Raw genomic sequence first — 1,153,433 nt, forward strand, 5'->3', positions numbered from 1 at the left:
CACTAGCCAGGACGATGAAATGCCCACCACCTCTGCCGGCGCTAGTGGACAGGATGCCCCGCCACAGGACCAACACACCAGCACCCCATCCCCTGCAGACGGACAACCATCACGCAAGCGGGCCCTGAGATCCAGGAACAGGACAGAGCAAGATGGCAAGACCCCCGCCAGGAAATAAGACCACCCTGATTGTCCCCCCACTGTCCCACTTTGTTACCCTGTCCAAATAGGAACTGACCTAGCTCCACTTCCAATGCCCAGATGTGCAATGTACCTGTGAGACTAATTGACTGGACTCTGCCATGACATTCCTCCACCATCACCCATCACCAGTTTACAACCCCCCTTCATTTTTTGAGCACTTAAATAAACACCCTTGAAACACTAAAAACAAATGGAGTCAGTCTATGATTTGTAAATCTGTATTATAAATTACAGTTTCATAATGGGTTACCCATTGGAAGGCTAACATACCTATGTCACACATCACAAGCCCTTCAAGGATGCAAACAGTTGACACGTAGGTTACCACACTTGTGAAACTGAAATGGAAGGGTACAACTCAATTAACAAATAGTGAGTGAAATGTAGGTACAGGATAGAGGTAGATGTGTGAAAGTGAATGTAATGGTAAAAATGAAAATGTTCTCACCTGTGTGTCACTGGAAATATTGCTGTATGACTGACTCCCTGTTGTCGTTTTCGTCTTCCTCAGCTTCATCCTCATCACTGTCCACAGGCTCCACAGACTCCACAGCTGCCACTACACCGTCATCTGGATCATCCTCCTGCAGAAAAGGCACCTGGCGTCGCAATGCCAAGTTATGGAGCATGGAGCAGGCGATGATGATGTCGCACACCTTCTTCGGTGAGTAGAATAGGGACCCACCTGTCATATGGAGGCACCTGAACCTGGCCTTAAGGAGGCCGAAGGTGCGTTTGATAACCCTCCTAGTCCGCCCATGGGCCTCGTTGTAGCGTTCCTCTGCCCTGGTCCTGGGATTCCTCACTGGGGTCAATAGCCAGGAAAGGTTGGGGTAACCAGAGTCCCCCAAAAGCCATACACGGTGCCTCTGGAGTTCACCCATCATATCAGGGATGCTGCTATTCCGCAGGATGTAGGCGTCATGCACTGAGCCAGGGAACATAGCATTTACCTGCGAGATGTACTGGTCTGCCAAACAGACCATCTGGACATTCATTGAATGATAACTCTTCCTGTTCCTGTACACCTGTTCAGTCCTGCGGGTGGGGGACCAGAGCTACATGGGTCCCATCAATGGCACCTATGACGTTGGGGATATGTCCAAGGGCATAGAAGTCACCTTTCACTGTAGGCAAATCCTCCACCTGAGGGAATATGATGTATCTCCTTACGTGTTTCAGCAGGGCAGACAACACTCTGGACAACACGTTGGAAAACATAGGCTGGGACATCCCTGTTGCCATGGCCACTGTTGTTTGAAATGACCCACTTGCAGGAAATGGAGCACTGACAGCACCTACACTTGCGGGGGGATTCCAGTCGGATGGCGGATTGGTGACATCAGGTCTGGCTCCAACTGGGTACATAGTTCCTGGATTGTAGCATGGTCAAACCGGTAGGTCATGATTAAATGTCTCTCTTCCATTGTCAACAGGTCCACCAGCGGTCGGTACACCAGAGGATTCCGCCATCTTCTCATATGTCCCAGCTGACGGTGCCTAAGAAGGACAACAGCGAAGAATCAGTCATTATTCCTCCAGGTATATACCCACAGAATACACCAGACACAAAACCCTTCCTGTATGTGTGTTGAGTGTAGGCCTCAGTATGTGTGACGCAGTTGAAAATGAATCCATGTGGGCCCCTGAAATGGCGGCTGCCTGACCTCTAAACTGGGACAATGGGATTGTGGGGTAACAGCGCTGGCGTTGCACACCGTCGCGATAGGCGGTCGTAGACCACGGCGCAATGCTGCATTGGTTAACATTGAACCCTATGGGTCCCAGGAGCCAATGAAGAAGTGCGCCGGCGGTGATGATGCGCCCCGCCGCGGACGTCACCACCATTTTCTATCTGTTCAATCACTAGATACCTGACCTTCGACAGGAGAGGACCTACACTGCTAGTGCTGCTGTGACCTCGGTCTGGAAGCGACAATGGCTGCTGCGTCTGGGGAAAGGGCCCCTGCCTTCACTGCACAAGAGTTGGAGAAACTTGTGGATGGGGTCCTCCCCCAGTACATGCTACTCTATGGTCCTCCAGACCAACAGGTTAGTACACAGGGAGCACGTTGTAGGGGCTAGGCCTGGGTGGACAGGGCTGGGTGGAAGATGGAAGGGGGCAGAAGTCATACTACAGTAAAGCATGGGAATAAATGGGCTACATGGTCAGAGTAGGGAGGGGGCCACTCACATTGATGGTGCAGTTGGTAATGACTGTTCCTCTTTCCTTGTGCATGTCATGTAGGTCAGCGCCCACCAGAAGAGGGACATTTGGCATGCCATCGCCAAGGAGGTCCGGACCCTGGGGGCCCACCAGAGACGGGGCACCCACTGCCGTAAGAGATGGGAGGACATTCGCCGCTGCAGCCAGAAGACGGCGGAGGCTCAGCTGGGGATGGCCTCCCAACGTGGGAGGGGTGCCTGTCGTATCATGAGCCTCCTGATGTTCCGGATCCTGGCGGTGGCCTACCCGGAGTTGGATGGGTGCTTAAGGACATCACAGCAGACACAAGTGGGTGGGTACACCCTCATTCTGTGGACTTTGGGTGCAGTGGAGGTGTCTGGGTGGGGGAGGTGGGCTCTGGGTGTCCCTAGGCCAGGGCGAGTTAGGTAGGCAAGGCCCCTCGGTAATGTAGGCCATGTGGCACTCTACCCCACCTCAGTAAATTATCAAGTTGAGGTATAGTTGCCCCTGTGGCATCCATGTGCGCAGATTAACACCAATGCCATGTAGGTCATATCCCAGAAATTGCATGTGCAGAGGGCAGGAGCGCGGCGTTGTGCATGGGGCTGCTGCGTCTGTCTTGTCCGCCAACGGTAGCGGTATGCCATGCACTAAAACTCTCTTTGTTCTGTCTCCCCCCCTTTTCCTGCTCTCCCTGTCCTTTTGTACATCAGCATCAACAGGCGGAGGTACAGTGGCACCGGAGCACGAGGGAGCTGCATCCCAAATGGCCATGGAGGGCCACACCACAGACTCTGAATACACCAGTGGGACGGAGGGCGAGGGGAGCTTCACGTCGGCCACCGGATCACCAACCAGCGACACAGACTCGTCCGCCGATGTGAGCACCCCTGTGGTGGCGGCACCATCTGTGCGCCCTACTTCTACAGGTACAGCCGCCACCACCCCCTACCAGCACCGCCCTCCCAGCAGCCCCTCAGCGTTCGCCCCGTGCCTGCTCACCCAGGAGGGTGGGCATCACCTTCGCCCCAGGCACCTCAGGCCCTGCCCCAGTCACCCTTGCTGCCCTCAGTGAGGAGGCCATTGACCTCCTCAGGTCACTCACTGTTGGGCAGTCTACCATTGTGAATGCCATCCAGGGTGTAGAAAGGGCGTTGCAACACAGTAATGCATTCCTGGAGGGCATTCATTCTGGTCAGGCTGTCCTTCAGCGAACCCTGCAATCTCTGGCCTCAGCACTGATGGCAGCAATTGTCCCTGTGTCCAGCCTCCCCCTCCAACTTCCTCCACCCAGACCCAATCCCCTGTACCCCAGCCCATCCCAAGCACACCTACAGACCAGCATGCACACAAGTCAACACCCAAAAGTAGCTCAGGCAAACATAGGCACCACACATTCCACAGGCACTCACACAAGCAGCACACCCATACAGACACAGCAACATCCACTGTCTCCACTGTGTCCCCCTCCTCCTCTTCTCCCTCCTCCCTCCCAGTCTCGTCTACACACACACCTGCATGCACCACATCTACAGGCACTAGGACTCGCACCAGGACACCCAGCACCACACGCCGCTCACCTGCACTCACCACCTCCACTGCCATTTACACGTCCCCTGTGTCCTCTCCCAGTGTGTCTGTGACGCCCCCTCCCAAAGTACCCAAACGCCGGCAATCACTCACCCAACATCCATCCACCTCACGACAGCCTCCAGTACCTGCACCTGCACCCAAAACAGCTAAAGTGACACCTCCTACAACCACCTCCTCTTCCTCCACTCCCAGACCCCCTCCAGCTACCCATCCCAGTGTTCGTCAGAAACTGTCCCTCTGTCAAATTGACCTTTTTGCCCCCACCACCCCCCCCCCCTCCAATTCATCAGTCCCGTCGTAGCGCCTCAGCCAAAAAGCCACCAGTACCAGTGGTGCATGTTCCAGGTTTTTGGAGTGCACCGTCCACCAGGGCAGGCAGTAGGACCCGGAGCCAAGGCACTGGCAGCCCACCCCCTGTAAAGGCTCCAAAATTGGAGAGTGGACGACGGGACCGTGTCAAGACTCCTGGTGGGACAACAAGTGAAATGGGATCGAAGGCGATTGGTGAGTCAGCTGTAACTCCAAAAAAGGTGGGGAAGGTCCCGAGGAAGTCTGCCCAGCCTGTTGTGAGTGTCACGGTGGAGAAGTGCGCCATAATTTCCGGCGGTCCAGACACAACCGCCAGCACCGTCGTCACTGGTCCAGAGCCCACCGCCACAGTCAGTGCCCAGGAGGGCCCAAGTATCGTAATGGGTCCAGAGACCACCGCCAGAGTCAGTGCCCAGGAGGGCCCAAGTATCGTAATGGGTCCAGAGACCACCGCCAGAGTCAGTGCCCAGGAGGGCCCAAGTATCGTAATGGGTCCAGAGACCACCGCACAAGACATAGCCCAGGAGGGCCCAAGTATCGTCACTGGTCCAGAGACCACCGCACAAGACACAGCCCAGGAGGGCCCAAGTTTCGTCACTGGTCCAGAGACCACCGCACAAGACACAGCCCAGGAGGGCCCAAGTTTCGTCACTGGTCCACAGACCACCGCACAAGACACAGCCCAGGAGGGCCCAAGTTTCGTCACTGGTCCAGAGACCACCGCACAAGACACAGCCCAGGAGGGCCCATGTATCGTCACTGGTCCAGAGACCACCGCCACCGCCGGAGTCACAGCCAAGGAGGGCCCAAGTATCGTAACTGGTCAGGAGACCACTGCCACCGCCAGAGTCAGTGCCCAGGAGGGCCCAAGTATCGTCACTGGTCCAGAGACCACCGCACACGACACAGCCCAGGAGGGCCCAAGAATCGTCACTGGTCCAGAGACCACCGCACACAACACAGCCCAGGAGGGCCCAAGTATCGTCACTGGTCCAGAGACCACCGCACAAGACACAGCCCAGGTGGGCCAGGATGCCACAGCCCCGCTGGGCAATGATGGAACGTCATGCCACACACCAATGTCCAGTGTGGAGATCATCATGCCACACACCAATGTCCAGTGTGGAGATCGTCATGCCACACACCAATGTCCAGTGTGGAGTTCGTCATGCCACACACCAATGTCCAGTGTGGAGATCGTCATGCCACACACCAATGTCCAGTATGGAGATCGTCATGCCACACACCAATGTCCAGTGTGGAGATCGTCATGCCACACACCAATGTCCGTATCAGAACCGCCATGGCAAAGCACCGCTGAACAGGGCAAAGACCGCCATGGCAAAGCACCGCTGAACAGGGCAAAGACCGCCATGGCAAAGCACCGCTGAACAGGGCAAAGACCGCCATGGCAAAGCACCGCTGAACAGGGCAAAGAGCGCCATGGCAAAGCACCGCTGAACAGGGCAAAGACCGCCATGGCAAAGCACCACTGAACAGGGCAAAGAACGCCATGGCAAAGCACCGCTGAAAAGGGCAAAGACCGCCATGGCAAAGCACCGCTGAACAGGGCAAAGACCGCCATGGCAAAGCACCGCTGAACAGGGCAAAGACCGCCATGGCAAAGCACTGCTGAACAGGGCAAAGACCGCCATTGCAAAGCACCGCTGAACAGGGCAAAGACCGCCATGGCAAAGCACTGCTGAACAGGGCAAAGACCGCCATGGCAAAACACCGCTGAACAGTCCAGAACCGCCATGGCAAAGCACCGCTGAACAGGACAAAGAGCGCCATGGCAAAGCACCGCTGAACAGGGCAAAGAGCGCCATGGCAAAGCACCGCTGAACAGGGCAAAGACCGCCATGGCAAAGCACCGCTGAACCGGGCAAAGACCGCCATGGCAAAGCACCGCTGAACAGTCCAGAACCGCCATGGCAAAGCACCGCTGAACAGGGCAAAGAGCGCCATGGCAAAGCACCGCTGAACAGGGCAAAGAGCGCCATGGCAAAGCACCGCTGAACAGGGCAAAGAGCGCCATGGCAAAGCACCGCTGAACAGTCCAGAACCGCCATGGCAAAGCACCGCTGAACAGGGCAAAGAGCGCCATGGCAAAGCACCGCTGAACAGGGCAAAGACTGCCATGGCAAAGCACCGCTGAACAGGGCAAAGACCGCCATGGCAAAGCACCGCTGAACAGTCCAGAACCGCCATGGCAAAGCACCGCTGAACAGGGCAAAGAGCGCCATGGCAAAGCACCGCTGAACAGGGCAAAGAGCGCCATGGCAAAGCACCGCTGAACAGGGCAAAGACCGCCATGGCAAAGCACCGCTGAACAGTCTAGAACCGCCATGGCAAAGCACCGCTGACCAGTCCAGAGACCGCCATGGCAAAGCACCGCTGAACAGGGCAAAGACCGCCATGGCAAAGCACCACTGAACAGGGCAAAGACCGCCATGGCATATCACCGCTGAACAGGGCAAAGACCGCCATGGCCAAGCACCGCTGAACAGGGCAAAGACCGCCATGGCAAAGCACCGCTGAACAGGGCAAAGACCGCCATGGCAAAGCACCGCTGAATAGGGCAAAGACCGCCATGGCAAAGCACCGCTGAACAGTCCAGAACCGCCATGGCAAAGCACCGCTGAACAGGGCAAAGAGCGCCATGGCAAAGCACCGCTGAACAGGGCAAAGAGCGCCATGGCAAAGCACCGCTGAACAGGGCAAAGACCGCCATGGCAAAGCACCGCTGAACAGGGCAAAGACCGCCATGTCAAAGCACCGCTGAACAGGGCAAAGAGCGCCATGGCAAAGCACCGCTGAACAGGGCAAAGACCGCCATGGCAAAGCACCGCTGAACAGGGCAAAGACCGCCATGGCAAAGCACCGCTGAACAGTCCAGAACCGCCATGGCAAAGCACCGCTGAACAGGGCAAAGAGCGCCATGGCAAAGCACAGCTGAACAGGGCAAAGACCGCCAGGGCAAAGCACCGCTGAACAGTCCAGAACCGCCATGGCAAAGCACCGCTGACCAGTCCAGAGACCGCCATGGCAAAGCACCGCTGAACAGGGCAATGCACCGGGTAGGAATGAATGGCCCACCACATCAGGCATCCTTATCCCATTTGCAGCTGGGACAGTGACAGGACACTACCTTTCATGGGGAGACTCATTCAGTCTGGGCACCAGTCACCCCCCAGTACCAGTATGGACCTGCATCGACTTGAGAGACTGTGGCTTTGCACTCCCCAGGATTGAACAGTGGGCAAGCCACCCACTGTAGAGACTTGAGAGACTGTGGCTTTGCACTCCCCAGGATGGTACAGTGGGCAAGCCACCCACTGTAGAGACTTGAGAGACTGTGGCTTTGCACTCCCCAGGATGGTACAGTGGGCAAGCCACCCACTGTAGAGACTTGAGAGACTATGGCTTTGCACTCCCCAGGATACATCAATGGGCATGGAGCCCCGTCATGGATCTGGCTTTGCATTCATCTGGCTGAGGTTTACCCCCTACCCTTCCCCCTGAGGTGCCTGTAGTGTTTCTATCTGATGCCCCGGCAGTGTTCTCTCGGATTTTGGTCAGGTATCTATTTTGGGCGTCGCCCATGCATTTTTGGACTGTTTGTGCACAGACATTGTTGTGTACATATCTGCAATACTTCTCGGATTATTCATGTAAATATGAGTGATTTTGGAATACATATATTTGTATATTTTTGTATGACATGTATATTGGCACATTATAATGTTTGCCCGAAATTCGCAATGTCTTTGCATTCTTCCGGGGGGACTGTGGGTTGTTACTGTTCTTTTTGTGACTGCATTGGTGTGTATGTTGAGATATGCGAGGGTGGGGGTGTTTGGTGGGTGTCCCCCTAACTTTTGCCTCCCCCCTCCCCCGTGTCGTAGGTGCAGTACTCACCGGTATCTTCTGCGCCTACGTCGCTGTTGGTCGTGAAGGAGCAGAAAGACAAGGGCAGGTAGTATTTGGAGTTCCGGCTCCATGGAGTCGTCGTTCCTCGTAGGATGTGTAGAAGGTGAGCGTTTTCCCATAGCAAAAGCTGTTTCAGGCGTGTTTTTATCCACGGTAAATCCGCCCCGGAAAAGGTGGCGGATTGGCCTGTTGTGATACTGTGGGCGGTACATTGTCTCCCGCCTGTCTGTTGGCGGTGACCGCCGCGCTGCTTGTCTGTACCGCCGTGGCGGGCGAAGTGTTAAAGTGGCTGTCTTTGTTGGCGGTTTCCGCCAGGGTCATAATTCCCTTTTTTTGTCCGTCTGACTGTTTGCGGTATTACCACATCTTTAACACCGTCCGCCAGGGTTGTAATGACCACCTATGTCTTTAAAAACAATTGGAGGACTTTTAAGGGTTATGCTTGAAAAAATAAATAAAAACAGAGGAAAAATCCTCATTTTGACTAATGCCACTCGCCCTATGATCTTCAAGGAAGAGGCTTGCCATTTCTGAAGTGGGTCATGAGCTTTCTTGAAGACGGATGCAAAATTAAGCAGAAAGAGATCGGAGAAATTGTGTGTTACAAATATCCCTAAATAGCTAATAGAGGCAGATAACTGGGACTGGACCCGAATTCTCGTTGGCAGAACCGATTTCTCAGCAATGTACAGAAGAGCTTCAGACTTGGAATGATTAATCCTGTAGCCACCAAGGTCTGATAAGATCTTGATCTTTGCAAAGGCTCTGGTGATATTAAGTGGGTCTGCCCGAAGATATAGAATCATATCATCAGCAAACAGTTTGAGTTTAGATGCTTGGGTAAGTGGAGGATGTATGAGATTGTCTTCCCATTGGACCAAATCAAAAGCCATCTCGGCATCAAGCATTATATTAGCTGCAGAGTAGTTGTTATACGAAAAATAATCAATCACCTGAACCAAGAAACTGTTATTTGTGGACAGCAGCCTGCCAGGAAGAAAGCCACACTGATTCTCATGAATAAGCCCTTGAGCTACCTGTGCTGTTCGGACTGCCAATATTTTAGTAAATAGTTTAAAATCATGGTTTAGAAGGCTGATCGGGCAATACAAGCCTGGATTTTCCGGTGGCTTATCCTTTTTTTTAAACTGACAACTATGGCCCAAGTGAAAGAGGGTGGGACCTCCACCCCTTTTGGTATTGCATTAACCCCTTCTGTGCCCAGGACGTAATGGTTACGTCCTGAGGCACAGTGCTGCTGTGCCCAGGACGTAACCATTACGTCCTGTGCACAGAGCCCAGAGGGAGCGCTCTCGCTCCCTCTGTGGGGTTCCCCCCAACCCCCCCAAGTCAGGGATGGAAGGGGAAGCCCTTCCCCTCCCACCCCCGACCCCCCCAAACCCCCCTGTGACGTCAGCGCGCGAGCGCGTGCTGATTAGTCACAGGGTCTCCCCCATCGCGCTGGAAGCAGAGCTTCCAGCGCGATTGAAAAAGAAATGCTTTTGCATTTCTTTTTCAATCCCATGGGGGAGGCCCCGAGAGGCTTCAAAGGGAAGGAAATGTATTTCCTTCCCTTTGAAGTCTCTCACAGGTTTCAAAAGCCGGATTGCTTGCAATCCGGCTTTTGAAACCCCACTAGACACCAGGGATTTTTTTTTTTTCTTGAAATTGGCAAAAGGGAGCGACCCCTTGGGCAAGGGTCGCTCCCAGGGGGGCATTTTTTTAGGAAGGCCTTTTCTGCCCCCCCTGGGAGCAGATTGGCCTATTATTAGGCCGATCTGCCCCCAGGGGGGGCAGAAACCTCTAGGCACCAGGGACCATTTTTTTTTTTTTTTTTTTTTTTTGTGATGAATTCTTTTTTTTTAGGTGGGGAGCGATCCCTTAGGCAAGGGTCGCTCCCCTACGGGGCAATATATATTTAGGCCATTTCTGCCCCCCTTGGGAGCAGATTGGCCTATTTTGATAAGGCCAGAAACCATTAGACACCAGGGAGTTTGTTTTTGCGCGCGAATGTCACGCAACAAAGCGACCCCTTTGGCAAGGGTCGCTCCCAGGGGGGGCAATTTTTTGGGAAGGCCTTTTCTGCCCCCCTGGGGGCAGATCGGCCTATTATTAGGCCGATCTGCCCCCAGGGGGGGAAGAAACCTCTAGGCGCCAGGGCAAATTTTTTTTTTGTGTTTTTTTTTTTTGTTCTTTTTTTTTTTTTTAGAGATGGGGAGCGACCCATCAGGCAAGGGTCGCTCCCCTGGGGGGCAAATTGTATTTAGACCATTTCTGCCCCCCTGGGGGCAGATTGGCCGATTTTAGGTCAATCTGCCCCCCAAGGGGGCAGAAACCACTAGGCACCAAGGATTTGTTTTTTGGCGCCAATGTCACGCAGGGGGAGCGACCCCGTAGGCAAGGGTCGCTCCCGGGGGGGGGGGTTGGGGGGGCAAATTTATTTTAGGCCATTTCTGCCCCCCCGGGGGACAGATCGGCCTATTATTAGGCCGAACTGCCCCCGGGGGGGGGGCAGAACACTCTAGGCGCCAGGGCAATTTTTTTTTTGTGGTTTTTTTTTTTGTTGTTTCTTTTTTTAGAGATGGGGAGCGACCCATCAGGCAAGGGTCGCTCCCCTGGGGGGGCAAATTGTATTTAGACCATTTCTGCCCCCCTGGGGGCAGATTGGCCAATTTTAGGTCAATCTGCCCCCAAGGGGGCAGAAACCACTAGGCACCGGGGATTTGTTTTTTGGCGCCAATGTCACGCAGGGGGAGCGACCCCGTAGGCAAGGGTCGCTCCCGGGGGGGGGGGGTGGGGGTTGGGGGGGCAAATTTATTTTAGGCCATTTCTGCCCCCCCGGGGGACAGATCGGCCTATTATTAGGCCGAATTGCCCCCGGGGGGGGGGGGCAGAACACTCTAGGCGCCAGGGCAATTTTTTTTTTTTGTTGTTTCTTTTTTTAGAGATGGGGAGCGACCCATCAGGCAAGGGTCGCTCCCCTGGGGGGGCAAATTGTATTTAGACCATTTCTGCCCCCCTGGGGGCAGATTGGCCAATTTTTGGTCAATCTGCCCCCAAGGGGGCAGAAACCACTAGGCACCGGGGATTTGTTTTTTGGCGCCAATGTCACGCAGGGGGAGCGACCCCGTAGGCAAGGGTCGCTCCCGGGGGGGGGGGGGGGGGTTGGGGGTGCAAATTTATTTTAGGCCATTTCTGCCCCCCCGGGGGACAGATCGGCCTATTATTAGGCCGAACTGCCCCCGGGGGGGGGGGGGCAGAACACTCTAGGCGCCAGGGCAATTTTTTTTTTGTGTTTTTTTTTTTGTTGTTTCTTTTTTTAGAGATGGGGAGCGACCCATCAGGCAAGGGTCGCTCCCCTGGGGGGGCAAATTGTATTTAGACCATTTCTGCCCCCCTGGGGGCAGATTGGCCAATTTTAGGTCAATCTGCCCCCAAGGGGGCAGAAACCACTAGGCACCGGGGATTTGTTTTTTGGCGCCAATGTCACGCAGGGGGAGCGACCCCGTAGGCAAGGGTCGCTCCCGGGGGGGGTGGGTGTTGGGGGGGCAAATTTATTTTAGGCCATTTCTGCCCCCCCGGGGGACAGATCGGCCTATTATTAGGCCGAACTGCCCCGGGGGTGGGGGCAGAACACTCTAGGCGCCAGGGCAATTTTTTTTTTGTGTTTTTTTTTTTTGTTGTTTCTTTTTTTAGAGATGGGGAGCGACCCATCAGGCAAGGGTCGCTCCCCTGGGGGGGCAAATTGTATTTAGACCATTTCTGCCCCCCTGGGGGCAGATTGGCCAATTTTAGGTCAATCTGCCCCCAAGGGGGCAGAAACCACTAGGCACCGGGGATTTGTTTTTTGGCACCAATGTCACGCAGGTGGAGCGACCCCGTAGGCAAGGGTCGCTCCCGGGGGGGGTGGGTGTTGGGGGGGCAAATTTATTTTAGGCCATTTCTGCCCCCCCGGGGGGCAGAAACCTCTAGGCGCCAGGGGAATTTTTTTTTTTTTTCTTTTTTTTTTCTTTGTTTTTTTTTTTTTAGAGATGGGGAGCGACCCATCAGGCAAAAGTCGCTCCCCTGGGGGACAAATTGTATTTAGGCCATTTCTGCCCCCCTTGGGGGCAGATTGGCTAAGTTTAGGTCAACCTGCCCCCAAGGGGGCAGAAACCACTAGGCACCGGGGATTTGTTTTTTGGCGCCAATGTCACGCAGGGGGAGCGACCCCGTAGGCAAGGGTCGCTCCCGGGGGGGGGTGGGTGTTGGGGGGGCAAATTTATTTTAGGCCATTTCTGCCCCCCCCGGGGGGCAGATCGGCCTATTATTAGGCCGATCTGCCCCCGGGGGGGGGGGCAGAAACCTCTAGGCGCCAGGGGAATTGTTATTTTTTTTCTTTGTTTTTTTTTTTAGAGATGGGGAGCGACCCATCAGGCAAAAGTCGCTCCCCTGGGGGACAAATTGTATTTAGGCCATTTCTGCCCCCCTTGGGGGCAGATTGGCTGAGTTTAGGTCAACCTGCCCCCAAGGGGGCAGAAACCACTAGGCACCGGGGATTTGTTTTTTGGTGCCAATGTCACGCAGGGGGAGCGACCCCGTAGGCAAGGGTCGATCCCGGCGGGGGAGGGTGGGGGTTGGGGGGGCAAATTTATTTTAGGGCATTTCTGCCCCCCCCCCCTGGGGCCGGCTGAGCTACAGGCCAAACACCACAGGTAGGCACCTTGCAAAAATCACCTCTGTTTTCTGTGAAAAAATATGTTGTGTCCACGTTGTGTTTTGGGCCATTTCCTTTTGTAGGCGCTAGGCCTACCCACAGAAGTGATGTACCATTTTTATCGAGAGACTTAGGGGAACGCTGGGTGGAAGGAAATTTGTGGCTTCTCTCAGATTCCAGAACTTTCTGTCACCGAAATGAGAGGAAAAAGTGTTTTTTGAGCCAAATTTTGATGTTTGCAAAGGATTCTGGGTAACATAACCTGGTCAGAGCCCCGCAAGTCACCCCATCTTGGATTCCCCTGGGTTTCTAGTTTTCAAAAATGCACTGGTTTGCTAGGTTTCCTCAGGTGTCGGCTGAGCTACAGCCCAAAATCCACAGGTAGGCACTGCTTTTTATAAAAAAATGTGATGTGTCCACGTTGTGTTTTGGGCCCTTTCCTTTCGTGGGCGCTAGTCCTACCCACACAAGTGAGGTATCATTTTTATCGGGAGACTTGGGGGAACGCTGGGTAGAAGGAAATTTGTGGCTCCTCTCAGATTCCAGAACTTTCTGCCACAGAAATGTGAGTAACATGTGTATTTTTAGCCAAATTTTGAGGTTTGCAAAGGATTCTGGGTAACAGAACCTGGTCCGAGCCCTGCAAGTCACCCCTCCTTGGATTCCCCTAGGTCTCTAGTTTTCAGAAATGCACAGGTTTGGTAGGTTTCCCTAGGTGCCGGCTGAGCTAGAGGCCAAAATCTACAGGTAGGCACTTCGCAAAAAACACCTCTGTTTTTTTCCAAAATTTAGGATGTGTCCACGTTGCGCTTTGGGGTGTTTCCTGTCGCCGGCGCTAGGCCTACCCACGCAAGTGAGGTATCATTTTTATCGGGAGACTTGGGGGAACGCTGGGTGGAAGGAAATTTGTAGCTCCTCTCAGATTCCAGAACTTTCTGCCACAGAAATGTGAGGGACATGTGTTTTTTTAGCCAAATTTTGAGGTTTGCAAAGGATTCTGGGTAACAGAACCTGGTCCGAGCCACACAAGTCACCCCTCCTTGGATTTCCCTAGGTCTCTAGTTTTCAGAAATGTACAGGTTTGGTAGGTTTCCCTATGTGGCGGCTGAGCTAGAGGCCAAAATCTCCAGGTAGTCACTTTGCTAAAAACAGCTCTGTTTTCTGTGATGTGTCCACGTTGTGTTTTGGGGCATATCCTGTCGCGGGCGCTAGGCCTACCCACACAAGTGAGGTATCATTTTGATCGGGAGACGTGGGGGAACGCTGGGTGGAAGGAAATTTGTGGCTCCTCTCAGATTCCAGAACTTTCTGCCACAGAAATGTGAGGAACATGTGTTTTTTTAGCCAAATTTTGAGGTTTGCAAAGGATTCTGGGTAACAGAACCTGGTCCGAGCCACACAAGTCACCCCTCCTTGGATTCCCCTAGGTCTCTAGTTTTCAGAAATGCACAGGTTTGGTAGGTTTCCCTAGGTGCCGGCTGAGCTAGAGGCCAAAATCTACAGGTAGTCACTTTGCTAAAAACAGCTCTGTTTTCTGTGATATGTCCACGTTGTGTTTTGGGGCATATCCTGTCGCGGGCGCTAGGCCTACCCACACAAGTGAGGTATCATTTTTATCTGGAGACGTGGGGGAACGCTGGGTGGAAGGAAATTTGTGGCACCTCTCAGATTCCAGAACTTTCTGCCACAGAAATGTGAGGAACATGTGTTTTTTTAGCCAAATTTTGAGGTTTGCAAAGGATTCTGGGTAACAGAACCTGGTCCGAGCCCCGCAAGTCACCCCTCCTTGGATTCCCCTAGGTCTCTAGTTTTCAGAAATGCACAGGTTTGGTAGGTTTCCCTAGGTGGCGGCTGAGCTAGAGGCCAAAATCTACAGGTAGTCACTTTGCTAAAAACAGCTCTGTTTTCTGTGATATGTCCACGTTGTGTTTGGGGGCATATCCTGTCGCGGGCGCTAGGCCTACCCACACAAGTGAGGTATCATTTTTATCGGGAGACGTGGGGGAACGCTGGGTGGAAGGAAATTTGTGGCTCCTCTCAGATTCCAGAACTTTCTGCCACAGAAATGTGAGGAACATGTGTTTTTTTAGCCAAATTTTGAGGTTTGCAAAGGATTCTGGGTAACAGAACCTGGTCCGAGCCACACAAGTCACCCCTCCTTGGATTCCCCTAGGTCTCTAGTTTTCAGGAATGCACAGGTTTGGTAGGTTTCCCTAGGTGCCGGCTGAGCTAGAGGCCAAAATCTACAGGTAGTCACTTTGCTAAAAACAGCTCTGTTTTCTGTGATATGTCCACGTTGTGTTTTGGGGCATATCCTGTCGTGGGCGCTAGGCCTACCCACACAAGTGAGGTATCGTTTTTATCGGGAGACGTGGGGGAACGCTGGGTGGAAGGAAATTTGTGGCTCCTCTCAGATTCCAGAACTTTCTGCCACAGAAATGTGAGGAACATGTGTTTTTTTAGCCAAATTTTGAGATTTGCAAAGGATTCTGGGTAACAGAACCAGGTCCGAGCCCCGCAAGTCACCCCTCCTTGGATTCCCCTAGGTCTCTAGTTTTCAGAAATGCACAGGTTTGGTAGGTTTCCCTAGGTGGCGGCTGAGCTAGAGGCCAAAATCTACAGGTAGTCACTTTGCTAAAAACAGCTCTGTTTTCTGTGATATGTCCACGTTGTGTTTTGGGGCATATCCTGTCGCGGGCGCTAGGCCTACCCACACAAGTGAGGTATCATTTTTATCGGGAGACGTGGGGGAACGCTGGGTGGAAGGAAATTTGTGGCTCCTCTCAGATTCCAGAACTTTCTGCCACAGAAATGTGAGGAACATGTGTTTTTTTAGCCAAATTTTGAGATTTGCAAAGGATTCTGGGTAACAGAACCAGGTCCGAGCCCCGCAAGTCACCCCTCCTTGGATTCCCCTAGGTCTCTAGTTTTCAGAAATGCACAGGTTTGGTAGGTTTCCCTAGGTGGCGGCTGAGCTAGAGGCCAAAATCTACAGGTAGTCACTTTGCTAAAAACAGCTCTGTTTTCTGTGATATGTCCACGTTGTGTTTTGGGGCATATCCTGTCGCGGGCGCTAGGCCTACCCACACAAGTGAGGTATCATTTTTATCGGGAGACGTGGGGGAACGCTGGGTGGAAGGAAATTTGTGGCTCCTCTCAGATTCCAGAACTTTCTGCCACAGAAATGTGAGGAACATGTGTTTTTTTAGCCAAATTTTGAGATTTGCAAAGGATTCTGGGTAACAGAACCTGGTCCGAGCCCCGCAAGTCACCCCTCCTTGGATTCCCCTAGGTCTCTAGTTTTCAGAAATGCACAGGTTTGGTAGGTTTCCCTAGGTGGCGGCTGAGCTAGAGGCCAAAATCTACAGGTAGTCACTTTGCTAAAAACAGCTCTGTTTTCTGTGATGTGTCCACGTTGTGTTTTGGGGCATATCCTGTCGCGGGTGCTAGGCCTACCCACACAAGTGAGGTACCATTTTTATCGGGAGACTTGGGGGAACATAGATTAGCAAAACAAGTACTATTGCCCCTTGTCTTTCTCTACATTTTTTCCTTCCAAATATAGGAGTGTGTGTAAAAAAGACATCTATTTGAGAAATTCCCTGTAATTCACGTGCTACTATGGTCACCCCGGAATTCAGAGATGTGCAAATAACCACTGCTCCTCAACACCTTATCTTGTGCCCTTTTTGGAAATGCAAAGGTTTTCTTGATAGCAATTTTTTACTCCTTATATTTCAGCAAATGAATTGCTGTATACCCGGTATAGAATGAAAACGCACTGCAGGGTGCAGCTCATTTATTGGCTCTGGGTTCCTCGGGTTCTTGATGAACCTACAAACCCTATATATCCCCGCAACCAGAGGAGTCCAGCAGACGTAACGGTATATTGCTTTCGATAATCTGACATTGCAGGGAAAAGTTACAGAGTAAAACGTAGAGAAAAATTGATGGTTTTTTCACCTCAATTTCAATATTTTTCTTTTTCAGCTGTTATTTTCTGTAGGAAACCCTTGTAGGATCTACACAAATGACCCCTTGCTGTATTCAGAATTTTGTCTACTTTTCAGAAATGTTTAGGTTTCTGGGATCCAGCATTGGTTTCATGACCATTCCTGTCACTGACTGGAAGGAGGCTGAAAGCACAAAAAATTGCACAAATGGGGTATGCCCCAGTAAAATGCCAAAATTGTGTTGAAAAATTGGGTTTTCTGATTCAAGTCTGCCTGTTCCTGAAAGCTGGGAAGCTGCTGAGTTTAGCACCGCAAACCCTTTGTTGATGCCATTTTCAGGGGAAAAACCACAAGCCTTCTTCTGCAGCCACTTTTTCCAATTTTTTTGAAAAAAACGAAATTTTCACTGTATTTTGGCCAATTTCTTGGCCTCCTTCAAGGGAACCCACAAAGTCTGGGTACCTCTAGAATCCCTAGGATGTTGGAAAAAAAGGACGCAAATTTGGCTTGGTTAGCTTATGTGGACAAAAAGTTATGAGGGCCTAAGCGTGAACTGCCCCAAATAGGCAAAAAAAGGCCCGGCACAGGAGGGGGAAAAGGCCTGGCAGCGAAGGGGTTAAAGAGATTAACCAAAAATGTGGCTAATTGGCCCAGCATAATTTGATATACTTCGGCCGGGAGGCCATCCTCTCCGGAGGCCTTTCCGTTGGGTGCATCCTGCATTGCCTCTGTTACTTCAGAGAAAGTAATAGGAGCTGATAATAGAGCTTGCGCCTCTCCATCTAACCTTGGTAGCTCAAGTGAGTTTAGATACTGATTAATCTGAGATGAATTAGCTTGCGCCGTAGAAGTGTAAAGATTTGTATAATGGGAGAGGAAAACCTTCTCTATATCCTTAGGTTAGTTCACAATTACGCCTTGATCAACATCAAATATATCTTTAATCAAATTGTTCTTGGACTTTCTTTTTAATGACCAGGCCGGGAATTTCTCTACATGCTCATTCTCTTCGTACTGTCACTGAAGGATTGTATGCCGAAAAAGTATTTCCCGGGACATATAATAATCTCTCAGACTAATCTGAGCCCCTTCGAGTTTAGAAGCTGTCTCATGGTTATGCACCAAATGATGATTCCTTGATGCTTGATCAAGTTCTTGTTGAAGTTTAGACTTTTTCTCTTTGGCTGCTTTGTCCATATTGGGTTTAAAAGAAGCAGCTTTGCCTCGTATGTAGGCTTTGGCAGCTTCCCAAATTTTAAAAAGGGAGGCCGAGCCTTTAGTAATATCAAAAATTTGGTGACTGATGCTTTAAGGGTTATAACCCAAACTTCATCTGCTAAAAGGGACTTGTCAAAGCTCAAGCGCGGATGACTCATCTGCTTGTATATCATAATAATACTAACCTGAGGGACAAAATGATCTGAAAAACGATTAGCAAGGATATCTGACCCTTGTCTCACCATAGCAAATGAGACTCAAATAAAATCAGTCCTCGAGCCTGTATTATACCTTTTGGAAAAACAGGTAAATTCCCTCTCCTGGGGGTGGTCTGCCCTCCAAACATCTACCAGTGCTAGATCTGAAACCATCTTGGCAAGCAATCGAGATGGTCTGATTTTTATTCCTGCTTGAAGTATCCATCTGTATATTTCCCTGAGGAGTCAATTGTGTCATGCGTTCGGCTGCTTTAGGGTAGAGATGAGGCACTGCTAGTTAGCCGGAGAAAAACCCGATTAGGCTGACTGGTGTCACCTGTAGTGGGTTAGACTCAGTCCCCTACACCGCAGGTGATTCTGCTGCTCAAAACCAGTAGTCTCATTAGAATAATGAGACCCTAAGTGACAGGTATAATATTAAAGTCCCCTCCTATAATAAAAAAAACAGAAAGTATAGATAGTTGATCATACAAAGCCCGCAAAGAAGTGTATCATCTTCAGTAGGGACATAAAAACTCACAAAATGAATGTCCTTGCCTGCTATTGATGTACTGATTATTACCCATCTTGTCTGTGGATCCCAAAAAACCTGCTTTACCACCCCAGGAAAGTCCCGTGTGACACAGATGGCAACTCCCTGAACTGCTGCTCTGGCTGATACAAAAAATGTTCTGGCAATGAAATTAGGGAGTTTGGGCAGCTTTCCCTGAAGTTTTAGATGAGTTTCCTGAAGAAGGAAAATCTGAGATTGTATTGGCTTCAGCCAACTGAGTATTGCTTGAAACTTCACGTTATTATTGGCCTCATTCAGGTTGCAGGTCGCAATATTTAAGCTATTCCCTGCCATTCCCTTTATTTGTGAATGAGTAGAGAGTTAGGGAGCCACAGCCTTACCCTTGATGAGCCTTTTTTGCTCGAGGGAGTAATCATACACCTATTGATATATGTGCCTTGTAAATTATCACCTGCCTTTTTGCCCTGCTCTGTACAATATACCACCCACCAAAAAGTGACCCCAAATGGGTTCCCCTCCCACTGCCTCTAAGCAAGACCCCGCCCGTCTTGGTCTCGCACCCCGGAAGTTCCCCCACTTGTGCCCGACCCCCCCACCTCCCACACCCATGGCACCCAAAAGATCAACAACCTGGACAGACAGCAAGTGTAGGCCAATGGAATTGCAATCATGTAATAACATGAGTATTTACAGTCTTAGTCTTCACTTAGTGCTTCATGGTACTCATGCTACTTCTTGAGGGAGTCCCAATAATTCCCTTGCCTGCTTGACACTCTGAAAGGTATGTGCCTGGCCCTTATAGAAAACTTTAAGTTTGGTGAGCTGGACAATGCCCGCTGGGGCCCCTGGTCTTTTAGAATCATCGATAAGACCAACAAATTCACCACCACGACATGCTGCAGTCACAAACATTTTGGAAAAAATGCGGAAGGAGAAATCTCCCTCTAGGTTATACGATTTTCTCTTTATAGCTTGTGACAAGATTTTCTCCTTAATCCTGAAGTCCCCAAAATTCACCAAAATTGTATTTGGGTATTTGGAATTAGAGGGTTTCCCCGAGGGGATTCTGTAGGCCCCCATGATGGAAAGGTCAGGATATGCTAAAGCCTTATCAGGAAGAATGCATCTGTAAATTAGATCTGTAACTATTTTCTAAACCGATGAAGCTGCTTCCATCTCTTCCGGGATTCCAACAAATCTAAGGTTGGAGCATCGGGATCTATTTTCAAACTCCTCTAACTTATATTTGATCTCCTCAAGCTCAGTCTGAAGCTGGCTGGTCACAGATCTGCTGGTATTTTGAACATCCTCTAGGTCTGAGACCCTTTGTTCCACCTGAGAGACCCATAGCATCAGATTCCTGATATTAGAGTTAAGCTGAGCTAAATGTTAATTGGTCTTGTTTTATATGCTTCCTCATGAGAAACTTTCAAGTCCTGTAATTCTCTGAGGATCTGATTTAACACAACCTCTATCATTAAGTTGGATGATGAGAGAGAACCTGTATTGTTCACACCATAAGTGCTTGGAGATGGTATTGAAGTTGGACTTATATCCTTAATAAATGTTAAGTCTGGTGTAGACAGAGCAGGATCCTTTAAAATAGGGATAGCTGGAGATCTTGTAATTGCATCATCCGAGTTATTAGACTGCTCCCTACCCAAAGATGTGTATTTTTCTTCCCCCCCTTTTTGTATTAAGAATAGAGGGTAGGTGGGTTTCCCTTTTTGATGAGGCTCTGTTGCAGATGGAATGAGAGATGGCAACATCTTGGAATTAAAAGAGACAGACGACCTTAGCAGATTACTAGTGAGGGAGTCCCCTTTTGCTTGAGGCGAAGGGCATGAAGAGAGCCCGAGTGTTGCTGATTTCTGAACTGTCCCTGTTTCCTGGCGTGGCATCTCACTTGTAGTTGTTGAGGAAATTAAGGTTGGTGTAGAGGCATCTGATGCCCTCTGTGGCTTCTCCATATGTTCTCAACCCAAGCCAAGCCTTTGTCTGTCTGCTATGGGAGTCACACATTTTCCTCTACTTACTTTGAGCGTTTTACTGGATGTACGTAGTTTAGATGAAGCGTCGCAGGTCAAACGTTTCATGCCTGCTGAGAGGGGGGGACTACGGGTTTTTTCATCCTCTTTATTTTAATCCTTCCCTGCCCCCCTCGTTCTCCTTTTTAGACAGCTAGTTGGAGGGAGATCAGAGTGTAGCAGGCCGCATCTGTTCTAAACAGACCGCTTCCGCTACTGCCTCCAGTCTTGCACTCCACCACTCGGAACTGCCTAGAGCAAAGTCTGGAGGCTGCCAATATGGCCCTTATGTTTGGGATCCTGATTGGATTTTTATCTGAGACACAAAGTGTAGCTTAGCACAATAGTCGACAAAGCAGATACTATCTCCTTGATAGCATTCAGGCTGCAATTAATCCTGCTACTGTGGGACGCTGGGGGGGTTCCAACTTGAAAGCTCAAGGATACTTTTTCCCCTCCAAACGATCCTCTCCCCCTCCACCACAAACTGTTTACTCTGACATCATGCGTGCAGAAGCGTTCTGGCTACCAAACTCGTCCCCTCTTTACCCCTGCCTCCGACTCCATTCAATGCCGTGCACCTTCCGTGTTGCGGCCCGTTACCTACCATATCGCTCCCTTCATCGTAGTGACATGGTAAAAAAAGCCACAGAAGCCACAGAGGACGGATCGAGACCACTCTGCTGTCCTGGTGCTCGGCTCTATGCCAGCCTGGATTCTTGATCCTCCGATCGGCTGCTTGTTGTCTTTCGCATATCCAGCGCCGCTCATTACATGGCCCCTTGCACACTCGCTGACCGGCCGGCCATCTTGCTGCCTGCCTGACCGGTTGCGGATTCAGTCACGGAGCATGACGGGAGCTCCACGTAACAAGTTTCATTTCTAATAAGGACACGGAGGCGAGAATTATCCCACCCGGGTCGTGGATCAACTAGTTTCCCCACCGAAGTATGAAGATGGTTTGTAATGACTGTAAGTAACATCTTTATGATCACATGTGATCATACTATGATAGTGGTGTATTTCGTCTTTCCTTCTGAACTGTTGTGTTGGTACATGCTTTTCAGAATACTCTGTTAAACATGATTTATTTTCAGGTCATTCAGAATGGGTTCTCAACATGTTTTTTTTCCACAGGAAATGACTCATACAAGCAGGTGTAATGGTTAACTATCCGGCTGATGGTCACAGGAAGAAAGAGGAGGAAATATAGACAAGGGGGTATGAGAGGGTCATGGACCCCCTATTTGGATGACTTGTAATGAACTTTTTATCCCAAGTGTTCATGGGATTTATAGTTTGATTAATGTTTTTGACATGGCTGATCTTTCTTAATAAAAGCAAAGAAAGATAAATATAATCCTCACTTCCATGTCTTTAATAGAATTGAAACTTTCTGTTGCAAAAGGTAAGAAATGTTATATTATTTGCGAAGAAAGATAAGCATAATCCTCACCTTCGTGTCCTTAATAGAACTAAAACCTTCAGTTGCAAAAGCTAGGACACTTTATATTATTTGATCCTTCCTGAGCATTCATTGCTAAAACAAATTCCTAGTATTTGTAAGACTGCAATATGCAGTATCATACCTGTCAAATCACCTGTGTTTGGTGGGTGTCAGAAGCTTTTTACTTCTAATCACCTGCCTGACAGACAAGTAGACTTTAATTAAATCACATACCTTTTAACTTACATCACCATCCCAATAATGTGTTCTACTTTGAGCTTAATGGAATCACCCTATGAAATGCCTGACATCACCTGCATTTTTGAGGGCAAGAGCTTGACCTGTATGCAAAATGAAATTTGAAAGATTTCCTGATGTACCGGTTTCCTGGTGGAAACATGCAAAAAGTGCCCCCATCACCCTTTACATTTGTGTGACAATTTCTTCTCTTTCTGTATCCCCATCCAAAGCCTCTGTCGATTACTCCTTTTCCTCTGTAAATGCTCACCTATGTGGATGTGCCTGGTTCTCAATAGACTTTGCATCTGTGAAGTAAGCGCGACTCACATTTCCAGTGCAAACCCTGAAATCGTAATACACAAAAGTTCAAGATTACAAAATGCTCACATTGCATCCCTTTCTGAAAGACAAGTGTAAAGAGGAGGCAAATGCTCCTCTCCCCATTGCAGTGTTGAAAGGTATGCACATATGCACAGTGACTGTTTTGGGGTTGCCAAGCATGGAGTGTTTAGCATCTGCCAAGGTCAAAGTGCAAGCGTAAGCCATTCAGATTCGAAAGCTTACAGTCTACTTGGACAGGTTGCAGACTTGAGTGGGCGCAGACATTAATGGAAGGTGTAATTCCTATAATTTCCAGTATTTTCACAGAAGAGCAATATATCACCTTGAAGTTTTCCTTTCCATTTATCTCATCGGGATTCTTTGACCTTGAAATGTAAGACTTCATGAATTTTAGAAACGTTAGTTTCAGTGCATTTCTATACCCTATAGAAAAATATGAGTTAGGATATATATATCCCCAGGCACCAAAGCTAACAAAAGCAATTAGGAACTGTTATATAGGCTAGAGCTGTCAAGAGGAGAAAACACCATGGTCTCGCTTACAAGTGCCCCGCGGGCGGAGGAGTTGTTTATTGCACCACTTAAAAAGCAATACCCAAGGGTTCAGCTTAAATGGAGCGAAGATTTGGCCTACAAATAGTTGACAAACGGGGCACCGCACAACATGCAGATTGTGGTTCTTTCTATACCAAAATCCATATGTCCCTTTATGTAGTGGGCCGTTTGCCTCGTTAAATTTCACTACGTTTGATCGGTCCAATATTTTTCAAGGGAAAAAGCCGAAGATAATTGCCACATCTAAAAAACATCACAACACTTGTAACTGCAATCCTGTTTGCACAGGTATCCTAAAGAGGCACGCGTAACAGAGACCCAAGGAGTGATAATACATCTCCTGAACGGAACCTAAGGATTTGTTTCCAAAGCAGCGTTTATTGTGAAATCTATGATAGTGAATTCATGTCAGTGTATTGATAAAAGAACTTACTGCTGTGAATGTAAAAAAAACATATAGGCCCTCATTACAACCCTGGCGGTCGGTGTTAAAGCAGTGCTAAAACCGCCAACAGGCCGGCGGTAAAAAAAATTGAATCACGACCGTGGTGGAAACCGCCAACATAGACAGTCACTTTAACACTTTGACCGCCACGGCGGTACAAACAAACACCGCAGCGGTAACCGGCAACAGACAGGCGGAAGACAAGTTCCATCCACTGTATTACAACAGGCCAATCCGCCACCTTTTCCGGGGAGGATTCACCGCGAACAAAAAAACGGCGGAAACAGGACTTGGAAGGGAAAACACTCACCTCTACACAGCCCACGAGGAACCAGGTCGCCATGGAACTCGACTTCCAGATACTCCCAGCCTTTATCTTCCTGCTCCTCTACCAGGAACAACAAAGACGGCGGCGAAGACCACAGTGAGTACTGCACCTATGACACAGGGGAGGGGGGAGGGAAAAAAGAGTGACACACACACGCAACATGCAACACTCCCACCCCTACCCTCACCCACTACAACACACACACAAGTACATGTAGATACATTACATTTACAACCCCCCCTGGAAGAATGCAAGGACAAAAGGAAATGAGTCGAACGTTTGTAATCTATTCAAATACAGTAATCAAAAATATATATATATATAAATATTTACACTATAAACAAATATATACACCAAGAATACAAGTCCAATGTATTCCACCATCATAGTCCGTGGACCACTGGGCCCAAAATGCATGGGCGAGGCCCACACTCAATACCCGATCAAAACAGAGAGAACACTGCTGGGGCATCAGATAGAAATACAACAGGCACCTCATGAGAAGGGAAGGGGGGGCACCTCAGCCGGATGAGTGCACGATGCCAGATCCACAAGGGGGCTCCATGCCCACTGCTGCATCCTGGGGAGTGCAAAGCCACAGTCTCACAAGTCCTTCCAGTGGGTGGGTTGCCCACTGCTGCATCCTGTGGAGTGTAAAGCCACAGTCTCCCAAGTCTTTACAGTGGGTGGTTTGCCCACTGCTGCATCATGGGGAGTGCAAAGCCACAGTCTCACAAGTCCTTCCAGTGGGTGGGTTGCCCACTGCTGCATCCTGGGGAGTGCAAAGCCACAGTCTCACAAGTCCTTCCAGTGGGTGGGTTGCCCACTGCTGCATCCTGGGGAGTGCAAAGCCACAGTCTCACAAGTCTTTACAGTGGGTGGTTTGCCCACTGCTGCATCCTGGGGAGTGCAAAGCCACGGTCTCTCAAGTGGATGCCTTACTCCACTGGTTCTGGAGGGGGCTTTGTGCCCAGAGTGCTTCATCCTGCCAAGGACTGAGGTAGTGGATGGGATACTCCACTGGTTCTGAGGGTGCTTTGTGCCCAGAGTGCTTCATCCTGCCAAGGACTGAGGTAGTGGATGGGATACTCCACTGGTTCTGGAGGGGGCTTTGTGCCCAGAGTGCTTCATCCTGCCAAGGACTGAGGTAGTGAATGGGATACCTCACTGGTTCTGGAGGGGGCCTTGTGCCCAGAGTGATTCATCCTGCTTGTGGCGGCCTCAGTAGTGTCAGAAGCTTTGGCGCTCATTGGCCTGCGGTGCTGGTGGCGGCGGTGTCCTGTTCAGCGGTGCTTGTGGCGGCGATGTCCTTGCCAGCGGTGCTGGTGACGGCGGTGTCCTGTTCAGCGGTGCTGGTGGCGGCGGTGTCCTTGGCAGCAGTGCTGGTGGCGGCGGTGTCCTTGGCAGCAGTGCTGGTGGCGGCGGTGTCTTTGGCAGCGGTGCTAGTGGCGGTCTTATCCGCCATTCAGGTTTTCGCTGACTTGCCTGTTTTTCTGTGCCCCTTCCCCACCTTGGATGGTGGCGCAGCTGTCTTCCCACTCCCAACTGTACCCCTTTGAGAGGATTTGGTGGTAGATGTTTTGCCTCTCTCCCGCTGGGCACTGGCCAATGTTTTGTGCTTTTGAGTTGGGGGACTGTCCGTGATCTGGCTCCTTGGCACACTGGCTACCCTGCTGTTTGGCGCACTCCAGAAGCTGGTTACTACTGGCACCACTGTTCCCACAGATGTTGTGGCTGAGGTGCTGGGTTGGGACCTGGAAAGGCGGGCCCTAGGAGACTGAAGGGGTGGGGGAGGTGAGGGGAAGTGGTCAAGGTTGGACAGGAAAGGTTTTTTAGACACACTGGGACGGGTAGATGGAGGGGGTTTGGGAGTGGAGGAAGTTGTAGGTAGTGGTTGTAGGAGGTGTACGTTTGCTGACTTTGGGTGAAGGTGCATGGGCTGGAGGCTGTCGTGAGGTGGATGGCTGTTGGGTGGGTATGTGGCTGCGTTTGTGTACCTTGGGAGGTGGGCTCACAGACACACTGGGAGAGGACACAGAGGATGTGTGAATGGTAGTGGGGGTGGTGACTGCACGTGAGCGGGGTGTGGTGGTGGGTGTGCTGGTGATGGAGATAGTGGCTGAAGATGTAGTGCATGCAGGTGTGAGTGGAGACGAGACTGGGAGGGAGGCGAGGAAGAGGGGGACACAGTGGAGGCAGTGAATGTTGATATGTCTGCATGTGTATGATGCTTGCGTGAGTGCCTGTGGGATGTGTGGTGCTTATGTTTGCCTGAGCTTCCCTTGTGTGTTGTGTGTTGACGTGTGTGCATGCTGGTCTGATGGTGTGCTTGGGATAGGCTGAGGTACAGGGGTTTGGGTCTGGGTGGAGGAAGTTGGAGGGGGAGGCCAGAGACAGGGACAATAGCTGCCATCAGTGCTGAGGCCAGAGTCTGAAAAGCTCGCTGTTGGGCTGCCTGACCAGAATGAATGCCCTCCAGGTATGCATTTGTCTGTTGCAACTGCCTCCCTACACCCTGGATGGCATTCAAAATGGTAGACTGCCCAACAGTGAGGGACCTGAGGAGGTCAATGGCCTCCTCACTGAGGGCAGCAGGGCTGACTGGGGCAGGGCCTGAGGTGCCTGGGGCGAAGGAGATGCCCACCCTCCTGGGTGAGCGGCCACGAGGCACACGCTGAGGGGCTGCTGGGAGGGCGGTGCTGGTAGGGGGGATGGCGGCTGTACCTGTAGATGCGGTGGGCACAAAGGGGCCCACCACCGCAAGGTAGCTCCCATCAGAAGAGGAGTCCATGTCGCTGGTCTCAGCTCCTGTCCCCGCCGTGGAGCTCCCCTCTCCCTCTGTCCCACTGGTGGCTTCTGACTCCGTTGTGTCGCCCTCCAGGGCCATGTGGGATGCAGCTCCCTCCTGCTCCGGTGGCACTGCTCCTCCGCCTGATGATGCTAATGCACACAAGAATAGGTAGACCACAAAAAGGGGGGGGGCAGAAGAAAGACATGTTGAGTGCATCCAATACCGCTACCATTGGCGGACACTACAGACACAGAAGCCCCCTGCACTACGCCGTGCACTTAGTGTTCCCTAATTAATCACAGGGACATGGGTTACAAGGCCTATGCCCGAATGCTGCACACATGGAAGTCACAGGAGCCTGACTAGGTGTAGTTGGCTCTGAACACAGGTGGGGTGGGGTGCCACAGGGCCTGCCTTAAGAAGGGACCTTGCCTACTAAAGTCGCCCTGGCCTAGGGGAACCCACAGCCCACCTCCCCCACCCAGACACCTACAATGCGTGCTGAATCAGCAGAATGAGAGTGTACTCACCCCCCATGGGGCTGCTGTGATGCCCTCAAGCGCCTATCCAACTCCGGATACGCCACCGCCAGGATACGGGACATCAGGGGGGTCATGGTGCGACGGGCACCCCTCCCACATTGGGAGGCCATCCCCAGCTGGGCCTCCGCTGTCTTCTTGCTCCAGCGGCGAATATCCTCCCATCTTTTACGGTAGTGGGTGCTCTGTCTGTAGTGGACCCCCAGGGTCCGGACTTCCTTGGCAATGGCATGCCAAATATCCTTCTTCTGTTGGGCGCTGACCTACATGAAGAGTACAGGGGAAAAGGAGAAGATATAACCGTCCGCACCGTCACAGTCATTGGCCCGCATCCCTACCCTTGCCATGACACACATGCACTCACCATCATATCATGCACGCCTCATTCTCCCCCCTCCAGACACATGAGCCATTGTCTCTTCCAGACTGAGGTCGCAACAGCACTTACAGTGTAGGTCCTCTCCTGTCGAAGATCAGGTATCAAGTGATTGAACAGAGAGAAAATGGCGGTGATGTCTGCGGCGGTGCGCAATACAGTGTGACTAGGTGTCTGGGTCTGGGGATGTCCTTAAGAGTTAGTGTGTGTCTAACAGTTGTCCCTCGCCATTTGCAGGTGACTCTGGTTACCCCAACCTGTCATGGCTACTGACCCCAGTGAGGAATCCCAGGACAAGGGCAGAGGAATGCTACAATAAGGGCCCATGGGTGAACTAGGAGGATTATAGAGAGGACATTTGGCCTCCTGAAGGCCAGGTTCCGATGCCTGCATATGACAGGTGGTTCCCTATTCTACTCACCAAAGAAGGTGTGCCAGATCATCGTGACCTGCTGTATGCTTCACAACTTGGCTTTGCGACGACAGGTGCCTTTTCTGCAGGAGGATGGTCCAGGCGGAGGTGTTGTGGCAGCTGTGGAGCCTGTGGACAGTGAAGACGAGGAAGCAGATGAAGAGGACATAGACAACAGGAACACGGTGATCCAGCAATACTTCCAGTGAGACACAGGTAAGAAGACAACACTGCCTACTACATCTGATTTAATTCTTCTACCTCTCATCTGTCTGTCATTTTCACCCAGTGTATGGACACTGAGTTGTCACTTTCCCTTTCGATTTCACAGATGTGGGTCCCACTGTGTGACCTCTGCTTTGTTTCCGCATTGGACTAGAGCTGTGTGGCATAGGTATGTTGCATTACATTGGATATAGCATTTTTCCACAGTTATTGCAAATACACATTTTCGAAAGCACAGACTGACTCCAGATTGTTTTGTGATTTAAGGGTGTTTATTTAAGTGCTAAATAGTGGAGGGGGTTGTAAAATGGTCAGGGGTGATGGTGGAGGAATGTCCATGGCAGAGTCCAGTCTATTAGTCTCACAGGTGCATTGTCCAAAGGGGCATAGGAAGTGGAGCTAGGGCAGTTTAAGTATGGACAGGGTGACAAAGTGGGACAGACACATGACAATCAGGGTGGTCTAATTTCTTGGCTCGGGTCTTGGCATTGTTCTCTGTCTTTGTCCTGGATCTCAGGGACCGCTTGCGGAGTGGTTCTCCATCTGCAGGGGTTGGGGTGCTGGTGTCGTGGTCCTGTGGCGGTGCCTCCTGTCCACTAGCTCCGGAGGAGGTGGTGGGCAGTTCATCGTCCAGGCTAGTGTCAGGGGCCCCTTGTTGTGCCACAGTGTCCCTCCTGGTGTTGACAAGTTCCTTCAGCATCCCTACAATGGTGCCCAGGGTGGAATTGATGGATTTGAGTTCCTCCATGAACCCCAAATACTGTTCCTTCTGCAGCCGCTTGGTCTCCTGAAATTGGCCAGTGCCGTTACCATCGTCTCCTGGGAATGTTGGTAGGCTCTCATTATGTTTGAGAAGGCCTAGTGGAGAGTGGGTTCCCTGGGCCTGTCCTCCCCCTGTCGCACAGCAGCCCTCCCAGTTCCCCTGTGTTCCTGGGCCTCTGTCCCCTGAACCATGTGCCCACTACCACTGCCCCCAGGTCCATGGTGTTGTTGGGGTGGTGGGTTAGCCTGGGTTCCCTGTAGTGGTGGACACACTGCTGATTGACGTGTCCTGGGGACAGAGGGATTGGCCCGCTGGGTGGGTGCTGTGCTGGTGTTTCCAGTGGGGGGAAGCTCTGTAGTGGGCTGCGCCAATGTGAGGGGAACCGACTGTCCCGAGGTCCCAGATGGGCCGGGCTGGTCATCTTGATCCAGTTGGACAGAGCTGCTGTCATCACTGTGGGCCTCTTCTGTGGGTGGAGTGGACATGTCTGGACCCTCCTGTCCGGTGACGTTGGGTAGAGGTCCTGCAGGTGTGTAAAGGCATGATAATTGCATCTGTGTGTGCCATGGTGTGCAATGGGTGGGTCACCCTGTACCTCAGTGCTTGCATTCTTGTGTGGGACCTTCGGTGATAATGGTTTAGGGGGGTGTATGGGTATGTGCAGTGGACATGCTTTAGTGATGGGTGTCCATGCTTTGGTGTTGCATGCAGGGCTTGGGTTTGGGATGTGTTGTTTGTGATAGTGGGACATGTGTGACGAGTTGGAGTGATGGGGGTGAGGGCCAGAGTGGGGGTATGTGATAGCATGAAGGTAGGGTGGGGGGTATGGTAGTTAAAGGTTTGACTTACCAGAGTCCATTCCTCCAGCTACTCCTGCGAGGCCCTCAGGATGCAGTATAGCCAAGACCTGCTCCTCCCATGTTGTTAGTTGTGGGGGAGGAGGTGGGGGTCTGCCGCCAGTCCTCTGAACCGCAATGTTGTGTCTTGAGACCACGGAACGCACCTTCCCCCGTGGGTCATTCCCCCTCTTCCTGATGTCATCCCTAGTTCTTGGGTGCTGTCCCACTGCGTTGACCCTGTCCACGATTCTGCGCCATAGCTCCATCTTCCTAGCTATGGTGGTGTGCTGCACCTGTGATCCGAATAGCTGTGGCTCTACCCGGATGATTTCCTCCACCATGACCCTGAGCCCCTCCTCAGAAAACCTGGGTTGTCTTTGCGGTGCCATGGGGTAGTGTGGGTGATGTGTGGGGTGGTGTGTGTTGTGATGTGTGGGGTGATATTTAGAGTTGTGTTGTGTGAGGTGCATGGATGTTGTGTGAGTGATGGTGTTGAGTGCCTGTGGATGCTAGTGTTGTTTCTAGTGGTGTCTCTCTCTGGCCTTCTGTCGCAATTGTTGTCTTAGGGGTTTGTGGGTGATGTGGGTGTGTGTTGTATATTGTATTGGGTGTGTGGGAGTGGTGTGTGTATGTGTATCAGGTGTGTGTATTTCGATTTGTCCAATGTGGTAGTGTTTTGTAAATGTGTGTGTATTTTGAGCACGGCGGTGTGTACCACCAATGGAATACCGCGGTTGAAAGACTGCCACGTGGATTCGTGGGTCGTGACAGTGTGGGCGGATTCCTGTTGGCGTGACGGTGGAGGTTTTGTTATCGCCAGTTTATCTCTGACCTTTGGTGTGGCGGACTTGTGTGGGTGTCTAGTTTTTGGCGGATTACGAGCTGTGGGTCATAATAGCTGTGGCGGAATTCTGTAGCGGTTTGTTGGTGGTCTTCTGCATGGCGGTAAGGGGCTTTTACTGCCAATGTTGTAATGACCCCCATAATACAGAGTGAAACGCACACAGAGGATAGGGTATCTGGTTGCGATTGATTATTTGTATGTACCATGGAATTGTGGACATTTGCTGTACACAAAATATCGCAGACTATTGTCATATTGTCTTCCTGCATACCATGCTGTATGTAACATGCACAAAAGTCAGTAAATAGTTGGAAAAAAATAATAAGGTATCTGCTCTTCTCAGAGAGAGAGGTCGGTTATGTTTTTAAAACAGAGTATTGTGTATCAGGCAATCTTATGTAATTAGTTCAGTTTTCAGTAAATAGTTGTTTTACTGACTCTATTAACGACATACCTGTATTGTTGGTAACTCTCAAGCACTCATTTATGGGACAGAGTATAGCAGTGCTTAATTTGTAAATAGAAACGTGCCAGTGCTCAGAGCTCTCCTCTGAAACATGGGGCTGCTGCAATTAAATGTGCGAGAACGGAATACTAAGGCAGCTAATCCTGAAGCCATCTCGGGTCTCTTCAATCCATTGAGAAACTGCACAGATCCCAGGGTTGTGTCTGAGTGGCAGTCACTGCCGCTCAGACCAATCCTGATGCTGCTTTCATGCTATGTTTAGCATGAAAACAGCACCAGGATTGCTGGGTAGCCTGTGCTGGTGTCCCAGCTAATGTTGACCGCAGTGTTGTAAGTGTTTTGCATGGCGAGAGCACAAGTTATAGTTATCGACAAACAAATCTCAGTACAAGATCGGGAGTATTTGCAAATTAGTTGCGCACCTAGATATAACAATTTGGGTTTTCTTTAAAATCTCGAAAACTACTGAACGAATTTACACCAAATAACAAAAAGTTTGCTTTCTGGACCAAGAGCTACATTTATGCTAAATTTTGTGTAATTCCAACCAGCAGTTCAGGCTGTAGTCGTGCCTAAAATCTCTACAGGAATTAACAGGCAAACACACTTTTTTAGACCCCCTCGTTTTTCTCCCCCTTCGCTTTACGGATCACCCTGAAACTTTCCATGCACAACAAGACCGTAGGGCAGTGATTCCCAACCTGTAGGCCTGGAGGTCCGCAAAGTCTTCTTTGGAGGTCCGTGACTGCTGAGAAAATTAAATAATATTAACAGACTTGGTCCTCAGCTTTCAGTAATGACTCAGTAGGGGGATTGCAATAATGATTCAGTAGGGATCTCCAGGTTCCAGTATTGATAAAGTGGAGGTCCACAGAAGTCAACCACTGCCATAGGGGACACTTTTTTGGGAAAATGTCATGAAGGTTCGCCAAACTGTGATATATATATAGATATATATATATATAGATATATATATTAAAAAAATATATACATCACTTAGTGGCAGTCGCCACTAGATAGTTATAGTTAGGGCCTAGTTTCTAAATAAAAATCTGTTTTTTGCTTGCCTATATCTTTGGTCCCACTTGACAAATCTGCCCGAAAACTTCCAACTGGAAAGTTTTGGAGTTTTGGGGTGAAGCGGGGGGGGGGGCATGGTGAAATTTAGAGCGTTTCCTATGTTAATTCCCATACGAAAAATTGACCAGCGATAGCCTAAAACCACTTGACGGAATTACACCAAATTTGGCAGAAAGGTAGTTCTTGGACCCGAAAGAGCCCTTTTTGTTATTTGGTGTGTATCCGTTCAGTAGTTTTCCACATTTGTGTAAGTGGAAGGATTTGTGACCCCTCCCGATCTCTTGTGGAGATTTGATCAACTGTCAACACTTCAACAAGAAAGTGTCGGTATGTGTGTGTGCATATATATATATCTATATATATATACACACTCCTAAATGGTGAAACCCGCTCACCAAACAGCTGCACCATATCCAAATGTACCATCGATCAGAATAATGGAGAAAAACTATTTCTTCCTTTAAAGTTCATCTGTTTTATTATGAATCCGTAGTGAATAAAACGCTATCACCAAGCAAAATGTCTACGCGTTTCGGCTGACGCCTTCTACTGGACATGTTTGCCCCCCAACACACACTCTAGAAATATCACTCGAGAGCCCTCATCTATTTCCATTATCTGCTGATGTTTGTAAAAACGGCGGCCATCTTTGAACTAACACACTGTTCAATCCTCATCTATTGCATCCAATGTTAATAAGATCTATATCAACATATATAATGTGAACCACAATAATAATCAAAGACATCTATGACATTATAACTTAACGTACATCTCATAATCACTCATATCAATCTAGACCTTGCAAATATCAACAATTATTAAGCTTATTATAAAAAACTGTTATTCTTCAAGGTCGAATAAGGGCAGAAAAATCAATTGACATAATCAAAACCATCATGTTAAATACTGTGATTCTGATTAGATTAAAGTGACTAATGCATAATATATCATTCATGAATTGACTGAAATCACAGCCTATTAACGTTTATATTGTTGTACATAATTACACCTATAGATATCCTAGCTTTAAATCGTAGAATGTACCATCTCATACTTATTGGCAATAGAAAGAAAACCCGCCAATAATTTTAGGAATGAATCTTGGGCATACATCAGAAAGTGTCTAGTGCAAAAAAGTGCTCTGCCATCAGTGAGTATTAAATATTAGAAACTAATTATTTTAAAAAATGTGTCAGAAAAGCAAAATCAAAAATCAAAAATAATGATTAAAAATTGAACATGTTACAACACCTCTATAAACATGGCAAATGCATCTATGAAGTCATTAATTAACCAATTGTGACAATGATCATCATAGACATTATGGGGATAATGTTACTTCCCATCACAAATGGAAATATAATTCTGCATCAAGATTATGTCCCCATGGATTTTCTGAACCAAGTTATAAAATCATCTTAGATTCCATTTGTCTTAGTTCAGATAATCTATCACCTGATCTGGGGCCCAATTTAATGGATTTAATCCCATAAAAGCATAACATACTACAATCACCTCCATGTACATCCCAAAAGTGTGTGGCCAATGGATAGGATCTAACCTCGTTCTTGATGGCTATAAAATGCTGTAAAAATCTAATTTTAAGTTTATGAATGGTGCTGCGTACATATTTTTTTCGGCAGCCACATTCAATTACATATATAACATATTGAGTTTCACAAGTGATCCATTCTTTAATATCATATTTTCTGCCATCAAATGTTTGATACTCCTGTATATTTCGCGCATATTTGCATGCCTTGCAATGGCCACACTTACAAAATCCTACACTTTTCTTGGTCAACCATGACCTGTTATCATTGGCCATAAATAAACTCCTTGTCAGATAATCTCCCAATTAATTAGTTTTACGATAGGTAATCTGAGGATGTTGCCCAATAGTATCCTTAATATGAGGATCTTGTTGTAGAATGTGCCAATTACATTGTAAAATATTCTTGAGGGCCATATGTTGATGATTGAATTCAAGAAACAGTCTCTGTGGAGATCCATTGATATTTGGATTGTCCAACATCGGTTGATTTTTGAAGAGCAATTCTTCTCTAGTTTTGCTCATGACCCTATTTTGTGCATCAACAAGAATTCTATGGGGATAACCCCTGTTAAAAAATCTTTGGTTCATGTCCTCCATTACTTGCCTAAAGCCAACATCATCCAAACATATCCTGCACGCCCACAGGAGCTGACTATAAGGTATACTCCATTTTAAAGCTTTCGGATGTCCACTGTTCCCATGCAATATAGAGTTACATGCAGTGGGTTTACGGTATACAGTAGTTTCCAACTTGTCGTTTTTGATTATAAGTTGGTGTAGGAGGCTGGCCTGCCTTGTAGTGGGTACCAAGGGGGACTTACACCTTGCACCAGGTCCAGGTATCCCTTATTAGTGTAGTGGGGTGTCTAGCAGCTTAGGCTGATAGAAAAGGTAGCTTTGCAGAGCAGCTTAGGCTGAACTAGGAGACGAGTGAAGCTCCTACAGTACCACTAGTGTCATATGCACATTATCATAAGAAAACACAATACACAGATATACTAAAAATAAAGGTACTTTATTTTTATGACAATATGCCAAAGTAACTCAGTGAGTACCCTCAGTATGAGGATAGCAAATATACACAAGATATATGTACACAATACCAAAATATGCAGTAATAGCAATAGAAAACAGTGCAAGCAATGTATAGTCACAATAGAATGCAATGGGAGCACATAGGTATAGGGGCAACACAAATCATATACTCTAGAAGTGGAATGCGAACCACAAATGGACCCCAACCCTATGTGAGCTCGTAGAGGGTCGCTGGGACTGTAAGAAAACAGTGAGGGTTAGAAAAATAGCCCACCCCAAGACCCTGAAAAGTGGGTGCAAAGTGCACCTAAGTTCCCCAGAGAGCACAGAAGTCGTGATAGGGGAATTCTGCCAGGAAGACAAACACCAGCAATGCAACAACAATGGATTTCCAGATGAGAGTACCTGTGGAACAAGGGGACCAAGTCCAAGAGTCACAATCAAGTTGGGAGTGGGCAGATGCCCAGGAAATGCCAGCTGTTGGTGCAAAGAAGCTGCCACTGGATGGTAGAAGCTGTGGATTCTGCAAGAACGAAGAGGGCTAGAAACTTCCCCTTTGGAGGATGGATGTCCCACGTCGTGAATAAGCTTGCAGAGGTGTTTCCATGCAGAAAGACCGCAAACAAGCCTTGCTAGCTGCAAAGGTCGCGGTTAGGGTTTTTGGATGCTGCTGTGGCCCTGGAGGGACCAGGATGTCGCCAATTGCGTGAGGAGACTGAGGGGGCGTCTAGCACGACAAGGAGCCCACTCAGAAGCAAGCAGCACCCGCAGAAGTGCCAGAACAGGCACTACGAAGAAGAGTGAACCGGAGCTCACCCAAAGTCACAAAGGAAGGTCCCACGACGCCGGAGGACAACTCAGGAGGTCGTGCACTGCAGGTTAGAGTGTCGGGGACCCAGGCTTGGCTGTGCACAAAGGAAATCCTGGAAGAGTGCACAGGAGCCGGAGCAGCTGCAAATCACGCGGTACCCAGCAATGCAGTCTAGCGTGGGGAGGCAAGGACTTACCTCCACCAAACTTGGACTGAAGAGTCACTGGACTGAGGGAGTCACTTGGACAGAGTTGCTGAGGTCAAGGGCCCTCACTCGTCATGCTGAGAGGAGACCCAGAGGACCGGTGATGCAGTCTTTTGGTGCCTGCGGTTGCAGGGGGAAGATTCCGTCGACCCACGGGAGATTTCTTCGGAGCTTCTAGTGCTGAGAGGAGGCAGACTACCCCCACAGCATGCACCACCAGGAAAACAGTCGAGAAGGCGGCCGGATCAGCGTTACAAGGTCGCAGTAGTCGTCTTTGCTACTTTGTTGCAGTTTTGCAGGCTTCCAGAGCAGTCAGCGGTCGATTCCGTGGCAGAAGGTGAAGAGAGAGGTGCAGAGGAACTCTGATGAGCTCTTGCATTCGTTATCTAAGGAATTCCCCAAAGCAGAGACCCTAAATAGCCAGAAAAGGAGGTTTGGCTACTTAGGAGAGAGGATAGGCTAGCAACGCCTGGAGGAGCCTATCAGAAGGAGTCTCTGACGTCACCTGCTGGCACTGGCCACTCAGAGCAGTCCAGTGTGCCAGCAGCACCTCTGTTTCCAAGATGGCAGAGGTCTGGAGCACACTGGAGGAGCTCTGGGCACCTCCCAGGGGAGGTGCAGGTCAGGGGAGTGGTCACTCCCCTTTCCTTTGTCCAGTTTCGTGCCAGAGCAGGGCTGGGGGATCCCTGAACAGGTGTAGACTGGCTTATGCAGAAATGGGCACCATCTGTGCCCATGAAAGCATTTCCAGAGGCTGGGGGAGGCTACTCCTCCCCAGCCCTAACACCTTTTTCCAAAGGGAGAGGGTGTAACCCCCTCTCTCTGAGGAAGTCCTTTGTTCTGCATTCCTGGGCCAAGCCTGGCTGGACCCCAGGAGGGTAGAAACCTGTCTGAGGGGTTGGCAGCAGCAGCAGCTGCAGTGAAACCCAGGGAAAGGCAGTTTGGCAGTACCCGGGTCTGTGCTAGAGACTCGGGGGATCATGCAATTGTCTCCCGAATGCCAGAATGGCATTGGGGTGACAATTCCATGATCTTAGACATGTTACATGGCCATGTTCGGAGTTACCATTGTGACGCTATACATATGTCGTGACATATGTATAGTGCACGTGTGTAATGGTGTCCCCGCACTCACAAAGTCTGGGGAATTTGCCCTGAACAATGTGGGAGCACCTTGGCTAGTGCCAGGGTGCCCACACACTAAGTAACTTAGCACCCAACCTTTACCAGGTAAAGGTTAGACATATAGGTGACTTATAAGTTACTTAAGTGCAGTGGTAAATGGCTGTGAAATAACATGGGCGTTATTTCACTCAGGCTGCAGTGGCAGGCCTGTGTAAGAATTGTCAAAGCTCCCTATGGGTGGCAAAAGAAATGCTGCAGGCCATAGGGATCTCCTGGAACCCCAATACACTGGATACCTCAGTACCATATACTAGGGAATTATAAGGGTGTTCCAGTATGCCAATGTAAATTGGTGAAATTGGTCACTAGCCTGTTAGTGACAATTTGGAAAGAAATGAGAGAGCATAACCACTGAGGTTCTGGATAGCAGAGCCTCAGTGAGCCAGTTAGTCATAACACAGGTAACACATACAGGGCACACTTATGAGCACTGGGGCCCTGGCTGGCAGGGTCCCAGTGACACATACAACTAAAACAACATATATACAGTGAAATATGGGGGTAACATGCCAGGCAAGATGGTACTTTCCTACACAACCCCCCCCCCCCCCAAACGAAGGACAATAAGACTAGCCATGACCTGATGAGTCTTCATTGTCTAAAAGGCTCTCACCTGAGTCTGAGTTGTAGGGGGAACCCAATCTATAATAGTTTGGATTTTCCCCTGAAGTGGTGCAATCTGTTCTCCATCTACCAGGTGTCCCAGATAAACCACTTTCCCCTGCCCTATCTGGCACTTTGAAGCCTTGATAGTGAGGCCTGCCTTTTGCAGGGCCTCCAAAACTTTCCATAGGTGGACCAGGTGATCATCCCAGCTGGAGCTAAAGACAGCTATATCATCTAGATATGCTGCACTAAAAGCTTCCAGCCCTTGCAGGACTGTGTTCACCAACCTCTGAAAAGTGGCAAGTGCATTTTTCAAACCAAAGGGCATTACTGTGAATTGGTAGTGCCCTCCAGTGGTGGAAAATGCAGTTTTTGCTTTTGCATCCTCTGATAACTTGATCTGCCAATACCCTGCAGTCAAATCAAAGGTGCTTAGATACTTGGCAGGTGCCAGTGTATCTATTAGCTCATCTGCCCTGGGTATAGGGTGAGTATCAGTTTTAGTTACCTCATTGAGACCTCTGTAGTCAACACAAAATCTAATTTCCCTTTTCCCATCTTTGGAATGAGGCTTTGGTACAAGTACCACAGGAGAGGAGAGGCCCATGGACTTTCAGAGTGTTCAACCACTCCCAGTTCAAGCATTTTCTGCACCTCTTGTTTTATGCAGTTTCTGACATGGTCAGGCTGCCTATAGATCTTACTTTTGACAGACAAGCTGTCTCCAGTATCTATAGTGTGCTCACACCAAGAAGTGGTGCCTGGCACAGTAGAAAAGAGTTCAGAAAACAGACCCAGGAGATTTATGCAGTGGTCTTTCTACTCAGCAGCAAGACAACCTGCTAAGACTACACCTTCCACTAGACCATCTTGTTCTGTGGAAGAGAAGAGATCAGGGAGAGGGTCACTCTTTTCTTCCTGTCCTTCATCTGTTGCCATGAGCAGGGTGAGATCAGCCCTGTCATAGTAGGGTTTCAGGCGATTGACATGGAGCACCCTAAGGGGACTCCTGGCAGTGCCTAAGTCAACCAAGTAGGTGACTTCTCCCTTTTTCTCAACAATAATGTGGGGTCCACTCCATTTGTCTTGGAGTGCTCTTGGGGCCACAGGCTCCAAGACCCACACTTTCTGCCCTGGTTGGTACTGAATCAGAACAGCCTTCTGGTCATGCCATTGCTTTTGGAGCTCTTGGCTGGCCTGAAGGTTTTTACTGGCCTTTTTCATGTACTCAGCCATTCTAGATCTTAGGCCAAGTACATAGTCCACTATGTCTTGCTTAGGAGCTTTTAAAGGTTGTTCCCAACCCTCCTTCACAAGTGTTAGAGGACCTCTTACAGGGTGTCCAAATAGGAGTTCAAAGGGGCTGAAGCCCACTCCTTTTTGGGGTACTTCCCTGTAAGCAAAAAGGAGGCAAGGTAACAGGACATCCCATCTCCTGCGGAGTTTTTCAGGGAGTCCCATTATCATTCCTTTGAGAGTTTTATTAAACCTCTCAACCAGTCCATTTGTTTGTGGATGATAGGGTGTGGTGAACTTGTATGTAACACCACATTCCTTCCACATGGCCTTTAAGTAAGCAGACATGAAATTGCTTCCCCTGTCTGATACCACCTCTTTTGGGAAGCCCACCCTGGAAAAGATTCCCAGGAGGGCCTTTGCCACTGCAGGAGCTGTAGTGGTCCTTAGAGGAATTGCTTCAGGATATCTGGTGGCATGGTCCACTACCACCAAGATAAACCTATTGCCTGAAGCAGTAGGAGGGTCAAGGGGGCCAACTATGTCAACCCCTACCCTTTCAAAGGGAACCCCAACCACAGGCAGTGGAATAAGGGGTGCCTTTGGGGTGCCACCTGTCTTGCCACTGGCTTGACAGGTTTCACAGGACTTACAAAATTCCTTTGTGTCCTCTGACATTCTAGGCCAGTGAAACAAGGGACAAGCCTGTCCCTAGTTTTCATTTGCCCTAAATGTCCAGCTAAGGGAATGTCGTGGGCTAGAGTTAGGAGGAACTCTCTGTATTGCTGAGGATTCACCAATCTCCTGGCAGCTCCAGGTTTTGGATCCCTTGCTTCAGTATACAAGAGGTTGTCCTCCCAGTAAACTCTGTGGAAGTCACTGACATCCCCATTTGCTTGTTTGACAGCTTACTGTCTTAGACCCTCTAGTGTGGGACAGGTCTGCTGTGCCACACTCAGCTCCTCCCTGGCAGGCCCCCCTCCACCCAAAAGCTCAGCAGTGTCTGCTTCCAGCTCCTTTGGTGTAGGTTCTGCACAGGGTGGAAATTCTTCTTCCTCAGAAGTTGAATCCACTGTAGAGGGAGGGATAGTAGGTAGTGTTTTACCTTTACTAACCCTAGCTTTAGGGAGCACTTGGTCCATTCTTCCAGGATCCAAGTCACCCTGTCCTTTTTGCTTTTTGGCCTGAGCCCTGGTTAAAGCAAAAATATGCCCTGGAATGCCCAGCATTGCTGCATGAGCCTCCAACTCCACTTCTGCCCAAGCTGATGTCTCCAAATCGTTCCCTAGTAGACAGTCTACAGGTAAATTTGAGGCAACCACAACTTTCTTTGGACCAGTAACCCCCCCCCCCCCCCAGTTGAGATTCACAACAGCCATGGGGTGGCTAAGAGTGTTGTTATGAGCATCAGTCACTTGGTACTGGTGACCAAGTAGGTGTTGTTCAGGGTGGACCAGTTTCTCTATTACCATGGTAACACTGGCACCTGTGTCCCTGTAGGCCTGAACCTCAACACCATTTATTAGGGGAAGTTGCTTGTACTTATCCATATTAAGGGGACAAGCAACCAAGGTGGCCAAATCAATGGCACCTTCAGAGACTAACACAGCCTCTGTGGTCTCCCTAACAAGACCAACCCCAACTAAGTTACCAAAAGTGAGCCCAGCTACTCCCTTGGATTGGCTATTAGTAGGTTTGCTCCCACCACCACTGCTATTACTAGGGGCACTAGGTGTAGCAGCAAGGGTTGTAGTGGTAGGAGGCTTGGTGCTTTTCTTTGGACAACTGGGATCAGTTGTCCAATGGCCTTTTATTTTACATAAATAGCACCATGGTTTCTTTTCTTTATTTTGATTTGAAGGGGATTTGGGCCCACCACCCCCACCAGAGTGCTTTTGTGGGCCTGATGAAGACTCATTTTTAGATTTGTCCCCACCCTTGTCAGAAGACTTACCATCCTTCTTCTTGCCATCCTTGTCACCCCCTGTATGAACTTTTCTGTTCACCCTTGTTCTGACCCATTTGTCTGCCTTCTTTCCCAATTCTTGGGGAGAGGTCAGATCAGAGTCTACCAGGTACTGGTGCAACAAATCAGACACACAATTATTAAGAATATGCTCTCTCAGGATTAAGTTATACAGGCTTTCATAGTCAGAAACTTTACTGCCATGTAACCACCCCTCCAAGGCCTTCACTGAATGGTCAACAAAGTCTACCCAGTCTTGTGAAGTCTCCTTTTTGGTTTCTCTGAACTTGATCCTGTACTGTTCAGTGGTTAAGCCATAACCATCTAGGAGTGCATTCTTAAGAACTGTAAAATCATTGGCATCACTTTCCTTAACAGTAAGGAGCCTATCCCTACCCTTTCCACTGAAAGATAGCCATAGGATAGCAGTCCACTGCCTTTGAGGGACCCCCTGTACATTACAGGCCCTCTCAAGTGCAGCAAACCACTTGTTAATGTCATCCCCCTCCATGTAAGGGGGAACTATCTTATGCAGATTCCTAGAATCATGCTCTTTAACAGGATTACTATCTGTAATACTGCTGCTGACATCATGGGGTCCAAACCCCAACCTCTGTCTTTCTTTTTCTAAGTCAAATGCTTGTCTATCTAAATCCAGCTGTTGCTTCTTGAGCTTCAGCCTGGATTCTTCCACTCTCAATCTATTGAGTTCCCTTTCTAACATTCTGTCTTCCGGGAGGGTGGGTTGGGCATGCCTTGACACAGAAGAATGGTGAGAATGAACAGAGGGAGACCTGTCCCTAACAGATGACACTCTGACAACCTGGCCTAAAGGGGTAACCTCTATACTATGATGAGAACTCACATTAGTACCAGCCATGCTAGGTGGTCTGCTAAGGGGCAGGTTGGGAAGGTCCCCTTCTAACCCCTTTACTGGGTGTGCCCCAGAATCAGAGTGTGAACCATCAGCCAATCTCTCATCAGAGGTGCCAACTAAGGTCTTATCCTGTTCAATGAGCATATTGACTAACAATTCTCTTGAGGGATTCTTCCCTACCCCTAAACCTCTTTCAATGCAGAGACTCCTTGCTCCTTTCCAGCTAAGGTGGTCATAAGCAAGTTTAGTCAGATCAACAGCTTGACCTGTACCAGACATTATAGAAAAGGTTTAAGGGACAGAAAAAGAAAGAAAAAGTTTCAGAACTTTTTAAAGAACAGAAAAAACTTTTAAAACTTTTTAAGAACTTTTTGAAAGTTTTAGAGGTACTTTTCAGCACTTAGCAAAAGAGTAAGAGAAGAAAAGCAAAACTTTTTGGTTAGGTGTACATACACTGAACTTGTTTTGTATATTTTTCTCTTATGAGAAGTACAAAATGACAAAAGTGGTAAGTAGTTGCAAGTACTTTTCCCACCGCTGCACAACCAATGTAGGAGGCTGGCCTGGCTTGTAGTGGGTACCAAGGGGTACTTACACCTTGCACCAGGTCCAGGTATCCCTTATTAGTGTAGAGGGGTGTCTAGCAGCTTAGGCTGATAGAAAAGGTAGCTTAGCAGAGCAGCTTAGGCTGAACTAGGAGACGAGTGAAGCTCCTACAGTACAACTAGTGTCATATGCACATTATCATAAGAAAACACAATACACAGATATACTAAAAATAAAGGTACTTTATTTTTATGACAATATGCCAAAGTATCTCAGTGAGTACCCTCAGTATGAGGATAGCAAATATACACAAGATATATGTACACAATACCAAAATATGCAGTAATAGCAATAGAAAACAGTGCAAGCAATGTATAGTCACAATAGAATGCAATGGGAGCACATAGGTATAGGGGCAACACAAACCATATACTCTAGAAATGGAATGCAAACCACGAATGGACCCCAAACCTATGTGAGCTCGTAGAGGGTAGCTGGGACTGTAAGAAAACAGTGATGGTTAGAAAAATAGGCCACCCCAAGACCCTGAAAAGTGGGTGCAAAGTGCACCTAAGTTCCCCAGAGAGCACAGAAGTCGTGATAGGGGAATTCTGCCAGGAAGACAAACACAAGCAATGCAACAACGATGGATTTCCAGACGAGAGTACCTGTGGAACAAGGGGACCAAGTCCAAGAGTCACGATCAAGTCGGGAGTGGGCAGATGCCCAGGAAATGCCAGCTGTTGGTTCAAAGAAGCTGCCACCAGATGGTAGAAGCTGTGGATTCTGCAAGAACGAAGAGGGCTAGAAACTTCCCCTTTGGAGGATGTATGTCCCACATCGTGAAGAAGCTTGCAGAGGTGTTTCCATGCAGAAAGACCGCAAACAAGCCTTGCTAGCTGCAAAGGTCGCGGTTAGGGTTTTTGGATGCTGCTGTGGCCCAGGAGGGACCAGGATGTCGCCAATTTGCGTGAGGAGACTGAGGGGGCGTCTAGCAAGACAAGGAGCCCACTCAGAAGCAAGCAGCACCCGCAGAAGTGCCAGAACAGGCACTACGAAGAAGAGTGAACCGGAGCTCACCCAAAGTCACAAAGGAAGGTCCCACGACGCCGGAGGACAACTCAGGAGGTCGTGCACTGCAGGTTAGAGTGTCGGGGACCCAGGCTTGGCTGTGCACAAAGGAAATCCTGGAAGAGTGCACAGGAGCCGGAGCAGCTGCAAATCACGCGGTACCCAGCAATGCAGTCTAGCGTGGGGAGGCAAGGACTTACCTCCACCAAACTTGGACTGAAGAGTCACTGGACTGAGGGAGTCACTTGGACAGAGTTGCTGAGGTCAAGGGCCCTCGCTCGTCATGCTGAGAGGAGACCCAGAGGACCGGTGATGCAGTCTTTTGGTGCCTGCGGTTGCAGGGGGAAGATTCCGTCGACCCACGGGAGATTTCTTCGGAGCTTCTAGTGCTGAGAGGAGGCAGACTACCCCCACAGCATGCACCACCAGGAAAACAGTCGAGAAGGCGGCCGGATCAGCGTTACAAGGTCGCAGTAGTCGTCTTTGCTACTTTGTTGCAGTTTTGCAGGCTTCCAGAGCAGTCAGCGGTCGATTCCGTGGCAGAAGGTGAAGAGAGAGGTGCAGAGGAACTCTGATGAGCTCTTGCATTCGTTATCTAAGGAATTCCCCAAAGCAGAGACCCTAAATAGCCAGAAAAGGAGGTTTGGCTACTTAGGAGAGAGGATAGGCTAGCAACGCCTGGAGGAGCCTATCAGAAGGAGTCTCTGACGTCACCTGCTGGCACTGGCCACTCAGAGCAGTCCAGTGTGCCAGCAGCACCTCTGTTTCCAAGATGGCAGAGGTCTGGAGCACACTGGAGGAGCTCTGGGCACCTCCCAGGGGAGGTGCAGGTCAGGGGAGTGGTCACTCCCCTTTCCTTTGTCCAGTTTCGTGCCAGAGCAGGGCTGGGGGATCCCTGAACAGGTGTAGACTGGCTTATGCAGAAATGGGCACCATCTGTGCCCATGAAAGCATTTCCAGAGGCTGGGGGAGGCTACTCCTCCCCAGCCCTAACACCTTTTTCCAAAGGGAGAGGGTGTAACCCCCTCTCTCTGAGGAAGTCCTTTGTTCTGCATTCCTGGGCCAAGCCTGGCTGGACCCCAGGAGGGTAGAAACCTGTCTGAGGGGTTGGCAGCAGCAGCAGCTGCAGTGAAACCCGGGGAAAGGCAGTTTGGCAGTACCCGGGTCTGTGCTAGAGACTCGGGGGATCATGCAATTGTCTACCGAATGCCAGAATGGCATTGGGGTGACAATTCCATGATCTTAGACATGTTACATGGCCATGTTCGGAGTTACCATTGTGACGCTATACATATGTCGTGACATATGTATAGTGCACGTGTGTAATGGTGTCCCCGCACTCACAAAGTCTGGGGAATTTGCCCTGAACAATGTGGGAGCACCTTGGCTAGTGCCAGGGTGCCCACACACTAAGTAACTTAGCACCCAACCTTTACCAGGTAAAGGTTAGACATATAGGTGACTTATAAGTTACTTAAGTGCAGTGGTAAATGGCTGTGAAATAACATGGGCGTTATTTCACTCAGGCTGCAGTGGCAGGCCTGTGTAAGAATTGTCAAAGCTCCCTATGGGTGGCAAAAGAAATGCTGCAGGCCATAGGGATCTCCTGGAACCCCAATACACTGGATACCTCAGTACCATATACTAGGGAATTATAAGGGTGTTCCAGTATGCCAATGTAAATTGGTGAAATTGGTCACTAGCCTGTTAGTGACAATTTGGAAAGAAATGAGAGAGCATAACCACTGAGGTTCTGGATAGCAGAGCCTCAGTGAGCCAGTTAGTCATAACACAGGTAACACATACAGGGCACACTTATGAGCACTGGGGCCCTGGCTGGCAGGGTCCCAGTGACACATACAACTAAAACAACATATATACAGTGAAATATGGGGGTAACATGCCAGGCAAGATGGTACTTTCCTACACAACCCCCCCCCCCCCCCAAACGAAGGACAATAAGACTAGCCATGACCTGATGAGTCTTCATTGTCTAAAAGGCTCTCACCTGAGTCTGAGTTGTAGGGGGAACCCAATCTATAATAGTTTGGATTTTCCCCTGAAGTGGTGCAATCTGTTCTCCATCTACCAGGTGTCCCAGATAAACCACTTTCCCCTGCCCTATCTGGCACTTTGAAGCCTTGATAGTGAGGCCTGCCTTTTGCAGGGCCTCCAAAACTTTCCATAGGTGGACCAGGTGATCATCCCAGCTGGAGCTAAAGACAGCTATATCATCTAGATATGCTGCACTAAAAGCTTCCAGCCCTTGCAGGACTGTGTTCACCAACCTCTGAAAAGTGGCAAGTGCATTTTTCAAACCAAAGGGCATTACTGTGAATTGGTAGTGCCCTCCAGTGGTGGAAAATGCAGTTTTTGCTTTTGCATCCTCTGATAACTTGATCTGCCAATACCCTGCAGTCAAATCAAAGGTGCTTAGATACTTGGCAGGTGCCAGTGTATCTATTAGCTCATCTGCCCTGGGTATAGGGTGAGTATCAGTTTTAGTTACCTCATTGAGACCTCTGTAGTCAACACAAAATCTAATTTCCCTTTTCCCATCTTTGGAATGAGGCTTTGGTACAAGTACCACAGGAGAGGAGAGGCCCATGGACTTTCAGAGTGTTCAACCACTCCCAGTTCAAGCATTTTCTGCACCTCTTGTTTTATGCAGTTTCTGACATGGTCAGGCTGCCTATAGATCTTACTTTTGACAGACAAGCTGTCTCCAGTATCTATAGTGTGCTCACACCAAGAAGTGGTGCCTGGCACAGTAGAAAAGAGTTCAGAAAACAGACCCAGGAGATTTATGCAGTGGTCTTTCTACTCAGCAGCAAGACAACCTGCTAAGACTACACCTTCCACTAGAGCATCTTGTTCTGTGGAAGAGAAGAGATCAGGGAGAGGGTCACTCTTTTCTTCCTGTCCTTCATCTGTTGCCATGAGCAGGGTGAGATCAGCCCTGTCATAGTAGGGTTTCAGGCGATTGACATGGAGCACCCTAAGGGGACTCCTGGCAGTGCCTAAGTCAACCAAGTAGGTGACTTCTCCCTTTTTCTCAACAATAATGTGGGGTCCACTCCATTTGTCTTGGAGTGCTCTTGGGGCCACAGGCTCCAAGACCCACACTTTCTGCCCTGGTTGGTACTGAATCAGAACAGCCTTCTGGTCATGCCATTGCTTTTGGAGCTCTTGGCTGGCCTGAAGGTTTTTACTGGCCTTTTTCATGTACTCAGCCATTCTAGATCTTAGGCCAAGTACATAGTCCACTATGTCTTGCTTAGGAGCTTTTAAAGGTTGTTCCCAACCCTCCTTCACAAGTGTTAGAGGACCTCTTACAGGGTGTCCAAATAGGAGTTCAAAGGGGCTGAAGCCCACTCCTTTTTGGGGTACTTCCCTGTAAGCAAAAAGGAGGCAAGGTAACAGGACATCCCATCTCCTGCGGAGTTTTTCAGGGAGTCCCATTATCATTCCTTTGAGAGTTTTATTAAACCTCTCAACCAGTCCATTTGTTTGTGGATGATAGGGTGTGGTGAACTTGTATGTAACACCACATTCCTTCCACATGGCCTTTAAGTAAGCAGACATGAAATTGCTTCCCCTGTCTGATACCACCTCTTTTGGGAAGCCCACCCTGGAAAAGATTCCCAGGAGGGCCTTTGCCACTGCAGGAGCTGTAGTGGTCCTTAGAGGAATTGCTTCAGGATATCTGGTGGCATGGTCCACTACCACCAAGATAAACCTATTGCCTGAAGCAGTAGGAGGGTCAAGGGGACCAACTATGTCAACCCCTACCCTTTCAAAGGGAACCCCAACCACAGGCAGTGGAATAAGGGGTGCCTTTGGGGTGCCACCTGTCTTGCCACTGGCTTGACAGGTTTCACAGGACTTACAAAATTCCTTTGTGTCCTCTGACATTCTAGGCCAGTGAAACAAGGGACAAGCCTGTCCCTAGTTTTCATTTGCCCTAAATGTCCAGCTAAGGGAATGTCGTGGGCTAGAGTTAGGAGGAACTCTCTGTATTGCTGAGGATTCACCAATCTCCTGGCAGCTCCAGGTTTTGGATCCCTTGCTTCAGTATACAAGAGGTTGTCCTCCCAGTAAACTCTGTGGAAGTCACTGACATCCCCATTTGCTTGTTTGACAGCTTACTGTCTTAGACCCTCTAGTGTGGGACAGGTCTGCTGTGCCACACTCAGCTCCTCCCTGGCAGGCCCCCCTCCACCCAAAAGCTCAGCAGTGTCTGCTTCCAGCTCCTCTGGTGTAGGTTCTGCACACGGTGGAAATTCTTCTTCCTCAGAAGTTGAATCCACTGTAGAGGGAGGGATAGTAGGTAGTGTTTTACCTTTACTAACCCTAGCTTTAGGGAGCACTTGGTCCATTCTTCCAGGATCCAAGTCACCCTGTCCTTTTTGCTTTTTGGCCTGAGCCCTGGTTAAAGCAAAAATATGCCCTGGAATGCCCAGCATTGCTGCATGAGCCTCCAACTCCACTTCTGCCCAAGCTGATGTCTCCAAATCGTTCCCTAGTAGACAGTCTACAGGTAAATTTGAGGCAACCACAACTTTCTTTGGACCAGTAACCCCCCCCCCCCCAGTTGAGATTCACAACAGCCATGGGGTGGCTAAGAGTGTTGTTATGAGCATCAGTCACTTGGTACTGGTGACCAAGTAGGTGTTGTTCAGGGTGGACCAGTTTCTCTATTACCATGGTAACACTGGCACCTGTGTCCCTGTAGGCCTGAACCTCAACACCATTTATTAGGGGAAGTTGCTTGTACTTATCCATATTAAGGGGACAAGCAACCAAGGTGGCCAAATCAATGGCACCTTCAGAGACTAACACAGCCTCTGTGGTCTCCCTAACAAGACCAACCCCAACTAAGTTACCAAAAGTGAGCCCAGCTACTCCCTTGGATTGGCTATTAGTAGGTTTGCTCCCACCACCACTGCTATTACTAGGGGCACTAGGTGTAGCAGCAAGGGTTGTAGTGGTAGGAGGCTTGGTGCTTTTCTTTGGACAACTGGGATCAGTTGTCCAATGGCCTTTTATTTTACATAAATAGCACCATGGTTTCTTTTCTTTATTTTGATTTGAAGGGGATTTGGGCCCACCACCCCCACCAGAGTGCTTTTGTGGGCCTGATGAAGACTCATTTTTAGATTTGTCCCCACCCTTGTCAGAAGACTTACCATCCTTCTTCTTGCCATCCTTGTCACCCCCTGTATGAACTTTTCTGTTCACCCTTGTTCTGACCCATTTGTCTGCCTTCTTTCCCAATTCTTGGGGAGAGGTCAGATCAGAGTCTACCAGGTACTGGTGCAACAAATCAGACACACAATTATTAAGAATATGCTCTCTCAGGATTAAGTTATACAGGCTTTCATAGTCAGAAACTTTACTGCCATGTAACCACCCCTCCAAGGCCTTCACTGAATGGTCAACAAAGTCTACCCAGTCTTGTGAAGTCTCCTTTTTGGTTTCTCTGAACTTGATCCTGTACTGTTCAGTGGTTAAGCCATAACCATCTAGGAGTGCATTCTTAAGAACTGTAAAATCATTGGCATCCCTTTCCTTAACAGTAAGGAGCCTATCCCTACCCTTTCCACTGAAAGATAGCCATAGGATAGCAGTCCACTGCCTTTGAGGGACCCCCTGTACATTACAGGCCCTCTCAAGTGCAGCAAACCACTTGTTAATGTCATCCCCCTCCATGTAAGGGGGAACTATCTTATGCAGATTCCTAGAATCATGCTCTTTAACAGGATTACTATCTGTAATACTGCTGCTGACATCATGGGGTCCAAACCCCAACCTCTGTCTTTCTTTTTCTAAGTCAAATGCTTGTCTATCTAAATCCAGCTGTTGCTTCTTGAGCTTCAGCCTGGATTCTTCCACTCTCAATCTATTGAGTTCCCTTTCTAACATTCTGTCTTCCGGGAGGGTGGGTTGGGCATGCCTTGACACAGAAGAATGGTGAGAATGAACAGAGGGAGACCTGTCCCTAACAGATGACACTCTAACAACCTGGCCTAAAGGGGTAACCTCTATACTATGATGAGAACTCACATTAGTACCAGCCATGCTAGGTGGTCTGCTAAGGGGCAGGTTGGGAAGGTCCCCTTCTAACCCCTTTACTGGGTGTGCCCCAGAATCAGAGTGTGAACCATCAGCCAATCTCTCATCAGAGGTGCCAACTAAGGTCTTATCCTGTTCAATGAGCATATTGACTAACAATTCTCTTGAGGGATTCTTCCCTACCCCTAAACCTCTTTCAATGCAGAGACTCCTTGCTCCTTTCCAGCTAAGGTGGTCATAAGCAAGTTTAGTCAGATCAACAGCTTGACCTGTACCAGACATTATAGAAAAGGTTTAAGGGACAGAAAAAGAAAGAAAAAGTTTCAGAACTTTTTAAAGAACAGAAAAAACTTTTAAAACTTTTTAAGAACTTTTTGAAAGTTTTAGAGGTACTTTTCAGCACTTAGCAAAAGAGTAAGAGAAGAAAAGCAAAACTTTTTGGTTAGGTGTACATACACTGAACTTGTTTTGTATATTTTTCTCTTATGAGAAGTACAAAATGACAAAAGTGGTAAGTAGTTGCAAGTACTTTTCCCACCGCTGCACAACCAATGTAGGAGGCTGGCCTGGCTTGTAGTGGGTACCAAGGGGTACTTACACCTTGCACCAGGTCCAGGTATCCCTTATTAGTGTAGAGGGGTGTCTAGCAGCTTAGGCTGATAGAAAAGGTAGCTTAGCAGAGCAGCTTAGGCTGAACTAGGAGACGAGTGAAGCTCCTACAGTACAACTAGTGTCATATGCACATTATCATAAGAAAACACAATACACAGATATACTAAAAATAAAGGTACTTTATTTTTATGACAATATGCCAAAGTATCTCAGTGAGTACCCTCAGTATGAGGATAGCAAATATACACAAGATATATGTACACAATACCAAAATATGCAGTAATAGCAATAGAAAACAGTGCAAGCAATGTATAGTCACAATAGAATGCAATGGGAGCACATAGGTATAGGGGCAACACAAACCATATACTCTAGAAATGGAATGCAAACCACGAATGGACCCCAAACCTATGTGAGCTCGTAGAGGGTAGCTGGGACTGTAAGAAAACAGTGATGGTTAGAAAAATAGGCCACCCCAAGACCCTGAAAAGTGGGTGCAAAGTGCACCTAAGTTCCCCAGAGAGCACAGAAGTCGTGATAGGGGAATTCTGCCAGGAAGACAAACACAAGCAATGCAACAACGATGGATTTCCAGACGAGAGTACCTGTGGAACAAGGGGACCAAGTCCAAGAGTCACGATCAAGTCGGGAGTGGGCAGATGCCCAGGAAATGCCAGCTGTTGGTTCAAAGAAGCTGCCACCAGATGGTAGAAGCTGTGGATTCTGCAAGAACGAAGAGGGCTAGAAACTTCCCCTTTGGAGGATGTATGTCGCACATCGTGAAGAAGCTTGCAGAGGTGTTTCCATGCAGAAAGACCGCAAACAAGCCTTGCTAGCTGCAAAGGTCGCGGTTAGGGTTTTTGGATGCTGCTGTGGCCCAGGAGGGACCAGGATGTCGCCAATTTGCGTGAGGAGACTGAGGGGGCGTCTAGCAAGACAAGGAGCCCACTCAGAAGCAAGCAGCACCCGCAGAAGTGCCAGAACAGGCACTACGAAGAAGAGTGAACCGGAGCTCACCCAAAGTCACAAAGGAAGGTCCCACGACGCCGGAGGACAACTCAGGAGGTCGTGCACTGCAGGTTAGAGTGTCGGGGACCCAGGCTTGGCTGTGCACAAAGGAAATGCTGGAAGAGTGCACAGGAGCCGGAGCAGCTGCAAATCACGCGGTACCCAGCAATGCAGTCTAGCGTGGGGAGGCAAGGACTTACCTCCACCAAACTTGGACTGAAGAGTCACTGGACTGAGGGAGTCACTTGGACAGAGTTGCTGAGGTCAAGGGCCCTCGCTCGTCGTGCTGAGAGGAGACCCAGAGGACCGGTGATGCAGTCTTTTGGTGCCTGCGGTTGCAGGGGGAAGATTCCGTCGACCCACAGGAGATTTCTTCGGAGCTTCTAGTGCTGAGAGGAGGCAGACTACCCCCACAGCATGCACCACCAGGAAAACAGTCGAGAAGGCGGCCGGATCAGCGTTACAAGGTCGCAGTAGTCGTCTTTGCTACTTTGTTGCAGTTTTGCAGGCTTCCAGAGCAGTCAGCGGTCGATTCCGTGGCAGAAGGTGAAGAGAGAGGTGCAAAGGAACTCTGATGAGCTCTTGCATTCGTTATCTAAGGAATTCCCCAAAGCAGAGACCCTAAATAGCCAGAAAAGGAGGTTTGGCTACTTAGGAGAGAGGATAGGCTAGCAACGCCTGGAAGAGCCTATCAGAAGGAGTCTCTGACGTCACCTGCTGGCACTGGCCACTCAGAGCAGTCCAGTGTGCCAGCAGCACCTCTGTTTCCAAGATGGCAGAGGTCTGGAGCACACTGGAGGAGCTCTGGGCACCTCCCAGGGGAGGTGCAGGTCAGGGGAGTGGTCACTCCCCTTTCCTTTGTCCAGTTTCGTGCCAGAGCAGGGCTGGGGGATCCCTGAACAGGTGTAGACTGGCTTATGCAGAAATGGGCACCATCTGTGCCCATGAAAGCATTTCCAGAGGCTGGGGGAGGCTACTCCTCCCCAGCCCTAACACCTTTTTCCAAAGGGAGAGGGTGTAACACCCTCTCTCTGAGGAAGTCCTTTGTTCTGCCTTCCTGGGCCAAGCCTGGCTGGACCCCAGGAGGGTAGAAACCTGTCTGAGGGGTTGGCAGCAGCAGCAGCTGCAGTGAAACCCGGGGAAAGGCAGTTTGGCAGTACCCGGGTCTGTGCTATAGACTCGGGGGATCATGCAATTGTCTCCCGAATGCCAGAATGGCATTGGGGTGACAATTCCATGATCTTAGATATGTTACATGGCCATGTTCGGAGTTACCATTGTGACGCTATACATATGTCGTGACATATGTATAGTGCACGTGTGTAATGGTGTCCCCGCACTCACAAAGTCTGGGGAATTTGCCCTGAACAATGTGGGAGCACCTTGGCTAGTGCCAGGGTGCCCACACACTAAGTAACTTAGCACCCAACCTTTACCAGGTAAAGGTTAGACATATAGGTGACTTATAAGTTACTTAAGTGCAGTGGTAAATGACTGTGAAATAACATGGGCGTTATTTCACTCAGGCTGCAGTGGCAGGCCTGTGTAAGAATTGTCAAAGCTCCCTATGGGTGGCAAAAGAAATGCTGCAGCCCATAGGGATCTCCTGGAACCCCAATACCCTGGGTACCTCAGTACCATATACTAGGGAATTATAAGGGTGTTCCAGTATGCCAATGTAAATTGGTGAAATTGGTCACTAGCCTGTTAGTGACAATTTGGAAAGAAATGAGAGAGCATAACCACTGAGTTTCTGGATAGCAGAGCCTCAGTGAGCCAGTTAGTCATAACACAGGTAACACATACAGGGCACACTTATGAGCACTGGGGCCCTGGCTGGCAGGGTCCCAGTGACACATACAACTAAAACAACATATATACAGTGAAATATGGGGGTAACATGCCAGGCAAGATGGTACTTTCCTACAGTTGGACATCCAAAAATTCAATAGAGTCTCTACTCCAGACTGTTTCAAGACAGATATTTAACTCATTATTGTTAAGCACCTGAATATATTCATGCAGAGATTCTTCCTGACCATCCCATATTAAAAAAAGGTCCTCAATATATCGTACCCACAGTACTATCTTGTCCATGTAAATATCATGTGCATCTGACCACGCTACTTCTTTCTCCCACCATCCCATATAGAGATTTGCATATGTGGGAGCAAAAGATGCACCCATAGCTGTACCTTGTTTCTGAAGATAATACTCGTTATTAAATAGGAAAACATTGTGTGTCAAGCAAAACGATAACATGGTCATAAGCATTTCACTGTGATGTAGGAATTCTATGGGGCGTGTTTTCAGAAAGTATCTGCAAGCATCCATGCCATATTGATTCTTTATCAATGTATAAAGAGAGGCAACATTCATTGTAACCATTAAATAACTTTTCGGCCATGGAATGTTGTGTATTTTGGATAAAAAATCATTGGTGTCAGACAGATATGATGATAGTTCTATAAAATAAGGACATAAAAAGAGGTCCAAATGTCTCGAAGTGTTCTCTAAAAGAGACAAATTCATGCTCACAATGGGTCTCCCCGGAGGATGTTGTGCATTTTTGTGGATTTTAGGCAAAAAGTAGATACATGGAATTTTAGGAAAGTCAATTTTTAAATATAGATATTCATTATGATCGATCAATTTATCACTGTGCCAACGTTCCAGCAATCCATGATAAGTTTTTTATATTGTCCAATGGGATTTATATGCAAGTTCTCATAATGACTCTCATTGGTTAGTTGACATTGAGCCTCATGTACATATTCTGCCATATCCATAATAACAATGTTCCCACCCTTGTCAGATGGTTTAATAATAATTGAATTTTTAGATTTTAAAGAATTAAAATCCCTCCAATCTCTCAAAGTAAAGTTTTTCTAAATATTACTTTTTGGTCTTACACTATTGGATTTACAGTTAATCCGTAATTTGTCTATATCACCAACTACCAGCTCATGAAATACATCAATCAAGTTACCACTGGGTAGTTGAGGATTGAATCTGCCTGTCGGTTTCAACATACTGGTTCCAGTGAGATTGGTGGTGAAGCCCATTGTTTTAAGTGTAACTACATCCGTACGTTCTTTATCACATGACATAGGATTGCCTGTTGCATCTTCAGCTAAATCATTGATCGAAACCAAAGCAGAAGTATCGTCAATGGTGAATCCTGAAAATTTAGGGCTCACAAGGTCATAGTTTGAATTGGCAACCATGGTTTTACTTGAAAAATGTTTCATCAGCCGTAGTTTGCGAACAAGTCTGTATAAATCAATACGTGTCTTTACATAATCCCAATTTATTGTTGGACAAAAGCTGAGTCCTAAATTTAGGATACGTTGCTGGTTTGTTGTGAGGCAAGTATTTGAAATGTATATATATAAATATTAAATGAAAACCCAAAGGTTACAAGGACATTATAGTTAGGAATTGGAATTGAAAAAAAAACCATAGAAATGTACTTAAAAAACTAAAGATTACAGGGACATTATAGTTAGGCTCACTTTTTTAACACATATAAAGCCATAGAAATTCACCAATTATAGTTAGAATTATCTCAAGCAACTATAACTCATGCCCTAAGGTAACAATAACTTGCGTCCTCACCATGTACAGTTTTTTCATCAACATTTTTACTGCAAATATTACATTGATATTATCACTTATGTTATCAAAGATGTCATGAGTGCTGTAATTTGTGGGGTAATTAGCAGTGCATGCAGAGTGCTCAAATTATAGTTACCTTAGGGCACGAGTTACAGTTTAGATAAGCACAGTAAGATGCACAGTATTTTTAGATGTTAAGCAAACACCAACACGTTTCAACTCAAACGAGTATTGCTCACAGTCTTAACAAAAGTTTTAGAATACAATTAAATTAATCTGTGGTTGGATAAGGATACCTCTTAACACTGAACTTGGACAATACAGCTATAGTAGCCATGAAAAAGGATCCTCATCAATGGACTCATCATCATTGACCTTATGCGAATGGGACCACTACCAAGTCCTAAGAGATCTTTAAGAAGTGTGGGAGTACTGGTCGATCAACAGCTCTCTATGAAACTCCAGATCAATTCGGTGATCTTGAAATTTATTTTTCTCCTATGGATACTTAAGAAGTTACTCCTTTACTTTTTGCTTGATGTTCCTGATTGAATTATGCTAATGTTATCTATCTGGGATTTCCCAAAAATGATTTGGCTTTGGGGAACCAGTATAGAATGCAGCAGCCATACTTATTTGTAAAGCCTCTATGAGAACACACACTACTCTTCTGCCAAACAAAGAATACAATAAAAAACCTGTTGTTTGGTCTATAAGGCCCAGCGTGGACTGGTTCCCCAATCTGTAGCTAAGCGGACTTCCGGATTGGAAGGAAATGCCTCTTTCTGCATCTTCACAACCACATTTTTGCAATGTTGCTGCTGGTTTGTCGACTCTGAAAGTGCACTGAGGCCTGACAACCAGATCTCAGTGCCAGTGTTCTGACTCTATAGAAACTGCATGTCGAATTGGATACACCCAATGGACAAGGAGTGACTTACTTATAAGGCGCTAGTATATGGTGCACATGGCACCCAGGATTTGTATGGCAGGGTTTCCACTCAGGGCTGCAGCACTGTTTGTGCCGCCCTGTGTGTGACAAGATACCAAATGGCTCTCAACCTGCCTCTACAGACTGGAAGGACAGTGTTTTCTCTGTCAGTCTGTCTTTTTCTGTTCGCTCCAATTACAAAGCCACCCTATCCCTTAACCTTATATATGTCTCCCTTAAAAAGGGCCTACAGAGCCCTATGACAAAAGCTCTTTTTTTTAAGAAAGACATATATTTTTGATATGTCTTAACAGCAACACTTCCAAATTTTGCTGTGGATAAAGTTAGTAGCTGCATTGGCTAACTCAGGGTTACCGGTTGGCAACCCAACCCGGCTAACTCCTGAATAGGACTACCTAACTGGGTCATGTAAGGTATCAAAATAATATTGGCATTAAATCCAACTTGATTCCCAGGTTGAATTGAACGCCACTATTAAAGGTAAGAAACTTTTAGAAAGTTACCACTCAGTACTCCAGCTAGCCCAGCGGCCTCACAAAGACCATGGCACACAAATAGCTTTCTGACCACCTGGGGAGATGTGTGAACGACTCCCCAGCATAGGAATAAAGGAAGTTGAGAGGTGGGGAAGGTGTCACATCCTTCCCCAGATGCCTTTTGTTCCTGCAGACAAAGTGGAGACAGGGTCAAGGAAGGAAAACTCACCACCAACTGGTTCTATTGTGGGTGTGTAGCTCTCTGGTAGCCACAACCGTAGGGTGGGAAGCCAAGCCTCTAACGACCGGGGAGGGGCCGTGCCATCTTGAGAGGGGCAAGAATGTGGCACTCTGGGATAGCCAGATGCCATACATCACAGGAACTTCATCACTAGATAGGAGGAGGCCAAGGGTTGCGTGGTCCCCTCAGGCACTTTACTGCGATTGCATCCCAGACACTCTGACCCTCAGATTGTGCTGGAATCAAAGAGAGGACCAAAGGGCCCGCACAAAGAGAGGCTTAACCTTTGGAAGGACTGCACCTGCTTCACTTTGTGCTAGCAACAATTGGACTTTGTCTGCGGCTCCTGGCTCATGGAAAACCCCAACCTACAGCATTGAGTCCGAAGTTCAGTTGGCTGAAACCAGCTACAGTGACACAAGAGCTGAAGGAAACCAAACCGATAAGTTTAGCCTCTGCAGATGTTTTTTCTGTACCAGTCACCAGGCACCCAAGAGGACAAATCTGAGATAGCCAAAAGTTGAACCCGAGACTGCCTGATCTGGTAGTGCTATACAAATCCGGGTTTGTCATTCCCAAGGGACACTAGACCCCACCTATGGATTTCGCCCTAACCGCGATGCAGACTGACCAGTATCCCAGCATTGACTAGCTTGCTACTGCAACATACAGGACTTCAAGGAACCCCAACCTCTGTGGCTGAGTTCACCCATGGACCAAGGAACACCCATAAAGTCACACTCATCAACCAGGGCATCCTTTGAGCATCTTTTGCCTGCATCCCTCAGCATCAAGACTACTCAATTGTCATCTGTGGCAGTTGTCATATAAAGTTTGGATTTTGCTTCAAAAATGCTCTGGTGGCCAGGTAACTTTCCAAAGTGTCCACTCCGCCCGCCCTAGACCTCTGTCCTGCTGGAACTGGTCGCCCAACCCAGGCTGAAACTAACTTTCAAACTTTTCAAAAGTTCCCAAGGTTTTGTTGACCAATGATTGTTTGCGGTTCCATTTAACAGTGATAATATCTTCTAAAATCTGTGTCTCCAGAACCTCCTGAAGTATTTGATTCATCAAGGTCTCTAAAGAGTTATGAAAATATAATCTATTTTTTATGAATTGATGTTGACTTTCGTTTGTGTGTTGGTGCTTTCTTATTTCATTGTTTGTTGCTGGTAAATGCTTTACACATAGTTCCTTTGCTAAGCCTTACTGCTCACAGCCAAAGCTACCCAGTGTTGAGTTTGAGGTTAAGTAGAAGATCTTAAAGGTATGAACTTGGACCAGATGAAAAAAGGACCCACACATAAAGGGGGACATCTGTTAGAGCCTATTTTTGCAAATATACAGTCATTAGAAACTAGCCCTGCTAACCCACTAGTATGGTCAGATCACTACGCAAAATGTTTTTGACATGGGCAGGTAAGGAGGAAGCCAAAGTAGTAGACAGGGCCCAGCGATCATCGAGAAAATGGTCTTGGTTAGACACCCTAATTCAAGCAACCAATTTAGAAAATCTGGATCCAGAATAGGGCAAGGGGTAGAGTTGGACCAACATGCTATAGGCACTTCGCTGCAGGATGCTTTAAATATTCTGCTACCAATAAAAAGTAGCCCCATGGTTTACAGAGGTACTGTAAATAGAGAAAGCCAGCTTCAAAAAACTGGAAAGAGAGTGGAGGTGGGAGTATGATGATAAGAACAAAAGTAAATATAAACTTGCTGTAAAGAAAATATTACGGAACTGTAAAGCATCCCATACTTTTTATTATTCGGAACTAAACAAAGCTGCAAAAAAATGCTCTAAACCCCTTTTTAAGGTAGTAAGAGAACTCTCTGATCCTAGTAATAATCTCCCAAGTTCATAGCGGTCCCAGTCCAAATGTGAGGATATAACCTGCTTTTTTGTGAATGCAGACATACAGTTGACATTAAAACAAGTAGAGAAATATCATTCTCCACTAAAAAGTAAATCAGGGAAATCAGGGTTTGAAAATCAGATGGACCAAGACCTTATAAAAGAGAAGGCAAACTGAGGTCTTGGAATATATTGGACCGTACAGAATTTATGTCACTAGTATCATCAATTAAATCTAGATCACCTGAAGACCCGTTCCCTGCACACAAGATGAATGTCCTAGATTTAGATAATTTGCAGCTATTAGTGGAGCTCATTAACTCCTTGCTAAATCAGGGAACAGTTCCAAAAGCATAGAAACATGGTATGGTCCAGCCTTTACTATAAAAAAAAAATAATTTAGGGACAGATTTAAGAAGCCCCTAGCACCACTTTAAGCCACATTTGTGTCATTTATTTTAAGCAAATGTGGTGTTAAGGTGGCATTTCCCCTGCGCCAAATTTACAAAGTGCTGCAACACATGAATTGCGCCACTTTGTAACCCCCTGCGCCACATTATGCCTGCACCAGGCGTTCCGGCGCTAGGAGGCCTGAAAAAATGGTGCAGTAAGATTTAACAGATTTCACTGTGCCATTTTTTCTAGCACTTTTAACACCTGCTCAGAACAGGCATTAAATTGACGCACCCATTTAAATCAATAGACCTCCTTGCACTTTGCTACACTAACATCAACATTTTTTATGCTAATGTAGCTAAGCGCCACAATAGCATGACAAATGTTGACGCTATTGTTCTAACTGCCACCATGGTGCGCCGTATGTTAAATATGGCGCAACCATGGTGTCGTTAGGTGGCGGTAGTGGAGTGCAGGAAAAGTGGCGCATCAGAGCTGGTACCCCACTTTTTATAAATCTTGGCCTTAGAGCCTGAAAACTAGGCTAACTATAGACCTGTCTCTGCTTCCCATTATGGCAAAGATAATAGAGAAGCATATCTATGCTCAATTATATAGCTTCTTGGAGACACAAGAGGGCCTTCATACATCTCAGTCAGAATTCAGGAAAGGACACAGTACGAGTCAGCCCTGCTGGGAATCACAGAGCAACTTAGGCGGCTCCTAGACAGAGGTGAGATGGCAGCGCTGTTTCTCCTTGATCTCAGTGCTGCATTCAATACTGTGTCACATACAACTCTCCAGGAAAGGCTGACAGAGTTAGGCTTTGAGGGAAGGGCCCTTGCTTGGATGACTTCTTTTCTACAAGACCGGTCATTTCAAGTGTTTCAGCAACCGCCGTGTTCAAGCGGCATCCCTTAGTTCAGGAGTCCCTCAACGAACATCCCTAAGTCTGGTATTATTTAACATCTATTTACGCTCATGAGCGGACTTAGTGGAAAGTTGTGGTCTCACGTTATTCTCATATGCAGATGACACCCAAACCATCTTTTCATTGTTGTCTGCACAGAGACACAACTCAGAGACCTTGAACTCTGGATTAAGGTTGATTGCGGAATGGATGGACGGGTACTCACTTAAGCTTAATGGAGTTAGGACAGAGATTCCTGTAATAGGAAAGAACCCCTCTCTGTGGGGTCCCTAACACTGTCTGGAAAGTTTGGGTCCTCTTCTGGTGTCTTTAACTAAGGCTAAAAATCTGAGGATCATTGTGGACGATAAGTTGTCCATGATGCCACAAGTGACAAAATTAGCAACCATGTGCTTTTCTGATTTAAAATGGTTTAAAAAATCATTAGGCAGCTACCAATGTATGCCCAGAGAACAGTAATTCAGGCACTAGCAATTTCTAGGTTGAATTATGGGAAGTTTCTATATCTTGGAGCAGATAAAGCTGCTACTAAACAACTGTAAGTTGTCCAGAACTCCCCAGCAAGAATGCTGTATAGGCTGCCAAAAACACCTCTGCATCAGGTCTTCTACATGAACTACATTGGTTACCTATAGAGAAAAGAATCCAATTCAAGACCCAATGCTATGTACACAAAGCTAGAGCAGGAAAGGGCCCAAAGTACATACAAGAATTGGTAAAAGCGTATCAACTTCCTTGGACGCTATGGTCCACTGAACAATCTCTATGCGCGGTTCCTTTAGTGAAACATGCATGCATGGGAGTCTGATCCTTCGCATTCCAAGGGCCCAAACTATGGAATGTGGTCCCAGATTCCCTCAGAAACTGTTCATCATTAACAATATTTCATAATAAGCTCAATACATGGTTGTTTTAAGGCAGATGCAAAATAAGATACCTATTTTGTTGTAGTGCCGGGAAACCCCTATGGGGTGGACGAGGGCTTTATAAGTTGCTATAATAATATGTAAAGGAACCTGACTGGATACAAGATGGTATTTGCAAGTGTACTGCATAATAAGACTCCACAGCCATATCATATAATACACCCAAATCCTCACAAGGATATACTGCCCTATGGGTACTCCAATCCTCCTCAGCAAACCTTTTAACAGTACCTGGGTTTCTCAAACACAGGTCTGGAGAGCACTGTTTATCACTACTAACTTCTACGGAAATGAACTCTCCTCCAATCCTTCTTCATTCTGAATCAGATTTTATAACTTTTCGGGGATCCTTAAAAACCTTGTTGTTCAACTACTACTTTCCTTGTTGATCCTTGGTTCTATAGCCTGAACTGTCTCATTCCAACTCCACACTCACTTGCACTCATCTTTAGCACCATGAAACCTTTAATGTACTCTTGCCCACTAAATAGAAGTACCATAACATAACAACATAACTATAAGACTTTAATTGTTGGAGTCTTGGGGGTCCAGGTTTGTTTTCTTTAATAACGAATGTATGTATATATTTTTTAGGGCTTCTGGAATAACTTCTGTCATTAAGGGGTTGTGGATGAATGTTCTGATAGGGATGGGTACTAATGTTGTTAGAAGAATACTTTAGAGTATTTGTGAGTAACAAGCATCAGAGGGAAACTGACTGGTCTTCTAGCTATGGCAAGATCCTGATATTCAGTTGCTGATAGTTCTCTGATGTAGTGCAGAGGCTTTTGAGCCTACCCACGAGGGGTTTGTTGCAAATGATTTATTTCTGTTGAATAGTATTTGTATGTTAGATATGAGTCCAACATGTCTGCTTTGGTTATGTATTGATTTGCCAATTTGTGTCAAACTTCTGGAGAAATGGGCTGGGTTCCTTGTTTACATTTCAGATTGCGAAAGTTTGAAAAAAATCTTTTTGGAACATTTTGTTTTGTAGAATCTGCTTGCGTAGTAGCATTTTTTAGCTTTTTTGATAATTGACTTTCTGCTATTTCTGTATAGGCATATTTTGTCTTGATGGTTTTCTGCTTTGAGACAGGTCCATTGAAGCTCTGCGGTTTATTGTTTTATTTTTATTTTAAATCTACAGTCATCCAAGAGTTTTTGTTTCTGTTATGTTTTGCTGTTTCCTGTGGGATTAATACATCGAAAACCTCATGTAGCTATCAATAGAGTTTTACAAAATGGGTTTATAGCGGTCACTTTGCTGGAGATCCGTGACCTGCGGGGTGGAACTACATCCCCCTGCAGACTTAGCCTCAACACGTTCTTACTCTGTCTGCCCAGCAGAAGGGGCTGCTACACACTGTGCTTGAAAAATGCTTTCTCTGCCCGTGTCACGGGACATGCCTGGGCTCATATCCAGATGAAGACCGGACCAAGAGTGGGCCCGTCTGAGCCCATCCGAGCCCAGAAGAGGTTGGGCTCGGCCACCTTATTTTCATCTGCTATCCAAAAGCAACATGGGCAAATGCAAATCTATCTGCCCGCTAGGCCCAAATGCTACCAATTGTCCCCACAAATGCCAGTTGATAGTTTATTTTCTTATCTCTGCTGTGGGGGCCATCAATGAGGAGATTCTATGTGTGGAAGAAAAAATAGATCTTCAGGGAAATGCCCCATCCACTACGATAAACCCTAGCGGCACATGAACAGTGTGTAAGGATGATGTAGGATCAGCCCAGGCTTCAGACACTTGGGTCTCCCCTCCTAAGGCGACTAGTTTTGGGGGGACTATTGAAGAAATACATAATGATCCAGGCACCTCCTCCTCTGATGTAAACCAGCCCACTAAGAAGAGGAAAAAGAAGGAGGTGGGGACCAAGAAACAGACAGCACCCTTTAAGTCTCATCATAGTGGGGGCATTATTGCCTGTTCTGTGGCCAAGGGACCACCTCTCCATGACTCTAACTTACTGTCATCATTAGATTTGGACTAGTTAAAAGTATATCTTGACTTTAGGATTAAAATCCTTATGAGAAACTTGCCTTGATGGTTACAAAATTGTTTGAAGACTTATCTAAGTTGTTTTCTTACAACCACAACCACAAAGGGCGGGCTGTTGTTGCAGCGCAACTTAACAAGAGGGCAGACGGCACTGTTTCATTCTGCTAATCATTCCAATTACACCCTCATTATTGCAGCTGAAGGACAACTGCTGTCTGGCACCAGGCCTTGTCAAATGCAGAACAGGGCAGACCTCTCCAACCTTGCCTGGCCAGTAGGTGGAGCTATTGGGAGCACGATTTCTGAAGGCCACTAGTTCAGTGGTGAACAATCTTGCTCTTCCCCAATGGTCCACCACTCAGCAGAGCCACCTTCTGAGGGAACCTAGTAGACCCTCAACTCCCATACACAGTTTACATCTCCCCCGGCATCTGTCCGACTGGTGGTGGTTCTCATCAGAGGTCCAGTATTATGTCTAGGGACAAAGGAAACTGCTCCAACTTAGAAACAAAGTTGTGCACTGGTGTAATAGCTATCTGGGTGACTCGGCCGTCAGGCAGCACATATCATCATGGTTAGAAGAATTGAGTGGGTAGGCAGCACGGAGAAACCCTGGGAGGAGGACTGCGTTGTTATTAACTTTGACCAACCAGACCAGCAGGTCATTTACTTAGGCGAGCAAAGAAGGGCAGCTTCTCTGCATCATCTATGATCCAAGTCTTTCCCTTAGGCTTTTTTTACCTGCCTTTTCCCCACGATGCCCAGTTGTAACACTTCAGCTCCACAGAAGCACATAGGAAGACAGATAGCTCCCCAGATGATATCACCAGTGGTACAGTATTCCAACAGATATGAGCTACTTAGTACACTGGATTGTAATGATTGACTATTCAAGATCTGGCCAGGCAGTGCTCCAGCAGCAATTTTAAGCTGGACTTCCTTGAGGAGAAGCTATTTGAGGCAATTACATATATGCCCAAGAACAAGGCCCAAGGACCAGACGGGGTCCCTGCTGACTTGTTTAAAACAGACCCAGTTGTCTGGGCCAAAATGTAATCTAACGTTTTTAATGTCATTTGTAAGGGTGGGATTCCTCCATCTTGGTTGAAGTAAATATTCTGGTGTTTGAAAAAGGGCAGAGAGACGACCCACACAGCTATCAGACCCATTTCTCTCAGAGATTCGGTAGTGAAAGTTATGGGGCGGGCCTTACAAGATAGGCCTACCACCTGGACACAGAAGAACAAGACTTTGTCCAACCTGCAGTATGGATTCAAGTCTGGAAAGTTTACCCTGGATTAGTGTTTGAATTTAGAATAGATAATTGGAAAATACATGGATGTTAAGGAGGGGCATGCTACATCTTGCCTTTATGGACCTCTCCTTAGCATTTGACAGAGTCAATAGGAGCAAATTGTGGTCAGTCCTCATTAACATGGGCATAGAAAGCGAAATAGTCAGCTTCTTACACGAGCTATACAGGGACTTGACTGCCACTGTTAAATATGACTATAGGGGCAAGTTAATTCATTTGTTTAGTGTCCAAAGGGGGGTCAGGCAGAGTTGTACTCTGGCCCCTCTGCTGTTCACATTATATGTTAACAACCTGGGCTCAACCCTGTATGATGCATGTAAGAATATCCCATGCGCAGGCCAGCAACTCATCCCTGCCCTTTTATGCACTGATGATGCGGTGTTAGTAGCGAAAACCACTATGGGTTTAAAGCGCCTTTTAAAGGATTTTGTCAGCTGCATGGGTGGTCTGGAATTGAGTACAAACAACAGTAAATCCCATATAAGGGTCTTGAGCTCTAGGGGAAGGGGCTGCAGGAAATGTATCTTAGAAGATAAAGACATCACCAGAGTTAAGGCATTTTCATATCTCGGTGTGACATTTGATGAAAATGGATCTTGGGTTCCCCTGGTTAGAGCGAAACAAACTATGGCTAGTATGGAAGCTTCTGTATTTAAATTAGCTTCTCAGTTGGGAGCAAAGCAGATTCAGGCCATATTAAAAATCTATTAATTCAAGTGTATTCTCATGGTGAGTTATGGGAGTGACATCTTGGGGTATAGAGGTGCTACTGAGCTGCATACCGTTGAAAACAGATTTATATGAGGTGTTTACTCTCCATGCCTCAACCTATGCCCTCTTATATCCACCACGAAGAACTAGGGGTAGGATATTTGTCTGACCTCTTAGTCCTACATGGATCTCGATATGGCTAATCAACAAAGTAACCCTGCATCAGGTGGTTTTGTCCAGCTGTTTGAAACTAGATAAAGACTGCAACATCCTATGACTCTGTTACATCATTAAAACGACTCTTGCCAACCTACATTGCCCCTAACTTTATGGTTCACCTGAGCAGATTGTCAGAGAGAACTTCTTGTGGGTTAGAAGATGTTTTTTAGCCACCGCACAGGACAATACAGAGAGGAAGGAGTTGTGCAATCCTAGTGCCACTTTGAGAACATATGGGACCATTGAGCCTTATCTCGTAATTGTTCTTAAACCACATCACTGGCTCCTCTTAGCAAGATTCAAACTTAGGGCCTGATTTAGATTTTGGCAGAAGATTTACTCCGTCACAGCAGTACCGGATATCCCGTCCGCAGAAATCGAAATACCATAGTAAACAATGGTATTTAGATGTTGGCAGACGGGATATCTGTCACCGTTGTGACGGAGTAACTCCACCGCCAAAATCTAAATCAGCCCCTTATCTCATACTGGATCCTAGGAGAGCCAATTGGCTGGAATTGAGTTGACAAGCTAGGCCCTTGTACTTGTGACTCCTTCTCCGAACAGGACACTTTGCACTTTACTATGTTTTGTGACCACTATAGCTCGCTTTCAAAACTGTTTTAAGTTCCCTGTTGAGAGGGCTCCAATTCACGCAGGCATGACCTGCATTATCTTTTCTGCAATTGTTGACCAATGAATGCGTTTGTTTTAATGTGTCCAGTTTTTTAGTAGGGGCGATCAGGCGCAGATGGTGTTGTTGATCCCAGATTAATTAGTGAAAGCGATTTTCCTGGTAAACCTGATGGGAGTTTTTATTGTTTTATTTTATTAGTTATTTATTGTCTGTATTATTGAGCTTGTGTTCTCATTTTTTGTATCTCATATAATGTGTTTGGTGGGCAAATATCTGTATTATTCTACTGTATGTTTTCACTTATTGTATCTTTTATGTTTTTAAAATAACCAAATAAAGAATTCTTGATGATGATGATGAGGATGAGTTTATAGTGTCCAGATCTGTGTTGGAAGGAAGGTGGGATTCTAAATTCTCCAAGTTCAGCTTTGCTCCAAAGTTAAATGTACTTGTGGGTAAGCTAGGTTTAGCTGGGGTGAGCTGTGGTGTCTTGTGTTGGAAAGCATTCAGGTGGTGGTCTGACCATATGACCAGAGTAGTCCTTTGGAATGCGACACGGTCTGGGTTGTAGACAATATCTAGGGAGTGTCCTGCAACATTTGTGGGATTAGGAATGAGCTTTTGTAGGATGAGTGTTTCTCAGTCAGTGAGGATCCTTCTGGGTTAGGGCATCTAAGTTTTAGCACATTTTATGTTCAGTTCACCATGTTGCATAGTTTAGAATATTTGGTACGTAGGTTTAATGGAGGTCTGTAAAGGAGAAAGTTATAGGAAAAGGTTAGGGTTAGACTGCATCTGACAAAATAGCCTCGCAACTTTGAAAGGAAACATACTCACTTTGGTGAAATTTGTTGTTTCTATTCTGCCTCCTCTTTTGGCTATATGATTTTGTGTAATAGTGTGATAGCCTGGTGAAATATCTTCATGCAATAATAAAGTCATGTATTCCCCCAGTCATAATTCATTTTGGATCAGTAGATCAGATTCTGTGTTAGTGGAAAAGTCGAAGATGTAGTACTTGTTTTTTAACTTTGTGCTACAGGAGAGTGAATATTGGCCCTGTGGGATGCAGGTGGTGTGTTATCAGTGATTATGTTAGATGTAGCAGAACAGAGATTGAGCAGAATTGGGTGTTGTTATCCTCGTCCAGCAGGCTTAGAGAGCATTTTGTAGGGTCTGTGTGTGGGTGGTGTGAAGAGTGGTTGTAATTGAGGGGATGCCACTGGAGTTGTCTTGGGATAGAAGCCTTGGTGTGTGGTAGCCATAGGATACGATTTTAGGTAGGGTGCTTTGGAGTTGTTTTCTTTTGTGTATGTTGATGGTGGAAGAGGTATCGGTGAGGAGTGGTGGTGGAGCATGAGGGTCTGGTATTATGGCTTTAAATCGTGCAATGGATGATGGACAGATGAGTGATTTTTAGTGTTGTGTATTTATGGGTTCAGTATCTTTGTTGCTTGGAAACTGTTAGGAAGAGACGGGTGAGAATTTGTATTATTTGTTTTGGCATTAAATGCATGGCAGATGTGGGTTTGAATTGTATGTATCGGGTTTGGGAATGTCTAAGATGTTTTACAGAAAAGGTTGTGTGGGTGTTTGAGTTTGTTTTGGTAGCATGGCATTATCTGACATTGGTTTAGTGGCTTGAGATGTAGGATTTGAATGTGAAGGATTGGATTGGTGTGGGTATTAAAGGAGAGGGGGTAGGGTTGGGTGTTAAAGGAGAATCTCTGAGGAATGGAAAACGGGATAAACAGGTATTAAGAAGTTAGTGGTAGGGCTGATAGAGGGAGGAGATAGGCTTATGGGTACAGAGGCGTCTTGAGAGAGTATTGTCATGGGCTTCATGTGAAGTAAAAAGAGTGTTGTGTAGGGGAAGATTAGCTAAATGGTTGACTAGAGAGTTGGGAGTCATCAAAGCCTATTGAAGGTTTTTTTGTGTAGTGTTTGTGATTCTAGGAGTTTCTAGGACTCATCTACCATAGGACTTAGCTGTCTGGAGAGACCCCATCCAACACGCACATATACACAAATTCTAAGGATTTTTGGAGAGCACCTTGCATCCATTGGTTGCTGTAGTTCATCTGGCTCTCCCAATTAGCTGACAGCCTTTATATCAGCCCAGCGCATATCATAGATGTGATCTACTTAAAAAAGTACTTCACAACCCTGAAATGCCGCATTCACATTTGCACTAGATCCCCAATACCCAAACCACTGCTTGCCCACCCCACCCTTTTTGCTCCAGTGCTTCCTCATCCTGGCATGGAAACTTTGATATGCTACCAGGCTGCACACTATATATTAAGTGGAAGTAAAGTTCATATATGTCATGATTAGAGGAGGGCACATTATTTAGCTAAAACATGAAATAGCCGAATCCATCTCCCTATTTAAGTTTGCCTGCCTGCATGGATCTCAAGCACAAAACAAGCCTAAATCCGCTTTGCAGGTGGAGCAGAAGACGTGGAGCCTACTGTGAGGCCACTCCTGGAACTCAAGACAGACGCCGCCTGCTTCTTATGCCGAATTAGAATCTTTTTGGGTGAATCTGAAAATTATGCAGCAGGTGGTGGATGATGTGGGAAATCCCAAATCATGTGGCAAACGCCGCAGCCACATAATCTCGTATTCCCAGTGTCCCTCTTTACAGTTCACATATAGCTAGGTCATGGGCTAAAACAAGCTAGAACATGCTTGAGAGACGGCAAATACATAAATATGTCACTTAAGCATGAACGTTTTTATCTGTAGTCTACTAGCCCCAGCATTCACAATAATTATAAGAGATACAAAAGGTATTCAGTGAGTTTCATAATTTAAGCTTCGTATTACGCTTTATGCACACAATAACACACCATACTGTGCCCTGGACTACTTTGTCAACGGATTTCACGCTAGTATCGTAAGCAGTGCTGTTTGGTGTTTTTTCTAGACCTATTTCTGCACGTCATGAATCAGAGGTCGCTTGATTAAAATCCTTCTTTTTAGAAGGGGGTACCTGTGATACTGACAAACGTGAAAGCTACAGATTTCAGTTAGGAGTGAATGAAACAAAAGGGGTCTGAAGTAATGTAGGCCTTCTTTGTTTAGTTAATAATGTTTAACTTGGCTGCACCACATCAAAAGAACACAGGTGAACGGTCATGGTCGGCGGCCCATGAAAGGCTAGCAGAAGCCTGCAGATTTGTGCCTGAGCCTCTCTTGAGATGATTTATGGCTAACTTCACCGTGAGAAATGAGGAAGAGGCGCTCACTTGTGTGTTTTTTTATTTGATTTTTGTGGGGAAAGACTTCCTTTCCATTGACCACTGCTGAGTACCTTTCAGATGATGATAAAATAGATGTCTTCATTCTTAAATCAGATCAGTTTATAACTACCTGAGGAACAGTGTTTTATATAACAGCATATTCAAGGACAATGAACAAGCATTACTAAAACCAGTAGGTCTTGCAGTGACTGTTAGACATTTGGCTTTGCCAACGCTTGTTTTGACATATTTTGTGAAACTTTATTGCTGGAGAACGTCAAGGTCCCTGCGTTATAAAAACAAATAAAAACAATGGCCAAAAGCAATGCTATTTTATGGTCTCAAAACGCACACATTGCTTTAGTAGTCAGCAGCACTGAACGGAACTACTTTATGTGCGGATGTGCTCCTTGTAAAAGAGTTATTGTTATCACTCACAGGAAGTTAGCCAGTGGCTGAAGTGGGCTGTCCTTTGCCCATACTGTATGATATATTGGGTGAAAGAAAACTGTGAATGCCACAGGACAGGCCAATGGATGAAGAGGCTTAAACAAAAGACACCTTAAGTATATTATATTGTACTGTAATATATAGTATATTATTATATATAACATATATAACTATATATATAGTATAGTTCTATGATATACATATATCAATATATATATAAAACAAACATATATAATTTTAGTAAAATAAAAAATTATTGGCTAACACCCGACCTAACAATGTACGTAAACTTTAATTTCCTTGGTTATGCCAGATTTTTACATGCACGTGTACAACACGTAGGTTCTTTTTACATGAATGGTGTGAAAATTCTCATGTTCACCCAGCTACATATGCAGTTGTTTCATTACAGGCAGACAGTGGCAGTTCAGTCACATTACAGGTTTCATATCTGCTAAAAACCCACTCCTTTTTGCTGGGTCTAAAGCGTGCAACTAGGCAAATTGTTGATGCCAAGTCCTGTTACTCAGGTCAGAATGGTGGACTGTCAGAGTACTCCCTGGAGGCGGGGGTTCCTTTTGTGAGGGTAGATGTGAGGAATAAGAAAGGGGTCTTATTTGGTGGACCAGGACAAGGAAGTGCTGAATGGCTGCTTGCTATTTCGTTTTAGTAGTGGTGACTGATTTCCATACCTGTAGTGTTGCTGCAGGTAGGAACTCAGGAACGATTACAGGCATGCATGCTCTTCAAGCATGTGATATATTTTTCTATCTCCTGTTGGCCACCTCCCAGCGGCTTTCAACATCAATTTGGGGTTTCGGAAGACATGGTGGTAACAAGGCCATACCTGTGAGGCACTATAATGCAAGCACAGCACAGACGCATCTCCAAGTCACTTAAGGCTCTCCGTAAGGAGATCTTCTTTCAAACTGTTATTTATTACTCAAAAAGGGACTATATGATAACAGACCTGAATAGATTACTGCAATGTATCGACCTACTAAGCTTCCTCTAATTTATCTATTCACTCCACCATTCATTTGCACGGACTAACATAACCCACTCCTCCCACTAACTACCTCTGATTGTACTACAAACAATCTAGGGTAATGCACGTAAGGGCTTTTTCTGACAACGAAGACTCACCCATACGCTACTAACTGACATATTCATAGACTCCTACAGCTACCTACACACCACCTCATTCAGCCATACATCTACTCACACACCCACTATTATACTGTTAGAATCACTCAAAAAAACATTAATAGATTACTCATCTACTGATAAATCCAGTCAATCAGCTGTACAACCACTCACACACCCACACATTCACCCATACAGTCATTTATACAGACACCAACTTGTCAACACAGTCAGTTACACACCCAATCACTCAACTATACAACTATTCACACATCCAGTCAATCACATGTAGAGGCACTAATACACTAAGTAACTCAGCTATGTAGCCACTCACACATCCCCTCACTTTAGGAAAGAGACACTCACACACCCACTCACTCTCACATAAAGTGACTGACACAGCTACTCCCTTATACTTACAGCCATTCATACACCCTCTCACTCACCCATTCAGTACCTGCATCAGCAACTCACTCACCAATACAATTGCCACCATTCACATGCCCAGATAACCACTCTGAAACCCACTCACTCACCTATACAGCCACTCACACACCCACTCAGTGAAGCAAATACACCTACTCACACAGTGACTTGCTAACACATACACCTACTTACAGATCTACTCACTGTCCCATGCAGCAAATAAGTCAGCCACTCACTTACCTACACAGCCACTCACTTAGCCATTCATACAGGCATTTACATTTGCTGGGTGATGTCATCACTGATGTCATTTTAGATGCAATCAGTGAAGTCACTGACCATGTCATGAGTGATGTAATATGTGAGGCCATAAGCAGTGCATTATGGGGACCCAAGTTATAGTTAGCTCAGTAACTGTAACTGCTGAATTTCACTGGTTTTGTAGGTTTGAAGCGCGAACCTAACTATAACGTCCCTGTAATCCTTGTTTTTTTCCAGTGAATTTCAATGGTTTTTGTAATTCAATTTTCTAACTATAACATTCCTGTAACCTTTGTTTTTTTTCAATGAATAGGTATATATTTAAAAACATTCTGAGAATCAGACATCCATTTTAACATTTTAAGATAATCAACAGAGAGATATATGAATTTCTCACACTATGTATACGTAAGTTTAAGTAACTATTTTTACACTATATAAAGTGACTATTGGTCTGAGTTTGTATGTAAATGAATACATCTCTGACTGAGTTCATGAGGGTCTCACTGGGTGTGTGAGACAGTGTGCCAGAGTCTGAGTGGATCTATGAGTACTCTGTGAGTGTGTAACGATGTAGGTGAATTTCTGAGTAACTGCATGAGGGCCTGAATGGGTTTGTCACTTACTCCATGTCACTCTGACTGCATCTCTGAGTGAGTGCATAATGCTGTCAGAGAGTCTGTGAGTTAGTGTGTAACAGTCTGATTACGTCTCTCAGTGAGTGTGCAACAGTATCAGTGAGTCTGTGAGTAAGTGCATAAACCTCTGATTGGGTCTGTGAAAGAGTACATAATAATCTTGGTGGGTCTCTGAGTGAGCGCATGAGGGTTTCACTATCTGTGTGAGTGAGTGCTTGAGTATCTCACTGACTGTATGAGTGAGTACATAAAGATGTCAGTGAGTCTCCCACTCAGTCCATTAGGATCTGAGGAACTATGTGAGTGAACACATGAGACTCTGAATCGGTCTTTCACTGTGTGCAAACACTACCAGTTTGTTTTTGAGTGAGTGCATGAGATGTCAAATGGGTGTGTGAGTGTGTGAAAGTCTAAGTGCATCTATCTTTCTGTGCATAAGGGTATTAGTGAGTGTCTGAGTGACTGAATGACAGTCTGATACAATCTGTGAGTGAGTGCCTGAGAGTCTCACTCTGTGAGTCACTGCATCAGGGTCTCAGTGTGTCTCTCATTGTGTGGATCATTGTCTGAGTACATCTCTGAGGGCAAACATGAGTGTCTCACTACTGCTATCACTAAAGAAAATTAGCTATTTGACACTTTCCAAATTTTGTTTTGTTGTCGCCATTATTTGCGAACTTGCTGCAACATTATACAGGGGTCCACACAGAGCACTTGCAACGTATTCACAAATATCACATGGCGTCCAAAAACATATTTTTTTTAACATATTAACTTTACCAGCAAACACTTTTATTTTATGGCCCAGGGGTAAGACTAACTCCACTCTCACACATTATTTCAATTGCTAAAACCACTTTTCAGCCCCAGGGACTGCCTCCCGGTATATAAAAAGGCATTTGCAACTTTCTGGTCAGGTTGCAGCCAGCCAACCGGAGAACTCCCTTTGTTGTGTGTATTCGCGAATACCTCACGGTCTCTGCGAAATAGTCATGAAGTCACAGCGGCCTGAGATATACAAATTCGAATTTCTCCAAATTTCTCAAAAACTACTAAACAGATCACACCAAATAACCAAATGCATGACCTGGTACCAACAGCTAGCTTTCTGCCAAATTTGGTGTAATTCCGTCCAGTGGTTTACCTGTAGTCATGTCTAAAAAATCCTATGGAAATTAACATGGGAAACGCAACCTTTTTTCAGCCATCTTTTCTCGGCCCCTGCTTGAAGAATCACCCTGAAACCTTCAATGCGCAACAAAGAATCACCGTGACACTTTTTTTTCGTTAACATTCTTCAAACGGTGCCAAAGATATAGGCAAGTCAAAAACGCTTTTCCTATGGAAACATGGGCCTAACTATAACTATCTAGTGGTGACCTCCACTAGGTAATATATTTATATATATATATACATATACATGTACATATATATATATATATATATATATATATACACACACACGCACACATATATATATTTTTATTTTTACAGAAGTGGTGGTAGCGACTCTGCAGTTATAGTTAGGATACCCAGATTTAGGAACTCCTCTAAATTTTGGAAACTGATAACTTTGCACGAGGTTGACGAATCTCCATGAAACTTTGTAGATCTATTCCTATTTCTACATTGCCAGATGATGTAGAGTATCACAGAGATTCGTCAATGAGGGGCAAAAAAAAAAGGGAGGTCCTGAACAGTGCTTTGACACCAAGGCATTTTTCATAGACTTAGGCCCTCATTACGACTTCGGAAGCCGTGAGACCCAACATACCGCCAGTGCTGGCTGTATGGCTGGCCCCCTATTATGACTTTTCTGCTGGGCTGGCCTATCAGAAAAGTCACATCAACATTGAAGCTGGCTCATAATAGAGCCGGCGTCAATGTTGATGTGCAGCGGGTGCAGCAGCACCTGTCGTGCCTGAAATTCGGGCAGTGAAATGCGCGATGGGACTGTGCCTGGGGGCCCCTGCACTGCCAATGGCAAGTGCATGGGCAGTGAGGGGCCCCCAGGGGCACCCCGAGTCCCCCTTACCGTCAACCTTTCCATGGCCACACCACCATGGTCAGGCTGGCGGTTGGGGATTATGACCACCCGGCGGAAGCCTGGCGGTATAGTGGAGGGGCCGGCGGTATGGCCGTGGCGCCACTTTCATAATACACTGGCAGAATACCGCCAGCCTGCTGGCGGGATTACTGCCAGTGTTCCGCCGGCCGCCAGGGTCGTAATGAGGCCCTTAGTACGGAACGGATTTGTATGAAAGTTTGCAGGAATATAGATTATGCTGTGTAGATTATCCTTTTGGGTAGTGTAGGAAGGTATTAAGTATATTTTAACTTAGTGATATCTGTTGTTGCATAAATTTTGCAGCTTTTTGCAAAACTACTGCAGTACCTAGCGACAACAAGGTATAATGTGAATAGCTAATGACTGATATGATATTCCATTGTATGCCACTCCAATGTACGCTTCTCGACTGTATGCCACACCACTGTATGTCAATCTTCTGTGCCATTCAACTCTAAGCTATTCCACTGTACCCCCCTCCACTCTACGCAACTCTACTTTATGCTATTCCACTGTGCGACACTCCACCCTACGCCACTCCATTGTACACCACTCCACTGTAAGCTATTGCACTGTGCACAACTACAATGTACGCCACTCCACTGTATGCTATTTCACTCTAACCCACTCTTCTGTATGCCGCTCCAGTCTAAGCCACTCCACTACACACCACTTCACTACCACTTCAATATACGCCACTCCACTCTACGTTATTCCACTCTACACCATTCCATTGTTACCATGCCACTCAACGTCCTTACACTGTATGCCATTACACCTCAGGCTACTCCACTCTATGATATTGCACTGTATGTCACTACACTGTATGCTACTCCAGTATACAGCACTCCACTTTATGCTACTCTACTGTACGCTATTCCACTGTATGCCACTCCACTGTACGCTACTCCACTGTAGGCCACTCCACTGTATGCTAATCCACTGTACCCAACTACAGTGTACGCTATTCCACTATATACCAGTCTACTTTCGGCCACTCCATTCTACGCTCCTCCACTCTATGCTATTTCACTCTACTCCACTCTATTATATGCCCCTCCAGTGTATGCCACTACACTGTACACCACTACACTGTATGCTACTACACTCAAAGCTATTCCACTCTATGCCCCTTCACTATACACCACACCAATCTATGCTATTCCACTGTAGGCCACCCCACTCTAAGACACTCCACTGTATGGCACTCCACTGTACGTTACTTCACTGTACACCACTTCACTCTACACTATTCTACTATATGCCACTCCACTGCACACCATTCCACTGTACACCACTGAACTGTACGCCAATAAGCTATACAGTATTCCAGTGTATGCCACTCCACTCTATACCACTTTACTCTAAACCACGCCTTTGTATGCCACAACACTCTATCCCATAACACTCTATGCTATAACACTGCATGCCACAATAATCTACAATATGACACTCTACGTCACAACACTGTATGGCAGTGCACTGTACATGACTCCTGTCTATGCCACTCGAGTCTCCTCTGCTCTAGGAACTTCCATTTTACTGTAAGACATTATATGCACCTTCACGCTACCAAAGTTTACTCTAATCTATACTATTCCCCTGTACAACACTCTACTCCGTTCTATGTACTTATATGACACTGTAGTCCCCCAGACCACTCTACCAACTGCACTCCACTCTATGACACTCTACACAACAATCTCTACTCCCCTCCATCAGAATTTATTCCACTCTACTCTATAAGACACTACACCACTCTATGAACCCCACTCAACGGCACTGTATGTCACTCAACTTTATAACACTCTGTGCCACTCAACTGTACCACACTATACCATAGTTGCTCACACTCTACTACATAGAATACGATTACAATGTACAAGATGCCGCTCCACTCCATAACTGTGCTCCACTCTGCTATGCCACTACACTGTACTTCACTCTACTCCACTGCACTGTACTATACCTGATGCCACTCCACTATCTATTAACTTTAATCCACTGTATGCTACGCCACTCCTCTTGAAGCCAGTGTACAACACTTTACCCGACTCTACACTAGTGCACAACCTTCGAATGCATGCAGCTCCTCTATACAATACTCAACTCTATAGAAGTAAACTGTACAACACAGTACTACACTCTACGCGCCACTGTATGACACTGTACTATACTGTACGCCCCTACACTCTACTGTACAACACTATACTTCACTCGGTGCTACTCTAATCAAGGCTATGCCACTCTACAACACTGTCTCCACTCTAGAACACACTAAGCCACTACCTGTATGCCACTCACCACACTTTATTCAACTGTACTCTATGACACTCTACTCCACTCTACTTGATTGTACTCTACACCACTCTGAGCAAATCTATTCCACTTGATTCTACAACACTCCATACCGGGACACACCACCACATTCTACAACACTGTACTGTATGCCACTGCACTCTTCAATACTCTACTCCACTATGCTGCTCTACGGTATTCTAATATACATTTTCCAACACTCTACAACACACCTCTCCACTCCACTGTACCACACATCACTCCACTATATGACACTTTACTACACTGTAAAATGTGCCATGCCATTCTAATTCATTCTACGCCACTCTACAGTACAACATTACAGTCCACTGTATTACAGTTTACTACACTATATCCTACACAACTCCACTGAACTCTGCTCCACTGTATGATACTTTAGCCCACTCTACAACACTGTTCCACATTCCACTCTATGCCTACTCTCCTCTATGCTGGTCCACTCTATGCCACTATATGATACTTTACTCCACTCTGTACCTGTAGGAAGTTGGCTCTGTATATACTATTTCAAAGTAAGAAATAGTGTGCACAGAGTCCAAGGGTTCCCCTTAGAGATAAGATAGTAGCAAAAGTAGATAATTCTAATGCTCTATTTTGTGGTAGTGTGGTCGAGCAGTAGGCTTATCAGAGGGTAGTGTTAAGCATTTGTTGTACACACACAGGCAATAAATGAGGAACACACACTCAAAGACTTACTCCAGGCCAATAGGTTTTTACATTGAAAAATATTTTTTCTTACTTTATTTTAAGAACCACAGGTTCAAGATTTACAACTAATACTTTAAATGTAAGGTACTTCACTTAGATACTTTAGGAACTTTGAATGAAAGCAATATCACATACAGTCTTTGTAAAAATGGCAATAAGCTATTTTCAAAGTGGACACTGCAAAAATCAACAGTTCCTGGGGGAGGTAAGTAAAGGTTAGTTTTGAAGGTAAGTAAAACACTTACAAGTCTCAAGTTTGGGGCATAGGCAGCCCACCGTTAGGGGTTCAAGGCAACCCCAAAGTTACCACACCAGCAGCTCAGGACCAGTCAGGTGCAGAGGTCAAAGAGGTGCCCAAAACACATAGGCGCCTATGGGGAACAGGGGTGCTCCGGTTCCAGTCTGCCAGCAGGTAAGTACTTGCGTCCCCAGGGGGCAGACCAGGGGGGTTTTGTAGAGCACCGGGGGGGACACAAGAAGGCACAGAAAGTACATCCTCAACGGCACAGGGGCGGCCGGGTGCAGTGTGCAAACAGGCGTCGGGTTTTAGATTGAAAACAAAGGAGAGACCTGGGGGTCACTTCAGAGATGCAGGCAGGCACAGGGGGGGCTCCTTGGGGCAGCCACCACCTGGGCCAGGCAGAAGGTCACCTGGGGGTCGCTCTCGCACTGGAGTTCGGTTCCTTCAGGTCCTGGGGGCTGCGGGCGCAGTGTTGGTTCCAGGTGTCTGGTCCCTTGTTACAGGCAGTCGCGGTCAGGGGGAGCCTCTGGATTCTCTCTGCAGGCATCGCTGTGGGGGCGTCAGGGGGGTCGTCTCTGGTTACTCACGGGCTCGCAGTCGCTGGGGAGTCCTCCCTGAGGTGTTGGTTTTCTGCAGGTCGAGCCGGGGGCGTCAGGTGCAGAGTGTGAAGTCTCATGCTTCCGGCGGGAAACGTGAAGTCTTTAAAGTTGTTGAAAAGTTGCAAGTTTGTTGCAGATTGTTGGGCAGAGCCGCTGCTCATGGGAGTTTCTTGGTCCTGGGGGTCAGGGCAGTCCTCTGAAGCTTCAGAGGTTGCTAGTCCCTGTTGGATGCGTTGTTGGAGCAGGTTTTCGAAGTTGGAGACAGGCCGGTAGGGCTGGGGCCAAAGCAGTTGTCGTCTTCCTCCTTCTCTGCAGGCTTGTAGGTCAGCAGTCCTTCTTCGTTCTTCAGGTGGCAGGAATCTGATTTCCTGGGATCTGGGAAGCCCCTAAATACTGAATTTAGAGGTGTGTTTAGGTCTGGGAGGGCAGTAGCCAATGGCTACTGTCCTTGACGGTGGCTACACCCTCTTTGTGCCTCCTCCCTGTGGGGAGAGGGGCACATTCCTAATCCGATTGGGGGAGTCCTCCAAACTCAAGATGGAGGATTTCTCAAGGCAGGGGTCACTTCAGCTCAGGACACCTTAGGGGCTGTCCTGACTGGTGGGTGACTCTTCCTTGTTTTTCTCATTATCTCCTCCAGCCTTGCCGCCAAAAGTGGGGGCAGTGGCTGGAGGGGCGGGCATCTCCACTAGCTGGGATGCCCTGGAGTGATGTAACAAAAGGGGCGAGCCTTTGAGGCTCACCGCCAGGTGTTACAGTTCCCGCAGGGGGAGGTGAGAAGCACCTCCACCCAGTGCAGGCTTTGTTCCTGGCCACAGAGTGACAAAGGCACTCTCCCCATGTGGCCAGCAACATGTCTGGTGTGTGGCAGGCTGGCAGGGACTGGTCAGCCTACACTAGAAGTCGGGTATGTTTTCAGGGGGCATCTCTAAGATGCCCTCTGGGTGTATTTTACAATAAATTGCACACTGGCATCAGTATGCATTTATTGTGCTCAGAAGTTGGATACCAAACTTCCCAGTTTTCAGTGTAGCCATTATGGAACTGTGGAGTTCGTGTTTGACAAACTCCCAGACCATATACTCTTATGGCTACCCTGCCCCGGAGCACCCCTTCCGCCAGACTTTCCCTGCTGGGTGAACCCACCAGGAAATGGCTGGCGGAACAAGGGTTCTTTATCCGCAGGGCAGCACTGCTTGCAGCACTGCCCTGTCGGATGAAGAATTCCACCATTGTCAGGCTGCCTGTCGGCAGTAGCATAGCAGTGGTGGAAGGCCACCTCTGGGGGTCCCCACAGCCTTCATTATGTGGCGGTCTCGACCGCCAAGTTCATAATGAGGGCCTTAATCTCTTTGTCCTTCTCACACTGCCCAACCCAGCTCAATCTCTTGCATCACTCCTCCATTTTCTGAAAGAGTTTGAAATGGTATTGGGTTTCAAGGTTAACCATGCAGTCACACGTACTCAATATTACAGTGCCAGGGGAGGACACTGCACATGTGGTTGCCACGACTCCCTTTTAATGGACTAAACAATCCATTAACTATCTGGATCTCACTATCACCAGGCACCTTGAAGGCTGCTTGAAAGCCAAGTGGAAACCACTCTGCAAAAACGTCCTCGCTGCTGTATCCTTCATGGTCCAGTTCCATAAACACTATCAAAATTAATATTCTTCCCAGGGCTGTATAACTACATGAAACACTGCCTACTCTCATACTTGAGACATAACCCACCTATAGACCAACATTCTTGCCTTTATTTGGGCAGGCAAAACACTGTAGATCTCTAACAACATTTTAATGCTCCCAAGGCATGGGGGGGTCTGGCCTGTCCAGATCTCCTGGAATACTACTAGACAGATCAGCTACGATACATTTCAGATTGGGTAGTTCACAAAAGTGAAAAGCACTGGCTCCTTAAGAATAGGGCAGTGGCGTGCCACCCATTGTGTGACCTGGCCTGGCTTACACGCGCCACGTGCCCCAAAAATGCTTATGTTGCTACCCTAACCATGATGGTCCTGGACATCTAGGATAAGATGGCAAGTAAAAAAAGGTCTCACCCCCTTTCCATCCCCTAAAACCCCAATTGCCAGAAATCCCAATTTTGCACCAGCCCTCCCTCTCAAACCTTTCAGGAATGGGAGAGGGGTGACTGTTGAACAATTTGTGATCTCTCTCAGAGTGATGACATCAAATTGTTTGAACTATGTAAACAGGAGTTTTGTATCTCAGAAAGCTAGCAACTCCAATATTATCATCTTGGGCACTGGGCCTTCTCCCCAGCTAATGCTGAGGCCTCTGACAGACCGCTCACTCCATTTGAAAAACTGGTAAGGGACAAAATGATTAATTCTAAAACCTTTCAGGCCATACAGGACTCCAAGCCTAAAACACTTCACACTTATTGATAAGATGGGCAAGAGACCTGAGGATGGACATTTCCCCAAAGGAAGGGGATAAGTTATGGACTGATATACCCAAACCCCTGTGCAGCATCCCCTAATCAGAATCAGCATACAAAGTGATATTCCAGTGGTGTCTCACTCTAATCATAATATGCCAAATGTTTCCCACAGCTTCAGATCTATGTTGGAGATGTGACAATAACCGGGGCAATTTTAGACACATATTGCAGGACTTCACCCTCATTCAAACATTCCGGAACAAGATCTTGGGATACACCAGGGGGGCCATTGAGTACCCCCTTCCGGCTGAACCCTCTGTAGTCCTCCTGGAACTGAAACCTACCAAACTGAAGGGGATGACTTGCAATGGACTCTTATACGCCACATGAGAGGGGCAGCCAAACAACTGATTGCTTTACATTGGCCTGCAGCCAAGTATATATTGGTTTCATAAAGTGTGGCAAGTTCTAGACATGGAACAAATCACACATAGCATAACAACCTCAGACAAGAAATTCACTCAACTATGGCAGCTCCTCATACACTATATCTTGAGACTTGAATATAGCATCAATATACCACAATACATCTGGGCACTCCAACTCTTTGACTGCGAGTAGTTCCCCCCTCTGATTCTTGGGCACCGCTGCTATCTCTTCCCCTCATCTCTCTCTCTCCTTCTTTCTCTCTTTCGACCCTCCTTTGATCCTTCGCCCCACTTCCCCCATTCCCCTGGGGCAGCCTCTTCAGGTCCTCCTTTCTGCTTGCCACCCAATACATCCTTCAGGTGGGTCTCTCTGGGGTGCTTCATTTAGAAGGGTGGAGGAAGATGGTGATGCTTGTTGTCTTTGTTTGATTGTTCTGTATATTTACATTAAGATCTCCTGTTGCACACTCCCATTTTTCACTCAATAATCTCAATAAAAAACATTTAATTGCATTGAAGTGACAAGACTGTGCATGGAGTGCACAACTTAGCGTAAATTGAAGGTGGTGCCTAATTTGTTTAATTTATGCTATAACTGGTAGTGCGTAAATTATGAATCTAAGTTATAACTATAACTTTAACATTTCTAATATTTGCATAATTTACGTTGGGTTTGTATATAAAGAATAAATAAACTTTTCCTAACATCAACTTATTATTAACCTTTGTTATTTTTAATTAAAAAAAAATATATATATATATATATGTTGCAAATATATCATGTTAGTGTGAATATTTTGTTTACGTTTATTAACAGACAGGATATAAGGTTGAGAGGTGGTAGGGCCTGTTTTCTTCAAACTAAGACAAATGTGGGCTATGAATAAGACTGACACGGTTGAAACACGTCAGCCCTAAAGCCTTAGAATAATTCAGTTGTGTACAGTTGTGAAATAAATAAAGCGATGGATTTCTAAGAGAGTCTGGAGTGCCTTCGTTTCCTTCATTATGGCGTTGAGAGGGAAGTCTTTTGGATAATTACGGATCCTGCATCCGGAACTGTGCACCAACCTCGTAGGCGGTAGCAGTCAGCTGTAGCAGGACGTTTGGATGATTGATATATATATATATACAGGGAGTGCAGAATTATTAAGCAAGTTGTATTTTTGAGGATTCATTTTATTATTGAACAACAACCATGTTCTCAATGAACCCAAAAAACTCATTAATATCAAAACTGAATATTTTTGGAAGTAGTTTTTAGTTTGTTTTTAGTTTTAGCTATGTTAGGGGGATATCTGTGTGTGCAGGTGACTATCACTGTGCATAATTATTAGGCAACTTAACAAAAAAAAATATATACCCATTTCAATTATTTATCATTACCAGTGAAACCAATATAACATCTCAACATTCACAAATATACATTTCTGACATTCAAAAACAAAACAAAAACAAATCAGTGACCAATATAGCCACCTTTCTTTGCAAGGACACTCAAAAGCCTGCCATCCATGGATTCTGTCAGTGTTTTGATCTGTTCACCATCAACATTGCGTGCAGCAGCAACCACAGCCTCCCAGACACTGTTCAGAGAGGGGTACTGTTTTCCCTCCTTGTAAATCTCACATTTGATGATGGACCACAGGTTCTCAATGGGGTTCAGATCAGGTGAACAAGGAGGCCATGTCATTAGATTTCCTTCTTTTATACCCTTTCTTGCCAGCCACGCTGTGGAGTACTTGGACGCGTGTGATGGAGCATTGTCCTGCATGAAAATCATGTTTTTCTTGAAGGATGCGGACTTCTTCCTGTACCACTGCTTGAAGAAGGTGTCTTCCAGGAACTGGCAGTAGGACTGGGAGTTGAGCTTGACTCCATCCTCAACCCGAAAAGGCCCCACAAGCTCATCTTTGATGATACCAGCCCAAACCAGTACTCCACCTCCACCTTGCTGGCGTCTGAGTCGGACTGGAGCTCTCTGCCCTTTACCAATCCAGCCACGGGCCCATCCATCTGGCCCATCAAGACTCACTCTCATTTCATCAGTCCATAAAACCTTAGAAAAATCAGTCTTGAGATATTTCTTGGCCCAGTCTTGACGTTTCAGCTTGTGTGTCTTGTTCAGTGGTGGTCGTCTTTCAGCCTTTCTTACCTTGGCCATGTCTCTGAGTATTGCACACCTTGTGCTTTTGGGCACTCCAGTGATGTTGCAGCTCTGAAATATGGCCAAACTGGTGGCAAGTGGCATTGTGGCAGCTGCACGCTTGACTTTTCTCAGTTCATGGGCAGTTATTTTGCGCCTTGGTTTTTCCACACGCTTCTTGCGACCCTGTTGACTATTTTGAATGAAACGCTTGATTGTTCGATGATCACGCTTCAGAAGCTTTGCAATTTTAAGAGTGCTGCATCCCTCTGCAAGATATCTCACTATTTTTGACTTTTCTGAGCCTGTCAAGTCCTTCTTTTGACCCATTTTGCCAAAGGAAAGGAAGTTGCCTAATGATTATGCACACCTGATATAGGGTGTTGATGTCATTAGACCACACCCCTTCTCATTACAGAGATGCACATCACCTAATATGCTTAATTGGTAGTAGGCTTTCGAGCCTATACAGCTTGGAGTAAGACAACATGCATAAAGAGGATGATGTGGTCAAAATACTCATTTGCCTAATAATTCTGCACTCCCTGTATATATATATATATTTATATATACATAATCCAAAATTGCAGCATAAAGACGCTCACTCAGGTGGTGTGGTATAGAAGGATTTACTTTCAAGATTACACGTTTCCGCCGACTACGCAGCCTTGATCACATGACTTGTGTCATTTACCCCTTGTGACATATACTCCCAATAAACATCGATAATGGACAACAAACACTATATCAAAACTTGGCCATGGCAGAGTGGTAAACGGTATCAACAGTAATATGTGTTATCACATTGATTTACAATGAACAATCATTCACAAAGAGCTTTTGTAATTATTATGTCGATCTTTTAAGACGCATATCCAACTCAGAGGTTTATGTGATATCCAACATAAACACACCACAACACTCCAAAGGTGGTGCAAGGATTTACAAAAGGCAACACTCCTGACGAGGATTTACAAAAGGCAACACTCCTGACGAGTTTGAAGAGTGGTAGGCAATATGCAAGGGTGCCTTCTGTGTGGCAGCAGCTGGCATGCAGTGCGCAGGACTAGCAATGAACAGTCCAGGCAAGTATTATTCAGGACAGGCTATGTGCAGGACTGGCAGACAGTGTGCAAGGCTAATGCTATGCAAGGCTAACAAAGGACAAGACTGCTTTGAGTGCCAGGCGTTCACAAGGTGTACAGATTTGTAATCGATAAGTAGATCATGGCACCAGAGGAAAGTCTGCATGGCTAGAAGTACGGTAGGCTGGCAGACAGTGTGCACAGCAGGCGATGTGTGTGGCTCGCAGGGGGAAAGTCTGCGATCGGTGCTGGTGATGCTTAGGCTGGCATACGGTGTGCATCATGATCTTTGTATGCAGCATGCAGAGCGGCCAGTACGCATGGTGGCAAGTGCGCAGCACTGCCAGTGTTCTGAAACGATGTTATGGCTCTGTGTACCCATTGTCACCTGTGTCTATGTCTGCCAGTAGCGTAGCAAAGATGCTATGAGAGGAAAATGCCCCCTTTAACTGCTGTTAGGATAGTAAAATGCAGTAATTATTAGGGTTCAATGCCCCCCTCAGGGCTCTGGGCCCGGTGCACTGTGCCTGCTGCACCAGTAGTAGATATGGCCCTGATGGCTGCCTGAGAGCATAGCTGCCTGTGCGGAGGATGGTCACTGCAGAGGGCTACCTATGTAGAGGGCTACGTATACACATTGATGCCAGTGTGAAGGGCTTCCTGTGCACAGGACCTTCAGTGAGACGAGGTGCCTGTGTACTGTGCTGCATGTGCACAGGGCTACCTGGAGCTCCCAGTGCACTCAACTTCAGGTATCCCTGAGAGTATGTAGGGCTGCCTGTGCACAGGGTTTTCAGACCACAGATTCTCCTGCCAAGAGGGATTCCGCTGCTCAGCGGGGAATGTTTAAACCTGCATGTGCAAAAACAACAAGTGATGGACGGAATGCTGAACATTGTCAAACATTCACCCCCAGTCACAGATCTGGGTTTAATCCATCGTTTTTTTGCTGCCCATGCCATTCCAGTTTGGACCCAGCCATATGCAAATCAGTCTTGACCCTGTTCCCCATGGGAACAGTCCAGCCCGAACTGCTAGGCCAGGTCTTCCCTGGACTGGAAACAAGCATCCTGGGACCGGTTTCGGGGTTTCACCCCTCATCAGCCAGGCTAGCTTGAATCCAGTGGCATGGGAAGCACGGGACCCACGTCTGGGCATACCCTTCCCACTTAGGGCGACAAATGCAAAAACAACAAGTGATGGACGGAATGCTGAACATTGTCAAACATTCACCCCCAGTCACAGATCTGGGTTTAATCCATCGTTTTTTTGCTGCATGTGGCCAGGTTTACTGTTGTACAAGTAAACCTTTGCATATGGCTGCCAGAGCCCACAGTTATCTGCAGAGATCCCCCTGTGATAAGCTGCCAGCAGGGCTGCTCCATATACCCCGGATATGCCCATGTGGGTGGTGCAGCCCTTCCTTCATATTGCTGACTCCATGTCTGTACAGAGGCGGAGGAAAGGAGGATGCGAGGATGTGGAAGAGTTACATACAGAACAGCGCTTTATACCCAGATGGGAGGCCATGGATGCCTTTTCCCTGGGAAATATATGAAATCTCCAGTACAGCAAGTGAAACATGGCCATCCTTTCTGAAAGAACCGATTAAATATACCACACTAACCCCTATACTAGAAATGGCTCAGGGCCGTCACCTGATTAACCCATCTATATCAAGCCCTCAGAGAAGACTGTACACAGTCGGTCCTACCAGTTCAGGCTCGATGGGAAACACTCTTAGAGTGACCCCTAACACCCAAAGAATGGGAAAAGGTACTGAAGGAGTAAAGGTCAGTTCCAATGCGCACTTCAAGCTCATTCAATTTAATTTTGTTCATCAGACGTACCTTACACCAAAGACATTACATATACTTGACACAACCCACTGAGAGAATTGTACACAATGTAATGCTAACCCGGCAGACTTCCTACATATGGTTTGGACTTGTCAATTTTTTACCCCTTTCTGGCAGATGGTTTTTGATAGTCTGAATAAAAAAAACAGCTGGGGTGTGCAGCTAGAAATGCATCAGATATTGCTTGGTCTGCTTCCTTCTCTTGCTACGAAACATCTAAGTCACCGTTTTCTCCTTCTGGGACTAGTGTTAGCGAGAGACGCATTGCTATAGTCTGGCTCCAATCAACAGCCTCAGGTGTCATGGCATGGCTGCATGATGTTATAGAATGGGCTAGAACAGAGGAAGTGCGCATGCGACACGTTCGTACGGACGAAACATTAGACGATGATCTAAGGGCGTGGGCGGTCATGATGGCTGATTACAGGAGGTAGCAAATGGGAGTGAGAATGAGATAAGAGTTGCAAATGGCACTATCCACTCTGATGAAGGGACAGACCGGCCCTGCTGGTCTCCCAGAAGATTCTGGGAATTCTCTGTAGATTTTTGGGGAGGGACCGAGAGAATCGAGTGAATAAAAACCAAATCCCTAGTGGGATAAAGGCATGTCCTTGAAGAATATGTTGATAATTCTGCTACACACACTAATATACGTCAATGTATATTATCTTACTGTTGCAATCTGAGCTATGATACTATATGCAACTAGAAAGATGAACTCTATTGTCAGGTTCTTATCCTAAAACCTTAATAAAGTTTGTTGAAAAAAAAAAGCTGCCAGCAGGGCTGCCAGTGTTCATAGCGGCCGAGGGGACTTTCTGTGTCCAAGGCCGCTTGTGTGCAGGGCAGTCAGTGTGTAGCAATGCATGGGGCTCTCCAGGTGTGCACAGAAACTTTGAAGGTCCTCTGTATCGTGCACAACTGCTTGTTCGCATAGCACTGTAGTTCACTTCAGTTCAAAAATGTATTGTATAGTTACTAAAAACCATTACATAGATCAAATTTCTGATTAAAATCAAATACTCAAAAGTGCTATGTGCAGATGTTCACATACAATAACTAATAAAAGTCTGCATTTGGCAAAATCCAATCAATAGCTAAAACAATCCAAGTACAGTCTGCAGCGACTAATAGACTATATATCCATTAGAATAAAAGTAATGAAAGTTGTGACTGTTACCAATAAGTTGGTTCCTGTTAAATCAACAACAAATATGTTCACATTACTGTAGTAGCGGCAGACTGTTCTGTTGTAGGCCCGGCTTTACGGTCTCCCGATCAAGCTGAAGTACTTTACAGCAGTTGAATACCCCCTAAAACATCGGCTAATATAATCAGCTAAAATATTCAAAGGTGTAATTAGCAGGTGGACAGTGCACAGTTATGATAGCATGTCTTCTGTAGTAGGCTGACCTGTCGTAATTACCAAATGCTAGAGCAGTGCTTAGCATTAAATGGGAGTCCCCATAGCTAAGTGATATACTTTTTTGTTTGAGACTAGCTTTGATTGCGGCTGTGTGATGCTGCCATCAATTGATTAAGCAGCTCTCTTAGTGTTTTAACAAATTAAGCACATCTTGCCATTGCCCAGGGAGCTATGGTTTTAAAGCAGATGGAAGATGCTTCCTGACATGTATGCACCCTAGTGGCCAGAAAGATTGGTTTAAGAAAGGGTCTCCTTTGGTAGTCAAGGGCTGAACAGCTGCATAGCAAATGTAACCATGATTCATGCTTGTAATTACATAGCCTGCGGTCTCGGTTATCACCTGAACCCGCCCAGGCTGGATTAAAATCTCTTACCAGGAGCATTAATAATCTCATATGAGGGATCTGCCTTTGTGTTTCAGCATTTATGGCTTCCATAAAATAGGGTTGAGGTTTCCCCATCAGCTAAGAGTTGTTCAAAGGCTGAAACAATACTGAATTTATCGCCTGTTAGTAGGTCTTGTTCCCAGAAGATCATTTTAATTTGCTTGTTGATTGCCATTCTCCAGGCAGAATATGGGAAAGCTCCGTCACAGAGGGATGCTTATTCTATCTGTAGAATCAACATTGCAGCTCTTAATTGGCTGAACTAGGGATTACCAGGAGTTTTGAAAATACATTTCAAGAAGCTTTTTAAAGAATTTGTTTGGACCATCCTGGTTCTGATGTAGAATTGTGGCAGGGAAGCTTTGCATTCTAGAGTTTGGTTTACTGGCACCACTTCTAGCCTTAATCTTGAGCGGCGTGCATATCTCGGCTGTTGGAATCTTTTTTGTATGCTCTAAGGTTGATTCCAGTGCTCCAGGGTATGTGTAATGACCATACTCTAATGCTGGAAGTAACGCATGCATACTCTAATGCTGGAAGTAACGCACGCAACCTGGAAGTACGCACACATACTCTAATGCTGGAAGTAACGCACGCAACCTGGGGGTCATCCTCGACTCCACTCTCTCCATGACCAGGCAAGTCAACGCCATCTCCGCGTCCTGCTTCAACACCCTCCGTATGCTCCGCAGGATCTTCAAATGGATCCCCCTCGACACAAGAAAAACCGTTACCCAGGCCCTCATCACCAACAGACTCGACTACGGGAACGCCCTCTACTCAGGAACTACAAACAAGCTCCTGAGACGACTCCAACGCATCCAGAACGCCTCGGCCCGACTCATCCTCGATGTCCCCCGCCGCAGCCACATCACACTCCACCTGAGAGGCCTGCACTGGCTCCCCATCAACAAAAGGATCACCTTCAAGCTCCTGATCCACGCACACAAAGCACTGCACAACACCGGACCCACCTACCTCAACAACTGACTCAGCTTCCACACCCCCACCCGAAGCCTCCGCTCAGCCAACCTCGGCCTCGCCACAGTCCCCCGCATCCGAAAAACCACCGCCGGCGGCAGATCCTTCTCCTACCTCGCCACCAAGACCTGGAACACTCTCCCAACCATCCTACTACAGACCCAGGACCTGCTGGCCTTCAGAAGACTCCTCAAGACCTGGCTCTTCGACCAGTAGCACCCCCCCTCCCCAGCGCCTTTAGACCCTCACAGGTATGTAGCGCGCTTTACAAATGCAGTGATTGATTGATTGATTGATTGAATGCAGTCTTCACTACTCTTAGAATAGGGGTCCCCAATGCGCTGCTTGGCAAGCGATTCAATTGGCCAATCCCATATGTAATGGCGGCAGCTTTTTCTTTGAGTTCTCTTACATGTATCTCTGCCTTACCACTGTTACTAAACCGCGCAGCCAGGTAGTTGTAATTCCTTGACGTGCTAATTATCTTGCTGCCCAAGCACCATGTTGCACAGGTATCTTCCAAAGATCATGACTTTTGTTTTGTCCTGATTAACCTGTAATTGATTAGCTTCATTGAATCTGTCAGGGCATCCAGTGCCCGTTGCATTCCTGATTTTGTGTGGTCCATATTCACAATATCATCTGCATATTGTATGATTTGCAGCTTGATGTTTCCTATCTTAGGGAAGGACCAGAAAGCTGGAGTGCAGTAATTTTGCTAAATCAACAGTGTAGAGGTTAAACGGGGGGGACATATCCCTGCATTAGATCACGATTCATATAGATTTTACATGTAACCGTGCAGGGCCCGTTTTCCACCCGAACCCAGGTCTCCATATATAAAGAGATTAAGTGGTAGGGAGTATGCCCCAGGCATCTAGCTTCCTCCAAAGGGTTGCCTGGCCCATCCTATCACAGGCCGCACTGTAATCTGTGAAGCAGCAGAAAAGAGGTAACCCACTCTTTTGTACAGCTTGATATCTAAGGAAGGACAATGCTAGAATATTATCTACTGTTCATGCCCCTGCTCGAAATCCTGATTGAAAGGATGGCAAAATACTAATTTTGGTTACCCAAGCTTCCAACTGCTCCAGCAGGGTTTGAGCATAAACATTTTCTTCAAAGTTCAATAATGCTAACAGATGGTCATTTGAGGCTATTGACCAGCCTCCCTTTTAAAATATTGGACATATGTTGTATCCTATCCAGGTGTCTAGGGTGGTAGCTGTTTGAAAGGCATAGTTGTAAAGCGGAGTTAACAAAGTGGCCCAGCTGAAGTGAGCACATTTAAATAGGCTTGCTGGAAGCCTTTGGGCCCTGGGGCCCCATCAGCTTTCAAACTTCTGATTATATTTGAGAACATCCTGAAGCTTACTCAGTCTCCTGAGCCGTGTTTATTCTCCCCAGGCTGTGGTCCTGATTGCCCGTTTGATTATCTGAAGTTCGCGGCCAGGTTTCTACTATCCCAGGTTTTCAGTCTGCGATGGAGCTAGGCATCCATTCTGTTACCGTGTCCTTACTAGTTGTTGTGAAAGTGGCTGTCCGGTCCACATAAATCTCAGAGGCGTGGGATACCCACGCCACTTTAGAGACTCCGTTTTCCCTGGTCATGTTACCATTTTTTTATTTTTTGACATAGTCGCAGAAGCATGCTTGGTTTGGATTTTTGCGTTGCCAGAAGACAGTGGCCCATTATTTTTGATTCCGTTGCTTTTGGTGTTCCCAGACTATTTTTATAGGATGTTCTAATCAGTTTCACTGCCATGGCTGTAGGTTCTGACGGTTAGTGCTGATGTGCTCGCTGGGCTTGGAAAGCTCTTCTTGCAGAGATTATAGCTTTGTCATAATGGACTGTTGTTCTCTTATCCCAGGCCATCATTTTGGGCTGGGACTTACCGTTGTTACTCATCAGTTGGAGTCTGAGATCTTCCACATGTTTTTCCCATACCAGTAACATTGATTCCGGGTGAGTTTTTTTTTATTATTTATTCCGGGTGAGCATAGTACTGCGGGAAGGCCACCACAGAAGACTGCCAGACAGCCAGCCAGCATGCAGGGATTGGAAACAAAGAAATGGAGAGAGCGGGAGAATGGCGGGGAAAGTGGGAGAGAGAAAGGGAGAGACACAGAAAGAGCTAGACACTGAGAGAGAGAGAGAGAGACGGAGAGAGAGAGGGAGAAAAAGACGGGTGATGAGAAATGGGAAGAGAATGCAGGAGTGAAACAAACAAATGGAGTGATCGAAAGAGAGAACGGTGTTGGACGGTGACTACAGACTGATAATGATGCAGGGCTATGAAACGGGGCAACAGAGAGGCGTACAATGGTAGCAAGAAAAGAGAGAGCAGGGGAATGGAGGCAATATAAAGAGAGGCACTATGAATTGGATGAGTACTAGTGGGAGACAGCAGAGAGAGACTTAGACAAAAGGATATGCTGGGTTTAGAAAAAGAAAAGAAATGTGAGAAAACAGTATCTGGGATATGAAGAGAGGGTGTGTGTGTGTGTGTGTGAGAGCGGAGAGAAACATGCAATGTGGGAGTGAGAAGGAGATAGATGAGAGATAAATGGCAAAATGTGAGTTCTTGCTTTGTCCTGCAAAGTGTATCATTCATTTATTAATCCACAGTGAGTGGCCTCGTGCAAGCAACATTCAATATTTCATATGCATTGCAAGCAAAGGAGTGAGGCCTAATCCAACTACACATTTAGGGCCTGGTTTAGAGTTTGGCAGACTGGATACTCTGTCACAAACATGAGAGATATCTTATTTGCTTTATTGCAAGTGCATTATAATATAAGAACATCCCTACATGTCTAATTTTGTTTTTCTTGTCCTATCATCGTTCTTTTCCTTCATTTCATTCATATGTCTTTTCCTGCAATATGTCAAGCACACCATTGCCCATATGTTTAGGTCTGTAATATACAAATATCTAGATAAATACATTTAAAAACCAAATAAATAAGAGTATATAGCTCTTGCAGTATTCTAGCCTCAGGCCCAAATGATGGCAATGTCCATTGGGCAATAGGTAGCTCTCCTTCAAAATATTGTATACTGCTGCAAAATAAACCATCCGTTTGTTGTATTATTGTTAGACTACACTCAAGGGAAACACCTTAGATGACCATGGTACCAGCCACTAGGACCCTTATCTATCTTTTTGTGATGTAACTAACCATAGTCATGACACAAAGAGGTATATTTCACCCTCTTCTTAGGGGTTATCTTTTTTTTTTACAATCCCCCCACATTTCCTTCATATTGAGTATCGATAGCCGCTTTGCACAACAAAGCCACAGCATGACCCAAGCAATCATTATTTGAGACAATGTAAGCAATACAACAGTACTTTTGACTTTTCATGAATTTGGAAGAAGTAAAATATGCAGATAATTATTTGGCCAAAATTGTCCTTGTATCTTTGGAATTTTTCCCACTTGTGGACAAATGCAAGGTTTTCACAAGGAAACCGTTTGTATGATTTCTAAGTAATATTTTAATTTAGTAGGACAAAATCATCTTTGTATTTTCACAATTAGTTTAAACTTTTAGCCGGAAGATACCTGATAGAATTGTGATCAGCCTATGTTTGGCAGCAGTTTGTACATTTCCATCAAAAACGTATCACTTCTGTCGAGAAAAAAAGGGATCTGGACATTCTCAAATAAAGGGAAAATTATGTGTGATGCTGTTTTGTGGGATTACTGATGTACAACATGGACAAACTGAGCGAAGCATGCATGCATTTTGTTGAAATCAATGATGGAACTATTACTATATCAATGTATCCTTCTAGCTGCATTACAGTCACCTGGTTAGTTGTTTTAAAATGAGTAGCCTTCGGGTGGTATCTTCCTCATCAAACGATGTGTAGGGGAAAACTTTGTTCATTGAAGCATGAGGAGCAGGAGTGACAATGAAATGTCTAAGCAACACCTTAGCTACAACTAATTAACTAACTGATCACCTAGGATTCATTTGGGCGTTTGTCCTTAGTTATTTGGATAGGCACACACTGTGTAGTTTGACTATTCCCATTTAAAGCCTATATTGTAACATTATGTAAAATTAAATGTATGCACACTTTAGTCTTCACACAAAGACACGCTATATGACTCAATCCCATCATAAATAATTCTCAACTTTTCTTGAAGTCTCTCCTAGAATGTGTAGGAGTTGAAGGACAGAATTACTCTGCTCTGTGGGGATGCACGTTTTCTCATTCTCTTTCATGAAGGTGAGAATTTGAGATTCCCAAACTCACTCTATAACCACTTATTTACACTGTAACTGTTGTATATTGATGATGTGTAGATTTGTTGTAAAATTCAGCAAATTAAATTATAGGATTGATCATGAAAAAATCATCGAAAACCATTTTCCAAAAATACTTCTTGAAGTTCCAGGTTCTTTCCTCAGAGTCTTAAGGTCTATTTTATAACTATATAATAAGTATATATATATATATATATATAAGTATATAACGTAAAAGAGTATTAAGAATGCAACGTACAGCTGCTTTTCTGAAGAAAATCTAATGTGGATAACTCTATACCCCAATAACACCTGTCCTAATGTTTTTTTTAAAACAAAACAAGACCAACACTGTAAATGTATGGTTCTGAAAAGCCTGCATTTTTAAATATCTTCTGGGGTAAGGCAACTACTGCAGCGATCTTTGCCTGCCCAGCAAATTTCAGGGGATAATAAAATTGGTTAATGCACTTGCTGGAGAGATCTGTGTTTTGTCTAGGCACAGTTTTGACTCAAAGTAACATAGAGGGTTAATGTGCCCGCTGTAAAGCACATTGTGTAATGTGTAGATCACTGATTGGTATTTTTGCAGATAGGCAGATAGGTTACTGCTTTTGACACAGGTCCCTTTGTTACCTCAAGTTTGTGAGTTGCAATCCTTCTAAAATAGCATAGTAAGCTATAAACCAGCATCAAGCAGCTGCATGCAAACTGGAACTCATAAGTTTAAATACTCATTGTTTTTTTGTCAATCTGTTAATCTAAATTTGCAAAGATGAGTTCCTTTGGCCTCTAATAAAATCGTTGGTACAGACAACCCCAACCACAGCGTTACATTTTAAATCCTGACTTTGCTTTTCTTCCTACCATGTACTCTTAACATATACTGCCTACACCTATGGTTGCTATATGACTCCTACACCTTATAACCCTCATTTTCTTATGCCACATTTCCTCCACATTGATTTGCACATTTTTATGATTTATTGTCCATGTGTGTGAGATGTAAAGCATTCTGTCACCCAACGATGGGATGAGTGGTACTCTAAAAGAATTCAATAAAAATAAATTAGCAAGCACCATTTAAATATTTTGTGTAAATACTCATACACACAGACACATCTGGCATACTAACAATGCAAGCACATAATCTAAGATGGTCTGTTAGTCTGACTCCTTTAGCACTACCTTTTTCTCACACTACATCCATCCATCCTGCCTTCCATGCCTGTCATCTTCCACCTTTCTCCTTCCCATGTAGCCGAAGATCATGGTTCTGCTAGGTTTTGTAATCACCATTGGTATGGACCTTAGTAATTACTAAACTGATGTGGTCTGTTACTGGGAGCATCAGAGATTAAAGCCAGCTTAGTTTTGTGCCTCAAGCATTTATTGAGAGCAAAAGACACGTATGGGAAACACGGAGGAAGAGAAAAACGAAAAAGCATCACAAAGGGAGAAATCAGAAAGCTGCAAGGGTGAGCTGAAGGGACAGGGAGTGGCTTTAAATGGATTGAAGAGGTCCGAGATGGCTTCAGGATTACGCTGCTTCTGTATTCCGTGTTCAGACATTTAATGGCAGAAGCCGCGTGTTTAAGAGGAGGGCTTTGGGCACCGGCACCTTTTTATTTACAAATCAAGCATTGCCTCATACGATATCTATCTAGGCCACTTTCGGAACAAATATATTATATTAGAAATCCTTTTTCCACCTAAATTTCTATTCTGCATTCGCTTTTTCCTTATCTCTAGACCAATGATGTGCAGAAGTATTGCAGCGTTACCAGAAGTCAAAAGAGCATTGCAATTGAATTTGATTAGTCCGGGCTGCTTGTATGTGTTGTCATGTCAGCCTCTTTGGGTTGTAATCCCAGTGGAGTCGCGCTCTCTGTTAAATTTGCAGTCTTAATGAGTTTTCTGTAAACGATTACTCAGGCTCCATTTCCATATTTACGCCTATGGTGGTAAATGGCCACCTTTAAGGAACAATATTAATAGGGCATCCCAGACTATTACTTTACTAATTCTTCCTGCCCCACAGTTTAGCACTCTCAAGGCAGTGATTTCTGCGTGGACCCCTTGTTAGGAATTTGCTCTCAATTTAGGCTGTCCAGGTGGTGGTGTTGATTTCCAGGGGTCTGCTACCATTCTCTTGGCAAGTATCACTGCAAGGTCAGTGATTCTGCACTCTGCTTTCAGCTTCTTAGGGCTTGGCATTATCTTCTGTAGGAAAATATCTGGAACACAGAGACCAGTCCCACCAGTCAAACCCATGAGTGCTGTCGTAACTGGGCTCCAGAATTGTTGTATTTCTATTCCCGGGCACAACCATATAATGTGAAAGAAGATGGACTCTTCTCCCATAGGCCTTGGGCAGTTACAGGTTGCACTCAGACAGACCTTATGTATGCTTTTGGGTGTTAGATAAATATTATCTAGGCAGCTGAACTATATGCATTTAAAGGGTGTATTTCTACAGACTTGTAGGACTTTTTCCCTATCCAATTCTTTTCAGACATTGTCATATTTATGTCCAGTTCTCATCTGGCCTTAACGACTTCTAGCTGTGTACCACGACTTGCTCTCAGTTCGTTACACAATTGTCAGATTGTGTCCTGTACTCACATTGAGCAAAAGCTGTTATGCTATGTGTATAGGGGTTCATTTGCTTTGGACCCCACTTTTATCTCATTCTGTGCAATAGTCTGCCATTGATGATAAACTGGGTGGTAGGTGTATCATATGTCTATGCTAGTTCCACACAAGTGTTTGGTTTAATTGTATCATCTTCATATTATGACATTTTCCGTAAACCTTCTCAGGTGTCATTTTCTGATTTCACACTGACCTCTTCTGCATCACACCTATCATCCACACTACTTTGTCAACAATGTTTTTGTCACGGTGTAACCCTTGGCAAGAATTATGTATGTGGCAATTGTGTTGCCAAATAGTAGTGGGCTTTCTGGAATGTGCATGTGGGCAAGACTTCAGAAACCTGCAGAACGGGTTTTGAGAAAATGGCTGATGGTGTGAGGCGGGTATTGGATAGGCTGGATTTAGGAGCAGTTTTCTCATCAGTGTATGCATGTGTAATATGTGTGTATTTTTCAAGAGCCCAGCTGTTTGGGGTCGGTAAGGCTGGGTGTAGGGGTGTCGCGAAAGCACAAGTTGTTTACTTGTGGAAGCAGATTCATTTTGTAGTTTGCTGCTACTTGGCTGTTAGGGTGAAGTGTGGTGACGGCTCTCTGGTGTAATGCTACGCAGCGCATGGTTCCTACCAGTGCTAAAATGGGAATAAATACTCCAGGAACCCATTGGGGGCCAAGGTGTGGCAGACAGAAGGCGAGGGGAAAAGTCATAAAAAGTGGAGTCTAACAGTCAACATTTAGGTTTATTTTGTTAAGTATCTGCAGCAAAGAAATTGGCAACAAGAACAAATAGGACCATAAATATGGTCTGCCTGATTAATTGTTCTGAAAAGCCTGCATTTTAAAATATCTTCTGGGGTAGGGCAACTGCTGCAGAGATCTTCGCCTGTCCAGCAAATTTCAGGGGATAATAAAATTGGTTAATGCACTTACTGGCGAGATCTGTGTTTTGTCTAGGCACAGTTTTGACTCAAAGTAACATAGAGGGTTAATGTGCCCGCTGTAAAGCACATTGTTTAATATGTAGATTACAGATTTGTATTTTTGCAGGTAGGTTACTGCTTTTGACGCAGATCCCTTTGTTACTTCAGTTTCATAAATTGCAATCCTTCGAAAATAGCATGGTAAACTACAAACCGGCATCAAGCATCTGGTTGCAAACTAGAACTCATAAGTTTAGATACTCATTGTTTTTTTGTCAATCTGTTATTCTAAATTTGCAAAGCGGAGTTCCTTTGGCCTCTAATAAAATCGTTGCTACAGACAACCCCAACCACAGTGTTACATTTTAAATCCTGACTTTGCTTTTCTCCTTACCATGTACTCTTAACCTATACTGCCTACACCTATGGTTGCTATATGACTCCTACACCTTATAACGCTCATTTCCTCATGCCACATTTCCTCCACATTGATTTGCACCTTTTTATGATTTATTGTCCATGTGTGTGAGATGTAAAGCATTCTGTCACCCAACGATGGGATGAGTGGTACTCTAAAAGAATTAAATAAAAAATAAATTAGCAAGCACCATTTAAATAATTTGTGTAAATATTCATACACACAGACACATCTGCCATACTCACAATGCAAGCACATAATTACATGGGGTGGGGGTAGCAAACAAAGTTTTTAAAAAACGCCTCCAGATTACACCAGGACAAATTCAGCATATTCACCTGGGTCGGCCTGATCCTAGATCCGGCTCAGAAGAAGCTGCCAGAGCCAGGATGCATCTGGATCCCCGACATTTCCTGCACAAGGGCCTAGAAGTCATCGTGCCGGGGGTGGGTGCATGTGAGCACGGGCAGTCTGGTAGAGCAGCGGATGAAAAGGGCCTTGAAAAGTGAAAAGTCCATGTACAGTGTTGGCGCAGCACGTAGACGGCGAAGAAGGGGCACTAAGGAAGTCGAGCATACTTTACCGCCAATAAACATGGGTGGGTGGGACGGACGGAGGAACGGATGGACGGACGGATCGAGATAGATAGATCTAACATAAAACTGTAAAACATGTTTTCGTATACTGACACATAACCGCGTACACGGTGAAATTTGCCCGTGGGGAAAGACAGGCACGCATAAAACTTATTACATCACTCTCTGCAACGTAACAGTCCGTTGTAGCACCGATTGATGAATGGATGTGGAACACGGCCGTCTGTCCAAGACACGGAATGCTGAAATACCTTCTTGGGCTCGTACAGTAACAAACTACAAACTTAAGTACAAGTGTGTGAAAAGCAAAGCTTGAAGTGTTTCTTTGAATGCACTGCATATTGTGAATTTACTGATTCCTCTGCACACTAGTACTTTGACTGAAAATACTCCCTTGCTGCCAGACACGACTGCCTCACACCCCCTGCAATGACTGCTCTGCTCCCCCGCGCCTCCTTCCCCTTAACCCTACATAATTAATTGTCCTCCTTCGGCCTCTCCCTCCCTTCTCCCTCTCTGCTCTCCCTCCGCCTCCTATCCTCACCTCCTAATCCTGACCTTTTCTGGAAATCTTCAAACTCTTTTACAAGGATGTTTAAAACGTCTTGACGTATCTTGTAGTCTCCATAAGAGTAATTGGGAGTGATACGGAGCCCTCCACAGCCCCATCCCTTCCTGTCGGCGGCAGCCCCCACCCACCCACCCACTGACAGAGCTGGGAAACGGACCGAGCTGACTCCGGCTCCAGCCTCCCCGCGGTGCGCAGCAGATATCTGGACCCCGCAAACTCTGCGCCCCAATACCCGCGCCCCTTTCAGTACAGCCCTTGAACCCCCACGCGCCCTACCAACCCTGGGCGCATTTTGTGTGTTTATTGTGCGGCGGCATAACACACTCCAGTCTTAGCTGCACTCCGAGGCACTCTGATGCGGGACAGTCGCGCGGTCAGCCTCCCCTGAAGGTCTCCCTCAGCCCCCCGGTGCCTCACTCTGCCGCCGCCGGGACGAGGAGGCAAACTCTGGGATCAGTGCGAGGCGAAACCTTTGGGACGGGAAATCAAGGGAGCAGCCCGGACCGCCAAGAGGACGAAGATGAACAGCGCGGAGAAGGAGAACGCCCCCAACGAGGTCAACCTGCAGGAGCCGGAGGTAAGTTCACAGTTGTGCCTGCAGAGGGCGCAGAGAGAGGGGCGCCTCGGTGCCGGGTACCTCCAGAAGGGGACAGCTTTTACATGTAGGCACTTCTGGTGCTTCTCTGTGCTATTGTTGACTCATAGTCTGAAATGTTTATAGAGAGGGCTGGAGGGAGGAGAGGTCAACCGATAGAAAGATAAATAATGTTGGGTTGGACAGGGCAAAGTTCAGGTGAAAGTTCATGGGAGGAGGAGCGCAATACGGGCTCATCTTCAGCTGACAGCGTGCCAAGTTCACGTGTTGCCCAACATGTTGTGTTGTAACATTTGGGGGCACATTACACCGGATGTTGTGAACTTTGAAGAATGATTTATCCGAAAGCACTTTATTGGAGTTCAAGTGCTGTTTCTCTGCCTCGGCGGGACTTATTTTCTTCCCATCCCAGAATAAATAGCGCTGCGCAGCTGTGCCTCCACGCTGCGAGACGCTGCTTGCCACGTAATTCAACAAATCTTTGGGCTGCCTGAAGAATTGTAAGCGCAAATTTCAGCAGTCAGGCCGGGTTGGAGAGTTGCAAATTCTGTGCATTAGATTAATTTACGCCATCCTTCATCAACGTGAATATTTGACTAGATTGCAGTGTGAGTTCCACCTCATGTAAATATTTTACCCTGGTGCATATTTTACGCAAGCAGCAGCCCGCATTTGGGAGAAAAGCTTGGGATTCACTTCCATAGTATCTAAATGTCAATCGTTTTTTTTCCATGAAGTGTTCATTTGCCCCTTCACTTTCCACGGACTCCGGTTTTTAACAATGAATAACCAAGGTCGAGTTTGGGGGTGACTTTGGGATTTTAAAACAGACTAACAGACTGTTCACACCCCAGTTGGCTTACCTTTACCTAATCAGGTAGGAAGGTTTCCTTGCATATTATGCGACTGGGTCCTCTACCGTCGCAATGAGCTCTTCCGGGTTCTACACTACCTTTCGTAGCTCCTGAAGAAACATCAAGTCGTGCTCTTAGCTCAGCTTGGTACTCGACCGAAAACAGCTGGAACTGGGAGCCAAAGTGACTAAGAAAAGAAACAGGGGAAACCGGGCCTAAGCTGAAGTCCCTTCACAGGAAAGGGGTTGTCAGGCAGCTCTGCCTAGTTCAGGATCTCGTTGCTTTATCCCTTGAGGAGTGGTCGCCATGGCTGAGTTGGTGCTAGCCCTCTTTACCGGACAGTGACAGAAGTGTGTTGGGGCACTGTGTCATAGGAACGGATGGAAGAAGTAAGGTCTTAGTTGTACAGGAGACCGAAGAGCGGCAGACGGGTGGATGGATGTAAGCATTGACATGCGGTAGGGACTCATCTTCAGGGAGATCTCACAGTTGTTGTAAAGAAACCGTTGCCAACAAAACCTCCACCCGGCCATTGTCAACACAAATCCAACCGTATCGTTTTACTTTTGAACTGAATTTGTGATAAGGGCCTGAAAATCCTTTATTATGGAAACCCTAAGAATGGGTGGTGTCCGGGCAGAATGCAGATGACACAATTCATCTGTTTGTATTGCATAGTGTTGTAGCATTTCTGTAGCACTTTCCTAAGTCATGTTGAGGCACCCAAGTATTTTTCAGACAGGTGAATTTTTAATACTTCTTTAGGGCATGGGTGGGAGAATGGGGTTGGTTGAAATGAGATTTATGGGCACTGAGCTTTGGGGTCTTGAATAGGGTCCGGAGAGTGTGCTCCAGACTTGTTCCAGTGGCATTTACGTGCAGCTTATGCAGGATGTGTAAGAATATGAGGTTAGGACCATAAACTGCACACTCAAACCCGCCATGGTTCAGATGGAGGATTAGTTATGTCCTGATTTTGGTAAGGGCTTTATTTCTTTTCTGAATTTTCAATGGTTGGTGATGATATTTATCCTTATTGGAGTATATTCCAATATTTGATCGAAAATAAACAGACGGCTCTTTTTGAGATTCATAGACTTCAGAGTCACATTTGACACCCTCCATAGGACATTGGTATCAGCAAAGTTGCTTAGAATGGGGTAGGATACAACTCTGATAAGATTTCCTATACTCTTTCACACTGATACATTGATGGAAGTATTTACTACTGGTAAAGTCACTTGACGTTGGAACATCTTTAAAATTAAAAGGTCAAAATGGCTACTGTTTGGCCCTACATTTCTCAATTGATGTCTGAAAAATTTGCCAGTCAAAGTGAAGATATATGGAAAATATCCTTAAAGAATAATATTGCAGAATCTTGACATGTTACATACAGTATGTGTGTAACCTCGAAATTTGGAGTAAAATATCATGAAGATTACAAAAGCAGGTGGTTGCTCTAAAAGTCCAAGTGGAGAAGAATTTGATAGAGCTCGAGTGTAAATACACTACAGATTTGCCCCTTAGCAGCAAAAGATCAACCTACGCCTGGATTTTGAGAGAGGTGAAAATAAAGGAGTGAAACTTGTGGTTTGTAGTAGAATAAAAAAAGTAGAAGTAGCTATGAAGGTGTTATTAGGATTAGAATGAGTTACCACTGTTATACCATTAGTAGGAGCCTATTAATCAAAAATATTTGCCCAACTCTTTTGTAGAGCACAAATACAGGAGACACATCAGGAATTGTTGAATAGGCCTATGCTAGCAGAAGCTTAACTGTGGTAGCACTGTTTATACTCCCAGGAGCCCAAGAGTTTAGAACTGGGCTCAATTCCTGTAAACAGTAAAGAAAATTATCAGTTGATGGTTTGCACAACAAAGCCACAGCATGACCGAAGCAATCATTATTTGAGACAGCGTAAGCAATACAACAGTACTTTTGACTTTTCATGAATTTGGAAGCAGTACAATATGCAGACAATAAATTATTTGGCCAAAAGTTGTCCTTGCGTCTTCGGGAGTTTTCCTGCTTTTGGACAAATGCAAGGCCCATGGAATGCAGTTTGTAAGATTTCTACGTAATATTTTAATGTAGTAGGACAAGAACATCTTTGTACTTTCACAATCAGTTTAAACTTTTGCAGTAAGATACCTGGTACAATTTAAAACTTTTGCAGTAAGATACCTGGTAGAACTACGATCACTCTCTTTAGGCAGCAGCTTGTACATTTCAATAAAAAACGTATCACTTCTCTCGAGAAAAAAGGGATCTTTGAATTTCCAAATAAAAAGAAAAGGATGTGTGTTTTGTGAAATTATTGATGTACAACATTGACAAACTGAGTGGAGTATGCATACATTGTGTTGAAATCAGTGGTGTAACTACTACTATATTCATGTATCCTCGTTACATTACAGTCACCTCTCACACAGTCTCTTTTTATCGGGGTCACCGGATTATAAAGATTGCGGGTCGTAATTGTTGGCCACAATGCCTCACTCATTGTTCTGTGCTGCTCTTAACAGTTGTTATGTGGTCTACTATGTCTGCGGTTCTTACCAAGGTCTTTAAAGCTCATACACCTTTCATATATGTTGCATCCAATGTGTGTACCACTTTAAAACAAAAAAAAAAGAAGAAAAAAAATATTTATAGATATAAAACATTTATCATTGTTATTTTACTTGAACTATCTTAATGTGAATCCATAATTTTTAGGTCTTGCCTACAGACAGCGCAAGCTGTCTGCTGATGAAAAGACCTATTGTCATCTTACAGTGGGCTTAGAGCCCACCAATTACTTATCAAAGTCAAACTTATCAGTTGGCTTTACTTTCACTCACATTTGCTTGCTTTTCATTTGTCAGCTTGTGTGGGCATCAATTTCTGTTCTTGTGTTTGTCCTTCCCTTGGAGCATTGAAGGATTGATTACTTGTGACCTTCCAGTGCTTGCCTTTCAGACATTATTTTTTTCTTTTGTGTTAAGCACTCCTTGAGGGTGCATACGTTTTTTAGATGTCTCCTTCATGTACTTTTCTCCACCTCCCACACTCCATGTTGCTCTTCGTTACCTGTGTGCCTCTCCTCCTGCTCCACCATGTTGAACTCACCCTTCTGTACTTCTCTTGCACTTTCTCACCTGTGTGTTTGTCCCCACTCGTCCATGTTGCTCTCTCTGGCCAATTGATTCTTTCTACACCCTCGCCCTCTCAGTTGCTTCTGTCTCTCCGCCCCTGTGTTGTTGCTCTGCACTCACGCCTTTGGTTCCCCACCACTCTTTGCTTTCTGTGCTTTTTTCCTATGCCCATGTCCTCTGTGAGGATGCCCCTGTCCATTGTGGTGCTTCTACATCCGTGTGCTCTGTGATATTTCCCCAGACCAAAAAAACACTTCGGCGCTGCTTATTTTTTTATGTACTGAGCCAGCCTGTTAATTAAAAAAAGCTCTTGCGTCATTTTGTAGGTATGCACATGGGTGGTGCACAAGCCTGCATAATGGCACGGCTGCTGCATCATAGCATCTTTTTTATTTCATTTCTATAGCCATGCTGCACAGCATTGAGATTGCTGTACAGCATGGAAAACAATTGGTCCCAAAGGTGAAGCCTGTTGGCTTTGCTAGTGCTTGGTTAGGATTTCAGTCAAGCGTGTGATGTTTGCTACCCCACGGACTCCCTCAAATTGTTTATTAACAGACATTGCAAAATGAGCTGTGCAGCTTTGAAATGTATTGCTTTAGAATGTATTGCAAATAGTTTGTGATATTTACTTCATTAAAACTGGGAATCTTATATCGGTATGAGTGATTTTATATTACTGTTGAGATGAAAGTACATTCACACTCTGTGACTAACCTGGAATGAGGTGAGGACCTTCCTAAAATCCCTCAGTCTGGTTTGTTCAGAAGTCTAGTTAAGTAAGAATTCTCGGCGCTGGGGTCAAATCAGACTGGGTGTGCATACTCAAAGATTTTACCATGATTATCTGTGAGTTACTCTTGTAGTACTCCTTGCTTTTAACTTAGTTCCAGAAGTAAGCAAGGATTACTCCCAAACTCCAGAAGTTCTCCTGGGTGTCTCCTGAAATTCAAGAGTAAGCCAGAAGTACTTCAGGAGTAAATCACAGCTAAGTCTTTGTAACTCTGGCCTATAATGCTTGGCCTCCTACAGCGGAAAGTTAGAATTGCTCTGGAATAGTTGTGTGTTCTTCTTCACAACAAAATATTCATGGCCCTGATGACATACATTTGTGGCTGAGACTTGATGCTGTCCTCAGCACGCAATAACTCCTCCCAAGGTCCTTCAGGTGTGTTACCCTGGTCACTGAGTTGCAGCGTAAGTCGGATCCAGCATTTTGCGCTTTGTAGAGCGGGGGGGGGCACAAGTTCTGGCACAACTCTCCATAAGTCCCTGGAACAGACCATTGGTGTAGTAAATCTTGTTTTAACAGTTATCTCATGAAGTATTTCTCAATTTTAGCAGGGAAAGGCCCAAACCTTCATTGTTTCTGCATTTTTTAATTATATTTGTAGGCCTTCTAACAGGAGTGCTGTACATAGCATCAAGTGGTACGAAAGAGTATTTGCAGTTGACGTCGTTATGTAAACGTAGATTAATGGTACACAACGGTGTTAACGGGGAGATCAGAACATGGGCATATAATCAAGATTTTTAACTATTAGTGCTAGTCCAGTTTTGGGGTCATTTGGCAGCAGTTCTAAAGCAGCCTGTCTGTGTTTTGTTTTTCCATTTGCTTTACACATGCATGAGTCCTGTGCTATTTCCCAACCTCCGTTCATTAACGTATGAATTGATATATAGTATTAATGAGCTACCCTTGCTAATAAATACTGTGCCCAGAGATGAGATATGCTTTAGCTGCTAGGACATAAGCAAACCAGAATTTTCTGAAACACTTAGGTGCTGATCACGACAGGCAGGTTAATTGCACCGTGGACCCAAACTATTGTCTGCGTACTAATGGGTATTATATTATGTATGCAGAAATGCAGGTGTTTGCAATTATTGTCCATGGAATGTTTGCATTAATTATGCCCCTCTTTTGTTCCTAAACATTTTGCACCCGATTGCTACTCAGGCGCTAATGCAGGTGCAAACTGCACCCCTGTTAATTAGTATTTTTGCGGGGTACGAAATTAACGGATGTGCAATTTCCACTTTATTTTAAGTACCAAACGTCCGAATGAGGGATAACGCGCCTATTGCACGTGTTGTCTCCCGTTCAGAGGTGTGCAAAAATGGCAGCGTGCGCTGCGTGTCCTCCCCGTTTGCGACAGTTTACAACTGCCCAGTATGATCCCAATTTGTAATCCGGATTCGGGCACAAATTCGATTTTACACTGAAGCAGAATTACCGGCCCACGTGTAATTAGGACCTTGGTGCTGTCACATTCCGGCTGATTGCCGCTATGACGCACAGCAGAACAGCAAACCTTTTCTTGAAACGTTCAGTTAGGAATAATAAGAACATATGAGGGTAGGGCAGCGTGTAGAGATCAGTAAGAATCTTTCTTGTGTGGTAGTAATTATATTTTTAAGATAGTTGGGTGAGCCTGTGTACACGCACAGAATTCCTTTCGTAGCTATTTCTAGTTGAGCACTCGATGCACCAGGGAAAAAACAATGCGCGTCTGCGAAATTCATAAAGCAATGGAAGAACTGTAACGTGGTGTGCTATCATTCATTCATGGTTTATGTAAACAGGGCGGTCAAGTCTACATTTTCCATGTTCATACTCCGTGAAATCTATCTTGAACTCCCCACCATGCTTATGTTGTGTCAAGAAGTGTTTTCCCTCGAATTTCCTATATCCAGGGGCTCCTAAAAACTGCTGCGAGTCACACCCACTGTGCGAGTCAGATTACTGTCTGGTCTAGAGAGGCAGGACACATCTCTCGTGCCAGGTGGGATTTACATTGGCTTAAAATGGTGAACAGAATTGAGGTGAGGTGTCCATTCTTTTTCTTAAGTTTCAAGTGTATGACGCTTCCATCATTCGTGGTGGACATGTTGTATTGTATACTTACTTCCAGAAGCTTGAGGTCAGCCTTTTTATGCCATTAGCTTCTTTTGCCTTGGAAGCCTCAGTCAGTGGCCTGCACCATTGCCAATGACTTCTTGAAACACCTCAGAGGAGTATTTGAAGTCACAGTTTTTTCAATTGGATGATTAGGTGTGTCCTTCTGCCTCCACCCACTGCAGGAGGGACTCTTTACAATATGGGACCAGCCCAATTTCACTGAAAGCGAGCGCTGACAAAGAAATATGAAAAGTGGATGCCAAAGAAAAGAAAGCAACAATTTTTTCTGGAACATCCATTTTTAGATTACTTTTTTCTGTGTTTGCTCCCCAGTGTACAAACAAGCATTTGCAAAGACAGCTACACACATACAAATGTCAGATCCATAGCTTTGGCAATGCATGCTGAATGTGTGTCTTTAATTCAGCTCCACCTACCTTTCGGGCAGAAGGAGAGGAAGCTCACTGATAAAATGTGACAAAGTACCTTTATGCCGTTTCTTCCCACTGACTTAATATGGTGGGTGGAAGAAGCGTTTTCAAACAGGAAGCTCAGTTATGGAACTCATTACCCAACAAACTGAACCGGAAGGAATCGCTCAAGAAATTTAAATCTGTACATGATGTTTGAATGTAAACGTGTTAATCCCACATGGAAGAAAATTGCTACCAACATAGAAGATGTTCTTCATGTGACGTTAGACCCAGTGTGTGTATATCTATGCACACCCAATGCAAGATTTCTCAATTTGATGTTCCTTGATTTATTCTGTGCACTTGGAATTAAAACAATCCTCACTAACTGGAAATGAACACTAAGCTTCCTATACACACATGGCTGGCTTTGTTTTACACAAAATGAAGATAACATTGCCTTGAAGCACTTAGGTATAATTTCCAGCAAAATCCCCCTGTAAAATAAAGTGGACCTCTTTCTGCAGTTGGTGAAACCACCATGAGTATCTTTCTCCTTGGATATGGCTTCTCTCCTTCTTCTGTATCACAATATTAACTTGCCGCAATGTCTTAGCCTTACATGCCTGACCTAAAATAAGATATGCACTATCTCATAGCATATTACCTTCATGTTTAATCCTTATTTTTTCTTATATGTCCCTTGTTTGTATTTAACATATGTACATATTCCAACCACAAAAACCTGACATTTTGCTAAGATTCAACCTTGTTCTCCCAGAAATAGAATAGGATGATATTGAAGTAGAAGTTTCATAGATGCTTATGATAATTTGTTGTTTTCCTCAATGCCTTATATGAATCTTGTGGCTTGACAACACCGATATTTTTCTTTCTCTTGCTTGAGATTATATGTAGAATCGAGAAATATCCCATAAGTTTATGTTTTGTTTATTAAAAAAAAAAAAAAAACTGATTGAGAAAAGAAAAGGAAATCGAGACCTATGTATGAAGAGCACTAACATCATCATTGTCAGCTTTACGGCTGATCCCTTTGGAGCTCTCTGTCTCTGATCCTTTGTTTCAGGTGCTCTGCAAATATTATAAAGGCCTGAAAGACCACCTCCTCCCCAAACCTATAAAGCACAGTGTTCCTAACAATTACCATTGCATCCTCCTGACTCGTTTAGGAACACTGCTTTTTTGCACATTGGTAAAGTGCTAACATGATTCTCAGATCCATGATAACTACCACAGGTCTATGCAGTTCTCTGCCACCACAATACATTTCACTTCTGGGATTCCCTTACACAATTTCTGTTTTTTCAGCGGGAGTGTTACTTCTGGCTCGGCTGAGGCCTGGGAGAATATAGGCCTTAACTGTGTGGCTGATTTATTCCAGGATAGTGCCCTAATCCCTTTCCACCCACTGGGTGAGCAATTGTGCATCCCACCTGGCCAGTTTTTGACGCACTGAGGCCTCATCTCAGGTCTAGGTAAATTATGGGATATAGTTGATACAAAGCCCCACATTCATTCTTTACTCCACACTCTGTATACTATGAGAGTGGACAGGAGGGTAATTTCTTGCCTTGAGAGAGCTATTTCCAATCAGCCTGCATCTCTTTTGCGAGGGATTTGCACAAAATGGGAGACAGACATAGGTTGTTCACACTAAAAGAGTGGAATGTACTACTTTCCCATCACAAGAAGATTTCTTGAAATGGCAGATTCTGGTGCATCTAATTTAACATTCTCCACTTCGCTTATCTAACCTCTGCCCACCTGAGTGAAATTGATATCACTGTTACCTCAGATTGAGATTGGTCTAAGAGAATACATCAAACATATGTTCTAGGATCGCACAGTTGTATGTATTTATTGGGCTGAAGTTAACACTGCCCTCATATCCACTACTGGTCACCAGGACCTGCTTAAACTAAAAGATCTTTGAGCCTAGCTTTTCTTTCAGTGTGGCACCTAATAACTAGGCATTGGGAGGCATCCTCTCCACCTGGGATCTCCCTCTGGCACGCTGCTGTGCTCCAATGGGCTGAAGGTGAATCCGTGTACCTTAGGAGGAAAGAGACTAGAGGGCTAAGACAACACCTGATCGCAGCTATGTGGGATAAATTGACCCTTTTTTCAAGCAGTGCCTCAAATTCGAAGCTAGTCCTCAAAAGACTGGATAATACGCATTCCCCCAGCTCTGTTACACCTGTTTGACCATTTAGAAGATGTGAAATCCCGCCTGCTGCTTCCCTACCCGCAACCCTAATGCATAGCCTAGTTTGCAGATGGCTACCCCTCGACAACTAGCAAAGGGCCCTGTTCGGTTGATATCTGATTGGCTATCTCCTTGGAAGTACTGATTACTTAACCTATTTGCTTCTGCTTAGACCAGGCTCATTACTGTTCATTGTTGTTCTGTTTTCAGGTACTATACCTACTTGTCGTGGTAGCTTTGATTAAATGCTGGGGATTTTTAGATGTCTTGACTAGCCTTCTTCTGAATACCGATGCATGCAGCCAGCGGCATCCCTATGGTTATAATAAACCAATGTGCATTTGCTTGCTTACTTTGAAAAACCAATACATTTTTTATAAAAAACATGATTCTCAGTTTAAATCCCCTTACCCATTTACCTTTCCACTACTTATGTTTTAATAAAGCAGTAGCAGGTCAACCGCAATCCTACAACAGCTTCATACACTTATACCAATCAGTCTTCCATTCAAGATACAGTAGAGAAATAGCATTAATCCAAGTAGACGACAAAGCCCTTCCATCACCAACAAAGAGCACCACATCTCATTGTGCTTGTCATTTTTAACTCAGTTGACCACTAGTGCCGACGAACAGCAGTCTGTTTCTGCTTGAGCAACCCTTCGACTCTTTCTGTTCATTAATTTCATACAGGGAGTGCAGAATTATTAGGCAAATTAGTATTTTGACCACATCATCCTCTTCATGCATGTTGTCTTACTCCAAGCTGTATAGGCTCGAAAGCCTACTACCAATTAAGCATATTAGGTGATGTGCATCTCTGTAATGAGAAGGGGTGTGGTCTAATGACATCAACACCCTATATCAGGTGTGCATAATTATTAGGCAACTTCCTTTCCTTTGGCAAAATGGGTCAAAAGAAGGACTTGACAGGCTCAGAAAAGTAAAAAATAGTGAGATATCTTGCAGAGGGATGCAGCACTCTTAAAATTGCAAAGCTTCTGAAGCATGATCATCGAACAATCAAGCGTTTCATTCAAAATAGTCAACAGGGTCGCAAGAAGCGTGTGGAAAAACCAAGGCGCAAAATAACTGCCCATGAACTGAGAAAAGTCAAGCGTGCAGCTGCCACGATGCCACTTGCCACCAGTTTGGCCATATTTCAGAGCTGCAACATCACTGGAGTGCCCAAAAGCACAAGTTGTGCAATACTCAGAGACATGGCCAAGGTAAGAAAGGCTGAAAGACGACCACCACTGAACAAGACACACAAGCTGAAACGTCAAGACTGGGCCAAGAAATATCTCAAGACTGATTTTTCTTAGGTTTTATGGACTGATGAAATGAGAGTGAGTCTTGATGGGCCAGATGGATGGGCCCGTGACTGGATTGGTAAAGGGCAGAGAGCTCCAGTCCGACTCAGACGCCAGCAAGGTGGAGGTGGAGTACTGGTTTGGGCTGGTATCATCAAAGATGAGCTTGTGGGGCCTTTTCGGGTTGAGGATGGAGTCAAGCTCAACTCCCAGTCCTACTGCCAGTTCCTGGAAGACACCTTCTTCAAGCAGTGGTACAGGAAGAAGTCTGCATCCTTCAAGAAAAACATGATTTTCATGCAGGACAATGCTCCATCACACGCGTCCAAGTACTCCACAGCGTGGCTGGCAAGAAAGGGTATATAAGAAGGAAATCTAATGACATGGCCTCCTTGTTCACCTGATCTGAACCCCATTGAGAACCTGTGGTCCATCATCAAATGTGAGATTTACAAGGAGGGAAAACAGTACACCTCTCTGAACATTGTCTGGGAGGCTGTGGTTGCTGCTGCACGCAATGTTGATGGTGAACAGATCAAAACACTGACAGAATCCATGGATGGCAGGCTTTTGAGTGTCCTTGCAAGGAAAGGTGGCTATATTGGTCACTGATTTGTTATTGTTTTGTTTTTGAATGTCAGAAATGTATATTTGTGAATGTTGAGATGTTATATTGGTTTCACTGGTAATAATAAATAATTGAAATGGGTATATATTTGTTTTTTGTTAAGTTGCCTAATAATTATGCACAGTAATAGTCACCTGCACACACAGATATCCCCCTAACATAGCTAAAACTAATAACAAACTAAAAACTACTTCCAAAAATATTCAGCTTTGATATTAATGTGTTTTTTGGGTTCATTGAGAACATGGTTGTTGTTCAATAATAAAATTAATCCTCAAAAATACAACTTGCCTAATAATTCTGCACTCCCTGTAGATCTAGTAGGTCACTTTTAGCTATTCGACATGAACCTTCAGGGTTTTATCGTAACCACAAACTCAATACTTATGTGACCAAAAAGGAACCATCAGCCTAGCAAACCTTACCACTCCCAGCTGCCTTTAACAGCACTGTTCAAGTGCTTGTGCTCCCACACATTGCAGAAGGGTGCACCCTATTGAATGGCATACAGTGCTTCACACTCACCCCTCTGACAAATGTCCTACACAGTGCCCCCACCTAATCACCAACCACAGACTTTCTGTAACTTCACCCCCATCTTCACTGATCTCTATCGGCTTATCCTACCTTCTCACAGCAAATTTAAAATCCTTTCCCACACTGCCGAACGGGACTCATTTGCCGACATTGGTGCAGCCTCAGGTGGTAAAGGAGCAATTCACAGTCTCATCATTTGTCTGGAAAACCAAATGACTTGAGGGCAGAAATTTTCTTACAACATGCCTAAGCTATGTGATGACATGCGCCTACTTTTAGGACTTCCCACATCCATCTTCCAATACAGGAGGAATATGAAAACATTATTGTTCTTGCCTTTTCTGCCATCCCACCATCTGCTATAGGTTTCACCCAGAAAATGCTATCTTCTCCGCACCGTCAGGTAAAGCAATTTCTCAACTAAAATTTTGCAAATCTTTTGAGCCCCTTTAATAATGTATTGTGCCGAATAATTGAATTTTAAATTAAAAGACAATAGCATAATCATGGGGTCAACGTAAACCTTTGAAAATGTACCCTGATTAATGTATCCTGACCACCTCATTTCCCTGTATCTCACAGACATCTGGTATATACAGCTCTCTGTGGCAAAACTATGGCCACTTTCAGTACCAAACACCTTAGTTAAAATAATAAATATAAATGAGTGACGTCAATATATTGTTTTTAAAGCATGAACATAAATGGAGCATGGCAAACATCCAATTCTATTATTTAGATCAGATAAAGCCACCAGGAGGACTAAATTCAGTCCAGATTTTCAGGATATCCATGTAAGGTAAATTTGCATACAGTGAGGATCATTGATAAACTGCATTTTGTAGTACATAAAATAGTACTATAGTAGTACTACTTACTACAAAATGCTGTTCCCAAACCTATGGGTGGACCCCCCCACCCCTCTTTTCTGTGCGGAGATCTTAGACACTGTGGTGGAGATCTCCACCCCGTAGGTGTATGTTCATGGAGTAAATGAGTTATTCACAAAAATACATTTCTGAAGTTACTACAGCTGTAAAGTTGTCAAAACAGGTCTATATGTACTCCAACCCATTCTTCGAATACGTCAAGGACCACAAGTAGCTAATCACAAGTATTGTGACACACTCCCTTAGAATAAAGCAGGTGCAACAAAATAATAGCCAATATGAAATAATCTTAAACAAATTAAATTATTTGACATGTAAATTACATATATGTATATATATATGTTTTAATCATTATTTTATTGTTTTATTAGTAACTTTACACTCATAAATCCTCTTGTAATTGGCTCAACAACCTGTTGTGAGGGGGTAGAGACATATAAATCTACACCTACTTATAAATCTATGCTCAGAAATGGTGAGTAGCAAAAAAGTGTATATTCTGTCTAGGTGTAAGAATAGTTATGAGTAAATATATTTGTGGCTTAAACATATTAACATGATGATTATCCTAGAAATCTGACATGGATTAGTTGCTCCAGGAACTATATTAGCCCTGCTCGTTTTAGATGCACTGTTTGGTAGCGCCTAACTGCAATACCTCTGCAGTCCTAAGTAAAACTTTGAGTTTTGCTGCCAACTACAGTCCAGTAGAAGTGGTGGTAGTTGAGGCTGAGATGGAATAAAAGGTAAAGGTGAAAATGTTATGGCAGAACAATGTCATTTAAAACAAAGGGAAGGTTGACATGGTAGGAGAGCATGGGATAGTGCTTAGTTTGTGCCTGTTGTTGCAGATGGGGGACAATGACACTCACTTTTGCCAACTGGACTTATTTTTTACCATCAGACTTTGACCCAGACCAAGAAAGACAAAAGTGGAAAAGAGAGAGAATAGAAAGATAGGAATAAAGGACAAAGAGAGAACGGGGTGTGAAAAAATGACAACATCGAGATAACAAGATAGGAAGCATCTGGTGACAGAAGTAAAATGCATGAGGTGGAATAAAGAAAAGAGAGCCTTGGAATTTGGCAACCCCAGCATTTGGCAGCACCAGTGGCGTCCTCCTAACAGCCACACTGTTGTGCAAAACGTGCTCATTACTGTAGTTATGCGTTGTGTTTTAATTTCCTTTGTTGGATTTCGATGTCCATTTATGTGACTTCAGAAGTGGTGGGATTGGGCGGGTCCAATGTTTAGCATCAGGTAGCTAATCAAGATGAGATCATTCATTATATTTTTTCATTGGTTACACCTAGATGCTCGTCACTCATTTCTATTAGATGAAGTGCAATGGAAGGACGATTCCCACCTCCAGTCAATGGAGCTGAATCTCATTTGGTGCACATTTTGGGGTTATCACAAGGAGGTGCAATTTAGTTTGTCGCGTTTTGCTGTGTATTCGGGTTAACTTCGAGATAACATTTAAACGTTTATTGAAGAATGTTCTATTTATCGGTCTAACCTCACCAACAGTCCTCGCTATGCCATCTGTGAGATAATTTCTGGAGAGGCTTTTTTTACCCATTTTGGAATCATGCAGTGGAAGGCCTCTGAAAGGGATTCAGATAAAATGTCCCACCATGTCAACAAGTAGCACTATGGTCACATGGAAAACATTTTCAATGTTCGCCTTTTATTGCGGGTGAGCATTTTAGTTATACCAAACATATTTTAGCAGCTTTTGGATTCCAGCCAGAAATCATGTTTTAGTGGCTTTTCCATAAATGTTGCCTTATCTCCACATAACTGATGTCTTCCTCATTGCTTATTATCTCCAGATGTAGGAGAGCTCGGTGCCTGGTGCTCTGTAGACTCGTACCAAGAGTGTCTGTCCCTACAAAAATATGCCTGGAATGCATATTTCATCCCAGAGCTGAATTTTTTTAAACAAATATTACTCATTTGGAAAGGTTCTCATAGACCTAGTTTTGCAAAAGAAAAAAACTGCTGAATAAAGAGAATTACAATATTTGTATTTGCTAACTCCAACATGGATCTTAAATTCATGTGCACACTTTAGTTCCAGTGCTAAGGGTGTGCGAAATTCCTGTAACTTACTTTTGAATAATAACGCAAAGTTTCAGAAAAATTGTGCATAATTACATGAAATGCAAATCTGGAATGTAGTGCTTTCTTTCAGCGGGCAACGCATCATTAGTCCACACATTTTACACTACAAGAAGCTCAAAAAACACAAGTGCTGCGAAGAGTAGCCTCTCACTTCTGGTCATTTGCATTGTTCCAGCGCGCCTGCAATAGGATTTCTACTCAAATGACAGTGGATAATAGCTTACTCTTAAATGTAACAATTGAGACATGCTCAATGGGGTAGGTTCAGAAAACTTTACAGAAGCCTACGCTTGCAATGTTGAGGGATTTGCAGCTTTGCTAAAAAAAATCACCAGGATTCTACTTCAAAATCTGTTCTTAACATGGACTTTTTTGAGTATCGGAAAGGATTGTCCACGGGGTACACAATTCACTTGAGTAGCTTGATCAATTTTATGCATTGGCTCATGAAACTTTTTAAAACTAGTTTTACTAAATTCTTTGTGTAGAAACTTCATCCCCACTTTTGGGAGCAGGACGGGTCTGCCGTCTTCCCTTTCCCACCATTAAAGCGCACTTCTTCAAACTATTTTGGAGCAAATCTGTGAGCATTGCTTGTATGAGAAAAACTGCAGTGCAGAATATTTGTGAATGCCCCCAATCATACGAGATTGTTAGTGTTGAATTATGAATTTTTGTCTGTAGAAAATATGATATTCTTCAGTGCTTAATTTGTGCTTGTTGCTTCCGGTGCGGAGCACCGACACTTATTTTTTAGGGCCGGCACTTATTTTCTGCCTCAAGCATTTGCTCCGAGCAAAAGACACTTATGGGAAAGACGCAGGAAGAGAAAAACGAAAAAGCGTCACTAATGGAGAAAAGAGAAAACTGCAAAAGTGAACTGAAGGGGCGGGAAGCAGCTGTAAATGGATTGAAGAGGCCCGAGATGGCTTCAGGATTACGCTGCCTCAGTATTCCGTGCTCGCACATTTAATTACAGCAGCTGCGTGTTTAAGAGAAGGACTTTGAGCACCAGCACGTTTTAATTTACAAATTAAGCACTGGTATTCCTGCAGATTTTCTTCAGTCAAAAGTTCCTTCTGTTGGTATAAATCTCCACAGATCCACATTTGGTGAATCCAAACCTGGCTATCCCTTATTAAGGTCCATGCCCTTAGGGATTTTTCTGCACACCAAAGTTGAAGTGACGTCCCCATGAATAGGACCCCAAAATTATGCATGTCTGTCATATAACTGCACCTTTCTCCTACATTCATGGTGTGAACAAAGGGAACATGTATTAACAGTTTGGGATGAGTTTGCACAACAAAAGTAACTAAAACCAGCATAAAGTGTTGTGTTTAGATTTCATTTCCATCGCAAATCCTGATTTGCTTTCAAACGTTGCCTAATATAACAAAGTGCCGCGTTATGTGTTTAGCTACTTTATGTCATGTCGTCCCATGGGTGGTAATTGGGCGTTTCCAATGCATTTTGATGTAAAGCTCTCTGGATTAAAAAAAAGTAGACAGACCTTTGCACCAGATTTATGCCTCCTCGAGGCAAGTGTAAGGTTTGAGAAATGGTTTTGTTTTCTTAAAACATTTCAAGCTTTGCTGGGTGTACTGCACTCTACAGCACACAAAGTGGGACAAGTATTAAACCAGTTGCGTAACCAAGCCCTCCCCCATCTCCCCCTACCCCGCAGCCCTTGTGGTGCAGGGAGCCCCGAGCTCCAGGGAGCCCCCTCAGCACAGTACACTGGCCTGGGACCTCCTGAGTGAGTTCAGAGAGCCCCCCCCCCCTCTCAGGTTTCCTTACGCCTCTGTATTAAACTATGCCAAAGCATAGTTTTGCACTGAAAAGGTTTCCTACCATTACAAAACCTATTATTGACATCACACACACACACCCTTGCACTATGGTACAAGGGTGTGTGTATTGGCACAAGGCAGCCAAAAGTGCGTCAAAGCAACAGAAGAAAAAAACTGTGCCAAATCTTAGTAGCTATGGCTCTGTTTTTCCTTCCTCCCTTTGAAAGTTCACAGACAGGAACTTTGGTTGCTGTGCTGCATTGTGTCACAATTAAGTACATTTCTCCCAAAGTGTGTAGGAATTCTGAAAGATGCCATTGTGCGTGAATTCCTGCACGTTTTCCTCTCAAACACTATCAACATTTTCAAATGTAGTTGTGGCAATCTAGGTGTTGAGTCAATTGACTCTACAGTCGTGAGAATTTTGACAAGCAAATTCCTAACTCTAAACCGACAAGTTTTCTGCCAGTGAAAATAAAATGCAACAACTTTATTATTAATTTCTTTTTTCATCACATGAGAAATATTTTTCAAAAAGCAGAAACCTCTTCCTTACTTACAGTGCCATGAAGCAGTAGCTGTTTGTTTGTTTATTGCGTCCAGTTAACAAACTCCCTGCAACTTTTGCAGGAACTAACTTTAGCTCCCACATTATGAGTTACACAACACTAGCAGGGTGCAAACTCTGCAACAAATTAGTGTTACTGTGCAGTAGCACCCAGCCACTACTGAGCAATTATGAGTTAATCCCCCAGAATGTGGAATAACTGTTCTGACCAAGTTTTTCCAGGTGGAATGCCACACGGAGTTCGCTGTGCCAGGGGAATTAACACCCAACTGTGCCACCTACATTGGGCAGGTGGTAATTGTGAACTGAATGGCCTGTGCTGACCTCAGGTGGCCTTCTCGAAAAACATGCTTGGACAGGGATGGGGACAGAAGCTGCTCTTTCAGCCAAAGCAGGATATGATTTTACTGGCAGGTAAAATCAGTCTGATGTTTCTGTGTGAACAGTGGGCCAGTAATGATTAGGACCAACAGTATAGCACCCGGGGATACTGCTTTGTCTAACTCATAATTAATTAGCAAATGATAATTTGGGGCATATTGGGAAAAACCCAAAAGCTATTCATTCATTTATGAGGATGTACTACCTTCCCAGTGGCCAACTTGCCCCTTTCTGGGAACCACCACAATCCCTAAACTTAGTGCTAAAAATGCCATCCAGGTCTGCAGAATTCCACTGAATTTGACAAAATTTACTGGCATTCAAATTGTTATCAAGAAAACCCTTTCACTAAACCCAGTGACAAAATGGGGTGCTTGGGCCATTGCCCCACCCTGCGTTGTGCCTTCATGATATATGTTTTACATTTAAAGTGAGTGAGTAAAACGCATTGCTAATGTTTGTGAATAGCCACAAGGTTGTGACTTTGTGGGTCTTTACAATATTGGCAACACCAGCCCTTAATTCGCACCTCATTGTAGTGTCTGCACTTCACACTTCCGACTGTGGGAATCTGGCTCATTTGGGAGGTCCATCTGCAGCCCTAAGTATCCACAAATCCTGATTCTGCAAGTCAAGTTGTCAGTTGCTGATGCAGATGCCTTCGGGTGACCACCTGGCATTGTGTCAAATTCTGTGCAGAACTGTATAAATTCAGCATGAAGGGTCTAACTTCAGGAAAACAAATCAGGACGACTTTTTTCGAGTACACCTGAGAAGAATGCCATGCCTCATTACTCGTGGATTTATTTACTATTTTTTATATTGCACTGTTTATTCACTATGCTCTCTATGTGATTGCCTATAAGTAGGTTACAGTCAGGTTGCACACTACGTCCTAGTTCAATTATAAATTACCCCTACCCATATCTCCCTAATATTTCTTGAAGAAAAGCAAACAGCAGAAAAACGTTGATTGTATTTCCAAACATTTTAAAACACATGGCAAAAAGTTTGGCAAACATTAAGGTAAGTGACTTTTTCAGCTTCTTCTAGTGAAGACAAGTTGAACAAAAGCATCTGTCTCACTTCACCTTCTACTAGATGTCGAACCTAAAAATATGGTGATAGAAAAGGAGCATATACAATAAATTGAAAATTCTTGTGGGTACCCCATAATCTTCATACCAGGATCGTGTCAAACAGTGCACTGCTACCCACTGTGTAGCATGGCAAGAACTATGGCATGGTGCATCACCACACCCCGCATAGTGCACCGCCATCTTCAGAAAAGTGTGCGGCCACCCTCAGAACAGTGCACCATCACCAACTGTGTAGTGTTTGTTAGTGCTCTTGTGGAGATAGCTGAGGCTAGACCAGGTCACGGTTAATGTTACAGCAGGCATGAAGTGTCATGTGCATGTGCCACACACAGAGCAAGCTGGGAGGGGAGCGGGATCCTGGCGAGGACTCACCAAAAGACGGTTGTCAGACAATGGCAATATAGGTAAAATAGTATGAGTGCAAAACAGGCAACCCTTAGCTGTCTTCTCTAGAACAAGGGACAGTAAGCTAGCTCCCGTTGTCATGCTTGGAAATGCACCATGTTCGGCGAAGTGAAGAAAAGCAAAGAAATGTAATATAAAAAGTCCTTCTGTTTGGAAGGGTAGTCAGAATTGTGAGAGGCTGGGTAGTGGTGGGCCTGTACAAGGCTTTAACAGGTGCTGAACTAGACAGACTGCAAGTTTCTATGCTTGGCTGCAATGTCAGGCAACAAGACAAATTTTGGAAAGTTTTCTCCACAATGCCCCACAGATGTCTGTGATGTTCTGAAGGTGTGGCGGTGCTATGTGAAATGGGGGTAAGCAGTGGGGATTTGGTGTGGGATGGCCAGTGACTTTGCTAAAAGGAGTCAGTGTTCATATAGAATAGAACATTGCGTTCACACTTTTAGGTTATTTTAAGTAAAATACCTAGGTGGATGTTGGCCAACATGCATAGGCCTAGCTATAACTTGCAAATAAAAGAAACACATCCTGGCAGGGTCAACTCAATCTTTATTGTTTCTAAGACAGCAAAATCAATGGGGCGGAGTTTTGTAATAATAACATTAACTAGTTTGTGGTGTGTCTGCAGGATACAAGGCCAGAGTGATGGCAGTGCGTTATTTTCCACTCTGACATTTTGGTGACAACCAAGATATTTTGTTGGAACAAGTATGTCCCTTGCATGTTACACATTTGTGTATTCCCCTGTCCTGAATGCCCAACTGCATGTATATCTGATATCCTGCCTTTTTATTTTGGCCCTGGCATTACGCTGATGTAAGCATGTGTACAGAGGCCTGTCACTGAGCATTCACAAAAGCATAGATCTGTGGTACCAAAGAGCTATAGTACCAAATCACAGCACCTGGGCCTGATTCATGTTACTCCTTATTACGTTATACGTAGTAACACAGAACCAGGGGAGTGGGGACAGAGAGGCAGTGCCTACAATACAAAGCACACCGCGTCACCCTGTGTAGTATTTAGTACAACCGTGTGATTAACGTACTTTTATTCTGTAAAGATAAGCGCTCAGCTCGACATCAACTTTATGGTGTCTGTCGGTAGATTGTTGAGTGCTGACTTGCCTCCCTGAAAATCCTGCAACCGCTCGCCATTGGTACCCTGAGGATCTAGTGTGGAAGGGCGGTACTCGGCCAAGTCTGCAGAGTCATAGTAGAATGGCATGGGACCTCAACTGTGATGGCAGAGGCCTAGTAGCATCTGCCTGCGCCCGTGGCCCTCCGAACAGGGTCTGATAACAGGGTTGTCAGGAAAGCTGTATTTTAACCATGCAATGGCAGTGCTGCTGTAGATTGTATAGTTGGCGCTAAAAACACCCAACAAGAGCCAGCCACAAATGCACCATCAGAACTGTATATAGGGGCGTAATGGCCTGTGCCACTTGCCTAGTCAAACCAGTGTAGGGAATACATTGATGAAGGGCTCAAAGAATGCATAGAAGCCTGAAAGGGACAGATGTATTGTAACAGCCTATGACTGTACAATAATTGCACGTGTAGAAACAAAACCGAGCAGATGATGTGGGCGACAGTCCACACGTCTACAGACTCACAGCAGCAATGAGGCCCGACTGCTGCATTAGAAGGTACATCAGGGACTCTACATTTAATTCAGAACAGGAAGCCTGGGCCACCAGACAAAGAGAATTAAAGAGCAGGATGAAGTTAAGATAGACTGGTGATCCACTGATACAAAGGGTTGTTGCTTAGAACCGTACAAATAAGGAAGAGAAGAACTAGGCAGGAATATTCCTAAAATCAGACAAGATGGACCCTCCATCAGTAGCAAAAAGTTTTGCTTACCTTCAGCAAAGGTGCTAGAAATGGAAAAGGCTCTGTCAAGTGGTTGAACAAGTAGCACCCACCCTGGCAAACTCTTCTTGTGCAGTGGTCGGTTTGTGGTGCTTGTGGAGTGTGGGCAGGGGCTGGCCCCCTTGGAAGTTTTGGCCTTGGGCTATTGCCTACTCTTTAGTGTCTTGAAGTGATTCTGCAGTTGAGCCAAGTTTGAAGTAGTGATCTGGCTAATTCCTAAATGCCGAATAATATTCCAAATCTTCAAAACACTGACATCCATATTTCGCTTCCCAACAGCGACTCCCTAGAAACGGTTGAGTCTCTACCATGCAAACTACATAACTTACGTAGCGAACAAAATGTAAGAGCGTGATAAAGATTTTAAAATGTAGAAAGTGTTTCCTTAATATATGGTGTTTCAGTTTAGTACATAAGATCACAACATTACATTAGCTTTTATTTGAAGTGACGTTTCTAAACATGAACTTTGAAACATTTATTAACACTCCCTCCTCACAATGCAATGAGCGAACAAACTGAACCAGTATTTTGGTGTCCCTTACATCATAGACAATATTATTGTTATGGATGGTGGAACATTACAGGCTATTAAATCATATAAAAGTGAGGTTTTTGTGTAGGTTCTATCTTTTATTTTATTTTTATTTTTACAATTATATATAGCGCAGACAGGGTTACAGCGAGTTACATTAATAGTAATTAAACTTAGACGTTTACATCAGTGTATGTATATAGGAGTTACCACAAGATACAGTTACACCAATATGGATGAAGACATGAACAGTTAAACAAAGGCAGATCAGGGCTAACCAAGATGTCTGTCAAACAGGAGGAGCTTGAGGTCCTTTTTGTAAGTTACTAGGCAGATGGTTAGAAGCAGTGAGGGAGGCAAAGAGTTCCAGACTCTAATAGTGCTACCAGAGAAGGACTGGTTCATATATTGTTCTCGCCTGAAGGTGGGAAGGGGGGTTCCCAGAGTAGGGATTGGACTTTTCTGGAACCCCTATTTGCTCCAGAGATTTTCAGTTTCTGTGGGTTGAGGAGGAATGCAGCCCTCTGTGGGTAATGCAAGTGATTTTGAATTGGGTCCGCGCTTAAATGGGGAGCCATTAGAGGATTAGCAGGGCAGGGGAAATGTGGTCAAATTTCTTGAGACCTAAGACGAAGTGTGCTGCAGCATGTAGTGTTGCCCTCAGTAGGCCTAGGTGAACTTTGGGAATGCCTGAGAGAAGGGCAATTCCATAGTCTAGTTTAGAGAGAACAAGAGACTGCACCACTGTTTTGAGGTCTTGTTCCAGAATCAATTGTCTGATGCCCCAAAGGTTCCTAAGTTGGTGTTGTGCGCTGTTGACCATGGCTGCTATGTGGCTGTGAAGATGGAGACGGATATCAAGGGGGATGCCAAGTGATCTGGAACTCATGACAATGGTGGGACAGCCTTCAAAGGCGGGAAGGCTGGCCATCCATTCTTATACTGGCGTTTTTGCTTTTGGGAGTGGGATCAAAGAAATTCTGTTTTAGTTAGGTTGAGTTTTAAATGGTGATTGGGCATCCAGTTTTGAATCTTTAATAGTGTATTTGAAAACACAGCAACGTCCTCTGGGGATGAGATTTTCAAGTATATGTGGGTATCGTCGGCGTAGAGATGTAAGAGAATCCCAGAGTTTCTGAGAATCAAACATAGTGGTTCTAGGTAGAGGATGAAGAGGTTTGGGGAGAGGATCGAACCTTGAGGGGCACTTTGTGAACGTTGACTGGTCCTGAGAACCAGTTGCCTATTTTAACAATTTGAGAATGGTTGGACAGGTAAGAGTTGAGGACAGTGCGTCTGCATCCCATGCTTAGTTCAAGAATATGAATGAGGTCATAATGGTTGACAGTGTCAAATGCGGCGGATAAATCATGGAGGACATGAAGGCAGGAGTTGCCACAGTTGAGGATTCTAAGAGAGTCATCAACTATTTGGAGGATTGCAGTTTCTGTACTGTGACCGTGGCGGACAATTTATTGGAGAGAGTCTAGGAGGTTGCTTGCTTGGGTGTGTGAGGCTAGTTGGAACACTGCGCAACTTCAGATGACTTTGTCTAAAAAATGGGAGTGTGGAGACTGGGATGTAGCTGTTCGGGTTCTCTGGATCGAGAGGTTGTGTTTTTAAGAGCGGAGTGATTTGACCCATTTATAGTCGTTCAGGGAAGATGCCCTGTTTGAGAGAGGAATTGACCATGGTGGTCCATATGAGAGTGATAAGACATTTACTGATAGATTTGCTAACAGAGCCTGCAATAGCATCCTGATGATGGTTTGAGGGTTTTACTTTGGAGATGGTTGGAGACTGGAGAGAAAAATGACCATGAATATAGGGTGATATGTGTGAACATATGTTCCCATAGACATAGAATTAGTAAAAACCTTTGATACATCTGGCCTATAGTGCCTTGCAAGGTAGAGACACAACCGTTTCAAGGGGAGTCATTGATGGGAAGCGAAATATGGATGTCTCTAACGTTTTTATCAAAGAAATCCACAAAGTTGTTGCAGCCAAACATGGATACGCACTGAGGGTGAGTGCTCCCCTCTGTCCCTGTCATCGCCCTTGGCCCCGCCCTTTTTCAATAAAACCATAATAAACATTGCTTATTATGGTTTTATTTGAAAAGCTTTGCAGCTGCTGCTGCTGTTGGGGGAGGGGGGGATGTTAATTCTCCTCCACCATAGCGGAGGAACCACCCTTGCCTAAAATGCATCTTTTTGCCAAAGGGATACTTCAGTGTGCAAAATCTCTCAAGACTCTTCCTCATGGTGAAAAGGCTGTGGTACTTTACTCTCTGTCTCGTGTGCTGTACTTCACTATTCTAGGAGCTAATTTGATTTGTTTTTCTGAGTGATGTTCATGACATGTTTGCAATACATTTTAGAGGGTTGTCTTTAGTGGCTAAAATAATTTGAATATTAGAATTTTTGTGACTAGTGAGAGAAACTATATTGATTTTTATTCTGACGTCCCACTTTCTTGCCACTGCCCTCTCCAGTAAAAGAGGTATTTTTTAAGTGAAGCATGTGAGAGCTTTGAGCTAAATTATGTTTGCATAGCGCCAACAACCAAACGATAACCAGGTGTTTGGGAAATTAGTAAAGCGCTACGTCAAACATAGTCGTGAGGAATACTGAACATGAAGGCAGAGTTGGAACTGACGGTGAGCTCTCTTTCTCGCACTGCTTGCATACATTGAGAGAGAGCAGTGTTTATACTATGAGATAAATATTAGGCTAGTCTGCGCTTGCTCCCTTACGCGTATGAACTCATTGTGTATGTTTAAAACTAATATTTATGCTGGCAAAATAACAAATGAGTGTTCTTGACTCTCACAAACCGTCTTTTCCTGGTCGACGCAGACGTTTTGTTTTGCTCGTTTTAGAAACAGCTAAGTATCCAGTCGATGAAAGATCATTTTACATTAATGTAAAGTGAAGTCACCATTTTGTTAAAAAAGGTAGATTTTCCAGTTGAATCACCGTGCCCCTCGCCCCTGACATGGGACATATTTAATTCCCGTTTCACTTTCAACAAAGAACATAATGTGAATGTTAGATTTCGAATCGCCTTTTTCCCTTTCCCTTAAAATGTGCGTGTAAGTAACCTTTCATATTAAGGAACCATCCAGTAAGCCCGCCTGTGGTGAAGGCACAGGCTCTTTTCACCCATACAGCTGGGGCAGTGGACTAGTGACTCGGGGTCACAATCACGAAGGTTTTGCGGCGTAACGCGATGCAAAGCACTGCAGCAGTGTATTGGCCGTTATAAAAACTGCGGAGTGCAGCACAGAATTGCACTGCACCTCCGAAAGCTCACCAACTCTTAGTAGATAAACCCACAGTGTTTAAACTCTGTTCAGTCCCCAGGGACTGGGTTCCTTCAATGTATTCTGGTGCCTGCGCGTGCTGCGTTGGAATATGCAGTTTGTGTGCGCTGCAACCCCGGCTGGGTGAATACTGACTGTAGGTGTGATGTTCACGTCCCCTTTTCTGCAGCCGATGGCGGTCTAGAAAGATGTAGGTGTCCATATGAGCTCGTGTGTCAGGACGCGTGCTGCACCCATGACGAAAGACGGGAAGAACTGGTTGTGGGGTTTAGGGCACAGCTGTCCCACAGCTGCCCACTTAAAAGCCCTATCTTGGCTTAGACTGTCCGCACTCAGCCCTTGGCCCAGTCCAAATGCTGAAGCCATCTGAAGTCTGTTCCAATGTTGGTGCTGCTAAAACTGTCCAGAGAACTCCGCTTGTGGACTCTAGGCTGCCTCCCTTGCCATAACTTTTACCTCAACAGCTGGTGCCCGCCTTTCCCCTTTTTTTTACACAAACTCTCTGAAGAAAGGCCACAAAAATGCTTTCCACTTTGGTTGGCAGTAGTTATTAACCTAGTGTTGTCACATGATCGGGTCTGGATTCCTGCAGGAGGCCACGGTTTATGATATATTAACCTGCAGTTTCCATGTGTCTAGGCTTTGGTGGAAGCTCTTCCGTGCCAGTTTCGAGAGATATCTGACCAAAACCAGGATACTATATGGTGCTGTTATCCTTGAGGCTACAACCAATCCTAGGACACTGGAATAGGTCTGGCAACTGTGCACTGCTGGGAAGATTTAAATGGAACCCCTTAGACAGGATATCCCTGACATGGAACAGCAAGAACAAGAACCGGTTGTCTGGATCTGTATGGATGAAGACTCAAATAACTTGTCCTGCTCAGGAGCCCCAGAGTCTGCATCCAACTGCTAAGACCAACTCAAAACCTCTCCTGCGTTGGAGAGTTCAAGAAGTGTATTGATTATTGAATGACAGAATCGTGTGGTGAACCTGCCCTACACCATGGCCCACTGGACTGAAAGGGAGTCCATATCAATCCGTTTAGGGAATTGCAAGGCACAATGACTTTTCTATTACTCGTGCGGTATTACGTAGAGTTCTATTGGCTAAGGTCAGTCACCCCATTTCTAGAACTCAACAAACCATCTGTTTTGCTCCTATAGTTCCAGATTCATTGTGCCTTAAATGGGCATTTGGATTACGTTTCAGTTATCCGGTGGCTAATGAGGAGCAACTCTAATTTTCCCTGCTAACTAAAATTACTAACTAGTTGTTTTCAATATAAAGTGCAATCATTTTGATCCCCAAGGAGTCTTTGCTTTTTGGGTTGTAGCACAAATACAGCACCACTTGTTGGTAAAGGTAAAATTTGTCTACTGAATATTTTTTGTCAGGAATTTTTTCTTTGGTCTCCCTTATGATGTGTCAGCAATTTTCTGAATATTGTTCTGTTGATAAAAATGTAAAAGGTGCCATGTTACCCGTTATATCATATATAGTGCCCACAAATTACTGAAATTCTCAAGTATTATCAGGTTTTATATATATATATATATATATATATATATATATATATATATATATATATATATATATATACATATATATATATATATATATATATACACACACACACACATACATATACATACCAAGACAAATTGTGCGGGCCAAACTATAGAAATCACTAAATTCCACTCCAAATTGAAGAGAATCTAAAATGGGGAAGGAGTAGGTACAAGGGAAAGTAGACCCTTTTAGAGAGAAAAAAAAATATATTTGGCCGTGGATCCATTGGTGTCACAGGATACCGCCCCACACAGCATCTGCAAGTAATGTATTAATACCTCTTTGAAATGAAAATAATGCCCCCCACAGCCACCACTGCAAAATAATCATCCTTCACCCCTTTCTTTCAGCTCAGCTCTTAAAATTCCCATCAGCATTGACCATGCCCCAACAACCTGCAAGAGTATGTATGTTACCTTCTGTGAAATATTTGCAACAGTCAGGTCCATGATTGACTGCCTGAAGATATCGAAGATCCTTCTGTGTTACATGTGTGTCTTGTCACCATTTCTGTGTCTCCCTAGAGGTGAAGGAACACAAGTATGTTTGTTGCTCTGAATGTTGATGTCCCTCTTCTCAGCAGCTGCTTTCAGTACAATTTCTGTCTTTCCTATCACTTCTTTGCACTCACTGTGCCCTCTTCTGGTGAAGAGCCTAAAATTCATAGGGCCTTATTTACAAACCCCTCGCGCCACTGCTGCATCATTTTTTTTTACACACAACAGTGGTGCTAGCAAGGCATTACGCTGCTCCATATTTACAAACTGATGCATGGGGCCCAGTGTGTCAGTTTGTAAAGTCCTGCGCCACATTATATCTTCACCAGGTATAATGTATGCAGGGTAGGTATTCCCACGGAAAAAGCCACGTAAAGCTGACGCAGTGAAATTTACAACTTTTCACTGCATCACTTTACAGCTTCACTGTGTCAGAACTTTACCGCCTGCTCAGACCAGGAATATAATTTACGCATGGCTTTTTCCAATGGGACTCTCCTCGCATTGCTGGAGTTGCGTCCATTACACTACGCAACTCCAGCAATGCCTCACTTTAGTACCATCAGATGCATCAAAATTCCTCACAGCTGGCACACAAACTGCTGCCTAGCGCCAACACAGACACGCTTGCAACCATGGTGCAAGGGTGCTTGCGTTGCAGGAATTATTGTTTATGTGCAGGAAGGGACACCTTCCTGCACATAAACAATCATTAATGGTGTTTTCCTCTTTCTATGTGTGCTGCATTATGCAGCACACATAGAAAGAGGAAACAACAAGGAGAAATAATGTTATTTCTCCTGGTTGCGCTACTTTAATGCCACCTGTGCGGAGGCATAGGAATCTGACGCATTCCCAACCTTGTAAGTCTGGGAATGTGTTAGATTCAATCAGGTTCCATGGGTGATCCTTGGGAACACCCACAGCAACACCCACGGAATGCCATTTTCATGCAGAGTTATGCATGAAAGGGGGCCATACGTACAAGGACATGAAAAGCCCCCAGAGTGGCTTTGTGTAGCCTTGTAAATATGGGTCAGCCACTGTTCTACCGGAGCATTAAAAGAATGCAGTGCGCCGCAAGGGCTGCATAAATGAGGCCCTTAGGGCCTTGTTTAGATCATGATGGACAGGGTACTAATGTAACAGAATATCCTGTCCTCCAAATCCTTGGTCTGCCTCTTAATTTTGAGTCAGGCCGGACTGTCCGTTTTTCATTGTTAGCTTTCTGTTTTTATTTCTGTTGTCCCCACCAAGAAAAATCTCGTGGGCACAGACAGAAAACAAATAATGACCCCCACACACAATGGGAGAAAACATCCAGGATATGGTGGTCATTAGCTGCTTGTTTTTCAGAAACAAACTCCCACTTTGGAAGTTTGTTTCTGAAAAATAAAAATGTTTAGTGAACAGCTGCCTTACAGGCAGCTTCTGTCTACCAAACGTGTAGTGGCTTCAGAGGAACCTCTGTGACCCTGGTTCATCTGAAGGCACAGAGATCACTGCCTGGCCAGTGATCTCTAAATATGGCAATCTTCTGTCTGTCAGGGTGGCTGATGTAATTTCCTCTGCCAACCTGACAACCGAAGTAAAGACTGCCATATTCCAAGTCCTTTAATCACCCCTCTGCCCGGTATCGTGGGCATAGAATAGATTTTTCCATCTAGGGGTGACTAAACAAAGACAAATCCCTCCATAGCTTTAGTTTAGGGGTAACCAGTCATGTTTGCTGCATACACAGCGTCCTCCAATCTCTTCACCTTTTTTTCTCATTCAGTGATGCAGCCCAAGTGCCAGAGGTGTGGAGTTGCTGACTACAGTTCTGCTACTTTTGTGTCAAGGGGCCCCACTTTGTTACTGACTTGTGTCGTTTCTTTTTCAGCCCTAAAGCCCAGATTTGGCTTCCTGCTTTGTTTCCAAGGCTGTCACCTTTGCCTTAGTATTATGGAAAGTCTGTTGGAGGAAGCACCCATGAGCATGTTTTCTCTCTGAGTTAATAACTTTTTCTGTGAAGCAATTATCAATTTTGCGTGATTATGGGTACAACGTTTCCAAGTGAACACTTTGTGGGATATCACAATGTTGTGGTCAAAATGTCACCCTGCAAAAAGTTTTGCATCTACAATGCCGACTTTCACTATGGCGTCAAGGTAAATGAAGTTTAGAATAGTAAATCTGTACTTCCTTAAATACACTTACCTCGACTATATAGTGGCATTCGATATTGTGGATTTATTTTGTTAGCTCAGTAGCTGGATCGTGATATTGTGACATACAGTTGCGTTGCTACTAGTAGTTAAAACATGTGGCACAGTGTCAGGGCCTCAGTAGGACTGTGGGAAAAGTTTTCAGCTGCTCTAAAGGATCATGAAGGTCACTCAGGGCAAAGGGGGATCATCTCATGCTCTGAGCTTCAACATAAGGATTCCCAGCCAGTGAAGGTCTGAGCAGCATCCGGTGACCGGCCAGTGCAGCACCCAGAACTGCACGCCCCCGTCCCCGTGCTGCGCCTGTCTACTGTCTTTCCCTGTCTTACCAGTGATCATGGCAGGGGCCAGCCTTTTCTTCTGCCTTTTTCGTGCTTTGGGATGACCCTGATTGGAGCATTCTGTACCAAGAAATGGTGATGGCTAGGCAGGGTGGTAGATTTTAACTGAGGTGCTGGAAGTAGAGGTGCTTGGGGTGTTGCAAAACACCCCCAAGATTACCATGTTGGATTTCAGAAGGCAAATTAGCAGTAATGATGCCTTTACATTTTTATTTTACCTTGTCATAGTTGTACTTTCAAAAACAAGAGACAGATGTCAGGCTATGTCTTCTGACAAATTGCTACTTACTCTTTTATCTAACATTTACTTTTCTTTGCCTGATTGCAAAGTGAGAGGATTTTGTTAAAGGGACTATGTGACAGTCTTGCTCGGGTACAGGATGTGTGAAAGGAAAAGCTGTAGGATGTGAATTGTTTCTAAGACATAACAACATTTAAATACCTGTGAAGAATTTGTACAACTATTTTAAAATATATCAGCAGTTAGGAAAGCACAAACCAAGCACATTTTTCTTAAAATTTTGAAGGTGATTTAAACCTAGATTTTAAAGCAAATAAAAACACAAAACTTAGTGATGCACAAATGATAAGTACTCACTGAAACCCAATTTGCACACATTATTGTTTGTGGGTACATAGGTTTATCAGTAAAACTGTAGGTCTGCAAATTTAGTGGCCATTCCAATGGAAGATGTGCTGTCTGTACATGACAGTCCACTAACACATTGTGATTTAGCAATATATTTGTGAGAGTTTACTCTGAAATGTACCCCTGGCTAAATACCACACTCCCGCCACTCTCCTACTGAATGAACGTGGCTCATGTGTTACACATGTTCTTTGTGTGACTCTTAGATTTTTTGCAGTCTAAATTACTTCAGTCAAACACTATTTATGGCAACACCTACACTCCGGAAATTGTTCCAGCACCACCGGATTTTAATATGCTTTGCTTAATCATATTAAATTGGAAAAACTTGACCCATAGGTACTTTTTTATTTTGTCCAAGTACGCATGTGTAGCGAAAACTGACCACATCTGAAGTACTATTGTCTCTGACAGGAGAACTGTGACGTGTTTTCAAGGTGGGAAACTATCTGCAAATTGTTTGCAAATCCCACAATTTTACGAGATTGCGTGAGTTGACTGAATTTTGCAGGACTGCCGCACATGAAGCTGCCCTTTCCCTCATGTACCTCGAATTTGCAAAGAATGGAAAATCTCTCAAACTAGAATACATTATGCACCAAAATAAGTGTAATGTACAGTTGAAGAATTCAACAAATACTAATTTAGTGACTGAGAAGGTTGAACTTACTGTCCCAAATCAATATTTTGCACACTTAAACATTAGTTGATAAATAATATATACAACCTATATATAGATCTATAATCGTAGCAGGAGCAGTGAAATAGGCGACATGAATTTACTGCATATTGTCCTCTCCTGTAGATGATTGTGGTGTACTCCAGAGAAAACATAAAGAAGTCATTAGACATTTTTCCATCTCTTTAGAATTACGGATGTTAGGCAGACATATTGCCAGTGATCCTGGAAGCCTCCTACTAGTTTCCAAAAATGTCTCCGCTAGTCTTTTGCTGCCATGTTTTTTGTTGTTGTTGTAATGTCCGACATGAACAATGTTTATTCCCCAAGAACACTAAGCAGGTCTAAAACTGCGAGGAAATGACTGGCTTTAATGGACTTGCCATTTCCGTAGTATTTACTGGAGAAGTTCTACGCCAGAGTCTATATTTCGGAAAAGTGAGTGTCAGCCGTTCTTTATGAGTTCCAAATACAGGTCCTTAGCTTTGTAGAGCGCTGCATGTGTCCATTTGTTGACTTCAGAGCGCTTGCAGAAGTCTTCAGTTTTAGCCACAGACCCATCGGCATGGTTATAGGATGGAAGCAATGAAGTATGATTTGTGCGCAGTTGTTAGAAGGCGCCTCTCGCGCTCGCCTCTGTCTCTCTCTTTCTGTTTACAGAGGTGGTGGTGGGGGGTGGGGGGTGGGGGGTGCAGGCCCTGTGCCACAGTGCTGCTCCCTGCTGAGTGTTCCTCTGCCACAGATGTGCTTGCGTCAGCCTGCCCTCAGGGGTCTTGGCTAGCATCCTTTCTGAAGCTGGGAGTGCACATTCGTGGCACCAAACATGTGGGGAAGGTGTGTCCTGGCAGTGTGTGACACTCAAGTGATTCTACGGATAGATATATGTTTTTGGATGCTTCATTCTTTAGAACATTTTTTATTTGTTCTCATAATTCTGCCTTTGTTTTTTAAGTAGACGCACTTTTTTAGACGTGTGAGTTTGAGTTCTAGGTGTTTCTGTGCAAGTAAAGACCAGTCACCGTTTGCATGCTGTCATGTGTTATTGGTACTGTCGCTTGTCGTCTGTATATATGTATATATATACCACACGTCCCTACCACAAGATAGCTCTAGAAGATCTGTAGTAGCCTTGTCAAATTATTTGCAAGTTTGCGCGAAAATGCCTGGCCCGAATGGTTTATACCCAGTTTCATGTGCGTGTTCCTGGTGATTTGCATGTTCGTCCACCTCTTACAAAACTCCTGTGAAAAGCAAACATGCCCACTTCACCTTTCACATCTTACCTAAGCACACTACACTTAGGGCCTGATTACGACTTTGGCGGTTTCACCACGGGACCACCAGCGCCGTGGGGAGGACGCCACTGCCATGACAGTGATGTTCCACCAGAGCGTATTACAATGTCCCCACCGGGCTGACCGGCGGGAACATTGCTTTACGTGTTCCTGCTGGGCTGGCCGGTGGGAACAGTGCTAGAATATTGGCCTCTGTTCTAGCTCACTTAATTGGGTTCGAAGATAATACATTTAAAATATCTGGCAGGGTTAAGACACCTGCTGCACAGTGCTTGAAACAGAAATATAGAAGTACATCCTTGTCCCAGCGGACCTGTTTGCTGTTGCGGTACTGTCCCATTAAAAACATTGGAGTAGTGCTGAGAAGTGCCGGTACTATTCATTCTAAGTTTTAAAAAGTGCATTTACTGAGTACCTTATAGTACTTGCCCATGCTTTGTATGGCCAGTAATTTTCAAAGGTAATAACGATAAAATAACTCTAGTGGGTAATACAGTGTTAGAAGAGTTCCGTGTTTTGTCCAAGCTCTGTTTTGAATCATACAGTAGCGTACGGAGTTAATGCGCCTGCTGCACAACACGTTGTTTAAGGTGCAGATCACAGATTTGTTTTTTTGTAGATAGGTAAGTGGGCTGCTTTTTTTGAGACAGAGATCCTTTTGTTAATTCCAGTTCATAAATCGTAATCCTAATGTAGCGCACCGAGCTGTGATCCCACAGCTCCTTGATTCTGGATCACAGCTCACTGCGCTATATGTAAACTGCAAGTCATGAGTTTAAATCCTTACTGTTTTTTCCTCTGTTCTTCTAAGTTTGCAAAGAAAGGTCCCTTTAGAGAGTAATAAAGTTGTTAGTACAAACTCAGTTGCTTAATTAAGCTATAAATGCTGACTTTATGTTTCACATATCAATGCATTCTTAACATGTTTACAAGCATCGATCATATGTTCATACACCTTATAATTCTTAATTGTCTTTTGTATAATTTCATGTACACTCATTAACACAGGTGTGATTGTTTCATGTGTGTGATGTAAGGCTCTCTGACACCCTTAACTGGGATGAGTAACGCCATAAAATAATTAAATTAAAATGAATCAGTAAGTGCCATTTAAATCACTATTTCTGTAATTAGTGATATACACCGATACAACTGTCATTAGTATGGAGCATGTACATCTCTTACGTAGAACAAAGTCAAAAACCTGCTTCCATATAAAGTTTCCCTAAAGTACTCGTGAAGTGCTCTGTGCCTTTGTTTCTTTCCATGGGTTTGGAGTCTAATTGTTAAGCGTCAGATGGCTCCATGCCAGGATGATTCTTGTACATATAAGGGCTGATGGCCCTTTACATTAAGCCTTTATTTTAGACCCAACTGGAAATGAAAATAAGAAAGCCGCTTGCACGCTGTAGCTCCGTACAGAAAGCAAACAATGTGTGGGGGCTCCTAAATTGTGTCCCAGTGTCAAAAGTTTACCCCATGTCAAATTCTGCATATTTCACTGAGTAGGCCCAAATCCAGAAGAGGCTGAGAAGTAGCTTCTGGAACTGTGATCCATCGGGATCCCCCTAATACCGGGCACTTGTTATCAGTTCTCTAAAACAGTGGTTCCCAGCCTGTGGGCCAGGGACCCATGGGGGTCCGCGAAACCTCCTCAGGAGGTCCGCGACGGCTTAGAAAATTACAGAATATTAACATATTAGGTCCCCAGCTTTCAGTAATGACTTAGTGGGGGATCCTCGGACTCCAATAATGATTCAGCGGGAGTCCCCAGGTTCCAGTAATCATAACATGGAGGTCCACAGAAGTCAAAAGTTTGGGAACCACTGCTCTAAAATGTACATACAGTGGGCTTTGGCTGCACCCAAAGGAGTATTTCTCTCACACCCTTTCTATTAGCTGTCTATCATTCCAAACCCCTAGTGTGCTTGCATTACAATGCATGAGAGACTATTTTACATCTCAAAAGTATACTGAATCATCACACACTAATTTTATTTATCTCTTAGATATATTGAATACGGCAAACAAGCAATTTCTGTTTCTTCACTGTGCTTTGCTTTTCTATAATGTTTTAGCCAGGTCTCAAAATGCAAGCCAGAACTGCTGGTTTGCCTGTCCTTGTTACTCCTACATGTTGTCACTGAGCTGAAGGGGTCTAATTTACAGATGTATTTTTAGGAGTTGATGTACTTTTAGGCATAAAATGACCGTGTCCATGTCTGTAAGCCGTTGACAAAAGGAGGCCACATAGGCATCTGTCCATTCACTTGTGTGCAGTGTGTCCCAACTGTCTTGTAATATTAGATCCTATGTACGTGGTGAGGAATGCGTGGATCAAGACATGACAAAAGGCATGTCTGTTTGGATTCACAAACTCCTTTTACGACCCTAGAAATGGCTGTAGATTTACACTTGTATGGTGCAGGAGTAAATCCCTTTCCTGGGTAGAAAGGAGAAGGGAACCCCTCCCCAGACATGGTGTGGGCGCAAGGGAAGAGGTCAAACAAAAAATAAACAAGCATTTTCAATGCAATGGGTCTCCCGTTTGCTCCACTTAGAGCTATTAGCGTTGTAAATTCCTAACTGGACTTTTCTTGCCACATACATTGAAAATGAAAAATAAAACAGTTGACATAAGTGAGCTGATTTAGAGCCCCACGGCCGCCATGAGCATGAAGGAGAGACACAAAAAGAAAAAGAAGTTCGCTCGCAGTCAAATGTATTGGCAAAAGTGCAATTATCCATGTAACACGGTTGGTGTCCAAGGCGGTTACAATACCGCCCCATTTACCAATGATAATAGGATTTTTGAAAGGCAAGCCCATGAACGAGTGATACTGTGATACTGATGGGCGTGCGGTGGATCTGGTTAAAAGCCCACAGATAGATTACAACAGGCCAGAGTGCTTGCACGCTCGACCAAAAAAGTGCATCAATAAAGCATGAACATGAGTGCATTTGTTATTATAATGAAGAGCTTTCACTGTTTAACTGCTATGTCTGAATAGTGAGATTTTCTCATGGTGCCTAACTTTGCCCCTTAGCCATAGGCAAGCCTTTGTGATTGGGAAGTGTAGAGGACCGGGGAATGGGAACATTACACAAAATAAGAAAATGGTCATCTCACTGTGTCCTGTTGACATTGGCATTCCTTTGAATTTAAATGTCTCTCAAAATGTCCCTGTAGATTCCGGCATCTGGTACGCCATGAAGCAGAAAAGGCAGCTATAAAGGATGACATACTGACTAAAGATAGGAGAAATGTCACTGGAAGATGTGGGACAGTAAGTTCCACACCACGCGTATAAAAGCAAAGGCGAACTTCTCGTCAACAAGTCTTAACAGCAGGAACCCATTTTTCATAGTCACGTGACATATGTTCCTCCCTGCATGCGCTCTCATGGTTGAGCAATAGTAGACCTCTTGCCGTCGGAGGCATTACCTCATAAATGAAAATTGTTGACAAATCATAAATATGCCAAGGTTTCAAGGCAAAAAGTGTTTTGTTTGCTAAGAAATTGCAGCCTAATGGTGCCTGTGAAATCTTCTGCCTCCAGGCTGCCACGCGTTCTGGAATGTTCTCTGTTGTTTATCTGTGACCTAGCCCTTTAAATGCACAGCAGCGTGGTGAATATTCTAGAAGCTTGGAGGGGACACAATAATAAGCGATCGAAAGGGAATAAATTGATAAAAAAAATCGATAAAAAACAATTAAGTTATTCACGTGAATTGCATTAATTAGTACGTCCAGTGGCTATTGCTTGTACATTTGCCTTACACTGCTCATCACAGAGCAGCTTTAAGGCGCTTTTAACTAGAGAAGTCAGTGTAGGATCTAAGGGTATATTTATCACAAATATTTATTGTAAGTGGGGCGTTTGATACAGCCAATTCCTAGCTCCGAGAAGCAGCCAGGATCTACACTGACAACAGTGTTACTGTGGCAGAAGCATCTTACAAGGCGCTCTAAATAGGACAGTATTGTGTGCTATTTATGCAATTTGAGTAAGAAGAGTGGAAGGCTGGCGTTTGGTATTTTTCCAATGTAGGAAATGTCAGCAGGATTATTTTTGGTGGGGGAAAGTGGCTTGTTATTTCTGAGATGGACGTCTGTTAAAACAGACATTTTTTTATGCTATGTGTTTGGATCTTAAGCCCTGTGGGTTTCACGTTTTTATGGTTTTACTGTTTTTACTGTTTCATTTAAGGTTTACAAACGAGTTAATGACACAAAACTGCTCAATTAAATACTAAGCATTTATAACACTTGGTAATTAAATAAAAGAGAAAATGCAATATTTATGCCAAAAATAATTCACAAAGTGTTTATAAACAAATAATTAAATCATACACTATAAAGAAGTTATAACAATTAGCACAATACGTTTCTGTGGAACAAAGAACTCAAAAAGAGGAAAAGAGACAAAGGTAGATTAAAAAGAATAGGAGACGAGTGTACAGAATCAAAAATAAAAGGTTTTGAGTATTAAATTATTTGTATCTGTATAGTTGGAAACGTATTGAAAGAAAGTTAATAAAGATATATAAAATGTTAATATTATTCAGGAAGAGAGTACAAAATACATATTTAATGGCTGCTCAAAAACGTTACCTTGACAGCAAGAGCGTTGAATACAGAATTTAGTTTAAAAAAAACAAGTTAATGTCAATCAAAATTATTCCTTTTATTGTAGGGTTGGGGAGAAAAGCATGTGCTCTATCAATTCTCTGATTTCGAGAGATACTATTACATAAAGGTAAACAGGACGGTTTTGGAAAGACTTTACAACTTGAGATGATTTTCTGAAAAGGAATAGAAATAAAAATATCTAGATTTCTAAAATTGTTAGTACGTTAGTCTTGTCCAAAATCAAAAGGGAAACCAAAATAAGTCTGGGTAATTGTACAAATTTCAATTTAAGTATATAGTTTACTTTACACCATAGTAAATTCCAGAATCTAAACACATTAATGCAACAAATAGCATACCAGATAGGGTAATTTTATTTTCTTGACATGCCCAACATAAACGATAAGCATCTTTAAAATTGTATGTTACTTAACTGGTGTACGCACTAATCTACCATAAATGACAATATAGATTTGGTGATCGTGGTTGTTTTGTGAGTTTTATCCAGATTTCACCATACAAATCAATAAATGCACAAGCCCTGTGGATTTTAAACACCAATCACAGCACTTTTAGAACAATTATTGTAGTGTATACAATTTACAATAGCAATTTAATATAGCAGATCATTCTCCCGACAAGGCATGGAGGCATATCTGCATACACAAAGCATGTTACTCTGAAAGGGTGCTGGGGACCAAAGAGTGTGTCCCTCGTGTGGCTGATATTACTCATATTTTGCTGTCATGCGCGAGGACCAAGTCGGTGCCCTTACTGTTTTTTTTCACTGTGACTTTATGTGAATTTGAAGGAAAAAAGTTTGAAAGACAGGACGCATAAGCATTAACAAGATAGTCCATTAATAAATAGTGATTGTACCAATGAAATGTGACCTACGTAGGGAAGTGTTCTGATGCTGAGCTTGTGCAATATTGAACAACACATAGAAAAGGGGCATGATACAACCAGACATAGTATATCTTCTGTTGGGTCCACCTTACTAATAGGAATCCAATTTCCTTACCTTGATTTTACGCATGCGTTGTAGATCAGAGACTTAAACATTCCCTGCCGAAACGTGGGATGAACTGACACTTGAGTCTGAATCCTGGGCAGCCTATCCCAGCCTTTCATCTTTCTTAGTTTGGAATTCTCAGTACCTTCGAATTGGTTAATAGTAACACCTGTCGCATGTTTAAGGATCGACAGATTTCAATTTGAAGGGATATATGAAAGAAAGTTATTATGAGCTGAAACATCTGGTGCATGCAGAACATTTCAGTGATACTGTACAAGATAGTAATTGCGACCAATTTACCTCCATGAATTCCCAAAGTGACATGTTATCTACACACAAAGGAATAAATGAATGCTGTTTGCAATCCCTTGCTATTGTTTCTCTTGCTTTCTTACACTGTTCACTCCATCCACTACATTCCCCAAAATTAAAAACACTTTATTGTCCTAGTAGACCTAAGTTTGAGTGATGTATCATATTAAAAAGCAGCCACCTTTACTTAAATATTTTTCTGGTAAGAATAAGTTGCCCCCACTAGAGAACTAAATTTAATCCCATTATATGAACGCTTTTTCCGGCTCTCAAATTAAAGTTACAATATGTTTTCTAACAACTGTCTTCAGGTATTTAACCTAAAACTTCGTTGAATATATTGGTTATCCAACAAGTGTCAACTTTTTTAATACAATTGACTGGGTGATCGTTGTTTTTGTAATAATACCCTTGCCACTTGTGCCACCTTCAGCCAGTTTTAGACAGCGTCACTTTGTATGCTGAAAAATGTGGGCCTACACATGCATGCGAATGTGAACTTCCAAGGCCAAAATGATGCGAAAAGCCTGTACTTACACTAGCAAAGGATTCAGACCTGACAAAGGTCTACTTGGTAGCGCTCAATCTAGAACACCTCCTCCATAGTCCGTTGTCAACAAGTGGCTATCTTTGGGCACTTCGAGAAGATACTGCCTATCCAACTCTATAAACCACAGAGGCTATATTTGTAAATATTTGATATACTATGAACTCAGAGTAAGAAGAAAGATGGGCAGTTGTAATTAGGACAGTAAAGTCACTTTTTACATCATATATATTTATAATTCAAGTCACACCATCATGCATTCATTATGCACAGTCATAGAATGTTTTGGCATCAATGCAGAAGCTAAGAATAGAATCCAGATCTCAGGCATAGTATTCAAGTGACTAAACCAGTAAGCCAACTATTACCTCCTATAATGTAAGTAATGGGGACATGCTAAAAAATCAAAACATGCAAATTAAGTGCTGACCCTACTAAGTATGTTTTAGGTGTTTTTTTATGTTATTCATTTTGGAAGATTTGTAGTACAGTATTTATCGCAAGGTGTCAAAAGTAGGCCCAGGAGTGCACGATGCATGCCAGATTTTCGGTATATTCATTAACTATTTAAATAACTTCCAGTCCATTTTTATGTCTTGCCTACCAGACAGAATTTAGCTGTCAGGTTGCAAAACATCTTTGGTGGACTGTATCAAGAACTTACAGTGAGCTTAGCTCCCGCCGACAGGTTACACTCTTACCTTTATTGTCACTCTCATTTGCTTCCTTCTTATTCAACGGCATTCTTTCCTCTTCTTTCCTTTTCTTGTATTCGTCCCACCCCAAAGTATAGTCTTCTATTCACTTTCGTTAAGCACTCCATGAGAGTGCATGTGTTTTCTAGTTCTCTCCCTCATGCTCTTTTCCACGCCAAATATACGTCCATGAGTGCATACAGCCTTCATCAGTTCTACTCTCCACCAAGCTTTTTTTTATTTAATCACTCTATACTATTTTCCGTTACTTCCCTCCACCCACTCCCCCATTTTGCGCAGACCCCTTGCAGTCCATAACATGTTTTTACATTTTCTTCCCATAGCAACTCCAATCTGTTGCTAGGCCACTCTGTTTTTTGGGAATGCACTTCCACAAATTTGTTTTTGTTTTATTTACCGTGCCAAGTGTTGTCTGTCATTTTGGGGCGCGAGATAAAAACATAAAGAAAAGTATGCCCATGTCTTTCAGTAGATGCACACATTTGTGGTGACAAATGCACAAGCCTATTGAATAATGCAGGCGCCAGTCATATCATAGCGCTCTGTGGGACTGTGGGATCATGATGCATTTCTTCTTTCGTTTCTAATTGCCAATTTTGCACAGCATCTGCAAAAAGCATTTTGCTTCTAACTAATGGTGTACAGCATTGCCACAAAGCATTGAGAAAGCAACAAGTCCCAAAGGTGAGACCCATTGCTTTTGCCAGTGCTTGTTATTTATCTCATGTTGTTATAGTGAAAAAAGTCCCAAGCATCCAGCCCATCTGGACTATGATGGACAACTCTATTTTTATGGCACCCCAACTGTTTGTTACCTCTTATATTGCATATCACCTAGAAGTATCATTGTCATGCAACACACCAAACCTTAGTCTGATTGCCTTTAGTGAGGCATGGGACTGTGAATTGTCCTGTGCATTCTAGGTTCTCTATCTTGTGTTATGTTATGTTATATCATGTCATGTCACATTATGTCATTGTGTAAGAGGTCTCATTTCAAGTGTCCTGCTAATCAATATGATGTCGCTAATCGGAAATATGAGATCTGCATGCATACCGTTGCACAGGATCGTGGCACCTCGGATAATTTTTTACCCAGAAAATCACTCATTTAAGGGTGAAGATCCAGCCCCTACACATGCCAAGGGCTAAGCCAACAATGAGAAAAAAAGCTAGATTTTCAAAACTTTATGGAAGGGAAGAAAGCTTTGGATGATTTTGAAAGGAGAGTTTTGCACTATGGGAATCAGTTATTCCGAGACATCACCATCTCTGGAATATATTTAGCACTTGATTATCCCTACTGTGTTTTAATGCCATATCAAAAGGCTACTGGGAATGATCACTGCTCACACACTATAGTGCACAGATTCCAAACCTATGTTAAAACAAGCACTGGCAAAGCCAATTGGTCTGACCTACACAAGAGCTATTGGATTTGCCAATATGTTTTAGTAATGACACCAGAGTGACTGCTGTTCAGCATGGCTAAAAGTTAGTGGTGTGAAGCACAGCGGCTTGGAGTGGAGTTTTGTAAATTGGAGTGTCTCAAAGTGGAGTGTCGTAGAATAGAGTGGAATATTATGGAGTGGTGTGGAGAGTTGTGGAGTAGCGTAGCGTAGAGTTGAGTGGAGTGTCATGGAGTGGCATAGAGTGTTTTGGACTGTCATTGAGGGAGTAGTGTGTCATAGAGTGGAGTGACATTGACTGCCATAGAGTGTCATACAGTGGAGTAGAGTGTTGCGGAGTGGAGGGAAGTGTCGTGGAGTGGAGTGTCGTAGAATGGCATACAGTGGAGTAGACTGTCATAGAGTGGAGTAGCATAGAGTGTCATGGAGTGGCGAAGAGCTGAGTGGAGTGGGGTAGAGGGTATTGCATAGAGTGGAGTAGAGTGTGGTGGAGTAAAGTGCAGTAGATTGTCATAGAGTGGAGTGACAGAGTGGAGTAGAGTGGAATGGCATAGAGTAGAGTGTTATAGGTTGGAGTGGCTTAGAGTGGAGCAGAGTGTCATAGAGAGGAGCAACAGAGTGGTGTGGAGTGGAGTGGCATAGAGTGGAGTGACATAGAGTGGAATAGTGGTGTGAAATAGAGTGGAGTAGGGTGTCATAGAACAGAATGGAGTACAATGACATGGAGTGGCATAGAGGGAGTTGCACAGAGCATTGTAGACTGAAGCAGTGTGGAGTGGCACAGAGTGCAGTGGAGTGTTGTGGGGTGGAGTAGAGTGCCAGAGTGTAGTGAAGTGGAGTTTAATGGAGTAGAGCCTCATAGAGTGGAGTATTGTGGAGTGACATAGAGTGGAGTGTCATAGATTGGAGTAGAGTGGCCTTGACTGGAGTGACATAAAGCACAGTGGTGCAGAGAAGATATGCGTATACTGGAGTGACGTAGAGTGCATTTGTTTTGGGTAAAGTGGCATAGAGTGCATTGGTGTAGAGTGAAGTGACACAGAGTAGAGTGTCATAGATTGGAGTGGTGTTGAGTGGAGTAGTGCTGAGTAGAGGAGAGTGGAGTGGAGTGGTGCAGCATAAATTGCAGTGGTGTAGGAGGCAATGACGCAGAGTGGAGTGCCACAGAGTAGAGTGGCATAGAGTAGAGTGGCGTAGAGTGCGTTGGTATAGAGTGGATTGTTCTAGAGCAGAGTGAAGTGGCCTAGATTGGAGAGGTGCAGGGTGGATTGTAGAGGTGAAGAGTATAGTAACATAGAGTAGAGTGGAGTGATGCAGAGAGCAGTGGCATAGAGTGCATTGGATTAGAGTGCAGCTGAGTGCAGTGATGCAGAATAGAGTGGCGAAGAGTTCAGTGATGAAGAGTGCAATCTCGCAGAGTAGAGTGTCGTAGACTGCAGTGGTGCAGAATAGAATGTATTGGCGTAGAGTGCATTGGCATAGAGTAGAATGGTGCAACGTAGCGTGGTACAGAGAGCAGTGGCATAGAATGCAGTGGTGCAGAGTAGAATCAAGTGGTGTAGAATGCAGTGACAGAACACAATGGTGTAGAGTGGCATAGTGTGTAGTGGCATGCAGTAGAGTGTTGCAGAGTAAAGAATAGTGGCGTACAGTGCAGAGGTGCAGAGTAGTTGACATGAAGTGCAGCGGAGTAGAGTCCATTGGCTTTGAGTAAAGTGGTGTTGTGTGCACTAGCATATAGTGCAGAGGTTTAGAGTAGAGTGGCTAGAGCGCAGTGGTGTAGAGTAGAGTGTTGCAGAGTAGAGCAGAGTGGAGTAGAGTGGTGCAGCTCAGACTGCAGTGGCGTAGAGTAAAGTGGTGTAGAGTGCGGTAGCACAGTGGAGCATGAAGTGCAGTGATGTAGAGCAGGTTGTTTTAGAGTAGAGTAAAGTGGCATAGAGTGAAGTTGTGCACGGTAGAATGGAATGCCTCAGGGTAGAGTGTATTGGCATAGAGAAGTGGCATTGATTGCACTCCGTAGAATAGAGTGGTGCATAGTAGAGTGCACCGACATAGAGTGCAGTATTGCAGAGCGGAGTGGCCTAGACTGGAGAGTTGTAGACTGAAATGGCAAAGAGTGCAGTGGCATAGAGGGAAGTGGTGTAGAGTGTAGTGGTGCAGAGTGCAGCTGAGTAGAATAGAATAGAATGGCGCAGAATAGAGTGCAGTGTTGGAGAGTAGAGTGTTGTAGAGTGCAGTGATGTGGAGTAAAGTGGTGTAGACTGCAGTGACGTACAGTAGAGTGGTGCAGAGTAAAGTGGCGTAGAGAGCAGTGGTGTAGAGTGCAGTGTTGCAGAGTGGACTCACCTTGACTGGAGAGGCATAGAGTGAAGTGGCATAGTGTGCAGTGGTGTAGACTGTAGTACCACTGAGTGCAGCAAAGTGGCATAGAATAGCATGGTGCAGAGTAGTGTGCAGAGGCATAGAGTGTATCGTTGCAGAGTAGAGTGTTGTAGAGTGCAGTGAAGTGGAGCAAAATGGCATAGAGTGAAGTGGTGCAGAGCAAGGTGGTTAGAAAGCGGTGGCATAGAGTACAGTGGTGTAGACTAAAATAGAGTGGCATAGAGTTCAGTGAAGTAAAGTGAAGTGGTGTAGAGTGCAGTTGCAGAGAGTACATTGGTGTAGATTGCAGTGGTGTGGACTAGAATAGATTGGTATAGAGTTATGTGACGTAGAGTGAAGAGGTGTAGAGTGTAGTTGCACAGAGTACATTGGTGTAGATTGCAGTGGTGTAGACTAGAATAGACTGGCATACAGTTCAGGGATGTAGAGTGCAGTTGCAGAGAGTACATTGGTGCAGATTGCAGTGGTGTAGACTAGAATAGAGTGGTAGAGTTCAGTGACGTAGAGTGAAGAGGTGTAGAGTGTAGTTGCAGAGAGTACATTGGTGCAGATTGCAGTGGTGTAGACTAGAATAGAGTGGTAGAGTTCAGTGACGTAGAGTGAAGAGGTGTAGAGTGTAGTTGCAGAGAGTACATTGGTGCAGATTGCAGTGGTGTGGACTAGAATAGAGTGGTAGAGTTCAGTGACGTAGAGTGAAGTGGTGTAGAGTGCAGTGCCACAGAGTACATTGGTGTAGATTACAGTGGTGTAGACTAGAATAGACTGGCATACAGTTCAGTGATGTAGAGTGAAGTTGCAGAGAGTACATTGGTGTAGATTGCAGTGGTGTGGACTAGAATAGATTGGTATAGAGTTCTGTGACGTAGAGTGAAGAGGTGTAGAGTGTAGTTGCACAGAGTACATTGGTGCAGATTGCAGTGGTGTAGACTAGAATAGACTGGCATACAGTTCAGTGATGTAGAGTGCAGTTGCAGAGAGTACATTGGTGCAGATTGCAGTGGTGTAGACTAGAATAGAGTGGTAGAGTTCAGTGACGTAGAGTGAAGAGGTGTAGAGTGTAGTTGCACAGAGTACATTGGTGTAGATTACAGTGGTGTAGACTAGAATAGACTGGCATACAGTTCAGTGATGTAGAGTGCAGTTGCAGAGAGTACATTGGTGCAGATTGCAGTGGTGTAGACTAGAATAGAGTGGTAGAGTTCAGTGACGTAGAGTGAAGAGGTGTAGAGTGTAGTTGCACAGAGTACATTGGTGTAGATTGCAGTGGTGTAGACTAGAATAGACTGGCATACAGTTCAGTGATGTAGAGTGCAGTTGCAGAGAGTACATTGGTGTAGATTGCAGTGGTGTGGACTAGAATAGACTGGCATACAGTTCAGGGATGTAGAGTGCAGTTGCAGAGAGTACATTGGTGCAGATTGCAGTGGTGTGGACTAGAATAGAGTGGTAGAGTTCAGTGACGTAGAGTGAAGTGGTGTAGAGTGCAGTGCCACAGAATGCAGTGGTGTAGATTACAGTGCTATAACAATTCTCTATACTTGTGAAACAGTACGCTTTTTTGAATTTCCTTCCAGAGTTTGTGATATACTGGGAAACCAACTGTTGCAGTGACTGCATCTACATCTGTTTTGAAGGAGCAGACTCACCGTACACTCACAACACCATCTGAAAGGCTGACATATTTTTCTAATTAAAACAAAACCGCGATGTAATGATTTCAGGATTAAAACAGTTCCCAGTACATTTTTGGATGAAGGCTGCGATTGCAACCTCTCCTCCTCTTCCTCCCCATCAATGGCCCACCCCAACCTGGCAGCGCACAACTGTAGTCCAGGCTCAGATTGCTACAAGCATTGGCCTCTTGGGCAGAGCAAGGCTGAGTTTGTGGGCACAAATGATCAAGGGCACTGCATGGGTGCCCCGGTGTGGGTCCTGGCATTCTCCCCTGCTGGAGTTACCAATACCGGGGCCTTTGGTAACACTCTTAGGGGTGGGCGGATTTACAGGGTATTACACAGTGTAGGCTTGCCTCATCGAAGATGTACTCTAAGAAAACTCTCATAAATGTGAAATTACCAGGGAACTCGGTAGCTCTGAGCCCAGTTCCTCTGGTAATTCCTCGTTACTTCCTCGAGTTTCGCTCAGACGTTGCAACTGTTTCTTGGGGGTGAAGCACAACAATTCCACAGAATTACAGCAGACCTGCTACCAGCCCCTTCAGAATTACCAAACCACTTGGCTCATGAGGTCCACGGGGTTTGGGTGTACAAGGACTCTGTTCCCATTGTTTTGGTGTCAGGATGGCTTTCCCCAGGTTTTGTTCAGCTTTGTAGTATGGCTTATCCCATCTTCAATATTTGATTTCCACCAGCAGCCAAGGCATCGTAAATCAAAACAAATGGAAGCATACAATCGATTTCAATTTTAAAATGTTAAAAACTCAGTGTGCAAAAAGGGATGGAATACTATCAAAATGGCTTTCCAATGTCACAGTTCAGATTGAAAGGGTAACTCAGTTTGAAGGCACGTGGGGTGTAGTGACTTCATCAGCACATCTGCTGCTGGCACCACCACCTGCCACCACCGGCGCTAAGCACTGCCTCTTCCTGCCACAGGTAGATAGTAATGCACCTCTGTTTGCTGTCAGTTCTTGGATGCCTGGTCTGTGGCCATGTCCTTGTCCCCGGTTACAGTACCTGTGTAACGGCTGCTGCCCTGAACAGAACGCCTACCCACATAGCTGTTGCCCAATAGTAGTTGTGCCATGGAGCTGTGCTGCTTTGGAAGATGTCTAAAACACATTGAAAAAGCCCAGAGGACTCAAATAAACGAAATCTGGTGGTTTCGCCCAAGTTTGTTTCACCATCTCACTCTGTCGTTCTGTCTGGCTCTCGCTCCCCTTGACTTCTTTTCACTCTGTCTCACTTTCGTCCTCACTGACGTCCACTGAGCTTACATCTTCAAAACACAACTCCCCCTGTACAGTCACCCAACTTACAACTCATCCATCCTCGCTGCTTTAGATAACAGAGGCAGAGAGGCAGATCACTGGAAGACCAGGCCACATACTCTGGACTTCTTTGAAAACTGCCCTGAGAGCAGGGCCCGCTCCCTTCTGGATCAGAAACCCCTCGAGAATGGAACTCTCCAAGGCAATGTTTGCTTGAGGACTGGGCATCAACTGATGCTGCATGCAGTGCCACCCTACACATGACGTGGGAGCGAGTAATATAGGGCAGAGGTCACACTGCCACTTTCAGCTGGGCTCGTGCTACCCCCAAAATCCTTGCTCCTGTATTTGAACTGTATAGTGCCCTGACTCATACACATGGCACGTCTTAGCAATATTTAAAACTCCCCCAAAACTTAAATAAATAAGCTCTCTCTTTTCCTCATTCTCTGTCATAGGCACCCTCATCGCTCCCTTAGCGTCTGATTTAGAGAGGCTGTGTTACTCCGACACAGACTTGATGGATGTCCCATCCATTATCACATCCGATGGCACTTTTAGCAGGGTGGGCGGGATATCTTCACATTGGTAATGGAGTAACCCATTCAGCACCCATCTTTAAGCCAAGCTATTTGGTGACTAATAACGCGCCCTCTCTGCCGCACACACATTCATACACTCCCTAGTACTACAGCAATATCTTCCGCAACACTCACTACATGTTCTATCTACCACTCATTGCTTCTCTTTTTAGACCACTTCCTATATTTTATTCGTACACACTTTCTGACTGCGCCTGTTATTTCTCAGTGGGAAATGTTCAGAGATGAACATTAAAATGAAGCAGGATAAGCGTCTGTACCGATGTGTAGTAAGCATGCGATCCTGTGTTGCAGTGCAACATTTTACACACCATATTCAAAAAGAATATTTGTTTGTTTGTAGTGGTTGTTGATATATTGCACAAACCATAGAGCTGTCTTTCATAAATTAATATTAACTGTCTTTAACATATCACCCTGTCCCATATTCCCAACGCTGACTTTATCACGCTTATAAGTGACATTGTACGACATTCCCCCAGGATTCTGACCCTTGACATGTATATTGTGACCAGATCTCCGCACCTCGCTGAGCTAGCTCACACTAACGTGCTGGCAGAAGGTTTACCAGATAAAAGTGAATGGCGAGAAGTCAAACATAAAGCAGGAATTATCTCCAGAGCACAGAGGCACTATGGGCACGCTGAGCAACTAACATTAAATACCTTGAATGAGGAATACAAATAAACCTTGTACTGATGCAGGGTGGGCTGGCATGAGCCGGTGCTGTGCTTACCAGCAGAGCAGAGCAGATGTCTAAACCAGTGTGACACCTGGACGAGTCGTCCCCAAGCTTCCCTTTAGAGTTTACAGAGCCTTACATGAAGCGCCTAGCCACATGTTCAATCCAGTGTGACACCTGGAGTGGTGTGCCCACTTCTTTTTGCGTTTACAGAAACGTACTAGAAGTGCTTTATATGTACAAAGTAAAAAAAGCAAGTGCCCAAAGTTGTTCTTAGGAGCCCACCACTGGTGCTGTTGATGCCAGGGTGCCACATGCCAAGGCTGCCTGCTTCTTTTCTTCGTTCTACCTCGCGCATCGTTCTCGAATCAACCTACACTTCCGGTCACCCATTTCCTGTCTTTCTCATGCTCCTTCTGTTGCCTTTCTGTCCCTTGCTCCGGGTATAAATCTGTTCATGAAACATAAGTCCTGATCCTCAAAAATGAGTGCCTGTGCCCACAACCAGCAACCACCAGGATACATTAAACACTGCTTAGTCCAACTCAAACAGCCACATTCCTGTGGCCAATAGGAAGCAGATCCAGTGTTCAGTCTCCGCCCCACAGAAAATCAACAAGCATAAATGGCTACTGACCCTCTTTGTTTCTGTCTTTATTGTAAGTTCGGATACAAAGAAATCCACCAACAACATACATAGAATATGTGTTTGCATTTTTTTAAACTGTGTAGTATACAATAAAATCCTATACTAAAAACATCAACTGATTTATCTCTTCAAAATGGAATCTCTGTGCTAAATGGACGCAGCATTTGTTAAACAATTCTGTATAAAAACATTAACAAATTCATCGATCCGAAGTGGAATATTTGTGCAAAATGGGTGCAATGTATGTTAAATAGTTCAAAGTGCTTTCATTCTGAAGTGCCAACTGCTTGAAGACCTTTTGAGACAGCAAATAAAACACAAGAGCAGGTATCAGATTTACAGATTCTTAGAACATCTTGAAATTGCCTTATTCCCAAAATGAGGCAAAGAGGCGTGATCCACCTGGATCTTGACCTCTTCTATGCTGGGCGGCAGAATAGTACGTGCTCTTCAGTTTCATCAGATTCATGACAGAGGGTACACAATCTTTATGCAGATTAAGATACCAACCACTTACTCGTACACAACGCTACTGGGAGCGTACCAGCCTCAGCTGTAGATACAAGGTTCTGCATAGAGGGGCGTTAATGTAATCCAGAAGTTCTTCAGAGAGGTAATAACTTTTCATGTTTAGGGAGCTACTGGTCCATCTGCTCATTGATGTTGATGCCATTTGTTTCTCTTGAGCTACTACTGACCAGCAACGGCTGTTCGCAGTAACGCTCGGTGGGGCGGGGGCTTGCGCAGGGGAGGGTGGGAATAATAATAATAAAAAAAAACACTTACCTGCACATGCTGCCTTGGTGTTCCTCGTCAGCTCGGTGCTTTTCTGCTTCTTCTCTCCCCACCTAATCCAGGCACTTTTCTTATGCTGTTACCCTGCATGAAAGAAGCGCTTAGATTGGCCGGAGGGGGCTGAAATGCCGCTCAGCTGGTGACTGAGAGCCTGCACTGGGGCTGTGCAAAATCCTCCTTCCCTGGTGATGAGGATGGCCCGCCCAACCCTACACTCGGTAGATGGGAACAGTCAAAATGGGGAGCACCCTGTCTTCCATTCCAGCATTTGTGACCCCAAGGCATCATGGTAAATGCAGTCATTAGCACGAATTTGAACAGAGTTTTAAAAGTTTTTCACCATAAGTTGGTGCGGCGAGTGCCGTATCTTCGGACACGTGTTTCTGGCTATTTGGCCGTCGTCAGCGAAGAGCAACGTGTAGCTGGCGGGGTTGCTTGAAATGCCGCCTTGAAAGTATTCACAGGTTTAAGTACCACTCAAGAAGGCGCACAGGTGCTTCACCCGAGCTCGTCAGCTCACAGGCTCACGGGAGCCTTAATTACAACAGTCAAAATGGGGAGCACCCTGTCTTCCATTCCAGCATTTGTGACCCCAAGGCATCATGGTAAATGCAGTCATTAGCACGAATTTGAACAGAGTTTTAAAAGTTTTTCACCATAAGTTGGTGCGGCGAGTGCCGTATCTTCGGACACGTGTTTCTGGCTATTTGGCCGTCGTCAGCGAAGAGCAACGTGTAGCTGGCGGGGTTGCTTGAAATGCCGCCTTGAAAGTATTCACAGGTTTAAGTACCACTCAAGAAGGCGCACAGGTGCTTCACCCGAGCTCGTCAGCTCAGAGGCTCACGGGAGCCTTAATTACAACAGTCAAAATGGGGAGCACCCTGTCTTCCATTCCAGCATTTGTGACCCCAAGGCATCATGGTAAATGCAGTCATTAGCACGAATTTGAACAGAGTTTTAAAAGTTTTTCACCATAAGTTGGTGCAGCGAGTGCCGTATCTTCGGACACGTGTTTCTGGCTATTTGGCCGTCGTCAGCGAAGAGCAACGTGTAGCTGGCGGGGTTGCTTGAAATGCCGCCTTGAAAGTATTCACAGGTTTAAGTACCACTCAAGAAGGCGCACAGGTGCTTCACCCGAGCTCGTCAGCTCAGAGGCTCACGGGAGCCTTAATTACAACAGTCAAAATGGGGAGCACCCTGTCTTCCATTCCAGCATTTGTGACCCCAAGGCATCATGGTAAATGCAGTCATTAGCACGAATTTGAACAGAGTTTTAAAAGTTTTTCACCATAAGTTGGTGCGGCGAGTGCCGTATCTTCGGACACGTGTTTCTGGCTATTTGGCCGTCGTCAGCGAAGAGCAACGTGTAGCTGGCGGGGTTGCTTGAAATGCCGCCTTGAAAGTATTCACAGGTTTAAGTACCACTCAAGAAGGCGCACAGGTGCTTCACCCGAGCTCGTCAGCTCAGAGGCTCACGGGAGCCTTAATTACAACAGTCAAAATGGGGAGCACCCTGTCTTCCATTCCAGCATTTGTGACCCCAAGGCATCATGGTAAATGCAGTCATTAGCACGAATTTGAACAGAGTTTTAAAAGTTTTTCACCATAAGTTGGTGCGGCGAGTGCCGTATCTTCGGACACGTGTTTCTGGCTATTTGGCCGTCGTCAGTGAAGAGCAACGTGTAGCTGGCGGGGTTGCTTGAAATGCCGCCTTGAAAGTATTCACAGGTTTAAGTACCACTCAAGAAGGCGCACAGGTGCTTCACCCGAGCTCGTCAGCTCAGAGGCTCACGGGAGCCTTAATTACAACAGTCAAAATGGGGAGCACCCTGTCTTCCATTCCAGCATTTGTGACCCCAAGGCATCATGGTAAATGCAGTCATTAGCACGAATTTGAACAGAGTTTTAAAAGTTTTTCACCATAAGTTGGTGCGGCGAGTGCCGTATCTTCGGACACGTGTTTCTGGCTATTTGGCCGTCGTCAGCGAAGAGCAACGTGTAGCTGGCGGGGTTGCTTGAAATGCCGCCTTGAAAGTATTCACAGGTTTAAGTACCACTCAAGAAGGCGCACAGGTGCTTCACCCGAGCTCGTCAGCTCAGAGGCTCACGGGAGCCTTAATTACAACAGTCAAAATGGGGAGCACCCTGTCTTCCATTCCAGCATTTGTGACCCCAAGGCATCATGGTAAATGCAGTCATTAGCACGAATTTGAACAGAGTTTTAAAAGTTTTTCACCATAAGTTGGTGCGGCGAGTGCCGTATCTTCGGACACGTGTTTCTGGCTATTTGGCCGTCGTCAGCGAAGAGCAACGTGTAGCTGGCGGGGTTGCTTGAAATGCCGCCTTGAAAGTATTCACAGGTTTAAGTACCACTCAAGAAGGCGCACAGGTGCTTCACCCGAGCTCGTCAGCTCAGAGGCTCACGGGAGCCTTAATTACAACAGTCAAAATGGGGAGCACCCTGTCTTCCATTCCAGCATTTGTGACCCCAAGGCATCATGGTAAATGCAGTCATTAGCACGAATTTGAACAGAGTTTTAAAAGTTTTTCACCATAAGTTGGTGCGGCGAGTGCCGTATCTTCGGACACGTGTTTCTGGCTATTTGGCCGTCGTCAGCGAAGAGCAACGTGTAGCTGGCGGGGTTGCTTGAAATGCCGCCTTGAAAGTATTCACAGGTTTAAGTACCACTCAAGAAGGCGCACAGGTGCTTCACCCGAGCTCGTCAGCTCAGAGGCTCACGGGAGCCTTAATTACAACAGTCAAAATGGGGAGCACCCTGTCTTCCATTCCAGCATTTGTGACCCCAAGGCATCATGGTAAATGCAGTCATTAGCACGAATTTGAACAGAGTTTTAAAAGTTTTTCACCATAAGTTGGTGCGGCGAGTGCCGTATCTTCGGACACGTGTTTCTGGCTATTTGGCCGTCGTCAGCGAAGAGCAACGTGTAGCTGGCGGGGTTGCTTGAAATGCCGCCTTGAAAGTATTCACAGGTTTAAGTACCACTCAAGAAGGCGCACAGGTGCTTCACCCGAGCTCGTCAGCTCAGAGGCTCACGGGAGCCTTAATTACAACAGTCAAAATGGGGAGCACCCTGTCTTCCATTCCAGCATTTGTGACCCCAAGGCATCATGGTAAATGCAGTCATTAGCACGAATTTGAACAGAGTTTTAAAAGTTTTTCACCATAAGTTGGTGCGGCGAGTGCCGTATCTTCGGACACGTGTTTCTGGCTATTTGGCCGTCGTCAGCGAAGAGCAACGTGTAGCTGGCGGGGTTGCTTGAAATGCCGCCTTGAAAGTATTCACAGGTTTAAGTACCACTCAAGAAGGCGCACAGGTGCTTCACCCGAGCTCGTCAGCTCAGAGGCTCACGGGAGCCTTAATTACAACAGTCAAAATGGGGAGCACCCTGTCTTCCATTCCAGCATTTGTGACCCCAAGGCATCATGGTAAATGCAGTCATTAGCACGAATTTGAACAGAGTTTTAAAAGTTTTTCACCATAAGTTGGTGCGGCGAGTGCCGTATCTTCGGACACGTGTTTCTGGCTATTTGGCCGTCGTCAGCGAAGAGCAACGTGTAGCTGGCGGGGTTGCTTGAAATGCCGCCTTGAAAGTATTCACAGGTTTAAGTACCACTCAAGAAGGCGCACAGGTGCTTCACCCGAGCTCGTCAGCTCAGAGGCTCACGGGAGCCTTAATTACAACAGTCAAAATGGGGAGCACCCTGTCTTCCATTCCAGCATTTGTGACCCCAAGGCATCATGGTAAATGCAGTCATTAGCACGAATTTGAACAGAGTTTTAAAAGTTTTTCACCATAAGTTGGTGCGGCGAGTGCCGTATCTTCGGACACGTGTTTCTGGCTATTTGGCCGTCGTCAGCGAAGAGCAACGTGTAGCTGGCGGGGTTGCTTGAAATGCCGCCTTGAAAGTATTCACAGGTTTAAGTACCACTCAAGAAGGCGCACAGGTGCTTCACCCGAGCTCGTCAGCTCAGAGGCTCACGGGAGCCTTAATTACAACAGTCAAAATGGGGAGCACCCTGTCTTCCATTCCAGCATTTGTGACCCCAAGGCATCATGGTAAATGCAGTCATTAGCACGAATTTGAACAGAGTTTTAAAAGTTTTTCACCATAAGTTGGTGCGGCGAGTGCCGTATCTTCGGACACGTGTTTCTGGCTATTTGGCCGTCGTCAGCGAAGAGCAACGTGTAGCTGGCGGGGTTGCTTGAAATGCCGCCTTGAAAGTATTCACAGGTTTAAGTACCACTCAAGAAGGCGCACAGGTGCTTCACCCGAGCTCGTCAGCTCAGAGGCTCACGGGAGCCTTAATTACAACAGTCAAAATGGGGAGCACCCTGTCTTCCATTCCAGCATTTGTGACCCCAAGGCATCATGGTAAATGCAGTCATTAGCACGAATTTGAACAGAGTTTTAAAAGTTTTTCACCATAAGTTGGTGCGGCGAGTGCCGTATCTTCGGACACGTGTTTCTGGCTATTTGGCCGTCGTCAGCGAAGAGCAACGTGTAGCTGGCGGGGTTGCTTGAAATGCCGCCTTGAAAGTATTCACAGGTTTAAGTACCACTCAAGAAGGCGCACAGGTGCTTCACCCGAGCTCGTCAGCTCAGAGGCTCACGGGAGCCTTAATTACAACAGTCAAAATGGGGAGCACCCTGTCTTCCATTCCAGCATTTGTGACCCCAAGGCATCATGGTAAATGCAGTCATTAGCACGAATTTGAACAGAGTTTTAAAAGTTTTTCACCATAAGTTGGTGCGGCGAGTGCCGTATCTTCGGACACGTGTTTCTGGCTATTTGGCCGTCGTCAGCGAAGAGCAACGTGTAGCTGGCGGGGTTGCTTGAAATGCCGCCTTGAAAGTATTCACAGGTTTAAGTACCACTCAAGAAGGTGCACAGGTGCTTCACCCGAGCTCGTCAGCTCAGAGGCTCACGGGAGCCTTAATTACAACAGTCAAAATGGGGAGCACCCTGTCTTCCATTCCAGCATTTGTGACCCCAAGGCATCATGGTAAATGCAGTCATTAGCACGAATTTGAACAGAGTTTTAAAAGTTTTTCACCATAAGTTGGTGCGGCGAGTGCCGTATCTTCGGACACGTGTTTCTGGCTATTTGGCCGTCGTCAGCGAAGAGCAACGTGTAGCTGGCGGGGTTGCTTGAAATGCCGCCTTGAAAGTATTCACAGGTTTAAGTACCACTCAAGAAGGCGCACAGGTGCTTCACCCGAGCTCGTCAGCTCAGAGGCTCACGGGAGCCTTAATTACAACAGTCAAAATGGGGAGCACCCTGTCTTCCATTCCAGCATTTGTGACCCCAAGGCATCATGGTAAATGCAGTCATTAGCACGAATTTGAACAGAGTTTTAAAAGTTTTTCACCATAAGTTGGTGCGGCGAGTGCCGTATCTTCGGACACGTGTTTCTGGCTATTTGGCCGTCGTCAGCGAAGAGCAACGTGTAGCTGGCGGGGTTGCTTGAAATGCCGCCTTGAAAGTATTCACAGGTTTAAGTACCACTCAAGAAGGCGCACAGGTGCTTCACCCGAGCTCGTCAGCTCAGAGGCTCACGGGAGCCTTAATTACAACAGTCAAAATGGGGAGCACCCTGTCTTCCATTCCAGCATTTGTGACCCCAAGGCATCATGGTAAATGCAGTCATTAGCACGAATTTGAACAGAGTTTTAAAAGTTTTTCACCACTCTGTTCAAATTCGTGCTAATGACTGCATTTACCATGATGCCTTGGGGTCACAAATGCTGGAATGGAAGACAGGGTGCTCCCCATTTTGACTGTTGTAATTAAGGCTCCCGTGAGCCTCTGAGCTGACGAGCTCGGGTGAAGCACCTGTGCGCCTTTTTGAGTGGTACATAAACCTGTGAATACTTTCAAGGCGGCATTTCAAGCAACCCCGCCAGCTACACGTTGCTCTTCGCTGACGACGGCCAAATAGCCAGAAACACGTGTCCGAAGATACGGCACTCGCCGCACCAACTTATGGTGAAAAACTTTTAAAACTCTGTTCAAATTCGTGCTAATGACTGCATTTACCATGATGCCTTGGGGTCACAAATGCTGGAATGGAAGACAGGGTGCTCCCCATTTTGACTGTTGTAATTAAGGCTCCCGTGAGCCTCTGAGCTGACGAGCTCGGGTGAAGCACCTGTGCGCCTTTTTGAGTGGTACATAAACCTGTGAATACTTTCAAGGCGGCATTTCAAGCAACCCCGCCAGCTACACGTTGCTCTTCGCTGACGACGGCCAAATAGCCAGAAACACGTGTCCGAAGATACGGCACTCGCCGCACCAACTTATGGTGAAAAACTTTTAAAACTCTGTTCAAATTCGTGCTAATGACTGCATTTACCATGATGCCTTGGGGTCACAAATGCTGGAATGGAAGACAGGGTGCTCCCCATTTTGACTGTTGTAATTAAGGCTCCCGTGAGCCTCTGAGCTGACGAGCTCGGGTGAAGCACCTGTGCGCCTTTTTGAGTGGTACATAAACCTGTGAATACTTTCAAGGCGGCATTTCAAGCAACCCCGCCAGCTACACGTTGCTCTTCGCTGACGACGGCCAAATAGCCAGAAACACGTGTCCGAAGATACGGCACTCGCCGCACCAACTTATGGTGAAAAACTTTTAAAACTCTGTTCAAATTCGTGCTAATGACTGCATTTACCATGATGCCTTGGGGTCACAAATGCTGGAATGGAAGACAGGGTGCTCCCCATTTTGACTGTTGTAATTAAGGCTCCCGTGAGCCTCTGAGCTGACGAGCTCGGGTGAAGCACCTGTGCGCCTTTTTGAGTGGTACATAAACCTGTGAATACTTTCAAGGCGGCATTTCAAGCAACCCCGCCAGCTACACGTTGCTCTTCGCTGACGACGGCCAAATAGCCAGAAACACGTGTCCGAAGATACGGCACTCGCCGCACCAACTTATGGTGAAAAACTTTTAAAACTCTGTTCAAATTCGTGCTAATGACTGCATTTACCATGATGCCTTGGGGTCACAAATGCTGGAATGGAAGACAGGGTGCTCCCCATTTTGACTGTTGTAATTAAGGCTCCCGTGAGCCTCTGAGCTGACGAGCTCGGGTGAAGCACCTGTGCGCCTTTTTGAGTGGTACATAAACCTGTGAATACTTTCAAGGCGGCATTTCAAGCAACCCCGCCAGCTACACGTTGCTCTTCGCTGACGACGGCCAAATAGCCAGAAACACGTGTCCGAAGATACGGCACTCGCCGCACCAACTTATGGTGAAAAACTTTTAAAACTCTGTTCAAATTCGTGCTAATGACTGCATTTACCATGATGCCTTGGGGTCACAAATGCTGGAATGGAAGACAGGGTGCTCCCCATTTTGACTGTTGTAATTAAGGCTCCCGTGAGCCTCTGAGCTGACGAGCTCGGGTGAAGCACCTGTGCGCCTTTTTGAGTGGTACATAAACCTGTGAATACTTTCAAGGCGGCATTTCAAGCAACCCCGCCAGCTACACGTTGCTCTTCGCTGACGACGGCCAAATAGCCAGAAACACGTGTCCGAAGATACGGCACTCGCCGCACCAACTTATGGTGAAAAACTTTTAAAACTCTGTTCAAATTCGTGCTAATGACTGCATTTACCATGATGCCTTGGGGTCACAAATGCTGGAATGGAAGACAGGGTGCTCCCCATTTTGACTGTTGTAATTAAGGCTCCCGTGAGCCTCTGAGCTGACGAGCTCGGGTGAAGCACCTGTGCGCCTTTTTGAGTGGTACATAAACCTGTGAATACTTTCAAGGCGGCATTTCAAGCAACCCCGCCAGCTACACGTTGCTCTTCGCTGACGACGGCCAAATAGCCAGAAACACGTGTCCGAAGATACGGCACTCGCCGCACCAACTTATGGTGAAAAACTTTTAAAACTCTGTTCAAATTCGTGCTAATGACTGCATTTACCATGATGCCTTGGGGTCACAAATGCTGGAATGGAAGACAGGGTGCTCCCCATTTTGACTGTTGTAATTAAGGCTCCCGTGAGCCTCTGAGCTGACGAGCTCGGGTGAAGCACCTGTGCGCCTTTTTGAGTGGTACATAAACCTGTGAATACTTTCAAGGCGGCATTTCAAGCAACCCCGCCAGCTACACGTTGCTCTTCGCTGACGACGGCCAAATAGCCAGAAACACGTGTCCGAAGATACGGCACTCGCCGCACCAACTTATGGTGAAAAACTTTTAAAACTCTGTTCAAATTCGTGCTAATGACTGCATTTACCATGATGCCTTGGGGTCACAAATGCTGGAATGGAAGACAGGGTGCTCCCCATTTTGACTGTTGTAATTAAGGCTCCCGTGAGCCTCTGAGCTGACGAGCTCGGGTGAAGCACCTGTGCGCCTTTTTGAGTGGTACATAAACCTGTGAATACTTTCAAGGCGGCATTTCAAGCAACCCCGCCAGCTACACGTTGCTCTTCGCTGACGACGGCCAAATAGCCAGAAACACGTGTCCGAAGATACGGCACTCGCCGCACCAACTTATGGTGAAAAACTTTTAAAACTCTGTTCAAATTCGTGCTAATGACTGCATTTACCATGATGCCTTGGGGTCACAAATGCTGGAATGGAAGACAGGGTGCTCCCCATTTTGACTGTTGTAATTAAGGCTCCCGTGAGCCTCTGAGCTGACGAGCTCGGGTGAAGCACCTGTGCGCCTTTTTGAGTGGTACATAAACCTGTGAATACTTTCAAGGCGGCATTTCAAGCAACCCCGCCAGCTACACGTTGCTCTTCGCTGACGACGGCCAAATAGCCAGAAACACGTGTCCGAAGATACGGCACTCGCCGCACCAACTTATGGTGAAAAACTTTTAAAACTCTGTTCAAATTTGTGCTAATGACTGCATTTACCATGATGCCTTGGGGTCACAAATGCTGGAATGGAAGACAGGGTGCTCCCCATTTTGACTGTTGTAATTAAGGCTCCCGTGAGCCTCTGAGCTGACGAGCTCGGGTGAAGCACCTGTGCGCCTTTTTGAGTGGTACATAAACCTGTGAATACTTTCAAGGCGGCATTTCAAGCAACCCCGCCAGCTACACGTTGCTCTTCGCTGACGACGGCCAAATAGCCAGAAACACGTGTCCGAAGATACGGCACTCGCCGCACCAACTTATGGTGAAAAACTTTTAAAACTCTGTTCAAATTCGTGCTAATGACTGCATTTACCATGATGCCTTGGGGTCACAAATGCTGGAATGGAAGACAGGGTGCTCCCCATTTTGACTGTTGTAATTAAGGCTCCCGTGAGCCTCTGAGCTGACGAGCTCGGGTGAAGCACCTGTGCGCCTTTTTGAGTGGTACATAAACCTGTGAATACTTTCAAGGCGGCATTTCAAGCAACCCCGCCAGCTACACGTTGCTCTTCGCTGACGACGGCCAAATAGCCAGAAACACGTGTCCGAAGATACGGCACTCGCCGCACCAACTTATGGTGAAAAACTTTTAAAACTCTGTTCAAATTCGTGCTAATGACTGCATTTACCATGATGCCTTGGGGTCACAAATGCTGGAATGGAAGACAGGGTGCTCCCCATTTTGACTGTTGTACTCGGTAGATGGGCCAAGGAAGAAACGAGAAATAAAATGATAATACAATAGTGGTATTATCATTTTATTTGTTTGCTGCCTCTCAGCAGGGGGGTGATGCTCCTCCACCATAGCTGAGGGGCCGCCCCTGCTACTGACCCTCTTCTTAAGGCTATGCACATGAGACCAGTAGTAATCAACGGCCATATGTACGAACACTTTTTCCCATAGACACAGAATTGGTAAAAACCTTTGCTACATCTGGCCCCAAGAATCTTCATGCAAATTTGCGAACCATTTTGCTGTAATCAAGTAATTACGGAAATACATTAGGCTAAGCTGTGCTGGAAGCAAGAATGCAATGGTGAGACTAAAAAGAGTCACAATCCATATGCGAGGACTGGTCTGGGAATACTTGGCTGAAACTGAAAGGAATGCAACCTCGTAGACCACAAATGAGCATCATGACCACGGAATGCTCAATGACATTTTCAATCTGTTTATGAAGAATACAAGTGGTTATTCCTTTGTAATTCCGAAACGTAACATGACTGCATGCCTTTGAATTGCTTTACATAGTTTACAGTGATTTAAGAATCTGAGAAACTACAATTTTACAGTCAAGCTGAGTTTAAACTACTAATGCTAGTTAGACTACATGTTTTTCACTGGAAGCGGGAAAACACATTCAGGTTAGTATTTCAGTGTTTCTCAACCAGCTTGTTCATTATTTTCCTATTGGGACATTGCACCCTTTACAAAACATTTTCATTTGTTTATTATATCTAAATTACTGATAATACCAAATGTCCTTAGTCACCCGAAGTCTGTTATTCACCTGTTTGAAACCTATTGTTTTGTGGTGCTTTGATGAGCGTTACAAACGATCCCTTGCAAATAGTACACCCGAGGTGCACATTTACATACTGGGGACTGTGCAGACTCTCAGAACACACTGAGGACATAACCACTGAGACATACATATCCTAAACTTGCATTTTTTTCATTTTCCATAGCAGAGATTACATTTTTATTCTACATGCTATTGAGCTTATTTTCAATTCACTGCAAGTAGTTCATCTTTCAGCAGATCACTATCGAAGTACACTGGGTATAACATAAGGAAATGAAGTTGTGCAGAACACATAAGACTAATCAGAACAATGGGAATAACAGGACCCTTCAGACTGGCCTCTATGTTGTACAAGGCACAACAGAACGCTTGATATTGTCTGTCTGAATGAAGAATTGTTCCGGAGGTTATTTGCTTGGGAAAAGGAAGAACTTGGTGATGCAGGCAAGTGGTCAAGAAGAAGTTCTTTGCATGACAAAGAGAAAACAACATGTTGTCTAATTTAAAGCTGGGATTCCTTATCTACTTCTCTCTGTTCACTGACAGCTTTTAATATTTGATTACAAATTTATTGCTGGTATTATTTCCTTTGTGCAAGAGGGCACTTGCTACTAACTGCTATTGTGTGACTCAAGGGAAACTGCATGATAGGTAAACTGGCTTTTAGCTCATTTGTTTTAGCGAAATTAAATTTAAAATGCACTCTTCCCACCGTTCGTGAAATGTTCTTGTGGATGATTTCTAACCATATTTGTATAGGATCAGTTTTGTAATGGCCCCATTACAACTGTCTGCTAAACATTTTTTTAATATTGTGTTCTAAAGTGCACAATGTGGCTTTAAATTGTCCAGACATGGGACCATTCTACCCCCCAACCACCCACTGATGCCCACCCAGAGAAGTGGGGCTTGCTTAATTCGTTTTGTGCAATGTTTCTATTTACACCCAACTGCGCATTTCTACTATTGCTCCAAATATTTCCACCTTTTCTGAAAAAAGGGCGGCATACAGTTGGGTCATTATGTGTGTCAATCTGATAGTTTAGCCAGGATCCAAATGCCCTCCCTTATGACCAGTGACAAATGTGCAATTCACATATGCCTCCTACCTGGGATATAGTTTGGACCTACACAGTTAGTGACCAAACCATGATTGCTTGCACTAGCCAATGAGAATATCTGTGTGTACATGTCCCTGCTAGACAAATTGCCTCCTCACAAATCCCACCAATATCTAAGTAATAATAAACCACATCTACAACATCTTTCAGCACCAAATGTAGCCCAGGCTTTAAAGCAGAAAAGTGTATGAAATCCAGGCCTCTGATGGTTAATTGATTTCAATAAATCCTCTGTCCTCTTCTTCTGCTTACCGTAGAAAGTGCACAGAGGGTGCAGCATTACCTGCTGTGTCACACTGAATCCAGGCCCATAGTCCAGTTCCGATAGCAACAGCTGTGAGATACCTAAGTATATCCCATATCTGTTGCTTTTGGTCCAAGTCGCTCACAGGTGGACTAGACCACAGTCTTGAGTAACTGGATCTCTACTAGCTCTCCTGCCCACATACTCTTGCAGTGGTCTTTCTTATCCACTGCTTTGCAGTCCTCTGCCTCCCCCGCACAAGCAGACGGTGTAATGGGTATCTTCGACCTAGAGTCTGGACTAACCCAGACTGGCAGCTGTCCTTCTTCCATTGTCCCCCGCCCCAAGCAAGGTTTATCAATGTTAAGTATATCTACAATCCTTGTTATGGAGCACTGAAGTTGAGGCTTATTTTGTCAGATGACAGGCTCTGATATTCTGCTGCCATTCCGAATCTGCACGGGAAATTGACAGCACTAAGGCCATCGTCTATGAGTAAGTAACTCCTGCTCATTTGAATAATCATGATCAGAGAGACACAAAGAAACCTTCCTCCCACAGGCTCACATTTTCACAAAAGTATCCATCACAGCCCTGCACAGTATGCTGCAGATTACATTGGCTTCTAATGCTAAAGCCCAGGGAGAAATTAAGGAAATGTGGGTATTGGTGTGATTCTGATTCTGAGTGCTTTATTACATTTTATTTTAAAATCCGTGCAAGTGCCTATTACCCTAGTCTAGTATTTAATTTGCACAGGTGGTAGCAGGTGGTGGTCACTGTCAGCTTATTTTTCAACATCAGACTTTAACCCAGGGGCAGTTTTTCCTTCAGGGCAGAGAAGCGTCACCCCTTTGCCTAAAACGCCCCCAGGGATGAAAAATAAAATTGCTATAAAGTTAATTTATTACCATTTTATTTCCCATCCGAGTGTCCGGAACCGAGTGTCAGGAAGGAGCAGGACCACTGCTGCTGAGTGTCAGCAGCGAGCTGTGCACAGTTTGAAGTGCGCATGTCTTTTTGGCCGGCTGTCTTGCGACGGCCAGCCAGACATGCACACTTTAAACTTCTTTAACCTAGCTATTTTAAGACAGCTGGGTTAGAGAAAGCACAGTTCTCCAGTGCTCTTAAGAACGCTGAGAGCCCACTCCCTCCAATTCTGAGGCTTCTTTAATGCTAGTTACCAGCATGAAAGCAGCGCTAGGATTGCTTAAAGGAATTTGCTGGAGACCGGAATGAGAAGGATGTCGTACGTTGTGCAGCAAGCAAGGTAAGTGTTTTTTTCTTTTTATTTACACACACCACTCACCTTGCATGCATGCATGCATGCACGCATCCACACCACATTTGCCCACCCCCCACTCTTCCTACATGCCAGCCGCGACTGCTTTGACCCAGTGCAAGAGAGAGAGTGGCAGTAAAGGAAGGAGGAGGAAGAGAAAAATAGGAAAGCAGTAAAAAAAAGAGAGAAGGTGGGGATGAAAAATAGCCTGCAAGAGTGAGATAAAAAGGCTGGATATTTCAAGCGGTGGAAGCAAGTGGCATGTGGAGAAGGCTAGGCTGCCTTTGTTTCCATAACCCTGGATTTAGCAACACTGAAGGACGGCTCCTAAGAAAATCTTTGGTCCCCTACTCCATGTTTTCTAGAGCTTAAGCACTGTCTTGTTATTGTCATAGTTGCCATGCTATCTTTCAAATCATGCATAGTGTCAAACAGCACATTTGTATGGATTTTATGTTAAAAAAAACTGTGAGATCTGAAAGGCACTCTTTGCACCTACTTCCACGTTTGTTGGTTGCTTTGTGCTTATTAACTTCATAGTGCTTAAATGACTTGACCAATACAAATACTATATTCATTATTACAACAATAAATCACATCATTATGTCACAGGAAAACAGTATGTTTCGTTCTGGTGTAGGTAAGATCTTTCGGTTTTAGTATAGTTACATTTCTAATAGAGTTACTGGTAGGCACCTTTCACCAGCCCTTTCCATCCACTGGTCTGTGGAGTCGGCCACACTTTTCTTTCATGCAGTACAGAACGGGGCAGTGGGTGACCCACTTCAGCCAGCAGCTAACTTCAGTGTTAGTAAGGGATTGAAGGTCTTTCACAAGGAGCACACAGCATTTTTCTTCTTGACTTTTATTGCAATGTATGCTTTGTGAGACCAAAAAAATTGCTTTTAGCCAATGATTTGTTTTTAGATTGGTGAGGGCCTGAGAACTTTCCCCACAATACGGTTTTGATAACGACCATCGCTAAACAAAACAAAGCCGCAAGACTGGTGGTCACTACCAGATCTTTTGGTTTTGCCGATGCTGCTTGGGTTCTCCTTAACACACTGCCTGTAAAACGTAGAACTTACTGTAGGATCACGTTTGAAAATGTTTTTTCATTTCATGTAAGTAACCATGTACTTTCTCTGTTTGTATAAATTGTCAACCACTTTTTGAAAAAAATTGAAGCTCATCCCGTTCAGCATTGTACGTCACCTCCAGGAGGCAGAGGCGCCCACATAGGAGTCTTTCAATGGCGGACATGTTGTGCCATTTTAATTCGATAGAAAGGTACCTGCCTGCCGGACTTCAACAACATACCGAACATTTAACCTCGAAACTGTAACATTTGGCTCATGTGGGGTGCGCCTGGTTAGGGGAGAGTATTACCCTTTGAAGGTTCCTCTATGCACCAACTTGTTTACTTTGGATAGATAAACATCTTTAACCCATGAACTTTTCCTGTCAGCATTCTTCCTTAATTAGCATTCTCTTGATGCCTGTGGATACGAGCCCTCGTACCCCAGACCGCGCACTTTTTTCCCCCTCTGCTCTACTGTACAGACTATCCTCTGAACTCTGGAATACCCTTAAGCGTTAAGCTTGAATGAGGGCTTGGCTCATAGGTTCCACGGGCCCCAGTGTAAGCAAGATAAAAATAAACACTGGCAAAGTCAATCCGTCTCACCTTATGACTTTGCCACTGCAGGCATACTGGCTTTGCCAATGGTTTTTGCCGGTGCAGCTCCGTATACGCAAAAAGGGAAACAAACACTGGCAAAACCACTGGGTTCCACCGCTGCTGCCTGTTGGCTATTCTAAGCTTTTTGGTGATGCTGTAGAGTTCGTGGAAAAAGGAAAGTGCTTATTCTTGATGCTATGCTGAATCGGCAAAAAATGGAAAAAAATTGCACAATGACGCTACAGTTGCCTGCATTTCCACCAGTCCTGGTGTATGCATGGGTAATGACGTATGTAATGACGACCGTGCGTGCATGCATTATAATGCAGGAGCACTCCAGTGGAACGATGTGGGTGCCATTTACTTTGCTTTTTTTATTTACTGATACGGGATTGAGGACACCACTTGGATCAGTTAGTAAAACAGCCATTTGCAATGCAATGGGCCTCGCGTTTGTTTGAGTTAGAGCTCTTAACGTTGTAAATTCCTAACCGGACTTGTCTAGCCACTTAAATTAGAAATGAAAAGTAAAATAGTTGACATAAGCGAGTCGATTCAAAGCGTCATGGCCAGCATGAACGCAAAGGAGAGACACAAAAAGAAAAAGATGTTCACCAGCAGTCAAACGTATCAGCAAACGTGCAATTATCCATGTAACAGGGTTGATATCCAAAGCGGTAACCAAACCGCCCCAAAGAGGGACACATTTAAAGCATTTACCAGTGATATTAAAGGATTTTAAAAAGGCAAGCCTACGAACGAGTGATAGTGATTCCTGTGTGGTCGGCGTGGTTAAGAGCCCACAGATAGATTACAGCAGGTCGGAGCGCTTGCGCACTCGACCAAAAAATTAAGAACTTTATAGCACTAAAGGGCACAATAAAAGACAGGAATGCAACCCGGGAGATAGCAACATGGAGGGTAGGATAAAAAGCACACAATGAAGAACTTGCATGGAGGTACAACAACAGAAGGCAGTGAGAGAGTACTGCACACAAGAGTGAAAGCACCATGAGGAAGGGAGACGCAAACGAGAGTAAGGGCAAAAATGGGGTAGGGAGAAACATGAGGGGAAGAGCAACACAGAGCACGGGGAAGAAGTACATAACAAAAAGAGTGATCAGCACAAATGTTTGTGATGCAACATGGACCGCAGCAGGGCTAGACATTTGAGGGAACATGCAAGAGAGAGCAGGAAAATCCTCTCATGGAGTGCTTAACCATAAAGGAAAAAAAAAGTTAATCAAAAGTGAGCAGTGGAACAATATAAGTCAACCAATCAAAGGAATGGTAAAGAGGATATGCTCCAGGGGAGGAGCAAACACAAGATGGATGAGATGGGACACTGAAAGCCATGCAATAAGAAGCAAGCAAATGAAGGTGACAAGCCAGCCAACCATTGATAAGCAATAGGTGGGCTGTAAGCCCCTGTAAATTCTTGGTAAGCCCACAATGGGTCTTTTGGAACCAGACAGCCTATGCTGTCTAGTAGATGAGACCTTAAATGAAAATGGGTATTGACAATGCTCACCAGCATTTGTAAAAAGAAAAGCTGCAATGATATACACATGTGCGTTCATCGGCACACATGAGAATATATGCGTCATGAAGCTGACAGGGCAGCAAGACTTAAAAAGGTCCGGACTTGCGAAAGCTTAGTTATGAAAAAAGAGGTGCCATCAGTCTTTCACTCTCCTAAGCACTGGAGCCACTGCATTTGCTGTGCTATTGATAAATACATGCTCTGCTTATTGCATTGATTGCTTCCTCAGTCAAATTACACTATTGTTGATTCTGAAATCAGGTTTTTACTGATGTAGATTGCACATTGTATCTTTCACTGTTTTTTTCAAATGTCCTAAATTTTATCAAAGCTTTGCTTGGCCCTACATTTGGATTGCACACTGCCTATAGCTTTGGCTTATGGAAAATAAACATTTTGCGTTTAACATTTTTTTAAAGCTACATTCAGCCTTAAGGCATTCATTTTAATTTCGAATCCACTGGGCCATATCCACATCAATTAAAGTATAATGGCCTATCCCTAACATCAGTGCTAGAAACTGAACTTCTGTCGCGCCGCGCGGTGCGGCGCGAGCCGAGAGCTCGACTTCTGCCGGGCGTTCGGCTCGGGCCGCACACCGCGTTATTAAGACGCGGCACGCCCCCAGCCTCTCCTGCGCGTTTCGAGGCCCCAGATTTGCTTGGGGCCTCGTTCTTCCTTCTGCCTTTCACTGTCCCAGGGGTCTCTGAACCCTCTTACCTGTTTTTCTTCGTTTCTTTGTCCTTTCTTCTTTTTGCAGTCTGTTGTGTGCCTTTCTTTATGTCTTTTCCTCCTTCCCAGATTCCTGTGCTTTCCCAGCATTCCTTGTTCCCTATTCTCTATGGTTCCTCTACTATTCTGTTCTATATATTGTTTCCCTATCTAAGATGGTGTCCTTTTACTTCCTGTGGGTCACTTCCTGTTTTTTGGTATATAAGGGCTGTGTTTTTCCTCTTTCTTTGCGCTGCAACACTTTCTGCTCAGTTGGTGTCTTCGCTCCTGATTTCCTTGCCTTTTGGTTTTGGACTCAGCATTCTGTGTTTTCTGATTTTTGCTCCTTTTGGATTCCTGTTTGTTTGTTCTTGTTTTTCTCCAGGACTTTTCCTGTTTGGAGGTTTTTCCCCTTTGGAAGGGGTTTTTCCCTCTGGCGCTACTTTCTGAAGGGCACGGTCTGTTCTTGGTGTCTCCATTACCTACAGCACCGTGGCTACCAGAAAGAGTCGCCCCTTTTTGGGCCAAAGCCGAACATTGAAGATTCACGCCACCAGATCTGCAAATTCCAGGCGCAAGCAGCACGTGAGTCGTGACAGATTGCAGCGCCTAACCATTCCGACGTCCTCAAACGCCATGGATAATACAGTGGCGGCTGCTGCAGATCCGGAGCAATCTCTGTTAACCACGATTCAGCAACAAGCCCAGGAGTTGCAACAACTACGTAATGAAAATGCTGCGTTACGACAGGCTTTGGCCCTCCGCACCAGTGATGTTCCGACAATCTCCGCTTCTACCCCTTGTTTCTCTGGTGAACCAACCAAGCTTCGCGAGTTCTTGGATGCTTTAACGGTGTATTTCGCCTTCCGACCTACTCAATTCTCCCACGACAGGACCAAGGTGGGTTATCTTATCAGTGCCTTATCCGGTCCAGCCTTGGCCTGGGCAACCCCGATGGTGTCCTCCGACGACCCTGTATTGTCAGACTATTCCGCCTTTGTGAGTCGCTTCAAACAAATGTTTAGCCGTCCTGGATTGGAAGCCTCCGCTGAAGAAGCCTTGTGCGACATCCAACAAGGCTCCCAAGACGTCCTGCAATATATAACCCGTTTTCGTCAGCTGGCGGCAGAGACCACTTGGGTGGAACGTACTCTGGTAACATTATTTCGTAGAGGACTCAAAGAAGAAATAAAGGATGAACTAGTGCATTCTACCAGAGCGGAAGATCTTCGTGGCCTGATGGATCAAGCACTGTCCATCGAATATCGTCTTCAGGAACGGAGATCGGAAAAGAAAAGGAGTAGAGGGTTTACCCAGCCAAGTAGCTCACGTGCATACCTGCAGCGTTCCGAGGAACCTCGCACTCCTGCTAGAGACATCGAAGGGGAACCCATGCAGGTGGATACTACCCGAGGTCCGCTCTCTGCTAGTGAACGAGAAGACAGACGCAAGAGAGGGTTGTGCCTGTATTGTGGTTCTGCTGGTCACATACTCCGTACCTGTCCAGTACGTCCGTCCAGACCTTCGGGAAACGCCACCTCCCGTCCTCTGTAAGAAGGGAGGGGACGGGATCTACAGCTATACCTTCCATCAGCTCCTTTAATGACAATACAACTGCCTTGTTCATCTTTCCTGTCCTGTTACATCTTCCTGACGGTCGTCAAGAAAAGACTATGGCATTACTAGACTGTGGTGCTAGTGGTATATACATGGACAAGACATGGGCTGCTGCTAACCTAGTTCCTACTCAAGCAAAAGAAGTACCCGAACAGGTACACACTGTGGATGGATCTTTGATATCCTCTGGTCCTGTAGACACCACTACCCTGATGTTAAGTCTACAGGTGGGAAACCATCAAGAACACATCTCCTTCGATCTTATTACGTCCCCTAACCATACCATCATTCTTGGAATTCCGTGGCTCATTAGACATAACCCATATATAAATTGGGTTACCCGGACAGTCTCTTTGTCTTCGCAATTTTGTCACGAGAACTGTTTTACTTCCGACAAGTATTGGTCTCCGAAAAGATCCTTAGCTACTGAAGGTGCCACTGGTATGTCCATTAATACGGTCCAAGGGGTCCCAGACCACTATTTAGAGTTTCAGGATATTTTCCAAAAACCGTCAAAACCTGTGCTACCTCCACATCGAGAATATGATTGTGCAATTCCATTAGAACCCGGCACAATTGTTCCTTTTGGGAGGATGTACTCCCTCACGGAACCCGAAAGGGAAGTTCTAAAGGAGTATCTGGACGAAAATATACAGAGTGGTCTTATTGTTCCATCGTCGTCTCCGGCTGGGGCCCCTCTCTTTTTTGTGCCCAAGAAGACTAAGGATCTTCGTCCGTGCCTGGATTTTCGAGGTCTGAATAAAATCACCATTAAAGATCGTTATCCTTTGCCTCTCATCAGGGACATACTGGAAGCAATCAGAGGGGCCCAACGTTTTACTAAATTGGATTTACGAGGAGCCTACCACCTTTTACGCATAAGAGAAGGCGACGAATGGAAGACAGCATTCAGGACCCCATTTGGCCATTTTGAATATAGGGTTATGCCGTTTGGTCTTACTAACGCCCCGGCAATCTTCCAGAGATTTATGGACTCAGTGTTTTCAGACCTACTTAATCAGACAGTCGTGATCTACCTAGATGACATTCTTATTTATTCTAGAAATCCTGAACTCCATACTTCCCATGTGAAACAAGTTCTTCAAAGACTTCGTGATCATCAACTATTTTGCAAACCAGAGAAATGTGAGTTCGACATAACGGAAGTCAAATATCTGGGCTATCATTTAAGTCCCACCGGCATAGCTATGGATCAAGAAAAAGGTACAAGCTATCCTAGAGTGGCCTTCTCCTTCTACCATAAAAGAAACACAATGTTTCCTAGGTTTAGCAAACTTCTATCGACAATTCATTCTAGACTTTGCCAGTCAGACTAGCCACATAACTCACACCTTAAAGAAGGACAATTTAAAGAAGGGGTTTGTCTGGACTGAGGCTGCTGAAGCAGCCTTTCAAAGCTTAAAGAGAGCCTTCACCCAAGCCCCCATCTTAAGACATCCAGATACCACCAAGCAATTTATAGTAGTAACTGATGCTTCTGAGAGAGCCATCGGAGCTGTCTTACTCCAACGACAAGAGGATGATGGCCTTGAACATCCTGTTTTCTATTTGTCTCATATCCTTTCCACAGCTGAACAACATTATTCCGTACTTGAAAGGGAATTATTGGCTCTGAAAACAGCCTGCCTTGAGTGGAGGCAGTTTCTGATGGGTTCCAAGGAACCATTTGAGGTGAGGACAGACCACCGTAATTTACAATGTTTAAGAAATTTTGTATGCCAGAATAGTCGTCAGGCCCGCTGGGCCTTTTTCTTCAGTCAGTACGATTTTTATATTACATATATTCCAGGATCTCAAAACATTCTGGCTGATGCTCTGTCTCGCCGATATCCAGAGTGTTCTCCTTCCTCATCCCAGTATCTTCTAGAACCCAGTAAGATCATTGGAGTGGCTCAGTCTTTCCTGGAAGAAGTACAACAAGAATACGCCAACCTATCGGACCATGACATAGAAGAACTAAGACCATTATTGTACAAGAAACAAGGATATTTTTATTACCAAGACCTGATATTCCTCCCTACAAACAAGGTGCAAAAGAAAGCATTACAAATGTGCCATGATTCCCCTGTAGCTGGTCACAGAGGCATCAAAGCCACACAAGAACTACTTTCACGATTTTTTTGGTGGCCTACCTGGAAACTGGATGTGGAAAGATACGTTCAGGCCTGTCCCATATGTGCCCAAGTCAAAATACCTCACACCAGACCGGCAGGATTACTACAACCTTTGCCTGTTCCATCGGCCCCATGGCATACTATCTCTACTGATTTTATGTGTTCGCTCCCACCATCAGCAGGAAACCGGGTTATCATGGTCACAGTGGATTCTTTCACAAAGATGGCTCATTTCACTGGCCTAAAAAAGCTGCCTACTTCCCAAGAACTAGGTCAAATATTCATAGATCATGTCTTCCGTCTCCATGGACTTCCACATACCATAATCTCTGATAGAGGACCTCAGTACATCTCCCGATTTTGGAAGCATTTTTGTAAAACACTGAATATGAATAGAGCCCTGTCTTCAGGGTTCCATCCTCAGACCAACGGACAGACTGAGCGTCTGAACCAAGGACTAGAGCAATATCTTCGATGCTTTTGCAATTCTACCCAAGTAACTGGAGCACTTACCTCTCTTTAGCTGAATTTTCCTACAATAACTCAGTCCATAGTGCCTCCAAGGTCACTCCCTTTTTCTGTTCCTATGGTTTTCATCCTACCTCTTTCCCTACTTCTCCACAATCCAACTCTCCTCTACCTGCTATTAACTATTTCTCCAAACGCCTTCTCCAACTCCATAAACTAATTCGATCTAATTTGTTACATACCAAGAGGTATATGAAGAAGGCTGCAGACAAGAGACGTACAACCAATCCAAATTATCATCTGCAAGATAAAGTCTGGCTCTCCTCCAAATTCTTGCCCTCACGTCTCTCTCAAAACAAGTTCACACCTCGTTACTATGGGCCTTTCCGTATTCTCCAGTTGGTCAATCCTGTCACTGTCCGTCTTCACTTACCCCATACATGGAAGATCCATCCGGTTTTTCATGTTTCTCAGCTTAAACCTTATGTGCCTGATCCTTACTCACGTCAGTTTCCTTGTCCATCTCCTGTCCTTGTGAATGATGCTCCTGAATATGAAGTGCAGGAAATCTGTGACTCTCGTCTTTTTCATAAACGACTTCAGTATCTGATTCATTGGAAGGGTTATCCTCTCAGTGAATGTTCATGGGAAGATGCCTCTTCCGTTCACGCTCCTCTCCTGACTCAACGCTTTCACGGTTTATTCCCTCTTAAACCTGGGCCTTCGGGAGGGGGACCTACTGTCGCGCCGCGCGGTGCGGCGCGAGCCGAGAGCTCGACTTCTGCCGGGCGTTCGGCTCGGGCCGCACACCGCGTTATTAAGACGCGGCGCGCCCCCAGCCTCTCCTGCGCGTTTCGAGGCCCCAGATTTGCTTGGGGCCTCGTTCTTCCTTCTGACTTTCACTGTCCCAGGGGTCTCTGAACCCTCTTACCTGTTTTTCTTCGTTTCTTTGTCCTTTCTTCTTTTTGCAGTCTGTTGTGTGCCTTTCTTTATGTCTTTTCCTCCTTCCCAGATTCCTGTGCTTTCCCAGCATTCCTTGTTCCCTATTCTCTATGGTTCCTCTACTATTCTGTTCTATATATTGTTTCCCTATCTAAGATGGTGTCCTTTTACTTCCTGTGGGTCACTTCCTGTTTTTTGGTATATAAGGGCTGTGTTTTTCCTCTTTCTTTGCGCTGCAACACTTTCTGCTCAGTTGGTGTCTTCGCTCCTGATTTCCTTGCCTTTTGGTTTTGGACTCAGCATTCTGTGTTTTCTGATTTTTGCTCCTTTTGGATTCCTGTTTGTTTGTTCTTGTTTTTCTCCAGGACTTTTCCTGTTTGGAGGTTTTTCCCCTTTGGAAGGGGTTTTTCCCTCTGGCGCTACTTTCTGAAGGGCACGGTCTGTTCTTGGTGTCTCCATTACCTACAGCACCGTGGCTACCAGAAAGAGTCGCCCCTTTTTGGGCCAAAGCCGAACATTGAAGATTCACGCCACCAGATCTGCAAATTCCAGGCGCAAGCAGCACGTGAGTCGTGACAACTTCATGCCATACACCTCAATCTTTTCCCAGCTCTAAAGAGGTTGATATTGAATGGTTCTAGAAGGTATATCCATTTCAGGTTCCTAAATAGAGCTCGACTTATGAATGCATTTAATAAAAATTCTGATTCTCTTAAATTCATTTCAATTTTATGTATTGCCACATAATCTTTAGAATATCTTTGAAATATTTTGTATCGATGCCTGACTAGTAAACATTTCAATGGAAGTATGCCTCCTTAGAGTTCAATCATTTAATATCGATTACCATTATTATTTCAGCACATCGGTACTTGTATTTCACTTTCTAGGATGGAGCGGCAGTTCTGCCACCATTTTTTCCCTATCAATCAATCAATCACTGCATTTGTAAAGCGCGCTACATACCCGCGAGGGTCTCAAGGCCTTGGGGAGGGGGGGTGCTACTGGTCGAAGAGCCAGGTCTTGAGGAGTCTTCTGAAGGCCAGCAGGTCCTGGGTCTGTCGTAGGATGGTGGGGAGAGTGTTCCAGGTCTTGGTGGTGAGGTAGGAGAAGGATCTGCCGCCGGCGGTGGTTTTTCGGATGTGGGGGACTGTGGCGAGGGAGAGGTTGGCTGAGCGGAGGCTTCGGGTGGGGGTGTGGAAGCTGAGTCGGTTGTTGAAGTAGGTGGGTCCGGTGTTGTGCAGTGCTTTGTGTGCGTGGATCAGGAGCTTGAAGGTGATCCTTTTGTTGACGGGGAGCCAGTGCAGGCCTCTCAGGTCGAGTGTGATGTGGCTGCGGCGGGGGACATCGAGAATGAGTCGGGCAGAGGCGTTCTGGATGCGTTGGAGTCGTCTCAGGAGCTTGTTTGTAATTCCTGAGTAGAGGGCGTTCCCGTAGTCGAGTCTGTTGGTGATGAGGGCCTGGGTAACAGTTTTTCTCGTGTCGAGGGGGATCCATTTGAAGATCCTGCGGAGCATACGGAGGGTGTTGAAGCAGGACGCGGAGACGGCGTTGACTTGCCTGGTCATGGAGAGAGTGGAGTCGAGGATGACCCCCAGGTTGCGTGTGTGGTCCGTGGGTTCCGGGGCTGTGCCTAGTGACGTGGGCCACCAAGAGTCATCCCAGGCTGATGGGGTGGGTCAGAGAATGAGGACCTCCGTCTTGTCTGAGTTCCGCTTCAGTCTGCTGTCCTTCATCCAGTCCGCTACGGCCTTCATTCCTCGGTGGAGGTTAGCTTTGGCGGTGTGGGGATCTTCGGTGAGGGATATGATCAGCTGGGTGTCGTCGGTGTAGGAGATGATGTTGAGGTTGTGTTGTCGTGCGACATGGGCGAGGGGGGCCATGTAGATATTGAACAGTGTCGGGCTGAGGGAGGATCCCTGTGGGACGCCGCAGATGATCTCAGTGGTTTTAGAGCGGAAGGGTGGGAGGCGGACACTCTGGGTTCTGCCGGAGAGGAAGGATGTGGTCCAGGCCAGGGCCTTCTCTTGGATACCGGCGTCATGGAGGCGTGCTGATAGGGTGCGGTGGCAGACCGTGTCAAAGGCTGCTGATAGGTCCAGGAGGATGAGGGCGGCTGTTTCTCCTTTGTCCATCAGGGTCCGGATGTCTTCAGTGGCGGCAATGAGGGCGGTCTCGGTGCTGTGGTTACTGCGAAAACCGGATTGGGAAGGGTCCAGGATGTTGTTGACTTCGAGGTAGCGGGTCAGCTGTTTGTTGACAATCTTCTTGGTCACTTTTGCCGGGAAAGGGAGCAGGGAGATGGGCCGGAAGTTCTTGAGGTCCTTGGGGTCCACCTTAGGCTTCTTCAGAAGGGCGTTGATCTCGGCGTGCTTCCAGCTTTCTGGGAAGGTTGCTGTCTCGAAGGAACAGTTGATTGTTTTCCGGGGGGACGTGATGGCTGCGCTGGCTTTGTTGAAGACGTGGTGAGGGCAGGGGTCCGATGGGGATCCGGAGTGGATGGAGTTCATGGTTTTGATGGTGTCTTCATCGCTGACGCTGGACCAGACGGTCAGGTGACTGCTGCGAGTGGTAGTCACAGGGGTGGTGGACTCGGTGGTGGGTGCGGGGGGGGTCGGGTTGAAGCTGTCATGGATGTCGGTGATCTTGCGGTGGAAGAAGGTGGCCAGGGAGTCGCACAGGTCTTGAGATGCGGGATGTCGTTGGTGATGGAGCTGGGGTTGGAGAGTTCTTTCACGATGCTGAAGAGCTCTTTGGTGTTGTGTGCGTTGTTGTCTAGGCGGTCCTTGAAGGCGGTCTTCTTGGCAGTCCTGATGAGTTGGTGATGTCTGCGGATGGCGCTCTTGAGGGCTGTGTGGTTGTCTGGTGTTCGGTCGTGGAGCCATTTCTTCTCCAGCTTCCGACAGGTGTGCTTGGAGATCCGGAGGTCCTCGGTGAACCAGGTGGCTTTCTTGTTGGTGTGGTTGGTTGTAAAGGTCTTGAGAGGGGCGAGGGTGTTGGCGCAGTCGTTGATCCACTGTGTGAGGTTGGTCGCGGCGGTGTCTGGGTCGGTGGGGTCGGTGGGTGGTCTCAGGGCGAGGGCGGTAGTCAGTTGGTCCTCGGTGACCTTGCCCCAGCAGCGGCGTGGTAGCTGTTGGGTGCGGTGGTGTGTGGTGGGTTTTCTGAAGGTGAAGTGGACGCATCTGTGGTCGGTCCAGTGTGGTTCGGTGGTGTGGTTGAAGGAGACATGGGGGCTTGCGGAGAAGATGGGGTTGAGCGTGTGTCCAGCGGCGTGAGTGGGTGTCGTTACGAGCTGTTTGAGTCCGAGGTTGGCAAGGTTGTCCATCAGGGCGGTGGAGTTGGCGTCGTTGTTGTTCTCGAGGTGGAAGTTCAGGTCCCCGAGGAGGATGTAGTCCGTGGAAGCGAGGGTGTGGGTGCTGATGAGGTCAGCGATGGTGTCACTGAACTGTGGGCGGGGTCCGGGAGTTCTGTAGATGAGAGTTCCTCTGAGGGTGGTGTTGGGGTCGGTGTGGATCTGGAAGTGCATGTGCTCGGCGGTGGTGAGGGTGTCATCGGTGTTCGTTGAGATTTTGATGGAGTCTTTGTGGATGATGGCGATTCCTCCTCCCACTCCGTTGGTGCGGTCTCTGCGGGAGATCTTGTAGCCCTGTGGGATGGCTATGGCGATGTCTGGTGCTGAGGTGGCGTTCAGCCAGGTCTCCGTCAGGAAGGCGACGTCGGGGGCGGTGGAGTCTAGGAGGTACCAAAGTTCGATGGCGTGCTTGCGAGCGGAGCGGGTGTTGAGGAGGATGCAGCGGAGGTGGTTGGGTTCTCTGGCTGGTGGTGTGGAGGGTTGGATACTGGTGAATCTGCAGTTCCGGCAGGTGAAAGGACCCTGGGTGCGTTTCGGGGTGGCCCGATAGCAGGGGTGGTCTCGTCTGGTGTTGAGTGCGTGGAGGGTGCTTGCGTCGTAGTACAGTCTGGCGTTGTGGGGGTGCGGGTTCCAGGGGTTCTGGTGCTGGGTGCGGTCCAGGCGTGGACGGGCGCAGACGGGCTTGCCTTAGGCGCGCCAGCGTCGCGCCCGCTTCGCGGCCTCCATATGCGTGCAGAGGGAGGGAGGAGCAGCTGGGAGGTGGGAGCGGGGCGGCCAATGGGAGTGAAGGGAGCGGGGCAGCAGGGGCTCAGCAGCAAGGGAAAAACCCAGGGAAAAACCCGGGGGAAAACCCGGGGAAAAAACGGCGGGAAAAGACGGCGGGAGAGGGACAACAGAGCACAGGGGTACAGAAAGCAAAACACAGGGGCACAGAATGAAAAAACGAAGTGGCACAGAAGCCAAGCGCAGGGGTACAGAAAAAAGGGAGCGAGTAGTCAGGCGGCAAAAGCGGCAACGGAGGTTCAACCCACAGGGGGCTGCGTGGCAGATGGGGGGAGCGACCTGCCTGGTGACAGGGTCAAAGGTCGCACATGGAGTCGTGTAGACCCCCAAGTACAGTACCTTTGGTGAAGAGTGAAAACAAGCCGATGCGCGAAGTCGGGAATCGCGGCGTCTGTGCGAAACGTTGAATCCGTGCACTTCGAGCGGCGTCGGTCACGACGTGGTGCGGCGACTTCCACGGAGTCGCGGACTTCAGCGGGGCTGCTGCGGCGTCGGGCCTGCGAAGAGCGTCGCGTTCCAGTGAAAGTCACGGCGTCAGGTGCAGGCGGCGTTACCGGATTCAGCAGCGGCGTCGGTCCGAAGTCGTCTGAAGTCGATTTCCTTGGATTCCACCAGCTTTCCTTTCAAGGGCCCGGGGACTGGATAGGGCACCACTTGTTGGGGCAGGAGTCTCTCCAGAGACTCCAGGTGCTGGCAGAGAGAAGTCTTTGCTGTCCCTGAGACTTCAAACAACAGGAGGCAAGCTCTAAATCAAGCCCTTGGAGATTTTTTCACAAGATGGAAGGCACACAAAGTCCAGTCTTTGCCCTCTTACTCTGGCAGAAGCAGCACTGCAGGAAAGCTCCACAAAGCACAGTCACAGGCAGGGCTGCACTTCTTCCTCAGCTATCAGCTCTTCTCCAGGCAGAGGTTCCTCTTGGTTCCAGAAGTGTCCCTCAAGATTCTGCACTCTGCATTTTTCTCAGAATAATCTTTTGAGGGGCAGCTTCTCCTGCTCAGTGCTGATCCAAGTATCAGGTTCATGAGTGGGAGAAAGCCAGTGCTTAATTTGTAAATAAAAACGTGCCGGTGCTCAAAGCCCTCCTCTTAAACATGCGGCTGCTGCAATTAAATGTGGGAGCACGGAATACTTAAGCAGCATAATCCTGAAGCCATCTAGGGCCTCTTCAATCCATTTACACTTACTCCCTGCCCTTTCAGATCACTCTTGCAGCTGTGACGCTTTTTCGTTTTTCTCTTTACCGTCTTTCCCATACATTTCTTTTGCTCGCAGCAAATGCTTTGGGGCAGACGAATAAGCGGCGGCCCTCAAAAATAAGTGCCGGTGCTCAGCACCGGAAACAACAAGCACAAATTAAGCACCGGAGAAAGCATTTTGCAGCCCATATTATTTATTAGTAGAAATACTCAGTAAGACGAATTTTGTGACAGAGAAAGAAAAGCCATTGTACTTATGTTGATGATGTGTTTTGTACACTTAATTTCTGCCGGACCTACAACTCTTAAAGTTAGACAGTGGAAGAGTGAATATCTTATCGTAGGGGCTGAAAATACCAGAAGGAATAACCATAGACATGTTTTTATGCAGCTGTAATTAGAAATCAGGAGTATGGATTTGAAACAATCGCCTCTGACGACTCCCAACAAGAGATCCAATCAAAGTATGGACTAAGTTACAGCTTTACAGGAAGGAATCATACCACGGTGTTCAGTGTTAGATCAAAATAAGCATCTTCAACAAGATAATTAAGTAATCAAGCAAGTAAGATCTGTTACACCATAAGGAAAAGAAGACATGAAACCAGAGAAATGCAGTAATATTCGTTTGTAACTGCTGGTTGTTTGGAGTAAATTTTCGTAGATTATCTGGTAAAACATATGCCACACTTTAAAGGGCTCTGTAAACAGTCTTAGAATAAATTACCTGATTTTTTTAATTAAACCTTAGTTATGTTCTGTTGAAATGAGACATATCTGGAAAGTACAATAATGTGTTGCAGTTAATGAGGATGTTTGAAAAGAGTCTTTATTTGGGTTACCAGTGTCATACCACAATGTGGTATGCTTTATATCAACATGCAAATATATTGCAAAGTATCGAGTACCACTTGATTGTTAAAGTGAGAAGTAGTGGGGTTAAGAGCAATATATCCATTCTTCCCTGTGTGTACTTACCTTGACAATATAGTGGTTGTCAATACTGGGAAGTTGATATTTTTGCAGATCGACATAAAAGACGCAATACTGTGAGACATAACTATTATTAACACTATTAGGGCAATATTTTTGTAAACATTACTTAAGACACAACATTTATGTCAGGTAATATTCTAATAACATTTTTCTCCATACCACATGGCTTGAACAGTATTTTCTTCTCTCTTGGAGATGATTAGTATGATGCATTGATACAGTGACTTTACAATCATTTCAATGATTCTATTTTATCATTATGAGAAGCACTCTGGGAACTATCAGAAAAGTTAAGGAGTATGTCCCCTTTACCCAGAAGTTGCTCAGAAATTGCCCCGGCCATGTACTCGCCCAAAGGTGAAGACAGGGTCATGACTCCTGGAACAATAGACTATTAGCAACCAGAGACCATGAGCGCAGCCCAGACATAGAAGACGCCCACCAACGTTCCCTAATCAAATGGGTTTTACCAGTTTCAGTGAAACTGTGGAATCAGCCTTGTGGCACCCCCCAAATGCCAGGGATGTTTACCAGCGAACGGCTGCTTTCAATACTGAAGTCATATTTTAGACCCTGATACATGAACAAATAAACTGTGGTGGAAAGAGGACTTCATTTTCTATCTAATGAATTCAAAGAAAAGTGGTTTAAAATTATGTGAAGGCTGTAAGTTCCTGTTGTGCCCGTTGCATATCAATTAATGTGTTTAGTGAAAGCTGGAGAAAGCTGGAGCCTCTTCCTGACCACCGACCACTCTCCACCAACTCCATGTGTTTCTGTGAATCCCGAGTGTCCACAACACCTAGTGGTCATCACAGGCCACCTAGATCATTGTATTTACATTATTTCAGACAAGATGTCTAAGGTAACCCTATGCATAAGAGAACCTAAAAATAACAGATTTTGTTAGAAGATTATACACAAGAAGGTCAGAGAGAGGAGAACTGTGCTGGTTTTCAAGGAACCAAGCACTTGGATGAGAACCTGTTCAAATCAACTGCAAGCAAAAGTGTAATAGCTGCACACCCAATATGTAACCATTTGATAAAATGAAACCTGGGATGTGTACAGTTGACAAGCCATGACGTATTGACGTCAGGGCCAGACTGGAAACCAAAATCAGCTCTGAAAAAACTGTTCAACATGCCCCACACTGCAGGAAGCTGTGACTAGAATGGGCAGGGAGCATGCTTGCGGTGCGGCACCCCATCCTACTGTGAAAGGCGCTCCCTAGCCTGTAGCTGACTGGGGCAATGCTAGAGTGACAAAATTGCCAGTCCAACCCGATAGACATTTGCTAGTGTTTGAGGAATCAGAGCTGGTACCTGCTCCAAATACTGTTGCCGTTGCATACTGTAGACCATGTGGGTAAGCTTGAGGTATATACATTTGCACAAAATAGATATTTTACTTGGACAACACGAGTCTACAGTATGGAAATGGGTGAGGCTCTGTCTAGAACAGTGAAGGGTACAGCTCAAAAGCAACAGCTGATATGCAAGTCAACCCCATGGGGCCTGACCCTTAAGTGCAAATCCCAAGGCATGTAAGGTTTTTTTCGGGAAATCAACATTTCATACTAGCAGCATGCTTGCGAATTAGCAGCTCACTGAGTATTCCCTTGACGAGCAATACTGCACTTCTACAGAATCCTAATCTAGACCATAAGGAACCATAATCATCTTAATCCCGTGAACCCTGAAATTCTCCTCTATCTGAAATGTAATTCAAGTGTCTTATCTCCTGCAGATACAACTGCAGACAAGACCAATGTGACCTAGCTCCATCCTTGCAATGCAAACAGATGCCAATGCAGTAGTTGAGTGCAATTGAAAACTACGCTTAAAAAACAAAAAAAAACTCTGCTGTTGGATGAAGATGCTATACTGCTTAGTCCCCAAATGGCTGTATTATCAGGTTGCGTCTTAAACAAAATCTGGGAGGGCAGAGAGCGGTCTAGCCTGAACCCCCCCCTTCCCTATTAGATTCACCAACAAAATTGTATCACTGTACGTAATTTAAAAAGTAGCATATTCAACACTTATACTGTTGAACGCTAGTACTTTTACAAACTCATGGCAACAACAATTTGGTAGAGTTTTGCAAAGAACCATCAATCTCTTCTCCTTTCCAAAAATCAGTATTCAATGACCATAGTGATCCTCTTCTCTGGTGTTCTCACGTTCTTCTGCATCATTAGAATCCCTCAACCATAACTTTGCACAACTTTAATTACTGGCACTTTTCAGTGTCAGGCAAAATTCAGACTTCTTTTATATGACCTTTTAAGGAGACCAGCCTTGACTGGGTGAAATTTCCTCTTTTTAGAGATTGTTCCTCTTGGATTTACAGTCCTTTCCAATGTGAACTTCAGATTATTAAATTGTGTTCTAGATTTGTTCTGTTGATGATAACACTGCAGTCCGTTTTCCTGTACTTTCTACATTTTCAGGAATAGTGAAATATTTAATACTAATCATGATATGACTTCATAATGCCCTCTGGAGGACTCATCATTCCTTATTGTGAGACTTTGTAACATCCAAAATAAAGCATATTCTTTAGGATCCTTCTTGAGTGATGCCTATTATTAACCTGTCCCTGTGAAATTCTATGAAATCGCTCAGTCAGTCAGTCAACATTCTTTATTTGTCTAACAGAGCCACACAAGACAGCAACACATTACAAATATACAGCTAAAAACCAAAAAATAAAAACAGTAAATCTATAGAATGTAATAAATGCACAATAAAAGCAGATAAGAACATACAAGTTAAAGTGCAAGCAGTGTAGCAGTACAAAATCACAAAAGAAGCAGATCAAAGCTACCCAATTACCAAGACCCCTAAGTGTCTCCGAGTCCACGGCAGTGGGAGATGTAACTAATTACACCATGACAGATGAGTTTAGTATTCAAGCACTGCAAAAGTTTGAGACTCAGGATGGCCGATTTGCATTTATCATTGTGTAAAATGGGGCATCAAAATGTAGCTCTAGGTGTAATATAAAAATTACAAAAAGCATAAAAAGGATAAGGGGTTGATGACTGGTGTTCTCACAAGGACAGCAGGGCAAGGAGGAAAACCAAGAGCCCTGTTGTGGAAAAGAAGCCAAAAAAGGACTGTACTCAGCATGAAGCAAGTTAAATAAAATCTGTGCTTCAGGTTGGGGATCCAGGCTTAGTATAGTGCAGGGCTTTCGGTGGAGGTAATTTCCATGCAATGGCATACAGTGTTCATGTCTTCGGACTTATTAGTCCTTTTTGAATTCCTGCTGTTTTGGAAATGGGAATGTATAAGGGTCTTCGAGTTACCATCAATTTCTATAGGAGAGTGTAATGGGTGTGGGACGCCAAAGGCTTCAAAAGAATTTCTAATGTAGGCCAGCTAACCAGTCTTATCACAATGTTCTAATTTGAAGCAGTCCGCGTGGACTTGGCAAGAAAACTTTGTAAAAGGAGAACTCCAAATTGTGGCCCACAACAGAAGTGGGGCCAAGTTAATGGTACTCTCAATGTAGAGGAGGCCTGCCTCTTTGGGGGTAATGATGTTGGCAGTATTTCTTGGGACTGCTAGCAATCTGGTGAGAAATATATTTTCAATAGTTTGTAGGCAACCACAGTCTGAATAACCCCATATGCCAGCCCCTTAACTAAACAGTGATATACATTTAGCTTTATAAAGGGAAATCAGCTCTTTAATGTTTTTTTTTACTGCACAAACAATAAAAACCTTTTTTCTCCGCCAAATCTTCACATTTTCGGAGAATCGCACTTCCGGGGACTTTGGCAGAAGACTCCAACAGCGAGATTGGGTGATAGCATGTCAGATTCCCTCTGCCGCCCTTCTTAAAGATGGAAACTTTTGTGGATTTCCTCCAGGAAACTGGAATGTCGGATAAGATGGTGGCTCGAAACATATTCATCAGCAAAGGAGCCCAGAAAATTACATTTTGCCTGAAAACATCGATTGGGACCTCTTCGGGCCTGGGGCCTTTCCAGGAGTACTCTTTAGGATCACTTACTCATCCAACCCTACTCAAAGACAGTCTATTCATCCAACCCTTTGACCCATGAGAATGTCATCCAGCAGGTCTTTTCTCCTGCTGGATTTGGCCACAAGCTAATGGATGTCACTCTTGACAGGCTTCAGAGGGCCTTCAGTCAAGGGGGAAATGACTCCAAGAACTATGATGTATGGCATATAGACGGAGGGTAGTTGCAGACGAGCAGTACGACTACAGTTGGCAGCTTCATGACCGCAAGGTTTTACTTGCTGGTGATTTACACTGGGACTTGGACCTTGAGCGATGTTGCCATTACTGAAAGTTCCGGTGGGTGACTTAGACATCTGGGCACAGGATGACCAGTAGCACTAGGGAGTGTTGTTCTGCTTGGTGCATTGACTGTAAGGGCATGGCGGGTGTTAAGATGAGAGGGCGGATTGGGATAAAGGTGTTGAGAGTTACATCGAAAATCGCATGTTTGCACCTTGTCATTTAAAAGGTTAAAATATGTGAGTACTGCTTGCTGAAATCCCTTCAGTATAAATTCCACATTATCAAAGAACAGTTTAAAGATGTTCCAAAAAAGCGTGACTGACATCAGTGTCCAGGAAGCTGGAGGAAGCTGGATTGGTGGATAAGGTGACAGCTTTGAAGCTGGGCTTAGCAGGCTTAACCACCCCCTCTTTGTTTTGCCTTTGTTTCACTTGCATTTCGAAGGTGGCAGTTTAGGGGTGTTTTGGGTGTAAGACATGGAGCCAACAACAGAAATGTCATTCATCGAGTCATACAGAATAGAGGGATTTGAATTAAATGCAGCAATGACTTGCTGGAAAACTTTTGGTGGGTTATTCTGGTGGACAGCAGCTTTTCCCCCAGGTTTAGAGGTGGTGATGGAGACCCCAATGAAATGCTTACCAGTTTTCAATGCGGGTTTCCACCAACTCAAGTTCCGTGGAAGTAGCTCCCATAGTGAAGAATAAATATGAGGTGATTATGGGTGATGAAGTGGCTCCTTTGGAGCCCACTTGGGGTAACTGAGTACATTTTCCTTCCCCATGATGCTGGCTAAAAATGGACATGAGTAAAAGAAAAATGGGGCATAAAGTAAAGAATCCTAGTTTGCTGCTGATGATGGATGTCAAGGGGCATGTGCACTTAAGTGCGCATGTGTGTTTGGCCGGCTGTCTTTGGTTTCTCCAACCCGGCTTTGTTACACAGCCGGGTTGGAGAAACTGCACAGACTCCCATGCAGTGTCTGAGCGACAGACCAAGCCGCTCAGACCAATCCCAGCACTAGATTTAGCATGAGAGCAGCACCAGGATAGCATGGGGAGCCTGTGCTAGTGTCCCAGGGACTGCTGAGACACCATGAGAGTAGAGGAGCAAAGCCGCAGGCGGCGCCAGGAATGAGAAGTTTAAAAAAAAAATGTTTTTTATTTCCTTTTCGTCCCTGTCTCCCCCTTCCCCTGGCCACCCCTCCCCTTGATATTTGCGGGAGCCGCCATTGCACAGGTCCCAAATACAGTTCAGGGAGAAAGTGAGGAGTCACCATTATGGAATGATGTACTGATTTACCAAGTGGATTATTAGACACCTCTCCCAGGGGTGCAATTAAAAGGTCACTGCTCTTATATGAATGAACTGATAATAACTGTCAGTTGTCTCATAGCCTTGTTGAAGACAGAAGCTTTTTCCAACTATGATGGATTTTGGATATAAAGTTAGCGCATTGGTACTGTGATGAGCAAACATAAAATAACACATGGACCATCTCATGCTGGTTTCAAGATGCAATGGCACTGGGAAAACAAATTACACCCACAACTCAAAAAATGGAGGCAGGTTGTCCGAGTGGACAATCAAAGGGGAATTTTCACCCCAATTAATATCAGCATAAAGAACCTTTAATAATAGAAATGGATTTTTAACCCACTGGTTTCAGTACCAAATGAAGAACAGACGTTTAAATATTATTTTGTCAAAACTAAATGATTTATACATCTTCAAAGACCTGTACATAATATTTCTATAACTTTTAGAGGCAGTTGTGGCTGGAGTGTCTATTTTGATGCTGGGTGAAGAATGATTTACATATGGTCAGTTTCTGAAAACCCCCAGTGGAGGAACCAATATAATTAGCGGTGCTTAAGGTCAATTTAAACATTCCGCCCATCAATTGTTTTTCTCAGAGAATTGACCCAAGTGGGAGGGGCATGCCAAGACGTGGCCAACCTCGCTCACTCATTCAAGCTGCACCTCACTGATGAGGCCCAACAAAGCCCAAACATGTCTGTGACACCTTTGTTTTTCCAAATAAAGAGTGACTATATGAGCCTTAGAGGAACTCAAGTATGTCATCCATCATCTTATGTGTTTCTTCCACATTACAGTATTTCTGTTGGTTCCAAAGCACAGCTCAGTGAGCGCAGCAACGCAGCAAAGAATCCGTTGTTCCTGCTGTAAATTGCTTGATAGTCTGCAGTCTTCTTATAAAGGTGAAAGCGATACATGTTGCATCACTCAGGACACTTCTCACGCCTTGCGCCCTATGTGGTGTCTGAGGGTGGGATTCTGCTTAGGACTCTCGTGGTATTAAATAAAAGGGGATTTGATTCAGAGGAGTCTTTGAAGATAGTCTTTGTAAGAGGTGCCTCTGAGAAAGGGCGTGTGTGGGAAGTCTCTATACGAGAGCCCATATATGCAAAGAGGCAACTGTGTGATCTACACAGGCTAGGACAGAGAGTAAACTAAAAATCGATTATCTTTCAAAATTTGTTCTTGTGCCCTTGCATAGAGCTCATATCCACCCCCCACCTCCGGTAGAATCACTTCTTCTGTAGGTGAACGAGCAAGAGGTAAGGTAAGAGTGTTCTGCTAAACGCAAGACAGATCTGCCACAAGACTATGTTCATACATTTTATACAGTTTTAAACAATGTACGAAAAGTCACATTAAATCTGTTATATTTATACTATGCAGTGCTTAATTTGTGAAGGAACGAGTACTGGTGCCTGAAGCTCTGCTCAGAACCCCCCAGTGGATGCAATAACAATTTTTCAAGCATTCACATCATGAATTTTAAATTCTCTTAAGGACTAAGGCATGAGGATTATGCTTCTCTGTCTTTACTACAAAACTTACAGTAGCCAATAAAAACATAGTAAACATAGGTCACCCACCCCAATATTATAGACACCTCACAAGGACTCCTCACTTTCTTTGCAAGTGATCAGTCCATATATCTTAACCATGGATCCAAACATTCCAACAAGTCCAACACAGCCGAAGATCCTCCAGCCTCACAAACATGATCCTAGGACACCAACAATATCTTCACCAGCTGGAAGCTGTAAACTTAGGACATTCAGCCTGAAATATTCTCAACTCTGCTTCTGGTCCAAACCTGTCAAGACAAAGAGGGAGTAACCTTCACCTACTCCACAACTTTACTGCATAAGACAGGCACAAAGTCAGCAACATAATCTCATACAATGATAAATCGATCAACTGTACGGGTGGGATAATCCTCGCCTCCGTGTCCTTAATAGAATTGAAAAATCTTGACGTGAATGCTTGAACATGTTTCATTCTGATTGATTTAGGACTGGAGGCTCAGGTTATGCTAGTTTTAAATTAATCCATCACCACAGATGCCACATTCACAATGGTTTTATAATAAAAATGTTTAATAGTAGAGTCTGAAGACCATTCAGCCGCTCTCATAATGGCTTCCAAACGAGAAATGAGACCCCCAACACAAAGGACTTAGACACCGTAGCTCTCTTTACTGAATGCACATCAAACACTTACATATCCACTTCAGCTTCCACCAGCAACCATTTAACCCAACGTGCCAATGTGGCAGAGGCCAACGGACCAAAGGGTTTCTGTAAAGCAATCAACAGTCCCCCTGTAGGATCATGTTTGATCAAACGGCTTGCCACCTCAGAAGTTTTATAGCACTGAATGAAACACAACTGTAGATTGTCAGGAAAACTGGGTAGGAGGTACATTTTGGAAATGTTTTTGTGTACCTGGAAAGCTGGAAGCAAACTTCTTCTGGAGTAAACAAACTAACTGCATCATTGAGTGCTTTGAAATCCCAGACTTTTTGTCATGAGATGAGACACAATAGGGTAGCCAGCTTGGCCAATAACTGCTTACGGGATAAAAGGGAGTTCTCTGGCCAGCTCTGTATGAACCTAAGCACCACATTGACATCCCTGAGCAGAGAATAACATGGTCTCGGGGCCTTCGATACTCAAATGCTACACATAACCCTGCAGACCAATAGGTGCTCTCCAATGGATTTACAGTCCTGGGGAGTATGGTCGGTGAAAATGGCTAAACAAAAATCTTTCATAGATCGATAAGCCATACCATCTGCTACAAGAGAAGACAGGAAGTTCACTATCTGGGATAAGTCGGCCCCCATGGGATCAAGACCCTGTGGCTTACACCAACTGATGCATTGACACCATCCTGAACCATATTGTGTATGGGTCCTGGAAGCCCGAGACTAGGTGTCGAACAACTCTGCTGCAAACTCCAGTGTCTCCAGAAAGACGCTGTGTCATGAGGAAAAGAGGTCCTTGCTAAATCAGGGGATGCGGATTCCCCTAGTGGTCTGTCAGGAGCTCCAGCAGCATAAGAGGGAGTTGCACTGGAAGATTGCTTGAAAGAGATGGGAACCAGGACTGGCATCTCCAGAGAGGGGTCACCAGGACCAGATTAGCTTTCTGACATCTCTCCTGAGCTGCCACTCAAGGAATCATTAGGACAGGGGAAAGGCATACACTAACCCCTAACCCCTAACCCCAGGCTTGGAGGAAGACCCTTGGTCACCAAGGCCAGAAGGTCTGGCATCCAACTGAAGAACCAAGGAAGCTGGGCATTCAGATAAGAAGCTAGCACGTCTATATTGTAAGGCCCTTATAGATACTGAAGCCACTGAAAGATGGAGGGAAATAACCTCCAATTTCTGGAATCTTTCAGAAATCTGGAATTCCTATCTGCAATAGCATTGGAACGACCTGGCAGAGGTTCTACAATAACAGAGATCTTGCCTTGCAGGCAAAAATGCAAAAAATCCTTGCCAGACTCCACCAGCATGCGAGATCTGGTGCCAACCAATTTGTTCACATATTGGACCGCTGATATGTTATCCATTATCAGCAGGATGCAACACGAGAACATCTGGGGGAAGAGAGCCCGGATGTCAAACGAACCCGCCAGGAGTTCCAGGAAATTGAAATGGAGCTGAAGTTCTTCCTTTGACCAACAACCCCCTGTGGAGATCCCACGCCCAACCTACTTGCATCTGACTCTATGACAATGTCCGATTGAGAGCCAAAAATTGCCCTGCTGTTCCAGGCCTCCGTGTGACTCAGCCACCATTCCATCTCCACCCTGTTTTCCTGGGACAAGGGAATTAGGTCTGACTAGGATAGGCTCTTTCTGAAGGGATGAATTTTGAGCAGTCGGAGAGTTCAATAATGAAGGGGACCCAGAAAAGTGGCTTGAATGGAGGATGCAAGCAACAACACAATCTGAGCTACTTGTCTCAGAGGTACCATCTCCTTCGATAGGAGAGACTTAAATTCCCTCTTGACATCCTTGATCTTCTAAGGGGGCAATAATAACTGCACTGTCACTGAATTTATCTGGAAATCTAGGAATTCTTTTGATTGTGAAGAAATAAACCAGGACTTATCTAAGTTTAGAAGGAAATCCAACTGTTGCAGAAGAGATATGGTCATGTTTAAGTGTGACAGTAGGACATCTTTGTTTTGGGCCATAATGAGTAGGTCCTCCAGATAAATTATGAGGTGCACCCTTTGAGCGCGTAAGTATTCCATCATGGGTTTCATTAACTTGGATAGACTGAAATGTACAGCACAATACTCAGACAGAGTTCTGCCATTGGAACTGGAGATAACAGTGGTGAGGAGGAAAAATCGGAACCATGAGGTATGTATCCTTCAGGTTAAGCCAGACCATCCTATCGCCTTCTCTGTGGAGGTCTCTGAGAAAGCTAATGCCTTCCATCTTAAAATGGCGATAGCAAACATGGCTGTTGAAAACCCTGAGTTGAAGAACCAGCCTGTGAACCCCCCATCCCGCTTTGGAACTAAAAAGATGGTACTGTGAAAACCTCTCAGATGTTGAGATGCAAGGGAAATGACACCTTTGGCCCAGAGACTCTGAATCTCCTCACTGATGACCAATTGATCTGGAAGGGAAAAAGACAGAGGACGAGCAGCAACCCATTGGCCTGCGGTCCTGTAAAATTCTATCTGATAGCCTTGAAGAATCTGGAGAACCCAGGTGTCTTAAGTTATTTGAGCACAGTTGTGAAAAAAGAGACAAATCAGACACCCCAAAGATACCTGAAAGGAGAAATCAGGCTCACCTGTAATTGACAGCTGCTCTCCTCTGTGAATTCCAGCTCAGCTCCCTCCCGTGCCTGATTCTGTGGGATTGGGAAGGATAGAAGGTGTTGCCACCACAGTAATCTTGCCAGATGGTGCACTGGCAATCATCAAACCTACACTGGAGGCCTCTAAGGAAGGCATGCCGGGCGAACGGCCTAAGAAACGCATGGCCTTGGCAGAAAGGTTGGAATGGAAGACCTTTATAAGGGCGGATTGGGCCTTATGTAGAGTTGTAACCATATTGACAACTATGCCCAGATCTTTAGTGAGAGGATTGTGAAAGAAGATGCTGGTTGATATAGTGCCCGCATCTGTGGAGGCTAATTAAGAAAGTTTCAGGTCTATGCACCTCAGTATTGCCTTCTTGTGCTCTGCAGATATGGCGCAGTTGGCATTGCCCACCTGGCAAATGGCTCGATGGGCCCAATCTGCCAGTACCTCTGGATCAATAAAGTTCCCCATTTCCATAGCATCAACTGCCATCTCAAGGATTTTTGCTAGCGGTTCAGTACATCCAACAGGTGATCCTTACCTGACTCTATCAATGCCTTTTTTAGTCACCTTAGAGAAAGATTTCAGAAAGGTACTCATATTATTATCCAATTCAGGAGTGTTGGAGACTCTGTACTCCAAAGTCTGGTGGGGATTCTGTCCTGAGGCTTGCTCGAACATTCTTCATAAAGCCCTTGCGTAGATGGGCATGCAGGTATGTGGCAATTTTATGCAACAGGATCCAGTCGCTAGATCCTAGATCGGAGTGAAAAATGTCCTTTGGGTCGAAGTCAAGGAATTCTGACTGGGACAGATCCTGCATCGAGGTGGTAAGGCTCATTTTGACTGGGACAAGACTGTCTTCTGGGGTCATGGAAGGGTCAGTCTGGGTGTGACTGTCCTGAGGAAGAGGAGTCGAAGGGGTGGGGTAGATGGGGGAGCTGTAAATGTAGTCCATCAAAAAGGATTGGGAGAGACAAGCAAAAACCTCTGTGTGTGGATGTTTAGCACCTTGGGCCTGAGAAGGGGGCTTCTGGGTGGGGTCTGGAGAGGGGTCGAGGAGATGTGGGGGAATCAGAGGGGGAATAATAGAAACACAGTCTTCAGTCATACATAGCTGGTGAGTGAAAGGTTGAGGGCAACGGCAAGAGCCTTGTTCACGGAGTGTGGGACTGATAAGCATAAAGCTTCAGCTAATTCTTCCCCTAGCCTAAACTCCTCCAGTATATAGGGCTCTCCAGGGGTCTGAGACCCAGATTTATCCATATCTAAGTAATTTCATGTACCCCAAAAGTATAAGGGGAGGGGTTTACAGGGTACAATCTGGAGGGTAGCGAGGACCCCAATACTGTGGATTGGCCAGAGGTTAGCACCTCGTCACAATAACTGTGGTTCCAAAAATTAGGTAGTCAAAATTAGTAGTAATATGATTGGAAAGTCTGTAGTCTACAGGAGAAACCAGTATCAGGCCATAAAATTTACAAAACCTCCACAAGGATCGGTAAAAGGAAAAAGAGAGGGAGGAGAATAGTTCTCTTCAATGCCTTTGATCGGGCCTGCTGAGCCAATTGGCCCCATGGCAGGTAAGCTGCTGACTACAAGCAACTAGGCCCCGGGAAAATAAACTGCTGCAGGCCCAGTACACAGCCCGAATAAAGGGCCGATGGCATGCTGAAAAAGATAGCTCTGAACTCACCCCGTTGTCTCCTCAACTGCAAGGAAGCCATGTGGGGCAATTACAAAGCCATGAGGGAAGAAAGACTGTGAACCTTGAGCCAGCCCCCTGAAGGGAGGGAAAATTGGAAATGATGTTGATGCACAAAATCACGAAAAGAAGAAAAGCATAATTTGTAACCATGTGAACATACAATAAATTCAGTACAGCATGGAAGAGACACTTATCTGTTGGCTGCAGCAGCAAAGAAAGAGAAGGAGTCCTTGTGGGCTGTTGCCTATAATAACGAGTGGGTGGTCTCTGGTTGGTGGAATTCTGGTAAATGTAGGTTTGTGTTTATTGTGTTTTTTATGGGCTGCCGCACGTTTTGCAATAAAGATAGAGAAGCATATTCTGAGCTTCCAGTCCTGACACAGAATTAAACATCAGTGAGCCATATACCAAGGCTGGTAGCATTAAATCAACCTCATGCCTCTTTAATCCACTACTGACTCTCCCTAACCCTGTAGCACACTCTTGCAGGTTCCTGCTTTCTCCCTTTGTGATGTTTTTACCATCTTTCTCTTCCCTCGCCTTTCTGTTAAGGACCTCATTTAGTACTTGCCTGCGGGGAATACCTCATCACAAACATTACAGACATCCCGTCCTCCGTATTATGATCCCATTATGTCCTATGAGGATTGTAATACAGCTGACAGGATATCCGTCACGTTTGTGATGGAGTGTCCCATCTGTCAAGTTCTAAATCAGGCCTTGTGTTTTTTTCCATGTCTTGTACTTAGTAGCCCTCTGATGCAGAAAAATACGTGCCGGTCTCCGGTGCCCCCCATCAATAAACACAGGCTAAAATTAAGCACTGATATAATGTATCTATCCTGAAAGATGTGCATTGAGCGGGTGCCCATGGATCAATGTTAGGTACCTCTTTTTCCATAGACATACGCTTTTCAAAAGCATTTTCGTGGTAGGGCCCGATTCATTTTCATGTAAGGTAATATAAACATAATTTAATAGGATGTAACTGGTGGAACAGCCGCAGACGTTTTTTTTTATAATTTAAGCGGCATAGACGGAAGGAAGGAAACATTTTACACATATTTTATAAACAACTGGAAATTGCTATATGCAGCTCGGCTAAAGGTCAGAGGCATCTGTCTCTTCTCAGCCTTTATTATCAGTTAGAGCAGGGCTGTCTCCAAGATTTTATTAATTCAGAAGAGCAGCATCGTCTATTAAAATGAGTAGTATCTTGTACTATTCACAAAAATTCTAAATGGCAACCTTTCTCTCTTTGTGTATTCCTGAAATCTGGTTTAGAAAACAGACTAATGTAATAAAAAATTACATACATATATGCATTACAGAGTTTTTCCGTGTTCAGTCCAGACAAACGACACGTACTCTTGTTATAATGTAGGTTTGAGTATTTATTTCTTCTATGGCTGCAAGCCACGTTTCAGCTACCAAAGCCTTTCTCACAGGTTGTGGAGCATGGCAAGTGCGAACCTTACATACTTTTATTCAATGCACACAACATGAATAAAGGACTCCAAATAGAAGTCAAAATGCTCTACACAGCAGCTGACATCTTGAAGCATGCAAACAAGTTAGATACTTTATGGTGAAGTATATATATATAAATATATATACACACCCACCCATTATATTGTTGACAGAAAATAATTGAAAATTATTACCCATTAATTAAAAGTAATGTTACTGAAATACTAGCCATAATTTTACGTTATTTTCTATGAACAATGAATACCTTACAGATTGTGCTAGACCATTACCAAACCAAACTGCTAGATATGTAATATATTTAGGTTGCCAAAAGCAGCTGGGTGTCATCCACGTGAGAAATAATTTTACAGCTAACCAATTCCACCAGTTCAGCTGGAGGAGGCATAAAGACATTAAATAAGGTAGGCTCAGAGAGGAACCTGAGGTACTTCCTGCTTCACCGCTTCAACAGCAGAAGTAAAAGAAGCCCATACTGACAGCCCTCTGGCATCAAGGAATGACTTCTAACAATTCCACACAGAACTACCAACCCCAAGGGTGGTGAGGTGTGAAAGGTTCACGTGTAGAATGCTGCGAATAGATAGCGTAGGATCATTGTTGCATTTTTGCCTTGATCCAGGGACATCTTGGTATGTTCTTATATTTCAATTAGTGCAATCTCCGTGCAGTGATGAAACCTTGATTGACTAGGGTGCAACAGCTTGCCCTGTTCAAAGTAATCTGACAGGTGGATATTAACTGGTTTTTCCAGCATTTTAGTAAAAGCTGCAACAAAGAGATGGGCCTATAGCTGCTAAAGATGTTCGGATCTAGAGAGAGCTTCTGAAGAAGAGGAACCACCATAGGCAGCTTCCAAATGGCTGGCACAGTGTTGGGTCATAAAGGAGGTTAAATACTCTATTAGTCACCAGATCAATCACTTCAACTGCAGCTGTTATCATTCCAGAGAGCAATAAGTCAGTGCGCCTGTAAAATACAGTTGCACTGATATTGAGAGGCAAAACTCCAAACTCTCAGCTTCCAGAAGCTCTTGTAGCTCCAAGGTGGTAGGTACATTGCAGTGAACATTAAAAGGCAATCACCATCCCCACCGTTTTTGTGTGTTCTATCCAAATGTATCAGATAATAAACTTGTGGAATCGCAAGGGCGATATCAGGAGCCAACAAGACATTAAGGCAAGTCTCAGTCATAAAAAGCACATCCAATTCTAAGTTGCATAGAAGGTCAAAGGTATTCATTGGATGTTTGTGTAAAGAACAGACCTTGATTAACAGTGCAGATATTTCTCTCTTCTGACCACACTTCACCTTTACTTCCACACCCACATTAGCGCATGCCTCTGCTGCCTACCCAACGGATTTCTGAAAAGGAAGAACGGTGTGACAGTTGGAGCAAGTCCACGCACAAAGGCAGGCCCTACCGCCAACTTCACAGAGCATCATAGAGGCTACCTAAGTGCTAGTAATTCCTGTGCAGTATATCTAAAGCAATCCAACCAGGCCATACTAACACTAGCAGCTTAGCTGTCACTCGCTGCTGTCAGGACACTGATGGGCACAAATGGGTTTGCCTCTGCCACGCCTTTGACATGTCAGTGGCACGTCCTTATCGCGGCGGTCCTTAGATAAGGAGTTGTCATCTGCTTTGCCAGTTGACTAGAGCACAGCCTGCCCAAAATATCACCTCTAATTGACAAGGGAAAAATGGTGACGATGCAGGAGGAACCAATAAAAAACAAGCAATGGAAGCCTTAGTCACACAAAAAATACAATAGACCCACAATTTAAAAAAAACCTTCCCACCTGATACCAATTAGATTCAGCTTGAAATAAACACAGGTACATTTTTAAAGGCTTGTGCCACTAGAAGGGTGTCTGCGCTGGTGCTCATAAACAAGGAGTTGTCATCTGCTTTACCGGGGACGAGAGCTCGGCCTGCCTAAAATGATGACTCTAGTCAACCATGGCAGGGAAAGTGGTCATGATGAAGGAGGAAACAATAAAAAAACAGAAATAATGGCAGCCCGCAGTCACTATAAAAACACAATATAACCACTGTTAAAAGTACCCCGACCACCTTGTACTATTCCGATTCAGCTTAAAATTGACAAAGGTAAATCTTTGAAGGCTCATACCACTAGAAGCGTGTCTGCACTGTTTTGCTCCTTAAATAAGGAGTAGTCATCTGCTTTGCCAGGCGACTAGTGCACAGCCTGCCAAATAAGTATTGGCATAGCCAATAGGCCCTGCTGTTGGGACCTCATAAGAATTTAGCCGTACAGCACATTAAACCTTTATCAGAAATAAACATCCCCTGCAGGGCACCACAATAAAAAGAACATTTGGAAGAAATATAGTCATGTAACCATATAGTCAGCACTCAAAGGGCATAACTCCATGAAAAGAGAAGGGCAGAGAGCATTGCAGTGTAATCATATATTCAGCCTCTAGAGGGCATAATGCATTACACATTTTAAGGCCTAGCAGGCCTGCTCGAAAATTATTACAAGCAAGGCCCTTAAAAACCAAACTTCTCCCAGCTGCAAAGGAAACGCTCCAGCCCTGAGAGAGCTTAGAAAGACTTTGAATGGTAGGAGAGATTATGATCTAAGGGTCCCCCCAACCTAGTGTGGGAACTCAGAAGATGAGCTGGATAGAGCATATTGTGCTCAAAATTTTGGTGGTGCTAGGGGGGAGCTAAGGGGCACAAAAAAAGTGGTGCAGCACTGTGTGCAGCACCTCTTTTTTAAAATTTGTCCCATAGCGGCATATTTAAGAGCCCCTCGTGCCATTCTAACGCCGCATTAGTGTCATTTTTTTATGCTAATGTGGCATTAGAAGGCCAAAAATGCTGCACCATATTTACAAAGTGGCACAATGCACGCATTGCGACACTTTGTAACCCTTTGCGCTACATTATGCGTGCGCCAGACAAAATGTATGGAAAGTGTGAATACCCCGTTAGGGTGGCCAAAAAATGGCGCCAAAAAATCTGACAGATTTCTTTGCGTAATTTTTTTCCGGCACTTTTAACACTTGCTCAGAGCAGGAATTAAAAGGAGGCTTCTATTGGTTACAGTGGGCCTCTGGGAGCTTTGCAGGATTACCGTCAACTTTTTTGATGCTGATCCTGCAAAACGCCAATTCTAGCATAAAAAATTCTGACGCTAGGCCCATAACTACCGCCATGGTGTGCAGTATTTTAAACATGACACACACATAGTGGCGTTAGGGGGGGCGCTAAGGGGCGCAAGAAAAGTGGTGCAGCACCGTGTCCCATAGGGGCATATTTAAGAGCTCCTAGTGCCATTCTGACGCCACATTAGTGTCATTTTTTTACGCTAAAGTGGTGTTAGAAGGCCAAAAACGCTGCACCATATTTACAAGGTGCTGCAATGCATACATTGTGCTACTTTGTAACCCTTTGCACTACATTATGCCTGCTCTAGGGATAATGTATACAAAGGGGCATCCAATTTCTTTGCGCCATTTGTTTCCGGCTCTTTTAACGCCTGCTCAGAGCAGGCATTAAAAGGAGGCTTCCATTGGTTACAGTGGGCTTCTAGGTGCTTTGCAGGATTAGCGTCTAACTTTTTTATGCTAATCCTGCAAAGCTCCAGACTAGTGTAAAAAATTCTGACGTTAGTCCCCTAACTAATGCCATGGTGCGCCGTATTTCGTATTTTAAATATGATGCACACATGGTGGCGTTAGGGGGTGCTAAGGGGTGCAAGAAAAGTGGCGCTGCAGTATGTGCAGCACCACTTTTCTTAAATATGCCCCATAGTTCTGTTTTTTGCAGCAGGCATATTAACCCTCTGCTACTTTATGCTGACTCAAAGCTGCCCCTAGGCAAAACTCACATCTCTCTCCCTTGCAGGAACATTAATCACAAGAGGTATCTTGACATTTTAATTGTTTCCTGAAGGCCGGATGCTCAAGGAACTTTTCAGCAGGTTCTTTTAAATCGCACCCCCGAGGTCAGCGCCCAGTGCTGCTGCACCGCTCGCACCACCCAAAAGCCGGCCCTGAACCTCTATTAAAAAGCCCCTACCCCAGGCACCCAATATCATTCGGATTCAATTCAAAATACACACAGATAAAATTGTAAAGGCTCCTACCTTTCATATGTTAATAAAATGCCTTAGCTAACTAAATAATTTATTGGGTTTTTCTCTGGCAGCAGTACAGATGAGAGTAGGACAGTCATTAACCTACATTACTTTTTGGGTCTCAGGTGACAGTGGGACTTTCGCCTGACATTTTAACCTACACTAATATTATTCTACAGTCTTTGCACAAAAATATGTGTCCATTCCCATGGTGTCTACTGGTAATGCTGCACATTACCATACATCATTCCTTTAAAGCCAGACTATTGGTATTGCCAATGCTTGTTTGAGATGTGGAGATGTATGTACTTTAATCTCGGTATACGAGGAAACGAGGTGTTTGGGGCCTATTAGTTTTCTGCCCTGGCGGAATAGGGTTGTTTTGTATTTGATTAGTGTCTGCGTGGGTGGGGAATAGGTATTTTGCACTTTTTGATTATCTTCCAGAAGGGAGGGGAGAGATTTTTTACTATGTTTCTCATTTTATTCCAAGGTCGGGTAAAGGTAATGTGACCTACCTTTTTAGGTCTGAGATTTCTCAGTGGAACTGGCAAGCAGACTTATTGTTAAGAATATTCATATAGTGGGCTTTTTATTCGCCCCTTTCAAGCACAGGCTTTCTTCAGCCAATGTCTTTCAGCCATTGGTTTAAAACTGAGTGAATCATGACTTTGCTGAGCCCAGTGAAATATTCCTCCCTCACCTAATGCCAGGGCTAGCCTTAAGGTATTGGAATTGGTGTCCTGGCGCAAAAGTCAAGCGGACTCCCTCTACATAACAGGCTGAACCCACATAAAAGCAGTCTACAGAGATCTTTGTGTGCTGCATTTCTTTAAGGATTAATTACATAAGCGTGATAACTGGTAGGCCCCTGTAGGAGAGAGATGTGATATGTCTTGTCACAGTTTTTAATCATGATATAGTAGCTTAGAGGGTTAATGTTCTTTGTGCAGAGCACAATGTGTGGCATGCAGATCACAGATTAGTATTTTATGTAGATAGCTCAGTGGGTTAGTGCTATTGTCACAGAGATTCTTTTGTTAATTGGAGTTTGTATGTAACAATTCTTCCATTATAGCACATTGAGCTATGAACTGGCATGAACATGCCGCATGCAGATTGGAAGGCACAGGTCTGGAATCTTACTGTTTTTTTCCTCAAACTTTTGTTATTCAAAAGTTGCCAAGACAGGTTTATTTGGGTAGCAATACTATTTTATTAGTATGACACACCAGTCATTGTGTTAAGTTTATGGTGCAGATTTACTAACACTTGCACCAAATTTGCACCACAAACGTGATGCAAACCTGGTTCAGAGTGTTGTTTTGGAGTTACTTCCCAGCACAAATCCTGAATTGTGTCAGACAGTACCCCTAAAGTAACAGAAAATGACATTATGTGCTACTTTATGTCTAAGGTGCATAACATGGACGATACATGGAGGTTCCCATGTGCTCACCCATGAATTTTGACACTGATGCCTACCTGATAACTTTGGTAGAAAGGGATTTGCATAAAAAATCTGATGCCTCCTCGAGGCAGTCATAAAGATACTAACTTTGCATGTGTGCTGCACCATATAAGACACTGACACAGTGGTAAAGTGTTAAGTTTGTCAAAGCATAGAATTATGTGTTAGAAGGGTACAGTTCTACTTTAAAACCTATGCCTGACATCCCGCACACACACACAAGGATTATGTAAACTGGCCTCCGACGATAGGGAAGCTTTTCTAATTGACATCCATGTTAGAGAAGAATCATATACCCTGAACACATTAAGCTCCCCGAAGAGGGCCAGCAGTGCTAAGCACCATCGTGAACTTGCCGTCTGCGAAAAGTCACAAGATGATTTGTCCTTGAAACAGAGATGACAACCGCAACAATCATTGTCAAAGCCAATTGTTCTCTCCTTACAAGAGCTATTGGCTTTGGCAAAGTGTTTTGCCATGTACATCATGGTAGCTGCTGCTCAGCATGACTAACAGTTAGTGGCGTGGAGTGTTGTAGAGTGGAGTGGCGGAGTAGGGTATTGTAGAGTGGAGTAGAGGGAATAGAGTGTTGTAGAGTTGAGTGGAGGAGAGTAGAGTTCAATGGTTCAGTGGCAGAGAGTGTTGTGGAATAGGGTGGAGTGGGTTGGAATGGACAGAGGTAGTGGGGTGGGATGGAGTAGAGTGGGTGGATTAGATTGGAGCAGAGTGGGCTGGATTCATTGGAGTGGGGTTGATTGGAGTGGGGTGGATTGAAATGGGATGAAGTGGATTGGATTGGGGTGATTAGATTGGGTTGAGTTGAGTGGATTGGACTGAAGTGGTAGGACTAGGGTGGGGTAGATTGGATTGGGGTGAGTTGGATTGGATTGGGGTGGTTTAGAGTGGGGTGAGCTGCAGCGATGTGGACTGGACTGGACTGAAGTGGGATGGACTGGATTTATTTGGTTGGAGTTGGGTGGCTTGAACTGGAGTGGATTTGACTGGAGTTGAGTTGATAGATTGGGAGCGGGTGGGCTGGATTGGGGTGGGTGGACTGGATTGGGGTGGGGTGAATTGGATTGAGGAGGACTGGATCGGGGTGGGGAGGATTGGAGTGGGGTGGGTGGACTGGAGTGGAATGAATTTTTTGGGAGTGATGTAGAGGAGGGTGGGTTGAAGTGATCTGGATTTGAGTAGGGTGGATTGGATTGGACTGGCATGAGATGGACTGGACTGGAGTGGGTTGAATTGGATTGGAGTGGGGCTGATTGGATTGAGTGAGGTTGGTTGGATTGGGTGGATTTAATTGGTGTGGGGTGGATTGAATTGGTGGGATTTATTGGATTGGTGCGTGTTGTGGTGGAGTGGATTAAGGTGGTTTGGAGTGGGATGGACTGTGGTGGATTGGACAAGAATGGGATGGATTAAAGTAGATTGGATTGGATTGAAGTGGGGTTGGTTAAGGTAGATTGAAGTGGGATGGGCTAAACTGGGGTGGTGTGGATTGGATTGGAGTGAATAGGGGTAGAATAGAGTGGATTGGAGTAGAGCAAAGTGGAGTAAAGTGGGGTGGATTGGAGAAGAGTGTGTGGATGGAACTAGAGTGGTTAGGATTTGATTAGAGTGGGATGGATTGGAGAAGAGTGTGACGGGTTGGAGTAAAGTGTGGGGATTGGAGTACAGTGGGTTGCGGTGGATTGGGTTAGATTAGATTGGGGCGGGATGAATTGGAGTGGGGTGAGCTGGTTTGGAATGGGTTGCATTGAAGTGAGGTGGATTGGATTGGAATGTGGTGGTTTGAAGTTGGATGGATTGGGTTGGATTGGAGTGGTGTGAGTTGGACTGGAGTATAGTGGGCTGGACTGGAGTGGGTTGGATTGTGGTGAATTGGAGTGGGTTGGATTGGAGTGGGATAGATAGGATTGGGTTGGATTGGATTGGTCTGAATTGGGGTGGATTGAATTGGTGAGGGTGGATTGTAGTGTATTGGAGGGGGTGAATTGGGATGGAGTGGGGTGGATTGGATTAGTGTGAGGTGGACTGGATTGGAGCAGGGTGGTCTGGAGCAGGGTGGACTGGAGCAGGGTAGATTGTTTTGGATTGGAGTTGGGCAGATTGTTTTTGTATTATAGTGGGGCAGATTTTTTAGATTGTAGTGGGGCAGACTGGAGTGAGGCATATTGTTATGGATTGGAGTGGGGCAGATTGGTTTGGAATTGAGTAGGCTGATTGATTTGGATTGGAGTGGGACAGACCGGAGAGGGGCAGATGGTTTTGGATTGGAGTGGGGCAGATTAATTTGGATTGGAGTGGGGCAGATTGGAGTGGGGTGGGTCGGAATGGGGCAGATTGGATTGGAGTGGGGCAGATTGTTTCGGTTTTGAGTGGGCAGACTGTTTTCAAATGGAGTGGGGCAGATTGTTTTAGATTAGAGTGTGGGAGATTGTTTTGGATTTGACTGGGGCAGATTATTTTGGATTGGAATGGGGCAGATTAGAGTGAGGTAGACTGTTTTGTATTGGAGTGAGGCTGATTTTGGACTGGAGTGTGGGCAATTGTTTTGGATTGAAGTGGGGCACATGGCTTTGGACTGGAGTGGGGCAGTTTATTTTAGATTGGGAGTGGGCAGATTTTTTTGGATTTGACTGGGGCTGATTTTTTGGATTTGAGTTGGCAGATTGTAGTGGGGGAGATTGTTTTTGGTTTGATCTGGGACAGATTGGAGTGAAGTAGATTGTTTTCAATAGGAGTGGGGCACATTTTGTGGATTGTAGTGGGGCAGACTGGAGTGGGCATATTGTTTTGGATTGGAGTTGGGTGGGCAGATTGATGTGGATTATTTTGGGCAGATATTTTTCGATTGTAGTAGGGCAGACTGGAGTGGAGAATATTGTTCTTGGACTGGAGTGGGGCAGATTGTTTTGGATTGGAGTGGGACAGATTGGAGAGGGGTAGATTGTTTTGGATTGGAGGAGGGCAGTTTATTTTGGGTTGGAGTGGGGCAGTTTATAGTGGGGCAGATTGGAGTCGGTGGATTGCAGTGGGGCGGATTGGAGTGAGGTAGATAGAGGTAAGGTGGACTAGATTGGAGTGGGGCACATTGCTTTGGATTGCACTGGGCAGATTGTTTTGGATTGGAGTGGGGCAGATTGCTTTGGATTGGTGCGGGCTGATTTTGTGGATTAGAATGGGGCAGATTATTTTGATGTGTACTGGGACAGATTGGAGAGCGGTAGATTGTTTTGAATTGTAGTGGGGCAGATTTTGTGGATTGTAGTGAGGCAGGCTGAAGTGGGGCATATTGTTTAGGACTGGAGTGGGCAGATGGTTTTGGATTGAATTGGGGCAGACTTGTGGAATGGAGTAAGGCAGACTGTTTTGAATTGGAGTGGGATAGATTGTTTTGGATTGGAGTGAGGTAGATTATTTTGGATTGGAGTGGGGCAAATTGGAGTGCAGCATATTAGGGGTGGGTTGGATTGGGGTGAGGTGGACTGGATTTGAGTGGGGTGGATTGGATTGGAGTGTGGAGTATTGGAGTGGGGCAGATTGTTTCAGATTGGATTGTACAGGAGGTTTTGGACTGGAGTGGATCAGATTGTTTTGTATTGGAGTGGGGCAGATTGTTTTGGGTTGCTGTATTGGGTGAGGCAGATTGTTTTGGATTGAAAGGGGCAGATTGGAGTGGGCGGGTTGGGAGTACTGGAGTGTGGCAGATTGAACTGGAGGGTGACAGATTGGAGTGGAGCAGATTGTTTTGGATTGGAGGGGGCAGACCTTTTTGGATTGGAGTGGAGTAGATTGTTTTGGATTGGGGCAGATTTGAGTGAGGTGGGTTGGGAGGTTTGGAGTGTGATGAATTGGAGTGGATTGGGGTGAGTGTTTTGATCAGGACTTTGGTGGATTGGATTGGAGTGGGGTGGACTAGGGTGTGCTGCACGATTATGTGTTAAAGCATAATTTCTAAAATTGCACATAAGAAAATTACACATCGGAAATAACAATGTTGCTTTGCAATATTTAGGAACAAGATAATATCCATCTTTTGAGAACAGTGCCCACAAGCAAAAACAAAACATGAGTGCACAGTGAGAAAAGACGACTTGACAAAATAAAACAAAAAGTTAACTGTAAGAAATAAAACTTTGTAATTTTGCTTGTCTGGTGAGCACGTTTTTGCCAGCCAAGTGCCTTCTGTTTGGGAGGGCAGAAGAAGTTAAAAATGGAAAAAATAGTATCCCAGTCACTTGGGAGTAGCAAATGGGCGCTTATTAAGTAGAAACCATCAGTGCCTTGCTTGGTCCCTGTACCTCAGACAGGAACAGAAACGATGACATGTTAACCATAACCAAAATGGAAGTTGTAAAGAAGAGTGCCATCGAGTCCAGCAAATGATAACCCACAGGGCTCCAAGCTCTTTTCTAACTACAACAGCGTCTTTCAAGCCATACCCGTGCACTTAAGCATGCTATCGCAGGCTCGACCCTAAAAATGCGGGCCCGAAGTCCCTCTATGGAAATATATATGTCTGTATTTTTTACATATGGATTTTATGATTATATGAGGCTGGGCAGATACATTCATACACTTCAGAGCCACGAGGATGAAAGATTGTTGCGCAGCAACTGACTTATGGGAAAACCTCTCTAAAGATGAAAGGTGATTTTAGGGAGCTTGGCCCTCCCCAACGCATTTTTCGAAGCGCCTTCTGCTAGCTTTTGCTAAAATAAAATTCAGGCACTCGCAGATCGGGGCAGCCCTTTCAATAATTCAGGCAACATTGCCAAAAAGTAACTCTTCACTGCCATTGTGAGTTAGTGTGAATCACAAATTAAAGGGCAGCAAAAGGGCGCTGGTCTTCTTACACCATGTGGCAGTAGCAATGGTCTTACGTGAAGCTAAGTGCATGTGCTGTTTCTAAGAGCTGGAAATGCACAGCTGCGCCCCCCTTGGCAGTTCCACGTGACACCATTTTATGTTTTTAAGAGTCAGCGTGCACCAGCCTGGCCCTTCATGGAACTAATTAATTTAAAGCGGGCCTAATAAAGGATGTTTCATCAAATGCATATGATTTAATGTTCAACTTGTATTTTAAAAAGTTGATGCTCAATACATCATCACATGTAACTGCGCAATAAAAACGGATGTCCCATGCAGACCACGAAAGAGATATGAAAGACGATCAGTGATGACTTCTGCTGCCTGTTGTTTAGAACATCTGGTTTTAGGCAGCACATTTGAGCATGCGAAGCTTGAGAGAGTTGCTGACGAAGGGTTCTTTTCGGGGGCAAGAGTGCAACAGGAGGGCAAAGTGAGAAAAGAAGTCTTGGCAAAATAAAACAAAAAAGTTTATAGTAAAAAAGAAAACGTTGCACGTTTTTGCTAGTCACGCTCCTTCTGTTTACAGCGCAGGAGAAGTTAAAAAGAACAAAATAGTACCTCAATCACGTTGGGAGCAGCAGACAGGCAATGATTAAGTTGTGTCAATCAGTGCTTGGTCCCTACACCAGGGACAGGAACGGAAATGATGAAATGCTAGCCATGACTAACTGCAAGGCTGCAAGGAAGCGTAGGAGTGCCATGTAGTCCAGAAATTGATACGCGACAGGCAAGCTTCAAGCCCTTTTCTAAGTACAACAGCGTCAAGCGAGATGCGCTAGCCATGCCCTGCGACCTAAAAATGAATAGGAATGTCTGTGGCCCTCTGTTAATTATATGTGTTTACATGACACACAAATCTTCTGTGTGATCTAAAGTGACATAAAAAGACTCTTGTTAAATAGCTATGTTTGTGTGTTGTATATCAGAATATGGAGCACAAAAGTATTGTGTTTCAAAAGTATCGTAGCCAGAATACTAACTTAGGGCCAGATGTAGGAAAGTCCCAAATTGCGACTTGCAATTTGCGAGTCCCTGCGACTCGCAAATTGCAAGTCGCAATTTGGGATGCAGAAAGGTGTCTCAGACACCTTCCGCGAGTCGCTATGGGGTCGCAAAGACCCACCTCATTAATATTAATGAGGTGGGTCACAATTTGCGACCCCATAGCGACTCAGGGCACTCACGGGGATGGAGGCCTGCTGGGAACAGCAGACCTCCATGTCCGTGACTGCTTTTAAATAAAGCAGTTTTTTTTTTCAAAGTGCAACCCGTTTTCCTTAACCCCTTCTCTGCCAGGCCTTTTCCCCCTCCTGTGCCAGGCCTTTATTTGCCTATTTGGGGCACTTCGCGCTTAGGCCCTCATAACTTTTTGTCCACATAAGCTAACCAAGCCAAATTTGCGTCCTTTTTTCCCAACATCCTAGGGATTCTAGAGGTACCCAGACTTTGTGGGTTTCCCTGAAGGAGGCCAAGAAATTAGCCAAAATACAGGGAAAATTTCGTTTTTTTCAAAAAAATTGGAAAAAGTGGCTGCAGAAGAAGGCTTGTGGTTTTTCCCCTGAAAATGGCATCAACAAAGGGTTTGCGGTGCTAAACTCAGCAGCTTCCCAGCTTTCAGGAACAGGCAGACTTGAATCAGAAAACCCAATTTTTCAACACAATTTTGGCATTTTACTGGGACATACCCCATTTTTGCAATTTTTTGTGCTTTCAGCCTCCTTCCAGTCAGTGACAGAAATGGGCATGAAACCAATCCGGATCCCAGAAACCTAAACATTTCTGAAAAGTAGACAAAATTCTGAATTCAGCAAGGGGTCATTTGTGTAGATCCTACAAGGGTTTCCTACAGAAAATAACAACTGAAAAAGAAAAATATTGAAATTGAGGTGAAAAAAACATCAATTTTTCTCTACGTTTTACTCTGTAACTTTTCCCTGCAATGTCAGATTATTGAAAGCAATATACCGTTACGTTTGCTGGACTCCTCTGGTTGCGGGGATATATAGGGCTTGTAGGTTCATCAAGAACCCGAGGAACTCAGAGCCAATAAATGAGCTGCACCCTGCAGTGCGTTTTCATTCTATACCGGGTATACAGCAATTCATTTGCTGAAATATAAAGAATAAAAAATTGCTATCAAGAAAACCTTTGTATTTCCAAAAAGGGCACAAGATAAGGTGTTGAGGAGCAGTGGTTATTTGCACATCTCTGAATTCCGGGGTGACCATACTAGCATGTGAATTACAGGGCATTTCTCAAATAGATGTCTTTTTTACACACTCTCCTATATTTGGAAGGAAAAAATGTAGAGAAAGACAAGGGGCAATAACACTTGTTTTGCTAATCTATGTTCCCCCAAGTCTCCCGATAAAAATGATACCTCACTTGTGTGGGTAGGCCTAGCGCCCGCGACAGGAAACGCCCCAAAGTGCAACGTGGACACATCCAAATTTTTGGAAGAAAACAGAGGTGTTTTTTGCGAAGTGCCTACCTGTAGATTTTGGCCTCTAGCTCAGCCGGCACCTAGGGAAACCTACCAAACCTGTGCATTTCTGAAAACTAGAGACCTAGGGGAATCCAAGGAGGGGAGACTTGCGGGGCTCGGACCAGGTTCTGCTACCCAGAATCCTTTGCAAACCTCAAAATTTGGCTAAAAAAACACATGTTCCTCACATTTCTGTGGCAGAAAGTTCGGGAATCTGAGAGGAGCCACAAATTTCCTTCCACCCAGCGTTCCCCCAAGTCTCCTGATAAAAATGATACCTCACTTGTGTGGGTAGGCCTAGCGCCCGCGACAGGAAACGCCCCAAAGCGCAACGTGGACACATCCAAATTTTTGGAAGAAAACAGAGGTGTTTTTTGCGAAGTACCTACCTGTAGATTTTGGCCTCTAGCTCAGCCGGCACCTAGGGAAACCTACCAAACCTGTGCATTTCTGAAAACTAGAGACCTAGGGGAATCCAAGGAGGGGTGACTTGCGGGGCTCGGACCAGGTTCTGTTACCCAGAATCCTTTGCAAACCTCAAAATTTGGCTAAAAAAACACATGTTCCTCACATTTCTGTGGCAGAAAGTTCGGGAATCTGAGAGGAGCCACAAATTTCCTTCCACCCAGCGTTCCCCCAAGTCTCCCGATAAAAATGATACCTCACTTGTGTGGGTAGGCCTAGCGCCCGCGACAGGAAACGCCCCAAAGCGCAACGTGGACACATCCAAATTTTTGGAAGAAAACAGAGGTGTTTTTTGCGAAGTACCTACCTGTAGATTTTGGCCTCTAGCTCAGCCCGCACCTTGGGAAACCTACCAAACCTGTGCATTTCTGAAAACTAGAGACCTAGGGGAATCCAAGGAGGGGTGACTTGCGGGGCTCGGACCAGGTTCTGTTACCCAGAATCCTTTGCAAACCTCAAAATTTGGCTAAAAAAACACATGTTCCTCACATTTCTGTGGCAGAAAGTTCGGGAATCTGAGAGGAGCCACAAATTTCCTTCCACCCAGCGTTCCCCCAAGTCTCCCGATAAAAATGATACCTCACTTGTGTGGGTAGGCCTAGCGCCCGCGACAGGAAACGCCCCAAAGCGCAACGTGGACACATCCACATTTTTGGAAGAAAACAGAGGTGTTTTTTGCGAAGTGCCTACCTGTAGATTTTAGCCTCTAGCTCAGCCGGCACCTAGGGAAACCTACCAAACCTGTGCATTTCTGAAAACTAGAGACCTAGGGGAATCCAAGGAGGGGTGACTTGCAGGGCTCGGACCAGGTTCTGTTACCCAGAATCCTTTGCAAACCTCAAAATTTGGCTAAAAAAACACATGTTCCTCACATTTCTGTGGCAGAAAGTTCGGGAATCTGAGAGGAGCCACAAATTTCCTTCCACCCAGCGTTCCCCCAAGTCTCCCGATAAAAATGATACCTCACTTGTCTGGGTAGGCCTAGCGCCCGCGACAGGAAACGCCCCAAAGTGCAACGTGGACACATCCAAATTTTTGGAAGAAAACAGAGGTGTTTTTTGCGAAGTGCCTACCTGTAGATTTTGGCCTCTAGCTCAGCCGGCACCTAGGGAAACCTACCAAACCTGTGCATTTCTGAAAACTAGAGACCTAGGGGAATCCAAGGAGGGGTGACTTGCGGGGCTCGGACCAGGTTCTGTTACCCAGAATCCTTTGCAAACCTCAAAATTTGGCTAAAAAAACACATGTTCCTCACATTTCTGTGGCAGAAAGTTCTGGAATCTGAGAGGAACCACAAATTTCCTTCCACCCAGCGTTCCCCCAAGTCTCCCGATAACAATGATACCTCACTTGTGTGGGTAGGCCTAGAGCCCGTGACAGGAAACGCCCCAAAGCGCAACGTGGACACATCCAAATTTTTGAAAGAAAACAGTGCCTACCTATGGATTTTGGCCTGTTGCTCAGCCGGCACCTAGGGAAACCTACCACACCAGTGCATTTCTGAAAACTAGAGACCTAGGGGAATCCAAGATAGGGTGACTTGTGGGGCTCGCACCGGGTTCTGTTACCAGAATCCTTTGCAAACCTCCAAATTTGGCTAAAAAAACACATGTTCCTCACATTTCAGTGGCAGAAAGTTCTGGAATCTGAGAGGAGCCACAAATTTCCTTCCACCCAGCGTTGCCCTAAGTCTCTCGATAAAAATGGTACCTCACTTCTGTGGGTAGGCCTAGCGCCCACAAATGGAAATGGCCCAAAACACAACGTGGACAGAACATATTTTTTCACAGAAAACAGAGGTGTTTTTTGCAAAGTGCCTACCTGTGGAGTTTGGCCTCTAGCTCAGCCGGCCCCAGAAATAATTTTTAACCCCCCCCAAGCCCCCCCTGCCCCTGCCCGGGAACAACCCTTGCCTACGGGGTCGCTCCCCCTGCATGACATTGGCGCCAAAAAACAAATCCCAGGTGCCTAGTGGTTTCTGACCTAAAATCGGCCAATCTGCCCCCAAGGGGGGCAGAAATGACCTAAATACAATTTGCCCCCCAGGGGAGCGACCCTTGCCTGATGGGTCGCTCCCCATCTCGAACAAAACTAACAAAAAAAAAAAAACACAACAAAAAAAGTGGCCCTGGTGCCCTGAGGGTTCTGCCCCCCCCCCGGCGGCAGTTCGGCCTAATAATAGGCCGATCTGCCCCCAGGGGGAGGCAGTAATGGCCTAAATACAATTTGCCCCCCAGGGGAGCGACCCTTGCCTGATGGGTCGCTCCCCATCTCTAAAAAAACAAACAAACAAAAAAAAAAAAAACACAACAAAAAAATTTGCCCTGGTGCCCTGAGGTTTCTGCCTCCCTCCCAGGGGCAGAAATGGCCTAAAATAAATTTGCCCCCCCAGCCCCCCCCCCACCCCCCCGGGAGCGACCCTTGCCTACGGGGTCGCTCCCCCTGCGTGACATTGGCGCCAAAAAACAAATCCCAGGTGCCTAGTGGTTTCTGCCCCCTTGGGGGCAGATTGACCTAAAATCGGCCAATCGGAAAATACTTTTCCTTCCCTTTGAAGCCCCTCCGGGCCTCCCCAGTGATTGAAAGAGAAATGCTTTTGCATTTCTCTTTCAATCGCGCTGGAAGCAGAGCTTCCAGCGCGACTAGGGAGGCCCCTGTGACAAATCAGCGCGCGCTCGCGCGCTGACGTCACAGGGGGGGTGGGGGGGGTCGGGGGTGGAAGGGGAAGGTCTTCCCCTTCCATCCCCGACTTGGGGGGGGAGGGGGGTGCACGGGGGGGCACTAGTGCGCCCCCAAGTTCCACTGTGCCATGGACGAGATGATCTCGTCCAAGGCACAGGGGAACTGTAGCCTTGGACGAGATCATCTCGTCCAAGGCACAGAACAGGTTAAAGGAAAACGAGCTGCACTTTGAAAAATAAACCGAAACCTTTTGTTTCGGTATTTTTCAGGGCACGTAGTGGTCCATTGGACCACTGCCTGCTCTGAAAAATTATTTTTGGGTCCAGACACATGGGGACCCCTTCCAGTTTGCGAGTGGGTTACCATCCACTTCAAGTGGATGGTAACTGTGAGTCCATTTGCGACCGCTTTCGCGGTCGCAAATGGAATTGCATACCATTGCGACTCGCAAATGGGAAGGGAACACCCCTTCCTATTTGCGACTCGGAAATGCATTTTGTGAGTCGGTTTCCGACTCGCAAAATGCATTTCTACATAGCAAAGACTCATTTGCGACTCGCAAACGGCGATTTTTGCCATTTGCGAGTCGCAAAGTCTTTGCTACATCTGGCCCTTAATATCTGAAAGATATATGTTACCTACTGGCAGTCACCAGTAGGTAGTTATGGTTAGGACCATGTTTCCATAGAAAAAACGTTTTTTGAGTTACCAACAACTTTGGCACCATTTGACGAATCTTCACAAACTTTTCCCAAAAAAGTGGCCTGGTGATTCTCGTTGCGCACAGGAAGTTTCGGGGTGATCCGTCAAGGGGGACTGAGAAAAAGGGGACTAAATAAACATTGTGTTTCCCATGTTAATTCCCATAGGACCTGTCAACACGCCTAAAGCCCGAACCACTGGATGGAATTATACCAAATTTGCACAACTCTAGCTGCTGGTACGCATATTGTGCTTTTTTGTTATTTGGTGTAAATCTATTCAGTAGTTTAGGAGATATTTAAGGGCAAATAAATTTGAATATCTCTGGCGCGAATAATTCGTGAAATTCATGAATTTCCATGAATACACATGTGAAAAAAAGCTTTGCAATTGGCTGACTGCTACCTGACTAGAAAGTTGTGATCGCCATTTTATTTCACAGGACAGGGTCCCCGGGGGTGGAAATTCAAATTGAAAGTGGCAAAAGGGGTCGGGGTGAAGGTACACTGCTAATTACTCCACATATTATGTCACTGATGAGATCTTGTATGGCATCTTTGATATCACTGCAACGTTTGCAATAACATTATTGATAAGAAAACTGTGCATGGCAAGGGTGCGAGTTATAGTTACCTTAGGACGCGAGTTATAGTTACTTGAAATAACTCTTAACTATAACTGCTAAATTTCTATGGTTTTGTATGAGTAAATTCAGAACCTAACTATAACGTCCCTGTAACCATTGTTTTTTTCAGTGAATATATATATATTCACTGAAAAAAAAAAATATATATATATATAAGTATATATATATATATATATATATGTATATATATATATATATGTAATATACATGTAATTATGCATTCACTAGTCTTTAGTATAGATGGAGTTACATATGGTAAATCAATACTAACGTATATAAGCTTACCTTCGCAATATTTTGGTAGTAAATATTCTAGTTACAATATTATGGTGGCATGAAATTTTAAACTCAATACTTTTGCAGTATAGTGGTTACCAATATACAAGTTACAGCACATACCTACATATTTATGCTATGTTATTTGTTAGACCTGACAACTTTGGATGGTCATCCCCCAACTTACTGCCTACCTCCCTCCATTTTCCTGACTCTGTTTTTGCTGGTTTTAGGACTCTGCACACTTTACCACTGCTGACCAGTGCTAAAGTGCATATGCTCTCTTCCTTAAACATGGTAACATTGGTTCCTACCCAATTGGCATATTTAATTTACCTGTAAGTCCCTAGTAACGTACACTACCTGTGCCCAGGGTCTGTAAATTAAATGCTACTAGCAGGCCTGCAGCACTGATTGTGCAACCCACATAAGTAGCCCCTTAACCATGTCTCAGGCCTGCCATTGCAAGGGCGTTTGTGCAGTTTCACCGCCACTTCAACTTGGCATTAAAAAATAAATGGCCAAGTCTTAAACTCCCAGTTTTCTACATATAAGTCATCCCTAAGGTAGGTCCTAGGTAACCCATAGGGAAGGGTGCTATGTAAGTAAAAGGCGGGACATGTACCTATATGTCATACATGTCCTGGTAGTGAAAAACTCACAAATTCATTTTCCACTACTGCGAGGCCTGCACTTCTCATAGACTAGCGTTAGTAGTGCCCTCATATACTTTTGAGTGGTAGATTCTGATCTGGAAGGAGTAGCCCTGTCATGTTTAGGATGGCCGGAATGGTAATAGAAAATCCTGCTTATTGGTGAAGTTGGATTTAATATTACTATTTTAGAAGTGCCACTTCTAGAAAGTGGGCATTTCTCTGCACTTACTGCCATCTGTGCCTTTCAGCCCATCTCCAATCCACGTATGGTCTGTGCAGGTTGACAGCTCCCATTTTGCATTCTACTCAGACAGCCATAAACACAGAACACTCAGTCACATCTGCATTCATCTGTATACGGAATGGGTCTCCCTAGGCAGGAAGGGTGGAAGGGCTCTCTCTTACATTTTAAAGGCCAGTAGCCTTCCTTCACACAAAGGACTGATTACCCTCCACAGGGATAATGGCAGACAGGACTGGGCTGAAAGGGGACATTGTGCACTTCGAAACCACTCTTTGAAGTTTCCCTCACTTTAAAGGCATTTTGGGGTATATAAACTGGGTCTCTAACCCCACCAAATGAGACACTTATGGATCTACACCTGCACTCTGTCAGATGAACTTCCTGGCTGCCCAAAGGACTTATCTGTACTGCTTTGCTGAGAAGGACTGCTGCCCTGCTTGTTCCTCTGCTGCCCTGCTGGCCTCTGACTTTTCTGGAATTAATCTGCTTTCCGCAAAAGTGCCCTCCAAGAGCTTGGATTGTGCTTGCCGCCTGTTCTGAAGTTTCAGGGCAAACAAAAACTTCACTTGGTAGCTTTTAGCTAATATTCCGACTTTAGCGATGCCAGGATTGACTTCAGTGACGCCAGCACTGACACCGCAGCTGCTCCTGACCCGTGGACCCCGCTGCCCGCAGTGACTACGGCCTGCAATGCAAGTCAAATGTTGCCACGACACCGCTGACATCACACAGTTCGATCGTGACACTGCAAATTTGACTCATCACGTCTTGACTGACTGGATTCATCGACCCCGTTGGGTCACAAGGAACTGATGCCTCGCCACGGACGCTGCACCAGCTCCCACTACAACCCAATGGAACCGACGCCTCGCATCCCCTGCCTCACAGTACAGAACCGATGCCTCACCTCCCCACAAGTCATAAGGGACTGACGCCACACTGGCTCCCGCGACACTTCATCTCCATGACTCTGTGCGACGTCTTTGTTTCTCCGTGTGCATAGGCAGTGTATCTGGGGGTCCATGTGACTTTGTGACCGGTGCCTGTCGCGTCGGATTACTGGAAACAACTCCATTAAAGATGCTGTGATAGCTCCCGTTGAAGCTATTGAGTTTCTAATCGCTTTAGTGGGATTTAAAAATTCATAACTTTGCTTATGTACATTGGATGTTCATTGTTTTGACCTTATTTTATTCAGATAAATATTATCTATTTCTACACCTGTGTGGTGTATTTTTGTGGTGTTTCCACTGTGTTACAGTATGAGTTATTGCACAAATACTTTATACATTGGCTTCTAAGTTAAGCCTGACTGCTCTTTGGCAAGCTACCGTAGGGTGACCACAGGATAATTTGGGTTGTGTTGTGACTTGCCCTGACTAGGATTGTGCTCTTTATTTGGACGAGGGTGTATACCTCTGCCAACTAGAGACCCAATTTCTAATACTATTGATATGGGAAAAATTGTGTATTGGTCCTGTCTGTAGGGAGCCACTAAAAATATTTGTAACTGCCCTAGTGGGACTCCTCAGTAAGTATCGAGATGGCGGAGTGAATTGCTGGGGTGTGAGTGAAGCCCTGGAGATACCCTTTCCTTTTTGAGTAGAACTATTTTATATTTAGGACATAAAATAACATAAGCATGCTTGTCTATTAAATATTATAGATGCCCAGTATGACGTCTACAGTTATATAAGAGCTCACACTTAGGATGTTAACATACCTCCAAATTAATTATAGTCTATAGCATGGCCCACTTAAGAGTGATAACCTTCCAGTTCCTCACACGAAATCAACTGACGAGACAGTCCTTAGAAAGGGTAACATATGGATGTCCCAAATGACTCTCATACTATGAGCTAACCACTATAGTGGTATTATCCTGAGGATAGCCAAGCTCTCAAGCGTAGTCAGAAGGGAAGGGCAGCTGGAGCTCTTTGTCCTGGGCCCAGAATTTATGGGGACTCCACACTCATATTATAACATGAATTTACCTAATAAAAAGCAGGCTTTACATTTTCCTTCTCAATACAGCAAGCACTGTAGGAACACTAGGTGATGACAAATAATATGTTTTCCCTTTCCCCTGAGTACTGTTTCATGAATTACGCATTGGACTGGATGAGATACCAATAAGTGACTGCTACATTTTTAACCCAGCCCCCAAAAAACTGCTGCGATGCCTGTCGGAGAGGGCATGGTTGAATCATAGCTGCCACTGTGGGTGTCTTAGATAATTTCGCACTAGTGTATTGTGGTAGATGTGCACATGCATTTGTACTTTTTGGGGCTTCATCCAATTGGTTTGATGTTTCGCCACAATTTCAAACTCAGCCTGTTTTACCAGAGTGGTGTCCCAGAAGTGTTCTCAGCTGACATGTAAGAGATATGTAGTGGGATTTCCTGATTTGCACTTATCTTTGCTCATCAGCCCTGCAATGCCTGCAGCACTTGTCCGACATACCCGATGGAGAGTGTTTTCTCTAAGGTCCCTTGCTTTTGCGATGAGAATACAGACTGCAGTAGACAAGTGTGCATTCTGACTTTACAGCGCGCCTCCCACTGGATGTATACTCCTCTGTCAGAGACCGGGCGGGCCTTTTATTCCACCGGGCATTTGCACGTGGACTGGAGCCCTTGGAAGTCTAGGGTGACTCCTGGTGCCTCTGTCGGTTTCCCCAGATCCATGAGGTTAACTGCAGCAGGGAGAGGAGAGTTAGCGAGAGAGGGAGAAATTAAAATGGCGAGGGAAAGAAAAGATAAAATGATCAGAGAGGGAGGAGAGAAGAAGAGAAAGAGAGTGGATGGATAGATGTGTAGAAAGAGAGAGATTTCACGAGTGAGCTAGTCTGAGCATTTTTCCAGGCTGCTTTTGGTTTCTCAGTTTGGCCCTGGCCAGATTCCTCCATTTGCACCTCCTGTGGAATTGAAAGTGACATTCTATAAATTGAATGGATATGGTGTGTGCTTGTAGCATCAAAAAACAAATCGTTTTAATGTCGACACTGATTTTGAAGGGGAATAAATGTATTATATAGAAAACAGTTGAAGGACAAGAGTTGTATCTGTGACCTCTCCAATGAACATACATATTCAAACTAATGGTCTGAACTTTTTGTGACTCTAGCAGAGACCAGAACATTTCAACATTGATGACAAATATTTAGACTATGCTGAACAGCTTTGCTGAAAGTCTTGCCAACATTTCTTCAATCTAATTTAGGACGCATTAAGCAACCGGCTGACATTTAACATTTTTGTAGACCCACATGAAGTAAACATGCATCGATATGACCAGTCGATCTAGCCATGTATTGTGATATTAAAACAATTTATGGTAGACAAGGCCGTGGTTTACATCAGAACGCTCAGAGAAGCATCTGGTGCTGCTGTCATGTCCGGTAGAAGCCTGAGCGGTGGCCAGGGTCATCAGATTTTGGGCCTTGCTTTACTCACCACGATACAATACAAAGATACAGTAGTGCAGGCCACAAGAGGGTTCTGGGAGCACCAGAAAAAACTGCCAGCCCAGCATCAAAAGCCAAATGCGGCCCCACTCGGCAAACTTTGTTTTCCAAAAAGAACCTCACAAGCAGAGAGTTTATTTTAGAAAAACAGTGGCCCTGATGCAAAGAGGTTTTAGTCCTGTGTCTCAAGTGCATTGACTTATTTTCATGACGTGAACTATCATTCTACTTTTTGTGCTCGAGGTTAGGGAAATCCGGTGACAGTCATTAATGTTAAATAGGTTTGGGTGGCCAGTCATTAATGTTAAATAGGTTTGGGTGGCCAGTCATTAATGTTAAATAGGTTTGGGCGACCATCACTGTGACCTGGCAGCCCTGTAACATACAGGCTAACAGGTCTAGGGTTTCCACCAAGTAGCCAATTGAGGGTCTCATCCCCTTCTGAACACCCACTGCTCCCCTGCTTCTAGAGTGGGCGGGTGAAATGCTTGTTTGACTGACAGGGAAGCTGCCGTTTTTTGACAGATGGCCATGCATCTACCAAACTTAAATGACCCCCTAATCTCTGATGTAAGATATAGGCTATAAAAAAAAAAAAACGAAAGAGAGAAAGGCTAACTTGCTTGAAGTCGGGGTGAGTGTCCTTGAAAGGAAACCCACCAATATCATGGGGGTAATGAAATTGGCATCGCACATCAAGGTTGTCCCCATCGTTGCCCCGAAATAACATCCTGCCTTGTCACTCACAACCAGTCTGACCAGACTAGAATCTTAAAAGATCTTCGGCTGTGATTCCATCTTCGTTTCGCTTCTGAAGAATGGTACACATTCTCTGAATGAATGACCACCCCCCCCCCTCCCCTGTTTCACCTCACCAGCACAGTGCTCTGATACTACTGACGCTTTATGTAGGGTTTAGCAATTTATGTATAACTACTCAATAGGCTCTGTCTGGTTGAATTGCAGTACAGGAAGTGGGGTCATGCAACATCTGTCTAGGGGGCCACGTGTTTATTGAGCGCGTCTGATAACAGGAGCATCAACCAAAGTGGTAACAACTGATATCCCTCTTTACTCTTTGCATAGCCAGGGTCAGTGCTAACAGCTTTGATTTTACAACGAGCATGACTGTGGAAATGCAGTGAATCGTTTTGCTTTTTAAGCCAAAGCACTGACAACGTAGTCAAGCCAAGCAATCGGAACCAGAAGGAGAATCCATTACAGAACAAATGACTCGGTGGTTTAATTTTACTGGAAACTCCTGTAAAAAAAATATAGCTGACAACACAGAAGTATCCAGATGCCTTCATAAGTCACTGTAAGGAAGGTATGATATTGTAAAACGTTATGGTGGAAAAAAGCTTTACAAATGTAATATTTAACTGAAATGTGATTTTTCATAATTTTCATTTATGGGATGTATGGAAAGCTGCATTGCCACGCGAGAGGCTGGTGGCTGGTGGGTGCCCTAGGTACGGGGCGACTGCAGTGTAGAGAGTGTGCGTGCATGGATGCCTGGATGTGTGTGTGTATTTATGATGGAATTGTTCTAATGCTGAATCAAAATGGTTAAGGGTCCTGCCATTTTCTAGTTAAGCATCTGTATGTTTAACCTGTTTGATCATTTCTATCATGTGCCGTCATAGGGCACATGATTCCTAAGATACACTCTTGCTTGACGCATAGAGTGGCCATATGTCCCAGCTTTTCCAAGACACTGCCAAATATTCAATGTATGTCCTGGCAGTCGTATGTAACTATACAACATGTCCTGGTTTAAATGGGTTGACTCAGCACATAAGGAGATTTCAAAGTTTGGAGAGGTGGCAACTCCAGCAGGGACCCATCGATAAGTAGTGGCATAGGTGGAAATTGGGGGTTGTAGGTGGAGGGGCGTGCGGATTCCATAGAAGGGAGTGAATTCACCCACATCTAGAGTAGATATATTATTCAGCTTACTTAATCAGATATGTGCTTTATACTTTTTGAGGACCTTCACTTACGGAGGGTTTATCGTTTCTAGTTGTTTGCTGTTTCAAACACAATATGGTTGCATCTTCTGCACCTCGGCGCAGAGCATAAGCCGTTTAAACACGTGCGTCACTGTGTTGATGTACAATGACCGTCAGGAAAATCTCTTGGTTTTCCAACAAGTCATTATTTTCCTGTAGGGCACCCAACATGTGTGTGAATGAAGTAAGTTATTGGGATCCATTGAGTACATAGACAGAGGGGACAGGAATGAAGGGGCATGGTGCTTTGCAGATGGGTATCAGCAGTGATGAACCTGTTAATAAACATAAGTGCAGAGGTTCCGAGTTTATCGTATGAGCCTGCTCCAGTCCCTGCCAAATCCCACGGCTGCTGAATCCCAAAGCTGCCTAGAATTCATTCCAACGCATGCCTCACTTTCCCCCTCCCCTACACTTCCTTCCACTAACTCTTTTTGGTTCTTTTTCCACCCTGCTTTCTACTTTTATGATTGTTTTCCTAGCTTTTGCTTCCTTCGTCCACTCTGCCCTTTCAGGGTCGAGCCTGCGCTAGCATGCTCTTGCGCATGCCTATCGCTTGCGAGACGCTATAGTAGTTAGAAAAGGGCTCAGAGCCCCGTCCATGTCACGTCAGTGTCTTTCATTGGTTTGTGGGCTTGCCTTTTAAAATCTGCTTTCTTTCATTAATGGAAGGCATGCATACGTCATGCGTTTTCCGGTTGTTAGCCCTCCTCGAGCGCAGCAACCAAGTACTGAAAACATGCGAGGCTCGCTGTTTTCCGTCCGGTTTGTGGACTTTTTTCGCAGCGTGATCTCGCTTGGCAGAAGTCAAGCGATTTGCATGACATCGACCCTGTTAATTGCACTTTTGCAGGTTCCGTAGATAATTGCACTTTTGCCAATAGGTTTAATTACGAGTGAACTGTAGCAACGCTCTATTTTTCCATTTAATGAGGCAAGAAAAGTCCGGTTGGGAGTTTGCAACTGCTAATAGCTCTAACTCAGAGAAATGCGAGACCCGTTGCATTGCAAATGCTTGTTCTTTCTTCCTCTGTGTCAAAGTCTGATGATGAAAAATACGATTTGGTCCTCAAGACGAGTTTCAGGTTGTTACTGATCAGGAATAAGTCAACTGTTGCACTTACTTTATTAGGAAACATGTCACTGTGATCCCTTCTGACGAAAAATACCATAATGAAAGGAAACCACTATGAGAAAAATATTAGTAATGCATTTAAGTTTTTGGACAGTATAACGGAATTAAAAATACCATTGAAATATATATTTTTGCAAATTCTGTAAAAATGTAATGTGACAAAAAACATAGGAGTAGTTTTATTAGAAGTGTAGTGTCTACTAATAGTTCTAGAGGATTGTATGTCAAAATATTGAAGTGAATAATATCGACCTGCACTCATATTGGCTCCACGATATCAACATCTTATCATGCTAAGTATAGATTTGCTAATCTTAACTCCATATATACTTACTATAATATTATGTTGGTAGTCGAGATGTTGCACTAGATATGAGTGCAGATTGATATAAAAAACTCCATATTTTCGTAGAGCACTGGCTAGGTTTAGTTCGAGTGCCAGTCGGGGAAAGAGTACGTGGTAAATGCAGTGCTTAATTTGCACCTGTGGTTTCTGGTGCTCTGCACCGGCAGTTAATTCTCAGTACTGGTATTTAAGACAGTCTACCATATGGTGGCAATCTCTGTCTAACTTAGAGATGAGCAACAGTGGTTTATTGATCCAACATACATAAAAAATGACAAATACCTGCTGTCCAAGACATTCCTATGGCTCTGGGGGGTTGGAATAGTTTGAATTGTCACACTTGCAGGAGTGGGATGGGTATTAGATGTGTTGGTACTGTCGTGGCAGTGCTGGCATGCCAATGGGTGGTGCAGGTTACAGTTGACAAGAGCCCTAACACTTATGTTTTTTTTTTTTTTTTTACAAATTACTGACCTATATCATCTTTACAAGAGTCATACTGAAAGAGTTTTTCATAGTTTGTTAATTGAAATTAGAATTCTTCAAAGTGGGTTCCAAGTCATAAAAGTATTCTTCATTTCTACAGGCCATATACACATATATACATGACATAGAAGCCCATTATATATATACATATATATATATATACATGCATACATATATATTCCAAAACAAAGCAGTCAAAGTGCAGCGCACTCTAGCTGCTGGTGCAGTCTTTGAGGCTTGACCACATCCCAAAACATTTTCAAACAAACACTGATTCTGCACTCCCGGGTGTTTAAATTTGCTTAATTTAATTAACATCAGCTGTCACATTTAAAGAGCCACTAACGCGTTTCTCCCATTACTGTCTTGATCATATTGGCTTTATGGCCATGAAAGGAATTCTGGTACTTATAGTCCAATCATGAAAGTCAGTGCTGGAATAATATATGCAGTGACATGTGTGGAATCCGTCCTGATTATTGTTCATATTATCTGCAGTGTTCAACATCTCCTGTAGACTTCCATTCCTCACAATTATTCCACATCATTTCACCAGCACTTACTTCTTATTATAAAATTAATTTCCAAATCCATTCTTTCTGCAAAACTCCCGGACCCCTACCAATTGGTGGGTCTTATCGACATGAGAGGTTCCTTATCAAGAACTTGCACTCACTATTTCATCTGAGGCTGTTCTCGATGTTACAGAGAAACAAAATGCATTTTGAGAGTCTCTGTCACTTGGCTATTTTCGTCTCCCCATGTAAAGTACATGCGCATCGATCAGTATCGCTTGTTCCTCTGCAGCATTCTCACTTTCAAAGTTCCTCCCATGCCTGGTGCGGTCGCACATATATATAATCCAAAACAAAGCAGTCAAAGTGCAGTGCTCTCTAGCTGCTTGTGCAGTCGTTGAGGCTTGACCCCATCCCCAAACCTCTCATGTTGATGCGACCCTCTAGTTATGTGTGTGTGTATATATATTTTTTTTCACTTAAAAAACCAAAGGTTACAGGGACATTATAGTTAGGCTCATATTTTAAACAAACAAAACCTTAGCCGTGCCATGCCATGCCTTCACCATGCGCAGTTTTTTTCATCAAAAAGTTTACTGCAAGTATTGATGATATTATCAATGATGTTGTCAAAAATGTCATGAGTGCCGTAATTTGTTGGGTAATTAGCAGTGCATGATGAGGGCGCGAGTTATAGTTACCTTAGGGCAAGAGTTATACTTATTTCAGAAAACTCTAACTATAACTGGTAAATTTGTATGGTTTTGTACATTTAAAATGTGAGCCTAACTATAAAACCCCTGTAACCTTTGGTTTGTAAGTGAATTTCTATGGGTTTTTTAACATTTCTATTTCCTAACTATAACGTCCCTGTAACCCTTAGTTTATTCAATGAGTTTCTATGTTTTTTTAACATATAGTAATTTTCATTACTATACGTTTATCCAACCACTGACTTGCAAGCCTATGGCCGTGCTTTGGCCCTGAGGTCAACCACCTGTAACCACCCAACCTTGCAGCATGCACGGCCTTTGCCCATGCTTGGCATGGGTTGCTTACAAGGCCTGTCCTGCAGCCAGACCCTGCGGCCAAACCCCCTAAATAACCAACCCCACACAGAGCATGGCCCTTCGGCTATGTGTGGCGGAAGTTGACTGCAGCCTGTCTCTCTGGGTGTGAGAATAGGTGTGAAAGGGTGTATCGCAGGATAGGAGTAGCTGTGGGAGTCTCTTTCTGAGTGTGCATTATCAGTGTGTTAGTGGGTGCATCAGTGTCTGCACAGGTCTGTGAGTGGCTGCATGAGGGTGTCAGTGGGTCTGTGAGTGGGTGTATGAGAGTCTGAGTGGGTGTGAGAGTGGGTGCGTGAGTGTCTGAGCAGATCTGTGAGTGGCTGCGTACGGGTCTAAGTGGGTGTGTGAGTAGGAGAAAGAGATTGCAAGAGAGAGAGAGAGAAAGAAAGTGAGAGGGAGAGAGATAGAGAGTTTTTTGGGCTTTGATGTATGATATACTTATAATGAGATATTTCTGCACAATTTGAAAAGAACATGTATTTGTCCTTTAAAAAGAGTAAGATCACCTCTCAATATGAGCCTTGGGCGTTTGCAGTTGAGAAAAACATAAAGAATTAAAATGACTAGCCCTGGAGTCAAACTCTCAGTGTGAAGGTCTGTGACCTTCACCATTACGTTATACTTTTCCCCATTTTTTGTAATCCTTTGTGGGCTATCTAGGACCATTGGGGGAGCCTCCAGGCCTTCCCTTGGTCCAGTTGTTCCAGCAAGCAGGCAGCTGCTTTTAACAGCAGCTCCCTACTTTCTGGAGCAATGTTTTCATCTGTTTTTCCCATATCTGCTTACAGAGAAGACAAATGAAAACTCTGCTGTTCTGGCAGTGGGACCTGTTTGACAAGTCCCGCTGCCAGAAAACATAGTGTTTGCTGTGACTTGGCTCCAGGGAGGTGGTGGTCCCCTGGGCTGTGGATGGTGGGGCTGGTGGCCCCAGGCATTAATCTTGCATAAAGCCCCAGGGAGATGGCGATCCCCTGGGCTTTGGGGGGCTGGACACCTCCTGTTAGAAATAAACAATGCTCCTGGGACTTGGCCCACCTGGGGGCTTAAATAAGACAAAGTGCGGGAGTCTGCGCTTCATTTTGTTTTTTTAATTTATGGCAGATCCAATATGATCCCCCATAAATAAATAAAAAATGCTTTTTAGCCCTGGGAGGTTCCTTTGGAACCCACCACCACAGCTAAGGGGTCACCTTTGTCCCATTTTCTTCTTTTTTTAAAACTTTTTTTCAGAGTCTAGGCTTAAGCCGAGTCCCAACATGGCTGACAACACTTCCTTGTTTAAGTGTTGTCAGCCAATCAGATCTCAGCTCGAGATTCAAAGGTTTTGCAAATCCTTTGCGTCCCTATTTATACAAATCTGGATTTCCTTTAATTTCTCAAAACCTACTGAACGGTATATACACCAAATAACAAAAAGGGCTGTTTTTGGACCAAGAGCTACCTTTCTGCAAAATTTGGTTTAATTCAGCCTAGTGGTTTTAGCGCTGTCGCTGTTCAAAATCCCTTTGGAAAAGTGTATAGGGAAAATGCGTTTTGGGAGCCCCCACTTGACTGATCACCCCGAAACTTTCCAGACAGCAGCTGAAGTGAGCGTTGTATTTTCTTGGAAAATGTCAAGAAGATGCATCAAACAGCACCAAAGTTATTAGCAAAACAAAAACGCTCTTTCTATAGAAACTTTGTACTAACTATAACTGCCTAGTGGCGACTGGCACTCGGTAATATATATATATATATATATATATATATATATATATATATATATATTTGGAAATGCTTCATGCTGTCCTGGCGGGTCGTGTGCATAGCAGTGGCCAGACAATCACCAAACATTAACAGAAGTCTAATAGGTTGTGCTGACAGTCATACCAGGGATACATTTCACAAGTCATTCATTGAGTACACAAAATCAAACTGTTTCAGCTGTTAAATAATTGCCTGTGTCAAGAGTGATATAAACAACAAAAATGGCGACCAAAACCTTTAAAGTTGAATGTTCCTAAAATTTACACACAGAATATTTAGATGAAGAAATGGAGGAGAGACTATGTCAAAGTATGTTCCATCTGCAAAAGTGTTGTCATGGAGATTCAAACCCTTCTCCCAAGTGTTATTCAGCAACACATGTACAATTACACAACGTTAATCACATATTAATCCACATTTCTAAAGAAATTAGTCATTTTAAGTTATTCTAATATACATGCACTGGATCAATAACATTTGACATAATTTTGTAGGATTTTTCATACGAACTAGTACTTTTATGGTGGTTAGTGAAGGATCCCTTTCAAAGTGAATAAAAATAAGAAATGGCCTAAGGCAAGGGTGCGTGTTGGCACCAACACTGTCCTCCTTGTTCCTTGCAGATCTCCGTAAGGACCTAAGCCAATCAAATAGGTTTAGCCCTAAAATAAATGGCAAACACATCAATTGTCTCTTATATGCAGATGACATAGTGATCTAGGATTTGACAGGAATTGGGTTTCAAAGGAAATTAGATGCTTTCGGGGATTACTGTAAGGGGAAAAAACAAAAAATAAAAATAGAGAAAACTAAAGTGCTCCAGAGAGAGAGGCAAAGGGGAGGAATGAGCTGGGCAATTAACAGGATTAAACTGGAGAGCGTTAATAAATACAAATATTTAGGGGTATGGTTCTCCCATAATTTAGAGTGGAAGGATTATTTGGCAGCAAAACAAATTAAAGCACTTACTACAGTAGGGGGTCTAAAGAAATTTGATAATCAATATCGGGGGCCTTTGTGCCACCCAGTGTTAAAGGCTTACCAAGCTATGATGAGGCCCCAGTTTATGTTTGGTGCTGAGGTAGTCAGTCTGGGGGGTAAAAGGAGCTGGGACATTGAGGAAGGACAGTGCCTAAAAAAGTTACTTCCTCTCCCCCCTCCTCAATGTTGCAGGCAGTTAGATTAGAAACAGGTTTATTAGGGTGGAAGTTTCTAGCACAGGCTGAATTAATAAAAGTTTGGTCTTGGTTTGATAGTATGGAACACCCTAACATCTCCCTGCGATGCAAAAAAGAGATTTTGCACAGCGAATTGAATTGGGCCCATGTAGTTAGAGATAGGATTGAGATATAAGATAGAAAACTAAAAATAAGTTTGTAGAGGGCATTGACCAGTTAGGGGTGAGTAAAACAGAGCTGAAAAACTCAATCGACAGGTATCAAGGGATGTGGATCTCATCTACTTTCGGGAAAAGCTATTGGTCTCTCATTTATTAAGCTCATGGACAAATGGAGAGACCTACCCTATTTAGAGAGACTACAGAATATTAAGATTTGCCTCAGTCTGCTCAGATTCAGATGTGGATTAAATCAAGTTGTAATATCAGGGAATCAGAGCAGTCTCCTAAATAAGGGGAAAATATGTCAACGTGGTCCCAACGCAAAAGGGAACTCAATGCATCCTGATGGATTGTTTGTAGTTTATAGTCCAAAGGAAGATCTTTTTAAAGCCTATGTTTTTAAAATACGATATTAGTGATAGGGGTCAAGCAATTACATTATTGGTTGAAATCAGACATTTTGATGTAACGTGTGCCTTGGGGCGATTTTTTATGTCTGTGGATAAACAGTTACAATTAAACACTGTAAGCTAATTAATTAGTGTGGAGCACTTCTTTTTAGAAACCGGGATGTGTTAGAATATACAGATTTGATATCTAATTGCTTAGATTTTATTGTGCTAATAGCTATGTTTATTTTATTTAAATGATTGGAATTGTATGTGGTTTGTTTTTAGAAATGTTTAAAAGACAATGGTCTAAATAAGTATATGTTTGACTTACTAGTACCTTTATGGAGAAGAAGGCCACATTTTGGAAACTGCATGGATGGATAGATAAATAGATATTTACATTTATTGGTGCTTTTATTATACAGAATTCAGTGATATAGCATATATTTTACGAAGGGAACCTTGAAATATGGAAATATTTCATTGTTGCCTGTGAAATACAGATTTCATCTTCAAAATAACAGACCCCAAATCACAATGCTGAACTTTAACATTGCCAGGTGTCCTTGGACTCTGCAGTATGGAAGACCAAATTATTTGGCAAGGTTATCTAAATTATGTAGCAAAAATTTCTCATTATGCAACATATTCTCTGTTAGTATTAATTATATCCATTTACAACAGAAAAAACATTTTGGTGAAATATGCAAATTGTGTAGAGCATGTGGCAAATTCAGTAAATCCATAATTATGGAGTCCACTCTGCAACCATAAAATCACCAAAATCTTCAGACACTTGTCATTGCTGATTGTTTTATGAACAATGTAATCAAGAAGGGTAAACAAAACCTGAACTTTCTAATTCCAATCAATATTTTTATGATGTCACCAGAACCCACAGTGCAACATCAAACCATATTAAACAGTAACCACTACATATTCTCTCTCTCGATATATATATATATATATATATATATGTATATATATATATACATATTCAGTTAAAAAAGGTTACATTAATGTTATAGTTAGGTGAATATCAGTGACAATGTCAACGTTTTCAAGAAAAAAAAAACAGAAATTCACTAGTTATAGTTAGCAGAGCTAACTATAACTTTCGTGACAGTGATGTACTGCTTGTGATCTGACACATTACATCACTTATGACATGTTCTGTGACATCATTTATGATATCGCTGATGACATCTCATCTCGTTGTGGCCCACCTCCCTAAGCCTATAATGGCCCTGGGGACAACCCCCCCGGGCTATATATTGTAAAGGGCTATATATATTGTAAAGGGGAGGGGAGACCATGGTTCCCCTCCCTGAACCGTTTTAGGCCCTGGGGATCCCATTCCCCAGAACCCTTTTTTAATTCTAAAACGTAGGGGGACACATGACCACCTTCTCAAGCCTATTATGGTGCTGGGGACTTCACCCCTAAGGGCCTCTTTTTCTTAAAGGGGAGGAGAGCATAGGGACCCCCTCCCTGAGCCATTACAGCCCAGAGAACCAAATTGTACAAAAAAGGGGAGGAGGCCGAGCAGTCTTAAAAAGGCCCGGAGGACTCCATCCCTCAGTGCCTTGTTTTTTAAAGGGGGGTGGGCCCGAGCCGTGTTTGCCAGTGGGGACCCCAACCCCCTGGGGCTCGCATTAATTAAAGGTGGGTGCCCTGTTGCCCACCCAGGACACCCACCATACACTTACTGGGGGCTGCAGGCGGTGTCCCAGGACCCCCGCGGCCCCAGCTTATTCCCTTCATGCTTCAGGAGCCAGCATTACTACTTATGCTGTTCGCCTAGGCAGGAACAATTTGTTGATCTTTTTCCCTGCCAGGTAAACAGATCACCAGTCTGCTCCCAGTCGGCAGGAACATTTTCAAAGCTCCCGCCGATTGGGAGCAGACTTTGTGTTTCCTCCCGTGTGGTGGGAGATCAAAAAATGCTCCTGCCAGGTGGGAGCAAACAGGTTTCACTGCTGTGTCTCCAGGGTGGGTTACCTGGCACATTGCATGTGATCCGATCCCAATTGATGGGGTCCCTGGGGCCATAATAGGCTCAGGGAGGCGGGACCCCATGCCCCCTTCACTTTTAAAACATTTAGTGGCCCCAAGTGGTGGGGTCCCCGGGGCCTATAGAGGCTCAGAGGGTTGGGCCCTTTTTCCTTTTTTTGACATTTCGGTCCAAGGAGTGGCTGCCCCAGGGCCTTCATATAAAATGTATTGGTCCCCTGCACGGGGCCTAGAGAACAGGGTGTCCCTACCCTGCCCCTTATATTATTTCTTTTATTTACTTCAGGACAGGTGATTAAGTCATTTAGGACCACATGTATCATGCATTTTCACGACCGCAAAAATGCATTTTGGTATGTATGAATTCCAATTTGCAATTCGGTAACTTGTTAAGGAATTGCAAATTGGAATTGCGACTACTTACCGATTCGGTATTAGGAAGGGTTCTGTCAAGGGTGTCCCTTCCTAATACCGAATCACAGCGGTATGTACGAATGTTTTGTGACCAAAATGTGGTTGCAAAACATTCGCATTTTACCACCTACTTCCCCTTTGCAAAAGCATGCAAAAATTTTTTTTACGAGCAGGCAGTGGTCCCAGGGACCACTGACTACTCCTAAAAAATGAAAAGAAAACTCTTCATTTTTCTTTTTAAATGCATCCCATTTTCCTTTAAGGAAAACGGCCTGCATTTAAAAACAAAAAAGATTGCTCTGTTTAAAAGCAGTCACTCCATCCCTGTGACTATAGCCATTCACAGTGGGTGAATATTAATGAGGTAGGACGATTTGCGAGCCATTGGGAATCGCTTAATGAAACTCCTGGAATTTCATTCATTCAAATAGCGATTACGTAATTGCGATTTGCAGATAATCGCAATTAAGTATCGCTATTTGATAAATGATACATCTGGCCCATAGTCCTGTAATGGCTGTCAGCAGAATTTTTTTCTCAATTAATGCTGGAGGTCAGTCAGAGCGCTCGCTCCTGTGGGAGCGAAATGGCCCAAGGTAAAAAAAAAAACCACTCCCTGGGCCAATAAGAAAGCTCTGTTGTTTAAAATTGGGTTCAAACCCAATCATCCAAATATCTATATTTTTTAACCATAGCTTCTCAAAAGCTACTGAACAGATTTACACCAAGTTACATAAAGCACAGTTTACATACCAATATCTGGCTTCCTGCCAAATTTGGTGTAATTGTGTTCAGTGTTTGTATTTGGGACCCGCCTTTTTTCTTAGCTCCTATTTAACAAATCACTGCAAAACCTCCCATGCACACACTAGTCAAAAAGTAGCACCTTTTTGGAAAATTTCATGGAGATTTATCAAACGGGGCTGAAGTTATTAGCAACACAAAAACGCTTTTCCTATGATAACCACCCAGTAACAACTGCCAGTATGTATATATATATATATATATATATATATATATATATATATATATATATATATATATATAAATCCATATATCCATACAGTGCTCCACTCTTACTCCGTGATACCAGCAGGTGACATTTTTAATGAAATCCAAACGTGTTTCAGCAGGAACCATTGCCTTTCTCAACCTGTGTGTTGCCATTTTACTCTGCCATTATGTACAATCTTAACCCCTTGGATGCGGGCGTCGGCCACTTGCCGACGCCCGCACTAACTCCCTGGTGCGGGTCACGACCAGTGCCCGACACCAGGGAGGAGGTTAATAAATCCTCTGGTGCGTCGCACCTGAGGATTTTTATTTATTTTTTTGTTCCCCGGGAGACACAGAAGCTCTTCCGTGTCTCCCCCGCCCCCCACCCGCCCCTTTTGCTGACATCACTTTGTGGATTTCCCCTTGCGGCCGCTTCCTACTCCAATGGGGAAACCGGCCACAAACAGCCTTCCCCACGTTCGGGAAGGCCTCGTAAGAAAGGGGAGGCTCTCCCCTTTCTTACGAGGCCTTCCTGAAAGTGTTTCCTGGCCCCCGATCGCAGCACAGCTGCGATCCCGGGCCAGGAAACACCACTAGACACCAGGGATTTCACTTGGGGGGGTCAGCTCCCTCGGAAAACGGGCCGCCCCCCACCCCCGGGGGCATTTTTTTTTTTTAAAAAGGTAGGTGCCCCATGGGGGGGCACGATCGCACCCCCCCAGGGGCTAATTTATTTATTTATTTTTTTAAAAGAAAAATAAATGGACAGGGGGTCTCCCTGTGGCAGCAATATTTTTTTTAGTTGTTGTAGGGTTTCCCTGGGGGCCATTTTGGCCCCCAAGGAAACCATACAACAACTAAAAAAAAATATATATATATATATACATACATATATATATATATATATATATATAGATCTATATATAGATATATCTATGTAGATATATCTATAGATAGATCTATATATATATATATCTATATATATATATATATATATATATATATATATATATATATAGATATAGATCTATCTATAGATATATCTACATAGATATATCTATATATATAGATCTATATATATATATATCACTTTTGTCAATACGTGTGTGGTTTCCCTGGGGGCTGCGATCGGCCCCCAGGAAAACCAGACCCACATATAAAAGTGATATATATATATATATAAATATATATATTTGCCACCAGTTGTCTTGCAGTTGCAGCTTGCGTCTTCAAAGCAATGCACATACTTCAACTGACGCTTTTCAACTGTAGCTTTTAGGCAGCAATAAAAAAGTCAAGTAAGTATTGTGATTATGTTTCTGCTACAAAAGGGTCAGACTTGTCTAGTGGCAGTTTTAGTGCCATAAAGAAGCGCAGAAGGTTTATATGCCTACTGCAAAGAGCAAATCTGTATTTTATGTAAATAGCTGAGTACATTAGTAAAGTCAGCCATTACCTGCGCTATAATACAAATGAAATGTATGTGCGGGGTGGAGGGCGGCTATGGAGAGATGAAGGGCACTTTTGCTGGGTGGTAATGAGGGAATCCGAGGAGAAGGGAGTGGGAGCACCAATAATGATTGTTGGACTGGGCGCAGGAGGTGCTAAAGACTGTGACGAATGGTATGTGACAAGGTGTTTTTTGAGTGTCTTGATAGAACGTGCTGATTGAGGGAAGAAGCGCAGGTAAGGTGGCCTCTACTGTTGCACGTATCTCACACACACCATTGATTTTGTGACTGTCTACGTAGGCTAGTGTTTTAGAGCAACGGTTTAGCCAATATCAGAGATGGCATCTTGATGGATGACTGCTGCCGTCACTCGGGTTATAGAGGACAGCTCTGACATAGGATCAGAGACTGAGACATCACATACTGAGACAGCATCTGAGGGATAGGACAATGGCGCAGACTCTGGGAGTGATTTTTCAGTCGGAGGAGTCCCATTTGATAACTCCTCTTCCAGTAAATTATGAGGGAGGTGATGAGGACAGTCCTGCTGTCCCTTCGCAAGCAGTCTGTGCAACGGGGTAATAGTGGGTTAGCCCAACCCAGAGAGCAGGTGAATGCGGCGGCAAGCAGAGAGAGAGAGTGCTCTCTTGGGAGCTCCCCAATTTAGTTCAGCCCCAAATTCTACCGCCCAAATCTTATTGTGGAGACATCAAAATGATCTATCGCAAAACAAACTGGTTTTGTAAGGCAGGCACCTGTGTTTTTGGTCCTGGGTTCGGCGGCCATATAGAGAAACACACTAAACCCAAACATTTCTGGAAACTAGACATTTGGGGGAGTCCACAGAGGTGTGACTAGTGTGGATTCCCCAAAGGTTTCTTACCCAGAATACCCTGCAAAGCTGAAATGTTGTATAAAAACTCTATTTTTCTCGCATTTCTGCCACACAAACTACAGGAATAAGCTGGGATCCACAAAATTCCTACGACCCAGTGATTCCTCACCTGTCCTGATAAAAACGCTACCCCACTTGAGTGCCTACACCTAGTGCCTGCGTCAGGAATGGATCACCCCAGGGTCAACAGCTGCCTCATGTAAGGACCAACATTGACCGTTGTGTGATCTAGTCCTGTTGCGGGCACCAGGCCTACCCACACAAGTGAGGTACCATTTTTATCTGGAGACTTGGGGGAACGCTGGGTGGAAGGAAATTTGTGGCTCCTCTCAGATTCCAGAACTTTCTGTCACCGAAATGTGAGGAAAATGTGTTTTTTTTAGCCAAATTTTGAGGTTTGCAAAGGATTCTGGGTAACAGAACCTGGTCAGAGTCCCACAAGTCACCCCATCTTGGATTCCCCTAGGTCTCTAGTTTTCGAAAATGCACAGGTTTGGTAGGTTTCCCTAGGTGCCGGCTGAGCTAGAGGCCAAAATCTACAGGTAGGCACTCTGCAAAAAACACCTCTGTTTTCTGTCAAAAAATGGGATGTGTCCACGTTGTGTTTTGGGGCATTTCCTGTCACGGGCGCTAGGCCTACCCACACAAGTGAGGTATCAATTTTATCAGGAGACTTGGGGGAATGCTGGGTGGAAGGAAATTTGTGGCTCCTCTCAGATTACAGAACTTTCTGTCACCGAAACGTGTTTTATTTGCCAAATTTTGAGGTTTGCAAAGGATTCTGGGTAACAGAACCTGGTCAGAGCACCACAAGTCACCTCATCTTGGATTCCCCTAGGTGTCTAGTTTTCAAAAATGCCAAGTTTTGCTAGGCTTCCCTAGGTGCCGGCTGAGCTAAAGGCCAAAATCTACAGCTAGGCACTTTGCAAAAAACACGTCAGATTTCAATGTAAAAATGTGATGTGTCCATGTTGCGTTTCCTGTCGCGAGCATTAGGCCTACCCACGCAAGTGAGGTACCATTTTTATCGGGAGACTTGGGGGAACACAGAATAGCAAAACAGGTTTTATTGCCCCTTGTCTTTCTCTACATTTTTTCCTTCCAAATGTAAGACAGTGTGTAAAAAAGACGTCTATTTGAGAAATGGCCTGTAATTCACATGCTAATATGGGCACCCCGGAATTCAGAGATGTGCAAATAACCACTGCTTCTCAACACCTTATGTTATGCCCATTTTGGAAATACAAAGGTTTGCTTGAGACCTATTTTTCACTCTTTATATTTCAGCAAAAGAATTGCTGTATACCCGGTATAGAATGAAAACCCATTGCAAGGTGCAGCTCATTTATTGGCTCTGGGTACCTAGGGATCTTGATGAACCTACAATCCCTATATATCCTCGCAACCAGAAGAGTCCAGCACACGTAACAGTATATTGCTTTCAAAAATCTGACATTGCAGGAAAAAGGTACAGAGTAAAACGTGGAGAAAAATAGCTGTTTTTTTCAGCTCACTTTCAATATTTTTTTATTTCAGCTGTTATTTTCTGTAGGAAAACCTTGTAGGATCTACACAAATGACCCCTTTCTGAATTCAGAATTTTGTCTACTTTTCAGAAATGTTTAGCTTACTGGGATCCAGCATTGGTTTCACACCCATTCCTGTCACTAACTGGAAGGAGGCTGAAAGCACCAAAAATAGTAAAAATGGGGTATGTCCCAGAAAAATGCCAAAAATGTGGTGTTCTGATTCAAGTCTGCCCATTCCTGAAATGTGGGAAGATGGTGATTTTAGCACCAGAAACCCTTTGTTGATGCCATTTTCAGGGAAAAAACCACAAGCCTTCTTCGGCAGCCCTTTTTCCCATTTTAAAAAAAAAACACGAAAATGTCACTGTATTTTGGCTAATTTCTTGGTCTCCTCCAGGGGAAACCACAAACTCTGGGTACCATTAGAATCCCTAGGATGTTGGAAAAAAAGGACGCAAATTTGGCGTGGATAGCTAATGTGGACAAAAAGTTATGAAGGCCTAAGCGTGAACTACCCCAAATAGCTAAAAAAGGGCTCAGCACTGGGGGGGAAGGCCCAGCAGCTAAGAGGTTAAGTTGCCTACATCACTCGTAACGCAATGTGATCATAGTCATAAAAACTGTGAAAAACTACATTTGTGATCAAACAACATTTTCAAAACGTATATATTACTTATTATAGTTTTCCTTAATATTATTACTTTCAGAGCTACCACCAAGAATTTTGAATCATTAGACTTCGCACAGCATGTTTTTGGGTCATAACAACACAAAGCAAAGGTGGTGGGATACATCCACTATTCTTCCCCATTGGCCATCAGTGTTTTATAATAAATCAAGCTCTCAAAATAAATCTAATCAAGTACAGACAAACTTTCTCCATATCCTTATTTCCTGCCTGCTCATTTCATTCATTAGCAGGTTTCCTGGAGATGGTTTGACAAATTGTTAATCCCATGCACAGTATCTATTTAAATACATCAACATCAGGTTACATCCTCACGACAGTATAACCGTAGCTGTAGATTACATAGTACAAACTATAGGCTCAATTTACATTCCTCGCCCAACCCTCATGGATTGAGGTTATACTATATGCAGTTCATTTTATCAAAATGTCTTTCATACAGTCTTAATGTAAACCCTTGCTAGAGATCATGAGATCTTTAACTAGATACTGCACCAGATATAAACAGCTCCTTTGCTCTTGATGAGTGCCAGCTATCTCATGCCGGCTCTGCAAAAACATTAAAACTATTTGTTAAAAACAGAAAACAACTCCCCATTCAATCTATTTGATCTTATATAAAGAGCATGTACAGGACACTGCTTATTTACAAGTGTATGAAAGGATGAAGTCTTTTTCTATTCACAGATGCATAGTTTAAACCATTTGACTATTTACTGTCAAAAGCCAAGATGTATTTATATTCCAATGCTCTCAATCTTCTTTCTCTATTCCGCCTTCTGGAATCCTTTTTTATCCCACCTATGACACTATATTTTCAATTCTTGTATATCTCCTCCATGTACTTCCTGTAAGTGTCTCACTACAGGATAGGCTTGGTCACAGTTCTTTATGGCCCTAAGATGTTCAATACTCTTTTATGGACCTGCAATGTAGCGCTCCCCACATATAGCTTGGAGCACCTGCATTTCAATATATACACAACAAATTAACTTTTTTTGTGCAGTGTCCCTTCACCTTGTGTGTTGTTCTTTTTCCTATCTTCACTTCTGTCATATTTTCCCCATACCTACATACCTTGCATTTGGAGGACTTTGTAAACCCGTCTGTCGGCTTCAAACAAGTTCCTTTCTCACTCGTTACATCACTGCGCACCAACATGTCTCTCATAGACCTCCCCCTCCGAAATGTCAGATGTGGTCATCTGGTCAACTCTTCCCCTATGATTGGATCACTTTTTAAAAGATGGCAATGCCTACTTTGGGCGGTCCTCACCTCTTGATGTGCAACATTATATTTGGTTATAAATCTCTGTTATGTCCTAGATTTTTTATTTCGTTTAAGGTCTTTAAATAGAATAACTTCCCTCTCACTCACACTACTTTGTTCCTAGCTGTATCCATTGTGGTGTTTCTGTACCCTCTATGCTTCAGTCTCTTGAGTATATCTTCCTCGACTTCATTGAAGCTTTTAGATGTACTGCAGATTCTCCGAGCTCTTAAGACCTCTCCATAAGGGATACTTTCTTTTAATGGTTGTGGTTGAAAGCTTCTCACATGTGGTATACTATTCCTGCACTAGGTTTCCTGTATAGTGTGGTTTCTAATCTCTTTTGCTCAACTATCACTCTCACATCTAGGAATTCGATCTCTTTTTCGCTAATGTTACTCAAGTTAAAATCATTTTCATTGATATCCCTTACAAACTTAAGTGCACTCTTTTTGTCCCCTTTGCACATGATGAAAATGTTGTCAATGAACCACAGCCATAAGGTAATGTGGGAATTCCATACATCCAGATGAGGGCTGGTGAGCATCTGCTCCTCCCAGCAGCCCATGTGAAAATTTGTACAGCAGGAGGCGAAGCAAGTGCCCATCTCCGTCCTTCGCTGCCGTTCATATATCTCATTATTTGAAAAGAATGTTATGTCTCAAACACCACTCCATCATTTTCAAGAGCATTCTACTATGTTTATAGAACCTCATTGGTCTAACTGTCAAAAGTATTCCGGGGCTCTCATCCCAGCTGCATGGCAAATACTCATATAGAGTGATGTAACCTCAAAGGTGATAAGGAACATATCATTTTCCCAACTAATATCAAAAATCCTTTTGAGAAAGTCTGTGGTGTCTTTGAGGTACGTGTGGAGATTCTGTACCAAAGGCCTCAGGAAAACATCTATAAAATGTGAACATTTTTCAAAAAGTCCTTCCTGTGCTCCTATAATAAATCTGCCAGGAGGCTTAGTAGAATCCTTGTGTACATTGGGAATTGATAGAGCGTTCTGACCTAATAAATTACCTATATTTGGACGCTCTTAGGTCGATGAATCTTTTGACCAAGTGGGGCTCTCTTCACCCGAGATTAGTCAATTTAATCAAATCAATAATCAATAACGAACATAAGCAATGCCCTGATCAACATAACACTTCACAATTAATCCAGAAAACATTTCGGCGAACCATGACCTTCCGGCCATAAATAACCACACCAGTTTATTCAAAGTTAATGAATTTATTTCCCTATATTAACAAAGCTAGCACGATATAAATGTCTCAACACCAAATGATATATGTAAATGAACATTAGTAGCTGTCCATAACGGCGAAAAAGATGCAATCTATGCAGCATTTGAATAACAATGCATTCGATGATAGCAACGCAAACCACTAAAACTATAATCTGTAATGGGCTAATTGCATACATTAGTCAGCATAACAAGGTCTCAAATTGCATCGTGCAACAAATGAATCCTCATCTAACCTCAAATTAGCATCTGCATGTGGGATTTCATGCAAAAACAATTTAGCAACATTAATTTGGAAAACTCCTAACTAGGGCTCTTATCAAAAAATCAGCAGTTGGTTACCTAAAAAGAAACACAATGCAATTGTACATTTTCCTTTCATATTTACCAAATTCAATCAGCATTCAAGGAAGTCTTCGTCTCACAGGTACCGGTTTCGATCAGCATGGGACGGGGGCAAAGGGGCAGGGTGGACGGGGCAATTGCCTCACAGCGGCAAGATAAAAGGACAAAACTACTACTTTATGCAAAGGGGCAAATCGAAGTTAAAGTCTCTAGGGCGAGAATTACTTAAAGTCTCTTTCTCTCGAATAGAGAAAGCATCAAAGTCTCATTCAAAATGGCGTCGAACATCAATTGGCATCGTAGAAGATGGCAAAATGACAAGGTCGGCAAGATGGGCCATAATGTCTGCAACGGGCAATAATGTCCTCGATGGGTGCAATGGGTAATGGACGATGGCTAATGGCAAATGGCAAATGGCTGCTTTCTTCTTGTGCACCAGGTTTAAATAAACAACAGTTCAAATCCAGTAGGGTCTTCCATTGGAGGGTTCATAGGTTGGCTTCAAATTGTCCAATCAAAAACAACAATTCACAAGCTTCTACCTAGGCATACATTATCCTTGGAGTCGGGAACGTAAGTTGCAACATATTTCACCAATTAACTCACTTTCAGAGCGTCCATTGTCTGCACCTGCAGATTGACCTTGGAGCAAAGAAGAAGATGCCAGGCTGGCACGAAACCTTAAAGATAAGCATGTGAACCGATCTCACTGGAAAAGTACAGCTTCAAGCAAGAATACACGTTTTATTAGCACATTAAAAAAAACACGAGCATCTAAACCGTGAGACAAGGCAACTAGGCCGAAGCCTCCACTAAAGTTATGCTAAGTTAAAACATTTCAAACAAGCAAATCATGGCACACGTTTACGGTTATGTCAGTTTAGTACAATTCTAATACATCACGTTATATAAAGCACGCTTATAAATGTTGACGAACTACTCTGAGGGCACATTTGTCCCCGTACAATCTTTATTAGTTCGGTTAAAGTCACACTTGATTACTGCAGCACTACGTTTATACGCTAATAAATGTAAAACCTTCGTTTCTGCGTCATCAATCCCTCCTCTGATGACTACTTGTCATCACACAAAACCATTCCCACAAATTTTATTCCATTAAAATTCTGTCAGTTCTCTTTGCCTTTTAGTTCCCCTTGTTCTTGCCTTGTATTCTTCTGCCATTCTTTTCATCATTTTGTCTTCCTTTCTTCTTTTAATTCTTGCCATGATCATTAGTATTCCCCTCTTTATTCCCCAAATCCCAAAAATGCAAATTAGTACTATTAGTATTCCCTGTATTATTTTTAGTAATATTCCATTCCAAATGCCACCAAGCCAATTTCCCACTGAAGCAACTCCCTTTCCAACCTTCTCCCAAACTCCTGGTTCTTTCAATTCCTTCAAGTCTGCACTCTCTTTTGTTAGATTTGCAAGCATTGTTTTAATTTTCACACTGTTGTCTGGTATATACGTGCAACAGTGACGCGCACCAAGCATTTTGCAAACGCCGCCATCCTTTGCTAAAAGAATGTCTAGGGCAAGCCTGTTTTGAAGAGTCATAGCTCTTTCTGCTGCAAGTTCAGCATCCATCAGGATTATAGCACCTGAAAACTTTGTCAACATGTTATCCACTATAGTAGACAACTTTCTTATTTTGATGGAATTCAACACAACTCCCAATGAAGGAATCATGGCTCCAAATATATCTCCTACCACAGCAGCTGCGGTCTCTCTTTTCTGGATACGATGAGATCCAGGCGTCTTTGGAATCACTGATAGGTCATCCAGTTGATAAACCTTTGGGAACACTATACCCAAATAACATCTCCCCCACCATCCCTTTGGAAGACGATAATAGGCATTATGCACACAAATGTAATATACACCAGGTATGACAGGGTCAAGTCCGTTCAGCATGAATGTCCATTTGGCCTTAAAGATAAACATATGTTTACATTCACTCGCTCCCACGAAAATGTTAACATAATAAGATTCACCACGATATATACAAAATTTCCCTACATGCCAAGCATCTAAAGCTATTTTTCCTTGTGTTTTTATTGCGGCAAAAGCATAATTATCTACTGAAGTCCTCTTACTTAGCTCTTTTTCTAATTTCGCATTCATTTGTGCCCTTCTATCATCTGTGCGATCTAAGAAGCTTATTTCTACTGCAGAGAGCGAGCAGGTAAGGTTTTCCCTATGAGCGTGAGCTGTTTCAAAAGGTTGCATTGGCTCGAAAAATTCCCTCATTATTTTAGCATCCCAATCTTTAGCAATCTGGCTTAGTTGCGTTATTATAGGAACATATGCAAAGGTAACATCATAATTTGAGTAAAAATACTGTATGTTAGTTTGACCATAAAATCTAGAAGTTACTAAACTACATGTAATCCCATATGTAAGAGGCATGTGGTGATAAGTCACTCCTTCCGTTACCGATGTCGGTATCTGTGTACACACATAACAATCTTTCGCATCCATAGTCTCAACATATTCTGTTAGCAGGCGATAGAAAACATTACACGAAAGTTCCTTCTTATCATGCAAGTGTCTCTCATATAATTCTAGTCTTTTCAATGCGGTTAGTTCAGTGACAGTAACAGGAGCAGAAGTAGAAGCATCAATTTTCTCATTCTCACCCTGACCACGCGTTGCAAGCACTATTGCCATTATTATTAGTACACATGCAGTTATCAAGCCTATACACGCATATTTACAATATTTCACTCTACTGTTTTGTGTAGCGTACTTAGTCATGATCTGTATAGAATCAGAGAGCTAGAAGCACCTATAAAGAAACGATTTAGCAATTAGTTACAAAGCTGAACGAGCGCAATGTTCACACAGTCTTCTTCAGGAGCCCAGTCACTTATCGGTTAGCAGCGTTTGTCTCAATTCGGCAATAACTCAGTCTCTTATCAGTTAGCAACGTTGTCTCAAATCGGGTTTAAGAGTCAATCAGGTTATCAAAGTCTTATCAAGTTAGCAAATGTCTCATCCGGTTTAGCAATGTCTCAGCTGGTTGTATCACGTTAGATTATAGCAAGCAATGTCATTTATCAGTTTTTGTTTTTTTTTCTTTTTTTTTCAGTCAATAGTGTCCATAAAACGTTTCTTTTCTATTGGTATCTCTTCTTCTTCGTTCTCGAGGCTAAGAGATACAAATTCGTCGGTCCAATCGTCATTGACTACATATGCCCATTCTGGACCGGAATATCTCCTGTTTGGTATCCTTTTCCTTTTCAATTTTGCATCTCTCTTTGATTCTGCCTCACTGGTACTTTCCTCTTTGGCCAAGTCTTTTTCTTCACTTGATGTTGGTATCACGACAGACACTTCCTTTCTTTTCTCTTTCAATCTTGGCCCTTCACCGTCATTCAACGTTTCTCTAGTCCTTACTTTTACTGGTGATATACTTGGTCTTCTCTTTGCACTGTGTCCACTTGATGGACCTGCGATCTCTTCTGAAGAAGTTTGAACAGTTTCGTTCTGTTCTGCCTTGTCCCCTCCTTCTGGGGAGTCAATCAGGTTTTCCTTTTCTTTTTCTGTACCGTCTGCTTCTGGGAAAGCCCTCCTCTGATCAGGCTCTCCTGCTTCTTCACCTCTTTCGAGCCCTTTGTTACCGTTACTTTCTTCAGGCTCTTTGTCACTTTCAGCTGCTTCGTCGCTGTCTGAGGTTTCTCCTTGGTCTTCCCCAAGTGAATCGGTTGTTTCGTCCTCAGAGAATATTTCTCTCTCCTCTATTTCTGCCTGTTCGCTTCTAGTTCTGTTTTGCTCTGTCTCAGCGCTCGGCACTTTGTTATCAGGTACTGGCAGTTTCAGCGCTTCAACTTCCTCATCTGTGGGACACAACACTTTCTTTGTATGACTGGCGTGGATCCAGTTGGGAACTCCCGCACACTTCACAGCGGTAGTGGTCGTCAGGATCACTTGGAAAGGGCCTTTCCAACGGGGTTCCAGACACGACTTCCTCACGTGCTTCTTTATCACGACCCAGTCACCTGCTTTCAGTGTGTGTCCTGGACCTTGGATCGGTGACAAGGTGGTTGCTTCCACCTGGTGAGAGAAAGAGCGAACCACGTCAGCCAGACCTTTGCAGTAGTCTAACACCATATCATCTGTAATATTCAAAAGCGCGTTTGCGGGAACTGCAGGAAGTCTCATGGCCCTGCCCATGAGAATTTCGTGCCGGGACAATCCAGTCTTTCTGTCAGGGGTGTTTCTCATTGACATTAACACCAAAGGCAATGCGTCAGGCCATTTCAAATTTGTCGATGCACATATTTTCGCCATTCTTGATTTCAGTGTACCATTCATTTGTTCCACCAGTCCTGAGGCTTCAGGGCGATAGCTACAATGCAGTTTTTGCTCAATGTTCAGCGCTGCGCAAAGTAACTTTATCACCTCGTTATTGAAGTGACTTCCTCTATCTGATTCTAAAGAGATCGGGAATCCGAAACGTGGTATCAACTCCCTCAACAATAGTTTTGCAACTGTAAGGCTGTCATTTCTACGTGTGGGGTATGCTTCAATCGAGTGACTAAAAATGCACACAATCACCAACACATACTTCAGACCTCCATGCACAGGCATCTCAATAAAGTCCATCTGCATTCTGCTGAACGGGCCACCCGCCCTACCAATGTGGCTCACGTTCACAACCATTCCCTTTCCTGGGTTCATCTATTGACAAATGACACAACCATGGCAAACTGCTTCTGCAACTTGACGGAATCTGGGGTTAAACCAATCAGTTTTGAACAATCTTATCATGGCATCTCTCCCTAGGTGAGCCTGCCCATGATAGAACCGCGCTAGCTGCGATAAGAGACTATTTGGTAAAACAAATTTTCCCTCATTTGAAACCCATAACTCATCTGGTCTCCTTGTACATTGTGACTTAATCCAGGAAGCTCTTTCATCCTCCCTGACGCTATTCTGTAATGCTTTTAGTTCATCCATTGTATCCACAACCTTCAAGGCGAATGCTTCAGCTGGTTCGAGCTCTGGCTCATTTATCAAATTCCATTCATCCCTGAGCAATATACAGTTCAAGGCACAAAATCTTGCGACCTGATCCGCATATGCATTTCCCAGGGAAACATAGTCCTGTCCTTTTGTATGAGCACTACACTTTACCACTGCAATTTCGGCTGGCATCTGAATGGCGTGTAACAATTCCCTTATTCTCTCCCCATTTTTCACTGGGGACCCTGAAGAGGTCAGGAAACCTCTCTGTGACCATAGTTGCCCAAAGTCGTGCACAATTCCAAACCCGTACTGACTGTCAGTGTAAATGGTAACCTTCATCAATGTAGACAGTTGGCATGCTCTTGTAAGGGCTACAAGCTCTGCTACTTGTGCGGAATAGACTCCTTGAAGCCAGGACGCTTCCAAGACACCTGTTACAGTACATACAGCATATCCTGCTTTCAATATTCCCAATGCATCTCTTAAACATGACCCATCAACAAAAACAATTTGGTCATTTTCATCAAGCTTAGTATCCTTAATGTCAGGTCGGGGTTTTGTGCAAAATTCAGTCACCTGAAGGCAGTCGTGCTCGACGTCTTCAGCGTTCTCAATTTCAGCATTTTCACCGGGAAGCAAGGTTGCTGGATTCAACGTAGTGCACCTTTTCAGCTGCACATTCGGTGAGCCCAGAATTATTGTTTCATACCTTGTGAGTCTTGCTCTAGTCATGTGTTGCGTTCGGGAGCGGGTCAAAAGTATCTCAACTGAGTGAGGGACCATGACTGTTAATGGGTGTCCCATCACTATTCCTTCACTCTGAGTGAGGCTGATACCAACTGCTGCTACGGCGCGCAAACACCCTGGCAGTGCTGCTGCGACCGGATCCAAAGTAGCTGAAAAATACGCTACTGGTCTGTTTATGCCACCATGGGCTTGGGTCAAGACAGACAAAGAACATGCATCACGTTCATGACAAAACAATGTGAAAGGCTTTGTGTAATCAGGCATACCTAAAGCTGGAGCCCTGCACATGCATTCTTTCAATTCAATAAAAGCATCCATCTCATCTCCTTTCAGCTCAATTTCATCCAAGGCATCCTTCTGGGTCAGTTTCAGTAAAGGCTTTGCTAGAGTTGAGAAGTTGGGAATCCACTGGCGACAGTAGCTCACCATCCCCAAAAACTTCCTCACCTCCCTCCTCGTCTTTGGTGGACTCATTTGAAGTACACTTGTTATTCTTTCCTTCATTATTCTCCGTGACCCTTTCTCTATTTGATGACCCAAATATTTCACTTTCTTCTGACAGAACTGCAACTTTGAAGGAGACACCTTGTGTCCATTCCTTCCCAAATGGTTCAGCAGAGCAATGGTGTCGGCTGTGCAGCCACTTTCTGTCTTAGATGCAATCAGTAAGTCATCAATGTACTGTACTAGGGTTGACTCGAATGGCAATTCTAACGCTTCCAAGTCTTTCTTTAGAATCTGATTGAAAATTGACGGTGACTCAGAAAACCCTTGAGGAATTCGACACCAACTGTAAACTCTGTCTAAGAATTTGAAACAAAAGAGAAATTGGCTGTCCTCATGAAGAGGCACCGAAAAGAATGCTTGTGACAAGTCGATGACTGAGAACCACTCGATCCGCAAGGGACTTGAAACATTATCACAGCTGGATTCGGTACTACAGGGCAGCATTTAATTATGATGTCATTTATTTTCCTCAAGTCCTGCACAATTCGGACCTTTCCACTCGGCTTTATTAGTCCCATGATTGGTGAATTACATGGACTGCTTAACACTTCTTTCAATACTCCCTGTTTTACAAACTCGTCAATGAGTTGGGCGACTTTCATGAGGGTGTCTTGTGCCATGTGGTATTGTGGGGTCTGGGGAAAGGTTACATTGGGTTTTACGGTCACTTTCACTGGTTCCACTCCTTTCACCAATCCCACCTCTTTTCCTGTCATATCCCACACTTCCTTTCCGACTGTTTCCCGTAATTCAGCTGGAATATCTGCTTCAGTTATCATCGGAAAAAGGTTAATCAGAGGATATTCTTCATCAACAGTTTCCATCTCATCCCCTTCTACACTGTCCTCTTCTTCCCCATCACTGCTCGTCTGAATTCTAATTCCATCGTTCGAACACATAATCGAACATCCCAATTTGCACAATAGGTCTCTCCCTAACAGTGCTATCGGGCTTGAGTCACATACCACAAAATTATGTAACCCTTGATAGTTACCAATTCTGACTTGTACTGGATCTGTGATTGGGTTCGTCAGGTGCCTGTTTGCTACTCCCACTACTTGAACTGTTCTCCCTGAGAGTGGCAAATTTGGTACTTCAATGCTCCTAACAGTTGAACGTGTGGCTCCTGTGTCAACCAAGAATGAAACACGATGACCCATAACTCTTCCCTCCACATATGGACCCTTTTGATCAACTTCCAAGGATGCTGCAAGCACACAATCTCCCTCCTCATCTGAACTTTCACTCCCCCATACATTGTTTATTCCATTCTCACTGTGTAGTGGGAACTGTTGTATTGTGCCATTTGTACTCATCACCTGACCCGAAACCTGTGGAGGAACCATCACTTGCTGCTGACTCACTGGTGCCAAGGGTATTTGCATTTGCTGATTAGGTACCATAGGAAACTGCTGTTGCATTGGCTGCATTTGCGTCATCTGCATACGGGGCATCTGCATCTGCTGCGGCTGCATGGGCTGTAATCCCTGCAGCTGATTTATGGTCTGAAAATTTGGGTTTGGACCTCTCATTTTCGGTCCCCTCATTGTCTGGAATGCATTGACATCATTGTTTTGCTGACCAACACCTGCACCTTCCTGCACCACCATCGGGCACTCGCGTTTCCAATGCCCGACGATTCCGCACACGTGACACGGCATCACCCTTTTCATTGCCTGCACACCATTCGGAATCGCAACAGTGTTCAAATCCGGACCATTACTCCCAAAGCCTCCTCTGCCTCTGCCTCTCGCCTGTGGCTGAAACACCATGTTTCCCTGCGGCTGCGGTATCTGCTGTGGGAACCCTTGCAACCCTTGCAACCCTGTCTGAGCTGCCTTAAGTTGCATCACCATCACTTTCTCTTTCAACCTTTTCTGTTTCACTTCAATTTCGTCGCTACAGTATTTCGCATAATTCAACACCTCATCAATAGGTTTCGACTGCCAACAAATCAAATGCGTCTTTATCATCTGACTTATCTCTGGTCTCAGCCCTTCCACGAATCTAAACACAAAATGAAGCATGTCCTTCGCCTCTATTGTTTCCGTGCCACTGTAGTTCTTGAACGCCTTCAACAACCTCTCATAGTAACCATGAATCGACTCTTTAGCCTCTTGGGCAGTTCGATCAATCTTCTGCCAATCCACATTTTTCGCGGCAACCTTCGTCTTCAAATGCTCAATCACCTTATAGTACAAGCTCATTACCATAGGTGATGGTGCACCCGTATCCCTGTCTCTCTCTGGTTCACTTGTCGGCCAACCTACAGCCCTTTTGCAGTCTTCCCACAAATCTGCCGGAACCACAATCTCAAAGAGGGTGTTCAGGTCTTCCCAAAGACATTTTGCAAGCTTCACAAACCTATCAGTCTGTTGATACCATTCAATCGGTTTCTCTCTCAGTTTGGGAAAATCATCCGTAAAAGACTGAATGTCGCTTCTGTGCCACGGTACATGTATTAATTTTCCCCCTGCTGTCTCCCTCATTGGTAACATGGTTATTGCATCACTACTCTGTGATCTTTTCTCGTTGTGCTCTGGGACACTGTCTTTCCTCTTTTCCTTTTTCTTTGCCCATCTGCTTTCCCACTTGTCTAAGCACCTCCACACTTGTGCACTCTGCAGCAATTCTCTAAGGTGTGTTTTCATGCCTGCTGACCTCATGTGTTCAAAGTCTGTGGTCCTGAAATCCAATCTATAGCTCCTGCTCAAGTGTTTTATCTTGTCTATCTCAACCCCGTTTTTGTCAGCTATTTCTTGCAACCTTCTATGTACCTTGTTCACTTCTCTCGTAATCCTGGGACATAGATACCTCAGCTCTTCTTCCGAGTAGGACTCTAACCTATTCAAACCCATAGTCCCTTCCACCAATTCTTCTGCTTCCATGTTCAACCTTACCCTATTCAGATAGTCTTCTCCCTTCCCACTGGCTGAGCTTTGTGTGGAATTCAGACTGTTGAACCACTGTGTTAGCTGTTGCGCATTCAACCCCATCAGTGTAGCATTCACATCGACTGCCATTGATGGTTGCGGCAACTTTTCAGTGTTCGATGATAGCGGTATCACCAGTGGGGGACTCGACCTCACCATTGTTGACTGAGCACATATGGGACTAAACTCCATCAAGGACCCAGATCCAGTTGGCTGAGCCGCTATCGGAGTTGTCTCTGGAGTGTTTTCTATGCACCTCCTTTCCGTCCCATTCTGTACCACTGATCCTTGACCGCTCATACCTGAGTTAGGCTGAATGTACAAAGGTACCGGTGGACCTACAGTAATGGGTAGGGATATCGCATCTGGGTTCTGTCCATTCCCCAGGTTCTGAGGCATGTTCATTCCCACACTATGGGTCATCATTGCCGGCATGCCCGTCTGACTCCCCGTCATCTGAGCATGTGCGGTTCCCCCCTGCATCTGCTTTTGAGGCATCAAAAACTGGGTTGATTCAGCTTGTGCCAATGTTGGGTTGCGACCATTCTGTATTCCCATTACGGTTGGATCTAGAATCATTCCCGTACTGTTGTCACTGCTGTAGTACCTTGGGACCTGCGGCTGATAATTTTCTGCTGTTTTCAATATAGGCACATCTGGATATATTCTCCTAACCTGCGGTATCTGCGGGGTGAACAGTAAACTCGGGTCCTTAGATCCCGATGGCGTTTCTGAATTCGGAGTTTCATTATTCTGTACCGGTGCCGGAGGGGCAGAACTGGTACTTGGACCTTGTTCACTTTCTACATAAGGTGGTGGACGGTCGTTCAGCAATTGCATGATGAACTCCTCATCCTCTAACTCGTCTTCTCTATCTTTGGTACACCTCCTGTTTGTCTTACAGGTAGCTTTCTTGCCTGTCGCCTCTTCTTCCTTAGCAATTGCGGGAAACAATTTTATCCCCTGCAATACATCTGACCTCCACACCTTCTGTGCATTATCCCACCTAGCGTCCGCTAGTGTCTTTTCTACCTTTCTTATCCTGGTCTCAAACTTCTTTTGCTGTTGCTGCCTAGCCATTAGTTCCCAAATCGCTAGAGCCTCAAACTGTGCTGGCCTTGGGGGTACCTTCATGTCGTACATCGCGAATCTCAAATTCTCTAGGATCCCTATATTGAATGTCCCATGGATCGGGAACGCTACGCTCCCATGTCTCTCTGTCAGCTTGTGCCATTGCTTTAGCCAAAGGCACGGAGCTACCCCCCTTTCCTCCATTACAATGTAAGCTGGTGTACCTTCGGGTGGCGTCTCCTCTCCTACGCTCGCTTTAATGTAAGACTCCCCCTTCATCGCACTCTTTAATGCTTTCAAAAATTTCATTTTCTCGTCTTTTATTTCACAAAATTTGTAATCAATAAGTGACTTTAATTCCCGGAATACTCTTCGCTTGCCTTTCCCCTTCCAATCGAGCCCCACGGACTGCGTCCAATCCGTGCGCGACCCTTCTCTGCAACCAACCTATCCCAGCGCGGCTCCTAGTGACGTCACACTCACACACTCTGCGGCTGACAAAGCCTCGCGGCTAGTCCTCCTTCACTCAGCTCCTCTCGTAACAACTTCTGGCATTTATCGCGAGCAACCAAATAATAATAAAACAGATCTGTCGGTTTACTACAGGAAGGGTAACACAATCGCTTCAGGACCTTAGGGATTTTTCACTAGCCTCGGCAGTTATTCCATCTTTCTCGGTCCCCACTTTCGCAAGCAAATCTGACCCGCAGATTCTGCTCTCAACTTGTCAGTGATCTATTCTAGTGCACTTAGAATTTGTCAAAGCCCGAAGTCGAAGTTTTCTTTCACTCCCTTAACACACGTACCGACTCGTTGACCACGCCCGGTCAACCTATTAAACCGACCAGACCACAACATAAAACAAGTGTCTCATACACTTTTCAACATACTCCGGAGTCTCTTGACCTCGCAGGGCCCGTCTCAACAACAACAACCACGTGGACCTTTTTCTGCACAAAGCGCCACATGCACATGAAGTTCGACGACTTCCCTACTTTCACACTCGGAGTCGCACCTCCGCTATTCTCTAAAATCCTCGCAACCTTTTCAAACAATCTGCGGCAATAAGCTGTGCAAGCGCAAAACCCTGACTTCACTCATACCGTCACTAGTACCGCCAACGCCGATTTCACACCTCCATTCTCTCCATTCGCAAGCTCCGAGATCCCGGGAAAGTCGCGGGGGACTTAGGGCATCATCATTCTCTCAATCTGTTTTACCCAAGAAAAATCTAATTCAACACCATATACCTCTCGAGTGGGGTCCCAAAGGGCGTAACCCGTCCTCTCGAGTGGGGTCCCAAAGGGCGAAACCGTCCTCTCGAGTGGGGTCCCAAAGGGCGAAACCGTCCTCTGCTACCATCTACTGATAGAGCGTTCCGACCTAATAAATTACCTATATTTGGACGCTCTTAGGTCGATGAATGTTTTGACCAAGTGGGGCTCTCTTCACCCGAGATTAGTCAATTTAATCAAATCAATAATCAATAACGAACATAAGCAATGCCCTGATCTACATAACACTTCACAATTAATCCAGAAAACATTTCGGCGAACCATGACCTTCCGGCCATAAATAACCACACCAGTTTATTCAAAGTTAATGAATTTGTTTCCCTATATTAACAAAGCTAGCACGATATAAATGTGTCTCAACACCAAATGATATATGTAAATGAACATTAGTAGCTGTCCATAACGGCGAAAAAGATGCAATCTATGCAGCATTTGAATAACAATGCATTCGATGATAGCAACGCAAACCACTAAAACTATAATCTGTAATGGGCTAATTGCATACATTAGTCAGCATAACAAGGTCTCAAATTGCATCGTGCAACAAATGAATCCTCATCTAACCTCAAATTAGCATCTGCATGTGGGATTTCATGCAAAAACAATTTAGCAACATTAATTTGGAAAACTCCTAACTAGGGCTCTTATCAAAAAATCAGCAGTTGGTTACCTAAAAAGAAACACAATGCAATTGTACATTTTCCTTTCATATTTACCAAATTCAATCAGCATTCAAGGAAGTCTTCGTCTCACAGGTACCGGTTTCGATCAGCATGGGACGGGGGCAAAGGGGCAGTGTGGACGGGGCAATTGCCTCACAGCGGCAAGATAAAAGGACAAAACTACTACTTTATGCAAAGGGGCAAATCGAAGTTAAAGTCTCTAGGGCGAGAATTACTTAAAGTCTCTTTCTCTCGAATAGAGAAAGCATCAAAGTCTCATTCAAAATGGCGTCGAACATCAATTGGCATCGTAGAAGATGGCAAAATGACGAGGTCGGCAAGATGGGCCATAATGTCTGCAACGGGCAATAATGTCCTCGATGGGTGCAATGGGTAATGGACGATGGCTAATGGCAAATGGCAAATGGCTGCTTTCTTCTTGTGCACCAGGTTTAAATAAACAACAGTTCAAATCCAGTAGGGTCTTCCATTGGAGGGTTCATAGGTTGGCTTCAAATTGTCCAATCAAAAACAACAATTCACAAGCTTCTACCTAGGCATACATTATCCTTGGAGTCGGGAACGTAAGTTGCAACATATTTCACCAATTAACTCACTTTCAGAGCGTCCATTGTCTGCACCTGCAGATTGACCTTGGAGCAAAGAAGAAGATGCCAGGCTGGCACGAAACCTTAAAGATAAGCATGTGAACCGATCTCACTGGAAAAGTACAGCTTCAAGCAAGAATACACGTTTTATTAGCACATTAAAAAAAACACGAGCATCTAAACCGTGAGACAAGGCAACTAGGCCGAAGCCTCCACTAAAGTTATGCTAAGTTAAAACATTTCAAACAAGCAAATCATGGCACACGTTTACGGTTATGTCAGTTTAGTACAATTCTAATACATCACGTTATATAAAGCACGCTTATAAATGTTGACGAACTACTCTGAGGGCACATTTGTCCCCGTACAATCTTTATTAGTTCGGTTAAAGTCACACTTGATTACTGCAGCACTACGTTTATACGCTAATAAATGTAAAACCTTCGTTTCTGCGTCATCAGAATCAAATAGAAAATTGGAAGTTTAGGACCATCAGTCCTCAGATAGCTCATCCATGCTTAGCAACCCTTGTTTATACCACTCACATACTGCTTGAGTAAACTCCAGCTCTACTGTCTTGAAATGGTCATAATCCACCTTCTTGTAGCATGTGGTGTCATTTAACTGTTTGTATGCTTCTATCCTGTATGATTCCAGAGGACTGTATTGCCCCCCTTGCCTGAACACTCGCTATGACATCTGAACTAGTGGCTATCTTATTTACAGTATCCATAAACCTCCTGTCTTTATTAGTCATATTGTTCATGCTCTTCATTCTCAGTTTCTTAAACTCATTTGTAACCACTTCAACAAATGGAGCAAAAACTTAGTACCAGGTGTATCACAATGCAATTTTGCATTTCCTAAATAGCTACTCCATAGTCGCTATTTAGGAAAAGCAAAATGATATGTGCGAAATTACCAAATTCCTAATAGCGATTCCTACACAGTAGGAATCGCTATTAGGAAATCGCAATTGGGAAATCCCATGACATTTGTTGCATTGGCATGTTTTGCATTTCTTATTAGGAAATTGCTATTTTGGAAATGCAAAACCAATGTTGGCTGTGGTTGTGCTCATGTAGAGCACACACATGCCCTAGGGGCATGTGTGTGCTCTATTGCACTTAAAAAGAGCATCTTTGGGTGTTGTTTTAAAATTACACATGGTTACCATGGAGTCGAGGGTAGTTGCGTTTCCTAAATGCCCAATTCGCATTTAGGAAATTCTTTGTACATGTGTATAGGAATGCGCAAAGAGGAAGTCCCTATTTTTTATTTCCTATTTCCTCCAGGAGATGGGGTCCCCAGGGCTGAAATAGGTCTGGAGAGGGGGGCCACATGACCCTTCCCCTTGGAATATGTCACCGTGTACCAGGGGAGGGGGTGCCCAGGGCCAAATGTGGCCCAGGGAGGGGGCCCTCGGGTAGGCTACCTTCAGGGTGTTGAGTACAGGGCTGGGCCGCAGGCCAAACCTTGTGGCCAGTCCCCAGCTGTACATAGCCGAAGGCCATGTGTGGACTGGGGTTAGCTGCATGCGAAGGGTCAGCCGAGAACTGGCCCTTTGGTCAGCCTGTAAGGTTGGCTGCATGCAGGGGGCTGGCCACAGGCCAGGCAGTGCAGCCAACCCCAAGGTGCGCACGTGAAGGCCGTATGCAGGGTGGGGTTAACTTATTTATTTTTACTTTCTAGCGTCCACATTCCTTGTTCATTGGCTGCCTGCTTGGCAGACAGCTAAATGTGCGAAGGGTGCTGCTGCATCCAGTGCACCACTACGTTGCCGCCGGCTCTATTATGAGTCACCGTCAATGTTGTGAGCTGTTTCTGTCCGTCGACCTAGCGGGAAACTCTTAATAGCCCTCACGGTCAGTTCACTGCACTGGCGGTGTTCTCACTGCATGGCTTTGGCGGACGGGCGTTTCCATCCTCCGAAATCGTAATGAGGGCCTCTATGTAGGTTTTACATTTTATTATCTTGTAACAATCGGCCTGATTTATATTCTGATGGATGGAGTATTCCTAATTGGCCTGGTAGTAGACGGTCATTTCTGAGTCATTGGCAAGAACCACCATCACACCAGTTCCTGTCAATGCATTTTAATGTTTGCTGCAGGGCTGCAGCGGAATGACAGAGCCCCACAGGAAACAGTTTTCTTTTTTTCTTTTCAAAAAGAAATTCTCAAAATGGGATTTTCTTTTTTAAAAGAAAAAAAGTAATGTTCCCCTCACCGTGAGAGGCTTCTCATCTGGAGGTGGGCGCAATATTATGTTTTTACTGTTCCTTACTGCCAGGTTCTGCCTAAATACAGCAGGCAGGCCACTGTATTGACGAGGAAGGAACTCCCTTGCAGTTGCGAAGGAGTACCCTCTCCGTCAATATAAAAATCAGGCCCAAGTCTCTTAAAAATCTTTTTGATTGATGAATGCAAGCAGTTAATTATAGAAAGAGTGCTATCTACTTCTTTATTTCTTATCATTCTTTCTTGTATATTATATTTAATTCATTAATGTTCCAACATTCAGGGCATAAGGAACATTTGTTGTGTGATGATAAAAGTTTTGCGCTGAATAAACAATTTACAAATTTAACATAAAATACAGTTATTGCTCAATTAATTGATGAAGGTTATGCAATAGTAAGGATGTCGCTGGAGAACTGAGACAAAAGAGCGAATTGACGACAGCCAGGATAATGCAGAATACTTTAAAGGAGCCGCTCCGTCATGTTCATTCTAGTAAATAAACGTTAGTGTAAGAGAGAAGCAAATCGATTGTGAGGACTGAAGTGATTTGACAACTCTGCTAATCTCGCTACTTTTTTTTTAAATAACTTGGATCTTCCTGCTGCTACAATGCCTGGTCTATGGACTATCTAGTTGACTGGTGGCCATGCCTGAATTTGACAACCTTTGAATTCCACCTTTGTCCTATTATACTGGCGTGTTTGGGGATTGCAGTTTTAGTAAACTGTGTGATCTGAAACAATACCACGACTATGGAAATTTACTGTGTTCACACTTGATAGTGAATTTATTTCTACTCTCTGTTGAAGCACTGATGTTTCTAATAGACTTTGTAGTTTCTGGTCAGGTGACAAATCTCTGGAAGGTGTAGTAACCCCAACCAGAAATACATTTATTGCAACATCTTTCTTGATTAAACCTGTTTGTACTCTCCTGGTGGGCTCTATAATCACTTGTTTTCAGTGTGCATAACAGTACATTATTAAAAATGTGTTTTTTCTTAAGTGTTTATACAAAACTCTTGACAGTGTTGTAACATGTGTCGCCAATAACAGAATTAATGGTATTCAACTTAGTAACCTCAGAAGGAAAGCTGCGTTGTCTATGATTTCAAATGAATGTGTGATCTGCAGATAAAAGCAGATGTCAGTAGTGAGGGTTCTACACATTGAGTCGTCCTAAGAGGTAGCACTGCAATAGCAAGACAAAAGCTAGAGTACAAAAAAGTAAAGCGATGTGATCCTTCAAAGATAATACCTTTAGTAATCTAACACATGTTTTAGTAGCTCTCAAGGCCACAAAGCTCTCCCTCATGCGGGCATTTAACTGCTTGTTTGGTCTTGAAAGCCAACAGCAAAAAATATATGTGAACCATAAAAATGTATCCTTCTTACGAGATCCCTTTCTTGCTTCTTTTATTGAATAATCTGTACAAGTTCAGAAAATTAATTAATGTATGCATTTTTGGAAGCCTCAAAATCTCAGATGACTAATTCTGCCCATGTACTGTCTCAATTTGAAACTCCCACAAACACCCTCTTGTAGTATATTAATTAACTTTGCATGGAGGACCTTTTACACCTCTGCTCTGTTTTGGAGAAAGTTAAAACAGTTTTTACGACTGTACCTCTGCTGACTAGTACGATAGGAATCACTGTGCCGAGAAAACAAGCAATAAATCACTACTAACAATCTGGCAAGACAACAAAGACTTTTTCCTTGCAATTTTCAAGTCTCCTGATCCAAGGCTCCTGGCTCTATTAATACCACACGAGCCATTAAGAAGGATTGGGTTGTCCAAGCAAGCTGACCTTGTGAGACATGGCCAGCCTGTAGATCTGAGTTTTGTTGTTTCACGTGGCTACACAAACTTGACATCCTCCGGTCTGCCGCCCACACCTACCAATGAGCGAGACTGCAAGAACTTGGGTGATCTGAAAATGCTAACAGTTTTATCATCCCAGACACTGAACTTGGCTCGCTTTGTCTTTTTCACATCTGTAAATACATCTTAAAAAGTGCAGTTTTGCGGGAATGTGATCAATCAATTATCACGTTAATGATATAGATGCAAGAAGCGATTATGTCAATATGATTTGGTTAACAAGTCTAAGCTCCTGATTACTAGGTGGTTAGCATATTCCCACCTATGTGTAAACCCCTGTTTATGCACAGGTCAGAATGACCAGTTGTTAGTTAACACATCCAATAATTAATGGATGCATTAAATAATTCAACCTTCATCAAATTTCGGCAGGTCAAATCTGCCGAAATTTAATGGGGGGGAAAAACATTACAGTAATTACTGCATCATGTGGATTTTGGTGTGTTAAAAACCAAAATCACATGTTATTCCCCAACAATTTGCAATAGGTGGTTTTTATTGAACTTGATAAAAAAATACCACAGGTATTTTTTTCTGCATCACATGTGATAAATACCACCTATACCCGTAATCAAGGCTATAGTGCTAATCAAAGCTTAGTAAGAATCACAGAAAGCTCAGAGGCCAAGAGCCCTTTACATATGGGTAGGCACAGTCATTGTTACGTCTTCTTGCCCAGTATAAGCAAAATTGTAAAGAAACTTAATTTCTCAAGATAGCTGTTGGTCAGTAGCACAGAATGGCTCTAATCAGATACCGAAATCATGTAAGGTTGTGGATAATGGTAACATTTTTCTCCTGATCAATACAACCAGTGAATTAGCTCACAGCTTCAAAAGTCTAGCGATATCAATAAAAAACATTAAATTTGGTCTAATTAATTTAGCTGGCAATGTGCTAATTCCTCCACTCTGAAGGTGGTTTCTGGAGCAGTATCAAGACTGATTTGCATTTAGCTGGGTCCAAACTGAGATGGCATGGTGTGCAAAATAACGATGGACTGGGATGCATCCTCAAATAATTACCAGCAGCTGAGATTAATTCAAGCATTCCACCCACCAATGTTTGTACAGTTATGGAGGTCATTGCGTCAGTTGACAAAGACTGCTCAGCCAAACCTGTTGTCTTTATACAATAATGTGACTTGATTGACGCACTTCCAATATCCAATAATAGTTCTAAGGGCTTTCCTTGCCCTGTTCTTTTCTGGATATGCATTGAGTCAGACATTTTCCTGTCACCAAGCCTTGAGAGAAATCCACCTTTCCAAGCACTGTTGACAAATGATTTACCACACTTGATCGAAGGCTTCTCTGTATTCAAGAAAGTAATTAATAATGGAATATGACCAAGTTCTCCCACATCGTTTACAAGCTGTAGTTTTGGTATGAGCAGTGGTATTTTGACCAGTGATAAAGCCTTGTTGGTTGGGTGAGTCAGGTTATGCACGATGTGGCATTATACAACCAGAGTGAAATATGCTCAACAAGCACAAAGCACAGTAGGATGTTCTATTATCAGCATTTCTGTAGCACATTTGTACTACCTCGTAAAACTCACAGAAAGTGTTGGCTTTCTTTCTCATCACAGTCCCAGAAGTCAAGGATCTTTTTGCTGACGCACCTTAAAGTTTGGTATTTAGTTAGGTGAATATCGACCAGTAGTGCAGCAGCTGCACTAGAAGTCCATGGGTGTGAAAGGCCAACCGCTCCCTAATATAGCCTGCCTTTTACTACCAAGCAAGAGGCCAGACATGCTCTTTTACGTAGCTTGCATTAGAGACCATGGCACCTTTGTTACAAGGTGAGGGTGGAAGTAGTCATCTCATGCCAACGCCATCTGCTCCTGAGATTATCACATGGTGGGAGTGTACTTGAGGGGTATTTCGATCTAAAACATCATTTGTATTTGTATTAACATGGGTCGTCATAAAATATAGTTTTTGGTATTCACACTAAGCTCTTTTATTCAATGTAAGTCATCAGAAAGAGTAATATATATCACTGGCTTCCCATTAAACACTTATTAGCAGTGCTTAATTTGTGCCCATGTTTTCCGATGCTCAGCCCCAGCCTTATTTCTAAACGCCAACGACTATGTATGAGAGTCTATCACATCCTAGCTCATGTATCTATTTGTTTTTGGCAGAGTTTATCATTGAAATGTTTAGTTAATAAACATTCATATTAAAAAAGATAAACTACAACTTTCAGGCCCTGCTTACATCTTGAGGTCTCGTGGAATACTGCAAAATGTCACACTGGTTTCTGTGTGATTGTTAGATCTGCCAGCTCTTGGCTTGATTTCCCCATGTCTTTTTGCCTCTGACCTCCTATTTTTGATCCTAGTCTGAATTTCGTTTTTGCTGGCTTAGGACTCTGGGCACTTCACCACAGCTGATCAGTGCTAGAGTGCAAGTGGTTTATCCAGGATTGGTATATTTGATTTACTAGTAAGTCCCTTGTATAGTGCACCATTTGTGCCCAGGGCCTGTGAAACAGATGCTACTGATGAACCTCCAACACTGATTGTGCCACCCACATGAGTAGCCTGTAAACATGCCCCAGACCTGTCACAGCAGTGTCTGTGCGGCAAGTGCACCCATTTGCTAGGCCTAAACCTTCCCTTTTACTACATGTAAGTCACCTTTAATGTAGGCCCAAGGCAGCCCCATGGGCAGGGTGCAGTGTATTTAAAAGGTAGGACATGTACTGGTGTGTTTTACATTTCCTGATAGTGAAACACTGCTAAATTCGTTTTTCACTATTGCAATGCTTATCCCTCCAATAGGCCTATCTCTCCGATAGAGTAACATGGGGATTGAATTGAAACATCTTTTAAGTGCAATTTCCCATTGGGAGCAGATAGAGGTAGGAGTTTGGGGTCTCTTAATTCAGATTTAAAAAAATACATCTTTTGGTGAAGTTTGTTTTTGAATTATAGGTTTGAAAAATGCCACTTTTAGAAAGTGGACATTTTCTTGCTTAACCATTCCGTGCCTCTGCCTGTCTGCAGAATACACATCTGGGGCAGGATGACATTTGGGCTGTTTGTGCATTCAGTCTAAACAGTCACACAAAGGGAGCTGAGGTGTGCCCTGTATATCCTGATGACCCATTACCCGTCTGATGGGTCTTCCTGAGCTACAGTGTTGCGAGGAGCTGACACCTGAATAGGGCTGTGCCTGTCCTCACACTATGCAGTATCCAACCCCCTGGAGTGTGTCTGGGGCCAGGGCAGAGAAAGACAGGGTCTTGCGCACTACAAAGACTTCTCTTTGAAGTTTGCCTACTTCAAAGACAGAAATGGTTATAAGTACTGGACTTCTGACCCCCCATAGAACACTTCTGGACTGAGGACATTCTCACAGGAAGACGAGCTGGATGCTGTAGGATGGACTGCCACTCTGCCTGTTGCGTTGTGCTGGCCTGATGCTTCTGTCCTGGGAGTGATAGGACTGGACTTAGCTTTCTACATCCTGCTTTCCAAGATTCTCCAAAGGCTTGAACTGAGTTTGCTTTCTGTTAAGAAGTCTCAGGGACATCAGAGACTTCATCTGCCATTGCATGGGCTCTTCTGCTGATAGTCCTGACTTGCCAAGTGGTGCCAACTCCAGTTCCTGGGCCCTTGGAAGTGTACGCTGGTGACCTGAAGGAGAAAATCCACGAATGGAGTGCCTAAAAAATGGACACAATGCCTGTCCTGCCGCTGGAAAATGGACCCAACGCTGTTTTCGTGGCTGCAGAATTGACTCAGCGCTTGTTTCAGCTTGGTTCCATCAACAAAGCACGTCTGGATTTCCCACGCATTGTCTTTAGGCATCAGTTTTTCAGCAACCTCACACTGCAATAAGGAACCGAGGGCGGGTGTCCAGAAATCAACACATCACATTTCCCGCGAGGAAAGAATCGCCAAATCACCTTCCCTGCCAGTAAAGAACCGATCCATTGCCTCTTCTGCGAAGAAAGAATCAACGTATCACCTCCCCAGGGCAGTAAGGAACAGACGCATCAGTTTGCTTTTTCAGCGCCTCACCTCCCCTGTGGGCCCCGTTGTCTTTGTGGATGCATCCCAGGTACTTTGGGCAAAAAAGATACAACCATTCATTCCTATGTATTAAAACTCATGTAAACGTTTTAAAAGTGATATTTTGTGTATGTTGAATTTTTGTCATTTTGGTCTTGATTTACTCAGATAAATATTGGCTATTTTCCTAAATTGGTGTGGAGTCCTTTTGTAGTGTTTTCACTGTGTTACTGTGTGTGTGTGTGTATACAAATACTTTACACATTGACTCTGAGATAAGCCTGACTGATTGAGCCAAGCTACTATGGGTGGTGGCAGCTGCAGTGGACTTCTGTGAGATATCTGTGGCCCTGACACTTAAAAAAAAAAAAAAAATTAACCACTGCTCATGTGTCAAACTTCGCTTTCCTCAATTATATGCCAACACCAGCTGCCTGGCATACTCAGCATTAGAGCTTTTTGGGTCCAGGGCATGCCCAGTCTCATGCACACTTCACAAACTTACCAAGTAGCACTTAGAAGACTCTTGACTGAGGGCGGTGCTAGTACTGCTGGCCACACAAATGCAGCTGATCCAGAACAAAGGTACTAACCTCGGTCTGGTGTTGTATTGTTAAATAACATTTGTATAGCACTTACTACCCGTATATGGCGTGCTGAAGGTTTAACCTACACGGATAGCAGCTTCATTGCACTAAAACAAGCCCCATGGACAGGGCCAGCTGGTTGATTAGTACATCAGCCAGACCTGACCCTGACCAGCTGGTTGACCAGGAGGACTCAATGCAGCACTAGTTTTGTTCCTACCCTGCAGTGATGAGATCCAGGAGCAGCTGCAGGTCCATGTGAGCCACACACTCACCTGCATATTTGACTAGCTTTCTGACCATGCAAGGTTGGCATCAGTCAGGTGGGCACAGTTCAATCAGACTCCTACTCCCTAAAGTTAGCCATGCTGAAACAACTGTTCGGATCGACTGCAAGCCTGTAGTCTGCCAGAAACTCATTGACAGAACTCACTGTCAGCTTTTTTTGCTTAATGGACTTGCAAATCAACCTCTCACTAGTGCTGCCATGCCCAGAATCTGAGCACACAGGTTAATCAAGCATATGGTGTGTGAAACTTGGCAGTGTTGTGTAGGTCCATTCAAGCATTTATTGGAGTGTGAGCATGTGGGAATATGTAGTTAAACACCCAGCCTGTCGTTTTGCATTTGAATAAATGGTACAATCTTTTCTTTGGTGTAAAGCATGGCATATGCTGAGAGTGCTCCTGCTCTAATATATACTCACAGTGCATGTTGTGAAAGAGGTGACAGTTGACCATTAAGTGTGTGATGCAATTATGTTACATCAATTGCCCCAAATGAGCAATTACATGCAGCTAACTGGTGGATCATTGAGTTTGTAACAATAGGTAAATAATGAAGTGATAAATATGTGGCTGTGTGTGTGGATGTGTAGAATAGTGTTTTATGAGTGTGGTTAAGTGAAAGGATCTATGACTGGGTTTATATGTGTCGCTGTAAAAATGATTGTACTACTGAATATTGAGGCTTAGAATTTCAAGAAAGAAGAATATTGTGGACAAAATATCAAAGACCAAAATATTAAAAGGTAAGTGAATATAAAGGAAGTATAGATTTACACACAGATACACATGTATATAAATATTACCTACTGGCGATGGTCAGTAGGTAGTTATAGTTAGAACCTAGGATTTTTTTACTTGGCCGTATCTATGTGGCGTTTGACAAATCTTCATGAAATTGTCCCAAAAAAGTGTCAAGTTGGGTCTTATTGTGCGTGGAAAATTTCGGTGATGTGTCAAACGGGGGCAGAGAAAAAGAGGGGTCAAAAAAGTGTGTTTCCCATGTTAATTCCTTTAGACATGCCTGCCGCCCGAACCGCTATTCAGTATTACACCAAATTTGGCAGAAAGGTAGCTTTAGGCCGGCAGATCACTCTTTTTCTTATTTGGTGTAAATACGTTCAGTAGTTTTCGAGATAGTAAAGGAAATCCAAGTGTGTATATCTAGAAGCACAAATACTACACAAATAGTCTTGATCTGGTGCTGAGATTTTATTGGCTGTCAACACTTCAACCAGGAAGTGTTAGCAGCCATGTTGAAAGCAAAAAAAAAAGAAAAGGGGGCAGGGTGTCATTACCCTAACCTCCTAGCCTTGGCTCTGGGACCCTGGCTGAAAAGCATTTTTTTTTTAATTCATGGCAAAATTGGCGAACATTTGCAAATTTTGCAATAGATTGAAAAAAAAAGTGTGGTCTCCCGTGCTTGCTTTCCATTTTGCCCCTGGGTGGGCCAAGTCTGGGGGCATTCTCAAAATAAAGGAGGGGGGGCAAGGAATGCAAAGTGAATAAGGGGAGCCCAGCGGACACCGCGGGGACCACCACCTCCTTTGGCTACAGTTTTGCAATATGCCGGGGGCTGCTTGGACTCCCTGTGCCCTGGGGACCACCACCTCCCTGGGTAAAAAAAGGGGTAAATCAATAAGGGGGGGGGGGGCTGTGACCCCCCCTACCACATGGGACCACCACCACCTCCCAAGGGCTACTATATATAGTATGCTGCTGGCTGCGTGGACATCTCGGCCCCGGAAGTCACTATCTCCCTGGGGCCAAATGTTGAAATTTTGTTGGGGAGTGTGCTTCCCCTCCACCCCCGAGCCTTGAAGACCGCCACTTCCTTGGGGCTACAATATCAAATGAGGAGGGGGTCCGCACGAACCCGTGGACCACCAACTCTCTGGGGCCAAATAGAAATAAAAAAGGAAGGGGGCCATATATGGCCCTGGGCACTGTCAATCCCCAAGGCCAGCTCCTGCTACCTCCAGAGGTGCCCACCCTCGGAGTTAGCTGTTTCCTTTTGATTGGCAGGAGCTGTGCCATCTCCCACCAAGCAAAAGCAAACCCTCCGCTTTCAGCAAGCTGGAATTTTAAAAATGCTCCTGCTTGCTGAAAACAGAGATTTAATTTCTTTCCCTGCCCGCAGATATGCAGGCAGGGAAAAAGATGACAACATTGTTCCCGCACGCAGGGAGCTGCATTTACAGTAGCTCCCTGCGTTCGGGGGCATCGCTGGCTCCTGCAGGAGGTGGGGAGCCAACTAGGACCATGGGGGCCTTGAGCCTCCCCCTGAGGTCTTGTAACTTTCTCTCTCTCTCTCTGTGTCTCTCTCTCTCTCTCTCTCTCTCTCTCTCTCTCTCTCTCGCTCGCTCGCTCTCTCTTCCATCTCATAGTGGGATGGAACAGAGAGAGAGATTGTTATTGCAATGGTCTCTCCATACAATGACTTCAAAGTGTCACACTAGCATAATGTTTGGTACGAATGTTATAGTTATGTTTTGATGCACAGCATAACGGAGTCACCTCTGGCCTACTGGTAAAGCTTTTGGCCTGTCCCTCAGTAGGCTGAAGGTTCAAATCCTGATATCTCATGGCAGTCTGTCTGTTTATTTACTTGTGTTTTGAATGTTAAACACTCCTAGTGATGGAACGTTTACACCTTTTTCCCAACACCATCTTTGGATTGATTGTCATAGATATATCTGGACAGTGCATAGTAGGAAGTCACCTGTGACCTAGTGGTTAAGTTTTCAGATCCTCACACAGAAGATTGAAGGTTCCAATCTGGGTCTGTCAGTTGCCATTTCCCAGCCTTAAATTAAACTTCAAATATTTAAGGTACATATAGAAAGGTGATCTCACTCTTTTTACTTGTCAAATAATTTTTTTTTTCAATTTGTCAGAATTCTCCTTCAAAGTGGGGCAGTGTTGGGAGGTTATAGGAGTCGAACGCCTCTCACAGAGGTAGTTGGATTAACATATAGTCATTAAAATTACTTTATATTAAAATAACATAGAAATTCACTGAAAAACTAAAGGTTACAGGGACAGTTACCTTAGGGTGCGAGTTATAGTTACTTAAATCAACTCTAACTGCTTAATTTCTATGGTTTTGTGCGAGTAAAGTCAGAACCTAACTATAATATCCCTGTAACCTTTGTTTTTTTAATTGAATATACATATATATATATATATATATATATATATATATATATATATATATATATATATATATATTTCAAAATACTTCTGATACCATACAGAAAGTTCCCGGACACCAGATGGAAGTCCAAAATACTTTATTCACCAATGCTTCCTTCCATCGTACGTACGTGAACAAGGCATTGCAAATCGCATTGTACTGGGAGGAAGCATTGGTGAATAAAGTATTTTGGACTTCCATCTGGTGGCCCCAGCCTTGTTCACGTAAGTGAACAAGGCTACGGCTGAAACGCATTGTACTGGGAGGAAGCATTGGTGAATAAAGTATTTTGAACTTCCATCTGGTGTCCGGGAACTTTCTGTATGGTACCAGAAGTATTTTGAAATAATTGGTGGATGGCTAGACCCACGCCCGGACCGCTACTGAATTAGCAGCCTTGGATGTCTGTCAACGTTTGGTGATACATATATATATATATATATATATATGACATATATATGAAAACTTCTCAAACAAGAGAAAAATGCACTGTCTGATGTGCAATGTGAAAAATAGTTTTTTGCCTCCACACTCAATGAGTTACGACCTTACAGCGTCTTGTTCATGGCACTGGCCATGGAACCACTGGCTTTTTGCTTGCGCCTGCAGGCACAACAATAGGGAATACTGGCACATGGTGAACACCATGCTGTTTCACTCAACGTGGACGATGCCCTTGTCTTCCTTGTGAGATGTGGCAACCTCGCTCCCTGGCATGATGAAGGTGCTGGAGGACTTTGGTGCCATGCTGGGCCTTTGGGTGAATTGAGCCAAATCATGCCTGCTCCCCCTGTCCCCAGTGCGAGAGTCAGAAAGAGGGACCCTGCCAGGAACTAGACTCAATTGGTGTTTTGACACATTCAGATACCTGGGTGTCCAGATCTACCATGCTGGTTGAGACCTAACGGAGGGCAGTGTAGGTAGGACATTGGGCTCAATTTGTAAATCCTTCTCTTTCGGTTGTTGCTGCCACTATCACCAATAGGAAGTGTGGCGATATCCAAAATGCTCACACTTACCCGTCTCTTCTATTTCTTTGTGGCGATAATAATGTCGCTCCCTAGGCAATTCTTCTGAGAGTTGCATGGCATTCTGCTGGAACCGATATGGGGAGTAGGTAGGAGGTGGGTGGCACTTTCCATACTTCAGCAACCTCTAGTCGAGAGTGGACTTGCTGCCCATAATTATGAATTGTATTATGCGGTGGCACAGCTGCAGTTGCCAGTGCAATGGCTGAGCACAGCCATTAGCCCTGAAAGAGCAACCATCCTCAAGATCTACATAGCTGTTGGACCCCAAATCCTGCCCCTGTCAGGAGACACGCCAGGTGGCAGTGGGTCGTTTTTGCTGGAAGAGATATGCACGTATCAAGGGGCCTCATCTACCATATTCCCCACTCATCCCATTATGGTATCTACCTGAGCTCCAAGAGGTGACCCGGAGGTTTGATATAGAGCCCTGGAAGGAGGGAATCTTTCTGTGCTTCCAGGACATCATTGACACTCACAGTGTGGTGGCAGGGTAGTCCTTAATGTATCATGCAATACAACATGCAATCCATAGTACTTGGGGACCTGGGGGAGAAGAGCCATCTCAGTCATCAACACTGCACGAACTGCTGTCTTGTGGCAGCATGGGATGCGCTATTTCTGTATGTACAGGCCAGTAAGCGCAGATCAGCTGGGTGTGACCAGCAGCTCCGTAGGTCCAATGCTGGTTACCTACTCTGCTGAAATGGTCATGCGCTGCGGCTACAGTACTAGTTCGAGGCAGCAGGAAGAGGGTGCTGGGAGATCAACATTAGGAATGTGGAGGCAAAGAATGATACCTGTCCGCGATGAGCACAATGTGGGTATACATAGGAATCCCTATATCATAACAGATCTATTGTAGAGCTGCACAATATAAGACCCACATTCCAGTCTAAAACTTTGGGCTTGAATGTCCAGTGGTATAGTTTAGGCCTCCCACTTGGGTGGTGGGAAGGGTAGCACCCTATAGGAGACCATCAGGGGTAATACGGGTGTCACCCCTCTGGCTAAGCCAGGAGCTGAAAGATAAAACAATATTTATCTTTCAGCTGCTGGCTCAGCCATCAGCAAGTGCAGGGAGAGGTGAGGCTGGGCCACAGGAGTGTGGAGTGGAATCTGTACACTAAGTGCGCATGTGTGTTTGGCCGGCCGTCTCAGGCCGGCCAAAAGCACATGCACACCTAGGTTTCTCCAACCTGTGCTACACATCTAGGCTAGAGAGACTCCACAGACTCCCACATAGTGTCTGAGTGGCAGAACAAGCTGTTCAGACCAGTCCTGGTGCTGCTTTCATGCTAGGTTTAGCATGAGAGCAGCGCCAGGATTGCTGTTGAGCCGGTACTGGTGTCCCAGTGAATGCTGGGACACCGGAAGAAGGGGAGAAGAGCAACGTGGCAGGCAGCAGTGACAGGAACAGGTGAGTTTTTTAAAATTATTTTTTATTCTTTCACCTCTGTCCCTGTCACTCCCCTTGAGATTTGTGACCACCGCCGGTGGGACCAAGCGTAAAATGAAATGACTTCAAACAAAATGCAAAGCATTATTTGTGTGAAAACATAATATTTTCCTCTCAGCAAGACATACTGTTTGTTACAAATTGGGTCTTTGATTGGCAGTCAGGTTACCCTCGTCCAAGCAAGGACCCTCACACTAGTCGGGGTAAGTCACACATATTCCAAATTATCCTCTGCCTACCCTCTGGTAGCTTGGCACTGAGCAGTCAGGCTTAACTTAGGAGGCAATGTGTAAAGTATTTGTGCAATAAATCATACAATACCACCATATAGCGCCACAAAAATACACCACACAGTGTTTAGAAAAATATATAATATTTATCTGGATAAATGCAGGTCAAAACGATCAAAGATGCAATAACTAAAATGTAGAGATATCACTGAAAAGTGATATAAAGTGTCTTAAGTCTTTTAAAAGCAAACAAAGTCTCTTTCAAGCACAAAGTACCTGGTTCGCGTGAAAAATCTCCTCAAAGGGCCGCAGAGAAGGAGAAGCGTGGAAACAAAGGGATGTGTGTCGATTTCTCGGGCCGCACACTGCGATGCGTCGTTTAGTTTCCGTGCAGGAATGGCTGTGTGTCGATTTCCGGCCCTCGTCGTGGATCCTCTTCGGGTTGTGGGGTCTTCAGGTGCCCCGGGGACGGTGCGTGGATTTCCTGCGCTGGCAGGACAAAGTCACAGGAGCTGCATCGATCCGGTGGGCGTTGCATCACATTTTCTACCGCACGGCAGGCGCTGCATCGATTCCTTTCTGGAAGTCAGGCTGAGTCATTCCGGCTCGGCTATGCGTCGATCCAGTGGGCCGTGCGGCGAATTTCCTGTCGCTACGGTGGCGCTGTGTCGATCTCCTCATTGCGAAGTCGGGCTGCATCGTTCCGGTTCGGCGTGCAGTGAAATTTTCATGGCGGTGCAGGCTGTGCGTCTTTTCTGGCAGGCTGTGCGTAGTTTTCGACGCACAAGGAGTCCTTCTTGAAGAGATGAAGTCTTTTTGGTCCTGAGACTTCCGGGAACAGGAGGCAAGCTCTATCCAAGCCCTTGGAAAGCACTTCTTTACCTCAGCCAGAGAGCAGCAAGGCAGCAGTCCTTCACAGAAAGCAGTCAGGTGAGTCCTTTGGGCAGTCAGGCAGTTCTTCTTGGCAGGATGCAGGTTCTGGTTACATGTTTCTTCTCCAGGAAGTGTCTGTGAGGTAGAGTGTCTACCCCAAGAAGTGTCTAAAGTCTGTGGTTTTGGGTCCTCTTCTTATACCCATTTTGGTCTTTGAAATAGGCTTACTTAAAAAAAAAGTCTCACTTGTTTGTGAAATCCTGCCTTGCCCAGGCAAGGCCTCAGACAGACACCAGGGGGTTGGAGTCTGCATTGTGTGAGAGCAGGCACAGTTTTTTTTCAGGTGCGAGTGACCACTCCGCCCCTCCCTCCTAGCACAGATGGCTCATTAGAATATGCAGGCTACACCCCAGCCCCCTTTGTGTCACTGTCTGGAGAGAGGTGCAAACAGCCCAACTGTCAAACTAACCCAGACAGGGAATCCACAAACAGGCAGAGTCACAAAAATGTTTCAAGCAAGGAAATGCCCACTTTCTATAAGTGCCATTTTCAAACACACAATCTTAAAACCAACTTTACTAAAAGATGTATTTTTAAATTGTGAGTTCAGAGGTCCCAAACTCCACATGTCCATCTGCTCCCAAAGGGAAGCTACGCTTTAATCATGTTTAAAGGCAGCCCCCAGGCTAACCTATGAGAGAGATAGGCCTTGCAACAGTGGAAACCGAATTTGGCTGTATTTCACCGTCAGGACATATAAAACACAATAATATATGTCCTACCTTAACCTTACACTGCACCCTGCCCATGGGGTTACTTAGGGCCTACCTTAGGGGTGTCTTATATGTAGGAAAAGGGAAGGGTTAGGCTTGGCAAGTGGGTACACTTGCCAAGTCGAATTTACAGTTTAAAACTGCACACACAGACACTGCAGTGGCAGGTCTGAGACATGATTACAGGGCTACTTATGTGGGTGGCACAAGCAGTGCTGCAGGCCCACTAGTAGCATTTGATTTACAGGCCCTGGGCACTTCTAGTGCACTTTACTAGGGACTTACTAGTAAATCAAATATGGCAATCATGGATAAACCAATTAACAGTACAATTTACACAGGGAGCATATGCACTTTAGCACTGGTTAGCAGTGGTAAAGTGCTCAGAGTTCAAAAGCCATCAAAAACAGGTCAGGAAAAATAGGAGGGAGGAGGCAAAAAGTTTGGGGATGACCCTGCAAAAAGGGCCAGGTCCAGAACTGTTCTTTAGTTCGGTCCTTCAATGCTCTTACACAATGGGGTTTGGCACAAGTAGTATTTTTGAGATGATGAATGTTATGACATACGCAAGAGCTTTGAGGGTTTACATTTTATCAAATTCCTGACAACTGCACTGCAGCAACATGGGTTTATAAAAAAAGCAGAAGGATGAGATGTCTGCCATCAGGGTCTCGAATGGTAGAGTCAAAGGGTAGAATCAGTATGTGAGTTGGTGCAGGGCAATGTTTGAGCGACATGGCTGCATGGATTCACAATCCCTCCTCCCCCTACACACAGAGCACTTTTTTCTTTTTAAATTGTTTTTAATGTTGCCTGTTAACCCCAAATACGACCTTTTATTCAAATCATGGCATAAAACACTAATATAGGGGAGCTTCTGCATCACCGCCCTTCTCCATACAACAACAATTGCCTTGAGAAAGATTCCATTTTAACATCCGCTTAGACAGACTTAAAAGGTACGATGTGAAAAAGACAGTGAAGAGATAAACATTAGACAAATAACCCTAATTGCTAAAGACAGGAGACTGTATGTTATATGAACCCAGTTTAATCAAATCATTTAACTTATATTGTGACATAAATATTTGAGGTTGATAGCTGCCAGTACTAAGAAAGATACTATGTCATCGTTAAGAGACCCCACCAAACAATTATTGTTTACAATCTCCAATTCCATGGACCTTAATGTCCTTTTCCCTTCAATTACCATAAAATCACAAATATCCTGAATGCATTCCTCTTCAGATGGGTAGACCCAAAATTCATGAAGGAGGAAATTATCAGCTACTACTCAAGATAAATATATCTAACCCCAATGCATTAGCCATATAGATAACATTTTCATGCAAGCTGCCCCACCAAATTTCTCAAGCAAATAGTAACCAGGAAATTGGAAGGTTTCACAAAATAAAATAATCTGTTCAATTGATGCTGTCAACCAAGCTTTTGGCCCTACAGAAGTAGAGCGATCACACTAGCAGGCATTCAAGGCCTTTATCCCCCATGTTGATAGGCATTGGACAGCCGTGAATGTAAATCGAAAGGCAAAATCTAATGCTGGGAGGTATAGAAGAAAACGTACGTCCCGTGGGATGTACCAATGCAGAAAGTAAACTCTATTTCTCGCCCACCAGCATGTTTCACTTTACCAGCTTAAAGACACTATGCAAGCAGCTGGAAAAGTCACAGAGACGGGCCCTTGAAGGTGCACGTCAAGGTCCTTGGACTCGCAACATGCTTAGTCCATCCACAAGAGTGCAGCCTAACTACTTGATCTTCAAATAGCTGTTGAACACTCTTGTCTTCAAACAAGCCTTTGAATGAATGTGTGTACTGAAGCCTTTAAGACTAAGGGCCTGATTTGGAGTTTGGCAGAAGGGGTTGCTCAGTCACAAATGTGACGGATATCCTGTCTCCTGGGTTACAATTCCATTATAGCCTACGGAACTTGTAATACGGCGGACGGGATATCCGTCACGCTTGTGACGGAGTAACCTCTCCGTCAAATTCAAAATCAGACTCAAATTTGCTGGGTTCTTACTGCAGACTCAAAACCAGCTGTAAGCGACCCCTCCCACCGAACAACTGACAGGACTACAAATTGGCATTGATTACACCTGCCAAGATGGAAATTATTTTACATTATAAGACATTATGTACCTCACTTGTACGTGTAGACACCGATATATGCAACTTTGCTCGGATATGACTGAAAAGTGATATTGTTAGCTTTATTAAAACCAGTATGAATAATGTCTGCACATGTTGATTCCTTTGAAGGCATTAATATAGAAAAGAGCTATGAGGGAAGTAGATAAAGAACACTTAATTCACATTTCTTTTAAATTACTTCTGTATAACAAAATGATAAAAAAGCAATGGTCACAACGTTACTTCGAGGTTGGTCTATCCACTGTCTGGGGCACCTCTATCTCAACAGTCTGCTTCAGTTTCTAATGCATCATTTTGTCTTTTCCCACTCGCCACCTCCCTCCCTTTAGAACCACACCCCAGGAGCAGTAGGTCGTAACACTTGCATAGCACTAGTTGTCGAGGTTACTGTGTGGATCACTGACATAGCTGACCCGTGCTGTCTGGTTGTTGCCCTTCAACAATGTCGAACATCATGTCCTATTAAACACCTTCTCCAATTGCATAGCTATTAAACAAACAATCCTGGTTCACCTCTTTCTTATCGGTAGACAATTATTCCTGCAGACAGATTAATCCAAATCTTGCCTAAAGAGCATGCAAAGAATACATCTCAGACAGCTAGGTAGCAGACAGAGATACCTCCTGACTCAAAGCTTCTCATCTAAAGTCTGAACCTCGTCCCCTCCCACACTGATGTGTGCAACTTCCTGATCACTAGCCTCCAAGGCCCCACCCTTATCACTCTCAAGGTCACCTTTCACACATTTGCCTGTCTGACTACTGACTGCCACAGCCATGACCACATGACACCAACGCTCATGCCTGCTCACTGGCTCCCCTCCCAGCACACATTAAGTTAAAATCCCTCTCTGACAACTAGAAGGGCACCCATCCCACTGTCTCACAATTCACTTGCAAACACACTTCTGTTCCGGCCACAATTCAGTGATGAATGCCAAAGGCAGTAGTGAGAATTGAGTAAGCAAACAGTGAACATGTATTCAGCAAGATTGCTTGTCTTGTCCTAAAAGGTCAAGCTAGCATCAACTTTCACTTGTACAAGAGAGGCCCACTAGAGTCCTCCTGTTGCATTGATTTCACATGGACTCGATGTTTATGGACAGGTGAGGCAATAGCCTCAAAAAAGTAATGTTCAAAACCTGATATGTACTATTCAGCATTTCCTGTCGCCCTCCTCATGAACCAAACCCACCCTCTTAGGAGCAGGTCTTCTAATCGTACGTTTCCAGGAAAACAGTGGCAGTTTTGGGCTCTAGATGTCAAAGAGAAGTTGAAGCCTGATCGAAAATGTCCCTTCTTTCGACTTGAAAGTAACAGATGTGCAACTAGTAGCTGAAATCAGAGATTTTTGCCAACATATTACCTATGATATTTCATTCAAGTTTACTCTGCATATTTATCTCAATATCTGTTCATCACATTTTCACTGTTTAGTTACACACAGCAAGGTAGCAAATAGTTCTGTAACACAATATCCGTGACACACTAAGCCGCCCTATCTTTTGGGCGGTAGTAAAGATAAGCGTTCTATCTCAGATAAGTGCTTTTGTTTACTTCTGGGGGTGCAGCCGAATGTTGGTTTCAAGGAATTTAGGGGCACGGTTCAACTGAGGTTGTGATTTCAGCTGCTATAAAATGCCATCAGAAAGCATGCTGCAAGGTGCGCTCTCCAAGTGAGTTGGTTCAGACTTTATACAAATGTACGCATTGCTGAGATTTTGTACACAAAAGATTGTGACTTTGATGATGTTTGCTTGCCAGACAATGGGTCTGAAAAAATTATTCGACTTTCGCAGTCTCTTTTATTGACCACCCAGCTGCTGTGAGGTCTTACATGCAGATGATCAACAAATAAATGCGATGGACCAGCTCCTTTGTAACATCTTCAGACGTCTATGATCATAAAGGTAAATTAGTGGTTGCCATGTTCAGATCCTGGCTTGCTATTTCCTATCCATGACACTATCCTTGCTATCCCTGGTTACAGCGTTTATGAAGGCGATGCCAGGGACAGAAAGCAAAGAGGGCTCTAAGAATCCTGTTTACTTTCTTTAATGCCCAATTCCTGTCTTCTCCTCTAGACCATCAGCAGCAAAGGAGTGCTGCTGAGGGGCTAAGACTGGGACAAGGTGTTTTGCCTTGGTGATGTGAGGGTGTGAGATGTCAGTTCTGCTACCCTGGCTTTGTGGTGAATCAACATTGTAGTGTATGATACAAACATAATAACCTAGAAGGCAGGCTCAAGCTACATTTCTTAAGTGTCTCATCACAGGCCAGAGAAAGGTTTGTATAACTAGCTGAGACTTCAGGTCTGCTTATATTTGAAGTGACATGGAACACTGCAAGTTGGGTCCACAACAAATTCTAGGCAGGAAGTCAGGGCACCCAGAGACGTTTTAAGGCACAGGCAAAGTGAGTTCTGTCACTATCACATTAAGTATGGTAGCCGTTGAGTACTACAGAATATTGCCCAGAACGGGTCAACAATTAAAGTCCCAAGTTGGAGTGTAAAAGGACCACTGTCCTAACAGAGCAGGAGGGAAGTTTTTCCTTATGGAAAAGGAAGCCTCATACACTGGTTATTGTCATGCTTCATCATTGGCTACCTCTCCCCACCCTGGTAGGGCAGTGCCACCAGGGCGGACTCAACCTCCTGACACACTTAGACAGTAGGGAGTTCTTAGATAAAAGCTACTGGACAGAAAAGGGGTTCCAGATTCACTAAAAATACCTTGTGGACAACCGGTGTATCACCTTTAATAGTGGTTCCACATGTGTATCTTATAACAGGGTGTGACGGTACTGCTGAGAATAATGGCTCAGCCTGTCTCAATTTGCTGACATGTTTCTGCCCTCACAAAGCACCTAGGCAGGTCAGGGGCATTCTTCAGTGCCCCACTGAATACCAGTTGAGTCCATCAATGATCACATTCCATTTTGAAAAGGTCCTTATAGCAGAATAGTACGTTTGTGTCTTCGATGTAAGTTTGATAACATATAATGGTTTACTTTGCCCAAATTTTTCCTACTTTTTACCCTTTTGTGTGAGAAGATGCTTTCTCTCAACAGCAGACATCTTGAGTGAGTCAGCCGTATGCCATTGATGTGAGTCTAAAAGAACCAAGACAAATCTGCTATCGTTGTTCTAGATTGTTAACTTGATATTTTAACAATAGCAAAAGGTAGCCATTAGAAAGTGGCTTTTTGTAGAAAGCATCATACAGGGTCACATTCATTCATGCAGTACGACAACGTCCTCAAAGAAAGACATAACTAACCAGAGGCTGGAAGAAAATGTTTCCATCAGCGATCTTCTTCAATAATACCCAGTGAGGTAAACCAAAATTTTGGTGGACAGGGTACTCTGTCAAAATAATGGCAAAATTCCCATCTGCCATATTTCAAGTGTATTATAGTCAGTCAGCCAGTCAAATCAACTTTTTTTAGCCACATGAGGGACATAAAAGCACACAGCAGTAATAAATAAATAAGTACAAATACAATTAAAAACACATCAAACATTTTAAAATCCATTAAAACAATGAACTAATCAATTCTCTTTCATCAATCATTGTGTATTCTTTCTCTGTATTTTCAAGGCCTGTGTAATGAAATTCAGGACAGCAGAACATACTGTTGAGGATTCTAATTGCTGTATATAATCGTAAGATCTTCGAAGAATGTAATTGAACGTTTTCCTTTAAAAATGGGACATAAAAAACATTTTCTAAAAGCATAAAATAGTGTGCAAAATAGCATAAAGTGAATTGTGGATTGCTTAGAGATCCCATCGAACAGACAAGAGGGCAATGACCTAAACCATGAGCCTGCAACTGGGAATGCCCCCAAGAAATGTTTTGTAGTTGTTCTAAATTGCGTGAGGTAGAATCTGTGATCTGGGTCTTGGACCCATGTCAAGTATGGCTCCATCTCATGGCATGTTGATATAGGCACATACAAATTAACTGTCAACATTTCCGCCACCTTTCCCCATCTTATTCTATCTGCATGAGCCAAGAAAACATCCTTCACTAGAGCCTTAACGTTCAGATATATAATCTCAGGAGCTTCAAAAAGGTATCTCAGGCCAGAGTACAAGTACATAGAAAAGAATCCAGTGGGTAACTTAAAACAACAATATAAACAGTGCCAGAGTACATCCTTGTCTTACCCCTCGCGTTACTGGAATAGGGGCTGACAAATCACCTTCCTGGAAGAACCGCACTCTCATGTAATTTTCATGATGCAAATGTTTTAAGACTGCCAAACGAGGAGGATCAACTCCTGCTAAGGACATAAGCTCCCAAAGTTTCTCCCGGTTCGCTAAATCAAAGGCAGAGGAGAGGTCCATGAAAGCCATGTGAATGGCCCCTTCCCTTGCATGTACATATTTGCCTATTATCAGGGAGAGGTGTATGGCTTGTTCTCTTGTGCCCTTTCCTGTGTGAAGCCCATACTGTACATCAATAAAAAAAAGTACTGGTTTCCGCCCAGCTTTCCAATTTTGCTAGAAGCACTCTCCCAAATATCTTCATGGATGAGTCAGAAAGGGAAATAGGATGATAATATGAAAGGGCATTTTTGTCCCCTTTTTTGTAAATTGGGCATACAATTGACTGTTTCCACGACTCCAAACTCCCTCTCCCCCATTATCAAGTACCTGAATATATTGGCCTATAATTCAAGATTGTGTTTAAAGAGTTCACATGGGAGCCCATCTGGGCCGGTTGCATTCCCCATCATAAGCACAGAATCACTATTTGGACTTCCTTTACTGAGATGGAGCAGACTCCTACAGAGTTTGATCACATTCCCCGCTTCTCCTTCCAGTTTGTTCAGTATATCCTTAAGTGGTGGTAACAAATCATTAAAGGCTACTAAAATTTTGGTGGGGGGAATCAATCCCAATATAGCTCTGTCAGGTGAACCAACGCTTTCTGTTAGCTCCTTCCTACTTCCCTTCTTTTGTTTGGGTGCAGGGGAGTGAGGTGTGCTCTATTAGCCGGATATTTAGGACTCTCCATTGGACCCATTATCTCTGTGGGGTTAAGATCAACCCTTCCTGCTGGTTCTAGTTTTTTATTACAAACACAGCCCAGGTCAATTGTTAATTCATCAGTTCCTGTTTGCTATACTGCAACTTCCTCAAGGCCTGCTGCCCCCAAAGATAAGTGCCTTCCTGCCAGGTCAATTTCTTTTGAGATGACCCCCACAGCGCATTCAAAGAATGAGTCTATGGTGGTCTGCCTTGACTCTGGGGCTGGTTTGCTGTTTCCAGTTTTATGTTTAACCATCTTGGCAAGTAAAATAGGAACTCAAGTCTTACCAATGTGCAGAAACCTCTGGCCAATGACGAATCCTTAGTAGTAAGCTCCCCCAAAGCCGGAAGCCAAGAGAGTGGGCCCAGCCTCATCCAGCTGCAGACAGGCACAGACAGGCCTGCTCTTGGCCTGGTCTTCAGCCAGGCACATGCTTGGGCGCACCTCAGGCAGGTCCTGCGCAGCTGCAGTCCTTTCGGCCCTCCTTTCGGCCCTTATGCGCCTCCGGTTGCAAACAATGATGGCGCGGCCCTCCTTTGCCACAATGCAAGCAGGGGACTGGAGTTTTCAGGCTCCCCTTGGTCCCAGTTCATGCTCGTCCCACGCAGCGACCCTCCTTTAGGCCCTTAGGCGCCTCCAGGCGCAAACAATGGTGGAACGGGCCTCTTTTGCCACAATGCAAGCTGGGGACTGGAGTTTTCAGCCCCCCTCCCCATCCCAGCCCATGCACGTATTATAGTCAATGTCACTCTAAACATGTCAGACAGGACATCAACCACTTTTGAAGAGTATCCTGTCTGTCAGACACCAAATAAGGTTCTAAGTGAAAATCACTATTTTGCAACAAATATTGTTTTTGGGTTAACAGCTAGCACGTATTCATAATCAATCTTTATACCTCTATGTTGAGGGGAATTGAAAAAGAGCATATAAAGACATAAAAGCTGTATTATGTACAGCAAGGGTGATAGTTTGGGCCGTCTTGGGCCAGCCAAACACACATGCGCACTGGGCACTCAGGGAAGGCAGAGATGTGCACTCTGCCTCGGACTGCCCTGGCTGGGCGCTCCGTCCAATCCTAACGCTGCTTTAATGCTGCCAGCAGCACAAAAGCAGCGTTAGGATTGTATGCAGGGCAGGATGGGAACCTGTTGCTGCAGTTGAGGTTGGAGGAGCGGATTGGTGCGGCACAGCAATCAAGGTGAGTTTTTTTTGTTATATTTTATAACTCGTTTCTCAGCACCTTCCCTTAGCAAAAATAGGTCTAATCTTTTATGGGCAATGGCCCACTGCCATGTAGTGTGTTTTAGTAAAATTAATCTCCAAATTAAGATCACCCTTAAATGACAAAAAGTTACCTATCTGATTTTTTAGACTAGCAGGAGTCCAGGCAGACTAAACACTGCCTATGGCATACAAAAGAGCAGCCATTGGAGTGTAATTACTTTAAGGAAGGTTCGTAGGCTGTTAAATGATAACACAGTTTAATAATATATAGTAAAAATAAAATAGGGGAAGCACACAACTCTACCTCACACCTCATTCCAAATCAGAAGAGTCAGATGCATTAGGACCAAGGTGAAGCTCTTGAAGAAAATCTATCAGTTCAGAGTCCAACCCTATATATCCTCTAGAATAGCCCACATCTTTGAACAGCTAACCCATTCAAAAGCTGAGCTGAGATCCGCAAAATCCAGGTATAATACCCCCTCCTTAGCCGCTGTGTATTTTTTTAATTAACAGTGTGAGGTTCCGGCTCTGCTCAGTAGCGCCTAAACCTATACTGCATGAGGGTAATAATACTATGGGTCTCAATCGAGGCCATAATTGTCTTCAAAACAGTACGTCCCACAATTTTAACGAAAGAGCCCAACAAAGAAACAGGATGATAGCACCTTGGATTTTGGCTGCAACCCTTCTTAAAAATGTTCACAATAATTGCAGAGTGACAAAAACTAAGTAATTTGGAGCGGATAGCTGAATTAAAGACATTGGCAATAAACGGGAGGAAGAAAGTTCTGGCTAGCCTTATAAGCGTCCATAAGGACACTGTCAAGACCCAGAGCCTAGTTACCGCAGCTGGTAACAATAGCTGAGCTAGTAAGGGGACTGCTTGTAAGGGTGTTCTCATTGTGGATACGATCTCAGAGTTATATCCATCCACGGACTTAAAATGTGACACCCACATATGAGCACAGATAGGAGTGCCAGAATCATCCTTATGTCTCACTATGGAGTCACCAGAATAACCTATCTTCCAAAACCTCCTGTGTCCTTCCTTGAGCAGGCAGTCATTCATTTCTTACAGTTACGCTAGTTAACATTCAGCCCCCGATAAAGGAACAGCGTCCCTGTCCATGGGAGTATTGCTAAGAGGAGCCCTTAGACACTTGTTTAAGACTCCACGCATACTATTAAACCTGCTAGGTTCGGAATTCTTGCCAAAAATGGAGGCAATCAAAAGAAGCTTTTTAATAATGTTCTCCAGTTTGATAAATGCATCCATATTTTTCCCTTGTGCCGTAGGTTCAACCACCAATTTATCCAGAAACAAGGTCATACTAGAACTAACTGGCCAGAAAACCTTATAGAATAACGTGCCGGGAATAATAAAGCCAGCCCACCCTTCAGTCTCCCAGATTGGGAACAGCTGGCAGACAAAGCTGAGAAAGCCTTTCCACTCAGTATCATTCAATGCTCAGGTTTCTTGGAGCATAATAACATCAAAAATGTCGATTTAATCAGTGCAATCTCTATTAGAAACTTTGGCAGCATACCCAGCAATACTCCAACCAAGTCAACAAAAGAGGACTCTAGGGCCATTGCCTCTGTTGCTTGTCAGTCTTCTGCATCAGTGCATGGCCCTTCCTTATACTGAACTATCAATGGTGCAATATTAGTGTGTAGTCAATCCATCTCAGATACGCCTGATAATGGTGAGAAGCGGTTGGATCCCCTAACAGGCTCTGAGTGCTGTCTCCCTCCCTTCATGCGGAGGGGTCACCAATCGATGGTCAGACACTAGGGATGAAGTTTGATAAAAGAAACCAAGCAGCAAAATGCCAATATACGACCCTTGAAGCGGACTAAACCCACCCTGTCTTAGTATGTAACGTGCCAGGTCAGGGTGCCATGGAAGCTCATCTTAGCATGGCCAATACATCCCACTCTCCTTACCAGCATAATATCTTTCTAGTCCAGTTCCAGTATTAAAATTAGCATACTTAGTGAGCCAATGGCACACTTTATTCTTTAATTGAGCAGTTGTCTCAGATGCATCAGTGTTCGATGGTGAAACGATTTTCAAGGCATAGACATATGATGAATTGGCATAATATACATTTTTAAATAATTTAAGACACTCAGTTATCCTTAAAATAAAACACACAAAGGATGATGGGAGGACTCTAATAGAACACAAGCAAACACAGATTGGGTTTGGCCTGATTGGGCTTCTTCATCTGGGTGTATATTGGGTCCAGTGGCACACTGCGCAAGAGACCTATGTCTGGGCCTACCAATGGACACTTCGGACATTACATGAAACACACAAAAGGGACGATAGGAATGCTTGCAAAGAGTCTAACCACTGGCAGCGCCCAGGGTAGCATTCCAACCCACTGTTCTTTTGCCCACCATGCCACACCACATTAGGCCAAGCCATAGGCAAATTGTTCTTGGCCCTGCCCCTATAGGAACAGCACAGCCCCAAATGCCAAGCCAGGGTCCCTCTGAACTGGAGCCCAAGCAACCCAATAATACATTTTGCCTGATTGTGGTGCTTCAGATGGGTTTAGCTTGGTTCCAGGGGCATAGTGATCAGTGACCCGTGGCTGGCAGAACGCATAATCGGCACTAATGCCACATCCTGAAAAAAACGAACCCCACAGTACAAGAGTGGTATTCTCACATGATTTTACCTGGGCACTGAAAATTACCGCTAACATACCCTAAAAACTAGTCTACTTTCCTGTGAAAAGGCCTTTTCCCATGCGACTCTTAAGACTGCAAGTATTAAGATTACTCAGAAGTGCCATTACTAACTGCGGGGTGTAGTGTGTATCCGCATCCATTGAATGATGGCCACACGCCGACTTGGAGTAACTCATGATTTCCTCACACTCCGCACAGATTTGCAGGACTAAAATGTTATTTTCCGCTCAGACAGTTCTCTAAAAAAATCTTTCTCTGGCAGCCACCACTCCCTTCCTTTGGTTCCCTCCCTACACTTGACTAACAATACAATATAGTTTGACAGTTTAAAAGTTGGCTGACCCGAAGTTCAACTTTGGAACCAAACACAAATCATTAAAGAAATGCCATCACCCCCTGGTTAGCTTTGCTGAGGCCTCATTTGGGTTCAAAATCCATGGTTTTCTTTGCGAAATACGGGAGTTTAAACAATTATCAAATTTGGTTAATAACTCTAACTCTCCTTTTCTGAGATTTCTGAGTATGCTAAAAGTATAATTGAGCTGTTGTTAGAGGTGTTTTTTGTGATCATTATGTTTTCCACTGAAACACTATTACTTAACTTAGAAATTCCTAATAAAATGTGTGTAGGTCAGAAAATGTTTCCCGCCTCCGTTACTTAAATACATTCCTCGAAGCAGTTTAGAAACACCCCAAATGGCGGACTTGATGCTTTACACAGCAGCCATATTGTTTTTTGCCATCAAAGCTAAACGTCAAAATGGGATTCCTATCTAGAACTTGTTTTACTTGTATTTACATAATTTATGTTCTTATGTTTTTTTCGGCACCAGTACACGCATCACTAGCTGCTGGGTTTCATTGTGCTTTATCAAACTATCAAACCAAATCGTTTTCTGCTAACTGAATGAGTATAAACAGCCAACACTGTTTCCCAATCTGATGTTTGTGTGGTGTTCTGGTTTTTTGGTTGAGCACACCCTTCTCTGTCACTGGTTCGTGGGCTTGCCTTTCAAAATTCCTTTCTTTTAGTTGGTAACTGCTTTACGTTTGTCCCTCCTTAGGGTGGTTTTGTTACAGCCTTGTGGACCGGCCCTGTTACATGAATAATTGCATGTTTGCCAATACGTTTGGCTGCGAGCAAACTTCTTTTTCCTTTTGTCTCTCTCTTCGTGCTAACGACGGCGCTTTGAATCGGCTTGCTTATGTCAACTGTTTTAATTTTTATTTTCAGTTTGTGTGGCAAGAAAAGTCCAGTTAGTAATTTACAACGCTAATAGCTCTAACTCGAGCAAACGTGAGAACCACTGCATTCCAAATGCTTGTTTAGGTCTGGCAAGGAGTACTGTCAGCCTCGAGCAATACAAAAGCAAGGTACGAAGAACTGTAAGCAGGACTGGGTTTAGCCCTGGTGGCTACTGGTGCAACATTTTTTGTTGGTGCCCCCCATGACCTCTTTCTCCACGATTCCCTTACTGCCACCCTCGGATGGTGCCCCATGGACGTCTGTAGAAATTATTTCGGGGGGCGGGCATCACTTTAATGTTATCGGCTGTACAAGTGCAGGCAGCATAACACTACTGTGGCAGTATTGTTTATGCTGCACTGTGAGCCTGCACACTAGACTGTACCTAAATAAAAGAGAAGGAAGTAAAGTATTCTTCCTCGTTGTGCCATGCTAACACCACCCCCGGAGTGGCATTAGATTTTGGCACTGCCTCGGTTTTACACATTTTTGTAAATCTGGAGCAGTGTCGAAAGCGATGGGTGTTGAGGTGGAACGCCCACAGCAACACCCATTGCACACCCCTCTGATGCAATAAAGTGTGTCGGAAGGGCCCATATTTACAAGGGGGCGCAAAGCCACAAAAAGTGGCGTTACACCTCCTTCTAAATATGGAGTCGTGGTTAGCACCACCAGAGTGCCACAAAAATTGCCGCTGCATTGGTGCTGAAGCCTTGTAAATCTGGCCCTAAATTTTCCCCACTAGTGCATTCTGTGGAGTTTACAACCCCTTTATAGACCTCATTTGCTGGGGCATGTCACATGCAAATGAGAGCAGTCCTATCCAGTGCTGCCAATGGTGTGATAGCTTTTGATTTTAAATACTGCTGGTGTAATCCTCCTGTGGGTGATAGTTGGTTATTTAAGTTCAATTCGTGTAGCTGTGGGAGCCAACATGCCTTAAAGAAAGCCAGGGTTATGTGGGCATGCTTAGGTGACCCAATGACAATTCTGGCAGCAACACTGTGGCTCCTTCACTTCTATGCTTCAAAAGTGAAGGGAGACATATCTAGGTATATACCCAAGCTCCCAATACATTTAATTAAGTCCCATCTCAACAGCCCAATTCTAAAAGTGTGAAAGAACAACAATTTCTCCTAGGCAAATTGAAAGCTATCCCTTAACCAAGCTTCCATTCAACGGAAAACCTACTGGCATTCACTGTGTGGAAAAATAAATCACGATCACAGTCATCCTCAGTAGCTTCATATGGATCGTACATCTTTTGTTCCTGTCCCGAGAAAATTGAATTAACCACCAGCAGACAAGTGAAATGGCGTGACTTGCAGGCCCAACCCGAATGGCACAAATATTTGAACCCAATCACAACACTGAATAACATTTACTTTTTTTGCACTTTACTTCAGAAAGCTGAAGGCCTCTGACTACCATCAAATCACTTTGGTGCAACTGTCTGATTTTGAGTATCCGGGGCGTGTCAAATGACAACTGGTTGAGTGTAGGTATACTGCTGCCCCACCTTCAACCTCATTTATGCCCAAAACCACCATTCACCCATGTCTTCCACACGCTTGCTTCCTTCCTTCTAATGCCCTTTTTAAAGCAGGTAGAATATATGGCCGCAGCTGCCCCTGTAATGTAGGAAATCATGCAGAAAGAGGTTTGGTAATTCTTTACCTGCATGTTATCCCCATGCTGGGCACGAAACTTGTAATTGCTCTGTAATTAGGGGGTGGTACTGCATAGTAACTGTTATTCCAGGCAGGGCCATTTTAAGGCATGTGAAAAGTGGGCAATTGTCATGGGCTGCCACCTTCCTGGGGCCCCCTTCTAAAGTGACCAAAAAGGAACCGTAAAAGGTCTCTCTGTTAACTGTGTAATAAAAAGAAGCACTGGTGGTTCTCGCGGGGCAGCACCTGCAGCACGTGCTGCATCTGTTCAAGTCAGGGCACATTACAATGGTGTTGCAGGAGCTTCAAGTAAATTACACAAACTTCTAGGCTGATGATGAGTTCGGGATGAAGAAGTGTGCCAGCCCATTATTCTCCTTTTGTCAGCATCTTCAGACATGTGCAGTGACTGCCCATTAGCCGTAAAATGCTTGAGTGTGGATTTGAAAGGCAGTCTCTGCCCTCTCACCTAATGGACTGTTTAACCCGTGATTATTTACAAGAAAAAAAGAAAGTCATTAACTACATTTGATTTTGTATTGCATTAGTGTGCACAGCTCACTATGACTTCTGACACCATCAGCCGTTCCTGGCTTTTCAACTAGCAGCATATTGCATTGTGGGGCTTGTAGTTTTTCTTTTAACACTTTCATAATGGTTTTAAAACCCCAGCATGCAAAGTGCTGTTCATTGACATGCCAAATTGCATGCAGGTGAAATACATGACATAGAAATCACTTGTCAACTGTGTTTCACCAATTTACAAAGCTCTGTACCCCATTTTGAATATTAGTTGCTTTAATATAAAACCCAAACTAAACTCTGCTCACTTACATTGAAGCGCACATTGGCAAGAAGAGCCGTTTTGTCTTTTGTGTAGGGGAAGGTTTTATATCGAGCTTCACAACATAATACGTTTAAAATATGTGGGTCAGCAGTGCAACCTTCCCTACCGCAAAGAATAAGAGACAGTTGATAGTAGCAGAAAGGACATCACATCACCTCTCAAGTACAGGACAAGTACAACACTGGTAGCTGATACCCTAAAGAGGAAGTGAGAGGAGCTAAAGGATTCATGTACACTGCCTGTAAAAAGCATAGGCATAGAAGAAGTACAAAACTCTTGGAAGAAACTGCAAACCCTCTTAAAGACTACCACATATGTGTGTACTCATACACAGTGCTGTACCCTTGCCTAGCTGCTATGACATGCCTCGTTAGTAGCTCTCACGTCTAACACTGGAAAGCGTTCGAGAGTACTGTTCACTGGTTATACAGTTTCCTAGTTATGCCGAACAGATCCAGCACGTACGTTAGTACAAACTTTCATCATTCACAGAACATGCACACTTAAGGCATGAGTGATGAGTATGTCCTAGAGCAGGAGATTCACTCACTAAAAGGAATGTGTAGGTGGATCAGTTAGTGAATATGCAAATTTGACACCATTCCCACTTAGGAGACATGCAATGTCAGCATCCTGATGGTCTTGCTGCTTTCACTCGGAGACCTGCAGTTTGAGTTTATTCTTTGTTTTTCAAGTATGGGGAAGTAGCCGTTACCTAGCAGGGCATTGTTTTTGGAACAACCATGCCACAGCCTAACCATTCTTTAGACAGACACGCAGGTGCCAACCTCTTCTAAAAGTTTCAAACGGCGGCACCTCCGTAATGATGAAGGAGCGTCACCCCACTGCTGGAGCCAGCAGATGCAATTGCAAACATGAGAAATAAAATGATAATAAAACAATTTTATTATGATTTTATTTTTCATCATGGAGCCAGAGCTGAGTTTTTGAGGGCCGGGCCATCCTGATGACAGCAGCAAGCATGGAGGAGGAGTGGTGGGCATAACATGTGCGCATGTGGATTTGGCCAGCTGTCTAAGGATGGCCAAACCGACATGCGCACTTAGATTTCTGCAAACTCCTTCCCCAGCTGTGTTGCACAGCTGGCGAAGAACAACTGGCACAACCTCACAGTCCCTTCCAGGAGCTCAAAACCAGGTCACTCAGACCAACCCCAGTGCTTTCTCATGCTGGTTAATAGTATTACCAGCTTGAGAGCAGCATCTGGATTGGCACATGGAGAGTCTGGGAGCTTGTGCACCAGTAGCAGAGGAACAGTAGAGCATTCAGGCGGCAGGTAAGTTATGTTTTCTTTATTTATTTTGTTATTGCCCGCTAAGCTGACCCACCACTTTTCGATAACAACAGCCGTTAATGAAAGGTTCTGAATGTAAGTATACCAGAAGTTGTGCAATCCTGGCCTAAGTGCTGCATCCGTCCAATACGTTGAGGGCCACTGGTAAAAAAACATATTTATTTGTTTCGATATTAGGTGCTAACTGAAGTACCTACTAAAAGAGTGTCATGATGCAGTGAGAGTTAAGGACCCACTGGATAGCTATGAGCACTAAGTTTCTGTTCTATGTTTCTCTTATGTGTAAAGTGCACAGGCTTAGCAGCCAACGCCACTGCACATGCCATTTAGAACAGGAGTACAGCATAAAGAACTGTATGCGTCACTTACGTCACTCCTCTTTTCATTTATTGTGGCTGCATCACAGTTAGTCCTGCGTCCTGGTGCAAGGAGATACAGGTTTGGGCTGGCTCACTGGTAGCTCACCAGTGGCAGTGTGTGTGGTAGTCAGCTCTCAGCAAACTAATATTTTTTCCAAGTGAGTTCTGTTCCTGTTCCTTGGTTCGTCCCCCACCTCCCAAATGGGTGGGGAATATGGCTGGACCATGGGCCTTAATGGAGGCCACCCCCAGGGAGCTGAACCCAGACTGGTCGGGAGTAATAAGGGGGAGATAAGGGAAGCAAGGACGTTACTGGTCAGGGAGGGGGACAATGGTTTCAGTCCAGTCGTAAATTTAGCTCTAGGAATGTAGCTGAGGGGTTAAAAATATTTAAACGCATGTGCCTGGCACGGGGCCCTCTTTCTGCTTTGGATTCTTCGGAGGACATAGGTGCTGATGCTGCACTGTGTGAGGTGAGGGCGGGAAGGAGTTGGGAAGGGCAGGGCTATTGGGAGCGGTGTGGCTGGGGATGGAGGAAAGGTTATGCAGCAGGGTGTTTTTAGTTATGGCATTGCACGGTCCTAAAAAAGAAACAGCAGTGGCGATGGAGAGGTTGGGGGGCGGGGGGCTTGCCGGCAGCGAAAGCTCCCAGCAAGGCATGGTAGTATTTACAATGCGATCCTAAAGAATAATTACAGGTTGCTGGAGGGGAACAGGCCACAAACAGGTGGCAGTCAGAACCAAAGGGGGGTACTGGCAGTCTACCGCAATGGCCTTGTGTGTTGAACTGGTCGGAAAAAAATCACGGGCAGAGCCTGTGGCTCAAATGAAGTTGGTGTAGAGGTGACTGGGTCGGCTGGCAAGGAAGGGTGGAGATGTTCACCCAGAATATCAATAAATTCTTGGGCTGGAAGCAGACGCTTGCCCTGAATGAAATTAATAGTGATACCGGAAGTGAATGGTCACCTAGCAGGCTGGAAGCAGACGCTTACCCGAAAGAAGGTGTGGTTGCATGGAAGTGAAAGGTCACCTGGCTAGGTTCTAAGTAGACACTTATCCGGAAGGAATTGAGTGGTTGCACCCAAAGTGAAAGGTCACGCGGTTGGGGCTGGAAGCAGACGCTTGCCTTGAATGTAATGAATGGTTACACCCAAGGTGATAGGGCATCTGGGGAAGACTGGCCATCAGCGAATGTTTGGCACAGTGCACAAGAGGCCTAGCAGCTTTCACTGCCTACGGTCCTGTCCTGAATTCAGGCCAGGGCTGTAGGCAGTGAAAGCTGCCATATCAGGACTCTTGTGCACCAGCCTGCCACGTGTGCACTGCACACAGGACAGGCCTGAGCACAAGAGGCCTGAAACAGCAGCTTTCACTGCATACAACCCTCTCCTGAATGCGCCCGATCTCAGAAGTGCTAAGCAGGGTCGCCTGGCTACCCAGGCCCAACCCTGCCTAGCGCTTCAGAGATCTGGCACATTCAGGACTCTGTGGGTCATGAAATTCCACCTCCGCTGAATTTCACAGAGTTTTCATTCAACTCTGTGGAATTCCACAGGGACTCTGTGAACTCCGCCTAGGCCCATTAACCATGTGCAGTTTGGAGACAGAGTGGCACAGTGATCACGCTAAGCACTTTTTTTCTAAGGGTTGTTCTAGTAAAACATCCCAGAAACGTCCTCTTTCTACATATGAATAAATGCAAGCAGACTTCATGTCACACATTTTACAAAACTTAGCATTAATTCAATATTTTTGTCATCACAGTTCTGTCCCTCCTAGAATCCAGCACGTCCACCCTTACTTGCACACTTCATTGTTTGTGAATATAATTAAAGAGGAAATGAGTGCTTACAGGGTTAGTTTATGAATGTTTTCCAACGAATCCCCCATTGTTTGATATCCTAAAAGATTTAGGGCCATATGTACGAACACATTTTCCCATAGACACAGAATGGGCACAACTGCTTGCTACATCTGGCCTTTAGTTAGCTAACAATGGGTAATACTTAATAAGTTGTGCTGGATAAGGGGCCCCAAAATATTTCTTGCCCAGGGCCTCACAAATCCTTAGTATGATATTGATTGCATTTGTATATTTAACACCCCACCATTACTGTCATCTCGTGTTTGGGCCTGAGCCTATAAAAAAGATGATCTGTATCACTTTCTTGTTACTTTTATCTATGAGGATTTTCTCTTGTGTCAACATGTCTTCCTTTATCTGGATACTTGTTATCATCTGTTTTTGCGCATTTGTATGATTATGTTGCTGTAGATCACTAGATATCATGGTCAGATTCAAGTGTATTGATGTTTGTGTATGTGTACCGCACAGAAGGAATGACAAAATAAAAAATACATTTCAACCTTTTTACGTATTTATAAAACACTTAAAAGAGTTATAAAATTTTAAACGCATGTTTTCAATCTGTACATGATCTAAACAGGATGCTTCATTCACTTATCTAATATTATTTCAAAAATTTGCCTTGAAGTACTATTTAATAGTTGCAAAAAAAAGTGGAAAGCAGTTTGCAACCAGTACATATGTGACTAGTAAAAATGTTTTGAACTCATCCTTGATCGGTTCATAAAATTCTGATTTAGAGTGGATCATAATCTGACATTCGGCATGAATACTAATGAGCAGATCACAATTGCAACTCAATCCAACTGGAGACCATCACAGGAAGATGTCACCAGTGATAGAGCGTTCCGTCCTGATAAATTACCTGTATTTGGACGCTCTTGGGTCGATGAATCTTTTGACCAAGTGGGGCTCTCTTCACCCGAGATTAGTCAATTTAATCAAATCAATAATCAATAACGAACATAAGCAATGCCCTGATCAACATAACACTTCACAATTAATCCAGAAAACATTTCGGCGAACCATGACCTTTCGGCCATGAATAACCACACCAGTTCATTCAAAGTTAATGAATTTATTTCCCTATATTAACAAAGCTAGCACGATATAAATGTGTCTCAACACCAAATGATATATGTAAATGAACATTAATAGCTGTCCATAACGGCGAAAAAGATGCAATCTATGCAGTATTTGGATAACAATGCATTCGATAATAGCAACGCAAACCACTAAAACTATAATCTGTAATGGGCTAATTGCATACATTAGTCAGCATAACAAGGTCTCAAATTGCATCGTGCAACAAATGAATCCTCATCTAACCTCAAATTAGCATCTGCATGTGGGATTTCATGCAAAAAAACAATTTAGCAACATTGATTTGGGAAACTCCTAACTAGGGCTCTTATCAAAAAAATCAGCAGTTGGTTACCTAAAAAGAAACACAATGCAATTGTACATTTTCCTTTCATATTTACCAAATTCAATCAGCATTCAAGGAAGTCTTCGTCTCAGGGGTACCGGTTTCGATCAGCATGGGATGGGGGCAAAGGGGGCAGGGTGGACGGGGCAATTGCCTCACAGCGGCAAAATAAAAGGACAAAACTACTACTTTATGCAAAGGGGCAAATCAAAGTTAAAGTCTCTAGGGCGAGAATTACTCAAAGTCTCTTTCTCTCGATTAGAGAAAGCATCAAAGTCTCATTCAAAATGGCGTCGAACATCAATTGGCATCGTAGAAGATGGCAAAATGACGAGGTCGGCAAGATGGGCCATAATGGCTGCAATGTCCTGCAAATGGCGGGTAATGGCTGCAATGGGCAATAATGTCCTCAATGGGTGCAATGGGTAATAGCTATAATGGCTGCTTTCTTCTTGTGCACCAGGTTTAAATAAACAACAGTTCAAATCCAGTAGGGTCTTCCATTGGAGGGTTCATAGGTTGGCTTCAAATTGTCCAATCAAAAACAACAATTTACAAGCTTCTACCTAGGCATACATTATCCTTGGAGTCGGGAACGTAAGTTGCAACATATTTTACCAATTAACTCACTTTCAGAGCTTCCATTGTCTGCACCTGCAGATTGACCTTGGAGCAAAGAAGAAGATGCCAGGCTGGCACGAAACCTTAAAGATAAGCATGTGAACCGATCTCACTGGAAAAGTACAGCTTCAAGCAAGAATACACGTTTTATTAGCACATTAGAAAAACACGAGCATCTAAACCGTGAGACAAGGCAACTAGGCCGAAGCCTCCACTAAAGTTATGCTAAGTTAAAACATTTCAAACAAGCAAATCATGGCACACGTTTACGGTTATGTCAAATTAGTACAATTCTAATACATCACGTTATAAAAGCACGCTTATAAATGTTGGCGAACTACTCTGAGGGCACATTTGTCCCCGTACAATCTTTATTAGTTCGGTTAAAGTCACACTTGATTATTGCGGCACTACGTTTATGCGCTAATAAATGTAAAACCTTCGTTTCTGCGTCATCAATCCCTCCTCTGATGACTATTTGTCATCACACAAAACTATTCCCACAAATTTTTATTCCATTAAAATTCTGTCAGTTCTCTTTGCCTTTTAGTTCCCCTTGTTCTTGCCTTGTATTCTTCTGCCATTCTTTTCATCATTTTCTCTTCCTTCCTTCTCTTAATTCTTGCCATGATCATTAGTATTCCCCTCTTTATTCCCCAAATCCCAAAGATGCAAATTAGTACTATTAGTATTCCCTGTATTATTTTTAGTAATATTCCATTCCAAATGCCACCAAGCCAATTTCCCACTGAAGCAACTCCCTTTCCAACCTTCTCCCAAACTCCTGGTTCTTTCAATTCCTTCAAGTCTGCACTCTCTTTTGTTAGATTTGCAAGCATTGTTTTAATCTTCACACTGTTGTCTGGTATATACGTGCAACAGTGACGCGCACCAAGCATTTTGCAAACGCCGCCATCCTTTGCTAAAAGAATGTCTAGGGCAAGCCTGTTTTGAAGAGTCATAGCTCTTTCTGCTGCAAGTTCAGCATCCATCAGGATTATAGCACCTGAAAACTTTGTCAACATGTTATCCACTATAGTAGACAACTTTCTTATTTTGATGGAATTCAACACAACTCCCAATGAAGGAATCATGGCTCCAAATATATCTCCTACCACAGCAGCTGCGGTCTCTCTTTTCTGGATACGATGAGATCCAGGCGTCTTTGGAATCACCGATAGGTCATCCAGTTGATAAACCTTTGGGAACACTATACCCAAATAACATCTCCCCCACCATCCCTTTGGAAGACGATAATAGGCATTATGCCCACAAATGTAATATACACCAGGTATGACAGGGTCAAGTCCGTTCAGCATGAATGTCCATTTGGCCTTAAAGATAAACGTATGTTTACATTCACTCGCTCCCACGAAAATGTTATCATAATAAGACTCACCACGATATATACAAAATTTCCCTACATGCCAAGCGTCTAAAGCTATTTTCCCTTGTGTTTTTATTGCGGCAAAAGCATAATTATCTACTGAAGTCCTCTTACTTAGCTCCTTTTCTAATTTCGCATTCATTTGTGCCCTTCTATCATCTGTGCGATCTAAAAAGCTAATTTCTACTGCAGAGAGCGAGCAGGTAAGGTTTTCCCTATGAGCGTGAGCTGTTTCAAAAGGTTGCATTGGCTCGAAAAATTCCCTCATTATTTTAGCATCCCAATCTTTAGCAATCTGGCTTAGTTGCGTTATTATAGGAACATATGCAAAGGTAACATCATAATTTGAGTAAAAATACTGTATGTTAGTTTGACCATAAAATCTAGAAGTTACTAAACTACATGTAATCCCATATGTAAGAGGCATGTGGTGATAAGTCACCCCTTCCGTTACCGATGTCGGTATCTGTGTACACACATAACAATCTTTCGCATCCATAGTCTCAACATATTCTGTTAGTAGACGATAGAAAACATTATACGAAAGTTCCTTCTTATCATGCAAGTGTCTCTCATCTAATTCTAGTCTTTTCAATGCGGTTAGTTCAGTGACAGTAACAGGAGCAGAAGTAGAAGCATCAATTTTCTCATTCTCACCCTTACCACGCGTTGCAAGCACTATTGCCATTATTATTAGTACACATGCAGTTATCAAGCCTATACACGCATATTTACAATATTTCACTCTACTGTTTTGTGTAGCGTACTTAGTCATGATCTGTATAGAATCAGAGAGCTAGAAGCACTTATAAAGAAACGATTTAGCAATTAGTTACAAAGCTGAACGAGCGCAATGTTCACACAGTTTTCTTCAGGAGCCCAGTCACTTATCGGTTAGCAGCATTTGTCTCAATTCGGCAATAACTCAGTCTTTTATCAGTTAGCAACGTTGTCTCAAATCGGGTTTAAGAGTCAATCAGGTTATCAAAGTCTTATCAAGTTAGCAAATGTCTAATCCGGTTTAGCAATGTCTCAGCTGGTTGTATCACGTTAGATTATAGCAAGCAATGTCATTTATCAGTTTTTCAATCAATAGTGTCCATAAAACTTTTCTTTTCTATTGGTATCTCTTCTTCTTCGTTCTCGAGGCTAAGAGATACAAATTCGTCGGTCCAATCGTCATTGACTACATATGCCCATTCTGGACCGGAATATCTCCTGTTTGGTATCCTTTTCCTTTTCAATTTTGCATCTCTCTTTGATTCTGCCTCACTGGTACTTTCCTCTTTGGCCAAGTCTTTTTCTTCACTTGATGTTGGTACCACGACAGACACTTCCTTTCTTTTCTCTTTCACTCTTGGCCCTTCACTGGTCGTTCAACGTTTCTCTAGTTCTTAGTTTTACTGGTGATATACTTGGTCTTCTCTTTGCACTGTGTCCACTTGATGGACCTGCGATCTCTTCTGAAGAAGTTTGAACAGTTTTGTTCTGTTCTGCCTTGTCCCCTCCTTCTGGGGAGTCAATCAGGTTTTCCTTTTCTTTTTCTGTACCGTCTGCTTCTGGGAAAGCCCTCCTCTGATCAGGCTCTCCTGCTTCTCCACCTCTTTCGAGCCCTTTGTCACCGTTACTTTCTTCAGGCTCTTTGTCACTTTCAGCTGCTTCGTCGCTGTCTGAGGCTCCTCCTTGGCCTTCCCCAAGTGAATCGGTTGCTTCGTCCTCAGAGAATATTTCTCCCTCCTCTATTTCTGCCTGTTCGCTTCTAGTTCTGTTTTGCTCTGTCTCAGCGCTCGGCACTTTGTTATCAGGTACTGGCAGTTTCAGCGCTTCAACTTCCTCATCTGTGGGACACAACACTTTCTTTGTATGACTGGCGTGGATCCAGTTGGGAACTCCCGCACACTTCACAGCGGTAGTGGTCGTCAGGATCACTTGGAAAGGGCCTTTCCAACGGGGTTCCAGACACGACTTCCTCACGTGCTTCTTTATCACGACCCAGTCACCTGCTTTCAGTGTGTGTCCTGGACCTTGGATCGGTGACAAGGTGGTTGCTTCCACCTGGTGAGAGAAAGAGCGAACCACGTCAGCCAGACCTTTGCAGTAGTCTAACACCATATCATCTGTAATATTCAAAAGCGCGTTTGCGGGAACTGCAGGAAGTCTCATGGCCCTGCCCATGAGAATTTCGTGCGGGGACAATCCAGTCTTTCTGTCAGGGGTGTTTCTCATTGACATTAACACCAAAGGCAATGCGTCAGGCCATTTCAAATTTGTCGATGCACATATTTTCGCCATTCTTGATTTCAGTGTACCATTCATTTGTTCCACCAGTCCTGAGGCTTCAGGGCGATAGCTACAATGCAGTTTTTGCTCAATGTTCAGCGCTGCGCAGAGTAACTTTATCACCTCGTTATTGAAGTGACTTCCCCTATCTGACTCTAAAGAGATCGGGAATCCGAAACGTGGTATCAACTCCCTCAACAATAGTTTTGCAACTGTAAGGCTGTCATTTCTACGTGTGGGGTATGCTTCAATCCAATGACTAAAAATGCACACAATCACCAACACATACTTCAGACCTCCATGCACAGGCATCTCAATAAAGTCCATCTGCATTCTGCTGAACGGGCCACTCGCCCTGCCAATGTGGCTCATGTTCACAACCGTTCCCTTTCCTGGGTTCATCTGCTGACAAATGACACAACGATGGCAAACTGCTTCTGCAACTTGACGGAATCTGGGGTTAAACCAATCAGTTTTGAACAATCTTATCATGGCATCTCTCCCTAGGTGAGCCTGCCCATGATAGAACCGCGCTAGCTGCGATAAGAGACTATTAGGTAAAACAAATTTTCCTTCATTTGAAACCCATAACTCATCTGGTCTCCTTGTACATTGTGACTTAATCCAGGAAACTCTTTCATCCTCCCTGACGCTATTCTGTAATGCTTTTAGCTCATCTATTGTATCCACGACCTTCAAGGCAAATGCTTCACCTGGTTCGAGCTCTGGCTCACTTATCAAATTCCATTCATCCCTGAGCAATATACAGTTCAAGGCACAAAATATTGCGACCTGATCCGCATATGCGTTTCCCAGGGAAACATAGTCCTGTCCTTTTGTATGAGCACTACACTTTACCACTGCAATTTCGGCTGGCATCTGAATGGCGTGTAACAATTCCCTTATTCTCTCCCCATTTTTCACTGGGGACCCTGAAGAGGTCAGGAAACCTCTCTGTGACCATAGTTGCCCAAAGTCGTGCACAATTCCAAACCCGTACTGACTGTCAGTGTAAATGGTAACCTTCATCAATGTAGACAGTTGGCATGCTCTTGTAAGGGCTACAAGCTCTGCTACTTGTGCGGAATAGACTCCTTGAAGCCAGGACGCTTCCAAGACACCTGTTACAGTACATACAGCATATCCTGCTTTCAATATTCCCAATGCATCTCTTAAACATGACCCATCAACAAAAACAATTTGGTCATTTTCATCAAGCTTAGTATCCTTAATGTCAGGTCGGGGTTTTGTGCAGAATTCAGTCACCTGAAGGCAGTCGTGCTCGACGTCTTCAGCGTTCTCAATTTCAGCATTTTCACCGGGAAGCAAGGTTGCTGGATTCAACGTAGTGCACCTTTTCAGCTGCACATTCGGTGAGCCCAGAATTATTGTTTCATACCTTGTGAGTCTTGCTCCAGTCATGTGTTGCGTTCGGGAGCGGGTCAAAAGTATCTCAACTGAGTGAGGGACCATGACTGTTAATGGGTGTCCCATCACTATTCCTTCACTCTGAGTGAGGCTGATACCAACTGCTGCTACGGCGCGCAAACACCCTGGCAGTGCTGCTGCGACCGGATCCAAAGTAGCTGAAAAATACGCTACTGGTCTGTTTATGCCACCATGGGCTTGGGTCAAGACAGACAAAGAACATGCATCACGTTCATGACAAAACAATGTGAAAGGCTTTGTGTAATCAGGCATACCTAAAGCTGGAGCCCTGCACATGCATTCTTTCAATTCAATAAAAGCATCCATCTCATCTCCTTTCAGCTCAATTTCATCCAAGGCATCCTTCTGGGTCAGTTTCAGTAAAGGCTTTGCTAGAGTTGAGAAGTTGGGAATCCACTGGCGACAGTAGCTCACCATCCCCAAAAACTTCCTCACCTCCCTCCTCGTCTTTGGTGGACTCATTTGAAGTACACTTGTTATTCTTTCCTTCATTATTCTCCGTGACCCTTTCTCTATTTGATGACCCAAATATTTCACTTTCTTCTGACAGAACTGCAACTTTGAAGGAGACACCTTGTGTCCATTCCTTCCCAAATGGTTCAGTAGGGCAATGGTGTCGGCTGTGCAGCCACTTTCTGTCTTAGATGCAATCAGTAAGTCATCAATGTACTGTACTAGGGTTGACTCGAATGGCAATTCTAACGCTTCCAAGTCTTTCTTTAGAATCTGATTGAAAATCGACGGTGACTCAGAAAACCCTTGAGGAATTCGACACCAACTGTAAACTCTGTCTAAGAATTTGAAACAAAAGAGAAATTGGCTGTCCTCATGAAGAGGCACCGAAAAGAATGCTTGTGACAAGTCGATGACTGAGAACCACTCGGCATCGCAAGGGACTTGAAACATTATCACAGCTGGATTCGGTACTACAGGGCAGCATTTAATTATGATGTCATTTATTTTCCTCAAGTCCTGCACGATTCGGACCTTTCCACTTGGCTTTATTAGTCCCATGATTGGTGAATTACATTGACTGCTTAACACTTCTTTCAATACTCCTTGTTTTACAAACTCGTCAATGAGTTGGGCCACTTTCATGAGGGTGTCTTGTGCCATATGGTATTGTGGGGTCTGGGGAAAGGTTACATTGGGTTTTACGGTCACTTTCACTGGTTCCACTCCTTTCACCAATCCCACCTCTTTTCCTGTCATATCCCACACTTCCTTTCCGACTGTTTCCCGTAATTCAGCTGGAATATCTTCTTCAGTTATCATCGGAAAAAGGTTAATCAGAGGATATTCTTCGTCGACAGTTTCCATCTCATCCCCTTCTACACTGTCCTCTTCTTTCCCATCACCGCTCGTCTGAATTCTAATTCCATCGTTCGAACACATAATCGAACATCCCAATTTGCACAATAGGTCTCTCCCTAACAGTGCTATCGGGCTTGAGTCACATACCACAAAATTATGTGACCCTTGATAGTTACCAATTCTGACTTGTACTGGATCTGTGATTGGGTTCGTCAGGTGCCTGTTTGCTACTCCCACTACTTGAACTGTTCTCCCTGAGAGTGGCAAATTTGGTACTTCAATGCTCCTAACAGTTGAACGTGTGGCTCCTGTGTCAACCAAGAATGAAACACGATGACCCATAACTCTTCCCTCCACATATGGACCCTTTTGATCAACTTCCAAGGATGCTGCAAGCACACAATTTCCCTCCTCATCTGAACTTTCACTCTCCCATACATTGTTTATTCCATTCTCACTGTGTAATGGGAACTGTTGTACTGTGCCATTTGTATTCATCACCTGACCCGAGACCTGTGGAGGAACCATCACTTGCTGCTGACTCATTGGTGCCAAAGGTATTTGCATTTGCTGATTAGGTACCATGGGAAACTGCTGTTGCATTGGCTGCATTTGCGTCATCTGCATACGGGGCATCTGCATCTGCTGCGGCTGCACGGGCTGTAATCCCTGCAGCTGATTTATGGTCTGGAAATTTGAGTTTGGACCTCTCATTTTCGGTCCCCTCATTGTCTGGAATGCATTGACATCATTGTTTTGCTGACCAACACCTGCACCTTCCTGCACCACCATCGGGCACTCGCGTTTCCAATGCCCGACGATTCCGCACACGTGACACGGCATCACCCTTTTCATTGCCTGCACACCATTCGGAATCGCAACAGTGTTCAAATCCGGACCATTACTCCCAAAGCCTCCTCTGCCTCTGCCTCTCGCCTGTGGCTGAAACACCATATTTCCCTGCGGCTGCGGTATCTGCTGTTGGAACCCTTGCAACCCTTGCAAACCTGTCTGAGCTGCTTTAAGTTGCATCACCATCACTTTCTCTTTCAACCTTTTCTGTTTCACTTCAATTTCGTCGCTACAGTATTTCGCATAATTCAACACCTCATCAATAGGTTTCGACTGCCAACAAATCAAATGCGTCTTTATCATCTGACTTATCTCTGGTCTCAGCCCTTCCACAAATCTAAACACAAAATGAAGCATGTCCTTCGCCTCTATTGTTTCCGTGCCACTGTAGTTCTTGAACGCCTTCAACAACCTCTCATAGTAACCATGAATCGACTCTTTAGCCTCTTGGGCAGTTCGATCAATCTTCTGCCAATCCACATTTTTCGCGGCAACCTTCGTCTTCAAATGCTCAATCACCTTATAGTACAAGCTCATTACCATAGGTGATGGTGCACCCGTATCCCTGTCTCTCTCTGGTTCACTTGTCGGCTAACCTACAGCCCTTTTGCAGTCTTCCCACAAATCTGCCGGAACCACAATCTCAAAGAGGGTGTTCAGGTCTTCCCAAAGACATTTTGCAAGCTTCACAAACCTATCAGTCTGTTGATACCATCGGTTTCTCTCTCAGTTTGGGAAAATCATCCGTAAAAGACTGAATGTCGCTTCTGTGCCACGGTACATGTATTAATTTTCCCCCTGCTGTCTCCCTCATTGGTAACATGGTTATTGCATCACTACTCTGTGATCTTTTCTCGTTGTGCTCTGGGACACTGTCTTTCCTCTTTTCCTTTTTCTTTGCCCATCTGCTCTCCCATTTGTCTAAGCACCTCCACACTTGTGCACTCTGCAGCAATTCTCTAAGGTGCGTTTTCATGCCTGCTGACCTCATATGTTCAAAGTCTGTGGTCCCGAAATCCAATCTATAGCTCCTGCTCAAGTGTTTTGTCTTGTCTATCTCAACCCCGTTTTTGTCAGCTATTTCTTGCAACCTTCTATGTACCTTGTTCACTTCTCTCGTAATCCTAGGACATAGATACCTCAGCTCTTCTTCCGAGTAGGACTCTAACCTATTCAAACCCATAGTCCCTTCCACCAATTCTTCTGCTTCCATGTTCAACCTTACCCTATTCAGATAGTCTTCTCCCTTCCCACTGGCTGAGCTTTGTGTGGAATTCAGACTGTTGAACCACTGTGTCAGCTGTTGCGCATTCAACCCCATCAGTGTAGCATTCACATCGACTGCCATTGATGGATGCAGCAACTTTTCAGTGTTCGATGATAGCGGTATCATCAGTGGGGGACTCGACCTCACCACTGTTGACTGAGCACATATGGGACTAAACTCCATCAAGGACCCAGATCCAGTTGGCTGAGCCGCTATCGGAGTTGTCTCTGGAATGTTTTCTATGCACCTCCTTTCCGTCCCATTCTGCACCACTGATCCTTGACCGCTCATACCTGAGTTAGGCTGAATGTACAAAGGTACCGGTGGACCTACAGTAATGGGTAGGGATATCGCATCTGGGTTCTGTCCATTCCCCAGGTTCTGAGGCATGTTCATTCCCACACTATGGGTCATCATTGCCGGCATGCCCGTCTGACTCCCCGTCATCTGAGCATGTGCGGTCCCCCCCTGCATCTGCTTTTGAGGCATCAAAAGCTGGGTTGATTCAGCTTGTGCCAATGTTGGGTTGCGACCATTCTGTACTCCCATTACGGTTGGATCTAGAATCATTCCCGTACTGTTGTCACTGCTGTAGTACCTTGGGACCTGCGGCTGATAATTTTCTGCTGTTTTCAATATAGGCACATCTGGATATATTCTCCAAACCTGCGGTATCTGCGGGGTGAACAGTAAACTCGGGTCCTTAGATCCCGATGGTGTTTCTGAATTCGGAGTTTCATTATTCTGTACCGGTGCCGGAGGGGCAGAACTGGTACTTGGACCTTGTTCACTCTCTGCATAAGGTGGTGGACGGTCGTTCAGCAATTGCATGATGAACTCCTCATCCTCTGACTCGTCTTCTCTCCTTAACTTTTCCTCGTCCTCTCTATCTTTGGAACGCCTCCTGTTTGTCTTACAGGTAGCTTTCTTGCCTGTCGCCTCTTCTTCCTTAGCAATTGCGGGAAACAATTTTATCCCCTGCAATATATCTGACCTCCACACCTTCTGTGCATTATCCCACCTAGCGTCCGCTAGTGTCTTTTCTACCTTTCTTATCCTGGTCTCGAACTTCTTTTGCTGTTGCTGTCTAGCCATTAGTTCCCAAATCGCTAGAGCCTCAAACTGTGCTGGCCTTGGAGGTACCTTCATGTCGTACATCGCAAATCTCAAATTCTCTAGGATCCTTATATTGAATGTCCCATGGATTGGGAACGCTACGCTCCCATGTCTCTCTGTCAGCTTGTGCCATTGCTTTAGCCAAAGGCACGGAGCTACCCCCCTTTCCTCCATTACAATGTAAGCTGGTGTACCTTTGGGTGGCGTCTCCTCTCCTACGCTCGCTTTAATGTAAGACTCCCCCTTCATCGCACTCTTTAATGCTTTCAAAAATTTCATTTTCTCGTCTTTTATTTCACAAAATTTGTAATCAATAAGTGACTTTAATTCCCGGAATACTCTTCGCTTGCCTTTCCCCTTCCAATCGAGCCCCACGGACTGCGTCCAATCCGTGCGCGACCCTTCTTTACAACCAACCTATCCCAGCGCGGCTCCTAGTGACGTCACACTCACACACACTGCGGCTGACAAAGCCTCGCGGCTTGTCCTCCTTCACTCAGCTCCTCTCGTAACAACTTCTGGCATGTATCGCGAGCAACCAAATAATAATAAAACAGATCTGTCGGTTTACTACAGGAAGGGTAACACAATCGCTTCAGGACCTTAGGGATTTTTCACTAGCCTCGGCAGTTATTCCATCTTTCTCGGTCCCCACTTTCGCAAGCAAATTCTGACCCGCAGACTCTGCTCTCAACTTGTCAGTGATCTATTCTAGTGCACTTAGAATTTGTCAAAGCCCGAAGTCGAAGTTTTCTTCCACTCCCTTAACACACGTACCGACTCGTTGACCACGCCCGGTCAACCTATTAAACCGACCAGACCACAACATAAAACAAGTGTCTCATACACTTTTCAACATACTCCGGAGTCTCTTGACCTCGCAGGGCCCGTCTCAACAACAACAACCACGTGGACCTTTTTCTGCACAAAGCGCCACATGCACATGAAGTTCGACGACTTCCCTACTATCACACTCGGAGTCGCACCTCCGCTATTCTCTAAAATCCTCGCAACCTTTTCAAACAATCTGCGGCAATAAGCTGTGCAAGCGCAAAATCCTGACTTCACTCATACCGTCACTAGTACCGCCAACGCCGATTTCACACCTCCATTCTCTCCATTCGCAAGCTCCGAGATCCCGGGAAAGTCGCGGGGGACTTAGGGCATCATCATTCTCTCAATCTGTTTTACCCAAGAAAAATCTAATTCAACACCATATACTTCTCGAGTGGGGTCCCAAAGGGCGTAACCGTCAATTCAACACCATATACCTCTCGAGTGGGGTCCCAAAGGGCGAAACCGTCAATTCAACACCATATACCTCTCGAGTGGGGTCCCAAAGGGCGTAACCGTCCTCTGCTACCATCTACTGATAGAGCGTTCCGTCCTGATAAATTACCTGTATTTGGACGCTCTTGGGTCGATGAATCTTTTGACCAAGTGGGGCTCTCTTCACCCGAGATTAGTCAATTTAATCAAATCAATAATCAATAACGAACATAAGCAATGCCCTGATACCCACTGTTTTTTTTTAGATTGATGGGCACCAGTATCTTCCCTGGCAATAAAGATTTCAAAAAACAAAACACTAAAAACAAATATTTATAAAGCCGAAAGGCTGACGGACATCTATTGGGTTTGCTGCTGCTTGTATTTCTTGTAGGGTGGTATGATTAACTGGGCTGCTAATCTGTATTTCACCGTCTTGAGCTGGTGTAGGGCCTTTACGATGTGGTATATGTGGTCTTTTAGATAAGCATCTAGAAGTTGTCTCACCGTTGCATTCTGAATTCTTTGAAGGCACTGCGGACCAGATTTATACTTTTTCACGCAAAACTGCATTAGCGCAGTTTTGCATGAAAAAGTATAGCGCCGGCTAGCGCCATTCCAAGACACCGGCCGGGCGCCATATTTATGGAATGGCGCTAGCCAGCACTAATGCCCTGTTAGCGTCCTTGGAAAGGACGGGGGAGGCGTAGGTGGAAACTGGGGCCTGTGCGCCTAATTATGGCACTACACTGTTTAGAGGCAGAAAAATTGCCTCTAAGCAGTGTATCGCCATTTTCTAGTGCACAACCCCCATAGACATGGCTCCTGTCTTAGTAAAGACAGGAGCCATGCCCACCATCCCAATGGCCATGCCCAGGGGACAAATGTCTCCTGGCATGGCCATTGGGGCCTGCGCCGTGCAGGGGGTGCCAAGTAAGGGCCCCCAAGCGGGGTAAAAAAAAGTATATATATATATATATATATATATATATATATATATATATATATATATATATATATATATATATATATTTACTTGGACTTACCTGTGGTGTCCCTCTAGTGTGGGTGGGGGTGAGAGGGGTGTCCCTGGGGCCAGGGAAGGGTACCTGTGGGCACTTTCTATGGTCTCTGACCAATGAAATCTGCCTACAGGTCCCCTTACGCCTGCCCATCCCAGGGCATTAGCGCCATTATTTAAGATCCCCATCCCCCGTGCTGGATTTTAGCATCGGGATAAATATGGCGCAAAGGCCATATCGTCCTTTTCTGGACGGGAACGCCTACCTTGCATCTCCTTGACGCAAAGTAGGTTTTCACGTCCAGAAAACAAGGTTAACTCCAAAACTTTAGCGCTAGATGTGTCTAGCGCCAAAGTATAAATATGGAGTTAGATTTGCGCTGAATTAGCATAAAAAAAATTACTCTAATTCAGTGCAAACCGAGCATAAACATGGGCCTTCATATCTGAGACTTGGTACAAGCAAGTGACATATTCCAATCAGTAAATGATAAGGGAAGTAGTTGAGTGAAATTTCTGTGGGAATTTCATTTGTGGGAAAATGCTATGTAGTATTTGAAAACTGTAAAATGTGGATTATGTTGCTCAGTTAGCTTAAAAATTCATCAAGAGGACTGAGTCCTTGATAACCCCTATGGTTCTTAATTCTTTCGAGGTTGTTTGTAGTAAATGCATCTCTTTGGCCCACTTTGTCAAAACATCATAGCTTTTCAAATAACTGCAAATTAGAATGTCAGTCTTTGATCAGTTGAATTTAAGGTGGTTAATTATCATCCAGTATTCAGTGACTGGGAGGCAATTACCTAATTTTGAACCATCAAAATCGTTATGTCTTTCAAATTTTAGGATTATCTGGGTATCATCAACATGTGTGGGCAAATGTATACACAAGGATATACAGATATGTCACTCAGAGGAAATGTTGGAGGGGGCAGAGTGAACAGAAGGTGAGGATGATGAGGCGCGCAGGGGTGGTTAAGGGAGGCAAGTGCCCCAGATAGAAAGGTAGCTGTTCTGTTGTTTCCAGAAAGGAGTAGAACTGTCTTCTTTTTTCAGATTTCTTGTCTTGTGGTTCACCAAATTTATAAGGATTGAATTGTTAGAGTTGAGTGTACAACCGAACGTGTTTCAACCAAGTTGACTATTTGTTGGTGTGAACAGCTTTGTAAACGCTGTAAACGAAATTTTAACTTGATGTGTGCCAGCAGATAAAGTCAGTGAAGGTCTTCAGGGGTTTGATGATATTGTCTGTTGACATGAAATCAACATTATTCATTATTGGGAGATTGCAGAAATAAAAAATAAATGACTAAAATAACATTTAAGGTGAAGCAAAGGGAAAACTAGAAGAGATAGAATAAAACAGTTCAATTTTAGACAGTTACGTTTAACAATTACATGAGAAAAAATCAGGAAAGGCGGATTACTGATCTACCATTTTTTGATCTGCTAACATATGAGCTAAATAAATCCGAATAATTCCTATTGACTAAGGGGATATGATTTGTCAATGGGTGGACATGTTTCAGACTTTTATGGCTGTTCATCAGCGATGCAGAAAAATAACATTGAAAAGATTTTTCCAGATTGTAGTAGATGGTGGACATGTGATGTGACAGGACCTCATAGAGCAGCCAGGTCTAATACGGCTCCTATGAAAATAGGACCATACACTATTTTTTTAAAATAATGATAAAGATGTACAGTTGATAGCCTCAAGACACAACAGAGTTGTGACAACTCTGGCCAAAGATGAGGAAGTTATCTTACAAACAACAAGGAACAAAGCCACCCTTATAATAAACCGTCTGATAAGGGTGGACATATTATTGCAATTAATCAACAGGACTAGTCCATAGAGGGATTTTTGGAAACTCACATTTAGGGAGTTGATTACCACCTTAACAAACAGGGTATTACATAATTGAGTGATTTTGAATACAAATATATTTATCTGAACTACCCGTCTCCATCAATTTCACAAATATATGATTTACCTGAAATTCACCAGGATCAACTCAAACCAGCACATCACCCTACAGTGTCCAGCATTAACAGTCTTCTAGAACCCCTCTCATGGTAGGTAGATTTGTTCTTCTTTAAGAGACACAAAAGTCATCAACAACCAAATGGAAGCTATACCAGAGCAGAGTTATTGGTAAATCTGGGTATGCAAGGCTTTTTACCAATATTCTTCAAATGTATATCTTCCAGGAAGTCAAACAAAATTTAGAGTTGTACTTAATTTGCTTGTCCCACGCAACTTTATTCTTTCTTTAGCCATACTGGCTTTAACAAAATGTTTTTTTTAGTTTCAGGATAAGTTTTATTTACAAAAACAGGAACCTTGAGCCACATTAGCGCCAAGTATGACACTCTTGCTTCATGATGACTTTGAAAGCAAATATGTTGTCAATTAAGTGATGCCATTCTTAATTTGTGTGTGTCACTGCATTGGCAATGAAATGAACAGCAGCTATTGGATTTCATTCAATAGCTTAACACAAGACAGTAATCTCAAATTTGCTTACCAGTACAACAAACAGGAAATTCCGTTCATTGGCATCCTGAGCAACATATGAAGGTAACGTTTATTCTAATTCATTTATTAAACCGTCTGTAAGAAATTCTTTATTTTACTTGAATAGTTCACACCTAGAGGTTCTGAAAAGGAGCCTTCAGTTTTGCCAGTTTTTATAGCTTTCATGGTAATGTTCCTTTCCAAGTGATTATGGCAAGCATGTTTAGCTAGAAGATATCTGAAACATATAGAAGATCAGCATGCAAAAAGGCAAAATACTATGACTGAGATGCACTTTTGGTTCCACGAGACAGAAGGAAGGATAATAAGTGTATTGGGTTTGTTTCAACCTGGAACTGGACCGGTTTGCTCATATCTAAGTTGATAAGACACCATTGGACAATCCAGAATATTGGGAAATGTGAAACTTTGGAACCAACTTTAATTGCATATAGCAGAAACAGGAATATAAGGGCCCATGTGGTTCATGCAAGTCCCTCAAGCACTTCAAACACTGCAATTAAAATAGAAGGTTGATGACTGGAAAAAACTGGGAATTAATTTTCACTGCATCAACTGTATTGTATGTAGACTTATCAAACATACAGCAGAATTATGTTTTCATGAAGTCAGTGTCATGTCATTTGAACACACTAACTGCAACTCCAAAGATGTCATGTATGTTATAATCTGCCTATGTTGGCCAATCTAGGTATGGCAGACAAGGTAACCAGTTCACTACATTATTGAATGCAGATCACATATTAGACATAAATTACTGTTAACACAGGTGCTAAACCAATATGTAGAAAAACATAATTCTGAATATTTTTTGTACTGATGGATGGTACTGTAGTTGAAAGTCAAAAGAACTGTAATCCACTGAGAAGACTACATTTGCAAGAAGCCCACTGGATTCTCCGATTTATGTGTATCAGATCCCATTTGATGGGCCCAAAGACAGACAGCAGTGACTGCAATGGTCTACTCCCAACAGCCCTGTATCTGTGATTTCAATGTCCAGGTAGTGCTGAAATCTGCAAACCATACACCAATTGTCGCCAACTATCACACCTCATTCGGGTTTGCCAAAGGGCAGACAGGACTGCGGGCCACAACTCTGGTGGTTTTGGTCATCTGCCTTTGGTTCCCTAGGGCCCATTCTACTATGCAACTGTGCATACAGGGCCAAGTACACCCCTTCCGCACTTGACTCTCAGGGTAGCCATGATGAGCAGTCAAAGGCTTCTCAGAAAGGCATGGAAGGGGGGAACTGACTCAACGTTCAGTCAGTCAACAAACATTCACAGTAATTCAGTATTCAGCCCAGTGCCTGTCTCAGAAAGAAGATAAGTGCCTTAATCCTACATCAAAATGAAATACTACACACATTGAGCTTCAGTCACAAATTGAATTTGGTAGTACATTTAGTAAAACTATGGTATTACCGCTAACATGCTACAAAATTTATTTCACAAACATACCTGAAGGGACCACCGCCTCAGCTACTCCTATCTTTTCTGTGCGGAGATTTATACCATGTGTGTGGAGATCTCCATATATGTAGATATACATTTTGACTGGAAAATGGGGAATACTTGCTTCCAGATGGAAGGAATTTAGGTAGGGACGTGCAAATGCAAGCACCCACCCACAAAAGAGTAAGCCCATTGGTATTCACAAATTACACTTTTAAAGTTGACGCTGCCAAAAAAGTCCAAGATAGTTCTAACTGTACTGTAGCTCAGCCTTGGAGTAAGTCTAGTACCACGCATGACCACTTACAGACAATGCAACTCAGTCACATAGTAAATAGTGGAGGCAAGGACCTAATAAACCACCCCTTAGGAAGTAATATTAAATAGATTTCATTATTTCAACTTTTAAATTGAATATACAGGGAGTGCAGAATTATTAGGCAAGTTGTATTTTTGAGGATTCATTTTATTATTGAACAACAACCATGTTCTCAATGAACCCAAAAAACTCATTAATATCAAAGCTGAATATTTTTGGAAGTAGTTTTTAGTTTGTTTTTAGTTTTAGCTATGTTAGGGGGATATCTGTGTGTGCAGGTGACTATTACTGTGCATAATTATTAGGCAACTTAACAAAAAAAAAATATATACCCATTTCAATTATTTATTATTACCAGTGAAACCAATATAACATCTCAACATTCACAAATATACATTTCTGACATTCAAAAACAAAACAAAAACAAATCAGTGACCAATATAGCCACCTTTCTTTGCAAGGACACTCAAAAGCCTGCCATCCATGGATTCTGTCAGTGTTTTGATCTGTTCACCATCAACATTGCGTGCAGCAGCAACCACAGCCTCCCAGACACTGTTCAGAGAGGTGTACTGTTTTCCCTCCTTGTAAATCTCACATTTGATGATGGACCACAGGTTCTCAATGGGGTTCAGATCAGGTGAACAAGGAGGCCATGTCATTAGATTTCCTTCTTTTATACCCTTTCTTGGCAGCCACGCTGTGGAGTACTTGGACACATGTGATGGAGCATTGTCCTGCATGAAAATCATGTTTTTCTTGAAGGATGCAGACTTCTTCCTGTACCACTGCTTGAAGAAGGTGTCTTCCAGGAACTGGCAGTAGGACTGGGAGTTGAGCTTGACTCCATCCTCAACCCGAAAAGGCCCCACAAGCTCATCTTTGATGATACCAGCCCAAACCAGTACTCCACCTCCACCTTGCTGGCGTCTGAGTCGGACTGGAGCTCTCTGCCCTTTACCAATCCAGCCACGGGCCCATCCATCTGGCCCATCAAGACTCACTCTCATTTCATCAGTCCATAAAACCTTAGAAAAATCAGTCTTGAGATATTTATTGGCCCAGTCTTGACGTTTCAGCTTGTGTGTCTTGTTCAGTGGTGGTCGTCTTTCAGCCTTTCTTACCTTGGCCATGTCTCTGAGTATTGCACACCTTGTGCTTTTGGGCACTCCAGTGATGTTGCAGCTCTGAAATATGGCCAAACTGGTGGCAAGTGGCATCGTGGCAGCTGCATGCTGGACTTTTCTCAGTTCATGGGCAGTTATTTTGCGCCTTGGTTTTTCCACACGCTTCTTGCGACCCTGTTGACTATTTTGAATGAAACGCTTGATTGTTCGATGATCACGCTTCAGAAGCTTTGCAATTTTAAGAGTGCTGCATCCCTCTGCAAGATATCTCACTATTTTTGACTTTTCTGAGCCTGTCAAGTCCTTCTTTTGACCCATTTTGCCAAAGGAAAGGAAGTTGCCTAATAATTATGCACACCTGATATAGGGTGTTGATGTCATTAGACCACACCCCTTCTCATTACAGAGATGCACATCACCTAATATGCTTAATTGGTAGTAGGCTTTTGAGCCTATACAGCTTGGAGTAAGACAACATGCATAATGAGGATGATGTGGTCAAAATACTCATTTGCCTAATAATTCTGCACTCCCTGTATATGGGGAAAAAAATTAATGCTACAATTTAGGTTAAATTACATATTTTATCATTTTAAAAATGACTAAATAACCTATTTTAAACCATTAATTGAATTAAACTTTTACAATTCAAAAAGTAAAATTATTTCAAATAAATATAAAATACTTAAATAATAACTACATTTAATAACCATTAATTAAATATTTAAAAAGATAATGATGTTTTTTAAACCGATATTAATGTATATATATTAGGTTAATACATTTTAAATATGTATTCTTTTTTATAAACATTTCATTTGATGTGTTAATATGTTGTCACATTTTGTTTTACTAGTTCTAACTTAATGATATACTTTTTTTAATACATTTATATTTTTAGTAGACTTTAAAGTATTTTTAATATTTTCTTAAAGAATTAATTAACCTTACTTTTTTTCCCTATACTTTACCATGGGTAGAGCTCCGCTTTGGAGGTGGAGAGCTCTGCTTTCGTGAGAAAAGTTACTAGTAGTAACTTTAACCTTAAAAATTAAGTCTTAGATATCTCCACCCACTTATCTGAGGGATTAGAAACATGTAAGTCTGCAGTTAGGTGTAAATCTACACTCTGAAAATAAACCTTTGTGAATAGGGCCCATAGACTAGGATTCATTTATATGGTTCTACAGTCCTACTAAAGCTGTATCCAAGACAAAAATACATGCACAAATATCAGGCACAGGTGTGAGGTCACAAAACAGCCACCAAGCCAGGCAACACCTTGGTCAGTTTACTTGTTTGCCAGGAATGCAGAGTGGTGAGGCGATTAACACCATCAGCATCTTCATCAGAGTGCAGGACCTAGGGCAGCAGTTTTGCTCCTCACTCAGGCTGTTGAGATGCACAGCATGGCAAGCCTAGTCTGCGGATGCTCATCTTCAGCAGTTGTGGCCACCAGGCTGGGGATGGGTCATCCATGGCAATAGTTCTCACAGGATATGCCACACATTGGGCAGCTGCAGCAAGTCTCTCTGGTCTTGTTACTAGGGTGCGGGGTGGCATGCTGTAGTTATTGATTGTTGGTTCTTCACTCAATTCACCATATTATCCATGCGAGGACACATGGTGATCGTTCATGACTTGAGTCAATGCCAACTTCACTTCCAATGTAAGTCTGCTCTACTGGGTGGTCCGCAGAGTGGGAACATGGATGAGCTTTTCCTCATGTAGACATTCCCTTCCCTTGCAGGGCCAGACACTCTTCTTTGATCTATGAGCGGACAGGCAGGTGGGTGTTAGGCAGACCCATAGCTTATCTAGCAAGTAGTGCAGACTTCAGATGATGTCCCTTCACCTCCAGGAGAATGGCTGTCATGCAGACAACAGTCCTGGTTTCACAGTAAGTCTTTGTGTACTCTGCTAAGCACTCGCTTCCTTGGTCAAGAACAACCTGGAACTGGAAAAAATTGAAATAGTTTGGATCCCTTTGTACTCATTTTCCAGGCTTAGGTTGTGTATCCAAAGTCTGAGGTCCTAGAACCAGTTTATGATAGTTTCCTTTCAAATATAATTTCTGTCTGTTGTGCAGTTCTAGGCTTTGGGCATGCTGATGGATCCCACTGCAGATAATGATGTTGCAGGGTCCAGGCTCCAAGCAGGAATGTCCAAAACATGTGAACAATTCAGTGTGTGATCACACAAAGTCTAGATACCATATATATGTGCCATACGTCCACCACACATATACTCACTTGACACACACACAGAATGTCAGCTCCAGGGTCTGTGTATTACATCTATGTAGAACTCACATAAGTGGGGATAGTAAGCCACACTCCCTGTGAAAGAGAAAAAAGACCTGCTGAAAACGATAAATCTGCAAAAATAGGCTCATTGCCACCACCGCTTCATGTCAAAAACCCACAACGTGGACAGTAGTCCCATGTCATTAAAGAGGACACTTTTGTTGCACCCCTCCAGGTCACGCAACAAGTTCTGGACCTTGGCTTTACCAAGGGCAGGCCTAGACCTCAGATAACATGCTAGCTGAACATGTTAGCTGGGGCAACAAAAAGTGAGAATACCTGTTTCACATGCAGTTGGGTCACTCAATCAGGGGTACACGTTGAGTACCATGGAGGGAACATTCCTGTCCCAACTGCACGTAATGATCTTAATGAGGAATTAGTTTGGGGGATCTTAACCCACAAATATGAATATGTTTTGGTTTCCTTTCTTTCGTTTACTTCATGGTTATACTGGCCTAACGTTGCTTGCTCATACTTGAGAGATAATTTTTCTATCAATCAAGACAACATATATTTCTGAAAGAGCTGAGGCGTGAGCTATGTAGTGATTAATGTGGTTACCTTTCTGCATCCACAGAGGACAATTGTGGTCAGATAGTAATTACATCATATGAAAAGGCAGTCAGTCACTCTTAAGAGGTGAGGAGACAAGTGAACGATCTGGCTGTGAGAGAAGTAATGAGAACATGGGGTTTACGAATCACAATGTCTGTGTGTTCCAGCTAAAGATCCGTAAAGGCTGAGACAAGCCGGCATGTACTGACTAGCGACAGATTTTTTTCCGATCGTTATGTAAATACAGCAGTGTAATGCCCAGTACATTATTTCTAAGCTTTATGGAAAATAAGGGCTCATACTTAGTCTTTACATTGTATCGTAGGTCACTAGGCTGAGATATAATTGGCACTAAATCGAGGGGTTTGATGACTCGGCAGTAATGGGCCCTGGACTGAATTTGGAGGGTCGGCGGTGGCCTGTCCACTTCTGTTGACAAGGGAGTAATGGTTGCCCAAAAGAGGAAGGCAAACACTTGGGTTTCCTTTGATAATTTAGTGTTTGTCTAACACTGCCTGAAGTTATCCGATAGCTGGTTAGGTAATCGCTAATTTCTGACTGGTTCTAACTATGGCATTGAGGATGAAACAAAAATGAAAATGCTTCCTTGAATACCAGGGAAGATGCGGACTTTAAGAATGTATAGCTGCCGTTTCGTCAAGATTATAAACATAATTTTCACATGCAAGTGTCGGAGTCGACCATAATTGATCCCAAAATCCTGGATGAAATAATTGTGAATTTAGTGGTGAAAAATTAACAAGTGCCTTCGCGAGTATGAATACTGAGGGATATACAGTGCTTAATTTGTAAATAAAAAGGTGCCGGTACCCAAACCCTCCTCTTAAACACGCGGCAGCTGCAATTAAATGTGCGAGCACAGAATACTGAGACAGCGTAATCCTGAAACCACCTCGGACCTCTTCAATCCCTATAAAGCCACTCCCTGTCCCTTCAGCTCACTGTAGCAGCTTTCTACTTTGTGACACTTTTTCGTTTTTCTCTTCGTCCGTCTTTCCCATATGTGTCTTGTGCAAATGCTTGAGGCACAAGGATAAGCCCCGGCCCCTCAAAAATAAGTGCCGGTGCTCAGCACCGGAAACAGCAAGCACAAATTAAGCACGATATATACCTGGCGATTACAGCAGTGTTTCTAACTAATCAGTTTCTATAACAAAATGATGCAATGAGCCTGAGGGTAATAAACTGAAATAGACTTTATTATGAAATAGAAGCCCTTAAAAATTCATCAAAGAATACCATCCTTACAATTAATATTCTGTAAAAATCTTAAAAGTGCAATATCAGAGTTTTGGCTCGAAGAGTTAGTAGTATAAAGGGGAAAATGCTTTGTGAAAAATGGAATTCACTATTGTTGTTGTGGAAGAAGGGGAAGACACATTTGTCAGTTTTTAGGGCACTCATTGGTTACTTTTGCTTTATTTGTGTACAGCCCATATTTCAGTTATATTTGTGGGATAATCATTAGTTACACAATGTGATGTATGTTATGCATTAAAGCAGATGCTACAGTGGGGAGGATGAAACTGACATCTCCAAATCAACAAGACGGGATAGAAAGCCTAAAGCAATGTTCCCCTGGGATGGTGGCAAATTGTGATGTGTTTCTTTACAGCGAGTATTAAGCATGGTTGTTTAAACAGATCCCCTAAGGCATAGTCTGATGAACTATGACTGGCATTTTGCTTTCAGAAGAGAGATATAGTTCTTGGAAGCAAGTTTTCTTTTATTGCTGGTCAGAGCAAGACTAAGGCCTTTGTATACAGTTGCCTAGGGGTACCACCGCAAATGATAAATAGAGGGGGACAGATTGCCATAAATGAAGGTTCAAATTGTTACTGTTGTGAGGCAAATGACGGTGTCAAATCAGCAAACTATTATGTTGCATGGGGTTTTGAACATTCTTGCACTGGGGCTGTTTCTGGTCTGTTGTGGTGGCTGATCACGAGATTTGTGGGTTGATCGTGGAGGTGAAAGATTTATGAACATCTGTGCCCTTTAGCAGGCTGGAAGCTAGGGACATTGTCTTTCAAGCAGCGAACAAACAAAGTCCAGTAATGCTCATATGTATGTGCATCACGGATCCTGTGTGGATTAAATTTCACTAACACAGGTGGAAATTTTGAATCAAACTCTTTACAGTGTTGCTAAAGATTGACCCACATCAAGGCCCTCTACAAAATAGTGATAGCACCAAAGGTCTGGCCAGCAGAATGTGCGAGTCAGTGGTGAGACTGGGCGTTGCTGTGAGCGTACTGCAATGCCTGAAGCCACCACTGTGAAGGCAGCGGCGGAACAGCTGTCAACCCCATTGACCATCATCAACCAGCGTTAATGTCAGCCAAGAATAACAATAGGGATTGCATTTCTCTAAATATTTCCTGCCATCTGACCATCGCGACCTCTTGAGCAATCATACCCAATGCATATCATGGACGTGGGTCAATCACAGACCAAGCCAGGGCAAATGTCAGGCCTGCACATGGCCCAGCAATGGCACTGTAGCTACTGGTTGGTGGTTGTGTTGCTTTGCTAATGGAAGCTCCCATCCTCTTCATCATGAGGCATACAGTTCAACAGGAGATTAATTGTGATTATAGAGAAGTGGCCACCTTGTCTCTTTTTTACTGGTGACGGTTGCACTTAAATGAACACAACAACCAGACTGGTTAAAAAATGTTCTTCTCTTTTTTTTATTTTTTTTTATTCACCTTTTACTTGTTTTAAATAGCTCCCCTATTTACAATTAAAAATGTAAAAGCTAAACAGGCCCCTAAAATACCTGGACAAAGAACACCAAAGACACTACATACATCATTGATGCCACTCTAAATTGTCAGCCAGATACTGCTCCCCGGATAAAGATGATTTAGTATGTGAGGGTAGCAACATAGAGACAAAAGGCGATGGGCGTATTGGCTCCTTGATGGTTCGTTCATCAGTTGAATATGCTTTACTCAATACGGTTAATGTAGCGGCAAAGATAAGAGATTACGGTACACAGGAATGGATTCCCTCCTGTGAACTAAGCTGGCATCTGGAAAGAGTGTGTAGAAAAGGGACTGTCTGCTTAATTTTTGCCGTGGCTGTATGTGGGGAACCTCAACAAACATTTTTGGGGACCTGGACTTATTTTTCATGATCAGACTTTGACCCACAACAGGCGAGATAGAATGCCAGAAAAGGGTGAAAGAAGTAGGAAGAGAAAGATAGGTAAATTATGACAAAGGGTGAAAGCAGGCACAAACAACCAAAAGTGAGAAAAACAGACAAGGGTTGGTGGAAAAAGAAGGTCTGAGGCGAAATCAAGACTGTGCTGCTTCGATATTTAGGAACCCCAGCATTCAGCAGTGGTGGGCTTCTAAGGCAAGCTTTCAGTCTCTGCACTTACATTTTTAGGTCGAGCTTGCAAGCGCTCTGACCTGTTGTTATCTATCCGTGGGCTTTTAACCACGCCCACCGCACGCCCATCACTATCACTCGTTAATGGGCTTGCCTTTCAAAAATTCTTTTTTATCATTGATAAATGCTTTACGTTTGTCCCTCCTTGGGACAGTTTTGTTGCCGCCTTGGCCATTGACCCTGTTACATGGATAATTGCACGTTTGCTGATATTTTTGACTGCAAGCAAACTTCTTTTTCCTTTTCTATCTCGCCTTCGCGCTCATACTCATGGCTGCCATGGCACTGTGAATCGGCTTGCTTATGTCAACTGTTTTACTTTTCATTTTCAATTTATGCGGCAAGGAAAGTCCAGTTCGGAATTTACAACGCTAATAGCTCTAACTCGAGCAAACGCAAGACCCATTACATTGCAAATGCTTGTTTATTTTTGTCCACATTAAGCACTGCTTATTCAGATTGGCATTATTAACTCTTATTAGGTAGGGGTCAGGTGGCAATACCAGTGCTTTACATAAACCAGTCTCACAGCTCTGGAATCAATCATCCAGTAGTACAAAATGTGAAATCTATCCCTTTTTAACATAAATGAAGGGGAAGCTGCCAAGGAGAGCGGAAAGAGAAGAGAATGCAATTTATAAGTAATTACCACTTTGTTAAGGCAAATGCCTCTTACTCTCACAGTGCAAAGGAGACAGCGGAGGAAGTGTGCTGACCAACTGCATCCAGTTGAAAGCTGTAATGAGGGCAGCAAATTTGTGAATGGCACTTGATCAGACCAGTGGATAAAGAGGGCTGCCCGGAAGGCCCTGTATGTATTTGTACGTGTTATATTTATGCATTTTATGAAAACAATTGACTGGTGAGACAGATAAAGCCGTCTCTAGGAAAGACGTAAAAAACGAAATAAAACAGAACAAATTAGGTACCCTTGTTTAAACGTCTGAGATATGGATCTTTAGCCAAAGCTGAACAAACATAACCTGCGTTCACAAATCCGTTTTGCATCTAATGTACGTTCTGTAGAAAATGCAGCCATTCCATGTGGGTTTTGAGCTGCTTTTTCAGATGAACATTTGTTCTCCTATTAACACATGGCTATAAAAAGCATCGCACACTGTGGACTCAAAGCAGTCACAAGGCCCTCAGGGTATATTTTCACGTTGGTTACACAATGACAGTGTTGGCTTTGTGTCAGCCTGTGTTTTCGGTAATTATTGTTAGCTAAGCTCGTAGCAGCAGGCCAGTATCAGTGATACTAAGGCAGGCACAAAGGTTTACTTGTTCCCCCCGCTCCGGTGCCTTGTCCGTGCACGCGCCCTGGGAACAACACTCGAGAGGGGCCTTCTATCTGCATCCAGAGGCCCTCGGCCACTAGTGAAGGTCATGGGAAAGACCACACAGCTAAAATGTTTCATGGGGGGAGGCGGGGGACCAAGGAGTGTGGAATGCTCTCTATATTAATACAAATTTGCCATGATTTGCCCCACCTTCTGGAAGGTTTTTGCCCATTGGCTTATGTGGTGTGGCAACTCACTGGTATAGCAGACTGTGGGTGGAAGGTGCCACAACATGATATTTACTAGGGGAGACAATAGATGAGGTAAATCGTTCGAGGCCTGTTCCTCCCCACCGAGCCCCTTCCATTGGGATAACCCACACCCCGTAGACAGCAGTCTGTCTAGCATCCAATTCAGCAAAGCACTGATTGAAACAGTGAAAGTTTGTGCCATACTCAAACTGCATAACATATAACAAATGCGACGTATATTTCTGCCACGATGATGTGGTTTCACCACTTCCACATAAAACAAGCTTTCTCAGTGGGAGAAAAGCAACCAAAATGGATGACAGTATGATGGGGCAGAACAGATAAATGCCAGTAGTTTTATTTCTGGAACTAAAAACATCGGACAGTGACCTCACCGAAGCACTGCTGCTGCTATTCTTCAGTGATGTCAGACCTTCTGAACAAATAATCCTTTGTCATGCTATATTGGCTCGAACATAGAGCAGCATTTAAGGAAAGATTCAAAGTTACACACTGATTTCCTGGGTACAGCGCTGAAGACAGGCACCAGTGAACAATAGCGTAGTTGGTTTGAAAGATCTTCGTTGGTTTGCGGTTTCAGGAGGAATCAAACTCCTTGTTAACGATGGGAAATGGGTTTCTGATTAGAGGCAAAGTTTTAGGGAAAAGGAGTATAAATAGAGATAATCCTGCTTGATGGTCAGAGAAAGGCTGTTTTCTTCAAGGAAGCCAGAGGTCTGGGCTAAGGCTGCTCTTTCAATGAGTTTGCTCATATCAACTTCACTCAACTGTAATCCCAGATCAAATTCAATCTCATCTCACACTTATCCCTTCATGATCACATCTCAACACCAGCTCAACCTCAACATCTTCCTCACTTCATCCTTAGCCCCACCTCAAACTTCTTATCTCACCCTTGTCAACTTAACTTCAGCTCACTCATACTTTGCCTCAATTTTACTACACCTCAACTTCACAGCAACCCCATACCCCTCCCAATTTCAACCTCATCCCAACCCCATCCTGCTTGTCTTCCTTATCATCACCATCACATCACCCTTGCTTTGACTTCCCATCAAATCAACTTCACTTTAACCTTACTTTAACTTAACTATTCTTCAAAAGTATCTCACCTTATCCTCATTTATCCTCAACCTTACCCCATCCTCGCCGCAACCCATCTCCAACCTATCCTTCACGTTGCATCCACCTCATCTCAGCCTCACTTCCCCCAACTTCCCCTCTAGCTAAACCTTACCTCATCTCACTCCCATTCCTCAAAACTACCTGCCTCAGTCTTGCTTAACCTCTCCCTCAACTCAACTTGAATTTCACATCTCCCCCCTCGTACCACCTCTCAACCTCATGTACATCTTGGCACTCCTCTTTTTCTCAACCTCATTTCACTCCACCCTTACATACCTCACACCTTCTTTGGCTTTTTTGTACAGATTAAGATGGCCTCATGTCAGGGGTTTCCCTGAATCTCTGATTTCATTGTACTTGGTCAATTGTTACTATTGTCTAAATAGTTTTTTCTGAATTGCCTTTTTTATACCTCAAAATTTTGACCTATAAAATACCACTTGGGACGTTGCTGAGGTTGCACTTGAAGCAAAGGTAAAATTCAGTGACAGTAAACTTCCCGAAGGTCGAACTTGGAGTGTTGGCGAGGTGGGGTTGAGGTTATGTTGAGTTGAGGATGTGAACATGAAGACGTGGGGTTAAACTGAAGTGAGGTTGAAGTGAGTGTGTGGTGGCAGGTGCTACAATCACATCAATTGTGTGTGAGCTTGCACTTGTGCTTTTTGTGCTGTAAAAGTTCTGTGCATGTGAGGGGAGATTACACTGCTGCAGCACGTGCTGCACCTGTCCTCTATGTGTGAAGAGACACGCGCTGATGGGGCCGCCTACTCTGTACTTGGTTCTGCGTGCTAGGGGAGCTTGCACTGCTGCCACTCACGCAGCTCCTTGGCTATGTTAGTGGAGCTTGGAAAAGATTTTGCCAATGCAAAAGCCAAACTGATTAGAATTCCCAGTGTTTTCTGTACCCAGTGCACCGATTTAACTACATTTCCATATAACTTTGGAGATGACACATGTGACACACATTTTACTATCTGCTGCATAAGTTCTACATGACAACAAAAGATATGTTGAGCTCAAAAGGATCCAAAGTTGCAAAAGGTAACTTGGCACCTTTTAACTACTCATTGCTGCGTTCAGGGATTCGGTCCAAAATCTGCAGAAGGGAAAAATAATATCCTTTCCACCATGTAAAGTTGCGTGCCACTATTCATGTCAATGATTTCACTTAGTGCATGGAGACTGTAAAAGATTCTGCATGTTTTAGACTCTGAGTTTTAAACCTTACAATAGCTCCCAATAGCTCCCAATTCCTTTAATGTTTCTTATTGTACAGAGATGCTGTTAGATACCTTTCCACCAGGTCATTGAATAAACCCGACACCTTCCTCCAAATGGCAGGTTTTAAAACATCGAAGGAATCGTTTAATGAAAAGATAAGGATGCAAAATTGGAAAAGCAGAGGTGGTCTTAAGAAAGTTTAAAAGAACTGAGGGAAGGATTATGGACACCGTAAATAGGGAAATGTGTGCTTATCTTTTTGAGTTGAGGATGTTGGACTCTGGAAGGATGTTTTGGTGAAGAAGGAGATGATAATTTATGGTGGTTTCTGGCTCCCCTATCTATCAGTCCTGATGAAGACCCTGATGGAGCATTGATTTGGCCCAGGAGTGTTAAGGGTTCGAAACGTCGACGATATTGCTCTTGCCTGGATTGGTTTGGACTATTTGTGGAGAGAATTTAGAATGGGGGATAGGACTCCATATATATCATTTTTTCTGGAGAAATAATAGGTTGATTTAAATGTGGTGAAAAGTTGAACCAACATGCTTTTTTGTCTTTTAAGTGTTTTTTTATTTATTTTTTAAAGTTGTTTCTTGGAATGGTTTAAAGGGTTTCAATTCCTATCCTTTACTATTGCACATGAGCACTTTACATCTTTTACACTGGTCTTTTCTCTCTTTTTTCTATGATAGAATGGGGTGTTATGAACTGTATTTAATGAAATTATTTATGTGATAAGTTATGATTAAAAATAATTTTGGGGAAATAATTTGAAGGGTAATGGTAGGTATGTATATGTAAGTGCTTTAGTTATATGCCTAGGGGTGTTGTTTTGTAATTAATGTTTTAAAACATGGCTGGGGCGCCCAGAACAAAGGAGGCACTCTTTGGTTACAAGAGGGGTGTATGTGTAGTATGTGTAGGCTTATTGTCTGCTCAGTGTAACATGTGTTTTACACATACTTTTTCATGGGACGTAGAAAGGACAATGTTAATAGAAAGTGTTCTTGTATTTCCCAGCAACATAAAGGCAGGTGTTGTTGGCAAATACTATTTTGAACAGGGTCTGCCTGAAATATATAATATTATTGTTTTTCTTAAAACACACTATACCTTCTTTAGGGTTTGGAAGCCTTCATATCAACACGATTTTTTAATTTAGTTTATGTGCTAAAATGACAAAATAACAAACCAAAATTAATGTGAGGTGTTGCATACTTTGTTCCTATGCCAGTAGACCCGATTCAGGTGGGGGACTCCCGATTTGTTAAGCCAAAAATGGTTTTATTTTGGCTGGCTTTCCCCTTGAAGTTGCCTCTCCTTCAATAGAAGTGAGTGAGAGAAATACATTCTCACTTTTTTTTAAAGATCTCCCACTTTGTTTACTTAAAATGTTGGCAAGTTTGCTAAAATGTCACATCATTGGAGTGGATTTACCAAGAGCTCTGATACGTTTTAATATTGATGATTTTAGAGGCCTTTGGCTGCTGGGTTTCAAGCCTCCGTCTCACATCTGCCTTGGTAAGCACCAGAGGCCTTGTGATTAAGAGATATTGTTCATGAATCTCTATTCTTGTCCTAGTCTGTCTTCCAGCTTGTTTATTCTAGTTCTCGTCAATGCCTTTAAAAGGGCCAGCTCCGCTGCCTTGGAATGGAGCTACGGTTTCGCCGGGCCCCTTTGTTAAAGCTTTTAAGTGTATTTACAGGAAATATATGGCGCCAGACGAGGAGCACTCGACGCTCAGTAATGGGCACGTGGTAAGTGAGGCAAGGTGCATGGGACTGAGCTTCGGTCCCGTGAAATATCCCTCTCTTTTTTCCAACGGAGCTTCTCCTTATCAGGTGTCTTTGACTGAGACATTTAGTTTAACCGCTGCGTGCGTTTCTTATTTCTTTCGTTTGAAGCTGTGGACTTAGGCTACCTGTGTGTGCTGCTCGTAATGCTCCTAGAACTAACCGCAAAGCACTTCCTAATTCAAGTCTGGCTTGACCGTGCAGGTGTGTGAGACCTATTGTCAGTGTTTTAAATGGGCAGGTACTGTCCAGTACTGAAAGGGAGAGAGAGTACCCGCGCTTCCCAGCCCTGGTGCAGTGCATTCAACATACTTGCCAATACATCTGATTGAGGCGGAATACTCGATTTTTGCAGCCAAAATGGTTTTGTTTTGGCTGCCTCCGCTTCAATGGAAGTCAATTAATGGCAGAAATACGTTCTCCGATTATCTTTTTTTCAAATCTCCAACTTTCCTCTTCTAAAATGTTGGTATGCATGATTTAGTGAGAGAGTATTGGCACCTACTCGGAATAGTGAGTACCACTTCCATATTTCCATTTGAAGCCCTGCACTGCCTACTGTCGCCTGTGCATCAACATGTACATGGAATGGGCTTAGCTCCACCGAGAGAAATAGTCTCACCTCCCAGCTGGGTGTTGCGCGCATGATTCCGCCTTCTATAGGGCGAGCGCACCCATGCTTTTTATTTAGCCCACCCTGATGGTTCTGACACTGTTCACTTTCCTTTCTACTCAATGGATATTTCACTGATCACGAATTTCATGTTACCTACTTCAAGATTCTGTGTACATATTGTGCGTTTAGCTACCACACAAAATGCATTTATCTCCATACAATTAAATGCTCCCAATTGTGTCCTGTGTGGAAAATAACCCACTTCCTTTCTTTTCCTTCTAATGCACCCCTTTCTAAAAGTTGTACCCTGGGACTCCTTCGTTGCCTACTGACCGTGTATGTTTAGGTGCTCTGCCTCCATAGCTTGCTGTTTACCCTGACATTCCAGTGCAGCCATCCTTCACGTTCCTTCTCTTCCTCTCCTCCTCCTCCCTCCTCTCCTGCTCCTCTCCTCCTCCTAATGCAGTCACTGAGCTTTAGTTTGATGACCCCGTGGGGGCCTCTGGGGAGAGTGAACTAAGTTTGGTTTGAACTCCTGTCCAGGCAGCTGTGGCCGGGCTGTGTACTGTAAATACTACACCAATAAGCCTGCAAGCACCGCTTGGTTAAAAACAAAAACAGAAATGAGCGCAGAGGGCCAACTTCGTTTAGGCTGCCAAATACCAAGGCTCGCCAGTCTTGTTTCCACCTCATGCCCCTTTCTCTCACCACCTTCCGCTTCCTGCATATTTATCGCACTCTTTCCTTCCCTCTTTTCTTTCTCTCGATTCTGATTTTCTCTTTCAATGTCAAAGTCTCAGATGTAAAATAAGTCCTGATTATTGACGGAGACGCCACTTGCGCCACTGGCACAAATTAAGCCCTGCTGTGCAGATTTTATCTAATGCCTTGATTTATGAGGGGGATTACTTGGCAACCTGACAAAAGGCAAGAGGAATGCAGAGGAGTAAGCATGTGGGCGTACTGTCTGCTTCTTGTGACCGACGCAGTCCAAAGAATGTTACTCTGTGAGAGGGCAGTGGTTTAAGGGCCTTATTTAGAGTTTGGTTGACCAGATATACTGTCAAAAAGCAGCAGATGGCCCGTTTGCCGCACTACAAGTGCCATAGGCTAAAATGCCCTTGTAATAAGGTGGGCAGGATAGCTGCCATGTGTGTGATGGAGCATCGCGTCCTAAGTTTGAAGATTAAACAATGGAACCGTGGGTTTGATTGAAAAATAAACTTTATGCAGCATTTGGAGTGGGTGTTCCTACTGGAGGCAAGCAATTGCCACTCGGGCAAGACAGCTCGTTGGGTTGAGTGCTGGTGAAGAGAACCAGTACATGCAAGTGCATCTTTCCTCATCGCGCTTCTGCCACATACGTACAGGGTTTGCCTAACTGTCCAGGCAGGGATAACTCTGTGTTTCAGCCATTCTACTCTCTGTTTCACCCATTCTATCCCCCAGCAGAGGAATAAACTATCCCTAAAATGTTGCCTGGGGAGGCAAACTCTCACTTCACTGGCTCCCTGGTGCTAGTTTGAACCCCTATTATTGGGAGTCGATAGCAGGCCTGCATTTGGGCCTTCCCATGCTTATGCTCCCTACTGGGCTTGGGGCTGGGATGTACCTTTTTGCTGACCAGTCCTGGAGTAATCTTCACTAGAGGACAGGCGTATTCTTTGGCCACGAAAGGAAAGAGGAGAAATCTGAAATTCTTCTGCTTACTCCAAATACTCACTGGACAAATCTGGCATTTGAAACCAGAAGGCAAAGTAACATATTTAGGCCTAAATTAGAATTTAGCAAACAGGATACTCCGTCACAACATGACGGATATTCTATTTCACATATTACAGTTGCCATAGGCTATAAAACACTTGTAAAACCACAGATGGGACACGTGCCACGTTTGTGAAGGAGTATCCTGCCTGCCTTACTCTAAACAAAGCCCACAGTTAAATCAGGTGAGCAGATACTCAAAGCCTCTTTACAAGAATTACTTGAAATAAGAAGATTGAAGGACAGGATTGCTTCTCGCTCTTCCAGACTGATAGACACTAGAGGCCCTATTTAGAGTTTGGCAGACAGGAAAGTTTGTCAAAACATCATGAATATCCCACTTGCTGTATTACAGGTGCCAGAATCTATAATCAGGGCCATTGGAATTATGCGAGTGTGCAGCTGCAGCGCTTTTTGCATACTTATAGATTTTCCGTATTAGCTATATCATCCATCACTTGCTGCATAATCTGTAGATTTTAACAACAAAAATATTTTTTAGCACAAACGGTTCAAAAGTTACTAAAACGCAGGAACACATGCTGCCATGCAGTGCAAGTCCCTTTCCAAAGCTTGACTGGTTACCTCTCTGTTGCTAATTGCTAGACTTTGGGGTTGAACTGGTACTAAACAGATGCAACAAATACCCAGACAGTGTCAACAAGTGTAAAAATGAAAAAAGTAATGAAGTAATACTATCACACAATGTGCTTCATTAGGCTGTATAATTTGTCTTTTCTTGACGCATAATTTTATCAACACCGCTGTATAATTTGGTCCTCCCCTGCAACATAAATCCAATAGCTGTATCTATAATGCACTTGTAATATGGTGGATGGGATATCTGCTATGTTTGTGACTCAGAATCTCATCCTCCAAACTCTAAATAAAACCCCTGATGTTTAAATCTGTGGTCCTCAATAAACTTCCAAATTAGGTTTGATTTGTTTATAAAACCTGTCAAACTCGGAGGCATCTCTGACCTAGACCTACAGCTATATGTCTGGGAGCACACAAGTAGATATCTGCAGTGAATAATCATGTGCACACACTGTGAGAGGTAAACTGGTGTGACTGCTTGGAATAAACCAGTAGTGAGATAGCATGTGGACCAGGGAGGTACATTTTAATAGTGCACCCGGGCCACACTGTGAGGGGCACTTCACCACAATTAGTCAGGGGCAACTCCTCCATTAGGGCGGAAAAGCGTTGCCCTCCCGCCAGCAGCAGCAGCTGCAAACCTTTTACCAAACAATGATAATAAACTGTGTTTATTATCGTTGTTTGGTTAAAGGGCGGGGCCACGGGGGTGATGAGCAGTAAGGGGTCGTGCTCAGCACTCTCCCTCAGAGCGCATGTGTGTTTGGCCGGAGGTCTCGGGTCGGCAAAACACACATGCGCAGTAGGCTGTCTCCAGCACAGCAACACAGTTGCCGGGCTGGAGAGACCCTGCACAGGCTCCCAGTCTGCCTGGGAGCGCCCTAGCTGGACACTCCCAGCCAATCCTGATGCTGCTTTGAGCAGCATCAGGATTGGCCACATGGCAGGCTGAGAGCCTGTGCCTGCAGCGAGGAGAAGCAGGAGCGGAGCATCGCGCAACTTTAAGGTACGTTTAAAAAAAATATGTTTTAATTTGATTTTAATCCCCTTCGGCCCTCCCCCACACGTCGCCCGCCCCTTCTGCTTCCCATAAGCCACTCCTGCAATTAGTGCCTATTTTTTACTACACAAACAAGATTTGAGTGGCTCAATTCCCTTGCTTGCATTGGAGTCCATGGCATAGAAAAGTCATTTGGCATAGAAATGTCAATACAGTTTAGTTACAACTTTTTTGACATATTGATTGCCTTGACCTTTCATAGCGATTGTTTCTGTTTTAGACAATTGTCATGTGGCTTTGTGCTTTGTGCAATTTTTAGTGGAAGGTGGTGATATGACTCAAGTACTCCAGCCAGTAAGAGTAGTGCCATCAAGAAAGATTACCAAAGATGACAAAGCCTTAACCTTTTTACACTCTTAGGGTCAAATGTACTAAACGCTGGTCACAAAAATACTAGACAAATTTGCCATCAGTATTTTTGCGACAAGTATGATATTTTGTGAACCAATCCACGTACTAGTAGGATGGTTTGCAAAGTACCAAGTCATAGTTGGGTGCCTTCGACCTACTCTATGAATGTTAATGAGGTAGGTTGCAAATTGTGACTCCAACAATTTGCCACTATTACCGGGATGGTGGCCTACTAGGGCCAGCAGACCACCATGTCTGTGATTGCTTTTAAATAAAGCAATCTTTTTTTGAATGCAGCCTGGTTTCCTTAAATGAAAATGGTACGTGTTAAAAAAAACAATATACAAAGATTCTTTAAGACTATGCAGTGGTGCATGAGACTTCTGACTACTCTTAAAAAGTATTTTTGTCATGATTCACATTGGGGAAGTGGTTCCTTGTCGACCCCTTCCCATTTACGAATAAGTTACCACTATTTGGATGTAGTCAGTAAAATATTATTTTTGGCACTTGATTTTGGGCTCAAAACATCAAAATATCCTCTTTCGAATGCTGTTTGAAAGGGACGCCCTAAACACGTCCCTTCCAAATACCAATTTGGTATGTAGTTACAGTTTGTGTTTGGTACACACTAAAAGGCCATTTTGCGGTGACAGCCCATCCAATTTTGCAAATGGAACCCTTTGCAACCTCAAAAAGCCCTGGTACATCTTACCCTTATTGCCTTGCCCAGCCTATCAATTTCTTTTGGTAGACTTTGTGAAATGAGAGGATATCTGTAACCCTGCTATATAAACGCCTTGTCAGAGGTAGCAAACATTATTATAGTACAATACTTCAAATCTCTCCGGGTCACACTGGGACTGTTTGCTTTCGCGCAACTTTGCCAGCTTGTTTGAACTCGCAGCCAGAAGGTTATTGTACAGAAGGGAAAACAGAACGGTACCTCATGATCAACCAGGTCAACGCATCAGAGGAAGGTCACACTTTATTAAAAAAAATAAGCATCAAAGACATCTTTAAATGAATTAGCCTACGCAGCAGAACGAATGGAAAAACGACTAGAGGAGAAGAGGCGAACATTCTGCCACAGAACTCGGCCCTTATCTGTCATCGGTTTGTAAACACTGGACGCTAGCTCTTGCAGCATAGTTGGCCCAGGGATTGTCCGGGTCTGTGTTGGCTCGACAGCTCTGCTTATCTGGAGTTACTGTGCATCATCCATTTGGAATCCAAGCTTTAAACCTGACTTCCCTCAAAAACATAACTCCTGCCTTTGTTCTGTCAGTCCCTTGGCACGTGAGGGCGTTTTCGAGAAGGTTCTGCCATGGGGGTTAATGGAAGCCAATTTCAGGTTATATCCTTCTGTAAAATATATAGAAATATACATATATTTTTATTTTTAATGCTTGGTGTGTTAATAGCACAGCCAAGGCTCCATGGGGTATCAAAGCACTGTATACAGGCCATAGGCATGTGGCAGAGAGATCAAAGGTGGCAATTTAACAAAGAGCGAACATCATAAATGTTATGTGTATTTATTTTAATTTGGCCATAGAATTCATGCGATGTGGACCAGTGGTTCAGTGAGGCCGCACTGTTAGCATGATTCTGACATTATCAGTGGAAAGTCTTGACCAGGACCAGCCAGGCCTTTCCCCGGCGGGCTGGAGCCTTTGGAAGGTTTTGAAAGCCCAGGGCCGCGCCTAGTGTTACTGTCACTTTCCCTAGCTCCATGAGGTTAAGTGCAGCAGGCGGGGGAGTCCTCAAGAGAGAGAGAAAGAGGAAGGGAGAGGGAAGGTAGAGAGAAAGTGATCAGAGACTAAGGAGGGAGAGAAGCAGAGAGAAATAATGAATCGATGTAAAGAGAGAGATTGCAGGAGCTGGGCTGGTTTGAACATTTCTGTCAGGGCAGCTTTTGGTTCACTAGTTCGGCCTTGATTTTTTCTCCTAAAAAAGTATATAGCAAATTTCTTGTTCGAAATAGGCCAAATTCATTGTGGGTTGATGTAGAAGTAGGGGTTCCAAGCAGCATTTAAGCAACAAAACTAAAGCACAAGTTGTCCCATCAAACACAACCCCATAAATCACACTTCCACTGACAGCTTACTATTCTTGATCAAGAGTGTTAACGGTTGTGCCCCTTGGAGTAGTCCCTTTTTAATAAAATCATGCGTGTATCTTCAAATTCCAGGAGTCGTTCTTTATTAGCGATGTGTTCCTCATTGCACCCATTCCTTATTTCATTTTAGCAAATAAAACATATATTGTACACTGCTGCTGGATTCTATTCTTTGTTACACTGAACCCCTTATAGCATACTTTCAGATAATCCAAATTCAAGAACTTCGGTAATTCCTGTTGAAGTATTGCTGCATATGTCTTCGTGCAGGTTTCATAAAACTAGCCTGGTAGACATCCTCAAAACAGTACATATTGTGTGGAATCCCTGAGATGCACCACAAAAACTGATCATGCTATTCGTTCAGATAATCATGGTCCCTTTGCATGTGGGGGTGATGGGAAGAGTCTTCTCTTCCAAAGGCTCAGAGAATCCCTGATGGCTCCCGAAGCCTTCGGAAGGGGTAAATGGGTGGAACTGCCACACCACTAGACCCCACCATTCCACCACAGTCAATCTTTCTCTATGCCTGTTCATGGTAAAACCAGGCAGCAAATATATCAACTCAAATCTAAATTGGTTAATGTTTTTAAGCTACTGGAAGGGATGGGGATCCCACAATCTTATGTGGTATCTCTGCTTTATCTCCTACCGTGTAATAGACATCTGGGTAGCAGAAGGCAGAACCATGGTGGAGAAGACTATCGCCCAAGATCAGTCTTACACAAGAAGTTGGGCACCGCTCTGGTGCCTTGTCAGAGGGGTAGCCCAAAAGATTCTCTCTAAGTCAGACATGAGATGCAAGAGAAACATGCTTTGGTTTCTGAGGATAATCCTTCCCTCAATGACCCTCATGCCTCTTTATTTTGCCCAGTCCCACCCTTGCTTCCATAATGCTCTAATAGATCTGTCAAAGAAGGTGCAACTCTTTGGAGGTTGATTGCGGAATCAGACAATTACATCTTTTAGCTCGTTATTTTGTATTGTAGGGAATCCATATCTGATACCCAAAGACATGGTGCAAGTTATGTAGTGGGGGATGTTATAGATAAATGGTTTTCAGTCTATGGGGTATCCGTGAGGGTACACAAGGTCCTAGAGTGGTACTGAGGGGTAGCTTGTGGAGGTACTTGCCCACAGTGGGGAGGGACACACTCCTGATACTAGAGGTGGAGGACCAGACCAAGTATGCCCCCATGAAGGCAATTTTTCTTTCCAAAATTTGATTTACGTCTAAGAAATACAGGCAAACGTTCAGGGACAGCCACACACTCCCGAACCAGTTTTGGGTGGACTTATTAGATTATGCTAGCAAGGCACTGAAGGGCTGAGTGAGGGCAGCAAGGTAATGGGCTGTACAACCTGATTATGAGGGAGCACATGTTCAATTTTTGTCTTCCACAGCTGTGGCAACTTCCTGGTAGAGAGCAAATTGACTGGTCCCAGTGAAGTGTTCTGAGAAGGCGGACGTCTGGGCCAGCACCAGAGTGTCTAAGAAGGTATCTGGGGAGGGACTCCTAAAAGGGTGATCAGGGTTCCCACCGAAAGAAAGAGGAGGGGGATAAAAAGGAGGAGGCTCTTATTACGACTTGGGTGAAGCCGCGGATGCCATCATACCGCCAGTGCTTGCGGTATGATTGCCACCCTATTAGGAGTTTTCTGCTGGGCCAGCGGACGAGAACAGCGTTTCCGCCCGCTGGCCCAGGTGAAAACTCATAACAACATTGAAGCCAGCTCGTAATCGAGCCGACGGCAATGTTGAGGTGTGTCGGGTGCAGCAGCACCTGTTGCACATTTCACTGCCCGCGTGGGGGATCCTGTACTGCCCATGCCAAGTGCATGGGCAGTGCAGGGGCCCCCAGGGGCCCCTCGATGCCACCGTTCCGTCAGCCTGTCCATGGCGGTGTTTACCGCCATGGAAAGGCTGGTGGATGGGGACTCGTAAGCCCTGGCAGATTACAACCACCGGGACTGCCAGGCTGCAGGCTGGCTGCAGGCTGGCTGCAGGCTGGCTGCAGCCTGGCGGTGTCGGCGGTATGACCGTGACAGATCAGCCAGGGTCATAATGGGGCTGTTGTATCTGCCTGTCTGCGGCGGTCTGACCGCCATCGCGAGGCTGGCGTTCTTAAAACCTCCAGCCTCTAATGAGGGCCGGAGTCCTCTCAAGGTCTCCAAAATATTTCTCAAGGGACGGGGTCCCAAACCCAATCTGCCCACCAGAAGAAAGGTTTCTCTGACAAGAATCACAGCAAGTCTAAACCCAAGTTCCCAGCGTCTCATGAATATGAGTACTACAAGGGTGACCCCAAGAGCACAGAGAGGGCACAGCCTTCCACTGGAGGTAGAGACCAGGGCTGGATAGTGTAGTTCTTGGGGAGGAGATGACCTGAGTTAGTAGTAGGGAAGTCAGTGAGCTTTGTCCTAGTGATGAGGAGTGGGTGCCCAAGGCCCACATGTTTTCCAATACTGCAAAATAAATTCAGTGGGTCACCATCAGTGGGCTGAGGGTGGAGGCCTTCACAGGAGCCTGTGTGACTATGACAAGGTGTCATCCAGTTTCTTCAGAGCAAGTGATTCCCACTACATTCCACCAGGTTGTAGTAGCAGACCAGGTTGAATCAGCCTGTGGCTCTAGTTCCCTTTGAGTGGGGGGAGAGTGGAGGCTCTCAGGTCTTCTGAAGGTGACAGTGAGCCCTGCCATGGCTATGGACTGTGTGTTAGGGAATGATCTTGAGCATACTGCCTGGAATGGAGTGGAGCCCAACTCACAAATTGGGATGTTGGGGTTGCCCAAGTGGGTTTGTATGATCACCTGGTCCATGGCTGCCCAGAAAGGGAGCCAAAGAGGTCTGGAGCCTGGGGAAAAAAGGCCCAGGCAGCTGCCAAGAGAGGGTCGGGCAAGAGGAGTATGAAGCCAGCCCCTGAGTGTCTCCCAGAGGAGGTGGATGGGACAACAGAGGAGGCAGCCCCAGAGCACACTGAGAAGTCATTGCCTTCCCTGGTGAGCTGTCTGACCTTGCTGGAAGGCAAGCAGAAGGGGGACCCACTAAGGAGGAGTTCTTTTTAGGCACATAGAGAGTGCCCTACTCTTGAGGGCATGAGGCAGCCGGCTAAATCCCAGGCAGCTGGGACACCTCTGGAGATGACCACATCTAATGGGAGAAATACCTCCAGTACAGAGAGCCCAAGACATTTGTACATGGGGCAACACAGGCGCTGGTTGTTCCCTAGGGCTACAGGGCCTTCCTTCTGGGGTTGATTCATGAGATTCCTTTGGCAGGACATCTAGGGCAGAATAAGACCTTTGTCAGGCTTGACCCCCATTTTTACTGGCCTTGAATGAAAGTGTCCTCAGATGCATTCTGCAGAACTTGCTCGACCTGCCAGACTAGTGGGAAAACAGGGAAGAAGCTGAAAAGCCCCCCTGAATTTCTTACCTGTCAGTGGCACCCCCTTAGAAAGGGTTGGCATCTGCATTATTGGGCCCCTGGACCCCCTCGACAGTCTCTGGCAACAGGTTTATCCTGCTCTTGGTGGACCATGCCACAAGAAACCCAGAGGCCATAACTATGAGGACTGCAGCTGCACCTGCAGTGGCTAGGGATCTAATGGGGATTTTTACCAGAGTGACTTTCCCCCAAATAAGTGGTGTCTGACAGGAGGCACCAACTTTATGTCTGCTTATATGAAGTCAATGTGTAAGGAGTGTGGAGTTACGTATAAGTTCTCCACACCCTATCATTCGCAAACAAATGGGCTTTTTGAGAGATTCAACAGGACCCTGAAGGGCATGATTATGGGACTGCCTAAGCCCATGAGGTGGAAGTGGGGTGTCCTCTTCTCATGCCTACTCTTTGCTTACAGGGAGGAACCACAGAAGAGGTTGTATTTAGCCCAGTTGAGCATCTGTGTGGTCACCCTGTAAGGGGACCTCTCAACCTGGTGAAGAAGGGTTGGGAGCAAGCTCCCAAGAAGCATACCCAGGATGTGGTTAGCTACATGTTAGCCCTCTGGAATCAGATGACCAAGTTCTGGAAGAAGGCTTCTTACAACTTTGGGGCTAGCCAGGAGGTGATGAAGCAGGGGTGCGACCAGACAGTGCCTCTGTGGAAATCCAGCCTGGGCAGAAAGTGTGGGTGATAAAGCCAACGGAGCCCAGGGCCCTCCAAGACTACTAGATTGGGCCTTATGAGATAGTTGAGAAGAAAGGAGGTGCCACCAACTTGTTGGATCTCAAGGCCCTCAGACACACCTTAAGTGATCTCCATATCAAGCATCTCAAACCCCACTTTGAGACGTCTGAGGTCACCAGGCTGTTGGTGACAGATGATGGGGAGGAAGAAGAGAGTAAACATCTCCCTGACCTTCTGTCATCTAAAGAGAAAGATGGGCCAGTGGAGTGTGTGTGCCTCTCCCCTACCATGACCCCAGAAAAGCAGAGGAACTGTCCCTAATTGTAGGGGCAGTTTGCTTCTCTATTTTCCCTCACTCCTGGGCTTTCACCTCAGTGTACCCATGACATTGATACAGCTTGTCATAAATGCTTCCTTTGTATTGGTGTGTTTTTCTAAATGTCCCACCTTTGTGTGCTTAGTTCCCTCCCAGGCGGTTTCACGAAGAGAACATTTCTGGTGGCCATAACACTACATTCACGCTTTCTCCTGTTAAAGCGTGTGATGGACCCCTCCCCCTTCTGGTCATTGCAGTCTTAGTGTACTTTTGGTTGCCAATAGCAATGTGGTCACACCACACCAATTATAACACTGTGTTTGGAAAGGTACCAAACATTTCAGGTTTTGTTTGTTCTTGTTCCTCTGCTCGGTTCTACTTAATTGATGTTTTCCAAGCCACTTTTCCCTCCACTGTTGTTTTAGAAATAATTGGCTCTTAATCCTATAGGCAGTTCTGCTTGCTGCTTCTCTGGTCCCATCACTAATTCCTCATTTTAAGTCCTCTAGCTGCTTCTCTGGTCCCAGGGGTAATTCTACATTCTAAGTCCTCTAGACAGTGCTGCAGCTGCTTCTCTGGTCCCAGTGGTAATTCTTAATTCCTAGTCCTGTCGACAATGCTGAAGCTGTTTCACTGGTCCCCGTGGTAATTCCTCACTCTAAGTCCTCTAGATAGTGCTGCAACCACTTCTCTGATCCCAGTGGTAATTCCTCATTCCTAGTCCTCTAAGAAGTGCTGCGAGCTGCTTCCCTGGTCCCGTCAGTAGTTACTCATTCTGAGTCCTCTAGACAATGCAAAGCCTTAAAATCCCCTTATATTGCATACAAGTCACCCCTGATGTAAGCCTAAGGTAGCCCATAGAGCAGGGTGCTGTTTAATTAAAAAGTAGGACATGTACTTTTAAGTTTTACATGTATTAGTAGTGAAAAACTCCCAAAATTATTTTTCACTACTGTGAGGCCTACCCTTACCATAGAAAGAAATTGGGAATACCTTTACATTTAGTAAGATGTAATTCCTAAATGAGAGGAGGAGGTTATTGCATATTTGGTACCTCTCAAAATGTGATGATAAACCCTGTATAATGGTAAAGACAAATTTATCATTACAAGTTTGAAATGCCACTTTTAGATAGTAGGCCTTTTCCTCCCCTTAGCCCTCTGCACCTGCAGTCTGCCTTAGGTCACATGACTGGGTTTGACTGATAGCTATGACTTTGTGAATTCCCTCCAGATAGTCACACAATAGTGGGATTAGCAAAGCTGAATGTTCTTTCCACTGGCAGGATGGGGGAGGGGAGCTCAGCACAGCCCCACTTGCACCTGAATAGGCTGTGCCCTGTCTCCTCACAGTAGGTTTAATGACCCTGTATTGTCAGTGCAGCCAGCTATGAGCCAGGGCAGGGGGGACAGGAAACTCCCAGAACTTTAAAGAACCTCACTGGAAACTTCTCCCACCTTCTGAAGCAGGGCAAAGGGTATGAAAACATGGCCCTCTGACCCACTCTTCAGTTCACTACTGGACCTGCGGAAGGACTCTCAGAGAACTGCCTGCTGCTGTGACCTGCTGTGCACCCAGTACCTGGAAGGATTGCTTTGCTGCCTGGACCTTGCCTTAAATCCTTGGAGGCCAGCCCTTCTGTTGAGCTCAGCATCTACACCTGCACCCAGGACTTACAGAGGTGTCTCCAAAGGCTAGTTTGCTTCCCTAATGTTCAGAGCTACAGGGACATAAGAGGCTCCAACCATCTGGAAACTGCACCTGGACCCAGCCTAGGTAAGGCCTGAACCCCTAAGAGGTCTCCATCCACTCTTGGGCCCTTGGCTGTGTAACTAACTGTGCCCAGATGGCGAATTTCCAAAACTGAGGACTTAAACAAAATTTGGCCAAAAAGTGCTTTGAGAACCAGGAGGAGACCGGGAGCAACCAGCTCGCCTGTATGGTTGTCATGTATCGCCAGGTGGATTGACTCTGCGGCTTCTCCTGCTACGTTCTTCTCCGTAGCAGCAAATCCATTTCAGTGGTCCTTCACAAAAGGGGTTGCCGACCATATGGAACTGTCTTCATCTACAGCTTTCAAATTCATCCTGTTGGAGGTTTTCGACTTCTATTTCGAAGACTAAATCTAAAGGTAAAAATCTTCACTGTGGAGTCGTTCCTCGGCTATCTGACAATTACGCTTTCTCCTCAGACACTCCTGTAGCCTTGTCCCGTTGAGCCACTACCTTCTCAGAGACATCAGCTTAAAAAATGTTCTAAGTCTTTAGATAAATGCTTACCAGGCCCAATCCAGTTGGTGTACCCAAACCGCACTCCATCGCGGTCGGCCTTAACTTTTGACTTTGCCCCAGTCTAGTGCTACCGGATGTCCTCAGTTGGCACTTTTTGCTTTTAAGCACTATTTTGAACCTAAAACTCACAATTGCAGTTCTACTGGTTAGATTTTTGTCATTTTGCTGTGAGATAATTTATTAAATTGTACTTTATTTGTCTAAATTGGTTGGGGATTTTTATTGTGTTGCATGTTCACTTCATTGCTTTTGTGTGCTGCATAAATACTTCATACATTGCCTCTGAGTTTAGTGTGATTGCTTTTTGTGCCAAGCTACCGGGGGCTAAGCACAGGTTGATTTAATGACTTTTTGTGGTTCACCCTTCAAGGGACTGTGGCTGTTGCTCGACCAGGAATTACACCCCAGTCAACCAACAACCCAATTTCTCACACCCATTCTGGTACAGTTCCATTAAGAATATGTCTTCTCTGCTGAGATATTCGGATACCAGTGCAAGGCCAGGTGTTTTCTAAAGATCCTGCTGCCATTCCAGCTGACTTCTGGGGTTGTCAAATACCACAGCTGTCTAGTCTTGATTTCACTGCCTTCCACTTTCTCCCAAAACCCTACATACCCTACATTTGCGATCTATCTTTATCTCGCACATGCAGTTTGCTTTTCATTCCTGCTTTTGCCCCTTAGGCCCGTTTTTGGATTTTTTTCCGATCTTTCTCTCTTCTTTCTACTTCTTCTGCCTTTCTCTGTCTTCCTCTAGGTCAAAGACTGATGGAAAATGAGTCGTGGTCCCCAAAATAAGATCCTGTGTCCATCACCTGAAACTGCTGACACACATTAAGCACTGTGTATAGCTTCCCATTTAAAAGCCGGCAGTCTTTTTCAATTATAACTGCACAAGTGTCACTTGTGTAGGGTGTTGATAAGTGCCCCTCTAAAATGATGTATGTTGCCCGGCCTATTTGAGGGTTTTGAGATTGACTTGATCTAGGTGCAGGCTATCGCGAGGGCAGACTTTGGAGAACTGAAGTCGGGGAGGGGAGTGGTGGGGCCCGAGAGAGACACGGAGAGGACTTGGACTCTAGAGGGAAGCATTGTTCGTATGTTTTATTTATTTGTTGGGGGATGCACATTAGCAGGACCCGCATTCTGGAAGTGTATTAGCGCTGCTCGCTGTCTCTCTGGGTTATGATATGGGGATAGTGGGAGGCTGCCGTCGGTGTGGCCTGGAGAATGGGATTTCAATGGGCAGATCTCCTGCCGTCAGTGCTGTGGTCTCTGCTGGAGTGAAATATGTTATCTATTGCCCCGAGTTGTATTGTGTTGTATTCTGTATGTTCATATTTGAAAAATAATAATAAACAGATTTGATCCATAAAATGATGTAAGTAGCATTCTGAAACTTCCCATTAAAAATGTGATCTGTGATCAAAATAGTTGAAGCTGTCCTATTGAAGACGCAGTAGTGTTTCTGTGAAGTGCAGGTTCTGGTCTATTAAATGAATAGCAGCCCTTCTCATACATGCCCATAACACCCCACATAAAATACTGCATCCCTGTGAGGAACTACTTATATTGTCTCAATTAAAGTACGACAAACGTAAAGTGCAACAAATGCATTAAACCTCTGGCAGCTCCATGGAAAGAGCTTATTCTGCCTGAATTGGAGTATGGCAGCTCTGCTCAAAAGTTCAAGCAATGTGCACTTAAAAATATAGTAGCCTTTCTAAGAAGTGTTGGTACAGTGCGATGGAGAGTATAAAAGCAGTGTTACCAAGTTGTGCCTCTGTCCCATTCAAAGTATAGTATCCTTGCTGAGTGGTTGTGTAACTAAATGTTCCACTAAAAGCATAGCAGTCCTTCTGAGAACAGGAGGGAGCTTCTTGCACTTTCTACCAGTGTACACTTTACCTGCTTAGAGTTTCAGCATGAAACTCGGATGCTGAAGTTCAATCCCCTGCCTTTGCGGTGAATACTATCAAGCAAATCAACAATCCTCTTCAAGTACACAGTTTTATACAACATGATACACAACATCTCTTAGTATTAACACCAACAAAACTTGTCCCTGTAAATAATTCAGCTTTACTGACTTTGCCAGGGCAAGTTTTAAGCAATTGGGTTACTGGTTGGGAGGGGTGAAACCCTCCTGAAGAAGCAACTACAATCCTCCTCAGGGTGAATTCACAAGCAAAACCCAAATTAAACTATGCTCTACCCTCTGGTAGCTTGGCACGGAGCAGTCAGGCTTTTCTTGGAGGCAATTTGTAAAGTATTTATGCAGCACTTCAAACAGTAAGTAGGTAAAAACACAACAAAAATTCCACACCTAATTAGAAAAATAGTGTTCATGGTAATAAATAAAACAAGACCAAAATGACAAAAATCATTAGAACCTTAGATATGCAATTTTAAAGATTTCAGTGACCATAGTTCCAAAAAGCATAAAGTGCCAACTATGGTAATCTAGTTGCGCTGGACTTGGACAAAATCACAAGATGGAGTGCAGGCCGGCTTTAGTGACCCAGTTAGGCCCATTGAACAAGAGTACCTCAAATCCTGGTTGCGGAATATTGGGAAGTCCTGCATCGAGGGTGCATCGCGCAGCTGAGGAGGTGCGAGGTCCTGGTTGGAGATGCATTGTGCATGTCTTTTTGACAAGCGTTGGGGCTGTGATGCGGGGTGCTGTGTCATCATTGAGGAGACCGTTGATAAGGGGACTTGTGATGCATAGTCCTGCGTTGAGGATGTGCTGTTTATCTGCTGGTTCCGAAGAAGTTGTGGGGCTTGCACTGGAGAGTCCTGTGTCATCAGCCAGGCCAGTGGCGGTTTCTTCATTGGAGCATGGGGGCGTTGACCCCCCACCCCTGTTGCAAGCCCCCACATGCATTGCCATTACCCGAAAACGCCATTACTGCAGTGTTGTGTTGTTCATGTGTCTGTCTCGGTAGGGCAGGGCGTGGCCAATCCTGCCAATTGGCAGTCAGCAGCTAAAGCCTGGTGCACATGTCTGGTTGGAGGGGTCTGTAACTGTGGCCAGCCAGACATGCATACTTTAGGCTTTTTTAACTCACACTGCAAAGGAGCCAGGGGGAAACGCAGCACAGCTGCACTAGTCTTCTTTGGAGTGCTGGGTTCACCTGCTCACACCAATCCTTGCTTTGTTGTCATTCTGTGTCTTAATACAAACAGTATGAGTGCAACACACGGATTGGTTGTTTTGAAAGAAGTTTATGCTGGTCTGTCTGCACTGACGAGTGCTCAGAAGGTAGTGTGGGGTTCGTATTACTACAGGACATGGCCAATCACTGTATGGCTTTATTTTTAAGCCTGACAATGATTGGTCATGGTTCTGTGTTAAGATGATTTCCAGCCGCAAACACTAATGAGCACAGGAATCGGTAGGTTGTGCAGGTTTATTCTTCAAAGAAGGAAATATCGAACAAGTAGTTTCCTTACAAAGTAATAGCCCCGGCTGCAACTCCTCAACATTCTCCCGTTCGCGATAACATATTTTTTTCATGTAGTCTCTAGCCCAGAGTTGGTGCTTCTAGGCCCTGGTAAGGACCTGTTTTCTGATTTACTCATGTTTCTCACAATTCTCTCTGAACCTGCTTTATATACAGGCTGCAGTATGCACTCTGACCTCTACAGACTTATAAATGTGCAGAAAAAGGCTTTGTTCTATGTTCTGTCCTCTGTCTATACAGTCTGACCCCAAGATAGATTTAAAGGTGGCCACATTTTAAGATATACTGAGCACCAGGAGGAAGTAAAACAGCAGTCCCTCATCACCACAAGTTTCGGAAAGCACCAGGAACATTATGTGCTTTGATAGATAAACAGCTTTGCCACTTGTTATCCTTCTCAAGGTGAGAGTCGAGAGCTGTTCTTTTACCCCTTTTCTGGCTCCGCAACGCTTCAAATCTGTCTTTTCATTTCCGAGGAGGAACATGACCAACGTGAACCAATTAACCTGCAGAGAGGCCTGCATCCAGAGTTCTCTTTGTAGCAACTGGGAGGCATTAGCGTGGCAAACCATTCTTCTTTGCGTTTATGCCCCCTCCAAACCTGATTTATTGGCTGGAGTTTTTCCTGCTCACATGAGTACTCAAGGGCTGTCATCACATTAGGCACAACCTGTGAGACAGGGTTCCCCAGGAAGTAATTTCGCGCAGAGGAGTGATGTGTCTGTGTGACTGCAGGGACAGTGCTGAGTTTTTGTGAGTAAGTTTTCACTTTTCTTTTAAAACATGTTGTGGCCAGCTTTCTTTTCTCAAATGTTTTTGCAGAGGAGAAGATAGCTTTGCACTCCACCACCCTCATGTTTGATTGAGGTTGGCTTGAACTTTATTTTTTACTTTCTGCCCCACCACTTTTTAAAAGCACCAGCTGCCACTGGGCAGAGCTGCTGTTGACGGGCAACTTGCAATGCGAGGGCCTGCTTCAGGGATGTCCTTGCAGCAGAGGCAACACATTGGTTCTGCTTGGGTTTGTGCTGCACCGTGGAGGAGAATGTGTTGGTTCTCCTGAGTCCACAGATGGACTGGCAGAGCACCTTCAGGCCCACTTCTAAAGGTCTAGAACTGGGGTGGCACCACTTGTCAGGGTAGAACTCACAGTTGCAGAATCCAGGTACTGGATAAAACAGACTAACCCTTTAACTCACTTTGGTGGTCCTGGGAACAGATTGCAGATACAGTCCTTCTCACCCAAGCAAGGGAGCAGCAGGGCAGCAGGTCATCACAATAGGGTAGCAGTCTATCAGGGCAGAAGTCCTGCAGAAGGGTACTTCTTCCAGCAGCACAGCAGTCCTTTTTCCTGGCAGAGTTTTCCACAGGTCTAGAAGTGTACTGAAGAGTTGGTGTCTCAGGTCCAATATTTATACCTGGTTCCTTCTTTGAAGTTGAGCAACGTCTAGAGAATTCCTTCTGAAGGGCTCAGGTTTCCCGCGTCCCCTACCCTGGCTCCACACTATTTACAGGGGGTATGCAATCCTTTGTGTGAAGGTGGAACACAGCCTATTCAGGTGTAAGTGGGGCTGTGCCCAGCTCTTCACCCCCATCTTGCCAGTGATGCCCATCCAGACACACCTAAGCTCTCTACTGTGTGGTTCTCTGGGGGAAATACACAAAGATCTACTTCCAACCATACCTAGTCGGGTGACGCAGAGACAGGCTGAAAGTACTAAATGGCTAAAGCAGGAAAATTCCAACTTTCTAAAAGTACAATTTTCAAAATTGTAATTCAAAATCTGTCTTTACAATAGAAGATGATTCTTCATTACATTTCCAAAGACACCAAACGTGAACTGTTGAACTGTTCCCATTTGAAAGTTATTCTTAATAAATCTAATACGGTTAACCCTAGTGTTATCTTAATGGAGAATTAGACTTTGAAGTATTGAAAAACAAATTTGAGCGATTTTCACCATCAGGACATGTAAAACTTAAAACTACGTGTCCTACTTTTGAAATACGTTGCACCCTGTCCTCTGGGCTGTTCCGGGCCTGCTCTAGGGGTGATCTATATGTATTAAAAGGAAGGTTTGGACTTGGCAAAAGGGTGATTTTGTCAACTCGACATGGCAATTTAAAACTGCACACACAGGCTGCAATGGCATGCCTGAGACAGGTTTGCAAGGCTACTTCAGTGAAAGCAACAACAACAATTGCTGCAGGCTCACTAATAGCATTTAATTTACAGGCCTAGGTACATGTAATACCACTTTACTAGGGACCTATAAGTAAAACAAATATGCCAACTGGGGATATGCCAGTGTCACAATTTTTAAGAAGCAAACACACTTTAGCACTGGTTAGCAGTGTTAAAGTGCACAGAGCCAACAAAAACAGGGATCAGAAAAATATTGAAGAAAAAGTCTGCGGAAAGACTACCCTAAGGCTGACAGGTCTAACTCATGTTAGGGAACGTTCCTGCACACCCAAGTTATGTATTCTATGTTCATCAAATCAGTGCATTAAAAATAGGATATATTGCACAGTTGGAAAGCATGATGGCAAGAGGTACATTTTCGTGATTAGTGCAGCTTCTAATAATCTGCTGAATCACCACCTTGCCTGGTATGAACATATATTTGGCAAACACAAGGAGAAGAGGCTTGTCAGAGGTTGAGCTAAGGAAGGGCAGGACTTGGAGTTATATGAGGCATTAATGTTTGTCCCACTCAGAGTATTGTTGGATCAAAGGCTGGCCCTCCAAAAACCTCTCTCTCTACCAAGGTTAAACTGGCGGTGTCTTTGTAGTTGGATGTAGTATATTTTGTCCAACATTTTATATGCATGAATAGGGCACCCATAATGTTACTAACATTTATATTTGTGTTGCTGATTAAATTACTAATAAACAGCTGGAATGCATGTGTATGTTGTTGTTATTGAGTGTAATATGTTTGAACTATGAATTAATCTAACGTGCGAAGTACAGGACCCGATGCATTATCTTTTATTGGATGGCTTACAATGTCTTCAAACAGTTTGAAGGTAGACTACTTACAGATTGGACGTTATGAATTTGGTTTGGTTTATTGGTATCATTTGTATCAGTGGATGTACTTTATCATTGTTGTAAGAGTGTGTTCCTGTGCCGTTCCTGGCAGAAGAAGAGCTTTGTATGTAATATTTATAGTGTTAGTGGGTAGCACAATTGGGCTCTTACTTTTGTTGTTTTGAAATGCTATGTTTTCCCTATTTGTGTAGATCTGTTTTGATCTTTCTTTTATTTAGATGATATCCATTTAGAAAACATTTAGGGCCAGATGTATGAACAATCCACTATGCGATTCTCTAATAGTGATTTTTAAGAAATTGCTACTTCTGATTCGCAAAATGGTATGTATCCTATTTGCGATTCGGTAATAGCGATTTCTTAAAAATTACCTATTGCTATTACCGAATCGCAAAAGCGATTCTGAGCCCATTCGCACATATGGGCCTGAAGGCCCATATTTGCGAATTTTTTGCATTTCCCAAATTGCAAATTCCTAACTGGAATTCACAATTTAGGGACTGCAAAACCCCAGGGTTCTTGGGGCCTAAGGCACCCTCTGCTGCACCCCAAAAAAATATTTCAGGACACGTAAGGTGCACACATGCCAAATCGGCATGTGTGCGTTACATGTCAACTTTAAAAATGCATTTTTAATGCATTTTTAAAATTTGCACATGGTTACCACCAAGTTTTACTAGGTGGTAATTGCGATTCCTTAATGCCCAATTTGCATTAGGGAAAAGCTTGATACATGTGCTTAAGAAATCGCAAATAAGGATTCCTTATTTGTGATTTCTTATTTAGAGAATCGCAATTTGCGATTATTTAAACGGGCTCGCAATTTTAAGGAATCGCTATTTTAGCGATTCCTTAAAATTGCATAGCGAATGCCTTTCATACATACTGAAAGGCATTTTTTGCATTCGCACCGTTTGCGAATGCAAAAACGCTTGATACATCTGGCCCTTAGTGCCAATAATCTGACCTCCTCCCTCCAGGTCATTACTAACACTGTATCCAGTCCTGAATTTAAAGCTGTAAATGAGTTTGTGTTCTTGCTTTACTTCCATTGAACTACTTATACTTGAAAATAAGGGCCTGTAAGTGAAAGGTTGAGAGCTGAAGAGAGTGAATAAGACTTTTGTTAATTGTTTGAAGCAAACCTGATCTTCTCTTACGTGTGTTACTACTTTAATATCATATTATTTTTAAGAAGTTGGGAAGTATAACTAATTTTTATGATTTTTTTATTGAAATAACGTAATCCATATCCTCCTTTAGGAGGTCATGCTCAACATAAAACCACACCTACTCAAAGCAAATCAGGCCCTTAATTTTATACACAAATTTGTGTTCCTGTTGAGGTGGGCTATTTGACTTTAATTAGTAGCACAAATGGATGCTGCATTTCGATTCTCTTATTTTATCATCACAGCTTTACATTTCCACAGCAAGTATGGACATAAGGGGGTGTTTTCTGATCTTGTTCCGCTCCCTTCCGTAGACGCAGAATAGAGCCAAACCCTCTTTTTTCAAGCTATTGGGTAGTCAACAGCACATACACTCACTCAGAAGGTTCAGGAGTCAGTGCATGAGCTCCTTACACCACCTCTCCAAGACACAGGACAGCACCTATGACTGAGCTTCCAACTCCATTAACTAACCCATGGAATTAGCACATGCATTGCAGACAGCACAATGTCTTGAAAAGCAGATACACTACAGCGTGCCAAACTAATGCTGGACGTCTCCTACATTAAGGGTTGCCAATTAGTTGTAACATTGCTACGAATCAATAACCAAAGTGCAAGGCAGTTCAGCCGGTTTCCTTGCGCATAGTTGATAGAGCATTGCAATCCAATATTTGTTATGAGTTTTTTTGGGGTATTTCAGAAAAAATTTCTTAGTCCCATATTTACTCTGTGCAGTATGACATATCATTTTTGGATCCTGACATTCTTTATTTGCGATTAATTCCAGAATACTGCAGATGTTTCTATTCGCTTGTTACTCTTTATAATTATTGATACATTTGCATTGCTACTTTCTAATATGTTGATTGAACCTTTTTATGACTTCAAATGTAGCCTCTCTCCTACATTTAGTCCCTGTTTTTAAAGAATGAGGTACAACATAAAACACTGTTGTCAGTTGTCATTCCAAAAAGAGGACTATATAATTGTGGTTCTTTCTAAAGCAGGGATCGTCAAAGTAAATGATTAGTGCTGTATTCTGAGACATTATTCTGGGACTGTCTATCACCTAAGTCCTGTAATACTGGAAACAGCGTTCCTTATATTTGAACCACAATTTAGTTGTCTGTCAGTGTAGTCCCCAATGAAATGCAAACTAGTCTTCATACCCTGTGGCTGTATTGTTATCTACTTTGATATCAATTTTGAATACTATGTATTGTGGTAGTCAGTATTGTGCATATGTTATTTTCCTCAATATTCTTTCATGCATCCCTCTTGAAAAATCTGAGTTTTAAAGTTGTGAATTATTTCAAGGATCTATATGAAACATGTTGCATGACTAGTTCTCCAGTAGGCCTATTTGGTGATGTGATTTTTAGTCAGACTGTTGTTTGGATAGAGCATACAATGTGAATGATGACATTTGCATGCAGCTTAAAATGTAGTACTTTTGACAAATGCCAGTAGGCTTCAGTGTGTAGGCAATACATTTCATGGTAATTTTGTTATAATCAACAATAACCAAATTCATATTCATCCTTGCAGTAATACTGTAAATGTTACCATTAGGGTAAAAGGCACTTAACTTTTCAAAGAGTATGAAGAAAAGAGACTCTGTAGGCACTTATTAAGGGATTTATGGTAATCACTTGAAGAAATAAATTTGGCGGAAACACCCAGAATGAGAGGACTTCATCCAGAATCAGTACACAAACCCACTGTAACTCCACATTTCCAAGTGAAATCTCAGAATGGTTCAGTAATCCTGCGCCCTGTAATTTCCATTCCTAGCTGAGTTGGTAGCATTAGTGGTACAGTGGTAGATTTCTCGTCTGCCAGCTGTGTTGGTTGTTCAGGGTATAGGAATACAAATACGGTCTTTCTACACATTTCTTATTGAGGGCTTTTGTTATTCTGGTGTTAATTGGAGTATGACTATAACAATGCCTGTATATACTGACATCTGAGTTCTGTGTTGATGCTGTTACAAGTTACATTAAAGGCATTTTGCAATTAATACAAACCCCCTGTATTGTGGTATACAAGTTGCCGTTAGCAGCTGCCCTTAGCCCCAGTTTTACTATGTACAAATATGTTTTGATCTGTTTTTTTCATATGTGCCTATAAAGCACGCTAATATGTGGACTAGTTTTCCACAAATTTCATTATCATAATTAGCTTAGAGTGTAGTATTTGTTTATTAAATAGCATATCTGGTAGAAGCTGGCATCCAAAGACCCAATTAGTTGTAGGAGTGACATATTTGGCTACCTGTATGTTGTACAAAAATCATTCAGTTGTAAAACTGGTATTTAAGGCGGCTTCAACTCAAGCAAATTTGTAATATATGGTTTCTGAATTTGTGGTAGCAGAAACTGTGCATTTTAGTTATATATGTTATCCATAAAAGATCATGAAAGCAGTGTAAGGTACTAAAGGTCACCAATGATGACCATGAAAGTAGTTTAGCACTTTTTACTGATTGAGCAACTAATATGGTGCCGTTATCATTCTATGTATGAAATCACTGGTTCTCCACCTTTAGATTTCTGTGGACCCCCACTGGACTATTTTTGGAATCCGGGGACCCTGCACAGAGTCATTACTGAAAGCTGAGGACCTTATCTGTTAATGTTATTTAATTTTTTGAGCAGTTGCGGACCCCCTGAGGAGCCTTAGCAGACCCCCAGGGGTCCCTGGACCACAGGTTGGGAACCACTGTATTTAATGATATACCAGGAATATATTTATTGCACGTGTTACATATTTCATTTCATGGTTGCTTTAATTGTGTTTACCAAATAATTATTTCACTCCTTTAGAGTTTTTGTTTGATTTCCCCACATTTTCTCCTTTGGCTTTTGGGGGTCTATAGCATATTCTTTATCAACACTTGTAACACAAACTGCAATGCCCTTCATTGACACATAAAAGAGTCCCTTCTACTGGTCAAACATGAAACATGTCTTTATTTGGTGTTGTATCTTCCTTAGTCTAGATCCAATTTTAATTTTGAGCATTTGAATATTATATTTATGCATATTTTTAATGGTGCTTTATAGTTTCGAAATGGTTTGTGATCTTTGTATTTCTTTTTTTCTGTGGTGCATGTAAACCATATTGTTGTAGAATGAATGATTAATCCACCACTGGCTTCGTGTATGTCTTATACTTTCCTTTGCAAACACTTTGTCAAATGGAGAGTGGATTATATCTTGTGTACCTTGTTCCTTCTTAATGCAATAAGGCACATCTCTTTGTAGAGGTTTGCAGATGCACATGTGATTTATTTTGTGGCTGACTAAATTTGTGTCATGGTGGTGTTTTATGTGGGGGTCCCTTTGTACATTTCTTCTTATCATTTTGAACGTTATTCAATGTAAAGATTATTTTGTGATAGTTCATTATATTGTCGATGGTATCAATTTGGAATGTATTTGTTTTTAGGTCTTTTAGTGTTGACATTGTTTTCGATGTTTTTATATCCTTTTTTGCGGTCTTGCTTCAGACAGCCTTGTAATATTTTTTTGGTTTTGGAGTTAACCTCTTGCTCATGATTTAATAGTTTTCTTGACTGAATTCCCTGCTTCTTATTCAATACCTTTCTGCTCTTTTTCTGGGCTTGTCCTGGCCTAGAGCATTTTTACCATCAATTATATCAGTTTACCACTTCTTCGAAACACATGGCTTTCCTCCCTCTCTCTCACACTCTCTCTGCTCACTGGCCTCCTGGGCTTGTGCTATTATCTCCTAAACCGCGTTGTTGTTTATTTTTAAAATTGTTTTTGCCAGGGACAGGTAGCTGTACAAGGCAACTGACCTGCTGGCTTCTATTTAATTGTACAGCCTCCCAGTGTATACTCTATTTCTTTTACCATTAAAAATTGGCTATCTTAGAATGGTAAATTAATAATAAATTGGAGCAAATAAAAATTTATGTGGCCACTGTTGCGTTAGCACACAGGCAACTACAGAGACAGCCATCTTGGAATGCTTCTCCGTCAGACAAAAACTATTCCAATGTGGCCACCTATGTGTGCTGATGCACTGGTGCTCATCCTGGGATGGTATTTGTGATAAAGTAAAAGTAAATGTGCGTGTTTGCATAAGAATGCACTAGTGGTCATGTTGGATTTATTCTACACTTTACTTGATGCCAAAGCAAACAGGCATTGGCAAAATCAATAGTTCGCTGCCTGGTTATTATGGACTTGACTGATAATCTTTGCCAGTGCTTATTTTTGCCTGTTTCTGTTTTATGAGTGAAATGTTTTTCGATCATGTGTTATTAGCTTAATGTTGATCCAATGCTTGGCTACTTGTACTCATGTTAGGGTGTTTTAAAATATGACTCAAAGTACTTTGAAGAGTGCTGTAAAACTTGCCAGATTTTGAACATCCATAGAGAGCGATGTGGAAAGGAGTGTTAAAAAGTCAGTTTACTTAATAGTTATGTGTGTTTTGTATTGCTTCATGCAATTATGCTAATCTATATCTCCTGTATGAAAACACCACAAAACATTGTTAAAATAAAGTGGTGCATACTTCATTCATTCATTTTTGTGCATACATTTATTTCTACTACATAGTTTGTTGGATACACATTTTACAATAAGAATAAAAACTAACCATTAAGCAGGGAATCATAGGGCCAGATTTATTGAAAAGTGGCACAGCACGGTGCTGCGCCACAATTGACAGCGCTGCACTGCGTCACTTTAGAAACTCAGGGATTTCCATATTTAACAGAATACGTGCACCCCTGTGATTCCCCATACGCTGGTGCTAAATTGAGCTGCCATTGCAGGCATCCTTCACCATCGTCCAAGGATGTCTTCTTTCAGGGGTGTGATTGTGTATGTGCGGAAAGATGTCCCTTCCTGCACATAAACAATCACTAATGGTGCTTTGGCAATTCTGTGTGTGCTGCACAATGCAGCACAGACAGAAGTTCCAAAGCATCATGTTCAAATGATTGTTTATGTGCAGGAAGGGACACCTTCCTGCATATAAACAATCATTTCTGTCATTTTCCTCTTTCTGTGCGTGCTGCAGTATTCCTCCTCGTTGCGCCCTGCTAACGCCACCACTGGGGTGGCGTTAGATTTTGTTGCTGCCTCAGGTTTACGAAATTTCATAAATCTGAGACAGCGTCAAAATGCAATGGGTGTTGCTGTGGCACGCCCACAGCAACACCCATTGCACGCCTCTTCCACGCACAGTGCTGCATGGGAAGGGGCCGTATTTATAAGGTGGCGTTAAGCCACAAAGAGTGGCTTAACACTACCTTGTAAATATGGCGCTGTGCTTAGCGGCACAGGAGCGTCACTAAAAGTGACACTCCTGTGGCCCTAAGGGCCTAGAAATACAGTCTTTATACTGATACATGCAGCAGGTGCCTGTTGGTGTCGTTTTCGTATACTTACTGTTTATTTGCTGTCTTTATCCTTATTTGTCTTCTGTGCAGCTATGTTACGGCTTAAAATCCGAAATCTCTCTTTTATTTTTACCAAGTTTTCAGCATACAAGGTGACCTGCCACCTCAGCTGGGATTTTGCTGTTCAGTATAAAAATATAAAATAAATTTAAAAAAACAAAACATCATAATTAATACTCAGTCTTCAACTTAACCTAATAAAGTAATAATTCCAGAAGGCATGTTGTCTTGCTAGTAAACCATAAACAAATTTGAATATCACATACTTAATGCTAGTATTCTTCTTCATCTGAATGTGCATATGTTGTCATATGTATAGTATACCATTGACATACATGATGCAGCCAACTTAGTAACAAATAGTTTGACGAACACACATTTTATAATGCCCTTGCAGGCAACCCATCTAGTACTGATAGTCAGTCAATGTTATCGGTGAGCGTGGACTGATCACTGGTGTAATTGGTGCGATGAAGCTCAAAACACCCACCACTACGAAATACATTGAAACCGATCCTTACAGTGGATGCTTAAAACGTTATATGGTATTTGTAAGGTCGATATACTGTCTGACACATTCAATTTGTTAGCTTTTCACAAATCTGCCATCTCACATTTGCAATGATGTGTCATGTAGGCAAGAGCTTCAACGCCCCACACAGGGTAGTAAATGCTATATACATGTTAAAATATAATACAGCAGTGGTTCCCAAACTGTAGACAAGGGGCCCCTTGGGGTCCACAAAGCCTCATCATGGGGCCTGTGACTGCTTAGAAAATTAAATAATGTTAACAGATTATGTCCTCATCTTTCAGTAATGACTCAGTGGAGGGTTCCCGGATTTAAAAAATAATCAGTGGGTGTCCCTGGGTTCCAGTAATGATAAAGAGGGGGGTCCACAGTAGTCAAAAGGTTGGGAACCACTGTAATGCAGTGCAATGCACTACAATACAATACTATACAATTCAATACAATACAATGTGCTTTATCCATTACAAACTGTAGAATGCAGTTTGGATACCGAACACCTTGTATTGTGTTTGCCCATGCACTATGTGCAGATGCTCGGCTTGCAATAGAGAAAGGGTAGGATACCATCCCCATTTTGGGATGGAGTCTACCATGGTTTATTTTTGACAGTTCAAGGAAGGATGCCTGTCTATTTTCCTTTTTTCTAAAGGGGATGAGATGAGCAAGTTAACCTTGGAGCTAAGGAAATCTTTCCACGTGTGGCTGTCAATTTGAGAGGGGTTTACGACACTGCATGGCGACATCCTTTCATAAAGGCAACCATTATGGAATGCTGTTATCCATAGTGTATCATTGTTTTGCCATTGCAAGATGGCCAACATTTTGGTTCTAAATGTGGGGGCCATGTCAGAACTATAAAACAATAGACTATGAAGAATACCACACTAAGATGGGCATGTGCTGATAGGTTTAGTTTTGTTATTGCAAGTATATGCCTGCTTTGGTTATACATTAGTATGCTTTCCTTTTTCCACTTCTATTGTTTCAATTTAGCCTGCATATATCTTGCTAAAACAATACCGCCTTAAAGGTCTATTGGATTTAGTACATGTGTTACATAGTAAATAAATCAGGGCTATTCCCTTTGTTGTAACTTTTCATAATAAACACATCAGACCTACGGCATCTGAAATACCCTTTCCCAGTGAACCAATCAAGTTCATATCTATTATCATTGGCATGTCACCATAACCAACTCAGGACTACTGCTTTCAGCTTAGGCTTTCCCAAAAGGCAACTATTGGGCACAGATTCATACAATGACAAATTATTACAGGGATACAGTGGGCAAAACAAAATACTATCTCTCATAAGGGGGTCTGACAAGGGTTCTGAAAATGCAAACTTCTAAACCCACGGTTTGCCAGGGTAGTAACCAGCACCAAAACTCTTGCCCGCTCTGGTAATCTGTGAAATTCAATGTAACAGAATACCTAACTATAGACTTAAAACAAGGTAATAACAATCCGCCCTTAATTGCCTATTGCCTTTAGTATATGTTTTTTATAATCAATATGCCAGGCCTACTGCCTTTATCATACATTTTCATAATAATCAATCAGACCATAACAATCATCATTATTTGTTACCATAACCAATTTAGACTGGTGAGTTGGGCATACGTTTTACCTCAAGGCAACTATTAGGTATTCCATAATAATATTACAAATATGTAAAAACAAACAATATAAAATGAGGGTGTAGTAAATATTACCATAGTGCAAATCTTCTATCCCCATGGTTTGCCTAGGTGAGTCACCAGTATCAAAACCCTAGCCTACTATGGCAATGTGCAAGATTCAGTTTAGGTAAATACCTTCCTTCTTTAGCACAGCACGGCCTAATAAAAATCCACCCTTAAAAGCATATTGCCCTATTCACATGCATTTCAAAACTAGTAAGTCAGGCCTACTTGCTTTGTCATAACTTTTTATTATAAACCCATCACATCCAAGGACTGTGGCCTAACTTTTCCCAGTGGACCAATAAGACCTGTACTCTTTACCATTGGCTTGATTCTATAACCAATGCATGTCTACTGGAGGGTGCACAGCCTGGCAACCATCATGCATATAGTTACAAAATTACAAACATACTCAAAATTATAATTTGCAAATCACTGTACAAACCCTTTCTTTAAGGCCTATCAAGAATCATCACCATGAAAATCCACAGAGTGTGGGACCAATACCAAACCTCGTGTCTGTTACAGTATCCTCTGAGATTGCATGCAACAAAATATCTGTCCATAGCCTGTAACTTAATATGATAACAAGCAACTGTTAAAAGCCTACAGACTTTAACAAACATCTTTCCCAATACATTGCTTATTGTCCTTGTCATAATTTTTCACAGTAAACAGACCAAGCCTAAGGCATCGGACATATCTTTTCACATACAGCAGGCAGCTTGTCGCCAGACGTAATTCAGTCCGACTGTTTTGATCATAAGGTTTCCCACAAGACAACCATTAAGTACATAGTCATAAAATTACAAAAGTATACAAAATTACTGTTGGCTAAACAAGATATTATTTCTCATAAAACAGCTTATTAAGGATTTACACAGATCAAATCAACCGTTGCCTTCAACAGTAATTGGTGAGATTACATTTAACAAAATCTTTTTCTGCTGGGCTTTTGTACAGAGACATAACAATCCATGCTTATATGGTTGCTGTTAACATATACTGTTCACAATAAATATGTCAGGCCTACTGCCTTTATTGTGAGATTCCATAATCAGCAGATCATGCCTATGGCCATGATTACTGGCTTGCTAACCTAACCAACTCAGTCTTGCTGTATTTAGTATAAGCTCTGCCAGAAGCTAAAAAGTGCAATTTAAGCAGTCTTTTAAGTGGAAGCACACGAATATAGCCCAATCAAATCCTTTACTTAGAGGAACCAACATGTGGCTGAAGCTTTTTAAGGGGTGGAAGTCCTCCAATTCACTAAATCAGATAGTTTTCAATGGCTAGAAAATCATTGTTGGGCTTACTAAATCCATTTAACGATTCAGAAAACATTTTCTGAATCAGTAATTGGGTTTAAAAATGGAGTGCAAATCACAATTTGGCACTGGTGTGTTGTGGGCGTCTTTCCAAATTGCAATTCATACCCTGATGTATTGATAGTTTGCTACCAGAAGTCTAGTTGCAAATCATTGAAAAATAACAGACTAGTAGTTTAGGATGGTAGCACAATCACAAAAGGTAAGGGGTCACCTTTCCCTTTGTGAATTGGGCTGGGAGCTTCAGGGAATAGGCATTGGTCCAGGGTCGCTGCTTTCTCTGGTTTGTCAAAATTGAAAATTATGTATTTTAAGCAGCACATTTCCTTTGAGGAAATTGGGCTACTTTAAAAAAGGTTTCAGTTTTGAAGTGCAAAGGCAGGCATGGTGGTCATCTGATCTTGCAGGCCCTATGTCTTTCTTTCAACCAATAGGAGTAAATTGCAATTTGTGACCTGCCTAAAATGTTCATTAAGCAGCTTATTCTGCAACCCCTGTGACTCACTCCGCTCCAGTTTCTTATTTTGTGAACCTGTCTATTAGCACATACGTCGCTTCCCAAAGTAAGATACTGGTTACAAGAAGTTGGTGGGCAATTTGTGACCAGCGTTTGCAACCAGTTCTTTTGCACATCTGATCCAAAGTGCTTAATCTACTAGAAAATACTCCACGGCTGGTTCATTGACACCATGGGTCATGTAATATCCAGCTTGGATAAAAGGTGGTATGAGTCAGTCAAAGAAATAGTGTGCTTCATGGGATGTTGGCTCTTTCTGGGTGTTGCAGCTTAGACCTTCAGGAGATTTGATGAGTGGCCATAGAATAAAGAAGAGAAAGTGATCAAAAAGAAAATTTACTTGAGGAGCAGGTCTTGCCATGGAGTATTGCAAACACATAAGTGCCTTCATGTGTTATACAGTTGCGCAGTGGTGTAGAAAGAATTCCATAGGCCCTAATGCAAGCAAGGAAAATGTGCCTCCAGAACCCCTGTTTAGACAACAAAGTACTACCATAGTTGGGATCAGGTGCCCCATCATCCCGCTGTACTAATGACAGCCGCGCCCCCTACTGGTATGGTACTGGATTGTGTTGGAGCATTTATACAGGACTTCTACCTCTGTGTGGAGCGCTGAAGCGAAACGCTTGCCTACATGGGTAGCACGCTATACAGTGTAGGGTCTGTGATGAGTCTTTTTAGTTGATCTTCATGCAGTACACAGGCATTCATCATGATTAGGAGTGCTCCTGTTCTGCATTACTTATGGTGGAGGGTCTGTGGTGCGGGAGCATGGAGTGGAGGAAAAGCGCTGAGAAGAAATATGTGCACATCTTGTCAGCATGACTAGACTTTTCTAACGGCCTTCGTCACCATTCATTCCTCTTGGAAATACTTCTCTTTATTTACAGTCTCGAGATTCAAATAATACTTTATTTGTAATGTTTCTAGAGGTTGTTCTATGGCAACAGATAGGAAAAATACAATTGGGAGAAAAATATGTCTGTCTTTCAGCACGAGCGGAGTTAAGTCAACAACGGGATACTTGCGCGCACAAAAAGTCTAACAAAAGTAGGCCTTTGCAAGGCTGGTGCGACCCTCAGTGTTTCCATTTCCACCTGTCACGCCTTGATCTACATGTCACTCATTCCAAGCACGAAAACACCGACTTTCAGTGTATCAACACTTCTATTCAACTTGTGTTTTTTTGGGTAACTTGATTTGTTTCAGGCGTGACATCCACAGTTGACACAGGACTTGGACATAATATAACCTGCTGTCTAAGTAATGAGTGTTGAGTGTGCGGGGTGCGGGTCACCAGAAGGTTATCAGTCATTCCAAGTAGGAATGCATCCCTCCGCTTGGAATTCTGAGAATCTGGTTCTATAAGTGGAAGGAAAGAAACTAACTCTCATACATACTAACACATTTTCCTACATACACATCATACATACGTCAGAACACAGCCACGATCACCCTGTGTACATTGCACATTTATCACCACTACCCTAAAGAATAAGTGCTTGGGCCCAAAGTTTTGCTCCAAGACTAAGGAGTCTTGATGCCACCTTGTGCGCTTTAATCCACCATCAGACTCTCCCTGCCTCCTTATCACAGGCTTGTGCGGTTTTTCATCCAAGCTTTCTCCCTTTGTCACTTTTATCTGTCTTTCTCTTCCTTCTTCTTCCCCCTTTTGTGTTTTTCTCTCTTTTGATCTGGATCATAGTCTGTTGAGGAAAAATAAGTGTTCGTCGTCAAAAGTGTTCCTGGTAGGCCCCACCTGCAGCCACCCGGTCAAGTTAAGCAAATACATTGCCATAAACACATACACAAGTCTTTATAAAAATGGAGGGGAAATTGCCTCATTCTTACACTCACAAAAATATTTGAATCGGATTGAAACAGGCGTTTGGGACTCAATGTGCAGCACTCACTGCCTAAGTTTTTGCAAGCAAAAATGTGCATTCCGAGTTGGTGCACCTTGGACCTGGTCTTGATTTAACAACACTTTAAATGTGAAAAGAGAACACGTGGCCATGTTTCCTGAACCTTAAACATTTCAATTGAGATATGATATAATGCTACAGGTCCCCTCCAGAGAGTCGCCAGAGACACACTTGGCATTTCAAAGCCACTACTTTTCAAAGAAATCCAGCAACTCACAGGCACTCCTAAACTCTATGGCGCATGCCCTGCAACTTATCATAATGCACCAGTCCAAAAGGCAAGAAAATCTTACAGCGCAACACTTGTATGCACAGGTCAAATCATTGCCCAAGCTCACAAAACTGTCAGCGCTCACGACGTCAAGCTTCTTTAACAGACGACAGTAGATATTCATTAGACACATGATTGGTAATAAGCAGAAACCTCCATTTGGCAGCACTCAAAACAGGACCTGCACTCACCAATAACCTTCAGCTGATAGGTTAAAGTGAAACACGACTCAGTAGCCCTCCTAGTGCATTCTGGTCAATGTGGTCCGTCTTTGTCAAAGTTGCAGTTCTCAAGTGAAGCAAAACAAGAATACTGTTAATTTCTTCAAATTTTTCATTTTCTTCCCCCCGGACCCGAGTTTTACTCTTCATGACCTCCTTGGTGAAGCACAGCAGGCGCTTAGAGCCAAACTTTTTCGCAGCTTAACATTTAAAGAGTGCTGCTTTATTAGCTGTTCATCAAACAGCATATTATTGCCAGGGTCATCTCCCTCTCGTGCACAGCCATTGGCCCAGGGAACTATTATGTGAATTAGGCAGCGCTCAAAATGGCACTTGCACTCACCAATAGGCTTCATCTGTGGGTTTCAAGTGAAATGCGACTCAATTTGTTGCTGTCCAAGAGATGTGCCTATCAATAGAATGACACCTACACTCTGCCAGTACTCTCATCGACTGCTAGCTAGCCCAGGACCTGTTTTTTAGCAGATAGTACTTTGTGTGTTCACTTTTAATATGTGTGTGTCACCCTCGTGGTTCATTTACCAGCTGTGCTGAATGTTGAGCTCAATTAAACCATAAGTTAGCATCCAAGCTAAAGGATGGTTTGAATTCGCTCATCTCATCTGGAATATTTTCCTATGACCATATATATGACAGACCTAAAAGGCAAGTACATCCTCCCTGTTGCTGAAGGCCGTTGTTTTGCGTTGTGCGAAACATTTGCAGGACGTCGTTGGACTACCCAAACCTTAGTGTAGGCTCTCATAGTGGGATGATATGTCAAGTGGCATACAACACACCCCTCACTGTCTCTGTCAGGCCGATTCTCTTTCCACGGTGTCTGGTCTGTTGTACAGGTGAGAGGACGTTGTGTCTGCTAGAGTATGAGAAACATGTAAAACATCGCATGTATTGCGTCACTAGAGACATGTACTAGAGGTAAGTGCCAAAGAAAGCAAGGCCTGGCCCTGGCTCGGGCTGAATGTCTGCGTCTGGGTCAGCTCTTGTTTCTTGGGGACTGCGGAGCAAAAATGGAACCGAAACAAGCATCCCACGTGACAGCTGGGAGCACGAAAACTAAAACCATTGAAACTCAATTATCTGCTGGGTGTATCTAAAGTCAAACTAGCCTGCATGTCACGCGCCTCACTAAAGAACTGTAGGACGTCAGAGTTCTCTTTTTTTTATTAATGTAATTAGGGTTATTGCCCTCACTGAGGTGCAGACAGTCTCTTTACCGTTTCTCAAGTCAGAAGAAGGCAGTGACTACCATTAAAATAACCCCCTTCATTCCTTTACGCTTAACTTTCTTTATAAGAAAGATATTCTGACATTTTCTTCGTGTATATTGTGACATTGAAACTGTATGTACCACTTGTATCTACAGAACAGTGTGTGCTAATTTAAGTCATGATATTAATTAACACAAAACATTCGCCTTTGATGATAAAAGGGATGGAAGGGCATAGTCTTACAGTGACTGAAATGCAGAATGTGCGACCATGACCTTGGGCTCATAGACCAGGTTTCCAATCTGACCAAACTGTGTGATCTAAAGCATGACACTTTACTTCCCTGAGCCTCGTTTTAATTGAGCATCAGATCTGAGATCACCTTGAAGAAATTCAGTTTAGGGTGTGCCCTAAATAAAAACCCCACCCACTTTGGTTTAAAATAAAATAATGTTGCTCTCGTCCGACAATACTGACCGACCGACCAGCACGTGAGAAGTTGACATCTTAGGTTTACTCATGGCAATGTAATCGGGGCCCTGTAGTTAAGGAAACAGTTTATGTGTCAACCTGATTACTTTTAACAGATAACCATGTAAAGTAACCTATTTTGAGTCTAAAAGAGTGTTTATCACATTTTTTCATTACATTTGCTCTATTATGTATCAGTCGAATCTTTTGATAGCTCGGCTTGTGATCTGGCTCTTAGAGCCAAACCAGACATGTAATTCGACTCTGGTTCAGTTCTCAATATGCATATCTTAACTTTCTCTTTTCTAACATGCACTATGTTCAATGATGTGCCATAAAATATATCAATTATTGCACGGGTTGCTGTGGCAGCATATTTATGAGGATACACCTACTGCATTCATTCTTGCATGTCACATTCTTTGTTTGGGGAGTTCCTGGTGTGTGCATATTCCTGTAAGGTCCCAACAGTCCCCCCAAACCCCTACATGCATAATATTGTTGTGCACTACCATTCCACTGAACGTGACATTGGTTGTTCACGTATCTGCGGTCATACTGTTGAACATGGATCAGTAACTGTTGAATGCTGGAACAGTGCACAAGACACCAGGGTCAGACTGGGACAGAAAATAGGCCCTGGCACCAAAATAAAAGTGGCCCCCATCAGTGAACCAAATAACTAAAAAAGTGGCCCACAGTTGCAAATCAGGCAGTTTTAAACTTGTAAAGACACACTGTATAGGTGTTTTGCAAGTTAGCGGAGATGTTTGTGCTTGCTGCAGATAATGTTTCTGGCAGTTCAAGGAAATCAACAGTAACATCTGGACCCCTGGAGCATAACACAGGCCCACAAACAGCCAGAAAACCAGCCCACACACTGACCTGTTAGACCAGCCCATGAGGCACTGCCAGATTGCCCTGAAGGTCAGTTCAATACCGTATGACAGAGGCCCATCTCTTGGTACATGAGACATAGTGAGATGATCCTGCTTACTTGCACTGAACTTACTTACAGCTGTGCTTGCCTTAGTTTTCTGTGCCAGCTTCCACAACCTCTTGTTTTTGTACATCTGCGTAGTGGCAATCCATTGTCTTTTTCCATTCTACCATGTTGTGTGATTCAAAACATTTCCGCTAGCTCATGTTTTCTTTTGTGGGGCATTATTTGATTTTCCTAAATGTCATAAGCGTATAGTACCCTAGAACGACTTTTATGAGGCCTGGCAATTGTGTACCTTGCATCCGCCTCTTGGTCTACACTTTTGTTAACAAGGGCTACCGGTGGTCGTTGCTTGTGGTGCTGCCTGCATAACTGGCAGTGCTGGGACTGGAGCTAGGTTTATTGGCAGGGGCAACTGGTATGATCCAGTCAGTCTGCTGTGCAGAGCTTTCCTTAAAGTGGATGGCGATGTGTCCCTGCCCATGTTGCTGGCGTTGTGTCTTCCACTCACTGGCTCTTGGTTTTCTCACCTTCTCATTGCTGGGTTGCTTTTCTTGCTGGCACACTTGCCGTCTCCCAGAAGCTCCATTTATGAGAAATCCTTAAGGTGTCTTTGTCTGGTCTAGTTGTGTTCCGCTACAGGTTTGTGTCATTGACCTTGGCCAAACAATCTTTTGTCTAGTTCCTGTGTAATGTGGTAGCTGAAATGTGATTTATATAGACGAGAGGTATTTTTATCTTTCTGATTTAATTTCTTCTATTTTAGGTGAATCAGAAGACAAGAACTGGAACTACTTATTGGGCTACTTTATAAACAATTATATCTATCATGTTATGCCTGTAACTCTGCACTGACCATCAATTGCAGGAGGTAGAGTGGAGAGAGAAAGATCATTTCCTACAACTCAGTTGTACAGCCGACATGCCCTTTCCACTGAGCGACTCTAAAAAAGTAGAATACATTGTCACCTAGCCAAACATCGAGACATTACTTCCCAGATCCACCTTCAGTTGAGTTTTGTGTGGTATACTCAATTTGGACCCTTGGCTGGCAAAGTATTTCCTGAGTTTTTGTTAGTTTTGTTACTGCTTTCCTCTAGTGAAGGTAGAAGGGTTGACATCAGGTTAAAGAGTTGTGTTTAGCCTAAGTACATCACTTTCCCATTCCTTGCTGCTCAACTCAGAATAAAGCCTTTTGAATTCCTATAGATAATGTAAATAGTGACAGGGCATCTCCACCATCTCATTACTTCTCATTGGCAAATGTACCGCCCATTTCAAGATGCCAGATTTTGGGTCTTTGGGAGAGTCAGTTCCATTGTGCTTGAAAATGTTGCTAGAATCACAGACATCAGGTGCACCAGTAGGTTGTTTCCAGCCAATCAGTCAGATGTTCACTACTGGACTGGCATTATCTATAGTCTCCAACATGTCTTCAATGTTGAGGAAACAAGCTGCCGTACAGGACTCGAATATTGCAACTGGAACATTGAACTCTAGCTGCTTAGGCATAAAGACTTCCAGTGCATCCAGTCTCCATAGTTGAATATCCAGTTCACCTAATATGACTCTCTTAGATATTACTGCCTCCTTCCTTCGATATTCATCATCCTAGACTCAGTGCCAGCCACTGTCTCACGAAGACTGTCCAAGTAGCCATCAGCACTTCCTGACTTCTGGAGAAGCTTGGCGCATTGTCAGTACATCAGGGATTCCAAACGATAGTCACAATTAATGGCAGATAAAAGGTGGTGATGCTCCTCTACCCAGTGTTAATCAGTCAAACCAAATGCACATCAGGCACACTAATGGAAAGATGGGCAGCAGACATAAACAAACCTATCAGTTAGGAGGACTGGACACACATAATTAGAAAAGCCCCCAAAATTGAAAAAGAGATGTTCGTTTTAAACGAATTTGCTTTTAGCACATTCATAGAGCACACATCACTCCCAGGAGGATGAAAAAGTACTGTCTTGGAGAGCAATCTAAATACTCTAGTGGTAGGGAGGAAGAGGCAGATCATTATCACAAGTTGTGGGAGTGTTCCATGCTAACATAGGGTTCTATTGGAAAGCGGTCTTCATCTGCATTCACGAAGCTGTAAGTAGCAATATACGGGACCAACGCTAGAGATCTGTATACTAGAAATGTACCTACACCCAAAGTTCAAGAAAGTCTCGGGTAATTTTATTGACCTGGCAAAACGATAAGTGGCCATTGGGTGGAAGGTAGTAAAAGGACCAAGGCTTTCCAACCAGAAGTAGGGGGTACTGAAATGGGCCAAATATAAGAGCATGTTTCTTCATTGGGAAGGTAAAAGAGGAAGGTGGAAGATGGATCAGACTAGATCCTGGGATGTGATCCTAACCATTATTAACAGGGATGAAGCCAGCTGGAATCGCCACAACCCCGTTCTTAATGAACTTATTAGAAACAAACATGCTGGTGACACTTCTAGGACATGAAGGCTGAAGCAGCGATGGTATTGTGGAGAGTGACAGGCAGAGCTGGAACAGTCTTCCTTACTGCCAAGGCACTCATCTTGTTTCTGATCTCATCTCTCATACTATTAAACCTCCCCCCCAATGTTTGTCTTTTAAAATAGGGTAGGTCAAGACAAAACATTTTATCACTGTATTCTCTTGCCTCCAGGTGATTTCATTCATTTGACTATCTGTCCCAGGATCCCCAGAGTTCCTGAATTGCTCTTTCTAGACTGAGGCATGTGGGACTGTGATCTCACTGAGGACGAGCCCCAAGGAATCAATCCTGTGCATTCCTGTTCAATGCAATAATAACTGAAGTCCTATAACCTAACCTTACAGAGCTCAGGAATAGATGCATTACCCAAACAACATATGACCAAATCCTTCTTTAGGCTTCACCTAGGGGGGCGCTTGCGCTGTTTCTTTCAGACATGTTGTCTTTAGAATATGGGCTTTAAGTTCTGCCCATCTTTGCAATTTGGTCATTTTATTGTCTGTCCTAAATGGTTGCTTTTGATTGGAGCAAATGCTTATTACTCCCTCCTTGTGCTCTTTTGTAAACTCCCATCAGGACTGCCACTGTTACATGAGCGATACTCTTTTTTAATTTAGGTTCCTTTATGTGTACTCTGTTTTTAGTTTGCCTCGGCTCGTGTATCATCACGGCACCTGCTTCATGGAAGCCGTGCTTTATGTTTCCAATGGCATTTGCATTGTTGGACGCTTTTGTTTGTTCGCGCTCATGGCGGCATGTTGTTTCTTCCTCTTCCTTGTTTTTTGATATCTTGCTGTTTCTTTGCGATGTCTTGGGGTTCTTTTTTTATTTACTTTATTTTTTGCACTTTTATGGAGCGCAAACTTGACACAAAAGTATTAGAGCGCTTTACATGACCACTTGTTACATTACACAAGGACACATTCATTTTTGGTAGCGAGGGGAGTTTAAGTGATTTGCCCAGAATCACAGGATGTTGAGCTGGCGCTGAGACTTGAACTATGTGCCCCAGCTGAAAAGGTGTCTGGTGCGTGTTGGGGTGGGGATGGGGGTGGTCTGGTTTGGTTTGCAAGTATCACTGTCTTTGAAGCCGCGTCTCAGAACGGAGGGAGGCTGGACTGTAAACAACTTGTATGGAACTATAAAAGTCGCTTACGAAAACCAGTGATCTTTTGTAAAGAGGTCATCTGCAGGTGGCATTTCATCAGATCACAATCTCCAGGGCATCTGGCATTTAAAGTAAACAAACACTAGTTTTCCTGCTGCTGTTTCATAATACAGTTTACAATGGGGTTTCATGGCAAACCTCTACCTTTGTTTACAATTACTGCTTGTTTGTGAAGCGTAGCATTCGCCAGTTACCTTGTCTCTTAACACATCATGCTGGCTGTCAGTGGTTATGAATAATCAAGGCGAGGTTCTCCACTGTGGGATTTTGTTCCAGTACCACATTGGTGTTGGTGGGTAGTTTGTGTGCTGTGGATTATCTTCATAGAGGTATTTGCAAGGGTGGAGTTACTGTGTCCTCCCTAGCGTAACTTCAGAAAATCTAAGTGTGTAGTGGAGGATCTGTTCATACATCCTCTACACTCCAAACCAAAATACATAGGCATTTGCCAATAGCTCTAACTCTCACAAATGTAAGACCTACTATTGCATTGCAAATGCTTATTTTAATTTTAGCCTTTTATAGGTGAGAGATCTGGAACTTTGGATAGTGTAGTCTCTTGTATTGTGTTTGGCCGGTGACAATCATCCTGTTTCGCCAGTTGTCTGGTCATTATCATCAAAGATGCTTGAAACTGGGTTTAAAATTCTGTACCAAACCAGCCAACAGCATGGTGTCATTTTTTTGTCCATTTTGTGGTGGGGTTTGGCATAAAGTGGATAATGTGACTGCAAGGTTTCAGTTCTTGGTGGGTTGGTATGATTGTAAGTATGGGCACAGCAAGCAGGGTGCGAAGTGTATATTTGGTGTCCACATCTAGTGGGATAGCGTTGCAGGTATCTGCTTTAGGATTTCTGGATTATCCTGGGACTGCCACCTCCCTATTTACTGGGGCTGGTGAGTGTTTCATGGAGGTATGGGCGATTTTTGTGTACTTACCTATGTTTTGTGTAAGGGGGCTGTAGGATGTGTGCATGTGTCTTTGTAAGTTGTGATTTAAAATGTAAGTGTTCAAAATACACAAAACAGTTGCTATCATATATTTACTGAGTCTCACATTTCCTTTCAGGTGAGGACGCTCTTTGTCAGTGGCCTGCCGCTGGACATCAAACCCCGAGAACTCTACCTTTTATTCCGACCATTTAAGGTACTGTACGTAAAAATGAAATCAAGCCTATAACTTGTATGGAATAGTATGGAAACGCTTGTCCTGTTTTACACATTCTTAATTCTTAACTGCACTTACATACATCTGGGGCTAGGCCTCAGTCAAAAGTCATCTTTCTAAGGCAAAATTCAAATTACATCGAAAAAAATTCAAAACAGTTGACGTCTTGTAGGAACTCATATTCCATTTTTCTAATTTCTGTAAAGGCACCCAACTGTCTGCGCTAGCTTCTGCTGAAACAAGCTGGAGACGATTAGACTGTTACAAAGGGACACCTGCCCACTGGCTTTTATGTCGGGTTCTAATCAGTATCTTTTTCGTAAGTCTTCGTCCATTTCTAGTTATTTTGTTTCTAAAATTTACAATCTATTTCAGTGTTGCTCACTGGAAATTCCACAAGTTGGCACCCCATTATTCACAGTTAGCCTAATATTTTTTTAATGTGTTTCCAATAGAAACATAATGTGAACTGTAACGTGTTTGCATTTATTAATATGGACCATATGGTGTAAGGATATGAAAACTACGGTACCTTCAAGTCTGTAAAGAATGCTGTTGTTTCTTTATGTACATACATACCCTTCCCATGTTATCTGTTGTATGGTTTCCTAATTCACCCTTCAAGTACTATCTGCTCTTTCAAACTTCAGGCGCGATGAAGGAGGGAGTAGCCGCCAGTCTTCCCTTCTCTTGAACTCAGTTTTCGGACACCTTTATCATATATTACACCTTGGTGCTGTTCTTCTAGGCGCCTGTGGTGGGGCCCTTTCAGCTATGTCACAGTGGGTTACTGAGGCAATTGTCCTACTGGACTATACAACCGGGTGGATCACCAGCATTCCGGGAATTTGATATCACTCTCTTCCTCCTTTTTAAACTCACCAGCCCCATACCTTTATCATTCCTTGTTTTTAGGCACCCATGTAACCTGCTGTAGTAACTCCATTAAAAGGTACACCCCATCTTGACCACTTTGGGTAACTAACTTCACAGGTTTGTTAAATATTAGAAGCAGTATACATGTTCCATGCCTTAGTGTCCTGAGCGGACATATTTGCTTACAAATCCCTGGATCAACTCATTTCCCTCCACCTCTCCCTTTATTTATAACTGAGGCCATTTATTTTCCTCCTTTGAAAATTGATACTGGGAAAATTATTTACCTTCAATGGATTCAAAGAATTTCGGAAATTCATTTCACATCATCGCCTATAAAAAAGTGGGGCAAGGCATTTCCCTCTATTGGTTTAGACATTGGTATGGTGTCACTTCTGTAAATGCACTATTTTGTAGAGGAAAACTGATGCTACTCCCCGTTACTAGGTGTTTGAACTGAAGCAACCACTTGTCTCCTCGTCATGCATTGTGTGCACTATGAAAGATCATAGTTTTTCTCTTCTGTCTGAGCCTTCACTGTGCTTAAGGCTTTAGTTAGTTGTGCTGCCTGCTGGATGGCATACCACGAAACCAACACCAGTCATCGGGCTGAGTGAGCCTGCTATATTCTGGATTATGTCCTGTCATTACAGGCGACTCAAGAGCCACTTCTAGATTCTTCTAGGTAGCCCATGTCGGTTGCACCGACAGATTTAGCGTGTTGACACAGAAAGAGTCTGGAGGCAGAGATGTCAGTTGCACAGTGAACTGTTGTGGAGCATGAAGTGTGGAGTAAAGCCTTCAAGTTTTTAAATTGGCGGCCACTACTGAGCTAGTATCTACAGCCATGTTTAAGTTTCAGAACAACCCTTCCATGCAAATGATGAAATCTGTAGTAAAACCTCGTTGACAATGTGGTGGGGGGGGAGTGGAGGAGGCAGGACTACCTAAGCTAAGGTAACCTACCATAATATCACTAACATTATTTATCACTTCCGATGAGTAAGCTGCCCACGCTGCATTACACTGTAGAACTGTGAGACTTTTAGCTCCTGGTGTGTCATGAACTCCCTATTTCTTCAGCATCAAACTTCATCTTGTTTAGGAAAATTATAAATGTACTGCTCACTCAGAGACAAGCACCACAGTCCTACTTGTGACAATCCTTTTTAGTCCCATCAATGTCCTGGAGTTCTGCCACGGTGGGTGTCCCGTGCTCCCTGGCTTCATGATGAGCTGTACCCTATGGTTGGACAATACATGCCTGGGGCCCTCTTCCTGCTACTAGAGGAGATGATTCCACTTCATCCCTAAAATAGAGAGAGGGCTAGGAGATGTGTTTCTTTCAAGAGGCTCTTAGCTGCACTAACCTGTATATCTGTCAACTAACTGTCAGCTTACATCTGCCTCAGACACGACCATAACATTTTTGCTCTAAACAGCCACCAACCAGAACTTCCACATTGAAAACTTAGGGCCTGATTTAGATCTTGGCGAATGGAATATTCTGTCACAACCGTGACGGATATCCCACCCGCTACATTACGATCCCCTTAGGATACAATGGGAATCGTAATACAGTGGACGGGTGTCACAGAGTATCCCCCTCTGCCAAGGTCTAAATCAGGCCATAAGTGTCTCTATTCTAAATGTGCTGTAGCTTACACAACCTGTTTTCGTAGACACCCTGTCATTACGTCAGAAGAGTCTTTACAATATTTCTGTATACAGAGGAATAATCCCTTAGGGAGCTTACGTAGAAAGTGATCTCTACCTTGCCTATCACAGCTCTTTTTCATACCACTCCTTACATAGGAATATGTGCGCGTCAAGCAGTATTTCAGTGTTTTTTTACAATCTCTCCCTTACCTGGAAAGTAGACTCTGCTAGCTTGGAAGTGTGGATTTAGCCTGTCTGTATCCAAGGAGATTCTGAATAGAGCAGCAGCTCCCTCCTCCCTTCCCACAGGGACTGGGCTTCAGTTAACTTTGCCCTTATATAAGTTTCTATTGGTTGTTGCATATGGTGTTGTGATAGGTTGTTGGGGGCTGGTCTTTCTATTGGCTTAGGGATTAGAGTTCGGTTTGTGATTGGTAGTAGGGTTGAGATTCCGATTTGTTCCTGGTTTTTAGGGATGGGTTTGTGATTGCTAGTAGGCTTGAGATTCGGATTGCTTCATGGTTTTTAGGGTTGGGCTTGTGATTGGTAGTACGGTTGAGATTCTGATTGGTTCCTGGTTTTTAGGGTTGGGTTTGTCATTGGTAGTAGGGTTGAGATTCTGACTGGTTCCTGGTTTTTAGGGTTGGGCTTGTGGTTGGTAGTAGGGTTGAGATTCTGATTGGTTCCTGGTTTTAGGGTTGGGCTTGTGATTGGTAGGAGGGTTGAGATTCTGATTGGTTCCTGGTTTTTAGGGTTGGGTCTGTGATTAGTAGCAGGGTTGAGATTCTGATTGGTTCCTGGTTTTCAGGGTTGGGCTTGTGATTGGTAGTAGGGTTGAGATTCTGATTGATTCCTGGTTCTAGGGTTGGGCTTGTGATTGGTTCTCTGGATTAGGGGTATGATTGGTAATTAGGGTTGGGTCTCCCATTGGTTGAGAGATTTGGGTTACAAATCTGATTGGTTAGGGGTAGGACTAGGTTTCTATTGGCCAGTAGGGCTATTTAAGCCTAGGGCTCAGGGCGTCTCAGCCTGGGCGTCGAGGGTAAGGGCGGAGAGGACAAGGGCAGCTGCCTATTTGGGCCTGTTCAGGACTAGGGCCAGAAATGCTGCCCACGTTCCCATCTATCAGGAAGGAACTTACTCCCTATATATCAATCAACATGCAAACACATTATCTGCAAAAACATCTAACTCCTGCATCACAAACTGACCTCTTACAGATTGCAGTGTCTCATCATCCAACACGATCCCCCATATCTAACTCCTATACACATATCCACCACAACTACAACAGTAAAACACCTTCATTCTCACAGTAAACACTACGCAACCATACAATCCTCACACTTCACTCCACCACACATATTACCTCTTCCAGTCATCACAACTAACACAAACTCCCCTAACACACATCCATTCCCTCTTACACACCTCATACAGTCATCTCCAAAACACACCAACACCCCCTGTAATACTCTAATTCCACTCACCAGCACTAACTCACATACAAATCCCTCACAGAAAACCACTACATCAATATCCACTCTCACTATTCCACAAAAACAATACAGACCACACACATCAGCCCATCACATCAACACAAACTTTAATTATACTTATTGTCACACCCACTCCCACCCTCATGACTACACAAAGAATACAAATCCTGTCCAATCTTTACTCCTACATTCTCACTCTTCACAAACATCTACCACAGGCTCCCCAACACAGCAACATTCATTTACCTGCCTCTCATTCATTGCACAAACTAGAGCCTTATATAATGAACCACATGCTCCTCCACCACTCCTAACCCATACTCCTTCCACACTAAACAGACACAAACAAAATAAACAACATGCCACTCTTACGAACTTTACATCCCCTTGTCCATTACATAATAAGGCTACTCTACAGAAAACAGTACACTCTTCATGTCTCTCTCAGCCACCAAGTCCACCACCCACACACACAGACCCAGCAAAATGCCTCCTAAACCTGCTGGAAGAGGAACACTATATTGAAAAACAAGACTATTGTGACCCTCACGCAGTTATCACAACTAACACACCTCCTACGAGCTCAAAATATACTGCTCACCCTACTCCTAAACAAAACAACACTGCCACTAACGCACTTTTTCTAAACTGCCAGCTCATAAATGCTCAGTCACTCTCAAAAAACAAGCACCACATCTACGACCTGCTCACAGACACACAACCTGACTTAATATTCATAACAGAATCATGGTTGGGAGATGACATGGCCCCAGTGTTTCATGAATCCCTTCCTCCGGACTATCAAACCATCACACAAAACCGTATAGGCAAGAGAGGAGGTGGACTAGCTATTATATTCAAACAGGCAATACATCTCAGTAAAACAGACAACATTTCCATACAAGGTTGTGATACCCTCCTCATCAGATGCCACCCTACTCCAACTTCCTCCTGTAACTTTCTCCTCCTTTAAAGACCTCCACTTAACAACTCAACATTCCCAGTCGCTTTTCTAGATACAGTCTCAAACCTTATTACAATATACTCAAACCTATGCATTCTTTGGGACCTAAACATTTGGGTTGACAACCCTAATATGCCCCATCCAAAAGCTATCACCATTGGCCTAGTCGCATTGAACCTACATCATATTGTACACAATCCCACACACATCGCTGGACACATACTAGATGTCATTTTTGCCAAGCCTGAACTAGTTACCGTTCATAGCATCACACCAATCACATGGTCACACCACCATTTGATAACTTTCCAACATAAAACACCGCAAATCAACACACCCCACAGCTACTTACATATATGCAACTATCGACCTTGGAGAAAACTCAATTTTGATGAGTTAGAAACACAACTAACAGCCAACACAGATCTAGATACAATTAATTCTGTTCCAAAACTTTATGAGTGGCTACAGGAAGCTTTTGAAATCCTGATACCACTCAGAAAAACTAAACAGGCCAAAAGAAAACCAACACCTTGGAGAAACACAGAACTTAAAAAGATAAAGCAACAAATCAGAATGTTGCAGTGGACCTGGCTCAAAATAAACAACAGTCAAGACAAACTGCCGATACACAAACTTAACAGAATATACAAATCATCAATCAAAAAAGCTAAAAAAAGGTACTACTCAGACAGAAATCAAAGTGCTAAATCTGCAACCAAAGAATCTTATAAAATTCTCAATGAATTTTGAAAACCTACATGCATGGAAGGAAGTCATCCCACTACTCAAGATTTCACAAACAATCTGGCAACTCATTACATAACCAAGGTAGACACATTGGACTCCTATTTAAAACAGAAGAAAAACATCAGTCCCAACCCCTTTCCTAAAATACCCTCAAAGAATAAACCAACCCAGCCTCTACAGTCCTTCAAACAGATATCACAAGGTGAATTTATAGATTTGGTCAAAGCAAGCAGACCTTCCGACCCTTGCCCACCACACATCTTCAAGAACATTCTTTAATCTACTTCTGCTGCCACACCTGTAAGAAGAATCATCCACAATTCTTTAACTAGAGGAACGTTTCCTGTAGACCTGAAAAGGCATACATACGACTGGTATTAAAGAAAACAAACCTAGACTTGCAGGACTCCTACAACTACAGACCAATCACAAATGGACCTTTCCTGGGCAAACTGATAGAAAGAGCAGAATTCGCCCAGATGCCACGATTCATTGAAGACAATCCTATACTTTCAGACAACCAAACTGGATTCCGCCCAGGAAGAGGCACTGAATCGGCACTCATAGCAATCTGGGATGATCTTAAAAACACACTCGACCGCCATGGAGTTTCTGCATTACTTGTCTTGGGCTTCCTTTGATACGGTTGACCATGACACCCTAATTCAAAGACTCCACGAAGCCAGCTTAGAAGGGACTGCTCTCAACTGGATTACATCCTACCTTCAAAAAAGAACTAATATCATCTATTCTCCCCCCTTCTCATCCAAATCCTACCTCACAAAAGCAGAGGTCCCCCAAGGTTCAATCATCTCACCTTTGCTTTTCAACATCTACATGATATCATTACCAGAACTGATCAATGATTTTCATCTTACATGCTACAACTATGCAGATGACACACACATACTACTTAGATTAGAATGCCCCCAAAACCTTGAAAACTCACTCATCTGCAGTTGCCTCAGAGCTGTTGATCAGTGGATAACTTGGAGCCATCTCAAACTAAATGCCTCCAAAACAGAAATACTCATATGTGGTGACTGGAAAAATTATGACCCACTGTGCGCCTGGCCTGATGATCTCAGACCACCTCCTCAATTATCCAAGGAAGTTAAAAACCTTGGAATCACCTTGGATTCCAAGTTAACAATGAAAGCCCAAGTGAACAAATTAGCACAAACAAGCTTCATCACCTTGAAGACTCTACGACGCATCTTCCCCCACCTTGGATTTCCACACAAGGTCCAGGCTACTATCTTGCTTGTACTATCCAAACTGGATTATGCCAATGGCCTCTACCATGGATCATCTCTATCTATTATGAAAAAACTACAACGTATTCAGAACTCCGCAGCCAGGCTATTATTACATGTAAAGCCACAAACCCACATCTCCCTTGCCTTGAGAGCACTACACTGGTTACCTGTTGCCAGAAGATGCACCTTCAAGCTGCTTTGTATCACCCACAAAGCTATACATGGAACAGGACCGCTTTTTATCAGAAACAAAATAACCAAATACATTCAACAAAGAACCCTCCGCTCAAGATTGGCACCCCGCCTTAGAACACCACCATACAAGAAAAAGACTATAGGCGGTACGTCCTTCTCCGTTCAAGCAGCCAAACTATGGAATATAAGATCCACAGATAACTATCTTGTCTTCAGAAGACAACTCAAGAGTTGGCTCTTTCCTTCATAACCACCATATTCAAACAGCTATGGACTGCATATGCCTGTGTTGATAAATATTTTTTATCTGATTATGTGTATATTCTAGATATGTATAGTTCTTTAGGAAATATGTTTCGCTACTATGTCATGACAATAAATTACACACATACTCTTTAAACCTGTTTAACGAATGTATATTTACTCACGGTTTAAATATGTATATGTATGTATGTACATATATGTGTGTGTATTCATGTGTGTTTGTGTGTGTGTGTTTGTGTATATATATATATATATATATATATATATATATAGACATATATTTATATGTCTATATATATATATATATATAAATGTTATTCTATGCTTAACATGTTCATAGGTCATTGCATAGCTCTTAGATAAGTTGTTATATTAGATACGTATGAATCCCTGCTCTCATTTTATATCATGCTGATCAAATGTTTATTATCATAGGCATTTGACTATTCAAAAATTGAGTAAAGATAAATAAATGTTAGAAAAGTACACTTATTAATTAACTTCAGATATTACAAATCTTGAAAGTCTGTGTTTATACAATACTACTTTTCTTCTCATATTATACCCATTATTATACTAATTGGACATATATTCCCTTACTATGTATTTACATATCTATTTATTTATTACTCTAGTCCTACTGTACTAGAGAAAAATTAAAATTAAAATAAAACAAAATCTATAAATAACATTTAAATTATAAATAAATCTAAATATATATATATATATTATTAATAATAATAAATAATAAATAAAATAAATACAAATAATAAAAAATGTATTTATATATATATATAAATAACTTAAATTATAAATAATAAATATTATATTTTTACTCTCTTGTAAGCTTTACTTTGTCTACCCATCACCATATGTCATGTCCCTATCAATCTATCCTCCAATCCCACTCTGACTCATCCAAAATCCATTCTACTACTTTTATCTCCTAAATAACCCTGCCAAAGCTCTTCCCTCCTCTTCCACATCTAACTCACCCAAACCTCAGTTTACTACCATGATCTCCCAAACAACCCTACTAAATTCTCACTCATTTATCTCACCCTTAACTCATCCAAAACCCCTCCTGCTACTATGATCTCCCTAACCCTTTCCACAGACTCTTCCCTCCTCCATCCCCCCTTTACTCATCTAAAGCCTTAATCCTATTACTATAAACTCCCAATTAACACTTCTGGATTCTTCCCTCCTCTACTCCTCCAGTACTCCAGTCAATCCAACTAACAAACTCACATATCTGTGGCTCAAATTAACTCATAATAATACTACAACTGATTCCTTTTGGGTTCCGAAGTAGCGTGCTACTTGCCGAAAAGCACTTCAATGCCTCGTCAGGGGTAGTAAGCGGTATATAATACTATTACAATACAATATAATACAATATCAAGGCAGGTTAAACACCCACACACATCACTCCATACAACACCATGCCACTCCATGCCCAAGTCTGTAGGTATTAATTCAAGCCACCTCAGAACCTTCCCTACTCTTTGGTGTTATTGATTATAAACAAGGTTATCCTTTCTCTAGGTTAATTTGAACTTGAAAATCTTACTCACAATTCCAGCTCATGGTCTCCCTAGATAGTTGCATATGTTTCTTCTACATCTGCTGTCATAAGTCAACTATCACATTTAAAAAAAAAAGTTCACAAAATGGGTGATTACCTATCTCGCTATTTAAGAGATAACTACCTTAAGGGATCCTGGTTACTTTTGGAAGCACTTCTATCTTGGTTTGAGAGTGCAGACAGTGGCACTTATTGCTCCTCTGCTATTAAAGGAGGGACACTTATGGTAGACATCATCAGCTTTTCTTGCTTTAAAAAGAATGCAGCATGAAGAAGGGAGTCTTTTTCAGTGCTTAATTTGAGCCAGTGTGGGGCGACTGGTACCCATTTATGGGGACAGCACTTACTTTTCTGCATTTGACATTTACAGAGAGCAAGAGAGGGAAAAACACAAAAAACGGAAAGGCGAAGGAAAAGAAAGACGAAAAAAACAGCACAAAGGGACAAAGCAGGGAACTGTGAGTGTCCGGTAGTGGATTAAAAAATTAAAAAGGCATGAGTTGGATTTAATACTTGGTAGCCTCTTTATCTGGCACACTGACATTTAAAAGCGCCAGCCTGACTAAGGAGGTCCTTTGCTCCTCTTTTCAAGATTTCAAGAAGGAACTTGGGGAGGAACTCAAGCCAAGTATAGCAGCTTCCTTTGAGGTCTTCAAGACTGAGGTCAGCTCGTGCTTGACATCTCTCCAAACTGATATAGGGCCTGATTCTAACTTCGGCGGGCGGCGGAGGCCGCCCGCCGAAGTTCCCTCACCAAAATACCGCTCCGCGGTCTAAAGACCGCTGAGGGTATTTTGGGATTTGCCCTGGGCTGGCGGGCGGCCTCCAAAAGGCCGCCCGCCAGCCCAGGGCAAATCAACCTTCCCACGAGGACGCCGGCTCCGAATTGAGCCGGCGTAGTGGGAAGGTGCGACGGGTGCAGTGGCACCCGTCGCGTATTTCAGTGTCTGCATAGCAGACACTGAAATACTTTGTGGGGCCCTCTTACGGGGGCCCCTGCAGTGCCCATGCCATGGGCATGGGCACTGCAGGGGCCCCCAGGGGCCCCGCGGCACCCCCTACCGCCATCCTGTTCCTGGCGGGAGACCCGCCAGGAACAGGATGGCGGTAGGGGGTGTCAGAATCCCCATGGCTGCGGAGCGCGCTCTGCAGCCATGGAGGATTCTGTAGGGCAGCGGAAAACTGGCGGGAGACCGCCGGTTTTCCTTGTCTGACCGTGGCCGAACCGCCGCGGTCAGAATGCCCTGCGGGGCACCGCCGGTCTGTCAGCGGTGCTCCGCCGGGGTCAGAATGACCCCCATAGACTTGGTGGGTTTGCACACACTGGACATTGAAACACACTATCAGGACCTGGAATGATGATTAAGCCCAGTGGAAAGCTCCACCAAATACCTCCATTCCCAGCTACACGGTGCCCTATTAAAATGCTAAGACTTGGAAAACCAGTCCAGAAGGGACAACATACGGATATGGGGTCTAAAGGAGGGGGTTGAAGGCCCAGACTTAAAAGCTTTTGCGATGGGCAGGTTCTTGGACATCCTGGGCGAGGATCATCCAGAGGTGAGGATACAGAGAGTGCACAGAGTGGGCCCTCAGATCACCAGCAGTGGGAAAAGATCAAGAGACATCCCTGTCAAACTCCACTTGTTCAAGGTCAAGGAACTGATTCTATAGTCAGCTTGGTGAAAAAAGTCTGTTTCCTTCCAGGGTGCGATGTGCTCCCTTTTCCAAGATATCGCACCAGCCACTCTAACGAGGTGCCTCCAATTCAAGCCAGTAATTGGTGCACTGTGTTGCAACCATATTAAATACCAGTGGACTTACCCCTCTGGCATCGCCTTTGAACTTCAAAATAAAATGCATTGTTTCACAGAGCCGGGATACACTGCTTCCCTTCTAGGCCTGAATTTGTCAACTTCTCCGGAACATGGTACCAACAGCGAGGGGACCTCTGGCACCACAAATGAATCTCCCACAGACACATGGCAAGTGCAAAAGAAAGGAAAGCTTGGTGGTAAAATGATTTGTACGGATTGCTCATTATTTCGCAGATATGACATATCTACCAGACTCTCAGGGTTGACGGATCTACCACTATCCCAACACTGTGACTTCTTGTACTAAGTTGTCAGAACACTTCATCATGCCATCTTTATAAAGTATGCTTCTCATAACCATGTACTCCTACCCCCTTTCCAGATTCCCAATTCTTTCTGTGATCAAAATACCACTGTATGACTATAGCGCAATATGGTGCCAATTCATTGTACTAACCACACCAAGCTGTAGGTTGTACAAGCGGAATTGAGCCTATTACACCCAAACTAATTCAATCATATACAACACTGTTCATTTGTTGGGAGTTTAGACTCCCCGGTTCACATTGTTTCATGTTTTACCTTTTTTTTGCGGTGGAATGAGGTGTGGGGTCAGCCGGGAGACGAGGGAGGGGAACGCATCTCTCCACTCAACATTTCCAGGAAGGGGACTGTTAGATCAAGTGCTTACTCATCCCCTTGATGGTACTTAACGCTGTTCCATGGAACATTAAAGGGCTGAACTCCCCACATAAATGCCACCAACTCTGGAAATATATTCTGGATAGGTGTCTTGACATTGTAGCCTTACCAGAAAACATCTTAAGCGGAGTGAAGTCCATTGACGCAGACACAAATCATACCACCGATTTATAAATCCTCGGCCACCACTAAACATAATGGGGATGCTCTCCTCTTTCACTCTTCCCTGAAATTCCAAATCACGGGTAGCAAATCGGATAGGAGGGAAGATATCTGATAGTCAAGGGCCTACTTAAGGGCCATCTCTGTACCATAGCCTCGATCTATGCTCCCAATTCGGGGAAATCTGAATTGCTGCTTTCCTTCCTTACAGAGTTGCGGAGGCTTTGCTGAAGGGGACATCATACTACTGGGAGATTTCAATCTCATCTGGGATTTTACACTAGATAGCACTCACTCCAACAGAACACAAGTGGGCACATTTACTAAGCACATGAAATTGGCACTGCACCAACTAGGCCTCCTTGATGCATGGCGAGAATGCCATCCCACCATCGAGACTATACTTTTTTTCGCACTCACACCGCACCTATTTTCGACTAGACCATATTTTCATTAGCTAATCCCTCCAACATACTATCTCTGTGGCCACTATTCACCCAATTATTCTCCTGGACCATTCCCCAGTAGAAATAGTCTTAGACTGGCATAGTCCAAAACTGAAGTTTTGTAGGTGGTTCTTCCCAAACATCTTAACATGTGATCATCTTTTTCAAGATCAGTTGCAAAAACAATTTGAGAATATTTTTAATTGAATAAACCTCAAGACACGAACCTCTCGACAACCTGGGGCGCCTTGAAGGTGGTGGTTTGTGGGAAATGTATTGCCCTTATGACTACTATCGCCGCCAGATATCTCGGGGGCTTCAAAATTTAGAAAGTGAACTCCAGATGGCCGAACCTCTCCATAAAGCTTCACCTACCCTAACTTTGCAGAGGAAAGTCACAGCATTAAAAGGGAAAATTAAGGCTATCTACGGTAATAGAGCAGAATTAAATCTACTCCACCTCAAGAAAACTACATATGAACAGGGTAATAAGGTCTGTGCAATACTTGAGAGACAACTACGGGTCAAGCATGAAAAAGAATATATCGCCTGGATACACGAGGAGACATTGCACACCGAGGTAGAGAATTCTCTGGCGTTTCGAACCTTCTATGAAAGGCTCTATACTTCAGCTCCCACAAACACCAACGGACAATAGCTTACCTAGAAGAGATTACCTTGCCTCAGGTCACTACCACCCTCAAAGAGTCCTTGGAATGTCCCATAACAACTGAGGAGGTTAAGACCGCTATAGACTCCCTCAAATTACATAAATCACCTGGCCCTGATGGCTTTACAGCCCAATTTTATAAAACCTTTAGTACTGATTTAACTCCACACCTGATAGCCCTCTTCAATCACATTGTGAAGGCCCAAAAAGTCACTCCATCAATGGGAGAATCCTTAATATATATGTTATACCAAAGCCAGGGAAAGACCCCCCTAACTGTGCATCCTATCGACTAATCTCGCTACTAAACCTTGACGCCATATTCTATACTAAAATACTAGCTAACAGTGTGGAGGATGTAAACCAGAATTATTCCACCCAGACCAATATGATTTTATTAAGGGGAGACAGATTCATGATAATTTAAGAAGGGTGAGTCACTTAGTTAAAAAAGCAACCAAAAAGAACATCCCGGCGATCCTACTGGACCTAGATGCCGAGAAGGCATTCATCTGGGTGGATTGTCCCTTTCTGTTCCACACACTTCGAAGATTTGGCTTTAAAGACTGCTTTATCTTGACAATTCAAGCAAATTAAGCATGCCTGCGATCTAGGGTTCTGGTGAATGGGACGGCCTCTGAATATTTTCAACTGGCACAGTGTGTACGAGACAGGGATGTCCCCTCTCCCTCTTATTATTTGCTCTCAGTATTGAGCCCCTGGCTGCTAAGATGCGGACAACCCCTTTGATTCAAGGAATGTTCTCTGACTCAGTGGGACATAAGCTCTCTATGTTTGCAAAAGACATCTTGATGTCACTTACCTCCCATCAGATCTCACTTCCAGCACTGCAAACTGAACTGCGGTGCTTTGAAATGGTTGCAGGCTTTTGGGTCAACCTCCGCAAATCGTTTCTGCTTAACCTAACAGTCCCGGCAAGGGAAATGAAAGTGACTGCAGCCGCCTCCCCCTTTTGCTGGGAGAAAAAAGAAATTGCTTATTTGGGGATTAAAATCACGCCTAAAGTGACCAACCTCTATAAAGCAAATTACCCTCCCTTATTCCAACAGCTGAAGGAATATCTTAAAAGGCGATCCCCACTGTCGATATTCTGGCTTGGACATATCAATGTGGTCAAGATTCTTCCGTGCATACTATACCTCTTTCAAGGACTGCCCATTAGGGTCGACAACATTTTTTCTCTTACATATGGTCAGAAATTACAAAATTCATATTGCTAAACTGTAGGGCCTGACTATCACATAAACTATTGACACTCCCAAGCTAGCAGGGGGACTAACTCTTACAGACTTCACCCTCTACTACAAGGCCTCCCAACTACAAATCATGTCCAAGTAGTCAGATAAACACTGGCTCGATATGGACAAGGCGGTGGTGGTAGTTAGGAATATTTGGGATGTTATCTGGAAACCTAAACATGACAGGCCTCTCATTGCATATGTAAGCATGCCAACCAATACCACCTTAACAGTGTGGGACAGTGTCACTCGGACACATGAGCTGACACCTTCTCCCTCTCCATATACCTCTATCCACTATAACGCCACATTTAAACCAACATCTCTTCCAGGTCCTTTCAACTTATGGCAGAAGGGGGTTGCATCACTATTTCAGATCTCTTTCACAGGTGGAACATCCTCACCTTTGAGAACTGCAGCCGTAATTTTCGACTGCCTTCTTCAGAGGTATATCACTATACCCAACTGAAACACTGAGTACTACAGCCATCCTTATGCCTAGCTGCTTCCAGAGAACTCCTCCCTATCGAGGAATTTCTGCGGAAACCGGGAATCACTTGAGGCTGCATTTCCTTTCTATACGCACTCCTGATGTTCACCGTGCACACATATACCCCCAGCAAACCATGCTTTGGGAAAACAATTGGAAACTCCGTTCACTGATAAACAATGGCACTCACTGTTGAGAGACATCATCATTTTTAATTGCTCAGTTGGTTTGCGAGAAGCCCCCTATAAGGTACTCAATGACTGGTATCTCTGCCCGTTCAAACTTCATAAATTATTCCCAAATACATCTAACTGCTGCTGGAGAGGGTGTGAGCTCTTGGGCAACTTTAAGCACATATGGTGGGAATGTCCAACGATACAACCCTACGGCCGAGATCCTTGTGCAGATAAAAGATATTCTGGGCTACCCTATTCTACACATGCCTGCATTTGTCCTGCTGGGCCTCCGCAACAACTCATTTAAGCACCAAACATTGGGGGATAGATCTATTCTTTAGCTCTGTCTCGGACCAGCCACAATGGCTTTAGCAGCAGCCTGGAAGAAACCTACAGCACCCTCTATATCACAATGGCATGCCTGCCTCGGGCCGGCTGTCACGAAGGAACGTCCGTCCGACATTCTCATCATTCATAGGACAAGATTTGATTACATTTGGAGACCTCTGGTTCAGTTCCTCTCCTCGGACCTACCACTTTTCTGCCACACTCGCATGAGAGCACTTCACCTCTTTCAGACCTGAGTTTTTCTGCCTTCATGGGCATTCTGCATCCTCCCGTGGCACGACGGTGCTCTGACTCCCCTGTCTGCCTGGAGAGGAACCCTACTAAAATCATGAGCTATCAACACTTCATCCACAGACATTAGTTATTTGTTGTTCTCTTTTATTTAGTACATTTTAGGGATATACTCTCACTGGCCATTTTGACAAGTTTAAATATACTTTCCATGGTTGACATGGTTGCGTTTGTTTTACTGCTCAACAACTATTACTTGTAATATTCAACATATATAGCAGTCTTTAGACATCAGTTTATACATAGGTGCATTCAGACCTTGGTTTACGAAATGCTTGGCAGACATATTCTGTCACTAGTCCCAGAATGGTCAGAAATCCAACCTAACTCTTTAGGACACCAAACAGACAACTGAGAAAACAAGAAGGGAAGAACACAAAGCCAAAAGGTAAAGGGCAATTAAAGCCCTAACTGTCCAGGAATCTTAAAGGTAAAACATGAAAGGTGAGGTAACACAAAAGCTAAGTGTTTGAGCTACAGCATATTGGAAAGCCGAAACAACTCAAAACATGTTGGAATGCATCTGCTGCAAGCCATGCTATTCTGAGAATACTAAACTGCCTAGCCTGCCCCGAAAGTGATCAAGCTAAATCTGGAGCAAGAGTCAACTTCAAATTTGCTTTGCAGAGCAGCCTTTTGTGGATCTGTAGAATCCACAGTTTCTCTCCCCACTTGCTAGGGATTGTGTTTAATCTGCCTAATATCCTTTCTTCAGTCGCAAGTGCAAGAGCTTTGACCTGCTGTAAGTACCGTGGGCTTTTAACCATGCCCGTCACTTTCATTCGTTCCTGGGCTTACCTTTCAAAAATCACTTGATGTCATTGGTAAATGTTTGTCTTTCTTTGACCCTGTGTTTGTCACATTTTACAGACTGCCCCTGTTACATGGATTATTGCACAATTGCCGATATACCTCAGCGTGGGTGAACAATTTTTTTATTTTCTCTCTCCCATTTGTGCTGCATGGTGGCATGGCACTCACAGTGTGAACAGGCACAACAGTGTGAGCTTGATCGGCGGTACTGCAGCGTTGGTCACATTGTTCACAGTAGTCAGAGTCATTTCTTGTGGCTCTCCCCTTAAAACACTTGAAATTGGTAAATGTTTTACGTAAAACAGGAATCCTCAAAGTGAAAGCGGCTCTCCTAGCACAGCGGGTGTGCCAATACTACAATATTCACTGCACTTGGGAAATTCGCCCCATGATGCTTTGTAGGGCATTCAATTTACAAAACATTTTTTCCCATAACTCAGCCTGAGGTGGTCCTAGGATAATGGGACCGCCTACAAAACATTCCCCACGACGTGCTCGTTCTCTCTAGGTCATCTCTGGGTCCCCACATTAGGTTAATAGGGACCCCAAAATAATAACCCCTCCCATCATTCAGTGTCTTTCTAAGTGCTCTCATGGCTCGAACTTTTGTTTTATAGTTGGAAATAGCTTGTGTTTTAATGACCTTGTTTGTAATATCATTGTTATAAGTCTGCTACTCCTGAAAATGTGTAGTGCACTATGTTCTCTAGGTGGTAAGCATATGGTTTATACTGCATTATATATTGCCGTTTTGGTTTTGTGTGGTTACAGTTATATAACCATGTTTGTTACAAATGCTATTTTCATTGTAGTGTTTTCTAAGGGCTTTTCTAAGCATTACAGTCAAATCAACATACTAAAATATGTGTGGCATGGGAACTTGCCCCATAATTCTTTGCAGGGCATTACTTTTACAAAACAGTTTTGATCATCACTCAGCCTGTGGTGATCCTAGGACAATGAGACCACCTTCAAAACATTGACCACAGTGTGCTCTTTCTGTCACATCATCTCTGGGTCCACACACTCTGCTAATGGGGACATGTTTGCTCATAACTCAGCCTGTGGTGGTCCTAGGACAATGTGACCACCTTCAAAACATTTACCTCAATGCGTCCTTTCTGTCTATATCATCCGTGGGCCCACACACTATGTTAATGGAGACTCCAAAATAATAACTCCTATCAACATTCATTATATTTTGAAGCTCTCTCATGGCTGGTACTTTTGTTTTACAGTTGAGTAAATTTGTGTTGTATGGGCCTTGTTTGTAATATCATTGCAATATGTTTGGTAGCCTTGAAAATGTGTAATATACTATGCCCTCTAGGGACTAAATTTATTGTTACAGTTTATTACGCTCTCCCATTCTTTTTCCATATGGTTATGCTTTCAAAGGGCTGACTGTATGGTTGCATGACCCTGTTTCTTCCAAATGCTATTTTTATTGTGGTGTTCTCTAGGGGCTTGTTAGAAATGGGGTCTTTGGTTGGCAGTCAGATTGCCCCCTGTCCAAGCAAGGACCCTCACTCTAGTCAGGGCAAAGGAGAAACACACCCAATTAACCCCCTCTCACCATCTTGGTAGCTTGGCACAAGCAGGAAGGCTTAACCCAGAGACAGTGTGTAAACTATTTGTACCAACACATACAGCAATGCAGTGAAATGGACACCGCACCAGTTTATAAAACTTTCCAATATGTATCTAAACAAAACAAGACCTAAATGACAGAAATCCAACATACACAAGCAAAGTTATGAATTTTCAAAGATTAAACACAAAAATAGCGCTTAGAAACACAAATACTTCGATGAGGTGATATCATGGTATCGTAACGGAGTTGTTCCCAACAACCCGATGCCAATGGCACTGGTCATGGGGTCACATGGACCCCCAGGTAAAGTACCTTGTGCAAATGTGGAAACAAGCCTGGGCATGGAGCCGGGGATTGCGGCATCCCTGAATCCGAGGCAGCGTCGGTTCCGGTGCTGTGGCGCAAAGAAGCGGAGCCGCCACGAAGAGGCATCGGGTCCTTGCTGGTGAGTGGTGGAGGTGAGGCAGCGTTGGTGCGAAGCATTGGATCTGCACACTTCCGGCGGAGTCTGTATCCAGCAGTCACGTCATGGGGCGGCGCCTTCCACAGAGGCGGGAACTTCATCAGGCCTGCGGGGTCATTGCACTCCAGCAAGGACCACGTCTTTGGTTCCAGATGGCGTCACGGGATTCAGCAGCGGCATGAGTCCAGAGTCATCCGAAGTTGGTTCTCTTGGTTTTTCTTGGTGTTTCCACCAGTTTCTCCTTTCAAGGGCCCGAGGAGTGGATTAAGCACCACTTGGCAGGGCAGAAGTCTCAGCACAGAGTCCAGGTGCTGGCAGAGTACGTTTTTGATGTCCCTGAGACTTCAGAACAGGGGACAAGCTCAGTCCAAGCCCTTGGAAATTCTTCTCAAGCAGGAATATACCACAAAGTCCAGTCTTTGTCCCCTTTCACTGGCAGAAGCAGCAACTGCAGGATAGCCCAACAAAGCACAGTCACAGGCAGTGGCAGCACTTCACCTCAGCTCTTCAGCTCTTCTCCTTGGCAGAGGTTCCTCTTGGTTCCAGAAGCAAATCTTGAAGAAATCTAAAGCCTGAGGTTTTGGTTCCAATACGTATACCCTTTTCTGCATTTGAAGTTGCCCAATTTCAGAGAAAAGTCTCTGTTGTTTACAGGATTCTGCCTTGTCCAGCCCTGGCTCCAGACACATACCAGGGGGTTGAGGACTGCATTGTGTGAGGGCAGACACAGCCCTTTCAGGTGTAAGTGACCAGTCCTCTCTCCACTCTAGCCCAGATGGCCCATCAGGATATGCAAGCTACATCCCAACACCCTTTGTGCCACTGTCTAGTAGGAGATTGACAAACAGCCCAACTGTCAGTCTGACCGAGACAAGGAGTCCACAAACAGGCAGAGTCACAGAATGGTTTAAGCAAAAAAATGCCCACTTTCTAAAAGTGGCATTTTCAGACAATTTAAAAACCAACTATACCAAAAGATGTATTTTTAAATTGTTAGTTCAGGGACCCCAAACTCACTCCATATCTCTTATCTGCCCGCAAAGGGAAACTGCACTTTAAGGATATTTAACCTATGAGAGTGATAGGCCTTGCAACAGTGAAAACTGAACTTGGTAGTATTTCACTGTTAGGAAATGTAAAACACATCAGTACATGCCCCATCTTTAACACAGACTGCACCCTGCCCATAGGGCTACCTAGAGCCTACCTTAGGGGTGCCTTACATGTATAAAAATGGAAAGTTTGGGCAAGTTGGTACACTTGCCAAGTCGAACTGGCAGTTTAAAAACTGCACACACAGACACTGCAGTGGCAGGTCTGAGTGATGTGTACAGGGCTACTCATGTGGGTGGCACAATCAGCGCTGCAGCCTCCCTAGTAGCATTTGATTTACTGGCCCTAGGCACGTCTAGTGCACTTTATGAGGGACTTATTTGTAAATCAAATATGCCAATTGTGGAACCCCAACAACACATACAATTTCACATAGGGAGCACTTGCACATTAGCACTGGTCGGCAGTGGAATAGAGCCCAGTTTAACAAAAACAGCAAAAACAGAGTCCAGCACACAGCAGCAACCTGGAAAGCAGAGGCAAAAAGTTAAGGGAGACCAAGCCAAGGATGCCAGGTCTAACATGGCTATTCAGAGCATTGCAGTCAACATACTATATTATTTGTGGCATGAAAACCCGACTCATAATGCTTTACAAGGCATTACTTTTACAACACATTTTTACTCATATCAGCTTTTGGTGGTCCTAGGACAATGAGAGCACCTTCAAAAGCTCTTTCTTTCTTCGTCATCTTTGGGTCCCCACACTAGGTTAGTGGGTGCCCCAAAATTATAGCCCCTCCCACTATTCAGTATCTTGTAAGCTTTCTCATGGTTTGTTTTGTAGCTGGGAGACGTTTTGTTTTAAATGGTTTGATTGTAATATCATTGCACTAGGCAGGCTAACCCTAAAAGTGCCCTCTAGAGGTTAAGTATATGGTTACACTGCATTACATTCTCCTGTTTTTCCCATGGGGCTATCCTCTCTAGGGGCTCACAGCATGGTGACATGACCACGATTCATACAAATGATATTTTTGTTATGGTGAACTCTATGGGCTGTTTTGAGCTTTACAGTCCAATGCCAAAAGTTTATTTCTGATAAAGGTTTATTTCATAATTGTGTATGTTTTATTATTATCTTCTTATTACAGTTATGACCATCATTCAGGCCAACTTAACATCCTTATTACAGTATGACTGTTTGAACACACTTGATTTGTTTGGGTGACTCTTCTAGTTTATTTCTTCTCTGTGGCTGTCTTGTGTGCCTTTTTGGGGAATTGTGTTAGCCAGACAGCAACTCTGGTGGTGGGGTAGTAAAAGTGACACTCTATTGGAATCAGCATGGCAGATTTGAATTAGGATGCTAAATGGCAACATTTTCATTTTTTGCTGCAGATAGAGGAAGAAGGTGAATGGACGTGCTTTAGTTATATACAGAGCCACTGGCATTATCTGGCAGGAAAAGACCACATTTTGAGGCAGGGTTGAGCAATTTATGTAGCAAGAAAAGTCCAATCATGAATTTACAATGCCAATAGCTCTCACTCAAACAAATTTGAGACCTCTTGCATTCATTACAAATGCTTTTTGCAAGAGGTGTTACTAGAGTTGAGCTCTAACTGGTCTGCACATTCTGACATCCATGCATTTTTCATTTCATTTTTTTAATCCTCATTTTAGCACTTAATGCAATTTAGTTTATTCTAAGATAAAGTCCTAATATCATGACTTTTCACTTTCTTTAAATCATTTCAGAAAAGCTTCATCCTGCTGGGTGGTGTTGAATTTGAATGCTTCAAAGCAATTTAAAAATGTTTAAACAACACCTGGTGTTTTAAGGTGTGGTGAGTTGGTAATGCATTGGCATTGGCAACCCAAGTGAGGACTGTGCTGTGTAATAGTTAGAGAGGCCTGTAGATTTGTATCTGACTAAGGGACAGCATGCAGTCAACCCCCAACCCTGTTTGGTAGCTCGCATCATGAAGGCTTCTAAACAGTCACTCTCCAGGACCCTCTCAGTTTCCATTTCAACCTCTGTGCACCCTCTTCATGCTCCGGTTCTAGCATGAAAAAATGGCACCAACCAGGTCAATAACTGCAACGAACGAGTATTTGCAATGCAGTGGGTCTCACATTTGCTCGAGTTAGAGCTATTAACCGGACTTTTCTTGCCACATAAACGGAAAATGAAAAGTAAACCAGTTTTACATAAGCAAACCGACAGCCGCCATGCGTGTGAAGGAGACACACAAAAGGAAACAGAAGTTCGTTTGCAGTCAAACGTATCGGCAAAGGTGCAATTCTCCATGTAACCGGCAAAAGTGCAATTATCCATGTAACAGGGTCAATGTCATGCAAAGCGCTTAACGACTGCCCTGCGAGATCACGCTGTGTAGAAAGTAAGAAAAAGTAGTCCAGAAGTGATTCAGAAAACATGGAGCCTCGTATATTTTCCGTAGTTTACCGGTGCGCTGGAGGAGAGCTAAACACAGGAAAAGGCATGACGTATGCATGCCTTTCACTAATGAAATCAAGCCAATTTTAAAAGGCAAGCCCACGAACAAACCAAACTGATGGGCATGACATGGGCGTGGTGGAAAGCCCACAGAGTGATTACTACAGGGGCCAAAGCGCTTGCGCACTCGACCCTAAAAAGCATACAGGAAGCAATATCCCCTTTCCCCCTGGATCAATGGGCTGTTCATGCTACGGCAGTGAGACGAAATATGGTTCAATAGAGCATTATTTAGAGCAACTATACTAATAAACACTCATCCACACATTTATTACTACAGAGAAGTGGCCCAGTTCATGTTTATCACCACTATTTAGCAACATTGATAAGAGAAAAACACGCTTTAGGGCCTCATAGATAGTATGTGAACAATTACTTTACACAGGGAAATAACTTTCCTAAAAGTCCCATGGCCTCTTCAATGCGATTTTACCTTACTGTACAAATTTAACCCCTTGAATCCAGGTTAAATGTAGTTTGTTTGTTAAAACTATGTAGGCAGATGCACAGAGTATAATATGTTATTTGTTATCTTTATTGAGGAATCTGAGGGGCGTCATGACTCACTTAAGGGGTTGCTTATTCTGAATCATCGCTTTCCCTGGGATAATATTGGTCCATATATTGGCTACTGGTGAGCTCTCGCTACATGCCTGCCATGTTCGACTAAGCCCTGCCTACTGCTCTCCATTAATCTTGTGTAGCTGGACAGTCCGATGCCAGATGCAGAAAACCTGCTTCCTTCACCATACAATTATCACATCCCCGTGTGTCCCTTAGGTATAGCTTTCCAGGTGTATGGTAGATCCTGTGTACAAATCTAGTGTGAGAGCCTCTGTATGTAATTGAGGGACAGCTCACCTGTCTGAGCACAACAGTACTGCCATTGTGCGAGTGTTACTTGCAGCTCCGCCCCGCCATTTGTGTCTGGCTTTAGGCCTCAGGATTAGACCTTCACTTTCGACCTATCGATGTATATGGGACACTAATTTCTTATAGGGAGAGGACTCCAGAACATGTTCCAGTGTGTTCAATGTTGGCGGTGCTGCAGGAAAACAGTGATGTGTCAGCTACAGGCTTCCTTGAGTTTGCAGTAAAAAATTATCGAATGCAGTGTGTCTGCCCCAAACCAGGACGGCCTCGAGGGGTATTAATTTCCCCTCTAGGTAAAGATCCCCTATTCATGTAAAATGAAGTAACCTTAGTGCTTGCTTACCATTGGGTTGCATGTCATAGGTATGCTTGGGTTAATTGCTAAGGGCATATTAGGGCCGTATATGTTCCTGAACACTGAGATAATAAAGCTCAAAATTGAGTGCAATGAAGCCACCTTGTTTATATGAGAGGGCATCCCCCATTTCAGTTGAGACTGTTTCCCTGCTCAGCAAGAGGGTTCGTGTTTGAGCGCAGTCTCGAGAAGAATGCTACATTCAGGGGGCTCAGGGGGCTCGGTATATTATTTAACAGATATTTGCCAGTAGCACCATCATAGCCAGCTCCAAGCACCCTGCAAATGACAGTGGCAGCTTTATCCTATTGTCCAGATATTGCTCGTTTTTTCACACAGCTGATATCTCATCGGCTTGTCCTCCCATTATAGTGGATATTCCATTTCACATCATTGTGTGTCTGCTGTCAGCACCATTAAGATGGCCTTTGGCCAGTTTATAGTAATGCCTGAGAATTTAGAATATCTCAGGAATTCCCTGATTATTGGAGCCACATTAGTATCTGGCCACCTCACATACAACGTCACATTGCATTTAGTGAGATTACTATACGCCTAGAGGTGAAGTTAAGCATGATGTTGGTCCAGCCTACCCTTCCATGGTCCATTGCTAGGGCAAACAGGAGGCGCAAGAGGGGGCATCCCTTTCTCCTTTCCCTGGTGAGATGCATTGGGTCTGATATGATTCCTTTTTGTTGGATTCTAGCCACTGGTCCAGTTTACAGTAACTGCACCCGGTGCACATCTATCACTGACCCACGTCCAGTTCTGCAAATCGGACCAATAAGTCCATTCCGGTGAAATGCATGCCTTCGTGGCCTCCAAGAATACTGCTCCCACTTCACATTCTGGATTAATTTGATGAAGCAGTGCAAACAGCTTTCAGAGGAATAAACCTGGACTGATCCGACCTGACCAGACTGGGAAGCAGAGTCCCAAATCAATTCAACAGAGGTTTGGCTAGTATCTTGTTATCTATTAATTAAAGACTGTGGCCTATATAAGCACAGCTTGTCCAGGGGCTTATCTGGGACAGGAAGTGTTATCATCCCGGCTTCACGGAGGGATGTGGGAAGACTCTCTTTTTGATAGGCCTCTTCATAAACAGCTAGTAATTTAGGGGCCAATATATTTTCTTATTCCTTATAAAACTGAGCCGTCCAGATTCTAGGCCTTGCCATGTGTCAAACTTTAGATAACTTCAACTATTTCTTCCACTGTAAGGGGTGTGCCTAAATATTGCCTCTGACTCATTCCTAACCACACCAAGGCTATAGCGTCAAAGCAGGGGCCTAGTTCAGAGGAGTACGGACTAGTCCAGGAACTTTACATGTCTGTGGTGTGTTTGTGAAATTTAGCTATTAGGCTGTTTGCTACCCTAGTCGTATGCCCACTCTCTGTCTCAATTTCAGTGACGGCCGAGCTGGCCCTAGGATGTCAGATGAGGGTCACCAAGGTCCAGACCTATTCCTCTTTCCATATACCTCAGCTCTTGCTTCCCTTCTGTAGGAAGTTGGCTCTGTATATACTATCTCAAAGTGAGAGATAGTTTGCACAGAGTCCAAGTATTCCCCTTAGAGGTTGATAGTGGCAAAATTAGATAATACTAATGCTCTATTTTGTGGTAGTGTGGTCGAGCAGTAGGCTTATCAGAGGTAGTGTTAAGCATGTGTTGTACACACACAGGCAATAAATGAGAACACACACTCAAAGACTTAACTCCAGGCCAATAGGTTTTTAATATAGAAAAATATTATTTTCTTAATTTATTTTAGAACCACAAGTTTCAGAATTCAAGTAAGTAGATCAATTGTAAGGTACTTGGCATAGGTAAATATGGAACTTTGAATTAAAACAGTAACGTACACAGTTTTGGCAAAAATGGCAATAAGCTATTTTAAAAGTGGACACTGCAAAAATCAACAGTTCCTGGGGGAGGTAAGTAATATTTAGTTTTTCAGGTGAGTAAAGCACTTACAAGTTCAGTCTCCGGGGCATAGGCAGCCCACCGTTGGGTTCAAGTCAACCCCAAACACCCAGCACCAGGAACACAGGGCCGGTCAGGTAGAGAGGCCCAAATAGCATAGGCGCCTATGGAGACCAGCGGTGCTCTGGTTCCAGTCTGCTAGTAGGTAAGTACCTGTGTCCTTTTTGGAGCAGACCAGGGGAGTTTTGTAGAGCACTGGGTAGGTCACAAACAGGCACACAAAATACACCCTCAGCAGCACAGGGGCGGCCCGGTGCAGTGTGTGAAGTAGGTGTCGGGTTTTGCATTGAAAGTAATGGAGTGGCCCGGGGGTCACTCTGGCGATGCAGGCACGGCACAGGGGGGCTTCTTGGGCCAGCCACTGACTGGGCAAGGATGAGGGCCACCTGCTGGTCACTCCTGCACCGGTAGTTGGTTTCTCTCGAGCCTGGGGGGTGCAGTGCTTCTTCCAGGCATCAGATTCTTTGTTACCGGGCAGTCGCGGTCAGGGGGAGCCTCTGGATTCTCTCTGCAGGCGTAGCTGTGGAGGTGCAGTAAGGTCATTTCAGGGTGTCCACGTCGTTGGAGTCGCCTGAGGCTCCGCTCTGCAGTGTTGGTTCTTCTAGACACGAGCCGGGGCGTTGGATGCAGAGTGTTGGGACCCATGCTTCCGGAGTGAGGTTGGAGTCCCTTTAAAGATGGTTTCTTTGTTGCTGTTTTGGACAGAGCCGCTGTCTACTGGAGTTTCTTGGTCCTTGGGTTGCAGGGCAGTCCTGTGAGTCCTCAGAGGTCATTGGTCCCACTGGATACGTTGCTGTGCAGGTTCTTTGAGTCTGGAGACAGGCCGATAGGGCTGGGGCCAAGTCATTTGTCGTCTCCGTCGTCTCTGCGGGGCTTTCAGGTCAGCAGTCGTTCTTGTTGTTGTAGGTTGTCAGAAATCTGATTTCCTGGGTTCAGGGTCGCCCCTAAATACTAAATTTAGGGGTGTGTTTAAGGCTTGAGGGCAGTAGCCAATGGCTACTGTCCTTGAGAGTGGCTACACCCTCCTTGTGCCTCCTCCCTGTGGGGAGGGGGAAACATCCCTAATTCTATTGAGGGGAATCCTCCAAAGCAAGATGGAGGATTTCCTGAGGCAGGGGTCACCTCATCTCAGGGCACCTTAGGGGCTGTCCTGGTTGGAAGGTGGCTCCTCCTTGTTTTCCTCATTATCTCTTCCGGACTTGCCAGCAAAATTGGGGGCTGTATCCGCGGGGGGCTTCTCCACTAGATGTAGTGCCCTGGGGCGTTGTAACACCAGACTTGAGCCTTTGAGGCTCACCGCCAGGTGTTACAGTTCCTGCAGGGGGAGGGGTGAAGCACCTCCACCCAGTGCAGGCTTTGTTCCTGGCCACAGAGTGCACAAAGGCACTCACCCCATGTGTAAATAAAGAAAATACACTGTTCCAATTAAAGAAGGAGAGGATACTCAAGGGGGATCCTAATCTTTAGGAGCAGAAGCCTCACACACCCGTGAGGGTGTCATGCTTCATCATCGGCATTGCTCCTCGTCAGACTGGCGCTGCAATATCTGACAGGCACCACCCCAAGTGGGGGGGCTCTTTGCCGGAGTTCTTAATTGATGAAGATGCCACAGCCCTACATAAGAGTGTGGGGAAAGGAGATCAAACAAAAAAAGGTTAAGATTGAATCTCTAAATCCGAAGAGAATAATCCATTTATTAGTCAGCATGGGAATCAGAGGCCAAGATTTTAAAAAGGGTAGAATCAAGAGAGTGAAAGAGAGGCAGTGCTCAATCACTCTATCATCGAAGAGAAAAAGAACAGAGGGTGGAGAATTTCTAAGCCAACCCTCATCAGGGTCAACATGTTTTGCGTCGCTAGTGGCCCAGGAGGGTCCGGTGACGCTTCTTCAGGACCAGTTAACTATATGTATCTCCTATTAAAAAAATCACATGGATAAATACACACAAAAATAATCAGTACAAGCGTATCCAGTCACTTACACTAGTATTGGGAGGAACATTTAGTCCTATCTGTCGCCCTGTAAAAAAAGGTTAAAACAGGTAAATGTTCAATGGGGGTACTCATAGTAACAACCTCATTAACATGAAAACGGGGAAGGGAGTGCCAGACAAAAAGTGGAGCACAGTGATAGTGAGGCACGTGACTGTGCAAGTGCAAGTACACAGATGAAAGTGAGCTTACCATCCCCATTTTATGAACGAGCTACATGGGATGACATGGACCATTTGTCAGGAGTGAGAATAATCTGAGGTAAGAAAGCGAAAACACACCAAATAGTAATACAACAATTGGTTGATAGCCACGGTGACAAATATTATTTCACAAATACAAGGTCATTGACATCCGTATGTTCAAAGGTGCAGTCACTGATAATATCACTGTTAACGTCTAGTCAGGATCCTTCGCTAAAGCTGCAAGAGAGCAGGGATTACCCACAAATGAAATCAAGCCGTGACAGACTTCTTACCGAGTAATGTGCTTAAAAGGGGCCTGTTGGAGACCGCTTGACGACTTGTCAAAGGTATCCATGCCAACCAATTTGTAAAAATAATTAATTACCCTTATCCAAAGACGGGGACCTATCGAGACCAACGCGGTTCTAGCTCGTATTGCGGTAGCATCGTATTTCAGATGGCAAAAAAAGTAAAAAACGGAGGACAGAAGAAGTTGATTCACTTACTGTCAAACGGTGCTCCTAACTGCGAGCGACCTACCCGCGTCCGCGTTTCCTGAAAAAATGCGGCAGCGCGGAATAACACACACAGAAAAACGATTGAGGCCGGAAATCAACCTCCCGTGACTCCGAAAGGTAGCCGAGTCACGTGGTGTCCTGGAAGTCCTAGTAGAGACTGAAAAAGGACTAAAAAATCGGAGTAATACATAAAAAATAAATACAAAAAACGGACTTCAAAAATGATATGGAATCGGTACTCATAGTAGATATTAGTATTGTATGGACAAAGCCAAAGTACAGTCAACCTGCTCATGATAATTTGTAAACAAGCTGCCCTGGAGGTCCTGGTAGAGACTAAAAGAGGACTCAAAAGTCAGAGTATTAAGAAAAAGGTCAATACAAAAATTAGACTCCAAAAGTGGCATGGAATCGATACTCATAGTAGATGTTAGTAGTGTGTGGACAAAGCCAAAGTCCAGTCAACCTACTCCCAATTAGGTGCGAACAAAAACTAAGAGGAATAGGTAATATTTGTTAAAACCATACCAATGGAGCGCCAGTCTGACGAGGAGCAATGCCGATGATGAAGCATGACACCCTCACGGGTGTGTGAGGCTTCTGCTCCTAAAGATTAGGATCCCCCTTGAGTATCCTCTCCTTCTTTAATTGGAACAGTGTATTTTCTTTATTTACGTATTCATTGGGAGGTCTTACACTGGACCATTAACCCTCCCCATCCCTCTGTTTTTTTGACTCACCCCATGTGGCCAGAAACCCGTCTGATTGTGGCAGGCTGGCAGAAACTGGTCAGCCAAGCACTAGTACTTGGACTGGTATACAGGGGGCAGCTCTAAGATGCCCTCTGTGTGCATTTCTCAATAAATCACACACTGGCATCAGTGTGGATTTATTGTGCTGAGAAGTTTGATACCAAACTTCCCAGTATTCAGTGTAGCCATTATGCAACTGTGGAGTTTGTGTTTGACAAACTCCCAGACCATATACTCTTTATGGCTACCCTACACTTACAATGTCTAAGGATTTGCTTAAACACTGTAGGGGCATAGTGCTCATGCAGCTATGCCCTCACCTGTGGTATAGTGCACCCTGCCTTAGGGCTGTAAGGCCTGCTAGACGGGTGACTTACCTATGCCACAGGCAGTGGGTTGTGGACATGGCACTCTGAGGGGAGTGCCATGTCGAGTTAGTCTTTTTCTCCCCACCAGCACACACAAGCTGTGAGGCAGTGTGCATGTGCTGAGTGAGGGGTCCCAGGGTGGCATAATACATACTGCAGCCCTTACAGACCTTCCCTGGCCACAGGACCCTTGGTACCAGGGGTACAATGTACAAGGGACTTATCTGTGTGCCAGGGCTGTGCCAATTGTGGAGACAAAGGTACAGTTTAGGGAAAGAACACTGGTGCTGAGGCCTGGTTAGCAGGGTCCCAGCACACTTTCAATCATAACTAGCAACAACAAAAGGCAAAAAGTTAGGGGGTAACCATGCCAACAGAGGCATTTTCCTACACCTTCCCAGATAGTTACCTTCACTTTCAACAGTTTCCTGATATTCTTCAATTATAGCCCAGGCCCACCAGTGGTATCAGAAACAGTGTATTTCTCCAACTCCTTAAACTCTGACTGACTCCAACCCGGCCAGACGATTATGGATGTCCTTAAGGATAAGCAAACAATAGAGTTTCCCTGGGCCTAAACTCAACGATCTCCTAAGGGTGTAGACTGTGCAAAATTTTCCTACACAATAAACAAATATACAAAATGATATAGTTTTTTTTTTAAATATAAACACATCAAGAAAAATACAAAGATATTTAAAAAGAAATATACATCACAGCACAGCAATTAAAAAAATATATAAAACTTGATTTCTCTTGCACATCATTAAGTATTGAATCCATATATATTTCCAATGCTTTCTGGATTGCAGGGTGGCCAGAGGTACACCTTTCATGATCGTTCTTATAGACCCCAGTTTCTTTAGCAATACATGCCCCCCAATCACCACTTTATACGCTTCCCATAGCGCTGCGGGCTGTAAACTGACTGCTCAGCATTGTCGAAGAATTGCTCTTACTGTACTAATCTCCTCCCTGAATATGGTGGCTCGAAGTTCCCCACTAGGGAGCCTCCTAGCGAAAGCTCTGTGTATCTGCCCTGGCATGCTTAGCTCCACCAACACCAGGGCAGGGTCTGAACGTGTTCTGGGGAGGTCGTTGACTCGGATCGGCCACACAGCAAGGTTCTCTGTCAGCAGCCAACAGTCTAATCTGGATCATGAGTTGTGGAAATTCTTCCTCCCTTGAGGGTTTGCAGCACGCCATACATTCACTAGGCGATTATCAGTCATGGTGCCTTATTGCTGCTTTGCCACCTTGGGGTGCAGTCTCCTGCTGTCACGGCATCTAACTGCAGCCGGGGACAATATCACATTGAAGTCCACACCTCAGACAATTGATCCTGTTCTAAGGTTCTGTATCTTGAATCACAAATCACCACAAAAGATGGGCTGCCCGTTTTTGGCCCAGATGGGTAAGTGCATGCAGTATAAAATAGCGCCCTTCGAGATCCACTGTTGTGTAAAGTGGACAGACTGGGATACCGCACCTTATCAAAATAGCAACACCACAAGCATACAGTGAGCAAGGTGCTGTGTATTTGGGTGCGATTCACCTAGCCTGTGTCAGCGTCCAGCCAGAGGGGTGCTGGAAACTCCACTTCATCTGTGGATTTAAACAAAGCGGGCAGCCTCCAGGTCAGGCCGCTGATTCCCGGGTGTGGTGCCAAGGATGAGGCAAGCTCAGCCATCCCAGTGTACCACCATCCATTTCCTCACTCACACAGCTGGGTCCGCAGCTCTTACTGCACGCTGCGGCCCCTCCCGTGAGCAGGTCCCCTACTCCTCACCTCTGTCTAGTCTGCCAGGCCTGTGCTCGCCAGTAGCTTCCCCGTTCTGCCGCTCTCTCAATCGCCATTTGCTGTGTCCAGCACTGCAAAATGTACACCTCTGCTTGGGCAGAGAGACCTGCGGCGCGGATCTCGCCTTGTACTTGGAGCTTGCTGCCGATCCGACTCAGATGGCCACCTGTGGAATTTGTCACTTCATTTGGGCCATTTTTGCTGTGTTTCGAGGCCATAGGCTGTCGCTGGGTGATGGAGTAAAGTCCCGGCCACCAGAGCCTCGCTAGTGTGTAGCCATCTTTCTGCTGTGTCTTTAAGTGCCCTCTATTGTGGTTGTTAAGTGACTACACCTTATATCACATAATAGTGTTGCATACTTTTTGGGGTAGTCTTGAAAAAATAATTTCTGTCCTGGAATAAGAGTGTTTAGGCCTTTTTAGCAATATTCTAGCTATCCTCCACATAATAGTGCTTATCCTTGACATTTTCTGTGCATTCTGAACATACCTCTAGCTGTTTCTTGTATAATATTAGTTCTGACACCATGTCCCAAGATCCATGATTAATTGTGAACATTTGTGCCATAAGTCTGACTAACACAGCCATAATAGTGGTGGGAATCCATTCCAAATGATGGATATCCCTGGTAGTTCGAAGAAGTTGAATAATAGGTATGAAAGGCACAATCTGGTCATGTGTGAGGGGAGACTACATACGGGTACTTGATGAAATGACAGCTAAACATGAATTTTTAAAAATGACTAGCTTCTATTTGGGTCGGGGAGTGGGGAGGGCATTGATCTTATTTAATCAAAATTGCACAGTTTGTCTTTCATGTATTTTAGGAAACGGAAAAGCTGATGTTTCAGACAAAAGTGACTGCATTCTTACAGTATTAAAATTATGAATTATTAAATCTCGTATTTGAATATTAACTCATTGTGTTCAGGAGGAGTATTGCTGATTTGGTTGTTCGGTACCAAAGATCACTTACCTGGCTCCTATTTCACAAGTTGTGTGGTTGTATTTCATCATTTTTATTACTGAGCATGCAAAAATGGTGCAATCCGTATGCTATTGTATCTTTTGTAGTCTTTGTAATTAAGAAAGGAGCGTTGCTTTGTAATGCTTGTCCATTTCTGCTGGCTACAGTTTGTGATTATGAGATGCACATAACTTTCGGTTTTATGACCCTACTCTTTACCAATAGATTCTCAATTATAACATATGACAGTGAATCTACTTTGAATGGACAGCACGGAAAGATGAAGTGACTGAAGGGTTGTACATCTTGATTTCACTGATTGTGATACATATTGCTTTCTAGTCAAATTCTAGATTAAATTGTGGTGAAAAGTCCACTGATTTGCCACTTTTTTGTCAAAGTTTTCTTAAGAAGAGTAAGCCCCAATATGCCTGAGGAGAATAAGAATTTGTGGGCCTGATTCAGAAAGGGTCTCTGCACTCGTGGCAGAGGCCCTGCAGTCATGGCAGGTGCCCACACTCATGGTGGGACCTCTGCAATGGGTAACTTCAGTACAGAAGTCCCGCCAAAGCACATGGTCCCCGCCAAGAATGTGGGTCCCTCACCTCGACTGCGGAGCCTCCACCATGAGTGCAGAGGCCCTTTGTGAATTGGGCCCTCGGTTTAACACACTGAAAGACCTGGAATGTTAAATATGTGTTTCCCCGAGGACCTCTGTATATTTAGCTGCTTTATGTGAAGATTGTCATGTAAAATTCTTCATCTGGCCTTGTTATTTTCAATAGACTATCAAGAAAAGAGGATGTTAGGTACCTTCACTCAGTCTAACTCGATACAGGTATTTATTTATACACCATCACTTTCAATGTTCACCAGCTGCCATTGCTTATAGCATCTTCTTCTCTTCACACTTATGCTCTCTTCACGACCTCATGCATTCACCTATGCACTTCCATTCAAATATCCAATCATCATTTTACTCACCACAACAAACACCAACTTTCATTTCAAGCTCATGATTGCCCTTTCTGGAGTAAAACATGCAGCCAAGATAGCAGACCTCCACACCGCCAATTACCTTGATCTCGTGCTCATTAACAAGACTTAATTCTTCCCATCTACCATGCATATTGTCTTCTCGACGTCTTTGTCACAAAAAGCCCACAACACCCAGCATAGAAAATCACTGAGCCACCAGGGAAGGACACTGCAATCATGCTGCAACCGTTATGATACTCAGGAATGTTCCTACAGCAAACATTTCATGAGACTTCAAGACAAGCAGTGGAAATGAACATAGAAGTAATATGACCTTGTTTACCCTAAAATGTTTCTGTACCACACACAGTCAGCTTATTCTAGAGGCCAAGGCTAACTACTATAAGGCTGACATCAGAGAGGTATCCAACTGAAATGCACCACCATTAATAACTTCTTATTGGGCTTAATTGATGAGATCCATCAACAGACGTACAACACACCTGCACCCAACGTCCCCACTATGATTCCATCCCCAAATGATGCCCCATTCAACCTCATCTCTGTCAATAACACGGCAAAGCTTCTCCAATCCCTGGTGGTTACATTTTATGGAAAGGATGCATGCCAGTGTTGATAAAGAAGGCTTTATCTGGTTAAGCCGTAACACCTTAAATGAAAATCGTGAATGTATCCACATATAAGGCACTTTCTTGTGATTGGGTAGATTCTGACCTTTCTAAATAGACACTTATGAATCACATCATCTTCACAAAGTACCACCTGGTCACACAGTTGCCTTTCTTGGAGAAGCTCTTTGAGAAGGTGGTGACACTCCAGCTCCATGAGATTAACAGCAACGCCTCTCTGCAGGTCTACTAGCCCATGTCACAGAAACTGCATCATTTTGACATTCTGTTTCCCAACAACCAACTAATTAGCTAAAAAGCATTTATCAAGCCATACCAGTGCAATACACTAGGTAGCTTTATTTACTATTGCGCTCACAATATATTGAGATGTATTCTGTATTTATTCCTTGTGGCACCCAGGGACTTTCAAGCTATGCAATTTGCTATTACATCTAAGGGGCGGGTATATTGGCGTCTGGCATATTCTCTAAATCTATGTGAAATCTGTAGTGGGCAGGTCTCTGGATCCTAAATATAAATTACTAGCAGCTTTAACCTGTCCGATTGAAGAGAGCAAGAGATAATGCAAATATGGATGAAATAAGGACAATTCTTTATGAATGAATAGAACCAAAGTAGAGTAACCAGTACTACCACTCTCTGCAAATGGTGCTTATGTTTTGGCTTACGATTTCAGAGTGTTGCAGTTGGTGCAGTATCACCCCAACATATAATTTTTATACCTGTTATGGTGTTGTCTTCAGACATTGAACAACATACTTTCGTAAGAAAGGATTGTAAAGAATATTATTTCCCACCCTTTGGAAACCAATCCTTTAGTATAGCTGATTGCTTATATTAAAGATTTTCCCAAAAGGTCCAGAAGCTCTTGAGACTTCCTTTACTGCTGCCAAAATGGCCATTTGCTACTTCATCACCGTGAACACCTCCATAAACACCATAAACACCTCCATCTCCTTCTGCATGGCTTAAATATGCATCACTTTAAGTGATCTAGGCCAGTGGTTCCCAACCTGTGGTCCGCGGATCCCCAGGGGTCCGTGACACATTCCCAGGGGGTCCGCAGGCCTGGGCCGGAAGGAAGGCAATTCTCCTCTGACAAACACTTGCATTTTTTAAATATTTATTGCTTCCCTTGAACAGCAGCAAACAAAAATAAAAGCGTCAAGATAACTCTGGTGATTAATGTACCTGCTGGAGTGAGATGGGAGTTTTGTCTAGTGGCAGTTTTGACTCAAAGGTAGCACAGATGGTTAATATGCCTGCTGCAAAGAACCTGTATTAGGCAAAGAACAGTCTTTTATGTACGTAGCACAGTGGGTTACTGCTTTTGTTTCTTTTCTTACTGAGCAGTACATAAGTCACAATCATAATCTAGCACAGTGAGCTATGAACTGCCATTAAGGAGCTGCATGCAAACTGCAAGGCACAAATTAGGTGGTTATTTTTTTCCCTAGACTTTAATTTTCCTTGTGCTGCTAAATAAGGTTTGTGTGCATAGAAATACATTCTTATTATTAAAGTCAGTGCTAACCACCGTGCTGTGTTCTGAATCCTGAGTTTGTGTGCTGTGTTCTGAATCCTGAGTTTGTGCTTCGCCAAGCTAAGACCTCTTAGAAAATGCCTACCAGTGTGGATACGTGAATCCTACACCTTGTTTTCCCCTGTAAAGTGCTCTGACTCCCTACACTGGTATGAGAGGTGCTATAAAACAAATTAATGACGTGTTAGAGAGGATATGGAGAGATGAGAGGCTCTTATGATTGTACTTCCTTTCCCCACCACATATTTATGTGAAAAATCTTTCTCAGATCTATATACCTTAAGGTAAAAACAGGAATCACTTGGGAAATGTTGAATCTGACCTGAGGATTCAGCTTTCCTAAATAAAACTAAACATTGAGAAGTTAGTCGCCGAGATGCCAACCTTCCCATTAAAATGTTTCAATTTTGCATATTTTTCCAATATAAAATAATTGTATTGTTAGTAATTCAAGCGTTTGTTTGGTGTGCACTTGTTTGTGTATTTTTTGAAAATTACTTTTAAAGTTTGAAATTTCAAACGTACAAGTTGCTTGGGGGTCCCCGACTTTCAGTAATGACTCAGTTAGGGTCCTTAGGAGTCAAAGGTTTGGGAACCACTGATCTAGGCTGAGGCACTAATGGCCTTCTTAGCGGGTTGAGAATGAGTGGGTCGCTATGTGATATCTCCAGTGTACATTGCTTTAATAGACGTAAGTTGTGTCATGCTCTGAGAATACATTTAGCATGGGTTGAGAAATTGAACTTGTTTTGTGGGTCATGCGTTTCACATTAGTCTTGCAGTTCGGATGAAGGTTTTGAGGGGATATATAGTGCTTGATTAATGCATATATACTATAGCTTTCATGGTATAATATTATGTTATAATAATACATGCATCTCTTGCTTTAATTTATCTGACAAATTATATACTGAAATAAATATTTTTTAGACTGTGTGACGTTTTAATAGTACAAAAACATAATTTGTCATGTAGAAATAGGGCCCAGGTTTTCACATTTTGAAATGACACAGACATGATGAGTTTTATTATAGGTGGTTCTTCTGTTTCCATGACTGTAGCAGCCAGCACCAGGTCAGGGACCACAACAGTGAGCGAGATTGAAAACAGTCCCGGTCTCTGAAATAGGTGATAGGGTTGTTTCCTAGGAACCACTGGCATACATTAGGAACTCTATAGGGTGAGGGGAAATTACGACGTGCACACCTATCAATGAATGAGAAAGCTGTCCTAAAACATGAAGACTTTCTGAAAGGGGCAAATTCATTCTTCATTGTACAAAAGTAGGACTTTCGCATTGTACATTACTGAGTATTTACCGTAGCTCTTCTCCTTATCATTTCAGGGTTATGAAGGTTCCCTTATAAAGCTCACATCAAAGCAGGTAAGAACTGATTCAACGTGAAGTGTTTCTTATCCCTCATGTTCTCAAATTCAGTATGTTATTTGAAGTTATATTGTTTTATATCATCTTATGTTACGGTTGTTTGTGATGTTATCCTATATATATTTATTCATTGAACACCCTACCACTGGTATTGCTGTGCAGCACCAATGTATTTGGTACTTACTCGCCCCGGTTTTGTGCATTTCATCACACGCCAGAGTCTGGTGTTTCTGCGAGGTGCAGTATGTAGGAAACAGTCTTAAAACAGATGATTATTTTTTATTGATTAGTAGATGTAGGTTCGGTGTGGACAAAAGTCTAGCCAAAATGGGTATGTGCTACCTTGGTTTAATGGCTGGCACATTGCCAAATCAAGTTGCTCTAAGTGTGTGTATTAACTGGAGGTATTGAGTGAGTGGCACACAAGTCATTACTGAGCCACCTAAATCGTTCCCGATCAACTATTTCAACTCTGTTCACCACTTGTCGGAATGAAGAGTAAATCAAATTGCAAAGCAACAAAGCTAGCAGGCTTCGCACAGTAAAATAACACTATCATGTTTGCCTTGGTAACGGGAGATGGGCTAGATATGTTGATCACTTCTCACTGAAACACGACAGCAGTCAAAATATACATTGAATTAATACGTTTATGGAACATTGCCCTGGACTCTCAGGACAATCCAATTTTAGAATTCTCATAAATGGACGGCCTTTTTACTGAGATATTTCGAAAAGTGTACCATTAAACACATTTGGGTGACGCCATATGGGATTTGCAACATTTATATTACATGTAGGGTGTTGATAGGTGGCCTGCGATGTCTTCTGATTATGTACACTTGCACACTAAAGGTCACTGGGATTAGTGCTGAAGGCTGGATGTAAATGTATACTGGAATTACATGGCCAGCAAGTCAAACTTTCAGTGCTGTTTACAGATTCTCATGGGTATCTGCTGTCCTAGATTTATTTTCGGATCTTCTGCCACTGACACATAAATCCAGACGCGTTTCCATTCGTTTAACTTTTGCTAAAATGTATTTTAGATTTTGCTTATTTGATGCGTTTATTTAAGACCTTGTCGCCCGAACGCATTTGGACGTTGTGTTGGAGCACCAAAGTTGATCCCAGGCATCCATCAAGGCTGACAGTTGTTTCACACCGATATTTTTAGAACGCTGCCTATGGAAGAAAAGGAAAGAAGCTTTAACCAAACTGTGGATACTTCAGCGTATATGAAGCGAATACAACGCTCATTTTGAGTAATGTGGAACATCATGGAATGTTAAGAGGCTCAGGCTGTCGTGCAGGAATTAATAGGAAATATGTGAAACTGAAGAAGGACTCGGTACACGCATTGATTGCTCTTACCACCAGATAATATCCCGCCATGATGCCGGAGTACTTACGATCCTTCCGGGGTGGGATACAGCACCTCCATATTATTGTTTATTATTTTTTGTTCATATGTATGCATTACTGTGTTTATGTGCTCCATGGCCAATCCAGCTGAAACCGAATTGCACCATATGTAAAAAAGTTCCAGGGGCGGGTGGTGGCCGGAGACAGTTTAATTTTATGTCAAGACCGGAGGCTCCTATTATGCATTTCTTTTCTAATTTTATTAAACAGCAGCTGCAACCAAGAACTACAAATCCCATGAGGCAAAGAACATGTAGCCAATGGGAAGCAAACTGAAGTCAAAGGAAAATCCACCAATCACCAACCACTAAGTCGTATAATACATATCCTGACTAAGAACAGCCCTCTTTTCTAAGCTGCTCGCAGTCAAGGAAAGTATTTATTAGCATAATACTTCTCATTCTATTTCTTCAACGTTTATTCAAGTTTATTGTTCCATTCGGTTTCTGTGCTTATAAGCGCGTTTTCATGCCGCGCTTTGTGTTGTTAACAGCCGGCTTGTAACCGCACCTTTCATGCCTGCGCGCGTGCTGCCGGAGGCTCGCTCCGGCTGTTAACGCTTCAGTGCGACCGCCCTTTTACTTGGCGATCGCCCTGAATGAAGCCTGTTGTTATTTCTGCGTCTCACCTTCGCCGCAGTTCGTGTTTGGGCTATTTTCACGCCGGGTCCGATTTTCTGCCTCCGGACCTTCCGAAGTCTGCCAGTGTCTTCGTCTCTCCTCACGTTTCCTGGTGCCTGTTTTTCCCCGCCCAGAGGCGGGGTTAGTTTATCCAGCCAGCCTGTGAGGAAAACACTTAACCCCTTAGACTCCTTTGTTTTTTCTGCTTAATTTTGCCTGTTATTTCTGTTCATTATGGATAGCTCCCCATTTTCACATGCTGTCACAGAGGAGGAGTAAATGATTAAAGACAATCTAAATGATTTTTTACAGTCTTCAGTGGAACAAGCAGTTTCTGCTTCCATGGACAAATTATCCAAGACATTACAGAATTCTGTGGTACAATTAATGTCTAAGACGATGCTGGCCCACTCTGCAGGGGAAGGCAGAGAGCGTTGAGGATTTTTATAAAATAAGATGACGCTTCTGAACAGTGAGGATTCCTCACACAAGGCGGAGGACACGGTTCCTCAAAGTCCTCCCTTGAGGGAGGGGATACTTTCTAAGACATTGTCAAAAATGCGCTACCAAAACAAAACATGTTACACCTATTGTCATATCAAAAATCTTAGATTCTGATGATGATGGAGCGCATGATAATTATCCGGACTCGGATCTTTCCGATAAAGACAACGGAGACTCTGTCTCTTCTTCCCCTCCTCCAAAAAAGGCAAAAACTAAAACTCTTTCGGGTGCCAAGACAGTGACAGTTTTTGATTCGGAGGGTGAACCCATGTTCGACCCTAATGATATCCAGCACCCGCTTTCAACTGAGTGGTTGCCTGTGGAGCATGTGGCAGAATACCTAACATCGAAGCTCCGCTCTCCCCTGGACAAACAAGTCAGGTCGAAGCTTAGATCTGAGTGTCCGCATCCTTCACTTCCTTCAAAGATCACTACTACCCCCGTCATAGACGCCTCCCTCATTACCTTATTTTCCAAGTTTGGAAAGGACCCTCGAAAGGGGTTTGACAAAGCCTGGTCTACATGCCAGGATAAGCTTTTGGATATGGTGGGCCCCCTAGCACGAATTTTTTACATGGCAGAAGCAGCTCGTTTGGACAATACTAGCTTGGATCCTGCCGAGTTTTCCTTTGGGTACAAAGAGCTGTTTGTTTATTGGGGAATGCTAACTGTGCCATAACCCATGAGCGTAGGAAAGGGCTATTACTCAAGTTGGATCCGAAGCTTGTCAGTCTGGCAACCTCAGATCCGGGACTCAAGGCGGAGGGTTGCCTGTTTGGAGAATCCTTTATCAAAGAACTCAGTAAATACGTGGCAACGTTTGCCTCTTTGGATAAAGCCCAACAATCTTTGAAAAAAGTATTTTCCAGTCGGGTTTTCTCCAGGGCCGGCAGAGGCAGGAAACGCTTTTCCGGCCGAACATACAGCAACTAAGGTTCCCGTGGCACCTTCACCAGTACTTACCAGGAGTTCAAGCCTCAGCTTTACCCTCAAAAGAACCCAGGATTCAGGAGCAGAGGCGGCCGGGGCTCCCGCTTCTCCTCCCAACCCGGTAAGTCATCCTTTTTCTATTCCGTGGGAGGTCGCCTTGCTTTTTTCCTTCCAAAGTGGCAGTCTCTCACAGCAGATCCCTGGGTTTTGAACATAGTTCGGGGCTACACTATAGATCTTTATTCAGAGCCTTTTCAAGACCTTCTCCCTCATCCGCCCCAATTTTCGCTGGAAATGGAAAACATGATTTCCATGGAAGTTCAATCTCTTCTCCAAAAGCGGGCAATTGTCCCTTGTTCTCTCGATCCTTCGGGGTTAGTCAGTACAGTTTTTCTAGTTCAGAAGAAAAACAAGAAAATGCGTCTGGTAATCAATCTCAAATCTTTCAAACAATTTGTAGTTCACCGTCATTTCAAGATGGAAACCATCCTTCATCTCAGGGATTTGCTCCTTCAAGGCGAGTGGATGGTTCGTTTAGATCTCCAGGATGCTTATCTCACCGTACCTATGCACCCAGATTCGAGAACGTTTTTACAGTTCCAATGGCACGGTCAAATGTATAATTTTTCGTCCCTTCCATTCGGTCTGTCTTCCGCCCCTTGGTGTTTCACAAAACTCATGAAACCGGTGGTGGCCTCTCTCAGAGCCCAGGGGGTCATATTAATTATCTACCTAGACGATATTTTACTTATGAATCAAAATCATTCAACCCTTCTCCACCATGTTCATCTAACCTCTTCGCTTCTATCCGATCTAGGTTTTATCATCAACGACGAGAAGTCCTCCCTCACTCCAGTTCAACTAACAGAGTTCTTAGGTTTCCTGGTGGATTCCGTATCCGCCAGTCTTCTTCTTCCTTCGGCAAAAATAAAATCTATCAAATCAGAATTTCTTCGAACCTTACACAGTTCTTGCCTGTCCATCAGATCTCTAGCAAGAATCGTAGGTCTCCTATCCTCTTCTATTCAAGCTATCTTCCCAGGTCCTCTACATTATCGAGCTCTACAAAGGCTAAAGATTCGTCATCTTCAAAAAGGGTTAGCTTATTCGGATTCCGAGACCTTAGATCAAGATTCACGCACAGAATTGCAGTGGTGGATAGACCATTTAGACGCTTGGAACGGCAAGACTATCTTTGCGTCAGCCCACGATCTTGTATTAGAATCAGATGCAAGTCTGCAGGGTTGGGGAGCCCGGTGTGGTCCAATCTCGACTGGGGGTTCATGGTCTCTAGAGGAGTCCAAGTTACACATAAATTGTTTAGAGATGCTTGCCGGATCCTTTGCGATAAGAAGCCTGGAAAAAGACAGGGTTTGTTGTTCCGTTCTGCTCAGAATGGACAATGTTTTGGCGGTGCATTACATAAACCGCTTAGGGGGAACAAAGTCCAAGCCTTTAGCGGAATTAGCGAAAGGGTTTTGGGAGTTTTGTCTACAAAACAAAATCTCAGTTCGAGCGGAATACTTACCAGGCAGTATCAATATGGTGGCAGATTGTCATTCTTGTCATTTTTGGGATTCAAGCGACTGGAAACTCCATCGCGATGAGTTCCAGTCCATCTCCCGGAGATGGGGACCTTTTTGCGTAGATCTCTTTGCGTCACGCCTCAATGCCCAACTTCCGCAGTTCTTCAGCTGGCGCCCGGATCCCGCAGCATTAGCCTTCAATGCTTTTTCTCAGAATTGGTCAGCTCTGGAGTAGCTGGTGTCTGGGAAAACACATTGATCCCGTTACAGCAGATGTAACTTTCGTAGTCAATTTTCTGGCAGTGGAAGCTAGCAAAGGGAAAACTTATCGTACTATTAATTCTTATAGGTATGCTATATCTTCTTCTCACGTTTTTAGCAACGGGAAACCAATCGGAGAACATCCTTTGGTGTGTCGCCTGTTTAAGGGAGTAAAATTTTCTAATCCTCCTAAACCTAAATACAGTTCTTTATGGGATGTCAATGTTGTCTTTAGTTTGTTTTTGTCTTGGCCAGACAATGAGTTCCTGCCTCTAAAGAGATTGTCGGCCAAGTTAGTCATGTTGTTATGCCTTGTTTCATTTAAACGTCTTTCGGATGTTAGAGCTCTAGCCATTACTGCACAGTCTTTTACTCCAACAGGTTTTATTCAACGTTCACAGACGTACAGAGACTGGTATTTCCTCAGTTTTCTATCCTTATTTTCCAGACCACCCTAAATTATGTGTGGGCCAGTGTTTGAAAGTTTATGAACATCAGACAGCCGATTTGAGGACTCCCTCCTCGCCACAACTCCTGATTTCTTTCAGGAAAACTTACAAGCCGGTATCCTCTCCTACTTTAGCACGTTGGGTCAGATGGATTGTGACTCTTGCAGGTATCGACCCGTCCGCCTTTGGGGCTCATTCAGCTAGGGGAGCTATGGCTTCCAAAGCTTTTTGGGCCGGCTCCCGTCTGGAGGACATTCTCAGATCGTCTGACTGGTCTAATGATAATGTTCCCCGGAATGTTTTATTGCAAGCCTGTTCATCATGCTTCTCTTGATGTTGTTGATTTGCTTTGAAATTGCATAATTGGAGCCTCCGGTCTTGACATAAAATGTAGATTTTCCTAGTAAGTTTACGAAGAATAGTCTTAATTTTATTAAAGACACGGAGGCGAGTATTATCCCGCCTCTACAAATTCTAATGCTTATTATTTTTGTTCCCTCCCAGCAACTTCTTCCGCGACTCAACAATCTTCCTCTTAAGGATCTCAGCACTCTACACCTCGTCTCTGGTGCCACTTCTTCTACGGCGTCAGCGTCCAACTTGCTAGATTCCAGGATCCAGGATCTTCCACATTCCATATCGGGACTGTTAATTGTAGTTCAAGAACTTTTGTCGGTGTTCATGACGTTATGTATTTGTTGTTCTATTATTCCACTGTTTACTTCTTAAGCTCGCACAAGAAAAGAGAGCTGTTCTCAGTCAGGATATGTATTATGCAACTTAGTGGTTGGTGATTGGTGGATTTTCCTTTGACTTCAGTTTGCTTCCCATTGGCTACATGTTCTTTGCCTCATGGGATTTGTAGTTTTTGGCTGCAGCTGCTGTTTAATAAAATTAGAAAAGAAATGCATAATACTCGCCTCCGTGTCTTTAATAAAATTAAGAATTTCCTTTGCAAACTTACTAGGAAAATCTACATTCTAGCCTATCTTCTCAATATGTGAATTACCTTTTCTTTTTTCTACTGGGGTCAGATCATAAAATATTTTTGGTCAGCTCTAATATATGTCGGTGGTAAATAACAACACCCTTAAACATTTTTTACCATCGTATCGTAAAAGCAGATTTGTTGGTGAGAATGTGTGTGACAGTTCTATGTCCGGACCGGAGGCTTCGGATTATGCTTTCTCTCTCTTTTACTGCAAAACTCAGCAGCCAATGAAATTCAACAAAACAAAGAACTGGCCATATAGCTGACACTCTCAGCATAGTCCTTCCTCTTTCTTTGCTGCTGCAGCCAAGAGATAAGTGTATTCCCTACTCACTGTACTTTATTCATTTGTATTGATTGTTGTGTAATTGTCTGCACAGCGTGGAGCGGGAGCGGGCTCTACACGCGCCGCAGTGCATTCCCTGCGCGGCGCACACTTATTTTTAAATCACTTTTCTTGCCCTATTTGACGAGTTAAAGGGCTCGGCATTTGCTGGTGGGCGTGTTCGCAATTTCGCTTAGGAGTCGTTCCGACTCCTAGACCGCGGAGCGCGCTAAGAGGATAAGTCCTCTTTTTATGCTTATGTGCACGCATGCAGCCCTCCTCGTGCCTTCTTTCACAAAGAGAATGAGGTGTGTGCTGCGCATCGGGAGGCTGGAGAAAAGCTATTTTTAGCTTGTTTCTCCTCCCAAAAGAATTCTCGAGCCCTAGAACGCCAGACGGGGCGATTTTAACGTTGAAGGCTTTGCCGAGGGGAAAAGCAGGAGCTCCCTCCACATTTAAACATTTGCTGTGATAATAATACAAGCACTTATACATAAATCAATTGCAAATTGACCAAATTCCTGCTGGGAGATACTATTCCCCCGTGATCTCCTCCATATCCTCTGTTCCTATGGCGTACTACGCTGGAGAGGATGATTTCTATCAGGACCAACCTGATTTTATGGATGACCAAATGGAGGAAAGACTAGTGGAAGCTCTGGGCTACCATGTCCAGGACTCCGTGAATCAGGCTCTTATCAATGCGCTAAAACCTTTGGGCAGCGTGAATTGAGGGGTCGCCCTCTAGTGAATGCTGGTTCGCAATCCGGCCAGCTACCTGATCTGGCTATGTCCCAGGGAGCCTTAAAAAGGACCATTGTCGTCAGCCGATATCCTAGCAAATATGGCAGCATCGGTGATGCAAGATCACAGCTATGACGTTTATTCATCCCTAGACACGTCAGAAGGTAGCAGAGATACCTCTGCTAGGCCAGACAGCCTTTCTTCCTCTGCTCAGTCCTCCGGCTCGGACCAAGATCAGGAAGACCCCAAACCAACGGGGAAGCGTAAACGCAAATCCCATAATACGCAGGATCGTGGCTCTTCCTACCGCAATCTTTCCTTTGATCCTGAAAATATAATTCACCCCAGATCCACAGAGTGGCTCCCATGTGAAGAGGTAGCTCAGTACGCCCAAGATCATATTCGCAAAGGGTTTGATCGGGAGGTTAGGAACACCCTGCGTTCAGAATGTCCCCGTCCTTCGCTGCAGGGCAAGGTAACAGAGACTCCGGACCTTGACCCAAATATGGCGACTTTCATGCAAAACTTTTCCAAGGATCCTAAAATAGGTCTGGATCGCGCCTGGAAGAACTGCCAAGACAGACTTCTTGATATCTCTGGTCCCCTCACGAAGATCCTTGAGTTAGCCGTTCAAGCTAAGGAGTCTGAGTCTTCATTGGACCCTCAGACAATTTTAGAGTGGGCTCAGCGAGCAATCTGTCTCCTGGGAAATGCGAACTGCGCCTTGTCTACGGAACGCAGACGCTCATTCCTCATGAGAATTGATCCTAAATTGGCAGATTTAGCCCCCAACGATGCAGGCCCTGCAGCTAATGGCTTACTTTTTGGTGACAAATTTGTGAAGGATTTGGGGAAGTATGTTGGCACTTCTCTGCCTTGGATAAGTCTCAGTCCTCTATGAGGAAGATGTTTAACAGGCCTTTTTGCCAGGGCTGGACGCTTTAGAGGCAGAGCGCCGGGCTGTGGCTTCAACCAGGCCTCAGGCAATTACAACCAGCAAGGACAGGGATACTATTCCAGGTCTGGATTCTACCCCTCCCAAACCCTCAGAGGTAGAGGCCGCGGTTACCGCAATAGAGGTGGCGCCAACTCCGCCGAAGGGCCCTCTACAGGTGAGAATTATTCCTTTTTCAGAGGTTATTCTGGGAGGGAGATTGAAAGATCATTTAAGTGCATGGGAACGGATATCTCAAGATCCGTGGATACTTCAGACTGTCCAAGGTTACAGGATAGAGTTTTATGCCCTTCCTCATCAAACAAACTTTCCTCGTCCTCTCACTTTTTCCCAGACGGTTATTTCATAGACGATGAGATAGCCCGATTACTCCAAAAACACACCATTTGCCATTCCGATCCACATCCAAAAGGGTTTGTAAGTTCGATCTTTCTAGTTCAGAAAAAAGGAGGTGGCTCCCGGTTAGTCCTCAATCTGAAGGAATTCAACTCCTGGGTGGTCTACCGTCATTTCAAGATGGAAGGCATCCATCTTTTAAGAGACCTTCTGTTAGAGGGAGATTTTCTAGTACGGTTGGACCTAAAAGATGCTTACCTTTCGGTTCCCATCTTCGAGCCTCATCGACGGTTCCTCCAGTTCTGTTGGAGGGAGACTTGGTACGAATTCTCTGTCCTTCCTTTCGGTCTTTCGTCCGCTCCTTGATGTTTTACCAAACTATTAAGACCAGTGGTTCAGCTACTTAGAGAAAGGGGCGTTCGTCTCATTATTTATTTAGACGACATTCTGATCATGGCTCAATCGGAGGAGTCAGTCCTCCTGCACCTTGCATGGACGGTTCAACTCCTGCAGGACCTAAGTTTCCTGATCAACTTAGACAAATCAGTACTTTCCCCGTCCAAGGTTGTAGAATTCTTAGGGTTTCAGGTAGACTCCATCAAAGCGCAATTATTTTTACCTCTAGCAAAGAGGAAATCCATCAAGAAAGAATTGAGGAGAGCCCTTGCCTCTCAGACTATATCATTGAAGACCCTAGCACGCCTGGTGGGTCTATTGGCTTCTTCAATTCAGGCAATTTTTCCAGGGCGTCTTCGCTATCGAGCATTACAGTGCTTGAAGATTCTGCACCTCCGCAAGGGCCTTTCGTACGCAGAACAGATTGTTCTGTCTGACGAAGCCAAGTCGAAAATCAATTGGTGGTTAGCGCACGTGGATGCCTGGAACGGCAGAGCCATCTTTGCCTTGAGTCCGCAAATAATTATAGAGTCGGATGCCAGCCGGTGGGGCTGGGGAGCCCGTTGCCGCTCAGTTCAGATGGGGAGTCGTTGGTCCCAGGACGAATTATCCCTTCACATCAATTGTCTGGAACTGTTAGCGGGAGCATTTGCTATTCGATCCCTATCCTCGCAGCAGGGGAAATGTTGTATTCTTCGGATGGACAACATTTCAGCAGTTCAATACATCAACCGCCTGGGCGGGACCAGGTCCCGGATACTAGTGGAGATTGCGAAAGAATTTTGGCAATTTTGCCTTCTCCATCACATATCAGTGACGGCAGAATATATTCCGGGCCGAGCCAATCTCATTGTGGACTGGAATTCTCGGTTCCTCAAGGATGGCAGCGACTGGAGGCTGGATCCTCTGATATTCACAAGTTGAACTCTCTTTGGGGTCCTTGTGGGGAAGATCTTTTTGCCTCCAGACTCAACGCTCAACTGACTTGTTTCTTCAGTAGGAGATCGGACCCTTTGGCGGCCGGGATGGATGCGTTTCTGCAGTCTTTGGAGTCGGGGATACATTATGCGTTTGCCCCATTCCTCATGATTCAGAGAGTACTCTCTCAGGTGAGGAGACAGAGGGCAGAATTGATTTTAGTGACGCCCATCTGGAAGGCTCAACCTTAGTTCCCTTTGGCACTGTTGATGTCATGCGCCGCCCCTGTGGCGATTCCGCAGGACCCTCAACTATTGTTAGATCCAGTGGGATCTCCCCATCCACTGATATAGAGGGACCAGTTAGCCCTCATGGCGTGGAGAATTTCCGGAGACGCTGGCAGGTGCCGGGAGTTTCGGACAACGCAATGTTCTTCTTGTCCCAATCTTGGGCTCCTTCCACTCACAAACGATATCAATCTGCCTGGAAGAGATGGGTGTGTTGGTGCAATCAACGAGATATTGATCCCGTGGGGTCTTCCATTGTTATGATCATCAGTTTTCTGTCAGAGCTAGCTTCGCACGGCCTAGCCTAGAGAACCATTAATAACTTCAGATCAGTGATTTCAGCAGGTCATCCCCATATAGAAGGTAAACCTTCTAAGTTATTTCGAGGAATTTGCATGGTGCCCCCTCCTCAACCTAAATATTCCTCCCTGTGGGATGTAGATATTGTTTTAAAGTATTTGAAATCATGGCCATGCAATGAGGATCTTTCACGCAAGCAGCTTTCAGCAAAGTTGACCATTCTGTTATGTTTATTATCATGTCGCAGAGTGTCGGATGTGCGAGCTCTGGATTTGGCAGGTAGAGTATTTACTCCTTCAGGAGTTTCATTTACTATTTCTAATCGTACTAAGACTTGTTCTAGAAGTGTTTTATATCCAGCTTTTCCTCATCGCCAAAAGTTATGTATCGTGAGATGTTTAAAAGCTAATGAGGAACGTACTAGAGAAGTACGCCAAAATTTTCAGGGCCAGTTGTTGATTTCCTTGCAAAAGCCTTTTGGTCCTGTTTCAGCAGCGACGTTAGCACGCTGGGTCCGCTGGATCCTACAAGAAGCTGGCATAGATGTTTCTCAATTTGGGGCACACTCTGTCAGGGGAGCGATGGCATCTAAGTCATTATCAAATGGTTCTCGTTTAGAGGACATTATGAGAGCGGCAGATTGGTCATCAGACTCTACATTTAAGGTCTTTTATCATAAGCCGATTGTTGATGTGGTGTTGAATGTTGTAAATCAGCTTTGAACTAGCATAATCCGAAGCCTCCGGTCCTGACATAGAATTAAAAAAATTCTAGCTTTTGCGTCAAGAATCTTCAATTCTATTAAGGACACGGAGGCGAGGATTATCCCTCCCATGGATAAAATATCTGTTATATTTTCTTCTCTGGTGAATAAAAAGTTTATTGTAATACTTTGATTTTACAGTTTTGACATACCCACCCTAATGATATAGGTGATTTATTCGATTCCGTGAATATTATTATGGCTTACTCTTTTTTTCCTAGGTTCGGAAATCAAGGGCGTTTGATCATGTTTGGATCTTTCAGTTTCGGTTCAGTTGAATCTGTGGAATCCTGAGATGGCGGTGTTCTATCGCCGAAAGGCTGTTCTGTTCCAGGAGAGACGTTTGGATGAAGGTTCCGGAGTGTCCAGTTTTGGTTTCAAGTAATCTTATGGTTCATTGCAAAGAAAGAGGAAGGACTATGCTGAGAGAGTCAGTTATATGGACAGGTCACTTATGATTGGTGGACACGAACTACTGAGTTTTATGGGAAATGTAGTTCTTTGTTTTGTTGAATTTCATTGGCTGCTGAGTTTTGCAGTAAAAGAGAGAGAAAGCATAATCCTCGCCTCCGTGTCCTTAATAGAATTGAAAATTCTTGACGCGATAGCTAGAAAATGTTTTATCCTGCCGGATACCCATGTAAACGTAGAAGGGATGGGATGTTCGATTTTTAGGGTCGAGCGCAAAGCGCTCTGTCCCTGGTGTAATGTCTCTATGGGCTTTTAACCATGCCCGTCAGTTTGGTTGGTTCGAATTTTAAGAGGGCTTGCCTTTTAAAATTTGCTTGATTTCAATTGGGAAAGGCATGCACACGTCATGTCCTTTCCAGTGTTTAGCCCTCCTCGAGCGCACTGGCCAACTACTGAAAACATACGAGGCTCAATGTTTTCTGTGTCCTTTTCTAGACTACTTTTTATTTTTATTTTTATTTCGTAGGCAGCGCAATCGTGCTGGGCAGTAATTGAGCATTTTGCATGACATCTACTGTTACATGGATAATTGCACTTTTGCCGGTTACATGGATAATGACACTTTTGCCGATACGTTTCACTGCAAGTGAACTTCTGTTTCCTTTTTTGTGTCTGCTTCGCGCTCATGGCAGCCGTCCTCTCGCTTATGTGAAACTATTTTACTTTTCAGTTTATGTGGCATGAAAATTCCGGTTAGGAGTTTAAAATGCGAATGGCTCTAACTGGAGGAAACGCGAGACCTGTTGCATTGCAAATGCTTGTTTTCTTGGCACACAACAAAAAAGATGAACTGTATTGATTTCTCAGAATATATCAGAATTAGTACAAATGAAGCACATTTTCATTGTAATTCTGCAATGTGGTGGAAACAAATATTTGAATGCGATCAAAACACATCAATACAACAGGTGAAGACATTTGCACACTTTACCATTTGTGTGCAGTAAAACCGTATTTTGGTGCAAATGTATTGGTCATTTAAATTGAAATGTATTTCTGTAATGACAGTGCACTACCACACCATACATACCCCACACTATGCCACCCCACTCCACTCTATGCTGTTCCACTCAATGCCACGTCACTCCAATCTATGACACTCCACTTTACAACGTGCCTCTCCCCTCCAAAACACTCTGCAACACGCCTTTCCACTAGACTCCACACCACTCCAGTCTATTTCACGCACTCCATGACACAACACGCCACTCCACTATAGGTCTCCCAACTCCACACTACTTACCCCCCTCCACTCTACCCCACTTCACTCCAATCTATCTGACTCAACTCAGTGACCCCAATCTACCCCACCCTACTCTGTTTTTCTACAGTCTACCCCAATCTTCTCCACTCCTATGTATCCCACCCCACTCCACCCAATCTACCCCACTCCACTCTACGCCAAACCAATTTACCCACCCCACTCCAATCTACACACCTCACTCCACCCTATCCCAATCTACCCACACCACTCCAAACTCCCCCACGTCAGTCTACCCCACTCTAACCCATTCTGTCTCACTCTAACCCAATCTACCTCAGTCTAACTCAATCTACCTCAGTCCACTCCACTTCAATCCATTCTCTCCCACTCCACTACAACTTACCTCACACCAGTATACCCCACTCCACCCTACTCTACCCAGTGTACATAACTTCACTCCAGTTTACCACTAACCATGGCAGACTACTCCACTCCAATCCAAACAACCCCACTCCACTCAATCTAACCCAATCAACCCCACTCCACTCAATCTAACACAATCAACCCCACCCCAATCCAATTTATCCTACTCCACCCCGTCTACTGCACTGCACTCAAATCTATCCCACTCTGTTCCTATGTACCCCACTCCACTCCAATTCACTCCAATCTACCCCACTCCAAAGTACCCCAATCTACCCCACTCCCATGTACCTCAATCCAACCCACTCAAGTCTAGCTCACTCCATTCCAATGTATCCTATTGTAATCCACTCAATCTACCCCACTCTACACCACCCTATCGTCCCCACTCTACTCTAGTCTACCCTATTTCACTCCACTCTTCCCCAATCTATCTTCCTCCACTCCACTCCAGTCTACCAGCTCTACTCCACCCACTCCACTCCTATCTGCCTGACTTCACTCTACCCCAGGCTACCCCACTCCACTCAACCACAGTCTACTACACTCCATTCCACTCTACCCAATCTACCCTACTCAAATCTACCCACTCCAATTCACCCAATCTACCCGACTCCACTGTACCCCAATCTTCTACACTTCATTTCACTCTACCACACTCCAATTCCCTCTAATCTACCACATGCCACTGAAATTTACCCCACTATAGTTAAATCTAACCCACTACACTCTACTCCAATCTACCCTACCCCGCTCCCCCTCAAACTACTGGAGTCCAATCTAATCCCCCCCACTTCACTACAACCTACTCCAGCCCAATCTACTGCAATCCACCCCAATCTACCCCACCCCATTCTACTCCACTCCAAACTACTCTATCCCATTCTACCTAACGTCACCCCACCCCACTCTACCCCACTCCAAACTACCCCACTTCGCTACAATTTACCCCACTCCAAACTGCCCTACTCCAATCACCCTTCTTCAATCTACCCCACTCCAATTTAACCCACACCATTCCAATCAACCCTACTTTAATCCACCCAGTCTACCACACTTCACCCTAATCTCCCACTCCACACTATCTCACTCCACACCATCTTGACTCCACATCAATCTATCCAACTCCACTCCACCTTCACCTCCAGCCCACTCCACTTAATCTACTCTTCTCCACTCTCCCCCAATCTACCCACTTCAGTCTACCCACTCCAGTCTACCAAATCTACACCACTCCACTCTACCCTAATCTACAACACTCCATTCTACTCTACCCAGTCTACTCCACTTAACTCCATACTACCACATACTACTCCAATCTACCCAATCCAGTCCAATCTAACCCACTTCACCCAAATCCACCAGACTCAAATCTACCTTACCCCACTCCACCCCAAACTATCCTACTCCAATCTACTCCATCCAATCCGCCCACTCAAATCTAGCCCAATTTACTTCACTCCAGTCTCCTTCCCTCTAGTCCAATCTACCCAACCGTAACCCAATCTACCCCACTCCAAACCACCCCTTGCCAGTCTACCCCACCTCATCCCAATCTACCCCACATCTCTCTATTCAACTCCACTCCAACCTACTCCACCTCACTCCAATTTACCACAATCTACCCCTCTCCTGTCTCTCTCGCTTCACTCTACCCCACTCCACCCTAGTTTACCTCACTCCACCCTGCTCTATCCCACCCCTCTCCAATCTACCCCACTCCACTCTACTCCACTCTAATCTACTCCACCCTGATCGATCCCACTTCAGTATATCCCAATCCACTGCACTCCACTCTTCCCCAATCTACTCCACTCCACTCCAATCTATCCCAATATATCATAGTCCAATCTACCCCACTCCACCCGAGTCTACCCCAAATCAATCTACCTCACTCCAATCTACCATGCTAATCTACCTAACTTTCCCACTCTAATCTACCACAATCCACTCCCTCCATTCTACTCCACTCTACCCCCACCCCACTCAAGTCTGTGCCCAATCTACCTTATTTTTCTCCGTCCCAGTCTACTACACTCCAAGCTACCCCACACCCCTAATGTTTAGCCATGCTGAACAGCAGCCACACTGGTGTACAACTTGGTTAAAGTAAAATCACATGAGATCTATTGGCTTTGCCAATGCTTTTTAGTTGTGTTGTTGTATTATTTCACTTTGTTATTTGCTGTTATTTAATTGTGTTACATCGTTCATTTATGAACTACACAAATCCCACTATCTTCTATTAAAGTTCCACTGGAAAACAACAGCCTTCAATCTGCGGAAAACAACAACAAAGATCATGCGTTAGTTTGATACTTCCACTGCTTACTCTTTGTGATCTGGCCCCTATTTTGATTTGTAAAATCAAAGAAAAAACAAATAAAAAACAATAACGTGAAAAAACCTAGTAGGGATGTTGTCCCCTTTTCATGTTTGTAACAAAGGCAAACTCATCATGCTGATATCATCGTGCCAAATAACATTAGCAGCAATGCTACAAGTGATACAATCCAGACTGAAATACAATCTGTAGGCTTTTCAAACGAACTAGCTGTCAGAAGGAGGAGGGGGAAGCTGCTATATAGAAATAAACCATTCTTTTTTGTACTATTGTTGCTAGCAAACATTTTACTAAATATCAATTAAGAGTATTGCATAAGAACAGAAACACAGCATACAAACATTTTTAACACCTCATCTTTAAATGTCTGTAAATTATGTCATGTAGTCACGAGCGCCATATATTTGATCTTTTGAGTGGAGGTGTGTCAGAAATCCATCAATTTTTACAACCTTTTGTCCATTCTTCACATGCAAGGTATTAATGTCCTCAAAATGTCATTCAAATTGAGGTCAAAAGTTTAATTATCTTACATGCATCTTCTTGACAAAGCACGATAAAGCTTTAAAGAAGTCCTCTTGTTATTCATTTTATCCTGGACATAGATTCACCAAAATAACAAGGACATCAGAGGGGACATCACGCACCGTTTCACCCCCAGTGGCAAGTGTGACTTATTCTTAGCCCTTCGGTAGCCCCCTATTGGCTGCTTGGCGAGGGGAATTGGCTGGGAAATGTAGAATGTAAAGAAGGCTCCAATAGTCCAGCCTACTTTTAGTTCCTGTTCATGCATTGATGACTCCTGACAGAAGGGGTAGCAAGAACAGTGCCAGGAGTGACAAACAGCAAACAGCTGGGATCCATGACTACCCCTGATTAATATGCAGGTACATAGTCAAAATCCTTTTTCAATAATCAACTATAGTGGGGCCATTGGATATCATAGCTATGAGATCAGCAGCTTTTAATTTAAATCTCATATATTCTTATGTGGCACAGAGTTTGAATTGACAAAAATCTGACTGGGAGATAGCAGATTTGCTAAACTGAATCGCTTGTTTTTTAGTCGAGCGTAAGCATACGACCTCTTGTATACTTTTCAAGTATACTTCTTCTGTGGGCTTCCAGATATTTCATTTGTCAGTTTCAGTGCCATTTAAAAATCCTTGTTTGTTAGTGGTCAGTCATGCCACTTTGTCCCACCTTCTTCTGTGTGGGAGCGGGGACCAGCTACTGTATAATTACACTTTGCCTTGTTTAGCTGGTCTGTAGGGGACTTTTTGTTAAATTTGTTTCCTGCTCGTGTCCATGGAAGCTTCCCTTTTCATTGGCAGAGCATTCTTGCTCTGAGCTTAGATGTAAGCAGTGCTATAAATCAGGCTGTTATCTTGGTCACATTTGGTCTTTGTGGGCTCTCTGCTTCCTTTCTCAGCTGCGTGGCTCCCTTCCCTATTTGGCTTGGATTTTCTTTACAGAGTGTGCCTGCCTGTGGTCCCCAGTGCTGAGAACAAGAGCAGAGGATCGCTTGTAATTGCTTATAGCCTAGGCACCTAGGGCTTGTTGAGTCAGGGTCTGCTACGAAATTAGAAGCTAGCTGCACACCACAAAATTGTATTCATAAACTTTGGAATACACTGTGACTGCTTGACATTTCCTGCTTTCTTAGTCAGATGTGCTTGACCTTTCCTAATTAAGCAATTCAGGGGCATTGTAAATTAACCCGCTACCCCCACTTTTGTCCCAGCGGAAAACTTTAAGGGTTCAACTCTGTCAGGGGTCCAGCCTTGTGCCAGATTGCCATCTAAAATCTAGGCAATTTACAGAGCATACAGGAACCTGCCCCCATCCAGAGGCCTCGCCCCCAGATGTAACCTGATGTCACCTAGGAAACCTTTGTATGGCGTCCCTGCTCTTTCAGCTCTGATGCCCACATGCAGCTCAGCCAGAGCACCTCCTTCCAAGCACTCAGTTCTCACTGCTGTTCCAGTGCTGGGACACCACACACAGCTCCACCAGGGCATCTCACTTCTTAGAGACACTGCCCACATCTACTCCAACGCCGGAACCCCTCACCCAGATCTACCGGGGCTCCGCAATCCATAGAGACAGTGCCCACTTCTGCTGCATACTCTGATCCCACTCGCAGATCTATCGGTGCACCTCAGTTCACACACTCCAAGCCCTCAGCTGTGCCAGTGCCAGAATCCCACAGACTCTGTCTGCCAGAGTACCTCAGTTCTTACAGTCAGTACACTCTGCTGTTCCAGTACTGGGACCTCAGGCGCATCTCCATCAGTGCACCTCAGTTCACACACTCCAGTTCCTCAGCTGTGCCAGTGCCAGAACCCCACACAAGCTGTCTGCCAGAGCCCTCAGTTCTTACAGTCAGTGCACTCTGCTCTTCCAGTACTGGGACCTCACGCTCAGCTGCATCAGTGCACCTCAGTTCTACCCTGGCAAAGTGACTTCCTTTCCTATGCTGGAACCCCGCTTACATACAGGTCCATTACAGCAGCTCGATTCTTATATTCAGTTCCACTGCCAAGCCAATACTGGACACAAAAGAGCAAAACACAGCTCAGCCAGTGCACCTCAAGTTACACATCCAACATCACTGTTGATAGGAACCGCCAGAACTCCGGCTCACACACACGCCCTTCAGGACTCCTCACTTCTGTGGCTCAAAGGCAATGCCACTCCCATGCTGGGCCTCACTTGCAGCTTCACTGGGGCACCTCCAGGCTAACACTCTGTAGCAGTGGCACGCAAGTACTAGGTTCCACACATAGCTCCATTAACAGATCTCAGTTCTAACCTTGTGTGCCCATTACTATTCCAGTACTGCAGCCCACATACAACTCTGTCAGAGAACCTCATCCCTAACCTGCAGTGCCCCATTTGTCCAGTACCAGGAATTACACAGTGTTCTGTTTCTCATTCCTGACCAACTGCCTTTCTGTTATTCCAGCACTCGGCCAGGACACACCTCTGTCTATACTCCCTATCCTGATCTGAAGCACCCCAATATTGCTGTATTGAGGTTCACATACAACTCTGCTGATGCACCTCCTGCTGTTCTGCCGCACCCCCTGCTATTACACACTTCTATTTGAGGACATGGGGGAGCCAATTAAATCTATTCTTAGCTGCCATCTTTATTTAGGAAGGTCTGTTTCACCTATCTCACTTTGTTCTTTCCTTTACTCTGTTTACTCTCACTGTTTTCTTACTCCCCCACTTTTCTCTTTCCAGCTCCTAAAATCCATACGTTAACAGTTTTGATCTTTCTTTCAACTGTTTATTTCTACTACTCTCCATTTTTTATTATTTCCCTCTTCTTTCTTGCTACCTTCTCTTTCAAACTCACAAAAATATAGCTATTTATTCCATTATTTTGTTCCTCTCTTTTTTCTTCATGAGGCATTCATCCTTTCACTATTTTTTTCTCTTCACTTTATTCTTTCTTTGTCTTTTTTATTTGCTCTTTCCTTTGACTCAGTAGGTGGCATTTCACTTTTTTTAATATCTTTCTTCCTTCCTTTCTCTGGTGTTTTTCTTATCTTTATCTGTCAATTCACGTTTTACTATAAATCCCTATTTTTCCTGTCTGTGTATGGAAGCCTCAAGTTACTTGTCGAGACCGAAGAGTCAAAGTGGTTTTCCCATTCTGTGTCTGTGGGAAATGTCAGTACATACACGCCCTGGTTTTATCGCTGCATGTTTCTCTCACCATCTCCCTTTTTTCTCTAATGTTCATTTTTCTCTCTCTTTTCATGCTTCCTTCATTTTTTTTCTCTATGTCTTTCAGTTGCTAGTTTCCTTCCCTTTTTTCTTTTGTCTCACACGTTTGCTCTATTTTTAATTTTTGTTGTGTTTTCATTTTCTCGTTCTTTCTTTCCCTTCTTTCTTTTATTTCTTTGCAACCACTTCTCTTTCTTCCTTATGTCTGTTGTATTCCTTTCGCTTATCTTTTTCTGTCCCATCCACTTTCTCTCCTAAGGAATAGTTATCAATGGAGCAACAGGTTCAGTGGCACTGTGGCCCAGAGACCTATGGACCTCACTCAACTCTAATTACTGTTGTATTTTCCTACCACAATTGCAGTCAACCATTTCCCTTTCTTACTCCATGGCCCATGACACCGTTACTACGCCACTTGTCCTCTCCATCTTTACTCCCTACTCCGTCTTTCCTTTCACCCTCCAATACGTCCCAAATGATATTACGTCCCAAATTATATTTTTGTTAGCGTGTTTTAGGTCTAATGCCAAAAGTTTATATCTGATAAAGGTTTATATGATAATTGTATATGCTTTAAGATAGAGGAAGAAGATGAGTGGAAGTGCTTTAGTTATATGCAGGGCCACTGGCATTATCTGGCAGGGAAAGACCAAATTATGAGGCAGGGTTGAGCAATTTATGTGGCAAGAAAAGTCCAATCATGAATTTACAATGCCAGTAGCTTTAACTGAAGCAAATGCGAGACCTATTGCATTACAAATGCTCGTTGCAAGAGGTGTCACTGGAATGGAGCTCTAACCGGGCTGTAGATTCTGTTTAATGTAACTTTAAAATGCAGCAGGCAGTCCATACATATTTGTAAGTGTTTACAAAAAAGTTACTCGCAATATTCCCAACCGGAGAAAATCGCTGTAAAGAATTGTGTTTTAGAAAAGATTGAGAGATTGTTCTGCTTGTATTCACCGATCCTTATCTGGTGTTTCAGTGCTGAGCAGAGTTGCAGGCGAGGTTGGTTTATATTTGGACTGAGAGACTGTACCTTGACCTCAGTGGTTAGTTGACCTCAGTAGTCTTAAAGTGATGTAGCAAACATGTCTTTCTTCCCCGACTACTAATGCACTGTAATACATGCTTTGTTTCCTCAGCCCGTGGGGTTTGTCAGTTTTGACAGTCGCTCTGAAGCAGAAGCGGCGAAAAATGCTTTGAATGTAAGTATTCAGTTTTGCTCGCAAGAGCCCTTCATAGTGTGATTTTATCTTGTTCTGTGATTCTAGTTCTGTCACTCTTTCTGCGAGGTTTCAAAGATGTGTTTATTTTCTGTAGCACGGCGCCATTTTATGGCCATCTTCTGGGATGTTCCGGTTCACGGCAGCAGGGGAACCACGGCCAATTCACAAAGGCAACTGTGAGTACGTGGAGTATCACTACTTCACGTACTCACAGAGACCTTTGTGAATTTCCTTCTCTGTATTTTGGTTCTACACCATAAAAGGTATTAAACCGTTTAGCACAAAGTGAAGAAACAGGATTAAAGATCGAGGAAGACGCACTGGAGTCAAAACTACAATTTGTAGAATAACCAAGAATGAATATGTATATAATAAGAACAGAGTGGATGCATACATTCATACATACATACCATATTGTTACAGATCTTTTTCTGTTATCAATGATCGTTTGCTGCTTCTTTGAGTTTGGGTTTCAAAACCGCATATTTTTGCGAATTTATACTGAATTATGCAAATTGTGTGGAATGAGGTTTGCAGGTACATGCATGACATTTTTACACGTGAACATATTCCTCTTAAAATATCGTGCAAGAGACTAGCGGAAGTTATGTTCGAGCAAAAAATACCTTCCGTAGAGACATTTTCTGCTCAAACCCGTCTCACTGAAGCCAAAAACAATGCATAATTGCATAGAGCAAAATTCTGTAAAGTTTGTCTAGGGTGAAATTTATGAATTTCGCATAACGCGCAATTTGTGAAATTCACAAGCGTGATTTAAAATTAAACTCCATACGGAACTATTTCAAGGGCTGTTCTTTGAACTTCATTGCGGCATGGCAAAGGACAGCACTAAGGTATTTCCAGAGGTGGGTGTCCGCTAAACTACATAGGCCCAGTTCAGAACGTTTTTTTTGCAAATCTAAGTGGAATTAAATTTGCAAATAAAGGCATTTTCGGGTTCAAAATCCCATTCCTTAAATATTTGAATCAGGAATAGTTGGATAATGCCGTCAGAGGGGTTGTCTTTCATGAAAATTCTACCAGAAAAGTTGGCAAAGACAAGCTCATACGTTTTGTGGCATTCACCGAACGTTTGCAGATAGTTTCTCATTCAAAAATTGTGCATTTTTTTCCTGTCAAATGTAAGAATACATATTTTTTCATGTTGAGCTTAGAGCGGGAACAGCCCCAAAATTGCTGAGGGTGAAACGTAAGTGTTTTTTCCTTGAGGAAAAATGATTTCCTTATGAAAGACAAAGCGTTTTAAAGGACAAATGCACTTTTGTGTTACGTATCTCCATATTCAAATGTACACCTAATCTAGGTGGGAATACTTTCATGTGGGAGAACATCTGAAAACCTGCAATAGTTGTATAAGCTTACTGTAAATTTCCAGTGTTTTCCTTGGCAACTTTATGGATCATCCTGAGCCATGTTATTCTTTACCTGATGGCAATATCCATATGCGTTCAGGCATCTCTGTTGTGTGAGAGTCTAAGTTTCCTCTTTCATTGAGAAATAGGTGATAAGCCATCGATCTGTGGTATTTTCGAGCAATTCATTTTATTAAGAATTGGTGGTAATGTGTGTTGTTTATTTCAAAGTTTTTCATGTGCTGCCTCCTTTATTAATCAGTTAAAAAGGGTCAAACCTACCTCTATCCGACTTAATAAAAAAAATCATTGTTTACATGCTTTTAGGTTAAATATGTTTTATTCTGCTGAAATTGGGAGCTGGTCTTGAAACCTTTTTGCAGAATTCCTAACATTCTTTACTACACTATGTTAAATCAGTAGCCTGCCTGTTTACCACACGTATCCCGGTTGCATCAGACACATTTTACGTGATATATCTTTCCTCACAAAATCAGATCTACTTGTGTTTCCAAGATATCCTCAGTAGAACACTGATATTTATTATTTGCTTTTCAGCACCAAGCAAGTGTTGTCTTCATATTTGAAAAACAAACATCTGTTGCTTTCTGTTTTGTTTTCTAACACACAAAAACTTAAACAGTCTAAAGCCAGATTTATTAAGTGAGTACCGTGCATTAGTGTCTATTTCCAAGTGGAAGTGATTTGCATTGAGAAGGGACTGATTTAGAGGTGGGGGGAACAGAGCGTCTGTCAAAAACCATCAATTTCCCCTTCACTCAACTCTGCAATCCTGGGCTGATTTAGAGTGTAGGGGAACACAGTACTGAAGTGCAGCTGTCTCCACCTTTGGGCACACCATTTCAGAGGACCACTTGCTGAAAATGATAGTTTTGGAGGGCCCACCCAATCAAGAGCAACACTCCAAGGTAGGCCTTGGCAGGCCTTTGTTCTTAGATTTCCACTGAAAACGTGATCATCCCATGCAGAACACATATACACATCCCCACACATTTAGAAACAACTCTCAGCATAGGGAGAGTGCCATATGCTCTCAGTATATGCCCGACACTGTCACAGTGAATACTGTCAAACGCATTCTCAAATTAATGAAGTTGGGGCCAGATGTAGCAAATTAGCAATTTGCAAGTCGCAAATTGCTATGCAGTACGGTGTCTCAGACACCGACTGCAACTCGCAATGGGGTCGCAATGACCCACCTCATGAATATTCATGAGGTGGGTCGCAAATTGCGGCCCCATTGCGAGTATAGGCACTCGCTAACATGGAGGCCTGCTGACGTCAGCAGACCTCCATGTTAGCGACCTGCTTTTAAATAAAGCATTTTTTTTTTTTTGAAGTGTAGCCCGTTTTCCTAACAGGAAAACGAGCTGCACTTCAAAAAAACCGAAACCTTTAGTTTTGGTTTTTTTCAGGGCAGGGAGTGGTCCCTTGGACCACTCCCTGCCCTGAAAAAATATTTTGGGCTCCAGTCACAAACTGGAAGGGGTCCCATGGGGACCCCTTCCAATTTGCGATTGGGTTACCATCCACTTGAAGTGGATCGTAACTGCGATGCCATTTGCGACCGCATATGCGGTTGCAAATGGTATTGCATCCCAATGCGACTCGCAAATAGGAAGGGAACACCCCTTCCTATTTGCGAGTCTGAAATGCATTTTGCGAGTCGGTAACGACTCGCAAAATGCATTTCTGCATTGGGATACGCGTTTAGCTAAACGTTTGCTACATCTGGCCCTTAATGTATAGTTGTCTCTGCCACTCTATGCAATGCTCTATGATGTAAGGTAGAGCAAGGATCTATTCACCATACCCTCTGCCCTTGCCAAATCCAGTTGGTTCTTTCCTTAACTGTTGGTCCACAGGATCAGGCATGTGCTGTGTAATGATTTCTGCCTGGATTGTGCTCAGGCTTAACAGAAGGGTGAGTCTATGCCAGCTGTTACAGATGCCTAATGCCCTCTTCTTTGGAATCTTGATGCTGATGCTGTAGCTCCAGTTGTCTGGTACTTTTCTCCCCTCATAAACCAGTGTAAACTGTAGTAGGAGAAGCTTGGCTGATGTGTCAAGATCCGCCTTCAACATGTCTGTATTCAGACTTGGTTATTGAGGGATCGCATGGCTGTGATGATTTCTTCTTTCTTTGATGGGGCATTGTTGGCATCTGAGTCTGTGTCTGCTTCTTGGATGTCTGCTTTGCTTGTGGATACTGATCTGCTCAAGACTTCTTTGAGGTGTTCAGCCCGGTATGCCCGCTGCTGTTTCTTATTTGTGACTAGTCTGCCTTGCTTGTCCATAATAGCGGTGTTGTATATTGCACAAGATTTACCACTGACTATTCTTGTGATCTCGGAGACCTTCGCCCATTCTCACCCTACTTGCCACCTCCTCTTCTTGGCTGACAAGGTTATCCAAATACTCCTGCTTGTCTGTTCTTGTCATTTATTTTGACTGCCCTGTTTGCTTCTATGTACTGTTGCTTATACTTGTCCTGCAGCCTCTCAGCTTCGGCTGCTATGATTTTCTTTTTTGCTTCCCTCCTGCCTCCTGCCTCCCGCCTTCGTATCTTGTCTTTTCCATTCTTTCCTCTTCCTGACCTTTCTCCACAGGCTTCTTTCACTGCTCTTCACATATATGAAATAGACCTGTTCTGATTTCATGTTGACTGTGTCTGCAGCTGGATCAGACTGATCTTTTTTCCGGCTAGCAATTAGAACCGGTTTTTCATTTGTAAGATGAATTCCTTCTCTGTCTTGGGGTCCTGTAACTTTGACTCATCTAAGTGCTACCCTCCCGACCTTTTGTGTTCTGTTTTTCAGACTTTCAGTGTCACAAGAGCAGTCACTAGATGGTGCTCACTGCCAAAGTCCACTCCCCTCTTCACTCTGACTTTTTTCATTGAGCGTCTCCAGGTGCCACTCATCAGATGGTCCATCTGGTTTCTGTCTTTGCCAATTACCCAGCACCAAGCACGTTTGTGAATAGAGTCTAGAGTATGACTAGATCGTTTGTGGCACAAAATTCCAGCAGCCTTTCTTCATTGTTGTTCATTGTTCCACAGCCTTCATTTCCCATGGCTCTATTATAGATTGTGTTGTCATTTCCCACTTTAGACTTCAAGTCTCCCATCACTGTCTCCAGGTAGTGACTTGCTACAGCTTCAAGTTCAGCTTACATGTGTTGAAAGAATGTGTCCTTGACTGTTTCTTCTGCTTCATTTGTTGGTGCATAACACTTGATAATGGTGATGTTTATGTATCTGCCTTTTAACTTGCCTGTCATGAGTCTGCTATTAACTGTTTTCCACTCAATTAGGCATTTCTCTGTCCCCTTCCTCGGAATGATGGCTAATCCTTCGTGATGTTGGTCATCGTCCTTTCCTGAGTACAGTACTGTTTTATATTCTGCCAGATCTGGTCCACCTAATTTCGTTGACCCTCAGGATGTGTAAGCAGTAACGCCTCATCGCAGATGGTACATGGGCCAGCTTTCCTGTGTCATACATTGTTCGTACATGCAAGGATCCCAATCTGGTCTTGCACTTGGCACTCAGAACTTCTGTCATCCTGTCAGTAGTTTACTTGCAGCTCTGGCTATTGTCAATTATGCATGTCTCAGAGAGAGACTCTAGATGTCCTTCCTGCCTCTAAGATTTAGTTGTGCTTACTGCTGTTTCCAAAACAAATGCTTTTTATGGAACAAGGTTGTTAGCCTTGTGCCCAACTTCCAAACTGGAGGACTAGTGGATCATGTTTCACGCTGTTACTATCCTTTGACCTGTCTGACTTGGGCAGCCTGCCAGGAGAATAAGCTTCTCTGGCATAGCCCTCCAGAGCAAAGAGACAGGCAGGTCCCTTGATCACTTTAAGGTGGCAATCCCCTGAGAGATAACAATTGCGGCCTGATTGTTATTGGTGTGCTTGAGGATCTTTCTGCACTACAAAGGAGGTTTAGCAGCCAAGTTGCCAAACACCTAATTAGGCCCTTAATTGCCAAATGTGGCATGCGTGTGTCACTGATATTCATGAGGCTGCAAGGTAATTCTGAACGGTTTGTAATGGCTTGGTTGATGTAGCCTGAAAGTATGGGTACCACCTGCCTGCTAATCCTCTGAAATAAGATTCTAGTAAAACACCAATGTGGCTTAATGTATACATAATTTTTGGCTAGCCGGTGTGCACTTGCATTAGTGACGACTTACCCAGAGTACCAGAATGCTTTACTTTTCACTGGAAAAAGTAATAGCAGAATTCTCTGATTCAATTAATCAGATTTTACATTTCCTGTTTGATAGACTGCATGAGGTAATTTGGTTGTAAAGGGAGTTATTAGTGAATGCAAATCTTCAAAGCAAGTTTGCTTTAAAGGATCAATTTATTGAACTAGCTCTTGAAGGCTCAGTAAGTATATATTCTCCTAGAAGGTTCTGCATTGGGGTACTCAAGGGCCAGGCAGCCCTTATACCTACCTTCTCCTTGCACAGGGCGAATCAGTAATATCTCATTAGTACAATTCAATGTTGTAGGAAGTTGGCTCTGTATATACTATTTCAAAGTAAGAAATAGTGTGCACAGAGTCCAAGGGTTCCCCTTAGAGGTAAGATAGTGTCAAAAGTAGATAAATCTAATGCTCTATTTAGTTATGTGGGGTCGAGCAGTAGGCTTATCAGAGGGTAGTGTTAAGCATTTGTTGTACACACACAGGCAATAAATGAGGAACACACACTCAAAGACTTACTCCAAGCCAATAGGTTTTTATATTGAAAAATATATTTTCTTAGTTTATTTTAAGAACCACAGGTTCAAGATTTACGGTTAATACTTTAAATGTAAGGTACTTCACTTAGGTACTTTAGGAACTTTGAATTAAAGCAATATCACATACAGTGTTTGTAAAAATGGCAATAAGTTATTTTCAAAGTGAACACAGTGCAAAAATCAACAGTTCCTGGGGGAGGTAAGTAAAGGTTCGTTTTGGAGGTAATTAAAACACTTACAAGTCTCAAGTTTGGGGCATAGGCAGCCCACCGTTGGGGGTTCAAGGCAACCCCAAAGTTACCACACCAGCAGCTTAGGGCCGGTCAGGTGCAGAGGTCAAAGAGGTGCCCAAAACACATATGCGCCTATTGGGAACAGGGGTGCTCCGGTTCCAGTCTGCCAGCAGGTAAGTACCTGCGTCCTCTGGGGGCAGACCAGGGGTTTTTTTGTAGAGCACCAGGGGGGACACAAGAAGGCACACAAAGTACACCCTCAGCGGCACATGGGCAGCCGGGTGCAGTGAGCAAAGCAGGCGTCGGGTTTCAGGTAGGAAACAATGGAGGGACCCGGGGGTCACTTAAGCGGTGCAGGCAGGCCCAGGGGGGGCTCCTTGGGGTAGCCACCACCGGGGCTAGGCAGAGGGTCGCCTGGGGGTCACGCCGGCGTAGAAGTTTGGTTCCTTCAGGTCCTGGGGGCTGCGGGTGCAGTGTTGGTTCCAGGCGTTGGGTCCCTTGTTACAAGCAGTCGCTGTCAGGGGGAGCCTCTGGATTCTCTCTGCAGGCATCACTGTGGGGGCTCAGAGGGGTCGTCTCTGGTTACTCATGGGCTCGCAGTCGCCGGGGAGTCCTCCCTGAGGTGTTTGTTCTCTGGATCTCGAGCCGGGGGCGTCGGGTGCAGAGTGTGAAGTCTCACGCTTCAGGCGGGAAACGTGAAGCCTTTGGAAGTTGCTTCTTTGTTGCAAAGAAGTAGCTGGTTTTGAACAGGGCCGCTGTTCACGGGAGTTTCTTGGTCCTTTAGTCCAGGGCAGTCGTCTGAGGCTTCAGAGGTTGCTGGTCCCTGTCTGATGCGTTGCTGGAGCAGGTTTTCAAAGTTGGAGACAGGCCGGTAGGGCTGGGGCCTAATCAGTTGTTGTCTTCCTCCTTTTCTGCAGGCTTGTAGGTCAGCAGTCCTTCTTCTTTCTTCAGGTTGCAGGAATCTGCTTTCCTGGGATACTGAATTTAGGGGTGTGTTTAGGTCTGGAAGGGCAGTAGCCAATGGTTACTGTCCTTGAGGGTGGGTACACCCTCTTTGTGCCTCCTGCCTGTGGGGAGGGGGGCACATCCCTGATCCTATTGGGGGAATCCTCCAAACTCAAGATGGAGGATTTCTCAAGGCAGGGGTCACCTCAGCTCAGGACACCTTAGGGGCTGTCCTGACTGATGGGTGACTCCTCCTTGTTTTTCTTATGATCTCCTCCAGCCTTGTCGCCAAAAGTGGGGGCAGTGGCCGGAGGGGTGGGCATCTCCACTAGCTGGGATGCCCTTGGGCCATGTAACAAAAGGGGTGAGCCTTTGAGGCTCACCGCCAGGTGTTACAGCACCTCCACCCAGTACAGGCTTTGTTCCTGGCCACAGAGTGACAAAGGCACCCTCCCCATGTGGCCAGCAACATGTCTGGTGTGTGGCAGGCTGGCAGGAACTGGTCAGCCTACAATAGAAGTCAGGTATGTTTTCAGGGGGCATCTCTAAGATACCCTCTGGGTGTATTTTACAATAAATTGCACACTGGCATCAGTGTGCATTTATTGTGCTGAGAAGTTTGATACCAAACTTCCTAGTTTTCAGTGTAGCCGTTATGGAACTATGGAGTTCGTGTTTGACAAACTCCCAGACCATACACTTTTATGGCTCCTCTGCACTTATAATGTCTAAGGTTTTGCTTAGACACTGTAGGGGCATAGTGCTCATGCACCTATGCCCTCATCTGTGGTGTAGTGCACCCTGCCTTAGGGCAGTAAGGCCTGCTAGAGGGGTGACTTACCTATGCCACAGGCATTGTGAGGTTGGCATGGCACTCTGAGGGGAGTGCCATGTCGACTTAGTCATTTTCTCCCCACCAGCACACACAAGCTGTGAAGCAGTGTGCATGTGCTGAATGAGGGGTCCCTAGGGTGGCATAAGACATGCAGCCCTTAGAGACCTTCCCTGGCATTAGGGCCCTTGGTACCAGGGGTACCAGTTACTAGGAACTTACCGGAGTGCCAGGGTTGTGCCAATTGTGGAGACAAAGGTACAGTTTAGGGAAAGAACACTGGTGCTGGGGCCTGGTTAGCAGGGTCCCAGCACACTTTCAAATCATAACTTAGCATCAGCAAAGGCAAAAAAGTTAGAGGGTAACCATGCCAAGGAGGCATTTCCTTACAAATGTGATAAATTTGGTCACAGAGTGAATAATTAGGACTCTAGAAAGTGCATGGAAATGGGTATCACTTTTCCTATTTCTTTTTTTCTTTTAGCTGTTTTAAATTCTGAGATTGTATTAATTATAAAAGCTTGGCGAATAGATGTTTTAAATAAGATTTTAATGTAATGTAGAATATGTGTCCATGTGTCGTTTTCAAACTAAGGGGCTTATTTGACGCAACACAGCACAGTAAGTGAAGTTACTGTGTTGCATTGCGTGAAAGAGAGAGCAGAATAGTGCCATAATTTGATAGATATGGTCACAAGGTATAGTGGCTTTACATATCTCTTGTAATGAGCATGGGCATCAGCTTAATTGTTAGATTCTTTTTTTCCCATTCGGTTCAGGCTTGGCTTTGTGAGCTCTGGTTCGATGATGCATATTGTTCTCACTGAGCCCTCAGATCCATTCCTCACCGGCTGAAACAACATTCCTGCCTAGCACTGTGTACTCCTTCGACTCCACCTCACAGTCAACGACTTCTACAATTCGCGCCCTGCCTCTCAGACCGCCATCACTTAGACAACGACAATTTCCACATAATGAAAAGGTCTCCGTTCCATATCTGTCCCACTTGTCACTCAAAATATCTGAGGACAAAAATGCATAAGGTTTCCAACCTTTGTTTGCCCCCGATGATCGAGCGGACTCTTGTGGGCATGCCTTGCATTAAAAAAAAAAAAAAGATGCTTTGGAATCAATGGGGATGGTGCATCGCACCGGCTTCCATGGTGCATTGTTGAGAGGATACTCCAACCTCTTTGGTGAACAAGAAGAAGAAGATCTGCCGGGCATTGCCGGTGCTGAAATGGAGGAGGCATTCTCACCAGAAAGAGCTGATTCAAAGAGCAATGCCAAAGTAGAGGGTGCCCCGTCGACTAAGCACCCGCCACCAAAGGTTACTGCATTGAGTACCACTCTCCAGCATATCACTCACTCAAGAGAGGCACCGGCTTCGAGTTCCATTCCTTGTCAGAGGCCTCTGGTCCACCACTGCCTCCCGGGCATGATCAGCACCGAATATCCGAGACAGAAATGACATCCTCCTCCCATTCAGAATCGAAGTCTTCCTCAAAGCCTCATGTGTTGAAGTTGACTGCCACCTTGGTGTTGGCACAGAAGACACCCTATTGGACAACGTTGGAGCCAAGGCACTCGGAGCTGAGACACACCAGGCTGAAGCATTCAGATTCAATACACTAAAATCCCAAGCTTTCGGAGCTGATATCGACTGAGCTGCAGCACTCAGAGCCGAGATCCACCGACTCGAAGCATTCTTCAATGCCCTCGGGTAGATGCCCATCCTCAGATTGCCATTAGCAACCACATCCTCTGCTGCCTCCGAGAATCTTGAACAGCCAATCCTCCAACAGCTCCAAGTACACCTTGACACCAGGGAACAATTTATTCACAAACAGCTTGGCAGTGGTTGGCTCCTGCCAAGCCTCCCCAAGCATTCAAAGACTTGGTTCCTCACAAGTGGAAATGACTGAAGATACACATGCTCTGCATACTCCTGCCATCTAGTGTTGGGCCTGGAGTATTGTAAGTTTAAAAAAAAAAAAAAGCATTTTGGAGTCACAGGATTGAGTGACTCCTCCTTGCCGGTGATACTGCACATGAGCATTGACTTCTTTGTTAGACTGTTTTCTCTTCGCCTTTGGGTTCGGACGTGTGTTTCTTCACTACGTCTTGCTCCAGTTCGAAACTTTCCTTTTGTCTTCCCTTTATCAATGTATTGTTTTCTCATTTGCATATTTCCATCGTTCCGTTTGTTTCCTCCCCTCCGTCTAGTCACGGACCACCTGCCCTCTGGGGTGACCTCACCCATTTTGGGCCTATCTGTCCACGCGGCTGAGCCAATGGAATGGACACCATTTCATTTCTGTCCTCGGTGCCACTCGAAATTCCCCCACACTGACCAACATTTGGTGTGTAATTTGTGCCTCTCCGCCGATCACCAGGAAACCACCTGCAGTGCCTGCAAATCCTTCTGGTTGAAGAAGACCCTTTGAGACCGAAGAGCTCGCGGGTTTGAGATGGCACACAACACTCCGGACGACACCCCAGACCTCTTTGGGGAGAAGCACGCTCAGGAGGAGCCAGAACAAGAGGAGGCCTTCTCCATCCCGGACTCTGACTCCAAAGTGCCGTTCGATATCAAAAGCCACAAGGTGACATCAGCGCAACCCGTTAGTACTGTGACCCCTCCTGCCCACCCTAAGACTGCTACAAAGCCGCTTACAGAGGTCACTGGACCACCACTGCCACCAGGCCATGGCCGGTTCAGAAAATAGCCAAGACCACAACAGTATCTTTGGCATCGACCTCCAGTTCCTCGGTCCAAGACTTCACCACTGAGTGCTTCGGCTCTGAGCTGCCCAGCCTCCACCGCTGATTTGGTGCTGACAAAAGGACACCGGTTTAAACAGTTGGTGCTAAAAACAAAGGAGCAAACACCTTCAGAGCACAAAGACCAGTTTTCAGCTATGCCATCAGCCAGTAACCCTATTTTGGAGTCTTAGGACGATCAACAGTGCCGCCTCCATATCCAGGAGGATATAGGATGCATTATTGCTCCTCCCCCTTCCACATTCCAGAAGAAACCGTCCTTCCAAGTGGCGCTGGACACTTCTCCATCTCCATAGAGGGCCACTAAGGACATGGCTACCACCGCTTCTCCCAAGCCTATTCCTCTTCCTCCCGATCCACCACTCCCTACTTCTCCTCTAGTCCCCTCCCCTCCTCATTCACCTGCCTCTCCTACCACAGGAGATTTGACACCTCAGGGATCCCCTTTTTTTATCGGGGAAGATTTGGGTGGGACTCAGCAGGACCCAGATCCATGGGACACTTATGACCCGTATTCCATGATAAGTACAGTGCCAGATTTGTACCCCGCAAGACCCTCCCCACCAGAGGATACTACATCCTACCAGCAAGTGGTAGCTCGGGCAGCCACCTTCCATAATGCTGAGCTGCACACAGACCCTATTAAGCAGGACTTCCTTTTCAAACACCTTAACCTCCACACATAGGGATTTCCAGTTCCTCCCCATGCTCCCAGGCATGCTGCATCATGCAGACACATTTTTAAAGAACCAGTACAGTCTAGGATTATCATGCCTTGGGTAGACAAAAAGTCTAAACCTGCTCCTTCTGATCCACTATATATCAGATCCAGGTCCCATCAGACTCCATAGCTGCCACCACTACAAGAAAACGAGTCAATAGTCAGGCCACGGGGGACTTTCCTCCCCCAGACAAGGAGAGCAAAAAGCTGGATGCTGTCAGCAAAAGGGTGGCTTCACAGGCAGCCAACCATTGGCACATCCTCAATTCACAGGCCTTGCAAGCGAGATACAATTGGTCTCAATGGGATCAAATGGGGGAGCTTCTCTAATATCTCCCCGATGAGGACCACAAAAGAGGAAAACAGGTTGTTGCAGAGGGGCAAACTATCTCTAATAATTCAATCCGATGTGCCCTGGAAGCCGCAGACACAACCAACGTAGTATAAACACCAGTATATTAGTAAGGAGGCATGCCTGGTCTAGTTGTTCTGGCTTTAAACCAGAGGTCTAGCAAACGGTGCTCAATATGCCCTTCGACAAGGAGCATCTTTTTGGCCCTCGAATGGACTCCACCCTTTTAGACATTGAAAAAAGTTAAGGACCCAACAGAACCCATGGGTACTCTTCAGGCCTCCTCACAAAGAGGCACTTTTCATTGCCTCACATTTAGAGGTGGTGGTAGTTACAAATCACAACCTCAGAGGCCTCCACTCACCAGGCCAGACAGCCTATAACCTTATACTCTCAAGGTTTCTTCAAGGGAGCCTATAGATGAAATAACAACTGAGGCAAAGGTAAGAGTATCACCACCCACAACCCTACCTCCACATCCAAACAGTGACTACCCATGTCTCCCCACCCCCACTCCACACCTGTTGGGGGAGGACTTCAAAATTTTCATAGAGGATGGGTCAACATCACCTCGGACCAATGGGTCCTTTCCATTATCCAACATGGTTATTGTCTAGAGTTCATTATCACACCTCCAAACATTCCCTCTTGCTCTCACAGGCGTTCCCATGGGCACCTTACCCTTCATAAACAAGTGGTACAATCCTTTCTCCTCAAAGGGGCAATAGAGCCTGTTCCATTACAACACCAGGGAACATGATTATACTCTCTATACTTCCTCATCCCCAGAAAGGATGGCTCTCTCACACCTATTCTGGATCTCAGATCATTATACCACTTAATTCTCTCAGAACACTTCACATGGTTACTCTTCAAGACATTATTCCGCTTCTACAACAAGGTGACTTTATGACACCCTTGGATCTAAAGGATGCATACTTCTATATTCCCATCTACCCTGCACACCAAAAATACCTACAATTTGTGGTTGCAGGCAAACATTACCAGTTCAAAGTCCTGCTCGTCATAGTCACAACTGCTTCTAGAGTCTTCACAAAGTGCTTAGCAGTAGTCAGCGCACATCTCGGAAGACAAAACATACACGTGTTTCCTTATCTGGACGACTAGCTCACCAAAGCCAGCACACTACAATACTGCCGATATCACACTCAGAGGACAGTGGACCTGCTTCATAAGGTGGGATTCACTATCAACTTTGTCAAATCCCATCTACAACCTCTTCATATTCAGCCCAATCTAGGAGCCATTCTCACTGCAGAATTGGGGCTAGCATACCTCAACCCGGCCCGTGTTCGGAGTTTTCAGTCTCTTCTCTGCCAGTTTCATGAGAATCACACATACACAGTGAGGACTATCATGTGCCTGCTAGGGATGATGGCATCCTGCATTGCCATTGTTTCCCATGCCAGACACCACATGCTTCCCCTACAGCAGTGTCTGTCTCGTCAGTGGACTCAGTCACACGGGTCACCTCGAGAATCTAGTGTTGTTAGACCACCATACTCACCGTTCTCTACAATGGTGGAATACCAGCAACCTGTTTAATGGACGGCCTTTACTGGACTCTGTGCCTTAGGTCATTCTGACCACAGATATATCCCTCATGGGTTGGGGCACTCACCTTCAAGACCTTACAGTACAGGGCCTCTGGGATCTCAGTCACCAATCCTTACATATCAACTAACTTAAGTTTCAAGCATGCTTTCTGGCCCTGAAAGCATTTCTTCTTCACCTGTCTCACAAGGTTGTCTTAGTTCGCACAGACACCATGACAGTCATGTGTTATTTACAGAAACAGAGGGGACACAGCTGTCCCCATTGTCACAACTCTCTCAGACAATATAGAAATGGGCTCTCCACCACCACATTCACCTGGTGGCAGAGTATCTCCCAAGGCAGACAACAACATTGAAGACCTGCTCAGCAGGATGCAGCAACAAGTCCACATTTGGAACTTCATCCACACGTCCTTCAAACATACTTTGCAAAGTGGGAAACTCCTGAGATAGACCTTTTCACCACAGGAGAAAACACAAAATGCCCAAGCTTCGCCTCCAGGTACCCACACCCTCTATCCAAGGGCAACACTATGGATTAACTGGTGAGGGATATTCACTTATGCTTTCTGACCTCTCCCTCTCCCTCTCATTTCATTTCTGGTTCGGAGGATCAGGCAGACATCTCTCACCATGATCCCTGTAGCTCCAACTTGGGCGCATCAGCCATGGTTCACCACACTTCTGGACCTCTCAGCAGTTCCCCAGGAGAAGCTTTCCAACAGGCTGCAGCTTCTCACTCAAAACCAAGGACAGATCAGACATCCAAACCCCAAGACACTCAACCCTGCGATATGGCTTATGAAGTCATAGAGTTTTGTTACTTAAGATTGCCGGCGGAATGTATGGGCATTCTCAGGGAAGCTTGTAGACCCACAACCAGAGCATGTTATGCTGCAAAATGGAAACATTTTGTATGCTAATGCCAACCCAAAAGTATTAATCCCATTAAAGCTACTGTCCAAGACATTGTTTATTTGCTCCACTTACAGAAAGCAAATCTATCTTAAATCTCCCATCTATAGCTGCATATCTACAGAACAGACAACATACATCCTTGTTCAGAATCCCAGTCATCAAAGCTTTCATGGAAGGCCTTAAAGGGTTATTCCACCCAGAGTGTCTCCTGCACCATCCTGGAACCTCAGTATTGTGCTTACCAGGCTCAAAGGCCTTCCTTTTGAGCCACTTCATTCATGCCCTCTTCTGTACCTTTCTTGGAAGGTGGCATTATTAGTCGCTATCACATCACTGAGCCATGTTCGTGAGCTCCAGGTCCTAATCTCGGGAGAACCTTTCTTCGAAATTCATAGTGACAAGGTGGCCCTTCATACAACCCCGAAGTTCCTTCCTAAAGTAGTTTCCCAATTCCATACCAATGAATCCATTGAGATACCAGGCTTCCTTCCGCAGCCTGACTCAGTTGCGGAAAGAGCTCTACACACTCTAGATGTTACACAAGCACCTATGTTTTACATTGACAGAACTAAAGAAACCAAACCAAACAGTTCTTAGTAGCTTTTTCACTACCTCACAAGGGCAGTCCAATATCCAAAACATCATAGATGGATGGTAAAATGTATACAAACCTGCTATGCTAAAGCAAAGAGACAGTTACCTGTTGCTCCAAAAGCACATACTACTAGGAAAAGGGAGCCCCTATGGCTTTCCCTGGAAACATATCTATAGCTTACATTAGTAAGGCAGCTACATAGTCTACACCACATGCATTTACAAAGCATTACTGTGTGGATGTACTAGTATGTCAGCAAGCCACTGTAAGTCAAGCTGTGCTACAAACACTTTTCCAGTCAACTGCAACTCCCACAGGCAAGCCACCGCTTTTATGGAGGGACTACTTTACAGTCTATGCAGAGCATATGTATCTACAGCCACACATGCCATTGAACGGAAAATGTTACTTACCCATTAAGCATCTGTTTGTGGCATGCAGTGCTATAGATTCACATGTGCCCTCCCTTCTCCCTGGATGCCTTTGGCCATTCCAGTTACTTAATGTTTGTATATTCTTGTACATATGTAATTACATTTGCATGGACATCTCTTTCTCTAGACTTCCTCTACACTCCTTTTCTCACCTGCCTGCGGGAAAACAATCTAACAAAGGATTTGATGCCCCTGAGCAGCATCACCAAGAAGGAGGAGTCATTCAATCCTGTAACTCGAAAACGCTTCTCCTAAGAAAAACAACTTGCAATACTCCGGACCCAACACTAGATGGCAAGAGTATGCAGAGCATGTAAATCTACAACAGAACATGCCACGAACAGATGCTTATTAGTAAGTTGAATTTTCCTTCTAGGAGGCCCTCAATCCTCCTGTGGAGCCAACATCAAAGAAGCCTGTGGACCATCAACATTCCCCACAGGGCTCCTCATGTTCTGGGAGAGAGGACAGCCCTGGCTCACCTTATGAGCCGTTGTATAATCCCCAGTCTCCAGAAATGTTTGAACTCTCAGGGTGTAGGAGATGCTCCCCTCTGGGAGAGCAAGGAAATCGATGCGGGTGGCAAGCGTGTTACAGCACAGTTTGTTACTCATTGGCATATTGCCACTTTCATAGGCCTTCTCTCCTGGTATGATTGAGGAACTCATCCAACATCACCCTGACCAATTAAAAAACGGGGACAGGAGTTAGTGGCAGAGGGCAAAATCATCTCAAATACTAACATCTGCTGCACCCTAGAAGCTGGGGACACAGCGGCCCAGGGACTAAACATTAGTGTCCTTCTCCGTCAACATGCATGGCTGCACATTTCCGGCCTTTTAACTGAAGGGACAACAGCACCCGCTTAACATGCACTTTAATGAGGAAAATCTTTTCACCCCTCAGCTCAATGAGATGCTACAGAAAATTAAAAAGGATACCAATACAGTTAAAGCCATGGGTGATTTAAAAACCCCAACTGGCTGCAGCGTCTTCCTCCATTCGTGGCATGTCCAAAACTCCCACAACCTTCTATAAACAACAGCAGCAGACACCCTTGTGGGGCTACTATAGAGGAGGCTATGAGGGAATAATGGAAGGCACAGGGGAAAGGGCACAGCCCCAAGGGGGCTTCCCTCTAAAACAGTGATGCTCTTCTCCTTCTCTCCAAACATTGAACACCTGTTGGGGTAGTTGCAGGGATTTCTGCCCCAATGGTCAGAAATCACCTCCATCCAGTGGGTTCTGGACTTTGTATGAGAAGGGTATTACTTAGACCTCAAGCAAATACCACCAGAACATTCCCCCACACAGACACTGACCCTCTCTGCAACACCAGCATCTGCTCCAAGAGAAGATGCACGCATTACTGGCCAGAGGAGACAGAGAACCAGTACCGCTACAACACCACATCAGGGGGTGTACTCGCTATACTTTTTAATCCCCAAAAAGGACGACTTCCTCAGGTCCAACCTTCGCCTTCGCCATAACAGGTACATCCTGTTGGAGCACTTTCACATGGTAGCTATCCAGGGTGTCATCCTTCTTCTACAGCAAGGTGACTTCATGATCACCCTCGATCTGAAGGATGCCTACTTCCATATACCCATCCATCATGTGCATTGAAGATACCTAAAGTTTTTGATGAGTGATCAGCATTATCAGTAAAAAGTACTGCCCTTTGGGGTCACCACAGGTCCGAGGGTGTTTACCAAGTATTTGGCCATGGTAACTGCTCACCTCAGAAGGAGCAGTAAACATGTCTTCCCATACCTAGATGATTGGCTGAGCCAGAGCGACACTCTTCAGTAATGACAAGCACACACATACCACAATACATCTCCTTCACAGCCTAGGCTTTACGATCAATATGACAAAACCACACCTCCAGCCCCTCCAGGTACAGTCCTTCCTCAGGGCCATTCTTCACTCCTGGGTACGGAAAGCTTATCCCAGCAAGGGTGCAAGTGTCCCAAGCGGCCATTAAGTCGGGTAACGGTCAGGACAGTTAAGTGCTTACATGGCATGATGGCATGATCTAGTGTTGATTTTGAGCCATAACCATTGCTCTTTGCAGTGATGGAATGCAAACAACCTGTTGCAGGGGCAGCCTTTTCTCAAGCCAGTTTAGAAGGAGAGCATAAGTACTGATGTCTGGCTCACTGGCTGGGGAGTGCACCAATAGCACCACACCATTCAAGGGGTTGGACACCTGCCCAGTAGGGTCTCCACATCAGTCACCTACATCTGCTAGATGTACAGCTGGCCCTCAGGATGTTCATTCCCCTAATCCTTCAGAAGGTAATCTAGGTCCGGATGGACAACACAACTGCCTTATTTTACCTACAAAAGCAGCAGGCACGCACTCACTCCAGTTGTCTGCTTTAGCCCAGAGTATTTCTTCCTAGGCGATACATAACAAGGTGCACCTGCTCATTCAGTACATTCAGTGACTTGGCAGATCCGCTCCGCAGAATGCATCATCAAGTCCACGAATGGTAAATTCAGACTCATGCCCTGCTCCCATATTTCCATTGTTGGGGATTCCCACAGATAGACCTGTTTGCCACTGCCGAAAATGCAAAATGCCCGAGCTTCACCTCTAGGTTCCCACAGTCCATGGGCAATGAACTATGGATGAATTGGTCAGGGATATTTGCTTACACTTTTCTGCCTCTCTTACTCCTACCATTTGTGTTTTCGTAGCTGAGGCAGACATCCCTCACTCTCATCCTAGTAGCTCCAACTACCAACCAGCCCTGGTTCACCACTTGCTCAAACTCTCCCTATTCCCTCACAAGAAGCTCCCCAACTGGCCATATCTTCTTACTGAAAACCAGGGTAGTCTCAGGCATCGCAACTCACAGCAGCTCAATTCTGTGATTGGTCTTTTGAGGTCTTAACATATGTCCACCTTAACCTCCCTTCACAGTGAATGACTAGTCTGAAAGAAGTACGCTGGCCTATAATTAGAGCTTGCTATACTGCTAAGTGAAAATGATTCGTCCACTACTGTCTCCCTAGGCATGTTGACCCTATCACAGCCTCTGCACAGGACATAGTCGGTTACCTTCTTCACTTACAGAAGACAGTCCTTGCCTATACTTTTATCAGACTCCATGTAGCTGTTGTGGCAGCTTACCTTCAAAATAGGCAGGACATTTCACTTTTCAGAATCCCAGCCATTAAGGCTGTTATGGGGGGTCTACCACCACAGGCTTCCCCTTTTACTGTGTGGAACCTCAACATAATACTCACTAGACTATTGGGCCCTCCTTTAGAACCCCTTCACAATTTTGTTCCTGGAAGGTGTGGCTATCCTAGTGGCTATAACTTCCCTTAGGCTTGTCAGTAAAATACACACTGTCACCTTGGCAGAACCTTTCTTCCAGGTGCATCACAATAGGGTGGTTCCAAGAACCAACCCCAAATTTCCACCCAAGGTATCCTTCAGTTTTCAACTCAACCAAATAATAGAACTCTTGGTATTCTTCCCACATCCAAAATCAATGGCAAACGTGCTCTCCATACCGCGGATGTCAAAAGGGTGCTCATGTATTACATTGACATAACAAAACCCTTCTGTAAGACAGTTGTTTGTTGCATGTTGGTTTGTTAAGTGCATACAGACTGATTATGCCAAAGCAAAAAGACCCCTATCTGTCCCTCCAGGACACACTCCACTCTCAAAAAGGAGCTTCAATGCCGTTCTTAGGTAACATATATATCTATAGCTAACATCTGCAAAGCAGCTACATGGTCCACCTCTCACACCTTCACTAACCATTATTGTGTGGGTGTCTTGGTCGGACAGCATGTTAATGTTGGCTAGGCTGTACTACTCACACTTTTTTAGCCACCTAATATGCGAGGACTGATTTACGCCAGCCACAGGTAGGTGCACCATTTTTGCACAAACCTATGTTTACAAGTCATTGTAAATATCGGTTTAGGTCCAAAAACATGGTTGGATACACAAGAACGCACATGCACCACCCATAAAATGCCTACCTAACGCAAGATAACCAAAGACAGCGCTATGAGCTGGCATGCGTTACTACACTTTTTTACAAAAGCTTTGTAAATCCCAACATGGATTTTGCATTGGTGATGCTCCAAATATATGACAGAACACATAAATGCAAAAATGGAGTAAATCTGGACCTAACAGTCATTCATGGCCATTGACAATCACTGTCAGCACCAACACACCAAATGTGCAGACTTTATTTGCATTCAAGTAACAGCTGTCACAGTAGACACAAAATGGTGGACCTAATCTAAGATCTGCATCACTGATACTTATACGGATGAGCACTACGCATGACCCTAATATGACCTATATGAACCCAGAGACTAGTAGTATTCCTGTGGAGTTATCTGGCAAATTGCCAACAGCTGCCTCTGCTCATTTATGCCACCTCCCATGGACACCAGACCATAAGAGCACTTCACTAGATTCACTCACACTCCTTGCAACATGCATTGAAGTGGGAATAGGATAAGCCGTAGGCACAGGTGACCACTCAGGTTACACTTCTGGGGCCGTTCGATAGCCTCAGCCATATCTTGCTGAGCCTCCTTAAAAGAAATACCATTCTCCGCAGTCAAACGGTGATGGTCCTTTACCACGTACATTTTTCTCTCTAGAAGATCATTATCTTCGGACAATAATGTGACATCCACTGATATTGTATGAAGACTTCTTTAAAAACTCAGTCATTGCCCTCTGAAACAAACTGCATTCCATTGTCAGTAATTTGAAACCACCTCCTACATAAACACATCTTTTAGGAAATTATTATGTCAACCAAATGTGGCAGGTGGCTAAAGGCCCGCCTAGCATGGTAATCCACCAACACAAAGCACTCTTAGAAGATAACACAGACATTGGATCGACAATATACAACGCTAATTTCACTCCTGACCTCCTTGGACCCACAACAGAAGGCATCATTGTTTTTTAATTGCGTGACTTTGTCTCTAGGTATATTCTGTCACATAAGCAGCCATGCCAGGCTTCAATAGGTCTGCAATAACCTTACGTTAGATAAATTGTGACCCAGATGACCTTCGGGAGCAATGGTGACTTTTTTTTACTTGATGCCCCACCATGGAAATCAGATTCTCCTCTTCAAAACTGTAGTTGACATCACATTTAAACCCTTCTTTTATAGACCAGAATTCCTTATCACACTCATCCTGTAGGAAGTCTGCTATGCCACACATGTGCTGCCCTTGACTTTATTCTTTCAAATAGATTATTCTCCTTACAATCCTTAACCACACATTCTTACAAATAACTGCTTCCTCCCCAAATAGAACAGACACCGCCTCACTGCTTTATCTCCAGAAAACTGGAACAGGAGCCTATTCAGGCAAGCTTTCAAAACATTTCATATTCCAGCGTAATCCTTTACAAAATAATCATATTACACAGACCCTTCAAATACACCTGGCTCTTCAGGGATATTGGATGCATGCAAAAATATGCACCCGTGATTGGTGATCTATAGGTGGTAGCCTCCACAATGAAAACAGAAGCCACTGATAGTACCTCTTTAAACCAAAACATGGCAATCGACTTCCATACAGCAGACTTCTGCTCCCTTCAGGGGCTAAGAAATAATGGTCACCATTCTCACCTTCCATTAAAAGAATCTGGGCCAGCACAGCACCTAACCTGTGAGTCCTAGCATCTGTAGTTACAACAGAGTGTAATCATACTAGCTCAATGACAAAACTAAAACACACCTTTTCACACTCCTTTGACTTTCAGATATGCGCTGCCTCTGCCACTATTGCCTTGAACTGCTACAGTGTACTCACATACATCTTGCACATTTGGAGTATCACTTCACAGTCCTTAAAATTACCTTATCTATTACTCATTCACTGCCTTCTTCATTTTTTCCACCAAGTTTCCCATCAATGGAATCCAATCTTTAGAAATACTGGGCCCGATTCACAAAGGTAAACTTAGACCAAAAGTCTAAGTTTAGACCTAAAGTCTAACTTTACTAGTAGTAAAGTTAGGCTTTTTGTCTAAGTTTAGACTTTTGATCTTTAGTAGTCGTAAAGGTAGGCTTTTGGTCTAAGTTTAGACGTTCGGTCGAAGTTTAGACCAAAAGTCTAAACTTAGACTAAAAGTCTAACTTTACTATGAGTAAATCCTCATGTGTCCTTTGGTAAGATGCTGAACCAATTGATGTCTCTTCTTGCTCACAGTCAAACAATGGTTGTGCAGCATTCACAGAACTTCAAATAACACCTTATAATGTTCTTCTTTACTCCCTTTTGTAAATGATACTGTGCCACAAAACACATCTCATGATGCAACCCTTCTAAGATTGTCTGCATTATATCCTAGAAGATGGTTGCAGTGGATGTGAATCCACAAAGCACGCATCTTAGCCTCTGGCCTTACGCAGCGGGAGTTGACCGCAGGGCCTGTCTCTCTGGGTGTGAGAATGGGTTTGAAAGGGTGTGTCTGGGTGTGAGACTGGCTGTGAGAGTGTCTGTCTTTGTGTGAGAGTGTCTCATTGCACTCCAGTGGATGGAAGATTCATTCACCTCCATAAAGAATTTCAGATTTTTTTAAAAATATAGAATCGGGGAGTAAACACACTTGCTTTGCCTTCGCCAAGCCCAGGAGTTAGGATCATTTGTCCTTTCCAGAATTGGAGCTTTAACTGGGGCACCTGCTACATTTGTATTTGCAAGTGTTTCGTGTTGAGGTTCAATTTCTGTGAAATGAGCATCATAGTCAGAACAACTCGGTATTACTGGTATATTTTCTTATATAGGGGGCCCACCTCTGGCCGCTTTTGAGCGCAGGGCCCCCACCCCCTTGGCCCGGCCTTTTAATATTCAATTATTTTTTTAGGAGGGGGGTGCTGCACGGCTCCCTCCCCTGACTGATTTGGGCCCGAGGACCCCATCCCCCAGGGCCCAGCCATCAATCCTGGGTGCCCTGCATGGAACCCAGTGTGCGTTGAGGACCGTGCGGGGAGCCTGAAAGCCTGTGCGGTCCCAGCCAGCTCCCCGCCTTCTGGGCACCCCGGGACATAGCAGGAGACAGTCCTGGGGGGCTGAAGCCGAGTCCCAAGATGGCTGCCAACACTTCCTGGTTGAAGTGTTGGCAGCCAATCAGAGCTCTGCATTTCCATTCAGCAGCTCGTCATTATTCGTAAAGTCATCTAAAAAACTACTGAACGGATTTACACCAAATAACTGAAAGCGTAATCTGAGTTCTAAAAGCTTGCTTTCTGCCAAATTTGGTGTAATTCTGTCCAGTGTAGCCGTGTTCAAAACTCCTATGGGAATTTACATGGGAAGCGCACATTCCACCCCCCTTTTTTCCCTTGGCCCCCTCTTGACGGATCACCCTGAAACTTTCCGTTTGCAACAAGAATCACCTGCACACTTTTTTGGGAAATTTCATGAAGATTCGTCAAATGACACGAAAGATATAGGCAAGTCAATAAATCTGTTTTCTATGGAAACATGGTCCTAACCATAACTACCTACTGGTGACCGCCAGTAGGTAATTTATATAAATATAAAAAATGTAATTTTAATGAGAAGCTTTGAGTTTTTCTAACTTCAATTGAGGCCTCTCATTGTCCGTACTATGTTCTATGTGCTGCCTATACACTGCTTCTCCGAAACAATATGAGGATACCAACTCAAGTTTCATTTTGTGTCTCTTTTTCTGTACTCTTTGTTAATCTGTTAATATTATTTAATTTTCTAAGAAGTCGCCGACCCCCTGAGTAGCCTTTGTGGACCCCAGGGGTCCCCAAACCATGGGTTAAGAACCACTAGTTTAACACGACAGGGAGGAGAGAAAGTGCTGGAGTGCATGGGGAAACATGTTTTCAAGTGCATACAAATATGTGTGTACTCGTGTACACACACACACACTCATGCACACAGTAACAATAAAACAACTTATTTAATGTAATATATTGTTTTTTACAGCACTGCATGCTTTAATATCTATAGGTCGATTTCACTATTTTACCAGAAGTCTCACCTTCTCACAGGTGTTAAAAAGTTAACCACTGTGTCAAACTGTTCACTTGTTATCTTTGGTGTATGCTGGTATTGTGTCAGGGATCTCTCCACACTTCTATTCTTCCGGCTTTTAACAGGGTTCTTCCTCTTCACTCATTCTTAAGGGAAGACGTCAGTTTACTGATAATATATTCATCACCTATTGCTCAGGGTAGACAGATACACATACCTTAGGGCCTGATTTAGAGTTTGGCGGACGGGTTACCCCATTACAAACATGAAGATTTCTCACCGGCCTTATTACAAGCACTTTATATCCAATGGCACTTGTAACAACGTGATGGATTAGATGTAACATTTGTAACATAGTGACCCATCCACCAAATTATAAATCAAGCCCTGGGTACCGCATTTCTTAACAATCATTGGGAAAGCCAGTAGCTCTTGCCTCACTCTTGTATTATAGTTTAGTGGAGGGAAACTGCATTTTTCCTACGAATGTGCACTAATGCTTAGAAAGAGAGACTTTATTTCCAAAACAAACTTACAGTCCATGCAAATAGCGATGTGAAGTTTCTCATCACGTGATTCCAGGAGGCTGTGGAACTATCAGTGCTGTAAAGTTATGGGGGAACGTGACATTATCAGAGTCGGGGCTAGGCAGAGCAAACTCCTCTGTGCCTGACTTGTTCGTTTGACAAACTGTCTTTCTACATTGTATAGGGTTTATTATTATTTTTTCTTGAATGAAACTTCAGGGAACAGAGATGACAAGGGCTTGCATTTTGACATTTCCCTTGAGAAAACAATAGCACCTGCATAACTAATAACAACTGCATCAACAACTAGGAGCAGAGTAAAAATACAAATGGATCTTTATCAAGCAGGATAAGTAATAAACATGAAAAAAGACCCGCACTGATTGAGATACAGGAACACCTCACAGGATAACAAATACGAACCCACCCTTCATTGATATAGGGAGGAAGCTATGGCTAGGGTCTCTCCCAGTAGCAACCGGTTCAGCAGCAAACTGACGTTTGTAACACACAAATCCAGGGCACTTCCGTCCACAGGAGAATGCCAGGACATGCCAATCACCCACCAGAATTCACCGAACTGGACTATAAACATGAAGGCACTGGCACGTTTGATATCATCCTAGCGCTGACAGGCCCAGACTGGCTCATCCATACACCATTGAAGACCTCTGTCCCTTGCAATTTCCATCGTCCTACCACTCATAGAAAAGTGTGCAGGAGCTGATCTTCAATAAGTCAGTAAGTATGTAAGCAGTGGTTGGCCATGCAGGTCCCCAAAGAGGAGACAGCCTGCATGACATCTTTGACAGCGAGCACTGAGGGAAACTTTATGTGGCCAAGGAACCAAACTAGCTCCCTTTTAACTGCTGGGGCCTTCATAGCAGCAAAAGTGGAAGGTTTCCTCTTGATGAATCAGATAGTTTGTGAGTTAGCAGAGAGTTTTTTTTAATGTGTCAGCGATCCTGCTCACATTGCTAGAGTTGCCGACATATTCCAGGGCTGCCACTGATGTACTATCGCGCTGCTCACATTTGCCATGACTGCTCAGATGCAAATGGCACTGTTAACACATGCAAGGGACAATGCTGACATATGTCTGGATACTCATGCGGTAGTGTCCATTTCATCTATACCAAAGCTGTTTTTGTGGCAGGATGCTGTTTACTATGTACAGTCTGCTGCTCATGTGCTAAAGCTGCTCTCCTTTTAAAGAGAGATTCCCCAGTGTCAGATGATCCTTGTATACATGAACTTCGTGTTATAAGGATATGCATATGTGAGTCGGCTGTTTTATGTGCCAAGACAGCTGCTCATGTGTCAGGTTAATGGGTATCTGCCGGGGTTGATCACATGATAAATCCAGTGCATTTGCCAACATTGCTGCTTTTTTGCCATCTACTGCTTATGTATCAGGTGTTGCTGATGCACCATGACATCATATGTGCCACGGTGTTGCTTATATTTCAGGGTGCTGCACCTGTGCCAGGTGCAGGCTATTTGCAGGGTATTGCCCAAATACCAGCCTTCCTATGTTGTGGTCATGTGCCCATTGTACTGCTCTTATGTTAAAATGCTTCTCATGGCTGCTGCTGAAGCCATCAGTCTTGTGAGCTATTATGGCTCCACCCTCATGCCCTAATCCAGTCTGGTATCCTCCTACTTCTCTCTAAGATGACTCCCATTCACCATATGTGATGAATTTCGAGGCATTAGTTTTGCTTTTACTTCTTGAATTCGTTCATTTGTGAATGAGGTAAAAGAGCACGTCTCTTTCTCATTTGATACTAATCTTAAATAACCACTCAGAGATCGACAAAACCATTAACGCAGTTCCTATTTCATAGTATTTGTGTTACAAACTCTTAATTTTGCATATTAACCCACACCTGTGCACAGCCAATCATGGAAGCCAGGTTCACAAAAAAATTGGTGAATGCTGAGTGCCATGTTATATTACCTATGTCAAGGCCCAATACCCTCCACACCTCGTAGGATATCCCCAATCCATGGGTTCAATTTCCAATTGAAAAACGTGGGAATGGTCTCACTCACTCAGATCACAACCAGCCATATGCAGTTACCCTACCCTAAAGCAGGAAAATGAGGGCCAAGCCCTAAAATACGTTAGGGACTAATTAACTTATGTCATGAGTTTGTATCATTACAGACCAGATGTGACAAACCTATATACCTTTCACATAAAAGGGAATGAGTCTACTTTCCAGTCAAAGCTGAGTTACAGACTTCTTTAGAGACATCCTATATAAGCAACCAATCCATTTTTGTTAAGGTAGAAGAGCTCTAGTATTTTACTAGTTCTTAATATTAGTTAAAAGCATTAAGAAACATAGAGGTAGATTTATAAACACTTGATACCAGTTCTAAGTCACAGAAAATGACATAAACCATTGCAAAGGATTGATAAAGTAATGACATTACAGCCTGAAAGTGACGCAAATAGTGCTTTGAGCTGCTTTGCAATACTTTTATCAAAGTTGCATCCCATAGGTGGTACATTGGCAGTCCCGGGGTACCACCCATGATTATTCGATGGTGACGCAAACATTGTATCTAGTAATAATGGTAGAGAAGGTTTTGGGCCAAAAATAATGCTTCATCAAGGGAGGCTAACAAGGGGGAATGTTTTTATTTCACTTAACTTTTCACACATTGCATTTGTGCTGCACTGTACAGCACACCTACAATGTGGATACAGTTTTAAAGTATTTCTGAGGGGAGTGGCTTAGCAGCCAAACATGGTGGCATCCTTCTAAGGACGCTCCCTGTGGCCTGCAGTAATCCTTCATAATCCCCCCCGTTGTTGGCCCCTATCGGGACACAAAATTACACCAACAGTCCGGTTCTGTGCTGAGCAGCAAGAGCATCACACTGTTGGGGGCCAGAAACATGCAGATAGTGCTAGCGACGTGAGGAAATAGTGGCAGCGCTGGGCCAGAGTTGACGCGCACTAAGGGACCGGCCACTTGAGGCGAGAGTGAAGGAGCTTCCCCTCCCACGATCCACATGGTATGGATTCGCGGCACTGGTGGTCCTCCCAAAGAGATGGAAGAGGTGAGGAGGAATCATCATCCCAGGGCTGCGGCCCAGGTCCTGCCCGGTACGAAGGAGGTTGGTGGAGAGGGCCACTGGTGTGGAGGCGAGGCCAGGAGTGATGTGTGGGCTCCTCACCCAGAAGCAAGTGTGCCTTCTGTGGTCGACGTCCTCCTCCCTAATGAGTCTGAGGGGGGCCCCCACCAGTATGTGCGGTCTATGGGCGGACTCCATTGGCCCTGCTGTCATCTGTGGAGGGATGGTCCGGACGGCCTAAGATTGTGTCTGTGTGCCCCTGCGGAGGCGTGCGCCGGTTAGGCTCAGGGCTTGGTCCTGGTTCCCCAGTCCTTTGAGGCTCAGTGGGGCTGGGAGGTGGATCTGATCATCGCTGGATTAGCATGTGGCCTGGTTTTGAGGAGCAGGGTTCTTCAGTCTGTCACACGCAGCAGTGGACGTTCAGAGGCCCCGTCCCGGTCTCCGGGACCTCCGCTGGGTTGTACACCACACACTAGCTGTGTGAGAAGGACAGCGTGATTACCCAACATGACCAAAAATAAGCCGCCACTGGGCCCAAAACAGAGTACTTTGGATCAGTTTAAACAATCGAGTGGAGCAGTGCTGATGGCGGGCCCCTAGGGACAGCCTGTGGTGCATCCAGACACGGCGACACTAATGGCAACCATTAGCCAATGAAGAGAGATGCTCAACGCAAAGATTGGGGCGTTAGTCCAACACTACCTTGTTAAGACAAGACTTGTGGAATGCAGTGGAATGAATCCCCCAGGTTGAAACTAGGGTCTCAGGTGTGGAGGACTCAGCACATACCCTGCAACATAAGGGTTAGAGCTTGGAGACGAGCACCAAAGAACTGGCACCGCGGGGTGAGGATGCTGAAGGGAGAGCACGCAGAAACAGTTTGCGATTTGTGGGATTCCCCGAGGACTGTGAGGGTAACGCAGCCGACGCCTTTCTTCACAATGAGATCCACTCACAAATGCCTGAAAGGTCCCTAGCCATGTGTTTTGTAGTGGAGAGAGCACACAGGGCACTGTCAAAGAAACCACTGCCCGTTCATTGAAGCCAAACAAAGATTATGGGGGTAATTACAACCTCAGTGGTCTTTTTACAAGACCGCCGAGGGACCGCCGTGCGGAAGACCGCCAGTAGTGGCGGTTTGCCGCTCGGCGTATTATGACTGTTGGCTGCTCTCTGTCCTTTTTCAGATGGAGAGCCACCAACAGCCATACTGGCGGGCGGCGGGGAAGTGGAGGTTGCTCCACCTCCACCGCCACGCCAACAGAACACCGCCCAGCGAATCACGTCCTGTGATTCGGCGCGGCGGTGTTCTGTTGGCGGTGTGGTGTCGGCGGAGCAGCCCCCATGGCTCCCGTCCCCTCCCGGAGGATCGACAGACCAGGTAAGTCGATCGTCCGTTAGGGGAGGGCGGTGGGGGGGTGTTGTGTGTTGTGTGTGTGCATGGGGGTGTGTGTCTGAGTATGTAGAGGGGGTGTGTGAGTGCGTATATGCTTGTGGGGGTGATGCGTGTTTGGGAATGAGTGCGTGTATGTCCGTGGGTATGTCTGTATGGATGTGTGCATGTATGTTTGAATGTGGGTGTGTGTGTCTGACTGTGTGTGTGGATGTTGGCATGTATGTCGGTGTGTGTGCGTGTGTGTGTTGATGGTGCCTGCATGCGTGTCGGGTGTGTGTGAGTGAAGTGATGTTGGGGGTCGGGGTGGGGAGGGGGGCCCTGCCACCTTTGGGCAGGGGTGGTGGGGGGTGTAGGGGAGGGAGTCGGGTGGAGGTGAGGGAGACCCCTATCAGTGCCAGGGAAGGAATTCCCTGGCACTGATAGTGCTTACCGCCATGGATTTCGTGGTGGTTCAAACCGCTGGAAATCCACGGCGGTAAGCCGGGTCAAAATACCGCCATGGTCATAATTCCACAAGGTAAGACTGCCAGCCTGTTGGCGGTCTTACCGCCGGTTCTCCGCCTTCTGCCAGGGTCGTAATGACCCCCTATGAGAGCTCAACTTGTACCCAGCTCGCATGAGGGTCGTCTACAAGTCACAGACCCACTTGTTTGACGCTCCGGAAGAGGTGCTTCACTGGACTGATGAGACGGTGCTGCTGAGACCTCATAAGCCTCTGTGTTTTGTATCAGACTCTTCCCAGGGTCCGAATGGGTCCTGTCAGACCACAGCCTCTAAAAAGAAATGGAATAGATCCCTGTCTGCACTGCACAGCCCGGGGCCTGATGCACAAAAATGAGGTGGGACAGTGCGGTGGAGGGGGGAGAGGTGGAGAAATGTTGCTCTTGCAGAAATGCTGGATTGAAGCGGCACAACTTGTTTCGGCGCCGAGCAATGGAGGGAAGATTGTAATTTTGTCACCTTGATGATTAGATATGGGTGTTAGGGATCCATTGGTTGCAGATCGTGGATACTCCCGGTTGGGGTTCTGCGAAATGCATGCCGCAATGGGTACTTCATAGTTTTTGGAGTATAGAGATGGGGGTTTTGTTGGGTTTGTTTGTATTGTTGATTTACACTTAGGCATGTTCTTGCATTCTACACCCAGGCTTGTCCTCCCATAATCCAGATAGACATCTATCGGCATGCACCCAGAGAATATGGAGAGGCCTAATGCATCATCCGGAGTGGTTTGGTTCTTTTCATTGAATGTGCGGGGTGCTTAATGGTATTAAGGGGGGGAGGGTTTGAAATATGCAAACCAGGCCAGGGCACACATCTTCATGCTGCAGGAGACACACCTTCTTGGGACTAAGGCCCCATGGCTGGCTAGATACGGATACTAACATATATATAATTTCAACTTCACCAGGGGCTCTAGGGGCACATGCATATTAATTAAACGTACTCTGTTGTACCAGGTGGGACAGGTCTGGGTAGACCGGTTGGGCCACTATACAGCAGTGACAGGCACAATATACGGGAAGATTCTTACTTTGTGTTGTGTATACTCTCCCCCTTCACTGGGGCAACCTATGCTGAATAGCTTCACTCGCCTGTCGTGGTGCTTCCCTCGGGGGCTCCTGTGGTTTGATGGTGAATGGCATGATGTTATGAAGCTCAGTGTAGATAGGAGTCATAGGCAGCGTGGGCCTGACAGAATGAGGCTGGCTGTGATGGCGAACATGCTGGGGCTAACCTGTACATGGAGGCTACACCATCCCACACAGCCAGGCTTTACATAGCTATCAACAGTCGATGGCTCACTTCTCGGATTAATTATTTCTTCATCCCCACAATACATGCACACAGAGCCACAAACATAGAGGTAATGGCCAGGGGATCATCTGATCACTCTCCACTATTGAGGAGACTGTTCATTGGCCCAGCCAAACCCCCCTTCCAGTGGCATATGTCACCCTGGCATTTGCAGACTTCCGTATATCACCAGATTATGACCAAGGGAATAGCAGAGTACTTTACTCACAATGAGGGGTCTGTGACGAGTGCTATTACTTTGGGGGAGGTGCTAAACACCATGTTGCGGGGCGCTGATATTAGCTTCTGCATGCGGGAACGAAGATGTAAAACATGAGACAGTAAGGCTCTAGATGCACACATTAAATCACTTGGGAAGGGTGGGATGATGCCGGCCGGCCGAGAGGAACGTAGGCAACTCACCCTGGCGCAACAATGATTCGGCCAGCTATTTATGGATGAAGCTAAACTAATATGGTGCGCCCGGGAGAGCAGAATCTACTAGTGAGGGGACAAATCAAGTAAATAACTACATAGGCTCTGCCAACAAAACTTACTGTAACTAAGAGACAAACATAATTCCCTGATAACAGATCCACATACACTGGCCTAAAAATCTGCTGCATTCTACAATTCATCTTATACCCGTCAGGAGATACTCACACAGTAATTGATCCTGGATTTTATGAATGACTTACCTTTGCGTACATTGCCTGCGGCGACCCGTCTGAAAATAGAGGAGGCCTTGACAGAGAGCAATCTTGCTCTTGCGCTAACTGGCTTTCGCAGAGCCCAAGGCCCCAATGGATTACCATGTGAATTTCTGAAGGCTTATCTGTCTCAATTGTGGAAACATCTAGTAAACGCCATCCACACTTCAGTGGAGGAGTGGCTGTTGCCACTGGACTGGCATCATGCTGACATAGTGGTGCTTTAGAAGGCGGTCTGCCCACTAGAAGACCCTTCCTTGTATCTCCCAATTTCATTTTTAAACATCGAGGTCAAACTCCTTGCAAGGGCACTTGCCAGTAGTCTGTAATCATACATCCTACAGTTAATTCACCCAGACTAGGCTGGGTTTATGTTGGGTCGGGCAACACGCCATAATATAGGGAGAGCCTCTGGTGTGTTGGCTTTAGACTGCCGCTTCGGAGGCCCAGCTGCCATTTTATCAGCAGACCTAGACAGAGCATTCGACTCTGTAGACAGGACATATTTGTTCACTTTATTACGTAGGCTAAACTTTGGACCCAGATTTATCTTATATATTCGGCTGCTATAAACATATATAACAGCATCCTAGAGAATTTCCAGGCACACTTCTGAGACCTTTCAGATACAAAGGGGCATACCCCAAAGGTGCCCACTTTCACCTTTATTATTCACATTGGCAATAGAACCTTTGCTGAATGGGTTAGAATAGATCAACTGGTTAGCGGCTTTGAATGGTGCCCGGATATCTTGGATAGAAGTGCTTTATATGCGGATGATATATTCATTTGTATATCAGGCCCCAATAACACTGGGCATACACTTGAGATTTTACATATCTTGGGAGAGACGCCTGGCCTCTATATAAATTTATCCAAGCCCCCCATCCTACCTCGTAATGGATATGAGAGTCCCATGTACTGGGCTCCAGACATTAGAGTGGAGGACAAATATTGAGCTTTTGCTGGGCAAGATCGAAGAGGAGGTTAAAACGTGGTCGCTTCTTCCCCTTTCCCTTAAGGGAAGGTCCTCGTTTTTTAAGATGATTTCCCTCCCTAGGCTGTTATATAAACTTCAGAATTTTCTATTTGTAATCCCTTGCTGGTGGTTTCATCAATTCAATTCCATATTATCGAGATTCCTATGGGATGGAGGGACTCCTCGTATATCCTTGGCCACATGCTTCCTATCTATGTATGAGGGTGGTATAGCTGCGGCAGATTTATATTCGTATTATGTGGTTTCCTACTTGCTAGTTATTAATCAGTGGTGGAGCGACCATCATAATGACCCCGCTTATGCAGCCGAAAAGTGGCCGATGGGTGGAACCTCCCTACATGGCTTGTTATGCAGTGCCAAGAGGCCCAAGATTTGGCAAAAATGGGCAGACTACAGGAGCATTCTCTTTTCTCCGGTACGGTCTCCTCTATCAGACACTGATGTACTGAATGCCACTGTGCAGTAGAGATACCATATGTATGTGTAACAATCAACTGTTTTCTGTGCAAGATACGCTGGAGAAGTGGGGGAGAGGATGGAGTGGGCAGAGGAAAGTTTAGAAATGTTAAACCTTTGCATGGTAATGTAAATATGCACTATTATTGTCTGACTTTGGCTGGAAGGTGCTGGGCATGGAATAAAATATGTTATGGAAAAAACTGTATTTTTGAGATTAGCATTTTGTAGAGGAAGGATACCTTTCAAGTACAAAACCTATACTAGACATCACATGCACACTTTTGCTTTCTGGTGCATACACATACATACATGCTGCACTGAAAATAGTGTGGCATTTGTCAAGTGTGCAGTTTTCCATTCATGGATCTTAGATGCTTGTGATTGTTTTCTGTTTCCATTAGTGCTCTGAAGGGGCAGCACTTTACAAAAGCAGCAAGTTAAATATGATCACACATAGAAGTGTGAAAACAACTTTTAAATCTTATCGTATCTATTACAAATTCTACTAAGAGGTGATCCAAAGTGTCAGCATTTTCAAATGAAGGGGAGCTTGGTCAATATCTTTAAAACGGGTTGTTCCGAATCAGGAAAATATATCTTTTGAAGTTATTTGTATAAAGTGACAATGCTAATGTCAGAGACGCTGTATCCCTGCAAGGTCTTGTTCATTCAAGGATGCATTTTGTGTGCATCAGTAGTGAGCAAAACCAGAGGTGAAAGAGTTACACCTTCTATTCCAAAACTGTCCTGTCCTCAATTTCCTCCTTTTGGATTCTCAAAAGAAAGGGATGCCTTTGCACCGGTTTTAATGGAACATCATGCATGAATTATTGCTGGGGCTTGGGACGTTTTTAAGTTAAGACATATCAAAACTGTGAGGCAGATGACACATTAGTTTGCCATTGCCTTCAGACACTGAAGAATGAATTATTAGACCTTAGTGCACTTTTCCCATTATGTTTTTGTTCCTATGCCTTAAAAATAATTTTTCAAGATTCTAATTGGTCGAAGTCGTAATTCAGGGGAATTACACCCTCCATTAATATATTGGGGGTACCTCAGGGGTATGGAATTATCACAACTGATAATCCACTAGTGTTCATGCCATAACCATATTAAATAACACAGTTGTACTATACAATGTGCTTATGTTTTATTTGTTTACTAAATACAAAAATAATTTTCTAAGTTGTACCATTACATTATTGAATATAACTGTGCATAAAATGTATAAAATGAAAACTGGTAAAATAAATCTTTGAGTAATATAAGTACCTCTGAAGCCTTACCTGAAACGTCAATGCAAAGTTCACTAAGGTATGCTAAAATATGGTTTGAGGTGACTGTATTATTATGGAGAGGAAATAATGTTTGTGGCACTATATCCTAGTAAGTTTGGTTTTCAAATAAACAATTATCTCGGAAAAGATACGTGTAAAGCCTGACTGTGTAATGGTGTGAAGTTTATGTTGAGGTTCGATTGCATTCTGCTACCTTAAGGCCCTCTATTTCAAGGTACAAATAAATCAATGCCACAACATCTCCAAAGTATGTCTAAAAAGTGTGTTACTGCTACCTCAACCCTGTAATTGTGCCTAGCATTTCTAAAAGGTATATTTAGTTTAATTATGGTTACATTTGTAAGCTAGTTTTCTTCATTGTAATTATAACCCTATCCCTTAATGTATTTAGATGTAATTTAGTTTAATTGTTGTGTTTAAAATAACCCTCCCATTAACCCGAACACTTACTTTGTTTTAATTACATTTAATGTAATTGATCTCCCTTATCCTAAACTTAACTGTAAACCTAAAGCTAACCCTTAATTCATTGTAATGAAACGGAATAAAAATGAGCTATTATCCTTAGCCTAGCTTGAATACCAATGCCTAACATTTTAATTGGATTAAAATCAACTACATGTATTTATTATCCATAACGTAACCATAATACTAACCCAAAACCAATTGCATGTCTTGATTAGTTTAAATTCAATTACAAACATTAATTATTCTTAAACTAACCTAATTTTGACAGTAGCCATCAATTAAATTAAATTAATGTATTAAATATAATTACTATCCACACCCTACTACTTAATTCATTTCGATTATTGTAAATTAAATTATTGTAACTATAACCTTAACCAGATCTAATGCTGGCAATTAATTTCCATCAAAGTCTATTCTTTAAATACTTACACATTACTTTCTTTGAATACTAATCATACCCCTAATTCTTAATTAATTCCAATTCAATTCAATTAATCTACTAACTATCCTTAATCTAACCCTAATGCCAACTCCACCCAAGCTTTATGCAATAAATATTAAATAAAATAAAATAAATGTCATTAACATAACTCTAATTATTGACGCCAACCCCTTATTTTAGATAATTTGCATAAATGAAATAAGTAATTTCCATTTTTTGTAATTTAAAGAATAATGTAATTATTAAATAAATAAGTAAATCATTGGATTCAGTTATATAACTTACCTTACTTGGTGGCATAGCAATCCATGTAGTGGTGATCTCTGTAGTCCGAGATACATTTTGTGACATTAATGTTGTGGGAGAATACCCCATAGTATGTGAATTTACACAGTTTGCAGGATTCACAGCATCATTTGAGAATATGTCTTGAAATCTAGGTAAATCAAAGCTTTCTATTCATGCTCATCTCCAGTATTCGTGCGCAAGTTAAATAATTGCATAATGGATCATCTGCTATAGTACACGTGGTGTAATTATGCAAAAGCATTTTTCTTTGTTTTTCTTCATTGTGAAATCGTTTTTACCTCTGGAGAAAGTCCATCCTTAACACTCACCCAATGAGATAATTGGGTTGAGCTCTCCTATCTTTCCATTAAAAGGCATTTACTGGTGACCTTCACAAGATTAACTCTTCCTGATAGGAAACAATCTGTGAAATGTATATGGGTACTCACATATCCACAAATAGTGTTCAATAACTATTGCATGGTTATTTCCCCCGAAATGCTGCCACTCTTGCCTTTAATCTCAGATTTCCTGTGATGGCCAGTTCTCCTGCTGGGCCGCCTGTTGCAATAAGTCTAATCTGAAAGCAAAAGTGGTCTCTGATCTGATTCTATGGATCACGATCATGGAATTTATCTTTATTGTTATAAACATATTGTTCACTATTGTGCCTCTGTTTAACACAAATGCATAGTCAGTCTCATTCCACAACAGATCCAGAAGCTCTGTAGTTCATTAGAGAAATACCACACCATGCATGATCAATGTTAGTGCATTCCCTATGAACCAAAATTGCCTGTATTAATCTCCTCAGCCAAAACTCTTCCCTTGAGGCATCAATGGTCCTCCATTTTACTGCTGTTTGCCAGGGTAAGAAACAATAGCACTGCCTTTATTATGATTTGTATTTCATGTTTACTGGAAAGACATCCAGTAAACTGGCCATTGATGCCCTTCCAGCAAAATTGAAGAACCTGTGGCACATTGCCCCAGAATTCCATAATTCTAAGGAAGTTTCAATACAGGTGGAAGAGCCCAGCATTCTGTACCTCAGATTTTGGACTAGCATACTTCTCTTGGGTTCCATTTTAAGCAGAACTGATGGAATAAGGTGCATATGGAACATGTGAAATTGGGTGAGGTCGAATCTAGCATTTGTTGAGGATGTATGAATGCTGCAGCATGTCTTAGTCTACTCTGTATCAGAGATGTCAGCCCCACCAGCTCTCCCATATAATATTTTGATGGGCAGTACTTTCCTCTTACCTTCATTCTGTAACGTTGGCTACACAGTTGTGAAATCATCCCACTTCTTATGTTAAAAATCAAGGATGAGAGTGAATATTTCAACCCCTATCCAAGTGTCTCTGCCTGCTCTAAGGAGCTGCCTCTATTGGTCAAATTGTGATTGGGGTAATGCATATAAAGTTAGTGTCTCTTCAAAATTAAAATGTTTGCCATTGCACAACAAGTCTCCATTGTGCAATGTCTCCAGTCATTGTCCAATCAGTATTAGAACATTGGAATGCTGGGGGCTCCATTGAAAACAATGGAGTGCTGCGGGCTTTTACAGGCCGGTAAAAGCCCGCAGCGCCAACATTCCAATGTTCGCTTTGTTCACAGCAACAGCTGTGAACAAAGCCTCACGGAGCCCGAGGGGATTTTAATCCCCTCGGGCTCCGTGAATTTTTTTTTTTTAATAGAACATTCTGCCCTGTGTGGCAGAATGTTCTAATAGCCTTAGAACCCGCCGTAGCGGCCTCTACCGGCTATTAAAGTCCCTCTCCCTTGTTAAATGCCCTCGCCTTCGGCTCGGGCATTTAACGCGGGGAGCGGGCCTTTAATAGCCAGTAGAGCCCGCTACGGCGGGTTCTAAGGCTATAGTAGTATTCTCTGTAGAGTTCTTATTATTTTCCTCAAAACCCAATAAAGGTGCTTCATTGTCAAATTACGTCATAGTTGCTAAATTGGCTAGTTATGGGAGCCTCTGATCCATCTTGTAGTGTATGAAAAATACAGTTATGGTATCGCCTCAGTCATAGCCATCAAGTAGTGCATTGTTCAAACCTCAATCATCACCAAACCAAGGAAATGTGTAGTGTGGCTGAGCCAGCGAATAATGACTCTCAATGTGTGGCATCAACAAGCCACTTCTTCTTTGCCCATTTACTCCATGCACAACTTCATTCTGTGTTGTGTTGCCCCTCATTCCAGGATGGACAGCACGTTTTCCATTTACTTGAAGGTCTTCCGCAGGTATACACTTACAACCCTGAAAGATGTAATGGCATCGGGCAGTACCACCTTTTTGGCCTCTGCTCTTCTTCCCATTAAAGACAGTGGTAATTGTAGTCAGAAATTCCCTAATACATGTATTACCCAAGAAAAGTTCAGTTCCTGGCCATGTGATCCAGAGATCACTACTGTAATCCCCAAGTAACAAAAGGATAACTTCACACATTTTAAAGTCAGTGCTGGCAGCTGGTGAGAGGGTCTGTCCCCTACATGCCTTTCGGTTACGTATACATTTGTCCATATGGAGGGCAGACGTCCCATAAAGTACCTAGTATGTAAAATGAACGGGGATTGTACTTAAAAAGCCGTTCAAACATATCAATATATCATCTGCATATTACATTATTTTATGTTCAGTGTTTCTCACTATTCGGTTGCCCTTTGTCAGATGCCAGTCCAGCAATTGAATCACCAGAGTAAAAACGATTGGGGCATGGAGCGTTATTGGTGTATTTCTCTCCCCAGCCCCCAGCTATCAGACAGAATAACAACCAGACACTAGAGGATGCGGAACAGATACTTTCAGGAAACACCACTGAATGCTTTAGCTTTGTCAAGTGATGTCACAGTATACTCTCCATGTTTGTTGAAACTTCTCCCATCACAGGTATTACTTTTCTAGAGTTCTATACTGTGTATCTAGTAGGTATAAAACCACTTTAGTCTGGATGGACCAGTCCCGCAACAACTCATTTGTGACGGTTCACTAAAAATGTTTTCCACACGCAAGTTTCACTTAATGTGTAGAAAAACATCTGTGGAATGTCTTTTTGTGGCGTTTGTATTGTTGTACATATGTCAGGAAATATGCATTATCCATTGTAACCGTTTCATTGTGTCACCTCGATATAGCTTTTAAGACCCTTACAAAAGGAGTTTATTTGTTTCTCACTTTAGAAGGTGTGAGTTACCATATAGTATTTTACATGCTTCTCATACCTGTACCTGAGAAACCACTCAGTGCTCTCTCTTTCTCACCCTTGTTTTCTCTCTCTCTGGTCTGTCGCATAAACCAGTCTGTCTCTCTCCAGTCTATGTTGCTGATTTCATAATTGTTCATTATTTTTCTTTTTAATGTTTTTTACTGCTACTAGATATGCTGCAAGGCTGTAACTTCTGTCCTGTAGTCCATAACTTTTCATCTTGTTGTGTGATTCCAGCTGAGTTATCCAATGGGGTATGTAGTGCTGATCAGTCTCATTTGACAGGAAATATAGAGGGGCCTTTTCTGGATCTTTCCCATTTTTTAAGGTATGGCTTGACAGCATAACCTTCAGCAAACCCTATTTTTTATTAAATACTTGGAGTAGGCTTTGGGCTAGCCTTTTTCTGCCGGCTTTTGGATGTACCATTCAACCTCCTAGGAAATGGTTGCATTACAATTCATAAAGGAATGTTTTGCATCTGTAAATTCCAGTGAAGTATCACTCTTTTTCATATACAGTTTATCTCATATATATATGGTGTTCAAAAAGCAATCCTTTTTTAGGTCGAGGCAATCGCTTTGACCTGTTATAAGTTAACTTTATCAGCGGTATTAGAGTGCTGGTCATATTGTTCACAGTTCCGTAATCAGAGTTATTTCTTGTGGCTCTCCCCCTAAAACACTTGAAACTGGTGAAAACTTTATTAAAACAGAAATCCTCAAAGTGAAAGTGGCTCTCCCGGAACTACAGGACAACCAATCCTACAATATTCACTGCATTCAGGAAACTCGTCCCATAATGCTTTGCAAGCATTCTTTTTCAAAACATTTTTGCTCATAACTCAGCCTGTGGTGGTCCTAGGACGATGGGACCACCACCAAAATGTTTTCAACAACGTGCTTTTCTGTCTACATCATTTTTAGGCCCGCAAACTTGGTTAGTAGGGACTCCAAAATAATAACCCAGCTCACCTTTCAGTATCTGTTTAACCTTTCTTATGGTTGGAAGAACTTTTGTTTTACACCTATGAGTAGGTTGCGTTTTAAGGGCCTTTTTGTAGCATCTATTGCTATAGGCCTGTTATCCCTGAATATGTGTAATTTACTATGCGCTCTAGGGGCAAATTATATGGTTGGACTGCATTCTTTTTTGCCATTTTTTGTGTGGTTATGCCCGTTGGGGGCTAACTATACAGTCATATGAACATGTTTCTTACAAATGCTATTTTATTGTGTGGTTCTCTAGGAGTTGTTCTAAGCAGTACACTCATATGAACGTTTTAAAATATTCATGGCATGGAAACTTGTCCCATAATGCTGGTTCCCCACACTATATTAGTGGGGACTACAAAATAATAACTCCTACCACCATTCATTATCTTTTTAAGCTTTCTCATGGTTGGAACTTTTGTTCTACAGCAAGGAGAAGTTATGTTTTATGGTCCTTGTTTGTGATGTAATTGTAATAGTTCTGTTGGCCTTGACAACGTGTAATGTCCTTGCTCTCTGGAAGCTAAATATATAGTTACACTACATTTTTTCCCATTTTTTTTTTCAGGTTGTTGTGCTATCTAAGGGCTGACTACATGGATACATGACCATGTTTCTTTCAAATGCAATTTTTATTGTAGCGTTCTCTAGGGGTTGTTCTGAGCATTGTAGTCAACATCCTATAGCAGTGGTCCCCAACCTGTGGTCTGCAGACCCCCAGGGGTCTGTGACATATTCCCAGGTGGTCTGCAGGCCTGGGCTGGGAGGAAGGCACTTCTCTACCTGGGGCCTCCGACAAACACATGCATGTTTTTATATTTATATTTATTTATTACTTCCTTCAGCAGTTTTAAAAGCACTGCAAAGCTCTAAGTACAGCAATAATAAAAGCATGAGGATAACTCTGGTGATTAATGTACCTGCTGGAGAGGAATGAGAGTTTTGGGCAGTGGTAGTTGTGACTCAAAGGTAGCTCAGATGGTTAATGCCTGCTGAAAAGAACGTGTACCATGCAAAGAACAGTATTTTATGTGCATGGCACAGTGGTTTATTGCTTTTGTCACAGAGATTCTTTTGTTACTGTGCAGTTCCTAGTCATAATCTAGCACAGTGATTCAGGTCAACTTAAAATCCTTATTACATTATGACTGTCTGAACACTCTTGATATGTTTGGATGACCCATCTAGTTTATTTCTCCTGTTACTCCTCCACGGCTGTCACGTTTCTTTTTTGGGGAATTGTGTTAGCCAGCGAGCAACTCTGATGGTGGGGTGGTGAAGGTGGTAGCCTATTGGAATTAGCATGGCAGATTTAAATTAGGATGCTAAATGGCAACATTTTCATTTTTTGCTGCAGATAGAGGAAAAATGTAAATGGAAGTGTTTTAGTTGTATACAGGGCCACTGGAATTAAATAGGTGGAAAAGACAAAATTATGAGGCAGGTTTGACCAATTTATGTGTCAGAAAAGTCCAGTTATGAATTTACAATGTCAATAGATCTAACTCAAGCAAATGCTTGTTTTATTTTTTCTTTGCAAGATACATTAGTTCACTTGTTATTACTCTAACACTTTCTGTTAGGGAAAGACTTTTTAGGGGCGAGCGCAAAGCGCTCCGTCCCTCTTCTAATCTCTCTTTAGGGGGATTTTAACCACACCCATGTTACGTCAGACACTTTCATTGGTTCGTGGGCTTGCCTTTTAAAATCTGCTTGTTTTAATTAGTGAAAGACGCGTACATCATGCCTTTTCTAGTGTTTAGCCCTCCTCAAAAGCACCGGGAAGCTAATGGAGACATACGAGGCTCCATGTTTTCCGTATGGTTTCTGGACTATTTTTTCTCTTTATTTTGCAGCACGATTGCGCTGTGTTTTACACAGCGCAATCGCGCTTTTTTTTTCTTTCCCACATTTAATGTGGCAAGAAAAGTCGGTTAGGAGTTTACAATGCTAATAGCTCTAACTCGACGTAACGTGAGACCCGTTGCATTGCAAATGCTTGTTTGGTCTTCCTATCAACTACATTGCTTCTGCTAACGTGTTGCTGCTATAATTACTTTAAGCATACAAACGGAGCCAATTAGCTTTGCCATAGTCAATAGGTAAGGCTTGTAATGGAAAATGTAAGCCAGAACTATATGTGTCCGCTTGTACTTAGGATGTTTCTTTCATGTTGTTGCGCGCATTCGAGTGGCAGGGATTTGTGTGGGTCTCGTTGAGCTGGACCTAACATTTCTTTTGCTTTTCTGCTGCTAGAATTAGAGGTGACTACGCTGTTTGGCTCTGCAAACATACGTTATTGAATATGTGTCTGTATACTGTAAGTGCCTATTGAAAAATAGTTTGTGCTCCTTTCCTATTGGGGCTGTATCCCCCTTCGTTTTTTGTGTCATCCATTAATTTGTTGCCACACCTGAGAATGGATTAAATGATGTAGTCGACAAGCTGATCAAAGTTGAAATTTAGCATTTTACATTTTATCCCAAAATATAATTGCAGTTCTTTTTCTTAGAATGCTTTCTTGACCTGTAGCCTCCAGAGGCCCTAAAAAGATGCTCTGTTGTATTCAAGGGTCCCGTTACTGCGATGAAGCATATTGTTTGATGTTTTTTCCTGTGGTTTTCCGGAAAATCATCTTGGCTTTGTTTTATGTCCAGAGACCAGACGACTGCAGGATGTTTCTACCAAGAATAAACTTCGTTATGGTCCCTCTCGTGGAGGGAACTAAAGTACAAAATCATTAGCCTAAAAGGAGGCAGTTCATCTTGGGATGATGACTTCTCCACAGATTAAAGAGATGGGTGTGTTGGGGGCACCACTGTTTCATGCCTTTCTCTTGTGCACAAGAATCTGCTTACATGTTGCTTTAATTGAAGGTGCACATTTCCTAAAAATATATATATATATATTCTTATTTATATCATATATCTTCCCCATGACACTCTGGTGGAGGTTTAAAAGTAGTCCTAAGTGTAAGACAGGGCCAAAGGAGAAACAACTATTTTTCCTTCGTTGGTTCTCTGGACCTGCTTGCCTGTTAGCCTTTTCAAGGTGCAGATCAGGGGTCTCCAACCTAGTCTGTAACATGGGTTACTTATGTTCTGTGAAAATTATCCTGAGTTACTAATACTAGGGATGTAAAGGTGAACACCCCATCCAAGATTGCTAGCAGTTCCAGCAGTAATGTGAAAAAAGCTTTGACAATTTGAATTGAAATATTGCATGGGTGCCACATATAAACCATAGCTGCAACCCCCCTGGCACCAAGGGGTATAAACATGATTACTACATCTCTACAACTCAAATAGGAGCTTTAATCACATTTTGAAAATTCATTTTTTTCACCAAACATTATTTTATGCGTTCTGAAAACACACACATTTTTTTCTTGAATACATGCCTTTTATTTTTGTTATACATTATAATAATTCAACCAAGCAAAATTTTCCAAAGTAGTAGGCTGGGCTGCACACAGAAGAGCTACTCACTGGTAGATGGAGAGCTATTGGTAGCTCACAAGCTACTCGTTGGAGACACCTGGTGCAGATGCAGTCAAATAGTTTGTGGTAGGACAAAAATCCATTTTGTTTCTTTATAAAGATTTTTTCTCTCCAGAAAAAGTCTGTTTTCTTTAATGTGTGATGCTACAGAACATGTACACTTGTTCTGCCCACACAGATGTCACAACAGTTGTATTGCTGTAGAGATTCATGTTTTTATATATTGGTTTGAGAAATCCTTTTCTCATGTTTTAGGGACGTTCCCGCTTTTCAAAATGCAGTTAACTTGTTTTACTAATGTTTTTGTAGATTTCTTGTACAGAAATTCTGCATCTCATGAGGAATGGTATCAAGTCAAGGGCAGGCCTAATTTTTTATTTGAAGAGTTCTCTGACTGCTGAGGCTCCACAGTCATAAAATACTATTAGTAACGTTAAAATCGTAGTTTGTTAATACCACAAACCACGTGTAAGTTTACCCGTGTGAATCAGGCCCTTTATGTGAGGGCTCTGTGATGGCCCAGTATCAAGCCTAGCTGAATTCCTCTATGTACCGATGCAGCAAAATTTGTCTGTAATTATCAGCGAGGTGGCTGTGGGGAATACATGTGAATGCGTTCATTTTATGTCTTTATGTCTACAGTGACATAATTAAATTTGCTGCTTCCAAAGGGGAAATTAACACAAGGATTCACTCTTTTCATACCACTTAAAACAAAATGGGCAAATATTTGACATAACTGTATTTGTTTTCAGTTGGTCCTTGGTTTCGTGATTATAAGTCTGTTTCTGTTTCGTGGTTTGGGCAGAAGAGGCCGTTTTCTAGTAGGTGCTCATTGCACTCTAGTGTCTGTGGGTCTCGACTCCTCAGTATGTTCCCCTTGTCTTACGTATAGTCGGGATGCGGGAAGAATGGTAATATTGTCATTCAGAACGTCGTTTGCAGGTTGCACACAAGTAAACATCAGTCTGCTGGTAGAATAGCCCTCTAGATGTACATACTCACTGATAGTATGCAATTTCTGTGCTACCTGTAACACCCAAGAGTTTGATTCTGCCCTGTTTTGTTCTGGGGAGCGATCTCTAGATCCTGGTATTCCTTTATGCAGCCTATGGGTGCTGCTTTCACATGCTGGCCTCAAAAATGCTTTTTAACAGTTTTTGAAGCCCACCCAAGATCATTGGTTGCCCACAGGGAATGTTCCAATTTCTTTTTATCTGGTTCAGGGGAGGAGTTTTGGAAAACTGTATTTTTCCGTTTTGGCAGCCACTTTCCCCAAGCAACACCACCACTGTCGAGGCCATTTGTTGCCCTCTTATGTCGTTCGGTGCCATTTGTTTTGCCTCCATGAGGCAGCTTCCGGCTTTTGTATCATGATGGTCGTCCTCGTTGTCAAGGATGTGATTTCAAGTGGTAAGGTTTGCTGTGAAAAAGTAGTGTCATGTCAAAAGGAAAACATTACTAGTATCAAATTATAGTGTCAGCTTTGAGGTTGAAATGCTACGAATATTTTGAGGGCTAAGATCAATTTTACTGTAATATTGCGGTTTCTGCCCTATCTGCTATTTCCTTATTCATATTCTGGGTGCATTTGTCTGTATTATTATTTGTTTAATCCTCTATACTTGCACTTAGCTTGCAAAATATTCCATGTGTTGCTCAATATGCTTTAGCACAGTTTATCTAAGTTGCCTGGAAGAGCAGAAGACATACTGTTTGGTAGATTTAATTATGATGTGCCTCAGAAATTAACATGAACGATGTTACATTTTATTTACTCCGCTGTTTTTTTTGCGTACTGTGTATTTTAATGTTTATTAAACATAACAAAATGTTTATTTAAACACTATTAATAATCTTCGACTGCCATTTCCCATGACCTCCATAGCAGGCCTTGAACACATGACTTGTACTTGCGGAAGGGAGCTCTGCTTTCAGCCACAAATCCGCACACGTCCTTACAAGTAGCGTGAAATATCTTCGCATGCTTAAGAGTCATCAAGGTAGCTATACATTTCATTGAAAGTCAGAAAAACATGCATGCTACGGGTTGACAAATACGGAAAATGAAGTTAAAGATTTATGGATGAGATTCAGTGCATTTTCGTAAATGACAAATAAAAAACATTAGACCCAATGGGGTTTTGGTGGAGTAGCTAACCCGGGGGAGGTCTCCCCTCCGGATTTATTGGGGAAATGGAGCAGTCCTAGACTGCTTGGGTGGCAGTTGGGCTACTTTGGGCTGGTTACCGGGTGCCGGTATATAACCGGCCATTTTGTGCCGCCAGCCATCATTTTGGTAAGGTGACATGGTTGCTAGGTGGTAGCATTAGCCTGAGGATTTTTTGCCCCCCGCCCACCCCTTGGGCTTTTGGGGCGGGAGGTGCAATTTTTAGGAGGGCAGGGGACGCTTTCTTGTTGACAGGTGAGCCGGGGGAAAATGTTATAAGGATTTGTCGCTTGGAAGCAGGTCCATAGCGGGGGCAAGTCAAGTTTGCAGGGTTTGCGCAGTTTTAGGCTTGAGAGCGGCAGCCCAGGTGGGAAAGGGAAGGGTACACTGGACTACGCCTCATGCCAGGTTGCTAAAATGTTCAGCAGGAAGTTATGACAAATACAGTTGCAGAGTACTACCAGCTGGGAAAGCAGTTCTTAAACAGCAATCACTCAAATGCTAAAGGAAGAGTATAGGGGGTAATACTAAAAGGGAGGAGGGGTGAGGCTCGGTTAGGGGTGGAGGGGTGCAGTATAGTTGAATTATTTGTATAGTGAGGTTGTTAGTTTTGTGACTCAAATGCCAGGGGGTTTTTGATTGTTAGGTGCTCGTGTTTTCAGTAAAGTGGCCTATTAGATTTGGCAGCTTTTTGGCGTGTCTCCCCTGTCTTTTTGCCTTCTGACCTCTTGTTTTACAGGACTCTGTTTTTTGCTGGTTTATTGTCTCTGCGCACTTTAGCACTGCTGATCAGTACTAAAGTGCGAGTGCTCCCTATGTAAATTGAACTGTTGACTGGTTTATCCATGATTGGTATATTTGATTTACTGGTAAGTCCCTTGTAAAGTGCACTAGTGGTGCCCAGGGCCTGTAAATCAAATGCTACTAGTGGACCTGCAGCACTGATTGTGCCACCCACATAAGTAGCCCTGCAAACATGGCTCAGACCTGCCAATGCAGAGTCTGTGTGTGCAGTTTTAAACTGCCAGTTCGACATGGCTAGTGAACCTACTTGCCAGGCCCAAACCTTCCCTTTTTATACATGTAAGACCCCCCTAAGGTAGGTCCTAGGTAGGCCCATGGGCAGGGTGCAGTGTATTTAAAAGGTAGGACATGTACTGGTGTGTTTTACACGCCCTAACAGTGAAATATTGCCAAATTCGGGCTTCACTGTTGCAAGGCCTATCCCTCTCGTAGGTTAACATGGGGGCTGCCTTTAAATAACTGTAAAGTGCAGATTTCCTTTGAGAGCGGATAGACATATGGAGTTTAGGGTCTCTGAACTCACAATTTAAAAATACATCATTTAGTGAAGTTGTTTTTTGGATTGTGAGTTTGAAACTGCCACGTTTAGAAAGTAGGCATTTTCTTGCTTAAACCATTCCGTGAGTCTGCCTGTTTGTGGATTCCCCATCTGGGTCAGTTGGGCTGTTTACACCCCTCCTCTATACAGTGACGTAAAGGGAGCTGAAGTGTAGCCTGCATATCCTGATGAGCCATCTGAGCTAGGGTGGAGATAGCAGTGGTCACTTAACACCTGAAAGGACTGTGCCTGCCTTCACACAATGCAGTCTGCACCCCCCTGGTGAGTGTCTGGGACCTGGCCCGGACAAGGAAGGATGTTGCAAAAACTTGAGACTTTGCTTTGAAGTTTGCCAACTTCAAAGACAGAAAGGGGTTTAAGTATTAGACCCAAAACCCCTGACTTTTAGAAACTTTCTGAAATCAAGAGGAACCTCTGCCCAGGAGAAGAGCTGAAGGAGGAGTACTGTCCCGTTGCTGTGCTGCTTTGCTGGACTGGCCTGCAGTTGCTGCTTCTGCCTGAAAAGAGTGCAAAGGGTGAACGTTGCTGTGTCTCCTGCTTGAGAGAGTTCTCCAAGGGCTTGGAGTAGAGCTTACCTCCTGTAAGAAGTCTCGGGCCACCAAAGACTTCAGTTTCCTCGACCTGCAGCACTGGGAACCGTATGTTTTGTGCTGTTCAAGAGGAGACACCACCACAGCGCCGCTGGCCAGCACCATGACCTGCCGACGCCACATGGAGCCACACTGCCCGCTTCGCACCGTAACCCTGGTCTCACCAACACCATCGTTGGAGGACTTCACCGAGCCGCTGCTCGCACCGCAACCTGTGGGCCCGCACTCTGGCATTGCCTTGCTTACACCGAAGCCTAGGCATCCCCTACGCCAACGCTCCTGCTGACACCAGCGCCTCTGCCTGCACTGTGGCCTGTGGACACCGCTCCTGAGGAGCATGAAGCACCATCCCATCCTGCAGTCCAGCCCCAGTCCACCAACGCCAGTACTATCGACTCCGCGACACCAGTGACATCACTCTCCAGAGCTCACCGCGAGGATCACGACAACCTGCAATTCCAAAGGTACTGTTTGCGGGTCTTCCCGACACAGTAGCTGGCCCACAATGCCATGGCCGGCCTGAAGTGTTGATTTTGTTGATCACAGCACCATGATAGCCCCAGGTGGAGCCATCGACTTCAAGGAACTGTATTTTTGAGTAAATCTTGCAGAATTCATATTTTTATTATTGTATGATGGATTTTTATCATATTTAGTCGTTTTATATAGATAAATATTGACTATTTCTCTAAACCTTGTGTGGTGTCCTTTTGTAGTGTTTTCACTGTGTTACTGTGTGTTATGTGCAAATGCTTTACACATTGCTTCTGAGATAAGCCTGACTGCTTGTGCCAAGCTACCAAGGTGGTGAGCAGGGGTTATCTGAGCGGGTATCTCCCTTATCCTGGCTAGAGTGAAGGTCCCTACTTGGACAGGGTGCAAACTGACTGCCAACCAGAGACTCTGTTTCTAACATGGACTTTTCACACAACCTGGTGTCAATCTCTGTTATGCCCCTTTTTCTTTTCCCCAATCCAAAAAGGTGTTTTCAGACTTAAGACTGTCTGCAAACAGTCTTAAGAGATGTAAAGGGCTGGATTTAAGAAAGATTTTACCCTATTTTAAGACAGTCGTCGGAATGTCTTCAGTCAGAAAAATACCATGGGAAATCACACACTACAGTCCAAAAAATGCAGGCCCTACACTGATTTGGTTTCTTCGTAAATATTCTTTAGCTCTTCAAAAATATCTGGAGTCCCTCATTTTTGGAAGTGGCTAAAAAGTTCAGTTTTGTGCTGCCCACACATATACACACAATAGCTGTATTGATCAAGGTGGTTTCTGTTTTTAGGTCTTGCCTTGACACATTTTGTTACCTTAAAGGGAGTTTAGAGTCTGTCTCTTGCTTACCACTGGTTGGCTTCAGCGTCACTCTCATTTTCTTATTTCTTATTCGTCAGCTAGACTTCTTTGCTCTTTGTGTGTTTACCCCTCCCCTGGAGCATGGACGCATTACTTTGCTCTTCCACTTCTCTTTTTTCCTGATTGTACTTTTTAGGTTTCGCCTGCATGTGCGCTGCTTGCGCAAACTATTGTGAATAAAAAAAAAAAAAAAAAAGAAAGGGACTTGGAACCAGCCCCTTACTTACCTGAAATTACCTTTGGCGTAGTCCGAGGTCTCTCTGATTTACGTGCTTCTGATTGGCCAGCACGTCATCTGCTTTCACTTCCTGCTCTCCGCTGCTTGCTGCTTTGCTGTCCTGCCGTCATGTTGCCTCAGTACCATGTACTCCTCCCAGTCACTGCCATTGGCTAATGGACAGTATCCTTCCACTGACCGTTTTACCCCACAGGTACTTTTACATAGCGCAAGGGGTTTACACAAGCACCAGATGCATTACTGATTGCTTATCAGAGAAATCTTTTCTCAGTTGCAGTGGCTCTGCAAAAGTGTTTATTTTATTGGCATCTCTGTGTTGCTTTATCTTTATTTAACTGCTTACCTGTTAGTTGAGGTCAAAGTTTGGTTTGAATGCTTTCCCTGTGCAAAGTTTGGTTTGAATTCCTTCCCTGTGCAAGTGTGTATTTTAAATGGACTTTTGTTTGCATCAATATCGCAGTCCAGTCAGCAAGCTGTAGAGTCGCGAATTGACTCTGTGCTTCGCTGCTCGCGCCGCGCTGAAAGCAGGACATGGAGGCCATAGTGATTTTTATGGACGGCTGCAGGCAGGGTGTTTAGCTCACACTATCCCTAAAACTGCCCTGCTCGCACACTCCTATTTATTAACTTGCTACATCATACATGAACTCGCCCGTGTGTCCAGGGTGAGGGAGGGGGGAAGGCGTGCTGTGGGGTCAGACACCCCTCTGTTGTCAGGTGCAGGTGGTCACTGTTATGCTCCTATTGCGTCACTGGGTGCGACATTACATCCCTCTCCAAATTAAAATAAAACAGAAAAACAAATAAGCTGGCTACAGTTCAGTCACTTTGAGGAAGGCAACTGTGAGGGTGGTCTCGCAAAACCATATGGGCTTCTCCAAATCTAGGCCACAAAGTCTTGCAACTTGATGGATGGCAACAGGCTGCGCCTCAGGTGGTACCTCATGTGGGTGGTTCTATCTGGGATTGGTTCATCCTGAGGATGAGGCGGTTCGGCCTCAGCTACCAAGTGATTGGGCGCCTGGGCAGGCACCTGATTCGAGGCGTCCACCGGAACGAGGGAGAGGTTGCAATGGCAGCTGGTTGCTCATTTGATGGCGGTACACTTCTGGGTGCTGTTGCTGTTGACAGGGCTTTGGGATTGAAGCGTTTGAATGCAGATATGTTGCAAGTGAGCTCTTCAGTCCCTCGTTGGGCGACTACTAGGGTGCCCTGGCACCGCACAATGGTCCAGGGGTGAGGGTCAAACAGTAGTCTGAACTTGCTCCTGGCTTTCAGTCTCTGACAAGTATGCTGTCACCTACTCGGAGGACCGAGGTCTTGGCACCTCTGCGAAGACTTGCCCAATCATTCATGATCCTTTGCCTCTCGTAGGTCCTGTCATCATCAATGGAGTAGGGTTCCCAGTCTGGATGGTGTGGGATAGAGTCTCATACCACTCACCCCATGGAAAGGTGTGCCAGTGAGAACCTGGTCGTGGCATGCGGGGTTAGGTGACAATTCCGTAGGAATTAATAGATGGCCAGTTCAGGGGGTTGATGCAACGCACTGGCAATCTTGATAACTTTGTTGAGGGTCCTCACGAACCGCTCAACTTCACCATTCGGTTGGGGCCAGTGGAGCGTTATTTTCTTGTGGAGGATTCCCATGGATATCAGTAGGATGCAATCTCTCGTCCCTGAAACGGTGGTCTGTTGTCGGTTCGTAGCTCCTTTATGGGGCCATGTGTGGCTATAATACTTTCTGTTTTAGGGATTACTTCAGTGGCTGTTAGGGACTGGAAGATCTCCACTTCTGTGTATTTCGAGTAGTTATCAATTAGTACTAATATGCGTCTGCCCTCTGGAAGACTCCCAAAGTCGAGACTCGCTACTTTTCACGGCCGTTGAGACCCTCATTCCATGGCGATGGGGGCTGGAAGACTGGGACTCCCTCCTGCCTGGCACCACTCGCACGATCGGATGAGAGCTTCCACCTTTAAATCCATTAGGTGGAACCACACCTTGGCCCGTAATCTGTTCTTTGTCTTCACCATGCCTTGATGACCCGCAGGGTCGGCTGTGAGTTCTTCCCAAACATGACGTAGGCTTTCCATGATGCGTCTGGATTGCATCGTGAGTTGGGGCCATTGCCATTTGAGGATGTGTCACTGGCTGCTTTGGCGGCAGTGAGTGCCTTTTGAAGACACTCGTCCTGTAGGGTGGCTTGGCAAAGTGCCTCGTTAAAAATGGGGGGGAGGGTGAGATTGTTTTGCAAAGTATCTCATGCACTCTTCCTTCTCTTGTGCCTCTTTCTCCTCTCCGCTCCTTCAGTAGCTGATCGAGGGTGGCGCGAGAGATCGTCTGTGGGGTTGCTAGACCCGGGGCGATACTCTATTTGACAGTTGTTCTCCTGGAGTTGGAGCACCCACTTCTCAATTTGGAGGGTGGCTTGACACTGTTCCTTTGAGGAGAGGAAGCAGTGGCTTGTGATCTGTCGTAACTGTGAATGGGTGTCTGTACACATAGAGGTGAAAGGGTTTACAGCCCCAATGTATTGCAATGGCCTCCTTTTCTAATTGCGAGTATCTCTGTTCGGTCGGGGTGAGGGACCGACTGGCGTAAGCAACTGGGGACCAGTCATCTTATCCCTTCCTTTGCAGCAATGCTGCCCGAGCCCTTTAGGGCCGGCGTCTATGGCTATGGTGGTGTCCTTGGATGGGTCGAAGTACCTTAGGATGGTATCAGCGGACAGCGCATCTTTGGTAGCTTGAAAGGCGGCGGCTTGTGCGGACCCCCACTCGGATGGTGCCATAGCTTTGGTGAGGTCTTGTAGTGGCTACGTTAGCAGGGTGAGGTCTTTGATGAAGCTGCCACAATAGTTGACCATTCCTAGGAAGCTGCGCATCTCTGTTACTGTCGTCGGGGGAGGTGCTTCCTTGATGTCTTGCACCTTGGTGGGATCAGCAGCAACGCCTTCCGAGGAGAAGACGTAGCCAAAGAAATGCAGTTTCCTTTTGAGAAACTCACACTTGCTGCAATGGAGGGTCAGGCCTGACTTCTGGATCCTTTGGAGGACTTTCCGTAGGCGAGCCTGGTGTTCTGGTAGGGTGTGGGTGTGCATGAGAATGTCATCACTGACATTTAGGACGCCAGGGAGGTTGGCCAAGAGTTTGTGTATAGCATTTTGGAATACCTCTGCAGCGCTGGAGATTCCAAAATGTAACCGGCGATATCAACGGAGCCCTACTTCCGTCGAGAAAGTTGTTATATATCTGGACTCTTCGGCGAGAACCAACTGGTGGTATCCTGACCTCAAATCCAGCTTCGAGAACCAGCAGGCTCCCCTGAGTTCGCTGATCAGGTCGTCGATGGTGGGGTGAGGTGTTTTTCTCTCCTGATGGCTGCATTGGGCAGCCTCATGTCGACACAGATCCTCACCTCTCCTGGCTGCTTGGGCTTCCTGGTGACTGTGATTGGGGATACCCACGGTGTGGGCCCAGATACTTTTTCGATGATGCCTGCCGCTTCGAGGTTGTCAAGTTCTCTTTTGATCTGAGGCCTAGGTGAATTGTGATACGGCGATGGCGATGGCTGAATGGTTTTGTCGATTTTTATCTTGATTTCTTTACCTTTCAGGCAGCCAGTGCCATCAAAGATGCCAGTGAAATCCTTCAACATCTCTGTTATGGACTCTTCATAGACTCCGAATGTGAAGTCTCTATGCCCAGGGCTTCTGCGGCGCCACACCCCAGCAGCATGCCATGGCCATTCTCTGCAACATATACATGTTGTTCGATTGAGCATGGTCCGTATGCGAGTGCTTCTTTGAATTGTCCTCTCATGGCGAGTGGGGAAGATTGGCTGTAGGAGAACACCGAATGGTTGTTGGGGTCAGGCGTGGGGGCGGTTTCATCTCTTCGGACGACATAATGTTGATGCTCCAGTGTCTACTACCGGTGTGGTGGAATGACCTCTGACTTGTATGCTGCATCTGGTTAGCTGTCGCACAGTACGGGAGGCCGAGCCGATCGCAAAGATGGAATGTATGGAATGTTCTTCATCATCGTCCATGTCACTGTTCTGGTCTCGTGCGTCAAAAATGGCATTTGTCATCCGGTTCAGGGCCCTCCCTTTGGTTGATCTGCACACCTTCAGAAAGTGGTTCATCTTTCCACATCCTGCACATTTCTTTCCTCTGGCAGGGCAGTCAGATGGGCGGTGAGAGTGTCCTCAACAATAGCTGCACGTCCTGGGTGTGGCGTTACGCTTTCTGGGTTTCAGCTTGCCGGGTGTCACTGTGACTGCATTCACAGGTTCTTCCTTTACTTGTCCGTGTAGCACTGCTTTTAAATGTGACGCTCTGGCTTTGGACAGTTCTTTTGTTCTCCCATGGTGAGTATGTCAGTCAGTGATCTCCTGGATTCTTCAAGGATTCTTTCTCGTACTTTTGTGGACTCACACCCTTTTATTATTTGTCCTCTGATTTCCTCGTTTTCATTGGTGAATTGGCATGTGCTGGCTAATTCTTTCAAACTCATGTGGAATGAGGCTATAGATTCTTCTGCTAACTTCCACGCTTGACGAAATACGAACTGTTCGTAGTCTGTGTTACTCATTGGCTCGAAGTGGGCATTGAGGTCAGTGATTAGCGTGAGGTGGGTCCTCCGGGTGGCTTCATTGATTGTTTTGGAAATTCGGTGTATGTCCTTCCATCCAAGGCGGAGGATCATTGCTCTTTTTTTGGACGTTCTCCACTTTTGTGGCTTCAAAGAATAGCAGTACTCTTTCCACCCAGTCATTCCACCTGGAGGCTTGAGCTGACGGTGCACCCTCGATGACAAACGGTTCAACAGCTGGTGTAGTAGCCATGGTACTTGGTGTGAGTAGTCTGTGGAGTTCTTTGTCTTGCCTCTTTGTGTTTCAAACACTGTGAGCGTGGAAGTGGCTCTGCACTTTGTGGTGTCCTGGGTGATCCACCCTTTGCTATTGTGATAGACAGTGTGCTTGTGTCTGTAACAGAGTTTTAGCCAGTGTCCAATTGTTGATTTTTTTCTTTGCCCCTCAGGCTTGCCCAGCACAGCAGGCTGTGGGCTATTGGAATACTAGACTCATGGAGTTGAGGCTCCTGCTCTAATTTTCTGCTGCATGAGTTACATATGTTCTCCTGTGTGTAGCTTTGACAGTGCACATGTGTCAGGCGGTGTATTGTACCTGTGGGCCTCCTCGGGGTAGGAGCTCAGCGTGAGATAGGGAGCAGAAAGGAGAGATGCAACGCTCTCACTGGCGTTGCTGTTGAGTCAGCCAACCGGCGTGCCGCGTCTTGGTCTTCGGGCATGCACGCCACGCCCCACAGTGCTGCTCAGGCTAGGGCCGGGTGAGGGAGAGCGGCAGCGCGGCTCTGAACACGGAAGGTCACTGGCGTGTTTCAGGAGTGTTTTGAGCGTTCCTTGCCGCAGTCAGGTCTTAGGGTCCTTCCCTTTTCACCAGTGTAGAGTTGTGAATTGGCTCTGCGCTTCGCTGTGCGTGCCGTGTTGAAAACAGGACACAGAGGCCGTAGTGATTTTTATGGACAACCACAGGCAGGGTGTTTAGCTCACACTATCCCTAATAACTGCCCCGCCTACTTGTACACTCCTATTTATTAGCTTGCTACATCATACATGTACTCGTCGCCCAAGTGCCCAGGGCGAGGAAGCGGGCAAGGTGGGCTGTGGAGTCAGACACTCCTCTGTTGTCAGGTGCAGGTGGTCGCTGCTATGCTCCAGTTGCATCACTGGGCTCGAGATTACACAAGCCACACTTCGGAAATGGTTTAAAAATGTACTTGCGCCTATTAATTGAGGTCAAAGTTCAGTTCGAAAGCTTTCCCTGTGCAAGTGTATATTTTAAACAAACGTTTGTTTGCATCAATATCGCATTCCAGTCAGCAAGCCACAAAATAGTTTAAAAATGTACTTGTGTGCATATTAGTTGAGATCTTAGTGCGGCTGAAGTACATTTCCTGTGCAAGTGTTAATTTTAAATGGACTTTTGTTTGCATGGCTATCACATTCTGGCATGAAATACACACTAGGGAAATGGTGAACCATGTTCAAGTTGTGTTGGCGCTTTGGCACTTTCTAATTTTGTGTGTATTAGTTCAGGTCTTTGTTTTCTAATGCATTTTGTGCTGCTGTTTGTGTAAATGTGTTTATATTAATCAATTTTTAATGTGCTCTGTGCAAGAGTTTTTTTTATTTATTTACAATGTTCTATATGCCAATGGAACTGTATGATTTTTTTTTTAATAGCTGTGTCTAGTTTAACGAATGCATTCATTTTTGTAGCACGTTTTCCAGTTTTGAAATGCACTGCGTGGGAATGATTTGTAAAACCTAGTTTTAAAAATAATTGACATGGCTCGCCACACAGAAAACAATTAATAAAATAATGTTAGCTATCTTGCACTTGTACGTTGTCCACTCCTCCTCCATTGTCGCCACCACCCCATTTGCTCATCAACAGCACCAGCGGTGCACAGGGAGTTACACGTGTGAGGGAGACTGTAAAGGGAGCTGGTCATGCCTGCAGTAGCCATGTTGCACGCTCTGTACACTATGGCCACCCCGCGTTTACTGGGCCAGGCATTTCAGTCCCCAGAGATGGCATACTTTTCTAACCTCTTGAGGTGGAAAAATATTTTGCAAAGGTTCTCACGGTTGCAGGTTTTATTCTCCTTGAGTGGGTTCTCGCTGTCTGTGGAATTGTTATAACTTGACAATCACTCCATGTGTGCATATCCTAATTGTCAGCTCTCGCAAATCATGCTTCACTCACTGCAGGAGAGGCAGATAAGGCACACTTTCAAAAAGCATTGGCAAAGCCAATAGGTTTCGCCTATGCGAGATCTATTGGCTTTGTCAATGTTTTTTAGACATGTTACACAGCAGCACGGCCTGAAGTGCAACATGACTTAAATAAAGCAAAAAGGCAACATTACACAGCCAGAACTGGCCGCCTCAAAGCACTATGATTTTCTTATTTTCAGCCATGTTGCACAGCAGCCTTGGCTGCTGTGAACATGTCTAAAACACATTGACAAAGTCAGTAGATCTCGCAAGGACGAAACCTATTGACTTTACCAGTGCTTGTTTCTTTTTGTTTAAGCACTCTAGGAGAGTGCATGTGTTTTTTAGCTGTATCCTCGCTGTATCCTTTGTGTACTTCTCCTCTCTCCTTGTTCCTCCCCAGTTCCTCATGCCCATCCTTCATCACTTGCCCATGTGCTTGTCGTAGTCTCCGCCCAACCCTCTGTTGTCCATATGCTTAACCCCGCCGCTCCTACTCACTTTCCATTGGGTGTGTGCGTGCCCCAGCCCCTTCTGCTCAGCTTCTGCTGTCCATCTGCATGCCCAGCCCTTCTAGCTCAACCCTCCGCTGTACGTCTGCTTGCACCAGCCCTTCCCACCCACCTACTCTCTGTTGTCCATGTGTATACCTCCAGCCCCTAATGCCCCCTTTTTATTTTCAGTGTGTTTTCCCTAGCCCCTTCCATCCAACCCCCTGTTGTGTGCCTGCTTGTCCCAAACCTCTCACACCCACTCTCTATTGTCCACCTGCTTGCCCGTGCTGCTGTACAACATAACTACAAAACATTACAAAAACCAGTAGCTCGTTTTATGTATGTGTTTGATGAAGCCTTTTCTCGTGTTCTAAGGAGGGGCCCACTTTTCAAAATGCAGCTAATTTGTTTTATTATTGCTACTTGTAAGTTTGTTCTCCAGTGTTTAGGGATCCCCTTTAGTATCCCTTTAAGTAGGTGTCAGCACTGCTGGACTTTCTCATTTCAATTTCTATGCACCTCTTTCATGGGGTAGAAGCATCTGTCACCTACTATTACCTGTGGGTATATAATGGTCCCCTTACACATGAGGAATTACTGAGACATTAGTTATTTGGGTCCTGATTCTTATGGTCGTTCCCTATTTCCACCTGGGATGTCACCTGGAGACTCTAGTGCTGTTAGCAGATGGGATCCCCAAGTGAAACAGAACAGATCAGAGAAGTTATCAGTCAGATCAGTGCTCTTACCGCAGATCTCGTTATTCTGATGGGACTGATAAATCCCTTTACCATTACCATTGGTATGAAAAGGACGATCATAATGAGGACTTAATTGTAATCATTCATTTTATTTTGGAAATCAGGCCTTCGTGCCTGATTTAAGAGATTCTGATGACTGTCTTACCTCAGTAAAACTCCTGAATAAATCAGACTCATAACTTTAAAAGGCTACAGATTTTAAAATTAGCTCGCACATTTAATTTTCTCATCTGTCAGACAGGTGTTCATTGCATTCCACTCTGTTCATCTTCTGGCCAAGTAAATAAGTGCTTTGCCCATACACACAGGCGAAGTCCAAATAATATGCCTCAAACCTTCATTGTCAAGACCACGCAATGTGCCAGTGATACAACCACCTGCAACATGCCACATACTTGTAAAGAAGCAGAGGTCAGTGTATTGCAACATAAAACAAAGAAATTTATGACCAATAACTAGTCTAAAACTATTATGTCAAATATTTTTGTGAAGCAAGGTATAGCTGGCTAAATAGATTTTCATCTCAAATTACTGACTTTAAGCTGCCAAAACAGAGTGAAAAAAATAATTTAAAGTTCTTTCTTCAGCCAATGTGTAAATTGTACTACATCCAAACATTATGTGCCCGATTAGGAGTAGGCTAATAATTATCACATCCCATTAAAATTTGACACAGAGGCGTTTGTGACTTATCAGGTGTAATAGTTATCATCTAATATGATTTTTTGGGAAATAAAATGTGGATATTTGTGCTTTTACTGCCCAAAAATCCGCATGACCAGGTAAGTTTTGGGCATTTTCCGCGTGTCAAACACTGGCAGGTTGTGCCTGCCGAAATTTAACAAAGGATGCGATCTTTATAGCATCTGGTAATTACCGGATGTGCATAACATCGCAACACCTGTAAATCTGATCCCCGCGCAAGTAACTGTTTGCAGAAGGATCCCAGTTTAAGGCACCACTTGTAATCAATGGATCTCAGCCTTACCTGTACATTTCGTAACGATAAAGATTTTGCGGGAGTAATTGGTCCGAATTAGTTGATCCGTTTTTGACAGCTCCATACAAATACAATTGCATCATAACTAAGAAGAAAATCAATTTTGGTTGAAAAACTCTTAAAATAGAGTCAGGTGAGACTGCTGGTCATAACACCGAGGCTGCTTTTGCATAATTGTCTTATAGTATGCCTTTATCTGTAAACTTCACATGTGCATTTTCTCTCTGTGTTCCATGTTCACCTACACATAGCTCGAGGTTCCACTTGCACCATTCTCAGCGTCTAGACGTCGAGATGCGTAGCTGTTAGCAGAGCAGAGAGACTATCTGATTCCCAGTGGTGGTTCATGCATAAGAGCATTGTCCCTCCCTACCTTCTGTGGCCTCCTCAACTCAGTTACAGTTAAAGACAACACAGAATCCTTGATTTCTTATGCCTGACTGTGCGAGGGTCAGACATTTTTTGAATCATGTGACTGATGCTTTACTGCTGCGTTTATAGGGCTTACCTTCACATAGCCCTTGAGTTTTCAAGAGCAAAGGTGAAGTCCCTTCACTGTCTCCTCCTCCTACTGGTGGAAGAGACGATAGTCAAGAGCCTTGGTAATTTTCTCTCCAGCCAAGGATATACAAATCTGCATGTCTCTCTCTCCATAACTCCACCCTTTCCCAACTTGTCACAGGTTGGGGTGGGATTGTCAGGCTTCTTTAACCACACCCCTCTCTGTGATGAGATGGGAAAGGATCAGGGGCAGCTCCTCCGTTATGGAGGAGGAGTGTCGCTCCCAGCCAGCAGCTGCAAAACCTTTACAAGAAAACGATTTAAAAAAAGTGTTTATTATCGTTTTCTTGTAAAGGGGCGGGGCTACGGGAGTGACAAGCTGTGAGGGGCAATCCCCCTCAGAGCACATGTGTGATATGGCCGGCCAAACACCCATGCGCAGTAGGCTCTCTCCAGCCCAGCAACACAGTTGCCGGGCTGGAGAGAGCATGCACAGGCTCTTAGTCTGCCTTGGAGGGAGCGCCCTGGCCTGACGCTGCTCTGAGCAGCATCAGGATTGGTTGGAGGGCAGGCTGGGAGCCTGTGCCTGCAGAGACGAAGCAGAGGAGGCTGAGGAGCGGAGCAGCGCAGCAGCGTGCAGGTAAGAGTTAAAAAAAATAATTTAATGCTTATTTTCCTTCTCTCCCACCTTCACATGCCACCCCAACCCTTCCGCGCACCATGAGACGCGATTGGGAGGGATGGAGTTCAGGAGAGCATGATCCTTCATCACAGTGCTATCTCATCATTCTTTAATGTCAGGGCACCCTCTCAGTTTATTTAGTCGAGCGAAACAACATATCTTCAAATCTTCAGTCTCAGGACACAGAAGAGATGCTAGTTCAGAGTTGGTAACGTAGCAGCACACTGCCTGAAAAAACACACAAATAAGCCTTGTAAGGCTGTTCTGTGACTGACCCTGTCCCGCTCCTAATTACTCCTTCCCACTCCTAACTACCCCATCCGCCTTTCAGAGAGCATCTGCCTGTCAAAACAGGCCTCGATTTTTTATGCCTGTCCACCCCTCTCAATTTGTACAAAAAGAAGGTTGCCTCACAAGAAAGTGCTCTAGGGTCAAAGGTAGAGCTTCCCACACATAAGCACCAAACCAGCTCACGCTGATATGACATACATCGAAGACCTTAGAGTCGTCTGCTTCCAGCTCATCTCAGTGGTGAAAATCATGTACAGTACTGCACTACCTCAAGTCTGCATTTTAAAGCCAGGGCAGATCCATGATTGACCCTTTTGCTGATCAGTGCTGCGCCAACATAGTAACTGCACTTTTCATCAAGAAAACTCAGACCCAGAAATACACATTTTCCACCCAGTCTTTTACTGTTTAAGTTTGCGTGCTATTTGCATCCATGTCTCAGCAAACCTTAGTCGGAGACTAACACAATTGGTACTGCCACTGACTGTGCAGCTATATGTTAAGAAAAGCATTGGCTATGCCAATAGGTCTAGTTTTAAAGCCATGTTGCATGATAATGTAAACCATTGCAAGTTTGTAGCAGTGGAATGGGTATGTAGTTGTGTGGTTGAAAAGAACTGTAGGATAATACTGGTGTAGGTTAAAAGGTTAGGTGACATTTGCACTGTCAAGAAAGAGCTAAACATCCATGTAGGGTACAGACTGCCCTTATTTCATCTGTCCTGCTGCCTGAAAAAAAACATCATACATTATCTAGCTATCTAAGACACTTTTTCAGCTCTGCAATATCATGTGTGTGTCCCAGAAAGGTCCAGCTCAGGCAGCTTGATAAATAAACATAATGGTCACAGATGTGCAGAGGATACACACTTTTTTGTGGAAGCACACAATATCTGCTCAATCTAAACGTAATCCTGGCTTTTAACATGCGGTTGGAGCCAACGCCCCTTTTTAGTGATGCTCACATAATTGTCCAGCAATAGCTGCATTGTCAAGCCACATCATGAAAAGGAAAAATCTATTCTCTCTGCTCTCCACTTCTTGTCTAACTGCTGGCCTCTCTCCAGCTCAATTGGTTTGGTGTTAAGTGCTTCATAGTTAATATTCCTGATTATTATTTTATTTCACCTGCAGGTTTTTGTCATTAGTGTGGCATGGTCCATCTACATATCTCACAGTTGTAGTCTGAACAGTTGTAGTCTGCAGGGGAAATAAAACAAGCATTAGCAAAGGCACCAAGTGTAGTTTTTTTTCTGTGTGAAATTATGTATGTTAGTGTAAACGAGAGTCTGTGGGAGATTATTAATTGAGTGGGTAAATGACAGCAGTCACCGCCTTTAATCTCAAGTGGAGGAGGGGTGGAAGGGAATAAAAAATTATATATAAAAAAAACTTACTTTCACAGTACGCCGCCGGCCACCTCCCGCTCCTCTTCCCTTCTGGTGTCCAAGCATTCACTGGGACACCAGCACAGGCTCCCCAGCAAAACTGGTGCTGCTTTAATGCTAAATCTAGCATGAAAGCAGCATCAGGATGGGTCTGAGTTGCTTGGACTGCCTCTTAGACACAACCCCAGGGTCTGTGCAGTTTCTCCAACCCGGCTGTTGGAGAAACCTAAGCGGGCAAGTGTGTTTGACCAGGCAGCTGACAGCTCCCATTTAATCCTGTATAACCTGTCATCCTGAGGTTAAAAAATATATATATCTTGAAACTTCAACAGCCAAGAAGTCAAAGTAGTATTGGGTGTCTTGACCAGCCGGGGTACCCACCAATAATTACGCCACACACAGAGCTGTCTATTCCACTTATTTATTCATCTTCATGAAACCTCAAACTCAACATTCTAAACCTGTATTTACTACACCTCTTTCTAACACTTATGTCACACAGTTCTGTGTTGCCCTTCAGGAGCCAAGAGGGTTCTGTCATTCATAACTCACATAACACTACATCTCCCCCTCTGTTAAATACATTTTTTTTTTTTTTTTACAAATTTATACACAATCATAGCTTTTTGATGAGCCTCTTATTACTTGTCCAGATCATGTCTTTGGAAACTGGGAACCGGCAACAGGAATGTCCATCATCTGCATTGGGGATGCAGGAGCAACAGGAATCCGTGTTTTTTCAATCTTCTTTTCCAAACCAGCCTCTCCGTTTGACATCAGTATGTGACAAGGGGTGAGCCACATGTTTGAAATGCGAGGAATCTCACGTAGTGGTTTTCACAGGATATTGGGCAGTCACTATATATCCTTTGCTGGTTACAGTATGAAATGACTCAGCATCAAATAGAGCATCAGACTTACGTTTTCTCAGCTGATGGACAAGCACTTGATCTCCTCTTGTGAAAACACTGTCTTTTTTGCATGTCATCGCTTGTCTGCATAGGCCGTCATTTTCTTTTTATGATCCAAGTCTTTTGTACGGGTTTCCTCCTCAGTACTTGAGCTTGTGTTGTCCATTGAGGTAATTTGGTAGTCATTGCTCTCCTGAACATCAGAGTTGCAGGGATTTGACCTGTGGTTGAGTGTGAAGTTGAACAATAAGCTCATAGGGCAGAATTCAATAAAATTTTAAGGTCAGCTTTTGCAATTCGGCACGCGGCAGTGTTCTTTAATGAAACATTTGACAGGACCATTAGCCTGTCACCAAAGAGATGTGATCTTCTGATGCTTCACATTAAGACAACTGAGAAAGTCTCTGAATTCTCGACTGTTGAAAGGTGGGCCATTTTCAGAATTTAAGATCGCAAGAATTCCACATGTCGCAAAGATGCAGTCTAAACTCTTGATGACTCTTTTTTGAGTGATAGATAAGAGATTTTTCACAAATGGAAAACTGGAGTATTCATCAACAATCACCATCATGCAATGTTCATTGTCAAGAGGACCGAAAAGGTCATCAGCAATTCTGCCTCATACATCCATGCTTTGGCAGCTTTGACAAGCTTAAGGGGTGTAGAGTGATTTATGATGACAGGCAGTTGCATAGATGACAGGCCTTCAACTCTCTTTCAACTCTTTCATAGAGATGAGGAAACCAACTCAGTCTTGGAGAGCTCATTTTGTAGCAACTATTCCAAGTTGTTCTTCATGTTCCACTTCAATTATCTGTTGTTTTAGACTTTCCGGAATAACAATTTTCTAAACTCGCAGGATAAAGCCTTCTTGAGTCATGGACAGTTCATCTTTGACATGCTTGAACTTCTGGTATTTGTTGTCACTGACAAGAGGTCGAGTGTGCTGGTTCCAAGACTAATGTGTTATGTCTTTCAGTTTTAACATGTCCCTATCTTGACTCATGGCAGTGATAATTTGCTCCAACGTTATGGTAGCAGATGTGTTGGATTTCACAATGAAGTTTATGTATGCTTCAGCTGTCTTGGTAGGGGCACTCTGACACCGTATAGTCACTCTGGAGAAGTAGCCGGCAGAGTTTTGATCTTTCCCTGGATGATGCACAATTGTGTAGTTTTACTCTTGTAATCGTAGACCCCAATGTTCAAGGCAAGAAAGCATCTTGACTTTTGTAGAGATGGTCAACAATGTCTGATGATCTTTCACAAGCATAAAAGTCCTTCCATGTAAGAACATGTGGAAAGGTTCACAAGCCCATACCACTGTTAAACATTTTTTTTCAGGTTGTGAATAAACTTGTTCAGTTTGGGATAAACTTTTGCTTGCATAGGCCACAATATGTCTTCTAGCATTTGTGTCATAGCATCACTAACTACTTCTGCATGGAGCTTTGGATCAAAATATGTCATTTCAGTAGTTTTCTCAATAGCTTGTTAGATTCTCTCAAAGATTTTCACGCGTTCACGTGACCAATGAAACAAAACATTCTTTTTTGTCAAGACTCTCAATGGAGCACTCACAGTGGCAAAGTATTGTGTGTATCTGGAACAGTAACTGTCCATGTCAAGAAATTAACATAACATTGAAATATCTTGTGGGAGACTCGCAGTTGACAACGCTTGCACTTTAGCGGGATCAGGTGTCACACACCCATCAGAAAAGATATGGCTGAAGAACTTTAGCTTTGTTTTTACTGAATTCACATTTCTCAGCATTCATAGTTAAACCTTCATCAACCAGTAAACAACACACTTGCTCGAGAGCTTTATTATGAGCTAAAAGCATTCATGACAGGCTGAATGATACATCGAATGACATCTTGAAAAATCTCTGTAGCTGATGACACACCACATTTAAAATAGACCAATATGTGTAGAAAAGGTTGTAGTGTACCTGCAATTCTCCTTGAGTTCCAACTAATGATACCCTTTATTTAAATCAAGGCGAGCGAAGACTTTCACACCATTCAGTTGTATTATCATGTTAGCAATGTGCGGACTTGGATGTCATTCTCTTTCAATTGTCGTGTTCACTTGATGCATATCCGCACAGATGCGTACAACTCATTCAATATCCTTTTTGGTTACTACCACTATGGGAGGAACCCCTGGTGTTGGACCAGAAGAACACTCAGAGATATGTTTAAGTAATGATTCAAAGTTCCTTTTCTACAGCTTCTTGTAAATGAAATACAATTATTCTGTGTCTTTGTGCAACAGGACGTACGTCCTCATTAATATGCAATTATATTTTCATAGTCTTAAGTTTTCCTAACCCATGAAACAAAGAAGGGAACTGATGTACTATTTTGTGATGAGCATTCATGTTGTAGTTCACTGAGATCAGCCCCATATCAGCAGCTTTAGAGAAACTGAGTAAACAGGCAATTGGCGCCGTACCTTGAAGTACATGAATGGGTGCTTATACTTTTATCTTCTTGTGCTTCACTGTTGCTACAAATGAACCTTGACTTTTCAATGGCATTGCTGCATCCCATGTGTATACTTTAGTTTTCAGTGGCGTCAGTCAAGGTAAAGGAGATAGTTCATTATATTTCTCTTCAGGTATTCTGTTTTATCGATGCACCACTGTTAATAATAAAAGGTATTGAACAACAATTACTTTCAGTGTAATTTCCGGACAGTGTTTGAATGACTCTTGTGCTTTTTCATTTTAACTTTTCTTTGACTTGTATTTCTCTTCACATGTGGCCAGTCCCACATGAGCACATTTTTCTGAGGTAAACATCGACATTGCACAATCATCTTCCTCACTTTCACTTATTGTTGATACTGAAGAACATTTTGACGTTGATTTAGATGACGATCAACTTCGTTTGGTGTCATTTTGTCGGAACTGGTATTGTTGCTTAGCCTTGTGGGTGTGCGTTGAACGTCGCTTTTGGAACGTTCGGGCAGAGGTGTTTTCGCTTTGTGATGCACTTACATTTTCCTTTGCCTTGCAAACGAATACAAAATGCTTCTCCTTCCCACAGCCTTTGCAAATCTGTCCAATGGCGTAACATTTACCTTTGTGTGGAAACATTAATGTTATTTTACAGTGGAGACGTTACCTTGTGTCCTTCATCTTTGTGTTTCTGCTTGCTTTTCATGTTCATGACTGACTCACTTTGGTCATTTCTGGCCTCCAGGTCAGCAGCTTGTCGATTGGCACACTCTTCAGCTCTGGCATCTATGAGAACTTGTTCCAGACTAAGAGTTTCTCTCAGCATTCGTCATCTGAATGAATCAAACAAGTATCCGTCAATAACTCTGAGACGTATTGCTTCCTCATCTTTAAATTCCTTAAACTTACCCTGTTTTATCAGCGTATCCAGTCTCTCAACAAGCTTGCCTATGGTTTCACCAACTCTCTGTCATTCTTGACTGAAAATGTACCTTTCTTAATCTATATTCGATATTCGATTGAATTTGAGATTTAAGGCTTCTTTAATTTGACAGTATGTATCTTCATCAGCTCTCAGCATTTTCTTCATGACTTCCTTTACACCTTCACCAGCAGGATTCTTGAGGTATTTGATCATCTTCTTCACATCAGTTTCTTCTAGTGTATCAACAGAATAATCAAAATTCTCTATCCTAGCAGTCTATCTATTGCAAACATTTGGCTTTTTGGTGGTATCAAATGGTGTTGGTGGTTTCAGGAAGACAGCAGTATTATAACTGTTTATGGGATTGGCTGACACTGAAAATGGAGTCCTTTCTGACTCTGCTCAGTGGTCTTGATGAACTTGTTCATGCCAACCATCTCTGAGGCCTTTTGATGTGCTGGCCTCTGGGTCATCTTGGGTAATTGGGGGAAATGTGGCCTCTTTCTTGGTCTCCATTGGAAGAACAGCTTTGACTCTTACAATCACCTCTTCAGGTGTGGATATCTCTGTAAGCACAATCTCTGGCATTTCTCCTTGGGCCACCTCCCAGTGCTGCTGTATGATGATTCTCTTTAATCAGTTCTAGTGAGCAGATGACCTTTACTTGTTTCTGAGTTTTGTGTTTTCAAGCATCCTTTTGTGTTTTTAGCACCTGGTTGCTCTTTGCCTCACAGTGTTTCTGATTGCAGCGTTATCATGCAATTTGCTGTCGCTATTTGTTCCACTTTCAAAACCTAGTTGTATCATTCCTTCTGATGTATAACTTTACGTTGCATAGTAGCACAGTATTGTACCTCTCTTTATAGCCTTTCCAGCAGGTTCGTGGCCACCCACTTCTCAGTGAAGCTTTCTTTATCTCCAAACGCTTCTCACCAGCTGGAGCTGCATTTTGGCTTTATATATGCCAAATGTTGATTCTGCTTTTAGACGGAGGCAAATGTAGCACGCACAAGCAGTTTGCTTGAACCGTGCCAAACTCTCTGGGATCACACTGTAGATCTTCGGGTTACTTATTCTCTATTTCATTGCCAGTTGTGGTGTCTTCCCTAGCAGAGGTACACACCAATAAATGCGCCACACATGGAGCTGTGCATTACACTTCTTTATTTATCTGCATGTAACTGCAAACTCAACATTTTAAACCTGCCTTACTTCACCATGTTCTAACACTTATGACACAGTTTGATGGAGTCCTTCAGAAGCCAAAAGGGTTCCTTCATTCATTACTCACACCACACTAAATAGTGCAGAAGCAAACAGCAAAGTGAACAGAATAAAAGGTTATTATATTGACCACAATTGGCTGCAGAAGAGAGAGGCCTTCCTGAAGACAGTAGTATGGAAAGAGCACCGCATCACTGAGACAAGGGGTTAGCTTCTAGCAATAACAGAAGTATACATTAAAGTAGAAAAATGCCCTTCACATTATTAGTCAGAGACAATGGCCCTCATTATGGCATTGGCGGTAAGTACCGCTTACCGCCATGCCGACTGCCGGCAACATATTGCCAATGCGGCGGTTTACCCATATTATGACCCACACATAGCAATCCATCACTATACAGACACACACACACAAGTCCGCCAGACCAAAGGTCAGTGATAAACTGGTGGTACCAAAACCCACACCGTTACCCCAACAGAATTACACCTAGAGCATTATGACCCACGAATCACCGCGGTGGACATTCAACCGCGGTAAACCATTGGCGGTACACACTGCCACGCTCAAAATACACACACACATACAAAACAACACCACATTGGACAATTTGAATAACAAACACCTGGCACACATACACACACCACACCCACACACCCACACCACTATAAAACACACACACATTACCCACAACCCTTTACGACTCAAAAAATTGACATCGGAAAGAGAGACACATCAAGAGCACCCACAGAACCAGAGCCACAGAACACCATCACCCATACACCATCCACGCACCTCACAGCACACACCCCATCACATCACCTCACACACACCACACACACTACACCCACAGCACCACAGCACCACAAAGACACCCCAGGTTCTCATAGGAGGAGCCCAGGGTCATGGTGGAGGAGACCGTCTGGGTAGAGCCACAGCTATTTGGATCACAGGTGCATCAGACATCCATTGCCAGGAAGATGGAGCTATGGTGGAGAATCGTGGAGAGGGTCAATGCCGTGGGACAGCACCCCAGAACAATGGATGACATCAGGAAGAGGTGGAACAACCTACGGGGGAAAGTATGTTCCGTGGTTGCACGACACCAGATAGCTGTACACAGGACTGGCGGTGAACCCCCCACCTCCTCCCCCACAATTAACAACATGGGAGGAGCTATCCTGAGGGCCTGGCAGGAGTAGCAGGAGGACTGGACTCTGGTAAGTCAATTCTTTACTTCTTTCACCCCCCTACCTGCATGCCATCACAAACTCCCACCCCTACCCTCACCCCCATCACTCCACCACCTTACATAACCCCGCCATCACAACCCACCCATCCCAATACCAAGCCCTGCATGCAACACCAATGCATGGACCCCCATTACAGACCTGCATGGACACCCATCACTAAAGCATGCACATTAAAGAGAATTACCTAGCCCACAAAATCACTGCTCACACAAGGCAAAGCTGACAGGGCAACACACCCATGCACAAGGTGTCACACTATAACACTGCATTTACATCCCCACAGGTCCCCCACCCAAAGTCACTGGAGAGGAGGTGCCAGCAACATCCAGTCCCCCCCCAGAAGAGGCCCACAGTGATGACAGCAGCTCTGCTCGCCTGGATCAGGATGACCAACCTGGCCCATCAGGGATCTCTGGACAGTCGGTTACCCAGGCACAGTCCCATACCACCAGAGAGCCTCCCCCCTCAGGAAACACCAGCACGGCACCCACCCAGCGGGCCCATACCTCTGTCCCCAGGACACATCAATCAGCAGTGTGTCCACCACTACAGGGACCCCTGGCAACCCCACAAACACAGGACTATCAGGGACCTGGGGTCAGTGGCAGTGGGCACACGGTTCAGAGGACAGAGGCATAAGACAACAGGGAAGCTGGGAGGACTGCTGTGCGACAGGGGGAGGACAGGCCCAGGGAACCAACTTTCCACGAGGCACTCACCAACATCCTGGGAGCATACCACCATTCCCAGGAGACGATGGGCCAGATACTGGACAAGTTGCAGGAGACCCAGCGGCTGCAGAAGGGACAATACCTGGGAATCAGGAAGGACCTGAAGAACATCCACACTACCCTGGTCACCATTGCAGGGGTGCTGGCTGACGTGGCCAACACCATGAGGGAGGCAGTGGCACATCACCGGGCCGCTGACACTAGGCAAACTGATGAACAGCCCTCCACCTCCTCTGCTGCTGGTGGACAGGAGGCCCCGCCACAGGAATAACAGGCCACCAGCACCCCTCCCCCTGCAGAAGGAGAACCACCCCGCAAATGGTCCCTGCGATCCAGGCAGAAGCCAGAGAACATTGCCAAGACCCCCGCCAGGAAATAAGACTCTCCTGATTGTCACCCTTGTGTCCCACTCTGTCACCCTGTCCATCTTGAACTGCCATTGCTCCCCTTCCTGTGCCCCCTTTGACAAGGCACCTGTGATACAAATAGACTGGACTCTATCCTGGACTTTCCTCCATCATCCTCCCACCCCATTGCACATCCCCTTCTACCTCTTAGCACTTAAATAAACACCCTTTGAAACAATACAAGTATGGAGTATGTCAAATGATTAAACTATGCATTTGTTTAACAAGGTTTAAACACTGCAATACAAATGTACAGTGATGTATACATAGGAATGACCTGTAGTTGGCCTGCAGTCAACACACCAGGTGCCAGAGCGGGGCACAGATATCTGAAAATAGAGTACAGTAAGTGGCCATAGAAGTGGGAGAATCTACCTGCCATGTACAATGTCAAATACAAAAGTGTCAATGCAAAGTGAAGTTACAGTGTCTTACTTGTGTGTCACTGGAAGTACTGTCGTATAATAGATGTTCTGTTGTCCTCATCCTCATCCTCTACCTCCTCATCTTCACGGCCCACAGGGTCACTACTGCCCCACGCCCATCTTCAGTCTCCTTCTCCTGCAGAAAAGGCACCGGGCGTCTCAAGGCAAGGTTATGCAACATGCAGCATGCCACGATTATCTGGCACACCTTCTTGGGTGAGTAGCACAGGGATCCACCTCCTAGATGCAGGCACCGAAACCTGGCTTTCAGGAGGCCGAATGTCCTCTCAATTATTGTCCTTGTTCGCCAATGTGCCTCATTGTATCTTTCCTCTTCCCTTGTCCTGGGATTCCTCAGAGGGTCAGTAGCCACACCGTACCCATACACCAACAACCCCTGGGTGGGAACCAGGGCTCACCTGTTAGCCAACACCCGGTGCCTATCGAGTTGAGCCATCACATATGGGATGCTGCTATTCCTCAGGATATAGGCATCATGCACAGAGCCAGGATACTTAGCAATGACATGGGGGATGTACTAGTCTGCCAGGCACACTATCTGCACATTCACCGAGTGAAAGCTCTTTTGATTTCTGAACACCTGTTCGTTTCTCCGGGGGGGGGCACAAATGCAATATGTGTACCATCAATTGCCCCAATAATGTTACGGATATGTCTCATTGCCTAGAAGTCAGCTTTCACTGTGGCCAAATCCTCCACCTGGGGGAAAACAATGTAGCTGTGCATGTGTTTAATCAGGGCAGGCAACACTCTGGTCAGCACTATTGAGAACATTGGCTGTGACATTCCTGCTGCCAAGACCACTGTCACTTGGAAGGAGCCAGTTGCCAAGAAATGAAGCACAGATAGGACTTGCACAAGAGGGGGGATCCTGGTGGGGTGATGGAGAGCAAATATCAGGTCAGGCTCCAGTTGGGCACACAGCTCTGTGATTGTGGCGCTGTCAAGTCTATAGGTGAGGATAATATGCCTGTCCTCCATTGTTGACAAGTCCACCAGCGGTCTGTACACGGGGGCTGTTTCAATCTCCTATTCATCCGCAGCGATTGTAATCTAGGTGGCAAAACGTGGAGCAGCTGGTCAGTATTCCACATTTCCAGACACTACACTGCATTGCATGTTGTGACTGTAATAGTATGGCGTTGGATAGGCCCAAATGGTGCCTATGTGTACTGTGACGCACTCAGGTGCCATGGCCTGCCCCCCCTGAAATGGCGTTGACCTGTCCTGTTTGGAGGGACAGATGTAAATGAGGTAATTCCACTGACGTTGTGCGCTGTTGCAGGAGGCGGTCGAGTACCGCCGTGCAACACCTCATTGGTTGTCTATGGGCCCTATGGGTTACAGTGGCCAATGGTGATGTACGCCAGTAGTGACGGTACGCACCGCCACGGACGTGACCTCCATTTTCTAACTGCTCACTCACTTGCTACCTGACCTTCAACAGGAGAGGACCTACACTGCAAGTGTTGCTGTGACCTGTGTCTGGAACCGACCATGGCTCGTGTCACTGGGGAAAGGGCCCCTGCCTTCACCACTGTGAAGTTGGAGAGACTGGTGGATGTGGTCTTCCCCAGTACCGAATGCTGTATGGGCCGCCAGACCAACAGGTGAGTACACTGTGAGCACGATGCATGGGGCATGAATGTATGGAGTAGTGTGTGTGAAGGTAAGAGGGGATTGGTGGAAGGGTTCTGGGCAGCGTGATGCATGTATGTTGGGCAATGTCTGTGCGTAAGGGGATGTGAGGGCCATGGTGGGCCCTGAGTGTAAAAGGCCGGACGGTATGACTGATACCTTTTTCAATGTATTTTTTTCTGCAGGTCAGCGCCCATCAGAAAAGGGGTATATAGCGTGCTATCTCCAAGGACGTGCGGACCCTGGGGGTCTACGACAGGTGGAGCACCCACTGTCGCAAACGGTGGGAGGACCTGAGACGCAGGGCAAGGAAGATGGTGGAGGCCCAGCTGGGGATGGCCTCCCAACGAGGAAGGGGTGCCCGTCGAACCCTGGTCCCCCTGATGGCCCCCATACTGGCGGTGGCCTATATGGAGCTGGATGGGCATTTGAGGGCATCACAGCAGCCACAAGGGGGTGAGTACAGTTTCCAAATATACTATTTGCGTGTGGTGGGGTGGTATCCGGGTGGGGGATGTGGGCCTATGGGTGCCCCTAGGCCAGGCCCGACCTTGCAGGTTAGGTTCCATGTTGGGCAGGGGCTGATGAACACCACCCCAAACCAATCTAGTTGGCATCCACTACTGGGCAGGGGTCTGTGGGTCTCAGGTATGCTGCTATCAGCGTTAGGTATTCCTGTCCATGGGCTGGTGACTAGCATTGTGACTCGTAGTGCATTGCTTAGTGCGTAGGACTGTTCCCTGTGTGTGTGTGTCAGGTACGCCAACGGTGGTGGTGTTGTTGCCATTGACCAAGTGTATCCTTTGTCTCCCCCCCCTTTTCTGTTTTGTCACCCTGTCCTTATGTGCATTAGCATCATCTGGTGGAGGAGCAGAGGCACAGGCGAAGGGAGGGAGCTGCATCCCACAGGGCCCAGGAGGCCGAATCCACCAATAGTGAGGGCACCAGTGGGATGGAGGGAGAGGGGAGCACCACGTCAGAGACAAGAGGGGACAGTTCGGACACTGATACCCCCTCCAATGGAAGCTCCCTACTGGTGGCAGACACCTCTGTGCCCACCCCAACTACAGGTACAGCCCCCACCCCCGTACCAGCACCGCCATCCCAGCAGCCCCTCGCAAGTTTCCTGTGCCCGCTCACCTAGGAGGGTGGGCGTCTCCTTGCCCCAGGCACCTCAGGCCCTGCCCCAGTTAGCCCTGCTGCACTGAGTGAGGAGGCTATTGACCTCCTGCGATCCATCTCTGTTGGGCAGTCAACCATAGTGAATGCCATCCAGGGGTTGGCAGGCCATTTGCAACAAACAAATGTATTCCTGGAGGGCATTCACTCTGGCATGGCAGCCCAACAGAGATCAATCCAGGCTCTGGCCTCCTCCCTGATGGCAGTCATTATCCCTGTCTCTTGCCTCCCCCCTCCAACTTCCTCTGCCCAGTCCCATTACCCTCAACCTATCCCAAGCACACATTCAGACCAGCATGCACCCAAGACAACACACAGGAATGGCTCAGGCAAACACAAGCACCACACATCATCCCACAGGAACTCACACAAACACCATCCACATGCAGACCTAACAACACCTACTGCCTCCACTGTGCCCCTCCTTCTCCTTGTCCACCACCCTCCCAGTAGCATCTCCACTCACACCTGCAAGCACTACATCCTCATTCACTACCCCTATCACCATCACGCCTACACTACACACCCCTCACTGGCAGTCACCACCCCCACATCCATGCACACTTCCCCTGTGTTCTCTCCCACTGTGTCTGTGCCCCCTCCCAAGGTACACAAACGCAAGCACTCAGACACCCAACAGCCATCCACCTCACAACAGCATCCAGCTCATGCACCTGCACCCAAACACAGCAGACAGACACCTCCAACAACCACTCCCCCTTCCTCCACTCCCAAACCTTCACCCTCTTCCCGCCCCAGTGTCCCTAAGAAGCTTTTCCTCTCCGCCGTTGACCTCTTCCCTACCCCTCCCCCCTCGTCCTTCACATCGGGCTAGGGTGGTCAGAACCCAGGCTAGCACCTCAGCCACCCAATCCACTGCCACAATAGTGTTATCAGCTACTGCAGGTGGGAGAGGCTCCAGGGAACCAACCATCAGCACTGACAGTGTGCCTGCACCAGCTGCCAAGGGGACGGACAAGGAGGCACCGCCAGCTGCCAAGGGGAAGGGCAAGGAGGCACCACCAGCTGCCAAGGGGACGGGCAAGGAAGCACCCCCAGCTTCCAAGGGGAAGGGCAAGGAGGCACCACCAGCTGCCAAGGGTAAGGGCAAAGGGCCTGCACCTGCAGGCAGGACGGATAGGAGGCCTGGTGCTGGGACTGATTCTGAGCCCCCACCACCAACCAAGGCGCTTCAGCCGTCCGAGGCTGCAGGCGAAGGGCTGGAGCCTCCCTCCACCACTGGCATCCCTGACACCAGCACCACTGCCAGCAGCAGCAGCCCAGTGGGCAGCCGTCCAAGGCTGCAGGGGAAAGGCTGGAGCCTCCCCCTACCACTGCCTGCACCGCTACCAGCACCGCCACCAGTACCACTGCCAGCAGCAGCAGCCCCAGTGGGCAGCCGTCCGAGGCTGCAGGGGATGGGCTGGTGCCTCCCCCCACCACTGACTGTACCACCACCAGCACCGCCATCAGCACCAATGCCAGCAGCAGCAGCCACAGTGGGCAGCCGTCCGAGGCTGCAGGGGATGGGCTGGTGCCTCCCCCCCACCACTGCCAGCCCCAACACCAGCACCACCACTGCCACCACTGAGCAGCCGACGGGCAGTGTGTAGTCCTACCTCCATGGACTGTAGTGCGTCCTAGACCCTGCAAATCCTGTGGGTCTGACACCCAGGTGAGAGACCGTGACCTTGCACTCCCCAAGATCTGCATTACAGGGCACAATGCCCCCTCCAGAACCAGTGGTGAAGCCATCCACTCACCCCCACCTTGCCAGGATGAAGCACACAGGGCACAAGGCCCCTTCCAGAACCAGTGGAAGAAGCCATCCACTCACCCCCTCCTTGCCAGGATGAAGCACACAGGGCACAAGGCCCCCTCTAGAACCAGTGGAAGAAGCCATCCACTCACCCCCTCCTTGCCAGGATGAAGCACAAAGGGCACAAACCCCCTCCAGAACCAGTGGAAGAAGCCACCCACTAGAGAGACTGTGGCTTTGCACTCCCCAGGACCAAGCAGTGGGCAAACCACCCACTTGAGAGACTGTGGCCTTGCACTCCCCAATGACTAAGCAGTGGACAAACCACCCACTTGTGAGACTGTGGCCTTGCACTCCCAGGGACAGAGTATTGGGCATGTAGCCCCCAGGACCAAACAGTGGGCAAACCACCCACTAGAGAGACTGTGGCTTTGCACACCTCAGGACCAAGCAGTGGGCAAGCCACCCACTAGAGAGACTGTGGCTTTGCACTCCCCAGGACCAAGCAGTGGACAAACCACCCACTTGAGAGACTGTGGCCTTGCACTCCCCAGGACAGAGTGATGGGCATGTAGCCTCTTCCAGGACCAGTGGTGTTGTACCATCTTCCGGCTGAGGTGCCCCTCCCATTCCCTGTCCCCCTGAAGTGCCTGTGTATTTCTGACCTGATGCCACTGCAGTGTTCTCTCCGTGTTGTTGCTGGAGTCAAGTGGGGCCTTGGCCTTTATGATGTGGCCCTGTGGCCCACGGACATTGAGGACTGGGCAGTGTCCCTCCATTTGTGTATATGTATATATTTGTATATATGTATATACTGTTTTGATTTTGAATCACAAATTTCTAGTATTGTTTCTTATTACACTCACTTTAATCAGTTCCTTTTGTCCTTGCACTATTCCTGAGGGGTACGGGGTGTATATGTAATGTTACTGCATCTGTTTGTGTGTATGGTGTTGGGGGACGGGTGGGGGTGGGGTGTTGCGTGTGTGTGTCACTCTCTTTTTCCTCCCCCCTCCCATGTGTGCTAGGCGGCAGTACTCACCGTGGTCGTCTTCGCCGGCGTTGATGTTCGTAGTGAATGAGGAGGTATACAATCATGGGAAATATGTGCAACTCGGGCTCCATGGTGTCGTGGTTTCTCCTTGAGTCTCCAGAGGTGAGTCCTTTGCTTTCTGTGATCTGTTTCCGCTGTCCTTTTGATGTCGTTGGTACCACCCCGGAAAAGGTGGCGTATAGGCCTGTTGTAATACAGTGGGTGGGTAATTGTTTTCCGTCTGGCTTTTGGCAGTTACCGCCGCTGTGCTTGTTGCTGCCGCATTGGCGGTCGGTGTATTAAAGTGGCTCTCTGTGTGGGCGGTTTCCACTGTGGTCATAAATCCATTTTTTTTATCGCCAGTAGGCGGTATTACCGCTGCTTTATCACTGACTGCCAGTGTTGTAATGAGGGTCAATATGTTGTTGTTTGTGGCTTAGCCTGGCCTGAACTGAGAATTGTATATTCAAGCGTATCCAATTAGTTAGATTTTGCAGGAAACATGTAGCAAAAATCTTTCATTCTGCTTTGAGTAATACAATTACTCTATGGATATCTGGCACCCTTTATAAGTGAAGGCTGCCAGACGGCACCACTCTCTGGTTGCACTAGACTTATTGGGGACATATTCATAGCGAATCTGGAAAACAACCCCACTCATTGCTTTACACTAGCTTTTTTTGTCTTTCTTATTTTCTTACTTTCTATTTAATGGTTTTATTTATTTAAGCCCATTGAGCGAAGGCCATATTTACAAGGACCATGGCACAGGGCGGCGCAGCAAGTGCCTTGCGGCACGGACCTGCGCCACCAGGTAAGGGCAGAAATGCAGGGACAACTTCCTGCACAAAAACAATCAATGGATGGAATTTCCTCCTTTTATGTGTGCTGCAGAATTCAGCACACATAGCAAGAGGAAAAAACAGGTAGAAATAAACATATTTCTCCCTGTGGCATCACTCTTAGTCCTTTGACACATTCCCAGGTTTATGAAACCTTGTAAATCTGGGAATGCGTCAAAATCAATAAGTGTTGCATGGGAACACCCACGCAACACCGAGATGCCTCCCTGATGCAAAGTAAGGCAAAGCAGCGACTTGCGCTGTGTTGCCCTACTTAGTCTCTACAATGCCATGTAAAGCCACGCAAACTGTCTGAGCGTGGCCTTCTAGATATGGGTGTGCAGCCTAAGCTGCTAGTGTGTCACAAAAAGTAATGCACCAGAGGCTCAGGCCGCTTGTAAATATAGGCCCTAGTCTTCCTCCCTTTTGAGGATCACAGCCTCTGATTGGCTCTTGTCTCTCTGACTATCCTTGCATAGGTGTCTGCTTTTTAGGAACTTTTTTTCCTAAAACCACTTCGTGAGAGTGCATTAATTTCCCCAATTCTCTGTGTTTTCTCACTTGCCCCAGCACATTTCTTTTCATGCCATTATGAACATTTTATTTTCCAGAACTTTGTCCTTTGAATGACTCTTAACCCCATTAGTGCGGGCGTCGGCCACTTGCCGACGCCCGCACTACCTCCCTGGTGCAGGTCACGACCAGTGGCCGACACCAAGGAGGGGGTTCGAAAATCGTTTTTTTTTTTTTTTTAAAGCCCTGGGAGACACGGAGGAGCTTCCGTGTCTCCCCCTGGCCCCCACCGCGATGGGAAAAACGGCCCCAAACAGCCTTCCCCACGTTGGGGAAGGACTCGTATGAAAGGGGAGGCTCTCCCCTTTCATACGAGGCCTTCCTGAATGCGTTTCCTGTCCCTCGATCGCAGTGCAGCTGCGATCGAGGGCCAGGAAACGCCACTAGACATGCCCGTTTTCCGAGGAGGGCTGACCCCCTCCCGGGGCCATATTTTTTCATTTCAAGGTTGGGGCCCCCTGTGGCTAATTCTTTTTTATTTTATTTTATTAAGAAATTTACAGGGGGTCGCCCGGGGGCAATCTTATTTTTAGTAGATGTAGGGTTTCCCTGGCCCCCAAGGAAACCCTACAACTACCCAAAAAAATACAGATCTATATATATATATATATATATATATATGTATATCAGTCCGTGTAGATAGATATATCTATCTACATGGATATATCTATGTATGTGTGTGTGTATATATATATATATATATATATATATCTATCTATAGATATATCCATGTAGATATATATATAAATATATATATATATATCTCTTTTGTCAGTGCATGTGTGGTTTCCCTGGGGGCTGCAATCGGCCCCCAGGAAAACCATATATATATATACATATATATATATATATTTGCCACCAGTTGTCTTGTAGTTGCAGCTTGCGTCTTCAAAGCAGTGCACATATTTCAACTGACGCATTTCAACTGTAGCTTTTAGGCAGCAATAAAAAAGTTAAGTAAGTCTTGTGATTATGTTTCTGCTACAAAAGGATCAGACTTTTGTCTAGAGGCAGTTTTAGTGCCATAAAGAAGAGCAGAAGGTTTATATGACTACTGCAAAGAGCAAATCTGTATTTTATGTAAATAGCTGAGTACATTAGTAAAGTCAGCCACTACCTGCGCTATAATACAAATGAAATGTATGTGCGGGGTGGCTATGGAGAGATGAAGAGCACGTTTGCTCGGTGGTAATGAGGGAATCCGAGGAGGAGAACATGGGAGTGCGAGCACCAATAATGATGGTTGGACTGGGCGCAGGAGGTGCTAAAGACTGTGACGAATGGTATGTGACAAGGTGTTTGAGTGTCTTGAAAGAACGTGCTGATTGAGGGAAGAAGCGCAGGTCAGGTGGCCTCTACTGTTGCATGTATCACACACACACCAGCAATTTTGTGACTGTCTATGTAGGCTAGTGTTTTAGAGCAACAGTTTAGCCAATAGCAGAGATGGCTTCTTGATGGATGACTGCTGTTGACATCACTCGCGTTATAGAGGACAGCTCTGACAAAGGATCAGAGACTGAGACAGCAGATACTGAGACAGCATCTGAGGGATAGGATAATGGCGCAGACTCTGGGAGTGATTTTTCAGTTGGAGGAGTCCCATTGGATAACTCCTTCCAGTAAATTGTGAGGGAGGTGATGAGGGCAGTCCTGTTGTCCCTTCGCAAGCACAGTCTGTGCAACAGGGCAATAGTGGGTTAGCCAAACCCACAGAGCAGGTGAATGCAGGGGCAAGCACAGAGATGGTGCTCTCTTGGGAGCTCCCCAATTTAGTTCACCCCCAAATTCCACTGCCCAAATTGTATTGTGGAGACATCAAAATTATCTATCACAAAACAAACTGGTTTTGTAAGGCAGGCACCTGTGTTTTTGGTCCTGGGTTCGGCGGCTATATAGGGAAACATACTAAACCGAAACATTTCTGGAAACTAGACATCCGGGGGAGTCCACATAGGTGTGACTTGTGTGGATTCCCCAAAGTTTTCTTACCCAGAATACTCTGCAAAGCTGAAATGGTGAATAAAAACTCTATTTTTCTTGCATTTCTGTCACACAAACTACAGGAATATGCTGCGATCCACAAAATTCCTACCACCCAGTGATTCCTCACGTATTCTGATAAAAACACTTCCATACTAGAGTGCCTATACCTAGTGCCTGCGTAAGGAATGGATCACCCCAGGGTCAACAGTTGCCTCATGTAAGTACCAACATTGACCATTGTGTGATCTATTCCTGTCGCGGGCACTGGGCCTACCCACAGAAGTGAGGTACCATTTTTATCGGGAGACTTAGGGGAATGCTCGGTGGAAGGACATTTGTGGCTCCTATCAGATTCCAGAACTTTCTATCACCGAAATGTGAGGAATTTCTTTTTTTTTTTCAAATATTGAGATTAGCAAAGGATTCTGGGTAACAGAACCTGATCAGAGCCCCACAAGTCACCCCATCTTGGATTCCCCAGGTGTCTAGTTTTTAAAACTGTGCAGGTTTGCTAGGTTTCCCTAGGTGCCAGCTGAGCTAGAGGCAAAAATCCACAGCTAGGCACTTTGCAAAAAACAGCTCTGTTTTCTTTGTGAAAATGTGATATGTCCACGTTGTGTTTTGGGGCATTTCCTGTCGCGGGCACTAGGTCTACCCCCACAAGTGAGGTATCATTTTTATCGGGAGACTTGGGGGAATGCTGGTTGTAAGGAAATTTGTGGCTTCTCTCAGATTCCAGAACTTTCTGTCACCAAAATGTGAGGAAAAGGTGTTTTCTTGGCTACGTTTTGAGGTTTGCAAAAGATTCTGGGTAACAGAACCTGATCAGAGCCCCACAAGTCAGCCCATCCTGGATTCCCCTAGGTGTCTAGTGTCCAAAAATGTGCAGGTTTGGTAGGTTTCCCTAGGTGCCGGCTGAGCTAAAGGCCATTCCACAGCTAGGCAAAAAACACATCAGATTTCAATGTAAAAATGTGATGTGTCCATGTTGCCTTTCCTGTCGCGAGCATTAGGCCTACCCACGCAAGTGAGGTACCATTTTTATCGGGAGACTTGGGGGAACACAGAATAGCACAACAAGTGTTATTGTCCCTTGTCTTTCTCTACATTTTTTCCTTCCAAATGAAAGACAGTGTGTAAAAAAGACGTCTATTTGAGAAATGGCCTGTAATTCACATGCTAGTATGGGCACCCCGGAATTCAGAGATGGGCAAATAACCACTGCTGCTCAATACCTTATCTTATGCCCATTTTGCAAATACAAAGGTTTTCTTGATACCTATTTTTCACTCTTTATATTTCAGCAAATGAATTGCTGTATACCCGGTATAGAATGAAAACCCATTGCAAGGTGCAGCTCATTTATTGGCTCTGGGTACCTAGGGATCTTGATGAATCTACAAGCCCTATATATCCCTGCAACCAGAAGAGTCCAGCACACGTAACAGTATATTGCTTTAAAAAATCTAACATTGCAGGGAAAAGTTACAGAGTAAAACGCTGAAAGAAATGGCTGTTTTTTTCAGCTCAATTTCAATATTTTTGTTTCAGCTGTTATTTTCTGTAGGAAAACCTTGTAGGATCTACACAAACGACCCCTTGCTGAATTCAGAATTTTGTCTACATTTCAGAAATACTTAGCTTTCCGGGATCCAGTGTTGGTTTCACACCCTTTCCTGTCACTAACTAGAAGGAGGATGAAAGCACCAAAAATAGTAAAAATGAAGTATGTCCGAGTAAAATGCCACAGTTGTGTTGCAAAATGTGGTTTTCTGATTCAACTCTGCATGTTCCTGAAAGCTGAGAAGATGGTGATTTTAGCACAGCAAGCCCTTTGTTGATTCCATTTTCAGGGCCATTAATTTTAGGTCGGCATAAAAACATATATAAATCTCAATATATCTAATTGGATTTAGATTTTGACGGAGGGGACATCCGTCACCATTGTGACAGAGTAATCTGTCCACTGTATTCTAACTCAGGCCCTTATTGTTCTTGCTCAATATGCACATGTGCACAACATGTTATCCTCTCCAGTGCCAGGGGCTGCTGCTGCAATGTGTGTTTTTACTTAAAAATATATATTCATTGTCTTTTAGACAATGCTTGTTTTCATACTGTGTGCCTTCATACAAAGCCATTTATAAACAAACTAAGCATTGTTGAAGCCGGTGGGTCGTGAGCTGTGCAATTGCTGGTTAGTACTGCAGCAGGGATGCCATCGAACCAGGCACCCTAGCACTTTGCTGCACTGCATTGATCAATTACCCAGGGTTCAGGGCATGCAAAAAATCACTTGTAGAACCAAGACACTCATGACCCCTGTTCACTTGTGACTATATCTATAGAGACCATCATATAGGTTCTCCAATCAGATTTATCATTATTATTAAGACATGGAATTGACGGAGACTTTCCAACCGTGGCTACTATCATGAACCAAATTGTCCATGGTTCTAAGTTTAACAGGTCTTTTGCAGCATAGTCCATTTTTCTTGTTAAAAAACCTTAATGTCAATATTACAAGTACAATATTCTCTAGAAGTGTTGCTTAATGTGAATAGATATGCTGAGACCAAGTGAGCACTGTTAACACACCTACATGTACAGAGCATAATGCAGTATTTACATGTCTCTTTTTTTGCTTTACTCTGAGCATTCTGCTCAAATAAGCTACAGGTTAAGGTGCACAAGAAATCACACACATGCACAGGATCTGCAGGGATTAAAGCTAACTGACTGAACTGATTTAAATTGCTGGAAGAATTCCAGTGCATAATTTCTATAAAGAAAAAAGTGCATTAGCCTCCTAAGCTTTAATTAGGAGCCTGCCACAGCTGCTGAACAAGCCTTGATTCCACTTCATGCTTCTTTCTTCCATCACCCCATATTTCCTTCCCTTTATCTACCTCTTGCGGGTTCTTTTTCATCTCTGCTTTCTCCCTTTGTCACTGTTTTCCTATCTTTATTTTCATCCTCTTTCTCTCTTTTCTCCATTGTTGTCTCTCGCTGTGGGTCAAAGTATGAAGATAAAAAATAAGTTGCGGTCAAAAAATATCCATACCGATGTCCACCGCCTGCAACCACCGTCTGGAATTACGCACTGGCCACACCACTGTCTTGGTAATAGAAGATGCTGGAAGGTTTACTCCAGTACGAGAGCACCATTGCCACCTCTGTGGAGTTTATATGAAGGATGAAGTATAGATTTGGTTAGACTGTAATATGACACATAAGTTAGTTGATAATGATAAATGTGACATCACAAGAAAACATTTGCCAGTCAATAATAGGACAAATGAAGCAGGTGCAGGTGGAGGAGAAGGTTAAGATCTCTTTCTGAACCAGTCCTTCAGGGACGGCTCCTCCATTAGGGCGGAGGAGCATCGTCCCCTGCCAATAGCTGCAAAACCTTTAAAAGAAAACAATAATAAACTTTGCTTTTAAAGGGGCGGGACCACAGGAGTGACGATCAGTGAGGGAGAGTGCTCAGCACTCCCCCTCACTGTGCATGTATGTTTGACTGGCCAAACACACATGCGCATTGTGCTCTCTCCCCACCCCAGCAACACAGTTGCCTGGCTTAAGAGAGTCTGCACAGGCTCCCAGTCTGCCTCGGTGCGCTCTGGCTGGACGCTCCTAGCCAATCCTGACGCTACTCTGAGCAGTGTCAGGATTGGCCGCAGGGCAGGCTGGGAGCCTATGCCTGCAGTCAGCAGAGAAGAAGCGGATGGAGCAGTGCGGCGCAGCGAGGGTGGTAAGTGTAATTTTTTTATTTACCTCCCTCACTCCTCTTGCGCTCCGCCCTGTCCCTTCCGTTCCCCGCGAGATGCTCCTGCAAGCCTTAATTTTTAATAATATTACACTTCATTTTCAGTTTCAAAATATATTTCAAAACAGTGCATAAAAAAGCACAGCGAGACAATAAGCTGAGTCCCCATTCCCTTCTGAACCTATTAATAAAGGCCACTCATAAAAACCCAAGATACTTACTTCTTTTATAGTATCACAAACATTTTAACCTATTAAGTTTTCTAGAACTGTTCCCTAAAACTGTGCACTCATTACTGTGATGTTTGGACAGAACAGAGGAGTTAAAGATTTGAAAAATCTCACGTATAAGAATTTAAATTGGTATGACGCAAAAATCTGCTTTTAATCTGGTTTTAAGTGGATTTACTGGGCACAGCTCCAGAGTTCGTGATTTGCAAGCCTGGTGATGCTGAACTGTCCAAAAGTGGATCACAGAAGTAAGAAATCATCTCCGGATTGAGCGTGGTTTGTGTCCAACCGTATTATGTTCAGCAGACTGGTTCATTTCCCAGACAAAATATTTGATTCCTACAAGGAAACAGTCACTTTTCTCAGAGTTTTTTGTAAAACCGTGATGGCTTCTCGTGAAGTCATCATTGCCGGGTCACGAAATGCTTGAGTTGTCACTCATTTTTAAGTCAAAAACTGGACTAAGCATCACTTGCTTTTCCAGAAACAAGCTTTCGCAAAACCATTAGGTCTGACGTTCGGCAGCCATCCTTTGGGATTTTCAATACGAGTTTGGTTTTGTGAAGGTTTTTGAAAAACATTATGGTTGGGGAGCTGTTTGGCCCACAACAATATAAAACAATGGCAAAAAGTAAATATATGTTTGTCTCAAAAAGCACATATGGCTTTAGTAGTCCTTGGCAGTGAAAGGAGTTACTCTTGTGAAAGAGCAGAATTCTATTCTCGCAGACCTCCCTCATACTACATATGTATAAATTATGTTCATCCTCTATCCCTCTATCTGACGTTAGGGCACACTGAAATCAAAAAAGTGAGATTTTATTTATCCTTATTCCTTCTTTTGGGCCAGCCATTAGTTTTGCGTGTGAGGAGCGTAATGAGCGGCAGTGACATAACGAAACATGAGGGAGCCCCCCTGCAAAAGAACACGGAAGGGGCCCTCCTCCCCACCCCACCATTTACTACTTTTGCTGAAGGGGGCCCCTGCATCACGGGAGCTGCGGGGGCTTATGTTACGCCAGTGATGAGCAGGGAAATTTGCTGCCACACCATGCAGGATGTCTATTTCACCAGCTTCCCCCCTTCTTCCTGTTCATGCCTACCGCCATCTCAACTCTCAATAAATCAACCAAATACGCCCATGGGACATGGGGAACTGTGTATCGCATGTGTACAAAGTCACGTGCAACACATTCAACTGCATGTCTAGATGGTTCTCAGATCCACTCACCTCTATTCATTCCTAATTCAGTTATTAGCACTCATAAAAAAAATATATAGAAAACAATATGAAGCTGGTCCGGTATTGAAGCATGAATCATAAAAAACATCTATGTGTAGAGAACAATATAAAGCTAGACAAAGGACGTTTCTGTCATTCATGTATTATATTTATTTATATACATAGAAGGTGTGATCTAATGAATAGTGCAGACAACTCAGTATACATAAAGTATCTGAACAGAGAACACTTGTTATACAAAAACACTGTATAGTCCCAATAGTTGTGTACATATTCTAGATGATGGAGATCAATAGAAGCTTCTTGTAATTATCCAACCCTATATACTACTTCTGGGTAACAACCGATTCAGAGATATGTTGACACTAGCATACCTATACAGAAAAGGACAGAGGGGAAACAATCCTAAGTACCAGCACAGACAACCATTCTCATCTAAAAATTTAAACATAGTAGATGGTGGCTGGCACTCTGAAATAAATCCTCACCACAATGTTTTATTCACGGCCAAACAGTCCTACAAAACAAAAACAAAATGGGGCCACCTATTAGCCAGCAAATCTCAACTAGGTACTAATCACAAGGCACTATGGGGGTCATTCTGACCCCGGCGGTCAGAGACCGCCGGGGCCAGGGTCGGCGGGAGCACCGCCGACAGGCCGGCGGTGCCCCGCAGGGCATTCTGACCGCGGCGGTTCGGCCGCGGTCAGATGCGGAAAACCGGCGGTCTCCCGCCGGTTTTCCGCTGCCCGTGTGAATCCCCCATGGCGGCGGAGCACGCTCCGCCGCCATGGGGATTCTGACACCCCCTACCGCCATCCTGTTCCTGGCGGGTCTCCCGCCAGGAACAGGATGGCGGTAGGGGGTGCCGCGGGGCCCCTGGGGTCCCTGCAGTGCCCATGCCAATGGCATGGGCACTGCAGGGGCCCCCGTAAGAGGGCCCCACTATGTATTTCAGTGTCTGCTATGCAGACACTGAAATACGCGACGGTGCCACTGCACCTGTCGCACATACCCACTCCGCCGGCTCCATTCGGAGCCGGCTTCCTCGTGGGGAGGGGTTTCCCGCTGGGCTGGCGGGCGGCCTTCTGGCGGTCGCCCGCCAGCCCAGCGGGAAAGCCTGAATGGCCTCCGCGGTCTTTCGAACGCGGAGCGGCCATATGGCGGTTCCCGCGAGGCGGGCGGCTACCGCCGCCCGCCTCAGTCATAATCAGGCCCTATATGTGTACAAGCCTTCACTTCAAATGTGCCCACGATGTATTATTCCATGAGTCCACTCTCTGTGTCATGGCAGAGGCACTGAACCAGATTCTGCGTCCAAATCACCATAAAACAAAGTTAAAAATGTGGGTTCTCCAGAAGTCATACACCCATTGAGCCCACTGCTGAGAAAGTAGTAAATACGCAAATCTGTATAGAACGAATCATCCTAATGTTTACCAACCATCATACACCACGTGGTTATGAGGCAACCATAATGCACCCATTACAAAGTGTGAAACCATCACCAGTGTACAACATGCATCAATTGCGTTCTAAACAGCCAAGGCCTCCCCAGTGGACTAAGCTCTGCCAACCCGATCACATAACAAAATTGCTCACAGCTGGTGCGGTGCTGGCACTAAGTAAAAGCAAGGCAACCCAGTCCGATGCTATACAACTAGGCACATCAAATCTGTCTTTCGGTACTAAGCTAGCACTCAAAATTAGCCAAATGAGGAAACTCCTGATTACAAATTAATAACATTAGTTAAACCAGGCTGAAAAATATTCTGACAAGTCTAGATGTCTCAACTCAATCCTCACTTACTAAGAAAACGGGAGACAACATTCGTTCTCACTTACGGCCCAAACGATCCTCTTGTGTCTGCCGAAAGTAGTGAAGATGCAGCAGACGCGCCTCTATTATCCCTGTATCTCTTGCTACAAAACTGGTCCGCTAACCAATGGATGCCATAATGGGGGTACAGTGAGGCCTGGGTGCTGAAGCCCAAACAACTGCATGAGCCCATGAATATGTTAATAGCAGGAAGGGGTCACCGATACTATTCTATGGCTAGTGCATACATCCAATAAATGTAAAGTTATCTGGGGCGAGGGGCTAATGAAACTCAGTCATGATTAATCTAACAGTATAAACTTATTAAAGCAATGGGAATAGGCGTCAGGCAACTGAGCTGCGCCCCCTGTTTTAATCTCATACCTTGTCAGTATCTATTACAGTCAAAGTGAACGTGTAGTGCACCCTACATAAAGAGGGAAAACAATGGAGAAAAACCCTTTTAGTATCTGCAAAATGTCAACTGTTGGCCATCTAATGGGGGTCATCATTCATGGTACAATCATGTGTACATATACAAAACAATCTGCAATGGTGCAAAGTTGAACCATACAAAAAATGGCCGTACCGCTCACAGTATAATCAAGTCATCATAGAATGCACAGGAGACATCAAAGCACTGTAAAGTCCATACTGAGATGAACTAAAGATAATGTGTGCGTTTTGCTATGTCATTCAGGCCTTTATTGGTCCTGTCCAAAATGTCCATCCATTTGCATTCTTTGATGTTGAGCAGATTCATAATGTCTCCACCCCGGATGGGCATATTTACCACCTCCACCACCTGCCAGGAGATGTCATCCACCATGTGACTTTGTTCCTTGAAGTGATGAATCAATAGGGCCCCTCCTGTTAGGCATTTTATTGTGCTCCACTGCTGTGAAATCATGTGTTTAATCATTTTGACCTACATATCATAACATACTCGGACACTGAATTACACAGATTACATTCTGTGTGTTGCAATTAGAGAAAGGTCATAATTTGATTGTCTTGTTATTCACAGTAAGGCTCTTAGGGCCAAATTTACAAGGCCCTAGAGCCACCGGAACGTCACTTTTTGTGATGCTCCAGTGGTGCTGTGCATGCACAACATTTACATTGTGGCTCAATACCCCTGGGGTGGCGTTAGCATGGCACAACGAGGAGGAATTTTCCTCCTTGTTTTTGCTTTTTCCATGTGTGCTGTGTTCTGAAGCACACATAGAAAAAGCAAAAGGCCATGAATGAATATGTATGTGCAGGAAGGTATCCCTTTCTGCACATAAAAAATAATTAAAAAATTACGATTTACTACTTCTATGTGTGCTGCATTCTGCAGCACACATAAATGTGCCAAATCGTCATTGTAGATTGTTTATGTGCAGAAGGGGACACCTTCCTGCATATAAACAGTCAATCCCCTTAACACAGACACCCTTGCGCGATGGTGGAAGTGTGCCTGCAATGGCGCTGACAGCTAAATTTAGTACCGGCACAGGGGGAAACACAGGGTTGCGTCACACTTTAGTAAATATGGCGCATCCATTTGTTTCTAAAGTGGCGCAGTGCAGCGCTGAAATATTTTGGTGCAACACTGGGCTGCACCATGTTTTAGTAAATCTGGCCCTTAGCATCACCTGTAAACTCAATTACTGAGCAACCCCTGCATCTATAGTGTCCAGGTAGGTCAGGGAGACCCCAAAGTGCGCTTATGTCACAGCTCTTTGTGGGTTCTTTGTATGCCCCTACCACACAGTCTCTGATACACTTGTTTCTTTTGTAGGCAAATGGAGAGGGGAGTTTCCTTACATCCGTCACTAAGTAAAGCCCAGTGCGTGTTGATGATATATTTAATTGTATTACTAACTAGTGAGAATGTACTGACCACAATAATGTGATTCTATTATTCATTTCTCTGTCTCTGGGTAAGTATACTTTCCCTAGGGCTAAACCACGCCCTCTTGATGGCTCAGGAAATTATTTTCTTCGGGTAACCCCTTTCCAACAGTTTATGTTTCGTTGTCTGTGCCTCTCTGAAATAGTCATCTTTGTAGGTGCAACACCTATGCATCTGTAGAAATTGCTTGTAGGGCAATTATCCCATAACACTCTGGGATGGTGGCTTTTATAACATAGAAGGGAATTCATGTCTGTGTGTTTCCTTTACAACGTGGTGTACAACCTCCCATCTTTGTGCTTGACTAATAAGTCTGAATAGTTCATGTCTTCTCTACTGAAGTGCATAGTGAAATGTAAGTCTTGGTTCTGGTTATTCAACCATGTCACAGATGTCCCCAGCGCACATTCAACACCATGCCAAATGAAACATAAATCATCTGTGTAAAGTTTCCAGCTACTGATGTTCATCCAGAAAGGATTGGAATGGTTGAAAATAATTTGTTTCTCAAACTCACTGACAAAAAGGTTCCCTCTATTAGGAGCAAAGCAAGCTCCCATAGCTACTGCCTTCTTCTGTAGAAAGAAGCCTTTTTTGGAAAGAAATTAATTTATTTTCAGAGTGATACCTGCCAAATCAGTGATGAGTTTGCAGAGATCTTCATCTACGCCAATGAGTCTAGCACATTTCCTAATAACTTCAGTCACCTCATTTTGAGACATGTTGGTGTACAGAGATTCGACATCATGAGTCACTGAAATGCGGGAAACATAGCCTATCAATCATATTGAATGGCCAATATAACTATCACGTACATATGATTGAATACTAGGGACTTCCTTTTTGATGTATTGATCAAATACATTTTCACACCTGTTCCCATACAGAGCCAAAACCTGTTACAATAGGACGCCCAGGAGATTTGGGTATATTTTTATGAATTTTAACTACACCTGGGGTGTGGTTAATTCACATACTCAAACTTCTTATGAGTGGTGATACCCTCAATGAAAGTCTCAGAGGTGATCTGTTTAATGTCTTCCTGAATTCAAAAACAACAGGGAGGACCTGGCCTGGCAGTTTGGGCTGGACTGTTCCCATGGGTAACAGGGTCAAGACTGATTTGCATATGGCTGGATCTAAACTGGGGTGGCATGGTGAGCAAAATAATTGATGGTTTAAACCCATATCTGTGACTGGGGGTGAATGTTTGATTGGTTCCGCATTCCGTCCATCACCTGTGTTAGCTTGCTAAAGTCTTCCTGAATTCTCCTTAAGGGATCAAATGCTGGTTTCCCATAATGTCTCTGGTCCCTTACCTGTCTATATATCTCATCCTCATAATCAGAAGTATCTTGGACTATTATGGTGCCACGCTTATCTGCGGGCTTCATGGTAATACTAATTTTGTGTCATAAATCTGCATGGGCATTTCTTTTGTTTTTGGAAATATTATAGGGGATGAATCTCTTCTTGTTCTCTAATTCATTTACCTGTTTCAAAACAACATTTTTAAAGGCCAACATCTCAACACTCCTGAGGTGGGTGGAGGGATCAAACTGTGATGGCAGTTGTAGAGTGCTTCGGTCGCTCAGCTGCATCTCTGGTTTATTGAGAAAAAAAATGCTTGAGCGTAATGGTTCTAAAGCACCTGTATAGTTCAACCCTGAGTTTGAAAAAATCAGGTCCATCAGTGAGAACAAAGCCTATCCCTCCCATAATGGGCTGTTTTCATAGGTAGTCAGCGTGTGTTAGGCTATGTTGATGATAGGGAATTTTTGTATGTTTGTAGTGTTCAACAACTGTAATATTATTTCCTGGTCTGTCTCTCTCCGGGTTGTTGATTTTAATCCCACCAACCTCTTTCCCTTCCCCAGCCTCAGTCTGCCCCATCTCTGTTAACCACATCCTAAAAAATGGAAGGTCTTGATAATCCAAATTTATAGAAGAGTCATAGAAAGTTACTCATTGTACTTACTCTTGGGGTCAGTTTTAGTGTAGAAATGCTGTCTTAGTTAAGGAAACACTTGTTCAGTGTTGAAGCGTGATTTGTCTTCATGAATTGTATCAATTGTTTTGCCCAACTAAATTGAATGAAACTCCTCAGTAGTTCTCTGTAAATTATCCAGAACTAATTTAGCATTTTCTATGGCAGTATTGTTCTTAATCTTTTCCTCTAGATCCTTAATCTGCCATTTCAATAAATTCAATTCTTCCAAGGCTGCATCGATCCCCAACACCATCCAGTGTTGAGAACAATTATTACCAGTATAACTGAAATTCTTTTAAAATTTTTCGTTATGTGTAAACATCGGTAGCTGGAAAGCATGACTGTATCCTGCACCATTAACTCTTTTACATCCCCATCTCATCACTCCACTATCTCTTACACAGAATGCTCTAATAAGACGGTTCCATGAGTATCAGTGCAGTCATTCTTGCCAGTTGCCAGTTGCTTTTGGTGTGACATTAGCATGTCTTTAGTGTGACATTGATATACCCTTGTGTAGAGTGTATGGAGAACATGCTAATAATATGTCTTCTGTGCCATATTTTCCCATGTCTCTGTACTGCATCTGCATGGCCTAGAGTGCCACCCAGTGAAACTAACTAGATTTGTAAAGCACCTAACACTCGAGGGCATCCTTAGAGGGTCTTAAGCCAAAGGATGGTGTGAATAGCCAAGCTTATGCATTTGTTTTACACTCAAGGTATAACTTAATGCTTCTCTTTACTAAATGAACACACCTTTGGCTTTGTATTTCTAGTTCCCTTGTAGCCAATTGTCTGGTTGTGAAGCCAGGATAAATAAGCTGTTCCACTTCTATATTTTATTGTTTACTATAGATGCTGGGTTTTCTTCAATGCTTATTTACTGTGTTTGTCTCTTGTCTAATCATTTTTTACAATATTTAGCTAAACAAAAATCACAAGACGAACTGTGTCAAAACATAGAACTCTGACAGCCAGTCCAGAGAATGAGAACTGACTAACATTTTAAACTTGAAACAGAGTTACAAATATTAGTTTGCTTTTAGTTTTGAGTGGAAAAATGTATTTGTTAGGAAAATTCCAGCTACTCCTGTGATTCATGCTGCTCTTCTGTTCCTACTAAGATAATAGGACTGTGTATTTGAGATGGCAGAACTTCAGAATGTGGGAGACTAAGGGCCAGATTCAGAACTCAGTGAATGGGTTACTCAGTCACAACGGTGACGGATATGTTGTTTCACAGAATTGAAATCCCATAGGAAGTAATGGAATTTAGATTTTGACTGACAGGATAGCCATCACCATTGTGACAGAGTAACCTATCCGCCAAGTTCTAAATCAGGCCTTTTGCCCATGCACACCATCAGAGTCTGTCGGACCAATTGCTGGCTAGCTCACGGTGCCTCACCTGAACCCCATACCTACCAGGGTCGAAGGTGATTGTGGCAACCTAAACATGACATTCTGACTCACCAGGGAAGTCGTAAAAATAGATCTCACCATTTTGTTGTGTCACTCATGCATGCCCAGGCAAAACACAAGAGATACAAAATACATTTTCAATATATTTATTGAAACAAATGTAATATTGCATAACCCAAATGAACTACAATAATTAGGCAGATGAAACAAAGCAAAGTAACCAGCATGATAAATATGTTGAAGACAATTAATAATAAACCATGGCAAATGTGTTCTAGAAGTTCTAGAGCTTCTAAGGCTTTGCTGAGAGCATAGCAAGTGCACCCTTCTGCCTGTCCCGATCTAAGGGATTAGTCCCAGTCCCATACCTGAAGACAGTGTCAGAAGTCTCTGCAGCTGATAGATTTGCACCAATAGAGCTGCGTATCGAACACAACATTCGTCCCAGGATGGTCGTGGCTAGAGTGCCATCTGCCCCTTTCGGGTCAGTGCATTGTTTATATAATAAACCCATACTGTATTGGAAGCACAGCTCTGATGCAATGCTTAGTCTAGATATTAATGTGATATTAGAAGCTGACACCTGAACGGGCTACGCAAAAACTAGGATATTGTGTACAGCGTTCCTAACCTTGAATAGAAAGTACTGCTTACATGTCGTGCAAAGGCTAACTAAACAAACAGCCCTTACCACATATTCCTAGAAGAATATCATGCAAGAAGTGTGTGTAAAATGTAATTGCTAAAAGCAGTGCAACCAAAATGCATAAAATATAAAATTAAGCTAACAACAGGGGAAACCTACTTGGGTCCATATGGTCCTCATGACAGTGCCTCTGGAGGGGACGTGTTTTTTCATACTGTTGTCTCTTTGAATAAGTCAATAAAGCATGGACCCTGTTTCGATGGTATGTTCATAGGATTTGTTAAGCTCAATGTTCACCACCTATATGGTTTGTTGCCACTGACATCTACCCTGAACTGAGCATTGAAATCAAGAGATCAGTTTGGTCAGAAAACCAAGGTCTTCTTTGCTTTTTTGAAGGGTTGGGAAAGCTTCCTGTCCTTTGATGTCAAAAGCAAAGGCTATAGTCTTTTAAATCCGAAGACCTATCTGAAAGATTAATTGAAAAATGCCAGAAGTGGCCTGACCCATTATCACAGCAATATACTGTCATGGTTTGGAGCAAAGTTTAAATGACACTCAGGCGTATCAAAGGCAGAACAGAGATAACCCAAAGACCCTTAATGTATCTATACAGATATATATTCATATATATGAATGTGTGTATACATAATTTAATGTTTTTTTATTACAAGATACTGGGAGTAAGCTACGAAGAGATTCTAGTAAGAATTATTGCAGTGCCAATCTTCTACCCCTAAGATTTGTAAGAGATGGTAACCAACACCAACATTTTCCCGACAAATGCAATCTATGAAATTTCATGAAACACATTACCTACGTGTAGGCTTTAATACATAGAAATAATACTTAACTAAACCCCTAACTTCCTAGTGACTTTAACATTCCCTTTCACAATCAATATGTCAGTCTTACTGAATTTGTTCTAATGTATCACAATAAACAGATCAGACCTGTGACATCAGAAACATTTTTCCTGGTGAACCAGTCAAGCCGCTAGCTGCTGTTGCTGGCCTGTCACCATAACCAGCTAAGGCCTCCTGTACTAAGTTTAAGCTTTCCTACAGGGCAACCGTCTGACATACAGTCATATTATAGTGTCAGTCCCTAGTCCCCATTGTTTGTTTGGGTGAGTCACCAAAAAACCTCTGAACTACTATGGTAATCTGTGAGATTCCATGTAGCAAAATACCTACCTACATACTTTGCTACAGTGTGATAACAAACCATACCTTTAGCACATGGTTTTCACAATAAGTGAGAAAGGCCCACTTGCTTTGTCATAACTCTTCATTATAAACAGATCAGACCCAGGGAGTCTGATATACCTTTTTCCAGTGTACTGATAAGGCCGTTAACCTTTATCAATGTCTTGGCACTATATATATCACACAGGCCTATTAATGTGTGCATAAACTGCAACTATAATCCATACATTTTTAAAATGGCAAAATATGTACAAATTTGCAGTTGGCAAAACAGTATACATCCCCTCTCAATAGGGCATAACAAGCATAATCACAGTGAAATTCTACTACCAGGGTTTTTCTACTCCACTCTACTTTGTGAGCATCACCAAAGCCCTCGCCTATTCTGGTAATCTGTCAGATTCCACATAACACAACACCTATTTCCAGGCTTCAGTTCAAAGTAATAACATTCCACACTTAAATGCCTATTGGCTTTAATATATACTTTTCACAATCAATATGCCAGGCCCTCCACCTTTATTGTAATGTTTCATAATAACTAATTAGGCCTTTTGCCTATTGGCTTGTCTCCATAACCCTACTCAAGACTACTGTACTGAGCATAAGCTTGCAACAAGGTACCCATCAGCCATACAGTCATACATTTTCAAAGCATATAAAAGTTCAGTTAGCAAAGTAAAATACTATCTTGTCTAAGGATGCCTAGCAAGGATTCTTGTAGTGCATATCTTCTATCCTCACTGTTTGTTCAGGTGGATCACCAACTTAAATTTTAAACCCCTTTGGTAATCTGTGAAATTCCATGTTTGCAAGATACCTGCTTACAGGCTTTAACACAGTGTAATAACCTATCCTTAAAAGCCTTTTGTCTTTAGCACGTTTTCCACAATAAGTAAGCCATACCTACTGGCTTTGTCTTAATGTTTCACAATAAAGAGTTCGAACCTATGAAATCTTGTATGACTTTTCCGAATAATACCAATGAAGCCTGTTCCCTTTACCATTTGCGTTCCACTTTATCCAGCACTCTTCTATTGAAGTGCCATATACTGAAAGCCATCTTGCATACAGTTTTAGAATTACAACATGTAGAAAAATACAGCTGGCAAAACAATATATTAACCCTCTCAACAGGGCCTAACAAGAATAAACACAGTGAAAACTCCCAGGATTTGTCAGGGTGGGTGGTCAGCACCAAATGTCTTGCCCACTTTGGTAATCCGTGAGATTACATGTAACAAAGAACCTATCTTCAGCCTTTAACACACTGTGATAACAGCCATTAAAGGCTTTCTGCCTTCAGCAAATGTTTTTCACAATAAATAAGCTAGACCAACTTCCTTTGTCATAACATTTCATAATAAGGAGACTAGACATGTGGCATAATGTTTCCCAGTGCATCATTCAGGCCTATAGCTTGTCAGTATAACCACCTCAGGCCTCGCTTATTTAGCAAGGCAACAATCAGGCAAAAAATTATAAAATTAGTAAGATATACAAAATTAATGGTGGCTAAGCAAAATACTATCTCTCCTAGTTGGGCCTAACAAAGATTCTCACATAGCAAATCTTCTATATCTGTGGCTTGTTAAAGGGGGTAACCAACACCAAAAACCCTTGGCTACTATGGCACTCTGTGAGGTTCCCTGTTACAAAATACCTGTCTGTAGGCTTTAATAAAGAGTAATGATAATCCACTTTAAATGTTTATTGACTTTCACATATATTTTCTACAATAAGTACTTCACGCTTAGTGCCATTATCATAGTATTTCATTATCATAGATCAGTCCTCCTGTATTGAGTACAAGCTTTGGCACAAGCTAAAAGGGACAGTACAAGTAGCCTTTTAAGTGAAAGCACACAAAACTGGCCCAATCAAAATCTGTACTCAAGGAACCAAAATGTGGGTGGAGCCTAATTCTCTCTCAGTAGTACTCACAAGCCCCCTTTTTGTTGATCACATAAGGTCAAGCAACAGCTGCACTGTCAAGCCAGATCTAAAAAACCCTATAGATTAGTGTAACCCTGGGCATCTCATAACACTCTCAAACACAAAACTAAACTCTGAAGTCTGTAATTAACATGGAAGGGCGTGCTGGGTCTGCAATATATTCCTCATGGCTACCCTCCTCCCGACTGTGCTGCTGCCAGAGAAAAACAAACACCATAAGCTAGCAAGTTATCTAGGACACTTTAATAGCATTATAGTGCCATGTGTGAAAGTTCAAGCTCAAACAGCCATAATGTTGCTGGCTCAACAAAAAAATAAACAAAATAACCACAGCTGCATGGAGGGGAAGCTTTTTTTTGTGTAGCCCCACAACTTCTGTCCAATCAGAAAATGTTATCCTGGCTATCAATGTGTGAGCAGGGCCGAAGGTCCTCTCTGTAATGCACCTGAAAGCTCTTGTTTTAGTTTATAATATTAATACTGGTGACAGCTGTGCTATGAAGTCATAACTAATTATTCAAAACACACCCTTTTATCTCATGATTTCCATATATTTGTAATGTGTATCTCTCTCTGCACCCCACTTTATGCTTTCCAAGCTCCTTGGAGCAGATGGATCAGTCTGTATAAACCTGTTACAAACAACACATAAATAAATAACACTTGCCTCTTTCCAATTGGAAAGTTAGAAAACATATGAAAAAGTAGGCCTGGTTATAGTCACCACTGTGACCACATCTGCTCCTGCCTCATACAGGGCGGGAGTCACTATAGAGCATGCAATATATTGCATGACAAAAATATTGCATCTGCTACATTGATTGCAGCTATACCATTAAGGTCAGTAGACGTGGAGTTAAAAATAGTAAATGGGTACTTAGTAGACCATTTAGTAGTAGGCAGTGTAGTGGAAGTGGCATTATGGAAAATCAGTATTTTTGTCCTTGCTATAGGGCCTGATTATGAGTTGAGCAGTTACTTCCGGCCCATGTGTAAACCCCTACACACGGGTTGGAATTACGTGTTGTTAGGTATCGGATGCGTTAAATAACCCATCCTTCATTAGGTTTTGGCAGATCAAACCTAACAAAATTTAACGAGAAAAAACCATACTGTATGTAATATATTGTAATAATTTGAAGCAGTAAACACCAAAATCTGCATGTTACTCCACAACAACTTGTTCCTTGATCCTCATCGTACTCAATCAACTTACCCAGTGGTTTCATAATGTATCATGTGCGGTATATATCACCCATACTTTTAATCAGGCTTTAAGGGGCATTTTTAAGAGCCCCTAGCGCCACCAGAGTGTCACTTTTAGTGACGCTCCGGTGGCGCTATGCACTGCACCGTATTAACAATGTAGCATTAAGCTAGTTTTTGTGGCTTAACGCCACCTTGTAAATACAGCCCCTTCAAACGCAGCACTTTGCGTGGAAGGGGTGTACAATGGGTGTTTCTGTGGGCGTGTCACAACAACACCTATTGCATTTTGTTGCTGCACCATATTTATGCATTTTCGTAAACTTGAGGCAGCACCAAAATCTAACACCACCCAAGGGGTGGCGTTCGAGTGGCACTACGAGGAGAAAGTCTTTCATGTCTCCTAGTTTTTTGCTCTTTCTATGTGTGCTGCATTTTGCAACACACATAGAAGGAGCAAATCGCCATTGAAGATTGTTTTTGTGGAGGAGGGTGTCCCTTCCTGCACAAAAACAATCTCCCCCTCAATGCAGCCATCCTTGCACCATGCCACATGGGCGGTTGCATTGGTGTGCGGCAGCACATTTTGCACCGGTGCATGGGGAAACACAGGGGTGCACTGTATTATTGTAAATATGGCGCATCCCTGTGTTTTGAAAATTATGGTGTGCGACGCTCCAAATTTGGCGCAGCGATAGGTGCCATAATTTCCACTTAAATGTGGCCCGAAGTGATTTATCATGCCGCTCTGCACTTGTTATTTTCTATTACTCGCTTACCATAAATGTGCTCAGATAAATACACCGTTTCTGGGCACCTTATTTCACCTTAATTGTTGCTTGCGCAGATATCAGTGGCTTGTGTGCCAATATTTGGTTAAAACACCCTTTTGTTGTGTCAGCTTGAAACACGGGCTGTCTAAAAATGGTATAGACAAGAAGGCACATTGTTCCCCATGACTGTGAAGCCTGTTGGGATGAGGCCTGGCGAAAAGCTTCCAGGACAGATACACGTTTAATACATAATTACTGTTATTACGTAGGCAGCCCAAGGAGCATATTGTGAAAATCATACCCCCAAGGCCTGCTTCTATTTACACGGTTGTTCTTCTGCCAGTCCATCATTAATCTTGCAGCTATTTTAGATGCAGTAATAATCTATGCCCGGGGATTAATGTCATCAGGGCAGCACTAAAATGTTGGAGAAAGTGGGCTTCACCTGATTTTTTTTTCTGATGTAAAAATATTTCTGCATTGGCTAATCCCCACGGCTGGGAGCGAAGTGAGATAGTCAGAAAACCAAATATGGTGTTGCTGCTCAGGATGGATGCTTTAGGAATGTGCTCGCAGCTCTGTAGCCTTGAGATTTCTGCCAAGCTAATGAGATCACTCGAGCTCCAGGACTTTTAAGGATGTTGGAACTTCTAATTCAGAACACGATGAAGTCCACATTTTGATTAAAGCCCAGATGACGTAGTCATGTCTTTTGGCAGCAGCGTGACTTGTATTCACTTGGCGACGAGTTTATCATTTGATAGTCGCAAATAAAACCTTTTGGCTAATGGTCCAGTTGCACGATCGTGATTTTTTTCGTTTTGCATTCCAGGTGAAGATGCTCTTGCCAATGGACAGAGAGAGCCATTGTCGTTTTTTTAAACAAAATCTTACCTTAAAAAAGTATCTGTGCCAGGTTAAACTCGCAGGTAGTTTAGTAGTTTATCTCCAACCAAAATATTCGTAATTACTTTTTATCAGCCCCAAGTGAATGTGTTAAAAAAAACTGTATAATCTATCTGATGATGCTAGTAATTATCTATTCAAAATTTATCAGGAAAAAAGGCCCAGAAAAACGACAAAACATGTGGAATTCATTGTGTTAAAAAGCTATTCCACACGTTATGCCTTGTTTTCTTGCTCAAAACTTGGAATAGGAGGTATTTACCACGTGGTAAAAACCCTGCTACATGCCGACAAACTTGTAATGAGAGCCTTAGAATGGGGCTTGGGTTAATCCCTTCTTGTTATTAGATGGATTTGTTGTTTATCTCATGTTTGTTCTTGATTTGATGGCTTTACTTCCTGCTGTTATTTTTGTCCTACCTTCCCTCGATTCAAATGCATTCAATTCTGGCTCTTGCACAGAGCCTACCCGACCCCCCAACAGCCCCACCGCATCTATTCCATGGTGGTGGACGAGCTCTCTAGATGCAGAGCAGACACAGCAGACATGGTTCACGTGTTCTGGCCCTGCGGATCCTTATGACCCCTATGGAACACAATACTGATCAGCATATCGCGAGCAACGGGCGGTGAAAGATTAGACACCGCCCATCACTGGCCTGAACCCTATCCCAAAACTGGGAAAGCCACAATTCGTTTTACCGACCTTGCACTCCCCTTGGCCAGCAGCACAGTAGCAATGCGGTGGAAATCGGCAACTCCCCTCTTGATCCTGCTTTGGCTCACTGAGGTAACCAAACGAGCACAGGCAAATATCTTCACATTCTGCGGGAAAGAGTACCATAGACTCCTGAAATTCTTCCTCTCACACCACCGGGACTTAATCCTTTGCGTCTTCATGCCCCGAACACATAGGACACCCCGCCTCCTTAGGCGCTCCTGTTACGATTCACTCACAAACACCAATGCCCCTTTCCCTCCCTCCCCTCTGGTATCTGTGTCCCTTGTCTTTCCCCTGCTATGTCTTTTGGTCAGAGTCCCCTCTACCTCCTGCCGCAATGACTTAGACTTTTAATATTCACATCCAAGACTGTCAGACCCAAAAGTGAAGCATCAGTGAGTTTTCAAGGGGTCGGGGTACGGGACTTTCTTTCTCCTCTGGTTGCTAGTTTCTGTCGCTCTATTCCTCCAGACTAAACAACGCTGCAATATGGGCACATTGTCACCCATAACAAAGGCAGAAAACCAATATGACCCTCTGATGCATGAATGAATGAACAACTTGTAAAGTACACGGCTACTCAATAGAGTATCCCAACACTGGAAAGATCAAAGTTCTCATTACTGATTACTACAAGGATGAGAATAAGTGTTTTTAAGGGGTTTCTTAAATGTAGTCTCATTAGTAGTGGACCACATTGCAAAGAGAAGACAGTTCCATTCCTTCACCTCTAGGACATTGAGGGACTGTCCACCCTATCTGAGTCGATGTAACCTCAGCATCTTTAGTAACAAGGACGATGAAGACCTGTGGTTTCTTGCCGGATGGTAGGGGCTACACTAACTATAGGATATTTGGGGCCGTGTTTGTAGAAACCCTGATAGTTTGTAAGAAGACCTTTAACAGAAATCTATTCTTGGCTGAAAGCTTGTGCACGTTTTCCACATACCACATCACAGAGTCCTGCTTTGGGATGTCACAAATGAGTCCCACAGCCGAGTTTTGTACGGCTGGGAGTATGCGGATTAAGTTTGTCTGAAAGACACATGTAAGATGTTGGCATAATGTAGCTTGGAGTTGATGAACCACCATCTTGTGTGAATCCAAATGGAGAGGATCAAGGAGGTCCTCTAGCGAACAAAGAGTATAGCAAGTTCCAGCTCTAGGGGATGAAAGCTGAGCTTATCACTAAATGAACACTCCCATTGTTGGCGACTGTTGAAGGTTCTGGTGTGAGAGGGAGTTCATTAGGCCAGCAGCTGTTAAACCAGGTCTCCCTTAGTTGACCAAAAAACGGACTCTTATTTTTCTCCAAATTACATTTTAGGTGGCGTTCATGCATTCAATGCAATACTATGATTAGGCATGATTTATGTATTATGTAAGGCAGCTAAAGAGGCAAAGCCAATGGTGAGGAATAACTGAGTGTCATCTGCATAAGAAACAATCTTAAAGTCACGAAGTTCTATCAGTGATGTCTAGAGGGCTATGTAGATGTTAAACAAGGAAGGGCCCACGGAGGAGCCATGTGGTGCCCCAAATGCTAGATGTTTACTGGTAGATGAGACAGATGCAAGTCAAGCCGCCTGTTTTCTTCCTTCCTCCCTCCAACACTCACCCTAGCTAATCACTGTTGAAGAATAGAATGGGATACTATCAAACACTGCCCAGGAGGATCAAGGCAGTATTCTTATCATCATCTTTTGCAATCTTGATTGCCTCCGAAACTTTTAGTAGTGCAGTTTCTGTACTATAGCAAGGACGAAATCCAGACTGGGAAGGATGTAAAAAACTCATTGTTCTTCAAATATGCAGGTAACTAGATATCGTCCAATCTCGCCTGCATTTTTTTAGACTGATGGTAATAAAGAGATAGTCCTAAGGATGGACAGGACTGAAGGGTTGGAGGTAGGTTTCTCCAGTTGAGGAACAACTTTGACCCTTTTCCAAAGATTTGACTCCACGACTGACTCAAGAGAGTTGTTAAAAAGCTGATTTAAGATAAGTGCACCCGTCTTCATTGTGTCAGCTAGCAAAGCAGATGGGCATGGGCCAGTAGGAGTGCCCGACTTACAAAGTTGTGTGATCTCTCTAGTCAGCTTCAGTGAGATGAGCGCAAATGTGCTTCCTGACTCGCGGAATTGGTTTCCTTTAATAGGAAACCCATTGCAAGGCTGCTAGCCATGACACACTTGCATCTTCCTGAGTGCATTCACATCATGCAAACAGTAGTTGAACAAGCTTTGGCAAAGTCAGTAGGACTCACTGACATGTGAGAGCTATTGGCTTTGCCAATGTCTTTTAGCTATGTTGTCAAGCTGAGTGGCTTCTGTGCAGCATGGCTAAAAGTTAGGAAAAAGCATTATAATGTGGCCTGTGCTGGCTGCAGTACACCACATTTTTTTAGCGAGTGGGCAACATAGACAACACGAGAGAGGGTGCGAGCGCACGGGCATCACTGGCAACGGGAGGGAAGGAACAAGCAGCATGAACAATGGGAGGATATAAAAAGCGCTATGATGCAGCCATTATGACAGTTCCCTCGATCTTGGCTGTTCACAGAAGATGGGGGAATATATTGATGTGGCTTTTGAAGTGTGAACCAGAGCACAACCCTATAGGCATGGTCTGTTAATGAAGCAGACACATCGGACAAGTTTAATGTGGTTATCGCTGATGAGTATGTTCAGTATACACACTTAACATGCAGGTCATGCCAATATGTACAGATGAGGTAAAGACATGCCTTTCAGGAGTATTACAAAGGAGGAAATAATTGCAGCAAATTTATTGTTCAATTTTGCACAGACTTAAATTTACAGGTGCATTGGTGCTATACTGAGCTTCAGGCTACCAGAGAATATTGTGAAGCACTGTGGGGTAAAATGTCAGCCAAAGTGAATGAGATTAAACTAATAGTGCTGCAGAAACTGAACAAAGACCATCACAATTTGGGATTCTTTTCCCACTGCCGATGCTATTGCTTGTAAGCTACTCATCTGGATCATTGGATGGAGACTTTTGCCAGGCATGAAGGTGCTCGAATAGCCAGGTGAAGTTTGTTCCAATGCGGTACTTTGTAAACAGACTTAAACATAGCCAAATTTAGGATTTTGTTATTCAGATTCCAATGTGCCAATCGTTTAAAAAAAAAATCTTAGATTAAGAAACTGTCAGAAATGGCAACGGCTATACCTTTACTGCAAGCCATTTACACTTTATTTAGGGCAAGACTAAGGAATAACCAGTGGGAGCAATGTTACCACAGGTCATATCCACATCTGCAGTCTGCAGAAAAAGGCTCCCTGAGACATTTCTGATAACTACCGAGAGGTGTGTAGTATTATTTGCTGGAAACGTTTGTAATGCTACCGAGTGGAAACATGTTCAGTACTCAGTGGCCTGGCTTGTTTACTGCTTTACATAATTACCAGTTCATTTGTGATACACGCTGAACGTTTTGCATTTAACAATTCCAGTTTCCATAATATATAACTTTTTAGTCCATGATCAATAGAGATTTATTTGTGTTGGGTGGGAGTTGAATCACAAAATCAGTATATGTGAAACCGTGTCACAGACAGAAGCTTTGGACCACACATCTGTCCAGCAAGACAGATTCTGGCTAAATAAGCAGAGCCTCAGTAGTGCTAGATAGGATGGATGGCGAACAGAGGCTAACCAAGAGGTAAAACCTACTTAACACAAATGGACTATCCAATAAAATCACATTATAGATGCAAGATGTCAGGAAATGGACCTGTGTTAGAAGTGACCTGAGGCTGGTAGTATCAAATCCACAGGCCTTGCCTATACGGTGAGAGAGGAATTCCTGGACACATTATAAGTGAGATCTGTTGGGACTCTGAAGCAAAAGTAGTTACTGTGACCTTTGCCCTTATGAGTAAATACAAAGGGTGTAAGTGATATTTGTGCTGTGTGGGGGTGTTAGCGACAGGACTGCACGTCTGTACAGAGAAGTGTGACCTTACGGTACGACCAGCAAATTCCAGTTGGGGGAGGCCAATTTCAGTTGAGAGCTGCAGTAGTTTCCCCATTGACATGGAAATGGAGGTTGTGAAGTCAGTAAATCACCTTTTGCTTGAGGTAACTAGAATCTTCAGACATTCCAGGCTCATGGATGGTTTAGTCAGCAGTTTCAGGTCATTGAATTGGGCTGGTACAGAACATTGGCAATTTTTACTTGCTGATACAGGACAGGTTTGTGTTTTTCTGATTAATTGCTTTATCCTTTATTGAATGATTGTCGTAATTTCATTGATAAAATAGATATAAAATAAAAACAGCACTAATTGTTTGGACTATATGGCAATAAAGGCCAGAAGAGCTCCAGAAGTAGAACTTTCAATGCAAATCTGAACTGGGTTAAATAAACGTTAGAGTTACCAGATGACTTCACATCATTGAGAAGTCACCACACTCTATCCACAAACCCTTGCAATTTTGAACTTTTGTCCAGTTGGTTCAATTGAGGTGAAGCAAAACTGCAGCTCCCAAAATGTGACAAGTTTTTGAAAGAGAATCTAGCACTATTGTATGGTGTCAATGATGAGTTGAAGTAATCAGGTAAAATAACTTGATCCAAGCAGCTGAGGTTACTTTCTGCATAAAACAATGTGTGTCAATGTACATGGAGGTGACATCATGTAAAACAAACCATCTCAAAATAAGCATAGCCATTGTAATGCCGGCTCGGGTGCAGTGTCCGAATGTCACTGCTTTTTCTACCACACAGGTGAGAAACAATTGCAGAGTAGATTGTATTGCATAGGGAGAAAATTCAAAATTCGATGACGGAGCAGCAAGAATGGACAATAGGGGGGGTTGGGTAGGACACAAACACAAGGGACATGTGGGAAGCAACAGCGGGAGGGGGCATAAATGCAAAAAGACACAAGGAAGTGCGGGGAGGAAAGAGGGAGGAGCAAGAATGGAAACAAGCACGAGGAACGTGTGGGAAGCAACAGCAGGGGGAGGTATTAGAGAGCACCAACAGTGGTCGGTGGAGATGGGGGTAACGGGGTGGCAAAGGCAAGACAAGGGAGTGGGACACAACTGCAGGGACATGCACTCTCGAAGAGGGCATGTCCAAAATTTGTAAAAAAAAGGTACCTGGAAGAATCATGTGGCCAGTGAAAGTACACTGGTCACAGACAGGAAACTGTACTTGGTTCATGCTCCATGGCAGACACACTCTGAAGACATGACACATAAGCTCTGGGAGGAAGCAGGAAGGAGCAGCGGGTGCTGACCAATTTGAATCAAGGAAATTAAAGCATTGTGGAAGTCAACCAGTGATAAGTACTGGTAAGTACTGGGGGCTCTAAGCCCATTTTAAGGGTTTTTTGTTTACAAGAGATTTTCCAAGCACAGTGCTTTCAAAATCTAAAAATAAAACGGCACAGTGGGTAGACCTCATTATGAGGCCTGTACCACCACATCAGCATGCCAGTGAGTGGGATGGCTGTGCTGTGGCCAGCATGTCTCACAGCACTTTTAAGGCACAGCCTTGACAAACTGTCAAAGCCTTGAAGGTGACATGTCTACCTTTAACATTTGGGTCCATTTTAACCTCCATCTCTTGTATGTGGTGCTTCTTGCGGCACCTTCTGTCACTTCAGAAAGATTTCCTGCAGCCTCTTTCTGCACATTTTGTTTGCTCTCTTAGGATGTTCCGTTATTGTTGGCTGTTTTTGCACTTTTTCCAATGTCTAATATAGAAGTACTACTTTGGGTACTCATAAATGTCTTTGTGAATTGTCATTTATGAGTTCCTTGTTTTTAAAAGTGCACTTAGTATTACTACAGGAATACTGCTACACGCACTCAAAAATGTCTTTGTGAATTGGTATTTAGGAGTATGTTGCATTTAAAAGTAAACATTATGGCCCTCATCCTGACCTTGGCGGGCGGCGGAGGCCGCCCGCCAAAGTCCCGCCGTCAGGTTACCGTTCCGCAGTCGAAAGACCGCGGCGGTAATTCTGACATTCCCGCTGGGCTGGCGGGCGGCCGCCTTCAGGCCGCCCGCCAGCCCAGCGGGAAAGAGGCTTCCACGATGAAGCCGGCTCGGAATCGAGCCGGCGGAGTGGAAGCTGTGCGACGGGTGCAGTTGCACCCGTCGCGTATTTCAAATACATTTAGGGGCCCTCTTACGGGGGCCCCTGCAGTGCCCATGCCAGTGGCATGGGCACTGCAGGGGCCCCCAGGGGCCCCGCGACCCCCCCTACCGCCATCCGGTTCCCGGCGGGCGGACCGCCGGGAACTGGATGGCGGTAGGGGGGGTCGGAATCCCCTCGGCGACGCAGCAAGCTGCGCCGCCTTGGAGGATTCCAAGGGGCAGCGGAAAACCGGCGGGAGACCGCCGGTTTTCCTGCACTGACCGCGGCCAAAGCGCCGCGGTCAGAATGCCCTGCGGGGCACCGCCGGTCTGTCGGCGGTGCTCCCGCCGACCCTGGCCCCGGCGGTCTAAGACCGCCGGGGTTAGAATCACCCCCTATGTTACTACAGGAGTACTGCACATATTTATAAATGCCTTTGTGAATTCACAATTATGAGTACCTTGCTTTAAAAGTACACAAAGTATTACTACAGTAGTAATCAGTGCTTAATTTAAACCAGTGGTTGCAGGTGCAGCCCTTTGCAACTCATTTTTGGGAACAAGCACTATTTTTTCTCATCAGACTTTGACCCAGAGCACACAGGAAAACACACAAGTGGGGAAGAAGAAAGGGAAAAACGGAAACACCTGACACTAAGGGAAAAGCGGGAATATGCAAGATTGAGATTAGGAGACAGGTAGTGGCTGGTGGTGGTTTACAGCGATATAGGGTGGACTCAAGGCTATTCAGTCTTGTTATCCAGCACGTGTCCCGGCATTCTGAACAGGTCATGGCAATTATTCTTTTACAAATTAAGCACTGAGGGTACTTTTTCAGGTACTTGTAAATGTTTTTGTGAATTGGCTCAAAATGTGAAATTCCCTGCTAGCGAAGGTGTAAAGAGGGCACAGCCCTTTCTTTTTGTACTAATTTTATATGAATAATCCCTGAATATTCGTATTTTAGACTTTTGGGGCCAGTTCATAAAGTTGCTTTTGAGTAACAGAAGTAGTACTACTTCACATACTCATGAATGCCTTTGTGAATCAGCCCTTAATATTAAAAAGGTTATCTTCTTTTCACCGCGAAACTAGGCGTACCATCCTGTTTTTGAACATCGGGTGGAAAAACTGCTCGCATCCTTTCGAAAAATATGTGAATACGTTTTGTGTCGGAACACAGTGGTTCATTGAAAGACAGGAAATAATAATGTTCTTGCAAAATATCCTGGGGCATCGAAGAAGGTTTTAACTAATCCTCAATAAGGCCTCTAATTGTGTGGCTTTTCATGAACAGTTGGAAATTGCAGAGTTTAAGTAGGTATGCACTTTTGTGTATAGCCCTGGCACTTTTTCCGTTTTTGTAATTTTTTCAAGATTGTATAAACTTTCATGTTTCCGTGAAGCCTATTAATTTGATTATGCCTGAGCAGATTGTGTGATGCTGTTTGACACGTTTTTGGTGTCAATATGGCACTTTGAATTAAAATGTTCCACCGTGGTCTCTCTTTGATGTGGTCTGCACACTATCCCTTAAATGTTCTGAGGCATCATTAAAAACAAAAAGTGTTTAGTCAAAGTCAGCAGTCCTGCGTGAAAATCTTCAATGCTGAGCTGGCCGAATAGTATAAAATAGTGCATCACCCTATTTACTAAGAATCTTGAGGTGATGAGGTAATTGTGTGTGCTAATGCAAAAAAAGCACTACGAATTGCACCATTTCACAAAGGCAAGCTAGCGGATATTGCATAAAATATATACTCAAGGAATACCTATTTTTAATTTTCAAATTATAAGTGTTGAGGTCCAAAGTTACACTCAGAAGCCCACGCCTGCACTACAAATACTAGGGTTCCAATTACCACGGAGAAACTGTCCGGTTTTCGCTTCATACCGCTTCCATCCACCTCCATACTCTCCCTGCCTTCTTATTTCACTCATGTAGGCTCTATTTCCTCAATGCTTTCTCTGTTTGTCACTTTTATTCCACATTTCCTGCACCTTTCCTCGTTCAGCATGTGGGTGCCAAACTCCAATAATCACCTGAACCCCAATATTTGATCACTTACATTTTTACCAAAATAATTTGGCTACAATATCTCCAGTTGATCCAGGGGTCAGAGACCACACTCCTCATCAGGATAACACAATTTAGTAGAGTTAAACAGAATAAAATATTGGAAGCATAAGAAACTGAATTCTACATTAAATATAGAGCAAAAGTAAATTTATTACAGAATAATGAAAATGTGGTACAGAGCAAAATGTCTGAATGGCCATGAACGCACGATTACAGAAATACAGAAAAAAATGCAAAATCATAAAACTATATAATTTCTATTTAGGCAGACTCTAAGCATAAAAATCTAAGGGCCAGATTTATGAGGCTCTAGCACCACTAGAGCGTCACTTTTTTCAAAGTGGCTCTAGCCACTTCTCCAAATTTACAATGAGGTGTAATGCCACTTTTTGTAGCTTTATGCCTCCTTGTAAATATTGGCCCCTCTGACGCAGTTTTCTGCATCAGAGGAGCGTGCAACGAGAAGGAATAATTTTATTCCTTTTAGTTTTTTTTTTTTTTTTTATGCAGCACACATAGAAGAAGCAACATGCCATGGATGATTGTTTATGTGTAGGAAGGACACCTTCCTGCACATAAACAATAATTCCCCTCAATGCAGACACCCTTGCACTATGGTGCAAGGATGCCTGCGTTGTCGCAGGCTGCTTAATTTACCACTGGCGGGGGGAAACAGGGGTGCGCCGTATTCGTGCACATTCATGCATTTCAAAACTGGTGCGCCGCTGCTAATTGTGGCGCAGCACTGCCCTGCGTCAGTTTCTTGTAAATCTGGCCCTAAGTGTCAGACTCATAAAGAGTACTGACAGCATCACCCCAAGACTGAAACCCAAAGGTTTTCTACACAAATCACTAAAGCTTTTAATAGATTCTGCAATTTCAGCATGGTATGATCACGTTTAGTGTTGCGTTTGGCAAATTAGAAACAGCAACGCAATAATTAAAAACTGTGTAATTATTTACACCTATTCCATTTCTTATGGTAAGAGAAATCTTCCACCTACCATCACAGCAACTGTTCTCTGGAGATGTACAACCCAAAATGAAACATTTCTTAAACACTGGCTCATAGAACTAGCACCACCAAGTCTTCAGGGGAACTTCCCGTGGAAGTCTTTGAATATGATATTTTGGGTACACGATGGAAGTTTCATTCACAATACACATTGTCTAACAATATTGCATATTGCCAATACATTTACACCATTCACTCGATGCCTTTCTGAAACAAGTGGCGGGATACCTTTGCAGCAGGACACCGTTTGGGAGGTTGAATGACCAGATGCAAGTTGAATAGAACACTAGAAACTGCATCCATTTTCAGAACAATGGTGCATCACACGAAAATGTGGCATAACTATTCATAACATTATTCACACTTCTAATTTCTATTCGAATCTCGTTTCAGGAGCAACGTAATTAGTTCATCAGTCACAACGCTGCAGAATTAAGATCACTAATTATCAAAAATAATTCTCAAACGACATTTGCATATTTTGAAAACAGTACATAAAGTGTTTCTCTCATGCTCTGGGTGAAAGTCTGAACAATAAGTGCAGCGCTGGTGAGGCCCACCTGCAACCACCAGCTCAAATTAAGCTCTGAGGAATACCGCCCAGTACCTACTTCTACACAATGAAAACTGCCTAGGCGTATGCAGCAAATAAACGTTCGCGGAAATTGCGTCCTACAAGCGGAAATGTTACCCGTCATTACATTTGCCCGTTGGTTGTGCTTGGTCTCAGTTGGTATTAGGATTTCATGCAAAACCGCGTCATGGCACTTTAATTGATCTGGACACGACACAGCCCAAAGCCATTTGACATAGTGCTAATGTCAACTTTCCAGCACATAGTATATTTTGCACAAAGTTTATCGACTGCGACATTGGCGCAGCTGTGTAGTGCTTAACTTTGCATCTCATGAGGACTCGCACAGAAGCGTAGTAAACCCGGGCCAATGTAAATTGTCATCAGCATGATTATTCATAACCTAGAATCCCACCAGGATGTCCGCGAGCTAAAGAAAGCAAGTATTATTATCCAAAGTATTATTATCCAAAGTTTAAGGATCACACTGTCGACTTCAGAATAGGCCCGGATAATCCTTTTATTCGACGATCAGAGAGGAAGCAGAGGAGAGAAGGAGAGAGTGAGACTGCATGGATGGAAGGAGAGAAACTGTGCAGGGAGAGGAAGGGAGTGGGGCTGTTGTGGGCATTTTTGCCAGGGCTCATTTTACTTCCCCAGTCAGGCTCTGCTTCAGAAGGATGAAAGAAAGCATCACGATAGCCAGAATGTGTACCTCTAAATTCAGTTCGTTGCGAAAGGCCCTTTGACCTAATATGCTAGCAAAAGAACTACAGCGCATGGGTAAACATGCAGGACGACTTCCTGTTTCTCCCTTGTCACAACACCAAAACAAACTGAAACTCAGGGAGCGTCGTTCTGCGGCCCTCGCTTCCTGTTTTGCTATCTGGAGTCCAGCTTTCAAGGAGGCCACAATATGACATCCTTTTTTGGGTTATCTCGACATCTTTCACATGAGATGATCAAAAGCCCCTAACTGTCTCCTCAAAATGTGTAGGGGGTGTCAAAACATCATGTTGATCTGTATCTTTGTCCCACCTGTCAATGAAAGTGCCAAGAAGATGGCTGCAAGGCTCCACCTAGTCTGGAATAGGTTTTGTGTAAGGGGAGAGAACTCCCCAGTACAGGCTTCTGCTGATGCCAAGAGTCGACAAACTGTACAGGAGGGATTGTTCAAGTTAAAGCCCTGTGCTTCGTGTGGAGATCATAAATGCATACCAGCCAGTACCAAAACAAGAAGAGGGCTGAGATGTGTACGTTTGCAAATGTTTACATTGCTCTCCACGTGCCATTTAACTTACATCGACTGTATGTTCCAGAGTATTAGCTGGAATCTGCACTATTGAACTGGAAATATTGCATTTCGGTTTGAGGTGATTCCTGGGTGTGTGGAATGAAGCAGACGACAATGACGACTGCATGGTGTCATCGTGAATTGGTGCTTTGTCTGCCCCCAGAACAGTAAAACGCATTGTCCCTTTCTGACAATGCAAGAATGGGTCATATTTGCAACTTCCAAATAGTAAAAGTCTTTGTTGGAATACCACCCGAGTCCGAATTCCAGAGGTGCAGGCTAACTTTAGGGAAAAGCCCCCAAAACACTTCCTGCGTTACTGCTGTGCTATGTACAGAGAGCATAAAGGCTGTGAATATTGACACTGTCCAGGCTACCTAGTATCAGGCTGGCGCTGCTATAAGGCCAGGCCAGGCAGCTGTCTTAGGGAACTACCATTGGTTGATGTAACATGCTAAACAATTGTGTGAGAATTTGCTTATTTACGGGGCAGGGAGTATTTCACTGGCAAAACGCAATTTTGTCTGCAGTAATGAAATCTCTTGTGCTGTTTCTGCCACTTGGAAATTAGTGTGGAATGCAGATCAAAGGAACTGGAGCAGTGGAATCCAGTCAAAGATTCCAGAAAGAGGGACAATCCCCGAATGCAAGGTCAAAAATTCCAATTCAAGTTCAAGGTTATTAGTCCATGATCTAGGGCCCGAGTGCAGGTCTAAAGCAGCCACTGTAGGTCAATGGGAATCTCCAGTTAATGGAGCAATCCAGTTAGCAGAAGCCTGGGAACTCTTCAGGGTTTAGGTACCTTACCAGTTGACTTGACTCTATGGGTTGTCTATGGGTTGTCTTACAACCAAGAGGTTACACAGTAACTAGACGCTGCAGCAGAACATGGGCTTTTAGACCTTTGCAGAAGTGGGGAAAGGACTATTTTACATTATTTTAGCATATATATAATAAATGCAGATAACCCAGGTTCACTGCGGTCGCTTCAAAGTTAGGTTAATGGTATCTTGAGACTGCTGACTAGTGTCATGGTTTTTTGATGCTTTGTTTCCATTTTTGCGGTTTAATATGGAAATAAAAAAACACAAAAAAGACACTATTGACATTTTCACAAAGAATGTAACAGAAGCCTGTTATTTTCCAGACAAATGAGTCCAGAGTTGGTAGCCTCTGAATAATGACTGCTAAAGACATACCTTCAATTAATTATTTTATTTTTAATGAAATTTAATAAAATGGGAAATATAACGTCTTATTTTTGTGAAATGAAGCCGTTTACTGGATCAGTAAATTTAAAAAGACATTCATGAAGATCTCAAGAGCCCTCATTGGTGAAGCCCATTAGGCAGATGCACCCCGGCTTTGAGTAGAAGTGTCCTTTCATTTTTAATAGCTTTAATTTCTCAGTTGGTCCCAAAGAATGGAGTTGATCAACTGTAGAACTTTTAATTATTTAAAAGCAATCAAGATTTTGAGATCTTGCGCCTTTCTTCCTGTTACTGAAGATCACGTTTGGCGACATATACATGGGTGTAGCTACCATTGGTGCAGCAGTCCAGGAGCACCAGGACCAGAGCCCTGCGGGGCCCGTTCAACGCTGATATTTGCTGAGTTAGTGCAATCTCATATAACTGGATGTAGAATAAAATAGTTAAAGTAATTACCTTTTTAATCCTCTAAAGAGAAAAGAAAGAGTACATTCCAGCTGTTATTAAAGCCAATATAAAATAATCAGAGTAAACTTCTTTAGTCTAACCTAGAGTCAAACAATTAATGTAATCCTTTTTCTGTGCAGTTGAGGAATATCCTTTCTTCTTCTGATGTTTTAAAGTGGGTGCCTGGAGGTGCCACATTTATACCTGGCACTAGCTAGTGGGTGGTAATGACACCTTTGCACACCCTACTCAATAGGGTAATTGTTTCCAACCCCAATCATACCTACTTTGGGGATTTTCAAGATGACAAAAGTCTTTGGCTACACTAAACTTGGGTTGTGAAGGCTGGGTGTGTTTGTGGGGTGTTAGCGACAGGGCTGCACGTCTGTCCAGAGATGTGTGGCCTCATGGTACGACCAGCAAATTCCAGTTGGGGGAGGCCAATTTCAGCTGAGAGCTGCAGTAGTTTCCCCATTGACGTGGAAATGGAGGTTGTGAAGTCATTAAATCATCTTTTGCTTAAGGTATCTAGAATCTTCAGACATTCCAGGCTCAAGGATGGTTTAGTCAGCAGTTTCAGGTCATTGACTTGGGCTGGTGCAGAACATTGGCAATTTTAAGTGCTGATACAGGACAGGTTTGTGTTTTTCTGATTAATTGCTTTATCCTTTATTGAACGATTGTCTGCCCTCCCTGGATATGCTACTGACCTCCCAAATCTAACCCTAAAATATAGTTTGAGGCAGCAACTATACCTACAACAAACTCAGAGACAGACATCTGGTAGGACATAAGTGGAGGCATCAGAGAGCAGATCCACAAAAAATGTTTATATGTCAACACTGAGTGTTAGGGATGGTTCGTCTGCTTCTGCCTGTACATATTTACCATGGAACAGATGTGCTGCTTCTGCCAGTGCTGTAATTATCCTGCTTGATCTATTGAATATTGTACAAACCTTCTCACATCATGCCTGAAAATATTTTAGAAGATTATCAGACAAACCTGGGAGATCCAAGATGATGCCATACAGAATGAAAGAGCACCTCCATTGACCATTACCTTTCACTGCTGAAATGACTGATACAGGTAATGCTGCTCTTCAGGGTGAATGGAAAGCCAAGAAATCATGATTTTGGGTCTGAGGCTGTGAAATGTCTCTATAAACCTATGACCTAAAAGCAAGACCGGAGCTGCCATGTGGACCCATGTTAGGGGTTACATGCAACACCATAGCTGCCAAGGGACCAAATGTCATGTGTGACCCATCAGCTTTTCCTTTATTTAAGTAAACAGTAAATTGCATCCTAAGACATGTACTTTGCTCTTAGCATTACAGTTTTGGGCTCAAATCTAGTGATATTAGCACTAGAAATACAAGGTTTATCAGGTCCATGCTTGGGTACCCCACCTATTATAAATAATTTTTGCTTCACCTTTTGGAACTTGTAGGTGATCACTCAAAGGTCTGGACATTCCTTTTATTTCACCAGGCATTAACCCAGTGGGCTGTAGTCCTTGAACGTCAGTTTTGAAAGTCCAGTGCCACTCCTGGTGCCTACCCTAGTTCCCCCAGGTCCCAGAGGGTAATTAAAGTGGACACAGAAGGCTTCAAGGAAGTGATGAGAGGAAGAAGAGAGAGAAAGAGGGAGGGGAAGGGTAGAGGGAAAGTGGTGAGAGAAAGATGAGAGAGAGGAGAGAAGGAGAGAGAGAGAGAATAGATGGATGGAAAGAGAGCAATACCACAAGAATACAAATGCAACTGGGCTATTTTGAGCTTGTTTGCCAAGGCTGCTTCTGGTTTTCCAGTCCCTCCCTGATCACTCCGTGGTTTATGCATGGAGGTTTGTGTAGCCTGGTTTCAAACCTAGTGAGTTTTAGCCAGACTAGGATTGCGCTGATACTGCTAGAACTTTCTCTCACCTGTCCTACAGGAGAAAATAGAGAACCTAAAAACGGCATAAAATGAACCATCATCGCACCCATGATGATTCGAATCTCCATGGGCTCCTAGCCCCCTCCCAATACCTCGCAGTGCCTTAATGGCCCATGCTCAGTCAGAACTTCTCTTTTTCCCAGCCTAAAGGGCCCTTTAACTTTCATCTGCCCCAACAATGCAACCAGGGCGTAAGAAAGAGATATGCCATATTCGGATACGAATGGGAACGCCTGATTAATGATACAGTGGATTTCCTGTGTTCCTAAGTTTAAGGGTACGGATGACGGTATGGATGCTCCCGATGGAAAAGTGAGGAGATGGCTAAGCGAAAGGTGAAAACACCCTTACATTCTAAACTTTGTGGATAATTGCAAACTTTCCCAATGTTTTTCACAGTCACTTTCCATTTTGAATAAAAAAAATCTACATGATTGAGATGCTTACTAGTCTTTCTCAGGTGCTGCTTTCACCCTTTGGGGTTCATGAGCCGAAACGTTCAGATGGCTTCTTGCTTTCCTTGAGATTTAGGATCACAACTCACTTCTTCCTGCTCCTTCTGGATGTATAAGTCACATCTAAGTCTCCTCTTGTCGCTGTTCCTGTTCGCAGGGCCACTGCAATTCAGAGAATTTACTTCTGCGGCAACTTCCACTTAGCTATGGATTTGCCATATATGCGACATAATCCATCCTTTGCTGCCTAATCCACAGTTTATAACTAAACAAATTCTAGTTCAAATGGGTCAAACGTTACTAAAACGTTGCCACATATGTTAAAAAAAACTGGAAGGCTCTTTGCAAAGGTTGACTGGTCACCTTTTCTTTGCTTAGTGCTGTATTTTGGTTTTTAACTGGTACTAATGAGACGGATGTTTTGGCCGGACTGCGTTAGTGTGAAACACATATATTACTGGGTTTTGTTGCGATATAGAAAAAATGTAAAGAAATGTGAATAAAAACAGCTCCGCTAATTTACACATGTAACTTTATTGGCAAAAAGGACAAAGTGTAGAAAGTGTTTGTGAAAGACACACAAACACTCCCAGTTTCCAGGCAGTTGAAGGGCAAGGAATTTGCATCTGGAAAAATATATTCCACGTGGGTGAAAAAATGTTTCCAGTGGAAAAACAATAGGAAATTCTATTGGGTGAATGAAAATAGCAGCTGAAAACAACAACAGTTTCAATAACCACGACACTGGAATCAGCTAGAAATTTGTCCTTATTACATTTGAGTTGAAGTCAAAAGCTATTGTGCTCATTTAGGATTTGGCATTTATGAGACTTGAATCAAACCTTCCATGGATGCCTCAGTTCCTCCACCCTGTTTGTGGTTGGAGAACCAGTGTGTGTCCAATGGCAGAGCTGTCGCTGCAAAAATCCTCAGTGCTGGGCAGTCACTGGCATTTGGAGGCAGACATGGTGTCAGCAGGCTAGCCTTGTTTAGAAGGGCTGCTGATCCCATGTCTGCTATGTTTTTTATGCTGATTACAAATATATTACACCCAGCATCCCAAAGACATTGACTAAAAATTACAACAATTGACATTAACAAATGACGTAAGATTTACCATTTGACAACTCGACAGCTGGACAGTCAGGCCTTTGCCATGCATCAGGGAACTTTGGGTGTTTTTGATAAAAAAAAGCTTCTACCTTATCAGCGGAAGACATTTTTGGTGAAAAACAACCACAGCGCTATAGTGAACTCTAGATTTGTCAGGCAGACCTTCACGTGGACTCCTTCCCCCCAGAAGTTTGGTGACATCTGCCAAACTATAAAATCACATTAACATGACAAATAGGATTTTTACCAGAGCAGAATTTACAGACCTCAGTTATACACTCCATCGCCTTGAAGCATGGGTCTTTGCAGCATTAACCAACAAGTGATAGCAAATTGTTTGAAACATATGTTGTTAAAAGCTTCAGTTTGTGTTCTTTCGACCAAACAAAATCTTGTTGGTGTCTCCAGCAACCAAAATATTTGTTCTAACAAATACTCCACAACACCTCAGACACATTTGGTTGAAGGTGAACTGCCAAGCAGTCGATGCCAGAACAATAAATCAAGACTGCAAGAAAAGATGCAGGGAGACCTTGTGTGACAAACCTTGACGAGTTATTTTAGGCCTGGTGCAGCAGGACTTAGCTTCCCCTGGCTTGTTGGTTTTGCCGTCCCTCCCATTTACCCAAACGTGTCACTCCTCAAGGATGTGTGCAATAGTGCGCTTGCCCTTTGGCAGCTTTGAGTACCTCTTCTGGGCCACTAGTCAAAACATGCCCCTCAGCGTGTAAGTATGTAATATACTCTCAGCCTGCTTAGAGAGGAAGTACGTGGCTCCAGGGCTTGAGCTGTCACAACTGTTGCCAGCCATGCATGCAGGGGCATGTGTTTGCCGTCTACCTTATAGACTACCAGAGCATACGATTGTTTCATCGGTATTACAGCTAGGAGGATGGTCGTTTTATCGTCATCGATGATTTCCACTCACAGATGTTCAGCTCTCGATGTCTGTGGGTACTCACGGTCATAGCTATCAATAGTGAGGCAGGTGCAGTGGTATTGCAACCCAGAGGTCCAAGGGACCAACTGTCCCCTAATTGTGGCTGATTTTACTGCCCTAGGTAGGTATGGGAGTCGGGGCTATTTCCCTTGCTTGCATTCGGACCCATGACGCGCCTGCTACACAAGTGTGGATACAGCAATGAATGTAAAATGTCTTATGCAAAGTTTCGCGAAAGCTGCAAGAGCAGTCTTGACAAGAGAGAGTCTAGCCGGAAGAGTGTCTATGCCGTGGCTCGATGTATTCTTGAAACACGGGGTTGAAAAGTAGTTCTTCTCGGGTGAACAGCAGCTGATAGAAGCTGCTTCCGGAGCCGCGCTGCCTTGGAAGCAGACACATTCATTTGTCCTCGATTATGAATAAATGTGTGCTGACTTCGTGTTTTTTCTTGCCATTTTCTTTTTTCTATTCTGGGAAATTAAATGGACCAGACAGGAGACAAAAATTCTGGAGGGTCTGGCTAAAAAGAAGCGAAGGCCAAATAGCCAAAAAAATAAAACAAGCATTTACAATGCAACGGGTCTCGCGTTTGCTCATGTTTGAGCTGGTCGCGTTGTAAACTCTTAACCTGACTTTTCACCTATCGGGCAAAAGTGCATTTATGTACATAACCCGAAAAAGTGAAATCAAGTATGTAAAGCGCTCGACTTCTGCCAAGCGAGATCGGGCTCCTAAATTAGAGAAAAAGAAGTCCACGAGCCCGATGGAAAACAGCGAGCCTCGGATGTTTTCTGTACTTGATCGCTGCGCTCGAGGAGGGCTAGCCACCGGAAAAGGCATGACATATGCGTGCCTTCGACTAATGAAAGCAAGCAGATTTTATTAGGAAAGCCCACCAACCAATAAAAAACACTGACGTGAAGTTGACCGGGCTCCGATCCCTTTTCTAAACACAAAAGAGTCTCGCTGCGATACGAATGCGCGAGCGCATGCTGCGCAGCCTCGACCCTAATAAGAGAGCATAGGTGTAAGTACTTGGGACAGTGGTTGCTTCTCTTTTTGCTTTGTGTGTTTTTAAAGTTGATATTTTAAAGGTTATGAGTCCTTAAAGAAAAGTTATGGGCTTCTGATTGCTGATGAAGAAGAAATGTAGTCAGAAAATCCAAATGCCTTCATTTGACTAGACAATTGTTTTAAATGAATTACACACTGGAAATTTTATTTATTACGTTGATTTTATGCTGCAAAAGCATTAGAGTGGAACTGAGTTTCTGTGTCCTTTTGCTGGCCTAATGTCCAATTTGCTTGCGGGTTAGGTGCTGAGATTATAATAGCTCATACTGATGATGCAAACCCTATGAAATTCAGCATACAAAAAGTGTTAATTTTGTGTCAAAGGAAAACGCAGTTATATGCATAACTGTATATGCATTCACTCTTCCCATGCAGAGCATGGGTACTTGCAGTCTCCATATAAATTACCCGTCCTTGGTTAGCAAATTTATTCTATTGTTATTTTATTTGAAAAACGATGTTTAAGTTGCTTAAAGTCTAAAAATGCATACTAAAGACCCATAGAGATTTAAAAAGTCTTTCTCGTATTTGATTGCATGACTTTTCATTTGGCATTATGTATTGACGCCTTCTTGGACCTACTATAGTTCCCTATTTTTTAATTTTATATTTTTTAATTTTATATGTTTTAGCTGCATTGCTTTTAGATGTGGCATTTTACACACTTCTGCTTGCATGCTATTATTCTAGGAACATATTGTGTATATTCTTTTAGTTAGCCTTTTCTCAACATATAATCAGTACATTCTGTTCAAGGCTAGGAACACAGTACACAAAATCCTAGTACTTGCGTTGCCCATTCAGGAGACAGCTTCTAACATCTACGCATAGCATTGCATCAGATCTGTGCTTCTGAAACACTGCAGATTTATTATTTAAATGGTGCGCTGGCCCGGAAGGGGCAGAGGGGCACTCCAGGCGTGACCGTCCTTGGACAAATGCTGTGTTTGACAGGTAGCTCTGCTGGTGCTAATGTTCCAGCTTCCCAAAAAGATTGCCATCCACACTACAGGTTGACTCCTGACACAGTTTCCAGGTATGGGGCTAAGGCTAATCCCTTAGATCAGGCAAAGGCAGAGGGTACATGCACTATGCTCTCAGAATAGTCTTAGGGTTACGTAGGAACTTTTAGAACGATTATAACTCACTCACCATGGTTGGATTGTTTGTTATCCTTACTGTTAGAAATTGAATATCTAGTTGGCAGTCAGTTTGCACCATGTCCAAGTAGGGACCCTCACGCTAGTCAGGATAAGGAAGATACCTAGCTCAGATAACCCCTTGCTAACCCCCTTTGTAGTTTGTATGAGCAGTCAGGCTTATCTCAGAAGCAATGTGTAAAGCCTTTGCACATAACACACAGTAATACAGTGAAAACACTACAAAAGGACACCACACCAGTTTTAGAACAATAGCCAATATTTATCTGTGTAAAACAAGACCGAAATGAGAAAAATCCCACAAGCAGTAATAAAGATATGAATTTTGCAAGAATTAACTTAAAAATACAGTTCCTTGAAGTCGATAGCTCAGTCTGGGGCTATCACGGCATCGTGAACAACAAATCCAACCGTTCAGGCCGGCCACAGCGTCGCGGGTCAGCTATGGTGTCGGGAGATCCGGAGTGTGGGGTCGCTGACATCGGTTCTGGAGGTCATTGCAGGGGTCATCGGGTCCTTGGAGTCACATGCGCTGCAGATTGAACTCTGGGCCGGTGATGAAGTCAGGGGTACTGGCATGGATGGCTGCGGTCCGAAGCAGAATGATGCGACGTGCGGTGCTCACAGGTCACGGTGCAGGCAACGGCTTGGTGACTGCGTCCTCCGGTGTCGGTGAGACCAGGGCTGCAGTGTGAAGCGGGCTGTGTGGCGTGGAGTGTCTCCAGGTCACAGTGCAGGCAACAGCTTTGTTGTTGCTGAAGCGCTGTTGTCGGTAGGCCCAATGTGGCGGTGCAGCCTCTGTGCAGCACCCACGGGTGGTGGTGCAGACAGGGGCATCTGTGGACGACACTGGAGTAGATGGCGCTGGCGTCGGTGGACTGGGGCTGCAGGACGGGACGGTGCTTTGTGTACCTCACAAGCAGTGTCCTCAGGCCATAGTGCTGGCAGTGGCAGTGGTGTTAGCGTGGAGCGTCGTCATCAGGAAAGCCAAGGCTGCGGTGTAAGCAAGTTGATGCTGAGTGCAGGGCCCACAGGTCATGGTGCAAGCAGTGGCTCAGTGACGGCATCAGGTGGCAGCCACGGTGAGACCAGGGTTGTGGTGCGACGTGGTCCATGGCTCCATGTGGCGTTGTCAGGTCACGGTGCAGTCAGCGGAGTCGTTGACGTCATCACAGTGCTTTTTCTTACGTTGTAGCACAAAACACACAGTTCCCAGTGCTGTAGGCAGATGAAGCTGATCTTTTAATATCCCTGAGATTACCAACAGGAAGCAAGCTCTACTCCAATCCCTTTGCCGTCTTTAAGGCAGAAGCAGCAACTGCAGGCCAACCCTGCAAAGCAAACACAGCTAAGGGGGCAGTACTCCTCCTCCAGCTCTTCAGCTCTTCTCCTTGGCAGTGATTCCTCTTGATCCAGAAGTGTTCCACCAGTCTGAGTTTTGGTTCCAATACTTATACCCCTTTCTGCCTTTGAAGTAGGCAAACTTCCAAAAAAGTCTCTGTTGCTGACAAGATCTTGCCCAGGCCTGGCCCCAGACACACACCAGGGGGTCAGAGACTGCATTGTGTGGGGGCAGGCTCAGCCCTTTTAGGTGTAAGTTACCACTCCTCCCTCCACTCTAGCCCAGATGGCCCATCAGGATATGCAGGCTACACCCCAGCTCCATTTATGTCACTCTTTAGAGGGAATTCACAACAGCTCAACTGTCAGTCTGACCCTGACGTGGAATACACAAGCAGGCAGAGGCACAGAATGGTTTAAGCAAGAAAATGACCACTTTCTAAAAGTGGCATTTTCAAACAGACAATTTAAAAACCGACTTTAGAAGAAGATGTGTTTTTGATTTGTGAGTTCAGAGACCCCAAACTTCAATCTCTATCTGCTCCCAAAGGAAAACTGCACTTAAACATTATTTAAAGACAGCCTCCATGTTCACCTATGAGAGTGATAAGCCTTGCAACAGTGAAAATGGAATTTGGCAGTATTTCACTGCTAGGACACATAATTCACAGCAGTACAAATACCACCATTAATATATACTGCACCCTGCCCATGGGGCTACCTAGGGCCTACCTTAGGGGTGCATTACATGTAGTACAAGGGAAGGTTTTGCCTGGCAAGTGTGTACACTTGCCAAGTCAAATTGGCAGTTTAAAACTGCACACACAGACACTCCAGTGGCAGGTCTGAGACATGTTCACAGGGCTACTCATGTGGGTGGCACAATCAGTGCGGCAGGCCCACTAGTAGCATTTGGGTTACAGACCCTGGGCACCTCTAGTGCACTTTACTAGGGACTTACCAGTAAATCAAATATGCCAATCATGGATAAACCAATCACCAATACAATGTACATAGGGAACACTTGCACTTTAGCACTGACAAGCAGTGGTTAAGTGCGCAGAGACAATAAACCAGCAAAAACAGATGTGAAAAAATAAGAGAAGAAGGCAAAACGTTTGGGGATAACCCTGCAAAAAGAGCCATTTCCAACACTTACCATGTTCATAATGCTGGTAACTTTGCTTTGTTTCATCTACCTAATTAGCGCAGCTCATTCTTCCTATATAAGATTTAAAAAAATTCAATAAATGTTTTGAAAACCTATCTCGTATCTATCTTGTGTTTCACCTGGGCATGCATGAGTAATAAATCAAAGGATGATATCTGTTTCCACAGCTTCCTTGGGAGTCAGAGTGTCATGTTTAGGTTGCCCTAATCACCTTCCACCCAGGTAAGTTTAGGTGTCTGGGTGAGGCACTGTGAGCTAGCCAGGAATTTGGCTGATAGTCTCTGATGGTGTGGTGTGGAAAGACTCTGTCCCCCCACATTCTGAAGTTCTGTCACCCTAATGCGCGGCCCTATTGTCTTAGTAGAAACCGTAAAACAATTATGAATTACATCCTTGTCACATTAGAAAGCTTTTAAAATAAATGTTTTTAAAAATCTTTATAGGTTGAAAAATCTAATTATAATATACTGTTCAGAAAAAGTGCCCCCCCTACATTCCAAATATAAAGTTAAATTAGCCCAATGTAATCATGAATTCAAAACATCATTGCACCCATGGAGGGCCCTAATTGATACATGTAAAATTTTATTAATCATATTCCCAACCTTGTTTTGGAAAGGCTCTGAATGAGTTGGGAACACAGAGCTCAATATGACTTGGTTGTACCAGAGGAGTCAAATCAGCCATTGGCTGCACATAGAATAACTGCTCAGAACTGAGGGCTGTCTTGGAAAACGGGACTGCGTTCCTGCCTTTCACACAGCTACATCATGAGGATGGGCCCTAAGAACTATGGTAGCCATCAAAGGTCAGACGCGGAAGAACAAACATGGTTAAACAAATGCCGCCCATGGCTAAAGATGCATAAGTCACCAAAGTTTGTCCCTGAACATAAAACTAAGGAGCAAATGCTCACTGCAGCATTTGACCCCTTGGAAAATAAAGTCCTCTACAAAAGCCCCGAGTACAAACTGGGAGTTGAATTCCCATCCGTGGGAAAACAGGAATGTGCACATGAATTGGAATTCCAAGTAGTGCATGCCACCGCTGTTTTACCCTGACAGAGTTCAGCAGGTCAAACCAGCCAACATTTATTAAGTGACTTAAAAAAGAGGCAAAATATGCAGAATTCAGTGTGTAACGGCTGATTCCACTTGTTACGTCTCATTTCTAAGTGAGAAATTTAGAACAGGCTGTATTTACCTCTAATGGTAAATAGCGCGTCACAGGATAATGGTGTTTATTGGATACGGTAAGTACTACATTTTTTCCAACCTACTCACAGTCGGGCCAAATATTTCATGGTGTGTCTGGAATAGAAAAACAATCACTGGAAAAGCCAATAGATCTGGCTTTAATGTCCAACAAGTGTCAATGAAGGCATGCAAAATGGTGTGAATGTGCTATATGCAAAAATCTGTTTATCCCATTAAAGCCTGGGAGAAGCATCAAAAGCAGATTCTCTCCTGTAAAGAATGTAAATAGAAGATAAATAATTAAATGTGGTACACAGCATGAAGGCTGGGTGTGCTTTTCGGCCGTAAAATTGTACTTCTTGGAAAGTGGAATGAAACACCAAACATCCAATGGCATGAAGTGGTGGTGATAGTGTATTAATCTTCTAAGTGGAGCGAAAGCCCACTCTGTATACATTTTAAAGAACTGGTAAAAAAAATACCTGCTGCACACACTTACACTGCCAAGCCACGCCAAATGATCACTTGTATTTATGAAATACATTCTAAGTAGTAGGAAGCAAGTCACATTGACCTGGCACAAGCTCCCACTTAGAGTGTGAAAAGGCTCTGCGTCACCTACTTCTCGGTAATATTTTCATATGAAATATAATTCTTGCTGTTGGGTGTATATTTGCAGCAGTATGCAGCAGACAGTTGTAGATAGGAATGTTTACACCGGACCAATACTGCATTTTTTATAATGCCTTTGAGGAGTTTTTGATGATTCGAAGGGGCCTAAAAAGCAAGCCACAAAAGCAAAGACAAAATACAAAAACTGAAAAATAGCTCGTTGCCACTGTCACAAGCAAAAATGAATGTACTATATTTTAAAAGTCAAAGAATAAAAACATACTGGTATAACCTTTGATGACATTACACTTGAGCAAAAAATGAATATGAAAATAAGTAGTGGGATAGTGGGACTGCGTATATTCAGACAAGCACATATGTACTAGTCTCATACTATCACATTGTAGTGCTGGGGCCCGATTAGCATAAAATGCATACATCTTTGCATCACTGACTTCTTCTTACAGCATGCGTGGATTTGGTCATTTTTAGGGTTTTACATCCTCCAGTGGAGTATACTTTGGAACTCTACACAGTTTGAAAATCCCTGTATTGTTCATGGTCCAACTGCATACTGTAGTTGACTGTTTAAATAGAAGTCAATCCATTGACATAGGTGCAATGTGCAAAAATCTGTATTTTTAGGGTCAAGCGCACAAGCGTTTCATTCCTGTTGTAATCTCTCTTTGGGTTTGTAAACATGCCCATGTTACGTCTGTCACTTTCATTGGTTTGTGGGCTTGCCTTTTAAAATCCACTTGCTTTCATTAGTGAAAGGCATGCATACGTCATGGCTTTTCCGGTGTTTAACCGTCCTCGAGCGCACCGGCCAAATACTGAAAACTTACGAGGCTCGATGTTTTCAGCCTGGTTTTTACACTACTTTATCTTTTTATTTTCCACGCAGCATGATCGTGCTGGGTTTTACATAGCGCAATCAAGCTTGATTTTTTTTGTTTTCAATTTCAGCGTGATCACGCTGCGTTTTACATAGCGCGATCACGCTCATTTTTTTCTTTCAATTTGTGTGGCAAGAAAAGTCTGGTTAGGAGTTTACAATGCCAATATCTCTAACTCAAGCAAATGCGAGACCCGTTGCATTGCAAATGCTTGTTTTATTTTTGTACTCCATGGATTAATCTTTACCTTTCAATGCTTTTAAATAAGGGCGTACCCTTTCTTGTCTCATCAAGGAACTTATGTCGTCCTTAATCTTCACATCAGAGCACCAAAAAAACTATTGTAAATACCTAGGACCCTATGGCTTTATGGGACTTCAGTTATTGTATTATATGTATGGATCAAGGAACAATCCCTATCTCACCACTGGTTGGAAATTTACTCCAGTGGACAATCCGAGTGCAATTGTCCGCAGATCTTAATTCTTTGAGTTAGGATAAGGGAATTTCCAACCACAGAACAATTATTTGCACATATAATTCCCACTTAAGTGCACAGAAATCTCAGGCTCAGGTTGAAGTTATTTATCTTCTGGACTAATATGCTGGAGGAGTACAAAAGAGCCCGAAACAAAGACTTCAGGTTAGAGAGAAGCAGGTGGCTCATGGTGCACCTAATTAGCACCTCTACATTTCCGTACATGTCCTGATCAGCTGGGCATTGAGAGACTGCACCCCACCTACCCACAACACAAATTCACAAGATAGCATTTTGTGAGATTTCCTTAATTAAGTAGATGACTAATATGATGGAAGCATCAGAAATAAAAATATATGACATTGTGATGAGCGTTAAGGTGGCACTCAAGCATGACCTGTCCCCAGTTGCAACTCGTTGCCTACGCAAGGCACAGAAAATCAATTACAATTCAGCATAACAGTCCTTCTGTAGAAAAAACATCCATGGTAATCAAATTCTAAGAACAAATCGGTCCACCCAGGAAATAACTTGCAAAACATCAAGTAATTTGCAAAGATTCTCGTCTACACCTTATTTTGTGAGCTGTGGCAAGAACTATGAGGCAATAACACTGCATTTACAAGTAAACCATTAAATAATTAACATAACAAGTGCAGGAGAGCTAGCCCATGCAAATATATACGAAATCTGCCTTTACAGTGTCAAGAGTAACCTGCAGGAAATCACAAAAGAAATATAGGTAGGACTTGATGGCTAGAAATTTGATGCTATTGGTTTTTCATCATTAGCTACTACTGTATAGGTAGTCTCATTATATTAGGTTTAAGAACAGGCTAAGTTAAAACTACCTTTTTCTACAAATTGCAAAATAGAGTAATCTGTTGTGTGATTATAAGTATGGTCCCAGTGTTAATTTACTCCGCATAGGTAGAAATAAGAGGATGTTGTCAACACTTAAGCAAGTCATCTGTTTGCTAGGCTTCTACAAAGGGTAGATAAACACATATAGGAACACAGTTGATTTGCATCACTAAGTTAAGTTTATAGGCCACACATGATTGTAATCAAAGTCAGCGCATAATATATCTCCAAACAAGCCCTTTAATCAGGACTCATTTCGAGTATGGCAGATGAAGGGCATTCTGTAAAAACCAGTGGATGCCTGTCCGCTTTATGTAGTGTGTAAAGTGACTACATAACCCTAAACTCTCTAGGTAGGGTGGACAGGACATCGGGTGAATTTTGGAGGACGTTCCGCATCAACCAAATTCTAAATAAGGTGTTACGGACTGATTTAGAACTCGGCGGATAGGTTACTCTGTCACAAAGGTAACCAATATCCCATCCGCTGAAATCTAAAACCGATAGAATATAATGGGATTTAGATTTCGGCAAATGGGATATTAATTGTTGTTGTGACAGAGCAACCCGTCCGCCGAGTTTTAAATCAGGCCTACAGTGTTCTACTGAAAGTACATTTTAGGTATTTATTGAATTAATTGATAGAAGGTTTGCACTAGAGAATATTTAATGAGTCCAGCCAGGTTTTGACTGGAGTCTTCCGATCTGGAGGCAAGTTGCCTGTCAGAATATTGTGAATGTCAATATTATCTTACAAGAAAATCACAGTCAAAATATAAACGACCAAAATACTGTATGGATAAGTATTTGTAGGTAAGTATAGTCTCACTATTTTTAACTCAACATCTTGTCAAGGGACTTATATGTGGATTTAGGTATGGCAAATATATTTTTACCTATATACTTACCCTAACAACATTCCATTAGTAATTATTTGGGCTACAATACTCTTGTAGAGCAATTGCAGATCCATAATATTTTGGTGCCATATCACGGGGGCCAAATCTGTAGAAAATCTGTTTATTTGTAGGATTAGGATTCAAATGTTGTGTCATTAACGTTTGAATGTTCACAAAGATGTTTGTTAATAGAGGAGAAAAGAAAACCTTTGTGTTTGGTGGCACCAGCATAAAGTAGATATGAAATGTTTGAACTGCTAAGGAGTACCTTGTTGGTTCAAAGACATATTTCAAATTTTAGATGCATTGATAGAGTCTGGTGGTACTCCACGCAGGAGTCCTGTGGTATTCCTCCAATGTATGAGTAAGGATAGGATACTCTGAAGGCTTTTGATTGTCTTGTGTTGAAATCCTCCGCTGGTTTCATAATGTGTGGAGTTGAGGTTGAGTCTATTCATTCTACTTGTTACATACTTAACATATTTTTGTCTTCAAGTCAAATGTTTATTTCGGAGACAACTTAAGCTAAGCAGTACACACAAACAAAATGAGAGAAGGTCACATTTTTGGATGTTCACCTGTCAAATAATAATTATCAAATCTAAAGAAGTAACTATTATTCACTAACTACTGAAGCATATCAATATATCATAAGATACTCTAAGAACTTAAATCTCAATGGGGCACTATGCACACAAACTCAATTTTCACTGTTTTGTAAGTATTTCCATTGCAGAAGGGGTACATTCTGTGATGACGATAGGATCAGCAGAGCTTCACTGCCAGGAAACTCAATATGAGTGCTTCCTCATTTACAGGAGGTGTACCGAAGGCATTTGAGGAACTGCCCACTTCCCTCCTTGATTGTGGCCTTACAAACAATATGGAAAGGACAGAGCTGTTCTTCAAGGAATGCAAATTGTAGAATACTCTCCTTAGTGATCTACAGTTTCTGTTGCTCTTAGTAGGGAGTTAGTAGGGTGTACCTGAGGTATATGCCAGGTGAACTCAGCCGCAAATTCCCTCTTCCTGGTTACCATGCCCTCCACAAATCGAGGGTTGTGTTTTCCACTGTCCCCACTGTTATGGGCCTTTCAGGCTACCTCACAATCCTTGAAGAACCTCCACCATTCATGGCTTGGCCAAGTCCATGCCTCAGTCACCTGCACATTTGACATGTGAGCTATAACATGGGGATTAGTTCTCTGCGGCTGCACTATTTTGCAAGTGGTACTGTACAAATGTGGGACCCCTGGATGAATACACCTCTCTTTTCCCTTCATGAAAAGGTCTAGGAGCATTACCGTCAATAGATGGAGCACTTAATGCTGTGTGGTGCCAACATGTAAGAACCTGCCTAGCCATGTTCTGGCTTCAAAGCCATTTTAGATTTCACCTGCACAGTGCCTTGTGCTGTGCTTGCAAAATCTCTTGTGAAAAAAAAATTAAAACGGGCTTACAGCCGGCCTCTTACTCAACATTATTAACCTTTGGTTGGCTCCGACGTCACTTTTGTTTCCTTGTTTCTTCATGGTCACCACCTCCTCCTCGGCTTCGTCCTGGGGCTTCACTTTGTGTACCTGTCATGGAGCATGGACCAAGTAAAGTTTCCTATCAGTGGTCAGTTTACTTAACTGACCATAGACTTCTGCAGGTACTGTTTTTTTCACTTTTGCTCATGTGCTCTTATAGAGTGCATGTGTCTGTAGTACATCTCCTCACCTACACACTCTCCCACTGTCCGTTGTTTCCTCATCTACCCACCCCCTTCCGGCTGTCTTGTTAGTTGTCCCCTCCTCCCTGCCCATTATTTCCCACCACCACCGTCCATTGTTCCCCACCATTGCCCTCCCCCTACTGTCCGTTGTCCCCCACCACCCTGCCTTCCTCCTCTTGTCTTTTGATCCACACCCTCCTCCTGATGTTGCTTGCCCCGGCTCACCCCACCCCAAGTAAAAAAAGCACTATGACGCAGTCATGCTGACTGGGTCATGCTGACTGGGTCATAGAGTTTTTTTACTTTTAAGTCATGTTACACAGCAGCTAAGATGTAACACAACACTGTCAAAGCCAATATATCTCTCATAGGCAAAACCTATTGGCCTTGACAATGCTTGTTTAGAATGACCGTTGTCTCAAAATACTATCTATTGGTCTCTGCGTCTTATAGGGGTGCCACTTAAATTCCTTTCATTTTACCTCACCCTATCTCAGCTGTCATCCTTAATTCTCCAGTCTGTCACCCTCTACCCTATCCCCATTCATTCCCCCTTTCTCCCCTACACCAATCTTTTCATCCTCCTTATTTATTTTTATGAGCAGGTTGCTGACCTGGCCGCATCATCCTTGCTTCCTTTCTCCCCCTATCCTGACGTCAGGAACTGTTCCGTCACTCCTCCACTCTCACCTCTTCCACCACCTCCTCTTTCTCTGAGCTGTGTTTTTTGTACCTGCTTCCTTTGTAATTGAGGAACTCACTGGTAGACCCTGAAGTTTATGTCCTAACATGAACGATGTCTTTTGGCAACTGCCCCATCCCTGAAGGGTTTAGAATATAGACCACTCAAATGTTTGTTTAAAGATGACACCACAACTGGGGAGTGCTTGGGAGGATTTAAGGAAGGACTCTCTGGCCCTCTTGAGAAACACATGTGAGCACCTGAGACAGGGTCTGACTTGGACAAAAAATATGCCCAGATGCCAAATTAAAAGTAACCTCATTAGCAAATCAGATAGCTAAAAAAACGTGGCCCTCACTTGCAAGTCAGTTTTTAAATTGTAAAGATGGACTGTATAGGTGTTTTGCAAGATTTGGGATACTGAATGCACCTGTCTTTGCTGCAGGCAGTTTTTGTGTAAGATCAAAGAAACCAGCAGTAAAAAAGCAGCTCACCAGGCCATAAAAAAGGTCTACAAACAGACACAAAAACAGTCCACACAATGACCTGTAGGACTAACCCTTTGGGCACAGCCAAAATACACTATAGGCCAGTCTGATCCTTGTCCAAGTCCCATTCCAAAGGTAGGGACCTCTCTGTCTGGATTTGCCGAGGTTCACTGTTTCCCTTACCTTAGAATGATTAAGGGCAATCACACATAGTGCAGTCTAGTGCTTTGCACATCCTTGTTGGAAATCACAGCGCTTGTCAAAGGGTGGGATTGCCGCTAACAGACTGAGATTGTCAGACCCTTAGGAGGCACCAGGCCCTCAGGAGGGAGGGGCACTCTCGGCAGCAGGTGAACACTGAGGCAATGGGTATTTTCACCACAGTTTTGGGTTCTGTATGTCATGGGCTGCCTGGTGGGAATCTGCCTAGTTTGGTTAGTCCAACTGATCCCTAATGAGATCAGATCCCCACCAGGCACACTATACCTCACTCGGCCCTTACTGCCCTTGCAATTGGTATGATCTAACTAGGCAGAGGTTTCATAGGATGCTTCACAAAGACTGTCTGTTACTGACATAATGGTTAGATCTATATCTCAATGCAATCGGCTGCTAACTGTGTTATTATTTATTTATTGTAGATGTTTATAAACTGCCGTGGTGTGAAAGAAAACAGAGTATAATGTGAAGAAAAAGGTGGGCGGAAACATGTCTCATGATTAAAAAAGGTGCTCAAAGCTGATATTGTGAAACAGCCTCTGAAAGCCTAAAGGGGTCATTCGTAAGTGGGTTTGAATAGTTCAGTGTTTAGGAGTTTCCTGAGCTGTATGTAGTTTTGTTCAGACCACAACAAGGGGCTCAAAGCACTGTACAGTTTTGCTTCTTGTACTTCCAGGTATGTGTGTCCATGTGTCATCCAATTGATCGAACTATGCTGAATCATGTTAGCCACTGAAGAGCACAGATTTCTGGTAGGGTAAAGTGTAGCAACAATTTCTTCAGGTGCTTTGGTCCTTTTCCTCTAAGGCTTTGTTGACAGTGCAGAGAACCTTGAATGTGACCATGTCTTAAAAGGGTAACCAGTGTAGAGCTTACCGATCAGGGCTGATGTGGTCTCATTTACAGAGGCCTGGGCACAGTCTGTCAGCTTGGTTCTGTAGCCTTTGTAATCTGGCAATGAGTGTTTTGGGGAGGCCAGTGTAACTTGTATTACAATAGTCCAGGCAGGATATGATGAGGGCTGTAATCAGCCCATCCTGCGTGCTGTGGAGAGTGATTTGCTGTGTGAAGGCATATTGAACTAGTACTTGGGCCGATGTCAGCTACTGGGGTACCATGCTGGACCGATGTGTGACTTTTTGTCCTTGTTTCTAGTTTTGCTTTTGTGGTGCGCATGATATGATATTTTACGGTGGATAACAATGTATCTTAATTTAAACTTCTGTGTGTGTTTATGGAGAGAAAATGTGATGCGTTCTATCTTGTAGAGTCGAGAGCTTTTGCTGTGCAGAGTAGGCTACACATGAATGTTTGGTGAAATCACAGAACTTGATTAAGGACAGCTGGAATGTTCCTTGTGGGAAATTGTCAGATAAAGTTGAGGGCCCACAGGTGGGGGGAGACCTGAAAGATGACTAAATATGTTACAGCAGGCTCGTCTGTTTTACAATATCCTACACAGAAGTATCATCTGACAAACACATAGAGCCCTAAATATCTTTTACAAACAGATCTTCCCGTTGTGTGTAGATTTTCTCTTATTAGCTCCTTTTCAAACAATATTTAGCGGCACTATTTATGCAAGGTGATATTATGATAGTGATATTCTGGCACCACAGCCTTAGCAGACCGAGTAATGAAGTTACTAACTTAAAAACACCAACCAGATTATTAAAGATAAGTGTGCCAGCACTTGTTGAGATAAAGTGTGGTCTTCCAATAGGGTGAGGTAGTACTAAACGGTCTGGATGAACCCCTCATTTTCACCTTTGTCGGCTCATTGCCGTGCATGGAGGTGTTACTAGGACTGCCAGGCGTACTGTCACGCTGTGGTTTCCCCACCATGCACCCAGATACATGGTAGGCTGTGAAAGCAATACCTGATAGTGAGTTTCGCAGATTGTGAAAGTTCCCTTTGGAACAGCTGAGTATGTCTACCATGAGGTGAGATGGAGACTGAAACAGACTGGTTAAACAACCAAGAACCCAGATGAAGGACCACGGATGTGGGCACAAGTGGGCAGTGGGGTCCTTGGCCTTAGTGGTAGGAAGGGCCCCCCTCACTGCTGTTTGAACTGTGAATAAACAAATACACAGGGTTCCGGGGGCCCCTCGGTCTCCGGGTCCCTTTGCCGCTGCCCCAGTGGTAGGTTTGCCCCTGCGGGTGGGTTTCCCGGACCATGTAGACCTGTGAGGTAATCGGTGTTGGGGAGCAACATTCTCACTTTTTCAACAACTCTTCGACTGGTTGGATGGTGAGCGCACTGTGCACAGTGACACCTGGGGGGATAGTAAACACGCGCGCCCCGGGGCACGCCGAACGTCGGAATGAGGTTAGTATTAGCAAAGGTCCCCTCAGCCTGCCGCCGCAGGGGATGTTCCGGGTCCACGGCGGAAGGGTGTGAGAGCTGTGAACCACAGCAGACATGCCACAGCGGCGCCACACTGCTCGCCACTTCCACTGTTTAAGGCAGCCCAGTTGGGAATAAACAAATTCAGATGCTCTTTTTCCGTTTGTTTTTTTTTTATTTCAAAAAGTGTTTTATAAGTGCATATAAAAAAGTGAACTGCCGCACACCAGGTTTAGCACTGGTTGAATAAGACAGGAGTATTCAACACAACTATTATAGCTACCTCAGTCAAATGCATTTAAATTGCATCTTAAAGAACCTATAACGGTAAGCCGATTTACTCCTTCAAATAAAGGGAAACATAAATATTCGAAAGGTAGTCGCGAGGAATAGATAGCAGTATTAAGTGCTGAAAAGTGGGAACAATACTCTGTTAGTGTTTAACAGACTGAACCTCGTTACGAATGGGCCATTTATTTCCAATGAGTGTTAACCCCTGTTACTATACTCATCAGAATAACAAGTCTTCTGATAAAACATTGGATCCCCTGGATATATTTCGACAGGTGAAACCTGGCAGTATTTATCAGGGGACAGTCAGACTCTGGAACAGTGTGCACCACAATGTACTCCTTAGTCCCCATGGCTGACGAACAGCTCATAATTAGGTGGTGTTTATTGCCCCCAATAAATTCTGACTCCGCGCAGTAAGATTTTATCGGGTTCAATAAATTTCGCACCAATTACCGCCCAAATCGTAATGCGGAAAGTTATGTTAGGGTGTCTTGAACCACTGGAAAGTTGTGTATACCTATTTCAGTATGCCTTATGTTCCTCGCAACAAAAAAGACAACTTTGTAAGCTTAATAGTAAGAGAGTGCTGAGGTTTTCTATGCCTTGTGCTGAGGCTATAAGTAGGACCGTGCAATAAAGTGTCAGTTTGGGCAAATGCTGCATTTTGGTCTCCTTTGCGCGCTGTAACACAGATCTTCAGTTGCTCATGAGCATAATACAAGCGGGTCCATTGCCATAGTTGTTCATTTGCTTGTTTGTTGCATTTTCAAATAATAGTTTTGCAGTTTTGCAGAAAATAATCATCATTCAATATGTTGAGGCTGCGTCTGTAAAGGCCAGGACTACTGCAAAGGAATGTCTGGGGTATGTTCCCATTGTGGTGATCAGATCTGTAAAACGGCTGTCTTGTCTCCTCCCTACATCTACCCCGAGCACCTCTGCCTTGACAGAAGCCGAGAAGCTGTGGACCAGCTTTGGCAGGTTTTGTTCCTGGACTTCCTATCCCAGGGTTTTCTGGAGTCCAGCTGTACTGCTGGTCTCCTCTGGGTTACATTTGGCATTCTGTAAGCCTGTGGACATGCACAGGCAAATAAGGTAAGGTGTCAGCCTTAGAAAACCGAATAAGGGGCTCTGATGAGAGAATATGACGGCTTAGGCATAAAGCCTTCACACGCGGGCTGTGGAGATCAGCAGAGGTGAAAAGTATTTTCAGTTCAGTCAGCAAGCATCTCCGCTTCTCTATTCTAAGGGACACACACTATTTTTATTCATCAAGACACTAGTTTGCAACATTGCAGCTTGTTCTCACTCTTGGGAGCAAATCTTATTACACCAGACTCTGGGAACAGCTAACCCCCCCTTTTCTCAGGCCAGCCAGTGGTCCTTGCATGGCTATGTCCTTGAGCTGGACACAGGACGGACTGCCGGGCTCTTCCCAAAGGTCGCTCTCCCAACTTGCCATCTTCTTTTTCTCCTGATGAGAATCTCACTATCGGTTGCCTAACAGATAACAATAAAGCATTCGCCAGCTAGCAATAGGCATCTGGGAAAATAGCATCAGCAATGAGAAAACACCTAATCTTGCAAAACAAGCAAGAATGAAATGTGCCCGCCTTTCAGCCTTAAGCGAGTAAAAGTTGATATTCAAGATGGCAAAAGAAATATGACTAACTTAAGTTACGTAGTATGTTAATGCGGTGCTGCTCTTAATGGCTAAAGGCAATCACCTACTACAATGTATGTGGTTAATATGCACATGTTATTTAGCAATGTAAATCGCACTTTGCGTTAATTATGCAAGTCTAAAATTACGCTTTCCCAATCTACAGGTAAGAACTATAAGAACTGGGTAACTTCCTTATTTATTCCTTTTGCACGCTTGTCTCCTAGATGTGTTATTTTATTGTTTACAATGCACAGTACACTATAGGCTTTTCCAGTCCATAAAGGTACCCTTCCCTCTCTCTTTGCTTCAGATCAAGGGGTGTAGTATAAATATTATTCTATGCACCAGGACAGATGGTGTAGCCGCGTTAAATGAATTATTTAGTCAATGTCATGTATCTTGAGAGGCTTACAGACTTACACTGATGTTCCTTGTTGCTTAATTCATGCAATCCTATGCGAGTGCTGGTATATTGTTCACCGAAAATAATAAAAACAATTCTAAAACAAAATGCTGCACTTCTAAGTCATATAATGCTCTTCAGAAAGGGGCAACGCTTGAGGAGGAAAATGAGGTTAGTGAGATGTCAGTGATGTTTCTTATTTCATTACACAGTCAGTAAGACTGGCAAGTGGTTCAGTGATTATAAATACTTTGAATCTTGGGTAGGTTCCTGTTTATGGGGAGCTTGACAGGGGCTGTGTTGGTCATCTCAGAGACTACCCTTGTTAGCCCAGTGCAGAGCTTCACCCTTGACTTTACACCGTCAGTAGCCTAGCAAGTTCACCCATAAGAAACTTGTTACTCTGTTTTGGAGCCTTCAAGAAGTATTAGAACATTGGAACGTTGGCAGCTCCATTGAAAACAATGGAGTGCTGCGGGCTTTTACTGGCCGGTAAAAGCCCGCAGCGCCAACATTCCAATGTTCGCTTTGTTCACAGCAACAGCTGTGAACCAAGCCTCACGAAGCCCGAGGGGATCTTTATCCCCTCGGGCTCCGTGAGGAATTTGTTTTATTTAATAGAACATTCTGCCCTGAGTGGCTGAATGTTCTAATAGCCTTAGAACCCGCCGTAGCGGGCTCTACTGGCTATTAAAGGCCCTCAACTAATGTTAAAGGCCCTCGCCTTCGGCTCAGGCCTTTAACGCGGGAGCAGGCCTTTAATAGCCGGTAGAGCCCGCTACGGCGGGTTCTAAGGCTATATTAGAGAGCATAGTGTGCTGAACAGAGTACACAATTTTAAATGTTACAAATGCTACAATATTAAGACATTTCAGGTACTAAAAATAATATAATCAGATCTTTAAAGTAAGTACCCTTTGTAATCTGGTTCTTCTCCTCACAATCTTCAATTTCTAAAACTGCCTAACATTGCAGGGTGGTGGGAGATTTTAATACAGTCTGATGCGATAATGGAAAGGAGGGAGGAACTGATCTTCCTGTCTGGACCTGGCACGGAAAATGTTGGAGTTACGGGGCTTGCTGGTGGGAAATAGTGTAGTGATATGATTATGTCCGCGAACACCTCAGTAGATTATGGAAACATACTATACATAAAGTTGCGAGGAGTGCAGCATATAGCCGTGCTGGAGGAAGATGCAGTTGGGGTGTTTATGTTATTATGTTAATGGAACAGTTTCTGTTGGGCAGTTGCAAGCAGGCTAATAGTTAAATCTCAGTAAAGCCATTTAAAAATATATATATATTTGAATAAATTCTGGAACATGCACAGGTGGTTGAAAGCCCGAGAAATAATGACACCAAATACTTGCAATAAGAATGCAGGGGACCATCAGATGTGGTTACTACTTTTTGTCGGCTGTGACTCCTCACATATGAATGTATCAGTCCAATTTCTTTAGTAAAGAATGCCACTTAACATGCGTTTTCTCTTTTATGCAGGGAATTCGATTTGATCCTGAAATTCCACAAACCCTTCGGCTAGAGTTTGCTAAGGCAAACACGAAGATGGCCAAGAACAAGCTAGTGGGGACGCCGAATCCAAGTACTCTTCAGTTGAACACCGTACCTCAGTTTATCAGCAGAGACCAATGTAAGTCTACCTTGATTCTATAGTTTCGCAGGGGAACAACCTTCTTCAAGCCCATGGTGACCTACCTTTGACTGCAGTAGGTTTAATCGCAGCTCTATCCTGCTCAGGAGGAAGATGCTCCAGGCATACTGGCCATACTTGTGCATACATCTGGTGGTTGTGTAATAACAACAGTGTGGTTCTTACTCGGCAAAGAGTTAGTAAGAAACTTCAAAGCACAAATCGCAACACAACTGTATGTTTCATTCAATGTCATTTGCTGCGTTGGTTGTGTCAGAATTCTTGCGATAGGACTGGTTTTACAGGACTTTTTTTACTTATTTAATTTCTTTTATTCAGCAATAAGGTATTTACACCTACTAGTGGCACTGTGCTGGCCACCGAAAGCAGGTAAAAATACAAGGTATTATGGAATTAAAATCACAAAAGTATTTCTGTGATCTCCCAGTACATATGAAATCAAGAACCACTTCTGGTCTGTTGCAGCATGGTGGTTAAGGTCTTAGAGAGAGAAGACAGAAAGACAAGGAAAACATCTGTTAGACTTAGTAGGTTAACCTTAAATCCCACCCCCACCAGTTCAGTCTTTCTAACCTCACACATTATTTTACACATATCATACTGATGGCCAAATTATGTGGCAAGGTTGACAAAAGTATGAGAGAATAAAAGGCAAATGATCCTGTGTGCTACAGTCTATCACTGTATTCTTACAATAGTTTGCCATTTCAGCACCTTCTAATACTGCCTGGGCAAGGTTTCACCTCATTAACACCAGTTCAACACCCTCAGTAATCAGTATTAGAAAGGTCAACAGTTATTCTTTGCAAAGGGGCTGCCATTGGGCAGAACTACTATTTGGGCCTCTTTTTGTAACTTTGGATCCACCTGTACTAGGAATAATCTTTTTCTGTAAAATATGAAAACTGTGCGAATTGGGTAGCAGATTCATGGATTATGTACCAAAGTTGGCAAATCCATAATTATGCATAAAATACTACGGCTACACAATTGCATGATTCCAGTGGGCCGGATAAAGCTGCATTGATTGTTTAATTTGCTCTAATTTCATTCAGCTGTTCTCAGTATTCATTGATGACTTTGCTTAAAATAAGTTTCATGTGAAATGGAAAACACTTGTTTTGGAATCCCTATTACAGCTTTTACGCTGTTTTATAAAACTAGCCTTAGTAAAATGAAAACCTGAAAGTTGAACTTTATTTTCCAAAGTGTGGTGCAAAAAGGCAAAGTTGTAAAGGATGGAATAGTGTCCGAGTAGATTACAGAACGCCCCCGGTGTCGTTTTGGGAGGTCTGCAGGTCTGACACATTTTAACCACTTCATCAGTTTTAAAAGTAAGCTTCAGATTGGCTGAAATTAACATCACATTTTTTTTGCAGTTGCGGTTGGTAGACCCTGTCTACCGCACCGAAATTACGGGATGATGTCACAATGTGGGAAATATATTTCATGCCAGATATTGTGTAATTTCAGGATTGCAAATTTAACACATTATAATTTTCCGATACCTAAATCCCCGGACTTGGCTTCTTATAAGAAGGATTAAAATATGTACATGTTTTATAAATATTATTATGTTTTTTGGCAGTGATAGAAGTTTAAATGATTAAGGTCCACGGATTTGCAGAATATTTTCTACATCCTCAGAGCACCCTACATCGAATCTGCCGCCTAAAAGTCAAAGGCTTATTTATAAAAAACAAATTATTTTAGCATGTGGACTAAGTGCAAACTTCCGAGATCTCGGATCTTAGACAGAGTTCTGTGGGAGCGCAGTGGGAATAGTCACCGTTGTTTGCACTTTGGTAATACATAACTGTCCGCAAGTGCTTGTGCTGTCCCTTCAGTAGTGCGGGTATTCTTCTGCCCAAGATGTGCGCCAGTGATTGTGTGCCATTTAGAAAGTGATACACAGGCAGGGCACTGGAACACTTTTCAGAGCAGGGGCGCTGCCATCAATGTTAGGTCACAGGGTTTGTGAAAAATCGCAGCAAGTGCTACATGAAGTGTAGTAAATGAGCCACGCACAGCCAGCAGGAGAGTGCTAGGGTTGTGGTATGCATCCGGTGGTGCATTTTGCAACACATTGTCCCACATATAGGAGGAACGCATGGGGTCGGGGTTACTGCCGTTGACAGGCAGCACAGTCCCATTCGAATGGCCATTAAATTTGTGTCAGGCATGCATTTGTCAGTGCTTAATTTGTAAATTAAATTTTTAATTGTATTTATATAATGCTTACTACCACTGACGAGGCATCGAAGTGCTTTTTGGCAAGTAGCACGCTACTCCGGAACCCAAGAGGAATTGGTGGTAGATTAGTATAGGGAAATGTGAGTACAGTATTGGTATTAGTATGAGTTAATTTGAGCGGAGGATAAGTGAGTTTGTTAGTTGGATTGACTAAAGTAATGGAATAATGGAGGGCTGGAGGAGGGATGAATCCAGAAGTGTTAATTGGAAGTTTATAGTAATAGGATGAGGCTTGCTAAAGAAGAGATGGAGGAGGGAAGAGTCTGTGGAAAGGGGTTGGAGAGATCATAATAGCAGAAGGGGCTTTGGATGAGTCAAAGGTGAGATAAATGAGGGAGAATTTAGTAGGGTTGTTTGGGAGATCATAGTAGTAAATGGAAGTGTGGGGTGAGCCAGGAGCGGTAGAGGTGGAAACAGCTCAGGCAGGGTTATTTTGGAGATCAAAGTAGTAGAATGGGTTTGGGATGAGTCAGAGTGAGGATGGAGGATAGATTGATAGAGACATAGGGTAATGGGGAGACAGAGTAAAGCTTACAAGAGAGTAATTTTGTATTATTATTTATTTATTTATTTATTTTATGTATTTATTTAATTTTATTTATTTTCATTTCTTTTTTTCTCTAGTACAGTAGGACTAAATTAATAAATAAATAGATATGTAAATACATAGTAATGGAATATGTGTGTAAGAAATATAATAATGGGTATAACAATGAGAAGTACAGTTGTATTGTATAAACTCAGACTTTCAAGATTTACAATATTTGCTTTTAATTTATAAGTGTACTTTTCTAACATTCATTTATCTTTCCTCAATTTTTCAATAGCAAAATGCTTGCTGTTAAACGAGTTAAGATAACATTTGCTCATTGTGATATAAAAAAGAAAGCAGGGATTCATAAGTATCTAATATAACAACTTATTTAGGAGCTATGCAATGACCTATGAATATGTTAAGCATAGAATAATATACACATATTTATGTATATACTCACATATACATTTCTAGAATATACACATAATCAGATTATAAATATTTATCAACACAGGCATATGCAGTCCATTGCTGTTTGGATATGGTGGTTATGAAGGAAAGAGCCAACTCTTGAGTAGTCTTCTTAAGACAAAATAGTTAAGCTCTCCTTTGAAACACGTGGCTGCTGCATTTAAATGTGAGAGCACAGAGTACTAAAGCAGCTTAATTCTAAATCCATCTCGGGCCTCTAATCCATTTACAGCCACTCCCTGCCCCTTCAGCTCACCCATTGCGCCTTCTTTTTTCTTCCTTTGTGAGGCTTTTTCGCTTTTCTTTTCCTCCGCCTTTCCCATATGTGTCGTTTGCTCGCTGTAAATGCCTGATGCAGAAAACTAAGTGCTGCCCCTAAAAAAAACAAGTGCCAGTGCCCAGCACTGGAAACCACTAGCTCAAATTAAGCACTGGCATTTTAATCAGCTCTACCTCTATGGTGCACAAACAACTCATGGACATTAGGATTCTGTGCATATTTATCACATAAGTGAAGTGCCTTGGTTTGTTTCAATCCTATTAAAATGCTTGTTTCCGTCACGCTTCAGAATTAGAAAGATACACCTCTCACTTGCAGCTGTATATTTTTTCCAATATTTTACTTGATGCAGCTGCAATAGTCATTTGCTTTTTACTAGGATATATTTTGAAATATTTGTAAAGTTCTTTTACACTTTTGTTGTGTGCTAGGACATACTACAGCCTTTTTATTTCGACTTTCTGCACCCCAGGATGATTGTCAGTTGGTTACAAAATTCATTAACTTTGCAGTAGAGAAGAGAAAAGTAAATACCAGCCTCAATGATAAAACAAAAACAATACAGTGGTTAGCAAAATGTAAGGACTCTTTATTGATCAATCTTATTTGAAAGTCCTGCATAGTTATTCTGGGGGAGGGAAGGGTGCTGCAGCACCTCCCACACCCATTGTTCCAGCACCCCTTAATTCAGGATGCCTGTGAGATTTCTTCTTGGGAAGAGGCAGTGAGGTTACCATGGACCCCCCAGGGATACCCCTCGGTGGGTGCAGTAAGAGACCCGCTAGCTGGAGGATCTTTGTACACTACTGAAAATGAGTTTGGTTCAACTCCAATGAAATATGTAGCTGCAATCTCAGACTATGGCCCAGCCCTATATTCACTTATACAGTGTTCTCAGCACAGCCATAAATTGCCAACTGAGTTCATGCCTGCACTGTAGACAGCATCCAGTGGGTTCTGGGTTCAGTAGCCCAGAATCCCCCACCTGGAAGATTCACTCATCCCTAGAAATGAAGGGATAAGAAACTATGTTGTTGCTTGTCAAAGCAACACTTTACTTGTAGATTCAGTAGCTGACAGGTTGTGGTCTGGTAAAGTCCTAAGTTGTTTATGCTAGCTACCCTTACGTTACAATGATGTACATACTATGTACACCCCAGAAGGTGCACTCACGAATTCATTGATCAGTCCTCAGGCTAAAGGACGTTTACCGCACACGGTAAATACCAATACATACGGATACTGCAGGTTGCAGTGTTTACCAAGGGCCTTATTCTGAGTGTCTCATTATATTCCGACCGTGCGTAAACACCTGTTTATGCGTGGAACAAAATTATTAGTTAAAAGGTATTTAATGCATTTGATAATTATCAGACACGTTAAATACCTCAAGGTTCGTTAAATTTTCGCAGGTCAAAGTTGATGAAATTTGACAGTGGAATTGTGTACTCCATTTACCATACCGTTCGAATTTTGGTGCATTAAACACCAAAATCTGCATGATAAATAACACCTAAACTTGTAATCAAGCCACAATAAATAACACCTAAAATTCTCTTTAAGGGCAAATCAGATTTAAAGTCACAGTCCTGAAAATGGCACTTTTGGAAAGTTGGTACTTTCTTGTCCTAACCTTTTGGTGCCTGCAGCCTTTATCCTTGGTCACATGACTCGGTATAGTTGACAGTTGGCCTTTATGTATTCCTCCCAGACAGTGATACAAAGGGGGCTAGCTGTTGGCAGGATGGGTCATCCTGCCAAGATAGGAGGGGCTGTGCTGTGCACAGCCCCACTTACATTTCAAAGGAACTGCTTCAGCACAGTCACAAAGGACTTCACACTATCCTTTTGTCACCGCAGACATCCTGGGACCAGGGCTGGAGTCGGGGGCTTTCAAAACCATCTGGGTGGGAGGAGGGTGACTCCAGAAGTTTCTTCCATGTCAAAGCTGGTACCAGTCATAAAAATAAGACCCTCAGACCCACAATTTAGCACACTCCAGGAGCTGTGGACACTACAGAAGAAGGACTCCCCTGCTACCAGATGAGTGCTCTACTCTTGGATAAGAAAGACTAGACCTGCTCCCTTTAGCCCATGCAGAGTGACTCCAAGGGGTGGGTGGCTGACCTCCTGTTTTGAACTACAAGGACACAACAAGCTCCAGAGGCCTCCCTGCAACTACCCAGCTGACTTGCTGCACTCGACCTGCATCTGGACATGCCTGAGCACTGCTTGCCTCTGCTGAAAAGAGTTTCTTATCTCCAAGAGGTGCCTCCGCAGGTCCGGACCGTTGGCTGGCATGAGTTGAGCTCCTCCTGTGAAGAGGAGGAGACACCCTGAAGATTTTGGCTCTTAGTGACCGCAAACAGGCCCGTTCACACTGAGATCCCACCACCCATGGCGGCCGCCAACACATAGCTCCGGTGGACCCAACTCGTCTTGCTACATCAACGACTAGAGAGGACTAGCAACGTGAGATATGCACTTTGCGCTACAGTTTTGACAGCTTTCAGTGACTGCCAATGCGAAGCTCCAGCAACAACCATCTGAGACACCAGACGGATCTTTGTGCTACAGTGATGACTGTCTGCGGTACTCGGCGTTCTCTTCATTCTACAGCGATGACCTTTCATGACGCTCTCACTGCTCATGGCAGCCTCCGCAATCTCAAACTGGACACTTCGCACTGGCATTGAGAAGGTAACGTTTTCAGCAATCTAGTTCCTGTATCCAGACCATTCTCAATCATGGTTGGCCTGAATTTGTGACTTTCCCCCAGTCGGGCACGACCAGATAATCATGAGTGTCGATTTGTGCTTTTGGGTGTTATAATCACCTAAATGTTTGAGACTGCATCTCTCCGATTCTGCTGATTGGAGTTTTGTAATTTGGTCTAATTTTACTTATTACATTTTACTCTATATTTCTAAATTGGTGTGGGAATTTTCTAGTTCCATGTTTTCACTTTATTACTGTTTGTGTGGTGCATAAATATTTTACACATTGACTCTAAGTCGCCTGACTACTTTTGTGCCAAGTTACCAGATTAATTTAGTGACTTTTGTGATTTTCCTGACCGGGAAAGTGGTTGTTTTTTGAGAAGGGTCTTTACCCTTTCAATCAAAAACCCAATTTCCTACCTAGGTGACGTGATCATATTTTTCCAGGCCCAGGGTGGAATGTCCTGCAGCATGTAGAGATAAAGAGAGAAGGCAGGAAAGGAGGGTAGAGAACAGAGAATAGAAAGTAGCAGAGAAAAAAGAGCAGAGTTGGGTAAAATGGACAAAGGGTTGGTGAGGGCTGAAAGCGAGATGCAAAAGCTCCACGGGAGAGAGCAGAGCATAGGTAGATGGGGAGAGAGAGGCAAGCAAGTGTAGGAAAGAGAAAGAGCACATCTAAAATAGAAAGGTGACAGACCAGTGATGACAAAAGAACAAAATAAAAGGAGTTTAATGAATATATACAGCAGGGAGAGTGAAGATTAATAGTAAAGTTAGGGAGCAGATCAGAGATAAAGGATAGAGAGGTAAATGGCTAAGTGGCACCGGGGTGGAAGTAGGCCGTGCCGGCGACAGTGGGCTGCACTAGTCGTGGAAATGGGCTAAGGTCTTCCTAAAAAAACGTTAAGAACGGTCACTTCTTTTTTTAAATTTTTTTTACAAATTAATCATTGTCCAGATCGATAATACATTTGCCATCTCTTATTTTAACACTACAAAGTGCAGTAAGGACTGCAAAAGCTATGGGGTCTGCTTCCATTGTGCTATAGGCCATCTTGATATGTTTGTGTATTAATAAAGCAGTCAACTGAGTAAGAATGATTTGTCACAAAATAAATAGGGCCTGATTTAAGGAAAGTGGCGCTGCACCCAGTGCTGCATCACTTTCCTTGTGCCCCTTAGCGCCCCCCCTAACGCCACCATGTGTGTGCCGTATCTAAGATACGGCGCACCATAGTTGAGGGCTTCTCATGACTAGTGTCAAAAATGTTGACGCTAATCCTGCAAAGCCCATTGAGGCCCATTTATAAAAATGGCGTGCCTCCTTTTAACACCTGCTCTGAGCAGGCGTTAAAAGTGCCGAAAGAAATGATACAAAGAAATCTCCTATATTTCTTCGAGCCATTTCTTTCGTCCCTTCTAGCGGGGGAACACCCCCTTTGCATACATGTGTGGCACAGGCATAGTGTAGCACAAAGGGTTACAAAGTGGAGCAATGCATGTATTGTGTGACTTTGTAAATTTGGTGCTGCGATTTTGGCCTCATTTGGCCACATTAGCATAAAAAAAGTGGCACTAATGTGGCGCAGAGAGGCGCTAGAGGTTCTTAAGTCACCCCCCTTGTGTGGTCATTTTCTTTGTTCTAATTTACTAAGCTAGGCATTTGTTACAATTTTAGGAAACTAGCGACCATCAGAGATAAGGAAAAGGTTTGGAGCTCAGGGACCTTTTTTTTAAAGCAAAAGGCAACAAATAAATGTATTTAATGAAGCACAAAACCCTATAAAATGTACGACGATGTAGGATATATGAGTGATGGGAGATTTTGTTAAACCGTAAAAATGACCAGCAATCTTCTAACGTTATGGGTTTAACGCAGGGTGTTTTTTCCTTTTGACGTTCATCTCTTGGACAATGCCTTTTCAGAACTTACATATTTGATGTATAAAAGGATGAGAAGAAGCATGCGAATCACCTCAACTCCAGTCAAATAAAGGAATAAGGAGCATCACAAACCTCAAAATATTTGGTACTGTCTGAACCAATGTGACAGAAATAGGCTTAAACTCTCTCTGGAGCTCTGAATCACCCACATTCTCAGGATCTCTAGAGGTCGCCAATAATTGTGAACTTACACTTGTGTGTTCGGGGAGAAAGCCAAGTGTGGCATTCATATTTTATATAAGTCCTGCATGGAAGGGCATGCTCCACACAGGTCATTGCACATATTGCTTTCGAGGCATGCTCCATGCGAGTCATTGCACGCATTGCTTTTTTGGTCTGGTTTGGCCGTACCTTTTGTGATCAACAGAAAAAGAACTTTAGAAAATACTGCTGAGAGAGGGACTTTGGCTCCGCCCACATGTTGGTTACTTTAAGTATATCATTGGATTAGGCAGACTTTGTCTGCTTTCACCGAAAAAGAGTGCCTATTGCACTCTTACAGGCTCATGAAATGTATTCCCTTATCTAAAATGACGGCCACGTTGAAATGTAATGGCGCGGAAGTTCACATGGTAGACACCCTCCACTGTGATAGTATTGGCTGAAAAGGTTTTCTCCTCAACCTGTCATGTGAGCCAGCAGCAATGTGACCAGCCGAAGAATCATGATGTCTTGTTCGTTTTCAATGATGCAAGTTCACAATGAACAGCTGCAGCAAGTTCAAGTCCCTGTATGCTTGCCTGAAGTGGCGGCCCGTCCTTTAGGGCGGAGGGGACACGCCCCTCCACCTTTTGACCCTCATGAAGAGTGTCTGTCAGGCTGAACAAAGGTCAGCCTGACAGACACTCTTCTTGTTCAAGTCAGGCAGCCAGGAGCAGACATGCGCAATTTGCGCAGACTCCTGGCTGCCTGACCTGAACTTTGCTGGGCTGAGGAGGTCACAGCTCCTATGGGCGTCACCTCCTCGGCCCAGCAAAGGTGCCTTGAGGCCCTCCCCTGGGTGACGAGGAAAGCGTCACCCATTGACACTCGCCCTGGGCGCTTCAAGTTTAAACCCTGAAGCGCCCAGGGCGAGTGTCAATCAGTGACACCTCGTCACAGAGTGAGGTGGGGTCAGCAGTCTCACTGACCCCATCCCACTCTGTGATGAGGCTGGGACTGCTGCCTTCCCTCATTGGCTGACCTCAGGTCAGCCAATGAGGATAGGCAGCAGTCCCAACCCTCCTGGGACCTGGAGGCTGAAGGTAAGTGTGTGTGTGTATGTTTGTGATGTTTTAAATTGAATGTTTGGTGTGTGCGTGCATGTTTGAGTGTTATGAGTGTTGTTTATGGATGAGCGTGCGTGTGTGTGTGAAAGAATGAGTGTGTGCGATCTTTTAAAATGAATGTTTGGTGCATGCGTGTATGTTTGAATGGTATGAATGTTGTTAATGGATGTGCGTGCGTGTGAGAAAGAATGAGTGTGTGTGATGTTTTAAAATGAATGTTTGGTGGGTGCGTGCATGTTTGAATGGTACGAGTGTTGTTAATGGATGTGTGTGCGTGCGTGCGTGTCTGTGTGTGAAAGAATGAGTGTGTATGTGTCCCTTGACCTCCCCCCTCCCTCCTATAGCTGCCAGCCGCCACTGCTTGCCTGTATTATTGTTTGGGCGTGACTTCCATCAAGTTTGTCTTAAAGGCTCTTGGGGCCTACGTGCAAGGGAATGCTCTGTGCGTTCATGATTCTGCAGAGGTGCCCCTTGCCACAGCCCACAACACTTATCCAACCACGACATAGCTGTCAACGTTTACAAAGGACCATGCGTGATGTGCTACTCCAGTCCAGTTTTTTCCTTTTAATTCTGGGACTTGTAGTCCTGTTTTATAATTAAATAAACAAGTCTACAATTCCCAGAATTCAAAGGAAAAAAACTGGACTTGAGCAGCACATCACACATGGACCTGGGAAACTTGGCAAGGCTGCCGCAAGGCTATTGAAGGAACAGGGGCACCCTGGGCCCAACTTGCGAGCCCTGTAATAGTCTCCATGGGCTGTGGATGAGACTGCAACTGAGACACTGATGCCTTGAGGGAGCCAGGGGCTTCACCACGAGCCTCAATTGGACCTCATGCTCGCCCGACAAACCAGGTATGGTGTACTCCTCCTACCTCCTAGAAGCCCCAGAGGAGTCTGTCAAAGCTGTGCAGGAGACCATGCATGAGCATAACAGACTCTCAGTCTGTGACCTTTGCAGGCAAGAGGTGGGGGTAATGTCATGTAAAAGAGGAGGAAGTTGGTACAGAGGCTACGTAGCCTTCCAAACCCAACTATTACATCTCTGATCCATTAACTGGAACATTTCTGTACACTCTGGTACTTTGCCTTGGAAGCCTGGGATCCCGTGTCCTTATTCATTGGCTCCCACTGGCTCCCATTTGACTCTACACCCTATATTGATGTTGTCCACCTTGGCAACCAGCCACCATTCTACCCTGGCAGCCAGCACCTCTTCTTCCTGATACCCTGTATGTCTGGGCTGGCTGTGTGGTACCCCGGTGTGAGTACAGGGGAGATTTGTGCCTTTGTCAGTGCAAAGGGAGATGTGCGTCTACGTGAGTGCAGGTTGAGCGATGTCCCTGGGTGCAGCTGTTTGAGTGCTGCATGATGGTTGTGCCTGTGTGAGTGTAGGGTGAGTAGTCCTCTTGTGTGATTGCAGGGTGAGTGGTGTGCCAGTATGAGTGGAGGGTGGGGTTATGCTTCTTTGAATGCAAGGTGTGAGAGTTGATGCCCTGTGATTGCAGGGTGAGTAATGTATTCATAAATACGAGAAGTGTGCACTTGTGAGAGCGGGGTGAGTAATGTGCTCATATGATACAAGGTGTGAGAAGTGTGCACCCGTGAGAGCGGGTGAGTAATGTGCTCATATGATACAAGGTGTGAGAAGTGTGCCCCCGTGAGAGCGAGCAGGGTGACTAATGTGCCCATACGATACAAGGTGTGAGAAGTGTGCACCTGTGAGAGCAGTGCATCTGTGAGAGGAGGGTGAGTAATGTGCTCATATGTTACAAGGTGTGAGAAGTGTGCACCCGTGACAGCAGGATGACTAAGGTGCCCATATGATACTAGATGTGAGGAGTGTGCACCTGTGACAGCAGGGTGAGTAATGTGCCCATATGATACAAGGTGTGAGAAGTGTGCACCTGTGAGAGCAGTGCACCTGTGAGAGCAGGGTGAGTAATGTGCTCATATGATACAAGGTGTGAGAAGTGTGCACCTGTGAGAGCGGGGCGTGTAATGTGCCCATATGATACAAGTTGTGAGAAGTGTGCACCTGTGAGAGCAGTGCACTTGTGAGAGCAGGGTGAGTAATGTGCTCATATGATACAAGGTGTGAGAAGTGTGCACCCCTGAGAGCGGGGTGAGTAATGTGCCCATATGATACTAGATGTGAGGAGTGTGCACCCGTGAGAGCAGGGTGACTAATGTGCCCATACGATACAAGGTGTGAGAAGTGTGCACCTGTGAGAGCAGTGCACTTGTGAGAGCGGGGTGAGTAATGTGCTCATATGATACAAGGTGTGAGAAGTGTGCACCTGTGAGAGCGGGGCGAGTAATGTGCCCATATGATACAAGGTGTGAGAAGTGTGCATCTGTGAGAGGAGGGTGAGTAATGTGCTCATATGATACAAGGTGTGAGAAGTGTGCACCCGTGAGAGCGGGGTGAGTGACATGCTCATATGGTACAGGGTGTGAGAAGTGTGCACCTGTGAGAGCGGGGCGAGTAATGTGCCCATATGATACAAGGTGTGAGGAGTGTGCGCTTGTGAGAGCAGGGTGCGTAATGTGCTCATACGATACAAGGTGTGAGAAGTGTGCACCCGTGAGAGCGGGGTGAGTGACATGCTCATATGGTACAGGGTGTGAGAAGTGTGCACCCGTGAGAGCAGGGCGAGTAATGTGCCCATATGATACAAGGTGTGAGGAGTGTGCGCTTGTGAGAGCAGGGTGCGTAATGTGCTCATACGATACAAGGTGTGAGAAGTGTGCACCCGTGAGAGCGGGGTGAGTGACATGCTCATATGGTACAGGGTGTGAGAAGTGTGCACCCGTGAGAGCAGGGCGAGTAATGTGCCCATATGATACAAGGTGTGAGGAGTGTGCGCTTGTGAGAGCAGGGTGCGTAATGTGCTCATACGATACAAGGTGTGAGAAGTGTGCACCCGTGAGAGCGGGGTGAGTAATGTGCTCATATGATACAAGGTGTGAGAAGTGTGCACCTGAGAGAGCAGGGTGAGTAATGTGCCCATATGATACAAGGTGTGAGGAGTGTGCGCTTGTGAGAGCAGGGTGCGTAATGTGCTCATACGATACAAGGTGTGAGAAGTGTGCACCCGTGAGAGCAGGGTGAGTAATGCGCTCATACGATATAAGGTGTGAGAAGTGTGCACCTGAGAGAGCAGGGTGAGTAATGCGCTCATACGATACAAGGTGTGAGGAGTGTGCACCTGAGAGAGCAGTGCACCTGTGAGAGCGGGGTGAGTAATGTGCTCATACGATACAAGGCGTGAGGAGTGTGCACCTGAGAGAGCAGTGCACCTGTGAGAGCGGGGTGAGTAATGCGCTCATATGACACAAGGTGTGAGGAGTGTGCACCCGTGAGAGCGGGGTGAGGAATGTGCTCATACTATACAAGGTGTGAGAAGTGTGCACCCGTGAGAGCGGGGTGAGGAATGTGCTCATATGACACAAGGTGTGAGAAGTGTGCACCCGTGAGAGCGGGGTGAGGAATGTGCTCATATGACACAAGGTGTGAGAAGTGTGCACCTGAGAGAGCAGTGCACCCGTGAGAGCGGGGTGAGTAATGCGCTCATATGATACAAGGTGTGAGAAGTGTGCACCCGTGAGAGCGGGGTGAGTAATGCGCTCATATGATACAAGGTGTGAGAAGTGTGCACCCGTGAGAGCGGGGTGAGGAATGTGCTCATACTATACAAGGTGTGAGAAGTGTGCACCCGTGAGAGCAGGGTAGATGATGTACCCGTCTGAGTGCATGATAGGAGATGTGCTTCCGTCAGGGACGGGTGAGAGATGTGCTCATATGATACAGGGTGTGAGGAGTGTGCACCCGTGAGAGCAGGGTGAGTAATGTGCTCATATGATACAAGGTGTGAGAAGTGTGCACCCGTGAGAGCAGGGCGAGTGATGTTCCCATCTGAGTGCATGATAGGAGATGTGCTTCTGTGAGTGCCGGGTGAGAGATGTGCTCATGTGAATGCACGGTACGTGGTGTGCCTTTCTGAGTGCAGGGTCCAGCACAATAAAGCCAGTTCTGTTAACATTACCAATTTTCATTTTCTCAAAACTTTTGGGGCATGAAGTCAGGCTCCCGGAAGGCAAGCCAGGCATTTTCTGTGTTTTGCTTATGTTGGCCCCTGCTCCCTTCATGCTATACTTGAAACACCAACGCAATTCCCTTGTGAGTGTTCACAACACAGATACATTAATCGGAATGGCAAGCGTTACAGAAGTGACATAATACACCGGCCCGTGATCTTAACAAAGGATTAACCACTGAGAAAAACACGCCCCCCCCCCCAGTCCTTTAACAATCACCTTTTTGTAGCCGAGTTATTTGGGTGAAGGTCACTAATCACAATTATAGAAAGTAAAGTAAACATGGTCCTTACAGTCCTGTTTAAAGGGACATGGGCAAACCAGGGACTGTTCAAGGGAAAATTGACAACCGCCATAGCAGATCCCTAAGTCTAGCACAACTAATGGTTTAGCCTTTTAATTGTAATTTATGTTCGGCAGTTTATGATTAGGCCAGATGAACACATATATTACAATCATAAAAGACAATTACTCACTTTGCAGACAGCCCTGTTTAACTAAGGCATACCAGAAAAAGTATTATATTGCATCCATTTGTTTTACATCCATTAAATGTTATGCTGTTTAAATTAATCAAAAGAGTTACATGGTCCTTCAGTAATGGTGCCAGAAGTTTGCACTCTTGCAGTCCCACAAGCATAGCACTGAAGCACATGAAGGCAAGTTTCCTCTTCAGTTTCACAATCTCTAATGAAGTCAGAAACCCCCATGGACTTAGGCAAGAGGCAAGACTCTTCCCTCCCTGCTTCTGGATTTGCAATTTTAGTGGTAGCCAGACAGCCTTCTTTTTATGCATTTATTTATTTACTTACTTATTCATTTATTTGTTTACTTATGTATGTTTATGTGTCCATGTATAGCTGGCGGTAATGACCATCTCCAATTCCTGTCCTTCTCCCTTCTGTCTTTTCGTTGTGTCCTTGAAGTTCTTTGTTTCTTTATTGTCGGAAATGTGACGCCTGCATTTCATATTCATTTTATTTATTATTGAGCGATTATCAAATACTGTGCACATCTTAGCTGCTGGGCCTCTCAACCCCCCCTCCTGCCCCCCAGCCCTTTTTTGGCTATTTGGGGAAGTTCGTGCTTAGGCCTTCATAACTTTTAGTCCACATAAGCTATCCACACCAAATTTGCGTCCTTTTTTTCCAACATCCTAGGGATTCTAAAGGTACCCAGAGTTTGTGGGTTCCCCTGGATGATACCTAGAAATTAGCCAAAATACAGCTAACATTTTCTTTTTTTCAGGTAAATGGGAAAAAGGGCTGCAGAAGAAAGCATGCGTTTTTTCCCTGAAAATGGCATCAACAAAGGGTTTGCGATGCTAAAATCACCATCTTCCTAGCTTTCAGGAACAGGCAGACTTGAATCAGAAAACCACATTTTTCAACACAATTTTGACATTTTACTGGGACATACCCCATTTTTACTATTTTTTGTGCTTTTAGCCTCCTTCCAGTTAGTGACAGAAATTGGTATGAAACCAATGCTGGATCCCAGACAGCTAACCATTTCTGAAACGTAGACACAATTCTGAATTCAGCAAGGGGTCATGTGTGAAGATCTTACAAGTTTTTCCTACAGGAAATAATACCTGAAATAAAAAAATATTGAAATTGAGGTGAAAAAAACCAGCCATTTATCTCTACGTTTTACTCTGTAACTTTTTCCTGCAATGTCATATTTTCAAAGGTAACATACCGTTACGTCTGCTGGACTCTTTTGGTAGCGGGGATATATGGGGCTTGTAGGTTCATCAAGAACCCTAGGTACCCAGAGCGAATAAAGGAGCTGCACCTTGCAATGAGTTTTCATTGTATACCGGGTGTACAGCAATTCATTTGGTGAAATATAAAGAGTGAAAAATAGGTATCAAGTAAACCTTTGCATTTCCAAAATGGGCACAAGATAAGGTGTTGAGAAGCAGTGTTTATTTGCACATCTCTGAATTCCGGGGTGCCCGTACTAGCATGTGAAATACAGGGCATTTCTCAAATAGACGTCTTTTTTTTACACACTGTCTTACATTTGGAAGGAAAAAATTTCGAGAAAGACAAGGGGCAAAAACACATGTTCTGCTATTCTGTGTTCCCCCAAGTCTCCTGATAAAAATGGTACCTCTCTTGCGTGGGTAGGCTTAATGCCTGCGACAGGAAACGCAATATGGACACCTCACATTTTTACATTGAAATCTGACGTGTTTTTCGGAAAGTGCCTACTAGGTGTGGATTTTGGCCCCTAGCTCAGCCGGCACATAGGGAAACCATCTAAACCTGTGCATGTTAGAAAACTAGACACCTACGGGAACATAGGATGGGGTGACTTGTGGGGCTCTCACCAGCTTCTGTTACCCAGAATCCTTTGCAAACTTCACAATTTGGCCAAAAAAAACACTTTTCCCTCTGATTTCGGTGCTGCAAAGTTCTGGAATCTGAGAGAAGCCGCAAACTTCCTTCACCCAGAATTCCAGCAAGTATCCCCATAAATATGGAACCTCACTTGTATGGGTAAGCCTAGTGCCCGCGACAGGAAATGCCCCAAAACACAACGTGGACACATCACGTTTTTCCAGTGAAAACAGAGGTGTTTTTTGCAAAGTACCTGGCTGTGGATTTTGGCCTCTAGCTCAGCCGGCAGCTAGGGAAACCTAGCAAACCTATATATTTTTGGAAACTAGATACCTAGGGGAACTCTGAATGGGGTGACTTGTCGGGCTCTCACCAGGTTCTGGTACCCAGAATCCTTTGTAAACCTCACAGTTTGGCAAAAAAAACACTTTTCCCTCAGATTTTGGTGCTGCAAAGTTCTGAAATCTGTGTGGAGCCACAAACTTCCTTCCACACAGCATTCGCCCAAGTCTCCTGATTAAAATGGTACCTCACTTGTGTGGATAGGCTTAGTGCCTGCAACAGGAAATTCCCCAAAACACAACATGGACACATCACATTTCCCCAAAGAAAACTAACCTGTTTTGTGGAAAGTGCCTAGCTGTGGTTTTGGTCTCTAGCTCAGCCGGTACCTAGGAAAACCTACCAAACCTGTGCATGTTTTAAAACTAGACTCCCAGGGGAACTCAGGATGGGGTAACTTGTGGCGCTCTCACCAGGTTCTGTTACCCAGGATCCTTTGCAAACCTCAATTTTGGTTAAAAAAAAACCTTTTTCCTCACATTTTGGTGATAGAAAGTTCTAGAATCTGAGAAGAGCCACAAATGTCCTTCCACACCCCATTTCCCCAAGTCTCTTGATAAAAATGGTACCTCACTTGTGTTGGTAGGCCTAGTGCCCGTGTCAGGAATAGATCAAACAACGTTCAATGTTGGTCCTTACATGAGGGCAACTGTTGACCCTGGGGTGATCCATTTCTGACGCAGGCACTAGGTACAGGCACTCAAGTGGGGTAGCGTTTTTATCAGGACAGGAGGGCAAACACTGGGTGGTGGTAATTTTGTGGATCCCAACATATTCCTGTAGTTTGTGTGACAGAAATGCAAGAAAAAAATGAGTTTCTATTCAGCATTTCACCTTTGAAGAATATTCTGGGTAAGAAACCTTTGAGGAATCCACACAAGTCACACCTCTGTGGACTCACCCGGATGTCTAGTTTCCAAAATTTTTTTGGTTTGATAGGTTTCCCTATATGGCCGCCGAGCCCAGGACAAAAAACGCCTTACAAAACTAGTTTATTTTGTGATAGATAATGTTGATGTCTCCACAATACGATTTGGGCAGTGGAATTTGGGACTGACTAAATTGAGAGCACTCTCTCTGTGCTTGCCACCGCATGCACCTGCTCTCTGGGTTGGGCTAATCTGCTATTATCCCGCTGCACAAACTGTGCTTTCGAAGGGACAGCAGGACTGTCCTCAGCACCTCCCTCATAATCAGTGGAAGAGGAGTTATCGAATGGGACTCCTCCGACTGAAAAATCACTCCCAGAGTCGCGCCATTGTCCTATCCCTCAGGTGCTGTTTCAGTATCTGCTGTCTCAGTCTCTGATCCTACGTCAGAGCTGTCCTCTATAACTCGAGTGAGGGCTTGAGCAGCAGTCATCCAACGAGACGCCATCTCTGCTACTGGCTAAACTGTCACCCTAAAATACTAGCCTACGTAGACAGTCACAAAATTGCTGGTGTGTGTTTGATACGTGCAACAGTAGAGGTCACTTTACCTTCGCTTCTTCCCTCAATCAGCACGTTCTCTCAAGACACTCCAAAAAAGACACACTATTACTTCACCTTGTCACATACCAATCGTCACAGTCTTTAGTGCCTCTAGCGCCCAGTCCAATAATCATTATTGGTGCTCCCACTCCCATTACCTCCTCCAATTCCCTCACTACCACCTGCAAAAATGCCCTTAATCTCTCCATAGCCCCTCTCGCACATACATTTCATTTGTATTAAACCTACCGTTTTCCGGGGGGGGTGCGACCCCCCGAGTGAAAGCTCTAGTGTCTAGTGGGGTTTCCTGCACTGAGATCGTGGGCCAGGAAACCGGTTCAGGAAGGCCTTGTTTGAAAGGGGAAAATCTCCCCTTTCAAACAAGGCCTTCCCGAACGTTGGGGAGGCCTGTTTGGGCCCGTTTTCCCCACCGGAGCAGGAAGCAGCCAAAACAAACAGTGACTTCAGCGTGCCTCATGGCGTGCTGATATCACAAAGGGCATGGAGACACAGAAGCTCTTCTGTGCCTCCTTGGGTTTTTTTAATAAAAGAAAAAAATCCTCCAATGCAACGCATCAGAGGATTTTTTTAACTCCCTCACTAGTTGTGACCTGCACCAGGGAGGTAGTGCGGGCGTCGGCCAGTGGCCGATGCCGGCACTATAGAGGTTAATCCTGATCTTGGTTTTGTTTTCTCAGATAACAAAACTGATTATTCAAAAAAGAGCACACAACTATAAGTATGACTAGATAAAATATCCTTGCTGCATGGCCTTCCTGGAGAACAAGTATTTGCCTGAGGTAACACGTTGTATTTGTTAGTAGGTTATGCAAACATAAATGCACTGAGGGCCTCATTACAAGTGTGGCTGTCCAAGGACCGCCACACTCACGTTGATTGTCCAACCGCCGCACTCCAGGTGGTCCGACCGCCCGATTACAATCCTGGCGGGTGGACCTGCCAGGGTACCATCGTTCCTGTCAGGTACATTGTTCCTGACAGGCTGACGGCGGTCTTGGTTGTGGTCAGCCAGGGCGCCACTAAACTCAGCGCTGCCTGCCTGATTACAACCTTGTTCTCCACCAACCTTTTTATGGCGGTTTCCCCACCATGAAAAGGCTGGCGGAGAACAAGTACAGGGGGTTACAGGGAGGCCCTGCGCTGCCCATAGCATGGGCAGTGCAGGGCCCCTCCTGCCCAGCACAGTCAGAATGCACACTGTCTGCAAACGCATTCCGAGGTTTTTGTTCGGCCCCCTCTGTGCTACGAGATAGCACTCGGCTTCTTTAAGGGAGCCGAGTGCTATATCGTAGCACAGTTCCTGCCGGACTGACCGGTGGGAACGCTTATTGCAATGTTCCCGCTGGTCAGCCCGGCACTGCCTCTCTTGCAGCTACCTAGAACCAATGCATACACCCTTGCACCATGCAAGGGTGCCTCTGTTATGGGCAAGATAGTTTTATGCAGGAAGGGCTACCTTCCTGTACTAAAAAGATCCTTAGGGGCATATTCCTCTATGTAAGTGTGCTGCAGAATGCAGCAGGCATGCAAAGAGAAAGTAACAAGGAGAAATAAAGATATTTCTCCTCGTACCCCAGCTTTGGGTAGATGCACCATCGTTGCGCAAACCCAGGTTCACAGACTTCAGTCAATCTGGGTCTGCATCAAAATACCTGGGTAAGTGCACAGGAATGACCATGCTCCACCCATATTATGACTCCCTAATGCAAGGCAATGCAAGGTAGAGGATGCTCTGCATTGCATTACATTCTTTGTTACAAAGTCGCTCTAAGCCACGCAAATTGGCATTTGCATGGCTTAGTAAATACCAAAATAGATTTTGTGTAAGGGCTGTGCCAAAAAAGTGACGCATGCCTGACACAAAATCTTAGTGAATATGGCCCTACATTTATACACCATTTAATGGGGCCACCAGAAGTTTGCGATTTTTCAGCTGCTGAATTTCTCACATTATTATGGATTTGCCACACTTGTTACAAAATACATCATCTGCTGCATAATCTTCACATTTTAACAAAAAGTAGTCTGTAGCTTAAAATCATCAAAAGTTACTAAACACCAAGCAACACATGTTGCTGCTCAATGTAAGGCCATTCACAAAGGTTGACCGGTCACCTTCCTGTTGCTTATTGCTGTATTTGGGTGTTAAACTAGTACTAATGAGGTGAAACCTTTCCCAAACTTGTAAAAATGCAGAATTACGCTGCATACTTTGGCTTTTGTCAAAACCTCTATATAATTTTGTCCTCCAGTGCCATATAATTCATGTGGCCCTGCCTATTAACAGCATAACCTGAAATTCCGATAATACAGATCAGTGTAGTTATTGTATAATAAGGAATACCTTTGTTGTTCCTGTGACACAGGTTCGGCTATTTATTTAGTAAACTGTGTTATAATTAATAAAGTGAGGAGTTATGCAAAATTTGCCTAAGAAACACAGATCAGATACTTAGCTCAATTGTTACAATACAAGGATGCAGGCTATCCAAGATCTATTTTTCTTCTATTAATATTCAAGAACGCTGAAGTATTCCAGAAATTCTAAATTGCATATATTTTATATTGTTTAATTCGGTAGATAATGGTATGGGATGGGAATGATGTAAATGTATTGAAGATTTTTATTTAAAGATATGAATATTGACAACACAATTAATTAAAATAAAATAAAAAAACAGACTTGGGAGACACTGGCGATGAAGAAACATCTGTAATTTACCAGCATGTTTCGAATCATTTGTTTACTCAGACAATAAATGCCAGGAAATACTGTTACTTTAAAAAGTCAAAATGACCTTTAAAAAATTTAGTTAGTGATTTAAGTAGGAGTGATTTCTCTTTAATGCAAAATATACACATGGCCCCCCCAAAAAAAACATTTCTTTTCCCCTTGCTCATAATTGTTAGTCCAGGGAAATAAACATATAAATCTCAACTTAATATTTCTTTTAACAAGACTTTTTACTAGTTTCTTTATAAAACATGTTTCCCTTTCTTTGTACAAAATACAACCAAATGAAGCTTTACTGCACTTTCTGTTTTCTGTGTTAGAAAAATGTCATGCTGTAAGACGCTTTATAGATGTAATTGATAGGATGGTAAATATTTACTTGCAGAATAGTTGATGGGTTGGTGCTGGGCTTCCAACGTTATGATAATTTTTGGACTGCAGCATAATTCTTTCACAAACATGTATAAGACCATTTATGCCTGATTTTGATTCTCCACAATGCTGGGAGTAGAGGAACTTACATCACACAAGTGACCCCTTGTCCAAACTTGAGAGCAGTTTCTTATTTGCTCATTTGTTTCGGAGCCGTGAAAACATGTTTAAGCAGTAAAAGTACATTAATTAGCAACCACTGGCAAAGCCAATCGGTTGGCTTTATAGAGTATATAATATATATATATATTTTTTCTTACTTAAAGCATGTACTATCAAAGTCAGATGTTTCAAAGTAAAACAGTTAAACTTTTGAGGTCTCGAGGTGGCGGGCATAGTCTTGCAAAGAAACGTTAACCATGGTGGAGCTTCGGCCACAACACTGAAATGCACCTTTTTGGCGGTGGATGTGCACATTTGGTCAAGAAGGTTGCTGTCACTCAAAGGAAATGCTAAATAAGCAATGTCAGGAAGTGTCCCATGTTGGGTGTTGTTGGAAGGTAAATTAAAATGAGAATGAGACTTGAACCGATCAATCAATGAAGAGAGGTTGTCCAATAAGTTTCTATGTATGAATATGCATATATTTTTTATTTATGCTTTTTGTATTATATGACGCTGCGAGACAACTAAAGATGACCTTAAAATACCTCTTTTTTATTTTTATATCGTTATTGTTAATTAGTGTTTTCCCTTCTCACTGTTTTCATGTTTCATGGGAGCCTTTTCATGAGTTCTTCCTTTTGGCCAACAAACTATATGTGTAAGGCAGCTCCCGTTTATATAGATTACACAGCTGGCACCATTGCGTTCACACACATGATCCTATCCAGATTAACAAGCACTGGCAAAGCCAATAGGTCTCGCCTATACAAGAGCTATTGGCTTTGACAGTGTGTTTGTCATATTTTATACTAGTGTGACTGTTGTTCTGCATGGCTAAAAGTTAATGGTGTGAAGTGAAATGGGGTGAGGTGCAGTGGCGGCTGCTGCAAATCTCAAGGAGAGGGGCAGGCGTAGGGTCAATAAAAAAAATAAAAAAAAAATAATAATAAATATACCTGTCCCAACGCAGCCAGCCACCTTGCAATCCTCTTCTAATGGTGTCCCAGCAGTCCCTGTGACTCCAGCACAGGCTCCTTACACAATCCTGGTGCTGTTCCCATGCTATCCCTAGCATGAGAACAGCGTCAGGGTTGGTCTGAGCAGCTTGGTCTTCCGCTCAGATACTGCATTAGAGTCTGTGCAGTTTCTCCAACCCGGCTGTGTTGCACAGCCGGTTTGAGAAACCTCAGTGCGCATGTCAGTTTGGCCGGCCTAAGACGTCCGACCAAACTGACATATGCTCTTAGTGCATTCACTCAACTTCTTCTCCCCCCTCCCATGGCCCAGCTCCGCCCTGCCCCTCCCTTCACAGGCTGGCTCAGTTCAGCCAACAGATGAGAAATAAAATTGAATATTTTATTTCTCAGCTGCTGGCTCTTTGACAGTGGGGCGACACTGCTTTGCTATTGTGAAGGAGCCACCCCTGGTAAGGTGGATGGAATTAGGGTGGATTAGATTGGATTGAGGTGGGTGGTTTGGATTGTAGCGATAGGGCTGGGGTGGTGTGGACTGAATTGGGGCAGGGTGGATTGTATTGGAGTGGGGTGGACTAGATTGGACTGGAGTGGGGTGGATTAGATTGGACTAGAGTGGGGTGGATTGGAGTGGGGCGGATTGGATTGGAGTGGGGTGGGATTGATTGGGGTGGGCTGGATGGATTGGAGTGGGGTGAACTGAACTGGGATGGGTCGGGTGGATTGGATTGAGATAGAGTGGGTGTATTGGAGTAGAGTGTGGTGGATTGGAGTGAGTGGGGGGGATTGGATTGAGTGTGGTGGTCTGCAATGGGGTGGATTAGAGTGGTGTGGGGTGTGGTGGAATAGGGTGGGGCGGATTGGACTGGGATGGGGTGTGTTGGATTGGATTGGGGGATTAGATTGTGGTGGATTGGAGTGGACTGTAGTGGGATGGATTGGAGTGAGGTGGATTGTGAGGTGGGGTGGATAGATTGGATTGGAGTGGGGTGGACTGAACTGGGATGGGGTGGGGTGGATTTTGATTGGGCTGGGGTGTATTGTAGTGGTGTGGAAAGGTGTGGATTGGAGTGGGGTAGGCAAAATGTATTCAATTGGAGTGCTGTGGACTGAACTGGAATGGGGTGGATTGGAATGGAGTGAGGTGGATTGGAGTGGAGTGGTTTGAAATGGGGTGGGTGGATTGGGTGGGGCAGATAGGAGGGGTGAATTGGATTGGGGTGGATTGGATTGGGGTGGGTTGCATTGGGGTGAGGTGGATTGGAGTGGGGTGGGGAGGTTTGCATTGAGGTGGATTGGATTGGTGTGGGCTAATTGCACTGTAGTGGAGTGGACTGCAGTGGTGTGGACTGTAGTTGGGTGGATTGGATTGGGGTGGACTGGAGTGAGCAGATCGTTTGGGGTGTATCGGATTGAGGTGGGAAGGAGTGGATTGGACTGGTATGGGGTGGGGTAGATTGGAACGGGGTGGGTTGGATTGGATTGGGGCAGGATGTATTGGAGTGGAGTGTGGTGGATTGGACTGGAGTCGGATGGATTGGGGTGAATTGGATTGGTGTGAGGTGGATTGGATTGGTTTGGAGTGGATTGATTGGAGAGGGGTGCACTGGATTGAAGTGGGGTTTATTAAGGTAGTTTGGAGTGAGGTGGATTGGACTCGAATAGGGTGAATTATTGTGGACTGGATTGGACTGAGTGGGTGAATTAAGGTGGATTGGAATGGAGTGGGGTGGATTGGATTGGATTTCAGCGAGGTGGATTGGGTAACGGTGGACTTGATTGGAGTTGGATGGAGTGGATTGAACTGGAGTAGGTTGGCTTGGATTGGAGTGGGCTGGGATGGATTGGAATAGGGTGGTTTGGATTGCAGTAGGGTGGGTCAGATTGGAATAGGGTGGATTGCACTGGAGTGGAGTGGATTCGACTGGAGTGGGATGGACTTGGATTGGATTGGGTGAGGTTTATTGGACAGGAGTGCTGTAGATTGGACTGGGCTGTATTGGCGTGGAGTGGATTGGTGTGGGGTGGATTACATTGGTGTGTGGTGGACTGGATTGTTGTGGGGTGGATTGGATTGGGTGAGGTGGATTGGATTGAAGTGGGGCAGATTATGTTGGACTGGAATGGGTTGGTGCATGGTGGACTGGATTGTAGTGGGGTGGATAGTGGTGGATTGGGGTGAATTGGATTGGTGTGAGGTGGATTGGATTGGGTGTGAGGTGGATTGGATTGGTTTGGGGTGGATTGATTGAGAGCAGTTTACTGGATTGAAGTGGGGTATATTAAGGTGGTTTGGAGTAAGATAGATTGGACTGGAATAGGGTGAATTAATGTAGACTGGATTGAACTGGAGTGGGTGGATTAAAGTGGACTGGATTGGAGTGGGGTGGATTAGGTAGCGGTGGACTTGATTGGAGTGAGATGGAGTGTATTGAATTGGAGTAGGTTGGACTGGATTGGAGTGGGCTTGGATGGATTGGAATAGGCTGGGTTGGATTGGAGTGTGGTGGGTCAGATTGGAGTAGGGTGGATTGTACTTGTGTGGGGTGGATTGGACTGGAGTGGGTGGACTTGGATTGGATTGGATGAGGTCTATTAAATTGGAGTTGGGTAGGTTGGACTGGGCTTTATTTGGGTGGATTGGATTGGTGTGGGGTGGATTAGATTGGTGTGTGGTGGACTGGAGTTTGGTGAATTGGGATGAAGTGGGGTGGATTGGATTGGGGTGAGGTAGATTGGATTGAAGTGGGGGGAAATTATTTTGGCTTGAATTGGGGCAGATAGGAGTGGGGTGGATTGGAGTGGGACAGATTGTTTTGGATTAAAGTGGGGCCGATTGGAGTGAGGTGGACTGGAGTGGGGCCGATTGTTTTGGATTGCAGTGGGGCAGATTGGAGGGGGGGCAGATTGTTTGGATTTGGGTACAGCAGATTGCAGTGGGGCAGAATATTTTGAATTGGAGTTGGGCATATTGTTTGGTATTTGCGTGAGGCAGATTGTTTTGGAGTGGTGCTGATTGTTTTCTTATTAGAGCGGGGTGAATTGGAGTGGAGCAAATTAGATTGGGTTGGGTTGGGTTGGGAGTATTAGGATTGGATTGGGGTGAATGGTTTGGATTGTAGTGGGGTGGATTTGGGTAGGGTAAAGGGGGCGGAAAGCAGTGAATTGTAATGGGGCAGATTGGAGTGGGGTGGATTGTGGTGGACTGCACAATTATGTGTTAAAGCATAATTTCAGAAATTACACATAATAAAGATACAATGTTGCTTTGCAATATTTCAAAGAAATTAATCGCCATCTTTTGAGAAGAGCGCCCACAAGCAAAGACGAAAGAAAACGTGAGTGGAAAGTGAGAGAAGACAACTTGGCAAAATAAATTAAAGTTAGCTTTAAGAAAGAAAATTGCAGGTTTGTTTGTCCTGCCAGTCACAAGCCTCCTGTTTCCAGGGCACTAGGAGTTAAAAAGAACAAAATAATACCTCAATCATGTTGGGAGCAGTGGACGGGCACTAGTTAAGTTGAATCAATCAGTGCTTGGTCCCTGCTCCACACATAGAAGAAGAAATGATGCAAGGCCTGCCTTGACAAATTACGAGGTTGTCATGCAAACCAACAAATGGTGAGCGATAGGTGGACTCCAAGCCCTTTACCCTACACAACAGAGTCTCACAAGCGAGATGCGTGTACAAGCGCATGCACTCTCAGGCTTGATCCCTATAAGTTATCATTAGCTGCAGCATTATCCTTTGAGAATAGACTTCCATCATAATATCTTTTGTAAAACATTTTTCTTTTTGTAAGCTTTTGACAAGTGGGTCAGCACAACTGTAAATTATAGCCATGCTGCGTCACAAGGCATGCTAAAGCCCCAGGGTGAGTTATTTAAAAAATGATAAATGATTTTGCAGGTTGATTATGAACTATGCTTCCAATAAAACGAATGTGTCCAAGTAACAGATGTGTATGAACACCAAATTCATGAGCCAGACATCTCAGTATTGTCTTCTTTTTCTATTTCAGTATCAATATGCAATCAAACTGCATATGGTCCACAATTTTTGTGTAACTCCACTCAAATTTACTCGCATACTTGCAGCTTTTTACAAACCCGCACACCATCTCCCCTAGAAGAATGATGGCAAATGATAAAGGTTTTTTCAGCTTCCAAGACCGAATTCAGCATAGAAATCTTGTTTAGAAGCTTCAGACAATCATAGGCAGGAACTCAACAGGAAAGATAACAGAAAAATTTATTTTTAACATGATATGGAGACAATGACTTGCAGAGCCAAGTTCAAGAGTCCGATTTACGGAACTCCAATACAATCTTTTATATGAGAACCACAAAAATGTGAAAATACATCATCCAATCAGAACAACAGAAAGATAATTTCTTCATCAAGTACATGGTGTTATGTTGCTCGGGAGATGCATGGTGTTACACATATATTAGGCATCTATCCAATCACAGTAGAACAACATTTCATGGTGGCAACATGATATAAGCTGACCACAAGCATGACCTTCACATTCCTCAGACAGTTGGGACTTTTCAAGGTGTCACCGACCAGTTTCTTCATAACCTCTCCTCCGACCTATGTGTACATCCAGATGTCTGTCTGTTGCTGGGCGAATGAAGCAATGCATGTCACATGAGGTTTCTCTTTTAAGCAAGCTTTGCATTACAAGCTGTCTGTCAGGGTTAATTTAGTAAAGGTCAACCAACCGTTTGCATGTTTTTCAGGCCTGTTCATCTCTGAGCATCACAGGATGAGGACAGGCTTGGGGAAACATGAAATGGATTCTTTAGCCAGTTTCCACACTTGCATATGGATTTTATTGTTCTGCACTTTGTACTCAAGGTGATATCTCATGTTTGTTCCTTTGTAAGATTTTGTAGTATTTTGGTATAACTCTATTGAGGTGTGCCCTATTGTCTAGCTCTATATTGTACAGGTTGTCTTTGAAGTTAGTTCTCATCATATATTTGTGCCCCATTAGTTAATTATTGTAGTATTGGGTCATTCTTGTGGCAAGGACAATCTTCCACAGTTGTTTTCTAAGCGAATATCGATCTCCAATATTACGAATAGGTCACACTTTCACAAAAAATATAGGCAGTGAACTCACTCATTTTTAACTTCTATTTTTCTGATTTCTAACACACCAGCCAACAAATACTGCAAGAGGCACGCTTTAAAGGAAGCATACCTCTCAATGTCCACATTATACATGGCTTCCAACAAAAGCTACATTAAATCTTTTTTTTAAACAGCTTGATCAGGTGGTTAATGTGACTAGCTCAAAAACATTTATTAATGTAATATTTGATTCTTTTGCTGTATGTGTCATCGTGATTTTATTTAAAATGGTCCCAAAACCTGAATTATCTTTTCAGTGACTTTAAGATAAATACTGTTACCAGAAATTTAAAACACTCAGATTTCAAAATGAAGTTAATATACTTCTTATACTGTTCAGTGTATTGAAGCAGCAGAAATTACAAACGTGACAAAAAAAAGAATATTCAAATGATTTTCATGCAGAGCAGTAGTTAAATGCTGAGTAGCGTGCTCAATAAATTCGTCCCTGAACCTGCGAGGAGCTCTAGCAACAGAAGTTCCAATCTGATGAGCAGCAAATTATTTCTTTATTCAGAGGATCACTGAGTTATTAGATTTCTAAAAGGGTTTCCTAGGAAAAGGCTATTCCTTTGGTGCTAACTACCCTAACCCTCCACAAATCGTTAAATACTGTAGATATGTTGATGCTTGTATGTGCATGGTTATGTGACTTCCATAGTGCGGACCTAGTTACAAAGTGACAGGGGGCTGTGCCGGAAAGCGGTTTTACAAGGCGCTGTAGCGTAGGAGATGGATGCGCCAGGGGGACAGGGAGGGCAGAGGAGCAGCAGCAGGGATTATGAAGTGGTGAACAGAGGATAGAGGGGAGGGGGTTGCCATGTAGCTGGAAGGAGGTCCGTGTGCAGCCAGGATAAGTAGCAGGTGCAGGAATTATACTTTAGAGATGGGGTGGGAAGTAGATTTTGAAGTGGGGGAGTCTAGGGAATTGTAGCCCATATTTATATTTTTTAGCGCCACATTTGCATCATTTTTTGACGCAAAAGCGGTGCAAACTTACAAAATATAATTGTATTTTGTGAGTTTGCGCCGCTTTTGCATCAAAAAATGACGCAAATGCGGCACTAAAAAAATATAACTATGGGCCTTTAATGGTAAAGAAGATATGGTGGCAGTGGCGTAGCGTGGGTTGTCAGCACCCGGGGCAAGGCAAGTAATTTGCGCCCCCTAACCCGGGGCAAGGCAAGTAATTTGCGCCCCCTAACCCGTGGATTTAGTCTCTTCCAAGATGTTGCGCCCGGTGCGGCCGGCCCCCCCTGCACCCCCCACGCTACGCCACTGTATGGTGGTGTCCATAAGCAGGACATAGAAGGAAAACTATAGGAAGAGGAGAGTAATATCGAAAAATGTCTTCAGGTGGATCCTCCAAACAATTGCTTACAATGTGATGAAGATGTCCCTTGGACAGAAGAGTCCAACTCTTTCTGGAATGGAGGAGCGGGGAGGCCCTTGGAACATGACATGAAAGTCTAACTGATGCCTAATAATTGACTGTGGAAAGAGTCATTTTTCCATCTTCCTTTAACCCAGTCTCCATGCTTCGAAGACGGAGACTCACTCGAATAATAATCTTATCTTTTGTGTTTTTCCAGTAATAGTTTTTTAAAGTTAGATTAATACATAAAGGAATTGGATTTCTTGAAACAAATTGTCGGTCTCACTTTGAAATTCACCCATGTATTGTGTTTAGGGGGCCGCATTGTGCAATCCATGCTTATTGGGGCATTGTGTAAAGAAGAGTATTGTGCTAACTGGGGCACTGTGTGCTCTGGAGCTTTGTGCAATATGGGACATGGGCCAACCTGGGAAATGCAATTACTGGAGGCATTTTACAATCTGTGACATCCTGAAATCAGAGGAGTGCAGAGTGTGAAGCGTTGCACAACTATTCACCATTGTACAAACCAGCAGTGTACTTACTGGGATGGTGTCCCGTTTGAGTTTAATATACTTCCTGTGGGATTATCTTTACTAGAGTGTTGTGCAATCTGAGGTATTATACATTTTGGATCGATGTAATCTGAGACACAGTGCTAGTGCAACATCCTGACAATATAGGCATGCAGTGTCTATGCTATATTGGCATAACGAAGCATTGTGCTTATTTGTTTATTTTATTTATTAGAATTTGTTAAAGCACATCTGTGACCTGGAGGTGTCAGACCTTTGTACAATGTAGATGGCAAGGGTACATTAGGTAGTGAGTCAGAGAGGATTCCAGAATTCAGAGGAGACAGCATGTAATGCAGTGAAATAGAATTAAGAAGTATTTCACCATCATTATGGGGGGGGGGGGTCAGAGTCTATTTACAAAGCACCTACTGTAAAGAGATTAATTAAGCAAGTATTTCTCATTGAGTAGAAATTCTTCAAAACTTCGAGTGATGGGTTTCCATGTATCTCAGGAGGAATCGAGTTCCATATTCTGGATGCGCTACCAGAGAAGGAGCGGTAGTTGTTTCTTTGTTTCTTGAACCTTGGAGGCTGCAGAAGTAATGGGTCAGCACCTGAGAGTCAACCACCTAAAGCTGAATCTCACAGAAAGAAATTCCTCCTCATCTTTCCTCTTTGTAGCTCACCCTGGTTCAATATTGGCTCGGTTTATTCGAGGTAATAATCTGCAAACCCAGACTTGTTGATTGCACCAAGTACTTTACAATTGGCTATACATGCATTTGAACCTGCTAGCTCACATCAGTGCTACAACTAAAAGTGCTCAACACCAACTCATTCTTCTCAGAAAGATCAAACCTTTAATTCCCCAGTCGGAGTTAAAAAATGTGAAATAAGCAGTGCTTAATTTGTGCTAGTTGTTTCCGGTGCTGACCACCAGCACTTAGGCCCATATTTATACTTTTTTAGCGCTGCATTTGCGTCATTTTTTAATGCAAAATCGGCGCAAAAGTTTGAGCTGCTTTTGAGTCAAAAAATTACACAAATGCAGCGCTAAAAAAGTATAAATATGGGCCTTCATGTTTCAGGGCCTGCACTTATTTTTCTGTCTCAAGCATTTACTGCGAGCAAAAGACACATATGAAAAAGACGGAGGAAGAGAAAATCGAAAAAGTGTCACTAATGGAGAAAGCAGAAAGCTGCACGAGTGAGCTGAAGGGGCAGGGAGTGACTGTAAATGGATTAAAGAGGCCCAAGATGGCTTCAGGATTACTCTGCCTCAGTATTCCGTGATCACACATTTAATGGCAGCAGCCGCTTGTTTAGGAGGAGTGCTTTGGGCACCATCACGTTTTTATTTACAAATTAAGCACTGGGTACAAGCCCTAGTTATATCCCAAAACAACTACAACAATGAGCTTCTTACTGCAATCCCAAAAATGCACCTTGCACCAATGAAGGTTACGCTCAATATAGGAGCTAGTCTGGTATATGGAGTGACATGATTCAATCACACCCCTCCTTTACTCATCTAGTTTGATTGGCTCCCGATCAAAGCAAGACGTGTCTTCAAAGTAGCCTGCAACACTGTCAAAGCCTTACACTGTGGCATCTCAAAATACCAGCTCAAAAACTCACATTCTCCGGTGGTGGCCACACTCAGTGCAACACTGCTCTTGTGCTTGCTGAAGGTGTTATTTTCACCGGTGCATTGTGTTTACTAGAATGATGCATTACTCCCCGTTCTCTCCGCAGTCCGTATATTTCCAAAGGTACGGGCACATTAATTTCATATGGATCTGAGGAGTGAAGAATTTCCAATTCATGTGTGCAATGACACTTCCTCTAAAGAGCAATCACAAATGTAACTAAAATAAAAAGGCACACTGCCTGGAAAAAATCTTTACTTCCAAAAGATAGAATGATCCAGCTCCCTAATCCTTGCTTTGAAAGATTTATAGAGCAGAAACCAAGAAATGCTCTAAAAGCTGTCCTTGATGCCATTTGTATCCATCCCAATAAATTAATTGCAGAAGAAACGTAAACTTTTCAGAATGGGCAAAAGCCAGTAGCTCTCTAAAGAACACCACATGTTCAATTAATCAACTAAATACACTTTTTAAAGGGAATAATGCATTTATTTATAGCACGGTTTATGTAGTATTAACACCACTTTGCAGTCATTTAAAAGAGCTTCCAGGAATATCGGAAAGCAGAATTCCATAGCCTTTTTATTGGGAGCTATTTCTTTTGAATATTTTGACATCCCTGGGCCACAGGCGCCAGTGAACGGTAGGGACCTCCTCTTGTGTTTGGTTGGCAGAAGCTAGTCTGTCCAAACGAGAGTTCCTTCCTTACCGAGTAGAGAGTATTCCCCAAAAATGCTTTCTCCGATAAGGTGGCACCACTATCTGTCAAAAGCATGTAATGCCTGCTGGCCTGCAGGTCATGTTTGTCTGGACATCGTTTTTTGTTTTTCAGAAACAAATCCTCAAAGGTGGTGGTTGTTTTAAAAAAAAAAGTATTTTTTACTTCCTGTGACTGCTATGTCTTGCATTTCAAACATCATCGGACAGCCTGCCCTCTAAAAGGGGCAGGTTTTTCAGTGTCATGTATCAGGGATTCCCACAGTGGCTGTCCAACCAGCAAGGTGTTTTTTAGATCGCAATGCCAAGTGAGGCTCCACCGTTGGACGCGTAACCGCCTTTGTCACCTCTACCTGCAGTAGGGAAACCAAATAGTGGGCAGTCAGGGTAGTCGCAGACTTTTGGTGGCTTTGACTTTACCCCTCACCTCTGAATGAGGCCCTGAATCTTCAACGATGTGTAGAATCTAAGGATGTCTCCATGCCTGAATTGAAGCCTTAGTTAGGTATGGAGATATATTTGTTCGAATCGTTTGCTGCTGAGTGGTTGCTTAACTTGCTGAATCAGGAAGACAGTTCTTAGGTTGATAGTCAGTTACAGAGTGAGAATATGTTGGTGAGGTAATCTGGTGGCCTTTCATGTCCATGCCTTGTGAACTAAACCCACTTGGCTGGGTTTAGGAGAAGGTGAAAGTGGTAATGGAAGGTCTACTGTATCCGTAACTCAGCCATACAACTGTCCTATTTAAAGTAACGCAGATGATGCTTGTCTCACCGGCGGGAACTCATCTGATTCTGTGATCTGTCCTGCCAATGTGTGGAGGTCCATCTACCAGAAATGATTGAAGTTTCAGTTGCCCTCTCCATAATGGAAATCTGCCACCATATCTGACTGCACCTTAAAAGATTGCTATGCAAAGAACTGTCAGACTTTCACAAAGAGACAAATATAGAATTCCCACCGCGCTTCAGAAATTCCTTCAGCAAGTACAAGTACAGTGTTTTCAAATGTGATATTTCCTTCTTGGGTGTCTGAACCACACAATCCGAAGATGATGTGACAAGTGTCGATCTATGCTTTTTTTTAACTGCACAGGTTCCGGTTTTCTAGGAGGCACCTGAACATCTACAAACTATATAAAACATTCATGTTTTCTAAGACACGTCCTTATTTTGGAATAAGAAAATGACTTTCTAAGTGCCTTTTTTCTCATCCATTCGGAGAACCAAAACATCAGGAAGAGCGTGCACCATTGTATCTCTCGGAATACAGAAATGATCCGTTTGGCTTTATATCCTGAACTGAAGCTCTAAGGATAAAAGGAAACAACGCTGCGGGCATGATGAATACCATGTCTATGCAAACCTGCCAGAATAGGGAGACTGCTCTGTCAGTTTATGACAAATATGTTTTGCTATTGTAACCGTGTGCGGATCAATTTACGATGAAATGTCATGCCATTAATTAAATTCCAAAATTATCAGATAAGTCTTGTGTTCAGTACTCAGCGTTCCACATACAACCACCAGCCAACATTCTTGACTGGAAGTAATAATAAAAAGTAGTGATTTGACTAGGGCCCAAGAATAAAAGGGGTTTGCTAGTTTTTGCAGAGGGCTAGACATGGGTCTTTGTGAACAACAAAATCGGCTTTTTGGCAGCAAAGAATCCAGTTTGCACATTCTAGAGTGTAAAAAACAGGACTGTACTCAATAGGGAAGAAAACTTTACCCCAACATAGTTTAAGGATGTGACCTCGCAATTGCTTGAAAATGGATCATTTATTAATAGGAGGAGCAATTTGGCTAGAAATGCTGTACATAGAAGTGCATTTTGTTGTGTATGGTTAAAGAAATAATTTGATGGACAACATGAACATGATGGTTGCTGATGATGATAAGTGAGTGTTAATGCACACTACTGAACCCTTTTTCAACACATAACATAGATTAACATATCTCACAATATGTGCATGGGGACATGGCTGACAGGGAAACACGGGTGAAAGGATACGGGTGAAAAACGGGATTGTGATGAAGGATCAGTCAATCTCACCCTCTTGTTTGAGAACAAATGCTTAGAGCAGTCTTTAAAGGGGAGAAAGAGGGCATGGAATGCACTTAAGTGGGCAGTGAGTTCCTGTCATGAGATCCAAGCAGGGTAAGCGACAAAAACCCTGAGGTTGAGCAGAGATGGTTGGAAGTTACTAGAGGATTAAGATTTAGTGAGTGAAGGTTGCAGAGGAAGGAAAGAAGGTCGATAAGTGCCTAACAAGGATTCCAGCTATGAATTAGATAGTAGTTAGTTCATACTTTATACAGGGTCTTGTTTTTGGCAGATATTCGTTCTACCTGGTGACGCTAATGTGAGGCAGGGGATTGCCTAGGAAGATTATAGAGAGCCCTGGCGGTAAAATGTATTACCTTAGTCAACAGGAAAATGTTCATGAGGCCTACTAATAAATGTTTTCGCAGGACATAAGGGAATGTTAGGGTAACATTTGAAGATGTTTAGCCTTTGGTATTTAGTAGCTTAAGTTAGACTTGCCAACTCACACAGTGCCACCGAGTGTCATTCTATTTCAGCTCCCTTCACAATGTCGCCGGGTGAGGAGCCAAAATCACACAGTGGCAGGAAATATGAGCTAGAAAGCACTGCAGAGTGTGGGTTTCCAGCTCATCTTTTGAGGCTGCAAGCAGCTGATGTTCATTAAGGAGTGTGCAAACACCCCAGGATATCAACATCAGCCTCAACAACCTTTTCTTTTCAGTTGTTTTGGTGCAAGAAGGAAGTAAAAGGGGGCAGAGGACCGGGGCAGAGGGCCCTCTTGGGAAGTTCGTGGCATAAAGCCACACACCCTCCAAGGCCATGCCCCCTCTCACTTTTCAAATTCCATTCTCATGTTGGCAGGTCGTAAAGCTATGTTTTTTATGACAGACTCTAGGCACATATTAGTTGAATAGTATGCTAAAGATTCTAGCAAATGGTGTCAAGGTAAAGGTATAGGAAAGAATTTCACAGGTTCTGTAAGAGATGTAGAAACCCTTTTAGGAAGGAAATAGATAATTAACATGGCAGACATGTTCAGCATAAGATAAAGGACAGAGCTGTGAAACAGCCAGAGGCTCAGAAGGGTCAGGCCTTGGAAAAGAGAAGAAGGAATGTGTATCATTGGTATAGAGAGGATACAAGACAGCATGGAACGATATAGCATTATCAAGAGAGAAGATATAGATGGAGAAAAGCCGAGAGCCAGGGACAGTACTTTGGGAGACACCAGCTGGTAGTGGGGTTTATGGTAAAATCAATGAGCACTGTTAGAAAGATAAACTATGGCCTAAAAGATAGGAGCACCCACGGAGTGCCTTGGCAGTGATGCCAAGAGTCAGAAGGCTAGATATGAGGTTAGAGTGATCCACGGTAGGAGTTCAGGGTCCAGGAATCTATTTGCAATTCACATATGGACCCAATAGCCTCAACTGTTGACTGAGACTATTGTTTGATTGTAATCATTAGCCTTCACACTTTCACTGCTTCATGTTGTTGAAATTCCAGAAGAAACCTTTAAAAAATAGCAAGTTGTGCAAGTCTAGCTGGTACATTCTTGCCTAGAAGGCAAATCTGTCGTTTGTCTGAGGCACGCCATCCTGCAACTGAGGCTCCATCCTGTGCACAGCGTACTGTTTCTTGTTCAGCTCACTAGCACAAAAGGGACACAAGGACATGCTTGGTTTCTTTTGTGTTGCCATATTGTGGCTTTTACTGGGCAAACTACGTAAAGTGCCATTTGTGTAGAGCTTTAGTTTGCACAAAACGGTCCATGATGTCTCTTAATCGAAAATATGGTAAAATCCTAGGAAAATTGCAGAGGGATAATATTTTTCTTAATTCACGTAGAATCAACACAACCTATAAGAACTGGAGAATGTTGCCAAAGCATATTCTATAATTATTGGATTGTGTTCGTTTTCATAGTGATCCTTTGGGCACTAAGAAAGTCAAATTGTGTATTGAAAAAGATCTTCAAAAGGTGCAGTACAGAGTGCAAATGACTCTGGATTATCTCCCACGATGCTTCTTGGTTTTTTATATGCCCATTTATTGGTAATGAAAAGACTACTATTCTGGTCCCCAGCCTGAATTTCTTTTCTTTGCTGGCACTAATCAGCGTTTTTATTTTATTTTTATTTTGAGTTTCTGTATGTGGGTCTGTGCCAGTATTTAGATAGGATGTCAGGGAGAAAGAATTTTAGCAAAAAATAGTGTATGAACGTTTCTGAATTAACCAAAGCCACTCGTAGTTACTCTAGTCACATACCAGGCTACAATTGTATACATCTGTACTACTATAGAATCCAACCAACCACACATCAAATCAGCTGTGATCCTGTTCCACAAGCAAGTGTCTAGTAGTCCAAACTGCTATGATACATGTCCTCTGAACAATAACACAAGCGAAGCCAGACTGGTTTGGTCCCCTCAGTGAGGGGCAGCTTAAATCACTAATCAGAACTTGCAATGGACAAACACAGGGCAATATAGTACAGATGTAGACCATTGAGCCACCCAAGGGAAACTTGTCATAGCTCTAGAACGATTTCAGACAAGGAAATAAAGATGCGACTAGTGGTTTGGTCACTGGGCCGAGGGTGGGGGTTCCTGACTTCTACTGTGTTTTAAAGGAGATAATTCTTTGCTTGGTTTACAAAATCCTGTACATTGTTTCACATAACTTGGTCTGAGGATCATTTAACTGCAGCTTGATAGCTCATGTTTGATGGCAGAATGGAAGAAATTTATGCTTTTTAGTGAATTAACCCAGTGGTTCCCAACCTGTGATCTGGAGACCCCTGGGGGTCTTCAAAGCCTCCTCAGGGGGGTCCGCGACTGCTTAGACAATATGAACATATATAGTCCTCGTCTTTCAGTAATGACTGAAAGTGGGGAGATCCCTGGATTCCAATGAGTCAGTGGGGGTCCCGAGGTTCCAGTAATAAAAAGTGGGGGTCCACAGAAGTCAAAAGGTTGGGAACCACTGAATGAATCTATATAATTTTAGAGACGTTTTAGAGAACTTCGTACGGCATTTCTGAAGGTACTTATATTTGACTAATGGGTCATCTGTAGATTTAAGGGTAATGTTGATCAATGATAGTACATTACAGATAGTCACAATAGAGTTGTAGAGGGTACAGTCCTGGTATCTTTATTTACGTGACATGTTTTATTTAGTTTAACCTAGCCTCAGAGGGCCATAATGTGGGGCCCAACAGCCCTTGTGGTGCAGAGTGCCCTCACAAATTAGCCAGAGTAACACTTTGCCCTTTACCTTTTTAGGTATTACCTGCAGACAGCATTTAGCTGTCTGCAGGCATTACCAACAAGGCAATACCAATACTTACAGTGGACACAAATGTTTTACCATCCTCTTGATTAGATGATTTGTATCTCTCCGTAGTTCCACGTGAGAGTACTCCTTATTTAGGTCTGGCATTAGTCAAGATCTTTTGATTTTACTAAAATGATATGTATATGATTTCACCAGCCTTCTTTATCTATTGGTCTGTTATTGTTGATTTCAAAATTTTCTTTCTCCCATTACAGCATGGGGCGGTGGGTCAGCCCATTTCAGCTTTTGGCCCACATCACTGTGAGTGACTGCATTCTGCCCTTTTAAAAGGATCCACTCGCAAATTAGTTCCTTCAAGTATGAGGGACTAATAGGGCAGTGTGTGCTTTTCAAACTGAAAAAAGTAGTTTTGCTTTTTGCCACGTTTTTGCTTTCTAAATTGATGAGGGCTTAACAGCTTCCTCAGCAATAAAGGTTTGTACATACAGTGTGAAAACAAGCATTAACAAAGTCAAAAGGCTTTTTGCAGTCCTTGAGAGTACATGTATTTTCTTGCTGTCTCTCCCATGTGGTGCTTACCAACACATTCTGCCCCTACACTCGCCATGCTGCTCTCTCCAAGTTCTTCTGTTTCTTCCACTGGCCTTCCCATTGCCATACTCCATATTGTTTTGTAAGGTAAATTGCCCCCACCCAGTTCCTCCTTTGCTCCCTCTCACTGCTCCCACTGTTAATTGGCCTTTAATTTCTCCTCCTTTTCTCCCCGCTACGATGCACCACTGCTTTCCACACTCTTTGTAATTTTTTTAATACTTTTCGGGGGCCCAGCAGCTGTTACTCGCTCCTGGGGGGCTCCTTTCTAAAAACACGCACTTTAACTCCTCCTTTACTTTTTTACATTTACCACTCCAAAATGGGAGTCTGAAATCTTGAAACAGTAAATTTAAAGAAAACCAAACTGGCCACCGTGTCATGATATATGTACAATATATGTCATCATTCTGGGACCTCTGCAGTATCATGATGCATTAATGGGCATTGCCTAATGACTCATACGCGCGTATTCATGGTTGTGCTTTTTAGAAGAAAAAAAATTGCACTAATTTCGTTCCTGATCCGCAAGCACTCTTTGTTCCCTAGGCAGAACAGCATCAACAACAGCCTTTGGTCATGCAAAAAGGTAGAGCAACGTCACTGAAAGCCTTGCTATACTTGTGTGTTTTTGTTTTGCTCAGTGCTGATATTTGGGTAGTTACAAAAGGTTCAGTGTTGTTCTCATGAACCAAACCCCGCATGCATCTGCCATCATGTTGCATCACTCTATTGTGGTCACATAAATTTAATGACAAATAGTTAAGTGATGAGTACTTCAATTTGTGTGGCACTACATCTTAGCACATACAGGGATTGAAGATAGGAACAAACTGCACTGGGTTTTCGGTGGCTGTACTAAACTTGTGTTCACAGATGTTATCTTGAGACATTTGTTTCTTTTGTTAACTAAATTCTTTGCACCAAGAAAGGCGACCTCCAAGTCGAGAACTGTAGAGTAATGATATTCCCGGATTTTGCATTGGCTGTGCATGACAGAGAGCATAATTGTTGGTGGCCAAGAAGCAGCTTTGTGTGTTAGGTATATACAATTCTGTACTCAGCAAAACTACGTGTGGTCATGGACCAAAGAACTAAGGGCCTGATTACAACTTTGGCGGAGAGGGTTAATCCGTCCCAAATGTGACAGATATCCCGCCTGCCATATTACGAGTCCATTATATCCTATGCAGCTCGTAATACAGCGGACGGGATATCTGTCACATTTGGGACGGATTAACCCCCTCTGCCAAAGTTGTAATCAGGCCCTAAATTCTTCTCAGACCCATGGGAAGTGTGGGGATTGGATAGAGAAACAGCCACAATCGGATAGGCTGCTGCATATGTGCCTGCAACCCAAATACACTGGAAGACCCAGTCTTAAGAACAGCAGAGGTTTCCCGACAGTGGCTCACTCCCAGCATGACAAGCAAAGTCTGGTGGAAGCAGCAGCGAAGAAGAACATTTTTGACTCTGACCGGTCCCCCGATTTAGCAGCGGCACATCCAGGGGCATGGACACTGACCCAGACATGAACTCCACACTAGACTCGGAACAGGGCCCTCGCCTCCCTCACATTACCCCACAGCTGGCCAGCAATCTTGCCTAAGACCAACTTCTCCCTCTTGTATTGGGTGGGCTATGTAGGGATTTAATATTACTGTATAATTGCAGTGGGTACTTTCAACAGTTCTGATGCTGTTGAGGGTATGTGTCAGGCCCCCCTTACTATATTGTCATGGCTGGATAGTAAGTGATACTGCCAGGGAGTGCCACCCAATTTGGGTGTCACCCACTCATAATTGGTTGGGCGCTATTCCACACCAGAATGCTTGCTTTGTTCTATGATTTATGGAAGGGGGTATGTTACCTTTATGTCCTGGGGTGGGGGAGTTGGGTACAATGGTTATGTTCTTGTGGTTGTCGGTATACCATGCACGATTTTGGGCTGGGAGGTAGTGGGTGAACACGGCCCCTGGCCAGAATTGGGGACAGACTGGGCCAAGCCCCTCTCTAGATAGCAGGTAGTCACGCTATATATGAGATTGTGTCCCGGTATGTCTGGTGGCTAATTAGCTTGAATAAACGGTACAAGATCTATGCTTATCTGAAGCGGAAAGGGGTACACATAGCTCTGTTACAAGAACCCCTCCTGAATGAGCGGGAAGGGTTGTCTTTACACAAATGCTGGCGTTGCCAAACAATATTTTTACAAAATGTTCTACCTTTGCAAGAGGGAAACTCATCTGGGTGCAACCCAGAGTACCCTTCCAGATTAATGAGAAAGTGGACAAAGAGGGCTGATACAACATCCTCTGTGGTTGCCTAGGGGGCAGAGATATAACAATAGTGAAAGTATAAGCACCCAACATCGACCAAGGTGCATTCCTGGGCAAAGTTTCCTAAGCAATAGCACCCTTCATGCCCCACTCATACACTTTTGGGGGACCCTTTATATGTGTAGCTAACACTATTGGACCACTCCCAACCCCTGTGGAGCACTCTGCTGCCACTTGGCTGGTAAGGAGATTCTGCGATATGCAAGGAGGGTGACTCAGCCGATGGAAGGAGACTATTTCTATTTCTCTGCACTGGACAAACGACATGTTAGATGAAAAACATTCCTATGTATGCCTGATGTTCATGAATCCATGTTAGACACAGAACACCTGTCAAGGACTATTTCAGACCACAACCCAATACTTGTGACGTATATACTAATTCTGAGCGGGAGATTGAAAGTAGACAGCCTGGACGACCCCGTCTTTCATAACACCATAGGGGAGGTTGTCTGGAATTACTTCATGGAAAATTAAGGCGCCATTTTGTCGGTTCTTCTGTAGTGGGAAGTGTTTAAGACTGTGATAAAAAGACAGTGCATATTGGAATGAGTGGGGGTTTGCCAGACTTTGATAACAGAAATAAACACACAGGAGGTGAACAGGGAAACAGGAGCTGAAGCAAGAGCTGTTAGAAGTGAAAGAGAAATTGGCAGAGCTCATTGGACACCTCTGCTGCTTCAACTCAAAGGCATACATGACATGGGCGCATGTACAGCGGGACGCTGTTGGCATGGTTTGCTAACCCTACCAAGAGGGATTCACAAATTCTGAAGGGTTTTTAAGCAAGAAGCTATAAATGAAGCCTCTGCAAGGTTTAGGCTGAGCTCCATTCTAGTGCCAGGAGAGATGTAGTGGGCCCTTCACGATTCTTCCTGAGTTCTTGAGAGAGTTACCCCCGAACCGACTCACATTAGACGAAGCAGTTGAGTTAGGAGATAACAATAACATAACAGTGAAAGAAGTTAGGGCGGAGGTCAGGAGAATGGCCTGTGGAAAGGTGCCAGGAACCGACAGCCTCCGGGTTGAACTCTATGCGCAAATACTGAGACTCTTGCCCTCGGCTTTTAGTTCTCTACCCGAACAGTGCAGGAATGCTACTGCCTCCCACACTTGAAGAAAGAAGCAATGATAGTTCCCCTACTTAAACCGGCAAAACCCCCTATGAACATGATGGCATACATACTGTTATCGATGTTAAAGGTTGATTATAAGATACTCAGCTGCATCCTAGCCATGAGACTCCTGCCACGAATTAAGAGACTAATTCACCCTGACCAGTCAGGATTTATCCCTGGCCATAGAACAGCCTTAAATATACAGAGATTGTTCGCTATTTTACTGGATGGCCCAACCATAAATGTGGAGGCCTTGTTGCTGTTCGTAGACATTGAGAAGGCTTTTGATTGCCTAGATTGGATGGCCCATAGTCTACTGGGACCGGGATTCATTGCATGGACTCTTCACCTTCTGCGTGAGAAAGGATGGGGCAAGTGATCCCTGCTCAGTGGAGAGGGGTACTAAGCAGGGTTATTCTCTCTTCCAGGTGTTCACCATAGCAGTTGGACCACTGGAGAGCAGGGCTTGCTTGGGGTCACATTTCACAGGAATACATACCTGCAGCATCACTAATTATATCTTCATGTACACCAATAAAATGCTGCTTTTCCTTAACAATAAGAGAAAAGCCCCCAGGAAAGCAGTTAAATTCCTGATTATATTCTGGAACGATTCTGGGCTGCGCATAAATTGGCACAAAACTGGCATGGTCCTCATTAAGTCTCCTCATGATGATGCCTTCAATACACTCGGAATGATCTACGATCCGACATTGATAAACTACCCTGAGATCTATATTTTCAGGAGCAGTCTTGACACCCTAGATGGAAATGTAGGCACAGCCATCACAGCCTTGAGAGCAAATGTGGCCCTTTAGTAGACCATCTTACTTGGGGTTCAGGTTGGATTTTGATCGCTACAGTGGTGACTCTACCACATTTGTATTATTTTTCGACGCTGCTAGTAGTTACCCACAGAAGCAAATGTCGATTTTAAGACTATCACTAGTTTGATGTCATTACAGCTTTTATGTGTCTTGGGCGGAGGCCCTATAGCACCATCATAGGAAAACTGTTGCTTCGGTATTGTGGGAATGGCCTGGAAGTTAAAAACTGATTGAGAAGTGCCTCTTCCACAAGATTGTCCATTGCTGTGCATCAGGCTGCACAGGATGTGAACATGTGATTTTTAGGGGGATTGAGGCTTTCCCCATTTGGATGATTGTCATCTTTGGAAAGGGAGGAACTCACTTATGCCACCAGCTTACAAGTGCGCCACCTATCCCTGATGCAGTTACCTGTATCCTGCAGCAGATAAAAGACAAAAGATAGCCAGGCAATGGACTTATACTATCACCAACAGCACCCTTTCCCCTTACAGCTACGTCACCATCTATACCAACACCTCATACCCTCAACTTCCATCTCATCTACCCTAAAGCCAATGGCCAGACCACCTATACCCTACAAACACACCTTACACTAACAACAGCACAAACACCCTGCACCCATTCCACTTTAGGTTCTTTACTCCATGCCACCACCAACACCCCCCATTTACAAAACCTGTACTATATACCCTATATAGTACACACCCATAACTCACCTCTTACTAATTCACACCTATCTTCCCTGCACACTGCCACACTAACATACACTCACATCATCTACTCTACAACCTACACCACCGTCATACACCTCTACTCCCCCAAACTCTGCAACAACAAAGCCTTAATCTTACTCTCCATCTTATACTTAGTTCACCAGGTACACACTACACCACCCTTTTACCTATAGACCACCTACAGCAATCTGCTATTCACACCCAGACCACCACCTACACATAGAACCACCTCACATAACTATCACCCTAAGCTCACACCATGTATACCATACAACCTGAACAACCACCTTTGCCTGTAGTGCCACCACATACAATGTGCAACTTACACTGCCATCTATATGCTACACCTGCATTCCCATTGTACACCACCACCTGGACCCTACAACACCGCCTTACCAACATCTACAGACTGTACCAAATCTCCCATGTACACCACCTACACTAGTGGTTTCCAACCTTTTGACTTCTGTGGACCCCCACTTTTTCATTATAGGAACCCGGGGACCCCCACTGAATCATTATTGGAACCCGGGGCACCCCCCTACTGAGTCATTACTGAAATCTAGGGACCTAATCTGTTAATATTATTTAATTTTCTGAGCAGTCGCGGACCCCCTGAGGAGGCTTCTCGGACCCCCAGGGGTCCCCGGACCACAGGTTGGGAACCACTGACCTACACTATACCCTCACTTGAACCATACAACTCTCCTACACCTTGCATCATCACATTAATCTAATATCACCTATACCAACAACCACACACTATACCACCACCTATACTTGATATCACATACAACATAGGCCACCTATACTGCACACATAACTCTGAACCTACAGAGTGCATCATCTGCAAACCACCTAAAACTAACACTCTTCATTCTCCACATCCTCACTACTACTGAGTCATTATCTATACTGCACATGACTTACACACTGAACCAGCATCTTCACTACTAATTTTGATCTTACACCACCACCTATGTCATGCATTCTACAATACTATATATACCACCTTCACTCAGCATCCTACACAACCCATTAAACCTCCACACAACCAACTTCACAACACTCACCCTACAGCCTTCCCTACAGTAAATGCCACATACATATTTAGCCGATTCGCAAACTGTCTATGTCCTACACCACCACTTACACCACCTACAATAGGATGCACAATCATCTATATCTTACACCGCTACATAAACCTTATATCACCACCAACATACTACTTCACAACACTTCACCACCATTCCTACTGTATAACTCTTTATACACCCATACACTTCCTTGTGGACTCTCGTCCTAATACTACCTTTTATCTACACCAATTTCACCGAACCCCTCTTACATAATCACCTACATTGCAGAGCGTGTTGTTTCCTTCAGCTCAGTTCCTCCTGCCACCAGCTACACACCTTTATGTACCCATACTATTAAGTACTTAGGGTGGGCGTAACTTGCGTAGTTCTGTGTAGTGTATCACATGGAATTACCTAAAAATTCCATGCGATTACCTGAAATTCTGCATTTAGCACTATTTCTAAATGGATGCAAGGATGCATTTTGTGCTAAAAAATAGCGCGAAATACACCAAAACACTTATAGCAACAGAAGCAGCCACCTCTACTCACTAAATGCTCTTGGGATAGGATTTTCCCCCTTACTTACTCCTGGCATTTAGCACTAGTTTCTTGGCGCAAAATGCATCCTTATGTCCAAAATGGAAAATAGAACTAAATGCAAAACAACATGATCAGGACCGCCAGCAGCCGCTCATGCGTACTAAATTTGTTGGTTCTGCGTTAATTCCCCCCCCCAAAAAAATATTCCTAATTATGCATATGGGTGTAATCATGTAATTATTGGTAGTTCCATGCCAAAGAATAACGCAGAATTACCAAAATTACTCCTTTTACTATGGTGTAATTAAAATTACACTGAGGTCTACTAATGACACCTACACCACAACACTCTCTATTTTTTTGTTTTAATCTGTTTATTGCTTTTTGACAATCAGCATAAAAAGTAACAGTTGAAAGGTACAGCATTCAGGGTTTCATTCAGTGAGTACTCATGTTTGATAGGCATGGTACAAGAGCTATGGTCTGGTAATAAACGTACATTTTGTTAGTTCTGACAATCCCAAGTCTTTATGTGTAAACGATGGTAGTAGGATAGGTTCAACAAATGCGGCATATATTGTTCTGCTATATATAAATATATATAATTCTCGTGCAGCTGATGTGTCTGGGTTTAGAAATAAACAATATTTTTTACATATATACCAACATAACTATACTAATAAACGCATTGGGTATCCTTTGTTAGTATCGCTTAGTTTTCAAGTCCCCCCATCAGCATTGTGACCGTGCTGGGTGAAGATAAAGCATGTAGCAGTGTGTTCCCTGACATTTAGCTGTGTGGTGTTGTAGGGCGCATTCAGGCTGGATCCAGTGCCCGGCGATGTCCAGTCTGCTCAAGAAGCACAGGACGTGTCCCCTCCGAAGGGAGGGGCTCAGAGGTGTGTGTCCCGGATATATGATCTACAGGATCATGTGCTGTAGTCCCATAGTCAGATATTATAGCATTCCCAGGCTCTAGCCATAAGGTATATATGGAGTCCTAGGTTTTCTTTCCTGGGCAGAGCGACACTCTCAGCTTGTTCATAGTATCATTGATTGTATCCAGGATGTTGGAAGTGGCGGTCTGGTGACTTCCACTTGCGAGTGATAAGTCGTTTAGCTAGCAATAGGACGAGATCTATCAAATGGGATGTTGTCTTATATTTTTTGCTTCTTTTATATAAACCTAATATACAGGTCTCCAATGTGGTTAATATGCTGCGCCCAGTACAAAGGGATAAGAGGCTACGCACTTCTTTCCAATAGTGGCGCAATCAAGGGCAAGACCATAGTGTATGCTTAAGGTCTGCATCAGTCAGGTGGCACAAGGGCACAAAACGTCCGCTCGATGAAAGTATTTGTGGATCCTTGCGGGCATGAGGTAGGGTCTATGCAATACGCATAACTCTATTAGGCGGAAGTGGGCGTTACGGAGAACATTAATGGGGCCCTAGAATATGGTGGATCACTCTTTGTCAGAGCATGGCCTGCCAAGATCCTGTCCCCAGTGGGTGTGGAGCGGCATAAGTGGTGGTGCTGTGTGTATGCGTAAAGAGTCAGCTTCTGTATGAGTCAGATGCCTGCCACTGCCAACATGTAGGTATTGAATAGTGTTGTGCAGCTGTGGCTTTTGTGACATGTCTCTCCACTCATTCTTCAGTGGCCGAAGAAGTGAAGTACATAGGAGGAATTGACCGGGTTGGAGTTTCTCCCCTTCCATCACTGCTTCATGTGTGAGGAGTTTCCCGTCATCATAGAGGTCTCCCACTGCATGTATTCCTGCTTCATGCCAGGCAGTCAATTCAGTTCTGAAAGTAATACCACCAACACTCTCTATACCATGCACCACTAATTACATGCTTCTCCTTCACCAAGAACTGCTCCCACATTATCCCCTATACCAGTGATACCCATAGTACAGCCCGAGGCAGCATTCGGCCCTCCTGACCGTTACATACGGCACAGCGGCACTGAGCTGCTCTTAACTAGACTCAGCACTAACATTTAAAAATTGTAGATAAACAGGCAAGCATTTATTTAAGGTGAGTTGAAGGTACAGAAAAGAGATAACAGAGGGTGTTCTGTACAACGTAACATCAGAAACATCTTCATTTTTAAAGACATATTCGAAGCAAAAATGTAAACGCATGATCAAGCCTGCTCAAAATTAAAAAAGTGTATTTCATTAACACGCAGAAACTTCACCATAGTACACCAGATTTTATCACTGCATTGAAGAAATATATTTTTTCACTGATAATTTTCTAACCAGAATTAAGAAACATTCACTCCCCCATCCTCCACCCCGACAACAATGCCTTTGGTGAGCTAAGAGGCAAGTCAGCTATGTGCACTCTTTGGGTGGCCTAGGTTTCAATTATACAAGAATATTATAGTTTATTAAATCAAACACATGAAGGTTTTGTGCAGCACACATCCTAAAGTCATGCGAGGTCCTCATGTGAAAATTTACGAAAAGCAGGGAAAGTGAAATAAAACATTTGCTTAGGATCACACAGTTGGTTAAGTGGAGAAGCTGTGATTATTCCCAAGTTTATAGTTTCAGGTTGTGCTATTCAGACACTAAAAGTATATGCTTTGCTTCTCCTACACCCACCTTACTGCCAACCTCCGACCGCCACCCTGCTGCCATCAGTGCGGCCCTCGGTCACATCAAAGACCAAACTCTGCGGCCCCTGGGAAAATGTTTGCGAGTACCCATGACCTATACCATGCCCCACATCCACACCAACGCCTACACTACCACTTTGGCTCTGTTCAACTAGCTTAACCCTAAATCCTGCACTGCCACCTGCACTGCCTCCTACATCCACACCATGGTCTACACCATTACAGTTCATCTGCATTACCACATATGTTGTACATCACTTACCAACCTCACATTACCCTACACCACCACCCACACTACAGCCTACACCATACACTACTCCCTACAACCTTACTTGCACCCCACTGCACCACGAGACATTTCCTACATCACACCATCTACACCATACAAATGACCTCAACCACTGTCACCCACCACCTAAGCTACACCATATACCATTATATTCTACACTATTACCTGGACCCTAATCAGTCTGTGCTAAATGTAGGAGTAATCCTTTGTATGTAGATTTCTGACTTGTATCCTAGGATTGTGAAACAGGCCTCCCCTATACTCTAAATCCTGCCTTTGTATATATATATGGGATCCTTAGTTCATGAAGTGTTGTATCTGTGATAATGTTTGGTCACTAACTTGCACAAAACGGAATCTTATCCTAGTTGTCCTATCATAAAACTGACAATCAAGACTAACCCGTAGTCATAACCAATGTATCTACAGACTTTAAAACACATGAGCATTACTTATTAAACACTTACAGATCACTTCTGACAGCCACGGTTTTGTGTCCCCACTTCAAGGTTTTGCTTTTCAAATTGGCACATTAACAGACTTTTTTTTTTTAAATCTCCGGGGAGAACAATGCAACAATGCCGTGCGTTTGTTCCTTCTTCACTCTACGTGCTCCGTGTGGCAAGCACGTGGGTGGCAAGGGGATGCCACGAGCGTGTCAGACGCGCCTGGGAGAAAATACGTTTCCAAACTGACTTTACTCCAAGAATACATGAAAGAGAATAAGGCCAGTCACAAGAATTCCCACTTGGACACGTCTCGAGCCAACAAGATGGAGGAGAGATCTTGTCCATCTTATGCTCTTATAAGGCAGCCCCAGCTTGCCATGTTGAACTTTAGAGAGAGCACATCTATTAAAATAGACTTCAGCAAAGGAAACACTGACATTGGGAAGGCGGCAGACTCCGAATGAAAGCAAACCCTTGACACACGCGAGCTGTTCATTTGAGCGGTCTTACGCGTCTGTTACCTCCAGTAACAGAGGCAGCCATTTTAAATAGAATATTGTCTGTATTCCAGGAGTTCATCTGGTGTGGCTTGGACCAAAAGACTGGAGCAGCACGCAGCTTGCTTTAGAAACCCACATACATTGTCACATCGCTCATAGAAATAAAAATAGGTACGGGTGCCCAAAGAACTTTTAGGGGTCTACCTCCGGCTCTTCCAAATACTGACGATGCCAAAGACGAAAGCTGAACTAGTCTTGATTCCACATCATGCCTCTTTCGTCAACCACCCTTCGCTTCTTTCTCTTTATCTCACTCTTGCATGCTCTTTGTCATCACTTTTTGACAGTTTTTCTTTATTTCTATTCCTTCTTTCTCCCTTAACTGCCTTTCACTTTTTTGCTCTGGGTCAAAGTCTGATGATGAAAAATAAGGCGCAGTCCCCAAAAAATGAGTGCAGCTGCCCAAAACCGGAAACCACAAGCACAAATAATCACTGCAAATGTGAATTGCAGAAAAACCCATAAAGCGGCTTCTTATCAAATGATACATTAGAGGATTTTGATGTCCTCGTTACCATTCTTGTTAGGCTCATGATAGGGCCATACCTTCAAATAAAGATGGCACCGTGAACAAAGGAGTCATGGTCTTTCCTTGGGATTAATGAAAATGTTATCAAGAGCACCACATTTCTCTTTTTCATATGATACAAGTAATTTGGTGAGAAGCCACTTCATGACTTTCTTAAGATCGGAAAAAAAAAAAAACTCAGTGAAAAGCAAATTCAGATATGTGCGTACCGAATAATTTAGCCTTGATAAAGCGGAAGGCTGCAAAACATGCGTCAGTTGTTAGGAGCAACAAGCTCTGTGAACACAGCAGAATGTTCTGAAGCCACATGGACTGCTGAAATGTGGACATAATAAATGAGGGTTTAGTTTTGATTAAGGATTGTCTATGATAGGTGATTTGGTTGTAAATGATAGTTATCTGGCATTCCAGAAGAAAAAATACACATTAGGCATATCGCACATCCAATATTTGCAATAGAGTAGACTTCCCAAAGCAATCAGAGATACATGTTCAGCCTTCCCTACTGTCCCCTGTTGTCTCATATGCCATCCTCTTTTGACACTTTGGAAATGAGGGAGGAGCGAGATTATTTAACTATATATGGCTATATTATATGACACCTCCACTGGCTGCATTAACTAAATGGGAGACTGATTATGAAACAGACATTCTGATATACCTGCCAGCAGTTAAAAGCTTGCAAACATCTTGAAGTTATCAAGGAATGCAAGGTTTAAACTGACTTCCATCTCCATGTGGTCCACCGTACTCGAGCAACAGTGCATATGATCAATTACAACAAGAGCGACAGGTGCCGTAAATGCTGTGCACTTGAGCCCACCCTACTCTACGTTATATGGAGTTGTCCAGTAATTGTCCAGTTTTTGAATCAGGTAGCGGAGAGATTTGTGGGAAGTACTACATCACAAAGTGTAAACCACAGCTCTGTCATTCATGTGCTTTCACCCACTCCGGCATGAACTGTCAAAGTATGCATTTATGCTGGGGAGAGCTCATTAGGTTTTGCCTGAGACAGTGCGCATGTACTGTCGGTAATATCTGTTGGCTTTACAAATGCGTGTTTTTTCTGTAATCAAGTGCACTGTCCAAGTCTGTGACGGGCTTCCTCAAATGAAGGTGCACATGGCACCAACTAGAGTAGGGTGGCTCGTAGCTAATAGGGTCCAACTTACATACGGCAGCATTTGCCAAGCAATGCCACTGACTTCTCAATTGTAGCCTATCAAGCTTTGAACCCTGATACTAAAAAGGGAAATTTAATAAGTATTTGTTTTTAAATATTTAATATTCAAGTATGTTGTGTTCATGCTAACTATGATTATTTTTGATCTGACTGAAAGGTATTTTTTGTGGTAATGTTATACTGGTATAGATCACGGACACGATTGTTCTTCATCAAGCACCTTCCATTGCCTGTTAACGTGCAAATAAAGCCAACCTCAGTTTTGTAACACTAGAATAACTCTCCTTTTATGATCCTTTATCTGTTGTGAAAAGAATAGTAATAGCACTCATCGGACTACAAACCATATCCAGGCTTTCAGTCTCAGAACGTTTTATTCATGCGTCATAGGGCTTGATTTAGAGTTTGGCGGACAGGATCACCAATCACAAACAGGATGGCGTATCCTATCTGGCAAACCCCTGGTCTGCCCTGTCAATTACGAGATGAGCCAACAGTTTTTTGATGGCGGTGCCCGGGCTGACTCTCCCACTGAAAACTTTCTTCAATGGCCCAATAGAGCAGGGACAGTCAGAGTAAGGACATCAGACCACCGACCCTATTTAGACCCAATGGTTGGATGTTCTTTTTTTTCTGTCTGTTACTGATAAGAAAATATTGATCCTCTGCAGCCTGAGTGAAAACTACTAGCGTGTTGGGCAATTAGCTTTTTTGTTTTTTAGAAACAACTCATGCTTTTGGGAGTTAGTTTCTGAAAAACAAAAAAGTTTGATGCACGCCCACCTAAAAGACGACAGCCATGCGATAAACGTTCAGTGCCTTCCCTGGAGCCGCTATGGTGGCAGTTCCTGTGAAGTCTCAGAGATCATCGCAGGGCTGGCAGTGATCTCCTAATCTGTCCAGCGGCAGTCTGGTCAGTGTGGCAGAGGAGATGACCTCTGCCACCCCGAAGTAAGGCAGGCCACCCACCAGGGTCTAAATCAGGCCCATATTTGCTTGATAAGCAGAGAACCTCTGCGGTGTCCATACAAATGGCAATTGTGCACTACAGCAGATATATGATTGGACATTCTTTTTGCAGTCAAGTCACTAACTGTCTGTGTTCTTTTCCTTGCAGATGAGCTCACAGTGCCTGCACTCTATTCCAGTAGCCCAGAAGTGTGGGCGCCCTACCCCCTGTACCCAGCGGAGTTAGCGCCTGCTCTGCCTCCTGCTGCTTTCACCTATCCTGCTTCACTGCATGCACAGGTAATTTAGACCAATTAGCCACGACTTCACCCCCTTCTACCACTGACCCCTTTCCAGTCTGGTTCCACAATGCACAACAAATCACTAACTCTTGTACCCTCTGGCTAACTGACGCACCTGAAACAAAATGAACCCTCTCACTCGAATCTGTGCATCCTGCTCGAATGGCAGAAGGCTGGTGGAAATGACAAACACTCATTGCCTGACCTCTTACACCCTTCCATTCTTCATCAGTTTTGCTTTTGTTCACTACCACAAAGAGTACACAGATCCTCTACCTGCAACCAATATACTGTATTTACTGTGCGTTTGTGGATTGTTTGCACCAGGTTTGTTGTAACATGCTATACTTCTATCTAGATTATGTGTAGTAGGGATGTGTAAGAAAGAATGATGTGATGGAAGTATGACCAGGCAGCCATGGTATTCAGCACCCCAACATTTTGCAATGCCATGATGGACTCTACATTTATTTTTGTTTTAAATAAATTATGTGTTGTCCCAAACATGTTTTATTTTTTAAGTAAGCCTATCATTGAATTTTCTCAGAGCGTGATAGTCCCACGTAAATCCACGAGAACCAGATCTTTGCCAGAATTTTAGGATATCCACATAAAAAAATGTAAATTCAGTGGATCGAAACGGAACTCATTTACATAGTAGTCATCATGACAATTAGACACAGGTTACATCATTCGGCATCTACAATGGACACTCATGTCCTACTACAGGTGGGTTTATTAAAAGAGACTCAAATCCTGCAATCCGAGAGGGACATTTTCTAACAGCACTGGGACCAGATTTAAAGAAAAGTGGCGCAGCGCCAGGTCTGCGCCAAAATTGGCAGCTCCTCGCTGCGTCACTTTAGAAACGCAGGGATGCGCTGTATTTAATGTAATACGGCACACCCCTGGGTTTCCCCCTGTGCTGGCACTAAATTTAGCTGCCAGCGCCAATGCAGGCGATGTCTGTTTTGAGGGGTGTGATTGTTTATGTGCGGGAAAGTGTCCCTTCCTGCACATAAACAATCACTAATGCCGTCTTGGCACTTCTGTGTGTGTTGCACAATGCAGCACACAGAGATGTGCCAAAGAGTCATTTTCAAATGATTGTTTATGTGCGGGAAGGGATATCTTCCCGCACATAAATAATCATTTCTGGCATTTTGCTTTTTCTGTGCGTGCGGCAGACTGTAGCACGCAAGAAACGAGGAGGAATAAAAGTATTCCTCCTTGTTGCGCCTTGCTAATGCCACCCCTGGGGGTGGCTTTAGATTGTGGAGCTGCCTCAGGTTTACAAGATTTAAAAAATCTGAGGCACCGTCAAAAAGCAATGGGTGTTGCTGTGGCACGCCCACAGCAACACCCATTGCATGCCCCTTCCACGCACAGTGCTGTGTGGGAAGGGGCTGTATTTACAAGGTGGCTTTAAGCCACAAAAAGTGGCTTAAAGCCACCTTGTAAATACGGCGCTGTGCCTAGCACCACAGGAGAGGCCGAAACGCGTAGACACATCTTTTGCGAGATTGAGGGCTTTCAAGTTAATTTACTTCAATTAAGAAATTTGATATGCACTACATAATACCTTCGAAAATAAATATATAGGTATTTGACAGCTGGGTGCAGCTAAGGCCCACAATCACTGCATTTTTAGTGGATTACAACTTTAATTTTATAATAGTGACCACAATGTAAAGAAATTATGATGGGCATAACCCTCCTTTGGCCCACCGCCAATATTCGAGATTTGTTTTTTTGTCATAAATGTTTGTGATGTCATGTATATATTTATGTTATGTATATATTCATGTTATAGAATGTTCACCGATAAGCTACCGCTGACCTTTTTATTAAAATTATTTATAAGAATAAGGGAAAGAAATGGACCCAAGAAATCAGGATTGAGCACTGTTTTCTTAAAACAATGATTGTACTTGTCCCTACCTGCTGACGATTTGTGTTTATGATTATTGGTTTACCCAGGGCAGGTTAGGGTTACAGGGTTCCCTCTTTTCAAGTATATAGCACCACAGGAACGTCACTAAAAGTGATGCTCCTGTGGTGCTAGGGGCCTATAAATACGGCCCCAAGTTGCATAAGCTGCTGGTGCCTGGTAACAGTTTATTGGAATTTTGATAGCAGCATCATTGCAGGAGGAGAATTATTGACCTGATATTATTCCGGAGGGCTGTGGGGGATGTCTTGTTAAAGGAAATGTCTGGGCTTATTTGGAGCAAAGCCCGTTTAAACACTACATATGCCCATATGCCCAAACAACCAAAATGGAGGCAACATCAAAAGAAGTCAAGCCACTTTTAAAAATGCTAAACCTCTTACCAAGTGTTATGTTCAGAAAAGTTCCTAGCCCTATTTCTCGACTTTGGCCCATTTTCATCACAATGTGTAAGTGATCTGACCAAAGACCCGCTCACCGCCAAATCAAACCTCCACGAGGGACTAAAATCCATCGCCGATTGGATGAACAACAGTCGCCTGAAACTCAACTCCGACAAGACGGAAGTCCTCATTCTCGGGCGCACTCCCTCGGCCTGGAACGACTCATGGTGGCCCTCCGTCCTCGGACCCCCGCCCACCCCTGCCAGCCACGCAAGAAACCTCGGCTTCATCCTGGACTCCGCCCTCACCATGTCCAAACAGGTCAGCGCCGTCTCCTCCTCCTGTTTCAACACCCTTCGAATGCTCTGCAGAATCTTCAAGTGTATTCCAACAGAAACCAGAAAGACGGTGACCCAGGCCCTCGTCAGCAGCAGACTTGACTACGGCAACGCACTCTACACAGGCATCCCAACCAAAGACATCAAACGACTCCAACGTATCCAAAATGCCTCCGCCCGACTGATCCTCGACATACCCCGCCGAAGTCACATCTCCCCTCACCTAAAGGAACTCCACTGGCTCCCAGTAGACAAGAGGATCACCTTTAAACTCCTGACCCACGCTCACAAGGCACTTCACAACACCGGACCCTCCTACCTCAACACCAGACTTAACTTCTACACTCCAACACGTCAACTCCGATCCGCCAACCTCGCCCTCGCCATCGTACCCCGAATCCAGCGCAAGACATCCGGCGGCAGATCCTTCTCCTTCCTCGCCGCCAAGACCTGGAACTCTCTCCCCACATCTCTTCGCCAGACCCAGGACCTCCTCGCATTCAGAAGGCTCCTCAAGACCTGGCTCTTCGACCGCTAAATCAGCAGCGCTCCCCCCCCCCCCCCTCAGCGCCTCGAAACCCTGACGGGTACATAGCGCGCTTTATAAATACTATGATTGATTGATTGATTGATTGATCTCAACATGATCCGGCAGAGCTCATGAAAGACAGCTTTTTAAAGGAGCTACTGGAGTTACATACAGAGAGCTCACTCTGGCTTCACCATCTGGAAAGCTATCACTACTGGCACCACTGCCTCAGTGGCTTAGAAGCTCACAAACTCGAGTGGCTCTCATGGCATTCTTGGACAGGGTTTCCATCCGACTTGAGGCAAAGGTAAGAGGGGCCTGATGTACAAAACCAATTGTAGTTGTAAAGCCTTCAATTTTCATAATCACAGGGTATATGAATGAAAAAATTATTTTTGTAAATATGCTAAATTAATTTTGCAATTTTGTAATAGGTTACTGAATCGTAAAATAGAGTTAGAAAAGCATAATATATCAGTATTTGGGAGGGATGTGTTTAGGGTGTCTTTTTCAAAGAGCAACTGGTTATAGTAATTATTCATGTTTTGCGACTGTAATCTGGTCATAAACATTGAAAATTACTGACTCCAGAGTTGGGGTTGTAACAAAATCGCAAAAGACAAGGGTTCTCCTTTGGACTCTTCCGATTTCTGAATGTAAAACTACATTTATTGCTAAGTACACAGTGGTCCAGAGGACTACTACCAACTCTTCAACAAACTCAAAAATAATGTTTTGTTTTTAAATCCTGCCTTGTTCACTTAAAAGTAAAAGGGCTGCATTAATAACAAAAGATTACTTTATTTAAAATGACATCACATACATCATGGTCTGCTGAGTCCACCACACTATCACTGTGATGTCATCCAGTTGTAATGAGTTGCTACCTACCTCCTGAATACTGATGAGTTAGATCAGACTGCAACCCACTATGACTCAGAACTATGTGAACCAACCTATTATTACATAGGTCAGTTTGCAAAGCTCTTTTCCATTTGCAAAATCTAGAAGCACAATTTGTGACCACATTTTAGGATTGAAAATTCAGTACATCAGGCCTTAGGTCTTCTCCAATCATTCACCTAGGATGTGGAAACACAATCCTGTGTACATCGGAACCTACCCAACCATTCTCAAATTTAGGAAAATAGCTGAAAATATATCTCTTTATATAACACTACATCACAAGGCAGCGATGGGCACTACACCTGTCAGAAACCTGCTCGTATGCTGTATCTTGACTGTATACAGTCGTCTGCTGTCCTTAGCCTAAGTTTGTGCGATAGAAGTACCACATTCATACATTCATACATACATACTTACATCTGCAGAGGGCATTTTATCTCGCTGTAGAGGTGAAGCAAAAAGGTGCAATATTCTGCAATGTCTAACAACCCATTCACTGGCATTGACTGCTGTCTGAAAGCCAACCTTAAACAGTCGTCTGCATCCAAGCATTACATTCACCATGCTTCTAATATTTAACTAACCACTTCAAAGTAATTCAAGTAAAGCAACTCTATCACCATCAATTAATTTGTATTCTGTTGTTGCAAGAGTTAGAGTCTATCTTGATAACCCGTTTAAAAGGATGTTGATTATCAAGGGCTTTCCACAAACACTTAGATAGACAAATGGTGTGAATCTGAAATGTGGGGTTCTTGCCTCCCTAGTCTTCAGGTGATCTGTTGCAGATTTTTGTGCAAAATGGAGCCTTGCGGTAGTCTTGAACTGCTGCACCAAAAATTAAATTGTAAACTTTCAACCTGTGCCTGTGTTTTTGATTCCATGTGTTTAGATGTAGCTTGGTTGCTTACCTGTAATATGAACAATAGACACACGGTGGCACAGAATGTCGTGAATGTGATTTTGTAAAGCAAAACATTACCAAACCATATCACTGCAGACATTAAAAAACGTCAGAAGTGTATCTATCCACGATATGCCAGTATTCATTTCATTATCATTTGAAAACAACAAACTCTGTCTGTAGGCAGAAAAATAATGAATTAAACAATGCAAATCAGGTTCAGTATAAAACTTCACAGGTGACATGCTATCAGTAACTGCAATTGTATCAAACTCAAAAGAAATGAGCGGTTTACCAAAGCCTCAGTTATTGTTATCCATTTTTATCACTTGCTTATGGATTACTCAACTATTTAAATGCATATTCTGATATGTTGACTGTGTGATTTAGCTCTGGCAATGTTTATTGGGGAATGACCACATTCATTGTTCATGTTCAGTACTGCACTCTTTAAATTCCTGCTTCTCTTCATGGTGAAGTAAATGGTCACCGATCCCAAAATCATACAAGTTTGTCACTATTTCTCCAGAAGTATTTCTATCTTACAGGAAATATCATAAAATACACTATGACCATGTGTAGAACATTAGGCTGTTTGCAGCGGGAAATGGAACGTTTGACTTCTAGTTGTAAAATGGATGCCAGGGCGAGAACAGAAGCGTGACAAAGGGGTATTGTTGACTGGGACTCTTTAAAGCATGGCGGCACCTTTCTTACCAACCATATGTTTTGATTAAAGTGGAATGAATTGGGAGAAGAGACAATCTTTTCTCTGCTTCTTTCAAGGGCATGCTGTAACTGGAGATATCAATGGAATTATGACTTGTGCAGCAAGACATGTTGTGCCACTTGTTCAGACGTTTTTATATGGTCATCTTCTCACATATCCCCAAACTTTGGTATACATATTAGTTCCCTGGCTCTAAAGCCCTCACACCAGCCAGCTGTGTGAGCCAGGTCTCGTGACACTGGGTCAGGAGGGTCTCACCTGTGAGAACTGCCTCCCATTGAGTCACTTCAGTGTGTGATGCAAACAGAGCAAGACATAATGGGTGACCAAAGAGAGGTCCACATGATGAACCTACAGTATAGCAGGTCAAAAGGCCATATCGGTCCCACTGCTCCAATTTGAGACGGATACTAGGATCATCAATCTGCAGGAACACTCATTCATGTGTGGTGGATATTTGGGATGTTCAGTAATATAATATAATTTATTATTTTCTATTACCAGCCCTTTCTTACATGATGATATTAGGCATTTGGTGAAGAATATTCATGCTGGGCACCCCTGCCGACAGGCAAAACCTTACAGAAGATTGTAGATTGTGAAATATGTGGATGGGAATTTCATACAGGTAGTTTTGTATAACATATAGCAGCTGTGAAAGTGAAATTATTATAAACAGTGCACCGCACCGAAAGATAGATAACAGTAGTTTGCTCCAGACCACCCTGTCACTCTTCACCCGCCGGAAAAATGAATCAACATTTAACTCCCAGCACCTCTACTGGTCCTTTGTAATATAGATGCCAGGTTTTTAAAATAATTGGGTGCCCATTTGAGCCTAACTTTAGCTGGCGTGGGGATGATTTCATCCCAGTTCACGCCAAAGTCATCAGTGTAGACCTGCACCATTTCCATCGGTCTGGATATGAAGTGGCTATGGTCCTGTACATACAGGAGCATGTCACCTGCATAGAGGGCACATCTCACTCCGATCATCTCACTTGATTTCTAGTCCCATGTTGATTGGGAAGGCAGTGAGAGAGCACCCCATTCATCCTGATCTGGGCCCAGACAGGGCAATATAGAATGTTAACATATATCTGAAACCGTGGACTAGAATTAAAATGGTTTAGGACTCAGAAAGTGAAAGGCCAATGGACCAAATCAAACTTCTTCTCAAAGTCCAAGAGGACCAGGGCTCTGGTTCCCCTAAGATGGCCAGAGCGATCAAGGGCCATGTGTAACTGCCTGCGGGAGAGTCATGTGCTCCACATCGGAATCATAATTGTAGTTAAGACACTGTTGGCAAAGATGTTGACTAAAATGTTTGTTTCAATATTGATTTATCTTGATGAGAGGAGTGATATGGACTAGTAAGAGGCGAAAGCCGTTGGAGGACTCTCAGGCTTTAAAATCATCATCTAAAGAGTGGCTCCTCACAAATTCCCTGGATCAGGGCACCTCGTCAAAAAACCTTGGTAAGTGTAGAGCCAGAAGGGAAGTATAGTATCCTTTGGGAAGGTCATTGGAGCCTGGTGTTTTACCGGAAGGCAATGTTTTGTTCACCTCCAAAATTTTGATTTTAGTTGTCGGGGGTTCCAGCGACTCTCTGTCTGCAGGAGAGATCCTAGACACAATTAGATTATTTTTGGTAGGATTTTCTTTTTCTTCTTTGAAAAGATCTTATGCTGTGTAGAGCTGTTCATAGTAATAGGCAATTCGCTACATTGTGTTACTCTGCTGCGGGAGGTGTGCCTTGAGTGGAGCTTTGGTGTTCCAATGCATCCACCTATGGATTCTGACACATTCCCAGATTTACCTACACTGGTAGACCTGGGAATGCGTTGGAGTTGTCTGTCTCCCCACCAGAGGCACAATGAGGAAAAATATCTTTATGTTCAATGGCATATGTAGCTGTAGATACACATGCTTTGCATACTTCTGCCATCTAGTGCTGGGTCCAGATGTGTACAGTTGGTTTCCTTCGAAGAAGTCATCAGAGTCACAAGGTAAAGTGACCCCCCCTCCTTTCGGTGATACTGCGCATGGGCATCAACTCCATTGTTAGATTGTTTTCTTTTCGCCATCATGATCGGACTTGTTCTTCGGTGATCCGGTTCAAGACGTCTTCCAACCCATTCCGAATAACTGTGACTTTCTATGCTCATCAGTATTGCTTTTGATCATGTTTCATTCACGTAGTGCGAACGGAACACAAAACACACTCCGTCGGGTCAATGTAGTCCACCTTCGGGCCTTTCCTGATCACACTTTGGTATCTAACTGAAATGCGCTGCTGATGGAACGGACACCTTTTTGTTTTTGCTGTAGGTGCGACACCAAATACCCGCACACATACCTTCACTCAGTGTGTAACCTTTGTTTATCACCAGATCATAAAGAAGAGGACTGTGAGGCCTTTCGATCGTTTCAGATGAAGAATATGGTACAAGATTGTCGAGAACGCCGAAAAGAAATGCAGCGAAAATACCTTGAGGACACACAAGCTATCTTCTGTCTCCAGGACATCGAGCCACGGGAAGAGTTCCACGAGGCTACTGTGGCAGAAGAGGAGGCCTTTTCCATTTCAAAATCCAGATCTGAGTCTGAAGGGGGCATGCAGCAACCTGCGGCACAGCTTGCAGTTTGCACAAAGGCCCATGTACCAAGGAAACATTCCAGTTCAACAGAGACTAAGGCTATCGGGCCACCACTGCCAGCAGGCCAAGGTCAGCACCAAATGATTGCCAGGGATGCTCTGCCTTCCGCCTTGGCACCAAGCCAAGCCTGAAGACTCCTTTCACAAAATTGGCTCCAAGGTTTAAGCACCAAAATCAAAACATTCTTCGGGACACCGAAAATGTCACCATTCAGATCGAAACCATCTGTTTTGGGTACCAGAGCCTATCTTACTATGGCAGAGAAGCTCGATCTGAAACAAAAGACAATACATATTCAACCAAGTATTGGTCGGATAGTTGCAAAATCTTTCCATCTTAAGCCTCAGACTTCATTTGAGGAGGCTATTGATGTCCAACAACCTCTACAGAAGAAGAGGAAAAAGGACATTGCCACCAGTCTGATACCTCCACCTTTACCACCCTCTCCTCCACCTCCTTCACCACATCATTCACACTTGGAGGCAGAAGATTTGATACACAAAACTCCATTAGGGTCACCACACTCCTATGTAGAAGATCAGGGGAGGGAGGATAACATGCAACAGCCATCATTAGATCGGTGGGACACATATGATATTGACCCACCAGAGGACATAGATCCTGATTTATATCTGGCAAAACCATCTCCACTAGAAGACACTACATCTTTTCATGAGCTGGTAGCCAGGGCGGCTGTATACCATCACATCCCATTGCATAAAGACCCTACAGAAGATGATTTTCTATCTGAAACCCTTTCTTCCACCGCTACTGCATCTCAATTTCGACCCATGTTAAGGGGCATGATGCAGCATGCGGAGGAAGTTTTCAAAGACCCTGTTCGAGCCCGAATAGTTACACCCAGGGTTGACAAAAAATATAAACTAGCCCATCAAATCCCACTTATATTAAGGGACAGATTTCACCAGATTTCTTAGTAGTTTCCAATGCTTGTAAAAGAGCTGATTCTCAAATTTCTGGGGACTCGTCTCCTCCAGACAAAGAGTGAAAGCTCATTGACACTTCAGGTAAAAGGGTAATGGTTCAAGCAGCCAACCACTAGAGGATTGTCAACACACAAGCCCTATTGGCAAGATATGACAGATCACACTTGGACGAGATGGAAGATCTTGTTCTACATCTCCTAGAAGAATATAAAAAGAAGGGACAACAACTTGTACAAGAGGGCAAGTTGATTTCTAACAACTGTATTAAATCTGCTTTTGATGCTGCAGATACAACTGCCAGGGGAATAAGTGCAAGCGTATTATTAAGCCGTCACACATGGCTGCGTATATCAGGTTTTAAACCTGAAGTTCAACAAACCTTGTTAAATTCCTCCTTTGATCAGGAACATCTTTTTGGTCCACAAGTAGACCAAGCTCTAGAAAAAATGAAAAAAGATGCTGCTGTTGCAAAGTCTATGGGAGCTCTACAAACTCCTGGAAGCCGAGGTTCCTCTCGTGAAACAATTTTCAGACATAGTAATAGACAATCAGTGTCAGAATTAGCTACCTCTTTCAGACAGCAACATTCACCATCCTCTTCAAGAGGATTGTATAGGGGATCATATAGGGGATACAATTCCAAAGGTAGAGGAAGAGGTGCCTCCACTCACACCACCTTCCACCTCAAAACAATGACTCTTTCCTCATTCCACCCGATCACACAACACCTGTCGGGGGACGTCTACAACATTTTTACCCCAGCCTGCAAAATATAACAACAGACCAGCGGTTGTTAGACATTATCCAGCATGGTTATTGCCTGGAGCTAATAAACACCCCTCCAAAGAAACCGCCAAAAAAGCACAAACTCCCTCTATAACATCTGCAATTGTTAAATAAAGAAGTACAGGCTCTCCTTCATAAAGGAGCAATAGAGTTGATACCCAATCATCAGAAGGGAAAATTAGTTTATTCTCTGTATTTCCTCATTCCCAAAAACGATGGGTCCCTTTGTCTGATTCTAGATCTCAGACATTGAATTAATACATCTTATCAGAGCAATTTCATATGGTCACTCTACAATATTTAATACCACTATTACAACAAAGAGACTTCATGACTGCTCTAGATCTAAAGGATGCTTATTTCCACATCCCAATACATCCAGCACATAGAAAATATCACAGATTTGTTTTACAAGGCAGATATTACCAGTTCAACGTTCTCCCATTCAGAGTAACAACTGTATCTTGTGTATTCACAAAATGTCTCACATTAGTTGCAGTGCGTCTTCGCAGACAAAGCATTCTATCTTGACGATTGGCTCATCAAATCCAGTTCCTTTCAGCAATGTCTGTAGCACACACAGACAACCAGTCATCTTCTACGCCTGTTAAGGTTCACCATCAACATACACAAATCACACTTACATCCATCCCAGATTCAGCCCTACTAAGGAACTGTTCTCAACGCACATTTAGGATTAGCCAGCCCCAAACCAATCAGGATTCAAAACATAACAACTCTGGCTTTTTCACCTCCACATGCAGGAAACGCTATGTCTAAAGCAGGTCTATCAAGATGGATAATTAAATTTATCCAAACATGCTATACTAAAGCTTAAAGATCTCTCCCCATACTTCCTAGAGCATACTCGAGTACGTACAATATGTGTATATGTTTTTTTTGGGAAACATACCAATTGTTGATATATGCAAAGCAGCCACATGGTCCAATCCACACACATTTACCAAAAATTACTGTGTGGATGTCTTCGCACGGCAAAAGGCAAATGTTGGACAAGCTGTGCTTCTTACTTTTTTTTAGAAAACTGCAACACCCACGGGTTAACCACAGCTTTTGGGACGGCACTGCTTTACAGCCTATGCAGATCATGTGTATCTACAGCTACGCATGCCATTGAACAGATTATGTTACTTACCCTGTAAGCATCTGTTTGTGGCATGTAGTGCTGTAGATTCATATGCGCCTGCCCACCTCCCCGGACACCCGTGGCTGTTGCAGTATTTCTATTACACTTCACATGCATGGACATTTCCTACTAACACTATGTTCACACTCCATTCTCACCCAACTGCGGGAAAACAATTTTAACAATGGAGTTGGTACCCTTGCGCAGTATCACCGAAAGGAAGGGTCACTTTACCTCATGAATCTAATGAGTTCTTCAAAGAAAAACAACTTGCACACATCCGGACCCAACACTAGATAGCAGAAGTGTGCAGAGCAAGTGAATCTACAGCAGTACATGCCATGAACAGAAGCTTACAGGGTAAGTAGCATAATCCTTCTCATTGTTGTTTCCACTTTCTAATTGTGCTGCAATCTGCAGCATACTTAGGAAGAGGAAAAATCCTCTGAGGATTATTTTTGTATAGGAATCTGCCCCTTTGTGCATAAAAACAAACCTGCCTACTATGCAGGCACTGTTGCACAGTGGTGTAAGGGTGCTTGCATTGGCACTAGACAGCAGTTTGTGCACCAGCGCAGACAGAGAGCAGGAACGCACTGTATAATGTTAAATACGGTGCATTACTGCCCTCTCCCTTTCATACACGCAGCACAGTGCAGCATGGTGACTTGCTGCCTTGCTTGAAATATTGATAGATATTGTCCACAATTTATACACACAATCTACTCAATCTGGTCAAACTAGTTCTAACCTAAATATATAAAAATACAAATCTATGACCAGCTGTGACATATGAAATAATTCTCCAGTAAGATTCTCACCAAACATGTTCTTACTGTTCTTGTATACATTATGCAATTTGATAAGTCAATAAAAACAAAATACTCAATTTAAAAAAAAAGCGTGACATAATCTTTAAGGGAGTCAAACTACAACCCTGACTCTTCAGGAAATACTGTTCTCATACAAATACATTTACCAAAGTGCTTGAAAGGGATCATAGTGTGTCCTGTACAGAATCCTGTAAGAAACATCACTTTCATAACATGATTAAAATATCAGTCAACAAATACTGGAATAGCTCCTGCCACGTTTCATGAGCAATATATCTGCATCAAACACACCTTCAATTTGAACCAATCAAACCGTAACATTGATTTGGAAGTTAACTGTGTGATTCTGGTATGAACACAGTAGTCTTCATTATGAGAACTGAGCCTCCTTTCTCCTCATGTTTCATAACTGTGGTTTGATTAATCTTTAAAGATCTTTTCAATGAGAGACTATTCTTTTATCTGTTGTGTTTTTATCATGTATCATGGATATTGCTCTGGGTCTGAAGATTTCTAAATAGCATTCACATTTCGGTTTTTGTCCTGATGATGGGATTCAGTTTGATGTTTCAGTTCCAAAGTTATGATGGGAGATGTTTCGAGGTACTAGCTTCAAAAGAACGTTTGCATATCTTTTCCAGATTGCTGCGTAGTTCAGTGTTCTCTATGAGATTTATACAGTACTGAGTTCTGTTCTGTTAGATTTGTACCTAAGTAGGTGGTTGATTCAAGGTGGTGAAACAGGGATGATGGACAGCATCATTGTTTTTCAGTATATTTATTTTTTATTTGCATGGTATTTTTCTGGAAGCGAATGGCTTTCACTCTAATCACGGAGCCATGTATTTCCTCACATTGTTTTAGTAGATAATATTATTTTACTCAACTATAATCCCATAAGGCTCAAACAATTGTTTAAGCAATTTGATAACTAATGTAGTACCAATGGTTTGAAGGTAAATCAAAATAAAAGCAAAAGTATGTGTTTTGACAACGACCTCAAGAAATTTCAGGGGAAGTATGAAGAATCCTTGCTACTTAGTGAGGCTGATTACAACCATCTTGGACTTATAATTGATTGTGATTTGAATTGCAGAGTGCTAAGGTAGGCCAAGGGAGCAGTGGCGAAATAAAATCATGGGCAGTTTGCTGAACTTCAACCAACAAATAGGTTAAAGATCTTTCACAAAGTTCCAAGATAAATCCTTAAACATCATAGAGCTCTTCATTCTGGATGGAATCTGGTCTACTTTGGTTAGATAAACAGGATGGGTATTTGTTCCAAAAGGCAATGCGGCTGCACAAATGTATACGAGTCCTAACCGTTTGATTGAATTTGGGTTATAGTCTTGCCAAGTCCTCTGTAGTCTAGGAATCTATTTGTCCCCTGGCCCAAATAAGAACGCCTGCAAACATTAACTCGTCGGGGTTAAGTGAAAACCTCTGTGGCAATATTCTTCTTATTGGGCTGGGAAATTAAGCCTAAATGATTTGGTTAATGATTGTGCAATACCTTAACCTTTCATTTAAGGTATGATTAAGAAATGGACCTTGCTAAGGCCTTGATTTGAGAAAAATAAGTGAAATCTAATAAATCTCATGCATTGTATGAATCCAAATCAACAATGCACTGCTTTTCACGATATTGGATCTTCTCAATTTATCCATATTTGAGAAGATGTTTTTATGCTGTTTCGATACAACTAGCTACCTGTAATGGATATTGTGACATCTGGCATGCAGGTTTGACTGTTCAGTATTGACGCTAGAGCTGTCAGCATAGCCAAGAGACTGGAATGTGTGGTGCTCAATGATGAAAGAACTCAGGGGCATATTTATGGGTGAGGTGATGCAGGGCAGCGCAGCAAGTCACCTTGCTACACTGCCCTGCATCACAGCAGAAGGGCAGGAATGCGCTGTATTTATCCAAAATGGTGAATTCCTGTCCTTTTCAAATGTGCTGGTGCCCTTTTGGCAGCCAGCGCAGGTACCCTTGCACCATGGTGCAAGGGTGCCTTTATTGCATGCTGGATTGTTTTTGTGCAGGAATGGACACCTAACTGCATAAAACAACCCTGAAAGGTTTTTTCCTCTTTCTATATGTGCTGCAGAATGCAGCACACATATTTCTCCTTGTTACCCCTCTCCTGGGTAGGCCTAAGACTTTGGCGCACTCCCAGGTTTGCAAGTCCATGCAAATCTGGGAATACGTCAAAATCCATGGGAGTTGAGTGGGAACACCCACCGCAGGGCCCATGGAACACCTATCCAAGACAGAGTAAGACAAAGCAGTGTTTGGCCCTGCATTGCCTTACTCCATATTTATAAAGCCATTCAAAGCCACACTAAGTGGTTTTGCATGGCTTCAAAAGTATGACTTAGTGGTTTGCACCACACTTGTATCACATTTTGTGGTGCCAGCATTGCGTAACCCACTCATAAATGTGGCACTCATTATTTATTAGGCTGCGTTAATTAATTGTTTTTTTAAGCTTATTTTTTAACTTCAGACTTTCTTAAGAAAGATTTAAATTGAGAGTTTACTTTTAATATATCAATAATTGTATGCTTGGTATTTCACATATTCAAAATTGCGATTTTTTAGATTTTGAGTATCACAATGCAGCTCTGTTCGTGTGTCTGTGTGTTTGTGTGTGCGTGGTTCATTAGTTCTCAACACCTCCGCAAGACACCACTGTGCAAGAGAATCCCAGGAGCTGCCTGGCTGACTCTCCTTTCTCATTTGGAAGAGGCTGAGCAGCAAAGAGATGGTAGGTGTATTTTTTTAATATTCACTTAAGTGCAGATGCATTTTAAGAGTGGTGTCCTGTCATATGTTCACTTAGAGTGTTTTGATAATTTTCCATATTGTATTCAATGTGTTATCTGCTTGTTAATACACGTTTGAACGTTTTAAATTTCTAAAATGCATGCCTAGTACATTTTTTTATTTAATTGAATAGTCATCTGAACCTGATATTACGGAAATGCCTTTGGACATCTATATTATTCTGCGTCAAGATGCCCAAACTGGTGATTGTGGTCTTTAGGAATACACATTATTTTACATTTTCATTTTGCCAAATCTAGTTTATGTGATTCTGACATTGTGTACCTTTACCTTACTTCCTACCCCACGATCTTTTTGTTTTCCAATAAATTATAAAATCACACAAATAATATATAATGTGTGAAATATTTAAAAGCAATAATTTAAAAGATAATTCTTTGCAATGCTTTGTTGGCTTGTACAAATATACTGTCATCTCATATAACTAATGTGTGTAAGATGTTGAAAAAATCGTTATACACTTTTACCACGTGAATAATCAAATGCAAAATATTTTATCAAAGCACTTTATTCTATTTTGAATGCCTCATTCTACAGATATTTTAAGAAATATAATGTTCGATGGCATCTGTCGCTGTAGATACACATGTTCTGCATAGCTCGCCATCTGGTGTTGGGTCGGAGTGTTACAAGTTGTTTTTCTTCGAAGAAGTCTTTCGAGTCACGAGACCGAGTGACTCCTCCTTTTGTCTCCATTGTGCATGGGCGTCGACTCCATCTTCGATTGTTTTCTTTCCGCCATCGGGTTCGGACGTGTTCCTGTCGCTCTGAGTTTCGGAACGGAAAGTTAGTAGATTTCTGAAGATTTTCGTCGGTATTGTTGCGTTCGGGATCGGCGTAGTTAGATTCAACACCGCATCGAGGATCGACGCGCTCCGGTGCCCTTCGGGGTAGTTTTCGAGCCCCCGTCGGGGCCTGGTCGGCCCGACAGCGTGTCCAACACCGCCGATGGAACGGACCCCGTTCCGTTTTAGTCCCAAATGCCACAACAAATACCCGTATACAAACCAACATTTGGTCTGTAACCTGTGCCTGTCACCTGAGCACAGTGAAGAGACTTGCGAAGCCTGTCGCGCGTTCCGGTCCCGAAAGACACTCCGTGACCGTCGAGCCAGGAGACTTCAGATGGCGTCCACGCCGACAGCGCACCGAGAGTTCGAGGAACGAGAGGAAGAAGAAACCTTTTCGATCCACGAATCGGACTCCGAGGAATTTGACGATCAAAGAACCGTGAGTAAGACGTCGAAAACAACACATAAAAAAAGTGACAAGGCCCAGGGGACGCCACTGCCACCAGGCCATGGCTCCACCCATAAGTTCGGTGACTGACCATCGGCACCGAAAAAGGCCAAAACAGTGCCGAGATCGTCCGACTCCGGTCGAGACACCGGCACGCAGCCTTCTCGGGATCGAGAAAGTGCTGGAGAGAAGCAACGACACCGAGATAGCGGTGTAGAAACAGCTCGACGCCGAGACAGCGGCACCGACGAAGATCGACGCCGAGAGGTTTCGACTCCTAAAAAGAAAAAAGCCACCTCGGAGCCGAAAAAAGATACAGGCAGGGTTTCGGTGCCGAAACAACCCGTAACCGACCCAGGTCCAGGCTCTTATACAGAGGAGCAATCACTGTCCTCTCAAATGCGAAAGCATAGGTTTGAGGAAGAGCTGCAATCCACCAAAGTGGACCATACGCAAAAACGTATTTTCATACAGCAGGGAACAGGAAGAATAAGCACCCTTCCCCCTATTAGGAGAAAAAGGAGACTGGAGTTTCAAACAGAACAGGCGCCACAAACAAAAATGGTGAAAAAGGTGACTCCGCCACCCTCTCCTCCACCTGTACTTAACTTCTCACCAGCGCAAACTCCGTCACATTCCCCGGCTCACACCACCATGAGCCAAGGTGACCAGGATCTAGACGCTTGGGACTTATATGACGCCCCAGTGTCGGACAACAGTCCGGAGGCATATCCAACAAAGCCCTCACCACCTGAAGACAGCACAGCATATTCTCAAGTGGTGGCTAGAGCAGCACAATTCCACAACGTAAACCTCCACTCAGAACAAGTCGAGGATGACTTTTTATTCAACACCCTCGCCTCCACCCACAGCTCCTACCAAAGCCTGCCTATGCTGCCAGGTATGCTTCGGCACGCAAAGGAAATCTTCAAGGAGCCGGTCAAAAGTAGGGCAATAACGCCAAGGGTGGACAAGAAATATAAAGCACCTCCTACAGACCCTGTTTTCATCACCACACAGCTGCCACCAGATTCCGTCGTAGTGGGAGCAGCTCGGAAGAGAGCCAACTCCCACACATCTGGGGACGCACCACCCCCAGATAAAGAGAGCCGCAAGTTCGATGCAGCTGGGAAAAGAGTCGCAGTACAAGCTGCAAACCAGTGACGCATCGCTAACTCTCAAGCACTACTTGCGCGCTATGACAGAGCCCATTGGGATGAGATGCAACACCTCATCGAGCATCTACCCAAGGAACTTCAAAAAAGGGCAAAGCAGGTGGTTGAGGAAGGACAGAACATATCTAATAACCAGATACGATCTTCTATGGACGCAGCAGACACAGCTGCAAGAACAATTAATACATCTGTGACCATTAGAAGGCACGCATGGCTAAGAACGTCTGGGTTCAAACCAGAGATACAGCAGGCAGTGCTCAATATGCCATTCAACGAAAAACAACTGTTAGGACCAGAAGTGGACACGGCAATCGAAAAACTTAAAAAAGACACTGACACTGCTAAGGCCATGGGCGCACTCTACTCCCCGCAGAGCAGAGGAACCTACAGCACCTTCCGCAAGACACCCTTTCGAGGGGGGTTTCGGGGTCAGGCCACACAAGCCAGCACCTCGCAGGCAACACCGTCCAGCTACCAGGTACAGTACAGGGGAGGCTTTCGGGGCCAATACAGAGGAGGGCAATTCCCTAGGAATAGAGGGAAATTTCAAAGCCCCAAAACCCCTACAACCAAGCAGTGACTCAGATGTCACGCACCCCCTCCACACAACACCAGTGGGGGGAAGAATAGGTCATTATTACAAAGCATGGGAGGAAATAACTACAGACACTTGGGTCTTAGCAATTATCCAACATGGTTATTGCATAGAATTCCTACAATTCCCTCCAAACATACCACCAAAAGCACAGAAATTGTCAAAACAACATTCCGACCTTCTGGAAATAGAAGTTCAAGCACTATTGCAAAAGAATGCAATCGAATTAGTACCAATCACACAGACAAACACAGGAGTCTATTCACTGTACTTCTTAATACCAAAAAAGGACAAAACACTGAGACCAATCCTAGACCTCAGAATACTAAACACCTACATCAAAACAGACCACTTTCACATGGTCACGCTACAAGAGGTGTTACCATTGCTAAAACTACAGGACTACATGACAACCTTAGACCTCAAGGACGCGTATTTCCATATACCAATACATCCATCTCACAGAAAATACCTACGGTTCGTATTCAAAGGAATACATTACCAATTCAAAGTATTGCCTTTTGGTTTAACAACCGCACCAAGAGTCTTTACAAAATGTCTAGCAGTAGTGGCTGCACACATCAGAAGGCAACAAATACATGTATTCCCATATCTAGACGATTGGCTAATCAAAACCAATTCACTAACAAAGTGCTTACAACACACAAATCAAATCATACAAACCCTCTACAAACTACGTTTCACCATCAACTTTGCAAAATCCAAAATTTTGCCGTGCAAAGTACAACAATACCTGGGAGCCATAATAGACACAACAAAAGGAGTAGCCACTCCAAGTCCACAAAGAATTCAAAATTTCAACAAGATCATACAACGCATGTATCCAACGCAAACAATACAAGCAAAGATGATATTACAACTCCTAGGCATGATGTCTTCATGCATAGCCATTGTCCCGAACGCAAGACTACACATGAGGCCCTTACAACAGTGCCTAGCATCACAATGGTCACAAGCACAGGGTCACCTTCTAGATCTGGTGTTGATAGACCGCCAAACTTACCTCTCGCTTCTATGGTGGAAGAGTATAAATGTAAACAAAGGGCGGCCATTCCAAGACCCAGTGCCACAATATGTAATAACAACAGATGCTTCCATGACAGGGTGGGGAGCACACCTCGATCAACACAGCATACAAGGACAATGGAACGTACATCAAACAAAACTGCACATAAATCACCTAGAAATGCTAGCAGTTTTTTACGCATTGCGGGCTTTCCAACCAATTATAACTCACAAATACATTCTTGTCAAAACAGACAACATGACAACTATGTATTATCTAAACAAACAGGGGGGGACACACTCAACGCAGTTGAGTCTTCTAGCACAGAAAATATGGCGATGGGCAATTCACAACCACATTCGCCTAATAGCGCAGTTCATTCCAGGGATCCAGAATCAACTTGCAGACAATCTCTCTCGAGATCACCAACAAGTCCACGAATGGGAAATTCACCCCCAAGTTCTAAACACTTACTTCAGACTCTGGGGAACACCTCAAATAGACTTGTTTGCAACAAGAGAGAACGCAAAATGCCAAAACTTCGCATCCAGATACCCACACAGGCAGTCCCAAGGCAATGCCCTATGGATGAACTGGTCAGGGATATTTGCCTACGCTTTTCCTCCTCTCCCTCTCCTTCCTTATCTGGTAAACAAATTGAGTCAAAACAAACTCAAACTCATTTTAATAGCACCAACTTGGGCAAGGCAACCCTGGTACACAACACTGCTAGACCTATCAGTAGTACCCCACATCAAATTGCCCAACAGGCCGGATCTGTTAACACAACACAACCAACAGGTCAGACATCCAGATCCAGCATCGCTGAATCTAGCAATCTGGCTCCTGAAATCCTAGAATTCGGACACTTACAACTTACCCAAGAATGTATGGAAGTCATAAAGCAAGCCAGAAGGCCGTCCACTAGGCACTGCTATGCAAGTAAATGGAAGAGGTTTGTCTGTTACTGCCATCATAATCAGATCCTACCTATACACGCAACTCCAAAGGATGTAGTGGGTTACTTGCTTCACTTACAGAAATCTAGCCTAGCCTTCTCTTCCATTAAAATACACCTTGCGGCAATATCTGCATACCTGCAGACTACCTATTCAACTTCCCTATATAGGATACCAGTCATTAAAGCATTCATGGAAGGGCTTAAAAGAATTATACCACCAAGAACACCACTTGTTCCTTCATGGAACTTAAATGTTGTCTTAACAAGACTCATGGGTCCACCTTTTGAACCCATGCACTCTTGCGAAATACAGTTCCTCACCTGGAAGGTTGCATTTCTCATCGCCATTACATCTCTAAGAAGAGTAAGCGAAATTCAGGCGTTTACAATACAAGAACCTTTTATACAACTACACAAAAATAAAGTCGTCCTAAGGACTAATCCTAAATTTTTACCAAAGGTTATTTCACCGTTCCACCTAAATCAAACAGTGGAACTACCAGTGTTCTTCCCACAGCCAGATTCCGTAGCTGAGAGGGCACTACATACATTAGATGTCAAAAGAGCATTAATGTACTACATTGACAGAACGAAAAACATCAGAAAGACTAAACAACTATTTATTGCATTCCAAAAACCTCATGCAGGAAACCCAATATCAAAACAAGGTATAGCAAGATGGATAGTTAAATGCATCCAAATCTGCTACCTTAAAGCAAAACGACAACTGCCCATTACACCAAGGGCACACTCAACCAGAAAAAAAGGTGCTACCATGGCCTTTCTAGGAAACATCCCAATGCAAGAAATATGTAAGGCAGCCACATGGTCTACGCCACACACGTTCACCAAGCACTACTGTGTAGACGTGCTATCCGCACAGCAAGCCACAGTAGATCAAGCCGTGTTAAGAACGTTATTTCAAACCACTTCCATTCCTACAGGCTGAACCACCGCTTTTGGGGAGATAACTGCTTACTAGTCTATGCAGAACATGTGTATCTACAGCGACAGATGCCATCAAACTAAAAATGTCACTTACCCAGTGTACATCTGTTCGTGGCATCAGTCGCTGGAGATTCACATGTGCCCACCCACCTCCCCGGGAGCCTGTAGCAATTCGGAAGTTAGCTTCAACTTTGTATATTTGTATATATATTATTTTAGCCTTAAATAGGTACATACTTAGGTGGTCATTCTGACCCTGGCGGTCTTTGACCGCCAGGGCGGAGGACCGCGGGAGCACCGCCGACAGGCCGGCGGTGCTCCAATGGGGATTCCGACCGCGGCGGTAAAGCCGCGGTCGGACCGGCACCACTGGCGGGGTCCCGCCAGTGTACCGCGGCCCCATTGAATCCTCCGCGGCGGCGCAGCTTGCTGCACCGCCGCGGGGATTCCGACCCCCCCTACCGCCATCCAGATCCCGGCGGTCGGACCGCCGAGATCCGGATGGCGGTAGGGGGGGTCGCGGGGCCCCTGGGGGCCCCTGCAGTGCCCATGCCACTGGCATGGGCATTGCAGGGGCCCCCGTAAGAGGGCCCCTACATGTATTTCACTGTCTGCTGCGCAGACAGTGAAATACGCGACGGGTGCAACTGCACCCGTCGCACAGCTTCCACTCCGCCGGCTCGATTCCGAGCCGGCTTCATCGTGGAAGCCTCTTTCCCGCTGGGCTGGCTGGCGGTCTGAAGGCGACCGCCCGCCAGCCCAGCGGGAAAGTCAGAATTACCGCCGCGGTCTTTCGACCGCGGAACGGTAACCTGACGGCGGGACTTTGGCGGGCGGCCTCCGCCGCCCGCCAAGGTCAGAATGAGGGCCTTAGTCACTCCATTGCATGGGCACTATTACTACAACACAACTCCTACCTCACCCTCTGCGGGGAAAACAATCGAAGATGGAGTCGACGCCCATGCGCAATGGAGACAAAAGGAGGAGTCACTCGGTCCCGTGACTCGAAAGACTTCTTCGAAGAAAAACAACTTGTAACACTCCGACCCAACACCAGATGGCGAGCTATGCAGAACATGTGAATCTCCAGCGACTGATGCCACGAACAGATGTACACTGGGTAAGTGACATTTTCATTATAACTACTTGGAAGGGCACAAATATTAGTTTCTAAGCATATGAAAGCAACAAGTTTGATAGCAACTCCACAGTGTCAGTATTTAGATAAATCATCCCTTCTATGTAAAGTTACGTTGAAATGTATTATTGAACCTAAAAATTCAAAGTATCTCTCTTTTTTTAAAGTTCCTTTTGAGCTGACAGGGCTGGGCATGCATCATCGAAGCAGAACCTGGGGCAACAATGAAAATCCTCGAATGAGATGTGGCCAAGAAGACTATCCATCACCAGTGAGAAGAAAGAATCAACCACAAGTAGGGGTAGTGTGCCAGCCTGGAGACAGACCCGATCTGAAGATCACCTGGAGGCTGAGGCAACTGGAATGTGGATACCACCTGAAAGAAGGAGGAGACAGATTATGGGCTCCTCCTGGCCTTGAGCAACAACAACCAGTGGTGACCGAAAAGCAGGCCCCACCAATATCTGAGCCTTCACCGAGATTCCCCCTTAACTCCAGAAGCCCCCATTTAATTGAAGACCCCTGCACCTCATCATCATGTCCTCCTCCCAGTGCTCTCTCAGAAGAACAACAGTCGAAGGGCAATTCTGCCATGGACAACCCGGAGTCATCTTGTGCAGCTGAGACTCTTCCTCTGGAATATGTGCCCTTGGCTGCTCTTAATGAGGCCTTGAGGCTAATCGGAGAGGTTCAAGGATTGATCTCTCCGGATATCGCTGACTTAGTTGGGGAGGTCCAAATACCTGAGAGATGAAGACTGAACAGCTTCAGACTTCATGTGGCCCCAGGGCCTCCTTCATAGCAAACCATATACCACACCTGTCTCCCCAACCAACCCCACCTCCTGTTGTCTCATCTCACAGTTTGTCCATCCTACCTGTTTTCCCTGCTACCCCTGTGTTTTCCTATTCCCATCAGGTGTGTGGTCCTGCCAGGGCCAGCCATTTGATGTCTACATCTGAGGAGGACTTTTCCATCATTATATGACAAAAAACATACAGGTATACTGACAATCATAAAAATGTAAGTTAAAAAGGAAAAGGGGAAATCGTTTAACTTAGCAGTCTCTACCATCTATCTGCTATGTGGTGCCAGTCCTGGTGGAGCACTGCTAGGTTAGAATTCATAGTTTTGGCAGGTGGTGGATGTAACCCTGCATTCTTAAAAACATTTTTTTCTAAAAATGGGCATATAACGGGGTCGGAATATAAATGCCAAGGTTACATTCAACCACATTTAAAAGCCATTTGAAACGTGTTGTCAAACAAAGTGTTAAGAGTTAACCAAAGAAGTGATAAAAATAGTTTATAGTTGGTTAGTGAGATTGTTCGCATATGGACATACCTGTGTGTGTTGATGGGTGGGGTTGGAAGGCCTGCCCTTTGTTTTGCCATGCTGCTACTGTAATAACTCCTGTCCCAGAGTAAGCTACCAATTGACGTAAAAAGATTGTTGCATGAAAGGATTATTAAAAAAATAACAAATTATAAATCATGTAGTAATGTATGAGGCTAGGTTGGAGGTTATTTTAGAGTAGTGCATATTTGATGAGTGCAAAATAATAATGAAGAGGTATGTAAAGGACAGATATGGGTGAGTGATGTAGATTTTCTTGTGTGTGTGCATGTGTGTGTAAGTGCAAGAGAGAGGGGATGAGATTTAGATTCATACCTGGCACCATGTTAACATTGTCAGAAAGAGACAGCCTATATATTGGGTGGGGTTACATGGTGGAGAGGACAGCCTTCTTGAGGGGAGTGAGTTAGAGACTCTGTCCAGTTGGCCCTCCAGGAAGAACTTCAACCAAATGAATCCTAGAGAGCTTTTCATTCACCTGCCTTCTCTCATCTTGTCATGTCTTTTTAAGCCTCCCACAATATGGGGATCCTTCCCCAATGTTCACACAGATTGTCACCTCTAGCCATAATGCTGCCTTCTGTGCTCCACTAAAGGAAAATGGAGGAAGCCCATATCGCTGCTGGCCGTATTGTACAACAAAATTAACTACAAAGCCTGTCTTTTCCTCAGGGAAACTTCTTTTTCTGTTAACCAGGGTGGTCTACATGCTTCTACCTGAATGTCAGTAAGACAAGAGGAACAACAATTGTCAAAGCCAATAGGCCTCACCAATACAAGAGCTATTGACTTTGGCAGTGTGTTTTGCCATGTTGTACACTAGTGTGGCTGCTGTTCAGCATGGCTAAAAGTTAGTGGTGTGGGATGTCAGAGTGGAGTGGGGGAGTAGAGTGTCGCAGAGTGGATTTGGTGGAGTGTCGTAGAGTGTAGTAGGGGGAGGAGAGTGTCTTAGAGTTGAGTAGATGGGAGCAGAGTTCAGTGGTTCAGTGGCAGAGAGTGTCAGAGTGGAGTGGGTGGGATAGGTTGGAGTGGGTTGGAGTGGATTGAGGTAGTGGAGTGGATTGGATTGGAGCAGAGTGGGGTGGATTGGATTGGGGTAGCATGGGGTGGATTGACTGGGGTGGAGTGGACTGGAGTGGACTGGATTGAAATGGGGTGAGGTAAATTGGATTGGAGTGGACTCAAGTGGGATGGATTAGAATGGATTGGGGTGGGTGGTTTGGATTGGAGTGATAGGTCTGGGGTGGAATGGATTGAATTGGATTGCATTGGAGTTGTGTGGATTGGAGTGGGGTGGAGTGGATTGGATTGGAGTGGGGATGGATTGGAGTGAGGTGGGCTGGAATGGTTGGATTGGAGTGGGTTGGGTTGGGGAGGATTGGAGTGGGGCAGACTGGTCTGGATTCATTGGATTGAAGTGGAATGGACTGAACTGGAATGGGGTAGGCGGATCGGATTGGGATAGAGTGGGGTGGATTGGAGTAGAGTGTGGTGTACTGAAGTGAGTAGGGTGGATTGGAGCAAGGTGGGGTCGAGTGGATTGGTATGGAGTGGGGTGCATTGAAGTGGGGGTGTATTGGATTGGGTTGTGGTGGGCTGAAGTAGGATGGGTTGGATTGGATTGGAGTGGGATGGATTGGAGTGAGGTGGACTGAACTGGGATGGGATGGGATGGGTTGGATTGGGGCGGGTGGATTGTATTGGAGTGAAGTGGATTGGATTGGTGTGGGGTGGATTGGATTGGGTGGGGATGGGTGTATTTAAGTGGGGTGGATTGGAGTGGGGTAGGCTGAATGGAATGATTTGGTGTTTGGATTGGGTTATAGTGGGTTGGAATGGAGTAAAGTGAGGTGAAGTGGATTACAATGGGGTGGGTGGGTTGTTGTGAGGTGGTCTGAGGGGGTGGATTGGTTTGGAGTGTGGTGGATTGGAATGGGATGGATTGGAGTGGGCTGGATTGGGGTGGGTGGGATTGACTGGGGTTTGGTGGACTGGATGCAATGGATTGATTTCAGTGGGGCGGGGTGGATTGGAGTCGGTTGGGGATGATTGGTGTGGGTGAATAGAATTGGAGTGGGATGGATTGGATTGTGGTGTGGATTAGGGTGGGTTGGATTCGATTGAGTGTGTGGGATTGGAGTGGATGGCTTGGATAGGGGTGGGGGGGTTGTAGTGGGGAGGGGAGGACTCTAGTGGAGTGGGAGGGGGTGGATTAGAGTGGATTGTGGTGGATTGGACTGAGTGCGGTGGAATGGGTTGGATTGGACTAGAGTGGATTGGGGTGGATTGGATTGGTGTAGGGGGATTGGATTATAGTGGGATGGATTGTGGTGAATTGGAATGGGGTGAATTGGAATAGAGTGGGGTGAATTGCAATAGAGTGGGGTGGATTGAACTGGAGTGGGGCAGATTGTTTTGGATTGGAGTGGGGCAAGTTGGAATGGGGCAGTTGGAGTGGGGCAGGTTGTTTTGGATTAAAGCGGGACAGATTGGAATGGGGCAGATTGGAAAGGATTGAAGTGGGGCAAGTTGTTTTGGATTGAGGTGGAGCAGATTGTTTTGGATTGGAATGGGGAAGATTTGAGTGGGCAGATTGTTGTGGATTGGAGTGGGGCATATTGTTTTGGATTGGAGTGAGGCAGAATGGAGTGTGGCAGACTGGAGAGGGACAGATTGTTTTGGGTTGGAGTGGGGCAGATTGTTTTGGATTGGAGTGGGGCAGATTGCAATTACGGTGGGATGGATTGGAGTGGGGTGGATTGGATGGGAATGGGATGGATTGGATGGGAGTGGGGTGAGATGGATCGGATTGGAGTAGGGCAGATTGGAATGGGGCAGACTGGAGAAGGATAGATTGTTTGGATTGGGGTGGGGCAGACTGGAATGAGGCAGGCTGTTTTGGATTGGATTTGGGCAGATTGGAGTGGGGTAGTTTTGAGTAGGGCAGACTGTTTTATATTGGAGAGGGACATATTGCCCCACTCTAACCTGCCCCACTTTAATTCACAAAAATCTGCCCAATTCTGTCCCCACCACTCCACATTGTTTTGGATTAAAGCGGGGCACATTAGAGTGTGGCGGATTGGAGTGGGGCAGATTGTTTTCTGGGACGCGGAGCAGGGGTAGGTTATCCACCCGGTGGCCACACGAACGGGTTGACTATACAAGCCTGGACCACTGATGCTTATCGCTATCCCCATGGGGCCCATCCTTTAATACAAGGAGGGTTTTTGTGGTACGAAGAAATCCCGTATTGGGGTATAACATGTGGATTAGGTAAGTTTTTTGGTCCTGACGAATCGCACCCATCTTAACAGACATTTTTTGCGAGAAACATGTTGACCCCGATGACAGAAGTATAGTTAGTACTGTACTCTAACTCTCCACATTCCCCTAATTCAGGGACTGACAGTTTTTTTGTTTCTGAGTGTGGACTAGACATTACTTCTAATCCTTACCCACACTCTGTTTTTAATCATGACAGGCGTCTGGGTTGATTAAATACGATATTTCCAGACCTCTAGCCATTTTTATTTACACATACCCATATACCAATTCCACATACTAGCACTCAGCTACCGGCATTCTTTACACTCAAAAGATCTCCGGCAAAGAGCCCCCACGAGGGACCCGTCAGGCATTGCAGTGCCGGCCTGACGAGGAGCAAAAGCCCGATGATGAAGCATGTCACCATTTGGTGAGTGAGGGCTCTTGTTCTAATAAGAGCAGACTCATAGACTCTATTACTTACTGTTTACATTTGTACTAGTCTATTGGCTGGAACTGTGTACTTTTGTTTTTTTGTTTTTTTGGATTGGAGTGGGACAGATTGTTTTGGATTGGAGTGCAGCAAATTGCAGTGGGGCAGATTGTTTTGGATTGGAGTGAGGCAGATTGTTTTAGATTGGAGTGCAGCAGATTGCAGTGGGGCAGATTGTTTTAGAGTGGAGCAGATTGTTTTGGGGTGGAGTAGGGCAGATTACCACACTCCAATCCGCCCTACTCCATTCTGCCTCACTTTAATCCAAAACAATGGGGCAGAATGAAGTGAGGCAGCTTGGAGTGGCACAGATTGTTTTGCAGTGGTGCAGATTGTTTGGGATGGGTGTGGGACGAATTGGAGTGGGGCAGATTAGATAGGGGTGGGTTGGGAGGATTGGTGTGGGTTGGAGTGGATTGGATTCGGGTGAGTGGTTTGGATTGGTGTGAGGTTAGGTGGGGTGGATTGGAGTAGATTGGGGAGCGGTGGATTGGAGTGAGGTAGATTGGGAGTACTACACGATTATGTGTAAAAGCATAATTTTAGAAATTACACATAATAAAGAAACAATGTTGCTTTGCAATATTTAGAACAAGATAATCGTCATCTTTTGAGAACAGTGCCCACCAGCAAAAACAAAAAATACATGAGTGCAAATTGAGAAAAGAAGAGTGCCACACAAGCCAACAAATGGTGAGTGACAGATGGGCAACAAGCCTTTAACGTACAGGACAGAATCTCACAAGCGAGATGCATGCACTAGGACATACACTTACAGGCCCGACACTAAAAAGCAAATGCTCTTGTGTGGGCAGTATTTCTGTTGTTTGAAGGGAGTGGGTGCTATCGGTGTAAGATTATTTCAAGCTGTAGATAATTTTCCTATTTGCTTCAATGCAGAGGTCTCCTCCCCGGTTTGGGAGGTTCCACCATGTGTGCAGAGGTCTCCACCTCTAGTGCGGAGGTCCCACAGAGTGTGTGGAAGTCTCAGCTTCGAGAGCAGACGTCCCGCAAAGTATGCAGAGCATAAAATATGATCATAAAGGTAGTAGTAGTAGGAACTTTACTGGTGTAAATTATCTTTTTCAAACTCCAACCCCTATACTGAGGGGATGGAAGCATGAAAGTCTACACTTTTGAGAAACTTTACACTCGTAAATGGTGAACAGCCAAAAGTAGTTAAATTATTCAACAGTGTAAGAAAAAATGTACAGATATAAATTTACTCACATATAGCTTTACCTTTGTGAATAGGCCCTTAAGTTCCCACGGGACGAAAGCAACAGAAACTAAGTATCACAGCACACATTTTTTTATATGTGCCACTTTGAGATCTAAGTATATACGTGTATGGATAGATAAAAAGCAGGGTATTTATTCTTAGCCAGGATGGGCCTTACAAGGGTTATGAAAAGTACTATAAAAATACCAATACAATGCAATACAATCGAAATGTACGAGTAAACATAGAAGTCACAGTGTTTCCTAGTACTGTTATAGGCAAAATGTAGACTGAAACCCAAGGGTAAGCAAAAATTTAAATAAATTGCGGAGTAAGCACCTTTAACCCCCTTGGTGCCCTGGATGAGCTGGTCTCGCCCTCGCCCACAGGATAAGACCAGCACGTCCTGCACCCGGCCCACACCCCCCGTCAGGAATTGAAGGGGAATCGCTTCCCCTTCCACCCCCGACCCCCTGTGACATCTGATGACATCAGCGCACAGGTCAACTCCTGAGCTTCCAGCGTGATCAGAAGAGAAATGCAAAGCTTTTCTTTTCCGACCAGGAGGTGGGCACAGACAGAAGCATGAAAGGAAAGGCCTTTCCTTCCATGCCTCTGTAAGCATTTCTGCAGCCCGATCGTAAAGCGAGTGGACTGCAGAAATGCCCACTAGACACCAGAGAGTGTTTTTTTTTGTTTTGTTTATGAGTGTGAATAAGGGGGGAGGTCCCTTTGGCAAGGGCCAATCCACAGTGGAGCAAATAATTGTTAGGCCTTTTCTGCCCCCGGGGGCAGATCAGCCTTTTTTAATTAGGCTGATATGCCCCTAGGGGAGACAGAACCCACCAGACACCAGGGATCATTACTTTTTTGTTTTTTAACATGTGGGGAGTGACCCCTCAGGCAAGGGTCGCTCCCCTGTTAGGCCACTTCTGCCACCCTTGGGGGCAGATCGGCCTATTTTTATTAGGCCAATCTGCCCCCGGGGGGGGGGCAGAAATCAATAGACACCAGGGATTGTTTTTTGTTAGTCAGTTTCACGCAAGGGGAGCGACCCCTTAGGCAAGGGTGTCTCCCCTGGGGGAGGGGGAGGAATTATTTTAGCCCATTTCTGCCCCCCTCAGGGGTAGATCGGACTATTTTAATTAGGCCGATCTGCCCCCAAGGGGGGCAGAAACCAGTAGGCAACAGTGCATTTTTTATTTTTTTACCGATGGGGAGTGACCCCTTAGGCAAGCGTCACTCCCCTGTGGGCAATTTTATTTTAGGCCATTTCTGCCCCCATTGGGGGCAGATTGTTCTTTTTTTCGTAGGTCAATCTGCCCCTAAGGTGGGCAGAAACCAGTAGACATCAGGGATTTTTTTTTGCACCAAATTCATGCAAGAGGAGTGACCCCTTAGGCAAGGGTCGCACTCCTGGGGGCAAATTTATTTTAGGTCACTTCTGCCCCCCTTGGGGGTAGATCAGCCTATTTTAATTAGGCACATCTGCCCCCAAGGGGACAGAAACGACTAGGCACCAGGGATTTATTTATTTTTTTACAACTTTTGTTTTATTTTATTTTAGGCCATTTCTGTCCCCAATGGGGGCAGATGGGCCTATTTGTCGTAGGTGATACCACTAGACATCAGGGATTTTTTGGGGGGCCAAATTCATGCAAGGGGAGTGACCCCTTAGGCAAGGGTCGCTCCCCTGGGGGCAAATTTATTTTAGGCCACTTCTGCCCCCCTTGGGGGCAGATCGGCCTATTTCTATTAGGCCAATCTGCCCCCGGGGCGGGCAGAAACCACTTAGGCCCCAGGGATTGGTATGTGTGTGTATGTTTTGTTTGGGGGGCAGCCCCTTGGGCAAGGGTCACTCCCCATGGGAGCACATTACTGTTGGCCATTGGTCACTCCCCAGGGGAGCACATTACTGTTGGCCATTTCTGCCCCCCTTAGGGTCAGATCGGCCTATTTTTGTAAGCCCCATCTGCCTCCTGGGGGGCAGAAAGCCCACCAGAGACCAGGGAAGATTTTGTTTTTTAAAAGAGGGTGGGGGTATGGCCATACCCCCCCCCTCCTAAATAAATGGGGACAAAGTTGTTCTGCCCACCTGTAGGCAGAAGAGGCAATTACTCCTGATCCACTCTCCCGGGGGCAGCAAGCCTACTGGATGCCAGGGAATCAAAAATAAATAGTGGGCTGGTGGCTACCAACCAGTATGGGCATATTATGCCCCCACCCTAACTGAAGGGGGTAACAGTCTTTCAGCTCTCCCCCCGCACATTAAAACATCTTATCCCATGGCAAGCAAGAGGACATTTGATTATTTTGGGTTTTGGTTTTACATTTGGGCCATGAGAACTTGTCTAACTCTCAAAATCGTCCCACTTGGAATGGTGAGGGCTGCACCTTTTGAACTTTGGGATGCTGCCATGTAGAAAGATCTACGAGAAATAGACACATCTGAAAAGTAAACATCTGGGTGAGTGCAGGGTGTGGTGCTTCACATGCACCCCGCACTATTTTCTTACCCACAATGCCCTTCAAACCTCCAACTTTGCTTGAAATCACACATTTTCCCACATTTTTGTGCTGGAATCTTCCGGAATCTGCAGGAATCCACAAAATTCCTACCACCCAGCATTGTCACATCTATACTGATAAAAATTGTGCCCCACTTGTCAGCCTAAAAACATTTTTTTCCAAACTGCCCTTTTGGACCCGTTTTGGTTCCCCCTCATTTTTTACATGTTTTTGGCTCCTCCCTGTCACAGGCACTTGGCCCACCTACACAAGTGAGGTATCATTTTTACGAGGAGACTGAGGGGAACTTTGGGTGGTAGGAAATTTGTCCCGGTGCTGTGATTATTTTTTTAGCTAAATTTGAGGTTTGCTGAGGATTCTGGGTAAGAAAGCACTGGGAGATCCACGCAAGTCACACCTCCCTGGATTTCCTAGGATGTCTAGTTTTCAGAAGTGTCTGGGTTTGGTAGGTTTCCCTAGGTGGCTGCTGAGCCCAGGACCAAAAACGCAGGTGCCCCCCCTCACAAAAACAGGTCGTTTTGTATTTGATAATTTTGATGTGTCACATAGTGTTTTCAGGCATTTCCTGTCGCGGGCACTATGCCTACCCACACAAGTGAGGTACCATTTTTATCGAGAGACCTAGGGGAACAGTGGGTGGAAGGAAATTTATGGCTCCTTTCAGATTCCAGAACTTTCTATCACTGAAATGTGAGGAAAAAGTGTTTTTTGCCAAATTTTGAGGTTTACAAATGATTCTGGGTAACAGAACCTGGTGAGAGCACCACAAGTTACCCCATCCTGGGTTCCCGTAGGTGTCTAGTTTTCAGAAATGTCCAAGTTTGCTAGGTTTTCCTAGGTGCCAGATGAGCTAGAGGCCAACATCCACAACTAGGTTCTTTGCAAAAAAACAGGTCAGTTTTCTTTGGAAGAATGTGATGTGTTCATGTTCTGTTTTGGGGCATTCCGCGTCGCAGGCACTAGGCCTACCCACACAAGTGAGGTACCATTTTTATCGGGAGACTTGGGGAAGTGCTGGGTGGAAGGACATTTGTGATGCCTCTCAGATTCCAGAACTGTGAGGAAAAAGTGTTTTTTCTGCCCAATTTTGAGGTTTGCAAAGGATTCTGGTTAACAGGACCTGGTGAGAGCCCCACAAGTCACCCCATCTTTGATTCCCCTAGGTGTCTAGTTTTAAAAAATGCACAGGTTTGGTAGTTTTCCGTAGGTGCCGGCTGAGCTGGATGCCAAAATCCACAGCTAGGCACTTTCCCAAAAAACATGTCAGATTTCAATGTAACAATGTGATGTGTCCATGTTGCGTTTCCTGTCACCAACATTAGGCCTACCCACACAAGTGTGGTACCATTTTTATTGGAAGACTTGGGGGAACACAGAATAGCAGAACAAGTGTTATTGCCCCTTGTCTTTCACTACATTATTTCCTTCCAAATGTAAGACAATGTGTAAAAAAGACATCTATTTGAGAAATGACCTGTAATTCACATGCTAGTATGGGGACCCCAGCATTCAGAGATGAGTAAATAACCACTGCTTCTCAACACCTTATCTTGTGCCCATTTCGGAAATACAAAGGTTTCCTTGATACCTATTTTTCACTCTTTATATTTCACCAAATGATTTGCTGCACACCCAGTGTGCAATGAAAACCCATTGCACGGTGCAGCTCCTTTATTGGCTCTGGGTACCTACAGTTCTTGATGAACTTACAAGCCCTATATATCCCCACAACCAGAAGAGTCCAGCAGATGTAACGGTGTATTGCTTTAAAAAATCTGACATCGCAGGAAAAAGTTACAGAGTAAAATGTGGAGAAATATGGCTGTTTCAAGTCAATTTTTGAAAGAACTATGGACTGGTCCTCTACTTTACAAGCGTCTCCTGCGATTTACGGATGAATGCATTTCACAGACACGCTGGAACCGAGCACCATTTACTAGTGCATAAATGTGGGCTTGCGACATTAGATTCAGGGGCAGCTCCTCCATAAGGGCGGAGGAGCACCGCCCCCCACCAGCAGCAACCACTGCAAATCCTTCCACAAGGAAAGGATAATAAACTGTGTTTTATTATCCTTTTCTTGTGAAAGGGGCGGGGCATTGGGGGTGACGAGCAGAGGGGAGTGCACTGTGCCTCGGGCCAGCCAAACACACATGCGCACAGGGCTCTCAGCAACACAGTTGCTGGGCTGGAAAGGTGCTGCACAGGCTCTCAGTAAGCCTGGGAGCGCCCTCGCTGGGCACTCCCAGCCATTCCTGACATTGTTTTGAACAGCGTCAGGATTGGCCGCAGGGCAGGCTGGGAGCCTGTGCCTGCATGCAGCAGAGCAGCAGAGGAGCGGCGCTGAGCTGAAGTAAGTTATTTAATTATTTTTTTTTCAATGTTATTAATTCCCCCCCACGTCCCCTGTGCGCCACCCCACCCCCAGGAATCCCCGCTAGCTGTGACTGATTAGATTTATGTCCTGCATGAAACCCAGAGAGGTAGCACAGTCAATAATGTGTGGCTGAAATATAGCTGCTATGGCAGGTTGAGTGAGTTTAACTAGGATTGAACTGGAATATTCGGTTGAGAACAGAATATCAAAAAGTATTACTTTTTAAGTGGAATGAATTTAAGACGATGAACAGACACATAGGAATTAACTTTTCTGGAATCTAAGAGTGTAATGAAGTGTTCTGCATAGTAGAATTTCATGCAGATCAGAATATTGTCAGCATAAAGGTGTAAGGGAAATATTAGAGTTTCTGTAATGAGAGCCATGGTGTTGTAAATATAGGTTGAAGGGAGTAAGGATTGACAAGAGGATAAAACCTTGTTGATTGCCATGGTGAGGAAGAGGATGAAGAGATACAGTCTGACATTTTTATTTGTTGACATCTCTTTTCTATCTATCTATCTATCTATCTATCTATCTATCTATCTATCTATCTATCTATCTATCTATCTATCTATCCATCTATCTAGCTCTTACTCTCATTCAAATGTAGAGACATGCAAACGACTTAGAAACAACAACATTCCAATGCTCTCTATCAATGACCAGATGCTGCAATGGAAAATGTTTTACAAATATTCCTTTATTTCTTTACCTTGAGTTGTAAACCTAAAATGTGTGTTGCCTTTCGTTCATTATTCCCTGCTTAGGTATGTGAATATAGTAATGTTTTTATATAATCTTTTAATTTGGATTTCTGAGAAAATAAACAAGTGAAAAAAGTTAGTATAAATGCCAGTGGAGCGAATTAGGGTCTTCTGAAAAGGAACATTATCACAATAGTCAACAATTCCACTCTCAGCTCACCCAGTCAGTGTCGATTAGGGATCATGTCTCCCCTCAGAGTGGGTGAACAGACAATGTTTCCAAATGGTTATTTTATCTCCCATCTATACTGTTCCACTTATCCCAGACTTTCACTCCCAGACTTTCACATCCTTCATAAACTGGTGGCTCTAGTGTGCAGCAGCCTGGCCATCCATTTCCAAAGGTAAGAGTAAGGAGGTTCTCCAGTTTTGTGCAATGTCTCTCTTGCCCAACACTAACCCCATTGTAAGGAATATGTACTCGTGTTGTGTGAATCCTTCATCAACCACAATATTTAGCAATGCCATTTTATCCCTGAGATCGAAGGGGCAACATAGTACTTTTCTAACTATATCAGCAATGTGATCCCAAAAAGGTGGAATGACTTTGCAAATCCAAACCGTATGTAAAAGGCTCTCAATTTCGATTCTAAGGGGATCTGAGCTGAACGGCATTCACCCTAGACACAGTGGGGTTAGGTAGATGTTAGACCTGACAGCCTTAGGGTGGTCACCCCCCAACCTTTTGCCTGCCTCCCTCCCTCCAATTTTCTGACACTGTTTTTGCTGGATTTAGGGCTCTGCGCACTTTACCACTGATAACCAGTGCTAAAGTGCATGTGCTCTCTCCCTTAAACATAGTAACGTTGGTTCATTCCCAAATGGCGTATTTGATATTCATGTAAATCCCTAGTAAAGTGCACTACATGTGCCCAGGGCCTGTAAATCAAATGCTACTAGTGGGCCTGCAGCACTGGTTGTGCCACTCACATAAGTAGTCCCTTAACCAAGTCTCAGGCCTGGCTTTGCAAGGCCTGTGTGTGAAGTTTCACTGCCACTTCGGCTTGGCATTTAAAATTACTTGCCAAGCTTGAAACCCCTCTTTTTCTACATATACGTCACCCCTAAGGTAGGCCCTAGGTAACCCATAGGGCAGGGTAGTATGTGGGTAAAAGGCAGGACATGTACATGTGTGTTTTATATGTCCTGGTAGTGGAAAACTCCTAAATTTGTTTTCCACTACTGTGAGGTCATCTGCTTTCATAGGATAGCTTTAGGTCTATCCTCCTATACTGTTTGAGTGGTAAATTCTGATCAGAAAGGAGTAAACATGTCATATTTAGTATGGCAAGAATGGTAATAGAAAATCCTGCTTATTGGTGAGGTTGGATTTTATATTACTATTTTAGAAATGCCACTTTCAGAAAGTGAGTATTTCTCTGCCCTTAAAATCCATCTGTGCCTTACAGCCTGTCTCCAATCAACGTCCGGGCTAGGATGGTTGACAGCTCCCTTGTGCATTCCACCCAGACAACCACAAACACTGGACACTCAGTCACACCTGCACTCATCTGCATATTTAATGGGTCTTCCTGGGCTGGAATTGTGGCGGGCCTGACACTTACATTTCAAAGGCTAGTGGCCTGCCCTCACACAATGGACTGCCAAACCCCCTACTGAGACCCTGGCAGACGGCCCTGTACTGAAAGGGGAACTTTTGCACTTCAAAACCACTCTTTGAAGTCTCCCCCACTTCAAAGACATTTTAGGTATGTAAACTGGGTCTCTGACCCCACCACATCAGACACTTCTATACCTGAACCTGCAACCTGTCAAGGGGAACTCCCTGGCTGCCCAAAGGACTCATCTGGACTGCTTTGCTGAGAAGGACTGCTGCCCTGCTGCCTTGCTGCCCTCTGACTTTGCTGAGAAGTGCTTTCCAAGGGTTTGGATTGAGCTTGCTTCCTGTTTTCTGAAGTCGCAGGGCCAAAGGGACTTCATCTCTTGAGGAAACTCCTTGAGCTCTGAAAATCGACGCAGAGCCTACCAGAAATGACACGCAGCCTGCCTTGCAACGAGAAAATTGCTGCACAGCCGAAGCAGGAGGACGTAGCCTGACTTCCTGAGTGAAGATTCGACATAGCGCCTGCCTTGCCAGCGGAAATTCCACGCACAGCCTCCCGGATTGACGCACATCCAATCTGGAACGATGCAGACCGACTTCCCGAGTGAAGAATTGATGCAGTGCCTGCCGTGCAACAGAAAATTTGACGCATCGCCTACTGGATCGACGCAACACCTTTGACTTCTCCCCGCACGGCCAAGATTCTCCCTGCATCGTTCCTGGGCGTCAGAAATATCCCCGCATCGCAGTGAGAAACCAAGACTGTGCACCTGAAATCGATCCAAAGCCCCTTGCAGCGTGTAAAGTAACAACACATGGTCTGTGCCGTGCCAAAATTTCCGATGCACACCCTATTTTTTCACGCATCTCCTCCTCTGTGTTCTCCGTGCATGTTATTTGTGACGCAAACAAGGTACTTTGTGCAAACAAGAGACAACTGTTGTTTTCTAAGATTTCAGTTTCTTTTTAACATTGCAAAAGTGATATCCCAACTTGTGCTTATTTAATCTTTATAGTTTTTTACCTTAATTTAACCAGATAAATATCTTATATTTTTCTAAACCTGTGTGGTGTATTTCTCACTGTGTTACTGTATGATTTATTACACAAATATGTTACACATTGCCTTCTAAGTTAAGCCTGACTGCTCAGTGCCAAGATACCAGAGGGTGGGCACCTGATAATTTGGATTTTGTGTGACTTACCATGAATAGGATTGTGGTCCCTATTTGGACAAGGGTGTATTACTCTGCCAACTAGAGACCCCATTCCTAACTGTAGGTGGAAGTATTACTTAAACTGTGTTAAGCAATATCTGGTCAAAATGACAGCTTCCCTCGATGCCACTGGGCAAAAGTCCATTCCACATCTTCCAGGAGCCAACGTCTTCTTCCCCTGCAGTAACGGTATCTGAGGTGTTTATTACTATTCATGTGTATACAAATGATAGTCTACCCCTGATTGGCATCTGGGTAATCACAGTGAGCAATATTCTGTAATGTCCTCAATGTTTGTGAGGAGAGGCAGCAAGCGTGTCCTGGCTGCAGATAGTAAGAGAAGTGGGACTGTTCAAGCTCAAATTCCTCATGTAGGTAAGTGACGGGTTTGATTGTATTCGATGTTGTTAAATTGCCACGGAGAGTGACCTCGATCCACCCCAGCCTCCAAAGCCCTCAAGGGCGGCCGCCTGAGGGAGTCTAATGCCCAGCTAGGAAGGGTCTCAGCCGGAGCTGTTGTGCCACCGCATCTGTGTCAGTGCTGCTTCGCAGGTGTGCATTGCCACTTTGCCTTCCATCAAATAGGTAGTGTAGAGGGGAGGTGTTACTCCATATCTGTAAATCAGTTTGTTAGGCCGGATCTGTGGAGCATTGTAATCATTCTCACCATTTTTATCCGAGCAAGGTTTGGGCTGAAAGATGCAGCATGAAATTGGTGAAAGTGTTGAATCAATATGGTAACAGTAAAGTTCTGACGTCATAGTTCTGCTAACAGTGCATATGCAATCATACTTTTATTGCCACCATTTTTTTACCATATGAACAAATACGTCAGTAATCTATTGCCATATACCAGAGCGCATAAATAAATATGTTTCTTTAAAATCACCAGAGACTATGGGTAAAGCAAATGTTACTAGCATAAGCACTAACGACAACATTTGCACAAAATGTAATTAGCAAATATATTCCATCTACACACTATGTGGTGTGGTAAAACTACAAAGAGCCTAAGATATTTCCTATATACTTGTATCAATCCACAAAGCAGGTTTTAATAGTTTGCGTGGCATGCATGGAGGCGTGAATATACTTGTGCGCACATTGGACATACAAGCACTTACATTGACAAGGAAAGTAAATCTGAACTGTCACTTCCCCACAGGCAAAGAATGGAGTGAGGAGGATTCTCTTAGTGCAGCTATGAGTATCAAGAAAATATTTTTCTGTAATGTATTTGTAGAACTTGCTTACTGCGCATTCACAAATGCCAACCCTGTTTTTAGGTTCAGAATATGTATTTTGATGTTTCCTCCCTGCATCATCAATCGAAGACACAGTGCTATGCAAATCAGTGCGGGAAAGCAGCCCAGTAAGGTGTGTTTGTCTGGGTGTCAGAGAGACTGTCAGCACTAGCCTAGGTTTTCCTCAATGTATTGCTTGACTCAGGCAAGCAGTAATATTTTGCAATGAGTAAATGAGCCGTGTTAGGCCGTGCTCTGAAGGGGAACAGCTCAGTGTACACTGTTTCTCACTGCTTGCGTTCATTTTTCTGCAGAGAGCTCACAGAGACAGGCATGATGCTGTGAAAAGTGTAAACATTTACTCAGAAGATTATACCACACTTCTAATTATTGTATCCTCAGCTTCATCACCAGGTACACTAGAAGGGTCATTTTTAACAGTCAAATGCCTAAAAGTAACTAATGCAACCTAGTCCCTGAACACCAAAACCTATCATCAAATCTCACAGTACCTTCCCTCTTATCTCTCACACTGTCAGAAACCCCAGACCTCACAGCACCAAACGTAACCATCATTCAAATGCTCACACAGTGATGACTCCACATGAAGGGACATCACATGACATTTTGACCCTGACACTGTTTTACATAATGGTCTATGGTAGTAACAACTCTGAACTAAGAAAGAAAGAAATCACTATGTGAAAGAGTAAACATTCAATGTAAGCTTAATAGAATAACAACACATTTCTAAAGCAGTTACAAATCTATGTTATACTAAACATATGAATTATTTGAGGGAGTGCCATGATATGCTGTGAGTGCAGTCATCATATGTCCGGAGTGCTGTCCTGATATCTTTTCTTCTCTCCTCCCCTAGAGGTGGAGGCCTTGAAAAGGCACTTTCAAATTTCAGCAGCAGCTGAGAAAGCGAAACAAACTCTGCTGCTTTCAGAACCCATAAAGTGAAATAGGCCTTTTGTAATAAGCCAACAGGTCGAGCAACACAATGAAACAGGGCTCATTGGTCCTGTTTTCCTTCTATTTTTCTATGTCTGTCACTGCTTTTGTGATCTCTGAGGCCAGGAATCACAAAGGCAGTGCCAGGCGAGGCAAGGAGAAAGCTCGGAGTCACAGCGTCGACCTCTGGCGACATCCATGTTTTGGACTTGACCTTCTGGCCTCATAGGTACTGTTCATTCTTTTGACCTTTAAGGCCTCCGCTGGCCCAGGGGTAGTACAGACATGGCTCCTCCAGTCACATCCCATTTTCCTTGAGCTCTTCCCTACAACTAAAATTGGTTTTGTATCTGTGCCGCCTGGCTTCTAAATGTGAAAAACCTCCAGATAAGCCAAAAAAAAACCACACGGCCCTAACAATATTAGTCAAGCTCATCCCACCCAACCTGATAGATAGATTCTACAAAAACATCTAATCCTCAAAATATCGGGAAGGTTTTTTTTTTTACCATTGGCAAAATGAAAGGAGGAAGAGCCTAGTCTACCTATGATAAGGTGTGCATGCCTCCAGCATCCTAAAGTCACTTGGAGAGTGGGGTAAGACATATGCACATGGGTTAGCTAAGGTCTTTTAACAGTTGAGACAGCCTCCTTTCCTTCCCAGAACTTCTTGGAGAAGATGGGCAATAAGATCAAAAATCCTGTACAAGATATCGCCTGGTTTACAAATACCACAACCACATTTTACTCACCTCCAAGACATACTAAAATGTCCATCTCAACATTCTAATGTGCTTAAAACCTGTCCCCTAAATATAATGGGGCTGAAAAAATGGCACAAAGAAATCTAAGAGATTTCTTTGCATCATTGTTTTTCCGGCACTTTTAACGCCTGCTCAGAGCAGGCGTTAAAAGGAGGGACCCATTATTTATAATGGGCCTCAATGGGCTTTGCAGGATTAGCGTCAATATTTTTGACCCTAATCCTGCCAAACTCAGAAGTAGCTTAAAAAATGTTGACGCAAGTTCCCCTAAATACCACTATAATGATCCGTATCTTAGATACAGCGCATACATGGTGATGTTACGGGACGCTAAGGGGTGCAAGAAAAGTGGCGCTGCACTTTTGCGCCATGGTGCACCTTTCAAAAGGTGCGCCGGGTGCAAACTGGGACAGAGCACCATAATTAAAATAGTGCTCTGCTCAGAGGGCACAGCTATGAACTCGCGCTGCCCTGGTGGCATTGTGTATTCAAGTGAAATACGGAACAGCTGCTTTAAAGCTCAGTTTTTCACGGTGCAGGCGGGATTCCACCAGCACTTTGAAAATGAGGAGAGATTCTCTTGCAGGCGGGTGCAGTGAGTGACTGCACCCGCCTGCAGTAGGTTGTATGGGGAGGTCCATGGGACCCCATTCTCCCCTCAGAAGGGCTGCTTTTAGTAGGCACAGTGATAGTGCAGGTGCTATTGTGCACCAGCGTTATCAGAATTAGAGATGGGGACGCACAAGCGTCTGCTGCCCCTTTTAATTTTATTGTGCCCAGGGGCCCACAAAATGTGTGCACATGCCCGTTGCACCCCGGGGCACATTTTATAATACAGCCCCAGGTCTCTATCAGCCAAACAGTACCAAAAGAATGCTTAAACAAACGGTTCCCGATTCCATTGTTTACCATCTGACTACCTCACCCATTGATGACATCCATCTTTATGGATACCCACTCAGTTCTGAAGGACCCTATGGATGTCTGTGGAACTCTCTGTCCTGGCTAGCACTAGCACTGCAGAAAACACTATCTCCACAGTGCTCTCCTTTATACTACCAAGGCCACTGCCTGCAGACCTAATCTGAGTCCCCGTGGCCAACACAAAAAGTGGGTGGTGACTTGCTTGGATGCTGTCGTGGTGCGATCTAACAGCTCACACCCCTTTGAAGCAGCTTTAGTGATGCACTTGTCTCTCATCAGGTGGCCCTGCCACTCTATCCACTTAGGGTGGATTGGCGTCCTCACATCCTCCAGGATACCCCTTGTGCATAACATGCACTGTGGATGGCAGTCATGGCAGCCTGAAATTCTTTCCCCTCTAGACCTTCACCCACGCTGGCTGTTTTACGAATATTGAGCAGACCTGATGAAGACATTGCAGATTCACAGTGGAGATTAGAGCACAGCTGGTCTGTTCTCTAAATCCGCAACATTTGCACATCTGGCTTCGATGTCTAATGCTAAAAACTTTTTTTATGTGGGCTTGCAATTCACAGACTGGGAAGCCAAATGCGTCAGCTTTCCAACAAAAATAGAAGTCAAGTTAGGGCAGCAAAGCATTTTGATCTGTTGTTAAAAACGTAGGAAATGTTGAATAGTTTTTTATGTTTTGGCTTCTTTGCGTGCTAGAGCTCTGTAAGGAAATGTAGGTGCTTTTCTGCGCTCATCTGTATGTAATGCTTAGAGATCTTTGGCTCAGTTTGCAACATTTCAATCTTTGATACTAGTTTCTGGAAGAGCAGAGGTTTGCCCAAGGCATGCATCACAGCGAACAGAAAACCACAATTGTTAAATTATCAATAGTTCAGTGTAGGGTTTTCCAAATACATTCCTGAACATAGATTACTGCATTAACGTCCTCTGTGCACTCCACATTCCAGTCGGTGTCACAAAGGAAGTAAATCGCGGTACTGTGCCATCGGGAATGTATTTTTTTTAAAGAAACATAAATTCGATATAAATGTACAACAATTAAATGACATACATGATGTGGCTTACAAGATACATGAGTCTTAAAATAAACACCACTTGGCAACTCAAATACTCAAATATAGTTTAATAGGTAGTACTAAACATATCCATAAATGATTGCTAGGTTTTTACCAGACCCCCATCTACACAGTTAGGGTCTTGTATCAATAGATTGAGCCAGATAAATGAACTCAATGAGTCATGCAGATCTAGCTCTATATGCCCTTTTTTACCTTAGTTCGCCTTTAGAACTTTAGTTCTGGGTATGGCAGTATTTGGTTTTAGTGACAACAAATCTCTAAAAGCAAGCACATGATCAAAATAAGGTTTGTGCCTTAGCCTTATTCCTTAATGGAGCAGTCCCACCATTTTTACTTTTTTAGAGTCAATATCTCCCATAAACATTTTACATCAAAGCCAAACGTGTGTTATGAACACTTAACAAATATCTCATGAATGATTTAGCACTGTAGCCCTCTGCTAAGAGTTTTAATAGTTGTTAAAGGTCCATAAACCGAGCTATGGGCCTGGGCCACTGGCATGGTCTTATAACGAGGAAGAGGCACCGGTCTTGCCTGAACTAGAAGGGCTGTCATGGTATTAAAACATTCTACCCAATGAGGGTAGAGTGTTCTCAAATAAGTATGGAGAAACAGAAAGACAGGCTTAGGAATATTGGAGCAGAAGGTCTATACCAACCTTTAGTAGCCACAAGGCACTTAATTGTCTTCAGTGGGTCTTCCAGCATTCCAGTGTTCTAATTTTAACTGTTTCATTAATGCATACAAATGCAATTGACAGTATCAAAAATTACAATTCCGTTAAGTTTAAAAACAACAATGACCCTCATGGCCTACCTTCTCACGTACAAGCTTACACAGTCACCACACAGTCTTCGTCTCTTCACAATCCCGACGGATCCCAAATATGCACTGACAAACTCAAATAAATCATCTCCTTATTTTGTTTGTGTGTTATGAGGTGTTTGGTATTAGTGGTTCCCAGGGCTTAACTTGAGCTTTTAGTTGCAGGTGGGGCTCACCTGCACTTATTTATCTGGACTGTCACTTAATTTTCCTTATAAGTCTTCGACTCACAGAATGAAAGAGAAAACACAATAAATAGAAAGGAGGATGAAACAGGTAGAAAACAAGAAAGAAAAAGAGCCATCAAGAAGGAGATAAGGAGGCCAGGAGCGTATAATGGTGGATGAAAGAGGCATGAAGTGGAATCAAGACTAGCAGCCTTGGTATTCGGAAAACGTAAAATTTTGCAGTGCTGGCAGTGGACTTCTGAGAACTCTAGGTACCATCACTTATCAAGCAAATTAGGCCCCTGAAGGATTTATAACTCTTGAAAAGGAAACGCCGTAATCAGACAAGGTGACGACACTGCTTTATTCAGTCGCCTGCTCTCCACAAAATCCCTGTTATTATCCAACATCCTTAACTGGACTCCCAAATGGGAAATCCCATTGATAAAGAGGGGGAGAGTAGAGGAACTTTTCAAAAGGAGTAGGGATGGAGGATAAGTACACTATGCATTTAAGCTATATATATCACCTAGTGGTGTTTGCCACTAGGTAGTTATAGTTAGGACCTAGTTTCTATAGAAAAAGCTTTTTTTTGCTAATAAATTTGATGAATCTTCACAAAATTGTCCAAGAAAATACAACACTCACTTCAGCTGCTATCTGGAAAGTTTCTGGGTGATCTGTCAAGTGGGAGCTGAGAAAAGAGGGTCCCAAAACGTGTTTTCCCCATTCATTTTTACATAGGGAATTTGAACAGCGATAGCGCCCACACCACTTGACGGAATTACACCAAATTTGGCAGAAAGGTAGCTCTTGGTCCACAAAGAGTCCTTTTTGTTACTTAGTGTAAATCTGTTCAGTACTTTTGAGAAATAAAAGGAAATCCAAAGTTGTATATATAGGGACATGAAGGATTTGCAACCCCTCCTGATCTCGTTCTGAGATCTGATTGGCTGCTAACACTTCAACAAGGAAGTGTTGGCAGCCATGTTGGGACTCGGTTGAAGCCGAGTCCCACAAAAAAAGGAAAAAAACAAAAGGGGCCAATGTACGATATCCTGACCCCGTGGCTCTGGTTCTTAGGGTCCCACACGGGCCCCCTCAGGGCTAAAAAGCATTTTTTTAAAACATTTTCACTGGAAATCGTGGCAGATCCACGGATCCTCTGAAAATTAAAAAAAAATCTAACAAATCATGGCCTGCTGCGCTTCGTAATTCTGAAGTCCCCGGGTGGGCAAAGCCCCGGGGCATTGCTGATGTAATGTGGGGGCTCACCCGCCTACGGCCTCCCCTCCCCGAGCCCCGGGGACCACCACCTCCCCAGGGCTTTCATGGTTTGTAAGGGCCACCCCTACCCCGCGCAGTCCCAGGGACCACCACCTCCCCGGGGCAAACTGTTAAAAAATAGAAAGGGGGTCCGTTTCGGACCCCGTGCAACCCTGGACACATCCACCTTCCTGAGGCTATTCTATATTGTAGGGGTGCCACGCGGCCTCCCTCGAGGAGCCACTGATGACCCTGGGGACTGCCACCCCCCCAGGCCGGCTCCTGCTCCTCGCGCCCTTGCCATGCACTGCTAATTACCCCACAAATTACGTCACTCATGACAGCTTTGATAACATCATTGATAATATCAGTGTAATATTTGCAGTACATTTTTTGTGAAAAAAACTGCATGGCGAGGGTGCAAGGTATGGTTACCTTAGGGCCGAGTTATAGTTACTTGAGATAACTCTAACTATAACTGGTGAATTTCTGTTGTTTCGTACGTTTAAAATGAGAGCATAACTTAAACGTCTCTGTAACCTTTGGTTTTTAAGTTAATTTCTATAATATTTTTTATTCTATTTCCTAACTATAGCGTCCCTGAAACCTTTGTTTTTTCCAGTGAATATAAATTAAAATTACAACACTCCTCCCTCCCCATAAAATAAGATCTAAAAAGAAAGAAACTTTTTTCATATACATATAACATTGGAAAATATACTTTACCAGTAAACCAAACGATTAAAAGAGGAAAATGCTATTTAGGATAATGTCTTGCAAGTTTATCTGCACTCCAAATCTGTCCATAGCTTACCTTTACTACATTACGATATACTTCTGGTATTTGCTGAGAAGGATTGTATTTGCTCAAATATAGATATTCCTTGATACTCCTTCTTTCGTGTGCCCAATCACCAACTTTCCAATTTGGAATCTTTGCCCCATATTTATGGTCATACCAATCCTTGTACTTTTCTTGATGCCAATGTACCTTAGTTTGGATCTTGTGTGGAAAAATGTTGACACATTTACCTTTACCTAACCAACTAGGGATCATTTTGGTGCTAGATTCTCTACTTTTAAGTGATACAAAGGGGGAAATCCTGATAACGAGATTAGGTGTTGTGTGGTAGAACCATAGGAAATTTTGAAGGGAATCTTCTACATTTTGACCATTTGATAAGGCTAATTGAACCTATTACTTTATCATGTGATTCACAGTTTCCACAAGGTGATTGACCTTGTGATAGTACAATGCTGTTTTCTCATGTTTGATATTAAACTTCGTTAGAGACTCTTTCATTTCTTGGGATGTGAATTGAACCCCATTGCCTGTAATCAATGTGTTTGGTATACCTTCTTTGCTAAACGCATCCATAAGGAACTCAATTAATAGTTACCTGGTGTACAGATTTAATAAATATTCAATGAGAAGTATAAACAATCAAGACTAGCATACACTTTTTACATGCTTCAAAACCTTCCATGGGTCCTATTATATCTATAACTAGTTTGCTCCAGGACTCGAAAGGTACATCTACAGCTGATAATGGTGCTTTGTGAATGCTCTTTCTTTTGTCACTTCTCTCCCAGCTAATACAGCATTTTACTTTCTGTTCAATGATAGACTCCATCCTAGGAAACCAGAATTTACTCCTTACTTTGTTTTTTGCAAGGCTCCTGCCTAAATGGCCTTTGTGGGCTAGCTTAGCTAGTTTCCCACTTAGTTCTTCAGGATGTAGTATGTTTCCTTCCTGAATGGTTAATTTGTGTCTAACTTCCCAATAGTCTTTCATTTCTTCGTTAAGTTCACTACATTTGGGGGCGGAGCTTGCCGAGCCGAAAGATGGGCACGCCTTAGCAGAGCTCCGCCGGCTACCACACAATCCTTCATAATCCTGTGGACTATACCCATGCTTTCGTACCCACTGGGGGACCGACCGATGCCCGTTTGTCAGGGAAACAGAATTGGCCGTCCGGGGGCTCCGATAGTGCCCGGCGCGGGATACGAGTGAGGAGGATCGGTCCACGTGGGCCGGGGCTGTCCGGCCGGGGCCTAGGAGTGGTGAGGTGTCACTGGCACCGGCCCGCGAGCACAAGACAAGAGAATGCCCGGGACGCACCACGGCGGAGGTGGCTGCGCCTGGGACGGTGTTAGACGCGCGCCGGGGGGTGGCCCCGATCGGCTCGTCGTGGCAGCGGAAGTCTCCGGGCAGCACAGAGGGCGCACGGCCGCGCGTTCCTTACATGCGGTGCACGCAGCGGATCTGACCTAAATAGAAGGAGCTTTGAGGGGATCCTAGGCGACGCAGCGGGGGCAGGCGAAGGCCCGCTGCTGTCGCGAATGAAGTGAACGGACCGGGCTGTGCAGAACTGAGGAGGCCGCGGTTTGGCCGGGAGTGGCACCTTTGCGGCAGCCGATGCGGCATATTGGGTGTATACACAATAAAAGTAAGGCGACCGCTGTGGGTATTGATTGTGGCGCGCTGGCCATTACTGGGCCGGGGTTGGGCTGCAGCATTCCAGTAGACCAGCAGGGAGGCATGGCCTGGGACGAGACGCACCCCGGTGGAGCGAGATTGAAGTCTAACGTCAGATTGGTAGCACTGACTCTTTGTGGAAGCCCTTGGTGATAAGCGATCAGGGGGTTGCTGCTAATGGAATCCACAGCAAACATAAGTGCAGTTACGAAGGGCGGACCACGCTGTAAGAATGTTCACTCCTACCAACATGGGAAATCACGACAAAGCCCAACCTTAATTACAGTTCGAGAGACGTAAAACTATGAGTCAGACTGGGGAAGGAGCGGAAGCAAGATTTGAAGGGCCCCCTGAGATCCCACCTCAAGGTGAGCTTGAACTGCGACATATCCTAACAGCTATGCAACAAAGCCTAACCCAAATAGACGGCAAAATTGACTCTCTATCATATCGCGTGGATAGAATGTCAGAAAGACTAGATAAGCAAACGGAACGTAGGGACCAGGTGGAAAGGCGCGTATCGGCAGGGGAGGACGGACAAACTGCTCTGGCATCTGGGCAACTAAAGATGAACACGGAATTAGACATACTCAAACACAAAATGAACGACTTGGAGTCTCGTTCTCGGAGAAACAACCTTTGCATCATGGGACTTGCGGAGTCTACATCGATCGTAAATATGGAGAAATTTGTTGAGAGCCTGTTGATACAGTTGTTGGGACAAGACACCTTCTCAGCTTTTTTCGTGGTGGAGCGCATAGGTCACTGGCGACCCGGCCTCTGCCGGGGGCTCCACCTCGCCCGGTGATAGCGAGACTATTGAACGACAGGGACCGTGATGCTGCTTTGAAGCGGGCACGTGAGTTGAAAACATTGCGGTACGAGGGAATGACTCTCTTGTTGTACCCTGACTTTAAAATACAGGTACAGGAAGCGAGGAAACAATTTCTGCCAGGGAAAAAACAGCTGAGAGCTCTGCAACTAGATTATAGAATGTTATACCCAGTTAAACTGAGAGTGGATGTAGAGGGTAACCCAATATTCTTTACTGACCATAAAAAGTTGGAACAATTTGTGAATCGCAAGTTGGCAGATAAAAGAAACGCTCCTGGTACTGAACCAGCGAATGTCTAGTCAAAGCCCTGTTGCCAGTTATAACAGCTCTCTCTATAGAAATCTGTACAGATTACCAGAATGGAGGGGGTTACTCGCGCCGTAGTCATAATCATAGATATGTGAACATCACCCATAGTGGGAAGGTTTGGGTCTTCTGGACCTAGAGGTAAACCATAAGTGTAGTACACACCCGGTAGGGTTTGCCCAGAGATATAGGGATGGTCTTTTTGAAAAGTACATTGGTAGCCAAGTTAGCATAACTATTGTTAAGGTGATGCAACATACGCCTTTGTGTGTGTTCCACTTACGGAAATGTTGGGGTTTGTATTAAGTGGTGTAGATCACGGAAGGCTTATAAAAGTTACTAACAGATGGGCAGGTTGGGGTTTAGCCTATCGTGGGAGGAGGCTTGGGGGGAGGGATGAGGTTGCAGTAACAGTGTGGTGGAAATGCTGGATAAGACAAAGCAGTCAAAATGCAGACAAGTACTATACACAAACAGCATTGGAAAATCAACCTAGAAAAATAGATGGCCCCGGTATGTATGACTACTGACACACAAAACAATCATCACAAACTTAGGTTGGTCACCTGGAATGTGAGAGGTCTCAATGACACGCGCAAAGCCCGAGGTGTGGTGGCATATTTACTCAGACATAAAGTTGATATTGCAGTATTACAGGAGACACACCTGGCCCCAAATAGTCCCATGCTTAGCCCTCGCAGAATGAAAGGTCAGTTCTTGGCTGCAGGCTTCACGTCTCACTCGAGGGGAGTTTTATTGTGGGCATCCCGAGCATCAGCCGTTGAGGTCGAGAGCGTAATAGTTGACCCCAGAGGACGATACGTAGTAGCGAGGTGTAGGGGTGGGGCTCTCACTTTTATGTTAATAGGAATATATGGGCCAAACTACGACAAGCCACAATTTTACAGAGATCTAGCGGAACGGGCAAGGAAATGGAAAGATGTTCCACAACTCTGGTGTGGAGACTTTCATTGAACATTGTCTCCAGCATTGGATAGATCGAAGGGCAGGACCAGGGGCCCAGCTGCTGCAGCACGCGCGATACTAGACATAATGATGGTCTCCGGACTGGTAGATGTTTGGAGAAATAGGCATCCAGAAAAGGGAAGTTATACCCATTACTCATCAGCACATGACTTGTACGCTCGCATAGATTTTTGGCTAGTTTCCAGCAGCATATCACACAGGGTGCTGCCAGAGGCGCCTTGGTCACGAACTTATTCCGATCACTCACCGGTCCCAATATTGTTGACAGTAGGTCATGTTCCTCTACCACCGTTCTCCTGGCGATTTCCACCATATTCGCTAACAGACACTGCGTTTAGGGAGGAGCTGGCTAATGCAATCAAAGAATTCTTCCAACTAAATAAAGGAACAGTAGCCAGGGTAGGTACAATCTGGGAGACATTTAGGGGCATATTTATACTCCGTTTGCGCCGAATTTGCGTCGTTTTTATCGACGCAAATTCGGCGCAAAACTAACGCCATATTTATACTTTGGCGTTAGACGCGTCTAGCGCCAAAGTATGAGGAATGAGTGTCATTTTTTTGCGTGAACACCTTCCTTGCGTTAATGAGATGCAAGGTAGGCGTTCCCGTCTAAAAAAATGACTGCGACGCAAATGTGTCGTATTTATACTCCCGGGCAAAAATCACGCCCGGGAGTGGGCGGGGCAAAAAACCCCGCATTTGCGCCTCTTTTTAACGCCTGGGTCAGGGCAGGCGTTAAGGGACCTGTGGGCTCAAAATGAGCCCAGAGGTGCCCTCCCATGCCCCCAGGGACCCCCCCTGCCACCCTTGCCCACCCCAGGAGGACACCCAAGGATGGAGGGACCCATCCCAGGGACATTCAGGTAAGTTCAGGTAAGTATAATTTCTTTTTTTTAAAATATTTTTTTGTGGCATAGGGGGGCCTGATTTGTGCCCCCCTACATGCCACAATGCCCAATGACCATGCCCAGGGGACAGAAGTCCCCTGGGCATGGCCATTGGGCAAGGGGGCATGACTCCTGTCTTTACTAAGACAGGAGTCATGTAAATGGCGTCTGGGCGTCGTTAAAAATGGCGCAAATCGGGTGGAGGCGATTTTTTTGCCTCAACCTGACTTGCCCCATTTTAAGACGCCCTAACGCCATTTTCCCCAATGCCGGCGCTGCCTGGTGTACGTGTTTTTTTTCCACGCACACCAGGCAGCGCCGGTCTGCTAGCGCCGGCTAACGCCATTCAATAAATACGGCGCCCGCATGGCGCTTCAGAATGGCGTTAGCCGGCGCTAATCTTTTTGGCGCAAAACTGCGATAGCGCAGTTTTGCGTCAAAAAGTATAAATATGGCCCTAAAAGTATACATAAGAGGAATCACCATGTCCAAACACGCGGGAGTACTCCGATCAATATGCGTACGACTACAATCACTAGAAGGGGAACTATCCCAATTAGAGCAGGAACATTGTGAAACTGCTGAAACAAGTACACTGGGTCATATTAGTGTCAAGGTACAGGAGTATCAGGAGACAGCGCTATCTGAAATTCGTCACATGGGGAAATATGCCGTGGCCCGAACATATGGCGAGGGGGATAGACCTGGTAAAGTCCTAGCAAACTTAATCCGCCCCAGTCGCAGCACTAATTTAATTAATATAGCGACAGCAACAAATGGTAGAATACTAAATAACCCCGAAGATACAGCTGTGAGATTTCGCGAATACTACCAAATACTTTACACCACAAGGGGAGACTCAGAACCTAACTCCATACAAGAATATCTAACCTACATAGTGTTACTGAAACTCTCTGAGAGCGACAGATAGGCCCTGGGAGCACCGTTCACTCTAGCTGAGATAGCAAGTGCACTGTGTGGCATGGCTGAGGGTAAGGCCCCGGGACCTGATGGCTTAACGGTATATTTTTACAAAGCATATAAAACACTAATACTTCCACATCTGAAAGAGGTGTTCGAGGAGATGATTGTGGATGGTTGCATGCCTCCATCGATGAAGGAAGCCATGATAGTTACACTACTTAAACCAGGGAAACCAAAAGAGCAGTGCTCCTCCTATAGACCACTATAGTTACTAAGGGGGTCATTCTGACCTCGGCGGTAAAAGCCGCTTACCGCCGGTCAGAAGGCTGCCACAATACCGCCGCGGCCGCGGTCAGCCGCCACGGACATTCTGACCCACAACTGCAAAACCTCCAAAAATACGCCCTCCACTGCAGTCCGCCACATCAGCGGCCAGCGGTAAACTGGAGAAGACCAAACCTCCACCGCCACGCCAACAGAAATACGCCCATCCCATTATGACCCGCAAATCCACGCGGCGGTCATTCAACCCGGTATTCCATTGGCGGTACACACCGCCGCGGTCAAAATACACACACCTTTACAAACCCCTACCACATTGGACAATTTGAAAGGAAACACCTGAAACACATACACAGACCACTCCCACACATCCAATACCATATAAAACACACACCCACATCACCCACAAACCCCTACCAACAAAAACCAGAGACGAAGGAGAGAGAGACACATCAGAGAATAGAGAGCCAGACACACAGAGGCACACCACAACATCACACACACCACATAGAAGCACAAAGCACCACACACCAACACACACATCATCACATACACCACCCCACACCTCATACACACCACCCCATGGCACCACAAAGGCACCCAAGCTCTTCGGACCAAGAACTCCGGGTCATGGTGGAGGAGATCATAAGAGTGGAACCCCAGCTCTTCGGCTCACAGGTCCAGCACACCACCATAGCAAGGAAGGCGGAGCTGTGGCAGCGGATCGTGGACAGGGTCAACGCGGAGGGACAGCATCCCAGAAATCGAGAGGACATCCGCAAACGATGGAACGACCTACGGGGGAAGGTGCGCTCGATGGTCTCGCGACACAACATCGCAGTGCAGAAGACTGGCGGGGGACCTCCACCCACTCCACCCGAATTCACAACATGGAAGCAAGAGGTACTAAACATCCTGCATCCTGATGGCCTCGCTGGAGTACACGGAGGAATGGACTCTGGTAAGTACAAGGCCAACCACTTCACCCCCAACCCCCCAGCACACATCCTCCCTGAGAATGTCTCCCCAGCACAACTCACCCAACACCAACCCCTGCATGCCATCCCCAAACTATGGACACCCATCACCTAAGCATGACCACTGCACATACCCATCCCCCCCCCCACAAAACACCCTCACAACACCTCCCCCAAGGGAATGCCAGCACTGGGGGACAAGGGCACCCATAAAACGCAAGCTAATGCACACACAGAAACAATAACCATACCTTCTTACCCCATGCAGGACCCGAACGACAACACACCGGTCAGGAGGGACCAGAAATGTCCATGCCACCCCCGGAACAGGCCCCTAGTGATGACAGCAGCTCTGTCGACCTGGAACCTGACGACCAGCCCGGACCATCGGGGACCTCTGGGCAGTCGGTTCCCCTCACCCAGACACAGGCCACTGCAGACCCAACCCCCTCTGGGAACAACAGCACAGCTCCCACCCAGCGGGCCCATGCCTCTAGGACAGGTCAAGCAGCGGTGTGTCTACCACTACAGGGCCCCCAGGGTAACCCACCAACCCAACAACAACAGGGACCTGGGGGCAGTGGGAGTGGGCACACCGTCCAGGGGACAGAGGCCCAGGGAAACAGGGCAACTCGGAGGGCTGCTGTGCGACAGGGGGGGGAGGAGAGGCCCAGGGAACCCACTCTCCAAGAGGCCCTCACCACCATCATGGCAGCCTACCACCACTCACAAGAGACGATGGCGACGGTACTGGCCAGGTTCCAGGAGATCCAGGCACAGCAGGAGCAACGCTACATGGGGTTCAGCGACCAACTCACCAACATCTCAACCGCTATGGGGAGCATAGTCCAGGCCCTGAACCGTATAGAGGACACGTTTCGGGACCATGTGGCATCACACAGGGCCCCTGTCACTAGCCAGGAACAGGAACAGCCTACCACCTCCGCCGGCGCTAGTGGACAGGAGGCCCCACCACAACGACAGCCCACCAGAACCCCACCTCCTGCTGAACAACAACCGCCCGCAAAAGTAGCCTGAGATCAAAGAAACCGACAGAGTAGGATGTCAAGTCCCCCGCCAGCATCACATACCCCCTGAAGTCCTCCCACTGTTCCACATTGCCACCCTGTCAAACCTTGAACTGCCCCTGCTCCATCCTGCCACAGGCATATGGACAATGCACCTGTGAGACTGAGAACTGGACTCCGCCATGGACATTACTCCACCCCCACCCATCACTGTTTCACTATCATGTACCAATATCTATGCACTAATAATAAATCACACATTGCACTGAAATCAATCAGGACTCAGCCTGTCTTATTTACAAATGTATGACACATGACATATCAATTGCGTATTATTAACATTGTGAATTACACATACCGAGGTAACTTAGCATTAGTCCATGGGCCAACCAAGCCGAGGTCACGCAGTGGCTCGTACAGCACAGAAAAGGGAAGGGAAAATCAAACATCATGTTTATAGTTCTGGGGGGAAATCGACAAAGTTGAGATGCAGAAGGCTTTCAGGAAATGTAAAACGGCATGGGTGATTATTACCTGTGTGCTACTGGAAATACTGTTCTATTACTCTGTCCCTGTTGTCTGTGTCGTCCTCTGAGTCTTCCTCCTCTTCACTCTCCGCAGGCTCCACAGCTGCTTCAACACCACCATCTGCACCATCCTCCTGCAGGAAAGGAACCTGACGTCGCAATGCCAGATTGTGAAGCATACAGCAGGCCACGATGATGTGGCACACCTTCTTTGGTGAGTACATCAGGGATCCCCCTGTCATATGCAGGCACCTAAACCTGGCCTTCAGGAGGCCAAAGGTCCTTTCGATGATCCTCCTAGTTCGCCCATGGGCCTCATTGTACCGTTCCTCTGCCCTGGTCCGGGGATTCCTCACTTGGGTCAGTAGCCAAGGCAGGTTGGGGTAACCAGAGTCACCTATTAGCCACACACGTTGTCTCTGTAGCTGCTCCATCACATAGGGGATGCTGCTATTTCGCATCACATACGCGTCATGCACTGACCCTGGGAACTTGGCATTTACATGGGAGATGTACTGGTCAGCCAAACAGACCACCTGGACATTCATCGAATGGTAACTTTTTCTGTTTCTGTACACCTGCTCATCGTCTTTTGGGGGTACCAAAGCCACATGGGTCCCATCAATGGCACCAATGATGTTGGGGATATGTCCAAGGGCATAGAAATCACCCTTCACTGTAGGCAAGTCACCCTCCTCTGGGAAAATGATGTAGCTCCGCATGAGTTTCATCAGGGCAGACAACACTCTGCTCAAAATCTTTGAAAACATAGGCTGAGACATTCCAGATGACATGGCCACTGTTGTCTGGAATGACCCAGTTGCCAAAAAATGGAGGACTGACAAAACCTGCACCAGAGGGGGAATCCCTGTGGGTTGGCGGATGGGGGACATCAGGGCTGGCTCCAGCTGGGCACACAGTTCATGGATAGTGGCACGGTCAAGTCTGTATCGAAGTATTATATGGCGTTCTTCCATTGTCGACAGGTCCACCAGCGGTCGGTACACGCGAGGATTCGTCCTTCTCCTCGCAAGTCCCAGCGGACGGTGCCTAGGAAGGACAACATGGAGCACAGAGTCAGGCAAACCACAGGTACGTACAGACAGCTTGCACAGTTAAAGAATGGCAATGGGTTGAAAGGTGTGTATGTGTGGCAATGCAAGGCCTAGGCCTGTGTGTCGCAGTCAAAATTAAGCCATGTAGGCCCTTGAAATGGCGGCTGCCTGACCTGTGAAGTGGGACAATGGGATGTGAGGTCAATGCGCTGGCGGGGCACACCGTGGCGGTAGGCGGTCGAAGACCGCGGCACAAAGCCGCATTGGTTAACATTGAACCCTATGGGTTTCAGGAGCCAATGACGATGTGCACCGGCGGTCGCGGTACGCACCGCCGCGGTACGCACCGCCGCGGGCGTGACCGCCATTTTCTATCAGCTTAATCACTCGAGATCTGATCTTCCACAGGAGAGGACCTATACTGCAAGTGCTGCTGTGACCTCGGTCTGGAAGTGACAATGGCTGCTGCGACTGGGGAAAGGGCCCCTGCCTTCACGTCTGAAGAGTTGGAGAAGCTCGTGGATGGGGTCCTCCCCCAGTATGCGCTACTCTACGGTCCTCCAGACCAACAAGTGAGTACACCGGGTGCACATGGAATGGGCTATGCCAGTGTGGATTGGGGTGGATGTAAGTTGGTGGGGTGGGGGGCGAATGAGGAGTGCAACGCCCGACAGATGAGAGCATGTGCCATATGGCAAAGTTGGTGGGGGGGGCCAATCACATCTAACATGCAGGTCATTGATGATTTCCTCCTTTCCACCCTGTACATGTCAAATAGGTCAGCGCCCATCAGAAGATCGAGATTTGGCGTGCCATCGCCAAGGAAGTCCGGAACTTGGGGGTCCACAACAGACGGGGCACCCACTGCTGCAAGAGGTGGGAGGACATCCGCCGCGGAACAAGGAAGACCGCAGAAACACTGCTGGGGATGGCCTCCCAACCTAGGAGGGGTGCCAGTCGCACCATGACCCCCCTGATGTCCCGGATCCTGGCGGTGGCCTACCCTGAATTGGATGGGCGCTTTAAGACATCACAGCAGACACAAGGGGGTGAGTATCAGCACATTCTCCTATCTTTCTGCGCAGTGGAGGCGTCTGGGTGGGGGAGGAGGGCTGTGGGTGACATTAGGCCAGGGCGCTTTCTGTAGTGTAGTCCTCTCCCTTAGGCATGGCCCTGTGCCCCCGGCCCCCACCTCTGTAGGGTGACAAGTACAGCCATTGAAGGTCCAGCATCTCCCATGTGCGCGTTTGACGTCTCTTGGCCTGTTGTCCTAGTCAGTAGTACTGAGTAGTGTACCCCGAATGCGCGGCTTAGTGCATTAGGCTCCTGTGTCTGTCCTCTCCGCCAACGGTGTTGACATTGCATGCACTCAACCTGGTCTTCTTTTTTCTCCCCCCACCCTTTCTCTTCATCTTCTTGTGCATGTGTGCATTAGCATCATCAGGCGGAGGAGATTTGGCATTGGAGCATGAGGGAGCTGCAGGACACAAGGCCCCGGTGGGCCCAGGAACAGACACCGAGGGCACCAGTGATCCGGAGGGCAAGGGGAGCACCACGACGGGGACCGCTGGTGAGAGCAGCGACAGCGACACGTCCTCGGATGGGAGCTCCCTAGCGGTGGCGGCAACATCCGTGCCCCCCGCCTCTACAGGTACAGTCGCCACCCAGCGCACCAGCCCCGCCCTCCCAGCAGCCCCTCAGCCTACACTCCGTGCCCGCTCGCCCAGGAAGGCGCGCGTCTCCTTCGCCCCAGGCACCTCAGCCCCTCCCCTGTTGCCCCTGCTGCCCTCAGTGCGGAGCTCATTGACCTGGTAAGGACGCTCATTGTTGGGCAGACGACCCTTTTGAATGCCATCCAGGGTGTGCAAAGGGAGGTGCAACAGAGCAATGCGTACCTGGAGGGCATTCATTCGGGTCAGGCTGCCCATCAACGAGCGTTCACTGCTCTGGCCTCAGCACTGACGGCAGCCATTGTCCCTGTTTCCAGCCTCCCTCTTCTTACTGCCTCCAGCCTGTCCCAGTCTCCTGTTCCTCAGCCTATCCCATCCACACCATCAGACCAGCCTGCACACACCTCTACACCCAAGGGCAGCTCATCCAGACACAAGCACCACAGATCCCACAAACACTCACCCAAGCAACACCCAGATGCAGACATTCCAACAGTCACAACCACCTCTGTGTCCCCCTCCTCCTCGTCTCCCTCCTCCCTCCCTGTGATGTCTACACTCACACCTGCATGCACCCCAACATCAGCCAGTGCTTCCATCACCACCTCACCCTCCAGTACAGTCCACACTCGTGCAGTCACCACCCCCACTGCCATGTACACGTCCCCTGTGTCCTCTCCCACTGTGTCTGTCACCCCCTCTTCCAAGACACACAAACGCAGGCAGCCACCCACCCAACAGACATCCACCTCACGACAGCCTACGTCACAAGCACCTGCACCCAAAGACAGCACACCTGACTCTCCTACAACCACATCCTCTTCCTCCACTCCCATCACCACTTCTCCTACCCTTTACCTTGGACCTAAAAAGCTTTTCCTGGCTAATCTTGACCTCTTTCCCTCCGATGAGCTCCCCCCTCCATCTGCAAAGAGTCCCAAGAGCACCGCAGCCACCACCAGCCCAGCTTCGCGTGTCACTGTTGTGCATGGGATCTGGAGTCCACCCTTTGCCAGCAGTGACACATCGATCAGCAGCAAGGACACGTCCAGCCCCCCCCCCTGGCAAGAGGACCCGCAAAAACAAGGGCCGCCGTGCGAGGACCGACAGGGCTGCCCCCAAGGAGCAATGTGCGGCCACTTCACCAGCCACACCATCTAGGGGAGGCAAGGGCCCGAGAGCCCCATCAAAGGAGCGGAAGGGCAGCAGGAGCGCGGAGAAGGTGGACCCCACATGTCACATCCCAGCTGGGAAGGAGGACACTAAGGAGGCCAGGAGTCCGTCCCCGAAGGGTCCAGAAACGTCACGGTCCGAGGGCGACTGAGCAGGGAGTCCAGGCCAGGTCTGGCTCCCTTGACCTGCTGGATGAGCACCGCTGAACAGGGCCCGCCGTGGAGAGGAGCACCGCTGAACAGGGCCCGCCGTGGAGAAGAGCACCGCTGAACAGGGCCCGCGGTGCAGAAGAGCACCGCTGAACAGGGCCCGCCGTGGAGAAGAGCACCGCTGAACAGGGCCCGCCGTGAAGATAGGCACCGCTGAACAGGGCCCGCCGTGGAGAAGAGCACCGCTGAACAGGGCCCGCGGTGCAGAAGAGCACCGCTGGACAGGGCCCGCCGTGGAGAAGAGCACCGCTTAACAGGGCCCGCGGTGCAGAAAAGCACCGCTGGACAGGGCCCGCCGTGGAGAAGAGCACCGCTGAACAGGGCCCGCCGTGAAGATAGGCACCGCTGAACAGGGCCCGCCGTGGAGAAGAGCACCGCTGAACAGGGCCCGCCGTGAAGATAGGCACCGCTGAACAGGGCCCGCCGTGGAGAAGAGCACCGCTGAACAGGGCCCGCCGTGGAGAAGAGCACCGCTGAACAGGGCCCGCCGTGAAGATAGGCGCCGCTGAACAGGGCCCGCCGTGGAGAAGAGCACCGCTGAACAGGGCCCGCCGTGGAGAGGAGCACCGCTGAACAGGGCCCGCCGTGGAGAGGAGCACCGCTGAAGAGGGCCCCGCCATCTCAAGCACCGCTCCGCTGGGCCCTTCTTCTCAAGCACCGCTCCGCTGGGCCCCGCCGTCTCAAGCACCGCTCCGCTGGGCCCCGCCGTCTCAAGCACCGCTCCGCTGGGCCCTTCTTCTCAAGCACCGCTCCGCTGGGCCCTTCTTCTCAAGCACCGCTCCGCTGGGCCCTTCATCTCAAGCACCGCTCCGCTGGGCCCCGCCGTCTCAAGCACCGCTCCGCTGGGCCCCGCCGTCTCAAGCACCGCTCCGCTGGGCCCTTCTTCTCAAGCACCGCTCCGCTGGGCCCCGCCATCTCAAGCACCGCTCCGCTGGGCCCTTCATCTCAAGCACCGCTCCGCTGGCCCCGCCATCTCAAGCACCGCTCCGCTGGGCCCTTCTTCTCAAGCACCGCTCCGCTGGGCCCTTCATCTCAAGCACCGCTCCGCTGGGCCCTTCTTCTCAAGCACCGCTCCGCTGGGCCCTTCTTCTCAAGCACCGTTCCGCTGGGCCCTTCTTCTCAAGCACCGCTCCGCTGGGCCCCGCCATCTCAAGCACCGCTCCGCTGGGCCCTTCTTCTCAAGCACCGCTCCGCTTGCCCCACCATCTCAAGCACCGCTCCGCTGGGCCCTTCTTCTCAAGCACCGCTCCGCTGGGCCCTTCATCTCAAGCACCGCTCCGCTGGGCCCTTCTTCTCAAGCACCGCTCCGCTGGGCCCCGCCGTCTCAAGCACCGCTCCGCTGGGCCCTTCTTCTCAAGCACCGCTCCGCTGGGCCCCGCCGTCTCAAGCACCGCTCCGCTGGGCCCCGCCGTCTCAAGCACCGCTCCGCTGGGCCCTTCTTCTCAAGCACCGCTCCGCTGGGCCCTTCTTCTCAAGCACCGCTCCGCTGGGCCCTTCATCTCAAGCACCGCTCCGCTGGGCACCGCCGTCTCAATCACTGTTTATGGTTCACTGTGCCTACCATGCCTCCTCCTTGACCAGTGGAGACTGTCATCCACCTGATGGACTGTGGCTTTGCACTCCCCAGGATGGTACAGTGGGCAGCCCACCCACTGTAGAGACATTGAGAGACTGTGGCTTTGCACTCCCCAGGATGGTACAGTGGGCAGCCCACCCACTGTAGAGACATTGAGAGACTGTGGCTTTGCACTCCCCAGGATGGTACAGTGGGCATGGTGGCTCCTCGTGGATCTGGTGTCGTGGACTCATGTGGCTGTGGTGCCCCCCCCTTCCCTTCCCCCTGAGGTGCCTGTAGTTTTTACATCTGATGCCCCTGCAGTGTTCTCTCCAAAGGACTCAGGTCTCCTGTGTGGGCTTTGCCCTTGTTTCTCATAACTTTGCCCCACGGACATGATGAATTCGTAGGATGTGCAGGACTTGTTACTTCAGTTATACACTGATGTGTATGTCATTTGTTTTCTTGTGAATATCTTTCATGGTTGTACGATAATTTTCAGGAGCTTTTTGGTACATAAATATTTATTCCAATTTTGATTATGTCCTAGCATTTTTCAGGGGTGTTTGGGTGGTGTCACTGTGACTTGTTGCTCTGCATTGGTGTGTACATAGTTGGGGGGGTGGGGGTCGCATATGTGTGTGCCCGTAACCTTTCGTCCTCCCCCCTCCCGTGTGTCGTAGGTGCAGTACTCACCGTTGTCGTCTGCGCCGGACTTCGTACTCGTGGTAGATGAGAAGGTAGACAAGAGCAGGTAGGATGTTTAATTCGGGTTCCATGCTGTCCTCCTTCCTCCTGGAGTGCGTAGTGGTGTGCGTTTTCCCGTTCGTAGTCTGTTTCCGCTGTGTTTTTATCGGCGGTGCTCCCGCCCCGGAAAAGGTGGCGGATTGGTGAGTTGTGATAGTGTGGGCGGTACATTGTCTGCCGCCTGGCTGTTGGCGGTGACCGCCGCGCTGTTTGTTTGTACCGCCGTGGCGGGCGGAGTGTTAAAGTGGCTGTCTGTGTTGGCGGTTCCCGCCAGGGTCAGAATTCCATATTTTTTACCGCCAGCCTGTTGGTGGGTTGGCCGCCGCTTTAACACCGACCGCCAGGGTTAGAATCACCCCCTAAATGTGGATGTCAAAATATACGCTAAAATCTTAGCGGAACGACTGGCTAAAGTACTGCCCCTACTGGTAAAACCTGAACAGGCAGGATTCTACCCCGGCCGCATGAACTTACGCACAGTATTTGGCACAATACAAAACTTAAACCCCGACATACAAGCAGTAGCAGTCTTTTTAGATTTGGAAAAAGCATTTGATTCAGTAGAGTGGGACTTTCTCTGGGCAACACTACGACAATTTGGAGTTGGGGACACCTTCCTACACTTGATAGCTACACTATATAGGGACCCCCTGGCCAGAGTACAGATCAACGATACTGTGACTGAGACATTGACCATCACCAGAGGCACCAGACGGGGATGCCCGCTTTCCCCTTTACTAGATGCGCTGGTGGCAGAGCCATTGGCATGCGCTCTGAGGGAATATCATGGGCATCAGGGCCTTGAATTCAAGCACTACAAAGTAGTAATCTCACCATATGCTGATGATACTTTACTGTATATCAAAAATCCAAAACATAATGCAGCACCGATGCTACAGGAAATAGTACGATATGGAACTTTTTCTGGCCTTAAAGTTAATTGGGGTAAATCCTTAATGTTCCCACTGACTCCCTCCACAATGCAGACAGAGGTAGGCTTCTCGCTTAGATGGGAGACTGGGTCAGTTAGATACTTGGGCATTAAAGTGCACACTGATCCTAACATTATTGTGATGGATAATTCTGACACAGCGATAACTAAATTAGCTACAGATGTTGAGAGATGGATACATCTCCCACTGTCCCTATTGGGTAGAATAGCATTGATGAAGATGGTGGTGTTACCACGCTTCCTTTTCCTGTTTCAGAATATCCCTATGGTGCTGCCTAAGAAATATTTTGTCACCGTAAGATCACTCCTCATAAAATTAGCCTGGGCAGGCAAACAGCCCGAGTGAAGTGGAGTGTGCTGACTTTGCCATATGAGCTCGGTGGCATGGGCGCGCCCGATTTGGAGACCTAGAGCGTGGTGGCTCGAGCGGCAGGGGCGCAGGCTTGGCTCCATGATATACTACACCCCAACCCGTCTACATAGATATGGTTTGCGTGAAAACTCGAACTGCCCCTGATGTGGAGTGGAACGAGCCAATTTCTTACATATGGCATGGGTGTGTGGAAGTGTACAAACTTTTTGGAGAGCAATATTTGATGAGCTGATAGCCATAACTAGTACACAAACAGACGCTGAGCCACTTTTAGCACTCGTGGGCTGGGATGCCCATCTACCAAAATCTATTCGCAAATTGGTGGCGATGGGTCTGTTACTAGCTAAGCGTAGAGTTGCAATGCGGTGGGTCCGGGGACCGATCCCTAAGATAGATGAATGGCATAGAGATATGACTTATTGCACCACACAAACAGACACTTACAGTGAATTGCTCCATCCCTCAAACAAGCCAGCGAAATTCTGGGAAATATACAAACAGTACTTTATAGGGAAGGAAACAGGAGAAACGGAGGGCGAGACTACTGATTGATAAGCAAAGCGCGATCATAGATAGAAGAGTGGTTCAAGACTGCCAAGGGCCTGCAATCATAACAACGAAACTCTGTGCTGATGCACTTCAGAAAGAGAAAATGTTTACAGAAATAATGTAATATGATGTTTGAATTGTATTAATCTGCAAATACATAATCTTACTGTACTGCTTTATTTGTTTGTATAAAAGCATAAAAAAATAAAAAAAAGTTCACTACATTTTGTTGGCCACCATTTAAGATTAACTCCATTAGTTGTCTGAGAGTTGAGACTTTATCTGGACATCCAGTCCACTCTTCTTTAGATAAAGCAGGTAGAGTTAAGTACAAATGGGAATGCCTGTGGATTCCTCTTGCACTTCTCGTTCTAAAGGTGTTCTAGGTAGCCTGAAATGTTATTCTCTCTTCCTTAGACATATTGTAGTTCAAACCGAAGGTTTTCAAGACCAAGTATCCACTTTGCAATGCGAGGAGTGCTATGTTCAACCTTTTTCATGGAAAACATATATGTAATTAGCTTATGGCCAGTGCATATAGTACATCTTATGCCCCATAAGTAGAGTTTAAAATGTTGATCAGCCCAATAGCAGGCTATGGCTTCTCTTTTAAACACAGAATAGGTGATTAGTGATTTAGTCAGGCACCTAGAGGCAAAAGCTACTATTTTTTTCTCCAGCCTTTCCGTTCTGAGATAATGTAGCACCTATACCCTTATTACTGGCATCTGTTGCGAGTATAGTTCTCTTATTGGTGTCAAATGTGTCTAAAACTGGTAAATTAATCATCTCTTCTTTGGTTTTGTCAACTATTTGTGTTTCTTTTCCAAGATGAATACCTTATCTTTTTTTAACAGTGCACGTAGTTCTTCACATTTATCAGAAAATTAATTTACACATTTTTGCCATATATTCAATGAGACTTATAAAGGAGTTCAAGCCCTCTTTGTTTTTTGGAAAAGAGGCATCCTTTACTGCCTTATTAAATTGGTTTTTGGTCTAAAACCTTCCTTCGAAATAGTATGGCCCAAGTAATCTACCGAACTAACTCTGATTTGGAATTTATTTTTCTTTACAATCAGACCTGCATCCATCAACCTTTTTGTTTTTGGGAGCACGTTTTATTGATTTGGCATACTCTGACCAAAGAGGCAGTGGGATACAGAAGGAACATGCAAACAAAAATGGAAATGCAAAAAATCTGCATACATCAGGTATCTATGTCCCTTGCCCGCCTCCCTCTCCCCACTGCCTCCAGCCCGACACCGAAGAAGGACCTACATTGCTTATATAATGACCATGGCTTGATCACCCCACACCAAAGTTTCCAATTTCTTCCTCCAGGCATGCAGTAGTATTGTGGGTTGTGCCAGCACTATGCCCCTGTAGTCGGCCCACCACTGCTAAATCTTTTTATGTTTTTGTAGACAGCCCCTCACCTGGAATACCGGTAATTCCAATCCCAGACAGAAGTCTAGCCCCCTCTTGCACGTGTTCAAGGAGGGTGCGCTGGGTGATTTCCAGGCCTGCACTATGGGGGTTATTACAACTTTGGAGGAGGTGTTAATCTGTCCCAAATGTAACGGATATACCACCAGCCATATTACGAGTTCCATAGGATATAATGGACTCGTAATACGGCTGGTGGTATATCCGTCACTTTACCGCCACTTTTGGGACGGATTAACACCTCCTCCAAAGTTGTAATAACCCCCTATATCTCTTATGGTCGTGGTAAGACCAAAAAAAAGAGAAGCGTCCATTTGTATCTGTTTCCACCCATCTCTTTTGCTATATCGATCATGGTCTGTTTAGGATCCAATGGAATTTCTAATGAGAGCACTTCACTAAGGCAGCCAGTGGCTCTGCCAAAAGTGAGTCAGTGAGGAGCTGTCCCACCCAGTGTATATGAATGTGCCTTCCCCCATGTCTCATTTGAGGCATCATGAGGACTCTACCACCCCATACGCCACAGTCGGTGTCTGGTGTAATATACCCTGGGGAGATATTTAAATTGGATTAGGCATAGTCGGGCCAAAATGGCTGCCTCTCAAGGCACTTGCAATGCTTTCAACCAGTCATCATCAACAAATGTGCCGAAGTCTGATTCCCAAGCCTGCTGGAGAGCTGTAAGAGTATGAGTGCCATTAATTATTAGAGCGCGGTATAGTGTGGATATTTTATGTTCCTCAAGTTGTCAGCAAGGAGCTTACCCTCCAATGGGTCAAGTCTTGTAGAGAATGTAAGTATCTAATGTAGGGTTTATTTGTCTGAACCATCCCCGCGATATAGCATAAGGGTAGTTCTGAATTTGATACAACAGTCTGAGAAGGGTAACCATCTTAAAGATGGGCAACCGACCCATCAAGGACAAGGGTAACAGTGACCATAGACAGATCTCCTCCTGCATTGTAGGTATAGTTCGATCGCTGTACCTTGCCCACGACATCCGGCATCAGGTGATAAGTGTACCCCAAAGTATTTGAAATCACCTCTATCACCTGTATGTCATGTATCCAGTCATATGGTCCCTTGTACCCGTTTAGTGGCAGCAGGATAGAGGCTGGTTGTTTCACAGAACATATGCAAGATCTGGAGAATGTATGTACCTGTATGTTCGGGATTGGTTATGAAGAACAATATGTCGTCCATGTAGAGCGCTATTCTGTCATACCGCCCCAAGTCCCATTCAGAGCCCCTTATTTGAGTGTCCATTCTCACCCACACCGCGAGTGGCTCAACAACCCGAGTGAACAGCAATGGGGAGAGAGGGCATCCCTGATATGTTCCACGTCGGATCGGAAATTTCTCAGACATAGCCTGCAATGTGTACTACCGCTGTCAGATTAGTGTACAGTAGGCATATATAAGAGATGAAATGAGGGCCAAAGATGAATCGCAACAGTAGTGTGAATAAATACTTCAGCTTCAGAATCATAGGCCCTATCTAGATCCGCCAGCAGAATAGCAGCAGGGCAGCCAAGACGTCCCGCGAGACCCATGGCATTTGATACAGGCCGAATGTTGTGTCTTGTTGCATGACCCGGCATGATGCCAGCCTGATCCGGGTTAATAACTGCTGTAATGTGGGGGAGGAGTCTGTTAGCCAGGGTCTTTGCCAGTAGCTTGACCTCCGCATTTAATAATGAGATGGGGTGATACAAGGTCATGGCGTCAGGCGGCCGACCGGGTTTGTGAAGGATGACAATCTCAACGTGACGCCTTCCATCAACCTTTTAAATACTTCTTTTACAGTATTGTCATGTTCCTCTATAGTAGACCCGCTTAAATCAAAATTTCACCTTGAAAATATAAGGTGTACTGTACCCCTTTCAATATCTGATGCATTTTTTTCTGAAAGACTGTGGCTACTGAAAAGAGCCCAAAAGGCATTCTTTAAAACATATAAGCTCCCATGGCAGTTTTAAATTCCGTTAGTGGTCTGGATTCCGTTTGAAGGTCAACTTGATAGTAAGAGATTGTTAGATCGATGAGACAGTGGCTTCACCAATGGTACTTAACATTTTGTTTATGTGGGCTACTGGATAACCCAGATATTTGAGTTTAGGCTGCATAAATCTACACATAAACAAATACCTTCTCTGTTGTCTTTTGATGCAATAACAATAGGAGCTAACCACTCTGATGAATCTATAGGGTAAATAATTCCCATCTTGCATAATTTATTCCTTTTCCAGAGGGACTCTCATCATTTGAGGAACAGGACATGGTTTATGCACTACTAGTTTAGCTCCACTCCTTAATTTAATTTTGTGTTGATTCTCTCGTAGTTGGCCAAGTATGTCTGAAAGCAACTTTGCAATTTTGGGAGCTTATTGCAGATAGTCACCCAATCTAAAGGTCTATCTACGAGAAGAACATGTTCCTTATTATTGGGGTCTTGGGTAATACCAAGGTCTTTTTGTTAACACCACCCTAATAGATTAAAGACGTTTTTCACAATGTAAATGTTGCCTAAAGTGGACCTGTCTTTAAAGCAGACATACATTTATAGCATGCCCACCAATGGTATTGGTTCTTTTGTATACCCCTCTGATGAAATGTCTAGTTCTGTAAGTTCAATCGTTTTCCTCCCTTTTATTTTCTCAAAGTCATCCTGGTTAAGCAGAGTAAAAGGGGAACACAAATCAGCATACACCAGTATCAGATTACCATCTAAATGCACTGTATGTTTAGGATAACCAAATTTCGAATTCAGTGTCATTCACTTGAAACACATACTTCCTCTCCTCAGGTTCAGTATTGTTAAAAATATTCACTTGAGTGTTCTCTCCTTCTGTAGTGAATACTATCTTGTTTTAATGGGCAGCAGGAGTTAGCTTAGCCTTCTGGCTTGCAGACCTGTGCCCCCATTACCCAGTGACTTTTACCCTACTTACCTTGCTCTGTTTTAGCATAATTATGTAATTATATGTTTCCAAGATGGCTGCATTGTTTTTAGTTAGGACAATACTTTAGTTTCCTGCTATCAGTGCCACTCTGCTAAGGCGTAAATCAGCGCCAGTAGATAGATAAGAGGTAGGTATTCATATTAGGTACTTTCCCACTTTGGGCTTTTGTGGAACTGTTTATGTAATTGCCACTCCAAGCATGTCTTGTTACCTATTGTTTGGGAACAAACCTACGTAAGGGGTCTGAGCAGATCTGTATAAATGCACCTCACATAGGCAGAAAGTCAGAGGGATTCCGACCAGATGCCATCGCTGCTACTGATGCTATCCATGCTACACGTCGCCTTGATGCTGATCCAGTCTTCGTGTCCCAACGGATTCTGAGCTAGAGACTTCATTCCAAGATAATGAGGGTTGGGGGGGCTCTTCTCGTGGACACCACATTGGCAGATTAGGTTTATCACACCTAGCTCTCTTTAGGTTAGTGGTTATGTTCACCTTATTAGGTTATTAGGACATATTTCACACTTCATGTCATTTCATGGTATTGCTAGAATCTTTGTATTAATGACTCTCATTTTCACAATTCTGTTTCTTGCACTGTTTATTATCCTTATCATTGCTGCCCATGCAACTTATCATAGATTTCAGTCTTGTTAATAAAACCTATTGCACACTTTACTGCATCTTCTCTTCATTGCCTGTGTTTGATTGAGACATATTGTTCATGTGAGAAAGAGAGTAATCTCCGTTTAACCACAACACTCCCTGAGATGTCACACTCTTGAGTCCATGCGTAAAGGCTGCCACAAATCACCTTTTACTGTTTGGGTTTTTGGTGAGGTGCTTCTTGTGAGCCAGGAGGGTTGGGACAACAGTTGCTACTTGTTGTAGGATTGGCATAGTCGCCTGCAAACATAAGTACTATCATCCTTTAATCAGTAGTCTTGCCTAGAGAAAGAGTCAAACTACAACACTTCTCTACATACTCCAGCAAAATGTCCTCTCCTATTATATTTTCTGCATGTAGAATATCTGATTTGGCAATGTAAATTGTTAGCACACCTAAAGCATTTCAATTTACTCTCTTCTTTTCTCACCTTAAGTGTACTTATTTCTTTACTTGTGTGGACTCATTTTTCATCCTTCGCAGGAATCAAATGCACAAGGAGGTCAATGGACCTTTGGCCCTAGAAGGATGTGTAGTGAACCATCAACAATTTTTCAATACCACACAAATAATTCAAACAGCATGACCAATGTGGCCACAGAAGGAAAACTCCAATCAGGAATATAGATCAATGCTTTATTACAAGCACAAGTTCAAAATCATATAGAATATGTGCAAGATCAAGTTATAGAGATTCATAATTACCAAGGGTTGCCCAAAGTGATGAAATAAATTCAGTCATACTTGCATCAGTAAAACTAAGCATGCAAGAAGGATAATACAGAAAGTGAATAGAAATATCTGAGACACAGAAATCATGCGATAATCAGATTGCACAATCATTTGGTCAATTCAAACGCAGTTAAGTCGTTAATCATTGGCTGGGCATTGGTCAACCTTACACCTAAACAAATTAGGGAAATACTTGTGTGGGGAGGAACACATGCAGGCAAAATCTAAAAATACAAAACTGACAATAATAATGTGGAAAAATAGAATATCCCAGGCTACAGGTCACTTGCTAAAAATAAAAATAAAAAAGTAATCATCCGCATGATGGAGTTTCTAACCTAAAAGGGCATTTCAAGGGGCAAGGGCAAATGGCAGAGAGGAAGATACCTCTGGAAGGGATACAGCATTTAGAGAGTCTTTGTCAGAAAAGCATCTGGGGCCAGATGTAGGAAATTCCTGAATTGCGACTCGCAAACAAGGGGGTCACAAAGGCCCACTTCATTAATATTAATGAGGTGGGTCGCAATTTGCGACCCCCTTGCGACTCGCAGCCCTCACAGGGATGGTGGCCTGCTGGAGGCAGCAGACCACCATGTCTGTGACTGCTTTTAAATAAAGCTGTTTTTGTTGTTGTAATGCAGCCCATTTTCCTTAAAGGAAAACGAGATGCATTACAGAATGAAATAATTCAAAGTTTTTGTTACATTTTTTCAGAGCAGGCAGTGGTCCATAGGACCTCCTGCTCTGAAAAAATGTTTTCCATGCCCTTCACAAAGGGGAAGGGGTCCCATGGGGACCCCTTCCGTTTTGCAAATGGGTTGGTGGTAACTGCGATTGCTTGGCGACTGCGTTCGCGGTCACAAAGCAATGCAGCATTGCGTTGCAACTCGCAATTAGGAAGAGGAACACCCCTTCCTAATTGCGACTCGCAAAACAGGAATTGGGCATCGCGATGTGGGTTTTGCACGTCGCAAACAGCGAAATTCGCTGTTTGAGACGTGCAAAACCATTCCTACACCTGCAAGGCATCTGCAAGCATCACAAAGGTGTCTTTCTCAGACCAAGACAGGACTGCTCTGAACTCCTCTCTGAACAAAGTTCGATCTACCAACACTATATTAATCCACATGAACACACTGGTTTGTTCAGGGTATCGTGCTATTTCATGTTGAAGGGGCATCATCCAATTAGGAGTCGGAACAACGCATGCTGGAACCACGCATGCCTAAACAACACGGTCGGAACAACAACCGCATTATTACCACGAATGCCTTTACCACGAATGCCTTAATAATGATTTTTAGTTGTAAAGACATTCCTGGTAAAGGCATGCGTGAACAGCATGCGTGGTTCCAGCATGCGACTCCCCCTACCTGAACTCCCCACCCCTAACACTATCGTACCCCAACCCCCCACTCTCCCCCTAAAAACGATTCTACCACTACCCCCACCCATAAAACTTAAACTACCTGACGCCCCCGCCCGCCCCTAAAACTACCTCGACCCCCCTAAAAACTAAACTACCCGACCACCCACCACTGCCCTATAAAACTAAAAATACCTCGACCCTCCCACCCCGCCCCTAAACTGCCCCAACCCCTACCCCCAAAAACTAAAAGTACCCCAACAGCCCCACCCCTAAAACTTCTGCGACCCCCAAAACCTAAACTACCTCGACCCCCACCCCTAAAACTACTGCGACTCCCCCTAAAACCTAAACTGCCCCAACCCCCATCTCTCCCCTAAAACTACCCTGATCCACCCACCCCCTAAAACATAAACTACCCGACCCCCACCTCTGCCCCTAAAAACTAAAAATACCCCGACCTCCCACCCCACCCCTAAACCTAAACCTAAACTAGCCTGCCCCTAAAACAAAAAATACCCAACCCCCCACCCCTGCCCCTAAAACTAAAAATGCCCGACCCCTCCACCCCTAAACCTAAACCACCCTGCCCCCCTGCCCTGCCCCCCCCCAAAAACAACAAATACCCGACCCTTCCCACCCCACCCCTAAAACTCACAATGACCCGACCCCACCACCCCCACCTTTAAACATAAGCCACCCCGCCCCCAAAAACTAAAAATGCCCCAACCCCCGCACCCCACCACTAAAACAGCCCCAGCCCCACTTACCTGATCACGTCCTCCGACAAAGCTGACTCTCCTCTTCTATGCCTTAACCACGCTTGTGCGATGTTCAGCTCATGAGTGGTTAAGGTACCAAACAAGGAAGTTGTGGTTAACGAAAGCTTTGTTCGGCTTTCGTTGTCCACGACTTCGTTGTTCAGGAGCCATGGTTGGGGATGTTTCCCAAGTAAAACATTTCATTTAAATAGAAAAAGCTTTGTTATTGCATTGCATTAGATATAACAGGGAACTGCATCTTCTCACTTGCACATTTTTTCAAAGTCATTAGTCTTTCATTAAACACAAGAAACCTAAATTTGTTTCTATATTGGCTACTAGTTTAGAGTCTAAATTACATTTTAACATAAACTTTAATCTTGTAGCATGTGATTAAATTGAAAAAGCACCTATGTTGAACTGTGAAATACAATCAAATTGCACATTTAAAATGTGTGTCAGTGCAGCTTTCTATTTTAGTTTTTTCTCATTTACTTTTATAAACATAACCTTGTCACAGTTTAATTGCTTTAATGACACAAGGGGCAGAGCTAAAATGTATGCTCCATCAGTTCCTCCTTTGATGGCGAAATATGCCATCGCAAAAAGGCCAAAATCTCATTCCAATGAGACAATTCAGAATTTCAATGTCTCATTTCGATAAGGTGTGCTGTAATTCTCCATTTTCTTGAGATTACAATAATAAATGCTTCTCCATTTCAATATCCTCTTTTATCTGCCTATTCTTTGCTTCTTTCTCTTCCAGTATCTTGTACAGGTTGTAAAATCCAAGTGTACCCATAATACACAAAGCCACAGTCAACAGGGGTCTCACGATGGTTCCTACTATCCCCCTTTCAATGTCTCCAAACCATTTTCCAATGGCTGAAAAAACATTTCCAGTAGCTTCCCATGCCCGTGTCTGTCAGTCTTTTCAGGTCTCTGTTCAGGTCAGTCATGCTTGCAATGTAGTTTCTTATCTTCTTGCTATTGTCAGGTATGAACGTGCAACAATGTTGTGCATGTAATGTTCTACAGGCTTTGCACTCCTTTTCGAGCCAGATGTCTAACGCAAGACAATTTTGCGAAACCATTGATCTCACAGTAACCATCTCTGTGTCCATTAATAACATCGTCCCTGCTGTGTCAGTAGATAACTTATCTACTATGGCTGACAACTTCCTAATCTTGACATCATTCAAGATAACTCCCACTGATGGAATTATAGTACTAAATATATCTCCCACTAACTCTGAGGCACGTGCACTTCTTTTAACTCTGGAGTTTGCTTTCTCATCCAAGACTGGTTCATGAATGCCTTCCCTTCCATGCCTCCCACATTTAGGGAAAACTACTCTTGGGTAACAAGTTCCATACCAGTCTTTCGACAGTTTGTAATAAGCTTTTTTTCTAACAGATAAAATAAACACCTGTTATTGCAGGATCCTGTCCATTTAACATAAAGGTCCATGTGCTTTTAAAAACAGAAACATGTCTACATTCACTAGTTCCTACAAAATATGTATCTATCTTTGACTTTGGTCTATATACACCTAATTGTCCTACATGTTGCCAATCTAAAGCTAAGACTCCTTGACTCTCAGACACATGCATTACATGTAGAGCCACTTTATTGTGGTTCCTTAAAACAAATATTTCCAAAGCTCACCAAGAGTCTCTTATTTACAAAAATTCTAAAAGTTCCAACTAAAATTTCAAATGTCTCTAATAAAAAGTAACAAACTCCTTCTCCCAGTCATCAGTTGTGAAATAATTCCATTTGGGAGCAGAGTATCTGCACCTTGGCAATCTTTTTCTCTTTGACCTTCTTGTCACACAGCCTTCTGTTTCACTCTCACTGTCACTTTGCTCTGATTATTTAATTACTTCGGCAATAGTAGTAGGCACTTTTATCACTGGCTCTGGGGTTTTCTCGGGCCACTGATCTCCAGTAACAACTCTTTTCTGTTGCACAACTGGGGTTATAACATTATCTGAGCTAGTAGGAGTCACCTGATTCTTTCTCGACCCTTCTATACTTTCAGTTGCTGTTGACATGCTGAGATTATCACCAGACGGTGCATGCTCTGTGTTAGCCACTTGCCCAGTCCCCACAGCTTGGCTAACCTGGACCCTCTCTCTCATTGTAACCAACCCTTCTGGATCAGGCGCTGTTTCATCAAGAGGACTTGGAACTTTGTGTATGTGGCTCACATGGATCCAGTTCAGAAGATCACCACACTTCACAGCTGTTGTTACTAGAACAATCTGGTACAGGTCTTTCCAACATGGCTCCAATCATGACTTTCTTACATGCTTTTTAATCAGCTTTCAAGTGCCAGGAGTCAGGTCATGACAAAGTTCTCTTTGCAGTTGCTTGTCCAACCTGGCAAGACAGAGAACAAACCACATCAGCTAGTCCTTCACAATAATCCAGAACCAAGTCATCTGCAATGTTCACAAGAGCATTTGCAGGTACTACTGGCAATCTCATAGCTTGCCCCATAATGATTTCATGCAGTGAAAAGCCTGGGTTTTTGTCAGGTGTGCTGCACACACTCATCATGACAAGAGGCCAGCATCTGGTCATGTTAGTGTTGTAGATGCGCATACTGTCACCAGTCGAGATTTCAATATTCCATTTATCTGCTCTACCAAACCAGAAGCTTCTGGTTTGTAACTACAATGCAATCTATAATCAACTTGTAATGCAGCACACAATAATTTAAGTATCTCACTATTGAAATGAGTTCCTTGGTGTGATTCCAGAGAAATCGGAAATCTGAAGTGAGGTAACATCTCCCACAATAGCAGTTTTGCAACTGTGAGGCTATTATTTCTTCTAGTCGGGTAGGCCTCGACCCAATGGGAGCAAACCCATACTACCACCAGCATATATCTCAGCACATTGCACACTGGCAGTTCAATGAAATCAAGCTGCATTCGGTTGAATGGTCAACTGATCTGCCTATATGACTCAGTGTAATAACTATGCGTTTCCCTACATTCATCTGCTGACATGTTACACATCTGTGACACACTGCTTCTGCAACCAATCTGAATATAGGATAGTGCCATTTTTGTCTGAATGTTCTAATCATTGTGTCTCTACCAATGTGATGCTGGCCATGGTAATATCTTGTCATTGTGTACAATAAGCAATTTGGAAACACAGCTTTACCTTTACTGGAAACCCTAGCATCATCTTCATTCCTCTGAACACAACCTGCTCTGATCCAACCCTGCTTTTCTTCTTCTATCATTTCATCCTGCAATCTTTTGATTTCTTTCCAAGTATCAATGGCTGTCATAAAGACATTTTCACTTGTCTCATCTTCACTTATAAAGCTCAGTTCCTGATTAAAGGAAGGGCAATGCAAAGCAGAATACCTCACAACTTCGTCTGCATAGGTATTTCCCAACGATATGTAATCACTTGATTTTTGGTGAGTTGCCCATTTTACAACTGCAATTTTCACAGGTAACTTTCAGCAATTGATAAAATTTGTCACCGTTTTGGATAGGTGATCCAGAAGAGGTCATAAAGCCTCTCTGGGACCCCCACTGTCCAAAGTTCTGAATAACACCAAACCCATATTGACTATCAGTGAATATGGTCGCTGTTCTGAAATGCAGCATACTCTAGTAAGAGCAATAAATTTGGCAACTTTGGCAGAAAAGACGCCTCACAGACAAAAAGCATCTATCACGCCTGAAACTGTGCAAACTGCATAACCAGCTCTCAGGGCACCTTCAGAATCTCGTAAATAGGAAGCATCTTCAAAAAGGACATAGGCCCTCATTATGACATTGGTGGCAAATGCCGGCTAACGCCACGGCGACGGCCGCCAACATACCGTCGCCGTGGCTACCGACCGTCCATGTCATTATGACTGTAGCCCGAATTCCACCAGAAGGCTGACGGAATTCCGGGGACAGTCATGGCGGCGGACGGCGGTAAGGTGGCGCTAATGCCAGCAGCAGTGCCATGCCAGCAAATCACCGCCTACCATATCATGTTCCATGATACGGCCTGGCGGTGTTTTGCTGGTGGACGCTGTGCTAGGAGCAGCGCCGCATCCCGTCTCATGCCGTAAGACCCCCTGCAAGCAGGTAAGTCGGGTTCTCCGACAGGAGAGGGGGTTGGGGGTGTTGTGTGCGTGTGTGGGAGTGTGTGTGACTGTGTTTGAATGCGTGCATGTGTGTGTAATGCGTGTGTGCATGAGAGGGTGTGTGTTTGTACGTGCATGTTGTGTTGTGTGGTTGCATGTGTGCCTGGATGTATGTTTGTGAGTTTTGCAGTGAGTGTGTATGTATGTATGCATGCGTGGGTGAATGTGTGTATGCGTGTGTGTATTGGTGTGTATGTGTGTTTATGTGGGGGGGGTCGGCAGTGGGAGAGGGAGGATGGGGGAGGACTCTGGGAGAGGGACGGGGTAGGGGAGACTCCTATCAGTGCCAGGGAAGGAATTCCCTGGCACCGATGGTGCCTAACGCCATGGTTTCCATGGCGGTACAGAAACCACGGAAACCATGGCGGTGGGCGGGGTCAAAATTCCATGGGCTGCCTAGTGACAGCTGCAGGGCTGGAGACTGAAGTCTCCAGCCCGGCGGTTGTTACCGCCGTGGCGGTGGGTGTATTGACTTGGCCGACAATGTCATAATAGTAGAGGTAGGTACCGCTAGCCTGTTGGCAGTAATACCTCCACTATAGTACCGACCGCTGGGGTCGTAATGACCCCCATAGTCATTTTTGTTCAAGGGGACACCTTGAATATTGGGTCTTAGTTTGGTGTACAGTTCAGTTACACCAAGACAGTCATGCGCAACCTTATCCACACATTGCTTCCATTTTCAACAGGATCTGGCAAATGAGTTAAAAAATTCTAAACATTACATATCTTAAGGCTTGCATTAGAAGAACCGAGAATTATTTGCTCTTAGCGAGTCAAACGAGTACTTGTGAGGAACTGGACCCTGGTACGGGTAAGCAAAATCTCCACTGAATGGGTGATAAAAACGTTCAGTGGGTGGCCTGTAACATTGCTTTTGCACTGCTCTTTGCTGACACTCAATGCGGCCACAACTCTTAAACAGCCGGGCAACGCAGTAGCTACAGGATCAAGTGTGGCTGAAAAATATGCCAAAGGCCTTTGGCATTTCCATGTAACTGTGTCAAAACAGAGAGAGCGCATCCATCCCTCTCACAGCAAAACAAAGAAAACCATTTGTTGTAATTGGGCATTCCCAGTGCTGGAGCTCAGCACAAGCTTCCTCCCAGTTCAGTGAAGGCTTTCATCCATTTGTCATCAAATGGTACCGAATCAGACACATTCTTTTGTGTCAATCTCTGTCATGTGTGAACATCAGGGAAACATTTGAGATCCATTGGCTGTAGTAGCCAACCATTCCCATGGGCATTCTGACTTCCCTCTGAGTAACTGTTTGATTGCTGAAATTCTCTCTTGGGACACTTTTCTTGTACCTTTCTCAATGTGGTGACCTAAGTATTGGACTTCCTTGTTACAGTAGTGCAACTTTGCTGGAGAAGCTCTATGTTCATTTTCTCCTAAATGATTCAAAAGCGCTATGGGATCTCTTCTGCATGCTTCTCAAGTATTTGACGCAACCAAAAGGTTATGAATAAACAGCACCAAGATTGAATGGTAAGGCAATTTAAGGGACTCAAAGTTCTTTTTAAAAAATCTGATTAAATATTGATGTTGATTCCGTATACCCTTGAGGAGTACGACACCATGTTAAAATACGAGAGCTGAATCTAAATGCAAAAAGGCTGTTGTCATGGAGGAGTCAATGACTGTAAACCATTCCCCTTCACAAGGTATCTGAAATACATTTTTTGCTGGATGCATTACCACAGGACAACATGGAACGTTAATCGCGTTCACTTTTCTCAAATCCTGAACTATGCAGGATTTTCCATTGAGGGAGAGGTAATAGTCAGACAAGGCTCATGTGGCATGAAACATCGCACAAGACTGGGATCCTTCACACAATGGGAGAAAGATTTATAAATTTGGGAAAAGCTGAAATATGCAAGTGGCGGTGAGAGGAGGGGTGCACACCACCCAGGCAGTCATTCACATTGCCGCACAATCATTTGACATGGTCAGTTTTATATCATTAATTGAAGGACAGGAGGACCACAAGGGCCCAGGTCGCCTAACGTCAGGAGCCGCTGTCGCTCTGCTTTATGCCATCCGGCGCTTAAGGCTCACATGCCCAACCTGCTGCAGGGGACTCAAAGGGGGACAGAAGGAAAACAAGACCTAAGCAGCTTAGTAGCAGGAGCTGCCGTCACTGTGCTTCTTGCTATCTGGCGCCTAAGGTTGACAATCATAACCCGCTGCATGGGACTCGGGGACAGGAGGACCACAAGGCCCAGGCATCGTAGTGACAGGAGCCACTCTCATTCTGCTTTGTGCCATCCGGCACTTAAGGCTGACACTCACAACCCACTACGCTGGACTTGAAGGGGGCCGGGAGGACCACAGGACCCTGGCAGCATAGCTGCAGGAGCCGCTGGCACTTAAGGCTGACGCTCACTACCCACTGCACGGGAAGCACAGGGGCCGTGTCTGGGCTAAGGGCAGGCCCGTCCTGCGCCTTTCAGCACCAGGAAGAGGCAGGGTAGGCCACCCCACCTGATCGTCTGCCCATTGAGTTTGGTAAGATTGCCCCTCAGGATATGTGTTGTAATGGTAATTGGAACCTTCACAAGCGAGAGATTGAGCTCATAATCGTCTCTTGAGAGGCAAACTCTATGAAAGATTATTTGTTATTTTATAAAATGATTTTTAAATAATTTTCTCTTGGTGCTGTTGGACGTATAAATGGAGGTTCTGTCAAATCAAGCCCTGGTGGATAAAATTTACTGAGCATTGCTGTAATATATAGACTACACCTAGTTGACACCTGCTAGCGGAAATTGGCTAGCTCCAATTATGACTTGAAGCAACTGATTAATGGTCTTTGGATTGAGGAAAAATGCTCTGTTTATTAAGGGCTAATATCATGTTGAAACGAAAGGCGATAGATGGATCCTTGAGATCAGGCGGTGTTAAGAAGAAGATTCCGAGGCACTTGGCAGAGAATTGCACTTTAGCTGCAATAGATGAGCTAAATGAAGAAGTAGAGGGGCTGCTTGACCATACCGATAAACATTTGGATAAGTCGGATAAAGGGCTGACACAGAAGGGAAAGGCAAATGGTCATACCCAAAAAAGTATTAGGCCGTTCCTTAAGCAATCCAATAGGGAGCAAGTCCCAGCCCTCATTGGCAAAAATGGTTTAACCAGCACCTAGCCTTCCCCCATATCCAAGATGGCACCCTCTGAACCCCCTCGTAATAGCCTTGCCCAGGAGCAAGAAATAACTGTGACCCCATAAATACCTAATGTAGAATGCTAAAACAGATATGCAATACTAGGCATTTCAGTGTTTGATGCTATTGGGTCTCATACTCCTGATGTAGCCAAGGGCCTGCCTAGTGCAGGAAGTGATACCTTCACTTAAGAGCTGCACTTCCTTAAGGGCGAAATTATAACCCTTCGAGAATGTATGGTGTGATTGGCTAAAGATTTGAATATCAAATTGGATAAGTAATCAACATTGGCAAGGGAAATAAATAATGCTCTAGAAGATCTAAAAGGAAGGTCTGGCTCAGGGGGCGTAAAGCAAGCCATTGCATCAATACGTGAATGCAGCCACCTGTGCAACTGATGATAATCATGTAAGAGTAGAAATATTCCCATCTCGCAGTATGACTAGTAAGGACAGAATGTATCAAGATCAGGGTGTTATATTAGGGATGTGAACCATAAAAACAATCAGCATGTACAGAGAGCAGAACCCGCAACTAGTGTGGACACAATAATTAGAAGGGGCCCAAACTCCACACAGAAGAAACGGCACAATATGTTTATGGTTAATGTGCCTAAATTGGTATGCGGTAGGAGGGGATCACAAGACATGCTCATTAGCAAAGAGATGCACTGGATAAGGCACATGAGAGGCTGTAAGTCAGTTATTAGAGAAGATATTCGATATCTGCAAATCATCTTAGTAATAATAACTGTTGTGACACGATAAGGCTGAATTAAGGTCTAAGCTTTTAGTGGAGGCCCAATATGTCTCGAATTTAGATTTCAGCCCATAACATCTTGCCAGCTAAGTTTTAAACTGCATGACCCAGATGAGACCAGGCCTCCAAATGAAGTTAAGAACTGTGAGCTCCTAACGCTTTCTGGTTTAAATCACACCAGTAGGGGCCAGGTAGTTGATTTGAAGGATATCAATTGACGAAAGGGAAGTCTGAGGGAATCAGGGTCCTATAAGGTGAATATTGATGAAGAATGGGATTGCATAGAAGGAATAACCCCTAAAAGGGGCAGCTGATAAATCTGAGGGAAAGACTTTGAACTTCTAACTGGGTAGGGTTGCAAAATAATTATGGAAGACCAGAGTATCAACGGTGTAGGGAATATAGCGGAGAGGGCTATGACAGCAGGGGATTCTATAATGCTATTGTCTTGGAACGTAGCTGGGATAAGAGCAAAGCTCTCAGACCCAGAATGAGGATGTTTTATAGATCAGCACCACATAATACTCCTGCAGGAGGCATGGGCAACCAAAACAGTCCACAGATCCGGGTTCGTAACATATTCTATCCATTTCTAATAGATATGGAAAATGTTCCATGAATGGATAGTGATCATCATGCCTTATAGGCCAAGATGGATTTCCCACTTCTATTAACAGGAGGAATGTAAAGTGGTCATTAATAATGAATGATAGTATGGCTCTAACACAAATTTATAGTCTTGTTGAGAAAGTACTATCTCAAGCAATTAATGAGAGGAAGAAGAAGAGAAACTTCCCCAATCTCCACACCCACCTGATGGAACAGTTAAGTAAATTCTTTGTGAAAGAAGTGAAAAGAGTGGATTATAAGGAAAAGCATCCTCTCAGCTGGTTTACTAAGGAATGTATGTCCGCCAAAAGTAGTCTATTCAATACCGTTAAGGCGGGAATTCAGGCGCCAATAAGTAATGCTAAGAAGTACTACATAGCTGTTTTGTTAAAGGCAAAAACATGCTGAGCATATGAACAGCGGGCAGAATTAGCAGAAGCTCATCTGCGAGGGGATGTGAAAACTTTTTAGAAGCTTATATCGCTAGGAACTCATTCCATTGATGACGTATGGAGCTAACAGTCCCCCCTGAGAAATGGGTAGCCCATTTTGAGTGTCTTTATACAGAGAAGGAGAAGGGAATTAGGGTAATCCCTGAGATTTATGATAAAGGTCTAGGCAAGAAGTGTGGTGACGTAGCTCAATGTGATTACGCACTGGATATTGCAGGCAAGGGGGTAGTAAGGTTTACTTTGCCTGAAACAGTTAATGCCATAAAGCAAGTCAAAAGAAAAAAATGCATCCAGGCTAGATGGTATTCCTGGTGATCTTTATCTCTCCCAGCCTGAAGTTTGGGCCCCGAATATTAACGCCCTGAGTAATGCTATTTTGATGGGAGAGGGTATCCCCACATCCTGGCAAGGAGCAGTTATAATCCCTATATACAAACAGGGGAATAAGGATGAACCAGCTAGCTATAGGCCTAAAAGCCTAATAGACACAAGCCAGAAAATATTTTGCAGACAGGTTCTGGTGAGGCTCCCATCCTGGGTTAATGATAACTCAATACTCGAAGATGCTCAGTCAGGCTTCAGGGCTAATATTAGTACCCTAGACCAGGTTTTTTTCGCTTTATGAGTTTATGTCGGAAATATATCTCCCTGAAGCAGGACCATTTATACCTAGCCTTTTTAGATCTTGGAACTGCCTTTGATTTGGTCCCGAGGGACAAACTATGGGGGGTCCTAGAAGCTTATGGGATTCCTAGCAATCTTTTATGGCTATTGAGAATACCACACAAGGACACTTATGCTAGGGTAAAATAGAACAGGGGAGAGGGCCTTACAACCAAGATCGCCATCAAAAGGGGAGTTAGACAAGGGTGCGTTGTTGTGCCCACATTGTGTAGTCTTTATATAGACGGAGTGGTTAGTTGGTTATTATAATGTGGGCACGATGCACCCAAATGTGCAAGACTACCTATTACACTCCTTATGTTTGCAAAAACAATACACTCCTGATATTGAGAACGCCAATGGGCCTGCAACATGAGCTGGAATTATTTTATGATTTCCGTGCTGAAAGCGGACTAACCCAATAAAATCTAAGTTCATGGCTATAAACCCACATTGATCTTTTAGAGCCAATTTAAAAATTGGTGGGGTCGCATTGGAACAAGTTAAAAACTTTGACTTGTCTGAAAAAATGCAATGGGGGCCGCAATTGGAGAAAAGTAAGACCATACTCTATTGTAGATCAGTGACTATAGGAAGGAGGTATAATGCATCAGATGAGGGACCAGTGTAACCTGCTTTAAAAGTTTATAGATGTAAATGTATTGCAACCGACGAAGAATAAATTTTTTAGGGCTCTTTGTAACCTTCCCCAAAGTGTTCCCCTTCTTCTGCTGAGGTATTATCTAGCTCTTAATAGTACATACCAAGTGATATCTCGGAAACGTCTTCTGTACTGGGTTAGAGTATGGATGTCTGGGGAATTATCCCTGTACAGGGAATCTCTTGCAGAACTAATGTCCCTAGACCCTCAAGCATGAGCACCTTGGCTAAAACATGTTAAACACCTAAGTGAACTAGTCAACATGGGTGAATTATGGAATGACCCAGGGTCATTTAGAAAAGTCCGAAACTGAAGAGAGAATTTTGGGAGTACGTACAATTAAGGTCCTGGAAAGATCAGAAGGTGGGAGTATTTCAGCCCAGTTTTTAATGCATAAATGCATTCCTCACTTTGATCCTTACATTGACAGAATATTTCCCTTCCAGGCAAAGCGTCTTTATGTTTTTTTCAGGTGTGGGGTATTGCTGCGAAGATCTCTTACTACCAAATGGGATAAAGCATCCAACTTGCCTGTCCAATGCCCTCATTGTTTTTTCCATGTTGAGACCGAAGCATACTTCCTTTTCTTCTGTCCACTTTACGAGCAGCCTCAGAAGAAATTGATTTTACCACTATGTAAATCCATGGGTGCAAGGCATCACTGGGAGGTTTTGCAGATTATGAAAACTGAAATTATATATTATATTTGTGGTTTCTAGGTTTTTGCAGTGGGCATGGAAACTAAAATCAAGAATGGATACCCCAAAGGTTCTTAATTAATTGAGGTTAGATCGGTCTAAAAGTATGGTTCAATTAAAATGTTTTAGGCTTTGTATTGCATAGAGGGTTTCGAAACACTGGGCATAATTAGATAATTAAATTATGTTAAATTGTTGAAATATATTAATGTAATTTAAAATCTGTAAGATTATTTAATTATAATTATAATAATACTGGCTGTCCTCATGGAGGGAAATGGAAAAGAAGACTTGGTACAATTCAGTGATCGTAAACCATTCCGCTTCACAAGGAATCTGAAATAAAATCCTGCTGCATTGGGTACCACAGGACAATATGGAACAACAGTCTTGTTCACTTTTCTGAAAAACTGAACTATGGGGTAATTTCCATTAGGCTTCCGCAATCCTAAAATAGGAGAATTACAAGGGCTTCCCAAAATTTCGCTCAGAGCACCTTGCTCAGACTCTCAATCAAGAGTGTTATTCCTGCAACTATCTGGGGTGCCATGTTGTAAGAAGGTATCCTCAGATACACTGCATTTGGCTTAACTGTGATTTTGACTGGCTGTACTTCTTTTATGAGACATATATCCTTTCCCGAAAAAAACCCAAACCTCAGGAATGACTGTTTCTCGACATTCTTCAGGCAAATCATTACTTGTTATCACTGGATACAGAGAGACAAGTGGACACTGCTCTACAATTTTCCAAGAGACACCTTCTTCCACATTTATTTGTATTTTTATTCCTTTGGGTATACAAGTAATGGCACAGTTAGGCTTACACAACAGGACACGTCCTAACAGATTTACTGGACTTGAGTCACAAACCACAAATTGGTGTTTATCTTCAAAGGAACCTATCTTTACTGGGACATGTTCTGTCACAGGATTTGTCAATTGTTTGTTTGCTACTCCTACAACATGAATTCCTCATCACTTAAATCAATTAAGGGAAATTGTGAAGCTATCTGATTCATGTTTGTATTTGCCAATTGATTTATGTTTACTTTTGCCATTTTATTCATGTTTTGCTCAGGAACAATCACCTGCTACTGTGTCATCGGGGCTTGTGGTCTCTGCATCTGTTGTCCTCGGGACACTTGTACATTCGGGATTCGGGGTCTTTGGATTCTCTGCATTTAAACCCAAGTGTTACCTTGAGTCTGAGCAACTCCAGCATTCTGTACCAAATTATTCACATTATTATAGGGCCGTTCCCTCCACCAATAAACATAATTTCTGCAGGCATGACATGGACTAATTTACTCTGATCTCCATGAACACCACACTCTCTACTTCTAGACTGAACCACATTAATAACTTCCTGTTGCATTTATGGTATTCTACTTGTATTCATCATCATCGGTAGATTCTGACGTTGTATACTTAAAGCCTTCAATTGCATCACCATCAACTTCTCTCTCAACTTTTTCTGCTTCAATTCAATTTCATTACTACAGTAGCTTGCATACTGCAGTATCTCATCATAGGGCTTGTTCTGCCAACAAATCAAATGCTGCTGAATCATTGCACTAATAGCTGGCTTCAATCCTTGCATAAATTGGAAAACAAAATAACCCATATCCTTCGGCTCAGTGCGTACTACTATGCTGTTTAAAAGCCTGCAATAGTCTCTTATAATATGCATGAATCAACTCTTTTGTTTCATGTGCTGTCCTGTTAATTTTCTGTCAATCAGTATCTTTATGAGATACTTTGTTCTTCAGGAATTCAATTATCTTGTAATACTTTTTCATCGCTTCTTCAAACGGCGCACCTGTTACTGGACCTCTCGGAGGCTCACGCCGTGATCAATCAGCACTTCTTTTGCACTCAGTCCATAAGTCAACTGGAACCACAATGTCAAACAACGTATTCATATCTTCCCATAGGCATTTTGAAAGTTTCACAAATCTCTCTGTCTGCTTGTACCATTCCAGTGGTTTATCTCTGAATCCCAGGTAATCATTTGTGAATGACAGTATATCACTTTTATTCCCAGGTACATGCAAATAACCTCCACCTGGCATCTCTCTCATAGGCACCATTTTCATATTGTCCTCAGCCTGATTTGCTCTTGCCGGAGACAATTTTTGCTTTGCTTTCTTCTCATCTCTTTTCTTTGCCCTTCTGCCTTCCCATTTATCTAATGCTCCCCATGTTTGAATGTATGTTATTAATTCCTTAATGTGTATTCTCATTCCAGGTGATCTCATGTTATGAATATCTTTGTTACTGAACTCTAATCTGTAATTTCTCTTTAAAAGTTTTGATTTTTCTAAATCTACTTCATATTTCCCAATTCATCTTTAGTGTACGTTTCCAATTGCTCCACATCGAGCATTCTCATAATCAATTAATTTAGTTCTAATTTCAATCTGGGCACATTCACTGTTGTCTGTCCTGTTTGATTCAGGGTAATATTTGACATTGTCTGCACTGGTGTATACATATGTATAGTCTGATTCTGGTTACAGTTCTGCACAGGTGTAGTCACATTAAGGGCCTGATTTATGAAAAGTTTGCACTGCCTTTGCATCATTTTTTGATGCAAAAGCGGCGCAAAACTTACAAAATCTAATCATATTTTGTACGTTTGCGCTGCTTTTGCGTAAAAATATTACAAAAAGGCGCTGCTAACTTTTCATAAATCAGCCCCTGGGTGTCTGCACCATTTGATTCACATTAAGACTTGGTATTACCTGATTCACACCTGGGCTTGTACTGGATGGTGCTGTATTAATAGTCAGAACTAGTGGATAAACCACAGGCACTTGTGTTACAGAATTCGCAGGTGTACTTAAAACAGTCTGAATCGGGGTTTGCGCATCTGGAGCAGTAAGCACATTTGGGGCTGCATTCTTTACTGCTTCACTACTAGATTGTACCCCAACTGAATGATACAGTACAGGATAAATCATTAGAAGCTGGTTTATGAACTCATCTTCCGAATAACCCTCATATGTGACTGCCTTTTTACCTTTGTCTTCTGTTTTCTGTTCTGCTCTTGCTGTTGGTTTCTTTCTTGCCTTGGGTTTAGTACTCCCATCACCATTCTCTGCAATAGCTGGGAACATTCCCACTCCATCTAAAATCTCTGCTCTCCATCCTTTCTGTTCTGCGTCCCATCTAGCTTCCTCTAATGTCTTACCTGCTTTTAGCAGCCTAGTCTCAAATTTTGTCATTTCTTTGTGTCTTGCAATAAGTTCCCAACCAGCAAGGGCTTCAAATTGTGCGGGTATTGGAGAAGGCTTCCATTCATACATTACTGTCCCCAGATTTTCTAAAATTCTCAGATTAAAAGTTCCACTACAAGGAAAAGCTTTTAGTTATCTTACACCATTGTTTAAACCATACGCATGCTGAAACTCCTTCTGTTTCTGACACTTAATAAGCTGGTGTTCTCTCTCTCTAACTGGAATAAACACACCTCCCCTAAGTGCACTTCTTAAAACCTTGAAAAATATAATTTTTGCTAAATTTCAATTAAACACAACAATTTTCAGTCAAATCACAAAGTAAATTCAATCCCACAATCCTTTTCATAAACTGTTCTCTACCTATAGCAACACGGTACGGTCCACCATACCAGCACGGTTTCACACTAACCGGCCTATACTAGCACATCACAAAATGATGTCACACTCACTTCTCTTACAGGCTGCAATCGCTTTGCAGTTGTCTCTCACACAATCGCTCACTCGCACCTAAGGCAAAATATTGCGAGCAAAAACCAATAGCCTGTCTGCACACTATGGTTAGGAACTCAAACACTTTGAAAGCTGTAAAGGCTACACAACTCCAATTATAACTTTCACAATTACACAACGAGTGAAACATGACTGGCAAATCTTGCTCCTGGTGGATATAGAGCCCCCAACGGCACTTAAAAAAATAAAATAAATTACTTACCTGCACTTACCTATACTTACCTGGGACGGGGTCCCCCATCCTCCGCTGTCCCTCTGGTGTGGGTGGGGGTGTTCCTGGGGCCTGGGGAGGGCACCTGTGGGCTTATTCCATGGTGTTCCACCATGGTAGTAGGTCCACAGTTCCCCTAACACCTGCCCTGACCCAGACGTTAAGAAATAGTGCATTTTTTTACTCCTCCTCTCTCCTGTGTGTGATTTTAGCACAGGGGACATATATGGCGCTAAGGCCATAGAGTAATTTTTTGCACGGGAATGCCTACTTTGCATCTCGTTGACGCAAAGTAGGATTCCACGTCCAAAAAAAGTCTTTGACTCCATAAATTTGGCGCTAGACGGGTCTAGCACCAAAGTATAAATATGATATTAGTTTTGCACCAAATTAGCGTTTAAAAAAATGACGCACATTCAGTGCAAAACAAGTATAAATATGCCCCATAATCTTTAGATTTCAGTCACACCCTCACTGTAGGAATAACTGTTCCACCTAGAAATTGCCCAGGATAACACCAAGGGGCAGATTTACTTAGGTTTTGTGCTTGGTTTGCATCAAGAAAGTGATGCAAGCCGGTGAAAAATATTTATTTGCGATTTAGATTCCTGTGAAAAATGTGTTTTTTGCTGGAAAGTTGCCTCAAGAATGTAAGCCGCGTCTGTGCTGCTTTTCCATATGTGGTATACGGGCATTCCCATTCAACTACCTGTGTTTTTTACTAAGCCCATCACAGATCAGGTTCATCAGTGTTGGTAACTTCCAGTTACCTAAATTTCCAAGATCACATAAAGGTCAGTGATGAGCACTACGCAGTGTATGCTGTGGTTAATGCAACAATGCAAAAATATGTATGGTTTGTATAAAGATTTTATATACATAGTTTTACTTTATACTGTAAGTAGTTCCTTATCTCATGTCAATGAAATGTTATGGCTTGAGCATATTTTATCCAAAGTGTAAAATAAGTTTAAACACTAAAAACTTTACACTTCAAACAAAAGGAAATGGAACATTTCTTCTTGGATTTTCAATTGAATTATAAGATCTCAGCAGGCCGAAACCAATGTGTTCTGTGTCCCATTTGGTAGAGTGATACCTATATCCAGGTGCCACATCGGCCCAGACAAGCAGGACCTCTTCCAGCCTCCACACATGTATACACATATGTGTGTGTGGACCTGTGTTCCACACGGAATGTACACAGAGCCTCTTACCATACATGTACAGCAGCTAACCTTATTTTAAAGGTGCACCATGTAATTTAAAGCTCAAAATAATTTTTAAAAAGAAACTTACAGTGGATGAGAGTCAGAGGTGCAAAACAGGAGGTCCAAAGACAAAAATAATGGTAATTCTCACACATAAGACATTTCTTTCCCAGAAGTCCTATATGCAGATGTAGCCCCCCTGCCACCAATTTGATGCATGGGTGGCATCAACACTTTTTTCCCTAGAATAGGCTGTTGCTGGTGGTTTCAGATCTTCATTGTTCCCCTTTCCAAACAGACCTTGTTTACCACATTTAAATTTCATTACAATACTATTGTTTTGGTGGTGCAAGCTCAGTGGTTTAATGTGGTGAGTTTAATCTTTAACACCCTTTCACCAACTGTTACTGTCCTTGAGAAAGTGGGTGTGTTGCACACGAAGGGAAACAGAAAATGGTCAATTAAATTTGACCCAGTTTGGAACTGAGAATTCTGGGCAGATAATGGACATCCCAGGAGGATTATTCATAGCCTAGCATATCTCAGGAGCGATCTGGATTAGTGCTATTACAAAACACTAGTGGACAAAAACTCAAAGTGACATTCTTTTCAAAGATTTGTTATATTATCACTGCTTTAGAATGATTTAGGGCCTGATTTAGATCTCGATCATCATAGGATATAATGATATTGTAATATGGCGGATGGGATAGTCATCACATTTGTGATGGAGTAATCCTCTCCACCAAAATCTAAATCAGGCCCAAAATCTCTTGTTTGGGATTGCCCCCATTAATTTGAATATCACTGTGGATGGTAATAGCCATAAAGAAAATGTAAATGACATAATGTGGTTGGAAGTTGGTATAGTAGCCATTGTGAGGATCTCAGTTACCCATCCCTCTATTCTAATGACATTTTGCTCCTTCCCTGGCACTAGACCTCTTTTTTCTATCCCACTTAGTGGTCTGTTCTCAACCAGTATAAAAAGTATTTCTGATCACTACTGCTTGAAGTAGATCATTCTCCAGGGTTTAATTCAGAATCTACTGTATTGAGTGTCTTTTATCCCTGATTTTTTCTCATCAGGTAGATGTTGTCTTAATCATTGTGTTGGTTTCTCTTGTTTCAAAGATACTAGTTGGCTGTAATACTGTTATAATTTGGCTTAGGTTTGGCAAAAAAATCTTTACAAAATTATATTTGTCCAGTTATTTGATGAAAAACTAATTCTTCACTTCTGTGTTTTATATCTTTTAGATGCGTTGGCTCCCTCCCTCAGATGCTGTTTCTCAGGGTTGGAAGTCCCGTCAATTCTGCTGAATACTGTGTAAGTGCATTTAACAGCTTCGTCCTTTAATCTCTTGTTTGTTTTTTATATAGCGCCAAGTTAGCCCCAGGGTATTGGAGCTCTTTACGTGAGCACCAGTTGTGTTACACAAGGACAGATTAATTTTTTTTTTAACATGGGGACATTATGTAATTTGCCCAGAATAAAGTTATGTTGAACAGATGCTGGGAATTGAATCTGGTTTCACGGTTTCAAAATTAGCAGCGCTGGCTGTAATGCCACATCCCTTGATTGAACTTCTGTATTTTATAAAGAAAACTGTGTGAGACTGATCAAAAATAATCCATAAACCCAGTGCTTAGAGGAGTAAGGAGTAAGAATGCTAAAAGCACTAAAGCCTACCAGCCTGAAATGCAAATGTGAATGGTTCAACAGTGAGTAAGCATAGGCAAGATCTAGAGCCATAATGATTTAAACAGTCTCCAGAAAGGAAAACTAACATTACAAAACAAAGATGTCAGAGATGTATACAACCTCAGACATATGGCCACATTGCTACCTGTCTAAGATGGATGCATTGAATACCTTTGCAAAACAACATACAGTTCCAGACACCATGCCTTATTCAAAGATCACTGTACAAACAAAACCTGAGGTGTCTAAGCTCGAAAAAAGGGAAACATATCCTGGTTCAGACTCTTTGTTAGCTCAGATACGAAGGTTAGTCCTCTCCAGATCCTGTTGTCATTGCTTTATCTCATAGTTTTAAGCCTATAATTTTACAACTGGTATTGGTATATTTCTTTGTCACTTTGGTATCTTATGATTTTCAAAGTTTTGATTTCTAATATGACTTATTATATCTTTTTTATTTTGTACTTTTGTTAAAAATATATGATCTTTTTTATTACCATCTCAATTATTGTAAAAACCTTTGTACAAAAGCACTATAGCCAATCCAGTAACTGAGTGAATGAAAAGAAATAGTGATCTTTAATGTTAGGCAGTTCTCCTTTCTTACTGAAATAGAGCACACCAAAAACCACCTTAATTTCTGGAACGTTCTGACAATTTGCTTTTTCATATTGTTCATCATAAATCCTCCTATATGGGTAGTAGATATATTTCTAAACAACAATTGTCAAACTGGAGCCAAAATATAAATGTGTCCATCCTTACCACCAATCCTCAACTCTCACTTTTTATAGTTTAACAAATGTAGTGAATTTCTTTCCTCAAGACTGGAAGAGAAGAAGAACCATCCAGCCACTGTCAGGATTCTTGGTCAATCACATTTTACAAAAACCTAACACAGGCATTAACATCAAGCTCATACCTGATGCATAACATGTCTATCCTTTATAGCAAAGGTAGTTTAACTAAACTTCACACCAAGTCCAGTGACACTTGAAATCAATTCCAACCATGCTCCATCATCACCAAACAATTTTTAGACATGGAGGAGGGACAGAAAGTGCCCTGATGGACATTGTAGAGAAAACAGTATTATCCCTAGAAAACGACAAGTCTTGTTGTTTTTTTAATTCATTGGTCCACTCTATTCTACTTCAAAGATTAGAAAAGCAAATATGGACATTCAGAATTCAAGTAGAATGGTTGGATTGGTTAGTTAAAAAAAGGTCCTAAAAGTGCAGCTGGGCAATCATGTAATTGAAAACATTTTAGGCACACACTGGATTGCCAGGATTCCACAACAAGTGGTCTAAGGTTCCATGCTCCTATGGTACCATCACAAACTCCAAAACCTATGCAGTGACACTCAAAAGCAGCTCATCATTTTTGGCAGTCCAAATGAACTAAACAAGTATTGCCTTTTATCGCACACGACATTATATGTGCATGAAGCCAACATGAAAAATCTCCCAAGCTGCAACAACATATACATCTAGGTACTCTTTATTTGGCCATCATCCCATGGCCATCCTTCAGCGGCAATATCACAGGTTTTTATTCTACATATGATCTGCTACCTTTAGCTATCCTTACAGCCCCAAATATTAGCTGCCATGTTGACAGTTCTTTAATAACTCCCTTGAAAAGTCCTAACCCTCCTCATGACTTACAGTGGCTGGATTTTATCAACACATTAATCATGAGAAAAGAAACCATGACAGTCTTTTCATCTGCCTCCTTCATAACAGTAATGTTCGTACATGAGAGAATCCATGGCAAACTTGACATTAAACCCCTTTCCTGGCTCCTAAATTCCTTAAAATCAAAATACTCGGACACATGCAGGTTTTTTGAACGAAGCCCCACACCTGCGCAGCCAGATCTTGTGGGACACGCTTGCAAAATAAAATCACCACTGACACCTTAAAATTACCCACGAGTGTTCTACTGAGAATTCAGAGTCCAAAGCGCCCAGAAGCCAAGAACAATCTACTTCTATCCCTCTTAGAACTACAAGGCCACAACCTGTAGTGCTCTGACAAGAGTTCGACTTCTTAGGTTATCTTCACTCATTGGGTTATTTGCAAGCATGTGTTTCTTACAGGATCTAGCTGTCACCCCCAACTATCAATGTCCACTGATGGTACACCCAACTGGAGCACTTTGTGAGATTTAGGCATTCTTATACTAATTAACAGATGTCATTTTCTTTTCTTTATAGTTCTGTTATATTTATGCCTCACATAGCCTTATTTATTTGTTATTTTTGTGGCCAAGCTAAACATTTTCAGCCTATTTTTGTGACTCTTTCTCTTATTTGTTTGCCTCTCCTGGTTTAAGAGTAGCATTGCCTTATTTCGAGCTGTATAAACAGATACTAAGAATTGCGTTGTTCTATTTCACGGAATTCTTCAACGCAGCTTTACTTACTTGTTGAAATTCAAAGAGTGACTTGCACCTTGAATTAAAAAGGGAAAGTTTAACAGATCTGTTGGCTTTCATTGGATGTTGCCGGTTAGACTTTTCAGTCAGTTACATACTCGCTACTGACATTTACTCTCATCTGTAGAGCATATGTTTATTGAATCCGTTCAAAGTCAATCGATCGTTCTGTTCTGTTGAGGTTAGTAATTATTGCACATTACATTGGGCAGTAATAGTTATAGACAGTGCTCATAAATGTGATACTTGGGGTATAATAGCACAATAAAAATAAAAATATGATTTATGTGCTTATAATCTGTTCAGCTTCTTAACAGCAATGTGCCCTGCAGCACTGGGGACAGGATGTAAACGCTTTTGGTAATTTACTGAGGGGTTCTTTCTAGAGTAATTTAAGACTGGGAACCCCTTTGTATGTAACAACGCTGAATGGATCCGTACAGTACATAATAAATAATCCGTGAAAAATATATATAACACTGTGTCCACATTAGTCACCAAAATAGCGCCATTGCTGACAAACGTAGTAGGTACAACACAGTCATCGGCAGTGGTTTACTGAGCATTGCCATGTTAGGTTTAAACAATACAACCTGATAAACTGGAGATGTGGTTGTCACAAGGACAATGTCTCCCGAAAACCTTAAAGGTGGCAACACCCATCCCACAAAGGGGGGGTGACTAGACCAGATTCTCTTTACTCCCAGAAAAGCACAACCTCTACACTTAAGATTATCATAAGCAGCGCCTGTGATACAAACTGGAAGGTCTAAAAACTATTTATTTTCCTTTGGTCTACGTTGGCTTCTATTGTAGGAACCAGTAAAATAACTTGCAATTTCAGGGATGGAATCACTCGGATCAGCACAATGCTTCCTTGTCCATTAGCAGGCTTTCGGATATCGAGTGTGGGACCACAAACGACCCAGTCGAGCTCCCACTATCGTCCTCCAAGCAACCAAACAGAGATCGTTCTAGGATTATGATGCAGCCAATTGCCATTGCTTAGCCAACACACTCATCAGTTACCTGCAGGCAAACAATTATGTAAGGCTCAGGTGAAGGTCAGGCAGAGGAGCATAGAGGCAAATGACGGAATGCAGGCCACACCCCACAGCAAGAACCCCTAGTAGACACCAGCAACTTTCCAAGTCAACAGGTCAGAGCATGAACTGTAGAACAGCACACAACTTATGTTCCTGTCCTGCAAGGCTATTGGATGTAGCGCTTAGACCTACTTTGAACTCTCTCCCTTACTTTGTACCCCAGTCAAATACCCATGTAATGGTCTCTTGGACAAGGATCAGATGCATCCCATAATTCACCAATCACGAGTTTTCCATCTCTTCGGCCCTCATTATGATTACGGAAACCTGATGGGGACAATAATAGAAGTTACTGTCTCCACTGGAATTCCAAGAGCAAAACATATCCGAAGTATTTCACCTCAAGACTGGAGGCAGTTTAAGTTTGCAGTGGAAATAACAGGACAACCTCTTTGGGAAATGACATACAAACACAGATTCCCAGATGCTGTTTCATAAAAAAAAAATCATGGTATGGCTGTTAATTCCAATCCCCCACACCCAGTGGATTTACCAAGATCCCATGTATTAATAGGTCTGAGAACAGGAAATAATGGGGCATATTCCCAGTCAATCACAATGAGGACTTAAGTGCTGCTGGTGTTACACATTTTCTGGTCTCTTCACTTTACTTTCAGAGATTAAATTATGCCCGAGGACACACATTACTAGAATAACCCATTTTGTTTGAAACTGAGAACCTTTTAGGATCCATGATAAGCATCGAATTATGTGAAATCTGCTTTGGCAATGGAAATTAATTTTAAATTAAAACACTGAATCTGAAATATATTCCAGATGAAACAAAATCTGAAAAACAAAATTAGATTCCTATCTGGCCTTGGCTCCTGCTCTGTCTGATCTACATTTGATAAGCAGTCAAATCAACTTTTAAGCCCTTGCAATAGGAATACTGGCATTCAAACTGTTACAAACCATCAATTTAGAGAACAGGGGTATGCAGTTTAATTCATAAAGATATCAAATGTATTTTGTAACGTGATTCATTTTCTCTTGCCTCCTATGTCTTAAATGTCTACTGCTAGGTTCCTGGAGAGTCCCTGCAGCGTGAAATAGACCATTTTATTTGTGCTGAGAAGAAAACTCACATCTCACAGGAGATTATGAGAGCTTCAAGGAGGTCTGATGGCCTGGGCCTCCCAGATATGCAGAAATATTATTAAGCGGCTCAACAATGCATTTTCTTTGAATGGTCCCTACATGAAACCGTACACCACTAGGTTCATATGGATGTTATGATTATGGGAAGGGCTCCTTGGGCTGCCTTGTGGGTCCCAAACATGCTAGTCCCACGGTGTGCTACTTCTTGGAGATCCTTCAGAACACGTTTGACATATGGGATAAACTCACCAGATGCAGTGCGCTAATGATCTTGACGTCTCCCTTTACATTGGACAAGAATGGCCACAGCACACCAATAGTATAGTCCAATAGTGTGGCAGGGATGAGTGTCCCTTATCTTATGTTGCTATGAAGCAAAGTTGAAAGGAGTCTCAAGTCCTGTTTGTAGAGGGTGTCTTTTATTTGTAGATACTGGAAATCATTGTGTCATCTGCGTGATACAGCCAACACGTGTTTCGTCACACCAGTGACTTTATCAAGGCTGGGCCAGCCGGCCAGGAAGGTGCGTAACAAAGGTAAGTAATGGGGGAGCCGCGTGATCAGTTGAATGGGCTCAGGGACGTCAGTGGTGACTTCTTAGAGTGGAACTAATGAGAATATGGTTGAGTGAGAGAACATGAATGCAGACCCTGGTAAGCCTGTGGTCGGAACCTGAAGTGGCGAGGGGACGTGTGTCAACGAGCTATTTGACACACGTCCCCTCGCCACTTCAGGTTCCGACCACAGGCTTACCAGGGTCTGCATTCATGTTCTCTCACTCAACCATATTCTCATTAGTTCCACTCTAAGAAGTCACCACTGACGTCCCTGAGCCCATTCAACTGATCACGCGGCTCCCCCATTACTTACCTTTGTTACGCACCTTCCTGGCCGGCTGGCCCAGCCTTGATAAAGTCACTGGTGTGACGAAACACGTGTTGGCTGTATCACGCTGATGACACAATGATTTCCAGTATCTACAAATAAAAGACACCCTCTACAAACAGGACTTGAGACTCCTTTCAACTTTGCTTCATAGCAACATAAGATAAGGGACACTCATCCCTGCCACACTATTGGACTATACTATGGGTGTGCTGTGGCCATTCTTGTCCAATTTTGTCTTCGGGTATCCCAATACCCTTTTTGGTGCCTACCGGGTAATAAGGCACTGGGCCAGTTTGCACCTGATCTTGCGGTTACTTTGTTACTTGTGTAAAATTATTGTTTTACTGCCTAGATGTGCGGCGCCTCTCACCCTTACTACCCTATTGTGCTTTGCCTAAGGCGTCTCCCTTTACATACCGGTTAGGCCCTCAGATTTTTCCCCGGAGAATGTTCACGCAGTAGGACAGAGGGAGATGTATGAGGGTTCAGGATATCTTCTAGGGCAAGGGAATTAAAGAATTCCTAAGATGTGAGCAGGCTTTTCAATTACAAGAAACTTAGCACTTGCGATAGCTCCAGCTACGGCAGTGACCCGTCTAGCTGGACAATAAAACAGACCCACCTGTCCATTAACACCTTGGGAGACTGTTCATTACAGACAGGGTCCCTGAAGGTCTGATCTCCAACATCTACCCTATCCTTACTGAGATGCCACCTGACAAGTAGTGGCCTTGCATGAAACATTGGTCGAAGGTTCTCTGCTGCCACTTCCCCTGGACATCTTGGGAGAAACTCTTGACTGATATACCCTCACTCCGTAAGAGTGTGCAGAATAGAGGAACAATGTATAAAATCATGACACTGTGGTATGAACACCTGCTAAACTGAAATGAGTGTACCGGTTGACTGATGGGTTGTACTGGAGGGGATGTGGTCAGGAAGGTGACTATATAGATAAATGTGGTGGTTAGTCCCTAAGTTAGTAAGTTTCTGGAAAGCGATCCTGAGTCGCATTAGGGGTAGTAGGATATCCATTGAAACCCATGCCTGCAACTATAATCCTAGGTCTGAAACGGTTGAAAATGGTGATCCTAGCTAATGCGTATTGGATAATAATAGGCAACATTTTACTGTCTGCAAAAAAACACTTGGTGTGTTGGAGGACCTTGACTGTACCTTCAATGCAGGAATGGGCAGGTAAACAATGGACACTGATCAGCAGGGGATAAAATGACATGGAGTCTCACAGATATGGACCACAAATGTGATGTTTAGTGGCGTGCTTTGGTAGACTACCTCTCAGGCAAAGGCCCGGTACATGATTGCACTATATCCCTGCAGTCACTCCGACTTGTGGCCTAAGTGGAGACCCCCTTTTTCACCTTATGCTCCTAATCAGAAATTAGTACGATGATTGTGCCTTTACCTATTTTTGTTCTACTGCACCCACTTTATAGCTCACCTGCAAAGCTGTGACATGTTATACGAGGGCGGAAGGTGTTTTGTTTGTGTAACGAAAAACTCAAGAAAGCTTTATTGGGGAAAAAAATGTACCTTAACAAAAAAAGGGTCAGAAGGAATACTTGAATTAATTTTATCTACCGGCAGATACCCAGGGTCGAATTCCAGTACATCGTTATTCATCTACTGTGCCACTCTAGACATATACGAGACATATGCAAATCTGTCTTCCTATAGGAACTTGCCTGTCGGAACCGCAAGATCATGTACCCTCAAGATGGAAAAATGTGAATGCAAGATAGGAGAGCATAGGAATCTGTTCCTAGTTTATTCCATGGTGCATATGGACCTTGTCCCCTTAATTGGAATATAAACCTGTTTCTGGCTTCTGCAGTTTCAAAATGTTTGAATACACCCTTTAGTCTACATCATGTTATCCTTCTTCCAAGCAAGGTTTCCTTGTAAGGTCTCAGATAGAGTTCTCGTTCTTTCTGTAGTCTTTGAGCAGTATTGATTAAATATCAAAATGTATGCTGATGATACCCAAATTCGCTTGGAGTGGAAAAGCAAGCCTCCAAACCTGGCTAGTATCACCACATACTGGATTTTGCCCAATATTGAATGGAAGGGCATTGTCTATGAATGAGTGAAGTCAAGACTGAGATCCTGGTGCCAGGAAAAGCAGAACCTGATGCTTTACCCCATTAGTTGGCCTCCAGTCCTAGAAACGCCACCAGCCACCACACTAAGGCCCTGATTTATACTTTTTGGGGCAAAACTGCACTAATGCAGTTTTGCACCAAAAAACTTAGCACCGGCTTGCACCATTTCTGTGCACCAACCGGGCACCATATTTATGGAATGGTGCAAGCCGGTGCAAAGGGTAGGCTAGTGTAAAAAAGAAATGACGTTAGTCGGGTGGGACTGGCGGTATCGGAAGAAGGGGGTTTTGCACCAAAAAACGACATTAGGCAGGTTAGAGTAAAAAAAAAAATGATTCTAACCTGCCTAGCGTCATTTTCTGATGCAAAACCATCCATACCACATGGCTCCTGTCTTAGAGAAGACATGAGTCCTGCCCACAACCCCAATGGCCAGCACAGGGGACCAGGGTCCCCTGGGCATGGCCATTGCACCCTGTGTCATGTATGGGGGCCCATTTCAGGGTCCCCTATGGCACTTTAAAAAATAAAATACAATACTTACCTGTACTTACCTGGGATGGGGTCCCTCATCCTCCGCTGTCCCTTTGGTGTGGGTGGGGATGTCCCTGGGCCATGGGGAGGGCACCTGTGGGCTTATTCCATGGTGTTCCACCATGGAAATAGGGCCACAGGTCCCCTAACGCCTGCCCTGACCCAGGCGTTAAAAAATGGGGCAAAGCAAGTTTGCACCATTTTTTGACCCCTCCTCCATCCCGTGTACCATTTTTGCACAGGAGTATAAATATGGCGTTAAGGCCATAGAGTCATTTTTTGCAAGGGAACGCCTACATTGCATCTCATTAAGGCAAGGTAGGTTTTCACGTCCAAACAATGACTTTAACTCCATAACTTTGGTGCTAGACGGGTCTAGCACCAAAGTATTAATATGGAGTTAGTTTTGCACCAAATTAGAGTTAAAAAATGACGCTTATTCAGTGCACACAGAGTATAAATAAGCCCCTAAAAGTAAGAAACGTGGGAGCCCTATTCCATTATGAGGCCTCCCGTATTCCCCAACTGAAGTCAAACAGCAACTCTCTCTAGTCCATAAAAGCCTCATGATTTGCCAAACCAACTAACCAAACACAAGAGACCTGGGGATAACAAATTTAGGCCCAGATTAACAAAAAATTTGCACTGGTTTTGCATCACAAAAGGGATGCAAACCTGCGCCAAATGTGTTTTTGGGGGATTTACTTTCCAGAGCAAAACTTGTTTTGCGCTGTAAAGTTACCTGAAAGTAACACAAAACAGCGCTGCTTTGCATTCATCTGTGTTAAGGGGGTGTTCCATGGGTGGAACTAGAACATGGGCGTTCCCATGCCACCACCCATGGTTTTTGATGCAAAACCTTATCTACTAACAATAGTCGACAGGATTTTGCGCTTAAGTATAACGTGAATAATTTTCCATCATTTGGACAACAGTTTCACCCACAACAGCTTTCAAACTGATGATCTGCTAAAGAACTTCAGGCCTGACAAGGTGGAGGTTGGGATAGCTAAGGCAGACTGAATTGATTCTTGCTAGTCTATGCTCCATCTTCACACATTAGAGCTGCTTTTCCGTTTTTGCTTCTAAGATTTTAAGTTGGTGCTTCTCTGCATTACCACGTTACAATGTGAATGGCAGTGTTTATCCGTTCCTATTACCTGTACAAAAAGGAGGGCCATCACGAGGAGAGCAGCTTAGAAGAAACATCCAGAAGATACCATTAAGTGGTTGGAATCTGAAACTGAGAGGCATTTAAAACAACTGAAAACATATTTTTTTTAATTCTAGAGTGTCTGTGCAGTTTTCTTCGACAAATCCACTGAGGAGCAATTGTATTTTTTATTCTCTGGACGCACCTATGATTTTAGTCTACTCGTGAAGCTTTCATATTAAGGAAATGCATTATATTTGATCTTCTCTTTTACGACTATTTCAACCAACTATTTTTTCAGATAGTTTGGTTATTTGTTACTGGCGAAATGTGTCTCAGTACATCAGATTGAATTGCTCATCAAAAAATGCGAGCGCCCAATTCATTTTTTTTTTTAGAAATTGAACACTGGTTGCATCCCGGTTGCATGCTGAAGTCTGCAGAATACAGTTAATAAAAAAATAGCCTTGGAGTGTCATCGTTGATGGATAGTATTTTTAGAGGCTAGGGTGTGTAAATCTTTGGATTTGTTTTCGTGAGTCTGACAGCAGCCTCAGCACTGTGCTCTGGGCCGAGGTGCTTGGCCGCTGCGTGGCAGTGTGCGTCAGGAGATCTGGCAGGCTTCCAGCAGATGTACATCCCGCAGCAGCGTGCTAGGGGCTTCGCAGGCTCTGTTTTTTATTTAGGGAATTCTAAAACTCTTAGCCAGCCAGTGACAGTAACCGATGAGCAACAACTCTGGCAGTGGAAAAAATAAATACCGCATTGGTAATCAGTATAAAACTAAACACACAAATAGGCCATCTGCCCCATTTTTTTTATCATTCTTTGCAATCAGAGACATGAATAGGTTGTTCATTGCTAGTTAATTTAAAGCTAACGATAACTTTCCTGGCAACACTTAGAGGGTACTTGCCAATACATATGGTGGGACAACGAGCAAGGCCAGCATATTTGCACTGCTTCTTATACACAGGCAGTGCTTCATTTGTGGAAAAAAGCTGCCAGGGCCAAAAGGTTTCCTCAGAAACCTACAGCGCCCCTGCCAAATGTCAGTGTGTCAGATACCAGGACTGTCTAGTCTTGATTTGACCTTATGCCTCTTTCATCCATCACCAGACACTCCCTGCCCTTTTAACTCACTCTTTCATTTTTTAGGTTTTGCCTGTAAAGCGCGCATGCCCTATCAGTGAAAGCTGTTGTAAGTTTAAAAAAAAGCTAAAAAACGGGCTTACAGCCCGCCCCATACTTATCGTTACCTACCATTGTTTGGGTTCCACGTTGCTCTCATCTTCTTGCTTCTGGTTGGTCAGAGCCTCCTGCTGCTTTAATTTTCTCTTCTGTGCATGCTGACGTCCGGTCGTACATGGAGCTTCGATGAAGCACAGTTTTCTGTTTCTGCAGCCAGTGTCCAACCTCTGGCCGCACCTTGTACAGGCACTTCTTAGGGTCGAGCATGTGCAAGCGCTGTGGCCCCTGTTGTAATCTTCCTGTGGGCTTTTAATCACACCCATTTCATGCCCATCAGTTTGGTTGGTTCGTGGGCTTACCTTTTAAAATTCGCTTGATTTCATTAATGAAAGGCATGCATACGTCATGCTTTTTCCGATGTTTAGCCCTTTACAGCACCGGTAAACTACTAAAAACATATGAGGCTTTGTGGTTTCGGAATGGCTTCTGCACGATTTCTTTTTATTTCTTACGCAGCGTGATTTCGCTAGGCTGTAGTTGAGCTCTTTGCATGACATCGTCCCTCTTACATGGATAATTCTACTTTTGCTGGTTACATGGATAATTCTACTTTTGCCGGTTACATCGATAATTGCACTTTTGCCAATATGTTTCACTGCAAGCGAACTTCTGTTTCCTTTTCTGTGTCTCCCTCATGGTCATGGCGACCATCGGCTCGCATATGTGAAACTGTTTTACTTTTCATTATCAGTTTATGTGGCAAGAAAAGTCCGGCTAGGAGTTTACAACGCTAATAGCTCTAACTCGAGCAAATGCAAGACCCATTGCATGCAAATGCTTATTTTTCTTTCTAATTAGGCAATCCTTAAGTGTGCATGTCTTTGTAGGCGCTGTTTACCCCTCTCACCCACATCCTTGTTTATGTTGACACAGAGCAGCCATGGAAGGAAGTATGATGCACCTGCAAATATTTCTCACTGCATTTTAGGGTATTTTTTAATACTCTGGGACTCAGTTTCGCCTGTTTTTTTCCCAGAACGTTCTATTGCTGTATTGTTAATTCCAGAGCCATTTTCCTCCATAAATTGTTTTTCTTTCCCTAATGATGCACACCCTATGCCGGCATGGTTGAACAAACCAGCATCTTTTTGTCTCTGCCTTTGATAGGCCCTGCATCAAAGACCTTCGAGTGTTTAGAATTTGCACTTGAAAAGAATTACAGGGAGAAAATGGCAGTGCAAGCCAAGGTTTTCAGGTCTGGAGATTTTTCAAAGATGCCTCTTTGTCGTGCAGACAGTGGCACTGTTGGACCCAGCAGGTCTGCCCTGTGAGAAAGAGGTGTAACCAATCCATCCACATTTCTGCATTGTCGGCAGATGTCCAATATACCTTGAGGAAAACGACGCAAGGTTAATATCCTATACTGAAATTGGTTTGCAGAAGACGCTGTCGCTTGACAAAATCGCACATTCCAAGTTGTGTGCAGGCCAGGACTACCTTGCAAGCGGAGTTGGGCAGAATGAACCATGTCTGTCGTCCTCAGGACACCCAGGGTCTGGTTTTTGTGCCTGTACATCTATCGGTCCCTGGATGATCGGTGGGCGGGCTGTTCCTGGCACAAACATAAGATTTGGTTTTAATATGTTTATTTACATTGCACAATGCAGCATTGTCTGTAAGTGCCCGAGGGCATGTCCAAAAGTAAAGTGCTTTCAGAATGTTAACACTTACAGGAAGGTTGATCACTTTTTCAAAACCAAAATTCGGGACATGGTGTGGACACAGACATAGAACTTACTTGCCTGGAGCTACATTAAAAACACATACCGATCTATTGATTGGATAATACGCAGTTTTATATAATATACCCAACACAAAAGTAACACATTTTTGGTTGAGAGTCCATCTTCGCTCTTTCACTCCTCTTAAATACTTCTGTGTTGCATGAGTCAAGTCTGTACAAACATAGGGTTAACTATGCACATTAGTTAAAACGTTGTGCATGCTTAGATTTTCACCAACCATCTCTTGCTGAATCACAGTGTTAGGGCGTCTGACCTTAATAAGTAAACTTACAAGGGAACGCGAATAGGTCGATGAACATCTTGACTCGTTCAAGATGTTCTCGCCATAGCTCCAATACATGAACAATAATCAATAATAAATAATAAATACACAAAAGTCAATAATCATTAGTCAAAATCAAAGGAGTCAGTAAATATCACGTACCATGACCTTTCAGCCATGAATAACCAAACCTTTTGTATAAGTTTAGTACTTTTATTTTCCTTATATTAACAATGCTAAAGTCATGTAGATTAATCTCAAAATCAAATGGAACTTATATAAGAACAATGCTGGTTGACCAAAGCGACGGAAGAAACGCAATCTAATCAAAGCTTGAATCACAACACATTCTAACGTTTCGGTGCAGATCGATAGAAGGGTCAATTGCAACAAAAGAATCACATACATAGAATTCAGCAAGATAACTCGTCAATCATTAGTCACTGTATTTGTTAATTAAGTCTGAGTGCCCTCAACTAACATCAGATTAGCTTCAGCATGTTAGGCTTCATGCAAAAAAAACATTTAGGACACAAATTTAGGAAAAAACATCTAGCTAGGGAAACTATCAAGACAGCGCAGTTGGTACCTAGAATGAAAAGGCATAAAAATGCAATTAAGTCACATTGTCATATCTACCTATCCACAGTCTGGGTCAGCAAGCAGAATCAGTCTTCTTCCTCCGGTCATCAATCAATCAGCAAAACATCAGGCTCTCAGTCAGAGAGTATGAGCCCAGTGACAGAATCTCGAGTCTCTTCTCTCAAATCCTATCTCATAACGGGGTCTTTTTCCTCTGTTTTGTTGTTTTATCAGAGTCACTTAAACTATCCCCTAATTCCCCATTGGTCAGTCAATTGTACGTTTATACACTACCCAATAATATTTCTATACCAAATCTATGAATTCTAATATTTCCCTCTTCACACGAAATGTCCTTATCATCTGGCTCGTCTGGTAACAAATTTGTTGCATCTTCATCTCCAGTCAGTGTCTTCATTGTTCGCGTCCTGGGAAAGTACATCTCACACACATTACACACAAGTCGTTACATTTGCTAGGGACATCATCTCCTGTCCGTCGGTTCCCACAGAAAGCTTCTGTTAAGCACCTTTAACAAGACAATGGACATTTCACAGTTTAGTTCACTCTGTCGGCATTTTTATTAAATGCTAAGAAACACAGCTTCTGCATGAGGCCTGGCAAAACTAGGCCAAGACACTCGCTAAGTTAAGGCCTACAATTGATAAGCTAGAGCATACTTCATAAACCTAAATATAACATATTACTAAATTAATCTAATACATTTTCAATATTCATAAGTATTACTCATTAATTAGTACATTTCGTGAACGTTGGTGGCCATTCTTCGAGGTCACATTTTCCAAACGCGTGCATTATTTTTACACGTTATTCGTTTTCTACAAAATTCATTATTCAAAATACATATACACTCATTAATAATTTCTAGTTAAGACACCTGCTTCAGCAACAGTAGTCAGAAGTTAACTCTTCTGATGCACTGAGTTTGCTCATTATGAGGGCAGCAGTACTTAAGAGAAGTGAAGCACCCAGCTCTCTGTAAACACCAAGACATGTTTAAATTTATTGAAATGGAACAGCCCTGAAAAAGCTGGATTGTCTCAGAAAATTCTTGACACCTGCTAACCATAGCTAGAGATGTACGTATAAGCAATGGTTGCTTTTGTTCCTCAGGCTTATCTGACAAGCCCTCAAAACTCGAACTTGTATTTCATTTTAAGAAACGTTATGGAACTTCAAGACAGGCATTAAAAACACTGTGACAGTCCAGGGACATGTGGGACATCTAGTCACCAAACTGCCGGCCATTACACAAAATATTAGCTGGAATTCTTTCTATGTCATGTCCAATGGAAGGCCCTGGCAGCATAAGGCTATGGGGTGCTTGCAGACCTGCCTGGAGTAGAAAATACTGCCATGAACAACAGCGGCTCACGTTCTGGCCCTTTACATTGTTCCCATGCTCCGGGCTAGCATTTTTACTCAAATGGTCTTTCATTAATTGACAATGACTAGTGATGTAATTTCTGTAATTTTACATAGGAATCGTAATGCGAAATGCCACAAATTATACAAAATTATGCCAACAAAACCACAGTTTCACCCAAGATTACTCACCAGGAATGGTTTTTTTCCTCTCTTGGTCCTGCGTGTCCTGCTTTGTGACCCCTGAAAGTGACTGACTGTGGTGGCCTGGGGCAGTCTGTTCTTCTTACCCTTGTTGGTTGCTGAAAATTAAAGGCCTGATTTAGATATTGGTGACGGGTTACTCTGTCACAACAGTGACGTATATATGGCCTGCCGAAATCTAAATTCCATAGGATGTAATGGGATTTAGATTTTGGCAGATGGGATATCCGTCATCGTTGTGACGTAGTAACCCGTCCACCAATATCTAAATAAGGCCCTAAGTCAGATTTAGTGTGGCTGGTCAATTCAAGTTGAAATCACAGTTTCAGATGAGTATGGCACCCAGATTCATCTGTGAGGCTATAGTGCATGGAGGACTCTGGGATTTCAAATAGTGGTTTGTTTGACAGCAAGTAGAAGTTTTGGAATCAATCTGCATATCCCAGCTACAAACCATTATAAAAGCTGCTCTCCAACGTCTGCAAGCCATCCAACTTTCTGCAGGGAACTGTACTTTTTAGGGTTGAGTCTGTGAGAGCCTGTTGTGTACAGTAAATGGCTTAGAGCCAGCCTGTCGCTTATCATTTATTGGCTTGGGTGGCACTCTTCTTTACAGCCTCATAATTCGTCACTTCATGGCAAGCATCATTTCCGTTCCTGTCTTTGGAGCAAGGACCAGGCACTGATTGATTCAAGTTAATCAGTGCCCGTCCGCTGCTCCCAAAGTGATTGAGGTATTATATCATTCTTTTTAACTTGTAGTGCCCTGCAAACAGAATACTTGAGACTGGTAAAAAAAAATCCCAGCAGGAAAAACAAATTGCAAAGTTTGATTTTTTTATAGCTAACTTTATTTTGCAAAAGTCGTCTTTTCTCACTTTCCCCTCATGTTTTCTTTTGTGTTTGCTTGCGGGTGCTCTTCTCAAAAGATGACAATTATCTTGATCAAAATATTGCACAGGAACATTGTTTCTTTGTTATGTGTCATTTCTGAAATGATGCGTTAACACATAATCGTGCAGTAAACCCGAGCCCACCCCACTCCAATCCGAATCACTGCAATCCACCACAATCTACCCTACTTTACCGCTCACTAATCCAACCCACTCAAATCCAAACCACTCACCCCAGTCCAATCCACTCCACTCCAACCCACCCCGCTGCAATCCTCCCAACCCACCCCAATCTAATTTGCCCCACTGCCGTTCACCCCATTCCAATTCAAAACAATCTGCACCACTCCAGAACAATCTTCCAACTCCAATCCAAAACAATCTGCCCCACTAACATCTGCCCAAATCCATAACAATCTGCCCCACTACAATATGCTGCACTCCAATCCAAAACAATCTGCCCTACTCCAATCTGCCCCACTGCAATCCAGAACAATCTGCCCCACTCCACTCCAAAATAATCCGCCCCACTCCCATCTGCCCCATTCCAATCCAAAACAATCTGCCCCACCCCAATCTGCCCCACTCCAATCCAAAACAATCTACCCCATCTCAGTCTGCCCCACTCCAATCCAAAACAATCTGCCCCATTCCAATCCGCCCCACTCCAATGTGTCCCACTCCAATCCAAAACAATATGCCTCACTCCAACCCAATCCACCTCACCCCACTCCAGTGCAATCCCCCTGACCTCAATCCAATCCACCCACTCCATCCCAATTCACTCCACTCCAATCCACCCCACTCCAATCCACCCCACTCCCACCAGTCCACCCCACTCCCATTCAGTCCACCCCACACCAACCCAATCCACTCCACACCAGCCCAATCTACCCCACTCCAATCTAATTCACCCACTCTACCCCACTCCAACCCAATCCACTGCACGCCAATCCAATCCACCCCACCCCATCCCATAACTCCAATCCAAACCACTCACACCAATCTAATCCACCCCACTCAAATCCACCCAAATCCCATCCACCTCAGCCCATTTCAATCTACCTCACTTCAGTCCACCCCACACCAATCTACCCACTCCACTCAATTCACCCCATTCTGCCTCAATCCAATCCACCTCACACTACTCCAATCCAATCCACCCCACTACCTCAGTCCACTCCAGCCCACTCCACCCTATTCCACCCAACTTCCCTCCATGCTATGACACTCTCTGCCAATGAACTCTACTCCAGTTACTCAACTCTATGACACTGTACTCCTCGTATTTCACTCTACAACATTGTAACAAATCTACTCCACGACATTCTACCCCCCACTCAACTCTGACACTCCATGCCACCAAGGTATAGCTATGCTGAACAGCAGCCACACAAGTGTACAACATGACAAAACGCATTGCTAAAGCCAATACATCTTGTATAGGCGTGACCTACTAGCTTTGCCAGTGCTTGTTTATCCCTGCTTCCTCCATTTATCATTGTTTTTCACTTCCCTCTTCTTCCCCGCTTTGCTGGCGGCTCTTTTTCTTAGCCAAAAACTGATGAAAAGTAAGTCTGAGTATAGTGGGCCTACCTGCACATGCCGCCTCAAATTAAACACTTTACTAGTGAGGGAAGCGCAGAGCCAAGGCTTGCTTTATTGTTTGATTTATTGTTCTATTTTGATGGAATATTTCCCTTGAAAGTTGCAGCAAAAATGTTGCTAATTGTTGCATGCCCAAGCATGACATGTTCCATGTTGCGCTCGGGCGCTATTGTTGATATTTGTATTTATATGATGCTGTAATGCAGTGGTTCCCAACCTTAGTGGAACCTGGGGACACCCACTGAATCATTATTGGAATCCGGGGTCCCCCACTGAGTCATTACTGAAAGCTGGGGACCCAATCTGTTAAGATTATTAAATCTTCTAAGCAATTGCGGACCTCCTGAGGAGGCTTCGCTGACACCAAGGGGTCCCCGGACCACAGGTTGGTGACTACTGCTGTAATGAAATAGTCACAAGCAGGACACGCACTGTTTCAAATGATGCCTTCCTGGGGGAATGAACAAGCTGTTCTAGGCTCATGGAAGAAGGTGTATATTTGAATGCAGATGATGATATAGAGGCTGTCCCAGCAGGCAGTTAGATTATCAGTTGCTTTTACTGACTGCCCCTTGCTTCTGCTCTGTAATAAACGTCTTGCAGTAACCAAGTCTTTTGTACTGGAATCCATTTAATTTCCTGTACCATTTCTTCCCTTCATTACACTGGCAACGAGGGGCACACATTTTATGCAAAGATATTACTTCCTTGTTTGTTTTGCACAGGAACTGTGATTGGATATTTCTCAGAGCCGTGATTGGTTACTCATTGGCAATGGATTCTACTATTGGCCCTCAATGAAGCAACAGTGGAGTGAAGAAATACTGTTATTGGCATTGTATGACAGACTGACTGGAGTTTCTGAAGACGCCGCTGCACTCTCATTGGTGTACGATTAGGTTGCATAACCTTATTGGTTGTCCAGCTTTCTGGAAACAGCATATAGTTGCTGTACACTGCTGGTGAAACTGGGGTTGCCATTTTAAGGGGAGCGAGCAATCAATTACCAGTCCGAGGGGAGCATCTCTCTCCAGTCACACGCCTGTTGTTGTCACATTGATGCGCACACCTCCCACAGTGAATTGACCTATAACAGTCAATTGGCCTACATTACTGGTTAGATTTACAAGCATGTCTTCATATGGTGATGCACACTCCTGCTAAATATTGACTTTAATATTGCCGGGATTGACCAATCTTGGCGAATTCTAGAATTCTCTCCAGCCCATCTCTCCTAGACAATGTTTTAAAAGAGCTAGTTTTCTTTCTGGTTCACACTCATCCCCCTCTAGAAGTTACACATAGGCTAAAACATGCCCTCCATGTTTTACAGTCCATGGGTGGTTCCCCCGGTGCTGTAAGAAAAGACAAAGGAGCCCCCGGTAGTCCACAGAGAACTGAAGTTCTGGTGTGGCACCAGGTACAGCAGGCTTCTGTACCAGAACCACTGGGCTGGACCAAGGGCTGCTGGAGCGCTCAATCACCCCTAGAACTAACATCTTGGAAACCTCCTCCTTGATGCTGGCCTTCACTATGCCAGCCAACCTGTAAACCTTGTTTTTCCCAGGCAGGTTGTCCCAAGATGGGCAACACCTGGAGTGAGTGAGAACAGAGTGAAAAAGTGTTCCAGTAACTGGCAACACTCACTCTGCTGTTCTAGAGTCAGAGAGGGGGGGAGGACCGCGCCTTCTACTGACCGATTCTGCTCCTTGGCAGACAGGAGGTAAGGGAGAGGCTCACTCTCCTCTTCTGTCCCATCATCGGTAGCCAGAAACATGGTTAACTCGGACCTTTCAAAGTGAGGTTTGAGGCAATTCACATGTAGAACCCTCAAGGGGTTCCTAGGAGTCTGCAAGTCCACCAAGTAGGTGACATCACTCTTGCACTCCTTCACCTCAAATGGCCCTGACCACCTGTCTTGCAGAGCACAAGGCTCTACGGGAGCCATGACCACACTTTTTGGCCAGGCTGAAACTCAACCAGAGTGGTTTCATGTCCTCTTGGCTTGCCTCAAGGTTCTCTTATGCGAGCTTCCTGAAGCGGGCGGCCTGGTTTCAGAAGGCCAGCATGTAACTAAATATATCCTGGGGTGGCTTCCTCTGAGCTTGCTCCCAGCCCTCTTTCACCTGACTCGGAGGTCCTCTGACCGGGTGCCTATACAACAGTTCAAAGGGGCTAAAACCAAACCCCTTCTGTGGTACTTCCCGGTAGGCAAAGAGAAGGCATGGTAAGAGGACGTCCCACTTACGCCTCATGGAGTCTGACAGACCCCCAATCATGCCTTTCAGGGTTCGGTTGAATCTCTCAATCAACCCGTTACTTTGGGGGTGGTAAGGAGTGGTGAATTTGTAGTTCACTCCACATTCCTTCCACATGGCTTTTATGTACATGGACATACAGTTGGTACCCCGGTCAGATACCATCTCCTTGGGGAAACCCACTCGGGTAAAGATCCCCATCAGTGCCCTGGCCACAACAAGTGCTGTCACTGTCGTCAGAGGGATAGCTTCTGAGTACCGGGTGGCATGGTCCACCAAGACCAGGATGAACCCGTTGCCTAGGGCTGTCTTTGGGTCCTGAGGCCCCACAATGTCAAAGCTCACACGCTCAAAAGGGCACTCCTAACCGGAAAGGGTTGGAGGGGGCCTTACATTTTCCTCCACTTTTGCCTTTTGCTTGGCAAGTCTGACAGGATCTGCAGAACGCATCAGAATGTTTTCTCATCTGGGGCCAATGAAAGTGGGTGGCAAGCCTGCCAACGGTCTTGCCTTGCCCCAAATGTCCTGCCAGAGACACATCATGAGCCAAACCCAGTAGGAAGGCTCTGAAGCGCTGGGGTACCACCAGCACACGGGCTGCCCCAGGTTCAGCAACCTTAGTCTCGCTATACAAGAGATCGTTCTCGCAGTATATCAGGTGATCCTTGAGCTCAGCACCAGCTGCCTGGCCTTCGGCCTGCTGCCTAAGACCCAGGAGAGTATGGCACACCTTCTGCTCTGCGCAGAACTCCTCCCTGGTGGGACCCCCCTTCTTGTTGCCAATGGGTCAGCTCAGGTAGGTCTCCCAGTTCAGCCACTTGCTCCCCTGTAGCTGCCGGGGCTTCCCCCTCGAAGTCAGCCTCCTCTCGGACCGTGGGACCTTCTGGAGAGGGTTTCCTGCATCCCTTGCACTCCACCCGGGCCACTGTTTCAGCCTCCATGTCTGTCTGATTACCCTGATTGGCTGCCATGGACTGAGTGGTCACGCATGCCCACTCTGGCAACCCCAACATCCCCAAGTGCGACCTGAGCTCCACCTCATTCCAGGCGGAAGTCTGCAGGTCGTTGCCCAGCAGACAGTCAACTGGCATAGTGGGACTCACAGCTACCCTCAAGGAACGTGAGACCCTTCTCCACTCAAAGGGAACCTACGCCACCTTATATTGGCGCTCTGAGCTGTCCACTGCAACTACTTGGTGGAATACACCAGGGACTATGTGCTCCTCAGACACCAGGTGACACCGGACCATGGTCACACTGGCTCCAGTATCTCTGAGAGCCTCTACCCTATGCCCATTGATGGTCACCCACTGCCTATATTTTTTAGTCTTTTCAGGCATTAGGTTTCTCTGGACCATCTCACCGTCCCCTAGTGAGACAAGGGTCATCTCTGTGGGATCCCCACACCCTCCCGGGACCACCTCCTCCCCAAGCGCTACACTAGCCAACCCCGCTGAGTGGTGGTGTCCACTTGGGACACTTGGGATCTCCCTTCATTTGACTCTCCTGGTCACAAGCAAAGCACTTACGGTGCCCTGCCTCTGGAGGCTTTCCTGCAGAGGCCCACGGTTTCTTATCTCCTGGGGGTGGGATTTCTTACCCAGATTACTAGATTGGGGATCTTTGGAAGACTTCTTCTGTTTACCCTTGTCCCCCCACTCTGCTGCTGGAAACCCTGCCCACCTTTGGCAGAATCTCCCCCATATACCTTTTTGTGGACTCTGGTACTCACCCAGTGGTCCCCCTCCATAGCAAGCTTCCTGAGGTTAGTCAGCTTACTTTCAGTCAAGTGCTGGCGCAGCTCTGCAAAACACAGACTAAACAAATGCTCCCACGCAATTAAGTTGTACAGCCCGTAAAAATCGGTCACATTACTGCCCTTTAACCAACCTTCCAGTGCTCTGTAAAATGAATTTACACATTCTAACCAGGTCTGGGACTCAGTTTTTCTTACTTTGCCTAAACTGATCCTTGTACTTATCAGGAGTGAGACCATACTGAGTGAGAAGGGCCTCCTTCCTGTCAGCGTAGGTGAGGTCGTATCCCTTACCCAATGCTAGCAAAGTGTCCCTCCCCTCCTCTGTGAAGTGGTTCCACAATCCTGCTCTCCAATTCTTCTCAGGGACCCCATTCATGTGGATGGACGCCTCATATCCCTGAAACCACCTCTGTATGTCATCTCTCTTCTTGTACTCTCCTTACGTTTTTAGGAATGTGCACAATTCTGTCTGACTGCACTGAGGAATTGCTGCCACCATCCTGGCTGGACCTGCTCCCCACATCCAGCTCTTTTACTTTAAGCTCACGCTCCAAGAGCATTTTCTTCTCCTCCATTTTCAATGGCTCCAACTCAATCTGGTGTCTCCTGGCTTCTCTCCTGTCCTCCAGCTCTTCTGGAGTCAGGCTATTAGAACCACCACTGCTGCCTGAACCAGGGGGAACCTCCCCCCAGTAGCTCCTGCACCCTCAGTACATCTTCTCCAGGATTTGTGCCGCAAAGTCCCAATTTGGATCCTCAGACTGCACACTGGCAGTTCTAACTTCTACCCACGCCCTCAGCGCCTTCTGTAGCTCCTCCTTTTTGGTGAGGCCTCTGATCTGAACTTTGAGGTTTTTCCAAACTGCCTTCACTTCCGTCATGGAATAGGTTTCCAACCTATTCTCCTCAAAAAACAAATTCTGGGATACAACTGAAGATGCTCTTGATTGTGACATGATATCGTTGGGGTTCACTTGAACTCAAGATCAAAAATAGGTAAAAGAGAAAAATTCAAAAACCAAAAATCTTTATGTGGCATGTAGTGGTCTGTGATATGGTAGTAGTTTACACCAATCACTGTAGGTCAAGTGCAAATGCAAGACCTATCCCACTGCTGTCACCAATGTTAGCAATTGGGTCTCTAGTTGCCAATCGGTTTGAATCCTGTCCAAGTAGGGACCCTCACTCTAGTTATGATAAGGCAGATACCCATTCAGATAGCCCCTGCCCACCCTCTTGGTAGCTTGGCACGAGCAGTCAGGCTTATCTCAGAAGCAATGTGTAAAGCATCTGCACCTAACACACAGTAATACAGTGAATACACTACAAAAGGACACCACACCAGTTTTAGAAAAATAGCCAATATTTATCTGTGTTAAAAAAGACCAAAATGATAAAAATCCAACATACAGTAATAAAAATATGAATTCTGCAAGATTTACTCAATAATACACTTCCTTGAAGTCAATAGCTCCACCTGGGGCTAACACAGCATCATGATCAATGAAAACTACAGTTCAGGCTGGCCGCGGCGTCGGGGGCCAGCTATGGTGTCAGGAAGACCTGCAAACAATCCCTTGAATTTGTAGTGTGACATGATCCTTGCTGTGAGCTCCGGAGAGCGGCGTCGCTGACGTCGTGGTGTCGGTTCCATAGTCGGTGAAGGAGTCGTCGGGCTCTTCAAGTCACACGTATTGCAGATCGAACTCCGAGCTGATGAAGTCAGGAGCACTGGCGTGGATGGCGTCGGGGCTGCAGTGCGAAGCGGGATGATGCGACGTGCGGTGCCCACAGGTCACGGTGCAGGCAGCGGCTCGGTGGCGGCATCCAGCGGCATCGGTGAGACAAGGGCTGTGGTGTGAAGCGGGGCGGTGCAACGTGCGGTGTCCACAGGTCCCGATGCAAGCAGCGGCATTGTCGTTGCGGAAGCGCTGTTCTCGGTAGGCCCAAGCCAGCGGTGCGAGACAGTGCTTCGTGATCCTCACGAGCAGTGTCCACCGGCCACAGTGCAGGCAGGAATGCCTGGTGATGACACTGGAGTCGATGGTGCTGGCGTCGGTTGACAGGGCTACGATGCGGTGCTTTGTGTTTCTCTCGAGCGCTGTCCACAGGCCACGGTGCAGGGAGCGACGTCGGTGTCAGCAGGAGCATCGTCATCTGGGAGACAAGGCTGCAGTGTGAGCAGGCGATGCCAGAGTGCCGGGCCCACAGGTCGCGGTGCGAGCAGCGGCTCAATGAAGTCGTCTGATGACAGCGTCAGTGAGACCAGGGTCGCGGTGTGAAGTGGGGCAATGCGACTCCATGCGTCATCGGCTGGTCACAGTGCAGGCCAGCAGCATCGTTGGCGGCGTCGCAGTGGTTTCTCCTCTTGAACAGCATAAAACACACAGTTCCCAGTGCTGCAAGTCCAGGAAACTGAAGTCCTTGCTATCCCTGAGACTTCCAACAGGAGGCAAGCTCTACTCCAAGCCCTTGGAGAAATTCTCAAGCAGGGCACACAGCAAAGTTCACCCTTTACACTCTTTACAGGCAGAAGCAGCAACTGCAGGCCAGTCCAGAAAAACAGTACAGCAAATGAACAGTACTCCTCCTCCTGCTCTTCAGCTCTTTTCCTTGGCAGAGGTTCCTCTTGATTCCAGAAAGATTCTAAAAGTCTGGGGTTTGGGTCTTCTTCTTATACCCTGCTCTGCCTTTGAAGTTGGCACACTTCAAAGCAAAGTCTCAAGTGTTTGCAAGATCCTTGTTTGTCCATGCCCCAGACACGCACCAGGTGGTCGGAGACTGCATTGTATGAGGGCAGGCACAGTCCTTTCTGGTGTGAGTGACCACTCCTCCCCTCCCTTCCAGAACAGATGGCTCATCAGGAAATGCAGGCTACACCAAACTCCCTTTGTGTCACTGTCTAGAGGAGAGGTGTGAACAGCCCAACTGTCAAACCGACCCAAATGGGGAATCCACAAACAGGCAGAGTCACAGAATGGATTGAGTAAGAAAATGCCTAGTTTCTAAAAAGTGGCATTTTCAAACTAACAATCTAAAAACCAACTTCACTAAAAGATGTATTTTTAAATTGTGAGTTCAGAGACCCTAAACTCCACATTTTTATCTGCCCTCAAAGGGTATCTGACTTTAGGGATATTTAAGCCCTCAGGTTAACCTATGAGAGGGACAGGCCTTGCACAGTGAAAACCGAATTTGGCAGTATTTCACTGTTAGGACATATAAAACACACTAGTATATGTCCTACCTTAAACATACACTACACCATGCCCATGGGGCTACCTAGAGCCTACATTAGGGGTGCCTTACATGTAGTAAAAGGGAAGATTTAAGCCTGGCAAGTGGGAACCCTTGCCAAGTCGAATTGGCAGTTTAAAACTGCACACGCAGACACTGCAGTGGAAGGTCTGAGCCATGTTTACAGGGCTACTAATGTGGGTGTGGGTGGCACAACCAATGCTGCAGACCCACTAGTAGCATTTGATTCACAGGCCCTGGGCACCTCTAGGGCACTTTACTAGGGACTTATTAGTAAATCAAATATGCCAATTATGGATAAACCAATCCACAGTACAATTTATATGGGAGCACTTGCACTTTAGCACTGATTAGCAGTGGTAAAGTGCACAGAGTCAATAAACCAGCAAAAACAGAGTCCAAAGCCAGGAGGTCAGAAGGCAAAAAGATGGGGGAGGCACGCCAAAAAGCTGCCAGGTCTAACAGTGTATATTTGAATGCAGAGGATGATATATAGGCTGCCCCGCCAGGCAGTTAGATTATCAGTTCCTTTTACTTGCTGCACCTGGCTTCTGCTTTGGAATAAACATCAAGCAGTAACTTAGTCTTATAGTTGGGAGTCCATTTCATTTCATGTGTTTCTTTAGTGTAACTGTTTCTCCCAGTCGCCTCTGTGTTCAGTAGGCTTGGTCTCCTTCAAAACCAACAAGCATTGGTAAACTTAATAGGACTGGCTTTGGCAAACATGTACAGTATGCAAAAATGTTGTCAAACATACGTCAAGAATAAAGATAAATGAATAGCCCAGCAACCCAGGCACAATAGACCTGGCAATGAAGTGCACGCCTTTTAAGGCAGTTGTGCAAGAGTGAGTAGGAAAAATGTCTTCACTCACCGTTCAAAAATAATAGATTAAGTAGGCAGACCCATTGCTCCATTTTTTAAATAGATTTTTATTGGCATTTTTAACAGTACAACATACATTGCTCTACAATCTGTTATCGTTACAATAATTTGTTGTATATGGACACAACAATGCATTGATACTCAGTAGCCATCATCGGTGTTTTAAAATTATATTGTATCATGTTTTGTATAAATTATCAACTTGAGGAGAAAAAAAAAGGGGCATCAAAAAAGTAGCGATGACTGGAGAAATTGGGATACTCCACATTCCCTCAACGGGTTGAAGGGATGGGACATGTGATATACTGGGGATGTGGGCAGTGGCTTAAAGATAAGGTCAAAACAGGAGACTCATTTTTTTACTTTTCTTACCATATATCAGGAGTCTTCAAACTGTGGGGTGCGCCCACCTAGGGGAACGTGGCTGCATTCCCAGTGGGGCGCATATGTGTCAGTAAATACTTGTAATTTAGGATAAGCTGAAAGCGGAACCTTGTTTATTTGGCACATTTCCAGGCTGTCTCAATTTACATGCAGCTATTGAAGTACAAGCATTGGAACTTGGATCCTAAGTTGCATGGGGTTAGGAGTCAATTAATCTGCTGCATATAATGAACAAAATATTCTGTAGCTGTTTTGTCGTTTTTTCACCTCTGGTTAACTGCTTATAAACTAACTCACACACTTTAGGTGAAAAATAAATGCAACGCAATCAGTGGAAAATCTCTCTTACAATAAGAAACTTGGTTAATTTGATCATTGTAGATTTCTGTGTGAGTGAGAACAGAGCCACAGAATAGAACCCTGGTTGGAGCAGTAAGGGAAAGTGAAGTTTGTATTGATAGTGCAAGGTCCCAGTCTGTGACGGAAAGCACTATGAAGATGTCATCATTTTCAAATTGCATAACACACCATATATGATAGGATGCAGCAAAATGATTTATGCCCAGATTTACAAAGACTTTGCGTCAGGTTTGCATTACTTCTTTAACTTGAACCTGCAGCAAAGTGTTGTGTTGGTATTTACAATCCAGTGCAAATCGCAATTTGCTTTGGATTGTAACCAAATGTAAAGCAAGGCTGTGCGCCACCACGTTAAAGCCCAGATTTACTAATGCCTTGCAATGGGTTTTCATTACTTTTGTAACACAAACTCGACTTAAAGTGTTATGCTTGAATGTATTACCCAATGCAATTCAGGATTTGTGTTGAATTGTTTTAAAAGTCAGACAGAGTCACCCTATGCATGGCCTTGTGTTATTTTTGCATGAAGGAGGCATTCCATGGGTAGTGTATGGGTGTTTTCATGCAACCACCACTAATTTTTTATGCAAATCCTTGACTACAAACAATTGTCGACAGGGATTTGCTCCAATCCTGAGCATCCTTCAAGCAGGCGTAACAAGGATAAATGTTTTAATTTCTCCATATTTTCCTCTCTTTGCTAGTGTGCTTCATTGTACAGGGCATATACAAAAAAGAAAGTGCCAAAAAGAAAGTGCCTTAAAGCATACTTTACGTAAAGGAAGTGGTGTATTCCTGTACAAAGAGTAGATTGACCACAGAGCAGACAACCTTGCACTAGAGTATAATGGTGTCTGCATTGGTGCACAGCAGCTTAAAAGGAGAGAGCAGAACAGTACAGTACCATATCTTAGTCGATGTGGTGCTGTTCTGCAATCTCCCATTCATGTAGCACAGCAACTTTACTTCCTGCACCATGTTGTGGGATTTCTTAGTAAATCTGGGACTTAATGTTTAAGATAAGACAAATGCTTTCAAAGTACATATGTTAAGAATAGATAATCGAAGTGTGTACATAATCAGATTGTACATAGTACCAATATTTCTATAAGTGACCATTAAAAGGACACATTGCAGAACTCAGATGATAAAACACTACCTCTCAGAAAGAATACATCTTTGTCACCCTGTATCTTCAAGCAACTCTATCAATTAACACCAATATCAAACATCTGTTACATTTGGTGATTAATCAGATAGCAAATACGAAAGGCTGTTTCGTCTTTAGTCCTCTGTCCCCCCTTTCTCTTTCAGTAAAAGACACCTCAACATCCACATTAACCATTTGGGGATGGTATAGTTGTGTTTTAACAATAAGTATGGAAACACTTTTGGGAAGATAAGAAACATGTGCACCTAGGTCCCTCTAGATACTGTTGCTTCCACCTCTGTTCACATGCATATTTTCCTTGCTAACATTAAGGTCCATGTCACCCTTGCTGCGCAAGGCCGAAGCAAAATCAGGGCGATAGAGATATGGGGCGTTTCCTCTTTTTAATTTTTCTTTAGTTTTTATTTACACACAGGGGCGGACACCCTTCTTGGGGTCTTTTGCAAAATGAACAGATGATGGACGGAATGCTGAACAATGCAAACATTGACCCACTGTCACAAAGATCTGGCTTTAATCCATCATTTTTGGTGCCCACCATTCCACCCCAGTTTGGACCCAGCCATATGCAAATCCTCTTTCAAGACTGGGGTGATGGCCAGGCATTAGGAGGAAGGGGTGAAAAAGCAAGGAAGACTGCCTCCTACTAAGGGCCACAGCTATTGCTGTGCAGCAGGTACTATTGCATTGGGGCCCAGGAGTATCAGGGTCTCACAACACCCTCCATTATGAGGAGCAATGTTTGATTAAATATTTCTGTTTTTGTTTGATGCATTTACTCTTTAAAGTCTCACTTTTAGTGTGGATTATGAGTTACAGAAAAAGTACCCCCGCATGATCTCACAAGCCCATCCCCAAATGCCCAGGCCCCTCACCTCCCTCCAATCCTTGAGATGAAGTTTGGGAGGGGGGCCCGACTTGAAAACATTTAGCATGGGGGACTCAGAATAAAAAACATTTGTACACCTCTGCAATATATTATTAAAGGAAAAGAACCAAGAACAAAGAACATGAACTGGTGAAAGGAATATAAAGAATAAACTATGATTCAGGTTGGGGAGTTGTGGGGGTCTTCCCATGGCAAAATAGGTGGGCGGGGATGGGAAGTCTGTGATAGCTGGTGCAGTGAAATGTCCACGAAGGAGAGGAGGGAGCCCTAGGGTATCTGTGGACTGCGAAAGATAAGAGCAAGTGATGGTCATCGGGGTAGGGAGACTCAGATGCAGGAGATCAAGCAGCCAATGTGAATTAAGCCTTCGTGGGCATATGGAGGAAGAGTATAATTCCTGGTCTCTCCCCAAAAGCAGCCCATAAACGATCCCAGGAGTCTGCTGTTGGGTGGGGTCACAAGTCTTTACTCTACTCTCTGTGCAAGGCTTACTTTCCACTTGGGCCCACCGTGAGAGTGTTGTTCACCGACTAGTTATCAAGGGGACATGTGGACACTTCCAATTAATCATGATTGCGCATTGTGCCAGTAGAAGGCCTAGGTCTAAGAAACAAGAGGTTGCACTTTGGTGTTTTGGTTGGCAGAAGAGGCCTAGAGCTTTTATCACCAAAGTAATTTCGAGGAACTATAAATTGTTCTGGGATTGGGGAGGACCAATCATAATACATCTGTGATATAAAGCAGTTCACGGTCTCGACCAGTTGCTTTGAGTACTTTACTCGAGTTCCATCTGACCATCCACTTCAGTTGGCCTGCCAAGTAGTAAGCTTCAAAATCGGGGGCTCCCATGTCCCCCTGGTCAATCAGGAGTCAGAGGTTGGCCAGAGACACTCGGCGACAGCTGTTAGCCCATATCAGCTTCCTTAGAAGCAAATCCAGTCCCGAAAAATGGTTCAAGTGAGGAAGATGGGGGGATTAACAAAATAGTAAAGGAGTCTTGGGATCATCACCATCTTATCAATAGTAACACATCCCATCACCGATAAGAGAAAACATTCACCAGAATGCAATGTGGCCTCTGAGGGAGGAAATACACTATCCCATGCTCTCCTTCCATAGGTCCATATCATCATGGTACATGTGGATACCTAGGTAACAAACTGTGGTACCTTCCCATTGCAGTGGTTCATCACCCAGAAGAGTTGGCCTTGGTGAGGCATCCCTACACAGAGGAAAAAGGCATGAATTTTCTCTGTTAACCAGGAGTTCAGACGTTGCCCTGACTGTCAGGTCTGAAGGCAAGCTCGTCAAGGCCTGTAGGGTGTCTTTCAGATAAAGGAGAACGTCCTATGTGTATACTGAGACAGCATGAGTGCCGTTCGGGAGTGAAATTTCCCATCTCTGTCCCACCCTGCATAGGTGAACCACCAGGGGCTCAGTGGCTAGTACAAAAAAGAGTGGTGACAGCAGGCAGCCATGCCAGGTAAATCTGCCAACAGTGGAGGGTTCCGATATGTAGGTGCCCAGTTTAACCCTGGTGATTGGGTTCATATATATTAATAGGAGTTTTATTAAATGTAGACATTTGGTGCCAAATCCAGTTGGAGAGCTGCAAACAGATAGGTCCAGTTAAATATATTTAAGGCCTTTTGAAGCTCTAGAAGAAGAGTGCCTGCATAGGGGTAGAGTTGAGGTGCAATAGCAATCAGCCTGTAGAGTCCTTCGAATATTGTTGGAGGTTTTCCCGCTGGGAACAACTCAGTTTTGGCGAGAGAGGATTAAAGTTGGCAGGAGTGTTTGTATTCAGATCGCCAGGACTATACTAACAATTTTATAGTCAACGTTAAGTCGAGCTATGGGACTGTAGGATGAGGGATCCAGTAGATCCTTCCAATGTTTCAGAATGCAAACTACAGATGCTTCTCTATGTGTTTGAGGCAAGACCCCTCCTGGAGGCCTACCTGATAAAGGTGCTCTAATAAGGGAGCCAATGTGCTGTAGAAGGCCTTGTAGAATTGTGCGGGGATGCCATATTGTCCTGGCACCTTACCAGAGACTAGCTCTTTTATAGTTACCTTAATTTCCTGGGGAGTTATGGGGCCATCTAGTTCAGTGCGAGTAGCGGGGTCAGTTCTAGGAAGGGGCAAGCCCCCCAGGAAGTCATGGTCTGCCTGTAGGGAGTGAGCCACTGTGGTTGTATTTGAGGCGTTCGTAGAAATGGAATAGTGTGACAGAGTTCTTGCTGTGAGTGGGCCAGAGTACTCAACTGGTCATGAAGAGCTGTGATTAAGGGTGGATCTGGATTCTGATGAAAGGATCCAGGTGAGTATCCGACCAATTTATCATGTTCAGCATGTGTATGTGCTGTGCAGACCAATCCAGGCATCAGTTTCTCAAGTAGTCAAGTTCCCCGTTGTGGAGGGAACTCAAGATCTCTCAAATGGACAAATCAGCCACTGCCTGTCTTTCTGTTGCAGTATAGTCCCTTTCTATATTGGATAGGTGAGATTCCAGTGAATGGCAGGTAATAACAACCTTCTTTGCCTCCCACTCTGTTGATCGTGAAGAGGTTGAACCCTCGTTAGCATCAAAGTAGTCGCCCAGTCAAGCTGATAGTTTGTCAAGCAGGACACCATTGTCATGTAGGGAAAACGGGATTCAACTTGTGGAAACAGGGAGTTAAAGGTTTCCCCATCTCAAGATCAACAACATTGGGCTGTGGTCTGGCAGTGATCATAGAGGAAATGTCAAGTGTGCAGTCCATCCTATCTAAGTGCACATAGAGGCCATCTACAGCTGAATAGAACAAGTATAGTTTCACTAATGGATTGCGAAGGTGCTTGATATCGTAGAGAGACCAATGTTGGAGCCACTGAGACAGCGCAACAGGATTCGCAACTATGGGTGCTATGAGCAGGGGGATGGGATCTGTTGACTGTGGTACCAAATACACACTTGCCAAAGGGGGTGTGCCCAGGGCACTAGCTGAGTGGATGACTGAGCCAGTAATACAGGTTGTAGTGTCTGTGTGGTGCATACATGTTTTGCAGGACCAGCTAAACTCAGTCAAGTCTCACAATGAGGAGCACAATATCTGCCCTCTGGATCTGCAATTGAATCCTAAGACACAAAGGGGACCCTGGTTCTGATCCAGATTGTGAATCCCAAAGCATATGTAGAGTGGTTTGTGCTGAAGATTTGTCCCTGCAAAGGTTTTTGGAGTCGGAGGCCCTCTGTGCAGTTAGTGTGAGATTCCTGAAGATAAGCAATATATACCCTGTGTCAGTGTAGTAAGTATTGGACTTTGCAATGCTTGACCAAATGTTGCAAGTGACAAAAGTATATGCAGGTCGAGAGGTCACGATGTGTGTGACAGTACATGTGGTGTGTATTGGGATGTACCCTGGAGACTTCTCGGGGGCCTCCTATCCTGGGCAAACAAAAGAGAAGGAGTTAGGGAAGAAAAGGGAGAAGTAGAGGGAGGAGGAAGTGTAAGGTCAGATTCTCCCAGCCAGCACAATATTGATATAATAAATACAATGAAATCAAATAACTTGAAGTAAGTTTAAACAGGTAAAGAATACTCTGGGCAATTTGTAAGCTGCATACCGTCCAGTAACAGTGAAAGTGTGTTCTTAAGGGTAGTGGCTGCTCCCAAGGTGTGTTGTCAGAGAGCCCATCAAATCAGAATTTGAGCTGAGAATGCATTGTTGAAGGTAATGGAAGATTGTGATGTCATCTAAAAAGAGTCCGGGAGGGGTGTCCAAGAGGAGCCATGATCTGTCAGCCTGGGGCGTTGCTAGGTTTAGGGCTCGTGCCCCAAGGGAAGAAGAATATGTAAATAAACAAGAAAAGATGTTCAATTACTCAGGGCATAGTAGACCAATTAAGTCCTCAATTAGTTTGTGGGCAGTTTATGGCGCTACAACCTTTGGTTTTTAAAGTGAATTTCTAGGTTTTTTATATACACTTTTTTCCCTAACTATAACATCCCAGTAACCTTTGTTTTTTCAGTGAATTTCTATGTTTTAAAAAAAAATAAAGTTATTTACATTACTATACATTAATCCAACCACCGGTGCACATGGCCTTTGGCCATGTGCAGAGACCAACCCCCCTAACCACCCCTTAGGAAGTGCACTGCAGGTGTTGGTCGCAGTCTGTCTCTCTGGGTGTGAGAATAGGTGTGAGAGGGTGTACCTGGGGGTGAGAGTGGGTGTAAGAGTGTCTGTCTGGGTGTGAGAGTGGATGCATCAGTGTCTTAGTCGGTCGTCATATTCTGTGTGGGTCTGTGAGTGGGTGCATGAGTGTGAGTGGGTGCGTAAGGGTCTGAGTGGGTGTGTGAGTGGGAGCATGAGAATCAAAAAGAGAAATTGAGAGAGAGGGAGAGAGAGATACAGATTTTTTTAGGCTTTGATGGATGATGTACTTAGAATGAGATATTTCTGGAAAAATTGAAAAGAAAAATGTATTTATCAATTAAAAAGTTGGAGATCACCTTTCAGTAAGAACCTTAAACTTTTGTAAAATTGTTTTTATTAGTATTTTTTTGATACACTAACGTATGCAAGCCAAGTTACAGAAGGCGTCATGCCACTCACAATGTGCTGCGACTTCCCCCGTCCCTCCCCGACCAGGTCAAAGCATAACAAGTAGGGGAGAAGTACATATCTCATTACGCCCGGCGCCCCCAGCAGTTGGCGTAGTAGGTCACTAAATTCACAAAACCTTGAACATAATAATGAACAAAACTTTACAACACAACAAGTGTTCTATCCCGTTCAGCACAACAAATGTGGATTGAAAGGACACCAGCCCATGAGGTCCCTCCCTGAGCCCGGGATCGTCACCTCAAGTCACATTCATCCTCCCTTCCCGATCAGCCCCTACACATGGAAAACATGCAAAGCCCAAAGACGCGGGCTACATGCTGCGAGAGGCAAGCCCTGTGAGAGGAACCGAACCAGGGGATCCCAAATGTAGTCAAAGCTTCTTCGCAAATCATCCATTTTATCTGCTAAGCGCTGCATGGCGAGGCCGCGCCACATCCTCGTGTAGCACAGAGCTATTGGAGGTTGGTCCACTTTTTTCCAAAATGCTGCTAAAGCTGTCCTTGCTGCCCCCAGCACCAGCCACATAAAGGAGCGATCTCCCTGCGTTTGATGTTTCAGTTCCGAGGTGTTGAGGCCCAGTAGAATATGCTCCGGAGATGTCGGTACAGGGTAGCCCAGCATCACTTTTAAATGAGATAGGATTTTGTTCCAGTAATGGCGAATGGCAGGGCAGTCTCACCATATATGCCTGAAATCCCCCAGCATTCCGCAATCCCACCAACACCTGTCTGATACCTGAGGGTATATTTTCTTAAGTTTCTCAGGTCAGAGGTACCAATTGTAAAGTAGCTTATAGTGTGCTTCCCTGGCTCCCATCGAGCGATTGTATTTGGTTATTTCCTGAAATAGGTGATGCCAGCGGTCCTCCTCCACCGAGAAACCCAGCACTTGCTCCCAAAAGGGGATGTGTCGGTGCCAAGGCCAATATTTTTTGTACATTGTGGATATACTACCTCGCGACACTCCTCCTTGCTCCACAAATCTCTCAATGGGGAGAAGGTCTCTGGTGGCCGCTTCTCGCATGTGAGGCTCCGTAACCCAATGAATTAACTGAGTGTAGTGGAAGTTTTCGGATTGGGGCAGCTGAAAGTCCCTGTAACAGTTATCAAATGTACATAGCTGTTCCCCATGAAACAGATCTGCGATCCGCAGACAGCCTCCCTCCCTCCACCTATCGAAAGGCCCCAGCAAATTCCCCGGAGGAAAGGCCGTATTAAAATGGATGGGGGTATGCGGTGAGGGAAAGGATGTAATCTTGTAAGCTCTTGTCACCATGTCCCACACCTTAAGGGTGGTAGTGGTGGGGGTACTAAGGTATGCATTCTTTGGTTGTGCCACTTTGGGTTTCCAAAGGACGTCCCATAATGTCTGTTCCGTCACTGCCCTGTCCATATGGAGCCACAACTTGTCCGACTCTCGGAGGGACCACTCAGCAGTGACGCAAAGTTGTGCCACTCTATAATACTTGAGGAGGTCGGGGAGTGCTAAACTTCCTCCCTCCCTGGGGTGCATAAGTACCTTGTGGGACAGTCTGGCCCTAGATCCCTGCCATATAAACCTCATGAACAATGTACGTGTCTCCGTAAAAGAAATCTGTAGGAATATCAATGGGCAGGCTCTGGAACAAATATAGGAAGCGTGGGAGCACTGTCATCTTGATGCCATTGATACGACCCAGCCAGGTGAGCCAGAGCTATGACCATCTTTTAAAATCCTCTCACAGCGTCCTAAGCAGGGTAGGTAGTTGGCCCTAAACAGGTCCGCAACCCTAGGAACGAGCTTGACTCCCAGGTATGTAATTTATTTTTTAACCCAAATAAACGGAGGCATGTATGCGATCTGTCCAATTTCAGCAGTGGGTATGGTCAGATTGAGGATATATGATTTCCCCTTATTTACTTCAAATTCCGCCACTTGCTTAAAGAGAGCCAGCTCCTTCTGGATTGTCGAAAGAGACGTGCGGGGTTCAGTGACGAACAGCAGAATGTCGTCGGCAAACAGGGACATTTTATGGTGGTCGGGCCAAACTTGATGTCCTGAAAATCCAGACATGCCCTAATCCGCGCCACCAGAGGTTCAACACTAAGTGCAAACAGCAACGGGGAAAGAGGGCATCTGTGCCTTGTTTCCGGCGACAAGTCAAAGAAATCGGCGGTCACCCCGTTTACCAGTATGCAGGACTGGGGACATGAATAGTTGCTCATCACCATTGCAATAAATTGTTCCTCGAACCCAAAACGCTGCAAAGTCTCCACCAGAAAGGACCACTCCACCCTATCAAAAGCTTTTTCAGTATCGAGCGCCAGCAGTAGTGCGGGTACGCGTTTCTTTGTTACTTTTTTACATCAGGTGGATGACTCATCTCAAATTGTTGTGCGTTTGTCGGCCCTTAATAAAACCCGATTGATCAGGATGTATTAAATCCAGCAGCATATCCTCAAGTCTCCGCACCAGAATTTAGGAATGTAATTTTGCATTAAGGTTGAGTAGGACAATAGGCCTATAAGAGGTACATAATTGTGGGTCCTTCCCCGCAACCTCCGCTCTTACATAATTAAACAATTCGGTAAGATGCGCTGTTAGCGCCGCACTAAAGGATTTATAAAAATGTGCAGTAAACCCATCGGGACCGGGCGCTTTATGAAGTGGGAGAGAGTCGATAACCGCCTGAACTTCGTCTGTGGTGAACGGGGCCCCAGAACGTCATTAGTCTCCCGTGAGACCTGCGGGAGGTGGGTGTGTTGAAAGTAGCTCTCTTGAGCACAGGCATTCGGCTCATCCGATTGATATAGATGTGCATAGAACTCCCTAAAAGCTTGTGCCTTCTCATCGTCGGAATAATGTTGCCATGTCTCATCATTCACCTGCGCTATTTAGTCCTTGGCTTGTTTGGCGTGTAGTTGCCTAGCCAGAGGTGTGCCTATTTTATTACCCTTTTCGTATTGCGTTTTCTGAAGTCTCAACAGTGCTATTTCTTCCCTATTCGTGTATAGGGATTGCAGTTTGCCTTTAATGGCAGTTACCTTCCTCTGGGCCTGCTAGGTCGGGAGAGCTTATGGGCCTGTTCGGCTACTTTGAGTTCATTTTCTAAGAGCTGTCGGTCTTCAGATTTTAACTGATATAGCGTGGACGCTAAGGAAATGCATGTGCCCCTGATGACTGCCTTGAATGCGTCCCAGAGAATGGGGGGGGTAGTGTCTCCCGCTCTATTATGTTGGAATTATTCTCTGATAGCTCTCTGCAAGTCATTGCGGGTGACGAAGTCATGGATTAAAATATTTGGGAAGTACCACCGCCTGGTTTTTGAGCGCATGAGGGACCAATCTAGGCCCACTTCCACTGGTGCATGGTCAGATATTGTAATCGGATGAATGGTTACCGATTGGAGAGTCAACTTAAAAATATATAGTCTATCCTTGAGTAAGATCTGTGGGAATGGGAGAAGAAAGTATAGTCCTTCTCCGTGGGCTTAAGGGTATGTCAAGAATCGAAGAGCCCTAATCTGTGGAGGGTGGACTTCACTGATTTTGCAAAAGTTCTTGCGGGTGTTCTCTGGGGGTGTGTTGTGTCCTGGGCAGGACCCCAGATCAGATTAAAGTCACCCAGTAGCATTATCTCTCCCTCCGCAACTCCCTCCAGCCCTTCCAGGAAGCTCAAGAGAAACTGTGTTTGTCCACTGTTGGGCGCATAAAGAGTGGCCACTGTGCAAATCCCCCCCCCCAGGCTGCCCTTGACCATTAGAAATCTACCCTCCTTATCCTGTTCTGACCCCATACTCTGGAAGTGAATAGACCTGTGGAATAGCAGGGCTACCCCACAATGCTTTGTTGGCGCTGAAGCAACGTATATTTGTGGGTACTGTTTGTGGTGTAGGCGCTGACCCTCACCCCTCTTTGGGTGCGTTTCCTGCAAGGCCACTATATCATAGTGATGATCATCAAAGTACTTTCTCAGCTGTGACCGCTTATTGGGGGAGTTCAACCCCTTAACACTCCATGATAACAATTCCAACATTGCACCACTGCAACCCAAATTCTCATGCCCGAATGAGCTTCTTCCCTTGGCAGCCTCACAGGTCCCATCTCCCCACCTCGTCCTAGTGCCCAGAGTGTTCCCCAGGCCTCCACAATAGCTCTCCCGTGGTAAGTAGGGATAGTGAACAATAACCAAACAGAAAAAACACTTCAGAATAAGAAAAAGCCCATGAACAACAAGTTGCTGGTTATCAGACCTCCCTGTGATCCTCATGGTGTGGACCGGGCATGCAACCGCTGCCCCCCCACCAGACCACCTACGAAAGCCATTCAGCGTCATGAGTGGAATCCCCCACCATTACTCGTCCATAGCGGGAGAGGGGCCACGCCAAATCTGTCCCTCCGGTGGTCGTACCCGCTCTGAACCCCAATGCCCCGGGCACCCGCCACGGGGGGATCCTCCCCCCCAGGGCACAGTGAGATCCCCTGCTGGGGCCACCCGGGAGTCTCCTTCTAGCCCCTCACTGGTTCTGTTGCAGTCACATGCCATGCAGAGAGTTTCATTTCTTAGGGGTCTTCCTCCCCCTCCTCGGTTGTCTCCATTGATCCGCTGAAGTGGAAGGCTCGTCCTGTCCTCGCACATCACCAGGTGTGATTAACCTGTCTCCTGATCTCTTCTCCTGCATTCCCAGTGAGGCCGCTTCCTCCCCAGCGTCCATGAAGTGGCAAACCTTGTTATGGAGCTCAAACGCCAGACTAAAGGGAAATGTCCATAGGTACCTTATGTTTTTCGATCTTAGGCCCATATTTATACTTTTTTTGCACCGCATTTGTGTCAATTTTTGACGCAAAAGAAGCGCAAACTTACAAAATACAATTGTATTTTGTAAGTTTGCACCGATTTTGCGTCCAAAAACTACGCAAATGCGGCACTAAAAATTTATAAATGTGGGCCATAGTGCCTCTATCACAAGGCGAAACTGCTGCTGACGGGCCAGTGTTGCTGGAGCAATATCCTGAAAGAGGGTGCAATGCACCCCCTGAAAAGAGACAGTCCTGTCGTCACGCCCGTTAGAGGATGTGTTCCTTAACTTTAAACGTGCTCAGCTTCACCAATATGTCTCCGGGCCTCCTCCCCTCACCTGCAGCACGTCTCCCCACCCTGTGCACCCTCTCTACCTATACCGCTGAATGTTCCTCATCCAAGAGGGTGGAGAAGAGGCCCAACCACAAAGGCCACTCTTTTGCTGCCTTCCTCCAGCCCCTTCACTCTGATGTTGTCTCTGCGGACGCAGTTTTCCAAGTCTTCGCACCTGAGCATGGTGAGCTGGAATTGCATTTTAATGCTCGTGACCTCCTTCTCCATTGGGGTGACCTGTTGTTGCACCTTTTGGACCTGCATTTCCAGATCCAAAGTGTGGGTCCCAACTGAGTCCACATCAGCTTGGAGAGAGGACAGTCTACTATTAATGTTCACTTGGAACATATCCAACGTCGCCTTAATGTCGGCCGTGAGCTCCTCTCTTAATTCCGCCATGAAGGTGCGCAGGGAGGACAGGAGGTCCTCCTTTGTCAGCGCCATCTGTACTGCCTGTGGCGAGGCGGGTTATCCCGCTCCAGCAGGCTTGAAATAGTTGGAGACCCTGTTGGTTTGCACTCTCCACCGAGGCATAGGCGCCCCCAGGGTCTTACCTCCTAGGAGCTCCTGCCGCCACCCCTGTGCACTGTTCCACTGACTAGCACCACAGGATCCCTCACTGAGGACCTTCTCTGCGCAAAAAGAACTTCTTCTAGGGTTCCTCTCACAGGAAAGGGAGGGCCGCTCGCACCCCCTCTCCGCCTCAATCACCAGCAAGGGGCTCTTCACTCTAGGCCTCTGGGCACCATCTTGGGGTCAGGCAGCCATCCTCAATTCACTGCTCTGCTGGACGAACAGCGGCCCACCGCCGCCCCTTCACTTTCCTCCCTGGGGCCGCAGGCAGACCCCCCTCCGGCGCATCAGTCACGGACCTCGGTCTTCAGCATGCGGCAGGTACCACCACCCCCCCCCCTTTATCGCCAAGGGGGGCCACTGCCTCCCCTTCTCAGCTTGCTGAATGCGGCCCCCGGCTCGTCACGGGTCATCGGTCCATGAAATCACCCGGGCAGCGCTCCGGCCTGCCGTCGCACCCCGCCTCTCGGTGCGGCCGGCCCATCCGAGGGGCTTGGCCTCGGTGTCTTTCTGCCCCCCCTGGTTGTCCCACCACCTTCACCGGGTCATTATTGTTGGAGAACTCACCCATCAACACTACACTGAGCGTGGTCGTGGGGAGTTTCTGCGGAGCCTCCGGAATTTACGTCCCGTCGGCCATGTTGGTTGGCCCCGCCAACCTCAAACTTTTAAAGAAATTAAAGTAGGGAAATTACCATAGACACACCTGGACTAGAACCCTCAACTTTCAGTGTGAAGATCTGTGACATTAACCATTATGGGGTGGAAGAGAGAGAGTGACAGGACCGCAGGGGAGCCTCAAGGCCACCACGGTCCTAGCCGGTTCCCCACGTCTTGTGGGAGCCGGCATTGCTCCCACAAGCAGGGAGCTGCTTTAAGTGGCAGCTCCCTGCATGTGGAAGCAATGTTTTCATCTGTCTTCCCTGCACACATATTTGTGTGCAGGGAAGACAGATGAAAACTCCGCTTTCTGCAAGGGAGAGCTCTTTCTTGCAGGAAGCGGGTTTTGTTTGCTTGGTAAAAGCTGTTGAAGCTCCCACCAAGCAAAAGCAAACAGTTATGCCCCGGAGTTGGGCACCCCAGGACATAGTAGGAGCCAGCCCTACGGGGTGGCAGTCCCCCGGGCCATCAGTGGCTTCCCTCCATCAAGCATAGCCCTGGGATTATGGTGGTCCCCTGGCCTGCACGGAGCCAAAAAGGATCCCCATCATTCTTTTTAATATAGCCCCGGGAAGGTGGTGGTCCCTGGGGCTGCGGGGGGGCTGTTCGCCACTCCGCTCTTTATTTAAATATAGCCCCAGAGAGGTGGCGGTCCCTGGGGCTGCAGGGGACGTGGGGGAATAGGAGCCCCACCCACATTAAAATATGAATGCCCGCAGGACTTGACCCACTCAGGGGCTACAGTAAAACAAGCACGGGAGCCCACACATGGTTTTTTTTTTTTAAATGTTCGCTGGATCCCCGGATCAGCTGTGAAGCGCAGCAATATTTTTTTTTAATGATTTGTAGCTCTGGGGGCATCGCTTTGGGACCCCTGTACCAGAGCTAAGGGGCCAAGGTGATTCTACCCTGGCACTTTTGCTTTTTTTTACTCTTTTTCTGGGACTGGGTTAAAGTTGAGTCACAACATGGATGCCAGCACTTCTATGTTGAAGTGTTGGCAGCCAATCAGATCTCAGCACAAGATCGGGAGAGTTCACGGAGCCTTTGCGTCCCTATATATACAAGTTTGGATTTTCCCTTAAACTACTGAACGGATTTACTTCAAATAACAAAAAGGCCTCTTTCTGGACCAAGAGCTATCTTTCTGCCAAATTTAGTGTAACTCCATCCAGTGGTTCGGGCGCTATCACTGTTGAAAATCCCTATGGAAAAATGAATGTGGAGAAAGTGTTTTGAGATGACCCTGAAACTTTCCAGACAGCAACTGAAGTGACCACCATTTATTTTTATTTTTTATTTGGTATAGATTCATCAAACGCCGCCAAATTTATTAGCAAAACAAAAAAAGCTTTTTCTATAGAAACTAGGTCCTAACTATAACTACCTGCGGCCTAGTACACACACACACTCAACCTAGTTTCTATAGAAAAAGTATTTTTTTACTTGCCTGTATCTTTGGCGCTGGTCGATGAATCTTCACAAAATTTTCCAAAGAAATTCAACGCACAAATCTGTTGTTGGGAAAGTTTCAGGGTGATCCATCAAGCAGGAGCCTTAGAAAAAGGAGGATCCCAAAACATGTTGTCTCCATGTGAATTTCCATACCACTGGACGGATTTACACCAAATTTGGCAGAAAGCTAGCTCTTGGTCTAGAACAAGACCCTTTTGTTATTTGGTGTAAATCCGTTCAGTAGTTTTTTAAATATTAACAACAAAGAAGTGTTGGCAGCCTTCTTGGCACTCAGCTTCCGCCAAGTGCCAGGAAAAAAGTAAAAAAATAAGAAAAGAGGCCAGGGATGGGACACTCTGACCCCTTAGCTCTGGTGATGGGGAAAAAAACAAAAAAATACAAGCGACGGCTCCCACACTTGTTTTAATGAAGCCACTGGGTGGGCCAGGTCTCGGGGGCATGTTAAAATAAAGAGGGGGTGCACGGGCCTAATATTATTATTATTATTATTAAGCCAGGCCTGCCTGTGGCCCGGGGACTGCTAGTTACCTAGGGCTTAAATTATAATGTGCCCCAGGGACCGCCACCTCCCTGGGACTTAAAAAATAATAAATGCAGGAGGGCACATGGCTCCCCTGCAGCCCCTGGGGATGCCACTTGGTGCAAATAATGAAGGGGGTCCATCATGGCCAGACCCTTGGGGATGAGGTCCCAGGCTTGCTGAGTTATATTTGCTGTCAGCTCCCACCAAGCAAAAGCAAACAGCTACTGCCCGAGTGTGGGCACCTCAGGAGGTAGCTGGAGCTGGCACTTGGGGGTGGTGGTCCCCAGGGCCATCTATGGCTCCATAATGGGGGCTGCATGGCCCCCTCCATCTTTTTAATTGAGCCCATATGTTATTGTATCCCCAGGGAGGTGGCGGTTCCCGTGGCGCGGGGTGCTGCGGGCCCCACTCATACATTATACTAATTGTCCCAGGGAGGTGGCGGTTATCAGGGTTGCAGGGGGCTGCGTGGGCCCCCTGCATACATAATACTTATTTGCCCCAGGGAGGTGGCAGTCCCCATGTCTTAGCGGGGCCTCGCTTGCATTTTTTTTTAAATCACTGCAAAATTTGCAGATCTGTCTCAATTTGTGCCGTGATTTAAAAAAAAAAAATTTGAAGCAGAGTCTCACAATGGCTGCCAACACTTCCTGGTTGAAATGCTGGCAGCCAATCAGATCTCTGCACGATTTTGTGAGTATTTGCAAACCCTTCAGACCTCCAAATACACAAATTTGGTTTTCTTTTAATATTTCAAAAACTACTGAACTGATTTTCATCAAATAACAAAAAAAACTCTTTCTGGACCAAGAGCTACCTCTCTGTCAAATTTAATTCAACATTAATAATATTTCATTAATCTGAATAATACATACCATTTCAAATGAAAAAGCTTTATTACAGTATTTCATCAGATGCAACAGAGAATTGCATGTCTCTCACTTTTGCATATATTTTATAACATTAATCACTAGACATTCATTATCGTTTCCATATGCAGTGTTAGTCTAGAGTCTAAACTACATTATAGCATACGTTTTATCCCTTTATCTTGTAATTTAATTCAAATGCCACCCAAGTTGAATTCTGAAATATAAGCAAGTGCTCATTTAAATTGCGTATCAGTGCAACTTTCTACATTTAACCATTAAAATTACGATTAGCATAAAACACAAGCTGTCATATTCTGGTGACTTTTGTGACACGAGGGTCTGTGCTTACGGTTAATCCACATCAGGGGCATATCTATGAGCCCCTTGCCCCGGTGTTGCATCACTTTTTGTGAATTATCAGTGCACAAACCACCACGTCATATCCATGAAGCCACGCAAAACCAATCATAGATATGGAGTAAGGCAAGGCAGCACAAATAGCTGTGTTGCCTTACTCTGCACTAGGGAGGTATTCAAGGGCATTTCGGTGGGTATTCCCACACAACACCCATGGATTTTGATGCATCCTCAGATTTACAAGGACTTGTAAACCTGTGGATGCGCCAAAACCTTATTCCTCCCTAGGGGTTGCACAGGGCACAGTGAGAAGAAGTATGTTTATTTCTGGTCATATTGTCCTCTTATTATGTGTACTGCATTCTGCAGCACATTTAGAATGAGGGAAATGCCTCGTAGGATTGTGTCCGTGCAGGAAGGTGACCCTTCATTCACAAAAACAATCCTGCATGCAACACAGACACCCTTGCACCATGGTGCAAGGGTGTCTGTGTTGGTGCTAGGCTTCAGATTGTGCACCAGCGCAGGGGGCAAGGGCAGGAATGTGCTGTATGCTATAGATTCTTTCACTTTCACTTTGATGCAGGGCAGCGCAGCTAGGTGACTTGCTGCTTTGCCCTGCGCCAAATCCACGTAAATATGCACCTGAGTTTAAAGGGCACACCTTAAGGGGGCTAGGAGGGTTTTAACTGGCTGTAGGGTTTAGGTTGGCCAAGCACAGGAGGGAGTCGACATTGGCTTGAATCAGTTGTGGGGCCCAGGTTCACGAACTCTTCCTTGGGAGTCTTGTTGTGCAATTACATGAAGGAGCAGTACTGTGGTTTGGTAGATTTTAATAGACAGTCGTGGTTTTAATAAGAATATGACACGATTGGCAAAATAAGCCAAAAACGACATTGTCGTATTGGACACTTCATGTTTGTGAAGACCAGATGGACACAGTTGACTGGCTGGATTAGTTGTTTAATGGTCATTGTATTGAGAAGATTCAATAGTGCTTCTTTCAAAGTCTTGCTGAAAGAATTGGCTGGAAGGCAGAAATTCAAGAGAAAGACATTTTTGGGTTAGATGGGCTGATTAGTTATGTGTTGTCCTTATTGAAGGTTTTGTTGGACCAGGTCTACAGTTAAATGAAAGAAATTGGTCTGAGAGCCTGAGAGGGGGAAGTTGCTGGTGAGCTATTTTATGAAGTTAATGGTACCGAATTCCCAGAGACTACACGCCACAGGTAATGAAGGTATTTAAGTTCTAACACTAAATTGAAAAAGGGGCCTCAAAATATATCTGTACCCTGCCCCAAAATCCATAAGGTGACACTTATTTCTGAATTTGTTAGTAAGTATTTTTTTTTATGGGAAACCCCAATTAAAGCATACTTTTTGTACAACAGTTAATCACTAGCAATACAAACATTTAAAACAGTAACTATAAAAAAAGTCGATTCCTTAATATAATAATTGAGACTATCCAGGTCTTCCTTAAATGATGGTAGGATAGACAGAAGAACAAAAATTGTGATTCAGATTCAGACTGTGGTTTACAAGAGGGTCAAAGGTATGAGCAACTAGTTGAAGCTCTCCAGTTACTGCGAAAGTTATTCACTGGAAGAACTCCGAGTTTGAATTTCACAGAAATTGTTCTTGCTAGGGCCGGTTATATCTAATCCTTGAACTGTTTAAATCCCAGATTACATTTAAAGTCAAGAAACCTCCCAGTGAGGCTTCCAGATGATGACTCCACTAGCCACCTTTCATGTGCAGCCCATATCTTCACTTCAATTAATATAACATCCCCTTAGTGATCAATTCGGGGGTATCCCAACGTATACAAGTAGCACCTAACATGATAAAACCATAGTGATTTACAACACTTCTCAATACTTCCTTCTAGGATAAAAACGACTTATTGCACCAGAGTCGTACCCAATATATTTCAGGTTTAAGGTTAGTAGCATGCGCTATATTCTTAAGGCCCAAAACCAAGTGCTTAGGTGTGTGCAGCAGATTGATCTCATACACCTATTTTAGCGCAGTAAACCTCTAGCCCTAGTGTTAGACAACATTTTGAGAATTTTTGTCTTCAAAAGCTGAATTCGTTTTCAGCCAGTCATTCAATAGGCCATTGACACAATAAATATCACCCACTCACCCTGATTCTTACTACCATACAATCTGATTTCAGTCGAAACACTTTTGGCTATAGTGGAGTTTTACTACTTTGGAGTTCCTTTCTTCATCATCTTAACATTTCTGGTCTCAAAAACCCAAATACAGAGATTGTTCAAAGTTTATGTATGCTTGTGGAAAGTATTGATATCCACGGACTGACTGAGCTACATTTTATAAGGCCCCCAACCAGTTAGAAATATCACACAGAAAGAGTGACCATTGAAAAGATTGTTCTCATTTTAACACGGTTGACATCACCTTTTGACGAGACTGCACTTCTCTTTCTAGCATCATTCTCAAGCAGGCCATTACTATAACACTGTTTTCAGAATATCTGTGTTAGCCCAACCTATAAGTGCCATTATTAACGGAGATAGGAAAGAAGGGAGCAACCAGGATAAGGTAACACTCTTTTGTTTGAAAAGGTAAACTGAATTGTATATCAGATAGGTCAAAATGTAATAACATCTTATTTAATACGATCTTCAAATATTGTGATATCATAGGGTTGGAGTAGTTAAGATTAATTAGATTTAGTCTGCTATCATACATTAATGATACAGTAGGGAAAAACACATGGTATGAAAAAAATATATGTCAAGTGAAACTTTGCAGCCATTTCAGCCCAAAGAGAACTATTAGTGATTCTGAACAGCTTTTCGGTACCAGATCAGTCCCTGTGAAATAACTTAGTAACCATTTTTTTGGTGAGAAACAGATGTTTTGTCAAAAAAGGCAGCAATGATATGACTATTGTACAAACCGACCTTTCAATACACAAAGACGCTAAACAGGTATTTATTCCATTAGCTGAACTATATGAGACAGTTGAATTTTCGTCTTGGTTGACTTTAAGAGGCTCTGAATTGGAGTCCTACCCTCCATCTATCTTTATACCCGTATTGAGAACTCCTGCCATCGCAAACCTGTGATAAATTTGTATAATACCATACTGCTCAGAATTAATTTCATACTTAGTTCACTCTTATTCTGCTAAACCTATGAAGCCAGAGGTACTCCTTCATGCGTCATGCTTTTATTGATGACAACAGCTCGCTGCACACATCCCACGCCTTATGTTAAGTATAGGCCAGGCAGACGGACCTTGGGCCAGATGTAGGAAGCCTTTTGCATGTCGCAAACTGCGAAAAACGCAGTTTGCGGCATGCAAAAGGCCGAACGCGATGCTCATCTCGCAATTTGAGGATGCGACTCGCAAATAGGAAGGGGTGTTCCCTTCCTATTTGCCACCGCATCGCCATGCTGACTTGCTTTGTGACCGCGAATGCGGTCGCAAATCAACTCGCAGTTACCACCTGTGTCACACTGGTGGTAACTCATTCGCAAAAGGGAAGGGGTCCCCATGGGACCCCTTCCCCTTTGTGAATGCCGAAAAAAATATTTTTTTAGAGTAGGCAGTGGTCCTATGGACCACTGCCTACTCTGAAAAAAATGAAACCAAATGGTTTTGGAAGTTTTTTCATTTTCTTTAAGGAAAATGGGCTGCAAAATGAAAAAAAAAAACTGCTTTATTGAAAAACCAGTCACAGACATAGAGGTCTGCTGACTACAGCAGGCCACCATCCCTGTGAGTGCAGGGACTCGCTATGGGGTCGCAAAATGCGACCTACCTCATGAATATTGATGAGGTGGGTCTTTGCGACCCCATAGCGAGTCGCAGACGGTGTCTGAGACACCGTTCTGCATCCAAGATTGCGACTCGGAAATTGCGAGTCGCACCGACTCGCAATTTCCGAGTCGCAATCTCGGACCATGCTACATCTGGCCCCTGGGCCCATATTTATACTTTTTGACGCAAATCAGCGCCAGGGCAGATTTGCATCAAAAAATTTACCGCCGGCTTACGCCATTCCAGCGCACCAGCTGGGTGCCTTATTTATGGAATGACGTTAGCCGGCGCTGCAGCCTGGTTAGCGTCAAAATAAATGACGGTAACCGGGCAGCGGAGGCAAAGGGAAGACTGGGGGTTGTGCGCCAAAGAATGGTGCAAGTCAGGTTAGTGTCAAAAATATTGGCTCTAATCTGACTGGAAATGGCTCCTGTCTTAGCAAAGACTGGAGTCATGCCCCCCTGCCCAATGGCCAAGCCCAGGGGACTTCTGTCCCCTGGGCCTGGCAATTGGGCACACTGGCATGTAGGGGGGCCCAAGTTAGGCCCCCCTATGCCACTTTTAAAAAAAATATATATATATACTTACCTGCACTCACCATGGATGGTTCCACCCATCCATGAGTGTCCTCCAGGGGTGGGCTAGGGTGTCAGGGGGTATCCCTATGTGCAGGGAAGGGAACCTGTGGACTGCTTGCATGGTCTCCCACCATGGAAATGAGCCCACAGGTCCCTTAATGCCTGCCCTGACCCAGGCATTAAAAAACAGCGCAAATCCAGCTGGGCGCCATGTTTTAAGGCTCACCTCCTCCTGTGCGTCATTTTGATGCCAGAGGATAAATATGGCGCACATGCCTTAGAGTTATTTTTTGCACGGGAACGCCTACCTTGCATGTCATTAGCGCAAGGTAGGTTTTCACGTCCAAAAAATGACTCAAACTCCACAACTTTGGCGCTGGAGGGGTTTAGCACCAAAGTATAAATATGGAGTTAAGTTTGCGCTGAATTTGCGTTAAAAAATTACACAAATCCGGCACAAGCAGAGGTTAAATATGGGCCTTAGTTGGTAACAGCCTCAGTCATAAACTATTTGAGGATGGAAATAGATATGCCATTGTGCTTCATTGCTGACTCAGGCACACGTGACACAGTAGGCCACGATCATTAGGGATCTCTTTGCCTCTTTTAGATTTTCAGTCTCTTGAAAACTCGGCATAATGTAATTTGCTATTTCCTCTGTTTTCCCTTATTGGCAACCATTGAAACCTGTTTCTCAGTTATTTTTTATGTATATTACAAGCCGCTTTTGCTAAAGATTACAGATAAGTCTTCAGTCCAGGAACTCTAGCTTCAGATCTGGCTAATCACACAAATATGCACAATAAGAAGTTTAAGTTATATCCATTAAAGGCACAGGTGATTTCCTTTGGTTGTCATCTGCAAAAAGGGAATGGCGTCTAGGACCACCAGTGTTTGGCCTTTGTTCCAATCCAGCCCAACTCGTCAGGAGCATAAATTTCGTAATGGACAATGACTTGGAAATTCAGACAAAAAGGATTTTTATGGCAAATCTAGGCTTCCACTACATATGGTAGCCTCCCCTACGTTGGATAACCAAAAATCCTGACAATTGTAATTCCGTTGGTGCTTTCATATCGAGCCTATGCAGATGTGTTTGCTTTTGAACACCACAACACCTAATTCAAAGTGTGCTACAGGCACTGTTGCATGGTTGCTGCTTGGTCTGAGGCACTGCCTAGTTTCAAGTATTCTTCTGTGACCACCAGTTTATTTGGGAGTAGAGTTTATAGTCCTCCCAATGGCATAGAAAGCAATGCATGTGATGCTCCAACTTTTCGACAAAATGAAGTAGTGACCTTACTTCCCCTCTTACAACCTCATTTTCACACAGGTCATTACAGTTCCCACATTTCTACAACTATTGCTTATTTTTCATATGTCACACCAAACCAATTGAGGCTCTTCTTCTACACACTACAAGATATCACTAATGTTAGAAACTTTCTAAAGCTTTAACATCCTAACTCTTCCCAATGATGCCTAATCTGGCTGTAGCATCTCTACTAGTAGCCAGCTCAAGAAGATCAGAACAGTCCTGATCTCTCAATAAAGCCTTTCAGTAGAGCAAAGAGTTTTTTTCGAGTCAGCCTGTATAATCCATAAGGCTATCGATAAGGAGGCACAAAAATACATGGATGGGAAATTAGTCATCTTAAAAGTACCCCCCTCACTTAGAACAGATCCTCGTTTCATAACCACCAGGGCCGGCTTCTTCGCTACGGCAAAGGAGCGTCGCCCCACTGACTGTGCCAGAAGCAGAAAAATAAAACAATAGTTTTCTATTGATTTATTTATCTGCTTCTGACAAAGCAGTGCAGGGAGGGTCTGGGCTGGGCCACAGGAGGAGGGGGGGAGAGAGGAGGGGAGAGTGTACTAAGTGCACATGTATGTTTGGCCAGCCGTCTGAGGTCTTAGGTTTCTCCAACCCGGCTGCACACACTGTTGGGCTGGAAAAACTGCACAGACCCCAGGCTTGTGTCTGAGCAGCAGTGACTGCTGCTGAGACCAATCCTGACCCTGCTTACATGCTATGTATAGCATGTAAGCTGCACCAGGATTGCTGGGGAGCCTGTGATGGTGCCTCAGCAGTGAATGCTGGGACAGCAGAAGAGGATCGAGGCGGCAGCGGTGGCGACGGAAAGAGGTAAGTTATTTTTTTAATTATTTTTTATTCCCTCCCATCCCCCCTAGAGATTTGTGGTGGCTGCCACTCATAACCACCCTTCTTAAAAATACATGAACTATGAGGCAAGCCTTCTAGGAAAATGCACCAGCTATTTGGAACTCCATCCCTCCAGCTATAAGATGAGTCCCACATGTGCCAATTTTCACCCATTAGATATGTATACCTATATTGTATACAGCCCGTGTCCTTAACACCGGTATGTGATATATCGTACTATTATGATCGTATTATCTTAAATTTCATGATGCTACCTAAAGTGCTTTGCTGCTCTGGTGGATCTGGTTGGTTCTTAGAAAATCTGCAAATAACCACAAGTGAATGCCAGCGCTAGAGGTGAAAGTGCGCTCTGTTAGCATTATATTAACAATATTTCTAGCTGCAATGATAGCATTTATGTAGTCATCTGTGACCTATAAGGTTCATAATTGTTTTTGTATTTTTCATTTCCAGGTGTCAGGTGTGTGATCGCGGCTACTCTCTGTCTTGTAGGTATTAATATGTTCTACACCATCGGCCACTGGACTTTGAAAGGATAACTGAAGCAGCAGTGTGCTGGTAAGTTAACAAAGCTGCCACTATATTATGAAATTTCCCTCCTTTAAAGCATTTCATAAAGGCAGCCGCATTAATTAAAAAGGCACAGTAATGTTGTTCATTCACCCTAAGGTTTTTGCTAAATATAAGGAATGATATAGTAATTAAGCTTTGCCATTGCAGGCCCATTTAAGGAATAGCTTCTCGTTAATGAATGATTGTCACAATATTATTACTTGTACTTTTTGATAGAAGGTAATAAAAAGAAAATATGTCCCCCAGAGCCACTTGCTGTTGCCCAGCATCTCGTCTTGATACATAACCAAGCCCAACAACCCTAAGCAGCCACAACTGAGACATTTTATATGTTTAAGAGCGCGTAGCGCCAACTATCACCACATTACTGTCATTATTTTTTACGCTAATGTGGCCATAGTGTGGCAAAAAGGCAGTGCCATATTTACAAAGTGGCGCAATTCACGCATTCCGCCTCTTTGTAAACTCTTAGGCCACATTATGTCTGTACTAGGCATAACGTATGCAAGGGGGGCCGTTACCCCCTTTAGGGGGCCCGCAAAAATGGCACCGTGGAATTTATGAGATTCAGCTGTGTCATTTTTGTGGCATTTTTAATGCCTCCACACAGCACAGAGTAGAGGCACACCATTATTTCTAATGGGCCTCTATGTACTTTGCAAGATTAGCGCCAACGTTTTTGGTGCTAATCCTGCAAAGTACAACAATAGCGTCATAAATTATGACACTATTGTCCCTAACGTGCGGCATGGTGCACTGTTTGTTAAATACGGTGCACGCATGGTAGCATTAGGGGGGCGCAATGGGCCGCACAAAAAGTGGCGTTTCATTCCATGAAGCGCCACTTTTCTTAAATCTGGGCCTAAATAATACTCAGACAAAAAAATGTCTTGACATAGACAAGATCACATACACGACTTTCCCCAAAATCAAATTCTTGTGACCGGAAGTGCTTCCAACAGCTTAAAAAGCACCTAACATATTTCTCAGCAGGTAGACCCCAAGTAAACCCAACAGAAGCAACCATCATGTTTGCATTTAATAACAGATTTCTTTTTTTTTTTTATATATTTTATTTTCTGCAGGTGAAAACTTACATTACATACCTTTTACATTAATACTAGACTTGTTGCTAATAGCATAGACAATTTTACATTTGAGACCTTTTAATTTTCCACCTTTAACTCAAATGTTGGTCATTTTGGCCCATATCCCCTTATATCTTTTCATAGTTCCTACCCGCTGAGCATACAATTTTTCTTTAACCCTGGTTGACTCAATTTTTGCCTGCCATTGTATGTATGTCGGGGGGTCTGTTGATTTCCATGCCTGGAGAATAAGTGATAAAGCTATTAGAGTACCCACTATAATCATTTGTCTGCATGAAATTGACGAGTTTGCATCCTGCGTAAGGCCCCAGAGAGCCACTAATGGGGTAGGGGCAATCTCATGGCCTATCCAGGACCTTAGCCTCTGAAAAATCAACTCCCAATACTTTGCCAAAAATTCACAAGAGAAGCACATATGTATCCAGTCCCCCTGAAATTTTTGACACCGTGGACACAAACCTGATATCTCTAGATACATTTCTTTTATCTTAGCGGGGGTATAGTATAACAACCACTTAGAGAACAGAGTAATCCTTTTAAAATTAGCCCCTCTAAGCGCTTTACACAACACTGTAATTCAAGGATTACTTCTCAAGTGGCAGGACACTACCATGACCATTATTGGGAGAGCAGCATTGGTTAAAATGTTGATCCTTCCTTTATTGGTATTTGTTTTCTCAAGCGTGATTTTGCGAGTCCCCAAAAAGTTTTTTGATGAGCTAGACGTATTAATTAGACAATTCATTTGGAATCACAAGAAGCCTAGGCTCCAGTTGGCAAAACTATCTTTGGCAGTGGAAGACGGGTGATTAGCTCTCCCCAATATGAGGGTGTATTATGAAGCAGCAGTGTTGGATTGGGCTTTAAGAGCAGCGCAAAAGCCAAAATATTATTTTAATTTTAATCAGATGCTGCTAGAAACCAACGTTCAACTTTCACGCTTCTTGGAATTCCCTCGCTTACCAAAAAGGGTCAGATATAAATTACTGGTTATGATTCAATTAACCATATTACAGATAAAGGACAAGTGTCAAATTAATAAAGCACACTCGTTTTTACGAGTAAGGGATTTTTGGCTTTTAGGAGTGGAATTAACTCAAAGTAATATACAGCAATGGGAAGCACTGGGCCTTATGACTCTGGAGGATTTCTATCTGGCAGTTCGGTTGAAAACATGGGCACAATGTGTAAAGGGGGCAAGTGATATTCCAGTTAATTTAACATTTTCATATTGTCAAATTATGCACTCTTTATATTCAGTACCACAATCATCGAATGGTGTTAATAAAGCTATAGCTCAAGCCTCTTATGAGAACCAATTAGGTATTGGTAAATGGTATAAACTACTTCAGGATGCAAAGTCAACCAAGGTAATTTCCCAGCTCTTGACGCAAATAGCCAATATGACAGGATATGAGATAGAGATGCAGCATTCGAGAAAGCATAACGAAGTATCGTATAAAGTGCTTAATAACAGATTTCAAGTCATTCTTGAACAGTTGTGTCAACAATTTGCCATACCTTAACTTAGGGATGACTCTTTAATTTTATAAATTTTCTTAATAGTAAACTGAAGGATAGGAAATGGTTAACACATTATTTCAGCTCTTGCGAATCTATTGAGGCAGCTGTGAAATTGTACCATAGCCCAGCCAAGCTGTGACAGTAGAAACACATGTCCAAACTATGACATGTGTAAATTGAGCCAAAAGCCTGATTACATAATCTATGAAATATCACACAATGCAACAAAAGCCCAACGATGGTGCCTCAGTTTTACAACCACCAACACATGCCTAAGAATATGTCATCAACAAGAACGCTAATCCACAACACACCAATGCTGGAATCACTGAATTATTGTGTTCACACTGGGTGGGAAATGAACAGCAACAAATTACACTGGACAAGACGCGGTGTATCGGCGTGAACACGTAAGCACAGTGCACCGAAACTACTGCTGTTAGTATAATGTCTATCCTTCATTGCTAAAATGGAATCTCCTGCCCAAATGTCCTCCTGGCTGTCCAGCTAGACGAAGTTGCATTCCACACGTAGGCCAAGTTAACATTCATCCCCATCACTTCACAAAACATACTCTTTTACACACAGTAAACTAATATTAGGAAAAGAAATCATGGGAGTACCACACTAAAGTGAATCAGACTTGACATACAAGGCAGACACCACAGTTACCACTGTCAGCAAGAGATATGCATAAACAGGAAGGAGATAAAGCACAAAGTAGCATGCAGGGGTCAAATAGTCATAGGACCTATGAGAAAATCAAGTAAATATAATGAAGAAATGTGACTTTCTTTTAGTGAACTCTACAAAAATAACATTGAAACTATTTACATTTGTACATATTTTAAAATATCTATGCAAATTCGCAAGGGTTGAATTTAGAGTTAGTAAACGTTTAAAGTAAGTGGAAGGGCTAAGGTTGGGCTTGATACATTATTTTTTAATTATGGCAGTCTTTACTATAGGTTCATCATTGCTATCAACACTTAACCGAGAATGAGAAATTTGTCATCAATTCTTCATTTGGGATTTTATCATTCTATTTTTCATGAAAGAGCTACTTATATTGACATAGCCATGCCATGCTTACAAATTATTTTGCATATGGCTCCATCACTCTTATAACGTCCTTTGCCACAACATGTACAAATGGCAGCAATCACCTAACTTTCCAATGTACTGATACCTGGAGTGTGCAATCGTACAGTTGCGGTCTTACCTCGGCATCACAGTAAGCGCCAGTATCATGGCAAACACATGCAGCTTTGTTAAGGGAAGCTGCTAACTACTGCATAGAGGAATTCTACGCCACAAGCAATTAATCTCTTCATCCAGACACAAGAGCCAATACTTAATCAGGAGGGTCGCAGGCCAAGGCGCACTTCACACCCAAGTAGCCACATGTGAACTAACCGCAACATTATCCTAAATTTCAGTCACGCACTGATGGATCCACACATATTCAAAGCTTCAAGCATTAAACCAGCAACTGCGCATGCAGTCACCACACATCCACCTCAGAACTACCAGTTTTAAACCACATTGCACCTGACATTCCGAGCCAAGAAATGCCAAGACTTTAACCCTGTAAATCAACTAATGCAGTGCACCTGCTTCACTGCCCCTAAACATATGTCTCACTGGCTGGCAAAAAAATACTGAATCCAAATGCCTGTGTGCCCTGAAGGATATTCACATATAAAAGTCAAAACAGCCAGAAGCTGCAGACATTCAGATATCGAGTGCTGATATGTTTCAGTTAACCAGCAGCATTTGTGCAGGTCACGGCACCCTCTCACCTGTGCACTACATCACAGTGCCTGACGACCATAGCGGGTCCTGTTCGGAGGGACGCTATAGAGGGTACGATTACCACACGTGTCAACACTATATCACCAGCTCATGAGCAGTGACGACCATGTGATTCCACTTCTGAAGGGTGTGAAAGCGAGGCAGGATTCAGTTGACAAGACAACTGACTTGAATGAATGAAACTTTATTTGCATGATTAATTAAAACCTTTGCAAAAAAAAAAAAAAGAACAAAACATATGCATAAAAGATTATTATAAATTATTACAAAACAAGCAGTAATGATAGCGTTTTCAGGAGCCATTGAGCTTCACACCAACTATCGTCGCACAATTACCTAAAGCTCTCTTGAGCTAGAATCATTAATAAAACAAGGAGCATGATACCTAATCTAAAATGCTCTATGAATTCTAAACTCAATACGAGGTAAATAGTAGTGCATGGCCACCTTGCAGTACACAATGTGTCACCTTGTCTAGAATTCCTAAGCTGCTAAGATTTATAAAATCACAGCAAGGTGCTTATAAAAAAAGATTAAATGACTAGAGACTGCTTATGTGTTTAAAGTGCAAAGTGCCTGCGGAGCATAGTTGCAAACTGTCAGTTGCATGAACACCGCCCCTTTGCCTGAGGAAAGTGTAATTAGGTACACAAAAGGTTTTAAAAGGGTATCTAAAGGTGCTTAAAACATTAAAACTAGGAGTGCAAGAGCATCCGGATCATCGCCAAGAGCAATACGACAGACCCTTGTCCTCCGTTAAGACTAATCTAGTTCAGCATTTAGGAGGATGGGTCAGCCAATTTGTTAGTAACGTGATTTTTGGAGCTGCCACCACTTTTTTACTTTCCAAGCCCTTGTGGGCCTGTACTGACAGTAAGTTTTTCCTCATAACAGAAAAAAAAAATCCCTAAACGAGCCAACTCCATAGGAGTCACAGCAGAAAATATGTATTTGACCGCTTCTTTGCAAGTCCGTAGGCCGTGCTTCAGAAAAAGGGGTTTTAAAAGTCGATGTCTCTCTGAGGCCAAACCCGGGCAACAGCATATTAAATGACTGATGGATTCAGTTTTATAGTTGCAAAGAGAGAGATCCGGAGCAAGACCCCACTTTGACTTCCATCTGCATCTAAAATCCTAAACAGGCAAGGTTAATAGCCGCATGTGTAAGGTGCCCTGAAAGGTTTGAATACCCAGGGCTGTGTGGTATTCTGTTTGTTGGGGAAACATTTATGTATGCAAATTGTAATTCAAGGTTCAGGTAATTATATCTTGTCCCTTTACGCTTCGTTTGTTTATGTTATGTGAAAAGGTTGATCCCGCCGTGCAATTTGCGTGAACGTATTATGGATCTTGCTCACAGTGGTCATCATGGGATCTGCAAAACTAAAGAAAGACTTAGGGGAGTGTATTGGTGGCCAGGGATGGATTTATCTATCGAGAGAAGGGTGCAAGATTGTGTGGAGTGTAATGTTGCAGATAAATCGTTGAAAGTCAGAACTCAACCCATGATACTCAAAAAAATTCCCAGTGAGGTGTGGGATTCTGTATCTATTGACATTTTGGGGCCTTTGAATTATAAATCTCATTCGAAGTATGTGGTGGTCCTCATGGAGGAGTTATCTAGATGGCCGGAAGTCAAGATTGTCTCTGAGGTGTCTTCTCTGACTGTTTTAGAATTCCTCACTGAAGTATTTAGTAGAGAGGGTAATCCTAAGTCAATTTTGACTGATAATGGAGTTCAATTCACATCCAAACTTATGTGTGAGTTCTTGAGGAAAAGAGGGATTTTACACAAAAAGAGTGCATTATATCATCCAGAAACCAATGGCATGGTAGAACGCTTCAACAGAACATTAAAAGAGACTATCCAGTTAGCTAATCATTTAAATTGTGATTGGGAGTATATGGTGAAGAAGAAGGTTGAGGAATATAGGTTCCCCCTTCACACTAGCATTGGTCAATCTCCGTTCATCATGTTCAGGAAACGTATACCTTACACTGTGATAAATCCACTGTGGGTTAATAATTATACCAAGGAACATCTCAATTATGAGGGCAGGAGAGTTTCAGCAAGGAGTGAGCATTTGTCCTGTCAGGAGAAAAGAAAACTTGTGTATCATGCGAGAAAATCTGTAAAGGAGATGCATTTTGGGGTAGGGGAGTTAGTTAAAGTCAAATTACCAGGGAGAACTGGTGGAGGGCAGTCTCACTTTAGTAGAGTCTTTAAAATTATTAAAGTCTATAAAGGAGCGGTTAAATTGGATGATTGACGTGTATGGAATCTAAATAGAATTGTCAAAATAAAATAATGTGTATATATTAATAGTTATTTGGGAATCTCAATAGGAATGTCAAAATAATATTATGTATATATGTTTATAGTTATTTGTTTGAAGGGGAAAGATGGTGTGGTATTCTGTTTGTTGGGGAAACATTTATGTATGCAAATTGTAATTCAAGGTTCAGGTAATTATATCTTGTCCCTTTACGCTTCGTTTATTTATGTTATGTGAAATGGTATCTTCCTGCTCTCCCTGCTCTTAGAACGGTACTGCCTGGAATGTGGGGATTGGAGGCAGTTAAAGAAGGAGCTGAGCAGGAGCGGCTGGGGTCTTTCATTATTCCGGACTTGAATAAATAAACAAGTGTTTTACTTTTTGAATTGGTATTTTTCTTATGGATTTACTTCAGGCTGCTTTCATATATGGCTGGAGGTTGGCCGAGATGTACGACTCGGCCAAGCCCCCTCTGCCCCCCTAATTTCCCTGATTATAGCAATATCCTTTTCTCTGTAGATTTGTGTGCCATGTTCATTCAGTATCTTTTTCAGAAGACCCTTCGAAATTAGGGGATCCAGTAAGTGCATGAGATCTAGGTCAAAAAAGCCACAGCTTGTCTCAAGTAGTTGGCCCAGCCACTAGAGGCATCATCAAAAATTGCTTTCAGCGAGCTCCTCAGGCTGTCGGCATTGGCCCTGGATACGTCGTAAATTAGCTTGATTTTGTCCTTTTTGCAGTTTATATCCATACTAGAAATATTAAATTCAAGGATGATCCCCACATGTCTGGTGAATTTCGGAGCTTGAAATATCCTTTTGTAAGCTCTCATTTGCCATTTCTCCAGGAATTTCGTTATCCTTCAAGGATATGCTAAATGGCCATAAGTGATCATGGGTAATAGTTTTGCTTTTATGACCCTCCTTATTGGATCAGTAGTGGGCGCCTGGAGCCGGTGATGGAGCTTGGCTAGAGCATATGTAGATCTCTCTACCTTGATGCTTAGAGCCGTTTCCTGGTGGACTGTTTTACCAGTGTTGGATAGCCATACTCCCGGGTACTCGTACTTGTCTTCCATGTCTATACCCAATGCACCAAGCTTCCATCTTCTTGGGTATTTATGCGTCTGACGTCCAAAGACCAACACCTTGGTTTTTGTTGCATTAACTTTCAAGGCGTTTGTTTCGTTGTATTCATGCAGAATGGCCAAGCTCCTTTTCAAGCCTAATTGAGTCTGGGCAAGTAGGACTATATCATCTGCATATTGGATTACAGGGAGCACTGTTTTCCCCAATTTCAGGGGAAATGTGTTTCCTCTAAGTAAAGATTTGCCAAGATCCGCCGTGTACAGGTTAAACAAAGTTGGGGCAATGACATCCTTGTTTTAGGCCTTTATTGGTATTTATCCTTTTGGTCACGTGCATAGGTGAGACCTTAACTCTTACCCGTGTATCAGAATAGAGGTCCATTATGGCTGCTAATAAGTTCCCTGGTATTCCCCAGGTTACCAATTTTTTCCAAAATATGTGATGATCTACACCGTCAAAGGCGGCACTGTAGTCAATGAAGCACGCAAAGAGAGGTTGGGCGGCTGGTTTCAAAGTTTTCTGGCCCAAGTATGCCAGTGCCAGGACGTTGTCCAGAGTGGACGAATGTGACCTGAATCCTGTTTCGTACGATGGAATGATATTATTTTCTGCAATCCAGTGTTCAATCAATCAATCAAGGATTTATAGAGCGCACTAATCACCCGTTAGGGTCTCAAGGCGCTGGGGGGGAGCTACTGGTCGTAGAGCCATGTCTTGAGGCATTTCCTGAATGTCAAGAGGTCTTGGGTCTGGCGAAGGTGGAGCGGTAGGGAGTTCCAGGTTTTGGTGGCTAGGTGAGAGAAGGGTCTTCCTCTGGCGGTGGTGCGGCAGATGCGGGGGATGGAGGCGAGGGCGAGGCTGGCGGAGCGAAGATTGCGGGTGGGGGTGTGGAAGGTGAGTCTGTCATTGAGGTAGGCTGGGCTTGTGTCATGGAGGGCCTTGTGTGCGTGGAGGAGGAGTTTGAAGATGATCCTCTTTGATACTGGTAGCCAGTGAAGGTCTCTGAGGTGGGGGGAAATGTGGTTGTGGCGTGGGATGTCCAGAATGAGGCTGGCGGATGCGCTCTGGATTCTTTGCAGCTTTGTTAGGAGTTTGGTTGTTATTCCTGCATATAGGGCGTTTCCGTAGTCCAATCGGCTGCTGACCAGGGCGTGGGTGACAGTTTTCCTGGTTTCGACGGGAATCCACTTGAAGATTTTACAGAGCATGAGGAGAGTGTTGTAGCAGGAAGAGGAGATGGCATTGACCTGCTGAGTCATGCTGAGTGTGGAGTTCAAGATGAAGCCTAGGTTGCATGCGTGGGTGGTGGGTGAGGGCGCGGTTCCTAGGGAGGTGGGCCACCAGGAGTCATTCCAAGTTGAGGGGTTGGTGCCAAAGATGAGGATTTCTGTCTTGTCTGTGTTTAACTTGAGGTGGCTTGAGTTCATCCAGCTGGCGATGGCGTGAAGTCAGTTGTGGAGGTTGTTCTTTGCAGTTGTAGGGTCTTTCGTGAGGGAGAAGATGAGCTGAGTGTCGTCTGCTTAGGAAACTATGTTGATGTGGTGGGTTCGTGCGATGTTGGTGAGGGGGGCCATGTAAATGTTGAAGAGCGTGGGGCTGAGCGAAGATCCTTTGGGAATGCCAAAGATGATTCTGGAGGCTTCTGGCAGGAACGGTGGGAGGCGGATTCTCTGGGTTCTGCCTGAGAGAAATGATGAGATCCAGCCGAGTGCCTTGTCGCGGATCCCAGCGTTGTGGAGGTGTGTTTTCGGAGAGTGTGATGACATACCGTGTCGAAAGCTGCGCAGAGGTCCAGGAGGATGAGTGCTGCTGTTTCTCCTTCGTCGAGCATGGTCCTAATGTCGTCTGTGGCAGCAATGAGTGCAGTCTCAGTGCTGTTCCAGTTCTCTAAGTAAAACCCTTGCATAGGCCTTACCGTCCACATCCAAAAGAGCTATTAGCCTGTAATTTCCCGGGAGGGTGGAATTTCAGACAACTGACTTAACCAAAGATGCGAGTCTCATTGTTGTACTGTAGAAATTGTGCAGGTGTTTTACTATTCAATGGAAATGCAGAGAGCCTGCAGAAAGTTGTAAGGAATGCCTTTGGCAGGCAATACTTTGCACAAACAGAACATAATCACAAACAATTTTTGCACAGCTAAGTAGTAAATAAAGGATGCAGGTCTGGTTGACGGCTACTTCGCATTCACCACAAACTCTAAGCAACATGATGGGCGGCGAGAAAGCAAATTCATAAAGGGATAAAATGAAGTACTCTCCATGCTGGGACAAGCCAACAAGATGAGTACAAGCACATCTTGGCAACATGTACATCAATGTATGCTAAACATACATGTAGGGAACCGTGGGTGGTTTCCAAACGTTAGGTGTAGAGTAACTCTTTTACGTGGAGCACACCTGCTACACCACCAGCACTCTAAATCTTTTCACCTTAGATGTTTGTGGCACTAGCACTTTCTAATCCTATGCTTAAGGACTTTAAAAAAGTTTTTTTCAGCTTAGTTTAGTGTGGATGACACTGAACTAATGTTGTGCCTAAAACTCCTGCTCTTAAAACAGGCCCTTGAGGTGAGGAAATGTAAAGTGTTGGTGGTGTAGCTGATGTGCTCCAAATAAAGGAGCAGCTCTCCACCTAAACACTAAAAACTACTCAGGGTTCTCTACCTGTGTTTTGCACAGTTGATGCAGTCTGTTTGTATGTTCTTAGCTAAGGATTTAGTTTGGGAGGGCAAAGGAGTGACTGGAAAGGATGTAACATCCTCTATGCTCCCGGTAAAGCTGCATCATAACTCCAGCTTTCAAATGAAGAAGCCCTGTTGAAGAGCAGAACCTTCTGTGCCACTCATTGCCTGTGTGGGTGATGTAACTGTGACGCAAGAAAAATATATCTATCAAAGTCTTCTCATCTGCTTGCAGACACATTTTCAAGCTTTTCTACAAACTCTATGAACTACATGAGTGAAAGGAATGCTCAAGTCAGTCCAACACTATATTCTCTATCATGTCTGGCAGATGAGCGTGAGCCACATTTTTTCCTCCTGTCAGTCTGACTTGTCCTGTGTCAGCCACACCTAACCAGGTCCTTTCACAGGAAAGCTGCTCTGAATGTGAGAGTGTCTAGTGACTGCTAAAAAGACTCAAACAGCCCAACATCAACTTTCCTTTCATTTCAAAGTCCAGACATACGTTCCTGAACTTCATCTTCTGACCGGCGCTCAAGCATTTGTCCACTTTCAGTTTGACAGATTCAGTGTTCTGTTCACTGGCATCCCTGACACCAAATTCATACCTCTGAAGAACATCTCCAGGTAGCCCCACAACTCATTATAGGGTTAAGGAAATAGCGTTGGATCGTCCGTTGTCTTTAGGAACTACTGTGGCTCTCCCTGAAAATGGGCATCTCATTCCACAGCTGGAGCATCACATACCACTTTCTTGATTGTTAATATAAAGATCTCCAAATGGCAATATAACACATATGGTAACGGTGTAGCCAGGCTTAAGATGAGTGCAAGAATCAGAAAACCTAATTCAGGTCTTCTTCTACATTCCCTTGATCTTACAGAAATGCGTAGGGAAGCAGTGATCAATCTTCTTGTGAATCTTTTCAGAGTGCTGGGAGACATAGGAGTTAGCAGCAAATCCACTCTTACAATTTTGTGAAGTCCTCTTGGCCACACAAAGAGGACCAGGAATCAATATTGAGATTTAGTAAGTTTATTTCAATTTAGTAATCACTCCAATATATGAGCATATCAAAACTAGGTTATAAAGATATCAAATCAAAATCGTCAAACTGAAAAGCCAAAACACGTTCAATCTCTTCAATATAAGGCATATAAAGATTACAGTCACAGCAATACAAAAACTAAGGAAAAAGAATTGACATTTTATGAAAGAATGTAGATTCTTTCTGGTCAACAAGGATCAAAATATGGCCATCCAACTAGATTCCAGACTAAATTGGACTAGAGTTAAAGGTTTCTGGACAGAGCAAGGTAGGTGTCAGCATTTTTAAGACCTCAGTAGAAGTCTTTGGAAAATAAAGAATCCAGTGTTAGCATGAAGCTGTGCATTGTGAGGACTAAGAGGTCTGCACCTATCGGCCTCCAAAGAATTTTGCCATCACGCTAATAGTGGGAACACTAAATTAAAGTGGAAAGTTCCAGGTTCTTCTGTATCTTCTGAACACATCATCAGAAACGCAATTATTCCCCCTTTTCATGGAGTGCACTCCAAATATGGGGCAATTCTCCCATCCAAAGGAACACTAACGAACAGGTCGACTTTGAGTTCTTTTTCCCAGATAGACAATTAGTAGGAGGCACATCTAATCATCCAGTCCGTGAAAAGGTATTCTTGCTTGGCCTTTCTATCTCCAGTACACAATATTCCTTTCACTAGCTAATGATCAACAATTGCATACCTGCAAAAGGAAAACACGCAGTGCAAGGAAAAATAAATTTCACTGTAATATGAGTGGCCTACTCACACTAAGTTAATAAATCATTGTTAATGTACACTTTTCAATACTCAAATATAACTGTAACGTTAAACAATAAATTCAAACATGTATAAGTAAGTCTATAATCACATATGTATAAATGCAATACATCACAGTATGAGTGTAAATGTGAATGAAAACTACAAATCATCATGTTAAAGTCAAACAGTACAGTACACTCATATATATGAAACTCTAATACCTGCAGTGAATAATACAGTTCGATGCCTCACTTTACATTAGCAATGTTAAGTCACACAGAATATATGTTGTTGGTTACGTCTTGCATTACTTCTGTTACATGTAGGGCTACAGCCAAAATGGTGCTGTTTCAGTCACCCCTCTGATGACGAATCAGATTATCACAATCAAGATAAGTCTCTTATCACATGGACCAATTAAAACAGCATGGGTTTAAAAAATTTCGACTAGTCTTTTTTTTACAACTGTTTTATTTCATCACCATATCTACACTGACTCCTTTCCAATTCAATTTATTTTCTCTTTTTCTTCCCTCCCTTTCTTTCCTTCCCTCTCCTGTACACCTTAAAGGCCACAACCAACATTATCACACTCAGCGCAATTATCACAAGCGGTTTCAAGACAGAATCTATTATTCCACTTCCCAGATTTCCAACCCATTTGCCATTTGCAGCAAACCCATTTCCAATAGCTTCCCAGACACCTGTTGTTTCCAATTAATCTTCCTTAAATCCTGAGATACTTTTTACACAAGCCTTCAAATCCTTACTTTTTTCAGAAATATAGGTACAACCCTGTTGAATGTTTATCATCCTGCAGACTCCATCCTCTTTGGCCAGCAGAATGTGTAACGCAAGATGATTCTGCAAAACCATAGATCTTATGGCTACCATCTCAGTATCCACAACCAGCAAGACTCCAGCTGTACTGGTGGACATTTTATCAACTATAGTAGACAGTTTCCTAATCTTTAAATTATTCAAAATCACACCCACAGATGGAATCATTACACCAAAGATGTATCCTACTACTAACACCTTTTAGGTCTAGAACTCATTTCCCACGCAGGATCATTAAATGCTCTACATGATACATCTAGACACCATACGCCATACCAGCTCTTGGGCAATTTAAAATAAGCATGTTCTCTACAAATACAATAAACTCCAGGTATAACTGCATCTTCTCCATCCAGGAGAAATCTCGAATTTCCCTAGACTTCACATGCAGGACCACGTTCACTTCTTCCCACGAACACAGTGTCAACTGTAAATTTGCCTATAAGTATACACAGCTTCCTCTTATGCTTCCAATCCAATGTCAAAGCAGCTTGGTTTCCTGAAACTTGATGCTCAATTTCATCCCTAGCCCACCTATGTTAGCTCTTAAGATCTTTATCTGCCTCTGACCTAGCCTCTAAATCTTTCCTTCTGTCTTCAACTAAGTTAAAAAATGTCTTCTCAACATCTGTTAGAATGCAAGTCAAATTGTTTCTATGTGAACTATCACTATCGCAATTAAACCTATTTCAGTGATTCAAATGCTCAAGTGTAGGAATCTCTGGGAGAACTACATCATAATTTGAAAACTAATACTGGAAATGTCCAGTTCCATAAAATAGGCTTAAAAAAAGGCTAAATGAAACTGCATATGTGAAAGGAATATAGTGATAGGTAATTCATTCTACACCTGATGTGGGTAATTGTGTACACACATAACAGTTTCTTCCGTCCATAGTGTCAATATACTTATAGTCATTTAAAATAAGCATTTAAAGAAAAATCTCCTCTAGAAGCACCTAAGTGTAACTCCTTTTACTATTATCTATGGGAGGTGAAGGTGTGGGGTTAACTTTAGATGATTGTATGTAAGAACCATGCAGGCATTTATCACACATGCCTTAACAACGAGGTCCGATCCACAAATCCATCTTTACAGCAGATTCCTTTACCACGCAAGTCATTACAATTATTTGCCTTAGGGAAAGCGCTGGATTTGGAATAGCATAAATTACTATTCCAACTCCAGTCTGCACAAAAGTAGGGAAAGTGTTGGAATTAAAGTCAAACATCAGTCCAACAACGCTTTCCCTAAGGCAAGTCGTCGTAACAACTTGCGTGGTAGAGGAATGCTTTATAAAGCTGCATTCATGGTTCGGTCCATGTTGCAAATGTACAGCGTGGTTCAAGCCACAATGTGAAGTCTTTCTCCCACTTTAGACTTCTCTTCAACTAAACTAGGTATAGTTGAATACAGCCCTTCCAATAAAATGACAAATATTACAACTACTACTGTTGATATTCCTACAAATACTTTTCTACGTCTATTTGTATTGTTGGTTTCCATGACTTCTCTACATCCATACAAGTGGGTGGAATATAGCAGAGTCTTCTCTGTCAAGTTCTGCCTGTGCAAACGGCAAAACATAATCCAATAAATTAAATGTTTTTTTTACATATCTTCGTGTGACTTACTTATCCCAATTCTGTGTTCTTCTAAATGGCAACCCTACGCTCCCTCACCTATGCCTAGGACCACGGTATTCTTCTTAATTCCTTATTCAACTACTAAAATCTCTAATGTGTACACAATTAAGAAATCACAATAATACTAAATAGAGCTAATTCTTTCAATGGCAGAGTAAATTACATACACAACCCAACCACAAAGTTTAGTTCAAGGAGGCTCAATTGTATTTGCACTGTTATTCTCAAAGTCCGAAAACTCACTCTCTGTGTCATCAGTAGCAAAGCATGTCCATTCAGGTGAGGGGTTCCTGCAACAGGGTACCCTTACTCTCTTCGATCTCCTCTGTGCCGGTCCTTCATCCTCCCTATCACTCAGACCAGAATTCTCAGAATAGTTTGTGGTACATATCCTTCAGGCAAACTATCTCTCTCTCTCTCTCCTGCCCTCTTGGCTAGCTGTCTCCGGCTGCCACTCACTTTCTCAAAGCACTAGGTCCTTTGTCAGGGTCTGAATCTGACTCATCCACCAACACAGGATAAGGCTCTCTTGTTTCAGTTTCTACTACTGACTCATTTAGTCCCTCCTCAGACCGAAAGTGTGCTGTTTCAAGTTCCACTTGGTCCCGACTTCTTGTCTAACCTGCTCCCTCCGTCTCTCAGTCACCACCGGTACTTCTGAAACAGGTGCTGTCACATCATAAAGGGAACACTCAAAATGCGAGTATGGGGAGCATGGATCCAGTTGGAGAGACCTCCACATTTAACATCTGCAGTTGTCACCAGGATAAATTGGAAATGCCCATGCCTACACGGTTCCAAAGAGGACTTCCTCACATACGTTTTCACCAGGACTAAGGTTGTGATGCAGCAGCCAGTCCACTGCAATAGTCAAGCATCATAGTATCTAAATGTTTACAAGCACATTTGTAGACACAACTGATTGCTTTACCCATGATTATTTCATGGGGCGAAAATCCAGTCTTCTGATCAAGAATGCTGTGAAGACCCATCAACACAAGAGACAAAGTATCCTCAATAGCGCCTCAAGACGATAGCAGCAATGTAGTATCTGTTTCACCTGCAGTGCTCTGCACAGCAATTTCAAGACTTCATTGTTGAAGTTAGTCCCCCAAACTAATTCCAGAGAAGTCTGGAAACCGAATCTTGGGATGCTTTCCCTTAACAACACCTTCTCTGCTGTGAGACTGTCATTTCTTCTGGTTGGGTAAGCTTTGACTCAACACGAGAAGATGCACACAACCACCAGGACATATCTCAGCCCCTTGCACACAGGCATCTCAATGAAGTCCAACTGCATCTTGTTGAAAGTACTTTCTGACCTTCAATTTTACTGCAGTTCTTTTTCCTACATTCATCTGTTGCCATACAACAGATCTGTGACACAAACCTTCAGCCATCAGACTAAAACTGGGGTTAAACCATGTCTGCTGAAACATTTCTAATAGACCATTGCATCCCTCCCTACATGAGCAGGACTATGGAAATGCCCAGCCATGGAGGACAACAGACTATCTGGCAACACAGTTCTTCTATCTGCTGAAACCCAAATGTCAACATCACTTATGACCCAACCTGCTCTAACCCAGCCTTGCTGTTCTGCCTCTGGCACTTCCTTATGCATTCTCTTAACGTCTTCCCAAGTATTAACTGTATTTAACAGAAGACTGTAATTGTACTCATCTGTGAATTCATTACAATATTCTTTAATGAAAGTACAAGCTGTATGAGCACAATACTTGGCAACCTCGGCTGCATATTTATTACCCACAGTCACATAATTATCTCCGCTGCGGTGTGCAGGGCACTTAAAAACTTCAATCTGATTACGCAATTGTAAGGCTTCAAGCAAGTTATGAACATCTCCATTACAATGGTAGATTCAGAGGAGGTCATGAAACCTTGCTGTGACCATAGCTGTCCAAAGTCATGGACCACACCAAAGCCGTACTGACTATCAGTGAAAATTGCAACTCTCTGCTGTTCAGAAACAGAGCATGCTTTGGATGCTCTAGTAAGAGTAACTAGCTCAGCTACTTGTGCGGAGAGAACTACATGAAGCCAGAAAGCTTCAACCACACCTGAGACTGTACAGACTGCACAGGCAGCTCTTAGATTTCCTCCATGGTCTCTCAAACAAGTCCCATCCGTAAACTGCATGAAATCAGACTCAGGTGGCTCATCTCGGTTCTCTGGTCTTGGCTTGGTGCATAGTTCAGTGACATCTAGACAGTCATGCTTGACAATGCTCTCTTCTTCCTCAACTTCAGGAAGGGGTAGCAGTGTAGCAGGGTTCATAGTGGTACAATGCTTGACCATCACATTCTCAGTGGACAATATGATTTATTCATAACATGTTAACCTGCTATTTGTCAAACACTGGAGATGGCTGAACAACAGTTCAACTGAATGGGGCACGAATACAGTAAGGGGTGACCCATCACAGTATTCTCACACTTTTCAATGCTAACACCCATTGCAACCATAGATTTAAGACTTCCAGGCCATGCTGCTGCTACTGGGTCAAGTGTAGCAGAGAAATGGGCCACAGGCCTCCATGTATTACCATGCATTTGTGTAGGCACTGAAAAAGCGCAGCCCTCCCTCTCACTGCTAAAGAGGGCAAAAGACTCATTGTAATCCGGCAATCCCACTGCCAGGGCACAACAGAGACTTTCTTTCAGCTCTAGAAAGGCAATAAAACAATATTTATCACAAGGTACCAGATCGGACACATCCTTGTGTGTCAACCTCTGTAAAGGCTTGGCCACCAGGGCAAAGTTGGGTATCCACTGGTAATAGTAGCCCACCATTCCCAAAAACATCCTGACTTCTTTCTGAGTTGTTGGCAGATTTATTCTTAGGATTGCTGAAATCCTATCTTATGACACCTTCCTCGCGCCTTTCCTTTCTCAATGTGATGTCCAAGGTACTGGACTTCTTTCTGGCAGTACTGCAATTTGCTTTGAGACACTTTATATCCAGTCTCAACAGAGCAATGGTGTTGTGCTTACCGTCTTCCTGCGTATTCGACGCCACCAACTGGTTGTCAAAATATTGGGCTAGGACTGAGTTGCAGGGCATGATTAGGGATTCCAGATTCTTTTGCAAATCTAGTTGAAGATTGGCAGATTCTCTCTTTAGCCCCGTGGGACTCAGCACCCTGCCAAAACACGGCTCTGAAACCGGAAGGCAAAGAGAAAGTGGCTCTCCTCATGCAATGGTATGGAGAAGAATGCTTGACACACAACAGTGACGGTGAACCACTAAGCCTCACATGGAATCTGAAGCAATATTACAGCTGGATTTTGTACCACAGGAGAACATGGAGCAATGATGGTATTCGTCTTTCTCAGATCCTGCACAATGCGGTACTTACGGCTAGGCTTCGGTAAGCCCATAACGGGTGAGTTAAATGGGCTTTGCATTATCTCCTTTAGGATTCCTTGTTGAATCGTGGATTCAATTACTGGAGTAATCTGTGCAATTGTTTCAGTGGTCAAATTGTACTGTGGAGTTCTTGGTACTCAACATTAGGTTTCACTTTGATGCAGACAGACTCAAAGCCTTTGATGAGACCCATGTCTTTTCCTGAAAAGTCCCAGGCTTCACAGTATCTCTAGGATCTGGAATCAACTCATTAATCATCATCATAGGGAACAGTGCAACAGAAGGACTATTGTTGCCAGTTTGAAGGTGACATCCCCATCATGAGTACAATTCAGTTTGCAGAAAAGGTATTTTCCCAAGAGAGTCACTGGGCTAGAATTGCATACCACAAACTGGTGATTTGCTTCAAAGGGCCCAGTTTTAATAGGAACTGCTACTGGGTTTATCATTTGTCTTTTCACAACTCCTAAAACTTGGATTCCTTTTCCCAAAAAGTGTAGGTTTGGAACTTCCTCTCTTCTGCCAGTAGAGCAGGTAGCACCAGTATCGACCAAGAACAATACAAGTTGGCCATTCACCTCACCATCTATGAATGGACCACTCTAATCTACCTCTGATCTTGTTTAAGACTACACCAGGCACCGTCATAAGGGTGAGTCAGAACCATCATCCTCACTCAAATGCCTCAAGCCGAGGGAACTGCTGAAAAGCACCCTGATTCTGGGCAAAATCTTGGTTCAAATTCCGGACCTGATTTAAATTTACTTTGGGACCACGTATATTCTGCTGTGGCATTGGGGCTTGGGTAACCTGCATCACTGGAGCTTGAGGCATATTCACATTTTGCATTCTCTGTCGCTACATATTCTGTGACTGTACAGGATTGTTGATTTGGGGTCCTGTAAACTATGAATTTTGAAGATTCATAAAACACTCCTGATTCCAATGCCCCAGCTAGACAAAGATTTGCCTTTTTCAAAGTTGCAATACTTGGATCAATTAGAATACCACACCCTTTACCTTGCTGTGGAAACCGTGTCCACATTGCATCTTCAGGACTCCCGGCTGATATTCTCCTTGCATAGTACCGACATTACCCACAAATGGTTGACTTTGAATTCCTCTCTGTGCTGCTTTCATCTGTGCCATCATCAATTTCTCCTTCAAGTGTTTGTGCTTCATTTCAATTTCATCACTGCAAAAAACCTCATTGACTGACTTCCTCTGCCAACAAATCAAATGTTGCTCAATCATCAAACTAATCTCAGGTCTCAATCCCATCACAGACGTGGAAAGTAAGGGGCGTATTTATACTTTTTTGCACCAAATTTGCATAATTTTTGTACGCAAATTCAGTGCAAAACTAACTCCATAGTTATACTTTGGTGCTAGACCCTTCTAGCATCAATTTTATGGAGTTAAAGTCATTTTTTGGACATGGAAACCTACTTTGCATCAATGAGATGCAAAGTACGCGTTCCCGTGCAAAAAATGACTCTATGACCTTAGCACCATATTTATCCCCCTGTGCTAAAATCACGCATGGGATGGGTCAAATAATGGTGCAAAGCTTGCTTTCCACCATTATTTAACGCCTAGGTCAGGGCAGGCGTTAGTGGAACTGTGGACCTATTTCCATGGTGGAAACCAAGGAATAAGCCCACAGTTGCCCTCCCCAGGCCCCAGGGACACCCCCACCCACACCAGAGGGACAGCGGAGGATAGGGGACCCCATCCCAAAAAAAAAATTACGCTAGCCTACCCTTTGCAGCAGCTTGCACCATTCCATAAATATGGTGCCCGGCTGGTGCTCAGAAATGGTGCAAGCCAGTGCATAACTTTTTGGTGCAAAACTGTATTGGTGCAGTTTTGCACCAAAAAGTATAAATCAGTGCCTAAGGGCCTCATGTACAAGGAACTGGCGCATCGGCTCCAATGCGCCAGTTTCTTGCGTCACCCTGGGCCCCCCTAACAACACAATGGTAGAGCTGTATTTATAATACAGTGCACCATAACACTCATTAGCACAACTGCGTCAAAAGTTTTGACGCAGTTGTGGCGCTTTGCTGAACTAGCGTCAAACCGTTTTACGCTAGTTCAGCAAAGCTCGGGGAGGCCCATTGAAAAGGTAGGGTAGGCGTTAAAAAATGACACTAGAATGGCACAGTGAAGTCTTGCCGATTTCACTGTGCCATTATTTTGGGCCTCCCTGTGAAGGAACGCCTCCTTTGCATACATTATAACTGGTACAGTTATAAGGTTGTGCAAGGGTTTACAAACTGGTGCAATGGTATCATTGGACCAGTTTGTAAATAGGGCACAGGTGGAGGACTGTTTTGTGCCACCATAGCGTAAAAAGGTTGTCATCAGATTTCTTGTAGGCTCTTTCCCTGGCCACTCTTTAGCCATGTTACACTCTGCCCACAAGTTACTTGCCACCACAATATCAAAGAAAAGGTTCAAATCCACACACAAAACCTGCAAAATCTTCACAAATCGTTCAACCTGTTTGTTCCATTCAAAGGGTTTCTCTCTCAGCTTAGAAAAATCATTGGTGAATGACGCATGATCACTCCTACTCCAGGGCACATGGACATTACTTCCATGAGGCACTTCTCTCAATGGGAGAGCTGAGGTGCCCTCTCCATCCCTTAAAGTTGGTGGCAGCTCTCACTTCGGTTTCTTTTGTTCCTTCCTTTTCTTCCACCTACTTTCGCATTTGTCCAACTCACTCAATTTACAAATGTTCTTAATTCATTCTCAAATTTCTATTTTTATTCCTGCTGTTCACATACTGCAAATGTCATCCTCATCAAAACATGCATGATAGCTATTCTGCAATTATTTAGTTTGACTTAGGTCTACCTCATAATTTTGGGCCAATTCATAAAGTATATCACGAGCCTGTCCTGCATGTTTAGTAACCTCTTTGCACAAAAATATAAGTTTGTTCTCCTGAATAAGGAGGAAGTATCAAGATTCTCAGATATCATTTTACCTAATTCCAACTTTAATCTGACCGCATCCACTGCATTTTCTCTCACTGGGGTCTAAGCTATTTCTCAGCTGTACCCTGAGCTTTCACCTTCCCCCAGGGACCCATTATAGAATCTAATCAAATCATCCAAGGTTTGGGAGTTACTCCCATTTTGACCTCAGAAAAACATGGGGTGTTTTTATATCTGTGTCAGTATTAAAGGTGTTCTTCCTGTAGGAACTATTAAAACATATGACACGGTTTCAGATGACTCAGTTTATACAAGGGGAATGCAGTACCAATAGTGACTGGAACAGTAATCGCATCTGGAGTATTCTGAAATACAGGGTTGCAGGGACATCAACTCATGAATTCCCTCCCATTGGTGCTGGACTTACATTTACTCCTGCGTTTACTGGTGCTGAATCTTCATTTGGAACTGCACCGCTTATTCCTCCAAATCTGGTTTCATTGTATGGGGGTTGACGTACCCATAACAACGTATCTAAAATGTCATCACTAAAATCACTGCTACTATCTTCATCTTTGTTTTCCATATCCTTTATCTTTTTCCCCTTCAATGTCCTTGACTTTAATTTCTCCTTACTCGTCTCTTCGCTCATTAATGCTGGGTACAGTAAGCACAGACAACAAGCACAAAGCAAATTTGTTTGCTCCACTAAAGAAATAAAGTAATCAATCACACAAGGAACAGTTCGGAATGACACTTTCTGACCCACTCTGACTTACTCTTGAATGAAACCTCAACCTGCGGCGAATCAGCCAAATTGGTGTAGTGTATTCTTGTGCACTAGCAATCCACCACCCCAATCACACCTCACTTTCACACAAAGATAAATGTCCCTATCCCAATTGTGCCATTGATGACATTTCACGACAAGCACCACCTAACTTATTAGGCAACTGCAATATAGGGTCTACTACACTTTTTAATACTATCCTGGGATCTTAGGCCACATCACATCCAACAAAAAACTCCTCTGCATCAAACGCTACACATACACAACAATTTAAACATGACCACATCATCTAACACAATCTCTGCAACACCGCAAGCTAGATATAAGCGAAGGAAACATGGTGACCTATTAATACTCACTCCTCTTACAGTTTTCTCCTAAATGGCTGAAACTCCATCAATCCTCTTACTCTAACCAAGGGCTTTAGGGTTTGGATTGGGCTTGGACATACTAGAATCTGGACGTTCTAACAACCTTTTCCAGCAACTGAACCATCTGAGAATGCTACCATTTTGCAGGACCGCACATGGAAGCAGTGGTCAGTCTTCTTCTGGATGTTTTCAGAATGCTGCAGGACAAAGGAGGTAGCATCAAATTCACTCTTACAATTTTTTGAAGTCCATTTGACCACACAAAGAGGACCAAGAATTAATATTGAAGTTTAGTATGTTTATTTCAAATTTGTAATCACTCCAATGTAGAAGAATGTCAAAACTAGGTTATAAAGATATAAAATCAAAAAGAGCAAACTGAAACACAAAAACAAGTTCAATCTCTTCAATATAAGGCATATAAAGATTACACTCACAGAATGCAAAAACTAAGAAATAAGAATTGACACTCTGTAGGAGGCTGGCCTGGTTTGTAGTGGTACCAAGGGGTATTTACACTCTGCACCAGGTCCAGTTATCCCTTATTAGTGGAGAAGAGGTGTCTAGCAGCTTAGGCTGATAGAAAAGGTAGCTTAGCAGAGCAGCTTAGGCTGAACTAGGAGACATGCAAAGCTCCTACTATACCACTGGTGTCATATGCAAAATATCATAAGAAAACACAATACACAGATATACTAAAAATAAAGGTACTTTATTTTTATGACAATATGCCAAAAGTATCTCAGTGAGTACCCTCAGTATGAGGATGCCAAATATACACAAGATATATGTACACAATACCAAAAATATGCAGTAATAGCAAAAGGAAGTAATGCAAGCAATGTAAAGTTACAGTAGATTGCAATAGGAGCACATAGGTATAGGGGCAACACAAACCATATACTCCAAAAGTGGAATGCGAACCACAAATGGACCCCAAACCTATGTGAGCTTGTAGAGGGTCGCTGGGACTGTAAGAAAACAGTGAGGGTTAGAAAATTAGCCCACCCCAAGACCCTGAAAAGTAGGTGTAAATTGCACCTAAGTTCCCCAGAGAGCACAGAAGTCGTGATAGGGGAATTCTGCAAGGAAGACCAACACCAGCAATGCAACAACGATGGATTTCCAGACGAGAGTACCTGTGGAACAAGGGGACCAAATCCAAGAGTCACACTCAAGTCGTGAGTGGGCAGATGCCCAAGAAATGCCAGCTGAGGGTGCAAAGAAGCTGCCACCGGATGGTAGAAGCTGTGGATTCTGCAAGAATGAAGAGGACTAGGAACTTCCCCTTTGGATCATGGATGTCCCACGTCGTGAAGAAGCTTGCAGAGGTGTTCCCACGCAGAAAGACCACAAACAAGCCTTGCTAGCTGCAAGGGTCGCAGCTAGGGTTTTTGGATGCTGCTGTGGCCCAGGAGGGACCAGGATGTTGCCAATTGCGTGAGGAGACAGAGGGGGCGCCCAGCAAGACAAGGAGCCCTCACAGAGGCAGGCAGCACCCGCAGAAGTGCTGGAACAGGCACTACGAAGAAGAGTGAACCGGAGCTCACCCGAAGTCACAAAAGAAGGTCCCACGACGCCGGAGGACAACTCAGGAGGTCGTGCACTGCAGGTTAGAGTGTCGGGGACCCAGGCTTGGCTGTGCACAAAGGAAATCCTGGAAGAGTGCACAGGAGCCGGAGCAGCTGCAAATCACGCGGTACCCAGCAATGCAGTCTAGCGTGGGGAGGCAAGGACTTACCACCACCAAACTTGGACTGAAGAGTCACTGGACTGTGGGAGTCACTTGGACAGAGTTGCTGAGTTCCAGGGACCACGCTCGTCATGCTGAGAGGGGACCCAGAGGACTGGTGATGCAGTCTTTTGGTGCCTGCGGTTGCAGGGGTGAAGATTCCGTCGACCCACGGGAGATTTCTTCGGAGCTTCTAGTGCAGAGAGGAGGCAGGCTACCCCCACAGCATGCACCACCAGGAAAGCAGACGAGAAGGTGGCTGGATCAGCGATACAAGGTTGCAGTAGTCGTCTTTGCTACTTTGTTGCGGTTTTGTAGGCGTCCAGAGCAGTCAGCGGTCGATTCCTTGGCAGAAGGTGAAGAGAGAGATGCAGAGGAACTCTGATGAGCTCTTGCATTCGTTATCTAAAGAATTCCCCAAAGCAGAGACCCTAAATAGCCAGAAAAGGAGGTTTGGCTAATTAGGAAGGAGGATAGGCTAGCAACACAGGTAAGAGCCTATCAGAAGGAGTCTCTGACGTCACCTGCTGGCACTGGCCACTCAGAGCAGCCCAGTGTGCCAGCAGCACCTCTGTTTCCAAGATGGCAGAGGTCTGGAGCACACTGGAGGAGCTCTGGGCACCTCCCAGGGGAGGTGCAGGTCAGGGGAGTGGTCACTCCCCTTTCCTTTGTCCAGTTTCGTGCCAGAGCAGGGCTGGGGGATCCCTGAACCAGTGTAGACTGGCTTATGCAGAGATTGGCACCATCTGTGCCCATCAAAGCATTTCCAGAGGCTGGGGGAGGCTACTCTGTAACACCCTCTCTCTAAGGAATTCCTTTGTTCTGCCTTCCTGGGCCAAGCCTGGCTGGACCCAAGGAGGGCAGAAACCTGTCTGAGGGGTTGGCAGCAGCAGCAGCTGCAGTGAAACCCCAGGAAAGGTAGTTTGGTAGTACCCGGGTCTGTGCTAGAGACTCGGGGGATCATGGAATTGTCTCCCCAATGCCAGAATGGCATTGGGGAGACAATTCCATGATCTTAGACATGTTACATGGCCATGTTCGGAGTTACCATTGTGACGCTATACATAGGTAGTGACCTATGTATAGTGCACGCGTGTAATGGTGTCCCCGCACTCACAAAATCCGGGGAATTTGCCCTGAACAATGAGGGGGCACCTTGGCTAGTGCCAGGGTGCCCACACACTAAGTAACTTAGCACCCAACCTTTACCAGGTAAAGGTTAGACATATAGGTGACTTATAAGTTACTTAAGTGCAGTGGTAAACAGCTGTGAAATAACATGGACGTTATTTCACTCAGGCTGCAGTGGCAGGCCTGTGTAATAATTGTCAGAGCTCCCTATGGGTGGCAAAAGAAATGCTGCAGCCCATAGGGATCTCCTGGAACCCCAATACCCTGGGTACCTCAGTACCATATACTAGGGCATTATAAGGGTGTTCCAGTATGCCAATGTGAATTGGTGAAATTTCGTCACTAGCCTGTTAGTGACAATTTGGAAAGAAATGAGAGAGCATAACCACTGAGGTTCTGGTTAGCAGAGCCTCAGTGAGACAGTTAGTCATCACACAGGGAACACATACATGGCACACTTATGAGCACTGGGGCCCTGGCTGGCAGGGTCCCAGTGACACCTACAATTAAAACAACATATATACAGTGAAATATGGGGGTAACATGGCAGGCAAGATGGTACTTTCCTACACAACCCCCCCCCCCCAAACGAAGGACACTAAGACTAGCCATGACCTGATGAGTCTTCATTGTCTAAGTGGAAATATCTGGAGAGTCCATCTGCATTGGAGTGGGTACTCCCAGGTCTTTGTTCCACTGTATAGTCCATTCCCTGTAGAGATATGGACCACCTCAACAATTTAGGGTTTTCACCTTTCATTTGTTTTAGCCAAAGCAGAGGTTTGTGGTCTGTCTGAACAATGAAGTGAGTGCCAAACAGGTATGGCCTCAACTTCTTCAGTGCCCAGACCACAGCAAAGGCCTCCCTCTCTATGGCAGACCAACGCTGTTCTCTAGGGGTCAACCTCCTGCTGATAAAAGCAACAGGTTGATCCTGGCCCTCAGAATTGAGTTGTGATAAGACTGCCCCTACCCCTAATTCAGATGCATCAGTTTGAACAATGAATTTCTTGGAGTAACAAGGGCTTTTTAGGGCAGGTGCAGAGCACATGGCCTGTTTCAGCTCCTCAAAAGCTTTCTGACAGCTAGCTGTCCATAATACCTTTTTAGGCATTTTCTTAGATGTGAGGTCATTAAGAGGGGATGCTATGGAGCCATAGTTCTTTATGAACCTCCTGTAATACCCATTGAGGCCTAAGAAGGCTCTCACCTGGGTCTGAGTTATAGGGGGAACCCATTCTAAAATGGTTTGGATTTTCCCCTGAAGTGGTGCAATCTGTTCTCCACCTACCAGGTGTCCCAGATAAACCACTTTCCCCTGCCCTATCTGGCACTTTGAAGCCTTGATAGTGAGGCCTGCCTTTTGCAGGGCCTCCAAAACTTCCACAGGTGGACCAGGTGATCATCCCAGGTGGAGCTAAAGACAGCTATATTATCTAGATATGCTGCACTAAAAGCCTCCAACCCTTGCAGGACTGTATTCACCAACCTCTGAAAAGTGGCAGGTGCATTTTTCAAACCAAAGGGCATTACTGTGAATTGGTAGTGCCCTTCAATAGTAGAAAATTCAGTTTTTGCTTTAGCATCCTCTGATAACTTGATCTGCCAATACCCTGCAGTCAAATCAAAGGTGCTTAGATACTTGGCAGATGCCAGTGTATCTATTAGCTCATCTGCCCTGGGTATAGGGTGAGCATCAGTTTTTGTTACCTGGTTGAGACCTCTGTAATCTACACAAAATCTAATTTCCTTCTTTCCATCTTTGGAATGAGGTTTTGGTACAAGTACCACAGGAGAGGCCCATGGACTTTCAGAGTGCTCAACCACTCCCAGTTCAACCATTTTCTGAACCTCTTGTTTTATGCAGTCCCTGACATGGTCAGGCTGCCTATAGATCTTTCTTTTGACAGGCAAGCTGTCTCCAGTATCTATAGTGTGCTCACACCAAGAAGTGGTGCCTGGCACAGTAGAAAAGAGTTCAGAAAACTTTCCCAGGAGATTTATGCAGTGGTCTTTCTGCTCAGCAGTAAGACAATCTGCCAAAACTACACCTTCCATTAGAGCATCTTGTTCTGTGGAAGAGAAGAGATCAGGGAGAGGGTCACTCTCTTCTTCCTGTCCTTCATCTGTTGCCATGAGCAGGGTGAGATCAGCCCTGTCATAGTAGGGTTTCAGGCTATTGACATGGAGCACCCTAAGGGGACTCCTGGCAGTGCCTAAGTCAACCAAGTAGGTGACTTCTCCCTTTTTCTCAACAATAATGTGGGGACCACTCCATTTGTCTTGGAGTGCTCTTGGGGCCACAGGCTCCAAGACCCACACCTTCTGTCCTGGTTGGTACTGAATCAGAACAGCCTTCTGGTCATGCCATTGCATTTGGAGCTCTTGGCTGGCCTGAAGGTTTTTGCTGGCCTTTTTCATATACTCAGCCATTCTGGATCTTAGGCCAAGTACATAGTCCACTATGTCTTGCTTAGGAGCTTTTAAAGGTTGTTCCCAACCCTCCTTTACAAGTGTTAGAGGACCTCTTACAGGGTGCCCAAATAGGGGTTCAAAGGGGCTGAAGCCCACTCCTTTCTGGGGTACCTCCCTGTAAGCAAAAAGGAGGCAAGGTAACAGGACATCCCATCTCCTCCTGAGTTTTTCAGGGAGTCCCATTATCATTCCTTTGAGAGTTTTGTTAAATCTCTCAACCAGTCCATTTGTTTGTGGGTGATAGGGTGTGGTGAATTTGTATGTTACACCACATTCCTTCCACATGGCCTTTAAGTAAGCAGACATAAAGTTGCTACCCCTGTCTGATATCACCTCTTTTGGGAAACCCACCCTGGAAAAGATTCCCAGGAGGGCCTTTGCCACTGCAGGAGCTGTAGTGGTCCTTAGAGGAATTGCTTCAGGATATCTGGTGGCATGGTCCACTACCACCAAAATAAACCTATTGCCTGAAGCAGTAGGAGGGTCAAGGGGGCCAACTATGTCAACCCCTACCCTTTCAAATGGAACCCCAACCACAGGTAGTGGAATAAGGGGAGCCTTTGGAGTGCCACCTGTTTTGCCACTGACTTGACAGGTTTCACAGGACTTACAAAATTCTTTTGTGTCCTCTGACATTCTAGGCCAATGAAAGAGGGGGACAAGCCTATCCCATGTTTTCATCTGCCCTAAATGTCCAGCCAAGGGAATGTCATGGGCTAGAGTTAGGAGTAACTCTCTGTATTGCAGGGGAATAACCAATCTCCTGGCAGCTCCAGGTTTTGGGTCCCTTGCTTCTGTATACAAGAGGTTGTCCTCCCAGTAAACTCTGTGAGAGTCACTGACATCCCCATTTTGCTGTTTGACAGCTTGCTGTCTTAGACCCTCTAGTGTGGGACAGGTCTGCTGTGCCACACTCAGTTCCTCCCTGGCAAGCCCCCCTCCACCCAAAAGCTCAGCAGTGTCTGCTTCCAGCTCCTCTGGTGAAGGTTCTGCACAGGGTGGAAATTCTTCTTCCTCAGAAGCTGAATCCACTGTAGAGGGAGGGATAGTAGGTAGTGATTTACCTTTACTAACCCTAGCTTTAGGGAGCACTTGGTCCATTGTTCCAGGATCCAAGTCACCCTGTCCTTTTTGCTTTTTGGCCTGAGCCCTTGTCAAAGCAAAAATATGCCCAGGAATGCCCAGTATTGCTGCATGAGCCTCCATCTCCACTTCTGCCCAAGCTGATGTCTCTAAATCATTCCCTAGTAGACAGTCTACAGGTAAATCTGAGGCAACCACAACTTTCTTTGGACCAGTAACCCCCCCCCCCCCCCCCAGTTGAGATTCACAACAGCCATGGGGTGGCTAAGAGTGTTGTTATGAGCATCAGTCACTTGGTACTGGTGACCTAGTAGGTGTTGTTCAGGGTGGACCAGTTTCTCTATTACCATGGTAACACTGGCACCTGTGTCCCTGTAGGCATGAACCTCAACACCATTTATTAGGGGAAGTTGCTTGTAGTTATCCATATTAAGGGGACAAGCAACCAAGGTGGCCAAATCAATGGCACCTTCAGAGACTAATACAGCCTCTGTGGTCTCCCTAACAAGACCAACCCCAACTAAATTACCAAAAGTGAGCCCAGCTACTCCCTTGGATTGGCTATTAGTAGGTTTGCTCCCACCACCACTGCTATTACTAGGCGCACTAGGTGTAGCAGCAGGGGTTGTAGTGGTGGGATGCTTGGTGCTTTTCTTTGGACAACTGGCATCAGTTGTCCAATGCCTTTTACTTTACATAAATAGCACCATGGTTTCTTTACTTGATTAGAAGAGGATTTGGGCCCACCACCCCCACCAGAGTGTTTTTGTGGGCCTGATGAAGACTAATTTTTAGATTTGTCCCCACCCTTGTCTGAAGACTTACCATCCTGTACTGTTCAGTGGTTAAGCCATAACCATCTAGGAGTGCATTCTTTAAAACTGTAAAATTATTGCCATCACTTTCCTTCACAGTAAGGAGCCTATCCCTACCCTTTCCACTGAAAGATAGCCATAGGATAGCAGCCCACTGCCTTTGAGGGACCCCCTGTACAACACAGGCCCTCTCAAGTGCAGCAAACCACTTGTTAATGTCATCCCCCTCCTTATAAGGGGGAACTATCTTGTGCAGACTCCTAGAATCATGCTCTTTCACAGGATTACTATCTGTAATACTGCTGCTGCCACCATGGGGTCCAAACCCCAACCTCTGCCTTTCTTTTTCTAAGTCAAATGCTTCCCTGTCTAGATCCAGCTGTTGCTTTTTAAGCTTCAGCCTGGACTCTTCCACTCTCAATCTATTGAGTTCCCTTTCTAACACTCTGTCATCAGGTTGGGTGGGTTGGGCATGCTTAGACACAGAAGAATGGTGTGAATGAACAGAGGGGGGCGTGTCCCTAACAGATGGCACTCGAACAACCTGGCCTAAAGGAGTGATATTCCTACTGTGATTAGAGCTCACATTAGTACCAGCCATGCTAGGTGGCCTGCTAAGGGGTAGGTTGGGAAGATTCTCATATAACACTTTAGCTGGGGCTACCCCAGAATCAGAGTGTGAACCATCAGCTAATCTGTCACCTGATGTGCCAGCTAAGGCCTTATCATTTTCTATGAGCATATTAACTAACAATTCTCTAGAGGGATTCTTCCCTACCCCTAAACCTCTATCAATGCAGAGACTCCTTACACCTTTCCAGTTAAGGTGGTCATAAGCTGTGCTGGCCAGATCCAGAGTTTGACCTGTACCAGACATGATAGAAAAGTGTTTAAGGGACAGAAAAAGAAAGAAAAAGTTTCAGAACTTTTTAAGGAACAGAAAAAAACTTTTTCAACTTTTAAGAAACTTTTTGAAAGTTTTAGAGGTACTTTTCAGCACTTAGCAATAGAGTAAGAGAAGAAAAGCAAAACTTTTTGGTTAGGTGTACATACACTGAACTTGTTTTGTATATTTTTCTCTTATGAAAAGTACAAAATGACAAAGTGGTAAGTAGTTGCGAGTACTTATCCCACCACTGCACAACCAATGTAGGAGGCTGGCCTGGTTTGTAGTGGTACCAAGGGGTACTTACACTCTGCACCAGGTCCAGTTATCCCTTATTAGTTTAGAAGAGGTGTCTAGCAGCTTAGGCTGATAGAAAAGGTAGCTTAGCAGAGCAGCTTAGGCTGAACTAGGAGACATGCAAAGCTCCTACTATACCACCGGTGTCATATGCACAATATCATAAGAAAACACAATACACAGATATACTAAAAATAAAGGTACTTTATTTTTATGACAATATGCCAAAAGTATCTCAGTGAGTACCCTCAGTATGAGGATGCCAAATATACACAAGATATATGTACACAATACCAGAAATATGCAGTAATAGCAAAAGGAAGTAATGCAAGCAATGTAAAGTTACAGTAGATTGCAATAGGAGCACATAGGTATAGGGGCAACACAAACCATATACTCCAAAAGTGGAATGCGAACCACAAATGGACCCCAAACCTATGTGAGCTTGTAGAGGGTCGCTGGGACTGTAAGAAAACAGTGAGGGGTAGAAAATTAGCCCACCCCAAGACCCTGAAAAGTAGGTGTAAAGTGCGCCTAAATTCCCCAGAGAGCACAGAAGTCGTGATAGGGGAATTCTGCAAGGAAGACCAACACCAGCAATGCAACAACGATGGATTTCCAGACGAGAGTACCTGTGGAACAAGGGGACCAAGTCCAAGAGTCACACTCAAGTCGTGAGTTGGCAAATGCCCAAGAAATGCCAGCTGAGGGTGCAAAGAAGCTGCCACAGGATGGTAGAAGCTGTGGATTCTGCAAGAACGAAGAGGACTAGGAACTTCCCCTTTGGAGGATGGATGTCCCACGTCGTGAAGAAGCTTGCAGAGGTGTTCCCACGCAGAAAGACCGCAAACAAGCCTTGCTAGCTGCAAGGGTCACGGTTAAGGTTTTTGGATGCTGCTGTGGCCCAGGAGGGACCAGGATGTCGCCAATTGTGTGAGGAGACAGAGGGGGTGCCCAGCAAGACAAGGAGCCCTCACAGAATCATGCAGCACCTGCAGAAGTGCCAGAACAGGCACTACAAAAAGAGTGAACCGGAGCTCACCCGAAGTCACAAAAGAAGGTCCCACGATGCCGGAGGACAACTCAGGAGGTCGTGCACTGCAGGTTAGAGTGTCGGGGACCCAGGCTTGGCTGTACACAAAGGAAATCCTGGAAGAGTGCACAGGAGCCGGAGCAGCTGCAAATCACGTGGTACCCAGCAATGCAGTCTAGCGTGGGGAGGCAAGGACTTACCTCCACCAAACTTGGACTGAAGAGTCACTGGACTGTGGGGGTCACTTGGACAGAGTTGCTAAGTTCCAGGGACCACGCTCGTCGTGCTGAGAGAGGACCAAGAGGACCGGTGATGCAGTCTTTTGGTGCCTGCGGTTGCAGGGGGAAGATTCTGTCGACCCACGGGAGATTTATTCGGAGCTTCTAATGCAGAGAGGAGGCAGGCTACCCCCACAGCATGCACCACCAGGAAAGCAGATGAGAAGGCGGCTGGATAAGCGATACAAGGTTGCAGTAGTCGTCTTTGCTACTTCGTTGCGGTTTCGTAGGCGTCCAGAGCAGTCAGCGGTCGATTCCTTGGCAGGAGGTGAAGAGAGAGATGCAGAGGAACTCTGATGAGCTCTTGCATTCGTTATCTAAAGAATTCCCCAAAGCAGAGACCCTAAATAGCCAGAAAAGGAGGTTTGGCTACTTAGGAAGGAGGATAGGCTAGCAACACAGGTAAGAGCCTATCAGAAGGAGTCTCTGACATTACCTGCTGGCACTGGCCACTCAGAGCAGTCCAGTGTGCCAGCAGCACCTCTGTTTCCAAGATGGCAGAGGTCTGGAGCACAATGGAGGAGCTCTGAGCACCTCCCAGGGGAGGTGCAGGTCAGGGGAGTGGTCACTCCCCTTTGCTTTGTCCAGTTTCGCGCCAGAGCAGGGCTGGGGGATCCCTGAACCGGTGTAGACTGGCTTATGCAGAGATGGGCACCATCTGTGCCCATCAAAGCATTTCCAGAGGCTGGGGGAGGCTACTCCTCCCCAGCCCTGACACCTTTTTCCAAAGGGAGAGGGTGTAACACCCTCTCTCTAAGGAATTCCTTTGTTCTGCCTTCCTGGGCCAAGCCTGGCTGGACCCCAGGAGGGCAGAAACCTGTCTGAGGGGTTGGCAGCAGCAGCAGCTGCAGTGAAACCCCGGGAAAGGTAGTTTGGCAGTACCCGGGTCTGTGCTAGAGACTCAGGGGATCATGGAATTGTCTCCCCAATGCCTTTGGGGTGACAATTCCATGATCTTAGACATGTTACATGGCCATGTTCGGAGTTACCATTGTGACGCTATACATAGGTAGTGACCTATGTATAGTGCACGCGTGTAATGGTGTCCCCGCACTCACAAAGTCCGGAGAATTTGCCCTGAACAACTTGGGGGCACCTTGGCTTGTGCCAGGGTGCCCACACACTAAGTAACTTAGCACCCAACCTTTACCAGGTAAAGGTTAGACATATAGGTGACTTATAAGTTACTTAAGTGCAGTGGTAAATGGCTGTGAAATAACGTGTACGTTATTTCACTCAGGCTGCAGTGGCAGGCCTGTGTAAGAATTGTCAGAGCTCCCTATGGGTGGCAAAAGAAATGCTGCAGCCCATAGGGATCTTCTGGAACCCCAATACCCTGGGTACCTCAGTACCATATACTAGGTAATTATAAGGGTGTTCCAGTATGCCAATGTGAATTGGTGAAATTGGTCACTAGCCTGTTAGTGACAATTTGGAAAGAAATGAGAGAGCATAACCACTGAGGTTCTGGTTAGCAGAGCCTCAGTGAGACAGTTAGTCATCACACAGGGAACACATACAGGGCACACTTATGAGCACTGGGGCCCTGGCTGGCAGGGTCCCAGTGACACCTACAACTAAAACAACATATATACAGTGAAATATGGGGGTAACATGCCAGGAAAGATGGTACTTTCCTACACACTCTATGAAAGAATTTATCTTCTTTCTGGTCAACAAGAATAAAAATATGGCCATCCAACTAGATTCCAGACTAAGTTGTACTGGAGTTCAATTTAAAAGTTTCGGGACAAACTCCCCTTAACCCTGATTTGCTACAGACATTTTTGTCCAGCATAACATTGCCCTGTGTGTCCCCACTTCAAAAGGAGGATCTGGAAGAACCGCTACAACTGGTGGAAATTATGACAGCTATCACCCAAATAGCCAGGAACAAGACCGTGGGCACAGATGGGTTGCCAATTGAATACTATGTCACATTCTCTGCACATTTAGCTCAGCCCCTCTTAGAAGTGCTCGGTGAGGCCCATTCTCATGGCCAGCTGCCAGACTGACAATGTGAAGCATTGATAATTGTTCTATCCAAACCAGGGTGAGATCCCCTGGATATACGATCCTACCTCCGCCTATCCCTCCTAAATCTTGATTGCAAGGTTCTCAGTAAGGTGCAAGTCAATAGGTTGCTCCCGGTGACTGGGTCCCCGGTCCCCGAGCACCAGTCGGGTTTTATAGTAGGTTGCAGCAACTTTCTCAGTATCTGACGTCTACTGCAGATTATTCATGACACTCCCTCGGAGGCGTACAGTGGGGTTGCTGTGTCTCTTGGCATTGCCCTAATCTGGGACTTCTTGATGGCCATGCTAAACCGCATGGGCTTTGGTGAGGGGTTCATGGGGAGTACGTAATCTGTATTCATACTCAGTGGCCAGAGTGCAAACGGGGCAACTGATATCGGATAGTTGTCCGATCTTGCGAGGCTGGGCTACCCACTGTCTCTGTTGCTCTTTGTGGCTTCGATGGAGCCATTGGCTTGCCATTTGGGACTGCAGGAGCGGGACTGGGGAAACCAGGAGCTTGACATCCACCACATTATCTCTTTTTACGCAGACGATGCACTAGTCTACCTACACGACGTTGCAACTTCACTGCCGGACTTAATGTGCCTGTTGGACGAATTCGGGATGGTATCTGGCCTCAGGGTCAACTGGCCCAAATCTTGTCTATTCCCTCTGATGCCCAGTCCGGAACCTTATAGGGATGCCTCTCCAGAACATCCCCTGCAGTGATGTTACGACACATTGAGATATATTGGTGTCCTCCTGGGTGGGAGGCCCGCAGTCAGTAGTTGGTAGTGGTGCCAATTGTGATATACATGAGATGGCTCCCTTATGTGTGATTGCAGCCAAATAGTGGGCATGCATGGGCCACTCATGCCCACCTGTGAAAAGGCATACATCTGTAGGTCTCAGCCATCCACTTCAGGGTGGGCTGGTATCGCTCTTGGCTTTAATATTCTTGATGCATCCATCCCAGAATCCACCTCCTATTCTAGGTCCACCTGTGGCACGTAAAGAGCGCAACACACTTGATTCCGCTCAAGCCCACAGTAATAACTTGCTCAGCCACTTGCTAGTGTCTGGGATTGCCGGGGTTTTCCTTTGCATAACTATCTGCCATTTGAAGAGGACAGATCCTAAATCAATAAAGTGGTGCAGGTGTTTATCAGCCTTAGATCGATAATGAATGCCCAGGAGGCAAGACTTAGAGGTGGGGACCAAAGCGTGGCCCGACAGCTCAGCCACAGTGGTTGTAACTTCAACCCAAGTGCATTGTAAAGGAGGACAGTCCCATACAATATGATAGAACCTGGCCTCTGCCAGTCTACATCTGGGCATTCTAGCACGTAAGCAGAGTACATTTTCTTGACACAGTGGGGGGAGACCTGCATGGTGCACATAATTCATTGCATGAAGCAGAATATGGGGGTTCAGAGAGACTTCTTTGACAGTTTGGAATACTCGTGTTCAGATGGGGAAGCACATTGCTTCAACGAGACTGTGCTTTGCTCACATCAGCCAGATTGTCAGATAGCAAAGACACATTTATGAGTGAGATGGCCTGGCGTGTGCCACCATATGTGAGGAGGACTTGAAGGTGAAATGAGTGGGGTGGCTCTGCCTCTCCAGCCCCCCGTGTAGTTCTCACTACATGTTTAATGGCTTGATATGTCAGGAAATACCCTGCTGTCATATTAAATATGACCATTAGGGACTCAAAGGACATCAGGACTCCATCTTGGAAATATGTTGTCCTTTCTAGTTAATATGAGTAGACTACTCACGGTTACTTAATAAATCATTCTTAATGTGCTCTTTTTAATACTCGAATATTACTGCAACATTATGTTAAAATAAATCCAAACATGAATAAGTAAACCTGTGATCAGATGTCTAATGCATATTCAATGAATGCAATACATCAGAGTATGAATTTGATTTTGAAGTACACATCATCATGTTAAAGCCAATCATTAGAGCACACTTATATATATGAAGCTCTAATACCTACAGTAAATGCACCTTCAATAATACGGTTTGATGCTTCACTTTTCATTAGTATTGTTAAGTCACACAGAATATGTTGTCGGTTACATCTTGCGTCACTTCTGTAACCTGCAGGGGTGCAGCCAAAATTATGCTGTTCCAATCTGAAATTACATCTATAAATAGATCCTTCAAGAGCCACTTCTCCTCTTTTCCCTCAAGGAACCGAAGATGCACCACTTCAAGAAATTCATCAGACATTAAAAAATACTACGGCTACTGCGCCCCCATCAGCAGGAGCGGCTTGCGTGGCTGGGGGAGGGTGGGGGGAGAGGCGCAGAGGGTGTGGGAAAAAAATAACTAAAAAATAAATTTTAAAAAACGTACCTACTTTGCTCCTGGGCCGTGCTCCTCTGACGTCGCTGCTGCAGGCACAGGCTCCCAGTCTGCCCTGCGCCAATCCTGACGCTGCTTAGAGCAGTGTCAGGATTGCCTGGGAGCTCCGAGCCAGGGCGCTCCCAGGCAAGTAATTGCAGTGGTAATGAAGGTTTTTTTAATTTCACGTGCCAACTTTATAATGAGGTTGGTTCATCCATTGTAGTTGTAATCAACAAACAGTTGTCCCTGAGGCATTTTGGTACTGTGTGTGCAGCCAATATAATCTACAGTGGCTGGGGGCATGGGCGGGTTGCGTACAAATATTATGGAAGTCTTTCTTTGTCATGTCTGCAGTGATGTTCAACGGAAGGTGTCAAGGCACATGAGGTTTAAGTACATCCATGACTTGTCATATTGCAGTGATTTTGCTATTCAACTTATACCTCTGGTGACTTATTAGAGGAACCACGGGTCTGGTACTTAGTACACATAGTAGCTACATTTGGGATAACATGGCATGTAGATGTTTTTATAGGGCATAAAGTGGGACATTAGCAGGCATAGGGGATTACTGATAATGTCCATTATGAGACAGAATCTCTGTAGATATTCCAGATTGGTGTAGTGATGGATTTGTCCCTTCTGCATATATTTATGTTCCTGTAGGTTCTCTGGCTCCTGATGTCTTGCATTAGTACATGTATTGGCATAACTCATGGCATTCACCTTCGTAGATGCGTTCATGTGTTGGCTGGTCCTCCTCACATCTGTGCTTCTATTGAATTTGCAGGTGTTTGTGTATGCATGTGTGTCTGTTTGTGTGTGTCTCTAGGCGTGTGTACATGTGTTTGTGTGTGCTTGTCAGCACCCGTAGCTTTGTTAGCGATTGTTGTTGCAAGTGTTTCAGTTTTGGTAAGTTGATATTTGTTCTTTTTTTATCACAATGTTGATTCGTTCCTTGAAGTGATACTTGTATCTGCCTTACAAATTGCATTTCTTTCTGTGTTTTTCATTGACACTCCTTTTATGCATATATTTATTGCATATGTATTTATGTCATCTTGGTGGATGGTGTGTTGACACAGCCCAATCTCTAGTAGTCTTTTATCTGTTATTGACAGGAGCCCAACCAAATGGTCCAAAGCTGAAGGTCCACTTGAAAAAACACTAGTGTCCTTGTACACACGTTATGCAAACCAAATAATCTATGAGGCAGATAACCTGCTCTGTTCATCCTATGGTCATTAATGTACAGACCTTATCTTTAAAGGCTTCACCATCAGGGGAAACATTAAAATGTTGCTTTATGGAATACTCTGGTCACCCTGTGGTTGTCTCACACCTGCAAAGCATGTATCTGTTGTAGTGAACCATCCACTCTTCCTCTTCAATTCTAGTCCACACTCCACGTAACCCATAAGTATACTGTGGTGGCAGTTTGTAGTTGGAGCACTTTACAAAAAACGTTAAAATAAAATAGAATACGGCCATTGTGATGTGTAGGGAAAAAGTTAGTGGCTAGGCTAAACATTATATCCTAATGAGATTAGGTGCGAAGGAATTTCCCACGATGCCTCTGATGAATATATTTGTAAAGTAATAAGGTGGTACTCATTCTTCTTTATCAAAATTAAATACACCAGGTGGTTTCACTCGTTCTGCATACCCTATTTACTTAGGAAATACTCCCTTTCACCACCAGTACTTTCAGGACAGATTTACCAAACTAGGCTCTCAGGTGTCTTCAATAAAGTTTCATATTTATTCAATTCATTTTGTTGACCTCTTCTAGCAGAAAGCAGAACCTTGAAAGCATAACACATTTGCAACCTTCTGTCTGTCTTCAATTTCTATGTTCATGGCCAAGCACTGCTTTTTCGCTAAGCCTCATTACTTCTCATAAATCCTTGTTTTATTGCGAAACTTAGGACATAATACTATCCAGGGCTTAATAAAACGACTTTCTATCGGAAAAAATGCACTTTTTCTCTCCTCAGTGTGAGCATGGGTAATTCTGGTGTCCTTACACGTTTAAATGTTGAAATTAACCTAATAGAAATCAAAAGTAGTCAAGCTTGCTTTTTAATACTTTCAAGAAACAAGACCAGGGCATCTTTGTCAATGTTGTCCATGTTTGCTGTTAAAGGGACTCATTATGTGATCTATTCTGCCATAATGACATCCTTTCACGCTTTGGTAGATCCACTGAGCACCACTATATTTTGATAAAATGCCTGTTTAAAGAGAATAAGTAGAGAATTCCCACACATATTGAAGGCCATTATTGTGGAAACTTTAATTGTGATGTGGCCTATGTGAGGCAGTATACAGTAAGTAGCATAGCTGAACAAAACTCCATTTGGCCTGTTCTTGTGAACTCTGATATAAGCAACGAATTATAAAATGCTTATCAACATCAATGGCCTGACGGAGTGAGGGTTGTAGGAGGCAAGACATTGCACTGGCCACCCTATTTAAGGTGGACAGTTTAATGTCCTTTTTTTCTGGTGGACACTGGCAGGTTTCATTTCCCGATGGGGAACAGAAATGAACAATTAATAAAACCCACGCCCTGGTAGAACACTCCCAGGGTGCGGGGGTCATGAGTGGTTTGTTTTACAAAACAGATACTCCTGCTTTGGGTATTTGTGTTACAAAAACTAAAAAATTTATACATTTGGTGTATGGCATCAAAATCAAAATCTACCAACTGTTAATATTGAAAATGACAATGTTGATGTGCACCATGATACATTCACATATAAAAAAATGAAATCACTGTTATTGAATTCACTGGTCATGAACTCTCTATTAACCTGACTCAGAATACGTGGTCAGGCAGGTGCTGAGGCCTAGCCCTGAGGTTACTAATTGACAAGTCACAGGTGGGGCAGCACGTAGCCAGCAGATAAACACACAAATAGGAAACTCAAATCTATTCCACAGATAGGTGCAACAACACCACAATGGTCCCAGGAGATTAACCTCAATAAAGCACATATGGCTGGAGAGTGTGTGCATTCTCAAAACACCATAAATTCAGATGCCATCTGAAGTAAGAACACTCAGCCAATCAGAACACAGCTCACACAGTAACACGCAGCGTTCACGTGTCCCCTTAGGCCAGACATCTGGACACGATACCCAGTGGCCCTCATTGTGTCCACGCAAGGTCAAGGTCCACCTGCATTTGTTATCAGGGACCTTATTTACGACTCCAAGACAATGGCGTACATTCTTTACCTAAAAAGGAATGCTGTAGTTGTTTTATGATGCCCAGAGAAATGTCTAAAACACCGCTCAGATTGATTCTACTTGAAGACAGTCCTCAAGCCTCGTTTCTGTAACTGTTCTCTCGGCTGTAGTGTTTAAACCAACTTTTCCTGTTTTGCCAAACGCCTCTTGTATTTTGTGTTTTGCAAGGTAAATTCACATTTGAGCAACATTTTGGCGTGCCAGATAGGAGCTGATTGGTACCTTGGACCCCACTGCAGCCGCCCAGACAGATTCATATTTGTGCAACAAGGAAGGCGAGTAGACGCCACAATTAATTGGAAGCTTTGCTGAATCCAAGGGGTGGAGGTCCATCCTGAAGCTGCCGTCAGAAGGGAAAGAGACTATATTTTAACCTAGTCCGTCATTCAGGGACCTTAGTCACAGCATTTGGCATATAGCAAACAAGGAAGAAGCATGAAAATGTAACCTGCATGCCCTGCCACTGACAGAAATCTGGCATGTTACCTATTTTATGTGTCCTAACTGAATAGTCGCAAGGATGTCTTAGAGGCGTTCCTGCGAAAGTCATGTTTTTTCAATAATCAGCACACTAGGAAAGGTGAATGTTGCTTGTCACTTGGACCGCTGGGCGTGACAAAGATGGCATACTTGTCTCCTGGGTGTGATGCAGGGTTGATCGCTTGGACTGCTGGGCGTGACATAGATGGTATGCATAGGCCATGGGTGTGATATAGGGTCGGCTTCACAATCTTGAGAGGTGTCCTTCGCTTGGACTGCTGGGCGTGACACAGATGCTATGCTTGTCCCCTGGGTGGGATACAGGGTTGAGGCCTCATCACTTGGACTGCTGGGCGTGACACAGATGGTACGCATGGGCCCTGGGTGTGATATAGAGCCAGCACCTCAATCTTATTTTTCAGTCTAAAAGGGTTTTCTCAGTGCTCCCTGTTTTTTTAACACCAATGGTATCTGAAAGAGTGAGAGGTGCTGTTTGCTTGGACCGCTGGGTGTGATACAGATGGTACGCATGATCCCCTGGGTGTGATATAGGGTTTGATCAGACGTTAGGGAAAAAGATTTGAATCTAGGAGATTTGGTGTAGCTTGTGTTTGGCCAAGTAGGGCCTGTGGTTGTCGAGTTATTCCTTTTCTTTTGCATAAATTGTTATTATCTTTGTCCTGGAGACGATATTGAGAGACTATCAAGCTACTTAGGGCCTGATTACAACTTTGGAGGACGGTGTTAATCCATCCCAAATGTGACGGATATACCACCTATCGTATTACGAGTCCATTATATCCTATGGAACTCGTAATACGCTGGACAGGATATCCGTCACATTTGGGACGGATTAACACCGTCCTCCAAAGTTGTAATCAGGCCCTTAGTCCGTGTACCCAGCAGAGCTTCCCCCTGATCATAGGACAGCATGTGCTAGGAGCGGGCTTAGGTATTTTTGTCAAAGTCATTATTTTTCCTCTGTCAGTTTTTTCTTTATTTATATTTGAAAGTTGATGTATCTTTGGATGTTGTGGCGCAGGTAAATTAATGCAACTTTATTTTGTCTTGACTATTGTGTTTGTCAATGACACAGTGTTCTGTATGAAGGTGTTGCTGTTTCTCACAATCGCTATTTAATTCCAAAGTAAAGAGTGCTATATGATGCCAAATTTCATGATATTTGAATTAACAATTGCACTTTCTTTTAGGCTGCGATCCTTCATATGCATTGCTATTTGTGTTTGTGAAATGTTCATGTTGATGCATCTGTAAATAACGGTGAGCTCATAGTAAGTAGTTAGAACTAGCAATCCCCATGTATATATTTCCTCATGACCAGAACAGAACTTAAGAATTCCCTAAAAACAGAAAAGCTAGAAGTGTATCTGCCCTACAAAACTGCCCAACTTATCATGGAGTCTTCACTAAAATACATGCAAACCAGGCTCCCCACACAGGCTAAAATACTTAACAAGTTTTACCATGAATGGCACACACACACACACACACTAAGGCACACAAGTTTTTCTGGCCTAAGTAGGGAACCTCTGACACTAACATAGTCGAACACATGAGGACACACATCGGACCAAATATGTAGGGCAAAAGAAGGACATGAGAGAAGCACTCTTAGAGTCTGCAAGGAGGCCCAGACCAATTATCCTATCCCACAGTCCATAAGCAAGGCGTCCGCACCCTCCACCTCCATATGCAGGAATAGAGGTGTTCTCCCTGATGCCTGCTATCCCTGCATTAGGTTATACCAATCCGCTGATCAAGGAAGCCGGAGGGTCCCCCACCGAACAATGAACTGTTACATCCAGGCATAACAGATTAACAACCCAGCAGGCCCAGGCAGTCCCAGCACCACCCCAGTCCAGCGTTAGAGCTCCCAAAGTCCAGCCCCCCAATATCACATTCAGCCCGTCGAGCCCCAGTAGGATGGAGAACATGCACTCCCACTGGTTCGGGTAAGCACACTTGAGCAACAGGGAGGTTCATATCAGTTCTGGACAGGGATACAACTAGCAGAGGTGGGGAAAGGGGTTCCCAGTCCCTCTGGACCCAACGATGAGAGTGGGCACTGCTGGCCCCGAGTGCATAACAATTGTAGGATGACTCCAAGGGAGATAATAGCAAGAGACAAAGGAGAGCTTTGCACACCCAGTCTGCGACTTGCTAGCAGACAGGACTACAGAGGCAAACCAATTTAACAGGACCTGGCCTAGAGAAGGGTCATTTGAGCCAGAGGACATGGCTATGGCAGAGGATTGCGTCAGATACAGGAGAGGACATCCCAACTGGAATTTCCCCTACATGCAGCAATGCTTCGTAAGGTGGGAAAGAAGGCAAGTCAAGGAAATAAGGAAAGAGAGAGAGAACAAGAAGTGGTTGGGACAAAACCAGGACATTATCTTGAAACCCTTGAGCTGGGAGCAGGCGGTCCTGGTTAGAACAGCTGTTGCCGCAATGGCGCAGAAGGCAGAAGCACCAATAAGGTTGCCGCCGCAGAAGTTTGGAAAGGAAAAATAATGTAATAGCAGGCTTTTTGAAAGTAGTACAGGGGACTCCCAAAGCTGGGACCTGCTCAAATCTCACCTCCGCTCCCAGAACCAGATAAGCCATGGGGCCAACATGGGTCAGTTTTGCATCCGGTGGATGATACGTGCTCACCCGCTCTCATGTGTTCTGTGCTGTCAGTGACTTGATAGTCCAAGGAGTAACCCACCATAACAGTGCTGGTAAATAACACACCCTACAGCTTCCTAATTGACACAGGGGAAACAAAAACATGCTTAAAGGAAGGGATCATGCCCTTAACCAAAGACTTCATGGACACGCAGGGGTTCTCAGGCACACTCATGAGAGTTCAAAATTCCCTGTACTAAAACTCAAAAGAAGGATCAATGAGACAACATTAGGGATTCATGCCTTTACTTGCATTCAGGGAGCTCAGGGCTGCTGGATGTGTTTTGTCGATGAGGTATCCTTACTACAGTCCGTCATTCAGGGTGCCTGCGGAAGCCTAGGCCCCACTCTGCTGCTGATCCACCAGGGAAGGGTTGGCTGGCCACACCACTGGGGGAGGGCAGTCTGAGGAGAGGGTAATTGCGTCTGCCCGATCAGTGCTTAAAAGCGGGCACCAAAGTCCCTGCACCCACAAGTCAATTGGGACGGGTTCCAATAACCAAGTCAGAAGGTTCCCCATTCTCAGGCACCCAGCCAGGGACCAAAATTCTTGCATGGCGATTGGTCCCAACAACGCCCCCAGAAAGCAAGCAGCCTCCAGCCAAATGGAGGCCCCTTTTTAGTTCCAAAACAAAGCTGTCTCCCAGTGTCTGGAGCTCAGTATCCCATAGGCTTGGGATAGTGAAAACCCCATAAACTCTACAGCACAAGGATGAGATCCGACAGAGAAACAAGTTCATTTTTTTTCAAGTAATTTATTTATGTATTAACTTCTGTACACGCTGTCCCTAAATATTAAGTACCATATTTATGACCAAGTGGCACAGAACAGGAAGTCACCATGTTGCTCTGCGTCACAGGGAGGGGGCAGGAATGCACCTTATTTATACCAAAACAGTTGTACTGGAACTGAACCTGCACCACGAAGAAGGGTTGCCTTTGAACCAAGAAGAGAAGGAACTCTAGTATGTGTCTACCCTTGATTTACAAACTACAGCTGTGGCATGGTCCACCACATTCACAAACAACAGCTGCGGCATACTCCACCACATTCCCCAAGTTTGCTAAATATTTTCCTAATTCCTTATTATTCTTGTATCAGTCATACAAGACGAACACTTCAGCCTGGCCAACACATTTCATTCCCATCTGGAACCTTTTCAAAGCTTTTTCTCGAAAGTTTACAAATATACTATATGACTGAATATGTCGCCAGTAGTTCCGAGATCCATCATTTTATTCACACTGTTCTGTCTCATGTTTCTTATAGTTGTCTAAGTCTCACGTTCAATGTAAACGGTTTATATACCACACCGGTAACAGTGCATGGGGCAAAGGGCTGTACTGAATTTGTACCCTGAAGAAAGGTTAGCTTTGAGCTGAGGAGAGGAGGAACCTAAGTATGTATCTACTCTTGTCGCATTTATACAGTGCTGGCCATGATTTGAAGATACTAGTCATCGAGGGATCTAATAACTAAAAATACTGATATAACAAAGACGTCCTTATTCCATGCTTCAGTAGTTCTCACAGTCTGTATTCTTTCTTTTACATTCTGGTACTTGTAGAATGCTAACGTGTTTTCCTCGCCCTTTGCAGGGTTCAAAAAACGCACTTTCCTTCTTCCCTCAGGTCGATGGATCTTTTCGCTCAGTGAAGAGTGTGGTAATCATTTGCAGTCAACTCAAACCCAAACAACAAATTTAAACACCATGACCCATGTGGCCAGGGAAGAAAACTCCAATCAATGAAAGTTTCAAAGTTTTATTTTATAACCACAAACCCAAAGACACATAATTAGTGTGCAGAATCAAATTGTAAAGATAAAATGAACACCATAGGCTGACCAAATCTACAAAACAAGTTTAATCTTCTCAACATTAACACCATTAGACATTCAAGAACAATACTGCATATTAATAAAGCCTCACTTGTGAGACAGAAAAACCTTTCACTTCAGACAATGAATACATTAGTCAACTCAATTGCATATATTCAGAATTCGGGGATGGATTAGGACATATGTTCTCCCTACTACTACACATGTGGGCAAAAGTCAGAAAGAATTGACAAAAATAATTTAGAAAACATCTGTCTCGGGCTAAGTTAGACTAACTAAAACAAAAATGGCAGGAGTCATCATGCTATCTCTACTCAGGAAAGCAAGTCAGGGGAAAGTAACATTTGCATTAGACTATACCTTTCCTAGGTTCAACATTCAATTCAGTTTCATCAACCAAGCATCAAGATCATCAGCAAAGTCTGTTAGAAGCACCATCAGGGGGAAAGTGCAGAACATGGGGTGCACATGGAAATCGAGAACATCCAAGGGGACAAGTATACAGTGCAAGAATCAAGAGAGGATACGTTAACAGAACAAGATTTTAAATGGACTGCCACTGAAACATACAAGCCCTTCCCATACTTAAAATTACTCAAATAATTTTTATTGGTCCATTTGATGAGTACACATTATGCAAAAGGGGCAATAATTAGTCAAAATATTACACAAATCAAGTTTGCAACATCCTTCAATGTTCCCAGGGTTGGTGTGAAGTCATTTCTCCTTTCCACGTGACTCCAATAGCTTAACAATTTGTACATCACTTGTTGCAATCCATGTGCCTTCCAATGGCACAAGACAGTTTTTTCCTTTCTTATAGGACCAGTTCTTTTAAACATTAGTACTACTCTCCTTTCAGTCACCATGTTCCAATGTCGAAACATTAAAGGATACTACAGTGTAAAATGTACAATAGGACTCTTTAATAATCATGTGAAACAAACCAGTGGAAAAAATCATGTTAGAGAGAAAGAAATGACTCCACATTTCATGCTGCTGCAAATAGGAAGACTTCAGGCCTAGTTATGCTAACGCAAGTAATATAAGAGCGGATTTATGGAAAGCGGTGCTGCACTGAGTGCAGCGCCACATCTCCCTGCGCCCCTTCGCAACCCGTACCGCCACCATGTGTGCCCCGTATTTAAAATACTGCACACCATGATGCAGGGTAGGGGGCAATAGCGTAATCTTTCATACGCTATTGGTGTACTCTGCAGGAGTAGTGCCAAAATATTGGCGCTACTCCTGAAAGTACATAGGGCCCCATTATACAGAATGGAAGGCCCCTTTTAATGCGTGCTCTTAAGCAGGCTTTAAAAGTGCCATAAACATGGCATAAGAAAATCTAATAGATTTCCTTATGTCATTTTCCCAGGCTCCCCTCATGGGAAACGCCCTCTTTGCATACATTATGCCTGGCGCATGCATAATGAAGCGCAAAGAGTTACAGAGTGGTGCAATGCATGCATTGCGCCACTCAGTAAATAGGACGCAGGGATTTTGGCCTCATTGTGTCACATTAACTTCAAAATAAATTACATTAATGTGGCACAAGGTGGCGCTAGGGTCCTAGAAATATGCCCCATAATGCATTCATATCATCATTAATAAAACACACATACAAAGCAAACTTATGAATTCAGCATTAATAATATATCCTCAAAATATGCAAGAGCATTTCATTAATAATTGCAATCATTGTTATGGCACCACATTAATTATGACAGAGATGGGCATTTTTTTTCTGCACACATGTAACTTTAAACTAATTAATCATAAATCATTATAAATCATATGCATTTCTACTACTAATAGTTCATTCTAATTAGTAAAATATATTTCAACATTGTTTTAAATCATGTTAGCGCTTTGTCAGTCCTGGTTGGCACAATGTCTCATAAAATTTAAAGTGTACACTATGTGTCAGCGCAACTTTTTCTCTATGTTAGGCTTTTAAATATGAGTACAAATGACATCAAATGCTGACTTCTGGTCACTAAAAACATTATTAAAATGTATGCTCCAACAAGGGTTACAAGTTCAAGAAGGTAAGTTACAAAACCTTACCTTGTTGGAATGCCTAAATATCTGACATCAGAGCACTGATATTTCTTGAAGGAAAGGTAAGGTTTTCTAATATTCCGCAGTGATGGACCCATTTTTACCTCACTCTGAGCAGAGCTGCAATAAGATTTATTATTGCATATTTTTGACAAAGCAAGAAAACATACACTTACATAATAATGTGGAAGTATATATGCTGCTTATGTTGATGTCATTTGGGTGGAAATACCGCAGGTGAAATAGCGACCTCTCTACCCCAAAGGGCTTATCAAGACTATCTGGGTGTCTTAAAGGGGGGGCTGAAGGGAGGGAGAATGTCAGTGCAGGGTGAAGAAGGATTTTCGTTTGACTTGTGATTAGAAGGTGGAGAGTGATGACTGACAGGTGGGAGTGCCCCGGCATTCCAGGGCAGGAGGGCAAAGCGAAAGCGCAGCAAAGGACCTGAGCGAAGACAAAGACGGTGAGGTTTTGGTGATATGGAAATAAACAGAATCAACCAAAAGCGTTTGGCTCCGAGGGGACGCATTTGCAGGTTGTAGCGCACATAACGACATAACTATCCTGAAAAGGAAACCACGTGGCATGGAACGATCTGGCTTCTTTTAGTTCTTGCAAACACATCTCACAGATTATCCAGTGGCCATTAATGCATCTAAGTCTATTTCGGTCAGAGAATACCAAGGTTACTGGGAACCACTGCCAAACTATTTGCTTTTGTTATACATTTTGCAAAAACCTTCTGGAGCGCAGCATCCTCTCCCAGCCCCCCCCCCCCCCGTGCTTGCTACAGACTGTTCTGAGAAATGTTCCCAGATTGATTTATTGATGGAAAAAATATGAAGCAAACACGAACTGTGCTGCAAGATGTTGATTCTGAAAACACATGCAAATGCCACATCCAGATCTGCAAATTACGCACTGTTCTCAGAGCACCCAAATATATATTTTGCACAACCCTGGCCTGACAATGCAGAGTGACCCTAAAATGGCCGCCCTCCTGCCACGGAAGCCCCTGAAGTGCAGACAGGCAATCAATCCTTCAGGGGCCCCCTTTCAGCCCAAACCCTATGTGTATCTCAGAGACAAGTTTCACTGAGAGGACTCTGGCTGCATTTGCAGGAAATCCTAATCATGTTGCATTGTGCAACCGAGTTCTAATAACTATTTAGCATTTTCATTCTCTTTCACCCACCCTCCAAACTAAGCTGGATGAGCTTGTGAGAAGGGGCCAGATTTACTAGTCTTTCACGCAAGACAACCCAGCAAGTCAACTTGCTGTGCTGTGCTGCGCTGAGTGCACAGGGTTGTTTGTTTTTTGAAGGAAGGGATACCTTCCTGCCAGTGCTTAATTTGTAAAAATATAAGTGCCAGGGCACTTATTAAAGGCCACTACTTCTTGCCCATTGCCTCTGCCAGCACTGCCAATGACATCACCCGCACAACTACTAATCCTCACACTCCTACAAGTGTGACAATTCAGACTGTTCCCAAAGCTATCAGAATGGTGTTGGTGGCATGAATTAGTCATTTTAAATGTATATTGAATTAACATACAAGAGGTGTTACCCTCCTCATCTCTAAAGTATACAAACAGTGCCATCATGTGGCAGACTGCTGTAAGTCCTGTTGTTGACACTTGAGTGCTGGTGCCGAGCACCGGAAACTACTGCCTCAAATTAAGCTCTGCTTCCTGCAGAAAAAGAATCCTTAGAAGCATATTTCTCTTTCTATGTGTACTGAAGAATGCAAATTAGATAGAAAGAGGAAGTAATGAGGAGAAGTGAAGGTATTTCACCTCGTTATTCCAGCCTAGGTTAGATTCACCATTTTGTTGCAAACCCACATTTACTGCCTTTGGCAAATCTGGGGTTATATAAAAAATCATCTGTGGATGCATGGGAATGCCTAGCTCCACCCATGGAATGCCTCCCCTAGGCAACATAACCCAAGGCAGGGTTATGCGCTGCATTGCATTGCTTTTTTGTTTACTAAATCATGCAAGGCCACCAGCACCTGACTGCCCATAGCGGGCATCGGCCGTTTCTGTGGGAGGCTGGAAGGGTGGAGGCTGGGTTTGCAGCAGTAGGGGCCGGTTTTGTAGTGGTGCTTCAATTTCGGCCTCCAGTAACAAAAGCAGCAGTGCTTCACACTTGCACCCGCCCTTCAATCTCCCCCTAAGACCTGGTCCGTCAAAATTGCCAGGACTGCTTTGAGTTTCCAGTCCACCTGAAAGCCACACAAACCAGGATTTATGTGGCTTAGTAAATCCAGAAATATATATTGTGTTTAGTGTGTTAAAAGGTGACCCAGACGACAAATGGTAGTAAATGTGCGCCCTGGTGTCTACATTGTTGCCCACATTGAAGCATATTTGCAGAGGTTATAAATAATAGTTATTTTGAACTTTTACAGTTGTGATAAGCTTCTCCCACCAAACTGCGACAGTCGATAAGAAATTGGATTATTATTAGATAGCATTTGTTCCTGTATAGGGCATCAAATTACACTCCTAGACTCATTAAAGGGCACACCTAAATGCTGACTTAGGCACAACCAGGAGTTTGTGCCCATATAGGGATTCCAAATGTTCCAGTAATGCAGCAGCCCTCAGGATTTTTCCTACACAGTTTGTGGAAGGTGACACCTGGTTCTAGTTGTCCAGGCAAGCTGCACACATCCTCAGTTTGCGCACCTCATAATGGGGGAAAACATGCAGAATTACCAGCTTATCCACCATTTTAAGGTCTGATAAACTTAATGGCATGGTAATTGTGCACACAGAAAGCATTGCACTTCATACTGTTAGTATTTACATGCTGCATTTACTTCTTGAGATTCGTGGGGTCCATGAATGAGGGCGTTAGGGCTCTCTTGTGCAGGGACTGAGTACAGCATTTCAATATAGCTGACCAGTCATTCTCAACTTATACAGCCAGGCGAGGATGTGTGTAAACCTTGTCCTTCACTGTCAATAAATGAACTGTACAACCTTCAATTTTAGTACGTGAACCATGTAGGTGATCTACCCAGCACAAAATGGAGTAGTTCAGATTTTCCATTGTGACAAGGGTATCTTCCATATCCCTGGGGAGCTTGGCATTTTAATTAGTTACTCTTGAAACTAGCTTAGAAAACATCAAGGCCCATATTATGAAAAATGGCACACACCTTCACTAGCGCAGTTGTGCGTCATTTTTTTTAAACTCAAGCTAACGCCATTCCCTAAAGCCATTCCCTATCATGTGCCATATTTATAAAATGACGCATGATGTCACCAAAGAATGGCTAGCATCTCAAAGAAAGACACCAGCCGGTGACAGATGGCGTTAGGGGAAATGGTGCTAGTGGGTCAAAAATGACATTAGGCTGATTAATGGCAAAATATCTGCCGCTATTCAGCCTGGCGTCATTTTTTTATGCACAAGCAGCCAAAAAATTACTCCTGTATAAGTATAGACAGGAGTCATTATCACTACACGAATGCCCGCCACAGGGGACCAGTGTCCCCAGGGCAAGCACAAAATATCCAGTGCCAGACAGGGGGCCCCATGTAAGGGGCCCCCAGTGGCACACCACACACATACAAATAGCTGCAATTTACCTTGGATGGGTTCCCTCCTCCTGTAGTGTCCCTGTGGTGTGGGTGGTGGTGGTGGTGGTGCTGGGAGTTGTGGTGGGCATCTTTGTGCCCATTTCATGGTGTTTCCCCATGGAAATGGGCCTACCTGCACATTAACGCCTGGTGTTACCAGGCGTTAAATAATGGCGCTAAGCTGGCTTAGTGCCATTATTTAGCTCTGCCTCCCACTTGTACGTCGTTTCAGCATTGGGTGTTAAAAATGGCGCTGGGGGGCTAGCTTCATCTTTACGAAGGGAAAGTCTACCTTGCATCTCAATGACGCAAGGTGGGTTGGCACTCCCGAGAAATGAGAATCTGTCCCTTAGCTGCAGTCCAGAGCGAGTTGGCTCCATCCTTTCTCCACTTCTGTAATGAGCTGAATACTCATCTCTTGAAGTACTGATGCTGGAAGACTCCCGGAGAAGTAAGTGCTCACGCTGCTCCTTCCTCCCACCACAGTTCTGCCAGTTCCCTTGCTGTCCGACCATTCCTGTGAGCCTTAAACCAGCATCCTCACTTCAGTGTAAAACCATCCTCATGCACAGCTCTCCATTGCCTTGTGATCGACGTGTGCTATAGAAGTCAGATATATACATCCATTCAAATTACAATTAATTATATAAATCCGAAGTGGACATTTGTACCGTGTTTAGAATCATTTCAAGTATGCGTGAGATACCACTTTTTTGAAAGGGAGACAATATAGTCCCTGTTTTTTAAACAGGTGATCACAGTATTGCAAAATATTCAGAAACCATGAAGGTATCCGTGCTTTGTGCACCAGGAACCGTTTAAGTGTTATTCAAGAAGAACAATTCTATCATAGTGCAATGTGGCTGCATTTTATTAAGAATTGAGCATCACTTGACGTTAAATAGTTGCTTAAGAAAAGCATACATGAATTGTGCGTATGCCTAGTTATGTCATGATTTGCCATGAATGCAATTATGACTATAATGTTTATGAACTAGATATAATGTATTCAAAATTTATATTTGGTTTATTTATCAGCTTCTTCTCAATACAAAAACGCACAAAATGCAATAGTGGCTTATATTAAGCACCGTTTAGCTAGAATCCATACCCTGGATGCTGCTTTCAAACTTCATCGTCGGGGTATTTGGGGGAAGCAAAGACTCATGGCCATATTTACAAGGCCACATAAAGCCACCCTGCATTGCTTTGCATGGCCTTGTAAATATGGACTGAGCAGTGCTTAATTTGTGCTTGTTGTTTCCGGTGCTGAGCACCGGCGCTTATTTTTGAGGGGCTGGAGCTTATTCTCCTGGCTGAAGCATTTGCTGCGAGCAAAAGACACATATGGGAAAGACAGAGGAAGAGAAAAATGAAAAAGCTTCACAAAGGAAGAAAGTAGTAAACTGCAAGAGTGATCTGAAGGGGCAGCTAGTGGCTTTACATGGATTGAAGAGGTCCGAGATGGCTTCAGGATTACGCCGCCTCAGTATTCCGTGTTCGGATTACGCCGCCTCAGTATTCCGTGTTCGGATTACGCCGCCTCAGTATTCCATGTTCCCACATTTAATTACAGCCACCTTGTGTTTAAGAGGAGTGCTTTGGGCACCGGCACCGGCACCTTTTTATTTACAAATTAAGCACTGGGACTGAGTCAACCCAGCGCAATTCACTGCGTTGACTCACCCTGCAACAGAGAGGCGTGCCATGGGTGTTACGGTGCATGTTCCCACGTAACACTTATGGCACTTGACACAATCCCAGATTTACAAGATTCTGTAGCCTGGGAATGCGACAAAAGCCTATGCGTCCACAGGGGAGGTGTAATGGAGGTGCAACAAAGAGAAATACCTTTATTTCTCTTTGCTTTTCCTACAGAAAGAGGAAAACACCTCTCAAGATTGTTTTTGTGCAGGTAGGTGTCCCTTCCTGCACAAAAAAATCATCCCTGCAAAGCGGACACTCATGCACCATCGTGTAAGAATGCCCGCACAGGCTCATGGCAGCTCATTGTGCACCACCACAGGGGAGAAGGACAGGAATGCACCGAATCTTATAGATACGGCACATTCCTGCCCTTTTCTTTAGACGCAGGGCAGTGCCGCAAGAAGGCTTGAGGTGCTCCCCTGTGTCAAGTGATTGTATATGTGCCCCTCAGTTTGCAGGAGAGAGCATGCACTACTAACATAGTGAAAAATTAGCTGATGGGAAGGCTAAGGTGGGAAGAAGAACAAGATTTGGACGTAGTATTGCATCCTTTCGCCCTAAGAAGATATCTTACAATAATTAGATTAGATTGTCATCAATCATGTCGTGAGATAGAGTGAGTGAGTGAGAGAGTGAGAGAGTGTGTGTGCGTGTGAGTGTGTCTGTGTGTCAAACCCTCCCTCTTGTTTACTGCGTGTAATTTAAGTTCAAGTGATTCCACTCTGACATATGCAAACCCTGTTGAAAATTTTAGCAATCGATGCATACAACCACTGGGTATTGTACAGTGTCTTTTATCTATGTTCTTTATATATATTTAATCCCCATTGGAGCATTGTGATGCCTGCACTATGATCACTTATTTTGTTTACTGTTACACTTAACTTGAGTCAAATTTAAGTCAAACCATTACAGCATGCATACTATATCAGTCCTCTGTTTTATATTCTTTATAATTAATGTTGGTCCGATTAATAAGTCTGAGTAAATCTGGGTTCCTTCTAAGGAACATAAGAAGGTACCACTTTTGAATGAGTCCTGCGGGACAATCGTTATAATAATACATGTCATTTTAGATGTCACCATTGATGTAATTAATGATGTCATTTAACATGTCATGAGTGATGGCAGGAGAACAAGTTGAAGTTAGCTCAGTAAACTATAATTTGTGAATTTCAGTTTTTTTTTGTTTTTTGGATTATTTCAACAACTATAATGTCACTTTAGCCTTTGTAGATTTTCAGTGAATATATACTTGCATGTTAAATCACTTTATAAGAGCATTTATACCTGCTAATATTATTTGTGGGGGACTATGATTGTATTCAGTATGTTGCAATGACTTTTTCTTGTTCAGGTTATTAAACACTATGGAGGAAGGCTTAGAGTTAGGCGAGTTCTGGGAGATGTTTTCTGTGGGGCCTCCTGTGCAGCTCCATCTTGTGTGGTCCTGTGATTGGTTTGAAGGTAGAGCTCACTAAACAAGCAGAAAAGCACTTGTCCTGCTGATGCGCCTATGAGGTAGCTATTTCGTGTCTGTACAAAAATAAAATGCAAGAATCACCTCCAAGCCTTCCATAAACAAAGATAGCACTGTCCTAGACCCAGGCTGTAGAGGTGAGAGACCCAACAAGGGGTAGACCACCTGAGAACATGTCCATTGAACATGCCACCATTAGAGATTTTGAGAGGTGGTGTGAAGGGCAAATGACTGTAGAAAGCGAATCAATGATATCTGTATTATTTCCCTTTCTCCTCATGTTGCTGCAGCAAGGACAATGAAGAAGGTGAATGAGCTGTATGGAGAGATTGGGCTGTCATTGGGCTTTAGATGTAGCAACATGACACTGAAGAGTGATTATCTGTGATTTTAGACTCTGGGGTGGGGATACCAATCATTGAGCTCACCTTTCTTTGTCTGCTAAGGGACAGTTGACAGTGCAGTGTCTGGGAATCAGAGTACTTCACCATCGTCCCTAAAGAAGGTAAATTGAGAAACAAAAGTGAAAAAAGAGACTTTTTTTACCAAGATCCTTTCTTAGAAGGAAAGACACAGAGGTGCCCAAGGAGCATCCAAAGGTTGTCAGTGGCCAAGATTCAGCCCAGTAGGACTTTCTGAATTTTGCAGGCTTTGCATGACTTACAAAACACAACAAATAAAAGAAAGTCATATTGATAGATCAATCTTTAATCTTCAAGGAGCAGCACATACATAAATTACAGGATAAATTGTGAGGGGCGTCCAGTTCTACTGCTGGTTTGAAAACCTCAGTATAGAAACTAATAGATGAGAGGATTTTAAATTAAGATTTCAGAGGTGCAGCTTTGGTCTCATTGGTGTACCTTGATGCTCAAGTCAGACACATGGAGGACGGAATTATAGCACACAACATCCACCTTTTGGGAATCCTGAAATGGCCCACAAAGGACAGTTCCCTTGTTGTCACAATCCAGAGGGTCTAGGTGAGGTAAGTTCTAACAGTTGACTACTCTTTCCAGATCATTGTTCATCAACCATTTGTCAACCATAGGCATAGCAGTGCTACAGTGAGGGAGCCATTCCTGCGTGCAGCTTGGGGCCAACTGGAGGTGTCCCTCGACGGAGTGAACACTTTACTGTTCCTTAACTATAGTTACTCCTCACAGAGAAGCCGGCAATATTTACAGTTCATAAAGAAGGTGCTAATATCACAGGTTTGAGTGTTCATGCAAATAGAATCTTCAGCACCATTTCTGGACTTGAAGGGAAAAGGAGACTGCTGAGACTGAACAATCTTCATCCAGAGAGTAGGGACTATACAGTGGTCCCCTTCCTTGGACGTACGATTTGTTTAGCATGTAACTGTCTCCCTGTGTGTGGCAGTTGTTTAGTTTGAGGTGGTGGGTTTTTCAGTAGTTTGATTCTTGCATGTTGTGATCGTCAGATTGCCCCCCCTCTGTCTGCCTCTCTCATTCCACCACTTTCTGCCCTTCTGCACTCATCATGGTGTTTACAAACAGAATGAAGATATTGTGTTGAACCATTTTTTCTGAATTGGAGATGTTTAATCTGAGTTTCTGTTCAGGGTTTGTAGTGTGTCTTAGTTGATCCACTATGTAAAATCATCCAAGCCTAAACATTATGGTGGACTTTCAAGGATGCAAAGACAAAATATTACCTCATAACACCTTAGATCAGTCTACAGATAACATTCTGGGAAAATAGATGGGAGTCAGTTAATTTTGTAATACTGTATTTCAAGCCCATAATTAGGGTCTCCACTTTACAGAGATTTCACTGAAGAGCATTGTTGTCATCCCCACTAAAAGAAGAGTAGGAGGAGACCTTGATGTGATCAGTAGCACTCGTAAAATGACCTGGCAAGCAGACACAGCAAGCCAGAATAGCCCCATCTACCACAAAACAATATAAATAAAGATCAACATTGTGTTCTAGTGCTGAGATGAATCCAGTGCATGAAACCAAACACAGAATGGCTATGTCACTTGCAGGAACTGTGCACATTTTAGGTCTAACATCAGCAGTCCAAAAGATGACTCCCTACTTGATTTGAAAAGACAATCACATGAGAAAAAAAGTTAAAAATAACTGAAATATTGCAAATTTGCATTCCATTGCATGTATGGAGATTTGTGTCCTCAATAATTACCCACACCATGTACGTTTACAGTCATCTCCATGGCAGAGGGGATGCTCTTTGAGGAAGTAAGATGCAATTCAACATCTGTGATAGCTATTCAGACAAGATGGGCGGGTGATACAGACAATGCACTTGGATGTAATAAACCAAACAGAATCTCTGGGGCACCTTTTGTTGCTATGCCCATTATACATTGCATCCACACAAACCGGAGTGTCCTCGAAAACGGAGCAGGGAATACGAATGTGCACAAAGCACTGTTTTTTCTACTGTGCAGTCAACAGACAGAGAACACATCAGTGGTGTCTGGGTTCCTCATAGAGGCCCACAAAGAACAGGGGCACTTTAAGAGCATAACTTACGGATGGCCCCTTTATTAAGAGGATGACATAGACCATCAAATTTTAAATGTATTTTGGTATTCCTCTTACCACCACCTCAGGCCTCAATTAAGAATCTTTTGTTGCTGGAAAAACTCAGGGCCATATTTATACTTTTTGACACACAACTGCGCCAACGCAGTTGTGCGTCAAAAAATTTAATGCCGGCTAACGCCATTCCAAAGCGCCATGCGGGCGCCTTATTTATGGAATGCCGTTAGCCGGCGCAGCTGACTGGTGTGCGTCAAAAAAAATTACCCACACCAGGCTGCGCCGGCGTAGGGGAAAATGGAGCTTAGGCGTCAAAAAATGGGGCAAGTCAGGTCTGAGGCAAAATTTTGGCCTCAACCCGATTTGCGCCATTTTTTTTTACTCCCAACCCCCATTGAAATGACTCCTGTCTTAGCACAGACAGGAGTCATGCCCCCTTGCCCAATGGCCATGCCCAGGGGACTTATGTCCCCTGGGCATGGTCATTGGGCATAGTGGCATGTAGGGGGGCACAAATCAGGCCCCCCTATGCCACAAAAAAATAAAAATAAATTACTTACCTTAAGTTCCCTGGGATGGGTCCCTCCATCCTTGGGCGTCCTCCTGGGGTGGGCAAGGGTGGCAGGGGGTGTCCCTGGGGGCATGGGAGGGCACCTCTGGGCTCCTTCCGAGCCCACAGGTCCCTTAACGCCTGCCCTGACCAGGCGTTAAAAAATTACGCAAAAGCGGCTGGATGTCATTTTTTTTGACCCGCCCACTTCCGTGCGTCATTTTTGCACGGGAGTTTAAATAAGGCGCACATGCCTTGGAGTAATTTTTTAGACGGGAACGCCTACCTTGCATATCATTAACGCAAGGTAGGTGTCCACGCTAAAAAATGACGCAAACTCCAAGATCTTTGGCGCTAGACGGGTCTAACGCCAAAGTATAACTATGGAGTTAGCTTTGCGTCGGATTTGCGTAAACAAAAAACAACGCAATTCCGGCGCAAACAGAGTATAAATATGCCCCTCAGTGGCCAAAGCTACAGCAAAAGTTAGCAAGGGCGTGAGTGTACTCTTGATATGCCTGGAAAGACCATGACAAATAAAGCCCAAAGAATAGCATTTAAATCAAATTGCAGGTTCTGTTCCCATCATCCTGAATTTTTACATACTTTTTCATCATATTGCATTTCTTGCACTCTTGAGCAGAAATGCTCTTTTAATGTCGTAGCAAAATATACAGAATTATCTTTGTTCTTATACTGAATTTCCTTCTTCAATTGTTTATAAAACTAAATTATAATGTTTGATGGCAATCTTAGTAATTAGGATATTCTTGTTATGATCCTGACATGGGGCTGAAAATGTTCCAATAAAATTGAATTGAAGGCATATCTTCTTGCTGTATGCAGATGACATCTTGTTGTTTATGTGAGACTATATGTCTGGCCTGCTGGTGCTGTTCAGCGAGCTATACTAATATTGGCTGCTTGCCTGCACATGTTTTTGGAGGATTCCCAGTAGATCGATCCATGTTTCGATACCTGGGTGTATGTGTATATAGAGATCTTCAAGATGTGCATGGCCACCTCGTGGGGTGCTGACCTCAACTAAGGCTTCCACAGGCTTATTGGTGATAGGCAGCTGGACCTGGCCGAAATAGTGCTATTACCATGGTTCCTGTACTTCTTCACCAATATCCCTTTACAGCTGACAGATTACTTTTTCCCAGATTTGGCCATCTTGCTGACAGAACTGGTATGGGAAGCAAGCTGGAGACAAGTCACCTTGGATACCCTTACCTCCAGCTTGAGGGCGGTGGGCTAGGGTTTCTGGACTTTAAGACTTACTATTTGGCCACTCAACATCAAGGAATGCCTGGTTTGGTCAGCCCTGGCTCCTCCTTTGAGCTTACATACGTGAAGTGTGGACTCCATTGCAAAGGCTTTGGAGAATATATTGTGGGCCACCGTTGCATTACCCAGCCTGGGTCTATGCTACTAAGAGCGGCACACTGCAGCTGTCTCTGCTACCTATGCTGTTGATTCAATACGACCCCCTATGCCTCTCAGGTTTTATTATGGTCCTTCCCCTTCCTTCCTTACCACCAATGTGACCAGATGCCTCTGGGCCTGTGCGGGAATAACAACACTTGGAGCCCTATATGACTGGCTGCCTCACGCCCTTTGAGAAATTTCAAAAGGCACATGATCTTCCCCTAGGGCATTTCCTGACGCATGCAGCAGTGACAAAGGTGGTGACACGTGTGTGATGGGGAGGAGGGAGTGGAGGCGCTGATGAACCACAATAGGACCCATTCACCCGCATACTGTGGACATGGGTAATGACTGGAATTATATTACATTGGCATATTGGGTTATATGAAGAACTGGGCTTAAGACACTTGCCTTATTGAGTGGCAAACGGGACAGAGACCTAAGTATCTCTCTTACTGACGCTGAACGGGATTGGGCCCTCCAAGATGTGCACTGTGATTTGATAAATGCTCGCTTGAAACTGGTTCAGTTTACTTTTCTCCATAGAACATACCTAACACCCATACGCCTGCAGGCCATGTACCCTCAGACACCTATGCTGTGCCCCAGGTATGGCCAAGCGGGAGTCACATATGCTGTGGTCCTGCAGAGTAATGTAGCGCTGGTGGAAGACCCTCACCACCCAACTGGGGATATGAAGGGGGACAGTGGGCCTCGACAAACCCAAATTATGTCTTCTAGGCCTCATGACAAGGATAGAAGCTAATATGTCCACTGCACAGTTCATTCACCTGGCCCTGGTCCAAGCCAAGAGTCTAATCACTGTGCACTGAAAAGCTCGTAATGCCCCAGACCTGAAGTTTTGGCGAAAAGATCTCTATCGATATGATAAGAGTCCGATACAAACTCGCCTTGTCAGCTCCATGGGTAGACCTCTCTGATATTGAACTGGGAGCCGCTTCTGCTGGCCATTAACCCTAAGTCCAATGATAGGCCGACCTAAAGGGACAGTCTAGGTCTTATTGCTCAAGAGTGTTGGGAATCGTTCTCGTACTACATTGATAGGAGGGAGTTGTTCTTGTAGCACATTTCTCCTTTCTCTTCACCTCCACTGCTGTCTCTCTAACTTATACAGGAGGGATACGTCACTGGGATTATGTGCTGGGTGGAGTTGGGACAGAACTGGTAACTATTGACTAGTTGAAGTTGTTGATATTGTCTGTTCCCCTTCAGTTAAATGGCTTTGCACTTATAATGCTGCACCATGTACATGTAGTTAAGAGCTGTGCATCGGCAAAGATGTACACTTGTATTCACAATGTGAGATTACTGCACTATTTTTAGTTCTCTGTGAGGTTTGTTTTCTAAAAGTCAATAAAGAACAATTAAAAAAAATAAAAAAAAAATTGCAAGTCCTGTCATGAAGTATCATAAACATACCTTTGCATCAGCCAGGTGCAGAACGGCACATTCAAGCAGCTATTTATTGAAATGACCTATGTCATCAGGTGCTATAGTGCAATGCAAAAGCACAAGGGTAAGCCATGAGCAATCACCTTTAATGAAATACATTAGCAAAGAACTCTAAACGGCTTCAAAATTCCATACCATGTCATGATGGGTCCATGTAAATTCCACCAAGTTAAAAGCTTTCAACATGATGAAGAATATGGGCTACATTTTGACTAGGGCAATAGTAGGATGGAAGAAGATAACTGGCAAGAAACTCGGAGGCCAGTGTTTTGCTTGGGCGACTCACTGTAGGGCTCGTCAGCTGAAAATCTTAAACCTCCTTCCTCCAGACCGGCAGGACAGACATTAGTCCTGGTCCCCATTCATCAGTGCTTTTTGTCCAACACCAGCAACCACCAGCACAAATTAAATACTGCATAAGTAATGGTTAATATCCTAAAAGAAGTTAACAACGTGAGAAATTACTTCAGCAGTGCTTTGGCGAAGATTGAGCGGGGCACCAGAGCTTTTGAGGGTCTATTTTCGTGAGATGGTGGTTCAGAGTAAATGCATTTAAATATGTAAGAGAATTTTATAGCACATGATAACAGGGTCAGCGTGAGAGTTCTGATAAGGTGTATTCATTTGAATGAAGTTCAGACTGTTTCCTTTGCCTGTCTGAGGAGGTTACTGTGCAAAGGAGATAATTTCATTATATATCATAAAATTGTGCTTGTATACATTTATAGAGAGCATACACTTCGATAATGAGATGATATGTGTACTGAGCTTTTGTTGAGCGCTTTAGTGAACCTAGAAAACAAAACGGGTGACGGTTAGGCATAGACACTATTACTATTGAGTATTAATTGTTTTATTCTTTTCATTTTTAGGACTGAATGTGCCTTGTTCGCCGATTTGATTCCTCCAAGACTTTGATGAAGCCCCTATCACACATCTGCTTTTTTAGGACAGAAAACAGTTAAACATATTTTTCTCTTTTTACACTGTATAATTATAATTATAAGTAGAGTTGTTTTCTTTTTTAAATGGTCTGCCATATATTGCTGAACGTTTTGAAACAACGTTCAAGTTGAACTATATATAAAAAGTAAAAAAAGAGTGAGTATTTTTTATAAAGAACCTTGCAAGTGTGACAATCTTACGCTGTGTTGAGTCATTCTATTTTGACATTTGAATGATATATGTTTCTTTAGGTTGCATGTTGATGGCATGTTTTCAGATTTTTCAAAAGTAGTTTTGTTGCGAGTTCATTGATAATTTCTTGTTGGTAGTTAATTTTATATGTGTCAATACAGATCACGTGACATGTATAAGGATGCTTAGTTACTGTACAAAGACTTGCTGAATTATCTTTTTTGTGGTTTAGGTGCGAGCCCATTAGAAACAAGTGTATGAAAATGCTATTTATTGTTGTGTCACTGCTGTTTTTGAAATGAGGGCACAGCACAGTTTTCCTGGCCTCTTTGGCCGTCATGTACTATAGGCAATTATCAACGTGGCTGGCATCATGAACAATTTAGAAGAGTTCATTTCATTTCCTCGATTCCTTCTATTTGGCCGCTTTTAAATATATATATATATATATATATATATATATATATATATATATATATATATATATATATATATATATATATATATATATATATACACACACAGCCTCAGAAATCATTGCTAGTGATTCATTTTACAGCCACTTTCATTTAATCAGTATTGATTAATTTATGGAGTATTTCTTCTCATGATATTTAAACTTTCTTTGAGTAACAATTATACTAAAACAATGTTTTACACTAAGATTGAAATCATTATGGATGTGTTAGTAGAATCTAGTAGTTAAGCGATAAAGTTGAAAGCACCGTTCAAAGGTAAAATCGTGTTGCCCTCATTGGCAAACTGAGTGAGTTTGGATAAGATCAAATATTTAACGAACTCGGCCTCGAGACTTCGTAGAAGTGAAGACCCCCCCACCCCCTCATCCAAACATGAAGCATCAGGTTTTAAAGCTAGCTAGTTCTGTGCCATCTTGAAGAAAACGTTTCTTATCAATAACGTGCTCACTTCAGCAATCGATGCCCTTGAGATTTTTTGAAGAGTACAAAAATGCTGTAATTTTTCAAAAGAATCGAACAAGAAATATCATCTGTAAATTACTTCGAAAAAGGGAGACAAAGGGTGAGGGATGCACCTGAAGAGAAACAGCACACACACACACCAGGAAAAGTGCTGCGTGTACAAATTTTAAGCATCTTAAATGAAAATTATTAAAGGAAATAGAATGAGGAAGAGACAGGGTAAAAAAACGAATATTAAAAAATTCGGGGCCAGATTTAAGGTAAAGTGGCGCAGCGCAGTGCTGCGGCAAAAGTGACAGCGACGCGCTGCATCACTTTAGAAACGCAGGGGTGCGCCGTATTTAAGGGAATACGGCGCACCCCTGCGTTTCCCCCTGTGCTGGCGCTAAATTTAGCTGCCAGCGCCAACGCAGGCGTCCTTGCACCATCGTGCAAGGATGTCTGCTTTGAGGGGTGTGATTGTTTATGTGCAGGAAAGGACACCTTTCCGCACATAAACAATAATTTCTGGCATTTTGCTCTTTCTATGCGTGCACAGGTATAGAAAAAGCAACAAATGAGGAGGAATAAAAGTATTCCTCCTCTTTGCGCCCTGCTAACGCCACCCCTGGGGTTGGCGTTAGATTTTAGAGCTGCCTCAGGTTTACGAAATTTCATAAATCTGAGGCAGTGTCAAAATGCAATGGGTGTTGCTGTGGCACACCCACAGGAATACCCATTGCATGCCCCTTCCACACACAGTGCTGCGTGGGAAGGTGCTGTATTTACAAGGTGGCATTAAGCTACAAAAAGTGGCTTAACGCCACCTTGTTAAATACGGCGCAGTGCTTAGCGCCACAGGAGCATCACAAAAAGTGACGCTCGTGTGGCGCTAGGGGCCTATAAATACGGCCCTCAGAGAGTAAACAATACGGATGTCCTCTATATCATTTGAGATTATTCATGTAGACATTTCTTTCACCAAGCCATTATTTTCACATTTAACCACAAGATATCTTACATTTAAATAAAAATTAAAGCAAAGTTAGGAATAATATATATATGCTATTCTCTTTAAATTTGCAAACTTCAAAAACAAAATGGACATTCTTTATCAGTAGACTCCAGAGAGTCTGTGCTACATAGAATTAGTAAAGTAACATTTGCCAGTCGGTCTTTAAAATAAAAGAGAAATCCCAGTCTCCGAACATGTTCAAGCTTATTGATAGCAGGCAGACAGTGGCTTAAGTAGGACAGTTGTCCGTAATCAAGTACGTCTATCGATTATTCAAACAAATCATGCAGGGTGTCATTATTATTTCTGGTTGTATGTTTCAGTGTAGACATTTTGGGGCATATTTATAATCCCCTAGCGCCACCTTGCACCACGTTATTGTAATTATTTTTTATGTTAATTTGGCCCAACAAGGCAGAAATCCCCACGCCCTATTTACAGAGTGGCACAATGCATGCATGGCGCCACTCTGTAAACCTTTGTGCTACATTATGCCTGCGACAGGCAGGCATAATATAATAATGTTCTCCCCCCGTTGGGGAGAGAAAAAATGGCGCAATGAAATCCATGAGAATTCCTTGTGCCATTTTTTATGGCACTTTTAACGTCTACTCAGAGCAGGCATTAAAAGGGGGCTTCTATTATTTAGAATGGGCCGCTATGTACTCTGCAGGAGTAGCACCAATATTTTGGTGCTACTCCTGCAGAGTACATCAAGAGCGTCATGAAAAATGACGCTATTGCCCCTACTCTGCGCCGCAGTGTATCATATTTTAAATACGGCACACACATAGTAGCAGTAGGGGGCGCTAAGGGGCTCAGCCACTTTCCATAAATCTGCCCCCTCATCTTTACCCTCAAAAGTCCCAATGTTTTCTTTGCAATCTCCGTAAATTCCTACTTTCTTACTGTCTAATTTATTCCAAATTGCAATTTTAAATAAGGACACAACCAGTCTTGAGTCTGCAGCTTTTTAAACTGTAATTCATTTGTAAACCCAGATAAAATTCTAGTGGTTAAGAATTTGCACTTTGGTCAGTCAGGATACCCACTTCACACATGGACATCAGAATGAGCATCTTACCCATGCAGAGTAGGACCTACACATGGCTCCAGGGCACCATTTTTCTAGCCTGGGACTTCCGGTTACAAATCATTGTTACCAGGTACGTTAATTCAATGGGTTCAATTAAAACAATCCAAAACTGCAAATTCCAGAATGTACGGCTTTGTTAAACAGATAGGGCTGTGTTTATCAAAGGAGTGGCGTCGCTCTTGCACCAAGCAAAGTGGAGCAAGAGCGATGCAACTCTTTAGGCATATTTATCAAGCCAGGAAAGGCCACCTTGCATGTCCTTCACTGACTTCTAAAGTAATGCAATGCAGCGCATATCGCTCAGCCCTGGGAAGGCATCGAGCATGGGTGTTCCCACGCATCCATCCATGGAATTTGGCACATTCTCAGATTAACCGTTACTGGTAGACCTTGGAATGCGTTAAAAACCTGTGCCTCCTCAGGTGAGGCCTAACAAGAAGAACTATCTTTATTTCTCCTTGTTACTTCCTGTTTCCACGTGCGCCACATCCTGCAGCACACATGCAAAGAGGAATATTCCTTCACAAAAACAATCCTAATTACAACGCAGGCACTCCTGCACCATGGTACAAAGGTGCTTGCATTGGTGCTAGGCAGCACATTGAGAGGCCAGCATCAGCTATTAACACTGTTTGCCTTGGAGGAGAGAGGTACCTTTGGCCCTAGGGCTCAAGCAGTGGTTGCATGATAAGCGTTATGAATGTGGACCTTATGCCCATGCACAGTAGTAAATATTGGCGATTTTCAGTTAAACTTTTTTTTAAACAATTTTACAGGAAATATAGATATAATATCTTACAGCAAAAATTTGCCATCCTCCAGAAAGTAACTGCTGATTCCCCCCCCCCAAAAAAAACTGTATAGAAAAAATGCGTACATCTTTCGCGTTCATTGCTAGCGCATTGTGGAACAACCTTCCTGGTGGGCTTAGGCCCACTGAACAGCTCTTTCCTATTAAGAAAGCTGTAAAGACTGCTTTGTTGAGATCATTTCTAGTTTAAGTACTGAATTCCCATATCTTTAGGTTTTAAGTGCTATATAAAGTGATTGATTTACCTTCGAGACAGAAATGTCCATGCACACAAAATTAAAAAGCAACCACAGACGCAAAGATTCCTGCCTTCCTCTTTGCAGGTATTAAATCAGTTTGGGAATTGACTTGGTTGATGGGCAATTCCGAGACATTTGCAAGACTCAGGTTTTACCTGTTAAAACTTCAAAAGTGAATAGCATTAACAACTACACAAAGATCCCATCTTAAAATTATTTAAAAAAAATAAGCTTTTGACTTAAACCTGCGGAAAGCCTTGTTTTTGACACCTGTGGAGATAACTGCCGGGCTCTCTTCTATAAACACGTTCAAGCAGAGTTTACCATGACAAAATAATCTCTCATGAAACGCGAGCAAACCTGATGTGACAAACCCTAAAGGGCCAAAAGAAAGTTCATTATATGCAATGCTATTTTTTGTAAGCAGCGCATTTTTTTTTTACAGAAATTGATCCTGTGCATCTTGTATTTGTCTTGTTAATAATTAAACCAGGAGAAACACCTCAAGTGTTAATTAAACTTTTGTAAGTTGTTTAAAGGTACTTTTTATTGTAAGTTTGAAGAATAAAATGACTATAACATTTTCGTACATGTGTTTTTACTTAATTCTGTTAATACACAAAAACTAATGGAAACGTATGTACAACGTGTTTCAGAGGTGTCAATCAGTGTTTAAGTTAACCCAAACTCACAAGACAATCTGTGTTTTGAAGCTCGATCTCGTCTTTATTTTTGATTTTCGATACATGCATTGGCTTGTAAGTATTTCTCTTGGTGTTATTTCCGACTTGTAAATGTTGGATATCCATTTGAATTCTTTGGTCTGGTTGATATGGCAAATGACACTCCTTCTGTCACCTATAAAACTCCTCCTACAGGGCCCACCTCATCTGCCCGTACCCACACTCTTCCTTGTCTCTTGGAGGACCCTAGGGCTGGCCTGTCCCCCTTCTAACAGCGTATGCCCCCCACCTTCAACAGAAATGGGACTATCGATGCTGATCTCTACAGACAAGAGAATGTACCATGTGCTTTGGCACCTTCTGCTTTGCAGCTGGGTTTCTTGAATACAAACTGATCAGCTCATTAAGTGGCCTCACAATTTGTTATAGCCAGGAGGAGAGAATGTCCTTATCAGGGCTCAGAGGCTGCCATGACAGTTTAGATCTTTCTCCTGCAGCATATAGAAGCTCAGCTCTAGTACACTCTGTCTTGGGTCCAAAAACAACAAGCTGCGCCTGTCAAAGAATGGTTTCATCAGAATGGCTCAGGAGGACCATCACTGTACCAGGTTTTTTGTGTTATTTGGTATACTATGATAGACTGAAACACAAATTCTGCAAGACATAGGTTATAATTTGGGAGGGTTTAGACTAAGATCTTCATTATGAGTGGTCTCTTAGGCCCTTATTTATACTTTTTGACGCAAACCAGCGCGGGTGCTAGTTTGCGTCAAAAATGTTACAGCCGGCCTACGCCATTCCAACACGCCATGTGGGCGCCTTATTTAAGGAATGACGTTAGCCGGTGCTACGGACTGGTCAGAGTAAAAAAAAAATGACTCAAACCAGGCAGCGCCGGTATAGGGGAAAATGGGGGTTGTGCATCAAAAAATGGTGCAAGTCAGGTTTGAGGCAAAAATCACTTTTTTGACGCACAACCCCCATTGAAATGACTCCTGTCTTAGCAAAGACAGTAGTCATGCCCCCTTGCCCAATGGCCATGTCCAGGGGACTTCTGTCCCCTGGGCATGGTCATTGGGCAAAGTGGCATGTAGGGGGGCCCGAATTAGGCCCCCCTATACCACTTTAAAAAAAATATATACTTACCTCAACTTACCTGTACTTACCTGGGATGGGTCCCTCCATCCATGGGTGTCCTCCAGGGGTGGGCGAGGGTGGCAGGGGGGTGTCCCTGGGGGCAGGGAAGGGCACCTCTGGACTCCTTCCATGGTTAGACACCATGGAAGTGAGCCCACAGGTCCCTTAACGCCTGCCCTCACCCAGGCATTAAAAACGGCGCACATCAGGCTGTGCGCCGTTTTTAAAGGCCCGTCCACTTCTGTGCGTCAAAATGACGCAGAAGTATAAATAAGGCGGACAGGCCTTAAGTCATTTTTTGGGTGGGAATGCCTACCTTGCATGTCATTAACGCAAGGTGGTTTCCCGCATCTCAAAAATGACGCACACAGAGGAATTTTGACGTCCGTGGGCTTGGGCGTCAAAGTTTAAATATAGTGCACAGCTTGCGCCGAATGTGCGTCAAAACTTTTGACGCACATTGGGCGCAAACAGAGTATAAATATGCCCCTTAATTCCGATGGGAGCAGTAACAGTAGTTACCAACCCCATCAGAATGAAAGGTTCTGCAGTGTTTCTACGGATTTGTTTGTTTTCACATTAACACTGCTGACAATCCAGGGGAAAATGAGGAAGTACTGTGGGAACAGGACCAAGCATTACCAATTCCCCTGTAAGCTCTTCATTCGTAAGAGAACCTTCAGGGTCTAACTTGTAATGGCCTAGATGTTGGCCTCCCCACTGATTTACCATTACCTGGGTACCTGTAACACCAAGGTTCGGGAAACGCCTGGATATTTTACAGGTCTCTCATCATAAGGACCTAAGTGGATAGGGATGTTTGATGAAATATTATTGGGGCTTAGCTAACCCTTAAACGTATAATATTTGCTGAATTGCTTATAACATTCATAATTATTATAATTCACGTTTTACTGAAAAATATTATATGACAAGTAAACATTTAATGTGAATTGCCAGTCACTCTGTGTGCTTACTGATGTTAATGTATGGGTTAGAGCTCTTTATACCACCTGAAGATGACAGATTCTTTGGCAGGTTTTGCCTGACTCCTAACACTCCAACTTATGTGTGCATAATTCAATAGGAAAGGAATGGGAGAGACCTTTTAACCAGAAAAGTCACAGCCTAGATTTACACACCTGTAGCACAAGGCAGCGCATCACTCAAATTTGCTCAGCTGCAGTGCGTGACGGAGAATGCAGTAAAGCACCACGTGTATAGAAATATGGTGCCATCCTACTTTCTTCCCTGCACTAGTGCACAATCAGACTGCAGAACCACACACACACACACACACTTTGGACCGTAGTGCCTAGATGTCTGCTTAAGTGTATCATAGACTTTGTATCAGAAGTGTATCATTGCAGTACAAAATACTATGCTTAAACTATCGTTAAAACATTTCACACTTTGTATGTGTGCTGTACAGTATTGTGGGAAAACCTAAAAGAAATAAAAGCATTTCTCCTTTTTAACACCTGTTTTTAAGTGGCGTTAATTTGTGGGGCACAACCCTGTCTACTACTGTTAGTAGATGGGTTTTTATGTTAAAAACGAAAGCTGTGGAGTGACATATCTAAATATAACTGTTCACTGGGCCTCCAGAAAACGCACTATAAAGTGCTTTAGGATTGGTACCTACATCCAGCAGAAATATTCCCAAAAACCTCAGATAGTTGCTGGAGAGATTGAGGGATCTTAGGTAACTTTCAACATATTTGTTGGGATTGTCTAACAATACGACCCTACTGGACCAAAATTCTAGCTCATATAAAGGAAGTATCAGGTTACCCAGTCCTGTGCACTCCAGAGTTTGTACTTCTAGGTCTCCAAGCCCTATCTCTTAAACATCAAACACAAGGTGTCTGCTCTATCCTCTGGCTTTGTTTGGGGGCAGCCAAGATGGCCTTAGCCTCAGCATGTAAAAATCTTGTGGCTCCATCCATGTCCCGATGGCAAGCCCACACAATGGAGCGCATGGCAGGCATACTGGCAGATACCCGGAAAGGCTTTGATTTTATTTGGGGCTCTCTAGTACAATTTCTTTCATTAGGCCTTCCGCTTTTCTCATGTCCCACTCGTATAAGGGTGCTTCACCTCTTTCAGTTGTGACGACTCTCCCCTCCCTCCATTATTCTATACCATACTTTGACATACCACAAATGACATCCCTTGCAGGCTAGCCTCGGATCCCTCCCATCTCTCACCACCTTAAAGACCATCCGACATGTTTCAATGTTTTTACCTATACTACTTCTGTTCACTCATGTCACTCTTATTCTACAAGACAATGGTCACTTTATTTGGAGATGTATTTCTTTGCAAGATGGTGTTATGCCTCCTTTAGTTCTGCATTATTTTGTTTGAGTCATATATAAAAATGTGGCTGTGCTCTGTTTTTCTCGAGACTGTACCTGTTAATTACTATCTGATTTGATTGACAGTCTTATGTGTTCCTGATAGTGCCATGGTTACTGCCTGTGGAAAACCAATAAAAACAGTTTGACAAAAACCTGGGTGGTTGCAAGGGAACCCCCATCTATGAATGAATGAATGGATGGATAACTGAATGGATGAATGATGGTATTTTTAAAAAGCAAGGTTACTCAGGTGTGTCTGGGCGCTGAGGCAGCTACAGGTCAGTGAGGCATGTTATAACTATAAGCTAAATAGATGGGTTTTTAGCAATTTCCTAAGGGAAGTCTCATCTGGCATATTTCTTAGTTCGAGATGGTTCTAGACCAACACAACTTGTACAGAGAAGGAGGAACCGCCCGGTCTTTTTTTCTTGAAATGCAGAACTACTAGAGGCCTCACCGCAGAAAATATACGATTTAAAAAAAATGTTTTTAGAATCTAGAAACAAGATTTTACTACAGAGGAAATCTAGGCATTCAGAGAAAGATGAGCATCGAAAAGCACCCCCAGGTTCCTAGCCATTTCAGTCAGGGGAGGGTGCCGAACAGTCTTTTGGCCAGCATCCTGGCCAGCATCGTAGCCACCCTGATAGTGGATCAGAACCGAACAGCAGGATTTCTGTCTTGTCTGGATTGCATTGAAGATCCCTGTCTCTCAGCCATCTAACCCCTGCCTTTATACACAGTGAGAAGGACTTCTTGGCTTCAGCCGAATCCTCCTTGTGAGAGAGCAGCGACTGTGTGTCGTCCGCGTATGTCATGATTTCGATGCCGAAGGATTCCACTAAGAAGGCAAGGGAGTCCTATAAATATTAAAGAGGGTGGGACTCAGTGCTGATCCCTGTGGTACTCAGCATTGTAGTGTCTTTACATTGAAGTGGCGGGGCTTCATCCAGGCTGTCTGTTACCTGAGGTCAAGAAAGGAGCCGAACTACATCAGGGCTGATCCATTCAACCTAATTGATGAACGATTTTGCAACAAAATCTCGTGAGACAGTATCAAAAGCCACCGAGAGGTCTAAAAGAGTCAGCGCAATACTACAACCATGATGCAAATTCAATTTTATTGATTCAGAGATTTTCAAAAAGGCAGTTTCTGTAGGATGGCATGCTCTGAAGCCAGAATGTGAGGGGTGTAGTAAATTAAGGCACATATTTATACTTTTTTTGCACCACAGTTGCCCCATTTCTTTATGCAAAAGCGGTGCAAACTTACAAAATACATTTATATTTTGTAAGTTTGCACCGCTTTTGCATCAACAAAAAAATGACATAAATGCGGCGCAAAAAATTATAAATATGGGCCTGTCTCTAAGAACTCTGAAAGCTGTGTATTGACCAGTTTCTTAGGGATTTTTTTTAAAGATGGGGTGACATTTGCCATTTTCCAAGATTTGAGCACTATCCCCAACTGCAGAAAAGCAGTAAACAGCTCAAGATAAACTAGGCAGATGGAATCTGCAATCTGCTTCAAGACACAAGGAGGTAAGGTGTCTAGAGGACAGCCAGATTTACAATTCCAGAAACAATCTTTCATCTTTGCCTCTGAGGGGGGTATGAAATGTAGAAGCTTGCCATCCAACTGTTCCTCCATTGGGCAATAGACTAGTACCATAGCAACTGCTGCCTTTAGTGTCAGAAGGTTCGACTGCATCATTACAATTTGGTCTTCAAATAAATTACTCAGCCTTCTGCATACGTTTTCATTGACTTCGCATTGCGGGGCAAATACGATAGGACCAGAGAAGTATGAAACAATTTTAAACATTTCGTTGGGCCTATTTTTTGCATCACTGATAAATTTTGAATAAAAATTGGGACGCAAGAGTTTTAGGTTTTTATGATGAAACTTCAAAACCTGTTTATAAGTTAATTTGTCCTCCTCCCGATAGTGTTGCCTCCACATCCATTCAAGACTTTTGCAAGATTTCTTTTCCGAGGACAGCTCAAGGGAGAACCAAAGGGGGGCATCTTTTTTTGTTAGCATTTTTTCAGTAGCTACCTTGTCCACCTTAGCTACCAGCCACTTGTGCACACTGATACTGTCTTCTAATATCTCTCCAGTTGAAACTGGCCCAACGGAGGATAGGGCCTCTTATAGGTCTGAAATCCATACTTTATTCCAGGCACGGACTAGACCTTTTGATGTATCTAAATTATTCTCTTTTTGCCTTAAAAAGGGCCAAGAGAAAAATATTATGTAATAGTCAGACCATACGACTTTCCTACGAACGTCCAACCTAATGGGGGAAGTGTTGGGAAATACTAAATCAATGGAGTGCCCTGCCCTATGAGTCGGACCGTTAAGTTTCGAAGAGAGAGTCAGTGCTGCTAATGTTTCTATGAAATGCTTGACCTGCATGTCTTTGGCGTTATCCACATGCAGATCAAAATCTTCTCATACCACGAAGTTGGCATAATTAACAATCTTTGGAGCTAGAGCTTGATCTAGTGAATTAATGAAACCCCCTGCATAGCCTGGGAGTCAATAAAATAGACTTCCTGAAAATGAGTTATGTGCGGAGTAGGAGATGCAGAAGCCCAATGCTTCCGCGTCCTTCAGATCTTCTAACCGAAATGTAGAGCACTTGAGGTCTTTCTTAAAAACTATGGCCAATCCCCCACCTTTTTGCCCATCCTGTCCAGGTGAGTGCATGCATAAGTTTCCAGTAGCTCTAGTTGTAGATTGGGGAAGAGTCCTCCCTCATCCATGTTTCAGTCATGAAAAGAATATCTAACTTAGCATCGACTAGTACATTGTAAATATCCAGGGTATGTTTATGAAGTGAGCGGATGTTAATTAAATCTGCCTTTAGGTAGCCAGACTGTCCACATGGTTCTCCCCCCCCCCCCCCCATATGCCGGTATTCTGAAAGTATAATGGGAAGTTGAACCTCAAGCAAGTGACTGGAGCCAAGCAGTATTCAGCTGTTGAATAATCATACAGTGCCCTATCTTCCCTAATCAAACTGGCGTAATAGCTGGCGCTGGCCACTGATGGGACACAGAAGGGTGCAAATGTCTTCCCTTTGCTGCACCTTTGGTGAGCCAGCCGCACATCCATGCCGCTGCCATCTTTTTATTGGGAGCTCTCTTCAAGACCAAGCCACAAACACTAGAGCGTGACCATGAAAAATGGCACCTCTAGTTGTCTGAGTGGGGAGCTATGCTGCTTAGTAAAATGGCTATAGTTAAAAACACTGTGACACCGTAAATCACTTTAAAATTCAAGTTTCCAAAGAGACTTGTTGAAAAAACCCTCATCCCCAAATAGCAGCGTCAAATTCAATTTGAACAATATTCCCCTTTAGAACCCATGAAAATTACCTGTGTTGCAGAAATGTACTACCTATGGAATCCCCCTTAACAGAGAGAAAGAAACTAGTGTTTTGCGCTGAATTTCAATATTTTTTCTTACAAACCAGCACAGTGTGCTTTTTAGGGCTTCGGAAATATACTGGGTGTGACCTCTATAACTTGGCAGTAACACAACAGTGTGTCACTTCTCATGAGTGTTCAACATTCTGAATTTCTTCTTTTTCCAGTATCAAGTTTATTCCAGAGGATCCAACTCAGAAACAGATCAGAATACAAACGCGTATTAGTAATTCACTTACTCAATATTGACATTTAAAGGAGGATTAGGCATGACATTGAAGAAGTGTAGTCGCCTTGAAAGCAAAGGATTTGGCAATTACGATGCATATATATAATGTCACTGTGATGCGGCATACAGTTACTCGTTTATAAAAAACAGAATGGCTGAGGAATAGCTGTGTATGTATTTTGCCAAAGCAACAGGCAGGAGGAGATTTGTATTGAAAAAATGTCTCAGGTTAGGTTAGTTCATTTGTATTTCGCACAGTACGGATGGCAGGACTCCCAGAGTATTAGCAAAGATCTTATATAATTCATAGTCAACATTTAATTTCAATTATTTCCTTTGTAGTTCATTCTTTAGAAGAATGAAGGCTTTGCCCAATTCATTTGGTGAGAGTTGTGTTTAAATGCTGAGTTTGTTTGGTCAATTGATCTAATGGGAAGGCAAGGTCTAGTCAATAGGCATTTGAAGCAGACACAGACTAAAACTTTAAAAGTTCTCCAATTAGTTTAGTTTACTGAGAGTTACAGGCTGAGAAATTTGGTAGAACATTTACGAGTTGATTATAAGCTGATGAAAAAAGGTAATTTGAATCTAGATACGTCTCTAACCACTGTGTAATGTTACTTGAAAATAATTACTAGGGAAAGACTTCAACCAGTGGTATCCTGGAACTGATGAGAAAAGTGTTAGCGTGTCGGACCTTAATAAGTAAACTTACAAGGGGACGCAAATAGGTCGATGAACATTTTGACTCGCAATCAATATTCTAATTCATAATACCTATCCTCAGTGTGGATCAGCAAGCAGAGTCAGTCTTCGCCCTCAGTACGTCAGTCTATCAGCAAGACATCAGGATTCCATATCAAAGTTCAGAAAACGCAAATACTTCAAGCATTAAAGTTAAGCACGTCACTTGTCAAGATGCACAAGAAAATATTAACCTTTTGACCAGTGAAAAAATGGGCAGTGGCGGTGTCTTCTCTCAGTGTAGTCTCGTTAAATCAAAACCAGTAAAACTATTTCCCAAATCCCTATTGGTCAAGGGATCGCATTTTCACACTTTGTCCAATAAAACGAAAACTCCAAATCTATGAATTCTACTATTATTCCGTTCACATGTCGTTGATTGGTTGTCCTGCAATGTCCTCATTATCCGGCTCATCAGGTAACAATATTGTTACAGCTTCTACCTCAGTCAGTATCGCCATTGTTCTTTTCCTGAGAAAGTCAGTCTCACACACATTACACGCAAAATGTTACATTAGCAATAACAGCATCTTCTAGCAGTCAGTTCTCATGAGAAAACTTTCAGCTATGAGCACATAATACAAAGGAAAATCACAGCTAACTCTCTAGGTCAGCCATTTATTAAACATTAAGAAATACTGCTTTGACATGAGGCCTGTCAAGTACGCCAAGACCTTCGCTAAGTTAAGACCTACAATTAATAAAGCTAATACATAATGCATAACCCTTAATATGACATATTAATACATTAGTCAAACATATATTCAACATTTCACAGTTTTCGTCTATTAATAAGTACACTTTGTGAACATTGACGGCCACTCATCGTAATCACATTTTCAAATGTGTGCATTAATTTTCTACATTATTATATTTTCTACACAAGTCCATTATTCAGAATACATGAACACTCATTAATAATCTTCATTAAAACACCTGCGCTAGCAATGCCTCCTCTGATGACTAAATGTGTCATCACAATAACTTCCACCCACATACTTTTTTTTGAATCAGCTAAAATTCTGTCAATTCAATCCCTTCATACTTTTGTTCCCTTTTTGAATTTTCTCTGTACAGTTTTTCCCTTTTCTTTTTTTCTCTCCTCTGATTATTCTTTGACCTTTTCAATCTAATTCTTTTGCATAATTTATACAATCCCTATATTCCAATCAGGCAAACCACAATAATTAATATTCCCTGCAAGATTTTCAATAGTATCCGATTCCAGTTGTTGCTGAGCCAATTTCCAACTGAAGCAAAACCTTTGCCAATCTTTTCCCAAACACCTGGTTCTTTAAGTTCTTTCAAATCAGCACTTTCATTAGTCAGATTAGTAATTAAGGCTCTAATTTCCTTACTATTATTACGAATATACGAACAACAATGTCTAGAATTAATCATTCTACAGACTCTGCCATCCTTCGCTAAAAGAATGTCTAGAGCAAGACGATTCTGAAGAATCATAGCTCTATCAGCAGCTAACTCTATCTATCTATCTATCAGGAGTATGGCCCCGGAAAAATTTGTCAACATCTTATCCACAATAGTAGACAACTTTCGAATCTTTAGCAAATTCAGAATGTCTCCCACTGAAGGAATCACTGCTCCAAATATATCTCCCACTATACAAGAAGAGGACTCCCTCCACTGTCTCATATGATGTCATTCAGTCACTTTCGGAAACTTCTTCAAATCATCCATTTGACAAATCTTTGGGAAAACTATCCCCAAATAACATGTCCCATACTATCCTCTTGGAAGATGGTAATAAGTATTAAGACCACAGATATAATAAATTCCGGGAATCGCCGGGACCTGTCCATTCAACATAAACGCCCATTTACTCTGAAACAAAAACACATGCTTACATTCACTTGTTCCCACAAATAAAGTGTCAGTGCGTGATTTAGGCCTGTATACACAAAGTTTTCCTATGTGTTCCACATCTAAAGCTAATTTCCCTTGTGTTGTAATCGCACTACAAGCATAATCATTCCTGTAAGTCCTTTTCTCTAAACCTTTTTCTAACTTCTCCTTCAATGCCTTTCTCTTGTCATCTGTGTGATATATGAAGCTTTTCCCTAAAGGTGTAAGCAAGCATGTCAGATTATTCCTGTGCACATAAGCTGTGCCAAACGTCAATGTTGGTTCAAAGAAACCTCTAACTAATACTATGTCATTGTCATTATCCTTAGCTACTCTATTCAAATACCTAATTATAGGGACAAACAAAACACCATATCATAATTTGAATAAATGTACTGAATGTACTCCTGGTTATAAAATCTTGTTAGTAGCAGACTACAACTTATTCCATATGTTAGTGGCAAGCTATGGTATGTAACTCCTTCCTCAAGTCAAAAAGGAATTTGCGTACACACATAGCAATTTCTCACACCCATCGTCTCAACATACTCACTCAACTAGCGATAGAAGACATTAGAAGAAAGTTCCGCCTTGCGCATTAGTATCCCCATGCAAATACTTTGCATCTAACCTAAACCTCTCTGTTGCCATTAGTGCAGTAGTTTCCTCAAAAGCAAAGTATGGTTGGCTTCACTCTTATCAAAAACAGACATACCCGCAATCAATACCATAAGCAATATCCCACACACAATCGCCAAACCAATACTCATATATTTACAGCACCTAGTATTTCTACCCTGCTGGCTAATGTTACTCATGATCTGTAAAGAATCAGAAAACAGAAGAAAATGTTATAAAAACTGCAGCAAAATCAAAAACAAATAACTTTTCTTTCAGCAGTTATTTACAGCTCTCAGTCTCACTTCCAGGATCCCTTGTTAAAACTGGTGAGCAAAATCAGGTTTCAAAAGTCAAATCAGTTTATCAATGTCTCTTCCGGTTACTTTCAACAGCCCCTTTTCTCAAAAATTATCTCTCAGATTGTTTCAATAGTTCAGATCATCAACTTCCTTCAAGTGCCAAAATACTGACCCGGAATGTCTCTATCAAAACAAAAAGACATAAATTATTTCTGCCATTCACTTGTAGTTGCATACACCCATTCAGGACCTGCGTATCTTCAACTTGCTATTCTCTTGCTTTTCAACTTTCAATCACCATCCAACTCTCCTTCCCTCAGATCTTCTCTCCTTGTTGTATCTAGTTCTTCCTCTATTGTTGCCTCAACAACCACTTCCTTTCTCTTTATACTTGTGACTCTGGCCACTTATCTCCTTTCAGTGGACCTTTTGTCAGTGTTCTCTTCAAAGTCGAACTTGAAACTTCCCCTTGTTCTGCTGTGTTTTCTCTTGACAGACCTGCAACAGGTTCAGGAGGACTCATGTCACAATGACTTTGATCCACCTCAACTCCTTTCCCCTTTGGGTCTAGCAATTGCTCTGTTTGTCTCTCAGGATCATCTGCTTCTGGGAAAGCCCTCCTCTGACTAGGCTCTTCTGCTGCATCAATTGAGATAGGCTCCCTGTCACCCTCCTGGAGGTCTTCTCCTTTGTCTCTCACAGGAGTGACTGAACTGTCCTCAGTGGGCTCAGATCCGGTCTCAGTTCCTCTTTGTTATCTTTCCGGCCCTGAGACTTGTTTTACTGTTGTTGGTACTCTCAACAAGTCTTCTTCCTCATGATCCAGTGGACATGCCACTTTCTCCGTGTGACTGGCATGGATCCAATTTGGAATTCCAGAACTACCTGGAAAGGTCCTCTCCAACTAGGCTCCAAACACGTTTTCCTCACGTGTTTCCGGACCACAACCCAGTCTCCGGCTCTCAGGTTGTGCCCTGGGTCATGGATCGGTGGCAGTGTGGTGGCTTCCCCCTGCTGAGAGAAAGAGCAAACCACATAAGCCAGAGCTTTGCAGTAGTCCAACACCATATCATCTGTAATGTTGACAAGTGCATTTGCAGGCACCGCCGACACCCTCATGACTCGGCCCATAAGGATCTCATGCGGCGACAATCCTGTCTTTCTGTCGGGTGTGCTCTTCATTGACATCAAAACTAGAGGCAATGCGTCAGACCATTTCAAATTTGTAGACACACACATTTTTTCAGTTCTTGACTTCAAGGTACCATTCATCTGTTACACTAGTCCTGATGCTTCAGGGCAGTAACTACAATGCAACTTCTGCTCAATGTTCAATGCTGCACACAGTAATTTAATTACTTCATTGTTGAAGTGACTTCCCCTATCTGATTCTAGAGCGATCGGAAACCCGAAACGCGGTATCAGTTCTCTAAGCAGTAGTTTCGCTACTGTGAGACTATCATTTCTTCGTGTAGGGTAAGCTTCAATCCAGTGACTAAAAATGCAAACAATTACCAACACATATCTCAAACCTCCACACACAGGCATTTCAATAAAATCCATCGGCATTCTGCTGAATGAACCTCCCACTCTTCCAAAGTGTCTCAAATTAACCACTATCCCTTTTCCCGCGTTCAGTTGTTGGCAAATGACACAATGATGGCAAACTGCTTCAGCAACCTATCTAAACCTTGGGTTGAACCAATCATGTTTGAACAACCGAATCATTGCATCCCTTCCAATATGTGCTTGACCATGATAGTACCTAGCCATGTGGAACAACATACTATTTGGCAAAATCAATTGACCCTCTTCTGAAACCCAGAATTCATCTTGTCTTTGCACACATTTCATTTTACTCCATGAATGTTTTTCTTCCCTGTCAACATTATTCTGCAACATTTTAAATTCCTCAAAGGTGTCAATTACTTTCAATGCAAAGCTTGGACATGTTTTGTTTTCTTCAGGTAACAGTTTCCACTTATCTTTGAACGATATACAATTCAATGCGCAAAACCTTGCAACTTGATCCGCATATCCATTTCCCAATGATACAAAGTCCTGCGACTTCAGATGTGCGCTGCATTTCACCATGGCAGTCTTTTCAGGCATTTGAATAGCATGTAACAGTTCTTTTATTCTCTCGCCATTTCTCACTGGTGAACCAGAAGAGGTCATGAAACCTCTCTGTGACCACAACTGGCCAAAATCATGGACCATTCCAAATCCATATTGGCTCTCTGTATAAATTGTAACTTTCAGCTGAGCGGAAACATGGCACGCTCTAGTAAGGGCTACCAGTTCCGCTACCTGGGCAGAATACACTCCTCGAAGCCAAGAAGCTTCTAAAATACTACTAATTGTGCACACAGCATATCCTGCTCTCAGTGTCCCTGCATTGTCTCTCAGACAGGAACCATCAACAAAGATCATTTGGTCATTTTCTTCCAATTGGGTGTCTCTCATATCAGGTCTCGGTTTTGGGCACAAATCAGTTACTTCAAGACTATCATGCTCAACATCTTCTACTTGCTCAATTTCAATATTTTCATTTGGGATTAAGGTTGCTGGGGTCAGCACTGTACATCTTTTCAATGACACATTTGGTGACCCTAGAATACTCGTTTCATATCTGTTCAACCTCACACCAGTCAAATATTGGGTTTTCGTCCTTGTAAGTAGAATCTCAATAGAGTGAGGGACCATTATAGTCAGGGGATGTCCCTTCACACTGTGTAAGGAACTGCACGCAAACAACCTGGTAAGGCTGCTGCAACTGGGTCCAAAGTAGCTGAAAAATATGCTACTGGGCGGTTTACACCTCCAAGGACCAGTGCCAAGACAGACAAAGAACATGCATTACACTCATGACAAAACAAGGAGAAAGGTTTTATGTAGTCAGGCATACCCAAAGCTGGAGCCTTGCACAGACTCTCTCTCAATTCAGTGAACACTTCCATTCCAGCTGGGTCTAACACTATAGGATCAGTGACTTCCTTATGAGTCAGCTTCTGCAATAGTCTCAAAATGACAGAAAAATTTGGAATCCATTGGCGACACTAGCCTTCCATCCCTAAAAACATCCTGACATCTCTCTGTGTGGTCGGGGATTTATCTACAATATGGCTGTAATCCTTTCTCTGGATATCTTTCTTGATCCCTTCTCAATCTGGTGACCCAAGTATTTCACGACTTTTTGACAGTATTGCAATTTAAGCAGAGACACTTTGTGACCGTTCTTTCCCAAATGGTTCAACAGGGCAATCGTATCATACTTGCACTCGTCCCTTGTTTTGGATGCAATCAGCAAGTCATCAATGTACCGCACCAAGGTTGATTGGAAAGGTAATTCCAACAACTCCAATTGCTTCTTCAAGATATGATTGAATATGGAAGGTGACTTTGAAATCCCTAGAGGAATTCTGCACCAACAATAAATTTGATCCATAAATTTGAAACAAAAGAGAAATTGGCTATCCTCATGAAGAGGCACAGAAAAGAAGGCTTGCGACAAATCAATGACAGTGAACCACTCAGCATCACATGGAATCTGAAACATTATCACAGCTGGATTTGGCACCATGTGACAACATTTGACCAAAATCTCATTTATTTTCCTCAAATGCTGGACAATTCGTTCTTTCACACAGGGCTTTTGCAAACCCATTATCGGTGAATTACATGGATTTCTCAATACTTCCTTCAAAACTCCTTGCTTTACAAAGTCTGCAATTATCTAGGCAACCTTCATAAGGACATCTTGCAGCATGTGGTACTGCGGAAGTTGAGGAAAAACTGCATTCGGCTTTACAGTAACTCCCTTTATCAGACCTACTTCTTTTCCTGTAAAATCCCACACTTTCTCCTTAACCGTTCCCTGCAAATCAGGATTAAGCTCTTTCACAGTGAATATCGGGAAAAATTCAATCAGAGGGTACTCCTCATTAGTAGTTTCCCCCTCTTACTCTGGGGCTTGGTCATCTTCATCATCACTATTCGTCTGAATCTCAATTCCATCATTTGAACAACTAATCGCACATTTCGTTTTACACAGCAAATCTCTTACCGGTAGGGATACCAGACTTGAATCGCAGACTACAAATTTGTGCAATCCCTGGAAGTTGCCAATTCTAACCTGAACTGGTTCTGTAATCAGGTTGGTAAATTCTGATTTGCCAGTCCTACAATCTGAACTGTTTTACCTGAAAGGGGCAAATTTGGAACTTCTGCACTTCTCACTGTAGAGAGTGTATCTCCTGTGTCAACCAAGAATGAAACTCTGTGACCCACAACCTTTCACTTCACATAGGGACCTCTCTGATCTACTTCTAAGGAAGTTGCAAGCACACATGGCTCCTCATCCGAACTGTTGCTCATCCAATCATCATTTATTTCATTCTCACTGTATAACGGGAATTGGTGCACTGTGTTTTTACTTTGGTTAAGCCTCTGACCTGTGACCTGTTGAAAAAAGCATCATCTGTTGCTGTTCCATTGGGGATTCAGGTATTTGAATTTGCTGTCTAGGTGCCATGGGAACCTGCTGTTGCAGTGGCTGCAACTGTGTCATTTGTACATGTGGCACTTGCACCTGCTACATGGGTTGAAAATTCTGCACTTGATTCACATTATTTTGAACATTTGGATTAGGATCTCTCAATCTCGGCCCTCTCATGTTCTGGAATGGATTGATGTCATTACTTTGCTGAACAACACCTTCCTGCACCATCATTGGACACTCCTGTTTCCAATGTCCAATGGCTCCGCAAACGTGACATGGCAATAATGTCTTCATTCTCTGTACATCATTCTGAACCCCTACAGTACCTAAGTCTGGACCACGATTCACATTACCTCCATGACCTCTACCTCTCATTTGGCGCTGAAACATCATGTTTCCCTGCTTCTTCTGCGGTAACTGTTGTGGAAAATTCCCTTGCATTTCTGTTTGAACTGCTTTAATCTGCATTACCATCGGCTTCTCTTTCAACTTTTTCTGCTTCAATTCAATCTCATCACTACAGTATTTTGCATACTGCAATACCTCATCAATCGGCTTTGCTTGCCAGCAAATCAAATGACTCTTAATCATCTGGCTAATTTCAAGTCTCAATCCTTCCACAAATCTGAACACAAAATGAATCATGTTTCTCGCCTCAATTGTCTCTGTACCGCTGTAATGCTTGAACGCCTGGAACAATCTCTAATAATACGCATATATCGACTCCTTTGCTTACTGAGCCGTCCTGTCAATCATCTGCCAATCAATATTCTTGGGCCAAATTCTCATTTTCAAAAATTCAATCACCTTATAATAATATTTCATTACCCCAGAAGATGGTGCACCTGTATTTTTGTCTCTCTCTGGTTCGCTTGTTGGCCATTCTACACTCCTCTTACACTCGATCCACAGATAAGCTGGAACCACTATCCCTAGTAATGTGTTCAAGTCTTCCCAAAGGCACTTCACAAGTTTCACAAACCTGTCTGTATGCTGATACCACTCTACTGGCTTCTCTCTCAATCTTAGGTAATCATTTGTAAATGATAGAATGTCACTTCTGCTCCAGGGGACATGAACAAAATTCCCCCCTGGAATCTCTCACATTGATAGAATTTTCACTGGATCTTTATCCTGCTGCACATTTGCAGTCAGCTCCACAGAATCCCTTTTTCTTTTGTCTCTTTTCTTCACCCATCTGCCGTCCCATTTGTCTAATGCTCCCCAGGTCTGGGCACTTTGAAGCAATTCCTTAAGATGTGCCTTCATTCTGGCAGATCTCATGTGTTCAAAATCTTTACCCTCAAAATGTGATCTGTAACGCCTTTTCAAATGCTTCGTTTTCTCTATTTTTACGCTGTACTTCCCTGCCAGGTCAGCTAGTTTCTGATACACATTACTCACTTCCCTCGTAATCTTCGGGCACAAATATCTCAATTCTGCTTCTGTTTAGGATTCTAACCTTTTCACCCCCATAGTTCCCTCAATTAGTTCACCCGCTTCTATGCTTAGCTTAGCATAATTCAACACACTCCTCTCCCTTAGGAGCACTCTGCAGGGTATTCTGCTTATCCAACCCTTCAATCAACTGCTGAGCTGTCAATCCTTGCAACGAAATGTTACTTGCCTGGACTGGTGACACCTGCTGTGCAACTGCATTCGGGGTCTGCGGTGTCAACAGTTTCAAACTCTGGCTCACGTTTGACCCTGTCACAGTATCTGGAAGTGCTACAAATGGACTAACGTCTAACAGTGATCTTGACCCGTCAAAAGTCTGTCCCACAGGAGAGACTACTCGAGCATTGTCATTATGTCCTCCCCTCATTACATTTTGGGACATGTCAGCCTGCTCACCTACAGTAGGTTTTTTCTGTGCAAATAAGGGTACGGCTGGACTAACAGTAATAGGTAGCGATATAGCATCTGGGGTTGGTCTGGCACTTACGCTCTGTGAGAGGGTAACTCCCATATGCTGATTCATCATTTATGTCATATCTGATTCTGTCCCTGTTACTGGAGTGAATCTTGGCATTACCTACGGCTGCACTTGGGGCAATAAAAGTGGAGTTGGTTCAGTGTGAACCAACATCGGTCTTTGGTAAACCTGTTCCGTAGGCACCATCAAGTTCAAAGTCATTTCCATAATGGGCACATCAGAATAAAAACTCTGAACCTGTGGCAGTTGCATCTGATTTTGCACTACAGGAGTAGTAGGCACATTAAGACCACCTTGCATCGTATTCTGTGTCAGGCTAGAATTAACCTGCATCGGACTCATTGTCCCATTAACCTGTGTCGGAGCTGTCGGATCAGTACTGGTGCTCAGGACCACTCTCGTGCTGTATATGGTGGTGGGCAATTTCTCAACAATGTAATAAACTCATCATCATCTGATTCCTCCTCCACTGTTGAGGATTTTCTGGCCTCCATACTTTCTGTTCGACCTTCCTCCCTTCTCATTGTCCTGCGTAATTGCCGGAAACAACTTAATTCCGTGCAAAGTCTCCATCCTCCAAACTCTCTGATCACTGTCCCACCTAGCCTCTGCTAAAGTCTTTTCTGCCTTTCTCATCCTCCTCTCGAATTTCTGTTGCTGACTGGCTACTAGCTCCAAAATCGCTAATGTCTCAAACTGTGCTGGTCTCGGAAGGGGTTTCGATTCATATAGCACCATCCTTAAATGCTCTTAATCCCTCAATTAAACGTCCCATTTGTAGGAAATTGTAAGTTCCCATCCTTCTCTGTCACTTTGCACCATTACTTTAGCCAAAGACATGGCGCGACACCCTTCTCTTCCATTACAATGTAAGCTGGTGTGCCTTCTGGTGGTGCAGCTTCACATATACTCGTTATAATATACGTATCTCCCCTTAAGGCACTCTTTGAAGCTTTGAAAAATGTCATCTTTTTGTTATTCAAAATCAAATCAGGAAGTGACTTTTAATCCCAGAATTCCTTTCACCTACTCTCTCGACCAATTGTCTCTCATGGACGGCTGCCAATCCATGTGCGACCCTTCTCTCTAACCGATCTACCCCAACATAGCTCCAGTGATGTCACACTCACACGTACTGCGGCTGACAAAGTCTTGCGGCTTGTCCTCCCAAACTCCGATTTACACAAACTATTGCAAAAATTGTGAGCACTAATCAAAAAACAAATCTGCTAGTTTACTACAGGAAAGGTAACACAATCGCTTCAGAAACCTTATGGATTTTTCACTGCCGGCTCTTTCTACGCTTACAGCTACTCCTTCTTTCTCAGTCTCCCAGATTCGCAACCAAATTCGACCTGCAAATGTTACTCTCGACTGAGCAGTGGGTCTGTCCTGGTGCACAAAGGACTCACTAAATCTCAGTCAAAATTTTCTTTCACTCACTTTGACTCACACTGTGACTTGTCGACCACGCTCGATCAACCTACTAAACCAAACAGATTACAACATAAAACCAAGGCCCATATTTATACTTTTTTAGCGCCGCATTTGCGTCCTTTTTTGACGCAAAATCAGCGCAAACTTACAAAATACTAATGTATTTTGTAAGTTTGCCCTGTTTTTGCATAAAAAAGACGCAAATGCAGCGCTAAAAAAGTATAAATATGGGCCTTAGTGTACCCATCCTCCAAATTGTTACCGATGTTATCTCCCTGTTTATTACTTGATCGACCAGACCATACACTCCAGCGTTGGTTGGTATGCCACATTGAAGAATGTCCACCTCACTTAGGGAATTATCATTATTGCATGTGGCAGACTTACACAATCTGGGAGACCTATATCATGATGGAACTCTCCTGTCCATAGAGGACTTAATGGCGGGCTCTGAACTCTCAACGGGACAATTTTTATTACACGCTTCCTTTAATAATGTACTAGGCCAGTTCTGGGGGGAGATACAACAGGAACCCCCACAGTATCTCATCTGCCAATACTTGCATGTCTTGGGTGCGGGAGGACACCAGACACAATGGCTTGCTGGTGTCTTATGCACATTCACAGCAGTTCCACTCACCACATTGCGGATACACTTGGATACAGACCTTGGCCGAGCTTGTTCTGATAGTGAATGGCAAAACATTTTAATCTATCCTTCCTTAATGTCCCGAAATTCCAGTTTTAAATTAGTTCCGTTTTATATCCTGCATCGCACCAACTTAACTCCCAATAAAATAAACTGCTGCTTTTCCCACATGGGTGCTACTTGTCCCCATAATTTAGCACATGACCCGAACTTAGTGCACATGCTTTGGTCCTGCTCCTCTCTAGACGCCTATTGGAATGAAGCAGTCGCACACTGAATGCCCTGTACAGAAACTGTCATGACTTACACTTGGGAGGCGTGCATCCTGGGACTCTACTGCCATATGAAAAAAACACAGGGCGACAATAAGGTTCATGGACTTTGCCCTCCTTCTGGTGAAACATCTGGTCACCGGTACGTGGAAGGCAGCGAACACCCCGGCAGCCTCCACGTGAGTTTTATGCATGCTGGCGTGGGCCCAGGCGTAGAGCACACTGCTGCACAGGGAAGAGGTGACGGGTCCCAGTAAATATCCCATCTCTCAGACGTGGGATACGTTCTTGGAGAAATTTAGTGAGGGAGCACCAACTACTCCAAACTCCACTTGAGATCTCTGGCGGTCTAAATCTTGTGACCCTAAACGATGAATGAATACAGGTGCTCAACCCATACCCAAGGGTAGGTCGCTCCCCCTGCCGCTGCAGCTCCACCAGCCCAGGCTCCTGAGACCTCCTAGCAAGCCCAGCGAACTCACAGTAAGTACCCCCCCCACCGCCCAGCCCCTCGCCCTGCCCCGTGCTACTCACCTCCTCTCCTGCCTCTTTTCTTCTTCTCTGTTCTTCCTCTGTGCTCATCTTCTGTAGTCTTCATCTGTACTCTTCTTTCTCTCCTGCTCCCCGTCTTCTGTCTTCATCTGTGTTCTTCTTCTGTGTGCTTCTCTCTCTCTCTTTGCACCGCGACCTGCGTGTGCTTTCTTCTTCTCTGTCCCTCTTCTTGGCTCTTCCCTCTGCTGCTCGTCGCTCCTCTTCTTCTTTACCTTCTTCGGTGCTCTTCTGTCTTCTGATCTTCGGCTCCTCTTCTTCTTTACCTTCTTCGGTGCTCTTCTGTATTCGGATCTTCGGCTCCTCTTCTGCTCCTCTTCTTCTTTTTCCTGCTTCTTGGTTCTTCCCGCACCTGTCCTCCTGCTCCTGTCTCGTCTCTCTCCCTCACTCGCCTCCCCCTCTGTAACACCCCTATCTACCTATCTCTCTATCTTTCCCCCTCACTCACCACCTCCTCTGTAACCCCCCTATCTTCCTATCCTTTCACTCTACCTCTCACCCTCACTCACCTCCATCGCTGCAACCCCCCCTCCCCTATCTTCCTAACCTTCCTCCTAACTCTCTTCCTAAACTCACCCCCCTCCCCATCTCTTCTCCCCTCTACCTGTCCCCCCTCCCTCCGCTTTCCCGCCGCCACCTCCTGCACGCCCCCGCCCCCCAGCTCCCATTCGTCGCCCCACTCCCGTCCCCCGCCCCCAGCTGACCCCTCCCCCCTCTTATGGCAGCCGCTGCGCGACAGAGCTAGCGACCCTTGACCCAAGGGTAGGTCGCTCCCCCTGCCGCTACAGCTCCACCAGCCCAGGCTCCTGAGACCTCCTAGCAAGCCCAGCGAAATCAGAACAAGTACCCCCCCCCACCGCGCTACTCACCTCCTCTCCTGCTTCTTTTCTTCATCTTTGATCTTCCTCTGTGCTCTTCATCTGTACTCTTCATCTGTGTTCTTCTTTCTTCCCTGCACCCCGTCCTGCGTGTTCTTTCGTCTGTCTTCATCTGTGTTCTTCTTCTGTGTACTTCATCTGTGCTTCTTTCTCTCTCTTCTGCAGCGCGACCTGCGTGTGCTTTCTTCTTCTGTGTCCTTCTTCTAGGCTCTTCTCTCCTCTGCTCCTCTTCTTCTTCACTGTCTTCTTGGCTCTTCTCTCTGCTGCTCGTCGCTCCTCTTCTTCTTTTTCCTTCTCCTTGGCTCTTCTCTCTTCTGCTCTTCGCTCCTCTTCTTCTCCACCGTCTTCTTGGCTCTTCTCTCGTCTGCTCTTCTGCTCCTCTTCTTCCCCACCGTCTTCTTGGATCTTCTCTCTTCTGCTCTTCTGCTCCTCTTCTTCTTTACCTTCTTCTTGGATCTTCTCTCGTCTGCCCTCCCGCTCCTGACTCATCTCTCTGACCTCCCTCACTCGCCACCCCCTCTGTAACCCCCCTATCTTCCTATCTTTCTCCCTCACTCGCCACCTCCTCTGTAACCCCCCTATCTTCCTATCTTTCTATCCTTCTATCTCTCTCCCTCACTCGCCTCCACCTCTGTAACCCTCCCTCCCCTATCTTCCTATCTTTCTTCCTAACTCCCGCCACCCTTAACCCCCCCTCCCCTATCTTTTCTCCCCTCTACCTGACCCCCCTCCCTCTGCTTTCCCGCCGCCACCTCCTGCACGCCCCCGTGCCCCCAGCTCCCATTCGTCGCCCCACTCCCGTCCCCCGCCCCCAGCTGACCCCTCCTCCCTCTTATGGCAGCCGCATGCAGCGGGCGCGCCGCTGGCGCGCCAAAGGCAAGCCCGTCTGCACCCGTCCGCGCCTGGCCCGCGCCCAGCGCCACGACCCCTGGCCCCCAGCACTCCCAAACCCCACTGCACCGCTACGACTCCATCACCCTCCACGCCCTCAACCCAGGGCGCTCCAGCACCTGCTTCCAAGCTAACCCGAAACGTACCCATGGACCCTTCGCATGTCACACCTGCAAACTTACCTTCCACCACGAAACTACCACGACCACCAGCCCACGTGCCATCAACCACCTCAAATGCATCCTGGTCAACGCTCGATCCGTCCACAAGCACGCCGTTGAACTCTGGGACCTCCTGGACTCCACAGCACCAGACGTCGCCTTCATCACTGAGACCTGGATGAACGCCTCTTCGGCCCCCGACATCGCCATAGCCATCCCCGAAGGCTACAAGATTTCCAGGAAAAACCGCACCAACGAAGTAGGAGGAGGAATCGCCATCGTCTTCAAAGACTCCATCAGCGTCACCACCTCCACCGAAGACACACCCCTCGCCGCCGAGCACCTGCACTTCCAGATCCGCACTGACCCCAGGACCACCCTCAGAGGATCCCTCATCTACCGTCCCCCCCGGACCGCGCACCCTCTTCAGCGACTCCATCACCGACTTCATCTCCCCGCACGCCCTCGCCTCACCAGACTTCATCCTCCTCGGCGACCTCAACTTCCATCTAGAACAGAACAACGACCCCAACACCACCGCCCTGCTCGACAACCTCGCCAACCTCGGCCTCAAGCAACTGGTGAACACCCCCACCCACATCGCCGGACACACGCTTGACCCCATCTTCTCCGCCAGCAAACACTTTTCCTTCAGCCACGCCTCCGCTCTACACTGGACCGACCACAGTTGTGTCCACTTCACCTTCCGACGCGAGACCTGCCACCTCCGCACTCAGCCCATCCCTCGTCGGCAGCAAACAAAATCCCCGAAGAACAGCTTTTCTCCACGCTCATTGACAACCAACCTACCTTCAACGGCGACCCCAACGACGCAGCCCTCAGCCTCACGAACTGGATCACCAACTGCGCAGACAACCTCGCTCCCCTCAGACGCCTTCCAAGACAGGCCAACACCAAAAAACCTCTCTGGTTCTCTGATACCCTTAAAGAATCAAAGAAAACCTGTCGCGCCCTCGAGAAAGCCTGGCGTAAGGACCACACCACAGACAACATGACCGCCCTCAAGAACGCTACCCGCGAACACCACCACCTGATCCGTGCAGCCAAAAGGAATTTCTTCACAGACAGACTGGACAAAAACAGCCACAACAGCAGAGAACTCTTCAGCATCGTAAAAGAGTTCTCCAACCCCAACGCCAACGCCATCACCCCCTCACAAGACCTGTGCAACTCCTTCGCCACCTTCTTCCATCGTAAGATTACCGACCTACACGACAGCTTCGGACACCAGACCCAGCCGACCAACACTGAACCCACACCCCAGCCATGACCCTCAACGCCTGGACCCACATCAACACAGAAGAAACCAAAACCACCATGAACTCAATCCACTCCGGTGCCCCCTCGGACGCCTGCCCACACTTCATCTTCAATAAAGCCGACGACATCATCGCCCCGCACCTCCAGACCATCATCAACTCCTCGTTTTCGTCTGCTACCTTCCCCGAAAGCTGGAAACACGCTGAAGTCAACGCCCTACTGAAGAAACCTACGGCTGACCCAAGCGACCTGAAGAACTTCCGCCCCATCTCGCTCCTACCCTTCCCTGCCAAAGTCATAGAGAAGACCGTCAACAAGCAGCTTACCAACTTCCTTGAAGACAACAACCTTCTCGACCCCTCTCAATCCGGATTCCGAGCCAACCACAGCACTGAAACCGCCCTCATCTCAGTCACAGACGACATCAGAACCCTGATGGACAACGGTGAAACAGTCGCCCTCATCCTCCTTGACCTCTCGGCTGCCTTCGACACCGTCTGTCACCGCACCCTAATAACCCGCCTCCGCTCCACCGGGATCCAAGGTCAGGCCCTGGACTGGATCGCCTCCTTCCTCTCCAACCGCTCTCAAAGAGTCTACCTCCCACCTTTTCGCTCAGACCCCACCGAGATCATCTGCGGCGTCCCACAAGGCTCCTCGCTCAGCCCGACACTCTTCAATGTCTACATGAGCCCCCTCGCCGACATCGTACGCAAGCACAGCATCATCATCATCTCCTACGCCGACAACACTCAACTTATACTCTCCCTCACCAAGGACCCCACCAGCGCAAAGACCAACCTGCAAGATGGTATGAAGGACGTCGCAGATTGGATGAGACTCAGCCGTCTGAAACTGAACTCAGACAAAACGGAAGTCCTCATCCTCGGTAACACCCCGACCGCCTGGGACGACTCCTGGTGGCCCACGGCCCTTGGCACCGCACCGACCCCCTCAGACCACGCTCGCAACCTCGGCTTCATCTTGGACCCACTTCTCACCATGACCAAACAAGTCAACGCCGTGTCCTCCTCCTGCTTCCTCACCCTCCGCATGCTCCGGAAGATCTTCCGCTGGATCCCCGCCGACACCAGAAAGACCGTGACCCATGCCCTCGTCACTAGCCGCCTGGACTACGGCAACACCCTTTACGCTGGGACCACCGCAAAACTCCAGAAACGTCTGCAACGAATTCAAAACGCCTCTGCCCGCCTCATCCTCAACATACCCCGCAACAGCCACATCTCCGCCCACCTGAGACACCTGCATTGGCTTCCCGTCAGCAAAAGGATCACCTTCCGACTCCTCACCCACGCACACAAAGCCCTCCACAACAAGGGACCAGAACATCTCAACCGCCGCCTCAGCTTCTACACCCCCACTCGTCTTCTCCACTCGACCAGCCTCGCTCTCGCCGCCGTCCCTCACATCCGCCGCTCCACAGCGGGTGGGAGGTCCTTCTCCTACCTGACGGCCAAGACTTGGAACACCCTCCCCTCCATCCTCAGGACCACCCAGGACCACTCCGTATTCCGGAGACTCCTCAAGACCTGGCTCTTCAAGCAGCAGTAACCCCTTCCCCCTAGCGCCTTGAGACCCGCACGGGTGAGTAGCGCGCTTTATAAATGTTAATGATTTGATTTGATTGCTTGAGAAGTCATATATTGCAGTTTTATTTATGAATAATCTGTTGGACGCTAGGAGCCAGATGTACAAAGGCCTTGTGCATTTCTTCTCGGGCTGAATCGCAATTTTCGGCCTGTTAAGAAATGCAAAACAGCCTTTTCCTATGTACAAAGTCCTTTAGGGAATTGCAAAATGCGACTTCTACCATGTAGAAATCAAGTTTTGCGATTCCCTAAAAAGGAAATCGCAAATAGGGATTTCCTATTTGTGATTTCTTGGCACACAAACAAGCATTTCTTAAATGTAAAATGAGCATTAAGGAAATGCAATTACCATCGACTTCAAGTCAATGGTAACCATGTGCAATTTAAAAAAATAACACACCCTAAAATGTTTTTTTTTTAATTGCAGTAGAGCACACACATGCCACTTGGGGAGGAGGTTGGGTAGGGCTCACACTATTTAGGGGCATATTTATACTCTGCAGCATATTTATACTCTGTTTGCACTGAATTAGCGTCATTTTTTGTACTCTAATTCGGTGCAAAACTAACTCCATATTTATACTTTGGTGCTAGACACGTCTAGCACCAAGTCCCTGATTTTACTTTTTACTTCTTTACCTTCTTCTGTGTTCTTCTGTCTTCTGTTCTTCGGCTCCTCTTCTTCTTTACCTTCTTCGGTGCTCTTCTGTCTTCTGATCTTCGGCTCCTCTTCTGCACCTCTTCTTCTTTTTCCTGCTTCTTGGTTCTTCCCGCGCCTGTCCTCCTGCTCCTGTCTCGTCTCTCTCCCTCACTCGCCTCCCCCTCTGTAACACCCCTATCTACCTATCTCTCTATCTTTCCCCCTCACTCGCCACCTCCTCTGTAACCCCCCCTATCTTCCTATCCTTTCACTCTACCTCTCACCCTCACTCACCTCCATCGCTGCAACCCCCTATCTTCTATCTCTCACCCTCACCCACCTCCACCTCTACAACCCCTCATCCCCTATCTTCCTAACCTTCCTCCTAACTCTCTTCCTAAACTCAGCCCCCTCCCCCATCTCTTCTCCCCTCTATCTCTCATACATCGTTTCAGGAAAAGTGTGGGTGCTGAGCCCTCCACCCATTCAGGAAATCCTGCTCCTCCTGGAGCTCCCTCAGCGTCCTCTGCACAGGCCTCCAGCATCTGTGTTTGAACCAACAGGGTCATCACTGTGGCCCTAAGGGAGGTATGTTCCTCTTGCATCTGGTCTACTTGCTGCTCCGTGGCCCTGGATCTGTCTGCCACGCTGCAGAGATCTGTCCTCAGGAGGTTTTTCTCTATCACAACGGAGTCGATCTTAGCCTGAACGTTGGCACTAGACGTTTCGATGGCTGTGAGCATTTGAGTGCCAGTAGCACCCTGGGGAGTCTGGGCTTCACTCCTCATCTCGTCAGACCTCCTCTTTGCTGGACCCCTATCCATAAACTGGTCTATTTTGGTTTGCTGGGGGCTTCGGGCACCTTATCTCTTCCCATGGCAGTGTCTTGGTGGACCACAGGCTGGGCTGGTATGGGAAGACCTCTGTCCACACTGCAGACACCGGGTTCCACAGGTTGAGCAGACTTGCTGTAATCCACAGCCCCAGGTGGAGGGGAGGAGGGCAAATGGTACCCGGTGCTTGCTTCTGCTTCTTACCCAGGAGGGGATCTGATCAGTGAGGCGGAATTAAGAATGAGGCCCTCTTTCACCTTCTCCCATAAGTGACAGGACCGGTAGGCGGGGAAGGGCTCTGCTGTGAATCAGGCCTCCGATGGCCCCAACCGGCTCCGCAGACTCTCCTCACCCTACACTACAGAGAAAGATGCCTCAGGTTGGTGGCACCTTACAGATGTGCTCCCTTTGGCTCCTGGTAATCTCCAGCTGGCACAGCCACCGGTGCCCAGCACAGCCCCTGTGTGGAGGACTCTTTTCTCCCCCTCGTCACCACGTCCAACTACTGTCACCTCCCATCACCAGTGCCTCACCTGGCGTGCCTCTCGAGGGCAAACACCTGCTGCCGGCATCCATAGCGCATGCAGGGATGTGTGTGCATGGGTCAGAGGACCCAGCAGGGTCACTTCATGTACTGCCACTCACAGATTTTTTGGGGGGGAGGGCACGCAGCTTTATTGAGACAGGCAGGTCAGTGATACATCTGCAGCTTTCAAACACTCGCAGCACCGTAGGAGGTCCACTATGGGCCCAGAGGTCACTCTTATTGGCCCCCGGTTCTTCACGAGTTTAGTAGAGGGTGGAGGGGCTGTCCCAGTCTGGGCCATGAAAGGCCTGCCATGCCCAACAACACAACTAGGAGGACCCTTGCGCTGTGAGTAGTGTTGCAGCCATTGGCTACAAAAAGGGAAGGGGGAGGCAGCCTCTTTTTTTCCCCAGAGACTGAGGGAACTCCTGCCCAGCACCCGGTTTCCTCAGCACATGCAACAGGGGCCGTGATTTTCTTTATAGGGTACTAAGGGGGTCTATTCACTGCTCCGGAACACCAGTGCATTCACCAGGGCCCACGCAGTATCAAGGCTTCCCAGTACAGAGCAGGACGCAGGCCTCCAAGGAGGCGTGCTGACGAGCGGGCCCAGGAGGCGCCACCTTCACTTCTGGGTTGCTCACCTCTGCGACTGCTCACGCACAGCAGTCAGTCAGGACTTGGGGCAGCTTCAAGGTGTGGCCATTTGATGCCCATTCCTGGAGGCATCTTCCAATGTGGCATGGCCCCTCAGGTTTGCCAGAGGCACACACAGGGGGCGCTAGTGTCAGGCTCACTTCCCCCAGCTGGACCACCGGGTGTAGGCTGACTGCTTTGTGGGCACAATACTCACTGTCTTAGCCGCATTCTCAGGCCAAGCAGGCATCTCAGGGAACCAGGCTGCACACATCCCATTGCTCAGCGGTGGCTCTCTGAGCTGCTTCCCCTTGTCCCGGCAGGATTCCCCCCCAACCACTCTACTGGCACTTAGCTCACGGCCTTAGTGTGGGGGCATAGGGGATGTTTTAGGCACCAGCCAAGGGAAGGAGGCTGCAGGATTGCTCAGACAGGCTGGGAGCTCGGGTCTAGCACACCCGATCAGTCATCTTACCACGCTATGCCCCTCCCTTGGCATTCAATATTAGAATGTTATTTGGCATGATTCAGAGACTAGATCTGAGTGTCCAGGCTTTGGTGGTCTTTCTCAACTCTGTAAAAGCCTTTGACTCGGTAGATTGGAACTTTATGCGTGCAGTGCTGAGACGAGTTGGTGATGTGTTTATGCAACTTGTGAATGTACTTTATACGCAGCCAACCACACGGATTCGGGTCAATGGCACAATTTAGTAGAGAAACCCATCAGGGGTGTCCCATGTCGCCCTTATTGTATGCTTTGGTAGCGGAGCCATTGGCATGTATGCCAGGTGAGTATCATGCAGACCAGGGCCATAGGTTCCCTTATTATGATTTGATTCTTTCAGCATAAGCTGATGACACAGTTCTTTAAATTTGTGATCCAGAGCATAATACAGCACAGGTACTTCGAGAGGTAGTCCTATTTGGGAGACATCCAGGGCTTGCAAAAAATTGGGACAAGTCACTTATTTTTTCGCTCACCCCGGCACAACGTTGGTGGTGTCTGACGATCCCTTACAGTGGCCGTCAGACTCAGTCCGCTATGTAGGAGTTCAGATACATAGGGTCTCAGATGTTGTGCTCCGTGACAACTATGGGAGGGTGGTATAGTAACTGACGGATGCAATAGAATGATGAATTAAGCTACCACTATCATTAGCTGGGCGGGTTGCCATCATGAACATGATGGCGCTCCCCAAATTCCTTTTCCTGTTCACAAATATCCCACTCCTTCTATCCAGATCAGTGCTTGAAACTCTGAAGACGCTCATGATCTGCCTAGCTTGGGCAAGGAAGCGAACACGAGTGAGCTGGGGAAATTTTAACTTTGCTCTATGACATGGGTGAACTAAATGCACCCGATCTCAAAGTACACTATAGGGCAGTGCAGTGTATGTTTGCGAATTACAAGGCCCACATAACCTCCCACACCTATGGTTAGAGAGAGATGCGGTGGCCCCGATTACACTTCCACAGGCACTTTTTGGGAAGCTGGTGAGGAGACACCGTACTTTTCACTCTATTCACATTACCAATGGTTCCTGGCAGATCTCTTGGAACGACAGGCAGAATCGCGATTGTATTCACCTCATGTACCACTGCCCTGGTAGCTATGTTTCCCATCCGTGCACGAAAGAGGAGCTGTGCTTGTGCTACAGTGATTTCTTCAGTGAGGTCGTCATTTGCGGGTGAGATCAGGTTGTGACCGGTGTGATAGGACAACTATGCTCCAGCATCTTACTATGTTAGGCTTCAACATACTCTGAAGGTGCTACTAGGTGATGATGTTCCAGAGCCCCCAGAGCTGTTGGTGTTGTCTTATGTACTGCAAATGATTATGCCCCTATATATAGTTGCCAGACTTTATGCATATACCCAAGAGGCGTGCAGGCCTTGACTCACAAAAGCGAGACTGAAATGGCAGAGGGATCTGGGGATTAACATTACCGACCAACAATGGCAGTACTGCTGCTCCATCACAAAGACTGTTTCACTGAACAGTAGACATAGACTTATCCACTTCAAATATATAAATAGAGTGTACTTGTTAGAAATGGGGTCTCTAGTTGGCAGTCGGTTTGAACCCTGTCGAAGTAGGGACCCTCACTCTAGTCAGGATAAGGGAGATACCTCCTCAGATAACCCCTGCTCACCCCCTTGGTAGCTTGGCACAAGCAGTCAGGCTTATCTCAGAAGCAATGTGTAAAGCATTTGCACATAACACACAGTGATAAATGAAAACACTACAAAAGGACATCACACTAGTTTTAGAAAAATAGCCAATATTTATCTATATAAGACAAGACTAAATATGATAAAAATCCACCATACAGTAATAAGTATAGAATTCTGCAAGATTTACTCAAAAATACAGTTCCTTGAAGTCGATAGCTCTACTTGGGGCTATCACAGCATTGTGATAAAAAAAATCATCAGTTCAGGCCGGCCACGGAGTCGCGGGCCAGCTACGTTGTCAGGAAGACCCGCAAACAGTACCTTGGAATTGCAGGGTGGAGAGCAGCGTCACTGGCGTCACTGTGTTGGTTCCGGAGTCGGTGCAGGAGTCGTCTGGCCCTTCAAATCACAAGTGTTGCAGTTCAAACTCTGGGCTGATGAAGTCAGGAGTGCTGGCGTGGATGGGCTGTCGGGGCTGCGGTGCGAAGCGGGACGATGCGACGTGGGGTGCCCACAGGTCACGGTGAAGGCAGAGGCTCGGTGACGGCATCCAGCGGCGTCAGTGAGACCAGGGCTGTGGTGTGAAGCAGGGCGGTGTGACGTGCAGTGTCCACAGGTCATGGTGCAGGCAGCGTCGCTGTCGTTGCTGAAGCGCTGTCGTTGGTGGATCCAAGCCAGTGGTGCGGGACGGGATGGTGCTTCGTGACCCTCACAAGCGGTGCCCTCAGGCCACGGTGCAGGCAGCGGCGTCGCTGTCAGCAGGAGCGACGTTGTCGGGAGGCCCAGGCTGCGGTGTGAGCAGGGCAATGCCGGAGTGCGGGCCCAGAGGTCAATGTGCGGGCAGCGGCTCAGTGAAGTCATCCGAGGACGGCATCGGTGAGACCAGGGTCGCGGTGTGAAGCGGGGCAATGTGACTCCGGGTGGCATCGGCAAGTCACGGTGCAGGCCAGCAGCGTAGTTGGCGGCACAGTGGTTTTTCTTCTTGTACAGCACAGAACACACAGTTCCCAGTGCTGCAGGTTGAGGGGTGTCCCTGAGACTTCCAACAGGAGGCAAGCTCTACTTCGAGCCCTTGGAGAACTTTCTCAAGCAGGATACACAACAAAGTTCACCTTTGCACTCTTTTCAGGTAGAAGCAGCAACTGCAGGCCAGTCCAGCAAAGCAACACAGCAAAGGGACAGTACTCCTCCTTCAGCTCTTCTCCTGGGCAGAGATTCCTCTTGATTACAGAAAGATTCTAAAAGTCTGGGGTTTTGAGTCTTCTTCTTATACCCCTTTCTGCTTTTGAAGTTGGTAAACTTCAAAGCAAAGTACCAAGTGTTTGTGATATCTTTCCTTGTCCAGGCCAGGCCCCAGGCACACGCCAGGGGGTTGGAGACTGCATAGTGTGAGGGCAGGCACAGTCCTTTCAAGTGTGAACGACCACTCCTCCCTCCCGTCTAGCTCAGATGGCTCATCAGGATATGAAAGCTACACTCCCGCCCCCTTTGTGTCACTGTCGAGAGAGGTGCAAAACAGCCCAACTGTCAAACTGACCCAGACAGACAATCTACAAACAGACACAGAATGGTTTAAGCAAGAAAATGCCTACTTTCTAAAAGTGGCATTTTCACACAGACAATTTAAAAAACAACTTCACTAAAAGATGTATTTTTAAAATTTTGAGTTCAGAGACCCTAAACTCCACATTTCTATCTGCTCTCAAAGGGAATCTAAGCTTTAAGGATATTTAAAGGCAGCTCCCGTGTTAACCTATCAGAGAGATAGGCCTTGCACAGTGAAAACCCAATTTGGCAGTATTTCACTGTTAGGACATATAAAACACACTAGTATTTATGTACTTAAACATACACTGGACTCTGCCCCTGGGGCTACCTAGGGCCTACCTTAGGGGGTGCCTGACATGTTGTAAAATGGAAGGTTTAAGCCTGGCAAGTGGGTACACTTGCCAAGTCGAATTGGCAGTTTAAAACTGCACACACGGACACTGTAGTGGCAGGTCAGAGCAATGTTTACAGAGCTACTAATGTGGGTGGCACAATCAGTGCTGCAGGCCCACTAGTAGCCATGGGCACCTCTAGTGCACTTTACTAGGGACTTACAAATAAATCAAATATGCTAATCATGTATAAACCAATCAACAGTACAATTTACACAGAGAGCATATGCACTTTAGCACTGTATTAGCAGTGGTAAAGTGCCCAGAGTACAAAAGCAAACAAAAAGTGGTCAGAAGAATTAGGAGGAAGGAGGCAAAAAGACTGGGGATGACCCTGCAAAAAGGGCCAGGTGCAACAGTACTGTACACAAGCCAGACTTGCACGCTATGGGTTATGAGATGCTGTTATTGCATGTGCTGTGCGGAATAGGAGGCTAGATTCCTACATTTAGCATGGAAGTGCTCATGTATTCAAACTTTCTGGCAAGCAGTGTTTCAAGAACTAGGAGCTATTATATCAGACACACTGAAGAGGGAACCCTTCCTGGTGTGACTGAGGTATGGTGAAGATCTAAGTAGAAAGATTCGCTGTTTAGTGGCTGTAGCCTTGCTATTGGCAAGGTGTAGGGCCGCAAGGCAATGGGCGCGTGGGCCTGTTGCCCACAGTCAGAGACTGGCACAGTGATATGGCATTTTGCAATACACAATCTGATAACTAGCGAGAACTCCTCCCTGTGTGCAGCCACCCAAGGGGCATATGAGGACCTTACGAGGCCTACTTGCTGGGACACTGTGCAGACAAACAAGAAGGACTGCAAAAGGGAGTGGGATGGGAGATAGCTTAAACATATGAGATGTTTTAGAATGCAAGTCTGGACTATTGGGCTTAACATATCTTGAGACAGCGCCTCCCATGTCTCTGGACTATGCCACGGAACACAGAAGGTGCTTGTTGGAAATTTAGGGTCCTATGTACGAACACTTTTTCCCATAGGCACAAAATGGATAGAACCCTTTGATACATTTGGGACTTAAACTCTTACAGGGATGCAAACGTTGTGGTCTATGTAAGTATGTGGGTAAGACACTATTGTATTCTGCAACGGTACACCTTGACAACATATAAATGACCTAAGCATCATCATGGTGATTGTTTATGCGCCACTGCTACAGGCGTTCTGCACGTGAAGACGTTTTAATGTAACAACAACCACTGCAATGTAGACTGTTATATGCGGTTTACTTGTTGAAAAATTAACAGGTTAATGCATAACTAGTGTCAATGTCTTTCTTCAAAATGCTTTAAAGTTAAAACAGTGACCTCCCTATAAACAATTGTATTTTTTTTAAAGATGTTAATATAATCATTATGATAGAAATGAAGTGTTGAATAATCTATCCACAGAGAGGAGAGAGACTGCGCTATACACAACTCCTAATTAACAATAACAATGAGAATAAATTAAGATAAATCAATATATCTGGTCTTATAGTCACACAACGTTTAGATTGCTTGGTAGATCCCACAGACATACTTCCCTCCACAGCCCTCCCTCATGTCCTTTACTCTATTGGAAGCTTATGTTGGACCAACAGTTTAAGGGGTTTGGAAGGTAACGCTGCAGATAGCATATGAAATTGAAAATCCCTTTGACTTTGTAGAAGTCTTCCATAGAATGCACATTGTCGGAAAACAGACAATCCAAGAAGGTAAAGTACGTAGGCAATATTTACACGGTCTGAGCAAGTAGATCACTCGCAGCATCCCAATCGTTCTTTAAATCAAAAGCTCGACAAACTAAGGGCCATATTTATACTTTTTGACGCAAAACTGCGCTAACGCAGTTTTGCGTAAAAAAAAATAGCGCCGGCGAACGCCATTCTGAAGCGCCATGCGGGCCGCCGGCGCTGCCTGGTGTGCGTGAAAAAAAATGACGTACACCAGGCAGCGCCGGCGTAGGGGAATATGGAGCTTGGGCGCCAAAAAATGGGGCAAGTCAGGCTGAGGCAAAAATATCGCCTCAACCCGATTTGCGCCATTTTTTTCGACTCCCAACCCCCATTGAAATGACTCCTGTCTTAGCAAAGACAGGAGTCATGCCCCCTTGCCCAATGGCCATGCCCAGGGGACTTCTGTCCCCTGGGCATGGTCATTGGGCATAGTGGCATGTAGGGGGGCACAAATCAGGCCCCCCTATGTCACAAAAAAATAAATAAAAAAAACTTACCTGAACTTACCTTAATGTCCCTGGGATGGGTCCCTCCATCCTTGGGTGTCCTCCTGGGGTGGGCAAGGGTGGCAGGGGGTGTCCCTGGGGGCATGGGAGGGCACCTCTGGGCTCCTTCCGAGCCCACAGGTCCCTTAACGCCTGCCTTGTCCAGGCGCTAAAAAACGGCGCAAAAGCGGCTGGACGTCATTTTTTTGGACCCGCCCACTCCCGGGCGTGAGTTTTGCCCGGGAGTGTAAATACGGCGCACATGCCTCGGAGTAAATTTTTTAGACGGGAATGCCTACCTTGCATATCATTAACGCAAAGTAGGTGTCCACGTAAAAAAATGACGCAAACTCCATGGACTTTGGCGCTAGACGCGTCTAACGCCAAAGTATAAATATGGAGTTCGTTTTGCGTCGGAATTGCGTCCAAAAAAACGACGCAATTCCGGCGCAAACAGAGTATAAATATGCCCCCAAGTGTGCATCTCATTCTCCCTTCCCTTATTTGGTATCAATCTCAACATGCATAATTCGAGTTTATAATCCAATGGCTAATTAGTGAATGCCTCATTCCTTCCAACAATGTCCCTCCAAAAGAGAAAAATATGAAAACGTTCTGATCGAGCAGAAAGGTCAAATAAATCCCTGGGATTCCTTTCTTTTGGCAGACAGAGGCTTGTTTAAACAATGAAAGATGAACATGGTACCTTGGGTCTCTAGGACTCCCCGCATACACATCAGAGAAGGGGATTTCCCCAAGGGGTTGGGGGCGGCCACAAGCTATGGGTTTTTGGAAAGTGCTGCCAGGCAGGAATAGGTACATCAGATGATGTCTACTACCCCCATCATTCTCTCGCCATAGCCCAGACACCATATATGTATGTGAGTGCGATGTCCACGAGCAGCCATTGTGGGAAAATCGAAAGGTGGCAGTGGGCATTGGGGCATGAAGTCTAAACACTAGCTCATACTAGCTCTGAAAAAAATACAAGAAACTAGGTAAAGCAGCAAAAACAGTGTACTTTGCAAAAGAAATTCTAGAGACCCCTAATGTGGCCAATATTTTTTTTCTATTGATCGATCCTTGTTCAAGCAGGCCTGCTCATCAGAGCAGGTCATGCCCACGCAGTTGCTATATGACAATTTAGCCGATTGTTTGATAATAAAGGCAAAAGTTTCATAGCATCACTCAACCCATATACTGAGCCTCATCAGTTGACTGCATCCCCGCTGTTTGACCAGGATAAGGCCCATTACAGCCCACATACACAACTTGCCCAAAACTTTGGACAATTTCAGTCTGCTCTCAGATGGTGAATTCACCAACATACTGTAGGTCCCATCTGGTCCCCCCTTGATTACCTTCCACCAAGAACCTGGAAAATGCTATTCGACCTACTAACTGCTGCCCCCCCCCCCCCCTTCCCACCCCTTTCACCATTTGCAATCTCTCCTTGCAATAGCTACAGCTTCTGCAGTGGAAAAAGGCTTTAGTTCCTCCTCTTCCTTAAAAAACAAAATCTCTGCTGACCCTAGCAGCCTTCGCAACTTCAGACCCAAATAACTTTTGCCATTTCCAGGCAAAATACTGGAAACGTATGTTAATATGAGGCTGTCAGTGTACCTAGAAGAAAATTCTCTCCTAGACGAAGAAGAATGTAGCTACTCCCCTCTACACAGGATTGAACACTCTTGGGTAATTTCAGTATGGCAGCGGACGGGGGCATCAGGTAGTCTTTGTGCTGTTTGACCTGTCAGCTGCCTTCGAAACAGTCAACCTGAATTTACCACTCTCTAGTCTAGCGTACATTGGGGGCCAAAACCTCGGAGCTAAGATGGTGCAAATCATACCAGGAGGACAGAACCCAAGCAACATCTTCTTCATTATTGTTCCACTTCTAAATCAGTCAACCAGGGAGTAGGGTTCCTCCCTTAGACTGACATTGTTTACCATCTCCTTACTAGATCCACAGACTAAAGTTTATCATCTACGCAGATGACACATAGCTGATCATCACCATTGACAAGGGATCCAAACCTGCAATGTATGCTTTTTACGACTGTGTGTTGGATATCTCTAGCTGGTTTGACAACAACTCACTTAAATTTAAAAACGAAAAGATGGAGGTCATGCTTTGTCACACAGGGAAGGCTAGACCTACCCTGCCCACAAACTTTTGGCCCAGAGAAGACAATTTCTTTCCATAAGTAGCAAGCTCAGTTCGCAATTTAGGGATGAAAATGGATTGCCTTATATCACTCCCTATCCATGCCTCATGTTTATTGCTAATGGGGATTCTACCCAAAATCCTACCCCTATCTTCATGCCAATGGCACCGATTGATAGGTCTGACTGCCATGCTGAGGAGAGTAGACTCTTTGGATCACATTCATCATTGGGTTGCGTCACCCTTGTACAACACCCTGAGTAGCCCTGCATGGCTTGGTAAATCTAGAGTAATGCAAAGCAGCCCAAATTGCTCTGTTGCATTATTCTGCCCCAGGGAAGCGTTCTAAGGGTGGAATGGTGGCGGTCCCACGCATCCACCCATGGATTTTGATGCATTCCCAGATTTACCAACACTGGTAAACTTGGGAACGTGTAAAATGCTATGACTTCCCAGGGGAAGCACAACGAGGAGAAATATCTTTATTTCTACTCGTTGTTTCCTCTATGCGACACACTTATAAAGAGGAAAATGCCTCTGAGGATTGTTTATGTGAAGGAAGGTGTAGGTGCGTTGGTGCTAGGCAGCCAAAAGGGGACCGGCACAAAGAAAAGACAGGAATACATTGCATAACATTCCTGCCCTTTCACACAGCGCAGAAAGGTGGCTCGCTGCGTGAAAGTTTACTAAATCTGCCCCTTTGTTTCGAGGGGCTACTATGCACCTTGTGAAACGACTGTCCTGGATTCAGTCAGCTGCTCCAAGTTACATCTCTTTCTTCCACACTAAGCCTTTACTATTGCAGCATTTGATTCACTTCACCTGCTCCCTATGCCAAAAAGCATTTTATTTCGCTCCCTATGCCTCGCCCAAGGGGGTTTTCATCTAGTACAACCACACTCTCTCTCAAAAAACTTGGATGCTATGTTCCGCAAATGCTAACCTACTTCAGGATCCTCAGATCAAAAATTCACAAGCAGTCGGGCGAGTCTTCTAAGTGCAGGTGGCTCACCTCTGAAACATCCTACTGCCCACTCTCAGAGCTATCTGCGATCCTGATCTTTTCACCTTCAGGAAAACCCTAAAAAGCTGTCTTTTTTCAAAGTAATTCTTTACACCACCTAATTGCGAGCGTTTCTTTTAGACAGCACCGGCATGCCTTTCAAGGTTTTGTCGTGCTTTGCAAGTTAGGAGACAGTCTCACCACTCCATCATATGGGTGCTCTGAAAGAAATATGGTGCAACATAATCCAGCCCACACAAAGCCAACATATATCGCTGCTTACCACATAGTATGCCTAGCAGTGAACCCCAAATTCACTGTTCATCTGTCAAGTGATGTGATACAGAAACCCTGGAGTGATTAATGTCTGCCCTACATAACATTCCTTGAGGTGACTGAACAACCAGCATCCAAGACAGATTTATTTAAACTGGGTCAGGCACCATAAAATAACCAACTGAGAATAAACAAACAATGGGATTCTGCAAAAATATACTCAGGGGTATAATTATGAACTCCTTGTGACACTGTTGCATCACTTTTTGTGACACAGTGGGGGCACAAACCTTGAACTCATATCTATGAGGCCAGGCAAGGCAGTGCAAATCGGTTCCACGACCTTTGCAGTGGGTGTTCCTATTCAACACCAATGGATTTTGATGCATTCTCACATTTACAAGAGCATTTAAACCCAGGGATGCACCAAAACCTTATGCCTCCCCAGGGGAGGCCCAGTGAGGATAAATATGTTTATTTCTCATTGTTTTTTTATCTTTCTATATGTTCTGCATTCAGCAGCACAGATAGAATGAGGAAAAAGCCTCCCAGGATAGTTTTAGTGCAGGAATGTACCCCTTCCTGCACAAAAACAATCCTGCCTACAACACCATGGTGCAAGGGTGCCTGCAATGGTGCTAGGCAGCCAAAACGGCCCCAGTGCAGTGGTAAAGGACAGGAATGCACTGTATTGCATAGATATGGCGCATTCCTGCCCTTTCCCTTTGACGCAGGACAGAGCAGCAAGGTGACTTGCTGCGCTGCCCTGCGCCAAAAGCCTAAAAATATGGCTGCTAGTATTTAAAAAGGACACTACTAACGCAAACTACAAGACAGCAAATAGTAAATGAAGTAGCATTCATGGCAGTTACACACAATTTAATTTAATGACCATATGCAAGCAGCACAGCACATGGGGGATTCAAAACTCCCAAGATATGGTACAAGAGGAACCGCAAAAATCACTCCCTAGTAGAAAAATACATTAATTTCAGGTCAAAGAGAGCTCCCCTTGCAGTGTAGTTATAATCCGTAGAAACCAAAAACACCCCATCAGTAATCCCTGCATCTGGGAGTTGCCAAAAGCGACAATACTTTCGAGTCCCACCCAAAAAATGTGTGTGTTTGTTAAACAGGTGAGACTATGGTTCGGGGGGCACATGGTGGGTGACACCATCACTGACCACAGAGTACAGTAGCAAATTAGGCGTTTTTTCTGGTGCAAAAAGTAGGAAAATGATCTAAAGCCGATATTTTTTCCCTTTATCAGTACATACAACAGTAACTGTAAGAAGGAAACATTTTAAAATGTATTCTAGATGGGTCTTAATGACCCCTGACTATTAATTAAAGTAAACAGAGACAGAAATGCCATGTTAGAAATGAAAGTTCTACTTAAGTATAATGTCTAGGCCTTTGCCGAAACTTAAGACCCAAACAGCTAGTATTTTCCTCTGGGAAAGGTGTTATCCCTATCATAGATTGGAGTCCTGCGAAGAGGTTCACCTCCCTACAACTGAGTAGGCCACAAGTGTCGGCCCAAAGCTCTTACTTGGTAGCCAATCTTTTTCTCAGTGGATACCGTTTTTTGCAGACGCAAAATAGAGGAATGGTTCTGGAAAAACCTCAGCCTCAGGTAACCCGATAGAAATTTGCTATTTCCAGTGACATACACACACTTAATCCCTGCACGCGGATGTCAGTTCATCATTGACATTTTTTGTACCCTCAGACAGAGCAAATTCCAAATCAGAGCAGTGTGTGAACTCTACTTGCGAAAAATCCACTTTTCGGAATGGGGAGAAGGGTGTCAGTGACAAGTATGCATTTAGATAGAGTACCCTCCAGACAGCATTAGTTAAAGTAAGTAACTTTTTCATTTAACTACCTCCTTACCTTTCGAACAAATACGAACGCAGCACACTCCGAAAGGCAGTGAGGTCAAAGAGTGGATTTAACACCTGGAAATCCTGCAGAACCGAGCAGACAGAATGACCCTCCTGCAGACCTGAGAGTCTATACAGTAGTGTCTAATGAAGGTATGGACAGCCACCCATTTAGCAGCCTGGCAGAAGTCCAACGCCAAACCGCCTCCTCTTCAAGAAGATCTTTTTGCCTACAGCACAGCGCAGCTTAATAAAAAGATCAATCCAGTTTGATAAAGTCCCTCTGTGGACTGCCTTTCCCTTCTTCGCACAGGCGAAGCATATAAAGAGTTGAAGGCCCACCCAGTGCCACTTAGTCCTGTCTGTGTATAAACCACGGCCCACCATTGATCCAACCGGTGTAGCCTTGCCTCCTCCTTAGAGGGCGATGGATGGGAGACGTATGCAAGGAGGGTGATGGAGTGCCCCACAGGAAAAGGCAACACCACATTCAACAGAATGGGCACCGGAGTCCAAAGCACCAACTTGTTGATGAAAAAAGTGCAATACGGATCCTGTTGGACAAAGCTTGCCATTCACTGAACAGATAGAAATGAAGTCAGTGAGGAAAAGCATCTTGAGGGTCAAAAGTCTTGACCAACAACACCTCCGCCAAACTTTAAATTAGGCCCTCAGTTTCAATCCCCGTCATTCTTTGGGACCAAGAAGTACCTAGAGCAGCATCATGTGTCCCTGTCTGTTTCAGGTATGAAATTGAAAGCATCCATGGCAAGCAGAATCTGAGTGCCTCTAGCCAGGATGGTGGTGTGCTTGCCCATGTTGGACGACAAACTGGCCAAACATGTGGGGCGTGAGGGCTAAAAGGGAATGGTGCAACCACACTGAAAAAATTGAAGGACCCACTGTGCCTAAAAACCTGCATGTTATCTGGGCTGGAAAAATCGGATTCTGCCTCTTCTCTGTCCAATATGATGTATGACATGGAGGGGGAAACTAACATGGCTTGGCGGCAGCTGGCACAGGTGAGGATTAGGACTATTGCATCTGCAGATGGTACTAACGTCGGCCACCACCTCTCCCGTCTGAAGCTACACAAATGGAGAGGCTGCTTGACAGGCAGAAGGCTGCATCAGTGTGTAGGCAAGGTGTATCAAGCAACCTCAAAATTTCGGGCACTGTTGGTGGAATGGACGAGCTAGCAGAACAGAGTGTGCTGTAGCTGGACTGTCCTTACAATGTGCCAGCATCAAATCTGTTGTTCTCCAAAGGGCATAGCTCCCTCAAAAAGCATATCCATCAATGATGCCTGGATGTCTCTGGACCCCCCAGTAAGATGAATCCAGGCATGTTGTCTAACAGCGACACAAGTATCCATGGCACTGGTGTGCCAAGAGCATTACCATATGATGGCCAGACCAGTCCTAAGGATGTTTTTCACCGCATAGCCATCATGTACAGTGTGAGTAAACTACATCAGAAAGTCCTCAAGAAGAGTGGGCAATAACTCACTTGTCAAGTCTGAAATTACAGGTGTATAATGACCCAAAAGGCAAATAGCATTCAACGAATGTAGGGCCAAACAACAAACTTTTTTGCCTAGACAGTCAGTCTTCTTGGGATCTCCATCAGGAAGAGCAGTAGAGAAAGGAGTTAAGGGAAAACATAAGAGTTCACCTTGCTCTCCACAGCCGGAACAAGACTTTTGAGAGTCAGGAAGGAGAGGTCCCCAGGAACAGACTAGCAGTGTCAGGCAACTGAGCGACTCACAGATGTGGATGAACAATGTGGACTATGAAGCACTGAGAGGCTCAGTCTGGGCATTGTAAAATGACAGTAAGAGTTCAGAAGTAGATGGCCAATGATGCAAAATTTCAGACAGTAAACTCACCATGTTTTCCTTTATAAGCAATTGTAAACCCAGGACCTCCGTGGGCCTTAGAACAATAATCGCATAGGATGCACGCTCCTCAATAAGCGGGCCCAGTGGTGAACCAAACTCAGTTTCAGGTGAAGTGTCTAAACAACAAACATGCTAGAGATCGAGGTAGAGCCAGTAAAGGAGTAAGGGTGGGGTGCATTGTACACCTCCTCACAGTCATGTCTGTTGTGGGGAACCTGTTCGAAGCATGGCACTGCATCAGAATCGGAACCGATAATACCTTTCAGACTTGGATAGTCCTGGAGTTGAGGCCAGGGAACACTAGTGCAACCCTCTCAAGCTTTCCTAGCCTAGAATGAAATAGGTTGACGTGTGGCATGAGCCTGTTAAAGATCCATCGTCAGAATCGGGCAGTGTGTGAAGCCGGCACCTATAGAGTCAAGACTGGCACTGTGCTGGACACTACCTGAGGGGCCTGTGTGGCAGAGTTGTCGAGGTATAGTCTGGCACTGGCAGAGAACCAGGCTGAGATCAAACGGGGGGTAGTTGGTGTTGGGTAGGGGCCCCCTGTACGTCCATCTAGAGGCCAAGGTGGTCCAGGACCCAAAGGCATGCTTGAGGGACTCAGAACTATGCAGAATAATTACAGCATTGCCTTATCAAAGGCCTCCAAATGCAGCCGAGGTGAGAAAGGCCCAGGAAAGTCGGGGCACACTGGCTCTAGTCTTAGAATCCGGTCCAAATCGGACGACCCTGCTGAAGTCCGAGCTATATCACCTACTGTGCAACTTTTCTGTGGAATGAGAATGGCAGGATGGAATCGACTCTAGTTGGCCTTCTTATTGCTGTTTCAAGACTTGCCTTTGACTACATCTTGGACTTGAATAGAACTATCCCCACTTCTTATGACTGTCAACAGAGATTGGCTTCACACTCCATGAAGGCCTTTGGATTCATCATTTGGAGCAGGCTTTAAAGTGATGTTTGGAGCAAATAGATCAAAGACAGACATTGTACATGTCCCTGACTGACATCTGTATCCAACAGCTGCAGCACAGTTTAGCTCCTCTAATTTTAGGGGGGACATCCCTGCACAGTGTAAAAAATATTTTAGGTAAAATTGCTAAAAAGAGCAAAAAAGATAGGAGCATGGCTCCTGATCCACACCAACGGACGTACAAAAATAAGAATGGATGACAGCATGTAGGAAAGGTGCCTATATGAGGTTCTGTGTCATGTCGTAGTGGAGCTATTGCAGAAAAATCTTCTGGATTCAGTCTGGCGCTTGAGAGAATTCAATAGGTGAGGATTCTGCAGTTAGAAGAAAGTAGTTTTCTTATCCTTGCTCAATGCTTAATGTGTGCGAGCAGTTGCAGGTGGTGGGCACCCACACGCATTTCTTCAGACTGGTACTTATTTTTCATCATCAGTCTTTTGGAGCAAAAAAAAAAAAAGAAAAAGGAAGGAAAAGGATCAAGAGAAAGAAAACAGCGATAAATGGAAAGAAGCAGGGATAAACAGGAATCAGCAAGAAGGAGGTAAAGAGAAAGGATCCTGGAAGAAAGAGGAATGAGATAGAAAGAAGACCTAGCAGTGTTAGTATTTTCCAACTTCATCAGTTGGCAACACCACTGGTTAGCTTCTAAGAAAAGCTTTGTGGCCCTGTACTATTTCTCTTGTAAAGAAAGCACTAATGGTCCTACACTTATCCTTGGGGTGCCCCATGATCTATCAGTACTGGGAACAAATTATGTAGACATTGACTGCTGCGAAGCTAGAACCTGTACCCAGTGACCCCCGCGCACGTCTGTTGGGTTATGTTAAACCTCTGCAGCCCGTCAATCGTAGGCTACTTGCTATCACTTTTTTGCTAGCTAAGAGACGGGTGGCTATTAATTGGGGGGGAGAAAACATATCCAACAATGAAACAAGAGTTCAGAGATACCGCCTACTGCAGAGACCAACTTGAGACCTATGAAGAAGAGTTGCCAATGACCTCACGTCCCAAGGTCTTTTGGGGACACATGACTGCGTACCTACTGACATTGGGGAATCATAGATTGGGTATGTCTCAAGATGTGATAAGAATCTTTCTTAATGTCAACACTGCCTGTGCTGTTTTTCTTCTTTTCTTTCTTATATCCTGCGAAAATGAGACTATGGATATCTACAGGGCTGTTCTGCAGTCGGGCAATTGTGTCTTGTTTTTCTGTAAGATTTCCATTGAAAATGATTAATAAAAAAAAATGTAACAAAATACATTTTTTATAATGTTTGCACTGTACTAAGTGCAGATTAAAGGGTATTAGGCCATTCCGCCAGGTGGGTTGTAGCAGGAAGGATGGTTGAATTTTTTATCTGCATGGTATGATTTCTTGCTTCTAACCCAATTCAGATCCCATTGTTGCATAATGAATGGGGATTGAGGTAAAAGATGTGTAAGACCTTTGAGGAACTTATGTACAAAAGGAGACTTAAACAAGGAAGGTTGATCAGGCAACTGCAAAAATGCACAAATAGCAGACAAATATCTTTTAAGAGTTCCCAGTGCAGAGCCCTGCTGGGCAAGAGAAAGGATGAACCACAGGACCTCAAAAAGAGGGGCGGGAAGAGGGCCTACAGACGTGTCTGTGCACCATGCTGCAAATCTTTTCCAATGACAGGTGTATACGTGCCGCTTTGGCTGCCAAGATTATGTTACCGACTTCGGGAGGAAGGTCAGAGGCTCTCATCTGCTGCTGCTCAATCTCCACGCAAAAAGGCGGATTGTGGACAGGTTCGGTTGCAGAACCCACCCCTGCTGCTGTGATAGAAGATCCTCCCGAAGGGGCAGTCTGATCGATGGATCAATGGACATGCTCAACAGCTCAGGATACCAGACTCTCCATGCCCAGTCCGGAGCCACCAAAATTAATTAGGGTGGCTGTTCTTGATTTTCTTGAAAACTGAGCAGAAGTGGTATGAGAGGAAAGGTGTACAGGAGGCCTGAACTCCACTCTAGACAAAAAGCATCGCCAAGCGATTGCAGCCTTGGAAACTCCAACATGCAAGACTGCAGACATTGTGCATTCTCTGCGAAGGCAAACAGATCTAACAAAGGGTCTCTCCACTGCTGAAAGAGACCTTGCACCATCTACGGATGGAGACGCCAATCGTGACCTGCAAGGCATTTTCAACTGAGTTTGTCCGCTCTGGTGTTCAGAAATCTTGAGAGATGTTGAACCACCAGGGATATGCCCTGATGTTCCAGCCGCATATAGAGGTGCAGAGCCTTCTGACAAGGGGTCTACCGTCCCACCATGCCCCGCTTGTTGCAGTACCACATGGCAGTGGTGTTGTCTGTGAACACCTGCACCATCTTTCCCTTGATAGAGGGAAGAAAGGCTTTCAATGCCAGCTGGATTGCACGGAGCACCAGAATGTTGATGTGGAGTCTCGTTTCAGTTGGAGACAGGTTGCCTCTGATCTCTACCTCTTCCAGGTGGCTGGCCGATTCCAGGAGTGACACATCTGTCACAACTGTCAGATGTGGTTGGGGAAGGGAGAGGGATCTGCCTCTGACCAAATAGTGACGTGTCACCAGCAGGATGCAGGAGGCCATGAGGCCCAGAAGCCTCAGACTCATTCTCACTGAAATCCAGGACAGAGGCTGAAACATCGGTATCATAGCCTGAATATTCTGGACTTGCTGCTTGGAAGGATAGGGCTGAAATTGCACTGTGTCCAGAATAGTTACGATGAAAGGGAGCGTCTGAGAGGGAGTCAAGTGTGACTTTGGCACGTTTATAGTGAACGCCAATTAATACAGGAGGTCTGCCATAGTCTGAAGGTGGGAGAGGAAAGCCTGGGGTGAACTCACCTTCAACAGCCAGTCATTTAGATGAGGGAAGACTGAAGAAACCCCTGATCTCAGCTGATGAGCTATAACCACCATCATCATCATCTTGGTGAAAACCAAGGGCCACTTGTAAGGCCAAAAGGGAGCACGGTGACCTGAAAGTGCTGGTGGCCTCCTGTAAACCACAAGTAACGTCTGTGAGCAGAAAAAACGGGGATGTGAAAATAAGTGTCCTGCAAGTCCAACGCTACTTTCTAGTCTCCCAGGGCAGATAGGACCCGAGCCAAAGTAAGCATCTTGTACTTCTCCTTCTTGAGGAAGAGATTTAGGGACCAAAAGTCTAGGATAGGGTGGAGACCCTTGTCCTTTTTAGGGACCAGAAAGTAGCGGGAATAGCACCACAGCCTACATCTGGCACAACGACCCTCTCTATGGCTCCCTTCACCATAAGAGCCATAACTTCCTCGTGGAGAAGGGACAAATGATCCTCCATCATCCGTTTGTAGGATGGTCACTTTAATGGAGGGGTAGTCTCGAAGGGGAGGCAGAAGCCCCTTCAGACTATCTGTAAAACACACTTGTCTAACATAATAGATTGCCAGCTGAGTAGGCGATGGCGAATCCTGCCTCCAACTGGCCCATGATGGGATGAGAGTCAGACTAGGAAGGTTTAGAGGCCGCTGCAGAGAGGGGAGGCGGAAGACTGACCAGACCGCTGGCTGCTGTTGGAAAGTAGCATCTTTCTGACACAGTTACCTCACTTTTTGCCTGATGTCAGTATGTTTAGTCAGTAGTACACCGGGATCCTGCTAATCAGGACCCCAGTGTCTGCTCTCTCCTCTACATTTGGTTGCTGGTAAACGTTTACACCCCACAATGGATTTACTGGTGCACCCACGTAAGTTCCTAGTATATGGTACTTAGGTACCCAGGTCATTGGTACACCTGGGGTCTCCCATGGGCTGCAGCATGTATTATGCCACTCATGGGAGCCCATGCTTATTGTGTCTGCAGAGCTGCCATTTCAGCCTGCGTGAAATGGTGCATGCACCTTTCACTTCAGATATAATCCTTGCCTCATATCATGTTCACTGCACTTGGGCACTGTAACTCATCCCTCTTGTAGGCCCTTCAGCCCAAGGAGAGGTGCATGTCCCTAAGTGTGAGGGTCCTCCTGCAAGAGCAGGGTAACCCTAAAAACCCCAGACTCCATTCCCTGGGCTTTGAAAGTGCAGGGAATCCATCTTAAGGTAAGTAGTGGACACTGGTCAACACAAGTGAACCAACTACATAATGGCTTCTCCTAACCTAGGCATGTTTGGTACCAAACATGTTGTAATCATGCAAATACACCAATACCAGTGCTAGTTTCATGATCTCTTGGACTCTGTGGGTTCCTTAGAGGATTCCCCCAGTTCTGCCTGTGCAGCCTTATGGGGTCTGGTGCCAGCCCACACTGCTGCCGACCCCAGACACTGTTCTGCCCTCCTGCTGATGAGCCTAACTCAATCATGAGAAGGCAGAACAAAGGATTTCCCACAAGAGAGAGGTGGGACCACCTCACCCTTTGAAATAGGTGTTTCTGGGCTGGGTTTGAATGGCCTCTGAATGCCACCAGACTACTTTGAAGGGCACATTTGGTGCCCTCCTTGCATAATCCGGTTTGCACCAGTTCAGGAACCCCCAGCTCCCCCTCTGGGCCAAAACCACACAAAGGACAGAGGAGTGACTACCCCCTATCCAGCTCCTTCCCTATGGTCAGGTGGCCGGTTGATTGTGCCAACTTGGAAACAAGGTGAGCAGAGGCCACTGGGAGCACCTGACTGGTTAGGCCAGGTAGATGAGGTCCCTGACCCCCTCTGATACATGGTCACCATGGAGAGTAACCAACTCCCTTTTAGGATTACTGAAGGGCTCCCCTGAGGGTGGGTCCTCAGATTTGTTGAGAAAGACTCTTCAAGGAACTCTCTGCAAGATATCATCTGCTACTGGCCTCCAGAACCACTGCTGGTCTGTTTTTAGACCTGAAACAAGACTGTACCAGTTGGAAGGGCTCTTACTCCAACATTGTTTCTCCAGCCCCTGCAAGATTCTTGAACCATCTGTGGCTGTCCATCCTCCAGGGTGACAAGAACTCTGCCTGCCTGCATCAAAAAAGCAAGAAGGAATCTCTCTTGGAGTGAAGGAGTCACTCATGTGTATCTGCAGGCACCTCAAGATAACGATGACTGGCTAGTGGATCGTGCTGTCCCATGGACAACGAAAATGCTCTGCTCACAGGTGGTGGTGCTGTGGTTCTTTTGTCTGCTGGCCAACTTGGGAGATGGTGGACCCTTGCTGCAGCCACTGAAACGGAACCCCTGCCACAGCAACTGTTGCTCTTGCCAAGAGTTGGTGGCTATTCCTCCAAGAGATCTTATAGCTCCAAGAAGCCCCAGCCTCCAGCACTCTGCAACTCAAAGATCAGCTTCCACTCTGGAGCTCCTCCGAGGTGGAACTCCTGTTTTGTTGTGCTGCTGAGGCCTCTGTCTCCCCCTGTGCCTGCTGCCAGTGGAGCACTCATGGGGGCTCCTCCGACTCCTGCTGGCTTTCCTTCCTGCTGAAGGCCTGCCCTGACTCCCTTCCAAGGGTCGAGCCACTAGGACCTTGCTGGTCCTCCAATACCTGCAATCTTCCTTGCATCAGCTATTTGCATTTGCTAAGGCTTGTTGTTGGTCCTGCTGGCCACTGACCCTCCTGCAATCTGGCGACTGACGCAGAACAGCTTGTGGGTGACTCCAAGGATCTCCTGCATCCTCTTGGACTCTGCCGCTGGACTTCTTCCTTTAGTGTTCTGCAAGAACTTTACCTGCATGAGGGTAGGCATTGTCTATCTGCAATGCCTGGACATCAAGTGGTCTGGACACTGTTCCCTTCTTTTTCCGGTTCTCCACGTCTGGAATTCACCCTTGGGTTCCACCGGCCTAGTCCACGGATCACAAAAGCAGCTGGACAACTGAGGCTTCTATTGACTCCATAGAGGGTTACAAGCACTGCTTCACCCCTATGCACCTGGGCCCCCTGGTGTAGGTACTCCAGTCTTCTGGGTATCCATGGATGGGGGCACTATCCAACCTTCTTTGTGCCAATTGGTTTCCTCAGGGTCCACCGGAAAGGGTCTTGAAGCCATATAAATCCAATTGCGATGGTTTAGTGTTAGCCTATTGGACACTCGGCACAATAACAACCCTGTACATGGGCACATGTGGGATTTTTGGTACTTACTCCTGGTGATTTCTTACTTCACCAGCCCCTGGGATTCTAACACTTTTACCCTGGTTGGGCACCTCCATTCTTATGCCACTTTCTCAGTATATGGTTTGGTCTCCCTATAAGGCCCATGTATTTCTATGCTATTCCTGTTTTTTTCTAAGTGTACATTTTGTGCGTAGATATCTCCAAGTGGAGATATACCAATGTTAGTGTAACAGTAGTGTTGTAATAAAGAATACTGTATTTTTGCAACACCTGGTGTGGTTCTCTCTTGAGTGAGAGTTACTGACTGACTATTGTGGTATTGCAAGTGCCTTTCACTCCTCCTAGATAAGCTTTAGCTGCTCACCAAAGCTAGTCCTAGAGAGCTTTTGATATTTGGTCACTTAAACACCATCACTAAGAGTTGCCAGGACTCAGTATAGGGTGCCACACCATAGGCGTACACCATAAACTGAACCAGCCTCCTATAGCCATCTGACCCACAAGGTTGGTGGGTCCCATGCTCCAGCCACGCAGAGGCTGGGCAGAGCCTTGCCGGGAATGGGTGTGGTTGGAGGCCCCTTCTGTAGCCATAAAAAAGGCAAAAGGCAGACTGAGGGGGATATGGGGCAGCCATGAGTCCTGCCTGTAGACTGGGAATCCTTGAAGAGTTCGAGCAGAGTCTGCCTTGTCTCTGAAGAGGCTGGTGCATTCAAAGGGCATGTCCATCAAAGAAGCCTGGACATCCCCCCGAAAAGCCAGACGTTCTTAGCCAGGAGGGGCACCTCAGAGCCACCTTCGAAGAAACAGCTCTACTTAGTGAGTCGGTCTTGTCAAGACTGCAGCAAATTGTAAACTTTGCCACGTCTCTCCCATCGGCAATAGCCTGAGAGAGTACAGCCCGGGCCTCTTCCAGGACCTGTGGCAGCAGTTGTGCAACCTTATCCCTCAGCATGTGGGAATAACGGCATAAAAGCCATGCAGTGTTCACGGACTGCAATGCAAGGCTGGTGGAAGAAAACAACATCTTCCCAAATGAGTCTGACCTTTGGATTCCCTTTCCTGGGGGGCTGAAGGGAACACGCCGTGGGAGGTAGAGGCTTGGACCTTCAAGCTCTCAGGTATGGGGTGTTGCGTCAAGAAACTTGGATCCCCAGGAGCGGGGCAATGGTGATGGGCAATAGTCCTGTTCACAGGAGCCCCTGTGCTGGATTTGGACCAGGTACCCAGAAGGATGTCAGTGAGGGCATTATTGAATTAAAGCAGGGGTTCTGAGGAGGAAGCTCCATGATACAGCACCTCTGTCAAGAGGTTAGTCTTGATGGCCACCAAGAGCAGTTGAAGGTCCAGGACCTCAGCTGCCCTCCTCACCACCATAGCGTAAGAAGCTCCCTCCTCCGTAGCCATGGTAGGGGAAGAAAGCATGCCAGTATATCGAGAAGTGTCCAGTCCGCTGGACTCACCCAAGTCTTCACACCAATCCATTTCTTCAAGTGGCTGGTATTCTAAAGGGTTCAGCAGCCCCTCCCATGCATCCCCAAAGCATAGCCCATAGGAAAAGAGCTCAGGATCCGAATGAGGCAAGGCTCCTTTCCGGTGCCGTACGACGCCCTTCTGGCTCCGAGTTGTAATCGGGAATTACAATGGGGATGGTGCCAGTAGCATCAGCGTCGGGGAAGGTCGAGGTGGCACAATCTGCGCCAGTCCAGATCCGGCACTTGATCCCTGGGAGCCCTTTGATACTGGGACTGGAGCCACTGGTGTGGAACCCAAAGAACCCCCCCCCCCCGACGCCGAAAGCGCTCAGGCAAGGTCGGTCTGCATGGCCTCCTAAAACTCTCAGAGTTGGGCAAAGGTTGCTCGGGCTACGGGAAACTCAGGGAAGTGTGTAATTGGCCCAGGTTCTGCAAAACGAGGCCTAGAGCATCAATGCTCCCTCATCTCGTTAGCTGATAGACGAGGAGAAGTCAAAGAGCGATTTAACTTCTTGGACTCTTTCTGGAACCTTGACTTACCAGATCATCCCAAGGACTGGGAATGGGACAGTGACAACTCAGGAGTCTGCTACCGATCCCAGGACCTTCCTTGCGACTGGAACCTGGACTTGCACGGTGTGAACGCCAGGTCATCATCAGCTTTAGGGGCAGCTCCCTCAAAGCTTTCGGATGCATGGCCCAGGACTCAGTGCACGACTTTGGGTTGTGGTTGCGCTCCAGACACCAACGACACACAAGATGCAGATCCGTTACGGACATCGCCCGATGACAGAATCTGCATGTCTTGAATCCAGTCTTCCTAGAAGACATCCCTGACACACCAGGAGTCAAACTTGTAAAAGACTCTACCAAAAGTTTAAAAAAGAAAAAAGCCAGTTTGAAAGTGACTGAGAGGTCTTTGGATCAGCGCTTAGCTGGCGCAAAGGAAAGAACTGATATTCACCTGCTTGAGTGACGCCTATAAAGTAGCTGCAACTTCATATCCAGCGCAGACGACACAGACAACAGATATCAAACTGATCTACGCTGCCTACCGGTTCACATGGGTACTGTTCATAAAATTCTTCCAGATCCAGTCTGATTACTGGGGAGACTTCACAGGTAAGAAATCTGCAGTTAGAAGGCTCTATCAGATGGTAAACATGAATTTATCAAATGCACTTTAGAATGATTACTTGGTTGTCTCACAAAACAACTCTCTCCTAAGGCCAGAGGCATTTAAATGATGTAGTGGGTTCTATCTGATTGACACCATGTTGGGATAAAGTCTGATGTTTTGTTCTATGTTGGCCTTTAGAACATGACTGAAAGATCTGTATATTTTCTTTTCTGCATACCAAATAAAAAATGGTTCAAACGAAAATTAGAGCAAAGATGAGGAAAATGTTACTTAGCCAGTAGACATCTGTTTGTGGCATGTAGTGCTGTAGATTCACATGCTCTGGATACTTCCACTATCTAGTGTTGGGTTCGGAGTGCTACAAGTTGTTTTTCTTTGAGAAGCATTTTCGAGTCACAGTTCTCAGTGATACTGCGCATGGGCATCAAGTACTTTGTTAGACAGTTTTCCCGCAGGGGGTGAAAGATAGTGTAGGAGAAGTATAGAGAAAGAGATATACATTTTTAAGGTAACAAAAAGTCACAGGCGTTCAGGGAGGACGCATGTGAATCTACAGCACTACATGCCACAAACAGATGTCTACTGGGTAAGTAGCATTTTCTGTTTGATGAAATGAGTGGCTGTAGATACACAAGCTCTGCATAGACTGTATAGCAGTCCCTTCATAAAAGCTGTGGCTAGCCTGTGGGAGTTGCAGTTGTGTGAAAAAGTGTTCTTAGAATAGCCTGTCCTTCATTGGCTTGCTGATGTGCTAGTACATCTACATAGTAATACTTTGTGAAAGTATACGGTTGAGACCAAGTAGCTGCTTTACAAATGTCAGTTAAAGGAATGTTTGGCTTCTAAAGTGTGGAATGCTTTTTCTGCCAGAGAGAAAGCCTGTGGAAAGAAAAACTGTAATTCAATGGTTTTACTGGTGTGTTGGTGGTCCTCTGTACAAACCCAAGGTTATTACTTTTGGTAGAAACCTTGGGTTTGTACACAGGATCACCTTGACTTTGTGTATTTGAAAAAAGGTTCTTATAAAGTTAATGCTTGGCGCTCACTCACATGTATCAGTGATGTAATAGCGACAACAACAAAAAAGCCACTTTCCGCGAGAGGAATTGAACAGAACATGAATGAAGTGGCTCAAAAGGAGGGGGCCCATGAGCCCAGTGAGTACTGTATTAAGATTCCAGGATGGCACTGGAGACAGTCTGGGTGGAATTGCTCTGTTAAGCCCTTCCATGAAGGCTTTGATAACTGGGATTCTGAACATCGTTGTAGGAGGCTGGCCTGGCTTGTAGTGGGTACCAAGGGGTACTTACACTCTGTACCAGGTCCAGTTATGCCTTATTATTGTAGAAGAGGTGTTTCTAGCAGCTTAGGCTGATAGAAGGTAGCTATAGCAGAGCAGCTTAGGCTGAACTAGGAGACATGCAAAGCTCCTACTATACCACTGGTGTCATATGCACAATATCATAAGAAAACACAATACACAGATATACTAAAAATAAAGGTACTTTATTTTTATGACAATATGCCAAAAGTATCTCAGTGAGTACCCTCAGTATGATGATGCCAAATATACACAATACCAAAAATATGCAGTAATAGCAAAAGGAAGTAATGCAAGCAGTGTAAAGTTACAGTAGATTGCAATAGGAGCATATAGGTATAGGGGCAACACAAACCATATACTCCAAAAGTGGAATGCGAACCACGAATGGACCCCAAACCTATGTGAGCTTGTAGAGGGTCGCTGGGACTGTAAGAAAACAGTGAGGGGTAGGAAAATAGCCCACCCCAAGACCCTGAAAAGTAGGTGTAAAGTGCACCTATATTCCCCAGAGAGCACAGAAGTCGTGATAGGGGAATTCTGCAAGGAAGGCCAACACCAGCAACGCAACCAAAGTGGATTTCCGGACGAGAGTACCTGTGGAGCAAGGGGACTAAGTCCTAGAGTCGCGACAAAGTCGAGAGTGGGTAGATGCCCAGGAAATGCCAGCTGAGGGTGCAAAGAAGCTGCCACCGGATGGTAGAAGCTGTGGATTCTGCAAGAACGAAGAGGACTAGGAACTTCCCCTTTGGAGGATGGATGTCCCACGTCGTGAAGAAGCTTGCAGAGGTGTTCCCACGCAGAAAGACCGCAAACAAGCCTTGCTAGCTGCAAGGGTCGTGGTTAGGGTTTTTGGGTGCTGCTGTGGCCCAGGAGGGACCAGGATGTCGCCACTTGGATGAGGAGACAGAGGGGGCGCCCAGCAAGTCAGGGAGCCCTCACAGAAGCAGGCAGCACCCACAGGAGTACCGGAACAGGCACTTAGAAGAGGAGTGAACCGGAGTCCACGCGAAGTCACAAAAGGGAGTCCCACGACGCCGGAGGACAACTCGGAAGGTTGTGCACTGCAGGTTAGAGTGTCGGGGACCCAGGCTTGGCTGTGCACAAAGGAAATCCTGGAAGAGTGCACAGGAGCCGGAGCAGCTGCAAATCACGTGCTACCCAGCAATGCAGTCTAGCGTGGGGAGGCAAGGACTTACCTCCACCAAACTTGGACTGAAGAGTCACTGGACTGTGGGAGTCACTTGGACAGAGTTGCTGAGTTCCAGGGACCTCGCTCGTCGTGCTGAGAGGGGACCCAGAGTACCGGTGATGCAGTCTTTTGTTGCCTGCGGTTGCAGGGGGAGGATTCCGTCGTCCCACGGGAGATTTCTTCAGAGCTCCTGGTGCAGATAGGAGGCAGGCTACCCCCAGAGCATGCACCACCAGGAAACAGTTGAGAAGGCGGCAGGATCAGCGATACAAGGTTGCAGTAATCGTCTTTGCTACTTTGTTGCGGTTTTGCAGGCGTCTTGAGCAGTCAGCGGTCGATCCTTTGGCAGAAGGTGAAGAGAGAGATGCAGAGGAACTCGGATGAGCACTTGCATTCGTTATCTAAAGAATTCCCCAAAGCAGAGACCCTAAATAGCCAGAAAAGGAGGTTTGGCTACCTAGGAAGGAGGATAGACTAGTAACACAGGTAAGAGCCTATCAGAAGGAGTCTCTGACGTCACCTGATGGCACTGGCCACTCAGAGCAGTCCAGTGTGCCAGCAACACCTGTTTCCAAGATGGCAGAGGTCTGGAGCACACTGGAGGAGTGGTCACTCCCCTTTCCTTTGTCCAGTTTTGCACCAGAGCAGGGCTGGGGGATCCCTGAACCGGTGTAGACTGGCTTATGCAGAGATGGGCACCATCATTGCCCATCAAAGCATTTCCAGAGGCTGGGGGAGGCTACTCCTCCCCAGCCCTGACACCTTTTTCCAAAGGGAGAGGGTGTAACACCCTCTCTCTGAGGAAGTCCTTTGTTCTGCCTTCCTGGGCCAGGCCTGGCTGGACCCCAGGAGGGCAGAAACCTGTCTGAGGGGTTGGCAGCAGCAGCAGCTGCAGTGAAACCCCAGGAAAGGCAGTTTGGCAGTACCCGGGTCTGTGCTAGAGACTCTGGGGATCATGGAATTGTCTCCCCAATGCCAGAATGGTTGGGGTGACAATACCATGATCTTAGACATGTTACATGGCCATGTTCGGAGTTACCATTGTGACGCTATACATAGGTAGGGACCTATGTATAGTGCACACGTGTAATGGTGTTCCCGCACTCACAAAGTCCAGGGAATTTGCCCTGAACGATGTGGGGGCACCTTCGCTAGTGTCAGGGTGTCCACACACTAAGTAACTTAGCACATAACCTTCACCAGGTGAAGGTTAGACATACAGGTGACTGATAAGTTACTTAAGTGCAGTGGTAAATGGCTGTGAAATAACGTGGACGTTATTTCACTCAGGCTGCAGTGGCAGGCCTGTGTAAGAATTGTCAGAGCTCCCTATGGGTGGCAAAAGAAATGCTGCAGCCCATAGGGATCCCCTGGAACCCCAATACCCTGGGTACCTCAGTACCATATACTAGGGAATTATAAGGGTGTTCCAGTATGCCAATGTGAATTGGTGAAATTGGTCACTAGCCTGTTAGTGACAATTTGGAAAGCAGAGAGAGCATAACCACTGAGGTTCTGGTTAGCAGAGCCTCAGTGAGACAGTTAGTCATCAACAGGGAACACACACAGGGCACACTTATGAGCACTGGGGCCCTGGATGGCAGGGTCCCAGTGACACATCCACTAAAACAACACATATACAGTGAATTATGGGGGTAACATGCCAGGCAAGATGGTACTTTCCTACAATGACCACTAACCCCAGCCTCTTCCCTACCCTCTCTCCCTTTAGGAGTAGAGACTGCATTTCTTTTATGGTTCAGATTTATTTATTGAGTTTCAACAGCCGTTATAAACAAGGGCAATAAACCCGCCCTCCAACAGGTAAAGAAGCAATGGAGGAAAACAGCCCATGGCCACTAACCCCAGCATCTTCCCTAGCCTCTCTCCCCCCAAGGTGTCTCTATGACCCACGAGCAAGGGAGAGTGCGCGCAATACTATTATTATGTCCCACTACCTCTCGTTGCTCTGTGGACTGTCGCCTTCTATGAGGCACAGGAGTAGTCAGTATTTAGAGCAGCTCTCTGAATTCCCCAGCGAGTAAAGTCAGAAAAGGGTGCCATAGTTCTCTATAGGAGTGGTCCCACACCTGCAGAGTAAGATAAATCTGTTCCATCCCCAGAATCTGCCACAGGAAATGCAGCCAGCCCAGCTGAGTAAGAACCTGTGGGGAGCCCCAGTGTGTTAAGATGTTCTGGAGGGCAGTGCCAAGTGCGAGGCTATTCTGGCGTCCTTTTAGTGATTTGAGTGGAAATGTCAAGGGGCTCGGTAGGCCAGAATGATGTAGGCCAGGAAACTCTGAAGTTGTGTGGTCATGTGATGGTCAATATCATCCAGGATGCACCCCAGTATATGGCCAGCTTTGGATATTCCCAAAGGATATGTGTCAGTGTACCTGGATACCCACAACCCCTCCAACACAGAGGTGAGTGTTAGCTATCACTCCTATGGAGCCGGGGCGAGGTACCAATAGGTGGCTATTTTCACTGCAGCCTCAGTGGCTGCTGTACTGCGAGCCGTGTGTCTGGCCCTATAGTAGATCGCCTCCCACTCCGCTGGTGTGAATTGTCTTGCCAGTTCTGTCTCCCATCTCTTCTGGCTTGGGATTCTAGGCTGATGACCTGTGTTCTGTATCAAATCATACAGTTCTTGAGATTACGTGTTTATCTGTTGTCTTGGTCAGTAACCATCTCTCAAACTTCAGGAGGGGTCGAGATGCTCCCTCACGCATCATGGGGCTCATCATCCAGTGGCGTATCCGCCGATATCGCATTCTCCGTCCAATAGGTGTCTGACGGAGCAACATTGTGGAGTGGACCAGAACCGGTAGGATCCCTGACTCCGGCCCGGCATAAACTCTGGGTTCCCCACTATGGGGGTCAGAGGAGACAGAAAGGTAGTAAGCTCCTTAGTGCGGGCCACTTGGTCCCATGCCTTCATTGTTGCTCCGGTGACAGGGCAGGAGCATAGACCCCATGGTCTATGACAGCGCTGGAGGAAAGGAATCTTCCACAGGGTGGTCCCTGCAACTGCTCTATCCATGAAGAGCCATCGCTTATCGGACTCTGGCTGGGACCACTAAGAAGTATCGGAGTTGGGCTGCCCTATAATATTGCTGAAGGTCAGGAACACCCAGTCTACCCTTCTGCGGGTGTTGACAGGATAGGTGTCTAGTCATTCTGAGCCGCCTACCAGCCCAAATAAAGTGGCTTAGATCACGCTGTGGCATATGGAGGGCTCCAAGCAGGGGTTCCGCTGGGAGCGCCTGAAAGAAGAATAGAGCCCTGGGCAGGACCGACATTTTTATGGCCGCTATTCTGCCCAGCTATGAGATGGGATGTGCTCTCCACTGGGCCAGATCTCGTCTGACACTCTGGAGGAGGAGCTGATAATTCAAATGTGAGGACTCTGCAACGGTCTTAGCTATCTGAATGCCTAAGTATGGAATGGATTGCAGTTGCCATTGAAATGGATACCGCCGGGCCAACAGCTCCACCATATCCTTTGGGAGCGTGAGGCTAAGAGCTTGTGATTTTGAGAGGTTTATCTTAAAACCGAAACCTCCCCAAAGGTCTCCACCTCCTTCAAGAAAGCCAACAGGGCCCTCAGTGGGTCGTCCAAGGCCACCACCACATCATCCGCATAAAGTGAAAGTGCTATTACATGTTCTTCCCCGCCAAAAGTAGCCCTGTGATCTCGGAGTCAACCCTTATGTGCTGCGCAAAGGGCTCCATATAAAGGGCGAACAGCAAGGAGGAAGCGGGCACCCCTGCCCACCGGAAATGAGGCAGATGCTGTCCCGTTGACTGACTGTGGTTTTTGGGTGACTATACACACTAGTAATCCATGCACGGAACCTGCGCCTCAGCCTGAAGTGCTCCAAGGTTGCCTGTAGATGTGGCCAGTGGACCCGATCAAATGCCTTTTCAGCATCAATACTGAGCAGCATCTGTTCTCTCCCCAAGCGCTGAGCTTTGCCTATGATGTGCATGATCCATTTGGTGTTGTCCCCGCACTGTCCGAGTGAGATAAAGCCCGCCTGGTCTGAGTCCACCAGTCTGTGCATTAGCGGATTCAGCCGGGTAGCCAGGATGCCCATGAGCAATTTGATGTCTACATTAAGTCGTGCGATGGGTCGATAAGACCCACAAATTACGGGTCTTTCCCTGTTTTTGGGATGACCACGATGGATGCATCTAGCATGGTTTGTGGAATAGTATCGGGACCAGAGATAGCGAGAAAATGCGCGTCAGTATCGGGGCAAGCTTGCCGCAAAAGGTTTTATAGAACAAGCCCAGTAAGCCGTCTGTTCCCGGAGACTTCGGAGCGTCCAGTCTGGCTATTGCTGATATAACCTCCTCTGCTCGTATAGGAGCCTCAAGAGGGGTTGTCTCATCAGCCAAGAGTCAGGTCGTGTGGGCACCGTTGAGATATTGCTGTGTGGCATCTATGTTGGACCTATGGGGAGTGTACACAGGTCCCAATAGAAATCTCGGAATGCCACGCCTATCTGTGTGTCACCCACTGCCTCCTTTCCATCCCCAGACCTCACTGTCTCAACCATCGCGGATTGCCTCTGGACACAGAGTCTGTTGGCCAAGAGGCGCCCACACCTATTCCCTTCCACGTAAAAGGAATGGCATAGCCATAGTGCTGCGTATTCTGCCCTATCGATGTCTAGGCTTGCTAGCTGTGCCCTGGCCACACTCCGCTTCCTCCAGACCCTCCGGCCCTGGTACGTTTGTGAATCCTCTGTAGTTCTGTCACCTCCAGTTGTAACTGGGCCCTCTTCTCTCTTCAAGCCTTATTGTCTGCAGACGAGATGGCAAAGAACTTGCCGCTCACGAACGCCTTCATTGTTTCTCACAGTAGGGAGATTGAGGTGTCTGTTGTGTCATTAAAGTCTAAAAAGTTGGAGATGGATGTCAGTATCTGAGCCACCACGTCAGGCCTCGACACGAGTAGTCCTGAGCCTCCAAGGCCGATCGGCCCTGTGGCGGTCTGTAATAGTCAGCATAAGGGAAACAGCTGCGTGATCCAACAGTGAGCATGGCTCTATGTCTATCTCCTTCAGACTCTGTTGGACGTCTCTAGTACCCAAGAAAAGGTCAATGCGGGCATAGGTTTTGTGAGCATAGGAGTTGAAGGTGTAGTCCCTGGTTGTGGGGTGTCTGTTTCTCCAAAGGTTGCACAAGCCTAACTCCTCCAATGTCTATAGTCCCCTTGGTGACAAAGCTCCCGCCTCCGCGTATCTTGAAGCCGACCTGTCCCAGTCGTTGTTTAGGACAACATTAAAGTCACCCCCAATCAGTGCCTGTAGATCCTGCGCGGTCATGACCTCACCCAGTGCTCGACATATGAACGCTTCCCGTTTCTCATTAGGTGCATAAATGGATGTCATGATAACTTGAGAGTCCCCTATGTGTACCCTGAAGGCCAGTAGCCGGCCTGATATTTCCTCCACTTTGTCTGCCACATTCCCCCAGAATGAAAGTGACACAAGAAGTGCCACTCCCGCTACCTTGTTCTCTTGTGAGGAGAAGTGTTGTATTTGGAAGGTCTGTGATCGTGATCTATGGCAGTGGTTACCAACCTGTGGTCTGGGGACCCCTGGGGATCCGCGAAGCCTCATTAGGGTGTCTGCGACTGGTTAGAAAATTAAATATTAAAAGATGAGGTCCACAGCTTTTAGAAATGACTCAGACCCCAGATTCGAATAATGATTCGGTGGGGGTCCCTGGGTTCCAGTAATGATAAAGCGGGGGTCCACAGAAGTCAAAAGGTTGGGAACCACTAATCTATGGTGATCAGCAGGACATAGATGCGTCTCCTGCAAGAGACACAGGTCCGCTTTGGTATTTTCCAGGTAGGAAAGGATGGCCCTGCGTTTGGTTGGGTTATTCAGTCCTTTAACATTGAGTGTTATTATTTTGAATATGCTTTTGGGTTGTGCAATCGGTAAGTCATGGGCCCGTAGACTTCTACACCTTCTGTGTCCCTCTCCCCTGGTGTGGCTAAAGTGTTTGTGGTCCACTTCATCCCCGTTGAGCTTTATATGCCTGTGTGTATGCTTCGTGGCACCTCCCCCCCCAAAAAAAAAACCCTCAACAACAACAACAATCTTAACAGCACCGTCAGGGGGAGCCGGAACATCTGGCGTATTCCAGAAAGATGTTCTGTAGTTGGGAAGAAAAGCGCCCCGGTTACCATTCCACCATCAAGTGTCCCCCCACCTCTCCAGTCTGTGTCTAGATGTCCGCAGGCCTCTCATTCACCACCCCACCCAAACAGGTGTCGCCGAGTCCCTGGCGAGGGTCTCCATGACCGTCCTTCGCTCTGATGCTATTGTCTCTGGGTCTGGTTTGGTGCTCCTCAGCAGGTCAGTCTGCCACCGGTTGCGCTTCCGGAGCCCACAGTCGGGTCTAGTCAAGTGGAGGTGATCCTCTGAGGGTGGCTCCAATTGCAGCAAAGTACAGGCTTCTTGCAGTGAGCGCAGATGGTGGAGTTTGCTGTCCCATCGAAGTATCAGGCGTAAGGGATGGCCCCAGGAGTAGGGAACCCCTTTGTCCCTGAGGTATGAGGTGATTGGCCTAAAGTCCCTCTTCTGTAGGGTGACTGCTGTCAGGTTCTGATAGAGGAGCAGGGAGTGGCCCCGAAACTTCAGCGGGTGTTGCTCCCTTCGTAGGCGAAGAATGCGTGCCTTAAGAGGGAAGTCGTGAACACAAACCAAAATGTCCGCTAGGGGTAAATAGGCCGGTCTTGGTGGACCCGCTCTGTGAACTGTCCATTCGTACCTCCTTATCCATGTCCTCCCCTAAATCAGGGGAATAGGGAGCTCACGTACTGGCGATGTCGTCCTCTTCTGCCCCGTGGAGGCCCCCTGATGTGGATGTTATTCCACCTCAAGTTGTTTTCCAGGTCCTCTGTGTGTGCTTGGAGGATGATTTGTTGCTCCTGTAGGCGAATTACTTCTTGCTGAAGTTGTTCTATCTCCACGTCACAGTGGTGTTCGTGCTCCTCCAGGGTGTTCACTCCCTCTCCAACTGCTTCTAGTTCGTGTCTCACTTTCTTCGGGTCCTTGGACAAATCCCGCTTTACCACCTGTAGGTCTTCTTTTAGGGATTGAAAGAGCCCCTTGAAGAAAGACCACGTGATTGGGCCCTCACCTTCTTTGTCGCCTTCTCTCTGGCCTGTAGTGGGAGGGGGTATCCCCCTCTGGGTTACCATTCATAGTCTTGGCCAACAAGTCCTTGACTGATCTTTCCTTTTTGGGGCATGCCGCGGCCATTGTGCCCCTCTTCCACAGTCGGGTTCCAGAGGGCACCCCCTTTCTCTTTTGGGTCCTCCCCGCACTCGTGTGAGACTCCGCCGTCTCATTCGGACTCCAATGGAGCCCGTCCGGCAACCCAGCCTTGCACAAGTCTCTGTAGGTCTCTGTTTGGGGTATTCTATGGGTCCTACCTGGCCCAGGGGACCCGAGGGCTGCCACTCCCTTCCCTGGCGGCCATCCCTGCAAAATGTTGGTGGGTCGTCTTCTCACCTCGATGGGGGCCCCCTTTGCCTCTCTGCTGCCCGGTTCCAGCCTTCTCACCCCTGTGGGAGATCCCCCGACACAGCTCAGGGCCTTCCTTAAACTCCTCAAGGACCTCCTCGGTTGAACCAGCCCCACCGTGTTCTCTGTGTGGCCTTGACCACTGAAGGCCTCCATGAGGCCACCGATCCAGTGCCCTGCCTTTCCTACAGTCTCACAGCACAGACTATTGGCCTGATGATGCGCTTTGCGCCCACTGGTCCTTCCTTTGGATCCGGGGCCCGATCGGCTCATTCGCAGCCGACGTGCTGTGTCCATGTGCCTATTCGCGAGGGGGGGTCTTCAGTGTCTCCCCATGACGTCACCAGGCCTTTCTGTGTCTCTCTCCCCAGGCAGGCTTCACTTTTGTCTCCCAGGGGCCACTGGCTTCACCTCCTCAGCCGCAGAGGCCCCCCAAGCGTCCGCCGTAGTCTCGTAGCTGGGTCCCCGCGGGCAGCGTCACTTTGGGAGCCGCGGGGTCACAGGCCAGCATGCTCACCCTCTGCCGTCCGCCAGCTCCCGTGGCCACTCCCTGCGCCCTTCTCCGGCACCCGGTCCTCACCGCCGCGCACCACAGGCAGTCTCCACTTCTATCTTCGTGGGGCCCCGGGCATCACCTCCCCAGCCTCAGGGGCCCCCCTGCACCTTTGCCGTCATCTCACAGCCAAGATCCCGTCGGCGGCATCAATTTGGGAGCTGCGGGGTCACGGGCCGGTATGCTCACCTTCCGTCGCCCACCAGCCCCCGCGGCCGCTCCCTGCGCCTTTCTCCAGGTTCCGGTCCTCTCTGCCTCTTCGGGGCTGGGGCCCATGCTTCTACTGCCCACAGGCAGAGGGAGCCATAGGCGGCAGGCAGAGAGACAGGGCTTTGTCTCACCCGTCCACCACCTTAGGGCAGTGTCCTGCACTACTTCTTTTAGAAGGGCTAGATGTTCGTGAGACAACTTGAGTGCACGAGGGGGAACGTTTGGAGGTATGGAAGTAAGCTCCAGACAACAACCATGTTAAATAATGAAGAGAACCCATTGGTCTAATGTTATGTCTGTCGATTGAGTGTGATAATACTGAAGGCGGCCCCCTACTTGTGAGGTGTGGGGTTTGGGAAAATGTATTTAGTGAGTGTTTGCCTGAGGAGGGTAAGTCACGGGTGGCAGTACTCTTACCCCGTCCTCTGAAATTCCTGTCTCTATATGACCTTCTGAAAGAGCCTTGAGAATAAGAGGTTGATGCATGTTTGGTTGGGGAAGTGGGTCAGAGGTTGTTGATGGTCTATAACCTCCTCTGTATGTCTGGGACTGAAGAGCCCCCATGGCCTTTGCAGTGTCCATATCTTTCTTTAATTTCCCAAGTGTGGAGTCAACTAGAGGGCCAAAGTGATGCTCCTTGTCAAAGGGCATATTAAGTACCGCTTGTTGAACTTCTGGCGTGAATCCTGAACATCTAAGCCATGTATGCCTCCTCAATCAAAGGCGAAGCCTGAACATCTAAGCCATGCATCCCTCCTCAATCAAATGCTGGTGTATCAGCGGCAACAAATACACATTTGATTGTATTGTTTGCCCCTCTTAAACAATCTGCTGGCCACATTTTCGGTGTTCATCTGAAAGGTATTGGAGGAGTTCCTCTATCTCATCCCATTGAGCCCGGTTTTAACTAAAGAACAAGGACTGTGATTTGGCAATACGCCAATGATTTGCCGCTTGTGCAGCCAGTCATTTTGCCTGTCGTATCAAGCTTCTTGATCTCCTTTGTTGGTGGAGGAGAGTAGCTTGTTAGCTTTCTTGCTGGCAGCGGTAGTCACAATGGAATCTGGTGGGGCCTGAGCCCTGATGAATACTGGGTCGGAAGGTGCAGGTTTGTATTTCTTGCCCACCCTGGGTGTTATAATCCTAGACCGGACAAGTTCTCTGAAGATGTTGTTTGCGTGACGAAGCATTCCTGGTAGCATAGGGAGGAACTGAATGTCTCTGAGAGCTGTGGTGATCGTATCAAACAAAAAGTCCTGCTCTACTGTGTCTTTATGGAGCTGCACATTGTGATAATCGGCTGCCATAGCAATGACCTGTTGGCAGCTAGTAGTATCCTCTGGAGGAGAGGGCTTTGCAGGATATAAATCTGGATCCATGTTAACGATCAGATCTGGATCATAAGAGTCCCAAGGGTTTGTGTCTGGATATGTGTCCCCTAGGTATTCCCTTACATACAAAGGTGAACCCTGAGAGGTGAGGTCTCCTGCAGTGAGAGAGGCAGGAGAATGAGGAGGCGGAGGAGAAGGAGGTAGAGGGGAAGCAGGAAGTGGGGGTGGTGAATGTGGTGGGTGAGGAGGAGGAGGAGGTAAAGGCCTGGTTTCCGTGGCTTTGTCCTTTAAAGTATTTTTCAGAGGTGGTGAGGTGTCCAAGGCCTCCTAGAAGGTTAGCCTCCTCTTAAAGGTAAGAGAGGGGGTAGCCACAATACATTCTGTCCATTCTTGAATATATAACCGGCGCTGTTTAGCATCCATGGGCTCTAGTATCGGCTCAATAGGAGACGGTGTAGTGGAGGATTGACTAGAATCCAATTTCTCCGAAGGGGTAGTGTATTGAATTTTTAGTACTGATGATTTTGGTTTGTGGACCTTTTTTGATGCCGGAACTGATTCAGAGCTGCTTTGGCCCGGAGCCGATACACTAAGTGCCGAAAATGTTGTGGTTAGCATTCAGACAGAAATTAAAGAGGTCGATACCGAAGACGCAGCAGTAGTCTTCAATCTCTTCAATGCCGAGCCAACGGGCAGGGCAGCTGAAATGTCATTCAGAGACAAACCATGGCCTGGTGGCAGTGGTGGTCTGATGACGACAGTTAGGGATTTTTATGAGCCTTAGTGGTTGCAGCAGGAACAGCACTCACTCACTGCACAGACGGTACCTTGTGGCTTCCAATATCAGACTGAAGGCTGGAGTCCGAATCTTGAATGGAGACGGTCTCTTCCTGTTCGGGCTCCTCCTACGCCTGTTCTTCCCCAAAGGTGTCGGGAGTGTCTGCTGAAGATTTAAGTGCCATCTGCACCCTGAGCGCTCTTTGGTCCCCAAGGGTCTTCTTTAATCTGAACAAGTGACACACGTCACAGGAAGCCTTCTGGTAATTCAGTGAGAGGCACAAGTTACACACCTGGTGATAGTTGGTGTGGGCGAACTTGAAGTGGCATCAAGGACAAATGGAACAGTGTCCATTCCATCAAGTCTAGCATTTTTTTCAGTGCTGCGTGTATGTAGGCCCGAGGCTGGGCAATGCCCACCCTGAAGGGCGCACAGTAGGTACTGGACCCGACAAACTGGAAACTACGAATGAAAGATGGAAAACATGATTGAAATAACAATACCATTGAATAAAGGATAGAGGGAAAGTCTCGGACAAGAGCAAGTTGAAGACTGAGCAAAGAATACAAGTCCGAAGCGGACGGCAGAGAGAAAACAACCTAATGAGGGACTTGATGCGCAGTATCACTGAGAAGGAGGAGCCACTTGATCCCGTGACTCAAAAATGCTTCTTGAAGAAAAACAACTTGCAGCACTCTGAACCCAACACTAGATGGCGGAAATATGCAGAGCATGTATATCTACAGCCACACATGCCATTGAACATAAAGTTAAAAACTCCTAAATCTGAGACAGATTACAAAGCATTACAATCCCTCAAGCACTTAAGCATCAAAAGATCAACAAGTAATGACACAAATGGAACCCAACTGCTGAAGGTTCACTTTTTGAAAGATTGATAAGAGAGCATAAACAAAATATGTATTCTGAGAGATGCCTAGATTTTAAAAGGTTATATTATGAGAAAAATGACTTTTTCCTCAAAAGAAACTTAGAGGGAAGTGGAAAATATATAAACAAATAAGACATACAAACTTGTAAATGTACCTTTATGACAATTAAAATGCTATCTGTGATCTGAATAAAACACGAAACTTATTTAACTACTCATGTGATTTTAAAGAGAAAACGTGGCTTTTACTTTTGAATAGGTTTCAAATCTGTAACTTTTCCCATTTGATTTTGGAATGTGTCTCACACAACCAATGCAGTGAACATTTTTAAATCTAGAAGATTTTAACAATTACAGCATTTTTGTGGGAATAAAATGACAATTTCATAAAGAGTGAAGCGTGGCTAGTCAATTCACTTACCACACTTACTCTGGCTGCCCTTTATCTGAACACTGGAAACGCAGGAGTGTGTCACCAGCTGCTTGCAGGACTGCTATTTGCCTGATGGTGTGGATGAACACTAAATACGGCGCATTTGAGGATAAACCACACGCAAGAGTATTTTCTATGAAGTAATTTATTTAGACACAGCACATCAGAATGCACTGCAAAGTACAAATCCCACAATGTGGTCTGCCTTTACATACGTTTGATGGCATCTGCACACAATTGAGACAAATTATATACAGAACAGAAACAGTAGTATTACAATTTAGGTGGACAGAATTATTTTCAACATACATCCCTCTTGCTCCTGCCAGTTGCTAAAGAATTACCTATTATAAACTAGCTGCTCCTTTTCACAGCTTCAACGCGTTTCTCGGTTTCTGTTGCATTCTACTTATAAAACGTCCCGGGAGCAATGAACTGAGACAATGTTTATTATGTTGTGGGCCATATCCTCCGACAAACCCATAACTGTACTTTGACTGACATCTTAAGAGTCAGCAGTCGTAAAACTGTGCTACCCCATCTAGTTCTTTACATGGTGCAAACATGTTCTGCTGAATGGTTATAGAGGAATGACCAGCAAACACTTGCTTGGCTGAATGCCGAGGTCAGATAAGACGTCATACTTTGTTATGATCGTCTCTGGTATGCTACATTTTTACTTAAATATCAGTTGTTGTAGAAGCAGTAATTGTTAGAAACCGATTTTAACAGAATACACTTGAAACTTAAGAAAAATGTATCCTTTTTTATTTTATACAGACGCTGTTCTGAAACTGGCCAATCTTAAACACTGTGCATCTTATTGGGGACAAAACACGAGAAGGAGAAAAATAAATAAGAACAGGCAATACTGAGAAACGAAGAACGTGCACAGATTTCTACCTAGAAATGGACAATACCATTTTGGGCACAAAACAAGAATTTGAAACAGACGAATGTATTTTACGATGCAGGCTACAGAGTGAAGTAATATCAGATAGTACAGGTGAAATACCAAACAATGTCACAAGCCCCTTTCTCAGTATTGCAAATAACCACGCTGTGCATAATGCACAGTGGGCCTTCTTCATTAAGTTAAAATAGAAAAACTCTGCTGTGAAAATAGATTAGTTCTGAAAAGTCAGCAAGCAAATAATTTCAGTACAAATAACATTTTATAGTACTGAATAAACCTTCTTAATATATGAGGTCATATACCTCCAATCCCATAAAAACATTACATAGCCTGGCAGTTCCCTTACAAGTTAGGTGATTCACCACAGCTCCCTTCAATTTCATGCAAATTCTAAATTTCTGAAGGACCATGAGTTTCACCATTGCAGGCAAGTGACTAGTTCTTTTACTCGCCACGAACATAATACTATTTATAGAAGGTAGGCACCCGGCAATTATCCTTTGGAACCTTCTAAATATGCTAATTTGGGCACTTTCTTCCAGCGTGCTTGGGTCACAACTAAAAGAGAAAATACCATAACACACAAGATGTAGTCCCAAAAGAAAAATTCCATTTATAAATGGTTGTTTGCAGTAAACATCCAAAACGTAAGCCTCTACGTCAATCTTCTTTTGTAACTTAGGGTAGTTACCTCTCAGACTTACTGCTTCTTATTTGGGTGCCGTTGGCCCGACGCACTATTGCTATTCTCTACCACCCTCCAACGAAATCAAGGTAACAGACAAAATACAATACTAACTGCCCCAATAACTGTTTGCAATTATAAATGTGCATACTCGAACACAATAAACCGAAGAGCTTACTGTAATGTTTAAGCCTTCATAACTGTAACGAAAATATATGGGCATTAAAACCACTCAGCAAGGATATCAACACACCCAACAAAAGTTTCAAAAACTGCACAGCAAGGTAAGGGATGCTAATCTTTAAGAGACGCTAGAGCAGCATTATTGTTCCATCAGTGTATATCACAGTCTCCAAATAAACTTTATAAAAAAAAAAAAAAGTTCAGCAATTTGCTCTTGCGATAAAACCAAATGTTTTTCTTGACAGCTGGTGGGTAAGGGTAAGAGCCGACCCAAAACGCAAAACAGCACATTATTGGTGCATTCAGTCTGAGAACTGGAAAGATCACTCCATTGGTGAAGATCCCGCCTAAACCTCCGTTTTCATTCAAGATTTCCTTGGCGTGACATCAGTGTAGTCCTTAAGCACACCAGCCATATGGTCATTGTGAGTCTTAAACTTCCGATTCTTATTTGAACCCGGCTTCTTCCTCTTTGGTACAGCAAGCTGAAAAAATACACAATAGAGTACTTATTTATATGAGCAACTTTCAATTAGACTGCATCTGACACACATACAGATGTCAATAGGCACTAGTAACATAGCAGAGACATCAAAGCAAGCAGTTTGATAAACCACAGAAGACTCATTTGAGATGTCGCCTAATTTGCCTTCATGCAGCGAGGCAGCTCCAAATGCAATCTTGTAAAGGTTTTCAGATTTCAGCTCACAGGGCCTTGTTTGCACTTTGTGTGTTCATATTCCCAGGCATTGACCTTGAGAGAGCGTAGCTTAAATATTACATATATTAAATGTGAAATGCGTATATAAATACCTAACAATGCTGCATATAAAAAACGACCATGAATATTAGTTGCTTAGTGTGTATTCTCAATATGATTATAAGCGTGAAGTTACTATTGTGCACATAAATTAATGTCGATTGTAAGAAATAATTGCTTGCACCATGATTAATTGAATATATTAACGCTTACGAATATTGCATTTGTATTAAAACCCATAGGCCTTAAGTTAGCGTGAGTTGTGGATTTTAGCTGTGTAGCTCTCATATTAAAGCATATTTTCTGTTTTTCAGTGTGCTGACTCGTAAAGGGCCATGACCCAGCATTTGTTATTTTCCTTTGTTTCATGTATCCAACTTCATCCTGTTCCCATCCGCATGCTAGCTGCCTTAGTATAAGTTTTAAACAGATTTGAAACAAAAGTATACCAAAGGAATGTGCAAGGCCATTTGACCATGGATAAAGAAGCTCATGAACCGAGAGACGTGCCAAGATGATGACAAAACACCCCAGATGTGCCACCTACGAAGACGTCAATTATGAAGACCAATCAAAGTGTTATAAACTATCGTGGGGTGACAATTTGGATTACCTAATGTATAATTTGATAGGTTAAAGATAGTGGAGTATAGCGAATATCAAATAGAATTTTTGGGGAAGGTATTGCGAAAAAGGGATAAAAGATCATGACACAGAAGAGTCGAGGGAATTAGGTAGGGAATGCTATCGATTTTATCCAGAAACTCTGTCACTCTGTTTGGTGACTTTGAGACTTAATAAATTATCCTCACCCATAGACTGTCTTTATGCTTCTCCTCCTTATGAGGGAAGTGTCCCCTCTCCACTAGACTAAGTTAGACTGATGGCGATACGACTGATGTCCTGAAGACGAAGACTGATCCTGTGTGCTGACTCAATCCTTGGAGGGTAATTATGACAATGCTATTGTCATTTGTCTATTTGCTTTTCCTTTCTAGGTACCAACTGCTGTATTTTTGATTAGAGACCATAGTTTAGATGTTTTCCAAATTGGTGTTCTAAATTGTTTTGCATGAAGTCCAACATGCTGATGCTAATTAGAGGCTAGGTGAGGTGGATCACCCTGACTGACACAAACTGACGTGACTGACATTATACCATGCTGAACTAAGACTTACATGATATTCTATGTGTTCCGATCTATGTTCACTTTATGTTACGCTCTTATATTTGTGATCTTTGCATTATTGAAGTCTTATTACAGTTGCCATATTGTGACTATGCTTATATGCTTCTTGGTTTTGAGATTGACACTTTTGCTAGTAGATTGTAATCAATAGGGAATAAAACTTATAAATGCTATCACAAGGTGTGGTTATTCATGGCTGAAAGGTCATGGTTGCGTCGACAATTTGATTAATGTCTTTATCCAAAATAAAGTGTATTGTGGTGATAAATATCAGTGACCTTATTGATATATTACTTGACATATTGATTAGTTATCTCGTTCTACGGTGTCTCACCACTGGGTCAAAAGATTCATTGGCCTAAAACGAGTCCTGATGTGTAAAAAATTGACACAGAAGGACGCGTTATCAACCTTATTGACCTCAGATTTGGTTCTGGCGAATGTGACTTTGAGCTTAAAGAACAAGTTGCTTACCTTTGGTAACACCTTATCTGGTAAAGACAGGATCTAACCACAGATTCCTCACCTTAGAATTCTTCCCCAGGCGCCAGACTGGATAAGTAAATTGTTTCCAGCAGTACCTCTGCGCTTCGGTAGAAGGCATCGTGCGACTCCACAGCAATGTTGTCCACCACATGCGATGTCAACAGCGTCTATATAATCCCCCGCCCGACACGCTGACTTCAGTTTTTTCTGTGACTGTCCTCTGTGTTAATCAATTATGAGCCCCCAGTGAAGGCATCTTGAGCCAAGAAGGGTTCTTTGAGATAAAAAGAAAAAACTGTTTGTAGAGCTTCTACTGAAAGGGAATTAATTACTCATTTGTAGAAATCAGTCCGCAGAGCGCGGAGGATGGGTGGGTCAGTAAGGAATCTGCGCCCAGATCATGTCTACCAGATAAGGTGTTACCGACGGTATGTAACTTGTTCATCTCATAGAGACATCTAGCTGCAGATACCTTACCTTAAAATTAGATACCAAAGCAATACCATCCCTGGTGGAGGGTCTGCGGACCGATTTCAGACAAGGAAGTGCTTGAGGTCAGAAAGAGCAAATGCCCAACAAAACAGACCTGACTGTGCAGACAGCAACATAGTTAAATGTGTGCAGGGAAACCCACATGGCTGCCATGTATATATCCAGGACCAGCATGCCGCATTCTAATGCAGTGGTCACGGATCTAACTCTGGTAGTATGAGCACGCAAGCACTCAGGGAGTTCTTTCCCAGGCAATGAGTAGCAGATTTTAACACAAGAGACTAAGGGGGTTATTCTGACCCCGGCCGGCGGCGGAAGCCGCCGGCCTGGCTGGAACCGCCAGAATACCGCTGCGCGGTCAAAAGACCGCCGCGGGTATTCTGGGTTTCCCGCTGGGCTGGCGGGCGACTGCCAGAAGGCCGCCTGCCAGCCCAGCGGGAAACACCCTTCCATGAGGATGCCGGCTCCGAATGGAGCCGGCGGAGTGGAAGGGGTGCGACGGGTGCAGTTGCCCCCGTCGCGATTTTCAGTGTCTGCATGGCAGACACTGAAAATCATGGTGGGGCCCTGTTACGGGGGCCCCTGCAGTGCCCATGCCATTGGCATGGGCACTGCAGGGGCCCCCAGGGGCCCCACGACACCCCATACCGCCATCCTGTTCCTGGCGGCCAAAGCCGCCAGGAACAGGATGGCGGTATGGGGGTCGGAATCCCCATGGCGGCGCAGCAAGCTGCGCCGCCATGGAGGATTCCCCAGGGCAGCGGAAAACCGGCGGTACACCGCCGGTTTTCCGTTTCTGACCGCGGCTGTACCGCCGCGGTCAGAATGCCCAAGGGAGCACCGCCAGCCTGTTGGCGGTGCTCCCGCGGTCGTTGGCCCTGGCGGATTTTACCGCCAGGGTCAGAATGACCCCCTAAACCTTTGAAAAGTCACTGACTAGAACAAGCTGGTCTAGAAAGAGGAGGTGAGTAAGACCATACTCCACCATAAGAACTCTGGAAGGGGCCACAGACAGTTAAAGTCATGAAGGCATCAAAAAGCATGGGAACAGTGTTATCGTGGCAGTGGGACAAATGTGTTGAAAGACAACATACAAAATAAACACAAAAACCACATGCCCCAAAGGTGGGATGGAACTCATGTTCGACTAGAACATGGGGGCCTAGAGTCAACAAGCAACAACACTGAGCTATATCTGTTTGCCATAAAAACCATATTAGCTAAGCTGCTCCATAAAAGCATAGATAAAAGGGAAAATCAAGAACCCATTTATTAAGAAGAAGCATTGAACAATGCTGCAATAGAATATGGCGAAGATCACAACAGCAGCTATTGGCATAGACAATTGTTGCAAGAAAAAACTACCAGAGATGCATTAACGCCTCTGGGACATCTAGAAAGTAGAATGCACATAGGAGGAAAGAAAAAATAATGGTCAATATAACAACAAAAGAAAATATATATGGAAAATGTCACTTCCCCAGTGTACATCTGTTCGTGACATGCTGTGCTGCAGATTCACATGCTGTGCACTGTTCCTGCCATCTAGTGTTGGGCTCGGAGTGTTACAAGTTGTTTTTCTTCGAAGAAGTCTTTTCGAGTCACAGGACCGAGTAACTCCTCCCTTTCGGCTCCACTGCGCATGGGCGTCGACTCCATCTTAGATTGTTTTCCCCGCATGGGTGAGGTAGGAGTTGGTAAAATAAGGATACTAAAGATGCCCATGCAATGGAGTAGATGTGTGTGTACATAGTTTGTAGTAAAGGAATATTTATTTACATATTTACAATTTTCATGCAACTAAAACGGCTACAGGCTCCCGGGGAGGTGGGAGGGCGCATGTGAATCTGCAGCGCAACATGCCACGAACAGATGTACACTGGGTAAGTAACATTTTCCGTTCAATGGCATGTGTAGCTGCAGATACACATGCTGTGCATAGACTACAAAGCAGTAATCCTCCCAAAAGCGGTGGTCAGCCTGTATGAGTTGAAGTTGTTTGAAATAATGTTCTTAATACAGCCTGTCCTACTGTGGCTTGTTGTGTTGCTAACACATCTACAACGTAATGCTTAGTAAATGTATGGGGTGTAGACCAAGTGGCTGCCTTATAAATCTCTGTCATTGGTATATTACCTAGAAAAGCCATTGTGGCACCTTTCTTTCTAGTGGAGTGCGCCCTTGGTGTAATGGGTAATTCTCTCTTAGCTTTAAGGTAACAGGTCTGAATGCATTTAACTATCAATCTGGCTATGCCCTGTTTGGATATAGGGTTACCGGCATGGGGGTTTTGGAAAGCTACGAACAATTGTTTTGTTTTACGAAATGCTTTTGTTCTGTCTATGTAATACATTAGCGCTCTTTTTATGTCTAATGTATGCAGTGCCCTTTCTGCTGAGTCTGGTTGTGGAAAGAAGACTGGGAGTTCAACTGTTTGGTTTAAATGAAACAGTGATATGACTTTTGGTAAAAATTGAGGATTTGTACGGAGAACCACTTTATGTTTGTGTATTTGTATAAAGGGTTCTTGATAGTAAACGCCTGTATGTCGCTAACTATTCGTAGTGAAGTGATGGCTATTAGAAAGGCTACTTTCCAAGTCAAGAATTGGATTTTACAAGAATGCATGGGTTCAAATGGCGGACCCATGAGTCGTCTAAGTACAATATTAAGATTCCACGAAGGTAATGGTGGTGTTCTTGGAGGTATGATTCTTTTTAGTCCTTTCATAAAGGCTTTAATAACTGGGATTCTAAAAAGCAACTTTGTATGTTTAATTTGCAGATAAGCAGATGTTGCAGTGAGATAGATTTTTATGGAAGAAAAAGCTAGATTTGCTTTTTGTAAGTGTAGAAAATAACTTACAATGTTTTGTATGGAGGCCTCTAGCGGCGTGATTTGATTTGCCTGGCAGTAGAAAACAAACCTTTTCCATTTATTAGCATAACAGTGCCTTGTCATCGGTTTTCTTGCTCGTTTAATGACCTCCATACACTCTTTTGAAAGGTTTAGATATCCAAATTCTAAGACTTCAGGAGCCAGATTGCTAGGTTGAGCGATGCTGGATTCAGGTGTCTGATCTGTTTGTGTTGTGTTAACAGATCTGGTCTGTTTGGTAGTTTGATGTGGGGTACTACCGAGAAGTCCAACAGTGTGGTGTACCACGGTTGGCGAGCCCACGTTGGTGCTATTAGTATTAGTTTGTTTTGATTCAGTTTGTTGACCAGAAAAGGAATGAGCGGGAGAGGGGGAAAAGCGTAAGCAAATATCCCTGACCAGATGATCCATAGAGCATTGCCCTTGGACTGAGGGTGTGGGTACCTGGACGCGAAGTTTTGGCATTTTGCGTTTTGTTTTGTTGCAAACAGATCTATATTTGGTGTCCCCCAGCGGTAGAAGTAATCCTGTAGAATCTGGGGATGTATTTCCCACTCGTGAGTTTGCTGGTGATCTCGACTGACATTGTCGGCTAACTGATTGTGAATGCCTGGTATATATTGTGCTATCAGGCGAATGTTGTTGTGAATTGCCCAATGCCAAATTTTTTGTGCTAAGGGACACAGTTGTGACAAGTGTGTCCCTCCCTGTTGGTTTAGATTATACATTGTTGTCATATTGTCTGTTTTGACAAGAATGTGTTTGTGGACTAGAAGGGGCTAAAAGACTTTTAGTGCTAGAAATACTGCTAGAAGTTCTAAGTGATTTATGTGAAGTTGTTTTTGTTGACTGTCCCATTGACCTTGTATGCTGTGATTGTTGAGGTGTGCTCCCCACCCAATCATGGAGGTGTCTGTTGTGATAATGGCGTAAGGCACTGGGTCTTGAAAAGGCCGCCCTTTGTTTAAATTTACAGGGTTCCACCATTGAAGCGAGGAGTGTGTTTGGCGGTCTATAAACACTAGATCTTGGCGTTGACCCTGTGCCTGCGTCCACTGTATTGCTAGGCACTGTTGTAAGGGCCGCATGTGAGGTCTTGCGTTTGGGACAATAGCTATGCATGAGGACATCATGCCTAGTAGTTTCATCACAAGCCTGACCGTGTATTGTTGGTTTGGCTGCATGCTTGCTCTTACATTTTGAAACAACTGAACTCTTTGTGGGCTTGGAGAGGCAATTTCTTTTTGTGTGTTGCTCCCAAGTATTGCTGTATTTGGGATGGTTGTAAATGAGATTTTTGGTAATTTATAGAAAACCCTAGTTTGTGTAGAGTATCTATTACATATTGCGTGTGAATTTGACATTGTTGTTGAGTGTTGGCTTTTATTAGCCAATCGTCTAGATACGGGAATACGTGCATGTGATGTCTACTTATATGAGCTGCTACTACAGCTAGGCATTTTGTAAATACCCTGGGTGCCGTTGTTATCCCGAAGGGTAACACCTTGAATTGGTAATGTTTGCCTTGTATGACAAACCTTAGGTATTTCCTGTGAGATGGATGGATGGGTATGTGGAAATACGCATCTTTTAGATCCAGTGTTGCCATGTATTCCCCTTGTTTTAGTAAGGGAACTACGTCCTATAGTGTTACCATGTGGAAACGATCTGATTTGATGAATAGATTTAACGTTCTGAGATCTAGAATAGGCCTTAACGTTTTGTCTTTCTTTGGAAAGAGGAAATATAGGGAGTAAACCCCTGTTCCTTTCTGGTGATAAGGTACCAGTTCTATGGCTTGTTTTGCTGGTAGTGCTTGGACCTCTATTTGTAATAGGTCTAAGTGTTGTATAGACATTTTGTGCGTTCATGGGGGGGGAACATCTGGAGGGAATTTTGTGAATTCTATGCAGTAACCTTGTTGGATAATTGATAGAACCCATGTGTCTGTGGTAATGTGTGCCCAATTGTTGTGGTATTTTGTTAATCTCTCCCCCACTGCTGATGTGTGTTGGGGAAATGTGACATTTAAGTCACGGCTTGCTACTAGGGATTTGCTTGGCAGGCTGAAATTTCCTCCTTCCTCTTGGGAACTGTCCTCTGTAGGAACCACGAAACCCCCCCCTCTCTGGTACTGAGACTGATAAGTGGGTTTTGTTTGGGAGGTGGATGGTTCTGAGGGCTGGTGTCTAAACCCTCCCCTAAACTGTGGTTTCCCTGTATTGAGAGGAGTAGAGCGCGCCCATGGCTTTGGCCGTGTCTGTGTCCATTTTCATTTTTTCTATTGCGGTGTCCACCTCCGGGCCGAATAGCTGGTGTTGATTGAACGGCATATTCAATACCGCCTGCTTTATCTCTGGTTTAAAACCAGAACTTCGCAGCCATGCGTGCCTTCTAATGGTGACTGCTGTATTGACAGTCCGTGCCGCTGTATCAGCAGAGTCTAGTGCAGAGCGGATCTGGTTGTTCGAGAAGGCCTGTCCCTCTTCCACCACTTGTTTGGCATGTTTTTGATGCTCTTTTGGTAGATGTTGGATAATGTCCTGCATCTCGTCCCAATGTGCTCTGTCGTAGCGGGCAAGGAGGGCTTGTGAGTTGGCAATACGCCACTGATTGGCCGCTTGCGATGCCACTCTTTTCCCTGCTGCGTCGAAGTCACGGCTTTCCTTATCAGGGGGTGGCGCATCCCCTGATGACTGTGAATTTGCCCGTTTTTTTGCAGCCCCCACTACAACTGAGTCCGGAGGGAGCTGTTGTGTAATAAAGACAGGGTCTGACGGGCGGTTTACATTTTTTCTCGACCCGTGGCGTGATGGCTCTCCCTTTTACTGGTTCTTGGAAAACCTGTTGTGCATGTTTAAGCATGCCCGGTAACATTGGCAGGCTTTGGTACGATGCATGCGTGGATGCCAGAGTGTTAAATAGAAAGTCATCCTCCACTGGTTCTGAGTGCATTGTTACATTGTGACATGTTGCTGCTCTGGCCAGTACCTGCGTGTAGGACGTGCTATCCTCTGGAGGTGAAGGTTTTGTTGGATAACACTCTGGACTGTTGTCCGAAACTGGTGGGTCGTATAGATCCCTGGGGTCCGCATCGTCCTGTGTCATCCCAGTATGTGTGGGTGACTGTGCCATTGGTGTAACCACTGGTGACAGCAGCGGTTATTAAAGTGGGGATGTTTGTGGTGAGAAATGTGGGGGTGGTGACTTTTCTCTAACCACCTTGACTTTTGGTTGCATTTCAGTCTCATGAAAGGCCGGTTTTCTTTTGAACTTGAGCGGAGGGATGGTTTGTATTTTCCTTGTGTCCTTTTGGATTTGTGGCCTTGGTTGACTTTGGTCAAGCTCTTCCAAATGCAGTTCCTGCTTGAATTTGTGCCTTTCCTTGAGCTGCAGAGAAAGCCCCTGCTCTTCTGTGTAGGAAGTCTTTTTCGGCTCCGAAGCCGGATTTTTTGCTACCGAAACCCCGATGGAAACTGTCGGTCTCGGTTCCGAGAGGCTTTTCCGAGGTTTACGCGACTCGACCATTCGATGTCGACTCTTTTTGGTGCCAGTATCTCGACCCGAGTCGGAGGTCTTCGGCAAAATTTTGGCCTTTCTCGGTGCCAATGTTATTTGGTCACCGCCTTTTCTTTGGGTCGAGCCATGGCCTTCCGGCAGTGATGTTCCCGAGGCCTTTTCTTTTTTTATCTGTCCTTGGGTGTGGGACAGGGCAGGTGTACTCACTTTTTGCACCGCCGTCGATGGCCGATCCCCGGAGTCATCCGAGTCCGAACCCTGAATGGATATTCTCATTTCTTCTTCCTCGATGTCAAGGTGTTGTGTCAGCATCGACGCCATCTGTAACAGTCTTGCGCATCGATTTCTTAGGGTCTTCTTGGATCGAAACGCTTTGCAGGCCTCACAAGTATCCTCTCTGTGTTAGGGTGATTAACACAGGTTACAGACCCGATGCTAGTCTGTATAAGGACACTTGGCGTGACAGGTCGGACAGAAACGGAAGGGGGTCCGGTCCATGAGTCTTCGACGATGGGTGTGGTCGGGCTGACCAGGCCTTGGTTAATTGCGGAAGCCCCGAAGGGCCGCCGAAGCGGTCTTGTTGTCGGTGTTGATACTAAACCGGTCCCGAACGCAAACAATACCGACGGATTTCGATGATTTTCTAAGGTTTCCCAATTCGAATTACGGAGCGAAGAGGAACACGTCCGAACCCGATGGCGGAAAGAAAACAATCTAAGATGGAGTCAACGCCCATGCGCAATGGAACCGAAAGGGAGGAGTCACTCGGTCCCGTGACTCGAAAAGACTTCTTCGAAGAAAAACAACTTGTAACACTCCGAGCCCAACACTAGATGGCAGGAACAGGGCACAGCATGTGTGTCTGCAGCTACACATGCCATCGAACAATTAGATATCCGCTAAGACAAAAGCAGGCACTACCATGGTATCATGAAACTACATGAGGACCGAGCTGAGCAATTAGTAAGACAGAACTAATACAAGAGAAAGTAAAGTGTGCAAGACATCACACACACCACAGTAAAAGCATATAAACCAATGACAACTGACCAAGAAGTCCTCATCAGGTCGCTGAGCTGATAACAAGAAGCTTAAAAGAAAACAGCAGGTGAGAAACCTGGCTAAAGTACAGAACGAAATAAGGAGTTGCATCCTATAACAATCATTGGCAATGCCAATGGGCAAATGTCAGGTTTCTTTTCACAACTGTGGCGCAGAGCCATGAAGAACACTGACATTGGTGCACCATAGTTAGAGCCCTGAAAGGTAAATCCTTGTGCCAGGAAATCAGGTCGCAAGCAGGGAGGATGCCTAGGTCGGTAAGGAATCTGCAACTAGAATATGTCTCTACCAGATAAATTGTTACCGAAGGTAAGTAACTTGTTCATCTGATAGAGACTTCTAGTTGCAGATTCCTTACCTTAGAATAGATACCCAAGCAATACCATCCCCAGTGGTGGATTGTGAACCGAGATCATACTAAAGTCCTGCAGGACTGAACAACCAAAGTTGCCGTCTCTGTGGACCAGACTGTCGAGGCAGTAATGTTTTGTGAACATGTGCAGGGATGCCCACATTGCTGCCAGGACAGGAACTCCACGTGCTAACGCTGTGGTACCAGCAGTTGCTCTGGTTGAATGAGCATGCAAGCCCTTAGGGGGTTGCAAATTTGCCAGCGTGTAGCATATTTTGATGCAGAGCAATACCCATCGTCAGATGGCATGCTTCTGCACTGCCTTCCCTTTCTTCGTACCCACATATCCAACAAAGAGTTGATTGTCCACCCGGAAATCTTTAGTAGACTAACGCTCTTTTTGGATCCAGACGGTGGAGTCTCTCCTCTTCATACGAGGAAGGTAGGGGTGTGTAAAAAGTAGGCAAAGTGATGGATTGACCTGGAAGAAAAGGGGTAACAACCTTAGGAAGGAAGAAGGCCCTTGTACAAAACACCACTTTGTCAGGGTGGACAGACAAAAATGGTGGCTTGGAAGAAAAAGCATAAAGCTCACTCACTCTGTGAACAGAGGTGATAGCAATAAGAAAAACAGTCTCGCTGGTTAAGACCCACAAGGGACAATTGTGCATTGGTTCAAAAGGGGCACACATGTGGTAAGTCCGGACCAGGTTCAAGTCCCATTGGGGCATAATGAACGGGATCGGAGAAAACAAATGGGTATGTTCCTTAAGGATCCTTCCAAGAATGGGAGATTTGAATAAGGAAGGTTGGTCTGGCAATCTAAGAAAAGGTAGAGATTGCTGATAAATAACCTTTAAGGGTGCCCAAAGCAGAGCCCTGCTGGGCCAAAAAAAGGATGAACAATAGAACCTTAGAGAGAGGTGCAGAAAGAGAGTCAACAGACTTGTTGGTACACCATGACACAAAGTAATGCCAACAACAGGTATATACCGTTTTGGTGAAGGGACTTCTGGCTGCCAAGATAACATCACAGACTTTGGGCGGCAGGTCGAAAGCTGTCAACTGTTGCCTCTCAATCTCCATGAAAGAAGGCGGAGACTGGACAGGTTCAGGTAGAAAACCATCCCCTGCTGCTGCGACAGAAGATTCTCCCGAAGGGGCAGTCTGATTGGAGGATCTGTAGTCATGCTCAGTAGCTCTTGATACCAGACTCTTCGTGCCTAGTCTGGAGCCACAAGGATTACCTGGGCCTGGTTGTTCTTGATCTTCTTCAGAACTCTGGACAGGGGTGGTATTGGCGGGAAGGTGTAAAGGAGGTCTGAGTTCCACTCATGACGTAAAGTGTCACCGAGTAAGTGCCCCCTTGGAAGCGTCATGGTGCAAAACAGCTGACATTGTGCATTCTCTGTGGAGACGAACAGATCTAACCAAGGCTCTCCCACTGCTAAAAAAGACCATGCGTCACCTCTGGATGGAGACGCCACTCGTGATTGACAGCTGAGTTTGTCTGCTCTGGCGTTCAGAGAGCCCAACAGATGTTGAACCACCAGGGTGATGTCCTGATGATCCAGACACGTCCAGAGGCGTAGAGCCTCTTGACAAAGGATCCAGGACCCCACTTCACCCTGCTTGTTGCAGTACCACATGGCAGTAGTGTTGACCATGAACACTTGCACCACTTTCCCCTTTAGAGAGGGAAGGAATGCTTTCAATGCACCCGGATGATCACCCGGAGCGCCAAAAGACTGATGTGGAGTCTGGATTCCTTCGGAGACCAGAGACCCTAATCTCCTCCTCTCCCATATGGCTGCCCCATCCCAGGAATTATGCAACTGTCACTACTGTGGTATCTGGTTGGGGAAGGGAGAGGGATATGCTGCTGACTCAATTGCGATTCGAAAGCCACCACTGCAGGTCTTTCGCAGTTCCCTCTGAGATCTGAACCATGTTGGAGAGATACCCCTGATGCTGCGCCCATTAGAACTTTAGGTCCCACTGCAGAGCCCACATATGCCATCTGGCATGTTCACCAGCAAGATACAGGAGGCCATAAAGCCCAGCAGCCTCAGAGTCATTCCCACCGAAATCCAGGATAGAGGATGAAACATCAGAATCATAGCCTGTATATCCTGAAATCGCTTTTCGGGAGGATAAGCCAGAAACTGCACTGTGTTCAGAACAGCTCCAATGAAAGGGAGCGTCTGAGAAGAAGTCAGGTGTGACTTCGGCATGTTTATAGTGAACCCCAGCGAATATAGAAGATTTGCCGCAGTCTGAAGGTGGGAGATGACTTTCTTGGGTGTGTTTGTCTTCAACAGCCAGTCTGAAACCCCTAACCTGCGCAAATGAGCTGAAACCACTGCCATCAAATTTGCGAACACCTGGCGACCGCTGGTAAGGCCAAAGGGGACCACAGTAAATTGAAAGTGCTTGTGATCTACCACGAATCGCAAGTAACGCCTGTGGGCAGGCAAGACAGGTATATGGAAGTAAGCCTCCTGCAAGTCCAACGCTACCATCCAGTCTTCTGGGTCTAAGGCAGACAGGACCTGAGCCATTCTGAAGTTCTCCTTCTTGAGGAAGAGATTGAGGGTCCGAAGGTCTACATTAGGATATAGCACTTGTTTTTTTTGGGCACCAGAAAGTAGCAGGAATAACAACCACAACCTACCCCTGGCACAGGGACCCTCTCTATGGCTCCCTTGGCTAAGAGAGCAGTGACTTCCACATGGATAAGTGCCAGATGATCCTCCGGTACGCAGCCATAGGATGCAGGCATGGCCGTAAGGGCAGTTTCAAAGGGGAAGAAGCAGCCCCTTCGGACGATCTGCAAAACCCATCTGTCCATCGTGAGGGATTCAAAGTGAGGCAATTGATGGCAAATCCTGCCTCCAAATGGTCTAGAGATGGGTGACCGGACTAGGAAGGCTTGGAGGCTGCTACAGGGGTGTGGGTGCACTGGACAGACCTCTGGTTCCATGTCCCACAAGCCAGTGGGATTCCGCATCCATGTCCGCGCAGAGGCTGGGAAGCATGTGCAGCTCTGTGGCTGGCAGGATAAGGACGCGACAGGGAACCCCTTCCATGGCCACGAAAAGGGCGATAAGTGGACTGTGGTGGGTGAGGAGCAGTCGCTAGGCCAAGGGACTGAGCCGCAGCCCAGGACTCCTTGAACCTCTCAAGGGCACAGTCCACTTTGTCTCCGAAGAGAAGGGTGCCATTGAAGGGTATGTCCATGGGAGACTGTTAGACATCCCCCAAGAAACCAGAGGCCCCCAACCAGGCATTACACCTCAAGGCCACCATCAACGCAAGTGATCTGCCCACTGAGTCGGTCGTGTCCAGCCCACAACAAATCGTGAACTTAGTCGCATCCCTCCCATCAGCAACAGCTTGGGAAATTATGGCCAGGGCCTCCTGCAGGACCTGCGGCAATAACTGCGCAATCCCACAGTGCCCAAGAGTCACGCCGTATTCACGGACTGCAATGCCAGACTGGAGGAAGAAAAGATCTTCTTCCCAATCTCGTCCAGTCTCTTTGGTTCCCCATCCGGTGGAGCAGATGGGAATGCGCCAGAAGTCAAGGAAGCCTAGAGGACAAGGCTCTCAGGCATAGGGCACTGGGACATGAATTAAATATTGTTGGGGGCGGGACGATGGCGTCGGGCAATTGTCCTACTCACAGGAGCCCCTGTGCTGGGTCTGGGCCAAGTACCCAGAAGGACATAAATGAGGGCTTCCTTTTAATGGAAGTAGAGACTCCAAAGTAGAAGCCCCAGGCTGAAGCACCTCTTTCAGGAGGTTAGTGTTGAATGCCACAGTGGGTAGCTCAAGAACCTCAGCCGCCTTACTGACCACCATGGAATAAGACGCTCCCTCCACAGAAGCCACGGTAGGAGGGGAAGCATGCCAGCGTCTGAAGAAGTATCCAGACCACTAGCATAGCCCAATCCCTGTCCCCAGTCCAAGTTAGGGTTTTCTAACTGGTATTCTAAAGGGCCCAGCAACCCTTCCATTCCTTCCTCATATTCGCACCCATAATAATAATGGTGCGAATCCAACCTGGGGTGAGTAAATCCCGTCGGAAGTGGTGCCTATCGGCGCCGTTATGGCTCCAGGTTGTCAGGGATGAGGATTATGTCGACATCAATCATGGGCCCAACCTATGTCGGGAGAGTTGACATCTTGGCCGGCGCCAGGTAAGATTGCAGTGGTACGACTGGTGTCAGCACAGATCGAAGAACGGATCTGGAGGGGCCTTCAGAAGCCGGGACCAGAGCCACCGGCGTGGAACTCGAAGGTGACGCATGGGGTTTGGTCTGCCCAAAAATGAGGCACATGGCCACATAAAACTCCTTAAGTTGGGCAGGGGTGGCTCCAGCTCCCAAAAACTTGGGGCGGCGCGGACCCAGGAGTAGGCTCTGCGGATGGAGGCCTCCGGTGTTGACGCTCATCCTGTGTCGCACCAGTCGAGCAACGGGGTGAAGTTGAAGACTCTTTTAGCCTTCTTCGACTTCTTCTTATGACCCGAATGTCCGGATGATTTTGAATGGGACGAGGATTAGTGGTGATGACTCCGCGAGCGGTATCAAGACCCTCCCTCTTAAGCCAGACCGGGAAGCGATGTGGAGTTGTACTGCTTGAAGAAAAATCTCCGGATCCAGTCTGACGCCTGTGGAAAACTCTAAGGTAAGGAATCTGCAACTAGAAGTCTCAGAATACGCAGGCAGTCTCAATATTGTGATGCGCTTAATCCTAAGTATCCCACATCCCCAAACCTTTCAATAAAAATTTGGAGTGACGCAGTCAAATTCAAAACATTTGCTTTGGGGACCGAAAGCTAAAACGTTTGAAGACATAGGCTTTACACTCATGCAAGGGGCATTTCCATTGTCAGGCAATGGTAGAGTATGTCCAGGAAACAGGCCCTGACAAAAAGTATGCCTGAAGTGTGCCTGGGGGTTGGGCAGATTGGAGCCTGGGCTCGAACTATTTGTGTGTTTGCTATCCCAATGTTTTGTGAATCTGTGCTTTTTCAATTTCTATAGTCCCAATTTCATACTTTTCCAACTTAATGCTATTGTGAAAATGACATCACAAGGAAGCAAGGGGGAATGCATCCATGTCACTATGACGGATACCATTATTAATAAGGCTGAATAGTGCAACAGTCGAGCAGGTTTGTTGCACTATAAATAAAATACCAAGTGTTAGTATTACCCACCTCCACTGATAATGAATGCATCACTGGGAATGGAAACTTTTAATGCAGATTTGTGCATTATGCGTGTTAACCAACAGAGCTACATACCAGTCTGTTAGGTAAGATCAGTTCACTTAACCATTTGGCACTTGTGCAATGTATACAACAAATGTGACAACAGCATAAGAAATCTAGAACATGTTACAAAATAATAGGAACGCTTCTGGTAAAAGTTACTTCCGGTCTATGCATATCCATGACCTTTAAATTGGTGAATGGGGAATTCCTGCACTTCATAACCGACGCAAGCTGTCTGCGTGCTTCTCATGGTAGAACTCATACAATCATACCAGGAAGCGCATACTCCTATTTGAGGAATGCGTCTGCATAATATGTACTTCAATATCACCGGCAGACATGTTTGAAATCCCTTCATTTTGCGGTGCAGATACTTTTCCCGCGTTTCTCACGAAGAGGTTCTAAGCCAACAGCTTGAAATGGCATTCATTTCAAGATAAATGTGCACGTCAGAGGACCCTGAGAAAACCATGAGCCGACTAGGAAATCCAGGGCACTCTCGGACATAGGAAGATGAAGGAAAGATGGTGCTGTGGCTCAGGAAAGCCAGTATTTCTTCTTCTAAATATGATTTAATGACCGCAAAGGAAAACTTGTAATTTATTTGGAAGACGCAATGGGGAGGGCAGTTGGGCTGAAGTTTGCAAATACGAGTTAACATAAGATAAAAAACCCAAACCTTCGACTGAGAAGACCAACAAAGTACATGATTGTATGCTGAACTCCGGTAGAGCTTCAACATGGTCAAAGGGAACCACGGATGTAAATAAAGAAAAAAACAGTATCGCCAGACTGAGTCACCAGGGGAAAGGCACTGGTCACCAGCCAATGCTGAGTGACCAGAAGCTGTATTTCCGGCACACTCCACACCATGGCATAAACAGAAAAGCAGAGCGAGAAGACATGCAGAGTGAAACCAAACAATGAGCTGACCAGTAAGAAGTAAGGAAAAGAGAGTGACGTCGGACCTACCCAATGGTAAGAATTGGTAAGTGATGGGTGGGCTCAAATACTGTTTTATGTTTTTTTTTTAAAATTTATAAGAGATTTCGCAAGCATAGAATGCAAGCACGAGTGCGGGCGAAACCCCAAAATTGCTCACTGTAGGAAACAGCGTCCTTACAGGAAATAGGGGGGATTAAACTACCAGAAGTAAAAGACAAAGGCATGTCTACTGCCTTCAGTATACCAAAGAATATAGGTATCTCCAGAAAGGAGTGAGAAAAACAGCAAAAGGGAATATACCCTCACGAATTAAGAATCCTTAATAATGCAGAAGCACTATAACTATCCTCAGAGGGACAAACAATTTATGACACCCGAAGTATAGAGTGAAAGGAACCGACCAGGGAGACTGTGTCCGAAGGGAGAAACCAATCCCCTTTGTGACAATCCCAGTACAAGACGCAACCATAATGTTCAAAGAACACTCACAAACAACCAGGGATCCACCATAGATGGAAGATAGCCATCAACACTGACTATGACAACATGGCGGCTTCTTAAGAATAAAAAGTAAAAATCAGGAGGCCCTGGAGGAGTGTGGCTTCTTGCCTAGGAGGAGCGGTAGCAGCCTAGGCACAGGACCTTTCCTCTAAGTGATGGGAAATTATTACACACCTCCCTGTGAAGAAGAAGCAGTGAAAGGACAGCAAAACAGGCAGCACAGGAGAAAAATGCCGTGAGCATGACTCGCACAGACACAAGAAAGCTGGGTATTACCGGTCCCGGAGATACCAGCGGCGTGAGCCCATTCTGCTGTGGCATAGCAAAAGAGTGCTGTATAAAAAGTGCAAGGTGCACAGATGTGGAATGGTGGTATACCACTCACCCCAGTACTCCACATAGGAAAGGAAGAGTCTCACGTGAAAAGAAGATTACAAATAGAAGCATAAATAATGCTCCAATATAAATAGCAAAGAGAAACAATACAATCAAAACTGTAGGTATTTTGCCACCACAAGTGAATCTTTCAGCCTAGGCAGGACTCAAACCCTTGTCCTGGAAAGCCTGCCCCACCAGAGGCACAAGACATTGCCAATGTTGTAAAAAAACAATTGTGCACTTGAAAGGCAATGCACATCAGCTCCTAGGAAGACAAAAGACAAGTTTCCTATAAGGGATACAAAGAGTAATACAAAATATTTAGCACCTATAACACATACAGAAAATGCCCTACACAGAGCAGGGTACATACCACACCGGTACCATCTCTTGAGCACGAAGCCCGTCTTCGGAGAAAAAGAAAAGCCCTGCGTCACCGGCGTTAAACCCCCTTAGGGTCGTAAACAATATACATCCCCCAGACAGCATACAACAAAAAGATGTCAGTAACAGAGAAAATTGGAAAACAGGCAGGGAAGGAACACCGCACCAGGAATGGTTCAGACTGAATGAAAAAAATGGGAGCTGAAACATGGCTCAACAGGAAGTAGAAGACTTAGCACTAGAATGGGTCCATCTTTAATTTCATAGAATAGACAAATTAAGGAATCTTTTGCACCTCATCTGTCCCTGAAGTGTTGGAACGCAGAATAGGGATGAGTGCGGAAAAGACGGGTGCCATCGAAGAGCATGTCTACCAAGGTAGATGAGACAGCCTTCGAAAAGCCAGAGTGGCATAGCCAGGCATGACGGTAAGGCACTACAGAGTGAGCCATGGTTCGGCCAACTGAGTCTGAGGTACCCGTAGCACACATTATGACAAATCTAGCTGTCTTTCGCACATCTTCGTTTTGTCTGGGCAAGTTTGCCCCTGGTCTTCTTTAGAAGTGAAGGTAGCAGGCGCCCCACCAAATCTCACAATGCTTGGAAAACACAGCCCAGACAAGAGGTGTTTATCGACCGCAGAGCTGAGCTAGTTGAGGAGAAGATGTTTCGCCCACAAGTTTCCAGCCATTTAAACTCCCTTTCCAGAGGAAGGTTTGGGAGGACGCTGAGGTCAGAAGAGGCTGTAGCAGCCTGCACTGCAAAACTTCTCGGAGTCGGTGCTGGAAGAGACAAGCCAGGTCCCCGGGGGAGTAGGGGGGGGTCAGAGTCTATTGATCAGTACAGAGGCCCCCTTAGTGGGCTTAGTCCAGACCCCTAATAAAAGATCATAGTGTCTCACTATATGGAAGCACAGGCTCTATGCCCTTTGGGTCCTGGTGAAGCATTGTTACCAAGGGGTCAGTGGTCACATCTACAGAGGAAAGCTGCAAATCTAGGACCGTAGCTGCCCTCTTCAACATGTCGGTGAAGTAAGAGCTCACCTCCATCGCAAGGCTGGGAGAGGAAAAGAGGTCCTAAGCCAACAAGGACTCAAGGCCACTAGCCTCACCCAATTCCATCAGCCAAGAAACCTCCAGAGGAGGCTGGAAAGTCTAGTCCACAGGATTGCCACGCCCCAGCTCCTCTCCTTAAAAGCCTGTTTCCCCAAGGGAAAAACGGCAAGGGAACGATGATGAGAAGGAGAGACAGTATCAAGAGTCAAGTGGCATAATCTGCTCTGCACGTAACCCCGTCCGGTATCAGTGCGTCGTCAGATGGGGTAATCTGCTCAGCGTCGACCAGTGCCAACAACCTCAACTGATTGAACTCTGGCATCGCAGCTGGGAACCTCCAAAGGGCTGTGCACCAGAGCTGGTATATATCCAGAGGGCATATCTGACGCCGAGTGCAAACCCACCAGCGTGGAGTCAGGTAGGATGACTCACCTCCTTGGGGCTAGGAAGCGCCCCAAGGGAAAGTTGGGGCTTGAGGATGGCTTGAAGGGAATTGTAATAATACCGCATCTGGGCCAGAGTCACCCCGGCTCCAGGGAAAGCAAGGAAGGATGGACTTAAGCGCCGACTCCTCAATCAGAGATCAGGAGAGGGCATCAGAAAACCACTTACCTGACTAAGGTGGATGCCTCGATTTAGACCACTTGTGTTTTGCAGTCTGCTACTTCGACGTCGAGGGTGACTTACTATTGTGGGAACGGCTTCTGGAAAAAACATGTGGCTGCTCCCTGGACCTGGAGCGAGACCGACGCCGGTGCAGAACCTCCGCCAGACGTGCCGACAAAATCTTCACATGTCATTCCCGCAACGCCTTCAAAAGAAAGCAGCGACAGGAGCCGCAATCCTCAGAGTCATGGTGTTCCCCAGGGCACCACATACAAACAATATTAGGGTCTGTGGCCGACATCTGCCTGCCACAGGACCCACAAGGTTGAAAACCCAAAGACATGTAGAAAAAAAGGGGCACACTGTTCCCTAGACAAAGAAAATGTTAGTTGTGATAGGCCAACTTGGCCTTAGGAACTCTGGATATGCATTGCAGCATGGTAACAAATGAAATGACGCCAGGGAAGGAATTATATGGACTCTGCCAACATCACATCTAGTGGACAACATCGCTACGGAGTCACAAAATGCCCTCTACCGACATGCAGAGGTACTGCTGGAACAAAATTCCAGATCCAGTCTGGTGACTGAGGAAGAATTCTGAGGTATGGAACCTGCGGCTAGATGTCTCTATCAGAAAGACAAAGCTGTTGAGTTAAAGTCTTCCACATCATCCTGACCTTGATTCTTAAATACTTACTTGAAGAGTCAAGCTCTTATTTTACTTTTCAGCCTCCATCATACAGAAGCCTTCTGCAAGTCAAAAACAGGCCACAGGAAAAAAGTCTGTTGATATAGACCTCAAGATGATTAGTGTGATCTGGAAAACCTCAGACATTTGCTTAATTTTAACCATAATGATTTTCGTGGCAGATAAGATTTCATTTTTAGGAGGTCCAGCAAGCCAATATTATAAAACATAAGAGTGCTCTTTGTGGTGATCAGCAGAAACCATAGTTAGGCAGTTTTTGGGAAGCAGATCAACTCATGGCCTTGAAACGAAAGTCACCTTCATCTAGCGCAAATCATAAATACTTGAAAGAATTTTCCGAACTGGACTGGGAACAGTGCATTTTAAAGGGGACATGGAATATGGGTAGGTTTACTTCTGAAAGTAATTGTACAATTTATAGTCTCATCGCATTATAGCACCCTTCTTTTATGATAAATATGTTAGCCTCTCTGAAGATTAGAATTTGGCTTAAGACTCTTTTCTCATCTTGGAGACCAGGTAATATTTGAAGGAAAGGTACAGACTTCAGGCAGAAGAGAAAATATTAATATTGTTCCCTTTGCGTGAAAAAGAGCATCTTGTTTCCAAAAAGGATAGTGAGCCCTATTGTAGGTCTGTTATCGGCAAAGAACGATGAAATCAATCAATCAATCAATAGTTTATTCGGTCCAAATTTAGGCCATTTTTAGAAGTAAACATACATACATAGAAATAAAAACCATAAACCAGTGCATAGTAAAAGGAAGAATAAAAAAGGATCGTACAGCTACCTAAAAAAATTTCATAAATAATTGAAGAAAGGAAAATACTCAGGGTGGTCTCTGAATCTTGCCCTATACATAATACTGAACACTAAAATAATACTAATCAATTATTAAAAAACATAAAAACTGTTGTAAAACGAGTCACTGTATAAAATCAGACATTTACACTCCAGAAAATAGCACAGATTAAAAAAAAGTTAAGAAGTCGGGCAGTGAGAAATGATGCCCTAGATTAGTCAGTTCTATTGGATAGGTTAATCAAATAGGTTGCAACTTAACATTTGTAGAATTATATGTGTTAGTAAGCTGTAAAACACTTTAGTTGTGGTAACCCACTAAACAACATACTCGGGGATACAATCTTTTATCCTCGATAGGTCTCAGTTTTAGTTAGAGTCCCAGGCTAATATGACAGAATACTGGTTTACTGGCTGCTAGACCGCTCTTCGACTGGTGGATTAGGGTCTAAAATAATCCTGCTGCGAATTTTCCATGCTGCTGCCAAATATTTAGAAACAGTGCTCACTATCAGTATGGAAGTATCATATTTGCATATTCTAAGTACACTATTGCGAGATGGCGAAAGCAGTGTTCTGCACAGAGGGGTAATCCACTTCCCTCGGGGACATTTGTACAGAGGACAAAAAAATAGGACGTGTTCAGAAGTTTCCTTACATAGGTGACAGTTTATACATTTGTCCGATGGAGAGCTATTAGTCGACCAGCCGGCCGTGAAGCTGTTGACTGCCAATGTTCCGTACCTGAATTGAAGTAATAAGGAGCGAGCACGGGCTGGTATAGGGAGGTCCAGGAAGCTTTCAGACAGAGGTACATGCTTGACCAGCAGGAACTCTGCTGTCAGGCGACCTGAACCATTTGAGCCGAGAGATTCCTCATGGATCTTTTCCCAATAATGGTCTTTGATCAGGCGTTTAGCGTTGCCAGGAATCATCTCGGGATTCTCCCAGTAATGGGATAGACTCAGTTTAGTCCATGCTGCTTTCATCTCCCTAAGCCACCGTACTTTTTCCCATCCATAACGGGGTGGCAATAGTTCTTTAACTGCTGCCCTGTAGGGTTCGAGTTCATCCGTTTTCCATAGTCTGATCCAGTACAGGAGTGGTCTTAGATATGCTATGTCTTTGATACTGTTTAGACCCAAGTCCAGTCTAAGGGGGAGCATTGGTGTGCCCTTCCCCAGTCTGGATATGTGTCTGAGAAAGTTATTTTCTTTGGTTTGAAGAGTATCCATTTGTCTGTGAGATCCCCAAAGTTCTGCTCCATACAGGGCAGCGGCACGGATTTGTGCTTTGTATATTTCAGAGATGAGGATCAGAGGGGGGCTTATTGCGGTGCTAGCTTTACGTCCTATTACTCCACATCTTTGGCTGATTGTTAGTGCCCCTTTCCTTATAGCTGGATCCCAACCGCCCTTGTCAGATAGTCTGATGCCCAGATAGTCATATTCCGTTACTCTCTCCAAGAGAATTGAATCCATCTTTGTATTTACGCTGAGCTTCTTTTTCCTGGCACTGTATATCATGAGTTTGGTTTTCTTAAGATTTATGTCTAGCCCATGGTCTCTGCAGTATACACCGAACTGGTTAACCAGATTTTGTATTCCCATGGATGATTTAGACAGGAGAATAGTGTCATCTGCATAGAGTAAGCAAGGGACTTTGGTTCCGGCCTGCTTGGGGGAATCATTTGTGCAATTTACTAAATACTTGATACAGTTATTTATGTATAAAAGAAAAAGGGTTGGGGCCAAAACACACCCCTGTCTGACTCCTCTCTCAATAGCCACTGGTTCAGTAAGATCACCATTCTTGCCATTCCTAATTTGGGCATAGGTATTCTCATGTAGTCGGGCGATAAGTTTCAAAAGGCCATGTGGGACACCCATATTGGCTAGTGTCAGCCATAACTGATTTCTAGGGACCAGATCAAACGCGGCTCTAAGATCGATAAAGACTACATAAAGGTTACCCCCTCCTACTTCTACAGTTTTCCATTTTATTGTTAGAAATCTTAGTGCCTGGTCTATGGTACTGACTGCTGGTCTGAACCCTGCTTGTAGATCAGAAATGGCATTGGTTTCCAAGATCCATTCCTCTAGACAGGACAAAATTTGCTTTGCAAAGATTTTTTGGAAGTTGTCGAGTAAGGAGATTGGGCGGTAGTTAACAGGGTTAGAGGGGTTGCCTTTCTTAAAGATGGGAACTATCTCTGCTCCCAACCAAGAGCTCGGGACAGGTGCTCCTGCAGCTATTGCATTAGAGATGAGGTTTAAATATGGGGCCCAAACATCTGGGTTAGTCTTGTAGAGATCACCTGGTATTTTATCAAGGCCGGGGGCCTTTCCCCATTTCAATGAGGCAATCGCAGCCTTAGTTTCTGCCAGGGTAAATTCAATTTTGGGGGTCTCGGTAGTCATGATGTGGGACAGTTCCCTGGCGGTAACACCGGTAGTCCCAAGATATAATCGGGAAAAATGATCGGTCCATTCTACAGGGAGTATTGAGGCGCCAGGCAAACAGTTAGGTTCGTCGCTGGCATCAGCCACCAATTTCGAAAATTTCGAGGTGTCATTTATTTTAGCAGATTCCAGGAGGGAGACCCATCTTGATTCGTCCCATTTCCTACGGGCTCTACCTTGTTCCTGTTTATAAACTTTCCTAGCTTCCCTTATACAATCTATCTGACCTCCTCTTAAAGCTCTCAGCAATTTGTGCTGTGCTTCTCTGCATGCGGCGTTGAACCATCTTGCATTACATTTCTTTTTAGGTTCTTTCGCCGACTCTTTGGTAAATAGATTTTTTAAAGAGTTAAAAAAATGTGTGTGGGCTGCTATAAGCCCACCACTATCTTCTGGAGATTGAGATATATGAACCATGTGATCAGCCAGCTGCCTATACGCCGTTGTCAAAGTGGTTGTGTCAGTGTTCAAGGATTCCCATCTAACATTTCGTCTATTGTTGGTCAGTGCGAGCTGTTGTCCGTAGGTCTTGGGACAGGAGACTTCAGGAAGGGGTAGTAAATTCCTAAGAGATAAAATCAATGGTTCGTGGTCACTTTCCTCATGTTCTACAATATTCATGTCGACCATATGGCCCCACAAGCGGATATCGAGCAAGATATAGTCTATCTGGCTCTTCTGTAACCCGCGCCTAAATGTAGGGTGGAGATTAGGGTCCGAACGGGAACGACCATTGCAAGCCCGCAAGCCATGTGCCAGTGTAATGTCCATAACCTGGTGTGATAATCTATTGATTTTTGGTCTTTTTCTTGACACCAGCTGGGGGATGCCCCAATAAGCGTCTTCATCTTTATATAGTTCCTGGGCCAGCGAGTAGGGTTCAAAAGTGGCATTAAAATCTCCAGCAATAAGAATAAAATGAGAAGGTGATTTATAGGTAAGAAAACTGTCCAAAATAGTCAATGCGTCGGACTCATGTTTGCTGCCCAGGCTCCTATTGTAGATATTAATTATTAAAAGTGATTTCTCTCTAAGAGATGGTATTGATAAACCCATTAAATCAGGGCAGCCCAAGTCAATTATTTCAATCCGACATTTAAAAGAGCAACTGAGCCATATTAGCAGGCCACCTGAGGGCCTCCCTGAATTCGCCTTAATTGCTGGGACCCAGTAACTTTTGTAACCAATTCTATATTTGGGCTCCAGTGCCCCTGTTTCTTGGAAAAGACATATTTTGTGTTCGTCTATAAATTTGCCCCATTCAGGGTTGTTCATTTTGTTCTCCAACCCTGCAATATTCCAACTAAGGATGGTATCTAGGCCGTCTATTTTGTCATGAGGAGCTTCGGCCACAGGGTTCTCTCTTGGAAATGGGGTACCGTGGGGAAATTTTATACCCTTTTCAGTCGTATTTGGGATTCCTGCTACGTTAATGCCCGGGATGTTTCTTGCCCCATCTAAATCGGGGGGTGACCTGAGCTCTTCGGATGCCTGGAGTGGAGGCGGGTCTCTGCGTTTGCTGTGATCTGGTAAGTCTGTGGCTAAGTTAATCTCAATCACCATGTGCTCCTTATCTGCACCCCCGGTGTGGCTTTCAGAACACTTGGATGGATCTAACTGAGCAAGTGCGGGAATTGGGATAGGCTCGCTGGTGTCGATGGTAGGAGTATGTTCAACCGCATGGTTGTTTTGCCCAGCTTCATAAGTTTCATTTTTCCCAGCTATAGGATACTTTTTGTCCCAGTTGTTTGAACCTTGGGAGTAGGGTAAACTATACATAATGCTTACTTTTAGTCAGTCGTTTTCAGAAAGTGTGGGCGAAGAAGCATTACAACTTGGCCTAAAATCAGGTGGCATCTGTGCCCTAGAAAGACCTCTGGGTGACATTGTCACCCCCTTAGTGCTTGGTACAGCTTTATGGGGTTAGAAAGCCTGGAGCCTACAGAGTGAGATTACCCCCCTTAGGGGGTTAGAATGACACACATTTAGGGAAAGCTGTTGAACAAGGGAAGGCGTATCAAAATTAACAACAAGCCCTGTACCAGGATTTTTGAGTGGGCCCACCCATCCCACCCTCCTCACCATCAGTATTGAGGGTATCATATGGAAGGCGAATCTAGCGTGTCTGTGTAACCAGTGGATGACCTTGTTTTTCAGTTCTGTGAATGATTCGGAAATGTTGGACTTGAGCTTAGGGACATTCGTAATAACTAGCACATAGGGGCAAGCTTCCGGTGGTAGATGTAAAGTTCTCAAATTAGTTCCTGGATCCCTACACATCTGGTCTGCTGGAATGTTGGAGTGGTTCCTATGCAGTTTGGTGCCCATATTTATGGAAGAGGCAATTTCACCAGTCCGCCTTGGGTGAAGGGAATCACTCTTTGGGTGCCAAGTTTTAGGGGGATTGGCCAGATTAGCTGTGGAGAGCTTCGCTGGTAGATGTAGAGAGTCAGAGCAAGGTGGTTGAGGCTTGTGAACCGTGCTTGGGGGTAAATGAGGGATACTGGCACTGTTAACAGGGGGGCATGGGGGAGAGTGATGTTGCAAGTAATGCAGGTCCGATGAGGAGGAGGAGATTGGCTGGTTAAGTTTAATGAGAGCGTCGAGTTTCTCCTCAATAGCTGATAGGCGGGTTGTTATAGGGTGTAGTTTTTTTAAGAGCTCATCTTTTATAAAGTCTGTAATAAAAGCTGTGTCCAGATTGCCGTAGCAGGTAGTTTTGGCAAGTATGCAATCCTTAGATCGAGTAGACACAGCATGATTGGGGGAGTCCAAAACTCGGGGCCGTTTATTCTTTAGGTTCACCTCCCCTCGCTTCCTTTTGCCCTTTGAGCTATGCTTTGGGGAGGATACGGGCCTGTTTGGCATAGGCTGGGTAGATTCTGAAGGGTGTATAACTCTGCCCAGGGGCTCTGCATTAGATGAAATCAAAACCTAATTAATACTTTATGGAACTGTAAACATGTTTGCTGAAAATGCTAATAAGGTGCTATGATCTCTTACTGGAAGTAAATCATAAGCAAATCATAAATCTGATAGTCCTCTAAAATGTGGTGCCTGAGGTAAGGCCTAGAGCAAGGTCATCTTGATTCCCAGTGAGGAGTTTAGGAGCCTTGGCCATCATAAGATATGAATACCCCAGTTCCACTTTGTTGTAGCCAACTGTTAGAGGTAGTTCAACATTAGAGAAGTCTCGACAAATGGCTTTGCACAATTATCCATCTCTGAGAACTACGGCAAGTGAATTAAATCTGCTTGCAAACCTTTCTTACTCTGATGGTACAGTTTTTTTCGGATTTTCTCTCAAGGCAGTGCCGGCAGCCCAACCAAGCAATTCCTTCAGCAATCTCTAATGTGGTTTTGGGCTCAAGGTCTAAATTATAACTGTATTCATCCAGGGTACTTTCTCAACAATAAGTCTAGACTATTTAATGGTTAATATAAAAGCAACATCTTTAGCAACTCAATATTGCAAGGTCAAGTCAGCACACACAAAAAAATGTCTACCTTGGACTACCAAATTCTAAATACAAGTTTATCATTACTTGTTCTAACTTCCAGTACATTCTCAGTCTGATAAACATGCAATAGTATTTTAAAAGCCATTATTGTATTGGAGCAACACATTTGGGGAGGATGACTTCAAAGTGGCTCCCAAAATTGAGTAAGTCTAAAGGATTTAAGTGTGCTCACCAATGTCTTTAAAGTAGATACACTATACAACGAGGGTGTTGCAAATCAATAAGGGTCATGCAGCTCACATATTTTCAGAAACCAAAGTGCCAATCAGTAGTGAATGTCAACGATGGAAGCAATGTCAAAATGCAAGCATTCATAACAGTTAAAAGAATCCTTGACATGAGAAATTGCTTTAACCACTGATCTGAACAATTAGAAGCTAGAACAATGAGGGCACACAATGATGAGCCTCGTCTTGAGGAATTCAATCAGTCAGTACATAAATGAAGACTTTCAAGACATAGACCAGCCTGAGGGATTTGCTTTTAATGATTTATAACAAGGACCCATTTGGGTGGTCAAACCAAAGATGCAAAAATGATTTAAAAAGGAGGATCATCAAGTAGGTTTATTCGGCAGGGTCAATCGTGACCCAGTGTACGGTGAGAATGTGACATCAGAAAGGCACGCTAATGACTTAGGACAACTTCAAACTTTCTGACTGTCCTGTTTTTTTCTGCCCCTGTACCCCTATTTTCAGAGCAGGGAAACAAACATTTAATTCTAATCAGATTTCAAATTGCTTCAAAAGCCATTGGTCTCCTAAATTGTGCCAGTGCATTACTGCAAAGGAAGAAGTTGAGGTACAGAATTACTTACCACCTAATTAAGATCCAAGCACTGCATTCTTGCACTACTCAAAACAATTATTTGCCAGACCTGCTTGTTCTGACGAAGATTACAGACCATAAAAGTTAAGAGGTTGACCACAGTTAAATAAGCGTTAAATAAGCACTGACCTCCCCCAAAAACTAAAGCAAACAAGATGCAGTTGTAGAATAAGTAAATTCAGAGTATTTGAATGAATTACTCAAGAACACAAAACGGGGGCAGCACTATTGTAGTCTGCCTTCAACACTGTGTCAGGACAGGTCGACCTGCAAGGAAATATTAACCTATGACATTCCTTTTCTTACTCTTATATCTTTGTATATAACTTTGAGCCAATTTATTAATGTTTCTAAATTTACAGATAATCTCCACACTTAAGTGTTTTAATGCGTGGGAGCAAATACTGACTGCATAAGTGTATCAAAATATTGTTGTAAAAAGAGAATTTTATTGATTTTCAAACTTTTATCATCTGTAAAGTAGTCTGTTGTGTTTGTGTAGTCCATACTGAAAGCTGAAGAACCCAGAGGCAAAACAGATGAAGAATAAATGTAATGACTAAGTATGGATTCAATCCACCGGGGGCCAGCGTAAAGTCCATGTTCCCTTTTCCCAAACCTTTTATGTGCTATGTTCAGAGTTTTAATTTTTTTCTCTAGCAAATCAAAATTACATCACTGTTGACTTACCCAGAGGAATCGAAGTGGGATCTGCTTCACAGACCAATACACTTTATTCTAGTGAAGGTTTCTTTTAAAAATAAAATGTTCTGGCCCAAGATTTAAAGAACGTTCAGTTAGGAAAAGAGGAGTCCTGCAAAGCAAGTGTGGGCTAGCTACTTTTCATTGCTGTTTTACCAGATAAAATGGCAAGAATTTATCAATATGCTTAATTAAGCTGTTCACCTTGCAATAGTAAGACAAAACATTTTTAGGCTCAGCACAATATACTGACTGCCAGAAAAACTCATTGAGTTCCAGCACAGCTAAATGATCTTGGGTTACACGTGTAATCTTCCCGGAGCAAATACTGTACATATGTTGGTCTTTTGTCCAGCTGTACAAAATTTGTGTCAGATTGCAAGTATGCTTATGTTCAGCATCCTATGCAATGAGATAAAGATAACCAACACCTTGTTAATATTTGGAATGTTGAATGGTGCTAAATGTGATAACTCGCAAGGAAGATTGGCTGTTATATAGGGTTCTTCTGGCGACACAAGAAATATATTAATACATGAATTTCTAAAGGTCCCCTAGATAAAGCAGAGTAGCTGAGAGTGGTGAAAGATACATACTAGCTGAAATAAAAATAAAAAAACAAAGCAAGGAAGGGACCAAAGTGCTTGCTCCTCCTAAATGGTGGCTGCACCCATAGGAATAACCGGATAGTCCCATGAATATTCATTTGCAAAGCAGGCCAGATGTGGAGAAGCTCCCACTAAAGTATGACTATATATCTGAAAGTTATATATTAAAATAAAAAAATGACAAATATTCTTCATCTTGTACTAGAGATGGGTCAAAGTTGCAAAAAGTTTTGTCAGTACCATCTTTCTTAAAAGTGTTTCATGTCTTACATCGATATCCACGCACCATTATGCAAAGCTAAGGGTAATCCTTGGGGTCCCTGCCTCGCATATGTAGATTGTTGAGACATAACGAGTTAGACAGCTAAGGCTTCTGCTTCTTTTATAGTGTTGCATGCTTGTTGGTTAATTGTAAGATGTTCATTTGCTAGTTTGTGATCGGATTGAAGCTTACCAGTCAATGGACTGCATCAGCATTTGTGATGACTTTGCATCCAGTGGTGGGTGGTAATTCTGGCAGGGAAGGGTGCGGGTGGGCCACACAAACACATTCACTAAAACTCATGCATTCACACTGAAGCACCTAGGTCCGAGGTAATCAGTGGTGCTCCCCCTCGACACGAGGGGGAGGGGTTGGGGGGGGACCTCAAGGCTCTTTTGTCAGACTGAGGAGGTTATGCTAGCAGGGCAGTGAAATCCTCAGCCTGGCAATGTTCAGCTCAGGAAGCCAGGAGCATGTGCATTTAGCGCGTGTCTAGTTCCGGTCCCGCTTGACCTGAACAAGAAGTGTCTGCAGGCTAACTTTTGCTCTGCCTGACAGATCTTCTTTGGAAAAAGGTGAGGATGCGTGGCCTTTCCGCCTGTACAGACGGGCCGCAGATGATTACATCTGTGTTGATGCTGAAAAGCACACAACAGTTTGCTAGTGTTTCTTTTTCTCAGCCAGCAACTGAAGATTTTGGAAGCATTTTGGTACCTTCATTGTCGACTGTCATAAAATAAAGCATTGGCAAGAATTTTGGTCCGATTCAGAGAATCTTTCTGCCTTATGAGTTTGTGTGAAACTGTGATGATATCTATGCTGCAAGATGAAATGCTCAGGAGATAAGTGGTTGTCATAATCTTGTAGAAGCAATTTTCTGCTGCTTTCCAGGAGCAATCAGAAGCAGTTCAACAGATGAGTTTTGTTCTGATTGGGTAACTAGAAACAAACTCATCTGCACTGCTCCTCAGTTTTTATGTGTTTTACCGGCCACTATGATCCTCCTAAGAAGAAGCCTCCAAAACTCCTCAGTAGAGAGGAAAAGTCTCATCATATCTGGGTTCCCTTGGTTAGGTGTCATTGCAGTAAGAACTCTGGTCTGAGTTTTGTGGAACCAGAGTGTGGTGGTAAATCAAAAGAGTGCAAACCCCTTGGGAACAGTCTAATTTATTCAGCATGGCATTTAGGTAAAAAATAAACCATTACATTTTTGTCTCTTTGGAGGGTCACATAATGGCATGACAAGTTTTATTGTGTGTCTCGGTACCCATAAGAGGACACTTTTGTATAGTGATATTGGTCAGGTTTGAGAAACAACAGTAGTATCCTTATAGTGCGCATCTTAAAAAAAAAAAAAAAATACTTTTCAGCTTTCACTGTGCATCCTCTCCACCACAAAACAGGAGGACAAAGAAGTGAGAACACCAGCCACAGCAGCCAATTCCTCATGAAGCTGGGAGGGTCGTCCTCAACCACCCCCTTCGGAAGGCCTATGATGTCAGTATTATTGTGACAAGACCTCCCCTCTGAGTCTTCAAGTCTATCCTCCAAAATCTTCGGATGTTCAATCAGATGTTGAGTACACTGCTAGAGATCCTAGGTGTGAGGAGTAAGGACATCAATGTCTGTTGTATTCACTAATTTCTTTGTCAGTTTTGTTTGATTCTCCCGGAGTAACGTGAAGTCAACAGCTAAAGAGTCCACTTTGGCTTCTAGTGAGACTTGAGAGACTGATCACCATCAGGAGGGTATCAAATGTCACCAGGTGAGGCACAGGGGCGTTCTCAAGCAATGGATCCAAGAAAGCTATGGTTGTCGCTAGGCATATATTGGTTGACAAGTGCTGCGGCTCCTTCCATGTCCCATTTGTTCTGCCCATGCGAGGTTATGTATTCTTAACAGTGGAGAATTGAGATAGTGGGTATCGACAGCGATGAAGCGAAGGCTATATTCAATGCTTTCCCCACATCGGACCTGCAGCTTAGATGGACAGGAGCACTGCAGGGGGCACACGCACTCGACGGGCCCCTAGGAGGGGGCGACGGCAGACAGCAGGATGGGGATGACTCACCATCACATGCGAAGAAAGGGCAAGGCCCTGCTAGGAAGGCCAGAGTAGATCACAACAGGTCCAACGGAGATCGTGTCATCACGCAGTGAGCTCATATCTTTAGCAAGCCCACTGTGCCCCTGGGGCCAAGACAAGGGGGAACAAGCAGGTCAAGGCAGTGGCGACCCAGCAGTTCGATGAAGCAGCCAATAAACCGGGAAAGAAAACAGTTGCAGTCGCCCCTAGGCCTCAAGGCGAGGATGGAGAAGAAAGGTACACACCCTTTGCGAGGTCTTAACAAAAAAAAAAACAAGCTCATGGTAAACGTGCGATTTGAGTCCTCTATGCAGCATCAGGGGAAAGAGAAGCTGCTTCCTATGGTCCAGTGAGGGTACACAGGCCGAAGTGGGGAAGCAAAGGTGCAGGCTGCACTCAGCTGCTTGATGTGGCCCTATAATCACAGCCACTGGATCTCAGCGCGGGGTCAGGGATTGCCTGACCCACATACAGACAGCGAAGGCAGAGTCAGGCCCAGGCACCACTCTAGGTTGGTGGTCAAATCACAGAGGGGGCCACACCCAGAAACCCAAGCAGGTCCTCTCACGATGCCTCTGTGCCACCAAGGGGTGGAGGAAGGGTCTCCATTGGCCACACACAACCCTGGCGCACCTCCCAGGGGAAGGCCAATCTTGATGTGTGCGACGACCACCCACTATTGACACCAAGCCGCCAAGGGGGCGAGAACAGTTCTTCGGGCCACCCACCCTACTGCTGCAATATGTTCCAATTTGGTGGTCGAGTCCATGACAGGGGTGAGGCCACACTGCACAATCCGCTGCTCCGGGTCCTGCGGCTGCTGGGAACAAAGCAGGGAACATTGGTATCCCAGGGCCACAGGATGGCCCAATTGCCGTCCTCCTCCTCGACTGCAATTCAGCACGCTGAGTGGTAAGCTGAGTCCCTCTGGTTAGACGGCAGCAGGATAAAGTGGGCTATATTGGTGCTCAGCAAAGTTGCAGCCACCATGTTCAGTGACTTGGACACGCCTCTCTTGATTTTCATTATTTATTTACTGTCCTTTCTTGGTCGATAATACTCAGATGAACCTCACATTGATTTAAAGTACTTACACTGACAAAACGTAAGCAAAGCCTCTCACAATTAAACAAGTTACTTACCTTGGTAACGTCTTACATGGTAGACTATATTTAGCCACAGATTCCTTACTTTTGAATTTCCCAGGCATCAGACTGGATCCAAAAGATTTTTCATAGGAAGTACCCCTGCACACCGGTAGGTGGCGTCAATCAGCTCCACGTGCATCGTTGGTGTCATCAGCGCTGGACAGGACGTTGCAGTACCTATTTTTTCACCATCCAGGCGTGCTGGTGTCAGTTACTTTTCAAGGACTTTCCACGTCGGAAGCACAGAGCCATGAAGTGCACTGATCACTAGTGTGAACTACGGCTCTGAAAGGGATCAATCCTGTCACTAGAAATCAGTTTGCAGAGCGGGCTGATGGGTGGGTCGGTAAGTGTATGAAGCTGGCTCTTTATATAGTGGAGCAAAATGAGATACACAGTGCAGAGTCCAAGCAATCCCCAGAGGTATCACAGAGGCACAAATGACATGCCAAATGCTCTCTTTTTGCGTAGTATGGTTGAGCAGTTAGGCTTATCGGAGGGTAGTGCTAAGCATGTAAGGCACACATTCATACAGTGAGACACACACTCAATAAAGAATTCCAACATCAATATATAAAACATGTAAATTTGCATAAAGTTTGATATCAAGATCACCAAAATCAGGCGAGTACGTTTCGATTTATAGATTTTCATAGTTTTTAAAGTTGGCACTTAGTGCAATTTTTGGGTGTGGTAATGCTATTCTATAGGGGAAAAACATGAACTGCATTCGGGTACTTCACAGCAACTTACGGGACTGTTCTTCAGGACTTAGGGCGAGTATGAGGCAGGGTCCAAGGCCACACCAACAGGTCACCTTGGGAGGCTCTGGTGCATCCTGGTGCTGAGGTGTGTTACGGCGTTGCATGTCCCATTCACTTGACAGGGGAGCGGTCCACTCACAAAGTTGCTGCAGGGATGGACTGGAAGGCCAGTCCACAGGAACCAACAGGGTCCCTTAAGGTCCTTGTGCATGAGGGGACACTGTCGGGCCACTCCTCCTCAGGCTGGTGTCTTCTGCCATAGAGTCCGGTGATGGGAGTTCTTCTACGGTTGCAGTGGTGCCCGCAGAAACAGTCTGCACGTGTGGACCGGGGGTCTAGTCTGACCAAGCCAACAAGTGGGCTCAGATCTCACAAGGCTGGGAGATGTTGGGACACCCTTGGTTCTATTCTCCTCTGTCTGGGACGGATGGGTGCAGAATTGTCCTGAGGCGTCAGGTCTTTGTCTCCAGGTCACTCGTGGTTGAAGGGGGGGGGGGTCAGCAGAAACAGGCTGCAGACGCCGTCGTGAAGTCCACAGTTGGCACACTCACAGTGGGCTTTCCCTTTGGAAGGCCTGAAGACCACAAGAACAACGTTGGCCCACTTTAACAAGGGTTAGGCGGCTCGGGTGCAGTAGTGATGTCCGGCATCTAGGCTTTGGCTGTCCCAGTTCTCTTTCTTGGGAGCCTGTGGATGCAAGGGAGCAGCTCCTCTACTCCAAGGGAGTTCCTGATGATTTGTAAAGCACTGGCAGCTCTCCCAATTTCTTGGAAGCTGGAGCACAGGACAGGTCGGTCGCTCCTCAAGGGTTGGGTGCTCCTCTGTTCTCAGGTTCAGCAGGTTTCTTGTCCATTCCTTCTTTTGTGTCCGGCAAAGATCTGAGGATCTGGTATCAAGGGGGGGGGGGGGGAGGTTTCCTGAATACCCAATTTAGGGGGCATTAAGGGGAGTGAAGGGTAGTAGCCAGTGGACTACTTACCCTCTGGTGGCGTTACTACACCCCTTAGATGACCACTTCCTTCAGGTAGTGGGCATCACCCTGTACAGAATTACTAAATTACACCACATACAAGATGGCAGAATTTCCTAAGTCGTGTCCACTTCAGAGTGGTCACCCTTGGGGGGGGTCCAAGTCTGGAAACGTGACACACCTCCTGCACAGCTAATGTTCCTGCCTGTCCAGGTGCCAGATGGGCCCTGTGGTAGGGGTGGTTGGCATCTTCCTCTGAGGAAGGTTAGATCTGCATACCAAAAGCAGTTGGCTTCTTTGAAGTCCCTGCCTTGAAAGGCAGGTCATCATGTGGGGAGGGGTGTTCCACACTCCAAGCCGGACAGACTTTTGTTTCTGACCTCCAGAGAACGAAGGCTCTCACCCTGGTGGGGTCAGATTCTTGTCTGTAGGTGGCAGACTGGCCAGAACTGGTCAGTGAGCTCACCAGGGGTTGGTAAGTTTTCAAGGGGCACCGCTAAGTTGCCCTCTGGGTGCTTGTATTAATACATCCCTCATTGGAATCAGCAAGGGGTTATTAATATAAGATGTTTGATACCTAATAGCCCTAGTTTCAGTGAACCCATCATGTAGATGGGGAACTTGTATTGACCAGTGTCCAGCACATGTATTTAAAATGGCTTCACTTCACACTTATTATGTCTAATAATCGACAAAGACATAGCAGGGGCATATCTGATCTTGCAGATATGCCCACACGTTATATAATGCACCCTGCCTTAGGGCTTGCTGTAAGACGTGCTGTAAGGGTGACTTACAAATATTACAGGCAGTGTTAAGGGGATATTGTACACAAACTGTGTGCCATGTTGTGTTTTCACTTTTAGGGAGGACCTTATCACGCAGCCTGCAATGGCAGTCTGCATGAGTTTGGTGCCGGGTCCCTTAGTGTGGCACAAGTTGTGCTGCAGCTCTTAGGGGCTCTCTTAAGTACCAATGCTCTAGGTACCAGGGGTACCATTTCCTAGGGTCTTACAGAGGTGGTAAATGGCCTGGACACCTGGGGATCAAGTGACCAGGTGTCTTGTTTTGTGGAAGGGACACTGGGGACCTCATTAGCAGGAACCCAGTGCACTTCAGTTAAAGTTGCAGCAAAAAAGTAAGCAAAAAGTGTGTGTGGGGGGAGGGAATACTGCAACCAGAACCCTGTTTCCTACAGTAGAGAATCTGTGGCTAGGTATAGTTTTTACCAGATAAAGCGCTACCGAAGGTAAGTTACTTGTTCATCTGATAGAGACTTCGAGCCACAGATTCCTCAGCTTTGACTAGATACCCAAGTACTATCTCCTCAGAAGTGGGTTTGTGAAACAGATTTCAGACCAAAAAGTCCAGTAGCACTGAACGGGTAAAGTGCCCATCTCTACGGACCTGACTGTCATGCAGCAGTGTTTGGTAAACATGTGCAGAGATACCCACGTTGCTACCTGACACAGTCCAGGACTGGAAGTCCACGTGCTAACTCAGTGTTCGCAGCTTTAGCTCTGGTGGAATGAACTTGCAAGCCTTCATGAGGTTGCTTTGTGGCCAATGTGTAGCAGATTTTAATGCAGAACAAGACCCACTTAGAGATGGCCTGCTTCTCCACTGCTCAACCTTTCTTCACACCAACATACCCCTTAAAGAGGGGTATACATAATCCGCTAGGCACTGATGGCTGAGTATGTCTACCCTGGAGTTCAGAAGGCCCGCCAAGTGTTAAACCACCAGAGATGTGCACTAATATTCCAACCAAATGCAGAGACACAGGGGCCTCTTTATAGGGGTCCCCCATTTGTTGCAGTACCACATGGTGGTGGTGTTGTGCGTGAACACCAGCACTACCCTTCCCTTGATGGAGGGTAAAAAGGCTTTTAATGTCAAATGGATGGCTCGGAGCTCCAGCATGTTGATGTGGAGTCACAATTCCACCTGAGACCAGAGTCCTCTTATCTCTGCCTCTCCCTGATGGCCACCCCATCCCAGGGGTGACGCATCTGTCACTACTATCAGATCTGGTTGGGGTAGAGAGAGGGGTCTGCCTCTGACCCAATTGCGGTTCATTCACTACCACTGCAGATCTTGAGCAGTTACTGCCGAGATCTGGACCACACTGGAGAGATTTCCCTGTTGCTGCACCCACTGGAACTTCAGGTCCCACTGCAGAGCCCGCATATGCCATCTGGCATGTGTCACCAGCAGGATGCAGGAGGCCATGAGACCCAGAAGCCTCAGAATCATTCTCACCGAAATAGAGGAAAGAGGCTCAAACATTGGTAACAGCCTTAATGTCGTGGACTTGCCGCTCAGGAGATTAAGCCTGAAACTGCACAGTGTCCAGAACAGCCCTGATGAAAGGAGCATCTGAGAGGGAGTCAGGTGCGACTCCGGCACGTTCACAGTGATTCCCAGCGACTACAGTAGGTCCACCGTAGTCCAGGGGTGGAAGACAACAGACTGGGGTGAGCCCGCCTTCGACTGTCAGTCATCAAGATAAGGAAAGACTGAGATCCCGGATGTGTGCACATGATCTGCGACCACCGCCATCACCTTGGTGAACACCCAAGGGGGGCTGGTATGGCCAAAGGTGAGCATGGTGAACTGAAAGTGCTCATGGCCTACAGTGAACCGCTAGTAACGTCAGTGGACAGGCAGGACAGGAATGTGGAAATAAGCGTCCAGCAAGTCCAGCGCTACCATCCAGTCTCCTGGGTTCAGGACAGACAAAAATCCTGAGCCTGAGTGAGCATTTTGAACTTCTCCTTTTTGAGGAAGAGACTGAGGGACTGGAGGTCTAGGATAGGGCAAAGGCCCTTTTCCTTTTAAGGCACCAGAAGGTAACGGAAATAAAAACCACAACCTAGGTCCGGGCCCAGGGACCGCTCTATGGCTCCTTTAGACAAGAAAGCCATACCCTCGCGGAGAAGTGCAAATTGATTTTCTGGCATACGATCGTAGGAGGGAGGCATGGATGGAGAGGTAGTCTAGAAGGGGAGGGAGAAGCCCCTTCGGACTATCAATGAAACCCACCTGTCTGACCTGATGGACTGCCAGGAGAGCAGGGTATGGAGAATAATGTCACCGACTGGTCCCTGATGGGGAATCATAAGACTAGGAAGGATTGGAGGAAGATGCAGAGGGGATGGGAGGTGGACTGGCCGGACTGCTGTCTCCCTGATCTACGAGAATGGTGGATCCCACGTCCCTGGCCACGCAGAGGGTGGGCAGCATGGTGGTTGGATGGGAACGGACATGGTGGGATGCCCCTTCTGTTGCCACAAAAGGGGCAAAAAGCAGACTGTGGGAGCAAGGGGCAGCCCTGAGGTCCAGGAACATGGTTATAGCATGAGAACCCTTGAAGTGCTTGACCTCTGAGTCGGTTTTGTTTCCGAATAGACGGGTGCCATCAAAGGGCATGTCCAGAAGATTGGCTTGTACATCCCCCGAAAAGCCAGACGTCCTTAACCAGGTCCACCCCTAATACAACTGATCTGCCCGCTGAGTTGGTTGTGTCCAGTCCACATTTGATGGTGAACTTTGCTACGTCCCTCCCATCAGCAACAGCATGAGAGAGTACAACCTGAGCCTCCTTCGGGACCTTTGGCAGCACTTGCACAACCGTATCCCACAGCGTGGGGGGGTAATGGCTTCATTAAAGAGCAATAGGGGTTCAGAGGATGAAGCCCCAGGCTAAAGCACCTCTGTGGGGAGGTTAGTCCTGCCTGTCACCGAAGTCAGCTCAAGGCCCGGGACCTCGCCGCTCTTTGCATCACTGTGGTGTAGGACACTCACTCCTCCGTAGCCATGGTGAGGGGAGGGAAGCATGCCAGTTTTGCTGGGTGAAGCAAGTGTCCAGCCCACCGGCTTCACCCAGGACCATACGTCAGTCCAAGGGGTCCTGTAGCTGGTACTCTAAAGGGCCCAGCGACCCCCTCGGATTCCTCAAGGTACCCCGCTTCACATAAGAATAAGGGTCAGGATCTGACGCAGGGGCAAGGCCCCTGTCTAAGTCGGAATCTGCATTGATTAACTGCTGAATTTCTATGGTTTTGTACGTGTACGAGTAAATTAACAACCTAACTATAACGTCCCTTTAACCTTTTTTTTTTTTTATAATCACCCAATGGCGGTGGGTAGCTTGAGTTAGGATTATGTTTCCAAGGTGAATGTATTTTTTGGTTTGCTCATATATTTGGCGCTGTTTGCCGAATTGCCACAAAACTTTCCAAAAAAGTGGTCCTTTTTGACTGGTTTGCGCATGAAAAGTTTCAGTGAGATCTGTCAAGCAGGTCTAAAAAAAAGGGGGGGCAAAACACCTCAGGGCTCCTGAGCCCTAAGAAAAGAGGTAAACTAAGACAACAGGGCAAGGTAGGTTTACCTTGACCCCTAGACCTGGCAGTGGGGTCCCAGAGGGACCCCGCCAAGGACCAAAAATGTTTTTTGCTGCAAATTCGTAGAGGGTCTGCGAAACTGTAGATTTTTTTTTTTTTTTTTTTAAAGTGTGGGCTCCGGCATTTCTTTTTAAAACCCCTTTCCCTGGGTTGATGGGGGGGAATAAAAATAGCTTTTTCCCCCTTTTTCTGGAGGGGAAGGGGAGATGTACCCATCCCTGAGCCACTCAGATGCCCTGGGGACTCATCCCCAGAGGCTGCAGTAAACAAAGAAGGGAAATGGGCACGCAGCCTCCCTCACAGAGCCTAATCAGGCACCGGGTTTCCCATCCCCATGGCCGAAATTTATTATAAAAGGGAAGTGAGGTTGAAGTGATATATGAAGGGAGAGGGGTGCATATCCCTCCTTCTGGAGCCTAATTTGGCCTCAGGTACTCCATCTCCTGAGCTGAAATGTATCTTAAAATGGGAATGGGGGGCCACACGAACCCCCTCTGCGAGTCTTTAAATGCCCATGAACCCCACTCCCCAGGGCTAGCTTAGTTATTCTGCCCTAGGAAGCTCACCTCTGGGACATCCTGCCTGCTGGGCTGTAGGTAGAGAAGGCAAGACTGCTCCCACCCAGCAGGAGATTTTAATATGCTCTCAAAGAATGGGTGCAAACTTCTGTTCTGTTTCTCTGCCTGCACACCTGCGAGCAGGAAAATAGAACAGATATTGCTCCTGCTTTGAGGGAGCATGCAAAACACAGCTGCTAGCTCTGGGTCGGAAACAATATTGACTCCTGCAGCATGCTGCTCGCTGGGGCCACAGGGCCTTTGGGCACCCTATGACCCCCAACATGCAGCTTGTGGGTGTTCCAGGAGGGTGCCAGGACACTCTTCTGGACTCTGGTGATGTGGCAACACAGCTGCCCTCCCTTTTTAAATAAAGTCCAGAGGGATGGGGTCCCTGGGGCCTAATCAGGCTTGGGGAGGAGGGCCCCAAGGCCCCTCTCTCCTTTTTAAGTGAATTCGGCCTCAGGAGACGGGGTCCCCAGGGTCTAATGAGGCTTGGGGAAGGGGACTGTGTGCCCCCTCCCTTAATATGTATTACTTAGTGGGTTCCCTTGATAGGTACCATGGCACCCACCTTTAATTTACAGAATACCAGGGGGATGAGGTCTCCAGGGCCACAATAGGCTCAGGGATGGGGAGTCATGTGACACCTACTAGCTACTTCTTAGCCAACTGCCCAGAATTAGGAGGAGCTTCCCGCTGTTAATTATGGGATCTTTTTAAAAGTAATCATATCTGAAAAGAACAAGAGGTTTCTAAATTCTGCCTTGTAGGATAAACAAATGAAATTTGTACTACAACTGTAGTGTGTTTTGAAGTACTATTCGCATGCTTAGACTCAATATGAGGTGAAACAATGACTAATGTATATTTAAATTCTGTTGTTGAACCCACACTTTCCCTCAGATTTATACTACAATCCTATTTCTGTGAATTTTATAGAGATTCATAAAATGATACTTTAAGGAAGGTTGCAATATTTTTAGTAGCTTTGCATACGTTTTCGGGATTAAAAGGAGTCTAAACTATCATTAGGCTATGTAGCAGAGTTCCTGTGTTCGCCTCGTGTTTATGTGAAGTTAAATTCACACGTTTAGAGAACATTTGTTTCCATTTTAATATATGTGTTGTGTGTTGCATTGTGGTAATAATCGTACTATGGTCTGACTGCAAAAAATATCATTATAATAAGATGTATGCTGCACCAGAAAAAGGTCAGAGAGATAGTCAGCCACTATATCTAATATGCCTGAGGAGAAGATGAATTTCAGAACGCTGTTCACTGAAGACAACAGCCAGATTGAGAGTCAATATAACAACAGTGGACACAAGCCAAAACACATTATCAACAGAAAAGAGTCCTCAAAAGTTGTTGAATAGTAGATCACTACCCTTGTTTTCCTCTCGAGTGGAAATATCTTAGTCTTTAGCATAAAATGTTAGGGATGCAACATACGTGCCAGCTGATATTTTTCAAAGACAATCATAGGGTTTGTCAGTCATTTTTGTTTCTGTTTCTTTCAACAATTTATAGTTTCCAACCTATTTCAAATGACTAAATATGATTATGTTTGCCATGCAACTTCAGTCTTTACACTGATATTCCACATGCAAATAAATTGTGTTGTGTGATGTTCAGAACTAATACATTTACTACTATATAAAATAACTTCAGTGAACTGAATAGCTTCAAACAAGTAAGGATGGCGCTTACAACTCTCTTTGGTCCAGATTCCTGCATAGACGAAATTCCTTGCCTCTTCAGATAGTCCTCAATTTTCTCCTCATCCAAGGAATCCACAGGGATACTCCGCCACAATTTCTGGAATTCTGAAATTCAAACAAATAATGGACCTGGTTTAATTACAATCGCCCAATACAGAATACAACTGTTTTAAAAGCCCTACATGACAGAAAAACAATCTCTGGTTTTAGGTGTGGTTAAGAATGGTCAAGGGATATCAGACAGATGAATTACGGAACGCTGCTTAATAAAGGTGCTGGTCATTAGGAAAACACAAATAAGCACTCGCTTAGACTTCAGCTCTCCCTGGTATGTAGTGTTTCCAAAGCCTACACACTCCTAAATTACTCATGATGCCACACACAAGATTCTGAAAATCAGTTTTCAACTTTAAAAATCACAAAGCTACTTGTGTGCCGAAAAACAATCTTCGGTTCCAGAATATCACCAAATTAAGTGTCTCAAACCGAAGATGTGAATTGTTAACCATTTTAGCAATGAGGAATCAACATTTCAATCGGTGTGTAATAATGTAACTTAATGAGCACTGCTGTGACAAACTAAGGGACTAAGTTCATCATTAAATTTCATTAGCATTAGAGGGTCAAAACTTTTTTAAGTAGTGCAGCCACCATTAAACTGAAGGGTGCTGACAATACTAAAAGCTATGTGTGCAGCCACAATTTTGCCAGGGAATTTAGGACCTAGGAGGGCAGAGTGTGATACATGGAGAGATCTCTTTTGGATATTTGGCAGAAAAACTGAACCACCTATTTTCATGTATACCCCGAATTTGTGATTGGCACCCACGATAGTTAATGGTCAGTAAAATTCATGACAGTGCCTGATGACTTTGACAGCAATCTCTTTTAGCATCATAGTGATCTTTCTATCAATTTCATGGAAATTGCCTATTTCTTAGTTAGCCATGAAATCGTATATTTTTGATCATTGCATGCCAATTAATAAATCACCGAAGAACAAGTGTCCAATGACTTACAATGATAAACTAACGTTCAACTTTCGGGGAAAAAGTATGAAAACAAGGAAGTTATCATGTTGGTTGAATCGCATTACAGATTAAATAAGTGACAAGCAAGCGACCCATTAGCACTGCCTAGAGAGCTGTAGTATCCGCCTAGGAATAATTAAAATAAATAGAGGAGAAGCAAAGAATGAAAGGATAACTATGAATACGAAAAGAATTGAAAGCTAAAGGACTAGCCAACCAGCCCTGATCCTGAAGCACATTCATTTTCAGGCAGATATACACGTGATCAGAAAATGCTGTCCTTCACAGCGCAAGAGGAAAAAAATATTTACCTGTGATGAAAGTCTTTCTGGTGGGTGCTCTAACTACCTGAAAATTACTCACTCGTAGAACAAACCTAGGCGTCAGACTCAATCTCGAATTCTCCAAAGTTCTGATGTCGCAGGTAGACGGTGCAGGACTCAGTCAGCGCCAGAAGTGATGTCAGGAGACACCACCGAGGCCATAACAGTGCCCACTCTGTGCATCAACGTCAATTTCCTTTTATATTTTCCATGTCTTGGAAGTGAGGGGAAGATTACAATTGAGAGAAACTGCACTACCATCATACTTGCAATCTGGGGTCTTATTATCTTTCCCTATAAGTCATCCATCAAACAGCGAGATGGGAGGGCTAGTGAGTAATCTGCAGGTAGACAGAGTATCCACCAGACAGATCAATATATAAATTAAGTAACTTTTTCTTCTGGTAGATACTTCAACCTGCAGATTCCTCATCTGTAGAATACATTTCGCAACAGTACCCTCCCTAGGAGAACGGTTGATGGAGGATTCAGACCAAGAAATTCTGCAAAACAGAAAAAGCAGTGTCCATTCTGGTGCACCTCTGCATCAAGGCAATAGTGCTTTGTAAAGGTTTGCAAGGAAGCCCACATTGCCGCCTTACAGATTTCTGCAAATGGGACACCCACAAATGGGACCACAGAAGTGGTCGACTTAGCCCTGGTGGAATGGGACCCAATTCCTTCAAGCAGCGGTTTCTTGCCCGAGGCATAGCAGGTCTTCATGCAGAGGATGATTCATCTGTCTAGGGTCCTCTTCTGAATGGCCTACCCTTCTTGGCTCCACAATAGCCCATAAAGAGCTGGTTGCCCAACCGCTAACCGTTGATGCGGTCCAATTAGTAATTAACCGCTTACCTGGGATCCAACCAATGCAACCGTTCCTCCTCCTTTGTAGCATGAGAAGGAGAGCAGAAGGTTAATGATAAGGAGTGATCACTTTAGGAAGGAAAGCAACCCTGGCAACACCATCTTGTCTGGGAGAAAGGTAGTGAAAGGGGGCAACAGCTAGGGGCCCGCAGCTCACTGATCCCTCTAGCAGAGGTGATAGCAACCAAAAACACAGTTTGGAGGGTCAACATGTGAAGAGTACAACTGTGCAGGGGCTCAAACGGAGTTCCCATTAAAAATGTTAGAACCAAATTCAAGTTCCATTCAGAGAACCCAAAAGGAGTATGATAAAAAGGGTCCAGCCCTTAAGAAAATGCATGCATTAGGGGACTTGAACATGGATAGCAGGGGATAGCTGATAAAGAAGCTAAAAAAAGCCCTTTGTAGTGCTAATGGCACATCCCCTCTGAGCTAGGGAAACCACAAAGTGCAGCATTTGGTATAATTTGGCCGGCAAAAGATCCCCACCATTATCCGCACACTAAGCAATAAAGTTGTTCCATCTACCAGAATAAGCCGACTTAGTGGAGGGGCACCACGCGGTGAAGATGACATCTACAACCTTCATTGGTCCCCGCTCAATCTCTAAACACAGAGGTAGAGGCCTCCGAGATTGGGATGCAGAACCATTCTCCCCCAAATAGGAGGGAATATTTGGTCTGAATGGCAGGCAGAGCGGAGGACACATGGGGAAAGGCTGGAGGTCTGCATACCACACCCTTCTCCGTCAATCTAGGGCGATGAGAATGACCTGGGCTTGGCCCACTGTCCTCAGAACCAGATAATCAAGGGTATGGAGAAACACAAAGCGGCTGAAAGTTCCACCTCAACTGAAAGGCGTCCCCCAAGTCTCCCCTTAACGAATCTTAAAATGCAGACTTGATGGCACTGAGCATTTTCTGATGAGGCGAAAGAGTCCACCTGAGGGGTGCCCCACTAGAAAAAGACGTGCTGGACTACCTCTAGTGGAAGACAACACTCTTGAAAGGCAAGATGACGCCACTCGTGAAAGGCAAGATGACACCGGCTCATGCAGTTGGCTCTGACATTCAGAGACCCCATTAGGTGACTGGCCGTGACCCATAGTTCTTGCTGGTGTGCCCTAGACCACAGTCTTAACGCTTCCAAGTAAATCAGGTGAGACCCTACTCCCTCTTTTTTGTTTATAATCCACAACCTGCTCTTTTGAAGATTAGAGGCCTCTGATTTCCTGATCATCTAGGTGAGCTCCCCACCCTAGGGTGCAGGCATCAATAACTACCACAGTCATGGAAGGAGGATGAGTAAATGCCATCCTGTTTGTAAGGTTTGCCTTGTTCCTCCACCATGCTACTTCCATCGCAGCACTGAGAAGCTCACAATGTAGTTCCACAGGGAGACACCACTGCAGGGCCCTGATGTGCCAACAAGCGTGCATGAACAGGAGAAAGCAGGATCTAGGAATAACAAGACTCTCAGGACTGGAACACCAGCACCTTGTTGAAAGAATAGATGTGTCTCCTGTACGGCTCGGATTCTCTGTGGAAGAGGAAAGCCACGGAGAAGGGTTGTTTCCAGTACCAATCCTACAAACCAGATTTGTTGTGCAGATGTCTAACCAAAGGGTAATGTGTAGAACCCACCACAAACAGCAAGTACTTCTGATTAGACCACAGGATAGGGATGTGGTTTTGCATCCTGCTTGTCTAGTGATACCACCCATGTCTCCAAGCTCAAACACCAGCTGAACTTCAGCTAGGATCAGCACCTTGAAATTCTCCTTTTTAAAGTAGTTTGGGCTCCTGATGTCTAGAATGAGATGCAGGCCATCGTCCTTCTTGGGTACCAGGAACTAAACACACATAGCAACCCTGGTCTATTTCCTTGCCTGGCACTAACGTAATTTACTCTTTCAAAATAAGAGCTGCCACCTCCTGCTGCAAAATGGTCAAATGATCAGGACATGGAGAAGAGGGAGGAGGTTTGATGGAGAGTGGAACATAAAGAAAGAGAGGGGTGTATCCCTTTTCTATGACCAGAAGGACCCACTGATCTGAAGTAATGGCTCTCCAGGCCAGAAGAAAATGGGATACTCACGCCCTCCTACAGGCTATGTGTAGGGTCACAGAAACAAACAAGGAGAAGGAAGGTTGCAAGTGGATCCACGGAGTGGTACTCTGGAGCAGTCCCTATATTATGGAATGAGGAGGTTAGGTTGCTGCTGAAGTGTCTGGTGCTGTCTGGGAAGAGAGGAGATACTATAAAAACAGCAAAAGTACCAGAAATCTTTGCATGATGGTGAAAGCTGTAGTCCAAGTTATCATGCCGCATTTTCTAAGTCCCAAATCTCTTCAGTGCTAAATCTGCTTTATCACCAAAGAGGCATACTACGTCAAAGATAAGTCCATCAGACTGGATTGAACATTTAAGAGAAATTGTACTTCAGGAGCTAAGAATGGCGATGGATAGAAATGGAGGTCCCCATGGCACAGGTAAAATAAGTAAAAAGTACATCACTCTCCTATAAATTCAATAAAGCAACCTATTTTCAAAAAGGCCTGACTGATATTCAAAAATGTATTGATTCAAACACGAGTATGTGTGTGTATATATACATTATTCAAAACTATACAATTTCTAAAATAGACCATAGACCCCTACCAGCTCAAAAACCCTCAAAGCAAGGCCTTCACAGATAATCATAACAAACATACAGATCAACACACAAGGACCATGAACAACCGACTATACATAAAACATACATATAAACAATACCAAGACACCGGAAAGACAAATAATTTCATACACAGAAATGTTTTCAAACAACAAAAATATATCAAAAAATCAACAATTTTAGAAATCAAATAAATGACGAATTAAGACATCACGCCCATATATGAATAATATTAAAAATTCTCTCCAGTAATGAGATTTGAACAAGTCCATTTCACAAATATAGTGATAAATGTCACAAAGATCGATACTCATAATAAGAACATATGTTCTAGCTGTAGTAGCTAAATCCGGTTAGTCTTTGGATGAAAGTTCATGGCACAGGTGACAGAGTCAGCTGTGTCAAGTGCAGTGCAATGGGGAGAAGCATTCTGACCGCCTACGATGACCTCCCATGTCTGCTGGGATGTTTGGCAGCACCATTTGTGCCATGTCCTTTAAGGCATGGGTATAACAGGCAAGCAGTCAGTTAGCGTTTAACAATTTCAGGACTATGTCCCTGACAAGAAGGCTTTCTTGCCCCAAGCCTCCAAACTTTTAGACTCGATATCTGATGGTACAGTAGGGAAGGCACCACTCAATTGTGTATTGCAGCAAGAAGCTTGAATAACTTGGTTTCTCTGTTCATGGGTGTGTAGATGGTGCTTTTCCCAAGCCGCCAGGCCAAGTGTCAACAAGCCAACATTGAAGGGCAACAAGGGCTCTGATGTAGCGGATGATGGCAACAGCACCTCACAAAAGAATGTTGGTCTTTGTCTCTGCTGAAGGGAGCTGCAAATCCAAGGTCTCAGCAGCCTTTAGCATTATATTACGGTGGGACACCACTTCAGGTGTTGGTGGTCCAGCTGGGAATTCCATGGCCAATTCCTATTTAAGTATCTAGGCTGCTTGCTGATGACAGGTCTTGAAATTTTTGTAGGGGAGTCCGATCTGGGTCATCATATGGCAGAAACTCCACAGGGTCTCAGTCTGTGCCAAAGATTTTGTGGAGGTGTGTCCTTTAAGCCTTCTCTTCCAGTAAGCATTGTTCCTCCCTGCGGCAATGGAGCTATGGATGGACGTCAGCCTGCAGCAGCGGTGGCGCCATATCTGGAGATTGTGGCAGTGGTAGGGGAATCCATGGAGTCGGTTGCTGTGCTGAGAAACAGAGCGCTGGATGAAAACAGGGAACTATCGACGTCCGATCTGTAGGTTGGAACGGCAAGAACAGAGGAAACAGAAGTGAAACCGATGGGCTTGAAGGGGCTTCATATCGGAGCAACGCTTTGGCACAGACGCTGTTCATGCTGTTAAAAAAACGCTACTGGATTTGAGCCTGGAGCTGGGAATTCGGGAAATAGCGGCATTAGAGGCTCAGGCAAGGGTGCCAGTGCTGAGGGCTTAGGACACTGTGAAGGTCTATCTGGAGATGGTCCTAATGGAGAAGCAGTTCAGCGCGGAGGATACTCAAACAATATCTCAGCCAACTTCAGTTCCAAGGATGACTGCCCTGTGGGAGTCAAGAGAGCGCCTGAGAGAATTACCTCTCGAGTGCTTCTTGCCTTATGGCGTTTTCTCTGCTTGGTGGCCAAGGAGGATGAAGAACAGGAACATCATCAAGAATGCTTCTGACGCCGGCAGTTGTCCTTCGCCCTGGTCATGAAAAGTTTGGCCTCCTGCTCCCTGCTGGCCTTAGGGTTCGCACTGAGGCATGAAGAAAAAGGTCTTTGAATAATGATAAGACCTCCGACACCACAAGAAGACTGAGTGGGGGTCTGTGATTAACATCTGCCCATCACAATCCTTACAAGGTTTAAAACCTGTCTTTAATGGGAGGTGACATGGTACTGCTTTTAGGAAAATGTGTGCAAGGAATTTACTCGGAGAATGAAGCTCCAGATCTGTATCAAAGGCGTTGAAAAAAAGCAAACCAACGCCTTTGCACCGGGGCAGGCACTTGATGGCTTTTGTAGCGCCGTCTGAAGTCACTTCCGAGATCGACTGAGTCCAGCTCCCTCTAACGGCGACAACACAACAGTGAAGTTTTCCAGATCCAGTCTGACATCTGTAGTAGTTCTACAGGTGAGGAATCTGCATGTGGAAGTATTCATCAGAAAGACAACACCTGATGTGGAATGAGCTATTACCTGAAGCAGGATGCTGTTGTTGATGAAAGCAGAGTTTAGAGGACAGACAGACAAATTAGTGGTAGAACAGAGCTGAACCAAAGTCCCTCTGTGTATCTACATGGGTATATATTTAGATATGTGAATGTATGTACTATTTAATTTTTTATTACAAGATCCTAGTAGACAGCTAAGAGGAGATTCCAGCAAGAATGTTAACAGTGCAAATCATTTCCACCTAGAGTTTGTCAACACCAAACTCTTTCCCTTCAAGGGTAATCTATGATGTTTCATTTAACAAAATATCTATCTATAGGCTTTAATACAGAGAAATAATAATCCTGACTTTAAGATATGCTTTTCACAATCAATATGTCAGGCTTACTGCATTATCAAAACTGTTCATAAAAAGCAGATGAAAGCTATGGCACTGGAAATATTTTTTCTAGAGAATCAATGAGGCCTCTAGCTGTTATCATTGGCTTGTCAACATAACTAACTGATTCCTCCAGTACTGAACTTAAGCCTTCTTACAAGGCAACCATCAGGCATACAAACATAAAAAGAAATATAACAATTACAAAGTACAAAAAAATTACAGTGCGCAAAACAGAATACGATTTCTACCAAGAGGGCCCGACAGTGAAAATCTTGTATACCCTCACTTTGTCAGAGGGAGCAACCAGCACCAAAACCTTTGCCTACTACAGTCACCTGTGAACTCCCATGTAAAAAATATCTATCTGCAGGCTTTAATATAGAAGAATAACAATTCACACATAAATACCAATTTACTTTATTTAAAAAAAAAAAAAATCTATTTTATTATTTTATTTAAACAGAAAAAGATAAAGTCAGTTATATATCCTACGAAACACAAGTATAATGTCACCATGCTTAACAGATTCATAAAACACAAGTACAGTTTGCATAACATTGCAAGGAGGCATGTCAAATGCTATAGTACCGCTTACATGAATTCCTATCACGGGGTGTGAGAGTGGGGGGGGAGGGGTGGGAGGGGTCGGGGCGGGAAGGAGGAGACAATATAGCCCCAGTCGCACAAGGCAGGGAGCCCGGTTAGTATGCATGTAGCATCAGGCCATACACTGTGAAAAGCAACAGTCGTGGTATAGATACGAAGAAGCAGGCATAGGCCAATGAGGCCCCCGCACATGCAGTTGCAATCAGGAGATGGGCATGTGTTCATGGGTCCCAGTCATCTCCTTCAAGGGAGTTGGGTATCGTTCTTAGCTTCGATGTTTATGATATACGTGTCTCAGTTCCCGCCTCCCACTCTTGCCATTCCCCTACCATGCAGAAAATGCAACACACCTATAGTAATAGAACCAATTGACTTTATCATATGCTTTTCAAAATAAATATGCCAGGCCTAGCGCCTTTATCATAAACTGTCATAACAAACAGATCAGGCCTATAGTCATGATCAATGGTTTGACACCATAACCAATTCAGTCCTGTTGCACAGAGTATACACTTTGCCACAAACCAAAAGTACAATACAAGATGTCTTTTTAGTGGAAGCACCCAAATTTGGATTAATCAAAGTCTGTACTATGGGTGGGGCTTAAGCCCCTTTCTCAGTAGTACTCTGAAAGCTCTTTTTGGTTGATCACATAAGTCCGACGAGAGTTTCTCTCTCAACCCAGACTTAAAAGTCCATGTAGAATAGTGTAGCCATGGGCTTTCCATACTAACACAAAACTGCAATCTGAAGTCTAAAGTTGATACTGGAAGTGAAGGGTGCAGGGACAGCAGTGCATTCCTCATGACTACCCTCCTCCCATCTGTTCTAATGCTAGAAGAAAACAAACACTGTAAATTATACTTTTATCTAGGACACTTTAGTAGCACTTACAAGGTCATGTATGCACCCCTGAAGGTTTCATGCTCAGGCAGCTGGACAAATAAACAAAATAGTCACAGCTGCATGAAAGGTAGGAACTATTTTCTGTGGAAGCGCACAACGTCTGCCCAATCAAATGATGTACTCCTTGCTGCCAACATGTGGATCAGAGCCCCTCGCAATAGTACTTCTGAAAACTTTTTTAGGTTCAAGCCTCGAAAATCATACTTGCGCCCATTCTGGTGAGTTGACAAATAACAGGTGTTCTGTTCAATCAGAAAGTGAAGGACCAATAAAAACGACTTCAGATTGTTTATCTTGGCACATTTGCTCTGTGTTCAGAGACAGAGGTCAGAAGTAATTTAGTCTTCTTACAATTACCTTTCCTTCTCGTTTGTAAAGCGAACTGTTTGACCTGCTGTACAAAGAGTGTATAATGAAAGGCTGTCAGGTGTCAGATTTTTCCTAACACACGTTTAAATAGCTAAAAACTCAACTGTACAAACATTTCCAAATATATTTAAGTAGCTGTGAAAACCAATTTTTGTACTTGAGTGATGGAAAAAAATATTCTAGTAGGATGAAAACAAATCACAACACTATTTGGTGATGTGCAAATGATAAATATGTTTTCTAAAACCCATTTGTCAAAGATTATTGGTAATACACTCTATGGTTTTTATCAGTAAAGCTGAAAGTTTGTGGGAAGATGTTTGGCCATTTCATGGAAATGTACTGTCTGTAAATGTGCTAACATGCCTTAGTACTATATTCTTTAAAAGTGAATATTTAAACATAAACTGAGAAACACTCCTGTCCGGATGGCAATGCTATTAGTAAACTAAGAGGCAAGTCAGGGATAATGTGTACCTTATATATGTGGGCTAGATTCCTAGGACCTCATTTATGAGGAAGTCACGCAGTGTAGCGCAGCAAGTCATCTTGCTGCACTGCGCGACAGGGAAAGGGGAGGAATGTGTGGTATTTAAGGCAATAAAGCACATTCTTGTCAGTTTCCATGTGCTGGCACACAAGAGGCTGTCTAGCACCCATGCTTCCCAAGGCAGAATAACGCAGCACAGCTATTTGCCCTTCATTGCATTACTCCAGATTTTTGGAGCCACTCAGAGTAAGACAGAGTTTTGAAGCCACACAAAGCCACTTCGCTTGGTTAAACAAAGTGGCTTTGTGTGGCTTCAAAACTCTGTCTTAAGGTTTGCATCACCCAAAATAGGCACCACCTTATACATGGAACAAATGTTTAGTCTATTTAATCAAACTAAAGAGGTTTTTTTTTTGTACAGAAGAAATGCTCAACTCACATATTTGAAGGTGCACTCATATCAATCAATTGAACATTTACAGAGCGTGGCAAATCACCCGTGGGGGGTCTTGAGGCACTGGAGCTGTATGCTGCTGCGTGAAGAAATAATCATTGTAACATCCTGGTCTTTACTTCTCTTCTGAATATCTGTAGTGACGGTGCGGTCCTGAGGTGGGGGGGAGGGGTTGTTCCAACCCTTGGCTGCCAAGTGCGAGAAGGAGCATCCTCCGCTGTTGGCTCGGCTGATCTGTGGGGTGTCTGCGAGGGACAGGGAAGTTGTTCAGAGATGTCTGGTCGGTTGGTGGAAGGTCAGGTATTTGTTAGTGTACGGTGGTCCTTCGTTGTGCAGGGCCTTGTAGGCGTGGGACAGCATGTTGAACTAGCATCTCTTCTGAATTGGGAGCCAGTGTAGTTTTTTGAGATGGGGTGTGAAGTTGGTCCTTCTGGAGAGGTCGAGTATGAGTCTTGCCACTGAATTCTGTATTGTCTGGAGTCTCTTCAGGAGGCGTGATAGGATTCCTACATAAAGTGTGCTTTCATAGTCCAGTCTGCTGGTGATGAGGCCCTGCATGACAGTCCTTCTGGTGTCTGCTGGGAACCAACTAAAGATCTTGCAGAGCAAGCCAAGGGTGTGGAAGCAGACGGGTGAGACTGCCTTGACTTGTTTCTTCATGGCCAGGATGATGCTGAGGTTTCAGGCATGGTCTGTTGGGGTTGGGGGTATGCTGAGCTCTGAGGACCACCATGTGTCAGTCCATGGTGATGGTGTTGTTCCCAAAGAGGAGGACTTCAATTTTTTCAGTGTTGAGTTTGAGACAGTTGTCCTTCATCCTGCCCGCTATGTTTATCATGCATTTGCAGAAGTTAGCTTTTGTACTGGAGGGATCTTTAGGCAATGAGAGGATGAGCTGTGTGTCGTTGGTGTAGGAGATTATGTTGACTCCATGTGATGTGACGGATGAAGGCTGGGGTGGTCATGTAGGTGTTAAAGAGGGTTGTGCTGAGGAATGATCCTTGGGGGGTGCGGGGTTCCAGCGATGATCTTCTTGGACTCCGAGATGAACGGTTGTATCCTGATCCTTTGAGTTCTGCTGGTGAGGTACAATGCGATCCAAGAGTGTGATTCGCTGAATCCCAATGTGGTGGAGTCTGTTGCTCAGGATGTGGTGGGAGACCGACAAACGCGGCAGACAGGTCCACGAGGATGAGGGCTGTTTCCCCATGGTCCAGGATGGCTCTGATGTCATCTGTGGCTGCAATGAAGACTGTCTCGATGCTGTGGTTAGCTCGAAATCCAGATTAGGAGGGGTCCGGGAGCTTGTGGTCTTCTAGGAGTTGCTGATAGCTTTCTCAAGGACTTTTGCTGGATAGGGGAGCAGAGAGATGGGCCAGTAGTCCTTAAATTTGGCTGGGTCGGCAGATTTATTTTTTCTTTTAGGAGGGTCCTCACTTCAGCGTGTTTCGAGACCTCCGAAAAGGCGGCCATGGTGATGGAGGTATTCAGGACTTTACTGAACTCGTCGCATATAGGAGAATTAACAAAACGGCGACTATGTAAACTAAAATATTTGGCTAGGATCACACATTGAGACCAGTTTATGGGTCAAATACATTACAGTTAGGTCAAGTAGACTATTCAAGTTACTCGACCTGCAGGTCTAGTAACATTTTTAGGATCTTTGGAGGCCTGACGTTGGTCACATTATGTCTTGAGAAAGTAGCACTGTCAAGCCAGACCTAAAAAGACTGAGATGGAAAGCATGCCAGTCCCATCTGGATGAATTAATTTTTTTTCATTTTCAATGGGACACTGATGAAAACCCAAATAATCACTCAAATACACCCTTGATGCCCTCGATAGGAGGGAAGACAGAAACTGTGCGCTCTAATTGCCACCCTAACCTCGGTCTTGTTGGAGAAAGGACATGATTTGAACCTCCATTACAAGTTTCAAAGCCATCTGCTATTACCAGGTGCTCACAGCCTTTCAAAAGGTAACAAGGGCTGCTGTCGACATTTGTCATGGAAAAACTTCATGGTTAGAAGAGCTGCCTGGTTGCATCAGGACTCATTATAGGACCATAACAGGAATACAACAGCGGCCAAATGAAAAAAACTTTATTGAGGTAGGTTGGAGAAGATCACGCATCACTCAGTCATAAATGTGGCCAGGTTGTGACCTAGAGAAGCATGGACATGTGAGGTACATTATGCATATTCACAAAATATGGGGGTGCAGCAGAAAATGCAAAACAGGAAACAAACTTGGGGATACAGAGCCTTTAGCAATACCCAAACTCCGCTGACATCAACTAAGGTGGCAAATGTCGCCCAGAATCATCTCCTCTCCAATGACCCGAGTGCAGAGTTGCATGGGAAATTTGAAAACCTGGAGAGGTGTGCTTGATTGAATAAAGCACAATGCCAACAAATGATGAAACCACTGTAGTTTGCAACTCAAAATACAGGCAGGTGTGATTGGGACATTGCAGTGTGAGAGCAGCCATCCTCCTGTGTAGGAAAACCACAAATCTAGAACACTTTGAATATAGACATAAGGGCACATTGAGACCACCTGCTCCTCAGATGACTCTTGGCAATCTGCCAGTTCAAATGAGCCTGAGTGCCAGAAGCAGCCGCAGAGCCCTAGTAAAGTTTCCCCTTCCCAAAAGTCTATTCCATTCTCCTTCTTGTGGATCCCAGGACAAAATCACAATGCTTCTACGTCACCTATGGGAGATGTATGGAGTTGCAATCTTCTCAAAGAGATGCAGTCACAAGACTTTTAAGAGCTGCAGGTGACAGCAGCGGAGTCTTACAGATGGGAAGTAGTATAGCACAGAGTTGGCAGCAAGATCACCTGGGCAGGCAAAAAAAAGGGACTGAGCTACGTGCAGATGAGGGTTGTGTAGTGTGGATGGGGAGCTAGCATTTGGAGAGGGTGGATCAAATGAGTGTGGTCACAAAGGTATGAGCATGCCCAAAAGTAAAAAGAGTACTAATTAGGTTTTTGCCTATGATTCCAAAAGAGTAAGTCATTTTATGCAATCAATCAACAAGCACTGACAATGCCACTTGGTCTTGCTCAACTTCACATACAGACCTACTGGCATTACCAATTCTTGTTCATAATAGTGTGTCAAGATCAATGTTATAGTTTCAACATTTCTGCTGCACTTTCTCTAGTGATCTTCAGGTGGCACTGAAGAGCAGCAACTAGTGTGGTTTAGAGGTGGCTCTGTTTACAATGCTGCGACTGGAGCAAAAGGAATGATGAATCTACCAAGGGTGAAAACAAAGAGCTCCTGAGGGCAAGTTACAGACAGAAAGGGAGGAAAGCAACAAATAGGTGCACACCAACTGAGACTGACACGAAAGCCTTCAAATCTTGAGCACAGATTGGATCTGTAGAATACGGTATTAATGCTAGAATGCTATTTCTTCAAAGCGAGCTAGAGTGGTATGTAGCTAACACTTAAAAAAAGATAAGTATGAACAAATTTAAAATAAATCAGTCTAAACTGTTATTTACTCTTCTAGATAATTCCCAAATTTAGATTAACGGCAGCCATGATCATCTCATCCCCTTCCCAAAGGTAACACAAGTCTTAGTGCGATCTTTGACAATATTCTTGGTCCTGCCCAAATCTGAGTTGGCACAAGAAGCATTAACCTCTTAAGTGCAGCTGTCGGCCAATGACCAACGGCCGCACTACCTGCCCAGTGTGTCTGTCGGCCACTAGCCGACACTGAGAAGGCTTTTAAAGGCCCCTTTGGTGTCCTTTATTTTATTTTTAACATGGGCTGCTCAGGAAGAGCTTCCTGAGCAGACCAAGACTTATGTTTTTTCAGGGTGTGCTGATGACATTACAGTAAAATGAAAGTAAAATGAGCTGATGAGCTTGATTTACTTTCACTACATCAGTGCTCGATAGTGCATATCAGCCTTCCAAGCACTGATTGCTTTGGGAGAGGTGTTGTTGGAAAGGACAGAATCTCCCCTTTCCAAAGATATCGCTGTCCAGTGGGCGATACATCAGTCCCTTGGTTTTTGGATGCGTCTCTCTTTGTTGGCTGGGCATCTGTAGCCAAGATGCTTGTTCTCCTGCGTGCGCTATACTTCTTTATGGCCCTCCCAGTGGTGCCTGCATGGTCCTTCTTCATGGAACTGAATGGAGTGTTGTCTGGCTTGATATAGTGAGGCGATCGGAAAAGGGTATCAATGGTCACGTTTCAGCATTCACTAGTGGAGGAGGTCTGGGGAAAGTCACTTTTTGCTGTGGAACAGATACAGTAGTCCATGCGATGGTTGACTGGAGATGCGCAGGCAGAAAGTAGGGTAATCTGGAATTAACGCCGGGGCACCATGGTGTTGGATTGGCTGTTGGCCCGATGTGGCCCATCAAGGGACCTTCGCAGACTGGCATGAGTGGCAAAGCTCTGCTGGAACAGATACATCCAGCCCAGGCAATGGCAGGTGCCATATGTGCCGAGCTTCCTATGCAAGCAGAAGGCACATTGCGATCTTTCCAAGATCTACAAAGAATGCGTGACTTGGGAGCGGCCTCTTTTTTTGCTCACAGCGCGCTTGTACTGGAAGTGCGAAATGCCTGGGGAATGGGCTAGGCAGACTACAGTGCACTTTGACTCGGGGGCTGGGCATGAGAACGATCACAGTGCTGTATGCTGTCCTACAGGCACTGGACAGGGGTCAAATACTGCAAAGTAAGCCCAGGTGGGATGCATGCTTAGGTGTGGCCCTGACAGACAAACGAGGGGGTTGCTCTTGAGCACGTTAAGAAAGTCTCTCATAATGCCCTCTACATCAGACCCCACACTGTCTCAATAAGATATTCCCTGATGTAGCCCTAACATGCCCACTCTGCAGACATGCAGACGCGATGTTCCTACACATGGTATGGGACTGCCCGGTACTAGTGCCAGTATGGGTACGAGTGATGGAACATGTCTCAGAGGTGATGGATGTGCAGCTGTCCCCAGACACCTTGCCGTTCCTATGAAGCGCACTAAACATTATCTGAAATTAGTAGACCTGGCCACGATCCTTTTTAAGTGCCAGACAGTAATGCTGTGAAAGGCAGAGCACTCCCCCTCTGATACAAGTTGGCTCTGGGTGGTACATAAGAGGGCAATGGCAGAGGTGGATACCATGTCCCATAAAGTGCAGCAGCAGGGAGGAGCTGGGGCTGCCACACTGTGGGACACCTATGTGCCCAAATTATTCAACAAACTGGGTGACCTAACATAACGCTGACAAATGTTTAGGGATTAGGAAGTGCTGCCCCTCGTACCAGCCGTGCCAGCTGCACCACAAGCCTTCCAGTAGTCTGTTTGACACCAGACTTGTATCTCCCCTACCCACTGCCCCAGCACTGAAATCCTTCACCACTTGATGGTCAACATAGGCAGTTTCTCCTTTCTGAGTGTTGCTGCCCCCATAAGAACCAGCTTTCGATTTATTTATCTTGTTATAATAGTTATGAGGGTATGTCTTTGTCGACACCCCAGAGGGGTTGGATGCTGACGGATGCTCAAGCCACCACACCACCAAAACGACTGCCTTACAAGACCACCAGCGTGATGTATGCATTGATTTTTATGTTCACCAATATATCGCTACATGCTGAAGTCTCAGTGCTGTTATATATGGAAAATGTCACTTACCCAGGGTACATCTGTTCGTGGCATGTTGCGCTGCAGATTCACATGCTGTGCACTGTTCCTGCCATCTAGTGTTGGGCTCGGAGTGATACAAGTTGTTTTTCTTCGAAGAAGTCTTCGAGTCACAGGACCGAGTGACTCCTCCCTTTCGGCTCCATTGCGCATCGACTCCATCTTAGATTGTTTTCCCCCGCATAGGGTGAGGTAGGAGTGGTAGAATGAGGATACTAAAGATGTCCATGCAATGGAATAGATATGTATGTACATAGTTTGTGGTAAAGGAATATTTATTTACATTTATACAATTTTAATGCAACTTGAATGGCTACAGGCTCCCGGGGAGGTGGGAGGGCGCATGTGAATCTGCAGCGCAACATGCCACGAACAGATGTACACTGGGTAAGTGACATTGTCCGTTCGATGGCATGTGTAGCTGCAGATACACATGCTGTGCATAGACTACAAAGCAGTAATCCTCCCCAAAGAGGTGGTTAGCCTGTAGGAGTTGAAATTGTTTGAAATAATGTTCTTAGTACAACCTGTCCTACTGTGGGTTGTTGTGTTGCTAACACATCTACACAGTAATGTTTGGTAAACGTATGAGGTGTAGACCAAGTGGCTGCCTTACAAATCTCTGTCATTGGTATGTTACCTAGAAAGGCTATTGTTGCTCCTTTCTTTCTAGCGGAGTGAGCCTTTGGTGTAATGGGTAGCTCTCTTTTAGCTTTGAGGTAACAGGTCTGTATGCATTTGACTATCCATCTGGCTATGCCCTGTTTGGATATAGGATTACCAGCATGGGGGTTTTGGAAAGCAACGAACAATAGCTTAGTTTTACAAAATGATTTTGTTCTGTCTATGTAATACATTAGCGCTCTTTTTATGTCTAATGTATGCAGTGCTCTTTCTGCTACCGAGTCTGGCTGTGGGAAGAAGACTGGGAGCTCTACTGTTTGGTTTAGATGAAACGGTGAAATGACTTTTGGTAGAAATTTTGGATTTGTGCGGAGAACCCCTTTATGTTTGTGTACTTGTATAAATGGTTCTTCGATAGTGAACGCCTGTATTTCGCTAACTCTTCGTAGTGAAGTGATGGCTATTACAAAAGCTACCTTCCAAGTCAAGAATTGGATTTGGCAAGAATACATGGGTTCAAAAGGTGGGCCCATGAGTCGTGTAAGTACAATATTAAGATTCCACAAGGGTACTGGTGGGGTTCTTGGAGGTATGATCCTTTTTAGTCCTTCCATAAAGGCTTTAATAACTGGGATTCTAAAAAGTGACTTTGTATGTTTAATCTGCAGATAAGCAGAGATTGCAGTGAGATGAGTTTTGACGGAAGAAAAAGCTAGATTTGCTTTTTGCAGGTGTAGTAAGTAACTCACAATGTTTCATATGGAAGCATCTAACGGTGTGATGTGATTTGCTTGGCAGTAGAAAACAAATCTTTTCCATTTATTAGCATAACAATGCCTTGTTGTCGGTTTTCTTGCCTGTTTAATGACTTCCATACACTCATTTGAAAGGTTTAGATAGCCAAATTCTAAGACTTCAGGAGCCAGATTGCTAGGCTGAGCGATGCTGGATTGGGGTGTTTGATCTGTTGTTTGTGTTGTGTTAACAGATCTGGTCTGTTTGGGAGTTTGATGTGAGGTACTACTGAGAAGTCCAACAGTGTGGTGTACCACGGTTGGTGAGCCCACATTGGTGCTAGGAGTATTAGTTTGAGTTTGTTTTGACTCAGTTTGTTGACTAGGAAAGGAATGAGTGGGAGAGGGGGAAAAGCATAAGCAAATATCCCTGCCCAATTGATCCATAGAGCATTGCCCTTGGACTGAGGGTGTGGGTATCTGCGAAGTTTTGGCATTTTGCATTTTGTTTCGTTGCAAACAGATCTATGTCTGGTGTTCCCCAGCGGTGGAAGTAATCCTGTAGAATTTGGGGATGTATTTCCCACTCGTGAGTTTGTTGGTGATCCCGACTGAGATTGTCGGCTAACTGATTGCGAATGCCTGGTATATATTTCGCTATCAGACGAATGTTGTTGTGAATTGCCCAATGCCAAATCTTTTGTGCTAGGAGGCATAGTTGTGACGAGTGTGTGTCCCCCTGTTTGTTTAGATAGTACATTGTTGTCATATTGTCTGTTTTGACAAGAATGTGTTTGTGGACTAGAAGGGGTTGAAAAGCTTTTAGTACTAGGGAGACCGCTAGAAGTTCTAAGTGATTTATGTGAAGTTGTTTTTGTTGATTGTCCCATTGACCTTGTATATTGTGATTGTTGAGGTGTGCACCCCACCGAATCATGGAAGCGTCTGTTGTAATAATGGCGTGAGGCACTGGGTCTTGAAATGGCCGCCCTTTGTTTAAATTTACAGGGTTCCACCATTGAATCGAAGAGTGTGTTTGGAGGTCTATCAACACTAGATCTTGAAGTTGACCCTGTGCCTGCGTCCATTGTTTTGCTAGGCACTGTTGTAAGGGCCGCATGTGTAGCCGTACGTTTGGGACAATAGTGATGCATGAGGACATCATGCCTAGTAGTTTCATCACAAACCTGACTGTGTACTGGTGATTTGGTTGTATGCTTGACACTATATTTTGAAACGATTGAACTCTTTGTAGGCTTGGAGTGCCAATTGCTCTTTGCGTGTTGAGTGTGGCTCCCAAGTATTGTTGTATTTGGGATGCTTGCAAGTGAGATTTTTGGTAATTAATAGAAAACCCTAGTTTGTGTAGAGTATCGATTACATATATCGTGTGACTTTGACACCGGTGTTGAGTGTTGGCTTTTATTAGCCAATCGTCGAGATATGGGAATCCGTGAATATGATGTCTCCTTATATGAGCTGCTGCTACAGCGAGGCATTTTTAAATACTCTGGGCTCTGTTGTTATCCCAAAGGGCAATACTTTGAATTGGTAATGTTTGCCCTGTATGACAAATCTGAGGTATTTCCTGTGAGATGGATGGATGGGTATGTGGAAATACGCATCCTTTAAATCCAGTGTTGCCATGTATTCTTCCTGTTTTAGCAAGGGAACTACATCTTGTAGTGTGACCATGTGGAAATGATCTGATTTGATGAAAAGGTTTGACGTCCTGAGATCTAAAATTGGTCTTAGTGTTTTGTCTTTTTTGGGAATAAGGAAATAAAGGGAGTAAATCCCTGTTCCTTTTTGATGGTGTGGTACTAGTTCTATGGCTTGTTTTGTTAATAGTGCTTGCACCTCTATTTGTAGTATGTCTAGATGTTGTGCTGACAGTTTGTGCGTCCTTGGGGGAACATCTGGAGGGAAATGTGTTAACTCTATGCAGTAACCATGTTGGATAATTGATAGAACCCATGTGTCCGCAGTTATGTCTGACCAATGTTTGTGGTATTTTGTTAATCTTCCCACCACTGGTGATGTGTGTTGGGGAAGTGTGACATTGAAGTCACTGCTTGTTATTGGGGGTCTGCTTGGCAGGCTGAAATGTTCCCCTTGCTCTTGGGTATTGTCCCCTGAATGAACCACGAAATCCCCCTCTCTGGGATTGTGACTGGTAGGTGGGTTTTGTTTGGGAGGTGGATGGCTCTGAGGGTTGCTGTCTAAACCCTCCCCTAAACTATGGCTTCCTAAATGTTCCCCTATGCTGGGAAGAGTATAGCGCGCCCATGGCTTTGGCCGTGTCTGTATCCTTCTTCATTTTTTTTTATTGCAGTGTCCACCTCCGGCCCAAATAGTTGCTGCTGGTTGAACGGCACGTTTAACACCGCTTGCTGTATTTCTGGTTTGAAACCAGAACTGCATAGCCATGCATGCCTCCTGATGGTAACTGTTGTGTTTACAGTTCTTGCTGCTGTATCTGCAGAATCCAGTGTAGAACGGATTTGGTTGTTGGAGATGGCCTGTCTCTCCTCAACCACCTGTTGAGCCCTTTTTTGATGTTCTTTTGGTAAATGCTGAATAATATCATGCATTTCGTCCCAATGGGCTCGGTCGTAGCCGGCAAGGAGGGCCTGTGAATTGGCGATACGCCACTGGTTGGCCGCTTGCGACGCCACTCTCTATCCTGCTGCATCGAATTTGCAGCTTTTTTTATCAGGAGGTGGCGCATCTCCTGATGATTGTGAATTTGCCCGCTTTCTTGCGGCTCCCACTACTACAGAGTCCGGAGGGAGCTGCTGTGTAATGAAAACAGGGTCCGATGGGGGTGGTTTATATTTTTTCTCCACCTGCGGTGTAATGGCCCTTCCCTGGACTGGCTCTTGGAAGACTTGTTGTGCATGCTTAAGCATGCCTGGTAGCATGGGCAGGCTTTGATATGACGCATGCGTGGATGCCAGGGTATTGAAAAGAAAGTCATCCTCCAATGCCTCTGAGTGCATAGTGACATTATGGAATGTCGCAGCCCTGGCTAGATCTTGTGTGTAGGATGTGCTATCCTCTCGAGGAGATGGCTTTGAGGGATAGCAGTCAGGACTGCTGTCTGAAACCAGTGGGTCATAGAGGTCCCAGGGATCTGCATCGTCCTGTGTTTGCACAGTATGTGTGGGTGACCGTGCAGTTGGGGTGCCAAATGGTGACCTTGCCCTTGGCAAATGTGGAGGCGATATTTCTGGCGAGAAATGTGGAGGTGGTGTTTTTTTCTCTAGCCACCTTTGCTCTTGGCTGCTCAGTTTCAGTCTCTGTTTGAAAAGCCAGCTCCTGCTCAAACCTGTGCCTCTCTTTAAGTTGTTGGGGGAGCCCATGTTCTTGTGTATAAGAAGTCTTTTTCAGCTCCGAAGCCGTTTTTTTTCGGTACCGAAATACTCATTGTTACAGTTGGTCTCGGCTCCAAAAGGCTCTTTCGAGGCTTATTGGATTCGACCAGTCGGAGTGGACTCTTTTTGATGCCGGTTTCTCGACCAGAGTCGGAAGACTTCGGCACGATCTTGGCCTTTTTCGGTGCCGAAGATGGTACTTGGTCACCGCTTTTCCTGTGGGTTGAGCCATGGCCCTCCGGCAGTGGCATCCCAGAGGCCTTTTGTTTTTTGGACTGACTTTGGGGCTGGGTCGGGGCAGGCATACTCACTTTTTGGCCCGCCGTCAGTGGTCTGTCTCCGTCGGAGTCATCCGATTCCGAACCCTGGATCGAGATAGCCATCTCTTCCTCCTCGACGTCGAGTTGTGTCGATTGCGATGCCATCTGCAAGCGTTTTGCTCGTCGATCTCTTATGGTCTACTTCGACCAAAAAGCCTTGCAGGCCTCACAGGTATCCTCTCTGGGTTCCGGTGACAAACACAGGTTACAGACCCGATGCTGGTCTGTATAAGGATACTTGGCTAGGCACGTCGGACAGAAACAGAAGGGGGTCCGGTCCATGAGGCTTCGACGATGTGTGTGGTCGGGCCGACCAGTCCTCGGTTGGTTGCGGAAGCCCCAAAGGGCTGCCGAAGCGGTTGTCTCGTCGGTGCCGATGTAGCTTTAGGAAAACCGATCCCGAACGCAACAATGCCGACGGATTTTTGATGATTTCTTAAACTTTCCCGATTCGAATCACGGAGCGAAGAGGAACATGTCCGAACCCGATGGCGGAAAGAAAACAATCTAAGATGGAGTCGATACATATAAGTATAGCATAAGTATAGGTCTTAGACTTTTGTCTTTTTGGGGTATCAGAAAGTACAGTGAGTAAACTCCTGTGTTTAGTTCTTGTTTTGGTACTAATTCTATTGCCTCTTTTTGGAGCAATGCTTGAACTTCTAATCCTAGAAGATTTATATGTTGTTTTGACATACTGTGTGTTTTCGGTGGGACTGTTGGAGGGAATTCGAGAAATTCTATGCAATAACCATGCTGGATAGTTGCTAGTACCCAAGTATCTGTTGTTATCTCCTCCCAATGTTTGTAAAATTGGCTTCGTCTTCCCCCCACAGGTGTTATGTGATGGGGATGTGTGACTTGTAAGTCACTGCTTATTTTGAGGAGTTTTAGGGCTTTGGAATTTTCCTCTATTTTTTGGGGAATTGTCCCCCTCTATATTGCCCCCGAAAACTTCCCCGCTGATATTGGCTTTGGTAAGTGGGCCTTGTTTGTGATGTTGTGGTTTCTGTAGGTTGTCCTCGAAACCCTCCCCTAAAAGGAGTTTTGCGAAATGTGCCTCTGCTCTGCGGGGAGTAGAGTGTGCCCATGGCTTTTGCTGTATCAGTGTCTTTCTTGAGTTTATCAATAGCAGTGTCGACTTCCGGCCCAAACAACTGCTGTTCATTAAATGGCATATTTAGCACGGCTTGTTGAATTTCCGGCTTGAACCCTGACGTGCGCAGCCATGCGTGCCTTCCTATTGTTATTGCACTATTTACTGTCCTTGCAGCCGTATCTGCTGCATCCATTGAGGACCGTATCTGATTATTAGAGATACTTTGTCCTTCTTCCACCACTTGTTGTGCTCTTTTTTGGAACTCTTTGGGTAAGTGTTCTATCAAATGTTGCATCTCATCCCAGTGAGCTCTATCATATCTTGCCAAAAGTGCTTGTGAATTGGCAATGCGCCATTGGTTTGCTGCTTGTGCTGCAACTCTTTTGCCAGCAGCATCAAATTTGCGACTCTCTTTGTCTGGAGGTGGTGCGTCCCCCGAGGTATGAGAGTTTGCTCTCTTACGAGCTGCCCCGACAACTACTGAGTCTGGTGTTAACTGCGTTGTAATATAAACTGGATCTGTTGGCGGTGGCTTGTACTTTTTCTCCACCCTTGGAGTTATGGCTCGGCCTTTAACAGGATCCTGAAAGATTTGTTTTTAATGTTTTAGCATTCCTGGGAGCATAGGTAGTCTTTGGTATTGGCTATGAGTGGAGGATAGCGTGTTAAACAAAAAGTCATCCTCAATTGGTCCGGAATGCAAGGTGATGTTATGGAAAGCAGCTGCCCTTGCGATCACCTGTGTGTAAGATGTACTGTCCTCAGGTGGGGACGGCCTGGCAGGGTACGAGTCTGGGCTGTTGTCCGATACTGGAGCATCGTAAAGGTCCCATGCATCGGGATCATCTTGACTCATGGTAGTATGAGTCGGGGAGTGCATCAGTGGAGGAGTTGCTACTGGTGATTTGTGCACTGATGGTGGTGGAGACGGTGGAGTTGTTTTCCTTTCCACCTTTGCCTGTGGCTCCTTGTCCTTTCCTTGAAAGGCAAGTTTTCTTTTTATTTTAATCGGGGGAAGAGTGGTTATCTTCCCTGTGTCTTGTTGAATGTGGAGCCTCCTTTGAGTATAGTCTGGCTCTACTGCTTGAAGTTCCTCTCCGAATCTATGTTTTTGCATTTGGGAGGACAATCCTTGTTCCTCTGTATAGGAACCTGTTTTCGGCTCCGAGGCTGGATGTTTCGGAACCGAAACTTTTTCGGACGTCTTTTTAGGCTCCGAAGAAACCTTTGTAATTTTCGGCATGGTGGTGTCTCGGTGCCGAATTTGTTCGGTGCCGCTGTCACGGTGCCGAAATTTCTCTGAGCCGATGTCTCGGGTCCGAGATTGCTGTGTGGCGGTATCTCGACCGGAGTCGGATGACTTCGACACCAGCGTTCCCTTTTTCGGTGCCTTGGATCGGTCACCTATTTTTTGGGTTAAGCCATGGCCTGTTGGCGGTGGCGTCCCCTGGGCTTTTGTTGACTTCTTGTGAGTCTTATGTTTCGATGTCATACTCACGGTTTTCGGCATTTCTTCGGCCTCGAGCTCTTCCGAGTCCGACTCGTGGATAGAGAAATCTTCCTCTTCCTCTTCGAAACGCTCTTGTCCTGTCGGCGTCGACGCCATCTGCAGTCTTCTGGCTCTTCGGTCTCTTAACGTCTTTCTCGACCGAAACGCTCGACAGGCCTCACAAGTATCTTCCTTGTGCTCTGGGGACAAGCACAAGTTACAGACCAAATGCTGATCCGTATACGGATACTTGTTATGGCATTTTGGACAGAAGCGGAATCGGGTCCGTTCCATCAGCCTTGAAGTCACATGTGGCCGGGCCGACCAGGCCCCGACGGGGGATCGAAAAAACCCCGAAGGGCCACCGGAGCTGTTCAAAATTCGGTGTCAATCTGTTGTAACTAACCCGATACCGAACGCAAACAATACTGACGTTTTTTCCGAGATTCTAACTAACTTTCCGACCCGAAACACGGAGCGAAAAGGAACACGTCCGAACCCGATGGCGGAAAAAAACAATCTAAGATGGAGTCGACGCCCATGCGCAATGGAGTCGAAATGGGAGGAGACTTCTTCGAGGAAAAACGACTTGTAACACTCCGAGCCCAACACCAGATGGTGGGATGTGCACAGCATGTGTATCTGCAGCTACACATGCCATTGAACATATATATATACTTACATTCCCTTATTGAAATGCTGTGATGTATAAAACACCAATAAAGACCTTAAACAAAAAAATCTCTGCCCAGTGGATCCCAGCTTGGGGATTGACACAGGAGAGTAATCCGTGAGCAGGGATCTACTTAACTAGGCACCAGGGATATGTGGGAGAGGCCTCTTAGGCAAGGGCTTACACTCCCCTGCCCTCCCTAAAAATGTCCGTCTTTCTGCCTCCCTTGCAGGGGGGGTTGAGCAATGAGGTGATTACCCCCACTCTCCCCCCCTGGGGGTGGTGTGGCCTGAAGGCTCACTAGACAACAAGGAAAATTTTAAAAACAAAATAGGGGTGGGAGCTGTCCACCATGGGCATGGCCATGCCCCCACTCCAGAAAACGTCCAGACAGTTTTTCAGCCTTTCTGTGTCTTTCTAGGGATTGTCTAAATTAGGGAGATTGCCTCAAACCTGCCTTGTGGGGGGTAGAAAGCCCACTAAACACCAGGGATTTTTCAACTGGATCAAAAGAAAGAGGCATGGGCATCACATTCTGACATTAGACCATACCCCCGCCCCAAAGGGAATAAACCAGTATTTTTGCCTCCCCGGATGGCAGATAGGGAGGTTGTCTCCAATTTGCCCCTGGGGAGCAGAAAGCCCACTGGATGACAGGACTATTTTTAAAATAAAATAATGGGGTGGGTCTGGCCCAGCCTAACAACAGGCCACCACCCTCACCCCTAAAGCCTCAACAGTCCTTCTACTCCCTTGCAAACTAAAACATCCCATCCAAAGGGCCAGCCAGAAGACATTTGATTATTTTGAGCGTTTTCACAGATAGCAAGGAAAGTGGTACTAAATCCCAATATTGTCACACTTTCCATGCTGACTGGCTGCACTTTTTAGGCTTGGGAAGGCTGACACCTGGAGAAACCTACCAGACCCAGACATTTTGGGAAACTAGACATCAAGAGGAGTCCAGGGTGGTATGCCTGGTGTGGATGTCGTAATGTTTACTTACTCAGAATGCTCTGCATACCTTAAACTCTGTCTAAAATCACAAATTGTCCTTGCATTTTTGTGATGTAAGCTTCCAGAATACATAGAGAGCCACAAAATTCCTACTGCCTAGTATTCCCCCACTTGTTTTGATAAAAACACTACATTTTGGGACTTTTCCTGTTGTGGACACTAAGCTCACCCATACAAGAAGGGTAAAGTGGAAACATCAACATTTCCTGTAAAAAAAAAACTAATCAGATTTGGCAATGAGGGCAGCTGTGTTAACAGGGCCCAGGACAGGCCGCCACCTATGGAACCCTCCTAAACCCACACATTTCTGAAAACTAAGCACCCTGGGACAGTTCAGGCTGGTGTACCTTGCGTGGATCCCATTACATTTTGTTACCCACAATGCCCTGATATCCTCAAACTTTGCCCTCACAGAAAAGTACGGCAAGAGGTATACCTCTTCCTTTGTCCTGCCACTATGATCACAGTCAAACCCATAAAACAAAAGGGAGAGGGGTGATATGGAAGTCTCTGCCTTGTCTATGGGTTCAGGGTTCCTTACAGATTATTACATTGTCCTCATCCACTAAATAGAGGCATGCTTCATCGTAGGGTTGCTACTACACTCTGGTACAGAACAACACTTCAGAGTGGAGCAAAAGGGTAGGTAGTGAGGGTGAGTGCACTTGTTTTTCAAGGGAGCATCTGCGCAGCTTATCTAAATCTGCCTAAGGGGATGTGCACTTACACTTTAATGTAGCCCCCCTCACCCCTCCAGCAGAGGTAAAAGGCAAACCTCAAACTCTGGCAAAATGTTAAAATTTTCTTTGCATTTTTGTTACTTAATCTTCCGGAATCCATAGAAATTCACAATATTCCTGCCATCCAGCGTTCCCCCACAATAAAAACATTACCCCACTTGAGTGGCTGGGCCTAGTGACTGCAAGAGAAACTGATTATACCAGGGTCAATGGAAGTCCCACAGTGGAACTGCCATTGACCGTGGTTTGATCTGTTGCTGTCGCAGGCATTAGGCCCAGCCACACATGTGAGGCAGCATTTTTATTGGGACAAGTTGAGGAGCGCTAGGTGGGAGGAATTGTGTGGATTCCTCCCGATTCTAGAAGTTTCCTTTACAGTAAGGTAAGGAAAATGTGTTATTTTAGCTCAAGTTTGAGATTTGCAGGGCATTGTGGGTAAGAAAACCTGTGGGATTCAAACAAGGTACACAACCATGGAATCCCCTGGGTGTCTAGTTTTCATAAATGTCTGTGGTTGGTACGTTTCCATGGGCGGCGGCCCAGCACGGCCCCAAATACAGCACTTATCTCTCCATGTAGTGCTTTAGGGCCTTTTGTGTGGTGGTCTCTCGGCCCACCTACGCAAGTGGGGTATAGTTGTTAATTGGAAGATGTGTTGGAAATTTAGGTGGTTCGAAATGTGTGGATCCCCACAGATTCTGTAACTTTCCTGCACAGAAATGTGAGGAAAATGTGTGCTTTTAGATAAAGCTTGAGATACGCAAAGGATCCTGGATAAGAAAATCTGGCAAGAGCCATGCAAGTCAATCCAACCTGGATTCCCCTACATGTCTACTTTTCAGAAATTTGCAGGTTTGCTAGGTTTCCCTGGATGCCGGCTGAGCTAAGGCCCAAAATCTACAGCTACCCACTTTGAAAAAAGGGTCAGTTTAGAGTGTAAAAATGTGATCTGTCCATGTTGCGTTTTGGGGCATTACCTGGCACCACACCTACCCACACAAGTGAGGTACAATTTTTATTGAGAGACTTAGAGGACTGCTGGGTGGTAGAAAATCTGTGTCTCCCTGTAGATCACAGAAGTTTTCCTCACAGAAATGTGAAGATAATGTGTGTTTTAGTCAATGTTTGAGGTTTGCATGGGCTTCTGGGTAAGAAAATCTGGTGAGAGCCGCACAAGTCACCCCACCCTAGATTCCCCTAGGTGTTCAGTCTTCAAAAAAGGACAGGTGTGCTTGTTTTCCCTGGGTTCTGGCTGTCGTAAGGCCCACAATCCACAACTACCCACTTTGCAAAACAAGGGTCAGTTTTAAGTGGAAAAATGTGATGTGTCCATGTTGTGTTTTGGCCCGTTTCCTGTGCTGTGACAGGCACTAGACCTACCCACGTAAGTGAAGTACCATTTTTAATCAGAAGACATGTGTGAACATAGAACGTATTCCCAACTGGGTTTCACTGCATTTGTGCCTTCCAAATGTAAATCAGTGTGTAAGAAAGGTGAAATTTTGAAAACTACCCTCAAAATCACGCTAGTACAGGTAACCCACAAATTCAGAGATGTACAAATAACCACAACTCAAGCTAAATTTCGGGTGCTATTTCAGAAATACATAGGTTTCCTTGATACCCATTCTTCACGCGTAATGGCATATTGCTTTTGTTAATGGGCTACTGTAACAAAAAGTTACAGATTAAAACACAGCCACAAATGTCTGGTACTTCCTACTCATTTTCAATCTCTCTTTATTTCAACAGTTGGTTTCTTTGGGAAACCCTTGAGGGCCCTACAAATATAACCCCTTGCTAACTCAGCATCCGTCTACTTTTCTAAACTCCATAACTTTCCTGGATCACCCGTGGGTTTCACACTGGTTTCAGTCACCAACTGGAAGTAGGTTGAAAGCACAAAAAATAGAAAAGAAAAAAAAAATAGGAAAAATGGGCTACCTCTTTGAAGAATGGAAAAACTGTGATAAAAAAAATAGGAATTTTGATTTAGCTCTGTATATCTCTAAAAGCTGGAACGATGGCGACTTCAGCATTGCAAACCTTTTGTGGGTGCCATTTTTAGGGGAAAAAGGCCCCTTTAGTGAAGCACGTTTTTCCTATTGTCCCAAAAACCTCGGAATTTAGCTATATTTTATTTTAACTGTTTCCCTGATTCCCTCCAGGGGAATCCACAAAACCTGGATACCTTTAAATCTTCAGGATGTTGGGGGAAAGAGGATGCAAATTTTGCATGGATACCTTATGAAGGCCTAAGTGTGGATTATCCTAAATAGCCAAAGAAGGACTCAGCAGAGAGGGAGGGGGAAAGAGAGAGAGGTACGCGCGCATGTGTGCTCAGTAGTGAAGAGTCCCCTTCATCATGTAGCATATGCATGTTAAATGAACTCTGAGCAATCTTCTGGAGATTAAAGGTAAACTAGCCTTATAGAGTCACTGAGCTATGGCTATTTAATAGCGACCACCACTGGGGTTGTATACCTATCCTTCCCTTTAAGTCCAAACTCGCACTCATTTTCATTGTTCTCGTGCCAGTCCATCATTATTTAGCAATAAGAACACAGACTATACGCATTATGATACTTTATGTACCTATGTGAGATGATACCAATGAAGGACCTTCATCCAGATAGAGCCGATTGCACATGGTACAGCTAACAAAAAGCTCAATAATCGACAAACAGAGCATCCTTTGCAAATGAAAATCAAATGGCAATCCCACAGTAACTGTGGACTCCATTACTAACACTGATAGCGTCAAGATAACATGTGGAAAGAAACCAGAGTTTTCAGAGATGTAGAAATCCCTTTACTATTGTAGAGGATTACCTGTTTGGTGCATCGCCTTTGTCTGGATCATTGTTTGTTGTAGAACTTCATACGTTTTTATAGAATGCTGTGCATTTTCCAACCAATGATTTCCTATGCCCAGTCAAGATTGTTTAGCAGTTTATTGTTTACGCACTACGTAAAAAAAGCACTGAATGGAACAGCGGATTTTGCGGTACTGTTGGGTTACAATTCTAAATGTAATTTTACACAGCAAGGTTACCCTGCGTTTACAAGAAATAAAATTAAACCACTGTTTAAAAATATGCAAACCTCCAACTACAGAAGAATGCCTTTAGAGCAGAGCAAAAGTTGAAGTTGATTCAATCAGTCAAAAAATACATTTGCTGAAACTTTGCGTTTCTGCGTATACAACTGTTTCTGATATAAACCACCAAAGAAAGTGGACGACATTAAAAGAAAAAAATCTGAATAATCCCTAAGCACACGCGAAAAATAAAATAACAAAAGAAATCCCCAAACTCACAGGAAAATTAGGCGGTGAAGAGTCTGAGACAAGAGGGTGTTAGTTTTCTACTCCACACTTACTGAGGTGGAATGAAGGGAGGCAGAGCTGTACCAGTCTCTCCACTGATAAGACATTCCAAGCAGTTTATGAGAAGTTTACTTAACACGTGCTGAAGTGAGTGGCAGCTGCTCCCAATTATTATTATATATATATTATTATTTTTTCCTGGTTTCCTCTTTTCAGTGATTCCATGCCTCTCAAAACAGTAATTACGTTCCCCGTTATTACTACAGGCATCCTTTCCTGTTCAGCACTCCAGAAAACCATCTAAGAAATACCTGAGACATTTACAGCTCCACTGCAGACAGACTCTGCTTGTGTACAGAAATGTTAAACCAAAAAACTCGCTTTTCTAATGGTTACCGAAATTCAACTACTTGTCGTAGGTACGTTTATTTCTCGAACTTACAACTCTAGAGCACAAACCAAGGCTACAAGTCACCTAGCATGAAATGGAAGAAATCGACATTCTAATATTTTTACCCCAAGAATCGTCTAGGCGCTCGTTATAACCTCTATCAGTTTAGCATTAAGCACAACCACAACAATTAATCATCGGTACATGAAAATCAAAGATAAGGTTTCTCGACCAGCAGTGTCCTCATACAACTGTCTGTAAATATACCTTTGTTCTTGTGTCCCCATGTCACTGTAAATGAAAGATTTCAACAAAAAAAACGCGCAGCAGTAAAGGATGCAGCGAACACAGTAGGCTACGCTTGAAGAGCAGGCACTGGCGGGGTCAAGAGGTCGATGGCTTGGAGTGTTTCCACAGTGCGGGTCCGGGAGCGGAAGGATATCTTCTGCACTGTAGGAGCTAGCCCTTGCATTGCAAAAGGCAGCCTGCCGATGCGGGCTAAGTTGTACACATTGAGTCAGAAATATGCACAGATCAACCCAAAAGAGAGAGGGTGCAGGAGGCAAGTGCAGCGAAGTAGGCGGTGGGCTGTTTGCTGTTGTCCCACAAGAGATACCAGTGCCTAGTTAAGTATGACGACATCATTTCTTGCTTCTGTTTTTTTTACTGTGTAGTATTACACAATGATATTTTCAGCCAAAATGTGTTTATGTTTAAAGCACATAATTGGATGCCTGAAGAAATGTAAACGCTACCTGATTGGACATTTTGTTGAGCTGTTTCCCGGAATCTCACGCACTGGGATATTTACCTTTTATTCCACCTTTTAGGAGTACGGACGAGAGTGCCATGGCGAATAATGATGAGTATGAATCTTTATTGCATGATTAATTATAATCGTTACAATATATTAAAATAAATTAAAAGGAAAAATAAAAGTAAGCGGCAAAAAGCACCCTTCAAATGTCAAAGCTCATTAAGCGGCATAGTCCCGCCTATCGCCTATGAGGGTGTCTGATCATAACACCTTATATTTAAGTACAGTAAAATACAATAAAAACCCAGAAGTGAGTCCCACCCTGGGGTCCCCAAAACACCAGCTGTTTACACAAAATGAGTACCCATTATGCCTCCTTCTTCGGGCACCAGCTAATTATTCATGGCCCAGTACCATATCGAACGTTCTCCGGGACCAACTCAACAAAATGCATACCGGCCGGGAAACTGCTATGCATTGGTTACCTCTCTCAGCTCATCATCCATGGTCGTTAAGTGAAAGGGAGGGATAGCTTCAGAGCCGTTTCTTTAGAGGCCCCCGTCCTCAGCGGGTAGCCATGCTAGTTTGGCTCCTTGCCTGACGTAAGGCTAGGCACAGCTTGTAAAAATAATTTCCAAAACAGGCTAGTTCCATGGGGAGCACTGCAGTAAAAATAAGTCTTAAAGCTTCGTTACATGTTCTCACCTCATGTTTCAGGAACAGGGGTTTTAGTAGTAGGGGCCTTTCAGATCCCAAGCATAGGAAACAGCATACAAGATGTGTTATCAATTCAGTATGGTATTTACACAGCGTGCATTCGTAAACGTGCCCTTGCGCGATATTCCACTTCTGTCGATTTTCCCAGGCAGGTAAAGTTAAAAGGCACATCTGCAAAATGTTCTGGAACGCTCACTCTCCTAAAGGTGTTTTAGACAGGGCTGACCTTTGGTGGTTACATAAGATTTGAGCAAGCCATCAGCTCCACGGATGTCCTTGACTGTTGAGATATCGGTCTCTAGACGCCTGCACTCCAAGCTCTTTCAGTTTTTTCTTCAGTATCGCTTTCGTGATGGCAGGGTCAGTGGAATAGGAAGGGGCCAGGTTGAACTGTTCCTCAGCCTGTGTCAAATAGATGGCCCAACTACTTGTTTTATTTTTGAAGATTACTTTCAAGGCCCCCCCTGAGTCTGCGTGCCTCTGCCCTGCAGACACTTTGATAAAGCTTTATGATATCCATTTTGTACATTAAGTCCATACTTATTATGCCTAATTCCAGACGTATCCGTGCATGCCCTGTTCATCTGAAGATCTTGAGGATCCTTTTGTAGGCTCTCATCTGGCTATTCTCTAGTGTGGCTGTCAATTTGCCCAGAAACACCAAATGTATGTAGGTAATTGCGGGTAGAAATTTTGCTCTTATCACCCTGCGTAATGGCTCAAACGTAGGTAGGTGCCTTAAGCCGTTGATGGAGTTTTGCTAATGCACAGGAGATTTTAACTGCTGCCTGGTGTGTTGTTCTCCCCGTATTTGATAGCCAAACTCCCAATGAGTGATATTGATCTTCTATCTCTATCCTTAAAGGTCCAAGTTTCCATATCTATGCAGATTTTTTGGCTGACGGCTGAAGACCAGGACTTTTGTTTTTTCTGCATTTGCTTTTAAGGCATTTCTTTCATTGTAGCCATGCAGTATGTCAAGACCCCTTTAAGCCCAATCCGGGTATGGGCGAGCAAGACCATATCGTCGACGTATTGTATTATAGGGAGCATGAATTGCCCCAGCCTCGTCGTAAACGTATTTCCTCTGAGCAACTCTGCACCCAGATCCGCTGTATATAAATCAAAGAGGATGGGGGGGCGATAACACAGCCCGTTTTAGGCTTTTGTTGGTAAAGATAGTGGCAAATAACAACCGCAGTAAGTTAACATGCTTTCATATTAATGTTCCCAGATGACTGCGCCTTTTTCGAACCATGGGATGTCGTTTAGAATCCCAATGAACCATGGGATCTTTGGTACTAGTTCAACTTAAGGCAACATTACAAAGTACACTACACAGTGGCGGCTGCTCCCAATCTAAAAGTAGTGTGGTGGAAGGAGGCAGAGGGGATAGGGGAATAAGAATAAAAAAATTAAAACGTACCTGCCGCTCTGGTCCCGGTCGCCTTGGTGCTCCTCTGCTCCCAGCAATCACTGGGGCACAAAGCACAGGCTCCCAATCCAGATGCTGCTCTCATGCTATACCAAGGCCTGAGCAGGATGGTTTAACGCTTGTTCAGACACAGGGCGCCTGTGCCATTTCTCCATCCAGCTGTGTAACACAGCTGGGTTGGAGAAATGTAACTGTGCATGTCTGTTTGGCCATCTTAAGATGGCCGGCCAAACCTACATGTGAACTTTACAGTGCCCACCACTCCTCCTCCCTATGGCCCAGTCCCGTCCTAGATCCCATGGCTGTCAGAGAGACAGTGACAAATAAAAATATAATATAATTGGTTTATCATCATTTTATTTGTCACTGCCTGACTCTGAGCAGGGGGGGGCAATGCTCCTCCTGCTATTACGGAGGAGCCACCCCTCTACACTAGATCGCAACAGGAAACCCTGTACTGAATAGACGTGCCACCAAAGAAATGACTTGACATTTTCTAAAACTTTTTAAGTGTTTTGTAAAGAACTGAAAACTGTAAAAAGGATATAGACATCTTTCACACAAAGACAAACAGACAGATGGATAAACGTATATTTTAACAGTATCCCATACGGAAAAAAGTTGAGAACCAAACAAATGTGTAATACAGAGATGGAGTTTCAGAGGGAGAAAACGCTTATTGAGAACAGGATTGCTGTTTTACTGGCACATATGGTGGATGCAGCCTAATTGCTGTGAATCAAATGAAAAATAGCAAATCATTGGGAAGCAACCTCATTTTCATATAAAAGCGTCAGTGCCTCATGCTTGCAACAGAATGCACCATTGCATTATGAAGTCTAACACGTTATTGTAAAATGTGAAGCACACAGTAATTTCTAGTACATTCCTGATATAACATGTGCCCCTGGGGCTGCCACACCTAATAAAAACGGGCAACAATAAAGTTTCATAAGAACTAAGAATCCTCCATTGATATTAAGAACTAATTGTACTATAGCATTCCCTAACTACATTTAGAGAGCTATAGCTGACCCTTGTCCCCACCATGCCTTCACCAAAGAGCTACTATCGATCAGTGATACACTAACACCCATCCTCAATGCCGCTTTCGAATCAGCCACATTCCAGGATGCCTGGAAACAGGGCACTGTCACAACCCTGCTCAAGAAACCATCTGCTGACCCAGCCACCTTTGAAACTGCAGATCCATCTCCCTCCTACCATACCCTGCCATGGTCTTAAACTTAATCAACTGACTCCTCTCTAACCACCCTCCGCAACCACCAGCTCTTCGACAATACGCAGTCAGGATTCAGGCAAACCACAATACAGAAACAGCACTCTTCTCTGCCACAAATGACATCTGCATGATCCTTGAAGGAGGAGACATGACAGCCCTCATTCTTCCGGTCCTCTCTGCATCATTTGTCATGGTCACACAGTCCATTCTCATCAAGTGCCTGAACAATATGGGTATCCAAGGAACCGCTCTCTGCTGGATCTGTTCCTTCCAGACGACACACAACTCATACCCTCCTTCTCAGACAAGACCCACAACACACAAAACAAGTTCACAGACTACATGATCGAAGCTGCTAACTGAATGAAAGAAAGTTGTCTCAAGCTTAACACAGACAAACAGAAGTAGTGATCTTTGGCAAGAAAACCTCGCCACAGGACTCCAACTGGTGGCTGGACAACACAGACTCACATACAGCACCCTCACCCACATCCAGCAATGATGCCAGAACCTTGGAATCAACATCAAAAGCAAACTGGACATGACTGCACAAGTCAACACTGTCACTGCATCCTGTGTCTACAACCTGAAGATGCTGAAGAAGATTGTCAAATGGCTCCCAAACAACACCATAAAAACCATCACTCATGCCTAGTCACCAGCAGGTTGCACTAGAGGAACCCTCAATGTTGGGAACACCAAGCAGCTCCCCAGAAGACTACAAACTATCAAGAATACGGCAGCCAGATTCATTCTCACCCTCCCACACATAGCTCACATCACACCACATCTCAGAGAGCTCCACTGGACCCCAGTACACAAACAGGCTCATTTCACACTCCTCATACGCACATTCAAGCCACCACACAACGGAGGCCCCAAATACCTGAACAGTCGCATCTACTTCCACCAAACACATTCGCTCTGCAGGGCTTCTGCTGGGGCACATCCCACACATACAAAGAACCAGAGCAGAATGACAGGCATTCTCTTACATCACTCCTAAAGCATGAAACAACCTCACACTCCACATTAGAGACTCTTCTTCTTTTCTTCAATTAAGCAAGCATCTGAAAACCGGGGTTTTAAATTAACCACCCTAGCCTAGGTAGGGCTAGGCACACATATCTGCTCACCACCAGGACACCATCGCAGGTAAAAGTGTGCTTTAAAAACACATATAAAATAATACTTATGTTTGAATAAATGGACATTATGAGAAGAGTACCTTGGAAATGTGACGATGCTACAGATAGAAAAATAGAACCGCAAAGGCAAGTAAAAAGATAGTTTCCCTCTCACAGTCTCCATTCTACCTCCCCTTTCACCCTTGTCTTCATTCCAGCTCCCTGTAACATAGGTACTACCTGTCCAAACTCAATCATTAACTGCAAGTTTTTCTTTAAAGATAAACTCATCATCTTTATAATTTATTTAGTAAGCACTGACAAAGCCAATAGGTTTGACTTTAATGTGGCACTAAAGCACAATTTATATTTATCACATAAGGCATACCCTATTGACGTAATAAAGGATTGTTTTACACATACAATGCACATAGGAGATAAGCAACTGAAGGTGATAAACAAGTGATGATTAAGTGCACTTTTCTGGTATAAAATAGTCCATCATGCGTTCCACGGAAAGCAGAATCATACAATAGTCAACAGCATTATATGCAAATGTACTACTCATCTGCTAATACTCATCTGCTGGAGCCAAAGCACATTCTATGTATATTTTAAATGATTTACAATATGCCAAGCAACCAGTTGTGCTGGGAAGACAAACCTATACGGGAAGTATGCATTGTGTTACCCCCAATTTAGAGCTATACTTGCTTTTTTTCCGTAAAACATGGCTTTTAACCACAAGTTTCTTTGTGCTGTACTATAAAGCTGAAGAAGTCCTCAGTTTGGAAGCAGACTGTAACATCACAGAGAGAAGCCAGACTTCCACTTGCTTCTGAGATTTTAGACGGTAGTTCTTGGGCCTGCCATTTTCGGGACTACAGTTCTAAAGCTAATGCATAAAGGACACACAGTGACCTGCCATCAGCTCTGCCCAGTTGTGACTTTGAGATTTGTTTTACAGGTGCTTAGATGCAGGACAACGAGATGACTTTGGTGTATAGTTCAAGAACATTTTCTCAGAAATTGAAGGTTATGGATGTCCTTGTGGAATGCAAGTCTCCACAGGGACCCAATTCAAGTACTTGTAGGTAAGGAAAGCTATGATCAGATTTTATTTTAGTCCTAAAGGACTCTGGTTGCACTATTTAAATCTATTTCAGTTGCTCAACAGATTTCCCAGAGAGCCCCTTGTAGAACCCTCCACTGTAATTAAGTACTCATGAAACTTAAGAAGTCAGGACAACTAATCAGTGGGAGAAGGAGAAGCGAAGACGTAACATAGCAATCTGAGAGAAGCGAAGAAGCAACATAGCAATCGGAGTAGGCAAAAGGAGCCTGTGTGTCTGCTAAGACCTGAGGCTTCAGGGATAAGTTAGCATGGAACAAAATGTCCAGGTTCAAAAGAGTAGTATAGACAGCAGCTTGATAGAACCTCATTATTAGGGACTACACCATAGCACCATGATATGGGTAATCTGTTTGGACAGTAGAAACTGTTTCAACTTGGAAGATGTTGATTTTAGAAAATTGGAAAACACTTAACTCATTGCCTTCAACACAGAAATGAAGTTGACTTCTCAATGCAACTCCAAGAAGAGGATTAGCAGGATGCTGCTTGCGCATGTAGATAAATTTACACAATGCGGTAGAATGGCAGAGCAAGAGGTCGAAGACAAATTAAAAAGCAAAGGTGATAGTGCTGATCCGGCACAGTTGGAGACATGGATTCAAAAAGAGTCAAGGCCACTTCCTGTGCCCCACAACAGGATCTAAAGAGGAACGAACAAAGCATTGTCAGTGACTGGGAAGATCCAAGAGGATCAATGCACTATCAGTGCAGCCATCAATGACAGCTTTAAGATCATCAAAAACTGCCACTGTATGACTACACTTTCTGTGCTCAACTGGGCAAAAGGGTGCCTGGCTTAGGTGAAGGGCGTTGTCCGTTTCAGGGAGGTGTCAGGGTTGTGCAGTCACTGCTTGTTTCAAGCGTTCAACTTTGTATTTATACAGGAGAAAAACTCAGTTGCCACTACCTACAAGCACTGCTGAGAGAAGCAGCCCAGGGCAATATTTGCTAGGACATTTTGGGTGCATGGCAATGACTACCAATTTGGCATACAAGCAATCACTGCAGAAAAGATGTTTAAAATATGGATATTACAATTCATAGTATTAAAACACATTCAAAAAACTGTAGTGGGGTCTCATTTTGACAAATCAAACACAAAACCATGAACACAGATTATGTCTGTTCTGTACAAATACTGTGTCTAACCAGTTGTGTTTTAATAACAGTATCACTTCATAGAAAATTTATGAAATCTGCAAGGCAATGAAACCAAGTTTCTTAGACTATTAGCAATATAAGGAGATCAATCAAGTTCATTTTTAAATTAATTTAAAGTACCATTCACCTCCTCACTCAAAATTCAGAATAATGACACCTCAAGTAGCATATTTTTTTTACCTAATTCCAATCCCCTACTGGTGGGCACGTACCATCACAAAAGGACGCAAATAACTCCCATTTTTTTTCAGCTGTTAAAAGAGAAAACAATGATGGCTGCTAGAAACGCACACCTGCCACAATATATTAAGAAAGAAGGAAGATGCCCCTCCTCAAATCCCTACAAAGAAATTTGACGAAGAGACCAACTGGAAAGAGATGGCTAAAGACCGGAAACTGTGCAAGTTAGGATGGAATTAGATAAACTGGAATAAATAACTTTTATAATAACTGTTACATCCTCAAAGAATATAATTTGAGTATGTCAAGAAACGTCTTCTTCATGCACGTTATTCATACAGACCGTAGACTGTATGCACCTCGTTTTCCTTTTAAGAGCCATCACAATTGCAACTTACTGCCTCAGAGAAATCTAATAAAGAAATATAAAATAAAACCCTTTCTTCCAGGAATGGACAATTTTAGATATCGGAATTACTTGGCATGCAGGCATCTAGAATGGTTTTAGATCGCCCTGCCCGCGGTCCTCATCGGAGGACCAGAATTTATTTCTGTAGGAGAACAGGTAGCTAAGAACATTTATCCAATTCCCCGTTCTGCCGATAAAACGTCTTTATAAAGACTAAGGGCCTGATATAGAGCTTGGCGGACGGTTTACTCCATCACGAATGTGACAGATATCTCGTCCATCGTATTACGATAGCCATAGGATATAATGGAATCGTAATACGGCATGTTTGTGACGGAGTAAACCCATCTGCAAACTCTAAATCAGGCCCTCAATCTTTATTTGTGTTTCTTTTCAACATAGCTTAAAATTACCTTTCATAGTTCGGATTTTACTTCTGAAGACATTTGCAGCAAATAAAAATATTTTTAAAAAACATATCATAATTGAATCTCACTTATTTGTCTCTCATCCTTTAATTAAATTCTTCCTTGCAACCGAAACTAGACATAGGCCATGGACCTTTTGTTCTTGCCATTTTCTATTTTATCCGAGTTTAAACTGCACATTTCTTTTTTGCATAAAGTATCTACTTAAAAACATGAAAAACCTGTTCTCACAAGTATGAGTTTCCAATGATCAGTCAAAAAAGTCGTTCTATAGTTCTAGAAAGCTTGACAAATACTGAGGACTCGTTGGAAACAGTTCCTTCAGCAGTGAAACAAATTATAAGTACTTGCACCTCACTGTCGACTGCAGAAGTCAAGGAATACTACCAGGAACTAGTTAGTTTTGGCTGGGCTGACAGTGCTTAATTTGTAAGAGAATGACTGATGGTCCCAAAAGCTCTGCTCAGATGCCCGTAGCCGGCGCTATCAAAGATCCAATACCATGAGTGCTCAGTGTTGATCCTACTTCAGGCCTCTTTCATTCACTGCCACACACTCCCTTGCCCGTTTAACTCACTCTTGCAGGTGAATGCTTTATGTTGCTGTTATGTTTTTTCTTGTCTTTCTTTTCCTCCTTCTTTCCCCTTTAAGTGTTTTTCTCTTTCTTATTCGCGGTCAATGTCTGTTGAGGAAAAGTAAGTTCTAGTCCCTAAAGATGAGTGCCAGTGGCCTCCATCAGCAACCACTGGCTCAAAGTAGGCAATGACTGTGTAATAATAACCCACCGTGTTGAACACATATTTCATTTTGCAACAAAGCAATCCCAGCTTCTCTACAAGCATACAAAATATCCTGGACTTGGTACAATGGAACCATGGGAAATCTCACTTCCTTCGGCAACGATTTCTGCCCCGTTGTTTGGCCAGGCCCTGAGCCCAACCTCCCGCCCATGCACCCTTTAGTGGTGCACGCCCTTGAGCTGTGACACAGAGGCTGGCCTTTTGCCAAGCCATGCGTCCAATGTCGGCGTCTGACCCCCTCAGTGTCATCCTGAGGACCTCTGCAGCAGGGGCCTTTGCCTGCGAGCTGCAAGAGATGGGTTTGGGACCAGTCTACCGTTATACATTATACAACCAGAAATGTCTACTGCGTTTTCTGCTCCTGCCCTGTGACCCTTCCTGCACCTTCACCCCCGTCTAGATTGTTACATTCTCCATCACCTGCTGCTGTTGATTCAATAGCCATCGAGCCCCGGGCCCCCACACCATACATCCTGACCAACGCTTTCAGGTGTCAATAATATACATTTAAGAACAGGACATCAATTTGATAGGAGCACAAAAAAATCCAACTCATTGAAACCAAGGAAGGACTTAGGGATGAGGACGAACCCCACAGCAGGGGAGGGGGTGACAGTGACAGCAAATGGGAAAGTGAGAAAGCCGAAGCGCTAAACTATAAGGGGTTAATGAGGGTCGGACATGGTCGGGACAGGAAAGACAACAAGCACCATGAAAGAAGTGGACAGGTCAGGGAAGCAACAGAGCAGAATTCATTGACGGAACAAAAGCAATGAGCTGGCGCCGTAGAGGGCTCCAAACACTAAGCAAACTGGGCATTAGCACTGCAAAATGCGAGGCCGGGCCCCGCGTTTGTTTACAGGGCTTCTGCGCAAAAGAGAGGTGAGGGAGGCTCCACCTCGCTCACTGAGCCGATCTACCTCTCTCCGTCCAGCTCCACAAACTTGGAAGGCATCATAAACACAGATGTGCCACCGTGCCAGTGCTGCGTTACACAAACAACAGCAAATGAAGCGCTCGGATGCCTCGGGATGTGTTGATGTTGCCAATTTTACAATAGGTGATGCAGAATTTTAGATCCTCAAACAGGAGAAGGGAATGACGTCCATTGTCTACACCCCTCCTCTGCTGCTCATTGCCTACCGCGTCAGCCTCAGGCAACGGCTGAGAAGACCACCTCCTGCTGAGTAGCGCCTTGGGTAGACGCATTGGGTATGGGGGTCAAGGGTGGCAGTTAATGCATTTAAGGGCTATGGGCGCCATTTTGGCTTTTTACCTTGGATTTAAGGGCGATGGGCAAAAATATGGGGTTTTACCTTACCTACTCCTTGCACCATGCCGGAGGACAGAGGCATTACTGCTTCAGTTGCAACTGCAGAGAACGGACACGTTTACAATGACCTGTGGCGCAGCATGATATAAAAGCACTGGCTATGCGCTATTTGGTAGCGGGGGAGCGAATGCAGGGGTTCCTGAACCTTCTGCATGACTCAAGTAACACGGGAGGGAATGCTACCCAGTGGGACAAAATCACCACTAATACTGGGCGAACTATTCTGGAAGTTCGTTTTCTTGATAATCATCCCACATAAACTCAGACAGGAACCTACTTTGCCTGACTCAGGTTTCTGCAGGTGGGCAGTGGGGATCATTTACATTTATACACAATGGGTCAGATGTACTAAGCTTTTTTTCTGTGCGAAAACGGTCCAATACGCAGAGTCGAGCTGTTTGTGCACAGAAAAAAAAGCATTTTGGGATATACAAATGGTATTTTGCAAGTCAGTAATCTAGTATCGAATCGCAAACCATGTTTGTAAGTCACTATTACGGAGGGGCACGACAAGGGCGTCCCTTCTTAATTGCAAGTCGCAGGGAAATGTATGATTATTTTGCAACCATGAATGAGGTAACAAAACAATCGCAAGCTGCGAGTCACAAAACCGGACCTTCGTACATTTGGCCCATTATGTTTATTTCTAGTGAGATACTACCGCAAACGGTATCGTGAAAATACTTGCTCGTGACAAGCAAAATCTAAAGCAATACTGCCACCTAGAGTACAAATAAAAAAACACTCCTCTAAAGCCACAAATAATTTAGAGTAGAAAACAAATAAGCGCGCACACAAATAAAAACAGTGATATTTGTCCTGTATTGGCTCATTCAATCCTCTTTAGCACCTATTAATTACTAAAGACTGACGCAGGAACTAGTAATAGGCTAGTCCCAGAGGCCTGATCTTTGTCACTGAAATGATATTAAACATATCAAAATTAAGCACATGGAAGAAATGCAAAAGGCTAACAATATATGAACAGTATGCGAGCTGGGGCTGCAGACTACCTAGAAAGATGAGAAAGTGCATAATAAGGATCGGATTAATTTTTATTTGCTTCCCTGAGACTTAGTTGGATCCACATTTGTTGACCCTTTTCCTACTGGTGTCCACATTCTCTGAGCCATTAAAATCATTTGACACCTGATTTTTTTTAATCATCTGTAGAATCATAATAAGTCTGACTTCAAATCGGTGCCACCGGTGTGATAACTCTGAGCAATATAAGAACATATGAAAGTAGTCAATCGGAGAGCTAACATCAACAGCACTAAAAATCTCAGCCTTCTCATTTTGAGAGGGGTCTAAACTTTACACCAAAGTCAAGGTGCTCGTCTGTGATACTTTTAAAAAATATCTTGACCAGTCTTGAGCTCATCCAATTCAATTTTACAAATCGCTCTAGTACTGCATAAATCTGGGGTGGGCCACCATAAAGTCCATGGTTACAGCGTACCTTGATCACGGTGATGTTGGAATGGGTGTTCGTAGACCCGCTGGATGGAGCCTCTCAGCCTTTCCTTGGATGCTGGTCTCACAAGTCTGGGCATATGTTAGAACGGTCTTGTCCGCCAGGAGTACCTTTCAATCAGTGGTGGCATTTTCTTGTTAATCCCTTTACGGCCCATTAACTTGAAATAATGACTAAGTCTTTTTCTTTGGTCGGGAAATCCAGAGGAGAAATATGGTAAACATTTCAAAATATAGAATGATCGTTGCTCCCACAAATAACTCCATGTGAAACAAGTACATCTCCCTGCGAAAGCGTGTTACAATGTCATACATGAGGCGATCTCTGAAGAGGGGCAAAACTAACATGGGACTGGCTGAGCCATGTTCACACAAGCATCTGCCTGATCTTAGTTTTCTTTCTTCACAGCCAAGAAGTAATTTCAAAATCAAAGTTTGCAAAAGAACAAACCTAGGGCCTGGTCCACTGCTGATTTTAAAAACAGCAAATTTCTGTGGTCTGTATTGGTGTGGTGAGCACCATGAATATAGCGCTGTCAGCATGAAAGGCAGACTTGGTTGCTGAAAGCTCCTTATGAGTGAGGGTCTGATCAGTGAGCATCAGTCAGTGGGAGAAACAGGGCATGGAGTGTAAATGGTGGCCCTTTTTGGCACTAATTACACTCTGAAGCCAAATGCTTCAACTCAGAAACATTCATTCCTGTTAGCAAGCAGGAGTTCTAGGGTGGTGGCGGAATAGCTCTTTAGAATTTGAAAGTCAGTTTCAGCATCATTGGAAGCACACCGCATCCCCTTCTGCTGTACAAAAGGACCAACAAACAAGGATTTGATGAAGTGCTTGCAAGCATTTAAGAAGCTAAAACAGCCTGGACACCTCATATTGTGGATGGGGTAGCCAATGTGTGATGGCTTGTACCTTCTTGCAGTCCATTTAAATCCCTTAGAGAAGATCAAACCTAGAAGGCCAATCGTATGTGTTCGAATTTGCACACCCAGTTCCCCACAGAATCTATGTTGCATGAGTTTGTACAAAAAACAACACCATATGTAGAATTATTCACCGTAGTAGTCACAAAAATATCAGGATGTTATTTATGCAACAACAAACCTGTTAACGTAGTCATGAAGTCTTGAAAAGGGGACAGGAGCATTACAGAGCATCACAGGGTATTCATACAGGCTGAAGCAGGTGCCGAATGCAGTCTTCCACCCGTTATAGTCCTTTACTCTTGGCAAGGTGGCCAGCCTGGTGAAGGTCTTCGGGCAGTGAAGTAGCAGATATATGTTTCAGATTGTAAACTTGTTAAGGGTGCAGCAACCAACGCAGGCCCAGACTCAGCCTTCTTGTTTGGGACAAAGAGAAGGATGACTAAGAAAGCATAATGACTCGCCTGACTTGGCAATTGTCCAACGATGCCTGTGAACGGTTATGTCCCTCTTCCATCAGGGCATAAATCCTGCTCCACTCTACCTGGGCTCCATGTCCCAGCTCAATCTTACAATTAAGATGCCGCTGAGCTGGCAATACCTCAGCCTTTCCTTGACAGAACAGTTTGCAGTCTGTGTACTCGCTTCAAAGGTCAGGTGAAGTGTAGCCTTTTCATATTCTTTTTTATATCACATTGTATTATGCTTAAGTGAACAATCCTATACCAAATTCTAGTTTTCTGTAATCTACATTTCAACCTTCTCCTCCGTTTCATTGCAGAGCAAGTCACGGCTCACTACTTCCTCTCCCCATCATCCCTGGGAGGTGTCCGCAGATGCCCTTGGAAGAAGGGCCTCAGGATGCGGCAGACGCAAGCGTCACGCCTCTATAATAGCTCATTACTCCTCACATGGGCCTGGGACTGTATTAGCTGTGCTCATTTCTCCTCACTCAGTTGTACTCTCCTACACACAGAGCGGCACAGAAGGGTATGCAAGAAAAATGTATCATCTTATGTCAAGATAACAGTTACTGATGAAAAGGCAATATTTATGCACCTGCACTGCGTGATACTCTTTATAAGCCTGACGAAGACAAGTCACACTTGTTAGCTCTGTATGCCAGAGCCCAGGAAAACAAAAACATTGTATGGTGTTAAGTTGATTGCCATTAATTATCCACCATCATTGAGAAGGATGTGTTACAAATGTCTGCCTTGAGAAGGTTGAGGCCCCTAGGGGGCGAGTGAAAGCCTCCAGTGCCTGGCCCTCAGGGGGTGGGAGGCTGTAGTACTCCAATAGGTAGCTATGGGTCACTGGGTAGGAGATGGTGTTGAGGTACACCTATGGCTAACAGACCGGTGAGGATTACATTGGGAGAATACAGTTGTCTTAACCGCAGGCGTGAGTCATTCTGCTTGCCCGGGGGCTCCAGCAGCTCAGCCATTTCTGCTGACTCAGGCTTCACCACCAAGGGACCATCGCAGAAGTGAAAGCCGGAACAGAATGTACAACTCAAACTTTCCCTTGTCTGCATCTGTTCTCAAACAGGAGAAGAAACCTGGTCTCTGCCGGGTGGCGAGTTAGCTTTTAGGCATTGCAGACCCTGTTCTACCAGCTGCGGGAGACCCCAGCATGACACCCAGTGTTAACAGTCATCATGTCCCAGGACTTCTATGGTGCTGGGTCTGAGAGAAGATTGGACAGACAGACAAACACAACACCCAGCTAGCATGAATATAAGACTGGAATCAAACTGGTCCTGTGCCTGGCAGAGACTCGTTGCTAAAAACGTAAAAGATTGCTGTGGGATACATTTAAAAATGGTGAAAATAGTTTGTGAAAAAAACAAACAAGGTGAGAAATTACCAAATTCCAAAGTAAGCAAGCTTGGGAGGGCCAGATTCAAAATTGAGCTTCACAGATGTAGCTTTGTGTAAATCCTCACAATGACATGAACTAGTTTTAAGAATAGATGCGCAGGTAAGTGACGCCCACAGCAAACACCTGACACCCTCACATGCGTCGATTACACAAATAGAGTCAAACTGTAGTTGAAAACGAAGGCAAAGCAGAGAGAAGGCATGTCTCATTTATTAAAGGCGGAGTGTTTGCGAACTTTTGAGAAATTTTAATTAGCGAGTTAAATGGAATTAACGGCACCACAACAATTCAAATATCTAGTTAAAAAACAACACACGCAAATATTTTACATAATTCGGGACATGGATTATTTTTAAAAATGATTCTGTCACCACGACCATAGGACCTCTTTCATTTTCATGAAAGTGTATTATAGCATATTGTTTGCATATTAATTCACTGGTACTCAAGAGGTGTTATTTCACACCTGTAGGATTTGGTCATGTGTCACACATACTAAAGTTCAGTTTTGCAATGATGTCTAATTTCATGCCATCAGCATTCTGTTCCCTGGCGTTAACTTTTCTGTTTCATAGCTTCAGTATGTCCTTATGCCTTCTGTGATCGTCCTTCCTATGATTGGCCTTTACCAGTCCACTTACGTTCTCACGTCCCTGTCTATTCCATTCCGTCACTCGTGCACTGCACGCCACGCCCCCATGACTACGATCCCACTCATACTTCATCAGTTTGTTTTTTATTTTAAAGCGGGCAGTGCAATTATCAGTCCACAGCTCTCATTCAATGTGGTTTTGCTGAAGTCTCCTAGGTATCTTCCTGTATTTTACCAACTTTCCCCAACACTTAACGCTCTTTCATTCCTTTCTTTATGGCTCTCTAAAAGAACACTTGATTTAGGCAGAGGAATGCAGAAACTGAATACAAACGCAATATTCCTACAAAAATATGAATCATTGCAGTGGTTTGTAACTTGATTATATCTGTTGGTAAACACTTTCATTATCTACACTTTTATAGAACAGAAAATGGGAAAGAAAAGCAAACTAATTTTACAATAAGGTGCCATAGGCAGATTATTGTCACTTCAAGTAACATTTGCGAGGAGAATACGACTCACCTTCATCAACTGTAAACTGGCAGTTCTTGTCATTGTAAAAAAGTATCTTCTTTTTGTCCGGACGTGTAACAAATACTATTTGATCTCCCAATGCCTGAAATAAAACGAAAAATTGTTGTTCTCTCATAATGTGCCCAGGTATAAAAATGCATTCATTTAAGCTGTTAAATATATACTCCTTTTCATGGTCACAATGCTTGTAGGTGTACATCATAAAAAGAAAAGACCCCTTCGCACACAAGGGTGTGCTCTATCAATGGTTCAACTTCCAAACAAGCATCTGCAATGCAATGGGTCTCGCGTTTGCTCCAGTTAGACCTATTAGCGTTGTAAATTCCTAACTGGACTTTTCTTGCCACATACCTTGAAAATGAAAAGTAAAGACAGCTGACATAAGCAAGCTGATTCAAATTGTCACGGCCGCCATGAGCATCAGCGCGAAGGAGAGACACGAAAGGAAAAAAGTTTGCTCGCAGTCAAGCGTTTAGGCAAACGTGCAATTATTATGTGGCCAAGGCGGCAACAAAACTGCCCCAAGGAGGGACAAACCTAAAGCATTTACCAATGATAAAGGATTTTTGAAAGGCAAGCCCACGAAGGAGCGATAGTGATGGGTGTGCGGTGGGCGTGGTTAAAAGCCCACAGATAGATTACGACACGTGAGAGCGCTTGCGCGCTCCACCTATAAAGGGACAATCTGTGTTTCATGTTTGTTTTGAGTGAAGGCTGCGGGCCAAAGGGAGAAAAAGGCAGCATCAGCAGCTTAGGCCAAAACAAACTTTTCAAGTAGAACGTCCAGGTTTAAAGGTGCTTCACTTTGTGAGACCTTGAAAGTAGGTCTAAATAGTTTATGCAAGGTAACCCACATAGACGTGCTCCAGATTTCTCAGACCCTCAGGTGCTGAGACAATGCCTTACAAACTGCTTTAGCTCGGCGGAGAGCACCCTTCAGCTGTGCCGGCCAATGACGTTTTAGGGTGAAGGGGAAGTGAACAAGTGCACACATAGATATTCTTTAACAAGGCCCAATAGCAGAAACGTAGTCATTTGCTCTTGTACCGTGCTTTGTTGGAGGACGTCCTGGCAGCTGACAGAATATCCACATTATCAGACGTGAGGGTCCGATATGAAAAACAAACCATGCACTCAGGCTGAGGAATGACAGGAAGGTGCAGGATTCTTCCGCCTTTACGTCATACTGACCGAATGTCTTTCTGTAGAAGGTTCCAAATGCTCACGTGATTAAGAAAGTACAATCGATTCTAACAGACTTGGAGAGGTCATGCTGGGGCCGCCAGAAAAATGGTGCATATGTGACTGTTCCAGATGTTTTTTGGAAGGATCTTGGAATCTGAGGGATCAGAGAAAATGCATAACGAGCGCACCATCCAACTGAGCATCATGCGGTGCCTTAGGGACTGGAGAGCTCTGTCCATCCATAAAACAAATCTCTCATAGCAGGAGACCTCGGTGTATTAAGAAGGAATTTATAACTGTACTTTTCCAGGCCTTGAAAACACCCACTCCCTCCCATGTGGGGAAGTAAAGAGGCTTGCTCGGTCTGTCTGCTCTCTGGTTATTAAGTCCTGTAAACTGAGAGAAAAGCCAGAGTGTGACCTGTGTGATGACTCTCTCCAAAATATTGATCACCTGCTACCAGAGTTGGAAGTGTGGGTGCCCCAGTGGTTTTAAATTTAGAGGTTTTTGTAAATCATTACTCCTAAGCAGACAAAAGGAAAAAAGGTTTTAATTTTTCAGAAACAACGCTTTGAGATCCACCATAAGGAATGACAATCCTGATCTGTCTTACAATGCACTGATGAGCAAACCTAGCAGTGAGTTCCCCACTCAAATTCTTGACTCATGATCTGGTAACACGTTAGGCTGATGGGACACTGTAATAAAACAGAGGGAGTATGGGCTCACTACTTCAAGTCTGGCTCTAGAGATGTGAGTAATGGTGCAGGCTTCAGGTGGCTCAAAACAACAGACAGAGAAGAAGTGATACGAGAGGCAGCGCTGCAGGGGCACGTGGAGCATGGCGCGGGGGAGTACCCAGAGGCTGGATGGCCGTAATTCAAGAAGCCTCTTGGCCCACTAAGCCAACACTAATGGCAACAAAAACAAGGTGATGGGTGGAATACTTGAATTATTCTCAGCCAGTGGCATTATCTTAGCCTGCATCCATATCCATTGTTTTTTGCCCGCTATACCATCTCGGTTTGGACCTAGCTATAGGCTAATCAGTCTTGAGCCTGCTCCAATGGGTACAGTCAAGCCTGAACTGCCAGGCCAAATGCTCCCTGAACCAGAACAAGTAACGCATGGCTGGGCTACCCTTATTAGGGCTCATCAGCCAGTTATAGCTTGGTTCCAGTGGCACAATGAGGACGGGACCCACATCTGGGCATAACTGTTACACTTAGGGCAACAAAAGCAACCTAAAGGATGGAGTGCGTGAAGTTCTCAGTCACTGGCATTCGTTCAAGCCATATCCCAATCCACTGTTTTTCACCCACCATACTGCCTGTTTGGACTTATCCATATGCAAACCAGCCATGGCCTAAATGGGAACAGTCCAGCCTGAACTGCCAGGCCAGGCCCTCCCTGAACCGGAACACAAGCAATCCAGAACTCGTTTTGCACACTGTGTCACTGGAACCAAGCTATACCTGGCTGATGAGCCCCAACTACGGCAACATCTGTCCTGGTTTCGATCTAGAAATTGATTGGTCCCCAAATTGTTCTTGGCTGAAACAGACTGTCAAGTACGTGGGACAGTCTCTTAGCAGAGTATATTGGAGCCTCACTAAAAGAAAGAGTCAAGTACTGTGTTCAGTTTAGGCACCAAGGAGCTCCGCTCTTGGATCCTCCTTCCAATTAAGGCATTCTATGTGTATCTGATAAGGCAGCCATTTGTCTGCCTGCACACCTGACCTTTCCGGAATGGACCTCGAAAAGAGAGCAGCGTAGAATGCAGGAGTGCACTGGAGGACAGTAGCTACATCAATTATGTCGACTGCTGCAAAAGGCATAACACATGAAGACCTGGCCGAAATTTGACTGTTGTATCATCACTAAGGAAACCTTTGGCAGCATTCGATAAGGTGTCCCACTCCATTCTGTTCACTTTGCCTCAAAGCCGTCAGGTGGCTTCCGGTCTTTCCTTTCTCACCGGGCCCTAACGATTTTTCTCACCCTATTTCACTCGGACTCAGTCAACATCTTGTGCAGAGTCCCTCAGGGCTCTTTCTTCAGCCCTTTTTAATATTTACATGTCACTGCAAGCAGTCACTACTGTTGGATTTGAGGCAGCTCTGCAGTGGTCCAGGAATCGCTATTAACATAACAGAAGAGTGGGAGGGAAAGTCAAAAAAAGGAAAAAAGGAAAACTAAGGCTGGGCCTTCTTGTAGGAAGTTGTTGAGCACAAGAGAAGACAAGATTTAAAACTAAAAACAGAAAAAGAGAATTGGCAAGCATGCATTCTAGACTGATGCTGTGCTAGCAAATGGCTTACGCCTCTGTGCATCGTAACAGGAACACAAAACTGTGGTTATCCAAAGGCTGAGAACAGTTGAGAGCAAGACAAAACAAAAGCATGTATTTCATCAGAAAGTGGGTCTTTATTTCTAGCACACTGCTGCCATACCTCACTACTTAATTTCCCATTATTTGCACATCAGCACACCATTGTCTTAAGAAATATGATCATACTGTCTTGAAAAGGTCAGAATTGTGTTGCCAGTTATCTTTCACCCTTGTAGACGAGAACAATGGTAAACATGCAGCACAGAGAAAAGTGTCAAATTAAGAGAGGAGTACAAACATTAGTGCTATGGTTCAAACTTTCATAACTTGTGATAATGAATGGTCTAAGTGCCCTGAAAGGAAATTCCCAAGGATTCAACTAAGCACTCTACGAAATCTGCTATATTTGTTCACATTTATTGGACTACCAGGAAATAAAAGCAATGGCCAGTGGGAATTTAAGCATCTGCCTATAAGGTGATGTCATCCTAGATGGCATCCATCCAGAAAGCCCTCAGTACAAGAGGTCTAGAGGGTGACTTGTTCAGCATGTAGCAGGAGCAAAAGTGGAAATTGAGAGAAAGCGGTTTAGGAAGCCAAGCTCAGGAATGGTGGAGAGCACAGTAATAAACCCCAAACAGTTAGTTTATGCATGTAAACTCAGTGGTCCACGGGCGCGTGTGTACCATCACAAAATCTTGATCTCACGCAAGATAAACAATATCATCACAAACCTAAAACTTAACTCGCTTTCAAAAAAGGGACTGCTCTTTGAACTTAAAGAAGAAAAAAAAAGTAAATGTCTTGGAAAACCAACATCTCTGCTACTGTGTAATGTTTAAAGCCCTGGTATTTCTGCTTGGTTTGCAGGATCCTGAAGATATATATAACCTAGGCAAGTTGTCTGAAGGGGAAAAAGAAAAATCAAGGTTATGAAAGTAGAGCAAGATGACCGCAGGGTCAGCAGCAGATAGGTCACTTGTCTAACCAGCTTCTAATAAAGATCCAAGTCCGAGAGACTTTAGGAGTTCAAGGCGAAGGCAGAGAAGGGAGAATCCACTTGGTAGAAAGATGAGGAAGACACAGGATAGGTGCTAGGCTTGGACTGGGCTGTGAATATATGATAGTCAAGGGAGGTAACATTTCGTGACTCAAACTAAAAGTAACCTGATAAGACGCCTATGGCTATATAAAATGTATGACTGATTCCTTTTATATAATGCTTTCATATACATGAAGAAATACAAATACAAGTTTTGATACTAAATAGATTAAAAGTGAACACACACTTATCCTTAGAAACAGTTCTTTAGTGTCCTCTACTAAACCACATTCTCTATGCTACCTGCTTAGTCATACAGTGCTCATTCAGCAAAAGATCACAAAATATAGATACCTGCCATTTTAAAACCTTTTAAAGCCAGACAGCATTCGTCATCAAATAATAGGAGCAATTGGATCTATCGAACATTTCCAAGCTAGAAAGAACTGTTAGAAGTTGGCATCGTTTGCTTCTTAAGCAGGCAGCTGTCCCAAGACTCAGGTACTGAGAGCCTTTACTTTATGTGAAGTTGTGACAATGTGAACAAGTTTATTTGCATTTCTAGAGCTTAACATGCTTCTACCTCCAATTACACACTGTTTACAAGTATACGCAACTACCTCCACCTCCCCTGATGTCAACTGTTTCATGAAAACGTTTGACTATGTCACAATGTAAAGCAACAAAGCACATCAGAATGAATTTAGTTGAAAATAAGAAAATGTAAGTCATTTTTTAACAAATAGCAAGAAAATCTAATAAAAAGTAACATGGTTAACACCACTACAGGGAAGGATCAGTGTATATTGGATCTTGCCTTCATTACCTGTAGTAGCAAAATGTAACACTACAAATGTATTCTGAATGGGCAGCTTGAGAGCAGGTCGTTATATTAATTCAAAAATAGTTTCTGCAGATTACCAATGAATTGTTGTATGGACCGGTTTGCAGAAATGTAAGAAAGTGTTATAATAACATGAATATGGAAGCATACAATGAAAATGAATCCTTTGATTATCACGAACAGTTACCTTAATGGCTTTCTGAGCATTTGGAAGCCCTTCCTCAATGTCATCAAGAAGAATTCCTCCAAGTCCTCTCTGGTCATGCTTATCCAGCAGTCTCAACAATGCCTTCTTATCCTTTAAGTTGTACTTGGGTTTGAAAATATACTTGCCGTCTATTGTATCAATTTTAGGATTGTTCACCAATGCCTGTAACACAATTGTTTTCATTAAGTTAATTCACCATTTATTGCTGACATACATGTAAATATGCTGACATGACACAATTTCATCCTGTATTGAGATTATAACTGCACTGACAAAACCAAAGAGACAGAATAATGTAAACCAGTGGCTAATTTGAAAACAAGCATAGGCAAACCCAACAAGCCTTGTCAACACAAGAGCTATTGGCTTTGCCAATGTTTTAGGCATGTTGGACACAAGCGTGACTACTGTTTAGCATGACTAAAAGTTAGTGGGGTAAAGGAGAGTTATGTGGAGTGTTGTAAATTGGAGCACAGTGGAATGGTATGCAGTGGGATAGAGTCATGGAGTGTGCAGAGTTGAGTGAACTGGAATGGCATGGAGAGGTGTACAGTGTTGTGGAGTGTCATGAAGGGAGCAGAATTTTGTCGAGTGGAGTGTCATACAGTGAATTGGCATAGAGTGGTGTGGAGGGGTGTAGAACTGACTGGAGTGGCATAGAGGGTGTTGCACAGAGTGGAGTAGAGTACTCTAGAACAGGGTGGTCTACAATGGAGCAGATTGTTGTAGAGTGGAGTAGCATATAGTAAAGTAGTTTAGTAGAGTGGGAGGGCAGAGTGGAGTAGAGTGCACTGGTTTTGAGTAAAGTGGTGTAGAGTGTACTGGTGCAGAGATGTGGAGTGGTGCAGGGTAGATTGCAGTGGTGTGGAACGGCGCACAGTAACAATAAAATGCTGTAGAGTGCTCTGGCATAGATTAGAGTGTTGTAGAGTGCAGTGATGGAGTGTAGTTGTGCAGAGTTGATTAGAATGGCTCGGAGTGGATTTGTTTAGAGTGCAGTGGTGCAGAGTGGAATAATGTCGTAGAATAGTGTGCACTGGAATAGAGTAGAGTACAGTAATGCAGAGTAGAATGCAGTGGCATAGATTGCAGTGGTGCAGAGTAGAGGGGCAGAGAGTTTAGAGACTGAGTGTACAGTGTTGCAGAGTAGAGAGGCGTGGAGTGGTGCAGGATAATGTGGAATGGTGCAGGGCAGAGGGGAGTGGTATAGAATGCACTGGCACAGAGTGGAGCAGAGTAGGGTGCAGTACAGTGCTTAATTTGTAAATTAACAAGTGCCGGTGCCCATAGCCCTCCTCTGAAACATTCGGCTGCTGCAATTAAATGTGCGAGCACAGAATACTGAGGCAGTGCCCCTTCGGCTCACTCTTGCAGCTTTTTTCTACCTTTATGACACTTTTTCGTTTTTCTCTTCCTTCGTGTTTCTAACAAGTGTATTTTGCTCGCAGTAAATGCTTGAGGCAGAAGAATAAGTGGAGCCTTAAAAAATAAGTGCCAGTGCCCCCCCACCGGAAACCACTGACTCAAATTAAGCACTGGTGCAGTGGCAGCGATTGCAGTGTTGCAGAGCAGCCCGTTGTAGAGTGCAGTGGTGTACAGCAGAGTGACAGTGCATTGGCGTGGAGTGCAGTGGCAGAGTGGTGCAGAGTATAGTGGCATAGAGTACAATGGTGTAGAGTGCAGCTGGCTTTGTGTGCTGTGGTGTAGAGTACTGCAGATTACAGTATAATGACAGAGTGCAGTGCTGCAGAGTAATTTGGTGTAGAGTGCAGTGGCATTGCGTGCATTGGTGGTTTTGGGTAAAGAAGTGTAGAGAGCATTGCTTTAGAGTGCAGTGGTGTCGAGTGGCGTAGAGTGCAGTTGGCTTGGAGTGCAAGTGGCAAAGACTGCTTCACAGTAGAGTATAGTGGCATATAGTACAGTGGTGCAGAGTAGATTGGCATAGAGAGTATTAGTTTTGAGTAAGGTGGTGTAGAGTGCGTTGGCACAGAGTGCAGTGATTAGAGTGTAGTGGAGAAAAATGATGCAGCGTAGAGTGATGCAGAATAGAGTGACATGGTGCAGATTGCTGTAGGGCAGAGTGCAGTGGCATAGAGTAGTTTGTTTCAGAGTGGGGTGGTGCACAGTAAAATACAGTGGCTTGGAGTAGATTGGCGAAGAAGGCAGTGATGCAGAGTGGATTAGACTGGCGTGGAGTGACAGAGTACACTGGCACGGAGTGGTACAATGTAGCGTGGTACAGAATAGACTGCACTGGCACAGAGTGCAGTGTTGCAGAGTAGAGTGGCATAAACCGAAGTGGTGCAGAGGGGAGCAGTGCAGAGTTGAGTAGCAAAGAGTTCATTGGTGCATAGTAGAGTAGGGTGGAGTACAGTGCATTGGCATAGAGTAGACTGGTGTAGAGCAGAGAGGCGTGGACTGGTGCAAAGTAAAGTGCAGTGACGCAGTGTGGAGTGGTGCAAAGTAGAGTGCAGTGTAGTCCGGTAAAGTTGAACATGCATGGTGTGGTAGCATACTGCCATTACGGACAACACATCTTCAAGTGAAATTACCATTACATTTGCACAGACATACAGTTTTACTGATGAAAGTATACAGCACATAGACTATAATGTATGGCAATGTCATCGCCTTGTGTATTGATTTGTTTTGATTGTATTAAAATATTTGTTTCCACCACACTTAAGAATTATAAGAAAATATGCTTCATTTGTGCTGTCCCGAGTCTGATATATTCTGAAATATGTGCACACTTCGTTTACAGACAATTAAGCTTTGCTGTGTGCTAGAAAAAAATACATTGGTACAGCTTTCTGTCCAGCACACCCCAGTTTTCAGCATGATTGTCACATAAGTTCTCTCACTTTGAAGTCAGAGAAAGAAAAGGAAACACCTGACATCTGACCTTTGTATTTTACTGCACAGCAGATGTGATGAGATGAGAACAAGATTGAAAGGCCTGTTTAGAGAAATATAGTACTAGTAGAATAATGAAGTAAATGGGGTTTGAGCAAAGGAAGGAATAAACTCCAGCTGGACAGCCTAAAACAAATGAAGCCAGCAAAAAGAAAGCAAGCAAATGTGAGTTACAAACCACAAAGCCAGTGAGAGGCAAATGGGCAGAATTCATTTGCAGGGAAGCTTTCTGAATGTCACTAAGATTTTGTTAGCAAAGCACACAGCTGCGCTGTCTAATAGGCTTCGACCTAAAAAATAAGTGCCAGGGCCCTTGACAGGAAAGCACTGCAGCTTGCTTCACCCATTGCCCATGCCAGCACTGTCAATGACAATTCAGACTATCCCACGCCCTCAAAGCTGTAAGAATGCCTTGGGCGGCAGTAAAGAAGTCATTTTTAATATACATTAAATTACTAATAAACTGTTGATCTGTTCATCTCTAAATTAGACAGACAGTGCCACCATGTAACAGAAAAGTACGGAAGGATGGGACCTGCTTCCTCTTGTACCAAGGACGAAAGAAATGACTCCAAGGGTCAGATGACTGACCTTCTGTGTGTCTACAGGGATACAACAAGCTGCAAAAGGTCTTTTCCCTGAAGTATCCAGCTGATAAGTGACAAGTGGACATTGGCTGGAGCAGTTAGTCTCTGCCTAACACTTGCAGAATATCCAACGGCCTTCCGCTGAGGTCTCAAGAGAGAGTTTTCCAAAATTTCCAAACTTTCCCACCAGAACTTTAGTGGGGAAACGTATCCGACTGGCAGTTCCACAGTGTCTGACAATTTCAGCGTAGTCCTGGTCAAAGCTCCAAACTCTTTAAAAAACCAAGACTAAGGCCCATTCTGGTTTGAGACCTAGAACATTTTTCAGCAAGAAATCCTTAAAGCTCTAGACTCCAGAGGGTCCAATCCACTTCAGGTAACCGACCTTAGGTTCCATGGCAGTGAATAGATTTACAGTGGCGGCCCGCCCATGGACAATTTTCCTTCTCAAAAAATGACTATTGTTTCTGCAGTGGGATGTGGAAGCTTTTCAGACTTTTTGACATCCATACTTACACCAGGACCAATCCACCAGGGCACCATCGTGGTCAGCCTCAAGTTGCACCTTGGTCCCCTTGTACTGCTTTTATGGCAAGACCGGAGGCTTCTACCATGCTTAGTCTTTTCTTTATTTTCAAACAGCAGCTGATGTCAAGAAAAACTACAAAACCCATAAGGCAAACGACAGTAGCCAAAGGGAAGCAAAGAGTAGTTCACCAAAATACACCAATAACCATAGAGCTGACCCAATAATACCTATCTTGACTGATGACAGCCCTCTTTTCTTGCTGCTCGCAGTAAAGATAAGTATTATTTATTTTGCTTACTTTACAACACTTTCGATGTGTATTGCACACTGTGCTTTTGTTGTAACACGTGCTTTGCATTTTGCGCGTTTGTATTTCATTAGACGGCTTGTAGCCGCATTTACCGCCTCACGCCCCGCACTCCTTACTATTTTCACCGTTTTCCCCTCAACGCGCGGTGGCCATTTTGACCGGCAGTTGAGGGGAAACGTGTGACCAGTTTAGCACCTCAGCATTATTACCGCTCTTTCTTCGTTTGTCCCCCTGCAGCGCCGAGTGTGCCTTTCTATTCAAACGATCCTAGGCCTTCGTCTGATCCTTTTGTCCACGCCCCTAGGCGGGGCCTAGTCTCTCTCCTCCACTGTTGTGATGAGTTTAACCCTTTCCATCCTGTTTTTATCCAGTTAAATGAATAATGCAGCAATTTTGCTACCATGGACAGCTCCCCTGTTTCCCAGCTTGTCCAGGAGGAGGAGGAATAAGTCCTTAAAGATCATTTAAATAGTGTTATTCATTTTTCAGTTGAACAAGCTATTTCAGCTTCTTGGGAGAAATTATCTAAGAATTTAGAGAACTCTGTTGTCAAGTTTGTTTAAAAAAAAGCATGCTGGCCCAATCTACGGGGGATAGCAGAAAGCGTCCTGGCCCTTCAAAAAATTTAAAAACGACGCTATTGGGAAGTGAAGTTTCCCCACACAGGAAAGAGGACGTGGCTCCTCAAAGGCCTCCATTAAAGGAGGGGTTAACATTATCCAGACCTTCTAAGAAGTGTGTCACTAAATCTAAACATGTGTCTTCCCCAATTATAATTTCAAAAATTCTTGACACAGATGATGAGTTGCATGACCGTCATTCGGATTCGGATAATTCCGACAAGGAAAACAGAGATGCTTTCTCCCCTCCTCCTCACAAAAAATCTAAACATGAGAGCCATGAGCTGTCTGGGTCATGCAAAACAATGGTTGCGGAAGGGGGTTCCAATGTTTAATTCTAATGATATTCAACACCCCCACTCTACTGAGTGGTTACCCACTGATCATGTGGCAGATTACGTTACATCCAGGTTGCGTACCCCTTTAGACAAGCAAATACGAGTAAAACTGAAGTCTGAATGTCCGCCTCCTGCTTTACCCGATTACCTCTACACCTACTACTGATTCATCCCTGATTACTTTCTTCACAAACTTTGGGAAGGACCGCTCGTAAGGGAGTAGACAAAGCTTGGTCTACCTGCCAAGATAAACTCTTGGACATCGTAGGGCCCTTGACCTGTATTTTTGACATGGCTGAATCAGCCCATTTGGAACACGCCACAGTTGATCCCATGGAATTGTCGCTGTGGGCTCAGCATGCTTTATGTCTCCTTGGCAAGGCCAACTCGGCAATCACTCATGAACGCAGGAAGGGTCTCCTGCTCAAACTGGACCCCACGTTAGAAAATCTTGCAGGTTCAGATCCAGGCATTAAAGCCGAGGGCCTTCTTTTCGGTGACTCTTTCTTAAAGGAACTGAGTAAATAAGTTGAAACTTTCGCATCCCTGGATAAGGCTCAGCAGTCCTTGAAGAAGATGTTTTCATCTCGGGTTTTCTCCAGGGCCGGCAGAGGCAAGAACCGCTTTGCCGGCCGTGCCTACCCCAACCAGGGTTCCCGTGGCTAATATAGCAACAACACTTACCAGGAGAATAGGCCACAATTTTATCCCCAGAGGAACAGGGGTTTCAGGAACAAAGGCAATCGCAGTTCCAGATTCTCTTCACAACCCAGTAAGTCAAATCCCCTGTCTTCCCGTTGTAGGGGGCCGTATTTCTCTGTGTCTTCTAAAATGGTGAGATCTGACAGCAGATACTTTTGTTTTAAACCGTTCAGGGTTATCTTATCGAATTCTACTCAGAACCTTTTCAATCATCGTTCCCTCATCCTCCTCAGTTTTCTGTTCAAATGTCAGAGCTGATCTCCTTGGAGATTCAATCTCTTTTACAGAAACAAGCAATTGCCCCTTGTTCTCTAGATCCCTTGGTTTTCATCAGCTCAGATCTCTGGCAAGTATTGTAGGTCTCCATTCATCATCAATTCAAGCCATCTTTCCAGGTCCATTACATTATCGGGCTCTTCAGAGATTAAAAAAAAATTGTCTCCAAAAAAGTCTTGCCTATTCAGATACCATCGTATTAGACCAAGACTCTCGTTCGGAACTCCAGTGGTGGATAGATCATTTAGATGCCTGGAACGGCAGGACTATGTTCGCATCAGTCCCAGATCTTGTATTAGAATCAGATGCAAGTCTGCTGGGTTGTGGAGCCCGTTGTGGTCCAATCTCGACCGGAGGCACATGGTCTCTAGAGGAGTCAAGGTTGCACATCAACTGTTTAGAGATGCCTGCCGGCTACTTTGAAATCAAAAGTCTAGCAAGAGACAGAGTTTGTTGTTCGGTTCTTCTCAGAATGGACAACATTTCAGCAGTTCGCTACATCAACCATCTCGGAGGCACAAAGTCCAAGCCTTTAGCGGAATTGGCGAAAGGATTTTGGGTATTTTGTCTTCAAAACAGAATCTCAGTGCAAACAGAATGCATACCGGGCAGTTTCAATTCGGTAGCAGATTGGCATTCTCGTCACTTTCGAGATTCCAGCGATTGGAAGCTCCACCCCGAAGTGTTCAAAACTTTACATCACAAATGGGGTCCTTTTTGCATAGATCTTTTTGCATCCCGTCTCAATGCACAACTCCCTCAATTCTTCAGCTGGCGCCCAGATCCACTGGCACTAGCCTTCAATGCTTTTTCTCAAGATTGGTCATCTTCCCTCAATTATGCCTTCCCTCCGTTCATTATGATCTCCAGATTGCTGGCTCAAGTCAGACGACAACAAGCAACATTAGTTCTCATAGGTCCTTCCTGGCATTCCCAGGTATGGTTCCCCAGCCTCCTAGAACTTTCAATAGATGCACCTCTCCTAATTCCCTCCTTCCCAGATCTCTTGACCAACCCCCTCGGCCTTCCCCACAGTCTAATTCTACAGAACCTACTCCCCCTTTCGGCCTGGAAAATTTCAGGGAATCCCAATCAATCCTACCTATTTCGACAGAAGCTTCAAACTTCCTCGATCTGGCCCGGGCTCCAGGAACAAAAAAGGCATGTAGATCAGCTTGGTCGCTCTGGCATAGCTGGTGTGTGGGGAAAACACGTTGATCCCTTTACAACTGATATCATTTTGATTGTCAATTTCCTGGCGGAAGAAGCCAGCAAAGGTAAGTCCTTTCGTACTATCAATTTGTACAGATCGGCAACTTCATCTTCTCACTCTTACATCAATGGAAAACCGGTTGGAGAACATCCGTTGGTCTGCCGTTTATTAAAGTGAGTAAAATTTTCGAATCCTCCGAAACCCAAATACAGTTCTTTGTGGGATATAAATGCTGTAATAAACCTTTTTATTTCCTGGCCTGACAATTCAATGCTTTCCTTAAAACAATTGTCCGCCAAACTTACCATGTTATTATGTCTCGTTTCTTTCAAACGTTTGTCCGATGTTAGAGCGTTAGACATTACAGCTCGTCATTTTACCCCAACAGGTGTTCTTTTTAATGTTTATAGACTTACGAAAACTAACCTTTCATCAGTGTTCTATCCCTTTTTCTCTGATCACCCTAAATTATGTGTAGGACAGTGCTTGAAAGCTTATGAACAACAGACAGCCGACCTGAGGAATCCCTCTACTTCCCAACTCCTCATATCCTTTAGAAAACCGTTCAATCCCGTCTCCTCTCCCACTTTGGCCCGCTGGGTCCGTTGGGTTATGTCCCTTGCTGGTATTGATATGTCCACTTTTGGTGCCCATTCATCTAGAGGAGCTATGGCTTCTAAAACTTTTTGGGCTGGTTCTCACCTTGAGGACATTCTCAGATCGGCTGATTGGTCTAATGATAATGTCTTCAGAGTATTTTATTGTAAACCAATTCATCATGCTTCATTAAATGTTGTTTGTTAGAAATGGGGTCTTTGGTTGACAGTCAGGTTACCCCCTGTTCAAGCAAGGACCCTCACTCTAGTTAGGATAAAAGAGAATCACCCTCAGCTAACCCCTGCTTACCCCCTTGGTAGCTTGGCAGAGCAGTAGGCTTAACCTCAGAGTGCTGGGCGTAAAGTATTTGTACCAACACACACAGTAACTTAATGAAAACACTACAAAATGACACAACACCAGTTTAGAAAAATAGGAAATATTTATCTAGACAAAACAAGACCAAAACGACAAAAATCCAACATACACAAGTCAAGTTATGATTTTTTAAAGGTTTAAAATAAAAAGAGTCTTTAGGTAGTTGTAACACCACACTAGCACTGCTAGCGTGAAAATGTACCTGGTTTGCGGCAAAAATAACCCCGCACGGGCGGTGTGCGTCGAAAATAACCCTGCACGGGTATATGCGTCGAAAACAGCTCGGCACGGCGAGGCGCGTCGAAAAAGCCAGCCACGCGACGGTCCGAAAGTCCCGCGGCGCTGGTTGCGATCTCTCAGCCTTCGTCAGCGATGCTGCGCGTCGTTTCTCCTGCTCCGGGCGTCGATTCTCCGGTCGCGTTTCCTGCGGCGTCGTTTCTCAGCTGCGGAGTCGGCGTCGCGTCGTTTTCTCAGCCGCGATCGGGTTCGCGTCGATCTTTTCTCCGCACGGCGCTCGGTGCGTGTATTTTTGTCCTTAGGCTGCCAGCCTCTCCTTTCAGGGTCCCAGGAACTGGAAGGGCACCACAGAGCAGAGTAGGGGTCTCTCCAGAGACTCCAGGTGCTGGCAGGAAGAAGTCTTTGCTATCCCTGAGACTTCAACAACAGGAGGCAAGCTCTACATCAAGCCCTTGGAGATTTCTTCTTCAAGATGGAAGGCACACAAAGTCCAGTCTTTGCCCTCTTACTCAGGCAGAAGCAGCACTGCAGGAAAGCTCCACAAAGCACAGTCACAGGCAGGGCAGCACTTGTTCCTCAGCGATCAGCTCTTCTCCAGGCAGAGGTTCCTCTTGATTCCAGAAGTGTTTCTAAAGTTTGTAAGTTTGGGTGCCCTTCTTATACCCATTTTAGTCTTTGAAGTCACCTTCCTTCAAAGGGGACTCGCACCTTCTTGTGAAATCCTGCCTTGCCCAGGCAAGGCCTCAGACACACACCAGGGGGTTGGAGACAGCATTGTCAGAGGCAGGCACAGTCCTTTCAGATGAGAGTGACCACTCCACCCCTCCCTCCTAGCAGAGATGGCTACTCAGGAAATGCAGATTACACCCCAGCTCCCTTTGTGTCACTGTCTGGTGTGAGGTGAAAAACAACCCAACTGTCAAACTGACCCAGACAGGGAATCCACAAACAAGGCAGAGTCACAGAATGGTTTAAACAAGAAAATGCTCACTTTCTAAAAGTGGCATTTCCAAACTCACAATCTTAAAATCAACTTTACTAAAAGATGTATTTTTAAATTGTGAGTTCAGGGATCCCAAACTCCACATGTCCATCTACTCTCTAGGGGAATCTACACTTTAATCATATTTAAAGGTAGCCCCCATATTATCCTATGAGAGAGAGACAGACCTTGCAACAGTGAAAACGAAATTGGCAGTATTTCACTGTCAGGACATATAAACCACATTACTATATGTCCTACCTTATCCATACACTGCACCCTGCCCTTGGGGCTACCTAGGGCCTACCTTAGGGGTGCCTTACATGTAAGGGAAGGGAAGGTTTAGGCCTGGCAAGTGGGTACACTTGCCAAGTCGAATTTACAGTGTAAAAATACACATACAGACACTGCAGTGGCAGGTCTGAGACATGATTACAGAGCTACTTATGTGGGTGGCACAACCAGTGCTGCAGGCCCACTAGTAGCATTTGATTTACAGGCCCTGGCACCTCTAGTGCACCTTACTAGGGACTTACTAGTAATTCAAATATGCCAATCATGGATAAACCACTTACATACAATTTAAACAGGAGAGCATATGCACTTTAGCACTGGTTAGCAGTGGTAAAGTGCTCAGAGTTGAAAAGCCAACAGCAACATGTCAGAAAAATATAGGAGGCAGGAGGCAGGAGGCAAAAAAGTCTGGGGATGACCCTGCATAAGCAAAAGTCCAACATTGTTGATTCGCTTTAAAACAGCATAATAGGAGCCTCCGGTCTTGCCATAAAATGTAGATTTCCTAGCAAGTTATGAAGGAAAGTCTTAATTTTATTAAAGACATGGAGGCGAGTATTATCCCGCCTCCACAAAATCTCACGCTTTTGTTTTTATTCCCTCCCTTCCAGCTTCCTCAACGACTCAACAGACTTCTGTCTAGGGATCGCTTCTTCAATTCTCCACCTACAGGGATTCCGTCCTCTTCTTCCCTCTGGAACACACAACTCTCACAGCCACAGACACTTCCAGACTTTTTTGCTGGACCTTTGTTGCTTCTTCAAGAGATTTTATCTGTTCTAATGGCAATATGTATTTGTTGTACCATTTTTCCATTATTTGTTAATTATTAATCTCGCACAAGAAAAGAGGGCTGTTCTCAGTCAAGATAGGTATTATTGGGTCAGCTCGATGGTTATTGGTGTATTTTGTTGAACTACTCTTTGTTTCCCATTGGCTACTGTCATTTGCCTTATGGGTTTTGTAGTTTTTCTTGACTGGAGCTGCTGTTTGAAAATAAAGAAAAGACTAAGCATAATACTCACCTCTGTGTCTTTAATAAAATTAAGACTTTCCTTCATAACTTACTAGGAAAATCTACATTATATTCTTCTTTAAAAATCACTTTCTTGGTTACGGCAAGAGATACCATAGTTTGGGAAAAAAAAAAAAAAACATGTTGGCTTCTGGGTTGCTTTCCACCTCAAGCTATGTGGAGATTAATACTAAAAGGTATAATTAAAATCTGCCAGAAGGACTGCAACTTCGAAAAAAAAAAAAAAAAATAGGTAGATCTTGATGACTGTAATAGAATCACTCAGGGAAAATGGGCATTTAATGCCCTGCACTCAGGTTTTGGAGGGGCTGAACCCCTGATGAACTTTAATTAGAATCAGTATGCCCGTTGTCTTTGGTCAGGGAAATCCAATGGCCATTTACACTTCCAATACTGCTCGAGCAATTAAAGGGCCAATATCAGTTCTAAGCCAGGATTCATTGATTGCGGCAAGTCAGACTTATCAGGGTCCGCAAGTGAAAAGACATCTAAGGCATCTAAGGCATGTTTAGATAATAAATAATCATTTATCAAAGTGCCAATCAAAAGCCTTAATTTAGATGGGTCTACAAGGTTGATTTACCAGGATCCTGAAATCTGTCAGGTGGGACATCGTTCCAGAACATAATATAGAAGACAAGGAGTTAAGATGTTTAAATACTGTTCCTTACTAGTCCCAGGGGTGTTTAATTTAATAAAATATCAACTTGTCCATGGGACAGGTTGCATCATAATCTACTTGTCCTGTAAAAAAATCTACTTGTCTCTTTGGTGCCATGTAGTACAGCAACAAATTATGGCAGCAATCTCATTATATAGGAGCTCTGATAATGGCCTCTCAGATTATGCCAGGGCTAATACTATTGCCGGGCTTGAATAATAGCAGCTTCCTTATTTTACCACCTTTACATACTGCGGCTGGAAGTAGCAGTAAGCAGTAGTTCCATGTTTGCAATGCTCTTTTGAGGCTGTGCAAACGTACTAACATGCGTGTTTAAAGGGTTTTCCCCAGCTCGTCTCTAATCATTTCCCAAATTGAGAGAGGTCAAAAATTTACTCCTGACAAGGGTCAGAAGTAAAACTGCTTCCAGGGTTGGGGGGAAAAGTGGTTAAAGGGAAAGTGAACTTGTAAACGCTCAACAGATTTTTGCAAGAGCAAATCTACACCTGCAGATTTGCTCATGCTAAAGTACAGTTCAAAAATATTTTCTAGGAGTATGATTTCCTGGTCTACTTCTGTAAATTCTTGTGACTTCATGAAATACCCAAATCTGCACTAACGCAAAGACACATACAATGGGTGCACTTTTGTGACTTTTTTTTAAAGAATTGGCCCCCTAATTAGGTCTGGCTTTAACCATGACCTTTTGTTTTATTAAAATTCTATCTATCTTTCTATCATCTATTGGCTTGCTTCACTGTGACATGGAGAACCAGCCCTACTCCATGTTACATTGCATTACAATGATCGCAATCTGCTCTTCCACAAGGAGCATATCAGCGCAAAGTAGTTTTGTTCAGTGTTGTGTGCTTTTTGGGGCCAAAAAATATTTTTGCTAATATTTGTTACAATGGTGAGGGCCCAGAAGCTCCCACAACACTAAAGTTTTACAAAAGCCATTTCAAAACAAGACACCTTGACAAAACCAAGGCTGACCACCAATGTCTGACCTATCGGCTTTGCCAGTGCTTGCTTATATTCATGTTTCCTATAATCTTGTTGAAACTGGTGACACTGACTTTCCATTATGAATATTGTTTGGAAATACTAGCATTCATCAAGTAATTTTACTAAATGATGCTTCAAAGAAACGGTACCTAAAATGTTTACAGTAGTTCAGCTAAGTGTTTTTTCCTACTTGCATTTGTTGTGAACATTTTATTTTGAAAGAAAAAAATCATCAATCATGCTTTCAAGTTTAGGCAAATATTTGCATTTAACCAAAGAGCATTCCGGAAGCATAAGTCGCCTTCTATTTTTAAACTTTGCGAACATGTGTACACATTGTTTTTACTGGAACCACTGTCAGTTGTACAGTCCGATCTCACAGCATATATTTATCACGCTCATCCTAATATTAAAAGCTTTACATTAATGAATAAATACAAGTTTGGACAGCATTGGCATATAAAGACAAATATTACCTCAGCTGCAGGCAATTCCTTTCTAATGTGGTATTGTAAATTGGCAGCCAAAGGGTTGTGCTGCGGGGGGTTGAGCCTACTTGTCTTAAGGACAAAATAAACCAGAAAACTTGTTGTCCATGACCCTAAACAATAGGGTCCTGGACATTTGGCTACAGGAATTCCACACTCCTGTACACATGTTTAAAATAAAGTTGTCTGTTAGTATCAAGCACTGTTCTGGCCAACACAGGTCCAGGCAAGCTACATTTGGAATGCCAGTCGAATGCCCCTACATGTTTTTATGGGCAGGGAAGGAGAAGATTAACAACCATGTGATTTTAAGTGGTAGCAAGTACAAAGTAAACCCTGTTGTCAAATTGATCTAACTAGACTCAATATGACCAATACATCTAGTCAGTAGTTTAATTAGTGTGGGAGGCTGGGGCAAAGTTTGTTAGCTGGCTGACAGTGGTGATTACTTACTGATCAGTTGGTTAGGTAACAAATTCAGAGGGTTTTTTAAAATAGTAAATTTGTTTAAAATTCAGAAAACCTTACCTTTGATAGGCCTTTGAGTGTGCCCCTCTACATTTGGACGTTAGACTTTTCACCCCCCATGTTACATAAATATCTGTTTTGAAGAGTTCTGGAGCTCCCACATGGAGCAAGGATATATTATAATCCTTAGGATTTATTATAATCCTTAGGATTATCAAAGATCCTATGATGCAAACGCTGTGTTACTAATAGGGAACTCATCATGCAGCAAGTGCTGTCACATGCCAAGGACCACTAGGGTCCCTGAAAAGCACCTGCCTATACTGTTTTCCATCGCCAGCTAACAAGCTGCTCACATTGTAGTGTAGTCAGTTTTAGTGCCATTTTAGTTTAGCGTTATGCACGTTAGGTTTTCATATTAGGCCTCTGTGCTCTTTACCCTAGACACTTTTTATTTCGCCTCGCACTGTTATTTTATAATAACCAGTTTTACGGTCGTTTTATTCTTTCTATCACACTGTTTAGCCTAGTTCAGCTCTGTGTTCGCTAATACTGCCTTCTTTCTCACTCTGTGCTTCAGTCAAGGCTACAGTCTGGTACATTGCCGGTACACGTGGTAGAAGTTTAGTCTCTGGTGTTCGTAGACGATACACATCCTTACGTAGGGACCTCTTCTTAGAACGTCTGCGTGTTAGTTATAATATCACTTTCTAGTCCTAGTACAGGCAGAGGGAGATTCCGACCAGGAACCTGCAACTAGATACTGACTGCCCTGTTGCAGATGCTGATGCAGCTTACAGGCCTTTGCTCAGTTATGAGGGTTGATGTCCTCCCGGGGAAACCTGAAAGGCACGCTTAGAGCTTAACATGCTGTGCTCATAATATAACTTTGAGAGAACTTAATATAGTTGCACTATGATAGCCTTACTCTTGTGCTTCACTCTCACCGTTACTATTTTAATCCTACTGTGTTGTTTTGTTCTGGTTATCGCAGCTCATTTCTTACTATATAAAATGCAGTCGTTTTATTAAACCAATCTTTAAAACTTAAACTGCTGTTGTCATTTTTATATGAGACTGTACTATGTATGAAAGCACCAGTTGTGACCTGAGTGACCACGACTTCCCTGGGAAGTAATAAGATGTCATGCGCTCGGATGCCCAATTGTCCCTTGCCTTCGGGAGAGATAAGGCACTGCTAGTTAGCCGGAGCATAACCCGGATTTGGGGTGACAAGGGTCCTTCACCGTGGGTCAGACTTAGTCCCTCACACTGTGAACGATCTTGCCGCCCAAAAATACAGTAGTCTCATTAGGATAATGAGAGCCTACGCTACAACATAACCCTACAACAACATGCCACAGATGGAAAAACAAACACATATCCCACTTAAAGACAGGCAGAGTAGAGGTCAGACACAATCTCTGGAAGAGAGAGCACTCCTCTTGAAGATTGGCACACACACCTAAGACCACTGAGCCCTAGCCAGCACCCTAAAGTGCGGTTTTGTCTTTCTGTTGATTAGCAAGTGGCCCTGCCTTTCCAACTTATTTCTCAATTCAGTACTTAAAGGAAAGTATACCAGAGGTGTACCCTGCACAAGAGGTAGCACAGTAATACAGTATTTTCCTCAATCATTTTAGGCTACTCTGTGTAGGCTCATATGACACTGAAAATAAAATCCTTTGACACTTTCAGATTTTAGACTACAGAGTGATTGTTGATATGCTAAATTACTGGACTATTGTGCTAGCGTGCCTTTTGTTTTCAAGCCGTGATTTGTAAAACCTCTCCAGAGTCAACTCATGAACAAAAGAGAATATCTTTTCTCTCTTAAGAGAGCTACTACTTATCTTTTAAGTGCAAAGATCGGTTATGGAAAGGACAGGGTAGAAAAAGATTTCAACGTTTTGTTGAGCAAAAACAAAGAATTACCACACTTGAATTGACGTAAAGTTTCATAACTGCATCGAAATGTATTCATTACCACACTGTACACCATAAAGAGGATTCACACTTTGTTAAAATTGCTCAAGTTTGCTTATGTGAGCCTTTGACATGACAGATGTTTTGAAAACTGGCCTGGGTGCCAGTAAGTTAGTTAAAAAAAACAGGAGGATCTTGATAGTTCACAAAAGTCCAGGCGGGAAGGTTAAACCAAATCAGAAGCAAAAGGCCATTAGCTAATATGCCCCCTTCGTTAATGTAGAAAAAAAGTTTAAAAGAACCAAGGAAAAATCAGTTATGATGCAACATCTTCTGAATTTAATCAGAATAATAATGCAAATTGGACAGATACAACAGCCTGTGCGACAATGCTTGCAAGAAGTGGCAGAAATTGTTCAGTTTTTAGGGCTTATGCATGGAATCTACAGTAACCAACTAAGGTACATATTCGGTCTCCTGTTGTACTTGTTGTAACTGTTGTAATTTTTGTTAATTTTGCATAACAAAATGTACTCATAATTAGAGATTATGCTACGTCACGTAGTTAGACTCCAATTCGGAGAGGAATGGTTATGCAAGATGTACCGTTTGAACAATGTATAAGTGCAAGCAGCAGAGTTTTGAAAACGAGTAGCAATTCCTTGAATGTGGACAGTAAAAAAATATTTTAGGTAGGTTTTTTTTTTTTAATCTAAGCCACCGTTCGGGTAATTTTTCAGTTTAAAAATACTTATCGAACGTGAGCAGCAGTGTTTTAAATGGCAGCATCTGGAAATCAACTTGAAATATATATTTTCGAGATTTTACCCAAATGAACCATCTGGTTAGCGTTCAAGTGTATTATGCATTTTGCGTAATTACACGTAATTTTGCAGAAATTTTGTGTGGTTACGTGAGTTTTGCACACCTCTAATTTTAAACTAAAGTAACATTACGGAGACAAACTTAGACACCCATATGGACAGTACAGATTGAACAGAAGATCCCACTATCATTTTGTAACGCTCTTTAGGAAAAATAAGATTTAACTTATTTTATATTCATATGACGCCGTTGGAACCAAGAAGTCCCACTACAAATCTTTGTTATCGAACACCAGATGGAGAATGGCTCAATTTTCAAATAAAGCCATCCATTAAGTTGGACATTTTTTTTTTTTTAATAATGATTAGGGGGTGGTTTTTCATATACTCTGTGACAGAGCCATGACTTCCTCTCTTTTTCCCGACGGGGAAGGGGTCTCAATATTAGAGACTTGGGAAATGGGCCCCGGTTTTCCCACCTCAGGAGTTTCCAGTAGTGAGATCACAGGTAACTCCAGGAGTGGGGAAAATCAGGCCCATTACGAATTGGATCCTGAGGTTCCACAAGGAAATGGAAAATTACAGTGGAACTAAGTAATTCTGGTTTGATAACCTCAGTAATTCCTCACTTTGTTCTAACTGTCTCCTAGAGATTTCGGCAGCTCTAAGCAGTCAAAATTTCAGACAAAAATAAACTGATCACGGTGTTCCTACAAATCTTTAAATTCTGATAGGGCTGGAAAGTACTGTTCCTGACCCCAACGGATTTAAGTAGCGATTGGGAAAAATGGCCTTAGTGGCAGCTTTTTGTTTTTAAATAAATACTTCACTGATCCGGTCTGCTGCTGCAGGGAAGCAGGAAGAGGAGAATAGGATTTTAGATGTCAGACATTTGTGTAATACGGGTCTATGGTTCCTTAGCGTTGTTTATTTATAATGGTGTTCAACATCCACAGTAGCATTTCCATGCCACCAGCCAGAAAGGTTAGGAAATAACTAGCCCATGCTTGGCGGGGAAGGACGTTTGCATTTTGTAGCTTCGAAGAAAAGCCACGTTTGCTGATCGATACAAAGTACCGTTTGTTTTCTTCTCATGCCCGTTCTTGCAGGATCTCAAAATGAGAGAGAACAGGAAAAGAGAATAGCTACAAAGATCAGCAAGCAGACTGAAGGTGCGCCTACCTCTACCATTCTCACCTGAGCTTCAAGATGGAGTCAGGACAAGACAGTGGGTGAATGCAAGTGAGAAAGAGCAACCACAGCTCAAGAACCTCAGGGATAATGATAAGCAGTGAAAATGTAATACAGACGGTGTACTGTGGCACGTGAAAATGGCCCGCTACTGCATAACGAAAAGCACAAGTCAAAATGCAACCGCACCACCTGATTTAAATATGTTTAGAGTCATGCAGCGCATTTACTATGTCTTTGTATTACAACATCTAATAATCCTAAACAAGTCTACCCCATGTATGAAAACAGCAAATGGAGACTAGTTTTTCATAACCAGGACACAAAGAACTTTTACACAGCATGCATTGAAACGTGTGGGTGTGCTTTTTAACATACTTACCTCTGACATTAACCACTGTTTCTGTTTGAGGCCAATGTCAAGGTGCTGAGTTTCATCTAAAATTTCCTCAAGAGACAATGGATGCACATCTCCCCGCTGGTGGCGAGTCTGCAGACAAAAAAGGATAGTTACTTTAGCTCAGGTTGTCCATTGTTGCATAGCCAATCTCTTGCTTTCATAACCAACACTGAAAAACCCACTACATTTATACTTCACAGAACAGATCCCACATTTAGCTTGTCACAGCAATAGCTCTGTATGTCGAAAATGAATGTCACGGCAGCTGTTATTTTCACTTAAAGACTTTTTCATGCCAGACTATACTCATCGAGAAGCCAAGAATTGACAAGATGTTGCATACAAGGGTAACACAGTGTCTACTATTTTAAGCCCATATCCTCTGCCCTACACCATTCTAAAAAGTCAAGATTAGAAGGGCAGCATTTTAATAACACAGCACACAAGGCCTATTTTTACAGGAAGCAAGCATTTCACATGCTTCACCAACTTTTTCAGTTCAAGAGCTACGACTAAATGTATTTTTTTTTATATTCGCTTAACACACATCTACTTAAGGGACCAACAATGCATCACTAAGACCGTGGAAGGAAGGCGGGAAACGAGGGGGTGGAAAAGGAGTGGCAGACAGAAAAGCTCATGGCCATCAATAAACTGATCTAGCGAATCTGGATGGCCGAGAAGAGGAAAGTCAACCGGTGCAGAGTAGCGCTGGTCGTGGAGAGAGTTCGACACTAAGAGCTTCGCTACAAGTGATTCATGTGCTGGGCATACACATGCCATGTAGTGATAAACATCATCCACTGAATCCTTTGGAGGGAAAAGCATCGATACGTAGGCATATTATCGAGTGTGTTACCAGACTGTTCTTAATAGGGTGAATAGCCTGTACAGCGTTTACATGTTTATAATAAGATTAGTCCTAAATAGTAGTATCTGTGGTCCAAAATTGTACTTCTTTGCGAGTCATTAGGAATCTGTTTAGGAGGTAGAGGTTATGGCAAAAAGGCAGTTCTTGCTACCAAAGGAGGGGCAGAAACAAGCAATCGGCTTCCATCTTACTCAGGTCTGCTGCGTACAATAGGAATTACTGCTCAGCCTAGGGTGGTGTCAGTGCCTCATATGGTCTGTATGTCAATTATCCAGTCCATCTATTAGGGCCTACAATTTTGGACTCCAGTGCCGGACTGGGGTCCACTGTAAGGGCACTCCTAAAATATGCTCGCATTGCATTCTAATGTGTTTTAGGGTTCAGACCAAAACTGATGATCTTTTTTGGCACCACTGAACTACTTCCCGATTGCCCAAGCATCTAACACATTTATACGCGTTGCTCATCCAGATCAACAAGGTTCATATAGAGTGAAAACGCCAGAGATTATGTCACATTTATAATAATTGGTCTCTTGCACTCCTAACTGTACAGTCAGTCCTAAAACCTCTATTCTTCCACAGTGGTAGGATGGCTTTTACAGTTTGGGAAAAGACCCGTCCGTGTGTGAACATGACAAAATGAAGAATGTTAAGACCGTGAGGCATTTGCAGTTCTTTTCACTACAGTATGAAAAGTGGATAGAGGAGCTGGATAATGCTCCAATGAGCCCCTGGTTTTTATGTACCTTGCCTTTAAAATCCTTTCTAGAGAAATTACTGTAAAAGGGATGCAACCAGACCTTCCTGCCAGCTCTCATCTAGCACAACTGAACAGCGTCTTTTACACGGTTGAAGTATTAGTATCAATGCCACGGTGCAGATACTCCATTGGCCCACTTTGACTACCTGAACCATTTAGAAGATCTCTGGCATCATCTTCAAAGAATCTACAATCAAATCCACACTACAACTGCCAGACGAAAATCAGAATTTCAGATGGCCAACAGAACACTTGAGGTTGCCACTCTAGAGATCAAGACGTGCACAAAAAAGATCAGACTATAACTGTCTCTCACTACGCAAAAAAAAAAATACATGGTACACCATCCTGCTGAAGATCTGAATAACACCCTCACTCGCGAAGATATTGAAGACCCACCTCTTCAATGAACCCCTTGTCTTTATAGAAGTAGCAGATCCAACATTCCTAAAACCAAATAGCACTTGAACATCATTTGTGCCATAAAAATGTGTTACTGTTCATTTCAAGAGCACTCATCTGCTTAATAGCTCTTATATTTACTCTTCACAAGTGTCCTGCACACACATATATAGATTCATCCCACCCACTGCCGCTGGCAGCAGCATAAATAACCAAAGGATTGAATAAGCATGAACATGAATGTTGACAAACATCTGCCAAATTTTCAAAACACACTGTCTGAAATTTGCAAATTTTTACGTCTGTGAACTGCAGCATGACGGCAGCGGGGGGTCTAGAATAAGCAATTAGGACGTTAATCAATGGAAGCTATACCACTGGCCAGAGGATCAGGAGGCTAGAGGCCATTAATCATGTCTTCCTAGTTGGTGAAAAAATGCAAGGCCGGTCATGGTAAAAAGAGAGACTCCACAATGTGCGTTGGTACTGTAAACAGACTGTCAAGTTTTGTAGCGATGACAGTGAAAAAGCTCAGTTCTTCACAAACATTGACTCTCCCTAATCGCACCCTCTTTAATATGGAGAAATGACTTACAGCAATCCCTTCTGGGCAGTGCAGGGGTCGAAGCCCATTTTTTTCAGGCAAAGGTATGTCTGTCTTGAGCTTATCCTTGATTGGCCTCATCCAATAACATGTAGAAGCTCTTTGTTTCTGAAATCTAATTTACTTCACAATGTCCTCTAGGAACTAGTAGACACAGGTGTCTGTATAGGCACCTACTGGAAGAAAATAAAGGCTGAAGAGTAGCCAAAGGCATTTCAGAGAGTGATTCAAGATTTGACAGGTAGGGCACTTCAAGTGCAGCAACAGCACAAGCAGCAGCAGGTGCCATGGGGAGAAATGCTTCATAGCTCGGTTCATACTCCATAAGTCACATACACACATTGTTCCCAAATTCTTGATTTTAGGTTTGGTAAATGTAGCAAATTCTTGAAGCACACCCAGAGGTTAAAGCTGAGCAGGAACTGGGTTGTCTGGACCACTGTTAGAGCTCATGCACAACCTGAGGGCCCACTAGCTGGTGTTTCATGTCTAGGATGGAAACAAAGACTAGGACAAATAAGAGTAAAAATGGCAACCAATGACAGAAATACCACTCAAAGGTAGGAGTCCATATGTGGCCGAGGTTGCAGAAAGGTCACTGAGCTCTCATCCTCCCAACCTCAAAAGGGGTTAGCAATGGGATCACGTAGACAACCACTTGCCATCTTTCACAGCAGAGAAATGAGTGTCACCATGTTCCCGAAGAAACCACAGTATAGATATCTGGGTGATCCTGGTAGAGCTCAAGTTAGTCATCTTAGCTTTGCAGCCCAGATGGATACAAACGGGTCAGAATTAGGACTATGGAGATGTTCAATAACATCTATTGTAGACCATGGGCCTGATCAACTCACACAAGTTGGCAGACAGAGATTATAAGAGTCTAGGAAAACCAGATGTGCTCATTTTTTTCATTTATTGATAACCCCTACTGATGGCCTGATAACTGGCAGGCCCATGTGTCACTGCTCACAAGGCCACTTTCAATAACTTTTTTGAAACAATTAACCGATTGCCATGACCAAACACTGTTTCCAAGATTGTGCACAACATGTGAATCTACCATTCTCTGAAGCTTCTAAACTGCTGCTGCGGCACATCAACGTACAACACCCAAAAAACAAAGTTGAGGAACAGAGGAGCACAGCAAGATGTTTAAAAAACAACGGGTGTCAGAGACATTTCAAAGACAAATGGATGCCATTCCTTACTCGACCTCGCAAAATAGTACTTTAGGAAGCAGACCGACATTTATTTTTAGACAACACCGGTTTAAGAAGCATTTCCTTTGGCTTAATGTATAATGAACCAATGGTTTATGGACAAGCAATACTGACAAAAAATACGCATGCTCTAAAGTAAATGAGCTGAAGCACATGCAGTCAAATAAAGTCAAGTACAGTATAATATAGAATGTCCATCGTTATAAAATTAGCCAGCAAATGACATGTGCTTACCTTCATGTAGTTGACTATCTTAGCGAGGACGCCAAACCTATAACCAGAGCTTCCAGAAAGAGCTTTCAAGTTAAATGATCCATTGCTGGGATCTAAAAAACAAAAGCAAAAGATAGTTTTTAAAACAAATAAAACAATACTGTTTTTTCCAAGTACTCAGTGTTCAGTTTATAAAGACAAATGCATTGCCTCCATAAAAAGCATACTTTACGTAAAAAGTATTAAAAACAGATAAAAATGAAATTTGTCAAAGAAATAAACTTTTATCCTAAAGTTGTATACAGTAATAAAATAATTACTTCATAACGCACTTTAAATACCAGCCAAAAGCAACAGCACGGATGCTAGTACAGAAAGGAAATTTAAAAGCACATTTACTATTAATGCCAACACTTTTGACTAAGCGGCGCGGATTCATTTTTCAAATGTGTAAATAATGGCAACAGATTAAAAGAACATGAAAGAACCTAAAGGTAAGAGCCTTCACACCGAGGCCAGAAAAATATCTCCTACCAACTGGCCAAGAGGTTTTCAAGACCCCATCAGGCCCCTTTTTTTCCGGCTTATTAGTTCTTTAGTGACTTTTGACTCTTCAGATACTTTGCATGACCTGTGTTGCCTAGTTTTTTATGCTACGATGATTGCGGTTTGTTTTAAGCTTTTAATTGTACACCTTATCGTTCAGGTAAAAATATTATCTGTAAAGCGCTGCAATGCCCAGTGCGGGTGGAGTACCGCCATAATAGGAACTAAAATAAGTAATCATTAAAGAAAAGCAGAATTAGGCACAAATTCCTAAATGTGTAAGAAGGCTCTGTATATCTAGAACACCCCGAGTTTCAAATCTAGCACATATTTTATTAAATTAACAAAGACACAAGGAATTTCAAATCCAACAAAGTATGTGTTTTAAAGACATGTTGCCCTATTCTTCGCATACCGCTTCAAACTCTTATCCATTTGTGCAACGTTAAGCCTTTCTCGAGATTTTACCTTAAAATCGCTTAAAATCAACTGTCCCTCCTGGTAACTGTGGGGCGGCTCCGTAAAGGCCACAGCAGACATCCCTCAGCCATTCTGCTTTAACTAACGGCCCAACCCAGCCGGCCACGCTGAAAGTTAAAGCTAACCAGCCCTGACATCATTAGTTATTCGTTCCAGTAGTCGGGCCAGCCCAGGTTACATTTGAACATGGCGCCTTCTGATGTATTCTAATCAGTCAGAGTGACGCAAGAGTTACCAAACTACCACTCAAAACTCAACTGTCATGCCACTTGAGCCTCGGAAGTGTTCCTGTTAGAGTATTAAAATTGCAATATGAAAGCAATACCGTTATCTAATGCTGTAAACTCAATGGATCGCGATCGAATATATCGAGGTAATCTGTATAAAGAACGGTATTTAAATCTTGTCATGGACTTTCAGATAAAAAACAAACAGCCGGTGCCAAAGAACAGAGGTCCAGAAAGATAAAGTGTGAAAAGCAGGGCAGGCACAATATACCCCGATTATTGTAATTGTCATGGTTTATTCGACTTGGGAAAGAGTTACATCCGAATTGAACTTTAGGCCAGCTGTTGGAATAAAATGATTTAAAGCCAGAAGGATGGATAGTAAGCCCAAGACTCGAGCTTAATGAAGAGGCAATCCGAGACGACAGAGTCGAAGCTGGAGAGCCCAAAGCAGCAACTACCCTACTACCACAGAGCGAATATCCGACGGGAAGTGTTCAAGATGGGGCCAAAGCCCCGAAATTTCGCAAGTTATGCATTCGCATTCGTAACTTCGAAACTCTGCAGCAATATTCCTCCAATTATTTTTTTCATTTTGTGTGGTTTCACTACAGAGTGTTCCGGCTGACATTTCTGTTAGGCATTTTTCGGTGATGCTTAAATTGAGCCAGTCGTGAAGCAATAAACAAGCAAAATGGTCAAGAATCAACTGCGCCAATTGCCTCTTCCATTAAAGCAAGCCTCAAAGATCCAGTGGGCCTCGAGTCTAATATTACATTATAGGCTGTCGCGAGGACTACAGACAGCAAGTGTCGGGCTCTATTTAGCTACGTGCAACTGCGTATTGGGTTTGAACATTAAAGACCTTTGGGAGCGAGGCTGGCAGTTATTAACAACAATCATTGGCAAATTCAATATGTTGTACTTATAAAATCTATTGGCTTTTCAAATGTGCTTTAATCATACCAGACAGCATCTGGGCTGCTGTAACAGCATGACAAAAAAAGCAAAAAATAAGAAAGAAAATGACGCAATCACTGCATAATTTCGTAGACGTGCACATGCATGCACCTAGAAAGGACACTTTTTAATCTACAGATTCGAAATGGGTGAGTAAATGAAAAAAGAGGCATAAAGCGCGTTTTAAATAAAAAAAATGTAAAGCCTTTTTTTTCTCCAAAAAAGCTTTAATGGATGAGTGGGGCGCACAAGAGGGTTTAGAAGGGAGTTGCAGCAGTGGGGACTGAAGCAACAAGAGGGAGAGAACAGAGGTGAAAGGGACAACAAAATACAAGCATACACGGCAGTTGTGAATTTTTCATAAACGTATTTGGGGAATTACATTAATTGGAGTGGGCCGAGTGCGGGGGTTAAGAAAAACAAAGGTAGTTTCCTAAAAGCGGGCAAAGGAACAAAAGCCAACCAATCAAAGATGCTAAACCGACTATGTTTCATGAGAGGAACAAACACAAGATGGACAGGCTGAAATAAAGGCATCAAACAGAAAGTAGGCAAATAACAGTGACACTAAAGCCATCCAATGCAAGCTGGGGGCAACCTGCAAGCCTGCATGTGTTCTTGGTAAACCCACAATATAGATCTTTCACAACCAGACAGCTTGTTCTGTCTGGTAGGCTCGACCTATAAAGTAAGGATCCCCCTGAAAGACCATCAACTGGAGTACTGTATTAGTGAGGCTGGGGCAGGGGATTGGATTTGTGCGACAGCAATACTTTGGTCCATTACTTACCTTTTTATTCATACAGTACCTTCGAACTCTCATCAAAGGATAACACCTATTGTATTTTATGTGATGCACTTTTGGCAACAACATATTTTCAACAAACTTAAATGACCTCAAGTAGAAAGCAATTCATGTGACTTCTGTTCGCCAACTTGATTACTCAACAGCTCCTATTAAGATCATTTAAGGTAAATCCAATGTTCTAACATTTAGTACAAATAAAAGCTGAAAGCTTTGTGGATCGGATTGTGACCTGTAGTAGATTGATTGAGCTCAGCTTTTAATAAACTCATTTGGTCCACTAAGACCACAAGGACATTGTTCTTAAGTCCTTTCAAATACGCAAGACCAAGTAGTCTCTAATGCTTTCATGTTCCAGTTGCTCCTCAGCTCCTATACTGACGCAGTGTGCTTCAATGTCTTGGTACGGGTCCATGTTTGAAAGGTCTTCTGCTGGTTACCATGTATAACCGAGGGCTCCAGACGGGAAACAGCCCCTACAAAGCAGTCATTACCATGCATGACTGTTACCACAACACTATTACCACGCACATACATGCATGCCTTTACAAACAATTTCGTTCAAACGGCATGAATGGCATTTTTAGGGTGGTTTGTGTATTTTGAGTTATTTGGTATTGTATAGAGTTATGATCTGCCCACTTGGGCCTGATTGACAGATTGCCTTTTTTTTCTAAATAAGACTTAGTACTTATATCGACCTGTGGCCTCTGTTACTTCCCTCGCGTTATTTATAAATTCACATTAACCTGAGGGAATGGGAGCAGGAGTACAGTCTGGACTTTGTCCAGCAGTTAATCTGAGGGGAATTTGCTTCCTATGAAAGTATGCTGTTTGCTATCACACGGCTGCTATTTGGTCTTGTGGGTAAAAAATATGTTTTGAACATGAGCTGTTCGGGTCAGAATTATTTGTGAATGGAGCACTTAGGCGTGTGAGTATTTGATAGTTCTGTACATATTGTTACATTTGATTTAATTATATGAGTACTAGATAGACATATGGGGTGATTGTATTGGGTTAGGCTTGCCCTAATGTGGAGCACAATCATTTTTTGGCATATAGGAGCCATTCCTGGAATATGCCCTGATCTCATACCAAAAACATGACTGTTTCACTAATGTTTGTTTTCCCATATGTCTTTTGGAGTTATGTATATGTTTGTTTCTTATAACTTCTACGATATGTGTGTGTGAAAGTAGTCTCTTTCTACCATGGTTACCCCCATTTTTGGCCTGTTTAATCAGTGTGTTTGACTGTCACTGGGATCCTGCTAGTCAGGACCCCAGTGCTTATGGTTTGTGGCCTACTTGTCAGTATGTTTCACTGTTTTTGTCAGTTTGCTTGACTGGGTCACTGGGATCCTGCTGACCAGGACACCAGTGCTTATGCTCCCTCTGTTCCCAAATTTGTCACTACATACTGGTAACCCAGTATTTCATCCCAAATTGGCATACGGGTCACCCCTTATATGTCCCTAGTATATGGTACCTAGGTACCCAGGGCATTGGGGTTCCAGGAGATGCCTATGGGCTGCAGAATTACTTTTGCCACCCATAGGGAGCCCGTTCAAGGGCTTCTACAGGACTGCAAGTGCAGCCTGTGTGAAATGGTGCATGCACCATTTCACAGCCATTTACACTGCGCACCTGGTCACGTATGAGTCACCTATGTCAGGCCTTCCAACCCTGAAGGCTGGGTGCAAAGTACCTGTGTAAGGGCACCCCTGCACTAGCAGAGCTGTCCCCACAGCTTCCAGTACCATTTTCCCAGACTTCATGAGTGCAGGGACGCCATTTTAGGCATGCACGGGACATCAGTCAATACCTATGTCCAGCTTTACAATTGTAACCCCGAATATGGCCATGTAAGGTGTCTAACAACTGGGAATTGCACCCCAATACTGAATCTAGTATTGGTAGTACAATCCCATGCACTCTGGGGGATCCACAGTGGAAGCCCAGTAATGGCATACCAGCCTTCTAAGGTTTTCCAGGCAGCCCCTGCCGCTGCCACCTCACAGGCAGGTTTCTGCCCTCCTGTTGCTTGAGCAGCTCAAGCCCAGGAAGGAAGGCAGAACAAAGGATTTCCTTTGGGAGAAAGGAGTTACACCCTCTCCCTTTGGAAATGGGTGTTACAGGCATGGGAGGAGTAGCCTCCCAGAGCCTCTGGAAATGCTTTGAAGGGCACAGATGGTGCCCTTCTTGCATAATCCAGTCTACACCGGTTCATGGACCCCCCCCCAGGCCCTGCTCTGGCATGAAACTGGACAAAGGAAAGGGGAGTGACCACTCCACTGTCCATCACCACTGCAGGGATGGTGCCCAGAGCTCCTCCAGAGTGTCCCTGGGTTTTGCCATCTTGGATTCCAAGGTGGTGGGGCATTCTGGGAGCATCTGAGTGGCCATTACCAGCAGGTGACATCAGAGACCTCCCATGATAGGTGTTTACCTGGTTAGGTGACCAAACCCCCTTTCAGGGCTATTTAGGGTCTCTCCTCCGGGTGTTTTTTATTCAGATTCTGATTGCAAGACTCCAGCAGGAATCCTCTGCATCTTTTACTTCGTCTTCTACCCATGGAAATGCAGCTGAATCCTCCAGGAACACTGCAAACTGCAACAAAGATGCAAAGATGACTTCTGCAACATTGTAACTTCAGCTCCTGCCAGCAACTGCAACAGTTTCCAGGTCGTTCATCCTCCAATGACTGTCTGTCTTCAGCTCGCACCAGAAGAACGGAAGGAATCTCCTGTGGAGTGACAGTCACTTCCCTGCTTCAGCAGGGACCTCTCTGCAGCAACGAATGGTGGTGTGGGTCCCCCCTCCAGACAACGAGCGCGGATTCAGCAACACAGGTGGTGGGACTTAAGTGGCCCCGACAGTCCCAACGTCCAGCTGTCCAATTTTGGTGAAGGTGAGAGCTTGCCTCCCATGCAAGACAGTACCCCTGTGCACCGCATGACTTGCAGTTGCCAAGGGTTGTGTGCGACCTTCCAAGAAGTTCTCCATGCACAGCACAGCTTAGGCCCCCAGCACTCCATCCTGCAACGCACAGCTTTCCTGAGTGGATCTCCAGCGGCGTGGGATGCCTTTGTGTCATGCTGCATGGGCCTTCATTTGCACCTTTGTCCACGTGCTGTGGCACTCGTGTGCATGCTGCCTGGTCTTCTGAGGGCTCTCTGAGTTGCCGAGAGCCCCCTCTGCCTCCCCCTCCTGGGTAGAGGCCACCAGGTTCCTCCTGGTCCCGAGCAGCGGCATTTTCCGCTAACCACGAGTTTTGCATGTGCCAAGGCTTATTGTGGGAATCCAGCGATGCAAACCGGACTGCAAGCATCTATCTGGTGCTGGACATCTTCTGCACCAACCAGGGAACAGCATCAGTCTTCTTGGGTGCAAAACTGACTTGGTCTTCTCACCAGTAGTTCTTCTTTTGTACCTTCATCCAGGTTAGCAGGGGCACCTGTTCTCCCTGGACTCTTCAGTGCTTCTTGGACTTGGTCCCTTTCTTCCACTGTCTTCAGGACCAGGAATCCATTGTTGATGTCTTGCAGTTTCTTCTGGTTGTTTTATAATCTTCTATCACATCTTCTTGTGTGTTTCAGGAAACTTACTGTGATTTACCCCTCTTTCCTGGGCTCTGGGGTGGGTTCTATTACTTATCTTTGGTGTTTTCTTACACTGCAGCACCCCTCTATACACTACACTTGCCTAGGTGAGAAACAGAGTTTCGCATTCCCCTATTTTAGTATATGGTTTGTGTTCCCCCCTAGGCCCATTGCAAGCTATTGTGATTTTCACTATTTGCACTGTTTTCTGAATGTGTATTTACCTGTTTCTGGATACTAGTATATATATTGTGTATATTACTTACCTACTAAGGGAGTAAAGTCTCTAAGGTATTTTTGGCATTTGTGCCACCAAAATAAAGTACCTTTATTTTTGTAACAGTGAGTATTTTCTTTTCATGAGTGTGAGTAATGTGCGACTACAGTGGTACTGCAAGAGCTTTGCATGTCTCCTAGTTCAGCCTTTGCTGCTCTGCTACTAGCTAACTCTAGAGAGCCTAGCTGCTAGACACTGACTACATTTCACTAATAAGGGATAACTGGGCCTGGAATAAGGCTTTGGTACCCACTACAAACCAGGCCAGCCTCCTCATGTTAACCAGAACTTTGATAGTCAGATATGTATGACATTTTAAGTCACTTTTTTTCAGGATTCGATTGTTGGTGACAATATACATTGTTGTATTTTTGGCCGTTTTTTTGTTAATTGTAAGTACTTGATACAGGGAATATGGTGAACTGGTCATGTGATCAAGGCCATGGAGTCGGACGAAACCCCGTTGCGTTTGGAGAAAATCCTTAATACCTTCTCTCTGACTGAGTGTTTTTCTTCGTTGGATGTCTGACATTTTTAGGGTGGGTAAGGTTTTTGCATGGCAAGATATATATATATATATGATTTGAAAGATGATGCAGTGTGTCACCGGGCTGCTTTGTTTTTATCTAAGGCACTTCGCACCAGGGACCATCTGAATGCGTTGGAAAATGAATTCACTCAACCTTTGAGCCGTATGTGATAAGCACTTATTATGTACCTGATTAGTTTTTGCCGAATATAAGGTTTTGCCAATGTATTCAAAGATAAAAGAGCCTTAACAGTTAATTTTAGCAATGGTATTTTAACTAGCAGATTCGTTTTTTCTTCTTGTTTTTTTCAATCTCATAATGTGAATTTGGATATCTAATCTTTTATGAAGTTTTTATTACGTACTGATGTGAGGCTTTTATGGTTTAATGGTATAAATCGAATAAAGTTATACTTGACCTGACTTGACTGTGACAAGCAGCAGGGTAAAACAGTAAATTATACATTCCAGTAGAAGCACACTCTGGAAGGTGGAATGATATACCGAACAGCCAATAACATGAGGGCAGCGCCAAAGTCCAGTGTATGAAATTGAAAGAATTAGCAACAGTGTGTCTTGCATACAGCTGCATTGTCAAGCTAGGTCTGAAAAACAAACACATTGGATGAAAAAAACTGAAAATAAAAACACCAGTACGTGGACAGGACTGAGGACGTAAGTTACAAATATGTATTACAACACTGGATGGCTTGCTTGAAGCTGGACACAACACGGGCAATTAAGTAGAATGTCTGACTGAGAACTGTACACGGATGTGTTAGGAATAAAACAAAATATTTATAAAGAACATTTTTTTAAAGTGCAACAAGGGACAGTTTATTTAACTTTTTGGCAGAATTCTGCATTTACAATGTTTATAGTCACAAACTGGGGAGGATTCATTGGTAGATGCTCCAAATCCTTCTAAAGAGTACTAAAATCAATCACCAAATCATGCATTTTATAAAATACATAACGAGTAACGTGTAATATGGCTCTACATTGCCATCTCAGGGTTTAGGTGACATTTAGAGACTACTCGAACTTTGGCCTCATGGTTTATCACCAGAACCCCTCTTTGGCAACACAGGCCCATATTACACAGATTACATAGTTATCCATCAATGTTCTGTATATGTTTGCATGCTAAAGTGCTCTTACTGTGCAAAATGCAGTTGTATAAAAACCCATGGGTCACAGACAGGGAACTGTGAAATAATGTTCATATTTTGGAAAACGTACATCATAACAAAAGCCTCTGCAGAACGTTCACCATTGCCCACTGTTCCACTGGTAACCGCCTCGCGATAGCCAAAGCAAAATCGGAACATTCTCATTGCAATCAGGGCCCACTGTTAAAGGTTCACTGCTAAGCTTCAGACGTATGATTAGCACAATACTTATTGTTCAGTTAGCAGTCGGTGACAAACAAGCAACACCTCAACATTCTTAATGCAGACGCAGGTTCTTGAGAATTGAACACGGAGTTGGAGTAGCTTGAAGAATCCCAGCATAACCGCTGCCTATTGTTCATCCAACAGTCTATATTAATGGAAGTCGAGCACTCAAACTGCCGGCAGGGCCCACGGTGATCTCTGCCTTACTGACTATGACTGACAATTTCCAATTCCTATAGCCAGTGTGTTTCCGATGAAGCCAAGCAGATCTTACCTGAAACACTGTTTTCTTCACTGCACAGTTAGATACGCTTCTCCTCTTTATACTACAGACTGATATTTACAGAGGACTTGGCCTTCAGTCATGTGACTTATGATGTCAGCAGAACCCCTCAATGGCAGTATCCAACAGTATTTAACATTTACCTGTTACGTGTCCTATGTTGCTGACTCGCAATGGAGGCTTTGCAGTTATGGTTCAGCTGCATTTTCCACTGAAAATGCTTTTTGGCCTGCTAACAATTTTGGAACTGTTTGACAAATCTTCAAGCAAATTTTGCACGTCTTAAGTAAAACTGTCTGGCTATGGTTCGAAAAGTAAGTTAGATGCAGACCCGCGCATCAGAAAGACGTTGGGGGAGGATGGGAGGGTATATAAAAAAAAAGAAATGTTTTCATTTTTAGTTCTTTTAGCAGTGGTTCTTAACCTGTGGTCCAAGGACCCTCAGGTCGTGACATATGCTCAGGGGGTCCGCAACTACATAGAAAATTAAGTAATGTTAACAGATTGATAAAGTGTACACAATTTAAGAAACAAAATGTAAAACTGAACATTTAAAACATAATGTAAATGTAAATGAATATGACATTAAAGACTAACAATTAAGTTGGTGTCCTCAGATTGATTTGTGGGAGCAGTGCAAATCCATCAAAAAGAATATAGTATGGACAAAGTGCGGCCTCTTTTGAATTAGAAAAGCCTCTACTTTCCTATTAACATGAAATTTTTTTACATGATTGTGAATTAAATAAAATATTTCCTAATTTCTGTATTTGTTTGGCGAATGCTTTTTTCAACATTCTTCCACATATCTTCAGGTTCAAATCATTGACATTGTCTAAGTCTGGGTCCTCTGACTCCCAGTAAAGACTAAGTGGGGGTCCCTGAATTCCAATAATGGTTCCTTTTGTGTCCGCAGATTCCAGTAATGATTAAGTGGGCGTCCTCAAATTAGAAAAAGTAAAGAACCACTGCCCAATATGAAATTTAGCTCTCAAGTACTGCCCAAAAAACACTGGACAGATTTACACCAAACCTGGCGCAAAACTAGTTGCACTGTAAGCCAGTCTATCAGGCGATATATATAAGCACTCAACATTCAAACTGTAAGGTCGAATTGTGTTATCAGTGATTATCCTTTATTTATCACTTCTACACCCTGCCCCACCCCCTCACCCAGAATGCAACAAAGGATTACAAAAGGTTACTAATTTAGCCACACAATCTCGTCAACTTACCTAGCACCTTATACAGTCTCTGAGAGGCATCCATTTGGTTATCAGTTCTTTAGGTTCTGGGCCAGCTACAAACTCCTATTTTTGGTGTTTTTAAGAAATCTAAAGCCCAACATTCCATTCTTGATAGCCTACCCCTTCGTGTCTTGTCCTGATTTTATTATTTTCAGGAAGCTACAAACCCTTCACTTAAACTAATCTGCAGGACCCCTTCTATCTCCCATCAATTGAAGTAGACTTAACGCCAGTCGATATAACTTCCAATTCTCTTCTTATGTATCTTCAGACAATTCCCTGCATCAGGGTAAATGAAATCTATAAATCAGAGCAATTCTGAGTCATAATTTGTGCATCATGCTGGTTCAGGTTTAGCTCTGTGACCTAACTCCATGTCACCACTGACGTGTTGATGGTGTGTTGCATCTGATACTATGATGAACATTATTCGAAAGGATAGGTAGATAAATCAACTTCAAACTTTGATACATCGTTTCACACGTCTGGCACATCAAGATGGTCCTAGAGCACATCACTATTTGCTGAATGCCAGCTGTATTAATCTCAAAGAACAACAGATTCTCCGTGAGCAACCCGCGCCTGCCTCTAGAATGGTGGCTCTGCGCATACTGCGGTATTAAGCCATGCATGTTGAACTTTGGTTCCAGTGCCGGTAGAGGTGTGTACTGTGAAACCTGTGTTAGTATACGCTGGAGCCACAGCCATTCTCCTGGCACAGGCGGAGCTATGGAGAGAAAGACTTCCTCTCTGCCCTCAGCAGCCAGCCTTCATACAGCTGCCCGGCCAGCCCATGTCTTCTTGCCTCACCTGGTTGCCCAAGAATCTCCTCCTAGGTAAGTGGCAACACGCTTGAGCAAAACAGCCTCCTCCAGCTTAGCGCAAGACAAAGGGAACTTGTATCTTTTTCCCGTTGCTAGGGATCCTAAGGACGAGCTTTTTACAAACTACCTTGAACACTGTGCTTATAGCATCACGTGTTTCTTTCGGCCTGAAACACAATCAATGACGAACGGACAACAGGCCATGAACTCTGCAAAACATTTGCATCCACAGCTTGAAAACAGGGCATTAATGATAATGTAAGGCCCGAACACATATAATGCATGTTAAACTGACTAGGGGTTCTGGCGCCTGCACTTTGTCATTAGGCTTTGCAGCAAATCCAGCTTGCGTACTTGGCTTGAGACTGATGCATCACCACTCTGGCAGCGAGGGTTCGACTATATGGCGGTCTTGGACCAATCAAGGTGTCAGACTCTAAGAAAGTCACACATCTTTCTCACACATCCTCTTCCACTTGCTCCATGTGTGGATACTGGAAAGGAACAGCAGAACATCCATCACAGAGCAGCAGATCATGGGGAAGACCTTCTCCAAGAAAGGGCAAAATACAAAGCAAAACTACTGCACAATGCACTGTGGAAGTAAATTATATTCTTGAGAGCCAGAATTATCTTCAGACTAAAGACAAGCACATGTCCACAGTCTCATTAAGAACCCCTAAGCTGCTGGTGAGCAAGAGAATACTTAGACATCATGATCTCAGCCCTGCTAAGTGCCACACATCAGGGGTTAGACTAAAGCATTTCAGTGCTGGTGCCCGCATCACCGCACTAAAATGCATCAGCCGCGCATTTCAGCCTCCTCGGCTTTATGTGCAATGAGGCACTGGGGGAATTAACAAACAAAGCAGAACAAGCATGTTTCGGCTGTCTGGTGTGCCACTGCGAGCCCCAAGCAATTAAATTGTGTCTACTTACTCCAGGCTGCGGGTCTAGACTCATTCACATTGTTAGGGCGATCATTAGTCTGAAGTGTGACTGATGTATTGTTTCCACACCGACGCAAGGATTTGTTTGGGGGGGGGCATCAAGTGTACGGGGTTGGGGATGACCCTCTGGTCTGTTGATCAGGCTGCCGCAGACCAAGCTGGACACATTTATTTAAGACGGCCCAGCACCACAGCTCAGGGCTTCACCCTCGGATGCCACGGACACGACGCACGCAGTCCTCGCCGGGCTCAAGCACTGTAGTGGACGCCTGACAGCTGCAGAGCTGGCAAGTTTTCAGAATGCTTATGTGTGACACTGTCATAACTTCAGTGTGCACAGAAGTGACATTTCAATACCAATGTGTGATATTTTGAATTATGTTTTATCGCGATAAAATAAAGCAATGAAGGCCACAGAGAGATAAATATTCAAAATAAGTACCTAATGAACAATAAGAAGGGCTGACTAAAAAGGGCTTAATAACCCTACCCCTAGGATGCAATGTAATATTATATACTGTTTATAATACAATTTTAAATTACACAAGTCATGAAACCGTCCCCTTGTGCCAACTAAAACTGCACTTCTCACAGATCGATTCAATTTGAGTTTACCTTTAGTAACAGGATGCATGTACCATTAGGATACATTATATGGGTTGTATAAGTTACCTGAAGAGCAACAAAATAGTGAGAGAATAAAGAGATTCATTTTTAGCAACGTCAGTGATTCAACTTTCACTCCGACACGCTACCTCCAATACAGCACTTTTCCAGTTTTCAGAGTCTGTCCTAACCTGAAGTGCTCTCCAGGCTCAACCAGGAGACTGTGTTCTTCAAATCTGTGGGTGTCCTGGGAGGCGCAGGGCAGCAGATGCCACAGTGCTGTGCTTACTGCCAGCAGGCACGACTCTTGGCCTTCCAGGATGGTGCCGATGGAGACAGCTTTGCTGTGCCTTGAGCTGACTGCAGTAAGGGCGGCTGTTCTGGCATTGTCGTGCTACTTTTTTAAGGGGCAGGGGAGGGATATATATATTATATATTTTTTTAGATTGGGGCGGGGTCGTTTATTTTTAAAAGGGTGGGGGAAGTTTGAAGGGAGGGAGGAGGGAAAAGGAAGGATCGGGAAAGGACGTGTTGAGGTAAATGGGTTTGGGGCAGGGTTGGTGGGTAGTTTTTAGCGGTGGGGCGATTTGGGGCTTAGGGTGGGGGTGTCGGGGTACTTTAGCTTTAGTTTGTAGGGGTAGGGGGTGGGATAATTAAGTTCTTAGAGGCTGGGGTCGGGATAGTTTATTAGTTTATTTTTTTAGGGCTTAGAGTGGGGGGCTCAAAGTAGTTTACTTATTAAGGGGGAAAGGTTTTAGGGCTCAGGGCAGGTGGAGGATGTCATGGTAGTTTCGTTTTTAGGGGTGGGGGTCAGGATAATTTACTTTTATGGGGTGGTGGGTCGGGATAGTTTTTTGTTTTTTTTAGGGCTCAGGGCGGGTGGGGGTTGTTGGGGTAGTTTTATGCGGTGAGGAGATTGGGATAGTTTTTTTTAGGTTTAGGGCAGGTGGGGTACAGGTGGGGGGTTGGGTAATTTATTTTATTAGGGTGGGGTGTTGGGATAGTTTTTTTTTCAGGGCGGTTGGGAGGATCGTGTAGTTTAGGTATTAGGGGTGGAGGCAGCTTTGGGCTTAGGGTGGGGGTGTCAGGGTACTTTAGCTTTAGTTTGTAGGGGTAGAAAATGGTATGTTTTACCTGAAATGACGGTATGATCGTCTTAGAAAGGGGCAGTAGGTCAGTGACAAGTGGTTTTGCAGACTTTAAGATCTTTTAGAACTTCTCATTGTTTAAAAGGCAATAATTTCTGATATCTAATGGGCTTGATTGCTTGAGTTTATTCTCGAGAAAATGTCATTCAGAGTGTCACATATTTGGCAGTTGAATGTCACTCATAAGTGAACTGAAACCATGGAAACGTCACACATAAGCAATCTGAAAACGTAGCAGCTATGCCATCTTTTCCCACTGCGCACTGGAGGTTAGAGTCCAGAAATGGGCAGAGCTGGTTTGCAAGAGCTAAGGTGACCAGGATATTAAGGTATATCTGCTCCTATGCAGTGCATAAACACAGACTCAAGAAAGTAGAACCAGGTTCTCGCTCACTATCCTGCCAGGACTTCTTGTTCTGGAATAAGCTGGCTGAGAGCTTTGACCCTGAATAGCAGGGTCAACTGAGGCCTAGGCATATTAACAGACTCCAAGTGCTGACCTGCCTTTGCACGCCACACACTCTGAAGCATCCCTTGGGATGCAAGTATCCCCAACATGCTATCTACCACTACTTTAACTGTAACAGTGTTCTGAGCTCATAGTCACACATTTTGGACATTCTGGGGGTCATTCTGACCCCGGCGGTCTTAGACCGCCGTGGCCAGGGTCGGCGGGAGCACCGCCGACAGGCCGGCGGTGCTCCCGCCGTGGCCAGGGTCGGCGGGAGCACCGCCGACAGGCCGGCGGTGCCCCGCAGGGCATTCTGACTGCAGCGTTAAAGCCGCGGTCAGACCGGCAACACTGGCGGTCTCCCGCCAGTGTACCGCCGCCCTATGGAATCCTCCAAGGCGGCGCAGCTAGCTGCGCCGCCGAGGGGATTCCGACCCCCCCTACCGCCATCCAGTTCCCGGCGGTCCGCCCGCCGGAAACCGGATGGCGGTAGGGGGGGGTCGCGGGGCCCCTGGGGGCCCCTGCAGTGCCCATGCCACTGGCATGGGCACTGCAGGGGCCCCCGTAAGAGGGCCCCTACAAGTATTTCACTGTCTGCTTGGCAGACAGTGAAATACGCGACGGGTGAAACAGCACCCGTCGCACCTTCCCACTCCGCCGGCTCGATTACGAGCCGGCATCCTCGTGGGAAGGGAGTTTTTCCCTGGGCTGGCGGGCGGTCTTTTGGCGACCGCCCGCCAGCCCAGGGAAAAACTTAGAATACCCTCCGCGGTCTTTCGACCGCGGAGCGGTATTTCGGATGGGGAAGTCTGGCGGGCGGCCTCCGCCGCCCGCCAGACTTAGAATGACCCCCTCTGTCTCTTCCAGGGGTTACACAAGAAGCAGTGATGCAAAGTTCAAATGGGTATTTGCTTTTAAGGCAATTATTTCAGAGAGTTGGAGGCAGGTGCGCAGGTCTTTTCGACCAAATAACTACTAATAATGATCAATTAAGAAATGCTACCAGCTGTGAATAAAAGTGGTTACTGCGAAAAAATTCTGTGGCAAGTGAAGTTATAATAAAATCAGTGGTCGAAGTGGGTGGGATCTAAGGGGCACAACATGCTCATACTTTTTTATTTATTTAAGAAAAGCAGTTTCTTTACATTTTGTGAAAAGGCAACCGTCCCAAGACATAATTTCCAGAGCTGAAATGTAAAGCATGGAGTCCCCTGTGTTGTGAAATTGAGGACGGGGCAGATAGCTAAACAAGCCTTATTGTCTGAAAGATATCTAAATGTGCACAACGGGTTAATCTGCAAATGTAAAGGCTGCTTGGCAGGTATTGACTTTAATTAATGGAATCACTTGAAGCATTCGGATGACAGATTTTTTTTTTTGGAGTGGTACAGCAGAGGAGTTATCAGCTGAGCTCTGAAAAATGCTTTAAAGGACAGCTATAAAAAACAACAAGCATTTGCAATGCAATGGGTCTCGAGTTAGAGCTATTCGCGTTGTAAACTCCTAACTGGACTTTTCTTGCCACATAAATTGAAAATGAAGTGTAAAACATTAGTTGACATAAGTGAGCCGATTCAAAGCGCCACACCCGTCATGAGCATCAGCGTGAAGGAGAGACACAAAATGAAAAAGAGGTTGTAGTCAAACATATGAGCAAAGGTGCAATTATCCTTGTAACAGGTCCGATGGCCAAGGTGGTAACGCCGCCACAAACGTAAAACAGTTACCAATGATAACAAAGGATTTTTGAAAGGCAAGCCCACAAACGAGTGATAGTGATGGGTGTGCCATGAGTGTGGGTAAAGGCCCACAGATAAATTACAACATGCCAGAGTGCTTGTGCGCTCAACCTAAAAATGACTACTTACAGTGTAGGTATTACTAAAAATCTATATTTTGGAAGCAATTGTAATCTTAAACCGTTTTGCACATTTTTAGCAGCCTAGCCTATACTGAATTCAATGCAAGTTTAAACTAATGACTTAAATATTCACAGTGCTTTCTGTTACAGACTGGGAACTCGTAGCACTAAACATAAATATGTCACTATTCTCCCACTACACCAACATGGTTTCAATTCTGTAGCTTTCACTGGTTTTAGACACAGACCTCTGTAGTACACTAACAGAGGTTTAAAAAATGTACAATAGTGAATTTCTCACTGATCAACTTAAGCTGTATTTATCATTTATTTTTCTTTTAAGCTGTGCCTTATTTTATATGTAGTTACCCATGGAGAAAAACTGAAAAGTTACAGAATATTTTGTTTTGTAGCCATGTCTTTGACACCACCCAAACGCTCACTCACCCAGTCGTGCGCACAGCATTACAGTTCCCATACTTTTTTTTTTATTACACCTCACCACTGATTAATCTTCATATTTATTTTTTTTGTTTTGCGAACCGTGATGGTGCTCAGTAATTAGTTCTGCTACATTAACGTCTTTCAATTTAGATTGTGGTACATATTGTTTATAAAACGTTTTTAACAGCCTTTTTCATCTGAATTAGGATGAACATGTGCTTGTGATACCTTATTGCCACATTAATTGATGGAGAGGTCGAATGTCGATAATTAATTATAAACTTCGAAACCTCCATTATGCTAGCCTATGAACACATTGAAAGTTTTGTGGTTTTGTCAAATCCCTGAAAGGTTTTTGTTCCTTATTTCTCGATGGAAAGGAGAGTCGTTTGTAATAAAACCGAAATGCTGCTTTTCTCAAGACTATTTGAGGGAGTTGCAAGCTTTCATGTGCGAAACAGTGCCCAACTGCCGTGAGAACAAAAAAAAAACAACAAAAAAACCACTGGCTAAGCCAATAGGTCTCGCTTATGCAAGAGCTATTGACTTTGGCAATTTGTTTTGGCCATGTTGTACACCAGTGTGGCTGCTGTTCAGTGTGGCTAAAAGTGAGTGGAGTAGGGTAGGTTGGAGTGTGGTAGATTGGGGTGTAGTAGATTGGGGTAAATTGGGGTGGGTAGGCTGGGGCTGACTCTGGTGTGGTAGACTGGGGTGGAATAAATTAGGGTAGAATGGGGTGTGGTAGATCGAGGTGGGCAGATTGGACTGGAGAGAGCAGACTGGGGTAGGGCAGACTGGGGCAGATTTAGGTGGGGTACATTATGGGTGTGGTAGATTGATATGGGGTAGATTGGAGTGGGGTAAACTGGAGTGGGGTAGAATGAGGTAGACTGGAGTGGGATAGACGAGCATTTGGAGTGGTGCAGATTAGGGTAAACAGGCGTAGACTGGAGCAGGGTACATGGGGTAGATTGGAGTACATTGTGAGGGCTAGACTGGGTTAGACTGGACTGGAGTACATTAAAGTGCTGGAGATTGGACTGGGGTAGATTGGAATGGGGTATATGGAGTAGACTGGGGTACATTGGAGTGAGGTAGATCAGGGTGGTGTAGGTTGGGGTAGACTGGGATAAGATGGGTCGGGTGCACTGGAGTGGGGTATCAAGTGGGGTAGATTGGAGTGCGGTACTTTGAGGTAGACTGGAATGGGATAGATAGGGGTACATTAAAATGGGGTACAGTGGGGTAGGGAGGAGTCGATTGGAGTGGTGTACACTGTGGTGGATCGGAGCAGGCCAGGTGGGGTAGAGTGGATTGGGTTAGATTAGAGTGGGTTAGATTAGAGTGGGTTAGGTTGGTATGGGATAGATTAGGGTAGGTTGTGTGTGGGCATATTAGGGTGTAGTAGATTGGAATCGGGTATAAAGGAGAGGGGCAGGTTGAGGTTGATTGGAGTAAATTTGAGTACCGTAGATTGGTGTACATTGAAGTGGTGTAGATTTTAGTGGGGTAGATAGGGTGGGTAGACTGGGGTGGGGAAGGTTGGAGTGGGGCAGTTTGGGGTACATTAAAATGAGGTACAGTGGAGTGGGTATGGAAGGGTAGATTGGAGTGGGGTACATTATGGTGGATTGGAGTGGGGCAGATGGGGGTAGACTGGAGTGTGTTAGATTGGAGTGGGGTAGGTTGGTATTGGTAGGTTGTGTGTGGGCATACCAGGGTGTAGTAGATTGGAACGGGGTAGAAAGGAGTGGGGCAGGTTGAGGTTGATTGGAGTGGGGTAGGTCGGTATGGGATAGATTTGGGTAGGTTGTGTGTGGGCATAGTAGGGTGTAGTAGATTGGAACGGGGAAGACTGGAGTGGGGCAGGTTGGGGTTGATTGGAGTGGGGTAGGTCGGTATGGGATAGATTTGGGTAGGTTGTGTGTGGGCATAGTAGGGTGTAGTAGATTGGAACGGGGTAGACTGGAGTGGGGCAGGTTGGGGTTGATTGGAGTGGGGTAGGTCGGTATGGGATAGATTGGGGAAGGTTGGGGTTGATTGGAGAGGAGACGGCTGGAACAGGTTGAGGAGGGGTGGAGCAGGTTAGGCCGGATGAGTGCAGCGTGATGATGAAGGGGAGCAGTAGCACAATGCGGAAAGGAGAGAAGCAGTGCCATAAAGACTGGAGAGCAGAAGTGCAAAGAAGCGGGAGCGGCATCAGTGCCATGAGGAAGTGGGAGCATCCCTACGACGAAGTCTGTATTCTTCTCTGTTATCAATAGCTGTGAAGCCAGTTTTGAAATGTGAAAAAAAAAAAACTTTTCCGGCCCAGGACACATTGATCCCATTGCAGGTACACGAAGAAAAACCCAACTATTCAGTTTCAAATGCTTGTTACTAAAATGTATTCATTTTGTGTATTGTTTGTCTTTGCATAAAATGTGTGTTGCTCTAGGCGAACAACTACAATATTGACAAATTCTGTTTCACTGCGTATCAGTTTCATTTCTTGCTAGTCCCTAACTGCACTGTCTAGAAAACCATTCCAGGGTTCATTTCCATGCCCATGATGTCAGGGACTGTGTCCATTTAAACTGCTCCCTCCTTTTAATTGTCCCTTAGCCACACCCGGAGTATGTTTGAAAGTTGCCAGTAGGCAGCGCATAGTGCACGGGCAATGAGCCCACGTTTTCAAAACCACTCATTTTGAACTCTTCGCAGATTATGGCTTTATGTACCGTTCTGTTCCATTTTGCTGTAGTTCACGTTCTGCCTGGAAACCAATGCAGCTTCGCCCACTTCTCTTGACTGTTAAAGTACAAGAAATAAGAACAGAAGCTAGATAGCAAGGATTCTCATGGAGGGCGTAAACACAACTAAAGGGCATGAGGGGTGGGGAATGCAAGATAAACAAGCATTTGCAATGCAATCCGTCTCGCATTTGCTCGAGTTAAAGCTACTTGAGTTCTAAACTCCTCACCGGACTTTTCTTGCCACATGACTTGAAAATCAAAAGTTAAACAGTTTCACATAAGTGAGCCGGTTCACAGCGCCACGGCCGACATGAGCATCAGCGACAACGAAAGACGGAAAAAGAAGTTTGCTCTCAGTCAAACTTATCGGCAAAAGTGCAATTAGCCAATGTAACAGGGTTGATAGCCAAGGCGGTAACTAAACCGCCTCAAGGAGGGACAAACAAACCCTTTACCAATGTTATCAAAGGATTTTTGAAGGGCAGGCCCACGAACTAGTGATGGGTTTGAGGTGGGCGTTGTTAAAAGCCCAGATACATACCAACATGTCAAAAACGCAGCGCATGCGCGCTGACATGCTCGACCTAAAAAAAAAAAGAAGGGGCAGAGGGAAGCAACACAAATGGGGAAAGAAGTGAGTGAAAACACAAAGCACTTTAAATAACAAGCTCAAAACAACGGGAGCAGTGGATGGGGACACAAGTAATAGGTCTTTGGTGTAGGAAAGGGACAAGCACAAGAAGAGGCATGGTGCATGCATATCACTGCAAACTGCAACGAAGCATAGGAGAGCGACCTTACGAATGGTAAAGCCTGTGGACGGGCTGTAGCCCACTGTCTGTAAACACCTTTCGAAGAGACAGCGAAAGCGCTGTCAAGCCGAGACCTTGAAAAACAGCAAGCAGTACGACGATTAGTCGAGTTTGGGAATATACTTAGGAAACAACCTGCTGATGCTCATCAAAAAGTAGCTGGAGGAAGAAGGTTCACAAGGAGAAATGCTGTATCTGGCAGGGTGCCGGAAGGAGTCCCTTTATCTTTTTTTGTTTTTTTTGTTTTACCAGTACATGTTTAAAAAAATGCCCGTAGTCGCATGATAATATATACCTTCACTCAACAAGGAGTACACTGTTTGCTTGCCAAACATTCTGTACAGACCTAAAAGGAATATTGTCATGGTTGTCAGGGGGCTGTGGGTAGTGGCTCTTTAGGTTAGGTGATGGACTTGTGCTTGCTTACTTTAGGTTTATTCTTTATGATGAGTTCACTGAGTTCCAGCGACATGGTAGATGCAAGTGGGGCACTTTTACGTATATGGTCACTGATATACTGATAGAAAGCCTACCACGTTTCGCAAGCTCTGCACAAACACCCAAGGAAAAAATTTAATTTCATAACAATCAATGTTCATATTTTAAGTAAGCTCCAGAAAGGAAAGAGCATCAGATCACAACGGAAAGCTAGGAAACTCTGTTCTCAAACAGCATTGACCAATTTCTGAAGCATACATTTAACCTTGCAACCTCTAATTGTTGTAAGACATTACATTAGATGTGTAATACATTCTACGTTTAAAAGTCAGTTTTAGATTGTACCTACTTGTACAAGCTGTCTTGCTGCGAAAAGATCTATTGTCTGCTTACAGTGGGCTTCTGGCCTGCCAAGAGAAGTTTTTTTAGTTTTTTGGTTGGCTTTAGGGTCACTCATTTGTTTGCATTGTATTGCCCAAATCTCAAAACTATATATAATCTGACTTTATCAGCTCTAAAAAGCACAGCCTTGGTCTTGAAGCCCCCCAGGGCCCAGCAAAATCTGAAGATTTCAGGTCCAGCCATTTACTGATTGATTTTATTTTAACCATTCATGCGCCTTTCTGAGACCTTTTCTGAGACCTAGAGGGTGTGAAGGCACTTCACACTGAAACATTCCAGAGTAAAGGTTACATCGAGACTGGGTGGAGATTTTAAACCTCATATTAAAACATTACATAGACCATTACACACTTGTAGGAAAGCGATAGGTCCTCACAAACTAAATTGTCTTAAGAGGTGAGCCATGAAAAGCTTAATAGCCAAGGCAACAGATTTTAAATTAGTTACTGCCCGTGACGAAGAGCCAATAAAGGTCACACTGTATCAGGGTAATGTTAAAAATGTGCTTGCAGGGTAAAACAGCCTAGCTGTCGAGTGAAGTACAGCTTTGTTTAGAGCTAACATAGAATATGCAAACTTTAGCACTGAAATAACTAGTGAACGAACAACTGTTTTAAGATGATCTCGGGAGAGGAAGTGGCAGATTTTCTTCAATGTCTGAAAGTGGCGGCTGCTTTATTTGCAGTTTTGTTGACATGTGGAGCACGAGCGAGAGTTAAGTCTAGTCTTAACCCTAAGGATTTTTCGGGGTAGGTATGGAGTATTAAAAACATGCTGGCATTCAGGAGCATGATAAAAACCTACTTCTTGAAATGGGTGAGCTTTTTTGGTAAGGTCCACGAGAGGCTTTTGGCTACAGTAGTCTTCTAGGCGAGATCTAAAAATGAGAAAGAGCCTGGAGAGATATCATACTTTACGAAACACATACCAGATGAGATGACCACTTTTCTCCACTAATCGACGTTATTAATAGGGTTGGAAAAGGGGAAAAGTTAGAAGTGCACCTTGCTTGCACAGAACAGTGCTAAAATCTAAGTGCACATTTTGGCTGACTGAATAGAATTGGTTTTTCATCACTTGGTGTATCCAGGTCAAGGTGTACCAGAAAGCCTGCTTTTTGATCATGCAACCAAAGGTAATTATAGTGCAATTTAAGAATTTCCGTACCAATGTATTACCTGGCCTCACACTTTTCATAAGCTAACAACAGTTTTTCAAATCTAATTAGCCAAAATTGCTCTTATTTACATAAAACAAAAGCAGAATTATGGGGGGGGGGGGGGGGGGGGGGGGGGGGTCTGCATATTTTCACTTTCTATGCTTAAACATTACAACATGCCAGTGCAACCGTCTAAAAAAACATACTAAGGTTAGCTTTGATCAGCTTTTACTATTAATATAATAACTTATCTTGCACAATACATCCTTACTTAAGAGCAAAGGCCGATGAGCATGACCCCTTTTCTCACAAACCTCAGCAGCAGGTGTTGCATATAATATAAAACTGACAGTCAGGATGCCCTGCAAAAGATTTGGATTCTGCCGTAGAGAGAGAGTCAGGGAGCCAAGATTTTATTTTTTAAATCCACCGTGTTTCAACATTACTGGCTTAGTACGGTGTACCTTTCTGTGCTACAAAGTCTACACAGATAGATCTAGTCTGTCCATATTCAAATTATTACAAGAGGGTTTTTCAAAGTATTACTGCACAAGCATCTTTCGTATGCATAAACAAATATAGAGAGGAACATTAGCTAAGGAGCACTTTACAGAAGTAACAGTACTTCATTCTAACCGTAGTTAAAAACACCCTGTCGTGACCCTTTGAACCCGTGTGAAACAATGTGCTAAAGTTTGATATTTTCCGGGCAATACACGAACACACACAAACCCACTCTAGTCTTTTACTGCATCAAGTGAATATCTGCATTTGTAATAGCAGTGGGAAACAATGGCTGAAGTTCGCACAAAGCCTAAGATAGTTCTGAAAGAACTTTATGACTCATCTTGCTGCCATAATAGGAGGTGTTATTTCGAGTTTCTCATCAAAAACCTGTACACCTGAGAAAGGTATGTAAGGATTCCCTGCGGTGTGCCTACAACAGGCTTCTCCCACAAAACCTTCTGAGCTCGTGGTAGCTCTGTGGTCACCTCTAAGTAGCTCTCCTTTGTGCAGCCCAACTTAACTTTGAAGCTTTTGCTTGGTTGAATTCATACATTGTAAACTAAAATTTAAAAGTGTTTATTTCAGACACAAAATGAGTGTATTTTCATAACTCATTATGTCGCACTTATGGCGACAAAAGCAAACAAACACAAATGATGGACGGAATGCGGAACCAATCAAACATTCACCCCCAGTCACAGATCTGGGTTTAATCCATCAATTCTTTTGCTCACCATGCCACCACAGTTTGGGACCCACCATATGCAAATCAGCCTTGACCTTGTTCCCCATGGGAGCAGTCCAACCCGAACTGCCAGGCCAGGTCAAGACCTATCATACGTTGCTCCTCTCACTGTGGCACCCTCGTGTTATCTTCTTTGAACTATAGGGTTAGGAAAATGGCTGCCTCTACTAACTGAACTCTATTTGAAGAGGTCTATCAATCTTGAAGACGTAAAGTGCATGGGTCTGGAGTCACGACTCCTTTCTTCGATTTTGGAGACAACACCTTATGCCATCTTCTTGCCTAGAACTAACCTATGTGCTTGGTTGGTGACCCACCAGAGTTTATCAAGAGCACGTGTTGTCGCCTAGTGTTGAGCTCTACTCAAATCAGTTGGTTAATGAACCAACTGCTGAGGTCTTGGCAGAATGTGAATGTCACAGATTACAATCCTGACATAGCTTTTTTACCTATTTATCTCTGCAAGGTCGATGCAAATGAATTCTAGCACTTTGTTAAAAATGGAAGCTGCTTTGCACCGCTAAGAAATGGCAGAACCTCTATTACAAAGAGCTACATAAAAAAGTGTTATTCCCAGACTGCCCCAACACATACCAGACAAAGAACCCTAGGGGGGAGGATGTGAACATTATATGATTCTGGGCAAAACACATAATTTCCACTTGCTACCACAAATGAATGTGTTCTTGTGTAATGTAACTGGTGCTCTTGTAAAGCGCTGTAATACATTTGTATCAAGTTTGTGCTATATGAAACTGCAAAATAAATAAAGCGCACCAATACCTTTGTGTTGAGTTTGCGCTACATAAAACTACACAACAAAACCATAAAATGAAAAAAAAGACCCCGCAGACATCCCAAAGAAACAGCAAGATGCCTGAAAACAAGGAAGAGGAAGGGAAAACATTTTGTTGGCATGGTGGCCCTCCTTGTCCTCTGGTTTGCTTATGGAGCAGGCATACTTAAACTTGCAAGCTCACTTCAGATTGCTAATAAAATACTTTTCTTTTGGAGTGCGCATCTGTACTGTGGTCAGGCAAAAGTAACAAATCTGTTTCCACAATTCAAATCTTGGTTCAGCATGCTGCCTTCTGCAGGATACCATTACACAATTAGGGATCTATAATCAACACCTTTACAGTACCACCACCAGTATCATCTGTGGTTCTAGGCTGTGGGTCTCCAATGTTTACTGTAATAAAGGTTACTTTTGTTAAATGAAAATCATGATGCGCTGCTATTATTAGTGTTGTAATAGTGACCATATCAGACAAGATTACCTTAGTGGTCATCCTATGTAGGATTACCAGCAGTTATCACCTCAGTGTATCAGGAGAGCTGCCAGCAGTAATGTTATTAAAAAAAAAAAGAAAAAAAAAAAAAGCATTTTGGAATGCCTCTACATAGATTATACATAAACGCCACAGTTGCAATGCCTGCACATCAAGGTAAACTGTTAGTAATATATCTCCCAATTGTCATATGATTTATCAAATATCATCTTTAAATATATTTTGTAAATTCAGCCATTTTTGGAGCTATCAAGGTTCATTAGTTCCCAGGACAGTCACTGCTTGTTTGTACTTCTACCAAGAGGACCACTATATTAGGTACCCCTTTGACATTTTTAACCACTCACATCACCAACCTACACTCGCTAGGCCCGCACTTACTTTCATCATAACTACAGCTTATTTGAAAGATCTCCGACAAACAGCCCCCTCAAAGGGGCCCGCTGGGAGTTACAGCACCGGGCCAATGAGGAGCTGCCCGATGATGAAGCATGACACTGGGAGTGTGAGGGCTATCACTTATCAGTCGGATCCCCCGAGCCAACTGATTAGGCCTTTTCCGACCACAACTTCCCTCTCCTCTTTTCTTTTTTCATGAGGAACGGCAAACCGGTGTGGTTTATTTTAGTTTACAACTCTTATGGTGCCCTACTATTCACATTCATTTAGGACTCACTATTTGTAATGAATATCTCAAATTAAATTACAATTTGGGTCTTCAAGCAGACTCCTCGCCAGGTTACTTGCAGCTGCCCCTGGGTTGCAATATATTGGACTGACATTCATTAACTTTATAATAGTAGCAGAAGTAACAGAAATGAATAGCCCAACAAACAAAGGGCATCGCCAGTGGAGAAGCAGGAAACTCATCTGATGTACTGAGAAATACCTTGGAGCAAGAAAGCAAGTGCAAGTTCCGAATCCAGAAAAAGGAAGCGCCCTTCTAGTTAGTTCGAAAAAACACTCGTTGTAAGTAGTCAATAGACAAAAATCATGCTTTTGTTACACCCACCGTATAAAACGATTACAGAACACAAGACACGATTTTAAGAAATACAGAGAAACATGTTGAAGAGGCTTCCATTTTCCAGGCAATATAGGTCACTGAAGTTAGTCACGCAGTGTTCCACTGAGACACCTAGCCCCAGCTGAAAAGATCTGAATTAAAAAAAAAAAAAAAAAACACCAAAACATATGCACCTGGTCTGAAGTATCTCCGTGGCTGCAGAGCTGGTGGATGCGCCTTTCTTTGTGGTCCAGACTATTGCTGGTCCGCACCTAGGAAGGCGCTGCACTGTGACTGGTCCGAGCGTTATGCAGGCATCAAGCTCGGACGATTGTAAGACTGGGAGAAATTGTAACTACGTTGGCAAAAAAAAAAATCAAACATTTTTGAATAATTTCTGTATGCAACTCATTCGTGCAGAAAATTATGTATTTTTTTTCTCTCGAACTAGTCCTGCCAGAACCTCCCAAGAATTTTTTAATTGAAGAGCGTGCCTACATGAAAAAGTCATGCGTAATACTGGCTAACCACATTTCACATTCAAAGAATACTTTTTCGATTTATTTTACGAACTTTCGACAATTTCACAAGAAAAAAAAATTGCGATTTTGATCGACCCTCCTTAGATCATTTTTCACCGTTACTCAATATGTGAGATCACTTTAAATAGTTCCCCAACATAACAAGATGCTTGTTTGTAACTAACTCCCTTCTCTGCGGTCAACCACACCAGTGAGAATACCGTGCGATAAAAAATTAAAGTCTGCTGGCCGGATAACATTTCAGTCACCACGCTTGTGAGTGATAATCCGCTACCTCAGTTGCAAAGCACTTTTTATAAACTCTCTAGCTGTAAATGCACCGCGTCTGCCTGTTAATGCGTTCCGGCATAAAAATAGGCATTAGATTGCATGTGCATCGCCCACCGGAGCAGACAATGCTGCTCGGATGCATGAATGATTAACTCCTGTGGGTGGAGGGGCTTCATGGCTGTATAAAGCTCGGACCAATCACAGAGCAGCGCCATCCTAGATGGGCAGAGGCAATAGGCTGGACCACAGAGAGAGCAGCGCTTCTCCATCAGCCCTGCAGACAAGGAGGTACGTCGGTGAATTTATTTCTACATTCTGTGCTTTTAATAAATGTTCGCTGCGAATGAAATGTATTTAGAACAGGAAGGCTATCTGCAGGTCCTTGCCTGTAAACCAAGACAGAACTGTAAGGCAGCGAGTCCGATATTTGTCTTAAAAAGATACGTCTGTCTCGGAGCGGACGGGTGCCTTGCCTCCTTAGCTTAGCATCTGTGTTCTCGATGGTTGATGCTGGGATGCCAGCTTCAATCTGATCGCTGGCGTGCCCAGCTTGTGCGGTGACAAGCATGTGTCCACCCCCGGCGGACTAGTACCTGCAACCACACCCCACACCCCGTTTCCGCATTAGCAAGGCCAGAAAACCAGAACAAGAGAATACAGCGGAGAGCCCGAATTAATTTCCCTCCATGAACACGAATCAGCAGAAATGACATGCATGGCATATTCCAATTTCCCTACAGTAGCGCAATGACCAAGCATTTTTCTAAAAAGGTCGCATAAAAAGGCATCGCTACTTAACAGTAGAACAACTATCGATACCAAGTAAAGTAATGGACTGGCCAGTTTAAAATATGCCAAATCATTTCTACTATAAAAGCACTGACCGACACATTTACTAGAACATGCGTTTCAAGTATGTTGTTTCCTACTGTACGCCACAAATAAGAGATGCTATTTTAAGCTCTGCACAGTAACACAAAAAGATCTGTTAATTGTCGTTTCCCGTGGTTTTACTACATAGATAGCATTTTAAACTGACAAGCACTGAACGCTCACATGTAGTAAATAACGAATATGGCGTACAAAATACGTCATCAATTTAACACCAACGAAATAGATGGCTCAAAGATATGAACTACGAATATTGCTGAAAACAACGATTAACCTGTTCTGTTGAACTACAAAATACATAAACCAAAACTAATGAAGCACCATATGTGAAGATCACCATCAAACAAATGAAAAACAAGTATTGACAAAGCCAATAGGTCTCACCAAGGAGAGAACAGCAGCATGACCGTTTTTTTTTGTTTTTCAAAAGCACTATGAGGAGGCAGGGCGTTTTTTTATTTTTTATTATTTTTTGCTTTCAGCCACGCTTCCCTTTTCTGCTGGCAGGATGGAAGGCAACACAGAGGGAGGGGGGTGATTTGTAGAGCACACTATCACCCGGTAGGGGGGTCCTAGTGCTGAGCAGAAGATTGCCTAGCCACACCTAGGGCCTAGTGGGACTAATCGAAAAGCCAGGTCTTCAGCTCCTTGCAGAATTCAAGAAGTGAGGAGGGGGCTCTTATGTGTAGCGGCAGGTCATTCATGCTTTAGGAGCGATGTAGAAGGCTCAGCTGCCAGATCTGGTTTCTGTATTCGTGGGATTTGTGCAAGTAGGAGTCTAGATGAGTGGAGGTATCTGGAAGGTTTGTAGAAGCAGAAGCGATTGTTGACGTATGCCAGGCCAGTGTTATCTAGTGCCTTGAAAATGTGAGTGAGGAGTCTGAATTGTGCTAATTTGTGAAAGGAGAGACATTGAAGCGCCTTTAGGAATAGAGTGATGCAAGTGTAGTGTGGAAAACAGAGTGATTTTAGCCACCAAGTTCTGAATGGTCTGCAGCCTTCTGGTTAGTTTTTTTTTTAATCCCAACAGAGAGCCTTCCCGTAGTCCAGCTTGATAGTGACCAGAAGGTGTGTGATGGTTTTTCCAGGTGCTGTTTAGGAGCTATTTGAAAACCCCCCTCAGCATCTTCAGAGTATGGAAGTATGAGGCAGTGACGGCACTGATTTGACCTGTCACGTTGAGTTTGCAGTCGATGAAGATCACAAGGCTCTTGGTAAGGGTTGAGTGTGTCAGTCCTAGCTCTGTTGGCCATCAGATGGAGTCTCCACAGTGATGTGCTTTTACCAAAGACAACGATTTTGGTCTTTTCAGTGTTCAGCTCTACGAGGCTGGTGTTTGTCCAGTGGGTGATTTCAGTTATGCAGGCACTAAACTTGATACAGGACTGGGCATATTGTCCGTGAGGCAGAGAATGAGCTGTGTGTTATTTGCATAAGAGAGGACATTGATATTGTGAGAGCAGATGATGCCTGGTAGAGGGATCAAGTATGTGTTGAGGGTCGATCTCAGGGATGATCGTTGCAGAACTCCACATAGAAGGTCACAGGTGTCTGAGGTGTATGGTGCCAGGCTGACTGACTGGGTCCTTCCAGTCAAGAACAGGAAGATCCATCACAGTACGTGTCCTTGGATTCTGATGTTGTGTAGGCATTGGATGAAGATGAGGTGCAAGACTGTGTCAAACCTGGAGAGGTCCAGGAGTATGAAGGCTGCCATGTCTCCTCTGGCCAATCATGTAGAAGTCATTGTGGCAGCGATGAGGGCAGTTTTCAAGCTGCGGTTGAGTCTGACACCAGATTGAGTGGTGTTGAGGAGCTGGTGGTCGTTGAGGTTTTCGGTGTGGTGTCTGTTGATGATTTTCTCTAAGATACTGGTGGGAACGGTAGCAGGAAGACTAGTCTCTAATTGACTAGCACTGAAGGATTTGCATACGGTTTCTTCAGCAATGCGAGGGCAGTTGGGCGTTTCCAAGCATCTGGGAAGGTTGCAGAAGAGATGGAGGTATTCAGAATGGGTGCAAGCATGTTGCTGATGGGTTGCAGTCCTCTGGAGTAGTCATGGTGGCAGCAGTGTCTTCTGGGATGATAGAATGAAACACTATGGGAGCCACATCCCCGTAATGAGGCGACAATCAAGAAAACGGATGGTAAAGCACATGTTCCCCTCTACGGGTTCTTGCACTACATAAAATATTGCCACTTCAAGACAAGTCCCAAGAAGATGCATTTATTTATGGGGTGACTGCACAGGGCAGTGCTGTCAGACACAGAAACCCACAAGCTGTTTTATTTTGCAGATGCCACAATGAGGGTGGGGGCAACTTAATACTTAACAGGAGTGTGGTAAACCCACGGAACAACAGCAAGCAGATCAGCAGAAAAATAAAATACTTTGAAAAAAGGACAGTCGCAGGTGGATTCATGGGTAAAAAAGGGACCAGGCTCCACTAGTCATCAGGCAAGGGGCGGGTATAAGGTGACAAGGAGTTTAAATCTCCCAGTAGTTTTCAAAGTGCTAAACATCTTGAGGGCTGGAAGAGATAGTATGTCACAGAAACGTACTTTGAGGGAGTTGCATCAATATGTAGGCAGAATGAGCAGCAGCAGTGCATTTGTACAGGACAGCACATTTCCTCAAGACACTCCTGTAACACTTCCAAGGACAGATGCAAACTATTTAAAAGCAAAGTAGTATGGGCAGCACGTCCCCCGACTCTCTCCAACTGCCCTGCGAAGTACGCAAGTAAAAACAGTTCAGAGCCTGTCAAAAAACAAGCAAAGGCCACAGCGAGGATAGCCTCAAGCACGTCGCAGGTGCAGACTATACAGACAACAACGAGCTGTCAGTGAAGGAATACACAAAAGCATTGACAAAGTCAATAGTCGTTGCTGACAACAGCTATTGGCTTGGTCAATGTTTTGTTTAGCCATGCTGTACAACAGCGCAGCTGCTGTGCAACACAGCGGAAAGTAAAACTTTTTTTTTTTTTAAGTTTCATAATTTTTTCGCTACTCTCAGCCATGCTGCACAGAAGATGTGCAGCTGTACAATATGGCTTAACAACACATTTGCAAAATTAATAGCTTTCAAGTTTACAAGATCTATTGGCTTTGCCAATGCTTGTTTTTTTATGCCAGGACAGGAAGGTGGGAAAAGGCATTTGGGAGTGGCTTTTTACTACTCTGTATTAAAACCAGCAAAAAGGTATTTTGTTACATGAACCTCAGAGTACTGCAGCAGGCTACATTTTTGTTTCCCTACCCTGACAAACCATAGGGATAGGCGTGCACTGTGATAATCCTTGCTAGACCCAAGAGATACTATATTGCTATGACAACAGTAATTTTGTAGACATTTGTTATTTTGTGACTGTATGCCTGATGATTGCCTTGTGAGAAACTTTACATGCAATACAGTACGCCTAAGTGAGTTAAGGTGAAAAGGAATGACAAAAGCTACAGGCCTGCTTAGTTTATTGGGGGAAAGTTAAACCCAGTCTCATATTTCTCATCTGTTTATTAGGACAAACACAGTAGATCTGGCTTATTTATTGTGAAAAGCTGTTAAAGCCAAAATACATTTAACAGTGGAATATTATCATACACTGCACTGTTACATGTACAGACAGGTACTTTGTTATGTGAAATCTCACAGATTACCATAATAGGCAAATCCTCTGGTGATGGTCATCCCTGCTGGCAAACCCAGGAGGAAGAACATTTTCACTGTGATAATCCTTGGTAGGCCCTTTTGAGAAGGGCCGGTTATGTTATGTTATATGGATTTATATAGTGCCTGACTGCCTCAAAACTGAAACCATAACATCACACAGAAATACCCCGGAAATCAAGATCTAAATAGCCATGTCTTTATGGCCTTTCTAAATGAAAGTGCCTGCGTCATTGCTTGAATATTAAGAGGAAGGAAGTTCCAAAGCTTCGCTCCCTGATACGCCAGCGATTTTCCACCCCATCTGTCTTTCTTCACTTTCGGGATCACTGCTAACAGTGCTAAGGAAGATCTAAGTGATCTGTTTGGTGCATAGAATGGAGCTAGAGACCTTAGCATTTCTGGGCCCTGGTTATGCAATGCTCTGTACATAAGGCATAATGCTTTGAATTGTATCCTCTTGGCCACCGGGAGCCAATCTAGCAAGGAAATTCCTGCCCTTATAGATTTGTTCTTGGGGACATCCAGCAGCAGACGCACCGTGGCATTCTGAACTCTCTGCAATCTTTTAATAACATAGCTTGGTGATCCAATAAACAAGGCATTTCCGTAATCATTCCGAGAACCAATCAATGACTGAACAATTAATCTTTTAGCTATAAATGGGAGAACAGTAAAAACCTTCCTCAACATCCTAAGAAGGGCAAAAGACGCGACCGCTATTTTGTTAGCATAATGAGACATTGAGAGTTGTGGTTCTAACCAGACTCCCAAGCTTTTAGTGAGTTCTTTGGGAGGAGGAAGAGAACCCCAACCATCTATAGTTGTTGGAATCACGAAGGGCTTTGTTGGATGCCCAAGAAACATCATCTCTGTTTTCTCATCATTGAGTTTTAATTTACTTCTCGTCATCCAAGCAGCAACTGCTTGGAGACAGGGTCCAAATGTTGCCTCCAAGTCGCGAGAGTCTTTTAAGAATGAGGATTAGTTGTGTATCGTCTGCATATGATGCCACCTTCAGGTCAAAAGGTTTGACAATTCCCGCCAGAGGCAACATATAGATATTAAATAATGTGGGGCTAAGGGAGGACCCCTGTGGAACTCCACAACAGCCAAAGGTTCGTTGTGACAGGTGGGATCTATATAATACCTGAAATGACCACCTGTCACTGATAAATGAGGTAATCCATTCTAAAGCTGAACCAGAAACTCCAAATTATTTTACTCTATTCTTTAATATATCCAAATCCACCATGTCAAACACAGCACTAAGGTCCAGCAGGATAATAGCTGTCTCTATCCCGTTATCTAACTGCTTTTTGGCTTCTTCTGTGACAGCGATTAAAGCGGTTTCAGTGCCATGCAACAGTCTGAAGCCCATCTGAGTGGGGTGTAAAATCTTATTCTCTTCCATAAAAAAAGAGAGCTGGGAGTGTACATGTTTTTCTGCTATTTTAGTCAGGAAAGGCAGCAATGAGATAGGCCTATAATTGCTGAACAATTCCAGATCAAGATTCGACTTCTTCAAGAGTGGCTTGATAATAGCCTGTTTCGTGATTCTGGAACTATCCCAGTGCTAAGTGAGGAATTAATAAGTTTCGTGATTACGGCGACCATCACTGGCCAACCCATAGATAGTATCTGGGGCGGTGCTGGATCAAGACGGGAGCCTGATTTAATGTTTACCAGATGTCTCTTTACGGCATCTTCTTGTATTAGAGGAAATTCAGACAGGGTTGCTATCTCCCTCGATTCTTGCTTAGTAGCTTCATATTCCACATTCAGGACTCTAGGAAAGGTCGCATAAATGTCGAACACTTTTTGTTGAAAGTAGGATGCCAATTTGTTGACATGGCCCTGAGGTGCGTCCAAAGATGCCAGATCCTCTAGGGGTTGAGTAATTTCTTTAAGGACACGAAAAATCTCTTTAGGTGAATTGGCCGCTAGTTCAATTTTAGATGTATAATATCTAGTCTGGGCAGTTTTTATTTCGGTATGATACAACCGAATTGCTTTCTTATATTCTAGTTTTATCGTTTCATCTTGAGATTTTCTCCATCTCCTTTCCCATTTCCTGCAATCTCCTTTGAGTTGCAGCAAGTCCGAAGTAAACCAAGGAGAGTTCCACCTGCAGCGACCTTTTGCAGATACGGAAAGTGGTAAAATTACTTCTAGACTAACAGTAATCCAGTTGTTAAAGGATTTTGACATGTCTGTGGCATTGTTTTGTATATTATTATGCCAACTACAATTTTGTACATATTTTCGTTTTAGACCTTGATGCTGGATAGTTGCCAGTTTATGAGCACGTCAATAGGCCTGTATTGGTTGTGGAGTCAAGCCAATGGTCAAGGTTATATGCCTTGTTGGTTCATTGGGAATAACTATGTCGGACTGCATAGGGTTGATTAGAATATTATGCAAAGTTAAGACAAAACCTATAGACCTGACTAGCTTACTGCAAAAACCACATGTTCAAGGCAGTGGGGCTTTTAAAGATGGATTGGTATTCCACTGAACATGTGGGCAGGCATTTTGGTACATCAAATGTCATAGATCAATGTAGTAGGAAAGGGTTTGTGTGCTGGTGATCGCCTTTTACAAAGAAGAGCATAGAAGATTTGCCGTTTGATAAATCTTATTAGGCACTCTTAGGGATTTTATATTGCTTTGACAACTGTCATTTGAACATATCTGTAGTGTTATTACAGTATACCCAATGGCTCAAAACTGCAGGGGAGAGTTAGTTATGTTGTCACTGATAAAGGCTACATGTCGAATTGCTTTTTTGGGAAAAGGTATTTCAGATTCTGCTGGTCTGTTTTTTCATTCTGAAAAGTTACAACCAAGGCAGGAGGCCCAATTTATTTATTTTGAAATACATATGTAAAAGTCAATAGGCTTTAAAAGGGTGAATTATTATGCCTGCAGACATGTATTTTGTTGTATGAAACCTCACTGATTACCTTTGTATGTAAGAATGTTGGTGCTGATGAACCCCTCTGACAAACCCTAGCAGCAGATTTTCACTGTAATCATTCTTGCTGAATCCCTTCAAAGGCTTGAAAGGCTTAGTCGTCTTTAAAGATCTTGTAATAAAAACTTGTGCACATGGCAAAGAATGTACATAGTAGGGGCTTGGATACCTAAAGGGGTAAGTGTGTCTAGAAGGACTGAGCTACAGTGTAATTATTTTATACAGGGAGTGCAGAATTATTAGGCAAGTTGTATTTTTGAGGATTAATTTTATTATTGAACAACAACCATGTTCTCAATGAACCCAAAAAACTCATTAATATCAAAACTGAATATTTTTGGAAGTAGTTTTTAGTTTGTTTTTAGTTTTAGCTATGTTAGGGGGATATCTGTGTGTGCAGGTGACTATCACTGTGCATAATTATTAGGCAACTTAACAAAAAAAATATATATACCCATTTCAATTATTTATCATTACCAGTGAAACCAATATAACATCTCAACATTCACAAATATACATTTCTGACATTCAAAAACAAAACAAAAACAAATCAGTGACCAATATAGCCACCTTTCTTTGCAAGGACACTCAAAAGCCTGCCATCCATGGATTCTGTCACTGTTTTGATCTGTTCACCATCAACATTGCGTGCAGCAGCAACCACAGCCTCCCAGACACTGTTCAGAGAGGTGTACTGTTTTCCCTCCTTGTAAATCTCACATTTGATGATGGACCACAGGTTCTCAATGGGGTTCAAATCAGGTGAACAAGGAGGCCATGTCATTAGATTTCCTTCTTTTATACCCTTTCTTGCCAGCCATGCTGTGGAGTACTTGGACGCGTGTGATGGAGCATTGTCCTGCATGAAAATCATATTTTTCTTGAAGGATGCAGACTTCTTCCTGTACCACTGCTTGAAGAAGGTGTCTTCCAGGAACTGGCAGTAGGACTGGGAGTTGAGCTTGACTCTATCCTCAACCCGAAAAGGCCCCACAAGCTCATCTTTGATGATACCAGCCCAAACCAGTACTCCACCTCCACCTTGCTGGCGTCTGAGTCGGACTGGAGCTCTCTGCCCTTTACCAATCCAGCCACGGGCCCATCCATCTGGCCCATCAAGACTCACTCTCATTTCATCAGTCCATAAAACCTTAGAAAAATCAGTCTTGAGATATTTCTTGGCCCAGTCTTGACGTTTCAGCTTGTGTGTCTTGTTCAGTGGTGGTCGTCTTTCAGCCTTTCTTACCTTGGCCATGTCTCTGAGTATTGCACACCTTGTGCTTTTGGGCACTCCAGTGATGTTGCAGCTCTGAAATATGGCCAAACTGGTGGCAAGTGGCATCGTGGCAGCTGCACGCTTGACTTTTCTCAGTTCATGGGCAGTTATTTTGCGCCTTGGTTTTTCCACACGCTTCTTGCGACCCTGTTGACTATTTTGAATGAAACGCTTGATTGTTCGATGATCACGCTTCAGAAGCTTTGCAATTTTAAGAGTGCTGCATCCCTCTGCAAGATATCTCACTATTTTTGACTTTTCTGAGCCTGTCAAGTCCTTCTTTTGACCCATTTTGCCAAAGGAAAGGAAGTTGCCTAATAATTATGCACACCTGATATAGGGTGTTGATGTCATTAGACCACACCCCTTCTCATTACAGAGATGCACATCACCTAATATGCTTAATTGGTAGTAGGCTTTCGAGCCTATACAGCTTGGAGTAAGACAACATGCATAAAGAGGATGATGTGGTCAAAATACTAATTTGCCTAATAATTCTGCACTCCCTGTATAAGCACATATGCTTATGAAATTTATGTTTTACATGAATCTGAATGATTTAATATTTATTTACACATTTCTGTGTGGCTGACTGGTTTGTTAACATTATTATAGAAGACAAGCTTATTGTTGTTGTCAACGGGTGACCACTTCAGTGTTCAAAGCAAGCCTACTGGCTTTGTCAAGGGAACAACACATCACTATACAAAGAAAAATATATTGGCTTTGTCAATGAGTCACTAAATCAGTATATGAAATCAAGCATGCTGGCCTTGTCTCACAATATGAAACACTTGTTAGTCTTTCTTTTACAGCCCTCAGGCCACATAATGCATCCATAAAACCAGTCACAAGAAACCTTGCAATCCTCAGCTGAACAGCAATAGTACCAGCTCTGGAAATGCTTATACACATCTTCAATCTTTCCTGTGGTTACGTTGTATACACCTCAAGAAACAAAGGGTTACTTTTAATAAATTATTTATGGGGGTGGGGGTGCCCCTTTCCCCTCTAGGACCACACCCACAAGGGCTAAAAAGTCAGGGTATCCTTATGTCAAGCCTTGAAAAATCATAAAAATGTTATCAGACCTACAGGTCTAGAGCCCTTAATATTATACTTGACATAACTGTAATACTCATGACCCATAAAGTGGCCTAAAATTGTGTGATCCTAGGAAAATATTGTATTTCACTGAGCTGTCTTTTTCTTCATTATCAAATACGTGAGTTCATCAAGTCTGCTGTACAAAAATCCGTTTTGTTTGACTTAATAACTAACCTTTTGCTCCATGAAGAATACAAATCTAGCTATTGTATACGGTACACATGACCCCTAACTTGCCTTCTAGTTCACTAACAGCATTGTCATCAGGGCACAGTCAGCAAGCAATGTTTTTCAGTTCACGTTTAAAAAAATCTCTCTAATATATTACTAAAGCATGATGTGTTGACTGTAAATGATAGTGCATTCCCACATTTCCATTTGAATGGCCACAAAATTCTCACTGGAATGCAGTACATAGCGTACATACGATAATGTTTGGAAATCTGGTTTCTTTAAATATTTATTATATGCACATCATCAAGTAAAGTGGTCTCATTTGTTTTTATCCTATTAAAATGTTTCTTTCCATTACACTTCTAAATTGCAAAAAAAAAGTTTTCCAAATTGCTGATATACTTTGAAATATTTGTACTGTTCATTTACAAACAATTTAAATGCCGTGTGTTAAAAATAAATTGGCAACCTACAGCCTTTTATTTCACAATGATTGTCAGACAGTTCACTTTCCAAAACTTCTAACTTTGCAGTCAGAGAAAAAAAGGAAATCCCTAGGAAAATAAGCAGCCATTTGGAAGAAGACAATCTGACATTTGACCAGCTTTGGATCACGTTAGATGTGACAAGATAAAAACAAGATTTAAAGGCGTCATTATTGCTCATTAACTTTGAATGAACAGAACACTTGTTCTTTGCCAGCTTGAGCTTTCTTGCCGGAACGGGCCAGTAGGCCGGAAAAATAGCTTACTCTGTTAGAATCTGATAGCAAGTGGGCGAGTAGATTTTTTAGAGACCTGCTAAAAACGGTATTTTTAAAAAAAATTTTAGGACAGGAAACAAAAGCCCCAAGCCTTGTAATGGATGCTGCAGCATTTCAATGCCTGTTGCAGATAGGCAATCTGAGTGCAAGCTCTGAAAAAGCTCCCTCAGACAACCAAAAGGCTTGAATTTCAGCTAACGATCCAAATTGCTATAGATTTTGAACCTTGGTGTCTCAAAAATTGAATTACACCAAATCACAAAATGCATGCTTTTTAAGTTATAGTAACATTAGGGCACATGTTCTACCCAAGGGTAGGTCGCTCCCCCTGCCGCTGCAGCTCCTCCAAGTTCCCGAGTTCCTGTGTTCCTGAGACCCACCTAACTGTAAGTACCCCCCTCCTCCCAGCCCCTCGCCCTGCCCCGCGCCACTCACCTTCTCTCCTGCTCCTGCTTCTTTTCCTCCTCTCTGTCTCTTCCTCCTCGCTCCCCCTCTGCAATCTTCTTCTGTGTTCTTCTGTTCTTCTCTTCTCTTCTCCTGTTCTTCCCTTCTGTTCTTCTGTGTTCTTCCGGTCTTCTGTGTTCTTCTTCTCTGTTCTTCTCGGTGCTTCTGTGTTCTTCTTCTCGGTGCTTCTGTGTTCTTCTTCTCGGTTCTTCTGTGTTCTTCTGTGTTCTTCTCTGTTCTTCTCTGTTCTTCTGCTCTTCTGCTCTTCCGATCTTCTGTGCGTCTGTCTTCTGTTCTTCTGTTCTTCTGTCTTCTGTTCTTCTGTCTTCTGTTCTTCTGTCCTTCTGTTCTTCTGTCCTTCTGTTCTTCTGTCCTTCTGTTCTTCTGTCCTTCTGTTCTTCTGTCCTTCTGTTCTTCTGTCCTTCTGTTCTTCTGTCCTTCTGTTCTTCTGTCCTTCTGTTCTTCTGTTCTTCTGTCTTCTGTTCTTCTGTTCTTCTGTTCTTCTGTTCTTCTGTTCTTCTGTCTTCTGTTCTTCTGTTCTCCTGTCTTCTGTTCTCCTGTCTTCTGTTCTCCTGTCTTCTGTTCTCCTGTCTTCTGTTCTCCTGTCTTCTGTTCTCCTGTCTTCTGTTCTCCTGTCTTCGGCTCTTCTACCTCCTCCGTCTTCTTCCCCCGAGCCTGCCCTCCTGCTCCTTCCTCATCCCCCTCCCTCACTCGCCTCCCCCTCTCTCACCCCTAGCTAACCCGTTCGCTATCTACCTCCCTCACTCCTACTATCTTCCTATCTCTCTAGCTCCCTATCTCACTATCTAACTCCCCCACTCTCCACCTCCTCCTACCTACCTATCTGTCTATCTATCTATTTCCCTATCTATCGACTTCTCTATCTATTTTCTCTATCTATTTCTCTATCTCTCCCCCCCTCCCGCCACCCCCTCTACTACCTATCTCCCTATCCTCTCACTCTACCTCTCTCCCTCACCCACCTCTACAACCCCCCCTCCCCTATCTTCACAACCCTACTCCTATCTCTCTCCCTAATCTCCAAACCTCCTAACACTCACCCTCCTCCACCCTAAACCCCCTCCCCCAGCTCCTCTCACTCTACCTGTCCCCCCCCTCCCTCGCGCTTTCCCGCCGCGACCTCCTGCACGCCCCCGCCCCCCAGCTCCCATTCGCCCCCAGCTGACCCCTCCCCCCCCCTCCTACCTCTTATGGCGGCCGCTGCGCGACAGTGGTAGCGACCCTTGACCCAAGGGTAGGTCGCTCCCCCTGCCGCTGCAGCTCCTCCAAGTTCCCGAGTTCCTGTGTTCCTGAGACCCACCTAACTGTAAGTACCCCCCTCCTCCCAGCCCCTCGCCCTGCCCCGCGCCACTCACCTTCTCTCCTGCTCCTGCTTCTTTTCCTCCTCTCTGTCTCTTCCTCCTCGCTCCCCCTCTGCAATCTTCTTCTGTGTTCTTCTGTTCTTCTCTGCTGTTCTTCTGTTCTTCCCTTCTGTTCTTCTGTGTTCTTCCGGTCTTCTGTGTTCTTCTTCTCTGTTCTTCTCGGTGCTTCTGTGTTCTTCTTCTCGGTTCTTCTGTGTTCTTCTGTGTTCTTCTGTGTTCTTCTCTGTTCTTCCGATCTTCTGTGCCTCTGTCTTCTGTTCTTCTGTTCTTCTGTCTTCTGTTCTTCTGTCTTCTGTTCTTCTGTTCTTCTGTCTTCTGTTCTTCTGTCTTCTGTTCTTCTGTCTTCTGTTCTCCTGTCTTCGGCTCTTCTACCTCCTCCGTCTTCTTCCCCCGAGCCTGCCCTCCTGCTCCTTCCTCATCCCCCTCCCTCACTCGCCTCCCCCTCTCTCACCCCTAGCTAACCCGTTCGCTATCTACCTCCCTCACTCCTACTATCTTCCTATCTCTCTAGCTCCCTATCTCACTATCTAACTCCCCCACTCTCCACCTCCTCCTACCTACCTATCTGTCTATCTATCTATTTCCCTATCTATCGACTTCTCTATCTATTTTCTCTATCTATTTCTCTATCTCTCCCCCCCTCCCGCCACCCCCTCTACTACCTATCTCCCTATCCTCTCACTCTACCTCTCTCCCTCACCCACCTCTACAACCCCCCCTCCCCTATCTTCACAACCCTACTCCTATCTCTCTCCCTAATCTCCAAACCTCCTAACACTCACCCTCCTCCACCCTAAACCCCCTCCCCCAGCTCCTCTCACTCTACCTGTCCCCCCCCTCCCTCGTGCTTTCCCGCCGCGACCTCCTGCACGCCCCCGCCCCCCAGCTCCCATTCGCCCCCAGCTGACCCCTCCCCCCCCCTCCTACCTCTTATGGCGCCCGTCCGCGCCTGGCCCGCGCCCAGCGCCACGACCCCTGGTCCCCAGCTCCCCCAAGCCCCGCTGATCCGCTACGACCCCACCACCCTCCACGCCCTCAACCCAGGGCGCTCCAAAACCTGCTTCCTAGCTCACCCCAAACGCACCCATGGACCCTTCGCCTGCAACTCCTGCAAACGCATCTTCCACCTCGCAACTACCACGACCACAAGCCCACGCGCCATCAACCACCTCAAGTGCATCCTGATCAACGCTCGTTCCGTCCACAAGCACGCCGTTGAACTTTGGGACCTCCTGGACTCCACAGCCCCGGACGTCGCCTTCATCACGGAGACATGGATAAACGCCTCCTCTGCTCCAGACATCGCTACCCGCCATCCCCGAAGGCTACAAGATCTCCAGAAAAGACCGCACCAACCAAGTAGGAGGAGGTGTCGCCATCGTCTTCAAAGACTCCATCAGCGTCACCACCTCCACTGAAGACTCCCCTCTCGCCGCTGAACACCTGCATTTTCAGATTCGCACCGACCCAAGGACCACCCTCAGAGGATCCCTCGTCTACCGTCCTCCCGGACCTCGCGCCTCTTTCAGCGACGCCATCGCCGACTTCATCTCCCCGCACGCCCTCGCCTCACCGGACTACATCCTCCTAGGCGACCTCAACTTCCATCTGGAACAAAACAACGACCCCAACACCACCACCCTGCTCGACAACCTCGCCAACCTCGGCCTCAAACAACTGGTGAACACCGCCACCCACATCGCCGGACACACGCTCGACCCTATCTTCTCCGCCAGCAAACACATCTTCTTCAGCCACACCTCTGCCCTACACTGGACCGACCACAGCTGCGTCCACTTCACATTCCGACGCGAGACCTCCCACCTCCGCACTCAACCCACCCCTCGTCGACAGTGGAACAAGATCCCTGAAGAGCAACTCTTCTCAGCTCTCGCCGCCAACCAACCCACCCTCACCACCGACCCCAACGACGCAGTTCTCAACCTCACAAACTGGATCTCCAACTGCGCTGACAACCTTGCTCCCCTCAAACGCATGCATCGACAGACCAACACCAAAAAACCTCTCTGGTTCTCTGACACCCTCAAAGAATCAAAGAAAACTTGTCGTGCCCTTGAGAAGGCCTGGCGCAAGGACCACACCGCGGACAACATGACCGCCCTCAAGAACGCTACACGCGAACACCACCACCTGATCCGCACTGCCAAAAGGAACTTTTTCACCGACAGACTAGACAAAAACAGCCACAACAGCAGAGAAGTCTTCAGCATCGTCAAAGAGTTCTCCAACCCCAGCGCCAGCGCCAACGCCGTCACGCCCTCACAGGATTTGTGCGAATCCCTCGCCACTTTCTTCCATCGCAAGATCAGCGGCCTCCACGACAGCTTCGGACACCAGACCCAACCATACACCACTGAACCCGCTTCCCAGGACATCACCCTCAACAACTGGACCCACATCAACACGGAAGAAACCAAATCCATCATGAACTCTATCCACTCCGGCGCCCCTTCGGACCCCTGCCCGCACTTCATCTTTAACAAAGCCGACGACATCATCGCCCCGCACCTCCAGACCGTCATCAACTCTTCTTTTTCTTCTGCTACCTTCCCCGAATGCTGGAAGCACGCTGAAGTCAACGCCCTACTAAAGAAACCTACGGCTGACCCAAGCGACCTGAAAAACTTCCGCCCCATCTCTCTTCTACCTTTCCCAGCCAAGGTAATAGAAAAGACCGTCAACAAACAGCTGACCACCTTCCTGGAAGACAACAACCTGCTCGACCCTTCACAAACCGGATTCCGAACCAACCACAGCACGGAAACCGCCCTCATCTCAGTCACAGACGACATCAGAACCCTGATGGACAACGGTGAAACAGTCAACCTCATTCTCCTCGACCTCTCGGCTGCCTTTGACACCGTCTGTCACCGCACCCTAATCACCCGCCTACGCTCCACCGGGATCCAAGGCCAGGCCCTGGACTGGATCGCCTCCTTCCTCGCTAACCGCTCCCAAAGAGTTTACTTCCCTCCGTTTCGCTCAGAACCCACCAAGATCATCTGCGGCGTACCTCAAGGCTCATCGCTCAGCCCGACACTCTTCAATGTCTACATGAGCCCCCTCGCCGACATCGTACGCAAGCATGACATCATCATCACCTCCTACGCCGACGACACCCAACTTGTACTCTCCCTCACCAAGGACCCCGCCAGCGCCAAGACCAACCTACAAGAGGGTATGAAGGACGTCGCAGATTGGATGAGGCTCAGCCGCCTAAAGCTGAACTCTGAAAAAACGGAAGTCCTCATCCTCGGCAACACCCCGTCCGCCTGGGACGACTCCTGGTGGCCCACGGCCCTCGGCACCGCACCGACCCCCGCAGACCACGCCCGCAACCTCGGCTTCATCTTGGACCCTCTTCTCACCATGACCAAGCAAGTCAACGCCGTGTCCTCCGCCTGCTTCCTCACTCTCCGCATGCTCCGCAAGATCTTCCGCTGGATCCCCGCCGACACCAGAAAAACCGTGACCCACGCCCTTGTCACGAGTCGCCTGGACTACGGCAACACCCTCTACGCCGGGACCACCGCCAAACTCCAAAACCGCCTGCAACGCATCCAAAACGCCTCGGCCCGCCTCATCCTCGACGTACCCCGCAACAGCCACATCTCCGCACACCTGAGACACCTGCATTGGCTCCCAGTCAGCAAAAGGATCACCTTCCGTCTTCTCACCCACGCACACAAAGCCCTCCACAACAAGGGACCGGAATACCTCAACAGACGCCTCAGCTTCTACGTCCCCACCCGCCCCCTCCGCTCCGCTGGCCTCGCACTTGCTGCCGTCCCTCGCACCCGCCGCTCCACGGCGGGTGGGAGATCTTTCTCCTTCCTGGCGGCCAAGACCTGGAACTCCCTCCCCACCAGCCTCAGGACCACCCAGGACCACTCCGCTTTCCGGAGACTCCTAAAGACTTGGCTGTTCGAGCAGCGATAACCCCCCCTTTCCCCCCTAGCGCCTTGAGACCCGCACGGGTGAGTAGCGCGCTTTATAAATGTTAATGATTTGATTTGATTTGATACTTACTCAAGATAAATATAACTGATGATAACTGTGTTAGTGGTTTTGTTAGTTTAAAACATTTTGTTTTAATTGACACTGTCACTCACCTAGTTATAACATCCCTTAAAAAAAAAAAAAAAAAAAAAAATATATATATATATATATATATATATATATATATATATATATATATATATATATATATATATATATATATATATTTAATCAATTTTCTTCATCCACTAAGACAAGAAATCAAGACACAAAACGGACAGTTCCAAAATATATTGAAAGAAAAATGGTCCTCCTCCCAACTCGTTTCAGCCGTAGCCTTGTTCACGGATGGGGGAATGCTACATACAACAAAATTAAATACAAATACATTGACATAAAAAAAGGACTCAAACCACCATACAGATATATATCCAAGTGCAATAATGAGCGCCATCTTGTAACAGGTTACATAGGCCATAATATCTCAAAAAGTAATTCCATATCATAATTTAGCTAACTTTAAATAAATATAGATGCCTCAAGTTATATATTCAATTACTCAATTGTCAACTATGTAACCTTATATACTGTACTTGACAATCCTATTAAATTTGATGCCTCTATCAAAATTAAATACAGTAAGACCACAAGCACCCCCAAGAAAAGACTTTATATCAGAATATCAGTATATTAAAACCAAGCATCTTTACAAAATTAATACAAGAATATCAAAGAAAACTCAAAAGAAAATCAGAAAATCCAGTAAATAATCTTTTAACTACCAAGGTGGGTATTCAGCTCTTCACTTAAATTAACCCATTGTGGGACAGAGTCATGAATTTAATAATATATTTTGATTCAAGAACCCGTAACATTTTCTGTCTATCACCCCCTTGTGAGTTAAGTTTGATCTGATCACAGACCAAATATGTAAGTTGTTTTTCATCACCTTGATGTACTTCATGAAAATGTCGTGCTACAGGGTAACTACGAAGTTGCGTATGGCTCTAACATGCTCCAACATTCTCTTTTTTGCTTTATGGATCGTACTGCCCACATATATTTTGTCACATGGACATCGTAAGCAATATACACAGAAGTCTGTGTTACATGTAAAGAAACCCTTGATGGCATATTTACCTTGACCAGCACCCCATATTACATTCTTGGAGTCCTTGCTATATCTGCATGCTTTACATTGATGACAACAAAAAAACCCTGAGATTCCAGGTTTCCCACTCTCAGGTTTAGTACTACTGAGTACCATATTAGGGCTGAGGTTATCTCTAAGCGACCTACCCTTACGGAAAGTTAGTGCAGGACTGTTCCACAAATACTCCTGTAAATCCGGGTCTGTTTGAAGAATATGCCAACTTCTGGTAAGTGCTCGCCTCAAATTAAATGTTTGATTGGAGTAGGTCGTAATGAACCTAATCTTCTCATCAGGTATATTTTATATATATATATATATATATATATATATATACACACACACACATATACACATACATATACATACACACATATATACATACACACATATATATATACACACACATATATATTATATATATATATATATATATATATATATATACACATATATATATACACACATATAATAACCCAGTGGTGACTGCCACTTGGAAGTTATAGTTGGGACCACGCTTTTATAGGAAAAGCATTTTTTGGGTCTACCAAAACTCTTTCCAGAAACCCTTAGATTATCTGCCACGCAGGGGCTGAGGAAAAAGGGGTGGGGGGCATGAACCCCATTCAAATTTCCAGATTAAAATTGTACAGCAATACCACGAAAACTGACTTACACCAAATTTAACATAAAACTAAATCCTGGCCCAGGAAGCAGGCTTTTTGTTATTTGGTGCAAATCCATTCAGTAGTTTATGAGAAATTAAGGTTAAAAAACGTTCTATATTTCAAGCTGCAGAGGATCAGCGGAGCCAGCAGATCTCTAGATAAGATCTGATTGGCTGTCACCACATTAATAAAGATGCAATTGTAGCCTTTTTTAGGCCCAAGGAATCAATCCCCTGTCTGGCGAATAAAGTAAAAAAAAAAAAATAATAATAAAAAAAAAAAAAAACATATAGGAAGCAGGGTAGAAAAGGGGGTGCAGAGGGACAACCTGGGGCCAGATATGCAGCTCCAAATTAAAAAAACAAAATATATGGTGCCTTTTTAAAAATAAGCCCCTCTGGGGTGGGCCAGGGACCCGGTCTGGGCGAGTGGGTCTGGGAGTGAGTCACCGTACTTGTATTTCTAGGGGAAGGGGACTTGCGGCTTTCTCTCCTCGAGAGGAAGGGGGGGGGGGGGGCACATGGACTACCTCCCCGAGTCTCTAGGAGGTCCCCGTGACACCATCACCTGCAGCTGTTTATATTATTAGGGGAGGGGACGTGCAGCCCACCTCCCCAAGCCTCTAGGACGCCCCAGGGCCCTCATCCTGGGAATATTTATATTATTAGGGGTGGGGGCATTGGGCACCGCCCTAGGCCTTGAACAACCCTGGGGACGCCAACCTCTCTGGGTAGGATACAAGCAGTGTTCCAGGGACTGTTTTGTTATTTCCTCGCCAGGGAGAGTACACATACCCTGCCAGCACTCTCCCGGGCAGAAAATACAACATTGCTCCCACACAAGCCCACACCCTGCAAGGTGATGTATATCTTACTATGTTAAAAAAAAAAAGGAAATTAACTGAAAAAACAAAGTGCCCCAAAGTAAATACAACCCTTGTCATGCACTACTAATTTACACGTTACATCACTTATGAGATGTTGTATGACATCATGGACAGCATCACTGCAACATCTGAAATTACATAATCGATGACAACATTGTGAATGGCGGGAGCATGAATCATAATTATTTTAGGGCACGTTAGAGTTGATTGAGTTAACTATAACAGGTGAATTTCAGTGATTGTTTATTTAAAACAGTATGTTTTAACTTATATTTTCAACTAATTATAATATCCCTTTAACCTTTTTTTTGTTTTTTTGTTGAGTGAGTGTTTATATATACACACACACCCACACACTGTATGGGTGTCATATACACTTTGCTATCATTCATGACAGCATAACGTATGGAGTAATGGGTCAGTCCTCTTCAGCGTTTGGCTCTCTTGCCCTATGAGTGACACAATTTCTCTAAACACATATCCAGCTCTGCCAGAAAATGAGTGTGCCCTTCAGGACCTGGGCTGATGGGCTGGTCCTTTCATTTCCCATTATCTCATTTTAAAGTCCACTTGTCAATTATTTCCTTCTCTTTTTATTTTCATTTTTAGAGCATACTGCAGCTCCTAGACAATGCCAATGTGACACCTGCTTGCCGCTACTTTCTTCTGCAGCGTGCTGCACCCTGTGCAATCCCTGCCTCTAAATCAGGCAACCAACAAAGAATGGTACTGTTCATAGTTCAAAGATGGCCAACATGTTGGTTCTAACAGTTGCCAGCCATGACATCACTGCCACCAGCTATGTTTTATTTTGTTATTTTAGGCATATGCATACCACGCAAATTAGGTTGAGGTTGTGTGTGTTTTATTGCAGCTGTGTAAGTAGGCGAGTGCAAGATTTAAGTTAGTGGGTGAATGAATGGTGAAGTGAGTGCAGTATAATCATGTATTGATTGTCTAAACCCATCAGAAAGAGTCACTTTCATTTATGAGTCCGACCTATTGGCACTCCAAATGCTTATTTCAAATGGAACTGATGAAAAATCCCTTCCAGCCATCTCCCTGGAAAACTAATATGTGGAGAAAGATCATGGATCACCGTGCCTCTATTAAAGCAATTCCCTACATGCAGGACTCCTAGCACACCAGACAAAGGCCATGAAAACCCCAAAATGCTGATAGTGGTCTCATTTCCCGCTGCTTTCTGTGCACACAAGTATCATATTCAAGAAGCAAACTCAAATCCAAGAGCCTTGGACCTTTCTAGGGGACCAGTGGGACTATGCTCAAGATATAAAGTAGCCTATTGGCTGGTAAAATGGACGTTAATCTAAGGAGTCTGGAACATTATCACCTACAGCAAAAACTGGAACAAAAAAAAATATGGAGTTGACACCGATGGCAAGGTGGGGACATTGGACACAAAATGGAAAGAGAGAAGTTATAAAGGCATGGTTTCATGGGTGTGGGGACCTAACATGAACAGGGAGAAAGATAGCAAAGCGAAGAACTGTTCAGCGGTGTAGGGGTTACATTACAAAAGAAGGGGGTGCAAGGGAACAACCACAGAAATATGGCTGAATGGGAATGAGGAAGAACGAAGAAAGGGAAGAAACTGAAGGGAACTTAAATGGAGAATCAGGCTTGCCTTTGTGGGAGGGAATCCACTGAGAGGAGTATGTCAGTTTCCTCAGTTTCCCACCTCAATCCACCACTAGTTCCCATAAAAACAATTTAGTGGGAACATTTATCAGAAAACCTGTTCATGAAAACAATCTTATGGATCAGACTTGATACTGAAACAAACATACTTTGGACAAATTTGTCAGTACAGAATTATCAGAGCTGACATTTGGTGTAGAGGCATTTATCAAGAAAACACAAAATCAGCACTTTTAATCTCCTTGCATCCTCCATTTGGTAAATATTGAGTCTGGGAATCACTCAGTCTCAATGAAGACAATTAAAAAGTAGATTCAGTATCCGCTCGTGCTATCATAGATAGTGAATGACAATCATTTTTAGTAGATACAGTGATTTTATCTGTCCACGAAGATCACTCATATTGCGCCCAAGTACAATACATTTTAAACTACAAATGACAACTCCTTTGACACCATTTTCAATACCAGATATTTGCTTTTTTAGAAAGGAGCTTCAGGGCACATCTGGGCATATATAACATTAATACTGTAAATCATGTTGAAATAACTGCACAAGCCCTAGCTTGTTTGAGTAGAATATGATGCAGTTATGGAGTTTTCCTGTAACACGCACACTATTAAACAAAACACTCATTTGATGGAGACAAGGAACTTTTAGTTACTGTTAAAATACTAAATTAGCAGCTGAGAAAACTGAAGTCTCCCAGAGACTGAATGCGCCTACTTATAACCAAGCGTCCCAGTTTTTTATTTGTACACATTTACTACCTAAATACAGACAGCTACAAGTTCCCTGACTTTTTTTTCACAAAATGGGAAAAAACGGAAAGTAGGTCTACTTCTAAAAGCGGTCAATGATGGGAATCATGACTGCCAGGGAACAGGATGTGCTTAAGACATGGGAAGCTAAGTAGATTAGATTTCATTACGAAGGTGAAGCTTAGGTGGCTTCAGATATACATGTCTGAACTACAATGCTTATGTTTTCTGAGTATTGTTTTAGAGTGAATTGGTATTTATACGACTAAAACATGAAAGACACCCAATGTGTAAATATGAATCACCTTACATTTCTGATGGCACACAAAATAAATATAAAAAAATATAGAGAACATAAGCAAAACAAACAGCTAAATAGAAAAAAGAAGGTCTAGAAAAGAAATCCCTTAAACTGGGAGTCGTAGTGCTAATTTGGATGACATTTCGCACTAGTTATGATGAGTGAGTCAAGACACGTTTTAGAAGCAATCAACTAGAAGTAACCATTTGAGTCAATTATTTTAATTAACACAGCCTGCAGTGTGTCTCCTGCAAAGTAGAACTGTCAACTATTTCCGCCTATCAGGACCATCACAACTGTTATGGATTGCAAGTAAGGTTTCCACCCTAAACACTCTAAAAGCATTTATAGATCCTTTTCGTCAAAGCAGTAGTGGGGATTACTTTTTGTTTTTGAGTTTATGCTTCCCTCGGTACATAACATACATCTTCAATTTGAAACGCTGTTCTTCGCTCGGCACACATTTTTACATTTTTTTGCTTTGAAGAAGATTATCATGCTATAGAAGGACGACCGGAGACCAGTAAAGAAGATCGAGAGACCCCAGGAGAAAAAGCCATAGAAATAGTAACCTGTAAATATAAAATAAAAACCAAAAGACAGAAATAACTTTGAAAACGAAGTGATGATGTACTGTTAAGAGATATTTCATAAAAGGACCCGAAGAAGCAACAGTAAACCAAGTTGCTTTAATTACCAGCAATTATTAAAGTCTGTAACATCCTAATTAAGTTTACACTGAAAGATAAATCTAAGGAATTAATTTAGTTCATAGACATGGGAAACCAGAAATACACAGGAAACATTCAAACTGCAATTGCTTTACTAAAGCGCAAAATCAATGTTAAAACTAGAATGGACTTCACTAGTTCTACAACAGGTTTTTATCCCAGAAACAGTGGTATGTTCCATAAAGCTCTTAACAGTTGATGGACAAACCCTTCACGCACTTGACTCATCCTTCTGGAATTTCTTACCTTTCTCCTTGAGACTCTGAAAGAACATCTAGGGTGCAGGAAAATCAGACAACTCCCCTTCCGCTCAGCTCACGGTCAAATGGCTCTGAAGTAGTAATTTAAGGCTCCTTAAACTGCTTGTGGTTCACAAACAAACCTTCTCTAAACTGGTCAGATGCTCAAGAAGGGATGTTGCCAACTGCACTTCAGTTCAAGACTTTCCACCCAACTCACATTTGCAAGATTGCATTTCATGCTTTGGATGTCGTAGTTTACACTCTCTCATGCCCATCGGGCCTTTTACCAACTACCTGTATACCAGCATAACGTTTCCATACCCCTCCTCATGCTTCCCCTTTTCTCCTGTAGCACTATGAGGGATTATTTATGCAGTATGCATGTAGATTCGAAGACTTAAACTCCCAGCCTTCACTGGTCTGCATGTTTGAACAAAGCTCATGGAACGCTGTTGTGATAATCAACTAAAACATGTCAATAGTGTTATATGGTTCCCACAAGGTGTAGGACTGCATATTAGGATGCCAGAACATCAGGATGTAGGGACTCAGTCTGTCTACATCATTAGGAAATATCGCCCAGTTCCTAGCTAGCTCACAGTGCCTCACCTGAAGCCTTAGCCTTCCCAGGCAACCATGAACATGACCACTTTGATTCCCAAGGAAACCATGGAAACAGATATTACCCCTCTGTTGTTTACTTATGCATGCCGAGGGTAAACACAGATACGAATAAAGGTTTCCAAAATGTATTGAAAATAATCGTTTTCTTTCATAGAGAGAATAGCTGCGATTCTAAGGTAGATGAAACAAAGCATTTTAACCAGCATTACCAACATGGTGAACACAGTAAATAATCCAACCATGGCAATCTTATTTCTATAAATCCATACCTATCAATATCTACACTCTGAGATCATAGCGGGTGTACCCTCTGCCAGATTTCGAAGGATAGCCTGAGCCCCTCGCACAGCAAGAGACAACATCACCATCTCTCACACCTCGAAACACCACTGGACCGACCACAAGTGCGTCCACTTTACCTACACAAAGAACACCACACACCACTACTACTACGCCCCCGCGCCAGACACTGGGGTAAAGCCACAGAAGCACAACTTACCAACGCTCTCAACCACTCCCTTCCACTGGATGCCAAAGAAGCTGCACGTAATCTACACTGCTGCATATCGAACTGTGCCGACAACGTAGCACCCCCCACACCTCATTCCACAAGGAAAACAGCAGGATATCGACAAAGCAAAACACCAAAATGGTTTACGGCAGACCTACAGGAATCCAAGCGCTCCTGCAGATGACTGGAATTGAAATGTAGGATCAGCAAATCAACTGAAGACCGCACAGCCTGCAAGAAAGCAGTCACCACCTACCACCAGAGCATCAGAGCCACCAAAAAAGCTGCTTTTCAAGCACGCCTCAACACCAGCACTCACAACAGCAAAGAGCTCTTTGCCATAGTCAAAGAGTTTACGAACCCCAGGACAGACATCACATCCATCCCCAGACCTCTGCAACAGCATTGCCATCTTCTTTCACAGAAAAATCTAGGACATCTGCGAAGGCTTCTGGAACCAAAACCCATCAGCATCGCTCACCACCACAGACCTAGCACCTCATCAGATACTTAAATCCTGGACCCCCATCACCAAAGAGGACACCCAAAGGATGATGAACTCCATCCACTCAGGAGAACCCTCGGATCCATGCCCTCATCATATCTTCAACCTGGCCAGGGCCACCATAGCATCGGAGCTCTGCCGAACTATCAACCGATCCTTCAAGACCACCACCTTCCCCTCAGACTGGAAATCAACCCGCTACTCAAAAACCCACCGCTGACCCTAGGGAACTGAAGAACTACAGACCCATCTCTCTGCTCCCTTTCCCAGCCAAGGTTATTGAGAAGGCCGTCAACCAGCAACTCGCCAAATTCCTTGAGATACACTGTATCCTGGACCCATCCCAATCTGGATTCAGAAGCAAACACAGCACTGAAACCGCACTCTTCGCAGCCACCCACGACAAATGCATCATACTGGACCGCAGAGGCACGGCCGCACTCATCCTCCTCGACCTCTCCGCTGCATTTGACACCATATCCCACTCCACCCTCTGAAACAGACTAAACAACGCCGGCATCCGAGAGAAAGCACTAGATTGGATCAGGTCCTTCCTCACTGGAAGAGCACAGAGTGTAAGGCTACTGTCATTCATGTCAGTACCCAAAGACATGCTGTGGAGTGCCCCAACAATCTTCACTCAGCTGTGCAACATCTACATGGCCCGCTTGCCAAGATCATCAAACAACACGGACTAAACATAGGCGCCTACGCCGGCGACACCCAGCTGATCTCCCTGTCCGAGGACTCTGCGAAGGCCAAGAGAAATTTCCACAACAAGAGGAGAACAGTCGCCACCTGGATGGAGGACAGCTGCCTCAAACTCAACACGGACAAGACAGTGATCCCCCGATGTCGGCTCAAGCCCTTCTGCCTGGAACGATTCCTGGTGGCCCACCGCTCTGTGAAACCCCCCCCTTCAGCCCCCCCCTACTCCCACGGGCCACGCACGCAACCTGGGCATTAGCATGTTATGGAGAGAGAGAGAGGAGTCCAGGATAAGTCAACACCATCTTTTCACAACCTCTGACTCCTGCAGAAGATTTTCAAGTGGATTCCATCTGACATGAGAAAGACAGTCACCCACGCACTTGTCACCAGCAAACTGGACTACGGCAACGCATTCTATGCTGGAATCACCAAGAAACTTCAATCAAGACTACAAAGAGTCCAGAATGCAGCAGCCAGATTCATCCAGGACATCCCCGACACATACACATCTCCTCCCACCTCAGAGACCTACATTGGCTCCCAGTCAACAAGTGCGTCATATACAAACTCCTGATTCACACCTACAAGGCACTGCACAACACAGGACTGGCACATCGCAACCAGCGCTTCGCCTTCTACGTACTCAACAGATATCTCCGCTCCTCCCAGCTCGCCCTTGCAGCTGTCCTCAAGATCTGGAAAAGCACAGCAGGAAGAAGATCCTTCTCTTACCTGGCAGTTCGGACATGGAACACGCTACCTCTCAAGCCCAGGCAGATCGCATCAGTGAAGCAGATCACGAAGGACCACAAGATCTGGCTCTTCGACCGAGCAGCACACCCACAAACAGCACCTTGAGACCCTATTGGTGATCAGCCACGCTCTACAAATCTATGATTGATTGATTGTACCCAGACAGGTGACCCAGGAAGCTGTTGTGAAGTACAGTTGGCGATCCGTCTTTGCAAGATAGAAGGTCAACAGAGCTGCATGTCAAACACAGGATCTGTTCCAGGACAATCATGGCCTGGGTGCTCCTCTGACCCATGTGAGCCAGTGCATCATTTATATAATGAAAACTACACAGTGTTAGAGGCGCAGCTCTGATGCAATGATATGTCTAGGATTCAGAAACTGACTCAGGGGTGTGGAATTTATTAAAATATCTACTTGTCCATGAGACAGGTTGCTTCTTAAATCTGCTTGTCCTGTAAAAAAAAAAATCTACTTGTCCCTTTGGTGCCATGTAGTGCGGCGACAAATTATGGAAGCAATCTCATTATGAAAGACTCTGATAATAACATCTCTGATTATGCTGGGGCTACTATTATAGTAGGGCTTGAATACTTGCAATTTCAATCCCTACTATAGCAATTACCTTATTTTGCCACCTTTCCACAGATCTACATACCAGGGCTGGAGGGAGCAGTAAGCAATACTTCCAGGGCTGGAATGCCTTTGAGTCTGCAAACCTACTAACTTGCATGTTTTAAGGATTTTCACCAGCTCTTCCCTAATTTTTTCCCATGAGAAACTTTGGAAATTTACCCCTGACAATGGCAGAAGTGGAAGTTCTACCAGGGTTGGGAAAAAAGTGGTTGGAGGGAAAGTGAACTTGTAAACGCTCAACAGATTTTCACACGAGCAAGCTACATATGCATATTTGCTCATGCTAAAATACAGTTCACAAATATTTTATAGGAGTAAGATTTCTTGTGAATTGAAGAAAGCCACTAATTCAAAGATGTATTCCATGGGTGCACTTTTGTGACTTTCGTTAAGAATTAGGTCCCTAATTAAGTCTGGTGTTAAGAAAAACATTTTGTTTTTATTAAACCTTTATTTCCCTATCGGCTGGCTTTACTGTGAGTGCTCACATTCTGCTCTTCCGCAAGGAGTATATTGGCACACAAATTAGTTTTGTTCAGTGCAAGGAACTTCAGTGGCGTAAGAAACTAAAGGGGCCCCCTGCAAGGAACATGGAGAGGACACCTCTCCAGACTGACTCGGGGCAGGTGCTGTGCTGAACGGGCCTCCGGAGGGTGGCTGTGGGGCCTTTGTTACGCCACTGGTGGCAATTTGTGCCTTTAGAGATCAACTCCCACAACAATTAATTGTTACAAAAACCATGTCAAAACCAGTCACGCATTGACAAAACCAAAAGACTCACAAAAAAATGTCAGCTCGGTTGGCTTTGTCAGCCCTTGTTTATTTTCATGCTCCCCATAATCTTGTTGAAAATGGTTACACTGATTTTCCATTAGGAATATGTTTTGGAAATACCTGCATGCATCAACACATTTCACTAAATGGCACTTCAAAGAAATAGCACCTAAAATTTCATAGTAGCAAAACTTTTTTTTTCCCCAGTTACATATTTTTTCTGAACCTTTTATTTTGAAAGCAAAGAATCATCACTCTTGCTTATAAGCTTCTGCAAACACGTGCATCTAATAAGAGAGCATTCTGGGAGCATTATACATAGTCTCATATTGTTAAACTTTTAAAACGTGTACACTTTTTTTTTTTACTGGAATCACTATCCGTAGTACAGTGTAAAACATTTATTTACAGTGTTCACCCTAATAATGAAGGCTTTCAATTAATGAACCATAAATACAAGCTCGAACAGCATTAACATATGGGCACACATTACCTCAACTGCAGAGTTTCCCTCTCTATAAATTAGCGGCCAAAGGGTTTGTGCTGCAGGGGGTTGGATCTACTTGCCCTAAGGACAAAATGAACATGAAAACTTGTTGCCCTTGACCCCAAACAAGTTGTCCCGGGTGATAGGAATTCTGCATCCCTGCTGACTTCAAATGGACAGTTCAAGCACTAGGATATCTTGTTCTATGTTTTTAGCCTTGAACAAAGTGTACTGATTACATGGCAAGGAAGGCTTACTGAAAATAAGCAACATGTACAGCGTATTTTCAGAATAATACTGTGCAAGCATAAAACATGTAAAATAACATTGCTAAAAATGTCAACCTAAAACATGTGAAATTAGAATGGAGAAACAAGGTGCAGCCTTGTACTTGCAACACCATCCCCTTCAGCGTGGCAGACAAGGCTTCGTATGAAAATACTAATCTAAGCATAACAAAAAAAAAAAAACATTTATCATGAACAACCAGAGCAAACAAAAGCCAAATTGGAAAAGCCAATTAAAAGATACTAATAAAAGCATATAATGAATTTAAAAAACTATTTAATAAATATTCTAATAGTTCGAGGTGGAGGGAACTGCACATTATTACAACATGTCACTATTTGAAAGAACGAAACCACATGTGGGACACCTGCTCTCATCCCACAACAGCCTTGACCATTCAACATCAAATAACTTCCAACTGAGAGTAACCGAAACACTGGAGGAATCAAGAAATCTGGTACTTCCTTCAAGTAAAACGCCAAATTTGCCACTGAAGTATTATAAGCCCCATGCAGTGTCACCTGTTTACAAGTCAATGAAAGGTCAAGCGAAGATTCACATTCACTTCCACTAAGAAACACTTCTTTCTCCTTACTCATACATCTGTAATCGAAAGGCACATTCTACAACTGGTGAATTAAATTCTCCCTCAAAGCTTCATATCTGGATAATGGATAATGTTTCAAACACGATGCCAATTGAAGCATTGAAATTGACAATGATATCACCCCATGAATCAACCACACTACTGGCAGTGTCTCAGCTATTGTAAAATGCATCTTTTCCAATGTTCAATTTTTAACATTGGATAAGTGGTGTCTTTCTTGGTCATTAATTGTGCTCTATATGTTAAATTAAAAGGCAAAAACAATTGAGTTGTGTTCAGGTGCTTCCATGGCACGTGGTTTTGATTTTAAAACCTGTAGCATCCAGTGCAACTGCATACTCTATCTGAGCTGACTATGCCTACGGTATAAAAAATACACGTCATGTTGTATAATATAAGTCAGAATTCATACAATGTTATTCAACATGTAGATACTAGTGGATAATGTATTCATTCCATTATCAACAACAGCCAATGATTTTTCCAAATCAGCCTGATCAGCCTGATCAATTTGCCTTAAAAGAGCAGCAGCTTACAGATAATCATGATTTCCTAAAATATCTATCACAAGTACAATGGCACACAGCAAGGACTAATATGTTGGCCAACATAGTTTTTACCTAGGGTTTTTTTTCCTTTCTTACTATTGGTTGTCCCAGCTGGGACCTTTAAGCTATTAGTACAGTTTATTATACAGTGATGCTAGGCAGGTACACTAGTTGTCACAGAAAGTGGCCATTGATGTAAACACTACTGTGCATATACTACAACCTCCAAATGTTGTTTCTCCTCACTACGCTAGGCTTGTAAATAGGTGAATAATGCACTAACCAAACCATGTTCTACGTTTTAAATCGACTTCACAATGCAAATTACATGCTGGTTATGCACGTTTAGCACTGCACAGAATACTCTCATGCGAAATGTTAAATATTGTACACTGTACTTTTAATGTTTGTACTTAATGTTCAAAAGAGAAAATAAATAAACAGAGTTAAACAGAGAAAAAAACAGCAGCTTCCATCTAGGAAAACTTCCTAGATAGCATATCTTTTAGAACATGGTGACCTAGGCCTTAACAAGAAATCTTGCAAGTCCGTGTCATCAAAAAAGGGAGAAAGATGTTCTTTTACTACAGACAAAGTGGAATGTTGTAACCATTGCTGGCATAACTTTCCTATGCTGTAATTAGTAACCAAACCTGAGTGTTGGGAATGGATATAATAAGGGTCCGTGAGTCTGCTTGCCTGAAAACCCTTTGAAGAGTTAAAAAAAATGTACATTGCAACTAGGTGTGTCTATTGGCCATACTAGCCACCCATCTGGACCTGAAAGTGTACAGATGTATGTAAAATTCTGTACCACACTAATGAGCTGTTCTGTGCAATTTACAGTGTGTTGACAATTATAAAAAGGTGCAATAGAAGTAATACAGCACAAAATTGATTTCTTTAATTTTTGCTGGACCCAAGCAAGTAGTTTGCTGCACTGCTTCATTCAGGAAAATCATCTGTATTGGAATCAAAAAAGCTCTAAACAAGGCATTTGTGCCCTATACTTGGCAGTGTTTTCTCCCACAAATGGATTTTAAATCAATAGTTTCCTTCCAATCGTCATAGCCTTTCATGCCCAGTTGGGAAATGAATGAGTCCAAATAAATTAATTTTGCTTAGATCAGCATAATTATTTTTGCTTTTGAAGGGGTAACACTGGAACACAGGTGTTATGACCAGAAAAATATGAAAAACGTGTCCAAATATGTTTTGGAGCTACCCACTGGTAGAGTCGGGCAATGTTCTCACTGTTTGTAATTGAAAACTCTATGTGGAGTACTAGCTCTATTTAAATAGTGATGGACGTAGTGATGGCAACAAAACATTTCACTATAATTAGCAGAATTCATGTATGAGTCCTCAATTTCAAATACTGTATAATATTTAAGCTCAGAGAGCATAGATTTTACAGTTTTTACATCCCAATCATCGGAAATAGAAACTGAGGTAATCATGTTGTCCATGGCTATCTTAAATACACAAGAAATCTGCAGAGTTTCTGTAAGACCAAAAATATCATATGGGACCTTACCCAAACAATTCCATCAGGGACTAGGAAAAGCAGAAATGTGCAGGGGAAGCGCGTTCAGTAGTGCGTCCGGGGCAGGAGCCCTTTAAATTTCTTCAAGCGCTCCCGCCGTCGCGGGAAGCGCGTTCAGTGGTGCGTCCGGGGCAGGAGCCCTTTAAATTTCTTCAAGCGCTCCCGCCGTTGCGGGAAGCGCGTTCAGTGGTGCGTCCGGGGCAGGAGCCCTTTAAATTTCTTCAAGCGTTCCCGCCGTCGCAGGACGCGCGCGGGCGGCGCCCGGGCCAAGGGCGGGCCCGTCCTTGCCCGTCATTGCCAGGAAGAGGCAGGGCAGGGCCACCCCCCTAACTTTCATAACAAGACGCTCGGTTTAGGCAGCTCACAAGTAGCTGGCCGCCTGAAGGTACTGTGTCAATACCTACCCCTAAAAAAAAAAAAAGGTCCTTTTATAGAGGGCCTTAGGACGGAACTCACCCTTTCCCAGCATAGTGCTTCTCTCATTATTACCTGCTAGATTTGAAGTGGGGCCGGGCCGGGTCGTTGCCTCTCTACTTTATTGCATGAAGTTTACTTGTAATTTTTGAGTGTAAAAACCTTTATTTAAATACTTGTCATATTCATTGTCAGTATCTATCATTTAGGCTTACCCCCACTAGACCTACTTTTATTCTTGTCCATAAATACATATTTGTGCTCTGGTTTCATTAGAGCTGAAGTATCATATAGGTGGCCCAAAGCATGGGAAAACGTAAGGCATCAGAACCCCCAAGGGGGAAAGAGAAAACTACAAAAAAACTCAGGAATGCGGGCGAGAATTGCACTATAGACGAAATTGATGATCTTATTGAGGAGGTAGAGTCATTATTATGTAGTAGGGCCACTGTCCGGGAGGGACCTGATAAAAAGATTACCTCTTACTACACAAAAAAAGTTGAACTAGAGGAAGATTTAGTGACCGAGACTATTAGTCAGCAAGAGGGGGAGGTTTCACCCGATATTAGGATTGGTAGCCCTAAGGATGCTACAACTCGATCCAGACATCCATGCACCATAGATAGTACTAGGAAGAAGGGCCACAAGCAGGAGTGTGAAGTTGTATGTTCCAATAAATACGCAGTCTTGGCAGAACTTGATAGTAATAAAGTACAGAATACACAAGAGGGGGAATTGCTGAATGAGATATACCCAACTATTCCAATTGTACAGTTACCTAGAGAGAGGATCTCTCCATGCAACTTAGAACCAATGAATCCTCCAAAACATAAAACAAGAACTATAGCAGACCTCTATGACCTACTCTCTGGATTAATACAGGAAGTTAAGGACCTGAAACTTGAAGTAAGAACCCTATCAGATATTGTGGAAAGGAGGGGGGTAGGGGTACCCACAAAGCTCAGTGCGAAAAGGAGACCCCCCTTATATCATTTCAGCCACAAGGCAGAGCCACACGTTCTCAAAATTTAAATACTAACCCCATCCCTACCCCAGCTATAGCCAAGATCTTACAGCAACCGCAGGGATATACGAGAGGGGTAAACAGGGAAAATACTGGTCCACGCAATTACCCTAGAAGTAATGCTAGTGATCTATGGCAAAAAATAGGGAATCCACGAAGAGAATCCCGCTTGGTAAAAGGGCCCCAAAAGGGGAATGTGGAGCTTACTCAGATCACCCATCCCCAAGCATCTCATGACCGTAACCATTATACTACATGGAATCGACATTCTGTGGGGGATAGGTTTCCTATTAGGAGCAATGTTGTTTATCTGTTAAATGTTCCAAAATTGGCCATAGATAGTAGTGAAGACGAAGATTCCCTAAAGAATAAGCTTACACATTGGATTAGGACTAAAAGACACTGTCTATCCATAATTCATTCAGATATAAAGAGGGCAGAAAGAATCTCAGGAGGGATGGGACAACATGATGTTATTGCATTAACATTTAAGGATGGAAGCTTATCCAGAGGCCTGATTGACATGGAACAGAGAACCGCCGCCCCCACGATCAATGCCATGAGGTTCAGTTCGGATCCTTACATTACCAAACGCCTAGTCCCGAGGCCAAAGTATAATGTCATGGAGGGATCGCAAAGGAGAAACTGCGATTCCAATCTTGAAAGAGTAGATTGACTACTCCAGATCGATCAGGCACAAGTGGGACTAATTGGGGACCCAATAGTAGGAGAGCCCCTCATAGGGTCTGATCCTCATGTTACAGGGGCAGGGATTATAGTGGAGTCTTTGCCCCGTAGGAAAGACTCGGCAGCATATTTGAGCCCTACTTCTAATGTTACTACCCCAAACGGGAGGGGTCCTATCACTATGATCTCCTGGAATGTAGCAGGCTTAAAAAATAAGCTTACAGACCCGGAATGGCAGGACTATATTGATCAATACCATGTCTGTCTCTTCCAAGAGACTTGGCTTAAAGACCCGCCGTATAAGCTAGGATACAAAACCTACTTTATTAGTGCAATTTCAGCTGCTAGAGGGAGACCGTCTGGGGGACTGGTTGTTTGGGTGAAAATCTCACTAAATGTTGAGATACGTATGCAAGCCACAGAGTCAGATGACATTTTATGGTTGGTAATGGGGGGAAAAAATAAGATAATATCCCACTTGTTCAATGTATATATAAGACCTAGAAGGACAAACTTGGAGTCGCCTGAAATAACTATTAGACGACCTGCTTAAAAAGATCCCAGGAGGAGAGACAATTATGATAGGGGGTGACCTTAATTGTAATTATGAACCCATAACTGGTTTTGAACATTTAGCAGAAGAAGAAGATCGAGCCAGAGCAATCCCTTATTTAACAATAGAAAAAACTGTCCCAGGCACAGTGGCTGCATTGCAACTTATGGGCCTTACATTAAAACATGGACTGAGGGCATGTAATGGTAGAGTGGGTGAAGGAGGCCTTAATTTGGATACCTTCCAGAGAGGCAACTCTACCTCGAAAATAGATTATATTTTACATAGTATAAGTACATGGGGAAGATTAATGACTTTTAAAATAGATAAAAGAAGGGAAAGCGACCACTTCCCGTTAATAATTGAACTTAGCGCCCACCTCCTAGATTTGGATTTGGAATATGTAGAACATAATAAGGTGGAGTTACAACCCTTCCTCAGTAACAACAGACGGGATATAAAATGGCCTGCAATAATAGGCAATCTGGAAACTATGACAAATATTTACCATACATATTCTAAACTCCTAGACCCTTATGTTGAAAATGAACTTACTGATATCCCCATCACAGCCATCCACCAATCAATGAGTATTGCACTAAGACCCTTCCTGACCAAACAGCCACGGTACAAGCCCAAAAAGGAGAAGGTGCAGATCACCCCAAGCAGCCCATGGTACACTACCAAATGTAGGGAGAGGAAAAGAGAGCTGATAGAGGCTCTAAAGCAAAAGAACCAATTGGCCATACAGCAGGCAAGGGCCAGTTATAAGAAAATACTGGCAACTGCCCAAAGTAACTGGGAGGATCAAAAATGGCAAGATCTCCTGGAAGCAGCAAAAACCAGTGATGCTAGGATCTTCTGGAAAATAGTTACCCATGGTAGCAAAGAGGGGAAAATTTCTACTGATCATCATATAGATCCCAATACATGGGTTAACTATTTTACACACCTTTATTCTGATCCCCCCAGCCTTGATTTCTATCCCTCAAGCCATAAAACATTAGCCACCCAGGGCATCTTACCCGAGTTACAATTTAGCCTGGAGGAGACGGTGAACACCATTGAAGCAATCAAGCTGGGGAAAGCCCCCGGTTTGGACAAGATCCCGGGGGACCTGTTTAAACATAGTTTAGAAATTTGGGCACCTTATCTAAATCTTTTAAGTAACGCTATATTAAGGGGAGGTCTTGTGCCCGAGACATGGAAAGGGGCAGAAATAATCCCAGTCTTCAAAAAAGGTTCCAGGGATGAACCAGGGAACTATAGACCTATCAGCCTCATAGATGTCACGCAAAAAGTATATGCAAGACAGCTGCTGAATAGGATTAACAGCTGGATAGATGGAAACAGCATACTGACTATATATCAAGCTGGCTTTAGACAGCAGACGAGCACAGTCGATAAGGCCTTTAGGCTATTGACGTTAATGTGGAAATATACTAGACTAACGAAAGGCCATCTCTACATCGCATTTGTGGACCTGCGCGCAGCCTTTGATCTAGTGCCAAGAGACTCCTTATGGGCTGCTCTAGGGAAACAGGGTATGCCAGGGAACCTCTTGAGCCAGCTAGAGAGACTACATGAAAATACATTTGCAAAGGTTCGGTGGGGGCCAAAGGGAGAGTTGACAGACCCAATACCTATTAAGAGGGGGGTGAGACAGGGTTGTGTGCTTGCCCCAACCCTCTTCTCACTATACATTAATGATCTGGTTCAATATCTGAAGCAAAGCAACCATGACGCACCAAGATTGAACGGTGATCCTGTCCCCGCCCTCCTCTTTGCAGATGATACCATCCTATTATCTCAAACTCCCATGGGCTTGCAAACTCTATTAGATAAATTTAGCGAGTACTGCAGCCTGAAGGGATTAGAAATCAATACAAACAAGACCAAATACCTGACTGTTAACCCTCATAAAGCACTTAAGAGAAACATTCGGATTAGAGGGCAGGCATTGGAACGAGTAACAAATTTCAATTATCTAGGGATACTCCTTGATGCTAAATTGTCATGGGCACCGCATGTTAACAAAGCTGCTATTTCCTTAGCGCATAGCTCCATGGCAATTAGCAAAAATTATAAATGTTCAAGGTCTAGTATTGTTTCACCAGTATTTGAGATCTATAGGTGCAAAGCACAGGCTGCTGCCCTATATGGTGCTGAACTCTGGGGATTCACAAACCTAACCCCATTGGTTACCCAGGAAAATAATTTTATGAGGGGGGTACTGGGTCTCCCTCCATCTACTCCACTGATTCCTTTAACCTATGATATTAACATGAAACAAATAGGTAAATTGGCAGCCTTGAGGCCCTTGCTCTACTGGTGTAGACTCTGGTCTACCCCTGAATTAATCCATTATAGGCAAGCGCTAATTGAGATTATAGACTTGGACAAGGCAATTTCCCTTCCGTGGCTCCATTATATAAGACAATGCTTTTACACTCTTGGCCTAAAATTTTACTGGGAAGAACCACATACACTAACAAAACAATCTAAGATTCAACTAAAACAAGTATTTTGGGACTTTACCTTAAACAGCCCTCTCTACAGCAAGGATCTAGGCAGACTTACTTTAAGTTTCCTGGACATTAAACCATTACCGTATGCTGAGGAATGGATAGATACTATCCAACCTAGACGAGCAAAAGTTTTATTCATGAAGCTTCGATATGGGACTCTCCAGGTTAAGGCTTTCACTTCTAAATGGGGCCCCTTCAATGGGAGAAGACAAGAGGTGATTTGTGGGCTGTGTAATATGGAGACTCCTGAAACGACGGACCATGTCCTTTTAAACTGCAATGTCTATGATAAACCAAGGAGGAAATGGCTTCGACCGATTTGCAGGAACGTTGGAATCAGGAACTATAATGAAGCAGCAAGATTCTTGAGATCTAGTACGATACCATATGTTGTTTTTGGTTTAAGCCGGTTTTTACTAGCAATTTCATTTATCAGAGACAAGGCGGGCCTAAGGCTCTAGGATTCAGTTATCTATTCATTTTATTTTAAATAGTCCTCACCTACCAAAGCAAAATAAGTCCCTGATGGCACTGGAGGCAAATTCTAAGGGCTTTATAAAAATGTAATACTGTAATTGATTCTTATTTATAGCTTTTAAGATTAATATTTGCTTTTATCCAGACAGTTGGTTTTAGTAGCTAAATGAATATTAATTGTTGTTGGAATAATGTGTCTTTTGTAATACTTGATTGTTTGCCTCTTTTTGGCCTTTAGCCGAATATAGGCATGTATGGGAAAAAGAAATCGTTGGGCATTAGAGATTCTCACTCAGCTCTTAAAAACTAGCAAAATAAGACCACATGTGATGGTGGTAGGCACATTGCCAAGATTCTTAGAGGCACTTTGGTATGCTAGGGACAAATGTCTTACAAAAGAAGCACGAAATTCTATTTTTACAATGGTCATTATTTGTGCGTACCTATAGTTCAAGAGACCAAGTGAACTTTCTTGCAAGTACACAGCCATTCCTATTAACAGTCAGATATCAATCCCATTTGTTTTGTGCACACAGATTGTATTTATGGTGATTCTATAATATTCTTGGTGTTTTGTAAAGTGATGTGTACTGTGTATTTCTACAATGTTTTAATCGATCAATTGCTTATTCTTTTCTTTTATCTAATTGTATTGTATGACCTTGGGGGAGTCCTGGATTTTATTTTCTTAATCTCATGATGGGTTTGGTTTTACTGTTTTTATCAAATTGCTTTTGTTTTCTTTTAGAAATGTATGAATTGTGTCGGTATGCTTTTATGGTATTGTCTTACCGAAATAAAGCTGAAATTGAAAATTGAAATGTGCACAAGGAACAGGTCTCTTCACAATTTATGTGAAGATAAATGAGGTTTCCACACTTCAGCTACCAGTTCCATAGCAGAGTGTTCTGGGAGATAATGTCCCATTTATGAGAGAAAAAGAAAACTGGCATAAATCCAATCCGGGAAGTGTGGGCAGAGCAATGAAATGGTATTCCAAATATAAGGCCACAGAGGAATCAGATAACTATGTTTCAACCAGTGAAGATCACATTCATCATGTAGTTAAATATGTGAGGAATCAGCAGAGAAGCCATCGTCCAAAAAAACAGAAACAGTCTGTGAGAAAACAGGGGCCTTATTGGTGAAAGACAACTGGTAGACACCTCCAAAAGTGTTTTATCATGGACAGCTCTGTTGTTCGAAGTAACAGTAGAAAGTTCTAGACTTGCATCTGATGCATGCTTTGTGTTCACAGCGGTAACAGGAATAAACAAAAGTTAATTCTCCGTTCTCCCCAACCAAGGGGAAATACTATTAGAATTATTCAATACATGCAGAGGTAGCTCCTGTATGATAGTAAGAGGGGTTCAGGAACCACCAAGGAGTCTTAGTAACCTCTGTGTAGAATGGGCCACATGATGCAATTTTACTTGACCAATTAAGACAAATTGTTTGTCTTTACAAAAAGCCAGCAGTGGCAAAATCACGGTCCTGGTACCTTGAATGCTAAGAACTGGCACTGGTGCATGGTAAGATGGGCCAAATTCCTTCTTCACTGCAATCTTCTCTCAAACTAGATCCCCAAATTTTGGAATCCAGTTGTAAGTTGCTGATAGCTCGCACACATCTTCAGTGGCAGGATGTTTGGAAAGTCATTTGAGTGCTCATCTCGGAAGCCTTGTGGTTCCTAAAAGATAGCAAAACTTGCATTTATGTCAAAAGGCATATCTGCCACCACTGTGCCAGAACTGTTGAGATCAGGAATATCTGGATGCCAAAGAGTACTTCATAGGGGGTCTGGCCATCCAAAGATCATCATCTAGGCAGGTTACTTAATGTTCTCTGGACTCCATACAAGTGATGAATCCAACTAGGACCTGAGCCTATTACTCTACTTATTAAGGATTGCTTTAAGTCACTGTTCGTCCTCTCCACAATTGAATTTCCCTCAGGAAGATAGAGATGAATAATGCAAAGTAACACAGTAGGTTTCAATAGTAAGCCTGTAAGCATTAGCGGCGAAAAGCAAGGCCCTGGTCCGAATGGAATGCAGCTACTGCATATGTCCCCACAAAGACTTGCAAATCTTTAATAACAGTTTGAGCGCCAGCCAATCATTGTGGCCACTACCATAGGAATCTGGAGCCAGAATCTACAGCAAGTAGAGTACATTTAAACACACCATCTAAATTAGTGGTCCATAATGAGAAAGATACATGCACTGAAGCAGGTTTTTTAAAACTAGGAGGTATCTGCGGTGGGCGAGCAATGGTGGAACCTTTTATCTGTTAACAAATGTCACAGCTCAGGACATATTGTTTTGTCTGCTTGTACAGAACATGCCACCAGTAGCGCTTCTGTAGTAGAGAAACTGTGGCGACCACGCCTGATGGCCACATGCAGATTCCACGACCTCATGAAACTGTGGCCACCACACCTGATGGCCACATGTAGATGCTACACCCTCATGAGCAGTTAGTATTAGTTCTAGCCTGCGGTCCTGGTTGGGTATCATACTATCATCAACCCCAGGGATGATAGCAAAAGGAATGTTTCGGGCACTCAAGTGATAGGAATATTTTGCTGGATATTTTTTAGGTAAGGGGTGGTGTTGCGCGAAGTAGTGACTGCACCCATAATATCTTTATCCACCATTGACTGTGAACAAGTAATAGCAGCTACAGTTGCAGTCTTAACTGCAGATTTGGCAGCTTCATCAGCCAATGACTTCCGTACAGCGTGTATTCAAACACGCTTGTGACTCAATGTGTTTATCACATGAGCCTGTGGCAAACCATTTTTAAGTTGTGCCACCTTTCCCCAAAGCGGTTTATGCTTGATAGTATCCCTCTTACAGTCTCTGAAAACTTTCAGGTGCCAATAACTTAAGTTTTCAATAAAAGATTGTATACAATAATACAAATCACACACAATGTGTGGGGAATTTTGGATCCATATTGTCTAGTGCCAGAATTAAGGCTTTCAGTTCAACCAGTTGCACAGTACAATCCCCTAAGGACTGGGTAAATGTGTTTTGCCAATGGAATTGTCCATCTTTCATGACACCATGTACTGCGGCACAGGCCTCCAAGTATTGGTGTTTGGGGTCTATAGCAGGCTAAGCTGAACCACCAGTATATATCACATATGTCTACTGTTCAAGAGACACTATCATTGGGCCCGGGGTATTCTGGTTTCATATTGAAGACATTTTTGAGTCTATAAAAGAGGGTCAAAGACAGTCTACATCAGTTGCTGTCAGGGAAGGGGCCCATTGTATCCATCTACAATGTAAGGCTTTTACATTAGGAACACAGGCCTTTGTGACGGCCCCTATGGGTGTAATGGGAGTAACCACAATTGTGTTTCTCCTGAGCCAAAGATCTTTCCTTTATGACAGCCATCTAAACTGCAGTTAAGTATTTTTTCAGTGGATGCAAAGCACATTTCACCATTAGAATATAAATGCAATTTATATGCAATGGGCACGATGTAACCCTCATTAAATGTGAAATGTAATCAGTGGAACCTAAAATTACACGGATTACCAAGTTTGTTTTATTGACATGTGTAACTTTCTAGATGTAAGCATGTCAGTCTGTAGTGATTTAAGAATTTGTGTATGTTCTGATGTCCAATGTGCACTGGAGAAATCAGGGAGGTTTAAATCATACAATGGTTTTATGCATTGTGCATAATCTTCCAAACTTCTACCAAATTTGAGAAAACCCAATAGTGATTGTAATTTCTAATGGTGTTTGGAGGCTGTAAGAGAGCACATTTCTCTATGAAATGGGGTTCAAGGTTTCTGCCTTATAACTGGTATTCTAAAAACAGGACACTGAGATTTACTTTTTGTTAATTACATTTGTAGCCATGCTCAGCAAATCCCAAGTCAATGTGATCTACTCTAGCTAAGTGTGTATTTAGGTGATAATGTATGAAATGTGTGTCTTTAAAATAGGACAATGCTTCTGGGTCAATATGTAGAAGTGACGTTACTCAGGCAGCAAACAGTTCTTATACCCTTGAGGGAGTCGACAAAAATCGATGCTGTAAGCCTAGCTCGGAGAATGCTGTAAGATCTGTTTTCAGGTGCTATATTTTGACAGAAAAAAAAATGGAAATATCCAGGGTTGTTTTACACTTTTTATGGACAATATTGTTCATTAAACCGCACTGTGTGCGTTCTGAATTGAAAATGTGCAGGTATGACTGTTAAATGACAAATTTAAGAATATGCAGTAGCAATGATCTGATTTAGCTACTGTGAATAAAGGGTTATTCATAGGAGATACACAGAGTTCAGTCACTCCCTGGTACTCTAGTTGTGAGAGAATTTCCCTCACAGGAGCTTTTGCTTCATGTTTTAATGGCTACTGTGGTTGCCCTTGCGGGCTGGACCTTATGGGTATAATGTGATAAGGCAAATCCTTATTCTGGCCTACCTGATTGTGGTATAATGTCGGGGCTTGTGCACAAGCCCATTCTGCGACATACGCTTGTTTAACCTCTTCAGGGACAAGAACGGAAAAATAAATTTTTACATCTTCTTCCTGCGGGAGTGTTCTAACAAACGCTGGCGGCCAATCGACCTCAGCCAACAGAATGTCATAGCTAAGTGTTACATTTTCCAATAATATTATTTTAATAGGGCACGTTATGTCACCCTTAATTTTTTATATTTAACTTGCACAATCTGTCAGGAGGGCTGAGCAGCTGATCTGGGTTTTCTACTTCAAATAAGTCATCAGTTACTTTCGCATCCAGAAACTCTTGAAGATTCTGGTGAACTATTGTGACCTCTGCCACACTGTCCAACAGTGTCACTGTCCACGTCTTGTTTTGAAGGAGCGTTCTCAATATGTGTGGCATGTTTAGCTGAAATACCCGCCATGTTCTTCTTGTCGGATTGGGGTTATGTGTTGTGGAAGTTTCTCTTCTTTTTGCCTGCGATCTGATCGCCCCATCTCACTGATTGTATATCCGATGAGTCCTGAAAGGAACAAGAAGTATATGTATCAGTTTACTGATACAGATCAGGCTGTTCAATTGCACCATGGTCAAACATGTTATAACATGTTATTTGAAGACTCCATTTGTGAAGATCCAGCCCTTGATTTTTTTATTATTATTTTTTTTATTTTTTAGAATACTCAGGTGCTTGGTTGGTATTGTCCTATGCAGAACTACCTTTAAGCTGTGGTTTATTTGGTATGGCTCCCAAGTTATCTCGACCTATAGACATATTGGTGTTAGCAATCATTTTTGGAAAATTCGTACTCTTGGTCTGCCACTGCGAACTGTGCAAGTCGCTGGCGTATTGCCAGTGCTGCTGTTTCCCCTTTAATATTAATTATTATTATTGAGGAGACAGTAGCAAATTTGCCAATTAATTTCATCCCCAAATTCAGGGCAGGGGCAGTCCCGTATTCATTTTGAATATGCTTTACCAAAACAGCAAGCGATGTTTGATCATGTGTTATGGTATATATTGCAGCAAAGACTGTACCCCAAGTGGCGCCGTCGTCTATAGGGGGACCATTTCAAGTGGTAAGCACATAGTGAGAATTCAGTGTTTGTCCTGGGGTCCTGTATGGGGAAACACGGCTTCAAGCTGGTTTGTTTTTTGTGCAATCCAGAATGAAATCTCCTCCCGTCTGGTGGGTATTTTACCCATAACTGAATTACCATCTATATAGTCTAACTAGACCTGTATATAGAGTATGTAAATCACCTCCATTTAGCAGTGCTAAATTTGGATATGGTGTGCAGCTGACTAAGACTGGTCATGTTGCTCTTGCTCAGGGGACCCAGTCTAATGTTTTTTAACACATGTGGAAGGGCACCTTCGAAAAGGTCTAGATGTTCCTCATATGTTAATGCTATTTCTAAATTATTATAAGCTCCGTATTGGCATTGTGTGGCAGCTTCAGTGTAAATTTGAAATGTCAGAGTGTTAGAATCGATTATAGGAAAAGTGACCCATGAGTAAAATACTTCAGTTTTATAAGCTTTGTGTGCCTCAACCACAATGCAAACATCTCCACACCCAACAGTTAGCCCATGTAATGTTAAATGTGCTTTAATAGCATGTCTGCAATGAACAGGAATGTTAATAACTTGCACCATATTAATGAATGGATTTCAGAGAGGAAAATACTATAGTGGGGTATCCTTTCAAATTTTCAATCTTGAACAACCTACAGGCAAAAATAGGTACTTCCTATAATGCTTAGGAGGATTAATCCATTTCACCACGGATTTTTCCATTTTAAATGTGAATGGGGGACCCTGGGCACAAACAAGAACTACACAGAAGACATGTTATACAAGTACCTGACCTAGAACATTGTGGTACCATTTTATATGGTTCCCACAAGAAGTAGGGCTGCGTATTAGGGCAAAAAAAACCTTAAGAATGTAAGAACTGAATTGGTCTACACAATCAGGAAATGTCGGACCAGTTCCTAGCTAATTCACAGTGCCTCACCTGAACCCCTAACCTTTCCAGGATAACAGATGAATATGGCAACCTCGAACATGATCACTCCGATTCCCAAGGAAATTTTGGAAACAGATCTTACCCTTTCATTATTTACTTATACATGCCCAGGGCAAACACAAGAAAGGTACAAATAAAGGTTTTCAAATATTTCCTGAAATAATTGTATTCTTGCATTGAGAGAATGAGCTGCGATCATTAAGCAGATGAAACAAAGCATTCTAACCAGCATTACCAACATGGTGAATAGAATAAATAATACAACCATGGCAATCTTATTTGTATGTTTTCTTAGCTATCACTACCTACATTCCCAGAGCACAGCGGGTGTACTCGCTGCCAGATTTCGAAGCAAGGCCTGAGACCCCCATAACTGGATAGCTAAGGCAGTAAGCCGGTCTAGAATAGAGTTGGCGATCCTTATTTGCAAGATGAAAGGTCAGCAGAGCTGCATATTGAACACAGGATCTGTTCCAAGGCAATCACTGCTAGAGTGCTCCTCTGACTCAGTGTGGTTTTGAATATATAAACAATGCACTGCCCTACCTATGTTAGTGGTGGAGTGGTCTAAGATTCAGAAGCTGTTTGCAAATGGACAACGCAAGTACTACGATATCTTGCTCTATGTTCCTAGCCTTGTACAGGCTGTACTGATAAATGGCGAGGTATGCCATAGTTGGCTATCAAGGTCCCTCAATGGTTTTTGTCGATGTCCCCGGGTGGTTCCACTTACATATTTGCTCAGTGACCAGGAAGGTTTGGTCAAAAACATTAGGAATGGAGATGGTAGCCACAATGAGGCATCACATCATCTTTATTCCTCTTCTACAGTTGTACGTCTTTTTTGGATTTCTTGGAGAGTCAGGGACTTGTGTGTATTCATGTTTTTTGGTGAAGTATCAAGTGTGTCTGCATGTGTTAAAGAGCTATACAGGGAAGCGCTGAGCTATCTTTACCTGAAGCAGTGCATCAAATACCAGCATGCTTCATAGGAAACCCCTCCTGAAGGCAGTCACTAATTTATCAGCTCAAATAGCTGTCTTTATCAACTAATTTGGCTTAGTGACATTAAGCAAAAAGACTAGAAATTAGAAATGTAGTACAACACACTGTGGTATACTATCTTACAGATGGTTCATTAACCTTGTAAAATAGTCAGCGTACCTCAAGCTGTTAAAAGTAATCAATTTTTTTAAACACTTGAGCAATGTCATATCACTTCACAGTTTTTCATATTTCTTTCTGCAGCTCTTGCTTCAAGACCAAATCTCAGCACCATGGCATCTCTGAGCTCCTGGAAGAACGGAACGGCCACCATCATTCAACAAGTGGAATCGCAGATACAAAAAATCTACCCCTTCCATGACAACTGGAACATTGCCTGCTTTGTGATTCTTATTCTGTTCATCTTTACTGTGATCTCGCTCATGCTGTTTGCTTTCCTTTATGAGCTGCTTGACTGCTGCTGCTGTGATAAAAACAAAACAGTGAAGGATCTAAAGAACGAACCCAACCCTGTGAGGGCCATGATGCAGAGCATGAGAAAGCGCAACACAGAGGTGGTGTAGGACACTTGATGCCACCCACAAACAAGACACTGGTATATATGTCCATATATTACAGGGCAGGACAAATGCCTTCTTGTTAAAGCCTTAAGCAGCATAACATTGTATGCCGTCTTGTAGCATCTGTCAATCTGAATGGCTTCCAAAGAAAAATAAATATAAAAAATGAATACCAACTGAATCAATCATCTGTTTTTAACACCCCGATTAAATTATCATTTTAGCTTTATATCAGTGTCCCCCCGTTGTCAATGAAGTGAATCCACTCCAAGTAAATGAAGACAAAAACTAAAGATCTTGTGTTAATGTGTGAAAAAATGCCCTTACAGTAAAACAAAATACATATAATGTGCTTCAATACAAATGCAATTAACAGCAAAACAAAGCATTCTGACTAAGGTACACAACGCAAGAACCTCAGAGGATAAGAAAACGCAAGACTAGTGATAAAGATGCTTGGAATGAACATGGAGGCAATCTATGAATTAACAAAAAAAACCTGGAATCTCAATGGGTCACTTTTCCTGGGAACCATAAAATGACTCTTTCGGGCTGCACTAAGGGCACACCCATGGTCAAACCTAGAGTGCTCAATCAAGGTCTGCAATTATAGTGTGGCATACCACACATCTGTGGTGACAGGTGAGATGAAATTTAAAAAAAAACAGCAAAGGCTACCAATCAGGAAATTAGCTTGCCGAACAGCTGGTAAATTTGATGTCCAATCTATGACCTATGTTTGGACGTAAGTGCATTGTGCAATGCACTGGTTCGTGAGGAAATTGTTAAAGGCATAACAGCACACATCCCACTGTTTCCTAATCTGTATATTTTTATTTTTAACTTTAACTTAAATATGAGATGAAATTACTCTATTGGTGGTCTGATTCCAACACGTTTATCTAGTATAGACCAAAGAGTTAAACAAGTAACCAGTGATGTACAGATGCGGGTCTTCAGTAATAACTTTATTAGCCCAAGATTAGCCATAAAAGAGATACAAGTAATTTTTTTTAAACAACCAAAAAACACACACAGAACATCTACAAACAGCATGAAAACAATACAGTGCCAACCAAGAACAGCTAAAAATGAAATACAGTCATATCAGAAAGGCTAAGCTACTACCAAATACCCAACAATAGTGCCACCTTCAGTCGCTATGGTAAGTTCAGTTCATTATTGTCGATGTGAGTGGCAGCCCTTGCCCAGGAGGCTGGCCCTCCATTTAATTCCTGCATCTCACTGCTGCTTTGAGAAAGGAGCTGACCCTAAAACAAATATGGGGGCTGCTTAAAAGCTGAAATAACGCTTCCCTAAATTTGGGGTCTCCCGAATAATTTTTTTATAGGTTTAAGCAAAAACAGACAGAAATGGTCAGATACAACACGGGTTCAGCGGGTGCTAAAAACCTATAGTAATCTCACAGAGCTTTTACTCAGTTTGTTACATAGCAACTTCGATTGGCAAAGCTCCTAAAAGTGTTGTTTAACCTTCACCTTATCGTGCCTTTTTAAAATTGGGGGGGGATGGAAATCAGTGAACAATCCATATAAACCCACTGCATTTAAATTTTTGAAGATGTAGTCTAACCAGGACTAATTAAGGCAATCAATGAACACATCCCTGCATAAAGAGGTCTCAGGATTAATCCATACACTAACACACAGCAGCAGTGGTGGTGCTAATTTATCTTAACAGGTAATGTATTGTAAACTTAGCTAAGAGTGCATAATAAAATGTGACGGGGTGGGGGAGACAAATAACCGCATGCAAATTCGACTTTCCTCAGCATGAAGGGAGGTAACCTTATGATGACCCCAACCCCTGCTCCTAACAGAGTGACGGAGACGTACTAGATGTTATATATGTTTACAAGGGGGGAAATAGTCACTTTCCCACAGACCAAGGTCGATTGAGTACTCCACCAGCCGCCCTTCTGAGCTTCAAGAGTAAACAATTGAGCTGCAGTTGCCAAGATCCCATGAAGTTAAAAATGATTCCTAGATGGATGAAGTTACTCACAGTACATAGAGTGACCTCTTATTGTAAGCCTGGGTATGTTTTTCCTACCTGGCCCACAAGCCATAATGAGTGACTTCCCAGAGTTTGTCAGCAAGTCTAAGCTACTCATAAAAGAAACAAAGGACTCCACACCTGAACAGCTTTCGGGTCCATGCCGATAATACTGCATCATCGGCATATAATTACGCAGGTACCAGTGTGTGGGCAATCTTAGGGATGTCATTAATGGCCTTGATCAAGGAGGGGCTCAGTCCATTTATATAAATAATAAAGAGAGGCGGGCCAAAATGCATCCTTGCCGCACCCCTTGGGTGAGAGGGAAAACATCAGACATTTCACCTGCCAGGTCAAAACATACCTTTACATCTAGATTTTCGTGTAGAACAAGCAAAACGTTCACTAATGCCACCTGTATTCCAAAATTCAATAGCATCAGACACAGTTTGGTTCTACCGACAAAGCTAAAAGCTGTTGAAAGATCCATAAAGGCGAGGTACAATGGACAGAGCTTGACACCAGTGAACTTGCCAGTAATTTCAAGCACTGCTCCACTGTACCCAGCCTAGGGAGGAAACAAAATTGAAAGGGACATAGTATGTTATTATCTTTTGCCCAAAGTTTGAGATGATTAAAAATCACCATACCAATTATTTTGACCGTGCTATTGATAAGAGAAATGGGGCAATAGCATTTAAACAACCCCCTTTTTTGACAATAGGTATGACTGTAGACAATGCCCATGGACAACTAATATTGTTGCTCAAGGAATTATTAAATAGGTATATAATCAGAGGTCACCACAGGTCAATATTATACTTGATGTTCATAGGTACCTCAACTGGGGCTTTGGCACTGGTCTCTGCCGAACGGCGTCTACCACTTCTGGTAGTGACACAGAAAATGGTACGGGGTGGGATAATCTGCCCCACAGTAGTTCCCCCAGACTTTCCTCTTCCTCCACATGATAGACAGCGCCATTTTCAAGGGTAATAATTCCAAAACAAGGAGATAATACAAAGTACAATGTATTATCCATATATGTATGGATAAAATCATGTTAAAGTTAAATGCAAAATTTAATCAAAAATAAAAAACTTCAGCAAATGAATTCTACTAACTGCATTCCTAACCCTAACCCCATCAACTAGCTGATTACACACATGCATCATCCATTCCATCCCACAATCCTGCAAACCAAGGTGCATGTTCTACTATAAGAATCAAACATTTAAGGAAAAACACAAGCTGACCTTCATCAAGAATATAATTTGTGAATCAATAACAAACATATAAATTACTAAAAGCAGGAATTTAAATTAGCAAATATGAGTTTCATATCTGGCAAATCAGTGGAATACAGCAACATTCTCCTAGCTGAGTATAACAAATGTCTATGGATTAGGAAACAGTAGTTAGTGCATAAGACCTTGGAGAAACACTTTCTGGAATGTGCAACTGCTAGGTTTAAATGGAACTATTTACTTTCTTCTAACATTAATAGGACATTTTACATCTGACTGAAGAGTAAAACCTGGTATTTACACATTAACATTGTATCAGGCAACAATAGGTCATTTTTACCAGAGCCATCACATACTGTATATTTTATTTATGCTATGTATGCATGTTTTTCTAATTTTGCTTTATTATTTTCAAGTAATGAAGAGGTAAATCCTCCAGTTTTTGGACTGCTTTCATCATCCAAAAAGCATGTTGCAGAATGGTTTTTGTCTTATTCGTTACACGTTAATGTTAGTAAGATTTTTTGCACTTTTAATGCATCAAACAAAGCTTCTAAATGTAGTCACCAAAGCTCAACTGCAACATAATGGTTAACATAAACACTTATTCTTCTGTAAATTGCTGATGCAGTAATATAACTTCATAGTGGCCATTTTCCTAAGTTTACTTTGGCCTGCCTCAACTACGGCTCTAAATAATTCCTGTGCTGTTTAGTAATTTTGTGACAAATTAGAAAAGGCACTCGATTTGTAGGGAAAATTTGGACTGTATCTGGGAATATATCATCACTGACCGTAACACTAACTGTAGCAAGATTAGATTTCTTTAATTTAAATAACGTGAACAATTTTAGTATTACTAATCAGTGGCTAATTGTTTCATTTTTTAGATTTTAAGTGGTGTTGACGTCTCCTGCTAAAACAGAAGTGTTGCAAAGTCAACCAATGTTCGATTTCGTAGACATTAAACCAAAATAGCCTCACTGCTCCCGATCACTAAGAATGACCTACCCCATTTCAGTGACAGCTCTAATCTTGAACAGGGACCTGGAATTACTCCAAGGACTTCAATAAAAGTGTTTAGTATGCTGTAGCTGTCCACGTTACAGGTCACAACATAAACAATGGCTGCAGCTTTGCTAGCAGTTAACACACTTACCTGAACTTTGTTTCGCACCAGGGGTGCCACCAGGATCTAACTTAGATTTCTTCTTTTTAGAAGAGTCAGAGGATGAAGGAGCAGGACGCTTTTCTACAGCTGGATTGGTGAGTGCTCTTTTCTTAAAAAGCTCTCGATCTTTCAGCAGTGCTGGATCCATAATGCTGCTGAATTTACAAACACTGTATGGAAGTAATGGGAATGTGAACAAAACATGCCACCAACATTAAATATTTAAACAATATTCAAATAAATAGTGAAATTTAACATTAACTAATTGTCTAATGTACACGATGAAGTCAGCTAGCTTTCCTTTCTGGCTACAGTCCTAAAACTATTTTAGAAAATGCATCTGAGAGCGAGCACAGAAAATAAATATTTTGAAAATTCACAGTTCTAGACTAGCACAGAATGGGGCAGCACAAGCTCACCCTGCTTCCCTCTGTCAGCACACTTCAAAGACACCAAATTAATTGAAAAACAGAAACATACAAATGGCAATTTGGTTTTGCAGTAATTGAACCACTACTCTTCGAAGCCCAATTTATTATTTTACATTGGTCAGTGAAGTTGGTCCAAGCTCTTGGAATACTAAATGCTTTGAGATCACATTAACAATTCTGAATAGTATGTCTTTCACTATGAAACAGAACACATTTCCAGTTTTGATAGAACTTCAAGATTCAAGCAGGCAACCGCAGAGAAGCAGTAAGAAGCGGGCCTTTGGGTTTCTGAAACAGGTATTCAGCATGCCAGGTGGTCACAGCAAAGAAAACCCTCATTCCCTGACGAATACGTGCAATCTGGTCCCGGTTAGGTGCAAGTCAGCCAATCTTTCTTTCCCTGGAGCAATCCTTCCTCTTGCTGCTTTTCATAGACAAAAAAAGACTGTGGAAATTAGAGTGGACTGAAGTCTAGAAGCTTGAGCAGCAAGAGATAAATCTCTGGTGGTCAAAACCTTGCTTTGTAAGCCAGCGTTTTCAACCTCCAAGCCAATAAGAGGGGCTGAACTAGGACTTCCTTCATCAAACAGCGGCACTTGGTGGAGAAGGTAGGGGGTGGACGAAACACTCCGGGGTTGTCCTCATTCGTAACTAACACATAAGTGGACAAAGATGGAATCACTGTAGTTTCCTCTGTCCTTGTTCCAGCTAGAACCTTGATTATAACTGGAAAGAGAGGAGATGAGCATAAAGAATAAGCTGCCGCTAAAGTCAAGAAAGAGCATCTACCCCTAAACCCACTCCTCTTGTGATCTCCCACAGAATAGAAGAGTGAGAGAAGTCCCCAGGGGTTTTAGTCAGGTAAACCGCTTGAATCCCAGCAGGGTAGGCTCCGCCTTTTAGCCTCCCAAAGGTCATCATATGGAGTACCATGAGCCAGAAACAGCAACATCTGTTACATACAGCATTTAGAAACTGCATAAATGCAGTGTAAAGCACTACACAAAAATAAGCTATTATTATCTTTATTAAACATATTGATCAATTGAACCCACTTCCATCGTCTGCCAAAGATTCTGGAATTGGATTGTGCCCAAACGTTAGTCCTGTGAGGACAGAAACAGTCTGATAACTGTATCTCCACAATCTCCACATCCCTAATCTCTGAAGGACAAGAGACAATTCTGTGCCCAACTGTAGATGAAGCGTGCATTCTTGACCAAGACCTACAAATGAGGTCCTCTTTCGCTGGCTAATGCTGGCTTCTGCAGACAAACTGTGATTATGGGCCAGGATGAACAATCTTTCCAGCAAAGGTGCAAACCATAGCAAGGCCAACCTTGTTGCTTTGAGTTCACAGAATGGTCCCTGTCTAGCACAAACCAGAGTCCCAGCAACTCCAGAGCCCCTAGGGTAGCAACACTAACCTTGACCTTTGGCATGCATGGATATGACTGTCAGAACTGGAGGAAGGAGACGAACCCCCTAGTCCAAAATGTTGCATGCCAACCACAAAAGAAGCTCCTCCCCAATGCTTGGGTGTAACGATATGCGAGGTTTGACCACTGACTCCACATTGCACTTAGCCTAGCACTACACTGTCGCATTAGTGACCACCAGCTTCATTTTGCATTTTGGGAAGTTCTAGACTTTTCCTTTCTTGTTTGTTCAAAGTATAAGAGGTCAAGACCAGATGGACCGGGGACAGAGTGTTTGCAGATCTCAGGCACATCCATGGCGCTGGAGTGTGCCATACTTCCAGTGAGTTTAATTGATCTCTCTCCCCTCGATCGATTCTGGGATCTGGCGATCTGCTGCTGAATAGGAGGGAGATGAAGTAGTGACGCCCTTTTCTCATGGTGATGCATATTTTTAATTAATTATTTGCTTTGCATTATGGTATAGATACATATATTTGCTATGTATATTTCAGTGGAGAATCATTCGTACATTCTTTCATTTCATTGCTGTCACCATTTTTGAACGTGTGCCTTCAGCATGATAATCTCCTTTCAGGAACCTTGCCTAGTGAAACAATAAATATCTTCTTTGGACTAAGAAGCGCATTCCAGAGATTTTTGTCAGCGAATGAGTGTTTCAGCTCGGTCATTAGTGAAGCAAAACATTTTTGCGTAGTCGCTCAGTCTAAAAGGAGGTTGGAATTTAAAAGTGTACGATTTAAAATTGAAATTATGTTTTTATTCAGAGAGTTAAAGGAAGCACCGCAAACTGTTTCTGAAAATGCATGTGAAATTATAATGCCTTATGATGTCTTGGCAAATGTGTTTTCTTGTTTATCAGGACTTTCTAAGTTTTGGGATGGGTGCTTGGATAAAACAGAAATAATAACTGTACTTATATGTTTTAAAAGGGTGCATTTTTAACGGAATGATGTCCCCTTTATTCTTGACAGGAGGGTTTGGATACTTTTGTCTGCTTACAAAAATATGCAAGAGAAGTGTAAACAGTTAGAAGCTGAGAAAAATAAATTGCAGCAACAGCTTGTTGCTATATTGTCTTGTCAAAATAAGTTCTTACAAGATAAAGCTGATATCTGCCAAGCCATCCCACGGAAATCGGATTTTTCACATTTCAGTAATGAGGAGGTTAAAAAAGGTGGGGGCCAGTGTGAGCTAAATGAGCAGAACGTAGTTCGCTCACAGCCAATATTTAGATGAAAAATACAGAGTAGCCCACAGTTTTTGACAGGAGTTGAAATGCATTCTTTAAACAATATATTCATGGAGCTTTTGCAGAGTCAAATGTGGCCAGGACATAGAGAGATGTTGCTACAGGTAAAACAAAAGATTTTGGAGTTTACTACTTCTAGCACTAAGCAAAAGACACCGCGATTCATGAGGTTGTTTGATTTTTGGAGACAGCATGACCCTACCTGAGTAAAATCTTAACCTTTGGTACAAAGTGACAAGAAAGAAAGATGGGTTTGAAGGGGGTGAAGTTCAGCAGTGTGCTTTTGATTTGGCAAACTAAATAATTCAACAGGCTTTAGAGTTGTGGACAGTGCATGAAGGAGACATTGTACTGCAGGGACATTATGTAGATTGGAGCAGGTGGCAAAAGCAGAGAAGAACAGGAGTGTCCCTGGGGTTTAAGACTAAAATATTATCTGATCTGGAGTGAGCATTTAACTGAAGCCCTCCAGATTCTGAACAACAGACCATTACAAAATGCTGAAACTGCTCTGATGCAAATGTTAACCCTGATACAACCACATTTGGCCACCCACACCATTGTGTACTGGGAAATAAAACCTAGAGCTTCAGCTCTTTACAGAGCCACACCAGAATCTGCAGGTCTTGACCTACATGCTTACAAAATTGCCCAACTTGTCATAAGTCCACTGTATGGAGGATTGGTGAGGAAGGGGACTGCCTCAGCCCTTCTGACAGCGGAAGTGCAAGGAAAGGGAGGTTTTGGTTCAACTGGCAAAAACCCTGATGCTAAGGTCTGGATGAAATCCCCAAATACCCCTGCAGAACCTGCAGAAATTATTGCCAAGGGCCCTAATAATGTTCTGTTGATCATAAAACAAGGAAATGGAGCACATTTCAGCTGACACAATGTTATTTGCAAGAAAGCTCATACTTGTTTCTTTTACAGATCATACTACGACTTGTCTGTGACCATGAATATGCTGTGTGGTCTCCCTTCGGGTGTGTGCGGTTGGGTGAGGCAGCACCCCCAACCTGAACCTGATTGATCAATTATGTTGCACAACACCCCTGCTGCTTTTGAAGGGAAAACCCTATGGATCCATTTGGCGCTAACTGTGCTTCACAGATCAAAATTCTGCATGGGAATAATGCAGAGTACCATGGATGTTCTATCAACCGGTTTGATTGCAATTCTAATGGAACAAACAACATGGCTTGTTATCAGCTGATGACTGCTGCCAGTCACATTAAGCATGTTTATGTTGCCACTTGGCTGACTATTCTCGTATGGAACCGCACAGGTGGACCATGTACCTTTACATGATTAGGACTCATGAGGTTTCCATCTAATTATATACCAACTCGTTATCCTAGAGACACTGTTCAATCAGTTATTGTCCCAATCAGAATATCTAAGCTTCAGTCTTTTTTATTGTAGGTGTGCCTGGTTCAACTGTTTGTAATAATAATCCCACTTCCATTGCTTTATAGTGATTGCAATTGTCATTTCGTTATGTTGCTGTGTACAATGCATACCTGCTTTGCTTGTGATTTTTTTTTTTAAAGGAAAACAAAAAAAAGCTAAGTTGATTTTAGGACTATAGGGTATGAGTCACTGGTCAAAAGGGTGGAATGTAATGATATGTGAGTTTTGACCACTGACTCCACATTGCACTTAGCCTAGCACTATACGGTCACATTAGTGACCACCAGCTTTATTTTGCCTATTGACTTTATCTTAGCATTAGACACTGCTACGTTAAAAGCTGCAAGTAGTTTTCCACATTGTACAATGTGCACAAGTTTTTATTCTTCATGTTTTTTCCCAACAAGGGCGTAGGCCGATAAGAATGTACACAGACGGCAGGGAACGGACTTGCTTTGAATTGGCACCTTGGGATTGTGGCCAAGTCCCCGCATGTTATTTTCAAAGCAGGCCTAAAGCAATCAGCATTTTTTGAATAAATAAACTTCTGCAAGGAAAGGGAAGTTCCAGACTTTTCCTTTCTTGTTCATTCAGAGTATAAAAGAGGCAGAGACCAAATGAACCGGGACGGAGAGTGTTTGTAGATCTCAGGCACATCCAAGATGCTGGAGTGTGCCATCCTTCCCGTGAGGATAACTGATCTCTCTCTCCTCAATCGATTCTGGGATCTGGAGATCTGATGCTAAATAGGAGGGAGATGAAGAGATGCCTTTTTCTCATGGCGATGCATATTTTTTAATTCATTATTTGCTGTGCATTATAATATAGATACATATATTTGCTGTGTATACTGTAGTGGAGAATCATTTGTACATTCTTTCATTTCATTGCTGTGACCATTTTTGAACAAGTGCTTTCAGCATGCTACCTTGCGTAGTGAAATAATAAATGTCTTCTTTGGACTAAGAAGCGCATTCCAGAGATTTTTGCCAGTGCATGAGTGTTTAAGCTCAGTCATTAGTGAAGCAAAACACTGGGTCAATACAATCCTTTGCTGAAGTACTGAGACACTAAGTTCCAACTGAAAGCACATGCTTCACCACCAAGATGGTATCTGGCCCATGAAACCACTGCCAGAGCAGTGTCATATCCCTGAACCTGGAACCAGGATCGCACATTCAAGTCTTCCTGATCCAAAAGTGCCAAAACATGATTGCTTTGCTGATGTACAATTCAGTTAGCATTAGTCCCAAATCTGTGAGTAAGTGGACTCCAATAAATTCCACATCCTATGCTGGCTCACACTTTAGAGTCTCCCAGATAATCAGAAGCCCATGATCTTAAAGTACCAACTAGACCTTTCTAATATCTATCACAATCTGATACCTCAAAGATGAGTGAACCAACCAGTCATTCTGATAAGGATATGGAATGCCCAGCCCTTGCAGCAGACCCACCAGAGGAGCCATCACTTTGGTAAAAACTTTGGAAGCTGGCTTGAGGTACAAAGGGAGAACTGGAAGTGCTGACCCTCTACTGCAAACTTCAGAAGCCTCCATTGGCACGGTCTCACGGACACATAGCAATATGCATCTTGAGGATCCAAGGTCACTAGAACTCTCCTCAGTGAACCATGGGAATGAACCTCTTCAATCTATATCTTAAAATACCCAGTCCAAAACCGGAAGTTGTCAGTTTTCAGGTGCAGCATGGGGTCAAACCCTGAATTTTCTCCAACAGAAAGAAGACTCCCAAATTCTTCTCTTCCACAGGAACAGGGTTGCTGCCTTTTTCAGCAGTAAATACACAATGCCAACCTATTGGCTCTATTAAAGGGGGCAAAAGAGGGATGAGTCCTGAATTTGGAGACACTGAATTGTAGACAATAACATAACTCTGCTGAATACTGCTCAAACCCACTGACGTGGCATCTGTTTCCCTAGTGGACAAAAAGCCTTAGATATGTCGTAAAACAAGACCTGGGATCTCCACTGCAGTTGTCAGAACTGCAGTTTTTTTTAGACCTGCTGAATAGGGTATTGTATTCAATTTCTTCCTAGATTGCCAAGGCTGAAAACATTGTGAAAGGAAAACTTTGACGACTGTCCCTCAACTACTAGTCAAGACCCTCTGCCATTTCAATTGATGCTACTATTCCACCGTTTGTTTTTCAAGCAAGAATGAGTCTCCTTCTCTCTCTACCAACTACTTCTTCCATTTGCACAAAGGTTGCCTTTTCTCTCCTTACGTTCTTAAGAAGATGAGCAGTACTCGTAGAACCTGGATATCCTTTCTAGCATGTACAAGGTCAACCACTAGTGCGGGAGTTGCCAGAACCCCCTCGATTGCAGGGAAGGGAATGCTTGTTATCCTTGAATGCTATAGAGACCTTTTGTTCCATCTGATCCCTAAACAGCTTAGTACCCTAAAAAAAGTAACCTTAAAAAACATTGCCTTCCAGACTCTCACCATGATACTAAGTAATGGTACTAAAGAAGCAAGCAATACACCCTCAGTGAAACCTGTGTAACTGTATGTCTCTAGTAACAATGTCCACTGAAGAAAACAATTAAAGAAAACAACTAATAAAGTGATACACTGAATATAATGGTTAACAATGGCCATGAAACTGTATCAACTTGAAACATACCTTATGCATCAATGGGTAAAGTTACATACACATAAAACAACATTAAACCTATTTTCATGGACATGCTCAGGGAAAAAAGTGAACATACAGTGCTAATGGTGAGATATAGCCAAACATGTGATTAAAAAAAAAGACAATTTATAAACAAAAATCATAGTCCCAGAGTAATTCAGTGGTTAAATCCAGAGAGTTCAAAGGGTAAACTCCATACTTATAGCAATTTAAAAATGTTTTAGTGGAGTATATGTGGATGGCACTTTCACCTGGAAATGAATAGAAGGATCACCACAAGGACGAAGAATAATGAACTGAGCAGAAGTAAAAGTTTCTACACAACTAGAATATTTTAAAACAATTAGGTAGAGAAATTATTTACATCATGGCAGAATATCTTGTATGAAAGGATTGCAACTTATGTTCTTGATTAAAAAAAAAACACTAAAGTAGGTAAACCAACGAAAAGGAATTTGAATGAATCAACAGAAATAAAATAACTGTGGGAGACACAGTGAAGTGAAAATTGCGATGCTCTCTTCCTCAAAAGAGAAAAAAAGCTTACATTAGGGAAAAACGAAAGGACAGGGGCAACACCCGTCTAGTCATTAAGCAGGGTCGTAGTAGACCAAATTTGATACTGTCAAGATAGACAAAATGGGACAAGATACAAGTAAAACAAAACCGCAAATTGTTTTTTTGTTTTTTTTAAAAGGGAGAAGACCACAGCACTTAAAGGATTTAGGTCCCTAAAGGCGCGGTTAGTTGACAGGATGACATGAGGGAGTGGCCAGAATGGACATCCATCCTGAAATCTACTACACAGTCGACAGGGAGAACATAAGCAGGTGCAAGGGATGTGTGCGGCAGCAATGAAGAAGACAGCATATCTGCAGTAAGCACAGCATGTAATTACCATGGACACTGCTTCTGGAGACATCTCACCCAGATAGTCACTATTGGAGTCAAAGAAGGAGCACTTGGACTATTAAACAAGATATCAGACAGCAGCCTTCCCTACTGGACCACCTGTGCCCACAAGTCTGTGATCTTCACTCTCCTGCATGGTCCTAGCCAACTAATCAAAGACTTTCACTACATAATGAGCAGTATATACTGCTTAAGTTTCAGCCTTCAAGTCCACTTTGTTTCCAGGATAGGCTATCTTCAAGGACCTTCAATGTGCTTATTCACAGCATTCACCAGGATACAGTCATCAGGATTCACAGAAATGCATCAGGTCAAACCAGCCAACACCAAATTATTTTTCAGGGACTAATTAACAACAGTGTTACATTCTCCAAGACGCATTTAGAGTGCATGAAACAAGGCACCATCAGATAAGCCATTTCCTTACTATCAGAGCTTAGCTGTGCAAGGGAAGAGCCAGCCCAATAGCGTATCACAGTGAGGAGGTAGCAACTGGTAAGAATCCTCAGCCTGCTCCAGATCTGGAAAATCCAGATTTTTCAGCAAGTGTTGCAGGATATATTCCACCTCCTTAATGTGCACATGATTGTCAAAACTGGAAGGCCCCACATCCTCAAGGCTGCAGGAGCCTGCACCTTGGTCACTGCTTCATCAACTAACTGCTGGATGTAACTGTAAGCAGACCTATTAGCCTGCACTGGAAAAGAAGAAGCCCATGGTTCAATGCCAATGCCCTCCTCAGAGGAGTAAAAAAATGATACCTTATTGCTTTTTATTTGCCTCCGGTGCAACTGTAAGTATGTCAAAAGAAAGAAATGGACAAAACACCAAAAAGGGAGGCTATGCCGTGGGACAATAGCCAACGGTACTAACCCTACTTTCTCCCTTTTTTTGTCTTTAAACATTTCTTTCTTTTTAGCACAGTTCTATGTTCCAATTCAAGACTCCAATTATCCATGCTGCAGGAAGGAGTCACACAAGAAACCATGCAGCCCATGAAAGCCTTTACAGCTATAATCCTGAGCCCTCGTTGCACAGACAGCAGCCTCCCAATACGAAGACTGCCTTCAACACATTCGACCATCTAACCCTTATCCAAACCATGGAGTCTGAAATGGGATTCAATTGCAATGTCCATCATTGGTTTGCTTCCTACTTTTCAAATCGACACCAGTTGTACATATGGGTTACCCTGCGTGCTAAGCGATCCCTATTACCTGCAGAGCCCCCCAGGATACTATACTGTCTCCACGTCATCTTCAGTCCTACATGGAACCCCTTGGGACTCTACTCACAAATAACAGTATCAAGATTCACCAATACGACAATGATACACAATCCTAAACAAGAGTCTTTTCTGTTCCAGGCATCCAGCCCCTCAAACACTCCCTGCTCCTCATCCAGACCTGGATGTCATGGGCCTATCTGAAGTTGAACACAACCAAAGGAGTATTCATGTTATTTTCCATGAACAACAAGCAAGAAATAGTACAAACCTGGCTACATGACATGACCTTGATGGCTTCCATCCCTAACTTTTGTTGAATGCCAAGTGATTTGGATTTACCTTGAACACCAATCTCACTCTCCAGAAACACACTGCCAGGAAAGCTAAGGAAGGTTGGTACTAGCTCTCCCTTTAAAAAGTGAAACCATTTCTCTGACATAGAGGCTTCAGAAATGCTGTTCAAGCCCTCGTATACTTGAATTTAGCTGGTGATAACACCCTACTACATGGTTTCCCCAGAGTCCATACTCCCAACACTTAAGATCATCCTACAAGCTTCAATATGTCTCAACCGAGGCAGGGGAAATACGATCACATCACCCTGATCCTGATGGAACTTCATTAGCTCCCCTTGCTAACTCGCACCATCTTCAAAATTGGCTGCATCATTTAAAAAGCCATCGTGACTAGCATCCCCACTTACCTTGCGGACAAACTCACTATTTTGAGTGGTTCCTGGCACACCCACAGCGAGGCTACAATCAGACTGAGAAGTGTAAAAAAAGATGGAAACAAGGCAACAGGCCTTTTCAATATATGCAACTAGCATCTGGAACAACATCCCTATATCCAAAAAGACCATCCCAATGCTGTTCCAACTTAGAAGGAGTTGAAGACACACTTCTTTAAAGAAGACTACATCACAATGCAGGAATAATCCAATAACCAGCTATATCTCACATCACTTGGTGCACGTATGCTTGCCTTTGACCTTCTGCAATACTCCGTTGCTTTTACGGCTTGATTTGCACTATACCAATAGCACATACATACGTAGAAAGGAGCAGTTTAACATTTTCATCTAAAGTGGATTAGTACATTTGATTGCCTTAGATAGTGGGAGGCACCTCAAATTGTAAGGACTGAAAAGAGTTATATGGTGATGCCTTTATCTTTGTTCTTGGACTTATGCTCTGTCTACAGTCAGGATAGAGAAAAATGCAGCAGGCTCCAGAGTGTACTGAAACAATGTCAAAGGCCTTTCTGTTCCTTTCCCATCCTTCCTGAAGCTCTATTATAGGCTTGGGATGATGGTAGCATCCCGGCTTTGGTGAGTCAGATACTAAGTCCTACATGGTCCCCGAGTTTTAAAAAGCTATATGTTTTTTTTCTCAGGAGGGAATGGAAATTACGGGTCTGGTAGGGGCTAGATTTTTGGCTTTGCTTTGTACTAGGCATCTGCTGGGCAAGGTCCATTTAAAGAACACCCTGAATGTAGCCTAGATTCTTACAATGGACATTATAAGTAGTTAAATCAAGCACAAGAGCTGTTTTTGTACAGCGCACATCCTGCACTCAGTATTTGAAGGTCTGCACCATTCATAGCTGTTGCAGATATTGACATTTCCCAGGCCGACCAGGGGCGCCCTGTGTGCCTTCACACTCAGGGAAGGTCATGATGGTGCTAAATGCTTTGTGTGGCCAAGCCACAGCACAAGTTGAAAGGGAGTTTGCAGCGTGGTCAAGCTCATGGACGCCTAGATGTGTTTCACAGTGGCTCCACCAGCATTGCTGAATATCCTCCTGAGTCCCGGTTCTGGGCATCTGATCAGCCCTGTCCCAACTGCGGAATTACCAAGGGCGCCCCTCCGACAATTTAGGGCCCGTTGCGCTGGGGCTACTGCCCGTAGTGCAGAGCTCGCTCTGAGCAGAGCTATGGTGCGGCTTAGGTCGTGGCTCAGCTGCCAGCCACGTTTCAGGGACGGTCCGAATTGATTTCTGGGCCCGCTGCACAGTGCCCCTGTTGCTGGCTTGGAGGCGCCAACACTCAAACTTTCCCGCCCTGACTCAGTTGGGCGTCTGCTGTGTGGCCCCCTTCATGGGTACCGGTGCCCTATGCGCCCAAGAAGATTGCCCGGATATGGGGCTCTTCAGCGGCAGTTCAGATTGAGGCCTTTATCGGGCCCTGCAGGACCACGAGCCCCACCAGTGACGCAGCTTGAGGATTGCGGCCCAGTGTGTCACAGGCCAGCCAAGACAACGCCAGAACCACTGGAGGTCATTTTGGACTGCAGTTAGCCCCATGGACACCTGGTAGCAAAGGCTGATCCACAGAGCGGCTGACAACTGCCGTGCTTTGAGAGCTGGGGGATGGATCAGCGAGGGCCTGCATCCTGGGGGATACATTCATGAAAGGCCTGGATCGGGGCCTGACTTGCACCCCAGAATCGTCTAAAGAGCAGCATGCGGTCAGTGGTCCCCTGGGTGCTGGGGGATCAAACCTGCAGTCACCAAAGACCCCTGAGGGCTACATTCTGGGCCTGGAGGTTGTCAGTGGGCCCCCACTGTGGCTGAAGTAATACTGGGCCCACATCCTGGGGCCTAGAGTGGGGTGTTCTGCTAGTGTGGCGGCCTGTGTTGCATGCTCTGGCAGGTAGCGATCGAGACCCCCAGAGAGAGGCTGGGCTATGAATGCAGGCTGCGGAGTGGAGGTCCGAGGCCTGGTGTCGGATGTGGTTCTTCCTACACGTCTGCACAACGCAATAGGGCAGTGCCACGGTGCTGCCATTCTTACTCCTGGGGCCGAGGAATTTCGATAGCATCCGACAGTTGCCTTCCTTGCAATGTGGGAGCTGAGGTGCTTTTGAGGAGCCTACATAGTCTGGCTGGTGGGAAATATCATGGTGCTGGATGATCCCAGTTCCCTGGATTCTGGACCCTGCTGGCGAACGGTGGCGGGGCTGCCCCAAGTGTGCTGTCTATCACAGGCCACAAGGATTTGGGCAGGTGTGATGGGCCCACATCATAGTTGAGGACCTGGGTGCGCAGATGTTTGGGTCTGGTGAGAAATTCCAGAGGGGGAAGGAAGCGCCCCCCCCCCCCCCCAAACAGAAGCAGGCACAGACCAGTGCTTTTGATAACTATACCCTTCCACAGCAGCATGCCTGTGTGTTCTTTCTCACCAAGGGCTAGGACATAACAGGGAGGAGTCAGTCAGTCAGCAAGATAAGGATGTACTAGGAAGATGTTTATGTTACGGCAGGGAACTGTTTAGTTTTGGGAGGGACACCTTGGGAACCTGGCCAATTCCAACAGGTTTCTTTCAAAGCTGACCTGAAGTAGCTTTGAATAACAGGGAGTGTGGGGGGGGGGGGGGGCAGGGGGGGTGAGGCGTGTTTCTAGAAATCTCCTCTCTCATTTGTTTAAGGTATCAATGAGACCCAGGATTGACAGTGGGAGATTCAGAGACTTTGGTCAGGATTAAGACGTCAAATGCCTGACATCCCATGAGGATAGATATCTCTTTCTCTTCCACAGCCAATCTTGGAGTCTACTGCTTGAAGCTACTGAGAGAAAGATGAAGAAGCAGCTGTGCCCCATGGTGATGAATTTTCACTGATTATTTGCTTTGCATTGTGTATGAATCTATATACAATTATAGGTATCTGTATCTTTGCATGTATATATTTATAGATTGAAGATTCTTTGTACATGTTCTCACTTTATTGTTGCACACATTTTAAAGGTGCACTTTCGGTTGTACTGACCTTCCTTTACGAGCCTTGCGGAGTGATTCAATAAATGTCTTCTTTAGACTAAGAAGGGCAATCCAGAAATTCTTTTGACTCTTTTCAGTGTGTGTATTTTGGCTCGGTCAGCAGTAAAGCATAGATTGGCCGGGAGGAAGGTATTATAAGTTGAAGGTGTATGTCTAAAAGTAAAAATATGTTTAGCAAGAAGACTAAAGCATCTGCTTCTAAAAATGTGCGTGAACAGAGAGTTTTTCAAATTCCTGGATGGTGCCAGGTACCTTATAATGTATTAGCTAATAAATTTTCACATTTGGTTGGTTTATCAGAGAGTTGGGATGAATGTTTAAATGAAGCAGAACCATTGGATTTTTTGTCTTGTTTAAGAAAAGTACCTGTTCAGTTCTTGGCAGACGGGGTTGGATACTTAAGTCTGCGTACATAAAAATGCATGAAAAATGTAAACAGTTAGAGAGGGAGAATCAACAATTAGAAAAGCAACTTGTTGACCTGAAAAATACTGCAACCATGTTGTTTTGTCAGAATAAATTATTGCAAGGTAAGGCAGACATGTATCAAACCATCGCAGAATGTGCCGCTATCAAAGTAGCTCAAAACAAATATCGTAGAGGAAGGTTAAATCAGAAAAAGGTTAATTTAGTCATTGCTAATGCTGGCTTGGACTGGTGCCCAGATTCGTCTAGTGATGAGAGTAAAAGAGGTGGGGGCCAGAATGAGCTAGAGGAGCAGAATGTAGTTTGAAATATCCCACCAATTCAGAGTGACCTCCCAAAGAGAAACCCTGGTATACCTTATGAGATGCAATGCAGAGAATTGAACAGGAGGCAATGAAATCTGCCATTTTCCTGGGTAATGCACACAAATTGTTAGACGGACAGCTTACTGTACCAACAAGAAACAAAATAATTTGCCTTGCTCCACCTGCCTACAAGCAAGTAATTATGACTATTAATTAATCAGACAGGGCAGGCTTTGAAAGATGTACTAGAGGTGGTCAGAGAGTTAGGTGAATTAGATATTTGGGAGAAACGCGAGAGATCTTCAAGATCTGAGGGTCACACAGATAACAACAGAGTGTCCATGAGAGACATGTTTATGGCATTACTAAAAGATGGTGTCAGCAAAGAACAGATTGATGGGATAGAATACCAAAAGCTTGCGGGAGATATGCTGTAAAAGGGGTTCGGATCGTAAGAAAGGTAAACAAGCAAGATAGACGTGGAACGCAGAGCCAGCCACCGTTACCAGAGGAAGGAAAAGAAAGGGAGAGAAAGAGAGAGAGAGAAAGAGAGAGAGAAAGAGAGAGAGAGAGAAACAGAGAGAGAGAGAAACAGAGAGAGAGAGAGAAACAGAGAGAGAGAGAAACAGAGAGAGAAACAGAGAGAGAGAGAAAGAGAGAGAAACAGAGAGAAACAGAGAGAGAGAAACAAAGAGAGAGAGAGAGAAAAAGAGAGAAAGAGAGAGAGAGAAAAAGAGAGAAAGAGAGAGAGAAAAAGAGAGAAAGAGAGAGAGAAAAAGAGAGAAAGAGAGAGAGAAAGAGAAAAAGAGAGAGAGAGAGAGAAAAAGAGAGAGAGAGAGAAAGAAAGAGAGAAAAAGAGAGAGAAAAAGAGAAAAAGAGAGAGAGAGAGAGAGAAAAAGAGAGAAAGAGAGACAGAGACAGAGAGAAAAGAAAGAAAAAAAACTTTAGAGAACCGGGACGGAGGCGAGCCTGCTCGCAAGTATGAAAGCATATATCCAGACCTTATTTGGGCAAAAGTTGACCAGTTTAAATCAGACTAGGAAACTGGCCAAGCTCCGGTATAAAGCTGGGCTCGTCTAGATAACAGACCTTATGTTGATTTAGAAATACATTGGAAACATAAAACTGTGGACAAAATTTGAGCCTTAGTTGACACCAGGGCTAAGGCCTCTTTGATTTATGGAAACCCTAGGAAGTTTAACGAAACCGCATTACACCATCACAAGTTTTTTTTTTGGGGGGGGGGGGGGGGGGGGGGCAAACCATATGAAAATAGGGAGAAAACCAAAAAGAGAATATACGGTCTTGATTGTGCCTCTTTTAGAGTACATACTGGGAATTGACATTTTGAAAGTAATGACTTTGTATCTGGATGATGGTGGTTATCGATTTGGAACAAAAAGATACATTTCAGTGGCAGCCAAGAGAGTGGGTCGTTTAAAAATTCCCCCAGTGAAGGTGCCCCCAGCCACCAAAGTAATTGGTTTGAAACAGTACTGCATTCCTGGAGGGCATGATGAAATAATTGAAACCATAAAAGACATGACTGAGGCTGGTGTTATAGCTTCAACTACTACTGAATGTAACAATCCCCTTTGGCCGGTTAAACGATTTAACAGGCAGTAGAGAATGATGATTGATTACTGCAAGCTGAATAAACATACACCCCCTTTGACAGCCGTGGTCCCAGACACCATCACTTTAATTGAACGAATACAGAAACATAAAGGGACATGGTATGCCACCATTTATAGTGCCAATGCGTTCGTCTCTATACCCTTAGTGGAAGAATGTAAGGAACAATTCTCATTTTTGCATGGCGGTACACAATTCCACATGCTGTCTTTACCACAAGGGTATTTACATAGCCTCACCATCTGTCATCGGCTGGTGGCAGAGCACCTGGGTGAAGTATCTGTCATTTCAGGGGTGCAATTGACCCATTACATTGATGATGTGATGATTCAGGGAGAGACAGAAGAACAGGTGGAGACTCAGTTGAAGAGGGTGGTGGAACTCTTGCTGAGTAAGGGGTAGATGATTAACACAGATAAGATACAAGGACCCTCTCAAAATATGAAGTTTCTAGGGATTCATTGGAATCAGGAGCACAGAGAGGTGTTGCCGCACACGAAGCAAAAGTTTCTTGAATTTGCCACTCCCTGCACTAAGCAGGGCACACATAGATTTATTGGATTGTTTGATTTGAGTCAGATTTTGGCCCCTTTGTACAAAGTGACATGGACGAATCAGGAGTTTGAATGGGGTGAAGAGTAGCAGTGTGCTTTTGATTTGGCAAAAGAAGCAATTCAACAGGCTTTAGACTTGCGCCCAGTGCAGGAGGGAAGACATTGAGTTACATGTAACTGTTCAGGGACAATATGCAAATTGGAGCACGTGGCAAAAACAAGGAAAGATGACGGTGCCCCTGGGGTTCTGGACTAGGAAACTACCCGACTCTGGGGAGTGCTATACTCCTTTTGAAAAACAGCTTTTGGTCTGTTATTGGGCGCTAGTGGATACTGAGCAAATAACACTGGGTCATAATGTAATTCTGAGACCTGAAATACCAATCATGCAGTGGGTGATGAGTTCACCTAAATCTCACCGTATTGGACATGCACAAGAGGCTAGCATCATAAGCTGGAAATGGTACATACAAGATAGGGCTCGACTAGGACCGGCAGCCCTACATGAACAGGTGTCATAAGCCCCAGTACAGGATGAGGAGAGGTTGCAGAAGGTACCACAGGTAAAAGAGTCATCAGTGAGTTGGGGTACGCCCTTTGAATCCTTGTCCCATGAGGATAGAAAGCATGTATGGTTTACTGATGATTCATCCAAATGCGTGGGTAAAAAAAAGACATTGGAAAGTGGTGTCTTATAATCCAGTCACCAAAAAGTTGTTGACCACTACAGGAGCAGGGAAAAGTAGCCAATATGCAGAGTTGTACACTGCTCTAAAGCAAGAGCTGCCTGGAACTTGTCATATTTACACTGATTCCCGGTCCACTGCCAATTGGTTAGCCACCTTGCTTCCCACATATCATGCACATAACTGGTTTATCCACTCAAAGGAGGTGTGGGGCAAAGAGTTGTGGCAATACATTTAGGAAATGCTAAGACAAAGTACCATCACAATGTATCATGTAGATGCTCATTGTCCCATTGACTCACTAGAACGCTGGTTCAATTCCCTTGCAGACGACAAAGCCAAAATCTCAGAGGCAGAAGTGGCAACACAGGAGTCTGACGTGGTGGGGATGGCTAAATGGGAATACCAAAAATGTGGAAACCTGGGAGGAAAAGCCACTTACAGGTGGGCAGAGATTTGAGGGATGCACATTCTCCTAGATTTGATACAAACTGTGATTCTGCAATGTCCTATTTGTCATCAAACACAACAGAGATCTGTCTCGCAAACAGTCAAAGGTCAATTGGGGAGAGGAAAGTTACCAGGACAGATATGGCAAATTGATTACATTGGACCACTACTGATTAGTCGCGGGTGTCAATAAGCCTGCACTGTACTCTGGGTATCTGATTGCTGTCCCTTTCAAACGTGCTACTCAGCACAACACCATCAGAACTTTGGAATTGTTAATGTTATACTATGGAATACCATTCCAGGTCCAGAGTGACAATGGGGCACTCTTCAAAGGAAAATTGGTGCAGGACTAATGTTCTCAGCACAATATTGAATTGATTTATCATATCCCTTATTATCCACAAGCCTAAGGATTTATTGGGAGAATGAATGGCTTACTGAAAAACTCAGCTGCGAAAATTATTTGATGGGACTTTGAGAAACTGGAGAGAACTTTTAAATGAAGTCCTCCTGATTCTGAATAACTGACCATTAACAAATGCTGAAACACCCTTGATGCAATTGCTAACTCCAGCATTGCAGATACAACCACATGTGGCCACCAATACCATCACATACTAGGAATTAAAACCTGGAGATTTAGGGCCATATGTACGAACACATTTTCCCATAGACACAGAATGGGCAAAACTGCTTGCCACATCTGGCCCCTAGCTCCTTACAGAGACACACCCAAATCAGCATTTCTTGACAAACATGCTTTACAAGCTTATAGACTGAAACCACGAGCCATGGCACTGTGTAAGACAGGTGTTGGGATACAGATTTCCCCCGGAGCATTTCGGATTGATTGTTCCCAGACCTGGGTTGGCCCTCAAAGGTATTCAGATTTTGGGGGGAGTTATTGATGCAGATTACGAAGGAGGAATCAAAGTTATTCTGTTGAATAGCAGAGAAGTTGATTTATTCATAAAGATAAGAGACAGAAATGCCCAACTTGTCATAATTCCAGTGTATGGAGGATTGGTGAGGAACGGGACTGCCCCAGCCCTTCTTACTGTACGTGGGGAGGGAGGTTTTGGTTCAACTGACAAAAACCCTGGTGCTAAAGTGTGTGTGTGTGGGAGGGGGGGGGTCCCCAAATGGCCGTCCAGAAATTATAGCAAAGGGCACCAATATTGTCCTGCTGATCATGAAACCAGCAAAGGAACATATCCCAGCAGACAAATGTTATTTTTGAGAATTATCATAGTTGTTTCTTTTACAGATCATACTACAGCTTGCCTTTTTTCCCGCGAGTGTGCCATGTGGTCTCCTTTCGGCGTGTGGGGTCGGGAGGGACCCAACACCCCCAACTCCAACCTTTTTGATCAATCACGTCACGCAACACCTCTACTACATCTAAACGACAATATATGGATTCATTTGGCGCAGACCGTGCTCAACCGATCTGATTTCTGCATGGGCGCCATGAGAAGCACTGTAGATGTTTTGTCAACCTGTTTAATCGCCATACCAACACCAACAAGCATCTTGTTAGAAATGTTCAATGCCACTAACCAGGATTAAGATGTGCAAGAACATGATGTGGAAACCCATTCCAGTTCCTATGAGTACTGCAGGGACTGTCAGGAAGCGATTGTTGAGAAGTGGGAAAATCTCAATCAGATAATTACATACAACATTACTACCAGTGGCGTCTGTTACTACATGTCCTGCAATTCTGTGGATATTAGGAAATGCATTCAATTGTGTTTAGAAAAGAAAACATCAGCTTCTCAAGACAGACCATGGGAACACAAAGTTTTGTGCTTTTACTGAACGGATTAACATTGTAAGAATTTGTCTAATCACATGGTTTGTTATCATCTGGTGACTGCTGCCAGCCACATTAAACATGTCAAGTTGCCAGTTGACTGGCTGTTCTCATGTGGGAACCTCACTTTTACCTACATTCCAGCTAATGTAACAGGCGGACTATGTACTTTAACACCCCTGGCACACATGATGTTTCCATCTAACTCTATACTTACTTGTTATCCTAGAGACAATATGCAATTAAGTGAAGATTGTGATTTAGATATTCAATTATCCAAATCCAAATATATTAGCTTAGGTCTTTATATTATAGGCCTACCTGGCTTAGCTGTATATTATACCAAACTGATCACAAGTTAGCATGTCTAATGGTTAAAAACATTAACCATACTTCTATTGCTTTATCTGAATTTTCATTAGATGTATGTGGTACTAGAAAAGCTGCTTTACAAAACAGGGCTGCCATAGACTATCTGTTGTTAAAACACAATCATGGGTGTAGGGAATCTGAAGGCATGTGTTGTTTCAACCTTTCAGACCACTCTAAATCTTTCCAGGCCCACATTGATAATCTACATACATTAGTGAAAGGGGTAAAACAGGATGTGGATCAGGGATGGTAGGACTAGTTGTTTCAGTGGTTACCTGATTTTGGGCAATTGCGCAAAGTTTTGGGTGGAATTTGTGTAGTAATAGCTCTCATTATATCATTATGTTGCTGTGTACAATGTATTCCTAATTTGGTTGCAATCTTTAGTAGATTTTAGACTTATAGGGTATGCAAGTCATTGATCATAGGGTTGAGTGTAATGATATTTGTGTTTTGACCACTGACTCCATGTCGCACCACTTTGCAATTGGTTTAGATGTCCACTGTCACATAGCGGTCACAAATTACAGACTCCGTTTTGTATTCAGCTTAGCCTTAGCTTCACCACCATGTTAAAGGTGCAAGTATTTTTCCGTAAACAGCAGGTTATGCAACGTGTTTTCTTGTTGAGGTTTTTATTCTGCATGTCTGCGTGTTCTTTCTCACCAAGGGCTATGACATAACGTGGAGGAGTCAGTCAGCAAGAAAATGATGTACTAGATGATGTTTATAGTACGGCAGGAAACGGTTTAGTTTTGGGAGGGACACCTTGGGAACCTGGCCAATTCCAACATGTTTCTTTCAAAGATGACCTGAAGTAGCTTCGAATAGCAGGGAGCAGGGAGTGTTTCTCTAGAAATCTCCTCTCTGGTTTGTTTAAGGCATATAAGAGACCCGGAATTGACAGTGGGAGACTCGGAGACTTCGGTCAGGATTGAGACGTCAAATGCCTGACATCGCATGAGGGTAGATCTCTCTTTCTCTTCCACAGCCGATCTTGGAGTCTACCGATTGAAACTACTAAGAGAAAGATGAAAAAATCAGCTGTGCGCTATGGTGATAAATTTTTACTGATTATTTGCTTTGCATTGTGTATGAATTTATATGCTCCACCGCACATGATTCAAATGCTGGCACTCCATGCAACAGAAATAATTTATTCAGACCCAAAAATCCATATCATGTCAAAAAAATTAACCATTTTCTAAAAACAAGAATTGGGCTACGCGTTTCAACCATCACCGTCTTCTTCATTGGCCCACCAAGGAAAAAATGCACAAACCATGTGGCCCCTCCTATTTCCAATATAACAACTCTTGCAAATCATGAAGATAGAAGAAATTCTTTTTTTTTTTTTGCTTCTTTTTCTCTTCCTTATTTCATGTGTCCCAATGACAAAATATACAACATACCCAACAACATTACTAATTTAACTGATTGGATGGCCACATGGACAATACTAACGAATTAAAATTAAAATTAGAATGGAAATTGAAATAAGCCCTGAACAGCTAAACACTACCATGTATCTGCTGCCTTAACTAACCAATATGAACATAAAGTTCCTCATCCTTGTTCAATCCCCAAGGATGTCGGCTATTTAGTCGAATAATGTATTCGGATTCCAACTTTCTTAGTTGCCTCTCTCTGTTGCCCCACCCTCCTCAGGGTACCCAACACTATCAATTCCAAAAAATGTCATCTTTTTTCCACCATCCCTCCATGTACCAAATCGCAGTGGCGAGCTACCAGGTACGTCGCATCCATGTTTACGATTGCTCTCCAATGTTCAAGAATCCGTTTTTTAGGGGAAAAATAGTGCTCCCCACATATTGTAGCCCACAAGGGCACACAATAACATAGATAGCAAAATCTGAGGTGCAACTCAAAAATTTCTTAATGCACAAGGTGCCAATGGTTTCCTCACCAGTGAAAACTTAAACTCATCATCCGAAATCAAACCTCTGTCTAAACTTTCAGAGAGTAAATCATGAAACCTAGTTATTGATTCTCGATAGGCTGTCACAGTTGATTCCTCATAATCTACATACTAGATTGTTCAGAAAAACTACGGCTGGGAACAGTATTTTACATGCCCAGAGTGACCATCCACCCAGTGTGAAATGGAGTATACCCTTCAGGGAATTACTTAGGGCAAAGAGAAACTGCAGCACACTGCAGAGTTTTGAAAGGGAACAAGAAACAATGATTCAAAGGTTTAAATCCAGGGGATATCCAAATAAGATTATTAAGGATGCTTGACGTAAGGTAGAGGAAGTACAGAGAGCCACTTTGCTAGTTCCAAAAAACAAGGGGACTGACACAAATACCTTGAGATTTGGTACTACTTTTAATGCGTATTCGTTGGAAGTTAAAAGATCTTGGCCAAATATTGGCATTTGATTAAGACAGATAAGGTGATTGGTCAGCTAGTAAGTCCTCTTCCTATGATAACTTACAAGAAAAGCAGTTCCCTGAGGGATATCCTGGTACACAGTTATGCACTTAAAAAGAGGGGACCCTTCTTGGACAAACAACAAGGTTTTTATAAATGTGCCAAGTGCAAATCATGTAGACACAGTACGAATCGTAAAAGATTATGTGCTACCCACCAGGAAAAAAGAGAGCATTAAGAAATTTTTGAGTTGCACCTCAGATTTTGCTATCTACGTTATTGTGTGCCCTTGTGGGCTGCAATATGTGGGGAGCACTATTTTCCCCCTAAAAAACGGATTCTTGAACATCGGAGAGCAATCATAAACAAGAATGCGACGTACCCGGTAGCTCGCCACTGCAATTTGGTACATGGAGGGATGGAGGAAAAAATAACATTTTTTGGAATTGATAGAGTGTTGGGTACCCCGTGTGGAGGGGGGCGGGTGGTGACAGAGAGAGGCAACTAAGAAAGTTGGAATCCGAATACATTATTCGACTAAATAGCCGACATCCTTGGGGATTGAACAAGGATGAGGAACTTTATGTTCATATTGGTTAGTTAAGGCAGCAGATACATGGTAGTGTTTAGCTGTTCAGGGCTTATTTCAATTTCAAATCTAATTTTAATTCGTTAGTATTGTGCATGTGGCCATCCAATCAGTTAAATTAGTAATTGTGTGGGTATGTTGTTAGTTTTGTCATTGGGACACATGAAATCAGAAATAAGGAAGTGAAAAAGAAGCACACAAAAAAAAGAATAATAATAATAATTTCTTCTATGTTCATGATTTGCAAGAGTTATGTTGGAAATAGGAGGGGCCACAAGGTTTGTGGATTTTTTCCTTGGTGGGCCAATGAAGAAGACCGTGATGGTTGAAATGCGTAGCCCCATACTTGTTTTTGGAAAATGGTGAATTTTTTGGCATGATATGGATTTTTGGGTCTGAATAAATTATTTCTGTTGCATGGAGTGCCAGAGTTTGAATCATGTGTGGTGGAACTTATTAAATGGGTCCTGCGCCCATTTTGGAGCACCAACCTCGCCAGGGGAGTGCAGGAAGAACAGCAGGACTTTTTCTCAGTGATATATATATCTTTATCTTTGCATGTATATATATTTGCTGTTAATGGATTGAAGATTCTTTGTACATGTTCTCACTTTATTGTTGCACACATTTTAAAGGTGCACTTTCGGTTGTACTGACCTTCCTTTACGAGCCTTGCAGAGTTATTTAATAAATGTCTTCTTTAGACTAAGAAGGGCTTTCCAGTAATTCGTTTGACTCTTTTCAGTGTGTGTATTTTGTCTCGGTCAGCAGTAAAGCAAAACACGCCAGCAAGAGGTAAATGACTTGAAGCGGACAGTGGAGTCTCCCCAATATCAGTCCGCCAGGCAGGAAGATCGCAAGGAAGATTCTGAAGGACGATCCAGACGGAATAATCTGTGCCTGGTGGGCTTCCCAGAATGTGCAGATGGGTAATCTGCTGAACTGTTCGTGAGGATTAGATTTTCAACACTCTGAAACCTCAGAAACTCTGCAAATCTTTAGGGGGCTCATCAGGTTCTGGTGCCTGTCTCGAGGCCTGGGGCACCACAAAGAGCTTTCATAGCTCGCCTCTTTAACTATCAAGACCAAGATATTATTCTACAAGATGTCCAAGCACATGGGACACCGCAATTTGAAGGGCATAATATTATGGTCTTCCCGGACTACACAAGGAAAGTACAGGGGCTCCAAAAAGACTATGGGCCTGATTTAGAGTTTGGCAGAGGGCGTTACTCCGTCACAAACGTGACGGATATCCCGTCCGCCATATTACAATTCCATTATAGCCTATGGAACTTTTAATATGCCGGACAGGATAGCCGTCATGTTTGTGATGGAGCAACCCCTGCACCAAACTCAAAATCAGGCCCTATGTATCAGTGAAGAAGAGGTTGTAGGACTTAAACATTTGTTACAGCTGGATGTTCCTGGCGAGGCTGCGGGTCCAATATAAAGGCAAAGCTTTCTTTTTCAATACACCTGAGGAGGTGGGAGACTGGATGGACACACTGGGCAGTCGGCTGCGAATAACCGTTCCGCTAGAGGTCCCAGCCGGAAATCAGTGCAGCTAAAAAGGCACTCTGTTGGCTCCACGGAGCCAAGTGGAACATCCTGAGGGGGCAGGATTGTGGTTTTGCCCGGATAGGACTCTGGCAGACTCACACCGTGTTCATGACACCAGGGACTCCTTTTTGTACTGGGGGGGACACGGACTGTCACTCTCTGAGTAACATTACAAATCAGTGGGACCTCCGCAGGAACTGCACTGAGTGGATTGCCTTTTAATACAGATAAGGGGCATGGGGCCCACTGCGAAGGAGCCCGGTGGCTACTGAGCTGAGGATGCCTATGTTGTGGGGTTGGGTGCTACTTCTTTGGCTGTTTCCTAACATTTGAGAGTTATAGTGGTAGAAGCGGGTGATGAATGGTTTGGGGCTACACGATATTTGTAGGTAACAACAGCAGAATTCAATATTACTCCTCTACTGGGACACACAGTTGGCTGGATTGCTACTTTGTGATGGGGGGGTAGGGTGCAAAGGGTTACAGAGATCACATATTTGGCGAGATATATTTCGGACCACTCCCCAGTGCTGGTGACCTATACTGTGGGCAGGCAGGTCCCCAAGATCCCATTGTGGAGATTGAGCGTGGAGGCACGGACTGATTCAATCTTTGTTCGCACTGCTTCAGAGGTCCTGGATAACTATTTGAAATGAAACTGGGACATCGCTAAACATAGGGCAATAGAACGGGACTCCATGAAAGTAATGTTGCGGGGGCAGTGTATGAAGTTGACCCATGGGGTCCAACAGGAGCTTCTGAGAACTATATGGCTGCAGGACAAACAGTTGAATGCTCTGGAGAGTGCCTTGGCGGTGGGGGGTTGGGGTGGGGGGTACCGGAGAAGCTGGGAGACTGGAAGGTGTGTAAAGGGGAGTTGCTAGAGGACTCATATAGGCTAGACAAATTTGTCAGTGTTGCGTTTTGACAGTGGCTACATGCAGAGAAGGACAGGGTGTGCAGACTGCTGGCCTCCCTCCTCAAAAATGAAACACCTAGGGTTCCCAATGTCCGAAATAAGGACGGGGCGATGAAGTGGTGTGCTGACAGCAGCCCATTACTGAAGTATTCGCGGGCTACATACGGAATTCATATGCGGCACCCACAGTCTGATATAGCGGGATGCAGCAGAATATCTGATGGCGCTCCCGCTTGCCTGGCTTTAAGAGGGAGACAGAAGAGCGATTGGTGCCCCCATAGGTTGTGGTGGCTATTAAGGACTTGAATACTGATAAGGTGCCTGGAGGGGATGGGTTGCTAGCAGAGTTATATCAATCCAGGGTGGGGAACTTTTTCTGATCGTCTTCTGCTGCTATATAATGAGGCTTACGCTCAGAGGATATTGCCGGAGTCCATGAGGAAAGAGATCATAGTGATGCTCCCTAAGCCCAATAGGGATGTGGTGGAGGTGCCTTTGTACTATGTTGAATGTGGTAGTGAAGATCCTTACTAAAATGTTAGCAACTCAACTACTACAGCTCCTGCTTTTTATTGGTACATGAGGACCAGTGGAGGTTTATCCCCCAATGAAATACACTGTGTAATCTCTGTTGCCTCTTGTTGGTTCTCCATGACCCTACTTAAGTTGAGGACTATTATGCCCTTGCTCTGTTAGATATTCAGCAGGCATTCCACATCTTGGTGTGGGAGTACTTGTGGCAGGTGTTGAGGCCCATGGGCTTTGGGGATTCGTACCTCTGATGGGTACAGCTATTGTATTGCGATCCATGGTGACGGGTGCATATTGGGGGCCTGGTGTATGAATGGATGCAGTTGCATGGGGGACTAGACATGGCTGTCCACTCTCGCCGTTGCACTTTGCCCTTGCCATGAAGCCTTTGGCATGGAGGTTCAGATCAGTGCTGCAGGGTTGGGTTTTGAGAGTGGGAGCCACCACTCATGTGATTTTTCCTATACGTGGATGATGAGATATCTGTGTCAGCAGGTATACTCAGTCCAGATTATGCTGGCCCCTCTCTCGCAGTCCGGGGATCTTTCTGGCCTTCAGGTGAACCACGCAAAGTCTAAATTATACCCTTTAAGTGCTTCGACGGACGTGGCACTGGAACTCCTTCCACCGTTAGACTGCAAGTGGGCAAGCCCTAAGGTCAGGTACCTAGGTATCCAGGTGGCAAGAGATTTGGACTGTTCCATCAATATAACATGGGCAGGACACTGACAGGTCTCGGTGCCTTGGTGACCTTTTGGAAAACACTCTGTGTTTCCCTGATGAGCAAGATTGCCCTGATTAAAATTATCATGTTGCCACACTGCTTGCACGTTTTGCATTGCGCAATGTTTCGAATACCTCAACAGACATTCATAGAGCTGGACAGGCTTACAGTAGAACTTTTACTGGCAGCAGGATGGAAGCGGGTGGGGTTGGCCACTTAAATTGACATGGCAAAAAAAAGTGTGGTAATGAAGGTTCTGTGTGTGGGTATTACCTGGCTACCAAGCTACAACATGCGGTCCACTGGTTAGACAAGGGAAACAACTGGAAAAAAAAATTGTTAGAACGCATGGGTCTGCCTCTCTGCACAAACTGTTAATGTCTGGAAACGGGATCCCCGGCTCTGTGCCTTTTGTGGTCCAGCAAGTATGTATGGCCTGGGAATGTGTGGTCCAGAGGGAGCAGGATAGGACCCTGTATGTGCCCGACGTAAACACCTGGATTCTGCTGCCCTTAATGCAGCTAGCCCACAAAATGAGGGTGGACAGGTGGAGAGCAGGGGGCTGAGAGGTACTACGGGATTTGTATCCTGACAGATTTATAACACTGGCTGAGGCGATCGAAACATTTGACACGGGGGCCAGTCAGTACAAACAATATGCAAAGCTGGCTGGCACAGTCCAGGGTATTTGGCCCTCTTTCTCTGTTCCCCGGACATGTCCCAAGTGCTTGTGGAGCTATTGAGCCTGGCGGGTGGGAGGCATTTGGTCTCTCAGCTCTACAAAGCATTGCACGAAGATGCCCCCACTCCTGTTCTCGCTATTCAGTGCAGATGGCATGATGCCATGGGGGTACAACTCACTGACACAGAATGGCATACGGTCCATGAAGGGGTTTCCAAGACCTCAACGAATGCTCGCTATAAGCTGATCCAATATAATTTCATACACCAAGTTTATTTGACTCCTAAGTTATTAGGTATATTCTACGCGGGCCAAGCCTCCTCGTGCCCAGGGTATAGCGAGTAGACGTCTTGCAAATGGGATGGGGTGTCCCCAGATACAAGGGTAGTGGTGGGAGGTGCAGGTGGGGCTGGAGCACGTCTGGTTGAATGCTTCATCCGAGTGCAAGGGTGTGCCTGATACACTCATTCCTAAGCCCAAGCGTAGGCGGCTCAGTCAATGGTTTTTGTTACTGGGGCTGGTTCTGGCAAATCGTAGAATTGCAATTCAGCTGGTTTCTCCGATTCCACCATTGATCTCTGATTGGCTGCCAGATATGGCCGAGTGGGCAGTTGTAGAAGACAAAGCACATGCACAAGACTTGCAGCGATGATAAAGTAATGGATGATATGAGAGCATGGGAGGCAATGATAAGTGACTTATTAGAACACCAAGATGATAGGCCCCCATGAAGAGGGAGGGAGCTGAAGAAGGAGGAGTGGAGAAACCTTGGGATGGACACACGTCAGGGTTAATTTACAATGCATCTGGTGCAGCAAGGATTCTGACATGTTCTATGTACAGATCAATTGGAGGTGAGTTTCCACTTCAAAAATTACTAGTAATCAGCATAATGCTTCCGTAGTTATTTATTATATGAGAAAGAAGAAGTCAGTTCCAATAGTTTTTAGTCCAGTAGATTTGTGACAGTCTAGGAGCTGAAGTTCAGATCCAAAGGTCAGCAAAATATCAGTCCAATCTGCTAATACCACGGTTTGGAACAAATAGCAATATTCAGTGGAGGAACAGCCAACACGTGTTTCGCCCCTTTAGCGGGTAGGCGGGGGCTTTCTCAAGGCCCGTTCAGGACAAAATGAAAAATCTTCTGACGTCAATAGTCACAATTGTGAATAAACACGTGTTTCGCCCCTTTAGCGGGTAGGCGGGGGCTTTCTCAAGGCTGTAGAAAATATATATGGAAAAAATAAGTAACATACCAAGCGAAAGATATTACCAAATTGAAAGCATGCTATCCATGTAAATCGTGCAGGGCATGTTGTGCTCCCTCTCAGTGAAGCCTATAGGTATCGAAATGTGGTCCAAAGCAGATTCCCCCGTGTAAACCAAGGGCTAGGGTCATAAGAAGAATATGTGTTAAAATAAGACCATAAGTGAAATTGGGAGAATTAAATTAACTGCTCTTTGGTTTAAAAGAGAAGAAAGGGAAAAAATTATTGTACAGATTCTGGTCAAGTGGATTGGAATGCCAGACAGTTAACATTGCAGTGCCTATATTATTGCAGTAGAGCGGGGAAGGGGAATGTTAACTGATTTTATTATGTATTGATGTTGGATGGTGTACTTTTAAAACATTCTATGCTTTTGAATGTTGCTCTGGCTGTAAAATTACATCTTCCAAGGCCTTCCTTTTGTGGGCCCTGCAACTGCACATTTGTGGTTTGCAGTGAACCTGCACCAGAAATTGCTTTTAAACCTGTGTGGTTTCACGTGATGGCTTGTGTCTAGCACCAAGCACTTGAATGGCTGTGAGAAATAAATGTACATAAAAGTGTAAGTCTAAAAAAAACACCCAAAATGACCAAGTTGTTTTGATCTCAGGGAGGGAGCACAGGCGTGGGTGAGCCGAGCACACCTTCTTCTGTCTGTCTGCGTTTACACTAGCAACAGCTCAAGAGCAACTCTGAAATCATTGTGAGGCCCAAGGTAGGGGCTCATGCATACTCCCGGATGCAACATATTCCTGGAATAAAAACACAGTTTGTCTTTTTAATCAGTTTTAATCATGTTTTCCTAACAATTGCCTTTCACATAAACTTAACTGTTTTTCTATATCGTACATGCAACTAATCTCCTGTGGTCACCCACTGACATCGGGAGTTCAGTGGGTTACTGCAGATATAGACATTTTTGTCACTTGGTTACCAATTCATTTGTGTTAGACATGGCCCTTTCTGAAGTGTCATCCCCAAACGTTTTGCCTTCTCCCTTCTGTTTTCTAAACTCGTTTTTGTTGGTGTTTAGGACTCTACGCACTTTACCACTGCTAACCAGTGCTTAAGTGCTCTCTCCTTTTAACATTGTGAAAATGGCTTACACCCAATTAGCACACATAGTTTACTTGTAAGTTCCTAGTAAAGTGGTACTACATGTACCCAGGGCCTGTGAAATGCATGCTACTAGTGGCCTGCAGCACCGATTGTGCAACCCAGTTAAGTAACCCTTTAAACATGTCTCGGGCCTGCCATTTCAGCCTGTGTGTGCAGTTTTAAACTGCCATTTCCATCTTGCAAAGAAAACCTTTTGCCACGCCTAAACATTCCCTTTCAATACATACAAGTCACCCCTAGCATAGGCTCTCAACAGAGTATAGGGCAGGGTGCAGTGTATTTAAAAAGTTGGACATTTACTTTTAACTTTTACGTGTCATGGAAGAGAAAAACTCAGTGGGTTAACTTATTACATTTAATAAGTGATAACTTTCAATTGGGAGCAGGTAGGGATTTTGAGTGTGATGTCTAAAGAATTGTAATTTAAGGCCCTCATTCATGGGTAAGTCAAATTTTAAGTCAAAATTCTGCAAATGCCACGTTTACAAAGTTAGCATTTTATTGTACTAACCATTTTTAGAGTCGAGCCTGCGTTGCATGCGCTCGTGCATGCGTATCGCAGCGAGACGCTTTAGTGTTTAGAAAAGGGCTTGTAGCCCTGTCGACGTCACGGCCGTGTTTTTCATTGGTTCGTGGCCTTGCCTATTAAAATCTGCTTGCTTTCATTAGTCTATGGCATGCGTACGTCATGCCTTTTCCGGTGGCTAGCCCTCCTCGAGCGCATCGACCAAGTACAGAAAACATGCGAGGCTCGCAGTTTCTGTCCGGCTCGTGGACTACTTTTTCTCTAATTTACTAACCCGATTTCGCTTGGCAGAAGTTGAGCGCTTTACATAGTTAATTGCACTTTTTCAGGTTACGTGCATAAATGCACTTTTGCCGATAGGTGAAAAGTCGGGTTATGAGTTTACAACACTATCAGCTCTAACATGAGCAAACGCGAGACCCGTTGCATTGCAAATGCTTGTTTACGTTAGCTGCCCGAATCTTGGGTCACATGACTAGGCAGTTGGTCTGTCTGTATTGCTCCTCAACAGTGTGACGAAGGGATGAGCGGTGTTGGCAGGTTAGGCCATTGTTTGACTTGATGGGAGGGAGGAGCAATCACCCACCACACTTATACATCACAAAGGTTCTGCCTAGGCACATTCACAAAGTGTTTGACACTACTCTTTTGTGACCCCAGAGAGGCAGGAAATTCCAAACACTTTAGCGGGGGATTTCCAGAATCTTCTCCTACTTCAAAGTGGCCAGCAGGTATAAATAATGGACCCTCAGACTAACTCTTCAGTACACCTCTGGACCTGTGGAAGACTCGGAGGGTCTGCTGTGCTGCTCTGCAAGAAGGACTGCTTCTCTGTAGCCCTGATACCTTGCTGCCTGACTGAAAAGACTGGAGTGGCATCTTGATCCCAGGACCACCAGAGTGACTCTAAGGGCTAGTTGGCTGGCGTCCTGATAAGCACCTCACGAACAGAAAAGGCTCTAGCTACCTTTAACCCAGCATGTGGATTCTGTCTGCTGTGAGTATTACCACCCTGGTGGCGTCATCCCAGTCCTGGGCCCTTGGTAGTGGGCCTGGTGGTACTCTGCCAGCCCAGCTGCAGTGCTGTAAGCAGAACCGACACAGCGCAACTCATTCCTCGCAGCCGCTTCAGAAATGCCACAGTGCGATGCATCCCTGGTGCAGGACATCACATCGCATCCCCCATCGAACCACCTCTGTACAGTACATCCTTGATGCAGGCCTTTGCATTGCAAGTCCCTCATCGATGACAGGACTCTGCATTGCAGTTGCAGTTTTTTTTAAACTGGCGGTGAGTGAAGCATCTTCGATGCAGACCTCTGCATTGCAAGCCCCTCATTGATGGCCTCTTCGACAACCATGGAGGACTGTGGGTCACTGCCTCATAGCTCCTCTGATTCACAGCTACACAATGAATCTTCGGACGGGTGATCTCTCAACAACCCGCAATCAGGATTTCAGGTACTTTGTTCAGCAGGTGTAGAAAAGTGCCACTTTATGTATGTCACACCCCACTTTTTATCCCAGTACTGATGTGTATGACTCCTGCTAACCAGGCCGCAGTCCTTGTGCTCTCCTTAAATTGATTTGTGGACTTGGTAATTCCCTAATAGGCAAATACTTTTACCTCCTTATAAGCGCCTAGTAAATGTACCAAGGGGATAGGTGGTAAAGGGGTCCCCAGGGCTGGAGCACGAGTTTGTGTCACCCTAGGTGACCCACAATGGCAGGCCTGCCATTGCAGACAGCCCGTAACAGCGCTCGAGTTACTACGGGAATAGTATCCTGACAGATTTAAAACATTGGCTGAGGCAATGGAAACATTTGACTTGGGGTGGGGTGGGATGGTCAATACAAGCAATATGCAAAGCTGGCTGCCACAGTGCAGGGTATTTGGGCCTTATTCTCTGTGCCCCAGACATGTCTCAAGTGGAGCTACTAGTGCTGGCGAGTGGGAGGCATTTGGTCTCTCAGCTCTAAAGAGCATTGCACAAGGTTGCGCCCGCTCCTGCGCTGGTTATTCAGGGTAGATGGCATGATCTCATGGGGAAACAACTCACTGATACGGAATGGCATACTGCCCATGAAGTGGTGTCAAGACCTCAATGAATGCTCACTTCAAGCTGATCCAATGTAATTTAATAAACCAAGTTTATATGACTCCTAAGTTATTAGGTATTATCCATGCAGGCCGAGCGTCCTCGTGTCCAAGGTGTAGCGAGGATGAAGTGGGCATCTTGCAAATGGGATGGAGGTGTCCCCGGATACAAGAGTAGTGGCGAGAGGTGGTGGTGGCGCTGGAGACGCATCTGTTTGGATGCTTCATCCGAGTGTAAGAGTATGCATGCTTGGACTCGTTCCTAAGCGCAAGAGGAAGCGGCTCAGTCAGTGTTTTTTGTTACTGAGGCTGGTTCTGGCAAATCGTAGAATTGTAATTCTTTGCTCAAGTTAGTCTGTGCTCTCACCTTGAGTGGCACTGTCCAATGTACTGCTTGACATATAAGTCAGACACCCCCAAGGAAGGCCTCTGAAGCCCAGGAGGCAGGGAGCATTATATTGCAGGCATATAAGCACAAGCTTATATGTCTCTATTGTGTGACTTTCCCATTACAATTACCCTTTAAGTGCTGGACGGTCCATAGGATAACATAGGACTTAAATCCAGGCAGACTCAGGTTGCTTGATCCATTATGGTATTGCCTAGATATGTCAAGTCTGGTGTCAAACAACGTGCTTTCTCTCCCCCAGCATGAATCTGGTGTTGAGAGACAGCTGGCATGCACCCAGGTAGCACCCTCGTGGTTGCCCACCTGTTTGCCCAACCTCTTTGTACTCTGGCCAGTCAGCCTGCATTTTTTCCTGCACCATACCCTGTAGGGTGAGCAGCCCAGTCCGTGCACTAAATTTCTGATTTCTGCCTTTTTAAGAGTGGCAGAATAGAGGGTTCTGGGTAGCAAGAGGTGACCCACCCCACCGGATGTGGTCATCTATGGGGCTGATTTGCTGGAGGAGCTAGATGCCCATTGGTCACTAGTCTCTACCCCGCTAAACCACTTAAATCCAAGATTTCAAAGACACCCCTGACACCAGAACATCAGATGTGATCGACCAACTTCAGAGAAGGACCAAGAGGAGCCCTGCATCACCAACAACCAGACTTTGCCCCTCTGTCCTTGAGGCAACAGACTTGGAACTGCGTGAGCAACCCTTGTCCTTAACTCTATTTTGGCACTCGCAATCAGAGGGACCCATGTGGACACCAAAAGCACCCTCAGATTCCCTTGTACTAGTGTCACTGGTCCACTTCAAACTGCAGGTAAAAATGCTTGCAGGGTCCAAAGATTCACCGGCCATCAAGCCCACTGTGGGATCGACTAAAGCCAGGTGGTCCAGTGTCTTCTGTGAGTTGTACTCTTGCCAGCCCCTAAGTTTCAGGCCACTACATTACTCCCCAGACCCTGTGAAGTTACCAAAGCTTCTCTGCACCTCTACCTCAGCCAAAGAAAACGTTGGATTTAATCTCCCCGGAGGATGCAAAACTCAAACTTGAGGAGAGGAGACAAGCCCTGAAGGAAAGGGGGGCTAAATTGAGCCTTAGGCCCGTAGATGGTGGAGGCATTAATAGCAACAAGGAAAAGGAGGAATCCTTTGACCCAAAAAATCTCCAAAGGGATTGTCCCTAGATATAGTGATGGAGATGACATGAATAAATGGTTTGCAGCCTTTGAGGGGGCTAGCAGAACAAGGAAGTTACCATCTCATTACTGGGGCTCTTTACTTTGGGAGTTATTCCCAGTGAAAGGCAGAGATAGAATTTTGACCCTCCCTGTGGAAGTGGCTGAGCCCTACACACATATGGAGACACTCATAGAAAGGTTTGGACTCACCACAGATCTCCTCAGAAAGACCTCACCCGCTATACTCCTAAACCCGTCCAATGAATTAACGTTGATGTACTTCCGCTTGATTGGTCTCCTATCTTTCTTCAGTGACCCCTCTTCTTACCTTCCACTTTTCAGTATGCCTTTTATTTCAGTGTAAAGCCTCCTCTCAGTCTCAGGCCTGCCTGCATCCTTCATATTTTAATTCTGAAATTGGATGATACCTCATTTCATGGATCAAAACCTCTCCTCCTCAAAACCCTATTACTGTAAACTAACATTACCTAATCTCCACTAGCCTATCAACCATTCACAGTCATTCACTTGAAATCACATAGCCTCCACTAATGATCAACCCTAACTGGTATTAATATACTACATCACAAATTAACAGTTGAAAATGTGTGCATTTTTTTTCCTTAAGAGCACATGAATAATCACTATAACCAACAATAACCACCAACCTTGGGTTCCGGAGTAGCGTGCTACTCGCCGTAAAGCACTTCAATGCCTCCTCGGTGTTGTAAGCACTATATAAATACAATTACAAGATTACATAATTTGATCAACTAAGAAAGCTGGACTGTGCAATTCAGTCCCTAAATGGGTATCTTTTTCTAAGGTTAATACTTTAATTCTTGGATGATGAGATTGGAGCATGGATGTCAAACATAATTCACTTTTTATTTTGGCAGCTGACAATAAACTTACCTTGCTGAAAGACCTAAGGGCGCTTTTCAAGAGAGAAAGACTACATTACACTTTGTTCCCCCAGCACAGGGCGATTTGCAGTGATTCGAGCCTTGTTCCTATATTGCACGTTCGGCAGCTGTAGCCACGAGGCCACATCAGCTTCCAGTTAAAGCTTGACTCGTTTTGTACTCAGTCCTGTCCACTCCTCTAATCATTGCTCTAGTTACTAGTGTCCACATTTCACTTTGCTACTTCCATCCACCCTAACTCCAAACTTGAGTCGGTCCTCGGCCTCAACGCAGGTAGTAAAAGGCTCATTCTCTTCGGCACTCAGAGACAAACATTCCGGCAATGCACGCTCTGGGCATCTACGTCTAATCTCAGCTGGGGGTCCAGCTCTTGCTCATACGGCAGTAGAACTCCAAGTTCAAACCCGCAACAGTGCCTGTTGCTGTTGAGGGAATGGAATGCAACTATAAAGGACGCCTAACAAGTAAGAAATGTACCTCACCTCTGAAATAAAATGCACTCGATGAAGGGCCTGCCTTCCGCCCGTTGACGTGCTCCCCGCCTCTTCACTTAAGAGTGGGTGGCTCCTCTCAGCGCCTAGAATCAGAACCCCACGCAACTGCAGACGGTTGATTGTGATGCAAACTGGACCGTGGTTTGAGTGCATACACTTCCGCTGATGAGAGCCACCCAGCCTGTACAGTACGTCATGAGCGCGACGCCATTGGCGTGCAGCTCTGTTTGGAGGATCAACTCCCTGGCGTCCCTAGCAACAGGCTCGTCACTTGAGTGAGCGTGATTTCCTGTCGAGTCGTGGCGTCTGTCCCTGTGATCTTCGTGTGCCAAAGTTCTTAAGAAATAATTTTAAAAATGGTTCTTTAAAAGAGCTTATGCCTGGTGATTTCTTTCCTCTCTGTGTTCTTTTCCATTCTATCTCATATTTATACACACAGTGATCTGGTGCGAGCTAGGTGCTGCGGCTCACTGCAAGGAGCCTCCTTTGCTGCTCATTAGACACCACATTGCAGCTCCCACCCCCGTCGCACCCCACCGAACTTATAATGACCCATGTTCTGCTGGCTCACCACACTCCAAAGAGCTGCGTGGAGTGCTGTGTGGTAATAAGAGATCCGACCCCAGTGCCTCTTAAGCGCTAAGAATCAGGATTTTCACAAATTATAAGCACGCAGAGTGAGCGAGATGGCCTTAAGGACCTGGCAGGGAGGGGATATAATTATTTTTGTGCCCAAACACTCGATTTAAATTCTAGCATGGCAGCTATGAGACGTATACATTCATAGAGACCCGATTCAGACGGGAGACTTCTGAAATGAGTCGAAGTGAAGCGTTGTAAAAGAAGATATTTATTCCATTTATAAACAAGTATTACTCCTGTAGAAGAGGGGCACAGCACCGCGACCAACCGTCACCTCCACCCATCTGTCGCCTGGAATGGCATGACATCACTCTCACGATGTCACACGATTCCAAGTGACACATGCATATTCTAACCACACTTCTTCCCCTCTTTGAAAACTCAACCCAAACTAAATTCATAAATTAAATATTAATCTAGACACTAAAATAATTCTAAAAATACTAACAACATTTCATCTATAATTATGGACCTAAAAACAAATTCTTGAGAAACATATGATATAACAGTACACTCTATAGATCATACATAATATATATATATATATTTTTTTTTACATCATGACATAATCCTGAAACTTTGCAGGCTTATTTCTGACTCTCACACTTCTCCCAACATCTTCACTAGTTCCAGTCGGGACATTAACAATTAATTGTTTTTTCATGCCTTGCATTTTCAAGTTAGGGTCCAAAGCTATTCTTGTAGTACTCCACCAAGTACCATCTGACAATTTCACAGCATTCTTACGTAATTCTTGAATTTGCAGAGAATCCCTGAATTTTGACATACCTTTCCTCACTAACAAAGGATTCTTCACTCGCACCCAATCCCCAACTTGCAATGGATCCTTTTTGTCTTGTGGCTCACACAATTTTCTTTGTCCCCTATTATTCGAATTAATTTCCGCCATTAGCCAATTTTTTTTTACATCCGCCCCTTCATGAAATAACTTTACCATCCAGAACGGGCATAATTCGGTCGTAGCAACTCTACCCCTCATAAGTTCAAAAGGACTTTTCCCAGTGGCTACATGCGGTGTAGTGCGATACGACCAAATCAAATCTTTAACACTCTGGCTAACTGACATATTGCTTCTACACGCAGCTTGAACACAATCCACTAAAACCCGGTTAAATCTCTCCACCATTCCATTGCTTTGGGGATGATATAAAGGTGTTCTAATGTGTTTAATACCACATTTATTTAAGAATTGAGTCATGTCTGATGAAATAAACTGAACACCATTATCAGTCAAAATTTGTTCAGGAAAACCTTCACGAATAAAAATGTTCCTTAAGCAATTGATGACACTTTGAGTAGTAGGAGCTCTAACAAATTCTACCTCAACCCATCTCGAAAGATGGTCAATAATGACTATAAAGTACCTCATATCCGGTGGTAATATATGATACGGACCCAAAAAATCTAGACCTATTTTTTGCCAAGCCCTAGCTGGAGATGGTACAAAAGAATCTGTGTCTTTCCCTGTGATCAAAACCTTGTCACTCATGGAGCACTTAGTACAACTCCTTACATACTCCTCTATCTCTTTATCCATTCTGGGCCACCAAAAATCTGATCTCAACCTCCTCTTCGTGATAGTCGCACCTAAATGACCAGAATGAGCACCAACAATTAAATCCCTTCTCATGCTTTCGGGAGGAATAAGTTTGTCCAATTTGTCACCCTCAATAGATAATTCATCTGACACTTTCCAAAATGGTTGAAGATCCAATGAAAGATTTTTCTCTTTTGGCCATCCAGACTTCACCAAACACATCACTTTACTCAATAAGTCATCTTTCTTCACTGATTCAATCCAACTTTCCTCATCCATAGATTTACAACCATCAGAAATATAAGCTACAAAACATTCTTCAATTTCTGTTTCCCACTCCTCTTCATCATCCTCTTTGATAGGTAATCTAGACAGACAATCAGCTCTACTGTTTTTCCCACCAGGTATATATTCGACCAAAACATTAAATTCTAATAATTTGGCAGATAACCTAGCAATTCTGGCTGTAGAACGTTTAATCTTTCTCCCTGACAATATGTCTACTAAAGGCCTATGATCTGTTTTTAACATAAATTGTCTGCCCCATAAATATGGTTTAAATTTCTCAACACTCCATACACATGCCAACAGCTCTTTCTCTATCACTGAATATTTGCGCTCCACTAAGCGTAGAGTTCTAGATGCAAACCCAATAGTCCTTTCCAAACCATCACTCGAGACTTGTGTTAAAACAGCACCTAAACCATATTCACAAGCATCTACCGTAACCACAGTTTGCAAACCTTCTGTAAAAGGTCGTAACACTGGAGCTTTAATAATGTCTTGTTTAACCTTTTCAAATGCTTTGTTGCACTCATCTGAACAAGCAAAAATTGCATTCTTCCTTAGCAGAGCTCTAAAACACTCAGTGGTTTTGGCAATTTTTTTCAAAAATTTAGCATAAAATTCGCATAGTCCTAAAAATGACAATAATTGTTCTTTAGTTTTAGGTGAAGGCGCCTCTAAAATACTTTTTACTAATCCCGGCTTTGGCTTAATCCCTTGCTCAGATAAAATGTGACCTAGGTACACAACCTCTCTTGATTTAAACACACACTTCTCATCCCTTAAAGTTACACCTCTGTCTTCTAATGTGCTTAAAACATTTTCTAGAACCTTATCATGTGCTACTTCAGTGTCTGAAAAAACCAAAATATCATCCTGAAAAACAACAACATTCGGGTTATCATTGAACATGCCAGACATGAGTCTCTGAAAAACTGCCGCTGCCGAGGCTAGTCCAAAAGGCAGCCTACAGAACTGAAACGTACCATCAGGTGTGACAAAAGCCGTCAAATGTCTAGAGCTAACATCAAGCTCTACTTGATGGTAAGCTGATTTCAAGTCTAATTTTGTAAACCAGCTAGACCCACCAACTTTTGCGATCAAATCTTCAATCCTTGGTAGCGGAAAGTTGTCTACCCAAATTTCTTTGTTCAAACTTCTCAGGTCCACACACATTCTTAAATCCCCTGAACTCTTCTTAGTTAAAACAATTGGAGACAACCATAAAGTGCCCTCAACTTTCTCTATAACACCTTGTTCACACAAATCTTGTAATAAATTTGTTAATTCTGTTCTTATACTGAAAGGTACATTCCTTAACCTATGTTTGACAGGAATTGCACTTTGTTTGATTTTGATAGTATGTGTAAAGTTAGTTATCTTCCCTAGTCTATTTTGAAATAACCTTTTGAATTTCTGTTGCCATATGCTTGTCCCTTTTTCAATTGTATTCACAGGACTTGCTCTGTTCCTTTCAATATACACAGGTATCTCTTGTCCTGGTTTAATAACTAATTTAAATTCAGCCTGGTGAATCAATCCTAAAACATTGATTCCCTTTTTAGCCACATAGACTTTCCCATGAATATTTTCATTATAAATAGTTAATGACGCCCAAAAATAACCAAGTAGATCAATTCTACTCCCTTCAAAAGCAACAGTGGAAACATCAGGACTACATAGTGGTTTTGCTCCCCAAAATTCATCATATTTGTCTTTTGACACAATAGTAATACGAGCTCCTGTGTCTACTAATAACTTAATAGCCACCCCTTCTATTGACACTAGAATGTCAGGATCCACAATCAACTTGCTACTTGTATGTCCAGTCTCTTTGACCATCAATACCAACTCGTTCCTGTCTTGTTGTTCCATTTGAATCTCATCATTTAGAACACAGCGGACATTGTTCTTACGAAGACTTCTGCACACTCGTGAAAAATGACCAGTTTTGTTGCAATTCCTACACTGTTGACCAACTGCAGGACAGTTTTTGAAAGAAGATACATGAGAATAAGCCCCACATCTATAACAGAAAGTCTTCTGACTAGATTTGCCTGTAGAAAAAGTTCTAGATGACGTAAAACCATCTTGTTTTTTCTCCAACCCATAACTCTTCTTACTATCAACACTCTGAGCATTAGTTACTGCACCTGATATTGTAGTATTTGCTAAGGCAGATTCCAATTGTTTTGCATCTTCCAAAGAACACTCAATACTTTTCGCAATATCAATAGCTTTGTCTAGAGAAGGATCTTTACACGTAAGCAATTTTTCTTGTATTTTCCTTGAAAAACACCTTGCTACTAATTGATCCCTAATCAATTGAGATGTAAAATTTTCAAATTCACATTTTGCAGCTAGTACTTTCAATGCAGTAATAAAAGTATCAATACTTTCATTTGAATTCTGCGATCTCGTGAAAAATTTATATCTATGTACTACAATATTCTTAGTTTTTACAAAATGTTTATCCAACTGTGCAATAGCCATATCAAATTCATCTAACTCTTCTTCTTCGCCCACTTGATACGTAGGTAGATGATCAAAAACATTTTGTCCTTCAACTCCTAAATAGTAATACATTAGACTTTTCTTCCTTTCAGGTCTAAATCTATGACCATCAATAGCTCTGAGAAAAGCTTTAAATGATCGTAACCACAGTTTCCATTCCAATGGAGGATCCCCCGGATCTTGCAAGAAAGGAGCAGGTGGATGAATATTCTGCATTGTCCAATTAGTAACAAAAAAACTACTTAAACAAATATACTTCAAAAATGTATATTCTTATTATTTCTCTGTTTTCTATAAATAAAGCAAAATATAATAATTTAATCTTCTTTGGTTGTTAATTTGAGAATTTATTCTTCCCAATGTAAGATGGCCGACACCAAAAAAAACTTTCAGATATCCAGAGTCCCTTTTTTATTTTACTGATGAGATCGTAACAGGAAGTTCATAAAAAAAACAGTACCACCAGAGCCTGAAGAACCATTGAAGACTGGAGGTGAGACTTGCCTTTATTTTTGGTTCTTAATTACTTTTTACTTGCTCCGATCAATGCGTGTGCGCAATACGAAATGCCTCCTGCCCGAACTCACCACACTCCGAGTAGCGCGTGTGTGTCCTGCGCGCGACACTGTATTTTAACGTTTGTTGCACGAGCGTTGTTCAGCTTGTTAACGCGCTCGATTAATTCAAACTAAACCAATCGATGCTTATACACACCAACTCGGAGTATACTGTTTCTTGTGCGATCACAAAATGCACTCATATATTCTGCGCCCAACAGTGTATTTCACTGTTTGTTGCGCGAGCGTTAAACTGTCAAGTGTCTCACGCTGCCACCAACAATCTCATACTGCTGCAAATCAGCTGATTTGTAACTGCCTTTACGCTTAAAGTCTCTGTGCCCCACACCACCGCAGTTACTGTACTTGCCAAATTCTCCATCAAAAACATCCGATCCAGATCTTCATAATTTCACTTCATTCCACCATTTCTTTTTACTGTTCCGTGTTCAAGAACGTTCCTGAGGACCTTGATTCTTTCTCCTCGTCGCCACATGAAATGAGTCGAAGTGAAGCGTTGTAAAAGAAGATATTTATTCCATTTATAAACAAGTATTACTCCTGTAGAAGAGGGGCACAGCACCGCGACCAACCGTCACCTCCACCCATCTGTCGCCTGGAATGGGATGACATCACTCTCACGATGTCACACGATTCCAAGTGACACATGCATATTCTAACCACCTCACCACAACTTCTCATTTTCCGATTTAAGCCAAAAATGGCTTTATTTTAGCTGTCTCCTACCTATGCAACAATATAATTCAATGGGGAATATATATTCTCCCGCTTTTTATTTAAAAATCTTCCACTTGCCAGTTGTAAAATGTTGGGGTGTATGATGAGGGACTGTCAGTACGCCCAGTTAGAGGACTGTGAAGCGAGGGGCTCTACCTGGCTATCGCAGACCTTAGGCTAGGCCTCCCCACGAACCACCACTTCAGTAGGCAATCATAAAGAGACACTCACACACAATAAACAGCTGTGAGCGAAGGCCACGAGCGACCTCACGCTCATTTATTTATTCCTTTTGGCGTCACCCAGCCCTCAGGGTGAAAAACTGTTACTTTGTATAGGAGAGCTCGGGTGGCTCGCTACATCTCTCCTTTGTTTTAATGTAAGCAATCAGGGAGCCACAAAGGAAAGAGAGTGAGACAGAACAAAAGAAAACAACATAACAGGGAACTCAGTTCACAGATGGCAAACAAAGGCCCTCATTACGACCCTGGCGGTATAGAACCGCCAGGGCCGCTGGACGGGGAGGCACCGCCGACAGGCCGGCGGTGCCCCGCGGGGCATTCTGACCGCGGCGGCTTAGCCGCGGTCAGAGAAGGGAAACCGGCGGTCTCCCGCCGGTTTCCCGCTGCCCCCAAGGAATCCTCCAAGCCGGCGCAGCTTGCTGCGCCGGCTTGGGGATTCCGACTCCCCCTCCCGCCATCCAGTTCCTGGCGGTTCTCCCGCCGGGAACCGGATGGCGGGAGGGGGAGTCGCGGGGCCCCTGGGGGCCCCTGCAGTGCCCATGCCAACGGCATGGGCACTGCAGGGGCCCCCGTAAGAGGGCCCCAAAATGTATTTCACTGTCTGCCTTGCAGACAGTGAAATACGCGACGGGTGCAACAGCACCCGTCGCACCTTCCCACTCCGCCGGCTCGATTACGAGCCGGCTTCATCGTGGGAAGGGAGTTTTTCCCTGGGCTGGCGGGCGGTCTTTTGGAGACCGCCCGCCAGCCCAGGGAAAAACTCATAATACCCTCCGCGGTCTTTTGACCGCGGAGCGGTATTATGGAGGGCTGAATTCTGGCGGGCGGCCTCCGCCGCCCGCCAGAATCAGAATGAGGGCCAAAGTCTCTTACCCGTTAGCTAGGAGCTGGGTTGGGGTGAAGGCCATACTTCTGGCTTCGGATGGTGAACTCCCCTTGGTCCTCATCATAGGGTTCTCAGAGGGTGGGAGGTGGCCACTGTCGCGTGACTCAGATCCCAGTGGAGAATCTGCCCCAGTTGGTCTGACCCAGGGACTGACGGCTGTTTTTTCTTCTTTCCACTCGCTGGGGAGGCCCTTTGTCCCGATGTCTTCTGTGAGGACCACTTGTTTGGACCACAATATGTTCCTGGTTACAGTCCTAAAGTCCTTCAGAGTGGACACTGTGGTTCTGTCCACTTTATCAACTTACCACACTTGTGGTTCGTACGGGTTTTGAAATTTCCATCCGGGTTTTGGTCTTTCACTATGACTAGGTTTCTGACCTGGAGATCAGTGGCCCTGGCTCGCCATTTATCACTCGCCCTGGCGTTGGTGCTTCGCCTTTTCTCCTGGGTTCTCTCAACATTCAGGGTTGCCAGTAGCCATTTAGCCTGAATGCAGTCTCTACGGCAGTGGTCTTCAAACTTTTTAATGGCACCCCCCCAACCCCCGTGGAAAACAAAAAAATCATCGGCCCCCCCTTTCAGAATTTTTCAAAATTATTCTATTAAGTTGCCATTGTTTAAATATGTCTAGACTTATTTAAACATTGCAGTTAAGTTCTGTTATCCTTTTAAAAATGCAATCAAATACACATTTGCCAAACATACTATTCTGGTCAGGCAGGCCTTACTAACGTGTAAAAGTATCCACAGCGTGATTATTAGAAATGGGGGTGGGCATTTTGAAGAATATTTGGAGTCTGTTCCCTTTTGACACAAACAACCAGCTTGGATATAAATGGCAAAAGAGGTTAGTGATGGCCCATCACAGAGTGGCTTACTGCCTCTTATTTTTTCCCTGCTGAAAACAAAGCACTGTTATCAGCATAATGCTTCTTTTGGCCAGAGCCTGGCAGCCCCCCCTAGGATAACTTGAGGCCCCCGTAGGGAGGCTTGCCCCCAGTTTGAAGACCCATATGTATGAGCATCTGCACAAAGTCCCAGTCTGCTCTTCCTCCACCTCGGAGCCCATTGACGCTTGTTGAGGAGGGTGCCTCGAGAGATAGTCAGCTGGATTGTTGACCCCCAGGCAATAGATGACTTGGAACTGGTATAGTTGCAGCAGCACAGCCCACCTCTCAATACTCAGGGGGGTGAGTCGAACCATTCCCTCGAAGAGGGATATCAGCATCTTGTGGTCAGTGACCACTCGGAATTCGTGCCCACACAGGTACAGGTGAAAGTGCTGGCAGGCCCACCGGATTGAAAGGGCCTCCCTTTCAGTCTGGGTGTAGCTTGTTTAAGTTGCCGAGAGGGCCCTGCTTGCATATGCCACCGGTGTCCATTCCTGATTTTGTTGTTCTTGAAGTAGGACTGCCCTAGCCCGACTGTGCTGGTGTCTACTTCCACCTCCATTCTCCTTTGCATGTGGAAATAAGCCATTGTGGCTTTGCCCAGCAGCGTCTTATTGATGGACCAGAAGGCCTTTTCTGCCTCTGGGCTCCATTCCCACTGGGCATCGGTCCAAGTGAGGTTTCTGAGAGGTTCTGCCATGGTGGCCAGGTTGGGAGTGAACTTCCCTCAGTAAGTTGCCATCCACAAGAAGCTTCTCACTTCGGTGTGGTTTTGAGGGACCGGAGAGTTTCGGATGGCCACTGCCTTCTTGGGATCCACTTGCAGCCCCTCAAAGGAGAAGATGTATCCAAAGAAGTCGATCAAAGTTTGATAGAACAAGCACTTTTTTTTGTGTAGCATCAGACCAGCATCCGAGAGACTTTGGAAGGTGTCTGTTACTTTGCCATGGTGTTCTTCCAGAGTCTTGGAGAAGATGAGAATGTCATCACTCAGGTTGATGACGCCTACAAGGCCAGAGAGCGTTTCGCAAATGGTGTTTTGGAAGACTTCAGCAGCCAAGGAAATGCCGAAGCTTTGCCTCTTCTAGCGTCTGAGGCACAGTGGGTGGAGAAGGTGGTCATGTTGCAGCTCTCGGGGGTCAACTCTAGTTGGTGGTATCCAGAGTTGAGGTCTAGCTTTGAAACCACTTGGGCGGTTCAGGTCGGCGACTATGTTGTCCATAGTGAGGGTGATGTGACGCTCCCGCTTAATGGCCCTGTTAGGAAATCTAATGTCTATGCACATGCGGATGGTGCGTGGCTGTTTTGGGGTGATAACCAGCGGTGACATCCAGAGGGTGGGACCAGAAACCTTCTCAATCACTCCTTGTTCTTCCACAGCCTGTAGCTTGCGCTCCTCCAGGAGTCTTAGATGGAAGGGCACACTCTGGTGTCAGAGAGCTTTCGGTCTCACCACAGGGTCAACATGAAGTTGGAATTGCTTTCCCTTTAGCTTGCCCAGTCCTGTGAATAGTTGCAGGAAGTCCTGTAGCACGGCTTCAGCTTGCGAGTCATAGATCTGTTGTGCAAAGAACACCAGCTCTAGATCCTCGTTGATGTGACACCCAAGAAGGGTTCCTTTCCCAACTTGGGCCACATGGAATTTCGCCTTCATTGAGTGGCCGTTACACGTCACGTCTACTTTAGTAGTGCCACGGAGGGGCAATGTCTCAGTTTCACCATAGGTGTAGATCCTCGTTTTGCATGCTAGGATGGGTGGAGGTGGTATCAGTTGGTCGTACTGTTCTGTGTCCATGACGTTTACTGAAGCACCGGTGTCTATGAGTGCTTCCATTTGAATGCCATTGATGTCCACAGTGCACTTTGGAGGTGGTCTTTCCCTCTGCCCTGGCCTCCCTTGGTAAGTCTTGAGGTCTTCAGTGTATGGGTCGTTGTCTAAGGACAGTTGACGTAACATCGCTGATACTCTCCTCGGTTGTCCAGCACTGGGCCAGGGTCGCCAAGCCCTGCAGACCTTGAACAAAATGGTTAGTCTTCCTGCATCTCAAGCAGGTCTTTCCCTTGGTTGGTGTAAAACACCTGGCGTCTTGTGTTTGAGACCACAGTTCCCACAGCTTCGGTCTTCAGGCATTTCAGGTGTTGGTCAGGCGTGGAGGGGCCCAGCGTCCTTGGATAGAGTCCACGTATTCTTGTTTCACCGTGATTTGTTTCAAGGCTCCGCAGCCTCGGTGGGTCGACCCAGAGCCACTGCCATGTCTTCTGCATGGCTGTTGGACAGCTCGTGCAACCTGGCCAGGGTCAAGATCTCATTGAGGGAAATCCCTGGTTACCCAAGGATCAGCTTGCACAGCAGGTTCGAGCAACAGCCTTGAATGATCTGGGCCCAGATCTCCTTGTGTTGGTTTAGGCCCACACAGGTGCTTGCCAGCTTTCGCAGCCATACGTAGAACATATCTATGGATTCAGTGGCTGTCTGCTGAGCTTGGCGCATTTTAAAGCATCCATAGTCTGGGTTAAGCTGTGGGTCAAAGTACTTATTGAGCACAGCCACTGCCGCGTCAAAGTCATCATCGCCTCCCGTGTTAGGAAGTGTTTCAAACAGCTAATTTAGTTCATTGCCACCAGCGTGCATCATTGTTGACCTTTTAACAGCGCCACCTTCCTCCCTCGTGGCACTGTAGTGCCATAGTCTTCCAAGTCAGTGAGGCCATTGCGGTGCCGTCGTGGCTGGGTCCACCAGCTGAACGGTGATAGCGGTGTCACCGAGGCTTGGAACCCCAGGGTGTGCACCTGGCATGCCCAGTCGCGCTGAGGTGATGAGCTCATGGTTTGTCGCAGTTATAGTGCTGATTGTCTTGATGCAAGAGACCCTACTGCAATGCACCCAATCGTCATGCCAGGTTCACGCTTTGTCCTGACCAGCCTTGAGGCATGCAGTAGATGGGCATTGGTGTCCTTCGTTATGCCATGTACCCTCGACTAGAGTAATTCAGCGGCAGTTCCCCAGTGTCAGAAAAGGCATCCAGCTACACAGGTATGCCCAGGGTGACCGTGCTCATCAGCCACTCTTCGTGATTGGCCCTGCTGGGTGTGCACTTTGCTTGTTTCCTTGGGAGGACTGATCGCCTTTCTGGGCCTTCACAATTTATGCAGAGCCCACGTGCCAAGCGAGTGCTGCAGGCAGAGGTGCGTGGGCAGTGCCATGCTGGCTGGGTGGAATGCCGCGAGGTGCTGAGGTAGCCAGGACCCTGCGCGGCCGCACACGGTGTTGCTGCAGGCCACGTGGGCCTCACTCTGCGCCAGGGAGCAGCTGCCCGACCTACTTACCTGCTTGATGGTCATCAGTGGGCAGGGCCTCCTTAGGCTAAGGAGCTGAGATGCCAACAGTGTTGGCGGCCCTTCGCAGCTGCAGTAGTCAGGTCCCACCGGGTGATCCCACGAGGCAGCACAGTCCATCTGGATTAGGTGAGCCACCATGCAGATGCCACTCAGGACACGGGCGGGGAAAGAGGGGACCAGATGACGGGTCTGAGGGGCAGTGGGCACAGGTGCGATGTCGCAGGGTGTTCCACCCTCATCGCCAATGTAGCAAGGGCCTCTACCTCACTATCACAAGCCTTAGGCTAGGCCTCCGCAGGAACCACTACTCCACTAGGCAATCATGAGGAAACACCCACACACACTAGATACCTGTGAGTGAAGGCAACAAACGACTTCATGCTCCTTTATTTATCCCTTTTGGCCGACCCCGGCCCTCAGGGTGAAAAACTGTTACTCTGTATTGGAGAGCCCGGGTGGCTTTCTACAGAGGGGAGGTTCCTCTACAGAACAAGGACTGCCTGAAGAGTTTGGGCAATCATTATACAGTAAGTGAAGCACTGAGGCCCCACAACAAACTGCTTTTGATTATGGCAGCCAGATTATTGGAACCTCTAGTACAGGAGAAAGAACTTCCTAGCCAAGAGGCCCACAATAATATGTTTTCCCATTGTAATTCACCACCTAAAAAAACCCAAGAAAGCAGGATGGGGGCACCTGAAAGAGTTTGACAAATTAAGAGCAGCCTTCCATAAGTGTGTGCACATGTTCAAATTAGGGTTACCACCTTTCCAAGAGAAAATACAGACCATTTGTTGTTTTTGGAGTCCACAAAGGTCCAAACTTAAAACTAAATAGGACTTTAAAGAAAATCAAATGTATTCATTTGTAACATGAATTTTCTGCCTTTGTTTACTTAAACTATTAGTCAGGGATTGTTATCGGATCTCATGAACATATTTGAAAGTGCTTTCTGTTTAAATTTGCTGTTTGAAGTATTAAAGATAAGGGCTACAAATATAGGCTTTAGGTGATTTTGCTTATTTTTGTCCAAGCGAAAATTAAAATACTGGTGGTGTCGGTAGAAAACCGACTAGGTGGCAATCCGACCTCAAAATCTTACCCTTCTCCCAGGAGGTGAAAAATACCACAGATAATGACACCTAACACCTTCCTTATTGAGTGAAAACTCCCACAGGAGGGGAGGCCGGGATGGACAACGGTGAAGTGTCTCATAAGGAACCGGCAAACAGCAGACCTTCGCATCCAGGACTGCCTCCATTTGGAGCTGCAGATGATGACCAGGTACCACCAGTCATCTTAGCACCTGAGTAGTTATATCAGCTGAGTTCATCTGAGTGGACCCCAGCATCTAAAGAAGCAGATTATGCCACACAGAAAATGTGCCAGTCTCTCCAGAACGTGGTTAGAGCTCATCTGAGAGCAGACTGTTAGATTATTTGTAAAGCCACTATCATCCACAAGGGTATCTTGGTGCTGAGTGTAATAAAGTGAATCCACACCAGATGAAGATATATGGTAGGAGGTATTTATTACAGCCTCAACCAACAGCCAGCATATCAACTGTCATGCAGAGAACCCTGCATGACCGAACCTCAGAACAAGCTGGTTCCATGCCCAGTGTTCTGGCATGGAGCCATGTTACATCATTACACTTCTTCCTCTTTACATTAGAACAGAAATAACATGAGAACAAAAAACACATTTGAACAGAAAGAAAAAGAGGGTAGAAAGAACTACACAAAATCACGCAAATGTAAAGGAAACCTGTGTGTTCTGACACTCCTACGAGTATTATCAGACCTTAAATCAATGTCAGAGGGAAAACGATAAGAAGTATCATCTCTCCTGTCGGCCCCACCACACCCCCCAAAATGTGCTACACGACTATGATTCCAGATGCGACCATCATCCGTCTTGACAGCATTTTTAAACAGCTTAATGATAGTTTTTGGAGAGGTATATTTTGACCAATTTTGACACCCAACAGGAGCTTTGACCTTTACTTTATCTCCAACCTCAAAATTTGTAACTTTCGCATTATTCCTTTTATCAACATAAATCTTCCTTTTGCTTTGCAGAGACACTTCTTTGTCTCTCCATTCCCCAATACCATTGTTTTTCAAACCCTTCCCAGCAACCATCCAGCCTGGACACAAACAAGTATTTGGAGACCTTCCCCTGAGCAGTTCAAAAGGAGTCTTCCCCGTTGATGCATGAGGAGTGTACCTGTAAGCTGTTATACGACCCTGCAGTTCTTTTCTCCAATCTAAACAGTTTACCTTTGCTAATTGTATACTCTCCTTTAAAGTCCTGTTAAATCTCTCCAAAGCACCATTCGCCTCTGGATGATATCACGCAATTTTTTTATGTACAATTCCACATTTTACAAAATACTCCTCCATCTGAGCAGAACAGAACTGCGGACCATTGTCAGAAAGAATAGAGTTAGGAAAACTCTCGCGTTTGAACACAGATTCTAAAAAACTGATCACAGATTGAGAAGTGATCTCTCTCACCAAACTCACCTCCACCCATCGTGAATACAAATCCAGCAACACCAACAGGTAAGGAGTCTGATGTTCTCCATGCAATGGCCCCACAATATCGATAGCTAATTCATCCCATGGACATTTTGGTAAACTTCTACAAACCATAGGTGAACATCTTGGTTTGAGTACCTTATCACTAGCTTGACAAGGTGTACACTCCCTAACAGTACGTTCCACCATCAAATCTAATCCAGGCCACCAGAAATCCTGACGGATGCGCTCTTTGGTTTTAGAAATGCCCATATGCCCTTCATGAGCCATGTTCACGATGACTTCTCTCAAACTCAATGGGGGAATCATTCTTGTGCCCCTCATTAGAACACCATCAACAACGGCTAACTCATTCGCAACTAACGACCAAGGTTTAACCAGACTTCGAGACTTATGCTGATCCAAAAGAGACATCACAGAACACAATTCACTATCCTTTTGCAACTCATCCCTCCATTCATCTTCCTCTACAGCCCCCAGCGTAACATCACAAACTCTTATGCCACACTCAGCATCACATTGATCATTTTCACCCTGAGATTTATCATTCTCTACCACCTCCACCAATCTCGACAGACAGTCTGCCGTTACATTTGTCTTTCCCAGAATGTATTCAAACATGAAGTTATACTCCTGTAAGGAAATGACCCATCTCCTGATCCTCGAGGAAATCGAGTCCAAACCCTTCTTCTCAAAAATTTCTTTCAGGGGTTTATAATCAGACCTGACTACGAAAGAAGATCCCCACACAAATTTTCTGAACTTGTTTATGGCCCAGAATATTGCCAACGCTTCCTTCTCTATAACAGAATAACATATCTCTGCCCCTTTCAAGCATCTTGAAGCACAAGCTATTAGCACCTCTTGGCCCTTCCTGATCTGAAAAAGAAGAGCACCCAGCCCCTTTATACTCGCATCAGTAACAATGAAAGTGGGATTCCCAGGTACAAAAGCTTGTAAGTTTGGTGCATTCCTGAGATCATTTTTTACTTGTTTAAATTCTGTACCACACTCTTCCGTCCAAACAAACTCTGCATTCTTACACATCAACTTCCTTAGATTTACTGTCTTATCTGCAAAATTTCGTATAAATTTGTTATAAAATTCTGCCATACCTAAGAATGAAGAAACCTCATCTTTTGTACACGGTTCTTTTAACATTTCGATAGTGTCCACCAAATCCTTTTTAGGACTCACCCCCTGCCGTGAAATATGATGACCCAAATAGTCCAGTTCAGTGACTCCAAATTTACATTTGCTTCGCCTAAGGGATAACCCAGCATCAAGCATCCTTTTAAGCACAGCATGCACCCTCTCATCATGTTCTCTTACGTTTCTCCCACATATTAATACATCATCCTGGCAGCACTTTACGCCTGAAATGCCTTAAAAAAGATCTTCCATAATCCTCTGGAATACTGAGGCCGCAGAAACCAGCCCAAACGGCATACGCAAAAACTTGAATCCACACCAGATGAAGATATATGATAGGAGGTATTTATTACAGCCTCAACCAACAGCCAGCATATCAACTGTCATGCAGAGAACCCTGCATGACCGAACCTCAGAACAAGCTGGTTCCATGCCCAGTGTTCTGGCATGGAGCCATGTTACATCATTACACTGAGCTTGTGCATAGTTCTGCCAATGGTAGGTCATTTAAAAGCCAGAAGTAGTAGGAAGGGATACTTCCACCACCATTTAAAAGGGACAGTTGTCCCGCCCCGGAAGTGACATCACTTCCGTGACTGGGACTTCCGGTGCCTCTGAGAGCCCTCCCCGGAAGTGACGTCACTTCCGTGACTGGGACTTCAGGTGCCCCTGAGAACCCTCCCTGGAAGTGACGTGGGTGCATGGGGTGTCACATGGTTTGTGACCTCGTGATGTTGTAGATGCGCCCGCCCTTTTTGAACTGTTGAATGCATATAAGGAGTTGGTTAGAGCCGTTGGCCAAACCATGAACCATTGCTGAAACAACTTGTCAAGACGCCATGAAGAGATACAATCCGCTCACCAGAAAAGCCGCCTCCTCAGGAGCCCTGAACACTATCAGTAGATATTACCGGACTCTAACACCGCTTACAATGGATGAGAATGCCCAACATGCCACCTCTAATGATAAGGATACAGATGTTACCGGTTTTCAAGAGGAACTTTGCCAGCGGCTTGAAAAGCTCAATCTTAAGGATTTGCCGCAACTGATATCCCCTATTAAGGGTGACAGCAGCGACAGCAAAAGATTAATTAAGTGGTGCAGTCAACTTCATCGACATTGAAGATGCTGAAGAATGTGTACCCCCACCGAATTCGCCCGTCTATGAAGACATGAGTTTCCAGAAGGACCCAGCTCCAGAGGCTGTCGTTGTACAGCCGGCCAGTGTAAACTCCGGCGATGCTTTTACCCCAATGGACCTCTGTGAATCACAAGATTTCAGAACAGCCGCTGAGTGTGGCGTAAATGCTGAGGTTAGTAAAACTCTATAGACAATTTTCATGTATACAGTGATATCATACTTTTAACTAATAATTTGTCTTTTGCTTTCTGTTTAAACCGTAGAAAACAACTGAAGAAAGAGAGGCTCTAGAGTGGTCGGCGCCAAAGGTTAACGACGTAAATTTTTATTGCTTATGCTGTTCCAGACAGTCTGAAAGTATTACAAGCCAGAACAAAGAGCCGCGTAAGAAATGTGTTTGCACCTACAATAGCCCAGATTTTGAAAAGGAAACTCCGGGGATACCCTATGACGCCATATGGCCAGTTAAAGGTTTTGCGGCGGCCGTTGTGAACACGTGTGTTAAATGGGACTATTATGACATGTGTTACGAGCATAAAATTAACGAACCTCAGCAGGAGGCTCACAACTGTCTATACGAATCGTATAATGTGAGAACAATTCGCCACATTTGTAACCGGTTAGACCCCTATAGGGTTTATAAGTTGTTGAAAGTGATGTACGGGCTGTCAGCTGGGAAGAAGGGTGTCCACATTGATATGGTTAAGGTCTTGGCAGCTGCTGTCAATGAGGTCCGATATGCTGCTGAGCCATGCTCAAAACTCGAACGTATGCAGGGTCTATGTCCCTATTTTGACAAAAGCATGATAGAAAGGGTCATAGAAAGACGAATGTGTGACATTTATTATAAAAACAGAAGAATGAAGTATTTAGCCCCACGAAAGTTGTTTTAAAAAAGCAGACCATAACTGTGTTACTTAACACTCCATACTTACTTACTTTTAGGACGTGTATCAGAGTGTTGCGGTGCAAGATGTCTATGAGTTACACCCTGGCTACATCTGTATCGGGAGATTGATATATGTGCTGGTTAAAGAAAGAATAGCTGAAATATACCCCTTGACTCTACGGTATCGGAACATTTCGGAACCTTCAGCCTTGTGGCAGTGCAGCAGCCCTGTGTGTATCACCAAATGGTGTATCAACGCCCGGCTACCCGCTTCAGATAAATACCGGAGCTCGGACAAAGATCAGGCTCGCGAGTTAAAACTTTCACCATTGACAGGGCTGCACAGGGCTTTGGAGCTCATAACTGAAGATTATTTCACAAATAAAGGTTCGGTATTGTCCGACCTAGAACTGTATGAACTGTTGAATGCTGTCAGTATCCTGAGCTTCCAGAGTTATAGGCGGGGGAGCGGGAAGTCATGTCTAGAGCTATTGAGAGTATAGCTATAAAAATATCAAAGTTTGTGACGCCGAGACAGGGTAAAAGGAACTGTATTGAGTAATATGTGTAACATGTGTCGTACTATGTATACACATGCAAAAGGCCGCTGTGTTCCGTAGCTTTGACAGTTATAAGCTACATACCGCAAAATGTCAAATACACGTTGTCTATGTTGTTCCACCTCACTTTTATGTTTTTATGTTTAATAAAACAACCTTGCACAAAACATACATCTTTCACTTCATGGTTGCGGCGGGTGCCAGCATGACGGGGGCTACTTTAAGGAAGCTTTATTACGATACACTAGGGGTTGGGAGCTTCGGAGGCTCCGAAGCTCTATTTAGAAGGGCCCGAGTTGAAAATGAATCTGTAAACAGAGCCGAGGTGAAGACTTGGTTAGCGGGGGAAGAGGCTTATTCACTCCACAAACCAGCCAGGAGGCGTTTTAAGAGGAGGGCAACTGTTGTTAGTGCGCAGCTTGATTATCAGTGGCAGGCTGACATAATCAGTCTTCAAGATCTAGCAAAACATAACAACGGAGCACTGTATATATTAACAGTCATAGACGTCTTGTCCAAGTACACCAATGCAGAGGCGTTAAACGATAAAAGTGGGAACAGCGTCACTGCCGCTTTTAAAGACATCTTCGCTAGAGGTCGCGTACCTCAAAAACTACAAACAGACGGAGGAAAGGAATTTTTAAACAAACCTTTTCAGAAATTATTAAAGCAACACGCTGTTCAACATTTTGTAACGCACACCGAGGTAAAAGCGGCGGTTGTAGAACGTTTTAATAGAACTTTAAAATCAAAGATGTGGCGATATTTCACTGCCAACAATACCTACAGATACGTGGGTGTTCTACAGGCTTTTATAGATGTTTATAACGCCAGTTATCATAGGATAATCAAAATGTACCCAGCGGAGGTAACAAGTGATAATTCGTTAATGGTGTGGCGAACTGTGTACGGGAGTCGTCTCGAGGCGAAGGTCAAGAACCGGATTTAAAAGAAGGGGATCATGTCAGGGTTTCAAAGTTGAAGGGGGTCTTCACTAAAGGCTACCAGCAAACATTCAGCGATGAGATATTCATAGTGGAAAGTGTGCAGCTTAAAGATGGGGTATATATTTACAGGTTAAAAGACTACGCTGGGGAAGAGGTATCGGGTGTCTTTTACACCGAAGAGTTACAAAAGGTGCCCTACGATCCAAACAGAGTGTACAGGGTTGAAAAGGTTCTGAAAAGGAAAGGCACCGGAGCTAAGAGACAGGTGCTGGTCAAATGGCGAGGGTGGCCAGAGAAATTTAACAGTTGGGTTTTGGACAGCTCGCTACATAGAGTGTGAGACTATGCTGTAAGCGCAGCGATGGAGAACTCACCGTTTTATATCACGCTACCATCCAACGCTTCGAAGGGCATGTTCCCCAGCAATCAGATTTCTAATTATACGGTGAAACTGGCAAAACCCGTGGATTTGAAAGGGCTGTGGGAGGTGGCCCTAACGGAGTTACAATACCCTAGAACCTGGAATACATTTACAAAGCAAGAGGCTAAATTTAGTATAAAGCGTGAGCAGGACCCTCTGAGCTTCCACATGGGATTTCCTCATGGCTATTACCCAACCGTTTCCTCGGTGGTCGACGCCATCAACAAATCTATAGGCAGCATCGAGACGTATGCGAATATACATCTGGTGTCGGATAACGTTAGAAGAAAAGTGTTTCTTAAAGCCCCGGAGCTCAGTACAGTGTTTAACTGTACCGGTAAATTACAGAGGGTTTTAGGGACTGTACAATATGTGAAAAGGTAGGTGGGCCCAGACCCTACGTGCCCTGATATTAACGGTGGATTCTATACACTCTACGTGTATAGCAACATCGTAGAACCACAGAGGATTGGTGATAGTTATTCGCCGTTGTTGAGATGGGTCCCTGTGAAGAGGGAGAATAACACGATGGTTAATATACAACATCACAAACCCGACTACGTGACAATTTCCCCAAAACATTTTGACACTATAACCATCATGATCTATGATGATCAGTCGGAGCCGGTGGCCTTTAAATACGGGAAAGTGATTGTTAAGCTTAATTTAAGGCCGCTCCGCGACAGTGACTATTAGGCAGTTGCAATGGTCATCATGAAAACATACGGGGATCCCTCTATGTACAGGGATTATTATAGAGTTCCAGCGGGCTATGGCGGTCCCCCGCCCTACTTTCAAGGGGCTCCTGTTATGTACGGGGCTGGATTGGGGGGCTTCTTTCGGAGTTTGTTTAGGCGAGCCATGCCCTTTTTGCGAAGAGGGTACGAAATTGCAAAACCTCATGTTAAAGAGGCTGCTACGAACATAGCCCAGGACGTCGTGGGCTCTGTAACGTCGGCTGTCTCCGAACGCATGAATAGACAGCCCCAAGAAGGAGCAGAGTTGATGTGCAATGCCAGGTGGGTGTTAAAAGGAAGCGAAGGGCTTCGAGGCGCAGAGGGCCGCCAATGCCCTATAAGAAGCGGGAGACTTCTTCAAAAGGCCCACACAAAAGAAGAGTCGTAAGACGGAAGAGATCTTCCAAGAAGAAGAGAACACGTTCTAGTGTGAATATTGTTTAAATCAACTATCATGGCCTTCGTACACTGCGCCTCGGGTGAATGCGCCAAATCCGAGCTAGATCTGTTTTCTCTCAAACCAACACAGACCAGCATCAAGAACAGTTTTTTCATGGAAGTATTGCCTATGGCCGCTCTGACGCCGCTTGCGCCGATAGAGTTTTATGTGTCGGGGTCCACGGATATGTATCTGGATCTCAACAACACTCTGCTACACCTCGTCTGTAAAATAACCAAAGCGAATGGCGCCGACATCGAGGATGATGCTAGAGGGGCCCCGATCGCATACCCCATCGCAACCATGTTTAATCAAGTGGACATTAACCTAGGCGATCGACTCATCCCACATAGTGATAACATGTATGCCTACAGGGCCTACATAGAGAGTATTCTAAATTACAGTTGCGACGCCCTGGACACACAACTTTCAGCGGGACTCTTCCACAAAGACACTGAAGCGCATTTTGAGAACACGGCTTTGGACGGGGGCAACAAGGGTTTTAAAAAAGAGCCAGCTTCTCCGCCAGCAGTAGGCAGTTTGATCTCCTGGGGTGCATACATTCAGACCTTTTCTTCCCAGACAAGCTGCTAGTCAATGGTATAGATCTCAAGATCAAACTCAATCGTAACAAGGACGCTTTCTGTCTCATCAGCGGCAATGCGGAGCAGTATAAACTGGTTATATTGTCCGCGAGCCTGTTTGTAAAGAGAGTGAAAGTGTCCCCGAGCGTCAGACTAGCCCAGGCAGAAGCTTTACAATTATCGAACGCCAAATACGCCATTGAAAGAGTTGCTCTGAAGATATTCAGCATCCCCGCCTGCAGTAGATTAACGCAGCAGCAGAATCTCTTTCTGGGGCAATTACCGAAACTCATCATCATAGGGTTTGTGAACAATACAGCATTTAGCGGCCACTACACCTGTAACCCTTTCAACTTCAAACACTACGACATCAACTACGCACCTTTTCTTCATGAGGGCGCTGTGATACCCGCAAAACCATTCACGCCAAATTTTGGAACATCCAATTTTGTCCAGGAATATCTTGGTCTGGTCTCGATAACGGGAAAACATCTGCGGGACTCAGGAGTCGTTGTTTCAAGAGAGGGATATGCGGCCGGCTACACGCTGTTTGCGTTCGACCTGACTCCTGACATGGAAGACGGTGACCACTACAACCTGATCAAAAACAGAATTCTAAAAGCTGAAATACGTTTAACACATGCCTTGGCGACCAATGTGAACATGGTTGTATTCTCTGTATTTAACAGCGTTATTCAGGTCAATCACGCCCGCCAACTTATGTTTGACTATCATTAAAAGCTTGTAAAATGGACACTACTGAGATGCGTGACTTCTTATGTAGACATAAATACGCTAAGAAATACTTTTTAGGTGTATTTCCTAGCGATGGGTTACCTGAAAAGATAGACCCAGAAAAACCCTGCACCTTCATCTTTAACACTGACCCTCATTACAAGGGTGGTACACACTGGGCTGCAATGTTTCTTGATGTAGACAATGTTATAGTGTTTAACAGTTTAGCCGAGTTCCCCGAGCATAACATTTATACAAAACCGATATTTAAGTATGTAAAAAAAGCTTCACCCACGGTTGTGTATAACAAACTGCGTGTACAGAATTCTCTAGCCATCACATGTGGGGAGCATTGTATATATTTTGTTAGTAAAATGTCCGAAGGTATGACATTTACATTTTTTAAAAATCTGTATTCAGCCGATCTAGTAAACAACTATGGTATTGTTATGAAATATGTGAATGAAAACTCCAGGACTATGTCGAACGTTGTTAAAACAGAATATGGTGTTTGTCAAACGTGTAAGGCGTTGTAACACCACTGTTTGTAGTGATGAATGTCTAAAATAAAAAATAAAAACATCTTAAACATGAATTCAGACTATGCATTTTTATTCACACGGTGCACATTTTCAAACCTTTTTAAAAAAAAGATATCGAACTATTGTTGAAAATGTAAAAAGTGTTTATTACAATCCGGTTTCAACACAAACATTTACAAATGTAACAAATAAATGAAGTAGAATCTTTCGACACGCGAAACTTTTAACAAAACTGTACAGCTGATCACATATTATGATAACCTTAGAGTGGTAGCCAGGTGTTCATTTTGAACAGTCTCTTTTTAGGGCCCAGAGGTAGAGCAACGCGGCTCCTAGATGGTGTTAGTTGTGGAAAGAAAGGCGATGTTGATACGGCGGGGCTCTGTGTAAAAACGCCAGGGGTCGGATCTTTTAAACTTTCAAGCTTACACCCGTTGTCTGCGTTACTGATAAACGTTAAGGGAATGTTGAGTTCCGCCGCGGCACTTAGGAACTGCTCCCAACCTCTAGGAACCATCTTGGGCCGATAGGGTTTTACTGTGCGTGAGACCCCTGACCAGATCATACATGTGGGATCCAGCAACCGCGTGACCCTTGTAAACGAATTCACCCCGGTCGTTCCATGAGGTCAAATCTTTAGTAGCAGCCATTTTACTGAGCAACATTTGAGTAGCCCCTCTATACTTCTGACTTATATTTTTTAAAAGGTCTATGACAAAGGCGTCAGTGGTGGGTGAGGGTCCATGGTCTTGAGGCGCCACTGGGGGTGCTGGCGGCTGTTCAGCATCGGGGGTATACAGAGTAAGTTTGTTTTTTTCAGAGGCTAGCTGCTTGTAATACTGTAGAAAGTTTTGAAGGGCTCCTGAGTAAAGCCCCGCTTTGTCGGGCGGTTTTAAATCGGTCCTGTTCAGAATGGCTTTGATTTCAGCGTTGAGACGCTGTGTCTTGTTTTTGCGTATGTCCCAGACGTCGGTAGTAGAAGGGCCCAGCTGTTCCAACTGTTGACGCGGTACAAGGTACATTTTGTGGGCGTACTCCATGAGGGCCCTGACAGGAGTCCGGTGATTAGGGGTACAGCTATACCTAACAGTGACCCTATAAAACCCCCAGACTGTTTGACCAGTTTCCTTTTAGAAAGGAGCGACGCCCTCTTATTGCTGAGCTTCTTAATAATGTGGTGCTTCTTCTTCAGAACCCGGAACTGGCTCGTTGATATCGGGACGTTACCTTTTAGGGTGTTTAGGGCTATTTCTGGAATGGCCGCCACTAAATTGTCCAAGGCAGCGCAAAGGATAGCCTTTGTTTTTGAGGGGCTGGCTGTGATCAGCATTTTTAGGAGGCCTAAATTATGCCGTAGCCGTGCAGACATGGTAGGGACCTTATATTACAAGGTTTAGAGTGTAAATGTTATAAAAGTCTTCTTACCGAGTATTTTTATAGGCTTTGGGACCTGCTTTAGGTGTGTAAGCAACCGGAAAGTCAGGCGGCAGCATACCGGCGCGCAGTCTGTAGTCTTCTAGAGAATTGGGTTTTAAATCTACCAGTAAGTAGCCGTGGGGTTTTGCGGTAGCATTGTTAAACGCTTCCATGAAAAACTGTGTGTTTCCGGGGTACATTTGTTTAGCTATAATTGATATCTGTAACTTGTCTCGAGGGTTTTTAAATAAGACCACGTATGAGGCGTTGAGAGTTATGGAACGGCTGCTCTTACCCTTGTAAAACAAGTTCTGCACTATGTAGCACATGCTCAGATTACGATGATGTGAATATTGAGTAAAAGCCTGTCCGATCTCGGGGTGGTCCCCGCCTTCACGCATGAGGTCGTCCACAACGATCATATTTACAAGGTGTTTAGGTAACAAGTCATCGTCGTTGAGATTACCGGGGATGCCCTCTATAAACCGGATGTGTGGGAACTTTAGGGAGAGCTCCGTGTAAAGATCCTGCCAGCAGGAATAAAGCCATACAATGTTGTTAGGGGTTTGAGATAAAACACTGGGTGCGTTTTCTAGAAGTTTCTTTATAAAAAACTTTTACCACTATTTGAGGGACGTGCTAAAATGCAGGAGAAGGGGTGTTGCAGCCTGGTGTCCATAGCGGTTGGGGCTCGAACCTCTAATGTCTTTTTAATAACCCTACGGTAGTGTATTATAGTCCTCGGTGAGGACCCGTTTATCAAACACTACTCTTAAGGTTTTATTCAATGGCTGTGTTGTAATTTCCCACTTTTCTTTGGACGTGACTATGCTAGGGTGGTTTACGACTATTGATTTGGTGTTTTTGTGATCGCTCGATGTGTAGTACTCGTGCACCAGACCCTTCAGACTGTCAAAGTTTATTTTAACGGAATTGCTGGTGTTTAAAGTGATACCTTTGACTTTCATGCAAACCCTGTTGTTAGAGGTCTTGTAACTATAGGTCTTGGGTCCAGTGGAGGTGTATTTGAGTATGTACTCCCCCTTTTCGAGCTCGCTGGTTAGATCCCCTAGATAATCACCCAACGGAGGATCTTCATCACCCTTTTTACTCACAAAAATAACAGAGCCGGTGTCATGGTACAAACAACGATCCTGAAGCTTATCCAACAAACTGTAAAGCTCTAGTCGCACGTGAGTGGTTGTAAAGCATGCTATAAAGATGTTTATATTGTTACATGTTGTGGGGTACTCTTTGGCGTATTTCCAGCATGGAACGGCCGTCTTGTCGTCAATAAATTCACAACTGGAAATGTCATAAGACAGTGTGAATATATACTTAAAAAGCTCGTCTGGATCTGTGACGATGGATGTGTTTGACAAGTTGGTGCGCTGTGCGAATTTTCCCCACAAGGAAGTGAGACAGAGCTTAGCTAACTGGCATCGGGCGGGGTTAACCTTAAGGGGCGCAGGCCTCAGCTTAATACCCTCGCAAGCTTTGTAATCAGCGATGTACTTTTTCTTTGAGGGCTCAACGACGCACCAGTCGGGATACCCCGAGGCCTCCTGTTTGTCTCTGAGAAACAAGTTGATATACTCAGAAAAGAGTTGGGTTGTGGTGTTTGGAAAGTGCCAAATTTGCAGGATTTTACCGAGACTGTACCCTTTCTCGAGGGCCGTCTGCACCTCGATGGTACACCATGTCCCCTCCAGCATTCTCTGCTCATCACTATGCCAGCACTCGCTAGTCTGTTTACTTTCAGCGCATGTTCGACATAGGGGGAACATTAGCTTACCGTCGACTCTACACGGGAGCACCGGAAAGTAAAGCTTCCACGGAGGGGGAATCTGACACTTAACGAGTCCAAAGTACTCTTTGAGAGGCTTAAAGTTCCTGTATATGATCGTAGGGTGCCCCACCGGGTACAACTTCACCTTGTTCACAAACGGATACAGACTAGTGAAGTCGTAGTAGTGTATTTTCTCACCCTCCCCAGCAACGCGGTACAATTGTATGGCGTTTGTACGACCGCCGAATAAGGCGTTGCGGGATTCCAACGGTGCAGGTAGCTGCCGGCTCTTAATAAAAGTGCCCAGTTCAGCATCTTTTGCTAGCTCCTGTAACCACTTGTGTTCCCAGAGGGTTCTCAGAACAAAGCCACAGCTTTCAATTTACTGCGCTTTCGCCAGAGTCCATCGGTGCAGATGTTCAAACGTGGTGCCCTGCAGTCTATTAAACTCATGGGGTTTGTAACACCGTGGGCACCCGTGGTAAAAGCACCCGTTGAACTCAAAGGCTGTTGGTACCCCGTTAATAAATGCATACCCGTTTAGGGAGTAGGGGCCCAAGCGGTATTCGCCGCCCTGCAACGCGTGCTGAATGAAGATGTTCTTATTCTCCGAGACGTACATGAGCCACTGAATAGACAGGGTGGAGTAACGTTTCTGTTTACCGTTATAGAGGTCAGGTGGTACTAAAGCGATAGTTCCAGGTATTAAAAACATGTGTTTATAAATAGACATACACATTGATGCCAGAGTAATGTTTTTAAAAGGGTCTAGGTATTCAGTTATTTATTTATTTTTTTCTCTTACTGGATTTGGTTTGAACAAACCTGACCCATTTCGTCATCTCCACCACAACGTCTCTGAAAAGGTTGCATGCTTTTCGCAATATCATGACATCCGCCTGACAGTAAGCTTTCAACTCGGTTTGAAAATGAAACCAGTTTTCACGGTTTTCGTCGTACCACTGTAGAAAACTCTCTTTTTCAGAGGGCATCATGTACTCGAAACCATAACTGTCAGGCGGAGGCATAGGCCCGCTGTAATTCTGATTAGCCCATGTGTTACAAAAGTGAGGGAAATAACCTTTACAGCCTTCAAAACCAAAGGCTTTTGGCAGTTTGCTCAACTTCATGGGCAGAAAATTCAAGGTGTCTATGAACCTAATGTCAAAAGACACAACCTTTAGCAGCATCAGTTTGGAACCTTGGGTGATGAGGTCCACAGCCAACTTTTCACGAATCTGGTCGCGGAGAATGAAGAACGAGTCATATGCTTTGGAGTTGTGAGCCAGAAATGTATACTCCTGGTATTTCGGCTGCATGAACGTGTTGAGGAAATCATTCACGCATGACCGCCCTTCAAACTCCCAGCTTTCATCGCCTGTTAGATGGTGGGCGTAAATGTAGTTTGCTGGTGCACACCCGTCTCTTGCGTACATTCTGTTTTTTTCTGGGGATGGATTCCGAGCATGTAACACTCATGTGTTGTTCCAGCTATAAAAACCGCTGTACACCTGGGACATTGCATACCTTTACAATCGTTTTTGGCAGCCGTGTAACGGCCGCAAACCCCACAGTCCGCTTTACGGACGCACTGTCCTAGGCTGATGTGCACGTTTAAGCAGTACTGCGACCGACAAAACATCTTGCACGTGGAGCAGTTCACTTTCTGAGCAGTATTGTTGACACACCCGTCCCTCTGACACATTTTGCAGTGTAGTTCACACTGATGTATGGTCCGGTTGTTGCATATGTGATCGCAATGCTTACACACATACTTGGCACCTAGAAAACCCTTCAGGTTCAAGACACCGTAAAAAGTGGTTTTCATGATGTAGCACATAAACGGTCTTGTTTTTCACACCTGCATTGGTAGTGAAGTACTTCCAAGAACCTTCGTGGTATAGAACTTTTACCGTCACGGCAAAATGGTTCTCAAAAAGTCCCAGGTCCCCAAAACCAACCAGTCTGTCAGACGGTAGTTGAAGCGCCTCATGGGCTGCTGCCGCCATCAACATAATAACGGTGTCTGGGGTAGTGCGGTCCACCAACAACCCCGCAATGCTTGCTGCCAGACACATATTGGTCGCTCCGGTATTAAAGTCGAGCAACCAACGAGATTTCTTGCCGATGATTTTAGTGTACATGATGCTCTTTAAGGTTCTGGAAGCACCACCCTCGCGACCCCTAACAACGAGGGCGATGATTCTAAAGGACCCGTACGCCAGTAATTCGGCCTTGCTCTGTAAAAGTTTAGATAGGTTTTCTAAAAACGTCACAGCGTCAAACACATCCCGAGACGACCGTCTGGTGAACAGGGGACTATTGAGACCCTGCTCCTGAAAACACATCTGAAAGAAATCGTTAGGCCCCACATCGTGTAACAATCGTTCTATTAGTGTTTGCACAGCCTGGTGTATAGCTATAATGCCATGATCTGAGGAGTGTAGGCGACCAAGGTTAATTAACCTAAACTCCTCATAGTGCTCTGTAGCATTAAACCGCTCTACAACGCTACTATGCCGTCTCACACTTTCCATAAACACTGGTTCTGAAGCCTCAGCATGAGAATTACCGGTTGTTGGAGAGCTCCCGGGGGTATCAACAACAGGTAGGTGGCTGTGGTTTGCTGTAGGTGTGTTTTTAGACCTTCGGGTAATGCAGAGTCTGGCTTTCTTTGACTTTCTTATTAAGAGCTTGCGGTTTCTAGCGCTACCAGCCCACTTTGGCTTCTTACAGGTCCATTTGGTTTTTGGTAACCAGCCCGCCTATCTGTACAATATTTGGGGTGTTTACAAGTGGTGCCCCTGACACTTCACCTACTGCGGGTGGGGGTCCTTCAGATTGTTTAGGGCTGAGACTGTTCTGACCATCACCCTCTGAGGACCTGTAAATACCAGCAGCAACTCCTAACTGTATATTTTGAGCCCTTATGGGCAGTGGTTTTGGTGGCTCACATGGCTTCTGACTTTTGAGCGCCCTTAAAACTCTTAGAGCTCTACTGAGCAAATACTGGGTCTTCTTTTTATATTTAGACCTAAGGACCGTTGTATCGGTAAATGTTGCTCTCACAGTCCCCGGGTCTGCATGCAAGCCTAGTCACGCTGGTATGTTACCCATGTCTGCAACTGCTGAATCGCAAGCTTGGACCACCGCGCTTCTACACCGAGCCAGCAGCTGTATTAAAGCCTTTATGTTAGCTCTGGATGCCCCTGTATTACAGCCGTTCTTACCCAATTTTAAAGTTTTTAGACGGAGTCTGAATTTTAACTGTCTAACCGACTGATGTATTTCTTTTTTGTAGGTGTCCAGATCTCTAGTACGGTTTGAAGGGTTGGTTTCAGGGTCAGTATTTGAGACATTAGAGGTGTGATTGCCAACTCCCTGAGCCACCCCTGTTATAGGACAATGGTTAACATTATCACCCCCATTCAGTGCTGATGGACCGGAGCGGGACGTAAAAACAGGGTTCCAATGTGAACACCCCGGAGTTTGAGAGGCCTGATCATCGCTCGAGGGTGTTCCAAAACTCTGATTTTGCGATCCGCTATATTCTATACTGCTGGCAGGGTATATTGGTGAGGATGGTGAAGACCACTGCGCGCAGGCACTTGGGGAGGGGCTGGTGGGGTTGTATGCCCCTGGGGGTGTATCGGGGGACATCAGACATGGGGAGGTTACATGATTATCGTAATAACTGATGGCCTCAGATGTAGAGGCACTGCTGTGGATGGGTGATGCTGATTGAGCCCCGGCTGACTGCAACGTTGAGGGGATCGTGTTAGAAGTGTCACAGGGCGTTGTTGGGGCTTCAGAACTCTGTGCAGTACCAGCTAGAGCCTTAAGAAGTCCTATACAATGGTAATGAAGATCCTCTACAGGGTGATCATTTTCCCATTGTGTGTCGTGTAATTGAGGAGGGCTACTTATACACACTGGAGGGGGTTAGGGCGCTGACAGACTCACCGGTGTTAGAACGTTGGGACAAAGGTGGACCAGGCTGAACATTAACAGAATTTTTAAAAGATAGTTCTAAAGGCCCAGATTGTAGCTCATGGGTCTGCAACTTCTTCCTATGACTCTTTAATGACAGACGATTTATTTTAGGACTGGTGCAGGGCTTAGGGGCCCCTCCAAAGGCTTCACATGGTACAAGCTGCTGTGTGTTTGGGTTTGTAAGCACAACATTGTCAGGGTGTCTAATCCGCCACCCAGCGGTAGTTGTTGCAAAAGTGTTCATGGTACTGGTCATACCCTTTATGACTGATGGGGCGGTGTAGTTAAGAGCTGTACCTGTACCATGACCGGTGTCTGTAGAACACTTGCAGGGTCGGCCCAGTGGCCGTGTTTCTGTGGGGACAGGAATTTTGCCAGTCTTGAAGTTTCTATAAGAACTGGTGGAAGCTTGGTTAGCGTACCGGACTGTAAATACTTTTAGACCAGCTATTTGGGCAGGTAGGTTTCCAATAATTGGCTTTCCGGTGGAGGAACATTACTGGATTTGCAAATTGATGAGAGGGGTTCATCTCTCCAGGCCCCAGGTCCAAGATATTTCTGTATTAGGGATGTTAATAAAGTTCAGAATATTCTGCTTTGCTGGCAGGATAATGAGTTTTTATCCAGCACAAAACAAAAATGGGATTTTATGTCAATTCTGTTGGCCTTGCTATCCTCTACATGAAAAAGACCAGAAAATCCTACAGGTCACAAGTTATCAAGTATACTATAAAGATTTCAAGGAGGGTATTACCTAAGTACAGTCAACCTAAATATGAAAACAGTTCCAAAATCATTATATTACAAGAAGAAAATGTATCAAGATCCAGACCACAATTTTTATACAGCGATTGTCGCCATCAATAACATAAAAAAACAGACACATGCATACATAAGTAAATTTAAAAAATCAAGACGAGGAGAAAAATGTATGACGTATTAAATATGATATATGTTAAAACACGCAAAAAGATACAATGGCATGATATTATGTACAATATAGTTAAAACCAAATATTACCACAGTTGATTGACTACCAATAAAATGTATTACAGTATTTCTGTTAAAGTGCTCTTTACCTAATCCTCCACATCACAATAAAGAAAATAAAGGGGACCAAAATAAGGGAGATTTATATGGTCCTGTGCATCAGTCTCCCTTATCACATTAGGTGTATCCGACTGCTGCATTCGCACCAAAAATGAATATATTTTTTGAAAGATAAGCGGCCATGCTATCCCCAAAGGGCTCGATATCCTGAATCTAGGAGGGTCCCTGCTTGTTTTGCAAGTACTATAGTAAGAATTGTGGTATGTGTCTATTTGACAGTGAGTACTGTCACTCTCTAAGTGAGGATCAGGATTTTTTTAGGTCCTGACGAATCACCACCAGATCTTCAGACTATTAGAGGAAGAAACATGTTGACCAGTTTTTTAGGGTAAGGAGTGTAGGAATTACCCACATACGACCCCTCTCTTTTTGCAGACACCTATAGTTGAGGTGCAAGACACACATCAGACTAAGCTGGAGGGGAACTAGATCATTATATCTAGCTTCCCCCATCTTTTGCTTCTGTTTTTAATCCTGACAGGGGTGCCAGGTTACAATAAAGGTCTGTCCTTTGGACTCCCTGAGTCAATTTTTAACACTTTCTGAAGGGGCCAGTTAGGCATTGCAGTGCCGGCTTGATGAGGAGCATGGCCCAATGATGAAGCATGTCACCAGATAGTGAGTGAGGGCCCTTGTTCCTAGTACATAGTGCTTGCAGAGACCAAAGAACTCCTGCCCAAGTTGGTAGTTTGGAACTCCTTTGCTTGGAACTGTGCATTCTTTTGGTTCTTTTGTAATCCTCCACATCACCATTAGAAATCTTGACACCGCAAAGACAACAAATTGATGTCAGATTGCATAATTCTGAAAGCTTCTTTAAATTCTCTTACCCCAAAGCTACAACACAATGGAGCCACCCATTTCATCCTAATGTTCTGATAGATGGAGCAATAGAATAAAACGTATTCAATGGTTTCTTGCCATGAGTTGCAAAATAAACAGAGACCATTTGGTTGATTAGCAAGACGATCTCGTCTGGCAGTGTACGATGCAAGGGGAAGGGTCTCACATCTGAAGTGGAGCTAAAGCTTCCTTGCATTACAGGGCTCTGTATCATCCATAAACTGCTCTAGTGCAAAATCAACTTTCTGCATAAGGAAGGCCTCCGTCATTGATCCCAAATTGGGCCGACTGTGCAGTAAGCCCTTTTGGTGTGACCAGTATGCCCTCTTGACTTGCTCTTTAGACATCATGCATGCCTCTTCTGGAGTGGTCCATTAACAGCCAGGACCAATGGTCATTAGAGTGGACCTTACATACTTAACCAACAGGAGTTTTCTCACCCCTCGTAGGTACAACCCTTCTGACAAACTCTGTTGATGACCAAATCCTCTTCCAAAACAGAAGGGCGGCAGTCTTGCTATGTCAGAGATACTTTCGATCCCCAAATCCATCTGCAGGGGAATCAGTGGTTCACGTATTGGAAGGCCAACCAGTTGTTGCATAAAGCGGTATCACAATCCAAATAATGGCTTATGAATTTAATGTCCCACAATACAGCCTTGAAAATTCTGTGTTTGTCTTGGACTAACAGAGTAAGTGGGTGCCCTGGAGCCCACCCGAGGCACCCACAATGCAGACGTCATTGTGGGTGCCTCAGGTGGTCTCCTGGGCACCCACTTAGGGAGAAAAGTGCAGTGTCCCACTGGCACTAGTTTAGCCTTGGGGCTCCCCACAGCCCCCCATATAAAAAAAAGGTGTGGGTGCCCTGGATGGGCATCAGAGCAACAAAAATTGTTAAAATAAACAAAAAGCAAACAAACAAAAGGAGTAAAAAATTAGTGTCAGGAGACGCTCATTAATTATTCACTGCTTCTTGCAATGAGCACCCCATAATTTCCTGCAAGGGCTTTTTCATTATATTTTTTGGAGCCTGGCGTTGCCCCCCAGAAGGGCCATGGGCACCACATAGCATTTTTTAATGTTGTGGGAGGTTCCAAAATGCATTTTTCCATCAATGTTTTTTCCATAGACTATTGTATTTGATGTAGCGCGAAAACGACTCAGGTTTTGCATGAAATTTGGCAGGATCATACACTATAGTTCAGAGATGATGCATTTTGGGTACTGCAGTTAAGTAGTGCAAATATGTTTTTAAGTTATAAGTTTATATGTCATTTAACCTTAGTGACATCTGTCACCGCTGTACTTTCATGGAATTTCACAAAAGTTTGTGAAAATACCTCGGTGCATGGCCGTACACTTATTTAAAAATATGCAAAAAGTATAAATACATTTCACTACGTATTACCACTTTAACGAAGTGGTAATAGGAAGGGACCTACTGTTTATCTAGTCAGAAAACTAACACTGGACACAGCCAAAGTGTTGTAAAAGCTGTCCTTTCATTCTAAAAAAAAGCCATTACCCAATTATATAATGGCTTGTCATCACTATGTACCACAGTATACTGCAAAGATATCACAGTACACCATAGCCCAAAATATAACTAAGGCCTACCTGTATTATTTCATTACCATACCCTGTCACTCATGGTGTTGCACGGACAATACAGTACTATACCTAAGTAAAATTTTCAAAGCAGCACAAGGCCACCATGCGTTGATTAGTAAGTCTGGAGAAACGCAAGACAGCACAATTTGCTGCTTTGCGTTACTCTGTGCACCATAATCTACATTGCGGCCACATTTCACATACATCCGTATGCCACACCACTGTAGCCCCTCGTTATACGCTATCCCACTTTACGCCACTTCACTGTATGCCTCTCCACTGTACAAGACTCCACTCTACGCCACTCCACTCTACGCTACACCATTACACTGCATGCCAATCCACTCTCTTCCACTGTATGCCCATCCACTCTACAACATTCCACTGTAAGCTATTCCACTGAATACCACTCCACCATACGCTTTTCCGCTCTATGCCACTCCAGTGTATGACCCTCCCCTCTACCCCACCTCATTCAATGCTCTTCGATTGGATCCCACTCCAGTGTATGCCACTCCACTGTATGCTATTGCACTTTACCCCACGCCACTCGAGTCTATACCATTACATTATACACCACTCTACTGTACGCTACACCACTGTACACTATTACACTCTACACCACTCCACTGTACAACACTCCACTCTATGCTACTCTATGCTATGACACTGTACACAACTCCATTCTATGCCAGTCAGCTTTAAGCTATCACACTGTATTCAACTCCACTCTACTCCTCTTCGGTGTACGCCACCCCGGACTACGTCACTGCACTAAACACTACTCCAGTCTATGCTATTCACTTTATGCCATTCCACTCTATGCTATTCCTCTGTGTGCCACTCCACTGTGCACTACTCCAATCTTTGTCACTCCACTGTATGGCACTCAACTCTATTCCACTTCATTCTATGCTATTCCATTGGACCACCTTCCAATGTACAGCACTCCATTGTATGCTATTAAATTCTACCCCATGCCACTCCAGTCTACACCACTCCACCATTACACTCTACGCTACTCCACTGTACAACACTCTGCTGTACACAACTCCACTATACACTATTACACCGTACACAACTCTATCCCATACTATTACATTGTATGCAGCTCCACTCTACCCCTCTTCAGTGTATGCAACTCCTCTATACGCTACTCTAGTAGATGCTTTTCCACTCCATGCTATTCCACTGTTGTCCACTCCACTCTATGTTATTCCAATGTATGCCACTCTACTGTATGCTACACCACTCTACACCTCTACCCCACTCTACCGTCTCCAGTGTATGCCACTCCACTCTACTCCACTCCATTGTATGGTATTCCATTGGATGCCATACCATTGGATGCCACTGCGCTGTATGGTATTACACTCTACCCTATTCCAGTGTACTCCACTCCAGTCTACACCACTTCACTGTATGCCACTGCACGCTACTCCACTACACACTGTTTCAGTCTACACCAGTCTACTGTACACCACTCCACTATCCGCTATTCCACTGTATGCCACTGCAGTATACGCTACTCTACCCTAAGCCACTGCAGTGTAAACCACTCCAGTCTATGCCACTCCATTCTATGATAGTCCATTGGACGCCACTCCACTCTACGCCACTGCAGTGTAAACCACTCCACTCTACGCCACTCCATTCTATGCTGGTCAATTGGACGCCACTCCACTCTACGCCACTGCACTATATGCTATTTTACTCTACCGAACTCCACTGTACACTAGTCCAGTCTATACCACTCCACTCTACGCCGCTCCACTCTACACTATTCTGCTCTATGCTATTCCACTGTACACCATTCTACTCTATGCCACTCTACTCTATTCCACTGTACACCACTCCATTCAATTGTATTACACCAGGGGTATCCAACCTTTTCAGTAACAAGAGTTACTTATGTTCAATGAAAATCATCCTGAGCTACTAATTTTAGTGATGATGTATTGACTACCCCATCCAAGATTGTTAGCAGTGATCACATCAGTTCATTAGAACTGATATATACATTAGAACTGATATATATCTCCAGAGTAAATGAAGACATACTCTCAGACTACAATCTCAAAGTGATTTATTGGAAAAAACATAACGATAAGATTCAACCGTAACAACAGTCTTGTTCACAATATGGCTGAGTGTTTACAGTGCTCTATTTACATAGAGAAAACATAAAGGAAGGACTCAGTGAAAAGACCTACCTTTAAAGTAATAATACAGCAACACCATCTTAGAAGGATTCGCATGTCATAGTAAGAGCTACAATCAACACCATAGATATGTAAATAAAAGTCCAAGGTTCACATCAATTGCAACATATATCTCTCATAATTCATCATTATGTGCTCCATATTCCTCTGAATGATGCAAAATATAAAAGTAAATTAAATTAAATTAAATCTGCATCACATTGATGTAATCAATACCATCATGATTGGTACAATATAACAGTAAATAGGAGTAAACAGAGTAAATATCACAGATCTCTTAATGTAAACCAAAGTAATTGCAAATTCCGCTTCACAGTGCTTAGGTAATATACGAGGAGTCTGTGCCAATAATGTGTAGTCTCAAAATCACCTCAGTACATTCAGACATTCATGGGAGTCCCTCATCCTTGTTTTTATAAACCCATAAGGTACTGCCTAAGTAGGCACATAAATTATGAAATAGAACATGGAGGAGAGGATCTTTAACTGATGCAGTATGACCAAGTATCCAGTGTTCAAAGGAAAGGGTAGGGTGTAGACCAGCTGGCTACTGTTCTTTCGCCTGCATGACAAGAGTCCCCTTCCTCCTCTTCCTAAAATAGATGAAAAAACAGAAAGTTAAAATGTGGGCCTCCAACAAGGTGAATTAAAAACATCAATCAAATATGTTCAAGAAAAAAAGCCAAATGAGCCCTGATCAGAGTTAAAGTATAGGATCAATTCAAGAAATTAAATCCCATGGTGGGGGGTTGGCTGCAAGGTGTGGCATCCGGCCAGGTCCTGCAGCTCACTCCCCATGTGTAGCCAACCCCACACTGTGCACAGCCCTTGGCCATGTGTAATGGGGGGTTGGCCACAACAGCTAAATGCACAAGCCTTTGGCCGTGTACACCGGGGTTGGTCCCAAAATCTGGCATTAGAACCCCAGGGCTTTTTTTTATTTTTTACAAGAGGAGGGGGACCGTGTGCCCCTTCCCCTTCCAGAACTTATTATGTCCCCAGGGACCCATCCTCCAGGGCCATATATATTTTAAAGGGGAAGACCCATGAAGCACCCTCCCCGAGACTCCTTACACCCTGTAGACCCCATCCACCAGGGCCACTACTAAAATTAAAGGGGAGGGGATATACATGGCTCCCCTCCCGAGCCTTGTAAGGCCCTGGGGGACCCCTTCCCCAGGGCCATTTTTAAAACTAAAGGGGAGGGGCCATGTGGCCCCCCACCAAGGCTTGATAGGCCGTAGAGACCCCATCCCCCAGCGCCAGTAATTAAAACTAAGCAGAGGGGAGCATCCATCCCTCCTTCCCTCAGATGATTTCGGCCCTGGGAACCCCATCTCCCGGGACCTGGTGCATGTTTTGGTGGAGGGGCACATGGCCCACCTCCCAGGGACACTTTTGGCCCCAGGGACCCCATCCCCCAGGGCCAGGTGCATTATTTTGGGGGAAGTTGACACGTGGACCCCTTTCCCGGTCTGCTTTTGGCTCATTTTCTGGGGGGGAGGGAGGCACCTAACCCCCTTCACTGGGCCAATTTCAGCCCCAGGGACCCCACCCTGACCAAATATGCAATATTCCTTTGGGGCCCGGCCAACAAAGGGTGGGAGCCCTGGTGACCACCAAGGGCACCACAACCCTATCGCTGGGGGCTGCAGGGGGAGTCCCAAAGCCCCCGCAGCCCCAGCCATCTTCCTCCTTCCAGTGGGAACCGGCATTACTCGCACCCGCAGGGAGCAGCCAAAACATGCTGCTTCCTGCAGACGGGAGCAATAATTAGATCTGTTTCCCTGCCCGCATCACTGTGGTCAGGGAAACAGATTTAAAGTCCAATCCCAGTGGGTGGGAGCATCTTTCATGCTCCTACCACCTGGGAGCATCCGTCATGTTTGTCCCGCTTGGCGGGAGATTTGAAATTGCTCCCACCAAGCAAGAGCAAACATAGGTTTCCCTGCCCGTGCCAGTGGGGGCAGGGAAACTGCTATGTCTAGGATGACCACCTGGCATGGAGACAAATTCTGGACAGGTCTTTCAAAAAGTTTAGAAAAAGGGTCAAAGTTCAGGACAAAAATTCAGGATGAAGGGTCGAAATTCTGGGCTAAAATTCAAAACAAAACATCAGTTTTACAGGCACATCTAAGGAGAGACTATACCCCACTACGGTATCAGTGCATTTATGTAATATTTTCTACATAGCACTATTTATTCACTATGATCTTTTTGGGATTGCCTCCTGGTAAACTACATTCAGGTGGCACATGACTTCATTGTTCAGTAGTAAATGAATGCCCTTCAGCACAGTGTCAAGGCCATCACCCTTACCCAAATCTCCCCAATCTTTTTCAGAGAGAAAGCAACATTTTGATTATGTTTCTAATCCTTTTAAAACCCATGGCAAACAGTCTGTTAAACATTAGGGTAAGTAACCATAAGCTAGTTTAAACAAGTTGAACAAAAACATCTGTCTCACCTCAACCTCCAGTGGACTTTAAAATTAAAATCTAATGTGGCAGAGCAGATGGTGTGGGTGGCAATCTCACACCTAATGTCAGGATGTAAGGTACACACAACTTGTCTGTAGTTTCACAGCTCTAGGGTGTATGTTGGGTACTCTGCATGTATCTTAGGTCTGTGAGTCCAGACTACCAATCAAAGAGAATAAAAGAAGATGAAATCGAGATCGGGTGGGAGATTGATGGCAACTTATTTAAAGGGTTGTTGCTAGGAACTAGATAAATAAGGAAGAGAAGAACAAGGTGGGACAATCCCTAAAATCAGATAAGATGGGTCCACCAAGTGTATCAGAAATTACTGCATACCTGGGGAATCGTCTCAGCAGAGAGGAGAGAAACAGAAGAGGCACTGTCAAGTGGTTGAACAAGCAGCACAAACCCACCCTGGCAAACTCTTCTGGTGCAATGGTCCGCTGATTGTGCTTGTGAACGGTGAGCAGGGGCCAGACCCCATGCAAGGTTGTGCTCGGCACCTGCCCACTCTGTCCATATAAATGAAAATGGTTTTGGAGTTGAGCCAAACTGGTGATCTTGTCTACCCCTAACTGTCAAAATACACATAGATTCTTCAAAATATTTGGAATGTAAATTGCACAAACACAATGTAAGAACATGAGAAAGATTTTAAAATGTAGTGTTTCTTCTCTACACTTCATTCTACTCTGAAACAATCTACTCTATGTCTATGAGGTTTACGCCACTCTACTCCATTCTGCACCACTCCACTTTACGCCACTGCACTCTAAACAGCTGCACTCTACACAACTGCACTCTATGCCACTGCACTTTACTCTGCACCACTGTACTGTGCGTCACTGCTCTCTACACTACTCCACTCTACACCATTGCACTCAATGTCACTCTATTCTGCAACACTGCACTCTCCGCCACTGAGGTCTATGCCACTCCACTCTGTACTACTGCATTTTATGACAATACACTGCACTCTGTGCCACTCTAGGCTGCATCACTCCACTCTATACCACTGCACTCTACAGCACTATACTCTCCACTGCACTGCACCACTCTACACTACTCTACTCTGCACCACTCTGCACCACTGCACTCTATGCCACTCAAGTCTACTCTGCATTCTATGCCACTGCATTCTACACTACTCTACACCATTGCACTCTCTGCCACTCTACTGTAAGCCACTGCACTCTATACCACTTTACCCTGCAGCACTCCATTTTGCACCACTGCACTCTACTATGCACCACTCTAATCTATACGTCTGCATTCTATGATGCTGCATTGCATTCTGCTAAATTTTATGCCATTGTCCTCAATTCCACTGCACTTTACACCACTATATTCTGCAACACTCTATGCCAATTCACTCTACACCAGTCCACTCTACTGTATGCCACTCCACAGTATGCACATCCATACTATGCCACTCCTCAACACAACACTTTTGCCACTCCACAACACTCTACTCCACTCTTCACCATTTTACTTTACGACACCCTGTGACACTCTCCTCTATACCATAACTTTTAGCCATGCTGAACAGCAGACATGCTGGTGTGCAGCATGGCTAAAACACATTAGCAAAGCCGATTACTCTTGATAGACATGATCTATTGGCTTTGCCAATGCTTTTTAGCACCATGAGGTCCCAACATCCCTGAAAGCACTGTGAATGTGCAAGTCATTATTTTAAACATACATTACACACAGCATAATATAGGCTGCCAGACAATGCGCATATACATTTACGTTAAAGATAAAAAGTGCTTCTAAAATGTAGCTTTCAATATTATACAGATTGTACCTAGTGCAAATTCTTTTTTATAACTGTACATTAAAAGCACACACTCCACACCTCAGCTTGGAACAACCTTGCAGTACCCCTCTAAAAGAAAATATCTTTGCCATCAGAAAGCTTCAAGTCAATCAATCAATTAAAGTCAATACAGGTTTCCAAGCCTCATTACATTTGAAGATTTACCAGTTGAGCACATTCACATTTTTTTCGGGAAGCAAGCACCTTGGCAAGGAGGCCTGTTTCCTATTTATCTGCCCCTCACTCACGATCAGAACACAGGAGACTTCCTGCCTTCCACTCCAGCTGGGGAAACTGAATTGTTGTACTCACCTTCTGTCCTTTAGCTGAAAGGCTAAAATTACAGACAAATGCAGTCCGTTAACCCATGCTTCATGGGCAATGGACGGTAGGGCTAACTTACGGACAGTCCGTGAAAATTACGGGTGGGTGGTCACCCTAGCTCTGTCCTTTAGGTGGGTACCCTAGGACATAGCACATGAGCTGGTCCAAGAGCATGTGGGTGAAATTGGCATTGGGAGGGGGCAGTGTGGCCTTCTTCCCTTTTTCATATGTGGCCATGACCTGGGAGATGGAGTGCCTGGGACCAAAATCAGCACGGGGAGCGCGTGTCCCCATCCCCCTTTTGCAAAGCCAGTGGGCCACGAGGATAGGGTCCGCAGGGCCAAAATTGGCCCAGAGAGGGGGGCTGCATGCCCTCTCCCCCTTTACTATATGGTTGGGCCCAGGGGATGGGCTACCCAGGGTCGAAATTAGCCTCTGGAGTGGGGCCACGTATCCCCCCTCCCCTATATTAAAAATATGTTTCAGCCCCGGGGACTTGGCCCACCCTCGGGGCTTAAAAAACACAAGCATAGGCGACCATTTTTTTTTTCTTTTTTCATTTTGTCACAGATTTGCAACAAATTGAAAAACAAAAACATTTTGGGCCCTGAGTGGATATTCCTACACTGCCCCCTTGTGCCTTTATCTACTTTTTCTTTTTAGGACTCGGGCCAGGTCCTGAATCTTAAGACAACTACTTCCAGGTTAAAGTGGTGGCAGCCAATCATATCTCAGTTTGAGATCTTTTGAGATCCGCGGAGCCTCCACGTCCCTAGATATACAAAGTTTATTTTTCACTAATTACTCTAAAACTACTGAACAGCTTTGCACCAAACACAAAAAAGCACTCTTTCTGCCAAATGTTGCATAAATACGTTCAGGGGTTTAGGCTGTAGCTATGTCTAAATCTGCTATGGGAAAACTCATCAGAAAACCCATTTTGGGACCCCCTTTTCCCTCAGCCCAGCTTGATGGATCATCCCTGATACCTTTCATGCACAAACTAGGCAAAAAGGGCACTTTTTTGGAATGTTTTGTGGAGATTCATCACATGGTGCCATAGTTATTAGCAACACAAAAATTGCATTTCCTATGAAAACACCATTTTAACTATCACTACCTAGTGGTGACGGCCAAATATATCAACACCTTTTAAACCAGCATCTACCTTCATGTCCAGTTTGCTGTGGGATGTTTTTGCCAATATTTCAGAGTTGGTAATACAGGAAATCAAACAACTACAAATCTCAATAAGCAAAATACCAGCTACGTTCCATGGAAAGAGACATATGACAATTTGATCAAGAAAATTCAAGCTAATTCAAATGTGGTGATAAGAAGTGCTGACAAGGGTGGAAACATTGTACTTTGGCCATTACAGATGTACACTAAAGAGTCCATGAAACAACTCAATAACATGGAATATTATATGAGAACCACTGCTCAGCCAGCGAAGGAAGTCAAAGTCAAATTTCATAGTGAATTAATTGAGTGGCACAATAAGGCTTTACTAACACTTGAAGAGTTTTTTTTTCTTATAAATGACAACCCTAGGACACCATTCTTCTACCTCATTCCAAAGGTCCATAAAGATCCCAAGCAACTCCTGGGTGGTCCCTCATCTCTGCCATCAACAGTTTATAACATAAACCACAGTGATGGTCCGCGGGCTATGCAACATTTTCTCAATGCAAGACCCTTGGCATTATTAAAGCACACAGGAATGCTGATGAGCATGGCAAAATGGTGCTTTGAGAAATACTATTTTTTGTATGACTTGGTAGTGTAGAGGCAATTGAGGGGGACTGCAAAGGACACCTGCTTTGCCCCCAGCTATGCTAATCTGCATATAGACTGGTGGTAGAAGCAGGTGCTCCGGAAAAAATCTAGCAACACTGTAGGAGGCTGGACTGGCTTGTAGTGAGTACCAAGGGGTACTTACACCTTGCACCAGGCCCAGGTATCCCTTATTAGTGTATAGGGTGTCTAGCAGCTCAGGCTGATAGATAATGGTAGCTTAGCAGAGCAGCTTAGGCTGAACTAGGAGACGAGTGAAGCTCCTACAGTACCACTAGTGTCATATGCACAATATCATAAGAAAACACAATACACAGATATACTAAAAATAAAGGTACTTTATTTTTATGACAATATGCCAAAGTATCTCAGTGAGTACCCTCAGTATGAGGATAGCAAATATACACAAGATATATGTACACAATACCAAAAATATGCAGTATAGTATTAGAAAACAGTGCAAACAATGTATAGTTACAATAGGATGCAATGGGGACACATAGGGGTAGGGGCAACACAAACCATATACTCCAAAAGTGGAATGTGAACCACGAATGGACCCCAAACCTATGTGACCTTGTAGAGGGTCGCTGGGACTGTAAGAAAACAGTGAGGGTTAGAAAAATAGCCCACCCCAAGACCCTGCAAAGTGAGTGCAAAGTGCACTTAAGTTCCCCAAAGAGCACAGAAGTCGTGATAGGGGAATTCTGCAGGAAAGACCAAAACCAGCAATGTAACAACAATGGATTTCCAGACGAGGGTACCTGTGGAACAAGGGGACCAAGTCCAAAAGTCACGATCAAGTCGAGAGTGGGCAGATGCCCAGGAAATGCCAGCTGTGGGTGCAAAGAAGCTGCTACTGGACAGTAGAAGCTGAGGATTCTGCAAGAACGACAAGGGCTAGAAACTTCCCCTTTGAAAGATAGATGTCCCACATCGTGAAGAGTTGTGCAGAAGTGTTTTCCTGCAGAAAGACTGTAATCAAGCCTTGCTAGCTGCAAAGCTTGCAGTTGGGGTTTTTGGGTGCTGCTGTGGCCCAGGAGGGACCAGGATGTCGCCAATTGCGTCAGGGGACAGAGGGGGCACCCAGCAAGACAAGGAGCCCTCTCAGAAGCAGGCAGCACCCGCAGAAGTGCTGGAACAGGCACTACAAAGTGGAGTGAAACAGTGCTCACCCGAAGTTGCAAAAAGGAGTCCCACGCCGCTGGAGGACAACTCAGGAGGTCGTGCAATGCAGGTTAGAGTGCCGTGGACACAGGCTTGACTGTGCACAGAGTATTCCCTTGGAAAGTGCACAGGAGCCGGAGTAGCTGCAAAACACGCAGTTCCCAGCAATGCAGTCTGGCGTGGGGAGGCAAGGACTTACCTCCACCAAACTTGGACTGAAGAGTCACTGGACTGTGGGAGTCACTTGGACAGAGTTGCTGGATTCAAGGGACCTCGCTCGTCGTGCTGAGAGGAGACCCAGAGGACCGGTGATGCAGTTCTTTGGTGCCTGCGGTTGCAGGGGGAAGATTCCGTCGACCCACAGGAGCTTCTAGTGCAGAGAGGAGGCAGACTACCCCCACAGCATGCACCACCAGGAAAACAGTCGAGAAGGCGGCAGGGTCAGCGTTACAGAGTTGCAGTAGTCGTCTTCGCTACTTTGTTGCAGTTTTGCAGGCTTCCAGCGCGGTCAGCAGTCGATTCCTTGGCAGAAGGTGAGTAGAGAGATGCAGAGGAACTCGGATGAGCTCTTGCATTCGTTATCTAAGGAAATCCCCAAAGCAGAGACCCTAAATAGCCATAAAAGAGGGTTTGGCTACTTAGGAGAGAAGATAGGCTAGCAACACCTGAAGGAGCCTATCAGAAGGAGTCTCTGACGTCACCTGCTGGCCCTGGCCACTCAGAGCAGTCAAGTGTGCCAGCAGCACCTCTGTTTCCAAGATAGCAGAGGTCTGGAGCACACTGGAGGAGCTCTGGGCACCTCCCAGGGGAGGTGCAGGTCAGGGGAGTGGTCACTCCCCTTTCCTTTGTCCAGTTTCGCGCCAGAGCAGGGCTGAGGGGTCCATGAACCGGTGTAGACTGGCTTATGTAGAAATGGGCACCATGTGTGCCCATGAAAGCATTTCCAGAGGCTGGGGGAGGCTACTCCTCCCCTGCCTTCACACCATTTTCCAAAGGGAGAGGGTGTAACACCCTATCTCTGAGGAAGTTCTGTGTTCTGCCTTCCTGGGCCAAGCCTGGCTGGACCCCAGGAGGGCAGAAACCTGTCTGAGGGGTTGGCAGCAGCTGCAGCTGCAGTGAAACCCCTGAAAAGGCAGTTTGGCAGTACCCGGGTCTGTGCTAGAGACACGTGGGATCATGGGATTGTGCCAACAATGCCAGGATGGCATAGAGGGGGAAATTCCATGATCTTAGACATGTTACATGGCCATATTCGGAGTTACCATTGTGAAGCTACGCATAGGTAGTGACCTATATGTAGTGCACGTGTGTAAAGGTGTCCCCGCACTCACAAAGTCCGGGGAATTGGCCCTGAACAATGTGGGGGCACCTTGGCTAGTGCCAGGGTGCCCACACACTAAGTAACTTAGCACCCAACCTTTACCAGGTAAAGGTTAGACATATAGGTGACTTATAAGTTACTTAAGTGCAGTGTAAAATGGCTGTGAAATAACGTGGACGTTATTTCACTCAGGCTGCAGTGGCAGGCCTGTGTAAGAATTGTCAGAGCTCCCTATGGGTGGCAAAAGAAATGCTGCAGCCCATAGGGATCTCCTGGAACCCAATACCCTGGGTACCTCAGTACCATATACTAGGGAATTATAAGGGTGTTCCAGTATGCCAATGTAAATTGGTAAAATTGGTCACTAGCCTGTTAGTGACAATTTGAAAGAAATGAGAGAGCATAACCACTGAGGTTCTGATTAGCAGAGCCTCAGTGAGACAGTTAGTCATAACACAGGTAACACATACAGGGCACACTTATGAGCACTGGGGCCCTGGCTGGCAGGGTCCCAGTGACACATACAACTAAAACAACATATATACAGTGAAATATGGGGGTAACATGCCAGGCAAGATGGTACTTTCCTACACAACCCCCCCCCCCCAAACGAAGGACAATAAGACTAGCCATGACCTGATGAGTCTTCATTGTCTAAGTGGAAATATCTGGAGAGTCCATCTGCATAGGAGTGGGTACTCCCAGGTCTATGTTCCACTGTACAGTCCATTCCCTGTAGGGATATAGACCACCTCAACAATTTAGGATTTTCACCTTTCATTTGTTTTAGCCAAAGTAGAGGTTTGTGGTCTGTCTGAACAATGAAGTGAGTGCCAAACAGGTATGGCCTCAACTTCTTCAGTGCCCAGACCACAGCAAAGGCCTCCCTCTCTATGGCAGACCAACGCTTTTCTCTAGGGGTCAACCTCCTGCTGATAAAAGCAACAGGTTGATCCTGGCCCTCAGAATTAAGTTGTGAAAGGACTGCCCCTACCCCTAATTCAGATGCATCAGTTTGGACAATTAATTGTTTGGAGTAACAGGGGCTTTTCAGGACAGGTGCAGAGCACATGGCCTGCTTCAGCTCCTCAAAAGCTTTCTGACAGCTAGCTGTCCACAATACCTTTTTAGGCATTTTCTTGGAGGTGAGGTCATTAAGAGGGGCTGCAATGGAGCCATAGCTCTTAATGAACCTCCTGTAATACCCAGTGAGGCCTAAGAAGGCTCTCACCTGGGTCTGAGTTGTAGGGGGAACCCAATCTATAATAGTTTGGATTTTCCCCTGAAGTGGTGCAATCTGTTCTCCGCCTACCAGGTGTCCCAGATAAACCACCTTCCCCTGCCCTATCTGGCACTTTGAAGCCTTGATAGTGAGGGCTGCCTTTTGCAGGGCCTCCAAAACTTTCCATAGGTGGACCAGGTGATCATCCCAACTGGAGCTAAAGACAGCTATATCGTCCAGATATGCTGCACTAAAAGCTTCCAGCCCTTGCAGGACTGTATTCACCAACCTTTGAAAAGTGGCAGGTGCATTTTTCAATCCAAAAGGCATTACTGTGAATTGGTAATGGCCTCCAATGGTTGAAAATGCAGTTTTTGCTTTTGCATCTTCTGATAATTTGATCTGCCAATACCCTGCAGTCAAGTCAAAAGTGCTTAGATACTTGGCAGATGCCAGTGTATCTATTAGCTCATCTGCCCTGGGTATAGGGTGAGCATCAGTTTTGGTTACTTGGTTGAGACCTCTATAGTCTACACAAAACCGCATTTCCTTCTTTCCATCCTTGGAATGAGGTTTTGGTACAAGTACCACAGGAGAGGCCCATGGACTTTCAGAGTGCTCAACCACTCCCAGTTCTAACATTTTCTGCACTTCTTGTTTTATGCAGTCTCTGACATGGTCAGGCTGCCTATAGATCTTACTTTTGACAGGCAAGCTGTCTCAGTATCTATAGTGTGCTCACACCAAGAAGTGGTGCCTGGCACAGTAGAGAAGAGTTCAGAAAACTGACCCAGGAGATTTATGCAGTGGTCTTTCTGCTCAGCAGTAAGACAATCTGCCAGTACTACCCCTTCCACCAGAGCATCTTGTTCTGTGGAAGAGAAGAGATCAGGGAGAGGGCCACTCTCTTCTTCCTGTCCCTCATCTGTTGCCATGAGCAGGGTGAGATCAGCCCTGTCATAGTAGGGTTTCAGGCGATTGACATGGAGAATCCTAAGGGGACTCCTGGCAGTGCCTAAGTCAACTAAGTAGGTGACTTCACCCTTTTTCTCAACAATTGTGTGGGGTCCACTCCATTTATCTTGGAGTGCTCTTGGGGCCACAGGCTCCAAGACCCACACTTTCCGCCCTGGTTGGTACTGAACCAAAACAGCCTTCTGGTCATGCCATTGCTTTTGGAGCTCTTGGCTGGCCTGAAGGTTTTTACTGGCCTTTTTCATGTACTCAGCCATCCTTGATCTGAGGCCAAGTACATAGTCCACTATGTCTTGCTTTGGAGCTTTTAAAGGTTGTTCCCAACCCTCCTTAACAAGTGTTAGAGGACCTCTCACAGGGTGTCCAATAGGAGTTCAAAGGGGCTGAAGCCCACTCCTTTTTGGGGTACCTCCCTGTAAGCAAAAAGGAGGCAAGGTAATAGGATATCCCATCTCCTGCTGAGTTTTTCAGGGAGTCCCATAATCATGCCTTTGAGAGTTTTGTTAAATCTCTCCACCAGTCCATTTGTTTGTGGATGATAGGGTGTGGTGAACTTGTATGTAACACCACACTCCTTCCACATGGCCTTTAAGTAAGCAGACATGAAATTGCTTCCCCTGTCTGATACCACCTCTTTTGGGAAGCCCACCCTGGAAAAGATTCCCAGGAGGGCCTTTGCCACTGCAGGAGCTGTGGTGGTCCTTAGAGGAATTGCTTCAGGATATCTGGTGGCATGGTCCACTACCACCAAGATAAACCTATTGCCTGAAGTAGTAGGAGGGTCAAGGGGGCCAACTATGTCAACCCCTACCCTTTCAAAGGGAACCCCAACCACAGGCAGTGGATTAAGGGGTGCCTTTGGAGTGCCACCTGTCTTGCCACTGGCTTGACAGGTTTCACAGGACTTACAAAATTCCTTTGTGTCCTCTGACATTCTAGGCCAATGAAACAAGGGAACAAGCCTGTCCCAAGTTTTCATTTGCCCCAAATGTCCAGCTAAGGGAATGTCGTGGGCTAGAGTTAGGAGGAACTTTCTGTACTCCTGAGGAATCACCAATCTCCTGGCAGCTCCAGGTTTTGAATCCCTTGCTTCAGTGTACAAGAGGTTGTCCTCCCAGTAAACTCTGTGAGAGTCACTGACATCCCCATGTGCTTGTTTGACAGCTTGCTGCCTTAGACCCTCTAGTGTGGGACAGGTTTGCTGTGCCACACTCAGCTCCTCCCTGGCAGGTCCCCCTTCACCCAAAAGCTCAGCAGTGTCTGCTTCCAGCTCCTCTGGTGTAGGTTCTGCACAGGGTGGAAATTCTTCTTCCTCAGAAGAAGAATCCACTGTAGAGGGAGGGATAGTAGGTAGTGCTTTACTTCTACTAGCCCTAGCTTTAGGGAGCACTTGGTCCATTCTTCCAGGATCCAAGTCACCCTGTCCTTTTTGCTTTTTGGCCTGAGCCCTGGTTAAAGCAAAAATATGCCCTGGGATGCCCAGCATTGCATTGCTGCATGGGCCTCCAACTCCACATCTGACCAAGCTGATGTCTCTAAATCATTTCCAAGTAGACAGTCTACAGGTAAATCTGAGGCAAACACAACTTTCTTTGGAACAGTACCCCCCCCCCCAGTTGAGATTGACAACAGCCATGGGGTGGCTAAGTGTGTTGTTGTGAGCATCGGTTACTTGGTACTGGTGACCAAGTAGGTGTTGTTCAGGGTGGACCAGTTTCTCTATTACCATTGTAACACTGGCACCTGTGTCCCTGTAGGCCTGAACCTCAACACCATTTATTAGGGGTAGTTGCTTGTACTTATCCATGTTAAGGGGACACGCAACTAAGGTGGCTAAATCAATAGCCCCCTCAGAGACTAACACAGCCTCTGTGGTCTCCCTAACAAGACCAACCCCAACTAAGTTACCAAAAGTGAGCCCAGCTACTCCCTTGGATTGGCTATTAGTAGGTTTGCTCCCACCACCACTGCTATTACTAGGGGCACTAGGTGTACAATATCTTGTGCAGATTCCTAGAATCATGCTCTTTTGCAGGATGACTATGGGGAATACTGCTGCTGCCACCATGGGTTTCTAAACACAATTTCTGTCTTTCTCTTTCCACTTCTAAGAACTGTCTATCCAAATCCAGCTGTTGCTTCTTGAGCTTCAGTCTGGTTTGTTCCACTCTCAATCTATTGAGCTCCCTTTCTAACACTCTGTCATCAGGGTGGGTGGGTGGGACATGCATTGAAACAGAAGTATGGTGAGAATGAACAGAAGGAGACCTGTCCCTAACAGATGGCACCCTAATAGCTTGACTAACAGAAACAGCACTCCTACTATGATGAGAAGGGATACTCTAACTGTGATGTGAGACAACACTATCAGTATGGTGTGACTCTACATCAGTACCAGCTATGCTAGGTGGCTTGCTAGGGGGCAGGCTGGGAATCTTCCCTCCCACATCTTTTGCTAGGGGTGCCCCAGAATCAGAGTGGGAACCATCAGCTAACTTTTCAACAGGAGTGCCAGCTCTGGCCTTATCCTGTTCAACAAGCATATTCACCAACAGTTCTCTAGAGGGATTCTTCCTTACACTTAAACTTCTTTCTATGCAGAGACTCCTTGCTCCTTTCCAGCTAAGGTGATCATAAGCTTGTTTGGACAGATCAACAGTTTGGCCTGTGCCAGACATTTTAGAAAGTGTTTAAGTGATATAAAAAGGAAGAAAAGTTTTTTCAGAACTTTTGTAAAAACAGAGAAAAAACTTTTAAAACTTTTTAAGAACTTTTTAGAAAGTTAGAGGTACTTTTCAGCACTTTAGAAAAGAAGTGAGAAAAGAAATGCAACACTTTTTGGTTAGGTGTACATACACTGAACGTGTTTTGTATATTTTTCTCTTATGAAAAGTACAATGACAAAAGTGGTAAGTAGTTACAAAGTACTTATCCCACCGCTGCACAACCAATGTAGGAGACTGGACTGGCTTGTAGTGAGTACCAAGTGGTACTTACACCTTGCACAAGGCCCAGGTATCCCTTATTAGTGTATAGGGTGTCTAGCAGCTCAGGCTGATAGATAATGGTAGCTTAGCAGAGCAGCTTAGGCTGAACTAGGAGACGAGTGAAGCTCCTACAGTATCACTAGTGTCATACGCACAATATCATAAGAAAACACAATACACAGATATACTAAAAATAAAGGTACTTTATTTTTATGACTATATGCCAAAGTATCTCAGTGAGTACCCTCAGTATGAGGATAGCAAATATACACAAGATATATGTACACAATACCAAAAATATGCAGTATAGTATTAGAAAACAGTGCAAACAATGTATAGTTATGATAGGATGCAATGGGGACACATAGGGGTAGGGGCAACACAAACCATATACTCCAAAAGTGGAATGCGAACCACGAATGGACCCCAAACCTATGTGACCTTGTAGAGGGTCGCTGGGACTGTAAGAAAACAGTGAGGGTTAGAAAAATAGCCCACCCCAAGACCCTGAAAAGTGAGTGAAAAGTGCACTAAAGTTCCCCAAAGAGCACAGAAGTCGTGATAGGGGAATTCTGCAGGAAAGACCAAAACCAGCAATGCAACAATGATTGATTTCCAGACGAGGGTACCTGTGGAATAAGGGGACCAAGTCCAAAAGTCACGATCAAGTTGAGAGTGGGCAGATGCCCAGGAAATGCCAGCTGTGGGTGCAAAGAAGCTGCTACTGGACAGTAGAAGCTGAGGATTCTGCAAGAACGACAAGGGCTAGAAACTTCCCCTTTGGAGGATAAATGTCCCACATCGTGAAGAATTGTGCAGAAGTATTATCCTGCGGAAAGACCGTAAACAAGCCTTGCTAGCTGCAAAGCTCACAGTTGGGGTTTTTGGGTGCTGCTGTAGCCCAGGAGGGACCAGGATGTCGCCAATTGCGTCAGGGGACAGAGGGGGTGCCCAGCAAGACAAAGAGCCCTCTCAGAAGCAGGCAGCACCCGCAGAAGTCCCGGAACAGGCACTACAAAGTGGAGTGAAACGGTGCTCACCCGAAGTTGCACAAAGGAGTCCCACGCTGCCGGAGGACAACACAGGAGGTCGTGCAATGCAGGTTAGAGTGCCGTGGACACAGGCTTGACTGTGCACAGAGGATTCCCTTGGAAAGTGCACAGGAGCCGGAGTAGCTGCAAAACACGCGGTTCCCAGCAATGCAGTCTGGCGTGGGGAGGCAAGGACTTACCTCCACCAAACTTGGACTGAAGAGTCACTGGACTGTAGGAGTCACTTGGACAGAGTTGCTGGGTTCAAGGGACCTCGCTCGTTGTGCTGAGAGGAGACCCAGAGGACCGGTGATGCAGTTCTTTGGTGCCTGCGGTTGCAGGGGGAAGATTCCGTCGACCCACAGGAGATTTCTTCAGAGCTTCTAGTGCAGAGAGGAGGCAGACTACCCCCACAGCATGCACCACCAGGAAAACAGTCGAGAAGGCGGCAGGGTCAGCGTTACAGAGTTGCAGTAGTCGTCTTCGCTACTTTGTTGCAGTTTTGCAGGCTTCCAGCGCGGTCAGCAGTCGATTCCTTGGCAGAAGGTGAAGAGAGAGATGCAGAGGAACTCGGAAGAGCTCTTGCATTCGTTATCTAAGGAAATCCCCAAAGCAGAGACCCTAAATAGCCAGAAAAGAGGGTTTGGCTACTTAGGAGAGAAGATAGGCTAGCAACACCTGAAGGAGCCTATCAGAAGGAGTCTCTGACGTCACCTGCTGGCCCTGGCCACTCAGAGCAGTCCAGTGTGCCAGCAGCACCTCTGTTTCCAAGATGGCAGAGGTCTGGAGCACACTGGAGGAGCTCTGGGCACCTCCCAGGGGAGGTGCAGGTCAGGGGAGTGGTCACTCCCCTTTCCTTTGTCCAGTTTCGCGCCAGAGCAGGGCTGAGGGGTCCCTGAACCGTTGTAGACTGGCTTATGCAGAAATGGGCACCATGTGTGCCCATGAAAGCATTTCCAGAGGCTGGGGGAGGCTACTCCTCCCCTGCCTTCACACCATTTTCCAAAGGGAGAGGGTGTAACACCCTCTCTCTGAGGAAGTCCTTTGTTCTGCCTTCCTGGGCCAAGCTTGGCTGGACCCCAGGAGGGCAGAAACCTGTCTGAGGGGTTGGCAGCAGCTGCAGTGAAACCCCTGAAAAGGCAGTTTGGCAGTACCCGGGTCTGTGCTAGAGACCCGTGGGATCATGGGATTGTGCCAACAATGCCAGGATGGTATAGAGGGGGCAATTCCATGATCTTAGACATGTTACATGGCCATATTCGGAGTTACCATTGTGAAGCTACACATAGGTAGTGACCTATATGTAGTGCACGCGTGTAAAGGTGTCCCCGCACTCACAAAGTCCGGGGAATTGGCCCTGAACAATGTGGGGGCAGCTTGGCTAGTGCCAGGGTGCCCACACACTAAGTAACTTAGCACCCAACCTTTACCAGGTAAAGGTTAGATATATAGGTGACTTATAAGTTACTTAAGTGCAGTGTAAAATGGCTGTGAAATAACGTGGACGTTATTTCACTCAGGCTGCAGTGGCAGGCCTGTGTAAGAATTGTCAGAGCTCCCTATGGGTGGCAAAAGAAATGCTGCAGCCCATAGGGATCTCCTGGAACCCCAATACCCTGGGTACCTCAGTACCATATACTAGGGAATTATAAGGGTGTTCCAGTATGCCAATGTAAATTGGTAAAATTGGTCACTAGCCTGTTAGTGACAATTTGAAAGAAATGAGAGAGCATAACCACTGAGGTTCTGATTAGCAGAGCCTCAGTGAGACAGTTAGTCATAACACAGGTAACACATACAGGGCACACTTATGAGCACTGGGACCCTGGCTGGCAGGGTCCCAGTGACACATACAACTAAAACAACATATATACAGTGAAATATGGGGGTAACATGCCAGGCAAGATGGTACTTTCCTACAAACACTTGGCAAGAAAACATAATACTGAGGTCTAGATTTATAGATGAAATGTTTTTATATGGAAAGAATCAGAGGCCAGTGCCAGGGAGTTTGTTAAGGCATCTCCAATTGAATCTCTAATTCACTAGCACCATTTGCAACACTCAAGTGCTCTTCCTTGACCTACTTGTATATGAAAAAAATGACCGGTTAGAGACTGAAATCTATAGGAAGCCCACCACTAATAAAGAAAGCAAATTTGATTCTGCCCTCAAAGACCTAGTGGTTAGGTTCAAAGAAAGGGGCTATACAGATGAGGTAATCAATAAATCCACTGAGAAATCTAGAAGCCTGCGCATGGAGGAAGTTCTCTTCAAACGTCGTAAGATCAAACAGCAATGTTAAACTGAACACAGATTTATCACCCACTACACCACTGAGCATAACACAGTCAGTAAAATATTGAATAACTAGTGGTACCTAGCCAGAAATGATCTAGTAATAAGTGAGGAACATCCACGTAAAGTGGGGTGTATGTTCAGGAGAGTGAGGTCGATGAGGGATGACGTAGTCAGAAATAATCCCACAGAATTCATCAAAAGTAAATGGCTTGAGGGAAGCTGTGGATTCAGGAAGTGTAGCAATTGCAAGGCATGCAAATATGGTGTCAATAAAACATTACAGTACACCTCTGTTGGGAACCCCACAAAAGATCAAGGGAGCATACACCTGTAAGACAGACCATACTGTGTATGTACTTGAATGCCTTTGTGGGCTCCAATACATGAGGAGAACTAAACCCCTGGTACATACAAGGATCTTCCAGCACATCAGAGCCATAAAAACATAGATAAGGCTTGCCTAGTAGCAAGGCACTTTATAGAAATTCATAGTAGCAAAGATAGAGAGTTAAAATATTTTGTCATTGATGTAGTGCCTAGAACCATCAGAGGAGGCAACAAGTGGGAAGGATATCAGGAAACTAGAATCCATATATATTTAAGGTTGGGCAGCAAAAGCCCAAGGGGGAGGGTTGCTCAATGTAGATGAAGAGCTACACACCTACCTGTAGATGGGTTCCATTTATTTTATTGGGAAAGTCATAATGATTTTAGTTTTTTTGTCTATTTCCTTGAGTTACTTTAACTGTTGTGTGTAGGGGGTCCCACATATGTGCTATGTACCTGATTGAGTAACATGTAAGGCTACTTCTCACTTGACATATCACAAAAGAACACATTTAGCAGCAACCATACTGGGGCAGTATTATACATTTTTAGATGGGGTAACAGTTACTCATTTTCTTTTTCTAAAATACGCATTTTTTTGTCAGTTTTGTACTATTATTTCTTTATTTCCATATTTGGATGCCCACGTGGGCTGAATGTGCGAGTGGAATTAAGTGCAAACAGATTACCTTGGTCACCATGACCAACTGTAATTCAGTTTGGCCATATTGTTTAGATTAAGAAAAACCTATAAGCAGAAAAGCACTTTATTTTATGAAAGGTAGATAAAAGGGTGTTAGTTGATCAACTTTAATGTAGGATCAGAAGTGCTGCATGAATTATATTAGTATTTTAGGTGGCCAAATTGTGATCATGTGATGCATCAAATATGTTCATGGAAGAATATTTTCATCATGATTTAGTAATGTGAAACGTGAGGAAATGTTTGCCACTTTGCCCACTTAGGCAGAATTTGAATGTGATGTTTACATGTTTACATCTTGATAAGTCTATGGCCATAGCAATATTTTAAGTACTGTTTTGCCAATATGCCTTGCAAGAAGTAATCAATTTGTATTTCACACTTTCTTTCAGTACGGTCAAGGTGATGTGAAGCTTTTGAAAAGTATTTGCATTTTGCCCAATTGGGCTGAATTGTAATACGGTAGTATGCGTAAATAATGGATAATGATCACATCTTGACAAGCTTATCGCAGTTGTAATATTTACCATGTTCACAGTTATGTAATGGAGATGTAAGTTAACTTGCAATATAAGCACAGTTTATTCGTGACTGTTGTATAAGATAATTTGTTCAAGTTCCTCTAATGTGAACAAGGAAGGCTCTTGTGAGCTGAAACGTGTTATTGGCGACACGTGATGAATAAAGTGAACCAATGGACCTTGTTATGCTGGCGTCCGGTTTTTGATCAGGAGAACGAAGTATATATATAATATATATATATATATATATAATTATGACAATCTTTTCCCTGCGTCAAAGCATTTTTTGTTTTGTTTGCTATTAAATTTGGCGCGTTTGACGAACCTTCGCTAAATATTTTTTTTAAAGTGGCCTCTTTTGCCTAGTTGTGCCCGGATAGTTTTGGGTGATCTTTCATGTGGGCGCTTTGAAAAATGTGGGTCCCATAACGCTTTTACCTATTCTGTACCTATGGGGATTTTGCAATCTTTGGACACAGCTACAGCTTGAACCATTAAACGGAATTACACTAAATTTGCAGGAAGCTATATCTTGCTCCACAGATCATGCTTTTTGGGATTTGGTGTAAATCTGTTCAGTAGTTTCAGAGTTATTAAAGGAAAAAAAATATAGAGATCTAGGGACACTGATCCTTCGCTGATCTACAGGTACCCGCAGGGGATCCAGCCCAAACTACTGAACAGAATTCCACTAAATTTGGAAGGAAGCTATATCTTGGTCCTCAGACGGTGCTTTTGTGATTTGGTGTAAATCGGTTCATTAGTTTCAGAGTTATTAAAGGCAAAATATATAGCTATCTAAGGACACAGATCCTTCACTGATCTGCACGTACCTGCAGGGTATCCGTGGCTACCCATGGTTCTGAGACCAGTGATGGAAAAAAAACTCACTCACACACCATACCCTCACCTCGCATGGCCAAAGGCAGTGTGCAGTGTGGGGTTGTGCGCATGTGGGGGAACAACTCCTGCAGCGCATGCCTGAATTCGGTGTGCGGTGGTGGTTGTATTAACGTATGGTATTTATATTTTACTTTACGTTAAAAGAAAATAGAAATTCACTGAAAAAAACAAAGGTTACAAAGACGTATTAATTAGGTTCACATTTTACCCACACAAAACCATATAAATTCAGCAGTTATAGTTATACTTAGTGTTGGAAAATGGGTTATTGGTAGGGCAGGTAGGTACCTACACCTAGCAACAAGCCACAAACCTCCACATAAGTACAGTTAGGTCTCAGTAAATTAATCCCCGCTCTACCCTTGGTAGCTTGGCATCGAGCGTCAAGGCTTAACTTAGGAGACAAAGTGTAAAGCATTCAAATATCACAAAACAGTAATTAAATAAAACACAGGAAACAGTTTAAAAATCCAAAACCAATTTATAAAAATAGCTTATATTTTTATCTTTAAAATGACACAAAAACGATTAAAATCGGTTCAGGGGAACCGGAGATATGAATTTTTAAAGTATTATTATTTTCTAGCGCTTAGAAACAAAAAGCGCCAATCGGGTCATCTGGTTGCACCAGGACCGGGGCAAAGTCAAACTTTCAGGCCGACCGCGATGGAGCCCTGCTCGGCTACAAGTCGCGGGAGGCCTCGGTTAAAAAGTTACCTTCTGACTTAGTCTCTTTTTTGATGTTTTTCTTCCCCGGGACGAACCTGCCAGTTGGATCCGACCTCCTGGAGCCTTTGTCCGGATACGCGAAGTCGGTTTCCTCGGTGGTGATTTTTACCTTCGGACTTAGTCGTTTTTTCGAGATGAAAATCCTTCGACCGGGGTAAACCTGGATCTTGATCCGACGTCCGTGGAGCCCTTCTCGGATATGATGGCTGGAAGGTCCCGGTCAACTTTTTACGTTCGGACTTAGTCTCTTTTTTGGATGTTTTTCTTTACCGGGACGAACCACGAAGTCAGGCCGGGTCGCGGTTGAGGCAAGCCGGCTAGAATTTCCGCGTCGGGTCGGTCACTTTATGGAGCTTTTTTTCAAAAATTCTCTAATCTTTTCCAAACTTCTGGGGCTTCACCCAGATGTTCTTTTAAGGTTCTTTTGGGGTCCACAGCTCACCCCAAGGGTCCAGAAGTTCTGTGATGGTCCTTGGGAAGTGCGGACTTGAACTCCCAGAATACACCTGGCGCAAACTCCTTTTTGGCCACTGGACAGTGGTCAGCTGGTCACTTTTTCAGGAGTTGGTGCAGGGGACTCTGGATAGCAATTTTTCACCTGTAGCAAACAGGGAGTCCCTCCTTGAACCAGTGGAAGCCAGGCAAAGTCCTTCTTGTGGTGAAGCCCAAGTGTGCAGCTGGTGCAGTCTTTCTGAGTGCAGGGTCCAGGTGCAGGCCAGGGGTCCAGCAGGGCAGTCCTTCTTCTCCTTGTAGTTCCTTCTTCTTGAAATTTGGTGGGGATCTGAGGCGTGGGTGCAGGTCTGCCAGTTTTATCCTTGCTCCTGGGTGAAAAGCAGGGGGGCCCTGGTTCTCCAATCAGGGACAGGGTCGTCCCCCTGTGATGACCACTTCCTGGGAAGTGTGGCAAAAATCCATCCCAGAAGGCAACAGTCTCTAAAAATCCAAAATGGATGAATCTGATTTTTGGAGGAGAGATCTGGCTGAGCCCACCCACTGGTGTGGCTAAAAATCATAAACACACCCCTCTCCTGCCCTCTCCTAATCTAATCAAGGGGGCACCTAGCTGTCTGGGGTTGCAGGATGTGGGGGTGTTGCTGGGTGCTCCAGATGTCCTTCTCTGCCTTTGAAGACCAGTTTGGCAGCCCTCCCCCTTCCTGCCTCACCATCTGCTGAGGGGAGATTCTCTCCCCCAAGCACATTCCTTTGTGTGAAGCCAGGCCACTTCACACCTCATTAAAGTAGCCTGGCAGAAGCTGCTGCAGGCTGGCCAATCAGAGCACAGCAGCAAAAACAATGCAGAGCTGAAATTGGCAACTTTTTAGGTAAAGTCTAAACTTTTTACCTGAACTGGTTATATTAAATCCAACAACTGGAAGTTGTGGGATTTATTATAACAATCAATTTGATACCAAATTCTTGGTATGTAACATTTAAGGAGACTTTAAAATTTAAAATAAAGTCTGCCCATTCTAGCCTATGAAGGCCATTTACTTCAATGAGGGAAAAACGAATTTGGCTGTTTTTACCTCACCAGGGCTTATAAATCTATTTTTATAAAGTCCCTGCTTATAGTTACATGGCACCCAGCCCTAGGGGCACATAGGGCACACCTTAGGGGTGACTTATATGTAAAAATAAGGTAGTTTAAAACTTTGGAAGTACCTTTAATTCCAAAGTCGAATTTGCATATAACTTTATTTTAAAAGCAGCCAGCAAGGCAGGCTTGCTTTTAAAATGACACTGGGCACCTCAGCAATGCACCTAGGTGTGCACCACCTATGCTGTGGTCCCTAAACCTACATGCCCTACCATATACTAGGGACTTATAGGTAGGTTAACTTAGCCAATTATAATTAGCCTAATTTGCATATCCATTTTACACAGAGCACTGGCCCTGGGACTGGTAAGCAGTACCCAGGGCACAGCCAAGAGTCAGTAACCACCAGTACCTATCCAGAAAGAGTGGGGGTGATCAGGCAAAAAAAAAGGACTTTCCTACACTGCCCCCCCCCAGATGAAAGGTGATGGGTACTAACCTACACCCTGGTAGTCCTCATCAGCTAAGTGGAAAAACCTGGAAAGGCCATCTGCATTGGCATGAGCAGTCCCAGGTCTGTGCTCCACTGTGAAGTCCATCCCCTGTAGGGAAATGGACCACCTTAACAGTTTTGGGTTCTCCCCCTTCATCTGCATCAACCATCTGAGAGGTCTGTGGTCAGTTTGTACACGGAAGTGAGTGCCAAACAAGTAAGGCCTCAACTTCTTCAGGGACCAAACCACAGCAAAGGCCTCCCTCTCAATGGCACTCCATTTTTTCTCTCTGGGGAGTAGTCGCCTGCTGATGAAGGCAACTGGGTGATCATGGCCCTCTTCATTAACTTGTGCTAACACTGCCCCAATCCCTTCCTCTGAAGCATCTGTTTGCACTACAAATTCCTTGCTATAGTCAGGGGCCAGTAACACTGGTGCTGAACACATAGCCTGTTTTAGGGTGTCAAAAGCTTTTTGACACTCTGGGGTCCAAATGACCTTCTTGGGCTGTTTCTTGGAGGTAAGCTCAGTTAGAGGGGCCACTATGGTCCCAAAATTTTTAACAAACCTCCTGTAATACCCACTCAGGCCAAGAAAGGCCCTGACCTGAGTCTGGGTTTTTGGAGCCTCCCAATCCAGGATAGTCTGGATCTTGGGCTGGAGAGGTTGTACATGGCCTCCACCAACAAGGTGGCCCAGGTACACAACAGAACTTTGCCCTATCTGGCACTTGCTTGCCTTGATAGTCAGGCCTGCTTGAAGCAGGGCCTGAAGCACTTCCTTCAGGTGGACCAGGTGGTCCCTCCAGGTGGAACTAAATACAGCTATATCATCCAGATAAGCTGCACTAAAAGATTCCAACCCAGATAGGACTCTATTCACCAACCGTTGGAAGGTGGCAGGAGCATTTTTCATCCCGAAGGGCATCACCTTGAACTGAAAGTGGCCCTCTGGTGTGGAAAATGCTGACCTCTCCTTAGCTCTTGGACTTAAGGCAATCTGCCAATATCCTGAGGTCAGATCAAATGTGCTCAGGAATTTGGCAGCCCCCAACCTGTCAATGAGCTCATCAGCTCTAGGTATGGGGTGAGCATCAGTCCTAGTGACTGCATTTAGACCTCTGTAGTCCACACAGAATCTTAATTCTTTCTTCCCACCTTGGGGATTAGCTTTGGGCACCAGTACCACTGGACTGGACCAAGGACTATCAGAGGGCTCAATTACCTTCAGGCCCAACATCTTAGCCACTTCAGCTTTGATGTTGGCCTTGACCTGGTCAGACAGCCTGTACAGCTTGTTCTTGACAGGCAAGCTGTCACCAGTGTCAACATCATGGACACACCAATTGGTGAGTCCACAACAGAACTTTGCCCTATCTGGCACTTGCTTGCCTTGATAGTCAGGCCTGCTTGAAGCAGGGCCTGAAGCACTTCCTTCAGGTGGACCAGGTGGTCCCTCCAGGTGGAACTAAATACAGCTATATCATCCAGATAAGCTGCACTAAAAGATTCCAACCCAGATAGGACTCTATTCACCAACCGTTGGAAGGTGGCAGGAGCATTTTTCATCCCGAAGGGCATCACCTTGAACTGAAAGTGGCCCTCTGGTGTGGAAAATGCTGACCTCTCCTTAGCTCTTGGACTTAAGGCAATCTGCCAATATCCTGAGGTCAGATCAAATGTGCTCAGGAATTTGGCAGCCCCCAACCTGTCAATGAGCTCATCAGCTCTAGGTATGGGGTGAGCATCAGTCCTAGTGACTGCATTTAGACCTCTGTAGTCCACACAGAATCTTAATTCTTTCTTCCCACCTTGGGGATTAGCTTTGGGCACCAGTACCACTGGACTGGACCAAGGACTATCAGAGGGCTCAATTACCTTCAGGTCCAACATCTTAGCCACTTCAGCTTTGATGTTGGCCTTGACCTGGTCAGACTGCCTGTACAGCTTGTTCTTGACAGGCAAGCTGTCACCAGTGTCAACATCATGGACACACCAATTGGTGAGTCCAGGGGTCAGGGAGAACAGACTAGCAAACTGTCCCAAGACTTGCTTACAGTCTTGTTGTTGCTGATCTGTCAATTTGGGAGAGAGTACCACTCCCTCCACTGACCCATCTTTTGCCTTTGAGGACAGGAGGTCTGGCAGAGGTTCACCCTCCTCCTCCTTCCCTTCATCAGTGACCATCAGCATGGTCATTTCTGCCCTGTCCTGGTGGGGTTTCATCCTGTTTACATGTAGGATCCTGTGAGGATTCCTGGGGGTGCCAAGGTCCACCAAGTAGGTGACCTCACCTTTTTTCTCTAGGATTGGATAGGGCCCAGTCCATTTGGCCTGTAGTGCCCTAGGAGCCATGGGCTCCAAAACCCACACCAGCTGTCCTGGGTGATACTCAGGCATGGTAGCCTTTTGATCATGCCAGAGCTTCATGAGCTCCTGACTGGCCTCCCGGTTTCTGCTTGCCTTCTTCATATACTCAGCCATGCGAGACCGCAGGCCTAGTACATAATCCAGCACATTCTCCTTGGATTCCTTGAGAGGCTTTTCCCAAGACTCTCTCACCAAGCACAATGGGCCTCTTACAGGGTGCCCAAACAGTAACTCAAAGGGGCGGAATCCAACCCCCTTCTGTGGCACCTCCCTGTAGGCAAACAGCAGGCATGGGAGGAGGACATCCCATCTCCTCCTGAGTTTGTCAGACAAACCCATGATCATGCCCTTCAGGGTCTTATTGAATCTTTCCACCAGACCATTGGTCTGTGGATGGTAGGGTGTGCTGAACTTATAAGTAACACCACACTCCTCCCACATGGCTTTCAGATAGGCTGACATAAAGTTTGTGCCCCTATCTGAGACCACCTCCTTTGGGAATCCCACTCTGGTGAACACACCAAGTAGGGCCCTAGCCACTGTGGGAGCAGTGACTGTCCGGAGGGGTATTGCCTCAGGGTACCTGGTGGCATGGTCCACTACCACCACAATGTACCTGTTACCTGAAGCAGTTGGTGGGTTTAGGGGACCAACAATGCCAATCCCCACCCTCTCAAAGGGAGTCCCAACCACTGGCAGTGGAATCAAGGGAGCCTTTGGCTTGCCCCCTGTCTTGCCACTGGCTTGACAGGTGACACAGGAGCTGCAAAACTCCCTGACTTTTTCTGACATTTCGGGCCAATAAAAATGGTTGACCAGCCTGCTCCAGGTCTTGGTCTGTCCCAAATGACCAGCTAAGGGGATATCATGGCTTAAGGTAAGGAGGAATTCTCTATACTTTTGGGGGACCACTACTCTCCTAGTAGCCCCTTCTTTAAGGGCCCTTGCCTCAGTGTAGAGAACTCCATCCTCCCAGTAAACCTTGTGGGTACCACTGTTATCCCCTTGTTCTTGGCTGGCAGCAGTCTGCCTCAGGCCCTCAAGAGTGGGACACTCTCTTTGTCCCTGGCACAAATCTTCTCTGGTGGGCCCACCTGCCCCTTGCAGTTCTGCCAAGTCAGGCAGAGTTTGCAGGGAAGGTGTCCCTCCCTCAGAGTTCAGATCCTCCCCCTCAGGGTTGGATTCTTCCTGACCCTCTGTACTTGTTGGGGCTGGCAAGCCAGACCCAGTGCCTTTTCTCTTTTTCTTGGAGGCTTGGCCCATTGTTCCAGGGTCCAAGTGTCCAGCATTCCCCTGTTGTGCCGCCTGTGACCTGGTCACAGCACACACCCATTCAGGGAGGTCCAGCATCTGTGCATGGACCCTTCTTCCTACTTCTGACCACTCAGATGCTTCAAGATCATTCCCCAGTAGACACTCTACTGGGAGGGCAGGAGCTACAGCTACTTTTTTAGGGCCAGTCACACCTCCCCATTCCAGACTCACCATAGCCATGGGATGGAGTTTGGTTCTGGTATCTGCATAAGTCACCTGGTGGAAGACACCAGGTAAGACCTGCTCTGGAGAAACCAGCTTTTCTGCGACCATTGTCACACTGGCTCCTGTATCTCTCAGAGCTTCCACTTCAGTCCCATTGACTTTAGGTCTCTGCCTATACCTCTCCATGATGGGAGGTAAGGTGGCCATAGTTGCAATGTCCACCCCACCCACGGATACTAAGGTGACCTCAGTGTACCCTGATTCCACCCCTGGGCCAACTTCCACCCCCAACCCTACACTAGCAATCCCCTGGGATTGCCCACCAGTGGGGGGCTTCTTGGTGCAGATAGCATCTCCTCTTTTATGTCCTGGCTGATGACAGTCAAAACACTTGCCGCCCTTAGCAAGCTCCTGAAACTTTCCTGCTTTAGCAGGATCATAATTCTTTCCCTGATACCCTTTCCCTTTAAACGTGAATTGGCTCGGGGTTCCCCCTCCCTGAGAAGTTTTTGGGGACTCTTGTGAGGACTCTTTGGGTTTTTTGTCATCTTTCCCCTGGTTCTTCCCCTGAGAAGAAACATGTCCTCCCTTTTTCTGATCACCCCCTGGGGGTTTCTGGTTAACCCTAGTTCTTAACCAGTCATCTGCTGCCTCCCCCAGCTCTCTGGGGTTGGTCAACCTAGAGTCTACTAGATACTGGCGGAGCCTCTCTTGGACACAATTAGTTAGAAGGTGCTCCCTCATAATCAAATTGTACAGCCCCTCAAAGGTACTTACCCTGTTGCCCTGTATCCAGCCCTCCAGTGCTTTTACTGAAATGTCCACAAAGTCCACCCAGGACTGGGTGCTTGTCTTTTGGGTGTCCCTAAACTTAAGCCTATACTGCTCTGGGGTTAGACCAAACTTTTTAGTCAAGCAACTCTTCATACTGGGGTATGAGTCTGCATCCTCCCCACTCATGGTTAGGAGCCTATCCCTCCCAGAGTTGGGAACTAACTCCCAAAGGAGTGAACCCCAGTACTGAGGCTTGACTTTCCTCATCTGGAGGGCCCTCTCAAAGGCCCCCAGCCACTTTTCTATGTCATCCCCCTCTACATAGGCAGGAACCACCCCTTTGGGTAATCTGGGGGCAAAACCCCCACCCATGGACACCTCAGTTTCTTTCTCGCTGCCTCCATCTTTTTTTTCTTTGCTTGCCCACTTTTTCTTTTCTAGGGCAAGCTTATCTGCCTCCAAAGCTATGTAGGCTAGCTGGGCTTCCAGCTCTCTTTCTCTGATGGATGGGTTCTCTCCTCCTGAAAGGACCCCCTTCCTACCACTAGCTTTGGGTCTGCCCCTAGTGACTGTATCCACTGAGGACCGTTCCTCCTCTTCCTCACTTAGGCTCGGATGCCTTCCCTCCCCTGAGTGGTTAGAGTTAGCATCTTCCCCTTTTTCTTCCTCCTCTGGAGCTTCCTCTGTCTCTACCTCTTGGGCCTCAGCCCATGCTGTCAGGGATTTAATCAGGATTTGCTTCCTGAGATCAGTGGTTGCAGGCAACCCTCTCTCAATACACAACCCCCTAAGCTGGACTACTGTCAGTGTGGGTAGGCTAGCCAGATCAAGCTCCATGGTTCCCTAGTTTTGTGTCAACAAAAACTTTTTGCAAAAATTGGTAACAAGAATTTAGAAAAATTACAAAAATTCAATAATTGAAATTAATCCCAATTAATTAAAAAAAAATTAAAATTAAAAATTAAAAACATTTTTTGCACTAGGACAATTTAAAGGATTTTTAATTTGTTTTATCTAAAACTGTAACGTGATATTGAACACAGGTACAGGATCCCGTCGCTGCTTCCAATTATGTTTGAAAATGGGTTATTGGTAGGGCAGGTAGGTACCTACACCTAGCAACAAGCCACAAACCTCCACATAAGTACAGTTAGGTCTCAGTAAATTAATCCCAGCTCTACCCTTGGTAGCTTGGCATCGAGCGTCAAGGCTTAACTTAGGAGACAAAGTGTAAAGCATTCAAATATCACAAAACAGTAATTAAATAAAACACAGGAAACAGTTTAAAAATCCAAAACCAATTTATAAAAATAGCTTATATTTTTATCTTTAAAATGACACAAAAACGATTAAAATCGGTTCAGGGGAACCGGAGATATGAATTTTTAAAGTATTATTATTTTCTAGCGCTTAGAAACAAAAAGCGCCAATCGGGTCATCTGGTTGCACCAGGACCGGGGCAAAGTCAAACTTTCAGGCCGACCGCGATGGAGCCCTGCTCGGCTACAAGTCGCGGGAGGCCTCGGTTAAAAAGTTACCTTCTGACTTAGTCTCTTTTTTGATGTTTTTCTTCCCCGGGACGAACCTGCCGGTTGGATCCGACCTCCTGGAGCCTTTGTCCGGATACGCGAAGTCGGTTTCCTCGGTGGTGATTTTTACCTTCGGTCTTAGTCGTTTTTTCGAGATGAAAATCCTTCGACCGGGGTAAACCTGGATCTTGATCCGACGTCCGTGGAGCCCTTCTCGGATACGATGGCTGGAAGGTCCCGGTCAACTTTTTACGTTCGGACTTAGTCTCTTTTTTGGATGTTTTTCTTTACCGGGACGAACCAAGAAGTCAGGCCGGGTCGCGGTTGAGGCAAGCCGGCTAGAATTTCCGCGTTGGGTCGGTCACTTTATGGAGCTTTTTTTCAAAAATTCTCCAATCTTTTCCAAACTTCTGGGGCTTCACCCAGATGTTCTTTTAAGGTTCTTTTGGGGTCCACAGCTCACCCCAAGGGTCCAGAAGTTCTGTGATGGTCCTTGGGAAGTGCGGACTTCAACTCCCAGAATGCACCTGGCGCAAACTCCTTTTTGGCCACTGGACAGTGGTCAGCTGGTCACTTTTTCAGGAGTTGGTGCAGGGGACTCTGGATAGCAATTTTTCACCTGTAGCAAACAGGGAGTCCCTCCTTGAACCAGTGGAAGCCAGGCAAAGTCCTTCTTGTGGTGAAGCCCAAGTGTGCAGCTGGTGCAGTCTTTCTGAGTGCAGGGTCCAGGTGCAGGCCAGGGGTCCAGCAGGGCAGTCCTTCTTCTCCTTGTAGTTCCTTCTTCTTGAAATTTGGTGGGGATCTGAGGCGTGGGTGCAGGTCTGCCAGTTTTATCCTTGCTCCTGGGTGAAAAGCAGGGGGGCCCTGGTTCTCCAATCAGGGACAGGGTCGTCCCCCTGTGATGACCACTTCCTGGGAAGTGTGGCAAAAATCCATCCCAGAAGGCAACAGTCTCTAAAAATCCAAAATGGATGAATCTGATTTTTGGAGGAGAGATCTGGCTGAGCCCACCCACTGGTGTGGCTAAAAATCA

At 44.5% G+C, this 1,153,433-nt stretch overlaps 3 protein-coding genes across 5 annotated transcripts; 2 read left to right on the plus strand and 1 right to left on the minus strand.

Annotated features, from left to right (window-relative positions):
* Nucleotides 1-97,895: 97,895 nt before the first annotated feature.
* Nucleotides 97,896-791,618, plus strand: RBPMS (RNA binding protein, mRNA processing factor). Of its 2 annotated transcripts, none has more exons than XM_069237362.1 (9): nt 97,896-98,463; nt 351,064-351,141; nt 387,337-387,375; nt 408,437-408,499; nt 542,296-542,446; nt 593,218-593,348; nt 680,515-680,584; nt 730,402-730,506; nt 790,888-791,618. In XM_069237362.1, exons 1-7 carry the CDS (start codon nt 98,407-98,409, stop codon nt 680,575-680,577), a joined length of 582 nt encoding a protein of 193 aa, XP_069093463.1. In that variant the 5' UTR covers nt 97,896-98,406; the 3' UTR covers nt 680,578-680,584; nt 730,402-730,506; nt 790,888-791,618. The 2 variants fall into 2 exon arrangements, with proteins under 2 accessions (XP_069093463.1, XP_069093470.1); XM_069237369.1 differs by lacking the exon at nt 97,896-98,463 and adding an exon at nt 310,694-310,789.
* A 70,341-nt stretch (nt 791,619-861,959) lies between these two features.
* On the minus strand, nt 861,960-1,088,449 carry GTF2E2 (general transcription factor IIE subunit 2). 2 transcript variants are annotated; one of them, XM_069237388.1, is made up of 8 exons: nt 1,087,778-1,088,449; nt 1,053,499-1,053,680; nt 977,696-977,787; nt 973,582-973,689; nt 955,598-955,780; nt 949,996-950,089; nt 904,120-904,235; nt 861,960-863,172 (listed from the first exon to the last, which is right to left on the minus strand). In XM_069237388.1, exons 2-8 carry the CDS (start codon nt 1,053,656-1,053,658, stop codon nt 863,053-863,055), a joined length of 873 nt encoding a protein of 290 aa, XP_069093489.1. In that variant the 5' UTR covers nt 1,053,659-1,053,680; nt 1,087,778-1,088,449; the 3' UTR covers nt 861,960-863,052. The 2 variants fall into 2 exon arrangements, with proteins under 2 accessions (XP_069093489.1, XP_069093481.1); XM_069237380.1 differs by having other exon boundaries at nt 1,088,271-1,088,437.
* Nucleotides 1,004,417-1,049,715, plus strand: SMIM18 (small integral membrane protein 18). The gene is made up of 2 exons (XM_069237403.1): nt 1,004,417-1,004,510; nt 1,048,757-1,049,715. Exon 2 carries the CDS (start codon nt 1,048,786-1,048,788, stop codon nt 1,049,074-1,049,076), a length of 291 nt encoding a protein of 96 aa, XP_069093504.1. The 5' UTR covers nt 1,004,417-1,004,510; nt 1,048,757-1,048,785; the 3' UTR covers nt 1,049,077-1,049,715.
* Nucleotides 1,088,450-1,153,433: the final 64,984 nt, after the last annotated feature.

The sequence above is a fragment of the Pleurodeles waltl genome, chromosome 1_2 (genome assembly GCF_031143425.1).
Source record: "Pleurodeles waltl isolate 20211129_DDA chromosome 1_2, aPleWal1.hap1.20221129, whole genome shotgun sequence".
NCBI lineage: Eukaryota > Metazoa > Chordata > Amphibia > Caudata > Salamandridae > Pleurodeles > Pleurodeles waltl.

Excerpts from the sequence above, each read along its gene's own strand:
- RBPMS (XM_069237362.1), top strand. The coding sequence starts at position 98,407 with ATGAACAGCGCGGAGAAGGAGAACGCCCCCAACGAGGTCAACCTGCAG. Across the intron at positions 387,376-408,436 it reads TAAAGCTCACATCAAAGCAG|CCCGTGGGGTTTGTCAGTTT; the intron begins GTAAGAACTGAT and ends TTGTTTCCTCAG. Across the intron at positions 408,500-542,295 it reads CGGCGAAAAATGCTTTGAAT|GGAATTCGATTTGATCCTGA; the intron begins GTAAGTATTCAG and ends TCTTTTATGCAG.
- SMIM18 (XM_069237403.1), top strand. The coding sequence starts at position 1,048,786 with ATGGCATCTCTGAGCTCCTGGAAGAACGGAACGGCCACCATCATTCAA.
- GTF2E2 (XM_069237388.1), bottom strand. The coding sequence starts at position 1,053,658 with ATGGATCCAGCACTGCTGAAAGATCGAGAGCTTTTTAAGAAAAGAGCA. Across the intron at positions 977,788-1,053,498 it reads TGGTGCGAAACAAAGTTCAG|ATCCCAGCAATGGATCATTT; the intron begins GTAAGTGTGTTA and ends TTTGTTTTTTAG. Across the intron at positions 973,690-977,695 it reads AGATAGTCAACTACATGAAG|ACTCGCCACCAGCGGGGAGA; the intron begins GTAAGCACATGT and ends TTTTGTCTGCAG.